General features: G+C 43.6%; 1 protein-coding gene across 1 annotated transcript; it reads left to right on the top strand.

Annotated features, from left to right (window-relative positions):
• The first annotated feature begins 523,662 nt into the window (after nucleotides 1-523,662).
• On the top strand, nucleotides 523,663-1,004,295 carry LOC124595787 (transcription factor collier). Its single transcript, XM_047134679.1, has 14 exons — nucleotides 523,663-523,709; nucleotides 524,271-524,424; nucleotides 537,250-537,313; nucleotides 561,019-561,074; nucleotides 628,529-628,602; nucleotides 631,510-631,578; nucleotides 886,404-886,485; nucleotides 916,415-916,532; nucleotides 959,150-959,304; nucleotides 965,667-965,793; nucleotides 972,563-972,651; nucleotides 976,707-976,899; nucleotides 989,488-989,790; nucleotides 1,004,192-1,004,295. Exons 1-14 carry the CDS (start codon nucleotides 523,663-523,665, stop codon nucleotides 1,004,293-1,004,295), a joined length of 1,635 nt encoding a protein of 544 aa, XP_046990635.1.
• Nucleotides 1,004,296-1,153,433: the final 149,138 nt, after the last annotated feature.

Genomic DNA, 1,153,433 nt, shown 5'->3' with positions numbered 1-1,153,433 from the left:
TATCTTTCTTCTTTATCAACCCCCCACACAAATATTTTCTCTTCTCGTCAAGTTACTTCCCACACTATAGGCTATTAGCAATTTAATTCTCACTTACCCCACCCCCTTTCCCCAATGTCCATACCATTTACTTTGTCTTATCTGCACCAACATATCTCCTGGCTCTCCATTTTCACAGATTCGACATGCACTTCCAAACAAAGTTTAACAGTATATTTTATACTAGCTCTGATCCACAGTTCGTAAAGATTGTTAAAAAGTCGTTTTATGTAACACCAATAATAGCTAATGAAAAAATATTTACTTCACAAGTTTTAATATATTTCATCATCATTAGCCAACATAAAAATTTTGTTACAGCTTAATTACTGTTGTGATGTCCATAATTAATATAAGTTTGATGCATAACGGCTTCTTATAATTTAATTTTAACTTTTATTATTAACGCCAGCGTAGTACTGATACCATGTCGACTTACGGCCGTCCTCTTTTCCTTGGGGTGCTTATACTTCTGTGTCAGATAACTGATCTTCCAATCGGCCCACCGAAACCTTGGCGCTTCGGGTACGAGTTGTCGGCTTAGGGAGATGCCACACAATAAAGTGGCCTGCACAAATCCCGTGTATAATTGTCATCTAATAATAGCAAACTAAATCTTGAATTAACTAAAATCTAAAGGCCCACTCAGGTTCGAAGGACGATAGCGCCTCTAGCTGTTATTGTCAAAAGTCATCAAAACCACCAAAAAACAGTCTTCCATGGGATAGACAGCTTGTCACTTTCATTAAAAGAAGCTGTCAGCCCCCGGTAGCTGAGTGGTCAGCGCGACAGACTGTCAGTCCTAAGGGCCCGGATTCAATTCCCGGCTGGGTCGGAGATTTTCTTCACTCAGGGACTGGATGTTGCGTTGTACTAATCATCATCATGCATCCCCATCGACACGCAAGTCGCCGAAGTGGCGTCAAATGGAAAGACTTGCACCCGGCGAACGGCCTAACCGACGGGAGGCCCTAGTCACACGACATTCGTTCATTCATTAAAAAAAGCTTCTCAGATTCCTAATAAAAATGTCCCAGTCCAATTCTGCGTGTCTAAACACGCCCCTAAATTCAAAATTCAGATCTTAGTCACATTTCTTTTAAATACACGTCACTGTATACTCTCTTATACAGCAGTGCACCGTTACTGTCCCCTAACTCGAATTGCTCATGTTACAATTATGTACATTAAACAGAAGAGCCAAATAAACCTACACCTGCGTGTAGGCCTCCAGCGAGCACGACGTGACGTGGACTCGACTAATGTCTGAAGTAGTGCGGGATGGAATTGACACCATAAATCCTGCAGGGCTGTCCATAAATCTGTAAGAGTACGAAGGGGTGGAGATCTCTTCTGAACAGCACGTTGCAAGACATCCCAGATATGCTCCATAATGTTCATGTTTGGTGAGTTTAGTGGCCAGTGGAAGTGTTTGAACTCAGGAGAGTATTCCTGGAGCCAGTCTGTAGCAATTCTGCACATGTAGGGTGTCGCATTGTCCTGCTGGAATTGCCCAAGTCCGTCGGAACGCACAATGGACATAAGGATGCAGGTGAAAAGACAAGATGCTTAGATACGTGTCACCTGCCAGAGTCATATCTAGACGTATCATGGGTACCATATCACTCCAACTGCACACGCCCCACAGCCTTACAGAGCCCCACCACCCCACCAGCTTGAATAGTCCCCTGTTGACATGTAGGGTCCATGGATTCATGAGGTTGTTTCCATACCAGTACACGTCCATCCCGTCGAAATAATTTGAAACGATATTCGGCCGATCAGGCAACATGTTTCCAGTCATCAACACTCCAATGTCGGTGTTGACGGACCCAGGCGATGCGAAAAGGTATGTGTCGTGCAGTCATGAAGCCCATATCGATGATGTTTCGTTGAATGATTGGCACACTGACACTTGCTGATGAACCAGCATTGAAATCTGCAGCAGTTTGCGGAAGGGTTGCGCTTCTTTCCCGTTGAACGCTTCTCTTCAATCGCCGTTGGTCCCGTTCTTGCAGGATCTTTTTCTGGCCGCAGCGATGTCGGAGATTTGATGTTTTACCGGATTTCTGATATTCACAGTACACTCATGAAATGGTCGTATTGGAAAAATCCCCACTTCATCGCTACCTCGGCGATGCTGCGTCCCGTCACTAAGGCACCTATTATAACACTACGTTCAAACTTTCTTAAATCTGGATAATCTGCCATGCAGCCGCAGTATGCGATCTAACAACTGCGCCAAACACGTGCTGAGTTACAAAGGCATTGCCGACGGCAGCGCCGTATTCTACCTGTTTACATATCTCTGTATTTGAACACGCATACCTATACCAGTTTCTTTGACACTTTAATGTAGAAATCTGTTCGAATTTGCCGCATATATCTCTACAAGACCAAATACAACAGAGGACTATTATTTAAAATACACTCCTGGAAATTGAAATAAGAACACCGTGAATTCATTGTCCCAGGAAGGGGAAACTTTATTGACACATTCCTGGGGTCAGATACATCACATGATCACACTGACAGAACCACAGGCACATAGACACAGGCAACAGAGCATGCACAATGTCGGCACTAGTACAGTGTATATCCACCTTTCGCAGCAATGCAGGCTGCTATTCTCCCATGGAGACGATCGTAGAGATGCTGGATGTAGTCCTGTGGAACGGCTTGCCATGCCATTTCCACCTGGCGCCTCAGTTGGACCAGCGTTCGTGCTGGACGTGCAGACCGCGTGAGACGACGCTTCATCCAGTCCCAAACATGCTCAATGGGGGACAGATCCGGAGATCTTGCTGGCCAGGGTAGTTGACTTTCACCTTCTAGAGCACTTTGGGTGGCACGGGATACATGCGGACGTGCATTGTCCTGTTGGAACAGCAAGTTCCCTTGCCGGTCTAGGAATGGTAGAACGATGGGTTCGATGACGGTTTGGATGTACCGTGCACTATTCAGTGTCCCCTCGACGATCACCAGTGGTGTACGGCCATTGTAGGAGATCGCTCCCCACACCATGATGCCGGGTGCTGGCCCTGTGTGCCTCGGTCGTATGAAGTCCTGATTGTGGCGCTCACCTGCACGGCGCCAAACACGCATACGACCATCATTGGCACCAAGGCAGAAGCGACTCTCATCGCTGAAGACGACACGTCTCCATTCGTCCCTCCATTCACGCCTGTCGCGACACCACTGGAGGCGGGCTGCACGATGTTGGGGCGTGAGCGGAAGACGGCCTAACGGTGTGCGGGACCGTAGCCCAGCTTAATGGAGACGGTTGCGAATGGTCCTCGCCGATACCCCAGGAGCAACAGTGTCCCTAATTTGCTGGGAAGTGGCGGTGCGGTCCCCTACGGCACTGCGTAGGATCCTACGGTCTTGGCGTGCATCCGTGCGTCGCTGCCGTCCGGTCCCAGGTCGACGGGCACGTGCACCTTCCGCCGACCACTGGCGACAACATCGATGTACTGTGGAGACCTCACGCCCCACGTGTTGAGCAATTCGGCGGTACGTCCACCCGGCCTCCCGCATGCCCACTATACGCCCTCGCTCAAAGTCCGTCAGCTGCACATACGGTTCACGTCCACGCTGTCGCGGCATGCTACCAGTGTTAAAGACTGCAATGGAGCTCCATACGCCACGGCAAACTGGCCGACACTGACGGCGGCGGTGCACAAATGCTGCGCAGCTAGCGCCATTCGACGGCCAACACCGCGGTTCCTGGTGTGTCCGCTGTGCCGTGCGTGTGATCATTGCTTGTACAGCCCTCTCGCAGTGTCCGGAGCAACTATGGTGGGTCTGACACACCGGTGTCAATGTGTTCTTTTTTCCATTTCCAGGAGTGTAATTTAAATAAACTCAAAATACGTCATGCCCTCTTTGGCGGCTGTCGGCTGTTGTTGGCCTGTTCCACTGGTTGGGATGCACACAACAGCGCCGAGTTATTTAAATCGCTCTTTCTGCATCAGTTTTTTGTTTCAGTTAGACACAGTAATTCCCCCCCTCCCCCCATTATGGACCGTGGTTGTCTTCTCAGCTCCCTCTACAGTAAACAACGTCGCCAGACAACTAGCTCAATGGATTGCCAAGTAAAGTAAATTAATACGATCACTACAAACGGGTCTCTACACAATGGAGTAACAATTTTTGGTTTTCTCGGTGATAATAAAAGAGACTGAAACTGTTAACATACAAGGGTTTCTTTATTAGCAGCTGTCACATACAAAGTACTTTACTTAGAAACATTAACAAATTTCTAATCCGAGGTCAGTAATTCCACTATAATACCTGTTCTCCTTATCACATGTAACCGTCCCTTCCTGGTCCTTAGAGCCGCCGTAGCTTCCCAAGGACTTCTCGTTTCACATTCTCTCCATTCCAATGCTCGAACTTCCTCTTCATGCACCGCCAAATATCTATGTCCTGCCACAAACCCTACTTTCCTGCAACTATCACATACTCCCGTTATTCTGATCACATGTATCTTACGCCATTATGTAAAGAACCAACTTTTCCGTCCTAGCTTATCATTACTTGCTTTTAACAGTGACTACTTATAAACATTATAAAAAAGTCTATATTTTTATTACCTTAATGGCAAAAGAAAAATAAGTCGTTGGCTAGAGTGAACGCTGCTTACTAACTGTCTGACCTTAACCTGAGTTGTCTTACATAGCAGACCTTTTTCTGCACAACTGTGGCATCAAACAGCGCTTTTCATGTACAAACTCCCCTCCCCTTCCCTCCTTGACCTGAGCATGTGACACGATGTCATGATTTCTGGAACAACCTTGGAGGTAAGAAAATGCTGACCCTGCTGTTAGCAAAATATGACACCACAGGTAAAGAAGTGCTTGACAGATAATACGTCAGTGCTTTTGGACAGAAGTGGCTCTATCCTACTACTATCTCTTTGTTTCTAGGTGCTCACAGCAATCTGTCTTCCTAAATTCTGTATTACGTCTCTCCCAGTGTAATCTGTCTGGATCACTTCGTCTGACTGAACATACTACTCTTCTGGAATTAAATCATTCCCATTCCATTTAATTTAATATCCTGAGATGAAGACGTATTACACAATATAGTCATAAGTATCTTCCTCTCTAGGAACTATATATAGCCATTCAATGGCACTAGAAGTGTCCATAAACTCCTATTCAATGAAATCATCCTTTCTTAATGCAATTAATAGGCATGTTCTTATAATAGCCTCACTTCGCATATTTCTTGCTTCTAAATCGAAATCAACAAAAAAGTTCCTTTACATATTTCATTCCTTTTTTCCGTATTCTTGTATTCTAATTGACAGGTGTTAACTTCTTGTATAAAGCCTAAGGGCTGCCTATCAACAAAATAATAATCTTTCTCTGTATATACAGATACTATTCTTTGCCTGTCGTTACTTTAGCAGGTAAAGACGACATTTTATGTAAATCGAAGTCATTTTTCTCAATTAATTGATAGCATAATACATCAGTGGTCATAAATACATCTAGATACGTTACTGTCAGTTGCATATACCCAAATTCTTCCATTAGAGGTATCGGAAAATTATATTTACTAAATGTAGTGCGGGAATGCCTTTCTGTGACTGAACTGTTGCACTTACTAGTTGTTCATATTCGATACTTAATTCGGTAAATTGTGCTTCTAACTGTAGCAGCTGTTCATTGGTCCTCGTGACAGCTGCAACTGTTTCAGTTTCGTAATTCCATTCTCAAGCAATTACTGATTTGTGACAAGCGAATCTGCCGTCAGATTCAAACCAGATCATGTGGCCCTGACTATAAACACTTGGTCTTTAGATAATATCAAAAGTTGCTCTGACCTAGATTCCATCATATCTATATGCGTCTTATAAATGAAGCATCTGCATCGTCCAAGGTTCCAAACGATATTTTACTAATTTCTCCAGCAGAATTAAAAATTTGTTTCCTGTCTTTCTCCACTCCCAGTTAAGTGCTGTATTACTGACACTGTTTCTTGTACTCACTCTACACTTAACGTGATCCCTTTAACCAACAAAACATTTGTTCTACTAATATTTAGATGCTCTTTCACGGCTGAACTGTCTTCTCTCGAACTCTCCTTGCCCCGTTAAATTTTTCATTGATTGTTCTAAGATTTACATGTGTTACCAACTCCCAGGTTCTGCTGGTAACCTCGTCTCCTCCTTGATGCTGGTTAAATACTCCTTGTGATATTGATCTCCACAATCTCCTCCACTGCTCTGTACATCGAAATTCCTAGACATACCACCCACAGGAGGTTACCAAGCGGTGTATCACCACTGGCCATAGAACCATGATGGGTTGGTGTTCTGTGAGCGAAATCCTTATCTGCTATCTGAGTGCTTTTATTTTGATAGTATGGCTTCAATCTGTTGGCGTATACCATTAACTCTTGCGTCCTATTTGACTTTATTACTTCATTTGGCAATGCTACCCTAACTACTTTATATAGTCCTCTCGATTAAGAGTGGAGCTTCTTTGATCTCCCCTGCTTTACTATCTCATCATGCACCAATACTTTGTCAAATGGCTCCAAGCACTATGGGGCTTCACATCTGAGTTCATCAGTCCCCTAGACTTAGAACTACTTAAACCTAACTAACCTAAGAACATCACATACATCCATGCCCGAGGCAGGATTCGAACCTGCGATCGTAGCAGCAGCGCGGTTCCGGACTGAAGCGCCTAGAGCCGCTCGACCACAGCGGCCGGCTAATATCTTGTCAGCTGCTTGGAACATTCTTATTTGCTCTGTTTCATTGTAATGTTCTTTGCTGGCTTCTTTCGTCCCGTTTTATCACTTGCCACACAATACACTTCCTGCATCCTAGTTTTCACGCACATATTGATCATAATATTGTAGCGTATTGTAGCTGTCTCGTTTTATAATACTCTTGACAGTTCAGCTGATTTTCCAAAGATGTATTCAAAGGGTGCACATCCAATGCTACTATATGCTGTGGTATTGAAAACAGAAGTACAGTAGGGAACCCATAAACCGGAATTCCTATGATCTTCATGCGTGAAATGTCTGAAATATTCCAGTAACATCCAATGAGGTCTTTCCCATGCACCATATCTGCGTTAAAAAGTGGTTGTCTCTGTTTTCTTTATCCTTAATAATTTACACACTCTCCTAAATAGTTAGAAAATTAGAGCCTTGATCTGTTGACATCACTGACTGAAAACCATAACTTAATGTAATTTCTTCTATAAATTTTTTCACCACTGTATCGGCATCTTGCCTTTCTAGCGGAATGGGTGCTGTAAACTTGCTCATAACTTTCTAAAATATCAGAATATATCTTTTTACCTTTGATGTTACATCCAGTAGACCTATTATGTCCATATTACATTTGTCAGAAACGGTTCTACGTATTCCTTGGAGACAACCCAATGGATTGTCATGTACATCTCTCTCATAACTTCTGCCTTTCTGCACATTACTAATTTCTTCCATGTCCTCATCCGGTTCCACCTGCACATCACTATTCTTATTTGCTTCTCCGCCTCCTTTCCTGTTGCCTATACTTTTTTTTGTCGCATTCCACTTAACCCATCTGGATTGGCATTTAATCTGCCTAGCTTATACACAAGCTCAAGAGAATATTCTTCGAGTTTCAGTCTCCATTTTAATACACGTGAGGATGGGTCTTTTATGCCGGCCAGTGTGGCCGAGCGGTTCTAGGAGCTTCAGTCTGGAACCGCGCGACCGCTACGGTCGCAGGTTCGAATCCTGCCTCAGGCATGGATGTGCGTGATGTCCTTAGGGTAGTTAGGTTTCAGTAGTTCTAAGTTCTAGGGGACTGATGACCTCAGATGTTAAGTCCCATAGTGCTCAAAGCCAATTTGATGGGTCTTTTATACTAAAAATCTAAGCTAGAGGCTTAAGATCTGGTATGATACGAGTTTTCTTCCTTAGACTTATGGTCTAAATAGCTCCATTGTCCAAACTAGTGGCAAACACTCCACCTCAGTTTCTGAGTAGTTTTCCTTTGTTTTATTTAGTGATGAAGTATACGCTGTTGGTAGGTCGCTTCCGTTCTTGCTTTGCGATAAAACTGCACCTACTGCTTCTACATGTCTGTCTGTAGTAACAAAAGAAGGCTTCTCGGAATCAGGGTATATATAATATGGGAAGACTGATTAATTTCCCCTTCACTCCTTCAGACATATTTTGCTGCTGCCTTCCTCAATCACATTTTTCGTCAACCTGTAGTAATTTATACAAGGGGGCTGCAATTTTACTCAAGTCTTCTGCAAATTTTCGATAGTATCCTATTAAACACAGGTATCCCTCTAAATCTTTACTGGTCAATGGCACTGGTAACTTCTGCATTTCCTCTACATTTCACTTATCAGGCTGCACCAGTATTTTATGTCTCAGATGTAAGACCCCCTTCAGCCAAAACGGAGACTTCCCTGGCTGGGAGTTCAGTCTGTGTACACTAAGCGTATCAAAAATATCTTTCAGCTTCTCATTATGCTCTCCGAAGGAAATCTCATCACAAATAATGTGATCTAAGTATATCGAACGCATTGTTCCATGCATCCCAGCTAATACGATATTCAACATCTGGAATGAATTCGGTTCTTTTTTTCACGTGCACAAAGGCATTCTCAAAGTGCCTACAGTAAATACAGCACACACTGTTAAATACCTAAGACTAATCAAGATGAATTAAGAGATGTAAGGTTTCTGAAACCTCTTGTGAAAGAATTCTGGTAGACACTACTGAAAGTGATGGGTCTAGGTATATTTGTAACCGTTCATGTTAGGCTACATAACTAATGTGCCATTATATTAGAACTAGCAGTGGGATTTATGTAAATGCTACATCTGCCAAAGAGCGGTATGTATACATGGAGCTAGAAGTAAATTATTTATTGGTAGATAGCTCTAAGAAGTTACACACAAAGTTATCAACTGAGCGATTAAAATATAAGGATATGAACAAAAGGAAGAAAATATGTAGAAATGCTTGTGTTAATTTCGATGTACGACCAAGAAGACTGTGATGTGAGGTTATAATAAAAAAAATTATGTACATAATAAATGCATTAAGAAAATGATTTTATTGGATATGGGTTTATGGATACACTTAAGTGCCAAAGAATGACTGTATGTAGTTCCTAGAGAGGAAGGTATGACTATATTATGTAATATGTATTCATTTCAGGATATTGTTTTAAATGGAACGGGAGTGCTTAAATTCCAGAAGAGATGTAAAGAATACGGATCTCGTATGCAAGAGGGCCTCAAAGAAAACTTTAAAAATTTAAATTTTTTTATTGAACAAAAGGTGAACACTAGTGTATTACCTTCCGACATATTGTTTCTGTCGTTCACCATTCTTCCTAATTCCTCCAGGATGGTGGAAGAGCACAGAATTGCTGAACATCTTCATCAGAACGAATTTTTTTCTTTCCATCGCATCTTTGAATGGTCCATACACTTGGTAATCGCTCTGTGCCAACACCTCTTGCTTCAAACTGCGTCAAAAATTCTTAACAGACGAACGTGTCGCTCGTTCAATTCTGGAGTGACTTGCTGTGGTGCCCATCTTGCAGACATTCTACGAAAACTAAGCACTTGATGCATAATATGTCCTGAGCCGTAACGAATGTTCGGATTTGCAGCAGTTTCATCCATGGTCACACGAAGATTTTCCTTCGCAATGGCTGCAACTGCTGCAGTAGGTGCTGCTGTAACAACGCAGTGTGCCTGACATGGGCGCTGAGCGTCTGTCACAGAAGTCACGTCATTTCCGAACTTTCTACAACTCTCACACGTTTGCTGCGCTGATAGACATGCACTATCATACTAGACCTTCATTCGCCGACTGATTTCAATGGGTTTCGTACTTTCACTGCTCAGAGAACGCTGTTCTTCCTTGGTGCATGTCGCAAGCGGCGCAGTCATTCTGAGCTGGTATTGTGGCCATGTTTCTCTAGCCTCTAGTATGCTGTCGCTTGTAGACCATTCTTTAGACCTTTGGTAACAGTACTGCCAACTTACAGAACAATGGCGTGAAATGTCGATTATTAATTACACTTTTAAGGTTTGCATTTGACTACTCCTTGTATATATTCAGTCGCACTAAGTGACACAGACAAATTAACCAGACAACTACTCTAGGAGAGACGTAATACCGAATTTATATTTCAACATAAATTGTCGTGAGGATCTGTAAACAGACTAATGCCTCAGAGAAACTATTACATTTGTCCTTGAAACATTCCATTTCAAATCTTGTAAGTGATTAGAAGCAACTGACAAGTCCATAGATAAGAGACAACTCAAAATCGAATAGAAACAAAGTGTCACACCTATGTCATTGACACATATGTTAGTACAAGTCTAACTATAACGGTTATTGTATTTTTGTGTTGTTACGAACTTAATTGTTGTACATTTATGTATAAGGAATTGTTCGATGAATATGGAAGAGGGAAGTGCTTTCATTCTACTAGTGTCAAGACAGCTGTGCAGCCTTTGCGTGTTGGCTGATGTAGCTGTAGCAGACTAGCCAAGAAGCACCGGCTAACATTGTTCCCTAGCAGATCACTCACGTCCGGATCTTCTGTCTCAGCCTTCGGACTTCGTTTCTTTCAATAGGTACTGATTTACAAGAGGCAGTAGGGGAGCTGCAGACAAAGAAAACCTGGTAATCTGGAGATAAATATATTACAAAATGAACACATAAATAAGAGATAGCCCTGCCACAAGTTTTCATAGATTATAACTCACAGAATGTGGCCGCTGGGGGAGCAGTAGACTTACTGTAGGACAAGTTCAAAGTACACAAGTTCACACAACTAAACAATCTTCATAATAAATACCAGTCCCCAGAGAGAGCGCAGAAATGACATAACGAGTATCACAGAACAGAAGAAACTAACAATGGGTCACGTTTACGATAACGGTAACAGGGTTAAGCTAAAACAGCTTACCACGCTAAATTTAGACCTGCAGCGCCGGTATGTTGCGGTGCAGACGTAGCGTTAGTACAGTCGCAACCACTACAGTAGAGATGTGCTCAGTAACCCTAAACATCACGATTGGTTCACGGATAACTAACGTAATGGGAAGCACTAGCCACTAAATGGGGGCAGCTGCGGCACACTGTAGCTCGCGATGTTGAGACCTCTAGAGACTGCAACGGAGTGGGCTGGAGAGCTGCTCCCCAGGTTATTCAGAGACGCGGTCGATTCACCGCGATACACGAAAAACTCCTTGTAGCCAACCTGAAAAGTAAGAGTGGTGGAACCGTTCCTGCTGTCCTGGCTGCCTGGAGTGTCCGAGTCCCGGCCCTCAAGTTGGCTGACCCCAACTGGTGCGAAATCCTAGAACGCGGGAGAGCAGTGTGTGCCTCCGCCACCGCGTGGCTTCAACGACGATTCGAAATAACGGAGAGAAAACCAAGCAACATTTCGCCATCATAGGTGTTTTCTATATTAACTAAATGCAGAATGATAAATTTGTCCTGCCCCTCCAACGATGGTCCTCTATGTAGACAATACCATGGATTTGGAAAAATTAATTTAGTAGCATCAGTTCAGTAATTAAGTTTGATGAATTGTTAATTAATTAATCGACTGGTTTGAGTTACGTATCAGTTTGTTCGGAATTTCATTTCGAGTTAGAATCTGTGATCAGAATGAAAAAATTAATTTTATTACTCTCTCTTCCTTTGTGGTGAGTAATGGTCTGAACAAATGCTGTGGCCTTTCCACATGCGTTCTGAGCTTGGCGGATTCACTGCGTTATAACTGTAGTCAATGCACCAAAGACAACTAGAGTGCCTCTGTGTGTAGAAGAGAGACAAGAGAAATTATGATACATGATAGACATTCAAGAGAAACAGCTGACAGAGAGGCCGTAAAAAAGACGCAATGTATAAAAGGCAACTGATTTCCTTCAGGATACTATAATCAAGGTATGCAAAATATTTATTGGGATACTCTTCCATTCATATTGATGGTAGGTAGCACTAAAAGCGGTCTTATCTTTGTCCGGGGGAGTCAATTAACATATGGTCTTGCTAACACCAGGATGGCAAAATATTTGGCATTCCTAAGTTATCCATTATTTCCGATATGTTCAATATTGGTAATGCTTCCCTTACTGAAATCCTGTTTGCTGTGGCAGGCTGTTGTAATCCCATATTGCATTTTCCCACAGAATCTACCATTTTTAGGAACTAATAATACTATTGTAGTCCACGGACTTCTACTCTCTACTACAATATTATTGGCCAGAACTTTTTCTATATGTTCCTGTACCTATATGTACCTTCTTCTGTAATTACAAGACCGTACATCTGTAGCCTTTCCCTTACATTCTCGAAGTATAGGGAGTGTATGCTTCACAGTTTCAGTATAAGACAATCTGTCACCCTTTACGTGGACTAATCACAACATGCACTGCACAATTTTTCTAATTCATGTTTTTCTGCTGCCATTAGCTGCCCTGTTTGGAAAGCTTCTCCGACCTGCATGATGATAATATTATATTCTAGTGCCTGTTCTGGTGTTTCCCGTACCTTTCTTACTGATACTTCGCTGCATAGTGCTTCAGTACTTAAACGTACCGAAGTTAAAGCACACTGTTCCTCGCTGGTGTTCAACACACCCTCTTCGTATTATTTGTGCCAGAGTATCTAGCATGTATATTCCCTTTAGTACTTCCTGTTTAGGTACAACAACTTCTTTTTTCCGAAATAATCTCTGGGTTCTTTATTGGAATTCTCATGACCTTTCTCCCTTGATCTAATTGTTCACTTTCGGCTGCGAAATCTACTTTACAATCTCTGCTTCATATAGGATAAGTCTTCACATCTGACAATTGATTCGGTTGTTTACTTTCACTGAAATTCTCTGTCATTTAAAGTACTTTGCCCCGGTTCATTACATTGTTTCTTCCCAATGTACTCATTTATCACACCCTTATATTCCAGATGGCCAGTTTACGCAACCAACTCTACAATAATCTTTCGTGGTTCTGTTTGTCCCTTCAGTATCTCACCTTCAGGCCCTGTCAACAACAGAGGATGCCACAAATTTTGTCAGAGAGTCAGTGACAGCTGTCTACCGTTTGAGGAAATCCCTTCCTAAGCTGTTACAAGGGCGTCTGTACTATTCCTAAAAGCATGAAATTCAGTATGTAACCCATTTCCTGCTATCCTTAAAGTGAGCCCTGGTGTCCCAAGCGTGCTCACTGTTCCATGTGTTGCCCTCTCAGTCTTCACACTGTTTGCCTCTTAATTAGTATTTATGTGGTCATCATAAGTTCTTCTTTAAAATTTAAGTAATCTATGCTCTTGTATCTATTAAGAAATTTATCTCTTTATCTAATTCCTTGTATCTGGCCCTTATCGCCTAATTTTCTGTCTGGCTGTTTATTACCATAACCTTGGGCCACTTGGGTGTGGTGATGCATGACTGCTGAATGTACCACCAGCTAAGTTTCATATTCCCTTCCCTGGAGGCTTCCGGAGCTTTTCCCTACACTTGTGCATTGTTTGTCCAGATTTATTAGCACGCGACATCTGAGAGTGTGAATGTCTATGCCTTATGTCCACATCTCTGACGTTTTTCACAAATTATTACAATGTTCATTATAACAAGAACTGCACGCAGACTTTTGCACAGTCAGCCACACACTTCTGGAGTATGGGTGGTACTGTGATGTGCCCATCAGAGGCAATAAGAAGGCCCCCAGTGGCCGTGCTGCCAATACAACAGTTGGTAGCATCACCAGAGCCTCACCTGAACGTGCACTACGTTCAAGCCACATGTTTTACAGCGGGTTACCCAACTAGACGAGTTTGGGAGGGATCATTTACTGGGGCTGAGGAAGGCTGAGTGATCCTACTGTCGTATTACGCGCCACACCGGTGATATGGACACAGACATTTGGCTGTTATTGGCAGCAATGAATACAGGGAGACATGCATTCGTGATGTGTAGGATCTCTGGACGTCAGACGGGCTCTACAAGGAGGAATAACTGACACATTGTCTACCATACGTGAACAGATTTGATGGCAATGATATGGGCCATTCAGCATGCTCTCCTGTATTCGATGCAGCGTCCTGTAAATGCTGTTACCATTGACACGCAGTTGCATGACGTAGGGCTCGCCGCACACCAAATGTTATGTTAACTTGTTATCCACATTCACAGAGCGTCACCTTGTGTCAACAACAACGAGCTCTGCCGACTGGCAGCATGTCATCTTTAGTGATGAGCCCCTCTGCTGCCTTGGAGGTGATGACCACCGATTCCATGTCTGGAGGCACAGTCAAGAGCACTATGGAGATTGGTCTGTGATCACCCATGGCTTGTCCCATCATCCTAATGCGATTATGTGGGAAACAATATTCTATGGTGCCCATTCACTATCAGTGACCCTAACTGGTTCTGTGACAGTCGTACAGTATGTGAAAGAGGCATTACAATACGTTGTTCTGCTGTTCACCCCACATCTATTCCACAGGACAACGCTTATTCTCATACTGCTGCCAACTCATGAGCATGCCTTGTGGTTGTGGGTGTTTTGTGTATTTAAACTGGAGATCTAGAAACGACGGAGAGGCTCCGTCCCAATATAGCCCACAGTGATTCACAATCCCACAACAGGCCACAGCAATCCACCTATCCCACCGTCACCCTACACCAAACCCAGGGTTATAGTGTGGTTCGGCCCCCAGTGGACACCCCCTCCCCCTCCCCCCCCCCCCCCCCAGGAACGTCTCATACCAGACAGGTAGAGTAATCATGGTGTACACGTACATGGAGACAGTGTTGGCACATGAATCGCCGACATAGTGTAACTGAGGGGGAATAAGGGGAACAGGAAGCATTCGCCAAGGCAGATGGAAAACCGCCTGAGAAACCATCCACAGGCTGGCCGGCACACCGGACCTCGACATAATACACCAGGCGGATTCGTGCTGGGGACCGGCACGCCTTCCGACTAGGGAAGCAGCGACTTAAGACCGCGTGGCTGGCCGGGTGGGCGTGGCTCTGGGTACTCTGCCATGGCCAACCACATGGCCTGATCTCTCCCCCTTCGAGAATGTATAGGATGCCATGGAAGGCGTCATCAGGACTTCACCTTCAACCACTGATATGTGGGACACTGCATGCTCAGGTGCAAACGGCACTGAATGGAGTATTAAAAACTTCATGTGACAGCTGTGCAGCACTACTCTGTGGCATCTGGATGCTGCTATTTACAGTCATGGGGGCCCATCATCACACTAACATGTACGTATTTTGAACACGTAGTGCAATTAATGCAAGTCCTTCAAAGTTGAAAGTATGATCATTTTTCATGTATGGCACCATATATGTGCGAGCTAAAAATGATCACAATGTGCCTTATCCTTCTGGGTACAGCTCTTTTCATGTGACCAGGGTATCTTGGTACACTTCACATCTGAATTTTATGACTTGTCACAATGGTAATAGAAATATTGAAATTACCCTTCTGCCCTGGTGGGCGTCTGCACCGTCTTATGTTGGCATTCTTCCGGAGCTTATCACATTATTTTGATACATGTTCCAATTTCTCAGAATTGTAATACTATGTATTCCACGTTTGTTTATTACTGCCGAGCCAGCTTGTTCCCTTAGGAACTTCATTTTTCTCTTTCATGGATACTGTAGTTAACTTAGACTAATGTTCTCGCCTCTACACGCACAGTCGTTCTGTATTTTAGTATTTGCCAGTCCCAGAATGAAGCTTAAAAGTTCTAGCGTGTAAACCAGTTGTATTGAACCTTTTAATTGCACTTCTTCGATCACCTCCTGATAGCAACCCTGTATGATTTTGACAGCTCATCTATTCCATTTCTCACATGTCTATTGACTAAACTGAATGTTGTCTGGCTTGAAACATCCACCATACTTAAAAATCAATTGTGTTGTTGTTGGAATAATATTCCTTTTATATACTCCAACATGTGGCGAACTGCTTGCATTACCTCTATCAACTTTTACAATCTGGTATAATAATTCTTTGTCCTCACTTTTAACTATCTCAAATATGGCATTCATGTTCTTAGTTAACTCCTGCAGTTCGCTTGCATTCCACTCAAATATATCGAAACTAACACTGGAAGATCCTTAATGTTTTGTCATGTTTTCTGGAGTAGGGAAATTCTGTCCCGAAATGTCATTCATGTTCTTAGTTAACTCCTGCTGTTCGCTTGCATTCCCCTCAAATATTTCGAAACTAACACTGGAAGATCCTTAATGTTTTGTCATGTCTTCTGGAGTAGGGAAATTCTGTCCCGGAACAGTAAACAATCAGGATACTCCTTTCAGTTACTTGATTAATATACACCTAACTTGAGTGAAGAAGCTAGCCTACGTGTGGGCAGTACAGTAATTGAAGATGACAGAACACCAAACACAGTACATTGAGTTCAAGACATTAACATTCCTTGCTTGGTTATAATATTACTTTGAATCATAAAACGATATTATGTACAATTTTTTTCTGAAAACACCATATTTAAAGACAACAGAATAGAAAATTATAATCCAGAGAAACCAAAGCTCCATCGTAGATATGTTATTAGTAAATTGAACCTCAGAGTGTATCCATCTCTATTCATACATCTTTCTCTGTCAGATTGTTACATGGGTAGCATTATGTAAGTTCCATGTACTCTCAATTACAAAGTAAATTAACAGTTAATTACTTAACTGTACTTAATAGCTTAATATCTGATGACATACCTTATTTAAAATATTTTCTGTCTTAAATGAAGTATTTATGTTTCCAGAGACCATTTTTTAAATGATTGGAGGCATATTGTTCATTGACCCTATGATACGATCTTTATTTGTGCTCTCACGTTATTCATTCTCTAAACAGAAAAAGAACCTATCTTTGTCATTACTGCAGTACAGCTATCTTAATTTCTATATTATTTCAGTGTAAGAATGTTATTAAACTTTAATGACATAGTCACTGAAAAAAGACCGCAGACAACCAAAACATATTGGCCTGAAATGTAAAAACTTTTTCCTTTCATCAATGGGAACCGTTAATGATATATCTTATTATTTTCAGATTACGACAGGGTGCTTACAAAAGGTGTTAATGCTGATTGTATAATACAATGAAAATCCCATCACTGTTGGAATGAGCCTTCTTGAAGAGGCAAAATATGCATGCGAAACTCTGAATAATAACCATTTCTTACTGTCGTTTACCCGGACGGCTGATCCATTGCAAAACGTACTCTATAAAGAGGGCACATTTCAACTGGAGACCGTATCTTAGGACCTTATTGTAAAATATCTATTGCATTTAATTGAAATTGTTCATTTCCTTGCATGTACATCAACTTACATCCAAGTGAAATCAGTCTGTGGGTTCAACCATAACAGTAAAAAGAGGACACAATAGCGCAAATCAATCAAGGAAAAGCGCCAAATACTGTTTTGAAATATTTATTTGAAAATCTTGCAGCTATAATGGACACAAATTTCAAACTGTTAGCAAAACATCTATCTTCTCAAGCTGAAACAAAGTTTAAGGAATGGGACATTCATACGAATGGACATAAAGATTAGCCACTCATATAAACAATAATCTTGTACGTATTTCCACTGAAATGTCTGGATGAAAAGAAGCTTATAAAAATAAACCGAAAGCAGCTATAATGGACACAAATTTCAAACTGTTAGCAAAACATCTATCTTCTCAAGCTGAAACAAAGTTTAAGGAATGGGACATTCATACGAATGGACATAAAGATTAGCCACTCATATAAACAATAATCTTGTACGTATTTCCACTGAAATATCTGGATGAAAAGAAGCTTATAAAAATAAACCGAAAGCCACTAAGCAATTATCATCTAACGTCCGTTCGCCTCGGACTGATCAGACTGAAACTAACAATGCTGTTAAACAATTAAACGAAAAGATAGCAGTCTCGCTATTGGCCAAGATAAAAAGTTACTGGCACGATTTAGTGCTCAGGAAATGAAAGTTTCTAACAGTTTTGTGAAGTGGAGTGATTGTGAAGATGTGTAGGTTAGTGAAAGATTAGGTACTGAACTAAACATCTCGGTAAAAATAGCTAGTGCACAAGTGATATCTGACTATCATACTGCAAGGGAGGAGTTTAATCATTACTTTAATGAAATAAAAGCAGTTTTAACCCAAGACTTATCTGAAAGGAAGCTTATGTTACCACAAAATAAAGGATCTACATTGAGGATTGTCAACAGTCAAATGTAGTGTACATAGAACACCTCTGTTTGCTAGGACATGTGGTATGTATATGGCCACAATCCAATATCACAGAGTGTATATACACAATACAGAAAAATTCAGTCCCTCTCCTGAGCAGTCAGCTTGCACTTTGTGAGCGGCACCTACGTTGTCTTGAGTATTAATGGGGTAAAACCTGCTAAAGTACAGACAGTTTCAAATTTACTCTCCCGGTAAGTAAACCACACATCCCGTCATATTTATTAAGATCTTTAAAGGCGTTTGGCCAAAAATCTGGAGCGATTATTAGAAAATGCACCACCAACTGCATTCAGCGCAAAGATGTCCTCAGGGTGAGGGGAACTGTGGAAAAATGTACTACTTCTGAACTATTTGAACACGCTTTCTTGGAAAAATATTGGTCACCTTGCTTCAAAGAACGATTCCAAAAGGAAGTTTTTGATCCTGAACAGTAGAATGGTAAGGAAGCTAGCTTGCCGAAGTATTTCAAACAACACATAAGCAAAAGGCGATATTGGGACACACCGATTTCACATCGTGCAGCCTGTGTATTCCAGTGGTCACACCAACAATCACAGCCAAAACAGTGATTTACGTGGCAATAGTGCAGAGGACGGACAACAAAATACATAGAATTCGCTACATGTCAGTTGGTGTGAAATAAATAATAATATTTTCACGCCCAAGTATAATATGAACCGTAATGGTTATCATCTAGATCAGTGGAAAAATGAGGTTGGAAATTAATGGCACCCAAATTTCGAGATTCAACCGCCAAATCTCTCAAATACAGACAATAGACAAACACTAGGCCATTAACCACCTCCGAATTGGTAACAACAACAAATGAATCATCCGGTGTGTATCGAAGTTGATGCAAGGAAGCCCCTCCATTACAAACTAATCATGATCTCATCGCGCTCTCCGATGCCATTCACGGGATGGAGTGGGAGCACTGACTCAAACGAAAGAATTCTCGTGTTACGTTACAATGATGGCATTGGCCTCTATTATGACTTAGAATTGTATAAAGAACGGGAGGAAGAAGTTGTTTAGGCAGCTGTTAATGCAATTGTAGGTGGAATTCCTGCTATTGTAGTAATCGACAGTGGTGCAATGGTTATTTAATAGTGAGTAGTTTTTGAAGAGGATAAATGGGACAACTAAAGTATGCACTCTGCCTGTACATAACTCACGCTATTGTTGCTAGGTATACAGACGCAGGCAGAGATTAGGTTAAATTTTGGAAGTGGAGCCATTATTACACGTTTCTTATTGTAAAAGGTTTCTCTGTGAACTGTAGTTTGAGGATCGATTTCTTGTGAGAGAGTAAGGCAAAATAGACCTACCTTGTGGAAAGTCTTATGTAGTAGTTCATGGGGAAAATATTGCTTTAGATTTATTGAAAAACTAAGGTTAACATGGCAGATTTTGCCAAGCCGTGAAAATCAAAGACAATAAAGAAAAAATTAAGGAAAAAAGATCTTAATGCTTTCGTTTTTGCTGATGACATCGCCGTTTGGAGAAAGACAGAAACAGAGGTTCAGAGGAGACTGCATTACTGGAATAAAAAATTTAAAGAATCCAAGTTCATGTCAGTAAGAGCAAGACAGTGGCAATGCAGATGAGTCAGACACCCACACCTTGTAAGATAGAATGTGTGGAAAGTCAGTTATCTGGGTAGTGTCATACGAAGTGGCAGAAGTGCGAAACTAGAAGTTTAAACAGAGTACAAGAAGGATCCAGTTTCTTCCACCAAGTACCAAAACCTAATCTGGGGCAACGAAGTCCCTCTAAGAGCTAAACACACCATGTATAAAACCTATTTCCTGCCAATCACGACGTATATTCTGGAGACCTGTGTCATAAAGAAGAGACAAGAGAGTCAAATGTGCAAGAAGGATCACTGCAGCATATCTAACTGTCGTCCTCTTTAACTCTGTGCATGTACGTGTTGAAGTACTTCAACAGACAAATGCGCTATAACGTGATAATACGTCCCGCAGAGACGCATATTTTGTGCTTGTAGTTAATGTTCATATAAAACTCATTGTTCCCAAGTGTAAGTAGCTTATGAATAGAGAGAGACAGCTAGACTTCTGAAATAATGCAATGAACCACCTTCTGAAAGCAGGCTTACCAAGTAAATGGCAGACAAAAGTTGCCAATACACATGGACTGCCACTACGTGTTTGTAAATAACTAATCATTGTAAAACCAGAGGTTGAAAATACCGATACAGTTGTAAGATTCTTTTATTTAGAATATGACCGGTTTCGGACTCTTATACGCCTATTTTCAGATGTTTTTAGCTCGTGCTGCGACCTCGAGCGCCCTGGTGGACTAGTACAGGACGTGGTGTATTACCATCGCAGCATTGCAATGTTACAACTGTGTTAATAAAAACTTTATTTGAGGGGCATCCTGGAATAATTTCTTATTATGTAGACCTGATACTGCCAACTTAATGTTTTATGTTCACTCTTGGCAGGCTGCCTAATAATTCCCTGAGAAACTCTGCAAATCCGACCATTGGCCAACCACCGGTTTCTGCACCAGTATTTGTGCTTATTCGCTGAGGGTCATGGGGTAGATGCCTGACATCCTCTCTCTTTGGACATACTTCAAACCTCACTGCACCGAATGCACACTTTCATGCCATTGATATTTTCTTTGTAGTCAAAAAATATAAATTAAATTATGATTACAATTTTGCAGTAGAAGAAAGACAATACTATATATCTTCTCAAATTCGTTTTTATTACTGAATATATATGTATAGCTTTAAAAGAAGAAGTGTAGACTACGACACAGTATATATGGTTCCCATTTATCTTGACCACCCTAAATAACTGTTTATCCAGATGCAAATTACAAAATAATTCAAGCAAATGTTCTCTAGCCGTCATGGGGACATCATTCAGCATGATTGCCTTCGTTGTAGCTTTGTTTTTTACAAAGATATGAACAGCGGTATGACTTTTTTAAATGGCACCCTGTATTTTTTATTCGGTAATTCATTTCCTCTCCTCAAGACCTATTCAAAAATGTATCACAGTGTACCATTCACTGAAACACAACGTCATTAATTACGTAACATAACACTGATGTTGACGCTCCCAGCGACTAGTGCATGTACTCGGGGTAATGGAACACATACACGTGCTGACGCTGACAGAGGACAAATGTAAACATAAGTAGAATGCACATTTGTCATTCCGTCAACCATCGTCACTTGAAGAGTTGTGTGAGTAGAATGTACACTAACGAAGAGAAGGTAGAAATGCTATTCGTCTACAGGGAATGTAAGTTAGCAGAACAGTAATTGCAATACTGTTTTCTTATGTACGGGTACACTTAGTACAGTTGTTTAGGCCTTTTAAATGCTGTTGTGTAAAGTAGGCATACAGTAAAGGCTGTTCTTCCTACAAACTGCATTGACATAACGTTTGTTTTATTGCTGTTGTTGTTGAAGGTAGGCGAAATGCTACGCAGACAGCGGAACTGTACAGAGAGCGATATCCTGACAATAACCCACTTTCCCGACGGATGTTTTCACGTCTTGTTGCGACGCTTTAGGAAACGGGAAGTTTCAACCCACGACAACGCAGTCGTCGTAGCACTCGCGCAGACGAAGGTGCCGAAGTTACTGTTCTCGCTTCCGTTTCTGTGAATCCGCATGTGAGCACACGACAGCTTGAACACGAGACTGCATTCCTAAAACCACTGTGCATCTTATTCATACACGTCACCGGTTCCATCCTTACCATATACACCTACATGCCGGCCGTAGTGGCCGTGCGGTTCTAGGCGCTACAGTCTGGAACCGAACGACCGCTACGGTCGCAGGTTCGAATCCTGCCTCGGGCATGGATGTGTGTGATGTCCTTAGGTTAGTTAGGTTTAATTAGTTCTAAGTTATAGGCGACTGATGACCTCAGAAGTTAAGTCGCATAGTGCTCAGAGCCATTTGAACCATTACACCTACATCAGCAATTGCGTGGGAATGATTTCCAGAATCGTGTACAGTACTGTCAGTGGGCACAGCAGCAAATGATCACCATCCCGAACTTCTCCTTCAATGTTCTGTTTACCGATGAATATTTCTTCTCAAACAAAGTACAGGTAAATACAAGGAACATGCATTACTGGTCCAGCGACAGCCCACGATGGCTTAGACAGGTGGAACATCAACGTCAAGGGAGAGTTAACGTCTGGTGTGGGATGCTTGGTACTGCCATTATTGGCTCTTATTTCATCAATGGTGGTCTAACCGGCACAGCGCATGCCAACTTCCTCAGACGAATTCTTCCTCCTCTTCTGAATGAAGTGCCGCTAAGAAACAGAATGCTTTAGTGGTATCAACACGATGGATGTCCAGCACATAATGCCTTGCATGCACGTCGTGTTCTGAATCGAAGGCATCCTGCCAGATGGGTTGGTCGAGGAAGAACAGTTACCTGGCCTGCTAGGTCTCCTGATTTAAATCCTCTGGACTTTTTTCTTTGGGGATACATTAAAGACTACAGAGGACACGCAGGAACGTATCGTGCTTGCTTTTAATTCTCTTCAGCGGGCAATACTGGAAGCTGTAAATAAATCTTTCATTCAACGAGTATCGGTGTATCGGTGTCCGGGGTCAGCACTTTGAGCACTTTTGAATGTTCTGCTCATGGGAAATGGCACAGGAGAATCAAAGTTGATTTTGTGTTATGTTTTTACTTAGTTTTCATTTGTTTACTGACGACTCCAGCAAGTGGACGAGTTTGTAATCCTGGGCTTAAAGTCAATGTTGTGTTATGTAATTAATAACGTTGTGTTTCAGTGAATGGTACATTGTAATACATTTTTGAATAGGTCTTTAGGAGAGGAAATGAATTACCGAATAAAAAATACAGGGTGCCATTTAAAAAAGTCATACCGCTGTTCATATCTTTGTAAGAAACAAAGCTACAACGAAGGCAATCATGCTGAATGATGTCCCCATGGCGGCTAGAGAACATTTGCTTGAAGTATGTTATAATTTGCATCTGGATAAACAGTTATTTAGGGTGGTCAAGATAAATGGGACTCCCTGTATGTGTTTTGTGTGTGTGTGTGTGTGTGTGTGTGTGTTTGTGTGTGTGTACTAATCATTAGGAGTGTATATGACAGCCATCAGTGGCGCGTAGTCTGTCACAAAATAAAATTTTGTCTCACACAAGTGTTTATGAAATTTAGTTACCCTGTAAATAATAACGAGTGCATCTTTCTCTGACTATAACTGCACCCACAAGGAAACTTCCCAGTGCGACATGTTAAACCTGTCCTGAAATATTTTATACACGAAGAAACCACCGAAAAAACACAGTTTCAGAATTTTAGCTGCTAAGTAAAATGATGAAATTTGTCAAATTCGTAGCTCGCCAAGCGGCTGGAGAAACGTACACCACTGCTAGCTGTAGGAGAGACCGTATGCACAGCCCGCATCTCGTGGTCGTGCGGTAGCGTTCTCGCTTCCCACGCCCGGGTTCCCGGGTTCGATTCCCGGCGGGGTAAGAGATTTTCTCTGCCTCGTGATGGCTGGGTGTTGTGTGCTGTCCTTAGGTTAGTTAGGTTTAAGTAGATCTAAGTTCTAGGGGACTTATGACCACAGCAGTTGAGTCCCATAGTGCTCAGAGCCATTTGAACCATTTTGAGCGTATGCACAACATGACAGGCGTATAGCCTTGTCTGACGGCACGTCGGTAAACAGATAACACGGCACAACACGATCGTAATTTGTAAAGCGAATTTCACTTTCCGTTGACAGTTTCTGTGAAAAAAACTGTTCACAGTTACAATTGGCTCGAATTTGCAACCCATTTAATATCCATAATAATTGGCAGTTGCTTTTCTGTATAGCTAAGTGTTAACAATGAAGATAAAACTACATTAATTTTCTGTGTGTTTCTTCGTATACGCCTTGCTAATAGCGTCTATCATTGTGCAGGATCCAGAGATTCACAGTAAATCTGAGTCCGATTATCATTTTCAATTGTGCAAAGATAAAACATAAAGGAAGTTATATGAAATCAAAATTACCTTCTTTTCCTGAAGACCTACATACCACTATCAAGCAAAACACTATGATCACTGCCCACCGCCGAGACTGGATGCCGCCTTGTGGCGCTGCGAGCACAAGATGGGTAGCAAAAGTATGTAAGCGGAGTAGACACAAGCAGGAGATCACCTTAGTAAAGATATGGGCTGGAAATGGAGAAATCTATTGAGGTAAATGAGTTTGACAAAGGGCAGATTATTATTAAGTAAAGCCTGTGAATGAGTATCTCGAAATCTCGAAAACGGCGAAAATAATCGAATGTTCGCGTGCTACTGTCGTGTGCATCTACAGAAAGAGGTAGAACGACAGTGAAACTACCACTAGGCGTTAAATGGTTGGACGTCCACGACTGTTTGCAGAACGTGTGGTTCGGAGAGTTGTATGCTCTGTAAAGTGGGATACATGGTGATCTGTGGCATCTTTGCCGAAAGAGCTCAATGTTGGTGCACGTACCAGTGTTTCGGAGCCCACTGTTTATCCTATATTGTTGAACATGGACCTCCGCAGCAGGTCACCCCAACGTGTTGACATGTTGATGTAACGACGTCGTCAATTACGATTGCAGTGTGCACGGGACCGTCGGGAATCGACCGTCGATCAGTGTAAACGCGTCGGTTCTTCAGTTTAATCACATTTTTGCTACACTGGGTCAGTGGTCGTCTCCACAAACGCCGTCATCGAGGTGAGCGGCGGCTCGAAATGCGCAGCGCACTATGGACGCCACGGACGAAACCTTTAAACAGAAAATCTTTATCACAACTGTTGTATATACAACTTATTCCATAATACGAACTCATTTCTCACAGCAGTATTACAAATACGTTTACTGCATTGGGCATTTTCTTCTTACATCAACAGATCTGCCCAGACCATTTTGACCGCTATAAATAAATTGAATTGCTTGAGCAACAACATGGAGGAAAAGGCTATGAATTACAGGAACCGAGTAGTCACGCACTAAAGCAGACTAAGTTCATAGCATAACTAAGTAGCAATAGTTGGCCGCACCGAAAGCTTATATTGCTTAAAGGAGTGCATGGCGTATCAGCATTGGCACAACATTACTCCGTTATCTGCCGAGAATTAAAACTGAGTATGCCAAGTTACTGCCAGTCTGCACTAATTAGGTTCGATGCGTGTAATTACAGCAAGCACGATACGGCGAGGGAACATTTACAGTTGCGAATCTTAAGAGACTAGGCCATGTGATTCAGCGGCCCAAGCTACACCACAAAGTCACATGAAAGAGTATCTTTGAGCCTACTACACTCGTAACCAGCGCACACAGTTCCAAGCAGTAAGCTCGATTCGAGAAAGTCATTCACAACCAGCATGTAATCCAACTCACCACTGCACGAACATTCGTTCCTCTTAGATTTGTCCGAAGCGCAGCAAGGCTCACCGTTTTCAGTCGCCGTAATTTGTCTCATCAGGCAGCGTACGCAGTGGTACCAATAGACACAGGGCCACCACTTCACAGTTCCACGGACCACCTCAGAGGAAGACAGCCGTCGCCAACCAAGGCAGCTGCAGCAGGCGGCTGAACACGGGTCGTTTTCCATGCCCCGCTGTGTGTTAATGGGTATAATGCAAATAGGAACAGTCCATACGAGTAGCAGCGCCCAAGTTTCGGAAGACCGGAGGAGTGCAGCAGACCGGACGATCCTCACTGGGAGAAGGCATCAGAACTGACAAGACAAGATCCGGAGATGACTGTGTAAAACTACGTCCTCCATAGCGATAGGTACAGTGTCATCTACACTCCTGGAAATGGAAAAAAGAACACATTGACACCGGGGTGTCAGACCCACCATACTTGCTCCGGACACTGCGAGAGGGCTGTACAAGCAGTGATCACACGCACGGCACAGCGGACACACCAGGAACCGCGGTGTTGGCCGTCGAATAGCGCTAGCTGCGCAGCATTTGTGCACCGCCGCCGTCAGTGTCAGCCAGTTTGCCGTGGCGTACGGAGCTCCATCGCAGTCTTTAACACTGGTAGCATGCCGCGACAGCGTGGACGTGAACCGTATGTGCAGTTGACGGACTTTGGGCGAGGGCGTATAGTGGGCATGCGGGAGGCCGGGTGGACGTACCGCCGAATTGCTCAACACGTGGGGCGTGAGGTCTCCACAGTACATCGATGTTGTCGCCAGTGGTCGGCGGAAGGTGCACGTGCCCGTCGACCTGGGACCGGACCGCAGCGACGCACGGATGCACGCCAAGACCGTAGGATCCTACGCAGTGCCGTAGGGGACCGCACCGCCACTTCCCAGCAAATTAGGGACACTGTTGCTCCTGGGGTATCGGCGAGGACCATTCGCAACCGTCTCCATGAAGCTGGGCTACGGTCCCGCACACCGTTAGGCCGTCTTCCGCTCACGCCCCAACATCGTGCAACCCGCCTCCAGTGGTGTCGCGACAGGCGTGAATGGAGGGACGAATGGAGACGTGTCGTCTTCAGCGATGAGAGTCGCTTTTGCCTTGGTGCCAATGATGGTCGTATGCGTGTTTGGCGCCGTGCAGGTGAGCGCCACAATCAGGACTTCATACGACCGAGGCACACAGGGCCAGCACCCGGCATCATGGTGTGGGGAGCGATCTCCTACACTGGCCGTACACCACTGGTGATCGTCGAGGGGACACTGAATAGTGCACGGTACATCCAAACCGTCATCGAACCCATCGTTCTACCATTCCTAGACCGGCAAGGGAACTTGCTGTTCCAACAGGACAATGCACGTCCGCATGTATCCCGTTCCACCCAACGTACTCTAGAAGGTGTAAGTCAACTACCCTGGCCAGCAAGATCTCCGGATCTGTCCCCCATTGAGCATGTTTGGGACTGGATGAAGCGTCGTCTCACGCGGTCTGCACGTCCAGCACGAACGCTGGTCCAACTGAGGCGCCAGGTGGAAATGGCATGGCAAGCCGTTCCACAGGACTACATCCAGCATCTCTACGATCGTCTCCATAGGAGAATAGCAGCGTGCATTGCTGCGAAAGGTGGATATGCACTGTATTAGTGCCGACAGTGTGCATGCTCTGTTGCCTGTGTCTATGAGCCTGTGGTTCTGTCAGTGTGATCATGTGATGTATCTGACCCCAGGAATGTGTCAATAAAGTTTCCCCTTCCTGGGACAATGAATTCACGGTGTTCTTATTTCAATTTCCAGGAGTGTATAATTCGCATAGAGGTTTCCAAGGCTGGCACCACCAACGGATTTATTAAGAGCGTTTGATGCCAGCCGCGGCTTCCAACCACGGCGGGGCTGGAGCCAACGCAACCCAGGAAGCTCCATGGAACCCTCGCCACTGACCGCTATATACGGACTCTCCGCACTTCCGCGGTGTGTTGCGGCAGTCTTTATTCAGCAGTGTGCCTACGACAGATCGTGTGTGCCGCAACGAACACAGTATAAGGACTTTTAATGCCTTGGACTCGAAGTACTGTATCTGGCGTTCCGTCATGATTCAATTGTTGTACCATCCACGTGCGGACTAGCTTCTTCAAGTCAAGTGTTTATTAATAAAGTATAAACCGCAAGTGTGTCACTATTGTCAGCCCAGTCAATGGAGGAAAATAAGAGGAAAAATGAATGCAGTCGCAAATTTTGTATATTAGTTGGGGGTAATGCCATGACAATACACTAAAATTCCCGACCGCGGCTTCTAGCGAAAATTAATGTCTTTGTTAAATAACGTGGACTAAGAACAGATGTCTGTACAGCAACTAGTTGCAGTAGAACCATATTAAGGGATAAACTGCGTTCTGGGGCAGTAATAGGATGTAAAGCCTGGGGCGGAGTTTCCAAGTGGCAGGGAGGGCAGGTCACCAGGTTGTGGTCATGCAATTCCCTGCTTCATAGGTTTGCAAACAGAAGTTCGAGTAGGTAATTCCTCGTTCTCTCTACCACGCTTCGTCACAAAAAACAACTGCAACGGCTGGAAGCGGTTTGGGGGAGAAGAAAGTTACTAGAGAATATAAAAAAAATATTAGGCAAATGAACTTTCTTACAATACGACACAGTAAGTGGTAAGAAATACAAATGCTGGACACCTAAATACTTTCAAATACAGGTCAATAGGGCAAATAATAAATACTTGAAATCAAGTATAGAGAAGAAAGCATTTTAGTGTACTCCGAACCCCGAATATCGACTTGAGTGACAATCCAGACTAACTTAAAAATGGTTCAAATGGCTCTGAGCACGATGGGACTTAACTTCTGAGGTCATCTGTCCCCTAGAACTTAGAACTACTTACACCTAACTAATCTAAGAACATCACACACAGCCATGCCCGAGGCAGGATTCGAACCTGGGACCGCAGCGGTCGCGTGGTTCCATACTGTAGCGCCTAGAGCCGCTCAGCCACCCCAGACTAACTTACTAACTTTCAAGTACACAAGTTAAAGATGCACCCAACATTTATGAACCATTTGAGCCAATGTTTAAAGCGATTACAGTTTTTCTAATTTGTGGTTTGACTAGAACTGTAAAGTACTACGCAGCCGAAATAACGTGCAAATCGAAACTAAAATGGAAAGCTTCCCACATAGCATAGTGTACATACAACCCACAGTTCCACAGACTAAACATTTGCATAATTTACGCTATAGTCAGTTAAAGTTATCACAACTAAATCCGAATACAAAATCATTACATCAATAGGCCCCAATCCAAATGTAACATTTTAGCGTTAAAATGCAATGTTGTGAAATCACAATAAACCCATGAGTAACAAAATTCGTAAAACACTGATAGCAGAATTAGAAGTGGTGAAGGCGAAACATGGCGTAAAATTTTAATAAAAGAATTACATGGTACTCTCCCACAAAAACTTCTAGTCAGTTAACAACAAAAGCTTTAAAGCTACTCTTTTAAAGTTGAGCAAGTTTATAATATTACATACGGAAATGCCCAAACGCTTACATCAAAAGCAACTGGGTAACTGACTGCGTAAGTATCAACTTAACAAAAATGGATAAAGCATAACAACCATTCGCCAAATTATAATAAGACATACAGTGTTTTACTCAGCTGGTGAGCTATATAAATCAATGAACAAATATGCCCAATGACGCAGTGGCTTCAGGACATCAAAACGGAGTAACTGACCACAGACATAATTATGATACTAAGTATGGTCTGCAACATAACAAACTTAATTAATATACTTGTCACTCACATAAACTTGCGTGTAACTGAGTTACAGTCTCGCCAGATCATAGCACAAATGTAAAATCAGTACAAGAAAGTTCACGCAAAAAAATCATAGCTTCACTCTATAATACTCAAATGCTAATCTCCTACTCATTAGGCAATATATTCTTCAGTATTTCGAAAATAAAATCAACCTTCCTCTGTATATTTCACTGCAAACAAAATTTTCAGTCATAACATAACGTCACTAAATTCCACTAACTTTCTGCGCTGTATCTTTGTAAATGCCAGACTACCTCAATAACTGTTCACTACTAACCTGCATTCTCTGTTACATCCAAACAGATAGACGAAATGTGTCGTCACTCACTTGTACTAGGATGATATAGTAAATTTTAATTACTGCAGTCCTGAAATTACCAAGCATGACTGTAAACGTAAATATAGTAATTACATTAAAAAACCTATGTTAAAAACCAATCTAGATTCACAAGCGAGAAAAATGCTGTGAAGTTACGCTAAAATTGTAACAGCTAACACCGATTGCTATGTTAACTAAAATATTGGCGGTACATCGTTGATCATAAGGATCAAAAATTCTAAACATTCTGGGCATGGTACTCAGTTTGAAAGACGGCAAACCTGAAAAAAAATCAAAAGGAAGAATTTCAAGCAATAAGAAATATCCATGCAAGCTCGACCAAAATTGTGTGTGTGTGTGTGTGTGTGTGTGTGTGTGTGTGTGTGTGGTGTGTCCCCTCCTTTCATTTCTTCAGTTACGACTGTAACCGTTTTTTCCCCTTTTTATGTTAATATTTTCAACTAGGTATTTAAAGTTGTCTTTCTTGATGTTGCCATGCTTTCTTTGTAAAATTCTTGTTGAGTTGCTTTCATTCGGTGTATTCTGTCTTTTCAAATGATATGTTTTGTAGACCTGCCTTTCTGCTTTTTTCCTTCAGAAGCTCTAGTCATTTCATTGTATTCACTAATGTTCCATCTGTCTTTAAGACAGCATATGCAAAGGGCAAACACTTTATTGCTTCTTTCGGTCTACATAACTTTAAGCAACTGTTGCTTGCTTTTCTATTTCTATGTTCTATTCTCTTATAACCTTTTCCAGCGCACAGTTGAATAATAGTGGTTGCAAACTATATCTTTGTCTGACTCCTGACGAAATTTAAAAGGGGCTATAAATCGTTTCAAGAAGTTTGATTTTCTCTTTTTATATTAAGAAGTACTTCTAGATATCAGTTTCTTTGAAAATGAGGGTAATCAACTGCATTATGTCTTATACTCATAGAAAACAAAAATGTATGTTTGTAACAAACTCATCAGGAGAAAACAGCAATAATGTAAATCACGGATAAACGATGATTTGATGCGTATGGTACTAACATGCTGAGTCAAAACTTCTCCAGGCTCATATTAGTAACAGCTTCCTGAACAGTATGATCGTCTGCTTATCTTTTGTTTTACGAGAGCATTCTGAAAAAAAGTACTTCTAATATTCAACTTAAACATCACAATGAAATGACCATCACTTTGACAGCTTAGAGGAAATTGTGCAGTGTAGAGAGACTGTGGAAGAGCAATGAACGGTAAGAGTGTCAGGAATGTGTTTGAAATTTTCATTGGAGTAACAAAAACAGGTTGGACATTCCGTTTGTGAAGAAAATATTAATGTCTGATCGCCATTACTTCGTCAATGAGCAGTCCTGCACCCGCAATTATATTATCACAGCGCCTTGAAAACTACTTTTTCCTCTGCCCGATCCTTATAATGCTCATGATAGTTCTCAACGGTGACATTAGCAGTAAACGTAACATAGGACGCATTTCAGCGACATTATAGGTCACCACATGTCACGGCTTTTGCCATTGTGGAACTCTTCTTGGTTCTGAAACTGTAGTTACGAAATTTTTTGCTGTTGTTCATGAACAACAGAAGACCATCTCTGTCTGAACCGAACAGATTCCGTTCTACCAGCGCATCTCCGTCACAGCTCGTCCAGTAAATTTTGTCTCGACATCTTTCAGCTAAGTCTGCTACTCCAATGAATTCCTCATACTCTCTTATCACCAATCTACTAATGTAACAGAGTGTTAACTTTTAGTTTCATTTGATTAATGTTGTCCAAAATTACTGTTTTTGTGGGTTGTGGCTAATTTTTCAGAACCAAATCTCTTTCATTGGTGGCTTAGGTAAAAATTATGGCATAACGTAATAACAAGAAAATGGTGGCATTGTTGATCGTGCAATACCTAGGACAGCTTTTATACCATCATTACAATGAACAATGCTCATCCTTATTTATAACAGATATATGTCGTCTACCGTACTATGATTATATCAAAACGCTGACTAGAAATGCACCCCTACATGAATAGAACATCTCTGTGACCAAACTAGAGCGATGTTAAGGGGACAAATTAGCATTACTGCACCACTAAGTTGATCGGGTTGATATCACAAACCCACAGGACCCAACAGCCCGCTGAAATAGGCGGAGACAGAAGAGATACATTTTACATCTTGAGGAAAGGTAATAAGGGTCATTAAACACAAGAAAAAATCTTTATAATTATTGTTATACAAAATACCACATTTATTACGGTAAACACATTTTACTCCACGCAGTTATAACAGAATTCAAGTGGCAGCCTTACAAAATGAGCAAATACTGTATTTGGTCACTACAGTCTGATTTCAGTACTGAATTTCTTAACTTGTATGCAGCAGGATAACAGCACCCTGGTTGATAAACTTTTCTTCACACAATATTTATGCACAGCAAAATTAACATATACACTATTAATAAAACAACATGTCATTATGATGAGCTACAAACAGCAATGAGCAATGCGTTATTCTGTATGGCCCTTAGATATATCTGCAAACAACAGTAAGCTGTAGTAATGGAACCAGAATAAAATATTTTATGAACATACAATATCTATTACTAGTCTCAGATACATAATGATCAAGATGCTAAATTGAAATTTGTTGTACTTCTTAATATGTTTAGCCAAACATTTAAAGCACCTGTTTTAAGAAAGTATCTGGAAACACTACTAAAAAGCAAGAACATTGAATAAACAAATAAGTACAATTAATACAAATTCTAGAACTCATGAAGACTAAATGTCAGTTATGCTTACAATTACAAAAATGTATAAAGAAAAAAATAAAAGTCTAAAATACATGTGTCACCACATAATTTATTAGTATTAATAAAAGGGTTATATAGGGAACACAGTCAGATAAAAGGTTATTCATCCAATATATAGAAGATTATTGCCTTTAAACTGAGTAACTATAGTGAGAATGATAATTTACTAGTCTTGATTTTAAGAATTCTAATTAAAATTTTCTTGAATGTAGTAGAGGAGCTGCAGTCAAATAATCCAGTTCAACCAACAAGTCATGTTTTTAATTTTCCAGAAACTAGAAATCAATTAGAAGTTAGCAAACGTCAAAAATACATTAGATGAACTTCAGCTGAAGAACCGAGACAGAAGCCAATAGGCAGTTTTTCAACAACTGGCCATGAAAGCCCTAACAATTTTCAATTAGAAGTTAGTCTAACTTCTGTTTGTAAAATTTACGTAAGCTTTAATGTTCTTTGCGGTATAGATGTACGATTGTGATACAGAATTCACAAGAACTGTGTAATTAATAACTAAATCAATTAGCAGTAGTGTCAATATCCGATTGTAATAATAAATGCGTAAATAATTGTTTTTCTGTTCTCTTACTAGTATCTGTTCTCGAATTTCAAGGTAGTATTGTATTTAAATCAAAAAAAATCATATTTACTACATAAAAATTTGATGAGCTTTCTTATTAATAGTACCATTCATTAATTTGATCACTGAATATTACAAATTTTAATCAGCATATGACGATTTTGTGTAAGTGATTTGTATGAGAGCATCAAAACGTTCTGTTACAAAGTTAAATTTCTGAAAAATTAATGGTATTTCAAACAACACACATTAATAACAATTATCATAAAAAAGGAAAAATATATGCTAAATAATTTGAATAATACAGGAGAGGAGAATATTTAAAGTTTATTATTTTGCGGCTGCAGGTGTGTAGCATTTGTAAAAATAATCAAAAGCAATATAAAATAATTTGTTTTTTGGCATACAATGAGCTCTTTCTGTCAGATAATATCGGAATTACCAGGGTCACCAGAGATTCTAAACTAAATGAATGTTTTATTCCATTTCGGAAGGAGAAACGCTTAATTACGAAGGTTTATGTTTTGGATTAGAAACTGTTGCAGCGTAAATTAAGAGATTCCATTCTTAAGCCACCCAGTAAAATTACCATTTGCTATCTTCTGGAACTGCACGCCTTACCAAAGACAAAACTGCACTTACTGAAGTGTGAGTAGCTACGAGATTAAGCAAGAGAGATAGAGCGACGCCTTCGCAGCGGCCTCCTCGCCAGTAGCTTGAAGCTGCGTCGAGTGGCGGTGCCAGCGAGCGTCCGGCAGCGCTAATCACTGCCGCCAAGTCGCGGCGAGGCGTCGGGGCAGTGCGGTGCGGCGCGGGGCGGTGGGCGCCGTGCTGAATTAGCCCTTTGTTATGTATACGCCATTAGGCGGTCCCGCGGTAATGGGCTCGCCGCCGCCATCTCGGGCTGGCCTCCGGCCTAATAATTATAATTAGCGGGGAGGATGGGGGCCGTCTTGACGCCCTCCGCCGCGACGCCTGCGCAGTGGACAGCGTCGCCACTCTGCGGGGATCGGCCAGCCCTCACATGCGTTCTCTCCACATACCGAAGCGTCACGGCACGGGTGCCTCCGAGTCTGCGTTTATTGCCCTCTTACAGTGACATCGAGTCTCGAGAAACTGGTTTCCAATGTCATAAAAATGAGTTTTAAATTTTCTGGACCCGCCTGCGACGCCGTGTTCGGTTATCCACACAACTTGAGTGGCGTTCAGTCCGGAAGTACCCCATTCGAATTACAAGGCAGAAACGGCAAGGGAGGAGTTAGGGTTGCCAGACGGTGTGGCAGTGTCCTGGCGGGGAGTTTCTTATAAAGGGCATTGAAGCTGGCAGGGTTGCCAGACAGTGTGGCAATGTCCTTGGCGAAACGTAAAATTCACGACGAAGTATGAAAGGTGCCTCTTCTTCTCCAAACTCAGATTTGATGGCAAATTCGGTGTTCTGAATGAAACCTGTCTCTGACTCTCAAGGTCAACAACCACAATCCAAAACTGAGCTTCTTTTCATTTGCCCTGAACAAGTGCCAACACAAAAATTTAGGTTGATGGTTCCAGTTCATTTGAATACTGGTTAAACAGATTTCCAAAACAATGCATCACATCTCAGATCGTTTAAAATGAATATAAACAATTTCGACTGCTAGAAGCCTTTATTTTTATGGTTACCGGTTTCGGTCAGTTACTGACCATCTTCAGATCTCATCCCATGGTGGTAGGTGGTGGCAGAGAACGGAGCGGGCGTTACGAGCTCAGCAAATGTCAACAGTCGACGTTCGTGGAGTTAGAAACTCCTGCTCCGTTCTCTGCCACCGCCTACCATCGTGGCATGAGGTCTGAAGATGGTCAGCAATTGACTGAAACCGGTAACAACAAAAATAAAGTTTTCTGGCACTCGAGGCTGTTTACGTTCATTTTAAAGTACAAAGAAAAACCGCTGTTCTCCACTAGAAATGTTCTCAAAAATTTCTCAGGTAGTTATACGATCGAAAGACTTAAATATTCTCGTACTGGACACACAAGACATATTAAAATTTTACTTATCGTTGTTCAGGTAAAATAAGGAAAAAAAAGAAACCTGAATAGGAAGCACGGTTGTCCAGTGAGGTATCAGAGTCGCAAGTTAAGAAATCACTGAATATTTATTTCTGAATTAAAAATATTCGGGGATATTAAATAAAACTCAATTTCTTTGACTGCTGGTGCTTAAGTTTTGAGATATGGTGCACCGTCTGTCGTAAGAACACAGTCCCCACACCTGGATCCAAATCTGCTAAGTAATTGGTAGAATTTAGTTGATGAACACACACACAATTCATACTAACCACCCATACAGCAAAAAGGATAAATTTTAGAAGACTGCTTCCATATTCTACGTTTAAGTACACCAGGTCAGATAGTAACTAGTTTTGACGGCCAACTTCTGACGAATTCGGTACTAATTTCATGATGATTACGTCGGATCTCAGCCTCATAACGTGTGTTATCTAGTAGAATACAAGTTACCGAACCCATGAAAATAAAATACGAAACGGGCGACAAATCAAATAAAATCTAGCACAAGCACACGAGACATTCGTACGTGATATAGAAAACTAACTGGGTTTATACATCACTTGGTGACTCCGCTCGCCACCGCCAAGTTGCAATTGAACAAATGATCACATTAAGGAAACTGAAAATTACAAAAATAACACCGTTCCCTAATTGAAATGATTTGAACAGCTTGATTACTGATACCTACATTGAAGAAGGACTATTAGAAACTCAGACAACACTTAGTGTTACACATTTCAATTTATGCTGCTAGAGATGGCAACTCAGACCACCATTACCCTCGGGTAACCCAGAGAAAAGTAAAGCTTACACGCTACCGTAGGCGGGATCCTCGTAGAAGGAGCAAACGTTTAGAGAGACTGCTGGATAAAGAGGACGCAGCATCTTATCTTGAATAGTGAATAGTCTACAGAAATACTAACTTCAGATGTGCATCAAGAATGGGTATTGGTACCTTTGCCGTTCATATTGAATATTATTGACCTGCGCCAACCTTGCAGTACGTTTTGACTAGTAGCCACTAACGTCTCTTTGACCTAACGTAGCTCTGTTTAAACTCTACACAAAGGATGGGTAAACTGCTCGTAATGTCTAAGGAAACCTTCTTGCAACCAAAGAACTCTGAAGTACCACACACAGACAACTCAGACACTCACTCTAGCAGACGAAAGTAGGAACAGGAAAGATGCGGCCTGGATAAACTATAAACAGACTACATCGACATATATAGAACATGAAACATAAACTACTAATTGAAAACTCAGTCTCTTATTGTTTAAATCCCGCTGAGGCTACTAAATCGCGCACTCTCCCATTCATCTAATTCTCCAGTTTTAAGCACAGACACACCGAACGTCGGAGGCGCGAAAAGATGTTTAAAATCAAAGTTTGATTTGCGAAATTAATGAAACGGCTCACATGGAGACGTTTCAAGCAAAATTACGACGTTTTGCTATCTCTTAGGTGATCACATTTCAACACGTGAAAATTTTTCATTTTATTGAAAATTTCGCAGCATCGTATCTTGAATAGTAAATAGTCTACAGAAATAGTAACTTTAGGTGAGCACCAAGAATGGGTACTGATTTTCCGTTCATATTGTATATTATTGACCTGGCAGACAGTATTAATAGTAATCTAAGACTTTTTTGCTGATGAAGACCTTACTTATAGTGAAGCAAAATCTGGAAGAATTTTCCCAAACATTCAGTCAGATCTTAACAACGTCCCAAACTTATGCAAAGATGGGCAGCTTTATTTAGGTGCGTGTGAATTCCTAAAGGACCAAACTGCTGAGGTCATCGGTCCCTAGTCTTACTCACTACCTAAAATAACGTATGCTAAGAACAAGACACACACCCATGCCCGAGGGAGAAATCGAACCTCCGCCCAGTCCGTGACGTGGCGCCTCAAACTGCGCAGCCACTCCGCGCGGCAGCTTTATTTAAATGTATGAATGTGTTAAAACGGCACACCTCACAATACGCAGAAAAGTAGCATCCTTTTACTACAATATCACTGAGAATTGGAATCAGTCAGTTCACACAAGTATCTGAGTGCAAAATTTGTGTGGCTATGAATTGAAATGATCACATAGGCTCATTCCAGGTAAAGCAAGTGATAGGCTTAGGTTTCTTTGAAGGATACTGGAAGTATTCAGTCACTCTACAAATATTTACTAACTACTTAGGCGTCCAATCTTAGAATATTTGTAAGGTGTGTGGGACCCGTACTAAATAAGTAAATTTTTGGAAATTTGTGGTAAGGTCTCAAGGGACCAAACTGCTGAGGTCATCGGTCCCGAAGTTTACGCACTACTTAATCTAACTTAAACTGATTTACGCTAAGGACAACACACACACCCATGCCCGAGGGAGGACTCGAACCTCCGACGGGGGGAGACGCGAACTGTGGCAAGGCGTCTAGACCACGCGGCTGCCCTTCGCGGCGAAATAGGTCTGTCAGTGGGTACTGAACGTGTACGTAGAACTCAACATGGATGGATGGATGGTCACAGTTTTTATTGGCTCTTAGGAGAGAGTCACGGAAATGCTGAAAGACCTGACTTGTCTTAACTTGAAAATATACGACAATTATTCCAAAAAACTTACATATAATGTGTCAAGAAGCAGTATTAAAAATAATCTGGGAATATACTCCAGCCCCCTACGTATCGCATCCGTGGTGTCAACGTAAACAAAATTAATCTAATTATAACACGCGCTCTCCATACGCGAATGGAACGACAGGTGTAATAGTAAGTACTCTTTTGCACGTTCTTCTCAGTGGTTTGCGGAGAACGTATGTAGACGTATGTAATGTAGATGAAACAACTGATAGTAGTCCGTCCGTTTGATGGCACCGTTGTTTCCAACAGACTCCAAGCTGCTGTTGAAGCGGGATAGTTAAAGCGTCAGCCCTTCGTTCTCTCTATCTTCTTTCGAATTTCGTAAACCTATCGTAATCGTAAATTTATCACAACCACTTGCGTGAAAGAATTAAGATTACGCAAAGTACGACATTTGTATAGTTTTGAGAACATAGTCGTTGATATGTTTGTAAAATTGATTTTTGTTTTCACTTACGACCACATTTGTGTTTACAGATATCAGTCGTCAGCTGTCCCAAACGGTCATCCTCAGATCAGTGTGCTTCACAGGAGGACCATTCGTTACAAGAATTACACTAAGCATGTAACATTCGCACTTCATATAGCGTAGGTGTCCTTGATATGTTCCTTAGTGCCAAGACATCGTAAAACATTCATGGACGTCATCTCAAGCGTTGTCCAGACATTGTGTGGAATGTCAATTTTTCCTGTGCGACGCAGTCGCTACAGAGTTGACAGGGAATAAATCATGTTGGCGACTGGAGATCAACTTCCTCTATAACTGCATTCGTTAAACTGTTTTTTCTGTCTTCCTTTTATAAGTCTCGCTAGTATCTTCTTGACCTGCACGAAATGAATATTGATTTGTACAACTAAACAATGGTCTCTCTCTATCTGATTCCCATCGGAAAAATCCTTATTCGTCTACTGAATTATATGTAAGCTCTCTTTTCGGCTGACACCTAAAGAGACTTGTCTCTGGACGGCAATGGAGATTAAGAGAGAGACATCAAACACAATTAAGTGGACACGAAAGTTTCTGTATAAAAAAGGTGTTTGATACCACCTCAGTAAACATAAGTACCTCTACTTCCTCCACAACGCCCTCTCCAGGTTTCTCGAAGAGAGACAACTATCACAGAAGGCTGTTACCGAAAGAATGCGCATTTCTATCACCTTTCCACGTGAAACATTCGTCACCTGATGCCAAAGAGCAATCCATTCATAGGATAAATTGTATCTCATCTTACTAACGACACATCTTTTAGACCCAAAATAAACTATGTGCGATTCCGGCATATATGAGAGATTATCGTATACGTAACTTTAGACAGTCCAGCTGTTTATGAGACGAATTCAGACGGTAACCTCTCCTTTCACATTTGAATTAATCAATAACACCTCAGATTCCTCTGTAACGTACTCTTATCTTTGAATCAAAACTCCCCAAACCATAACGCTTCCTTCGTAAGCTCTTCACTACATTTATTCTTTGTAGTTCACTTCGCAGTGCTCTACAAATACTTCATTTTTCCTGTTCGAAGCAGCTTCGAATCAATATTCAGTCCTTCAGTGAATCATCACTAAGGTTAACAAATGACTGTGTTTTGTCTCAGAAATAATGTTCTATTCTCTTGCTAGTTACATTTCTTCCCTAACAGCTCCGTTCTGCCTCGACTCAATATTTGAAATACTGGCATTCTAACATCCTTAAAAGTTTCATTGGTCACGGACAGTCTTATGACTATAACGCTGCTGCAAGATCATTTTGAGAGTACTATGACCTTCTCAATGACAGCTATATTCAGCTTAGCGAAATGCCCTCTCCACCATTGGCTGAAGACAAAGATGGAGCCCAGAAGGTGAGAGACGCAACCGGCGGGGCTCACAACTGCTGCGGCGGTCTCTGGCGCCACATCGTATACCACTCGTTCTTGAATTTAAAAACCTATCTGATCAGTAAATAGTAAGGAAATCACTTGGTCCAAAGCTGGGAAACGATGTCAATGGATAAGAATAGGACTGAAGTGTAAGTACATTTCAGTCGGCGATGACACACGGCGTTCTAGAACAGTGATTTGTGTGGTACTTTTAAACAGAGTTTTTGGGGTATCTTAGAGGAAGCCATATGCCAGATTAGAAGTGAGTTTCGGACCACTGCTTACAAACGACAATGTGAATTTTCTTGATGGTTATCTGCACTTAAGCTGTCTTAACGGGCAGAAGAGAACAAGGCAAAGTTCTATCCTATTCGTGAGGAATGAAGGTTTTTATTATTATTACTGGTTCATATTATTCAAATGGCTCTGAGCACTATGGGACTTAACATCGAAGGTCATCAGTCCTCTAGAACTTATAACTACTTAAACCTAACTAACCTAAGGACATCACACACATCCATGCCCGAAGAAGTATTCAAACCTGCGATCGTAGCAGCAGCGCGGTTACGGACCGAAGTGTCTAGAACCGCTCGGCCACCGCGCCCAGCTTATTATTATTACTTTTATAATTATTATTGTGTGTATTTCCATGGCTAGCCAATACTGTGTTATGCAGTAGTCCATTGGGAGTGAGCTTGCATCCTTTCATATCCAGAGGTCCTTCTTCTTCTTACGTAGGTCTTCTCAGGTCTCTTCACGCAAGACAACCATTCTCTCGTTGTTCGTTGTTCGTTTCGTCTTGTCCTATTGATCACTACTTTTCCCTACAGTATTGATTATTCTCTGAAAGATCTGAAAGAAATTTTAGCCACCCTTCTACCAAACACTCGTTTCAAGTGATCGTGAAAATTATGTTTTCGTTTGGTCGTTCTAGTTATTTCACTGTGCGCTATTACCAATACAAGTAAATCATATATATTAGTATAGCCATTAGCGTTTATCAGATACCTTTAATTATGGTTTTAAGCACTAATGAACTTTAGGAAGTGCCCATTGCAATTTTGAGGAGCGAGCTTAAAATGGTAATTGTCTGAAGACACTCGAATATGAGATTGATACAGGTAACAGCTAAATAAAGTGACTTACTATATACTGTGGTGACAAAAATCATGAGATACCTCCTAATATCGTGTCGAACATCTTTTTGCCCGACGAAGTGCAGCAGCTAGACGTTCGATGGACTCAACAAGTCGTTGGAAGTCCCCCGCAGAAGAAATGAGCCATTATGCCTCTATGGCCATCCGTGACTGCGAAAGTGTCGCCGATGCAGGATTTTGTGCATGAACTAACCTCTCGATTATGTCCCATAAATACTCGATCGGATTCATGTCGGGCGATCTGGATGGCCAAACCATTCGCTCGGAGAGCCCAGAATGTTGTTCAGACCAACTGCAAACAACTGTGGCCTGGTGACATGGCACATTGTCATCCATAAATATTCCGTCGTTGTTTGGGAACTAGGAGTCCTTGAGTGGTTCAAATGGTTCAAATGGCTCGGAGCACTATGGGAATTAACAGCTGTGGTCATCAGTCCCCTAGAACTTAGAACTTCTTAAACCCAACTTAGCTAACGGCATCACACACACATCCATGCCCGAGGCAGGATTCGCACCTGCGACCGTAGCAGACGCGCGGTTCCGCACTGAGCGCCTAGAACCGCTCGGTCACATCGGCCAGCTCCAAGAGTGGCAGCAGATGGTCTCCAAATAACCATTTCCAGCGACTGATAACCTCGACGTTTAGTCCTGTAACCCCCTCAATCAGTCAATCAATCAGTTACCTTTTCCATTCAGTGATTGGTTCGCTTCGACCAGCGGATCTAGTCCATTCCATGTAAACACAGCACAAACCATCTTGCACTGTGCCTTATTGATAACTTACGTCTATGTCTTCGTGAGGTCCGCGCCCCACTCGAACCCTACCATCAGCTTTTACCACAGAAATCGTGACTGATATGACCAGTTCACTGTTTTTCAGTCGTCTAGGGTCCAACCAAGATGGTCACGAGGCCAGGAGAGGCGCTGCAGGCGATATCGTGCTAGTAAAGGCACTCGACGGTCGTCAGCTTCCATAGCCCATTAACGCCAAATTTTGCCGTACTCTCCAAACGGATGTCTGTCGTAGGTTCCACATTGATTTCTGCGGTTATTTCACGCAATGTTACATGCCCTTTAGCACTGACAACTCTACACATATGCTGTTGCTCTCGGTCGTTAAGTGACAGACTGCAGTCACTGCAGTATTATGGTGACAGGTAATACCTGAAATTTTGTATTCTCGGCACTCTCCAAACGTTGTGGCTCGCGGAATATTGAATTCTCTAACGGTTTTCGAAACTGAATGTTCCATGCGTCTAGCTACAACTACCAGTCCGCGTTCAAAGTGCCGTCCTACGGCCTTACGTTTACATCTTACAACAAGCATTAACTACCTGACAATTGGTGATTCTTCTAACTTAATTTTATACGCTTCGTCCCAGCAGTGGCCACATTTTCTGCGCAGCAATTAGAACAAAAGAGGAAACCAGATAATCTGCAAGCGCACGCTGAAGCTACTGCAGCGGGAGGAGAGTCGCAGCCAATCGACACATGTCGAGGCCATTTTTCTGCTGGCCCGAAAATTCCCGCTCCGGCTAACCGGATGATAGATGCGCGCCAAGACGGCGTCCGGAGCGGCTGCGGCGCCGGCGCGGCGTCCCCGGAGGGCCACCAGGAGGCGGCGTCGCTGCTCAGCGGCACCTTCCACCGACCGACGCCGACGCCTTCTCAATCCATCAATTTGAGACCACCTCTCCCACTCAACTCTCGCAGAAAAATTTCCACCCGAAAAAACTTTTCTTTGTTCGACCTTCCGTCATCGATTACTCGGCTAATTGGAGTGAAATATCATGTATAAATTAGTGGCGCGCTCTCAAGCAGTCTTAAAATATGAGGCAGCGTAATTGGCCATACGTTTGGCGCAGTCCGCCGGCAGTGGGCAATGAGGAAGTTGTGGGTGTGCATGTAAGGGTGTGTGTGTGTGTGTGTGTGTGTGTGTGTGTGTGTGTGTGTGTGTGTGTTTTGAAATGGTGGCGACTCTTGCTATGACCAGTGGCCCACCCCAGCGGACTCATCGTCCGGCGAAACTTTTAATAAAGACAAATTAAGATGAATCGAGGAGACTGGTTTAAAAATATGGCCACCAGAGGAAGCGCGCTAAAACCGCCGCATTACCTCCTGGCCAGGGCGGCCACACCCCTTCCCCTCCGACTCAGGCTTTGCTACGCCGCTCAAAAAGCAGCTTTTCTTTTCTCCCCTTCGGTCACTTCAGGGCTTATATCGATGCACATCTGTGTGCTATTAGTTCTAAATAAAGTTAATCGAACGAATGTAGCATCATAATTTGAGGCCATCGATTTATTTAATCATCCTTTTTATTGTAAGCGTATATTTTCCGTGTTCATTAACCGTAATTGGTGTTCGCAGAATACAGAGCGTGTTACTTTTTCAGTTGTATGATCAAAACGAATTTGTTGTGGAGTACTAGTATGGAGTCCTGTTGTAGTTACTTAAGAAACATAATTTGTAAGCTACGGTGAGGCAAAAGGATAGATTCCTTATCGCGATTCTTGCAGCCGTGACCGTCTCTTACATCAGTGGTTGATGAACAAATTTATTAACTCATTTAAATGCATCATATTCCGAAATAGAATGAAGTACGAAAACAAAATCACACCAAATTGGGCACTGAGTTTGGCACCTGGCGCCACGTATACGAGAGCAATATTTTCAGTCCTTATGTGCCCACTGTGGTGGGGTTTGTTTTTGGGTTTCATTGTATGACCGATGATGGTGTATCGAAACGTGCCAATAAATTAATATGCAACCAAGGCATTCCACAGCTCACTGTGTGCTAATTTTTCGTGGTCACCTGCCTCACAGATGAAAGCATTTCTCTATCAAGTGAACACATTTGAAAATGTCCAGCTGTTGTCAGATCATACACTAATGGCCATTAAAATTGCTACACCAAGAAGAAATGCAGATGATAAACGGGTCTGTTATACTAGAACTGACATGTGATTACATTTTCACCCAGTCTGGGTGAATAGATCCTGAGAAATCAGTACTCAGAACAACCACCTCTGGCCGTAATAACGGCCCTCATACGCCTGGGCATTGACCAGACGTTTTCAATTGGTGAGAGATCTGGAAAATGTGCTGGCCAGAGCAGCAGTCGAACATTTCATATATCCAGAAAGTCCCGTACACGAGCTGCAACATGCGTTCGTGCATTATCCTGTTGAAATGTAGAGTTTCGCAGGGATCGAATGAAGGGTAGAGCCACGGGTCGTAACACATCTGAAATGTAACGTCCTCTGTTCAAAGTGCCGTCCAAGCGAACAACAGGTGACCGAGACGTGTAACCAATGGCACTCCATACCATCACGCCGAGTGATACGCCAGTATGGCGATAACGAGTACACGCTTCCAATGTATGTTCACCGTGATATCGCAAAACACGGATGCGACCATCATGATGCTGTAAACAGAACATGGATTCATCCGAAAAAATGATGTTTTGCCATTCGTGCACCGAGGTTCGTCGTTGAGTACACCATCGCAGGCGCTCCTGTCCGTGATGCAGCGTCAAGGGTAACAACAGCAATGGTCTCCGAGCTGGTAGTCCATGCTGCTGCAAACGTCGTCGAACTGTTCGTACAGATGGTTGTTGTCTTGCAAACGCCCCATCTGTTGACTCAGAGATCGAGACCTGGCTGCACGATCCGTTACAGCCATGCGGATAAGATGCCTGTCATCGCGACAGCTAGTGATACGAGGCCGTTGGGATCCAGCACGGCGCTCCGTATTATCCTTGTGGACCCACCGACTCCATATTCTGCTAACAGTCATTTGATCTCGACCAACGCGAGCAGCAATGTCGCGATACGATAAACCGCAATCGTGATAGGCTACAATCCGACTTTTATCAAAGTCGGAAACGTGATGACACGCATTTCTCCTCCTTACACGAGGCGTCACAACAACGTTTCACCAGGCAACGCCGGTCAACTGCTGTTTGCGTATGAGAAACCGGTGGGAAACTTTCCCCATGTCAGCACGTTGTAGGTGTCGCCACCGGCGCCAACCTTGTGTGAATGCTCTGAAAAGCTAACAATTTGCATATCACAGCATCGTCTTCCTGTCGGTTAAATTTCGCGTCTGTAGCACGTATCTTCGTGGTGTAGCAATTTTAATGGCCAGTAGTGTAGTAAATTTCACATTCCTCAAAGCATTCGGTTTCTTACTCCTTATATTCTTATACTCACAACTCGTTCAACGCCAGATTCGAAACAGCAGCTGCGCCGTACAAAACTACAGCCCGTTACCAAAATCTGTAACGGCAAAAATACCTGTGCAAACGGAACGAAACTTATAAATTCTCTAGCTTATATAACAATGCTGTTTCCGGAAGTTGTAGAAGGAAAATTGTGGAAGTGAAGCCCATTTTAATGGAAATTAAAATAATTACATCGCAACTGAAAGCTCAGTCCAACAATTTCTATCAAGATTTAACATTTGGAATTTGAGAAATTCTGAAACAGGAGAATTAGACAAAAATAAAAGCATTAAAGAAACGAGTTTAAAATAAGTAATAAGAAGAAATACGCCTAAAATACAGAATCGCGGAAGCTGCGATTTTTCTTATTACTCACAAAAAGTTTACGTTTCTTAAGTTTCTGTTCCTTATGCTTTATTAGAGACAAGAACATTTGCATGGTTTCTGTGTGGGGGTGCTGGGTACAGTGTGTACTAGCATCATTTCCCCCTTGTCTATTCTATACGCGAATAACAGACAGGACGCAGGATAGTAATTTTGCCACTAACGCCTAAAATTCTGTATTTTTAGCGTCGGAGTCACTAAGCGAGACGTACGTTCGAGGTAATCAGACGCCTCCCGACCCGTGCTGCAGCACCCAGAAATCCGCCTCTCTCGCTTTGGAATGCAGGTCCTCGGAATTTTTCGAATGCGACTCCCCGACTCCCCTCAATGCACAACGCCTTTCTTGCAGCATCCCTCAGTGGAACCCGCTGAGCATTTTTCTGAAGGATTTCGTGGCTCGTCTTTCTATCATTTCTGTGTATTTCCTTTAAACAGCTAAACGGTAAAGCCAGATCGATAAAAAGTACTCAATAATCATTCGATCGATGATGTTTTCATCGACCTAATAACGAGTGAGAGATACTCCCGTAGAATTCTGATAAAATTGCCAAGCATTTTCTAGAAAATGAAGAATTCAGCAAAGTTACATTCAGTAGGTTCAAATTTTTTACTGATACTTATTCGTTTTCGCACTGAATACTGCAAGTTTTACACTACAGAACATTACTAGCTGTCAGTTATTGGTGATCTGTCCAACAAATTGTGGTAGTTGTTCCACTGTAGGATGCTCCCAAAACCTCCAGAATTCAGTGATTGATTTCTGATCATACAGTCCAACCATATTTGCTCTTTCAGTCTATTTAAGTGCATTACATTTATTTAGAATGTGGATTTTCTACCAGTCTGTGCAATAAAGTTATCATCTGAAAATCGTTCTGTATTTCCCACCAATGACATTAATACAAGTATCTGTGAACTTTCAGGGACGTAGTCATATTAATTTTTTATTAATGACCTCATTTTATTTCTCATAGAATTAAAGTAACATGCGTATTTAGAGAATAGCAAAAGTGTAATGATGTGAGAAACACTCCTCTTATTAAAGGAATTTCAGTTTTTTCAGTCAAAAGACTTCTATTGACCAATCACATCACTTCTATTGGCGTGAAACAGGTAATTTTTAATATTAAGGTACAATCCCATTCATCACAATATAATCGCACACTGCCACTCAGATTGAGAAGAAAATCTGTTTACATATTTAGAACACATTTAAAAGACCTGGTAATTTTCAAATTACCTTATTTTCTATGTGTTTCTAGTGTTCCTGTAGCAACTTACTAGTAAATCGAGTTATTATATCGATAAAATTACCAACAATCTTTTTCTTCTTTACATATAATCTAATTTTCTTCTGTTTTATTCTACAGACAAACCTATCGACTTCTTTTCTACGAGTTTATTCACTGTTACACTAAGTACACGTGTATACTATCATAAAAAGACCATTCGATGTTTAACGTTGTTACCAAAAATCTCGAAAAGTTCTTGAACGATTTACTTCAAACTTTATACAATACGCTTAAAACCATTCAGACGGATAAAGGCCACATATTGTTTTAGACAACAATGTGCAGGTTTTCTGTTACAACAGATATCGCAAAAATTCCGTGCCGTGAAAATGTGTGATTACGTTAAACGTAAGAAAAATTGCCTTCTTCCATTTATACATTCTTTCACCTTATATATAAATCTAAAAAATATTGTACATACAACTATCTAATATTTTGCTTTCTTTCTTGTCGTCAGTTTTAACAGACAGCAGCAATATTGTATTTATGACTTACTGGATCACGATTAGAAACTATTAAGGATGTGAATCGCCCGAAACTTTGTTATCCTTCCCGTTTGCAAATCAGACTATGCGAAATACTGTCACTGGCGCTACTATCCTCACAAATCCAGCAATTGAGGTCTCTTATACTCCTTATTATCGATGATGGCAACCGATTTGCCCATTCATTTTCAGCGATTTCAGTTTCAGTGGCAATAATAACAAACAAGGCTCAGTATAAGAGTGAAGCGGGAAGATGGAGATACACACAGATGGAGGTTCAAGGAAAAGAAGGAAGAGGAGATGGACAGAGAGCAAGGTTCGATAGTAATAAACAAGGTATTTCTTTTGTAAAAGACAGAAATAAGGATATTGCGTGGTTTCTTACCGGGGCTTCTCCAAAGATCATGTAAGCCTTTCTTACTTGTACTGATTTTATTTTGCAATGGTTTCCTGCATAGGAATTAAGTCCTGTTTCAGGTAAACGTAACAAACAAATAGAATAAGAGATGTAAAAGTTGATTCCACATCGGGTTTAGTTCGTTGACTAATCTATGGATTAAACTCCTTGCCATCCAGTCAGTATACAAAATTCAAGAAATCGAGGTTTCCTTTAAATTCAAGTTAAATTGTAATAAATGATAGTAAAATGCAAGTTTATTATATTGCAGTTAATAGTTATCACTTTAAATAATGAACTTTCCCAGAATATTATGAAAGCAGTAGCAGGTAAGCACTAGCTAAATTGTACAGCTGAGAAAGGAACTTCCATTTTTCTTTTAAAGTAACGCGTTTTCTCATACTTGTGTGAGAAATTTATGTATAGTCTTTTAGGTTCAAAAGAATTCCCTGTAGATGAATATTTTACTTAAATTTATGTTTTAGTACCTGAAAATACCCATGATTTCATGAAATTTGACAATTTTGTATCTACTGTATACAAGGCTCAGTGTAAGAGTGAAGCGGGAAGATGGAGATACACACAGATGCCGGAAAAGCATTGTGAGCTGCATCATATTTCTCCAGCAGCACACGAACTGCGCCTGCACCATGCCAGATTCCACACACCCTCAGAACTGGCTTCCCCAAATACTCTGTTTCAAACATATCGCGCCGAAGTGGACCATAGACGTTATTGTACTTCCAAGGGCGCTAGATTTCTCATATGCAGCAGTCGCAATATTTCTCACAAATGCTATATCCTCTAAATTAACGTGTAAATTTATAAAACAAAAAGGGGTGAGGGGGAGATAAGAGAGCATCACAGAGGCAATAGTGAAGAAACTGGTAAGTTAGTATTAAAGTTGCATGGCTGGAAGTATCAATGATCTTGAAAAATGAAAGTTATTTTTATCGCAATTATCCGCTATAAGCCAGTGATGACAGGCCATGGCAACAGAATGTGGACGTGTATATACAGACGCGCACTAAAAGAAAGGTGAATATATAAGAAGAATAAATAAGCAGAATAAATATGGCAGAAATGTTACCCATACTAGAGTGTGGCTTCTACAACATTATTTGAAAAGTATACCAAGGATGGAACGCAGAAAATGAATGAATTTATCACCACATGATATGGTACAATTTTAATTTTAATTCAGCTGCTATGCCGTAAGTTAATTCATTGCGGAGAGTGTGAAATCACTTGAGCGACAACAAGGTCTGAATGAGAAATAGCTACAGACTGTGAGCACAAATTCACTACAGCGGTGATAACAGTTGTGTCATGACGAGCAAGAACATTTTTTCCCAAGCTCTGATGCTTCTTAAATTTCACAGCGTCATCTGAACACTAATCAACCACGGTTCACATTTAGGGCGATGCTCTCTCAGGCAAATGACGTAGTCTGTTTTAGAATCGTACATAGAAGAAGAGAATCAGATAGATCAAGCAGAGAGCAGATGATCTCTCGAAGTTACGTCAAAATGTCGTAACCAAATGTTTAGAAGATCACCTACGAATCAATGAGGTTGTGTGCCGCAGGACATGTTTCTTATTTTTTAATATTTTTGCTTGTTGTTGTTATTGCTGTGATTTTCAGTTAGTAGACTGGTTTGATGCAGCTTTCCTAACTACTCTATCCTGCGCGAGCATCTTCATCTCTGAATAACTACTGCAACCTACAACTTTCTGAATCTGCTTGGACTCCCTCTACGACGTTTAACCTCACACTTCCCTTCAGTACTAAACTGGTTTTCCCTTGATTTCTCAGAATGTGTCCTATCAATGGAGGTCTTCTTTTGATAAAGTAATGCCACAAATTTCTCGTATTCCCAATTCTGTTCAGTAGTTTCTCATTAGTTCCGTGATCAACCCATCTAATCTTCAGCATTCTTCTATTGCACATTTCTAAATATTCTGTTCTCTTTTCGTCCAAACTGTTTATCTTCCGTTATTCACTTCCATATATGGCTATACTACAAACAAATAGCTTCAGAAAGGACTTCTTAGCACTTAAATTTATATTCGATGTTAACAAATTTCTCGTTTTCAGAAATACTTTTCCTGCTATTGGCAGTCTACACTTTATATCCCCTACTTCAGACAACATTAGTTTTTTTGCTGCCCGAATAGTAAAACTCATCTACTGCCTCAAAGCTTTTATTTCTTCTCACTAGACTTTAATTCTACTCCCGATTTTTCTGTTGTTTCCTTCACTGCTTGTTGAATGCACAAGTTGAGTATCATCGGGTATAGGCTGCAATCCTGTCTCACTCCATTCTCAATTAATGCTTATCTTTTATGCACGTCGATTCCTATAACCGACGTCTGGTTTCTGTACAAGCTGTAAATAGCCTTTCGCTCCCTGTATTTTACCCCTGCGACCTTCAGAATCTCAAACATAGTATTCCAGTCAACATCGTCAAAAGCTTTCTCTAAGTCTATATATTATAAATGTAGGTTTCTCTTTCTTTAACGTATCATCTAAGGTAATTCATAGGGTCAGTATTGCCTAGCCTGTTCCTACATTTCTCCGGAATCCAAATTGACATTCACTGAGATCGGCTTCTACCGGTTTTTTCACTCTTCTGTAAAGAATTCGTGTCAGTATTTTGCAACCATGACTTATTAAGCTGAAAATTCGGTAATTTTCACACCTGTCAGCAACTGCTTTCTTTGTAATTGGAATTACTGACATTCTTCTTGAAGTCTGAAGGTAGTTCACTTGCCTCACACATCTTGCATACCAGATGGTAGGCTCTCCCGAGGCTACCAGTAGTTCTGATGGAATATTGTTTACTCACGGGGACTTGTCTCGACTTAGATCTTTCAAAGTGTTGTCAAATTCTGCTCGCAGTATCATATCTCCCATCTCATCTTCATCTACGTCCACTTCCCTTTCTATAATATTGCTTTCAAGTTCATCTCTCTTGTATAGACCGTCTATACACTGCTTTCACCTTTAAGCTTTCCCTGTTTGCTTAGAACTGGTTTACCGTCAGAACTCTTGATATTCATACAGCTGCTTCTCTGTTCCCCAAAGACCTCTTGCATTTTCCTGTAGGTGGTACCTAACTTTCCCCTAATGAAATATACTTCTAAATCCTTACATTTGTCTCCTAGCCTTTCTTTCTTGGAAATTTTGCGCTTCCTGCCAATCTCATTTTTTCTCTTCGTCCGCTTCATTTGCTGCATTTTTATATTTTCTACTATCATCAGTCAAATTCAATATCTCTTGTGTTATCCAGGGATTTCTACTAGGCCTTATTTTTTTACCTATTTGATCCCATGCGGCCTTCACTAGTTCATCCCTGAAAGCGACCCATTTCTCTCCTACTGTATTCATTTCCACTGTTCTAATCAACTATTGCCTAATACTCCCTCTGAAAATCTTAAAAACCTCTGGTTCTCTCAGATTATCCAGGTCCCATCTACTTAATTTCCTACATTTCTCCAATTTACTCAGGTTTAATCTACTGTTCATAACCAATAAATTGTGGCCAAAGTCCACATCTGCCACTGGAAATGTCTTACAATTTAAAATCTGGTTCCGAAATCTGTCTTACGATTATATAATCAATCTGAAGCCTCCCGCTGTCTCCAGGTCTCCTCCAGTATACAACCTTGTTTTATGATTCATAATCCAAGTTCTAACGATTATTAAATTACGCTCTGTGCAAAATTCTACTGGGCGGCTACCTCTTTCTTTCCTTTCCCCCAGTCAATATTCACCTATTGCTTTTCCTTCTCTTCCATTTCCTTCAGTCGAATTCCAGTCCCGCATCACAATTAAATTTTCGTCTCTTTTAAATACCTGAATAATTTCTTTTTATCTCGTCATAAATTTCTTCAGTCTCTTCATCATCTGTGGACTATGCCATATAAACTTTTACTTCTGTAGCATGGGTGGGCTTCTCGTATATCTTGGCTACGGTAAGGCGTTTACTATGCTGTTCGTTGTAACTTACTTGCATTCCTGTTTTGTTATTCATTATTAAACCCAATCCTGCGTTACCCCTATTTGACTTTGTATTTATAATCCTGTATTCACCTGACGAGAAGTCCTGTTCCTCCTGCCACCGAACTTGACTAATTCACACTATATCTAACTTCAACCTATCCATTTCCCTTACTGAATTTTGTACCCTATGTGCCCGATTAAAGGATCTAATTTTCCACGCTCCGATCCATATAATGCCAGTTGTATTTCTCCTGATGAGGAGGTCCTTCTGAGTATTCCCCGCCCGGAGATCCGAATTGTTGTGTCCCAGGTGAAAACTACCAAATGGAAAGTCGGAGTTAGTTACAACTTAGAAGATTTATTCTAAAAACAAGGTGGAACATAACTCAGGGTAGTCACTTGTGTCCAGGTCTAGAAACAAAGTTGATCACCCGTAAACACTATCACAGTAACAGTGTCGTGACTGAGAGGAGACCCGCTCCGTACTCCCCCGCCCCCACTTTGAGCGATTTGAAGTATGCAGCACAGCTGCTACTGGAACGTTGGCACATGGTGCTCGTGAAGGCGGTGGCCATGTCTTACGTGCGGCGACCGCGCTTTGTGAACGCACAGGACAACACCCATCCTCCCTGAATCTTCTCAGCACCGTGGAACAAGAGCGGAAGGAAGGAGTCGTACGAAAACGACGTTCAGGGTGCTGCCAGCAGGAACGACATCGGCGGCGGGACCCTCTGAAATATCCGTAGACGGCTGACACAGAATCCCGGCCGGGGACTGCGACTGGTCCACTGGAGGAGGCGGCGCCTAGAGTGCCGCTACCGGAACGAGCTCGTCGTCACTGCCGACTATGTCCGGGATGGAAGGCCGGACAGCCGGGACCGACTGCTGATGCGGGGGGATTGCTCTGCAACTCTGCGTGATTCGGACCGCGGTGAGTCTACGGGAAAAGAGCCGACAGCAGAATACTGACAGAAGCGGGGACGGAGCTGATTAACATGACGGCGGCAGTCACCATCGACTCCACGAACGAGGTACTGCGCACGGCCTCTCGCGCCATGCTGGACGACGACGTGGAGGGAACGGCAAAAACTGGAACCCCTTAGTCCTTAGTCCGTAACGCTGCGAACGGTGCCCTGACACACTGTGGGGAACGCGGCGACAGCAAAGGAAGTAGCGTGCGGACAGGCCGCCCATGGAGTAACTCTGCCCGGCTGCCCTGAGATTTTCCCGCGGCAGAAAGGGAACGGTAGGAGCCAAGGAAGGTGAGGAGTGCTTGCTCCCTGGACAGAAGTGAAGCTTGGTCTTTTGAGACTTAAACGTTACAACAAATCTTTCGGCCTCGTCGTTTTACTGTGGAGAGAAAGGAGCAGTCGTCGTAGGCGTAACCCCGTTGGCTTGACAAAACTGACGAAACTCGGCGGACGTGAACTGCGGGCCGTTGTCATTGACCAAAGTTTCGCGACGTCCTTCAATGGAAAAGACACTTTGTAGGGTCCGGATGCTGAGATCGTCGTTGGTGACATCGGAAGGACGAAGGGAAATCGACTGAAGGCGCCGGTGAGCAGAAGCCATCGGGTGTTTCAGAAGGGACCCAGGAAATCGACGTTTCTATGGCGCTGAAGGTTTCGGCCATCTGAAGAGTTGCTTCTTGGGCGCTGCCTGGTTTCAGCGATGTCGCGATCCACCCCGGTCCAAGAGCGATAATGACGAGGGAGTTGCTTAGTCTCACTACACCCCAATTTCCTTCATGACGCAACTGCAAAACTCTTCGGCGCAAAAATGATGACACGCGGCTGACCATTCTCCGTGTAAAGGAGAAGGACCCCCTGGCGACTTGACAAGAAGTGACGGATGCCGAAGAAGCGACGAACGCCGGCCTGACGAATCGAAGATCTCGAGGACGGCGCTCCATCCCGAACATTATGGAAGGTCACGACGAGGTCGTAATCCTTGGCTGACTCTTGAGCAATACGTCTAGCGTCCAGTGGAAATGCTTGATGGGCTGACCGTTTTGCATCTTCACCTTGGAAGCACGCGGCATCCGAGGAATCGAAGGCTGCATCCTGTCCTGCAGGAAGCCTGGAGAGGGTGTCCGAATGTGCGAGTTTCGTTGTAGCCCGAAACATACATAACGTCATACTGATAACTGGACAAAATGAGAGACCATCGTTGTAACTTTGCCATCCGATCAGGTACCCCTTTCGTTGCATTGAACAAGGATGTCAACGGCTTGTGGTCGGTGACTAAGCAGAAATTTCGACCGTATAGGTATCGATGGAATTTAGTCACCCCATATATGATCGCTAAGGCCTCTTTCTCTGTATGAGAATAGTTGTGTCGAGTAGGCATGAGGACCTTAGGCACGAAGCTATGGGGCGTTGTACGCCAGCAACTTGGTGAGATATGACATCAACTATGCCATAAGAACTTGCATCAGTTGCCAGAAAAAGCGGCTTGTCGGGATCATAATGCACAAGGCACCGATACGAGAGAAGAGCTCGTTTAAGTAGCTGAAACGCCTGGTCGAACTCTGTAGTGCATTGGAACGGTTTTCCTTTACTGAGAAGCCAGTGGAGCGGAGAGGCGATTTGGGCGGCGTTCGGGAGAAATTTAGTGTAATAAGACAGTTTGCCGAAAACTGCCTGGAGTTCACCGACATTCGTAGATGCAGAAAGACGCTGGATGGCCTCAAAATGACGACGACTGGGAAGGACATCCTGTCCATTTATTACATGTCCGAGGTACTTAACTTCAGTAGCAAAGAACACGTGTTTACTTCTGTTGCAACGCAAACCAGAGTCGGACAAGACCTGAAATAACAGTTCTAGGTTTGATAAATGTTCCTCAGGAGTTCTACCACATACAATGATGTCATCCAAATACTTTTCGGAGGATGGAACCTTTGCGACCAGCTGCCCGAGGAACTTTTGGAACAGAAACGTGGCGGAAGCCGACCTATACGGAAGGCATTGAAACTGAAAGAGTTCCACCTAGGTATTGATAACCATGAACTGTTTGGAAGCGTCATCCAGAGGCAGATGAAGGTATGCTTCGGTCAGATCAACTTTGCAAAAATACTTTCTTCCATTCAGGCGGTCCGTCAAATCTTCAGGTCGAGGGATTGGGAATGAATCAAGAACTGTCTGCGGATTAACCGTGGCCTTGAAGTCAGCACAAAGCCGTAACTTTCCAGTCTGTTATTACCACCATTGGTGATGCTCACTGAGGTGCTGAAATAGGCCGAATGACGTTAATGTCCTGTAGCCTACGCAAGTCAGCCGCAGTGGCATCTGAGCGCGTGCAGTACCGGGCAGGCTCTGTGAAACTTAGGATGCGCACCCTATTTAAGAGTGATATGGGCTTCGAACGCCTTAGCTTTACCGAGTCCCTCCTCAAAAATGTCAGGATAGTTGTATAAAGTTTTACAATTTGGTCCTGAAACTGTCGTGAGGGTACGTGAGAAGCTACTTGAAGCACATTGTCCACAAGAGAAAACCAAACAGTTAGAATGCGTCCATAACGAAAATGTTAAGTAAATCAAAAGATTCCAGCGCTAGAAAACAAATCATGTGTGTCTGACTTTTGTAGCGCGCGGACAAACTACAAATACCTAAAACCGTGATCGATGCACCATTGTATGCAGACAAAACTTTGGTACAGGAAGAAAACTGTGGGGAACCGAGGAGCTGACATGTATGCTGGTTCGACAAGGTGACAGTAACTCCAGTATCCAATTGTAATTGCACCGTTAGCCCTTCGTTGAACAAATCAATAAACAATTTGTTTCCAGTTTTACTGGACTGTAGAGAAACCAACGTCAGCTGTGATGGAACTTTGTTCCAAAAGTCACCGTGACGTACCCGTCGACGTTGTGTACCCGACTTGACGTGCAAAAGGTTGCTCTGTTGCTGTCCACACTCAGAGCTTACCGCATTAACTGCAAAATTGATGGCCAGATTTGAACCATTGCTAACTGACATTGACGCAAGTTAACTAACATTATCTTGAGAATCACCGTCAGAGTTCACACAACGATAACCAAGCGGGTTGGAGTCCAGAACCTGTCGCGTCACCTGTGGCCGAAGATATGAGTTCCGATACTACCCTCGGCATAACTGCTAACTGATGTGTGGCAGCTTGTGATACAACAGGTATACACTGGGCAACCGAATCCGACTGTGGAAGTTCCAGCTAAGTTACCCAGAACGCATAAACATAGTTAGGACTGAGAACCACTGAATTCACCTGAGCACAACTGGAAAAGACAATATCGATATCCATAGGGTGCTGCGTCCCATTAGGCTTACTGGATTGACAAACAACTGAAACATGACCCCGTTTTCCGCACGTAAAACATGTAGCGTTACGGAATCGACAGTCATTCCTTTTATGTCGGATGCCACAGTGCGTACAAGTTTTATTACTGTCAGTACGGGACTTAGAGGAGAGCCTAGACACAGTTTGAACTTGCTTACGCGAGGTGCGGCGCGCGAGAGTTCGCGACGTCGGCGCGAAATGTTTGCGGTACTGACACTTGTTTTGAGTGAGTTAGAACCGCACTTTGTAGTATCACGTGACACATGGAACACAAATTCTGATGAGATGTCCAGTTCCGCAAGGAAACTAACTTCATTGCTGAATCAGATTTTCGCTCTGCAGCGGAGTGTGCGCTTATATGAAACTTCCTGATAGATTAAAACTGTGTGCCTGACCAAGACTCGAACTCGGGACGTTTGCCTTTCGCGGGCAAGTGCTCTACCATCTGAGCTACCCAAGCACGACTCACGACCCGTCCTCGCAGCTTCAATTCTGCCAGTACTTCGTCTCCTACCTTCCAAACTTCACAGAAGCTCTTCTGCGAACCTAGCAGAACTAACACTCCTGGAAGAAAGGATATTGCGGAGACATGGCTTAGCCATAGCGTGGGGGATGTTTCCAGAATGAGATTTTCACTCTGCACCGGAGTGTGCGCTTTTAACTTCATTCCTGTCAGCGTTAAGCGCGTCCTAGAGCGAAGGATTATGATGTCCTAAGACAGCCTCACGTATTGTAGAGTCTGAGACGTTCTGCACTATCACGTCACGCAACATTTGATCACTGAAATTTTTACCGCAGTCGCAATTAAATTGACACTGTCGTAACAACCGTTTTAGTTCCGTGACCCACTGACGAGTCGACTGATGGGAACGCTTATGTAGACGAAAAAATCTGAACCATACAGCTGCTACAAAACTTGTTCAGAATAGTTGTCTAGCAATGAGAGGATACGGTCCAGCGACAACTGTGCAGGACGGTAGTCAATACTGAGCCGCAGGCAAAGATTATAGGTATAGGTGCCTACAAAGGATAAGAAAAAAAATTTCTGTATCTCTTGTGATGCACTATAATTGCTGAGACGTGCCTCCAGCTGGTGTTTATGTACGTCCCACTTCTCTTGCTGTGGGAATGGAGGTATGACGAACTGTGGTGCAGGCTGTGTTCGCTGTTGCTGCACCTGAGTGCTCAGAGCGACAGACTGTTTTAATGCCGCAGTCAACTCCTTGATTTTCTGAGCCTGCAAATCACAAACTTCAGCAACGTGAACGGCAGAAACAGGTTCTTGTTCTCCGAACATGTTAACAACTCTTACGCGATGACTGTCATTAAGTATACTAGCATGAAAACTAAGAAGAGGAGGACAAAATACACAAGCGACAACAGAGAACCACAAAATAGGAACGGGGTGCAGTACGCTGTACTAAAACCGGAATATCGAAATATCGCACAAGAAGAGGAAAAACAAGCACCAACTCAATTAATGGACAGGGAAACAGTAGCAGATCTTTGACATACGGAAAAAAAGATGAGTGACTAGAAGCCTGGGAAATTTGTTGTGTCCGAGGTACAAACTACCAAATTAAAAGTCGAAATTAATTACAATTCAAAAGGTTTATCCTGAAAACAAGGTAATCGCTCCTGTCCAGGCCCGTAGCCAAAGTTCATCTCCCATAATCGGTATCAGAGTAACAGCGTCGCGATTGAGAGGAGACCTGCTCCGTACTCCAGGAGGCCTAGCAGACGACTCCCACGTCACGACGACGCGACTTCATCCCATGGGGCGGCATCCTGATTGGGTCCGTCGACTCCAGCGGTATGATGATTTTGAAATTCCAGTTCGCCCTGCAACTCCCTGCTTCCGACAAGGAAAATTCAAAAGAAACGTCATCCGCTACGCCACAACGGGAACGAAAGTATGCGTTCAGTGATGGTGATACCAAACACTTCAGCTTTCTTCGCAACGGAGGAACCCACCATACGAGTACCAATAATTTGCCCACATTCGAATTCACTTAGCTCTGATATAATGCGATCACAGCTAGACAAAACACTACCGTAACAACGACTGACGCTTGCAACGTATTAAGGACATTGCGCAGGTGCCTTTCATGTCGAATAGGTCAGTGAAGCCTGTAGGCTCGGTTATCATATACATTTACGTTCAGGCATGCGTTTCTCGTCGTGTCTTTGTCCAACCACCGTAGTTTAACATGATACCTCTGAGCTCCATTAGAATGGAGTGCAATTGAAACTTCCTGGCAGATTAAAACGGTGTGCCGGACCGAGACTCGAACTCGGGACCTTTGCCTTTCGCGGGCAAGTGCTCTATCAACTGAGCTATCCAAGCACGACTCACGCCCTCTCCTCACAGCTTTAATTCCGCCAGTACCTCGTCTCAGTTGGTAGAGCACTTGCCCGCGAAAGGCAAAGGTCCCGAGTTCGACTCTCGGTCCGGCACACCGTTTTAATCTGCTAGGAAGTTTCATATCAGCGCACACTCCGCTGTAGAGTGAAAATTTCATTCTGGAGTGCAATTGCTTTTGCACGTCTACTCTGAGGATCAATCCCGCAGAACAGACAACAAAACACACCTCCGGAGAACGTTCCAATCGTACACCCACACTACACACACACACACACACACACACACACATACGCACACTTTCAGATTCATATCAGGACGCCGAGCTAGCCTCTCCATAGTCTCAGTCATTAGCTGTGTGAAGTGTTTGCCCACGGGGCAAGCAGTGTGAGGCTGACCATTTTCGTTTTACTGTTATGTAGTTATCATCTACTGCACAGGGAGATGTCGTGTGTGATCTTGACGAATATAGTCTCTATAGGACTGCTCAAGGCACTGTTGACTACTCATCCAGTTAACTTTATGCCTCCTCGCTCTCTCTCCTCTGGACGCATCCGTTTTCGTGGATGTTTCAGGTGACACAGGCCTTCAGTACAACGCTAGCTCTTAACTGTTGCTCGTTTGTAAGCTGAACCAGAACTTCGGTGATTAGAATGGTCTTTTATTCACCTACAGTCTTTTATAGATACAGTCTTGCCCCTGCAAACACAGTTCCCCGTGAGGAGCAGTCTCTAGCACACTAGTTGTTCGGCTCCTGTAAGGCGTATCACCTCCACGTAGTCTTCTGCTCACAGTGCTTAATGATGTCAGCCTTCTGACAGCTACAAGTATGAGTCGGAATCGAGACCTCATTTCTTTGGACGAATAACAGTAAATGTATGATTAGAATTTCATAGACACCCTTGGCTTGAACTTCCTAATGACAACCCTATGCCACACAGGTTTAGTACAGACCACAACTTATAGAAGAACAAGTGTCTGACCGACTGGTAACCTTTGTGTTTGATAGTACTCCAATGCACCAGTTTTTCGTGCGCTATTCTATTCAGGTTAGCTGTCCCACTTGCCTTCTCTCAGAGTGCTATCTTCTTGCTAAACAAGCAGTTGTCTGCTGTGAACAAATGACACCAATTAACTGCAACGCCACTGGAGTACATGTTGTAATTCTGTGGCGTATTAGTATTACAATAACATTTTCGACTTCACCATAAGACCGATTTAAGTTTTCGTTAGCCATTACAGTTTTCCAGATTTCCATAAAGCGTGAAAATCCGTTTAGTAAGTTTTCGGTTCATGAGACCTGGATTCGACTCTTGACGGCTTAGTTGCCGTTTTTTCTACCATTTACCTCTTTTCTTGTTTGTTTAGTCATGCAATGAGGGTGAAACCGTAAGTCTGAGTCTTTTCCCGCGACGTAGCACTCACACGTGGAGAGGCGTTGGCAATTTTGCAGATCAGTCCCATACTAAGAAAAAGTGTTCAATTGCGGAATAATCATGTTCCTAATCACGGATTAATATGGTATGCCTAGTTACGATTCCAGTCACCGTAATAGGCCTATTGCATAGTTAACCGACAAGTCGATAAACTTAGTCGATAAAATTACACTTTAGTAACACTTTTTCTCAGCCATCTGGGTCCACTAATGTGTTGCCTCAGGACCATCGAATGATGCGAGCACAGTTTTTATATTCTAGGTTAAATTAAGAAAGCCACAAGATGGCATAAACCAATAAGTTTCAGAACCGCTGCGTTCAAATTAGAGCTACAGACACTCCGTCACAGATGAGACACTTTTCAGGAGCGTTCGTTCTCCTGGCGCCAGTACGCTTTACCCTACCTTAGTGCCAGGAGCTCTTCCCGTCCCGCCTCACAAAAGCTGCAGCAGCAGTCTTCTCTGCCCCCTTCCCCCTTCCACCACGTAAAGTTAGCTGTAGCAATTGCATTCTCTCGGAGTCACTACTGTGCTGCCTCCGTGTCATAAACCATTGAGGGACCTGGGACCTGAGACGGTATCACGTCCTTGACCTTATGACAATAGTGTGGAAGTTGCTGCCACCTTTATTTGACATGAACTAGCTTCCATCGCCTTGGAACCAGGCGTATATAAATTCAGATGAGGAGCAGCTAACTCGCGTCACGGTATTATGCTCGTGCCTGCTTCTCCTGCCGTTATTACGGCAGAGCGCAGCTTGCAATGTGAGCTGCCTGTAGCACATATTCAGAAATGCTGATCCGCTGAGCACTGTAGGGCTGGCCTATCCTTTGTGTTCGGATCATGTACATCATATGAGCAAGTCTCTCTTTTTAGTTACTACTAACAGTTTATCTCCTATCACTGCATATAGTTCTCTGCGTATTGGACGATATGGTATGCTTTGGTTTATAGTGTTCCTTACCTTATTAAACCAACGGCTTTGCCGCAGTGGTTCCATTCAGATCGCCCGAAGTTAAGCACTGTCGGGGTTGGCCAGCATTTGTATGGATACCGTCCGGGTCTTCTGAGCGCTGTTGCCACATGGGGTACACTCAGGCGTTGTGAGGCCAATTGAAGAGCTACTTGATCGAGAAGTAGTGGTTCCTGTTGTGAAAACTGACAACGGCCTGGAGAGCACTGTGCCCCTCTGTATCAGCATTCAGTGACGCCATACAGTAACGCCTATCAGGTGAGGATGACACGGCGGTCGGTCGGTACCGTTGGGCCTTCCGAGGCCTGTTCGGACGGAGGAGGAGAGTTACGTAATTAACGTTTCCAACTGAAGAACTGCTACCCGACGAGCAATTCAGAATTACCGACTAATATCCTTCTGTAGTGTAACAGGGCTACCTGCCATTTAATCTGTTCTTGACGACCAGCATACAGTCATTCCTTGTCTGTTACTTGTTTGTACCTTTCTACGTCTTACAGTCTTGTAGGATTACGGAAATGTCCGATATCCCCACGGAGAGCGGACAGAAGATTTGCAGGTAGGAATTCTTTTACTAACTTGCTAAGAGGGAAATTTCGACAGTCATGGCAACTGATCCTTTCACTTAATTTTCATCTCTTCAATATATAAGCGCTAAAATAGTTCCTGAATTTTCCCAGCTCTACTTTTTCAGCACCACTGCGTAGCCTGCATAAAAAAGAAGGACTTCCATATGCTCCTTGTTTTTGAAAGAAAAGTGCTTCGGAAAATCTTCAGTCCAGTTCTGGATGCAGATACGGGGGAATGGAGGATCAGATACAACCAAGAGCTTGAGGAACTATACCAGCAGCCCAACATAGCAGGAACTGTCAAAGCCAAACGAAATGCAGTGGGCCGGCCATGTGGCCCGGATGGAGGATCACAGATGGCCTCGGATCTTCCTGGATTTCACACCTACAGGGAAGAGACCGCCAGGAAGACCCAAGAAGGGCTGGAGGGATGGACTCCATGAAGACTTAAACCAAGTGTCAACAGATGTGAACGGATGGCGGATAGCAGCAATGGACAGAATACAGTGGAGGAGGAAACTTGTAGATGCATGCGGTCCACTGGGCCTGATCACGTAGTAGTAGTAGTAGTAGTAGTAGTAGTAGTAATTGCGTAGCCTGCCATCACGTCATGCTACTAATAACGCACGACGAGAACTGTGGTAATCTGCATGGTGCCCGGCGTCCCTTCCGCCAGACTGGTCGCCTTGCCGAAGTGTGAAGGAGGCGGCCGCCAGGCGGAGGGCCCTCGAGCCGCCGTGTTTGGGGCGTCCAGCTGCGCCGCGGCGCTCACAATGGCGCCACTTAACGCTACACCACCACCGCCAGCGCCGCCACCGGCGCGCCTCCCTAATTAGAATGATAATGGCCAGCGGTAAAAAGCCGGCCGGCGTGATGGATCCGCGTGCGGCATATGGCAGCGGCACAGCACGCCTTCTGTCGCGCCGCCCCGCGACGTGGGCGGCGCCGCCCTCGCCGCTTTGTCCTGTGCCTGCGGCCGCGAGCAGGTGGGCGCCTCCTCCCACCGCTGCTGTAGTAGCTCTGAGCGGATCAGCCACCGCTGGACGAGTGGAGAGCAGCGCCGTGCGAAAAAGCGACGGGGCTGACTGCTTTCTGTGCGGTCCAGTGGGGTGCACGTGTCTTCTTCTGCACGAACTCCTCAGTCTACAGATTACAGCTGAAAGCTTAGGCTGATTTGCATTACAGAAAGGTCTCAACTCGATGGAAATGGTATCGCTCACAGTGACTTAACGTTGTCTCATAAAGGCTGAGACACTGGACTTATAACCGAGATCAACAGGCTGCAAATATGCTTCGAGACATTCAGGCTTTTAATTCGTACGTAGTTTCACTAAGTCAGTCCAGATTAATACCAGGGTGGCTTTCTAACAAAGGCCACAGTCGATTACTTGCCCACACCTTTGTCCAGTCTACGCTTGTATCCCGAATCTAATAATGTATATCTCGTCGAGACTTTCAAGCCCGAGCCCCCCCGCCCTTAATATCTAGACTATGTGTCTTCTAAGGCGAATCTTTTGCCCTGCAGCAGATTGTACAATGTTTCGTTTAAAGAAATATACTGCCGAGGAATTCATACGCTGAAGGTAAAACACTGAGTTAAAACTGCTTACCATAGAGCCAAGATTTTCCCCAGAAATGCTATTTTCTGCGAAGCTCAGCAGAGACTCAGATTCTTTGGGCGATGATAATATAAGTATTTCGGCATTATCAAATACGACTCTTCCTCGAAAAAAAAAATTCAATGTGAATCTACAGATTTCTTTCAAAAAACCCTTGCAAATATATTAAATCGAAACCATGCAACTAGACAGTCTACTACACAGAAAGGCACGCTAAGTGAAAGATATTCTGAGTAAAGTCGATAAATATGTGTAACTGTTATGTGGATATAATTTGAGGCGCCACAAGGAGTTTCGCTTACCACATAAACACTAAAATCGTCGTCATTGCCCCCATTACCGAAACTCTCAACTCCATCAACATCTGACGGCAGAGGGTCGTGCTCTGATGTGCAAAGTCCTCAACGGAAATATTTTTTTCCTTTTTCTAGAGTTTTCTAGCTAAGGCGAGCAAGCATGGTTATACCTCTTCAGCATACTTATACTATGTTAATCACTCCAAAACCCGTATGCTTCTTCCCTTCGTGTAATACTTTGTAATTTCCTGGTGGTTCCAGGAAAATGGTAGTACATAACAATCTGCACGAATTCCACTGAGTGCGTACACATTTCGGACAACGCTTCATTTCAAGAAGTGCAGCACTTCGTATTATCTCAGATCCCTAGTTTTTAAGATTTACTATTATTCTCTCTTGGAAAACGTAAGAAAAAGATATGTAAAAATTGCTTACATAACAGTGGACCTGGAGAACAGAAATCGTATTTGAATCACAAATCACTTGTTGGAAATTACTATGCACCATTTGATCAGAACATTATTCTAATGCCAAAACCGAAATAGTGATCGCCCTGACAGCAACATTTGAGATACATCAAGTGAACTTGGTACTGACGCTGTATGGTCTGCAAAATATAAAATTTTTACATTTTTACAATAAATTGATCTATTAAATGCAGTGTTGTAAAAGCCTTGTGACAAAATTTTAATGTGTGTTAACTTTACTCGCTAGGGCTTTGAGCATTGACTATATATGCACATAATAAAATTGTCAATAACTGATTATTTATTAAAAGTATATTTTCATTTAACCAATATCCAGATTCATACTGCCAGTTTTGCTTGTCTGTGAAGAACATAAAAAAGTGTCTATTTGAAATCTAACCTGCATGCAGAGCAGAAGAATATCCGAGAGGCTGAGAAAAACTATAAATATTTCATGGAATATAAACACCAGATGTTGGCTTCTTACGCTCTGTTTGTGTTGTTAACATTCTTATGGAAAGCTGCAGTAACCATCGGAAGTGAAGAGAATGAAATAACGCTTAACTGTTGAAATTATACATGATAAAGGGTGAGAATTATCTTTTGTACGACAATATATTTATTGTAAGGACATAACCTGTGATTATGAATTGTGTTACAATGCATAAGAAACATTCGGATGCTTTGAGCACCTGAAAACAACGTAGAATCATAACCGAATATATTATCAGTATTGTCTTCTCGCATTCAAATATGTGGATATAAACTTTTGTGAATGTTTATATCATTTTAGATGTTTATTTGCTTTGTAAGTGGCTTGTTGTGGGAAGCAGAAACAATTTTCAAATAATTAACTTGAGAAGGCGAATCACAAGTTCTTTTGTTTGACGAAGGAATGTTTCCGATGCACCAAAGTGAAGCGGTGGAAAATGCGATGTGTGTATGATCTGTCGAGATAGGAAAGCACGTTTTTATAAAATGAAGCGCATCGGACATTTGTCGTTAAGGCAGTTCAAGACACAAGAAGACAAGATTTTTTGACCAGTATTATCTGCTCTTAAATTATGTACAAGTGAAGTAACTGACTGTTATCAAAGGTGAAAGTTCACTACTACTCAATACATGCTTTAGACTTCAGTTTTTCTTTAACGAACGACGGTCTCATTAACATGATGACAGAACAACTCTGACTTTTTTATCTAGTTAATAAGAGATACATAAGCAATAAATATCAATGTCAAAAATCTATTTGGCAACACAGAAAAAGCAAGCTGTAACTTTCTAGCAGAAGAAATCGACCTCTGCTCTTTAGTTCAGGGGCATGAGCTGTCGCGTAGTGCTTTGATTACTGCTTCGTTTTCGGGATGTAGTTTTCAGCCCCTATTTCTTCCTCAAGAATAAGCCAGCGCAGATTATTGGGCTCTTGTGATAACTGTTCGTACATTGAGAGTATGTTTCTGATTTCTAGTCTAGTAAACAATTTCATTTTACAAAGACTATTGAAAGGATCATACACTAAATGAAGTGCTTGTTAATCTCGTTTAGTTTGAAATACTAAATCATGGTGACCTTTGAGTGCAAATATAATGAAAATCATCTGTTTATTCGGAATAATGTACTTCAGACACGTTTGTATACTGAACACATAAGCGATACACAATCTCTGGTTTCCAGAGGTTACATTTTTGAGAAAAGCGCGAGCAACAGTCGAATCGAGTCGCAGCCTTGCACAGTAGTAGTTGTAGAGTCGTGGAGAGAGGGTGGTTGGATCATAGCGGAATGAGCAGCTTGGGCACCTCAGTTGCCGCACAGATTTCTACTTGGGATGCTCCATGATGTGTAACCTGAGGATGTAGGATGATTTTCAAGATTACTGTATAAAGAGACAGCACTTCAGAAAATGATATAGTAGTTAGTTATCTGCAAGTGCAATTATCGCTGTGCGAAGATTTCGTTGTGTCGAATAATATCTACGTGTTGGTAATCAGAGAGAGAGCTGTCAGTTATGTGTTCAGCAATCTAATTAGCTCCCACCTTAGTTAAATAGTATTTCACTACGAATTCACGAAAACAAAGTCTTACAACAGAAATATTTTGTAAAAGCAGGCATAAGCATAACAAAGAGGGAGAGGATGCTCATTGTTCGTATTAGTTGGAGTTCACATTTGTGTCATTAAAAGAATTTCAAAGTACTTCCTTTTCTCATTTATAGATATTTCACAAAGCGTATACTCACTACTAAAAAAAAAACATGTTCGATCGAATTTGCGTTGTCATGTTTTGCTCTTTTGAGTGAACAATAATTAATGATGTGGTGAAGAATTTGCTAAAACATCAAATTAAAAGAAAAAAGGAATAAGAAGGCAAACTGTCGTGCGGTGATTTATTTCAAATCATCATTTGCAGTACAGTCAGAGCAGAGTCCAGCTGTCCGCTGCAAGGCAAGAATTTGTTGTAGGAGCTATATGAACATTCTTTTACGGAATATTACGGATAGTTTCAATTAGTAAAGCTTCGTGAGGCCGGCCGGTGTGGCCGAGCGGTTCTAGGCGCTTCAGTCTGGAACCGCGTGACCGCTACGGTCGCAGGTTCGAATCCATTTTTTGAAGCTTCATGATAATTCAACACATGCTGGACGTTTTCCTTTTTTTTTTTTTTTTTGGTAATAGGCCACATTACATCACGTGACAGTTAGTCATTTTGGGTATTCTTGTGAACAGTTGTTTTACGCAGTCTAATTTACAGACATTAATATTATTTCGAACTAATTAAAATCTCATTCCTAAAATGTAATTTGCACAAATAAGTTCATGTCCAAAAGCAGAGTAGCTACGTCGAGTTTAGAATTGCGTGTGTTATCAGAATTTAAAACTCAAGACAGTTTTTAGGTTCTTTGTGAGAAATTTAGTTACACACAGTTTCAGCATACAACTCGCACTGTTTAGGTAACTTTCAGTATTGCTACTTTTAACCTAGCCACATTCTTCAGGTACTACATACTGTAGGTGCTATTTATGCTCGATACTTGTACAGTAACTAGATAATGAAGTACTGTTGGTTTCATGCCGCTATTACTTGATGCACAACTGAAAAGTGGAAATGGAAAACGTTCTAAGTATTAAATCTAATATTTGTCAGGCGAATGAAAGAACAATGTCTGTTTGTACATAACTGAATTGAATTTTAAAACAGTGAGAAGGTTTTCTGACACCAGAGGATTCTGCTGCTCACCTCATCAATGTAAGAAATAATGAGACAAATGAGAAAATAAATAATTTATTAAGAACGTTCTAAGTGCTACACCAAGAAGTTCTAAGTCCCAAAAGGAATGTTTTTAAACTTTCTTCCTGCAAAGAAGAAAACAGCAACCAGTCACTGTTAAGAACGCTTTTTATTTACGCAAGCGGCCCAGTTACCGGTTTCGAATCGGGAAGTTCATTTTCAGACTGCTGTTTTGTCTATATTACATATGTTTTTGTTTACATTCGTTGTTGACTGTTTTCAATAACTAATTTAAACAACAAAAATGTAATATAAACTTTATTAGCTGTCTGAAGATAAAACTGTCGGTATGAAACTGGTAAAGGTACTATTTGTGTAAGTAAATATCATTACTAAGAGTGACTGGCTGCTGTTTCCTTCTTTACAATAATCGACTTGTATTTTTAACAGCCACAGTTCAAAAATTGTCAGTTTTAGTCAGAACAAGAGGATGAAAATTTTCATCCAACTGCCATTAATACTGAGACACTGCGGTTTATTTGTAATACTACAACTTTTTAATACTGCAGCTTTAGGTTTTCAACTAGCAGAACTGTATTTAACAAAAATCACTTCGCTTATCTTTTCAATTTTGTAACTCCAGAGGGAACCATAGCTTAGCACAAATACCATATTCCAACTGTTAACGCATGTCTGAAAGACTTTCACCATTGTTTGGCACCTAAATCTAATCTAGGGTCATGCGACAAAGTACTGAGAACGCAGTAGCACTGGAAACGCATTTTGTGGAAAAATGGCACTTAGATCGTTTCCCGGTTCCAGTCTGCATTTGTTTTCCTGTCCCGCGCTCCGTGAAATGCATGGCTCGCAAAAAAAAAAAAAGGAAAAAAAAGAAACTGTTGGTTTTGGTTATACGACAAATGGTTGTTGCCACACTGACATATTTCAGAAATGTCATAACTTCCTGAAACACCTTAACTTCATCGATTCTAATATAAAAGTCGAAATTTCAACGGTCAATAATATGTCTCGATTTTAGTAGATTTTCTTTGAATGATGTTGAGCAAAACGGCGTTGAACTAGAAATGTGGCCACATGGATTGTTCTTGACTGCTAGTTATCTAGGAGTTGTTCACATTCGTCGCTGTCAGCTGAGATTGAAAGTCAGCTACGCAGATACACTACAAGTACATAGTGATAACGATGGGATGATGATGCCGCTAGCTACTATGCATCACTGTAGTTGAGAAGAACTCGACTGAATGTGTATTCAGACTATTTAACTGTGAACATCACACGAAATATTAACTCGACCCACACTCAGTTAATAATAGCAAGACTTGCAATAAGTATGACTGAAACGAAACTGATGTCCGTAGGCTGAGTCGCTAGTCCCCATGTAGTATAGACCAGAGGTTCCCAAACTGGTGGGCGCGCCCCCCTGGGTGGGAAGGGGGGGGGGGCGTGATGATGTTCCAAGGGTGGCGCGGGTGGAGTTGGCGGTATAAACCTAATATTTCTTTTTAACATCGATATTTTAATAAAAATGAATGTGCAGGTATTAATGATAGATTATGGTGCTAAATGCAATCGTTTGGTGTCCCACTTCCCGCAACCCTATCTCAATAACCTATCCTAGAACATACAGCTTTTGAAGATCACGTTTAGAATGTCACACACAGAAACTCTCAATATTACGAAGGCGATATGCGTTATATATATAATGTAATATATAATATATATTTATTTAATATAATATTATATATATATAATGCTTGTTTTCTTTTTACTTCACCATGAGTGTCGTGAAAAAACGTAAATATAATGATGATTATATCAAATACGGTTTTGCTTCTATACAAAAAAATGGTGTTGACCAGCCACAATGTGTTATTTGCTATGAGGTACTGAGCAATGATTCCACGAGACCTTCTCGTCTGGAACGCCATTTGCGGGCAAAGTATGGTGCATTGAAAGAGAAGCCGAAGGAATTTTTTGCTCCAAAATGTGATCCTTCGGTCAGACATCAGAAAAGGTACTGGAAGCCTCGTATGAGTTATCGCTACTTATTTCAAGGACCAATAAAAGTCATATTATCGGAGAAACACTGGTCAAACCCTGTTTGTTGAAAGCTGCTGATATTGTTCTTGGGTCAGAAAGTAAACAAAAACTTTCACAAATACCGCTTTCTGACAATACTGTGAAACGTCAGATTGATGATATAGCCGATGACATACAAAATCAGTTAGTTACGGCCTTCAAACAATCGCAGTTTTTCGCAATACAGTTAGACGAGAATACCGACGTTGCGAATTGTTGCCATCTGCTAGCTTTCGTTCGCTATATAGAAAATGAAGCAATTAAAGAAGAGTTGCTGTTTTCTACACAGTTAAAGACAACTTCAAAAGCAATTCATATAATGGCAGCCGTCTCTGAATTCTTTTGTAAAAAGAGTTATCATGGCAGAAACTGATAGGCGTATGCACAGACGACGCACCATCAATGCCTGGATGTCGCTCAGGATTCGTGCAGATGGTCAGAGAAAAAAACCCTAGTGTTACTGCTATCCACTGTGTAATACACCGTCAAGCATTGGCAGCTAAGACATTTCCAAAGGAACTCAATGATGTCTTGAAATTGTGCATCAAAATCGTGAATCATATCAAAAAGAGTACGTTAAATTCCAGGTTATTTACGGCTCTTTGTGAAGACTTGGAAGCAGAGTATAAGACACTTTTATTTCATACACAAGTACGCGGGCTCTCAAAAGGAAATATGCTAGGAAGATTATTTGAACTTCGAGACGAAGTGATGCAGTTTTTGGAAAATAGCAAACAAACTGAATTGCATGTGGAATTTAGAAAGCCCGGTGTTCATGTTGCATTGGCTTATGTGTCAGATATTTTCGAATCTTTAAACACATTGAATCTGAAATTACAAGGTGGAAAGTCAAACATAATTTTTCATCAGGATGCCATCAAAGCGTTTACTGATAAGTTGCAACTATGGAAACGTAAAATTTTAGCCTGCAATTATTCCTGCTTTCCCAGATTGTTTGGAATCCTGGAAGAAGTCCGATTTCACAACGATTTTAAGGATACTGATACTAAGAGTAAAATATCGAACCATTTGCAGCATCTGATTGATGAATTCGAACGATACTTCCATAACAGTTGTGATGATAAAATTTATTATAGGTTACCGACGGATCCATTTCACGTTGACGTGGATGTGTTGCCAGACAGACTACAAGAGGAAGTCTTAGAAATTAAAAATGATTCTGCAGCGAAGTATGACTTTGAGAAGATGGTAAGCCTTTATTTTGGGTGAAATATCTCGCCGTGCATCCCAGCACAGCAGAACAAGCACTGAAACAGTATTTACCATTTTCAAGCACTTTTTTGTGCGAAAGAGCATTTTCAGCGGTAGTGGCGATAAAAAATAAGCTTAGAAGCAAACTCAGTATTGCCAATGATTTACGTTGCGCAGTTTCTACTATTCAGCCAAGAATTCAAAATCTTGTAAAAAATACGAAAGCTCATCCTTCACATTGATGTATTTATTTTTTTCTTGCCATATGTGTGTGGAAATAATATTTTTATAATAAAAGTGTCACATTATAAGAGAACTTGTTATTTTACTCCTCACTATCCTTACATGTAAGTAACACTGTAAAATTATAAAAAACTATTTCGAAGAAACAATATAAACTAAACATAATGAATCTGATTTAAATATAAATACTGCGTGTAATCCTTATGGATTCTGATGTTACGTGTGGTATGTTATTTCAACTAATAATAGTATTTCTTCTGGATGAAGACACAGCGAAAGTTTATCCTAGATATGGCAAGCGAAGAGTAGTCCTAAAATCGTATACTGGTGAAGAAATGGTGTGCAGTAAGGGAATGTAATCAAGGTAAGGAAGTTGTTTTATTCATATTTTTTAAAGTTCTGTGTAGTCTGCAAAATTATTTCGTAAAATTTATTTTTTTATTTTTTGTCTGGTTCTGAGAACTGGGCGTTTGTCGACGTTCGGTAACTGTCGTCGTTGACATAAATGCCAACCTATGCGCAATGACAATGGCGAGCGCTATAGGCGTACAATCAGTGATGTTCGTTAACACCGTGACTGAGTGACTATTTTTGATAATGAGTGAAAGTAATAAGCTACACTCAACTTAAAATAATGTCCCCCATCCACTAATGTGCAAAGATCGCAAATATTTTTCCTTGTTTACCAAGGACTTTCTTTCCTTTAGGAGTGGCTTATAATCGCTAGACTAGACTGATGACGTAATAACTGCGACTAGATACATTAACAGCCCACCATGTTACATGACGTCGCCATCACAAATTTTTTAATAGTTTCTTGATAATTAATAAAAATCTCTATTTTTTTAGGGGGGGGGGGCACGGAAGTTTTCTTTTCGGCAGAAGGGGGGAGTGACAAACAAAAGTTTGGGAACCTGTGGTATAGACAAACACCTCAAAATTTCTAAGTAGTGAGCGTTGATGCTCAGAATAAATGAGAGTTCAGCAAGTCAAAATAATTTTAAGTCCTACAGGGACTTACACACGAAGAGGATTTCAATTCTTGAACAGCAACAACAACCAATGAAATAATACAGTAGATGCAATCAATAAATCACTTAAGAAAACTAGCGAAATAATCAGAGTCCAAACTGCGGCTACCCTTCATGAATTCTACAAGTGTTCGAAGCACACACACGCCAGTCTTTAAGTCCTTACCGTAACTCTCAGCTGAAGTGCCACACAGAACGATACTGATCTGACGTCAACTAACAGGTTCGTCGTCAACTGATTCCCAAACTGGAATATTTCTAGCATTACTATTGTACATCTGGCTGGGAGCTGAGCCCTGTTAGGAGAAGCAGCTCCATTTCTCTTGAAGACAAAATTAAGAAAAGCAAATGTAATTAAATAACTGATGAAATGATATATCTATCGTTCCAGGTATGCTTTTATTATCTCGTATTCTCAAAGTCCATTTGACTAGTAAAAATCATCGATGAATCACACAGCTGACTGACGTACGAAAAGAAATAAAAATGAGTATTTCCAGAAAATATTTATGAACGCATTTACAGTGTTCACTTGGCTGGCAACGAGAACACGGTCCTTCGCACAGCAGGCCATGTGGAGTTAGTTAGTCTGTTATTTAGAGAAAGGATCTCCAGACGGTGGTAAGCGTACTACTGGCGGTCACGTACATATAAACAAAATACAAAATGATGTAAATAAAATTATTCTCTTGGGTTACTTTATCTTTAAAGTAAAATGATAGTGAGAAAAATGATTGATAAATATAATTTGTATATAATGTTAAAGAAAATAGATTAGCCGCAGAATATTTGTTTCGGATGGTATACAAGATAAAGAAAGGTCGGATTCTACCCGCCCCACCCATTCATTTGTCGTTCTTGCCTGGGTGGAATGATTCATCTTGTTTTGTAATTGGCAACGTTTTGATCGGGTCATTTATTCGAAAGTTTTCATGTCGCTTTGCAACTGCTGTTATCTTATGCAGTGTACCAGTATGTTGTGCTGCAGTAATCATTAAGCAGTTATTGTAGTTATTGATTTGTTGAGCGTTACGTTAAACAGTATCGTCATACAAAGAAAGCTTACGTGCGTACTACGAGTTGATTCTTGACTACTAAAATTGTGATGTGAAGTTTAACATGATTGTGTGATTTATACCTGATGACGTGTTAAGTTAACCATGAAGCGATTTTTAAGCCAGGAAGCTTCTTCTACTTCCAAGGATGCAGTTAATAAACCTAAACTAACACCTAACTGTAAGTATGATGAAAGCTAAGTACAGTTTGGCTGTAGAGTAAAGGCTGGCACAGGAACCTGTAATAATCGAATTCCCCAACGCGTTGTACACTTACAAACGCTTTCAAATCAAAGCCTGAAGCCTTCTTTATTAAAGGTCATCAAAGTTCTAAGTATTCTGAGTTAGTTGGTAAACCTATTGAAGTTTTACAAAGTAAATCTCCGTTTTTTTTAATAATAATCCAAATGCATTGCAATTTGTATCGATACTGATACTATCTTGATAAACGCATATTGGGTGCGGCTAGGGCCATGTTATGGGAAAAAGCGGCCAAAGTTACACAGAAAAGTTCTGCTATCCACAAATACAATGAAAAAGAGAAGACTTGTCTTCCAATAGTGAAGAAACGTTGTTAATACAGCGGCAAGAGTGCTTATTTCGCTTTTCAAGTAGACGAGAATACAGATGTCACAAATATGGCGCAGCTACCCGTTTTTGTGAAGATACAAAAGAAGAGTTTTTTTATTTTGCATATCACTTGATTCAAACGCAACACTGTGACAGCGAAGCTTTTTCAGCCTTTTTTGGCTGGCAATGTTTCACTGCCATAGTATAAATGACCGCAGATTGTGTAAAAGTGTGCGAAGTGATGTACCAACTGACCATCAAAATGGAAGCAGACAGATGGGCACTAACGGAAAAAAAGCCGCCCATGCTGTCGCAAGCCAGCATCTAGCATTATGCTAGAATTAGTGATGTAACTTCCAGAAAACAATCTGAAGATGAACCTGAAAAGGTTCGAAAACCGGTTCATGGAATAATAAATAATTATTCAAAAAAGTGACTGGTACCAGTTTTATGTATTTACATTCAATTAACAGTCACGGATTCAAAAATATCCGTAATAATGATGATGAAGTCCCATACTCCGTGGCAGAGCGTAGGGAAACTATGCGATATGCGTGAAGGATAAACTTAATCTGAAGCTGTTCATGTTGTTCTGACAGACGCTGCAAAGGTTATAAACTTCATAAAGGCAAGTACTCTAAACTCACGGGTATACACGGTGTTGTGTGAAGACATGGGAGGCAAAATTACAAGTTTGTTTCTTCGTATTCCAGTGAGATGACTCTCTCGCGGAAAGATCCTAAACCGAGTATTTGAGTTGTGGTTTGAGGTTTTCATTTTCCCCAGTGACACATGATTTAACCAGTGATTGTGCAACGGCCTTGGCGCAGTGGGTACGCCGGTTTCCGACAGATCACCGAAGTTAAGCGCTGTCGGGCGTGGCTGGCACTTGGATGGGTGACCATCCGGGCCGCCATGCGCTGTTGCCATTTTTCGGGGTGTATTCAGCCTCCTGCTGCCAACTGAGGAGCTACTCGACTGACTAGTGTAGCGGCTCCGGTCAAAGAAACAACCCGGAGGGCGGTGTGCTGACCACACGCCCCTCCTATCCGCATTCTCAGATGAGGATGACACAGCTGTTGGATGATCCCGATGGCCCAGTTGTCGCGTGATGAAGGAGTGCTTAATCAGTGATTATCACGATTTGCCCATTTAGCTGATACTTTTAACAGGCTTCACATTTTGATTATGGGACTAGAAAGACGCGGTACAACACATTTCTTAGCCGACGACGAACTATCGTCTTTTTAAAAAAAATGACTCTTTGTAGTTCAACTGAAGAACAATTTCCTTGCATTCCTTAGTCTTATATCAGTTTTGAAATATAATGAAATAGCTGTTTTGGAAGATTTAGGACGATACATTATTACAAAGGTTCTTCGAAAACGTTTTGAAAAGTATTTTCCAGGAAATTACGCAAAATTTGACTGGATAACAAACCCATTTTTTGAAAAAGTACAGCAATACGTAACCACGAAAGAAACTTTCATCGACGTGACAAACCACAGTTCAGTGGAACATGCTTTGAGAGAAAAAACTGTGCGTTGTTTTTGGATGAGAGCAGAAACAGAATATCCTTCTCTTTTCAAGCAGTCCGACTTTAAGTGACATTTGTTAGTAGTTCCATCTGTGGAAGGTGGGTTTTCTGAGTTCTTGTACGTTAAAAATAATTACAAAATGTTCAAATGTGTGTGAAATCTTATGGGACTTAACTGCTAAGGTCATCAGTCCCTAAGCTTACACACTACTTAACCTAAATTATCCTAAGGACAAACACACACACCCATGCCCAAGGGAGGACTCGAACCTCCGCCGGGACCAGCCGCACAGTCCATGATTGCAGCGCCCAAGACCGCTCCGCTAATCCCGAGCGGCAAAAAATAGTTACAGAAACAGACTTTATGCTGAAGAAGACAACTCGCAAGTTCAGCTCAATCGAGCCAAACTTTGAAGCTCTCATTAAAGATAAACAGAAACACCCTTCCAAATGAAAAAAGTAGATGTTCTTTCAACAGAATGTAAATTTGAAAACTGGCTAATTACTGCTTTTGAAGTATGATTTACCGTCAAAGTTTGATTTGATACTGATTTTTTTTTTTTTACTTCTTGGACGCTAATTTACTATACTACATGTTCAATTTATTACACTCTTGCATAGCTGCTTACATTATTTGTGATGTAAAAGTTTAATACATATTTCAAACGTCATTCCTCTCTTACTCATTGAATATTTGTATGATAATCGGTTTAATTTAATTTTACAATTTGCTGAAAATAAGCACCCCACATGTGAGCATGAACGAATCTGTAAAAAGTGCTTTCACGAAACCTTATTACTTGTGCGTCACATTTCCAGCATACATAGTAGTTGATCAGCACGTCGCAAAATTCGTATGTGTGTTGTCAGCACTGAGCAAGATGATGAAAATTACTCCCCCGCCCTCACTCGCCCCCCCCCCCCCACCCCCCCGGACCTTCTTCACCTCTGAGGCAGTCGTCCCTCAATCTTCAGTCTTCCCCCTCCCGTGCCGCCTCCCTCATACACCAGAAGGTTCGCTAGAAACTGAACAACCTAGAACGGTACACACAAATTTCTAAAAATATCAAGTGGTACGCAGTGCCAAAAAGTCAGGGATTCGCTGATTCAGTGTTGTTTGGTCTGCAGCTCTGGATGTAGAACGAGACTCGATTGGCAGAATCTGTCTCGGAGGCATGGGAATCCTGCAATGTGATGAATCTCTGGTGTGGATCAGACCCTCATACGTTGCAAGGCTAGCGTTAAGGTACTGTTTCGGAGACGTTGGAAACGACTGATGGGGGTGCTGGTACCGTTTTCCCCACGGCGTAAGTTTCAACAGTACAGAACACTTCTGGCCATTTGGCTAAGCCTCATATAACGACGATCCGGCTTTTGCGGGATTATTACTCATTAGTTTCTTGATACGTCCTAGACCCCCATTACAGTATCCGTTTCAGTGCGTCTAGCTTACATCTACATGCATAGAAAGATGGTCACTTTTGCACTGAGTAATTTGTTACGACACATGTTTTCCTGCACTAAATATCATGTTATTACTATGGAAACTACTTTCCCTCTCTGCTGGAGGAATGTGATTTTTGTACTTTAATAGAGTTTAAATTACGAGCAGTTCTAATTACACTCTGGGACAAAAAAAAAAAAAAAAATGACGCACCACGTGATTTACATGAATACATAAACAAGTGATGACACCTTCAGAATGATTGGACCAATTAATCAAGAGAAAGAGCTTCATGCACGGAACAAGTCATCAGCGCGCTGGTCCATCTCTGGTCCATATGCAAGCACTTATTCGCCTTAGCATTGTCTTGCAGAGTTCTTGGATGTCCTCCTCATGGATACTCTGTCCAATTGGGGCGTTAGAGCGACAAAATACCGATCTGGTTGGAGGCCTCTGACCATAATGCTTCAAACATTCTCAGATGGGGAGAGATCCGGCGATCTTGCTGATGAATTCAGTGCTCTGAGTGCCTCTCTGACCATCGCTCGGTCTTCATGATCTGTCGTCTCGCTATATCGACCCCCTTCTTGACACTTTGTTCGGACACGGTTCATGCTCTCCTCCCAACATCATCAAATAGCGACCTTTCTCCTATTTAAATGTCGAGCGATTCTGCGATTACTCCAACCATTTTCTTTATGCCCAAGTATACGTCCTCTCTCAAATGGTGACATGCGTATGTTGTTCACGTGCCTTTCTGTGAGGAATAGTTAGTGTCCAGCTGAGTACATGGAATGAAATTTGCAAAGATTTTACGCCCTGGTATCGACATGTTTTTTTGTTCTCATTTTTTTCTGTTATAGTATCTAAAAGATTAGTTAGTGCAAACTACTGATAAAACACGAAAATCACATAAAGTGGAAATAATGTTTATGTTGTGGGTACTAATATTTTGGCACACACTGTGTTTCTAAAATATATAAATTACTTGTCCGATTAATTGCACTGAGGTCAACTCATATTTTTCTTCGGGGAACTATGAAGTTACCGACGAAGTGAGAATTTTATCAGAAGCGTTTCGTCTAGTTCTTTAATTTGACCCACTGACGCCTTTGTAAATAACTTCCTTACTAAACTGTGAAATTCCTGATATTTGTCCATCACTTTTTTGTTTTAATTTCATCACTGTTACTCATGTAATTTAATTCACACAGATACAAACTGAGTATCAAACTGCCCAGTATTGCGATGTTTAAGAAGATGTAGCGTGATTTTCTAAATTCCTCGTGATTTCTGTGGTATGCGTAAGTAAGTTAACCAGAAAAAATATTAGTGGTTGTTCACTGGCAAGTCTCGAGTAATGAGGCACTCCAACGCCGACCTAATTATGGCAGCTACGTAGAGTGAACAAAAAACTAAATGATCGTATGGCATAATTCAGCGGGAGGCCCCACCCGAGGAAATTCGACCACCGGGTTGCAACTCTTCTTTCAGGTGACGCCACATTGGGCGACATGCGCGTCGGTGATGATGAAAGGATGATGAGGACAACACAGCCACCAGTCCACGACCGTAAGGAAATCTCCAACCCGGCTGGGAATCGAACCCGGGCCCGTTGCATTTTACCGCAAACACGTTACCATTTGTTTCTTATCTTATTTTGTTCGCTGTTGTTCGTAGTATCTGTTCGGGGCGGACGTCCCATGTCACCTGTTCAAGTTCATCGTTGAACATTTTACTCAGTTTTTTTTTCTTTTTACAGAGGGCAGTTAACTGTCTGATGGAACACGCTGAACTACCGTGCCGGCTATTACTCAGCTACGCAGGTGGACATTTACGTAAAGTGTATGTGTCAGTTGGTTGTATGGAATTAACACAGTAAAATGGTCGATGTGGAGAGATGACAGAATGGCAGAAAGTAGCTATCGTTTGTCTGAACGCGCCCATGAGCACATCGCGAAAGATTTGGTCCTATGCGAATTGCCCATCGTGACTGCAAGGAGTTGTTTACCACTTGCGACCATGTAACACGACGTGAGAACAGTCATACTGAAAAGATTGTGCTTGTCAGAGATCGGAGATGGCTGTCACACCTCTTTACTGACAATCGGTTTCGAACGCGACGGAAATTTCTGCTTTTTGTGAATGTGGATACATCTCAACCAGTGATGTCATGTGATGGGCGTTTGGAATAGGTACATCGCAAAAGGCCAGCGCTCGCTGTGAGACGTAAGACTGCTCACCTTCAAAGAGCCAGACAACATAGAAAATAGACAATAGCTGACTCGAGACGTGTGGGTGTCGTGGTTCGACCGACAAGTTGCAGTGTTTCCTCTCTTCCTTCTTGTGACCTGAAAATAATCGATGAGGGACGAAACCGGTAGATGTGCCGTGACTTCACCGGAAAAAGAAAATATTTTTTTCTCGATCACTACCTGGAACATATCCCGAAATTATATACACCGAGATCGATGCCGTGTAGCGAACTACAAGTTTATGGGCAGCAAAATCAAGAAGGCTTTCAAAAAAGGAAAGTAAGAAAGTATTGCAAAAAGGGAACGAAAGCCTCAATTTAAACCAGGTTTAGGACTGAGATTACTAATATCTCACCAACTGTCAAATATGGAGGAGATGTACATTTCACGAAACGACGACAAGAGGAGAGGCAATGAAATGTACGTCGCCAGTATGCGTCTAATACTTTTCCAGGAACAAATTAGAAATAGTTCAGACATCTCAATTGGTTCAAATGGCTCTGAGCACTACGGAACTTAACATCTCAGGTCAGCAGTCCCCTAGAACTTCGAAGTACTTAAACCTAAATAACCTAAGGACATCTCAGACATCCATGCCCGAGGCAGGATTCGAACCTGCGAGTGTAGCTGTCGCGCGGTTCCAAACTGAAGCGCCTAGAACCGCTCGACTACACCGGCCGGCGACATACCATTTCTGACGAAGGTTTCCGATAGGTTTCCGTAGGTAATACGGCGAATGCTGGAGCTGAAAATCTCCTTCCTAACTTTCAATTTGGAAACACGAATGCCTCATTCCTAACACGCTGGGATTTGGCTGAAAGCAACCAACAGACCATATTTCCTAATTGGATGGGAAGAGAATTATGGAAAAATAAAAGTCTGGATGCAACCAGGCAGAGTGCATACCTAAGGCCACTACTTGGACCGTCTGAAGAAGATAACTAGTCCACTTCTCGAAGCATTGTGTGCAGCTTTGAATCGGCTACTCGAATAAAAATATGGAAATATATTATCAACCACGCCGAGAAAATCACCGACAGTACAGCACAGACAGTGTTGAGAAAGTCATTTAAGCACTTGGAAAGTTTCAACAAATACACATGGCTTTCTCATGAAAGTGTGCCATTATTTCTTCTGATTCATTTAAATTGTCACCGTTACCACACACCTTAAACTGTCAAATTTTCAGTACAATATTACCAATTTCCTCGATATTTTTGTCCGTGTATACGGTTCTAGGAAATATCCACATCCATCAACTGAAGCGAACAATACACACGTTTTGTTCGCTATCCTTACTTGAATATCGAAAATGAAGCAGCATATTCAGTATCAGTCTTTACCTACTTTGGATGGTTTTCCATCGACGATAAACTGTTCATGTGAGCTGAATACCTTTGACATAATTCTATGAGTTTGTATAGACAAGACTATTCTGCAAATCAGTTATTCACTTGACCCGCGTACTAACGCAACTGTGCCACCGTATTTCACTGCTATCTTTGGCGTCTCTATGACGCAGAGGAACTTTTTACCTTTCCCTAGTGTTAGCGTACACACATCTACCCTCACGGACGGCAGCACAATAAAGGGGAGACAGAAGCAGCGACCTTGTCTAGATCTCATTAGCCGCTATTGTTGTCCGTGATGGATAGCAGTGACTCGCTTGGAGCAAGCGAGGAGCGTTTTAATCGCACAAAATCATTGATGGAATACATCGAAATTAGAGTGATTCTTTGATTAGCTAACATGATCTTTGTCACCTTCGAAACGCCAGAACACATCTACGACAGCTCAATCGAAAATATTCATCAAATACACATGGCGTTCTCATGAAAACGTGCCATTATTTCTTCTGACTCGCTCACGTTGTCATCCTTTTCACAGGCCTTGAACTGTTAATTTTCAGTGCCATATTACACATTTCCTCAGTACTTTTATCAGTATTTTCATTTTTTATATTGGTTAATAATATTTATTGTTTACCCATAACAATTGCAAGGAACTAAACACGAAGATGTGAGGTTAAATGGATTTTTTCGGCCTACTAATGTATGAATGACAGAATTTACACAGTAATACATGTTGAAACATCCAAAGTACTACTATTTTTTTCAGCAAATGCATCGAACCTAAGTACACTAAAATGAAGGAAGACTACGGGGAAACAGGAATATTTCATTAGTTATTTGGTTTCATGGTCCACGGATCATTTTGCACGATATCGCAATGATGTGGAACAAGTCATTTTTCATTCATATCGCAAATTAATTTGTAACCACCTCTTACATATTACAACTACTTGATACAGATTGTTAACGTACTTTAGGCTGAATATAATCATTCTACAAGTAGTTGGAAAGAAATCTTACAACAAGCATGACTCCCAATGATGCTTACTATCCAAGAATAGTTCTGTAACTTGCATAGCGAACTTAAGAATTATAGTGTACTGCTTTACTGTGTGTGTGTGTGTGAGAGAGAGAGAGAGTTGACTCCAGAGCATTAAACATTTCATTTTTTCTGCGTGAGAGGGCCAACGATTGCTAAATATGCAAACGCGCGAGCAACTGGTTCTGGCAGACTCACTGTGATACCTCGCTGACTCAACAGTTTCTGACGGCGCTCACAACAGTGTCTAATTTATAATATAATTGATTTACGACTTTTCAGAATCATTCCTTAATAAGATTCTGTTATGGTAATAAAGGGGCCATTGGAACCATATACAACACGGGGCGGTCGCGAACCCCAAACTCACACTCATTTCTTCAGTACACTACTGCCATGAAACGTTGCCATATAAGAAAGAGCAGCATGTTTGACAGCCGCAATCGTTCTCAAGACGTGATAACATTTCAATTGGAACTTATACAGAAGCACGGTTTTATTTCGCAACAAAACCTCAGACACATTTTATGCAAGACATATTTGGCACCTGTAAGCCACTGGAGGATGTACGACGTGATTTCTTCGAATACTAGTGAGCGAAGTTGCACAGTGGTTAAAAGTGTACACTTACGTTCAAGAAACGCATGATTGAACTCCTCATCCAGTCTTCCTAATTTGATTTGTTCGTTGTTTGCATAAAGCACCTGAAGTGAATACTAGGCTTGTGTCTTCTTGAGCCGCGTCTCGAATGACCTCGACCTCATTGTAACGTTCAGTCTAACCTCACTTCCTTTTCTATGCACATTAACATATATACTCTGAAATGTACTGGAGAGGGCATGGTTGAGGTCACTTTGTGCGCAAGGCTATCTTTTCATCCCGCTTCTGTTCCACTCACGAATGAAGAGCGGGAAACTGCTCTCTGCGCTCCTCCAGACGTGTCCTCATCTTTCTCGTAATTTCACGGTACGTTACCGAAATGTATGAGGCAGTCAGTAGAATAGCCTGCAACCGTTTCTAAGATCAGTTTTTACAAAATGCCGAGCAGTGTTCCATAAAAATTCAAAATATTTTCTCGAGAAATCACTGAGTATCTTGAAACTTCCTGGCAGATTAAAACTGTGTGCCCGACCGAGACTCGAACTCGGGACTTTTGCCTTTCGCGGGCAAGTGCTCTACCAACTTTTTTTTTTTTTTTTTTTTCGTATTTTATTATTTATGGGCACAAACGCATGTCTACTCTACTCAGGCTTACCTCCTTCGTCTGTTAAAAAATGATGCTTCGGCCGGGAATCGAACCCGGGCCGCCCGCGTGGCAGGCGAGCATTCTACCACTTTTTTTTTTTTTTTTTTGTTACGCTACCTTTTTTTTTTTTTTTTTTTTTTTTTTTTTTTTTTTTTTTTTTTTTTTTTTATCCAATGCCAGGCTTACCACCTTTGCTGACATACATGTTGTTGTACTATCGCATAAATAGTGTCTACAAAGTCCATCTGTTGACAAATAGTGGCTACTTAGAAAATTAATTAATTAATGAAATGAATAAAACTGAAAATTCCCAAATGAAAGACATGAAGACATTGCGGATAGTACAAATACAAAAGAAACATGCTCCTGTAGCAATGAAATGAAATTCGCGTCGGGGGCGACACCTGCTCACGACCCGACGTTCGATAGAGCAAGAGAGCCATCTATCGACTCGTTCTCCAGACGTTGGTGTAAGACTGGGTCGTCTTCTCGAAATGAACTAAGGGTCCGTAAGTGTGATCGATGTCTATCTCGGCTTCTTCGTCTATCTCATCTCTCACCCGTCACACCCCATCTGGCCGGCGGGTCGGTAAATGTAAGTCGCAAGTAATTAGCGAAGTCTTGTCTATATTTCTTATGCTGTTGCAGCTTCGTGTGTCCATCCAGGAGAAAATGCCAAAAATCAATTTTGTCCTTTTCCGATTCGTTATACACGTAGCCCACCACCATTCCCCGCACCCATGTCACTGCATTGGTTTTTTGGACCGGGAAATAATATTCTTGGGGGAAAAAAAGCGTGTCTGATGAAATTGTGTGAGGGGCGGAGCGTAACAGGAACGCCAATATCTGTTGTGCCAAATGCCACACTGGAGCCGTCCCACTACATGTTAAACGATGTTCATCAGTGTCCACTGTTGCGCAGCCTAAACATAGTGGAGTGTCTGCCAAATGAATCGCGTGCCGCCGTTGATTCGTTGCGAACTTCCTATTGATCACCACATACCATGTTGAGCGTACCGACGTTGGGAGGTAAACGTTCCGTATAACGCGCCATATCTGTCGCCAGTTCTTGTCTGGGTACTTCTTTTCCAGGGTATTCTTGGGGCACCGGCGCAGTAAGAGTTGGTATACGTCTCGCGTCGTCGGTAGTCGTGTTGTTGGGAAGAAATCTCTGACATAGCTAAGCTCCAAAAAAAAAGACTTGAAATGTGACAGCTTCGGTGAAATATGGCCCACATCGACTGGGGGCAGCATTGAAGTGGGCGCTAGTACGTCGGCCAACGCACCCGAGATATTGCGAAATTGACCGCGCCACTGTCGGAAAATCGTACTGACGAATAACGCCCGTGCCTTTTCATATACGTTCACTAGACCAAGTCCACCCTCTCCAGGTGGTAGCGTAAGCGTTGTGTATCGGATCTTAAACAGGTGTCCCACACTCACGTAGGTTCCGAAAGTTGCTTGTATCCGTGATGCCATTGTGCGCGTTAAAGGCAGGACATGCGCTACGTGAGTGAGTCTCGGTGCTAGGTATACGTTAACATAGGTCACCCTCTGAATCATATCCAACGCTCTTAATTTCTGTAACAGCACCATTGTCCGCATCAGCTTCAATATGCGTCGGTAGTTATCCGCTGCTGTCCGCTGCACATCCGTGTGGAACGTAATACCTAGGCATTTTATGGTCTTAACCAAGATGAGCGGGCCTTCCTCCCCCGGTTGTAATCCTCGACCGACATTCATGCAGTGTGTTTTTTGTAGATTAAGCACGCTTCCTGCCGCCATCCCATATCGCTGTATCCATGCCAACGCCGTACGTACTTCTTCGCCTGTCCGTGCCACCAGCATCATATCGTCAGCATAAGCGCGGCAATGAAAGGTCAGTTGTGGCAACGGCACTCCCTCCAACCGTCTTCGGAGACCATATAGACAGGGTTCCAAAGCCATTGCATACAAAAATATCGAAAGGGGGCAACCTTGACGAACTGACCTTGAAATAACGATGTAGTCAGTGCCCCGCCCATTCACCGAGACCTTGGATCGTACGCCGTGTAACAGTCGCATGATCACTAGGATGAAGGCCTGTGGGATTCCCAATCTGCCCATCACCGCATGCAAAAAGGTATGATCCACTCTGTCGAATGCATGATCGAAGTCAATAGCGACGAGTGCCCCACGCACTCGGCATGCCGCTGCTAACGCGATGATATCTCGGTAGTCACTGAGCGCCGTATGTACGTTGCTCTTACCGCCGAGGCAAGTTTGATCTATGAGGAGTCTATCAGAAAGTGAAGACCGCAGGCGAGCCCCAAGGATGCGCGCGAAAATCTTATAGTCGCAGTTCAAGAGAGTGAGTGGTCTATAATCTCCTGGATTTCTGCCACCGCGTGGTTTGGGTATTGGGATGATGATACCCTCCGTGAATTCGGCAGGTATCTCAGTCTGCGGTAACAGAAGTTCGTTGTACATCTGAATCCAGGTCCGTCCCATGAGGTATGCAAAGGCGCGGTAAAATTCAATTGGGAAGCCGTCCTGTCCTGGGGACTTGTTCGGAGCCCCCCTGGCAATTGCGTCTGTCAGCTCGTCCTCTGTTATCGTTGTGATGAAAGTCTCTGCATCCAGTGGTGGTCCTCTATCTGGCATTTCCGAGATGACATCATGTAGTGTCTCGTGGTTCACATGTACAGGTCCATATAACTGGCGGAAATAGTCGGTAAACACATGCGCAATATCACGCTGGTGCACAACTTGCTGGCCAGTTTCAGAGATTAGTTCCCTGATCAAAGTCCTGCGTCGTCGTTGGCGTTCACGTACCACGTGGTGCATGGAGGGGGTTTCGGCAGCAACTGTGTCCGCCAGTCTCGCCCGGACCATTATACCTTCCATTCTTAGTCTCGTCAGCTGTAATAACTTGGCTTTTATCCTGCGCATGGCCGTGTGCCTTTCCGGCGATGGTTGTTGGGTCATCAGCTCCCTCAGGGCTGTAAAATAAAAATCAGCCGTTGTGCGGTTCCACTGCGATTTGTCCTGCCCGTATCGTATCAACGTTCGCCGTAACGTTGGTTTTGCGCATTTAATCCACCACTGGAGAACCGAGGTGTATGCTCGTTGGCGGCGAACGCAGGTCTCCCAGGCCGCCTCTATCGACCGGTGACATTCAGTGTCACGTAAAAGTGCACAATTCATTTTCCAGTGACCTTTACTCCGCCATATCTTCTGACGCGTTAGTGAAATCGTACAGACGTACGCCATATGATCCGTAAAAGCCGCTGGCCAGATTTCGGCATCCAGTATCGTCGTCCGTAGAGCGCGTGTCACGTACACTCTATCAAGTCTACTCGCCGAGTGTCCAGTAACAAACGTATAACCCGGTCTGTCACCATGCTGCAGTTCCCAGGTATCCAGAAGCGCCATTTCGGTAATCAACGCACGCAGTTCCATGCATGGCACATAATGAGGTACTTGGTCCTTTTTGTCGACGACACAATTAAAGTCGCCGCCCACTATATAGTTATCAAAGCGTCCAGCGAACAACGGTGCTATCTCTTCGGTGTAAAATGTCGCCCTTTCTCTTCGTTTTGTGGAGCCAGATGGTGCGTATAAATTGATGAAACGAACGCCGTCGACAGTGATCGCTATGCCGCGTGCCGAAGGGAGAGACCTGACGTCCTCCACTCCTATTCCTTCCCTGGTGAGAATCGCCACACCGCATCCACTTTCATCGTGCACTGAATAATGTGCCTCGTAACCGTAGAACTCTGGCGGCGATGTGAAACGCACTTCTTGTAGGAGTACAATATCCACGTCCGCAGCGCGTAACATATCTTTCAGCATTTGAATTTTAAGCGGTGTCCGTATGCCATTAATGTTTATCGTGGCAATGCGGTACGCCTGGCTTGTGTTCATCAGTTGTAGGGCGGTGTCATTAAGCGTCCATCTGCACCCCCGGCGCTCCTCAACACACTAAGTTGGTCAACATTTCCCGACCCCTCCCGGCCTCTGGCCAGGGCTGTCCTCAATCGTCGCGTTTGTATTTTCATCCTGTTCCTGTTGGTCCATTTCTTGCGCCCAGTCCCCCAGCATATTTCCGGGACTGGTCGAAGGATGGAAGGTAACGTTGTCATCGCTCTGATGTTGGACAGTTGTCATCTCCACTTCCGCCTTCCGGTTACCAGAAGGAGAGTTCAAGTTATCGTCGCTTTGTAGTTCCTGCATCGTCATCTCGGTATCTGTTGAATCCACTGGTCTCAGGTCGATACTGTCGTTGTCGTCCACTGTCCCCTCGGGACTATGGCTATCGTCAGCAGAAGTCAGTCGACGCTTCTTTCTTCTCTTCGGCGAACGCTGTTTCCGTTGCCTTGCTTCCGCATCGGCTGTTGGGGTTGCGTATCCTCCGTCTTGGGCCTGGCCTATCACGCTCTCGGTGGAAGCACTGGCAGCCACCACGGATGAGCCTGGAGCGGCCGTCAGCTGCATCTCTTCTGTGGTGTCCTGTGTCTGCTGTGGTGGAACCGGTGGTCGGAGTTCCAGTCCGTTGGCGTCCATGTTCTCTATAGGGGGCAGCGGCTGGTGCCCATCGGTAGTCTCCCTCACGTCGCCTCTCAGGGCTTCCACAAAGGTCAACGGTAAGACAGTCGTCGGTTGTGGCGCCTGAACGTCATCCCGTGGAGTTTGCACTAAACGTCGCTGGAGGCATTCCGAGCGGACGTGACCTTCTTTCCCGCATCCCGAGCAAGTGCGAGGTTGCCCATCATAGATTATAATCGCTCGACAACCTCCTATGTACAAATAAGAGGGGACGTGCTTGCGCAGTTCTATCCGTATTTGTCTCACCCCATTTAAAACGGGGTACGTGGTAAAACTCGTCCATTTTTCGGCCACATGGGATAGAACTGTACCATATGGTCGAAAGGCGTCGGTAACAAGTTCAGACGGGACCTCAAACGGAAGTTCGAAGACTCGTATAGTGCGGATCCCCATTCCCGCGTGATCGACTGTAACCGCACCAACATTCCCGTCGGCATGACAGAAACGATACCCGTTCGGTGATCGTTGTAGAAGTCTTTCGCAAGCAGCCTCGTCAACAAGCTTGACATAGACGACGCTTGAAATGAGCGATAAATTGATTCCCACGATTTCCTGTGGATCGATTTTTACCTCTTCTCTGAAGAAACGTTCAATCTCGTGTGCCTTTGGTCGTGTATAGTCGTTCGCAAAACTGAACTTCAAAGTCGTTTTTCTGTACGAGTGTGCCATCTCGTTCTAAACTCACAACACCGCACACGCGAAGCTGCTCCGGCGTAAACAAACAGGCGCGCGCACCACAGCGCGGCCGGCAGGCAACACGGTCCGCACTGTGTCACTGCCGAAGGCAGACTGCCAACTGAGCTACCGAAGGACGACTCACGCTCGGTACTCACAGCTTTACTTCTGCCAGTACCTCGTCTCCTACCTTCTTTCCGAGACTCCCACTGATTGGGATCTTTGGTTAAAAATTTATTGGTACGCCTCTAAATTTATTCAATAACCACAGATTAATCTGATCTATGAAAATCAGCACATACGATGATCGCACAAGAGACTTTACATCGCTTTCCATACAGCTCAACCGCATTTTCCGAGAATTGTCCAGTAGGCTGACGACAACTCTCTTCCATTCCTACAACATGTTTTATATGTTCTTTACCCTTCGGAACGTGTGTGTTTGAATCCTGTATTATTGCAGAGATACTGGGCTCAATAGGTTCAAATATGGCTCTGAGCACTATGGGACTTAACTTCTGAGGTCATCAGTCCCCTAGAACTTAGAACTACTTAAACCTAACTAACCTAAGGACATTACACACATCCGTGCCCGAGGCAGGATTAGAACCTGCGACCGTAGCGTCGCGCGATTCCAGACTGTGGCGCCTAGAACTGGTCGGCCACTCAGACCGGCGTGCTCAATAGGTGTTAGGTTCTATTTCCTTCTGCTCCATTTTACTAGCATTATCCAGCGCTTACTCATTTTTGAAGCAAACTAAGTTAAGAAAACTTCAAGTTGATATTTTGTTTTAAGCTGTTCTCATATCCTGTACGGTCACTCAGTTAGCAATCTTCCCTGGTCATAAATGTGTAGTCAGTATGTAATATGAATGTGCAGCTGATTTCGTGTGATAGACCATTTATATACATTGAAAACGTGGTCGACCCTGTAATACTCCACGTCAGGTTCATTCAAGATAAGCCCAGGACTCTTATTTCTTACAGTAGAGTGTTTCACTGTTCCAGAATATTTTGGAAATTTAATCATCGAAATGTTTTTAATTCAATAAAAGACCTTATACTCTCCAATTTTTCAAACTAACATTTAATTCTCTATGCACCGAGCACCATTTGTCCACACTTGTCTGAAATGTTGTCTACAGAGTAGCTGGATCTCGTAATATCCGTGTACATAGAGTGGTTTCGTGTAGCTTGGGAATAATTTTCGTCTCGTGGACACTGAAAATGTCACACTAGCGCCACGATAATTAAGCCAACGACATAGAAACAGTTTTCCAGTGTTTAGATTTTACCAATTATTCACTATATATTTGAACCTCAAACCACACAAAAGATAATATTACCAGGCTCGATTTTTACAGACTCAGTATCAAATGGCCTGTCTACAAAGAAAGAATAAGCAGGATACTAAAATACTAGGAAATTAAATTATAAAATTAAACAAACTTCTGTATACAAGGTCGGCACCTGAATACGATGCGTAGTAACTTTTCGAAGTACAACTGAATAGGGTAGCAAAGGGGCATACAATGTAAACATATCTACGCTCTGATTGTTGGTAATAAAAACTACAGTTCACTGCATAATAGCATAACATATGAAAGTATCCTTATCTCTGTATGGACTGTTAGTATAAGTGTGCGTGTGCAGGAGCTATGATGTATCCTTTTTCACTTATCCTACATACTTACCACGTTTTAAGATGTAATTCGTGAAGTGAGTGTGTAAGTAGGCTGTTTAGGTTTTCTTATTGGTAACGCCACCTCTGTGTGAGAATCACTGGCTGTGCTGTGTGCAGTCTGTGGCTAGTTTCCATTGTTGTCTGCCATTGTAGTGTTGGGCAGCGGCAGCTGGATGTGAACAGCGCGTAGCGTTGCGCAGTTGGAGGTGAGCCGCCAGCAGTGGTGGATGTGGGGAGAGAGATGGCGGAGTTTTGTAATTTGTCATGAACTGCTATATATATATTATGACTATTAAGGTAAATACATTGTTTGTTCTCTATTAATATCTTTCATTTGCTAACTATCCCTATCAGTAGTTAGTGCCTTCTGTAGTTTGAATCTTTTATTTAGCTGGCAGTAGTGGCGCTCGCTGTATTGCAGTAGTTCGAGTAATGAAGATTTTTGTGAGGTAAGTGATTTGTGAAACGTATAGGTTAATGTTAGTCAGGGCCATTCTTTTGTAGGGATTGTTGAAAGTCAGATTGCGTTGCGCTAACAAAATATTGTGTGTCAGTTTAAGGACAGTCGTGTATAATTGTTCTAAGGGGACGTTTCAAGTGTTGTATTGTGTAACGAGTAGCAGGCACCAGCATTCACTTGCGATTATAATTTTCGTTTGATATATTTCGTGTTTTGAATAAACTATATAGAAAATAACTGTTAAGTTAATAATTAACTGTGATCCTGATGTTAATTAATACATTTCAACCCAACTTTATCGATTCGGCTTCTTCAAACCCATCCGTTTATCAACCAACTCAATAGCAACTATTTGAACATTAACATTTACCGAAAATGTAAGAATAAAAAAAGGTAGCGACTTTATACTATTACCTAGCAAACAGTGCGCTGTCGGTAGCTCACGCCATATCTCCTGGAACACGATCTTGGCGCGAAGGGGGCGTGGCATGTTCGCCGCGAGAGCCATTGAGGTCGTTATTTCGGGAGAAGCAGTCGGTGAAGCAGCACGAACAGAGCAAGTCTGCGGGGAAACGGGCCATCTGTTTTCTTCTGCTGCCTATGTGACTTCCAAGTCGCTCTGGCTAAGTACCTTCCGGACGATTCCCGGTCGGATTGGGGATTTTCTCTGCCCGAGGACTGGGTATTTGTGTTGTCCTCATCATCTTTCGTAGCAGTGGCTCGATTGGACTGTGTAAAATTTAGACACTGTAAAAATTGTTACCTTCTACGGGCGCCAATGACCGTGCAGTTGAGCGCCCCACAAACCCAACATCATTATTTCTTCCGGACACGAGGGACCTGCACCGGAAATGGGACTGGACACATTATTCCTTTGGCAGACAAGTTCTGGAGGCGAGCGATTGGTCGTCATCCACACATCTCCTGGCGGCTTCAATTTTTTTTCACCACTGGTCGTCACATAGCGGCTTTGTATCCTCGGTGAGCTGCTTTTATTTCGTTGGCCCGGTGCCGAGACCACGCGACATTCGTAAAAACTGATCGTGCACCCGATGTGAACGTGGTAATTGTGGCCGGTTCGCTTCCTGCGCATGTTTGTGCTCTGCTGCTTCTGCATCGGACTCGGTTCAGCCTCCTGTTGTTGTTGTTCCCTGCTACTGTGTCTGGCCAGGTGATTTGAGGTGCGCGTCGCTCGTATCAAAACATAATAGCTTCCATTTGGTAATTGTCATAGAGTTGCCATTTTATTGTACGCTTTATACGCTGTGCAGTAAATCGCCAAGTCTCTTTCTTTAGTTATTTCCAGACCGCTAACTTTGCGTCTTACCGGGGAAAATCTTATTGCATGTTTTTTGGAGGGCTATACTTCCAAGTCAGTCCTGTGTTTTACGTAGATAGGGTTCATCAGTCAATCATCCATGTCTTCTTTCCACCTATGTTTTATGTCCCACGTGATGGTTAAATATTTATCGCGTCTGCCTCGGGGTGTGACTTCAAACTGAATCTCTTTTAGCCGCTGAACATTTTTACTGTCAGGTGTTAGTGGGGATGGTGGCCTTAGCCTGTTATTTTATCATCTTTTGGCGATTTTTCACAACTGTTTTGTCTACACTACCAGGGTGAAATCTAATGACGTAAGTTGTTGCTCATTTCGTTTAAAAATTAATTCTCTGATCCTTAAGCTATAAATGTACGTTTTTGCCTTGGGGGCGTGTTCGCACTGGTTGCTTAGAAAAGGAGGAGTGTGGTGAGCTTCGTATAGGGCTTGCCCTAAGTAATTTCTACATTATTTGGGGAGCAAAATAACTGATGATGGTCGAAGTAGAGAGGATATAAAATGTAGACTGGCAATGGCAAGGAAAGCGTTTCTGAAGAAGAGAAATTTGTTAATATCGAGTATACCTTTAAGTGTCAGGAAGTCGTTTCTGAAAGTATTTGTATGGAGTGTAGCCATGTATGGAAGTGAAACATGAACGATAAATAGTTTGGACAAGAAGAGAATAGAAGCTTTCGAAATGTGGTGCTACAGAAGAATGCTGAAGATTAAATGGGTAGATCACATAACTAATGAGGAGGTAATGAATAGAATTGGGGAGAAGAGAAATTTGTGGTACAACTTGACTAGAAGATGGGATCGGTTGGTAGGGCATGTTCTGAGGCATCAAGGGATTACCAGTTTAGTATTGGTGGGCAGCGTGGAGGGTAAAAATCGAAGAGGGAGACCAAGAGATGTATACACTAAGCAGATTCAGAGGGATGTAGGTTTCAGTGGGTACTGGGAGATGAAGAAGCTTGCACAGGATAGAGTAGCATGGAGAGCTGCATCAAACCAGTCTCAGGACTGAAGACCACAACAACAACAACAACAACATCCATACTTCGCAAGCCACCTGATGGTGCGTGGCGGAGGGTACTTTGAGTACCTCTATCGGTTCTCCCTTCTATTCCAGTCTCGTATTGTTGGTGGAAAGAAAGATTGTCGGTATGCCTCTGTGTAGGCTCTAATCTCTCTGATTTTATCCTGATGGTCTCTTCGCGAGATATACGTAGGAGGCAGCAATATACTGCTTGACTCCTCGGTGAAAGTATGTTCTCGAAACTTCAACAAAAGCCCGTACCAAGCTATTGAGCGTCTCTATTGCAGAGTCTTCCACTGAAGTTTATCTATCATCTCCGTAACGCTTTCGCGATTACTAAATGATCCTATAACGAAGCGCGCTGCTCTCCGTTGGATCTTCTCTATCTCTTCTATCAACCCTATCTGGTACAGATCCCACACTGGTGAGCAGTATTCAAGCAGTGGGCAAACAAGTGTACTGTAACCTACTTCCTTTGTTTTCAGACTGCATTTCCTTAGGATTCTTCCAATGAATCTCAGTCTAGCATCCGGGTCCGTTCGTCTGGATCACATTGCCCGGAACATGGTGGTTTCATATCAAGCAGCTTTAATTGTTTTGGTTTTGTTTCAATGAACTCCTTTCTAGGTAAATCTGAATAGTTTGTTGTATTTCAGCCAAGCACATTCTAAAGATTTTCGTGGCTTGCCTGTTTTGAAGATCTTTTCTTAAAACCTTTGAAGAGATTGTTATGTATCTCTAATTGGTGAAACATTATCTTGCTTTTCTTACTGAAATTTGCTGTAAACATTTTAACAATAGAAACCAATGGCATATAAAATTTTTACATTTTTGGAAAGAGAATAACATTTGATGTAAATTGAAATATTCATCCTTCATAAATGACTTTTGGAGAGTTGAGGGAAAGTATTTGAAATAACACTATAACCTTTTGTTGTTTGATCTCACAGAAATATTTGATAGCATTGTTGATCGATTATCAGTAATTGTTCTTCAATTGATTTAAAGTTGTTTTTCCTGATGGCGTTAGTAAAAATCATGATACGTATGATGTTCAGTCCATATTTGGTCCAGTTCTTCAATTTCCACGCAGCCTTAAGCCAGTAGTGCGTACCAGCTAGTATATTGTAGCTTCTGTCGAAGTGGACACTCAGTGTTAGCAAGAATGAGCTTGCTCACATATTAGATAGACAAATTCCATTGTAGCTTGCGTTGGCACGTTATGGTATGGCAGTGAAAAGTGATCACGTAAGGTATCGCGGGACAAACCTTCGCGGGCATGTAAAGACGCATAGCGTGTGACAACGATACATCTCTGAAGTACTGGAGAGTACCCTGTTACTGTGTTCCCACCCTCCTTTTCGGACGTAAACACTACGGCACTACGACTGCGGTGAGGTTACCAGTTTGTTCATCAACTTACACATCGTCTGCGCCTCATTTGGCCTGTAAAGTTGTATTTCCATAAGTTACTATAACGCGTATTCGTGGTGTGTAGAAGTTAGTTTGACTTTTTAATCAAGTTCGCTAGTATTTCACCACTTTCACAAAGATATCCGATACTTTGTTCGAAAACTGTTTGTACACTTTGAGAACTGTTCTCATAAAGAGGGCGGTCTCAGTGGTTCGTACCTGGCCCATGCTTTCTTGTCAGCTGCTATTTACACCTGCCACTGTAACATATCATGTCTTGGCTTTACATGTGTGCTAGCCCTGTTCGTCATTGTAGTCAGCTCGGCCAGTTACTGGTGGTTGCAGCGCCTGACGGTTCGCGTATAGCACCGTCCGGGTTTGATCTTACCATCCAGCCAAGCGCACCAGTTCATTGACAGTGTTGAAAAGAAGAAAAATCGCTGAGAGAACAACAGACGTCCGACCTTGGAGTATTTTCATTATGTAATAGGTTTGAAAAAAATGTTTCGGAAGTACTAGTCCTACTAACTCAATGTTGCAGTCGCTGAAACGACCGGTGGATCAATTAGCTGGTTGCCAATAGAGAGCAGCCGATGGCGCATCTGTGAATCCCCGCCTATGCCGGTCGAAAATTTATGTCATAAGTTTATATACCGTACTTACAAAGTTCAGTTCAAACTTGCATACACAAAGTCAAGATTATTGTACCACATTAAGACTTGTGCATTACTGACTGTCACTGAACCTAATTCAACTTCACATAGATAGTAAATATGATACTCGATCAGCTGTAAATTTTGTTGCAGAATATGTGTAAATTTGTGACAGAATTGTGCGTTTTGACTTTTCGCTAGAACCATTGAAGTGTTCGCGCTGTTAGCTGTGAATGGCCGAATAAGGTTAGGTGGGGCCGATAGTTTGAATAGAGTGTGTGAAATATATAGGCAGAAACTGATTTGTTTCTTCCTTAGATTTCTTCAAATAGTCGTGTTAGTTAAGATTTCCTTTGGATTTGTTCTCATAAATCAGATTCTGATAATTATTTCAAAGCTCGATAGCTACTTAATGGTAACTAATTTTAGATGGACTACATTATTGCTCCTAATGAATATCACGTGGTCTCAGTGCTCTCATGTTGTAGTGGGCATTTGCTGACAGTAAACTGACGATTTAGTGACATGAAATAGTGCTTTCAGGCTATGAATGCTATCAGTAGCGTCAGAACTCAACCCAAATAACTGTTATCCTCAATGCTCAAAGACCTGGAGTGTTACCAGATGGTCATACAATTAAGCGTGGGGGATTATAAAAACCTTAATTTTATTTTATTTATTTATTTTTAGCTACTTTCTTCTAGTCTATTATGTACATAAAAGAACAGACCGAATGTTGCACATAATTGATATGAATGTAACACACAATGTTTTAACATAATTTCAAATGTGTTAATAACATCTTAGCAGTATGCTGTTTAACTGAGGAAAAACCAACATAGAATATCTTCGTAAAAAGAATAATAATAATAATAATAGTAATAATAATAACTAAAAAAGTTTACATACTACCATTTGGCCGTCTGGCGCACAGATACCTGCTCATCCGGAATCCACAAGCCACACGCTATTGGTCCATTACACTTTTCTGGACTGCTCTGCACTATTGTTCTTGGTATCAGAATCATTCGTCTGGATGGTTCGCTCCCGACGCACTGAGATGCAGCTCAGAATTCACAGGGGCAGCACTGCTGTGCCATCCAAGATGTGGAGGTTGGGAGACGACTGTCTGCGTCTCAGAAATTCTTCCTGATCCTCCCCGTAGTTCGTCTCCTCACTGCTTCCAAAAAGTTGTGGCAGGTGGCAGTTCTGCCGTGGCGCGTCTCGCTATCATGATGCCCGGCCTCTTCTTGATTGTCTCTTAGCTAAATAGGCTTGCAGTTCAAAGTATGATATTTTAGCTGTCAGCGTGTTCAGCTTATGCCACAGTTTCTCTTTCCTCATGATCTTATAGACGGTTGGAGTTCCAAATGCACTCCTGTCTTCATCTGTAGCATCTTGTCTAATGGCACATTCCTAGACGATGTGATCCTGGGTGTCGATTGCTCTACATTCACAAGTGTCTGCAGTGTGCTGTCGTATTTTTAGTAAGTAGCTAGGATATGAACCATGTCCCGACAGGTAGTGCATAGCTCCGTCTGTCGGAAGGGAGTATTTCATTCCTGTTCTTTCTTTTATGTTAGGAAGGAAATAGTAGGTACTCCTCCCCGTTTCTGTCGTGTCACAGATTTCTTGCCATTCTCTGTCAATGCAGCCCTTTATTTCCTTATTCGATACATCTCTTGTGCCCATAATCTCCCTTATCTTAGCACATTAGCGCTTGTTGAGCCATTATGTGCACCTCTCTTTCTTCCTGCTGGTCTACCAGTAGAGGTAGCAAGCCTAACATCACCAGCAGCAGGTGTTGTTCTATACACGCCTGTCACGCGCAGGACTTCACTTCTCTGTGCTCACCGTGGAGCCTGTCTTGTCCTTACCTTTCTGGCACTATGAGCCCAAATTTTTGACCCATAGCCCACAATAGTGACTAAGACAGCGTTGTGGTACGTCCGTATTGCACTTAGTGGCAGCTGCAAACTCCTTTGGTCAACTATTGCTATTTTATTTAGGATTTTAAGGCCTATCTGGCAGACGATTTCTGCAAGTGCATCAGAAATTTGCTTTTCGTCGATGTTATTTCCATGGTACCTACGCAGTCCTTTCCTTTTCATAGGTTGCTCATGAATTCTGATTGTGCGATTTCTCGTTATTGATAGTGTTCCTTTTGGTAACAAATAAACTGTTTTATGCTTTGCTATTGTAAGGTGGCTATAATTTCGCACCTTACAAGCACCCATCCACATACTTTGCCGCGATATACGAATACAATTAGGTATCATGTGATAGGTTGTACATCGTATATATGAATATATAAAGGAGACTGACTTTGTCACGTACACCTTGTTAATAATTGTTAACGCTTATTGCATGAAAGGTGACGGAGTGTCTTTTATCACACTAGTAGAGGTTGGAACGCCAGTGGGGGTGAAGCGGCAGGCAGAGGTCAAGCTCTGGGTGGAAGGCCCGCACAGATGTTGGCCCTGCTTAAACACAGGAAGTAGCTAGACGGACGTCGTGACACCTGAGCGATGGGGCACAATAGAGTCGGGACCGGCCAGTTTTGTAGCCGGACGGGAAGGATTCTACTTTGGAAACTACGAAAATCTTGGATGCAGTTGAGAGGAACGAGGAAGCGTTACCTTGAAAATCAAGCAGGCTGGGTTATTTCCGCGGATTTCTACTCAGTAGCGTACCATTGTACGAGTATAAGTTTTTCCGCGCTGGATGACAAAAGACTAAAATATGGTTGGTCGGCGTTCGGAAGAATCGGTAGAGAGGGACAATATTTCTTGGTTTCAGGAATATGATTCGTTTTCGGAATTACGTTGGTGGGGAGCTGAGCCTTGCTGGGAAGCCAGTGGTAGAGAGACGAGGTCTTCCGTTGTGAGCGCCCGTGTGTGACGGTCGCTCGATATCAGCCTTGTTGGTACAGACGGACTTGCTGTCTTTGCCCTGAGGAGAATTTATAGTTAGAACAGTAGGCACTGTACTGTTGCGACCCTATATGATTCTGGACTTCACCTCTGGGTCGGAAGTCGTCGTTGAGTACGCAGCATTCAGTAATTGAGAGCACTTCCTCTGCCTATACTTACGTTGAGACGTTATCTGAACTCCATCCTTGTGTCTCGGAGTTCGCATTTCTCGTCTGTGGAACACAGAGAGCGGGGAAGACAGTATTAGAGTATATTAGTCAGAGGACCGCCTTCTGCCGTCCTGGTGTTTGCTGTCTTTGCCCTGAGGAGAATTTATAGTTAGAACAGTAGGCACTGTACTGTTGCGACCCTATATGATTCTGGACTTCACCTCTGGGTCGGAAGTCTTCGTTGAGTACGCAGCATTCAGTAATTGAGAGCACTTCCTCTGCCTATACTTACGTTGAGACGTTATCTGAACTCCATCCTTGTGTCTCGGAGTTCGCATTTCTCGTCTGTGGAACACAGAGAGCGGGGAAGACAGTATTAGAGTATATTAGTCAGAGGACCGCCTTCTGCCGTCCTGGTGTTTGAAAGAGTTTATTTGTGGCTGCAGTTCTTCCATCGACGCAGACGTGTACGAGAACCAGCACGCCGATGCACCAGACGCAATACATACGGTGAGATCGCAAATTGCTTCGGCGTATTAGGGCTATAAAAGCTAAACAGTTGTGATCACGCTAGTTTATTTCCACCACCGTAGATCATCTTTGAAGGTAGTGTCTTCTAGTGTTTGGTACGTAGATTACGCCAGTTACTTCGCGTTATTGATATTTGATCGCGCGGACATAATAAGGGGCGGAATCGGGCAATTGATTAGTAATTTTACTTAGGAAATGTAAAATTTGTAATATAAAAGGTTTTTTTTTCATCTACAATAAATACGTAAGCAGGAACAACGTTTATCATTTAGTAGTATTGGTTGCCTTAATCATTCATTTATGTTTAGATTGTAATTTATAGAACTAAGAGATCCTAAGGTCTGCTTAAGGCGGTAGACAGACAGGGCCAAATCATCATTTTAGCATTCATTATTTTCCGTTGCGCACATTCATTTTTACACGCGCATGGAGTAGCATCTTGGACTATCATTAGTTTATTTTCCTACGCGCCAGGTACTTACTCTTTCAAGGGGTATCCCACTACTTTCGTCTAATTTAGCCTTTGTGCTGACAGATACTATTATAAACAGAGCATCTGCATAGGCGTTGTAGTCTCTAGTGTTTGCTATATTCTGAAACTGGTTCAGTAATGGCTCTGCGGCACATTCCAGAACTGTGGCCCACAAAGAGAGCTCCGGAGACACCCTTTTGTGATGTATGTCACAAATTCTAAGGACATTCCAATTAAACCCGCCTGTCTGTGCAATAATGTCGTAGACAACCTGGGCAGTCCATCTGTTTCAGCCTTTTCAACAGGGCAGGCCACCACTAATTAGCAAACGTCCCAGCTATCTCAATCATTATGCCCATAACACGCTTATCGTCTGAGGTGCTCACAATATTCATTACGTGATTTATCGTATCCTCGGTGGATTTCCCTTTCCTGAAACCGTAATGCAGGGAGCTCATGACTGCTACTTGTGGGTGACCCCTCAGGTGAGAGTAATAGCCATCCGCGAAGATAGTAAGAGCCCCTAGATAGGAGACCCGACACAAAGGGTAAGGGAATTTTTGTTCGTCATGAAGTTGATGGACTGGTCTTTCCATACTCTTCTTAAGTGGTTGGTAATCGGAGCCGACTAGCATTCAAACGCGAGTAAGTTTCCCGTGGCGTTTTCGATCACCTTTTTTGCAGGAAGCAGCAAGTTACAGATGCGCTATAAACGGGAGCAGGAAATGGGCAGTGAAAATGTCTGAGTTCTGCTTCTGATTCGGATTATCTGAAACAACCACGCGTTAAACAACTTCGTATAGCGTGTTGGGAGCTCTCTAAATGGGGGAGTCGGTCAAGAGACCTCCTGAGGTGTATAGAAGGTGTGTCTCCTCCGCGGCGAAGGTGGTGTTTGCGTCATGTATTTCAGAAGTCGGAAGAGGATGATCCTTTGTTATTAATCGAGTTATTTCTTGTAGTACGGAAAATTAAGATTCCGAAAGTACGTTACCGTGCTCGTGGATGGATTTCGAATTAAGCTTTCTGGTGTTCTGAGCAAATGTTGTAAGTGAGCGTGTACATGGTCGGTGGGCAGAGCCCTTCTTCCAGATCTCGGAGACGGTAGCTAGCCGGTAGTGGACGGGCTGGGCTTCGCGAGGCTTAGCAGAAGTCGATAAACTATATATCCGTACAAACTTGGCAGTGGTGTTCTTCTGTAACTCTTTCCATACTGAATTTGATTTGCATTGCTATTTTGTTGACGTGGTGATTATGGGTGGGACTGCTAGTAGTCAGTTGCAGGCAGTGTACTGAACTGTTATCGGTGAACATACTCCACTCCAGTGATCGCATCTCGCAGCTTTCCTGAAAGAATTAGAAAGCTATAAGGCTTTTGAATACTTATATTGGAGCAGTGAGAAGTTTATGTGTCGCGGGTGAGAACGACGCTGACGATCCTTGTTTGAACGAATTTTACATTTGCAGGAGTGCAGAGAACTAATCTGGGCGTGCCAGTATACGTTTCCAATCAAATACATGGAGCGGTACATTGTATAATCTGTCTGCGTGCCACACACAGCAAATGCTGCCTCGATTCCGTTTCTGTTAATGAAACTTTGCACGGAGCCACCGAAGCTCTGCACATTTGATGAAAAAGGAAGACTAGAGCTTAACGTCCCGTCGAAAACGATGTCATTAATGACGTAGCACAAATTCGGATTAGCGAAAGATGGCGAAGGAAACTGCCCGTACTGTTCGAAGAAATCGTCCCTGCGTTTGCCTTACGAGATTTAGGAACGTCACGAAAAACCCAAATCACGATTGCCGGACTGGGATTTGAACTGTCGGCCTCCAGAACGCAGGTACGGTAGATAAACTCCGTCTTGCTAGGTAGCAACGGAAGAACGGAACGTTCCACTATGAGGAAACGCTTGATTCAGCAGATCTGGGTTTGTTGTGATTCCTCACCATTGTGGGGAGCTGATATAGGGTGGCGTATTTTGCAGTTTTCAGCCCACCTCCCATTCCAAAACGCAATGGGGAAGATGGAAGAGATAGGTATTCAATTCAGTTATATCTCGTGGCGCTACTTTGCGGGTAGTGTCATTGATTGCACAGGGAATTATCCGAAGCGATCTTGAGTAGAACGACCACATAAAATAAACGGCAGGTAAAGCGAATATCAGACAGATTATCATAGGAAGAATATTGAGAAAATGTAACTCATTCACGAATGATGAGGTCCCATACTCCGAGGAGCGTAGGGGACAATGCGGGAGACCCGCACCGCCGTGCTAGGCAAAATCCTAGAGGAGGTGGTTTGCCATTGCCTTCCTCCGACCGTAATGGGAATGAATGATGATGATGAAGACGTCACAACAACACCCAGTCATCTCGAGGTAGGGAAAATCCCAGACCCGACCGGGAATCGAACCCGGGACACCGTGCGCTGGAAGCGGGAATGCTACCGCAAGACCACGAGCTGCGGACCTCATTCACGAAGGAAGTGGTTTAAAAAACACTGTTTCCACCGATTCTTGAGTATTGCTCGTCACTCGGGAAGCCTTACCAGGTAGAACTGACAGAAGAGATAGAGGAGATCCAAAGAAGAGCAGCGCTTTTCGTCACAGGGACGTTTAGTCGGAGCGAGAGCGTTCCACAAATGTTCAAGAAGCTCTAGTGGCAGACGCTGCAAAAGAGGCGTTGCGCATCACGAAGTGGCATACATTTGAAATTACGAGAGAGTGCGTTCCGTGATGAATCGGACAACATATTACTTCCTTCCACACCCGTCTCGCGAAATAATCACAACAAGGAAATTCGGGAAACTGTAGTTAATAGAGAGATTTATCGACAGTCATTCTCCCCTAGCGCTATTCACGAATGGAACAGGAAACAGAAGACCAGGTACAGGTGCCAGAAGTACCCTCCGCCATCCACCGCCATACCGAGAATCTTTGCAGACGTAGAAGTAAATGGTAAATGCATGTTGCTGTGTCGACGGCGCAGTCCTAGGACGAAACGCTCATAGGCTCCCTGGTATTTTGTTCACGAATGCGCAGCTTCCGCACGGGAGACGCGGAGCCGGCCGCCCCCCGCTGCGCGTCGCGTGCCCCCAGATTGCCTGGCACGCACGCACTCACGCACGCACGCACGCGCCGGCGCGGCGCTCCGACACGCAGGGCGCACGCGCAGCCCACTTACCGCGCCGGATGAAGATGCCTGCCACGATACCATTCATCAAGGATATACCATTACCAGCTCAAGGACCGCGCGCGTCACGATACTCCGCCATTAATGGGATTACGGCGAAATTAAGAATTTCCCTGTAATGGAATGAAAGAGTAAACTACACACGCAACTCTTTCGGCCGCGCGATACCATCCGAAGTGCGCGCACGAGAGGCTAAAATTCGCTAACAAGAACAGTGACACAAAAGTAATAAGAGTTGTGGAAGCGAGCCCTTTAGACGCAACGATTATCTCTCGTGTTTTTCCAATACTTCTCGTTCCTCTGATTCATGTCATCGATATAAATTCAATATTTAATTTAAAATACTCCTCTGAGAAAATCTTACATTACGTTGTTAGCTCTTTGGAGGAAATGTTCACAGCTTACCGCTGTTCTAATCAGTAAGCACACCAAAAAAATGGTTCAAATGGCTCTGAGCACTATGGGACTTAACTGCTGTGGTCATCAGTCCCCTAGAACTTAGAATTACTTAAACATAACTAACCTAAGGACATCACACACGCCCATGCCCGAGGCAGGATTCGAACCTGCGATCGTAGCGGTCGCGCGGTTCCAAACTGTAGCGCCTAGAACCACACGGCCACCCCGGCCGGCAGTAAGCATACCCTCAAATACGCTGTATCATACTGAAGATTTTTTTTCCTTAGTTTATTGTAGCTAACTGTGAAATGCTGAGACTGATCAAAATCAGAACGCCGAAATTGAATTTGTATACTTCCTTTTTTTACTCTAAATCCACTTTTAGTAACGTTATAATGAATCATAATGTGGATTTTTGCTATACGAGTGACAAAGACTGCATCAACCTCGCTTGTGCAGTTAGTCTAGTACTAGTGTTAAGTCCACCTACAAACGTAAAGTTACAAAGTCAGTGAAGGTTTTCCTGGGACCAACCGGCAGAAAAGAAGAAATGGCGTAAAAACATCTGTACAAAAACCTCTGTATTTCGAAAAAACACGAAGAGTCAAAGAGTGTCTGTACCGTCAACCGCTGCACAAAACACTGTTCGTGCAGTTCGTCATCACTGATACAGCCGCGTGGGGCAGCAGTGCAGTGTCAGGCGCCTTGCCACGGTTCGCGCGGCCCCCCCCCTGTCGGAGGTCCGAGTCCTCCCTCGGGCATGGTTGCGTGTGTTGTCCTTAGCGTAAGTTACTGTAAGTTAGATTAAGTAGTGTTTAGGCCTAGGGACTGACGATATCAGCAGTTGGTCTCATAGGAACTTACCACAAGAAGGAAGAAGGCACTTAATTTGCGATTATCGCGAAGTATCTGCTTCATTACCATCTTACTGGAGGACAACTCAAGAGGATTTTTTTTTCTTTTTTGGAGACGCTAAGTGTTTGGTTTGTGGTATTACAGTGAACAGCGTAAAATACTACACAGATCAAGTTACTATGTATGTAATATTTAGAGAAACTTGGCAGCCAAGAGACATCTTGTTTTCCCTTAGCAGCAGTTACTAGCAGTTAACTACTGTCATACAGCGGTTCCTTCTCCGTACACGGCCATTGTCGACCAAAATGGCTGTAGGTCTGAATATGATCACGTGACGATCGAAACCGACCGCCTTTGAATAAATATGCCTAGCGGTCTACGCTGTCATAATTACTTTAGTTGAATCTACTTATTTTAACATAACAAAAAGAAAATGAGCCTCCTTCCAGAATAGCAAGAACATTAGATACTGAGAGAGAGATTTTAGTTTCAATACACTCATGTTCAAAAACAACCGAACACCTTGAATGAATAGAAATGGGACGTTCATAGTCACAGGACATGTACATTAGTATGTCCTGCAGAAATGACTAACATTTGAACCACGTCATCCCGCGTGTCCAAGGTCAACGTCGATATCGCTGCGCGAACACGACCTAGGTAAAATGTGCCTGCAGCTCCCGTTGTCGCTATAAACCGAAGGTAATGGATCAGTGGGAGTTCAGCAGACGTACAGGATGTCTCGCAGGCGTAAGCGAGAACCGTACCGTCAGATCCGTGAGTTTGAAAGAGGGCGCATTATTGCTATGAGAGAATGTGATGCATCCATCTGGGAAACTGCTGCTCGAGTGGGACGAAATGTTTCGTCTGTGCGATTGGTGTGTGCCAAGTAGTTCACGGAAGGCCGTAGAACACGTCCAGACGCGTCAAGTCGCACCACCCAGACCATCCCCCGAGAAGATCGGCACCTCATCCGAATGACATTGCAGTACAGACCTGCGTCCCCCTCGGCACTGGTGCAGCGGTGGAACAGTGTAACACATCGTACACTATCAGGGGTGACAGTTCGTCACCGCCGCGCGGGATTAGCCGAGCGGTCTCAGACGCTGCAGTCATGGACTGTGCGGTTGGTCCTGGCGGAGATCCGAGTCCTCCCACGGGCATGGGTGTGTGTGTTTGACCTTAGGATAGTTTAGGTTAAGTAGTGTGTAAGCTTAGGGACTGATGACCTTAGCAGTTAAGTCCCATAAGATTAAAAAAAAAAAAAAGTCCGTCACCATTCATTACGGCTTGGGTTACGTGCGCATCGTCCACTTCACTGCCTACCTCTGACGAATGTGCAGAAACATGCTGGATGGCCGCGATGTGTGGAATGACGCCACTAGAGACAGGAATACCATCAGATAGTGTTAAAGGACGAATCCACGTTATGTTTGTTTGAAATTGATGGCCGTAATTTGGTTCACCGCAGGAGAGCGGTATCACAGTGACTGTAATCGCACAAAATATACAGCGCCAACTCAAAGCCTTATGGTTTAAGATGCTATTGGGTACAGCCACAAATCACAGCTGCTGCTAAGTGAATGACATCCTTCGACCTGTAGCCATAGCCACACCCAGACGCCATTTTTCAACAAGACAATGCACGACCGCATGACATTGCAGTACAGACCTGCGTCCTCCTCGGCACTGGTGCAGCGGTGGAACAGTGTAACACATCGTACACTATCAGGGGTGACGGTCCGTCACCGCCGCGCCGGATTAGCCGAGCGGTCTCAGGCGCTGCAGTCATGGACTGTGCGTTTGGTCCTGGATGTCAACCATTTGCCCTGGCCCGCGAGATCGCCAGGAGTATGGTGAAACGAGGGGTGCAGCGCTGTGACCCAATGCTAACCACCACAGATGAAACTTCCTGGCAGATATCAGCGCACACTCCGCTGCAGAGTGAAAATCTCATTCTGGCACCACAGATGAACTTTGCGATCAGGTGAGTGCAGCATGGATGGCTATACAACAGGACGGCATTCGCGCCTGATGCCATCACACGTGGTATAGGTTATCAAGGCCGATGGCGGACCCGGTGCCTCCTAGAGAACAGGACACATGCTGAAACGAAATGGTAATCAATTCTGCAGAACAAACTAATGTACATGTCCTGTGAATATGAACGTCCTACCTCTATTCGTACAAGGTGTTCTGTTTTCTTCTAAACATCAGTGTAATTAAAGTTAGAGCGGTGTTGCACAACTAGAAGATCTCGTTGTACTGTGGCAGATGCAGACGAAAGTTACAATAAAGGCACAAAGAGGGCCGACGTGGCCCGACTGAATGAGGTAATATAGGGCATATGCATGATTTTGAATAGATACGAATAAGAACCGAATAGCGGCCATTGTGGCCACGGCAGTCTAGAGCAGAGTACGGTATCTGTGACGCGGCTACCCCCCGGCTCTCGAGCCGCAGGGTTCATTACACCGGCGAGCAGCGAGCGGCGCCCCCCGTGCAGGGAGCGGGAGCAGGTTGGGCGCAGCATGTGGCCTTATCGTGGTGGGGCCGGAGACAGATCGAGTTGCCGGGTAACAGTTGTGCATTTTGCGCCGCCGGCCGCGCCGCCGAACCCGATAGCCGCGCCACGGCGAGCCCTCAATGAGCGCATCTGCTGCAGCATCCATCTGGCCTGTCAGCCGCCGCGCTGCCCAATAAGCCGTGAAGCCTCCGCTACCCGCTACCGGCTCCCGCTGCTTGCGGCTGCGACTGCGGCCAGCTACCTTACTGCTGGAGACGAAAACGCTGCCAGCCAATTAGTTCAGTGACACCAAATATGTGGACATTGAACTACAGTAACTAGAGCCAGAGAGTAGATTTTTCTAACAAGGAGAGGTCCCCAGCAGTGCGACAGACTTTTTGAAACTAACTGTACGATGATGTAGGTTAAGATCCCACGCATCAAACAATGCAGCCATTCACCCTGGTAGTCCCTCGTTTGCGAATAATTGACAAAAAAAAAAATTCGGAATTTTGAGTGACACTCAACAGCGTCAAAATGTGAAGTTATTAGTCGTGTTGCGTAGCATAATACAAATGATAACATCTTCGCACACTAAAGTGCGTCAGTTCATATCTCGTCAAGTGCAGTAACTTTGTTTTTTCTCAAGCCTTTATCGAAATGACGTTTGATTCTTATTTTTTCAATTAATTTGTTTAAAAGTAATTTCTTAATTTTGTCCTTTGTCACATAATTTTAATCATAATAATAACTTCTTCATTTGCTCTCACTTTTCTTTCTATCACTCTTTCTCCACTTGAAGTCTTTGTTCTGGTGTTTAAATTAATTTCATATATAATTTTCGATTTAATTTCTTTTGTTTTATCACCCAGTTTTTCGTCCACATTATTGCGTTCATTATATCTATTCCTCATTTTGCTTAAATTTCGTTTTACTTATAAACCCGTGTTTCATTTAAATTTTCATGCGTGTTATTTTGTCCATAGTGAAACAGGTGTTTAGATTATGTTTTAAGTGCTTGTATGACGATTAGTGTGCAAAAGAACTGCACTTTGGCAACAAAAATACATTTTTCAAAAAACAAAAAAAAATGGTTCAAATGGCTCTGAGCACTATGGGACTTAACTTCAGAGGTCATCAGTCCCCTTGAACTTAGAACTACTTAAACTTAACTAACCTAAGGACATCACACATATCCCAGCCCGAGGCAGGATTCGAACCTGCTACCGTAGCGGTCGAGCAGTTCCAGACTGTACCGCCTAGAACCTCTCGGCCACCCCGGCCGGCTACATTTTTCACACCATTGCACAAATATAAATAGATTATTTCGTATTTTGTTTTCAAACTAATAGATCGGAATTTTCAAATAACTAAATATTATACTAGATAAATTAGAAAAATAAAATTAAATTTTTATTCGCAAAAATTCCGATTGCGAAAAGAATTACATAGAGAAAAAATTAAACAAATGAAAAAGTTCATACGGTGATTAAACTGATGTTACAAAGGAATAGAAATAAAAAAATTACATTTAAACCAATTAACTGTATAAAAATAGTGATCAAAGTCATTTCAACAAAGATTTTAAAAGAAAGTTATGGTGCACATGATGTGATTCGAATCTACAACCTCCTGCATTTGAAGCTGTTATCCTATCCATTATACCACCTAGACTAAATAATGTAACTTTTTTAATGCTATTGAGTGTCACAGAAAATTCCGAATTTTTTTCTCGCAATTATTCGCAAACGATGGCCCACCGGATTGAGTGGCTGCAGTGTCTGACACCAGGGATCTTAATCTACATCACAGTGTGGATAGTTTTAAAAAAGTCTATTGTACCGCTGGAGATCTCTCCTTGTAAGTTTTTGAAAACAGCCGCAAGGCTCAATTTGTATTTCTTATTTACCGGTTTCTCTCTTCAGAAAAGCAAGATCATCATCGGGACATAAGCTGTAAAAGATAAAAGCTCGGATAATACGGAAAACTTACACTGACATTACTTAAAGTTAATGTCCTGTTTCCAGTATGGGGACTTCGCTTAAAGTGGGCTGACAGCTTTAAAGATTGCTTTTAAAATTGACTGACACCTCTGTAGATTAAACTGATTGTACTGTAGTGATTAGACTTACGTTTCAAGTACAATACTAAATCATGATTCTGACAGCACCAAAGATGAAATTGTCTGTACAAAAAGACTTGTAACGTTCTTGGTATCGTGCATCCAAAGATAAGTTAAAACTGCATCTCATATCTGCATATATCTGCTTATCTTTCAAAACATACGAGTACATCTGTAAAAATTAAAATATCTTTCAAAATTCGTTACAAAAAATACATATTTAAAAATGTCCTTACAAAAGTGCATTTAAAATTACCGTTTTTTAATAAATTTCAGTTAGGATCATGTGGCAGGTATTATACTTTAGTAGCCTATCTACAACACTTCATCAAATAACTGGAAGAACCAACGTAAATTAAATTCTATTTGTTCGTTTACGTAATTTTGCGTTTTTTTTTCTTTTCTATGAAAATTTCCAATTCTTCCAAAATATTTAACATAGGAACTTTAACTGCGGTATGGATAATGTTCATGCTACCTTGAATCTCATCTACCTGTATATTTAGTTGTTCATGAATGTTCACCCAATGCAATACCACCTGAGTCTAAATTTCAAAGTTCCTTATAACGTATTGTAAGTGCTCTTCCAGTTTGGCCAATGTACGTCCTCTGACAATTTTGGTAATTAGTTTTGTATATTCCTGAATTACTGTATTTGTCCTTATGTACATTCTCTTTATGTATTAGTGCGTGTCTAAGGGAGTACTAGTTCGAAACGCTACTTTAGCTTTCTGCCTTGGGGAAACATCTCATCTTCTGGGCTATTCATATTAACTTCATTATTAGCAAAATGGATCGTATTTTTAATGCTGAAAGTTTTGCCAAATTTGTATTATATACTTTTGAGTTTTTTATCCAGTATGTATTTAGTTCACTGTTGGAAGCATATTCATTGTTATTAATAACTCTAATAGACTTGCAAGTATCATATTTTGCAAGTATTACTGTGACTAAATCGTTTGGCTATCGTTGCCAAAAGTAACACTCTTCAAGTGTTAATTCACTACTAGGTTCCACAGTAACTGGGACAAAACCCCTCCTTGCGGTTACCCCTGGTAGCTGATTTTCTCATTCATCAATTTATCTTCTACCTTTCGTATAATCAGCACTATAAAAAAGCATATGGTGGTCTTAATGCCATGCTCTTCTGCAGCTCTAACCATGGAGTCGAAGATCGTGATGCTAAATTCCCCTCGATATCCATAAAGACGCAGAGAGCAATTTCGTGAATGTGTAGAGCTTTTTCCACTTTCCCAACGAGTTGGTGAAGTGCTTTTTAACAAAGGTACATAATCTGTATGCTTGTTGGTTTTCATTTAGAGGAACCTCTGTGTACCTCTATACCCTAACGTGCACGTTATTCACTTTCTCTAATGCCTTTAGGAGGAAGAAAGACAGACTGATCACACTCGTATCCTTAGCCTTGGCATGATCCATTCTTACTGGCTTTGAAATAGAAACAACTTTTGCTATACTTCAAGCATCAGGAATGACTCCTGCTGCTAGGCTAACTAGAGTTTGTATAATAGTAATCTAATTAACCCCGTCTGGGCCTTGCTGAAACGTTCTCACCACCCAATTAATTTTTTGAAATTAACACATTTTCTGGCATATTTGCAGTTCTACTTTTGGTTACCACTACCTCCCAGAGGCCGAATCCTGCTCTGTGTTATCCGCTAGAGTACACTGAGAGAAGTGACTCTTGAGAATCGCATCCAGCATCTCACGTGCTGTCCTGGAGTATCCACCATCATCCTTCCTTAGAGTATCTCCTGGGTTATTTTTTTTTTAATTAGTGGCGGAGGAAGCTAGGAACAAGCAGGAGATGATGTTTGAACCGTTTATGTGTGACTTTTCGTAGTTCAGTGGTCGGATTTCGGAATTTTTCTGAACGTCGATAGATAGTTACACTGTCCCAATCGTTGACTTTGCAGTAATGAGGAGTTTGACATTGTCTCGCATGTCAGTCTGATGTTAGCTACCCTTATTTGTACTAATTTAAAGATGTGCGACAATATGAGTAAATTTGCGAAACTATACGTCGCGTAATTTGTGCCGTGCGTGGATAATTACTAATACGTACATCAAACAAAGTTTTGCATCACCTAGGTTCCGGGAGTTCCGAAACCTGTACAGAAAATTGGAATAGAGATCAACATAAACATCATTTCTGCCCTTTTTTATTGCTCATAAAAACCACACATTGCATGTTGGACCACCTTACAGGGAGACTTTCAGAAGTGGTGGTCCAGATTTCTGTACACACCGGTACCTCCAATACCCAGTAGCACGGCCACTTGCATTGAATCATGTCCGTATTCGTAGTGGCAAACAGCCCACAAGTTAAACAAGGCCCTGTTGGTCGGGATTACCCCACTCCTTAACACGTCTTCCATAAACAGACCTTTTCAATCTATCCCAGGCATATTCGATAGGGTTCATGTCTGAAGAACATGCTGGCTACTCTAGTCGAGCGATATCGTTATCCTGAAGGAAGTCATTCACAAGATGTGCACGATGGGGGCGCGAATTGTCATCCATGAAGACGAATGCCTAGCCAATATACTGCCGATATGGTTGCACTATCGGTCGGACGATGGCATTCACTTATCTTACAGCCATTATCGCGACTTTCATGACCAGCAGCGACGTACGTCAGCCCCACATAATGCCACCCCAAAACAGCAGGGAACCTCCACCTTGCAGCGCTCGCTGGGCACTGTGTCTAAGGCGTTCAGCCTGACCGGGTTGTCTCCACACACGTCTCCGACGATTGTGTGCTTGAAGGCATATGCGACACTCATCGGTGAAGAGAACGTGATGCCAATCCTGAGCGGTCCATTCGGCGTGTTGTTGGGCCTATCTGTACCGCGCTGCATGGTGTCTTGGTTTCAAAGAGCCCTTCCTGGCACAATGTAACAATGCGCATGCGATCGAACCGCGGTATTGACCGTCTAGGCATAGTTGAACTACAGACAACACGAGCAGTGTACCTCCTTCTTGGTGGAATGACTGGAACTGATTGGCTGTCGAACCCTGTCCATCTAATAGGAGCTGCTCATGCATGGTTGTTTACATTTTTGGGCTGGTTTAGTGACATCTCTGAACAGTCAAAGGGACTGTGTCAGTGACACAATATCCACAGTCAATGTCTATCTTCAGGAGATCTGAGAACTGGGTTGATGCAAAACATTTTTGATGTGTGTAGTTCGTTGAGACTGACCGCGTACACAGCTGGGACTTCGGCTGACGTCACGGGTGATCTGAGATAACGAAAGGGAAAGGAACACTGCACTTGATATTAACATAGTTCCTTGAACGTATTTCTCTGTTGAAGCGTGACCACTGTGAGTCGCCAGAAGGCCGCGTAGGCAACGCAGCTGCCAGATGAGCAAAAAAGTGGAGGTAACTGATAGACAGCAGTGGATAATAGAAAATATGTTTTCTGAAGTGATATCCACATATATCGACTGTTTCGTGCGGCAGGATTCACACAACAGACGTGTCCCTCGACGTACTATTATATATCTATTTCATTCTGATTGGTGAACAGTGAGTTCCAGGAAACCACTTCGAAGCCTTTGTGGTGCTCTTCTGGGGATCTGCAGTAAGTAAGAAAATGATGAACAGGTGCGACTCATTCTGAGTGCGAGAGAAAGTTAGAGAACATACAGTATTTAAGCTTTTTGGCGCAACTACGCTTTCACTTTGCACCCACAGCGCGCTCCGGTCATTACCTGCAGACCCGTCTCTCAGCAGAGTCGTGAGCTTTGAAGGAGGCGGCGCCTGCCAGAGTCGGACACGTGTAGCGAGCGCAGCGGGGGCCGGCTGCAGCGCCGATAAATCAGACGGCGTGTGGTGTGACGTCACGGGCCGCCCTGCCCGGGCACTTGTTAGCCGCCACTCCATTATTCCGCGGACAATGCGGGAGGGCCGGCCCCGCGCCTCTGCCGCACTTATTTAAAGTAAATATTTTATGCCCGCTTCCTCTCCCTCTCCCTCTCACCAGCATCACAGCTGTTAGCCGATCTACGGTGCCAGCCACTTCATCCTGTTGCAAAAGCGCCTTCGTTCGTAGACCACCACTGGTCATTTTAGGATATTTTGCTATCTAAGCGTCAATGAACAATAACGGCAAGACAATACTGTCTTCCGTGTGCGGCATGCCTCTAGCTTCCGTCTCATGGACCGTGTCAAGATCTCTACTTACCATCAGCTTTATGTCTATGAAACGTACAGAATCTACCCACATGCTTCGGGTGCAGCACTTCTGGAAGAAAAAGTACATCGGAGATTTCGACTAAACCGCAGGACTATGACTGCGGTGACATGTTTTTACCCGTCAGCGGAGCATACAGCGTGATACGTATCAGTGATTCGTTGAATTTCTGTTTTCATACTGAGACTCAAAGCCGGACAGCTGCCTCTTGCTCCAAATGTTCAACGAAATGAGCTACCCACGCACGTATCACGACGCCTCAGATTGTCATCTCTCTCCTTTGTTAAATCACTTTTCCGAAGGATACTGCTCCGTAGCGTTGTTGGGAAACGTGTGTGTGTGTGTGTGTGTGTGTGTGTGTGTGTGTGAATTCGTAAGGTACCAAACAGCTGAGGTCATCGGTCCCTAGACTTACATACTACTTAAACTAACTTAAACTGACTTATGTCGAGAACAACACACACACCCATACCCGAGGGAGAACTCGAACCTCCAGCGGGAGCAGCAACTTGTGGGAGAATCCCTATGAATCAACCCAACTCCATAGTTGGTCCGAAAGACAAGGTCTGATGCGGAGTATAGAGGCGAATTCCCTCCGAAAGGCAGCGACCCCAGACCAGCATACAGTTATTATTTGCCATGAATGTACATTTTTATACTAATTATGCAGTAATAGGACACACTAACTCATAGGCATGTTATGTTCAATACTTGCATCCATCTGACAATAGATGTTATCTACTCATCCAACTTGTTTGTAGAAGACACGGCAATAAGAAAAGAACCTCCACACAAGTTTCTTATCCATCTATAATGCAATATCCACACCTAAATACTAAGAAAGTGAAATTCAAAAACTTTTCATTTTTTTTTTTTTTTTTAACTAGGGACCTCCGAACCCTTATGGTTGTATGCTTAAGTAACCACCTGAACTTTTCTGTGTCGGAATTACTCAGTCAAACTAAGTAACCCATCATATTATCTTCACATATACCATTATGTTGTGCAAAGAACGACATATACTGATTAATTTTTGTCGATACTGTCATTGTTAGAGAGGGAGCACCAGGAGGAGGGAAATTCGTCTAGGTTTTATTGAAGGCACAGAATAAGTCTGACCACACACAGAGCCACGCGAAGAAAAAAAATCTAAAACCGGATGGCCAGACAGAATTAGAGGTTTGCTCCTTCCTGTCTTTCACCGCATGCCTCGTTTGATTTACGTTTGAGACATGGAACGGATAGAAGGGTTTGTACAGTGAATTGGTAGAATATGCTAATGTGTCCCTCGTGGCTTATCAGCTACCTGAAAAAAATGCAGCATCCTCAAGGACTGTGTTCAGTGGCACCAGAGTATAATATGTGTACACGGTGGGGTCGTAGTGCTAGTAATTCTTCTGTGACGGTCATTGGCGATCAGATGGCGCTCAGGGGGCTTTTCTGTGAGCCCTCTGTTTTCACTCAGCAGTCAGTAACTGTCCTGAAATTACAGGTGAACAGTGTTTGCAACATTCATTCTACGGTACAATTATGCCCCGCCGACGAACGCCTACACTTGTGGAACAATTTTAGCCGTTCGATCGGGGTCGTATAGTGTGGCTGTTTAAAGCTGAGTGGACGCACCAAAAGATTTCTGCACGTATTATCGGTGATGTGTCTCTGCTTTCAAAAGTGGCCTACGGAACATTCTCAGACCCCTAAACCAGTTTCTGGACGTCCACATAGTGCAGGCGCACGTCAAGATTGACACATTGTGCAAGCAACGGTGACCGACCGAGGATAATCCAGGTAAGAAGACCGGGCATATGTAGCACCTGCTGTGACTCACGGACTATTGGGAACCGCCTTCCTGCAGCAGGACTAAGACAACGCGCGCCTCTGATCAGGCTACCACTGACATCACGAAACTGCCATGCATGGCCAGGTTCTGTCTGTTTGCTAGCGACGCACGTACAGGTGTACGGAGTAGACATGACGAGCAGCGTATTCCAGAGTACATTCGCCCATGACACACAGGTCCGAAACCCAGCTTCAAAATGGTTCAAATGGCTCTGAGCACTATGGGACTTAACATCTGAGGTCATTAGTCCCCTACAACTTAGAACTACTTAAACCTAACGAACCTAAGGACATCAACACATCCATGCCCGAGGCAAGATTCGAACCTGCGACCGTAGCAGTCGCGCGGTTCCGGACTAAACCCAGCTTCATGGTATGTGGAGGACTGTCGGTTACAACTCATAATTACATTTGACGTTCTTGCAAAGTAAAGTAACCAGTGCCCGCTACATTGAGAAGGATATAACCCCGTACTATTTTCGTTTTTTCGACAATGCACGTCCACATACGGTTGCTGCGACACAAGTGTTCTTCGTGGTGTACAATAACTACCCTGGCCAGCAAGATCACCAGATCTCTCGCCACGTGAACACGTATGGGTATCGTGAGGTGAGAAGTTATCCGTTCTACAAAAGTTGCGGCCGGCCGGAGTGACCGAGCGGTTCTAGGCGCTACAGTCTGGAACCGCGCGACCGCTACGGTCGCAGGTTCGAATCCTGCCTCGGGCATGGATGTGTGTGATATCCTCAGGTTAGTTAGGTTTAAGTAGTTCGAAGTTCTAGGGGACTGATGACCTCAGAAGTTAAGTCCCATAGTGCTCAGAGCCACTTGAACCATTTTTGAACCTACATAAGTTGCAAGATCCATCACCGAAATGCAGCGAAAGGTGCAAGATGTTTGGTACACTGCCGTTGGATGGTATTAACCTCTTTTATGATCATTTGCTTGAGAGAATACACGCCCTCATTGCCACCCTTTACTGTGACATGTGTGCCTCACTTGGTTTGAATTGGTTATCATATACTCCTAAAATGATGAACTACCTGTAACATCACTTGTCAATAAAATGACGTTGTCCTTGAGTGAGCATTTTTTTCGGTTAGTGCATTAGAGTACGGGTTGTGCTACAGAAATGAGAGATTTTCGGTATACGAATAGCTAGAGCTGTTGTCGTTATCGAAATGCAGACATTTTTACGAAAGGAGAGAGTACTTTATCTTTGCCGCGATTAATATTCTTCAGCCTGATTCTTACATATCACTGTTTACCATTGCCTACTCTTCCCTAAGATAATGTTCTAAATGTGGTGTCACCGCCAGACACCACACTTGCTAGGTGGTAGCTTAAATCGGCCGCGGTCCATTTAGTACATGTCGGACCCGCGTGTCGCCACTGTGTGATCGCAGACCTAGCGCCACCACAAGGCAGGTCTCGAGATACGATAGAGCACTCGCCCCAGTTGTACGGACGACATTGCTAGCGACCATACGGACGAAGCCTTCCTCTCATTTGCCGAGAGACAGTTAGAATAGCCTTCTGCTAAGTCCATGGCTACGACCTAGCAAGGCGCCAATTGTAACAGTGCATGTATCTTACGAGTCTCATTTGTATAGTCAAGAGAGATGTATCACAAGGAGTGAATAAAGTTAAGTATATTCCAGCTACGTACTTTTCGTGCTACCATTCAATAGTTATCCTGTTCCAGACTTCACGCCCGTCTGCGTTAGATAGCGTGCCTATCGGCCCCCTCAAAATAACACTGTGTCGGCACTTCTGTCGACACAACACTAAAAGTGCTGTAACAAGCTTCTTCTTTTCGCTACCAAAACATCATTCCTTCAAAAAGCCAACGTATCAGAATGATCACAATCTCAACGGATGGAATTAAAAATTAAATTACATTTGACGCGTAACCAGCGAGCCGTTACTGTGACGGATGAAACTGTCGACCTCAGAGAGATCATGCAGCTAGCGCTGGAACCGGCTAGCAGCCACTCTAACCGACGGCTATGTGCGGCATGCGCACCGAGCTGGGGGGACACTCGGGGGAGAGCGAACAAGAAAGCAGCACGGTAGGAAGCTGGGTCCTGGAATAGAATATCACGATGTACTTTTTTAAATTGCATTTGTGTTCAGTATAAGTTCATCTATTCTCTAGCTGCCATAGAACGACAGTTTCAGGCTTGTTCTGAGTACTGTTTAACGACACTAAGATGTTATTAATTGGATTCCATAAGTATTTTAGTGTAGTATTTAATCCGTTACTTATTTTATGGAAATTGTCCACGTACAGCTATTAACTGTAGTGTCTAGGCTGTAAAGTGCTGATGGCGCTGTATATTATTTCACTTTAAAATTCATCTTTTTTCATGTTGCTTTAAACAAGTATACTTCATGTCAGAATAACTGAACTTTAAAAATCCGTATACATCCTGACAAACATTGAGCATATGACGGGAAAGTATGTCACTGTGATTATGTATTGAATCAATCTTGCTGCGATGGCACATACCTCAAATATTGACTACGATTAATTGTATTATCACTTCGTGAACTTCATTTCCGTGGTTGATATCTTGGGCTATTTCAGAATTATAAAGATGCTCTTCCAGTCAGGAATAAAATTTTGAACTGATTTTGTTTATTTTAGTAAATAGTAATTTAATCATGACTGTGAGATAGTAACTGTACATGAATATCATGGGTATAAAACAGCCAACAGATTGCAACAAAATTTTAATTTTTTCAGGTTTCTACACAGACTACGGCTATTTTCATCAGAAAATCCACAATTAAATGTGGTAACTGACGAAGGAATTTAAGAGCGGTAATGCTCTCGTCACATAAAATACTTCATTAATAATAACGAGCGTATGGCATTGGTGGCCGGGAGACCCCTCGCGGGGCGGTTCGGCCGCCACTCCACAAGTACTTTAACGCCACTACGGCGACTTAATGAGGATGAAATACACACAACACCCAGTCATCTCGAGGCAGACAAAATCCCTAACCGCGCCGGGAATCGAACCTGGGACCCCGTGCGCGGGAAGCGAGAACGCTACCGCAAGACCACGAACCGCGGACAAACACATCATTAAGAAGGTGATATTAAAACCACATAAAATTAAAGCCGCTGAAACTGACGAAGTTGGTAACTTCCAGTAAAACTATAGCTGCATGGAATAGCACGGCACACGCGGCTAATGTCTGCGAGATACACACTGAAGAGCCATAGAAACTAGTACATCTGCCTAATATCATGTAAGGCTCCGCTAGCACGCAAAAGTGCCTCAGCACATTGTGGCGTGGACTCCACTAATGTCTGAAGTAGTGTTGGAGGGAACTGACACCGCGAATACTGCAGGACTGTCCATAAATCCCTAAGAGTACGAGGCCGTGCAGATCCCCTCTAATTAGCACGTTGCAAAGCATCCCAGATATTCTCAATAATGTTCATGTCTGGGGAGTTTGGTGACCAGCCGAAGAGCTTAAGAGGACTGTTCTTGGAGCCTGGACGTGTGGGGCGTAGCATTATCCTGCTGGCATTGTCTAAGTCCATCGGCATGCACAATGGACATGAATAGAAGCGAGTGATCAGACAGGGTGCTTACGTACGTGTCATCTGTCAGAGTCGTATCTAGACGTATCAGGTGTCCCAAATAACTCCAACTGCACACGCCCCACACCATTAGAGAGCCTCCAACGCCGCGTGGAGTGGCGTAGCCCCTCCCGCCGGAGGTTCGAGTCCTGCCTCGGGCTTGGTTGTGTGTGTTGTTCTTAGCATAAGTTAGTTTAAGCAGTGTGTAAATCTAGCGACCGATGACCTTAGCAGTTTGGTCCCTTAGGAATTCACACACACAGAGCATCCACCAGCTTGAACAGATCCCTGTCGACAAGCAAGGTCCATGGATTGATAAGGTTGTCTCCATACCCCTACACATCTGAAACGAGGCTCTTCCGACCAGCCAACAAGTTTCCAGTTACCAGCAGTCCAGTGTCGGTGTTGAATGGCCCAGGCGATGCGTAAAACTTTGTGTCGAGCCGTCATCAAGGGTACACGAATGAGCCTTCGGCTCCGAAAGGATATACCGATGATACTTCGTTGAATGGTTCGCATGCTGACACTAGCCCATCACTGAAATCTGCAACGATTTGAGGAAGGGCTGCACTTCTGTCACGTTGAAGGGTTCTCTTCAGCCGTCGTTGGTTCCGTTCTCGCAGGATGTTTTTCCGGCCGCAGCGATGTGGGATATTTGAGGTTTTATCGGATTCCTTATATTCACGGTATACTCGTGAAATGGTCATACGAGAGAAATTCCACTTCGTCGCTACCTCGGAGATGCTGTTCAAATGGCTCTGAGCACTATGGGACTTAACATCTGAGGCCATCACTTCCCTATAACTTAGAACTACTTAAACCTAACTAACCTAAGGACATCACACACATCCATGCCTGAGGCAGGATTCGAACCTGCGACCGTAGCGGTCGCGCAGTTCCAGACTGAAGCGCCTAGAACCGCTCGGCCACTGCGGCCGGCAGAGATGCTGTGTCCCTTCGCTCGTGCGCTGACTGTAACACCATGTTCAAACTCTCTTAAATCTTGATAACCTGCCATTGTAGCAGCAGTGTCTAACAACTGCGCCAGACACTTTCCTTATGTAGGCGTTGCCGACGGCAGCGCCGTATTACGCCTGTTTGCGTATCTCTGTATTTGAATACTCATGCCTGTACCAGTTTCTTTGGCGCTTCAGTGTAACAGTCATTGAAGGTGTCGTCAGACTCTGCCGTTAACGCCGCTGCACAGTTACGTCTCTCTCTCTTGTGGCGTTGTAATGGGAAAGTAGTGACAGCTTACTCCGATACACAACCTACCCTCCACAATACACCGATTGTGGCTTACGGAGTATAGATGTAGCTACTCTTTGGTGCTTGCTGGTTCCTTGCAGCGGCTCCTTCCAGCGATTCAGCAACAGCCCAGAAACAGTAATTCTGAATTGGCCGTAATTTTTTCTCATATTTTCACAAGTTGCAGCGTGGTCGCGCTTATGCACGCAATGATCCAGCAATCAGAGGGATTCCTTCCTTCTTTTCTTATCAGTGACCACTAAGTAATGTTCTTCCCACTCCGATAGCAGACTACGTAACTCGTAACTGTTTTTAGGTAAAAGGTCGATGTTAACAATCATCGTGTGGCTCATTCTTTCGTGCTTGTAGTCGACGCAATATTATAATCTCCCTCCTTTTTGTAGTCATGTCGTGTCATGGTACTTCTGTTGTGTCTGGGTGACGATGCCTACAATACTGACACTAATGCTATCTGAGCTGAAACCCTGTGACACAGGAACAAACATCAGTAGCCACCGAACATAGCAAGAGTGATGCTACGTCACAGTAACAGCTTCAGGGACGGTTCGTTATAACTGTCCATTTGAAACGTTACTTTCGTCCGTTTCTCGGAGCTTTCGTACGGCGCACCAAATCCCACCTGCTGCCGTCACCAGAAGCCACCCAGTCTTAGCAGTCTGTGACACGCAAGACAAATTACACGACTTATTGCTCCGCAGGCTTTATGGAAAACATTCGTTGGATTACTTTTCTGTACTGCCACCCTATCGAATCAGTGAGAGGAGTTCAAACTTATCGCTACTTCAGAGCAAATAATTAAAAATGCTGTGGCAAACTAATCTCTTTCAGAAAGACTCCGAGATCAGACCACAGGACTGTTACATGTAGACAGCTAACGGTTCTCACAGCATACAACTGGCTGCTAGTAACTTCCCGCGACAGTCTGCACAACAACAAAATAAGAATAAAGTTCAAAGTCAATAGAGGCAGAGTGACCCAAATCATCACTCTCAAATTTCCATGAAAACAAATATCATTTATTGCTCTCTATTAATCCTCGCCAAGTCGCCAAGTCCGTCTCGTTCCCTGAAAACCGCTGTCCAGCTATCTACTTGACTCCACAATCTAATTTGAGGACTGTGCCCACAGTGAGTCTGTACACTTGCAAAACACGAATATTCTCCTAGAAAACCAGAAGAGTTCAACTTGAAATCCACGTTCGCGCACGGGAACGCATTTTTGGAATCTCTCAATGTAAGAAATAATCTTCTGCCGGCCACTGAAATAAATTGCAAAAACACCGCGTCTGTCCCAGAGAGAACATGGCTTCAACATCCCACGAGAGCTGACGGCCTACTGTTCGACTTTGCGAGTTCCAAACCGCTCCACTACATTATTTAACATTTCTCATTTCCCAACCAGAATGAAGAGAGAATGTAGGCGTTTTCACCGACCATTTCCTGCTCCCGCTCGTGGCTTTTCTATAAGATGTTGCTTCCTGCGACGGTTGTTACAAGTTTCTCTGCGTTGGGTGTTGGCAAAACTGGCCACAGAGGGGAAATCGCTCGGCCCTGAGCCGGCTTCTTATGCCCAGACCACAACCCATTTTGGAGGATCAGTGGAAAACTGGCCCATCAACTCCAGGATGAAGGAAGTCTCCTTCCCCCAGGCACCGAACCTGTTAAACACAGTAAACGCAGAAAGAGCACTCACGTGCGCCTCAGAAATAATATTTATACGTTGATAAATACTTTAAAATTTCTGTCATGGAGAACATCAGTTCCCGTACTGTTCGCTCCAATCAACCAGTCACGAGCTCCATCGCCCCTGTCAGGTAGTAAAACGGCAAGGAGTCGCAGCTACATATAGAGATGTTTTGTTATCAGCTCTATAGCTTACATCTTTTCCTCAATTAACGCCACTGATAGGTACAGCAGATACGTTCAAGTGCTTTGCTCTATGGCACGTCCGCAGCTCGTGGTCGTGCGGTAGCGTTCTCGCTTCCCGCGCCCGGGTTCCCGGGTTCGATTACCGGCGGGGTCAGGGATTTTCTCTGCCTCGTGATGACTGGGTGTTGTGTGATGTCCTTAGGTTAGTTAGGTTTAAGTAGTTCTAAGTTCTAGGGGACTGATGACTTGCCCCCCTTCTAACAGCCGTGTACCGCAAGTCTCTAGAGGAACGGAGGGTTCCAAATGATTGGAAAAGAGCACAGATAGTCCCAGTCTTCAAGAAGGGTCGTCGAGCAGATGCGCAAAACTATAGACCTATATCTCTTACGTCGATCTCTTGTAGAATTTTAGAACATGTTTTTTGCTCGCGTATCATGCCATTTCTGGAAACCCAGAATCTACTATGTAGGAATCAACATGGATTCCGGAAACAGCGATCGTGTGAGACCCAACTCGCCTTATTTGTTCATGAGACCCAGAAAATATTAGATACAGGCTCCCAGGTAGATGCTATTTTTCTTGACTTCCGGAAGGCGTTCGATACAGTTCCGCACTGTCGCCTGATAAGCAAAGTAAGAGCCTACGGAATATCAGACCAGCTGTGTGGCTGGATTGAGGAGTTTTTGGCAAACAGAACACAGCATGTTGTTATCAATGGAGAGACGTCTACAGACGTTAAAGTAACCTCTGGCGTGCCACAGGGGAGTGTTATGGGACCATTGCTTTTCACAATATATATAAATGACTTAGTAGATAGTGTCGGAAGTTCCATGCGGCTTTTCGCGGATGATGCTGTAGTATACAGAGAAGTTGCTGCATTAGAAAATTGTAGCGAAATACAGGAAGATCTGCAGCGGATAGGCACTTGGTGCAGGGAGTGGCAACTGACCCTTAACATAGACAAATGTAATGTATTGCGAATACATAGAAAGAAGGATCCTTTATTGTATGATTATATGATAGCGGAACAAACACTGGTAGCAGTTACTCCAGTAAAATATCTGGGAGTATGCGTACGGAACGATTTGAAGTGGAATGATCATATAAAACTAATTGTTGGTAAGGCGGGTACCAGGTTGAGATTCATTGGGAGAGTGCTTAGAAAATGTAGTCCATCAACAAAGGAGGTGGCTTACAAAACACTCGTTCGACCTATACTTGAGTATTGCTCATCAGTGTGGGATCCGTACCAGGTCGGGTTGACGGAGGAGATAGAGAAGATCCAAAGAAGAGCGGCGCGTTTCGTCACTGGGTTATTTGGTAACCGTGATAGCGTTACGGAGATGTTTAATAAACTCAAGTGGCAGACTCTGCAAGAGAGGCGCTCTGCATCGCGGTGTAGCTTGCTCGCCAGGTTTCGAGAGGATGCGTTTCTGGATGAGGTATCGAATATATTGCTTCCCCCTACTTATACTTCCCGAGGAGATCACGAATGTAAAATTAGAGAGATTAGAGCGCGCACGGAGGCTTTCAGACAGTCGTTCTTCCCGCGAACCATACGCGACTGGAACAGGAAAGGGAGGTAATGACAGTGGCACGTAAGGTGCCCTCCGCCACACACCGTTGGGTGGCTTGCGGAGTATCAATGTAGATGTAGATGTAGACCATAGATGTTATGTCCCATAGTGCTCAGAGCCATTTGAACCATTTGAACCTCTATGGCACGGTCATCCACTAAGACGAATTTTGTTGATAAACAGAATCTCGCCGCACATGTCGATATACCACAACTAGACTTTTCACGAATCATAGCAGATTTTGCTTTTAATCGGCTAACTCGTTTGCCACAAGCTGTGTTAGAGCTTTTCACTATTGTACTACATGTGCTTTATTTGCCTGTCCCAGTACAATGCGTGAAATAAATTATTGCAGTGCAACAACAGGGATGACTATCCATTTCTTCCTCCGAGACCGCATTTACAGACGTACATTAATTGTTCGGGTGCGGGTTGCGCGGACTTCGTCAGGCGTTGTCTCCAGCCTGTACGACTCGGCACGAGTTAATGGTCCGGATCGTCAGCGGGTCAGCAGAACGAGTCAGTCACCGCAGCTGGATCTGCAGGCAGCCCCGCCATCTGCAGAGCCGTGGAACCCTTTGAGCGGGAGCGGCCCCCCTGGGGTGAGGGTGCAGGGACTGGCAGAGCGGGCTCTGAATTATCACCAATAGCACCCGCCGGCAGCGCACAATGCCGAGAATTGGATTCGGACCGCTGGAGCTCTTCACTCGTGTAGATCTTTCCACAATAAAGGCGGAGTCACAGAGCCTTAAATTCTCGGATAAACAAGCGGACGTGCGCGCTGACGTGTGTCTGCCGGGTAAATGGGAATTTAAGCCGCTGCGACAACAGTCATTACTCCGCGAGCTCACCCCATTTGCTGCGACGTTTGCTGTCCAGGAGGAAGCGCACGCTGCAGGTTCATCGCTTTTACTGTGAGGGTACAGCGTTCGCAAACCGACCAAGACACACTGTTTTCTGTTATAAGAACAGTTTTCGCGACCTTCCGTGTAGAACCACAGAGTCAGCTGGCTCTGAACTCCTCTCGATTACCAGGCACTCTCTTCCCTAGAGTTTATCCTAAAGTATGGAAGAACAGGGCTGTTGTTTTCGCAATTTGGTGAATTTATTTTGTTATTTAAATTTGTGACTGGATGCCCTTCTTGTCGTCAAATTCGTCACTTAGTCTAAGAGAGAACAGTATGTGCAAGCATTATTCTACGTGTTATTGACCTTTAACTGTTTATGTGTCGTACTTTCTAAGTAGCAGGTTGGGGACCAGTCTAGAATTTGCCTAAAGGAGCTTATAAGACCGTCTAAAAACGACTTTAAGGCCGCAGGTGTACCAGACTTGCGGTCGTTATTCCATCGAATAGATTCGATACGGGTACAATGACCAGCTCAAACAGACAACTTTCTTTCAGTGGTTTGATAAGAACTTTAATGTATTTATGAATGAAGTTGCGATGATGTAATAACTCCATTAATTTATCTTCCCCATAAGGCTACACTGTGAAAGTATCGCCTGATATCACCATTGTACAGTTAGTTCAAGAGCTACAGATTCCAGCGCTGTTTCCTCAAAGTACTCCACAGCTGATAATTCTGACAAGGGAACTTGCTCGAATCACTGGCGACAATTGCGTCTTAGCACTGACTACTCGGAATTATCGTCCCAAAATGAGAAAGGTGGGAAAAGTTTGAAATGGGGTCCACAGCTTGGAATTTCGGTCGCTCGGACGGAAATGCAATGGTAATAGAATCGGAGGCTTTCACTGTTTCAATTGTTAACCTCAGTATTGAATTTATGTTGCTGTTCGGCAGCGAGGAAGCCCAGCTGGACTTTTGGGACGCCAGAGACAGTTACTAGCATCTGGTGAAACGGGGCTTTGCACAGTCTACAGATTATAGCCTAGGGCAGCCTTACTATAATGCTTCTAATGGTAAATGGTTGAAGGCCACTACGCTGGCTTAAGCGCTAGTAACTTTCCGATAAAGTAAAGTCATATGGCACTGTTGGCTGGGAAAACCCCAAGGGCGGGTTCAGCCTCCTAATTAAAAAGGCTTTTCTTATCCTACGCACACAACGCAACCTTACCTTCGGGAAATGTGACAGCTGTCTGTATAAGCGTATCTGACTAGCAGGTGACCGTAATGGGTGTATGTACTTGTGTGGTGTCATAATTGTGGTCGCGCGGAGAGGCCGCGCAGTCTGAGGCGCCGTGTACCGGATTGGGTGGCCCCTCCCGCAGGAGGTTTGAGTCCTTCCTCGGTCTTAGATGTGTGTGTTGTTCTAAGCAAAAGGTAGTTTGAGTTAAATGGTTCAAATGGCTCTGAGCACTATGGAACTTAACAGCTGAAGTCGTCAGTCCGATAGAACTTAGAACCACTTAAACCTAACTAACCTAAGGACATCACACACATCCATGCCCGAGGCAGGATTCGAACCTGCGACCGTAGCGAGTTTAAGTTAGTTTAAGTAATGTGTAAGACTAAGGACCTCTGACCTCAGCAGTTTAGTCCCTTAGGAATTCACACACTCATAATTGTGTTGGATGATAATGAGAGAAGGAAGAGGGTAAAAACCACAGTCGGCCCATAGTCTGCTCTCTCGATTAGTACCAGAAGGGCCCCATTCCTCGGACGGATCACAATCAACAGTGTCACACACCCTCACTTCACGAGAAACTGCGAAGAGATTTGGAATTTAATCCAAGGCATTGGCACTAAGACTGATGACCAGAGAGTTTACGCCACCAACCCTCCTTCCCTTTGTCGTAAGGTAAAAGGAATGCAGCCAACAACATGTAGCGTAACCAGGCAATTACCCTTCCAAGTTCTGGCCCCGCCCGACGTTGCTCAACTTTGGTGATCTGACGAGAACGAGGCAAGGTCGTTGTCGCTTTCAGATAACGGCAAGTGTTTGTCCATTGACAGCTGGAAACAAACTTGCAAAATCTCCTGGCAGGAAGCAGCATTTTCAGGTGTACTTCTATTTATGCGAGGAAGGATTGGCCAAAGGGAATGCATGGATTCTACTCCTACGGTTGTTTGTCTGAAACAATTTCATGGGTGTACGAGACAAGTAGAGTGCCCCATGGTGCGGATGTGGTGTTTTAAAATGTTTTCGTTTCTGAAAATGGTAGTCAGAGATCAGCATAGCGTCGAAAATTTCCATCGCGCCAGGTACTTTAGTTAGAGCTTTTGAGAATTATTTTACTGTAGCCGAGCAGGGGACGGGCATTGGGCTGGATGTATGTGAAAAGCGATTACAACAGCCACCGACCTTAAGGCGATGGGAAGACAAACAGTTTCAGAAAGGGGCTGCATGACATGCAATAAACAACGATGTGACCGGAGCCAGAGATGCTCATGCACAGGACCTTATATGCCAATGGAAAGTGTACTGAGTAAGTTTCTGGCCTGCGTCATGCGTAAACATCTATGTGATGACCTGTGAGAGATACAAATAAGGGTCTGGCAGTACGGAAGTCGCCGGCCGGAGTGGCTGAGCGGTTCTAGGCGCTACAGTCTGGAACCGCGCGACCGCTACGGTCGCAGGTTGGAATCCTGCCTCGGGCATGGATGTGCATGATGTCCTCAGGTTAGTTAGGTTTAAGTAGTTCTACGTTCTAGGGGACTGATGGCCTCAGAAGTTAAGTCCCACAGTGCTCAGAGCCTTTTGAATCACTTAGTACGAAAGTCAGGCAGGGACAGAACAGTGTACAATCGACACCGCCTCTGCGTCGCTCGTTGCCAGGCGTCGGACTTTGGTCGATATGCTAGCCTCTTTGCCGCCATCGCGACGGAGATAGAGAAAGAGCAGTAGATGGCAATTGATGGGGAGTCGGGTTCAGTACCAATGCCAGAGGAACCTTCAATGTTCAGTAGTAAAGGGAGTTAGAATTAATACCGTGCTTTATTGAGGTATACTCACCAAATTCGGTATTCTGCACCATCTTTTTAGTTTGTTTCCCACAGCTGTTGGAGTCTGCAAACGGCGACGCCTACTTCCACTCATCGAAACGATCGACTGTGGTAAGCCCTCTGTGTTGTAGCAAAGTGTCCGTCTCACTCCGTCTCGGGAAACGACAACAGTTACTTTCCCAATACAGAAACTCTACAAGAATTCAAAAGTATGTTCCCAGACACGGTCACGAAATTCTGCTTAGTGACTTCGTTTTTTCTAGGCTAGTGTTGCAGTTTAGCGAACGTCCGCGTCTTGCATAGTAAGAAGCTTCATTTTAGGACTTGGAGCCAATAGTCCGCAGGAGGTGGCGTTTATGGAAAGTGACTCAATGCATCTTCTCTCTGCAGCGGACAGTGCACTGATTTCATATTTTCTGCCAGGTCAAGCCGTGGGCTCGCCCGGGACTTCTGACCCAAACTTACGACGCCTTTGCCCCAACCATTTACGATTTAATTACATTACAGCAATCCCATCATATAACTTCGAGACCGTACAAAGGCTCCTTCCATAGGGTGCCAGAAACCGCTACGACGTCCTCAAATCCTCCAGGACGACCCCGCTGCCGAACAGTAGTATAAGATAAAGAATCAAGTTCCTCGCCGATAAACTGAAAGCTTCCAAACCTGTCCCTATAGTATTACCGTCCAAGTGAGTCCAACTGTCGGCTGTGTAGCTCAATTCATACATTTCCTAACTTACTCTCTCTTGGACAAGAAATATACGTGGTCGGTATCAGATATAGTCTTCGCTGGCACTTCGTGGAAGATACCTCACCAGAACTAGCGGCTGTGTACTCCGGTACCTACCAACAGGAACTGTGACGTCTTTCGGCGTGCGCCTGCAGAGCAGAGCAGGTGATCTTCAGATGTCCCCCCTGGCGGCGAATATTCACGGGGGAGGTGCCGGCAGCCAATTAGCCTGCGCGGACGCCGGACAAACGCGATTACGGTCGCACCTTCCCCTCGGTCGTCGCTAATCGAAGGATAAATCACAGGAGCGCCCGCCTCTTGCCTTCTGAGGGCTTCCTCCGCTGCTGCTACTGCTGCCGCCGTCGGGGACGTCCGCAATTTGCACGACACAGTCGGACTTTAATCCTGTTCCCGCCGATACACGACTTTCCGCCGTCGTAAAACATACCACTCCAGGGTACTATAAAATTTAAATTTTAACAGCAGCCTGAGATGTGCCATAGTCTCGCTCTGTTAAGTAACTACGCCACGTTTTCAGAACTGCAGCCTACAGATGGGGAATATCCTTCGCTGCATGTCAAATAGGAAACCTCAAAAACATTAATAACCGTCTGGAAGTAGCTTTGTTAGAAAGCCTGCCATGTTCTATTAGTAAAAGAATCGTGCCGAATCATTAATGACAATGCTTTTTTGAATGAATGCTCTAAAAAGCATGTTTTTTTTTGTTCACATTTATTTTGAATCGGATTTGTGTCTTTTTCGAAAATTCGTATCCTCTGGAAAAATATTTAACGTAGCAAATACATTTTACGGTTTGTCCAAGTAAGGTGCTTCGCCAGTTGCCTGCAATTATTCTGTACTCTTTCTTTCTCTTTTTTTTTTTTTTTTTTTTTTTTTTTTTTTTTTTTTTTTTTTCCATAAGAAACGGGTTATCGAAAAGTTTAGCTCCATGCTCCATAAGTTGCGAGCTTAGTGTAACAGAGGTGCATACATGTTACATGCCACAGTTAAACTCAGGATAGTTAAATAACAGTATAATCAGCCATTTGCTGTTCACTGATTCCTGTGATTGTACATCGTAACTCATTCCTACTGTCCTATAGTTCTAAACGAGCATCTCTCTCTCTCTCTCTCTCTCTCTCTCTCTCTCTATCTCTCTCTTTGCCTCTGTCTGTCTGTCTGTCTCTCTCTCTCTCTCTCTCTCTGAGTGTGTCGCTCTGTCTGTCTGAGTGTGTGTGTGTGTGTGAGTGTGTGAGTGAGTGTGTGCGTGTGTATGTCTTTTCACGCGTCATTAATGGCACGTCACTCGCTCCTAACCCACGAAACTGAGAAAGTAATTTTAAAATAGCAATGAACAAGACTCGTATAGAAGAATAATCTTGTTATTTGAGACATTCCAGGCGTAAATGCTGCTTCCGAGGTTCTCGGATTTATTGCCGGAGCCAGTCGTCGAAGGACCACGATATTTAGGCAAATAACCGTTCCGTCGTCATCAGCCTGCCGGTCAAGATTTCAGGCTTCGCTGGCCCCGCACCGTGATGGATGACGGCGGGGAGAAGGGTTGGAGGGAAATTGCTGTGGTGATGGTGGGAATCTCAGTTGCTTTCGTCAGCCATCCCTATCGCATCTCGCTTCCGGATGTCGCGTTCTGCTTTGATGTATCTTAGTACTGGCTCCCACGCCTTGCTCAGTTGAAATCCCGTATCCGTTTCGTGAATCTTCGACAACTGGATCCGGCAGTACACCCGAGAACCTTGGAAACGAGAGTATTCTCGTTCTACATCTAATCCATCTAAGATATTGTAGTTGTACGACCAATATACTTCAAGACATATTTCACTAAATTGTTGGATGTGAGGTCCGCCAGTTATGCAAAACGCCGTTTTTCTCAGTACCCAAACATGTTTCGGCACCACTGTGCCATCATCAGGGGGTTTTCGTTTTTGTTTATTCTTTACATTTGGTGTGCATGAATTTTCTGGATCACTTGTGTGTTAATTACTACAGGTAGCTTGTCATGTTTTCGTGTAGCAAGTACTTCCATTCTCCGCATAATGCTGAGGTGTTTTGATGCACAGTAACTATATGACATATTTTTCACAAATAACGTAGTTTGAACAAACCACAATCACACTTTGTTCTGATGAAGTGAAAAATGTTTTACTACGGAGAAATTCTCCACCACGTGACCGACAAGAAAGAAACTATGGAATCTACCGATATGACGACAGATGATATGATCGTAACGACAGACCTGAATTGCATCAGAACTGGCGGGGGTCAAACGGAGCAGGGTCCTCTCGACAAGGTGAATTTCTAGAAGTTAGGTCTCCAAATCCCAATAACGACGCGCGCCAACAAAGACATAATAGGCAATGACTCATACCGCTGGCAGCCACAAAACGCACTTATGAAACTGACGACGCAGCTGCCGTAGCTAGTAATTACGTAAAAATGGAAGACATTAGGGATATCTTACTCCAGGAACACGACGTAAAACATAACAACATTGCATATCCTGTGATTCACATTACAGTAAATGACGTAAAATTTAAGCAGTACTTGACTCTGGCAGTCCCATTTCAGTGATTAGTGAAACAGCCTTTAGCAAATGCAACAAATCGAACGATGCCCCCACACTTCCGTTTCGTAAGATTAAATTACAAGGTACAATCTTTGGAAAAAGTGTAGATGTACGCCAACAAACCAACTTAGAATTCTTTTGTCAAAGCCACAGCTTCTCTATGAACTTTCTTATTGTTCCATTATTGTCGACGGAAATTATATTGGGAGTAGAATTTTTGAATGAATACAAAGCAATCTTAAACTTTCACGATGCTCAAATAAGTTTAGAGAAATAAGGTAAGTCAATAGCTTTGAAATTTGACGATTGGCTCTCAAACCATGACGAAGAAATTAATCGCCTTTACCTCCTGTTAGACAACAGTTCGGAATTTTCGACGGAACTTAACACTAACAATCACTCTGCAAGTACTGACAGGGATGATATCGCCGGCGCATTTGATACTAATGAGTTAATTCTGAATAAAATTCAAACAATTGAGGATTGTAATGACACTGATAGGCAAGACCTTTTTGAGATTTTACAAGCACATTCCACAGTTTTTACTCACAAAACAGGAACAATCAAGGAATTTCAATACCAATTTTGTTTTCGTGAGCATACTAAATTTTGTGTTAGACCATACGTAATTCCGGCGCATTATAGGGACCGTGTTAGAACAGAAATACAATCTATGCTTGACGAGGGCATTATTGAGCCTGCAGTAAGCTCATTCAACAATCCATTACATGTTGTTGAGATGAAAAATGGATCGATCAGGCTTGTCTTAGATTCGAGGCAAATCAATACTATTATCATTCCTGAAACAGACAGGCCGCAAACGTTGGAAGAACTTCTTCAAAATTTTAATGGTGTAAAAGTGTTGTCTTCTATTGATCTGAGATCCAGCTTTTATCAGATCGAACTTCATCCAGAATGTTGAAAATACACAGCTTTCCTTTGTTTCGGCGTTTGTTATCAGTTTCGGAAACTTCCTTTTGGTTTGAACATTTCTTCGGCAGCATTCATTCGCGGGCTAAATTTCATATTACCTCAGTTCTTAAAACGTCACATCACCTTATATGTGGACGATATTCTGATAGCAGAAGCCTCATGGGAACAACACAATCGCATCCTCAGCAGCGTGTTACATATTTTTGCAGAATCTGTAATTACAGTTAACTTGGAAAAGTCTGAATTTGGTAGGACAAAGGTGAAGTTTTTGGGACATATTACTTCTTCTGAAGGCATTCAGCCGGATCCTGAAAAGTTAGAAGCAATCAGAGGCATTCCAGTTCCATCCACTGAAACGCGTACGTTTCATATGTATTCATTACCAGCGAAGGCGAGGCATGACAGAATCTCTGACCAGAGAGTTATTTATCGTGGCTAGTCTGCGCTTGACCGCGCGAGACGACAGTGCTAGCGTGTGGCGAGTCGGCAGAGGGAGTAGACAGTTGGATAGTAGTAGTCAGTCGGCAGTAGTGTGTAGCGAGTCGGCATGCGTCCGCGGTGTGCTCTGCCCACGAGTCTGGTCAGGAATGTGGTGGACGATCTGTATATTATTGTAGAAGGTAATGAAGCAGCATTGCGCTCAGCTAATAACGTATGTTAATTGTAATTAATTTTTTTGTGGCGGCGTTCGTAGGGACAACAATTCGCTGTAGAAACGGCTTACGAAGTCACCGCCACACTTTTTAATAGCGGGCCGACCGGTCCGCTGGAACAGTGAACAGAAAGATGAAAACCCAAACACTCTGATTAAATAAAAGTCGGTACTTATCTTTATTAACGAAGATACAGAAACACAGTAGTGAACAGAAATCTGTCTAGTTCGAGTCGGAGCGGCTAGGTCAGCGTCGGCTGACGACAAACAACAACTCTGCTGCGATGAACACACAACTGACTAGCAAGTACACAATTCGGTGGCGAGTATACAACTGAGCGGCGAATACAGAACTGTCCTAGCGCTCGCGACTCCAGCGCTTAAGAACCCAGAAGCCAGCGGTGGCGCGCGCAGACTTGCGGCGATTTCCTGTCTCGCTGGCGCTGCTTATGCGGACGGCGTCCGGACTTTGATGCTGCCAACCTTTTGGCAGCGGGCTCGGATGGCATTACTGGCTAGGATATAACAAATTTGTTCAAAATGATGCCCCAATAATAACCTTTTATAAAGTAACTCATTTAAAGAAAAAGATTCATTTCAAGTTAAATAATATTCCCTATGCATTTCCTCCAAGAATCAAAATTAAATATGGGGCCAGCATTGCACGGAGCTGTGCCGAAAAATAAGAGCAGATATGGATACAGTTTTACTGAGGTAAGAATTTATCAGGTTTAATTATTTCATACGGCCGAAGTTCAGCGTTGCTGCCCTTATATGATTTATCAGGTTTAATTATTTGTGTTGAGATGTTACATTCAGTTCATGGTTCATTATTTAATTAACATTATTGTGGGTTTTATGAGCAATGTTCATTCGTTAATGTTTGTGGAGAGTTTACATTTGGGCCATTATTATTCTTTAATTTTGCAAGAAGGTTACGCTTGGCTCATTTTATTATTCAGTTAATATAAACTAACATTATTGCGGGGAGGTTACACCGCAAAAAAACAAGTTCGCAGTTTTCTAGGTCTCGTAAATTTTTACCGTCGTTTTCTGAATATGCAAATTCTTGTTACACCAAAACTTTGTTCTCTCACTGGAAAAAATACTATTTGGAACCGGGACGAACAAGCACAGTTGGAATTCAATTCTTTGAAAGAAGCGTTACTTAACGCGCCAATACTAGCTCATCCAGATCTGTCACAAGATTTCTGCCTTAGCACAGATTCTTCTACAGTCGGTCTTGGTGCCCATTTATTTCAAGAAGCCATAGAAAATGACACTACTGTTCAGAAAACCATTCCTTTTGCTAGCCGAGTGCTAACAAAATCTGAAAAAAATATTCCGTTACTGAATTAGAAGCTTTAGCTTTCGTTTGGGCATTTAACAAATTCCGTTTCTTTCTTTCTGGTAAGCACGTAAAAGTATACAGTGATCATCGTGCATTACAATTTCTTATGTCTTCAAAATTAAATCATGACAGGTTAAAACGTTGGGCATTGTTTCTGCAAGAATTCCACTTCACAATAGTCTACATTCCCGGCAAGAAGAACATTGTTGCGGACGCACGGTCACGCGCACCAGCTGGGCTTGAGAAAAGTAACACAGAAGGCAACCTCGAGAAAAATTTCAGTATTCTTTACATTCAGAAAGTCGCCTTTGAACACTTCATCACCACATCTTTAAAGGACATTGCTCATGAACAAGATAAAGATCCGATTTGGAAAGACATCAAAAGTAAATGGCATGAAAAGACACACACACAGATTCGGCATTATTATCTGGTTAGAAACAACATACTGTTCAAACGCTGCGCTGTTGATGACAAGCTATGGGTACTTTGCATTCCAGATGATTTTGTTTATAAGCTCATTTGGTACATTCATTTCAGCTACGCACATTTTGATCCACGAAGATGTTATCATATTCTTCGAACGACTTGTTATTTTAACAATATGGAAAAGAGAATTCGAAGAGTCTTGTCTATTTGTAAACTTTGTCAAAAGGCGAAACCATCTACTATCTCCCATCGTGCTCCGCTGTTTCCTATCATTCCTTGTAAATTAAAAGAATTTGCTGCTGTTGATCTCTTGGGACCGCTTGTCAGAATATCTGATGGATTTTCGTACGTTCTAGTCGCTGTTGAACTTACTTCAAAATTTGTTTCTTTCACACCGTTACGTAAAGCCACTGGACGGTCTGTATCCAACGCCTTTGTTAAAAAATTTTTACGTGGAGTTGGACACGTTAGTAAAGTCATTTCAGATAACAGACCGCAATTCAGATTTGCTGTTTGGTCACGCATGCTTCGGAATCATAAAATCAAACCTGTTTTTATGTCATTGTATTCACCACATTGTAACCCCTCCGAACGGATTATGAAAGAAATCAATAAGCTTTGCAGACTTTATTTTCACAGAAAGCATCAGCATTGGGACAGATATTTACACTTATTTCAAAACGTGCTGAATGAAATGCCTCATGACTCCACTGATTTACCACCTACTCTTGTACTGAAGAATGAAGAACCACCGAACAGAATCAGAGAGCTTGTACCTTTCCCGAATACATGTAAACTTCGACACAAAGACATAATTGATTTTGCTATTTTAAATATAAAATCTGCAATAGACAAAAGGAGAAAACTACACGGTAAAGCAAATGCAAAGAAATTATATATTGGTCAGAAAGTTGTCATTAAAGCTCATTCATTGTCACATAAGAAGAAACACTTGAGTCACAAATTCTTTCTAGTTTACAATGGACCTTACAGAATCCGACGTATACCACATGATAATTGCGTTGAAGTTGAAACTCTGCATATTAGGAAGAGTAAAGGTTTACACCACATTTCACATGTAAAACCGTTTATTGAAAGATAATCTACTTTTTAACTTTGTCATTGCCATATAACTTTTCACTTTACATTAATAGTATGCTTTGTCAGATTTAGAATCTGTTAATATGCAACAATGTTTGAAGTTACATATCCAGTCAAGAACCAAGAGAACTTATTTAAACAGAAATTACGAATGTGTTGTTATTGTGAACAGACGACACAGTGTTATTGTGTGTGTACATTCTTGCTTGTTAGTTGCACGATTACGTAACCACTATAAGGCTCACATACTCAGAACATTTACCAGTACTGCTAATGAGATTTTAATGCAACATTTTGGTTTACTTGAAAATACATTCTGGATTTAAAGTACTTTCTGTGAGATACCAGATTACACAGTGGTTAGTTTATGTGACAGCTACACGATTTTATCTCGACGCTACTAATGAGTGACAATTTACAATGTTGTTTTTGCGGTGTATCTGTTTTATATCTCCACAGGTTTTCTGAATTCTTCTGGAAAGTAAAACATGTTTAATAGTAACTTTTGTGGTATAGCTACAATGAGACAGCCTTTTTCGTAGCACAACAATACGTTAGATTATAGTACTTTCTTCATCACGGCAATAAGCATAATAACTACGATATCTATAGGCAAAGCATCTCACTTTTGTTTATGATCAGGTAAGTACATTGTCTACAGCAGAACTTTGCTTACAGGGGACGATAACTACGACACTTCAACAGAATTATCTTACAGCAAGACGCACATTTAGCGCTAAAGGACATGCATTTCAGTGATTAATTTTGTACTTAAAACATTTATTTTTAAAAATTTTTAAATTTCAAAGAAAATTTCCCGTGATACATTTCATTCCATTGCTGTCATCTGTAACACCTGAGGGTATAATTACATTAATCCTCAGGGGGGTACATGCCTACTTTGTGTACCATGTGTGTGGCAAGCACAAGGAGCCTTAGCTAATATGGTATTTGCTCATACAACTTTACACATCGGTACCATATTTCTCCAACACAGAATTACACAGCTACCTGATTATTTAACAGAGAAACAAACATTTTTTTACTACATCAGTGACACATGTTTACGCAATTGCACAGTTGGGTAACTTCACACTTACGAAATTGTATTTTGTCTGTACTTTGTGAACTGTTCATATTTTTTCGGACCCATTGTGATATTATGAGAGCTTTGAATGATATATTTGGTATGGGATCACGATTTTTAAAATACGTTTGAGGCAGATGACACTTTTGACATGAACAGAGAATTTGTTTTAGGTTTTGAAATTATTGGAAAAAGCTACAACGATTTTGAGAGTTGACTGACGTGTTGTGATGTTGTTATTACGATGACTATGTGTATTATGCTGTTGCGGCATGTTTATGATCAATAAGCTGATGCTATATGAGTTATTTGAGTATGCTACGTATCTGTTATGATGAAATATTGAAGAAGTGTCGACGAATAAGGTAAGGAATAATGAGTAGTGGTTAGGGACTCTGGTTTGTGCAAAAGGTTGTTGGAAACCAAGATTCGTACTTTAAGAGTTATGAAATGTATGTAAATGCGTGAATGTATTACAATGCCAATGGAAATTCTTTGGACTCTGTTATATCAATAGGATTTTGTTTCTACAGATTTGTAACGCAAATTCTTGACCTGAGAAATATTTTTATATGAGACTGTCACTGTAGCGGAAACTGCTGTCGTAAATATTTCCGTAAGAAAGTTAAGTGACCACCCGCATGTAATGCATCGTGGGCAGATGTGCGACGGTCGCCTGAAAAAAAGCCATTAGTGTGTGCCTTTCAGGGGCACAGGTAAAAAAAATTGGCCATTATCCTCGCTATTGACATTTCTTTGTAGAAAGCATCGCAAATACGACACGCTCAAACTTGAAAACGTATGATTATACTGTGGAGCTTTTAATTTATGATATTTACTAAAATGCCTAATGAAACGATGAGAAACATTTCATGGCTATTGTCTTACTAGTTGAGAGAAATGCCATATGGCTTGCTTTATGTATTTATTTACTCATTTTGTTTAATATCTAGTTTCTAGCTGCACTGCAGCATTGGTTAAAATAAAATTTAATAGATGTACTAATATAAATATTTTATGCCTACAGATCCAGTAAATAATTTTATGATCTATTCAAAAAAAAGAAAGAAGCATAAAAACATCATTTCCCTTTACAGGAATTGCATACGGAATTTTCTTTTCAACTACTTGGTAATTTTTTTGGTAGAATAACTTCTTGTGGTGCATCACTTTAATTACATAGACATCAAGATGTGAATATACATTTCCCTTGTCTGCATTGTTGTCTTTAGTGTAATATTTTTTCTGCTTGAGCTATGTCATGTTCGGATATAAGTTATTGCATTTGCTGCTGCTGTTTGCCAGGCATAGTGCTACTAAATTTAACTTTGTATTACTCTGTTAAGCCAGTTTTACTACTGATTTATTTTTCTTGTTGCTGCACATTGGCTCATATTAGTTGTAATGTTGCATTTCATCTGTTAATTTAGATTTACTGATGCTTGCTTTGCAATTTGAATTTTTTGTCATTGTTGTTTGTACTAATTGTTTTGTGCAGCTGCATTGCGTCGTCATTTAGTTTAGCATTTGAGGTCAGTAGATTTAAGTTAGCTTAAGATGGGGTACTATATAAGAGAACAAGTTGTGATGAATTGGAAGAAATGCATTGAGAAGCTATAAGAAAATGGTTTGGCCAAAAAAGTATTTTGAAAGAGGACATGAACCAAAAAAAGTAGGATTTACAGACAACAGGTTTAGGTAGGATTTTCTTGGAAATAAATGATGAGGTAAGATAATGGAAAATAAATAATGAGGTAAGGAATGTGTGAACATATAAATACGGAAAGCATGCTTGAATAGAATTTTTTTGGTGGAAACAAATGTTGAAATAAGAGGAAAGATATATGGAATGAAGTTTTGGGGTGGACTGCAGTACCAAATGTCACACTGAAAACAAACCCTGTCCTGTATTTTTGTGTTATTACACTATGTGAATTTGTGTTTTTCCTGTCTTAATGTGTTTAGCTAATAAGAGTTATGTTGTAGAATTTTTCTGATAATATGTTATTTTCTTTGTAAAGATGTTTAGACATTATTTATTCTGTTTTGTTTTAATGCTCATGTGTGAAGTTGATGTTTCAACAGTTATTCTGATATTTTATGTATGTACTTTTGTCATAATTCTTGTAACAATGATGTGCATGTTTATTTCTATTCTTTTGTAAAGCCTGTTTTACTACAAACGTTATCTGTACTATTATGTTCTTTAATGATGTATTTTGTACCTTTGTTATTGTATTCTTATGTTATAAAATTGTAATTGACACCAGTTCATCAAATTAAGTAACTTGTAAGTTACATTTCACTGCACACGTTTCTGTTGGTCATAGTATATGGACAATATGTGAGAAGTAGGGACTGTTAGTGTTTGCACGTGTGCTAATAATTCAGCAAGGGACTGGATAACAGCATTGCTGGTTCTAAGGACAATTCCAAAAAGTTTGTGATTGCACAAGTGGTGGTTATGGACTTGCTATATTGTCTGCAAGACTCTTCGATGGTGATTGTGCACCTGCACAGTCGCAGCAGATGGCTGCTGGCCATCTCTACAAGGACTACAGTGGGTCTGCACCTTTGCTGACTCACCAGTACCATTATTTCTACAAGGACTGCAGTGGTTCTGCACCTCTGGTGGCCCACCAATACCACAATCTCTACCAGGACTACAGTGGGTCTGCACCTCTGGTGGCCCACCATTACTGTAATCTCTACCAGGACTACAGTGGGTCTGTTCTGTGATGACCTGCCTACCAATACTCTTCAAAATTTCGACTGACTCTGCTGTGGGTTTGCTCTGTTGTGGACCAATACCTGTCTGCATGTCAAGAGTCAGCACTGTCTTTTCGTTGGAAGGACAACACTACTTCTTCAAGACTGCATGGAAATCCACTACTTCCGTGTGCATTTTCTTCTACTGCTCAGACTTTGAGAAAAACACTGCTATTTTACTGTGATGAACGATCAGGACTGTCTTTATGGACTGTGAGAAAATTTTAGCTTTTGACCAACATTGTACCAATAAGTGTGTGCATTTGATATCTTTGTTATTGTAATTACGAAAAATTTTATCAAATCATTATTGGCCAGTGTCCAAAAAAATTTGTAAAATTATTTGTGGGAAGCATGGGGGCTATGTAAGTAGCCTGTTTAGGTTTTCTTATTGGTAACGCCACGTAGCGCTCTGTATGAAAATCACTGGCTGTGCTGTGTGCAGTCTGTGGCTAGTTTGCATTGTTGTCTGCCATTGTAGTGTTGGGCAGCTGGATGTGAACAGCGCGTAGCGTTGCGCAGTTGGAGGTGAGCCGCCAGCAGCGGTGGGTGTGGGGAGAGAGATGGCGGAGTTTTGAAATTTGTGAGCCTGGATGTCATGAACTGCTATGTATATTATGAGTTTTCAACACTATTAAGGTAAATAAATTGTTTGTTCTCTATTAAAATCTTTCATTTGCTAACTATGCCTATCAGTAGTTAGTGCCTTCCTTAGTTTGAATCTTTTATTTATCTGGCAGTAGTGGCGCTCGCTGTATTGCAGTAGTTCGAGTAACGAAGATTTTTGTGAGGTAAGTGATTTGTGAAAGGTATAGGTTAATGTTAGTCAGGGCCATTCTTTTGTAGGGATTTTTGAAAGTCAGATTGCGTTGCGCTAAAAATACTGTGTGTCAGTTTAAACACAGTCATGTATAATTTTTCTAAGGGGACGTTTCAAAGTGTTATCGAGTAGTTACTTGAAAGCTGCAAGAACGTTCAATGTTCTTTCCACAAAATGCCTTAGAACATAGATTAAGAAAGGCTAGAACAAATCACCTAGTTCATAACTAAGTGTCAATTATAGAACGATTAGAACTATGCCCACTTGTGTTTTCAGAGTAACAAAAACGAGAGTTAGTCGATCATATACACTGAAAACCGAAGAAACCGGTACACCTGCCTAATATCGTGTAGGGCCCCCGCAGGCACGCAGAAGTGCCGCAACACGACGAGGCAGGGCCTCGACTAATGTCTGAAGTAGTACTGGATGGAAATGACATCATGAATCCTGCAGGGTTGTCCACAAATACGTAAGAATACGAGGGTATGGTGATCTCTCTTGAACAGCACGTTGCAAGACATCCCAGATATGCTCAGTAATGTTCCATGTCTGGGGAGTTTGGTGGCCAGTGTTTGGTGGCCAGTGGAAGTGTTTCAACACAGAAGAGTGTTCCTGGAGCCACTCTGTAGCAATTCTGGATGTGTGGGGTGTCACGTATTCCTGCTGGAATTGCCCAAGTCCATTGGAATGCGCAATGGAGTTTAATGGATGCAGGTGATCAGACAAGATGCTTACGTACGTATCTCCCGTCAGAGTCGTATCTAGACGTATAAGAGTCTCATATCACTCCAACTGCACACGCCCCACACCATTACAAAGCCTCCACTAGCTTGAACAGTCCCCTGCTGAATTGCAGGTTCCATGGATTCGTGAGGCTGGCTCCATACCCGCACACGTCCATCCGTTCGATACGATTTGAAACGAGACACGTCCGACCAGACAACATTTTTCAAGTCATCAACAGTCCAATGTCGTGTTGACGGACCCAGGGGAGGCATAAAGCTTTGTGTCGTGCAGTCATTAAGTGTACACGAGTAGGCCCTTGGCTCCGAAAGGCCATAGCGATGATGTTTCGTTGAATGGTTCTCACGCTGACACTTGTTGATGGCGCAGCACTGAAATCTGCAGCAATTTGCGGAAGGGCTGCACTTCTGTCACGCTGAACGATTCTCTTCAGTCGTCATTGGTCCCGTTCTTGCAGGATTTTTTTCCGGCCACACCGATGTTGAAGGTTTGATGTTTGACCGGGTTCCTTATATTCACGGTACACTCGAGACACGGTCGTACGGGAATATCCCCACTTCATCGCTACCTCGAAGTAGCTGTGTCCCATCGCTCGTACCCAGACACTAACACCACGTTAAAACTCACTTAAATCATGACAATTTACCATTGTAGCAGCAGTAACCGATCTAACAACTGCGCCAGACACTTTTCTTATATAGGTGTTGCCCACCACAGCGCCGTATTCTGACTATTTACATATATCTGTATTTGAATACACATGCCTATACGAGTTTCTTTGGCGCTTCAGTGTACATTACCACTTAATTAAACAGTTTATGGTGCTCTTCATTAGCAACAACCAGATTTAGGACATTTAGGAATGTTGGAGAAATAGAAAAAAGTACATCATCTTTAGCCTGTTGTTGTGAGGACCTTGTCATTTTCAGTATTGCTCTCCCTGATGCTGTGTCGCGATGGGGGGGGGGGGGGAGGAGGAGGAGGAGGTGGGGAATGGGGGGGGAGGAGGGGGTAGGAGACGATAGGGCCTTTGAACCCACTCACCCGCCATCTTCGTCTGCTTATGATACAAAACGAGACTTAAACCACACCTGTATTTCTACACAGATATTAACCGTCAATGAAAACATTCACGTATTTAGCATTGTATAATTTATGCTTACTGTTATGATAATAGTTTGCTTCAGTTACAAGTTATACAAACTGAAAGAAGATTCTTCCACTGCCAAAATTTTAAAGTCACTTTATAAATGTTGGATTCATAACTGCACATGATAAGCTATTCAGCAGAGAAACGGCATTTTTCAGCTGTGCATCAAGCATCCTAAAGGTGTGAGTATTTCTTAATTAAACATAAAAAGGAGTAGTATAAGATAGCACATTGATGTTAGAAGGTTTAGGAAAGTGGTGTGGAATTTGGTTGAAATTCACACCCAAATCCAACTTAATTTTACCATGTATGGTTTTATCAACTACAAATGCTGTAATGTGCTGCCTTATACCAATATCCTTTCTTGAACGTATTGTCTTTGTTTTATCAGCTAAAATTCAGTCTACAGTGTGACATCCTGGGAAATCTTTGTGCCTTCTGCATGCAATGTCGTGTTCCGAACACGCCTCATTAGGCAAGTTGATCCCCTTACTACTATGAACCAAAAGATTTTGAAGCTTTGTACCAGGTCCACAATAATTATCCCACAATGTGCAATTCCTCGGGATGTTTGTCGACAATACCACCACGTCCTATAATGTGTCTCCTATCACACATGTTATGCTACTATGCTGGTTGTGCTCTGTGCACCCCATTGTAGTTTATGCTTATCATTAGCGTCAATCCATTCTGTTTTGTGTTGCAAGAAAATCAAGACATTTAACTAATGCTCTATTCTCTAGACATCTTATGACACACTCGATGAGAAACACGTGTGGTTCTGAGCTCTTCTGCATTTCCCCTGCGTAAAAACATCCTGAAATTTCAGTGCCGCTGCTATCCATGAAGATTTAAGTTCTGGGATTTGTTCCCTGCGCTTTGGAATCTGTGAATATCTCACGCGACCAGCTTGGACGTATTACTTCTCAGATGCTGTCTTGCGTATTGAGATATGCACCGTATCACTCACATTACGTTTCTATTTACTTGGGTCCAATATTTTAATACAATAGAACACCGTATCCGTGACTCCATTATCATGAACATAGATTGTTTTCATTTTCGTTGTGTTGTGTTTGGTTCGATTATACTGTTCAGTTATTTCTGGGAGAATATCTCCATTTGTATGAGCTGCAAAGATTATAATGCATTTACATTTGACCTTTTATTGTTTTGTTCAGATGTTCCACGATACTCGTTTCAGGTTGGTGAATGTTGAGTAATGATATATTCCATAGCGCCGCTGCATCACGGTCCTGGAATACCTATTGTAAAACTCTCCACAGCGACACTTTTGAAGGTTGTCAGGGCATCTGTTTCTCCCTGCCTGCAACAAATGCTCACGACATTTCTCCCCATATTTTTTTAAACAGGTAACGCCCAGCTAAATCTGGAGTATGTATCAATAACCGTTAAAATATGTTTTTATCAATTATTCTCACATGAATATTTCCTCATATCTACAAGATCAGCCTGACATAAGTCATCGAAGCCTCTGATTATAATATTCCTACGAGGGTACGTTTTCTGTGCTGAAGTGAGCAGTTCTCAAACTCTCTCATTGGGTTATACCTCTCTCTCAAAGCTATGAAATTAATGAGACAACTTCATTCGAATGAGTGGTATTGCACACAGCAGCTGATGCAATGAGCAGTCGTAGTCAGTCTATTATCTCACTGGAGTCATCGTAGTATTAATACTGAGGGGCTAATAGCTGACCCTTTCATGGTGAATGTCAGTACCATCACCACGGTTTTACCGACCACCTGATAATAATGGTTTTATAATACCTCTGCCTATTTCGCACTGCACTGGTTTCCTACTTTCCTGTGTTCACCAGTCAATTGTATTATTTCACCATACATCTCCAGATCTTTGGGGGAAAGTTTTACTGTTTTTGAGAGTTCTAGGAAAATGAAATTCAGTAGACCTGGTGCTCTTTCAAATCCCCTATCCCCTATCTGTATATTTTTCCATTTAAACTTATAGACTGCCTGCCCAACATGTATGGTTTTTCACCACTGACACCTACCTTTTTGTCTATCCTAGAATTGCTGTGACCGTTGATGAAATTGCCAATAGCATCAGCACCATTGTGATGTAATTTTTTCTAGAGTTTATAGAGAGATTCAGTAACTGGTTTAAAGGTTTCAATCAGTGTCCGCTCTCGATCCAAATGTCCTAACCTCAGCAGCTGTAACTGCTCTTGAACAGCCTCCCATGCAGCGATAGCCTTATGCTTACTAGACATTTTGCTTTATACTAAGCGGGCTAATCACATGCTGTACTTTACATACATTTCACTCAACCTTCACAATTAAGTCCTGTACTTTCTTTTCTGTTCCATCTACCTTTACAATTAAGTCGTCTAGTTTCTTTCTCAGAATGATGCAGATGTACATCTCTAGTTCCTTAGTCCTAGAGTCTAATTCATTGATCAGTCTCAGAATGGTCTGGCCATGTCTCTAGCTCCTTAACTTTACATTCGAGAGACTGAAATTTTCCATCTATGTACGGATGCATTCTCTGTCTCTGCAGAATTATCCTTTCAGACTGAGTGCCTGACATACATGTGAACTTGTCCATGGTGGTATGTATACTGACACACTCATCACACACACACGAACTCCTGGAAGTTCTATCTATACCTACTGTCATTCAGTTTTCTTAATTTATCAATAACAAGAAACTGTTACTGTATGTGATTCCAGCAATCTGCGCACATCTGTACAAACTCACTGAAGTCAGTTCCTCCATGCTCCTGGTAAATGTGTTTTAGATTGAAACTGCCTCGTCTGAAAGCTATAATGAGACTTGTGTTAGCCCTCATAATCTGTTTAGGGATTCTGGAATATGTCTGGCTCAAATAAAATACCTAAATACCCATCTGACGACCAAAACAGAAACATCGTATAATTAGATGTTTGTTTTCCACAGCGACATGGTCAAATGTTTGGATTTACATTTTCTGCAGGGGGATTTGATTGCTTTGATTGAATGTAATGTATGTTACACTATCTACACCCTGCAGTATCTTTTGCAGCAGCTGCTACTTGGGTTTAAACAGCAGTTTTTAAAATACACATATATGCTCAAAGCAGACTCCATTCGGGTGTGTTAGTAGTGACTTGAGAATATTTGTCTTGCCACAGTCAGTTGTACCTGCAATTGGAGGGTCCTATGCCAGAGTGAACCAACTACAAATTTTGACATTTTAGGTTAGCTATTGATAATGGTGCAGAAAATTATAAATATTCATATGGCAAAAAGAACCAGGACTCTTGAGGGACACAGCGATTTTTTTATGTTGGCACTTCTGGAGTGTCTCACATCTACATTTATCTCTGGTGCCAGAGTGAACTAAATCCAGTTAGAAGATGGCAGACGAAGTTGCATACAGGAGTTCAGAAGAGTCAAATGACAGTAATGTTGACACTGAGTGTGGTTCCAGCGATGAATATGTGCCATCCTCACGTCAGTCAAGTAGTGTAGGTATGTTTTATACTTAAAACTGCATAAATTTGGCTAAGAATGGTGTACAACATTACTTCGTTGCATGAGATTATTGAAGGCTACTGTCATATGCAAAAGTGAACTAACTACATGATGATGTGCTGAGCTACCATCTAGGGAGTAAACTGGGAACTGCGTAGTGGAATACTCACAACTACCGATAGGGACATGTTCCTGATCGATTATTACAGTCGCTGAACATCGAGAATGCTGTCAGCGTTAGGAACGTAGTTGGTACACTTTGGCAAATGAAACATACGGAAACGCATCGTTTTGACAGCACATCTGTTGTCAACTTTTATTTAACTATTTTACTTGGTAAATTGTATTCGTAATAATGTAAGTGGAGAACATGTACGCCATAGTTTTACATTGAGAAACATTTTTATTTTTTGCAGACTCCAAAGAACCAATTAGAGTGAAGCGCAAGAAAAGCAACCCAGGTAACTGGAAAAAGAATGTTCGGAAGACTCGCAAAAACAGCGGAAACGCATTTACATCGTCAACGGGACAAACAGTAATGGGAAAAACGTTGAAGGACTACCGCTGTACATGTCGTCGCAAATGTTATGAAAAAGTCTCACTGCAGGATCGGCAGTTATTTTTTGATGTGTATTACAGTGATGGACGGTATGAAACACAAACAGCTTTGATTGGACGGTCTGTAAAGTCCTTCATTGTGAAGGACAGAAGATTAAATGCTGAAGATGCCCTAAGAACATTTACTCGACATTACTTTATTCCTACCACATCAGGTGATGTGAAGGTTTGCAAAAATATGTTCCTAAACACACTCTGTGTTAACAGTGCAAAGATTCACAGAGCTCTTCTGTAAGTGAAGTCTGGTCAACTACAAGACAGAAGAGGAAAACATGAACCGCATAATAAATTTCCTGAAGAAAGAATTCGTCGCATCAGAGATCATATTATTTCATTTCCATGCTGTAGGAGCCACTATTGTCGGAAGGATAGTCCCGATAGGAAGTATCTCTCCTGAAACCTCAATTTCAGCTTGATGAACAGGCTGTATAAAGAGCAACTGATAGCAGAAAATGCAGAGTCTGACATTGTGTCACAATCGTTGTATCAAAAAGTTTTCAAAACTAAGTTCAACCTCTGATTTAAATTGCCACACAAAGACACATGAAAGAAATGTGATATCTTTCAAATTAAAAACAACTCTCTAAATGCACTAGAGAACACTTCTGACAATGTGAAAGCTCTTTAAGATGTAAACATGGAAAGAGAGCTACATCATCGACAGGTTGACCTTGCAAGGGCAACACTACGAAAAGACAAAGAGAAAGCAACAAATGGTGAATGCACAGTCCTTGCGTTTGATCTGCAAAAGACAATTTCGCTCCCAAAAGTTACCACTGGTGTTGTGTATTACAAACGTCAACTTTCTTGCTTCAATGCGGGTATCCATGATATGGGTACATCCAAAGGAACTATGCACCTTTGGCATGAGGGAATAGCAGGTCGAGGACCAGATGAGATAGGACCGTGTCTTATGAAACACCTAAATACTAATCCTACGAAAGAAACTGTTGTGCTTTGGTCAGACTCATGTGGTGGCCAAAATAGAAATTTCAAACTGGTAACAATACTAATGCGTATCGTTCAAGATCCTGCTCAGCATGTGAAGGAAATCATTCAAAAATTTTTAATCCTAGGCCACAGTTATCTGCCCAATGACACTGATTTCATTCATATTGAGAACAAGATGAGACGCAACCAAAATATTTACCATGTACATGCAATCCAGAACATAATGAAAACATGCAGAGTCAAGAAACAAAAGTTCAGTGTGGTGGAAATGAAACGTGATGATTTCTTCAGCTCTGACAGCTTAACATCAGTTTTAAGAAACAGGAAAAAAGTTGATGGACTAACTGTAGCTTGGATGAAAATAAGATGCATCAGAGTAAGCAAAGAGAAGCCCAACGTAATGCAGTTCAAGTACACACACAATGATAATGTGGAGTACTATGAAGTTAGTTTCTCTAAACGAGCTAGAGGTCGGACACATAATCTTCACCACATAGCTCTGGATCTCAAGTATTCCAGAGGAAGACCACTTATGAGTGCAAAGAAGAAAGATCTTGAGTCAATGCTGTGCTTCATTCCCCCTATCTACCATGATTTTTACAAGAACTTGCGAAGTGCTGCAGAGATAGCTGGAAATTCCAGTGAAGATGGGTTATCAGAAGATGAATGAGATTCCCAAAAATTCTGTATAAAATGTACCAGACACAGTTTCCTTATAGTATATGACGTTTTCTGTTGAAGAATGAAACAAGACTGCTATAAACACAACATGTGTGACAAAACAAAAGTGCTTTAATAGTTACATCTGTGCTGAGACAATGTACTTATTCAAACTTTATTTCACTTCCTTATAATAACCACCATTTTTTCAGACCTCTAATAGGTGCATTTTGATTGAAAAGCCAATAAACAAGATTCAGTATATATTAGCAATCTGTTGAAGATCATTTACTGCCCTCAATATCTCATTTGATTTTTTTTCTGTAGTTGAACTTTAGAGCTGAATATCTTGAAACATGTAATTAGTAGTTAGTTCACTCTGGCACAGGACCCTCCAATTATCCTTCTTATACTATCACACAGGACCATCCCATTCCTCTTCTTCTTCTTCTTCTTCCAGTCTTCTTCCACGTCATCATAGGATTAGTTACTTACAACGAAGTCCTGATGTTTCACCCACCCTGCCATGACACTGACTACATTAGGTTTTGGTGTGCAATGGGCTTTCTTAGAAATATGAATGCCATAATAACATGTGCATCCATTATAGTGCAATCATATTAACAACTCAGCTACTGCAGCTAAGTTATATGAGAGGGTTGTGAAGTAAGATATAACACACAGAATTTGCGATGAGTGGTAGAATAAGACAAATTTGTCTCCTGCATTGTGAGATTCTCTCCTGACCAGTGCACTCGGGAATATGCAACTCCCAGGACATCTGGCCTGTGGTTGATGTGAAGAGGCGATCAGAAGATTTTTACAACTAATTACATGCAGTGAGTTACGTTAACATCGATATCTTGATGGTTTCCCTTGTATGATTGGAAAAAAGCTATCTATTTACATATACAATTACTTAATTTCATGTACTTTACAAAACCTGCATATTCCAAAACATCAGAAGATGATGAGCTTTTCTCACGAAACATAATAAACAGTCCTTTGCTATTTAATTGACACTAATTTGAATTTTGTGTCATGAGATCCTTACTCTCCAGCACAGAGTGTGTCTTTTCCTGCCAATTTCCAGGTGGGTAGAGGGGGACTGTGGGAGGGAGAGTGCAGGAGGTGAGGTAGGCTGGGGGATTTCCCAGGGGGTGGTGAAGTAATTATTTTATCTATTTAATTAATTAGTCGATTAATTTGATATGAAAATTGTGTTTGTGTTGGTGAGGAGAAGAATGGAGGGTTTGGGGATTTCACAGAGGGGCAGTGGAGGTGGATGGGGAGGGGCGGTGTGGGGGATTTCTCAGAAGGACAGACTAACCCCAGGGGTCATAAATCAAGCACAGAGGACCATAAATCAATTAAGTTTGCGCCCAAATGAATACAACCTGCATAAACAATTAGTCCCAGAACCCCCATTGCCCTACTACTTACACATTGTCATTTCATCATTTGCAGATTCGCAGATAGTGAATGGAGCTGTGGATGCTAGAGAATGGAGTGCCAAGTGGAGAAATCAGAACATTTCGGGCATATTCTTCTCTTTGAAATCAGTAGGAGGGTGCCAGTATCAAACACTGCCAGAAACATTTGTACCATGTATTGGGATAATGCCAGTGGGCAGAGCATGCAAAGAAAATGGTTTTCTCATTTTAAGGAGGATCGTTTTGACATTAGTGACCCTTCACATCCCAGAAAACCTTCATAGCTTGACACAATCATTTAAATGTATTAATCCACAATTATCCACATTAGTGTAATTGAGAACACGGAAACGTGATGAACTGTGATCATTCCACCATAGTCCATCATTTTCATGAAATGGGAAAGGTTGAAAAATTGGTTGTGTGAACACCACATGCTCTAAGTCAAAATCACAAAAGTCTGTGGGTGGCCATATGTGAATCTCTGTTTGCTCGTCATCAATTGGCAGCTGAACAACACCGAATGTTCCTGTCATGTATCATAATTGGTTATGAGAAATGATGTCTTAATGCTGATGCAAGGAAAGGAAAGAAATGGTTGAGTCCACACAAAGTAGCAGTTCACTGTACAAAGAACTGCATGCATCCACAAAAGATAGTGTTACGTGCCTGATGAGACATTGATGGTGTGATGCACTGCGGATTGCTTCCCCAAGGTGTAATCATCTCTGCTGTCATTTGTTGTCAACAACTGCAACGTCTTGCAGACGCAGTCGAAAAACAACGATCGGGAAGACTGCATGAAGTTATGCCACTCCACAATAACATCCGCCTGTATTGTACTAGACTGATAAATCGCTATATATGAGTTGGATTGAGAAGTCATTCCACACCCACCTTATTCACCTGATATTGCGCCCTAAGTTTTTCACCTTTTCCGCTGTCTGTCTGTTGTGTTATTAAGCTTATGGAAAAGCGCTTCGAACTTAAACATCAATGACGTAAATTGTGATAACAGTTTCGGAATTGTGAAATGTACTTCCATTTCTGAACCCTATTTCCTATAGCTCCTCCCATGACCAGGGGATCCTTACTAAAACAAGTATAATCAGGAATACAATCAGATAATATTTCAATGTGGTGGAGTTTCCAATGTGCATGGTGGCTAAATTATGAGTGCAGTTTTCAAAGCTGTTAAATGTAGTGACGAGTGAGGGGCACACACATGTTTTTATTTCAGAGCAAACCAGTTGCTAACCCAGATTAAATTCAATGATTATACTCTCTCAAAATATAATTCTGCAATTTTAACTTTCGATTATAATGTGTATTGACACTTTGACACTTTCAACACATGAGAGCACTTACGATAATTACAATGTGACTGCTGCTATTAACAAATAAGTTTCTAAAAGCAGGGCATGTAAGGTAATATTAAAGTTCAGGTCTTACCTAAAATAAAAAAAATAAAAATAAAAAAAAAACAGGAAACTGCATATTACTAATGTCATACGACAGTTCCGAAATGATGTTGCCGGCATGCGCAAGTGCACTGTTCTCACTCCTTAGATGTTCCTCCCCTATGTTTTCAGCTACGGGTGTTAATATACACATTAAAAAACGTTTTACATCATCTCAGTTCCGAGAGTTCCGGAACCCGTACAGAAAATTGGAATAGAGATCATTACAAACATCACTTCCGCCCTTTTTATTGCTCATGAAAACCACGCATTGCATTTTATACCCCACACAGCGAGTCCTTCAGAGCTGATGGTCCAGATTGCTGTACACACTGGTAACTCTAATACCAAATACCACGTCCCCTTGCGCTGATGCATGCCTATATTCAAAGCGGCATACTATCCACAAGTTCATCAAGGCACTCTTGGTCAAGATTGTCCCATTCTTCAAGGGCGATTCGGCGTAGATCCCTCAGAGTGATTGATGGGTAACGTCGTTGATAAACAGCCCCTTTCAGTCTACGCCAGGCATGTTCGATATGGTTCATGCCTGGAGAACATGCTGGCCATTCTAGCCGAGCGATGTCGTTATCTTGAAGGAAGTCATTCACAAGATGTGCCCGAATTGTCGTCCATGAAGACGAATGCCTCGCCAATATGCTGCCGATCAAGTTGGCACTATTGGTCGGAGGACGGCATTCACGTATCCTACAGCCGTTAAGGCGCCTTCCATGACCACCAGCGGCACCGTCGGCCCCACATAATGCCATCCCGAAATAGCAGGGAACTTCATCTTGCTGCATTCCATAGACAGTGTGTCTAAGGCGTTCAGCCTGACCAATTTGCCTCCTAACATGTCTCCGACGATTGTCCGGTTGAAGGAGTATGCGACACTCATCGGTGAAGAGAACGTGATGCCAATCCTGAGCGTTGCATTGGGCATGTTGTTGGGCCCATCTGTACCGCGCTGCATACTGTCGTGGTTGCAATCTCGCCATGGACGTCGGGAGGATGCTGCGCATCATGTAACCTATTGCGCACAGTTTGAGTCGTAACACGACGTCCGGTAGCTGCACGTAAAGCATTATTCAACATGGTGGCGTTGCTGTCAGGGTTCCTCCGAGCCATCTTGTTGACATCTTTGGGCGGGTTTAGGGACATCTCTGAACAATCAAAGGGACTGTGTCTGTGACACAATATCCACAGTCAACGTCTATCTTCAGAAGTTCTGGGCACTGGGATGACGCAAACCTTTTTTTTGATGTGTGTATTACAGATTCATAGAAATACCTGCCTTACAGTGTATCTAGGAATAGTGAGCATTGTTTAGGTGCTATTACATTAGCACATCATAACCAAAATTATGTTAGATGAAAAGCTATGCTTTACGTTATACAAAACATTAGCAAAAATTACTTTACATCTTGCATATAGTACTCATTGCTTCGAATTCCCTTTGCTACATCATGCATTGTTCTCCTAAAATGGCCATAAGAAAAATGGGTAATTCATGGTCACACCTGCTGCTTGACGTCGTAAGGCGCGAAGCGCTGTGGTTTGTCCGCTTGGCGGCTTCGTTGCGACATTTACACTGTAGCAGTGAATGGCGTCAGCCGTAGTATTCAGCACTACCGCGTCGTACCGTGTGTTCGCGTGTGTCTTCAGTCTCCTTGGAAAGGTGCACTGACTTGTGTTTTGTAGTGAGCATAATGTAGGAGAAAGCGCTAACGTGTAGTGCTTCACCGATCGGTTGGCGTAAAGGGCGACAAGACACTGAAAACCAAACTAAAATTGTCATTTCGAACCTACTGAAGCTTCTTTTACTGATCTGGCCAGCAGTAAATACGAATTCATAAACTAACAGCAAAATCTTGTGGTATTTTGGAATCGACTATATGCTGTATTAACAGTGCGGTAACATCAGCAAATCTCCAGATAAGGGCACATGTTTGTTTCTGCAAGAAAGGGTGTAACGGCTCCACGTGAGCCGCTACATGGCTTGATACAACAGTCATACAGTCAAAACACATCTGGGAGCCCTTCCGACACTCAGGGAAGATCAATATAGTATTTATTACCCGGAATTGTGTTATATTATCACTCTTAGTATAGTCTGAAAATGTGCATGTGGATCGTCTGCTGACGTATGCGTGGGCTCTGTGAATGTGGAGATGCAGTTTGGCCAACTACTGTATTAAGTAGAGTGTGACTGCACTGGACCGGAGAGACAAAGATTCCTCACGCATTAGCAGGTCCCGTTAGGTTGGCAAATAGCCGCTGTGCAGGCTCTCTGAGCCCTTCCGGCCACCACGTGTGGACCCCGGACGAGGGGATACGGTTGCGCATTCCCTGCTGAGACTCTGGTAAGTGCGGACGCTCTGCGTGATGGCTCCTACAGTCATCTTAGTTGGGAAAGATAGTTAGGTTGGATAAAATTGCTATTTTTTTTGTGTTACTAGTCATGGGCCAGCATCCCATATAATCGCACTACTAAGTAAAGTGAGTGATTAAGGAGTATTTTTCATGATTTTTAGGTAATAAATGTTGTTGCTGTTGTATGAAATTCTGAAGTTGGTTTCATCACAGCAGCGCCATATTTCCGTTACCATTACAATTAAGTTATTCGAACTTTCAGCTTAAAGTTAACCAGTAAGCAGAAACTTTGTGTAGTGATGTTTGCTCATGCAAACAGTCGTAGGCGTCTTTCTCAAAAGACACAGGTGTCATTTTCAAATTGAGGATGCTTGCCAAGGCTTTGCGGAAAGCAAGTATCATGAAAGAGACATAAACCTGAACGGAAATCAAAGGAATTCGACGAGTTCAACAAAAAGTTAATGCGCAGGACTGTACTTTTGTTATTAAGGCAGAGTAAAGTTTCCGACAGACAGAAAAACAGAGTGATCTCTGTGAAAAAAATTAATTATTCTGGTGCAGAGACCTCCATTCATCATCTCGCCATTTTTCGGTTCATAAAGTGTAATGATGGAGAAAAAAATTTAATGGAATTCAGAGACATTGCAGGTTACATCGGGCGTTTTGGGTGATCGAAGCAGTGACAGGTGACGTGTAACAGCTGCAAATAAAATGAAATTCGGTAGTTAGGGAATATTCACTGTCCAATTACGGCAAGCCGCCGGAACAAAAATCCTGCCTGTGGCACACAAGTACTTGCGGTTGCCGTGCAAGAACTCTCTCGTAAATAAATCTATGTTCATAGGTGACATGATACAGTGCAATGATGTCATAGATGTCAGGAAAATTTAATTTTTTAGTTTCTTTAACAACTTTCTCGCTGGAAGTTTCTACGAAGTCCAACAGAAAGCAAATGCCCTTAGGATTCTATCATCAGTGTGTAACATGCAGTGTCTTTTAGTTACATATTATTCATATGTACATTCGATTCTTAGCTATGGAATTCTTTTTTGGGGAACAAACGCACAAAATATGAACAGAATTGTAAACTCCAAAAAAGAGCCATAAATATAATAACCAAAAGTACTAGTCGAGCTCATTGTAAAGATCTGTTCAAAACACTGAGGATTTTAACTGCTCCATGTGATTACATTTACCAGTCAGTCGCACACATCAAAAATAACACTGGTAAGTACTGCACAAACAGCTCTGTCCATGAACATGCAACAAGAGATAGACTCAACTTACATTTACCAAGAAAAAATAAACATAAAACTCAAAACAGCATTTTCTACCAAGGAATAAAACTGTACAACAAATTACCAAAATAGATTAAAGAAATTGCAAAAATACACTTATTTAAAAAGGCAGCTAAAAAGTACCTGTTATGCAATACATTTTATACATTGAAGGATTACTTAGATAAAACGGAGTAGGTGTTTGATAAAAAAATGTTATACAAATAAAAAATAATAATAATGATTATAAAACATCCAACATTCCACATAACAACTTCACTTTATTTTTTTTACTTCTTTTTCCTTTCTAGAAATACTTACCCCAAGCTACTATAACACCTCAAATATCTAAAGCCCCTTATGACATCCCTTTGGTAGCAACAGATGTAAAAGAAATTAGTTGTTCTGACCTTGACGGGAGCTACTGGCAACAAAATATTAACACTATTGAAAGTTTGACTAACAGAAATTCTATGTAACTCACAACGTTTATTACAAGGAAAGAACTAAATGAAAGATTATCAGATGATACAAAGCATGAAACTCAAAATAAATAATTCAGAATATATGCCTTACGAAGATTAACACCCAGACAAGATAAAATGATCAGAGATAACATTTATCCACGAAGAGAGTTGTAGCCACATGGAACTGTAAGTTCGCTGCGACTACAATGTAAAACTTCAATGGAGATGTTAATTCGCTCTCTTGTAGACTTTGCGATAGCAGTAGGCCTATTGACCACTACTAGATTGTTTCAGACTGATCTGGAGTTTTAAAGCTTTTCCAGTGTCGTCTTGGCGTACTAGTGAGAATTCTGAACAAATGTAAGATAACAGTTACCATTTAAATGGTTCAAATGGCTCTGAGCACTATGGGACTTAACATCGAAGGTCATCAGTCCCCTAGAACTTAGAACTACTTAAACCTAACAAACCTAAGGACAGCACACAACACCCAGTCATCGCGATGCAGAGAAAATCTCTGACCCCGCCGGGAATCGAACCCGGGAACCCGGGCGTGGGAAGCGAGAACGCTACCGCACGACCACGAGCTGCGGACAGTTACCGTCTAGCCAGACGACGGAATAGTTATTATACGTGAAGGAAAAGTGAGTCGTGTGATACTTAATCAACTCTGGGATTTAATCGTCGTGATCTGTGATAGTCGCGAACACTGAAGTATACAGCAACATACCAACCGCTGGCATAAGCTCTACAAATAGCCTTGAGTAGGAAACATCTACACGCGATCCTGAAGAATTCACAGGTACGCCGTGTTGTTGGAAGCCGTAGTCAATGTCAGAATTGCTGATGCAAATAGCTTCAATTCCCTGAATGACAGATCGGTGCGCTTTCAAATGCAATGGTTAAACAATTCAGAAGTTCAATAAACTCAGATATAACGTTAATGCTTCGTGTCGGCTACATCATTTAATGGAACTTTACTGTATAACTGTGAAATAATTATTTCTTGACAGAACGCCGAAGTTAAAGGTGATTTAGTGACATTATTAACAGGGAACAGTAAGTTTACATCGAAATACGACGCCTTCTGTACGTTGCTTAGAGAATACTATATCTCTGGATTTACGACGTAGGAGTTGTTGAATTAGCACCGTAGCGACGCCTTAACGACGCTATAATACTTCACAAATCAACATCCTCGCAAGACTATAACGTGCCATCGGCTTGAATGGTGGAACTTATAATTCGAGGTATCATATTATCTACGTTTGAACATTCATTTGCAAACCAGGCATAAAGAACTACTGTTATCAAGTTTCGCATAGGCTTATAAGCCAGCCGCGAACACGCGAAGGATATTTGGTTTATTGTTTCAGATAAAGGGAGTTGTTGCGGTACCGAGTGGCGCAGTCGCTGTGTGTGGCAGTAAAGAAGAGAGACATCCTTCCAACACCATTGCTTCAATTATAACCGAGGGCCGCTTATGCTTTCCGGCGAGCTGCTCCATCGATAACTACAGCGTTTGTCGCGTCGTAGTACGTCGATCGCAACGCTATCACGGGCAACTGGGGTTCACGATTGCACCTCAGTATGTGCAATAGCAGCGCGTTTCGTTTATTTCTAGTGTCAGCTTCGCTTTGCAATTTCTCGGGATGTAATTGTCTTACTGTTATGCAACCAACGCCGATCCTTTTGTGATTTTTCACATTACTGATGATTAAGGAATAATAGGGGACATCCATTTTAGAAACATAAGTTTGTGTTGAAAATAATATTTTCTTACGTTTTAAAATGTTTCATAGTATGTACTTTCATGAGCCTCTGCCTTACATTCATACACACAGAAGTCGTTTTTCAATACCTATTGTTACACAGATATCTGCGCTGAAACGTTTAATCAGGACACTCTATGTATACATACTGTTGTTGTTGTGGACTTCAGAGACTCGTTTGATGCAGCTCTGCATGCTACCGTATCCTCTGATGGCTTCTTCATATCGAAGTAAGTACTGCAACCTACGTACGTCCTTCTGACTCTGCTGAGTGTATTTATCTCTTGCTCTCCCTCTATGATTTTTACTCTACACGCTGCCCTCCAAACTGGTGACCCATTGATGCCTCAGAACATGTCCTACCAACCGATCCCTTCTTCTAGTCAAGTTGTGTCACAAATTCCTCTTCTCTCCAATTCTATTCAGTACCTCCTCATTGGTTATATTATCTATACATCTAATCTTCAGTATTCTTCTGTAACACTACACTTCGAAAGCCTCTCTTCTCTTCTTGTCTAAAGTATTTATCGTCCATGTTTCACTTCCACACCCCATACAAATACTTTCAGAAAAAGCTTCCTGACACTTAAATCTATACTCGATGTTAACAAATTTCTCTTCTTCAGAAACACTTTCCTAGCCATGGCCAGTCTACAGTTTATATCCTCTATACTTGGACCATCATCAGTTATTTTGCTTCCCAAATAGACAAAGTCATCAAATACTTTAAGTGTTTCATTTCCTAATCTAATGCCCTCAGATCACCTGCTTTAATTCGACTACATTCGGTTATCCCAGTTTTGCTTTTGTTGATGTTCATATCCTCTTTTCAAGACACTGTCCATTCCGTTCAGCTGCTCTTCCAGTTCGTTTGCTGTGTCTGCCGGAACTACAATGTCATCGACAAACCACAAAGTTTTAATTTCTTCTCCATGAATTTTAATTCCTACTCCAAAGTTTTCTTTTGTTTCCATTACTGCTTGTCAATATACAGATTGAATAACATCGGGTATAGGCTACGACGCTGCCACACTCCCTTCCCAACCACTGCTTCCCGTTCATGCCCCTCGACTCTTGCCATTTGCCATCTGGTTTCTGTACAAATTGTAAATAGCCTCTCGTTCCCTGTATCTGATCATAGCCACCTCCAGAATTTGAAAGAGAATATTCCAGCCAACATTGTCAAAAGCTTTCTCTAAGTCTACAAATGTATACATACTAGTAAGACCATATGTATATTCCTCGATGTACCGCTATATGCCTTCCTGGTAACTGTTGCCTTTCCAGACGGTTTATTCAGATCACGGTCTCTTTCTGAGCTTTAGTCCCTTCTTATGTGACCAATATTACACAGAACAGCCGCAACAGAAAGGTCCGCAGTGCAACACGCCCGTGGCGTTTGAGCAGTGGCCGTCCGTCACGGGATGATCTTGGAGAGCGCACCGGCCCCCGGCCGCGGTCGCGGTGTGATTTATGGCTGCGGGACGCGCTATTTATTCACAGCGGTTACATAAAACGGCAGTCCTCGTCAGGCGTTTACGAGGGCGTTACGGCGCGTTAGGCGCGGACACGCCGCCAGGTGCGCGGCTCCGCCGTGTAAAACAAGCCGCGGCTCGCGGGCCCGTTTCAAAACCGTATTTACATAATCAAATCGAAATGCTGATTCCGGCGCCTACCCGCCTGGGGCTGCGCGCTGCTTTTAAATCATTGGCGAGGCGCGTGTTACTGTCGCCGCGGCGTGACGGCGGCGCAGCTCTAGGTTAGCGCGGCGCGCGGCGGGTGCATTGTCGGCCCGGTCGGGCTTGTTCGCCTCACGATGACAAAGGACCTCCTGGGAAGGGCAGAAGGGCACGGCACTGCAGCCGTGGTGGGGGCGAGCCGGGAGCGGGGGAGGCAATATTGAATGTTGTCCCGAGCGCCGCGCCACCGTCAACGTCATATCACGCGTCCCACCAGGACTCCGGCCTGACACCACTGTAATTTGACTTGTATTCCGCAATGCATTCAAATGTTTGCACAGCGGCGCTAAATTATTAGAATCCCCCCGTGGCAAATCATTATTATTGGCGGCGGATGTCAGGAGCTGACGGATCCGTGCCCGCACGCGCGTGTGCAGCTGTTTGCGGCAGAGGCGCTGCCGCCAGAGACAATATTTACTCTTTGACAGCTATGGATTGACCGCCGGCTATTGTTACACGCGTAACTCAGCGCGCAAATTATCGTGGCGCCGGTGGCGGGGCGGGTCGCTGCGGCCGTCCCCGTGTGATCTCCTCCTCAAGCAAATTGCCGCGCAGAGCAAATTATTGCACCTGTCATCGATCAATTACAGCGAGCCATTGCGGTCGCGCGGTCCGTCGCTCGCCTTCGGCTGGATGGGGCGAGAGGAGGGAAGGGGGGAGTGGGAGAGAGCGATGGCGAGGGAGGGGGGAGAGCCATCGGACGTGTGGCTCCGAGTGCCAAAAAGCCACCGTGCTGCTGCCGTCGGCCGGCGGATTAACGAAGGCGCGCGGATTTTGTTCGGCTACAGCTGGTCCGACAGGCGTGTCGGTGTCGGGTGACAAGTGCAGGTATCGGCCTATCGCACGATTCGCTGCCTCGCCAAAACTGCGGTACTGCCCGTCGATTTGAGAGCTGCTGAATGACACAGCGTATTAAAGTCGTTCACTGTCAGAGATCAGGCACGAAATTCACTCTTTCCCTTAAACTACACTCGAATAAATGGAAAGTGTTTCACCACGAACACCTTGACCGAACTCTATGAAGATGATACTCCATTAGGCCTATTTTCATACCTTTAGAATGTTGTTGTTGTGGTCTTCAGTCCAGAGACTTGTTTGATGAAGTTCTCCATGCTACTCTATCCTGTGCAAGCTTCTTCAACTCCCAGTACCTACTGCAGCCTACATCCTTCTGAATTTGCTTAGTGTATTCATCTGTTGGTCTCCCTCTACGATTTTTACCCACCACGCTGCCCTCCAATACTAAACTGGTGATCCCTTGATGTCCCAGAACATGTCCTACCAACCGATCCCTTCTTCTAGTCAAGTTGTGCCACAAGCTCCTCTTCTCCCCAATTCTATTCAATACCTCCTCATTAGTTATGTGATCTACCCATGTAATCTTCAGCATTCTTCTGTAGACCACATTTCGAAAGCTTTTATTCTCTTCTTGTCTAAACTATTTATCATCCACGTTTCACTTCCATACATGGCTACCTTTAGAGTATGATGATTATAATTTTATCATTTTCAGGCAATGATCGGTTATGTTGGACGGCCGGCCGGTGTGGCCGTGCGGTTACAGGCGCGTCAGTCTGGAACCGCGTGACCGCTATGGTCGCAGGTTCGAATCCTGCCTGGGGCATGGATGTGTGTGATGTCCTTAGGTTAGTTAGGTTTAAGTAGTTCTAAGTTCTAGGGGACTGATGACCACAGATGATAAGTCCCATAGTGCTCAGAGCCATTTGAACCATTTTTTTCAGTTGGACGAGAGGACTCAGTCCATTTCATGTATTCACAGCCCACACCGTTATGGAGCCAACACCGGCTTGCACAGTGTCTTGTTGACAACTAGGGACCACGGCTTCGTGGGGTCTGCGTCACACTCGAACCCTTCCATCAGCTTTTACCAACTAAAATCAGGAATCATTTGACCTGTCAACTGTTTTCCAGTTGTCTATGGTGCAACCGACATGGTAACGACGCCAGAAGGAGCTCTACAGGCGCTGTAGTGTTGTTAGCAATGGCACTCGCGTCGGTCGTCTGCTGCCGTAGCCCATTAACGCCACAGTTCGTTGCACTGCCCTAACGGTACTTTCGACGTACATCTCACGTTTGAACGTTGGACCTCCATTTCTTTTTTTTTTTTTTTTTTTTTTTTTTAAGTTGGCTATTGATTCTGCTGTTGCGTGCATACACAAACTCTGAGTCTGAGATATTATTATCGCGAGTGGTTGCGAGTGAACAGTTGTTGAGAGCAGTTGGATGCAGCCAGCGTGGAGAGAAAAGCCTTGTGTCAGGAGAGGTTGCAGCCTACCTTCACCGTGCTAGTGGTGCCAGAGCAGATGCTTGTATTAGTCGAGGCTTTCTGGTAATTTGCCTTTTTTGCTGTTCGTAGTTGTTGCTTGCATACGCACTGCAGGAATTTTGTCAGCTTTATGTTTGTATACATTTTAAGTAATATTCGTATTTTTGTTGTGACCACATACTTCATTAATGATTAAAAATATTGTGGAGTAATGAAAGTTTTTGATAATCGACCTGTCGAAGGAGAAGAAAGTTATGAGTAAATTTTGTCAGTGTTTGAATCGTCGGTTTTGAGAAGACAGTAAATTAATGGTTATTATTGGTTCCTTTCGTTTTTTACACCGGTTAAGGCCTGTTGACCAAACCCCCCCAAAAAAAAGGGCAATAGTTGCATGAGTAGTTGTTTGTGACCATGTACTGCACTCTGCGTATTTCTTTAGAATTATTTTAGCATGCTGCTGGATGCGGAATATTCAAGCAGTTGCAGCGACTAGAGAAGGCAAGTTGTCTGTTGCGTGTAGGAGCATTACAGCATTAATAGTTGATGTTAGAGAATATTTTAAAAATCGCAGTCAGATACAAGTGAATGGATTTTTCATGATTTATAGGATGAGTAATTAATTTCTGTTTTTTGTTCTCGATCAGAATATTAACATGTTCGATAGTAGGAAGTTCCTGAAAATGTTTGAATGCTGACGTGTCGGGATAAGTGTTTTTATAATACAAGTTGTACAGCTACATATCAGATTTTGTGATAACGATAACAAAGTTTCACTAAATAATCTAGCAATTCTTAGAGAAAAAATTTAGATATCGATAATATTGTCAGAGATAGAGCATTACATATTTCCGTACGTCTGTTGCCATAATAATAATTTTTTATAATAAAACTTTAATCAGGGTAATAACAATAATAACAGTTTTTATAATAAAACTTTCATCTGGCTACCTGTCTGTCAGGATCCTGTTACGCAGAAGGAGCCGGCCGGAGTGGCCGAGCGGTTCTAGGTACTACAGTCTGGAACCGAGCGACCACTACGGTTGCAGGTTCGAATCCTGCCTCGGGCATGGATGTGTGTGATGTCCTTAGGTTGGTTAGGTTTAAGTAGTTCTAAGTTCTAGGAGACTGATGACCTCAGCAGTTCAAAAAAAATGGCTCTGAGCACTATGGGACTTAACATCTGAGGTCATCAGTCCCCTAGAACTTAGAACTGCTTAAACCTAACTAACCTAAGGACATCACACACATCCATGCCCGAGGCAGGATTCGAACCTGCGACCGTAGCAGTCGCGCGGTTCCGGACTGAGGCGCCTAGAACCGCTCGGCCACCGTGGCCGGCGACCTCAGCAGTTAAGTCCCATAGTGCTCAGAGCCATTTTTGAACGCAGAACGATTTCGAACTTAGAGATGCTTCGTCTTGCTGCTGCATTTGCAAAATTTTATACAGTACTAGTTGGTCAGTAGTTGTTGCATAGTCTTTTTTTGCTTGCGCGCTGCTCAGCATTAGTTCAAAATTTTGACTTCAGCACTTACTGCGGTTCAGAATTTTTTAGTTTTTTTCGTAACAGTAAGGTTAACAGTTTTGGGTTAAGGTATTTGTTCTGCATTTTTATGTCATTTTCTGTATTGGAACAACGGTAACGAAAACTACAACACAGAAGTAGTTACAAATGAAGTTTCGGGAAATTTGAGACATAGTGTAGAAAATTCTTGTCAGGATGATGAAGTCAGGGAACTTTATAAAATTGCAGTGAATAATCAGAGTGTAGGCTATTATTTGCCAACCTTGCACGATGAACTAAAGGAAACTACATGCAATTTAGGATAGCAAAATACCGTCACACAACCCGATTTTGTAACGAAAGATTCAGGTATTGCTTCTACTTCTGCTGGGGAAAGTAATTTTGCCTTTCCCTCTTTCAGTAATAATGTTAGTCAATTAATACTAGCTCAACTCTGTGAGATTAAAAAATCCATTGACGGACTTCGTGGAAAGATCAAAGAAACTAGTAACAAACAGGAACAAAATTTCAAGCTATAGGAAGAGAATTTCATACTGTTTCGGGATGAGATAAAAGACAGTCTTAATCGTACATTCGAGGAAATTTCCGAACGGTTGAAAACTCAGATATGCGAGGATCTCAAGTCCGATATTAATAATCTTCAGTCTAGACTTGATCATGTACAGTATGTCACTATTGTTGAGTTGAAACCACAGACATCACAACAAGAATTGCAAACAGAGGAATTAGCAGGAAAGTTTGAGTCATTACAGTTTCAGACTAACACTTAAGTTTCAAAAACACAAAACCAGTTGATGACAGCTGCAAAACGAGTCGAAGAATTATCCGAGAGAGTGACACGTATCAACAACAGATTCAGGTAAAAGGTCAGACGACACTCAGTCGGTTCCGTTCGCTGATACCGAAGATACAGTCTCTGCCCTTCTTTAGAATGGCAGATGACAGCGAGGCGCCGGGGTGGAGACGAGTTTGTACCTCTGTAATTCGGACTAATTTTGCATGAGAACGAGACATGCACTCGACACCCTCCTTATCTACCAGGTAATTAATTATGCGCACAACGGTAACGGGAGAAAATGATGGTGGACCCTTTTAGCTGGTAAAATAAAGAGTGCACACTCACAATAATTTAATAAAAACTTTAATCTACTCAAAAAAGAGTACTTTATCATAATAAACAACAGGAAATGGGATTATGCCTATATCTACGAAATGATATGTGGATTAAATATTACGATGAGATTTATTATATGTCAGAACATTAATGCACATATTGTCGACACACACAGTAAGTTAAAGGATAGGGTATACTGAAATATTATGAGAATAAGCGTGGCTCAAGAACAAGGGGATCCTACTCTCTGTGATGCAATAGACTGACGATAGTGACTGGAGGTCCTAAAGAATCAAATATTAATCTCCAGACTATATAGCAGTATCGCAATTAGTAGTGAGAGCTCAAATAGGATCACATGGTGAAGCAAGCAAGGTGGAGTTGCAGCAAAGCGAACGCGCGTGCTGCTGTGGGATTCAGTATAAGATTGATAAGACCCTACAATGCCGGAGTCGCAAAATACTGTACCAATACTGGAATCTGCAGCACGTCGTCGGTAGGCAGCGTCCTGATGATGTAGGCGCCGACTTCTGCCGTGCAGCATCTCTGTATCAACCCCTGGCCTCGAAGGCTGCCCGAGAATTCCAAGTTCTTCCGAAAATGAGCGACCAAGTCGCAAGAAGCTCAGATCCCGAATCCCACTCTGTGATGCGATGCAATCAGTGAAGCCAGCATTGCTCAACTCCCTACTCTCCTCGAAAACTGCGAATCAGCATTCAGTTCTGATTCCAAAATTCCCCCACACAGTCTCAGAACATCATTCACGCCAATAACGATTGTTCCCTCCAATTTCGAGCAGGGCTTTATGACGTCAACTAGCCTCGGTTTAAGTTGACCAATCATGCCTCTGCTATTCAGCTGAGGGCACTGAACTTGCCGTTTGACCGGCTACGAAAACAACCTGCCTAGACCACCGACCATCCGGCGCCAGACAGTCACACCCAGCAGGGCACAGTCCACAAGTATTCTCAAAAATCAAGAGGACAATGCAGTAAGTTGGTGCCAGGAATCTTCGTCCCGGATGCGCCGAACGGCAAACACATAAACTGTGGCGACACTCATGTGTCTCACAGGCCGTTTTGCCCCGCATACAATAGGCCAATGTCGTCCGACGTCAGTCGTTCCGCCAGGCGCTTAAGCCTATTGTACGAACCCCACAGAATTCAGGGAAGTGCAGCCCCCAACCGGAAATGCAGTTAGCCGCGTCCTCCGATACTCGCCTCGCGCAGGCCACCCAGGGAACCAAAACAACATGTTTAGGAACCAAGTGAAAAGTATTGTTTGAGCTCTCAGTTCAAATACTCTCATTACAATAACCTTATTCAGTCTGTTACTACCGTGCAATGACATAGAACATTAATAAAATTGATGAAAATGAGAGAATACATGCAAAGGAGGGCATGGAACCTCTCAGACGATTGATCAGCAAAATAAACGTGACGTGAGAAAGATAAAGGAACACCTTGCAGTATCGAAGAAAAGTTCTGTAGCGATAACAATACCAGTAGGTTCAATCATTCTCATGTTGTAAATCTCAATGAAAGTACTAATTTAGGAAATGCTGATCATTTCTCGTGTGGTGATCAGAAAGGCTTTCAGAAATTACTGGATACATGTTACTTTACATATGGAAAAAGAGAATTCGTTCAGTCTTGGCAAAATACAAACTGCACCAAAAGGCAAAACCACCTACCGTTACCAATATTTCCGATCATTTGTTTTCGTAGCTGTTCAGCTCACCTCTAAATTTTTTTCATTCACACCTGTACGGAAAGCAACTGCAAAATCTGTTTCTATAGCATTCGTGAAGAATTTTCTGAAAAAAGTAGAGCATGTTGGTAAAGTAATTTCTGATAATGTCCCACAATTTCGTTCTAATACATGGCAAAATACTTTGAGACATAGAAAAATTACACCATTATTTATATCACGTTTTATTCCATTCAGTAACCCTTCTGAGCGCATTATGAAAGAATAAGGAAAATTTTGCAGACTGTATTGCCATCAGCCGGCCGGAGTGGCCGTGCGGTTCTGGGCGCTACAGTCTGGAGCCGAGCGACCGCTCCAGTCGCAGGTTCGAATCCTGCCTTGGGCATGGATGTGTGTGGTGTCCTTAGGTTAGTTAGGTTTAATTAGTTCTAAGTTCTAGGCGACTGATGACCTCAGAAGTTAAGTCGCGTAGTGCTCAGAGCCATTTGAACCATTTGTATTGCCATCGCCAATACAGAAAACGGGATTTACGCTTCTCGGATTTTCAAAATACCTTTAACGAACTACCAAATGATTCTACATCTTTGCCTCCAGTCCTTGCATTAAAGAATAAACCACCACCAGATGTTATAAAACAATTAACAGTTTTTCCAACACATCGAAGCTTAAGACACCGTGAAGTAATCAATTTAGCATTGGAAAACATCAAGGAAGCCACAGAGTAAAGGAAGAAGCTACAGAACGCACGAGTGAACACAAAGAACTTACAGGTAGGTCAGAAAGTGTTGCTTTAATCGCATCGGTTGTCACCTAAAGGAAAGTTTTTAAGTAGTAAATTTTTCTTGATGTTGTGGCGTCACAACTAGTGCGCGATCGCCCATTTGTCTATTAAAAGCTTTAGTTCAGAATGTATGTGGGGTGTGATGTAAGCTGGTAGAGTATTATACGGTCAGTAACGGACGAGTTGTGTCCTGCAGACTGACGTCACGACCATCTGTTGCAGCTGCGCATGTGAAAGCAGTGGAGTAGCGCTGGCAGGCCACTTACATTATACGAAACTAAAAATATTAATGACTAATAAAGGAATAACCTGAGGAACGTCATATTTGATGTACATCCTTCTGTTGTGAAAACAAACAATATGTCAAAGTATGAGATCAAAAATAGTTGTATTTTGGAAATTAGTAAAATTCCACAAAAAAAACGTAATTTTCCGACAGTCAAAAATTTAAATAAATACAGTGATGTAATAGTTCACCTTCAGTGACTATGTACGATGATCTGATAACACTTTCAGTTTTCATATATAAATTTGGAAAGTTTTTAGTTTCAGAAAACCTCTGTGACTTTTCTGTAATAATAATTTCAAGAATTCTAAGTCAATATGTGTATTGTGTGTTAGGGTGCGTGTGAATGAGAATGCGCACGTGAGAGTATGTGGGACGTTCGACATTATTAAAAATCATTCATGTAATTCTCTACAGGAACTGACAAGTGTTCCAACTCTGTAACGTGGGAACCAATCCACTAGTGGTTCCCCTACTAGTGAATGTTGGATGTCCAAGTATGTATGCTTATGTATAAGACAGCCAGAACATTCACGACTACATAATAAATTTCCAGATGTAGAGTAAAGCTTATAGTTCATTTTGTTTTGTTTATTTAATTAGAGAGTTTTGTGTTACTTAATTTGATGACGTCAATGAGCCTAGAGAAGTGGTTGGTGCCTTCTAGGTTTTGGCGCACGCTGCGCCCTAGAAGTGAGTTCTCATTGTTCGTAAGTGCTGACAGCCAATGAGAAGCGAGACGGTTGGCCGCCTAGTGAGGAGATATAGTTTTGAGTGTGGGAGAGTGAGAGTCAAGTCGCGAGCTAGCTTTGGAGGCGGTTATGCTGGATGTGACTTTTCGAATTATGTGTAAGATGAAGTCTTGGGATGACTTCCGCGTTAGCCTCGTGATGACTGGGTGTTGTGTGATGTCCTTAGGTTAGTTAGGTTTAAGTAGTTCTAAGTTCTAGGGGACTGATGACCATAGATGTTAAGTCCCATAGTGCTCAGAGCCATTTGAACTATTTGAACTTCCGCGTTATGGTCCAGTGTTAATGGTATCTGGTAGTGACCAGAAACTGTTTATGAAAACTTTAGAGTGCTGTGATAATTCGTTCCGACGAAAATCGCGAGTGAACTTTGAATTATATAGCGTGGCGGTACTGAGTATATTCTTACTGAGTATTTTATGGCGAGCATAAACTTTTGCTAAAGACAACCACTGAATATCGTGTGCAGAAGTAATTGGCCGATCATTGACTGTGTTACAAGTAATTGGTTCCGGAATTTGGGAAGGTAAAAGCTCTGGCTGTTTTAGGTATGGTGATAACCGTGAGCAGAAACTTTAGTAATTTTCGTAAATGTGGGCTGATGCTCTTGCTTAACGGCAATAAAGATCTATTGAAGGTTTAAATTTGAGCTTCATGTTTAAAGTACGAGTGACATCCCCTTTCCGAATCATTTCTTTAAAGTGCATAGACAATTTTCAGCAAATTTTACTTATAGCGGCCTCCGGCGTGTAGCTATGATGTTACAGTTTCCTCAACACTTCCTTTCTGTGATCTCGTAAGTAGCTGCAGTCAGGAGTTTACGTGCGTAGATCTACCGCTGTAAAGAGGTAGGTGAACAAAAATTATAAAAGAAATTGCATTGCAGCAGCAACGTATAATCTGTCGCAATTGGTGCATCGCACATACGCACGTAAAAAATCCGTCGCAATGTGTGAAGGTCCTTACAGCTCGCGCAGAATAGCACATCCAAATACTGTGGAACTTGAAGCCATACTCACACATAAATCACAAGGTCTTCATCAGGTATCAAACATCAAAGTATACAAAGAGTAATAATACACTAGGGGCTTTACTGTTCTCTGGTTAACATATGTAGTGGCGACCATAGGTGACCTACTGTTGCAGTGCATTTTCTTACTTTAGCTTTCAGCACTGTTTCATTCACTTCAACTAACTTATATCTCTGTTAATCTATCTTTTGTCAATCTACTTAATAGGAAGTTTAAATGAATACTGATTATTATAATAATTGTGTTGTTTAGAGAAAGAATAATCTGACAAGGTGAGAACACAGTGGAAGTAGACAATTTCTTTCTTTTTTTGCATTTATATTTGCACTATGTCAATATGGTATGGTGAGTCATCTGTGACCTATTTATATTCAGCTGGAATAATTCTGAGTTTACTGGTGAAGTAACTGATTGAAACGTAATAATGTTGTCTTATTTCATAAGTTTTGAACTTTTTATTTGAGATCTTACTGTAGTCAGAATAGATTTGGTTTTGAAGTTCTAAGATAATCATTGGTTTTTTTAGGAAGCTACTTTGCACATGTAATGAAGTTTCTTGTGACTTGTGGTAACTTGTGGATTTTTTGCTTTACCTTTACCGGACAGATTGCTGTATTATTTTTGAGGAAAGCGTATCAGATGACATTTTCTGTAGGTACTCTTTTGTGAAGCCGGTAATGAATTCTAGAGGTACAGATAAATGCTGATCTTATTTTGGAAACGAAATTGTGTATGAGTGGTTCTGAATTGAGAAAGGTATGTCTGATGGGCAACAGTTTAACTAGGAACATTTCTGACTGTTGCTTGTTCTGTTATTTAGGAAGAATCTTGATGAGTGATAATTTCGGAGTTGTTTGCATACACATGATGAACATAGGGAATACTGTGAGATACCGATATCGAATAAGAAGTGGAACTTTGTTTAAGGATTGCCATATGAAGGTATCATGTTTCTACGGTTTATTATGGTGCAACTATGGTATTTATAATGCATTTATCGCATTTTACATGAAGTGCTTTATGATTCATACCACATTACTGAAGGTTAATGAAATGTGTTTGTTCTGAGGGAGACGAACGAGGTATTATATATGACTGAATGAGGAAGTATTTTTTCCAGCTGTTTGTCTAACAAGACAATGTAAGGAATGTACACTTTTTAGAGGAAGCATCTCAAGCCTTTACCAGGTTCGTGGAGGTGCTGTTTGTGCACACTTTGTTCGAAGGCAGAGTCACAGTTATATTTTGAAGAGATATTTATTTTGTATTGAAAGGATTTCTGAGAGGACAGTACTATTGAAATTTTGTTGCTACTGACAAGGTGTATTATGACGTTTAAGGGCTATCAATTATGGAACGAAACGTATTACAGTTTGGGATACCAATCACAGGTGCTACATATACTGTAAACTCCAGAAAACACCAAACTTTGTTTACCTGTATCAAACACCAGGGTTTGCAAGACATATTTTCTCTTCACTTATGTGGATGTGAGAGTGCATATGTGGGTGCATCTGTCGAGTAATGAGCATAAGTGGTTTACTACAATTTTTTCTCTACTGCCGAATTACGTGATGCATGCAGGAAATAAATTTTCTACCTTTGCCAAGTTGTGAAATGAGAATGTCCCCATAAAAACCTTTGTTTCTCTACTTATTACTGTTCACACTTACTATATTTTTTGTATATAAAATGGTCATAACTGAATTTTTCTCTATTGCAGAAGTAATTAAAAAACACAGAACTGTATGCATTTGTATGAAATAAACATTTTCAGATCGGAGTGTAGCGTACGTAGCGAGCTAGTCACATTCTAACTATACCGGTGTTGCAGTGGTCTGTTACGAAGAACTAGACACTCCAGAAGTACACGGTCATGTTACCAACATTGATCCATGACATGTATGTAAATACATTATGAATTTTGTCAACTTTTTTCTTTTCAACTTGCAGTGTTTTTACCCCTCGATGCAAGTTGATCTGCTACATTTTTATTTATGTTGTAAAAAACTGCGTAAAATCATTTACTTCAATACTTTAGTGTTTTTCTATTTAAACAAGTTTGTTTCAGATTTCTCTTATAGAGATGAATGAAGATGTAGGTTCTGCTACAGTAATGATGCAGTGCCGATTCTAGCACATTAAACTAATGGTCGCAAGAAGATTTTATTTTTCTCTTGCCATTAAGCAATACTGAAGCTCATGACAAGTTATTTGCTTCATTTTGGGTTAATAAACTATTTCTCTCAGGTACTGCAGAACAGTTTGAGGATAAATCTTTTTTGTGTTGCATAAGATATGTCTTTTGAATGTTGTATCTAATGCTGTTGTGACTAACTACATATAGCCATAGAGTTCTGACTCCACACACAGACGAGTTGACATTTGACATCTGATGCTACTTGATATTTTCTATTATATGACGACCATCACGTAAACATTACTATGATTTTAAAAAAATTGAAATATTTCTGCCGTAATAATAAGGATTTACTTGTAATTATTGCTTCTCCATACTCAATGGTTAAATTTGTAAAACAAAGTTTATGAAAACTGAAATGACTATGTGGACTTGAGCTCAAATCCCTTATAATTATAGAAAGGTGGTGGTGGTGGTAGTGGTAAGTTCCTTTGAGACTAAACTGTTGAGGTCATCGGTTCCTAGGCTTATACACTACTTAATCTAACTTAAACTAACTTACGCTAAGGATAAGACACACACCCATGTCCCAGGGAGGACTCGAACCTCCGAAGGGGGTAGCGGCGCGAACTGTGGCAAGGTGTCCTTAGACCGCACGGCTACCCCGCGCGGCTTATAAGAAGGAATTGCGTGTATACTCATATATATTTTGTCTTAAATATCTTCCACAGGAATTAGATTACATGAACTTCATATTGTGGTTGTTTACCTGTATTCTTAGTGTGTACGTGCATGCATCTTCAAGCAATGCCCATTTTCTAGTAGCATGATAATCTGAATCATATGCATAGGTACACATCTATATTGGGATCTATCATTAATCGTAACGTCTTTAAATGTGTCACTATTACTGCCTTTGGATAAATCAGTATGTCATTCAATGACGTTATCTACCAAATATTTTGCATGCTCTGGATCAATGCACGTATTTCGTGGTGCATTTTATACTGTACGGTCGGAAAATGTGTTTGAGCAGAACAAGTTTGCCACCATGTGGTTGACGTGGACTTAATATTTAAACTGTACGTCAAGATACTTGATTATTTATTTTTTTCTCTTTGCGCTATTTGCAATTCCATGTAATATTTGTATCCATGTAACTGAAGGACATTTTTACACTCTTGGAGACCATAACTAACATTTTTTTGGCCTGTCAAATGAAGTACTATCAATGTAATGTGGAAATGAATGCTTACATGCACAAGACGATACTTGTATATTATATTCCTTGACAATATTGTAGAGTTATCAATTTACTATGATGTACATAACTTACGTAATCTTACACTCATATCAGTGTATTTTATCAATTTTGTAAGACATCTGGTGTTATTTTCCTCAGTTTTGTTATGCAGGAATTTTGTGATTGCTCCTTGTCAACTTGTTACGCAGGAATAACCCACAAAAAATTCTTAAAACTGATGGCCGGAGTTACGGAAGTTGGACATTAATTTTTTGTTTTGAAATTTGGCTACTTATTCTGCTGCTGCATGCATACCCAAATTCTGAGTCTGAGACATTATTATCGCGAGCTAACAGTTGTCGAGATTAGTTGGATGCAACCAGCGCGAAGAGAAGTCGTGCATCAGGAAAGGTTGCAGCCTGCCGTCACCGTGCTAATGGCGCTAGAGCAGATTTTTGTATTAATCGAGGATTTCTGGTAATTTGCCTTTTTGCTGCACGTAGTTGTTGCTTACAAACGCAGTGGAGAGCTTTTGTTAGTTTTCGTGTACCGGTATGCATACATTTTAAGTAATATTCATATCTTTGTTGTGACCAGTTATTGTTGTTATTAAAGACATTGCGGAGTAATTAAAGTTTTTGATAATCAAACTATCGAAGCAAAAGAAAGGTCTGAGCAAAATTTGTTAGTGTTTGAATCGTCAGTTTTCTGAAAACAGTAAATTAATAGTTATTATTGGTTCCTTTCGTTTTTTACACCACTTAAGGCTTGTTGACCAAACGTCTCCTGAACATTCAATTTCTATACAAAAAAGGGCTGTAGATGAATCAATAGTTGTTTGTGATCATGCACTACAGTCTGCGTGGATTCCAGTACTGCTTTAGAATTATTTTAGCATTTGCTGGATGCACAATATTCACGCAGTTGCAGCGGCAAGACGACGTAAGTTGTCTGTTGCGTGTAGGAGCATTACAGCATTAATATTTTAAAAAGCCCAGTCAGATACAAGAGTATGGATGTTTTATGATTCGTAGAAATAGTAATTAATTTCTGTTTTTTGTTCTCTGTCAAAATATTGACATGTCCGATTTTGGGAAGTTCCTAAAAATGTTTCAATGCTAACATGTCGGGATAAGTGTCTTCATAAGCATAGTTTTGCGGCTTCATATCAGATTTTGTGATAACGATAAGAAAGTTTCACTAAATAGTCAGAGATAGAGCTTTACACATTTCCGTACGTCTGTTGTCATATTAAGAACTTTCTTATAATAAAAATTTCATCAGGTTAATAATAATGAAAAATATTTGATAGTGAAACTTTTACATTGATTTCGAGGTTATTTCGTGCAGTTTTGCTTGCCTACTAGCACTCTTAGCTCTGCACAAACGCCGCTCCTGTCTCGCTAAGTGAAGGCCGTGGGCCACTGCGTGGTCCGTGGTTAGAGGTCATGCCTGAAATATGGTATTCTCGGCACACTCTTGACTCTTTCGATATCGGAATATTGAATTCCCCGACGATTTCCGAAATGGAATGTCTCATGTCTAGCTCCGATTACCATTCCTTGTTCAATGTGTATTAATCACCTCGAAAAGCTTTCAATACGAATCACCTGAGTACAAATGAGAGCTTCGCAAATGCACTGCCCTTTTATACCTTGTATAAACGATACTACCTCCATCCATATACATGGTGAATATGAATAAAACAGACAAACAACAGGGACGGATCCCTGTTTATAAATAATGAGAAAAGGTCCTATGAACATGTTTCCGGTAATGCGTCGTTGCCAAGGTAGATGGCGCTGACGAATGACAGCTCATTTTTCCATGTGCTGTGTGTTTCTTGTGTGTTGGAGGCTGTGTGATTGACGCAGCAGTCTGTAAGCAGCAGAAGAGTCCGGTTTTCATGTCGGGAACAAGCCGAGATGGTGTTTTGTACGGCCAAGTCGATGAAAACTGTCGAGAGGCTGCACAGCTGCACCAAAACATGTATCCTCACATCACATAACATTTCAAGCCCTTTTTGGGCGATTGTGTGAACATGGGCCCTTTCAGACAGACGAACTTGCGGGGAGGTGGTTGACTGTGCATGTAACAGATTTGGGGAACCGGGTCCTACGGGATATTGAGATGAACCCAAGCTCCAAATCTGGTGTAAGCAACTCCGCCACCTCCCGTTTGGTGTTCAAAAATGGCTCTGAGCACTATGGGACTTAACATCTGAGGTTATCAGTCCCCTAGAACTTAGAACTACTTAAACCTAACTAACCTAAGGACATCACACACATCCATGCCCGAGGCAGGATTCGAACCTGCGACCGTAGAGGTGGCGCAATTCCAGACTGAGGCGCCTAGAACCGCTCAGCCACACCGGCCGGCCCCGTTTGGTGTCTGTGAGGGTACTTGTTTGAGGAAAGCCATGGTGCCTCTCGAGCGTTTCATCTGCTCGGCGTTACACAGACAGCGTCTCGGCTTGTTGCTGTTAACAGTACGCTGCGTCAATCTTAGCCTGCAACACACAAGGAACATACGTCACATGGTCGGATGAACTGTCATTCGTCAGCGCCAACTACAGTGGCAACGATGCATTTCCATACATATGTTCATAGAATGTGTTTCGTCTATATCTAGTCAGGAATCCGCGCTACAGTTTGTTTTATTACTGTTCACCCTGTACATGCCAATCGCTATCCGATGACTTTTCTCACCTCAGTGTAGGTTGCTACAGGCGTTGGATCGGTAAACTGCCCGAGCCACCAGTCTATTTCAGATAATGGGAGACAATGTTATTGTCGATGGTTAATTTCCCTCTGATGTTTACGTAGTTTTTAATAAATTGGTGGGTAACGCTGTTAAAATGCATTGTACGAATACTAATGAAAAAGAGCTTGCCGCAATAATATTACGACGGAAGTCTATTTTAATTAAAAATAACGTTTCTACAACACAAACATACCTATATCAGTGTGACACAGTAAGATGTTACTCACTTTGGTCCTGGAAACGGTCTCTGTCTCCTGTGTCATACTGAAGTAGCATGGAAATGTGGCATTTCATAAATGAAATTTTATGTTCATAAAAGCCAGAAATTATGTCGCCAGAAGAGGAAAGATGCAACATCATTTGTGTAGTACCATAAGTTTTTCATCCTTACATTACGAGGCACTGGAAGTTTCTTATTCTTTCCTTCCTGATTTTAAATGTGACTGCTCGTAGCTCTATAACAGAAAGCTTATCAGTCTCACTATCCACTTGACAACGTCATAGATCCCGTTCTTCTCCTTCTCTCTTTGTTCTTGACCCATCTCTGAGACTCACTCCAAGCATTGCTCTCTCTATTGCTCTTTGACAGACCCAAAGTCGATTTGTGATGCTTACTGTAAGTGTCGTAGTTTAGAATCACATATTGTTACTGACAGGATGCATATGGCATAAAATTTCATTTTTAAAAGTGAAAAGATAGTAGATTTACGTGGAATGTAACCTAGTTTCCCAATGCCACCAGGTGAGGCCAATTAGCTGGGTGATCTCTGCTGTCTAGATATCTTTTCCCAGTTGGATTTTTTGTCGCAGATAAATGTATTCACTTAGTACTTCCGCAGCTGGTTTTCCTTGGAGACCGTAACAGTGACAGGGCTCATGATTTTGATCTTTTGGAAGTTGCGTTTGAGGCCTATAGCTTGGGAATCATCTCTGAGTTCTCATAGCGTGCCGGCCGCGGTGGTCTCGCGGTTCTAGGCGCTCAGTCCGGAACCACGCGCCTGCTACGGTCGCTGGTTCGAATCCTGCCTCGGGCATGGATGTGTGTGATGTCCTTAGGTTAGTTAGGTTTAAGTAGTTCTAAGTTCTAGGGGACTGATGACCACAGATGTTAAGTCCCATAGTGCTCAGAGCCATTTGAACCATTTTTTCTCATATCGTTGTTGGCAGGTTGTTTGCGTCACTGCTATAGAGAATGACGTCATCTGCAAAGCAAAGGTGGTTGAGGCGTTTACCATGTTGATACCTTTCTGTCCCCTCGGTAGCCACCTTCACACTTCCTCCAGAGCCAAAATGAATAACTTAGGTCAGATTGTTGTTTCCTTGCCTGACGTCTCTTCTCATCGGAAACTTTCCATTGATCCCGGCTTCCTGTATTTTCACGCGTAGAATGTGACTGTCGTAAATGTAGCGGATTATATTGGTACCTCTATAGTCAATGTGGGCTCTGTTCATCGTCCTCAGTACTGCCTGGTTTCGGTTGTATCAATCGCGTTATTTTACTGTATGAATGCCATGTGACGTGGAACGTTATACTTCGTACATTTCTCTGTCAGCGTGCGTACCGATTGGGTTTAGCCAACAGTACTGCCTCCCTTTCTGAATGCCACCTGTTCGACTGGCTGGTAAGAGTCAGGTTTCTGACTCATGCGGTTGCTAATGACTTCTGTTAACAGCTTGTAAAATATAGATGAAAGAGCAATAGCCCCATAATTCTCGATGATCGTGTTGTCACCTTTATTGGAGATGAGAAAGACTTCAGGAATTTTCCATGACTCTGGAATCTTCCCTTCGTTGAGACATTTATTTAACAGAATTAAGAGTGCTTCTTCAAGCGGTTTTGCTGTCTCATGATCTGATCTTCTCTGATTCCTCACAATTCTAAAGTTGTTTCAGAGCTATTTCCATTTTATTTTTAGTGATAAATCCCAGCTATCGGTCATGCAGACTTTGGCTTGACAGTAACTTACTGTTAAGATTCCGAAGAAAGTCCTCGACCCTTTTTATAATTTTGTCTCTTTACGTAACAACTTCTCCTCGGCTATCCCAAATCGTGTGAATGGTAAGCTTGTCTTTTGCTTGTCTTGTGGAACATAGGACTCTCATGTTCATATTGATTTTTATGGTCTCCTTTAACAGTCTTTTGTTTTTCATGAACTGGTATCTTCTGATCACCTTCTTTGCGTTTTTGTGAAGGTCTTGCATTTGGGTGCGTCACTGTCAGTGTTTTGCCTTTCTTCTATAACCTTTTCTGTTTCGGGGATAAATCTTGAATTTTTCTGTTTTTTGGGTACACTGACTTTCTTCACTGCCGTTCACATACTGCTGATACATTCTATGGAGAGAACATTCAGTTCAATTCATCTAAAAGTTTTCTGTTGGTGGAATTCAATTCTTTCTTTCAGTTCGTTTACTGTAGGTCAGATTTTGCTTTCCATTACACTTGCAACGAATATTCCAGTATTATTCGTTATGCGGGCTGTTCGGCTAGTTTTATCCTATTCGGTCGAATATAGAATATCTAGGTACTATTCGGCCGAATACCGAATACTTAATTAAGATCTTTTGTTGTTTGTAAAACGAAAATATTGATTTATTGTATAATAATGCATTTACTTGTAATCATTAAAGTAGTCGTAGCTACAGAATCAACTTCAGTATTAGAAAAATTATCAAAAACTAGGTATCAAGTAATATAAATTTTTGTACTCTGTGGGCACATTTTTTAAAATCATTAAATGTCTATGCATTTGAATTCTCGTTCTTAAATTTTAGAAATGGAAGATTATGGTGCAGAAAGATTAATTTTTCTGCAGTGTTAGGCAGTAGTTTCCTGATTTTATTCTCGTAGACATTCTCAGCTTCAGAGAAAAGACCTTCTGAATAACACTGCTTCCTGGCGCCGACAGTTTTTTGCTTGGCGCAATGTGTATGGATTGTCATGACGTGATGTGTTCTTAATGCTTAAGCAAAGGACTATTTCAGTTGCAACTGTATTTTTTTTCTGTCAGTGTCACGGTATGACCTGTGTTTTTTTCAGCAATCAGCTCTTCGAAGCAATCTATAAAAGATGAGTGAAGAGCCTGGCTTAGCCTCTACTCTTCGCTCCTCACTCTCTTGGTCCGAACAGAGAACGAATGAGCGCTATCGTCGCTGCTTGTTTCATCTCTAGGTTATCGGTCAAAATATATGGCCCTATTTTTACTCGTACCTGTGTCCTCAAATTTTTCTTGCAACCCTTGTTTTATGACAAGCTTCACCTGCTTTAATTTCGGTGTTAGGTGTGATGCGCTCGTTTTATCGCAATAACTCGTTAATGTTAGAACATACGGAATAATTTCATAAATGCAAGCGTATCTGGAACTTCTAGTTTTTGTTATTTCCTCCTCTGGTTGTACTAATTCCAACAGTTGCTCTGAAAGCTCCCATTGTGCTGCAGTCAGATTGGCAATATTACAGTCCACGAGATAGAGTGAAAAGGCCCGTCCTTCTTACATTAGCGTTGCAAGGATATAATAGATTGAAGCCCACCGCATACTGACAACTTGCACCAAAACATGCTGAGGGGGATCTAAATGTTTTTGGAAAAGATGCAGTTTTTCCTGTGCAGTACCTGAATGATTAAACTGTATTACGATCCTCCTATCTATTGCTGTCATTTGAGCTACATTTCACCGAGCCTTCAAATAATCGTTAACAGTTAATTGAAGAGTATGAATGAAACAATGCACTGAGGCCAACTCTGCATTACTAATAGCCTTTACTATGTTTCGTCCAATATCGAGAATAAAGATACGAGTTGCTGCCAGGTGGATGTCCCATAAAAACTTGTAGTTTATTGTTAACTAATCGCTATGTTCCCTGCTGTGTGTTGTCCCTCAAAGTGCTTGATGCTCAATGCCACATGTGTGGCATTGAATTAATTATCAAAAAAATGCACAGTCAAACTTACAAACTCTTTTAGTTATGCAACCACGTCCACAATGCCGTATGTCACAGAAATATAATCAGTCTCTGAAAGTAACATTTTAATTGCGTCAGTCGCCTTATGATATATTTCTGGAATTAATTTGTCGGAAAAGTAAGGGCGGGTTAGTATTTTATACCGTGGCAAAGCGCTTTAAACAGTCTTCTAAAACAAGCTTTTTCTACTACATTCATTGCCTCATTGTCAAGTTCTGTCATTTCGGCAAGTGAGAGGTGGTTTTTTTGGCCTTGGAATCATTAATATCTCAGAAATTGCGTATTTCAGCACATTCTTAAAGACTCAGTTACTTTTTTGGTATCGAAGGTTTACTTTCACCTGCATCTTGGCCCATAATTTCTTGCGTCTTAGGAAGCGTAGTCTGCATCTTACGATGTTCGTCGCTGTGTTTATTTTTCAAATGATGTACCATTCCCGAAATAGTCGCCTTCTTTCCAACGCCACCACGGGAAATTTTTATTCCGCACAACTTACACACAACACTTTTCGGATTATTTTCATCGTCGTCAATGTATGTCCATACAGGCAATTTTTTTTAGAAGCCGTAATCGATTTTTATTAGTTGGACCTTACATAATTTAACCTTTAAACAAATCAATACGTAGAGGGTACGATAAACTGCGAATACGTATTGACGATGAGTATCAAATTAAACTCGCCAACCAAACACGCAGTGCGGTAACAATTGAGGGACGGCGCAGTGTGTAAGTGATGTAAGTACATTCGAACAAACGAGCAAGAAACAAACACGTCGATAGAAGTTCTCGCGCCACGTCCCTACCGAATACTTTTGCCTAATATTGGGCTATTCGGCTAGAAAGCCAGCAGAATATTCCGTAATCGGCTTGTGGTCGAATATACTATTCGTTGCAAGTCTGCCTTCCATCAAACGTTGCCTCTCGAGTTGTATATGTATTATGGCTCTGAGCACTATGGGACTTAACATCTATGGTCATCAGTCCCCTAGAACCTAGAACTACTTAAACCTAACTAACCTAAGGACATCACACAACACCCAGTCATCACGAGGCAGAGAAAATCCCTGACCCCGCCGGGAATCTGTATATGTATTATGGATCCTGGCTGCAACTGGAGTATGTTCGCTATGTGTTGAAGCGATTAATGACTGACACATCTGAACACACTGGGTCATTCGACGTGAGGATGTTATCTATTTCATTCTGAACTGTGCCGTCAGGTCTCCTCCAAGTCTAATTGCTTTCGGACTTTTCCTGTAAATGTGTCCATAAATTACAGCTGTTCTTTCGAAAGAAAATTCATCATGATCTTTCTGGTTTCGTCATTAAAATTAAAAATTTCCAACAAGGGATGGTCTTCCGTGGACTTCACTCCTACCCTGGTATTAAAATCGCCAGGTATTAAGGAAAATGTGCTGGTTTCAGATCCTCATAGAACTGTTGCGTTGGGTTGGTACGCAAGTTCGCAGCGTTCTTCCATAAGTTAATAAACACAATAGACGTACGGAACAGAGGCTTTAGTCATCAATAATATTTTCACCTTCACTGTTAACAGCAGTCTGCCAAATCTGAGGTAACTTTTCAATTCTACAATTGTAAGGAATCATGTGGTGTTGTGGCGTCGAGCCTAGTTCGGAGCGCACTTTCATCCGGAAAGGAAGTTCTTGGAAAGTTGTTCGATAGAGAGCGGAGAAGGTGAATGGGGTGTGCGCGGAATGACTTCCCAACACAACTCCTGTATAGTGTGTTTTGTCTGTCCTGCATTGCGTCCGCAAGACGTCCCAGTTGTTGGCAATAAATTTCAGGAGTGATGGCTACACCTCGTGGATGCAGTTCGTAGTACACCTCAACGTCGCTGTTCCGCCAGATGCATAACACTGTCTTTTGTGGATGCGCGCATGTCTTTGTATGGGGAGTTGCTGCTTTATGTAGGTTGAACCAGTCCTTCCCTTTCCTGTCAAAGAAAAGACACCATTTCTCGCACCAGTAACGATACATGATAGGGACGGTCGGTATTGTTCACGAGCCAGTTGATAATGAGCAATCAGAGATGCACATATAGCCACCGCTAATTTACGTGATTTTGGCTTAGAGCATGCGGTACCCATGCAGCCGATTTCTGCATGAAAATGTCGCGCGACGGTGGAATGATCACAGTTCATCATATCTGCCAGTTATCGAGTACACTGACGTCGATCATTGTGGATTGTTGCATTTAAACTATCTTCATCATACCTCTAAGGTCTTCCTGTACACGGAGAGTCACCGATGTAAAAACGATACTCCTTAAGACGGAGAAAGCATTTTCTCGCCGTGCTCTCTCGAATGGCATTATCCCCTTACGTGGAGCAAATGTCTCTGGTTGTCACCCTTCTATCGAATCTGGACAGAAAAATATGTCGGATTTCTTGCCTTGGCAGTCCATTTCCTAGCATCCACAGTTCTATTCATTATCTCCAAGTGACAAAATGACAATATGTAAACTCAAATAACAACAGTGAACGACAACCTGAAATGACAATGGATGAATGAACCCACAGCAACAGGAATACCACCATGCAAAACACAAATACAACGAACTTACGCATCAACATAGCAGTAATCGAAGGCACGTTGACAGCTGTGGACTACGTGAACATTGTTAGGGACCACCTGTAACCTCCGATGGTTGCTGTCTTCCTCAACAGCTATGGGACCTTCCAGCAGGACAACTGTCGGTGCCACAAGGCCAGACTCGTGCTGCAATGGTTTGAAGAACTCTCGTTGATGTCTTGGCCATCAACTTCTGGTTATCTAAATCCGATGAAACCCAACTGGGACGCTATCAGACACCAGCTTCGCGCCTACAAACCAACCGCCCGTAAATTAACGGGATGTGTGTGATCTGTGTATAGGCATCTGGTGCAACAAACCTCATCTATGGGACGCAGCATCACTGCTGAACCGCGTTCCAGAACTGGACCAACACGCTTTTAAATAGGTGGTCGCAATGTTTATTTATGTTTACCAGTTATGTTGCTTTTACAGCACTACAAAAAGTTTGCCACAGGCGACAGCTCCTACCTGTTTTTCAAGATGTTAACAAACGAAAGAGAGTCACAATTATCGGTTTAATCATAAGTTTACGAAATGTGACTCAAGTAGTTAAACTGACGGAAAATCTATAATGACAAGTCATTCAAAGTAATTATCGCTCTCTCGCGCAAGCTCAGCATAGTATAGTAACATTTCACCCAGATACTCCAGTAGAGACGTTCTGTCTCAAGTTGCACCTTCTATAAAACTGCGTGTGTCACCAGCTCTTTGTCCCAGCATTTCTGCTTCCCTAAGTCTTTTATCTGAGAGGATAAGATAAACCACTACCCTTGGATCATAGATTTAGCTCAGACTTCTTTGACAAACATAAAACACAGAGTACATATGAAAATAGAAAAACTATTTACATGGAAAACTATCTTTTTGCTCGCGCATATCAAATATACATGCGACTTCTATTAAAACAGATACTAATACTAAGATATAACACAAAAATCTAATTACAAAGTATTGCTGAATGAGCCTCTACTTCACATTGCAGGAACCTTTCAATAACCTGTTAAATATAATAATAATTTTCTTATCAAGACACAAAGGAATTAAAGACATTAGTTACCTGAGGGCATTGATTGATATCAATGGGGCAAGTTTAAAATTTGTGCTAGACAGGGATTCGAACGCAGGTGTGCTGCTTACTAGGCAATTGTGCTGACCACTACGCCATCCGGACACGTTAGTCAGCATAACTGCACGGACTGCCCTAACAGACCTCGTCAGGCCCAAATGATCAACTAATACCCCACACTACTCATGTAGTGCCCATGCTCATTAGCCTCATTCCTCGCGGCATCTCGTCGATTCCTGAGTTCGAGTTTGGTGTGGATCTGCACTGAAGGGACAATTGACCGTCATCGCCTTAATTACGTATATGTGGTGTCTCTTCTTGAGGACGGGTCTTATAGAACGGACACCTTTTTGATCCTACAGCCACTGTGAATCAAGACACAAAGGAATTATAGACAGTAGGTGCCTGTGGGCGTTGATTTATTCATAGTGGCTGCAGGATCAAAAAGATGTCCGTTCTTTCGGACTTGTTCCTTATGTTAATGGCCGGTACATCGCTATAACATACATTACAGTGTAAATTATAGGTATGCACTTACCATATATTTCACTTAGGACTGCAACTGTGAACACGGGTGTGCAGACCATGGTTCGCGATCATTTAAATGCGAGGTAAGCTTCAGCTGTTCCCACCAATGATTAGGAATTTTTTCCTTTTTTCCTATAGTGGAGGGCCAGACCTTTCCCTTTCTGTCTTTCCTTACTCAGCTTCCTGTGGTTTGACTGCTCTAATTTGGACTCAAGAACAGTGTCCGACTTGGTAGCAGCGGGTACGTTCAGCCTGTGAATGGGCGTCTGCGTAGGTGGAATATTCTCGGTAGCCGGTCAGTGGGAACTGAAAACTATCCTATGGTAGACATAGCTTGTAGTTTCGTAGTACTTAGAGACTCTTAGTTTCCTTGCTACTTAGTTAGCTGAGAAATTTGGAAATTGATACATGTCACAATAAAAACGATTCTACTAAAATATTCTTTGGATGTCATCACCACCATGAATCCATCCTCGTACCCCCCCCCCCCCCCCCCGGCCCCCTCCCAACCGCTACTTTGGATGTGCGCCTGACTCCGCTCCTAGCCTTCCTCGCGGTTGCTCTGGTGACTGTCGACAACACGAACAAGACAGAAGGTCTCTTAAAAGTGAGTTATGGTTTGAATTTGAGTGAATTATTGCTCTCGAACTGTCCAAAGGATATCTACGTTGGGTGAAGCGCCCAACTTCAGTGGCTGAAGGTGTAAATTTGAAGACAGAACGAATAGCGGGACAATTTTCTGTAACAGTGAGATGCAATTGGGAGTCTACACTCTTATGATACGCCAAACCACTATGTGCTCTCTGTACGCCATCTGATCAAAAGTATCCACATACCTGTTCGTGAACTTTAATGTGAGATGCGTCTACCATTGGCTTTTATGGCGGCTTGACCTCTGCAGGGGATTCTTTCAAAGAGGTGTCTGAATGTTTGTGTGGGGATGACAGTCTATTGTTCTACCAGAGAAAGTAGTGATGTTGGACGCTGGGGTCTCAGAAAGGTCCACGTTTTAACTCATCCTAAAGCTGGTTCATGTCGGGACTCCGGGCAAGCCAGTCCATTTCAGGAATCCTATTGCCCACACATCATTGCCTCACGGATGCTGCTTTATGACAGCGTACATTGTCAATCTTATATAAACAGTTATCGTCTCCGAACTGTTTCTCTGCTGTATTCAGTACAAACGCTGAAAAATGTGTTCATATCCTTGGGCATTTAGCGTTTTCTTAAGTACAACAAGGGGACCACACCCTAACCACGGAAAACACCCCTATACCGTAACATCATCTTTCCGTATTTCACTGCTGGCACTGCACATGATGGCAGATAACGTTCTGCAAGCATTCACCAAACACCAACGCATACTCTCCGCCACGCACCGTGCGCTGACTTGCGGGTTATGTATGTAGATGTAGATTCCTTAGGTTTGCTACATGCTATAGCATGATTCATCATTACAACTCACTCGTTCCCAGTCATCCACTGTCCAGTGGCGTCATTTCTTTCACCACCTCAAGCGTTATTTAACTCTGACTACAAAATGTGTGGCTTATGATATGCTGCTCGACTATTATACTCCAATTTTTTAAAATTCTTACGCACACTCATTGTGCTAGCCGAACTGCTGGTAGCACTTCAGAACTCACGAGTGATTCCTTCCGCTGATTTCGTGCGGTTCTTTTCAAGCACACTCCGCAATGCCCGATTGTCCCCGTCCTTCAATATATGACATCTCCTGGTCTTGTTTTAGCTGCGGTTGTTGCTTCAGATTTCCACTTCACTATATCGTCACCAGCAGTCGGCTTAGACAGCTTTAGAAAGGTTGAAATTTCACGCACTTATTACTCAGATGACATCCAGTGACTAGTCCATGTTCGAAGTCACTGAACTCTCCTGACGGAGCCATTTTGTTGTTACTGCTTCTCTACAGACAGCACACTGCTCCCTGCCTCCGTCTGTGACATCCAGTGTTCAGTTCCACCGTAAACAAGAAAGTCCTAATACTTTTGATCAGATTCTGTCTACTTCGTTGCTGATCGACAGGACCATTTGTCAGTGGGAAAAACAATGGCCTAAGCTGAGAAACACAAATGCGCGGCCATTGTTTACCACTAAGGCGAAATGAATTGAGGTCTGCAAATAGGACACTGCGACACTGGGATTCCCTCTCCATCTAGATTATTCACCAGCGTGCGGTGCTCGTGGTATGTAGACATCCGTGTTCTGAATTTTAACAAAATACACATCATGTGATCCTAGGAGGGTAACAACCGGTTTACAAGTTGATTTGTTGGCTGTTTTTATAACAATGAGTCAAAAATGTTACGTTTTCTAAAATTTTTTAATGACTGACGGAACTTCTAAGTTGTTATGTGAAAGCAATATTGCTGGCTCATTCTTTTCTTTTTCCTGTATCGTCCAGTCAGCCACAGTACCTGTTAGAATATTATATCGAACTTTTTCTTTTTCAGTGGCATTTTAGCAATTCATTTTGTACATTGAATATAGAATGGCAGTTTTGAAAGGTTCCTTTCGTACGTACTTCGCAATTTCCGTGGTGTTGTGGGGATTCTAATACTTCTTGAGCCCAAAGCACAGAATTATTACTATTTCATACGTAAATATTTTTTCAGATCCTGGTGACAGTAAAGTCCTTCAATTTTAATAGATTTCGGAAAAGCCAAAAGATAACTACCTGGTTGTGGCACGTTGACTATTCTATAGGGTCTTATTTCTTTTGTGTAAAGCAGAAGATTTTGGATGAGATTTGAGTAATGCCGTTTCTCCCACTAAATATTTTTGTACATGACTTACATTTTGGCATTGTGTTCTTTCTCATCCTGGCATGGTCGGTGAGTGCAACGAGTCTGTTTCGTTCCTTTTCCTCCTTTAGGTAGGCATAAGAACGGATTCATGCAATCGTTGGTTTCCTTACGGTTATCAGTAGCTACAAAGGTGTATATGGTATCCTGTAAATCGGCAAGCTATTTACAATTTGTTCCAATGGATCAATAAAGTCAACCCAACCCGTGTATTTTGTACTGACTTGTGAAAATTGTTTTAAATCTGTTAAATTCTCAGAAAATGCTGTCCACGGCATTGCTTTGCGAATGGTTCCGGGATATGTGCCATGACTTGCCACCTCAACTCCACGACGACTGCTGGCCGGCTCGTCGATTTCGCTGCCCCTCGCAACACTAAACGAAATTATTAAATTTTCATGCCTTTCAGCCAGTCAGAAAGAGGAACAGAACGCAGAAATTTTAATTGGCCATTTATTGTTCCCATGTAGAGCGGTTCTGTAAGATGCTGCTTTCTGGAAGGACCTTTAGACCTTACTCTGCAGTGAGATCTGGGAATGGAAGATGTCCTGGACAAACTACTTGCCGTCGCGAATCCGCCTACTCGGCTCTGACCACCACCCATTTAAGAGGATTGGGGAATGACTAGCCTATCACCTTCAGGCTGAATAAATCCCCCTTCCTCGCCCTTGAATCCGGAAATCAGCTGAGATGACCACAAAAGCAAACAGGGCTAGCACGCATGGGCGGCCTGGAAACGATGTGTTTCGTTTTAAAGAGAATGTTTCGGCTCAGCCACACTTCAGTATTTTATCTTCAAGTCTGGTCACACTGAAACTGACGCATTTGGCAAAAGCAAGCTTTCGTCTGCAGCCGCACATAAGAAGAATCAGAATTCCTCGTTGAATAAAATCTAGAAATTTGTTCACAATTTAAAAGAAAATCACCTAATTTTCTCTTATTTACTTCCCTCGGCAGCCCTCTTCTTGGCGAGCAAACAGGGTGTTGGACTCTTCAGCATCCAAACGGTGACACGGGAGAACTGCCAATAAAAGTAAAGGAAGACAACTTAGGCCGTGCCCTACGTGAGCGACAGAAGCGAGCGACTTCTGGATACACGACACTCCAGCGACAAGCAGCAGCATCGGGCGACAATCTTTGGTGTCATGCGCGCCAGCGGCCATGTCGCGCTACAAGATGGCTGTGAGCCAACCAGCTGTTTCTATAAAACGGCGTCCTTAACCTGTAGAATACTGTAGCTGGAGAGTAAGGCTACATGCTGTGCATGAAATTTACAAAGGGAGGAATCTCCATGGAGAATTTCATAAGTATCGTCAACTAGAAGATCACCAGACAAATTTTTCGAATACACGTGAATGAGCAAAGGAGCATTCGACTACCTCATCAATAAATTTAAATGCGAAAGTTTTTTACGTGATCAAGAACTTTTAACAGCCAATAAATGCGCAGGAATGGCTATTACATGACTAACTAAGCTAAATACAAATATCAGTGAATAAAAGCTAGCAGTGGTGTAGGGGTAGCATATACGGTTCGTAATACTGTGTTTGGAGGAGGTCGTGGGTTTGTTCCTGTGTCGTTTTTATGTTTTTACTGACTCAGTTATGATTCTGGATGCTAAGTTCTATGTATACTGTTTACATTGCATCGCTAACAAGGGAACCTCCCCATCGCACCCTCCTCAGAGTTAGTTATAAGTGCCCGCATCTCGCGGTCGTGCGGTAGCGTTCTCGCTTCCCACGCCCGGGTTCCCGGGCTCGATTCCCGGCGGGGTCAGGGATTTTCTCTGCCTCGTGATGGCTGGGTGTTGTGTGCTGTCCTTAGGTTAGTTAGGTTTAAGTAGTTCTAAGTTCTATGGGACTGATGACCCTAGATGTTAAGTCCCATAGTGCTCAGAGCCATTTGAAAAATTTTTTTAGTTATAAGTTGGCACAGGGATAGGCCTTGAAAAATTTGCCATATTTCTTCCATTTTTGATTTTCAAGTTTTATTCAGAAAGCATGATCTTACTGACTTACCGTTTGCCTTCCTAAAGTACTTGATTCGAATGAAGCCTTTTTGACATTTAAATACGGCACCAATGTGCAAAATAGCTAGGTTTTGAACAGATGAAATTTTTGACACTTCATTTACAGTAGATATCCGTGAAATATTTCAATTTTTCCTCAACTTATTCATTAAGTTTCAGTTCATTACCCTGATTACTTTCCTGCAGTTAAATATTTTCATGCCAAACTAGACCTCATGCTGGTCACTTTGATACCCCGTTTACCTGTTTCTCTCCCTATGTTTGGCTATGAAAATTTGGACAAAACCTCATGGTGTAATTTACAGGGAGTCTTGTTTTCGCTCTGCTCACGCGTTTACAAAAACGTATCGAGTGTTACTCATATTACAAAATATTACTTTCCGCGTCCTGTCATTTCAAAAATTCATCGTTTCGATATCTTTAACCTTTTATGAGATACGCGAGCAACCCGTCCGCGGATATAACAACTAATATCTCAAGAATGAAAAGAGATATTATTCCGGTTTCAACTTTAAATACAATTTAGATATATTGGTTACATTTCATACGCAATAATGTATGTCCTTAAATGAACTACACGGAAAGTCTACACAATGTGATTTTACCTCTGCAAATTCTAAAAAATTTCGTGCAGCCATGTACTCAATTTCGTGCAGCACAGTAACTATGACGAATAACGAAAGTAAATTCTGACCTTTATGATTTAAGGATATATAGGTTGCGGAAGAACAAAATGTTTTCACCGAATAGTTTTCTTAAAATCGTATGTTAAGTAATTGATAGCTGCCACCGGGTCCACTCTACTGCTTTGCCAAGTAGACACGTGACTGTCGCTCTGCGTCGCGCGTTCTCCAGCGACAAGATTCAAACACATTTGAATTCAAACGTCGCCAGTTGCAGCGGGAGACAGGCAGCGACGCAGATGTCGCTCACGCAGGACACGGCCTTACTCTGCCTTTTCTTTTTCAAATTTAGCAGCTTTTATTACATATGTGTTCCGATTCTTGTGATTTATATCTGAAGATGACAGCTTGCACTTCCAAAAAGCTCGCTAGTTTCATTGGGATGAGATGTTAATATGACAGACATCACAATTGTAATTACGTCAAAATATTCACTTGAACTGTTCATAACCAAGATCTAGCTTTTATCCAGCTATGGACAGGATAACCGTAGAGTGAGTTGTGTGCATTATGTGCTTCTACGTCATTGCGCGAACGGATGTGAGCGAGAATGGGATAGAATGGGTGACTCTTCAGTTGGAGGTTTTACGTCACAGTGTACAGTTATAAAAATGTAAATACATTCGTCTCCAGATATTTTGGTAAGGGCATTACGGTCGTGGACACAAAGAACAGCACTACGACGAGGACAACAATCACCAACACCACCACTATCATCATCTTCGTCTCAGAACACCATCACGCGAGAAATCGTACAGTTGAAAAGTACGTCTTGTAGCTAAGTTTATTACGGATGGTCTTGTGAGGTCAGAGCACAATGAAAACCCTATTATCGCTATAGTTACACGACCAATCGAAGTGTGTCTCTTGTGATGAAGGGTGTTGTGCAAGGAAGGTACGCATCAGCTATTCGCTTACTCAGAACCAATTAAACATGATACACTTTTACCATCGATATTATCTTCCTCGGTGGAAGAAAATTTACTAATGAATAGGGAGAACTGTTCTTTGACCATTCAATACATCCTAAATGAAACCAAGAACAGTATCAGCAAATCTATTGTAGAACCTACCGACAGAATCCATCTCTGAGTTTCGCATTAGAGTCGTCTGACTTCACTGAAACGCCAGTCAGCCAGAAGACGTTCCACACCGTGTGTGCAGTAGGTGCATGCTCCACTCGACGCTGGAACGGCAGCTTGGGGTACTGCTGTCGTCCCGTATGGCCTGCCGTCGCAGCTGGTGTTTGCGGACGGGAGCGCATTTTTCTGCGGCCATGAAATGACAGTAAAATCAACAGCGGGCCGGCCGCCTCATAATTGCGTGTCAGCCTGGCACACACGGGGCGTTGACACTGCGCCCCGCTAGTCCCACCTCGCTCTGGAGAGTTCGAGTGGCGCTGGGGAGCGACTTGCGCAGGCCCACTGGACTGTGCAGGCCTGTGTTTGGCGGACGCCGGGTGCCGAGCGGGGATACCCCGGCCGCGGTAGGTCGTCTTTTCTGGTGGCGGTGCCGCGAACACATTGGAACCAGCGTTTGCAGACTGCGTCTACGTATTACGACCCAGCTACTGGCAGCAGGGTAACGGTATAACTGCCCAAAAATAGACTCAAACTTTCAGTGGACAGGCATCTATCACAACTGTGGAGGCTAACAGTATGTAAAAATTCCCAAATTTATGAACAGTTTATGTTAGTCATGGGTAGCATGCTAGCCGCATGCGGTTCCTGTCTCGCTACAGTGCAGCTCTTGTTGATTTCCAGCAAAAACCAGAAACATCACTTTGAAATTCACAGAAAGCAAACAGCCACAGATGTGTGGATCAACACTTCACCTTGCCATCCAAAACAACATAAGATGGCATTCTTCAGGTCCAAGCTTAATGGCCTGCATAAAATTCCACTGGAACCAGTTGAATAACATTAAGAAACCAACATCATCAAAGCAATAGCTCTAAACAATGGATATAACTATCACATGATTGATAAATTATCACAAAAAAAACAGCAAACAACAAAGCCCCACACCAGACATTTATGCAATCAACACGAAAGTCTGTAGAAAGCAGCAGAAAATATGTCTCACTTCCTTTTCTACGGAGCATATCCCATAAAATAAGTAATCTTTTCAAAAACACAAACATAAATATACGCTTCCACACAAACCATAAACTCCAGCAGCTAAACATTCATAACACAAAGAATAACAACCCCCCCCCCCCCCCCCCCCCACACAAAAGATCAGGTGTATATAAACTCAGATGCCAAAATTGCCCCTTCTTCTACGTTGGACAGATTGGGAGAAACGTTGAGATTCGATTTAAGGAACATATTGTTGCCATACGTTTCAACAATCGTTCAAAATCTGCATTCGCAATGTACACAACTCTCAGTAAACATGGAGTAAAAAACATTTAAGACCACATGCAAATATTGCATCTTGAAGAGATAGAAATATATACACATAAAAGCAAATCAGCACATTATATTCTCAATGAACTGACAGAGTAGCCAATGCAACCTTTCTACAAAATTTCACTCACCTATTAACCAGTTTAAAACATAAATAAACACTACTCCTTTTAACAACAGCATGCAATCAATAGTCCAAATAAACTATTACATCATAATATGGCTGCCCGCTTATTCATACATTACTGAAACTGTAAAATTGTTTTAAAATAAAAGTGGTAAGTCATACTTCATTAATATAATTACTACTGTCACATGATTCATGTATTTCGTGTATATGTTGTTGCCTGTTTATGGCATTGTATTTACACAATGGCATATAAGTAACATTCATACAACTAGCCACCACATTTTCCTAATTTATTTATAATTAATGCTCACTGAATATGATATGCTCACAATGTAACGCTTATTCTTTGTAATATACATACTTGTAATGCAATCGTGATTCTTTGAAAAAAAAACCACTTTATTGCAACTATCTTGATTCAAAATTTCAGTGCACCACATGAGGTTAATATAATTGTTACTGTCATATTATTCGTTTTATCTCACCTCTACGTTGCTCCTTCTATATAGCACAGTATTGACATAATACCATATAAGTAGCATTCACACAAGCTGGTTGCTACATCTGTCAACTTCATCTATAATATTATATGCTCATAATGTAAGGTTTATCTTTGTGTTTTAATTTTCATTATGTTACGTCTATTCTTTAAAAAACAGTCGTACTGTGAAATCAAAGCAATCTGTATATTGTAATGTCTCTGAGAGAGAACGTCTCTGACACTGTTGTATTTGTAAATCTGCAATCTTTGTGGTAACTTCACATGCCGGCCGCGGTGGTCTCGCGGTTCTAGGCGCGCAGTCCGGAACCGTGCGACTGCTACGGTCGCAGGTTCGAATCCTGCCTCGGGCATGGATGTGTTTGATGTCCTTAGGTTAGTTAGGTTTAAGTAGTTCTAAGTTCTAGGGGACTAATGACCACAGCAGTTGAGTCCCATAGTGCTCAGAGCCATTTTGCGCCCAACTTCACATGTGGCAAATACTTTTTTGTGTGTGTGTGTGTGTGTGTGTGTGTGTGTGTGTGTGTGTGTGTGTGTGGTGCTTTTCACAATATGGTGATGCACAAATTACGTAAGTGCTGGATATCTTTTGGAATATTTGGGAAATATGATCCTGCAACTTCGCAACAAAAACGAGCGGAATTTTCGATGTACGTACCATAACCACTTAACCACACATATTTATTTACTCCATATTTCTTCGGTTGGAGCTTAGTTACGTTCACATAGAGCGCTTCTAACACTGTTTTCTACCGTAGGGCACCAACACACCAAGAATATTTCGCCACAGTGGAAGAATAAAAATCGAAAACTGACGGTTATGTAAAGTGTATCTTGGAAATTATGTGAACAGCCGTCTGATGATCAACTTGCCAGTACGAAACAGGTTACGGCGCTATTTACTTAAATAAATAGCAGTATTAATAGTGGCTGGTTGCTGTATTCTTCTTTGTAAGAATCAGCCTACATTAATTGTACACAGCCACGGTCTCACTATGTCAGTTTTAGGCAAAATAGATTTACTTAATCATTTAAGACACTTTCCAGAAAACAGTCAAATACCCTTTTGCTCTCGATTGGTCTGAAGAACATTCTGGACAACTCGAGCATATGGTTCGGCCACCCAGATCCCCCGACATGAATCGCATCGAAAATCTATGGGACATAACTGAGAGGCCAGTTCGCACAAAAAATACTTCATAGGTAACACTTTCGCACTTTAGCAATTACGGACGGCTATAGAGGCAGCAGGCTCAACATCTCTGCAGGGGACTTCCAACGACATTTTGCCTCCATGCCGTTGCACTGTGCTGGGCAAAAGATGGTCCGACACGATATTAAGACGTACCCCATGACTTGTCACTTCAGTGTAAACCATGTCTAACTTCGGGCCATATTTGCGCCAGTTCTTTTGCTTTCCTTTGGTGCTTGCTACAGTTTTATACGTCATGAAGGGATTCGAAATTTATAAAGAAACTACATGTTCTGCAGACGTATCTGATGCCTGTAGATGAATATTGCGGAACGCACCCAATTACTCCAACAGTTTTGTGGTGCGACATTGGTAAAGACAGTTAATTTCTGCAGTACTGGCAGCTCTCGCTGCCTGTTCGTGAGGCGACGGCCGGAAAGCCGCAAGTGGCTCGGCTCGGTTGTGGCCGTCACTCCCTCCCTCGCACGCCATTGACAGCGGAGCGGCATTCTTCTCCAGCGGGCCGGCAGTGGCTGTGCAGATGTTAATAGCGATACAGCGGCAGCGGCGGAGGGCGGCGGCGAGGGGGGCCTTATCGCCAGTGCTTCATGTTTTATGGATTTGTTTTAATGGGAACCGGATTAACGTCGCGACGCCTGGCGGGGGCGCCGGCGCCGGTGCGGGGCTGCAGCTGGGGGCGGGGTCGGGCGCACTATTACCCGCAGCACCAGCCGGACGCACTTCAGGAGCTGTTTGCCTTCGCGAATTAAGCTGCCACAGCCAATCCACTTCTGTCGCTACGCCACTGGGGGATATACGCACTTGTGATGCAACCACTGTGAACCAATACGATATTTGCATTTGATGTTCCGTTGACAGAGGTCATTAGGACGAAGGTCGCTATCGGATTTTTTTCGGTGACTAAAAGTATAGCGTTAATTCACATTCCTGCCGCTTGCGTTGCCAGTGTTGTTTCGTCAGTGTAGTAGTAAACTGCTGGCCATTTAATTTGCTACACTAGCCAGGACAATGAATTCTGGAATTTTACTTATTTCGTGTATACAGTATAGCAGGCAGAACAGCTGAATAAATGTTTAGGTGATTTGAGGATATGATGGGCGATGTTCGCAGATCATCGACGCTCATTTTGATTCCATCATCGACGTCTAAGCGTCAATGGGTGATAAGAATCGAGACCACAAATTCAATGTTTTTAACATCGATCTTAAGTGATGAATATATAGAGTTGCATCGGAAGTAACATAAAACTAAATCTAATATCACATTTATCAATACATAACATTGCATATTCTACATCGTTTTTTTTTTACAGGTTGTAAAAATAACATGTATGAGAGGTGTTTTTCCTTCAATCTATTTCGTAGTTGACAGAGAGCATATCCTGCTTTTGAGAAGATTCTATCAGACGTTGTCGGTGTGGCTATACAACCCAAATATTCAAGTGTAGTTTTCTTTAGCTGTGAATAGGCAGGACAGATGATGTGATTTCATGCTTCTAGTACATCTTATTTAAGATCTAGAAGACGATATTCTAAATAAAAATTGAATTGAAGTAGCAGGTCCGTTTTTGTTTCAGTCTGCTAATTACTAATTTCTTATGCTATTTTATAACTTTCTCAAAACGAAATATGGCTTCTATGTTTTCAAATATTCTGACTGATAGCCATTTAAACAGCTGCAAGGAAATTCTTGATGGTTTTGACTGCCTTCGAACATGCTAATCCATCTTATTACTGTATGTTCTTGAGTCTAGGGACAACCGACGTTGGTATGTCTAATATGTTAATATGTCCCGTAGGCAGCAATAGGTTTTTCATTTCTGTTGTGATGTTACTTCTCGGACTCTCTCCAATAGTTGGCGTTGGTTGCATGCCAGATATTTTGATATTAAACGTCCTAATAAACTAGTCGGATTACTTTTCCCGCCTGCAATCTACTTAGCGGCGAAATTTTCACGAGTAGCCCCTTCTATAGGCCACTGGATCCCACAACCATCTGCCAGATCTACAATATCTACATATTTTAGCATCGATGGTTCACTAGCACAGCAATGAATGATATTATTAAACGCTGGACGCAGTTGAAAAAATCTTTCTGTCATGTGAAGCACTGATTTGCATCTAGTGCACACTGCTTGGATTAGTTTGAGATCTGATTCTTTTCTTAGCTCATCACTTGCTACTACATTCGTTTCAACCATATCACAGCTGTAATCAACTCAGGCATTTTGCCAGTCTTTTCAGTAGGATTTTTGATACCAAATTGATCCACTGAACAAAACAGGATTAAGACTTTTTCTTCCAAATGCTGTTTCTACTCCTTTAAACACTGTAATTATGTTGTTGCGAGATACGTCCAGAGAAGTATTCGTTTAAATGACGAAGAAAATGACAGGCCCATATTTCTTCCTTAATGCACGTTAAGATGTAGCAAAGACTTCAGCATCGATAATGAAAAATGTATGTTAAAACTCCCATCGATATTTCGGAAATATCGATGATCATCGCAAATCTATATTTGAAGGAACAAGGAGTGAGAAAGTTAATATGTAGAGCTACCGCCTCTGAGAGCAACACCTCTAGCCCGGATGGCCCGGTTGAGTTTGAGTGACAGACATGGGTACCTCATTCCAATCTGTTTCAACTGTGCCAGCAGCGGTGGCCGAGCGGTTCTAGGCGCTTCAGTCCGGAACAGCGCGGCTGCTACGGTCGCAGGTTCGAATTCTGCCTCGGGCATGGGTGTGTGTGATGTCCTTAGGTTAGTTAGGTTTAAGTAGTTCTAAGTTCTATGGGACTGATGACCTCAGATGTTAAGCCCCATAGTGCTCAGAGTCATTTTGTTTCAACTGTATCCCAGAATTCATTAATCGTTATGGCTAGAGAGTGATGGGGCATCTCTTTTTCTGTAACCCTTGATCACCTGTTTTCGGATAGTGAGAGGTATTAACAGTGTTCTGGACATGCCACCAGCCTGACACCCTTTCAATGTACACTCCTGGAAATTGAAATAAGAACACCGTGAATTCATTGTCCCAGGAAGGGGAAATTTTATTGACACATTCCTGGGGTCAGATACATCACATGATCACACTGACAGAACCACAGACACATAGACACAGGCAACAGAGCATGCACAATGTCGGCACTAGTACAGTGTATATCCACCTTTCGCAGCAATGCAGGCTGCTATTCTCCCATGGAGACGATCGTAGAGATGCTGGATGTAGTCCTGTGGAACGGCTTGCCATGCCATTTCCACCTGGCGCCTCAGTTGGACCAGCGTTCGTGCTGGACGTGCAGACCGCGTGAGACGACGCTTCATCCAGTTCCAAACATGCTCAATGGGGGACAGATCTGGAGATCTTGCTGGCCAGGGTAGTTGACTTACATCTTCTAGAGCACGTTGGGTGGCACGGGATACATGCGGACTTGCATTGTCCTGTTGGAACAGCAAGTTCCCTTGCCGGTCCAGGAATGGTAGAACGATGGGTCCGATGACGGTTTGGATGTACCGTGCACTATTCAGTGTCCCCTCGACGATCACCAGTGGTGTACGGCCAGTGTAGGAGATCACTCCCCACACCATGATGCCGGGTGTTGGCCCTGTGTGCCTCGGTCGTATGCAGTCCTGATTGTGGCGCTCACCTGCACGGCGCCAAACACGCATACGACCATCATTGGCACCAAGGCAGAAGCGACTCTCATCGCTGAAGACGACACGTCTCCATTCGTCCCTCCATTCACGCCTGTCGCGACACCACTGGAGGCGGGCTGCACGATGTTGGGGCGTGAGCGGAAGACGGCCTAACGGTGTGCGGGACCGTAGCCCAGCTTCATGGAGACGGTTGCGAATGGTCCTCGCCGATACCCCAGGAGCAACAGTGTCCCTAATTTGCTGGGAAGTGGCGGTGCGGTCCCCTACGGCACTGCGTAGGATCCTACGGTCTTGGCGTGCATCCGTGCGTCGCTGCGGTCCGGTCCCAGGTCGACGGGCACGTGCACCTTCCGCCGACCAGTGGCGACAACATCAATGTACTGTGGAGACCTCACGCCCCACGTGTTGAGCAATTCGGCGGTACGTCCACCCGACCTCCCGCATGCCCACTATACGCCCTCGCTCAAAGTCCGTCAACTGCACATACGGTTCACGTCCACGCTGTCGCGGCATGCTACCAGTGTTAAAGACTGCGATGGAGCTCCGTATGCCACGGCAAACTGGCTGACACTGACGGCGGCGGTGCACAAACGCTGCGCAGCTAGCGCCATTTGACGGCCAACACCGCGGTTCCTGGTGTGTCCGCTGTGCCGTGCGTGTGATCATTGCTTGTACAGCCCTCTCGCAGTGTCCGGAGCAAGTATGGTGGGTCTGACACACCGGTGTCAATGTGTTCTTTTTTCCATTTCCAGGAGTGTAGATAGATCAGCACGTTATGGGCAACTCGAGGTCTCCGTTTGTTTTGTTCAAAGATAACCTCACGAAGATCTGCAGGATGAGGCACAGCCCCTGGCCTTAAGACGCCACAATTGTAACTCCTACAGTTAAAATCGCCGGCTATGCTAACCGGAGGCGGTCATGTTGTGTATACAATGGCACCCCGTACTATTTAGCTACGTACTGGGTACGTACCGAGACTAACGACGAATGCAGACTGGCAACGTTACTTCACCTCGGAGTCTCTTGGGTTATCTTGTTCGAATATAACCTTACGGACTTCTCGAAGATGGGGCACTGCCACCGGCCCTAACACGTCAGAACTGTAACGCCTACTGTTCAGATCACTGACTATGCTAACCAGAGGGGGTCATGTTCTACATCCATCGGCACACCGTATACTCTACTTAGGTGCTGGGACCGTGTCCCGAGGAATGACAAACGCAACCTGACAACATTCTTTCCCCGTGGAGCCTCCACACACGGATACGTCCGTTGTCACGCTGTACGCAGAAACGGGAGTCATCTGAAATGACAGCTTGGGCCACGGGTGAGTCCACCATTGCAGCAGACCCGCATCCAAAAGCAAATACTAGGAAACGCTAAGTAATATCAGTGCCTAACTAGAAGTTATAAGAAAATGGTGAAGCTCTTGGAAGTAAATGTTGTTCAGAGTATGATCTGGTCGTGAAATACTGTCGCCACATGCAGAAAGATATCTGCTTGCCACTGTGTCTTCAAAAAGTTACGTTACACGTATCTGCAGTATACGAAACGGAAACTTGGACACGTCATTCATTCTTCTGAACCTCTACTTGCTAAGCGTCCTGTCGATTAATGACGTGGGTCGTCACAACTCGGCCTCAATACGCAATGAGTGCAAATACAATATCAACGATATCATAAAACAGCTTTGTGCTAATAGTCAAAAGAATGAGTCGACACTAAGCAGAGAAGACTGTTGAATTGACTAATGATAACTCATCCACTCCTACACCACTTTTGTGTGTGTGATTTTAAGTGTTTTTATTCAGATATGTTTATTTGGCATTATATTGTTTGGTATTACTTATTTTCAGTACTGGGTGACTTCCCCGCCCATTTCTATGCTGTCACGGATATCTAATCATATGATGTCTATTATTGAGCTTTGCCGCGCGGGGTAGCCACGCGGTCTTGGGCGCCTTGTCATGGTCCGTGCGGCTGCCCCCGTCGGAGGTTCGAGTAATCCCTCGGGCATGGGTGTGTGTGTTATCCTTAGCGTAAGTTAGTTTAAGTTAGATTACGTTGTGCGTAAGCTTAGGGACCGATGACCTCAGCAGTTTGGTCCCATAAGACCTTACCACAAATTTCCAATTTATTGAGCTTTTGTTCGAGTAAATAAAACTTAAGTTTGATTATTTCATCATCTTACTGACTGCTCATTGAAGTAGGACTGTTCAGAGGAATAAATAATAATTAGTATTTGTTCTGGTTATTTGAGCTAACCTTTTATAATTGATGTCTTGACCGAGCGAGGTGGTGCAGTGGTTTGCTCACTGGACTTTTATTCGCGAGGATGACGGTTCAAACCTGCGTCCGGCCATCCAGATTTAGGTTCTCTGTGATTTCCCTAAATCGTTCCAGAAAAATATCAAGTTAGTTCCTTTGAAAGGGCACGGCAGATTTCCTTCCCCATCATTGACACAATCCGAGCTTGTGCTCTGTCTCTAATAACCTCCATGTCGAGGGGGCGTTACTACCATTAACATGAGTAATGTAACAATCCTCTTACAAAATGTGTTCGCTCTTGTTAAAATGTTTCCCAACATCCATTCTGGTATTGCGTAGAGCTATTGCCGTTATGGAGCTATTGATTCCATGACGGGTATTGACTGTAAAGTGACACATCTTTGACTCTTAACACACGTTCTGCCTCCCATGTGATTGACATATATTGCGCCTGCTATAACCATTTTTTTACAATCAGTCAAAGCTAGTGTTCACTGGTGTTTCGTGAAATTAAACTGTTTATGTAACTTCAGAAGAAGACGGATAGCTCGAGCTGGTCGCGGAACAATATTATTACTTACAAAACCAGAGCAATGAGCAGAAAAATTCAAGCCTCGCAGCGTAGAAAAATGGAGGCACTGAATTTAGCCGTTAACACCATGTATTTAAAAGATACAAGAGCACTTGACCCAAATTTCTGAACAAAACTCCTCGGTAACAAGAGGGTTTGGACAATGGATCGTGAAGTCGAAGAACGTACCAAACACCCGCGCACAAACTTCGAAAGTTTGTCGGTAGAATTTTACGTATCCCGTATACCAATGTATAGGTAGATATTTTTCTGCAAATTTTGAGGAAGTTGACGGTAAGGATAGCGGTTAATTATAAGAATTAATTTCCGGTGACTTCAAAAGAGGTGGAGAGTACAAGATATTGAAGTAAACTTGCAAACTGTGCATCGGCCCAATTGTCAAGTAACCAGAGGGAAATTGCAGTTACTAACTTCACCGGAAGTGTTCTTTAACCAGAATTCGTCCACCTACTACCCTTATCTTAGACCATTTCGGCTGGTGGGGATGCGTCTCTAATGCACTTGATGTCGACGGAACTTTTTTTTTACAGTACTGTGGCACATAATGTCGAAGAATCACAGTCGACATCAAGAGACATTGGTGGGAGGGTTTCCACGAAGAACTAGAGATACATTAGCATTTAGGGAACTGTGACACCACAAAGCAAAATCAAAAGGCACGAAATATTAACCTTTTCACCAGGACACATATAAGCAGCTGCCTTTTATTGTGGGGAAGTGCCATATTATTTATCAAGTTTATTTGACCTGCAGAGTAGTTCAAAGTCTTGGCATAGTGTCATAACCGCCGCTTGAATCCTCTCTGCCAGCTTCCTTCGCCCCTTGTTCATGGCACACTGCTGCTGCTCGCTGAAGGACACTGGCTACCAAACATCCATTCACCTCCTAGCAGTCATTGTTCCGGTACTCACAGCCTGCTGTGCTGCGATGAAAGAAACAATTAGTGGTTGTTGCTGTTTCGATGATAGGGTCACGTGCCGCCATACTGTCACCATTGTAAGAGGAACAGCTTATCTTAGGATATTGTCAAAATCTGCAGATTATACTTGGTAAATACACGTAACATAAAGAACCGGGCCGGACATTTGAATTTGAAGACGGCCTGGGGTGTGGCACTCAATAAGATCTCGCAGTTCATCTCATCTCTCAGAGCTGGAATGTGGAGGTTCTGGTAAACAAACGAGCATCAAAGAGCCTAGCGGGCGCCGGGTGTCTAGAGTCCAGGCAGCCAGAACGGGTAGCAACAGAGCTCGCAGCACCCGGAGAAGACTTATGGGTCGGTTGTTAAAAGTCATTTAAACTGATTATGCTGTCAGACACGCTATCATATTTCTCTATCGTAGTTACCTGTTTCTAAATTTGTCTGCACTGCTTTCTGCAAATAACAGTTTCTCTGATAGGCGACAGAAGGCGTTATGTCTCTTAGGAGCAAAATAACCCTACTTTCAGCGAGGTCCGCCCCAGGTGCGGATCCAAGATGGCGGGGTCTCATGTGGGTCATAACCCCCCCCCCCCCCCAAGAACATTTCAGTAAAAACATTAACATTTTTACATGTATCAGTTTCCAAATTTGTCAGTTAACTCTCGGAGAGTAAACCAGCGGGTAATTGAGAGTCTCGATGTAAGCATTAATAAGGATTCTAGAAAACTTCAGACTACGTATAACAAAGCATAGTTTTTAGCTGCTAGACCTGTTGGATGACCTGTCGTCATGGCCGGCTGTGGAGAACTTTCCACCCAGGTGCAAGCATCCATTCACTGACTGACCATAATCGCTGCCAAGAACAAATGAGACTTGATGTTTTGAATCTACCGCTATAACCGACAAAACACAGCAAGTTGAGTAAGGCAAGGCCGAAAGGGAAAGACTCTTCAGCAAGGAAAAAAATAATAAAAACATTGATTTCACTGATTATAGCTGGAAACGGCTGAAGAAACAGTTTTACTCTCATTTACACGCTCGCATAGCCATAGTTTGCAACCGTGTGTTCACAATCGCTGTGCTAAGTGAAATATTGATAGTGGTGAGTGCACACTTCGATCTTACATTGTGTAAGTCATTATTCTTATACGTTATGATAAAGTTACGTAATGTAAGCAAGCTATAATTATTATGTTAAAATATGTTTGTTATTGTTATAATTAAATGCTAGGCAAGTGAGTAACGTTAAAATGGGGGATGATAGAAAATTACATTTGTGAGTGGCGATAGAGAAACACAAGTCATTCGCCCCCCTCCCCATCTGAAATCAGCCGTGGCGGGTGCCTGTTCCCCCTGCCAGGAGGCGAGTAACCGTGGCTGCTGTGCTGGGAACAGCAAGCACGGTGCAGGGAGCGGGCAATCACTCCTGATCCGGCGGCGGCGCCAATTATTTGCAAAGATATCGGCGGAGGCCGGCCGGTCGTTGGGAGACAAACAGCGGCGCAATCAGAGCGGATATGAGCCGGACTAATGGCTGAGTCAGGGCCGGTGTTGACACCTGCGGCAGGGCTGCTTAATCACTGGGTGCGGCCCGGCCGGGAAGCGGGGGGCCGGCCGCGGCACACAGGGGGCCAGCGGCTCCGGCTGCTCTGTGGACCCAGCGGAGGGCTTCCGTGTCAGCAGCGGCTGTCTGCGCTCGTCTCTGTTATGAGCCGTTGGAGGGAACGCGTCCCATCACTGCCACTTGCTCACTCTCCTCATCCAGTGATACCTTCATGTTTCTGATTTTTAGTACTTAGTTCATAGTGTGGGGAAAAACAAGTTAACGTTTGTAAAAACTGTTGTACACAGACAGATGAGTGATTTGCAAGTAGAAAGAAATATTGAGTTCATACATCTTCTTCATTGTAGGAACACAACCGTAAATACAGGGTGTAAATTATAATTTGACAAACCAGAATAAGTCGAAAAATAAGATTCACACGAAAAAAATGTGTAGAATCCGAAGTTGTTTATTTTCGAGGGGGACATCTGCTTGTGCTAAAATTAGCCCGCCTCCCCAGCTCCCTGGGGGTAGGGTGGTAGGCAACTTTAAAATTTCAAATGGGGACCCCCATTTTTTATTGCAGAATCAGATTCTACATGAAAAACTACGTAGATTTTCCCTTAAACATTTGTTTTGATTCTTGGTAGTTAGCGCTGTAATTTAAGAAAATTCAGGTTCTCATTTTTGCGTGGAAAATTAGGTTTGTGAGTTAGTTAGTTTCTTAGTCAACGAGTTCACTCGTTAGTAAGTAGGATGTTTGGTTAGTTATTTAGCTAGTCAGATGTTTTGTTTGATAATTAAAAGTTGTGTGGCCTCATGACCACGAAACAAACAAAACATCCGAATCTGTGGAAAAAATTAATATTTCGGTCAAAATTTGTAAAACTCTACCCTATGGGGTGAGAGGGAGAGTTTTAGTTTTAGCGAATCAAAATTTACGAACTAAATAAGTATTTTTTATTCATACGTAACCATTTTCCACGCAAAAATGAGAAGAAGGATTTTCTTTAATTACTGCGGCAGCTATCAATAATCAAAACAAATGTTTAAGACAAAATTTACTTAGTTTTTTTTATGTAGAATCTGATTCTGAGAAAAAAGGGGGGGCCCCATTTGAAATCTTAAAGTTACCTCCTACCCCACCCCAACTAATTTTAACACCAGCAGATGTCCACCTCGAAAATAATCAACTTTGGATTCTACACATTTTTTCGTGTGAGGCTTATTTTTCGAGTTATTCTCGTTTGTCAACTTAAAATTTACGCCCTGTATATTTAATGAATTGCCATCTTTCAACTTAGGCTATACTTACGTAAACGTTTTGTTCGTCAAACGATCAGTTTCGGCTTTCTAAGGCATTATCCTGTGTTTCACTAGAATAAGACATCATACGCATTAAAAAATTGAATAAGTGCGAGTAAGACTCACACACCGAGAGATCCGCACAAACTTAATTATCTATACAGACAGTTCATCCATCCTGGGAATCCAGAATGTCGACGATTTTTGCCCGTTATTGATATTGATACTGGTAATATATCAAAATATGTGACATAAGTGGCAGTATATTTTGATTGCATTGACGTAAAAGCTTAAACTTTTTACACTACCAAGGGGCCATTGACTTAAGCATGCGACCGTAATTTAAACTTGATACGCCTACCTGTTACTTAGAAAAGTGATACTTAACGCTCGGACAGACAGGCAGACGTTTGACAATAGAGTGATCCCATATGGGTTGCCTTTTTACCAACCGAGGTACGGAACCTTAGAAGCGAACAGAACCATACAATACGAGTACATTATGATTTTTAAATATACGTCGCTTTTTTCGAGCTTATAAATTTCACTGCAGATCAAAATGAATATAACCATTCAATGGGAATTCGCTGTCATATTTATACGTCTGTTGCATTTCTCGAGCTAAGCGTAGGATGACGACGTAAACAGGCGAAACTCGTTTGTTTGGCGAAGAAACAGTTAGCAGAAATACAGCATAAGTGGAAAAAATGCCGCATTCATTCGAACGTAGAGCCGTTTACCAGCAGCGAATGACTGTAAAGACACGGCGTATGCGCACGTCTAGCAGCCTTCTATTTCGTGACTGCAATCATCAGTGTTATGTTATGCACGGTCAGTGATGAGCCACCAAGCGAAGCGGAAAGGTAAAATGAAATGGCATTATGCCTCAACGAAGACAAATACTGCAGTATTAGCTAGCAGGTGAGGTGCAGCGGAACAGAATATCCGATCTCTGGAAAATAGTTGGCCCACAATAATTTTACGGAACGTGCTTATCCTGCTGCTACAACAGTGGTGCCTTTGTATAACCGATGGTACGACGAGTGTCGTACACAGTAGACTTATGTTTATTACGTCACACAGTTTACCACCTCTTACGCGAGGCCAGAATGACATTCAATGGGAGAATCCTCGGGAAATGTAGTCTGTCAACAAAGGAGGAAGCTTACAAAACCCTCCTTCGGCCAATAGGTCAATATTGCTTGTCAGTACGGGATCGGTACCAGAAAGGCTTGGTAGAGGAAACAGAGAAAATCCCATACCATAGAAGTTTTGCGCCCTAAAACCACAAACAAAAAAAAAAAAAAAAAATCCAAAGAACAGCAGCACGTTTAGTCACAGGTTCATTTACTAAGCAGGAAAGTGTCACACATATGACGAGGCAACATCAGTAGCAGACGCATGAAGAAAGGCATTCTGCGTCACGGGGTGGTTTACTGCTGAAGTTTCGAGAGCGTATACTACTAGAAGAGTCAACAAATGTCTTGCTTCCTCCTACGCATATATCGTGAAAAGACTATTAAGATAAAATTAGAGAAATTCCAACCCACACGGATGCTGAGCGACAATCGTTGTGCCCGCGGACTATTCGCGACTAGAACAGGAAAGGGAGAGGGGGGGAGGGGGGCAGAGACACACTGGCACACAAAGTACTTTCTGTCACACACCACATGGTGGCTTGCGAAGTATAGATGTAGTGTAGATCTAGAACAGCCATAACAGCTTCGTCGTTCCCCAGCCGCAGGAGAACTGTAAGAATTGTGGACCCGCTTGCGTCGCGAACTCGACACGGAATGCTGCGACCATTAGTACTGTTAAACATGCCTTTCGTTGGCCTACCGTTGCCACCTGCCGTGCTCGGAGATCAAGTGTAATGTTTTCGATGAGGTCCATCTTCAACATGATTATCAGTGCTAACCATACACTTTTAGCCACTACCTTGTGACCTCAAGAATCTGCATAGTTGAATGACGTAACGAATATATGCATAGTATGATGATTTCCGGCACCGGTGTATTGTACCCGCAATGTCGATCTTCGTTTTGATGGCAATCTGAATACCAACTGCAAGATCAGGGTACTTCTACGTATCCAGGCAACTTTACAACTTTACGCCAGGAGGACAATGGCTCTCCACCCGTGGTGAAGAATTTCCAAGACTTCTTCTAAGAACGATGGCTGTCACTACTTTCTGGTGCTTACATTTCTTTCTGGGAGGTCATTGGCCGACAATGTCTTCGTGAACAAACATTTCTACATCAAACACTGTTGAACCTTTGTGGACATTCATATGAAGCGTACGTCCACACCATCTTTGCTTCCATGCCATGAATTTTAGAAAATTGGTGGCATCACACTAATTTAGACAGCACTGAATTCTCAGGGTCAGTAATCTCTATTCCATAGTCATTGTCATCAATCTGTGGGGTAACGTTCGTATTAGTCACCTGCATATTCCTTGATGGTAATCATCACAAAATTTGACGTTCATCCTCACATTCTATATATTTAAAAGAACTTCTAAAACTGGAGTGCACCTCTGTAATCATATTGACCTTTTTGTACTGTCTCCCACTTAAATTTCATTGTGATGATCTCTCGATGCTCTCACAAACTCGGCATGGATCTTCCAATGGTTCCATGAAACTTCGCATTTCCTGATGACGGAAGTAGTAGCTTCTTATAAGTGGCTAATTATGTTCAGAGTTTTTCCGTTGAAGCGATGTCTGGCATATTCCCCTCATACAATAAAATTCGAAAACTAACTTCTTGGTCACGATTCGGTACGTGTGTCTTAACATAAACTACTGGTCATTAAAATTGCTACACCAAGAAGAAATACAGATGATAAACGGGTATTCATTGGACAAAGGTATTATACTAGAAGTGACATGTGATTACATTTTCACGGAATTTGGGTGCATAGATCCTGAGAAATCAGTACCCAGAACAACCACTCCTGGCGGGAAAAACGGCCTTGATACGCCTGGGCATTGAGTCAAACGGAGCTTGGATGGCGTGTACAGGTACAGCTGCCCATGCAGCTTCAACACTATACCACAATTCATCAAGAGCAGTGACTGGCGTATTGTGACGAGCCAGTTGCTCGGCCACCATTGACCAGACGTTTTCAATTGGTGACAGATCTGCAGAACGTGCTGGCCAGAACAGCAGTCAAACATTTTCTGTATCCAGAAAGGCCTGTACAGGACCTGCAGCATGCGGTTGTGCATTATCCTGCTGAAATGTAGGGTTTCGCAGGGATCGAATGTAGGGTAGAGCCACGGGTCGTAACACATATGAAATGTAACGTCCACTGTTCAAAGTGCCGTCAATGGGAACAAGAGCTGACCGAGATGTGTAACCAATGGCACCCCATACCATCACGCCCGGTAATACGCCAGTATGGCGATGACGAATACACACGCTTCCAATGTGCGTTCACCGCGATGTCACCAAACACGGATGCGACCATCATGATGCTGTAAACAGGACCTGGATTCATCCGAAAAATTGACGTTTTGCCATTCGTGCACCCAGGTTCGTCGTTGAGTACACCATCGCAGGCGCTCCTGTCTGCGATGCAGCGTCAAGGGTAACAGCAGTCATGATCTCCGAGCTGATAGTCCATGCTGCTGAAACGTCGTCGAACTGTTCGTGCAGATGGTTGTTGTCTTGCAAACGTCCCCATCTGGTGACTCAGGGATCGAGACGTGGCTGCACGATCCGTTACAGCCATGCGGATAAGATACCTGTCATCTCGACTGCTAGTGATACGAGGCCGTTGGGATCCAGCTCGGCGTTCCGTATTACCCTCCTGAACCCACCGATTCCATATTCTGCTAACAGTCATTGGATCTCGACCAACGCGAGCAGCAATGTCGCGATACGATAAACTGCAATCGAGATAGGCTACAATCCGACATTTATCAAAGTCGGAAACGTGATGGTACGAACCTCTCCTTACACGATGCATCACAGCAACGTTTCACCAGGCAACGCTGGTCAACTGCGGTTTGTGTATGAGAAATCGGTTGGAAACTTTCGTCATGTCAGCACGTTGTAGGTGTCGCCACCGGCTCCAACCTTGTGTGAATGCTCTGAAAAGCTAATCATTTGCATATCACAGTATCTTCTTCCTGTCGGTTAAATTTCGCGTCTGTAGCACGTCATCTTCGTGGTGCAGCAATTTTAATGGCCAGTATGTGACTTACTCAAAACTCTATGACGATTCACAACCTGTGTCAACAATTTCATATAATTATGTTTAGTTTGTGGCATTTACTTTAATAGTAATTATGTATCTACTTCTCTAGCAGATTTGGATTTCCTACAAGTCTCGCTAAAAATTGGTTCAAATGGCTCTGAGCACTATGGGACTTAACATCTTAGGTCATCAGTCCCCTAGAACTTAGAACTACTTAAACCTAACTAACCTAAGGACATCACACACATCCATGCCCGAGGCAGGATTCGAACCTGCTACCGTAGCAGTCCCGCGGTTCCGGACTGCAGCGCCTAGAACCGCACGGTCACCGCGGCCGGCCAAGTCTCGCTATTGTTCTGCATAGAACTGATGCAGAACGTAGCCGCTATGAAAATAGCACTGTGATTCCTCTAATTATGTACGTTGTATACATCACTTTTCTCTTGGCTAGGCCTTACATTTAGGATCGAATTCACCGTACAGAGCGGCTCCAAGAGAACAGACACAATGGTGTAAACACTGCACTAGCATTCGGAAACAGGTAGGATTCTCGTCTGACCATCGAGAATCTGGTTTGTCGTGGTTTCCCTAAATCTCTTACAGCAAAATCCTGAAAGGTTGATTCCCCAATTCGAGTTTCTGCTCCACTTCTAATGACCCCGTCGTCGACGGGACGTGAGGCCCTAATCTCCCTTCCCCTTCCCTGTTATCTTGCCTTTCCAAGCTGTACACTGGGCTCCACCAGTTAAGGATTTCTTGGGCCACAGACATATCTGATTAAATATTCTGTAACACACATGTTTATTTATGTAAGTAGAAGGGTAAAGTGGGCATGGCTCCAGTTTCCATTGTTGCCAAATATATTCAGGATGGCGGATCCAAGATGGCGACGTAGATGTGTGAACATTGAAGTGACATCTTGGTGGGAAGTTCAAATTTTGGAGTGAAAACAGGTCAGTTGGGCTACCTACACTAACCTAACCTCAACCACCTCCACTCCCCTCCCCTCCCCTCTCATCCCACTTCTGGAAATTGGTAGCAAAAGGACTCAGTCTGTGCTGGGCTGATGGTTAGGATGGACATAAGTCTTAATTCTGTATACATTGTTTACTTAAACAATATTAATTGTCATAGACAGTAGCTCCATCCAGTGTATTCACCTTGAGGTCCAGAGTCCAACTGACCTACTTAACAACACCACCACCAGAGAGTACTGCTGGCCTTCCATTCCCCCTGCCCTCCAATAATGTAATCCAAGACAGCGGATTGGAGAAAAATGGTTGGAACTTCGATCAGTCTGTGTTTACATGTTGGACTGGGAGGACAAATGTAATTGTTTACTGTGTTCAATAGATGAGATGCCTGTACTGGAGAAGGAGGAGTTTAACGGGTATATTATCTGTAATCATGCTGCTGAGGACTGTGTCAATAGCCAACTGCATGACGTTTGTAAAGTAATGATAATTGGTCAAGATGAATATGCTTCATCAAATAATGAAGGAGCAGCAGGATGGAGCTAAGTTAAACTTTGTGATTTGTGCTGATAAACGTATGTGCTTTAACTGTAGATCATTCGATAAAAGTCCAGTCAGCCTTCCAAAGTGCAAGAGGCAAGACGTTCACATATCTAGTGCATGCATCCATGCGTAAAATTGAGGAAATGCTGGTGATGAGCAGGGATGAATGTAATAAGTGTACTAAATGCAAGCACACAGCTGAGGACTGTATCCATAGCCTCCTACACAATGACTGGAAAGAAGACAACGGATGAGCACGTGGTGGATACTTTTCAACAAATAATGGCACTGTAGCGGGATAGTGTGAACATCCATTTCACTACTCACACAGACAGATGCTTGTGCTGGAACTGCCTACCTTTTATGAAATTGTCGAACACTCCACATCAAGTTCACCCTATTCCACAATGTACCATAGGTATTGACCTTGACATTTAGAGACCCACTGGCCTAGTTCACAACATTACTACCAGAGTGCACTGTCATCCCTCCCTCACTCCCCTCCCACGATGTGATCCAAGATGGTGGTCCAGACAAAAAGGGTGGGAACCAATAGAAGCCCTAAATCCGGCCACATGATAGGTTTCGGCAATGGGATGGCAGTATTTGGTAATGTTATCAGAGGAGATATAGGGCAGGCTCACCAGCTACACATCCTCATTATCACTCAGTCAGCCAGCAGCAGCAGCAGAATAAGAAGAAGAATCTTGAAGTGTCAGTAGCAGTCGAGATCCAGCATAGCCCTGCAGAACAGGAAGAAACAGAAAAGTAAATATCCCATATCACATCTTTGTCTGTAGTTATCATTATTATTATTATAATTATTATTATTACTGGTTGTTTTCATGCCATGGCCTATATGTAACACTTCCTCCTCATCTTTGTTCAGCAGTAGTCGTTGTTCAGTAGTAGCCTGCAGGGGCGAGTGCCATTATGTCAACCTCTGCTGCATGCGGACCTGCAGCAACCTCAGCCACCATTTCGTCAAGACCTGCACTGACCTCTGAACCTGTAGCAGCAACCGCCTCCAGCATGTCTGAACATGTAGCGACCATGTGGGATACTGTTGTGCACGTAGCCCACTTGCTGGAGCAGGACTAAAATTTGTAATTATCTGATGCACTCATCGATTTCTGCAATGAAGACACCTGATCTGTTCCTAATATTTCGAATGCTGGTGATGGTGCTAAACAACAGCAAGATGGAGGTCAGTACTGGTCACTAACATATGGCCCATTACATTGGAACATCCCTGTGATTGTGAAGGGACAGAGTGCAGATGCTGTGAATAGGAAGGTTCTACAAATAGCCCACTTGTTAGAGCAGGCTATGGAGCTGTTATTGTCTGTCTCACTCGTCGATTTGTGCAATGAGGACACGCAGTCTGCTCCCAAGACTTGAATGCTCCTGGTGGTCCCAAACAATGGCAATATGGAGGACAGTACTGGTCACCAACATACCACCCATCACACCATAATATCCTTATGCTAGTGCAGGCACAGAGCGCAGATGCTGTAGATAAGAAGGCATCAATTGCACCCATGATTTTCTGTTCTATACGCAATTTAACTCCTAGTGGAACGAAACGTGTAAATGTATGTATAGAAGCACATCATGACTGGGGCTTGCATGTGAGAATAGAAATTGATAATGTGTCACGTGTTAAAGTGCCTATTTCTGAATTCGACTGGGATGAAATATGTTGTGCAGAGCGCTACATCAATCAGCAGAAGACCACAAAGAATTATCCAACTTGTACTCCCCCTGGACATTCGCCTTGCTGGTGTGACACTATCTATTACAAAAGTGTGTGACTCTACACTTTGTGTGAAACTGGGAGGCAAGAGTGTTTATCTATGGCATGCCTCAGTTAAGAACTTATACGATTTGGATACGGCGCTACACCTTGCATTGGAGAGACTGATTCGTTGGTTGCCAATCATAGACTCCACATACAATGATGTTGTACACTTTTTATACATAGTGTACAAGTTGATGATTTTGAGCAGTACCTTTGTCTGCACATGAAGTACCTTCGTTTGTCCATGAATACAGAGACAAAAGAGAAACAGGTTAAATTTGCATGTCAAAAACCAGGCTATTGTGACATAGCAGCGGTTTGAAGGAGACACATGAGGAATTTATTGAATATCAAAAGCTCTATTTGAGAAATACGGTTCACATGCAAAGAAGAAGATAAAGAAAGAGTCTCGTGATTTTTCTGAAATACTGCATCCAATGTACGATATTTGAATAAATAATGTGCATATATAATCTCAAACTGTGTTTGCGTTTTATTTCATATCTCTATTGCTATAGTCCAAGTATTACAATTAATCTCATTGTTTCCAATGCTGCATCTATAGTCATGCAGCAGCAGACAATGCCTCAAACACTTCCTCACCACTCATTGTCAAAATGAATGATGAAGTTACTCTTCATGGGTAAATATTTATCTGAATTCTCTGTCTAGCCATATAGCTCAGTTGGTCAAGTGATGGAGCTATAGTGGCTACAAATACTACTACCATTCCTACAAGTGTATCTTTCTATATATGCCAACTACTTGACAGTACCTGACGTAGTCAGTATTAATGTGGAGTGGGTGAAACATACATGTCACAAGGACTTTGTTATTGGTGACTGGTCCTGAGAAGATGAAAAGAAGACCTGAAAAAGTAGAAGAATGGAATACTCCTTCCTGATAATGTACGGGCATTTGTTGTAGGTCGATACAGTTGTAACAAGTCTGCTGCCCTCATGACGCTGCTAACACACATAGATGGAGTCCAATTTGAACAGGTTTGTGTATTTGTATCTGCTATTACAGGAGATATTGTGCAGTGTAACAGGCATTACATAAACAAAATTCAGTGAAACCAGTGATGTCCCACCACCTGAATAAGTAAACGAAACACTATGTTCATATTTGATGATGTTGCTGTGGAAAACCAAGGCAGTCAAAAATATTCTGTTTCGGTCGTCATATGGGTTCTGATGTATTTTATCTAAGCCAAACATATTCCAGAATCCCAAAACATTTGTTTAGTGATAACGTAACTCTCAATACAGCCTTCAAACAAGACAGTCTGAATTTAAACCACATGCACATGTGGCAGCTGTCATGTCGTTCAACGATTTGGTAAAGATGTGTGCCGATTGCTGGAATCATTCACAGTAAGGGTTTCTCGTTACAAAACAAGGAAACTGAATGATGGTATGTACAGGCAAAACTTCCGAGAGTTTCTGTATATATAGCCCTGTAAGAGAGATGAATACATCAGTATATGCTGCACCATGGAGAAATTCGCCCGCATGTCTAGCTCTCAACTCGAGAGGATGGGTATACATGAACAGAACATTCGCTTGTTTACGGATGTGAATATTCAGGTTATCGTGCATAAAGTCTGAGGTATGTGCAGGGAGCTAGAGACGTATTACCAGACTCTTCTGAGTATGATCAACGCATTACACGAGTTAGTTTATGAAATAGCTAAGAAAGTACCCACTTAACTGAAAAGGTAGTGGATATCGAAGGAAAAATATATGTAGAGGCTCTTTTTGTTGAGAAAGGGGAGCAGGCACATAATAAGAGGAAGAAGATCGGAAGCCTCACGCTCCAGAGCCATCTGATTACACCGAGATGTCAACGAATCAGTAAGTGATTCAGGCCTGGAAATTCGTTCGAGAGAAATTACGGTTACCAAGTTTAGGGGCATATGGATCGACAGCAAACACTAAGAGAGATCTTTAAGCCGGCTACTGAAACTCTCAGGCAGCTCTCAGCAAAAACAAAACCACACGATAACGAGGGTGTTGACATTAACAAATGGCCAAATAGGTAGGTCATTTGGCGTCATCAGGGAAGACTGCACATGCTGAGTATGAAGCCTATAAATGTAACTGATGACACAGTACAGATTGATGATAGGCGGTTTGAGAGTACATCTGGCTTAATTAATCTTATTTTCCTAAGACCCACGAAAAAAACATAAATTATTAAGTTAATGATAGGGAAATGAACCGTGAAATACTGTATTTGACTGATGTACATAAGATCGCAAAAAGGGAGTGCAAAAATTGATGTAAAACCAATACTTGATGATGAAAACAACAACAATAGCAACAGCAGTGGCGGCGATGGTATGGACATTGACCACAAAGCACTAAGCAATCTAATCCCACACTATATGTATTATGACGACCCCAATGAGCTAACAGATCGACTACGTCTGCTCATGGCATCCACTGCTGCGGATAATACAGCTCATTCGAATGAGGCTGTTTCAATAATCTCTGAGCTTAGACAGAGAGCTCTCATCGAATAAGTATGGACACAGCAGTTCGAGAAATGCATTAACCAGCACGCAAAACATACGCTCAAAGCCATATTATGACTAAAAGTTTGGATGAGTTATGGCTGGCTGATCTTGTAGATGTGAGGGAATATACACATGAGAAAAAGTGGATTCAAATATATGTTAATGGTTATTGACACATACTCCAAATTTACCTGGGAATTACTTGTTAAAATGAAAACGGGGAGAAATGTTGCTGATGTGTTTGAGCGTTTGCTGCAGACAGGGACAAATCGATGCCCAGACAACCCCCAAACCGATTACAGTGGAGAGTTATGCAATAGGTATTTCAAGACCGTGGTGCAGCGGTATGGAATCCACCTGAAGGTGGGTATCGTGGAGCGACCGAAGGAAACTATAAAAGGTCACATGTGGATACATTTCAATCCTCACAGCTCATATAAATGGACAGATATCCTCTCAGAAATAATTGCACAGTATAATCGAACCAAACGTAGCACAATAAAAATGAGACCAATCTATGTTTGTGATAGTGGACTCATGGATGCGATGTAGTATCGCATTAAAATGTGGAATCCACGTAAACAGAAATGTTATGTAGGTGATTTGGTATGTACCTCAAAACACAAGACAGCATTTGAGAAATCATAGCTGAAAAACTGGACGACAGAGATATTTACAGTTCCAAAGGTGCAATGATGCAAGATGATGCAATGGTCCTGGCATGTGAGCGGGAGATAGAACTATGTGCGACTGTAAGGGGCGCCACACGGGAATAAAGGGCCGATTCATCAACCATGGTTCCCATTAATCCAGTTTGGTGGCAGATCCCCGCTCTTGCATGGAGGTTGGTAAAGCCGAGGCCACCATTTCGAGGAGGAACAGTTAGTTCTGCCTGAAGTATATGAGCTATTGGCACTGACATCAGTAAAATCTGTGCCAAATGGGGCAGACATGACGCCAGATGATTGTTAACAAAATCCACTCATTATGTCGTGTTTAATGCTTGCAAAAGGCTGCCACAAATATTCATATGGATCTCATGAAGGAGGCGTTTACAGTTAATCGAGACCATTCTCTGTATGTCATGCATGAAGATTATTGTCAAAGATTTGAAACTGTCCAGTAATGGCTATGGAGTCCCACTCTCTGCCGGAAGACCTCTACCTAGGATCATAGCACGAGAATTTGTTACCTTTGCAGAGCTACCCACAGCAGTCCCATATCAGCTGATCCAGTCCAAAGCCTGTCACCCGTTTCGCACTTCATCTTCCGGTTGAACCAAGAACACCAGGTCATCCACATGTGTATAACAGATGAAAGCATGCCCCCTCATTGTGATCTCAGTCGGCCATCTCCTCAAACCATATAACAGTGGTCCAGGGGTGATGGCATAAAGAAGCATCAACAGCAGACATCCCTTGTTGAATTACTGCATGATACTAACAGGGTCAGAGTAGTGGGACAAAGGTGGCGTCGACCAACGTTGCATTGTTGCTAATTTTATTCAAGATGGCGGATCCAAGATGGCAGCGATATATATGGCAACATCACAATAATGTCATGGTAGGAAGTTCAAATTTGGGCAGGAAAATAGGTCCAGTGTGCTACCTCCACTAACCTAATGCCCTCCCCTCGTCCCTACCCCCTCCTCTCCCCTCCCCCCTCCAAACTAAAATGGTGGGCAGTTCAAATTTTGGAGGGAAAAAGGCCACTTGGGCTACATCCACTAACCTAAGAACGTGGCAGCAAAATGTTGCCAGCAAAGTAAGTCGATTGGGCTACCTCCACTAACCTATGTCATCAGACAATCACCTCTTCCTTGGAATTGGCAGGAAAGGATTCACTCTAAACTGGGCTGCTGGATAGGATGGACATAAGTCTTTATTTTTCATGCAGTGTTTATTTAAACAATTTGGGTTGTCATAGGGAGTAGCTCCATCTACTGTGTTCACCATGAGGCCTGGAGTCCAACTGACCTAGTACACGGCACTGCCACCAGAGGGCAAAGGACTCAATCTGTGTCCAGCTGCTGGAGAGAAGGGAGTGTACTTTATTTATTTTCAGTGGTAAGTAGGAACAATTTATTTAGGGACAGATTTCATGTAGTTTATTTATTATGCTGATACAAAACATTCACCATGGCGTGCTTGGGTTAATGTTAATAGCCTACAGAACTGAAAACTACTTGTAAATTACCGAAATAAAGAAGTATTCTGATGGACAGATAAGAAAACAACTCGAAAATTCTCAAAATAATGCATGTATAATGCTCTCCAAATTGCTCACTACTTGTAAACTGACGAAATAATGCATTGCACAGCCTACAGAACTGCAAACTACTCATAAATTACCGAAATAATACAGTACACTGATGCACAGCCACGTTCACTAGCACTAAAATTGGCGAAATAATGCATGTCTTACGCTATTCAAACACGCTCACAATGCTTAAACAGTCGAAATAATGCAGTGCACAAACACTCATTGCATGAAACACTTTCACACTATTATTAACACAGTAGACCGTGTCGTATCAGTGAACTGCTCCTTACAGAGTTCAAGGTGAAATAATGACTGGATGCATTCTTCCTAGTGATTCTAATGGGACAGCCCGTCCCACGTGCGAAATGCCTTTCAAGGTGCACATGTTTACCTCAGGTCCAATGCCGAGTGAGATGTTTTCATAGTGGTTCACTCTCGCAGGTGCAGATAAAAGGTTGTCAGTGTTATCTGACATCACATATCTACGTAAATAAGAGCCAAGTCTCCGTCTCCAAAATCATAAAGTATCGCAGAAATTGTTAACTGCCACTTTTGTTGTTGTAGGAACTTAAGTGATGTCTCAGCTTGTATGCATGAAAATTTTTGTCCTAACAGGATCTGTTCACGAAAACAGCACTGAAAAACACTGAATGCATTCTTCCTGATGGTCCTAAAAAGGCACCCCATCCATCACATGTTACCCTTACTGGAAATTGTGACGTCATGCTTTCAAAAAAAGTCTCCGAAACGGTAAACGTTATCTCTGCTTTGTAGAGGCACCTATGTCCCAGTACAAAAAAAAAAAAGCCTTGTGAAAGAATTAAGTAATCTGATTGGCTCTTACTGAATTTACCCACTAAATTACTAATGCTGACAGTGTGGGAGCACTGTCCGCTTTTTTTAATCTGCAGATGAGATTTTCAGTGGCAAAACTATGTTGTACACATCGCCATATTGCACTGACAGTTAAAACTCCCAAAAATGGTCTACAGATCATGAAATACGGGTAGACACTTCCTTAGTTACACTGTTCTGCCTTGGACGGAAGCTTGAATATTCTGTGTGGATCCGATCTCCAACCTGACTATAGATGACCACATGTCGTCTCGATGTAGTAAACACACAATTCGTATCCTATACCATCCAAAATCATCACTTCTGCATCCTGCATATAGCTAGCGACCACCAGACACTCATACATATACCGCAAAGACAGACAGGATCAGCACATGGACTGTATAGAGTCCTCAAAGCACTAGATATTTCCCGTGAGGTCAGTACGTCATCCACCACAGCTCACGATCACAAGTCAATTCCCCCCCCCCCCCCCTCACACACACACACACACACACACACACACACACACACATTGGCCCGTCGTATGACCAAAGCAACCGCAGTGAACTGAAGTCACTCTCTGAACTGTTGTACAAAGGCTGTGGCACAAAGACATTGCTGTTTTTGGTCCAGACCTGCTTGCTTGCTTGCTTTCTACGCCCATCTCCAGACTCTGGGATTACAAGAATATATCTTTTTTCAAATGCTTTGCCGGAATATCATACCATTTTCGCGATACTTCGCGATGTAAAGCACAGAGCAGTATGCTACCGATCACTTGCAGAGTATCATTCCGAAGATACGGACTGGAAATTAATTTATAGAAACCCAAAACTTTAGCGAGCTGCAGCGTGCTGTAAACCACAGAGTATGTAGTAGCATATCACGTCTGCGAAGATCTTTACGTGGATACTCGAAGAAAATAGAGGAAACGTATATTTCCAGTCACGAATACCGATGTTGGTGATGTAACAGATTCCAAATCATCTTTATAATTTACAAAGTCAACTAAGGTGTTTCTCATGTCTAGAGAACCAGCGAACGTGTCTTCCACCTGTCTTTCACCTGCTGGATGTGCACACCTCAATCAATATTCTCTCAGCCAAATAATGGTGGGAAATGTGCAGAAGCAGCCAACTGGACAATTTACTTGGGAGGGAATAATTGTCCAGTGCAAACAAAAGTCCATATTAAATCTTCTCAAAATTCCTCTGAGAACACATGTGATCACGAAGGCTGTCCGACACATAGTGTGTATTAGTTCACTATTCAGCCGTCTACAGGGCGACACAATTAAGTCACCTACATTCCTGTACCCCAACTGGTCTCTCCATTCGGATAGCTCCTGCCGCTAGCTGGAGACGTGAATCATTCTCGCCACAGGCCACTGCCACCACGTACTCCTCGCACACCAGACAGAAGCGTCCTAGGAAACCGGATATATATATATATATATATATATATATATATATATATATATATACTCCTGGAAATTGAAATAAGAACACCGTGAATTCATTGTCCCAGGAAGGGGAAACTTTATTGACACATTCCTGGGGTCAGATACATCACATGATCACACTGACAGAACCACAGGCACATAGACACAGGCAACAGAGCATGCACAATGTCGGCACTAGTACAGTGTATATCCACCTTTCGCAGCAATGCAGGCTGCTATTCTCCCATGGAGACGATCGTAGAGATGCTGGATGTAGTCCTGTGGAACGGCTTGCCATGCCATTTCCACCTGGCGCCTCAGTTGGACCAGCGTTCGTGCTGGACGTGCAGACCGCGTGAGACGACGCTTCATCCAGTAACCAAACATGCTCAATGGGGGACAGATCCGGAGATCTTGCTGGCCAGGGTAGTTGACTTACACCTTCTAGAGCACGTTGGGTGGCACGGGATACATGTGGACGTGCATTGTCCTGTTGAAACAGCAAGTTCCCTTGCCGATCTAGGAATGGTAGAACGATGGGTTCGATGACGGTTTGGATGTACCGTGCACTATTCAGTGTCCCCTCGACGATCACCAGTGGTGTACGGCCAGTATAGGAGATCGCTCCCCACACCATGATGCCGGGTGTTGGCCCTGTGTGCCTTGGTCGTATGCAGTCCTGATTGTGGCGCTCACCTGCACGGCGCCAAACACGCATACGACCATCATTGGCACCAAGGCAGAAGCGACTCTCATCGCTGAAGACGACACGTCTCCATTCGTCCCTCCATTCACGCCTGTCGCGACACCACTGGAGGCGGGCTGCTCGATGTTGGGGCGTGAGCGGAAGACGGCCTAACGGTGTGCGGGACCGTAGCCCAGCTTCATGGAGACGGTTGCGGATGGTCCTCGCCGATACCCCAGGAGCAACAGTGTCCCTAATTTGCTGGGAAGTGGCGGTGCGGTCCCCTACGGCACTGCGTAGGATCCTACGGTCTTGGCGTGCATCCGTGCGTCGCTGCGGTCCGGTCCCAGGTCGACGGGCACGTGCACCTTCCGCCGACCACTGGCGACAACATCGATGTACTGTGGAGACCTCACGCCCCACGTGTTGAGCAATTCGGCGGTACGTCCACCCGGCCTCCCGCATGCCCACTATACGCCCTCGCTCAAAGTCCGTCAACTGCACATACGGTTCACGTCCACGCTGTCGCGGCGTGCTACCAGTGTTAAAGACTGCGATGGAGCTCCGTATGCCACGGCAAACTGGCTGACACTGACGGCGGCGGTGCACAAATGCTGCGCAGCTAGCGCCATTCGACGGCCAACACCGTGGTTCCTGGTGTGTCCGCTGTGCCGTGCGTGTGATCATTGCTTGTACAGCCCTCTCGCAGTGTCCGGAGCAAGTATGGTGGGTCTGACACACCGGTGTCAATGTGTTCTTTTTTCCATTTCCAGGAGTGTATATATATATATATATATATATATATATATATATATATATATATATATATATATATATCACTGTACTTACAATTAAATATTTCGATTGCGGTCTCAATTGGACGACATTCGACAACGAGCGAAGTATCGGAAATACCCCCAGCTGACAACTGTGGCTCTGGAAACAGAAATCTGTACTATTATTATTACTTGACATACCTTTTCAAGGAAAAAAAAAGAGCGAGATGGCGCAGTGGCTAGCACACTGGACTCCCATTCTGGAGGACAACGGTTCAATCCAACGTCCGTCCATCCTGATTTAGGTTTTCCGTGATTTCCCTAAATCACTCCAGGCAAATGCCAGGATGGTTCCTCTGGAAAGGGCATGGCCGACTTCCTTCCCTGTCCTTCCCTAATCCGATGAGACCGATGACTTCGCTGTCTGGTCTCCTTCCCCAAAAACAACGACAACAACAACAATAACAAGTAAAAAAAATCTTCCGTTCCCTTTGCTATCGCAGTATTCCACATAAAATCCGTACCTTCCATATCACTGGACATAATTATTTTCTTTGCTCATGTTAGAACGAACACACACACACACACACTTTTTATATCAATAACTGATTGCTGGCAATACGAAACAATACTGAGCGAAAATCAGCAATGGGTGGACATATCTCATAAGCTTCTCCTGCGAGTGGTACCACATTGTCTTAGAAAGAGAGGTGTATATGTCGTACAAGCCGCCACATGTTTGAAACACGACCACAACGACCATGTTACTGTCACAATCGGTCTTGGTTCTACTACCCACACAAGTATCATTATTAAAAGCTATAATGGCTTTTTAAGTCGAATTATCGCATTACCTCCGAATTAAGGTTTTTTTTTTTCAGACAGATACCACGACACTGAATATAGATGGTAATCGCCGGCGTGTATATTATCAGACCAACAGTGCGGTTACAAGTCGCCAACTGGTTTAAACTTATAATGAAATCACCAAATTTAGAGAGTGATTCGGCTAAATAACGCGGTATGAAGCCAGTATTTGTAACGCATTCTGTCTCGACCCCATGTCAGAGGTTTTGCGATATAATAACTAGGTTACAGACGATGGTTGATTGAGAGGGATAACAAACAGTAGATGGTGTGATGGCTGAAGCCATAAGAAATGTACACAGACTTTTCAGATCTCTAGTGCTACACTTTCTGGTAGAAATGCTGCTTGGTATCAAGCCTTTTCATTCAACCACATACCTGCTTTGGATGCTATGGAGAAGTATTTTAATGATTACAGCCTCTAGTGAATCATATTTCTGGTACTCTCATACATCGAAACAAGTTACCTTTTCGAAGCTATCTACGACAGTAAAATTTTAGGTAGTCTGTATTCATCTTGCAGCTCCCTTCAGACTCTGCGCTGCCAACTCTGCAGCTTTGCGCATGTCATCGTTCCAATTTAAGTTGGAACTCAGTAGAAGCCGGAGGAACCTATACTTACCACGTTCTGCAGTCCATGTAGAAACAGGCTAAGCTGAGTTAGTGTCACAGGACTGTGTTTTGCCAATTCGATGGAAATGGGATCTTGTCGTAGCTCCACCAACCGTGTACGATGTGTAAGGTCGGCGCCAATGAAGCCCACTCCAGCAACACAATGTAGTACAAAGACAGTGCGAACAGTTATGGTGGTCTCTCTTATCTCAAAAATTAGGAAGACTCAGCACCACACAGGTACTGCAGTCCGAAGCAGATCTGCAGCCCTCATGGTCCATACATGTCTATCACCCCAATATTCTATCGTCATTATTCTGTACCATCCGAGAGACAAAAATTACAACCTATAAAAGCTCGGCTAACTTCATCCGATAGATAACTCTTTAATATATTTACTGCATCTCACTCTCTCTTCCAATACATTGAGAAAAAAAAATACCACGTACATTCTGGCGTTGAGCACATGTGGCGATCGTATTGAATATACTGGTAATGATCCATTGGAGTAGGCTGCCAGTGATCGAAGTCACTTGCACAGACCAGTGTAAAGTACGAACGCCCCTACTGTAGGAGGAGGAGGATGACCGTATCCTACAGACTGTACTGTCTGTCGCAAGAGACGCTCCCTGTGTTGTTGTTTGAAAATGGTTCAAATGGGTCTGAGCACTATGGGACTCAACATCTGAGGTCATCAGTCCCCTAGAACTTAGAACTTCTTAAACCTAACTAACCTAAGGACATCACACACATCCATGCCCGAGGCAGGATTCGAACCTGCGACCGTACCGTAGCGGACTATCTAAAATTTTACTCTAGCAGATAAGTTCGAAAAAGGTGACTTGTTTCGATATGTGAGAGTGCCAGAAATGTGATTCACTAGTGGTTGTAGTCATTAAAAGACATCTCCATAGGATCGAATGAAGGTATGTGATTGAATGGAAAGACTTGGTTACCAATCGCAGACAGCATTTCTACCGGAAAGCGTAACACTAGAGATATGAAAAGTCTGTGTACATTTCTTATGACCTCAATCAGCACACCATATACTGTTTGTGATCCTTCTCAATCAACCATCGCCTGTAGCCCAGTGAATATATCACAGAACCTCTGACATGGCATCGAGACATAACGTATTACAAATACTGGAGAAATATCTGACAGAATTGCAAATATTGGCTTCGTACGACGTTCCTTAGCTGAAACACTTTCTAAATTTGGTAATTTTATTACCAGCTTAAATCCATCGCTGATTTGTAACCGCTCTGTTGGTCTGATATTACACACTTTGGCGATCACTGTCTATATTCAATGTCGCGGTATTTGCATGAAAAAACCACTTCACTCAGAGGTAATGCGATACCTCGATTTACAAAGAAAGTATAGCATTTAACATGGATTCTTATATGCACGGGTAGAACCAAGACCGTTTGTGACAGTAACATGGTTGTTGCACTCGTGCTTTTAACATCTGGCGGTTTGTAAGACGATTACGCCGCTCTTTGTAAGACACAGTGGTACCATTCGCAGGAGAAACTTATGAGACATGTCCAGCAAACGCACAGTATTGTTTCGTATCGCCAGTAGTCAGTTTTTGGCGAAGTACTATGCTTAGTAGTAGGGGATAGGTTCGCCTTGAGCATAAGGAATATACAAACATCAAAAAAAATTTTGCAGCACCTTGGTTCCGAGAATTCCAGAGCCTGTACAGAAAGTTGGAATAGATGTAAACAGAAACATTATTTCGGCCCTTTCTATTGCTCATGAAAACCACACATTGCATGTTGTACCATCATACAGCGAGGCCTTCAGAAGTGGTGGTCCAGATTGCTGTACACACGAGAACCTCTAATAGCCAGTAGCACGTCCTCTTGCACTGATTCATGCATGTATTCGTTGTGTCATACTATCTACGGGCTCATCAAAGCACTGTTGTTCCAGATTGTCCCACTCCTCAACGGCTATTCGGCGTAGATCCCTCAGAGTGGTTGGTGGGTCACGTCGTCCATAAACAGCCCTTTTCAACCTATCACAGGCATGTTCGATAGGTTTCATGTCTGGAAAACATGCTGGTCACTCTGGTCGAGCGATGTCATTATCCTGAAGGAAGTCATTCACAAGATGTGCACAATAATGGCGCGAATTATCGTCCACGAACACGAATGCCTCGCCAGTACGGTGCCAATATGGTTGCACTATCGGTCGGAGGAGGGCATTCACGTATCGTACAGCCGTTACGGCTTCTTCCATGACCACCAGCAGCGTACGTATAATGCCACCCCAAAACAGCAGTGAACATCCGCCTTGCTGCTCTCGCTGGAGAGTGTGTCTCAGGCGTTCAGCCTGACTGGGTTGCCTCCAAACACGTCTCCGATCATTCTCTGGTTGAAGGCATATGCGACACTCAGTGATGAAGAGGACGTGATACCAATCCTGAGCGGTCCATTCTGCATGTTGTTGGGCCCATCTGTACAGCGCTGTATGGTAATGTCGTTGCAAACATGGACCCCGCCATGGACATCGGTAGTGAAGTTGCACATCATGCAGACAGTTGCGCACAGTTTGAGTCGTAACACGGCGTCCTGTGGCTGCACGAAAAGCATTATTCAACATGGTGACGTTGCTGTCTAGGTTCCTCCAACCCATAATCCGTAGGTAGCGGCCTTGCAAGGCCTGAGCGAGGCATGTCATCGATAGTTCCTGTCTCTCTGTGTCTCCTCCATGTCCAAATAACATTGCTTTGGCAAACTGCGAGACACCTGGACACTTCCCTTACTGAGAGCCCTTCCTGGTACAAATAACAATGCGGACGCGATCGAACCGAGGTATTGACCGTCTAGCTATTGTTGAACTACAGACAACACGAGCCGTGTACCTCCTTCCTGGTGGCAAGACTGGAAGTGATCGGCTGTCGGATCCCCTCCGTCTAATAGGCACTGCTCATGCATGGTTGTTTACATCCTTGGGCGGGTTTAGTGACATCTCTGAACAGTCAAAGGGACTGTGTCTGTGATACAGTATCCACAGTCAATGTCTATCTTCAGGAGTTCTGGGAATAATATCGACGTGTAATTGTGCTGTACCATTATTCCCTCCCAAGTAAACTGAGTGGTTGACTGCTTCTGCGCATTTCACGCCATTATTTGGTTTAGAGAATAACGATTGTGGTATGTGCGTCTAGCAGGTGAAAGACAGGTGGAAGACACGTTTGCTGGTTCTCTAGACATGAGCAACAGCTTAGTTGATTTTGTAACTTACAAGGATGATTCTGAATCTGTTATATCACCGACACCGGTATTGGCGAGTGGAAATACCAGTTCCCTCTATTTTTTTCGAGTATTCACGTAAAGATCTTCGCAGACGAGATAAGTTTCTAGTTACTCAGTGGTTTACAGCATGCTGCACCTCGCTGAAGTTTCTGATTTCTAGAGAAATAATTTCCAGTCTATATCTTCGGAATTATACTGTGGAAGCAATCGGTAGCATACTGTTCTGTGCTTGATATCGAGAAGTATCGCGAGAATGGTATGATATTCTGGCAAAACATGTGAAAATACATACGTTCTTGTTCTTGTAATCCCAGAGTCTGGAGATGGGTGTAGAAAGCAAGCAAGCAAGCAGGTCTGGACCAGAAACAGTAACGCCTTTGTTCCAAGAGGTACCAATCCAGCCTTTGTACAACAGTTCGGAGAATGACTTCGGTTCACTGAGGTTGTTCTGGTCACGGAACGGGCCAGTGTGTGTGTGGGGTCAGATGATGTGTGACTGTCGGGTGTGGTGGATGATCTCCCAACCTCGTGGGAATTATCTAGAGCTACGAGGACTCTATACAGTCCATTTGCTTATCCTGTCTGTCTCCGATATATATGTAAGAGTGTCTGGTGGTCGCTAGCTGTATGCAGGATGCAGAAGTGAAGGTTTTGTATGGTGTAGGATCAGAATTTATGTTTACTACATCGAGGCGATATGTGGTCATATAGCCACGTTAGAGATCGGCTCCACGCAGAATATTGAAGCTTCCATCGTCAGTGACAGAACAGTGTAACTGAAGAAGTGCCTTCCCGAATTTCATGATCTGTAGATCATTTTTGCAAGGTTTAACTGTCTGCGCAATATGGCGATCTGTACAAAATAGTTTTGCCTTTGAAAGTCTCATCTGCAGATAAAAAAAAAAGCGGACAGTGCTCCCACACCGGTAGCATCTGTAATTTAGTAGGTAAATTCAGTAAGAGCCAATCAGAATGCTCCATTCATTCACAAGACATTTTTTGTACTGCGACATAGGAGTGTCTACAAAGCAGTAATAACATTTACCGTTTCAGAGACTTTTGTTGAAAGCATGATATCATGATTTCCAGGAAGAGTAACACGTGATGAATGGGGTGCCTCATTAAGACCATTAGGAGGTTCAAAAAATGGTTCAAATGGCTCTGAGCACTATGGGAATTAACATCTGAGTTCATCAGTCCCTAGCTAAGGACATCACACACATACCTACCCGAGGCAGGATTCGAACCTGCGACCGTAGCAGTCGCGCTGTTCCGGACTGAAGTGCCTAGAACCGCTCGGCCACCGCGGCCAGCGGACCATCAGGAGGAATGCATTCAGTGCTATTCAGTGCTATTTTCGTGTACAGTGAGCAGTTAGTGAGCGTGTGTGCAGAGCATTATAGATGCATTATTTTGGCAATTTACAATTTGTTTTCGTGTCTGTATTTCTGTGTATAGCATTTTTTCGGTAATTTACGAGTGGTTTGCAGGTCTGTAGGCTATTTACTGTGACCCCAAGCAGGCCAGGGCGAGTGTTTTGTATCAGCATAATAAATAAACTACGTGAAATCCGTCCCTAATAATCTGTTCCAATTTCCCATTGAAATTAAATAAAGTACACTCTCTACTCTCCAGCAGCTTGACACAAATTCAGTCCTTCTCCCAACATTTTCCCAAAACCGCCATGGGACGACCACGCCCTCTGTTTGTGGTACTATGAACTAAGTCAGTTGGACTCTGGACCACATGATGAATATAGTCAATGTAGCTACTCTCTATGGCAACTCAAATAAACACTGCATGCAAAGTAAAGTCTTATGTCCATCCTATTCAGCAGTTCAGCACAGAGTGAGTCCTTTTCCCGCCAATTTCAAGGATGTGGTGGTGGTCAGATGACTTAGATTAGTAGAGGTAGCCGAATTGACCTACTTTCCCCCCAAAATTTTCCCACTACTTTATTAACTTGGTGGAGGTAACCCAAGTGACCTTTTTCCTGCAATATTTGTACTTCCAGCCATTTTATTGGGTAGAGTGGAGGGTAGAGTAGGGGGTGGGTGGCAGGGAAGGGCGTTAGGTTTGTGGAGGTAGGCCAGTCGACCTATTTTCCCGCCAAATTTGGAACTTCCCCCATGTCGTCATTGCGACTTTGCCACATCTATAGTCGCCATGTTGGATCCGCCATCTTGAATAAATTTGGCAACAATGCAACTTGGGGCGACTTCGTTCTTGTCCCACTACTGGCCAACTGCAAGGCCATTGGGCAGCATCCATAATGTGGCACCTTATAGGCTTTTAATTGCAAATTTTGTAAATGTTCGTAAATGTGCAGTGGAAGGCCATCCATTGCAGTATTGTCTTGAAAAGTTCATGATTCACTCTCTCAAAGGCTTGGTTGAAGTCTGCCAAGGCACGGTGAATGCGGCAGGTCGATGCCAGGTTTATGACACTGCAATGATCATTGAGCTCCATCTGAATGTTATTGTTACCACCGAAGTGTGTTTGATCCATGGAGGACGTGCCGAAGGTGGGTAGCAAGAACCTGGGTAAAAGTCTCGAATTCACAGCTGAGCATGGTCAGTGGCTGATGATGGCCAACTCCCCGACACCCAGACAGCTATGTGGACCAGGATAAGCAGATCTTCTACGAATTCAAATGGAAGGAGAAGATCAGGGGCGATCAGTACTTGATACATCTCAGTCCAGTGTGAATCCATGGTGTCGAGGAATGCTCGATAAATCTCCATCGGAAAGCCGTCAGGGCACGAGCATTTGTTTGCCGAATACTTCTACGAATTCAAATGGAAGAGTAAAGTCAGGGTTGATCAGTACTTGATAAATCTCAGTTCAATGTGAATCCATGGTGTCGAGGAATGCTCGATAAATCTCCATCGGAAAGCCGTCAGGGCACGAGGATATGCCGCTCCGTTGTGAAGAGCATCAGCGAAGCAATGGGGTATAATCATTGCTGTAAGAATCTCCGCAGCTGCCCTGTCAAGGGTTCCCATCACCGAGTGGAGGGCACCATCCGCTGCTGTGGTGTCCTGGTCCTCTGCCACATAGAACTGTTTTCAGAGGTCCACAATGGCGCCTGCGATGTCGTTCAGAGACGTCAATTGGCGATCGTCTGGCATGTCGAGGGCGTGGAACAGGGTTCTCTGACACAGCTGCTTCTCTCAGATAATATGATGCATGGACTGTGGTTCTCCTTATGCCCGGTCTCGACATCTCACACATAGCATTGTTCCCTCAAAGTGGCGACATAATCGAAAATTATCTTCGCCCTAATCTGTTGAATTTCAACCTGCTGTTGACCTGCGGATCTTCTTTGTCAGTTTGCGGTGGGCATAAGCCATTCTCTCAAGAAAATAAAGCGCGGTAAAACGTCTGAAACATGTAAACAACACCGCGTGCGCACTGGACGGCGAGGAAGTAAACAAGACATCCTTGCCGCTACGGTGTCGAATGCAGACTGTGATTCGATCATGTAACCTCGCGGTTTCCGGACAAGCGCGTCGCCGCTAGACCACCTGACCCGACGTATGATAGAAATGGGACAAAATAAATTCTTACGGATTTCTATAAATAAATGGTTTAATTTTATCAAGTTAACTTAAGTACTCAGCAGAACTGGTCATTTGTCTTTTAACAAGTGCCTACTTGTATCGTATTCATACTCCCTGTTTTCAAAAGATCGCTCTTGCTCAAATTTAATGGAATAAATTCTATTTAAAACTAACGTTAACAGAATCGTTGTATAAATTATCTAATGTGGTCCGTATATGTACCAAATTTCGTAACTTTTGATCTAATCGCTGCTATTTTACGAAAAGAACGAGGATGCGCGAGACAACGTAGAAGAATTGATCCGCGCTCTCATCTGTTCCGATGATAATTTAAGGAGCATATGTGGATAAAAATCCTGTTTCCACATCCCAAAGTTTCTTTATTAATTAATGGTTTCGACTCATCGACGAGCCATCATCTAAAAAGTTGTTCAATGTGTGACAATCGGTAAACATCGTCGTATTCTTAGAGCGAAGTCGCCCTAAAACGAGAAATTGTAATTGGTAATGTAAACTGACGTATTTGATTAGTGATTAACGTTGTCAAGTGGCCGTGCGGTTAAAGGCGCTTCAGTCTGGAACCGCGTGACCGCTACGGTCGCAGGTTCGAATCGTGCCTCGGGCATGGATGTGTGTGCTGTCCTTAGGTTAGTTAGGTTTAAGTAGTTCTAAGTTCTAGGGGACTGATGACCACAGAAGTTAAGTTCCATAGTGCTCAGAGCCATTTGAACCATTTTTTGAACGTTATCAATTTACATACACAACGGCAATTTTTCGTTTTAGTGTGGCTTAGCTGTAACAATACGACGGTGTGTAATGACTGTCGCACACTGAACAACATTTTAGATCGATCTGGGATGGCTCGTTACCGAGGCGAGAACGATTACCAACAAAAAAATTCCAATCTTGCCGTTATTTTTATCTACACGTTTTAAATCAAAAGATCGCGTACCTCCTCATAATAATTTAAGGAGCAGTTGTCACTGAGGATCTACGACTTTCGTCTCTCAGTCCGGTTTGTGGAGTCGTACCGCATACAAATGTGACTGTGCTCTGCCCTGCGCACACAAAACACAGTTCGAACCAGCTACCAACGTACAAATATTTTGGCAGGTGCACTGAACTGCCTCGTACTGGTGCGCGATGTCTTTGCCTGCTTCTGCGTCGTCTCGGCACTGTTTAGACCACACAGTGTCGCCATGACACAATATTTCGTTTTCATGATCTCGAAGACACCTTACCTTATGCAAGTATTGTGAAGAGAAGTCACACGTTATCTGTAGGGCAGTATTGCTTTCAGATACTTCAAGATGAACTAGATACACTTACTGAAATTGTAGAAGGCAACGAAAGAGGTAACGCGAACACGTAACTGCAACGGCTTCCTGTTTGTTGTCCGGCAGCGTGCGGGGGCATCCAAACAGGGGTGTGCGGCCGGTGCTAATCGAATGGCGCCGTGTAACAGGAGGGGGGCGGACGAGGCGGTGTTAATTTGTTGCGGGCTCGTCTCGCCTCCCCTGGCAACATAAAACTGCCGGGATTGAGCAGCCAGCTCCGCCGCCTCGCACTCTGCGCAACGCAGCGACCGTCGTCTCACAAGTGCCAGCGCACACCCAGAGAAGCGCTGCGCGACCGGGAATGACCTGGCCGCTGCTGCTGCCTTAACGATGACGCACTTGTAACACCTGTTGTTGTTGTTGCTGTGGTCTTCTGTCTGAAGACTGGTCTGATACAGCCCTCTATGCCGCTCTACCCTGTGCTAGATTCTCTACCGCGTAACTACTGCAACCTACATCCTTTTCACCTTGATTACCGTAAATCAACAGTTGTTACCATCCATTACCAAATTCCGTGACGCTTGAGGCATATTCTTTGAACAGATCCCTTCTTTTAATCAAATTTCGATTCGGATGCTCCTCATCAGTTATTTGATAAACCTCTTGCCGTGCGGGTGAGCTTTTAAAATGCGGAGTAATCAGGAATGAGCAAAGGTACGAGGATCCAGAAGTATACTGTAAAGGCACATAATAAGTATTCACATGTTACCTGATATGTACAGGAAGGTTCAGCTGCCCTTAGCTAAAGGTTTTATGCAATCTACAATGTCTTCAAAAACCATACGCAAGATTTTCATGTTCTCTCACACGTTATGTGCAAACTATTATTCATACAGAGGAAATAAACAGGACCCTTTTGTAGGAAATTTAACGCAGGTAAATTTTCTTCCAGGATACGATTTAGCTGGAGGCGATGGTTTTCGAGATATTCAAGAAAAACGCATTTGACGGTCATGTTTGTATGTTTTTCTTGAATAATTCGAGAACTACAGCCTCTAGCAAAAATGTATCACAGTGAAAAATTTTGCTACATTAAATTTCCTACAAAAAGATCCTGTTCTTATTTTCTGTGGGACTAGTAGTTTGCGCATAGCGGCCAAGAGACTATAAAAGTATTGTGTATGGTATTTTAAGCCGTCGCGGGTTGCATAAAACCCATTGTGACAGCTGAATCACCCTGTGTGTTGTGGCGGTACTGGCTAATCGTGATAAACGACAGGACTGAAGGATTTCGTTTGGGTCATCAAAACAGCCATTAAACATCTATTTTCACCACAAGCAACGTTGAGAGGCACCCACATGCCTTGCTCATACTGTGGCATCAAGCAGTCAGGACTGCAAGATGAGTGGTCTGCCAAGCGAGTGGATTCATTCTTATTTATCGAGTAACATGAACTCTCGTACTCACAATTAAGTTACAAATCATCCTCCTGTATGAATAATACGCAACGGAAACGCACATCTGACTATCAGTGATTTACAGAACTCTGAATGTTCACTACGCACTGGCAATACCACATTTTCTTTTTGTCTTTTACGTAACGGCTTTTATCAACACTTGGCCACCGCACTGAATATGAATGGCGCACACATTACAAATTCGGGACATCATGACAACATACAATTCGAAGGAAAAGTCCACCAATCTTTTTCTTTTCACTATCTTATTTATTCCGATACATTCTACAACCTAAACACACAAATTCTATAACCTACAACAATAACACTTGAGAAATTCCGCCCAGTGGGCATGGCTTTACATTGGTGAATCTCTATATTATGCTCTCGTAATTATTTAACGCTACAGTGCACTTTCTGGATAGGACGGTGGATCTTTTATTATACCTCACACTTCGACTCTCACAATCATCATCACGAAACTTTCCTCCAGATCGAGCGGTACAGAAGGAACAAGCATAACCCACTAATCTTTTGAAACTACCTTGCTACTCTCCCATGCAAACCACACATACCCAAATTACATGACATACATCACACTACAACATGGAATACAATACACTAAATACTCACAACACTATCACTTTCAGCTTTCCCACTTCAATTAGTATTTATCCCAGTTTCACACGACACTGCCCACTTTGTAATTCTACTTTCCTACTATGAACTCTGGAGATATATGCACGTCTTTCTGTGCAATGCAAGCCCAGTGGCGTTGCTGGATAGACGGCCGACTCACCTTGCTTCTCTCTCAAAGTTTGAATCTAGCGTCACACGGAATCATATCACGCAAAGTAATATTAAGAACATATTCATCACACACGCGAGTCCTCAACTGATACCATGGACGAGTACTTCTCTTTATCCTTTGTCTCATACACAGATTGAGACTCACACAGTACTCACCATGTGGAAGTACTCGTCTCTAATTTCAAGTCCTGCACACGCCATTTCTTAAATATTTCAACTTATGGTACACACGCTATTTCTTAGATATTTCAACTTATTGTACACACGCTAGTAATTCAGCTTAACTTAAGCACACGGAAGTATTTCAACTTATTGCTACACGTGGTTTCATTGTGACCGTTGGTCACTTCTGAAGATTACTACGATCCCATTAATATTACCTGCCTGACATTTAATTCTCCCCACAAAAGTTTCTGAAATAGAGAAATTATTATTTCAAACTACTCTTAAATATTCCACATGCATACCATGTCTCCACTCTTTTGTCTTTACGGAGCACAACTAAAACAGGTCTTAACAGCACAAGTTCCAGCGGCAGAGTGCTGAAACATGGCCGTTCTTCAGGTAATCTCGCACCTCTGTCGAGGTGGGGGAAGACCATGCTACCATATTGGTCAGCCACATTTCAGGCGCTCAAAGCTCAGGTAAATTTCACCTCTTTGGTTCCACCAAAGGTGGCCAAAGGATCGTCTCAAAGATGATCATATATTCACATTCACTATCTGCGGTTAGCAGACGATCATACATTCATTCATTTCACCAAACTGGATGTAGGGATTTACTTTGTGGGAGTGCACATGTGATCAATTAAATAAATAAATTGTCATTCTTTCCCACACTGGTATCCGGCTTCGCTGTATTAATTGAAATTGAGTTATTTTACAAAAAAAATGTGTTGTTCTGACAAAAATAATGAAGTATGTTGTACCTATTTTCAATGTCGGGCGGTACTGTACCCTTTCAACGTAAGAGAAGATAACAATGAGTTTTCCGATACAGATCTCAAACGAGCAACCTAGCACGCCCCAACTTTTATAGATGACCGGTTCCCTGACCACAGATCCTCAACAAAAAACAAAACGATGCATATCTAGAAGAATTATAGTAACATATTTACAATCAGCTCTATAGGAGAGAATAGTTATATATACATATATATCCGCTACATCCTTTCTAGGTTTCTCATCATCAGTTGCCTCGCTATCCAAATAGCATAATGCATCTACCTTTTTTTGCGTTTCATTTCTTATTCTAATTCCATCATAGTCCCTTAAATGATTCTTATTCTTTTAAATTACAATGCACTTGTTTTACTTTTGATGGTGTTCACATTATGTCCTATTTTCATTACACTATCCGTTCCGTTCGAGTGATAACTGTGCAACACGATTTACATCGAGAATAGGCGCCACGCACCCCACAGCTCAAAGCATTCGGTGATGCCACCAGCAGTTCCAAAAAGCTAGTTGTTTCTTTAAGCGGAAATCCATAGATCGCCCTCTGCGCTCGTCAAGGCATAGAGCATATTCAGTGGTGGTTTGCACGTAGTTCACAAAAGTTTGCTCACGGTATCAGAGATGTTCGGTTGCTATAAATGTTCCATGGCGGTGGTAAACAACGGCTAGAGTTTGTGAGAGCATCCTGGAGATAGGCGTAAAAGATAACAATTTTCTTTCAGGTTTATTCAGTGATGAGGCTATCTTCCAACTAAAGACAAAAGTTAACAGCCGCGATGTAAGAATATGGGCAACACGCCAGCGACGTACCATAAGAACGTTATGTGATTTGTATTTATTCTTGAGGAAGGATTTATGGTTCGTTCTTTTTTGTGGGAGAGGTTGTTACAGGAATGACTACCTGGATACATTGAGGCTCTGGCTACTTCCACAACTCCAAGAACGTGCCAAAAATTTCATTTTTCAGTGTGAGAGCATTAGATAAACGTGAGCTGCCTCGACGATGGGTCAACTGTATGAGGTATACGGTATCTGACATTGTGCCATTGATGTTCACGGTCACCTTATTCCATGTTATGTGGTTTTTCTGTAGCTAAAAAATGGCTCTCTGCATTATGGGACTCAACTTCTGAGGTCATTAGTCCCCTAGAACTTAGAACTAGTTAAACCTAACTAACCCAAGGACATCACAAACATCCATGCCCGAGGCAGGATTCGAACCTGCGACCGTAGCGGTCTTGCGGTTCCAGACTGCAGCGCCTTTAACCGCACGGCCACTTCGGCCGGCTTTTCTGTAGCGTATAAGGACTCTGTCTATTGATGAACTGCGACGTCACAGTTTTATATTACGACACTTGGTTACACGGGTATATGTATGTCGAAATTTACGTTTATGCAGCATATTGCACGTAGATTACCCACTTGTATTTGGAGCTATTGCCCTGACAGTGACAGCAAATCTTCGGACTAGGCAGAACGGCGACGAAAACGAAAAGTGAGGCGTTGTTGGGTTCGACACTGAGACGTTAATGAAAGAACTGAGGCCCGGAGATCCATAAGAATTTCGGAACTTTGTTAGGATGGACATGGCCTGTTTCGAGAAGCTACTGTCTATGATAGAAGATGGAATCAGAAAGTGTGACGCAGTCATGATTGAGGCTATCTCACCTTCTAGAAGGTAAGAATTATAAGTTTATATGTTTTGCGATCATACCAGTCAAGATCACTGATAAAATACTGGTAAACGCCCTTCAATGTTGCTGGCTGGTTGTAACATTACGTTTCCTGGCGAATGGAGAATATTTTAAGAGTCTGGCTTTTAGCCGCAGAATACCAAAGCCCACCATTTCAAAAGTTGTTGTGGATGTATGCACTGCAATTTGCAGCACTTGAAAGGACGAATACTTAACGGTGTACTTGTGTTATTTTTCCAAGTTTTGAATATACTATATATAAGTGCTACTCAGAGTTTTTCACTCCTCGTCCATCGCACTGGGCGAAACTCCACGGACTTTGTCGCCAATCACTACCAGTTTCTCTTTTCTGGCGCGCTGAAATAAACAAGAAATGCAGTCAAAACAAACAGGAACTTTTGTAAGCCTAGGCGTTACGATACAAATCGAAAATCATTGCGTGGCGTTATATGCATATTTCTCATAGAAACGATTGCCGACGTATCGTATTATGATACAGCGAGTAACATGTACGCCTTTCCTCGCTGTATGCCTGAATTAAGTCGATTAACGACTCTTTGCTCCATTTCATTTCTAGGATACGAAATAATCAATAGAAATAATGCTTTCACAAACAGCTAGTATAAAAGAAAGTCTACTGGCAAAAAAAAGGTTTTTCTCTGCATTTATGAAAACCTACTTAATGAAAAAAACGTGGAAAATCCCCATCATGAAAATCTGAAATGAGCTACTAGCCACGGAGCAGTAAGCAAATAACAAGCAGGAAACACTGCGGTAGCCCCTTCTGCGCAGCCGCGCGGGATTAGCCGAGCGGTCTTAGGCGCTGCTGTCATGGACTGTGCGGCTGGTCCCGGCGGAGGTTCGAGTCCTCCCTCGGGCATGGGTGTGTGTGTTTGTCCTCAGGATAATTTAGGTTAAGTAGTGTGTAAGCTTAGGGACTGATGACCTTAGCAGATAAGTCCCATAAGATTTCACACAGATTTGAACATTTGAACCTTCTGCACATGCGCGAGTTATCGCTGACTAGTGCGCATACGCGGATTGACGGCAGTTTAGAACTGCTGTCTATCCTGGCGCGCGGATAATGTCTGCTAATTTTTGTAGTTTCACCCGTTCTAGCGCTATATGGCTGTCGTGCTAGATCAGTACCGTTCGCAACGGATCGTCGTTTAATACCCGCTTTACCGTGCTGTGCCGCCCGCTTTTACTTTGCCCAACTCCAGGTTGCCCTGCCATCGCACTGGTGCAGGCAAACTTTAAAAACATGGCTCTGTAACTGCAAGTTTCATGTATCAGCAATTAGCCTTAACGACTGGAGCACTTCTTCGTTACCTGTCGTTCGCCATAGTATTGACAATATTCGCTGAATAGTAAATTTTGACTAGGAGCGATGGGTATGCCTATGAACTCAGCGTTGTTGCACCTGACGATGTGGTTTAGGCCGCGAAACCGGTTGTGTTTCAATAAACAACAATTTTACTACTGTTAGAGGAATTCTTCCTAACACCATGCCTAATGGATACGTTCGTCGTAGGTTCCACATTGATTTCTGCAGTTATTTCCTGCAGTGTTGCTTGTCTGTCAGCACTCGCAAGTTTATGCAAAAGGCACTGTTCTCAGTCGTTAAGTGAAGGCCATCAGCCTTTGTTTGTGGTGAGAGGCAATTCCTCATATTTGGTATTCTCGGCACACTCTTGACATTGCGAATCTCGGAATATTGAATTCCCTACAGGGTTTCCGAAACAGAATATCCTATACGTCTAGCTCCAATTGCCACTCCACATGTAAATTGTATTAATTTCCGTCTTACGGCCATATTCAAGCCGGAAACCTTTTGACATGAATCACCTGAGTAGAAGTGACAATTCCGCTAATGCACTGTCTTTATATACCTTGTGTACACTATACTACCGCCACCTGTATATGCGCATATTGCTGTCCCATGACTTTTGTTACCTCAGTGTACAGTTAAACTTATGTGAGTCATCATTCGCTACGGCCGCAGGTTCGAATCCTGCCTCGGGCATGGATGTGTGTGATGTCCTTAGGTTAGTTAGGTTTAAGTAGTTCTAAGTTCTAGGGGACTGATGACCACTGCAGTTAAGTCCCATAGCGCTCAGTGCCATTTGAACCATTTGAGTCATCATTGTAATTCTAATTACTTGGCGGTGTGTAACTCTATAGCCGGCTTCTGTGGCCGAGCTGTTCTAGGCGCTTCATTCCGGAACCACGCTGTTGCTACGGTCGCTGGTTCGAATCCTGCCTCAAGCATGGATGTGTGTGATGTCCTTAGGTTAGTTAGGTTTAATTAGTTCTAAGTCTAGGGGACTGATGACCTCAGATGTTAAGTCCCATAGTGCTTAGGGCCATTTGAATTTTGTAACTCTATAGGACCGAGGCCACCTTTAATGTAATACATTAATGCGTGTACCTCGTTTCCTTAAGGTGTTAACATATATGGCTCAATGATGTTCATGGCATGCTAAATTTGTAATTTTGTGACGAAGCTTCTATGGCTAATAATGTGATGGTAGCATCAAAATACGCAGTGACGCGAATTGTGTAGTATACTGCGATTTGATAAATACTATCAATGGATCGCTGGTAAACCTTACTGTGACTATGCCACACCTCGTGACTCACGGATATAGTTAATGTCTTGTTTCCCAAGGGCTGCTTGTTGGGATTTTATTGACACTGAGTCAAAATCTCACTCCTAATTAAGAAATCCTGAAAATACTAAAACAGCGAATCATCCTCATAGTTCCATTCTGTAATTTCATCTAGACGTTTCCTTTGCTGATTATAATTCATTTTTCATCATGCGTTTGGTGATAACACCAGTCTGCATAACGCCAAATGATCGGTAGCAAATGTGTTTTCTTTTATAAGCATTTTGTGCTGATTTGAGTAATGTTCTTCGTTTTCTTCTGTCCGTACAGTTTTATCATATGGAATGAACTTCATTTCTTTATTATAAAAAAAAAACTGTTAAGAAATCTAGCTGGTATATGAAAACGCCCCACTTTTTATGTGAGTTCAATTACGAAACCACTTAAAAGCACTGGAATATAAATATTTGGTCTAATCAGAGACTTTTGTGCCTGAGACTAAAACCAAGTTGCATAAACCTTATGTGGACCATAGGAAATATTGCTTCCGCCACTGCACATCAAACTGGGGTTGATGAAATATATAGGAGCTCTTCCAAAATACTTTTGAAAATAACGTCTTAGAACTCGTAGCAGTAAACAGACTTGAACTTAGCGAATTAGTTACCACAGAGGAAGGTTACGGGCCGGCTGGTGTGGCCGAACGGTTCTAGGCGCTCCAGTCTGAAACCGCGCGACAGCTACGGTCGCAGGTTCGAATCCTGCCTCGGGCATGGATTTGTGTGATGTCCTTAGGTTAGTTAGGTTTAAGTCGTTCTAAGTTCTAGATTACTGATGACCGCACGAGTTAAGTCCCATAGTGCTTAGAGCCATTTGAACCATTTGAAGGTTACGGTGATCATAAGGCTGTTATGGTAACTATGGCTACACGTCTTACAAGGAATGTTAAGAAAGGTAGGAAAATATTTTTACGTAGGATATTGACAGGATATATATTGCAGAGTATCTGAATAGTCAACACCAAATAGTCAGCATCAAACATTCCGAGTTCAGGATGAAGACGTGGAGCACAAAGAAAGACCATCTGTCAAAACGCCCGAGCAGAGCCTTAAGGTATGGGAAAGATCTACCGTCGTTTAATGGCCGTGTTAGAAAATTGCTATGTAAACACAGAGAGCTTCATCACACATTAAAGAGAAGTCAACATATAGCTGACAAACAAAAGCTGAACAAAGCGGAAATGAGCGTTAGGAGAGCAATGAGAGCAACGTTCAATGACTTTGAGAGTAAAATTCTGTCAACCTATCTGAGTACAAACTCAAAGAGGATTTAGTCTACCGTAAATCAGTAAGCGGTTCGAAATTCATGGAGTGACCATACTGACACCGAAACGGAGGATAACGGAGAGAAGGCTGAAACACTGCATTCGGTCTTCCGAAATTGTTTCATGGTGAAAGATCGCAGCAGGCCCCCCACCCATCATCCCTCCCCCCTTTTCAGTCATCGTACGAACGTGGAAATGAGAGATATTGGGAGAATCGAGGGCGGAATAGAAAAGCAGTGGAATGGCAGCAGGACCAGGTGAGATACCCTGCAAGATTCTACAAAGATACACGAAAGAACTTGCTGCTTCTAGCAGCAGTTTATCGTATTTCGCTGGAGCAAAGGATACCAAGTGAATGGAAAAAGCGCAAAACGTTTCAGTTTTCAGGACGGGTCGTTGAAGAGAATCTGTTGTAAAATTATGAAAATTGTTTTATGCTCAAGAGCAACGACGTTTTTAGAGAACGAAAATGTCCTCTATAAAAGTTAACATGGATTCTGCAAACACAGATCTTGCTTAACACAGCTTGCTCAGTTCCTCCATGAAATTGGTAGCGCTATGGACAACGGCTCTGAGACTGAAAATGGCTCTGAGCACTATGGGACTCAACTGCTGAGGTCATTAGTCCCCTAGAACTTAGAACTAGTTAAACCTAACTAACCTAAGGACATCACAAACATCCATGCCCGAGGCAGGATTCGAACCTGCGCGCAGCGGTCTTGCGGTTCCAGACTGCAGCGCCTTTAACCGCACGGCCACTTCGGCCGGCTGAGACTGAAGGTAGGACTGATAGATGAGAGAGACAAGATCCAACGAAGAGAAGCATGTTTCGTCAAAAGATCGTTTAGTCCGCCCGAGAGGTTTACAGAAATCCTCAACAAACTCCAATGCCAGACACTACAAGAGGGAATAATGACTGGAAGACTGTCAACGAAGTGCTCAGATTAAAAAGCGTGTAATACGGGGATATAATCTTTCGTCCATACTGTTCAGTCCATACCTGGAAGAATGAATGATAAAAATAAAATAAAGATTCAGGAGTAGAATTAAAATTTAAGGTGAAAAGGTGTCAATGATACGATTTGCTGATGACATTGCTGTCCTCAGTCAATGTGAAGAACAATTAGATGATCTGCTGAATGGAATGAAGTCTAATGAGTACAGAATATGGACTGAAAGTACATCGAAGAACGACGAAATAAATGAGAAATAGCAATAATGAGAACAGCGAGAAACTGAGCATCAGGATTGATGGTGAGGAAGATGCTGCAGTTAAGGAATTCTACTACTTAGGCAGCAAAATAATTAATGGTGGACGGAGCAAGGAGGACATCTAAAGCAGTCTAGCACTGGCAAAAAAGACATTCCTGTGCAAAGTAAGTCTATTAGTATCAAACATAGGCCTTAATTTGAGGAAAAAAATTCTGGGAATGTACGTTTGGAGCACAGCACTGAACGGTAGTGAAACCTGTGGGAAAACCGGAACACAAGAGAAGCGAAGCGTTTGAGATGTGGTGCTATAGACGAATGTTGAAAATTAGGTGAACTGACACGGTAAGGAATGAGGAAGTTCTGCGCAGAATCTAAGAGGAAAGGAAAGGAATACGTGAAAGGACGAAGGGACGGGATCATCCGTTAAGACATCAGGGAATAATTTGCATTGTACTAGAGGGAGCTGTAGAGGGTAAGAACTCGGAAAAAAGTAACAACTGGTTTTCCCATTGCTGATATTGGCGTAAATACACAATGCTGTACAGTGAACGCTATAGTGCTGACACACGGAAATTTCATTCTCAGCCCAGCCTCTGCCCTTTGTTGTCAGCGAGACGCAGAGATTCCTTGGTTGGTTTCCCACAACCATCCGAAGGTTGCCGGGAAACTGGCATCCAGGAGACTAGGTCAGACAGGAAATCTTGACTGGTCGACCATCGTTTCGGGGGAGGGGGGGGGGGGGGGGGGGAGGGGTCACAATCAGTTACTGCCTCTGTTCACATCCCAATCTCCTGAATACAGCTTGCCATAATACCCACTTTCGTCATGTCACGTATATATTCGAATTAAATAAGAATAACAATAAAATAGTAAAAGAACCAGAGACTTACCAACAATTATTCTTCCCAAGTGTCCTTCGCAAGTGGAACGAGGAAGGGGGGAGATCAGTTAGTGGTACCAGAAGTACACTCCGCCATCAGTTGCGAAGTGTGATGTAGATGTAGATGGGCGCTGCTTTAAGTACCTTTCTATGACGTTGTCCTTCAGGAGACAACAGAAACTGAAAGCTAGAACTTTTTACCTTCGAATTCACAAACTGATGAAGCACCAGGAATACAATGAAAGCGAAAAAGATGCATGAATAGCCTCAAGTCTGTCAGTGTAAACTTTCTAGGGAATAAATATGATGAAAATAAAAAAAAAATAAAAAGTTATCGAAACCCTGTTAGAAATATCAAAAAGTTAGGTTCTGACATGAGTGTAAAAGTCCACCTGTACACTCACATATTAAGTGCTTTCTTCAAAATCTTGTCACTGCGTGAGAAAGCGAGGAGAACACTTCCACCAGAACTTTCAAATGGAGAAGTGTTAGCAGGGGACGTGGAAGAAAAGTCTGATGCGCAGGGGGACAGAAAATGTGTCGGTTCTGCGAAAAAAACTAAAAAGAGAAAGTTGAAAATTATACGTAATATAGAACTCACAAACGGTTTGTAATAATTTTAGTGTATATCTAAAACAGAAAATGTTAAGTATGTAACTATAGACACTGATGTAAGATTTATGTGAATAGTATTACTTCAAATACTTAAATATTTAAAATATAAGATGTTTTTTGTAGCCGGCCACCGTGGCACAGCGGTTCTAAGGGCCTCGGTCTTCAACCGCGCGACCGCTACGGTCGCAGGTTCGAATCCTGCATCGGGCATGGGTGTGTGTGATGTTCTTAGGTTAGTTAGGTTTAAGCAGTTCTAAGTTCTAGGGGACCGGTGACCTCAGATGTTAAGTCCCATAGTGCTCAGAGCCACTTGAACCATTTGCTATTTTGTAAAGAATTCGAAAGCTATAGAACAAAATGAAACTAATCTGCAGAAACAACATTACAAACAGGTCCTAAAACACCTGTTTTTGAGAAGCCACGTGTCAAAAATTTTAAAAATGCAGGCTTTCTTAAGTATCGTGAAAGGCTGGTGCGCTTTAGAGACAGGGCTCATAGCCCTGTATGTCTCGTCTTTTTCTGTTCCCTCGTTAAGTACAGTATTTGCTGGATTATCTCAGTGTTGAGAAACAACTATAAAACTACCGTGTTTTTCTCCTTCAATGAGGAAAACATTTTCACTTTTAAGATGACGTTTTTATTTAAAATTATTAATATTTTTATTTATGAGCTGTGGAACCTGTCTTGTGTACGTTTTGGAAAGCAGTGGTTGCATACATTATGATCAGTTTTGTTGAATCTAGATCTAGATGTACATCTACATTTATACTCCGCAAGCCACCCAACGGTGTGTGGAAGAGGGAACTTTAGGTGCCACTCTCATTACCTCCCTTTCCTGTTCCTGTCGCGTATGGTTCGCGGGACGAACGACTGCCGGAAAGCCTCCGTGCGCGCACGAATCTCTCTAATTTTATATTCGTGATCTCCTCGGGAGGTATAAGTAAGGGGAAGCAATATATTCGATACCTCATCCAGAAACACACCCTCTCGAAACCTGGACAGCAAGCTACAGCGCGATGCAGAGCGCCTCTTGCAAAGTCTGCCACTTGAGTTTGCTAAACATCTCCGTAACGGTATGACGCATACCAAACAACCCCGTGACGAAACGCGCCGCTCTTCTTTGGATCTTCTCTATCTCCTCATTGGAGGAGGAGGAGGATATTGGTGTTTAACGTCCCGTCGACAACGAGGTCATTAGAGACGGAGCGCAAGCTCGGGTGAGGGAAGGATGGGGAAGGAAATCGGCCGTGCCCTTTCAAAGGAACCATCCCGGCATTTGCCTGAAGCGATTTAGGGAAATCACGGAAAACCTAAATCAGGATGGCCGGAGACGGGATTGAACCGTCATCCTCCCGAATGCGAGTCCAGTGTGCTAACCACTGCGCCACCTCGCTCGGTCCCTCATTGGAGAAACATCGAAGTTTACATTGGAAGATCACAAAGTGTCACGAAACCAAACCGAACAACAAAAAACGATTAAGCAAAAGATGAAAGCCAAAATCCAGTAGCATAGCACGGATGAGCGGGGCGAAAGTATTCGTGGTATGACCGGGCGTCGCAACTCATCTCTTACCGTCACCTCACATCGGAACGTTCTCTCTGACAATCCCTGACTTTGATGTTCCATTGCACTGACAGTATGAATGCCGCCATTTACAATGTATGTTGGGGCAACCTGTGACTCTCTGACATCTGACATCGTAAGACCTTTGTAGATCTATTCGAATAACATATCGCAGGACGATTGTTTGAACAACATAAAGTGTATGCAGACTGAAATTTTTCACTCTGCAGCGGTATGTGCGCTGATATGAAACTTCCTGGCTCATTAAAACCGTCTGCCTGACCGAGACTCGAACTCGGGACCTTTGCCTTTCGCGGGCAAGTGCTCTATCATCTTTTTTTATTTTTTATTTTTTTTATTGAACAAACTGAGAGTACATATATATACACAAAGCAACAGTTCTTCAAGGTCCAGTTTAAACATATTCAAATGAATGCTAGTTAAACAAAATATTAGAAAAACATTAAATACAACAAAATATATCATATTCTGTCTTCTTGGATAAGGGTGTTGCATCATGTGACATGTAGGCATGGCACGCCCCAACATTGAGGGGAGTCAAGGAAGACGCTGCGGAGATAACCGGCAAAAGTTTGTCGGTAAGATGGTTTTCGGGTGAGGGTGCTATGCGCGGACACAACTTTATACCAGAAGTCAAGGACTGTATGTGGACCACTCTGAAAGAGGTATTCTAAAGCCTGTCCGTGAAATCAAATTAGGGTATGGTGCTTACCAAGAGGGTAGTGAAATGTCTGGTACAACAACAAGAAATCCGGGGTTACCGTCGTTGGCGGGGCACGGAGGTAAAAGCCCACGATTCGTTGGATGAGGAGCCATACGTTTCATTTCAGGGGGCACGTAAGACGGTGCTCGTCAGTGTCTTCGAGCTCACAGTCAGGGCACAGTGGGGAGGTGGCCAGTCCTATGCGATGAAGTCGACTATTAGTCGTGAATTTGCCAAAGACTAAAACATACCAGAGTGCAGACACAGACGACGGTAAAAAGGGTGCATGCACACACCCCCAAACCGTTCGCCAGTTAGTGTCAGGGTGCTGTAGCACCATGGGGTCGCAAGGGCTGGACAGCATAAACAAACGATAATAATCTTTTGTACGGGGAGGACGGGTGACTGGAAGATCGGCCCGAACGTAGCTGAGTTCTATGAAACAAATGGTTCAAATGGCTCTGAGCACTATGGGACTTAACATCTGAGGTCATCAGTCCCCTAGAAGTTACAACTAATTAAACAGAACTAACCTAAGGACATCACACACATCCATGCCCGAGGCAGGATTCGAACCTGTGACCGTAGCGGTCGCGCGGTTCCAGACTGAAGTGCCTAGAACCGCTCGGCCACTCCGGCCGGCTCTCTGAAACAATTGGCGGGGTGGTACAATAATGGAGAAATAGGTGCCACATGGATCGGTGGATCGAGAGAAGCTGGTCGGAGTATATCTAAGAGACTGCGTGTTAAGGACGGGACCGATCCCTGCCAGTGCCGCAACATAGTGTCGACAAAGAGTGCAGTAGATCGAGCCCGCACGTTGACGAGTCCGAGGCCACCTTTCTCAGGAGGCAGTGTTAGAGTGTTGTAGCGGACTTTGAAAAGTGTCCCTGCTGACACGAAATATCCAAAGGCTGATTGGATATTGTTGAATTACTGCATGATACTAACAGGGTCAGAGTAGTGTGACAAAGGTGGCGTCGACCAACGTTGCATTGTTGCTAATTTTATTCAAGATGGCGGATCCAAGATGGCAGCGATATATATGGCAACATCACAATAATGTCATGGTAGGAAGTTCAAATTTGGGCAGGAAAATAGGTCCAGTGTGCTACCTCCACTAACCTAATGCCCTCCCCTCGTCCCTACCCCCTCCTCTCCCCTCCCCCCTCCAAACTAAAATGGTGGGCAGTTCAAATTTTGGAGGGAAAAAGGCCACTTGGGCTACATCCACTAACCTAAGAACGTGGCAGCAAAATATTGCCAGCAAAGTAAGTCGATTGGGCTACCTCCACTAACTTATGTCATCAGACAATCACCTCTTCCTTGGAATTGGCAGGAAAGGATTCACTCTAAACTGGGCTGCTGGATAGGATAGACATAAGTCTTTATTTTGCATGCAGTGTTTATTTAAACAATTTGAGTTATCATAGGGAGTAGCTCCATCTACTGTGTTCACCATGAGGCCTGGAGTCCAACTGACCTAGTACACGGTACTGCCACCAGAGGGCAAAGGACTCAATCTGTGTCCAGCTGCTGGAGAGAAGGGAGTGTACTTTATTTATTTTCAGTGGTAAGTAGGAACAATTTATTTAGGGACAGATTTCATGTAGTTTATTTATTATGCTGATACAAAACATTCACCATGGCGTGCTTGGGTTAATGTTAATAGCCTACAGAACTGAAAACTACTCGTAAATTACCGAAATAAAGAAGTATTCTGATGGACAGATACGAAAACAACTTGAAAATTCTCAAAATAATGCATGTATAATGCTCTCCAAATTGCTCACTACTTGTAAACTGACGAAATAATGCATTGCACAGCCTACAGAACTGCAAACTACTCATAAATTACCGAAATAATACAGTACACTGATGCACAGCCACGTTCACTAGCACTAAAATTGGCGAAATAATGCATGTCTTACGCTATTCAAACACGCTCACAATGCTTAAACAGTCGAAATAATGCAGTGCACAAACACTCATTGCATGAAACACTTTCACACTATTATTAACACAGTAGACCGTGTCGTATCAGTGAACTGCTCCTTACAGAGTTCAAGGTGGAATAATGACTGGATGCATTCTTCCTAGTGATCCTAATGGGACAGCCCGTCCCACGTGCGAAATGCCTTTCAAGGTGCACATGTTTACCTCAGGTCCAACGCCGAGTGAGATGTTTTCATAGTGGTTCATTCTCGCAGGTGCAGATAAAAGGTTGTCAGTGTTATCTGACATCACATATCTACGTAAATAAGAGCCAAGTCTCCGTCTCCAAAATCATAAAGTATCGCAGAAATTGTTAACTGCCACTTTTGTTGTTGTAGGAACTTAAGTGATGTCTCAGCTTGTATGCATGAAAATTTTTGTCCTAACAGGATCTGTTCACGAAAACAGCACTGAAAAACACTGAATGCATTCTTCCTGATGGTCCTAAAAAGGCACCCCATCCATCACATGTTACCCTTCCTGGAAATTGTGACGTCATGCTTTCAAAAAAAGTCTCCGAAACGGTAAACGTTATCTCTGCTTTGTAGAGGCACCTATGTCCCAGTACAAAAAAAAAAAAAAAGCCTTGTGAAAGAATTAAGTAATCTGATTGGCTCTTACTGAATTTACCCACTAAATTACTAATGCTGACAGTGTGGGAGCACTGTCCGCTTTTTTTTATCTGCAGATGAGATTTTCAGTGGCAAAACTATGTTGTACACATCGCCATATTGCACTGACAGTTAAAACTCCCAAAAATGGTCTACAGATCATGAAATACGGGTAGACACTTCCTTAGTTACACTGTTCTGCCTTGGACGGAAGCTTGAATATTCTGTGTGGATCCGATCTCCAACCTGACTATAGATGACCACATGTCGTCTCGATGTAGTAAACACACAATTCGTATCCTATACCATCCAAAATCATCACTTCTGCATCCTGCATATAGCTAGCGACCACCAGACACTCATACATATACCGCAAAGACAGACAGGATCAGCACATGGACTGTATAGAGTCCTCAAAGCACTAGATATTTCTCGTGAGGTCAGTACGTCATCCACCACAGCTCACGGTCACAAGTCAATTTCCCCCCCCCCCCCCTCCCACACACACACACACACACACACACACACACACACACACACACACACACATTGGCCCGTCGTATGACCAAAGCAACCGCAGTGAACTGAAGTCACTCTCTGAACTGTTGTACAAAGGCTGTGGCACAAAGACATTGCTGTTTTTGGTCCAGACCTGCTTGCTTGCTTGCTTTCTACGCCCATCTCCAGACTCTGGGATTACAAGAATATATCTTTTTTCAAATGCTTTGCCGGAATACCATACCATTTTCGCGATACTTCGCGATGTAAAGCACAGAGCAGTATGCTACCGATCACTTGCAGAGTATCATTCCGAAGATACGGACTGGAAACTAATTTATGGAAACCCAAAACTTTAGCGAGCTGCAGCGTGCTGTAAACCACAGAGTATGTAGTAGCATATCACGTCTGCGAAGATCTTTGCGTGGATACTCGAAGAAAATAGAGGAAACGTATATTTCCAGTCACGAATACCGATGTTGGTGATGTAACAGATCCCAAATCATCTTTATAATTTACAAAGTCAACTAAGGTGTTTCTCATGTCTAGAGAACCAGCAAACGTGTCTTCCACCTGTCTTTCACCTGCTGGATGTGCACACCTCAATCAATATTCCCTCAGCCAAATAATGGTGGGAAATGTGCAGAAGCAGCCAACTGGACAATTTACTTGGGAGGGAATAATTGTCCAGTGCAAACAAAAGTCCATATTAAATCTTCTCAAAATTCCTCTGAGACACATGTGATCACGAAGGCTGTCCGACACATAGTGTGTATTAGTTCCCTATTCAGCCGTCTACAGGGCGACACAATTAAGTCACCTACATTCCTGTACCCCAACTGGTCTCTCCATTCGGATAGCTCCTGCCGCTAGGTGGAGACGTGAAACATTTTCGCCACAGGCCACTGCCACCACGTACTCCTCGCACACCAGACAGAAGCGTCCTAGGAAACCGGATATATATATATATATATCACTGTACTTACAATTAAATATTTCGATTGCGGTCTCAATTGGACGACATTCGACAACGAGCGAAGTATCGGAAATACCCCCAGCTGACAGCTGTGGCTCTGGAAACAGAAATCTGTACTATTCTTATTACTTGACATACCTCTTCAAGGAAAAAAAAAGAGCGAGGTGGCGCAGTGGTTAGCACACTGGACTCCCATTCTGGAGGACAACGGTTCAATCCCACGTCCGTCCATCCTGATTTAGGTTTTCCGTGATTTCCCTAAATCACTCCAGGCAAATGCCAGGATGGTTCCTTTGGAAAGGGCATGGCCGACTTCCTTCCCTGTCCTTCCCTAATCCGATGAGACCGATGACTTCGCTGTCTGGTCTCCTTCCCCAAAAACAACGACAACAACAACAATAACAAGTAAAAAAAATCTTCCATTCCCTTTGCTATCGCAGTATTCCACATAAAATCCGACCTTCCATATCACTGGACATAATTATTTTCTTTGCTCATGTTGGAACGGACACACACACACACACACACACACTTTTTATATCAATAACTGATTGCTGGCAATACGAAACAATACTGAGCGAAAATCAGCAATGGGTGGACATGTCTCATAAGCTTCTCCTGCGAGTGGTACCACATTGTCTTAGAAAGAGAGGTGTATATGTCGTACAAGCCGCCACATGTTTGAAACGCGACCACAACGACCATGTTACTGTCACAATCGGTCTTGGTTCTACTACCCACACAAGTATCATTATTAAAAGCTATAATGGCTTTTTAAGTCGAATTATCGCATTACCTCCGAATTAAGTTTTTTTTTTTTTTCAATCAGATACCACGACACTGAATATAGATGGTAATCGCCGGCGTGTATATTATCAGACCAACAGTGCGGTTACAAGTCGCCAACTGCTTTAAACTTATAATGAAATCACCAAATTTAGAGAGTGATTCGGCTAAATAACGCGGTATGAAGCCAGTATTTGTAACGCATTCTGTCTCGACCCCATGTCAGAGGTTTTACGATATAATAACTAGGTTATAGACGATGGTTGATTGAGAGGGATAACAAACAGTAGATGGTGTGATGGCTGAACCCATAAGAAATGTACACAGACTTTTCAGATCTCTAGTGCTACACTTTCTGGTAGAAATGCTGCTTGGTATCAAGCCTTTTCATTCAACCACATACCTGCTTTGGATGCTATGGAGAAGTATTTTAATGATTACAGCCTCTAGTGAATCATATTTCTGGTACGCTCATACATCGAAACAAGTTACCTTTTCGAAACTATCTACCACAGTAAAATTTTAGGTAGTCTGTATTCATCTTGCAGCTCCCTTCAGACTCTGCGCTGCCAACTCTGCAGCTTTGCGCATGTCATCGTTCCAATTTAAGTTGGAACTCAGTAGAAGTCGGAGGAACCTATACTTACCACGTTCTGCAGTCCATGTAGAAACAGGCTAAGCTGAGTTAGTGCCACAGGACTGTGTTTTGCCAATTCGATGGAAATGGGATCTTGTCGTAGCTCCACCAACCGTGTACGATGTGTAAGGTCGGCGCCAATGAAGCCCACTCCAGCAACACAATGTAGTACAAAGACAGTGCGAACAGTTATGGTGGTCTCTCTTATCTCAAAAATTAGGAAGACTCAGCACCATACAGGTACTGCAGTCCGAAGCAGATCTGCAGCCCTCATGGTCCATACATGTCTATCACCCCAATATTCTATCGTCATTATTCTGTACCATCCGAGAGACAAAAATTACAACCTATAAAAGCTCGGCTAACTTCATCCGATAGATAACTCTTTAATATTTTTACTGCATCTCACTCTCTCTTCCAATACATCGAGAAAAAAAAAATACCACGTACATTCTGGCGTTGAGCACATGTGGCGATCGTATTGAATATACTGGTAATGATCCATTGGAGTAGGCTGCCAGTGATCGAAGTCACTTGCACAGACCAGTGTAAAGTGCGAACGCCCCTACTGTAGGAGGAGGAGGATGACCGTATCCTACAGACTGTACTGTCTGTCGCAAGAGACGCTCCCTGTGTTGTTGTTTGAAAATGGTTCAAATGGGTCTGAGCACTATGGGACTCAACATCTGAGGTCATCAGTCCCCTAGAAGTTACAACTAATTAAACATAACTAACCTAAGGACATCACACACATCCATGCCCGAGGCAGGATTCGAACCTGTGACCGTAGCGGTCGCGCGGTTCCAGACTGAAGTGCCTAGAACCGCTCGGCCACTCCGGCCGGCTCTCTGAAACAATTGGCGGGGTGGTACAATAATGGAGAAATAGGTGCCACATGGATCGGTGGATCGAGAGAAGCTGGTCGGAGTATATCTAAGAGACTGCGTGTTAAGGACGGGACCGATCCCTGCCAGTGCCGCAACATAGTGTCGACAAAGAGTGCAGTAGATCGAGCCCGCACGTTGACGAGTCCGAGGCCACCTTTCTCAGGAGGCAGTGTTAGAGTGTTGTAGCGGACTTTGAAAAGTGTCCCTGCTGACACGAAATATCCAAAGGCTGATTGGATGCGGCGGTCAAGGAGTAACGGCATTGGGAGGATCTGGGCGACGTGTACCAGTTTAAGGGCGACATACATGTTGACATAGGACACACGTTGGAATTGGTTTAAGCTTCACTTCTGCTAGAGCTCGTAAATTCGATACCCAAGTAACGAAGGGTGGCACTGACTGGGAGTGGGGTCGGCGCCCAATGTACATTATAGTCGATTTATGGACATTAAGAAGGCTACCAGAAAGACGCCCATACTGGTGGATCCATTGGGTGGCGTCATTGAGTTCCGTGGAGGAGCAGGTGAGAAAGAGGAGGTCGTCCGCATAAACCTTGCAGTGAAAGATGTAGTCACGCACCATCCTCACAGCTTCACTTCTGCTAGTATCTCGTCTCCTACAAACTTTACAGAAGCTCTCCTGTGAACCTTGCAGAGCTAGCACTCCTGAAAGAAAGGATAAGCAATAAAGAAGATGAAATACTGGCAGAAGTGAAGCTGTGAGGATGGTGCGTCAGTCGTGCTTGGGTACCTCAGATGGTAGAGCACTTGCCCGCGAAAGGCAAAGGTCCCGAGTTCGAGTCTCGGTCAGGCACACAGTTTTAATCTGCCAGGAAGTTTCAACACAAAGTGTAGTCTTTCTTGCAATATTGGCAGTTTAGCTAGTAGGCTTGAAATTCCCCACGCAACGACGGGACGTACCATGTTGGAGCAATTAGTACGCAAATCGGTGTGAAACCAGTGGTGTGCAAGCCGCCCTTGAGAGTCGGTAGCAGCGACAGCGTCACGTGGTTAAGCAGTGGCGTGCCGGGGTGCCGAGGTCCCGCTGCGGGGGCGTGGCAGCTGTCAGCGGAGACGGGACCGTTAGCAGGCGGCAGCGACGGCTGACAAAGACTGCGGCTGGCGCGCACATTCCGGCCCAGCTTTGTCCCTCGCCGCGGGGGCCGGCTCGGTCTTCCGGCCGGTGGAAGACTGACTACTGGCTTCTGCCTTCTGCCGTCTGCCACCCGTTCGCAACACCGTCGCTGGCGTGCCTCGCATGCTCACAACAGGCTCCGCAGTACTTTCTTCTACAGCAGTCAGTCGGTAGATTTGTCACCGTTCTCCAACTCTCCGTACCCTCTGCTACTCGTTCTGTCTTAATGTAACTATTAATCTCACCGGGCAAAACTTTAGTTGTCACCTTAAAAGAAAACACTGGTGGCTGTAGAGCGCCGTAGACATCGTACGACTATCGCCAGGTGCTCACGTGACGCACCACCGTTGACAGAAGTAGTGGCGCAACGAATCAACGCAGACGCAACCGCCACTACTTTTTTGTTTTGCGGTTTTCTTAGGTATTGGAATATGCTGAATGTTAATAATATTTCTACATAAATTTTGTACAACTAATTATGAAATTTAGCCAGTGCTGTATTCCCAAATTGTATAATGTGTATAAATGTTGCCCTCAGATCACCGAACTTATTCACCTTCGGGCTTGTCTAACATTTAGATGGGCCACCGTCCGAGTCCGCCGAGCGTTGTTGGCAAGCGCTGTGCACTCATCCCTTGTGAGATCAGTTGAGGAGTTACTTGAGTCAGAAGTGGCGGCTCCAGCTAGCGGCCTGGGAGAGCGATGAGCTGCCCACGAGCCCTTTCATATCCGCATCCAGTGACGCCTATGGGGTGAGACGCCTGTTCGGACAGAGTTTAGTTTAGTTTAGTTTAGTATAAATGTTCATCTAGTAGAATGTGTCAGAGCATAGCATACCAACCACAAATTCAGTTAGGAAATTTTTCAACTTTATTCGTTGCTTCTTCTAACTTAAATTGTAGAAGGTTTCATTTAGGTTCACAAATGGCATAAACGCATTTCAGTTACCTCTCAAAGTTAAAATTGCTTCATTGGCACCCTCACAATTTTTGAACCCAAATTGATCTACTTTGAGACTCTCTCCAATTTATATTTCGAGCTGCTATTGCTCCCATTGTCTCCTATTTATGTTTCAGGCTTCCTATGATAATCCTAGGTAACAACGTGTCGCCGTAAGAAGCCACACTCATCGTCTGTTACTACTCACAGATTCTGGTGCGTTTCCGTTAGTGTGACGATAATGGTGAAGATTGATAAGCGAGAAGCTGTCAGTCTGCACCGCAGGTTGTCTAGACAATATCGTGTGTATAAACGGTTTACATCATCTTGATTGAAATATGTTTCAAATGGTTCTGAGCACTATGAGACTTAACATCTGAGGTCATCAGTCCCCTGGAACTTAGAACTACTTAAAGCTAACTATCCTAAGGACATCACACACATCCATGCCCCAGGCAGGATTCGAACCTGCGACGGTAGCTGTCGCGCGGTTCCGGACTGAAGCGCCTAGAACCGCTCGTCCACCGCGGCCGGCATCTGATTGAAATAAATACGACTCATAATGCAGTTATAATCCTGCGAAACGCAAGTGGAATGTTTGCAAAACGATTTAGAAAAGATATATATATGGTGCGAAAATTGGCAGTTGACTCTAAATAACGAGAAGTGTGAGATCATCCACATGGGTGCTAAAAGGAATCGTTAAACTTCGGTTACGCGATAAATCAGTCACACCTAAAGGCCGTAAATTCAACTAAACGCCTAGGAGCTACAATTATGAACAACTTAAGTTGGAAGGCTCAAAATGGCTTTGAGCACTATGGGACTCAACTGCTGAGGTCATTAGTCCCCTAGAACTTAGAACTAGTTAAACCTAACTAACCTAAGGACATCACAAACATCCATGCCCGAGGCAGGACTCGAACCTGCGACCGTAGCGGTCTTGCGGTTCCAGACTGCAGCGCCTTTAACCGCACGGCCACTTCGGCCGGCTAAATTGGAAGGAACACATAGAAAATATTGTGGGGAAGGCCAAACAAAGACTGCGATTTGTTGGTAGGACACTTAGAAAATGTAACAGATCTACTACGGAGACCACTTACACTGCGCTTATCCATCCACTTTTTAGAATACTGCTGCGAGGTGTGGGATGCTTACCAGACAGGATTCACGGAGTACATGGAAAAAGTTCAAAGAATGGCAGCACGTTTGGTATTATCGCGAAATATGGGAGAGAGTGTCACAGAAACGATACAGGATTTGGGCTGGACATCATTAAAAGAAATGCGTTTTTCGTTGCGGCGGTAGCTTTTCACGAAATTCCAATTACCGATTTCCTCCTCCGAATGCGAAAATACTTTGTTGACAACGATGTACATCGGGAGAAACGAACACCATGTTAAAATAAGGGAAATTAGAGCTCGTCCGGAAAGATATATGTGTTCGTTTCTTCCACGCGCTATAGGAGACTGGAATAATAGAGGAACGTGAAGATGGTTCTATGAACCTTCTGCCAGGCACCTAAATGTGATTTTCAGAGTACCCATGTAGACGTAGATGTAGATGTGGCAAAAGCGTCTGGCTGCTATTGTTTATGTGTTTCAATAGACATCCGTAACAGTCGCGATTATACCTGATTTAAAATATTAGAATCCCCGTTTTCTTCTGTTTTCTTCTCCTTCCGCAACACTTAACTCGTGCTTCCTATCTGCAGTAAATAGCTCCACACTTAAAAAAGAAAGAAGTGGCTGAGTATGTCTGGAATAGTTCACGAAAAAAAGTTAAGTAACAGTCGTATCAGTTCAACTATCACTATATTGCTCGGATGGACATAGTTGTGGGCAGCAGTAAGTGACACACCTATAACCCCTTACGCCCAGTATTAAAAATTTTTCAGTAGAAGCAAAAAATTGATTATCAGAAAGGCCAATAATTGAAAGTTGTTGAGAAAAATCTCACCTTTTCTACTACACAGTATATTATTCTAGACCCAAAAAGTTACACATACCTAGAATAGTAACCGAGATATTAAGATGTATAACTATTGGACATGAGGGATTTCTGCTCAAAAGAGTGGAGATGAGGGTTTCTACATGAAATGAATTGCATCAAATGGACCATTTGTGCGGTTTAGTAATACATCACTAACAAAATAGTCTACGATATGTGCTGAATTGTAAAACAGAAGCTTTGGGCAAAACGTCCTTCCCCTTGTAGTTTGTTGTATTTATGTTTTTCAGTCTCGCTACCTTTATAATATCAAATTAACGTTTGCTGCAAACGTCTTTCCTTCTCTTTCTTGGTGGTTCTAATCTCTCATATTACACGTGCTTTAACAGTGCAGACGCAATGGTTAAACAATGTAATAATGTAATGAAAACTGATTATACTATTGGTTGCACTAAAGTCATATAACGTTTATGTATATTATCGATTGTCACCTCTTTAATAGTCAAGTAGAACAACCTTAGCAAACAAAGTAAACTACCAAGGAAACCATCAAGAAATCAAAGATAATGATAGTCTCATTAAGTATAGAAACGCCTCATGTCACTGAACATAAGGAGTTTCTGAACAAAACAGTAAAGTTTACCATCTCATAATATGGAAACCATTAGGTGGATGTGAGGTATTTCTATCACAATCAAAGTCGCTACCTTCAAAGATAAATTATCCGCTATTATCTCATTTTACAAAAGATGTGGACACGTGGAGTTTCTGATTTTATCGTTTTAAATAAGACTCAGGCAAAAAGAATTTTTGGGCCATTTGTGTTGAACGATTCGACAGGATTTGGAATCGAGCTGCGCTGATGTTCATCTCACCTGCGGCAGGACCGTAGATAATACCGCGCTCTAGCCATTGCTCTCGATCTCAAGTGCTCGCTTAGAATCGAGTAGAAGCAGCTTTTCGTCGTTTTTACTTCGCCATCAGAGGCCAAAGAGATGCGAGCGAAACTTATCTATCATCAGGTCTTGTGCCAAAATCCCAGGTCAAAACCAAAACTTGTGCTGTCTCGTGCTTTGACATCGTTAGTCTCATACGTCCGTAACAAGGGGCTGATTCTGTTCGGAGAGCTGTTTGCAGCCACTTGAGAGGAGTAGGGCATTCGCCAGCCGGGGCTCTACCCTCTTCCTTTCTGTCTTAAGTACACCTTCGTCGAAGTGTGAAACGCAACACTGCTCTGCAACGCTCTCATCTCAGTTGTCGACACGGAATAGGTGAGTTAAAAGCAAAGCACTCACATTTCGCAATGGAGATAGCACATTGGATATCAATGAAAAGATTAAAACCACTTTCCATTTTAGGAGAGTGAATTCCTTTGGGACATTTCAGACAAGAATGCGGTAGGATAGTTCCGCATTTATTGAGGAAGGACGTAACTCCATAAGTGCGCATGATCCTTAGGCGATGCTTCAGGTTGTCCTTACACTCTACTGATCCTCTTACGAACATTTAGCAGTACCTAGTGCAAGAGACAATACGGGAGTTTGTACACTGTATTAAATAATGTTGGCCAGTGTCTGTAATGTTTCACATCTAAGCGGCTACACCCACCTTACTCTGTAGTAAATGTTGTCGGCCGGCGCCCGTGATGTCCAAGTACCTGATTTTCCCAAGACACACTCACCCATGTGCTCGTATTTTCTCGACCGTTTGGAAGCTACTTGACAGCTGATTAAGTACACACGTCATGAACACGTCCAGTGACGAGCACATCCCACTTTTTAACCGTATCTAATACCTTCAACAATTACACTTGCGCTTCCAGGATACCGGAGCATCGATAGAAGTTGCACGTAGCGGTATGACTACGCTTACACACTTCAGGCGACGGTCAGGATGATTTCCTAGACAACATTACGACTAGTGGTTTTGTGCCTTCGTTCTACAATATAAACAGTGCTGCTTTTAAAGTGACAAATGTTGGTGACAAGGCGTTAAACCCTTCCTCGTATCTTTATTTATCAGCATGTTAGTGTGTAGGAAGGTACTCTAAATTGAGAGGGGACTAAAATGGGACAATTTATTGTTATAGCAGCAATAATGGGCAAACGTTCTTACCATTTTCTGGTCTAGATGTTGTTAAGAGTACAAAGGATAAATTTTCGTTTCATGAAATTTCCCGTATGTGGCGGAACCGGTTTATAGTATTTCGTGACTTTAATTACTTATAAATGATATTTTAGGTAGATCAAAAAAATATAAAACCAGTTACCAATTGTCGTTTGTTCTCAAAACTGATTATCCCGGCTAATATTTGTCACTCTCCTAAAGAAATCTCCACTTGACGTTGTGTAGAAATGTTGTCTGTAAAGTCGTGTGAGTGGCACTAAATTGCATATCACTTATAAGATTTTACACAACTGTTACTTGAGATGGAGGCACTTTTCTATAGCAAAAGGAACATTTAGTCACAAAATACTACCCGCGCGCAACACTGACGTATGTCTCCTATTAAAATATTTCATGTAAATCGTCCGAAATAATTGGCTTCATATATCAGCAAATAAGAAATTGATATTACGTACCGTGCTGTGGGCACTATTTTTAAAGATTCAATCTGAGCTGAATTCTGTCTTTTAAAGTAGATTCGGGGCTACCGGTGCACATTTATTTCAATTCATTTATATATAACAACCTTTATTTTTGTTAAAATTCTCGATTCAAAACTGCCGCGGAGATATTTTTGCTGAGATAGCGGCAGACACAGTCAATTTGTCTATTGTTATTCTCGATTCCTTTTATAGTAAGTTAATATATTCAGATAAATGTCTTTAAGCCTTTTGTACTCTATTCTTTAGCATTTAAAATTATTCTCAATGAAAAACTTTTCATATTTTTTATACCAGCTACTAGTGAACTCCGCTGTTAAGTTACTAACGCTAATGGCTGCGCCCCTAATTCAGGAGCTGCAAATTAACACGTAAAAGCATTAATTAGATTGGATTACAACTGAAATAAATGCAAATCCACGTCTAGACAATAGCGACTCTAGTTTTCAAATAATAATTAACAATATAGTTACAGGTTTTCTCTTTACAGACCTCACACGTCTCATGTCCGAACAGTTCATCCGTTAGCACCGGAGGAACAACTGAACCACAATTATCACAGATAACAAAAAAATTATAATTGTCGTTGTCTATTAATGTAATTTTCTGATAATAGTTTTAAATCACACAGAAATTAAATTATTACAGAAATAATGAAATAATTATCGTCATTTCTACACGATACAGTCTTTTTTATACGCAGTATCGATAATATTTGTTGAAGTTTGTACACTTAGTTCATTTTAACATCTTGTGGCTAGAACATAGTGTCGTGGATATTACCCGTAATTGAACTGTGGCAACGGAAGGACACTTAAGACGTAAGCACGGGTTCTCCTGCCAGTTACATGCAGATGCAGGCCAACAACAACTTTGTACCTTCTTCTTTTACATAACTTTTGACCTTTGTGGTTTTATTAACATGCATTTAGGACACTTTTAAGGACTTAACTGTAGTCTTAGCAGTACCGTTTATGCTTGTTGACACTTTGGTTGTTTGTGACCTTGCCGCAGTGAATACACCGGTTCCCCTCAGATCACCGACGTTAAGCGCTGCCGGCCGTGGTCGGCACTTGGATGGGTGACCATCCAGGCCGCCATCCGCTGTTGCCATTTTTCGGGGTGCACTCAGCCTCGTGATGCCAATTGAGGAGCTACTCGACCGAATAGTTGCGGCTTCGGTCAAGAATACCATCATTACGACCGGGAGAGCGGTGTGCTGACCACACGCCCCTCCCATTGGCATCCTCCCCTGATGATGACACGGCGGTTGGATGGTCCCGATGGGCCACTTTTGGCCTGTAGACGTAGTGGAGTGGTTCTCTTTTTACTGATTTCAGGAAACAGTTTGTATAAATGTATCATTGAATATAACGAGCGTGCTTTACGATCTGATCCAACTTGTGTTTACTTTTCTAGCTTGGAATTTCTCACATAACTTATATCTGTAACTATCAACACCGGTACCCGTCCGATCACCGAAGTAAAGTGTTGTCGAGCTCGGCTAGCAGTTGAGTGGGTGGCCATTCGGTCTGCCGAGCGCTGTTGGCAAGCGGGATGCACTCAGCCCTTGTGAGACAAACTGAGGAGCTACTTGATTGAGAAGTAGCGGCTCCGGTCTCTAAAACTGACATTCGGCCGGAGAGCAGTCTGCCCACCACATGCCCCACCGTATACGCATCCAGTGGCGCCTGTGGGCCGAGGATGACACGACGGCTGTTCGGTAGCGTTGGTACTTCATGGCCTGTTCGAGGGGAGTTTATTTTCTTATAGTTGTAAGTCGCTCAGACCAGAGCGCCACCATGCTGATAAAACGTTCTATATTAATGCGCGGAGTTTGCACAGCATTCCTCATGGTAAGTTCCATATTGGTGAAATGACATATTAGTGCAATAATGACTGTACGGTGAGCCATGCCGGCTTTGCAGCTATCGATATTCCTTCAGAGAACTTTTCGGCGCTTGTGGGTCGGTCGCGAGTTGGCGCGGCGGTGAGCGGATCGACGGGCGAGCGCGAGTGAGTTTGTTGGGAGGTGGAGAGAGGACTGTGCGATTGCCCGAGGAGAGTGAAGAGCTGTTTTGAAAAGGCATTGTACAGGCGATAGTTGTAACGGCTGTGTCTTAAGATGGTATGCGCAGCCAAGCGGTTGGCGGCCGTTAAGCGATAACATTTTATTGGGCGATCGTACTGGCGACCTACTTCTCTGATGCTGTTGGACAATTATTTCGCCGACCTGATAGGGTGACATCACTCTGTTTATGTCTTTCACTGGCCATCCAAGCCGCGGGGCCTATTGTGCATAATGTTTTAAAATTGAGTGTTTAGTTTGTTCCAGACAATATTGTGCATCTTGGACTATATAATGAAGCAAAGTACGCTAACTCCGTGAGACACTCGTGCGGAGGTTTGGATGTCGGCATCCACCAAGGGCTCGATTATCGTAAGGATAAAATATCATTTGGTGGTCTTTTTATGGGCATCACGTGTGGAAGTGATCTCAATTACTTGCTTAAAATATCACAACCCTGAGTTCGTTTGATTGTTACTTGTAAGCTAAATTTAGCAGTCGCAATTTGTTTTAGCTCTTGGGATACTGTTGCTATGCCTTTTTTTAAAGTTGTTTTAAGTGACCGATTTTGGTTTTATTAACATAGCTCTGTTTGAGACATTTGGTTGTAGCGTGTTGTTGCTGCGGCAGCACACGCGATTTATTGGACTGTAATTGTTGACAATTTGTTCTACATCTGTACCTAGGTGGTGGGTCTGGGTTACAACTGCGGGTTCTCTCTTTCTCGAATCTGACGGAATTGAACGTTCCGTTAAGATCCAGGTGCACTCAGTGACAGCTCTTTGAGTTAAACGTTTGGGGAGAGGGGCACCCGTGAAGTGAAGTCGGACGCACCTACTGTACTTCGCTCCCTTTGTCGGGCCGATAAATCCCGCCCGAGCGGCACAACCAGGTGTGGCCCCCGTCGGCCGCCCCACAGGACGTTCATGTCCGCACCTGGCTGATGCCGTGAGCTGGTGCCTGATGTAGATTTTATTGCCTGCCTAGTTGGGAGTCCGTGTGTAACGTTACTGTTTGTTTTAAACGAATATATTTGGGCAAGGCTTTAAAACTGACTGTAAGCGAACTCACGATAGCCCTTTGGACGTGCAGTGTTTTCTATTTCCTGTAAAAAGGTATTATCTTTCTCATTTGAAAAGTTGTTATACATTCATTGGTAGCTAAAACCAACTGATAGGCTTCACGTATAAACGCTCTCTGACAAGGACTTTATTATTATAAATATTATTTCTTCACTATTTTGTTAATACAAAATATAGTTATTAAACAGTTCATGTGTAAAGTCTCCCTTCCTTTCTAAAACGAATATATTTGGGCAAGGTTTTAAAACTGTTTGTAAGTGAACTTACGGTAGCCGTTTAGGCGTTCAGTTTGTTCTGTTTCTTATGAAAAGGTATTATCTTTCCATTGTCCGCCCCCTATAGCTGAAAGAACAGCGTGACGGATTGTGAATCCTCGGGGCCCGGGTTCGATTCCCGGATGGGTCGGCGAATTTTCTTCGCCCAGGGACTGGGAGTTGTGCTGTCCTCATCATCTTCCTTTCATCCTCATCGACTGCAGGTCGCCGAAGTGGCGTCATATTGAAAGACCGACACACGGCAAACGGTCTGCCCGACGGGGGCCGCTAGCCATACGATAAAATAAATAAAATCTTTCCACTTGAAAAGGTGTTGTACTTTCTATGGTATTGAAAGCCAGCTGATGGGTTTCACGTAAAAATGTTCTCTCACTTGAAGTTTATGACAACTGTTATTTCTGTTGATTGCCAGCCGTTTTGGCCGAGCGGTTCTAGGCGCTTCAGTCCGGAACCGCGCTGCTGCTACGATGCATGTTCGAGTCCTGCCTCGGGCATGGATGTGTGTGATGTCCTTAGGTTAGTTAGGTTTAAGTAGCTGTACGTCAAGGGGACTGATGACCTCAGATGTTAAGTCCCATAGAGCTCAGAGCCATTTGAACCATTTGTTGATTGATTTCAATAAATATTGTGAACAATAAAAGGTGAATGCTCCCCTGCCCTAAGGTCTAGTCCTTCCACTTAGTCCTTCTGGCATTCTATGATACGCTGAGGTAATATCGGTTTCATACGATTTGTTGCGCATATTTTTATTCCATTTAATATGTTAACGCACTGACCTTTTATGAGTATTTCTTTTTCTGATGTCATTAGGCTTGGAGATGATGGCGAAGAACGGTTGAAAACCGTCACCTTACGTGAAGTGAACATCTAGAGCTTGGTATTATAGTAAAAAATTTCGTAACTTCTCATTGTTGATTTTTTAAGCTATTTTTTAACGTCTCACGAAGAACAGACGCTGTCGATACTGATGGGAATTTCCCTTGGGTTTCGACTGAACGGGAAAGCAATGCGTGGTTTTAACATAAGTGCCGGTGGACTGAACCGCGGCGCGTGCTTATTCTCTAGTTTTATTCCAGAGCCAGCCCCACGCTGTACGCAGCGGCCGCCCCTCTTCGGCGCTCCTTGCTGCCGGTCCCAAGACGGCCACCGGAGCCAAGTTGCAAAGCATTAGGCGGCGAGTCCGCGCCGCAAATGGAGACGCATTAGCGCGTAAATCCGCGAGAGATTCGGGTTAAACACGGAGCGCGATTTACGGTCTGCCAGAACTTAACGCCCGGATTAGTATATACTGTCGCGCTACGTGCCACGCCGGGCCGAGCAACTTTGCGGTTCGTGTGCCGGGCGCTTGTCGAGGGGGGGAGAGTACAGGCCGCGCCGCTCATTGCCGTGTTTTGCCGTTTGCTGCGATGCATCGTGATCAGCCGGCATTCCCAAGCTGAAGGTATCGCAGGGTTCGTCACGGTGACCAAGTTGTATTCACGTTGCACCAAATGCTTCTGTTGTCTCACTTTATCAAGTTACTTCTTCGATGTCGTACAAACTAAGAACTAACAGTGGTCGAAAATCGACATGGTGATTGTAAGATGCGGGTAACAGCAGGACAGTGGTGCAACGAAATGAGCTCTCATCAAACGTTCGTTGAGAGTTCGGACAAATTAAGTCGTATTGTAAGAGGTCCATGAATTTATTGGTAGCGCACTCGAGCAGATGTAACTTAGATGGAATGCTCACGCGCTGCCTGCTATATTTATGCTACAATAAAATCGCAGACCACAGAGCAGTGCAGTAGGAGTAGTAGTAGCTGGCAATCGGTCGGTTGGGCCGGTCGTGGAGAGCGATGTAGTATAAGGTAAAAGCAACCGCGCGCATACGTAATTTGTAACAAATGATTTTGTACTATTGTTATATCGAGTCTCAAATAAACGTTTTTAAAAATATTTTAGTAATAATCTTTCTTATAAGATAACTTTTGACAATCATTCATTTGAATTTAAAGATTTTACTAATTCTCCTATCGATGGTCATCCCTATTATCGTAAAGAAAAATCAGTTGTTTCTTTTTATACATAACAAATCTAGTGGCCAGCATTGCACTGGGCTGTGCCAGAAAAATTTCTTATAGGAGCAGATATATATGCGTTATCCGGCGACTTCATTGACGTAAGAATTTTCAATTTGTTCGGAATGATCTTTCAGGGCCATGACGCAGCACTGCTGACGTCCAAAATTTACCAGTTTAAACTCACAGACAGTTAATTATTGAAATGTTATATGTGAGCCACAATTTTATTGAGAGGTTAGTCAGATTTTTATTCCGAGGTTACGGAAGTAAACTGTTGGGTGGTTATAATATATTGTAACATATCATTTCTCTCCTCGTCTTTGGGCTTGTGCAGTTCGCAAACACTGTTAGAGGTATCAGGGGACGGATCGGGTTTTGTCCAGCCTGGAAGTGAGCGGTCGGTGCTCTACACTGGTGAGCAGAACTTTTGCATTATGCGTCACTGTCAAGTAACATAGCTCGATGAAACTGCAGCAGTATTGTACAGAACTTAATTGAAAGAAGTATGCAGTGGGACGAAGAGAAATGACACTTTCATTCAAAGAAAATTATTACACCGAAATCGCGATTTAAGACGCTCCCCTGGACCTGTCAATAGACGGGATGCGTTTCTTAACAGGATCCATTACCATCAAGGGCGACAGTGAATTCTGGGCAACGTGCTCCCATGTTGGCCACAAGGTCGGTAAGGAGTTCTTGTGGTAGGGTGTTCCCTACCTTCACCAGCGCGGGTGACAGCTATTGGATGGTGCTTGGTGCACGTGGACGTGCTGCAGTAAGTCTCATACAAGACGTGCTCGGTGGGGTTTAAGTCGGGGGGACGGGAAGGCCAACCCATTCGCCAAATATCCTCTCGTTCCAAGATTATGTTCAACAATGTTCTTGAGTGAATTGCGAGTTTCCATCTCTTAATATATGAGGATACGTAATGCGCCTCGGAACCTTGCAAACATGATCGTTTTGACGGGTCAGTTGTTATGGTGTGGGGAGGCATATGTACCACAAGCTTCAAACCTTTGAACACGGTATACTCAAAGGTCAACGTTACTGTGACACTGTACTCCTGCCACCTGTGCGTCTTTTCGGGCGTGCTTCCAGTCCTGATTTCATTTTTATGAATGATGATGCGTGACATCATCGATCTGTACACGTGGAGGAGCTTTTGAAATGGTAGGACATTCGGCGAATGGACTGGTCTGCCCACTCACCCTGCTCAAATCCCATCAAGCACTTGTCTGATGCGCTGGGGAGACATAATGCAGCAAGCGCACGCGCACCAACTATCATCCAACAGTTCTCAAGTGCGCTGATGAAAGAATGGAAAGCCCTACCACAAGAACGCCTTACCAACGGTGTGGCCAGCTTGGCGAGTCCGTTGCTGAGCATGCATTACTGTCGGTGAAGACTGCACACCCTATTAAGCACTATGTCCGACCTTTCATAATATCCAGGGGATCATCATAAATCACGCTAACTTCAGCGTAATTATAGACTTTAAATAATATTGTCATACCTGTCCGTCTTACTGCATACTTCTTTTAATGGCCTTCTATACCACATTCTCGTCCTATATTGCAACACTTCTTTCTACGTAAGGTCCAAATGTCATCGACCTATACTACAAGGGGCGTTCACTAGCCAGTGCAAAACTTTTTTTCTCGGCAGTTTTTGTTTAAACGATGTGGAATCTGTTGTGAGACATCGCGAAATATTCCACTTCAGCCCTTTTAGCCCCATGAAGTTCTGAAAGATGGCGGCGCTATACATAGTCTTCAAAATGGCGTCTATAACGCAATTGCGCTCCAAGCAGAGAACTGTCATCGAGCTCGTCTGGCGGAAAACCAGAGCATCGCAGATATTCGCGCGCGCTTCCAGAATGTTTACGGAGACATGGTAGTGAACAAAAGCACGGTGAGTCGTTGGCCGAGCCGACTGTCATCATCGCAACGAGGTCGCTCAAACCTGTCCGGTCTCCCGCCTGCGGCAGGCCGCACACCACTGTGACTCCTGTAATGTTGTAACGTGCGGACACTCTCACTGGAGGTGGTCGACACATCACAATCAGACACAGCGCTGCACAACCGTAAGTCTGTTTTGATACCACTGACATACTCGTCTACCGATTTGGGTACTCAGAGGTGTGTGCCCCCAGAGTTCTTCGCCGGCTAATAGAAGACCAGAAAGAGCAACGAAGGACCATCTGTGCGGAATTACTTGAGCGTTACGAGGCTGGAGGTGACAATTTTTTGTCGAACATCGTCACAGGCAGTGAAACGTGGGTTCATCACTTCGAACAGTAAAGGAAACGGCAGTCCACGGACTGGCACCGCAATATGTCTATTGCGAAGAAAAAGTTCAACGCCGCATCCACAGCCGGTAAAGTCATGGCGATGATCTTCTAGGATTCTGAAGGCGTTATTCTGAAAGCACTGATGTCCTCTCACATGGTTCAACGATCAGTTCTGAAGTGTATTGTGCTACCCTCAGAAAATTGTACGAATGACTTGTGTTCATCGCCACAAAATGCAAAGGAACTGCTCCTTCTCCAGGACAAGGCCTCACAGATATCTGCGCAGCTGAGAGGAGCTCACAGAACTTAACTGAACTGTTCTGCCTCATCCACCCTACAACCCTGCTCTCTACCTTCTGATTTCCATCTGTTTGGCCTAAATGAGAATGCACCCCGCAGCAAGCAGTATGTGGTTGCTGAGGAGTTTATTGATGCAGCAAGACATTGGCTCCGACGTCAGCCAGTAGAGTTGTGCCATGCGGGCATACAGACCCTCCAGCAAGGTGGCGTAAGACTTCGCATTCAACAGTGATTATGTTGAAAAATAGTTTTTTGTAGCCAAAAGAGCGGGGAATAATTTGATCTACTGGAAACCCGATGAAACTAACTTGCATCAGGAAAAAAAAAATGTGTTGCATTACTTAATGTACGCCCCTCATACTTAACAGTGTCGCGTCATGCGATACTTACTTAGTCATTAAGTTTTGCGCACCAGTGTCTATTACTAAGCGGCTAACCCTTCTAATAGTTACTGACTGTTTAACTAACAGGTTCTAGGAGCAACTAAAATTTAATTGTGCGAATTATTGATCCAATTTAAAATTTTAAAATGCTGTCACAATTGCGATTTCCAACAAACTTTACTCATCATTTCAAATCTATACGAAATATTTATTTTTCCTAAGCCCCCCACCCCCCATACACACACAAAACGATGAACGGAAGAAACTTTACCATTTGCTACATTTTCGCTGGTCATGCAGTAAAATTTCAGAATCGGGCATGATGTTTTAATTTACTGCTTCTTTACTCCGTGTTCCGGTCCATGCAAGTTTTCCATCCACGCAAGCCACTGAATGTGTGAATATCTTGAAATTTACATTAGTGCACGACTCATGTTTCAGGAGATATGACGTCATAAATATTGCGATGCGTGACAAAACTAGCTTTTACTTGAAAACGAATGCATATTTACTACACCCATCCAGCGTTTGATGATGTGAGGCTTAGCGACTTCCAACAAGCTATAATTTCAAACCTTTTGCAAGCTTGACGTCGCTTACATGCTTAAGGCATAACATTTTACACGTTAACGCATTTGTAAAGCAATCAGACGTTTGAAGATGGTTCAGACATGGCATTTCGGTTCTTTAAGGAATCGTTTCTAGCATTTGTAGACTTGGAGAAAGCTTTTGACAGTGTTGACTGGAATACTCTCTTTCATATTCTGAAGGTGGCAGAGGTAAAGTACAGGGAGCGAAAGGTTATTTACAATTTGTACAGAAACCAGGTGGCAGTTATAAGAGTCGAGGGACATGAAAGGGAAGCAGTGGTTGGGAAGGGAGTGAGACAGGGTTGTAGCCTCTCCCCGATGTTATTCAATCTCTATATTGAGCAAGCAGTGAAGGAAACAAAAGAAAAATTTGGAGTAGGTATTAAAATCCATGGAGGTTCGCCGATGACATTGTAATTCTGTCAGAGACAGCAAAGAACTTGGGAGAGCAGTTGAACGGAATGGACAGTGTCTTGAAGGGAGGATATAAGATGAACATCAACAAAAGCAAAACGAGGATAATGGAGTGTAGTCGAATTAAGTCGGGTTATGCTGAGAGAATTAGATTAGGAAATGAGACACTTAAAGTAGTAAAGGAGTTTTGCTATTTGGGGAGCAAAGTAACTGAAGATGGTCGAAGTAGAGAGGATATGAAATGTAGACTGGCAATGGAAAGGAAAGCGTTTCTGAAGAAGAGAAATTTGTTAACATCGAGTATAGATTTAAGTGTCAGGAAGTCGTTTAAGAAAGTATTTGTACGGAGTGTAGCCATGTATGGAAGTGAAACATGGACGATAAATAGTTTGGACAAGAAGAGAATAGAAGCTTTTGAAATGTGGTGCTACAGAAGAATGCTGAAGATTAGATGGGTAGATCACATAACGGATGAGGAAGTATTGAATAGGATTGGGGAGAAGAGGAGTTTGTGGCACAACTTGTCAAGAAGAAGGGATCGGTTGGGTGGACATGTTCTGAGGCATCAAGGGATCACCAATTTAGTATTGGAGGGCAGCGTGGAGGGTAAAAATCGTAGAGGGAGACCAAGAGATGAATACACTAAGCAGATTCAGAAGGATGTAGGCTGCAGTACGTGTTGGGAGATGAAGAAGCTTGCACAGGATAGAGTAGCATGGAGAGCTGCATCAAACCAGTCTCAGGACTGAAGACCACAACAACAAGGAATCGAGGCCGAGGGTTTACTGGTAATCCTCCTAAATGGGCTGTGGTCTGAATCTGTTAGCTTAAGGACTTGTGATTTCCCATAGTAGTAAGAGCTCTTGAGCAGCTTTTGCAAATAAATGTTGGGCACGAAGCAGCACTCTGAAGAAGAAACTTATTATCATGAGCAGGAAGCAGCCAAAGAAAATTACGGAGCTCAACTCCTGAGTTTGTTTGGCTGAAACAGGTCGGTGCTAAAACAATTTCGTCGAGTTGTTTAGGACCTCGCGAAATCAGTAGTTGGTTGCAGACTCTCATGGATGTAAAAGAAGACGTATTATTGACCTCTGGGGTGCAGGTGGTGTTTCGAAGTTGTTCTCTGAGGCCATAAATCCATGGTCCTTAATGATGAACCGAATAATTTTTCAAATAAAGAAAACCTGCAAGAATCCCCGGAATTCTGATTGAGAGGAGAGTGTGGACGTGCTCCTTAGGCAGTGGCCTTTTGTCAGATCGGGTGTCCAGTAGGTGGTATTCCAGGAGTAAAACGCACTTGGTGAGGTTTAACTTAAGTCAATCAAGAACATTATTTTACAAGTAAATTTGATGTTTTTGTGTTGGCCTTTCCCCCTATTGACTTTTAAGTGTTATCCTGTTTTGTGTTTCTTGCGATTGTGGGCAGAAATTGGATGGAGCTAGTCGGAGATGTGAGTGAACTGTTAGCCGTGTACATATTCCAGCAGAGAGGTCGTATTTGCAGACTTCCCCTAAAAGTAGTTAAATAGCGGCAAGACCGTAATTATTGACTTATTAAGTTCAACCCCGTCTCGCAGTTCAAAAATAGGCTCTTATATTGAAGCGGTGCACATTATTAATCCGAGTCTGCCACTAAACGCGTAAATCTGCGGTACAGCACGACACGGAATTTGTCTGGCGCGCCGCACACGACTATACGAGAAACGAGGAAATATGTGTTTCAATATTTCATTGATAAAAGGCCGTTCTGTGTGTATTCTGCATTTTTTTCAGATTAACTCCTCGTATTTCGGAGCGAAAGGTCCGTCTTCCATCTTTACGAGTTTTAATCTAGCCCTTTCGTCACGACGTACCAAAATTTTGCGATTATGCTTCCACGCATCAGTTTGTTATGATGATTTTTCTATAATCAAGATAAAACCATGTGGACTAATTTCACTACGGACTATTAGAGAAACAGATTTTTTCAGAGTTCTGATTCGACACCTTAGCTAGACAACATTTAAAAGTCTCTGCTGAAACTTCAGGAACTAAACTAAACGAAAAGTGAGCTTTCACTTCGAAATACACATACGTAAATAAAATCCGAAATATAGTTGACGCACTACATTTACGTAACTCCCACGTATCTGCGAGCCAGTTAAGCCATTATAGATTGGTTAAAAAATTAATCTTTGTAGTTTTTTATGTATACAAAACGACGAGGTTTACTAGAATTTGCATTCAGTAGTAAACGTAGTCTTCTAGCGACTATTGTTCCTGTGTAGAAGATCATTTATTTGCAGATTACCAGCTCTGTGGTCATTTCCCTGTTCGTCTCCAGCGTTACTAGAGGCTCAGTTACATGAGAGACAATGATAATTCGACAACAGCCACTTGCAGGAAGCACTGGCCTTAGGAGTGGGAGGGACTGGAGGTACAAGCGCGGACAGACGGCCCCCACGGCAGAGCGCGGCCGTGGTGCTATACACATGCAGAGGAGTGCTCGCGCGGTGAGAGGGAGGGGGTTGGGGCGCACGTGTCACGCAGCCTCCATCCTCCAGCCGCAGCTGGACCAGACCGCCTCCATGGCCTTTCATTGTCCACTTCCATGCAAGCAAGAAATTCTATAGTAAACGTTCGTCCTCCATGCAAGTCCGCGTGAAACAACTCCTGAGCATGGGCAATTTTGTATGGATAGCAAGGCATGATGTCTCGTAGAATTTCTTCCACCGTGCGACAGGCATGTCCAAAATTCGCGCAGTTCCCTGCGCACCGCATGTTTGCACACCACCGCTCGACCCCTCCTGTTATGCTGTGGATATATCTTCCACTGACGTCGGATCCATTTGTTTCCTCTCCCTGCCACATTGCACTTCAAAAGAACCTGTCTTTCGTATTTCGTAATCATTTTCTTCAGACGCTTGGCCGACGTCGGAACAACTCCTTCATTCATACCCTTGAGTGTCCGGAACTTCTGCGGAGCCGCTGGCGCACTGTCTCCGTTCTTGCAAAACAGCGTTGTCAGTGGCGCGCGATCCTACATTGACGAAGTCATCCGAGCGTCTCAGGCGCCAAGCTGAGGAACAGCCGTGTACCGCACATCTTTTACACTGCGTATTCTGCCACTTCCAGCGCCATCTAACAAAGAAATTTTCGTTGTTTTGTTTTTGTTTCCAGAATATGTCCCCCTTCTTCGACAAAAATCCGTTCAAATTTGACGGCATTCTGAGCAGCAATCCTCCTTTTTACAGCGTTTTTGACAATCTCACTGAAACTCGTATCAGCCCTAAGGAAATACCATGAATTTGATTCGAACCTTCGTCATTTTATGTGTCACACTTTCTGCAGTGCTGGAAATGTCATTACCTACCATTTGGAAGTTCTTAGTCCATCGAATTTCTCATTCATTGTTTTCTTGTTGTTGTTCCAGCCTTTCAAATTTGTGTGCCTTGGGGATCAGTCATAACGGGTGATCAAAAAGTCAGCATAAATTTGAAAACCGAATAAATCACGGAATAATGCAGATAGAGAGGTACAAATTGACACACATGCTTGGAATGACATGGGGTTTTATTAGAACCAAAAAAATACAAACGTTCAAAAAATGTCCAACAGATGGCGCTTCATCTGATCAGAATACCAATAATTAACATAACCATGGACCTTGCCGTTGGTGGGGAGGCTTGCGTGCCTCAACGATGCAGCTAGCCGTACCGTAGGTCCAACCACAACGGAGGGGAGGCCAGACAAAACGTGTGGTTCCTGAAGAAGGGCAGCAGCCTTTTCAGTAGTTGCAGGGGCAACAGTCTGGATGATTGACTGATCTGGCCTTGTAACACTAACCAAAACGGCCTTGCTGTGCTGGTACTGCGAACGGCTGAAAGCAAGGGGAAACTACGCCCATAATTTTTCCCGAGGGCATGCAGCTTTACTGTATGGTTAAATGATGATGGCGTCCTCTTGGGTAAAACATTCCGGAGGTAAAATAGTCCCCCATTCGGATCTCCGGGCGGGGACTACTCAAAAAGATGTCGTTATCAGGAGAAAGATAACTGGCGTTCTATGGATCGGAGCATGGAATGTCAGACCCCTTAATCGGGCAAGTAGGTTAGAAAATTTAAGAAGGGAAATGGATAGGTTTAAGTTAGATATAGTGGGAATCAGTGAAGTTCAGTGGCAGGAGGAACAAGAATTCTGCTCAGGTGACTACAGGGTTATAAACACAAAATAAAATAGGGGTAATGAAGGAGTAGGTTTAAAAATGAATAGGAAAATAGGAATGTGGGTAAGCTACTACAAACAGCATAGTGAACGCATTATTGTGGCCAAGATAGATACGAAGCCCACGCCTACTACAGTAGTACAAGTTTATATGCCAACTAGCTCAGCAGATAACGAAGAAATTGAAGAAATTTATGATGAAATAAAAGAAATTATTCAGACAGTGAAGGATGACGAAAATTTAATAGTCATGGGTGACTGGAATTCGTCAGTAGGAAAAGGGAGAGAAGGAAACGTAGTAAGTGAATATGGATTGGGGGTAAGAAACGAAAGAGGAAGCCGCCTGGTAGAATTTTGAACAGAGCACAACCTAATCATAACTAACACTTGGTTCAAGAATCATAAAAGAAGATTGTATACATGGAAGAAGCCTGGAGATACTGACAGGTTTCAGATAGATTATATAATGGTAAGACAGAGATTTATGAACCAGGTTTTAAATTGTAAGACATTTCCAGGGGCAGATGTGGACTCTGACCACAATCTATTGGTTATGAACTGTAGATTAAAACTGAAGAAACTGCAAAAAGGTGGGAATTTAAGGAGATGGGACCTGGATAAACTGACAAAACCAGAGGTTGTACTGAGTTTCAGGGAGAGCATAAGGGAACAATTGACAGGAATGGGGGAAAGAAATACAGTTGAAGAAGAATGGGTAGCTTTCAGGGATAAAGTGGTGAAGGCAGCAGAGGATCAAGTAGGTAAAAAGACGAGGACTAGTAGAAATCCTTGGGTAACAGAAGAAATATTGAATTTAATTGATGAAAGGAGAAAATATCAAAAATGCAGTAAATGAACCAGGCAAAAAGGAATACAAACGTCTCAAAAATGAGATCGACAGGATGTGCAAAATGGCTAAGCAGGGATGGCTAGAGGACAAATGTAAGGATGTAGAGCCTTATCTCACTAGGGGTAAGATAGATACTGCCTATAATAAAATTAAAGAGACCTTTGCAGAAAAGAGAACGACTTGTATGAATATCAAGAGCTCAGATGGAAACCCAGTTCTAAGCAAAGAAGGGAAAGCAGAAAGGTGGAAGGAGTATATAGAGGGTCAATACAAGGGCGATGTACTTGAGGAAATGGAAGAGGATGTAGATGAAGATGAAATGGGAGATATGATACTGCGTGAAGAGTTTGACAGAGCACTGAAAGACCTGAGTCGAAACAAAGCTCCAGGAGTAGACAACATTCCATTAGAACTACTGACAGCCTTGGGAGAGCCAGTCCTGACAAAACTCTACCATCTGGTGAGCAAGATGTGTGAGACAGGCGAAATACCATCAGACTTCAAGAAGAATATAATAATTACAATCCCAAAGAAAGCAGGTGTTGACAGATGTGAAAATCACTGAACTATCAGTTTAATAAGTCACGGCTGCAAACTACTAACGCGAATTCTTTACAGACGAATGGAAAAACTAGTAGAACCCGACCTTGGGGAAGATCAGTTTGGATTCCGTAGAAATATCGGAAAACGTGAGGCAATACTGACCCTACGACTTATCTTAGAAGCTAGATTAAGGAAAGGCAAACCTACATTCCTAGCATTTGTAGACTTAGAGAAAGCTTTTGATAATGTTAACTGGAATACTCTCTTTCAAATTCTGAAGGTGGCAGGGGTAAAATACAGGGAGTGAAAAAGCTATTTACAGTTTGTACACAAACCAGATGGCAGTTATAAGAGTCGAGGGACATGAAAGGGAAGCAGTGGTTGGGAAGGGAGTGAGACAGGGTTGTAGCCTCTCCCCGATGTTATTCAATCTCTATATTGAGCAAGCAGTGAAGGAAACAAAAGAAGAATTCGGAGTAGGTATATAAATCCATGGAGAAGAAATAAAAACTTTGAGATTCGCCGATGACATTGTAATTCTGTCAGAGACAGCAAAGGACTTGGAAGAGCAGTTGAACGGAATGGGTAGTGTCTTGAAAGGAGGGTATAAGATGAAAATCAACAAATGCAAAACGAGGATAATGGAATGTAGTCGAATTAAGTCAGGTGATTCTGAGGGAATTAGTTTAAGAAATGAGAGTAGTAAAGGAGTTTTGCTATTTGGGGAGCAAAGTCACTGATGATTGTTGAAGTAGAGAGGCAATGGCAATGGCAATGGCAAAGAAAGCGTTTCTGTAGAAGAGAAATTTGTTAACATCGAGTGTAGATGTAAGTGTCCGGAAGTCCTTTCTGAAAGTAATTGTATGGAGTGTAGCCACGTATGGAAGTGAAATATGGACGATAAATAGTTTGGACAAGAAGAGATTAGAAGCTTTCGAAATTTGGTGCTACAGAAGAACGCTGAAGATTAGATGGGTATATCACATAACGGATGAGGAAGTATTGAATAGGATTGGGGAGAAGAGAAGTTTGTGGCACAACTTGACTAGAAGAAGGGATCGGTTGGTAGGACATGTTCTGAGGCATCAAAGGATCACATGTTTAGTATTGGAAGGCAGCGTGGAGGGTACAAATCGTAGAGGGAGACCAAGAGATGAATACACTAAGCAGATTCAGAAGGATGTAGGTTGCAGTGGGTACTGGGAGATGAAGAAGCTTGCACAGGATAGAGTAGCATGGAGAGCTGCATCAAACCAGTCTCAGGACTGAAGACCACAACAACAACAACAACATAACAAAGTAAGGCAAAGGAAAGATGATGTTCTTTACAGGAAATGCTCAATATGTCCACCATCATTCCTCAACAGTAGGTGTAGTCGAGGAATAATGTTGTGAACAGCACTGTAAAGCATGTCCGGAGTTATGGTGAGGCATTGGTGTCGGATGTTGTCTTTCAGCATCCCTAGAGATGTCGGTCGATCATGATACACGTGCAACTTCAGGTAACCCCAAAGCCAATAATCGCACAGACTGAGGTTAATAAAAAGAAGATGAAAATGAAAATTATAGTATTATATCTAAGCTAAAAAGCGGATAACTGGTGATACATTTTATACTAATATTTAAACCACGCTTCTTCAAATTGATTGCCAGTAGCTAGCTGCAGAGTTTTATTTTTAACAAACATGCAGTCAGTTTACGAGGAAGAACTTCGGCGCTTCGAGTACTGGTAAATAAACCACTTTCTCATGATCAAAACAGTATTTAAAGCGGATGTGTGTTTAGCTGATCTACATTTTCAAAATTTGTCTTTCCTTATAGCCAGGTAAACTGAAAGACTTCAGATGAGTTGCGAAGTGACACTCTCATATACATTGTTTCATTTTATCGAAATTCATACCATGTTCCTACCGGTCGACGATCATCTGGTGCTGGTAATATGGGTAACTGCAAAGATCTAGCCGCTAACACTTGTCCAGATTTCCCTCGATCTTCGTTGTTGGTTGCACATCCTGTATTTGTTGTACTGTACGAATGTGACGGTCTTGGGATGAGGCCTCACGGAAGGAGGGGGCAGAAAGTTGCGCGTTCCTGTGCCCGAGCACATATTACAAGTAATCGATTTCGCTTCTCAATAAAACTTCTATATTTTATGCAGGATCCGAAACCATTTAGTACTTACAGCTTTACCTTACTTACTGTCCGCCCCTGGTTGCTGAGTGATCAGCGCGACGGAATGTCATACCTAACGGTCCGGGTTCGATTCCCGGCTGGATCTGAGATTTCCGCTGAGGGATTGGTTCGACTCGCAAGTCGTCGAAGTGGCTTAAACCCGAAAGACTTGCACCAGGGGAAGGGTCTACCCGACGGGAGGTCCTAGCCACACCACATTTTCATTTAACCTTACTTACAGAACGTCGCAGGAAAAATGTTTGACGTTAGCGGCTTGTAGAATCTTGTACGAAGATATACAGCTAGCAGCCCTTCTCAAGAAAACCATTCCACCGGTAATGGACATTATCAAGGCCAAAAAGAAGAAAAAAATTCTCGGAAAGAACATAAAATTTATGTGGATCAACGGATACACTAACTGTCAAAACGGTGGATATGGTCCCCAAGGATAGATGCCTACTTGTGCTAATCCGCTGTGTCGTTCCGAAGAGAATGGCGAGATCACCCACGGGATGTGACAACACTCCCCACATCATAAAGCTCCCTCCTCCTTCAGACGATTGTTGCAGGATATCTGCTTTCAGATGTTTCACGCCTTACATGGTAACAGGCATCTGTCCGATGGAGCATGAAACGTGATTCGTCTGAAAAGGGCAGTTGTCGCCACTCAGTGGACTTCAAGTTGCGATATTGGCCTGCAGATTCCAGGCCTCGTCGCTGATGAACAGCAGTCAGCGTGGGCTCATGAACCGGGCGCCTGCTGCCGAGGCCCACACGCGTTCGCTAAACGGTCGTTGAGGAGACACGGTTGGGAGCCCCTTGGTTCACGTGGCTGATCATTTGCTCAACAGCTGCACGTCTTTCCTTCCGCACACATCTCCACAGCCGTCGTTCATCGCTGTCAGCTATGGCCCGTGGTACACCTCAGTTGCCTCGGCGCCGTTTTGGATGACATCATTTTGCCCTGCACGCTATACTTTAATCACAGCGGCACGCGAACAGTTTACAAACTTAACCTTTTCCGAAATGCTTCCACCCTTGGTCCGAAAGCCAATGATCGTGCTCTTTTGGACGTCAGATAAATAATTCAGTTTCAGCATTACAACAGCGACTGCACTGTTTTCCGTGTCGCCCCCCCCCCCCTACCCCGCTCTCCTACGCCCCAACAGGTTTTGCCTAACTCCCACTACTAGTGCTGTCAGCTGCCATCTACTGCACATTGACGTCGACCATAGGCGGTGGTCACATTAATGTGATATGTAAATGTCGTGTGACTAGAGCCTCCCGTCGGGTAGACCGTTCGCCGAGTGTAAGTCTTTCGATTTGACGCCACGTCGGCGGCTTGCGCATCGATGGGGTTGAAAGGATGATGATTAGGGCAACACAACACCCAATCCCTGAGCGGAGAAAATCTCCGACCCAGCCGGGAATCGAACCCGGGCTCTTAAGATTGACAGTCTGTCGTGCTGACCACTCAGCTAGCGGGGGCGGACATTAATGTGATGGGACCGCGTGTAATGAAATAGTCGATGACTTAGCGAAGACCGCCGATCAAACCAGCACTTCTTAAGCGTCTTATTACCGCTATCAGACATCATCACTACAATATACATGAGAACAAGGAGCCAATAAGAAGACAAATACTAATTACCAGTACACAGTGAATACAAATAAAGCAAAACAGTCCATTTAACCCATAATTCCACACAGTTAAGGCAAGTAAAAAGTTTGCAACTTCCATAATGCATGGATAATTTCCCAGCCATCTTCATGAATACATGTTCGAGACACTCCTTGTTGAGAACTTAATGGAGTAACGGTTAAGTTATATCGATCACAGTTTTTTCGAATGTAAACTATATGCCTCAAGTGAACTGATTTCATTCAGTAGTTAATCAGATCTCATCAAACACTTTTTTCAAGAATTCCTCTCCTGCGCTAACCTTTACATATTGATTTACCTGTTCAGTATCCTCGTACATATTCTCTGTCTCTTCATCTTCTGCTTACGATGTTGGCATGTATACCTGTAGTATCAATGTCGTGTTGGCTTGCAGCCACATCTGACGAGAACAACCCTAAAACTGAACTGTTCACAATAGCTCACTCTCTGCCCTACATTCCTGTTCATAGTAAATCCCTTTCCCATTATAAATGGTTCAAATGGCTCTGAGCACTATGGGACTAACTGCTGAGGTCATTAGTCCCCTAGAACTTAGAACTAGTTAAACCTAACTAACCTAAGGACATCACAAACATCCATGCCCGAGGCAGGATTCGAACCTGCGGCCGTAGCGGTCTTGCGGTTCCAGTTTCCCATTATACTACTATTCCATTTTATGCTATTATCCTATATTCGTTTGATCAGAAATCCTTCTTTCCAGTCCACTTCACTGATCCCTGCTATATCTACACTGAGCCTTTGCATTTCCCTTTTCAGATTTTCTACCTTTCTTATAACGTCTGCCGGCCGCGTTGGCCGAGCGGTTCTAGCCGCTTCAGTCTGGAACCGCGCCACCGCTACGGTCGCAGGTTCGAATCCTGCCTCGGGCATGGATGTGTGTGATGTCCTTTGGTTAGTTAAGTTTAAGTAGTTCTAAGTTCTAGGGGACTGATGACCTCAGAAGTTAAGTCCCATAGTGCTCAGGGCCATTTGAACCACATTTAGATCGGCCAGCTCACCAGCGCTTGACGTTAACGCGCGAGGCGGACTCGATCTGGGAATGATTAGCTCCTTGAATCCCGAAAATGGCGCACCAGCGCTCTCGACTATCTGGGCGAGTAGTACAGCAGCTCGTCTCATCAAAATAAAATATTACTTTTAGAAATAATTACGAAATTTATATGTAAATGAGACCTTACCCTGTAAAATCCTAGAAAATTCCTAACGCATTGAGAGTTGGCTGTGTGTCCTTCGGACCAAAAGCCAATAACTACACAATAAAGTATGACTGGTGTAATAGCATTGTTGATAGGCATGGAGGAATGTACTCTGAGAGCGACACTGTCAGGTACTGCTCCCAGCTGCAGTACTGACGCCTTCCACTGCCAGTAGTGCCGAAGCGCAGGCTGCCTCGGTCGCCTGCGGCTGAAATCTGTTTGCAGGCAGGCGGGGTCGCATCGCATCGGCCGTGCCACCGTCGCCGCCGCCCGCCCTAACTGAAACAAACGCGTGCGGTCCCACGCATATTTATCGCGCTCCCACGCGGCCGCGCCTTCTTTCCTCGTAAGAGACCTGCAGACACATTACTTAAGCACGCCGGCGCGGTTTATTTTTATATCAAGTATTCATGAGAATCAAAGTTATGACTCCGTTACATTTCCACAGCTATCATTTGGTACAGCGCGGCACCACTAGCAGCATAGCCCATAACCTTTTATGCGACGCGCTGAATGAGGAGTTATATTGTTTACCTTATGAGGCTGAAGAAGCACGATCGTTATGGAGTTCCCGGGGGAGGCGGATGGCAAATCCCGGCCGCGGATCGGGATAAACGAGGAGTGACGCGCGCGATATTTCGCCATTAGCGCCACTCGATACCTCCCGGCCGCCCGCCGCGGAGCGCCACTCTCGCTGATAGATCTGCATAAAAGTAATCCCCCGCCATCTGTTCTACGCGGAGTCTTACCGCTGGAACCGCAGCCAGGTGAATAATCAGCCCTCGGAAAAGTACAGCTAGTACCACAGGGGCGACAAACCTGAAATATCCACGAAATCGTGATTCTCTTGTTCGCTAGAAGCGGAATGAGAAAAAGCAAGTCTGGCTCGCTGATTATCTATAGAACTCTCCAGTAGCGATTGAAAGCAGCTCGTAGAAAAACTATATCTAGTGCGAAAATCACAGTCTGTTTTCCTGCCCGTGGCGAATATTCTAAGTTTCTGAAGGCCCAGAAGAACGCTGGGAAACGTAGATTTAATAGAAAAGAGACGTTTTTCAAAATTCATTTATATATTACACCATTTAGGTGTTTCACTTTTATCGCGTTTTCATGTAAGGCTATATATCTTTAGATTTTGAGACAATCTTTAATATACTGTCGAAACAATTGTAAAAGTGATTACTTAAAATTTTTATTTAATCGGGGCGACGAAGATTTAAGTTACAAGAATGAGAACGGCAGTTCTGCTAGACTAGAAGTATGGTCACGGCAGTTCCGCTACGCCTCCGCTCAAGCCAAGGACTTCTATTTCCTTATTACCACTGTGCTTTACTAAGCATGTTCCTATTTACTGGAAGTGATATGGCTTTGTCTCCTCCGAGTTGTGGACTCACTCGCGTAACCAGTTATAGGGAGACTTTACGTTTAAAGCATGAATATGCCCACGGTACAACTTGGAAATTCTATATAAACAAAGAATTTTTATAACCATTTCCTACGTCGAGGGATGCCCATATTATAGTTTATTGGTGGGAGGGCTCTAAACTTGGAAGTATGGAATACTTCTAACATTTTGGAAGACGAATGGCGACTTTTAAGCAGCCGTAAAAAAGTTTCAGTTCCGATCCTCTCCTGTTAAAAACATGTGTAATACCAAGTTTTAAGTCATTTCCTTGAAAGAAAACCACGTCACTACACGATTTTTTTCTCCTTTCTCTGACAGAGAGAAGAGGCGGCGGCGGGGGCGGTTCCCCCTTGCCCCCTAGCAGGGGCGCCCTTGCTTATGTCTCCTGGCGAGCTAGTCTAGTGCTTTGTGCAAGGCATGATTTAAAGTACTCTCCTCTCTCTTTTGCACTTTCCGTACTTACGTGGAAGAGAAAGTATTCACTAAACTATCTCCAAAGACGCAACTGTCTTGCCTGGAGTGAACGTGTAACCAAATACCTCTAATAACATTCCTCACAATAGCTTATTTTATTTTCTGTATTTCACGGAACATAAATGCCGAACTCATTATTAGATTACGTTTCATTTATTCCATTCATTTTCATTTCAGTATTCTATACATTCTGATTTGCGAACATACCGGGCCACATTCGACATTACATCTACAATTTTATTCCATAAACCACCGTGATGTGCATAGCAGAGGGTACTTCACAGTGTACCAGTTACTAGAACTTCTCCCACCTCCATTACCGTATCGAGCGCGGGGAAAATTATTGTTTAAATGCGTCTGTGTGCGCTCTAATTAGTCAGATCTTTTCTTCGCAATCTTCACTGGATGAGGTTGTAGCATATTCATAGATTCTTCACTTAAAGCTGGTTATTGAAACTTTCTACGTAAGCTTTTACGTGACACTTTGCATCTAGAGGGGTTCGGCAAAATTGTGGAAACACCGCTAGAAATTCATGGTGGAACGTAAATGCAGATGCTGGAAAAGCATTCAGGTGGCATTTTTATATTTGACCACGAACGGCGCCAGTGCAGTGTACTCAGTACGTTGCAAATATCAGTCGTGGTCACAACAGTGTTATGTGTAGTACATAGTGCATTATGTCAGAGGTAAGTGAATTCGAATATAGGAAAATTATTTTTGATTGCATGGTGGTTGCTCCCGTAACCCAAGGGAGCATCGTATCGAATATTTATACCACATATAGGGAAACCGGAAAACATCATCGGCTGAGTAACAATGTGGATAACAGTATGCGTTGAGTGGTCCCGACAGACGGTCTCTGAAGAGTAATGTGACGCGAAATAGATTACCACAGCAGCAACGATCAGTGTAGAATGAGTGTCGAATTCGGGAACCCTTTCAGCACCAAAACAACACGAAGAGAGCTCCATAAATGGAAACTGCAGGGAGAGATGTAATTCAAAAAAATATTGTCACGTAGAAGAAGGTGTAATTAGATGAATGACGAACACTAACTTCACTTAACGAAGGTTTATTCAGCACTGGCACGTACAAGAGCGCGGAGCGAACTGCCACCGGCCAGAACACATGCAGTATATATACAGCTACAGAATATTCCAGTACAATGATTCTTGACATTTGTAGATACTTCATGGATCTACTCGATCCGACTACAGAAATTAAAATCGTACAGTCCATGTGAGTTCTGAACTCATGACCCTCCATAGAGTAGTTTAGTATCATAACCCCTACACCACGGCGCTACTCAGCTTCTTCTGTGACAATATTCCTTAGTTGTGCAAATGACTGTAACAGGAAAACGTTGTGCCGTACCCATAAAACCTGGACAGTGGAGCAAAGGAAAAAAATCATTTGGTCGGTTGAGTCTCTGTTCACAGTATTTCCAACATCTGGCAGAGTTTACGTCCCAGGAGTGAAATATGTCTGGAGTTCAGTCATGATACAGCAGCTATAGTGGTACTCCAAGGGCCCCCTAGTTAGTCTGCAAAATCGCTTTACTGTCGAAGGTTGCGTGACCATTTTCTCTGTTCACGTCCATTCCCTCGTTCAGCATTTGTCGCCAATGGTGGTGTCGTGTTCCGAGATGGAAGGGCCTCTGTTCAGCCAGCTCACTTCCTTCAGGATTGGTTTCTCAAGCACGAGGATGGATTCCAGCCTCTACCCTCACCATCAGTCACCAGACCTGAGTATTGTTAAGCCTTTGTGGTCTACTTTGGAGAGAAGTGTGCGTGATCGCCACCTACGTCCTTCATTGTAATCTGGACTTGTCACTATTTCCAGCAATAATGGTACAAGATTCCTTTGAAAACCACGCAGAACCTGTATTTATCCGTCCCATGACGACTGGAAGCTGTACTGAATGCCAAAACATATGGGCTATAAAGACCTGACATTGTCGGCTGGAGAGCATTCTATTAGTCCAACGCAAAAAAACCTTCTAATACTGTATGAAGTTTCTTATTGCCTTGATCGCGTCCATGTACACTAGATTACTAGCTTCGCCCAACTAAGCAGCCATTTCCAGAACCACAGAGTACAGTTTACGACACCGTGCTGCACTGTTTATCAAACGGCATGATTTCGTAAGCTGTACTCTGTGGATCTGGAGATGGCAGCTTAGTCCTGTCGAAACTCCTAATCTAGAGTACGTACACTCGATTTAGGCAATAAGAGACTTTACATCAGAAACTTTCTTTACATCAAACGTATGACTATTCTTGTGGCTTTTCTTGTGTACGTTCCGTATTCCATTTTAGTGTTATTTGGTATTATAGGTTCTACACAGTTAAGAAATTTTCTAGGATGGGTCGCGTGATTATTTTGTGAGCGATCTCCTTCGCAGACCGATCGCATTTTCCCAGCATCCGACCAGTGAATAGAAATATGCCACCTGCTTTACCTACATATTGGCTTGCGTAATCATTCCATTTTATTTCCACACAAATTTTTACACACAGGTATTTATATGAGCTGACCGATTAAAATAGCAACTCACTGATGCTGTAGTCCAGAGACTATGTTTTTTTTGTTTCGTGAAGTGGACATTTTACATTTAAAGCAATTTGCCAGTCTTTGAAGCAATTTTTTGATCTGATCAAGATCTAACACAGAATGTTTGTGCAGCTTTTATCAGACAGAGTTTCGTTATAGATAATTGCTTCCTCTACGATATGTGTGAGATTACTATTAATACGGTCTGCAAGGTCATTGATATACAACATGAACAGAAAGGGTCCCAACTTACTTCTCTGGGGCACACGTCAAGTTACTTCCACATTTGTCTATGATTCTCCATCCAGGCTGGCATGCTGCGTCCTCCTTATCTAGTAATCCCAATTCAATTACGATTTCGCTTGATACTCCATACGGTGATACTTTCTTTAGTAAGCCTAGATGTGGTATTGACTTAAAACCTTTTTGGTTGAAATTGAAATTTTCTATAAGCGTAATAGCTGTCATTAGTGTCTATAGTAAAGTCATCTCTGGACGCTGTACGTAAGTCCTTGAATAAAAGTTGAATTCTGATCATTCTGCTTTTTTTTTTTTTTTTTTTTTTTTTTTTTTTTTTTTTTTTTTTTTTTTTTTTTTTTTTGCGGCGAAAGAGACCATTGTGTACAGAACTGTAAAATATTTGATAAAGCTGATCATCGCAAGAACAAACTGAAAGCAATTAATCATTAATTTCCCAGCCTATATCACGACCCTAAGGTTCATTCCTGTCCCAAGAACGGAAAGGCATCATATACAAAATGAAAGAGAAGTAATCACGTATCCATATGCACGAAGACAAAAGATGAATCCAACTTGTACACCCAAAATTTATCCATTTCAGTCAGCAAAACATAACCAGCTCATAATCTTATTCAACTTAAAATCGGACGAATATTTGTTACACATCTAGCAAGACTGAGCAAGTTAGCAAGTCTCGTGTTACACGGCGGCAGACAAGAGGGCTTCACAGCAGCATCTCTGATAGATCTGCAACAAGAAACAACTGAAAGTAGGCAACTAAAACGCTGTCATCTTCTTCATATCCATCAGATTAGCTAAATTCACCATTAAGAGAATTTTTACTAATTTGAGGACATTCAGTACAGTATTCGAGAGTTGCCACTCTTTTCTACCTTATCCAGTTGTGCACAGACTGCTGCACTAAGGCAGTCAAGACAAATTCAGCTGGCCAATTCCATGGATAATTACAGCGAATTTCCCACATAGATCCACACATATTGTGATCATTATTGAAGAACCATGAAGGACTCCTCGCCCATACATCTCACCGAATCGCTGGTGTTGACTTGTTCTGCTCTAGGCTGGATATCGAGTGGAAACCGATTCGGCATAGCCGTGATAAAGGCAATGGAAAATCACATCCAGCAGGATGACAGTTCCCCTTCTGTGGATGACACTTTCAACGTTTCTGGGACCTGAAAGTCATCTGGATCACACCAAACAGAGATGATTGTGAACCAACAAAAATCACGTTGCAATACAGCCTCACTAACCTCCACAAGCTTTTCGGAAGATTGCACCTACCTGACTGACTTGATTCACTGCATTCAGAAGGTCGTGTGAAGAAAGCCGGTTTCGGCTTCGCAAAACCAACGTTTTTGGAATTCACGCTGGTTGGCATGGAAGAGATTATTTTGTCTGTGATACGTTTTTACGTTTGAAATCAGTATATGTTCTAAGATTCTACAACAGACTGATGTCAAGGATATTGGATGGTAGTTTCGTGAATCACTTCCACTAATCTTTTTGCAGACTGATGAAACCTGTGCATTTTTTCTCACGGACGAGCACAGGCTTTTGTTCGAGAGATGTACGGTACATTATGGACACAAGAAGGGATAAATAAGCGGCAAATCTTGAATAGTATCTGATAGTGATCCCATCCAGCCCTAGAGCTTTGTTTAGTTTTAGCGATTTCAGTGTTTCTCAGTGCCATTGACTCTATTTTTTTATCAGTTATCTTTTCAGTGGTGTAAGAACTAAATTGGGGCAACACTCATGGATTTCGATTATAAAAAAAACTTTTGAAAATGGCGTTCAGACTTCCAGCTTTTGCTTTGGTATTCTTTTTTCACCTCATGTGTCACCCATGAGTATGTGAACAACAACTCTGGTGCCATAAATAGCCTTTATATGGGGCCAGAATTTCTTTGCTTTCTGTAAGAGATCTTCCCGTAATATTCTATTATGGTAATTTTTGAAGACTTCACTATGTTAGCAGTTAAACACGTGTTTTTTCACATCTCTTTAACTTAAGCCCTATGCTTTCTTTAACACATATTATGCAGTAGTCTCTGTTGCTTTAGGAGTTTTTGTACACTATGGAGAGAACTAGGCACATGTCAGTCCAGCGCACGGTCAACTATTTTTCGAACTTGAGCCACAGTTATCTTGTAACTCCTGTCCAGAAGTAAATGTTTCAATCTCGTCGCTGACATATGATACTACTGCCTCTTTCCCCAGCAAGCTGAACGTTTGTGTGAGTTGCTCTCTGTCTTTTGCTAGTCATTGTCGCTGTAACTGTTTAATGGTCACTGATACCTGCCGCGCGGGATTAGCTGAGTGGTCTGAGGTGCTGCAGTCATGGACTGTGCGACTGGTCCCGGCGAAGGTTCGAGTCCTCCCTCGGGCATGGGTGTGTGTGTTTGTCCATAGGATAATTTAGGTTAAGTAGTGTGTAAGCTTAGGGACAGATGACATTAGCAGTTAAGTCCCATAAGATTTCACACACATTTGAACATTTTCACTGATACCACTGTCAACATGGATATCCTCAAAGAGACTCCGTGTATTTCCATTTGATCTGGTCTAGGTAGTTTTCGTAGAACGCTTTTAGTATTGTTCTACAGAATGTCTTGTAATGCTCACCACTTACAAAACTGTAATTTTCCGATTGACTGTTGTTGAATGATTAAAGCCTCCTTTGGTAATGACACTATGTTCGAGGAATGGGCATGTTAGTGCACAGAGGTTTTCCCAAAGGTTTCCGGTTACTCTGGGGTGAGTCTACTGTTCGACAGAAAGATCCAATCATTTGTCGATGCCCACACTTGATACTGAATCTTGTCCAAACAGTCTCACATGCAGGTCCAATTTCTGTCTCGGTAGATTTGAGTTTCTTGTCTACTGCATCAAATACACTACACACATTTTCCAATAAAAATGGTTCAAGTGGCTCTGAGCACTACGGGACTTAACATCTGAGGTCATCAGTCCCCTAGAACTTATAACTACTTAAACCTAACTAACCTAAGGACATCACACACATCCATGCCTGAGGCAGGATCCGAACCTGCGACCGTAGCAGTCGCGCGGTTCCGGACTGAACCGCCTAGAACCGCTCGGCCAACGCGGCCGGCCAATTTTCTTTAAAAAAGATGACTCTGAGCACTATGGGATCCAACTGCTGAGGTCATTAGTCCCCTAGAACTTAGAACTAGTTAAACCTAACTAACCTAAGGACATCACAAACATCCATGCCCGAGGCAGGATTCGAACCTGTGACCGTAGCGGTCTTGCGGTTCCAGACTGCAGCGCCTTTAACCGCACGGCCACTTCGGCCGGCCCAATTTTCTTTAGTCAGTCCATTCGGTACATACTCAAAATTGCCCAAGCGATCTCATTATTGTCAGTTTCCGCTCTTAGACAGCTGTCCCTACCTAGCATTATGGAAGCTCCGCTGCTCCTTAGCAGCGTTACATACTCCGGCAATTTGTTGCGGACACAGTTGATCGCTAGGAGTTTAATACCCTCGCCAGTTGGAGACATTTCTTTGGATCTTACACTGATACGACGTAGGTCTCCTACAAGTTATAGTTACCCGAACTGGATATTAATCAAGTAATGTAATGAAACCTTGTGCGCACACCACACGGAGTCAGATACTTGGTTAGCATCCGCTGATGTATAGCGAGCACCTGACCCGTTTAGGGGGACCTTACAATATTCGGCCTTATGGTGCAAGTTGCAGCCTAGTTTGCCACAGAACCTGCAAAATCTTTGGTTCAGGCCTTCGACTCAGCACAAGGAGGCCACGACCAGTTCAGATTGTGAGCTTGCGAGGTGCCGGGGCTAGCAGTGTATTTAATACTAAATTCTTCTAGAATCTACTATGTAAATGATGCTCTAAGCCCCCCCCCTATTCTAACTCCGACTTTTGCTGTTGCACAAGGATTAAAAAAAATACGCGAACTGACTCTAATCAACCCTGCCAGTGGAGTAGAATAGAGTTTGGCACCTGCAATAATTTAATTTGATAAATAAGGTAAATAAAGGAAGGTTTCATTAACGTAGTGAGAAATGATGGGTTGCTCTACCGATTAACAGAATGAAAGTTCTGTCCAAAATAACAATATGATTTATTAAGACTAAACACAAAATAATAAACAAAAACACATGAAACATTTATAATACATCAAATTGGCTCAAATTGGATACTCAAACAAACGCTGTGAAGGTGAAGTTGTCCCTAAACTAGATTGTGGAGTTTATGACGAAGTGGTATGTGGAGCCAATTCCTTGCCACTCAAATCTTAAGAGAGACACACAGCTAACCCAACATTAATTGCTGCTACTCAAGAGAGAACAAAATTAGAAAAAGATGAACAGGCGCGCTCTGCTGAGCTCTGATTATCACCTAGGAAAATCCCTATCTGCCGGTGCTGCAGACATACATTACCAAATTGTCTTCTTAACTGCCAGAACACGATCTGGCGTACCGGAGGCGATGGCTGGTTGCTTCGACGTCCTCGACCGAAAGGCGAGAGCCGACTACCTAGAGCACCCATACAGGCCAAACACACAACATTCCTGCTCCCACGACAGTGGCCGTGGTTAAACGTTCCAATCAGCAGCTCGAAAACCGGTGGAAAATTCCACTCCATTGCCGGAGCACTACCATTCCACCAATGGAGATTCTTGGCGCCAATTTCTGTGCTGATTTTGCTACGTCACGGAGCTATGCCCTGAGCAAGCCAATCACAGATACTATCTTGCAGAAAGCGCGGGAATTTTCCCGCCACAACTGCCTGGGTACAGAATTCATTCCCACGCTTCGCTGGTAGCCCGCCAGAAAGTGTTTTCGCTAAGATTCTGCGAAGTAACGGAACCTCTAGCCCAGCCGCTACTTCAGACCCCTCCGGGCGTGTCTTTTGACAATGTCGGCGTCTGCAAAGCATTCACTCGACTTCCTCACACCCGTCGGCTTTACCCTTTCCAGATCAGCGGAGCCCGCCTGTCACCGGACCACCCGGGTGATGAGAGATGCTGCGTGGGAAGTCCGCGTGTGAAGGAATAGCGACTTTTCACTGCATGCAATTAGAGAGGAAAATCGTAAGATAGAAATATGAGAGGGGGTTCATGCCACCTCTCAAGCTCCGTTGTATCTCCATGAGCAAGACTAGTGCTCTCTGCCAGCTGCAGGAGTGATAAATGTATGACCTCGAAGCTCAGACGATAGGCATCATTTGTCCAAAGTGCACCGCAGTATGTCGCTGGATGCTCCCTGTTCATTCAATGCCAGCTGGAATACACTAAAGAACATGTTGAATGAGCTCTCCAGGTATACATAATGATGGCGATCTTTCTTATTGCTTGCTGCCGTTTACCTAGAGGGTATCAATATTCTTCGTAAATTTGAACTTTGTTAATGGAACATACTCTCTTGCGCTTGCCTTCCCTTTACTCAGAACAGAGCTGGTTTCTCAACAGGTGAAATGAGTCTCATTGGCTCAGATTCAGCGCCAGTGGAAGACAACACCTCAATTAGGGAGATTAGGGAGATGGTTGTACATCTCGACAGCGATTACAAAATCGAGTCAAATTTAGAAAGAACGTGGCAGTGGGAGCCCACTTAGTCCGGCTGCTGTTAGTGTCCTACCAATGGTGTGGGATAACAGTGGTCGCAGGTAGTCCATTACTGGATCTCAGATGGCAACTGAAGATGTGTGCTTGGTATACAACGCGGCAGTGCTCCCTTGCGGTGGTCAGACACACTGACGAGTATGCTTCCCCCCCCCCCCCTCCCTCCCCTCCCCACGTTCCTATATACTACAACATCGAGCTACTGCTCCATCCGATTGACTCTGTTCTATCAGCCGGCTAAATGGAAAGCCACAATGAGGCGCCCTTAAAACTCAATCAGATGCTGATAACGTTGTCTCACGCGTATACGCAGCACATCCGGGTCTTTCCCGTGAACATTCAACATGTGACGCCTTTCACGCCTCTCGCACACACTAAACACATCACCAACACTATAGCAGTATGGTGTCCGTTATACATGTCACAGAGAATTGCAACTCTAATCGTTCACATTCCCGCCCATGGTGTGTACGTGTATGACCTTACATTGATATCCGACCATGTCTTCTGGGTGCTTCAACGTTTTGTCAGGCTTTGTATGTTATGCACAACACATACGCCTCTCGAAAATTCTCAAAAATGTATTTTTTATTCAAATTCTGAAATTCTGGGAGAACGACGTTTTTAAACGAGTATACTATTGGAAAAATTGTATAAAGCACAACGGTCACTCTATTTGATGCTCTAGAACGAAATACTGCTTTCTCGGCACTCAACATTCACAGATACACAATAAATTTGCAAGCATCTGGAACTTAGCTGGTTTCGTTACAACTTATACGCTATGTGTTGTATTTGATGTACACCGAAGAGCCAAAGAAATTGCCGAATATCGTGTAGGGCAAACATTAGCACGCAGAAGTGCCGCAGCACGACATGACATGGACTCGACTAATGTCTGAAGTAGTGCTGGAGGGAACTGACACCATGAATCCTGCAGGACAGTTCATAAATCCGTAAGGGTACGACGGGGTGAATATCTCTTCTGAACAGCACGTTTCAAGGCATCTCAAATGTTCTCAATAATAGTCATGTCTGGGAAGTTTGGTGGCCATCGAAAGTGTTTAAATTCAGAAGAGTGTTCCTGGAGTCACTCTACAGCAATTCTGAATGTGTGGGATGTCGCTGGAACATGAATGGACATGAATGGATGCAGGTGATCAGACAGGATGCTTACGTGTGTCACTTGTCAGAGTCGTATCTAGACGTATCACGGTTCCCATATCACTCCAACTGCACATACCCCACACCATTACGAAGCCTCCACGCAGGGTCCATGGATTCATGAGGTTGTCTCCATACCCGTACACGTCCATCCCCTCGATACAATTTGAAAGGAGACACGTCCTGCCAGGCAATATGTTTCCAGTCATCAACAGTCCAACGTCGGTGATGACGACCCCAGGCGAGGCGTAAAGCTTTATTGTGCAGTCATCAAGGATACACGGGTGGGCCTTCGGCTCCAAAAGCCCATATCGATGACGTTTCGTAGAATGATTCCTACGCTGACACTTGTTGATGGCCCAGCATTGAAATCTGCAGCAATTAGCGGAAGGGTTGCATTTTTGTCACGCTGAACGATTCTCTTCAGTAGTCGTTGGTCCAGGTCTTGCAGGATCTTTTTCTGGCCGCAAGGATGTCGGAGATTTGATGTTTTACCAGATTCCTGATGTTCACGGTACACTTGTGAAATGATCGTATGGGAAAATCCCCCATGCCGACCGCAGCGCCGTATTCTGCCTGTCTGCATATCTCTGGATGTGAATACGAATGCCTATATCAGTTTCTTTGGCGCTTCAGTGTATGTCTATTTCCATGTTTATCACCCTACAGCTTATAACACCGTTGTTTAGACTCCATGCCCGAGGAAAAATCATTCCGTCATGTCTCTCTTATCTTACATAAAAGCCATGGTTAGTTTTTCGAACCTTAAGGGTCCACCTTTTCTCCAGCTGCCAGTATCTGTGTCATGTGGAAGACTGTGCTTATGCTGTAGTGGGTTATTATCGGCAGGAAATGAAAAGAGGGTGTGTGCAACCAAGTGCCAGCACCTTATCCTGGAGAAAGTGTAATCCTCTCGTAAACGAATGAGTCTCCATCAACAGCGTCGCATGCACCAGGCCTGTTAGACACTACGAACGAGTTTTTTAATAAAATTATTAAGCAAAAACCATGAGTTATTGCATCTCCGACCTATGACGGACCAAAACGGTGATAGAAACAGCTTGTGTACATGTCACCATCTATAAAAACATGACTATTTTACAAAAAAAGAAAAAAAATTTAGGGTGAAAACGTAACTCCACCGATAAAATTTCTAGGATTATTAAGGCATATTTTCTGTGTGTTTTGTTATAAAAGACGTGCGGTATCTGGTGGCTTGTTACAGAGTAATAATGTAATTGTAATTTATTCGGTTTGTTACCCCAGTTATTTTCTTTTCTGTGAATAAGCTTTCACGGCATGTCAGGTACTACAATATTCAATCACCAAAACAGATGCAGAAGTGCTGTGATGTAATTGTCGTCGGTGCGGGAACAGATCAGTATGATGTCACTGTGATGCTCTTCTATTGCATTCAGTGAACCCATACATGAGGAGCATATCGGCCAAGTCTTCGTCACTGAATCTAGCCGTAATGCTGTGTATTATTTTTAACGTTCAGCTAACACTGCCGGAGAGACAAACCCGACAGAACCGAGCAGTACTTAACACAACCTTGAGAGAGGAAAGTAAAGTGGTCAACAGAAAGTATCGTGAGTGAATGTGCCAAGTTGGTTTCCAAAGAAGACACACATCGCGTACTGTCGATATCTGCATTGCTATGCAGATGTTTTCAGTGCAATACTGATGCAAAAACAAATAGTGAACAATGGAGTTAGACGAAATGCAGTTATTCTGTAACCACAAGAGACCACGAGTCTCAGGAAATATCGCTTAATATCGACCTAAGTTTTGTCGACGGAGTTTCAAACCGAAAACAGCTGAAAAATGGAGCGTGTTCAACTTTAGAGAGATGAAGAACAGTTAAGGGGGAGACTAACTGTTTGCAGTGGTGTGGGGAGCTGTCAGACGCGGTTGACAATACGGCCTGAGGTCCCCTGGGGGTGTGGCGCAGCCTCCAGAAGTCAAGGGGCGCAGCTGGACGCCGGCCGTAAACAACGCCGCCACGTGCTGCCTAACCACGACCAGCGCACACACATGTCACATGATATTCGGAACCAATGTTGGCACAGTTCTCAGATAGGCGCACGAGAACGGAAACGCCGTGGATTACTGTGATACACACTAATAACAAAAACGAGACGGCGGAAGGGATACTTGTATAAAACTGTCTTTGTGTTCAATCTGCGACATGTCTGAACTAGAACTCTAGCTTTCCAAGATCTTTTCTATCTTCCTCATCAGCAACTCACTGCCAGAACTCACGTAAGATCTTTACTCAGTAAGGTCTTGTTTTCTCTATGCATACACCTCTACATCTAAAATCTGTAATTCGAATTAAAGTGCATAGTAAAGGGTACATCCCATTGTACCACGCATTAAGGCTTCTTGCCGTTCCATTCACGTATGATTAGTAGCGTGACGACACCAGGGGTGAGATGATGATATGGTCTTCACTGCGAAAACTGGGTTGGTGCGGGTCTACACGATAGTCAGTCACAACGAGGTGGCAGAAGTCATGGGATACTACCTAATATCGTGTCGGACCGCCTTTTGCGCGGCGTAGTGCAGAATCTCGACGTAACATGGAATCCTAAGTCGCTGAAGTCCTCTGCAAAGATACTGAGCCGTGCTGCCTGTACAGCCGTCCAACATTCCAAAAGTGTTGCCAGTGCAGGATTTTGTAAACAAAATTTCTCGATTATCTCCCATGAATATTCAAAGGGATTCATGATGGGCGATCTGGGTGGCCATATCATCCACTCTAATTGTCTAGAACGTCCTGAGAATGTGCATTGTAATCCATAAAAACTCCATCGTTGTCTGGGAACATGAAGTCGATGAACGGCTACAAATGGTCTCTAAGCTGTTTTAAGGCAAAAGAAATTATTATAGAATAAGATATTTAATTATAACCAACTAAATATTTTGTATTATAATAATAATAGGGCATTATATATATATATATATATATATATATATATATATATATATATATGTTTAATAGATTACAACAGCATAATCATTCCCAGTCAATGATCGGTCCAGTTGGACCAAAGGACCCACCATGTTCCATGTAAACACAGCACATAGCATAATGGAACCACCACCAGCTTGCACAGCGTCTTGTTAACAACTTGGGTCAATGGCTCCGTGGGGTCTGAACCACATTCGAACCTCACCATCAGCTCTTACGTACTGAAATCGGGATCCATACGACCAGTCCATCGTTCTTGTTGGTTAATTGGTTGATTTGGAGAAGTTGACCAAACAGCGAGGTCATCGTTTCCATCGGATTAGAGAAGGATGGAGAAGGAAGTCAGCCGTGTCCTTTCATAGGAACTATTCCGGCATTTGCCTGAACCGATTTAGGGAAACCACGGAAAACCTAAATCAGGATGGCCGGGCGCGGGGTTGAACCTTCGTCCTCCCGAATGTGAGTCCAGTGTGCTAACCACTGCCCCACGCCACTCGGTGGCCACGGTTTTCCAGTCATCTATGATCCAACCGATATAGTCACCAGCACAGGAGAGAAGCGGCATGCGATGTCATGGTGTTAGCAAAGGCACTCGCATTGATCGTCTGCTGCTATAGCCCATTAACGACAAATTTCGCTCTACTGTCCAACGGATACGATCGTCATGCGTCCCACATTATTTTCTGCTGTTATTTCACACAGTGTTTGTTGCTTGTTTGTTAGCAGTGACAACTCTAAGCAAACATCCCTGCTCTCAGCGGTTAAGTTGCCTGTAGTGTGAGGTAATACCTGAAATTTGGTACTCTCGCACACTCTTGACACGTGGATCTCGAAATATTGAATTCCCTAACAATTTCCGAAATGGAATGTCCAATGCGTCTAGCTCGAACCACCATTCCGCATTCAAAGTGTGTTAATTCCCGTCGTGCGGCCACAATCACTCTGGAAATGTTTTCACACTTATCAGCTGAGTACAAGTGGCAGCTTCGCCAATGCACTGCCCTTTCATGCCTTGTGCATAAGATATACTACCACCATCTGTATGTATTCATATCGCTATCCCGTGACTTTTATCACTTCATTATAATGTCCAAGACTTTTCGTCTCTGCATAGCTATTGCTGTCTACATCCATTGTAAAAAATGTTCAAATGTGTGTGAAATCTTATGGGATTTAACTGCTAAGGTCATCAGTCCCTAACCTTACACACTATTTAACCTAAATTATCCTAAGGACAAACACACACACCGATGCCCGAGGGAGGACTCGAATCTCCGCCGGGCCCAGCCGCACAGTCCATGACTGCAGCGCCTAAGACCGCTCGGCTAATCCCGCGCGGCACATCCATTGTAACCTGCTTCCTTCAGACAAGCCTTTGCGTCTCTCTACAACGTTTACCTTCCATACTTCCCTTCCTTACCAAACTGGCGACGCGTCAGGACGTATCCTATCAACTGATCCCTTCTTTAGTCACGTTGTGCCATAAATCTATTTCCAGCCTGAAAGATTCACGACCTTCTCAGCTGTTATCTGCTCTATCCATTTAACCTTCAGCAGTTTTCACTAGCTTCACATTTCAAAAAGTTCTATTTTCATTTTGTCTTGAGCGGTTATCGCCCACGTTCCACTTCTGTATAAGACTACATTCTAGACAGATACATTCAGAGAAAATTTGCAAACTCAAATTTAGAATAGACATTAACATGTTTCTATTTTCTAGAAATGCTTTTCTTGGTATTGCCAATGAGCATTTTATATCTTCTCCACTTTGGCAAATCGTTCCTTATTTTGCTGCCGAAATAATAAAACTCATCTATTCATTTTATTATCTTATCTATTAATCTAATTCCTTCAGCAGCATCTGACTTAATTCGACGATATTCCATTACCTTTGTTTTACTGATTTTCATCTTATGAACTAGTTTTAAGAGGCTATCCATTCAGTTCAGTTGATTTTCCAAGTCTTTTTCCTCTGCTTTTGAATTGCATTAGCCTGCGGTTCTAGGCGCTACAGTTTGGAACCGCGCAACCGCTATGGTCGCAGGTTCGAGTCCTGCCACGGGCATGGACGTGTGTGATGTCCTTAGTTAGGTTTAAGTAGTTCTAAGTTCTAGGGGACTAATGACCTCAGAAGTTAAGTCCCATAGTGCTCAGAGCCATTTGAACCATTTTTTGAATTACGGTATCACAGGCAAACGTCAATTCCTGTTGACTGTCCCACAAATTTATTGCGTCTCCAAATTTTTCTTGTTTTCCTTCCCAGCTACCTCAGTGTACAGACTGAATGACATTGGGCTTAGATTACAAACGTAGATCACTTTCTTTTGAGCCTCTGCTTCCCGTTTATATCCTTTCGCTCATAACTGTAGTCTGCTTTCTGTTGAAGTTGTAACTGTCTTTCGCTCAAAGATTTCACTAGATATGGACTTGCTATGGTCGTAGGTTTGCTTTTTTCAACCTATATAGTAAGATTAGTTCCAGAGTTGCCTCAGTTCTTTCTCCAGAATTCAGACTGATCTTTCCCTTGACCAGCTTCTACCAGCACATATGCGCAAATGAGGAAAATAGGCACTGAAGAGAGTGCAGTCTTTTTATTCTGATACGCCACAATTACATGGCACAAGGTGACGGAAACATGCTACGCTACTTCCCTTGCAGTTCATTTAAACTTTTATTTTCATTTTTATCTTCTAATTTGATTCTTTGTGGATTTTCCATTTTAGGTGCCAGATCCAAAAATGCGTGATGATCATAGGCACTCTGCATTAAATTTATGTATTAAATTTAGTGTTGTCAGAAGAGATCGGTTGCGACCATACCAACACGCCAAACTAAAGACGCTGTTATAGCAACAGCAACGTCATATTTACACCCTAGAAAATTACAATGGCAACAGACGAGCAGGGTCACAAGTTAAACGTCTGCATATAATTAAATGTCATGGACACTTTTGTTCAAGAATAACTTTTTGCGGCGACAGTATGGTATTTGCTCACAATGAAAAGCATATAAACGAATGTCTAGCTGTTTGAATTCTGATAACTCATTTTTCCATGAACGCTCAATGTATATTCTCTTGGCAAAATATTCTGTCATTAACTCATGGTCGTTGGTTTAATTTGGAATTTTTAGGGTTCTGTGCCTTAGTCGATAAAACCGGAGCCCTTACAGCATCACTTTGTTGCCAGTCATTCCGTCCGACTATAAAGAACCCTTTTCCACAGTGACATCTATAGATGAACTATTCATATACATAATCAAGGTTGTACGGAATCCTGAGAGCGCGAGTCCTACACACACTTGTGGGTAGGACTTTAAATCTAATCTCCTTTAAGTCCTTATCTGTGCGAGGAAAACTGTGAAATGATGGTCTCGTTAGTAACTCTCTTGATTCTTCATAGCAGAAGTTTCTCCCTAAAATCATAATTATGAGTATTTCTTAACGAATATTCGTTGTCAGCACTTCGCTACAAAATCTAAAGATGCTTACTATGCTGTCGGCGAGAGTGACATAGATGGTAAGAGGGGGAGAGGGGATGCGACTAGTAATAAGGAAAGTGAAGTTCTTTCTTGCTCACAACTGTTTGGCCTAGCAAGGGTTTACTGGCTTCGACGCTTGCAAGTTATCATCAGAACCAATAGCTAGTTACGAAATTAACACGGGGAACATCCACGTAATGATGGGCGTTACATGATTGTTGGCATGTTACTGTCGTAACAAGATATTGGTTCTGTGTGCAGAAGTTTCCATAAACTTCAATATAGGAATCTATATCCATCGTGCACCCACGCACAAGCACACACACACACACACAAACACACACATAAGTTGGATGCAGTCGAAGAAGACGTGTAGAGGGAAGACAGTGGCCGATGGGTCATTAGAGTATCGCTTTAAGCGACCAGCGGCCGGCGGCCCCTTTTCGGGACGGCGTGTGGGCGGCGCGGCAGGCGCGCGCGGTGATGGATTGGCAAGTAGTCCGGGGACCGCGAAAACCTCAACACGGCCCGCCACTCCGATCGCGGCGCTGCTGTCAGGCCGGTCCCCGCTACAAAAGAGCGCCGCCAGGGGACGCCTTGGGCAACGCGCCGCCCTGCATACCGCTGCCGCTACGCCGCTCTCCTCGCCGGGTCACCCGCCCGGCCTCGCCTCACCTCGCAGCCTGCCCGCCTCGGCGTCGCTCACGACGGACGTCACAAGAGACGCCCTCCCTGCCTGTGGAATCTATATCCAAAACCCACCGACACTTCATGTTCCAACATTATAGGTGATTTGGGCGTATATAGGTTACGAAATTTGTTACACAGAACCGCCAACTCCGGCAACAACAACGTCTCTGACACAATTGGGCGCTGGGTCGAGTTGAGCTTAGGTCACAAATACGTCAGTCCATGCTGGTTCAACTCTGTTCCAATTCATCAATTGTAGTGGTTGGGTTCAAAATGGTTCAAATGGCTCTGAGCACTATGGGACTTAACATCTGTGGTCATCAGTCCCCTAGAACTTAGAACTACTTAAACCTAACTAACCTAAGGACGTCACACACATCCATGCCCGAGGCAGGATTCGAACCTGTGACCGTAGCGGTCGCGCGGTTCCAGACTGTAGCGCCTAGAACCGTTCAGCCACTCCGGCCGGCCTCTTTTGGGAAGATGACGTGGTGTTACTCCTTTGTCGCGCGTTGGATGCACCATTGGAAGCGTGATTCTCTCTCCGATCAAGTCTTGGGAAGCTAGAACAATGGTCATCGTTGCGACACTCCGTGGTGATCTAGATGTCATCGGACTGTCCATGTGGACACTTCTCTCACTGCGAACAAGACCATTTACTGACGAGAGGTACGTGACGGTGTTGTTCAATTCTGCACGGCCGAGTGGCTAGTATGTTTTTTCTCTCGGGTGCTAGTCGCGTGGAACCTCTGTGTACTGTATGAGGTTCAGTGTACTGACCAGAACCGGGGCATATTTACACGGATTTATTTTTGGAATTTTTAATTTTTTGGGCTAGTTTTATCGTGTTTAAATTGTTTAGCCTTACAAAATGGTTATTAAAGTATAATTTTGTATATATACCTCTAATTCAACATTAAATTTAAGAGTGGAAAATAGTTTTGTACAAGCTCAAGTCGAGTTCGGAAACGTGCTCTGGGTATGGAGCAGATTTACCCAACTTTGGGGGCAAGTTAACCCATACCGTAGAAGACAACGAGTAAACGAAGTACACTACTAAAATTTTCAGCATATGTTTACTGACAGTAAATAAAATGGCAGCCTTACTTACAGCATTTAACATGGTAAAGTACTACAAATTTAGTGACAGTCAACAAATTTCCTGGCGAACGTCCACCTCACAGCACAATATCGCCTATGTGCAAGCTTGAATATTAATTAAAGTTCTATTCATCATAACTGTCGCAATTTATGTGCACAACACATGTGCTTCCTGTGGTACAATTGTTGTGAGCCCACCTTTTACGTCTACGGCACTAGATCCATTCTTGATTTCTTTTTCATTGATTGTATAGTTTCACGCAGTTAATATAAGACAATTTTCATCGTCATCAGGCCGCTGTGTATTATATGAGAAAGTAAGAAGAACTGGATGGGACAATCGTTGAGATGGGAGTTCCTGTTAACAGGCGCTTTGGAAGAACTAGTTTGAGAGGAAGGAGAAGACACAAAATGACGGACGACAGGAAGGGAAGAGGAAGTTACGCGCGGACCCGAGGAGACAGGAGAGTGACGTGTGAGAACTTGGCTTTGGGCAGAACACTAATGATAACATTAGAAGTATGCCTATTCATATTTTTGCTTGTTCTAGCTGTTAGCCATTTCCGTCTTTTATCAGTCATCGCTCTCCTAGACTTCTTTCTGACTGGGATTCCTTAGCTTCAAACAGCTGTTTTAGCTATTTCTATCTTTTAGTCTCTTGTGCTTTCATTTATTTACGTTTAGTTAACAACTACTGTTGTCTCAAAGTTTCTTTCAAAGGGGTTTCAGTTAGGATGGCAATGCGAAATAGTACGTAAACGTGCCCCAAAAACTGCGTGACCGTGCCCCATAGCCATGTTTGGATTACTTTTGAAACTACATCAGTAACTTTCAGATTATACAATGTACCTTGTATAGAGAATAATATCCTACAAACGAACATACATTTGTCTATTCTCAATTTTCAAATGTAATGGATATGTTCCTTAGAAGCTTTGATATTTCAGTAACGAAATTTACTCGCCATGGCAAAAACACAAGAATATCCTTCGCGCTAAGACGTTCACTCAGTTGGTACTGCGAAGTTTGTGAAAGAGCTGTTAGTAGACGGTAGTATTAATGTTCCATTGTCGGTAGCGCTCTAACAATAATGATTATCGAGAAAAATGCTCTCCCTAAACGTGCCCTGTGCGTAAATGCGCACAGGTCTCCCCTACAGAATCTCGAAGGCAGTGCTGCTACCTACTTTGTGGGTTGTGCTAAAGTCTCATCATTTGCATTTTCAAGCAATTTGAGGTTTGTTGCATGTCGTCTTCACAGTGTTATAGTTTTGACGGCAGCGACTTCAAAGCTAAACCTATCTCCCAAACCGATTCTGGCGGCAGAGAGAGGAACTAATCGGGCGAGTTGAGGTGAATTATGTACTGCAGGAATAGGTACGGCGAGTTATGATCGGTTTCCTCGAGAGAAACCCAATATACCTCTATATAATTGTGTACAGCTATCAGCAGAAGTTATTAGTGGTAATTACGTTAAGGTAGCAACCCACACGCATACCTTATAAAGTCTTAAAAGGACATCACTTTCCGCTTTCCGCTGCAAAGCGACGTCTCTTAAGGAATTTAGAGAGGCTGCGGATGGATCTATATTACAAGAAGTTACACCAATTAAAGGCTGATATTGCAACTGGTGTGTAAATTACTTTGTGTAGTGACACACCTCCCTCGTCTTTGGCCAAAGAGAATGTGTCTAACAACGTGATGCGCATTAGCTTTACTTTTTTATATTTTTTTTCTTATCCAGTGGATTAGGAATCACTTGGCTCATAGTCTCTGCTACCAAACGCACCCTAAAATGTCGCGCCAAGAGAGAGATCAACGCAGTTAAATGAGACTAACAGATTTTAGTTCTGACTGACGTTGCGTATAGACATGCTTCATGTTTGATCAGTAATTAAATTACGAATACCATCTTTATCAAGACGAATTATGCGTGAGCATTTCATTGTGAAGATAACAATAAAATGGTGAGTGGAAAGTATTAATTCTGTTGTAGGCTATGCAATTTAAATCGACAGACATAAATCTTAACTGTGTTAGAGAAGCTGAAGAGATGTAATGAAAATTCCCAGGAAGGATAAAGAAGTTTCTATTTCAGTTGACGACAAGGCGGAATATTCTTGCGCCCCTTCCTCCATAAACGGTGGTAGCAGCTATTCTTTGTCAACAAATACCAGTTTCCCCTCTAATCAGCGGAATATGATAGTCGCATTACGTGATACACCTACGACCACCTTGGCAAAGTAGGGAATGTGGTAGAAATATCGAGAATATGTAATTTTTTCTCACATAACACTATTCCATGGTCGGTGACGTTTATTTATGTTAGTGTGGTGATATCAGACCTTGAAGAAATTGAAGGGTTCGGCAGAAGGAGGTGTTATTGTTCTGGTCTTCAGTCCGAAGACTCTCCGCGCAAGTCTATCCTGTGCAGGCTCTTCATCCCCGAGCAGCTTCTACAACCTACATCCATTTTAACCTGCTAATTGTATTCACGACATGATGCCTTCGCTGTGGTGTCGGGGAACTCAAGAACTCAGCTGGACAGATGGCGACTAGGGTCCTCTTTCGGGGATGCAGTGGTGGTGCAAGAACAGCAGACTAATCATAGCCCCACAGATAACCACATACATACCTCTTAAAAGTCACCTTTCACTACGGAGAAACCCTACAGTTGAATCAGAAAGCGTCTCTATCACCAGACAAACAGTAACAATATACGTTGGAGTCCAACTGGACGAAAAGCATGAATTTCACGCTACACATTCAGACAATCGCAAATAAAGAAAGCAACATTATTCTCAAAGCTGTCCGTGCCTCAACAGCAAATTACAAGCTGCCGCTGCACGCATTGAAAACCAGTCATGGTGATATTTTCACGTCCATCACAGGTTACACAGCAAGTGTTTAGGCGCACAGACTTCGGTGCGCGCAGCAGAGGCAAATACTTCGATTTGCGCAGGGACGTGTCCTCCTCAGACTCACCGGGGCACTGTGCCTACCGATGCTTTACTTAATAGGGTTCATAATAATCTATGTTTCTGGAAAGCCTGTGTCATTGTTTAAATCACTAAGCTTTACTGGTAGTCCTCCGAATTCGCCAAGTAGAATGTCGTGCAGCCTCCTACCGGTTAACTAAAGGGGAGTTGACTGAAGTGCAAGAAATGTTACACCGAAGGGTAACAAAGAAGGCCCAACTCGTGAAGTGGAGGATGAGTACATGACAGACCGATGGGGGAAATAATGAGACAGGTCGAAGGGCGTATCAAATATTCCCGTGAATTTGAGAACGCCTAGAGCTTGGCCACGTGAAAACCAGCGAGGGCACGGTACAGTACCTATCTGTACAGATATAACAGGAAAGACAATGAAACTTCCTGGCAGATTAAAACTGTGTAAAACCCTGTCTCCCTCCCTTCTTAACCATTGCTTCCCTTTCACGTCTCAGACCCTCACAAATGCCGTCTTGTTTCTATACATCTTGTAAGTAATCTTTCACTGCCCAAATACTAGCGCCGTTTACTTCAGCATTTCAATGAGTGTATTCCAGTCAAATTGTCATATTGTCAAAAGCATTCGCTAAATCTAAAAACACTACACACGTAGGTTTGCTTTTTCCATTCTTTATCCAGTCAGATCACCGAAGATAAGCGCTGTGTGTTGGCTAGCGCTTGGATGGGTGACTGTCCAGGTCTGCCGAGCACTGTCGGCAAGCGGGGTGCACTCAGCCCTTGTGAAGCCAATTGAGGAGCTTCAATACTTGACTGGGAAGCAGCAGTTCATTTCACGAAAACTGACAGTGGCCGGGAGAGGAATGTGCTGAGAGCATACTTCTTTATATCTGCACCCAGTGACGCCTATCAGCTGAGTATGACACGGCTGTTTGTCGGTACTGTTCGGCCTTCCGAGGCCAATTCCAACGGAGAGTATTTTGCAACCATGACTTACTGTCGGTACCTGGTTTCTTTGGAAATAGAATTATTACATTCTTCTTGAAGAATAGTTTTGTCATGGCTGACTCTCCCAAGGATACCGGTACTTATAAGGGAAAGACATCTGCTGCAGGGAATTTGTTTTGACTTAGGTCTCTCAGTGCTCTGTGAACTTCTCACAGGATCATATCGTATCTCCCATCTCTTCTTTATCTGCTTCCTTCTTTATTTTCCTTATTTAGGCCCTCTACGTAGTCTGTTCACCTATCAGTCTTCCCTTCTTTGTTTAGTACTTGTTTTCTGTCTGAGCGCTTGGTATTCATACAGCTCTTCAATTTTCCTGTAACCAGTACCTGCCTTTCAATGGCCTTCCGTTTGTCCTCTAGCTGCATCTACTTAGCCATTTTGCCTTTTCTCTCAATCTCATTCTTTAGATATCTTTATGCCCTTTTGCCTGCAGTATTTGCTGTATTTTTTATATTTTCTCCCTTCCACCTATTAAATTCAGTGGCCGAGCGGTTCTAGGCGCTACAGTCTGGAACCGTGCGACCGCTACGGTCGCAGGTTCGAATCCTGCCTCGGGCATGGGTGTGTGTGATGTCCTTGGGTTAATTAGGTTTAAGTAGTTCTAAGTTCTAGAGGGCTGATGACCTCAAAAGTAAAGTCCCATCGTGAACAGAGCCATTTCAACCATTTCTGATTAAATTCAATATCTCCTGTAATCCAAGGATTTCTACTAGGCTTGTCTTTTTACTTTTTTGATCCTCTGCTACCTTCACTATTTTAACTCTCAGAGCTACCCATCCGTCTTCTAGTGTATTCCCATCCCCAGTTTCAGTCAATCGTTGGCTAATACTCCCTCAGACTCTCAGCAAACTCGGGATCTTTCAACTTTGTTCCGTCTTGTTGCATTTATGTTATGATCTTTAAATTTGATCTAAAATGTAACGTTGAACAAAAAATATGATATTGTAGAGTGGCACTTTCATTCGGCTAATCAGAGTGACTAAATAATTTCTCATTGCATGTATTTTTGTGACCAGCGACCATAGTAGTGAGTAGTTTGTGGTGATCTGATTGAGTCCCAGTGCCCTGTGTTGAATCACAAGCCTCCCAGCAGTGTCTCAAAGAACGACGACGACATGTAACAGTGACCACATAGTCGCGAAACATTGCTACTTGCGTTTGTAAGAATTTATGAGTACTTTAATTTTTAGCGAAACCTTTTCAGATATGATTCGACGGTCACAAAATATAACGCAACCTCACTGAAAGAATTTTATGTATGTTATATGTGTACATTGGTATCCAACAGGCCTCATGTTCTTACTTCACGATGCTGTATTTTACAGCGACACTTTAGCATGAGATTCTTTGTGACAATGTATACAATCAAACATAAGTTTGCTTTCCCCTTCCTTTAAGCTGAAGCTCATCCAAGATTCTCCTTTCTCTTGAAGTCGTTTCGCCGTCTATTTTTTAATAAACCACATGCAATGAAAGTCGTTTTTGCGCCATGGTTTTTCGAAGCACAAAGCAAACATACTCTGCGTCCAGAAAATATAGCTCTGCAAAGCTGAGAATAATCTCTTTCGTTGATAAATATGCTGCAAGTGCGAGAGGGGCGTGATTCAGTAGATGCTTGAAGTTAGTCCATAGCTGTACAACTTACCTATCACAGACAGATTGTGCTGATCTGTGCCTGCTACCGTCGACTTGAGAGAATGTTGTGCTGACACTACTGACGATCCGTCATTGACTAAATTGTCTCGTGGAATATAAAAATCAAGTAACTTATTCTGTTTGTTGTGGATTTTAGACAACTGAAGTGAAATATTCCATACTGAAAGAGCAATCTATCTATTATGTTGTTGATTATTTTATATTTTTTTAATTTACGGTGTGTCTTTACGGAAGTAAGTGAGTTTGGAGCATGCAGTTGATTTTACACTCTATGGAGTGACTGACACCTCCGTTGCGCAGTGGTTAGCATACTGGACTTGCATTCGGGAGGACGACGGTTCAAACCCGCGACCGCCCATCCAGATTTAGGTTCGCCGTGATTTCACTAAATCACTTCAGGCAAATGCCGGGATGGTTCCATTGAAAGGGGACAGCCGATTTCTTTCCTCATCCTTGACACAATCCGAGCTTGTGCTTCGTCTCTAATGACCTCGACGTCGACGGGACGTTAAGCTCTATATTCCTCCCTTGTTTACTGACACCTCACTCTTTATTTGTACTAGTTGACAGAGAAATGGGAAAGAAAATATCAGACTCAGCACTTTGTGAACTCGCGGGAACGAGTGTTCTTAGCTGAAATATTACAGCTAAATATAACCTGCCAAATTCAGAGGCCGTTTCTCAGCAGGAATCTGAAGAAGTCTCACAGTGTCTTACAAATGTAAATTAAAGCAATCAATTACAACTTTTAATCCTCCATACATATTTTTATGCCGTGTGGATACCCCAATTTGTAACGATAGGTACAAACCAGGATAGGCAGGCAAGTTTTTGAAGTGACGTCCTCCCGTGTCTCACCATTGTGCCACCTTGCTAGATTGGACTGAACGTATATACTGCACACGAAAAGTGGACATCATGGACTTCGATGAACTGCCCACAATAGTAAGCGAAAGCAAGAATGGAAAATTAAATGGGTAAATAATTTGTAACGGGAGCTGACCTTGACTTCTATCAAGACGGAAAGATAATCTTAATAAAGCTCAGTCTTCAAATGGAATACAAGCTTTATTAAGGTTTATATCCAAATTTACTCCCCCCCCCCCTTTCCCATGAACCATGGACCTTGCCGTTGGTGGGGAGGCCCCACGATAGAGTGAGCCGTACCGTAGATGCAACCACAAGGAGATGTATCTGTTGAGAGGACAGGCGAACGTGTGCAGCAGTTTTTCAGTGTCGGAGGGGCAACAGTCTGGATGACTGACAGATCTGGCCTTGTATCATCAACCAAAATGGCCTTGCTGTGGTGGTACTGCGAACGTCTGAAAACAAGGGGAAATTACAGCCGGTATTTTTCTCGAGGGCATACAGCTCTGCTGTATGATTAAATGATGATAGCACCCTCCTGAGTAAAATATTCCGGAGGTAAAATAGTCCTCCATTCGGATCTCTGGGCGGGAACTACTCAGCAGGACGTCGTTATCAGCAGAAACAAACTGGCGTTCTACGGATCGGAGCCTGGAATGTCAGATTCCTTAATCGGGCGGGAAGGTTAGAAAATTTAAAAAGGTAAATGTGTAGGTTAAAGTTAGATATAGAAGGAATAAGTGAAGTTCGGTGGCAAGAGGAACAAGACTCCTGATCAGGTGAATACAGGATTGCAAATACAAAATCAAATAGGGGTAATGCAGCAGTAGGTTTAATAATGAGTAAAGAAATAGAAACGCAGATAAGCTACTATGAACAGCATACTGAACTCACTATTGTAGGCAATAATGACACGAAGCCCACACCCACCACAGAAGTACATGTCTCAACTCGCTCCACAAATGAGCAGATCGAGGAAATGTATGGTAAGATAAAAGTAATTATTCAGATAGTTCTAGGAGCTGAAAATTTAATTGTCACGGGGGGACTGCAGTTCAATAGTAGGAAAAGGAAGAGAGGGAAAAGTAGTTGGTGAATATGGACTGGGGAAAGCCGCATGGTAGAATTTTGTACAGAGCATAATTTAATCATAGCTAACTCTTGGTATAAGAATTATGAGAAAACGTTGTACATTTGGAAGAGACCTGGAGACACGAGAAGGTTCCAGATCGATTATATAATGTGTAAGGGGTTCACCACCCCGCTGGAGCAAATGTAATTTCGATGTATTGCTCACGCGCTCTCTGCGACAGAAGATATCTTTGCTGCAATAGATTCGCAGGTCAGAGCAGTCTCGGCAGCAGTTGCAGTCGCTCGCTGGTGCAGTGAATTTCATAGGCAGGTATTGCAAAGTAAATTTTATTATTTTTATTGGCATGCGCGTAGTTAAGTCATTTCTCTGAGATATTAATATGAATTTGTTTCAATCTTTTTGTGATTCGTCAGCACCACTTGACCCAGATTTGTAATATTCAATTTTTCATGTAATGGATAGCAGATCTTTATCAATAATGAAAAGATTTTCAGAATATAATTTTTACCAGTCACAAAAAAAGGAAGGAATAATTTTGCCTTAAGTCATTACCAGTCCCGATCCACTCATTTACTTAAATTTAAATATTTCAGAAATTTTCGCAGACCATAGTCATGTGTTCTTTAGTAATCAGACGACCAGCCGTGCAGTTCTGTCAATAAGCAAAGTCAGTTTTTCTAATAATTCAGATCTTAGAAAAATGTTGTCCAGTATTAGTAGATAGGCCAGCATTGCACTAAGCTGTGCCATTTACGAGCAGATATATAGACAGTGTTATTCGGTGACACCATCATGAGGTAAGAATTTTTCGGTTTATTCAGATTGATTTCACAGGGCCATGGCGTAGCGCTGCTTACGTCACAAAAATTTATCATTTTTCATGAGTTTATATATTAACAAAAAAATTGTCATTATTATTTTACACGGGAAGGTTACAAATGGCTAGACAGAAATTTGGGAACCAGATTTTAAATTGTAAGAGATTTCCAGGGGCAGATGTGGACTCATATTAAAACTGAAGAAACTGCAAAAAGGTGGGAATTTAAGGAGATGGGACCTGGACAAATTGAAATAATCGGAGTTTGTAGAAGGTTTCAGATGGAGCATTAGGGAACGATTGACAAGAAGAGGGGAAAGGAATACAGTAGAAGAAGAATGGGTAGTATTGAGAGATGATATAGTAAAGGCAGCAGAGGATCAAATAGGTAAAAAGACAAGGGCTGGTAGAAATCCTTGGTTAACACAAGAAATATCGAATGTAATCGATGAAAGGAGAAAATACAAAAATGCAATAAATGAAGCAGGCAAAAGAGAATACAAACATCTAAAAAATGAGATAGACAGGAAGCGCAAAATTGCTAAGCCAGAACGGCTAGAGGACAAATGTAAGGATGTAGAAGCATACATCACTAGGCTCTGACAGCATGTTGTTATAATAGCTACTTAAAATTAATAATAATATTTTTTATGAGGTCTTTTTCACGGAATAGTTACAATGTTCACTCAGCTGACACCCTCAATAAATGACTAGTTTAAGAGAACAAAGGAAAGTAAAAAATAAAATACCAGAGAGAACTCTGCAAGGACCTCGTAACTGACATGTCCGAAAGGACAGACACCATATTCATATAAGTATATGGAAGTTTCGGTCTGGCTGCCGTGCTCGGACAGCCAAGGCGACCGCTCGTTATAAGCGAGAAATCCGGGTTGTAGCCAAGCTGGCACAAATTTTCGTTGCCGTCATTCCACTATACAGCTGATGGTTGCCCATATTCACAACTGTGAATACATTTCACGATTCTCATTCGAGGTGATCGAAGGATCATAATGTAACACCTCGCTGCACAGCTGTGGATTACAAGGAGGTTACTGATGCAGGAAGACGATGGGTCTGACGACGGCCATTAGAGAGGTACCGTGCGGGCGTACAGTAGGGTGGCGTAAGGTCGTCGCATTGAACGGAAATCATGTTGAAAACTAGGGTTTTTTAGCCAAAAGAGCGTGTAATAACACGGTGTTTTGGAATCCTGAAGAAAAGCAGCCTGCTAACACGAAAAAATTTGGCGCATTAATTATTGAACATCTCTCGTACAATAGAAACGTAAGAAAAAATGAATAAATCATTGCCAAAAATTTCAGTATTTTTCCCTTCAGTTTTCTTCGGGTGAATTAATATTCACCTGAACAACAACAAGCATGGAACTTCGCGCACATTAATATGATGTTGACTGAAAGGGACGACGGATGCGATGGATTTTCTTCTGCGATCGAATCGCCGCGACTCACGAAAGCCGTAGGCAGTCCGGCAGGCAGTGAGGTGCGGCTTGGCTCGCGCGTGGCAGGTGGTGGGCGGGACGGACGTTCGTGCAGGAGAGGGCGGCGGGGGCGGAGATATGTTGCTCCGCGCGACGCCGCCGAGAAGGGACGGCCCTGGAATTAGTCTCCGCCGGTGGGGGCAGGCCTGAAAAAGCAGCCGCGCAAAAACTAAATTACCCCCGACTAAAACGAATTAGCAATCCTTGATAGGGGCCTCGCAAGCCCAACCGCGTGCATAAATCTAATACTTGCGAGAGAGCGCCGCCTCTGGCCGTCTCCCGTCTCCCCGACCCGTGGAGCCGCGCCGGCCGGCCCGCCTGCCTTCCCCATGTAAATTCGTTGCTCGTAATTGTAATTAGCCGGCCGTGCGACACACGGCGCGCTAAACGACTCCGCCCAATACCATCTTAACGCGGCGCCTTTGTTTCCAATACACACACACGCTCAAATTCAGACATCGTTTTCCTTCTACACCTATACCCACGTCTACATCCTTATTGCAAGCCACATTATGGTGTGTGACGGAGGGTACTTGGTGTACCGCTTACGCTTCCCCCCCTTTTTTCGTGTTCCAGATGCGAACGGTTGTAACGTATTACTATCTTTACGACGTTGCTCATCGAGCCATATACGTTATCTCGCATTTCTAGCTGCTTCTCTCACACAATTAATGACAAAAATTCAGAAATTCAGGGTCGCCACCAGCCCAAGCCCTTCCTAACCATTTAGAAAAAACGGAGCTGGAAAATTATTAGTTTAATTACTTTAATAATTTAATTACAAGTACGCAAATTTCTTTAAGCAGCCAGATAAATAGCACTCCATGTCGTGCTTGAAGCAACTTGATTAATTCAGGATTGGAAATCGGAGTAAGGGGGTAAGATCGACACCAAAGAATTTATCTTTCACGTAGATTATTTACTGTAACTAAATATTTGGTTGCACATCCTAACTACACATAACTGGTGCCTGACTCGAAATATTTAAGTAAGAATTACGTGAGATTGAAACAGAGCACAATTTAACTACAGCAAGAAGAAACACAGAAAACGGGGGTGGGAGACAATGATACTATCATCTCCTTCGCATTCATACCATAAAAATGTCTCAGTGGGATTCGCATTACGATTCTACGCATGCACTATTCTGCACAGAGGTTTACCCAATGCACGAGGTTGTGCGATAGTTATTCAACATACTAACTGCGTCTGCTGCTTGCAAACGGCCGAACTAGAGCACGTGGTGCATTCTGACTCAAGCTGTTGTGCTGCTTTGTAGAAAGCGCACAAAAGAACAGATATTCTTGCAGAAATTTTAGCTCATTAAACAAGCAAACTCTTGAAATAAAACCTATTGCGGTGCCGTGGTGGATCAGAAGGGTCAATGATTACCAAACGCGTGGCACAAAATCGACATACAAAGACAAAAGCAATTTCCATAAAATATAAGATTAAAAATCATTTAAAAAACTCACTTTACACGCTTCAGTTAAGCTGAAGTTCTTAAGTATTTCATCAGTTAAACATAACGACGTCTTAACTCAACCTGATTCCTATCACCTGAAACCCCCCCCCCCCCCCCCTTAAGAGCTAGGATCCGTACTCACCAAGCGTTCACCGAAGAGTGCCCCTTTCTCTTTCCAGATTACCTAGCTCCCTGTGCAGCGGAAGCTAGCACAGGGGAAGCCCTCCGTCACCAACCTCACACACAAAAACAGCCTTCGACACAGCCTTCGACTAAGATGGGTAAACCTCTCTGTTCAGGTATTGGAAACCTAAGTTGGTCATCCTGTGCTCTCCTTCGAACGAGAAGCAACGTCGTCTGCTCCCAGCAGACGATGACCAACTCAGCGTTTCCCACAAAACCGAAACCCCACATTAAAACGCACATACAATATTCAATAGGCCTTATTTGAGTGCTCACTCTTTCTGGAAAAGTTCATGAATTGTTCTAAAATCAGATAGTAAAGTGAATAAGTTGTAAAGAATTCGACAAGCGTCTTATGAAACGACTTCACAGAGACGTTTCACGGTGTGCGGGAACAACGATTGTTAACAAAACCGTCCTGTCAAGGGACGCGGAAACACCCGCGGACGAGGGACTGGTGACGTCACAGCGTGGAGTTCCACGTTCTACTACATTGCGAGCGTAAACTGAAGAATCTGGACTGGTAGATTTTTGCCTCGTGGAGAGGAATGTCGCCAATGAGATGCAATATCGGTTTTACGTTACAAACAGAACTTAGGGGAGCCACCACGGAGTTCAACTCCATGTTTGGTAGCTATTTTTATTGAAGGGTATTTAGTATGAATATAAGCTGCTTTTGAGCATCTCGCGGTGTTTTATTTACTACTTGTTATAATAAAATGAAAGGAAGCTACATATCAATAGTTAAAGGTTTCCCGTAGACCTGCTTAATACTTCAAGTGTTATAACTAATGCCCTACGAAAGTATACTGTTTAGGGCAAGGTGGTCGTCTGTCAGAAGCGCGTCATTTTGGTACAATTGTCGTCGTTAAATATCAAATAATGATATTTGCAGACACAGCATTTAAACCATGTATACCGGTTACGGACGCACGCATGCCGTTTCTAACTCGTAGTGAAGCTGTTGGCATTATAAGCAGGGAAGAGAAAGGCAGTAAGTTCGCGTCCAGTTTCCTCGAAATTTTCTTTTTTTTTCTTCACTTTGTTTTATGTAAGAGATTCTGGTTCAAATGGTTCAAACGGCTCTGAGCACTATGGGACTTAACAGCTATGGTCATCAATCCCCTAGAACTTAGAACTACTTAAAACTAACTAACCTAAGGACATCACACAACACCCAGTCATCACGAGGCAGAGAAAATCTCTGACCCCGCCGGGAATCGAACCCGGGAACCCGGGCGTGGGAAGCGAGAACGCTACCGCACGACCACGAGATGCGGACTAAGAGATTCTGGGTTTTTCTTACTACTTTAATAAAAGTATTGTCGGCAATAGTTGGTGTTATTTGCTATAAATACTATGTTTGCTGCAATTCTTGTTGCTGGAATGTTTACTCGATGGCCGGAAATTATCGTCACTGCTGGTCCATGTCTGAAAGTAAACACAAGTTACACACTGTAAGTTTTTGCTATCATGAAACTTTGTGAAATATATGTTCCTATCTAATGGGTTTCTGCCCGCAGCTCGTGGTCCCGCGGTAGCGTTCTCGCTTTCCAAGCATGGGGTCCCGGGTTCGATTTCCGGCGAGGGATTTTCACCTGTCTCGAGATGACTGGGTGTTGCTGTGTCGTCTTCATCACCATCATTCATCCCCATTACGGTCGGAGGAAGGCAATGGCAAACCACCTCCGCTAGGACCTTTCCTAGTACGGCGGTGCCGGTCTCCCGCATCGTCACTTACGCTCTGTCAAGGAGTATGGGACTTCATCATCATCATCATCATCATCATCATCATCATGGTTTCCTGGACCACCTCATGTCTGTATCTTGCCGGTAAATATATTTTTGAATGATGGTGAGCGGCTTCGAAAAAACTCACCCCTCCCATTCCAAGAAATAATGGAACGTTTCCCGATCTTGAAATCTGTGTGATCAAGTACGTGACTTCATTGTGACATTAGTCAGTATATCATTGAGACCATGAATATTATGCATGTGAAAAACTGATATTAGACACTATACTGGAGCTATGTTCAATTCAGCACCGAAAATAAGAGGGTGATTCATCTGAGTAAGCGAATAACTTCTAGCAGTAGGTATCTCAAATCACCGTACAACATTATGTAGTGTTTCCGTACCAGCAATTCCTTGTTCAAGATATTGACGAGTAAAAAATATCTTTTACGATTTTCTACGATCTACTTCGACAGACGAAAGCAGAGTTAACTCAGCTATTTCACGTGGGCCCATCGTGCGATTTACGCGCCAAATGCAGCTGGGAAGAGCCGCTAGAGAGAGCTGCCGTCGCAAATACGATGAGCAATACGTTCCGTGAGACGCAAGAGGTCGTTTCACAGCGTGCTGCAGCGACGATTCGCTGTGAGAAACGTGTCCCATGTGAGAACAGCTTAAGCCTCAGTGCGAGTTAGCATCTCTTTTATGTTACATCCGTCGTCTTTTAGCGAAATATCCGTAGGACGGTGCAGTTCATTGGTCGATTCTTCTAGGAACGTGCGCTCTCTCTGAATTTAATAGTAAACCGCATTATGATGCAGAGTGAGTGTCGCTAGCGTCTGCCATTGGAGTTGTGTGAGTTTCTCACTTAGTAAACGGACCTATGACGAAACACGCTGTCATTGTTTGGATCTCTTATATTTCATCTGCCAATATGGCAAAAGTCCCAGACGACCAACAGTATTCGAGCATTGATCGAACGAGTGCCTTGTAAGCTAGTTCCTTCGTAGGCTAATTACACTTTCTGACAGTAAAGCCCTCTGAAATCCGAGAGAAGTCACGGACGCGAACGCACCCGCCAGTGTGGGAGGAGGGGCGTGCCTGTTCGGCACGTGTTTGACACTGCGCAGACTTCAAGAGGTGGCAGACGACGTGTCTCTGCAGAGTGATTTTCCGGCAGGCATGCCTTTCAAAGTACCATGTCAGGAGGCGGCCACGTTCTTTAGGAAACAAGCGATCCATCTCTGCTGCGTGCCGAGTGAATGCGGCTGACCAAACGACGGTTTGAAACGCCAGTAATAAATAATAACAAGTACTTCATGCTCTACAGCCAGATAAGAGATATGCAAACACAAAACAATTGAGCCCATGCTGAACCTTGTTCCACAATTAGGTTAGTAGATGCAGTGTGATAAAAATGTTCCACTTGTCACGAACTTAGAAAAATTGTAACTTTTGTTGTATTACCTCCACAAAGCAAAGTGCGTGGTGTTTGGAAATTTGTCGTAAGGTCTTACAGGACCAAACTGCTGAGGTCATTGGTCCCTAAGCTTACACACTACTTAGTCTAACTTACACTAAGGACAAGACACACAGCCATGCCCGAACCGTGCGGACCATGACAAGGCGCCTGAGACCGCTCGGCTACCCCGCGCGGCGTATGGCATTTTTCGTATCCTCCAGTTTCTATGTTCTTCAGGAGCAGATGTTCAATCAGTCGACGGTCCTGAGTAAACCTGAGTGCTTGAAGATAATATTACCGACACTCAGGGAAAACCACGCAAAAACGGAATGTCAACTGAAATCCCCGTAATTTTCCGACTGTAATAGTCGTTAACAAGCCCCGGCTTGCCTCTCTGCAATCTGAATAGTCAGAAGAGTCGAAGGGAAACATCCGTAACTGACAGTAAACAAAAATTATCTTAAGTCAGTCATAATTTAACTGTAGCACAACAACATATATTCTTCAACTCAGTACATACATTGCGCCAATCGTATCCCTAGTTGCCATACAGTCACGTACATTATTCACAGGCACTATTAACCAAACCTGGCTCGACGCCGAATGCTTTACAGAACACAAACCGGACGTAATTTAATTGTTTCAATCTGCAGCCAGCCTCGGCGGGGAGCCTTTGACACCCGCCGCACTGTCACGCGGCCGTCGGCTTTCATGTGTCGGTGGCCAGTCGCCGGTTGCAAGACTGACAGCGGTGCCCACCTATACATATTATACTTTCTACAACATATTTTCCACACAACTAACGAGAAAATTTTCTCCGTTTCGGACCATGACTGCACCCTCTGCTGCCTCTTTACCGAACAACGAGCAGAACGGGTGTTGGCTCACGAAATAAATTATGATTATCGTAATAATTAGTCTCTTACAACAGGTGACTCAAAAAAAAGATATATAAGTACAGAATACTAACCTAATACAAAAACCGACAATTAATATTTTTTAGATGTTATTAGTGAAATTTTCTATATTTTGCCTTTAATTTTAGTAAAAATATCGTAAACTCAGATTACCAGTAAGAAACACTATGCAGCGTGACAAAGTAGTTCTTAAGACGAGTCGATGGAGGTATCAACACCTACGGCGTGCCTCAATCTGATTCGGGAAAACTTGTATGGAGCTGCACCAAGAAATCCGTTCGCAGTTGCGAGAGTTCAAAATAGCACCAAAACTACCACTCACTACCAGTAATAAGAGCTCTTCGGCGGGCCGTGAAGGCCCAAGGAATGTCTACCCACCGCCGTGTCATCTTCTGCCTTGCGACGTCATGGGGATGCGACGTGGAGGAGACGTGGTCAGCACACTGCTCTCCCTCCCGTTTTGCAGACTCCCCAGACCGTGGAGCTGCTACTGCTAGGTCAGGCAGCAGCTGCTCTTTTAGAATCACGAGGCTGAGTGCAGCCTGTACCAGTCCTCCACCAAGGGGAAATCCCTGGCAGTACCAGGAATCGAACCTGGGTCCTCCTCACGGCAGCCATCTACGCTGCCCACTTAGTGACGGAGGTGGACAAGCTCTCAGTAATGCCCACCACGTAAATGCTGGTGGTCTACCCTTCCATAGCACGTGAAAATGTAATAACGGTGCATTATTTTTAAGCAAGTTGTGATTGTGAGAAAGTTTATGGAGCGAAGAACAGTTTTAGAATTTTTAAGAGGGTGGGAGAAGTAATGTGCACGGAGAAGATGCGTCATCTGACATGTATAGCTCGTATATAAAATGAAATACTTACAAATGGTGACACAAATATTTCGATGGCTAGGAAAGCTGTATAGATGCCGGCATTATAGAGCGCTCAGGGGTCTCTTGTATCCACAGTTGTTTTTGGTAGCATAGTTCGCCAAGAGTCCCTCCCCCTCCTTCACGAATATCGCACAGGTTTTCCTTGTCACGGCTTGCCTTTCTCCCGCTGACCCACACCGCCACCCTTCAAACGATTCTGTATACTGTACCACAGATGGATCCATGTCAACTGGTGACCGTATCCAGACGTATGGTCAACACTGCAGACCAGCATACTATGAATCTCACAATACCAAACCAGCCCTTTTCTCAGAGGTGATAGTAAAACATTTTGTGATGGTCACTATGCAAGTGCAGGAGAGGATGGACTGCACATATTCTTACTCTCAGGACTCAGTCTTTTGCTACACACAGTCGCAGTGACCTTGCTCCTAGCCAGCGGCGCGGCGGTGTGTTATGAATAAGTGAGACGTATGCGAAGCAGAGCTGTGTAACTGCCACACAGTTGAACAGAGAAATTCTAGTGGGGTGTATAACGCATAAATATTCAAGCTATATTGAACAGAAAATTTACGACAGTCGCTGGAATCATTCGAAGTCGTAGGAACTTTTAAATAATTAAGTGAATTTTGTACTTAGATTATTTGATGTGAATCAGAAGTATAATAATATTCTATCACTGATTGATGGCCATCTAGACTACACGAGTGACTCGCAGCGTGTTGTTGTGTTTTAGGAATATAATAAACTCCATTAATTTAGAAAAAACTATTTAGTGCAGAAACTCTATCTTACTGAGATGCGTCGCTGCTCGGGGACATGTAATAAATTTGCTAATTTTCCCGTGGGTATAAAGTAAAAGCGAAGATATCCTCTGTGGACCACCTAGACAACTATAAACTTTAGATCCTAATTCAATGCAGTATTAAGCCCCACTTAGAGGAGGCAAAACCTCAGTAAATCAACTTGACATTTGCCTTACCTGTGATGAGTTTTATATGGTCATTCCATCTTAAATCGCACAGTACTCGTAATCCCAGATGTTTAGTGGCTGTGACTTTTCTAAGGTTAACAAAGCCCTGAAAAAATTAATTACTGTAAATGATAAACTCTTATTTAAAGGAAATGGATTTCCCGCACAGCTGACCAGTGCTTCATTATTGTTCACATTCACTAATGTTGAGTATACAGACTGAATGAACCGATAACGACTGTATAAATTCAACGGACTGATAATCAATATACAGAGGCAAAGGAGTGATATTGAATATACTCGTACGAACGCTACAGATTTATAATGAATGTATATCAAACTACAATGAATATTTAACTGCCACAGAAACAATTTATTGTTATTTAAAGAAAAATGCATGCACAAATTTTTCTGACTGCACAAGATTAACGTATTATCTGCGCTATTGTAAAGTATCTTATCACATTTTAAATATTCTCACAGTTCGTTGGAACCAGCGAAGAAATTTCCACCCACCTGTTACCTCGAGGTCAACGAAACATACCGGGACATAAAACAGAATGAAAGCCATGCGACACTGGACTCGCATTCGGGAGGACGACGGTTCAATCCCGCGTCCGGCCATCCTGATTTAGGTTTTCCGTGATTTCCCTAAATCGCTCCAGGCAAATGCCGGGATGGTTCCTTTCAAAGGGCACGGCCGACTTCCTTCCCCGTCCTTCCCTAATCCGATGAGACCGATGACCTCGCTGTCTGGTCTCCTTCCCCAAACCAACCAACCAAAGCCATGCTGTGCTACGCCTTGAAAGCAAAGTTCATGCAACTGGCTAACTGGATCCTGACAACTACGTTACTAAGGTCTTATATCATTTGATTTCAGAATTTCCTTACTAATTCTCTATTCTAATTCACCGGCTGAAATCAGGGTTAATTTCCAGAAAGACGGTCCGTTAAAAAAGAAAAAGAAGTCAAAGCTGCGGACACAGGCGGTATGTGATGAACAAGTTCGCAGTCATCTTCAGTACAGGTTAATAAAATTCGAGTGCACTATTTGAAAACAGCAAAATTTATATTCTGATTAGTTAAACTAAAGGCACACAGGTTCACCACGTCTCTAACACTGTTCGCCCCGGGGCAAGCATTCAGGAACAACTGAAATCTCTAATCAGAACTCAAGAAGTCTGTTTCCGCGTAGTTTGTACATTAAAAATAGAATTAACGATAGAAATTACACGATACATAATATGCAGGTAATACCATAGGGCTAACCTTCACATTCTACACAGTCTTGGCTCGAAGGCCTTCGTTTCGCACAGTTAAAACAAAGACACCGCGAAGCTGACTCAAATAACAAGTCCGACTCCATGTGAGAGAGCATTATTATTTCTGAAAGTGGATTCTGGTTTCATCAATCACCACCTAACAAGACAAAGGGCAATAGTACAAATGACCATTTGGCTGAGGGTCAGTCACGTGGATTATGAAGTAGCTTCGCTCAAGACATTTTAATTATCTCTTATCTGACTTAAATTTACACACTTGATTATAATAATTCATAAAGTATAACGGCGAAAGGGATACATAGTTAAACCTCACTTTCTGGTGCAAGTACCGCAATACACAGGTAACAAAGCAGCGGCGGCGAGGTGAAGCTCGGACAGTGTCTACAAACCAAGTGTGTCCACGACTTTCTCCACCAGCGGACCTTTGATCTTCTTTCCTGTCCTAAGTCCTTTTACTTGGCAACCTATGTCAGTGCCCGCCAGTTTGTACTCTGATCCTTAGTCATCTGTCTTACTGAACCACAACTAACGTGACATCTTTGATCAACACGAAAGCCAGAGTGTGCACGTGAAGTAAATGACTGTTGACGATTCATGAAAACCTGAAGGACTTACATGTGACTTCTATTAGAATAGATATGAGTACGAAAAATCACATAAAAATCTAATTATCCTTTGTTACTCACTCAGCCTTACGTGGCAGAGATATTTCACAGTGGCTGTTCGGCAATCGTGTAGCCATACAGTAACGGGTCTTTCCGACCATTTATGCGAAATACGTTATGTCAGTTGTTGTTGAGGGTCAGCTGGCAAACCCCTGCACCAAGCACTGATCCAACGCAGGTATTCTGCATTTCGCTACAGTTTTCTAGCGTTGCGACCTTTTTTTATATGCAACAGCGTCATTTGCGAATAGCCTTACATAGACTGTGGCATTCTATAATACTTCGGCGGAGAGCGCTCGGTGTCACTATTACATCTGAACATTTCTTTGAGATTGACCCGCTGTACTCTCTTTTTCAGCTGTGTCTGGGACGAAACTATGTGTCAGCCTTCAAGTCAGTCAACAATGTCATATTAGAGAACTCCTATTCCGATATTTAACTACAGCTTTACTTGCCGAATGGGAGTCTACGACAATTCGATAAAAAAATCACCAGTTTTAGACGGCAGTGGACGCCCTGGGGACTAGTGAACGCCATCACCTCCCAAAATACCAAAATTTTTGTTTATATGAAGAGTCTGACAGAGCCTACCGTCGACACCTGGATCGTCACTACGGGTGCAGTACTCTGCAAGGCAGATACGGAAAACTCATCTGTTATTTACGTCTTACTGCACGCAATGCGATTGCATCTAGTAATCATTTAGCCGCAAAACGGGGAATTTCTATAGCATTAAATTGAAAAAAAACTGTTAGTAGTGGATACATCTTACTTATTCTATTACTCAATAATTTGAAAAGAAACGAATAAAAAAATATTTTTGGGAGGTACAGTTTACAAAAAAATCAATAATGCGAAGGTCATGTGTGTGTGTGATATCTTATGGGACTTAACTGCTAAGGTTATCAGTCCCTAAGCTTACACACTACTTAACCGAAATTATTCTAAGGACAAACACTCACATCCATGCCCGATGGAGGGCTCGAACCTCCACCGGGACCAGCCGCACAGTCCATGACTGCAGCGCCTTAGAACGCGAAGATCATCTTTTGCTCTAGACACACGATATTTCGAGTACCGTGGGTAGGGGAAACCAATACCGGTCAAGCGTGTGCTATTCATACCAGCTTCTCAGGTTGGATTAACAGGAAAAATTGAGAGTATGCGAAGAAAGGTCATCTCATTGGCCCCCCCCTCCCCCCCCCCAAGTAATTCCACAGTTTACATTGCATTTCAGTAATACTCGCGTGTTGATCGAACCTACGGGTTACAGATCCAGCAGACCGTCTCTGAACTGCTCCAGTGTCTTCCTTTACTCTGACTTGGCGGGGATTCCAAACACTCGATCAGTATTCAAGGATGAATCGCTCAAGAATGAGTCGCTCAAGAAGGGGCCTCCGTTAGAAATGAGTTACACCTTCTTAGTGATGTGCGACGCGGGAGACAAATTACGCGAAGTATTGCTCCACAGATTTACTTGGAAATTTTTATTAGTAGATGCAGATTAAACCACTGAGCTGCTACACTCAGATCAATGTAAATAGGGATCAAATGGTTCAAATGGCTCTGAGCACTATGGGACTCAACTTCTGAGGTCATCAGTCCCCTGGAACTTAGAACTAATTAAACCTAACTAACCTAAGGACATCACACACATCCATGCGGAGGCAGGATTCGAACCTGCGACCGTAGCTGTCGCCCGGTTCCAGACTGTAGCTCCTAGAACCGCTCGGTCACCTCGGCCGGCTAAATAGGGATCGCCAGCTTCGTTTTAACCCATGAAGCAGTGTTAAAACTTGCTATTACCGTACTACTAATACAGGCGTTGCAGCAATCAAATCACTTTCAAAACACCCAGGGGCCCTACCACTAGACAGATAAACGTACACCTGTGTACACTTACTACATCGCCTGCAACTATTTGTTACCTAATTCCCGTTGATAATCTTCTCCACACACAAAGTGGACAGGATTTATTAGTTCAGTCGTACTTCAAGCAAGTTCGTCACCACCTCCAGCTCCACATGGGCGTGATCACTAAACCGCAGCACGTTGCACCTTGGACGAAACTGGGACGCACTGACAGAACACGGAGGACCACTCACTGCTGAGTTGATACACTCAACAATCTTGAAACATCACCACCTTCTCACAGGCCCTCGATTCCTTTACTACACGCATGAGGGCCGCTGATGGGTTAAGGAACAAATGCGAGGCCCCAGTTCAGCAGTATGCACAAATTTTTTAAACGTATTATACAATAAGTGAAGCTAACGTGTAATACAGTTTTGTTTCACTAAATGTACAAAGTTTTTTTTTTCTTTTCGGTTGACGTGATAAATATCAGTCAAGACACAAAAACTACTCATTACAATTGACGTTTATTGCTTAAATTCGCATAAAGAGGAACAACGACTGTTCGTACTCTTAAACTGTTAAATGGCGACAGGTATTTTGCGCCCGTTAACAACTAGAAAATTGTTAGCCCGCTGGGGTGCAGTACATGCCAATATCGTCAGATCGGCGGGGCGACTGCTGTCGACCCCTGGTCGTTCAGAAGCTATTTCTCGTACTCCTCTATGTACTGATGGCCAGTACAAGTTTTGCCGCCTCAGTTATCATCCATAGAGATAGGAAAAATATCGACAAAAGAAGGGGTGTACAACAGAGCACTAACACGCAGATAAACTACACATTCATCCACCAGTATATTTAACAGTTTATCATCCTGTTTAATCATAACAAGCATGGATGAATATTTCCACAAAAAACAGAGGAATATACCGGATTCGGCATCTCTAAATTTTTTGTCACAAGTCTGAAAAATACAGCCGGCCACTGTGACCGAGCGGTTCTGGGCAGGTTCGAATCCTGCCTCGGGCATGGATGCACGGATGTGTGTGATGTCCTTATGTTAGTTAGGTTTAAGTAGTTCTAAGTTATAGGGGACTGATGACCTCAGAAGTTGAGTCCCATATTGCTCAGAGCCATTTGAACCATTTGAGAAATTCAGGCGTTGATAAGAAATTTATCCTACACTCCAGCCTATAATATATTTTGCAGTCACTCCTCCATATATCCTTCATGAGACCAATGTTTAAAATTTTAAAGCAGTTTGATGAGCAAACCTCCATGCCAGCTGATATTAAGTGCGAGATGAAAGCAAGCTACCATTCTTTCTTAGACGAAGAGTGTATATAGATCGACGTTAATACACAGGTTGGCACATTTTTATAAAGAGAAGCGCTATGTCCAGGCTTGGGACAGAAATTTGTCTCGTTGACATAAATATACAGATGCCAAATAAAAGGTTACTATTATTGTTGCAGGAAAATCGTCTACACCGTTACTGTAACCATGAACGTTGCCACAGTGGAGACTCTTGAATACCTCAACGATTCAGACAGCAACCACATCACAGGCGTGTTTGTGGAGAGGACAAACTAACGTATGGTTCAAGAAGAGGGGCTGTAGTCTTTTTAGTAGTTACAGGGGCAACGGTCTGAATGATTGACTGACGAGGCATTGTACGAGGGTTGCCCAGAAAGTAATGCACCTCAATATTTTCTTCAACAATTCTTTATTGAACATAATGAGAATTATGCACACGAAAGAATGGTGTTTTATCTACAAACCCTATTTTTCCACGTGATCTCCATCCCGTTCTAGGGCCTTTCTGTAGTGCGAAGCAAGGGCGTGTGTGCCCTGTCGATACCAATCTTTGTCCTGGTGGTGGAACCAATGCTTCACTGTGTGATTCACCCCCTCATCGTCTCCAAAATGTCTTCCACGAATGGCGTCCTTTAATGGCCCAAAAAAGTGGAAGTCCGAGGGGATTAGGACAGGGCTGTAGGATGCATGTTCAAAATGGCTCTGAGCACTATGGGACACAACTGCTGAGGTCATTAGTCCCCTAGAACTTAGAACTAGTTAAACCTAACTAACGTAAGGACATCACAAACATCCATGCCCGAGGCAGGATTCGAACCTGCGACCGCAGCGGTCTTGCGGTTCCAGACTGCAGCTCCTTTAACCGCACGGCCACTTCGGCCGGCTAGGATGCATGTGTTCAGCAGTCCTCAGACTTATGTGGGGCCGAGCGTTATCGTGTCGCCTGGGTTGCTGCGGTGCCGAAGTCGCCGGAAACGCGTCTTGAGTTTTATTAATGTGTTGACATATGCTTTTGAATTAATTGTATCGCCTTTTGGCATCACATCAACGAGAGCCACACCTTTCAAAGTCCCAGAAAAAAGGTGATATGACATTACCGTCGGAAGCTGTTGCTTTGAATTTTTTCTTCTGTGGGTGGTGGGAAAGACCATCATACCACTGACTGTCGTTCTGTTTCGGGCCCAAAATGGTGAACCCAGGTTTCATCACCTGTCACAATCCGGAACAAGAAGGCCTCTCCCTCAGCTTCAAAACGTTACAACAGATCAAGACAAATGTTTTTTGTGTGCGATTTGTGATCCACTGTTAAATACCGCGGGACCCATCTTGCGCACACTTTTGAATATCCAAGAGTGCGGATAATTGCATGCTCACTTTCTTTGCTGACTGACAGATGCAACGCCAACTGCCGAGTAGTAATGCGTCTCTCCTCTCGAATGACATCATCAGCTCGCTGCAGTATATCAGGTGTGACAGCCATGTATGATCTTCCGACGTTGCGACGTGGAGCTCGGCCGAAGCGCCTTCTGATGACCTCACCCTCCGTGCCCAGCGACTATACTTCTGTCGACAGCAGATGCTCCATATACTTTGCACAAGCGTTGTGAATATTTCCCACGGTTTCTTTCTCTACAGTGAGATATTCAAAGACGCCACATTGCTCGTAACGTACATCACCCACGGACGCCATTTTGAAGCTGTCCTGAAGCTACGCTATATGTCGGAAGTGACGGAAACTTGGCGCGCTCACTCTTGAGACTTCGAATAAAATATACCTAACGTTTTGCTTTCGTAGCACTGTCTTCGGCTGAGAAAAAAAAATGCGGTGCATTACTTTCCGGGCAAATCTCGTACCACTAGCTATGCTGGTACTACCGTCGGCTGAAAGCAAGTGCAAAATACAGCCATTACATACCCCTAGGAAATTCAGCTCTACTGCATGGTTTAATAATGATGGTATCACCACACGCAAAGCATTCAGGAGGTAAGATAGTCTCCCATTCAAATCTCTGGGGGGTACTACTCAGGAGTACGTTCTTTTCGAGAAAAACAGATATGATGTTCAGCACACTGCTAAGTCAAAACTTAGATCTCTTAATTGGATAATGGAGAATTTAAAAAAAGGAATTAATAGGGTGAACCCAGATACTAGGATTGCTATGACAACTCTGTATCACAGTGAGTTCAGGCAGCCTCTGTTTGGCAGCACGGCTGTGTCCGCCTCAGTAGCTGCGAGGCCAGCCCGGACGGGTCGGAGATTTTTTTTGGGTGTTGTGTTGTCCTTATCATTTTTTGATCCCGCTGACACGCAATTCGCCTAAATGACGTCGCACACGACAGAAAGAGAGCACTGCCGTCGGTTAAAACTATATCAAGTTCAAGTGGCCTCCACTTCGCAGCGCTGCAGTTACCTACGGTGGAGGTAAATTACAAAATCCAAGATGACAATGAGCCACCTACACATTATCTATCACGTGACAAGCCGCGTTCTTCATGTTTATGATGTCACAATCCAATACAGCAGTAAGCCACCCCTCTCTTCTCCAATCTAAGTGCGGTATTTTGCTACGAAACAGCCAATCATATTGAGCCCAGTGCACTATTTTGTGGATGTTAAAATAAAACAGGTCAAGCAGTATGTAGCCACCACGGTTAAAGTTATAAAGTATTTACTTGTTAAAAAAATATGTACCCGTCAGTTGAAATGCTTAAAGGGCTACCATGTTTAATAAAAAATGTAAGCTTCACTTGAACTGCGTAACAATTTGTATAATGGGTGGACCTTGCAGTATTCCTACATATAAAATACGTCAGCATCACCACACACACACACACACACACACACACACACACACACACACACGCACACACACACACCGTGCTATCAACGTACAGGTGAATAGCCTAAGTTCGATAATTATTGTACCACAATTGGTGTAAGACAGTATGGAACCTTGAATTAAATGTTTTCCAATTTTCTACACACACACACACATCTGTCAATAATGAAAACTTTCAAATTAAGGCCCCAATTCTGTTTTCATGACTCAAAACTTACAAATTACCTGCAAAACAGACACCTGTCATTTCACGTTATCCCTAAACGTGGCAATGTAGTAAAACTAACCATAACATGCTTATAAGGGCGGAAGACACATGTTAGCTAAGATATTATGCTAAATGGACAAGCAGCCATCAAATAGGCAGCCTGAAGTATTGCAAACTACTGGAAGAACTTTATCAATTCCAGTTTTTAGGTCTACTCGTCGTATAAGGAACAGTGGACCCTCAAGTTAAATATGTCCACACCTAAATTGTTCTATGATACTTATCAACTGTTACAATGTTACCCCACATATAAAAAAAACGTAAAGGATGTAGGCAATTCAGTACAACCCTACATTAATAATGCTTCATAGCGTGAAATATGACTTGTTACAAGATTTTGAGTAATGTTTCACATCATCAAGCATCGTTTTAGAGGGGAAGAAGATAATGCATCATGTTCTATACTACTGTAGTCAAAGATATTGAGGGGTAATTACTGTTTTTATTACAAATGATCGACATCTACTTAAGGTTGTGTACAAAAACAACTTTCGAGAAAAACCGCAAATTTACTAATTGGAACTGCGGTGCCAAGGCTCTCTTAAAAATTAAATACCGCGTTTTCTATAATTAACTACTATATAACAGGAAAATCATTTCAAAACGCATGATGTAAAAACACAGAACATAGCTACAGACACATGAATTGACCAAACACTATTTTCCGAAGGAAGAACCTGTTCTGACGAGATTTTTATTATGATATAACACTTAAAGCGCATATTTTAATCACACACAAGGAGGGGTTCATAATACAAAATTTCTACATACTGCACAATATGACAAAAGACGGTGATGCACAAGACAGAGTTGAAACATGGCCAAGCATAATGGTGGAACAAGAAAACGATGTAAAGTCTATATCCTGAAAATATAGCCTTTGTCACCAAAACAAAATAATTTATCACAACAAATAACGATTTAAAGTACACATACACACACACACACACACACACACACACACACACACACACACACACACACACACACATACATACACAAACAGGTTGCTTATCACAATAGTCAAGTACAACTACAGCTACCTAATTGCAAATCAAAATTCAAATTTTGTAGAAAAATTAAAGAGCTGAATTTCTCAAAATATATAAGATTTCGAGCACAAAACATACGTGCCACTACTACCGTAATTTAATTGCTCTGCAAGATTTAAAAATTATTTGCACTTCTGATGAAACTTAAGTTTAAGTACCCTTTTTAATGGCCAAAGTTCGATTCTTCTACCACACTTTGCAACGCCAGTGGACTTCCTAATTAAATATTTCCTTATCTGGATTGTTCACATTTCTTATTAAGGTACACACACTGTGCTTATTGGCATAGTTTGAACTATCTACCATGTATTAATACTACCCAGTAATAAATCAAACTACGTAAAATTGGTTCTATAACATTACAAGTCACACCTGAGCGCTATTACTGCTCTAACTTACAGCTTAAAGAGCACTTACCAGCGTAAGCAATATTATTCTCACGCCTAATTTCGTCACGTGCTCTTGTTTCGTAAGTAAAGTTATAGTGGGACCTCCAGCGTGTGACCAGATGAGAAGAAACACCGATGCCAACCAAAAACGCGAAGAACTCTAAGTAATCACATATTTACGTAAAAAACAGGACGTGAACACTCTTTATCCTACTGAAGATGCCTTAAAGAAAAAGACGAAACGTGTCTAGGAGAAATAAAATACATTTCAGCAAGAAAAGGCGGTTTTTATTTACAAAAGAATTATTTCCTTCCTTGCTGCGGATGATGGCCTCGCAAACACACCTATTATTTAACTGGTCGTTTGCAATCCTATTGTTGCTGGAAGGGCAACAGCCATTGGATCATTTGAAAGAGAGTATCAAACTGAAATAGTTTACTTACGTAAGCGAGATACATGAAAAAAATAAACACAAATACAGTAAAAATAAGAACGGATCACAACTGGATTGGTTAAGTCCGAACGAAGACTTCACCAGGTTTACAGAGTTCAAAACGTTTGTTCACGGAACAATGCTGCCAAAGCATCGCTGTTAACGGCTGTGAAACATTGGTTACCAAAGCTGCTTGATAGCAGCCTAATGCACGCTGAATAGGCGCCAAGCTCATACTGCGAGACAGCGTATTTTCCAGCGTCGGAATTAATACGTTTCTTATCGCAGTAAAACGTCTTACACATGACTTCTCACAACAGTATTACCACACAAGTGCAGAGACCGAGTCGCGCTTGAAATTACTCTTAAATTACGTTCGAGCTGTAGCTGTTAATCCTCGGAAATGCTTACCTACTACATGCCTGAATTCAGGTAGATGCTAGACGCCTGCATGTGGTAAATTGAGTGCGGCAAAACCGTTTAACTGTCCGAAACTTGGATGAAGTGTAAGTCTTTTCAACTCACACTGGTAAGCCTGGGTGTCTCCAACTACTCGGGGCCGAGAGACAGACTAGTGATGGCGAGATGGTGTGGCGTGCTTGTCATTGTAACCCAAACTTGGCAAAAGTACTGTTTTCTTAATGGCATTTGGGCAGCACTCATAGAGACGACCTCAAACACTAAAAAACAACAACAATTATGTTACATCGATTTCACCTGAACTTAAGTAAACGATCTAAGTAAGTTAACATATTCAATACACTACGAAGCAAAAACAAAAAAAAACTCTCTTTCTATATTCTTATTTGACCCTGTATTATAAAATTGTGTAGGGACTTAAACAAGCGCTGTTATCGTTGTAAGATGTACAGGGGTGAGCGAGTGTGCCGGGGCTACCCCAGTTCACTACTACCCACTGCCACGTAATCATAACGCGCCTGTGCTTAACATACTAAGGACAGCAAATTAATCTAAAAGTGAATTTAAAAACTAAAATATCTTTTCCAAACTTCTTCAGACTACGCTTCAGGGTATCAATGTTAACATTGTAAGGTTTTAGAATCATCAAATGAGTATATCAGGAAAATTATACAATTTTAAGAAAAAATAAGAGGCGTCAAATAATAAAACTAAAAAGCTAAAAATAGTTCAGAATATGCAAGTTACAAGTCTATATTTGATCAGAACAATATTTTGGTCAAAATCGGCGTTTTTAGGAAAAATTGTTGGCGCTAAATATTATACTCAGTAAGATGAAAATTCGTTTGTAGCCTCAGTTTGATATAAAAACATATGTATGTAACACCAATGACTGCCTTTTTTAGTTTTCAAGTTATTTACTAAAAACTAAATTTGAAACGAAAACGTCCTTATTCATAATAGATTTGGTATTATTTGTATTTGTAATAGAAAGTTATAATTACAGCAGTCGATTACATTCATGCAATAATACAGATGTGGCGAGTTTCAAGACTGTATTGTAAATAACTACAGTTACATGGTATCTTAAAGAGGCAATTTAGAGTTTATGAGCTACTATCGGTTTCATTTTAAAAACTGTAGCCGGCAAAGTTTAACAGAGTTGAAATACTGTCGAGCTAAAACTTGTTCAGTAACTAAAGCTAACTTAACTCTACTTATATAAAAATTAGGAAAATTGTAATTTGTTGAACAACAGAGCTAATAATTAATAAGTGTCAGAGAAAGGGACCGCTTAGATGCAGCTACCTGTGCCTAGGGCAGCTGGTAGCAAATGTTCCATTTGGCGGTCCACTGCGCCCATATCTAAATGCGGTCACTGAGGCGGTGACTAGTGACACTTCGCATCCAGATATCAATCTGTCCGTATCAGTGAAACATGTGTGAGCGCTGTGCAAAAAAGTAGGGAGTGAATCCGCAAAGACTGTACACCGTCCTGGATCACTTAGATTTCATGGAAGTAGCTGCTCGTCTGTTGCCCGTAATGTTGACCAAACCGCGTGGCAAGTGGCGAGATTGTCTTCCACTTTTAAGGCGAGCAATTAACTTTTGGTGATTAGAAGTCAGGCAGGTAGACGATTTTAATTGGAACTTACCGTAGAGTTCACTTCTGAACCGTTAATAGTGCTGTTTCTAATATAAATGTTTCTTCTTCTTCTTCTTTCTCCGTTTGGGTAATCTAAGGACCACGCAACAATTTCAATGCTTCCTTATTTGTTGTTCTTTCTTTTTCCACCAGTATTCTTTCATCTTTTCACTATGTATCCTTTTGGTCTCCGCGGACCATTTTGACCCTGGCTTCTTCTCCTTCCTGCCTTGGAATTATTCGATTTTTAACACTATCCTCTAGAAAATCTCTCTTTCTCTTGCATCTTCATCACTTATGTTGTTTCTTTCCAAATTTTTCCTAACTTCTTTTATCTTCTTGTCCCAAAGATATTTGAAAATCTGTTTGGTTAACCTACTGCTGTTCATTCTGTATAAGTGTTCAAAAAATAGCAGTCACCTCTTTCGTAGTGTTTCATTTATGTTTTCTATGTTGCCATAAACTTCTTCATTGCATCTTAATTTCCATACCTCTGTATGTTTTGGTGGCCCAAGTATTTTGAATGCTTTTTCTTTCTAGGACTTCAAGTCTGTGTAATTTGTGGTTCAGTACTAAACATTCACTTGCATATAGACATTCTGGTTTTACTATTGTGTTGTAGTGCTGTATCTTCAAATTTTTAGGCAGACACCTTTTTCTGTAGACATTCCTAGTAATTCAATAAGCTCTCTCCATTTTATGTACTCTTTCTTCTACGGCAAATTTATCTAAGCCATTTTCTTGGATAATTTCTCCCAAATATTTAAATTTATTTACCCTCTTTATCAGGCCAATATCTGTTGCTAGGGATTCCGGAGCATTTTTTGTATTTGTCATAAATTTTGTTATTTCTACATATTTTCTTAAACCTGCTTTGTTGGCTATTTCTTCTAAGAGATTGATTTATATTCCAGCATTTTTTTGGTTTTCAGAAAGAATTACAAAGTCATCCGGAAATGATAACAGTGAATTTCAATACCTTTGTGTTTAGTTCTCAGTCTGATTGGTGATAGCTTCTGTTCTTTAATTTTTTGTTTCCATTCTCTTACTATTTTCTCTAGTACGCAATTAAAGAGGAGTGGAGACAGGCCATCACCTTGCCTTACACCAGTTTTTATGTGGAATGCCTTCGATATTTCGCTCCGAAACTTTACTTTGGATTTGGTGTCTATGAGCGTTTCACGATTAAGGTTTGCTAATTTAGATTTGATGCCAAATTCTCTGATCACTTTATCTATCCCTATCAATCGAGTCAAATGCCTTTTTAAAATCTATAAATGTTACAACTATACCTTTGTAATTTGTGTCTGTGACGAATTATGGACTTTAGGTTGAAAATCTGTTCTGAGCAGGATCTGCCCTTTCTAAATCCACTCTGATATTCTCCCAAATGGCTATCAAGTGTTGCTTCCACCTTGTTTACTAGCATTGTTGAAAATATTTTATAGCCCACTGGCTACAAAGATATACCTCCGTAGTTATTTTCATTTTGCTTGTCACCTTTCTTCTGTAAGGGATGAATGAGAGGCACTTTCCAGTCTTCTGGTATCTTTTCAAATTCCCATATTTCTTCAAACATGAGCTGAAGGTTAGTTACAATTTTTGGTTGAGACGATTTCATAAGTTCATCTGCAATTGAGTCTTCTCCACTGGCTTTGTTGTTTTTCAAGGTACTTATTGCTTTTTTTAAATTTCTTCAGCTGTAGGTGGTGGATCTGCTTCTGTATTTTCATGGAGATCTGGAAATTCTAGCTTACAGTTTAGTTCTTCACAGTTCAATAAATTTTCAAAATACTTTCTTAGTATTTCACAATTCTGGATGTTGCTTAGGCCTACTTTACCATTTTCATCTGTGAATAAAATACTTGGAGCTTGGTAGTCCTTTAGATGACTTATAAACATCTGATAGACATTTCGGGAGTTATTTTTTTACAAAGTTGTTTTGTGTTTCAAGAAGTTGTGATTTCTCAAAAGATCTTTTAGCACCCTTTATTATTCTTGCTGTTTTTTTCCTTTGCATTCTAAATTCATCAAGGTTTTCAGGATTCACAGAACATTTCCATTTCTTCCTCTGTTTTGTTACTTCTGTAACTGCTTCTTCACAGATTTCATTCCACCAGACTTTCTTCTTCATTTTGGTTGTTCCAAATACATTTTTCGCTTCCCTGTTGATTTCTTTCGATATTTCTTCCCATTTCCCTGATTCAGTTACTTTAATTTCTTCCTGAAAATTTTTTATTACCTCTTTGGTGTTGTTGAGCCTGTCTGCATTATATTTAATTAATTTCTGCTGTCTCTTTTGGTTTTTATTGGGGAGAAGTTTCAGTTTAACTTTAGTCAGGTAATGATCAGAATCAAATTCCCTGTTCCTTTCTACTTTTACATTCATGGTTTCTTTAAAATTGCATTTAGAAATACCCACGTGATCTAACTGGAACTCCCCTAGCATTGGATTCGGAGAGATCCATTGTTTTGTCTTTCTTGGTAATTTTTTGAAGAAGGTGGACAGTACTTTCAGCTGAAATGTTCTACAAAGACTGGTTAGTCTTGTGCCATTTTTGTTTGTTCGTTTATGGGCTGGATAATATCCTACTATTTTTCAAAACGATTTTTCCCTCCCTATTTGTGCATTAAAATCCCCCATTAGTATAACAACAATTGATTTTGGAATTCTTGATATTTCTTCTTCTAGAAGTTCCCAGAATGCATCTACTTTACTCGGATTTTTCTTATTGCCATCACTGATTGGAGCATGACAACAAAGGTATAACTGTGAGAAGAGATAGTCTTTCTGTACTGGATTTGATGTCTGTAATGTTATCTACTGGATTTTTATGGACATAGAAAGCGGTACCAAGTATTGGTATGCCTTTCATGATTTTTATTGCTGGTTTACCCTTAAAAATTGTATGGTTTTTGGTTTCTGTAACATTTTCATCCAAAAATCTTGTCTCTTTAATTGCTAAAATTTGTGTTAAATGCTTATCTAAGAGAATTTCAAGTTCTTTTTGTTTACCAATTTTTAGTAATGCGTTTACGTTCAAGGCGCCTGCAAAGAATTTCCTTTTGAACTTGAGTTTGGAAGGCTACCTAGGATGCTCCGACTCATCCTCAATGCAGATGCTGGGACTCCGCAGAACCCTAGGTCCCAATGCATTGCATAAAGCAACGGTGGATTCCTCTTTCGTGTTTCCACCTTGGGTAGTGCTTTCATCTAATGAACTTTCCATTCTGCAATTGAAATTGTACACTGTTCATGGTAGGAAATAAATTCCAAGGTAAGATCGGATTGTTAGTCTGAAATTTTTCATGGTTTTTTATCATTAGGTTCTTGCATTCTCTTTGCCGTTGGGAGTTAGGATTCCTTTTCCGCCTTTGAGACCGTTGACCGGACTTCACCTGTAACTCTAGGCGGGGGCCCTCACAGGGTGCTACCGTCCGGAGCCAGATGGACCCAGGTTTTTTTTACGAGGTGTTACTCCTCCCTCTCCTTCTTCCCCATCACTTGGGAGATGAGACCCCGGGCTTGAGACCGGCAGTGGCGGAGTTAAGAAATATAAATATTATTATTATTTTAGGAATATGATGATATTTTGTGCGTGTGAATTTTCACTGAATATATCAATCAGTTAAAACTCAAAACTTTTACTTATAGTCGTGCTAGGTAAACAGAAAGTAGGAATTTTTTTTCCGTGAGCACAAGTAGTAACGTGGATTTGCAGACAGGAAATTATAGTCAGTATGTTCTGCATCAGTTTCTAGCTGATCGTAAAAATAGTTTTCAGACTCCTGTAAGCGACGAAGGTTGGTGTAAAGCACGCACAGACAATTTAAGTGTCATTTCATGATGACGTAACAAAAAACACGGTCCATAGGATTATTTACCCGCCGCTCCACAGTGTCCTCAGCCGAAGATAAGACATTATGCTATTTCAACAAAGTTTCCATGGGACATTTTTATAGGCCTCGATACAGAAACCGAAGCAAAATTAAAAAAAAAAAAAATAATAAATAAGTTGATGTTGAAGAAATATATGTAACTGGTAAGACTGGAGGCAAAACCTAAGAGTGATGAGAGAACTTTATCGAAACTGTTCGAATGGGATATTCTCAAATTACATTTCAAGGTTCATTTATGTTATCAATATTTCCAGGGGATGCATTTGGAATTTTGTCGGTACACTGAGCTAAGGTGAGGCTTTTCTTGCACCTGCCTGCAGGCTGCAGCCAGTGGGAGTGACCGATCGATGTTGGCGGCGTAGATTCGAGAGGGCGAGTGTGGGCGCCGCTGAAGCCCCTTTGATTTAGCGACGTCTTCAGCGGAGACAATTACTCGAGGCTGGGCTGGGGGCGGATCCGGGGGCCGGAGCTACCGCCGGAGGCGCTCGTCGCTCGTTAATTGCCGCAGCCGTTCATTAGAGTAATGGCGGCGGGTCGCCGCCGAGGTTTGTCCACGGCCATCCACCTGCTGCCACCTGGGCCGGCCGCCCCTCTAAATTTCATCACCGCCCGTAACATCCGTCACCCCAGCAGGAAGACAGCAGCGGGTACCTAAGTAATTGTGCAGACAATGTAAGACAATAGCGGCAATAGTAGCCGTGAAGGTGGAAGAGAGAGGTAGTAAAATAATGTTCAGAAATCGTTTCTAGAATTTACTACGCATGTTTTATATTTCACTTGGGAGGGGAGTCTAACCGTTCTCACTTGGATGGAGTAGCCTTCATCACATACACAGTGCTACATGAAATGACAAAAAACTTCATTCGGCTGACCATATATCACTTTGAAAACAATGGAAAGCTGTTAAGATGTGTTTCGTGTTAAAAGAATGAGCTACTACCATGATCATTCAAGTAAAGCCGTAAACAATTAAGCAAAGCCCCATTACACTGAGATGACAAAATTCGTGGGATATCTCCTAATACCATGTCGATTCGACGTGACGTGGACTCAATAAGTCCAACAAGTTGTTGGAAGTTCCCTGCAGAAATGTTGAGCCATTCTGCCTCTGTAATCGTCCGCAACTGCTAAGTTTGTGCACGAACTGATCTCTCGATTATGTCCCATAAATGTTCCATGCGATTCATGTCAGATGATCCGGTGGCCAAATCGTTAGCTCGAAATGTTGAGAATGTCCTTCAAACCATTCGTGAACAATTGGGGGCCAGTGACATAGAGCATTGTCAGTCATAAAAATTCCATCGCCTTTAGGTGGTGGTGGTGGTATGTATAGGGCGCTCAGCACCGAGGTTATCAGCTTTCCATCGTTGTTTGACAACATGAAGTTCGTTAATTGCGGCAAATGGTCACTTGTCGGTTCAGTTACACCATGTGAACACACCCCACACTGTCACGGAGCCACCAACAGCTTGCACAGCGCCTTGTTGACAACATGGATCCATGGCTTTGGGGGTCTGCGCCACACTCGAACCCTGCCATCGGCTCTTACCAACTGAAATCCTAACTCACTTCACCAGGCTGCGATTTTCCAATCGTCTAGGACCCAACTGATGTGGTAATGAGCCCAGGAGAGGCGCTGTAGGCGATATCGCGCAACGCAAAGGCACTCGCGTTAGTGTTCTGTCACCGTAGCCCACTAATTCCAGATTCCGCCACATGGTCCTAACAGATACGTTAGTCGAACGGTCCACACTTTTATTTGCGGTTATTTCACGCAGAGTTGCTTGTTTGTTAGGACTGACAACTCAACGCAAACGCTGCTGCTCTCAGTTGTTAAGTGAAGGCCGTCGGCCATTGTGTTGTCCGTGGTGAAAGGTAAGCCTGCAGTGTGGTACACTCGGCACATTCTTCAGACTCTGAATCTCAGAATATTGAATTTCCTAACGATTTCCGAAATGGAATGTCCCATGCGTCCGAGTCCTACTACCATTCCGCATTCAAAGTATGTTGAATCACGTCGTGCTGCAATAATCCCGTCGAAAACCATTTCACATGAATCACCTCAGTACAAATGACAACTCCGCCAATTCGATGCCCTTTTATATCTTGTGTACTCGATGCTACCGCCATCTGTATTGTGCATATCGCTATCCCACAACTTTTGTCATCGAAGTGTATATACAATTTTAAACGCGATCTGACCACAGATGAATAGCGAAATAGTCACACAACACGCATATTCACTTAATGCTTGCGCAGTGCATCCAGATATCAAATACTCGTAGTAAGTAATCACTCATGAAGAACCTATCCAAAAGCTATCTAATGTTAATGCTTTCAGTTTATAACTAAAGCGACGAGACTTTCTGCTCCTATCGGTAATCACTTGAGAAGAATAATTAGTTGAGCGCCTCAAATCACTAATAAACGAACGTAATTTAAGACAGTCTCCACATATATACTTTTACTATTCGAACAGCATCTGAAGTAAGTGATCGTTAAACACGAAAATTAGTCTACTTTGCTTATTTTCATTCTCTTGTGACGTATGGTATTATTTTCTGGAGTAACTCTTCCCATTCTAAAAGGATATTTTTGGCTCTGCAACGAACAGTTCGGGAAATAAGTGGTGTAAGTTCGCGAACCTCTTGTCGACCTCCGTTCACTAGTCTGGCTATTTTGACATGGCCTCTCAAAAAAAAATGTTCAAATGTGTGTGAAATCTTATGGGACTTAACTGCTAAGGTCATCAGTCCCTAAGCTTGCACATTACTTAACCTAAATGATCCTAAGGACAAACACACACACCCATGCCCGAGGGAGGACTCGAACCTCCGCCGGGATCAGCCGCACAGTCCATCACCGCAGCGCTTCAGACCGCTCGGCTAATCCCGCGCCATGGCCTCTCAATATATATATATATATTATTTACTGTCATTTCTTATTAACAGTATCAGCTTATTCCCAAGAATAAGCAGCATTCCCTCAGTTAATTCTCGTCAGAAATCAAACTTGCATTTGGATAGGACTTCCTTAACTATTATGCAGAAAGGTGTGCAGTATACTGCTGCATCCATTTTCAATAAGCTACCACAAGAATTCAAAAATCTTAGCAGTAATCCACGCGCTTTCAAATCGAAACTGACGAGTTTCCTCATGGGTCACTCCTTCTATTCTGTCGAGGAGTTCCTTGAAAAATTAAGCTGATTCTTACGTTGTATTGTTGATTGCGTTTACTTAAACTTATGGCTTGATTTTTTGGGTTGACAAACATTTCATTTTTGTCTGTTATTACTTTTAGTTGTAATTTCATGTACTGACATTTTCCATGACCTTGGAGATTTTCTGCTCAATTTGGTCCTACGGAACTTGACGAGTAAATAAATAATAAATAATATTATTGAAAAATAGAGACTCCCTCACTAACACGTTTTCCTCAAAATATGTTACTATTACGCCGAAACACAATTCATGGTCTTGCAAAAATCATCATCATTCCAGAACAGGTGCGGTGGCCTACCTCCCTTCACCTGTAATGGGATTCATGCAAAGAACGGAGAATTTGTTATTAATGGGCTGCAATATTAGTGTACCACTGAATTATGTAATTGTTCGTACCAAGATTGTTCATTGATATGACGAAGTCTGGAGCAACAGAGTGGACATGATGCAGCTAAACAACATGGAACTGTTGTTGAGCGATAATGAAGAAATGACTTAGGTTGTGCGAAATAAATCATAGAAATATTACGAAACATTTTTGTTTGTCTCAAAACAGCGCAGACAAATCACACAGACCACATAGGTTCTCATTGTAGGTAATATGAAGTCAGATTCTCGAAAAAGGTAACGAAATTACGTGTCCTCAGAACACGAATCCCTGCAAAACAATAAAACATGCAAGACAGGATGATAAGTTTGTATCTACAACAGAACAGATAGAAAAGATCCTGTAATCAGCTCCCATTTCATAAAAAGTGAGCAATCTATGAATCTTCATGTCACCACACACAAGCACACCATCTCACATTATGCTGGGTGACCCAAAAGTCCGTTAACAGTTGAAAATGCACCAATTCACAGCATAATGCCAGTTGAGACGTAAAACTTGACACATACACCTGAAATGAAATAGGATGCTACTGAAATCAAAAGTGAGTGCAAAACCGACAAACAGATGGTTCTGAACAGGAAGACGTCAGTAACGCCGCATGGAAATCTCGTGTAAAATGAACTGTAGTGAGAGAGGGAGTCAGATGCGCCAGCAATCGTGGCATGCTGACTCTACCAGAATAATTATTGTTGGTGAAGCTTTACTATCAGACTGGAGCATACGCTACTGCACCTTTACTATCGTATCACCTTAAGAAGGCTATTCGAACAGACTAAGGTGTTAGATAATTGTCGCTATGAGTAAAATGATCACGGAGTTCGAAACCACGGGTTGTTTGGACGATCGGTCCCGTAATGCATGACCAGACACAAGTGCTACTGTTGGTCGGAATGTTCAGGAAGGAGTGGAGACTTGCCTGATTCGTCTCCGCATGGTGAAGTCAGCGCTCGTAAAGTCACACGTTGCACCATGTGTCACAAAATTGTCCCCCGACTACAGGTATTGTTGATGAATGACGGCCGAAGTTTTGGGCATTTCTCATGAAGAACATTGTCTTTGCTAAAATCAGTTATCATGCTAATTATTGCTTTTGTATCATACGAAGCGCCATTTGTTGGTAATTTTGTGCACTTTTTGTTTCGGTAAGGGCTCATGTCATTTCAAGCATGCTTGCCAATGTTTACCTCACTACCTTCATTATTCCTTGAAGTATTAAATTTTCAAATGTTAACGGATTTTTGTATCATCCTATAAATTGCTGCAAGTTCTGTAAACGGACTGATTTCAAAGTAACTATCTGATCATTCGGACCACACGGTTGAAATAACCGACACATTGCCTATTGTTCACAATGGCAAGTAATTGTAAAGATCACGATGAGATCAAAAGTATCCGGACACCTGACTGGAAATGACTTACAAGTTCGTGGCGCCCTCCATCGTTAATGCTGGAATTCAACATGGTGTTGGCCCACCCTCAGCCTCGATGACAGCTTCCACTCTCGCAGGCATACGTTCAATCAGGTGCTTGAAGCTTTCTTGGGGAACGGCAGCCCATTCTTCACTGAGTGCTGCACAGAGGAGAGGTATCGATGTCGGTCGGTGAGGCCAGGCACGAAGTTGGCGTTCCAAAAAGTCCCAAAGGTGTTCTACACGATTCAGGCCAGGCCAGGGATGTTATTTTCGTGTAACCACTCCGCCATAGGCCGTGCATTATGGACAGGTGCTTGAACGTGTTGAAAGATGCAATCGCCATCCCCGAATTGCTCTTCAAAGTGGGTCTCACCATGTCAGTTTTAGACAAAAAAGCATTAAGCAAGAAGGTGCTTAAAACATCAGTGTAGGCCTGTGCTGTGATAGTGCACGTAAAATAACAAGGGGTGAAAACCCCCTCCATGAAAGACAGGACCACACTATAACACCACTGCCTCCAACTTTTACTTTTGGCACTACACACGCTGGCAAATGACGTTCACCGGGCACTCGCTACACCCACATCCTGCCATCGGATCGCCATATTGTGTTTTCCCACTGTCGAATCGTCCAATGTTTACTCTACTTACACCTAGCGAAGCATCGTTTGGCATTTACCGGCCTGATGTGTGGCTTATGAGCAGCCGCTCGACCATGAAATCCAAGTTTTCTCACCTCTCTTCACGTTTCCACTTCACTATCATATCGGAAACAGTGGACCTAGGGATGTTGGGGAGTGTGGAAATCTCTCGTACAGACGTATGATACGAGTGACACACAATCACCTAATCACGTTCGAAGTCCGTGCGTTACGCCGAGCGCCCCATTCTGCTTTCTCACGATGTCTAATGACCACTGAGGTCGCTGATATGGAGTGCCTGGCAGTAGGTGGCAGTACAAAAATGGCTCAAATGGCTCTGAGCACTATGGGACTACACATATATGGTCATCAGTCCCCTACAACTTAGAACTACTTAAACCTAACTACATCACACAACATCCAGTCATCACGAGGCAGAGGCAGAGAAAATCCCTGACCCGGCCGGGAATCGAACCCGGGAACCCGGGCGCGGGAAGCGAGAACGCTACCGCATGACCACGAGCTGCGGACGTGGCAGTACAATGCACCTAATATGAGAAACGTATGTTTTGAGTGGTTTCCGGATACTTTCGAACACACTGTGTACATTGTCTAATAGCTCGACAGCGGCAAACGTTTCCCATTGGCTGACGGCTTTCACAGGCCACCAAAGATCAAACATGCGCCGTCGTAGATACAAAGAGATAGCTGAAAGAGCTTGGCTTTCATAAAGCAAAAACATTGTGGGAAAAAATGAAAATGCAACTGGACAAACGACTTTCAGTATTTATTTGGCAATCTACAAGGATAAATTCTGAGGAAAACTAAGGCTATAATCCAGTCCAAAAAATAGGCTTACTTTCTGGTCGAAATAAATATTACAGATTATGATTAAAGTAAATGGTGGTCTTCAAATGCGATACATTTCTGGGTACGTCATGATTAATTCCATACTTCGCACAAAAATGTCGAACGCTATTTCTGCACACACCGCTTGAATTTCGTCCCAAAGTGTGTCAAGGTTACGTGGTATATGACGGTACACTGCATCTTTACTGAGCCTTATATGAAGCAAATCGAGGTGCATCAGGTCGGGGGGGGGGGGGGGGGGGGGGCGTGAAACTCGGCCGGTCCGCCGCGTCGTGTCCGCTGGCCTGGTAGATTTTGATCCAAAAATGGCCGCACATTACTTGATAGTGCGGAGGGGCGCTGTCGGAGTGGCGATTTCTTATGGGTAACAAAACCAGTCATTAGTGTGTAGAATGATAGGGAAAACGGAACCATCAAGCACTGTTAGTTACTTTTCTCTGGTTTCAGAACCTTCAAAACGGAAGGGCCCAGTGAGTCGCCTAGGAGACAAACCACACGTTCAAACCAGGAAAATGCACAGTCTTTTCAGCACTAACGTGTGTAGTATCTTCTGTCCAGTACACACAATTATGCCTATTTGCAAATCCATCAAATTTAGATTTTGTTACATCTGACCAAACAATGATACCCATAAATTGGGGCTCAGATGTAACCATCAAAATCGTACTCAGCAATCTGGGACCTCGTCACTCAGCTGTTGCACCAGCCTTGGAATATACTCTTGACAGTCAAAGAACCGCAGGCAGAGTTAAAGTCCGGTACAGACCTGACGTGAATGAAATGCAACATCCCATAGTTTTCTGTTTATTTTCGGAACACGCAGACAAGGAAATATTACTTCATAAACTACAGGAAACTGATCTTGTCAGTATTTCAGATCTTTTCCAAGAAAGCACAAAATCTTTTCTGAAACAGAATATGCTGGTACTTTAATAACCGGTGTGAAACCAGAAAGTTGAATGCAACCATGCAAACTTGCATGCATTATATTGTGCAGGTGTCGGATGTCAGTTTGCGGAATGGAGGTCCATGTCTGTCGCACTCTGGTTAGTTACTACAGGGAGGGATGATACAGTTTGTGGATGACGCTGAAGTTGTCGACTTGTCGTCGGATATGTGACCGGCTGGAGACAGATCTGGTTATCGATCGCGCCAGCAGATATAGTATGAGGCGAGAGTGCCACAGGCCGAACATGATGGTCTTCCCTCTGGTTAGGGCCACTTGGCCATCGGGAGCCCGGTCTTCTTCGGCCGTACATTCTAATGACCACCGGTGCCAGCAGTCATGTACAGTGGCTGCGTTCCTGTCAAGTGTTTCTGCGATGTCGCAGAAGTAACATCCACCTCCTTTCTGCTCTATAACAAGACTTCGTTCAAACTCACTGAGGTGTTGATAATGGCGTCTTTGTCGTCTTAAAGACATTCTTGACTAACATCAACTCACAATGTCCAGGCTCAAAGGTAACTAACGCTCACGACCATTAAAGCGTATGTTTAACGCAAACCTGATTTGCATCCTCACAGTGGCGCTACTAGCGCCACTCTTATGCGAATGGCGCAAAACTTCAATAGACACCATCTTTCAGATGTAGAAATACACCTACCGACTTCCATTTTATGTTGCGCAACTCCTTAGTGATGCGATATTTTTCCGAAAGTGTATAATACGCCGGTATTATGTATAGATATACCGCTCGTTAACTGAATAATATAACTTTCTTAATTTGTCACTGTAACTCAATAAGCAACGTGCAGGCGTCATATCTAAAGCGTCCCACGTTCGAAATCCAATTGAATTTCTTTTTCTGTTTTCTACTTAAGAGACACATTCTTCTGGTTCAACAATTCGTTGTCTATGAAGCTTTCCATTGTACTTAGGAAACACATTTCGATTCAGTACAGCTAGTTCCTCACAGAAAATGTGACGATATTTTGGTTTAAATCACTGAGACTGTCAGTTCTCTGAAGTCTAAAACTGAAATTCAATACCTATGTTTGCCTCAATACGTTAAAATCATTCACAAAGTTTCGTTAATAATACTCGGTAAGAGTCTGACATTCTGTCGCAGCGAGTTAGGTATGCGACCGCACCTTTTGTTGTATAATAGCCAAGACAGTGCACTAGCAAGGTCAAATACTTGAGGCACATCGCTTTCAGTCGAAGCACATTATTTGTGTGCGGCGCGTTATCATCAACTGGCTATTCGTGACGCTGGCACTGCTCCTTCGGCGGCGTCGGAGGCCGGAGCACCTTATAGCGTTCCTGAGCGCAATGCCCGGCGGTAGGGAAAACGTTATCGAGGTACTGGAGAATCCACTAGGCCCGCTAGGCAACTGGACTTTCGCTTGTAATAAAACGTCTCCAGGATGAGGAAGTCGTCAACAAGTCACGGCAAAATCCTTTTCGGAACGAGATGCAGCTGAAGCATACTACTACGTTTCCGGGTTCATGGACACCGTTCGGCCCCGGCTTCGAGGGCCGGAGTACTCAGTAAACTCGCAGCCATGATGGAGAGGCTCCGTGATGATTAGCTCCACCGATTAGCGTTTGCCGAGGACATTGTTAATCGTGGCAGGCGGAACGTGCTATCTTCCAACGAATCGGAAGTATGCTCAGCGAATGATGGTCCAAAACCATGGTCCAGTGTCAGCCACTGACATTTTTTGCGCTGTCAAGCGAACACACGCAGCTGACCTTTGTTCAGAAAGCTTAGCACACTACTAGAACTTACGCCACTCTCAAGTGATCATTGTCGTGAAGATTTGTTTGCTGAACGTTGAAACAGTTCCAACCCCGCAACCTTCATCACTTGTAGCAACGCGACGTCGCCCTGATCGGTCATTATGCACATCACACACCGTTCCATGAACCTCGAATTTATCTCTTAGACGCGCAGTTGTTAATATTCGTTGTGTATCAGTCCCATACTCACTTCTCCACTGTCTCTGAACCGCAGAAAGATCCTCAAACTTACAAAACCACTTCACAATCATCACTGAATAACCTGCTTCTGCACGTGATAAGTGAAATGCTCGTCCGTCTTGTTGATGTTACTCTCCTGGAGCTGAGTTGCGAAGTTACATCGACTCTGCTGCCGCCTGTTAAGACAACACAAAATTTCTTTATTTTACAAATTGCTGGTGGTAGTATTAGCTGAGGCAGCCGAAGACAGTGGCCAGGCAGGAATAAGCAGAGTTATCTACAGTAGCTGCAGCACATGGAAACCTAGTCGTTTAATCAGGGCTTCTGCGCGTCGTGTCGTCGGCTTGGGCTCAGTTAGTACTAACAATCTCATTTCAAGTACATGGAACGGTGCTAGTTGTATTGTATGGAACTGGGGACTTACAAATGACGGAGAGGCTTCGTCCCCGCCGTAGCCCTCATTGGTTCACAACTACACAACAGGCTACAGCAGTCCACTCACCCCACAGCCGCCCCGCACCGAATCCAGGATTATTGTACGGTTCGGCCCCCAGTGGACGACGAGTATAACCCCAATGTTAGCGTGGTACAGTGTGGTGTACACGTACGTGGAGGTAGTGTCTACGCATCAATCGCCGACATAGTGTAACTACGGCGGAATAAGGGGAACCAGCCCGCATTCGCCGAGGCAGATGGAAAACCGCCTTAAAAACCATCCACAGACTGGCCGCCACACCGGAGCTCGATACTAATCCGCCGGGCGGATTCGTTCCGGGGACCAAGGCGCTCCTTCCCGCCCGGAAAGCAGTGCGTTAGACCGCGCCGTTAACCTGGCGGGCACGGTGCTAGTTAGTCACCGCCTCTGTGTAAGGACTTGGTCGTTTCGTGAGTACAGTTTCTATAGAACAAGCATATCAGGAGTTGATACTGTTTCCTGAATAAGGTCGGAAGCTTTAGCACTCACAGTGTTCGTAATTTCGGCACTTACTTGTAATAAGGATATTTTAACAGAGTAGTCAAGAGTCCCTCTCACTAACGCCAGCTATTTCTCTTCTTTCCGAACCTTGTCGCCCAATCCCAACCATGACTCACGTCTCGAACGCGACAGAAAAAGCTTAACTGGTGCCAGACGTTTGGGTTAAAAGAAGTGTTACTGAGTCAGATTTCTGCAGCAGCTGTGACAAATAGCAGGAAGTTGTGGCGACTCTCAATTTTCAGCCATGTGGAAATTCGCCCCGCGACAGCAGAGTCCGAAACGGAGTCCGAGCGGGGTGCAGAGCAACATATGACAAAGGCAGCACGACACAGAACAAGGTGGCAGAAAGGTACCTGACTGGCCCGTCCGTGAATCCCTCACTGAGGGTTCGGTATCGGTCGCCAGAGACGCCATCCGACGCGAACACTGGAAGGCGGGAGCCAGGCCGTGTCCTCATCTGCAAATCCAAGGTGAGGGTGTAGCCCCACTGAGCAGCAGGCATGAGGTCGACACAGCGCCGCCGTCTCCTCGGAGAGCACCGGAAGAAATCCGTATGGATTCAGACAAATTGTAACAATTGTAACTGTAAAACTGAAAGTGTTTGTTGTGAGTGTTTCAAAAATTTTAAATATCCACCCCCCCTAGCAAAGCAAGTTTATCGGAAACAGTAGAATAAGTGCTAAGGAAGCATTGTGTATTCTAGGGGAATCTCTTGTTGTTCTGCATTGCATTTCTTGTACTTCAACAGTCCACTGTTTCTCTTTTTTTTTCACAGTCCAGTACACCTTCTTCCTGTTTTTAAGTTTGACCTGTGTTCAGTTTGTGACGGGCTGCCCACTGTGCCATCTTACCACTAAATCTGAGGGAGGTGGGATGGGAAGTTTCCTTTCTGAGTACAAATGATAGATCTGCCAATGCACTGCCCATTTACACCTTGTGCACGCGATACTGCCGCCATCTGTATATGTGCATATCGCTAGCCCATGACTTTCGGCACTTCATTGTATATTGAACACGAAGAGCAAATTTTACAGCTGAATGTTACCAATTTGGGATTGATTACCTCTTTTTTGTTAATTTATTTTAGTTATTTTCCTGTGCGTTAGATGAAAATTACTAAAAATCTTCTGTATGCCGTGAATTATACTAGTACTTCTTTAAAAGTAGCAATAAGAAATCAAGTTATAACGTTTATCTTCCCTTGGTGTAACAGTTATGCCTCGATAATGCTGTACCGATTTAAATGTACAGGCTGAATGATACAACAAAATGTGTGATGCTGTTAGCGACATACACCCGCTGACTGTCCCCGAATTACGGTTCTGTACGTTAATTACAGCGGATGCACATTTCCAATGTTTTTGCTGTCATGGAAACGCGAGTGACTTTGTTTTGGGAGGGAGGGGAGGCGATATTTTGCGGTGCCGCCAGGCGCATCGGTCGCGCCGTATAATAACGGCATCAAAAGTCAACGAAGCGCGCCTAACGAGCAGAAGGATGCGATTTTGCGGCTGACCAGGCGCGCACATTGAAAGCCAATTATGAGGAGCGGCCGGCCGGCGGTGATCAAAGCCAGCGCCCGCCCACGCGCCTCTGTTTGTCATCGGCAGCGGCAGTGACGGCGGCGGTGGCGCAAAAATTGAAACGACCGCCAGCCACTGGCTGCGGCCTACGTGCCCGCTACGGAAAGATCCGCCGCCTCGCGCTCGCAGTCGGGCAGAATTGATTTCGCGGACACGTTCCGCCGAGGTATAACACTTGACCTGTTCACTACGGTTAGTCACATAGCTTGCACTTGGGTAAACTAAATATTTTTGTTTCTTCAGTTACGTGAAAGATATTGTGATAAATCAGAACTTGTCGTCAAAAGGAATGCTATAAACTACGAGGGTTGGAACTTAAATACTGCCAACTATTTATTCACAACCAACACAAAAGAGTTACATGTTTGCACCTGTTCCTGTCCTTCAAAGTAGTCACCAGAGTTGTCTAGAACACGTTGCCAGCGATGTGGAAGGCGTAGTATACCGTTAGCAGAGCCTGTTCTTTTGATGGTTTGAAGTTTACCCAAATGGGAGAGCATAAAACAAATCATTCCGAGGAGAAGTAATAAAAAAGGCTGTACTCTAAAATAAAATCATCCATGTGCAAGGATTGCAGAAAGCGCCTTTATTATCACAACTATTAAAATCAAATGTGTCTACAGTCACCTGTTTGGACGCAGGCATACTTAAAACATATTAATATAATGATAAAAGAAATTTTAAAAACTCAATCTGTAGTCACCTATTTGGATTCAGATAAGCTAAGAACACTTTAATACCATGATTAAATCAAATACGTCTGCAGTCACCTGTTTGGACGCAGACAACCTTGAAATATATATTAATATCATAACCAAATCAAAGACATCTATGATCACCTGTTTGGACGTAGACAGCTGATAAAAAGAAATATGCTGTCGTTGAATACCATTTGTAAGACTGATGTAACTATGCAAATGGCATTCCTGGGGGTTCTTATAGCATACCCTCCGGTAAAAAGAGGTATAAATCAGTCGTCGATACTCAGCAATGGAGAAGCGCTATCTGCGCTCTTAGAATCGCTATTATTATTATCTTTATCCCTTTGTACGAGAAGAATGAGCGTATTTTTTGTTTCATTATCTTATCGATTCTGATGTTGTAGCTGACGGACGCTAACTGTTCACGATCTGTAACTGAAACAATTATCTGTTGTAGTAACAGAATTTTGTTAAATATATGTGAAACTGATAATTGTAATGTGTGTTTTTGTCGGTAGTGAGTACCTATCCTGCATATTATTCAATACATAATAGTTAAATGTTGCCCTGGCCATTCTGTGTAGGCTCATTATTGTAGCGACGCCATTGATGACAAAAACTATAGATGTTCTTTTAACAGTCATTTAGTGCTAAAATTATTGAAAACAATAATCTCAGTAAACTGAAAATGGCATCTTGCAGTATTTTCCAATTCATACTAGACCAGATGTACAGTTTTTTTATTAATAATAATATCTATAAATGCTTACGCTGCCATTGCACATAGGCAGCTATCCTGGGAGCATCCAGCCTCACAGAAAAAAATAACTAAGCATTGTTTAAATGGATTATCGCGTAATATTAAAGAAAGATTTTTAATCCATCGTGAGTAAGACGGATGTCTTCACGTTGGGATATGTATATTTCTGACGATAGCGCCCTGAGAAAAACCAGCCGTGGCTTTTAACAAAAATAAAAGAGTACTTTCAAAAGCATTTCATACAACAGGAATAACGGCACAGTTATCGTTGTATGAAGCAGTATTCAATTTAATTAATTCAAAACAATTACGCGATAGTCTGATACCAAAGTAGTGGAAGAGGGGTGCCTTTGAGACAAAAAAGTGCTAAATTAATGTTAACTAACTCTATCACATTTCTGTCCCCCATCTTATTAATGAAGCTTGCTTCCTCGTAAAAAATATAGGCTCTTATAAATATCAGGCGCTTCGCTTCCTAAACAGATTCGTCGTAACACGCCGATGCTGCAAGATATTCTCATCATGCTCGGTTACTATCCGACTGCTAATGGCGTTGCTCCAAAACCACACCCAGTAATGCTGTGCTGCAGACTAGAACTTCAGACTTCCTCCAAAGTCTCCGAAGTCGAGAGTCTCCTTCAAATTCCAGAGCCAGAGAGTGGAATTCGAGTCTATGTCCGCAGTAAGAGAGAGTCTAGTGCAGGTTTCAAAATCAGAGTGCTTCCCGAATCAAAGTAGCGAATCATAGTCCCGAACCGGAGTGCTGTCAAACAGCTCTCTCTCTTTCCCTTTTCTCTCTTGTTTCGGGCGTTGCAAGTCCGTCCAACACCTCGAAAAATTTACAGTGATTTCCAGCCAATGTTGTAATTTTTCAGTTATTCCAAATCTCCCACCATAGGTTGAGATAAACAACAACTCCAATGAACTGGCCCGTTATCCCCCTTTATTAGAAATTGTGGCCTCAAACACTTATAACTACGAAAACGTTAAAACAAAAGTTAATGGACAATAACACTGTAATAACAAGAACAGAAAAGAGAAATGTAACAGTACTTATGGCCACAGAACAGTACATCACAAAAACCAAAGAATACATAAATGCCAACACCATACAAAAACGATTTCAGGCAAACCTGAAACGAACGCTGAAAAACATTGAACATGCACTCACAGATAAACAGAAATACAACATAACACAGAGAAACCCACAAGCACCAACACTCCGCACCCAACCAAAGGTACATAAAGATGGTACGCCAATGAGAGCCGTTATTAACTTCAGGAGAACCCCAATGTACAACATAACTAAACATCTCCAAAAGTTAATCACAAAACACTATAAAACGGAAAACATCAGTACAGTGACAAATGCAGGAAACCTAATAGAACATATCCAGAACATACAGTTACCACACACAGCACCACTGATTTCATTCGACATAGAAAACATTAATACCTCCATTCCTATCACTGAAACAATGGAAATAATAGAACTTAATCTCATATCCCACAGCAATCTCACTAAACAAGCGATCACGGAAACAACAAATTTGCTCAGATTGACAACCGAACAAAATTACTTCCAGTTCAAGAATGAATATTAGTGATAGACTGCCCACGGGATCCGCAATATCAGGAACATCAGCAAACATTTTTATCAGTCATCCAGAAATCCAGGTATTTGAAAAGACGACCACTAATGAAAGATTTAATATCATATATTGGTACAGATATGTAGATGACATTATTTGTCTTGTAAATGAAACACGTGAAAAAATATATGAACTGCATGCTGAAATCAACAAAACACATCAGAACATAAAATTCACACTTGAAAAAGGAAGAGAATATCAAATAAATTTTCTTCACATAACAATAATAAAAGAAAATGGCAAGCATACATTTCACGTCTTCATAAAGCCAATGCCCACAGACACAATAATACGTTCCACATCTAATCATTCTCACAACCAGAAGCTTGCTGCATTAAGACATATGTTATATATGTTATATATATTAAACAGGATCCCACTGAACAAGAGAAACTATGAAAAAGAAATGAGTACAATCATATAAATAGCTAGGAACAATGGGTATGACATATATGTAGTACACAGACTCAATTAAAAAATAAAAACACAAATACAAAACAAACACATTTCCAGAATACAAGATAACTAGCAAGCTGAAAACTCACAAACAGACTCAGCACGCATACACAATGACAACGTCACACAGAAAAGTAGCAGATGGTACAATATGACTTACACATAAATTAACACACAGAGTGCCAACATACTAAACAGGGCTTTTAAATAAAATATGAAACAGTGAAACCCCTTCAGTCAAACTCAAGCCAGCCAACAACCAAGAGGGATAAATTCCAGGGATCAGGAATATACAAACTTGAATGTCAAAGTTGTGATGCTATATGCATAGGCATGACATGCAAGACTTCTAAAACACAATACAAAGAACATATCAGGTGTTGGAATTATGAAAGGAACTATTCCACATTTGCAGAACACTTAAAGCACCATAACCACTATCCTTCAAGCATGGAACGAGATACGAAAATAATGAGAATAAATAACCATGACAAATACCTTATACAAATGCAAGAAAACTTCCACATCCAGAAAGCAATTGCTGAAAACAAACATGATAAATGAGCAAAAAACACATCAGTACAGACTTCCTATTACACTTAATAAAAGAAACGACAAGATAAAAATTATCCCTCTTGAACATGCAGCCACTATAAAACAAATACAAACCTTCCTCTCTCTCTCTGTCTATCTCTCTCTGTTTCTCTCTCTCTCTCTCTCTCTCTCTCTCTCTCTCTCTCTCCCACCTACTGGTCACCCACACACCTGCACACACACTCACACACATACACACACACACACACACACACACACACACACACATGCGTACACAACCTGATCACAGATATTTCAAAAAAAAAAAAATTACACTCGAAAGTTGGCAATAACGTTTGATCTTTGGCAATAACATCCTACAGTCGGCGTCACAAGCCAAAGTGTTTAGTTCCTAGTGCAGATAAGTGTGGAAAACAAAAACTCAAAAGGCAATTGTAAGAGGAAGAACACCGCCAAAAAAAGAGCTAAAACACAGAATGTGGAAAATCAATCACGGAACCGGTAAGCAGAATTTAAAATATTACTAAGCCATAGAAAAACCAAGCTCCTGAACTGTTTGTAACCTGTATGTACATAGTTCCAGAATGCAAACCAAATAGTAAAAATATGTACGTATTCCAGACCACTGAAAATACGAGGCGTGTTTTTTTGAGTAAGTACCGTTGTGAAATTAAAAAAGACGTGCTAAGATACCTCAATAATTTTATTTTTACGTGAAAGCCTGTACCTTAATACACGCACTGACGCCATTACAGTCTGATTCTTCCTTGTTTACGCTTTGTACTGAGTGTTAAAGATGCCTCCGATAATCGTGAGTCCCGCCGACTGTGAAGTACGAGCTGTTATAAGATTTCTTAGTCCTAAAGGCCTAAAAACGATCGATATTCATCGTGAGATCTGTGCAGTTTACGGAGAAAATATTATGAGTGATGGAATGGTAAGAAAGTGGGTGAGAGCATTTAAAGATGGCCGCACAATTGTTCATGATGAACAACGGAGTGGGCGTTCTTCGGTCGTTAATGAAAGTTTGGTGCAGGAAATGGACAATAAAGTGAGACAAAACAGACGCTTTACGATTTCCTCCTTGCGGGATGACTTTCCTAATGTTTCTGGTAGTGTTTTGTATGGCATTGTGACCGAGCACTTGAATTACCGAAAATTGTGCACACGTTGGGTACCGAAAATGTTGACGGATGTACACAAAACCAAACATTTGGACAGTGCATTGACTTTCCTTGAGCGGTACCACAACAACGGTGATGATTTCTTAAGCCAAATTGTTACGGGCGATGATACATGGGTGGAATACGTCACACCAGAATCAAAGCAACAGTCCATGGAAGTTGAGCAAGGGCATCGTTTTGCTGCAAGACAATGCCCATCCGCATGTGGCGAATCAGACCAAAGATCTCATCACATCTTTTCGATGGAAAACTCTAGATCATCCTCCGTACAGCCCCGATGTTGCGCCCAGTGACTACCATCTGTTCCTGCACTTGGAGGAACACTTCGGCGGTCAGCGTCTTCAAGATGATGACAAAGTCAAAACAGTGATGATGCAGTGGTTAACAAGTCAGGCAGAAGACTTCTATGAGGAGGCTACTCAAAAAGTGCCTCAATATTGACGGAAACTATGTAGAAAAGTAGATTAAGGTATAGGCTTTCATGTAAAAATAAAATTATTGAGATATCTTAGCATGTCTTTCTTTAATTTCAAAACGGTACTTCCTTAAAAAGAAACATGCCTCGTACCTTGCAGAGAATAAAGGCGAAAATTGTGTTTCATTCAGTTGCAGTCAGACTGTCCACAAGTAAAAATTAACAATATACCGTAACTCGTTATTCTTGAGTCACAAAATTTCCGTCAGTGTGTATTGCTTAGGGCACACAGCAGGCTTTTTTCCGACCGTTGGAAAGACAAACAAAAAAAGAACTCTGTTCGCTCTTTTCAGCCTGTCGGCCTCCTACCAAGTGATAAAATTTCAGGAGCAGTTTGGTGTATTTTTTATGGCGGCAGGGGCTTGTTTATCTGCTGAATGCTATCTTTTGACATAGCCCCAGCTGCCGCCTCTGGTTAATCCCTCATTCCAAAGAGAAAGCTTACAGTTCAACATTTCTCTAGAAGGCCAAATCAGTAAAACTACTCTGTCGAAACAGCAAGCCATCGCCTCGTTAATGCTTTTTTCCGACTCGCCGTATTGTCCACCGAGTCCCAGGGCCGCTCCCGGCGCCACTCGCAGTGGCGTCTCTCGGTCGCTACCGGGCCACGCAAACAATGAGGACGACTCGCTGCGTCTACCTGCCTCCAGGTCAACGTCCAGTTCTCAGAAACCCGACCCACTAAGCCCGCAAGGAGTCCACCTGCTTGCGACCAAGCCTGCGTGTTTCGCTTTCCAAGATCCCCAGCACCTCAGCTCGAAAGATAACCCAGAAAAATTATTAATACTCCTTACAATTAGTCACTTAAGACTCAGAAGAGAAAATTAAATGATGTTGCCTTTAAAATCACTGTTATTAATTTATTGTTTGCATCAAAATATGTTTATTCAGTTTGCATGACTTTAATAGCAGTTTAATCGAATTTGCATGTCAAAAACGAATGAAAATGGGAAGTCGAAATGGGTTGCCACCTTTCACATTGAGTGAGATAAAACTGGTTGTAAATAAAATATCTGCTGAAAATTTTTGACCAGCATCTGTTTCTGCTAGAATGTGCCAGAATTATGTTGTTTTGTGTTGCACTCAAACTGAAGGGCTGTTTCAATTCTGTTCGTTCTTAAAACCTGGTTTCTTTCTGTCCTCCATGTCTTAAAAAGCTGCTGCTCTGAACCTTGTGACGACAGGTATTTTAGTCTACTCATGACAGAAGCTCTCCTGCCCCCCCATCCCCTTTTTTCTGCTACTAGCCCAGCATATTTACCCTTTCCTTCGCAGTTGAGGTGAAGGCCATACCTAATACAATCCCATCTACTGACAGAAACAACAGGAACCACACCAGTATGTGACCCTGCACCCAATACAAGCACCCTTTGCAACTCCCAATTAGCTCTCCTGATAGAGGGGTTCGAATGAGATCGGTCATGGCGTCTCAAAAAAACAAACTCAGTACTTGTACGTCTCTGTGCTGATGCATTCTTTACCAGATCACGCCCTGTATTGTACCCATGATCTCTGCCAATACAGTTACCTAGCCCACCCACTATAGAGTGTCTTCCTTGACACATTTTCAGCAAAGTGATCCTAAGTCCTCTGTCATCTGTTCCAGACCAGGAGTAGTTTAAAAATACTGGTGATCTGGTTTTATGATCCTAGTTTATCCTGCAAAAGTTGGCGAACACCTCTAGCGTGAGGGCTACGTAACAGTAAAACTTTTTTTTTCTCCTTACAGACTTCCCTACGTTCTTATTTTTCAATTTACCGCTGAAATTCGTTACGCCCTCTCTGCACATACATCTGCCTGAGTGTCATCAGTTTCTAGTTGAACCAACATGTCAAACTTATTTTCACATTCACAGCTAAGTTGTCACATGAAGTTCTAAGCCTGCTTTTTCTTTGCCCGTTGACACTTCCCATTTCTCTTCACATTACTCTGTCCTTAACTTGCCCAGACCTTTCCTAGCCTTGGCTAATTCAGCCTGAAAGGTAGCAATTTTCGGCTCCTGTTCCACTATCTTTGTCTCCCTGCTACATATCCCACAAAAACACCAAGAGCCTCGTTTAGTTACCCAGTTTCCACGCCAATGTAGTCACACCAGTTGAAGAAACTACAAGACTCATCACACCCAAACTCCGGAACTAACAATTGTATGGCACGTCAGACACTTTTTACCCGTGGTAAAAATAATACTTTAGTAAGAATAAGTCAGTTAAAAGACCGGAAAATAAAAAAAAAACACATTTACAAATACTAGACCTAGACGCAACTGCGTGTAAACAAACCACTAGTGCAACATCTTAAAAATTTACAATACTTCCGGAAAACAGGAAGGGATATGCTGTGCTTAAATTGTTGGATAAAAAAAATTAAATAAGATTCTCGAAGCTTATTTGCAACAAAACGCAAACCAGAGTCATGTAATCCACCTTCGATCTCTTCGCGGTTTTTTGGAATAATTCGTGAACATAAGTGAAACCTTTATCAGTAAGCTCAAAGAAACACACTAATACCCGTGTTTACTGAGTAATCTGTACAAAATTATCTGTTATTCCAATCTAAATGATTTATCTTTACGAGCGCACAAATTCGCTCGTCTCGCCAGCCATGGGAATGCCAACGATTTAGTGAGCTAGCAGGCGTACTCTGTAACAGAGACTTCATATCACGTTATCCAGGAGCTATTTGGAGGTGGCTTTAGATAAAAGCGGCGTACTTGGTGAGGTTTAATTGAGCCAAGGTTCCATTGGTGTCTGTGGCAACTTGAAATGAGGTTTTCCTGTGCTTCTTTTCACTAATTGAATTCCACGGCATCTTTGTTTTGTTGTTGTTGAGATTGTCGGTGGGAGTTGCTAGGAGCCAAAGGGAGAAATGTACATTGGTGGTTTACATTTTCTAGTTCAGGGGTCAGATCTCGGAATCTTTTCCAAATTAATTAGACGGTACATACCACTTATTACCAGTGCTGAAGTAGTGACATTTTAAACCCTGTATCCCGGGTCAAAGCGAGTTGTTTTATTTAGCAACGTAGCAGTGCAGAGGATTAATGCAGATTCGCCAACAAACATTTCCAAGTAAAATGTGACTTTTCTTAATTTGTCATTACGCCTTCGGAATGTTTTTCATTAATTAGGGAAAGTTTCACAACTGGAATTTAAAATGCAGACACATTATATGAACTAATTGCACACGGAGTTCATCTGTATTTAGCTTACCGCCCAGTAAATGAGACGCACCTTTTCAGTAACATTCAATAGTTACAGCAGTTTCTAGAGTGTAGTTGCCCGAGCGTTGCTCATTGCCACAGGTAAACCAAAAGAGAAAAGGAATAAATTTAATTTCAGATTTTAAGGGACTTCACTTCCAAGGACCAGAAATCAGTTAAGGGTTTGTCAAATTTCATATCAGAGAAGTAAAGAACTATGAAAGAGAGTTGACTGGAAGGGAAATTAGGTAGATTCTGGTTTTCTTTGTTAGGCGCTTCAGTAGACTTTCTTGGAAATCACGCAGTCAGATTAACTTATGTTTCCATTCATAGTTACCAATAGACTCAACTTCTCAAATAGCGTTTCGGGCAATCCAAGCAAAGAAATTACCAAAGCAAAATCAATAAATAGCACTATCAGTAAAACCAATCATTCTTTTATAAGGAAAATATCACATTTCCTAATCTAAGTCCCTCAGGATCACCTGATTTATTATCTGACAACATCGCACAAACCTTTGTATGACCTTAGTTGTTGTTCATCTCATAACCTCTTTTCAACACACCATTTATCCATCCAATAGCTCCTCCAAGTCCTTTGCTCTCAGTGACCCAATCGAAGTGTCACCGCTAACCTCAGAGCTCTTAATCCTTCTTCCTGAACTTTAACTCTTCTTCCACATTTCACTCAACAACGCTGGAGATAGGGCTTAATCCTGTACAGGAACCATACATGTAAGGGAACCAATGGTTGAGAAGGCAGTGACACAGGCTTTAATCCTGTCTCATTCCATTCTCAACCACTGGTTTCCTTTCATGTCTGTTTCCTGTATAAGTTATAACTACACTACTGGCTAAAATTGCTACAAATATATTATACTAGAACTGACATGTGATTACATTTTCACGCAATTTGGGTGCATAGATCCTGAGAAATCAGTACCCAGAACAACCACCTCTGGCCGTAATAACGGCCTCGATACGCCTGGGCATTGAGTCAAACAGAGCTTCGATGGCGTATACAGGTACAGCTGTCCATGCAGCTTCAACACGATACCACAGTTCATCAAGAGTACTGACTGGCGTATTGCGACGAGCCAGTTGCCCGGCTACCATTGACCAGACGTTTTCAATTGATGAGAGATCTGGTGAATGTGCTGGCCAGGGCAGCAGTCGAACATTTTCTATATCCAGAAACGTCCGTACAGGACCTGCAACATGCGGTCGGGCATTATCCTGCTGAAATGTAGGGTTTCACAGGGATCGAATGAAGGGTAGAGCCACGGGTCGTAACACATCTGAAGTGTAACGTCCATTGTTCAAAGTGCCGTCAGTGGGAACAAGAGGTGACCGAGACGTGTAACCAATGGCACCCCATACCATCACGCCGGGTGATACGCCAGTATGGCGAAGACGAATATACGCTTCCAATGTGCGTTCACCGCGATGTCGCCAAACACGGATGCGACCATCATGATGCTGTGAACAGAACCTGGATTCATCCGAAAAAATGACGTTTTGACATTCCTGCACCCAGGATCGTCGTCGAGTACACCATCGAAGGCGCTGCTGTCTGTGATGCAACGTCAAAGGTAACCGCAGCCACGGTCTCCGAGCTGATAGTCCATGCTGCTGCAAACGTTGTCGATCTGTTCGTGCAGATGGTTGTTCTCTTGCAGACGTCCCATCTGTTGACTCAGGGATCGAGACGTGGCTGCACGATCCGTTACAGCCACGCGGATAAGATGCCTGTCATCTCGACTGCTAGTGATACGAGGCTGCTGGGATCCAGCACGGCGTTCCGTATTACCCCCCTGAACCCACCGATTTCATATTCTGCTAACAGTCATTGGATCTCGACCAACGAGAGCAGAAATGTCGCGATACGATAAACCGCAATCGCGATAGGCTACAATCCGACCTTTACCAAAGTCGGAAACGTGATGGTACGCATTTCTCCTCCTTACACGAGGCAGCACAACAACGTTTCACCAGGCAACGCCGGCCAACTGCTGTTTGTGTATGAGAAATCGGTTGGAAACTTTCCTCATGTGAACACGTTGTAGGTGTCGCCACCGGCGCCAACCTTGTGTGAAAGCTCTGAAAAGCTAATCATTTGCATATCACAGCATCTTCTTCCTGTCGGTTAAATTTCGCGTCTGTAGCACGTCATCTTCGTGGTGTAGCAATTTTAATGGCCAGTAGTGTAAAATACCTCACGTATCACTGGAAACCAAACCGATTTTCCGCTGAGTCGACTTCCACCAGTTTTTCCATTCTTCTACGAGTAAGTTAACGCAAGACGGCGCAGTAGCTGAGCAGTGCCAGCTTGTAAGCTGCGTGTACGGTTGACAGCGCACCGCCGGCACCTGGCGATAAGCTGTCCGTCCGGCGTGCAGGTGGAGGAGGCGGAGGGGCGGCGAGGCGAGGCTTTCCCCCGGGGCGGGCGATCGGAAGCGCCGCCTGGAGAGTTGCACAATGACCGCCGCAATTAGCCGCGCCATTAAGGGCCGGCCCCCGGAGGCTGGGCCGCGCTCTCCTCCCACCTGCCGCCGTCTCCGCGAATTTACCGGCGCCGCCCGCCGCACTCCCGAGAAGTAACCACCCCGCTATGTTCATTCTGAGAAGCGTATCTGTGCGTGGTAAACAACCAAGTCTGTATTCGGCAAGTCCACTTTTGGTAGAAATAATACTGATCCATTCATACGCTCATTTTTTTCTTGTTTTGAGTTACCAGTCTTCTGAGCGGAGTGATATGGCCCGCCGCCAGTTCCTCTCCTGTGCTGACCTCTTCCTCTCAGAGTAGCACTTGCAACCTACGTCCTCAATAGTTTTCTGAATGCATTCCAATCTCTTGTCTTGCGTTACAGTATTTACCCTCTATAGCTACCTCTTGTACCATGGAAGATATTCACTAGTGTCTTAACTGATGTCCTATCATCCTTCCCTCCTTCTTGTCATTCCTTTATTCGCCGATTATCCGGAGAACCTCCTCATTGCTCACTTTATCAGTCCACCTAATTTTCAACCTCTTTCTGTAACACCACATCTCAAATGCTGCTGTTCTCTTCTGTTCCGGTTTTCCCACCGTCTATGTCTCACTGCCATACGATGCTGTGATCCAAACGTATATTACTAGAAACTTCTTCTTCAAATTGAGACGAATGTTTGATCCTAGCAGACTTCTCCTGGCCCGGAAACCCCTTTTGCTAGTGCTTGTGTGTTTTTTTGCGTCCTCCTTGCTCCGTCCGACACGAATTATGTTGCTGCCTAGGTAGCAGAATTCCTTAACTGCATCTACTACGTGATCGTCAACTGTAATGTTAAATTCTCGGTGTTTCCATTTCTGCTAATTCTCATTACTTTCGTATTTATTCGATTTACTCTCAGTCAATATTCTGCGCTGTTCGTTTTGTACAAGAGGTCCTGTAATTCTTCTTCACTTTCACTGAGAACAGCCAAGTCATCAGCGAATCTTAGCATTGATAACGTTTCATCTTGAATTTTATTCCCAGTTTTGAACCTTTCCTTTATTTCCGTCACTGCTCCTTCGACATATAGATTGAACAGCAGAGCCAAAAGACTACATCCCTCTCTTACACCCTTTTAAATCTACATCTACATCCACACGATTACCGTGCAATTGACAATCAAGTCCCTTGATCTTCCACACTTATTATTACTTCTTCATTCTTGTAAATACTGCATATTACCCGTCTTTCTCTATGGCATACCCCTATTTTTCTCAGAATTTCAAACATCTTGCACCATTTAAAATTATCGAACGCGTTTCCTGGGTTGACAGATCCTATGAACATTCCTTGACTTTTCTTCAGCCTTGCTCCCATTATCAACGACAACATCAAAACTGCCTCTCTGATGCCTTTATCTTTCATAAAGCCAAACTCATCGTCATCAGACAGATCCTGATTTTGCCCCCATTCTTCAGTGTACTATCAGTAATTTGGTTGCATGAAGTTCTTAGCTGATTGTACGATGATTCTCGCTCTTGTCAGCTCCTGCAATGTTGGGAAATGTGTGAATGATGCGAAAGTCTGATGGTGTAATGACACTCACAGCACCGCGGTTCCGGACTGAAGCGCCTAGAACCACTCGGCTACAGAGGCCGGCAGTACATCCTCAGTAAAAAAGTAAACTTTTAATGTCCTTATTTATGCTGTTCCAATGCTCTGCATTTTTCATGTCACCCGCTATCTATGGCCCTTAAAAATTATATTGTTTCATAGAAGGAATCTGTAGTTGGTATAAAAACACAGTAGATAATGAAGTTTTGTATATTAGCCATATGGCAAAGTACTCTCCCTCTAATATGCAGTTATTTGCCAAAATCTCATTTCAGTATTGTAACGTTGTTGCTTTAATTTGCTATGAAAGCGGTGCTGATAGACAATAAAAGCGGGTTAAAAGCTGTGAGCTGTCTGGGGAAGTTAACCTTGCATTACTGCGCAACTGTTTCACCAGGTATCCAGTCTAGCTTACCAAATTCCCAACCAGACTAACATTACTTATAATCTTTTAATAGTCATACGACAACCGGTGATATATATATAAAAAAGAGAACTTAAATAAAAAGAAATAAATCAGTTTATATTTGGAAATTTATTTTAACATTGATCATTGAAATTTCAGCAAATTAAACTTGAGTCGTAACTAAGCTGGTGCCTTATTTAGGATTGTGAAAATGTGAGTTTGTAATCTTACGGAACACATCAAATATGGAGCCAAGATTGGCAGACTGCATACAACACTGCATTCATAAAATAACACACGAAGAACGTTGAAACATATGCAAGAGGAAATTAACCACAACCAACAGATTCAATTTTCATCCAAAGAAGTTACGTTCGTAGCGCAATCCTGTCCGTCATGTAATTACCACACACTGGTATACTAAATTCATACTAACTCTCTGTGAAATCTTCCCGAAAAGAATAGCTGAGGGCTACTTTGATGCTTACACCACATGCTCCCTGCCGCCGTTGGATAAGCAGCTGCAGCAGCAAGTCGTATACTCCTAGCTCACTCATTTGTTACATAGTTTAATTCTTAATTTCTTTGCGTGTTTTTGGTACTTGCATTGTGTAATTCATAAATTTCGGGCGTATTATAGTATTTGAGAGTTGTAGCATCGTGTTTTAGTACCTGAATAGTGTAATTTCGCTTAGTCTCCTTCCGCCGCCGAGCAGTGTCAGCAGTGCGCAAGTAGCAGCATTACTGCATTTACTAGGCAATCTTGTATTTTAATAACCGTTTAAATTTTGTCGATTTGTTTGCGCTCTCTGTAGATTAGTTCAGACGTTCTTAGCAAAACAGTTTTTAGCATGGATAGGGACTGCAACTGCTGTGTTCGGATGCAGGCTGAGTTGGCATCCCTTCGCTCCCAGCTTCAGGCAGTGTTGGCTTCGGTCACACAGCTTGAGGCTGTTGCCAATGGGCATCACTGTGGGGGTCGGGATGGGGGTTTGTCGGGGACGGCCAGCTCGTCCCACGCATCCCCTGATCGGACTACGACTGTGGTTGCCTGGGATACTGCCCGCATTGAGGCTGATCCCTCACCTGCGGTAGAGTGGGAGGTCGTTTCAAGGTGTGGCAGGGGGCGAAAGACATTCCGGAGGGCTGAACGGAAAGCCTCTCCAGTTTGTCTGACGAACCGGTTTCAGGCTCTGTCTCAGGCTGATACTGATCTTCGGCCTGACATGGCTGCTTGTCCTGTTCCAGAGGTTGCCCCTCAGTCTGCAAGATCCGGGCAGTCGCAGAGGGTGGGCTTACTGGTAGTTGGGAGCTCCAACGTCAGGCGCGTAATGGGGCCCCTTAGGGAAATGGCAGCAAGAGAGGGGAAGAAAACCAATGTGCACTCCGTGTGCATACCGGGGGGAGTCATTCCAGATGTGGAAAGGGTCCTTCCGGATGCCATGAAGGGTACAGGGTGCACCCATCTGCAGGTGGTCGCTCATGTCGGCACCAATGATGTGTGTCGCTATGGATCGGAGGAAATCCTCTCTGGCTTCCGGCGGATATCTGATTTGGTGAAGACTGCCAGTCTCGCTAGCGGGATGAAAGCAGAGCTCACCATCTGCAGCATCGTCGACAGGACTGACTGCGGACCTTTGGTACAGAGCCGAGTGGAGGGTCTGAATCAGAGGCTGAGACGGTTCTGCGACCGTGTGGGCTGCAGATTCCTCGACTTGCGCCATAGGGTGGTGGGATTTCGGGTTCCGCTGGATAGGTCAGGAGTCCACTACACGCAACAAGCGGCTACACGGGTAGCAGGGGTTGTGTGGCGTGGGCTGGGCGGTTTTTTAGGTTAGATGGCCTTGGGCAAGTACAGAAAGGGCAACAGCCTCAACGGGTGCGGGGCAAAGTCAGGACATGCGGGGACCAAGCAGCAATCGGTATTGTAATTGTCAACTGTCGAAGCTGCGTTGGTAAAGTACCGGAACTTCAAGCGCTGATAGAAAGCACCGAAGCTGAAATCGTTATAGGTACAGAAAGCTGGCTTAAGCCAGAGATAAATTCTGCCGAAATTTTTACAAAGGTACAGACGGTGTTTAGAAAGGATAGATTGCATGCAACCGGTGGTGGAGTGTTCATCGCTGTTAGTAGTAGTTTATCCTGTAGTGAAGTAGAAGTGGATAGTTCCTGTGAATTATTATGGGTGGAGGTTACACTAAACAACCGAACTAGGTTAATAATTGGCTCCTTTTACCGACCTCCCGACTCAGCAGCATTAGTGGCAGAACAACTGAGAGAAAATTTGGAATACATTTCACATAAATTTTCTCAGCATGTTATAGTCTTAGGTGGAGATTTCAATTTACCAGATATAGACTGGGACACTCAGATGTTTAGGACGGGTGGTAGGGACAGAGCATCGAGTGACATTATACTGAGTGCACTATCCGAAAATTACCTCGAGCAATTAAACAGAGAACCGACTCGTGGAGATAACATATTGGACCTACTGATAACAAACAGACCCGAACTTTTCGAATCTGTATGTACAGAACAGGGAATCAGTGATCATAAGGCCGTTGCAGCATCCCTGAATATGGAAGTTAATAGGAATATAAAAAAAGGGAGGAAGGTTTATCTGTTTAGCAAGAGTAATAGAAGGCAGATTTCAGACTACCTAACAGATCAAAACGAAAATTTCTGTTCCGACACTGACAATGTTGAGTGTTTATGGAAAAAGTTCAAGGCAATCGTAAAATGCGTTTTAGACAGGTACGTGCTGAGTAAAACTGTGAGGGACGGGAAAAACCCACCGTGGTACAACAACAAAGCTAGGAAACTACTGCGAAAGCAAAGAGAGCTCCACTCCAAGTTTAAACGCAGCCAAAACCTCTCAGACAAACAGAAGCTAAACGATGTCAAAGTTAGCGTAAGGAGGGCTATGCGTGAAGCGGTCATTGAATTCGAAAGTAAAATTCTATGTACCGACTTGACAGAAAATCCTAGGAAGTTCTGGTCTTACGTTAAATCAGTAAGTGGCTCGAAACAGCATATCCAGACACTACGGGATGATGATGGCATTGAAACAGAGGATGACACGCGTAAGGCTGAAATACTAAACACCTTTTTCCAAAGCTGTTTCACAGAGGAAGACCGCACTGCAGTTTCTTCTCTAAATCCTCGCACAAACGAAAAAATGGCTGACATCGAAATAAGTGTCCAAGGAATAGAAAAGGAACTGGAATCACTCAATAGAGGAAAGTCCACTGGACCTGACGGGATACCAATTCGATTCTACACAGAGTACGCGAAAGAACTTGCCCCCCTTCTAACAGCCGTGTACCGCAAGTCTCTAGAGGAACGGAGGGTTCCAAATGATTGGAAAAGAGCACAGATAGTCCCAGTCTTCAAGAAGGGTCGTCGAGCAGATGCGCAAAACTATAGACCTATATCTCTTACGTCGATCTCTTGTAGAATTTTAGAACATGTTTTTTGCTCGCGTATCATGTCATTTCTGGAAACCCAGAATCTACTATGTAGGAATCAACATGGATTCCGGAAACAGCGATCGTGTGAGACCCAACTCGCCTTATTTGTTCATGAGACCCAGAAAATATTAGATACAGGCTCCCAGGTAGATGCTATTTTTCTTGACTTCCGGAAGGCGTTCGATACAGTTCCGCACTGTCGCCTGATAAACAAAGTAAGAGCCTACGGAATATCAGACCAGCTGTGTGGCTGGATTGAAGAGTTTTTAGCAAACAGAACACAGCATGTTGTTATCAATGGAGAGACGTCTACAGACGTTAAAGTAACCTCTGGCGTGCCACAGGGGAGTGTTATGGGACCATTGCTTTTCACAATATATATAAATGACTTAGTAGATAGTGTCGGAAGTTCCATGCGGCTTTTCGCGGATGATGCTGTAGTATACAGAGAAGTTGCTGCATTAGAAAATTGTAGCGAAATACAGGAAGATCTGCAGCGGATAGGCACTTGGTGCAGGGAGTGGCAACTGACCCTTGACATAGACAAATGTAATGTATTGCGAATACATAGAAAGAAGGATCCTTTATTGTATGATTATATGATAGCGGAACAAACACTGGTAGCAGTTACTTCTGTAAAATATCTGGGAGTATGCGTACGGAACGATTTGAAGTGGAATGATCATATAAAAATAATTGTTGGTAAGGCGGGTACCAGGTTGAGATTCATTGGGAGAGTGCTTAGAAAATGTAGTCCATCAACAAAGGAGGTGGCTTACAAAACACTCGTTCGACCTATACTTGAGTATTGCTCATCAGTGTGGGATCCGTACCAGGTCGGGTTGACGGAGGAGATAGAGAAGATCCAAAGAAGAGCGGCGCGTTTCGTCACTGGGTTATTTGGTAACCGTGATAGCGTTACGGAGATGTTTAATAAACTCAAGTGGCAGACTCTGCAAGAGAGGCGCTCTGCATCGCGGTGTAGCTTGCTCGCCAGGTTTCGAGAGGGTGCGTTTCTGGATGAGGTATCGAATATATTGCTTCCCCCTACTTATACTTCCCGAGGAGATCACGAATGTAAAATTAGAGAGATTAGAGCGCGTACGGAGGCTTTCAGACAGTCGTTCTTCCCGCGAACCATACGCGACTGGAACAGGAAAGGGAGGTAATGACAGTGGCACGTAAAGTGCCCTCCGCCACACACCGTTGGGTGGCTTGCGGAGTATCAATGTAGATGTAGATGTAGATGCTTCACGTGGTCAACTTGGTTTACACAAAGAGTGTAACTCCACAATAATTTTGATAATTAAAATAAATTAGATCGAAAAGCAATTTACAAAAGAAAAACCTCGAACTGGTTACTATCGTCTTACTATTAACCTGATGGGTCAAACAATTGTATAAGCACGTGGTACTGGTCTCACAAAGTACACCCCACGTGGGTTGAACATAAAGAAAAGTTGCTATACTGAAAAATATTGTCAAGACGAGACGTTATAATCTCACGCACATTCGCATTTAAGATTGATGATCTTAGTTAGAGTTACTGATCAACACGTGGTTCCACTTTACTCATAAAGTAGTGACAAAGCAACTGCCGGAAGATATTCTGGACTGTGCGTTGCAATTTAAGATAACATTAGATATTTTAGAGCTAAACCTGAAATAAAGGTGATTAAATTTTCAGTTAGGCTGAACTTAAGAAATCCATTGTCCTACGGACTTAGCAGACACGCGCTTAGCCGGAGATCTTACCACTTCAGACGCTCGCCGCGGACAGACTGACCTGCGCTCCTACCGAGCGTGCTTCCCAAATACAAACGGAAGTGACCAGAGAGGCAGCTTCCTATACCAACATGACAAGGGACGGACAGGACCATACTAAGCATAGAAACCTCTCTGCTTTTAGAAAGCGTAGCTACCTGTTCCGACATTGGTCCTACTGTTCTCTAGCAGACAGGCTTGTCTGCTATCCTCAAGCATGCAACTAGAAATACATTTGCTCATTCATCCTCTCACACAGAAGGGAAGGGGGATGACAGTATCTTATCGTATACAGCATATAAAAGAAAGCGGATGTAGGTTCCATATGAGACTGTGAGACATGAATTACATATAAACTGTGTTTTAAAGTGTAGTAGTGTGACAGATCGTTCTTGTTTATGTGTAAAAGTAACACGTTTCACTGCTCAGTCTCCTCCCAGATAGTCAGAAGCACCATAGTAAATTTAGAAGAGGAATTTATGCCGTAAATGACAACGTATTTAAGAAATTAACATGAAAGGAATCCAACAGAGACCTTTCAGTATCTCAAAACATTTATGAAATATGACAAATGTTATAGATATTTCATTTTTGCTTTATCACTGATGCAGTCGATCGAAAATGAACGTACTGCATACACTATGTGATCAAAAGTATCCGGACACCTGGCTGAAAATGACTTACAAGTTCGTGGCGCCCTCCTTCAGTAATGCTGGAATTCATTATGGTGTTGGCCCACCTTAGCCTTGATGACAGCTTCCACTCTCGCAGACATAAGTTCAATCAGGTGCTGGAAGGTTTCTTGGGGAATGGCAGCCCTTTCTTCACGGAGTGCTGCACTGAGGAGAGGTATCGATGTCGGTCGGTGAGGCCTGACACGAAGTCGGAGTTCCAAAACATCCCAAAGGTGTTCTATAGGATTCAGGTCAACACTCTATGCAGGCCAGTCCATTACAGGGATGTTACTGTCGTGTAGCCAGTCCGCCAAAGGCCGTGCTTATGAACAGGTGCTCTATCGTGTTGAACGATGCAATCGCCATCCCCGAATTGCTCTTCAATAGCGAGAAGAAAGAAGGTGCTTAAAACATCAGTGGAGGGCTGTGCTGTGATAGTGCCTTGCAAAACAAGACGGGGTGCAAGCGCCCTCCATGAAAAACACGACCACATCATAACACCACCGCCTCCGATTTTTACTGTTGGCACTACACACGCTGGTAGATGACGTTCGCCGGAGATTCGTCATACCCACAGCCTGCCATCGGACCGCCACACTGTGTTCTGCGATTGGCCACTCCACACAATGTTTTTCCACTGTTCCATCGTCCAATGATTACGCTCCTTACACCAAGCGAGTCGTCGTTTGGCATTTACCGGCGTGATGTGTGGCTTATGAGCAGCCGCTAGACCATGAAATCCAAGTTTTCTCACCTCCCGCATAACTCTCATAGTATTTGCAGTGGATCCTGATGCAGTTTGGAATTTCTGTGTGATGGTCTGGATAGATGTCTGCCTACTACACATTACGACGCTCTCCAACTGTCGGCGGTCTCTGTCAGTCAACAGACGAGGTCGGCGTGTACGCTTTTCTGCTGTACGTGTCCCTTCACGTTTCCACTTCACTATCACATTGGAAACAGTGGAGCTAGGGAGTTGAGTAGTGTGGAAATCTCGCGTACAGACGTATGATACAAGTGACACCCAATCACCTGATCAAGTTCGAAGTCCGTGAGTTCTGCGGAGTGCCCCATTCTGCTCTCTCACGATGTCTAATGATGAAACGTCCCCTTAGAAAAATTATTGAATTTCTGTGCTGGCAAACCCCTTACGTTATTTGATTTTCAAACAGCTGAGCAGAACTGGACGTACCCAGACATTTCGCTCTTTACTTATTCTGATCAACACTAAACTGACACACAATATTTTTTATCGCAACGTAATCTGACTTTCAAAAATCCCTACAAAAGAATGGTCCCGACTAACAATAACCTATACCTTTCATGAATCACTTACCTCACAAAAATCTTCGTTACTCGAACTACTGCAATACAGCAAGCGCCACTACCGCCAGCTAAATAAAAGATTCTAACTGCTGAAGGGACTAATTATTGATAGTCATAGCTAGCAAATGAAAGATTTTGATAAAGAACAAACAATGTATTTACATTAATAGTGTTCAAAAGTCATTATATATATATATATATATATATATATATATATATATATATATATATATATATATATATATACACTCCTGGAAATTGAAATAAGAACACCGTGAATTCATTGTCCCAGGAAGGGGAAACTTTATTGACACATTCCTGGGGTCAGATACATCACATGATTACACTGACAGAACCACAGGCACATAGACACAGGCAACAGAGCATGCACAATGTCGGCACTAGTACAGTGTATATCCACCTATCGCAGCAATGCAGGCTGCTATTCTCCCATGGAGACGATCGTAGAGATGCTGGATGTAGTCCTGTGGAACGGCTTGCCATGCCATTTCCACCTGGCGCCTCAGTTGGACCAGCGTTCGTGCTGGACGTGCAGATCGCGTGAGACGACGCTTCATCCAGTCCCAAACATGCTCAATGGGGGACAGATCCGGAGATCTTGCTGGCCAGGGTAGTTGACTTACACCTTCTAGAGCACGTTGGGTGGCACGGGATACATGCGGACGTGCATTGTCCTGTTGGAACAGCAAGTTCCCTTGCCGGTCTAGGAATGGTAGAACGATGGGTTCGATGACGGTTTGGATGAACCGTGCACTATTCAGTGTCCCCTCGACGATCACCAGTGGTGTACGGCCAGTGTAGGAGATCGCTCCCCACACCATGATGCCGGGTGTTGGCCCTGTGTGCCTCGGTCGTATGCAGTCCTGATTGGGGCGCTCACCTGCACGGCGCCAAACACGCATACGACCATCATTGGCACCAAGGCAGAAGCGACTCTCATCGCTGAAGACGACACGTCTCCATTCGTCCCTCCATTCACGCCTGTCGCGACACCACTGGAGGCGGGCTGCACGATGTTGGGGCGTGAGCGGAAGACGGCCTAACGGTGTGCGGGACCGTAGCCTAGCTTCATGGAGACGGTTGCGAATGGTCCTCGCCGATACCCCAGGAGCAACAGTGTCCCTAATTTGCTGGGAAGTGGCGGTGCGGTCCCCTACGGCACTGCGTAGGATCCTACGGTCTTGGCGTGCATCCGTGCGTCGCTGCGGTCCAGTCCCAGGTCGACGGGCACGTGCACCTTCCGCCGACCACTGGCGACAACATCGATGTACTGTGGAGACCTCACGCCCCACGTGTTGAGCAATTCGGCGGTACGTCCACCCGGCCTCCCGCATGCCCACTATACGCCCTCGCTCAAAGTCCGTCAACTGCACATACGGTTCACGTCCACGCTGTAGCGGCATGCTACCAGTGTTAAAGACTGCGATGGAGCTCCGTATGCCACGGCAAACTGGCTGACACTGACGGCGGCGGCGCAAAAATGCTGCGCAGCTAGTGCCATTCGACGGCCAACACCGCGGTTCCTGGTGTGTCCGCTGTGCCGTGCGTGTGATCATTGCTTGTACAGCCCTCTCGCAGTGTCCGGAGCAAGTATGGTGGGTCTGACACACCGGTGTCAATGTGTTCTTTTTTCCATTTCCAGGAGTGTATATATACATATATATATATAATATCAGTTCATGACATCCACTCTTACAAATTTACTGTCTCTGATGGACACACGTCCACATCATCCGCTCTCAAAACTCCGCCATCTCTCTCCCCATATCCACCACTGCTGGCGGCTCACCTTTAACTGCGCAGCGCTACGCGCTGTTAACAGCCAACTGCCCAACACTACAATAGCAAATTCCAGCAATTCAAACCAGCCACAAACTGCACACAGGACAGTCAGTGATTTTCATATAGAGCGCTACGTGGCGCTACCAACATAAAAACCTAATCAGCCTACTTACATAGCCCCCATTCTCCCCACAAAAAATTTTACAAATTGTTTTGGGCAGTGGCCAATACAGATTTAAAAAAATTTTTCATAATTACAATAACAAAGAAATCAAATGCACACACTTATTGATACAATGTTGGTCAAAAGCTAAAATTTTCTGACAGTCCATAAAGACAGTCCTGATCATTCATCACAGTATTAATTACAATTTTATGCACAAAGTCTGAGCAGTAAAAGAAAATGCACACGGAAGTAGTGGATTTCCATGCCGTCTTGAAGAAGTAGTGTTGTCCTTCCAACAGAAAGATAATGCTGACTCTTGACATGCAGACGGCTAATGGTCCATAACAGAGCAAACCCTCAGCAGAGTCAGTCGAAGAATTGAAGAATATTGGTAGGTAGGTCATCACAGAGCAGGCCCACTGTAGTCCTGGTAGAGATTATGGTATTGGTGGATCATCAAAGGTGCAGACCCACTGCAGTCCTTGTACAGACGGCCAGCAGCCATCTGTTGCGACTGTGCAGGTGCACAATCACCATCGAAGAGTCTTGTACTTACAGGGTTTCTCTTTTGTGTTGCGTATTAATTTGAATTTCCTAATTTGTTCGTATTCTTCTGTGTCATTGAAGGCTACGGATCTTGTGTCATTCAGATCATCATCTACCTTCATAGATAAGTTAGTGAACTGATTCGAAAGTTCGGCTACTTTCTCCGATAGTGAACTGATTTCCTCAGTGTGTTTTTCTGAACCAAGTTTCAAAGTGTCCATCTGTGTTGAAATCGTATCTACTGTGTCCTTTAAGTTTTCCTGAGTTTTTGCAAGTTGCGTAACCGAATCAATAGATGCAATTGAGTCAATTTTACCTTGCAAGGTGTCGTGATTTTCATGAACAATAGTTTGCAGTTTTTTTATGACTGCTTCGTGATTCTGTAATGCATTTTCATGACGCGAAAAAATATCTTAAAAATGCTCACATATTTGTGTTTTTACGTCATTACAGACTTTTTGACATTTAGATTCAATTTTAAGTAACTGAGCAGTTAAACCTTCACGTGTTTGTTCAAGCGTGGTGTCTAACTCTTGAAGCTATGAAACGTCCCCTTAGAAAAATTATTGAATTTCTGTGCTGGTAAACCCCTTACGTTATTTGATTTTCAAACAGCTGAGCAGAACTGAACGTACTCAGACATTTCGCTCTTTACTTATTCTGATCAACACTAAACAGACACACAATATTTTTTAGCGCAACGCAATCTGACTTTCAAAAATCCCTACAAAAGAATGGCCCTGACTAACAATAACCTATACCTCTCATGAATCACTTACCTCACAAAAATCTTTGTTACTCGAACTACTGCAATACAGCAAGCGCCACGACTGCCAGCTAAATAAAAGGTTCTAACTATTGAAGGGACTAACTACTGATAGGCATAGTTAGCAAATGAAAGATTTTGATAAAGAACAAACAATGTATTTACCTTAATAGTGTTCAAAAGTCATAATATATATATCAGTTCATGACATCCAGTCTTACAAATTTACTGTCTCTGATGGACACACGTCCACATCATCCGCTCTCAAAACTCCGCCATCTCTCTCCCCATATCCACCACTGCTGGCGGCTCACCTTTAACTGCGCAACGCTACGCGCATTTCACATCCAACTGCCCAACACTACAATAGCGAATATTTTAACAATGTCAACTAGCCACAGACTGCACACTGCACAGTCAGTGATTTTCATATAGAGCGCTACGTGGCGTTACCAACATAAAAATCTAAACAGCCTACTTACAATGACTACTGAGGTCACTGATGAGGAGTAGGTGGCAGCAGAATGAACCTAATGTGAAAAACGAATATTTTGGGGGGTGTCCGGATACTTTTGATCACATAGTGCACAACCAATGTACTCTAGATTCGTGACAGATAAAGACCTCATTCAGGTCTTAAGAAAAATACAATATGTTAGCTACATTTCATTTGCAGCAACATACTATGTGATATGCACCAAACACAAAATCATACGATCCCTATTTTTCATTGCAAACTTTTTCGAATTTCGCACAGTGTTTTATTTAAATGAAAGTATCACAACAACTATGATCATTAACGAAATGATGCGCGCATCGTCATAAAGCTGACATATAAAGCTATTAAGCTATTAATAACGTAAAAATGAATTTTTTTTACCTAATAGTTTCTGTAAAATCGCTTGAGAAAGATTATAGGACATGCGCCTCCATTCTCTCATTGCATCGCAAACAATATTGGCCTCCCCTTCTGAACAAACGAATGAATGGGCCCAGTGCTGTGGACAGAGACTGGTCACTGCGCATCAGCCAACGCACCTTTCACAGACAGTACAGAGTTCTGCATCTGTGTGGCTCTTAACGCCTCTGTGGGCCCAGTGCTGTGGACAGAGACTGGTCACTGCGCATCAGCCATCGCACCTTTCACAGACAGTACAGAGTTCTGCATCTGTGTGGCTCTTAACGCCTCTGTGGGCCCAGTGCTGTGGACAGAGACTGGTCACTGCGCATCAGCCATCGCACCTTTCACAGACAGTACAGAGTTCTGCATCTGTGTGGCTCTTAACGCCTCTGTGGGCCCAGTGCTGTGGACAGAGACTGGTCACTGCGCATCAGCCATCGCACCTTTCACAGACAGTACAGAGTTCTGCATCTGTGTGGCTCTTAACGCCTCTGTGGGCCCAGTGCTGTGGACAGAGACTGGTCACTGCGCATCAGCCATCGAACCTTTCACAGACAGTACAGAGTTCTGCATCCGTGTGGCTCTTAACGCCTCTGTGGGCCCAGTGCTGTGGACAGAGACTGGTCACTGCGCATCAGCCATCGCACCTTTCACAGACAGTACAGAGTTCTGCATCTGTGTGGCTCTTAACGCCTCTGTGGGCCCAGTGCTGTGGACAGAGCATGGTCACTGCGCATCAGCCATCGCACCTTTCACAGACAGTACAGAGTTCTGCATCTGTGTGGCTCTTAACGCCTCTGTGGGCCCAGTGCTGTGGACAGAGACTGGTCACTGCGCATCAGCCATCGCACCTTTCACAGACAGTACAGAGTTCTGCATCTGTGTGGCTCTTAACGCCTCTGTGGGCCCAGTGCTGTGGACAGAGACTGGTCACTGCGCATCAGCCATCGCACCTTTCACAGACAGTACAGAGTTCTGCATCCGTGTGGCTCTTAACGCCTCTGTGGGCCCAGTGCTGTGGACAGAGACTGGTCACTGCGCATCAGCCATCGCACCTTTCACAGACAGTACAGAGTTCTGCATCTGTGTGGCTCTTAACGCCTCTGTGGGCCCAGTGCTGTGGACAGAGACTGGTCACTGCGCATCAGCCATCGAACCTTTCACAGACAGTACAGAGTTCTGCATCCGTGTGGCTCTTAACGCCTCTGTGGGCCCAGTGCTGTGGACAGAGACTGGTCACTGCGCATCAGCCATCGCACCTTTCACAGACAGTACAGAGTTCTGCATCTGTGTGGCTCTTAACGCCTCTGTGGGCCCAGTGCTGTGGACAGAGACTGGTCACTGCGCATCAGCCATCGAACCTTTCACAGACAGTACAGAGTTCTGCATCCGTGTGGCTCTTAACGCCTCTGTGGGCCCAGTGCTGTGGACAGAGACTGGTCACTGCGCATCAGCCATCGCACCTTTCACAGACAGTACAGAGTTCTGCATCTGTGTGGCTCTTAACGCCTCTGTGGGCCCAGTGCTGTGGACAGAGACTGGTCACTGCGCATCAGCCATCGAACCTTTCACAGACAGTACAGAGTTCTGCATCCGTGTGGCTCTTAACGCCTCTGTGGGCCCAGTGCTGTGGACAGAGACTGGTCACTGCGCATCAGCCATCGCACCTTTCACAGACAGTACAGAGTTCTGCATCTGTGTGGCTCTTAACGCCTCTGTGGGCCCAGTGCTGTGGACAGAGCATGGTCACTGCGCATCAGCCATCGCACCTTTCACAGACAGTACAGAGTTCTGCATCTGTGTGGCTCTTAACGCCTCTGTGGGCCCAGTGCTGTGGACAGAGACTGGTCACTGCGCATCAGCCATCGCACCTTTCACAGACAGTACAGAGTTCTGCATCTGTGTGGCTCTTAACGCCTCTGTGGGCCCAGTGCTGTGGACAGAGACTGGTCACTGCGCATCAGCCATCGCACCTTTCACAGACAGTACAGAGTTCTGCATCTGTGTGGCTCTTAACGCCTCTGTGGGCCCAGTGCTGTGGACAGAGACTGGTCACTGCGCATCAGCCATCGCACCTTTCACAGACAGTACAGAGTTCTGCATCCGTGTGGCTCTTAACGCCTCTGTGGGCCCAGTGCTGTGGACAGAGACTGGTCACTGCGCATCAGCCATCGCACCTTTCACAGACAGTACAGAGTTCTGCATCTGTGTGGCTCTTAACGCCTCTGTGGGCCCAGTGCTGTGGACAGAGACTGGTCACTGCGCATCAGCCATCGAACCTTTCACAGACAGTACAGAGTTCTGCATCCGTGTGGCTCTTAACGCCTCTGTGGGCCCAGTGCTGTGGACAGAGACTGGTCACTGCGCATCAGCCATCGCACCTTTCACAGACAGTACAGAGTTCTGCATCTGTGTGGCTCTTAACGCCTCTGTGGGCCCAGTGCTGTGGACAGAGCATGGTCACTGCGCATCAGCCATCGCACCTTTCACAGACAGTACAGAGTTCTGCATCTGTGTGGCTCTTAACGCCTCTGTGGGCCCAGTGCTGTGGACAGAGACTGGTCACTGCGCATCAGCCATCGCACCTTTCACAGACAGTACAGAGTTCTGCATCTGTGTGGCTCTTAACGCCTCTGTGGGCCCAGTGCTGTGGACAGAGACTGGTCACTGCGCATCAGCCATCGCACCTTTCACAGACAGTACAGAGTTCTGCATCCGTGTGGCTCTTAACGCCTCTGTGGGCCCAGTGCTGTGGACAGAGACTGGTCACTGCGCATCAGCCATCGCACCTTTCACAGACAGTACAGAGTTCTGCATCTGTGTGGCTCTTAACGCCTCTGTGGGCCCAGTGCTGTGGACAGAGCATGGTCACTGCGCATCAGCCATCGCACCTTTCACAGACAGTACAGAGTTCTGCATCTGTGTGGCTCTTAACGCCTCTGTGGGCCCAGTGCTGTGGACAGAGACTGGTCACTGCGCATCAGCCATCGCACCTTTCACAGACAGTACAGAGTTCTGCATCTGTGTGGCTCTTAACGCCTCTGTGGGCCCAGTGCTGTGGACAGAGACTGGTCACTGCGCATCAGCCATCGCACCTTTCACAGACAGTACAGAGTTCTGCATCTGTGTGGCTCTTAACGCCTCTGTGGGCCCAGTGCTGTGGACAGAGACTGGTCACTGCGCATCAGCCATCGAACCTTTCACAGACAGTACAGAGTTCTGCATCTGTGTGGCTCTTAACGCCTCTGTGGGCCCAGTGCTGTGGACAGAGACTGGTCACTGCGCATCAGCCATCGCACCTTTCACAGACAGTACAGAGTTCTGCATCTGTGTGGCTCTTAACGCCTCTGTGGGCCCAGTGCTGTGGACAGAGACTGGTCACTGCGCATCAGCCATCGCACCTTGCACAAACAGTACAGAGTTTTGCATCTATGTGGCTCTTAACGCCTCTGTGAGATCCTTGTATTCGACCAGCTGCTTATTGTAGGTTGTTCATAATTATGGCCCTTGGTTACAATGATGGCTGTGGGAAAGATGAATTGCTTAGTTCTATTCATCACTTTTATGTAAGCTCAAGTACGAGTGTGTGGCAAAACTAAGTACTTGTAAATGATAATGCCTTCGGATACAGCTGTCTCCCATTTATCACTTGATGGCCTACCAAGATTGCAGTATGTGAGGTACAACACTAGTGAAACCGCAAAGTATGTCGAGAGTTGAGGCCAAACTAGTGATAGGAAAAAGCCAGCTCTGAATTTTGGCTGCTTGGTGGGAATTAAGATGATCATATGCAGATAGAATGTTTCAGTAAGATAATGAAGAGGGTTATGTGCAACCAAGTCCAAGTGGAAAAAGTCTCTTAGGAAGCGTGTAAACGATCAGCATTGGGCAGTAGTGAACAGTCAGTGAGTAGTCAGTAGTAATGCAGTAAGCAAAGTATTAACACAGGTGCGAGAAACTTGGATGGCAGCAGCTACTCATGAATGGGCAGTACTTCATCCACTACTCTGGGCAACACAAAAACTGATGGATGAGTAGCAATTATACGAGTGTCTTATACATGTTTAATTGAATAGTCTTTTATTTATTTATTCACATGTCAAGTTCCGTAGGACCAAATTGAGGAGCAAATCTCCGAGGTCATGGATGGTGTCAGTACATGAAATTACAACATAAAAGTAATAACAGATAAAAATAAAATGTTTGAGAACCCGAAAAAGTCAGTCCATAAGTTTAGGTAAACGCAATCCACAATACAACAAGAATCAGCTTAATTTTTCAAGTAACTCCTCGACAGAATAGAAGGAGTGACCCATGAGGAAACTCTTCAGTTTCGATTTGAAAACGCGTAGATTACTGCTAAGATTTTTGAATTAGAGTGGTAGTTTATTGAGAATGGATGCAGCAGTATAGTGCACACCTTTCTGCACAAGAGGTAAGGAAGTCCAGTCCAAATGCAGGTTTGATTTCTGTCGGGTATTAATTGAGTGAAAGCTGCTTATTTTTCGCAATAAGCTAACATTGCCAACAAGAAATGATAATAAGGAATATATATATATTGAGAGGCCAATGTCAAAACACCCAGACTCGTGAACAGGGGTTGACAAAAGGTTCGCGAACTTACATCACTTATTGCCCGAACTGCTCGTTTCTGAGCCAAAGATATCCGTTTCGAATGGGCAGAGTTATCCCAAAACATAATACCATACGACATAAGCGGATGAAAATAAGTAAAGTAGACTAATTTTAGTGTTGAACGATCACTCACATCACATACCGTTCGAATAGTAAAAACGGCAGTATTAAGTCTTTGAACAAGATCCTGAACGTGGGCTTTCCTCGACAGTTTACTATCTATCGGAACACCTAGAAATTTGAACTGTTCAGTTTCACTAATCATATGCCCATTCTGTGAAATTAAAACGTCAGGGTTTGTTGAATTGTGTGTTAGAAACTGTAAAAACTGAGTCCTACCGTAATTTAGTGTTACTTTATTTTCTACAATCCATGAACTTAGGTCACGAACTGCAGTTCATTTGCATAAATAAGGAACAGCAGTGGCCCCAACACTGATCCCTGGGGCAACCCCCACTTGTCTGTACCCCACTCAGACCCCACATCACAGCCGTTATCAACATTGTGAATAATGACCTTTTGCTGTCTGTTGCTAAAGTAAGAGGTGAACCAATTGTGAGCTACTCCCCGTACTCCTTAATGGTCCAACTTCTAGAGCAATATTTTGTGATCAATAAAACCAAACGCTGATGCTGAGGGAATTAGATTAGGGAATGAGACACTTAAAGTAGTAAAGGAGTTTAGCTATTTGGGGAGCAAAATAACTGATGATGGTCGAAGTAGAGAGGATATAAAATGTAGACTGGCAATGGCAAGGAAAGCGTTTCTGAAGAAGAGAAATTTTTTGACATCTAGTATAGATTTAAGTGTCAGGAAGTATGGAGTGTAGCGATGTATGGAAGTGAAACATGGACGATAAATAGTTGGGACAAGAAGAGAATAGAAGCTTTCGAAATGTGGTGCTACAGAAGAATGCTGAAGATTGGTAGATCACATAACTAATGAGGAGGTATTGAATAGAATTTATGAGAAGAGAAATTTGTGGCACAACTTGAGTAGAAGAAGGGATCGGTTGGTAGGACATGTTCTGAGGCAACAAGGGATCACGAATTTAGTACTGGGTGGCGGAGTGGAGGGTAAAAATCGTATAGGGAGGCCAGGAGATGAATACACTATGCAGATTCAGAAGGATGTAGGCTGCAGTACGTACTTGGAGGTGAAGCAGCTTGCACAGGATAGAGTAGCATGGAGAGCTGCATCAAACCTCTCTCAGGACTGAAGACCACAACAACAACAACAATCAAACGCCTTAGTTTAATCAAAAAATATGTCTAGCGTTCCAAACCTTTCGTTTAACCCATCCAGTACCCTACAGGGAAAAGAGAATATAGCATTTTCAGTTGTTAAACGCCTTCTAAGGCCGAACTGTACATTTGATAATAAATCGTGTGATATAAAACGAGCAATTATGCTTATATACAAAGCCTTTTCAAAAACGTTAGCAAGCACTGATGGCATAGAAATAGGTCTAAAATTTTCTACGTTACCGCTTTCTCTCTTTTTATAAAGTGACTTTACAACTGAGTACTTTAATCGTTCAGGAAACTGACCATTCCTAAAGGAAAAATTACAAATATGGATAAACACAGGGCTAACAAGTGCAGCACAGTACTTTAATATTCTGCTAGGCACTCCATTACCACTATGAGTCTTCAGTGATTTAATTATTGACTCAATCTCGCAACTGTCTGTATCTCAGAAGAGTATTTCGGATACCAATCTCGGAAACGCATTTGCCAGGAAAGTTATATGATTTCCTGTAGAAACTAATTTTTTATTTAATTCACCAGCAATGCTCAGAAAGTGGTTGTTAAATACTGTACATATATCTGATTTATCAGTAACAGAAATATTTTTACTACGAACTGACTTTATATTGTCGACCTTGTGCTGCTGACCAGACACTTCCTTCACAATTGACCACATGGTTTTAATTTTATCCCGTGAATTAGCTATTCTACACGCATACCATATACTCTTTGCCTACCTAATAACTTTTTAAGGACCTCACAATATTGTTTGTAATGGGCTACTGTAGCTTGATTGTGACTAACATTTTAATAAAACTACCGCTTTGTTCCACATGATATCTTTATCCCATTAGTCAGTTACCCAGGCTGGCTATTATTGCTGGTATGTCTCAATTAGCAGTACAGAGGATTTCATTTACTAATAGGAACAAATAGCTGAATAATACTTGTTTCCTGTGAGCTAGGCCTTGGGACCATTGATGTTATAATTAGGCAAAATGGCCACTAAGTAAGTAATGAGGGCAAGTGTACAATTATTCAGTAAACGATAGAACAAGTTGAAACAATTGCTCATGAGCTATGCACTCCAGATTGTACGTCTTATATTGATTACAACTAAGAGCCAAGTGACCCTCGTCTCTCGGTAACGAGAAGCCCATGTATAGGAAGATGGAATCGAGGGGAAAGAAGTTTTAGCAGTCAAACGTTAGTACCAGGAGTATCTCATGCATGTTAGTGGGTCATAAACCCATATATAAAAGTGTGTAATGGTAAATAAACTTATTTAACGAGTTCATATCATCTTGCTACGTTGGCAGAACACCAACCCTGTCAAAGATTCTTCTCTGTTCCCCAGTAATAATCCCAAAACAACCAAGAGATTCTACTGTCTCTCGACTCCAGTTTAAAGGTTAGTTAAGAGAAAACCACAATGGACAATATTTTCATCAACGTCCTGGTTTCGTCACGTAGACCAAACCAGATATATATTGGTATCCTGGAAATATGTCAGGACGTGACACATGCACCTGTTACTGTTACTATTTTGATTAGTTCAGCTTTATTCAGAATGGTTCAAATGGCTCTGAGCACTGTGGGACTTAACTTCTGAGGTCATCTGTCCCCTACAACTTTTTTTCTAAATCTCTATTTCATAAACAATACTAATTATACAATGTTAACCCACGTCCTAAGATGATTGGTGGGTCATAAAATGATACATAGATTACATTAGAATGCAGCTTTTACAATTATGTTAGTGAGCTACAGTTTAACTACTACTATGTGTTAGTTTTAGTTTTCTACGACAATGGGCAATTTGACCGAACTACTTGTTACTTAACTAATCTACTATGACTATTTCCTGCAGCGTCACAGGTGTGCCAGTTGTGTATAAACCTACTTAGGATAGCCAGACTCAACGAGCTAAACCCGAGGAGAATGCCCCTGGCACTGGGATGGCCAAGGTAAGTAATCGCTGCAGTTTCCTAAATTAATGTCCTAATCTAAGTCCTACAAAACTAACTTAACCTACGTCGTATCCGGTGCTTGTCGTAATCGGTGGTGTTGACTCCATCCCCCCTAGTCCTGTACGTGGCAGATTCCATCTATGATGGAAGTCGACCAGCCCACGCACAGGCGGTATAGGAATGGGATCTGGTTGCAATCGGTTTGATCTACAAGTTGATACCTAATCTAGGTCCCTCAGGTACTCTGCTAACACTTTTCGTGATACCCTATCTGCCAATGCATTCAAAGTGTGAAAAGTGTCTTCTTGTCTGAGTAGTTGGTGTGTGTCGTTATTCGGAAGTTTGTCTCGGAGTGTTGTCGCGACATCATTGAAGAGAGGGCACTCGTAAACCACATGGTCGGGAGTACCCTCTGCCACGCCACAGTCACACGCGGGGGCTGCCCTCTTCCCAAACCGACATAAATATGTCGGATAGGGTCCATGGCCTGTGAGAAAGTGAATGAGTCCTCGTGTAGGTTCGAAGTATTTCATGGCCCCACGCTCTTTTAGATCTGGTAAAAACTGGAAGGTCCTTCTCCCAGTTTCTTCTTCCTCCCAAGCCCTCTGCCAAAGTTCCTCCCCTCTGTTTCTTATTTCCCTCTTATCCTCCATCCCCATACCCATGATCTCTATTATTTTCTCCATATTCCCCTTTTTGGCCCAGTACCACGCTGCTTGTTCTCGTATCTTGATGTCTAACGGGCAGAGCCCCATTATAACTAACAGAGGTCCCCCCGGAGATGTTCTGTAGGCCCCCACAGATCTCAGAATCATGCTTCTCTGGACCCTTCTCACTGTCATGGCGGGCACGACCCTCGTGAGCCTGTGCGCCCAGACTCCCGAGCCGTAAGCCACTACTGAAGTTAGAATGCTGTTGTGATAGAGTTTAATGAGATGAGGAGGGAGATGAAATCTTATATGTCCTATGGAGATGAGATTGTTTAGTAATTGGAGAGCTCTCTGGGTTACGGTGTCTATGTGTTTCCCGAAGTTCCATCTCACGTCAATTATGACTCCCAAATATCGTCTCTCCCGTTGCCGAAGAACTGATGAGCCATCGACTCTGACAGTAGGATTCCTGATTATCTGTCCTTTTAATAGCTGGTATGTAGATTTACTAGGAGATATTGTCATTTTGGTATTTTGGCACCATTGGTGCAGTTTCACTATGGCCCTTTCAATCATTGGTTCTATATCTTCTCGGCTGCGACCGCCGACCAACAGGAAGAGGTCATCCGCGTAGGCTATGACCTCTAGCACTTCTTCACTTTGCTGTAAGTTGTATAATAACGGTTTCATATGGATGTCCCAGAAAAGGGGTCCCAAAACGGAGTCTTGGGAACATCCTTTGGTGATTGCTTTCCCAACTCTACAGCAAGGGGATGATAGCCATACCTCCCGCTCCTACAATAGCTTCTCAGACACCCATATAGCGACCCTGGACACTCATTCTCCCGCAGACAGGAGAAGACCGAAGGCCACCACAGGTTGTCTAAGGTGCCACTGATATCCACCACGATGCCAACTACGTACTTATGCGGGGTTGAGCCACAGGCCTCAGCCGCCAGAACGATAGCATCAGATGCCGAACGCCCCGGCCTGAAGCCGAACTGCCTGCCGCTCATCCCGCACAGCACCCGGTGAGCTGTCAATCTGTCAGCCAGCAGTTTTTCTACTAGCTTCCCAAAGAGGTCCAATGGGCAAATCGGCCTGTATGATTTAACCTCGCCCTGGTCTTTTTCAGGACCTTTTTTGATTATCACCACGTTTGCAGCTTTCCACCTCTTAGGAAACTTCCTTTGTCTCAGGCATTCATTGAAGAGATGAGTTAGTGGCGTAATTAACTGGGGGGCCAGGAATTGCACCACCTCAGCCACAATGCCGTCTGGTCCCGCAGCTTTCCCTCTTTTTAAGGATCTTATATGTGCAGCCACCTCCTCTTCCGAAAAGGGGTAGACTGCCATATCGTTGTTTTATTCGTCTGAGTCCGTATTTCGCAGTTGCTGTTGTCCTTTAGTTTCTTCATCCGCACTGTCGTCAGGCAGCAGGGACCGGAGGAGAACCTCTGCAGTCTCCTGCCAAGACTCCGTCATCCTGTCCCCCTGCCTAACTGTCGATAACTCCATGGGAGAGCGGATTTTCTCTCTCACTAATTTATAGGGGAGACCCCATGGGTCCAAGGCTAGAACTTAGAACTACTTAAACCTAACTAATCTAAGGACATCACACACATCCATGCCCGAGGCAGAATTCGAACCTGCAACCGTAGCGATCGCGCGGTTCCAGACTGTAGCACCTAGAACCGCTCGGCCACGCCGGCCGGCCAGCTTTATTCATCACTTTTATCTCGTGGATTACAAGGAACTGTTTCATTATTATGCAGCAATTACTTTACTATTATTATTGTTATTAGTTCAGCGTTGTTCATCACTATAACGTCGAGTCGGTTATAACGGACTGATTTATTACTATGCAGTGGTTACTGTTATTATTATTATTATTATTATTAGAGGAAGGTGCCCCAAATTGGACTTCCCCCCTAAAGCGACCTGGCTCTGCGTTCTTCTCAACTCAGTCGGGATCAAGTTGTGACGTCTCTGCTCGATGGTGATGGTTGTCCCAGTCGAGAGGACGTGGAACGGCGTACGTCGATAACGATAACGCAAATCTGTAACTATTATAAAAACAAACTCGTGCCGTTTGGTTATTTTTCTGATATTATCTCTCGAAACTGATACCAGCGTCTCGATGGAGCAGCACGCCGGAGTGTGTGCGCCGTCCTTGCTTGTAATTAAAGCAATGGTGTTCGATGTCTAGCGATCTTCTCCACTTATAAATATAGCGACTGCACCACTTGATAACGCGATGACTCCATCGATCTGAAATGATAACCAAAAGTCCTTTGGGTGTTCGCGACAGACTTTTCAGTTTACGCAAACTTGCTGACTGTAGTTCTTATGCCCGATTTGAGAACGGGTATTCAAAGGTTGAAAATATAATGTCTTGAATCATCAATCCATCACCAAAGCCGATGTCACATCATGATTTTTGAGAGGATATTGAGCTGTTAATTATTATTCCGTCGTCAAGGCGTCGCTACGTCGCGTATTCAACAACTACACGACGTAATTCCAGAGATAACATACTCTTGAGCAATGTTCAGAATGCGTCGTATTTCGGTGTAAACGTATTACTGTTTGCAGTTAAATTGTCACTAAATCACTTTTCACTTTTATGTTGTCTAAAGAATCAGTTAATTCCACAAATATACTTTAAATATCCATTAAACGATGTATGCGACACGAAGAATTAAAGTTTATTGTTCTTCGTAATCATTTGTCCCTACAGTGAGCACACACACACACCGATTTTTCATTCAGGGAATTGCGTCCGTTAGCATCAGCAATTATGACTTTGACGATAGCTTCTGACAACACGGCACAATTGTAAGTTCTTCGTGATTCCGTTTATCTGTTGCCTACTCAAGTCTAATAACTGAGTTTATGTCGGCGGTCAGTCTCTTTCTGTGTCCTTTGATGTTCGTGACTATTATGTATCAAGAAGGCTAAGTCCAATCACAAATCAGCAATCATACGAGTTATTTTTCTGTCACATATGTCAACTACCCCTTTATCTGTCTAAACGGTAAAGATGATTTTACTTCAGTCCGACTTCTCGCTAATACTTCCCACCGTAAAACTTTTAAACTTCAGATCGGTTTTAAAACAATCATATAGCGCTTAACATGCGTACTACTGTTGCAAGAGTACAAGAGAGAAGTGAAGTTAACATCTCCATTGCCGAGCTACATTGTAGACACAGTGAATTTACAGCTCGATGCGGCTGCAGCTCTCTTCTAGGATAAATGTTATCTTTGGCCAATTTATGGTCTGGGCTTTAACCTTCGTAAATAATAATTTTGTGAATTCTTTTTTTAAAGTTTCTGTTTCGTATTGTAATATTCTTTCATTCAGTCCTTTCTTTATGATAAGAATTAGTATTTACATAACATTCTTGTTAATCAAACTGTCAAGAGAGTAAATTTTGTTGTCAGTAGCTGTCATCACTGTCAGGAAGACTGATTTTTCTATTTCTTTTTGCAACAAAAGGGTGTTCATTATGGGTTCTATAATTGGGGTATTACAAAGTGTAAATGGAAGTCCTAAAAGCTATTGTGATGAATATTCGTTATAACAGCTTTTAGTAGTTCCATCTTGCTGTTGTTTAAATTATTATTATTATTATTCCTCGTGTCCCACTACCTCATTCAAGTCGCATTTGTTTTTGTTTCTTTTCTTTTTTTTCGATTTAGCAGTCTAGCGTTGCGAAGTCGTACATAATCACGTTGCAACATACTTGCTGAAAGTGATTAAACAAACTTATTGTGCTTGTTTCCATAGAGGGAAGAAGTCATTGGATCTTCGTGCTGATTGTCGACATACATTACTGTGACTTGTTGGAAGTTTGGTCTTTGTGAAGGTTTCTGTGGAAGCGACGAGGAAGCAGCTCGAAGCAGACTATTGACCTCGTACATCTCATATGGTTTCTGGTCGCAGACGCATTTGAGTCTTCGCGGAAAGCCGCAATACCATAGATATCGAAACGAATGACGGTTTCATATTCACTGAAGGTCAAAAATAAGTATGAGTAAAGTTTCCTGCTTGTGTTGCTAATGACGATGAGTGAGCAGGGGAAGAAAAAATTATTGTGTCAACACATGGTCTACTTTTGTCTGGCAACACCAAGGGCGCCGCAGAGATCGGGATATCAATTTGAAGGACGTCTCGCCGTAAACGGTTAGATGCCATCACACCACGAGACGCTGTCATTCCGTGCAGCACACTGGCACGAGACATCACCAACTCTCTACCTTGTGTTGGCTACATAATGCCAATGAAAGTACGTTCCACTGCCAAATTCGAGCCGGCTACCCCCTAATTTAGAGCTCAATATTATCTGTTTACTGCTTCTCTCGCAACAGTTCCTTTAAGAACAGAGATTATTCTGCTTCTTTATTTATTTCCTTCTCGCCACTGTGTACAGTTTTATGTGTCCAGATCTATGTCTGCCCCTAAGAAGCTTCGCTTTTACTGCTTCTTTGTCTAGTTAATTTGTTTCTGGTTGTTTATAGAATAGAAATCCACTTGCCAGCAATTTATCAGTCCATGTGCCACTAAATAATTATGGAAACTTAAATGTGTAGTGGCCGAACCAGTCAGTCATGGGCTGTCACACCCACGTCCCACCCACGTCAACCAAACACATGGGAGCGTAAGACCAGCAACCATGGCACCCGCCTGGACAGCACGACACGGAAGCTTCATACGGAGAAGACATTTGCATTTCCCTCGCTCTATTTGCGAGAGGAACAGAAACGGAAATGGCTTGCTGTGATGTCTTACGAAGAATGCATGCTGATGCAGATGTAAATCCTAATCTACAGCCAAAGCTTCATACACATTTCGGAAGCAACCGTATGGTGCAGATCTTTAACATAACCCAGCGTTTCAGCAACCGTGAATTGTTCAGACAATAAGAAATGCAGCCATCAGTTGCAAGGTAAATTTTTTTTAGTTTACCTAAGTTTCTATGCAAATAATGGTATCTTCTTCTGAATTTCTTTTTGTCTGAACCGTATGGTGCTTGGCAGATGGGTAGCTTTCCTCCTTCTTTCTTCATCTGTCTTGCTTCTTCTCATGTCTCCTGTACTTAATATACTTCCATAATCTTGCCTCCTATTATTGGATAATTTTAAATACTTTATTTCGCAGTTTTTAGGTTTAGCAGGTTTTTCATCCGATTTCTACCACTACTCATCCATTTCGTATTCATCATATTTAATCTTAAACCAAATACTGCATGAAGTAATAGATCAATGACTTTTGACATTCCTTATGTGTCGTCCTCACTTTAGTCGGGACGTAAAATTTTTTCTCATTTAGCTTTTATTTATGTTCGCAAATTCACAACCATGATTTCATATCTCTTTAAATTTTCAATTAAACAGTTGATTAGTCGCAAGCAGCCTTATACTTTTTAACAAGTGACTCCCTGCAGTACAATGTAACAGACCAATACGAGATCTTGTGCTTTCTCTAATGTTAATGCTTGCACTGCACTGCAATTAGTAAGGCATTTTTCGCATCCTGCTAGTTAGGCATCCCTGTTGCTAAATAGCAATTGTATGACATGTTATTGCCTTGCACGTGATCCTTCGTTGTTTTCTTATATTAAATACCGACAATATGAATGATCGGATAAAAGTATAATATCCGAAAAACCCTTTCTGTACGAGATGAATTAGGACTCACGAAATTCAGCGGCTTTCGATATGATCTGCATTGGCTTCGGAAAATTTGTGGCAGCTAAAATTTTGGGTACGTGTGTCGTACAAAATTTAGGTTCTCCTGATCATTCCTTTCCAGTGTCACATTACTTATATACTAGGATATACTCTGACTGTAACGAGCAAGCACAAGCTGCCTTTAAGAATAATGGGACGCCCGCGTCATCCATAACTTTCTATCCGATAAGTAGCCAACACCACCTGTTCCCTTATCCGTTACGGGGACTGTCAACACGCATCGACACATGTCGGCAGCGGCAGAATTTTAACGCTCTCTTAAAGGCTGCGGTAGTCAGTTTCCCCTATCCATGCTTCAGTTTAAAGTGAATGTAACAGACGGCCTCTCTCTCTCTCTCTCTCTCTCTATCTATCTATCTATCTATCTATCTCTATCATCGTTGACATGGAATAAATAATGATATTACTCTTAAATTTTCCTAACGCCTCATCTGTTTACAGCCACTGCAATTGACAAACCAGATACTAGCTGCAATTTGTGAAACAGCAATTGTTATAATAAGAGAGCTCAGCAGCGTCAAAATTAATAGCATTTGAAGAATTCTTTGCATGGTCAGTTCGTTCAGAAAATGCTCAGTGCAAGCAATCGATTACACATCATTCAGGATGCGAGCTAATCATCATTGTAGTCCGACACTTTGTTTAGTTTCACTTTACGCATATGGTTAACTCCTGAGGTTTTGGATGTTACAGTGCGTGTTTTATTCATAGTAACTCCCTATTTGAAGCTACTACCCTCACAGATCCATCAGCCGGAAAGATATCTCTCGTACCGCATACGTCATTGATCCCGACAGATTTACCCTTTCAGTTTAAGCGAATCAAAGCTTCGTTTGCAAATGGCTCTGAGCACTATGGCACTTAACTTCTGAGGTCATCAGTCCCCTAGAACTTAGAACTACTTAAACCTAACTAACCTAAGGACGTCACACACATCCATGCCCGAGGAAGGATTCGAACGTGCGATCGTAGCGGACGCGCGGTTCCAGACTGTAGCGCCTAAAACCGCTCGGCCACTCCGGCCGACTTCGTTTGCAATAACGATAAACAAGGCTCAAGGTTAGACATTCAAATACGATGGAATTGATTTACAATCACAACATTTTTCGTATTCTCAGTTCGTCGTTGTTCTTTAACGAACCAGTAATTCAGAAAATGAGTTCATACTCTTACCCACAGCATCCAAAAACACGAAAAATCTTTAATATGTCGAAATTTCGTAACTGTATTGTATACAAAAAAAAAGAAAATCTTAAAAACACACAAAAGAAAACAGAGCAGTCTTCTTCACTCATGTTCTATTTGGTTTATTATAATTTAGAATTCAATACCTTAAAAGTAGGTAATGTCACAACGAGGAACCGAAATCTGTGTCCTGGGACAGTTCCCAGGAATACTCAGATTAAGACGGATATCCAATCTCCAAACATATTTGCCGATTGCAAAGCATTTCTGGGTTAGCTAGTATCACTCTAAGATAATATTGATAATATTTATGATTTTAGTTTGAGATGAAACATTAGGTGTTTCGACTATTCGCGGTTTCAGTCCACCTTTAAAAAATTCCCGAACTGATAAAAAACATTCAAAAGTACTTTTTTCTGAAAAATAATATCCCTCACCTTCTCGGATGAACAAAGACATACGCTGTAAGAAGAAGAAGAAGAAGAAAAATAAAGAAAAGAAAAGAAAGCACACCTCGAAGGAATTATGTTGTTGTTGTTGTGGTCTTCAGTCCTGAGACTGGTTTGATGCAGCTCTCCATGCTACTCTATCCTGTGCAAGCTACTTCATCTCCCAGTACCTACTGCAATCTACATCCTTCTGAATCTGCTTAGTGTATTCATCTCTTGGCCTCCCTCTACGATTTTTACCCTCCACGCTGCCCTCCAATACTAAATTGGTGATCCCTTGATGCCTCAGAACATGTCCTACCAACCGATCCCTTCTTCTAGTCAAGTTGTGCCACAAACTTCTCTTCTCCCCAATCCTGTTCAATACTTCCTCATTAGTTATGTGATCTACCCATCTAATCTTCAGCATTCTTCTGTAGCACCACATTTCGAATGCTTCTATTCTCTTCTTGTCCAAACTATTTATCGTCCATGTTTCACTTCCATACATGGCTTCACTCCATACAAATACTTTCAGAAATGATTTCCTGACACTTAAATCTATACTCGATGTTAACAAATTTCTCTTCTTCAGAAACACTTTCCTTGCCATTGCCAGCCTACATTTTATATCCTCTCTACTTCGACCATCATCAGTTATTTTGCTCCCCAAATAGCAAAACTCCTTTACTACTTTAAGTGTCTCATTTCCTAATCTAATTCCCTCAGCATCACCCGACTTAATTTGACTACATTCCATTATCCTCGTTTTGCTTTTGTTGTTCATCTTATATCCTCCTTTCAAGACACTGTCCATTCCATTCAACTGCTCTTCCAAGTCCTTTGCTGTCTCTGACAGAATTACAATGTCATCGGCAAACCTCAAAGTTTTTATTTCTTCTCCATGGATTTTAATACCTACTGTGAATTTCTCTTTTGTTTCCTTTAATGCTTGCTCAATATACAGATTGAATAACATCGGGGATAGGCTACAACCCTGTCTCACTCCCTTCCCAGCCACTGCTTCCCTTTCATGCCCCTCGACTCTTATAACTGCCATCTGGTTTCTGTATAAATTATAAAAAGCCTTTCGCTCCCTGTATTTTACCTTTGCCACCTTCAGAATTTGAAATGGAGTATTTCAGTCAACACTGTCAAAAGCTTTCTTTAAGTCTACAAATGCTAGAAATGTAGGTTTGCCTTTCCTTAATCTGTTTCCTAAGATAAGTCGTAGGGTCAGTATTGCCTCACGTGTTCCAACATTTCTACGGCATCTGATCTTCCCCGAGATCGGCTTCTACCAGTTTTTCCATTCCTCTATAAAGAATTCGTGTTAGTATTTTGCAGCCATGGCTTATTAAACTTATAATTCGGTAATTTTCACATCTGCCAACACCTGCTTTCTTTGCGATTGGAATTATTATATTCTTCTTGATTTCTGAGGGTATTTCACCTGACTCATACATCTTGCTCTCCAGATGGTACGGTTCTGACAGGGCTGGCTCTCCCAAGGCTATCAGTAGTTCTAATGGAATGTTGTCTACTCCCGGGGCCTTGTTTCGACTTAGGTCTTTCGGTGCTCTGTCGAACACTTTACGCAGTATCACATCTCCCATTTCATCTTCATCTACATCCTCTTCCATTTCCATAATATTGTCCTCAAGAACATTGCCCTTTTATAGACCCTCTATTTACTCCATCAGACCTTTCTGCTTTCCCTTCTTTGCTTAGAACTGGGTTTCCATCTGAGCTCTTGATATTCATGCAAGTGATTCTCTTTTCTCCAAAGCTCTCTTTAATATTCCTGTAGGCAGTATCTGTCTTATCCCCAGTGAGATAAGCCTCTACATCCTTACATTAGTCCTCCAGCCATCCCTGCTTAGCCATTTTGCACTTCCTGTCGATCCCATTTTTGAGACGTTTGTATTCCTTTTTGCCTGCTTCATTCACTGCATTTTTGTATTTTCTCCTTTCATCAATTAAATTCAATATTTCTTCTGTTACCCAAGGATTTCTATTAGCCATCGTCTTTTTACCTGCTTGATCATCTACTGCCTTCACTATTTCATCTCTCAAAGCTACCCACTCTTCTTCTTCTATATTTCTTTCCGCCATTCTTGTCAATCGTTCCCTAATGCTCTCCTTGAAACTCTCTACAACCTCTGGTTCTGTCAGTTTATTCAGGTCCTTAAGTTCCCACCTTTTTGCAGTTTCTTCAGTTTTAATCTACAGTTCATAACCAATAGATTGTGGTCAGAGTCCACATCCGCCCCTGGAAATGTCTTACAATGTAAAACCTGGTTCCTAAATCTCTGTCTTACCGATATATAATCTATCTGATACCTTCCAATATCACCAGGCTCCTTCCATGTATACAACCTTCTTTCATGATTCTTGAACCAAGTGTTAGCAATGATTAAGTTATGCTCTATGCAACATCCTACCAGGCGGCTTCCTCTTTCATTCCTTACCCCCATTCCATATTCAGCTACTACGTTTCTTTCTCTTCCTTTTCCTACTATCGAATTCCAGTTACCCATGACTATTAAATTTTTGTCTCCCTTCACTATCTGACTAATTTCTTCTATCTCATCACCATTTCATCAATCTCTTCGTCATCTGCGGAGCTAGTTGACATATAAACTTGTACTACTGTGGTAGGCGTGGGCTTCGATAGATATCTGGGCCACAGTAATGCGTTCATTATGTTGCTTGTAGTAGCTTACCCGCATTCCTATTTTTTTGTTCATTATTAAACCTACTCCTGCATTACCCCTATTTGATTTTGTATTTATCACCCTGTATTCACCTGACCAGAAGTCTTGTTCCACCTGCCACCGAACTTCAGTAATTTCGACTATATCTTACATTAACCTACCCATTTCCCTTTCAAATTTTCTAACCTACCTACCCGTTTAAAGGACATTCCACGCTCTGACCCGTAGAAAGCTGGTTTTCTTTCTCCTGATAACAACGTCCTCCTCAGTAGTCCCCGGCCAGAGATCAGAATGGGGGACTATTTTACCTCCGGAATATTTTACCCAAGAAGACGCCATCATCATCTAACCAGACAGTATAGCTGCATGCCCTCGGGAAAATTACGACTGTAGTTTCCCCTTACTTTCAGCCGTTCGCAGTAACAGCACAGCAAGGCCGTTTTAGTTAGTGTTACAAGGCGGATCAGTCAATCATCCAGACTGTTGCCCCTGCAACTACTGAAAAGGCTGCTGCCCCTCTTCAGGAACCACACATTTGTCTGGCCTCTCAACAGATACCCCTCCGTTGTGGTTGCACCTACGGTACGGCTATCTGTATCGCTGAGGCACGCAAGCCTCCCCACCACTCTGCCTCGTGATGGCTGGGTGTTGTGTGCTGTCCTTAGGTTAGTTAGGTTTAAGTAGTTGTAAGTTCTAGGGGACTTATGACCACAGCAGTTGAGTCCCATAGTGCTCAGAGCTATTTTGAACCTCCCCACCAACAGCAAGGTGCTTGGGTGGGGGGGGGGGGGTAATAAATGTTATAGATCTTAAAAAAGATAATGCAGGTGGTGAAGACATGAGAGCCTAAAACGGGCACAATTAAATTCCTAATTTGAAAGCATCTGAAAATTGGCGCAGAACCGCTAACACTCGGCGACATATGCTCCTCGTACTTCTGTATGGTGACGGGGAATGGCTACGTTGACTTGGGGATAGTATGGCGAGGGATTTAGTTCCACAGGTCGACTAAAGCAGTCTGTAATTGAGTGACGTGAACAGAACTGTTGTGATGGTTGACGTCTGTCAGTGTAGTAGTCGTCGAACACTCGTCTTCTTTTTCGATGTCTTAGCTTATAGACACGTATTCGGGGAGAATAGTTCAAAGTCCTCTTCAGCCATCCCGATTGGGTTTCCTTTGATATAGCTATGTCGGTTAAGATAAATGCTGGAACGATTTCTTTGAAAGAGCATTGCCTTCCTTAATCCGAGCTTGTGTTCTGTCACTATTGGGCCTCGTAGTCGACGAGACGCTAAACATTGACCTCTCTTCCACCCTTCCTATTTTCTCCAGAGTAGCGTGCAATGTGTCCAGGACGCGCACAGTGTCAACATACCGGCGCGTTATCCTCTGTCCTCCAAATGTCTGTTCTTCCGCTGGGTGTTAAACTTGGCGGAGGTGTTGGTTGTACCTGTGTTTCTCGGGTGCAGGATTGTCGTTTGATGGCTGCAGGATAAGTCCGAATTGACCGAGTTCATTCTTTCTGGCGCGATCGACTGGTGGCGGAGATTGATGCTAAAGGTCGGTCGGTACACATCTTCTTCAACACTCTTTTTTACCTACTGACGTATGGGGTGAGCAGTCGTGGCTGCTATCTGTCCGACAGTTCTTGCTGCCATAAAATGCCATTTCTCTTCTCTCTCTCTCTCTCTCTCTCTCTCTCTCTCCCTCCGTCTCTCATGCTGTCCCTCCCCCTCAAGCAGGGACCACATTTGGGAGTCGATCTTACCTCTTTTGTCACTGGCACCAATTGATGAATTCCTCGGTTGTTGTAACATCCTTTACCAGAATAGCTTGATTACAAGTCTTCTGCTACTTCTTTCGTCAAGTGTGATGAGCTTCGGTTGTAGTTGGATTCTCAATACAGCATAGTGCCCAAAACATTCTGTACGGAGAATGTGTCATTTTTCCCATGTCTATGGGCCCTGCTCTTCAATTGTTTCTTGCTGCTGACCGTCACCAAACGTTTTCTTCAATTCGGCCTGGAATTATCCCAGATACTGAACATCTCTTCGTTGTTCCCGAACCACTCCTGGACTCTGCCGTCCGAGTAAAACATATCAGTTCCTAAACACATCACGTCATCCCACCAGTTGTATTTGGCGACTCGATCGAATTCTTTCAGCCATTTCGTCCGGTCCTGACCAGCATCTCCGGAAGACATTGTCGTATACTTGATGTGCAGTTGACTTCCCAGCCACGGTAATGTGGATGTTTTGATGTACGCCCCATCTCCATCAAGCAATGTCACGTCCTAACCAGAATCAAGTAAAAATACTAAATTAGGGTCGTCAAAGAAATGCAACATTTAGCACTGAAAACACGTTTATTACAAACTCCAACGTACAGCCAGAAAAAAAACTGTCGTCTCCTGGTCAAAAAGTACTGATATTTGTACAAATTGCGATTAGTCCAGAATATACAAAAATTATAAACATATGATATTTCGAGAACCTTTTTGAAATTACAAACACTAAATAACAACCAGCTGTCGGGTTTGGAAAAGCGAAACGCAGTTTGGTATCCAGCACCACCAACGGCTAAGCCACACTGCATGCTGTACAGTTGCCTCCAGCATGGAGTATCTTTGATGGACACATTTTAAAGTACGTTTGATACAAAGTTTCTACATTGGAACAAAGTGTATTTTGTTTGAGATCTTTGGTAAATGTGTACCTTCTGAAATTGCGCGAGCTATAGATTACTACGAAACGGTACACATCATCAAATATAGGCTCCATCAGAAGGCACTTTGGCGCTTTTGGTCAATAGTGTCGCTACATTACCTGAACGGTAATGTTAACTGGCCACAATTTCATTGCGGGCGTAAATTATTGTCTATTCAGGACACGAAAAACTAGAAACGTTTGCAATGATACAAAATATAAATTGCGGTCTCCTCCACGAATTAAATTTCAGTCTGTCGATATCAACTCAGCCGTGGCTTAAATACACACGTGAATATGCGGTGGAAATGAGCAGTAGATCTCGCCGTACCGACCATCCACTAACCGCGACCAAACTTGCGGAAAGTCCGCGGTTTCACTGCTGGGGTGGGTGTTAACCACTGTATCGGAAAAGCTATGATCAGGTTCCTGTAAGGAAAAAAGATTAAAAAAAAAAGTTGGCAATCTCTGACTGCGTATCACAACGGCTGCATCGAGCAAAATTATATTCAATGTTTTTCTTTAACGGCCGGCCGAAGTGGCCGTGCGGTTAAAGGCGCTGCAGTCTGGAACCGCAAGACCGCTACGGTCGCAGGTTCGAATCCTGCCTCGGGCATGGATGTTTGTGATGTCCTTAGGTTAGTTAGGTTTGCCTAGTTCTAAGTTCTAGGGGACTAATGACCTCAGCAGTTGAGTCCCGTAGTGCTCAGAGCCATTTGAGCCATTTTCTTTAACGAAAACAACCATATGAATTAATTCTCTCCCGCATCTTTGTCGGCGAAATTCTTACAACGTTAGTCCGCCCCAGTAGCTAAATGGTCAGCGCGGTGGAATGCCACGCATGGGGGCACGGATTCGATTCCCGGCTGGGGTAGGAGATTTTCTCCCTTCAGGGACTGGGTGTTGTTCTGTTTTTATCATAATTTCATCCCCATTGTTGACGCGCAAGTCGCCCAATGTGGCGTCGCGCCCAATAAGACTTGCACTTGGCGGCCGAACTTCCCACCTGGGAACTAATGGCTCTGAGCACTATGGCACATAACATCTGAGGTCATCAGTCCCCTAGAACTTAGAACTACTTAAACCTAACTAACCTAAGGACATCACACACATCCATGCCCGAGGCAGGATTCGAAACTGCGACCGTAGCAGTCGCGCGGTTCCTGACTGAAGCGCCTAGAACCGCCTAGGAACTCTCGGCCACTGACGCCATACTATCATTTCTGCTTTCTAACAGCAGTTCACTGTAACTCGCAATTATTACACTTGTGATTAAGCAGTCTGATAGGAATGCCCAGGGCAAAAAACTTCATCCGAAGCGTACGTTATTCGTCTGCAGCGTTACACATATAGTACCTCATTTCTTGTTCTTTTGTCATTCTTCTTTTAAACTTAAGCTCATAGTTGTTTTCGTAATTAGATGATTTTGGAGATAGTCTTCTTGTAAAAATAAGAAAAACGAAAAAATTACCGAATAACACTAGAAAATCCAAACCTTGCCTTCAAGAAGATAAAACGAAGGCACACTTCTCAAGTAAATAAATAAAATACCTCCGTTTTCCCACAGCACGAGATGAATCTTTCTCAGAAGGCGAATCATTGAAATGCTGATGTTAAGTCCTTTTTAAGTCCTTTTCGTCTCATGTTGATCTGGAACGACTCGACGAATTGGGCACAGTGCACCCGATGCCAGCAATGTGGAAGGCGTAGTATACCGTTAGCAGAGCCTGTTCTGTTGATGGTGCGAATGGAGTGGTCTAATGTTATGGTGATTCTCGTATACGACTCTGATAGTGTTATCCTAACGCACTACATTCCTCCACGGCAGACCGTCAGTTCACAGTATTACTGTCCTTTTTTGGAGATCACCTGCGACCAGCTTTGCGAAAGAAGCGGCGACACTTTCTGCGCAACTCACCCATCATTTTGCATGACAATGCGCGGGCGCATACAGCGCAAGCTGAGGTTCGGTCGATGGGACTGGGAAGTACTATACCATCGACCATACTCCGCGGACTTAAGTCCTTGTGACTTTGATTTGATTCCGAAGATGAAGGAACCACTTCGTGGCATTCGCTTCAGAACTGTTCCAGAGATTCGACAGGCAGTAGACCGCTCCATTCGCGCCACCAACAGAACAGGCTCTGCTAATGGTATACTACGCCTCCCACATCGCTGGCAACGGGTTCTACACAACACTGGTGACTACGTTGAAGGACACTAACAGGTGCAAAGATGTAACTCTTTTGTATCGGTAGTGAATAAATCGTTGCCACTATTTAAGTTCCTACCTCGTAAATTCCAAATAAAGCTGTCTTACACAAAACAAATTTCGTTGCGTGGGTCCAGCATCGACTGGAAGCACATAGCTTGTACGTTTTAGTTCCATGAAGAGGCGTTTTGTAACGACGTTGTCATTGTTTTGTAAAATTTTGCAGGTTTATATCACGAATAAAAAAAATGGCTCTGAGCACTATGGGACTTAACTTCTGAGGTCATCAGTCCCCTAGAACTTAGAACTACTTAAACCTAACTAACCTAAGTACATCACACACACCCATGCCCGAGGCAGAGTTCGAACCAGCTACCGTACCGGTCGCGCGGTTCCAAACTGTAGCGCCTAGAACCGCTCGGCCACCCCGGCCGGTTCACGAATAAAACCGTCGTTTGTGCTGCCATATATTTAATGCCTAGCCGCCATTCGATTGTTTCTGTTGATATTATTTTAAAGTTGTTTTTAAAACAAACGAACCAACAAGCAATACTTTGAAGTTTATTCAAGCAATATTGGGGACACGTGGAACAGACAGGACGGAATTTTAAAGCTAGATTTAAAGAGCATAATAATAGAGAGAACGGCTCATCAGCTGCCGCAAAGCATCCTAAGAACTAGCAGCGTTCGTTGGGGGATATAGCGGATAGCGTGCGGGTGTTGCACGTTCAAAGAAAAGGGTGGTTGATATCGAATTGAGAGGAGGTAGCGATTTGTTGTGAGAGGGGTGCGATGGCGGAAGTGTCTAAAGGGCATTTCTGGGCACACTTTGGCGATGTTCTCCTTAAGAAGCAGCCACGAACGTATTTTTCCTAGTGACATAGGATTTATGTGAACTATTTCCGTACAGAGCGCAGTGTGTAGATTTTATGGCAGGCGGTAGTATCGTTGATGCTGAGCATTAGGCTTTAAGTAAATATCATCGTTGGTAGGTGGTGGCAACAGTTTCCAGTTTGCAACTCTACCTCGGGAACGGTGAACGCTGGCCGTTGTGGCCGAGCGGTTCTAGGCGCTTCAGTCGGGAACCGCGCTGCTGCTACGGTCGCAGGCTCGAATCTTGCTTCGGGCATGGATGTGTGGGATGTCCTTAGGTTAGTTAGGTTTAAGTAGTTCTAAGTCTAGGGGACTGATGACGTCAGATGTTAAGTCCCATTGTGCTTAGAGCCATTTTTCAACTGTGGATGCGTCGGCATGTGATGTTTTATGTTTCACGGTTTGACATGAGAATGCACGTGTGCAGCTTGTTTTTAAGTTGTGACGAGGCCTAATGGCACAAAAAGATTTTCGGGTAGGTTATAGCTCAGCACATCTGTAATCCCTATATGTCTGTCGGTATAAGGATTGTTTTATCTGGTTTCCTTGTTTTTAGCACGTGAAAATGGGATAACGTTGTCCCGAGCCCTGTTGTGGCAATAATCCTACGATTGACAACTGGGCTGAATGTCCTGAACGTCACTTTGAAGTTTGTTGTTTGTTATCACGGGGTGTGGCATGATCGCCGCCGAGTAGTTTATTTTGCTGAGGATGTATATATTTAAAAATGTTGACCTTTGGAATCTATATGATATCCTTTGAGTTTGTTCTTGAAGTATTTCCCGCAAAAATTTAATATTGTATGTCGAGTTGACGTGGCACATTTCTCGGGGATTAGCCGTGTTATTTAACTTCTGCTGTCTCCTACCCTCCGTTGTCGCGATCCAGTTTTGTTGGAAAGCTCCGTTCCATCAGCTGGGTTTTCTGATATTTTATTTTAACTGCTGTAGCTCCGAGGTATTTGTTAAATATCTTTCTGGATAACTGTATTTCACCTGCGTTGTTAAAGATGAAACTTGTAATTGTCCATGTACGCATGGCAGTCGATTTTGGTACCAAAAATCTGTAAATCCAGCAATCGTGTATGTAGCGCTGTATGTAGTGCCTCGACACTTGGGGCGCACAAGTCCGCTAATAACGGGCATTCTTGTCTTAGGTAGCGGTGTTTGAACGTTGATGATACGTTTGTTGAGGCGCCACGGCAGAGAGGAACTAGATCGTTTCCTCAAACATCTCAACAGGATCAATCTGAAGATTCAGCTTACCATGGAGGAAGAGGCAAGCGGAATATTAAATTTTCTTGATGAGCTAATTTTCAAGAAAGAAAATGGTATCTTCGGTCACACGGTTTACCAAAAACCCTGGCACACAGTCCGTTTCGTACACTGGGATTCGAACCACCACCCACAACAAAAGCGAGGATTCACAAAAACGTTGGAAGATAGAGCAAGGAAAGAAAATCTGTGAACCAGAGCTGCTTGACGCAGAATTAAAACATGTCCCAGTGCATTGCTCAAGAATGTTAATTCGGTCGCTGAGATAAAAAGAGGTTTAAGACCGCCACGTAGAAATCATAGCTATTGTCAAACGCCGTTGAAATTGAATGTTTTCTGCCTTTTATTAAGGACATTACTGACCGCAAAGGAATAGCCTTGAAAAAGTGGCACATAGCAGAAATCTACAAACACATCCGGAAATACATAATCACTTAAAATCGGCCAAGGCTGTTTGCCATCCGCTGGAAAAAACATGTGACGTCACGCCACTGCGCGGAAGCACGCGGAAGCGGAATATTGCTGCAGTCAGTAGCGAGCCAGGGTGTGAATCCGACATTCAAAGAAGCTACTATCCCACATGTAAATGTTCTCCGCAGATGGGGACGAAACATTGGGTTTTAAAGTGAAATCCATTTGACAACGGCATAATAGCGCGGAAGTTTTCATTAATTGTGATATTTCCGGGCGTGAGAGTTTACGTTTTGTGGTCTTAAAAAAAACTGACCATTTTAACGCCGTTTAAAGGATGAGATGATTGTGCGGCTGCTCAAAGCTGAAACTGATATAAAGTAAGTGCACTCCTTTAATGCTACAAGAATTCCAGAGTTGGTAAGGTCAGACGTACCTGGTGGGCATGGAAAGGGACCTTCTCGCCCGAACTATGATCAAAAACCTCTAGTTGAGCACAGTATTTCCAACGTTGGTAGTGGGCCCTGGTGCTGCGAGCGGAGGGAAAGTTGCGTTTTCCACATACATGTTATAATGAGTACAGTGACTGTAAAGCTAGTCTGTACTTTGAAATACTCGAAACGACGGAGAACGTTTTTTTTATTTTTACAGCGCTTTTCAGAATACCATGGAGCGCACCAAATTGTTAATACGTTCAGGTCTTCCATGCCAGTCAGCCTAACAAGCAGAATGCAGCCATTTTCATTCGTCACTCTCAAACACTCTTGTGGAAATTACTGCTACCTGCCATGACTCCTCGAAATTTAATTCCAGCTTAGAAGGTGACGGAAAAAACTGACATCGTGGGAAAGTGTCTCGCTCCTAAGATAGCCTACCGGCCCCCGAGCACAGCAGCCAGTGCGTACTCCGTGACTTTCCTACAACTCACCTTGTGCGGATTAGGGAAAAACCAACCCGTCTGCTCCAGGCTGGACAAAAACTGTTTCTGCCGGACACTAAGCGCCTGCATCCGTAAAAGGTAAGAGGATGCCCCCATGGTGTAGCAATATGTGGCGGCAGACTCTCAAGGAATAAAATTTCTGCTCCAAATAAAATCCTAGTTGAATAATTGTTCCTCCAAACACCAACCCAACAGCCTCGAGAATGGCGGCGCAAGCTGTCTTGCCATAGTTAGGTGTTTCTATGCCACAATGATTTTTCGTGGGTCTCAAAGATGCTAGTAATGGGAGCATTATGACACTGTTATTGGCAATCGTGGATGGGTCCTAAAGCACGGGAACAATGGGAAACATGACCGATACTTTATCCTAATGTATTCTGAACTTACAGCATATAATAACGATTTGCTTGAATCAATAATTTCTCGAAAATCTGACTGGTACTACACCAGAGAGCGTTCCAAAACTGTAGCATATAAGACGTAATAGCACTTTCCTTGAAACTGTTGTTTCTCTTGCTATAGTCAAAAATTTTTCCTCTACATAATTTGCTTCTTAGCGCCTCGTACTTTGTTTAACGGGAAATTAGTTCCTTTTCTTAAAATCTTCTGACAGTCATACTTTTCGATCTGAGATGAACATATGTATTATGTCTGAAAATGTGAGAGTTTACTACCGTTTACTTAGGTAGGAAATTAAGGAAACAGATATCACATGCAAGTTAGATCCGTATGTGCATCCCCTTACGAAATAACAGCGCACAAACAGGAAAATAATATCAGTTTGAAGAAAATGTTATAAGGTGTGCCCAAATAAAAAGGTGACAACAATTATATGTATAGATATTTTGATAATAATTTTACAATTAGAGTTAAGGTGGAACAGTAAAAATATACGTAACTGAAAATGATATTGACATACCGATCGCAGCGCGTAAGAAGGGAATAGATGGCTTTACTGTAGAAGAAACTTTTGCGTTGATGAAGGATCCACTTTTCCACAGTGCCCAGCAATTCCTTGTCATAGGTTAACCTCTGACCTCTCAGAGTTGTTTTAAAGAGTCGAAAATTTGCGAGTCCCAAGGCAAGATATCGGGGCTGTAAGGAGGGTATTTCAGGACCTCCCATCAACTTTTCTCTAAACGTTGACACCATCGAAATACTGTACCGCTCTTCGTACATACATTTCATCATGCAATAAATTTGTGAAGCATGCACTCCTTGTGCATAAAGAAATTGAATAACCATTCTTTCTGCTGTTCAGGAGGGTTCATCATGCAACGAACTGCGGAAAAAATGTTCCAGAATCGAGGAAATTGCTGTGAAGCCGTTAACTCTGCAAGCGCAATTGTTAGTGCCACAACACAATCTTTCGCTAAACACATTCACCCACTGGGACTGCATACAACTCCGCTACAGCGAAGGTCTACCTCTCAGCTGGACGTATCTTATACATCTTTCGCAATGTGTTTCAGTAGAAGTCAGAGTTTATATCTTCGTCTTGAGAATTATTTATTTGGGAGACAGAGGGCACCAAAGACTCCGTCCGTAGAACTTAAAAGGTCTAGAAATCTGGCAGAAAATCCGATTCTGATGATATCTAATGCACATCAGCGGCAGGACACGGTCATAATCTTCACTGTACAATAGCAATGGTAATGTTACCGATGACAGTGCCGCCGTAGCGGAGTCACCAAATACGGTTGTCCAAAGGAAACTGGAGTAATCCGCTGAATTACAGACCCATATTACTGTCGTCGATTTGCAGCAGAATTTTGGAACATATACTGTGCTCGAACATTATGAACTACCTAGAAGGAAACGATCTATTAACGCATAGTCAGCACAAATTCAGAAAATGTTGTCCTTCCGAAAAACAACGAGTTTTTTGTTCACGGGAAGTAATGAGCACTATCGAAAAGCGATCTAAATTGATTCCATATTTCTCAGTTTCCAGAAAGCTTTTGACACCATCGCTCACAAGTGGCTTTAATCACACTACGTTACTATGGAGAATCGTCTCGGTGGTGCTACTGAACCCATGATTTCCTGTCAGAGACTTCGCCTACGTACGGAGCAATCATAATAAATAGGAGAAATCAGAGGTCACATGGAAAGCTTTAAGAGTTCGTTTTTCCCATGCGCGTGCTGGTGGACGTTTTTGTTTTATTGTGTATTGCGTGTTGACACTCCAGGTAAGTGAATTAGGTTCAAAATGGTTCAAATGGCTCTGAGCACTATGGGACTCAACTGCTGAGGTCATTAGTCCCCTAGAACTTAGAACTAGTTAAACCTAACTAATCTAAGGACATCACAAATATCCATGCCCGAGGCAGGATTCGAACCTGCGACCGTAGCGGTCTTGCGGTTCCAGACTGTAGCGCCTTTAACCGCACGGCCACTTCGGCCGGCAAGTGAATTAGGTCCTGGTGGGCTTCGATTGCAATTAAATGAGACACGAATTATAGCTACTTTGATTTATCCCAATACAATCAGCCATTAAACAAATGGCAACCAGTGACAGCATTATTTCTCTTAATACAAAATAATAGATAAACAAATGTCAAATTGTGGTAATAGTAGTTTATTAAAAGTTTAGCGCATCTGGCATGAGGGTTCAGGAGGAATGATGCTAATAGTCCTGTAAGTAAATTAATTACAATCGTTAAGGGTCCAGTGATTGTCATAATGTTAAATGAAAACAGGTAGTGCTACAGACGGGAATAAGTCACACCTGCGGCCAGAATTGAAAGTAAATGTTTAGGGCGTTAGTACAAGTCTTTAGAGTGAAGCTTGAAGTAATTGTATTACTTTAAAATGATTTTAATGGCTCTACAGATCGTCTCACGGTAACGGCTCGATCCCACGGTAACACTGCAGGGGGTGGCTGAAGTGCCTGTAGAACCGACTACTGGAAGAACTAACGACGCTCGTCAGCAGCTCATTTGATGTTAGCCAGAAAATTTTTTAAATCTCCAATGCATCAGCTCGGGCCGCTCAGTGGCCAGCAGTGTCTCTCAGCATAGAAAACTGGCAGTAGAGGCTCCCAAGGATGCAGCTGAAGGTTGGAGATGATGCTTTAGTCTGATTTTCGATCGAGTGTTTAATAAAACGAAAACCTTGCATTGCCATGTGTTTCATCTCTCACTGAATTTTGATTGGCTTGCCTCTGGATCTTCTGAGCACAAACTGATCAGACTGCTCCTTACAAAACACTGGTCCCTTTCCTGTAGCTTGTTAACCAATCACTTGTGTCCTACCGTCCTCTACACAAAAAATTAAAAAATAAAAATAAAGTGCGGCAATCTCTGTCTCTTTCTTCGACCAGTGAGGTGCTGTGTGTCATCTCCAACTGGTGTCTCTTTCTGACTGACATTTTTTTTACTTGAGCCAGTGCTGGCCGCTTTTACATTGTATAAACATATTTTTCTTTGCACAGTCAAAGCATTCGTTGATATCTCATATTTTCATAGGCTCAGGACTGTGGTTCGCCTATCCATCTTCGAAATGCTAATCTCTGGCTTTCAGTGCTTACTGAGGAAATGGTCAGCTTTCTATATTTCGAGTACAATGGCTCCTTCTACTGAAACGGAAGATACTTCTCACTCCATTTCCAGGTCATAAACGGTTTTGCCAGGAGTTCTCTTGATGGGAGATACTATCTGTGTTTCTGTTCAAAGCCTGACGTCTTGCAGCTGTGCTCCAAGGCAACAGCTACTAGCCGGTGGGACATTGACCTCGACCCTACCCCAGTGGCCTTCCAAGAGCTGACACTGAGGGGCAGCTGACTTCACTGCCACTGGAGATTCATAGGCCTTTTCACAGTCCTGTTCCTTTCATCGTCTTCCCACATCTACAGGGCATGCAAATACTAATTAACGTCAAAATAACAGCAAAGCTGCAGTTACATACGCACAACGACTAGTACTGCAGCTTCCCTCTTCTTCAGTGTCCAATGAAACAGGACTCACTTTATGAATTTGGATACGTTACGAGAGTGTTTCTGGAAAAACAGTCCTGTAGCAAGTGTTGTAGTGGAAGAATAGTCTGGAGGTTGATCAACAGACTGCCAGGCACTTAACTGTGAATCTGACACTAGTCATGCAGATGTAGATGAACTAGAACCCTCTATTCCATTTTAAACAGTGCCTTTGCTGTTTTTTTCTTTTTCTTCTTGCGTTGTTCACCGTTTCAGAACAGTAATTTCAGTTCGGATAGTAGAAAATTATGAGTTAGTCTCCCTGGAAGGCACCTTAGTACACTATAAAACAAACAAAGGGCACACCGAGAGGGAATCATTTGAATGAAACGGAAATCGTTAAATGTTGTGTACATTTACAGACAAACAAATGATTACAATTTCAGAAAAATTGTGTGATTTATTCAAGAGAAAAAGCTTCACGAATTGAGTAAGTCAATAATGTGCTGGTCCACCTCCGGCACCTACGTTCAGCTTGGCATTGATTGATAGAATACTTGGATGTCTTCCTGGGGATATCGTGCCAAATTTTGTTGAGTTGGCGCCTTAGCTAGTTATAGGGTCCTAGCCATAACTCTGCAAACGCTCTCAGTAGATGAGAGACACGGTGGCCTCGCTATCCAAGGTAAGGTTTGGCAAGCACTAAGACTAAAGAAGAGAAGTTTGTCAACACGGTATATAGCTTTATGTGTCAGGAAGTCTTTTTCTGAAGGTATTTGGAGTGTAGCCATGTACATAAGTGAAACACGGACGATAAACAGTTTAGCCACAAAGACAATAGAAGCTTTTGAAATTTCGTGCTACAGAATAATGCAGACGATTATATGGGTAAGCCACGTAACTAATGATTAGGTGCTGAGTGGAATTAGGGAGAAAAGAAATTTGTGGCGCAACGTGATTAATTGAGGGTGTGTTGACAGGGAACATTCTGAGACATCAAGGGATCACCAACTTAGTACTGGAGGGAAGTGTGGGAGAAAAAATCGTAGCGGGAGACCAAGAGACGAATACAGCAAGAAGATTCATACGCATGTAGGTTGCATTTGTTATTCAGAGATGAAGAGGGATGCACAGGATAGAGTAATATGGAGAGTTGCATCAAATCAATTTCGGACTGAAGACTACAACAACACAGTGCGTAGCCCACTCTCTCAGATATATATATCGAAAGTTTCGAAGATAAATTTTATAGAATTTAATAGACATAACGCTGTAGGTGGAGAGGTCCGCAGTAATGCAATTTATGAGCGGCTCATCTAAATTGCGTCACTGGTATTATAAATGGTACCAATAAAGATTTTCCCAAGTACAGCAAAAAATTCGGAATTTATATATTACCAATATTTTTTCTAATTTTTAAGATGTTAACAAACAAATTTGAACTCTTAATATCATTATCTAAACATAAGCCTACTTTTGGACTTACAACGATCAGTTTCAGTATTATCTACTCATTCAGGTTTACAGCTATCACAACAAAACACTATCTTCCTCTCACTCACGCACGTCAGGTATGGAACGAAATATTTGAGGAACTTAGTCATTTCTTGCGGCAGGTTAACTTGGCAGATCTTGCAGAACTAACTTGAAGAGATATTGTAACGTTTGATTCTGCAATTTTAATTTTGTTTGGCCTACTTATGTTTTTGTCGGAGTCTTTGTCAAGGAGGACCCTCTCCTAAGAACAACCTGTAATCTCAGCTGAAGATGATGATGCTGTGCTTGTTTTTCTTTGCTACAGAGTTGGCGTTGGAGGGATAACTGAAACGTCCCCTTTGAACAATTATACATGACTGTGCTTAAACTGACACACAATATTTTTAGCGCAACGCAATCTGACTTTCAAAATTCCCTTGAAAAGAATGGCCCTGACTAAATTAACCTATACGTTTCACAAATCACTTACCTCAAAAAAATCTTCGTTACTCGAACTACTGCAATACAGCGAGCGCCACTACTGCCAGCTAAATAAAAGATTCAAACTTCTGAAGGCACTAACTACTGATAGGTATAGTTAGTAAATGAAAGATTTTGATAGAGGACAACAATGTATTTACCTCACTATTGTTCAAAAGTCATAATATATATATCAGTTCACGGCATCCAGTCTTACAAATTTCAAAACTCCGCCATTTCTCTCCCCATATCCACCACTGCTGGCGGCTCACCTCCAACTGCCATACACTAAAATGGCAGACAACAATGCAAACTAGCTACAGACTGCACACAGCACAGCCAGTGATTTGCATACAGAGCGCTACGTGGCGTTACCAATATAAAAACCTAAACAGCCTACTTACATAGCCCCCATGCTCCCCACAAAAAATTTTACAAATTGTTTTGGGCAGTGGCCAATACAGATTTGAAAAATTTTTTCATAATTACAATAACAAAGAAATCAAATGCACACACTTGTTGATACAATGTTGGTCAAAAGCTAAAATTTTCTCACAGTCCATAAAGACAGTCCTGATCATTCATCACAGTAAAATAGCAGTGTTTTTCTGAAAGTCTAAGCAGTAGAAGAAAATGCACACGGAAGTAGTGGATTTCCATGCAGTCTTGAAGAAGTAGCGTTGTCTTTCCAACGGAAACACAGTGCTAGCTCTCGACATGCAGACAAGTAATGGGTCACAACAGAGCAAACCCACAGCACAGTCATTCGAAGTTTTGAAGAATATTGGTAGGTAGGTCATCACAGAGTAGACCCACTATAGTCCTGGTAGAGATTGTGGTATTGGTGGGCCACCAGAGGTGCAGACCCACTGCAGTCCTTGTGGAAATAATGTTACTGGTGAGTCAGCAAAGTTGTAGACCCACTGTAGTCCTTGTAGAAATAATGGTATTGGTGGGTCATCAAACGTGCAGGCCCACTGTAGTCCTTGTAGAAATAATGGTACTGGTGGGCCATCAAACATGCAGACCCACTGTAGTCCTTGTAGAGACGGCCAGCAGCCATCTGTTGCAACTGTGCAGGTGCACAATCATCATCGAAGAATCTTGCGAAGAATATAGCAAGTCCACTCACAAAAAATTTGTTTGAAATGTCCTTAGAACCAGCAATGCTGTTATCCAGTCCCTTGCTGAAATATTAACACACGTGCAAATACTATCAGTCCCTACTTCTCACATATTGTCCATATACTATGACCAACAGAAACGTGTGCAGTGAAATGGAACTTACAAGTTTATAATTTGAGGAAATGGTGTCACTTACAAATTTATAACATAAGAATACAATGACAAAGGTGCAAAATACATCATTAAAGAACATAACAATACAGATAACATTTGTAGTACAAGCTTTACAAAAGAATCGAAATAACATATACATCAGTGTTACAGGAATTATGACATAAGTAAATATATAAAATAATGAGAATAGTTTTCGAAACATTATTTTCACACTTGAGCATTGAAACAGAACAGAATTAATAATGTATAAACGTCTTTACGAAGAAAATAACATGGTATTTGAGAAATTCTACAACATAAATCTTATTAGCTAAACACTCAAAGACAGGAAAAAGACAAATACACAAGGGTACATAAACGCATAGCGGAATAATACAAAAGGAAAGACAGGGTTTGTTTTCAGTGTGACATTTGGTACTGCAGTCCAACCCAAAACTTCATTCCATAGATCTTTCGTCTTATTTCTGCATTTGTTTCCAGCAAAAAAAATCCTATCCAAGCATGGTTTCTGTATTCTGTTCACATCCTCTTTCAAAAATACTTTTTGGCCAAACCATGTTCTCATAGCTTCTCAATGCATTTCTTCCAATTCATCACAACTCGTTCTCACATATAGCCCACCCCATCTTAAGCTAACTTAAATCTACTGAGCTCAGATTGTAAAGTAAGGGAGGAGGCAATGTAGCAGCACAAAACAATTAACATAAACAGCAATGACAAAAAAATGGAAATTGGCAAAGCAAGCTACAGTAAATCTAAATTACCAAGCAAATGCAACATTACAACTAATATGAGCCAATGTGCAGCAACAAGAAAAATAAATCAGTAGTAAAACTAGTTTAACAGAGTAATACAAAGTGAAATTTAGTAGCACTATGCCTGGCAAACAGCAGCAGCAAATGCAATAACTTATATCTAAACATGACAAAGCTCAAGCAGAAAAAATAATACACTAAACTGGCCATGTTTAATACCTATGTCACATCTTAATTCTAGAGTGATGAATCACAATTTATTCTACAAAAGAAATTATCAGGTACTTGAAAACAAAATTATGTATACAGTTACTCCTATTAATCCCTTCTTATTGTTCTTTCCTTTCCAAGTGCTCCTTTTTCGAAGAACGTGTTGACAGAAAGTTTTCACATTATCAAATGTATTTAATTTTATTTTTTAAAACCAATGCTGCAACACAGCTGGAAAACAGATATCAAATGAAATAAGCAACTATGTACAAAACATAAAAATATCATTCAATAGTCATGTGACATTTCATAAGTTAGTAGAAATTCTCTCAATTCTCGTGGAAAGACGCTTGTCATAATCAGGTGTACAGATGTAAGTATCTTTCCAAGTAATGAGCGTGTCGTATTTGCGATGCTTTCCACAAAGGAATGTCAATAGCGAGGATAATGGGCTCCTTTTTTTCTCCACCTGTGCCTCTGAAAGGCACACACTAATGGCTTTTTCTCCAGGCGACTGGCACACCTGAGCGCCACCTGTGTCACTTAGCTTCCTTACCGAAATATTTACGACAGCAGTTTGCGCTACAGTGACAGTCTCATATAAAAAAATAATTTCAGAGGTCGAGAATTTGCGTTACGAATGTGTAGAAACAAAATCCTATAAATATAACAGTGTCCAAAAACTTTTGGACGGCATTGTGATACATTACGCATATACACACATTTCATAACGATTCTTGGTTTCCAACATCCTTTTTCACAAGTCAGAGTCCCTAACCACTACTCATTATTCCTTACCTTATTATACATATACATATTCGTCGACACTTCTTCAATATTTCATCATAAGAAATACGTAGCATAATCAAATTCCTCATATACGGTATCATCATCTTATTGATCATAAACATACCTCAACAGCATAATACATATTGTCATCATAATAATATCATAGCACCTCAGCCAAATCTCAAAAACGTTGTAGCTTTCTGCAATAATTTCAAACCCTAAAAAATATTCTCTGCTCATTTCAATAGTGTCATCTACCTCAAACATACCTTAAAAATCATGATCTCACAGCAAATACATCATTCAAAGCTCTCATAGTACCACAATGGTTCTGAAAAAATATGAAGAGTTCACAAAGTACAAACAAAATACAATTTCGTGAGTGTGAAGTTATCCAACTGTGTAATTACGTAGACATCTGTCACTGACGTAGTAAAAAAAAAATGTTTCTCTCTCTGTTAAATGATCTGATAGCTGTGTAATTTATGTGTTAGAGAAATATGGTACCGATGTGTAAAGTTGTATAAGCAAATACCATATTAGTTAGGGCTCCTTGTGCTTGCCAGACACATGGTACACAAAGTAAGCGTGTACCCCCCTGAGGATTAATGTAATTATACCCTTAGGTGTTACAGATTACAGCAATGGAATGAAATGTATCACGGAAAACTTTCTTTGTAATTCAAAAATCTTTAAAAATAAATGTTTTAAGTACAAAATTAATCACTCAAATACATGTACTGTAGCGCTAAACTGTGCGTCTTGTTGTAAGATAATCTCTGTGGAAGAGTCGTAGTTATCGTCCTCTGTAAGCAAAGTTCTGCTGAAGTCAATGTACTTACCTCATCATAAACGAAAGTAAAATGCTTTGCGTATAGATATTGTAGTTATTACGTACCTTACTGTGATCAAGAAAGTACTATAATGTAACGTATTGTTGTGCCACGGAAAAGGCTGTCTCATTGCAGCTATACCACAAAAGTTACTACTAAAACATGTTTTACTTTCCAGAAGAATTCAGAAAAACTGTGCAGATATAAAACAGAAACACCGCAAAAGCAACATTGAAAATTGTCACTCATTAGTAGTGTCGTGATAAAATCGTGTAGCTGTCAGTTAAACTAACCACTGTGTCATCTGGTATCTCACAGAAAGTACTTTAAATCCGGAATGTATTTTCAAGTAAACCAAAATGTTGCATTAAAATCTCATTATCAGTACTGGTAAATGTTCTAAGTATGTGAGCCTTATAGTGGTTACGTAATCGTGCAACTAACAAGCAAGAATGTACGCACACAATAACACTGTGTCGTCTGTTCACAATAACAACACATTCGTAATTTCTGTTTAAATAAGTTCTCTTGGTTCTTGACTGGATATTTAACTTCAAACATTGTTGCATATTAACAGATTCTAAGTCTGACAAAGCATACTAGTAACGTAAATTGAAAAGTTATATGGCAAAGACAAAGTTAAAAAGTAGATTATCTTTCAATAAACGGTTTTACATGTGAAATGTGGTGTAAACCTTTACTCTTCCCAGTATGCAGAGTTTCAACTTCAACGCAATTATCATGTGGTATACGTCGGCTTCTGTAAGGTCCATTGTAAACTAGAAAGAATTTGTGACTCAAGTGTTTCTTCTTATGTGACAATGAATGAGCTTTAATGAGAACTTTCTGACCAATATATAATTTCTTTGCATTTGCTTTACCGTGTAGTTTTCTCCTTTTGTCTGCTGCAGATTTTATATTTAAAATATCAAAATCAATTATGTCTTTGTGTCAAAGTTTACGTGTATTCGGGAAAGGTACAAGCTCTCTGATTCTGTTCGGTGGTTCTTCATTCTTCAGTACAAGAGTAGGTGGTAAAGCTGTGGAGTCATGAGGCATTTCATTCAGCACGTTTTGAAATAAGTGTAAATATCTGTCCCAATGCTGATGCTTTCTGTGACAATAAAGTCTGCAAAGCTTATTGATTTCTTTCATAATCCGTTCGGAGGGGTTACAATGTGGTGAGTACGATGACATAAAAACAGGTTTGATTTTATGATTCCGAAGCATGCGTGACCAAACAGCAGATCTGAATTGCGGTCCGTTATCTAAAATGACTTTATTAACGTGTCCAACTTCACGTAAACAATTTTTAACAAAGGCGTTGGATACAGACCGTCCAGTGGCTTTACGTAACGGTGTGAAAGAAACAAATTTTGAAATAAGTTCAACAGCGACTGGAACGTACGAAAATCCATTAGATGTTCTGACAAGGGTCCCAAGAGATCAACAGCAGCAAATTCTTTTAATTTAGAAGGAATGATAGGAAACAGCAGAGCACGATGGGAGATAGTAGATGGTTTCGCCTTTTGACAAAGTTTACAAATAGACAAGACTCTTCGAATTCTCTTTTCCATATTGTTAAAATAACAAGTCGTTCGAAGAATATGATAACATTTTCGTGGGTCAAAATGTGCATAGCTGAAATGAATGTACCAAATGAGCTTATTAACAAAATCGTCAGGAATGCAAAGTACCCATAGCTTGTCATCAACAGTGCAGCGTTTGAACAGTATGTTGTTTCTAACCAGATAATAATGCCGAATCTGTGTGTGTGTCTTTTCATGCCATTTGCTTTTGATGTCTTTCCAAATCGGATCTTTATCTTGTTCATGAGCAATGTCCTTTAAAGATGTGGTGATGAAGTTTTCAAAGGCGACTTTCTGAATGTAAAGAATAGTGAAATTTTTTTCGAGGTTGCCTTCTGTGTTACTTTTCTCAAGCCCAGCCGGTGCGCGTGACAGTGCGTCCGCAACAATGTTCTACTTGCCGAGAATGTAGACTATTGTGAAGTGGAATTCTTGCAGAAACAATGCCCAACGTTTTAACCTGTCATGATTTAATTTTGAAGGCATAAGAAATTGTAATGCACGATGATCACTGTAGACTTTTACGTGCTTACCAGAAAGAAAGAAACGGAATTTGTTAAATGCCCAAACGATAGCTAAAGCTTCTAATTCAGTAACGGAATAATTTTTTTCAGATTTTGTTAGCACTCGGCTAGCAAAAGCAATGGTTTTCTGAACGGTAGTGTCGTTTTCTATGGCTTCTTGAAATAAATGGGCACCAAGACCAACTTTAGAAGAATACGTGCTAAGGCAAAAATCTTGTGACAGATCTGGATGAGCTAGTATTGGCGCGTTAAGTAGCGATTCTTTCAAAGAATTGAATTCCAACTGTGCTTGTTCGTCCCAGTTCCAAATAGTATTTTTTCCAGTGAGAGAACATAGTTTTGGTTTAACAAGAATTTGCATATTCAGAAAACGACGGTAAAAATTTACGAGACCTAGAAAACTGCGGACTTGTTTTTTTTGTGGATGGAACTGGAATGGCTCTGATTGCTTCTAACTTTTCAGGATCCGGCTGAATGCCTTCAGAAGAAATAATACGTCCCAAAAACCTCACCTTTGACCTACCGAATTCAGACTTTTCCAAGTTAACTGCAATTCCAGATTCTGCAAAAATACGTAACAAACTGTTGAGGATGCGATTATGTTGTTCCCATGAAGCTTCTGCTATTAGAATATCGTCCACATATAAGGTGATGTGACGTTTTAAGAACTCAGGTAATATGGAATTTAGCCCGCGAATGAACGCTGCCGAGGAAATGTTCAAACCAAAAGGAAGTTTCCGAAACTGATAACAAACGCCGAAACAAAGGAAAGCTGTGTATTTTCTACATTCTGGATGAAGTTCGATCTGATAAAAGCTGGATCTGAGATCAATGGAAGACAACACTTTTACACCAGTAAAATTTCGAAGAAGTTCTTCCAACGTTTGCGGCCTGTCTGTTTCGGGAATAATGATAGTATTGATTTGTCTCGAATCTAAGACAAGCCTGATCGATCCATTTTTCTTCTCAACAACATGTAATGGATTGTTGTATGAGCTTACTGCAGGCTCAATAATGCTCTCGTCAAGCATAGATTGTATTTCTGTTCTAACACAGCCCCTACAATGTGCTGGAATTACGTATGGTCTAACACAAAATTTAGTATGCTCACGAACACGAAATTGGTATTGAAATCCCTTGATTGTTCCTGTTTTGTGAGTAAAAACTGTGGAATGTGTTTGTAAAATCCCAAAAAGGTCCTGCCTATCACTGTCATTACAATTGTCAATTGTTTGAATTTTATTCTGAATTAACTCATTAGTTTCAAATATGTCGCCGATATCATCCCTGTCAGTACTTGCAGAGTGATTGTTAGTGTCTAGTTCCGTAGAAAATTCTGAACTGTTGTCTAACAGAAGGTAAAGCCGATTTATTTCCTCGTCATGGTTTGAGAGCCAATCTTCAAATTTCAAAGCTATTGACTCACCTACATTCTCTAAACTTATTTCAGCATCGTGAAAGTTGAAGATTGCTTTGTATTCATTCAAAAAGTCTACGCCCAGTATAATTTCCGTCGACAATAATGGAACAATAAGAAAGTTCATAGAGAAGCTGTGGCTTTGACAAAAGAATTCTAAGTTGGTTTGTTGGCGTACATCTACACTTTTTCCAAAGATTGCACCTTGTAATTTAATCTTACGTAACGGAAGTGTGGGGCAATCGTTCGATTTGTCGCATTTCCTAAAGGCTGTTTCACTAATTACTGAAATGGGACTTCCAGAGTCAAGTACTGCCGTAAATTTTACGTCATTTACTGTAATGTGAATCACAGGATATGCAATGTTGTTATGTTTTACGTCGTGTTCATGGAGTAAGATGTCCCTAAGGTCTTCTATTTTTACGTAATTACTAGCTACGGCAGCTGCGTCGTCAGTTTCATAAGTACGTTTTGTGGCTGCCAGCGGTATCGGTCATTGCCTATTGTGTCTTTGTTGGCGCGCGTCGTTATTGGGATTTGGAGACCTAACTTCTACAAATTCACCTTGTCGAGAAGGCTCTGCTCTGTTTGAATCCCACCAGTTCTGTTGCAATTCAGGCCTGTCGTTACGATCATTTCGTCTGTCGTCATGTCGGTAGATTCCATAGTTTCTTTCTTGTCGGTCACGTGATGGAGAATTTCTCCCTGAATCGTAACTACGGGCTGGACCATTGCATCTAAAGTTATTCTGTCTCCCTTGATAATAATTATTTTGGTTCTCATATTGTCTGTTTCTCTGATTGTCTTTGTGATAGTCATTACTGCGGAGAGGTGATCTTTCCCTGTAATTATTACTACTGTGCCAACGGTTGTCATACGGGTGGTGTCTGTTTTGGTCACGATTTACGTTGTAACAATAGCCTTGTCGTGTATTATTTCTGTCATCGCGGAATTGTGACAGATGTGACCTGTAATTGTTGTGCTCCTGTTTTCGCGTCCCGCGATTGTCAGTGTCAGTTTCCAGTTCTTGTAACAGTCCCTGAAAAGCTTCAATGTCGTCTTTGCAACGTCCTGCTAAAATAATATGTCGTAAATGTTCAGGCAATTTGATTAAGCAAATGCGGATGAGTTCTGAGGGGCTGTATGGGTTTGAAAGATACTGATTCTTATGCAACATGTCTTCAAAATATTTCACAAGACTGGAAAATTCAGATTGTTCGAAATGTTTCATCATTATGATGCTATGTTTTACTCGGTCTTGTGTAGCTTGAGACAGACCAATATGCTGAGAGGAAGGCATGATAAAATTCTCCTTCACGGTGGCAATCGTGAATGACCGATCGCATTCTTACAGCTGGTTCATTCTCTAAACAGCCACACATAAATTCTAATCTGTGCTCTAATGACCAGTTGGCAGGAAAACAATGAGAGAATTGATGAAGCCATGCTTGTGGATGAATGTCGTTGTCAGAATTCTTAAATGTTTTGAATTTACGTGTAGTAATGAACAGCTTAAAATCATCGTGTCGGCAAGTCGCACATCGCTCATTGTTACTTCGTTTCGGCGGTTCCATCTCAAAATCCAATGCGCCTTGCCAATTTCTTTCATAATTTCCGAAGTGCCCTGTGTTATTATTTTGTGTTTGTTCCGTATTTCTATGTCCCTCTTCCCGTACTGGAGCGCGAGTGTCCTCTGATATATGTAATTCTTGTATTACTAGTGCCAACTGATCTTGTACTTCCCGGATTCCTCTTTTGTACTGTGTATTGATTTGATTTTGATTTTGATTGAATTTTCTAATTTGTTCATACTCTTCAGTGTCCGTGAAGGCTACAGGTCTTGTGTCATTCAGATCATCATCTACCTTTGTAGATAAGTTAGTGAACTGATCTGAAAGTTCGGCTACTTTATCCGTTAGTGAAATTATTTCCTCTGTGTGTTTTTCTGAACCAAGTTTCAGAGTGTACATTTGTGTTGAAATCGTATCTACTGTGTCCTTTAAGTTTTCCTGAGTTTTTGCAAGTTGCGTATCCGAATCGGTAGATGCAGCTGAGTCAATTTTAGCTTGCAAGGTGTCGTGATTTTCATGAAGAATAGTTTGCAGTTCTTTTATGACTGCTTCGTGATTCTGTAATGCATTTTCATGACGCGAAAAAATAGATTGGAAATGCTCACAAATTTGTGTTTTTACGTCATTACAGACTTTTTGACATTTCGATTCAATGTTATGTAACTCAGTAGTTAAATCTTCACGTGTTTGTTCAAGCGTGGTGTCTAACTTCCGAAGATTTTGTTCCATTTGTTTCTGATTTTGTTCAAGCGTTGTGTCTAACTTTTGTAGCCTTTGTCCCATTTGTTGCATTAACTGTAATAACAGTGCACTGGTGTCTGAAACATGTTCCTCAGTGCTATTCGGCAGTGCATTTGAACCGGCAATATTCGCATTTTGAAAAGCAGAAAATGTGTCTTGATTTATTCGAGAAAACGGTGAGGACGCAAAACCTGAATCTACAGTATTTGCAATATTGTGTTCCGTCATTTCCGATTCGTGAGGCGAGCTGTTGCCGACCGATCGATCAATAATGCTTCCCTGTTCACTACCTGTTTCACTGCCTACACCATTATTTACAGCTCGCTCCATTTCCCTATGCACAATTACCAAATTACTACTTTGACCATTAGTTAATTCACTACTTGGCGGCGCTAACACACTGCTTTCGTCTTCACTGTCATTTCTCAGGTTACTTTGGAGCCTAGTATTACGTTTTTCACGCGCCATTATTGTCACAATATTTCATACGATAACACATAAAAATACAATTTGAAGAGCAAAACTAAGAGAACACATTAACATAGCACTGAAAATAATACCTAGTTAATTGCAAAGGCAGCTGCGAAATACTTAGTGCAAATTTACATGCATGCCACACCTTTTTTTAATGTACAACAATGAAAGACTGCAACTACAAAGGAGATTCTCTCTACAATTACGCGCTAGCAATAAACAAAATCTACACTAATTACACAAACTACAAGAAAAAATCAGAAGATTCCAGTGAGGTATCCTTGGCTAAGGGTCGACATATGAAACGTCCCCTTTGAACAATTATACATGACTGTGCTTAAACTGACACACAATATTTTTAGCGCAACGCAATCCGACTTTCAAAAATCCCTTCAAAAGAATGGCCCTGACTAAATTAACCCATACGTTTCACAAATCACTTACCTCACAAAAATCTTCGTTACTCGAACTACTGCAATACAGCGAGCGCCACTACTGCCAGCTAAATAAAAGATTCAAACTACTGAAGGCACTAACTACTGATAGGTATAGTTAGCAAATGAAAGATTTTGATAGAGGACAAACAATGTATTTACCTCAATAGTGTTCAAAAGTCATTATATATATATATATATATATATATATATATATATATATATATATATATATATATATATATATATACATATCAGTTCATGGCATCCAGTATTACAAATTTCAAAACTCCGCCATTTCTCTCCCCACATCCACCACTGCTGGAGGCTCACCTTCAACTGCCCAACACTACAATGGCAGACAACAATGCAAACTAGTCACAGACTGCACACAGCACAGCCAGTAATTTTCATACAGAGCGCTACGTGGCGTTACCAATATAAAAACCTAAACAGCCTACTTACATAACTTGTGAACCTACTGACACTCTCCTGCTGCAGGTCTGTTATGTGGAAGTTGAAGGATTGAGGAATGCGTATTTCTCCGTTAGTTTTTCGTGATTTTCCTTTTGGTTCTTGACTTGTGAGACCATCCCTTTTTCTTTCTCGCTTCTAGCTATTGATTCTGGACTGGATTTAATAGCAACGAAGTCCGAAAACGGAAAAAAAATGTGATTACAATGGCCGGATTCCAGCTTTGGAGAAGCCACTGTACAGTCACGGCCCTGCCATATGAGTCTTCCCACTTCTGAACAGTCCTTGTCTGACTAATACTTCTGTCATGGTTTGTGTGGAACTATTTGTCAGCTGCTTGGTTGTAATAAGCGGCCAGTGGCTTATAAATGCAACGTCTTATGGCTGTAGACAGTGATGGTGTGTGGAGGCAAGCAAAGCATGCTTACACCATTACTGCTAGTCAAAGTTAGAGCTTGTAGACTTTTTGTATGTGATCCATGTACGTCTAATATTAGTAATACCCTTCTGTTAGAATCAGATTTTACACTTTCAATGGAGTGGTCTACTCACGGAACGAACAATACACTAGTTACTCAACTCCAGCCAACTGTATGAAATCGCATATATGATGTCAGGTGGGGCTTCAGGTTTTAAATCAATAAAAGATCGTTTCCTATCGAATACTATCACTGTAGGCACGTACATTTCAGAATCACTGTAACAACAAACACATGTGCATAGCCTGAAAACCGTGTTTGACCAATAAACGAGAAACAGTTTGAAACAATTTACAATTTCATGGGAGCATCGTTACTGAAGCCAAAGGCTCTATGTATCGAAGTAGCTTCTGATTGACGCAGAAGAAATTCAGGATGCCGAGTTATGAGGCTGTAGTACCATTGTTTACTTCCCTTCAGATTCTTAAATGTGTGTGTAACCCTATTTGCTTTTGCCAAATCAAACGCTAGCCTTTACAAGTCTACTCGAGGACATCCAAACATGTGGGATTCAAATGTTAGAATGTCACCCACCAGTTATTCCCTATGCTGCAAAGGTAGGTCTGCACTAAATCCAAATTTCTTTAAGCCATAATGATTTCGCACTTTTATTTTCCAGTCTATACTTCAACATGAACCATGGACCTTGGCGTCGGTGGGGAGGCTTGCGTGCCTCAGCGATACAGATGGCCGTACCGTAGGTGCAACCACAACGGAGGGGTATCTGTTGAGCGGCCAGTCAAACATGTGGTTCCTGAAGAGGGGCAGCAGCCTTTTCAGTAGTTGCAGGGGCAACAGTATGGATGATTGACTGATCTGACCTTGTAACATTAACCAAAACGGCCTTGCTGTGCTGGTACTGCGAACGGCTGAAAGCAGGGGGAAACTACAGCCGTAATTTTTCCCGAGGACATGCAGCTTTACTGTATGATTAAATGATGATGGTGTCCTCTTGGGTAAAATATTCCGGAGGTAAAATAGTCCCCCATTCGGATCTCCGGGCGGGGACTACTCAAGGGGACGTCATTATCAGGAGAAAGAAAACTGGCGTTCTACGGATCGGAGCGTGGAATGTCAGATCCCTTAATCGGGCAGGTAGGTTAGAAAATTTAAAAAGGGAAATGGATAGGTTAAAGTTAGATATAGTGGGAATTAGTGAAGTTCGGTGGCAGGAGGAAGAAGACTTTTGGTCGGGTGATTACAGGGCTATAAATACAAAATCAAATAGGGGTAATGCAGGAGTAGGTTTAATAATGAATAAAAAAATAGGAGTGCGGGTTAGCTACTACAAACAGCATAGTGAACGCATTATTGTGGCAAAGATAGATACAAAGCCCATGCCTACTACAGTAGTACAAGTTTATATGCCAACTAGCTCTGCAGATGATGAAGAAATTGAAGAAATGTATGACGAGATAAAAGAAATTATTCATATAGTGAAGGGAGACGAAAATTTAATAGTCATGGGTGACTGGAATTCGTCAGTAGGAAAAGGGAGAGAAGGAAACATAGTAGGTGAATATGGATTGGGGGGAAGAAATGAAAGAGGAAGCCTCCTTGTAGAATTTTGTACAGAGCATAACTTAATCATAGCTAACACTTGGTTCAAGAATCATAAAATAAGGTTGTATACCTGGAAGAATTCTGGAGATACTAAAAGGTATCAGATACATTATATAATGGTAAGACAGAGATTTAGGAACCAGGTTTTACATTGTAAGACATTTCCAGGGGCAGATGTGGATTCTGACCTCAATCTATTGGTTATGAACTGCAGATTGAAACTGAAGAAACTCCAAAAAGGTGGGAATTTAAGGAGATGGGACCTGGATAAACTGAAAGAACCAGAGGTTGTAGAGAGTTTCAGGGAGAGCATAAGGGAACAATTGACAGGAATGGGGGAAAGAAATACAGTAGAAGAAGAATGGGTAGCTCTGAGGGATGAAGTAGTGAAGGCAGCAGACGATCAAGTAGGTAAAAAGACGAGGGCTAATAGAAATCCTTGGGTAACAGAAGAAATATTGAATTTAACTGATGAAAGGAAAATATATAAAAATGCAGTGAATGAAGCAGGCAAAAAGGAATACAAACGTCTCAAAAATGAGATCGACAGGAAGTGCAAAATGGCTAAGCAGGGATGGCTAGAGGACAAATGTATGGATATAGAGGCTTGTCTCACTAGGGGTAAGATAGATACCGCCTACAGGAAAATTAAAGAGACCTTTGGAGATAAGAGAACCACTTGTATGAATATCAAGAGCTCAGATGGCAATCCAGTTCTAAGCAAAGAAGGGAAGGCAGAAAGGTGGAAGGAGTATATAGAGGGTTTATACAAGGGCGATGTACTTGAGGACAATATTATGGAAATGGAAGAGGATGTAGACGAAGACGAAATGGGAGATAAGATACTGCGTGAAGAGTTTGACAGAGCACTGAAAGACCTGAGTCGAAACAAGGCCCCGGGAGTAGACAACATTCCGATGGAACTACTGACGGCCTTGGGAGAGCCAGTCCTGACAAAACTCTACCATCTGGTGAGCAAGATGTATGAGACAGGCGAAATACCCTCAGACTTCAAGAAGAATATAATAATTCCAATCCCAAAGAAAGCAGGTGTTGACAGATGTGAAAATTACCGAACTATCAGTTTAATAAGTCACAGCTGCAAAATACTAACGCGAATTCTTCACAGACGAATGGAAAAACTGGTAGAAGCGGACCTCGGGGAAGATCAGTTTGGATTCCGTAGAAATGTTGGAACACGTGAGGCAATACTAACCTTACGACTTATCTTAGATGAAAGATTAAGAAAAGGCAAACCTACGTTTCTAGCATTTGTAGACTTAGAGAAAGCTTTTGACAATGTTAACTGGAATACTCTCTTTCAAATTCTGAAGGTGGCAGGGGTAAAATACAGGGAGCGAAAGGCTATTTACAATTTGTACAGAAACCAGATGGCAGTTATAAGAGTCGAGGGACATGAAAGGGAAGCAGTGGTTGGGAAAGGAGTGAGACAGGGTTGTAGCCTCTCCCCGATGTTATTCAATCTGTATATTGAGAAGCAGTAAAGGAAACAAAAGAAAAATTCGGAGTAGGTATTAAAATTCATGGAGAAGAAGTAAAAACTTTGAGGTTTGCCGATGACATTGTAATTCTGTCAGAGACAGCAAAGGACGTGGAAGAGCAGTTGAACGGAATGGACAGTGTCTTGAAAGGAGGATATAAGATGAACATCAACAAAAGCAAAATGAGGATAATGGAATGTAGTCAAATTAAATCGGGTGATGCTGAGGTAATTAGATTAGGAAATGACACATTTGAAGTAGTAAAGGAGTTTTGCTATTTAGGGAGTAAAATAACTGATGATGGTCGAAGTAGAGAGGATATAAAATGTAGACTGGCAATGGCAAGGAAATCGTTTCTGAAGAAGAGAAATTTGTTAACATCGAGTATAGATTTAAGTGTCAGGAACTCGTTTCTGAAAGTATTTGTATGGAGTGTAGCCATGTGTGGAAGTGAAACATGAACTAATTTGGACAAGAAGAGAATAGAAGCTTTCGAAATGGGGTGCTACAGAAGAATGGTGAAGATAAGGTGGGTAGATCACGTAACTAATGAGGAGGTATTGAATAGGATTGGGGAGAAGAGAAATTTGTGGCACAACTTGACTAGAAGAAGGGGTCGGTTGGTAGGACATGTTTTGAGGCATCAAGGGATCACAAATTTAGCATTGGAGGGCAGCGTGGAGGGTAAAAATCGTAGAGGGCGACCAAGAAATGAATACACTAAGCAGATTCAGAAGGATGTAGACTGCAGTAGGTACTGGGAGATGAAGAAGATTGCACAGGATAGAGTAGCATGGAGAGCTGCATCAAACCAGTCTCAGGACTGAAGACCACAACAACAACAACAACAACTTCAAAATGGGTTTTGGAATGCCGTACATCTCGCACATTTCATTTAAGCTAGTATCGCTGTTTCTGAAAGCATCAATAGCCCTCTCCATCTCTTCTGGGTACTATAAACAATATTTCTTAGGTTTTATGATAAAAATTACAGTCTGATTATATTACTATGAATAATAACAGTAATAATATTTATAATAACTGATTCACTCTTACTAGGTCATTGTGGCTATATTAAGAAAAGTACTTTCTTTTCTCCTGCTGAAAAGAAGAAAAATGTCGTTGTCCACTCTTATTTTTGATTACATGACTGCCAGCAAACGTATCTTATGATTACGTGTTTCAATAGAATTATGTACAACATAAAGTGTAGTAATGTAATATTTGAAAATTGTAATCATGAATTTAACATAATCTGTTCCTTTCTGTGGTTGAATAAAATGAAATAATAAAATTTTCGAAATTCAGTCTTCGAAACATAGCTTGAAAATAGCACTCCTGCGTTTAATTTTTCACAACTGGGAGCGCATATAGCAACACAATTATTAGATCAAACCAACTGTTAAAACAAGTGTAGTGTCGTTATTTTAAGATGTACGGGTACAATATATAAGAAAAGTGGCGGCAGAGTTTATAAGACGACATCACACTCTGTAAACTTACTTTTCACTGCGCAAAGCTAGGATGTTTGTAAATGTTTCCACGCTGTATTATCATTGAATAAGTGTAGCTGGCTTTACATATGTGTGAGAGTACAAATGCTCTCATAATACAAAAGAAACTTTAACCGCTCCACGCCAGTATTCTCAGCGGTCTGTCGAAGTGGTCACGTACTACAGCTAGATACTACCTAATAAAAAGGCGACAACACGATGCTGATATTTTGCTAGATATGTCAGTGGTACAATTTAAAATGCCGTACAATTTGTAAGACTGCACCCTACACGTTAATATATAGATCAGCCTAAAATCTGATGGTAACATCGAAGGTAAGAGAGAAACAAATCAACCTTTACTACTATAAAGTGCTGGGTATTCATATATATGCATATCTTCACTATCATTGTAGAAATAAACAGTTCTTTCATACTCTGTCGATTATTTTGTTGAGTAGCTCAAAAGACCGCCACTGTTCCTTTTACTTTGAAAGTTAACACGTAATCTGTACGTAAATTCACGTGTACGATCTCTCGCCGTCCCTTCGCTACAATAAACAATCTACACGGTAAACGTGCCTACAGAATCCGCAGAATACTCATGCGCGTCACAACATTCACTGAAACCATAGCAGACCGGTGGTAACTCTAAGGCGTGTCACGTATCATTTCTTCTCTGGCCGAATGGACGATAGGTACGTTCCTTGTCTGTTGTATGGAAACGACTTTTTCCCATGTGGAAAACAATCTGCTGAACTATAATTGCCGAAAGAAGGACCATGACAGTTAAAGTGGACTGGGCACAGCTGCTTCGTTTAACACGTAACGTGATTTTGTTTATGTTCCTATACTTCACATACTTCTTATTGCACTTCATGTTGTGCAAGGGTTTTTCCAGTGAAGAATCAATTTGACTTTGATAACGAGTAAGTAATTGGAGATATATTAACATGGATTCCATCGTGTTGCTTGCATTTCTCCGTCCAACACTGGGACAAGTGTGCTGTCTTCGTTACGTACCGTATTTTTGGGGCGTGTCGGTCTTGGCATGAGTCATTTATGTTAGCGTAAATTCCAAGATATGGAGAGCTTTGGAATCGACACAAACAGATGGGAGGCACGGGCTAGCATGAGACCAGAGTGGCGTGATGATATATCATCTGGAATGTCGAAGCATGATGAAGGCTTGTTAGACGGATTAAAGCAGAAAAAGCTTCGTAATGCTACCACTGCTCCTGCCTCAGCAACCAGATACACTTGTGACAATGGCGGCAAGAGAGGCCGTGCTGCCATTGGCTTGACAAGTCATATGAAAAAATGCAACCCATAAACACACAGACACTGCAACAATCATCTACCAAGATGTCGTGGCATATATATATATATATATATATATATATATATAGATTCCAAGCAGCGGTTGGGGCAGCGGAAAGAGTACATAACTGTAATCGGAGAGTCTTGGGGTCGACTGGCTATGTGGTTTATTTACAAGGCAAATAAACCAAAATAACGCTCAATATATGTATTTATTAATATATTTATAAGACATGAACAGGAAAGACAAAGGAAAATTCTGGATTGTAAATAAATTACCAAGAAAGGATCGTACTTACAACATCCACGTGGACTTTGCAGATAATCACCCCAGAACGTCTAAGGCGTAACCTGTAAAATGATAAAAGTATCTAATTTTATACACAGAGTTCTCGTGTACGCCTTACAATCCCTTCCCGGAAATTTATTGTCAGTCGGCGATTTTCCTTTGCCTTTCTTTTTCATGCCTTTTATGAATATATTAATAAACACAATATACTGAGCATTACTTGTGTTTATTTGCAGTGTAAGTGATGTAAAAATTGAAAACTAAAATAAAGTTACTACGTAGGGAGCCGACCCTAATAGACCTTCGGATTACCGTCTGTACTCTTCTCGCTGCGACAACAAATGCCTGGAATCTACACTAACATAAATAGTTCATGCCACGATAGATCTGCGAAAAAAGTTTTTTTTTTTTTTTCAAAATTCTTGGCCGTCTAGAATTCCCATTTGTGTCACTATCATTTCTGGCCAAGGCCTAGATGCAACATAAATTTGAACGACGTCGGTGATGACTGGCAGACACAGTCGCTTGGCTTGTAATACGGAAGCACGTAGAAAATAAATCTATCAACATTCATATCGTTCCCTTACGCATAAATGTTCTGATCATCGGGATAGGAGCTGTCGAATAGTTTAAGGAACTTTTCAAAAATTTCACTTGCTGTTCGATATGGCCGATTCAAAACGTACCTTCGGTCCGGGCCTCGAAGCTTCCTTGGAGTCGAGCGATGTCGCATCAGCGGCCGCAGCCAGAATCCACGCTCTGTGGCGATGTGTGGCGCACGACACAAATTAAGCGACGTTCTAATATGTGGAGTTAATTGGAAGCGTTTACTGGCGGACCCGAGTTAATCCTCTGCTCTGCTACACACATTAAAATCTGTTTAAATAACTGTTGCCAGACACTCTTTCACCCGGATGACAGAGTCAAAGTTTCTCACTATACCAAAGTTAATAATTAAAAGGCCTGTAGCAGTCTAATCACTTGATTCCAAGGTCTGACCACTGGACTGGATACGTACCCCGCTGTCGGTTCGTCCACCACCTCTACTTGGCCTCTAGCAACTATCGCACACAGTCATAACAACAGCAAAACAGGAATATACACCGCCGGAAAAAAATTAGTACACCATTTTAGAGCTTTCCATTTCCCTCAAGATTTATTGTTGCAACAGTGCACACGGAGTACATGAAACGATTACATTTACAGATCAGCAGCACAAGCGGTTCTGTGGTAACAGGTAGCGACTATGCTGAAACACCCGTATTATTACGTGATGTAGGCCCGCGGACGGCAATGCAAGCACTGGCTCCAGCATCCAGTCGATTGCACAGATGGCGAATACTGTACTGAAATATGTTACGCCACGCCTGCTCGAACTGTTCACGTAGTTCTGTAAGAATTTTTGTCTGACGAGTCACACGAGTCAGTTCGCGTCCCATCACATCCCACATGCCCGCATCTCGTGGTCGTGCGGTAGCGTTCTCGCTTCCCACGCCCGGGTTCCCGAGTTCGATTCCCGGCGGGGTCAGGGATTTTCTCTGCCTCGTGATGACTGGGTGTTGTGTGCTGTCCTTAGGTCAGTTAGGTTTAAGTAGTTCTAAGTTCTAGGGGACTGATGACCATGGATGTTAAGTCCCATAGTGCTCAGAGCCATTTGAACCATTTTGAACATCCCACACGATCTCGATTGGAGACAAGTCCGGAAATCGATCGTGCTGGCTAGGGAAGTTACTTCACGTCTTGCATAACATGTTGAGTTTCACAGGCAGTGTGTGGACGAACATTATCCCGTTGGAACAATACATCACCTTCCTGTAGCAAGAACGGCAAAAGGACGGGTCTAGCAACAGACATCCTGCACGTACCGAGCGCTGGTTAGCGCCCCCTCCACAAACACCAAAGGTGAACGAGAGATGTAGCTTATCACACCCCGGACCATTAAGGCCTGGGGTGGGGCCAGTATATCTGCAACGAATGCACTCTACTAAACAGCGGTCACCAGGTCTACGTCGTACGCCCAAACAATCACTTGCGTACGGGCAAAATCTGCTTTTATCGCTGAAGACCACTGCACGTCATCTTCCAAGTGATACAGTAACGCCACCAGTCGAGTCGTGCACGTGGATGCTGTGGCTTGAGTGGAATTTGGGCTAGAGCCGTGTGTCCCCGTAGTCTCATTGCTAATAACCGGTTGGCAATAGTTCGTACTGACACGTCTGGGCTCACAAGCCCTCTTACATGTACTGTGACAACTGTACAATCTGCCACTCCTACCCTTACAATAAGACGATCTTGGCGGGCGTCGATGCTACGTGGACGTCCAGAATCTCATCTACAGGTGTGAGAATGTTCACGTGACCACTGATACCAATATTGTTGCACAACTGACGCAGCGCGTCCAACTTATGTGGCAGTTCTCCGATAAGACCACCAAGCCACTCGGAAGGCCACAATTTGACCCCTGACAAACTTGCTGAGTTGGCTGTAGGAAGCACGAGTGCGTCTCTGTGGCATGGTTGCCTGCATGCATCACGCCTTTTCACCACACTGAGCATTCTCTATTACAGGGTAGACACAGCTGGCGCTTTATCAGTACATCTACTACCCTCCAGGAATAATATGGCGTCATTGAATCAGAACCGACGTCGTCTTTCCAAGTGTACTATTTTTTTTTTTAATATTTCCCCGGCAGTGTAGTGCAAACTCAGTAGGGTAGGCGTTACACACGAACATCACTCTCAAATTTGCAAGGAAGCAAATGAGACGTATTTGCACAAATTAACCCTAGCCAAGGTCGTCAGTTTTATCCAAAACCACCTCCAACTAGCTAATGGCTCCACGCTCTCCTGTGAAGCCTCTTTGTACCGAAGAAGCACGCTATACGCTCAATAATCCACCACACTCACCGAGAAAAGCAGTAAAATGCCTAAGGTGAATTTCATAACGGCGCAAGGGAACTCACTTTCGAATGCTCTGTAGGCTTTTCTTGCCGGAAAGGTACCCTAGTTGGTCACGCAGGATCTTTAAAATACCACTCCGCGCCAGAGGGTCCATAACTTGCCGCCTTACCCCTACGAGATCTGCAGGTAGCTTCTCGAGTTCGCCAGCTCCACACCGCTCCACGAAATTATAAACTCGTTCGAGCAGGTACCAGAAAGCGCCAGACAACAGGTGTTAATGCGCCTGCACACCTATGATGACGTGAGAAGCCCGTGCTCCGTGTTTGCTCTTCTCATTCGCATTTCGTCACATTTTTTAATGCAATTGCGTGCGTGCTGGGGCATCAGGTGACCATGGAAAGCACAGTGGCATGTTGTTCAGAGGGGACACACGGAGTTACTGCACTTACGCCAATTGCTTTATCACAGATAAATAAACCAAAATAAGGAAGCAGTTCTTGGCTTAATACTGATTTCAAAACTAGACTTCATAGGCTCAAAACACCTTAATATTTTGCTGTTTAGTGAATGTAACATAGAGTTTTTTGTATTCATACTGTTGGATACTGTTATGCAGCATTACCAATCCATTTTCCAGCACTGCAAATATCTAGTAAGAAGGAATGTAAATTTCTTGGAAAAAAAAACAGTTGCTTGTACAGACCAGAACAAAGAACAGTATGTTATTTAATTACTATTTCAAACTGCATAAAAATTAACAAGGTTATCCGTGAACCTAAGAAACAGCACAACTGGTAATTTTATTCTACATTAGGAATAAATATAAAACCATATGGGGACTTGCAACGATAAAAGACAGTGTGCTGCCAGTTTATAATTTACCAAAAAATGGAATTCTGTAAATTTAAGACGTAAACAACACTAATTATGAAATAACGTCAAGCCTAGATGAGGTAACAGCCAAGTGTTGAAAAATGTCTTGTCATCGAAAAACATTGCGTTTCACCGAAGACAGACTTTAAAATCCTGGCGAAGCTGTCATCATATTTGAAAATAAAAATATTTCGTTCAATACTATTGACCAAACTTGCCTGCTTGGTCATCTGCAAGTGAACATTTGCGTATGTTCATACGTATATACCATTAAGAGATCTTACATTACGTCATAAAAGAAAGAACACATCAGAAAATATTCCAAGAGCATAGCAATTTCGTAAACTGTACTAAATGCATAATTCGGCTTAAATTCCACGTTTGTATGTCCAGATTCATACTGATCTACCTGGTATTAAGCTTTTCAGTGTGGTTTTCGGGATGTCAGTTTTCTTGGGGTACCACTACTGCATTATCTCATGTTTTGTTCTGTATTACGGAGTAATGCCAAACATGTCAGAAAATGAAAATCTACACTTGAAATTGTGCGAACAGTTGAAACTAGAGAATAGTGTGGAATGAAGCACTCTGTTTCAAATAAAGTGACTGCCTCTGAGGAAAAGATTAATAAAAGCCAAATTTCTTAGCAAACAGCAATAACTTCAGTGCAAGTCGATTAACGTTTGAATACTGACGAAAATAAAATAAAATAAAATCGGGAAACTGAAACTAGTAACATATTTTAGTCTTCCGTGATTATGTGAATGTATTTAATTCATTTGATAGCTCCCACCTAAAGAAAGTCGCTTTGTTTCCATCTGACGCGAGAGCTTTAAACGAAGAGAAAACGGCAAAATCACGAGACATAAACTCGGGTTACGTGGAGACTACCCCAACTACAGCTCAGATTGCTTTTCGCATGAGCGAATCTGGCAGAAAATTTTTTCACACTATGCCGCAAAAGTGCAAGGCGGACGATGGTGCATTTACTCGTCCATAGCTCTTTTGTTGAGATCAGTAACATGACACCAAATACAGCTAACCAGTGTGGGAGAATGGTGCAAGGAAGTAACTTGGCGGCGGCAAGCGGGAATAGCGGAAAGAAAATACCGCTGCTCGGAACAGATTGTTAACTGCAAACATTTGAAATCCACTGAAAAATATTATTTTAAAACGTTGCCTTACCACATTAACCAGTATCTATTACATATTCATTTATTCACGCAATAACTGTAGAATTTTACCACTACAGAGGAGACAATATCTAAATACTGCTGATAAAGAAATGAATTTTTAAGTACTGATTTCAAGCACCGGTCACGCGATGTATGTTCACGTCCATTAGAAACTATAAAATGTCATCATAATCATATCTAAAATATGTGCATCATACATTCTTACTGTTCTGTTGCGTCGTAAAAGTCAAAGACTTTCCTGTTTCATATTTAACGAACAAACTTTCCGTTTTTATTATTCAAGATGCTCTTACACAATAATTCCAGTGACGGCTACTAGCAACTAAAGTTAAATATAACCCACGATTAACACTATCCAGAAGTTAACACTGCTCAAAAATCAATGTATTTGATTTCGTAGAAGTGGGACGAAAGTGTTCACAGACTGAAGCTTTCAGCCTGCTGAGTTGCGTGTTTAAAAGTTGTCTGCGTGCAAACATCTGTGATCGTTTGGCGCTCCGGTGCACAGATCCAATGTATCGGCTTCAGCAATGTTGCCGCTTAAATACCGCATTCAATGTTGCCGCTTAAACACCGCATTCTAAGACCGCACAGGCGGTCACCCTAAAACCAATAACTCTTCGCTATCTCTCCATATTCGTCAATGTCCACCGTAAGACGTCAAACAAATTATTGGTGTTAACTATTGCGGACGCGTTCTAGACTATTACCATGAACCACCTACGCATTATGTACACTGAGAAAAGCCGTTTGATAGTGTGTAGGATTATTTTTTTTTCCAAATATTTACTGTTGCTTTTTGGGATTACCAGAACTTCACAACGCATACTAATGATGATATTAGGATATGTTTCGGATATTACGTAACAAAAAAACCTCAAGCGTGTCTCAGTTGTATGGCCGACCGTGGTGGCCGAGCGATTCTAGGCGCTTCAGTCCGGAACCGCGCGACCGCTACGGTCGCAGGTTCGAATCCTGCATCGGGCATGGATGTGTGACGTCCTTAGGTTAGTTAGGTGTAAGTAGTTCTACGTTCTAGGGGACTGATGACCTCAAATGTTAAGTCCCATAGTGCTCAGAGCCATTTGAACCATCAGTTATATGTTGTGAAGCAAATTGATAATCATAAGAAGTCTCTCACGGGAATTGACAGCGACGATCAAATGAAAGTGGTTCAGTTGAGTACACTTTGGTGAAAGTTTTGCTTCTAGCGCGAGGTCTCCGTAGCTGGAAGTCGTTTATCTTCATGAAAGGTAAGACACTCTCGTTGGAGTTTGAAGCTGTTGATACAAACGCATTCTTAATCTTTTCATGTTTCCAAACTGATATCACGCTTTTAAACAACTCCTCTTTCGCACTGATGTAGGGAGAATATTGAAATGTAAATGGTGTGGGATGCACTGAAAGGTACAATATTTATCTACGATAAAGCCCGTCTGAATATTTCGAAAATGATGCTGGACATGCTTTAGGGTTTACTTGGATAAAACTTCATCGATTGTTCTAAACTGATGGTAGTTTCCCATCTGACTGGCCAGCTCGAGAGGCCATTGAACATTGAGACAAGCCCTGTATGTAGTCCGTAGTACTAAAGTAAACCAGACAGTCGTGTTGTGATTCATGAAAACAGTAAAGGGGAAGACTCTAGCAGCCTAGATGATGACGAGGCGTTAATCGTAACTTCACCTGCTTTTGTTTCATAACAACCCAAGCACCTTCATCTCATTTTGCGAATTTAGACACATAACGTATGAATAATTCAAAAGACAAACTTCAGATAAAGGTTCACTAAAAGCATACAACTTCTAGAAACGAATGGTTTAGTCCTCCATCTCATACACGAAAGAATCCTTTAACTTTTTTCAGTAAGTAGTCTGACATGAAACATAGAAAAGAGCAACTTGGATTTACCTCAGCTTTGTTGTTTGTTTCACCACTGAGCTGAATGAAAGCTTTCCAGAACCTCTACTTTACTGGTTACAACGACTGAAAACGGGTTGTCCGAGTATTATCCCAGGAACTCATAGTCACCGACTGGTCTTATTGACATGCATTTGAATTCACGTAAATTCTTTAATGATTCCCTTCCATGTCTGCTTGTGTGGTCTACGTGGTCACCTGTCAGCGGTTTCAGATTTGAAGCGGTTATGACTATTGTAGGAGGTACTTCTCTTCGGACATACCACGAAGCGGTCTTGGCACCATGGGAGACATACCAAATCCTTGGTGGATAGTGTTGCTGGTACTGAAATTCCCATTGTCCAACAAAGCGCACCCATTTCCATGGCACGAAGATGGTTTTTCAGATGGAAATGGAAATGTCGTGTGGCTAGGGCCTCCCGTCGGGTAGACCGTTCGCCTGGTGCAGGTCTTTCGATTTGACGCCACTTCGGCGACCTGCGCGTCGATGGGAATGAAATGATGATGATGACAACACAACACCCAGTCCCTGAGCGGAGAAAATCTCCGACCCAGCCGGGAATCGAACCCGGGCCCTTAGGATTGACAGTCTGTCACGCTGACCACTCAGCTACCGGGGCGGACTGTTTTTCAGATACAACGGCTATTACGCATTAGTGCCATACAGAACGAACGACTGCCTGGAGAATCTCGGCAACCACGTACTTTGATATTTGTACATCGCACTGGGTCCCAGTGATCTTCCACCATCGCGCGAAGGGCGCCATGAGCGTAAATCTTACCTCGGGACTCGGACTGGCTGCAGTGGACATTGGATGTCTCTAATATTTGTGACTGAGGGGATCTACTTACCGGACGGCTGAAATGAACAAACGTGAGACACAAAAGAGAAATACAGCTCAATAAACATATTGCAGAAATTTCTAAATTCCTTCATAACTGTGAAGGAAGTAGTACACTCACTACAACTGAAGATAAAATCCTTTCAAAATCTGAATCAGAAATTAGCATGATACAGTAAATGATTAGAAAGTGTACACCAAAAGTACTCGTTCTGAACGTAGCAAACCGCTCTATGTGCGACTACATGACACAGACATCTCGAAATCACTTTTTGTGTCAGGAACCCGACTTTGGAACCATGTTCCTCAAAATATCAGTCTTCTTTCCATCTTCGGTGTCTCATGAAATTTTAACTGAGTATCGTCGTCAAATTGGTGAACAACGCTGCAAAAGATATTCTATGTAAAAAGTGATGAGAATACAGGATAAATATCATCTTTGACAGTGTAATGTTAACGTAAATTAAGATGTTGTAATTAAACAACAAAGTGAATAAACCAGAAATTAACTCTGTATGTGAATGCGTGAGTATAAAGATAACTGCAAGAGCGGAACATCATTATCAAATAATTATACTCAATAGAAGAGCAGATATATCTTTGATACTTTTCTGTTGAATTATTTGATAATGATGTTCTCTTTCACCTCATATTCACACACACCCTGCTTAAGTTTAACATTTTGAATGACATTACAATGCCAATGACAAAGAAGATATTTATTCTGTGTTTACATCCCTGCATGTGTAATATCTTTTGCAATGTTGTTCAACAGTTAGGTACCTTTTTGACGATGATAAAAGTTAATATTTGATTAGGACCTTGTAAATCGAAAACCGAGTAGCGAAATCAATTTTGTATAACCCTCACAATTTTGTGCCTTCCCTTTCATATAATATTAACCTTGGGCTCGAAAGCACTAAAGTAATTAATGTTACTGCCTCGCTTAAAGTCTGCTATTATTATTATTATTTACTACTAATTTTTGATGGTAATTATAACTTTCCTCTCAATGTAATATCTCAGTTGTCTGTAACTGAACCACAAACACGCACAAACCTTGAGTGTGGTATGTGCAGGTACTCTCCTGATGTAAAATACTGCCTGGTCATCCTTAATAAAGCAATAAATAAATTAAATAATATGGCATTGAGCATGTACTTGGGGTGTCTTTAGCATCGTTACAGCACTTGTGTTTAAATTCCGGTGGAGAAATTTTAGAAAACTCGAAATTTAGATTGAGTACGTTTGAAAAATTTGTGTGTCTGTCAGTGCCTCTCCATTTGTTTCTATTCGACAGTTCATATATAGACGCACATTATAAACTTGACTACGCGGATTATCGTTATTTACTAATTTCGAGGCAATGAGCGTGGACGATATGTGGGTCATAGAACGGGAGACGCAATGAAATAGTTTTCGTAGTAAATTATACGAGTGCCAAAGTGTTGTGTGATTGCGAAACTGGTCATCGTATGAAATTCGGCGAGAAGCAACTGTGCGACGCGGACAGGTGTAACGCGCAGCAGGAACGCACGCAGCCGTGCAGTGCGGGAGCGCGCGCCTCGGGGCGCCGAGTGGCGAAGCTGCGGCTGCTCCCCGCGTGGGGCGCGCGTTTGCCGCCAGAGCCCGCCAGCGGCAGCCGGCGGGGAGCAAGCAGATGCTAATGTATGGCAGCCCGGGGCGGGACCGGGCGCGGCCCCCATTGGCCGGCGCGTGGCAGGCGATTGGCGCGCGCGGCCGGCGGGGGCGTGTCGGTCCGCCCCGGGGAGCGGCCGGTGGGGGCGGGCCGCGGTGCGGGCGGGCGCGGAGCGGCGCGGCGCGGCGCCGGCTTGTTCCTCCGCGCGCGCGACGGCCGGCGGACGTGTGCGCGAGACCAGATCACGGTGGCAGCCAGCGTTAGCGTCGGCGTCACGACGGCGGCGTCTCCGTGGCCCGGGCTGGGGCTAGCCGCGCCCGCGCCCGTCGAGCTCGACCCCGTCTGGGGGCGCAAGCTGTACGGCCCGCCCGGCGCTGGCGCGGGAGGCGGCGTGGGCGGCCGCGGGCCGGCGGCGGGGCCGGGCCCGCCCGCGCCGGGGCTCGTCTTCGGGCTGCACCACCACCACCAGGACGTGGCCGCCGGCCTGCACCACCATCACCACCACCACCACCGCGGGCAGGCCACGCTCAAGGAGGAGCCGCTGCCCGCCGCGCGCTCCTGGGCGCTGCAGCCGCCCGTGGACCAGAGCAGGTATTTCGCAGCATCGCTCCGAGTATAAAGATTTCTCCTGCTCGTCTTCGTCGAAAATATGTTTACAAATCGTGAAAACGCCTATTTGTCTTAATACGACGTTGCTGAGACCTATTTGTGGAACAGGTGAGCCACTCGTTCGCAGTTCCACACACTTCTTTCTTTTCTGATTGCTTAGTTTTGAATGTCGTTAAAAGTGTCTTCAGTGTTGCGCATCTTCTAATGTGGACCTCTAACAACGGTGCTACTGCCTTGTTACCACCAATTGGTGATTGTTTTTGTTTGGTATACGGATGAAAATCGATGTACCGACTCCACTGACATGGGGAATGATAACGTTTGATGTTAACACGCTACACCTTTGTCGTCGATGTGTTACAAAAGAAACTAAATATCTCGTTATAAGGATTTTCTTCGTGCGAATTACAACGCGCGATGCTTATGTCATTCACTTTCTGGGTCTGTGTTGTTTCGGATCAATTATGCGAAAGAAGATGCTACTAGGAACTGTAGACGTAGCAAAGACAGCCACCCGTCTCCCAAAGGTTCCAGATACGTGTTATACTCATAATTGTTTTTAATAAAACGCCGTCTTCATTGTTAGGCATGCACTGTTTATGTTCCTGAGTGGACCGCCAATCCAGTAAGGTGCGTCTTCCATGCGTTATTTGCTTGGCGACGTAAGCAGAGGGATGATCGGCCGTCTGTTATCGTCGTTTCCGGCAGTGCGATCTCAGCCTGCGACCCGTCAGCGGAGGCGAGAGGTGGGCAGTCGACAGCTCGCACATTGTCGCTGCCGTAAATGAATGGGTTGGGGGGCAGGGTGGGGGAGACCGCGGTGCGGGGGCGTGCCAGGTGCGCACGTGGCCGCGCCGCGCCGGTAAACACGCGCACGTGCCGCCGCACGTGGCCGAGCCTACCTGCTCCCACTCCCTCGTGCCCACTTGTCTCTGCCTTACGATTCTCGCTGTACCTTCTGCTTTCCTAATCGACAGCAACTGACACTTAACTCATTTCCATTCCGTGTCAACGGTCATTGCCTCAGAGCTTCTCTTGTTATCCATATACATCACAACAGTTTGCACTTGCTACCATGTTCTCCGACGTCCACTTTACCTTAATTTACAACAATAATTACTGTATATCGGACTGTTGTCTGAATTCTAACACGCCATCTATTACCAAATGGAATTAGAGACGACGAATCCAATACCTTTGTCTGCAGAAACTTGACAAATCCGACTGCACTAACGCCTTTATTGTAAGATTTCACCTAGCCGTACATACACAGATACGCCAAAAACATCCACTAGTACGTCTATAAGTGTTCTGTGAAAACTCTTGTTTCGGCGCCTTTCAGCAGCCAATCCACGTATTACTCACCATCTTCAATAGTATAATTGGGCTTTGTTTTTTCATTCAAATCAGTTATGTCGCAAATATTAATCAATAATTACGTCGCTTATTATGTCACGTTAATACGATGTCTTTGCTAATACCTTGCACTGCAAATAAGTGCTTTGTGCACACATTGCAGACGTCCTCATGAAACAGGGCTACTGCTGTTGTAAGTGGAGTATTGTTGGGATGTTCTGTAAAATTTACAATGTTCTCCTCATAAAGCTACACAATTACGTCACTGTCCAAACAGTTTGTTCGCAAAGTAACATCTTGTCTATGGAATTATTGTCTGCAGTCGTTACAAAACGGGATTTTACCGCCTAATACACAAGTCGCTCAGACTCAATGAATAACAAAAGATTTTCCATTTAAAACATTTGACTCTATATCTAGAGTAATTTTGTACGTAACGTTTAGTGTTATTTCCTTTTATCGATTACAACTTCGCGTTTGACTAACATGACTAACAGCAGTACCGTGTTTTGAATCGGGACGGTAGCTTCTTATCGATGCTATGCAATGTTCTTGCATCACTGCTGGCTGGGAATCCTCCTCCAGTTGTCATTTCGGTGTTACTTTCGTTATCTCACTACGTGCTAACAGGTCACATGAGCCAACTGATAAACGCTTGATGTGGACCGTTCTATACTTCGCATTGCATTCCGGTCTTCAGTTACGCTCATCCACGCTGTTACTGCCTCTTTTCTGACGCTGCACATGCAGCTTGCATTGGACAGTCTTCCCAGTATTTTCCTGTCTCAGAAAAGTGCCAACAGCTGTGTCTGCTCATAACAGACGTGTTCCTTTGATAAGATTGTACATCGCAAGCTATTTTTCGAATTACTGTGCGTATTTATTTCGCATATTACTAGTATTTCTCACAGTCATTATCACTGATGTTAATTACAACTTTTTTCTCATACAAATCTCAAATAATTGCCTATAAAACGATGAATTTATTCACGACACTAATAGAGAGCAGATTGTTAGCTACCAAAAAGACAGTTGTTGTTGTTGTGATCTTCAGTCCAGAGACTAGTTTGATGCAGCTCTCCATGCTACTCTCTCCTGTGCAAGCTTCTTCATCTCACAGTACCTACTGCAACCTACATCCTTCTGAATCTGCTTAGTGGATTCATCTCTTGGTCTCCCTCTACGATTTTTGCCCTCCATGCTTCCCTCCAGTACTAAATTGGTGATCCCTTGATGCTTTAGAACGTGTCCTACCAACCGATCCCTTCTTCTGGTCAAGTTGTGTCACAAATTCATCTTCTCCCCAGTTCTATTCATTACCTCCTCATTAGTTACGTGATCTACCCATTTAATCTTCAGCATTCTTCTGTGACATCACATTTCGAAAGCTTCTATTCCCTTCTTGTCTAAACTGTTTATCGCCCAAGGTGCACTTCCAAACATGGCTACAGTCCACACAAGTACTTTCAGGAAAGACTTCCTGACACCTGAGTCTATACTCGTTGTTAACAAATTTCTCTTCTTCAGAAACGCTTTCATTTCCACAGCCAGTCTACATTTTATAATCTCTCGACTTCGACCATGATCAGTTATTTTGCTCCCAAAATAGCAAAACTCGTATACAATTGCCCCTAAAAAGATGAATGTATTGGCGACACTAATAGAGAGCAGACTGCTAGCTACCAAAAATGTGTGCGTAAATATTTAGATTTTGACGTGTTAGGATACCTCGAGCCTTCTTAACGGAACACGAGAGAAGTCGTAGTCACTGTTTACATTGTGGTTTTTCTTTCTGTTAAGAACTTCAAAGCCGTCAGCTTGTTTGGAGCAAGTTTTTGAGACGGCAACAATACTATTCTGATCTTCTGTTGCATAAAAAGTGGTCCAGCGACAGCTCCTCGCGTGTCCGGCATTTGGTGTGACGAAAATCTTCTGTGCATAGACTTTCTTCTCTGAACAGCAAGAAAACTGATAGTCAATAATTTTCCTTGTACTTCTGTTTGTTTTTGTTTTTGCTCGGAGCACTAAGGGACTTAACATCTGTGGTCATCAGTCCCCTAGAACCTAGAACTACTTAAACCTAACTAACCTAAGGACATCACACACATCCATGCCCGAGGCAGGATTCGAACCAGCGACCGTAGCGGTCACGCAGTTCCAGACTGAAGCGCCCAGAACCGCGCGGCCACACCGGCCGACCTGTACTTCTGTCTCAATAGTTCGTAGACAACCATCAGTACGGGTGTAATTTTAAGAATTGGCAACACACTGTTTTGAACTGAAAAGAGTAGCAGGGGTTGAAGTAAAACAGTTGGTAACATGTTACTGATAGGAGAAACATAGCGTGTTTTTAATGCGACCACGTAAAATGGCACGTTTGTTGTACATAGGCCTAGTTGACAAAAAAAACTGGCAAGTTGTTTTATATACTTTTGAGCTGGAATAAACCGTATTGTAGGAGTGTCTTACATTTTGTTACATGAGCCTACGTTTCAGTACATCATTTACGTGGCGCGACAGCCGTCAGAGAATACCAACGCATTAAGTGAAGCATCAAGAAACGCCTAATTGAGTTGTCTTGCGCTACGTGAAAAACATATGTGTTATATAGGTATACAGCCGAACGATACCCGTAAATCAAGCAGGTGATGTAGCAGTCTAAGTGGAATATGCTCGCTATCTGTAGCTTTTTTTAAAAAAAAAAAAAACAAAAAAAAACATAGTTGAGGTACGTTCCCTAATTCTTTGAGGTTGTGCAGAGCGTCAATACGCATACTGCAACGTTTTTTTCACGATCTTTTCTTTTATACTAACAATTCTCCTTATCTCAGGATTTACGTAGTTTGACGTTATTGTAATAAATTAACTGACAACTAGAATAAAACCAGAAACATATAAATAGTACATAACTGCTTTATAGTGCGATAGTGTATTAATATCGGTTATTATTCATTAAATAATATTCCGAATCTGATTGGGACAACGGGCAACATAGTATTCTCGGAGAATCTTTCTTCATACTGTTTTTCCTTTATAAATATAGAGATTGTTCTTGAAGAAATTCTAAAGTCACATCGAGTGAACGTAAAGTTTTTCCTGGGTAGGTCCCGGCGGAGGTTCTGGTCCTCCCTCGGGCATGGGTGTGTGTGTGTTTGTCCTTAGGATAATTTAGGTCAAGTAGTGTGTAAGCTTAGGGACTGATGACCTTAGCAGTTAAGTCCCATAAGAATTCACACACATTTGAATTTTTTTTTTCTCCTGGGTAGCACAAGATATAACAAGGTAGTTGATGGTGGCGCATCATTATGTTCTGCCATCATAGGCTATTTTTTCATGCCATTCTCTCTCTCTATGACTTGACGTTTCACTCATTCAAATAGTTGTGAAAGACAGTATAACTGTCCAATAGCCTGAAGGTATATTCCTTGATCAAAGAGTTCAGGACGGCAATGAGGGATGAGCTGGGCAATTTGCTAACTTCGCAGGCGAATGTGGTAAATGTGTAGCAAAAGAAGCAAACGGTCCCCTACAGCGCAACTGGCGCACCAGTCTCCTCGTCAGTGTGAAATCGCAGCTGGACAACAACAAAAAAGCGTTTAACGATAGTTTAATGAAGTAAACAGTAATTTAATGAAACCAGTGCCAACTACTCCGCCAGGGTACGGCGAATTGTCGACGTTCCGCACACCTAAAATTGCGGCTGAAAACCGCGGAGGGAACCCTGTGGAGGTGGTCGCGCGCCCCGGCCCGCGCCGGCGTGAGAAGTGCGGCCGTCTGTAAACAGGAAAGACAGGCGGCGGCGCTGTTTGAGCTGCGCCGTGTTTACTGTCCCGGTTGGCTGCACGGAAAGGAGCCGGCGTGTTTGATCTGCTGCATAATGCACGGCGCGCCCGGGACGACCAAATTACATGCACCTGCGCCCGCTGAAAACATAATTAATAATCCCTCAAGTGTGTCAAGTATGCTCCGTCAGATACCTGGCGGCCAACGACACAAATTAGTTTGCACTTAACAGAATTTGTGCGCTGCGGTCGCGGCCTGCTGTTCCCTATCCCGGCCTTCCCCTGGCACGATGCGTACGATGCTTGCACGACACTGGACTCCAGCATCAGCCTAATACACAGCCACTTACAGCGCTACAAACACCTTTCCGATGCTCCAGTCAATTCTTCCATTTATAAAGAGACGAGGTTATAACCTTTCTCTAATTATCCAAAAGAAGCGTCTGGACGAAGTACATACGTGGATAGGATTTTGACTTACAACTATAGCGTGTTATTTATGGAGCTGTACTTACTCTCAAATTCTGTAAAGTTCATCGCTCTGCTTTTACAGAAGGTAAGGTCGGGAATGTAGGTTTCCGGAACAGGCTTCTGAAAAGTCGTAGTACAAGTAATACTCAAAAATTTTGTCCATTGTAACGGCTTCCCGCTTTAGCCGAGTCCGCGTAAGGAATGTAAGTCGGCCTTCCTTTTGCACAAAAAGTTTTTTTTCTCTCTCTCTCTACGGAACACAATGGAAATTATTTCAAATCCAACACAGTTTTTTTAACTAGCGTCAAATTACAACCAAGCTTTCACTTTTTCCGTAACATTGGAGCGATACGTTTCGACATGTCACCAGCGACATTATCAGTTGTCTCTTTGTTGCGCCATTTCTCTTAAGGTTTGAAGAGCCAGACATTTTAGTCACTTTTATTTAAGCTACTAGATGTAGTCATCAACAGTCATCTTCAGGCTCTGTACCTTGAATGACAGGCGGCCGGTGTGGCCGTGCGGTTCTAGGCGCTACAGTCTGGAACCGCGCGACCGCTACGGTCGCAGGTTCGAATCCTGCCCCGGGCATGGATGTGTGTGATGTCCTTAGGTTAGTTAGGTTTAAATAGTTCTAAGTTCTAGGGGACTGATGACCACAGTAGTTAAGTCACATAGTGCTCAGAGCCTTGAACGACAAAACGCATCTACACTGCACATGTATGTCACAGGGGGCCAATATTTGTGCCCGGTTACCGTAGAAGACCTCACGAGTAATGTGTGCCCTTTACATGTTGTTACATGTGTGGAGAGCACACATTCCTTGTCAAGTCTTCTTTGGTAACGGGGCACAAATTTGGTTCCCTATCATATACATGTATCACTGGGTGCTTTTTTTGTCGTCCGTGCTACAGGGCCTGAAGATGACTCGATTGACGAGTCAAAATTTATTGCCAAATAGAAAGCTATACAAATAACGGCTGTTGAAATATTATTTTTACATTTCATCAACCACCTGCAGTCCCACACTCCATAATCGCAAGATGGTGTTACGTCTATTCTAGTCCTTTCGGCTGCACTGTGGCAGTATGTACCCCAGAGTATAGTTACCCTCATATTCAGTAAGTCACGCAGCCAGCTCAGTAAATAATGATGCAAGACTGTGAGGATACTGATGCACAGCCAAGGAAAAAGCGACCGAAACACGTAGCGGTAACCAAGTTAATCTAGTAAACGAAACAGCCTTGTATTGCAAGTAATCCTGTAGCAGTAATTTTCTCTCTGCTACAAGGAATGTCTATTTAATTTTATCGGCGGTTCCAAATAACAGAGAGTAACATTTATACATATTTATTTCTTTGTCAGTACATCAAGATGATCCGTCCTAAATAATAGAAAACAAAACAGGCATCTGAATATATGAGACTACTCTGTAATTTGCTACAATTATGCTGTTAGAGCATAACAAAAATGTTCAGATGTGTGTGAAATCTTATCGGACTTAACTGCTAAGGTCATCAGTTCCTAAGCTTACACACTACTTAACCTAGATTATCCTAAGGACAAACACACACACCCATGCCCGACGGAGGACTCGAACCTCCGCCGGGACCAGCCGCACAGTCCATGACTGCAGCGCCTAAGACCGCTCGGCTAATCCCGCGCGGCTCGAGCATAATATATTTTCGTATTACCTAAAGAGGTACATAATGCTTTCTTACTTTTTAATTCAAATTACACAAAATATACACTTAATTTTAAACCATTTTTTGTACTTCCTATTTCTAATACTAATATCAGCGTAGGCAGATACGTGTACTACGTAGATGCGTGTGCTCTGAGCGACAAACGTACGCCCAGAGCTACTACCGGACGTCCAGACAGTTGCCATTTCTTCGTTCGCCTCTCCCCCTTTCATTACTAAGAATAACAATAGTTCGTCTGGAATACGTAACAAGCCTCTACTCACTAGGAAAAATTGCAGAAGTGCATGGAAGAACAATTAGCATTTAGTCTTGGTAGCATTCCCAGCTATCTGGTTCACAAGATTTGAGAAGCAACATGATACGGTAGAATAAACTTGCGTAAAATAGGCATACAAGAAAGTCTGAAACCTTTCTCAGTGTTCTGCCCTAAAACTAAACCGTTGCATCAGCACATGTGTGTAACAAAGATAAATAATCTTGTTTTGAAGCCTAAAATTGTGGCGTAAGAAGAAAAGCCGCAAAGCATGGACTGGAGTGTTTTTGAGAGTTTCGAAATGTGTCTGGTTCCAGGCCGGAGCTGTCAGTGCCAGCACAGTAGATACATTCTGGATGAAGGACAACCTGCCATTTACGAGAGGTCGATAACGTAAAGAAAAGGTCATAGCTACTGAAGTAGGTGTTACTGGCAACTGATATCTAGACCTGAAATAAGCACCAAACGTAATAGCATGTCAACAGTTGAAGAAAAAGAACACAGGGACCATTGTGCGTCGAGGCGAGAGCGTGGCACAGTTTTTGCGTGGGTCAGCCTGCAAGTTGATCACTCCCGCGCCCATTATCAGGTGCTTAGTTCAGTCAACAGCAGTTATATACTGTAAAAGCAAGTATCTTTTTATTTCATTCGATATTCAGTTCTATATCATCTTTCTTAAACTGTGTGTCGAAAAGAAGAGTTGCTTACATAATGAATGTCTTGTTGTGATGTTCGCAGACGCAACACACGGTTGCTTCACTCTTCTTCGCCTCTTCAGATTTCCACACGACAACTTGCCAAATGGCAATAGCAAGACCTCCTTACTCCAGTGTTCCTAGAATTTCGCCTCGCCGTGGACCGGTTGGCTGAGGCTTAAAGCCCGTTTTGGGAAGGTAAATAACTGTAATAAAACGTTTTACTGTCTCACACGGCACATGACACTCTAACTACAGGTGCACCTTATATTACGATGGACATTGGGATTAATGGTTTTTGTGATCACAATGTAATTACCGTTTTCTTTTTACCTGTACGAAGAGCAAGTTGCAAATGACGGAGGAACACCCTCGAAATTTTCGGCTACTCGCTCTTCTTATCCGTCCATTACATATTTTGTGAAGCATTAGAAATATTTCGTACATTCAACATTGAGTCCCTCATAGCCAATCATGTGGCACAGAAGCAGGTAACTGTAGATGCGGAACTTAATCATCGCTGATGATTATCGTGAAATTTCAAATATCGTGCTAGTAATGGCAGCTGTAAAATGCAATAGAATGTAGCGTCATCTTCCATCAGTACAGATAGAAACGTATGGTTAATATCCAATTGTAGCAGTATTTTGCAAATGCAATAAATAAAACGTTTCGCACAATCGTCTTTTTAAGGAAACAAGTTGTAAGTGGGAATATTGTGATAAAAGGTCATAAAATAACTACTGAAAAGTACAATTCTTTGTTCTCTAACTGCGTCCGGCTACTGAGTGAGAATCATTGAACTTGGTTAATTGTAACTTGCTGTTAAATATGTCCTACCCAGAAGTGAGAAAACTTGGATTCGTTTCATTGTAATAGTTTTTTGCCTGGAATAGAAGAAGCAGAGGGAAGATATTTTGAACAATATGTAGACTAGTTAATGCTTTACATAAAAACATGAGCAAACAAACTACTTCAGAAGTATTTGATCAGTGATAGTTCCACCACGCCAATAAAAACTATATTGTGTAATAGACAGATATATACGCTGGATACGTAAGAATAGATGTCTCACTGTCAGTAAACAATAGTATCTTTAGCATAATAATAGAAATGAAATGAGAACAGATGAGTTATTGTCTAAAGACATATCGAAAAACTGTAAAAACGAAGGAAGAATAGAAACACAGCATAAAATACCGTGTGTCTGTCCAATGATACCGTGTAACGTTTTTTGCATCCGTATGGCATGTATGCCTTTGTTTACAATCACAGACCCAATGTGTAAACTCTTCATTGAACATGACTTTCGTAACATACAACTGCATAGGCCTAAATAAAAAATTCATTTGACTAGATAAATGTAACTGTTATTAAGATTAAGTGATAATTTTTAAAATAACTGAATTTTTCGTCGGTGATTGGTAGAACGTGATAATAACATTAAATAGGAAAACTTCGTAAATTTTCCTCAAAATCATAATTTTTGGTCACGTGTCGGCTTTCGACATCTCAGGCCATTTTCAGGTGTCAACCTGAAGACGCCCTGGAAAGCCAAAAGCCAGTTTGCGATCGATTAAGTAAAGAACTCTGTATAGTCTCAGCATCTTGAGCCCGTTTTGACGCATCACTAAAGATATAACAACTGCTGTTAAACTTTACAGGTACGCGTAGTGGTTTCAACAGTGTACCTTATCTAGCACTAGGACTATACAGTAGCAGTGCGTGGAAATGAGTATTCCACCTTTTTTGTAAGGGATCTCCTGTGTACGTGAGACAGTTTCTGAACGCTGTGTCTCAGAGCTCACAGTACCTCTCACTATAGTCAGCCGGTCGTGACGATGGTCGTCTAGACAACTCAGTTGTTTACTCGAAACCGATGCGGCAAGAATACCGAAAACTTTTCGAACAGAGGTACATCCTCGGTCTGACATGAACTCTGTAACTTTTACCCGCACAACGCCCGAACTCCGCAGCTTGCCCAAAACTGCCCTTGCTGCCAGGACATGAACTGCACAGCTAGTAGTAGATCATGATTATCTTTTGCTCGCTGCGTACAACATACCAGTAAGACATATACTACGAGTGTAGCACTGTTAGGTTAGAGTGTGTTATCGCACTTTCATTGCATTTTTTTAAATTTAAATTATCTTATATATTCTGACGAAAGGACCACCAAAAATTCTTTAACGAAAAAAGTATATAACAGGCAGTTCAATTGCAAGTAGTTATATTCGGAACATATTTTTAAGCAAACGGTAACACTGAAGCTATGTACAAAATACACGTCAATAAGTGCAATCTGCCTACTGCACTATTTTATTCTAGCTGGACTTCTTGTCAGTTTTTCGTGCGGAATCTGAGCTAAAGCTACTTATTCGAATGTTAGAACCTATTTTTACTCTTCTTAAATTCCTGGAATTGGGAAGAAAACAGAGACATCTTAAAACTTCCTGGGAGATTAAAACTGTGTGCCGGACCGAGACTCGAACTCGGGACCTTTGCCTTTCACGGGCAAGTGCTCTACCATCTGAGCTACCCGAGCACGATTCACGACCCGGCCTCACAGTTTCAATTCTGCCAGTACCTCCGTCTCCTACTTTCCAAACTTGGTAGAGCACTTGCCCGCGAAAGGCAAAAGTCCCGATTTCAAATCCCGGTCCGGCACACGGTTTTAATCTGCCAGGAAGTTTCATATCAGCGCACACTCAGCTGCATAGTGACAATCTCATTCTAGAGATATCTTAGATGGGAAAGGTAAGCTGTCGTTGAGTAGCCTTTACAGCCCCGTCTTTGTCGTGACGGCAGAGGAATCTCTGTTAGCTGTAGGTGGATAAAAGCTCAGCTGTGACAAGGGAAGCGCACACCTTTGTCCTCAGCATTCGCACGGTTGTTGTACATTCTATGATGCATCGAATGAGCTTCTCAAGCGGTTTCGGGAAATCTGCTAGGACCAAGGATTGAAAATCTGCACGTAATGCTTTCTAATCTCGTCATTGATCTATTTTTTTCTTATATTCTACCAAACGCTCGTGTGATGATTTTTCAGTCATCTTCGTGGTTTCAGTAACGGGTACCGAATCTTATTTAAAAACACAGTAAACGCATCTCTACTGTCAGGCTCAGATTAGGTTCAAAAATGGCTCTAAGCGCTGTGGGACAACACCCCCCCCCCCCCCCCCCCGCCCCCATGAGGTTATCAGTCCCCTAGATTTATAAATTACTTAAACCTAACTAACCTAAGGACATCACACACATCCATACCCGAGGCAGGATTCGAACCTGCGACTGTAGCAGCAGCGCGGTTCCCGACTGAAGCGCCTAGAACCGCTCAGTCACACCGGCCGGCCGCAGATTAGGATTTGGGAAATTAGTCACTCATCATCCTCCACAAACATAATTTCCTGTCAGCACGACATTTAACATGCCACATATTCCTACAAATTTATTAATAACGGGATTAAAATACAAAGTATGTTTTAATATAATCATAAAAATTAACATGAGTGGTTAGTACAGCGATTTTGCTTTTTTTGGGAAATCGTAACTCCGTGAACCCCTCCAACTTCGATCTGCGTCTGTTAGTAGTGTAGGATGGATGCCCTGAGTGGTAACTAACTACTCGATCACTCCTAGTGTTGAAATGAAGCGCTCTGTGATACTGCAGACAGGAGGAAGGCAGCCCCGGCCCATTCCACGAAAACGGGTCGCAACTGCTCCAAAAGCAGTACAAATACATTGACATTATTCGACACAGGTACAGCCTGGTACGACATCGCTTGGGTTATCACATCTGTGTAGACAGATGAATGTATTTTTTTTTCTGCCAAACGCGCGTATGATGATATTTCAGTCACCTTTGTGTTTCCGTTAACGACTCTTTTTTTTTTTTTCAAGTGCACATTAAACTTATCTTTGCCGTCAGGCGCCTCCAATTCATCACTAAGATTATCGTTATTATTATTGTTGCAGTGATACATATGTTTGGTGGACGGTTAGAATTCAATTGTTTGTTTTACGTGTCCAGGACAAGGGGAATTAATAACTTATACACAGAGACTAATTACATACAAAGCATCAATTACAGAGGTTATCTAACAAAGTAATAATGCTACAGCACAGGAGTTAATGTGTACAATAGAGATTTATACAATACAGTAAGGAAGATAAGAAAACAGACAGCAAGATTCTGTGGAGAGCCCAGACCTGACTGCTGTTTTGTTAGCTGCATCAACATGACTGGTAAGGCATGTGTCCGACAGGTTCCTGCAGAGTAACAGATGTTGTTGTTCCTGTAGGTCATCAGAGTGGCAAATTTCATAAATTTCATCATCACTGGTGGGGACCCATTTCCTGAGGTTGACTTTGCATGGTGACACCCCAGTTCTCCGACTGTTCAGTGCGTTCCATGTAACATAAGGCAGCTGTGATCCTGCAACTGGTTCCTCTATAAAGAATTTCGCCGAAGTCCAATTCGACGAGTCACTTGGGGGGGGGGGGGGGGGGGTGAAGGAATAGCTGCAGTTGTCTGTATGGAGCTCTTTCTTGAGCTGAATCTTGGTCGCTGAGGCTCATGTCAAAACAGGGAATGCATGGGATCGGTGTGTTGTTTCTTCTTCTGCACTTCTAAAGCTGCTTTCCTGAGAATACTTGGTATATCTATGCACAAAATATGGTACAGTATACTGACAGGAGTTGGTCGTAAGGTAACCGCTCACAATGTGTCCAGTCTCGTCCAAAGGTTTATCAACCTGTTTGACATGTAGAGAATTTTGCCAGGCTGGTGCAGAATATTCTGCTGCGGAGAAACAAAGTAATAGGGCTGGTGTTAGAAGCACTTTTGGCTGATCGCCTCGGCTGGTTCCTGTAATTTTGCGGATGATGTTGTTCTGTGCAGATATTTTGAGCTGCGTTTCTTCTCAGTGAGCTTTGAATGTAGGGGAACGGCCCGTTTTGACTCCAACATATTTGGGAGTGTGGCAGTTGAATTGTTCTTCTCTCCAAGTGCTGTTTGGTGTTTTATTAGCTTCCCTATTTCTTTGATGAAATGCGCAGACTTGTATCTTTCCAGGATTTGGCTTCAAATGGTTAACGTAACGGTACTTGGCCAGGTGTTCAAGATGTCTTGACAGATTTATCTCCATCTCAAACGTTTCATCTTGAACAGCACTCGCCGTATCCTATGCAAATGAAGCCCATTTTTCTGAACCCTCCATACGCATGTCTTGCTTTGTGTGACGACCAAGTATAGCGTATTTTGCTGCCAAAATTTGATGAGCTGCATTAGGCGATAACCCTTTGCGACTGAATACAGATTTTCGAGCCACCTTTTATAGCTGATGGTATCATAAGCTGCTGTGGTGTGAACGAACACCACACCATAACTTGACCTCCATCATACCTATCCACAGTGTACTGGACAAAATTATCTGTCCTCAGCAAGACCTTCGTGGGCAAAAGCTTGACTGCTCTTTTATGACGTTTTTAGTAACTTACTCTGATATTCGATTCACAGACAGACAGTCAGTCTTCCCAGTATTTTATACAAATGGCAGAGAAGTGAAACTGAAAGGAAGTTTTTTGGGTGTGCTGGCTCTTTCCGAAGATTCGAGTACAGTAAGAAGTAAGTATTCGGGCACCCTAGCAGGTTGCTTAGAAGCCGCTTATCGGCGGCTCTCGTGTCTGCTCAACAGGCTCGTAACACCCTGAACCCCGATTTATCGGAAAAGCTTGAAAAGCGTATCGTGCTAAAGCAGCAGTTCCTACTGCCGAGTACGAGTTTACAGTGGAGAGAAAGAAGAGCGTAGTGAGTGAAAAGTTGAGCTGCAGTCCCCTTGTGAGCCGTAGTTCTTTAGCTACAAGATTTTTCACGTGTTACAACTTTGTCCTCTTCAAAGTAAATCCCCCTCATTGTGTATGAGACGCTTCACAGTAAAATTCGTTTCAAAACTGTTGAACTTCGAGCAGAAACGACGTCGCGCAGACATCGATCAGGAATTGGTGAATGAAGTCGAGAATCGACAACGATTCAAAACTTCTAAGGGTGGTTATAACAGGCGACGAAACATGGGTATACGGGAATGACGCCGAAACTATGGCCCAATCGTCCGAACGGCAACTGCCTCAAGAGAGAGAGAGAGAGAAACAAGTTCTATCACTTGTGAAGGCTTTTGTCACTATTTTCTTCGGCTACAGTGGAGAGTGCATCATAAGTTCCTGCGTCATGGTCTTACGACCAGTAAGAAATACTTCCTGGGAGTTATGCACCGACTGCGTGGAGCAGTCCGAAGAAAACGACCAGAATTGTGGTAAAAGCACTCTTTGCAGTCGCATCACGATAATGCTCCCGCTCACCCCTCAATGCTTGTACCTAATTTTTTTGGCAAAAAGGCATCTCAGCCACTGAATTAGCAGGACATTGCCCCCTGAGAATTCTTCCTATTTCCGAGCCCGAAGAGAACCATGTAAGGACGTTTTTATCCCACCATTACTGTGATAGAAACAAAATTGCTGAAGGAGGTGAAAACCGTAACGAAGAGTGAATTCCAGAAGTGTTCAAGGTTGGAAAAAGTGCTGGTCGTCGTCTTCTCGACCCTCTGTGTAACGCTTTACTCGTAAACGCTTGTCTTACTTATAGAAGATTCGCCAAATGCGACAGCCAGTATTTCCATTCCGTTGCTGCACTTAATTCCATCTCTCGAGCTAAATTTATCGCAAATTCTTTGAACCATCTTTTTCGAAAAGTAAAAATTCGCCAAGCACTCGAAAAGAGGTATAACCTTTTCGACTCTCAACAAAATGTTCAAAACGGCTGAAAATTGAAACATACGAGCAAGGACAAGTGTACCAAATGGAAAATCGGATGCATAAAATCTCGCGAAATTAAAAAAAAATTCCATTACTTTTTGGCTGTAGCTCGTATTTTAACAATCCGCCGATTTGAGGCTTATGTAGGTTGTTCTTCTGTTTGAAAGTGTGAGTAAGAGTGAAAGTAAGTGTTGCAGGGTGACTTAGAATTACCTTTTGTATTTTAGCATTTGGTGCAATGTTTTCAAAAAATTTAACCATATTCGTTTCGAATTAGTTTCCCAAGGGCGCTGGTGTCGTCACTGTTGACCGGCCTGTTCATAACACCATCGCCACCGCCGCCTCAGCCGCCGTAGCGGAGAAATGACGCGGAGGATGGCTGCGGGCAGGCAGGCGGGCCCACCGCAGGCGCACCGGACTGCTGTGGTGAATTAGCTGCGCACCCGTCGCCGCCGCCGCCGCCGCCGCCGACCGCCCAGGGCGTTTTGTTAACAAGCCACGCGAGACGAGACGAGACGATGCGATGCGAGGCGAGGCACTGCGCCACGCACCACACGCACGCGCGCACGCACACGCACGCGCCAGCTGGCCGACCGCCCCTAATGAATTGCGTTAAGATGATGCCTCGCCGCCGCCGCACTGCTGCCAACCTAATTGCAGCTCTCAATCCATTACGGAAAATAATAAGCGGAGACAAATTATGTTGGAAAATGTTGTTAAACCGTTATGCGGGGCCCGCTGGTAATGCAATCACACGGGGCGCGCCTCCTTCCCCCGCCTAATATCTGACAAATTTGCCGGCGCGCGCATCGCTCAATCTCGCTGCGCGCTCCAAACTCGCCTCTGACGTATTGCGTGCAACGCGGCGGGCGCTTGCGTAGAGTTCGCGAGGTTCCACGGCGTGGCAAGCGGCCCACCAGCGCTGCTCCTTCTCTCACGCCTCATCGAATTTTACCCGTGGCGCGATTGCTTTTCCATTTGTTCTGACTAAAGTATGTCTGAGCTACGTTACAGAGGTACGAAGTTCACATACCGAGACTCGTTGTTATATGATTACAAAGATGCTCCGAAAAAGAACAATAAATAAACAAAAAAATGAAGATAATTCCATATTGCTATCATTGGGAACGCTGTCAGGTTTTTTCGGCGTTTGGCATTTTCCAATCAGCTGCGTATACAATATGTTATCGATTTTAAAATGATACAGTTACATCCTCGCGTATCCATTTCACTGTCAAATCGTGAAAATCATGTCTTAAGCTGATGTTACATAGCTTTGAATTCGATAAAATATTGTACATCTGAACAGCAGTAATATAAACAAGCTGATCGGAACCTGTCAAATATAAGTTATTAATAAATACGTCTGGAATCCTACGAATCCCGTTTGACTAAATGAATTAGACAAAAATGAAGACAATGTTTAGATCTCTCTGTCTGTTTCTCTCTCTATCTCTGCCTTTCATTCTCACTATTCGCGCTTTATTGCGACTCACTCGTCATTGGCATTCAAAAATTAGGTATTGACATTAACACATTTTAGCGACCAGAAGTCTTTCGTAACCCTAAATAATCACTCCAAAATGTGTACACTTTCTGCCAGTGGTGTTAAGGATGTCCCGTGCATTACAACTGCTCATACGTTGAGTTTTTGAGGCGGAGAAGGAAAAAGAGTACGGTATTTTCTAGATCGATATGAGAAACCTCTTAAAATTCTCACCTAGACTGGCCAGTGAATCCCACCACTTTCCATCATGCGTCACGCAATTACATTCCTATCTGGCATATCGTCATTATTTGCAACCGAACATCATTGAGCACGTCCTTATCACCACTTTTTGGTCAATAATAAGAAGAGCTCACTTAGTAAAACGTTTCTTTTTATTTTTGCGTTTTAGGCATGGCGCTACATCGGAATATCAGAGAAAAGAACTTAATACAACGTATCGTGTCAGTTGGTATCTATCGCAACATAGTTGCTTAAAAAGGCGTTGTTGAGCACCAATATTACGGTAGATACCACTTGATGCGATATGCTGTATTAAGTTTTTTCTCTAGTATTCGTACGATGAGCCATATCCGAAACGCGCAAGTAAAAAGGGTTTAAGAGCAAATAAGCTCTTGTTATTAGTGCTCGAAATTCAGTGATAAGGACATGCTGGATAAGGGCCGCAGACCTCCTGCGCGACTACATATGACAAGTTAAAAAACAGATGGAATCATTTTATTCATCTCTCCTCCAGTTCAAAGAGCGAACAGTACTGATCTCCCAAATCCTTGATGGCCTATCAGGAATATTATGCGAGGTACCAGCAGTGAAGTGACGAACAGAGCTGCATTTTCTAGAATTTGTAACAGTTCTGCCTTTATTAATTAGGTACAAAAATGACGGACGAATTACTGTCACAAATTGTGTAATTTTTTTCTGTGTTATTGATAGCTTTTTCAAAATGCCATTGAGAACGATGTTTTTTACCTAGTGGAGTAAATTCCTTATAAAAACTGGTTGCACAGTGTCCTTACGCTAGATGACACTCCTTTGCAAACGATGTCACGCAGCAGTTTACCCCAACGAATGTTCAGTTTTCTTGAAGAAGACCTCATCATTACACGAGAGACATAGTGAGAGTGTTAGTCACATATTACAGGCGAGCATCGCTGTCATGTACGAGGAAAGGGCATCGGATTATCTGTAGATTGCTTTTTTAACTCCCCTCTCGGATAAATACACACACACTCAAACGCACGCATTACGGACACACACACGCGCACACACACACACACACACACACACACACACACACACACACACACACACACACAAAGAGAGAGAGAGTGAACGAAAAACAATAATGCTGTAATTTTCAGACTGCTGTGCTGGTATGAAGAAAAGCGTGAGGAACATTTATGGAGTTGCGATTGTTACTAGAATCTACCATACGTTTCTGAGGTATTCACGTTTTCATAACATTACGCCTTGGTGTTGATCTGAGGTCATGTTTCGCCTCCTTATTTGTGTACTAGTTTAACATATCTCTGTGACTGTCACTAATTTCCCTTTCGGATACCTCCTTATTCACGTTCCACTTGCGTACAGCTACGATAAGCAAACATGTAGTTTCACAGTTTCAGAAACTTCTTCTTCACTTGCGTGACCAAGAAATTTCTACTGATAATTTCTTTCTGTTAAAACCTACGTCTTTGTGCATCTCGATGAATTTCGTGAGCCGGCCGTCGTGACCGAGCGGTTCTAGGCGCTTCAGTCTGGAACCGCGCTACCGCGACGGTAGTAGGTTCGAATCCTGGCTCGGGATTGGATGTGTGTGGTGTCCTTAGGTTAGTTAGGTTTAAGTTCCAGGGGACTGACGACCTCAGATGTTAAGTCCCATAGTGCTCAGAGCCATTTGAACCATTTGAATTTCGTGATAGGCTTCCCTCGAAGGAAATCGTTGAACAGTATGCCGCCCAAATTTGATTTTTGTGAACTTGTTATTTTCGTTTGTATTGGTCTTTATTGCTTTGATATTCATTTTTATCCTTAATCTACACTAAGTGCAGAAAAAGTAGCTCTCAAATCTCAAAGTTATTGTCCGCTTCCGTTGCAGCTACGAAATTTCGATTAGATTTTCATTGTCAAACTGCAGTCTATGTTTTCAAGTTGGTTGCGTGTGAACCTGTCCAAGTGCATAGTTTCGAGGTCTGGCCGCCTGCACAGAACATTCCAGACAGGTCAAACAAAGCCCGCATTCAAAAACTGACAGTGCCTGTTGACAGCACCAAATCTGACAAGTAAACCACAGCACCAGGTGAGATAACATCCCGACGTGTGTGGAAAGGAAAGCATGGAACACAGTCCCCTCATTTACACACTGGTATAGCCATAGCTCGCATACGATTGTTCACAATCGTAGTGCTAACGAAAATGCTGATAATTTTGAGTGCGCACTTCTATTTTGTATTGTGTATGACATTATCAAAGTTGTGAGAGTTTCTTGATATTGTAGTTCTTAAATTAATTGTGTTGCGCGTGTAACTTGCATATGCATGCATTTCAAAAGACTATAGTTTTGTGAAGTGTAGTTTCTTTGTCGTAATGCTGAAGCACTGCACTATTCAGACTGAGATTTTCACTGTGCAGCGGAGTGTGCGCTGATATGAAACTTCCTGACAGATTAAAACTGTGTGCGCGACCGATACTCGAACTCGGGACCTTTGCCTTTCGCGGGCAAGTGCTGTACTATCTGAGCTACCGAACCACGACTCACGCCCGGTCCTCACAGCTGTACTTCTGCCAGTATCTCGTCTCCTACCTTCCAAACTTTACAGAAGAGTGAAAATCTCATTCTGGAAACATCCCCCAGGCTGTGGCTAAGCCATGTCTCCGCAGAATCTTTTCTTTCAGGAGTGCTAGTTCTGCAGGTTCGCAGGAGAGCTTCTGTAAATTTTGGAAGGTAGGAGACGAGATACTGGCAGAAGTAAAGCTGTGAGGACCGGGCGTGAGTGGTGCTTCGGTAGCTCATATGGTAGAGCACTTGCTCGCGAAAGGCGAAGGTCCCGAGTTCGAGTCTCGGTCGGGCACACAGTTTTAATCTGCCAGGAAGTTTCACTGCACTATTCATTAAAGAAGTTGTTATGACATTAGAATATTTATATATTTTATGGTAATTAATCAACGTGTTATTATTGTAGTAAAGGATTTACACGTTTTATTGTTAATCTTAAAATGATACTCATCTGTGGCATGTTAAAAACGGGGGTGATGGAATGTTATATTTGGAAGGGTTTGGGGGGGGGGGGGGGAGGATGAGTGCGTGGTGGGAGATACAGACGATGATGAAGTGTGATCCCCGCCTTGCACCTTGTCGCAGTTTGTGCGTGGGCGTGTGTGTGCCGCTGCCTCTGTGCTGGCGTCGTTTTGCGGAGGTGCGGACAGTCGCTGGTCCGTGCAGTTAGGAGCGAGCGTGCAGCGGCTCGCGGCGGGCGTTTATCGAGCCGCTGCCGCCGCCGCTGCCGGCGGTGTCTGCCGCCTTGGCGCGCGTCCCCGGCTGCCGCCGCCGCTGCTGCAATGCAGTAAAACACGGCGCCCGCTGCCGCCCCCGCCGCGTCACACAATTAAGACGCCCGCTGCATCGCACACCGCCCGCTGCGCGGTCACCGGGCGCGCCGAAACCACGCGTCTCCACCAACAGAACAGCGACACCGCGCTGCAGCTGATTCTGAGCGAAACTTGACGCGAAAGTCGACGCCGTAGTTCATTCCCTGCAAGGGACTGAACTACGGTGTGCCTCGCAGCTTTCGAGCTGAAGTAGAGTGGCGTCGCTTGGTAAAATGACATGTAACAAGTCGAATCTGTAGGTCTTCAAGATTCTCCGGCGAGGCGTTGTTATCTTGGAAAATCGGGTTTCCTGACGGTAATCCGCGTAGTACTTGGACGATATTTCGATCGATTGCTGACAGAAAACCTGGTTTTCCAAGATCACAAATCGCGGTATACTGGAGAATGTAACACATCATGTGAGCGTAGGGTTAAGCGATCATTGTGAGCTGTAATAAAAGTCATACGCGCGATTCCCCGTGTATGTCAAATAGCTTTAGTGGCGCTGCCATAATCCTCGCACTATTGGTGATGTCCGTAACGCGAGACTAATTAGTCGACGTGCTGCTCCACAGACGTAATCGGAAACGTCTGTTGACGGACTCGGATTGAATCTCTACACCTCTTCACACATAAAATCAGGTTAAATAAGGGTTGTCAGCCTCGTTTTCACCGGCGAGACAGCGTTAAACTTCCGACCACTCCACAGTCAATAATTAAAAAATGTATAGCAACCTAACCGCTTTCATAAAATTTTCGGCCGCGGCGGGTAGGCGCACGGTCTAAGGCGCCTTGTCACGGTCCGTGCGGCTCCCCCCGTCGGAGGTTCCAGTGCTCGCTCGGGCATGGTTGTGTGTGTTGTCCATAGCATAAGTTAGATTAAGTAGTGTGTAGGCTTAGGGACAAAAAAGATTTCGAAATCCGACCAGAGTACCAGAATACGTTCTCCAGGTGACCCCTAGAAGCTTCCTCCGATAATCTAAAACAAATCAGGGATAGAGTCCGAAGTCAAAAGAGAATGACACAGAAACACCACATTCGAATTTTCACGGAAACAAATATAATTTATTGTGTTCACTGAAGACCTCCCGAAATGCGCCTCGTTCGTTGAACACCACCATCCAGCTAGCTATTTGGCTTGACAACTTAATCTGACCTCTCTACCTACTGAGCGTTACACACTCGATAAACGGCATTACTCACCCAGAAAACCGGTATGATTCGAGCGGAAGTCCAAGCCCGCATACGAAACGCAGTTTGGATATCTATCAATTTTCCGTACTGCAAGAAACAACTAGGTCGATCACGAAGGATGACCTTCTCTGGACGCTACGAAAACACCACCTGCTCCCGAAAGGGAACGCTCCACAAGGACCGTCCTCACACTTCGCGAGCTCCAAACCGCTCCATAAGACTGCTTAAAGTTTAAGCTTTGCAGCCAGTTTAGATCAGAAGCAGACTGCAGGCATTTGCTGGTCCGGCTCATTGCGCTTCTGTGAGGTGCTGCCTCCTGACGTGAGGCGGCGACGACAGCGAACTGTACTAGCAAGCTTGCCTGCCCTGCCTGTGATACACTACAGCTTGTTAATGATGATGATGCTTGGTTTGTGGGGCGCTCAACTGCGCGGTCATCAACGCCCGTACAAAGTCCCAATTTTTACACAGTACAATCTTGCCACTGTCACAAATGATGACGACGACGACGATGATGATGAAATGATGAGGACAACACAATCACCCAGTCTCTGGGCAGAGAAAATCCCCAACGCGGCCGGTAATCGAATCCGAGACCCCGTGATCCGGAGGCAGAAAGGCTAGCTACTAGAACACGAGCTACGGACTTACTACAGCTTGTTGACTTTCTTTCCCAGTTATTCGACCAGTAGTTGTTTTGTTTTTTGACATTTTTCTGTCACGAATAACTGTGATTACCGAAGATTAAAGCCATTTTCTTGGTATTACATGGGTATGGAAACTGCGAGCTGATTGTAAACGTACCCACAGTAAAGTTGCCTGGTTTTCTGCTTGCTACACGATCAGTTCTCTATAACATGGAGTCTAAAGGCCACGTTTTTTTTTTTTTTTTTATAGTTATTTCCTCGCTTTCAGCTACCAACACATTTAACGTTGCAACAACCATTCCTGACGCCTACCTGATTGGCAGGTGACAGGAATGTGCTACAAAGGTATTTGCCACCTAATGAACATCGTAATTAGAGTACGAAGATTTCTGTTTGCAGTATTTACAGAGAAAGGCAGTATATTTTTAACATTGCTCATACCATAGTGTTCTCAGACACCGGGATAAGTAGATGCAACATAGAAAACGACTTAGTCACTTTTGCATTCTCGTAATTTAATCACGCGGATAAAAACTATGTACGACAAAAAATTTATGTTCTGAGAGCGGATAAATACAACGCAATGACTGCCCCCTTGCTGTGTGTGACGTACAGGTCAGTGAGTAATGTACCGGTGACAGCCGCAAGCAGCGCCTCCCAATGCACATGTGGTGTCGACATGCTCCCGCTGCTTTTGGATCCCCGCATTCCCGACTGAAGCACGCTGCTCTCACCGATGATGCGGACAGGCAACCTCTTCAACAGCCGGCCGAAGTGGCCGACCGGTTCTAGGCGCTACAGTCTGGAACCGCGCGACCGCTACGGTCGCAGGTTCGAATCCTGCCTCGGGCATGGGTGTGTGTGATGTTCTTAGGTTAGTTCGGTTTAAGTAGTTCTAAGTTCTAGGGGACTGATGACCTCAGATGTTAAGTCCCATAGTGCTCAGAGCCATTTGAACCATTTGAACCTCTTCAACACCCCTCAGATTCCGCATGCTCACAAGCAGACGCTACAGCAGCAGTGAAGCGCCACTCTGCTGAAGGGTGTCGAGGAGGTGCCTGCCTATAGGCACCTAGGATTCAATCAAGAGTTGTCCTTGCACATGTACATTTTAAAGTCCTTAACAAAGATGTGTAGGTGCCACTGGTGGTTTTGTCGAACTGGGAGGTGTTAGAGGGACTCTTTACGACTTTTTTCACGCACATGTGAACGTCGAAGCCCCAGTGATCAGGCCACAGGAGGGCTAAAAAAGTACAAACACCCGTTTTTGCTTTCGATTACGTCGAATGGTTTTGAACGGGCCCTACTGGTTCAACACAGTACATCAGAACAAAACTGTGGTCACCGTGCTACACTGCAAAGGGGTGAGACGACGTTCAGGGGTGTTGCAGCACCGGGATCTTCTTAGTGACGAGTTTAATCGTCTGTAGGATATCAGAAAGTCGTTCTGTTGGGCACCGCAGTGCATTTTGTAGTTTCTGATCGCGCAATGTGTGTAAATGAACGTTCGAAGGGAAGGTGTGGTTTCATTGACGCCCTTTATGCCACCTCTAGTGTCCATTCTGAGAGGCGGTGTGTCTGAAAAATTTTCCTCTTCCACCCACAAGAAAACCGCATGATTTCAAAGCTTAGCGTCACGGTTCTGACTTCCATACAGGGGCACCAAGAGAAGTGGTGGCATGTGGGCGTAGGGGGCCGGTGATAGCCTTCCCATTGCGTGGCTTGTCCGCCGCAGTGCTGGGCAGAATTGTGGTAAAACGTGGTGTCATGTGGCATCATTTACCGACCTCACGGCTGACACGAACTTCTGAGCTCCGGTCTATTTCTCGCTTGTGCGGTCAACTCGCTGTTTGAAGCGTTGTCAAGGGGGACGTGCGGGGCGCCACGCTTTTGCGCCATTACAGAGAGGACAGTAGGCGCCTTTGAGCGAAATTTCAAACTTCCGCATAGCAGTGAGAGAAAATGATGGGGTTTCAAAACAGTTAGCCGGCCAGAGTGGCCGAGAAGTTCTAGGCGCTTCAGTCTGGAACCGCACGGCCGCTACAGTCCCAGGTTGGATGTGTGTGATGTCCTTAAGTTACTTAGGTTTAAGTAGTTCTAAGTTCTAGGGCACTGTTGACCTCAGATGTTAAGTCCCATAGTGCTCAGAGCCATATTGAACAAAACAGTTATCTTTGAAATCTTTTGTGCAGTGTACTCAGTGCTGTACAAATGCTCCTGAAACACTGAAATCGTGGGCTAGTAAATTTATACATGTATCGTGAAAAGTTATTAAAATCGTTACTGTAAAATACACATTTTAATGCTCGCATACAAAGGTAAAGCGTTAGAAATAGAGGCAGTCAGAAATTGTTGCTGTTGTAGTTAATGACTGAAATCAATTCATTATGCTTGTTATGCGATAGAAGCGATTTCTGTCATTATAAACTTGTTAGCCATGGGCATTCACTCTTTGTTTCCTCCGTATACTATTCTGGTATGCATTTTTCATTGTGGATATGTGTAATGTCCAGTGCCGAATAGTCAGTGAAACCTTTACCTTGACCGCCTTTCTGTTCCGGCATGTTTCTGTGTCTTCGACTACACACTGCGGTCCCCTGATCACAGTTGAGTGCGTGACAAGATCAGCAGCATTCAGCTAATTGCTATTTCCTACTGGCGCTCCCGAGAATTCTTTGGTTAATCCGGCTGTTATGCAGTAAGTGTCGACATTGATTAGGGTATATCTGTGCGGAGTTGTTATGCAGACTGCGATTCCTGCAATATATATGCAAATAATGTGCGATCAGAGAAAAATATGATTAGCGCAAGAAGTTAACAAATGGAAATCAGATTGATTAACGTGTTACTCGTGCCGTTAACGCAACTCGATGAAGATACCCTTCGTGTACCGTCGACACACCTTAGCGCACACGGCTAAACGGGGGCTTTTGTAGCGATTGCTGCCACATATCCTCATTGCCACTGCGTACGAACGGAACCTCAAAGTGAACACAGGGTGAATTACAAACACTGTCTGCGAGCGAGCATCGTTTGAAATCAATGAGGAAAGTTGAACATTTTTGCAGGAGAGGGGTTCGAAACTGTGTTTCCTGCTTACTAGGCAGGTGCTTTGATCACTGAGACGGCCGGCGTGGACGAGTGATTCAAGGCGCTACAGTCTGGAACCGCGCGACCGCTACGGTCGAAGGTTCGAAAGCTGCCTCGGGCATGGATGTGTGTGATGTCCTTAGGTTAATTAGGTTTAAGTAGTTCTAAGTTCCAGGGGACTGATGACCTCAGAAGTTAAGTCCCATAGTGCTCAGAGATATTTGCACCATTTTTTTTTCTGATCACAGAGTCAACCAGACTAACCTAACACGCCGTCGATCAGCCCCAACTTCTGAACTTTTTCACACACTGCTAGTGTAGTTCCCTTGCCCATTATCCTAACTACTCGTGGCATTTAGCCGATTCCTGTAAGAGTTCGAGCTAGCTTTGCATCTACACCGAAGAGATACAGGATACGAGACACTCAACTAGTGGTGAAACACTCGTGTAGTGGTGAAGTCACCACGTTGACATTCGGAGAGGAGTTGCAGTTGTAATCAGTCTATTCTAATTTAAATTTCTCGTAGTTTTCGCAGATCACTTGGATGAATGCTTTGAATAACTCAGGATCAATGTCCTTCCTTCTACATTTAAATTAGCGTTCCGTTTCTGAATAATTTATCTCGCTGACAACATACATTAAAGTCTGAAATTACTTCTTGAAAATGTTATTATCTACAAACAGCGTTACGGAGTAAGGACTTGTGCGGCATTTGGTGCTATGTGTCTTATCATTTCTTGTGCGAGATGATTAATTCGTGACCATTATAAAACGTGTGGCCTTATACTTTCGTGTCGAAATGGTTCAAATGGCTCTAACCACTATGAGACTTAACATCTCAGGTCATCAGTCCCCTAGAGTTAGAACTACTTAAACCTAACTAGCCTAAGGACATCAAACACATCCTTGCCCGAGGCAGGATTCGAACCTGCGACCGTGACAGCAGCGAGGTTCCGGACTGAAGTGCCTAGAACGATAAAGACTGAAATTACTTCTTGAAAATGTTATTATCGACACACAGCGTTACGGAGTAAGGACTTGTGCGGCATTGGGTGCTATGTGTCTTGTCATTTCTTGAGCGAGATGAAAAATTCGTGACCACTATAAAACGTGTGGGCTTAGACTTTAGTGTCGACGAGTGACTTGCGCCACAGAAGGCGCTAGACGCGCCAGCGTGTGCACCACCGCGACTGCAGCCGTATCGCCGATGGCACAGGTGGGGCCTGCAGCGGCTGACTCTACGCTGGCAGCGTCAGTCGGCGGCAATGGCCAGCGCGGCCAGATACGCACGGCTGCGTCGCACCGCGACGCGCCTGCGTGCGTGCTGCGTGCCGTGCGGCCCCCACGCGATGCGATCGCCGCCCTTGTTGTTGCCGTTGCCTAATATCCATAATGCGAATCCTATTCTCTCGCAGCTCATCCATCTTGCAGCGCCGCCGATTACCATCTTATCTGCGGCTGCGCGCTCCTCGATAGCAGTCCGGCCCATCACGACACGGCCGCCTCGTAAGCGGGTCGCGCGCTGTCGCCAGACGCAAACACCTCCGCCAGAGGTCGTGACCGCTGCCGGCTTTCTGCCGCGTTTTTAATTTCCGGCCGCGCTGCTCGGCCCTGCCGTGTTGTCACCGCCGCGCATTTCCGGCCACACTCGCCACGCCAAAATACTGCGATCTCGACCTCATCGTTAACGGCTTTCGTTAGTTGACAATATGAAACGCCTACCTTTCGCTTCCGTTACCATTGACAGAATTTACACGCCCCTTACCCTTTCTGCAAATGTTTCTTCTATTAATTGTCAAGTTCCTTCTAATGTTACGAAGATTACATTCCGTTCATACCACTCTATTTAATTTTGCTCACAGAAAATATTTACTTCACATAAATAATGTTATTATTACCCAACTATTAGAATAAGAATCGTTTGATATTTCGCTTAGCTCCTTAAGTTCTCACCAATTCTATTTAGCTACACATTCGACACGTTTACGCATCACGAGGCCTAATTCAACTGATCATTGATTTAGCAAATCACTGCTTCCACACTGTTCAGTATATCGTCAGCTTTACCGAAACCCTCCACCGGATTCTATTATGTTAAAACTTGTGATATAACTGGATAAGAGCATTGTGGCGGCCTCGCAGAGGGCAGTCACAGATTTTACTCACAAATGCGGTTGTAGGTGTAAATTTTAATTGTACAGAAACTATATGCGTTCACTAACTGTAGTTTAAAGTAGTAAGTAGAGTATACTGGATTTGAAAATCATTTATTGAACCCTGCTTGGAAGTGAAAGAGAGACATCGAAGAACCAAGAACCAGGAACCAACGCTTTGCTTGTGTGTTTAAACTGCCCTGCCCAGGTACAGAATGGCCAGCGTAAAATCCTCCTACGCAGCCTTCTGTATTTCTATGACCAGAACACGCCACGTTTCCTAAAGGAACAGACTTTCGAGAATTCAGTGTCTTCTTTATTATGATCAACAGATGTTGTTAGTTATCATGGAGGTCTTCATCGTAAAAACAATGTTGCTAGAAGAGCTTTCGGCTTCCAGTCTCTTAAGTGACCTTGGGTTTTAAGTGTTGCTTTACAGTATTCTGTTCGATTTTTGGCGAACAACTTTACACAATATCCAAGACATACAAATCGATTCAAACCACGCCGCAGCTGTATGTAGATTTGGTATGGCGTACCTTCGCATACAGATATGCTCAATAAGCACAAACACAATCTCTCTCTCTCTCTCGCTCTCTCTCTCTCTCTCTCTAACATTTATACCTGGTGAGTCACTCTGAAGTGTGAGTAAGGGAACTTCATACTGTACCATGTATTAGACATTTTCCCCATCCCATTCACGTATGGTACGTGGAGAGAACGCCTCTGTACCAACTGTTGTTTGCCTTATTTTACCTGAGCGATCTCTACGGAATGTATCTCCATACATATTCTGAAAATCAGTTTAACTGCCTACCAAAGGGTAATTCCCATTGTACCACTTATCGGGGCTTCTTCCCGTTCCACTCACTAATGGAGCGCGATAAGAATGACTGCTTACACGTTTCTGTGCGTGATGTAATTAGTCTATGCTTGTATTAGCTGTTAATATGGGAGTGATACGCAGGGGGTTGAAATACACTCCTAGATTCACCACTTAACTTAGATCCGGAAACTTTCCAGTTCTGCTTTTACGGGATAATTTGCTCCACCTTCAAGCGTTTGCAAGTTTACTTTTTTCACCATCTCCGTGACACTCTCCCATGAGTCAAATCATTCGTGCTGCCCCTTTTTGTATACGTATATAGCCCTGTTAGTACTATTTGTTGTAGGTCCCACACACTTGAGTAATATTCTACGATGGGTCGTACGATTGTTTTTTAACCGATTTCCTTCGTAGACTGACTACGTTAACCCAGTATTCTTCCAATGAACCGAAGTTTGCTGTCTAGTTCATATACGACTGAGCCCATGTGACCATTCCACTTCATATCCTTACGAGCTGTTACGCTTAGGTATTTCTATGTGGTGGCCGATTCGATTGTAGGTCTATACGCAGGGGCCCAATGAAAATTTCTAGTTTCTACCGTGAAAGATGGATTTTTTCTAAGCAGGCTGTCAACATGAGCGGCGTCATTCTTCTAGTGTCTTCCCGATAAGATTTTTCAACATTTATTTCTCTCTCTCTCTCTCTCTCTGTCTCTATCTATCTATCTCTCCGTCTGTGTGTGTGTGTGTGGGTGGGTGGGTGGGTGTGTGGGTGTGTGTGTGGGTGGGTGGGTGAGTGGGTGGGTGGGTGTGGGTGACCATTCGAACCACCTTCCAATGTAAACGCTCCACGACCTGATAGGTGTCCCCTAAATTTCAGCGATTTTCAAGTTGTAAGGGCCTTACATGTTATACACGTAATCTTGTTTGCTGAGAACTGCAGCTTCCCAATATGCTAACGATGAATCGTAACCTGCCATTCACGTTACCTACAACTGAACTAATCTGATCGTCCCACTACGTAATTCATACTGTCACTCCCAAATACTGAATGAAGTAGTGGCCCCAGCTGTAACACACTGCTCTAGAAGTCAACGTAGACCACGCTTGCAAATCTCTGCAATGTGCAAATTCACATTTCTCCACTTTAAGAGCAAGTTGCCAATCTTTGTATGAGACTGATATTTTACCAAGTTCTAAGTGGATATTTCTGAAAGTTTTACTAATTAGAAATTCGAGTACGATGACCAGGTTAAAACTCCCTCATTGATAAACTGGACAATCTGAGAAAACATATAGCTTACAGCCCCTGCTATGGCTAAGTGATTAATGTAGTACACGAACTGCAACGAGTGTATTACGCTCCGCTACAGTGCATCAGACAAAACTTCGGTATCCATACATGACTCTCCTTTCAGCGCAACGTGCTGCCCGCCAGGAAGTTTCCGACAGAATCGCAAACCTAGTAATGTGTTCGACAGGAACATAATTTCTTCCGAAGGTGTCGATGTGGTACTACGTCAAAAGCCTTGAGAGAGTCTAGAAACACCGAACCAACTTGATACCGTGTGTCCATAACGCTGAGGATACCATACGCGAAGATCATTAGCTGAGTTTCCTATGATCGATGTTTTCTTGGTCAATATTTATTTTCGTGGAGAACTATATTTTGTTCCAGATTCGTCGTATTGTTTGAATTTAAAATGTGTTCTAGAATGCTGATTAATATCTTTAACGTGCATAACGCTGTGATATGTGCGTGGTGGCACGGTTACTTCTGAAAGTGACGCCCGATGAGCCATCCATTGGCTTCGTTATATTCTACGAAGTGCTTAGTTACTGATAAGTATAAGCAGTTCACAAGTATACCATTTTCATAGAGACATCCACTTTTTTACCTCTCATAATACCTCGCAGACCGTTGAAATAAATACGAATAGTTTAAAGCTATTTCAGTAGCATACCTTGACTGTAGGAACAAAATATTGCCACAGACTTCTCACTTCTATGCCACCTGAGTTTTTTCATTGTTGCAATCCTGTTTAATGTCGTGCCCGATGCCCCATGTTCCTTGACCGACAGGACAAGCTTATATTTGCATTTCGTACTACATACATAGACGAATGTAGTTACGAAAAATGTAGGAAATCCGAGTAATCAGCTTCCGTTGTCAATGAATGTGATCGCTCTGACTGAGGCGGTCCTTGAATGTGAACACTCACAGGTAAATTTTGCCACGGGGGATTAGCCGAGCGGTCTGAGGCGATGCAGTCACGGACTGTGCGGCTGGTCCGGGCGGAGGTTCGAGTCCTCCCTCGGGCATGGGTGTGTGTGTTTCTCCTTAGGATAATTTCGGTTAAGTAGTGTGCAAGCTTAGGGACTGATGACCATAGCAGTTAAGTCCCATAAGATTTTTTTAAAAAAGGTAAATTTTGAATTTAACAAAATGCTGTCCTTAGGTTCGGCATTACTGTGTAACCACAAGACATTACCATTTTTCTGGTACTTCACAGTAGTGGTTCCAGCTAGTAGTGGTTGCAGACGATTATTTGCTGATTATTGATACAATCTTAAATGTTAGATATAGAAATCTGATATTGGTGTTCTGGAAAATCAATGCATACTTGTTGAATCCTTTAGCGGTATGAACCGTACAGGATGGCACTTCTGTCATTCTCGACCAACATCGGCTGGGATTTTGCATATGTGGTGAAATAATCTTCCCCTTTGCGGCGAGCACGACTCGAGAGCGCATTCGGCGTCCACAATAAAACACGTTACGGAGTAGGCAGCCATTGCTACGGACGTGTCGGGGAGAGCAGGGTAGGGGAGGGAGCGGGGGCCATGTTTAATTAACAGACGCAACGATTGTTTGATGGAGCTGCCGGCGCCGCTTAAGACCGCGCCTCGCCGCTGGATATCCTTTTAATTACCTGCTCTGTCAATAGCCGGCTCGGCGCGCTCTGCACCTTTGACAGTTTTTGCCGGTTTTATATTATACTTGCAAACAACTACATTTATTTGGTTACACGTTTCAGGCCTAGTATTAAATTGCCTTGTGCAGACTTTTTGTTTACTCAAGAATGAGAGACGGATTATTTCTTCATAAGCGTTCCGCCGAACTTTGCGTTTCGCCTCACACATCTATTTGCTTTCCTTCACGTCTGATGTAAACGGTTTTTGATGAGAAAAAGAGTTATCTTTTACGAAGAAATTTTTCGTCCTGTTCACAGAACGAGTTCAGAAACCAATACTGACCGTCCATTCGGCTGGGAAATGTGTGTGTGCGTGCGTGTGTGTGTGTGTGTGTGTGTGTGTGTGTGTGGGCCCAGTTGCTGGTACGCTCCTGTCCGTGGGTGTCTCGTCGAGCGTAGGCGGTAGCCTTTGTACTCATATGCAAACGATCGGACGCCATCCTCATACTACGCACTGAAGATTAGCAGGAAAAGTACTGGAGCCCTTATTCGCGAATGGCGAACTGGTTTTTTCTGCTACAGAATAATACCACCCGCGTTTGTCTGTCCTAAAAATTCGTGGAGGACGAATACATCAATAAGCTCAAATGAGAATGTGCTAGGTCGTAAGAAACCCAGACCCTGAACAACAGAGGAGTAACATGTCAGGAAACTGTGCATACCAGAAATAAATTGACATGAGAGACAGACAGGTCGCGAGGAAAGCATTATACACTACACTAAGGGATGAAATACGTGCACAGGGAAGAGAAATACACATAGGAACAATGACAAGATGGGAAACATTTTAAAGAGCAAAGAACACAGCGTAAAATTGTATGAGAGCAAGGTAAGAGACACACCGGCACGTTCGGGTGCATGCCCAAGGTTGTATAGCAGGGATAAAGACATAAAAATAACTTCGCTGATCTTCAGGAGATACAGACTTATGAAGCGTAACGAGCTGTGGGTATCTTCAGACCAATCTACACAGAAGAACAGTAGTCTATCTGGATTAGTGGCACTATAAATTATGAGGTATGCCTGGACAATCTGAAGAGAAGTAAAGACTCGCGACGATATGGGAGAGAGTGATTGAGGGCTATGATCATGTAATCTCACGTAGGGGAGGAAACCCAGATGTTGAATGAGTTTGAAGGGCGAGCTCTTAAACATCATTGGTAGACCGGAGCGGTAGAGAGCTAGATCTCCGAGCCGGTACTCTACAGAGCTCTAACCCATCTCCTTAAGTTACATGAGAAAGATCCCTCTCTAATCAGATGATTGTTTTGCTTCTCTAATACTCCCGTAGTTATTAACGAAGTGCCGTTGCTGTAGGTCTTCGTCCGACAGGCCTCGAAAGGCCCAACGGTACCGACCGACCGCCGTGTCATCCATAGACCATAGGCAACAGTGGATGCGGATATGCAGGGGCATGTAGTCAGCGCGCCACTCTCCCTCTGTTATCAATTTTCGTGACCGGGGCAGCTACTTCTCACTCAAGTAGCTCCTCAGTTGGCCTCACAAGGGCCGAGTACACCTCGCTTGCCGAAACGCTCGGCAGACCTCAACGGTCACCCATCCAAGTATTAATGAAGCTCGTCAGCGCTTAATTTCAATTATCTGAACCCGTGTTACCGTTGCGCCAAGGCTGTTGGCGCCCTTGCTGTGAAGCCGAAATATATCATTTGTTTGCTGAATCCTAACTTTCTTAGCTTTGAATATAAAAGTCGTCCACTGTTCATAAAATGTTGAAAATGTCTAAATATTGATAACTGGTGCTTCGGTGGGATGAACTTTTGCCATATAACATGGACTTTTTCGTAGCTGCAAACTTCCTACTAAACAAAACAGTGCCTCTCACTCTCAAACTTCCATTGAATGCCAAGCCATCTGAAATTACATAATCTTCAATTGAATTTGGCGTTATGTTCTGTCACAAAGAAACCGCGCAACGGAAATTTAATCGTTGGACTTCAGACTGACCAATTAGGCAATAAACTTACCTAAATACTTCCTAGTACCTTTTTATTACAGGGTAAATGAGGCTGACGACTGCGGGAGGTGGGATGGCGTGTTGACGAGCACACTGGGGAAAGGTTTAACGAACTTGTTGATTCCAAATTAAAATTTGTTTGCAGAGTAGTGTACTCCTCAACTTCAGAAAACATTTAGCACATATAACATCACTGAAGTATGATTCAGTAAGAGGATACTGTTTGTCATTATATTAATTGTCATTATTCAGCAAGGATTAGTTTGACTGAGGAACACAACGTGGACCCTCGGGTGCTCACAGACAAAGATTCAAACATTCACAGAATAACCGAGGGCAAAATTCACCATTTTCTAGTAAAGATTGAGTTGCCAAAAGCGGCTTGTGACTCGCATAGTAAAGAAGCTCGGCACTTAATCAGTCTCACGATGCATGAGAACAATTGTGACCACATAAAGAACAAACTCAGGGGCAGCGAGGTTACCACGCCGAAGAACCTGCCTCGCCTCCGCGCACAGAGACAGAAAAATGTTCGTGGTGGCAAACTGACCAAACGACAAGACAGATTTTTCAGTGGTTTCAGGTGTCTCATTCAGTGGGAAAGTAGAAGAAACAGCACCCGTTTCTTTTCCTCAAAATTTTTCTTCGCTTCAACGTTTAAAACTTGAACAAGAGCTTGCCTTGCGCGTGGGTCTGAGGGAACCAGTCGCAAGGCCCTGCGTTAAGGGAGCCCGGGCAGATAAAACCCGGTCAGTCCGGTGCCCAACCCAGCATCGAAACATTAAACTCAATGGCCATTCGTAAGCTCTCTGTAAGTAGTCGGGGGTGGAGGATGCTTCCAGTGTTAATTACATACATAAAAATGGGCCTCTACATTTGACATAATTAAATCGTTGTGCACCAAAACAATGGCCAAGGTATTCATTTTCTACGAAATTAAATAATAATCATAATTAACTCAGTTTATTGCATTAAAATGCATGATAAATGGTCTGAGAAATGTTGAAAAAATGATTCAAATGGCTCTGAGCACTATGGGACTCAACATCTGAGGTCATCAGTCCCCTAGAACTTAGAACTAATTAAACCTAACTAACCTAAGGACATCACAAACCCATGCCCGAGGCAGGATTCGAATCTGCGACCGTAGCGGTCGCGCGATTCCAAACTAAAGCACGTAGAACCATTCGGCCACAACGGCCGGCGAAAAATGTCGACAAGGGTAAGCAAATTCCTTGGAAGGTCTGCATAAGGGCTCTGGAATGTGATTCAGTGAACACGAATCTGGATAAGCAAATACATTCGAATACGTCGTACCACTATTGCCGTCGGGTTAGCGTCTAAAGACAGCAAGCGCTAAGAAAGGGTATGTGTTTTCATCTACGGCCAGAAATGAAAGCATATTGAATCTTAAACTGCAAATAGTTCTTCAGGATAAAGCCTGAAATTACTGAATCTCAGTAAAAATAACTCGACTTTTCCTACAGTTCGTCTCGCTGTTGCGGCTTGATCTCACTCTATTATTCAGCAGGTGGAGACTGAAGTAGCTGCAGAACTGGTCATTGATTTCGTACAAACAACTTGCATCCCCGTCTAAGTTTAGGTCAGCCGTAAAATGCCTGAGACATCTGCTCATGAAGCCTGTTCGAAGAGACGCCTGCCTGGGGAGTCGCTCGTCCGAAGAGACCGTCCCGTGATGTCTACTGGCTGCAGCGTAATTTTGTACCATCTCCTTCCTACAAGGAAGACTCGGGTCTCTGCGTTTTTCTTGTGTCACGTAACTTCGATCGAACGATAAACATTTTGAGTGCTGACCAGTGAAAAGCTGTCTTGAAAGACGCTGGCCTACTTCCTTTACTCTCATTTCATGCGGTTAACCAGTAACAAGCTTTGTAACACTATGCGGTGAAAAACTGTGTCCTACCCTCTTTCTTTCTATGCCTACGGCCAATAAGAATGGAACTCTGTAAACACAGCTGTGTCTTTCTCTATCACTTGTAAATCATTTGTGCTATCCAGTCGTCGCAGTTTTGACATTGCAGTGGCTGAGCTCGATCGCATTCTCCCACTATCTTCAAAGACATCCCAAACTTCGCTGCACCTCATTCCACTCTCAGATGTTAGCTTTACCGGTCTGTCTATTGCCACAAAACCTCACTTCCTACCATTTCGTCCACAGGGGCGCTCTTCCAGCATAATGCCAAAAACAGCAAGCATCCTCCGGTCCACATAAAGATAGTTAAAAAGAGACTCTGTTGTCGCGGTATAACTTTGAGGTTCCATCTATACTGTGGCCTTCGCATCCAGCACCCAGGGCGGCTCCTCAAAGCACAGCGTCTGACCACCCGGGAGAGACCCTCACCAGTGAGCTTGCGGGCTTTCTGCATACTCGGCCGGGGGCTGTTTCCCTCGTTGTCTTTTATGACCTACAACGTCCGTTTACTTGCAGCTAAGGACACCTTGAAATCATGACAACATGATCTGTGTTAGTTAAGTTCTGGCAATCGCTGGTACTGATATATATTTCATGTATCGGTATGATTAATTATTTCGATCTGATTTGTCTCTTTAGTTCTGGTTTCCATCAGTTAGGGGACAGTTTGGGAAAAACGTTGGCTTAACATCAGCTGCAAAGCTGAACCAAGAAAGTACACCTGAATTTATCAATGTGCTTGTTTTTGCAATTACACCCACATTCATACAAACTAGCAGTCATCCGTGTTCAGGAAACGTGGTTTAAAGTACAAAAAAAAATGGTTCAAATGGCTCTGAGCACTATGGGACTTAACATCTGTGGTCATCAGTCCCCTAGAACTACTTAAACCTAACTAACCTAAGGACATCACACACAGCCATGCCCGAGGCAGGATTCGAACCTGCGACTGTATCTGTCACGCGGTTCCAGACTGAAGCGCCTAGAACCGCACGGCCACACGGCCGGCCTTTAATATACACTGTGGGTTGAGTATCATATTGAAACTGAAAATAAAAAAAACAGTCATTTTGGTTCCCAGCGCGATGTTCCCCCCTGAAAAGATAAAAATACAAGAAAATAGATGCTATTCAGAACTTAATTAACTAAAAAATCACATGAAAGGCAGAGCGACTGCCCGTCCGTCAAATATTAAACGCTACGCGTACGGTCTGTCTACAGCCACTCATGAAGAAACATATACTGCCACCTTAATAATCGGAATTATGACATAATCTCACATCCACATGACAGGCATTGGACTCGTTAATAAGTTTCTTGTTGTCAACCTTTTTGTTTTCGTGACGATTGTGCGCGGGGCAAAACAGTTGCTAGGCTCTCGTATCGCCACCTCGACTCATTTGCACCTTGTGTGATGTTTCGCTGCTTGTATGTTTTTATGGAGACGCTTCCTACAACAGACTGCGGAATGTGTAACGCAGCACAAGGATATTATAAATGACTGAAACGATTTCACAGATTTTCTGTATCTTTATTGTTTGACATATTATCACAAAGCTTTGTACAAGTATACAGAAACTAAAAAGCTTTCTTTTTTTACACAGATTACAAGTGCTACATATGTGCCCCACTACTGATTTTGCAGATATCAAGTCGATAATGAAGTTCTTCCCACACTCGGTGCAGCATTTCCCAATAATCTGTTCAAAAGAGCTGTTGATGCAAACTCGCAGTTATGATACGTTTGCTGACGAAGAAAGTGTAAACACCAAATCTTGCAGATAACCCTCACAGAAAAAAATCACTCGCGTTAGATCGAGAGAATATGGTGGCCAGAGCATGAACTGCTGATCATCAACCCCACTACGACAGATCCAACGGTTTCTCAATTTCTTGTTTAAAAATTCACGAACATTATGATGGATATGGGGTTGAGCACCATCCTGTTAAGTCCACACTGTCAGTCTCTAGTTGTGACGTGAGCCAGTTTTCCAGGATGTCCAGATACACGTGTCCTGTAACTGTCTTCTCGGCGAATAAAAAGGCACTGTAAACTTAAAAACCTGAGACTGCACAGAGCACATTAACCGTATATGAGTCTCGAATGTGGTGCACGACAGCGTGGAGTTTGTCTGCTCCAAATTCGCACACTGTGCCATTCATCACTGAAGATGAGTTCTCACAAAGCCCATCCTCTTCCATAAGCTGTTGCAACTGTGCCAAAAATTCAAAGCGTCTGACTTTCTCATCGCGAGTCGGGGCTTGTGGCAATTGCAGGGGGTAAGGCTTCAGCTTCAGTCGTTTCCTTAAGATCTTTCAAACTGTCGGTTGTAGTATGCTCAGCTCTCTGCCTGTTCCGTTCGTCGACTTCTGTGGGCTACGTGGGAAATCTCCCGCACGCGGTCAACAGTTTCTTCACTCACTGCAGGCCGACCCGTTGATTTCCCCTTGCAGAGACAGCCTGAAGCTTTACACCGCGCATGACATTGCTGAACGGAGTTGACAGCTGGTTGGTCTCTGTTGAACGCGTTCTGAAGTGTCGTTGGACTGTTACGGCAGACAGATGTAAATGCATTTTAAGCATTCCATACGTTTCCTCGGCACCTGTCACCATCTTGCCTAACTGCTCACTCCTGCGCTCTTGTGGCAGAAATCTGAAGTGCGTCTGCAATGATTGTTTTTCTGTATGAGTGTTGAGTTTTGTGATAATATGTCAATGTAGCTACAGTCAATTTATGAAATCGTTTCAATCATTTATAGTAACCTTGTATTTGTAGTAGAGTTGCCGTTACGGTCGTGTGCAAAAACTGATTTGCAATTAGACAAGTAATGGATGCGTGAGTAAGTCTGCATTGTATCTATTTTTGTTTCTGTTGCGGTGGTTACTGAATGAACTGCCTAGCTCCATTCAGTCCAGCCTTGTCAGTCTCCAACCGTCAAGTTGTAATGGGGTACCCTGCGGTGGGTACGCTAAGATGATATATAAAACGACGCTACATGTGGCAAGAAGCACCAGTGAGCCATGGTGGTGGGCGGGAACCGATCCTCCAGGTTGTGAAAGAAGACTGTTGAAGAGTACTTGTGCAAATGAAGCCTTACTGTTGATACATCTCAGTCCAGCAGCTTGAACAACCTGTTACTACGATCACTGTGTGGCGTCGTTTTTGTAGTCTAAACATTCTCGTAGGCATGGTGCTATTCGTGCTAATAACGCATTTATAAAACTCAGATAGCCCCAGTACTGTGAAAAATTGTCCAACTATGTCTGAGAAGGAGATTGCTGGGCCAGATTCCTTAACCAGGACAGGTCTGTGTAAGACGGACGCCCACGGTAGATTACGTATCGGACTGCCAACTTCGTGTAGTTAAACCTGGAAGCGACCTGCGATACCGTGGGCCGGAGCTTCATGGTATTCGGTCGGCTCTGTTGTTACTATGAAAGGAAAATTTGCCGTCAACGAACTTGTAGACAATGTAGGATACACGGTGTGGCTTAAAAAGACGGAATCTTCCAGGATATAAATACCTCTAATTTATACCACTGTGGTGTGCAGACGTGGCTTGTTACATACATCCACTCTGAACTGAATAATCACCTGGCTTTCGTTTTGCCATAAAGACAGAATTACATCCTGAGTGACAATTCAGTGGTTATGTATCATTCTGTCAAAGGCTCCCTGGTATATATAATCCGGCTAGTGCCTTTATCTTCAAGTCATTCTCGTTTGTAGCATCGTAACAGCTACAGTCATATGCAAAAGCAGCTAGAGCATCACAGAATCCCCTTACAAAATTGCAGCTCAGTCTCTTGGCAACAGGGATAAGTGCATGAATAATGTTGTGAACTCTCTACGGTCGGTACAGGCTTTCTCAGCCAAATGGATGTAATACTCTGAACAGTTGTCCAAGATGTCACTGGGCTGTGAAGATGCGAGGACCAAGCAACTTACCAGAAACGCTCTTTAACAGCGCGAGCACACCTTACATAAGACTAGATGTGATGATAAAAAACCTTAGCCAAAACCTACCTTTTGTGTGGATATTGCAGTCTGCCCACACAATGTTCAGATGTGTGTGCTGTAATTGATAGTCGTTCTGACTGCTGTCACAGCCGAACCCAAACAATCAAATGAGTTTTAAATGTAAGATTAATTGTTATTGAAGGATCAGCCGTATTGCTTTAAAATCGTTTATGCCATCCGCACTGATTGTATCGTCGAATTCGACGAAAAGCAATTAAGCAGCAGCTCGTCACAAAGAAATTACGATAGCGTGCTAACGGGTAGTCCCCTTTTACTGAACCCACTGATGGTTATAGCACTGCGTTGCGCTGTTTTCATCTGGAGCGATTTTTCACAAGCAGATCTGCTTTCGTACATTCCATTTTACAGCGTATATTCTTCTGGAAAGGACTTACTAACTGCATTCTGCTGTGCCTAATTGACATGTACATGAGAGTGTAATGTGAGTGGATCAGACGGCAAATCAGAGACAGGGAACGCAATGCGCTGAATACGGACGGATGTAGAGCAGTCTTAGTTTTGAGGTAGGAGCTCTTTGCCACCTGTCATCGTGCTGCTTTATGCTCATTAACGAGCTGGTCTCGGGAGTAGCACCTCCCATGTGTAAATGACCGCCTTGTTAATATACTGTGACGAATCTTTTATAATGAAACTGGAGGAATGATGATGCATGCTGCATCCGTTATAGGTACAAGTACATGCCAATAATAACGGAAAAAAACAAAATCTAACAGAACATAAATTACAAGTCTTTCATTTGCGATCGAAATGAGTAAGATCACAACTCAGACATCTGATGAGTGTAAAATCACTCGTTTCAACTGTCAATTCCTAAGGGACCAAACTGAATTCATCGGTCCCTAGACTTACACACAACTTAAACTAACTTATGCTAAGAACAACACACAAACCCATGCCCGAGGGAGGACTCGAACCTCCGCCGGGAGTGGCCGCGCAGTTTGTGACAGGACGCCTCAAACCGCGCGGCCAAAATCACTCGTTTACTCGGGTTTAAAATTACGTGTTGGTTTATAATAACACCACCATTGTATAAACACAAGTAAAAACATTTTGCAGTATGGTAGCACATTTCACATACTTTTAGTTTTTTTTCTTCTAATGTACATTGCGACGATGCTCTTCTGTTCCCTTTCAGTCATGCGTCGAACTCTGGGAGCAGAGCCCACTTCCATTTAATGATTTTGACGTCCCCCTCGTTGCCAAGACACCTCTGTTTCAAAGACTTTCTCGCGTCTTGGAATAATGTAACGTCACGTGCATCTCAGTATAGACTAGGCAAAAGATGTTATGCCAATATGCAAAAGAATAGATGCAAGCTTAGCTCTCGTGTTGTAACAGCCATGCCCCTGCTCTTTAGCTTGGACGAGGCTTTCCGAGAACTTGGAAACCACCGATTTGGTTCTGCTTTCTGTGTTCCCGGGACAAAAACTTTATGAGTCTACTCTCACCGAATAGCTAAGGGGTTATTATCTGCTTACGAAGGAAAATTGTTTTCGATGATTAGTTCAAAATTGTTTCTTGGTGTGAACAGATCTATTCTTAGCTTACTGAGGTACATCATAAAAAAAACCTAAGTTGAAAACATCTGCGCTAATGTAGGAAGTCGAGAACATTCATCTACTTCTCCATTTGGCTGTAAGTTATTGGCCTATCCGTGAAAGCAGCAACCAAGTGACGCAGCCATGCTGGTTTAGATTATTATGAGGTAATTTCTCACTAACTTTGGAGCAGCTTCAGGGCGAGGGTTCTGTGTCGCCTCACGGAGTGGCTGTGCGGTTTGAAGCGCCATATCACGGACTGCGCGGCCCCTCCCGCCGGAGGTTCGAGTCCTCACTCGGGAATGGGTGTGTGTGTGTGTGTTGTTCTTAGCATTAGTTAGTTTAAGTAGTGTGTAAGTCTAGGGACCGATGACCTCAGCAGTTTGGTCCCTTAGGAATTCACACACATTTAAACATTTTGGTCCTGTCTTGAAGTCTCTACACTAACCACCATTATGAAACTAGCGAAAGTCACTCTATTGAACTCTACTCTGAAAACAGGCGTTTCTCAGTTTCGCTGCTTATTTACCCAGGTAGTGCCTCAAGTGGTCTCACGAGTATGAGTGAACCGCGTTTTAGATCTTCCATTCCATAAAAAAAGACAAAATCGTAAATGATTGTAGTTCTGCTCCTCAGTATGACAGCAAGACTGAGCCTCAGACGGCGGAACCGTTCAATCAAAGTCCATAATACTCCATCTTCGCTGTCTCCCCATTCGCTAGTAACTTCCGTTTGAGCACTGAAACATATAAACTGAAGGTAGAGCTATAGCTTAAAACTTCATGGGATTCCAATTCTGGGTAAGCGAAATTCTCCCCACCAAATTCAGACTCGACTAAATTGAGAATGATATCTCTCCCAACATTCTGAGCACACTGTCGACATTACATCGCAGATCTTTCCTCATATGCGTGACGTGTTTTCCTGACTACTCTCCTCCATAATGAACGAACTGACACAGTGGCGGAATAACTCAATTCACTTTCGAGACTACCATTCAAAACTCCTTGTAGCTGACATGATTTAGATTTTATGTGCGTTTGTGACTTTACCTGTGTCTGAGAGAAAACAGCACTCGCAACTTTTTAAATAAATGGTTTTGATATCATTTGGATCAGGTTACATTAGATTAGATCAGAGGATAGCCTCCCGTCGACAACGAGGTCGCTGGAGATGGTGCACAAGCTCGGTTAGGAAAAAATGGGGAGAGAATTGAGCCGCGCTCATTCTCTGGGTGGAGTGATTTAGTGAAATGACGGAAAACCAAAAACTAGATGGCCAGACGGGGATTTGGACGGCCCTCCCCCCGAATGCGAATCCAGAGTCCAGTAGCAACACTTCCGTCGAATAGCTCCAGTTAATAAAATATGTAGGTAGCATAAATGTAACTGAAATTATCAGTCTCTTACACAGACCGGATTAATTTTCACTAATACGTTTGTTTACTAACGCAAGGTTAAACTGTCTATAACATGACGACATACGACTGATCTGGATATCAAGAATTCGGCACACAAGTTAAATTTCCTTGAAAGTTGAAATAAATTCGGGATATCAATCGAGCGTGGTATTCTATATTACAGCTCAGATTTAAAGTATTTCTAAGTAATTCACAGACTATAAGAAGTCAATCCCGCAGTCGTGGCAAAGACCAGATACCCACTCTCTTTCTTACAGTGAGACAGCTGGGTCGCTCTATCATCAAATATCTCTTACAACCGCTTACGACCTACCACACACTAGTCTGATTCCTAGTCAAATGGTCGCCGCTAACGATAACTCGTGACGAGCCGTCGTATGTCGTCATACTGAAGTCCGTTGTTTTCCCAGTACAACATACAAGGTATCTTTCTGGGTACTGTTCTTATCTTAATTTTAATTGCACTAGTAGACGCGCAACTGTCGATTCAATTGACAGAACATTTACCGTGAATTTGGTAAGACACACGTGTGGACTTTTCCAAGGCTAAAAGTTATACTTGGTCCCTACGCTGCTCTATGCGATTACTGTCGCATATTCGAAGCAATTCTGTGCCAGCTTTCACATGGAGTAATTTTTTTCGCAGGTTCTTTTTAGTTCAGTAATTTCCGGGCACGTTAACGAACAATTTTGGTCAATCTACTTATACTTAAAGCAAGCTGTCCTTTTATTTTATTCCCTTAGAATTAATTGTTGGTTAAAGCCTGCAGATGTAGACACAACTGGTTCGTTTATAAAATACATTTCCTGCTGCTACTCACAATCGTGACTACCTGCAGAAAAAAGTTATTTTACAAACGATCCAAAGTTGTATGTTCTACAGATTCATAATTTTGTATTAAGCCTAATAATACTGTTTCCTATTCAAGCGGATTTTAATTACTCAGTTAGTGAGCGGAACACGTTTTCGGCTCTGGCTCGCTTTTCAAGACCGCTCTCTTGCTGTCTGATGGCAGTTTCCTTGTAGTAATAGCATAAGCCGTCTAGAAATCATACTGTTTTTAATTATCGTAATTAGACCACACCTTCTGACGCCATACTTACGAGACTGTGGCACCCTCAAGGTAGTGACTGCCTTTCTCTGGTCTTTAAAATGAACTACTCGCTCCTCTGCATTTCTGTTCGTTCAGGTTGTTCCACTATGGTAACAGCGAAAACATTCACGAGTACTGCAGTTCTTCCCACCTTCCGGGCCCTCCGTCAGACGGCTGGCCAAGGGGCAACGGTCGCCTGGGAAATCCACTCGCAGTAAGCGTTCCGAATACCTGCTAAGCTGTGACTTCCGGCTTACTTCCCGTGTGCTCCTTCTTAGCAACGAGTTGCGACCCTGCAAACACGTCATCTGCCTGTGCGCTGACATCTCACCGTCCCGCGCGTGCTCTATGGGTTCCAGCTCGCTCTGCTGTCCATTGTCACGCGTGCGCCAGCACGCCCAAATACTTTCCACAGGCCATGTAAATAATGTCAGTGGAATGCCAAGCCAGTTTCTTCAAGAGGACCACAACTCACTCCTCTGTCGTCCCCCAACTTAGCTAGTGCTCCGTTTCTAAAGACAATAACGTCGTCGACGCATTGGTCGAAACTTCTTCGCTTTCTTTTACTTATCCTTTGGTACACTTTGAAACTTCCCCCTTGAATGAAAAGAATGACTATGGTGATAAAACTTCTACTTTACTTCATTTTCAAACTCCAGAGTGAAACTGAACCTAATGAGACTCTTTTCTCTTTACTTATTCTGATCATTTCTAAACTGACACACAATATTTTAGCGCAACGCAATCTAACTTCCAATAATCCCTACAAAAGAATAGCCGTGACTAACAATAACCTATACCCTTCAGGAATCACTTACCTCACAAAAATCTTCATTACTCGAACTACTGCAATACAGCGAGCGCCAATACTGCAAGCTAAATAAAAGAGTCTAACTACTGAAGGCACTAACTACTGATAAGCATATAGTTAGCAAATAAAAGATTTTGGTAGAGAAAAAAACAATGTATTTACCTTAATAGTGTTCAAAAGTCGTAAGTTCTTGACATACAGTTTAACAAATTTCCTTTTTCTGACGGACACACGTCCAAATCGTACGCTCATATTAACATCTCAGAACTCTAGCATCTCTCTCCCCACATCCACCACTGCTGGCGGCTCACCTCCAACTACCCAACTCTACGAGCTGTTCGCATCCAACTGCCCAACACTACACTAGCGAATAACTTCCAATAACGAGTCCACCAATCCACAGACTGCACACAGCACAGTGAGCTATTTTAATACAGAGCGCTACTCCGCGTTACCAACATAAAAAGCTAAACAGCCTACTTACAACTTCTGTTCTCAGATGCATCGTAATTTTCGTACTAACACATCCACTATTTGGAAGTCAGCTTGAGAACTGTCTGAGCACGTGTTACATTCTTTCCTGTTTTTCTCTACATTCTCCAGCACAATAACGTTTCCAAACGGCCAAACTTACCGTACAGTGCTTCTCATATAAATTTACTTTTTCTGTTAACTCCTTAAACTGCTGATTAGGCCTACAGTATATAATCGTTTTGGATACCGCCTCATATAGCTCTCGAGCTCCTCAGCCATCTGAAAGATTACAGTAGGTTGATTCCTAATTCATGTCAGTGATTACTACTACATTCCATCTTTCACACTGTATCTGCGCGATAGAATCCCTCGCGTCTTCCACTCCCAATGACATTAAGAGCCAGTTCTCGCCCTCGCACACATAGTCATACAGTTGCTCTGTTTACCCCGTTTTTTTGTTCTCATTTCCCTAGGCCGGCCACTGTGGCCGAGCGGTTCTGGGCACTTCAGTCCGGGACCGCGCTTCTGCTACGGTCGCAGCTTCGAATCCTGCCTCGGGCATGGATGTGTGTGATGTCCTTAGGTTACTTAGGTTTAAGTAGTTCTAAGTCTAGGGGACTGATGACCTCAGATGTTAAGTCCCATAGTGCTTAGAGCCATTTGAACCAATCGTTTCACTAATAAACGGATTTGCTCTTACGTGTTACTTCATCTTCGTTCACTGCCGTTTCCATTTCTGTTCCTCTATTTTTTCTGATTCAATGTGCTTTTCGCTGTTGAATTCGGCTGTTTCTCCTTCTAAGTATCCCTTACCATTACTTTCTATAGAAAGTTTCTACATCACTGTATTTTACTTATTCTCTGATAAAGTTTGAATATTTCTTTCGTTATATAAGGGACGATCAAAAGGTTTCCGTTTGAGAGAGTTGCTACAGCGTATCTGCAACCCAGCGCACCCGACATGTATGCAGGGTGTTGATGTGGCCTTCGAGCGGTAAACGTTTCGTCAGCTCTTATACAGGATGATTAGTAACAGTCTGAATGAAAAGCTTTTAAGAGTGTAGGACGGTAGGTTGTGGTGAGAAATAATCGTCAAGGGGAAAAATAAAAAAAAAACACGCGATGCGTTAAGCCGTTTTCGAGTTAAATAGCATTGAAGTTACCCAATCAGGTAGCTGCGATTGCAGATTCAAGCAGCCTACTGGGTATAATTAGAGTCCGTTGTTCTCAAAACGTAGATGATTGGGTAAGAGACTGATCAGCCTGTCCAATTTTTATATCGCTCTCTTGTTCGATCTTACGAAACCAAACGAAGTACATGTTTGACGACGCCATCTCTGGTAGGGCGCTTGAATTTGCATGCGCAACGGCCTTATTTGCTTTTTATAATGCTAATTTTAATGCTAATTAATTCGGAAACGGCGCAACGTATCGAATTCTTTCTTAACAATTATTTCTCAGCACAACCTACCCTGCAACGTTCTTACAAGCTTTTCAGATTGTTTCTAGCTACCCTATATACGTAGCGGTTATACGATTTTCTCAGTTTTTCAGTTCTCTGGCAGTTTTTATCGTTTCTTATTCGTTTAATTTTGCTGCTAACGCAAACAGATTACGTTTTAGTTAGTGAATCATTATTATACTGCAACACACAAGAACTACTCGTATGGCGAATCTTAAAATTTCAATCAATTTCATCTGCACAATATTTCCCATTTATGTGACAGCTTCGCGTTTCTTGTTAATGCTTCTTTCTTACATTTCAAAAGTTTGTTATCTATGTCAGTATCTACACTTGGGCACGTTCCAATGTCCAAAAACTATGTATCAATATCTTTAAAAAAAAAAAAAGAAAAAAAAAGCTGAGAACACTGTAGTTCCCCGAGAGTGCTACCTGTCAAGTATTCGGATATAAGAAATCTCGAAGTAAATCTGAAAAGATGAAATGATATGGTGTCCATCGGTTGATAATAAACATAAAATGCATGATGTCCCATGTAGATATGACAACTTCACGCAAGCTGCAGTTCTCTCTGTGTCTTCAACATTCGTTAGAATTTGCTATATGCGAAATAAATATATGTAAATATGAGATGTTCTTGTCCCAATAGTAATTTCCACAAGGACTGTTAACGATAGGTGGCTGAAGCGATCAGCTGCCTTTCTGTCTTATCATTTTTTGTTGCTGTGGGTGATCTGCATACCAGCCGACAGTTTCACCACTCCCATATTGCTTTTTCTTGTAGATGTCTCCGTTCGTACCTACATCTATGTTCATAGTAGTCGGTACCTGGTTGATGGAAGGTACCGAGGAAGCTTAGAGCTTAACGCATCGTTGATATCTAAATTATTAGTGGCAGCCCAGTAGTGGAGCTAAGCTAGGTGTGAAAAGGAACCGGACATAGCCGTTTCGAGGTAACCACCCAATCATTTACCTCACCTGAAGAACAGAAACCGCGCTTAACCTGAAGCAGGATTGTCAGAGAGGGATTTCAGGATCCGCGTATGACGATACGGACCTCATTACGACTCATGTTGATTAACGGTGTGCATTGCCTAGAATTTTATTTTGTGAGTCCCCGGTGTACTGAAATTCTTTCTCATCTCTGCATACACTTAGAATTCAGTTTGTGCTTTAAATCAGCGCTACTGCAAAGTACACTCTCAAAAATGGCTCTGAGCACTATGGGACTTAACATCTGAGGTCATCAGTCCCCTAGAACTTAGAACTACTTAAACCTAACTATCATAAGGACATCACACACATCCATGGCTGAGTCAGGATTTGAACCTGCGACCGTTGCAGCAGCGCGGTGCCGGAGTGAAGCGCCTAGAACCGCTCGGCCACAGAGCCCGGCAAGGTACACTCTACGATAGAAGTTAAGCGTCGTTACAACTTTAGCCCCTGATAATACTGTAGCGAAACATCGACGATCGAAAAAAAGAGGCTGGTGCATAGCGGAAGAAGTCTAAAATCCGAAGGATGGTAGTTGAGCTCTAGTCACTTCCAGAATGTTCTGTCACTTTTTCGCTTCCCTCACCTCTGGTAATTATTAATGTGATGAAATGAAATTGCTTCGTGATCCTTCTGTACCTGGCCGCTCCGTTCAGAGTCATGCAACCTTCAATAGGTCCATGCCTAGTAAAGCTACATCTACATGTACAAGTACGTCGACACTCTGAAAATCACACATCTGGCAGAGGGTTCATCGAACGAGCTTCACAATAATCCTCTATTATTCAAATCTCGAACAGCGTTAGGAGAAAACAAATACTTACATCTTTCCGTGCGAGCTCCGATTTTCCTTACTTTAGTATGATGATCGTGTGTCCCTATGTAGCTCGGCATCAAAAAAATATTTTCACATTTGGAGGCGAAAGTTGGTGATTGAAGTTTTGACAATATTCCACTGCAATGTATAACGCCTTTGTTTTAGCTATGTCGACCCCAAATCCTATACCATGTCAATGACACTCTGTTCCTCATTTCTCTATAGTACAAAACGTGCTGCTCTTCTTTGAACTTTCTCTATGTACTCTGCTGATACTATCTGGTAATGATCCCACACCGCGCAGCAGTAATCCAAAAGACAGCGGACAAGTATAGTGTAGGCAGTCTCTTTAGCAGATCAGTAGCACTTTCTAAGTGTTCTACCAATAAAACTCAGTCTTTAGTTCGTCTTCCCCACATTTCTTGTGTGTGCTTTCCAATTTGAATTGTTCGTAATTGTAATTCCTAAGTATTTGGTTGAATTTCCGACCTTTAGATTTGACCATCCCTTTTGGTACTCATGTGATTGACCTCATATTTTTCATTATTTATGGTCAATTACCAATTTTTGCACCACACAGAAATATTTTATAAATCGTTTTGAAATTTGTTTTGATCTTCTGATGACTTTACTAGACGATAAACGACAGCATCATTTCCAGCAACCTAAGACGGCTTCTCAGGTTGTCTCCTAAATCTGCGCTGAAATGTTCAAACCAACATCCTGCTTGAGAATAGCTTTAGTGCACTTGGGGGTCGGATGTTTGCTTTACTCACAGCTTGGAGATGCAGTTTTAATTTCATACAGTGCGACATGGGAAATGCTTAGTGTACAAGATAGAAAAATTGGAGCAGAATACAGATCGAAAATGAAAGGAAGGCGACTCTCGACGTAGGCAGGCTCTAGTGTCCAGCAGGCGCGCATTTGCAGCCTGGTGAAGAAGTGGTGCGGGCCGCGGCGCATCTCTAAGTGGCTAACCCGGTTATCAGCCAAGTGCACCGCTAATGCGATTGAGCTCACCGCGCTGTGGAAAATATGATTCTATTTGTGCGCCTGGCCGCCAGTTTTTCCCTCCGACGGGCGCGAGCGGCTGCGGCGTAGCGCCAATCTAATTAGCGGCCAAGTCTCTCTATTGATTCTCAAAACAAAAAATAAAAAAATGATGGTGAAGTCTGTCGCTAAGACCGGCGCTCTCGCAGCACGATGTAAATCTGTTCGCTGTCGCTGCTGTTCTAGCTTCTGACCACTGTATTTCTTAACATTATAATTCCAAATGCTCTTGTGTGTGGACGATAAACATGCGATAACCGCAGCGAATTTCTGTAATAACACACACACACACATTAAGAAGGATTCCATACAAACAAGACAAGCAAATTTCAATTCCTGGTAAGGGAATCCGTTAGTTTAAACGCAAAGAATTTTTGTTTTCTGTAGGCAATGTAAGAACAAGGCAAACAGCTCTCGACTGTGGAAACTGAGCCGACAGAACGTTCTTTTCAGATGTACACGCCCGTAAATGTTGGGATGTGCCGTTACCGCACCTTTTACATACTACGCTGCATAACTATAATTTTTTTCAGCTACTCGTTTCTCGTAACCTGCTTGCCTCAGGAAGTCGTCTAAATCCTGGGGAGCCTTATCACATAGCAGACTTTCGCGTTCTCAGTTGGTACGAAGCTTGTATTACGGGCGAAGTATGTGTCTTTTGGTTCTTCAGTTTACTTACGGAATCGGGCTCCTACTGTAAAAAATTGGGATCCAGATCTTGTCTCTGGTGATTACTTTGCCCTACAGGTGCACTAATACTGCAAATAGCTTCGAAATAAAGCACTTGACGTCTGCTGGGCCGACACTGAAGTCCTACTATTAAAAGAAATCAGAGTATAGCATTTGTTACTGAATCTGATGCTAAAGAACCTTAGGTTAATGAAGCAGTTGCAAACAAGTGGTGGGCTCTGGTTTACAATACAGGTCACTAGCTAAGCCCTCAACAGATTCTGCGAAGTTTTAAGGACTGAGACACACTGTGGTCCTCTACCCCTCGGAAAAAGGAATCTATTGCGATAAATAATGAATGTAATTGTATTTATTGTCTCGTCAAAGCAAATTAGGAGTCCTACATTAACTGCGTGAGCTGCTTAGGGGGCGGGGTGGGGGGAGGCAGGGGGTCGACCCGAATCTCACCCGGTCTCACGTGGGGGAAACACCATGTAATTTTTTTCTGCAAGAAACAGTGTAAAATTGAGAGAAAACTGGGTTAAAGTGAATAAACATGTTTCTCCACTAAAATATGGCTAAATTCTACACAATAGTATTTATCGTGGTTATGCGAACGCCACAAAGTAATACAGTAGCCCCTCGGCCAGCCAAACGAGCGACTGGACGAACGTTGCGGTGGCAGCGACGTGTTGTATTTACTTTGCAAAAACAGACATAATGTCTTATGGGACAACCGCAATCAGTGATTTTATAATGTTACTTAATATCCGTCTTGATTGCAAATTTTTTTTTATTACTCATATGACCGGTTTCGGTTCATTCAGAACCATCTTCAGATCTGATATTTAAGTTACAGGAGTAACCCGTCCAATTCAGCAACTTTCACATGCTACGTCACATCGATCGATGTGACGTAGCATGTGAAAGTTGCTGAATTGGACGGGTTACTCCTGTAACTTAAATATCAGATCTGAAGATGGTTCTGAATGTTGTATTTACTACAAAAGAGGTGCTGTAGTATATGCGGTGTCCACTCTTCATCCATCACAAGCGCTCTACAACACCGGCGTGCGGTCCACAAAGTGCCACCCTCACGGATTGTTATACGTCGAGCTTCTGCGTGCGACAACGATTTAGAGTGGTTAAATCAGACAGATTTGGAGGGTGCAGATGATTTTACCGAAAATCACATGGACAAGTTGGTTCCAGTAGTCACTGTTTCGACCATACATGAGACCCGTGGAGTGAATTAGAGTTTTAGTAGTCCCTTTTACTGAAGTATTTTGTAGTTCAATTTTCTCACTCTGATGCTAGACTACGTTCTGTCTTAAATACTAGTCTTGAATACAACTAATTAAGCAATACGTAGTAATTTTATGTCAACCATTCAAGCCCTACGTAGTCAGTTGCAGGGTTTTCGTACTTTGGTTTCATAACACTGTAAAAACAAAGCTGCATATCCAACGCAAAATACATTTCTGGCAAATGTACATAAATAAAATTCGCAATAAACATAAATGTTTATTTTCGTTTCTTTGAGATCGTTTCGTAGTGGAATAACAAATAACTTTCCACAAAAGTGGAATCTGCCATTCAGGTTCATTTACACATAGCCTAGGATTATTTCTGAATTGAGCGGCACGAACAGCACAAACGTATACGACGTTCTTGAAGACACTATATAACAACACGCACGAAATTGCCATTCGTCAGAAGTGGTAGGCTACAAATATTTCAGCTCTGCTCAACTTCTTTCTCTTGTTACGTACTGACTGCGTGATGTGAAAAGTATATTAAAACTGTACAGCCAAACAATGGGTATATGATGATGATGTTTGGTTTGTGGGGCGCTCAACTGCGCGATTATCAGCGCCCCTAGAAATCAGCCCAATCTCGCCACTTTCAGGAATGATGATGAAATGATGAGAACAATACAAACGCCCAGTCATCTCGAGGCAGATGAAAATCCCTGACGCCGCTGGGAATCGAACCCGGGACCCCGAGTGCAGGAAGCGAAAACGCCACCGCAAGACCACGATCTACGGACACAGCGGGTAAAGCATCGGGCTACGTAGATCCCATCAACATGAATAACATTCAGTACACTGTACCAACAATCTCAATAATAAACTATCACTGCATTGCCCATTGCTATAAACGTTTCTACCAGTTAAATGAAACCCAGCAAATTAGAAAGAAAGTTGGTACTTTGAAAAACGTTGCCGTCACCTGATTTACATGTCACAGCTACAGCTTACTTACATAAGTAAGCAACAGTTCAGCATTTTTTTCCCGTCGCTCAGTGATATGCAAGGATAGTCTGCAGTGTGCTGTATATTTTACTATAAGGTACGTTAACGGTTTATACGAGGGCTGTTCGGAAAGTGAAGTCCGATCGGTCGCGACATGAAAACCACTATGAAAATCAAAACGGCTTTATTTGCAAAAGTTACCTACAATTTCCAGCTACTTCTCTACATAGTCGCCGCTCCGACTTAGACATTTGTCGTAGTGTAGTTCGAATACCATCGTCGCCGGCCGGAGTGGCCGTGTGATTCTAGGCACTGTAGTCTGGAACCGCGAGACCGTTACGGTCGCAGGTTCGTATCCTGCCTCGGGCATGGATGTGTGTGATGTCATTAGGTTAGTTAGGTCTAACTAGTTCTAAGTTCTAGGGGAGTAATGACCTCAGAAGTTGAGTCCCATAGTGCTCAGAGCCAATACCCTCGTCACAGGAGGCAGCCGCCTGTGCTTTCCGCAGATTCTCTACCCTGGTCTACAGTTCTTTCTCTGCGTCACAATGTTCTCATCATTGCCATCGGTTCATGTAAGCCTAGATGAAACTCAAGGGGAGCCAATTACAGGCTGTATTGTGGGCGATCAAACACTTCCCATAGAAAACGCTGCAGGAGAATCTTCATTGCCCTTGCAGACAGCGGCCGAGAATTGTCACAGGAAAGAAACGCATGGCATTTACGTTATGTGGGCTGCATGACATCAGACCAAGTGTCTCAACCAAGCCCACATACTTTGCGGGAGACACAATGTATCTAGGCATCTTTGCGTTCTCTCTGTACGCTCAGAAATGAAAGGAGCGATTGTGCCGCGATCGACGGGCGTACTAGAAACACTGCCCAAACACATCTGTGCAAGGCTTCATCGGATTTTGTCTGTGGTTTCCATTTCGCGACCTTAATTTCCGAATAGCCCTCGTGTGCTTTGCTGCCGTAATACGAACAATGAGAGCACAGTAAAGGTCTTCTTGCTTTCGTGTCCTACATTGAAAAATGGTTATGTTCGAAGCTTTGTCTTTCTAAATGCGACTGCACGAGTTTCCAAAAAAAAGTGATGTTAGTAATGAAACCTACGATAAATGTATCGTGCTGAATCTATTCGCTCCGTGCCGAGTACGGTTTCGTAAGCAACACACTAATGAGTAGTGTACTAGCCGGGGCTTCGGCCTCGTACTGCTAGTTGATATCTGTCTGCTCCATTGTTATGTCCGCTCCACGCAAGCATCGAGATATGTCCACAAACAGGACGATCCATCTCAGTCGACGAAATATTAAACTGACCCGCACTTCTGTCTTGCCGCAGGCAAGTACTGGGTAATAAGGTCAGGACTGTCAACTCGAGAAGCATCTCACAGAACGGGTTTTCCCGAGCAGGGTTTAGGGGCCAACGTTGGCGAGGCTGGCGTCTTTCTGTGCTTAGCGAGTGGCGCAACGTCAGCTGGATATTCCGGCCGGCCGGCTACACGTGTTTACGGCGGGGCCACGCGGCTTGCCTGCTACCTGTTGCGGTCGTAAAGCGCCGGCGCCGGCTGCCAGTTGCAGACCTGCGACAGACCTGCGCTCGTTCTTCTGCTACGGCCGCGCTCGCCGTCGCCTCCGACTCTACAGTGACCGCAGCTGCAGTTTCTGCCACCTAAGTCCAAGCCAAATACACACACCCAATTTACGGCGAACTGCGGACTCCGAGCACACGTTTATCGCATTCATAGTAATATAGCGCAGTTGCTCAAGTTCTTCTCCTGTTATATGGATGTACACAAGACATTTCCTCGATAAGGCTCTGAGCACTATGGGACTTAACTGCTGTGGTCATCGCCGGCAGCGGTGGTCTCGCGGTTCTAGGCGCGCACTCCGGAACCGTGTGACTGCTACGGTCGCAGGTTCGAATCCTGCCTCGGACATGGATGTGTGTGATGTCCTTAGGTTAGTTAGGTTTAAGTAGTTCTAAGTTCTAGGGGACTGATGACCACAGCAGTTGAGTCCCATAGTGCTCAGAGCCATTTGCTGTGGTCATCAGTCCCCTAGAACTTAGAACTACTTAAACCTAACTAACCTAAGGGCATCACACACATCCATGCCCGAGGCAGGATTCGAACCTGCGACCGTAGCGGTCACGCGGCTCCGGACTGTAGCGCCTAGAACCGCACGGCCACTCCGGCCGGCCCTCGATAGGGAAAAAAACGTATATCTCCTTAGTGAACATTTTGTTCACTGGAAAAAACTTGAGGACTGTGCTTTTCGAAATGTACAAGGTTCCAAAGTAACAGGAATTTTTGTGTTTCTTAAAGTATCTTTATTTGTTCATCATCAGCATCAACTTTGTTCCTTCAAAGCAATCCCCCTCAGACATAATACACTTCTGTAACTTTCCTTCCAATCTTGGAAGCACTTCTGGAACTTACTTATCGTTATGGTGTTTAGCTCATGCAACGATTCTGTTTTCACATCCTCGATGGTCGCAAAACGACGTGCTTTCACGGTTCTCTTCAGCCTCGGGAATAGAAAGAAGACGCATTGCGTCTTGTCTGGCGAATACGGTGGCTGAGGCAACAAAACGGTTTTGTTTTCTTCCAAAAAAATCACGAACCAACTTTGAGTTGTGAGCGGAAGCGTTATCATAATTAAATTTCCACGAGTGCTTTTGCCACAATTCTGGTCGGTTTCTTCGGACTGCTTCACGTAGACGGCGCATAACTTCCGGAGAGTATTCCTTACTGGCCGTAAGACCGTGAGACAGAAACTCACGATCACTATCCCATTATAATCGAAGAAAATATTGATAACAACCTTCACAACTGATGGAACTTGTCGTTTTGTTCCCTTCTCTCTCTCTATCTCTCTCTCGCCAGAGCCGCGCGGGATGGCCGCGCGGTCTCAGGCGCCTTGTCACAGTCCGTGCGGCTCCTCCCGTCGGAGGTTGGAGTCCTACCTCGGGCATGGGTGTGTGTGTTGTCCTTAGCGTAAGTTAGTTTAAGCAAGATTAAGTAGTGTGTAGGCTTAGGGACCAATGACATCTGCAGTTCGATCCCATAAGACCTTACCATAAATTTTTTTCTCTCACCAGGCAGTTTCCGTTGGGACGATTGGGCCTTGGTTTCGACATCATACCCGTATATCCATGTTTCGTCACCGTCCTTTGAAGTTCTGGATCGTTGTCGACTTCATTCAGAAATTACTGAGCGATGTTTGCGTGACGTCTTTCTCGGTCGAAATTCAACAGTTTTGGAACAAACTATGCTGCTACAGGTTTCATGCCCAAAACATCCGAAAAAAATGCTTGGCATGGGTCAGAGGATATGCCGACATCATCAGCAACCTCTCTGATGGTGATTCGGTAATTTTCCAGGGCCTTTTTCTTTACTTATTCCACATTGTCGTCAGTAATTAATGTGCTAGGGAGTCCAGGGCGGTAGTCATCTGCAACTTCTTTTAGACCCTCTTTGAAACGGTTATACCACTCATAAACTCTTGTCTGACTCATAGTAAATTCGCCAAATGCCACAATCAACATTTCGAGTGAGGTGTAGCACATAATTCCATTTTCAAGCAAAATTTAATGTAAATTCTTTGCTGAAACTTTTTCGTAAGTAAAAATTCGCCGAGTGCTCCAAAACACGTATCATCTTTTCGACAGTCAACAATAAACTCAATATTCAAAATAGCTGAACATGCAAATATACATCAGGAACATGTGTACCAAAAAGATAAAAAATTATAAATCGGATGTAAAAAGTCCGCAAAAATAAAAAACTCACGTTACTTTTTGAGCACACTTCGTACGTTACACCTTTTGAGGTGACCTGGTTGTACAGCTTAACACACAGCGCCCTAGGTTGCTACACAGAGAGGTGAGCCAGTCTTGGATGTAATCTGCATGGCGGACTAACGACTGTTGCTCCAGCACACTGGCCAGCCTGAATGCTTGTTTGGCGGTTTCTCTCGCTCGCTTAGGCCAAAGCCGGGCCGACCCCTACTCTCTGCCTCAGATAATTCGATACGCAAACAATTAAAACAATAAAACACACAGTACGATTGACATACGGATCTCCCACGAGGTATCCCTCTGCTAGGCTGACGGTTATAGCGACTGGAAGGCATTCGGCCACGAAGTTAAGACAAAGTAAATGCGCTCTATCACAAATCAGCGACGCGCGCACGGTTGGATTTACGCCAGGAAGGACAGAGACGTTCACGCTGAGAGAAACGTTCGCTCTCGCTCTAACAACCCTAGCACCAAACCATGAAGTCCAAAACACTCGTCCTCCGTAACTTGGTCGGCACTAACGTTTCATTAAGCACTATGTGGTATCGAAAAGAAAAGTTTTAGAAAAGCACCCAAAATTTTGAGTATTTTCTGTATCGTAATGTGGCTTTTCTACGTTTCGTTTGCCATGCAGCATGAGCTAAATGTAAGAAGAACACGGTAACGCAGAGCAGATTCCGTACCATTAGCAGATGATCAAGTATTAATTTTGGAGCCGGCGCGGTTCTAGGCGCTTCAGTCTGGAACCGCGCGACCGCTACGGTCGCAGGTTCGAATCCTGCCTCGGGCATGGATGTGTGTGATGTCCTTAGGTTAGTTAAGTTTATAATATTACTTGAAAATACAGCTCTTCGGTTGCACAGGTAAAAAATGTATTAACATTAATATTGCGAAAATACTTCGGCTCTTACATCCCGTCTCTTCTCGAATACTTGGCTAGCAGTTTTGGTGGCATCATTGTTACGTGGAAGAAAATGCGGAGCGGTAATACGGTTGGAGGAGTGTACCGTCTTATTTATTGCTGTCATTGTGTTTTGTAACTTTTCTGATGTAACAACATAAGTGCTGTTCTTTCGAATCATTTAACTTGTGAATGTCACACCGTTATTGACCCCTTGATGCTTAGCGTCGTATTGTTGCGATCGTCTGTCTCTACTGAAGAGAAAACCAATACATTTATTTCTTTTAAAAGTTAAAATGTTATATAATTTGCCACCTATCGCGAAATAATGTCACTGTGTCGCTAAGAGTTCACTGCTGTCTATTACGGGCGTGTAATTAAAAAAACTCTCAAAAAACAGTATATATTCATAGTAATGGAGACAGTCTTACGTGCACCCGATGCATGTAGGCTCACGTCGAAGGAAGATTGGCGCTTAACGTCCCAAGATCGTTAGAGACGGAGCGCAAGCGCAGATTGTCGAAGGATGGGAAAGCAAATCGTTCAGATATTTATGTTTATGGAAACCACACAAAACCTAAATATTTATCGCCGGACGCGGAATTGCATCCTGATCTTCCTGAATGCGAGTCCAGTGTTTTAAACACTGCACCACCTCACTCTGTCCTCTGACGTTAAATTCTAATCGTCTTTCCTTCCTTTACTTTTACTATCATTATTACTTTGACGTGATCCTCTCACTTGTAGTTAGAAGTTTTCGGGTGAAGACAAGGAAACACTTCCGGCCGCTCTGTGACTCTCGCTACCTCTTATATGGCTCAAATGGCTCTGAGCACTATGGGACTCAACTGCTGTGGTCATAAGTCCCCTAGAACTTAGAACTACTTAAACCTAACTAACCTAAGGACAGCACACAACACCCAGCCATCACGAGGCAGAGAAAATCCCTGACCCCGCCGGGAATCGAACCCGGGAACCCGGGCGTGGGAAGCGAGAACGCTACCGCACGACCACGAGATGCGGGCGCTACCTCTTATATATTGGGTTTCTGTATTATTTTTATTATTGTTATTTTGACTAACGTTGAATGTTTTTAGCGTTTTAAAACGTGTTTATTAAGCTACGTAGCGGATATTTTCAGAGTCATGCAGGTTTTTCTAATCTTATTTTTCCGTTACTGTCCAAGAGAAAGTTCCATATTAACTGACATAATTTCCTAAGGTGGTGAATTGGCAGTACTTTTAGAAAAAGTTATTTCGTTACTGCAGCTAAGCTTAAGCTGAAACTGGCCTCCCAACATTTTGTGAGGGTGAACTTGACACAATTTTCAATATGCGCCAACGAAACTCCTCCCGTCATCATGGTTTTCCCAAGTCACTAGAGGCAGGTACTGGCACAGTTCTTTCGGGCAGACCCACGACGATTTCCTTCCCCTCCCTGTTCAACTGAGTTTGTTCCGACACTAATGTCCTCTCCTCCTGCCTTCTTGGAGGTTACTTGGAGCGGATGGGCATTGTCCAAAGGTTTCCCCTGTTACCGTTCCGGTCTGGTTTCCGGCTTCTGCGAGTGCCTTCAGCAGTATACTCCGTGAAGGGGAAATCCAAACTCTGCTTGTGCTGAGACACCGTTTCCAGTTGGGGTTTCTGTTGAGCTACTCAATCCGCATCGTTTCACAAAAAAAAATTGCAATACAGAAAGAAGACGTTAATGTTTTACTATTTTATTCCCGCGTTGTTACTTTTATTACCATAGTGGTAGACATGATTTGAAGCGCCACTTCAAATTAATGCTATGCTTGTCTCAAGTTACACAAGAAAACATGTGTAGTCTCTTTTGAAATTGGAGGTGGATCCTCGACTATATCACTTTTTTGTGTAATTGTCTTAAACAACTGTTGGCTAGTAGAAGAATGCGATAAACACATTTTCCTCAGGTCAGGCTAAAGCGTTAATTGTGAGGGCTGGCGGTCGTCACAGAGGAAACACTCTGGCATCCCCTTAACTCTCAGTCTGCAGTCACAGAAAAACCTAAATATAGTCTCGATTTATAACTTCAGGGTTGGAGAGGAGCACAGTCATTCTTCAAGCATATTTGCAACATTAGCGAGCAGTGATTGGAAACAAACTCCTCTCAGTAACTTCTTTCAGTACAGACACAGGATTCAACAGTTTATTTTCATATGTAGACTTATGCATACAGCAAAGCTTGACAAAATTATTTCTAGACTTCCCTTAAAATTTAGGGACTTTGTTTCGCGTTGAGATAACTTTAAACCAGTTGCATTTAGAGATCTTAGCTATCTATCACTGCACTATTTTTTATTCACTTCTGCATTTAAACTTCTCGTCTAGAAACAGAAAGGGGCCGTGCTACGTACTAAACTGTTCTACATGATTACTACAGTGCTGTGTACTTTACTACTTTTTACTCAAATATTTTCATAAAATTAGCGAACATAACCACAGCATCCCATCCTTTAGCGTAGTAGGATACAATCTAGTTTCCTGCAGCGGGTTTTTTTAGAATTAGAACCTCCTCCCGTCATCATGGTTTTCCCAAGTCACTAGAGGCGGGTACTGGCACAGTTCTTTCGGGCAGACCCACGACGATTTCCTTCCCCTTCCTGTTCAACTGAGTTTGTTCCGACACTAGTGTCCTCTCCTCCTGCCTTCTTGGAGGTTACTTGGAGCGGATGGGAATTGTCCAAAGGTTTCCCCTGTTACCGTTCCGGTCTGGTTTACATTTTTTGTTTACATACTCTTTGCCACATGAGAAAAACGTCAAACGTCGACAAACAAAGAACGAATCTCTGAATGTATAGTTGATGACCTAAGTATGCCTTTCCTCAGAAAATACCTTAAGCAGCAGTGTAAGGATCAACATGTTTCCTTCCTCCTATAATTGGAACAAAAAAAATGGTTCAAATGGCTCTGAGCACTATGCGACTAAACTTCTGAGGTCATCAGTCGCCTAGAACTCAGAACTAACCTAACCTAATAAACCTAAGGACATCACACACATCCATACCCGAGGCAGGATTCGAACCTGCGATCGCAGCGGTCGCTCGGCTCCAGACTGTAGCGCCTAGAACCGCACGGCCACTACGGCCGGCAATTGGAACAAATTTATTTCTGAGATCGTGCACTCAATGGAAGTCAGAGAGGTCTCTCATTTTCTCCTTCTACACATGGTATAATGAACTCATGAATATTTACTTCACTACAGTAACAAATCACGGTTTCAACGCACGAGCGAACAATGTAATGAATTCACAACGATATTGTGTTGTCGAAAATATGCGACTACGATTTCGATGAGTCATTGTACGAGTGATTTTATTCAATACTACGCACCGTGCCAAAGCAGGTCCTTAGGCAGTGTTGCCTTCACAACGTCCTACAGCAGGTAATTTACCATTGCCTCCCTACGACCGGTGACTGAAGCGTCAACTGTATCAAGCCGGTGGTTCAAATGGCTCTGAGCACGATGGGACTCAACTGCTGAGGTCATTAGTCCCCTAGAACTTAGAACTAGTTAAACCTAACTAACCTAAGGACATCACACACATCCTTGCCCGAGGCAGGATTCGAACCTGCGACCGTAGCGCTCTTGCGGTTCCAGACTGCAGCATCAAGCCGGTGCTCGTGCTGTGCTGTGATACTTTATGTTTTTGTTTAAGACACGAATGAAAGGGAGGACGAGACTGCATGTCGGTATCGACATGTCTGAGGGGCGTTCAGTAAGTAATGTCACACATTTTTTTTCTGAGAGCAGATTGGTTTTATTCAGCATTATGCGCAGACTTGTGAGAAGCCTGGCGCTGTCATCGGAAAGAAGATGGTTTGCATTTTTAAGGCGACGAACACGCCGAAGTAGTCATAACTGTGTGCGATCGGGCAGCACGCAGGAGATGGGACAGGTTTGCGCGATCTTGCCACGATGGTGACATAACGCCTTGCCCAACGACTCAACACGCTTTCATGCGAGGTCGCCGTACAGATTCTGCAAGCGCCTATGGGTATCTGATATGCTCTGGTTTCCCGCCAAGAGGAATTCAATGACCGCTCTCTGCCTAGAACGCACCTCCGTTACCCCAGTTCTAGACGCCATTTTGATGGCGCGCGGGGTAGCCGAGCGGTCTGGGCCCCTTGTCACGGTCCGCCCGGCTGCCCCCGACGGAGGTTCGAGTCCTCCCTCGGGAATGGGTTTGTGTGTTATCCTTAGCGTAAGTTAGTTTAAGTTAGATTAAGTAGTGTGTAAGCTTAGGGTTGACCTCAGCACTTTGGTCCCATAAGACCTTACCAAAAATTTAAAAATAAAATTGTCATTTTGATGGATATGTATAGCACTGCCACCTATCGGAACTTAGTGACACTATAAGGTCTGAAGAGGGAATATTCCACGATGACCCACAACAGATTCCAAATTTTTTCAACCTGAACTGGCCGAGAAACAAATGTGCTATCTTACATATTGAACTCCCCTTGTAGCTTATTGCAACAGCTTACACAGGAGCGCAGAGTTTCACATGTTCTCGCGCGTTTAGCCTTTGAGTATCAACAATGACATTTAACCTTGCTCCTTGACACACTGCGCAACGCTTTAAGATGTAACCCGGTCACCTGTTCGGCAGCACATTCTAGTGATCACAACTGTACACCAGAACCGCACTCTCCGCTCCACCTCATCTACCTTCTTCAGTGCTTTTCTGTGTCAAATATTGGGGACGAAAATGTGACCTGCCGCCAGGACTCGAAATGGCTCCCTCTGTTCGAGCGACTGCACACTAACATGCGTTAGCAGCTTCGGACGCAATTCTTATTTTTGCCAAACGAAGGTATAAGACATTCGTCAAAAAGCAAATGAGACAAAGTCAACAAATTTTTGTGCTTACCAGTTATGTTCATACAGTGGACGACCTCTTCAAAATGCGACCAATCTGGATCCACGCGTGTCTGAATTCAGTTCTTGCACAACTCATAACATTTTTTAATGTTGTTTCCCGTCAAACTGTGCAGGGGTTCCGCCATTTTTTGCCACTCGGTGGATCAGTAGGATACATATGTAGTAAACAACTCGTCCAGAAGCCCTGACTTCGAAGATGTTTGGTGAAATAGGAGGGGCCTTCAATAAGTAATGCAATATATTTTTTCATACGCGTATTTCGGTTGAAAAAATGTGGAATTGTTGTGAGACATCGTGTAATATTCCCACTTCATCCTGTATAGTTTCATGAAGCTATGATAGGTGGCGGCGCTTACGATGCCTCCAAAATGGCGTCTACAACGAAGGTGCGTTCCAAGCAGAGAGCTGTCATTGAGTTCCTTTTGCCGGAAGACCAGACCATCGCAGATATTCATAGGTGCTTACGAATGTCTACTTAGACATTACAGTGAACAAGAGCACGTGGAGTAGTTGGGCAAGGCGTGTGTCAGCATCACAAGAATGTTGCACAAACCTGTCCGATCTCCCGGGTGCCGGCTGGTCGCACACAGCTGTGACTCCTGCAGTGTTGGAACGTGCGGACACTCTTAGTCAAGGTGATCGAAGACCTCGTTGCTCAACTCGACATCTCTGTAGGTAGTGCTGACACATTCGTCTACCAATTCGAGTACTCAGAGGCGTGCACCTGCTGGATTCCTCGCCTTCCGACTTCTGTCTGCTTCGCTCAATGAAGGATGCACTCGGCGGGGAGCAGTACGTAGATGATGGGGAGGTTATTGACGCAGCAAGACGTTGGCTCCAATGCAGACGAGTAGAGTGGTCTCACGCGGGCATACAGACCCTTCCAGTAACGTGGCGAAAGGCCGTCGCACTGAGCGGAGATTATGTTGACAAATGCGGATTTGTAACAAAGAGAGTGAGGAGTAATATGTTTTATCGAAATCCTGACTAAACTCAATCTGCTTTCTGAAAAAAAGTGCCGCATTACTTACTGAACGCCCCTCGTGAGTCATAGCGTAAAGCAAAGTTCAAGGTCAAAAACAGTAGGCCATCAATACACCAGAAACAAATAAAGTCATAATAACATCAGAATTCGCGATCTGTTCTTGTCGGACCTCGAAAATATCTTCATCAGACACTAGTTCATGAAGTTTTTTTTATGATACATGTATTCGTTTATTTTATTTCAGATACTTAATACGTGCTCGATTCGCGAGGTGTTGAACAGTTTGGCCACCACGGATTGGTGAAACAATGAGGATACGGAGCTGATCACAGTAGCCTTCCGGCTGCTCGTATCTTTCAGAATATTGCATTAGTTATGGAAACTGAGCGTTTCGACTGGCTGTCACGCAGGCGGAGAGAACGACGCTCCTGTCACGCAAAACGACGCTAATTTTCATAAAAGATCAGAAAAGTAGGTAACGACCAGAGCGGAGGACTGTAATGCTTATTTAATCAGCGTGCGGCGCGAACGGCGGCCGGCTCGCGTGACGCCGTGGCATGCTGGCTGCACACCAATTGCAGCAGCTCCGGCTCCGGCACGGCTGTTCGACGGCGCCCGCAGTGCAATTAAGAAATGAAAAAGCGGCCGGGCGCGCCTTGCGCCCGCTGGTGTTGTTGACACTGCTGCAGCCCCACATTTTACGGCAGCTGACCTCTGCCGCTCTGGCAGCGTAATGATGACAAGTCAACGTCACTTTAACAGGTATGCTTCTCATACCATCTGATGAACTCTGCCGTAAAATGTTAATTATAGCGTTTTAATATTGGAAACAAAACTCAGGAACGGGGTCTGATTTTCTAGATCACATTAAGATGTAAAAGGGAGCCAGTAGTTGAGAAGGGAGTGAGACAAGGTTGTATCCTAACTGCAGTATCATCCAGTCTGTATGCCGAGCAAGCTGTGTAGAAACCAAGAAGAAATTTGGACATGGAATTAATGTTCAGGCATCACAAATAAAAAGGCACACATTTTCCAGTCAGACTGTAATTCATTCAGAGCCGGCAAAGGACTTGGAAGAGTAGTATCTTGCAAACAGATTACAAGACGATGAAATTAATAAAGTACAACAAGGGTAATAGGATGTAGTCGAATTAAATCAGGTGTACATAATGAAAGCGCTGACGACCAATGATGCTTTCAGTGTAGATGCATACGAAACTTGAACTCTTCCGCGAATCGGCGAGATGTCGCGAGAATGAAGCGACTCAAGGTAGTCCGTACGGTTGTGGTGACCACTGTGTCCGGATGGCGTAGTGGTCAGTGCGTTTACCTAGTTAGCAGGAGACGCAGGTTCGAATCCCAGTCCGGCACAAATTTTCAACTTTCCCCATTGCCAGGTAGTGGCTTTAATTTCTTTGTGTCTTAGATTAGGTGATGCAGAGGGCATTAGAGACAAAAACGAGACAGTAAAAGTGATGGACAACTTTTGCTATTTGAGCAGCAATATAATGTATGACCGAAGCATAGAAGATATAAACTGCAGACTGGAAAAGAGGATTTGTTAACATCTAATGTCGATTTAAGTGTTTGAAAGCCTTTTTTAAAGGAATAGGTCTGGAGTGTAGCCTTGTGTGGAAGTAAAACGTGGACGGTAAGCAGTTCAGATAACAAAAAAAAGCTTTTAAAATGTGATGCTACAGAGGAATTCTGGATAGTAAGTGGATAATCGGAGAACTGACGAGGAGACACTGAACTGTATAGGGGACGAAAGAAATTTATGGTACAACTTGACAGAAAGAAGGAATCGCTTTGGACTCATCCTTAGGAATAAAGGAATGGTTCAAAATGGTTCAAATGGCTCTGAGCACTATGGGACTTAACATCTCTGGTCATCAGTCCCCTAGAACTACTTAAACCTAACTAACCTAAGGACATCACACACATCCATGCCCGATGCAGGATTCGAACCTGCGACCGTAGCGGTCACGCGGTTCCAGACTGAAGCGCCTAGAACCGCACGGCCACACCGACCGGCTAAAGGAATGGTCGATTTCATAATGGAATGAAGTGTGAACGGCAAATATTGTTGCGAGAGAGCATGTCTGGACTGTGGCAAGCAGATTACACTGGGTGCAGGGTGCAGTAGTTTTGCTGACGTGAAGTGGCTTGCACAGGATAGCCTGGTATCGGAAGACGTATCAGACCAGTCTTCGGACTGAAGATCTCAGCAATAACAACATTAAATTGTAATTGCATGCTCGTAGGTACAAGAGCCGAGGGCCGTAAAACTGAAGCACCGGTTGAGAAGGGAGTGAGACAGGTTTGTTACTTATCTTCGATGTTATTCAATCTCTACATTGAGCAAGCAGTAAGGGAAACCAGTGAAAAATTTGGAGTAGGAATTAATGCTCAGAGAAAAGAAATGAAGACTTTGAGGTTCGCCAATGACATCGCAATTCTGCCAGAGACGGGAAAGGACTCTGAAGAGCACTTTGAACGGAAAGGAGAGACTTGAAAGGAGGGCGTAAGATTAACATTAACGCAAGCAAAACAATAACAGTGGAGTGTAGTCGAATTAAATCAGTTGATGCTGAGGGAATTAGATAAGGAAACGAGACACTTCAAACCGTAGATGAGTTTAGCTATTTGAGCAGCAAATTAACTGATAGTCGCTGAAGGATATAAAATGTAGCCTTGCAATGTCAAGAACATCGTTCCTGAAGAACAGAAATTTGTTAACACAGAATACAGATTTAACTGTTAGGAATCGTTTCTGTAAGTATTTGTCTGAAGTGTAGCCATTTACGGAAGTGAAACATGGATGATAAACAGTTTATATAAGAAGAGAATAGAAGCCTCTTAAATGTGGTGTTACAGAAGAATTCTGAAGATTAGGTGGGCAGACCGCATAACTAATGACGAGGTAGTGAACGGAATTGGGAGACAAGAAATTAGTTCAAAAATGTTCAAATGTGTGTGAAATCTTACGGGACTTAACTGCTAAACTCATCAGTCCCTAAGTTTACACACAACTTCACCTAAATTATTTTAAGGACAAACACACACACCCATGCCCGAGGGAGGACTCGAACCTCCGCCGGGACCAGTCGCACAGTCCATGACTGCAGCGCCTGAGACCGCTCGGCTAATCCCGCGCGGCAAAGAAATTAGTGGCGTAACTGCACCCAAAAAAGGAATCGGTTGGTAGGGCACATTCTAGGACATCATAGGATCACCAATTTAGTATTGGAGGGAAGTGTGGGCTGTAAAAATCGTAGAGCGAGACCAAGAGATGAGTACGGTAAGCAGATTCAGAAAGATGTAGGTTGCAGTAGCTATTCGGGGACGAAGAGGCTCGCAAAAGATAGAGTAGCATGGAGAGTTGCTTGCACCAGTCTTCGGACTGAAGATCATAAATAACAATTATTTCAGCCTTTGAGTGAAAATGTGCACGATAGTTACATGTGACAATCACCAAGTGACTAGTTTGTTGCATATTGAGGTAAATTGAGGGCGTTTTGCGCCGCCTCATTCTGATGATTACATGGCACCACTATTTCAAATAATTATGATTGTCATTTAAAGATAAGAGAAGTATGCACAAGCCACGGAGAGCATTGAAAAGCTGACGAAAAAGATATCCATGTCTGACAGAAAATGCTGATAAACATTGTATACGCATATTCGTTTGCCATAAAAATGGTAGTCAATTGCTGATACTTCTATTCAACAACTCCTCTACGCCATGCATTTTCGAAACACTTTTAAACAAGAGGCAATCAGAAATCAAATTTATTTTTCCTGGCAATGTCTGCGTCCGAACGGAATCATTTAATTATTTGTCTCTGGCACCAGATATTATTGTTGATTTAATAAACGCCTTTGGAGAGCCGAACAATTTGCGGGTATAATTTTTTGACAAAACGAAGAAATCGCTCGGGGACCTGTCGCGGGCGAACAACGGCGAAAGCCGGCGGGCGCGGGACGTGTCGCGGCCGGCTTCATTTTTTGTGTAAATACAAGGCATAGCGCTGCGGTAAAAATAAATGATACCGCTCATAAAATATGCACAGCCGCAGAGGACAAAAGTGGACTGCAATATTGGCGGCATACGCCTGAAATCCCGAGCGGCCGGGCGGGCCGAGCGAAATAAAAAAAACAAAAAAGGCCAGAAAAACGTGCATTTGATTCAAGGGCCGGACCTCGCAATTAAACATTTGTTGCTAATTAAAAAGCTCGCCGATTGCCCGCGGCGGGAAAGGCCAACGAGGCGAGCAGAGGAGGCCAATTGCCGACGGCGGTCCCGATGGCAAGTGTGTGTACGTGGCGCCGCCTCCCCAGTTGCTGGAGTCCAGGGCAGGGCGGGAGCGCGTCGCGGCAGCCAACTACGAGATCACCGCCGCCGAGGCTGCACTTCATTATTTTCTTCTTCTCTCTCCCGGTCGTTCTGATATTATGCAACGTGTTTCCCGTCAATGAATGACTTGAGTCGAATTCTTTTCCTGTTATCGCTAAGAAAATCACCTCTTCGAGTACATTTGCTCCAGAATATTATATCTGAGAAAGAATACTGTAACTTCAAAGGCATACTCTACTATATGTCAAAAGATGGGTCCTTGAAGAAGTGCAGGGAGTGCTCTGAGCCGGCCGGAGTGGCCGAGCGGTTCTAGGCGCTACAGTCTGGAACCGCGCGACCGCTACGGTCGCATGTTCGAATCCTGCCTCAGGCATGGGTGTGTGTGATGTCCTTAGGTTAGTTAGGTTTAAGTAGTTCTAAGTTCTAGGGGACTGATGACCTCAGAAGTTACGTCCCGTAGTGCCCAGAGCCATTTGAACCATTTTTTGAATGCTCTTCCAAATGCTGCCACTGGGGTATGGAAAGACACTTCAGCTCGTTAGTTTCTACGTCAAGAGAGCTGACACTAATAATATATTATTCTTCAAACTAACCCACTGAACTGTATCGGTAGCTAACGAAAAGTAAATAAAAAGAAGAACCAGTGACCAAAAGTTTCATTTATTTACTTCGAATAGGATTTTTTCTTCTCTTAATACATTAAAACTTTTTCCGTTGACTTTTACTTGTTTTCGCTCAGTCATCAGCAGTCTTCTCCACGTTTACGTTTCCACCGCCTCTAAAGTGTTATTACAGTTCGTGTAACATGTACAGTCTATTCGGTTTAAGCTGTTCGTCACATCTGATGTTACTATAAATTAAAAAATACTTAAGTTAGCAAATATGTGGGGAGGCAGGGCATGTGGTCTGAAGGGACTAAATTGGCCTTTGTCTGCCGAAAACGCCTTGAATTTCTTAAGCTCTGCATAACCTTTTACAAAGCAGTGACACAAATAATTTGGTTCTGATAACGTCTTCAACAAGGCCTCTCTTTCCACTTTGAGCTTAAGGGCCCTTCAACTGCAAAGTCAGCGGTGACGGAGCAGGGAAGCAATCAGAGTGCCGTCGTGCACAGATTTCTTGCGTAACGACTAATTTAAGCGATCGGGAAACTCGATGAGATAGTTTTACAGTTTACAGGACGGAATGACAGCGAACAAGCAAATCGCTAGGGCGGTAACTGAGCAGCGTTTGAAAACTTAAAGAGTTTTCCTGAGATTATTTTTTTCTTTTATTCTAAAAATGGGCGTATCACTTTGGCCAGTTGTCATCCACGTTCTCCGTAGCGATACCTCCTCAGCCTTTTTAGAGGTAATGCTAGCAGGAGAACCGTAATGAAAGACGAGTGTCAGTGGAACACTAGAAGATGAAAGGAGAGAACCACATTACTGCATCATCGATTGCAATAAAAAAAATGAGAACGCCTATGTAGACACGCATAATGTCACGGCGTCTTTTTCTTTCTTTCTTTTGTTTTTTTGTCTCTCGGTGTCTGGTACATCGCCTCGCAACAACACGCCAACAGCGATGGATTCGACGGGTCGATTGTTATCAACGGATGAAATCACCGGGCGTTAGTGAAGAATCCATATTTTGTCAAGACGCGAAGAACGCTGATTTCGAGAATGGAGACGCGCCGTGTCCTGCCCAGAGCTGTAGGTGATTATTACCCAGAATAACGCAGCCAGACCGAGCGTCGTACAGGGTGACTCCATTTACATGCTATACATCTTCTGAATTATGGTAGACCAGGGAACAATGGCGGACGATATAATGGTATTTATCTATTTATTTATACATCAAGTTCCGTAGGACCAAATTGAGGAGCAAACCTCCAAGGTCATGGAACGTGTCAGTACATGAAATTACAACATAAAAGTAATAATAGATAAAAATAAATGTTTATGAACCCGAAAAAAGTCATTCCATAAGTTTAAGTAAACGCAATCAACAATACAACAAGAATCAGCTTAATTTTTCAAGGAACTCCTCGACAGAATAGAAGGAGCGACCCATGAGGAAATTCTTCAGTTTCGATTTGAAAGCGCGTGGATTACTGCCAATATTTTTGAATTCGAGTGGTAGCTTATTGAAAATGGATGCAGCAGTATACTGCACACCTTTCTGCACAAGAGTTAAGGAAGTCCGATCCAAACGCATTTTTGATTTCAGCCGAGTATTAACCGAATGAAAGCTGCCTTTTCTTGGGAATAAGCTATTACTATTTACAAGAAATGACAGTAAGGAATATATATATTGACAGGCCAATGTCAAAACACCCAGACTCGTGAACAGGGGTCGACAAGAGGTTCGCGAACTTGCACCACTTATTGCCAGAATCGCACGTTTCTGAGCTATATACCTTTAGAATGGGAAGTTACCCCAAAATATAATACCATACGACATAAGCGAATGAAAGTAAGCAAATTAGACTAATTTTCGCGTCGAACGACCACTCACTTCAGATTCTTATAAAATGATAGACGGTCCTTAAATTACAAAATTCAAAGCCAAAATTATAAAACAATTTATATGAGTATAGTAGCGTATTCGTAAAATTAGCTTTTTAGCTGGCGGCAATTTTATGACTGAACAGCTTCCTTTATTAATAAGGATCAACGTAACTCAGAGTACACTGACGCGCATTACTACAAGAAAAACTGATTTTCAGTCATCCCGTACGATAGGACAGGCGTTCTTCAGGAGAAAGCCATTACCAGCACCAAATTCACTGCTCGCTTTCAGCTTACAGACTATACGCAGATCCAGATAGCATCCACACATCTAACTGAAGGCTTAAATCGTGTAAATACACAGTTTCAATGCGTTTTAGGTGGTTTATTGGTTTTCACAGATGAAGGTGATTGTTCATTTGAGACCCAAATAGTTGGTATAGCAGCAGTAGACAGGCTATAAGAAAACACGATACCATCAACACAAACTGCTATGCTCGCAACAAACGGCATACACGACTCCTTACGCTGCCCCTTCTCCCACCACCAAGTTTGTACACATCGGCATGTTAACTACATAATGAGATACGCGGTCACGAAAATAAAATTACTAAATGAAGGACGAACTACTGGTCATAGCAAAAGCGACGACGAACTTCTTTTCGATGTGGTCGTCATTCAAAATGTAACGTAGTTTTTGTTGGTGTATGAAAGAAACGGCCGAGGCCCCATTAATGACTCCATCCCTGGACTCACGTGCAGTGATTTTCTAGATCAGTGAGGACGTAAACCAGTGTAGCCGGCTGAAGGTGGGATGGCCAACACCCGCCAACACTCGTGGACCCACTTGTTCACTGTGCCACCGAGCTCAGTTGAATAAGATTATTAAATTTTTTGTATATTCATCTGCACGATGCAACCTCATTTGATTATCTATCCTCTTCACTCCCTAGATAAAAAACATTCGCAGGAAATTTGAAAAAGCTATAGATCCCAATGCACACAGAAAATAGGATTCTAAATGCTAACATTCGTTTCTGTTGATGCTCTAACGCAACTTCATAAATGCATGAAAATGATATTAATACAATAATTTCTGGAAAGTAGTAATTTGCTACTGCCAGTGAATAAATCTACGGTCAAGTTTTACGATAAGCATCAAAACAATTATGTTTCAAAATACGTAAATAATTCCATATCGGAAGCACAAGTCTCTTATCTTGGAATTGCAGCTAGGTTTCGGGAATTTTGAGGCATTCCTCGCCTCGAGAAATTTTGATAGATGGCCAACATTTTAAAACCTAACTTCTCAAGTTTGTTGCACTACAGCCCTTCTTGGATTTTTACTCACATGGACATTTACATCTTCATTATCGGTGAAACTCACTATACAAGGATGTCTACTTGTCCTAGCTACTGGCACGACGTCTTAACGTTCTTATTGTTTAACACTCAGTTTCATCAAGCTCAGTTGGACAATCTTCAGTCAAAAACGAGAATTCGTCATCTTCCCAATCAGATAACTCCTCACTCCTGTCATTAAAAAGAGATTCTAATTGTTCATCAGTTGATATTTCAAGCATTGTTATTGTGTACAGAAACAAGTTATTTGAATATCCCATTTTAGAAGTCCAAGTTGAAATTAAGAAATGTGTATTACGATCAGAGGTCCACGTACGAGGACCTTCAGGAAATGGTTTACTTCATAGTGACGAACAAAATTTGTACAAATCAAAAAATCATACTAAGCATCTATAATAGTTAGTGAACTTTAAGAAAGAAACGTCCGAAGCTCGTGGTCTTGCGGTAGCGTTCTCGCTTCCCGCGCATGGGGTCTCGGGTTCGATTCCCGGCGGGGTCATGGAATTTTCCTGCCTCGAGATGACTGGGTGTTGTTGTGTCGTCTTCATCATGATCACTCATCCCCATTACGGTCGGAGGAAGGCAAAGGCATACCACCTCCACTAGGACCTTGCCTAGTACAGCGGTGAGGGTCTCCCGCATCGTCCCCTAAGCTCCTCGGATTATGGGACCTCATCATCATCAAGAAAGAAATATAAATACTCTGTCTAATGTTTATTTACATTCCTTTTCGATTCGTAGGAGTTACCATTTTTTGTGTACGACCAGCTCTAAACCAACACAAGAATCGTAATTTTCAAGGCCCTGGGCCTTGTTTTTAAAGCTAAGAAGCGGAAAAATGCACCTTTTTACGGAGTAGAAAAATAAAGAACGAAGGTCGACATGTGTGGACAGAAGAAACGATGAGGATATACTGCACCCAGAGAGATGCCGTTATCGAAAGAAAGCGCTTGCTGACACTCAGCTTCTTTCCGATGTCAACTGTCGGATGTCTGGACTACGGCAAGAGACAGCTCTCTGAGAGACATCGGCGAATGCTGGCTGCGACCGCCTCGGTGGCGCGCAGACCGACTTCGGCCGCCTGCACGCAGCTGGGCAGCCGCCGGACCTATCGCACGGGTGCACACAGCGCTCTCCTTGTGGAGCACACACTTGCCGCCGCCGATAGCGCCGCCGCACAATTACACCGTCCGTCTCCGGGAGGGCAAAAACTGGCGACAGGAGCGCACAGCGGCGCACTTGTGCTCTGCTCCCGACCTTCACTCACACCGGCAACGTGGGGGAGTCGTGCGGCCTATTACACACGTGAACATTTAATGTTCCGAGGTGGTCGTCTTTCATGTCTCCAACTGTTTACCGAACCAGTTCACCCAATGAACGAACCATTGGACTCGTATTCAAGAAGAGGCAGAGAGAAATCATCGTGGGACCATCCAGGTTTATGTTTACCGTCCTTTGTTGTAAGTAAATATCGGGCTGACACCTTCAGTGAGGCCACGAATTCTTCATTCACTTGAGCTTGTCTAATCTGTTCGACTGCTGTGTCTGTAATAACCTTGCTGTCGATCTGACATTGCAGTATCTACTTTTCTTTTTCTTCATGTGTTTTTCAACTGTGATCTCTAGAGGTTTCATGAACTTCTTGCCTAAAATCCATATCGTTTTATGGCGTCTCACAATGCTATATCTGACTTCCAAAAACCACGCGCAAGAATTTCATATTCTCTCTCCCGCTACGTGAAAACTATTAGTCAAAAAATGGCCCTTTTTGTAGAAAATTTAACATAGTTACATTTTCTATTGAAATATGTTTTCGCCGGAGGCCATTGTTTTGGAGTTGCTGGAGAAAAACGTACAAAAGTCACCCTGAAACGCACCTCCACCTCCCCACGCTCATCCCTCACCAGTCAGGATACCTAGTATTTTGTTCGTAGCATTCCCTCCTACCACTCTACAAAAATTTACAACTACACGAACTATTCCCGATATTCGACCTCTGTTGGTCAGTACTGATTGGGCTAATACGCCACCAGCATATTGGGCTATTTCGTTAACATTATTAATTTAAACGTGCCCTTGACGGTAATGATAGAAAAATGACTTTTGCATACGTTACACTAAAGTCAATTACGTTGATAATTGTATCCAAACTTGACCCTTATAGGAAAAATAGTTTCGTAGCCAAAAGTTCGACAAATGCTACGAAGTAATTGTTTATTTTATGCTATTAAAATTCACAAAATTGTAGGGTAAAACTTCTACAAATCGTACGTGCTCGACTACGCTGGTGACGTGGGAAATAATTCGTACAGTCGGAAATGGTTGTACATCGTTAGGAAGGAGTGCCATGAACAACATACTAGCTCGGTGATGGCTGGGTGTGAAAGTGTGGCGCGTTTGAAGGACACTTTTTTACATTTCCTTTAATAACTCTAAAACCGTGGCCGCCATCGAAAACATATCCCAGTACAAAATTTAACTACATTAAAGATCCTGTTCATTTTTTTCTGAAGGGCTAATTGCTTCCGCTTAGCAAGCGAGATAATATAAAAATCTCGCATGTGGTTTTTGACGGCCGGATATAACATTGCGGGTCGCACACAGATCATTAGAGGCAGCTGAATCTTCCTGTATAGCTACATGACATGTGATCATTCTCTTTGTGGCTGCTTTTCAGCTATTGTTCGTGCTTATACATGAAAGTTTCATATTTAAGAGTGAATGTTGCTCTCTCTACCTACACTTTTCTTATAAGTTTCTATCTAACATTTAGCGCCATTATTCAGAAACTTTCTTCGTATTTCTTGTCTCACGTTGATATGTTGCTTCAACATCTTTACAAAAGAAATCGAGCGAGGTGGCGTAGTGTTTAGCACACTAGACTTGAATGTCGGAGAACGGCGGTTCAAATTTGCGTCTGACCATCCAGATTTAAGTTCTCCGTAATTTCTCTGAATCTCTGTAGGCAAATACCACAGTGATTCCTTTGAAAAAGCGGAGCGGATTTCCTCCCCCATCCTTAAAACGGTCAGAACCTGTGCTCCGTCTCTAATGACCTTTATGTCAACGGACCGTTAAACCATAATCATCCTACTCTCCATTTTACTACAAAAGAATCAGCGGTGCTCTTGATATTAAGGACCCATTTCCGATATTGAACTGCGTCTTATGGTGCATTGTTACTTCTGTATATGACAAATTGATTTGTTCTTGACGAATACGAGCTGTGCTGAATTACACACTGAGGTGACAAAAGTCGTGGGATACCTCCTTTTTCCCGGCGTAGTGGAGAAACTGGACGTGGAATGAACTCAACAAGCTTGCCGGTACAGGATATAGTGCACGATCTGATATCTCGACTATGTTCTACAAATGATCGATATAATTCACGTCGAGCGATCTGGATGGCCAAATCATTCGCTGGAATTGTCCAGAATGTTCTTCAATCCAATCACGAACAGTTGGGACACGATGACGTGACATTGTTGTTTGGGAACATGAAGTCCATGACTGGCGGCAAATAGTGTCCAAGTAGCCGAACATAAACGTATCCAGTCAATTATCTGTTCAGTTGGAGCAGAGGACCCAGTCCACTCGATGCCAACACAACCCACACCATTATGGAGCCACCACCAGCTTGCACAGTGGCTTGTTGACAACTTGGGTCCATGGCTTCGTAGGCTCTGTGCTACAGTCAAACACTACCATCTGCTCTTATCAGCTGAAGTCTGCTATCATCTTACCAGGTCACGGTTTCCTAGTCGTCTACGGTCCAACCGATATGAAGACTAGCCCGGAAGAGGCGCTGCAGGCGATGTTGTGTTGTTAGCAAAGGCGATCGCGTTGGTGGTCTGTTTCCACAGCCTAGTAACGCCAGATTTCGCAGCACGTTCGTCGTACGTCCCACATTGATTTGTGCTGTTGTTTCGCCCAGTGTTGCTTGTCTGTTAGCACTGACAACTCTACGCAAATCCCTCTGCCCTCGGTCGTTGCCTGTATTGAGAGATAATGCTTGAAATTTGGTACTATCGGCACACTCTTGAAATTTGCTACTCTCGGCACACCCTTGACACTGTGTCTCTCAGAATACTGAATTCCCTAACGATTTCCGAAACGGAATGTCCCATGCGTCTAATTCCAAGTCCCATTCCGCGTTCAAAGTCTGATAGTTCCCATCGTGCGGCCACAATCACGTTGGAAAAGTTTTCACGTGAATCATCTGAGTACAAATGACAGCTCCGCGAATTCACTGCCCTTTTATATCTTGTGTACGCGATACTTCCGCCATCTGCATATGTACATGTCGCTGTCCGGTGACTTTTGTTATTTCGGTGTATTTGTCTTTACGGTTGTAAATTAATTTTGGACATTAGCTGTGTTAAAGTATTTTTCAAACATTTCTTCATCAACTGTTGCTAAAGAGACTTCTGTTTGACTTAACAAGTCATCAAAGTCTGTGTTAATGCTTAGTTACAATACTGATTGTGATGCTCTAGTAATTATCTTAGTTTTCGCTTGCTTGGTACTCGTGTGACAATAACTTCTTAAAATCCTGGGTACTTCGTCTCAGAAAGGCCTCCAATGAATGAGATCCCCATTAATTCTGAAATGCGGAAGAACTTGTAGCTTCTCAGTCGCATCACACGAATTTAATTTGAGACTTGACTGAAGTGTGAGTAGCTTCATTGTACCACATCGAGCTAAAAGTGTACAATTTCAGATGATTTCCGTATGAACATGTGAATGACTCCGTACGTCAGAGTCCTGCATATCACATTGCTATGATGTAAGGGGCGATAAAAAGTTTTCATTCAAAGATCGTACGGTCCAGAAGTGATAGGCCGATCAGGCAAAACCGGGGTGAGCACTGATGCAATCATCCGACCGACGCTCCACGTAGAAGAAACGCGTTTGGTAAAGCACCGTGTCGTGCGGCACGAGGAAGTTCGTAACTGCCTGCTGCCTCTCCTCGTCCGATTGGAACCGCAGACTCTTCAAGGGTTTATTAACGAACTGTAGGCGTGATAATCGCTTGGGGAGAGAATAGGACTGTTGGGAGGGTGCTCGAGTGTTTCCGTGATGGCTGATGCTGGTCCCCCACATCAACCGGCGTCTTGTGTCGAAGAGCCAAAGCACCGAACTTGCCGCACCGTTTCACACTGTCGTTTTTCGACAGACTTGCTGTCACAAAATTGTTGGGGCTTCCGTGGCCACTTGTTGAGAAACTGCCTATTTGCTTCTGTCTCGGGTTCTTCGGCCGACGTTCGTCTGATGATTTTACTGACGTTCCGCCAGCACGAGTGGCTGGCACTGCCAAAGATTTAACCTCCATTGCCGGTGGTGAACTGGAGCCGAGCTCGCGGCCGCAGGCTACATGCACCTGGCGCGCCAACGTCCGGAGGCTTCTCCGACGTCATTTCCTGTGCGGTTCTCCTCTTGCTGTCTGCGACGGTCGTTCGCTGCAGTACGGGAAGCCAGGATACGTTCACCTTAACGCTTTCTTCATTCTTGTTGAAGCTATTCCCTTGTTTGTGTATTTCTACAGCTTCTCTGAACAAGCGGGTGTGATAGTGCTTCTCTACAGCCAGAACTTCCGTGTCGGTGAATTTTATTACACGGTCGGTCTCACTCAGCGCGTGCTCTGCCACGGCCGAGCTATACTCCACAAGCCACTTTATGGTGTACTCTGTGTACCACTGTCATTTATGACCTTTCTTGTCCCATTCACGAATGGTGAGCTGGAATAGCGATTCTTTGTGGTCCACCTTATGAGCTCGAATCTCTCTAATTTTACCTTTATGGTCTTACCTCGAGATATACGTCGGAGGAAGCGATATATTGGTCGACTCTTCTAGAATTGTTCAGTGTCGACAATTATCGCGCCTATTCCTTAGCAATACTGAAACGCATCGTGTGTGGCTGGCTTCCGTAGAGAGTGCTTAGCTGCGGTTGTCCGGTGGAGCTGCCACATGCGGTGCGGTGCGCTCAGCAGGTGGCCCTGACTTCTGGCTGGGGACAGCCGCGGAATTCCGACGCTACTCGGCCGTCAGCCCCGCAGGCAGGAACAAAGGCTTACTCATGTTCAACAGGTTTTTACGTTGTATGTCCAGCCGATACGATGCGCTCACTCTGAACTAAAGTATCAGTGAAGAGAAGCTACCTTACATCACTTACTGGACAATACTTTTGCGGCAAAGAAGTTAACAGATTGGTTATTAGGCCAGCCGGGGTGGCCGAGCGGTTCTAGGCGCTACGGTCTGGAACCGCGCGACGGCTACTGTCGCAGGTTCAAATCCTGCCTCGGGCATGGATGTGTGTGATGTCCTTAGGTTAGTTTGTCTGTTACCGAAGACCGAAAATTGCAAAGTGGCATTCCCTGATAGCTGCTCACGCGGACTGAGCAGTTACTACCTGCTAAACACCTGAACCCCCCAACTTGCACAAAACTGTTGCTACCGGCATTACCCGAGCCCGGCAACTAGTAGCAGGCCTCTCATTTTCAATACCTGCAAAGCGTCAATAACACATTTTTAGGAGTGTGGCGATGTCAAGCTAAAGACCACTGTTGTCTTTTTTTTACAGGATTTTAAAATAAGGTAAATTAATGTCTTGAGCACTCTAGGCGACAGAATGACGGGAATGTGTTTAAAGAAACTAAAGTATGTAGTGACGAGCTTCAATTGCAGTTAATTTTTTAGAAGATAATAGTAAGCTAGTGATAACACTCAAGTTTTTCCCGAAATATAAGTGTAATTAGTTCATTTGTCATTGCAATTTTTTGTCAGTTTTTGGAATCGAGCTAGAGTTATCACAGTGCAGCCAGATATAAGTGTAACCTTGTTGCAATGATGACAGGCGCCTCTCCAAACGACTCAGCGTGCCTTTTCTCACTGTTAGGTCTCCGTAGACATTCTTCAAGCGCCTGTGAATATCCGCGATGCTCTGGTTTTCCACAAAAAGAAACTGAGTGACAGCACTCTGTTTGGAACGTATCAGCCGCCGTTCTAAAGTCTACGTGTAGCGCCACCACATCTGAACTACACGAGACTATAGGAGACGAAGCGGGAACATCCCAAGATGTCCTATAAAAATTCGGCATCTTTTTAACCGAAAATGTGTTGCATTACTTATTTAACACCCTTCGTACGTAGACTGCTTTAAAACTCCGTAACTATTTTGATTTTTGTTCCTATTCTATCATAATTTAATCTCTAATGTTCTGATTTGATAGAAGACAATCATACAATATATTTCGTACGCTGCAAACGCATATAGCGAAAAATAACTTCCCGCCGGGCGTCTGCCTTTGTAATCATGTCGGCCCGTGTAGTGTACCTCGCCCGTCCCGTCTGACACTAACAACATTAATTCTCGTAATAGTGATAATAATCTTGGTTGGCGGACTTCGTAAATGAAATGGAGGTTCTAACTCGTCTCGTGAAAAACTGTCGTGTAACTGAATTTAGTTACTGAATTAACCGACCAGATAAGAATGCGATGCTAAACAGACTATAAATGTAATTGCAAACAGAACTGAAGGTTCATTAATTAATTTTGCAATTATTTAACTGAGGCATTTTAGTGAATGCCGTAAATCAGATGAGGTGTTCACGTCTTAATTATAGTTCGAGGTTAAATTCTTAACGCTCAAAGAGAACAGGTACATAAGATAACACTTTTTATTGTACTGTGAACTACATTGTACCTGAACAAACCGAATAATCATCAGGCGTTAGTAATGTGAGAGACAGATAACGAACGAATGTGAGTCTGAGTGAGAGAGAGGTGCTCGTAGAGCCATATTACGATTTTTTTTAACAAAACGCAATGAATCAACAAGTGGATGCCATACGCAGCACGGAATCCCTACATGGATAAATGATATAGCTTCTTTGGATGGGAGGCGCTCGGTACAAAGCTCTCGTTGGTGCGCCAAATGCGCAATCGTACGTATTTTAAATACATTTCAAAAAATACAGTTACGTGATGTACTACACCCCGATTTAAAATGGACGCCGCGGAGGGTCAGGTTTAGCAGTCTTGTGCGACAGCGTCTCCCTGTCTGTAGAACGGGAGTGGGCTTCGTCTGCTCGCTCTTCAGTTTGCCGGCAGACTTACATTTTAGTTTTGTAATGAAAACGGTACCGCATCACCACCATTCCTACAGAGCTCAGCCGGTATAGGAAGCTCCATATTTAATTGCATAACGTCGGGATGTTTAGTTGCAAAATTTCGGGAGTCTAAAACATTTTGTAAAGTAGCAAAGATGTTGCGATTATGCGGAAAGATTCGGAAACGCATCTCAGGACACGTCACAGATTTTCTCTTCTTAAGCAGCCTTAACAGTGAAACACACTCATTCGAGTAAAGACGGTACTGAGTAAAGATGGTGATTCCTTATAATTTTTTCGTTCGAGCCTGTTACTTTTGCAGGTACAAAATAAAACTGCGTGCGCCGACCGACACGGATATAAAATTACAACACTAGACTCGAATTCGGAAGGAACGAATCCCGAAATTTAAATCACGTAAGAAGAATTCCAAAATTTGTCTGGAATAAATCTAAAACCGATCTGAATGTATTCTAGCTACACTAGTGAATTACTCACCATGATACATTAGAGGATTATTCTTCATGTCTTCGAAGTTTGATGCATTGCCGTAACAAAAAGGCTTTGCCAAAAGAACGTGAACAATGTAGAGAGTTTCACGTAATTTTACAAGGTTTTTTTATATAAAGTAAATTTTTTTGTCACCAGTAATGATTTTCTTTTTATTCATCTTTTGAAAGACGCGTTTCCAGAAATGATCCCTATTTACAGGCGCGTTTTTGATTAATGTCATTAATCCGTGATGATTTCGATGTGTGATATGCTGCATTGTCCAGTTGTCTTTAGATTTCCTTATAGTCCACTTATACAGAAACGCACTCGCATTGAACATCAATACACAATTTTCTTTGCACACAACACGTTGACAACAGCAAACGTTTTTGTACTGAGTCACTTCCTTGCGTAGACGTGTACTGTACCGTGCTATCAAATTGGAAATTTTCTTTACATTTCTTGCCGAAGCCGCAATAAGTAGTGTAAAAGAATCACAGTCCCCTTCTGGCTGTAAAACTTTATTGCAACAGATTTCTAAAATATCATTTTCATGCAAATTCTCTGTAATGCTTTAATGACGCTTTGCGTTCACGTGCGGATGTACGATGTCTGAAATACGTATGAAATGGCGGTACACGGTGCGTTTACTTATTATAGTGGGCTCGCTTGAAAACTGTGTCAAGGTCCCGCCAGACTGGGCGCATGGACCCCCCACCCCCAACCCGGCGTGACTCGCCCGGCGGCTTATGGAAGTGGCTATACGTGCGAGCTATAGTGCAGCACACTCAGTCGAAACCGCCCGATGCCGCACTGCAATAAAGATTTTACCGGCAGAGGCGGGCAGTGACTCCCTTCCAAAAACGGGACAGGAGTCATCCAGAACAGGAGTTAGCTGCAGACGACACGGAGGTGCTCGCTACCTGCTGTTTCCTTTGTCGTGAGAAACACCGTAGCCCAGGTCGCCGCGCGACGTGTGCGGTCCGGCACCGACAGCCAGAGCCGACAAAACGACCGCCCCGGAACAGCCGCCCAGCTGTCACCACGCACAAACACACTCGGGTGCTGAACCTGCGGCGGCCCTTTCAGCTCTTTTAAGGGCCCCACACACCAGCGACGCATCGCAGCGATCTGTCGCATGCGACATCACCTGCAATCGGTCGCGCGACTCGACACACGAGCAATTTGCCAAGCATTGTCAATTAGTATTACGAACGCTGTTGCGTCGAAGAGCTCTGCTACGGAAAATGAACTGCTCTTTAGCAACAGTGGTGTCCCCTCCTACCTCCACGAAAACTCGCAAAAAAATAAATTTATAATAAACGAGAATTATTATTTATTAAACTTGTTTTGAAACGCTTTTATTGCGGATTGTAGGTTACGTTACAGAATATACTACATTTTTCACTTACGCCAAGTGGGTTGCTTACATCTATCCAGTGTGTCAATACAATTCGTTTATCATATGTGTATTAGTCCCCTATTACTGTTTCATTCATTAGTCATATGTTTAACTTCAAGTATTTACACAATTTGTTTGCACTCTCGATATTTCTATAGAGATGTTGTCAATAGCCCCACTACTGATTGCCATAAGTCTGTTATAAATTGTACGACGGAGAGTTAAATTATGTGAAATAACGGGCTACTTGAGTACAGATGTGTAATAGATCCCCCCTCAACATTTGAACTAAAATGTCCCCTTCACAAAATAGTACGTATGTTATTCTGTTTAGATCTTGTTGTTGTTGTGAGCTTCAGTCCAAAGCCTGGTTTGATGTAACTCTAAATTCTACTCTATCCTGTGCAAGGGTCTTCGTCTCCGAACAACAATGCAACCTACATCCGTGTAGAGTGCCACTGAAATGATACAGGATTTTGGGTGGACGTCATTAAAACAAAGGCGTTTATCGTTGCGTCGGAATCTTCTCACTAAATTGCAACCACCAACTTTCTGCTCCGAATGCGAAAATATTTTGTTGACACAGACCCACACAGGGAGAAACGATCACCATGATTGAATCAGGGAAATCAGAGCTCTTACGGAAAAATATAGGTGAAGGTGGTTCGATGAACACTCTGCCAGGCACTTAAATATGATTTGCAGAGTATCCATAAAGATGTAGAAGTAGATCCTCTTGAATATGCTTACTGTATTCCTCTCTTGGGCACCTTCTACGATTTTTTACTCCCACCGTCTCACACTTCCCTTCAGTACTAAATCGAAGATCTCTTGAGGTCTCAGAACGTGTCCTACCAACTGATCCCTTCTTTTGTTTAAATCGGGCCACAAATTTCTTCACTCCGCTCCCCCCCCCCCCCCCCCCCCCCCCCCCAGTTCTATTCACTATCTCGTCATTAGTTGCGCGAGCTACCAGTCTAATCTTCAACATTCTTATGTAACACCACATTTCAGAAGCTTCTATTCCCCTCTTGTGTAAACTATTTATCGTCCCTGTTTCACTTTCGTACATGGATACAGTCTACCTTCAGAGAGAACTTCCTAACACTTAACTCTGCATTCAATGTTAACAAATTTGTCTTCTTCAGAAAGCTTTTTTGTCATTGCCGATCAACATTTTATAGCCTCTCTACTTCGGCCATCATACACGTAACTATTTTATAAATTATTCGAAATCATCTGATGGAGTCCACTGAATTGCGACTACAGCTGTTAACTTCCCATCAATTCTCCTTGTATAGCACATGCTTCAAAATGCTAATCATTGCAAATTGGTAGCGTATATTTCGTATTAGTTCTTAAAATACTGTAAATGGAAATTCCGCTCTCCACTTCACTTCTCATAGTAGCTGGTGGTCCCTGAATAACTATGAATTCAAAGGTACAGTTCTTACACGACGTGGGAAAAGCGAAACGAAAGAAAATTGGACGATCACGCTTAATAACTGCAGAAACGGGTCGCCTCAAATTGCTGCTAATCAGCCAGGAAGCCATGTTGTATGCAGGAACACATTCGATCCATCAAACTGCCTGGGACCTCCAGGTGACCGACGACGAGAGACCAAACGCTGCGATTTGCTCACATACAGCTCTACGAAGCAATCGGTAGCCCATGCGACGGATTGCTGCGATCCGTCGTTCGTGTGTTGGGCCTTTGCTTCAGTTCCACCCACAGGAGAATGTCTATGGCGCTGTGCTGTATGTCATTTCACAATTCATCTCTGTCAGCACCGTGCCCATTATACATTGATACACATTTCGGTACGAAAGAAATCGTATCTCTTTATTCATTTGTAGTTTCTGGAAGCATCTCAGATCGTCGAAAATTCGAAACAATGCCAAGATGATAGTAAAAGTTATCGTTTTAGATTATTTTGGTTTCAAATTTACAAGCTTCGGGTTTAAAGCCTCAAACTTGTAAAGAAAAAATACTTGAATAAACAACATCGGGGGTTCTGAGGATTGCTCTGCAGCAGACATGAGAAAACTGCCTGCTTCGACTTATTAACTAAGGCCTAAGAAGACACGTAACTTGCGAATGTCATCATGAAGCAGAAGCATACATTCTTCGCAATAGATTACACAGATGAAATGAAAGAGTATTTCTGAGCAGCCTGAAAGGATGTTCATGTGCTATGTTTTTTTTTAGTTATAGAGCAGAGGCGAAATACGCATGTGCATATTCTGGTGGACAGTTTTTCTAAACAACGTACTTTTCGAAACAACGAGGGGTAGTCAATAAGTTGTAATTGATTTTCTGTTTTGTTGCCGGTAGATATTTGCACCTTTGATACACACTGAAATCGCCGAGTCAAACTACCGTAGTCCATCGCTAGAAGAGCTTAAACAGAATGGTGTAGACTATTTACACTTCATAAATGGACTGATAAGTTTTATTTTGGCTCTCCTAACGGCATTCTACGACAGTGGGTTTCGGGATTTAAATTTACACCAAGACTGGAAGTACGTGTATGTAGCAAAACAAAAAATTAAGTCAATTTATTTTATTTGAGAGGTAATTAAAACTTGATGACTAACACTCGTAATGTACGGTATACACCTCGATTGGTTCCTTCGTTGAAACTCGCTTATTGCTTGTGGCTGGCCTGTGTTTGGTTCACTTACTATACGTAGGTGGCAGATATTTTGATCGACCAATTAAAAAACCGGCACCTAGGCTTACCGGGTGCAAGTTATCGGCCTAGTGGAATGCCAGATAATAATCCTAATAACTGCCGCCTAATAACAGTAAATTAAGCCCAAATAATTAAAAATCTGAGTATATACTCAGGGTCGAAAGACGATAGCGCTTATATCCATTACTACCAAAAGCCATTCAAACCACCGAATAACCGTCTTCCACAGAAGAAACAGCTGTCAACTTCCTATTAAAAATATCCGAGACCAGTTATGGAATGAGACAAGTAGGAACTCGTTCCATTAATTCATCCAAACACTTCTTGGAATTCAAAATACGAATTACAGTCAGAATTGTATTAAGTACACATCACTATATTTTCTCGTATTCGTACAGCACTTTGCCGTTGCTATTCCTTAACTTCAATTGACCCACAGGTTACACTTATGTCCATCAGAAATCTGTTGGGGGTTGTCGAGTGCGTCTTTACTGGACTAACTAGAGCAGAAAACAGTTTTATTTTACAGTAGCCCGCATCTCGTGGTCGTGCGGTAGCGTTCTCACTTCCCACGCCCGGGTCCCCGGGTTCAATTCCCGGCGGGGTCAGGGATTTTCTCTGCCTCGTGATGGCTGGGTGTTGTGTGATGTCCTTAGATTAGTTCGGTTTAAGTAGTTCTAAGTTCTAGGGGACTGATGACCTAAGATGTTAAGTCCCATAGTGCTCAGAGCCATTTGAACCATTTTTTTACAGTATTTTAAATAAACTCAATATGCTGCCGTCTAGGTCATGTTGTCTTTGACGGCTACCTCAGTCTCGTCGTGCCATCGGCTGTCCGCTATTGGTGGCCTCAGCTTCCGGTCGGGGTGCATGCAGCGGCGCCGAGTTATTGACGTCCCTCTTTTTGTGACATTTTTTTACTAGGATTAGACATAGAAATTCCCCACATTATGGACCGTCTTTTTCTTCTCAGCCTCATGTACATTAAACATGCTCAGACAGCTAGGCCGATGGATTAGCTAGTAAATAAATACGGTCACTTTAAGCGGGCAGTTTTCCTTTACTATTGAGGATAAACTGCTATTTTATGATTAGTCTGTAACTGCGTCTTTCGCAAGGGATAGCACCCGGTCTGACTGTCTTAAAACCTTTTCTTTCATTGCACACGCTTCTATGTGGAGACCTACTTTTTCTCTGAAGATCTTCACTGGCGATAAAGCGACATATAGCCGGCCGGAGTGGCCGTGCGGTTACAGGCGCTACAGTCTGGAACCGAGCGACCGCTACGGTCGCAGTTTCGAATCCTGCCTCGGGCATGGATGTGTGTGATGTCCTTAGGTTGGTTAGGTTTAATTAGTTCTAAGTTCTAGGCGACTGATGACCTCAGAAGTTAAGTCGCATAGTGCTCAGAGCCAAAGCGACACATAAACGAGGATAAGATGAAGCCTCAAGAGTGATACCAAATAGTTTAGCATTCCTGTCGGCACCAGATAACACGTTGTGCATCTCACGCTGTACTATAGTTTTCCTTATCATTCGAGATGCCGCGTGGGGTAGCCGCGCGGTCTCGGGCGCCTTGTCGCAGTTCGCGCGCCTCCCCCCTCCCCCCTAGTGGGAGGCTCGAGTGCTCCCTCGGGCATGGGTGTGTGTGTGTTGTCCGTAGCGTAAGTCAGTTTAAATTAGATTACGTAGTGTGTAAGCCTAGGGACCGATGACCTCAGCAGTTTGGTCCCATAGGAAATTACCACAAATTTCCAAAATTTCATTCGTGATATTTCTCTCTGACGTTGAATAACAAAAGAAAAAAGGACGTCTGGTGATTTAATCTTTCTGCTTAACTTCCGGTCCTCTCTTCCACTTTCAAAATTCAACAATGTTCGACATTTATTACAAGGAATGGCCCTATTTCTTCACACAAAAGAGTACCGGTGGCTGGTTTCTTCGCTTCGTAATTCGTTATGACCTGTGTAGGCACCAATCGACTTAAGAGATAAGAGATCAGTGAGAACTGATTCCTAGCACAAAATAAAATGCAATTGCTTATTATTATCTAGGCTTCCGATATGGCAGACGACAGCTACAGTATACTGTTGTGATAAGGGCCGACGTAATGCTGCATCAACCGTTTATGGGTTCCTGCTCCAGTTACGACTCATTAGCTTAGGGATCATTACCAGTTTCCGAAGAAATAAGCAATGAATACGCATGGTACGTTTCACCATAGTTCGGATTCGGTGATGAAATTTAGGGCCTCTTAACACCGATGTGTAATATCAATAGGAAGGAATCATGTCTACTAAATAGTGCGTAAGTTTCTATCTTCTGCTGATGACAATTTACTTTGATTTCTTCGTAGCTATCCGAAGGCTGCAATTCTGATAGGATTTTATAGAACCTGAGAAAATGTATATTTAAAGAAGTAACAGTCATCTGCTCTGTGTGTGTGGCATTCTCGTCACCCAGTCTTACCCATACAGGGTGTGCAAGAACGCAGGACAGTGATAGGGACGAGGTATTGGTGCATGCACACGTATATCAGCAGCTGCTCTTAGTAGACCCTGCAACAGCCCGAACGTCTGGTCCGTAAATTTGTTTGGCGCATGTCAAAGTAATACTGGAGTTAATCTAAACTGCGGCTAAATTGGAAAGAGCGGCTCGGGTATCTGATTAATTTGACGGCTGGCCCGAGTGCGGGCTTGTCGTAGGCCGCAGATGGCGGGCGCGCCGCGCTTTTTGCCCGCGTGCTATCGCCGTGATGCGGCCGCGACTGGCGCCAGCCGCGTGCGCCGCTGGCCACTGGCGTAATGAGGCGCCCGCGCGCAACTGGCGCCACTGCCAACCTCAAGTCTCTCCGCTGTCGGCTACGATTCAACATCGCATCAACGTGGGGCTGATACGTGGATTCACTGTCGCAAAGCACTAACGTCATTCCACCTAAGATCTTGATGAGGAAGGAAGGCAGAAACTAGACGTTCTAAACAATAATGGTCATTAGTGACGGAGCAGCACTTCAGTTGGAGAAGAATGGCGACTGGAAAAGGCGTGGCTGTTAACAACCATTCCAGCATTCGCCAGAAGTGGTGACAAAAGTCATGAGATAACTCTTAATACTCTCCTTTTGCACGGCGTAGTGCAACAACTCAACGTGCCATGGACTCAACAAGCAGTTGGAAGTCTCTGCAGAAGTAATGAGCCACGCTGCTTCTATAGCCCTCCATATTTCCGAAAGTGTTGCCGGTGCAGGATAATGTGCGCGAACTGGCCTCTCACCTATGTCCTATAAATGTTCGATGGGATTCATGTCGAGTGATCTGGGTGGCCAAATCATTCGCTGGAACTGTCCAGAATGTTCTTCAAACAGTTGTGGCTCAGTGACATGACATCAGTGTTTGGGAAAATGCAGTCCATGAATGGCTGCAAATGGTCTCCAGGTAGCCGAACGTAACCATTTACAATGATCGGTTCAGTTGGACCGTACGACCCAGTCCATTCCATGCAAACAAAGCCCACACCATTATGAAACCACCATCAGCTTGCACAGTGTCTTGTTGACAACTAGACTTCGTGGCGTCTGCGCCACACTCGAACTTACCATCAGCACGTACCAATTGAAATCGGGACTCAAATAACCAGGCCACGGTTTTCCAGTCGTCTAGGGTCCAACCGACTTCGTCACGAGGCCAGGACAGGCTTTCCAGGCGATGTCGTGCTGTTAGCTAAGGCACTCGCGTGCTGTCAAAGCCCACTAATGGCAAATTTCACCGCACTGTCGCCGCGCGGTATGAGGCGTCTTGTCACGGTCCGCGCGGCTCCTCCCGTCGGAGGTTCGAGTCGTCCCTGCATGGGTGTATGTGTTGTCCATAGCGTAAGTTAGCTTAAGTTAGATTAAGTAGTGTGTAAGCTTAGGGACCGATGACCTAAGCAGTTTGGTCTCATAACATCTTACCACAAATTTACAATTTTTACTTCACCGCACTGCGCACTGTCCTAAAGGATAGGTTCATCGTACGTCCCACATTGATTTCTGCGATTATTTCGCGCAGTGATGCTGGTCCGTTAGCTCTGGCAACTCTACGCAAACGCCTCCGCTCTCGGTAGTTAAGTGGAGGCCGTCGGCTACTGCGTTGTCCGTGGTGAGAGCTAAGTATTACAGTAGTTGTATTACATGTTTCTTACCTTATAAATAAATAAAAAACTTTTTTATTTTAAATTCAGTGCAATAGTATTTGTAAAATGACTCTTAGTGTTCATTAAAAAATGACGATCATTCCACTTGGGACCTGTGGAATGGTACATTAGCTTATTTGTTTTAGTTGTAAATATTTGTCATGTATTGTTGTTTTTCTGACATGTTCCACATCCTGGAGGACCTCCTCACTACGGATCAATTGGAATGAAAGTAAATCTAATCTAATCTAATCTAATGCCTGAAATTTGGTATTCTCGGCACACACTTGCTACTGTCGATTTCGTAATATTGAATTCCCTAACGATTTGTAGAATGGACTGTCCCATTCGTCCACCTCCGACTACCATTCCGCGTTCAGTGTCTGGTAATTTCCACCGTACGGGGCCGGCCGCTGGTGGCCGAGCGGTTCTAGGCGCTTCAGTCTGGAAACGCGCGACCGCTACGGTCGCAGGTTCGAATCCTGCCTCGGGCATGGATGTGTATAATGTCCTTAGGTTAGTTAGGTTTAAGTAGTTCTAAGTTCTAGGGGAATGATGACCACAGATGTTAAGTCCCATATTGCTCAGAGCCAGTTGAACCACCGAACGGGCATAGCCACGCCGTAAACCTTTCCAGACGAATCATCTGAGTGCAAATGACAGCTCCGCCAATGCACTGCCCTTTTATACCCCGTGTATGCGATAGTACTGTCGTCTGTATGCGTACATATCACTGTACTATGACTTCCGTTACCTCAGTGTAATTTAGGGAAACCCCGTAGAAAAACAGGATGGACGGCGAAGATTTGAACGCCACTCATCCATAACGTGAGTTCAGTATCTTAACAGTTCACTATTTCACTGGACCGCTTTATTCTGAACGGATTACATAGACAGTTCTACTAGAGACAATTGTGTAAACTAACTTTCGACCTTTCTTGTTAATACTATCACTCTTCAATTAAAGCTATGTCGCTACCGTCCGTTTTCACAGTCGGCTACTTAATGAAAAAGATCTTTCATGAAGCGCCTTTCTACAGTTGAGTTTATTTGCTAAGACTTACCAACAGTATTAGCTGCTTACTCATTCTCGTGTACAATAAAAAGTAAAAAAATAAATTGAACGACGTTTAACGTCTCATAACGTTCAACGATGATCATTGCTGTGGCCCTTCTTCTGACTTTCTTGTCGTACCGAGCGCTAAGTGTGTCATCCGGAGCTCCAGGAATGAAATCTCTCTCTCTCTCTCTCTCTCTCTCACACACACACACACACACACAGACAAACACACACACATATATATATAATATATATCCGCTAGGATAGCCGAGAGCGCTAACGCGCTGCTTCCTGGACTCGGGTAGGCGCGGCGGCCCGGATCGAATCCGCCCTGCGGGTTAACGACGACGGCCGGTGTGCCGGCCAGCCTGGATGTGGGTTTTAGGCGGGTTTCCACATCCTAATGGGTGAATACCGGGCTGGTCCCCACGTCCAGCCTCAGTTACACGACTAGCAGACATTTGAAACACACTCACGTCTCCTTTCTTTTATGACCATAATTAGATATTTTTGGATTACTTTTCGAGGCAAAATACAGATTCGTAATCTGTGTCTCAAATGCTAGAACATTTTACCACTAGGAACTGAATTTCAGGTACGTGGTTGTGGAATGGAATGATCACGTCAGGTCGGTAGTAGGGAAGGCGAACACTCGATTTCGTTTCATTGGCAGAATTTTCGGCAAGTGTAGGAGGCGTATAGGCCGGCCGAAGTGGCCGTGCGGTTAAAGGCGCTGCAGTCTGGAACCGCAAGACCGCTACGGTCGCAGGTTCGAATCCTGCCTCGGGCATGGATGTTTGTGATTTCCTTAGGTTAGTTAGGTTTAACTAGTTCTAAGTTCTAGGGGACTAATGACCTCAGCAGTTGAGTCCCATAGTGCTCAGAGCCATTTGAACCATTTTGAGGCGTATAGAACGCTACTGTGACCCATTCTTGAGTACTGTTAGAGTTTTTGGGAACCCCACCCGGTCGGGTTACAGGAAGGTATCGAAGCAATCCATGTGCGTGGTGCTAGGTTCGGTCAGGAAGCTAGTATTACGGAGATGCTCCGAGAATTCAAATGGGAATCCCTGGAGAGAAGAAGACGCTCGTTTCGCAGGGCACTATTCCGAAATGTAGAGAACCAGCATTTGAGGCCGACTGCAAAACCATTCTTGTACCGCCAGCATACATTACGCGTAAAGATGCGAGAAATTAGGGCTCGTACCGAGGCTTTTAGACAGTTTATATCTCTCGTTCTATTTGCGAATTGAACAGGAAAGGAAATGACTAGTAGCGCCACAAGGAACCCTCCGCCATGCACTGCACGGTGGATTACGGGATATATATGTAGACGTAGATGTAGGAGGAACGAAATTTATCATAATCGAACTTCCCTCTCATGATCTTCACCCTACTGTTAGACTCGACTTCCGCCTTATACTGCGTTAGACATTCCACTCGCGTCTGTTCTTCTACGTTTACATTTAGTGCCTCAGCTCTTCTTGTAAGCTCCAATGAGATAGGAAATATGTTGTCGAGCTCCTGTTGCGTAATGAACAGGCGCACTTAGCAGCTACCAGAGATTCAGTGCTTGCTTGGAAGGAAGGCGCGGGCAGCAAGTACATAAACTTGGTCGCCTGCCCTGCGTCGCTGTTTTTGCACCAGCAGGAGGCACGAGCGGTCAACCGAGGCTAGAGCGAGGCACAGCCGTACAGCCTGCGTGGTGGCGACTGGCGGCCCCCACAAGAGGTCAGGGGGCGGGCGAGCAGGCTCACTACTGTCAGCCACATACTTCGATAATATTTTGACGGGATAATAACAAGTGCTGACCGAGTGCGTAAGAAACCCGAGGGACAAAAAGGTGGGCGTTAGTATACGTAGTCTGCCTCTGTCAATTCTTATCCTAGACGGGAGCAACAGTAAAAACACTTTGAGACGATGTTTGGTTTGTAGGGCGCTCAACTGCGCGGTCATCAGTCCCAATTTTTTTCGCAGTCCAATCTAGCCACTGTCACGAATGATGATGAAATGATGAGGACAGCACGAACACCCAGTCCGCGGGCACAGAAAATCCCCTCCCCGGCCGGGAATCGAACCCTGTGATCCAGAGGCATCAACGATAGCTACTACACCATGAGCTGCGGACAGTGAAAACACTTTCCCTCCTGTGCTTCTAATTACCCTCACTGAACACAAACGCTAATTTTCAATTGACGTTGTAGTTTTCTCGAGTCCGAAGGCTGGTTTGATGCAGATTTCTACGATATTCTATGTAAATGTCAACAAATTAAAAAAAATCCTTAAAATTTTAATTAGATGATACATGCGTTCGAATTCTCCTTCATTGGCGTCAGTGAATATGCCGTTGAACATGGCACTTACCATATCGAAAATAGTTTTCTCATAGATTTTAACAAATAGGAGACCGAAAAATTTGTGATGTAGGTAACATTCTTAATTTCACACGGGTGGATGTATTAAGCAGTAATTATTTCTTAACCGAAGATTTTTTTCCCTTTTAGCTACATTTGAATATTCCTGAAATGTATAATTCAGTGGTGTAGCATTTGTTAATCCTTGGAATGTACGTTGCATAAATATTAACTCAATGTGATGACTTCAAGTTACCTCACATGCAGAATAGCATTCTGCTTTCATCGATTTGCTGGCAACAGGCGTATCGCAATAGGTCGTGGGCTGTCACTATATAAATTGCTGTCCGCTATATTTGGTAACGTAACTTGTTTTGATCGTGAGATTAGACTAGAAGTTCCGAAATATCAGAGTCTTGTAAATCGCCTGGCATATTTTACTAACGACTAATTGGTCAAGTCCCCTATCGTATTACTCACATTCAGGTCTGCGAACTAACCTTCAAAAATTTCGAAGACCCTGGAATCGTCTCATAAGGACGCTGATGCTAATGTCCTCAGCAAAAACAAATTTATCACAATTCAGTTACGCGCTCTTTACTACTGTTGAAGGATCTGATGTCTTAGCAGACTGAAACACACTTTCAAAGGAATCCATGCACAGTATAAAAGTGTGTGTGTGTGTGTGTGTGTGTGTGTGTGTGTGTGTGTGTGTGTGTGTGTGTGTGTGCGCGCCACATTTCCTAAACCACTGAACCGATTTCAACCAAACTTAGTACACATATACCTTGCTCTCAGACAACAGTCGATTTAAGGGAAAAACCACCTTCCTCATAACTCAGGAAACATTGCGATGTGTGAAAACCTACCGCGTCATGCGTATTTATTTCTCTGCCACTAACTGTATTTCCAATAAATTTCGTAGGCAGTGTCCATGTATGCCGCTAAATGCATCTAAAAAACTGTATCATTTTATGACACATAGATCAAGAGATACGATATCATAAACACTGAGGTACGTGAAAAATGCCGCATTATGCATGAAGTTTTAAAACGTTTATTCTTTACTACTAAGGCACTCTTACATCCGAGTCAACTTAAGGAAATCCCTGACACCTAGCAGTGCTTTTGGGAGCTCTCTACTGCGAAGCGCAAACGGCTGTAAGCGGAAACCTTAGCCGTCAAAAGATATATAAAGAGGAGTTCCCATGGACACTTATAGAAAATCGTGTTGGAGATACTCGAAGCAGCTACGCCCAGCGTACAGATACTGTCCAGGATAGTGTTTTCAATTTGGATACTGTACTTGCACATTTGCACATTATGCATATTTCTTTGTACTACTGCCGGCCGCTGTGGCCGAGCGGTTCTAGGCGCTTCAGTCTGGAACCGCGCGACTGCTACGGTCCCAGGTTCGAATCCTGCCTCGGGCATGGATGTGTGTGATCCTTAGGTTAATTAGGTGTAAGCAATTCTAAGTTTTAGGGGACTGATGACCTCAGGTGTTAAGGCACATAACGCTCAGAGCCATTTAAACCATTTTTTCTTTGTACTACTGCTTCATAATTTAAAAGGTGCTTTTACAAATATATAGGAAATGGAATTTTTTCTATACCACACTACAAACACACTTCAGTTTTCCGTTTCTAACAAAAAACTGGAAAAACGTATACACGAACAATGCCGGATTTGTCAGATAGTCAAATTATATAACCGAATTACTCAGACAGCGTAAAGTTTTGTAACTTGACGATACTGCTGCGTCATCAGGAACTCATTGCGGCTACTAATGGAACGTAGTCTTTTCCGCAGGTGCGTGTCGGTACATGTCTGCCTTGACTCTTCGGTAGAATGGCTCAGTCAACAATACATTTTTTCGGAAGGATGAAGCGGTCCTGTTATGGTTTCTAGATTGTCTCGTCAAACAGTGCTTTAATGGGTCATATTAACCAAGGGCCACAGATGCTTTACTTGTTTGTTAATCCGTCTCTGCTGCACGACACTTATTCCTCTGTCTCCTGCAGCAATATCTCGAAGACCGCTACGGTCGCAGGTTCGAATCCTGCCTCGGGCATGGATGTGTGTGTTGTCCTTAGGTTAGTTAGGTTTAAGTAGTTCTAAGTTCAAGGGGACTTATGACCTCAGCAGTTGAGTCCCATAGTGCTCAGAGCCATTTGAACCATTTGAACCGAACTTCAGTCTCTGACGCTAGAATTTCCGCTATAGCACGGCGAGTGGAGTACACTAATGCCTGGAAGAAATTACGGTCTTAATATCCTTCCTTGATTAAAATAGCCATAGTAAGAGTTTCATTCGGAATTTTACACAGAAATGGTCAGTTTTCTTGTAAACACATTCAGTCATCTTTTGCCATTTAACTCTTTCTTTCCACACACGCATTTCTGAAATTCGTTAGCATTGCATATATGCTCTTGTTAGTCTGTTATTTGAAATGTCATTCTATATATTTTGATAAACATTTCTGTTCAATTAGTATAATTTAGGATCGTCACAATAATTACTCCCTACATTTGCTTTTTCTTCGTTTAAAGATGATAAATTTTCTTGTGAACATTTTACATTTACTTACAACTCGCACAAGACAATTCACACTGAGAGCAACGTTTACTCACTGACCTTAAAGGCTGCCAACGAAATCAGTGCGAACAAAGGAACTATGCTTTTTTTACTGCAGTACTGACGACTCACGTTTGGAACTGGGGACATTATTTAAATTTTACGGAATAAGTATAAGAAACTCCACAACAAATAGGAAAAAAATACATTTCACCCAAATAGGGTCACGTTCCAAACCACGGACGAGAAAATGTGTAACTGAGCATGCTAGCAAATGATTCTGAATATCATTGCAGACGACGGAAAGCTCGTCAAAAGGTGGGTCACTGTTTGCTCTAGTGAAAGCGTGTTATTTCCGGATTTAAGCTGATTTACTGGACCCATCTGAAGATTAGAGCTGAAAACACGCGGGGCTCCAGAAAGGTCTGCTGTGGGTTGGCTGTTCGTCAATGCTCTGCTAGGCCCGTGCTCGACACTGCACGCCTCACAAGAGCTCCCTTGGGCATTTTTCAGGCTATTTCGGAAAGGCAGCAGTCTTTGTCTCCAGCCTGTGTCGGGAAAACTAACAGAAACAAAAACTCTCTACTTGGCGTGGATATGTCAGTAGGCGTAGGTTTATTCACAGCCGTTGCTGGTGTAGACACACAATCTGTCACGACCGAGAGAAGCGGCGCAGCGGTTAACGCAGGGGGAGTACCGATATTCAAATTCCCGTCCTGCCATCTGGATTTAGTTTAATTATGGTTACCTTGACTCATTTAACGAGTATACCAACACGATTCTTTTGAAAAGGACACGGCCGATTTCCCTTTCACTCTCTCCCAGCCCAGCGCGTGCTACGGCCTGTCGCGACATCGTCATCGAAGGAACGTTGAAGCCCGACCATCTTTCCATTTCCTGATTTTGTCGCCTGGTGGTAGATCAGTTAGACTCAGTGTCTATTTAACGTTCATTGTTACCTGCAATTCTGTACAAGAAAGAAAACGTTAGTCATAGAAATTACGCACAGAAACAGCCAAATTTTAATATCACTTGACTTTAACAAAGCCACGGAACCAAAAGGTATTTACTAACATTTTAGACAAGGACACAGACTGATACGTTGTTTGTTGGATAAGTAGTAAATCAAAGAGACAGTTACCTACACAGAACTATGTTGATAATAAACATCTTACGTTAATGCTATTCTGATTTATTAAATGAGTGCGTGGTGTCTATTCCTTCGAGAAAAAAAATGGTTCAAATGGCTCTGAGCACTATGGGACTTAACATCTGAGGTCATCAGTCCCCTAGAACATAGAAGTACTTAAATCTAACTAACCTAAGGACATCACACACATCCATGCACGAGGCAGGATTCGAACCTGCGACCCTAGCGGTCGCACGGTTCCAGACCGAAGCGCCTAGAATCGCTTGGCCACACCAGCCGGCCTTTCGAAAAAACAGACACCACGCATTCATGTAATTTGAATGGCCTAGCCTGGAAAGGGATCCATCTTCTTCAGTGCGGATCCACAAATATGTCCGACCTCCTGTGGGAATCTCAGAGAGCGAATATAGACGACGTGGACAGGGACACTTGATAGGTTGCGCTCGATGGGAATGTGGACCAGCCGTGAGGCATGCAGAGATAGTCCATGCGGTTGCGGTGTGACAGCAGGAGCACTCTCCTCGTTTTCCCAGGCATCCTGACTGCAAAACTGAACGTCAGTCTAGGGATTCGACCTGTTATGCTGCCATTCATGAACAGCATTCCACGGGGTATCGACATGTTGCCTTGACCTGCTAGATCACCAAATCTGTCTCCAATCGAGCACGTATGGGACATAATCGAACAGCTCGAGTTTAATCTGTAAACAACATTAACCGTCCTTGTACTGACACACCGAGAGCAACAGACATGGAACTCCATCCCGCAAACTGACATCCGGCACCTGTACAACACAATGCACGCGCGTTTGATCGGCTGCGTTCAAAACTCTGGCTGTTACGCCGGCTATTAATGTACCAGCATTACACCTCTTCAATGACTTATCTCGTACTTAGATTAGTCTGTGATCTTCCAGTGTTAATCACTATAATATGTCACCTAGGCAAAGGCTATTACAGAAATTTAATTACTCTACGTCAGTTATTTCTTGGTACCGAGATTTTTCCCCATCAGTGTAATTCGTGCAGGATATCAGTATTTTTCTGATGGTTGCTATCAGTGCTAGAGTTTATTATCATGGAATAATTTTTTGTTGCTAATGGAATGAAACGCGTTGGTAAAATGAAGTTACTAAAATCAGGCTTTTATATAGAACACATTATACCTATCGCCGATATTTCTACGAATGTCGTTAAGAGATCTGAGTGTGTGTGTGTGTGTGTGTGTGTGTGTGTGTGTGTGTGTGTGTGTGTGTGTCTAGTGATCGGTGTGAACAGGACTGTAAGGATTTGCTTATTAGTAGAGAAGTAATTTTTTAGATGGTCAGCAGATATCTGTGTTAGAAAAACTACATGTATCATTGAAGCGAAGGGTGACACTTTCAGGATAGATTCTACGTAAATACCATTTTTATAGCTTGTGTGAGCAAATGACTTAGCTCGCATTCAACGACTCTTGGGATGAGAGATGAGCATCATCACACGAACTGGACAGCTAAATAAAGTCCTGAATTGCATCGTTCCTCCTTTAACGCGTCAAAAGAAAAGAGAGAATGTTTTGAATGGCCAGCTGGCACGGGACGGGACGCCTGCGAACACGCGCCGTGCAATGGCATGCGCTACCCCCTCCTCCCCCCCCCCCCCCCCCCCACCCCCCCGGTGTCGGCCTTGGACCGTCCTAGCGGTCGCCTGTCAGGGAGGGCACGCCCCGCCACACAAAAGCTTGACATGCGCTGCTGACCACAAGGAACCCCGTTTCTGCATCTGTAAAAGCGACCGTCCCGACCCTAACGGTTCTTGCCTCACGGAACGCAATTCTTCTGTGCCATAGCACTCTCAATGTTGTAGTCTTATTCCACAGACACGAAATGCAGTGGCTGATCTCCAAAGCAAGGTAGGCATGTGTATGTAGATTCACTTATGTGTAGCCCTTTTTTCATACTTAGTAGAAACATTGTCTTCAATATATATATCAGGTTTTCTCCCAGGAGCTGCCCTCGTTTCTGTTTTACTATTCTCGTGGCATCTAATCTGATTTTGGGGACACACAAGAAAAGACGGCACAGCTGCATATGCTTTATGTGATTTGTAAATTAGGCCACTTCAGGTGTCTCCTACGTACGGCCTATGCCAGTAATTTAGTAACAGAAAAAATAAACCCTTCCTTTACCTGAAAATCTAGCTTTTAAAGGGTACACTTGTGGGGCGGCGAGTAAGTTACTTCACTGGTTTTCAAAGTTTTGATGCTGTCTTTAATCACGTGAGTCTGGCAACTAATTTGGTGGTCAGCCAGAAAGCGAAGGGAAACATACTGACCTTAGTTTCCAGTCTGCACGGCCACATTTCGGTCCAGCCCACTAAAAGAAAAGAGTCTATTCCCCATTTCTTTGCGGGGTCAGGACTATGACTTTAGTAGAAGTTTAAAGTTCCTATCAAGATTTAATTTAATTAAAGTTTCTCACAAACAACACCTAAAATTGCGTTATGTTCAGTTGAAAACAAGTCTCTCTAATCTAACAGCACCTTTAGCAGTTCAGAGGCGACCTCTACGGTAACTTCCTACCAGATTGTTTTTCGCCCTGACTAACATCACTCAATTGAAAGTTCGCAATAAATGTTCAAAAATTAATGCTCGCCATAAAAGTGGAAATAAATTCACCACTTGCCACGCGGAATTGAATTTCACACGGACGGCACACTAACAGTTATTTCACCGAGTTCTAAATAATCCAGGACGGTGTACAGTCCTCGCGAGTTCACTATCCGTTTTCACTGCCAAATACGCGCTTGTCACAGTTCGGCTCTGACGTCATCCGAGGCAGAGCGCGACCAGACGTTTAACTGGCGTGGACCTCACAGTGCCTGACAGCGAAGTGAACCTTTCTACTGCTTCAGGTTTATAAGGTGCCGGTGCGGACTGCCAAGAAAACATCTGTTGTCTCTGTCTATTTGCATACGGCGGCAGTCTACAAACAACCGTTATCTCTGGCACATAATCTTTAATAATATAGTTACCAATTACGTCAGAAACTTCTTAATTTTTGCTGGTATGCAGATAAGCAGTTTGAAAGCACGTAGAAAGTTTCAGTTCTCTAGAATGAAAACTTTGCTTAATAGAATTTATTTAGTGGAACTAACGGTAGATTGTTACCTCTGAACCATACCTTTGCTAAGACTTGTATCAGTTGCTATTTGTGTTACAAGTCTTAAACTTGGTGTAGCTCTATTATTTGATATATTTGATCATCTGGTTTAACCAAAATCCTCTATCATTAAAATTTCAAGTATTTAATCTACAACACTTAGGTACATCTTAGTTACAAAATTAGTTTTTATTTAATTACCCAAAAACTGTAAGAGGTAGATTAACGTGGACTCTCTGTTATTATTTTTGGGGTGTACTGAAGCATAAAACAAATTTTCAAGTTTATAAGTCCATTATTTAGCGCCTCTGATTTTTCCGTAAAACGTGGATTCTGGCGTTAATTTTTGTTTTATGGTTTTGGAAACCAGCATCACTTATTTATAACTTCTAACTGCACCTCCTGACCCAATTTTTGCATCCTAGCGTCATTATTTAGCGCCTCTGATTTTTCTCTTAAAACGGCATTTTTCCGTAAACTATTAAGTTTAGAACAGCAAGACTTGGTATTTGGAACATTATTACACTAAACTACAATTTAACAAAGTTTTAAACATAAATTTTGATTTTTAATTTCATACTGCATTATGGTGCAATACATGTGTGCTACATGCAGACGCGTTTAGGTGACGTGGCGCTACTAGCAGTGAACTGGGCTAAGTTCCGGCGCACTCGCTCGCCTCTGTATCTCACACATGATGCAGCGCTTGGGTTGCTTCACACTGTATCGGCATTTTTAGGTTTTCTCATTGAAGTATAGACCGATGGACGTCCGAAAAATGTAGGTAACGACAGCGCTTAGCATACAACAGATACAAGTAGAAAAAATAATTTGATTAAAACAGAGCCATTTGAACCATTTTGATTAAAACAAAAACAACCGTTTGCTGATAGACCCGGACAAGCACATAAGAGAGAAATAGTGCTCGGCTGAAACGCCAAACATTTTAGCTAGAAACACAATTATACGACCTTATCACATTTAGTCTGAGACTATTCTATTATTTTTGTGGTGTTAACTAAAGCGAAACATCCAAATACGGGGTAGTCAGCAAGGAAACTTTACTTAATAACCTTCGTGCGGGACTGTTAAACTCAAGAGGTCCCTAAGCGTTACACACTGGACTCGTATTAGGAAGAACAGAGTTCAGTTCTCGGCCACCCATCTTGATTTTATATCGTTCCCATAAATCACTAGTGGCAAACACCGAGATGGTTCTTTGAAGAAGGCGGCCAATAACTTAACTATTGAGCTTTCTGACACTTTAAAAAGTCACATGCCAACTCTCGGTTTGTTATTTGTGAACGTTAGAAATACTAAAGGTCATATTTTATTACAAAATAATAGCGTATTTAGATGACCCCAATATGCTAAAGAAGCGGCGCTCTTGACATATTTACGTAAGAAGATGCTAAAACGCGTATTATCATTCTGCAGAGGAATCATCAATATTGTTGACCTCTCATCGTCGATCGTTACCTTCAGACGCATATAGCCAAACCATTCCCGTTCTTTCCACTCGTTACGCACGCTGCATACAGCTCTTTACGTCTTCCTTCCTTCCTTGTCTTACTTCGATCACTGTTTTAATGTGGTATTAGGTCATGATAAAGCATTCAGTACTCTAAATTACTTTCCTGAAACGTTCTCTTAATAATGAATAAAAAGAAATTTTCGTAACTTTTTAGTTATGTCGATTAGTACGTTGCGCAGCGTATTTTGTTCATTCGCTACGATCGATGGAGACATTTAGCTAGTGTGTTCTGTATAGTTGTTTGGAATTGTCTTATGTTCCAACAGTGGCTGCCCTTGAAGTATTTGTTTTTCTGCTGATATCTTCACCAGCTATTTCTTCTTGTCAAACGGCTGTCGCATACTGACGTTTTAGACAACTGAGAAGCTTTTTCCCTACCCTAGAACAGATACGTTTGTAGTGTTGTATTCTTGTCGATATGCTGACATCTCGTGTACTGAATGCTCCATTAGACGAAGAATGGAATATACTCTAGAATTCAACAGCATCAGCTTGATGGTCGAGTCTCAAGTAAACTACATGAACATTTCGGAAATATGACATACGAAGAGAGATTAAGTCAAGTTTAAGAAATTAAACCTATGTATGCTGCCTTCTACTTGGAACTAATTGTTAGATCCCGCAACAGGAAAACCAGTGTAGCATAAATATGTTGACTGAGCCTAACATTTTCCCTTTTTTAATTCAATTTTTGAAACCTTAATAAAACTGAACCGCTACGAAACATTGAAGCAGAGTTCACGAACCGGATTGGAACCATTTTTCTCTTATATCTCTTCTTAATGAATCTACGAGAAATGCCCTTCAGTGCTGCGTTGTTAATAACTAAAAGCTGAGAGGAATGTGGGCAAACCAGCGCCACCACTCAGCTGAAACACGCAGGAAGGGCACCAGTTGTTGACGTGTTGTGCTTTTTTTCGGCACTCCGTTAGGTACTTCGGAAAGATTCCATATTTAATGAAGACGAAAAGAAGAGATTTCTTTATCATCTCCTGTTTATCATGTTCATTATCAGTCAAAAGTAGATTGTGAAAGTCTTTCCAGCAGTGTTATCTCCCGAGAGTACACCTTGATCTCTCGACGGATTTGCTTGTGTGGACGTTTCGGTATCTAGCTTTAAAACGTCTTGGAGTACAATCCTCTGTATATCTACGTATACTTTTACATGACAATGTATCGATTCTCTCTTCTTTCTATACATCCAGTGACGTTCGCTTAGTTTTCGTGAGGTGTCAGAATTTCTATTTCACAAATGGCATTTGAAAAGCTTTTTCTGCATTTCTGTGGATATTTGCAGTATTAGTTTATGGCAGGACGTTCTCTTCTTGCTTATGGCCATGAACGCAAGCTGCAGTACGCAAGAATATGTTGCTATAGGTCTCCATCGTTTGCTTTTATCTTCTTCAGTTCGATGTCTAATTCTGTGCAGCGCTTCTTTACGGTACCGTCATGTGAAAGAGATTTTTTTTTTTTATGTTTCCACCTCATTTACGCACACCAGCTTTTGTAACCGAATAGGTATTAACAACTCTACGCATGCTGATACTAATATGTACGATCGTGTACAATGATAAAGTCATTTAAATTCGTGTTTCATCTATATAGCAGGTCGCCACCACACTGTTTCGACAGCGTGTGAGCACGTGATGGGCTTAATTAATTTTTTATGGAACACTCATTTGTTTGTTTACCGTATGGGACGTGTAGTAATTTGTTATTACCTGATATTACCGGTGCTACATACTGTCAATAATCCATAATACCATCTCTGATGCGTAACAGCCCCGCTTGCCGCGTCTTTAGGAGCGACAGCGCAGCAGACTTGTTTTACTCGCTAGCGCTTTGTTTCTGAAATTCGTGCCCAGTTGCAGCGAGGCGAGTACTGAGGTCTCGGTGTGGCATTGTGTGTTGCAGTGTGGGCATCGGCCGCGCGCACTTCGAGAAGCAGCCGCCCAGCAACCTGCGCAAGTCCAACTTCTTCCACTTCGTGATCGCGCTGTACGATCGCGCGGGCCAGCCCGTCGAGATCGAGCGCACCGCCTTCATCGGGTTCATCGAGAAGGACCAGGTGAGACATCCAGGCGCCGTCTCTTTGTATTTGTTTGGTGCTTAGGGTCGCAGCCTTTCTGTTTCGCATGTTGGTACTCCGGTTGCCTTGGATCATTTATCGATTGTCACTTTTTATTTGTAGTTCATTGCTGTTATTTGAGTTTTCATATTCTCATTTTGTCATTTGGAGATACAGAGCGGAGCTGTGGATGCTAGAAAATGAAGTGTCAAGTGGAGAAATCGGAGCATGTCCTCTGTTTGAGTTCAGCAAAGGGGTGACAGCAGCAGAGGCAGACAGAAACAGTTGCGCCGTGTATGGGGATAATTCCACTGGACGCAGGACGGCAAGAGAATGGTTTAAGGAGGATCATTTTGACATTAGTGACTCTCCGCGTTCAGGGGCCTTAATCCACAACGATTAACATCAGTGTACTCGATAACTGGCAAATGAGATGAACTGTGATCATTCCACCATCGTACGACATTTGCATGCATTGGGAAAGGTTCAAAAATGGGGTGTAGCGATACGGTACGCTCTAACCCAAAATCACAAAAATCTGCGGGTGGTCATATGTGCATACTGCTGACACGTCATCAGTTCGCTCCTGAACAATACCGACCATTCCTATCCTGTATCTTTACTGTTGTCGAGAAATGGTGTCTTTAAGCTAACATAAGGAAAAGAAAGGAATGATTGAGCCCAAACAAAGCAGTTCACCTTAGAAACACCTGCGCGCTTCCACAAAAGATAATGTTATGTATGTGGTGGAATAGCGTTGGTGTGGTGTACAAATGGGACTTCTTGCAGACGCAAACCAAGAACAACGACCAGGAAGCCTGAGTGAAATGATGCTAATCTACAATAGAGACTGACAAAAATACCTACACAGGAGTTGCATTGGCAAGTCATTCCGCACTCACCTTGCTCACCTTATCTTGCACCCTTGGATTTTCTGCTCTCTATCGAATAACCCTGAAGGAACTTCGTTTCCGAATGAAAATGTGCTCCGAACATGATTTGACGAGTTCTTCGCCTCCAAACCACGTGATTTCTATAGTCGTGGGATCGAAAGTTACCAAAGCATCGGCAAACTGTCATAAATATTGATAACTTAAGTCTCCGTTATGTATATCTGTTGTGTTTACCAAGCTTACGGAAATGGAAATGAGCGTTTGGCGCCTTGGTGCAAGTCTTACTACATTCGACGCCACATTGGGCGACCTGCGTGCCGGATGAAGACAACACAACACCTAGTCCCTGAGCGGAGAAAATCCCCGGCCCAGCCGGGAATCGAACCTGGACCCCGTAGGCGGCAGTCCGTCAAGCTGACCATTTAGCTATCGGGGTGGACCAAACTTACGGAAAAACGCTACGAATTTAAGGACCAAGCCAATAATAAATGTCCTTCTGGGTGAAATCTGACGCTCTGAGCACATTTTTACATGTAGCAAGCAACTCCACGAAACTGTTTTAACATCTGACCCTGTCAGTAAATCAGCATCTAGAGTAGAATGCTGCTATTGCATGGCTCGATTCCTGCTCCAGCTAATAGAATTCATTTGAAAAGTGCAGCTTCCCATCAGATCTGTTCAAAGTTTATTCCGACAGCTCCGGGAGAATATTTGTCATCGTGGGAAAATCACTCTCCTTTAAGCTAGCATTGTGTACTGGGTATCGTACCGGGGACCTAGAAACGACGGAGAGGCTTCGTCCTGCTGTAGCCCTCAGTGGTTCACAACCCCACAACAGGCTGCAGCAGTCCACCCACCCACCCCACCGCCGCCCCACACCGAACCTAGGATTATTGTGCAGTGTGGCCCCCAGTGGACACCCCCCCGGGAAAGTCTCATACCAGACGAGTGTACCCCAGATGTTTGCGTGGTAGAGTAATTATGGTGTACGCGTACGTGGAGACAGTGTTTGCGCAGCAATCCCCGACATAGTGTAACTAAGGCGGAATAAGGGGAACCAGCCCGCATTCGCCAAAGCAGATGGAAAACCGCCTAAAAACCATCCACAGGTTGGCCGGCACACCGGACCTCGACACTAATTCATCGGGCGCATTTGTGCTGGAGACCGGCACGCCTTCCCGCTCGGGAAGTAACTCATTAGACCCCGTGGATAGCTGGGCGGGCTTTAAGCTAGCATAGTAGTCCTGCACCACTGCCCACTTGGATAGATTACGTGAAATCCGACCCACCATCTTCAAGTTGGACAAAATCCTTTCCACAAGATGCCAGAAAGCGGTGCCTGTCGTTCACAGTAGGGAAGTACAAGATGCGCCACAGCTCTGGCAAGAAATGAAGTTACAAGAAGCAGTACACATATACGGATGGGGCAGGATTCAAATATGCGTATGGCAATCTATATTTGGCTTTCCCATGGTTTGCCAAATAGCGTAAGGTGGAAACTGGAAATGCCGCTGCCGTTTTCCTCTCCCGAACTTGTACAATTCGAGCTGGGCTTCGTCTCTTTCTTGAAACTCTGTGCCGCTACCGACCTATAGGACAGCAACCTACCGGTTCGCCACTGTCTCCTCCTCGGGCCGGAGGCGTCAGTAGACTATAGTTATGAGAAGATGTGTTGTCAGCAAATCAGACACAAGTTCGTTAATCTCGACTTCTCAACAGTGACGTCTCACGTTTCTGTTCAGCTGTCGTCATGAGTCTGAGTTGTCCGCCGTTCAGTATTCACTCCACAGGAAATTCTTCAGTGATAAGTGTCACTGATTTTGGTAATTTTCCACGTGAGCGAGACGAAATCTGAGCTGTTAGATACGAAAAGGATCAATACTGAGGTCACATAAAATATTTTATCGTAAACACAAAAGGAAGTCATGAAACATTTAACACTAATGAAAACAGCTGGAAAAAACAAGAGAAATTAGTATCTATTCTGGTTCTATGCTTTTAATTATTATCCAGTCCGGCTCTATGACTTTAATTTACGTGTAATGGTAACAACAAGTGGTTAAAACAATACCACAGTGTTGGAAATTAACGACAAATTACAAAGTCATGTAGAGCGTCTGAAGAACCGGAACAAAAACTCCAGTGAATTCAAGAAAGCTAGAGTCATCTATAGTTCATGATATGGCCTCAGCGTGACACCCTGAAGCTGTAGACTGCGACTGCGACGTTGCGCGGAAGAGAACTTACGAGGGGCGTTCGATAACCAGTTGATTAGATTTTTTGCTCATTTAGAGACCTGTTGCCTTACATTTTATAACAGGTCATTCATTTTACAGCTTTTCATGTAGATTACAAAAGAGATTCCCTATTACACACAGCAATTATTGTTTTCAGCAGTTACAATGGAAATAATAATAAATTAAAAATACATTAGAATTGAAAGGAAAGAACCACAAAAAAAATTCACATTTTAAGAAGATATGATTATAGTAGAAAAATCTGAATTTGTTGTGGGACATGGTAGAATATTCCCGCTTCAGCCCCTATAGTTTTATGAAGTTCCGATGGGTGGAGGGGCGCTATACGTACCCTTCAAAATGGCGTCTGCAGCGGAGGTGTGTTCGAAGCAGAGAGCTCTCACTGAGTTTCTTGTGGCGGAAAACCAGAGCATCGCAGATATTCATAGGCGCTCGCAGAATGTCTACGGATACCTGGCAGTGAACAAAATCACGATGAGCCGTTGGACAATGCGTCTGTCATCACGACAAGGTTTCACAAACCTGTCCGATCTCCCGCACGCCGGCCGGCGGCTCACAGCTGTGGCTCCTGCAGTGTTGGAACGTACGGACACTCTCATCCGAGGTGATCGACGGATCACAATCAAACCCCTCGCTGCTCAACTGTACGTCTGTGTTGGTAATACAGCCTTGATACTGTTGATTATGAGGGCTGGCAGCTGCGCAGGGTCGACCGGGCGTCCTAGCCGTGCGCATCTTTTTCATCACTACTGAAAGGTAGTACCCCCACCTCACATTACTCACGTCTCCTGTGTGGTCTCCACACACCTATAGAAGGTGGTGATGAATTGCAATTGACACAATTTGTCTTGAAGTGTGGAATTCAACGACTTATCTCTGCTTTACGCTATTCGACGTCAGTCGCTATTGTGAAATTCTCCCATCGTGCTAGTGTCTGTTGCAGAACACCGAAACCAACAAGATATTAGCGAGAAGATTAAAAAATTAGACTATAGCAACATAATCCAGCTCGGATACTCAAAAGTCACAACAAAAGAGAAAGCATATGTTTCGGAATGACCCTTGTACAAGACGAGCGATTCTTGTGTACCATTTCACTGTACGTATTGACATAGCAACTCATTTACAGTGTCTGTTCGTGTTCACAAGCGATGTGAACGAATCATACGTTTTTATCTGATTATGGAGGTAACTATTGCGTTGAGTCGTTGCCATGAGATCAGGATCAGTAATGACAGAAACAAAGATGCCAGCGTTGGGTTACGCTTTCCACAACAGCACACGTCTCCTTGGCGACGCCGATAGCGGAGCCGGTACGCAGATTACTGCGGCGGCGCTGTATGCAAATATTTTCGCACGAGCAGCCGGGTCAGGGCGGGGCGTGTAATTGTGTTGGTGGCGGCGCGCAAGATTAGGCCGCGAGTCGAGCAGCGCATTTATCATCCGGCAGGCCTGGCCCCCACCCACCCCTGCGAGCAGTCGATAGCTCGGCGTTCACCGGCACCCGGCAATCTCTCGCCCCTTGCCGCCTGCAAACCCGTGAGAGATTTCACTGTTCTCCCGCTAGAGCCTACGTTTCTTCAGCGTCCAACTACTAGGAAGTGCGTGCCTAACATTTCACATTCGATAAAGTCACCACAACCGAAGAAAGCTTCAAGTATCACTACAGTACAGTACTGTGTTTGGTCGTCTGTGTGTCACATTACTGCTCCTCTATTCATCAATAATCAGTAAGTTAAATCAAATTAAGCAGCAGTACACACATCAGCATACTTTTAGCATCATCCCTTTACTTTTAAATTATTGGTACAGAAAAAATACCTCTGTTGCATGCGTATGCAGACCAAAAGAAAAAACGAAATACCACTAAGAAATTATCGGAATGGGCCGAAAATCGATAGATGCTACGTGCATGTACAGACAAACAAATGACTACAATTTCAGAAAAATTGGATGATTTATTCAAGAGAGAAGGCTTCACAAGTTGAGGAAGTCGATAATGCGTTGGTCCACCTCTGGCACTTATGCAGGCAGTTATTCGGATTCGCACTGACAGAGTTGTTGGATGACCTCCTGAGGGATATGGTGCCAAATTATGTCCAGTTGGGGCAATAGATCGTCAAAGTCACCAGCTGATCGGAGGGCCTTGCTCATAATGATCCAATCCATCTGAAATCGAGAGAGGTCCAGAGACCTTGCTGACCAAGATAGGGTTTGACAAGCCAGAAGACAAGCTGTAGAAACTATCGCTGTGTCCATGCGGACATTATTTTGCTGAAATGTAAGTCCCGGATGGCCTGCTGTGAAGGGCGACAAAACGGAGCGTAGAATATCGTCGACGTAACGCTCTGCTGTAAGGGTGCCATGAATGACAACCAAGAGGGTTTTGCTACGAAAAGAAATGGCTCCCAAACCATCAGTCCTGGATGTCGGGCCATATGGCGGACGATCGTCAGGTTGGTATCCCAATCTCGCTCCGCAGTGTAGCCGTGCGGTATGAGGCGTCTTGTCACGGTTCGCATGGCTACCACGCCCCCCCTCCCCCCCCCCCCCCCCCCCCGTCAGAGGTTCAAGTCCTCCCTCGGGCTGGGGCATGGGTGTGTGTTGTCCATTGATCTTTATATTACAATTGCCATTGCCTACTTTGGCCCATATAAACAGGTACTCATCTCCATTCAATTTTTTCTTCCTTCTCGTTGTTAAAACAAATGGCATACTTGGAACCAGTGTTCCATATGGTTGTTTAGCCAAGAGGCCTGTAGTCTCTGCTATACTCCATGTCTTCCAAGCCAAGATATTTGCATCAGGGAAGGCTTCAAGGCCACCATAATCTGCTTGATTTCCCCATACAACAGCAAGTGTCAGCCACGTGCTACCTCCAATCACAGCCTGAACATCACAAGTGAAGTTCAGATGGAGTCCACGAAAAACATTTGGGCCTCCAATCAATTGCTGTTTATTGAACTGTCCAGCCAAGTCAATATCAATGGCCTTGAAACTGCGATAGACAGGTACGCAGTTCAATAAAGCAGTGTGTAAGCTTAGAGACCGATGACCTCAGCAGTTTGATCCCATATCATCTTATCGCAGATTTCCAAATTTCTGGGTGATCTCTAGGCATGTCTTCGCTGGTAACGGAGGCTCAGTTCGAAGCGGGGCTCATCACTGAAGGCAATTCTACTCCAGTCAATGAGATTCCAGGCAGCAGATGTATGTGGAGACGTCCCGGACAGCGGTAGGATATTAACCTGACTGTCGTTCGCCATACAGCCCGACAACTAGGAATAAGATCTGGAAGACCATTTCTTCTCGTAGCAGTGCCCCTGTGGTTGTCCCAGTGGCAGTCTTACAGCACAGCTGTACATCGACAACGTTCTACACAACGGTTTGTTGCCTTTCGTGGTAAGCCATCCTGGGCTCACCTTTCAGCAAGATAATGTCCGCCCACACAGGGCGGCAGTTCCTACTGCTTGTGATCGTGCTTGTGAAACGTTGGTTAGCAACGTCGCCGGATCTCTCCTGAAATGAGAACGTTCGGAGCGTTATTGGCAGGGCCGTCCAATCAGCTCGGGATAGTGACGATATAATCGCTTCAAGTGGACAGAATTTGGCACGACACCCCTTAGGAGGACATCCAGCAACTCTTGTCAATCAATGACAAGCCGAATAATTGCTTACATAAGGCCCAGAGGGAACCAAACCGTCATTGTGTTGCTCAATTTGTAAAGCTCCTTCTCTTGAATCAATTATCAAATTTTTCAGAAACAATAATAATTTGTTTTTCCCTGCATATACATCACATCTACAGATTATCGTCCCATGCGGATAATTCCTTCGTGTTGCGTCGCTTTTTTTTCTCTTCCTAGAGTGTATATTCACTTGCAATGTGTCCAGACCAAAAGAATTCTATAGTAAGAAAATCGTCTGTTTGCCTTAGTCCTTACTTTTCCCTCAACAGTACTTAGCAACGTTAATACGCGGTGCAATGTCCTTTTGCTCTGATACAGGCCTGAATCCATCGTGGCGTATCATCGGTGAGATCATGAAGCCAGCAATGGTCCAAATTGTTCCACACTTCAATGGCGATTCTGTGTAAGGCGCGCAGAGTACGTGGTCGTTTTTGACGTCCGAAAAATTTTGGTGTTACGGTCCCACTGTTCGTTGCAGAGTCTCGTTCCTCTACCGTAGAGCAGTGCGATTATCCTCAACAACCACGACAGGTGTACGGTCACCCCATATAACGCCGTCCCAGGAATCCGTATCAGTGACCTTATGCGGATATCGTCCATAAGCAACACCCGACACCAGTCCAGGGACGTTCTTTCTGCATGACTTCTTTCCCATCTGTAACAGATGTTATGGTGTACGACATGGTGCTCGCCGTGGTCATTGGGGGCGGAGATTCGCATCGTGAAGTCGCCTCCTAGCGGTTTGAGGCGATACGTGTCGTGCTTAGCCTCTTTGGATGCCGTACTCAGTTCTCTAGCAGTTTGTTTGACGCAGAGTCTAAGATATGGATTACCCTATAGACCTGTTGAATGTGGGCGGCCCGAGCAGAGTAAGTCCTTTACACTACAAGTCAAACTGGAACCGATCCCGCGTCCACACCGCTTGACTTTGACTCCGGCGCACACGTCAAGCAACTTGCGCGATTAACATACCTTCCGAGAGTAATGTGACTATGCGAACCACATCACCTCTTGCGATTTTCCTCCGTGGCATGATGGATGTTCACTCTGTTGTTGAACAGACGTCTCTCAAGCGTCCCTACTGGTGCTTTAGTTTCAACTGTAACGCTGCAGCCCATTCGAGAGAGGTGTTCTAGCGCTCATACTACCTGTGTGTGACGTCAGGGATGATCTTCCTATGAATAAAGGAACAGTCACAATGGCAACACACCTGTACGATGTACCGGGGTGATAAAAACTTTCGACGATGTATGCATTATCAAAAGCTGTTTATAAGTTAAATACGTTTTGAAATTGAGGTTACTGGAAACTAACACAAATTCCCATTTTCAGGAAAAGTGAAACTGTGAAGACATTAAGGAAACTCAGTTAATTTGCAAATATTCCATGTTGCGTTGTAAAAAGCTTTCTTCTGGTTCTAGGTACAGGATGGTGCACGACCGATGAACTGTGGTTTCACCATCCACACGTTTCATAATTAGTTTTAAAAATATATAGCACTTTTCTTGCTATAAAATACTATAACTGAAGAATCTCATATGGAATTGAAACATGGACGATAAATAGTTTGGACAAGAAGAGAATAGGAGCTTTTGAAATGTGGTGCTACAGAAGAATTCTGAAGATTAGATGGGTAGATCACATAACTAATGAGGAGGTATTGAATAGGATAGGGGAGAAGTTTGTGGCACAACTTGACTATAAGAAGGGATCGGTTGGTAGTACATGTTCTGAGGTATCAAGGGATCACCAATTTAGTATTGGAGGGCAGCGTGGAGGGTAAAAATCGTAGAGGGAGACCAAGAACTGAATACACTAAGCAGATTCAGAAGGATGTAGGTTGCCGTAGGTACTGGGAGATGAAGAAACTTGCACGGGATAGAGTAGCATGGAGAGCTGCATCAAACCAGTCTCAGGACTGAAGACCACGACGACAACAGCACTTTTCTTGCTATAAAATACTATAACTGAAGAATCTCATATATAGGTATATTATAAAAGCGAAAGATTGTGTGTACGACTCTTGAATACCGATAATCATCCAGTATTTGAGGATTCTCGCCGAGAGCCTCCACAAATGAAGGAAGGAAAGAAATTTAACAGTTGCTACATTTTCGCTGTTCATGCAGTAAAACTGTTACATGAAATGGTTCAAATGGCTCTGAGCACTATGGGACTTAACAGCTGAGGTCATCAGTCCCCTAGAACTTAGAACTACTTAAACCTAACTAACCTAAGGACATCACACACATCCATGCCCGAGGCAGGATTCGAACCTGCGACCGTATCGGTCGCGCGTGTTACATGAAGAATGACGTTTTAATTTATTACTTCTTCCCTAATAATTGTATCACGAGACACATATTGCAGATAGTATTTAGATGTATCGTTAAATTAGCAACAAAATTATGTCATTGTACGAGACATAGCCCAGGAGACATGACATCATAAACACCGAGTTGTGTGAAAAACTACTGCATCAGGTATTATGTTTAAATTCATTACTTCTTTGCTATTAAGAATATTAGTATCAAATTTCGCATACAGGATCCACATATGCTGCTGATTATATCCACAAAAAGGTATCGTTGTACGACGCAGAGTTCAGGAGATACGTCGTCATAAATATTGAGCTGCGAGAAAACGGAATAGCATGGCGAAATTCGCCAGAGATACAGGTAAAATATGTGAAAAAATACATGTGAAATATATTTGACATGTCCGTGCACGGGCGAAGCCACGGATAAAAACGATTACACTAAACCTCTGGAACGATTTCAAGCTAATTTGGTACATAAATGCACGTATCAAAAAAGGTTTTGCGTCACCTCGGACCCGAGAGTTCCGGAACCTGTACAGAAAGCTAGAATAGAGATCAACATAAACATCATTTCCACCCTTTTTATTGCTCATGAAAACCACATATTGCTTGTTGTACTACCATACAGCGAGACCTTCAGAGGTGGTGGTCCAAATTGATGTACACACCGGTACCTCTAATACGTGGTAGCACGTCCTCTTGCATTGATGCATGCCTGTATTCGTCGTGGCATACTATACACAAGTTCATCAAGACACTGTTGGTCCAGATTGCCCCACTCCTCAACTGCGATTCGGCGTAGAACCCTTAGAGTGGTTGGTGGGTCACGTCGTCCATAAACAGCCCTTTTCAATCTATCTGAGGCATGTTTGATAGGGTTCATGTCTAGAGAACATGCTGGCCACTCTAGTCGAGTGATGTCGTTATCCTGAAGGAAGTCATTCATAAGATGTGCACGATGGGGGCGCGAATTGTCGTCCATGAAGACGAATGCCTCGCCAATATGCTCACGAAATGGTTGCACTATCGGTCGAAGGATGGATTCACGTATTGTACAGCCGTTACGGCGCCTTTCATGACCACCAGCGGCGTACTTCGGCCCCACATAATGCCACCCCCAAAACAGCAGTGAATCTCCAACTTGCTGCACTCACTGGACAGTGTGTCTAAGGCGTCCAGCCTGACTGGGTTGCCTCAAAACACGTCTCCAACAATTGTCTGGTTAAAGGCATGTGAGATGCTCAACGGTGAAGCGAACGTCATGCCAATCCTGTACGGTTCATTCGGCATGTTGTTGGGCGTATCTGTATCGCGCTGCAAGGTGTCGTGGTTGCAAACATGGACCTCGCCATCGACGTCGGGCGTGTAGTTTTGCGTCATGCAGCCTTCTGCGCACAATTTGAGTCGTAACACAAAGTCTTGTGGCTGCACGAAAAGCATTATTCAACATGATGGCGTTGCTGTCAGGGTTCCTCCGAGCCATAATCGGTAGGCAGCGGTCATCCACTGCAGTAGTAGCCCTTGGGTGGCCTGAACGAGGTACGTCATCAACAGTTCCTGTCTCTCTGTATCTATTCCATGTCCGGACAACATCGCTTTAGCTCCCTCTGAGAGGCCCGGACACTTCCCTTGTTGACAGTCTTACCTGGCACAAAGTAACAATGCGGACGCGGTCGAACCGCGGTATTGACCGTCTAGGCATGGTTGAACTACAGACAACACGAGCCGTGTACCTCCTTCGTGGTGGAATGACTGTAACTGATCGGCTGTAGGACCCCCTCTGTCTAATAGGTGCTGCTCATGCATGGTTGTTTACATGTTTTGGCGGGTTTTGTGGCATCTTTGAAAAGTCATAGGGACTGTGTCTGTGATACAATAAGCGCAGTCAACATCTATCTTCAGGATTTCTGGGAATCGGGGTGATGAAAAACTTTTTATGATGTATGTACATTACCATGGGTTAAGAACCGCCAGCCTTGCACTGGGGTAATAACGTGGAAAGAGAGAGAAGGGGAGACGAGGAGATGGACAGACAGTGAAAGAGCAGGAGGAGATGGACACAGTTAGAGGGGTAGGAGGAGATAAACAAGAGAGGGGGGAGGAAGAGTCGGATAGAGAGAGGGTGAGAGGACGAAATGGTCAGAAAAAAGGAAGAGGAAGAGATGAGCAGAGAGAGGAGGGAGGAGGAGGTGAACCGCGAGAGAAGGAGAGGGGTATGGACGGGACAGGGCAGAGTTAGGAAGAGAGGGGGGGGGAAGGAGGAGTTAGACAGGGAGAGGGGGAATGAGGGAAGGGACAGAGAGAGGGGGAGGGGGGAAATGGACAGGAAGAGGGCTAAGGAGGAGATGGACTAATAGAAGATTGAAATAAATACATACCGAAGCACTTAAAAAACAAAAAAACTGTTTAATCGCAGGTAACACCGTATGGTGCAGTTAGTTAACAATACATTCAAAACAGCTTTAATACTCTATATTATTCGACACTTTCATGTTCAGAACTCGAAATATTTACAAAATATGCGCAAAACATTACCTCATGTCATAGCAACAACGAAAACTGTGGAAAATTGTGGCAACTACTTAGTGAGCATTCTTTCATGTGACTCTAAATTCAAATACTAGACAGAAGTATCGATGAAAAAAACCTCACGTGTTCCTAGTTACGCTATGCTCTAGGTACAATAGTCTCCACCACTACAAGAAGAGAAGAGCTTTCGGGTTACTGTCCTACTACTTGTCTGTTTTTGATTGAAGATGAAAAGGTTCAGTTTCGTACATCATGCAATAAATATTTCACACTTGTGCTAATAATTGTGTCACGCAATAACCGACTGTTAAACTACATTCCCCGAGATTTGCAGCTCCCATTTGCGTACATAGTGATGCAGGTGAGTCCTGTTTGGAGCACTGATGGGAATTAAAGTCGAAACGTTCACATAAAAGCTTTGAAAGATATCATATTGTGTGCGGCAGAAGATGCTTGGTGTACCAGAACAATTTCCTCTCTTCGTGTTCCATTCGCGGATGACGCGCAGAGAAACTGATTTTCAACCATCTTCTGTGTACGGCCGAAATTCTGTTTTACTCTCGTGGTTACTATTCGAAATGCAGATTGGGGAACGTAACCCGCTTCTCAACTCAGAGTGGAACATAGGCTCTTATTCTTGAGAAACATTGAAATCAATCTTGTGCAGGGCTCCGCACTGGAGTTGGTTCAGCCTTTGTGTGGAGCTCTCACACTGACTAAACTAAATTTTGATGATTTGCATAGTTCTGTTTTGAGTCTTCTTTATCTGTTCCGATTGCTCAAAAGCCTAAGAGTGATAGGCTAACTGACTGAAAGAGGGTTATGTACGTGAGCTATGTACGGTTGCCATGTTCTAGCCTGATTCCGCAGAATGGGAATCTTGGATTTGGCTGGGAGCGTAGTGAGAGGCTTAGAATGAGATCAGAGTTGTAGTTTGCTTCACAACCATCAAATCTGTTTCCTGGTTGACGCACCGAACGGAGAGTTATGTACATTTAATCGATCTCTCACTTACACTTGATTGTTCAAATTCTCGTTCTCAGTTCATACGTGAAACGACTCTTTTCTTTTACTGAAATCGTATTTTCATTTCCCAATTTGTCGACACTAACATTCTCATTGTGGCATTGTTTCAGGAGACGGAAGGCCAGAAGACAAACAACGGTATCCAGTACAGGCTGCAGCTGCTCTACGCCAATGGTAAGTTAGCGCTACTGCCTGCATAAAACTCCTGGCATCAGATCTGCTACCGCATACACTAACAAGCTGATAACAGGGTTAACACACAACATCGTTTTCACAATGTGTAGGATAATGAGTGGCCACTTTGTAGAAAAAATTATTTTATTCTGCTGATTTAGGTTAGATATAACGGGATAGTCGATCTACATTCATGCGTCTTCCACTTATGATCTAACGCTAGTTCTGCTGTAATTTACAAAGCGAAATAAACCTTTAATGAACTACAGAGGAGGCATACGTGCATGGTTAGGTATAAAATGGATATTAAATCATAATTACTTCAGTGAAGTTATCAGACTGTTCTGGAATTTCAGAAATATAATTACTTATGAAGCCACGCTACCAATAAGCTATTTAAGAAATTTGAATAGAAGCTATTCACAGATTTGGAAAAGGCGACGTGAAAGGAATTATACAACGGAAAGAAATGTGTTATGCTTTGTCACTAGCCTTTTAGACCTTTTAATGTTGCAGCTGAACTTGAACGAAAAGTAAAGGATTCGGGGCAAAATGTAGCACACTTCGAGATAATTTCTTTCAGTACAAAATATTTGTCACATTTACATAATGGATGGTGGAAACGCTACTGCATGTAGTAATAACGATAAATAAAATAGCCTCAGACTGCAATTATGGTGCAACAAATTTTATTGCATGATCGACCACTGTAGTATCGCTTCCATGGCGTTGGACGTAGGATGTAAGCTACCGGTATTCCGTTTGACAGCCAGTGCGGCCTGGGAAATTAACACATAACCGTCTATTAGATGTTTACAAAGCTGCATCCGAGGATGAGGCATGAAGTCACGAAATCGATCATGCAATGTAATTTGTAACACCTTAGCTGCAGCCGAAGGCTATCTAATTTATTGTTTTATCTGTCATATTATTTTTCTTACCGTTACTTTTCTCGGTCAGTGTTTGTTGTTTACTATATGAAAAGACATTTTCAAGCATCATCGGAACTGCCTTTTAGGATCGTTTATCGAGTCGTATCTTAGTTGTTGGCAGTTTTTCCGTTACATATTGCGTATCTTTTATTTTTATTTTTGCATCACCGAATACCTGCTCCGATGGTTGGTACTGCTGGCCCTTGACGCAGGGGTACTAGATACGATTTCTGGCAACGAAGTTCATCGCTGTGGGAGATTCTGAAATTAGAATTCACTACACCAAATAAGAAGTTACGTAATAATAACGACGCTGACATGCTGTCTACCTAAAGGGCCTAAAATAGAGCAGCTTGCGGTAGTTGGTAGTCAAATGACTTTCATTTATTTCACGTTTTGCTGTCTTTGAGGCTAATTAAACACAAAGTAGCCTAATATCTGTAAGATGAAGTAAAATTTAACCCAGAAAGTAATCAAAGGCAGATCATAAATTGCTCCTCATCACGTCTAGTTCCCTTGCAGGGGAAACACTATACCAGTGACGAATCTTTCTCCTACCACCAGAATTCTTCGTTTACAGTGGAAAAAAACCTAATGTTTTGGCAACGCTCATAACGTAAAAGTTCTTAGAATTTGAAGTCTTGACAATTCTGTAGTGAACAGCAAGGACATTGTGACCAAAGGATTAGCATTGTACAGCTTAAGCCGTCCTCAAACGGGACGATTTTCTCGCCTTGACGCAAGCCAGACGTGGTTTGCATCGTACTCGGTGCACGCTTAGAAACAAGCTGGTGCATCTCAGGGAGCATGCTACTCGTCGTAATTCGCGATCGCAGCACTCTCCAGCGGCAGTTATCGTGTCTACCTGGCTCACAAACCACACAGTCTGTTTACGATAGCTCTATTAAACCACACATTTTTTTTTCCTTTGTTCGTTTCCTAGAGATATTGGTGTCTTTGTGATGTGCACAGATAAAAAATTCAATATCCTGAAACGAAAGGAAAGCTTTTGAAACTTCCCTTAGAATAATCCTCAGCATAACATGAAAATTATTTCATCCTTCTCACTTTTCAGTAAAACTGTAAGATCATTCTCACTGGATCACTGCTTCAGTTCAGCAGTAGAATTTTTAAAACATTTGACATACAAACGTTTAAACAAGGAGGTGCAAAACATCCCGCTGCAAGGGTTGCAGCCTCTCTTGTAGATAAAGCTAAAGAAAATATTTGCTTACTCGTTCTACTGGGACATTTTCTATACTTTATGCGTGTGTGTGTTTTTACAAAATCAAAACTCACTCACTTATTCCTGAGAGAGAGACTGCTTTTATACCTACACTTGTTAAGGCGAAGGCAAAGGCGAAGGCAAATGCTAAGGATGTAATGGTATTGGGTATACACCCTAATGTCCTGCTCTTCCTCTCTCTGCCTATTCCCCCCCCCCCCCCCCACCGCACTCTTCTTCTCCTCCCTCTCTTTATCCATCTCCTCCTCTTCTCGCTCGCTCTATCATCTCCTCCCCTCTCTCTCTGTAAATTTCCTCTTCCCCCTCTCTCTATCTCCTACTCACCTCTCGGTCTTTCTGTCTCCTTCCCCTTCCCTACGACCATATCCTCCCCCCCCCCACCTTCTTTCCATCTCCTCTTTATCGCTCTCTCTGACCTCGAGACTTCTTTATTGTTATAGATTGAGAAGTGAAGTCGCTTAAAATGATCGTGCAATTCGGGGTCATTGGTATACGGGGAACGAGAGGCGTCTCCTGCTGCTGGATGTGTGAGAAAAATAGCTGCAATGACAGTATTTCGCATAGTTTTCATCTGCTAACGGGCAGGATTACAAACTTGCGCACGATTCAAGTTCCATAGTAGTATTGCAATCATAAGCCGATAAGCCATAAATATCACCTTCCCATTTACGGTTGAACCGAGTGCGAGGAAGATAACAATAAGGAGAAGATTGTGAACTACGGTACAAACAATTCGTCTAATGGCGTAATACCTTGCTATCGTAATTAATACTGACTGGAGAAAGAAAACGATACTGGACATTTCACAGCACAGTATAGTACAGCATTTTCTTTCTCGCAGTTCGGTTTAACACAATACCTGTAATTTTACGTTCAAAAAATGTGAATGTCGTTAAGCCGGCCAAGAACTATTTGTGGTTATGATAGCAACTTTAAATAATGGTTTGTGGTTATGAATTAGTATAGACAACGTCGAATGTCTAGGTATATACGCGTTTTGAACTGATAAGAAAGTATAGTATGTTTTAGAAGTGTGAAAGTGAATTATAAAAAGTACTCAACTATAGCAGAATTCCTTGAGACATTGTAATGTTACGTATCTTACCATTACACTATGGTTTACATAACTGATTTGTGACCTGTCTTACGTCTAAAGATCACCTCAACGGTTTAATTGGCGTTAATAAATCATACCAAAAGTGGGCTGTTTTTAAAAAGTCTTCATACAGAGGCAACCAAATCCGGAAATACTTTAACCACCAAGTTGACGTTTTTCTTCATTGTATTGCAGCAAATTGCACCAAGACCGACACGTTTTCAAGAGATGCTTCATGTGCTGGTGCTTTGAAACAGCCTGTGTTCATAGCACGTGAATTTTAATATAAAATCAACCAAATACGAGTTTGAACTAAAATCATCGATATTTAGTCTGGTGTCTAGCAAGTTCTGCTTCTGACACAGAAAGCGATTTTTCATCGAATTGGCCACGTAAGCAAAAATCTGACTTGTCTTATTCACCCTTTCAGGCTACGCACTGCTATGGAACGTGAAATTCCACGTTGTGACGCCGTAAAACTCGACCAACTCCTCATTCACGAACGCTTTCTCGTCCCGTGTAAGGACGGCCTTAGAGGTTACACAGAGTGTCCGTGGTTTTCACGTACCTCTGCAGGTATGTTTATGTCTATGTATATTTAAAACACTGTGTAAAGAAGTTAAAATAACTTGAAAAGATATGGTAGGTCATATGAAGTTAAAAACGCTTAGCCTCTCGCAGATTAATCATTTGTGTGGTCGCTTTCTGATATCGCACGCAAATGCTTTCAAACCTTTGGCTCGTCAGCAAAAGCTTCGTCGAAATTGTCTCTCTGCACGAGATCACTATCTTAGACGCTGAACAAGATTAGTCCACTGATCACAGGGAGATGACTTAATTACTAAAAAGCTATCCCCACACCAAGGGTTTAGACCGTTTTGTCATGTCTAGAAAAAACTGTCAGAAAGCCAGTGAGTCGATGCAAACGATGTGTATTCACCTGTTGTTCTTGACGTAGAGAACAGGAGGATCACAGCTTACCTTGCCAACGAACAACGCATGAAGCTAAGAACGCTTTCTTTGAGAAATAGTTGTTGGATGTCCTCCTCAGCGATATCGTGCCAAATTTTGTTCAACTGGCGCATTTGATCGTCAGAATCCCGAGCTGGCTGGAGTCACCTACCCACATTGTTCCAAACCCATCTGAAATGGGGAGAGCTCTGGCGACCTTGCTGGCCAAGATAGGGTTTGGCAACCACTGACACAAGCAGTAGAAACTTTCAACTTCTGCGGGAGGGCATTATGTCACTGAAATGTAAACCCGGCGTGGCTTGCGTCATGGCAAGCTATGCTGGGCTTACATTTCAGCAATAAAATTTCCGCCGCACATGGCGAGAGTTTCTACTTCTCGTCTCCCCACTAGTCAAACCCTACCTTAGCCAGCAAGGTCGCCGGATCTCTCCCCAGTTGAGAAGGTTTGCATAATTATTGGCAGGGCCCTCCAATCATCTCCGGATTTTGACGATCTAACGCGCCAGTTGAACAAAATTTGGCAGGATATCCCGCAAGAGGATATCCAACAATTTCGTCAGCCAATATTAAGGCGAATAACTGCTTACATGAGGGCCAGAGTTGAGCCAATAGTTTATTCAGTTGCTCAGTTTGTGAATATTTCTCTTGAATAAATCATCCCTTTTTTTCTGAAATTGCAGTATCTTTTTGTCTACCGATTTCCGTCCCATTCCGATAATTCCTTCGTGGTGTAATATTTTTCTTTGTCTTAGAGCGTAGTTTTAAATCCAAGTACAGCAGTGCCAAGAAATAATCAATCGAATAACCATTCAATGAAGTGAGCAGATATTCCTTGTCGGGAATAAAAGTGCAAGGTAATACAGAGTTCTTTTTCTGTCTTGACTGCGAAGTATTTTACTATTTTAGATACTTTATGCAGGATGGTCAAACATTAAAAATTGGTGCTCCACTGTTTCCAGCTCGTGACACTGCAGTTCACATTAACGGGCTATTAGTAGGTTAGCACTCTCTTTATATCTAACGACGGCGCGTAGTGCCTACAGACCTTTCATATCTTAATAAAAATACTTTGCACTCTAGACAGATTTTTTATGTATATTACTAATAGTATTGGAATCGCTACATCCAAATGCCGATGTCACCATTTCAAGTGTAAAGGTCTGTATACGAGACACCTCTTAGGTGACTTAGATGACTTAGATGACTTAGGAGAGCTGTTGGTTGGGATCAATAAGTTACTCAGCAAAGACGTTATGGAATGTAGTCGAGCAGAGGATAGTGACTTATCAGCAAAGTTGTGGCAGTCAAGACAGAAAAATTCGACTATCCAGGAAATACATACTGAAGACGAGTGAAGCAATGCAGATATCAGAAATAAACTGGGCTAAGCTAAGTACGTCTTCTTCTGTAAAAGTGTTTTCTTATTATCAGTACTGGGGGTGGCTAAAAAACATGTTTCCCAAACGGGACCAATGGTGCAATGCAGCGCATGGAAGGGAAACATGGACTTTCTTAAAATCAACGATGATTAAACAGAACGATTTCAAAGGGATTGCTTTGGAAGTACATTTAAAAACGAAATAGTCGTATTAATTAGGAACTGAAGACGAATCAACGAATTAAAAGAGTAGGTGTCTATGGAGAAACCTTAGGAAAAGCACGGACACATCGGGCATGCATTTCTTCTGGTAATAGTTCGCTTGGCACTGGGAGATACAGTAGAGCTGAGTAGTTATAGTACTAGGAAAATATGGAGAGCAGATTATCGAGGGTATTGGGTACCATAGAGATCCAGAAAGAAGATTAACACAGCGAGATTAGCAATGGCATCGCACGAATCGAAAGGTGTCTGCATAATTGATAAATTCTCGCTTTCCCGGCAGAAAGAGTTAGCGTTGTCAGAGAGTCGTCCTTGGTTGTTCTCGGTTGACGAGCAATGAAGGATAGTTCCTTGAGAGTGGCAGCCATTCGTGCTAGCGACACGTCAGACTATCAATAAAAGTGCCATCGGCCAAATAACACACCATAGCGACTATGATTAAGTGGACCGGAAGTCTCAATGATTACGTAATTTTCGAAGGGTTTACAATATTTTCTATCACATTTGTATGTGATCATTAGTACCCTCTTAGTTGTAAACTGTGGATGACGTATACGTGAATACCTGATACGTAGTGCAGTAACCTGTTGTTAGGGAAAGTATGGAATAGTAGTTAGTTACCTTCCACGCCTCGGCAGTGCAGACTCGGACACGCAGCTGTAGTTTATTGTCGATACTGAAGGTCCCCGTGGCGTCCAGCCCAGTGGCGGCCACTCCAGAGGCGGTCTCTGCGGACGGCGAGGAGCGGAGTGCCGCAGACCGCGGAGATTGCCCGCCAAGGCAAACTGTCTTCAGCCGGTGCCAAACTTGGTCTCCCCCGCCCCTCCCCCGCCGCCCCCTGGCGATAATCACGCAACCCGCTCCACGGCCGCAGGCCGCTGCGGTCGCTCCCTCCGCTGCCTCTTGCTGTGCTGTGCTGTGCTCTCCACTGGCCATACCCCTCCCCTGCTCCACCACAGTCGCCTGCCGGCCCGGCATACTGCATCTGCGTAATAAGCTACATAAAAACACTTACACAATATTTGTGGCGGGTTCCTCGTGCTAATGCAAGGGAAAAAGTGTTATGTAAACGTATATGTGGAATTACATTTAGTTATTTGCGACTGTACCGTGACGTGTCATCCGTCGTTCACACCTGTCGAATTGTTTACACTGTCATCAACTCATCCCAGCTCTTCAAAATGTCATATCATCGAGTGACAGTGAGTCTTCGTATGAAGGACGTCCGACGCAGAGACAAAATTTTTAAGAGTTCCCAGACATAAAAATCCATATTGTTAAAGCCAGTAGTGCGTGGAGACCAAGGAACTGATTATTCACCTGTCATGGTAGACATCGACTTTTGCGTGAGACAACGTTACAAAAACGTGCTGGATCTCCATCACGCCCGGTACATAGATTCGTCTCCATACCACCAGCAGGGCCTGTAGAAGATCTACAAAGCTTCATGGGCAGAATGAGTTTCAATGGCATCTTCGTGTATAAACTGTCTTCAAATTTCATCTGTACTAATAGTAAGACTGTAAAACTGTCGTAACTGTCCGTTTGTCTGTTTGATCACACTAAACTCCAAAACTGCTAAACGAATTTTCATGGGGTTTTCTACAGATAACTTGACCATAGCTTGGAGCACATGTAGGCTTTATTTTATCAAAATAGATTCAGCAATTTAAGGTTTTATCTAAAATTGCCTGCTCACCTTGGTAATTCGAATGTTTACTTCGGTGCTGCGATCATCATGTCGTAGCACACCAAAGAACAAATAAATGGCGCTGTTATTTTAACTCGGTGACATATGTATTTTCGGAAGTGACATAATTAATCACTACAAATTTATCCCTACGAATACGAACTAACATTGAATTTATTTAGCTAGAACATGCGGATTTACAGATTTCATTTACACTTTAAAAATTTAGTGACATTGCTTAGCTTCTATAGAGAGTTTTTATTTAGAGCCTATTCGTTGCTAGTAAAAACCAATTTATTAAGTTTACTTTGTGATTTTGATGCCTACTCATTACATTTTCATGTTATTTCGTTTACCAATAAAAATGCCTAGAAAGCAGTAGAGTCTATCTGCATACACAACGGCTAAAAGTCTGAGGACTATGGCGATCTTAAGAACCCAATGATGATCTGAGGTGAGACTTGCTGCAGCTATAGAACATCAGGCCTTAACTCACTCTTTGGAAACTCATTCTGAAAGCGAGATATGACATAAGTCTACTCGAGGGCGTCATGCGTTACCTCGCACCTCAGAACCCTTCACTCACAGTGAAAACCACAGAACTTCTCAGCGTGTTTGCACAGCTACTTCGCGGCCTCTCCCGTGTTACTGAAGCAAACAAGCTCTCCGTTCAGCCCCAATCATACTGCCTCAAATGTTGTATACAAAAGAGCCATGTGAGTCAAAAACATACACTCCTGGAAATGGAAAAAAGAACACATTGACACCGGTGTGTCAGACCCACCATACTTGCTCCGGACACTGCGAGAGGGCTGTACAAGCAATGATCACACGCACGGCACAGCGGACACACCAGGAACCGCGGTGTTGGCCGTCGAATGGCGCTAGCTGCGCAGCATTTGTGCACCGCCGCCGTCAGTGTCAGCCAGTTTGCCGTGGCATACGGAGCTCCATCGCAGTCTTTAACACTGGTAGCATGCCGCGACAGCGTGGACGTGAACCGTATGTGCAGTTGACGGACTTTGAGCGAGGGCGTATAGTGGGCATGCGGGAGGCCGGGTGGACGTACCCCCGAATTGCTCAACACGTGGGGCGTGAGGTCTCCACAGTACATCGATGTTGTCGCCAGTGGTCGGCGGAAGGTGCACGTGCCCTTCGACCTGGGACCGGACCGCAGCGACGCACGGATGCACGCCAAGACCGTAGGATCCTACGCAGTGCCATAGGGGACCGCACCGCCACTTCCCAGCAAATTAGGGACACTGTTGCTCCTGGGGTATCGGCGAGGACCATTCGCAACCGTCTCCATGAAGCTGAGCTACGGCCCCGCACACCGTTAGGCCGTCTTCCGCTCACGCCCCAACATCGTGCAGCCCGCCTCCAGTGGTGTCGCGACAGGCGTGAATGGAGGGACGAATGGAGACGTGTCGTCTTCAGCGATGAGAGTCGCTTCTGCCTTGGTGCCAATGATGGTCGTATGCGTGTTTGGCGCCGTGCAGGTGAGCGCCACAATCAGGACTGCTTACCACCGAGGCACACAGGGCCAACACCCGGCATCATGGTGTGGGGAGCGATCTCCTACACTGGCCGTACACCACTGGTGATCGTCGAGGGGACACTGAATAGTGCACGGTACATCCAAACCGTCATCGAACCCATCGTTCTACCATTCCTAGACCGGCAAGGGAACTTGCTGTTCCAACAGGACAATGCACGTCCGCATGTGTCCCGTGCCACCCAACGTGCTCTAGAAGGTGTAAGTCAACTACCCTGGCCAGCAAGATCTCCGGATCTGTCCCCCATTGAGCATGTTTGGGACTGGATGAAGCGTCGTCTCACGCGGTCTGCACGTCCAGCACGAACGCTGGTCCAACTGAGACGCCAGGTGGAAATGGCATGGCAAGCCGTTCCACAGGACTACATCCAGCATCTCTACGATCGTCTCCATGGGAGAATAGCAGCCTGCATTGCTGCGAAAGGTGGATATACACTGTACTAGTGCCGACATTGTGCGTGCTCTGTTGCCTGTGTCTATGTGCCTGTGGTTCTGTCAGTGTGATCATGTGATGTATCTGACCCCAGGAATGTGTCAATAAAGTTTCCCTTTCCTGGGACAATGAATTCACGGTGTTCTTATTTCAATTTCCAGGAGTGTATTTCATGCATACGAAGTCTTGGACACAGCTGTCAACAAATACTCAGGCTAGTCGTACAAACTTTTTGGTACATCCTTTGTGGTTCATTTCAGCTGATACTTTCGTTTTATTCATGAAAAGAATAATGCCAGCAACTGTCAAATCAAGTTCTTTTTCGCTTTGCTGTAATAGCCTTCAGATTTGCACATACCTTGATATTTATTCTACCAGCGAAACACGTGGATGGAGAAATGGCGAAAAATGCTGGTAATAAACAAATTTATTGTGCGTAAACTTACAATTTAGCGATAAAATGACTTCAGCGGAATCCTCTCATAAGATTCCGCAACGCTTATGTTTATGTTGTAACAGTATGTCTGAGCTGATTTAGCGTAAAGCTTATCTTCAGAAGACGGCATAAAGTCCATGTTATGTTTACATATTATATTGTCTTCTAGATTTCTCCTTCACTGCGAAAAAAGTAGGAACAGGTGTTAATGAACATCGAAGTGACAAAATGCTTAGTTATAAAGGAAAAATTATTTCGCTTTTATCACTAAATTCGCCAGATAGTGCGAAAGACATGTTAAATACCTCTCACAGAAAAAACTATATACTCACGATGTTTCTAGAAGGTTTTGTTCAACGATTACGTTAAAACTTATACTGGTCAAGATGGTGAAGGATGCTTATAATTTCATTTTGAAGAAGAGACGTTATTCCTCAACTTGTTCTAAACACGGAACGCCGTACCTGGAGCACATTTTTACCCTAGCTGTATTTCTTTTGGGTCGAAGTGCGCTGCAGTCTGGACATTAGAATTCAAGAAAATGTCATAGGTTTGTTTGTAGGTGGAGTGCAGGCCGCGATCAACATTTGTGACGACTGGCTGCCGCCCTAGTGTCGGACCCGGGTTTGGCGCTTGCCTCCGCCCGCTGCCGCGAGCCTCGCTCTGCCTGCCGCAGAGATCGGTAGTTCAGCCCGCCATTAGTTCCCCTCTACACCTGTCCACTTGCGTTTGAGGCTTCGGGGAATCGTCGACAGTAGCTTTATTCTAGATGGGCTCCATTCCCAACGACGGGAACGTTGATAAAACGTTCAACCATAGTCTTCCTTCCTCTCCCATGTTTGCTACACGGTCAGCATCTGTGAAGCGTCTCTGTAGAATCTGGAAGGCATGAAGAAGAGAGAGAAGTTCATGCCCTGAGGAGTGATCAGATGGGACAACTGGTAGATCACTGGCCTCTAAAAAAGCAAGGCTCTTAGTTTGAGTTTCGGGGTTGCGCACTATTTCGAGCATCGCGAATATTTGTAAGGAAATAATTAATGCGACTTTTTTCCTACTATGGTCTACACCACAGGAGATATTTTGGAAGGAGGGAAGATTAGAATCAAATGTATCGTTGATGTCAAGTGATTAGAGTTGGCCGGCCGGAGTGGCCGTGCGATTCTAGGCGCTACAGTTTGGAGCCGAGCGACCGCTACGGTCGCAGGTTCGAATCCTGCCTCAGGCATGGATGTGTGTGATGTTCTTAGGTTAGTTAGGTTTAATTAGTTCTAGGTTCTAGGCGACTGTTGACCTCAGAAGTTAAGTCGCACAGTGCTCAGAGCCATTTGAACCATTTGATTAGAGTTGGAGCAGTACACAGTTCAGGGGAGATTTTGCAAGAAATTCTGTAAGAAACTATATGGGTAATGCTTCTCTCTTCTAATTCAAGTACAGTGTCCATGGTATTAACAATTTCGCCATGTCGTTCTGTAATATCATCAGAAACAATCAGTTAGCTCAGCCTAGCAAGAAGGAAACAGCTACATTCTGTTTGAGGGCTCCTTGCTATCATTCTACTGACACGTTTTAGGAAACTATTGAAAAATTTAAATCACTACGGCGCGGCATTGTTTATGTCTAAAACTAAGCTGTATACTATACTTACTGTTCAGCGCGCTTTTTAGTAACCTGTTTGTGGTGGCTTTTCCGACCTATATTGCTGCTGCTTTATTTCTGTTAATGGTAATTACCGTCATGTGAACAGAGCAGTCCTTAAAGGGAATTGATAGTTGAAGACAGAAGCTAATCGCGTTGAAATTCGTTTGGACTGACTCCGAAAGTAGCTTATATACAAGTCCAATACTTCAGCAGTATGTTATCTGCATCGTATTAACATTTTTGGAACTTCATTAGAAAATGTAGTTTTGAGTAACTTTGGAAAGAAGGAAACTGAACTGAGTAATTGGAGTTTTGAGATAAATTAAATCGAAAAAAAGGGTTGCAAATGGAACTATTTTAGCATATCCTAATAATTTTGCAACGAAACTTTTATTACTCGACCGAGCAGTACATTTGTTGTCATCACGTTTCCGCCGTGCCTGAAACACAGACGATAAGGAACCTCTCTCTCTCTCTCTCTCTCTCTCTCTCTCTCTCTCTCTCTCTCTCTCTCTCTCTGCCTGTCTCTTTCTCTAGCAGGTACCACAGCAATGAGTTTATTAAACGACGTTGTCATTTTCCACTTTTTCTGTATCTGTTTTATTTGTTCACAACTAGTTTCAGCCTTCTATGCCTTTCTGAAGTGATTTTCTAGTTCTGCAACAGAAAACTGACCAAGAGAAAACACAAATTTTAAAAAGCTGACGTTTCAGTGTGTAAGGCATAGTTTTCCATTGCACAGTCACAAAGTCAGTTGAGAGTGGGCTAGAAGGTTGAAATTAGCTGTGAACTAATAAAATTAATGCAGCAAAAGCGTAAAAGGACACCGTCTTTTGATAACGAAGCTGCTTTACCACGAAGCCTATAAGAGCGAGGAGGCAGATAAGTTATGTGTTAGGTGGCCAGTAATATTGGCAGAGGCGCTAAATCCTCGCAGCCGGGTCCGGACTAAGTGGCAGCGAGGTGGTGGAGGCGGCGGCTGGGTGTGTAGTGCGGGTAGCCGGTCGCCAGGCGCAGGACGTCGCCTAAAGCCACTTTGCTTTGTGCCGCCGCGCTGTTATCCAATAAGGTATAACGTGCTGGGAATTTAGTGAAACCCTCGGCCTAATGCCGGGCCAGGCGCAGGCACCGGCGCAGGATTAACACGAGGGCTTTAATTAGCAAGGTGTGGCTTAGGGCATTCCCTCCGGCAGCAGCGGCGCGCGGCCACCGGATGGCCAGCACTGGCCGGCCTTAGCGCTATTGAATAAGTAGCGCCGCCTCCTTGCTCTGCTGCTGCTGCTCACGCCGCCAGATTTGCGCGCCGAATAGATCTCACTTAATGCCCAATTAAACTTGCAGGTGGTGCCCACTACAGGCCGGCTTCGGCGGACACTGCCAAGTTTTAATTTCGTTGTATCTGGCCATTCCCCTGCCTCATATTGGCTGGAAGGTGGTCTGTTAGACAAACTAGTGTAATTCATTTGAACTTAACTGCAATGGACAAGTCCTTTTCAAAGTATACTGGGTTTCGTATTAATTACGCGAACTAACTCGTTTTCGCACCTGACATGCTCAATGTTGTGTAATACCAAAATCACTTAAATTATGAATGATCTCACTGGTGTCATACTACGAGTTCAAGGTCACATGGTTCGAACGTCCGCCAATTGCATGAGTTAAGGGGCAACTTCTGACAAGCGTTGTGCCAGAGTAAAACGCCATTGTGAGCAGATGTTCTGTTTCTCCTCGCAGGTAGTGAGCGGGGTAGCACAGTGATTTGCCCACTGGACTCTCTTTCGGGAGGGCGACGGTTCAAAACCGCGTCCGGCCATCCTGATTTAGGTTTTCCGTGATTTCCCTAACGCGCTTAAGGCAAATGCCGAGATGGTTCCTTCGAAAGGGCACAGCCATTTTCCTTCTCCACCCGTGCCTAATACGAGCCTATACTGCGTCTTAATGACCTCTTTGTCGACAGCACATAAACCACTTATCTCCTCCTCCTCCTCCTCCTCCTTCTTCTAGGTTGAGGGATGAGTTGGCTCTCAGTTCTGAGGAAGGCAGAGGCACGACAATTGGAACAGTAGTTCCAACCTGGTGGTAAAGTGGCATCTCCTGAATGTTGAAAACGGAACAGATTCCTTTATGGTTCAGTACTGATTTTAAATTATTTTAAAATACAACCTGCTATTATCATAATTTTGTTAGACTTCAATACACATTACATCATCACCGACCTTTAGGTACTGATTGCACCCTCTACACTTTTACAAGGACTGCATCCTTTAGCAACAAGTATCCATGGTGCTCCGGAAAGCTTACTGATGTCATTGTCATCTCCTAACCTTCCACTGCGACATTTTCTAATGCTTTTGAATCTAGCAGGGAAGTTTCATTGTCCACATATCATTCATTCGACTGGTTGTATGTCTAATCCACCCCCATTCCTTCTCGTTTCAGTCATAATTGCATCTACCACGATTGTTTATTCTCCTGTCTCTACTGTTCATTACAGATCAGCATAGCTCCATTTATCGTTGAACTACCGTCAGTTTTCGAATGGCTTTCCATTTAAACTCAATGCATGAGTGTTGTAAGTCAAAATTGGTAACACACATCGATTGTATTTCAGTTTCAGACACGCTGGAAGACCCCCTCTGAAAACTATTTACTTTCCAACAATCACTCCAAACCAATTTTACTATTCCTATCAATTCTCTTGCGGGGCCAGTCGTTGTAACCATCACTTCTCATCATCACTACATTCCATTATACACTATTTTCCTGTCTCAATGCAAGACTTTTGGGTATACTACCGCGTCACTTCTACCGTACCTTATCAGACGGCGCTGCAGTACACCAAGTAGGGTTGTAATGAGAGTGACACTAGCCTCATATACGTATGTATTAAGCCAGTTTTCTGTCTTGGAAAATCAATAAGTAAATGCCGGGGTTCTAGGACAGCTTTTAGTTGAACGAAGGGTTACAATCAGAAATAAAAATTCGAGTCAAAGTACAATTTCTTGGATTCCACGAAGGCAATACATTGGAAATAGATTTTGACGAAATAAAAAACGTTTCAACAAAACGGTCTCCAAAGTTTACAATAGTCAGTGTAGTTTCTCGACTGTGGCTGCAAGGTAAACTAAAACGATGAAGCGTGTAAACTTGGAGCATAGCATACTTCAATGGCCGACACTAAACTGAATATAAAGAAGATATTTAGAAATAAGCTGTACAAGCGTCTCATACAGTCAGTTATTTCTTTGTTCAACTCATTACCTTAACATTCCTACACCGTTCACAGTCCAAAAATACCATTTTTAATGAAGAACTGCATTATTTGTAATTATTCACAATTATCTTTAAAATGGTAACTATGAAAAATCTCACGTTATATTCATGCTGTATGATGCTCGAGGAAGTGTAAATGGGGCACCTGCTGTACTTTATATATTTTTGGATTCAGGGAATACTCTGAAGCAGTCTGGAATGTATATGGCAACTAGATATTTATGAATGAGGTGATCCACCAACCACTCTGAGGGATCTACGCCGAATCGCCGTTGAGGAGTGGGACAATCTGGACCAACAGTGCCTTGATGAACTTGTGGATAGTATGCCACAATGAATACAGGCATGCAGCAAGAGGACGTGCTACTAGGTATCCGAGGTACCGGTGTGTACAGCAGTCTGGACCACCATCTCTGAAGGTCTCGCTATATGGTGGTACAATATGCAATGAGTGGTCTTCATGAGCAATAAAAAGGGTGGAAATGACGTTTATGTTGATCTCTACTCCAATTTTCTGCACAGGTTCCGGAACTCTCGAAACCGAGGTGACGCAAAACTTTTTTTGACGTGTTCACTTTATTTCAAAATTAGTTTCGACAGTAACTAGGTGTCATCCGCAGATTGTCAGATATCCTAGAAATGTAATTACACATCAGTCTAGTCGACATACTGAGAACATGCTGCAATCACAATAATACAGCTCCACGCTGGTTTGCCAGATGTAAAAAAAATTTAAAAAAGAAAAAGAACCTTGCTAAATAAACTTTCCACAGCACATATAAGGCTTACAGGGGTGAGTTTCCTTGAGTTGTCGTCGTCGTATCATCTTTACTGATGTACCTGTTTTTCAACTTATACTCCTTATACATGCTACTGGTATTTTATTTAGCAAGGTTTTTTATATTTGACAATCCAGTGTGGAGCTATGTTATTATAATTTTAGCATGTTCTCAGATGTCGACTAGACTCATGTGTAATCATATTTCTGGGAAATCTGAGAATCGGGGGATGACAGCTACTGTCGAAACATCAAGCAATCTTGACTTCCGATATTATAAATTGCAACACATCTAAAACTACGGACGTGTTGTATACGTTGTTTTTAAATTCTGAAGTCTCTGAGACGATGAGGGTGTCGCAACCAGTTACAGGCAAAAATGATTTTGGCAGCTTCTTCCTGGTATGCATAAAAGTTTTGGAATACAACTTAAATAAGGTTTTTTGTTAGGGTATTGGCTGATACATGATCTCGTTCGAAGGTAACTGGCTCGTGAAGTTTGTGAAGCACAGGATCAGAAGGAAAGGTCTATTTTGACATGCGACCCAGTGCTCTTTTAAAACATGCACGAACAGGATCTTTAGTGGCCAGCGCCGACTCCGCTGACTTGTTCCTTCGGGCTGTTCACGGATGCGTTACGAAGAGAGGGCAGCTGCGAGCAAGCAGAGCGCGACAGCAGGCCGTGGCCGGCACGGCTGCCGTGTCCGCCGGGGCCACATCGGCAGCGCCAGCGCCACGGGCACGCCAGATTAAACGGCCGTGCGAGGACGCGCGCGCCGCCGCGGCCGCGAATACTCCTGGGAAGGCCGCGGACGGCTCATCTCAGAGTTTAAACAAAAGAACGCCGGCTCCGGAGATGATTAGAAGAGCGCCGGTGGCGGCGGAAGGGCGGACGCGGCGCGGGGATGATCCGCGTTTGCACAAGTCCCGCCCCCGCCGGCGCCGCCACCGCAGCCGCCCCCGCGTCGCGACGCCGCAGTCTGGGACGCTAATTCCCGCTCCTGGCGGGACGGCGCGCCGCCAGTCTTGTGCGGCCACATGCATAATACAGCGTCGCGTATAATTCCCGCTTCCTTCCGTCGCGGCACTACTCCATAAAAATAACCCGGCCTGCATCATCTGTCCGCAAGAATTGGGCCGCACTCTCTCTATCTCTCTCTCCCTCTCCCTCTCCCTCCCTCCTAATTTATAAATTATTTGCCGCGCGCACATACTTATCATTTGTCACAGGACGCGAAAGAAAACGCGTTATTCTTGACAATAAAGCCCATTGTAGTCGGACGTCTCTGTCGCTGGAAATAACGCACCTCTCGTGAAATATAAAACAGCCCGGCAAGTTTTTCCCTCTTTTGCCAGCAAACGGATCTTTTGTTTTGCTTCGAATTTCGTGTTGGGCTGGAATACATTAAATTACTTGGCGATGCATTAGGTAAATAGTCGCATTTAGCGAGAGGGGCTGCGCTGTGCCATCCGTGTTGTACAATAGAGCTGTCCGGCGGACAGGAAGGCGTGTCTTTTCCGCTTCCAGGAAGACAAATGACGTGCTCGTATGGCAGCGCCGTGTGTTAAGGAAAACGACAGTTGTCAAACTAAGTGGCACGTACACGTTACGCGACTCAGCCAAAACCATAATACAACACAGAATCAAACTCGAAAACTTTGCTTCGCTATACCTTCGTAGCAGTGTACTTGAGGAAATAGTCAATTACAGCTACTTGTTCCTATTTTATACACAGTAGACCCGTGTACTTCATCTAATTAGTAACAAGAGCCATAAATACTACTAAATTAAAAAAAAAAAGAATGATGCTCATTTGCACCGAAATGTCAGTAAAAAAGAATAATACTACTCCTATGTGAATGCCACTTGAATACCGCACTTAGTGACTTCACTACAAATATTCTTTCGGTCAATCTTTCCGCTAATTAAAAGCAGTGGAACAAGAAAGTGGCAGACAGTCACGTGTAAAATGGTTCAAATGGCTCTGCGCACTATGGGACTTAACATCTATGGTCATCAGTCCCCTAGAACTTAGAACTACTTAAACCTAACTAACCTAAGGACATCACACAACACCCAGCCATCACGAGGCAGAGAAAATCCCTGACCCCGCCGGGGATCGAACCCGGGATCTCGGGCGCGGGAAGCGAGAACGCTACCGCACGACCACGAGCTGCGGGCTAGTCACGTGTAGACATGGAAACAGAGGAAAGGGACACAAATATAACATATAATTGAGTGTTCCGTTACTTTATGTCAGTGCCAGTACGAACTTCGACGTGATTTATGTTTGTAACTTAGTAATTCAGATGTACGGTATTTTATTTGAGCTCATAAAGTAAGTATTTATTACTCTACTCATAAAGTATCCCTCATTTGTTACTAACAGAGACGATTAGTTCTCATGAGCCAAAACTAACCTAAAAAGAACTGAAATACCATCGTAGTGCCTGCCACTATCATTCTCTAATGCCGTTACACATTTACAGAAAATTTAAATGTGTAAATTTGTATGAGGACCTATAGTCGGAAACCACATCTAAATTCTTCATTAATAAAAATACGCACCAAAAAGGGAGAACAAGCTGTCCGATACTGCTAATATTGTCTTTCTTGACTTTTTACGTCCCTTGTAACTTCTGGATTTTCAAATTAAGGTTCTAATTTATTTCGAACTTAACCGCGCTAGTACCAGTACTTGTCTATGAAGCTGCATTTCTAAATTCTGTCGCCTTTGCTGCTGTTGTATAATAACATATTATTTCTCAGCAGGTATTGTAACGTTAGTTTTGTGTTAATTGCCGTTTTCTGTAGTTTTACTGGAGACCAAGTGCTCTGTTACATTAAGTAACTAGCTTCACTCTATCAGACTGTTCAGTATAAGCAAATTATGCACAATAATGTTAACGGAAACTTATTTCCACCTCCTCTTATTTGAAACAAAATGTGACCACGAATCTCGTGACACGAATCTGACGTACTTTGAACAAACTTATGCCCAACGAAGAAAGTGCTCTCGTCACCAGGTGGCAGGCGTAAGAGATGCTCAAGATGCTGATGACAGATTTACACTCCTCTAGTTAAATTGTAAAAGGAATTACAACTACTTAACGTTACTCGGTTTTACGCGACTACTGAACAGAGATGAAACAGGTGAACCAATTAATTTTGCAATTTATAAGCAGTTTCTACGTCTATTTAATTATAGGGTACACGAATGCTGTTATTAAGAGGAAAAAAATTTACAATTCAGATGCTATGCAAATTTTTCGTTCTTGAAGCTCGGCCAGTTTCCCAAGAAGGTCGGAAGCGGCGAATTTTAAGTGGCGACGTCGGCGGCCAGCGCCGACGCCCACTGGCACGCCACCTGCTGCTCCACTGCAGCCAGCAGAGTTCTTTTGTCTTAACTGGCCCGTCGCACTCCAGTAGAGTTTAAGATGCAAGGCGGAAGGGATGCGAGAGAACCTCATCTACTAATTATGCGTGTACACGAGCTCTTCCCGTTCATCTGTCTCATCCTGGTGTATTTCAGAGATGGTAACGTGCGAAATAAAGAACTGACCTTTCACAGGCTATGCCCGACTGGACATATTCACCTGGCATGAAGCCGAGAGATTTTCTGTAAAAAAAAAAAAAAAAAAGAAAAAAAAAAGAGAGAGAGAGAGAGAGAGAATAGCTTGGCTTGTTTAACGAACAGAAAAGGTGTCAACTATTTTGACAAGCAGTAGTGATGTACCACCGTCTATCTAAGATGTTTCTCCTTTGCTTTATTTCTTTGTTCAAAGGAGAGCGCGAAGTTAGTGATTATTAGCACGTCTCTCCAAAGCTTTGGTGCTACAGTATATGCATCTTTGTGTAAAACGAAAGAAGAATAAATGTTAATTTTTTTAACCACTTAAGTTAGTTAATGGCCAGGAGATATTAACTGTATGTTTCTCGTGCGCTGCTGTTTATTCAGTACATCCGGTCCCCCCGCAGACGTTCGCCTTTATTTCTTTGACGACGTCTTTTCGATGAAATGTTTTTGCTTGTTTCTTGAAAATGTGGACTGCTCTTTCATTCCATCAGTAAGTGGATCGCACTTCTGTACGTCTATATAACCGATCTCCAGATTACATCTGTTTCTGCTTCGCTAAACCATCTTTCCTTATTTTTCTTATCCAAGTAGTAAATAAACAAAAGATTTATTTCTTTTTTTGCGAGTGTTAATGAAATGCAGCTCCCCTAACGAGTATCATGTCAGATTGTCCTAGATGGACTGTGCTGTGCTGGTGTTTGCATTCACTGTTGTCTATCCAGTTACGCATGAATTGGGATTTCCTTGTGTGCTTCATTGTTCCCTATTGCACGCCCAGTTTACTTTTTTTTCTAACATAGGTTATTTTATGAACGTCATTATTTTTGTGGCCGTAAAAGTTTGGACCTGGATGAAGTCGTCTGGTTTTGCCATAGAGCATATATATATTTATGGAGTGATCGTAGACTACCGCTCATGTTCTCAACATGAAACCGGGCTAGTCACGAGATTTTCGGAAGACGTCGCCTATATGTATTTTGGGGTAATACCAAAACTTGAATGTTTCACATGTTCACCTTGCTTTATATGCGTTTGAGCACTAGTAACTGCTATGGTGCAGCATTTTTGTTGCTATGGATATAAAGAGAAGTATGTGAAAGAGGGACCACAACGTTTCATAGGTATGTACAACAAATGTGTAATTGTAACTGTTATATTATATGAGGCACTTTACATGTTCGAAAAACATCAAAATATGGTATTATAAAGTCGTGTACTGTAGAGTTAATTTCTGTGACTTTTAACCATGTGCTTGATAAATTTGCAAGTATGTTTGAGTGAACTGCCAGTCATCATATAGATGTTCGTGCTATGTTCATATGCAAATGAAATTTATATGTGCCGGTCTGAATAATTTCTTGTAATTTACGCAGGTTCTCAAACCACTGCGTGTATCTAAGTATTTCTGCATGAGACAAGTTCCTACATTATGTGACTTCTGTATTCTAATTTCCCGAAAGATTAACAAAGCCGGCCTGTGTAGCTGAGCGGTTCTAGGCGCTACAGTCTGGAACCGCGTGACCGCTACGGTCGCAGGTTCGAATCCTGCCTCGGGCATGGATGTGTGTGATGTCCTTAGGTTAGTTAGGTTTAAGTAGTTCTAAGTTCTAGGGGACTGATGACCTCAGCTGTTAAGTCCCATAGTGCTCAGAGCCATTTGAACCATTTGATTAATAAAGAGTCAAAAATTGAAAATAATAAGAGAAAAATTGGTAGTGTGATTAGCATATTTACTGTAGCAATTTCATAGTTCCAAATGCATTGTTTTTCTTTTTTATTGTGGCATTTTGGAGCACTGTACGGTCTCATTGCAACGTAATTCGTTGAAGCAGATTCGACAATAAGAATAAGTGAACAGAAAACTAAGAAAAATATTGTTGGATGTCACATCTTCCAGTACCCGAGAAAAACGTAAATAAAGTGGAATCTGAGCTATGACACTCTGGCAAAAAAGCAAAGTATTTTTGCTGTTAGCATCTGTAAACTAAATTCAGTTCCAGGTACGCTATCAAATTGATAAGACGTCTATGAGACACGTATACAACGTTTCGCGGTACTTCTGAAGGTGATCCATTTGTACCACCGAAGTGATAACACTCAAAATACGCTAAGCGCTATACGAGCTAAAATGCGCCGTCCAAAAATCACGTGACTTGAACTGAAGGAGATGTTTTGGACAGAATTCTCGTTCTGTGCATCCGAATGCTCACTCCATTGACATTTGTACTCTATGGGTTTCGCACTCCGCAAACTCTACTCAATCTCCACTATGGGATTAAGCCATAAATGTGTGCGTAGCTTTCGGCGCTGCACCCCGCAGCAGGCGCCTCAGCCCACACGCACGCTCCCTGGGCACGCGCCACGAGGCGGCGGCGGCGCAAATACCGTCTTGCTTGGCCGGCGCCGATGCCAGAGGCGGCGGGGAGCGCATTGTGACGTCAAATGTCACAGCCGCCGCCCCTCACGGATTAAAACAAGTTCGTTCTGGGGAGCCGCCGGGCCCCGGGATTTCGCTGTCGCCCGTCCTCCTCCAAACCACACACTGACTGCTGGCATAATGCGGTGTCTGTTCGGGATAACCACTTACACGGCGAGACGCGCTGTACCGCAGTAGCCACTCGGCTCTAGCTGTTGACTACTGATAGTGACCCAACAAGTGCTGGTCAGCGAGATTCTTTTGCGCTCAGATCTATTCTTGCACCCAAAATCCGAAAAATACGTGATCTACGTCAAGAATATCGACTGTTCTAGGCCAAAGGAAAATGTCTGTTTTTATACTTAGTTATAACCAAAATTCTAAGAAAATTACACAGAGAAAAATAACATGACAGTATTTTTTTTTTAATCAAAACACGCCCGTACCTTTTTAGAGACGATTTACTAAAGAATACGAAAGGAAAGATAATCGGCCAACTGCGTAGGATGATTATTTCCAAAGAATAGACAACAATAGGGTTGCTGGTATGCGTAGGTCTTGCTGAATATGATTTACGTCCTCGAAACAGACTGGAATGAGAGGCTGCTTACAAAGAACGAAGAGGCAGTACCGCTTATTATGTCCTCGGAGATCATCGGTCACAAGCTTTTATTCTGACAATGATAAAAAAAATGAAACAAATATTAATTTGCTGTCCTTACAACGGGAAAGCCGAGACGCTTGACGTGTACTCGTTTTTACACAGTTGCATCTTTGAGCTTAAAAAGGGGAAATCATTACTCACTCTTAATGACTCTCCTGGTTTTCCTATGACTGCAGTAGTCTGCAAGCAAAATGTGTATGTACACCTCATTACAAGAAAGTGAATTTGTATATTTGAACAAGGAGTCACCATAGACGGTGAGACTACCATGACAATTTTTTTGAAGTTAAATAGCGGTAATAGTTTCGTTCAAGGCTGACCTACAAACACAGAATTACTAAAATTAACTATCTAACGTAACGTAATAACTGCTATTTGATGCAAATATTAATTTATACAGGTTTAAGTTAGAAACACCATTAGTCTCAAAATAAATATTGTGGGAATATCTGTAACGGATATAGGAGCGATGTGCATATTGCATCAGCTTAAAAAAATGTCGTGCGATACAAATTGTAATGATCCTGGAAATATAGACTCGAAAGACACGCAGTATAAATTGCAGTGGTCCATACTGCCTTACGTCCGACGTTGAAATCTTCCCACAAAAGAACTGGGAGTGGGTGCTCACATAAGGGACGTTAAAAAAGTGTCCCTCCGAATGCGTGCCGTCGAGAACCGGTGTGCCAATCAGGCAAAATCGCCGCGAGCACTGAGGCAATCGTCCCATCGACGTACCGGCTTGGGGGTACCCGTTTCTTAGAACATCGTGTCCTGCTGCGAGAAGAATTTGGTAACTGCCTGCTGCACATCCGCCGTCCGACAGGAATCGTCGGTCTTTTTTAAGGGACCGATGGCGTGATAATTGCATGGGAAGAGGTCAGGATTACAGGGCGGGAGTTCGAATGTCTCCCACTTCAGAGGGCATAACTCCAAGGCCGACTGGCATCTTGTGTCGAATCGCGACCAGCACAGAACATGGTACACCATTCCACAACGGTTGTTTTCGACATACATGTTGCCCATACACATCCTTCGTGCTTCGATGGATGTCTATCTGTGTTTGAAGAAAAGAATAACAGCACGTTGGTCCTGTATGGGTGCATTTCGTAATAACTTCGCGATACTTCGCTTTTCTACATTTACCGCACGCACGTCGGATAGACACGGGTGCCATACCAATCCCTTGCCTGCACGTCGGTACTTATATACCCGCCCCACGTTGCATGTACACTGCAGCAACGCCCTCAAAGAGAAACATTTTTATCACCCTAGATACTTACAGGAAGTTATGGGAAACGTAGGGCGATGATGCGGAAAGAACGAGCCCTGAAGCTTTTTTATTGATGACGTGTGAAGCGGCGACCCGACTGTGACAGCTTTGCTTGTGTGTTGCAGGCGTGCGGCAGGAGCAGGACATCTACGTGCGGCTCATCGACTCCGTAACCAAACAGGTAGGTCGCTGCTCGCTGCTAACGACAACCTATCTCTGCTTGCCGAGGTTCAGCACACAACCCTTCCTCTTCCAGCATCTCTGTAAGCGCAACGTACAAGTGTACGGCATGTTTCAAAAAGATGTACCCGATTCCTAGACTCTATATCTCCCACATACATGAAGATAGAAATGTCGAGTGAATTTTAACTTAGGCATCGAAACCAAAAGTTTATCTAGGCGCCAGTTGCAAAGTGTCGGTTCATTTGGTCGCCTTTGGGAGTCACCCTGACGCAGCTAGCTCTTTCGCTCGTTCATTACCCAATGAGCGCCGAGTTGAGAAGGCGACATTACAGCAACAAAAGGCGTTTTGAAGTGCGATTTTCGTTGAGAGTTTGAGGGATCGGCCGTAAGGTTTGTTTGGGTCCTGTGCTGTGTCATTGGCCTCCAATGCAGCCTGATCTCACGGTACGTGACTTTATACTGAGACCTTGCAAAAGTCTTCATGTGTGCGCCTCCCCTTCATGCGCCTCTGGTTGAACTGCAACGCCGTATAACAACAGCGCTGCAGTCAATTCAGTAACTCCAGACATGCTCCCTGAATTATGGCACCAGTTTGACTTTCGTTTGAATGTTTGCTGTGTGTCCGTTCGAGGTCACATTAAACATTTGTGAAACGTAAATGAAAACTTTGATCTAAACACAATTGTACAGTGTACCCCTAGGATGCATGTGCATGCACATAAAAAGATATACCTTTGAAAAATCGGACGATTATTTTGAATAAGTAAAAATCTACCCCAATTTTCTGTCTTCATTAATTTAGAAGGATGAATTTTTTTGAAACATTTTATTTATTTTGAGAGTGAGATATTTTCACATTTTCCGTATCTTTTGACTGTAATCGTGAGGGCGATACAGATGTGATCCGTGAAATGTAATACGGTATACATATGTGTGACATGCGCTGTTGCCTGGAGGTTCCATCTCCCACTTCTTCCAAAACACTTCCATGGAGTTCATGCATGTTTGCTAATGCCACCCATTAGGTCATCTTGTCATTTCGTATCCAGAAAGTTTCTCCTTTTTCGATCTTTCGACTGGTTTGATGCCTTCCTGCACTTGTCCTGTGGCGATCTCTTGGTCTTTAAAATCATATTACACAACTATGTCCACAGACGCAGTCGTCCTTGCCGCCTGCTATTTGCCCTCTCCGTTACCTGCTTCCACATTAACTTCGTTAATCAAAGGTGCCCACCAGCTTACCTCTTCTTCTCGAAACAGTATTCAGTAGACTTGTTTCCTATATTATGTTTTCTAATATTCCTGCGTCTAATAGTATACTTGCCCATTTAGATTTTAAATCCTTGAGAAACACTACATCTGAAATCCTTCTAGATTTCTTTTTCCTTTTTTAAAAAAATGATTATCGGCTTTTAAACCCAATGTCTGCGGACCTCATTTTTAATTACCTTAAGAAAGAATTCACCAGTGGAAACAGCAGTTTTCTTTTTCATAAAATCTCTCACGGTACGTAAATTCTTCATTTAAGAGACACATCGTGCACAATTGAAAAAAAAAACAACTGAGAAGTGCGTCCTTATTGTTATCACTAACCAATAAACACTGGGGCCAAATAACTTTTCTTTGTCTTTACATTTACTGTTCGTCAGGCAAATGAGAACATCAAGCTTTAAAGGCCAAATGATGTCATCTACAAACAACAATATCCAGTCCGATATAACGAGCCAAACGGGTCTCCATATTTTTTTCGTTAAAATGGTTGGAAGCATACAGTGTGCACTACAGAAACGTTTTCGTGACCTGATGTCAGATTCAATCGAAGAATGTCTCGTTTTCGTCACGGAAGTGGCTAAAGAGATAAGAACTGAAGGGGCCGGTTACAGTGCCAGCACTTAAAGTATTCGACAAGGCTTCGGAAGAAACGGATCTCAAGTCGCCGACCAGCCTACTAGATTGAAGTTATCTGTAGCTTCTTTTAACTCAGCAAGGAATTCTCTGAAATGGTTATTTTAGAACACCACAGTCGATTTCCTGCCCGATTCTTGTTCAAACGAGCTAGTGCTCTGTCTCTAATGACGCCATTGTCAGCTAGGCTTTAAACCCTTATCTTTCTTCCTGGCGCCGATTCGCATGGTACAAAGTTTTCTGCGGACCAGGGTCCGGCCAGTGAGGTGAAAACAGATGGAAGCTTACAGTTGATCATCAATCGATTACAAGTCGCAGTATAGCATCTCATAGGCTAAGAGCACGAGTGTCGTCGCAGTTACTTTTGATACGAACATACTCTATTCTGGCATCAAGTTAGAGTTAGTTTCAGTTTCCATTTAAACAACAACAAAAAGATACAGAGAATAACACCTCCTCAGTACTAGAAATATCTAACCCGTATATTGATTGCAACAAAATGAGAGCTGTCAACACCACCAGATTTCCCGCAACATCGACATCACCCAAACGCCCAAAGACTTTCCATTACTTGTTTCCAGACAGCACACAAATATCCGGTTCAAACAGCGAACTTCTCGCTAATGTTATTTATAGTGAGAACATAGACTTCGATTATTCTTCCCCTGGATTAAGCTATTATGATTTCCTAAGCCGGCCGTTGTGACCAAGCGGATCTAGGCGCTTCTGTCCGGAACCGCGCTGCTGCTACGGTCGCAGATTCGAATCCTGCCTCGGGCATGGATGTGTGTGATGTCCTTAGGTTAGTTAGGTTTAAGTAGTTATAAATCTAGGGGACTGATAACCTCAGATGTTAAGTCCCATAGTACTCAGAGCCATTTGAACCATTTTTTGATTTCCTCAGTCCATATGTACTCTTCAGAACAATATGTTGTTTCCTAACACTCCTTCCCTTTCGTTGCAACCTTGTTCAGAACAATACAAATACAACAGCTCACTGCAGGAGTATTCCGTTGTCATTAACATTACACAACTACAAACGCAACACACCAAACACAGAACTGAGACACGTACGGCTGCTCTTGCCCAGAAATGTTTTGGCGTGATAACAGTGAAGTGTGAGGACTCCTTACTGTCAGCAAAATTGTTCATTCGATCAGGGGCGCTCCCTTCATTGTTAATGTTATCACGTTGCTTTCCTGTTTGTAATAAAGACTAATTTCTTCTGTTCTTTTTCATTCTTCTTCTGGTTTTTCGTCATTTTCTGATATTGATTCACTTTTCATAATAAGCTTCGTATCATAATGTTGACAATCATTTCTGCGGATACATGTTTCTCTTGAAACGACAGTTAGTTCGAGATGTATAGGCGCAAGGGAAAAGGAACTCTCTCTCTCTGTGTGTGTGTGTGTGTGTGTGTGTGTGTGTGTGTGTGTGTGTGTGGTTTTGGGTGTGTGTGTGTGAGACCTCAACGTATACATTTCTCTTTTTTTTCAATTAATAAATGGAAACCGTTCCAGTAAATATGAGTAAAGATAACTGCAGTGTTGTATTGAGTCAGTTTATTGATTGGAGGTCGTCGGACTCAGTTTTTCAGTAAAGTTAGGAGGTGGTGTTTACTGATAGTTCAAAACTGCTTGCCGTAGAAGGACACAAATCCGACCTTTCCGTGTTCAGTATTGCAGTATTGTTAAAAACTGAGTCGCCGGGGCAAACCACATCAGTTGTCTCACAGCCCCAGTCTCCGAACAGGTCAGTTCCGAGGTTCAGTGGCCAGCGCGCTCGTCTCAATTCTCGCTGACCGTTTCGGGTTTTTTGTGGTGGAAAAGTCTGAAACGGAGTGCACTCATCCTCTTGAGGACAAAGGAGAAGCTACTTGATGAAGTAATCGGCAGAACTGACTCGCAATCTGCCGAAGCGGAATCGTACAGAAATGACTGCACTAGGCTTTATTTTGTCTGTCAATACACCTGTCTCACTTTCCAGCCTGGGCTCTTGGGAATAATTATTATAGAATTATGAATGACAGAGGTTTCAACTGTTCATTTTGCCTGAAGTTTCTGTCTCGAATTTCGGCGTGAGGTGGCCAGTCTGACGATATTACAAAATAACAGAGTAATAGTATATTCGTTATCAATCAAAATAATATGAGCCAATTAGCCGTTCAGGGTACGTATATCACTGTGTTTGTTTGACTTTTGTAGTAAACAGATCTGTGTGAGAATCTCCGCGACTTTAATTTTTTACATGCCCTCTTGCGAGTTCTGCGTAGCACTATGACGGGCGTTGCGCGAGGTCACGCCCAGGACGCGAGAGCTCGCTGTTCACTAATGTAGGCCGTCTCACGGTCGGTGGTAACCGCAAACGTCGCACGACTCGTTTGCCAAACAGCGGCTCTCGGGCACGCTCTCATTCTAGGCAATGTGCGCGATGAATCATTTGGCAGCAGATACGTCCGCGGGTTGAAAATTTTATAAAATTTCAGTTGGCGGCATATCGCGGTCGGAAACATTACAACTAAGGCAAAAATTCAACGGGCCGTGCGCTACAGCAGCCTCTTGCTGCGGTCGATAATTAATAATTTGTGAGGTGTGAAAACGCGGCGCTATATTTAACCGTGGCCACACAGGATGTTATATTTACAGCGATCTGCTGCGAAAGGTGGCAGAGCGCTCACCGTGAGAGAATCAAACGCGGAGCCAATGAATACTTGAGCAGCGGACGCGCCGGGCGCCCTGCCCTGCACCCCCTCCCCCCCCCCCCTGCACCACCCCGCCTCCATCGTCCTCACCCACCCTCCTTCTCCTACGCAACCCGTCCTCCACCCGTTTTTCGGCGTTTTAATGATTGAGCCAGCGGTACGTCTTGATGGGCTGCTCCAGTGTTGGTGCCGCGACGAATCCACGCCATGCAGCGTCTCCGTCTGAGGGCGGCTGGCCGACCTAGTCACTGTCCGACATAGGAAATTTCCACTCACATAGAAGAGCAGTATTTTATCTTAGGAGAGAACATATTGTGACAGGTACTCGATCGTTGTTGATAACAGACGTCTGCAGTGTCTCATTTTTTTGATCAAATGTTTGAGCGGAACGAAAACAAGACTCCCTAGGAATTACACAATGGATTTTTGTACTAATTTTAATAGCCAAATGAAGAGTAAAAAATGGACAGATGGGTTATCAAACTGACCAGCATGAGGTCTAGTTCTGCTAATGAAGATTTAATTATATGAAAGTAATCAGGATACTTAAGAAAAACTTCATTAGATATTTGAGGAAAATTTGAAATATTTTCCGAAAGTTGCTTTCTCTTTATTTCTGTACTCTTAATAATAATAGAATATTTTCAATAAGGCAGTAATAGCTATAGTCCAATAAAGCTGATTTTACATAAAATCGTATTCACGAATATTCCATTCAAGGAGTAGAGTAACCAAACCCAAAGTGAAAGACTTGTTTGAACTGCATGACTGAAATTTATATCAAACGGGGAACTACTCTTTTTTTGTCCAGCTGAGAAAACGTAAAGGCAATAATGTAAAAGAACGCGTTTATAAATACACTGTAGGAAGCTACTAATCGCCTTGCGGTTCAGTCTTCCGATCCTAAAGTCCATCAAAAAGATGTAGCCTAATTTCTTTCATGACCTAAGACTGTCTATGTGTAATTTAAGGTATAATACGAAAAAGTTGTAGCAACTGCACCTCGATACATTACCAGTTAATATATTTCCGCGTTAAACTGACCACAAGATACGCGATATTTCACCAACATTAAATAACATGCGACTTTGGGATTGAAAAGAAAAATAAACGTCGTATCAGAATATCCTGAAATTCTAGGCGATATCAGTTTTACGAAATTTTTTCGTGGCTTTCCAGGACTTTAACGGAACTTTTTATTGGAATAGTTTGGGTATATGACATTTGTCATAAGTGGCTTTTGAAAAGAGGTAAATTCACCACTTGTTGCTAAGTGCAATGTCGGCATTCGTACCATCTCACAGTTGTCTGATAATGTCATATAACTGGACTTTCTTTTGAAAGGTTCGTTACGGAAGCTTTAGAAACAACTTCGATTGAAATTGTTCTTAGTAAAGAAGCAGACGAAACGTGCACCGATATTAATCTCGCATTCAGTCATAAGTATTCTGATGTTTTAAGAAACAGTCAGCTTAGTGACTGTCATTCAACACTTTGATTTATTTCCTCTTTAGATGATACGCACTGAATGCAGTTAGAGATATGAAAACTCATAAAACCTTGATCACACTCTTGGCATGCGTGTAAAAATTACTCATTTGTTACTCTTTAGTGTAGTGGTCTTGGGACTACCTTCTTAAGGCCCGTCTTCCTTACCTTGCCTACAACCCCTGAGAATTCGTTACCGCCTACGGGAGTGCCTAGAACTCTTTGTCATCCGCAAACAAGCTGCTGTTGCAAAGGAAACTCATCGTATCGATTTATCTCTGGCACAGAAGCCGGTTGATAGTGTGTCCGCAGCAGTTTTCAGATTAATGTCTCCCTAAAATTTATCTGTGAAGAAAATCTGGTTTCTTAAAACGGAGGTATTTCGCTCTGTTTGCAGATACGTTTCATTTCGAAGTCAGCACAGATCTACACGGAAAAAAAAATGGAAATTTCTGGTAAGGACTATGGGACCGAACTCCAGAGGTCATCGGTCACTATCTAAATGGAAATGTTTTCCCTTCTACGCCAGTACTGATACATTCATTTGCGTAGTGTGCATTTTGTGTCTTAAATGCAATTGCGTTAACGTATATGACTGTGGAGGATATATGTAAAATAGAATTTTGTAGACCTATTATTATTATTTGTGTCAAAGAGATAAGAAAGAGATGGTAGTGATGCAAGGAGGAAGTATGTTACGGAGCGCGACATGGTCATGTGTTTTCCGGCGTGTGATTTTCGAAGATGTGTACACCACGCAACTTATTCGTCGAAGACTGGAAATGTTGGGCTTGGTCGTAAAAGTAGAGGTACATCAAATGTCAACCTCGCCAGACAAGGAATGTTACGTGCTAATAAATACGAACAAGGTCTTAAGTGATGAGAAAGACCCGCCGTGTTTAATAGGCTTGTTAGGAAACGGCTCCGAAACGAAGAAAACTTACGCCAGATTCAAGAGCAGTCAAAACCTAACTGACAAACAAACGCTGAAAGAAGCGAAAATGAGCGTAAGGAGGGCAACGAAAGAAGAGTTCATTGAATTTGATTATAAAATTTTGTCAGTCGATCTGAGTGAAAACCCTAAGAGGTTTTGGTCATATGTAAAATCAGTAAGCGGTTCGGAATCATCTGTTCATTCACTCAGAGACCATAGTGGAATAGAAAAGTAACTACAGTCGCTTTTAGTGGAAAGACGCCAGGGCCAGATTATTTAAGCGCCTCTCTCTTTATAAGAACCTGGTGAATCATCACTTTTGCGTAAATGGCGGGGACGTTATTTGAACTGTCAGACAGGATGAGGTTGTGTCGTTAAAGAGCCCTAAATTAGGAACAAATAGCCAAATGTAGAATTAGGTAGAATGTACCAAAGTGTGCAGTTTGGTTTTAAGTTGTGAAAATTCAGACTAGTTCTGTGAAAGACTGTATAAATAACATTCAGACAACGCCCACATGGCTTAAACTAAAACTGTAAGTAGCAGAACTGAACTTGCATTAATGCTGAGCACAAAATGAATTAGACATAACCAGCACATATAATATTTGTAAATTACCAACAGGGCTCAAACCAAATAAATAGGAACTAGGCAATCCACTCCGAATAACTGTGGCGAGAACAATTTTAGCAAAGTAAATTAGTCAAGGTGGAACCGGTAAATTGTTTAAATGAAATCAGGTTTAAACTCAAACCTAAAACAATATAACACACACAGTTTAAAGAACCCTGTGGCAGAGTAGATAGCTCTGAATAACTTTCTATACAGTCTACACTCTAAGAAGCTCTCCAAATAAGTTCAACAAGCGCTGATCATTATGACACACTAATCGCACATTGCCCATGAACTCTGCAGACATAAATAGCAGACAAAGATCCAAGGGCGTCTTCCACCAAATCCAAACGACATGCTTCTCGGGCATGTAAGTCGGTAGAGTAAAGAATCACACATTCGCTAATAGTCTTATACAATTTAGGCAAATACTCGTAGCATTCACGTGTCACATGAGTGACAGCTCGTTTCCTTGGATGGCCATCCTGCAGTTCCCGGTTGTAAACGATGGAGAGCGCGCGTGCCCCCCGGAGGGACGCGGCTGCTTAGCTGCAAACTGACTGTAGTTCATATCGAAGCACCGCACGGGTCAGTTAGAGAAACGAAAACGAAAAAACCGAATTTAAAGAACTGGAGGATCATTTTCCCTTCCGAAATTCTGTTGACACGAGTAACAAAAAGAAGAAAATGTAATCTGTGTCAGTTCCGTTAAGAACCAAGTTGTGTGTCAGATTTATATTATCCAAATTGACCAACACTCTCCCGCAACCCGGATTAACATCCCGCAACTGCAAAACTGTCATTAAAGTAAAATTTGTGCTATGTGAGTACCCTTTGCACTCTGCGTGTCTTTCAGTTAACACCTTAAAGACGCAAAACTGCGCAATTTTTAGGGTGAGCTTTCTCTCTACTTATAGCCAACAAGCGTTGTGTTTCACCAACAGTTATTGAATGAATACTATAATCAAGACAGAATAGAATGAAACAGAGAAAAGAAGACATGAAACATCTTGGACTTTGCTGCGCAACAAGCACCGTGTGAAAGTGATGCTAGGAGTCGCTACGAGAGACGCCAGAGGTGAGCCGCCTCTCTCTCTCCCCCCCCCCCCCCCCCCCCCCTCCGGTAAGCGGCGCGTGGTTGCAGCGTTCCCTAGCAAATTAGATTCGCAGCTTTAAACGCGTTAAGCCGCGAGGCTGCAACCCGCGCCGCGGCTGGCGAAAATTCGGCACCACCCCACGTGTTTTCCCGGAATCAAGCGTGTGGACCGTTTCCGACTCACAGGCTTCCTCGTGCTAGGAAAAAAAGGTTCTGGGATAGTACAATAAGGGTCTGCGAATGTAACTGAGCACTTGAGACTGTTTGTTGATATGAAATTGAGATTTTACTTCGCAGCTGGATGTGCTTAATCGTACTCACTGATCCTAAAAAGACCGTACGTCTCTCAAACATGTGCAACAAAATAAAGGTTGTTTCAAAAAGATTCATGCGATTTTGCGAGACTATATCTTCCACATGAATGAAGCTAGAAACTTGGGATACATTTTACGTTACAGTACAGATCTGAAAGTTTAGCTCGGCAGCAGTTGTAAATTTCCGGTAGAAGTCTTCTTGGTGCAACTCACTTGTTCACTGAAATCACCTAGCCATTTATGTTGCTGATTTGGTTTTTCCCACAATTGCGAAAACGTACTGAAAATTTCATTTTCCAACAAGCCGAAGCGTCATCGCACTGGTACACGCTTGTATGAGCGTTTCTTAAAAGCAAGCTGCCTACACGGCGGACTGGCGCACTGACTTCACTCTGTGCCGTCGGCCTCCAAGGACGCTTCATCTCATGGTATGCGACGTTTTTATATAGGGTTTTGTGAAAGATTCCATTTGAGTGTCTCCAGCAACTTCATGTCGACTGCGACGGTGGATAGCACCAGCAGTGGCAGACACGCTCTCGAAAGTGTGGGACGGCCTTGGCTATCGTGTTTCTGATGCCTGAGGGAGATACAGTTTTATGAAATTAGATGAGTCTGTTTGAAACAACCTGTATTATGAATTCTGTTTCTTACTCATGAACTCTAGCAAACTACAGTAACTGGTAACAGGTACGTACACAACAGTTAGTCGACCAAACAGGCTTTACTGCAGTTTTCAGAATGTGTTTCAGCAGCGCTGGTATAGCTACAACATAGGGCTACAGTCTCCACAATGGTAGACACAGCAGCTGCTACACTGATGCCGTGTTAGTATGGTCTTTTGTTGACTTCTTCGAATGAAAGAAGTAATGGTTGGTTAAGAGTATGGATTTGTATTTGCATCACCGGGACTCCTATCTCCATGTGATCTCTTGAATAAAGATTTTCTGAGCCTACTTTAAAACACGTAAGATCAACGATTGGATTTTTTTTTTACCAGAGCACAGCAAACTCATTACTGCTTCCTTTTCTATTCGTACTAGAGTGCCATATGTACCTTATTCGCTTCATCTTTCTATATTCTACCGGTAGTAGCAAAATATATCTTACGTTTAGCCGATAACGACCATAAAGATGGGTCTATATGGATTATACGAGGGCTATTTCATTTTTTTTTCCGAGATGGCATCGGTCGTGGCATTGAAACCGCAGTGGAAACTTGATGAAGCTTTGCCAGATACGTTGCACAGTGTCTCTGTATCTCCGTCAATCCCATCACGTCGCACTTCCCAGTTCTGAGCTCACAGTGAGCGCTTGAAGGTGCCTAGAACTATAGTCTCCCACCAAGTGTGAAGTGCGTAGCGTACTGTTATTCGATTTCTTCGTGTTGAGGGGCTCAGTTTAATTTCATGCAGCTCGCATAGTATATCTGCCAAGCGCGACAGCGAAGGGCGGCAATGGCGCAGGAATTTTGAAGCAGGACGTGCGGACGTTCAGAATTCAGGTGGCCAGGGAAGAATGCGTGTGTCAACTTACGATCTTGTTCAGCGAGTGGATCACGCGATTCGAGAAAATCGTCTACTAAGGGCAGTTCAGAACAACCGAAGAGGAGTATTTAGTCATGCTCCAGGCTGACTTTAGTTACTTTAGTCAGTCTTGTTATTTCTCCATAACAATACTCTGTTCCACATTGCAGCTGCAACAAAGACGCTCCTGCAGCGTTTTGGGCGTGAGGTATTTGATCAGTCGCCACCCAGGCCGAACTTGGTTACCTCTGACTTTCGTATCTTTGCTCACGTGAACCTCTGACTATGAGATCAACATTTTGGCACAGACAATAAGCTGCAGACCAGCGCAGAGGATTGGCGAAAACCGCAGGTGGTTACTCTCTATGGCGAGAGTATTTGAAAGTTGGTATCATGCTACGAAAATGTCTACGTCGGAGCGCCGTCTATGTAGGGGAGTGATTGGAATGTTTAGGTAAATGCTGCAAATAAAACATTTATGATTTTCACTGTTATTTCCATTTCGCGACCGGCTAGACCTTGGGAAAAAGTAACGCTCTTATTAATAATGATACCATACGGAAAAAAAAGTTTCCTTCACTCGTTCTCCTACATAGGAGTTGTGCTCCAAGCTATTGTCTCTCGAGAGATACCTTTCTCCCCAAAATAGACTATTACTGGAAAGCCTTGCTTCATTTCGATAGCGCCAATGTCTAATTCTCTGCAACACTATTATCGATGTGCATTAAAAACAGACGTTGTAGGTTATAGCACCGAACAAGAACGCAAAGCTAGACGGTTTTTGTTGGCATGTGTATAACGCATCAGTGGCCTGCTTCTGAGAGCCATGTAAAGTGGTCCTTTTTCGATATGTGATCCTTATGTGTTATCAAGGTCCATTACCGAAGAATGTTAAGTCTTTTATCCTCCTTTTGGATGCAGATTTCAGGCAAGCACTTCTTCAATTGAGTGAGCTTACATAGAATCCAGCTCCATTGTGCCAGCCAAAACACTCGTGAGAAATTTACCATATACAACACGAAGTACGAGGGAGGATATATGGAATATAGGGACAGAGAATTTTACACAATTTTCCCAACTCGTAGGTTGACGTCCCGCAAGCGTTAATTGTAGGAGGAAGCAGTTGCGCTACTAATGACCTTACAAGCCAAAAAGAGTTTACTCGTTTATGAAGACTTTACAAACGATAACGAACCCCCTGTGGTCTCGGAGTAATAATAAAGTATTGTGAAGCAGGAGTTCAATATTAACAGACGCTCTCTAGAGAACGGTGTTATCCTACCGGTACGAGACAAGTGCAAAAGAAGATGGGGGTAAGACAGCCTAATACAGTAACACAGTCCAATACAGCAAAACAAGTTGTCGTTAAGTAGCAGATCCTAGTACGAGTAGGATGCCAATCGCGTAGAAAGAAGGCCCAGGTAAGGTATAAGCGTTCAGTTTTTGAGGACGTCTGCAAGCACTTGCACAAGTTCTCCACAGGGAGACACATGGCTGAGTACTCTTGACATCCGTGTGTCTGCTGAGTCCCTGTGTCATAGACAACAAAGAGCTTACCATAAGATCAACCCAGATTGCAGAAGGCAAGTAACTTGTAACGTAAATAATCAGGTCGGCTACTGGAGTGAAACCTTTGTACTCTCTGCGAAGTATCATAACAGTTGAATATCAATGGGAAAAAGAGTGCGGCGGTTCGGGACTATAAACCGGAGAGCTTCCGCTCGCGCCCGGGGCGTTTACGATTACACTGCCGCAGTACACACATGAGTTTTCACCATAACTCAAACTGCCAGTTGGTTTCTGTTCGGCCTCAGACAAAGTGACGACCCCAATATATTGATCTGCGGCTTATCTCTCAAAATGGATCAAATGGCTCTAAGCACTATGAGACTCAACTGCTGAGGTCATTAGTCCCCTAGAACTTAGAACTAGTTAAACCTAACTAACCTAAGGACATCACAAACATCCATGCCCGAGGCAGGAATCGAACTTGCGACCGTAGCGGTCGCTCGGTTCCAGACTGAAGCGCCTAGAACCGCTCGGCCACATCGGCTGGCGCCTACCACTCGTCTACCAACAATCTACCGTGATCGATACTAGAACAGATAGATGTAAATTTGTCGTCTTTAATGAACAATCAGTGTTCTTATGTCATGCGTGCGGTAAACAAGTACAGCGGAACCGACTTTCACACAAAGAAATGTTTTGCTTAAGAAGAACTGAAATAGCGTTTTGCCCGCTCTCTTACACGTTTCACTTAAAAGCGGAAGCTTAAAATAAACGTTCTATGAGCCGGCCGAAGTGGCGTTTCTAGGCGCTACAGTCTGGAACCGCGCGACCGCTACGGTCGCAGGTTCGAATCCTGCCTCGGGCATGGATGTGTGTGATGTCCTTAGGTTAGTTAGGTTTAAGTAGTTCTAAGTTCTAGGGGACTGATGACCTCAGATGTTAAGTCCCATAGTGCTCAGAGCCATTTTTTGAAACGTTCTATGGTTTAAATGTTCCGGTTGTGACAGCAACCAGTAACTTTTTGGTAACTCCGTTATCCCAACAAATTGCTTTCCACCGCGAAGCTCATCTTAGTTGAAGTTAACTGTGATAATTTAATGTTAGGTTTTATCATGACGCTTATCGATACCGACTGAAACAACAAGTTTACTGTTCCAGTCACTATTTATTTTATTACCACTACGTGTGCAAAAAGGTGGGAATTTAAGGAGATGGGACCTGGATAAACTGACTAAAGCAGAGGTTGTAGAGAGTTTCAGGGAGAGCACAAGGGAACAATTGACAGGAATGGGGGAAAGAAATACAGTAGAAGAAGAATGGGTAGCTCTGAGGGATGAAGTAGTGAAGGCAGTAGACGATCAAGTAGGTAAAAAGATGAGGGCTAGTAGAAATCCTTGGGTAACAGAAGAAATATTGAATTTAATTGATGAAAGGAGAAAATATAAAAATGCAGTAAATGGAGCAGGCAAAAAGGAATACAAACGTCTCAGAAATGAGATCGACAGGAAGTGCAAAACTGCTAAGCAGGGATGGCTGGAGGACAAATGTAAGGATGTAGAGGCTTATCTCACTAGGGGTAAGATAGATACTGCCTACAGGAAAATTAAAGAGACCTTTGTAGAAAAGAGAGCCACTTGTATGAATATCAAAAGCTCAGATGGAAACCCAGTTCTAAGCAAAGAGGGGAAAGCAGAACGGTGGAAGGAGTATATAGAGGGTCTATACAAGGGCGATGTACTTGAGGACAATATTATGGAAATGGAAGAGGATGTAGATGAAGATGAAATGGGAGGTAAGATACTGCGTGAAGAGTTTGACAGAGCACTGAGAGACCTAAGTCGAAACAAGGCCCCGAGAGTAGACAACATTCCATTACAACTACTGACGGCCTTGGGAGAGCCAGTCATGACAAAACTCTACCATGTGGTGAACAAGATGTATGAGATAGGCGAAATACCCTCAGACTTCAAGAAGAATATAATAATTCCAATCCCAAAGAAAGCAGGTGCTGACAGATGTGAAAATTACCGAACAATCAGTTTAATAAGTTACAGATGCAAAATACTAACGCGAATTCTTTACAGACGAATGGAAAAACTGGTAGAAGCCGACCTCGGGGAAGATCAGTTTGGATTCTGTAGAAATGTTGGCACACGTGAGGCAATGCTGACCTTACGCCTTATCTTAGAAGAAAGATTAAGGAAAGGCAAACCTATGTTTCTAGCATTTGTGGACTTAGAGAAAGCTTTTGACAATGTTGACTGGAATACTCTCTTTCAAATTCTAAAGGTGGCAGGGGTAAAATACAAGGAGCGAAAGGCTATTTACAATTTTTACGGAAACCAGATGGCAGATATAAGAGGATTGTAGCCTCTCCCCGATGCTAATCAATCTGTATATTGAGCAAGCAATAAAGTAAACGAAAGGAAAATTTGGAGTAGGTATTAAAATCCATGGAGAAGAAAAAAAACTTTGAGGTTCGCCGATGACATTGTAATTCTGTCAGACAGCAAAGGACTTGGAAGAGCAGTTGAACGGAATGGACAGTGTCTTGAAAGGAGGATATAAGATGAACATCAACAAAAACAAAACGAGGATAATGGAATGTAGTCGAATTAAATCGGGTGATGCTGGGGGAATTAGATTAGGAAATGAGACACTTAAAGTAGTAAATGAGTTTTGCTATTTGGGGAGCAAAATAACTGATGATGGTCGAAATAGAGAGGAATGGCAAGGAAAGCGTTTCTGAAGAAGAGGAATTTGTTAACATCGAGTATAGATTTAAGTGTCAGGAAGTCGTTTCAGAAAGTATTTGTTTGGAGTGTAGCCATGTATGGAAGTGAAACATGGACGATAAATAGTTTGGACAAGAAGAGAATAGAAGCTTTCGAAATGTGGTGCTACAGAAGAATGCTGAAGATTAGATGGGTAGATCACGTAACTGATGAGGAGGTATTGAATAGAATAGGGGAGGAGTTTGTGGCACAACTTGACAAGAAGAAGGGACCGGTTGGTAGGACATGTTCTGAGGCATCAAGGGATCACAAATTTAGCATTGGAGGGCAGCGTGGAGGGTAAAAATCGTAGAGGGAGACCAAGAGATGAATACACTAAGCAGATTCAGAAGGATGTAGCTTGCAGTAAGTACTGGGAGATGAAGAAGCTTGCACAGGATAGAGTAGCATGGAGAGCTGCATCAAACCAGTCTCTGGACTGAAGACCACAACAACAACAACGTGTTTCAGAGGTTTAAACCTCGAGAATGAGATGGATTTATCTCAGTTAATATGAAATGTATGTATTGTGTTTCAGACTTTTGGGTAAGCTGCTGAAATGTCTCCACTGAACGCAGATTCCTTGACACTACAAAAAAAGAAGCGTCTGATCGTTGGCGACAGTGCTACATGTTACTTTAGGGTCGTTAACACAACACATTAATGTCGTATTAGTCCACATAAAACCAAATGATAGTGGAAATTTAAGCTTATGAAACGCGCAGTGGAAATAAAATACGTTATGACCGAACAAGAAACTTGTTATTGAAATCGATTTCAGTTGGTTACCTGAACTATCTGTTACCTTTACGTTCTTAAACGAACTAGCCACTGAAGGTACATTTCACATCCGAAACCGGATTGAGGGAATATAGTCGTCTTCAACTGACTGTTACATTTACTGCATCATATGATCCATGGGCAGTGGCTGAGTTTTGCCCGCCCACTACGGATACAATAACTAAAACGTACGTTACCTATCGAGAAGATACCGAAAATAGCAAACTAGATAAATAAAAGAGACGCGCCTAATAAATATAAATTTTCAGACAACAGGGGTTGTCATTCATATTTTCTGGTTTTTGAAACTGCTGTATTTCGTCCAATTAGTTTTACAGCAGCAGGCCTGTCGAGGCAATGGCAGACAACGGACAAATACATAGATTGCTTCGTTATGGAGCACTTGTTACGTCTGCAGCGCCGTGCTGTCAACATCGCTGCAAAGTGGTGTCACGCACCCTGTTACTCAGCGACCCACATCAAATTATTTCTGCACTCGCGTTTTCAGTTACGACTGCTAAAACGTCCAATGTTTATCCGCTTCGCATGCGGCAGTCGTATCGATCGGAGCGTTCAGTAGCTGTGCGACGATTTCATTGATGAGAAAGAAACCTCGGCGTCGTCATTAAGCTGCTCGCAGACATTAACGAACTAGAGATCCGTTTTCGATATTAACAGACGTTCAAGCAAACCGTATTCATTTGTAAGGAAGACGTCAAAGGTCACTGTTTTCTTTTTTGCATTATATAACTTCATGGTACATTCTTTACAACACAGTCTCACTCGAAATATACAGTGGTAACAACTACACTGAAAACATTACCTGATTTTCAAATTATCGACAGCGCCTTGCGACTAGAAAGCTTCAAGTCTCTGTTAAGTCTATCTTTATAGAGATGGTTGCGGGACTTCGGCTGTTCATTATATAATGTCGAATCAGAACACCTTCGGCCGCTTAAATTTCCAGTTATTATTCTATTTGAGCACCAGTTTCAGCGCTACATTACGCAGCCTGCCGGCACCTTAACCGACGTGAAGGAAGACTCCCACCTCCGATCCAGTCAAAATAGGGGCCAGCATTCAGCGACTGGTATCTGTGGATGGTTTCTTAATGCAACGATCCCTTCGATCATCACTTGCCGACAAGTGCGGCTTTGAAAATGGGTGCTCAAGTAAAATAATAACTGGGAATTTAATTGGCTGAAGGTGTTCTGATTCGACATTTTGTTTAGAAAGCTCCAAGGCTTTTCCCCTTTGTTGTTTTTAAAGGTTTTCGTTATTAGCGACATCTCAGTCCTGCAAACGCTCGTGACGTACACCGGGTAACCTTTCCTCCTTGTAGCACCGCTGCTCCTCGATTACGACTCAAGCATGCTTCATTCGAATAAAAAGCATGATTTCTGGTCGTTGTGTTTTCTCTTAACAGTGTCTGAGTGACACGCTTGTAGTAACAGCAAACGAGCATATCTGCAAGGCTGTAGTAAAGGCTTCAGCTACATTGTCACCACTGACACATTACAATAGAGACGTTTACAAAATCGCGTTTCGTTATTGGTTGAGGTAGGCCCACGAAGCTGCCGCGCTCAGCTTACCGCAGCTGTCAAGTATCAACTTACGCCGACTCGACTATAGTGCTTAGAAGATACTAATACGCCTCTCTCTTACTCCCTGTTAATGGGTATCTCTTTCGTGTGATTGTTTATGAAATAGATAGGTAATTTTTTATTTTTATTAATTTATTTATTTGGCACATAACTGTCCAAAATTCGCGCTGGTATAAGCAGTTATTCTTTATATTTTAAGTTTAAAAGACTGTCGGCTAGCAATCTACCATGTCGTTAACACTTGATCAGCGACTGCGGAAATTTCAATCAATCGTTTCCTCAAGCGACAACTTTTGCGAGGTCATAATTGCTTCACATGCGTCGTATTGCAGCTGTTATGCCCGGATAGTCTGACAGTACAAAATGCTCGGCTCTTCTCGCGAAGAGTGTGGTCACCATATGCTGAAGAGCACTTATACACGGAATTCAGTAGCTCGAGATCGAGTTCCGCCCTCGCACAAAATTTCAACTCCTCATGAATGTACAGTCCAGTGACTGATCGGCGAAAGACTTTTATGTTCTCAACTTCTGTATGTCGTCTACAAAGGTGTCAACCCCATTTCATTTGGGCGTTCGTAGTCTGAAAATTCGTTCTTAATAGTTTTGCAGTCATTATGTCAGTGTGTGTCTGATAAGAAAAACGCAGAAGTGTTTCAGATTACCGTATCAGTCAAATCAGTCAAACATAGTTCAGTTTCTGTCCAGGATAAGTTCACCGTTACTCTCATTTGTGGGCAGTTATAACCCGTATTTTTATCTTTAACTACACTCGTTAAGATTTTCTTCCATGTGTAGTTTTGAAGTTTGTAGTGGTAAAGGAGAATTCTGGGTAGCTGCTTCATTTTGGAACTAAATAGAGACAAAAGTTTTTCGATAGATTCAGACTTGAAAGAGAATTTCGTGTCTTCGCTAGAAAGGAAGGACGTAGGTTAGGATTCGTGGTGTTGCTCCCGTGATCTACCGCTAGCGTCCTCCTCTGGAGTGTGCGCAGTAAATCTGACAGACGGCGTGGCAGCGCCCCCACGGTCCATTTGTTCGTTCCCCGTTGCCTAGCAACGCGCTGTTCCCGCCTCTCGCCGCCTAACGACGTTCCCACCTTGATTCATTACAACCTGTGGAACAATGCCTTCTGCACACTCCCTCTATCCTGCCAACTTCGCACGCCGTTGCCCAGAGATGGCCTGCGGAAGTACCATCTTCTTCCTGGTGTCCTCGTCTCTCAGCGCTCCCTATCTGTTCCTGTAACGTACGGGGGACTGCTTCCACTTGCACATTCGTACATTTTGCTTCAGTGAGTGGTAGAATCTACGGCAAAAGAAGCATTAATTTTTGAAGTGGTCCGGAAATGGATTTGAGCTAAGAGATCTACTTCGAAAAGTTTCCAAATGGGTTATGGCTTTATAAAAACAGATAGTTTGTACCGACGATATCGTGAGCTTCTATAGAAAGTTCAAAATTGTTATGGATATTGCACAGGAACTACATACAAATCTGACACTCAAGTAAGAATTTAGTGTCATACACAGTGAGATGACAAAAGTTTTTTGATAGCGATACACACATATAGATATGCATTGGCTGAGCTGACATTTGGAATTAGGCGATTCATGTGAAAAGGTTTCCGACGTGATTATGGTCGACCTATGGAAATTAACATACTCTCAACGCAGAATGGTACTTGGAGCTAGACGTATGGAAAATTCCATTTCGGAAATCGTTAGGGAACTCAGTACACCGCGATCCACAGTGTCGAGAGTGTACCGAGAATACCAAATTTCAGGCATTACTTCTCACCAGAGACAACGTAGTGGTCGACGGCCTTCACTTAACGACTGAGAGCAGCGGCGTTTGCGTAGAGTTGCCAGACTAACAGACAAGCAGCATTGCGTGAAATAATCGCAGAAATCAGTGTGGGACGTACGACTAACATATCTGTTAGGCCAGTGCGGCGAAATTTGTTGTCAATGAGCTGTGGCAGCAGAAGGCCCACGCGGGTGCCTTTGCTAACAACACGACATCGCCTGCAGCGTCTCTGCTGTGCTCATGATCACTCCAGTTGGACAGTAAACGACAGGGAAATCGTGACCTTGTCGCATGAGTCCGGATTGCAGTCGGTAAAAGTTCTGTGCAAGCTGGTGGTGGCTCCATGATACTGTGGACTGTGTTTACATGGTGCGGACTGGGTCCTGGTCATGTTCGGCTACTTGAGACCATTTTTAGCCGTTCATGGGCTTTGCGATTGGTTTTGAGAACCGAGATCGTCTGACATGAATCCCATCGAACATTTATGGGACATAATCGATAGATCAGCTCGTGTACAAAATCCTGCACCGTCAACACTTCCACAATTATGGACGGCTATAGAGGGAGTATGGCTCAATATTTCTGTAGGGGACTTCCTACGACTTGTGGAGTCCACCCCACGTACAGTTGCTGCACTACGCGGGAAAAAAGAGGCCCGACACGATAGTAGGATATATCCCATGACTTTTCTCACCGCAGTAAATGAATAAGGATGAAAAGAGGCAAAAAATTATTGGGCCCAATATTATAAAGCCATTGTAAATATGACGGCCAGAGGCCAAGAAAAACTATATATAGCAGCCTTTAAATATGGCTGAAATTTTTAAATGGCGCAGATCCTCTTTTTGAAGTGTTCTTCTAAGATATGATGTCACAGGGAGTAATATTTCAACATACAATAAAATGAACCTGATATCTGCCTGAAAACATGTTTCCATAGAGGGAATACCTGAAGAGGCTCTTGAATTGAATCTCGTCGGCCCTCTGAAATAGTGTGAAAATATGAACGAAGACTTAGCAGTAACTACAGAATTAAAAGTACAGAACCTAATGTATAAAATTTTATAAAAAAAGTAAATAAATAAGTAAATGATACCAAACGTCGAGGGACCGAGAGCGGAGTTAGGACACGGGACACGCTTTCAGAAGGAAGGCTTTCGTTCCCCCTCTTGTTATACAGATTTACGTCCTACTTGGTTTCCCTAAATTATTTCAGTCCCTTTTGAAACATGCACGACCAGTTTCCTTCTTCATCTTTCCCTGATCTGAGCCGGCCGCGGTGGTCTAGCGGTTCTAGGCGCTCAGTCAGGAATCGCGCGACTGCTACGGTCGCAGGTTCGAATCCTGCCTCGGGCATTGATGTGTGTGATGTCCTTAGGTTAGTTAGGTTTAAGTAGTTCTAAGTTCAAGGGGACTGATGACCACAGATGTTAAGTCCCATAGTGCTCAGAGCCATTTGAACCATTTTTTTCCCTGATCTGAAATTCTGCTCCGTAATGATTTGGCAGTCGTTTGAACAGTACTCTCTACAGTATATTGATCATCCAGTTACGAGGAAAGTGCTTGTCCGTTCATTAAGTTTCAGACTGGTAACGCCTATACAAGACCTTCGCATGAAGGTGTAAAACGTTCCGTGATTGGGTGCTTGCTAGCTAAAGAAGAAGAATGCTTTTATCATTCTGTTTGCAACTGCATGCTATGGGTGATTTAACTGTCGGTGAAATTTCTCATTCTATAGCTTCTCATTTTCATCAAGTGTACTTTTTACTTGTGAAAGTCTCATGTCTCCCCACTCGTTGAATTTTGTAACTGTCTCATTCTGTTGTAATGTTGTTGCTGATATAGAATCTTAAGGTTTTGGAGTCCATATTATGGTCACTTTGGTACGTTTCATTTTTGCAAGTGATACATAATATAAGGTAAGTCCATTTGGGCGACTTCCGTACGCGCCTCAGCCTGGAACCGCGCTACTGCTACGGTCGCAAATTCGAATCCTCCCTCGGGCATGGGTGTGTGTGATGTCCTTAGGTTACTTAGGTTTAAGTAGTTCTAAGTCTAGGGGACTGATGACCTCAGAAGTTAAGTCCCATAGTGCTCAGAGCCATTTTTGACTTCCGTACCTACTGTTGAAACTACGCGGTATTAGATGAGACGTAGCTGTCGTTTGAATGAACTAGTGCAACTGCGTGCTGGTGAGACGACTTTTTAATATATTCGATTATAAATGCGGAAATTACGCGTGTAACAACTGCTGAACTTCCTTATACGACTTTTAACTGATCACACTGATTTTCTCGTTTTATAGAACTTCTTGTGCTCTCTGCTATGGGGTCCTCTGTGTAATATCCAGCCTAGGCTCCGGAGAAGTGAACAGTGAAACATAACAGAAGCTACTTTTAAATTAGTAATAGCCTTATTTCTGTCACAGTAGTACTGTTTGGTTTGCAAGTTGTAGTTAGTGTAATTCGAAGCTTTAACTTGAGCGTGGCTCAGTAAAAGCACGTATCGTCTTTCTGTGTGTACTTCTACAACCGACTAACGTGCAGTTGAGGACAGGTACCACAAAAAGCACAATGACAAGATATATAATACTATAATTAATGTCCTACAGAACCTGACATTCGAAACAATTAGATCCGAATAAAAGTACCCATTGATGACGGTAGAAATTTGACAGAACTTATTTGAGCAATAAAAAGAATAGTTGTTTACGTGATGGGCCGAACTGAATTGCCACAGTTTGTCTTCAACTGTGACGACAGGTACTGCGGATTAAGTAACGAAACAGAAAGTGCGTGAGATGTGCTGTTCACAAGTGGCTACATTATACCACTCTTGTGAATGTGTACATCAGTACGCCTTGTGCCGTTGACTATCTTATCTTAGATCGTAGGCTCTGAAACCTTAACTTATCAGTTCGGAAGCAAAAGTGATACTTTGTGGTAGGTGGCAGGAGTGTCGATGCTCGCAGCCTCTCCGGTAATGAGAAGTGACGCGGTTCTTCAGAACATTTCCTGGCCAGGCTCCCACCTTGGATTTCCTGCCACCCACGCCACAAAAAAGTAGAAAGATCGGCACTCCCAATCAGCCTGGTGGGCGGCAGGTGACGGAATAATGAAACGATTTCCGCCGCCGCCGCCGCCGCCGCCGCCGACGCCGCCTAATTGAGTGGCCGGCTGTCAGCAGGGCGAGGTCAGCCGCGGCGTCGCTAGGCGCCAGCGCCCGCCCGTCAGCCGCGGTGTACCCAGAGGTCTCCACAGCTGGCGCGGCCGCCACTCGTGCAGCCTTTTGTCGAGGCAAATTCTAATGGCCAGTCATTTGAAAAAGAGACAGGTGGAGAGAAGTTAGTAAACTGTTCATTATTTCAACAGTAATCGCTACACGCTACAACTGTTAACACATTTATCGCACTGCGAGACGAGACGGTAAATGCTTTCACGGAAAAATGTTTGCGGTCGCCTGTCGTACTATGATTGCACCCAGCCCCGGCCACGTGTTGCCAAGGCAGCTTCGAGTACGCTACAGAAGTTTCACTGAGAACCCCTTACACATCCTCTATACAAGCCCGATCTCTCCCCGTACGATTTTCATATCTTTGGATAGTGAAGAAAACTTTCGTGGCTGTCGATTTGATTAGAACGAAAAGATGGGCGCCAGGGCACAGTCATGGTTCCGTGTGCAGCAGCAAACATTTTCCATGGAGGCATTGAGCGGCTTGCCTCAGAGTGGGTTAAATGTATTAACAGTTATGACAATTACTTTTATAATAATGAACAGGTTACTTTTTTTCATCTCTCTCGTTTTTATTTCATTTGCCTTTATGTATGGCGTACCAAAATTGTCCGGTTATTCAGAGATCTCTGTTACAGAGAAGAGACGAGTTTAATAAAGAGAATCAGATCCCATTAACATGTTATTCCATACTTCTAACATTGTGGACATAACAAAACTATGGGAAATATTGAAGGTAAGATATACAACACTATTTCGTTCAAGTATGGGAGAACTTACACCGGGGATACAGAGACAACGTGCGATTTTATTAGCACTAATAGTATGAAGCTTTAATGCGAGTTTACTACGACATGCCCTCTTTCTAATTTACATCTTGGCAACTCCATTACAGAATAGAAAATCCAGCTCAGATTTATAAATATTAAAACGGAAATTTTTGTGAACAGTTTATTTTCACTCCTATGTGTAGAGGTGTTTCATCACCACCACCTATCATTTGAGATCCCTTCTACGTAAAGACGACATCTAGACCTGTTCATGCCTTGCCGATGTCAGCTGCCTGCAGCCATACGGCTCCAGCATGTTTTCTGATTTCATATATCCACTTACCTGCCATCAGGTGCCGACTAGGTGTTTTCTTACGACTGGGAATACATTCCGTTCGCTGGCTATATGTTCCGCCCTGTTATATTCCGTTACGTTCATAATTACGTCCATCTTTCTAGTCTGTTATTTTGTTCATTTCTTTGATTCCCTGCCGATGCTAGAAATTCCTAACAATGTCTATGATTAAGTTGTCTCATCAAATCCGGAAGTAATTTTGTAGCAATGCCTTAACTATTTGCACATGACTGTTCGCAGGTATCTGTTTTTGAAGTTATGCCCTTCACAGGATCGTCGCCAATAAGTGGTAAGCTAACTTTCGGGACCGAAACCATTGGAAACGTTAACTGGTTCAATCGTCTGGGCTGCGGATATCGTACATCAGAGAAACTTCAAACATGTTTATAGAACCATCAGAAGAGGCTTGCTCAAAAGTAAATTTTTTTATATTTTGCTCTGTTCCTTAGCTGTTTCTGCCTTCTTAGAGATGTGGTCAATCTATGCGACTGAAATCATTTAGTTGTATAGACGTACCACATCTCCAGGTACTGGACAAAAGTGTTTGCAGATACGCGATAATGAAATTTCACTAAATCGTGGCTGCAGCGAACTGCGTACATCGCGATGAGTGGTGAGTATGAAAAGAGTGGAACAAAACCAGAATCCAGGGTGCCACTAGTGCAGCTTCCTGCAGGTGCCGCTTCTGTTCAGTCTCGCGGTGGAGACCGTTGGGTCAAACATGGACCAGCCACTACCACAGACATTTCTCTGCATTGATGGTGGTGTCTAGTCAACAAAGAGGATGACCGATCTCCGACTCAAAGGTAAATCATGAAACGACAGGCTACTGCAATACGGTCTGCCCACAATCAGAAATGTTATACAATTTACTGATGAGATTCATGCAACCTGCTTTATGTGACGAACAGTTAGCGTCACCTGCGACCGTCGGTTAAAACATCATCTCCAGAGGAAAGATTACGGCACCTAATATTGGTGTATTGAGAAAAAAGCAGAGCGTCGACTATGCACAATGAAAACAGCTTTGCCGGCCGAAGTGGCCGAGCGGTTAAAGGCGCTACAGTCTGGAACCGCACGACCGCTACGGTCGCAGGTTCGAATCCTGCCTCGGGCATGGATGTGTGTGATGTCCTTAGGTTAGTTAGGTTTAAGTAGTTCTAAGTTCTAGGGGACTTATGACCACAGCAGTTGAGTCCCATAGTGCTCAGAGCCATTTGAACCATTTTTTTTGAAAACAGCTTTGGTGGCTTATTGTTGGCACTATACTGAAGCATATTAGAAATGATGACAGTTATTTGGAAACGTACTATGTGCGAAATGTGCTGTTGTGGGAAAGAAAGAAAGTCAACATTCGAAGTCGATAGGAACACTCTCGGATGTTGACCAAAACACGCTGTAAAACTGTTCGCCGACACGGCACAATTCCACACGGAACAGAGAAAACGGATTCACAAAGTGGACTCACCGACATGATGGGACAAACACTGCACAAAAGAAGACGACTTGAAGGCGCCATAGTGGGAATGAGACACGTGAAGTTACGGCAGCAATTTTACATCTGGAGGGCAAAAGGAAAGACGATGTAACACTGAGGCACATGGTGGACCAGCGAACAGTGCCACGTCACAGTCGGTCTGGGATACTTCACAGACAAACGGGGTAGGGAGTAATTTAGGCAAAGCTGATACTGTGATTTGGTTACTAAATGACAGCAGTACATTAATAATTATTCTTTTATTCTTCTTTGCAAGAATGATCCAATAACATTGTTCTGAGTGCCTATATATCTCTTATTAATCGATGTACTACCCCCAAAACTAATCACATAGCTTTATTAATTAACTCATTTATACAATATTATCCCGTTCCTTACTCATGAGAGCAGGGCAGGCTGTTCTATAGCTTTGTTATTGCCAGTCGAATATTTTATATGTGAGTACTTCGCGAAAAAATTAAGATCATCTAACAGTATGCTCATCTAGCACCCAAGTGAAAAACAAATATTGAAAACCCGAACAGAGGGTGATTCCCCACCGATGCTGTCTCTATTGTTTGATCGAAGGAGTAGAAGAAATGTTCATTTCGCCACACACGTTTACTTAGAAAATAATATCGTGAAACCACACGCCCTGTTGTAATATCTACAACTACAGAAAAACGTGGCAACAATGACTACATAATCAGTACAGAAGGTACAGAATACTCAATTGGCGAATGAGGAGTTTTTGTGGCTTCTTAGTGCCCTCGTACAAGTACTCCCAGTCAGTGAATCTAAAAAATGGTTCAAATGGCTCTGAGCACTATGGGACTCAACATCTTAGGTCATAAGTCCCCTAGAACTTAGAACTACTTAAACCTAACTAACCTAAGGACATCACACACACCCATGCCCGAGGCAGGATTCGAACCTGCGACCGTAGCAGTCCCGCGGTTCCGGACTGCAGCGCCAGAACCGCTAGACCACCGCGGCCGGCCAGGAATCTACACTGATACAAGTGACCTATGTACTGACATGAGCTAGGAACACGCTTCACAAACGTAGCTAGGAATTTTAAACAGAGCCCAACAGAGCTCAATTTTAAATCCGAAATCAAGTGATTAAAAAAGCAGCTTCCAGACGCTAACCACTACACCGAAAATAACAACTTGTAATGTCGAGCATAAAGGTGAAACGTTGCAATACAGGGCTCTCGACAGTGTGATGCTGAATTCTTTTCCCATTGCTATGTTCTTTTTTTTTTTTTTTTTTTTTTTTTTTTTTTTTTTTTTTTTTTCCTCACTCATATATTCTCAACTTCAGATCGTGAAACTATCTGAAACTGGACAGACGAATGGGAAACATACATTGACGTACAGGAAAAGGTTCAGATTTCTCGATTCCCTCCTTCCAATTTCTTTGGTTGAAGTCCAAGTTATATCTTAGTTGCAACAAAATCCCCTCGCAGGCAGTGTAAAATGTCAGCGTGGTGTACTGGCCTAAATGCTTGGAGCTGGAGTTGCCAGCGCATCCGTGGTGGTACGATCTAAGCACATCGATCCGGCTGCGGTGACTCTTCTTCCGGTCGTCACGATACGGCCACAATCAGATACAGCCCTAATTACTGCCCGTTGCTCTTAAATCATTAAAACAGTATCCAGAGATAAGGCGGCGTGCGTCATCTGTGTCTAATTTCTTTGTCCGAATAATTAATAATTCTTTGTGGCTCATTCGGAGATAACCGTGCGCTCCTCGCACTGCGAGTTAATCGGAATGGTCCGTGCCAAAGGGTGGTCGCCGTCACTATGCTAATGCCGCCAGGGGTGCCAACCTACGGCCGCACGCACGCGCCGTCTTACCTAATCCATTCATTAGCTGATTGCCGGCGTCCCGCGCACGCTACCCCTAGCCAAACGAAACTCGTTGATTTGTTTGCGTCGGTTCAAATGGGAGTTTCTGCACCGTACATCAGGCTCTTTTGGAGAAAGGGGAGACATGCTAGGTTTCTGAGCTACATTTTTCAATCATTTCCGTTGGCTTAACTTAAGGCCTCTGCTAACTGAAAATGCCTCTCTCAACTGCAAGGTGCTGCGGAATACTTCCGCTTTAAATTAAAAGTCGAAAATCACATGTGATCATAGATTATTTCGTGGCTAATCACTCTTAGTGTTAGTAACAAGCCTTTTTTTATTTTGTTCCTCTCGCTGCTTGTGAAACGCCATGGAACACAGTTATAGTATGGCAATACAATCTCCATCTAAGCTCTGCCAATACTAACATTAGTTTTTGAAAGAGTATTAAGTAATTGTATGACTTATTCCTTGCAGTAGTAAATTCATTGTAAGCGGTCCTTTTCAGTTTATGTTTACACTTCTTATAATTATACACCATTGCGATTCTTTTGTCTTTTCATAGGACTGAGATGTCAAATGAGATCCGCCTCTATCGGTAGTTTTCGTCCGCCCCTATCTGCGATCTCTCTTTACTCCTGAATGGAAGTACTGTATCGTGGTCGTCCTGATGCTACAATTTTTTTATCTTATTTCAGCAGTACGTTTTGCTGTTAGTTTCACTTTTTAAGCTCTTTGATAGGAAGCACGAATCAACTGAAATTCGCGCACTTGTATCGTGTCGATTGGTTACCTTGTGACATCGACAGCGCGTAAAACTTTCACTCACTTTTAAGTGATCCTATAGTGGAAAGATATTAAGACTCGAGAGAGGATTACGACAGAGATAGTACACACGGAAATTATTCTGTCAGCGAAAATTAGTCCAGGCAAAAATGTCAAGCGTTTACTGCTGACACGCAGTTGCTTTTTCGTCAATAAGACCGTTGAGAATCTATTGACACTTTCTAATAACTAAATTTAATATTTTTGGCCTTACATCATCGGCATAGAGTTGAAATCGTTACGATTGTGCTGTAGGGAGGAAGATTTGCCTCGTAAAGGATTAAGAAAAGATCGTTTGCAGATTGAAAACGCAGCGTTACATTATTCGTTCATCAGAGCAGTATTACTGTAAATGTTCCAGAGGTACGCCGTCTGTGGTCTGCAGGCTGCTGCAGATTTGTCGAATGACTCGAGAGTAGATTCCATCTCAGAATTGTTAAAAAAACATTTTTGGGTCTTTAATGGCCGTTTCATAAATAGGCCATAAATTTCTGTTGACCTGGTAACAGAGACGAGTCAGAGGGTGCCAAACCTAGCATACAGGTAGGAGATTCCAATGATTAGTGCTCAAACCCTTCTGATTTCCTATCGACTAACACTGCTCTGATGAACGATACGATTTTCATTTGCACTCCAGCTGTGTTGCACGTGTGTCAATTTCTACTTAATGAAGCAGGCACAACACTTTGAGACGATTACAGGGAAAGACAGGCAGCACTCCACACACCCATACAGCATATCCAATACGGATGTGCGAATAAACACACACAGCGCCCAAAAATGGGAATAAACTGTCGACACGCACTCTGGTATGCATACAAAATTTTAAGCTGTGCGACAACCCTATTGATTAAAGCTCGGTTTTCGCGTAATTTCATTGTGTAAATGGTCCAGATGCTAATGCTGGAACAACGCGCTTCCACTGTGGCTTTGCCTGCTTTTTCGTTTCGTCTTGATGCCTTGGACTCACTGCTCACTCACGGTAACTAATCGGTGCGCAGTACCCGTACAACCGTTCTTAAAACGGTTCAAACGTTACTGAAATATCCCTTTTGGTATTTGCCGTGGTTAGCACCAAATAAATGATGCATACGCCTTGCATAAACCTTTCTCAAGGTTAATTTTCAATTTAAAATGCGCCGCAATCTTGCCTTAAAGCTTGCCTACAGTGTCGTTTCGAACACCCTAAATTGTCAATCCTCCTATACAGTACTACGCAGTTTTTAGATGTTTCCTAGTGTTATTACAGTTTTGGGACTTCCGTCATGTTTCCACCTTGATGATACACACTACTCCGTCCGAATTTAGTCACCATTAATTAATTCCTGAAAAAAAAAAACAATTTGTTCTTGATGGACTTAAACCAATCTCAAATGAATTTTGTTAGCGAATGTTTCATCTAAAATAATGAAATTTTATGTAGGAGTAGTATTTAATTTATCAGTTTAACCAATACATAAAACAGGTCTGCTTAAAAAATACGTAGTTCTGCAGATCATTTGACAGTTGGCTCACATTACTGTGCAGCATGTATCGATCCGTAAAAAAACAATTCTGTGATGAAAACGCCTTTTCTGTACCGGTTTGAGAAATTTTCTCTGCGTCCCAGTATTACCAAAAAATAAACGTAAGAGATAGCAGCAAAATGGAATGAAATTGATAACTTTGTTGTATTTCGTCGTGACTGACCTGAAATGGCACATTACTTCAGACTTTTGTTGAAAACTGCTCATACGACAGTACTAGCCTTTCGAATAGGCCTTTCTACACCCTGGTTCATTCTGGATTAACTTTCTAATTACTCAGTTGCTTACAGAGCATTGATCTGTTACGTATCTTCCTTAATTCATTTCTTATTACACTACAAGATAAGAAAAGGAAGGCTCACAAAGAAGGAATTATCCGAATGGGACGGAAATCGGTAGATGTGATGTACAAGTACAGACAAACAAATGATTGGAATTTCAGTAAAATTGGATGACTTATTCAAGAGAAAGAGTTTCGCAAATTGAGCAAGTCAATATCGCGTTGCGCCTTCTCTGTACCTTATGCACGCAGTTATTCGGCTTAGCATTGATTGATCAATCCTGAGCTGATTAGAGGGCTCCACCCTTAATAGTGCAGTTGTTCTCAGTCGATGAGAGATCCGGGACATTTCTGGCCAAGGTAGGATTTGGCAAGCACGAACACGAGCAGTAGAAATTCTTGCCGTGTACGGGAGTGCTTTATCTACCAGAAAGGTAAGCCCGGGATGGCTTGCCACGAAGGGCAGCAAAACAGGGTGCAGAATATCGTCCACGTACCGCTATGCTGTAAGGATGGCGCAGATGATAACCAAGGGCGCTATGGAAAGGGATGGCATCCAAGACCACCACTCCTGGTTGTCGGGCTGTATAGCGTTCTACAATCAGGTTGGTATCCCACCGCTGTCTTCAGACACGTATTCGGCCTGGAGTCTCACTGACTCGAGCAGAACAGTCTTCAGTGATGAGTCCGGCTTCGAACTGAGGCTCGATGACCATCGACATAATGACCAGTTCGACATAATTTGGCACAGTATCCCTCAGTAGAACATTCGACAACTGCATCAGTCAGTGCCAAGCCGAATAACTGCTTGCATAAGAGCCAGAGGTGGACCACCACTTTATTCACTTGCTCATTTTATGAACCTCTTTCTCTTGAGCAAATCGTGCAATTTTTCTAAAATTTTAATCATTTGTTTGTAGAAGTACGACACATCTACCGATTGCTACACGATTCGGATAATTCCTTAGTGTAACTTTTATATTTTACGTAAATTGACTCCCTGAGCGAGAGAATTCACATATTGTTCGTAGTACACACAGATTAATCTACATTACGATGTTCTTGGTCTTGCAATGCACTCTTCTAGCAAATGCAATGTATTTCATTGACTATCTGATTTAGTTGAATAGTGTCATAGGTTTGCTGTACAGTAATAAATTTTAGCGCCCAGAGGGATTAAAATTCGGAGAAAAGAAATAAAAACTTTGAGATTTCCTGAAGACATTGTGATTCAGTCAGAGACGGAAAAGGACGTGGCAGATCAGTTGAACGAAATGAACAGTGTGTAACGGGACACGCTCCTCTAGCATTACTTTTCCTCAACAGTAGTTGTTGATTCCAGTACTATTTTTCAAATTTTGGACAGGACAATGTTACCTCAGCTGCTTTTCTGAAAACTTTCATATAATTTTATAAAATTTAAGAAAAGGAATTACTTTATTGTGGATGTTAACATCGATAAATTCTAGTTCTGAATGTACAGTAACAATTATTGTTTTTGAAACATTTGGCACACTTAAAATTTCCATTATTAATTACACAATCTAGTACTGTTTACTATGTTTATTTCTCGATTCATTTATGAAACAACAACCGAAACTAATAGAAATCCATTTGTCAAGAAAAATTGTAATCCTTTTGGAATATTGTTATTCCCGCTGAGTGAGACAGTAGTAAGCATGCCTCTGATGTGATCGGACGTATTTTTGTATTTTATGCGAGCAATGTAATTTCGGCTTTGTTAACGTGAAAAATCAAAAGACTCTGTGATATACTAAAATATGACAAAATATATTAAATAACAACAAAAATTCTGTAACAAGAATCTTCACATTTATTTAGATCAATTCAACCATGAAGACCTAAAATGTGAGTATTTTCCTTCAAGAATCAGACCCCTAGAAAGAAGAACTGGAGCCAATTCTACGTGAAAAGATAACTAAACTAGAAAGTTTATTGTAATCTTCGCTCCTCTCAAATCTTCATAAAAGACTAATATGGACAACAGCGGCAAGCAGGAAGGAGAGGGTAGATTACAAGTGTCTTCAAAAGAGATTATAAGAGAATGTTAACCAAGGAAAGACAACGGTATTGGAGTATAACCGAGTTAAGTGAGACGGTGCTAAAGGAATCAGAGTACGGAGTGAGACACTAAAAGTAGTAGATTAGTTTTGTTATTCGGGCAAAACAAATAAATGACTATGGTCGAAGTACAGAGGATGTTGAATACAGAATGGCGATAACAAGAAAAGCGTTACTAAATAAGAGAAATTTTCCGACATCAAAAATAAGTTAGAAAACCTTTTCTGGAAGTATTTTTCTGAAGTGTATCCTTGTACAGAAGTTAAACGTGACGACGGGGATTTCAGTGAAGAAGGGAAGAGAATGTGGTGTTAAGAAGAATGCTGAAGATCACATGCGTAGCTGGGATATATAATAAAGAGGTACTGAGTAGAACTGAAGTGAAAACAAATTTATGGCACATCTGGACTAAAAGAAGGGGTCGATTGACAGTATACATCCTGAAGCATCTAAAAATAGTGAGGTTGGTAAAGGAGGGAAGTGTGTTTGAAAACTGTAGGAGGAGACCAAGGATTTACTGCAGTATGAAGGTCCTAATAGATGTTAGTTGCAGTAGTTACGCCTGGGTGAGCACCATTTGGCGCTGGGCGTGCGTGCTGGGCACAGCGAGCGCCGGCCGCTGGCACACTTTGTGGCTGACGGGCGCCGCGATCCCAGGTGCACGAGGAGGAGGCGTGGGCGGAGCGGCGCCAGGGCGGGGGCGGAGGCGGAGGCGGAGCGGGCCAAAGTGCGGCCGCGGAGCCCAATTAACACGAGTTATTACGGCGCCACGCCGCGGTGCCTGATTTAAGGCCGGATTACCACGAAGCGGGCCCACCGGAAAGAGCGAACCGACCGGCAAAAAGGCCCGTGATGGGTGGCTGCTGCCCCTGTCATCCAGGCCGTCACCACTCCTTTTCTCACAAAAATACGTGGCTTTGTATGGGTCAGCTACTGAAACTAAAACTAATTATCTGACACATTTCGACCTCTGACAAATTTTCTTAAAATATCTGCACACATATTACGAGAATGATAACCCTTCAGACTATCATGCATACGTATCACACACCATACTAAGAAAATACAGAGAACGCGTATAATACGATACAGAGATAGATAGCTCTCTCTCTCTCTCTCTCTCTCTCTCTCTCTCTCTCTCTCTCTCTCTCCTGTAGCAGATAAAGAGTCTCATATTCTCTGATTGTGGTTCTTGATGGACTCGCACAGACTGACCTAAATATTCGGCAGTACATAGTAGGACGAGCAGAGACTAGCCTAACATTTGTAGCCAGGAAACCACACTCCAAACGCAACTGTCACAGCCGCTAAGCCAAAGATGATTTTCGAAAACTGAATTAAACTCCTCAAAAACTGTACTATATGAACCTTATTTTGATATTTTCTGTCCTGATCGCAGAATGTTATTTCCTCGGTTAATTGCAGGCTAGAATGTATCTACTTGTTTGCACTTTGTCATTCGTAAATAATATCTTTAGTGGGGTGCTTTTAACGGGGCCTTTCTTAAGCCGTAACGAAATTATCATGCTTACGTTGTTTATGGCTTGTCGCTGACAACATTTCTCTGTGCGTAAAACCAAACCGCGGTTGGCCTCTTTAAGAACTGTATGAGACGGCAGTGACACCTATTAAGAGAGGGTATCTGCTCACTTCACTCAGGGATCCCTCCATTTTATAGGTAGATTTTTTTCGGGAATTCAAAAAATGCCCAGGAATTAAGAACAGATTCATCGTTTCAGCATTTGAGCTCAGTTGCCACGAATGCGAACCAGGAAGCAATTGACGTGGGTATCGAAGACCGTGTATCTGATCAGGCATAAGATTTCACTACTCCAACTAACCCCACAGATCACTAGAAACAAGTCATATTCCAGCATTTCGGTTCCTTGGTGTAGCATTAATCCAGTTAGTGCACAAATCAGTACAGTACCAGCTCTCCCTTAGCTTTGACAAATAAGTCATTTATGCACCACATTGCAAAAACTGCTTAGGAGTAGCTAGGCGGTCTTCATTCCCTATACTCTGTTTCTTTTACCTGTATAACTAATGATTATGATTACGATTGTTATTATTATTATTATTATTATTACCATTGTTATTACTACTACTATTACTACTACCATTGTTACCACCTCAGAAGCCAGAGTCTGTAAAGCATCCTATGCGGTGGCTGTGAATCTTTGTGGTGGAAGGAATGTTCACCACTTGTATGGGGCCGGCTAGGGACGAGAGGTGGTGACTAGACCCTGCGTCTGTGTCCTAGATGAAGATCTGAATTTCTGTGCAGTGGCTCCTCCTGGAGTAAGGGAATGGTGCCCTGTTGGTGGTGATAGTCATCTGTCCGTCAGATGGAAACACTAATTGTAAGCTCGGTGGCCCCATTGTTCGACTGGCACCGGGTTTCACCGTCCCTTCTCCCATCATCACACAGCACAAACATGACACCACTTCACACATACATACATTCACTACAGTCACCTACACTCGATAAAAACACTCGAAGACACAACTCCAATACACCACGAGGAAATGGGCCACTGAGCGGGGAGGGAGAAGACCCTTTCTGATTAGGCAGCTGAACCTAGATCTTGGGGTTTCCCTAGTCAACAGTGACATAAGCTTTTCGTTTTGGATTGTCGTTAGTCCTTCAACTGACATGGTACCGCCTTAGATCTCTTCATTTAAACAGTGAGATCACATTCAAGAGAAGTGAAATTCAGAACCCTGTCCCGCCATCCAGATTAACGTTTTGTGCAATTTTCATAAATCACTTTAGACGATTATAGTTAAGATTACTTTAAACTGAGTAAGGCCAATATACTTCAATAGCCGAGAATTCGCGCCAACTCTAGCGACCTACGTGCACTTTAAATGGTACCGCTCTTTTCTTTTTGATTCCATTTGATTCATCTCTGTGCACTTACTACGCTCAATTTTTTCTATAACTTGCTTTCATATTTTTAGTTATCGACCCTCCTTACGATTTAAACCCTGTCCCACCTACCCTCCTCCCTCCCTCTGCTACTTATTCCAAAGATAGGATAATTTAGCCCATCGTTCATCTTTTGTAAGAGGTTTTCCATAGAGTCCTCTACTGGGCTAGTCTTTCTAGCAAATTACTTCCTGCTTTATCTAACAGAAAATAGCCTCTCGGGTGGTTATTAACGTGCAGCTACTCACAGAAGTCCAGTGTGGGATGCAATTATCGTATGGCATCGAAATTTGGAATATATTCAAATGTTTTAATGCAGAACCGATTTACGCCGGAAAAAATTAGTTCCAGTTTTGGCCGTCAGGCGCAAATCTGGCGCTGAATCCCAGAAAAACGTATAGAAATGTTTCCATATGTTACTGTTTAGGAACAGGATGTGGACAGAAAATGTCATCAAGTGGGAAATGCATAATATTGATTTTATTATTAAGCGCCGCTTACTCGGTTCGTTCAGTATGAGCACGGGAGACATCGACAAGATGCTGTACAGCGCCAGATTTGCACTTTGTGGCTAAACCGGAATTAAATTTGTTTTCCACCGTAAAACGGTTCCGCATTAAAGCATTTGAATATCTGCCTAGTTTCGCTGTCATACGATAATTACAGCCATGCTTATTCGCTAGATTCTGTCAGAATAACTACTGCATCTGCGAACCCAAACATTGGTGTTTCTTTAGCTTGCACTTTTGTTCCTGGTGTCACCCGTTTTCATTCCCTTCATTTCTCCTGCTATGTACAAATAAAACAACACTGGCTGTAAACTGTAGCGTAACCTTGCACCCTTCAAAACATGAACATGTTTACCTAATTCACATGAATTTGCTCGATGACTTCCTTCTCGACTAACAAGGGCATGGTCCAATCCGACATGTCGAAACCTACCCCGAAATTTTTCACACAGGACGAATACATCGAAAGAAATGCACAGTCAAAATTTTAGCTTCTAAGGCGGACGTCAAGTTTTTTTAAGTTGAGGCTACTCATTTTTGCCGCACGAAGAACCACTTATAACGGCGATTTATACAGTCCTTCCCGCCTAGAGTGCGATCGGCGAATGAGCAGAAGCACCCATGACATGAGCACGTAGCGCGAAGCCCAAAGTGCACACAGGCGAATTTTAAGCAATTAATCCGTTCTAAACATGTCTCAAATTATTAATTTTTTGAATAACTATCATTTCACATCTAAGGTTAAACTGTTGCAGACATATTTGTTACATATATGACTAAAAGAAGAAAGAAAACCAAGCCACTTTTTCATATTACCATACAGACGACTTCCACCAGTCGCGACTTTAATTTGTTGACGTTAAGTGTTTTACAACAATTCCTATTGCGCAGTTCTTATGATACTTTTTTTGTAATGTATATTACTAACAGTGAAACAGTTCCTTGTTAATTCCCTGTAATCGCCACAAAAATGCAAAGTGTCTGTTGGGTGACGCATACAAACATTTTCCTTACACTAGGAACACCTGATAAAAGAATAATTAATGCATTCAAGCACTTCACAATAATTACTACATTTATTTATACAGAACAGGAACGGAGTAAGGAATGTTCCTGGCCGATCTTCTGCATATTGTACTGAATACCAAGTATACTTGATCAAATTCGTAAAATATGGTTATGCAAATTGTTAGTGCTGAGATGGCTGCCGTTTAACAGTACTATTCCTCTGACAAACTTGAAATGACAAAGAGCTATCGGAAATTACGTTCTCTAACAACTTTTTGAAAAATGCTTTGCAGTGTTGAAAATTTTTTTTATCGAGAGGCCTACTCACACTTTTGTCCCTGGATAAAATCCGAATTATATTCCCTCGACCTCCTAAAGACAGAGATGTAGTTATGTCCGGACCAAAAGCCCAACGAAAGCAATGGATTATTTTGTGCAGATGGTAAGAAGACATTTTGGAACTAATATTGAAAATTATTCCCTCCCATTTTTTCCAGATTTAGGTACATAGATTATGAGGTTTTTGCAAGTAAACAGTCGTTTTTTTTTATTTTTGTCTTCATTTATCTTGAAGTTCCTGTAGACAGACACAAAGCTGCGGAAACAGTAATCCACTGATACTTGCAACAGGAGTTGTTGTAGACGAATCTGTCGTAGCTTTCATCGACTGTACAAGCGAGTGTGTCTCTTTTCGCTCGAAATAATAAAGTTGCGGTTTGCACGCAGTTCTTGCACGAAACCTTACTGACTGGCTTTATACACACCTTTTAGGAGGAAACAAGAAGCTTCGTTCCCTACTGAGAAAATACTTGATGTCGGTGCGAAATACATTGTACGTGTACATATATATTAATGACATCTACTCTACACGTTTACTTCAGGTAAACTTTTAAATTTTGGGATTTCCTTTCCGAATAATTTCCTAAATCTGTTTAACCAGCTCGAAGAAGCCAGGAAATCAGCAACGTTTATATCACTTGTAATTCAGAGGGCCCAGTCTCCTAGATCTCCCCCGGTAACAGTCCACTGACTCTCACGAGCAGCTCTACATCTTTCGAATAGTTTTTCTTTCACACTTTTGAGAGTTTTATTTTGCCGTATGTTTTGTACTTCGTGTACATGTTTCTCCCATTTATACAATTCATGCCCATATTTTACGAAACAAAAATGGCTTTTCACGTTGCTTAAGTTTAAGCGTTTTCTCTCCCTTCGTTTAACCAAATGTTTTCTCTGGACTTTAATTAGCGCAACAATCGTCGCTCAAACTGCAACTCATGGAACCTCCCGAGTTATTTCCTGTTTACTCCAATACTCGTATTTCCACAATTTCTAGTGAAATGTCGATATCATTTGAACATATCTCCAAGAAACTGACTAATAAACAACACCTATGTAAGTATTCGGGAGAAGGAGGTAATTTCGTTTGGACATGACTTCCTTCTGTTTCATTGTTGTAAGGCTGTAAAAATTTATTGGAATCCACATTGGTGTGAAACTGGGACTGCACGGAGACTGACGCTACTGGCAACCTCCTCTAATTATTACGGACGTTAAATGATGTGCAGATTGTAGGGAACAGTAACGGTGGACAATTAGTCAGAGAAATTATCAACAGAAGCTGAAATTTGCTTTACAAATTACGATCGCGTAGTGCCGTGTTATCTGTTTACCGATGTGCGTCAAAGATATGCCTGCGTCGTTACTACAGCTACGGCAGGATATACATTTCTCCAGTCGCCTGGCAATCTACGAGTTTGGCAATTGTCAACATTTAAAAAAAAATACTTTCATTGTGTCGTAGCAGCTAAAGTTCTGACATTGTGTTTCTTTGAGTGTATTCTAGCCGCACAAAAAATTTCAGGCCAGGTTTCGACATGTTGGACCGGACCGTTCCCTATTGAGAAAATACTTGATGTCGGTGCGAAATACATTGTACGTGTACATATATACTCATCAGTTCACTGTATGCATGTATCAGAGAGTCTTTTTTTACCAATGTCAGTGTCCGTATGTCCTACTACATGACTGCTCACGTTTGTCTGTACGTCTTATTCTAAGCATCTATTTAAGAGAGGAATGGTATTGGCAGTGGAATCACTACACAGTCAAAGTCTCATCTTGGTTCCCTAATTTTAACTTACATTTTGTCGTAAGAATAACGTCAGATTTCTTTCGACTATATTCATTTAATGTTTATGAGCTTATCTGATATAGTTTCGTATGAAATACAAAGAAATGCTAAGGTCTTAACAGTTCATCTCTGAATCTTCGACCTCTTCCGGCAAGACAAAGTCGTATGGGGTGCTGCACGTACAGCTATCTCGCAAACAGTTTATTTGTGCCATCACGTTCAGAATGTTTTTACTTCCAGTGTAGTATAATTTCATCAGCGTAGATTTTTGCTACTGTGATACGCCCTGTATATCGAGGTTATCCGTTGCCATGGTCATGAAGCATCTCGGTGTTACTTTAGCTGCAGTCGCACTATGGCACACCGTATTCGTCAACTTTTCTTCATTTAATGTCTTTTATTGCATATTTAGAGATCCATAGCCTATTACTTTAAGAACAGGCCGTACATTGTACAATTTCCCATGTCATAACATAAATTGTCCCTTAACAAAGCAAATACACTACTGGCCATTAAAATTGCTACCCCACGAAGATGACGTGCTACAGACGCGATATTTAACCGACAGGAAGAAGATGCTGTGATATGCAAATGATTAGCTTTTCAGAGCATTCACACAAGGTTGGCGCCGGTAGCGACACCTACAACGTGCTGACATGAGGAAAGTTTCCAACCGATTTCTCATACACAAACAGCAGTTGACCGGCGTTGCCTGGTTGTTGTGATGCCTCGTGTAAGGAGGAGAAATGCGTACCATCACGTTTCCGACTTTGATAAAAGTCGGATTGTAGCATATCGCGATTGCGGTTTATCGTATCAGGACATTGCTGCTCGCGTTGGTCGAGATCCAATGACTGTAAGCAGAATATGGAATCGGTAGGTTCAGGGGGGTAATAAGGAACGCCGTGCTGGATCCCCGTGTATTCGTCATCGCCAAACTGCCGTATCACCCGGCGTGATGGTATGGGGTGCCACGTCTCGATCACCTCTTGTTCGCATTGACGGCACTTTGAACAGTGGACGTTACATTGCAGATGTGTTACGACCCCTGGCTGTACCCTTCATTTTCTCTGCCTCGTGATGACTGGGTGTTGTGTGCTGTCCTTAGGTTAGTTAGGTTTAAGCAGTTCTGAGTTCTAGGGGACTGATGACCACAGATGTTAAGTCCCATAGTGCTCAGAGCCATTTTTTGTACCCTTCATTCGATCCCTGCGAAACCCTACATTTCAGCAGGATAATGCACGACCGCATGTTGCAGGTCCTGTACGGGCCTTTCTGGATACAGAAAATGTTCGACTGCTGCCCATTCTCCAGATCTCTCACCAATTGTAAACGTCTGGTCAATGGTGGACGAGCAACTGGCTCGTCACAATACGCCAGTCACTATTCTTGATGAATGGTGGTATCGTGTTGAAGCTGCATGGGCAGCTGTACCTGTACACGGCATCCGAGTCCTGTTTCACTCAATGCCCAGGCGTATCAAGGCCGTTATTACGGCCAGAGGTGGTTGTTATGGGTACTGATTTCTCAGGATCTATGCACCCAAACTGCGTGAAAATGTAATCACATGTCAGTTCTAGTATAATATATTTGTCCAATGAATACCCGTTTATCATCTGCATTTCTTCTTTGTGTAGCCAAGTGCGAACAGGACTCGCACACTGAAGAGTCTGTACAAAGTTAAATATATATATATATAGTTCATCCATCCTGGGACTCGGGAGTCTCAACGATTTTTGCTCTTATCGATATTGGTCCCAGAAACTCCAAGACCACAGAGTGTATGTAATCCTCTACTGCAGTTTCTCAGACTAGCGTGGATACAAAAAGAAGCGAGTAAGGGACTTCAGTTTATATATGCAGACGGAGAAAATTTAATAAAAAAATTTTTTGTTTGTTTACTAAAACATGACAACCATTTACATTTTATGTTCACCTATTATGCTCTCGATGGATGACGAATGCAATGTATGTTCAAACGGAAAAAGATATTTTCATGTGGTACAATTACAATTTACCAAACTTCAGATTTTTTTTCCTTTACTTGTACTCATGTCCATTATAATTATCCGGGCTGTTATGCCGTGGTCGGTTGATGAATTCTATGTCAATTCCCAACGTTTCGTCTCCGACTGCGGGAGACATCTTCAAGGGGGTCCGTAGCTCGATGGAAGGTCCAACACACCCACTGGCTCGCTACTGACTTGTACTGTCAAATCTTACGATTCTTGGTCAACGAGAAGTGTCCTATAGATTCTAATTAGCGGGTTTCGAATATCGTAATTCGTGACATAAATGGCCGTATCTTTTGATTGCATTGACTTCAAGCCTATAGTTTTTACGCCTCAGAGAGGCCACAGGCCTTAACATGTGACATAAATTTGTACTTGATACGTCTATTCGTTCCTGAAAAAGTAAAAAAAAAGGTTTCATGAAGTCGGACGTACAGGCAGACGCACGAGCAGCAAAGCGATTCTATAAGGGTTCCTTTTCTGTAGACTGAGGCACGGAACCCTAAAAATTAAAAAAATTAATACGACTTACAAAAGAAAATTAAATTAACTAACGGAGATGGAAGATGTTTTATAGGAATGTTATTAATTTGTTGAAAGTAAAGAAAGTTTAAAGATGAAACGAAAGGTTACAGATGAGTTGTAGATTCCCGTCACCAAAAGGTCCAGAGGGTGGTAAGGGGTAGGGATACCTCGAAAAGACATCGAGCCGTGCTCCCACCGCTGATTCTTGTTATCGATAAGCTACGTGCCTACTTCTGCTAAATAGGTTTAACGTGACTCTAGATACAGTACCCTGTCGCAGCTTATTTACTAGATGATTCGGTCAAGGACGTTGTTATCATCGTCCGTACTGTTGCGTCCGTATTGTTGCTTTAGTCAGTTTCGCCATGTTCCTCTGAGGTGCGCCACATGCTGAGTCATAGGCCATACGTCAGGTCTATGTAGCAGTTCTCTTACGTACTGCCTGTACAGAGCCTTTGAGATCAAGTGTGTCGTAGTACCGAAGTGTTTCCATGCTATTTCGTCTTTAATCGCGTTGCACAAGTCACCGCACGTGTGCCCCAGTCGCCTGGCCCGTGTGAGAAGTGCGCAGTGGACAGGAGGAAGACGTCGGGGAGCAGCGAGGCTGGCAGTCGCCGGCTGTCGCACTCGCCGCTGCTGCGGCCGCATGTGTCCGGCACGTGATTTACGGTAACGGTAATGGCCGCCCGCCTTACATGATCACCGCCGGCGTCGGCCGTCCATCACGGCGTCTTCCCCCTGGCGGGCCCGACCCACCTCCCCCCGCCACCAACCGCGCCAAATTTCTGCTCGTTTCTAGACACTGCTTCTTTCTGGCTCTTACACAGTGCTTCTTCTCACAAGTTCGTAGCAAACGTCAGCAAACTGCACAGAGCCACCACTAGCCCGAGAAAAAATAATGGAATATACGCTACTAGCCATTAAAACTGCAACACCACGAACGATAGCAAATAACGAAATTGTTACTTATTGAACTGTAGTCTCTTAGCGGAATACAACTGATTTGAGGGTACACTGAGTGAAACTCAGCACACACACAGTTGCCAATAACACCACCGGGCGTGGAGTCGCTCTGAGCTTGGGTGAGATATGCGACTTCAGCCATATGCTGAAACTGTGCTCCATACGTCGGGCAGCGTACGATCAGAAAAGTAGTGTCACCAGAAAAGTCACTGGACCCATCCCTTACCTCGACTGTGAAACAGCTGCATTCGGCATCTGCCTAGTCTTGTCACCAGAAAAGTCACTGGACCCATCCCTTACCTCGACTGTGAAACAGCTGCATTCGGCATCTGCCTAGTCTTGACCATTGTTAAAGTACTCTGCTAGGTGATCCGGTTCACTCCGTTCTTCATAACGATACACTGAACTCGCATCCGAGAGGACGGCGGTTCAAACCCACATCCGGCCGTCCTTGATTTCCCTAAATTGCTTCAGGTAACCGCCGGGATGGTTCCTGTGAAAGGTCATGGCCGACTTCTTTCCCCATCCTTCCCTAATCCGATGGAACCGATGACCTCGCTGTCTGGTCTCCTCCCCCAAGCAACCCAACCCAATCCCAACAGCAGCTAAGGTGTTTCTTTACATTTACGGTAGCTTAAAGGTCGTATTAGAGCGGATAAGTGCTTATCTTTCTCCAATTTGAGGACAGGTTCCCGTAAAAAGTTTTAGAGTTGCTTAGGATTCAACTTGGAATGCGAACCACAGTTCAACTTGAATTTGTCACATACACCGTCACTGCCACAGGTGCAAGTCACGTTAAATGCCAGAGAAAGTCCTAGACCTATCTGAATCTACAAACTAAATCCTCCCCCGAATCAACCAACCGCCCATCTCAATAATGCGAAATATCGTTGTCATGTCGTATAACAGTTAAACGGAAAAAGTTATAATTTTAAACGACCTAGACCTGTTGGTAATTCTACCGGTTTCGAGCATCTCGCTATCTTTCTTATTGTTATTAAATTATTTACAACAGCCTACGTGTCAACGCTCTCGATGTGACGCAGCAGTAAGAAATGGTTCAAATGGCTCTGAGCACTATGCGACTTAACGTCTGAGGTCATCAGTCGCCTAGAACTCAGAACTAATTAAACCTAACTAACCTAAGGACATCACACACATCCATGCCCGAGGCAGGATTCGAACCTGCGACCGTAGCGGTCGCTCGGCTCCAGACTGTAGCGCCTAGAACCACACGGCCCCTCCGGCCGGCCAATAGTAAGAACTTCGCCAAGTGGGCTGTTGGAAGTAATTGTATGACACCTGAAGATGATCGAAAGAACGGACGCAGTGTCAAGTAAAGTCCTTCAATGGTTTTGAAATGTCACTTCTTTTTGTTAAATGTGTTATTACATGAACAATATCTTGCAAAGCGAGTCCTTAAGCTCCTGTCGAATGTGCCAAACTTTTTCACCTTCACTATTCAGAATTACTTTCGAGCAGTGGTCGTCAAACTTTTTGTTGCTGAAGAGCCAATACTGATATTGCTGGGCGACACCTTGGGCCCCATATGTACCGACGTCATTACTATCCCACGCCCGGGTTACCGGGTTCGATTCCCGGCGGGGTCAGGGATTTTCTCTGCCTCGTGATGACTGGGTGTTGTGTGATGTCCTTAGGTTATTTAGGTTTAAGTAGTTCTAAGTTCTAGGGGATTGATGACCATAGATGTTAAGTCCCATAGTGCTCAGAGCCATTTGAACCTCATTACTAACCGATAACCTACGTAAATATATGCTATGAGCTCCCAATGTACTAGCTGCAGTAAAGGCGCGATAAGTTGGCCAGATACCAGTTGTTAAAAATCTGCACCCCTCAGAGTGCTTATTGTCGACATTCCCTATTTCATATTGCTATCACCCTAGAAACCCCAAACTTGTGGCGCTATAATTGCCTGACGAACTGTTGTTGTCTTTCCTGTGTGAGCGGATTATTGAACTATATGAAATAATATAGGCATAAGTTCTGAACGGTTTGCGCTAGGACGTTCAAACTGCACCGTTGGCTGCTGGGGAATTAGTATGCGCATGCATGGATTGGTTTAGCGACGAAGCCCACTTTCATTTGGATGGGTTCGTCAACATGCAAAATTGACGCATTTGGGAGACTCAGAATCCGCATTTTCAAATCGATAAGTCTCTTTACGCTCAACGATTGACTTTGTGGTGTGCAATATCAAAAAAAAAAAAAAAATGGCTCTGAGCACTATGGGACTTAACATCTATGGTCAACAGTCCCCTAGAACTTAGAACTACTTAAACCTAACACAACACCCTGCCATCACGAGGCAGAGAAAATCCCCGACCCCGCCGGGAATCGAACCCGGGAACCCGGGCGTGGGAAGCGAGAACGCTACCGCACGATCACGAGCTGCGGGCTGTGCAATATCCAGTCACGCAATAATCGGTGCGATATTCCTTGATGGCACGGTGACTACTGAACGGTACGTGAAGGTTTTGGAAGATAATTTCATCCCCATTATCCAAAGTGACCTTGATTTCGACAAGATGTGGTTCATGCAAGACGGAGCTCGACCCCATCGAAGCAGGAGAGTGGTTGATGTCCTGGAGGAACTCTTTGGGGACCGCATCCTGGCTCTGGGGTACACAGAGGCCAGGGGCTTCGGTCTCGACTGGCAGCCATATTCTCTGGATCTGAACACATGCGACTCCTTTTTGTGGTTATGTTAAAGACAAGGTATACAGAAATAAACCCAAAAACATTGCTGAGATGAAAACAGCCATTCAGGAGGTCATCGACAGCATCGTTATTCCGACACTTCAGCGGGTCATGCAGAACTTCGTTATTCGTCTGCACCACATCATCGCCAATGATGACAGGCATATCGAACATGTCATGACTTAAATCCGAATATCTGTAGCGACGTTTACATGTTGAATAAAGTTTGTGCACGCCTTAGTCTCTGGAAAGAACCATCAGCCTCATGTTGGGGCGAGTGTGATGACGTGGAGAGAGGAGGGACGACGAGGAAATAACAGACAGCGAGGGGAAAGGAAGACACAGGCACAAATAGGAGGAAATGGACAAAGATTGGGGAGGGGGTAAGGGAGAGAGAGAGGGTAGAGGAAATGGACAGAGGGGAGGAGGATATTGACAGAGAGAAGGGAGATGAGGAGAGGGACACAGAAAGGAAAGGGAGGAGATGAACGAAGAGAGGAGGAGATGGACAAAGAGAGGGAGGAGGAGGTTCACAAGCAGAGAGAGAGAGAGAGAAGAGACGGGAAGAAATGGAATTAGATGGCGGAGGAGGAGTGGGACAGTGGGAGTATACGCAGATGTACAGGCGAGGAGGAGCAGATTGACAGAGAGAGAGGAGAGAAGGCGATGGACAGAGAGAGGTGGTGCTGAAGGTGAACAGAGAGAAGGGGAGAAAGAGAGGGAAGGACGAGATGGACAAATAAAAGATTGGAATAAATACATACCTGGGTGATGCCAGGTACTCAGCTAGTATTTATAAAATACGGCTTACAATCACGGGACACACGACCACTTTACTCGGGCTGCAGTTCGACGACCACTGATTTACATTATGCGCGACCCCCAGCTACCAATTGAGAATGTGTTTAAGGTATCTGTTAAACTGTGGTCCTCAACCAGCGCCTTAATTATTCCTCTAGTTACCTTGATCATTGCAAAGCACTGGCGGTGAGCAATGGAAAACCAGAAAAGCTACACTGGCTTTTTGCACGTACGAACGGGTCGCATTAAGTCAGAAAAACGCGAGGGGCTGCATTGCCATTAGATTGGCACTCTAATTCTAGAAATATGTGCCGGCGCTGGTCTCCCGCCACCAGCGGTACCGTAACGACGGAAACCCCAGGTGGTGTGTATAATGGACGAAGGGCGCAGGGACGCGGCCGACTATTGCTTCCGTCCGATCGGCTGTCGATGTCGGCTCACCCGAGCCGCATCCGGCGGCGGGCCGGCCGCTTCCGGCAGTCATTAGCGCCGCCACCAGCGCCGCCCCCGCAGTCTCTGTATTCTGCAAAAGCCTGTCTGTACGAGCCTGCTGATGGACTCAAAGTCTGGCTGCCAGCGTAATCGAGTCCACCAGTATGACAGAAAGTCCACGGTGACGTGTGTGTCGAGACGAATGGGGGCAGATGTACAACCAAAAGTGTAAGGTTTGCCTCAGTTTAAGTTCTGAGTCAGGAAAGCACCAACGTTTAACGACACAACAATACAGTTTGTGCAGAACGATAAACGAGCAATAAGTAGGTAGTAAGTAAAAGTAGAGGTACCCTCAAGCCAAAGATTGGTTTGAACACCGCCCTGCTCTACTTAGCGTGGTCCTATGCAAGCCATCTTCTCATCTCTGAAATTTTAACGCTGCCAGCTGTAGCAGAGTTTAAAGTTTAATGTAGACTCCATACCACACGAGAGCTTGGCGTCTTCACATCAAAAAATCATTGTCAGCTGTGAAAGAAGTGAAAGATTACAGAAAAAAGATCCTCGAAGTTTCTGTGTCAAGTCTGGCACTTGATTAAGATTGCACAAAGATGGCCTTCAAGTGAAACCAGTGGCTCTCACCTTCTGTGACCAGAAACGTCAACGTTTCAGGAGCACAACCTCTAAAGAGCCGTTTAACAAACTGGACGAGATAGGGACTGAAACTGAGATTAGCAAATCAAAATCAGAAATACTGAACTCCATTTTGAAATGATTCTTTGCAAATGAAAATCCGGGGGTATTCACCCAGCTTAATTTTCGTACCACTGCAAAGATGAGTTACATACGTAGAATTAACGTCAATGGTGTAGAGAAACAGCTGAAATCGCTAAAATTGATTAAAGCCCTAGAGCCCGAAGGATTTCTGTACCGAAATTGCGGTTGGTTAGCCCCTCTTGTAACCATAATCTACAGTAAATCCCTCGAACAAAATCGTGCCTAACACAGATCACACTCGACTACAAGAAGTGCAGCAGAAGTGATCCACAAACCTACCGTCCAGTACCCTTAAGATCCATTTGTTGTAGAACCTTAGACCATATTCCTACCTGAAACATAATGAAGTATCTCGGACAGAATGACCTCGTCCATACCAACCGGCACGGATTCCGAAAACATATGTCATGTGGAACCCAACTTGGGCTTTTCTCACATGCATCTGACACGATCGTATGCCGTATCACGTGAAATTTGTGACTGTACTGAGGATTTCTTGGTAGGAGGACGCAGCGTGTTATCTTGGAGACAGAGTTATCGATAGACCTAGAAGAAACTTTGAGTTTGCCCCAGGAACGTGTGTTAGGAACCTTTATGTTTGTGTTACATATAACTGACCTTGCAGACAATATAAAAAGAAACTTACGACATTTTTCGGATGATGCAGATATCCATAATAAAGTACTGTCTGAAAAATTGCTGTCATTGTTTGGTAAGATTTCAAAGTGGTGCAAAGATGAGGACTTGCTTTCACTGTTCAGAAACGTAAAATTGTGCATCTCACAAAAGGAAAGAACACAGTACCCTTAGACGGTAATATCAATGAGTCACAACTGTAATCAGTCAACTCAAGAAGACACCTCAGTGTAGGGATATCAGATCGAACGATCACAAAGTCTCAGTCGTGGGCAAAGCAAGCGATACACTCGGGCTCGTCAGTAGAAAACTAGAGAACCCCAAACAGTGCACAGACGAGATTGCTTACAAATCATTCGTGCAGTCCCTTCTAGAATATCGCTGAACTGTGTGGGAGCCGACTGATAACTAGAAAGGCAGCACCAATTGTCACAGGATATTTGACCTGTTTCACAGAGATGATGAAGAAGTTGTACTTGCAGAAACCTGTGCCTATTTAAGAACTTCCAAGAAAAAGCTTTAAGTGCTGAATCAGGGAACACTCTTCGTACCCATCCAGAGAGATCGCGAGAACAATATTAGAATAATTACAACGAGAACAGGGGTATTTAAAAAGTCTTGCCGCGTTCCATACGTGAATGGAATGGGAAGCAGACCTAACAACTGGTACAATGGGAAGCCATACATTTCACACCGGTTTGCAGAAAATGGATGTAGAAACGTGGAAGTAAGGGTCAGTACACTTCGCCAACTTAAAAGGCCGAAATAAAAACTCTGTGGGTGAGTTGAAACAAGACAAAAATATTTTCGTTTTTTGTAGTCGTTGGAGACCTAATTCACCGTCTTCATAACCTGTTACGACTGCTTTATTACCAGCATATTGAATGTCAAATCATTCTGGATACTGAATGCCAATTATAATAATATACCTAAGACTTTCCCATATCCCAAAGATCAGGTACCACGAAAGAAATATAAGACTTATTAGCAATACGTATTTTCACTTTTCCCATATGTCAACTCCATTTCATACCGCCTAAGTTTCATTTCTTTCGCACACGTGGTACATCATAGTCTGTGAAAACTACACCATTCTCACTTAATTTCAAGTACTTCGGAAATTCAGCGTGTTTGTAAAACTAAGGAAATTGCGCAAGCCACGAAGCAAAACCATTTTGTTTCTTTTGTCAGATAGTAAATATCTTATGAATAAGATAATATTTGCTAATTTTTTAATGAAACTTCCACGATTCTTCCTATTAACGTACTTTTCCCATGTTGAAAAACCCAAAATGATATTTTTGTATCTTTCAATCTACATGGTAGTAATTTGATTGATTTCAAAAGCGGAGTTCGTAATAGCACAGCTATCCAAAGTCGCTCGACCTCGAGGTAACTAGTTCGACTCGTGGTATAGGAAGACGTTATCATCTCTGATACGTGCCCGGAGAAAGAAGCTATCATAATGCTCATCTACAGACACTGCCCTAAGGAAAGAAGACGCACACTAGCGCAATAACTTCGTATGTTCCAAGAACGTCCATGGGAACGTATTATAGACTGTGGAATCGGATTCTGAGAAGGCCTAAGAAATATCAATAAAATCTCATTTTGATCCGAATTAGAAAAACCGTTTTCCGTCCCTACTTCCTAACTGCCGCTAAAAAATTAAGTTTTCATGCTTGGATATCACGGTGATACTTCTACGATCATCAATGCAAAAACAGCATATGTTGTTTTTTGATAAGTGATCAAAATAAAGTAGCATTGCAGCCTACCACAATACGACGGTACCGCAACATCGTGGAGAAAAAAGCTGTTTAATGCAAAGGAACCTCTATAGCCAGCTTAGAGGAACTGTCTGTGCTGCCGGCCTGCAGCTAACTATCGAGCAACCCTAGCTAAGAAGAGTAAAAAAATTTAATTTATATTTTATAGGCTGTTATCAGTATTTACTATGCCAATCCAATTCCCATGGGAGCAGTGCCACGGGGGATTATCGCGGGCGGGGGTGGGGTGATGTTATCCCACTTCCTCAGAGATCGCAATCGTGGGATTTGAGATTTGCGCCGAGGAAGATGCTAGATTATGTCCGACAGAGTGTGTAGGGGTAAATCCCATGGGAATAGTGTCGGGGGCGGAAAAGTAGTCGCCCGGGGGCCGGGGTCCTTTCAAGTTGCGGTCCTCCGGGGAGCGCTAGGGCCGGATAAGGTCAGCTGATAGCCGGCGGCTCCCTGCGGGCGGCCCGCTCCGGCCCAGAGGAACGCCGCCGCCACCACCTTCTTCTGCGGCCCCCGGGGGCGGGTCCGCCCCCATCTGCATCTCCCGTCGCCGCCTCCGCTGCCACTGCCTCCGACTAATCGTCTCGTTGGACATACGAGCAGACTGTAGTCGTTGCTGCCTGCCAAGTTGCCGGTTCAGCAGGTCTTGTGAAGTACGGTCCACTACACTCGCCATCGTCTGCATCTGTCGGCATGGGCGAGTTCTTGTAGGACATAGCCTCGTGTGATTAGTACGTCAGCTGTAGGAGCGCACATCGTGTTCGTCAGATTTCCTGACTGTTAGATCTGGTCCCAGTGTGCAGAGCGTACTGCAATTTGCCCTCGCGAACACTAACATTTGAATGCATAGTCGACATACGGACAATGTAATACTTTCAGCTGAAGGTTCCATATGATGATGGCACAGCTCACTTTGACTCAGTGCCTTTGACGATATCTGGGATGCGAAGTACCTCAATCTACACAGTTACGCACTTGCGAAAAGACATTGCCCCGGACTCGTGTCATATTATTTTCCTCGGATTATAGTGGCCATAGTAAGTTAGTAGTCTTAACAGTACATGGCCCCATGTTTCCACCAACCGCTAACACCGCCATTAGCATCATTAGTCGAACACTTGGGAAAAGAACAGTTCTGAAATGATCATCGCTTTCTCAGTACACGATTTACACTCGAAACGTTGAATATTGCTAGCTGTCTTTTAAATACGTTTCCTTAAGTTTTATTCTAGAAACTCAAAATACCCTATTCGCAATGAAAAGAATAACTACCTTGCAACTCAGTGAATATTCTTTAGCATTCCGAGAAAGTGCGGAGCATGATAGCAAGCATTCCGACGAAAATTCTTTTTGCAAGAAGAATGACTGTGAAATTGAAAAGGTAATACTGCACCTTAACGAGCACACTCTTTCTAGATCACTATAATGTCTCAATCCTGGGAGGGTTCAAATGGCTCTGAGCACTATGGGACTTAACTTCTGAGGTCATCAGTGCCCTAGAACTTAGAACTACTTAAACCTAACTAACCTAAGGACATCACACACATCCATGCCCGAGGCAGGATTCGAACCTGCGACCGTAACGGTGGTGCGGTTCCAGACTGTAGCGCCTAGAACCGCTCGGCCACCCCGGCCGGCCCCGATTGGGATAGCAGTAAGATGGCACTCAAACAGTAACTCTAAATATTTGCCGAAATCGATATACACCAAATAATCGCGACACAGCATCGGTGCCTTCAATTCTCAGGGTTCTTACAGTTAGAGACGTAATGATGGAAATCAGTTACAACAATCAGGGAGTTATGAATATCACATGTATTTACAGATCGTTAATTGTGCTAGATTACTTATCAATTTATGGAACAGCTTTCAGTTTCAGATATGCTGACGAGTATTTTGGACAACATTTTGTCCTTTTCTTAATTTCATTTGTATTTTGTGAAGAAGCCTCGTTTATTACTGCAGTACCCTAGAGAAAGAACTGGCTTGAACTAGTGTTAGCACTCCTTAAGCATATGCATTTAACCACCATCAGAAAAAGAGAACGCACTGAAATATTACATTAATGATATACTAGAACTGCTGAAAAACCTTTTTAACGAAAAAATGTCTGCAGACGTCTAGAAGATTTTAACAGAGACCTAGGGACTCTGTCCATTATTAATCTGAGCGTGTATTTGCGCTCTTGAACACACGCTGAAGATCAGTGATATACCTGATGTTTGTGGTAAAGTGTATTTAACTGTACGAGTTATGGTGCTAACGCTTCCGACATTGTTCGGAGTACCGAGGTGCGGACTGAACTGTGGCCACCGGTTCCCAGCGGCAGCATTCCGTTCCGTATTCCGTGGCCCCCTACGGCCCCTAGCCAGTTGCCTCGCGACACGTGATTCAGCGGCGCCACCGCGGCTGACTTGGCAGGCACGGTGTGCACAATGGGCTGGCTTTGCGCTACATGGGGGACGCTGTATTACATATTCAATTAAACAAGAATCTATCAGCTGGTCTGGCTAAGGCATCTTAATCCCGGGCAGGCGAACTGCGCGGCAGGGCGGGGGCGGCGAGCGGCCGGGATGAAGAGCCACAAAATGCGGGGATCACCTCGGCTCCCCGTCCGTAATTACGGCCAGCGGGGCGCCGCCTCGCATCCTGCCGGCACCCTGCGACCTGTCACCTGCAGCTGCGTCCCGCCTCTCGAAAAACAGAAGTCTAACAGGTGCCAGGTGTTGTCATACAATCGGAGGGAGGTGGTCTGGCGGCAGGTCCTACAATTCCTCCCAACCATAGCACCCCAGCCCTCGCCACTTTAATGATCAATTTTGGAAAATACTTAGTTTTAAGTGAATCAGTAATTAACAAAAGAAGTGAGTTTCATTTTATCCTTTGAGATGACATTTTGGTATTGACAATGCTTATGCACGGCTATTGGGCCGCGCGGAGTGGCCACACGGATAGAGGTGACACGTCACTGCCCTGCCCCTCCCGCCGAAGGTTCAAATCCTCTCTCGTGTGTGTGTGTGTGTGTGTTGTCCTTAGCGTAAGTTAGTTTAAAGTAGTGTGTAAGTCTATGGACCGATGACCTCAGCAGTCAAATCCTCTCTCGTGTGTGTGTGTGTGTGTGTGTGTGTGTGTGTGTGTTGTCCTTAGCGTAAGTTAGTTTAAAGTAGTGTGTAAGTCTATGGACCGATGACCTCAGCAGTTTGGTCCCTTAGGAATGTACACTCATTTGAACATTTTTTTTGGAAATTGTTTCATTGGTCCCTGAACATTTTTTTTAATGCTGCTATTGTAAACATCCGGGTAGATTCTCTGTAGAAGAGTCTCTCTCCATCGTTTGATGGACTGTTGTAGTCTCAGAAAGTGTGCTGTCCAACACAGGGTTATTGATAAGTACCTCCGAGGTTTCAGAAGATGACTGCATCAACACTATAAGACATACAGAATATAGACACGTATCAGTGAACAACTATCTCTCCAAGCACTTAACTCGCAATACAGATGGTCAATACGGACACCGCTCGTAACACGGCCAACGTCAGTACGTGGCCGGCCTGAGTGGCCAAGCTGTCCTAGCCGCTACAGTCTGCAACCGCGCGACCGCTACGGTCACAGGTTCGAATCCTGCTTCGGGAATGGATGTGTGTGATGTCCTTAGGTTAGTTAGGTTTAAGTAGCTCTACGTCTAGGGGACTGATGACCTCAGATGTTAAGTCCCATAGTGCTCAGAGCCATTTGAACAATTTGGTCAGTACGTGCATCCAATTTGTTGAAGATGGTTGGTTCAAATGGCTCTGAGCACTATGGGACTCAACTGCTGAGGTCATTAGTCCCCTAGAACTTAGAACTAGTTAAACCTAACTAACCTAAGGACATCACAAACATCCATGCCCGAGGCAGGATTCGAACCTGCGACCGTAGCGGTCTTGCGGTTCCAGACTGCAGCGCCTTTAACCGCACGGCCACTTCGGCCGGCTTGTTGAAGATGATGACACGAATTACCCAGGATGGTGCGTAAGTATCTCAGGTCGGAAATCAGTTCATTCAGTTGCCTATCTGCAGGCTCGAACTCATTCAGTGCGAGAATACAGAGTGGATGATTTGTGTACGTGTTCTGACACGCTTGCCCCCACTCTGCAACTACGACACAGCGCTTATTCTGAATATAAATATTGATACATTCCCTGTTCTTCGATTTACGTCGTTTTTCTGTGTGCCTTCTAGTTGTCATGCAGCTGTCTTTTGCAGTTTTCATGCGTCTGTCTTTTCAGATTCTGGTGACAAACCTGTATATTGCTATGCAAATGCATCGAAACTGTACGTAACTACTGTTGGCCCATTATTAATTTCATCAACGTTTGCTGCATTGTGTCTGTCTCATACAATTGCTATAAACATTCGGTAACGTTTACCATTAGAGAGTAATTCAATTTACATGGACAAGACAGTTGAAACTGACTCGATGTGGCTACTTCGGATACCACAGACAACCATATTACACAACAGATAGATATACATAACAAGTTTTCCAGAAAGAACACTGTAAAACTAACGGATGAACTGTCGTAAAAGATAAAAATAATTTCGGTAACAGGAAACTGACTAAGCTTTTTACTTGCTGCAGTGGAATAGCACAGAAAATCGATAACACTGGTACGAAGTACACACTGCCAAAAACTGTACAGAGGCTTCCTGAATGTATACGTATATGGCGAAGCTGAGAGTAAAATTAATACTCTAATAGAGTATCATTGGAGGTAGCAATCGATGCCAGCCGATTCCAGTGTGACACCTGGTATTTGCTGTTTCCCCGAAATCCCGTGCGACTAGTATAAGTTAGTCACCACTAACTAATTATAGTGTCTATTTTGTGTATGAAACAAGAGGTCGCCACGCAAATCAACTGATAACCTCCACTCTACTTCTGCAAGCGAGATAAACGTGGCATAGTACGACTACTGTACTATGCCTTAATTGTTATTCGACACCTAACGACGCATCTCAGATGTAAAGAAAACAATCTGGAAATTAAGATCCTGTATCTCAGCATCAACACCGTTGATAGATAGCAGAAGTAGGTCTGCCCTCCCTTTCCCTCACCACACGCAAAAACATCGCACGCCCACTATAAACGTAAGTGGCTTTCGTGAGAAAAGCTTTAACGGATTTACCGTTATCTAGGATGGCTCCTGTACTGAACGGCCGGCGCGCTACGACAGGAAGTTGATCGAAAATATGACAATTACATAAAATTCGCATTATCATCGTGTCGCCAGCAACGTGAGCACATCAATAGAGTTACAAATATTAAAATTTATTACATTCACATTACTAACAGCTTTAAATAAACATTGTCGTAGCATTGCAAACCTGAGCACGTCTAATACGCTGCTGGTTTTAACACATGACTCATAGAAATTCCGTTCACAAAAATTGAAACGTTCCCTTAGAAAAATTATAAATGACTGTGCTTAAACTGACACACAATATTTTTTAGCGCAACGCAATCTGACTTTCAATAATCCCCACAAAAGAATGGCCCTGACTAACATAAAACTATACCTTTCACAAATACTTACCTCACAAAAATCTTCGTTACTCGAACTACTGCAATACAGCGAGCGCCACTACTGCCAGCTAAATAAAAGATTCAAACTACTGAAGGCACTAACTACTGATAGGCACAGTTAGCAAATTGAAGATTTTGATAGAGAACAAGCAATGTATTTACCTTAATACTGTTCAAAAGTCATACTATACATATATATATATATATATATATATATATATATATATATATATATACAGGGTGAGTCACCTAACATCGATTCTACAGACCGAACGTGAGGAGAAGGGCTAGTGTAATTGATTAATACAAACCATAAAAAAATGCACGGAAGTATGTTTTTTAATACAAACCTACGTTTTTTTAAAATGGAACCCCGTTAGTTTTGTTAGCACATCTCAACATATAAACAAATACGTAATCAGTGCCGTTTGTTGCATTGTAAAATGTTAATTACATCCGGAGATATTGTAACCTAAAGTTGGCGCTTGAGTACCACTCCTCCGCTGTTCGATCGTGTGTATCGGAGAGCACCGAATTACGTAGAGATCCAAAGGGAACGGTGATGGACCTTAGGTACAGAAGGGACTGGAACAGCACATTACGTCCACATGCTAACACCTTTTTATTGGTCTTTTTCACTGACGCACATGTACATTACCATGAGGGGTGAGGTACACGTACACACGTGGTTTCCGTTTTCAATTACGGAGTGGAATAGAGTGTGTCCCGACATGTCAGACCAATAGATGTTCAATGTGGTGGCCATCATTTGCTGCACACAATTGCGATCTCTGGCGTAATGAATGTCGTACACGCCGCAGTACATCTGGTGCAATGTCTCCGCAGGCTGCCACAATACGTTGTTTCATATCCTCTGGGGTTGTAGGCACATCACGGTACACATTCTCCTTTAACGTACCCCACAGAAAGAAGTCCAGATGTGTAAGATCAGGAGAACGGGCTGGCCAATTTTTGCGTCATCCACGTCCTATGAAACGCCCGTCGAACATCCTGTCAAGGGTCAGCCTAGTGTTAATTGCGGAACGTGCAGGCGCACCAGCATGCTGATACCACATACGTCGACGCATTTCCAGTGGGACATTTTCGAGCAACGTTGGCAGATCATTCTGTAGAAACGCGATGTATGTTGCAACTGTTTGGGCCGCTGCAATGAAGTGAGGATCAATGAGATGGTCGCCAATGATTCCGCACCATACATTTACAGTCCACGGTCGCTGTCGCTCTACCTGTCTGAGCCAGCGAGGATTGTCCACGGACCAGTAATGCATGTTCCGTAGATTCACTGCCCCGTGGTTTGTGAAACCCGCTTCATCGGTAAACAGGTAGAACTGCAACGCATTCTCTGTTAATGCCCATTGACAGAATTGCACTCGATGAATAAAGTCGTCACCATGTAATTGCTGATGTAGCGACACATGAAACGGGTGAAAGCGGTGACGATGCAGTATGCACATGACACTAATTTGACTCAGTCCACCGGCTCTCGTAATGTCCCGTGTACTCATGTGTGGGTTCATGGCAACAGCAGCTAACACACTAACTGCACCCGCTTCTCCTGTGACGGGCCTGTTACGGACCCGTTTGCGTGCTACGACCATACCTGTTGCATACAGTGGGCGGTAGATGTTTTGCAATGTGCTGCACGTTGGATGCTCTCTGTCCGGGTACCGTTCTGCATACACCCTGCAGGCTTCAGCTGCATTTCGTCGACACTCGCCATAGATGAGTATCATCTCCGCCTTTTCAGAGTTCGAATACACCGTGGTCACAGTTCCTACAACACTACACTATCACATACGTCTGGTAACACGGAGTACTACAGTTGGTCTGCGTGCGGAGACGAATGCAGAATAACAATAGCAGCAAGCGCTACATGCGGACACTGCGACAGCTAGACCAAACCACAACAGTGTACTACAGCCACACTCGTAAACACGGTCGTCATCGTAAACATGTCCCTGCAGATACTGCTCGCCGACCGTGCCCCGTGTTTGTTAACAACACGCAACTGAACGTCGGAGGTTTTAAGCGTCAACTTTAGGTTACAATATCTCCGGATGTAATTAACATTTTACTATGCAACAAACGGCACTGATTACGTATTTGTTTATATGTTCAGATGTGCTTACAAAACTAACGTGGTTCCATTTAAAAAAACGTAGGTTTGTGTTAAAAAACATACTTCCGTGCATTTTTGTATGGTTTGTATTAAACAATTACACTAGCCCCTCTCCTCACGTTCGGTCTGTGGAATCGGTTCGTTAGTATTTGATGTGGTTTACGAAATATCCAGTATTACAAATTTACTCTTTCTGATGGACACATGTCCAGATCGTACGCTCTCAGAATTCCGCCATCCCTCTCCCCACATCCACCACTGCTGGCGGCTCACCTCCAACTGCGCAACGCTACGCGCTGTTAACAGCCAACTGCCCAACACTACAATGTCGAATATTCCAACAACAATGCCAACCAGCCACAGACTGCACACAGCACAGCCAGTGATTTTCATACAGAGCTCTACGTGGCGTTACCAATATAAAACCTAAACAGCCTACTTACAAAATCTTACAGTTTTCGCAGGCACATAAACGTTTCGTACTTTTAACGGGTAGAAACGAGATACAACGTCGCTACCAACTACCAAGATGTGTTTCTTCAGTCCACCAAGTCTACAAGAGACGTCAAAACCACCACGTGTCCGCTAGAAGCGAACTTTACTATCTCTCGCTGAGAAGCACCAGCAAATCACAGAGTAGTAATTTCCCCACTCTGTCTAACCTTGTTATTACATTTTAGCATTTTCTACACACATCAAAAAAAGTTTTGCATCACCCCGGTTCCCAGAACTCCTGAAGATGGATGTTGACTGTGAATATTGTATCACAAACACATTCCCTTTGACTGTCCAGAGATGTCACTAAACCCACTCAAAGATGTAAACAACCATGCATGAGCAGCGCCCATTAGACGGAGTTGCCCGACATCCGATCAGTTCCAGTCATTCCACCAGGGAGAAGGTACACGGCTCGTGTTGTCTGTAACTCAACCATGTCTAGACGGTCAACACCGCGGGTCGACGGCGTCCGCAGTTACTTTGTGCCAGGAAGGGCTCTCAACAAGGGAAGTGTCCAGACGTCCCGATGTTGTTCGGACATGGAGGAGATGCAGAGAGACAGCAACTATCAGTGACATGCCTCGCTCAGGACGCTCAAGGGCAACTACTGCAGTTGATGAGCGCTACCTACGGATTATGGCTGGGAGGAACCCTGACAGCAACGCAACCATGTTGAATAATGATTTTCGTGCAGCCACAGGACGTCGTGTTACGACTCAAACTGTGCGCAATAGACTGCGTGATGCGCAACTTTACTCCCGACGTCCATGGCGAGGCCAATCGTCGCAACCACGACACCATGCAGCGCACTACAGATGGGCACAACAACATGCCGAATGGACCGCTCAGGATTGCCATCACGTTCTCTTCATCGATGAGTGACGCATTTGCCTCCAACCAGACAATGGTCGGAGACGTGTTTGGAGGCAACCAGGTCAGTCTGGCAGCCGTACACACACTGTCCAGTAATTGCAGCAAGATGGAGATTCTCTGATATTTTGGGGTGTCATTATGTGGGTACGCCGCTGGTGGTCATGGAAGGCGCCGTAACGGCTGTACGATACGTGAATGCCATCCTCTCACCGATAACGCAACCATATCGGCAGCATATTGGCGAGGCAATCATCTTCATGGACCACAGTTCGTGCCCCCATCGTGCACATCTTACGAATGACTTCCTTCAGGATAACGACATCGCTCGACTAGAGTGGCCAGCATGTTCTCCAGAGATGAACCCTATCGAACATGCCTCAGATAGATTGAAAAGGGCTGTTTATGAACGACGTGACCCACTAACCACTCTGAGGGATCTACACCGAATCGCCGTTGAGGCGTGGGACAGTCTGGACCAACAGTGCCTTGATGAACTTGTGGCTAGCATACCACGACGAACACAGGCACGTATCAATGCAAGAGGACGTGCTACTGGGTATTAGAGGTACCGGTGTGTACAGCAATCTGGGCCACCACCTGTGAAGATCTCACTCTATGGTGGTACAACATGCAATGTGTGGTTTTCATGAGCAATTAGGAGGGTGGAAATGATGTTTATGTTCATCTTTATTTCAATTTTCTTATCAGGTTCCGGCACTCTCGGAATCGAAGTGATGCAAACCTTTTTTTCATGTGTGTAGCATTAAATTCTACTTTCTTCTCTCAGTCAGGCTTCTATCAATTTTTAAGGTACTATTTCTGTCATGTAAATTATAAACATTAGTTTTAGTTATTAATGTGTTTAATTGTCTCTGATCTGTGGTTTGTTGAAACAATATTAGGCGCGCAGCATTTTCTAGTCACCCCCCCCCCCCCCCCTTGGAGCACCGTTAGATGCCCACCTTACCAATGTTCCGGCCTTCTGGGTGGTTATTTCTGAGAAGCTGTAGTGTCTTTGATCGACGAGTGACACAGCTAGCGCATGCAGAAACGCAAAGTATAGAGTCCTACGTTTGATATCAGCGAATCCGTCTTTAAGCACGTTTCCGGCATTAGAACAGCGCCTCGAACAGTCGTGAACAATGCAGAGATTGAAAACACCACTACAGTGTGATCTGTACTCTCCATCGCGGCCCTCAGAGTCGCGGCACAAAGATAGCACACCTGGTGATGGGAGTGCAATAGCTTGGAAACGGTCGTGATCCAAGCATTAAAAAACACAAAACTTTGAAACTGAAGCGGTATTTTCAATCTCTACTATAAAGCTGAACTGCGGATGTTCCTCCGACAGCATTGTTTGCGGTCTGAGGAATGTGCCTGGTGAGGTAAGTTCGCCGCGACCCGGCGGCAGGTGGTGTGGTGGATAGGGGGCGCACTTGCAGGCGTGCAGCGCCGGCCTGACCCCATCCCCTGCCCCTGCCCCTACTGGGCCGGGCCGGGCTGAGCCTTAGTCCCGTAAGCCGGCTCTGCGGCCGTAGTTACAGCGCAATCCGCCGGCATCTGAGCCTGTCCTGCCCCAATCACTCGCTAACTGGCCCGCGCCTATACGCCCCCTTCTTCGCCGCCAGCTGCGCCACGCCTGCCGCCTGCTGCCTTCCGAGCTTCCACCACGCGTTGTTTCCACAGTCAGGTCTGTGGGCTTCCCAGGATTTGTGAGAACAGCAATATTATGCGCTCCGAGAGCAGCTACAATCCATCATAAATACACCTTTACTACTCAACAGGAGCTTGACACGCCAACTTGTCTGCTTATCAAAAAAAAATAAAGCAATTAAAATCTGTAATCAGTCACAGATATTTTTATAAAGGGGCACCTCCAGTAATGAAAAACAATGCATGCTGCTATAACACCACAATAACATCACGACGATGGAAGTCAAGCGAGAGGTTATAAACAGTATGTAGACTAAAAGTACTTGAATATGTCGGATGAAACCTCGAAACATGACGTATGATACTTGGTTCAAATGGTTCTACCACTACGGGACTTAACATCTGAGGTGCGTGTGTGAAATCTTATGAGACTTAACTGCTAAGGTCATCAGTCCCTAAGCTCACACACTACTTAACCTAAATTATCCTAAGGACAAACACACACACACACACCCATGCCCGAGGGAGGACTCGAACCTCCGCCGGGAGCAGCCGCACAGTAGATGACTGCAGCTCCTGAGACCGCTCGGCTAATCCCGCGCGGCCTCCTTAGTTCCTCATAGAATACGCACTCATTCAAAAATAATCCGTCCATACAATATGGACGTAGGCTGGGTTGACCTTTGCTGCCAATCAAGAGTAGTACCTCATCTGCTGGCACCGGATTTCGCCTTCCCCCTTTCTTTGAGTCAAATGGTTCAAATGGCTCTGACCACTACGGGACTCAACAGCTGAGGTCATCAATCCCATAGAACTTAGAGCTACTTAAACCTAACTAACCTAAGGACATCACACACTTCCATTCCCGAGGCAGGACTCGAACCTGCGACCGCAGTGGTCGCACGGTTCCAGACTGAAACGCCTAGAACCGCTCGGCCATAGCGCCGGCTCCTTTGAGTCATACTGATCCACAACGACATAAAAACAACGTAACGCGCAAGATCTCATCATTCTCATGCACACCGTGCATATACCACGTATTGGTAAACGGAACAATACAGTAGCAAACCAACTCCTCTAAGACCTGGAACAAAATATTCCCTCGTTGTTCCCAGTGCTCGGTGGATGAACCTGGGATTGACTTTAGGAGCAGGCAGATCTAAGGCAGTATTTGTCTTTAAGTGTAGATGCACGATTAAGCGGTAGCCAGAGCCGATTTCTATGTCGGAACAATACAAGCGTTTACTTACGTAAATAAACACAGCGCTGACTGTATTAACGTAGTTCAAATGGGAGACAAAATATCTTATAATTGTTAGTGACGTAGACGCACATTATCTCATATGGCGGCTATCCGTACGATTTCAAGGGCAAATTTTTTCTTTGGCTTACTTCCGTCACACCTTTCTTTACTATTTTTATCCTCTTTAATCATTATTTATTTATTTTTCCAAAACTTTGTATTTTATTTCATAACCTGTATTTATATTAACAAAGAATAAAAACAATTGTAATTTGTTAACGCATCGTCATAATAGAAATTTTATTAGTAGAATTACATTAGTAATAATACTGCCCACAAACTGTTACATAGATAGTGGGCTAATTGTAGTAAATAAATAAATAAAAAAATATGTTGTAAATGAGGCAACTAAATATGTAATTTTTGTTTCTTTATTTTTCTTCATATTACCGGAAATGGAAGTCAGCACTTTTGGTGACCAGGCTTGACGCTGGATTTTTAGCACTTGTAGTCGTATTTTGAGACCTTAAAGACACCCTACTGAAACATTTTCATTTGTTTCGCCGTCTGCAACGTGGTATTTGATATCTGCATAAGACAGGTAGATAAGAAAGATGACATCAGATGAATTGAATACCCGTGACAACAAACAAGAAAAAGGAAATATCAGCCTAGATCTCAGGCTTTAACGGAAATCTTTTATTGCGTGTAGCCACAATTTTTTCTTTATCAGGTTCTCGTATACGATGAGGAAGTCACGAATAAAGGAAAGTCGGCCGAAGTGGCCGTGCGGTTAAAGGCGCTGCAGTCTGGAACCGCAAGACCGCTACGGTCGCAGGTTCGAATCCTGCCTCGGGCATGGATGTTTGTGATGTCCTTAGGTTAGTTAGGTTTAACTAGTTCTAAGTTCTAAGTTATAGGGGACTAATGACCTCAGCAGTTGAGTCCCATAGTGCTCAGAGCCATTTGAACCAATAAAGGAAAACTAAACGCAAACGTTTATCCCGTTCAGATTAAGACTCTAAGTAGGATTACTGTAGAGTGACAAAAAAACCACGAAGGTCGTTTTTGGCGGCACGTGGTCGTGACTGAGGTGGCGCCGCCGCCGACCGCCAGCTGCCTGGGAGTCATCACCACGTGACGCTGTGACCGAGACACGCCTCTGCTGTGACTAAGCGGCCACTCGCCTTGGCCACACTCCTCAGCTCAGCCGATAACTTCTTATACACTGCACGTGACAAGATACAAGCCCCACTGACCTGCAGCCATTCCGCGGCCATTTGCTCGTTAATGACCTGATCACTGGCATATACGTCATGCTTTGGCTCTAGTTCATGTCAGTGTGTTGATGGCTGTCTTAAAACTGCGAGTTGTCACTTTCTCAGTCACGTTTCTCATTTTATTTATTACTTCCGGCAATGTACATTTTGATAACAGAAATGCTAAAACACTTTGGCTTCTGTAACTGACTACGTAATCAATGGAAAATTTAACGTTCGCTGTAGCTGAGTTTAACTTTCATTTTTCGCCCTCGAGCGGAATTTATGTTGGATATAATTGCCGGATTTGCTACCTACAGTGCTATTCAGACTTTGAGGAACCAATTCTGGCATATTTATCAGGTCTGAGGACGATGGTTCGTCACAGAAGCCAGTAATGGTACTTAACAGATATAGTGGTCAAGGCGAAAAAGTAAGAAGTTTTTGTTTCTTGAGTTGTACTAGCTGGGTACTAAGCCAAATCGACTGTAAACGGGCAGCCTTATGCGCACTAAGGCTTCCTGTAGAACAAACAATCCGATAGAAGTAGGTGGCCGTGCGGTTCTAGGCGCTTCAGTCTGGTTCGAATCCTGCCTCGGGCATGGATGTATGTGCTGTTCTTAGGTTAGTTAGGTTTAATTAGTTCTAAGTTCTAGGCGACTGATGACCTCAGAAGTTAAGTAGCATAGTGCTCAGAGCCATTTGATAGAAGTAGAAGAGGTGATAGTGTTCCTGAATCAATCAGTTGTTTTACTAAATGCTTAATTGCTACATCAACATTTCTTGAAAGTTTGAAAATGTGCTGTGCTTGAGCCTTTCATTCAAAAAACAATAATTCCAGGCAATTTTCGGAAATTTTCGAATATTGGCACGAGTCATATCAGATAACTGTACACAGGTGCTATCGAGTGTAATTGACACTAATATACGTAGTCTTCATTCAAAAATTTTTGCAGTTCTTTGTGAATATTTTGGTAGATAAATGAAAGGGGTATTAAACATCTAGCGAAACGCTTGCCGCATTGCGCACGACTGCCTTAGCGATGTGCAGCTAAGGAGGCGGCCGCGTGATGCATTGTGCACAGAGAGGGCAGGAGATACTGTGCGGCGTCAGCGGTATGCTCTGTGCTCCTGTCCCACACGCGACGCCCCAGCCGTTGCGTGTCGTGGTAACTGGGAATGCCAGGGTAGTCACACACCAGGCCACTGTTTCTGCTTCCCATTCTCCATAAAAATATTTATATGGTTGGAAAACTCTCACTGTCGTCTCTTAACGCAATAAGTGATATTTTTACTTTACACAACCCATGAAGAATTCTGCAGTGGGTAATTACTTTCACCGTACGCAATGCAACATGAAAGTGAACTCTGAATGTTGTACACCCCGAAGCGCACGCTACAGACGATAACAGTGGAATGCCGTTATTGGTTGGCGGATCATGTGCTTTACTGCTCCTTGCGTGTACCCTAATACAGGTACCGAACTAGTACTTTGATATCGTGGACGTTTTAAGAGTATAACGGATGATTAAGCTACTTACAGCACACTGTCATTTTGTAGTCGACATTTTATCTCAGTGTATGAAAGAACTACTTAAACCTAACTAACCTAGGTACATCACACACATCCATGCCCGCGACAGGATTCGAACCTGCGACCGTAGCGGTCGCGCGGGGTCCAGACTGAAGCGCTTAGAACCGCTCGGCCACTGCGGCCGGCGGAAAGCAGATCGCAGGGAGGTATTCATCGTGAGGATGTTAAGAAAATGTGATTCATCCGCGAAAGGAGAGGCTTGCAAAAATATTCTTCGTCCGATCTTTGAATATTGTTCATGAATCTGGGACCATCTTGTTGGACTAATATAAAAGGTACAGATCCAAAGTCAACAAACTCCAGTGGCAGACGCTACGGGAAAAATACATAAGACGTATTTGCATTTGCGAATATGGACAACCATCAGCTCTATAACGAAATGACGACTATGCAAATTTGTGTCGAACCGGGAGTCGAACTCGCAATTCCCGCTTATAGTGAGCGGTCGCCTTACACAGGCTGCCGGATTACCCTCCACGGCCAGACTCAAGCTTCCATATGTCGTCAACCAAGCGTCTACAACTTGCGCTCGTACATCCGTTATGTATACTCCCGTACAGGATAGATGTTTAATTGGAAATTGCTTGCCCGGTGCCGGCGAATAAATACGACATCGTGCAATACCGTATACTACAAAACAAACGTCGTGCATCACGGAGAAGTTTACTGTTGTAATTCCGAGATCATGAGTACCAAGATTAGTCGGCAGCGTGTTACTCCCTCCCACAAACGTCTCGCGCAGTGACCACGGTCGTGAGATCTAAGAAATTAGAGCTCACACGCGGGTTTATCGTCACGCGTTGATCTCACGTACAACTCGTGAATATAACAGTGAAAACGGGATGGGGTGTGGGCAGTACAGGTAACGGAAGTACCATCTGTCAGACATCGTAAGGTGACTTGCGGACTATGGATGTAGGTGTAGAGCGATGATTTAAGGAGTGAGAGCCTGGCCGCAGGGAGATGCAGAGGAGGATCGCGCTGTTGCAGTGAGAGTCGGCTTATGCAGAGCTTTGCCTCCTTCCCCGTGGCGCGCGTGCCGCGGCTCCGCTAGCCGCCCCTCCCCCCCCCCCCCCCTCACCCCCACCCCGGCCAAATTGAATCTTTGTGCGCGCGCGGCCGGGTCGCGTGCCGGCAAGCGCGCCCGCCCAAATGTAATCTCGAGCTCATCACTAAACGGACCGGGCGGCGGCGCTTTAAATCCGCTGATTTGTTTAACTTTCGCAGGCGCGCCTTTGTGCGCAGATCGGATGTTGAGCGACATCCGGCCGGCCGGCAGATTATCCCGTGACAAATGTGCGACCGGCCGCGCGCCGCCCGGCAACAAGCGGCCGGCAACGGCGGCAGGGCAGGCGCCGCCGGTATCCGGTTACACGGCGCCGCCGCGGCTGCCGCCCTCCTCTATGGCGACGCTGCAGCTGCCACCGATAGAGGTGGCTCTGTGTAGGCACACTGCGCTCCCGTACTGCGTCCGCAGCCGTAGTCTGCAAGCCAACTTACAGAGTGTAATGGAGAAACTACTGCTACTGCTGTCACATCTCTCGAAGCTCTTCCGTTAGCAAACGCTGCCATGCAAAAATGCCCGTCAGCCGGTAAGAATCTGTATCAAGTCTAATTTGTTTGATTTTCTCGTTGTGGCCATGTATGCGAGGAAGTAAAACGTTGAACTCCGTAACGCTTTTAATACCGCTGCCCACCACACGAAAACAACATAAAAACTCTTGATCGTTGTGTAATAGTGGCGGTATCTTAAAATTTCTCGTAGCATGGGCAGAACCTGCAAATGCTCTTAAATACGGAAGAAAGGTTTTGTTTAACGTCCCGTCGACATCGGGGTCAGTAGAGACGGACCACAAGCACGGATTGTGTCAAAAATGGGGAAGGAAAGCGGCAGTGCCATTTCTAAGGAACCATCCCGACATTCACCTGCAGTGATTTACGGAAATCATGGGAAACCTGAATCTGGATGGCCGCACGTGTGTTTGAACGGTCGTCCTCCCGAATGCGAGTCCAGTGTGCTAACCACTGCACAACCTCGCTCAGTCTCTTAAATACGTGTAATAAATTAATCAAAACTCGATTAATCAAAGAGCCAATTCACTTATGTTTTTTTATTATTCATAGTACTGAAATGGCGCGTTTCTACACTGCCCGCGCCCCAACAGTAACACAGCTACAGAACAAGCGCGTTGTTTCTTGCTTAATTTATTAAGACAGGAAATATTTTTGAGCGCTACCGTGATAAGCTACACAGATAAACCGCAATAGAGCTAGCTACTCGATCGAAGCGGCAAAAAACGTTGAAAGGCTTCACTAACACTTTCGTCCGAACCCAATGGTGATGATGGACACTTTCTAGCGGTTACTAAACGAACTCGTGACGAAACTTGGCTGTGTCTTCTGTACGTCTTCTCTTAATCCAACACGCTAAGGGTCCGAGAATGATGAGCGATACTCGAGAATAGATTGAAAGACTGTTTCTTAAGAGCTTCTTTCATTTATGAGTTGCAGTTCGATGAAACTTTCCCAATGAATCTCAGCGTGGCAATTATCTTTACGTTGTCATCCCACTTTAGATCTCTGTGAGCGGTTACTCCCAGACATATTTTAAGGTTGTTTCTGTTTCCAGTGATTTCTTGATTAGTTCATCTTCCATGACCGTGATCTGTGACAACTTACTCAGATCATTTCTCACTTGTGAACTTACGGGACGGACATAGAGACTAAACAAATCAATATGAAAGTTGAAAGCAGAACATTGCATGCTGTATCCTTTCACAACAACAGCTGATGGTTACATTGGAGCCGGCTGGTGTTGCCGAGCGGTTCCAGGCGCTTCCGTCTGGAACCGCGCGACCGCTACGGTCGCAGGTTCAAATCCTGCCTCGGGCATGGATGTGTGTGATGTCCTTAGATTAGTTAGGTTTAAGTAGCTCTAAGTTCTAGGGGACTGATGACCTCAGATGTTAAGTCCCATAGTGCTCAGAGCCATTTGAACCATTTGGTTAATTTGCACAGTATCCGGAAATCCGCTTATGAATTCACCGTGTCCGGAAAAATTTTCTGTTTAGAAGAACTCCTCTTTTCTTTAAGAAAAGAGAGAGAGGGAGAGACGAAGATAAAGAGAGAGAGAGAGAGAGAGAGAGAGAGAGAGAGGAGAACCTGTGAGGTGGCACACGGAAGACTGAAATCACCCTCTTTTTCTGACACTGTGACATATCAAGTCTTCTTTCCTAAGACCGATTTTATTATCAAAGGCGTGAAAAGTAGACAACTTATCGACTTACACAAAACTGGATCATGTTTTTGTATATATAGATAACACGGCTTTCAAGAAGGTATGACTTTCAACAAAATAAACCCTGACCCCAAGCAGATTCTCGATCGAGTTCTATCCTTTCCTAAGTGATTCTCTTTCGAGATCTAGCGTAAAGTTACGGACCAATAGTGGCGTGTGATTATACAAAGTTAAAATGTCAACATTGATCTTCTCTTACTCACTGGATTTCTTATAACGTCTTGCAAATCAACGAAATATCAGTTTCCATCAAATAACCTGACAGTGAATTTTCGATTGAAAGGACGGGATATATTACCGGCTATAGCATGTTTCCCTGGCTCAAAAATCGGTGCGATTCAGATGAAAAATGCTAGAAGATACACTTAAAACAAATCCGTTGTTTGTCACAGAGATGCTTACATATTCATATTCACTCTTGCATCTGTAAGTATTTTTGCTCGCTCGATTGCCTGTTGTGTGTGTGTGTGTGTGTGTGTGTGTGTGTGTGTGTGTGTGTGTGTTTGTTTCAGAGAGAGAGAGAGAGAGAGAGAGAGAGAGAGAGAGAGAGAGAGATTTGTATTGCACGCAGTCCCAAATCATTTGTCACTGCAACGTGTCAGTTTCGTCCAGATCACTCTTCTGATGAACACACCATATTGATAGCAATGTATTTTTGTGTTCCAGGCCATTATGTACGAGGGACAGGACAAGAACCCCGAGATGTGCCGGGTGCTGCTTACGCACGAAGTCATGTGCAGGTTGGTATGATTGCTCTGTGCCCTATCTCTACCACAAATACTTCGTTCTTAATATAATAAGTTAACTCTATTCATAGTATCTGCGAACAACTCAAATAAATGCGGAATCAGAAATGCAAACTGCCTTAACAGAATCGTTGTACTGAAGAGATGATATTGCTGTAAGGCGTTGGTTGCAGCCCAAAAAAAAGAAACATAGAACCTCTTCAAACCTTAAGTTAACTACCAAGAGAATAAACTATAGTTGTAGCACGGCATCTGACGTGACAAAGAGATAAGCCGCAGTAGCGTTCGAAATCAGTTTGCAAAATGTTGTTCTTATTGTTGCAGTCTTCAGTCCAAGGACTGGTTTAAAGAGTATTTGCACTCTAGTCTATCCTGCGCAAGCATCTTCACCTCCGATTAACGAATGGGGCCCGCATCCATTTGATGGTGCTTACTGTATTCATATCTTGGTCTCCTTCCACAATTTTTACCGCCCGCTCTTTCCTGCAGTACCAAATTGACAATTTCTTGATGCTTCAGAAAGTGTCCTACCAATCGATCCCATCTTTTCGTCAATTTGCGTCATAAATTTCATTTCTCCCCAAGTCGATTCAGTACTTCCTTATTAGATCTAACGATCTATTCTTCGGCATTCTTCAGTAGCACCACATTTCAAAAGTTTCTATTCTCTTCTTGTCTGAACTGCTTGTCGTCCACCTCCCTATGCGGCTACACTCTAGGCAAATACCTTCACGAAAGACTTCCTAACACTCAAATTTATGTCGATGCTAACAAATTCCTCTTTTTCAGATGGGCTTTCCTTGTTATAGCCAGTCTACATTTTATATCCTCTCTACTTCTGTCATCATCAGTTACTTTGCTGCCTAAATAGCTGACCTCATCTAGTGCCTCGTTTCCAAAACTAATTCCCTCATCATTGTGTGACATAATTCGATTACATTCCGTTACCCTTGTTTCACTTTAGTTGATACTCCTCTTATAACCTCTTTTCAAGACATTGTTGATTCCGCTCAACTGTTCTTCCAAGTCCTTCGCTGTCTCTGACAGAATTACAGTGTCGCCTACTAACTTCAGATTATTTATTTCTTCTCCCTTAGCTTAAGTTCCTTCCCAGAATTTTTCTTTGGTTTGCTTTACTGCTTGCTCAATATACGATATGAATGACATCGGGGATTTACCACAACCATGCCTCACTCTCTTCTCAACAAATGCTTCCTTTCATGTTCTTCGACTCCTATAATTGTAGTCTGAAGCATACCCAAAAGAAATTCATGTCTGACGCGGTAAATCTTACTCAGGTTCTGTACTCAAAACACGAAAATTATGAAAAAAAGAACAAATATATAAGTCCAGCCTGAAGTGTGCTATGGCAAAATCTAATACAAATCACACAAATGGAAGGAAATTGTAGGGGCACTGTCACATTTCCGGACACGGAAGGCTTAACGAGGAGAGTGTACGTGGCGAAATAACTCAATTCCCTTAGCATACGGCTACGAGTCTTACGTCAGATGCCGAAACGAGATAATTGCGTAAAAGACTTGCTTTCTGCCCCTCTTTCACCTTTATTTTCTCTCTCTCTCTCTCTTTCTCTCTCTCTCTCTCTCTCTCTCTCTCTCTCTCTCTCTCTCTCCTCCCTCCCTCCCACCCTCCCTCTCTCCCTCTCTCTCTTTGTACCCACACCTCTTTCTCTCTCTGCGCTACTCCGGATTTCAATATCTCTTGATTGCATTTCAAAGTCACCTCTTGAAAGCATCGTTATGAATTTGCATTCAATTAAAGTGGGATGTATGCACGTACAGCCCGAGTTTTCGGTTCAATTTGACTAGAAGTGCACCCTGAAACTCTTAAATTTCTCAATTCAGGCTAGCGAGTAATCCATTCGCAGCTTTTGTGCCACTATTGTCGTCAGTTTCTATTATATGAGCTATTTCCCAGAATTTTTTTTTCATGTCAATGCTTTCCTGAAAACACATTAGTTTTTCCCATTCCCAAGAGAACTGAATGACTTCATTTCTTTGATAAATTTCGTCCTACTATCTTACGCACAGTAGACTTTGGTGCTAATGACCTTAAATTCTTAATAGTATACTATCCATTATCGTAATGAGTGGTTAAAATGGATCTCCATGTTTTCGTCTCTAAGAATGACTCAGCAGTACCAGAACTGATGTGCAGAAATACTAAAAGAAGATCGTTATGTACGTACTGCGTAACTTACAGCTCATAATGCGTCGTAAGCAATTCGTATCACGCGTAACATCATAACGTCATTGTTCATATTTAACACGCAATTGTAAATTAAAAGCAAAAGTACGTTACAAATAAAAAATTAATATAATTACTTTATGAGATTTTATGTATATGCAAAGTGGAAGAAAGTACCTCTGGTATTTTCGTACAATAAGATATACTGCGGACTGCTGGAGAATTAGAACTTCATTCTGTCTACGCAGAACACGTAGCTTCTCGACAACAGAGTTTTCCTAATGCTTATTCGTCCATCCACAAACAAATAAGCTCGAGTAATTCGTTGTGAGCATAAATTAAACTTACTTTATACTTAGTATCTGAGACGTGATTAGTACTCAGCCAATCGCTATGTATCACAAAATTTGGGCTCACTATTTGCTTAGAAGCAGTGATAACAGAAGAGTAAATGCTCTTCTTATTGTTTCCAAACGCATTTCTTCTAATCTTTCAACTCCAAACGCACGTACTACCCGTAACGACCTGCACTTATGTTATGTTACTGAAGCTGTGTCTTAGTTACGATTGGTCTGAAAATTCGTCTAGACAGACAAATGCATGCAGTAGCTTGTTTCTGTTCCGTTACAGATAAAGTGTGAGTTGCATGACGTACGTGGCGGCACTGTAATCGCTGCTGTTGGACTGTTTCAGCCGGTGCTGCGATAAGAAGAGCTGCGGCAACCGCAACGAAACGCCCTCTGACCCCGTCATCATCGACAGGTAGGACCGTTGCAGATTACCATAGCGACTGCTTCAAAGTAGTATTTTGTTGCTCAGTGTCTGGAACCTTAAAATAAAAAAAAAAAACACTAGACTAATTCCTACAGTACTGTACTCAAATTTGTCCACAATGAAGCAGGTTTAGCCATTTATATATGCATTTGTATAACTTCCACAGATGCGTTCTTGCTGATTTCGCTTTTGATTTGAACAGGAAACAATGCGCTCTATCGATAATGCTTCGGAATACTTGTATGACATATTCGTTGATATGTCTATAGATACAGATCAACATTAACATTCCCCATTGGTAATAAAGTATCTGTGGTGTATATTCTTAGATCATCGTCCAGGGAACATGAGAGAAATAACTTACTCAGTCTCGAATGTAAATCGATTGTTCATAGAAAGAAACGCATTGACTGTTCGAAAAAATACAGTCTTAGATTTAACACTAAAAAAATTTTCGAGAAACAATCCAACATAAAGGGTTTGTGAAAGAAGAAGAAAAGTGCATTTTCTTGTATTTGAAAGTCGTATTTCAAAAAATTTAATGCACTCGTTTACACACAGCATAAAACTCATTAAACCTAAAATTGTAACAGAATAATTCTAACAATCCAAAACTAAATAACATACGCCCTTGTATTGGATCGTGACAATTTAAAACGATGATATTCTCTTCAAGGATTATCCTGAAGAAAAAATGCATTGCCCCAATTTTAGGCGTAAACTACTTCTTGATTTGCACAAGTAATTTCTTTTGTAAAATAATTCCCAGCAAACGATTTTTGTGCAACGATTTCTGATGTACAATAAAAACCGAAATTTAGATACTGTGGTTGGGCTACTGTAACTGTATCAAGCAGGAAGTAGTTTAATAGTTTACCGTTTGAAGCATTAGATTTTAATTTTTATGACCTGTAAGGGACCCATTAGTAGGCTTAAACAACGACCTGCGCAGGCACACGTGCGGAAGGTTGCCACCAACACGAGCCAAATCGTTGATTTCCGTTGCACTCACCACGCACACAGGCAGAAGAATATTATTGAGTCAGATTGCGGCCGAAACAGTCCAATCTCACTTAAATGAAGAGCCCTTAGGAGTCATGTCAATCAGTCAAGGTCGTTCATACCAGAACCAAACGGTTCATCTAAACGGACAAAGCGCGTCGATTGAAGGTAAGTCAGTCTGTACATTAGTTGCTCTACCTATTGTGTATCTACAGCGTTTTCTTTCCGTAAGTTTCACTGTGATATGCGTTACTTGTTGTATATTGACACTACCGGAAAGGTATTTCTTGTTAATGCTGAATATTATTCGACGCTGTTGCATGATTTTAATGAACCACAAGGAAAGAAATCTGAAAGGTGTCACCACCGTCTTTGGAGTGCACAGGCCGGCCGTTGTGGCCGAGTGGTTCTAGGCGCTTCAGTCTCGAACCGTGCTGCTGCTACGGTCGCAGGTTCGAATCCTGCCTCAGGTATGGATGTGTGTGATGTCTTTAGGTTAGTTAGGTTTAAGTAGTTCTAGGTCTAGGGGACTGATGACCTCAGAAGTTAAGTCCCATAGTGTTCAGAGCCATTTGAACCATTTTTTGGAGTGCACAATTCTGATAACGAATGAGTCTTGTTATACGTAGGGCACTAATTACTCAATACTTGAACAGACAGTTCTCAGTTTTTTATTTCGTTTTCATATATTTAATTTAAAGAATAAAAGTTTAACGGATGTTTAATATATTAAATTTGGAATATATTCAGTTTGGTCTAATTTTGCAAAGATGAGAACCTTTGTCCTCCTCTCACTGTTTATAACTCAAGAATTCAGGAGGACGACGGTTCAAAGCCGCGTCCGGCCATCCATGTTTAGATTTTCCGTGATTTCCCTAAATCGCTTCACTCGAATGCCGGGATGACTCCTTTGAAATGGCACGGCCGGTTTCCTTCACCATCCTTGACATAATCCGAGCTTGTGTTCATTCTCTAATGACATCGATGTCGACGAGATTAAAACCCGGTCTTCCTTCCCTCTAATTCAAGAAACGTTTTAGTTTGTTTCCGCAAGCACAACACGATTTCCCTCGCTACGACCGCCAGCACCGAATGCATCCCAGTAGCGCGGGAGCAGCGTGGAAATAGAGGTGTTAGCGTGCCTCAGTGCTGTGTTATAGCGAGGATAAGTGAGGGTGCGCCGCCTAAGTAAACAAGGCACAGTCGCGGGGCGAGCCCGCGCCGCGTCTATTTCTGAAGAAGGGCAGGGAGGGGGCGCTCCTCGGGAATAAGTGAGGGGAGACAAAATGGCGTCCCTGGGGAGGCGCGGGCGCCCGCGACACCTCACGGTTCCCTCACTGCTGCTTCCGGCGCGGGACACCTCACTGCTTTGTCCGCTTCCTCACAGTTCAGAATATGCAGGCCATCTAATCACTGCGCGTAGCTCCCCACTCGTGATGCCTCGCTGCACGACGGATCTCATTCTGCCTCCCCACGGTCTTTTGTCACTAACTCTGCTCGTGATGATGGAAAAATAAGACTTTTACTTTTACATGCTCATGACGTATACGAATTTTCAGTAGGCTGTCAATCGAACGAGTATGTGTTACATCAGAGGATTGTTAAACTCTGGAGCCGGGCGACCGCTACGGTCGCAGGTACGAATCCTGCCTCGGGCATGGATGTGTGTGATGTCTTTAGGTTAGTTAGGTTTAATTAGTTCTAAGTTCTAGGCGACTGATGACCTCAGAAGTTAAGTCGCATAGTGCTCAGACCCATTTGAACCATTTGATTCTTAAACGGAAATAAAATTGCGAGACTAAAGATGAGCACTTGGGTAACACGTGCGAAGACCATTTTTATTCAACGACGGGCGGGTAACAGATCAAAGATTAGCAGGCGTGTTATGTAGCGCATTAAGTTTATGGAAACAGTAATAATACATAAATTACCATTTCATATGCCGTGCGGGAAGGAGCGCCTGGTCGCCGGCACGAATCCACCCGGCGGACGTGTCGAGGTCCGGTGAGCTGGCCAGTCTGTGGATGGTTTTTGGGCAGTTTTCCATCTGCCTCGGCGAATGCGGGCTGGTTCCCCTTATTCCGCCTAAACTACACAATGTCGGCGATTGCTGCGCAAACAAGTTCTCCACATACGCGTACCCCACCACTACTCTACCACGCAAACATAGGGGTTACACTCGTCTGGTGTGAGACGTTCCCTGGGGGGGTCCACCGGGAGCCGAACCGCACGATAACCCTGGGTTCGGTGTGGGGCGGCGGAGGGGTGAAGTCGACTGCGGTAGTCGTTTTCGGGTTGTGGACCACTGCAGCTGCGGCGGGGACGGAGCCTCTCCGTCGTTTCTAGGTGCCCGGTTAACATAACATAACCATTTCATATGCTGCCTTTATTTCTACAGCATTAAAATTTCACCGGTTAAAGTATTGATCATCTCACTTGTTTCAGTTAACGACGTCTATTTAGAGGTGGACCGGTCGAATGGGCTGGTCCGTGCGATCGTCAAGCCAAGCCTGTTAACTGGCGTATGGAAGTTATGACACGTCCGTTTCTACCGTCCAAGATGACCCCGTTTTACTTGCAGATCCACGGACCACTCGCGTAGTGCCTACCTGTCTACGCATTGTCTGATCGAAAGTGCCCAGCCATCTATTACTGGATATTAATGTGGTGTGTTGCCACCTCCCGCTTTTATGACAGCTTGAACTGCGCTGGGGACGTTTTCAATGAAGAGACTACATGTCTGTGGAGAAATGAGGCCCTAAACCAGAGAAGGTAAGGATGTTGGGCTTTGGGGCCTGTAGCTACGTCGATGTTCTAGCTCAGCTCATCCCTGACGTGTTACATTGGGCTCAGGTCGGGACTGGCAGTTAGGTCTGTTTCAAAAAAATGGTTCAAATGGCTCTGAGCACTATGGGACTCAACATCTGAGGTCATCAGTCCCCTAGAACTTAGAACTACTTAAACCTAACTAACCTAAGGACATCACACACATCCATGCCCGAGGCAGGATTCGAACCTGCGACCGTAGCAGTCGCGCGGTTCCGGACTGAGCGCCTTAACCGCGTAGGTCTGTTTCAGGCATTTTCTTGTCAACAAAGTATTACCTGACATTGTTGCTGTATGACAGGGTGCATTGTTATCTTGGTACAAACAAATCATTGTCTCCGTATTGTTCCTCTATAATACGCCGTTCACAGTAGTGTAAAATTTGTTCACATCATTGGGCATTTAGTGTTTTCTTAAGCTCAATGAGGGGACTACACCCAAAATACGAAAACCACCCCCATACCGTAACACTACACATGGTGGCACGTAACGTTCTTCTGGCATTCGCCAAACCCAAACTCAACCATCGTGCTGCCACATGGTACAGTGTTACTCAGCACTGCAAACCACACGTCGCCAGTCACCCACTGCCCAGTGGGGTCCGTCTTTACAGCGTCTCAAGCGTCGCTTAGCACAGACTACAGAAGTGTGTGGCTTATGGGGACCTGCTTGACCATCGCCCCCCCCCCCCCCCCCCCTTCTTTTTAACTCCCTACGCACCGTCACTGAGCTAGCTTGACTGCTGGCAGCACTGTGGAACCCACGAATGATTCCTTCCGCGTATCTCATGCGTCTTTTCACAACCGCTCTCCGCAACGCTCCACGGTCCGTATTCGTCAGTACATGAGGCGTGTCTGGTGTTGGTTTAGCTAAGGTTCTTCCTTCACATTTCCGCCTCACAGTCACATCACCAACAGTCGAGTTGGGCAGCTTTAGAGGGATTGGAATGTCCCTGATGGATTTGCTACTCAGGTGACATCCAGTTACTAGTCCACATTCAACATCACTGAGCACTTCTCATGAATCCATTCCGCTATTAGTGCTTCTCTAGTGACAACACAATACTCCGCTACTTTTATGCTGACGGGCCCGTTATCGTCATATTTAGTAGTATGTGGATACGAGCCCACATCCTGTAATACGACGACTGGTAAGACCAGACATATGTGATTTTGACGATGATATGTCATTTATGCATGTCGGACGTTTTATGACATTTCAATTTGCTATTGAGAATAGTTATAAGGCCGAAATTAATTGTGTACTACGTAAATGAATAGTAATTTACAAGCGAGTACGGAAGATTCATAAGAAAACAAAAGAGACTCATCTTTGATGCTGACGTAACAAAAGCGACCACTCGTGAAAGGCGAGACTCAGTACAGAAATAAAACACGAGGGGCGCTGCTGTAGACTCACTTGATGCGACTAGTCGATCGAGGCAACGTAGCCGCTAGTTTAAAAGCGGCTCTGAGACAATCTTCATGACGGCCACACTAAGTGTGCGTGGAATATGGAGATGTGCGAGTTCGCTACGAGAGGGAAAGAAAGGGCGTGGTAGCGTCCACGGCGTAGGCTTGATCAGAGCGAGAGTCAGTTTACACGAGGGCGGCAAGCTGGGCCGGCTTGTTGGAAGCTTTTACAGGGTCGGCGAGATCGCGGGGAATTCCCGCAGCGGCAGAGCCAGAGGCAGCGGCAGGATGTTTTCCGGAAGAGGACGGCCCGACACGGGAAACGCATTACGCGGCCCGCCGAGGCAGCAGCCGCTCGCCAATTTGTCGTTGCGTCAGCGGGTAGCCGCCCCGTGCTCTCACACGTGTTGATGCTTTCGCTCTGATGCGCGCAAAAAAAATTAAGCAAAGTGCTAGGCACCTAGCACTAGCACCACCGCCAACTGCTGGCAAATTTGGCGTAAACATGCACAGCTTGTTCTAACTGTCATGTTAGTTACCAGAATAGAGAGGTGAAGAGAAAAATATTTAAATATAGTTAGTGAACGACAATAAATTCTAAAAGTGAGAACTTGTAAGAAGTCTAGATAAACTGCTGTCAGAAAGTTGATGTATATTAAATCAAAAAGGTAGTCTCCTGTTATACACTGACGGAAAAAGATCCCACTAGCAAGAAGGAGTTGGGCGAGATAAACAAAAGTTGGTAGGCTGTTTCTGCATCTGAAAATAGACGACACTATGACGATGCAAATCATCTTTGCTTTAAATTTACGCTGTAACCGTCCTGAGCGTTAGTTACTGTTGAGAATGGACGTAGTGCGTCTATGTTACTCAATAATAACGGAATGATCACTAGCTCACTGAGTCTGAACGAGGTCGTGTACTAAAGGCTACAGGAAGGTGGATGTTCCTTCCGCGATATTGCGGAAAGACTTGGCAGGTATCTAGCTATTGTACATGATTGCTGGCAGACGTGGTCATGGAAAGCTGCGGTCAGAAGCCTGAGCTCCTGGCAGCTATTTGGCACTACCGAGAGGGAAGGCGTCGTGTTCGGTGTATGGCTGTGGGGCATCATACTGCGTCTGCAGCAACAATTCGAGCAGCAGTTTGCACCACAGTAATGCAACGGACTGTCGGAAATTGGTTACTTCAAAGACGCCTTGAAAAGTGCATTCAACTGACTCCAAACCACCTCCTTTTACGAATTCAGAGGTGTCAAGTGAGAGCTCATTGGAGGGCAAAGAGATGGTCTGTTGTGTTTTGTGACAAAAGCCGCTTCTGCCTCGGTATCAGTGATGACCGCGTGTTGGTTAGGAGGCCAGGTCACCGCCTACAACCAGCCTGTCTGCAGCCTAGACATACTGGACCTACACCTTGCGTGATCATCCCACGCAGCCTGACTGCGATTTCGTACGTCAGTCTAGCACTTCGACCTGCTGGTCGTCTATTGGCTCTGAGCACTATGGGACTTAACAGCTGAGGTCATCAGTCCCCTAGAACTTAGAACTACTTAAACCTAACTAACCTAAGGACAGCACACACATCCATGGCCGAGGCAGGATTCGAACCTGCGACCGTAGCAGTCGCGCGGTTCCGGACTGAGCGCCGAGAACCGCTAGACCACCGCAGCCGGCGGTCGTCTGTTCATGAACAGCACTGCAGGGAGTATTTTCCAACAGAACAGCGCTCGTCCACATATCACTGCTGTAACCCAACATGCTCTACACAGTGTCGACATGTTGCCTTGGCCTGCTCGATCACCAGATCTGTCTCAAATCCAGCACGTACGGGACATCATCGAACGGCACCTCCAGCGTCATCCACAATCAGCATTAACCGTCCCTGTACCAACCGACCAAGTGCAACAGGCATCCCACCAACTGATATCAGGCACCTCTAAGAGATAATACATGCACATTTACGTGCTTGCATTCCACATTCTGGCGACTACACCGCTTATTAATGTACCAGCATCTGACATTTGCAATGGCATTTTTCACTCTCACTTTAACCTACGGTTTTGCAACGTTAATCACTTATATATGTGACCTACGTAAATGTATTCCCGAAATTTCATTACTCTACATTATTTTTTTCTTGGTTTTGGGATTTCTTTCCCTTCAGTCTAAAAGGATAGCTAAGATAAAAACAAATTGCACTAATCACCTCCAATATTACCTTGAGTCACAGAACCACATTAAGTGTTACGAGTTCTACGGATTCTACCTCACCATTTCTTTGCAATCCTCTGTAATCCTACGCTCCACATTCATACATTATATGTCAGTTCAGGTTCTTTATACTTCTGTCTGACACATATTCGTTAATACGAAAGTCACATTTCTTGCATTCAGACGTATGAACCCGTTATCCGACGCCAATCTCTCTCTCTCTCTCTCTCTCTCTCTCTCTCTCACTGATAAACTGATGAACAATCAGCTACTTTAATATGTGCTGGGGAGCTACCGTTACTGTAAACATACAGAACATACTCCACGAGATTCGAGAGTCTACAATTAGTAAGTACCGTGTGTTTGATACCACTACCATTCTGGCATATGGGCCGAAAATTCTGCGGTCTTCTCTTTTGATGTCATTTCGGATTTGAAAAGCTTTTTCTACACAGAGTTACACTGCTAATTCAGAATGAGTTTTCCGAACTGTACAATGAACTGATATTATACGAAGCTGTCATACAGTCTCCACAAAGTACATCGACTCTTTGCTACTACTACTCTTTTTTTTTATTTATTTATTTTACACTTTCGTGCTAATATTGGACGGAAAACTTATCTTTCAACACGTATACTGGAAAACCAATCTTCCTGCTCAAGGTTTTTTGTCGTTTCCCTTAGTTGTTTCGGACGAATGTTGCGATACTTACTCGACTGATTCCTGGCTGAATCCTTCGTAAATCCTTTTTCGAGTCGACATAGTGTTTCGCTTCTAATGATGTGCAATTGGATGTAGAAATGATATTATGTAACACATGAACCAGCTGTAGAGTTCGTGTCATTTCTACAGTTTATAAAATCTGTGGAAAACAATCAATAGACACTATTTTGGAGGCTGAGGTGGTACAGTATTTGAACTGCAGTCACCACTGTGAGAACAGACGATTCAAGGACTGGTGTCTCACCTCCTTCCGCCTCACGCCGGCTCTCGCCGACCAGTGGTGACCTTGAGGTTCTTGCTATCGCCGTGAACTGTACAGTGTCATCTAGCTGTAAGTGCCGAATCACGAGGAACGAACAAGTCTCTTCTCAAACCTGTGTCCTGTCTCTCCATCCGTAGAGACATGCTGGTGGCAACTGTCAAGAAATTTTAATTTCAGTAAAGTGCCGGCGATACACACGTTCTGTGTAAATTAGCGATAACACACTCACTTGAAAACAAGGCAGGATCAGATTAAGCATCGTCTGCCTAGGAAACGGAAGGGAATTGATTCGTGTGGTGTAAAGTAGTTCTGTAGATTTTCCTCAAGAGCTAACAGAAACATTAAGAAAGAGAAAGAGACTCTAGCCCCCCCGCCCCTTAACCAAACCACAATACTGGATACGAAAATAGACCCTTCGTAGATATGTTTTTTGGGCGTCAAAATTGATAATAAAAGTGACTGGCAGGGAACGAAATGACGTTCCAAGATCACTTTCGAGTGACTAAAACTACTTTTTTCCATTATACGCAAGACATATGTTTGTGCGAGATCTGCAGCTCGCATTAAGTAACAAGCAACGTGCCAACTGAAAAGAGTCTTACAGCCACTGCAATACGCTTGCTGCATTTTTAAAAGCTCAACTTTTAAGTTTTTATGTGGAATGCTGTTTGCACTATCCTGAAGGTATATCTGGAAGTATAGATTTTCTTTCATCAGTACTGGTTAGAGATCGCAGATGTTGCAGATACAATTAATTACCCTTCTGCTCAGTTTTGTATCCAAACTTTCTACCGTTTGGTGTGTTATGTGGCTATTTATACCCAAACTGTCACGCAACCCATCTTACAATGTGGTATGCAAATCTTTATAGCCAGTATAGAACATACCTTAACGCCGCATGATAACTGCAGACAGTATTCACTACCGTCAATGACTGCACTGCTAATTACTTCTTCTTATCCTTTCGTTTCATTACCGTGAGGGCTTTCTGTTACTTTCTGCACGTTATTTACTTCATTGTCCGATGCTACCGATACTTCCAAATTATTCTCACGACCTTCTCTAGCTTCAGTACGCTATAAACTGTCTTGTTCAACTTCCATCCGTGCGGTTTAAGGTGCCTCGCCACGGTTCTCGCGGCTCCCCCCGTTGTTTCTAAAGAGGCCCGCACAGAACCAGTATTTATTGACAACGCCCGCATCTCGTGGTCGTGCGGTAGCGTTCTCGCTTCCCACGCCCGGGTTCCCGGGTTCGATTACCGGCGGGGTCAGGGATTTTCTCTGCCTCGTGATGGCTGGGTGTTGTGTGCTGTCCTTAGGTTAGTTAGGTTTAAGTAGTTCTAAGTTCTAGGGGACTTATGACCACAGCAGTTGAGTCCCATAGTGCTCAGAGCCATTTGAACCATTTATTGACAACACTAGGTTCGTCCAACCTTCAATGTATTGAAACGACCTTCGAAATACTAATAGTAGTCTTAGAATTGTCAGTTGGCAAGGCAATTTCAGAAGGTTAAGAAGTCGAACAACGAAAAGACAGCGACTAGTTCATAAACAACAGGAAACAACGAAACAGAGGAAATGACTCTGGGGATGACTGATAAAAGGAGCGAGTTTCATGTTAATTTACTCTCTAAAATCGTACCCATGGAGACGAAAGACCGACAGGCAGGTCTTTTGAATTCTTGAAGATTAGTATGGTAACAGATCCAAAAGTTGCAGGATTGTTATTAAAACCCGAGCAGTTAATACGGATGTCTGTCCTGCAATGGTGTACTCAGTAATTAACGCAAAATATTCTTTACATTTTATGATAAACTGGTGAGGATGACTTGTATTTCGTGCTCTTGTTGCTAGTCATTGCATCTATTCATGTACTCTTGAAATACAATTTGTTTTCTGCATTGTTGTGTAATTCAACAAACTACTAAACCTAATACGTTTTCAAATTAATAAAGAAAGCCGTGCCATAATGAAGCCTCGATTGACCACCCTAAGTAACAAAAACAACGACTACCTCTGTATACATTGGGGAAATGGCTCCGAGCACTGTGGGACTTAGCATCTGAGGTCATCAGTCCCCTAGAACTTATAACTACTTAAACCTAACTAACGTAAGGACATCACACACATCCATGCCCGAGGCAGGATTCGAACCTGCGACCGTAGCGGTCGCGCGGTTCCAGACTGAAGCGCCTAGAACCGCACGGCCACACCGGCCGGCTACCTCTGTATAGTCATAATAAAAATGTTTTGTGTTAAAATACTTATCGAGAAATTGAGTATGAGGAATGCTATGCACATAGATTCAGTGAAAACGTAACAGGGCACACTAACGCCATGTGGCTGAACCATACAGCTCTGTTGACGTTTGAGTGACGAATATTGTGAAACCTTCAATTCCCAACCTCACACGCTGAGTCGTATTGACAATAGTGAGAGTGTTATTGGGACCATCAAAGCTGCTCGTCAAAATTTCTCGCCGATATGCACGTGTGAGGAGGCCTTAAAAGTTATTTAGCTAACAAGTGGGGCTGTGGGGCTTCGTATACGAGTTTTCGTCGCCTGTGCAAACGCGACTTTGTAAGTAGGCTGTTTAGGTTTTTATATTGGTAACGCCACGTAGCGCTCTGTATGAAAATCACTGGCTGTGCTGTGTGCAGTCTGTGGCTGGTTGGCATTGTTGTAATATTCGCTATTGTAGTGTTGGGCAGTTGGATGTGAACAGAGCGTAGCGTTGCGCAGTTGGAGGTGAGCCGCCAGCAGTGGTGAATGTAGTGAGAGAGATGGCAGAGTTAAATACATTGTTTGTTCTCTATCTAAATCTTTCATTTGCTAACTATGGCTATCTGTTGTTAGAATCTTCTATTTAGGTGGCAGTATTGGCGCTCGCTGTATTGCAGTAGTTCGAGCAACGAAGATTTTTGTGAGGTAAGTGATTCATGAAAGGTATAGGTTATTGTTAGTCAGGGCCATTCTTTTGTAGGGATTATTGAAAGTCAGATTGCGTTGCGCTAAAAAAATTGTGTGTCAGTTTAGTGTTGATCAGAATAAGTAAAGAGAGGAATGTCAGTACGTTCAGTTCTGCTCAGCTGTTTGAAAATCAAATAACGTAGAGGTTTATCAGCATAGTAATTCATAATTTTTCTAAGGGGACGTTTCAACTTACTTGCTGAAAACAGGCAGTAGGTGTTGTGGGGGCGGCGCGGTGTTGTCGCAGTGGAGCGCCTCGGCGACGCCGACTTGCCGCGGCCGACAATGGGGCGGCTGCGGCTCGGCGGGGCGCCGTAAACAGAGAGCCCCCTTTCGCGGCTTATTAGCCGGATGCGTGTTTCCGCGCCAGCGCGTCACAGGCGCCTGTCAATCGCTTTGTGGTCCGCCGGGCCCCACAAATTAACCGCGCGCCTTCCTAACTAGCCCGATCGGCCGCCGCGGCTATTCTCCGCGCGACCGCCTGCCGACTGCCGCCTCTGAAACAATGGCCCCCGCTCCCTGTCACCGCGGCGTCCCTTCAATGGCGGCAAAAAAGCCGAGTTACAGAAGGCCGCTATTGAGAGCGGCGGCAGGGTGCGACGTATATCCCAAAATTAAAACGGATCTTATCGACCATCTTCTAGATTAACTGCGTTTTCAATGTTTCATCTACAGGCTCATACAGCCACATTTACGCTGTTGTGCAACGGAATCAAGTAGACTGTTTCAATGGTGAAGATAGAGGGAGAGGGACGAGATAGAGAGAGAAAGAGAGAGCTACCGTTAGATTAATGCAACTGGTGCGTGTGGCACGTGTCTGCGGCGTCATCAGGCCTCGTGCTGGTTGAGAGAGACCGTCGCGCCCAAGTCAACACACACACACACACACACACACACACACACACACGGCCTTGGGTGCTTCGTGAGCGTGACACTACGTCTATAAAGTTACCCATTCTCCAATATAACGTAGCGGTTGGTGTATTTTATCTATATATAATAAATGGGAAGGGGGGGTTGGGTTGTTTGGGGAAGGAGACCAGACAGCGAGGTCATCGGTCTCATCGGATTAGGGAAGGACGGCGAAGGAAGTCGGCCGTGCCATTTCAAATGAACCATCCCGGCATTTGCCTGGAGTGATTTAGGGAAATCACGGAAAACCTAAATCAGGATGGCCGGACGCGGGATTGAACCGTCGTCCTCCCGAATGCGAGTCCAGCGTCTAACCACTACGCCACCTCGCTCGGTATATAATAAATGGTAACATTCGACCAATCTGATCATATTTAAGACAAATCAACCATCCTTTTCGAGACAGAATGCTCTGATAATCAGTTTCTCAGTATTCAACAGGAAAATTCTCATAGCCTTCACGGATTGCGGGAGCGTAAGGCCATTGTGAAAGCAGCCTGCAATTCTCATCACAAAATTCAGGGACCACTTTGGCAATTATTGATACAGAACAGATTAATATTTCTAGCATTCGTCTGTAGACATCGAGAGATAAAAAGAAAGGGAGGAAGTGGATGTTTAATGTCTCTCTATCATTGACAAAACCATTTCTATCGTTATTATGTTTCTGCCCGTTGTTAAGTACCGTAGTTATCATTACTCATTTCTGAAGTGATTGTGATTCCCAGCAGTCGAACGTTCCAATACTTTTCACTGTAGGCTATACAGGGATAAGTCTGGACATGTATGCACCTTTAGCATTTAGCATATGCGTGACAACAGTGATCATCTACTTCCTTTAAAATTTTATAGGACATAGCAATTCATCTTCCTCTAGCGCTTTCGTGGGCCTCATGATCTGCAGATGGAAATTATCTGTGTCTTCACTTCGTGGATTACGTCGTAAGCCTGCTCCAAATTGTTAACGGTTTGCCAATCTTTTATAGGTCTCAATAAATCTCTTTTATCTGGCACTGTATGAGCTTTCCTGATTAGAGAAAGCAAGTGTTGTCTATCCTCGTTATAGTTCAAATGACTTTGAGCACTATGGGACTTAACATCTGAGGTCATCAGTCCACTAGCGCGGTTCCGGACTGAAGCGCCTGGAACCGCTCGGTCACAACGGCCGGCTATCCTCCTTATGTCCTCATACCATGTGTTGTGGTATTTACTTATGCTATATCATATTTGGCTGTACTTGCAGCTCCTTTGATACTGTTACGTTGACGGTAACAGTAACTGCGCCGGCCGCGGTGGTCTAGCGGTTCAGGCGCTCAGTCCGGAACCGCGCGACTGCTACGGTCGCAGGTTCGAATCCTGCCTCGGGCATGGATGTGTGTGATGTCCTTAGGTTAGTTAGGTTTACGTAGTTCTAAGTTCTAGGGAACTGATGACCACAGATATTAAGTCCCATAGTGCTCAGAGCCATTTTTTGCTCAGTAACTGCAAACAAATATTAGGTCGACTACGGACTGAGACATTTTTAATGGTGTTCACGTCGTTTATCACCAGAAGCGCTTCTCACCTGGTCAGTTGTTAGAGATTCTTTTATATGTTATTTCACGTCTTCTTAAACCCCAACCTTATACTATAGTTATCTGTGCTTTGGTATAAATTGTGAGTGATTAAGTCTCTCTGACTGATAGACACAGTTTACTGAATTAGTGAAGAGTGATCGTGTGGAAAACTTGTTTCATTTACGTTTTTATTTGGCGTAGTTCGAGCTCGCCACTAATGACCCAATGAAATTTTACGCGAGTTTCACAGAAAGATTTCAATCGTTCCATGCCTGCTGGAAGTGATTAACACTCAAAATTTCATGGAATATCTTGCGACTGCCGTTTGTCTGAAAGGGACTAGTGTGTACCAAAGTCAATGACTAACTTGCTATTTGAATACACCAGACAAGGAGGTAACACGTTAATACCGTCTAATAACGCTCCCAGCTTTGATAATGGCCACATTCGGCGAGGAAGAGTCTGCAAGTTTCCTGAGGTCATATTCAGTTGAAACCACTCACTGGTAATTAGACCCCGTAGAGCTACAAATTGCGGGGGTGTTACTTGGTGTGCTGCAGTCATAGACATTTTAGATGGAGCTGAGATTGGGTAATTTAGTGGACCGATCGGCGTGCTGTAGGGTGCTCGAGTTTTCGTCAAGTCCGGTATGTATGGCTGAAGCCCTGTGAACACAACCTTCGAAGGCGGGAGTGTCCAGAGCATACTCACCATGAAGAAGTAGAACAGAGCAACATTTTGTCTCCGAGAACGCTGAAATAAACTTTTTGGGTGACGTTCGCAGTAACGTGAATGATTGGGTGCAAGTCACGGTGCGGAAAATACCACCAGAATATCACAGTAGCGCCTCTGGTCTGAAGTACACCCTCCACACACTGCGCGTTGACCGCTTCATTGGGCCATAGGTGCATTCGGGGGCTTGCGTCACTTGAAAAGACGAAACTTATCGGACTAAACAACACGGCTGCAGTCACTTGTTGCCCAGATTCTATATTTTTTGGCCCACTGAAGACGTCACACTTTATATGCAGCTCTGAGCAATGGTCTTTTCCGAAGTAATTGACTTCAAACTGAGATGGACGTGCGTTCACTGATAGCATCAGCTGCTGTTGGGTTTGAAACCAACTGTCAACGACAAATCGTGACAATTGGCCGCAGTCCTTGTCGGTTAGGATCTTTTAACGGCCACTGTTCTTATGGTATTAACTGTGTACGAGTGCTATAGGATTCTATTGATCTGATGGAATTACGTTTTCAAATGGTTCAAATGGCTCCCAGAGCACTACGGCACTCAACATCTGAGGTCATAATTCCCCTAGAACTTAGAACTACTTAAACCTAAGTAACCTAAGGACAACACAAACATCCATGCCCGAGGCAGGATTTGAACCTGCGACCGTAGCGGTCGCGCTGTCCCAGACTGAAGAGCCTAGAACCGCTCGGCCACACCGAATTACATTTTTCTGGAGACATTTGAGTCTCAACTTTATCTTCGGTAAAGATACAAGCTGATGGTCTCCTGCTTAGTAGGCAGACGTCCTAACCACTGTACCACCGTGGCACTGTGGCTAACACAATTGCACGAACTATTCGAGTCCACTGCCCTCCCTAACACAAACTTCATTTAACATCTTTAGCCCATTTTGTTTTCCAGAAAACTGTAATTCCATCAGATCAATAGACCATCTACGCCTGATGTACATGCAGGATTTCTCCATTACATACAAACCTGGCCTGTTATTCCAGTATCGGAGAACCTCGGGAATGCTGACGATTGAAAAAGAGGCGTGAACTGAAATTTTCGTTAGAGAGGGAATTGTACTAGTGTCACGTGCAGCTGTCTTACCCACAATGTGGATCAGTGGTCAGCACATGTCCGTAGTAAGCAGTACATCTGGGTTCAAGTCCCGGTCTTTGCACAAATTTTAATTCTTTACTTCACCTTGTGTCCTTATCGCTGTAACATTCCTTATAGACATGTTGGAGAGTCCACGTCGATGCTAACAGAGCTAGCAACTGTCACGGATGCGTGTGAACACTACAGCCCCTGTCTGCATTCTGCCAAATCCTCACGTCGACCCATTTTACTGCGCTACTGCCACAAAACCGCCTGGCACATACGCACTACTCCAGTTCCACCACTTCCGTCGGCGGTCCAGGGTCATACGGCTTCCTGATGTCAGTTCGATGCCAGTAACCCAGTAAGACAGTAACATTTTGTCCGGCGAGTTGACATATGATACCTGTCGTAAATGCAAGTTTCGCCTGAGAACCTCACCTGGGAGATGCGACCACTTGCCGGTGCTCAGAAAGCTCCGCCCCTCCTTCGCAGGGAGCGCGGTGCGTGCGGCGGCTGCCGTGTCGCGGGGACATACATTAGGGCGGCAGCCGGAGCTGCTGGTCGCCCCAATTGAAATGCTAAATGACGGCCTCCGCCATTAGGCCGATGAGCGCAGAGCACGACACAGCTGCCTGCAGCTTTTCGAAATTCGCCTCCACCTTGTCAGCTTCAGGTATTACCACTATTTACATTGCTCAGAGAAGTGGTCGGGGGATGGGGCCATCTGCTTAGTTGACTGAAGATGGGAGGAATTCTGTGCCACCGTAGAGAAGTATTTCGTACCAGTATGTGGAAAAATCACAACTGATACTGTGGTTCGATGCCCATCATTATTCGAAGTCTGAGACAGAAATACAAGATTGTGAGTCGCCTTGACGCAAAACACTTTTGTTATTTATTTATTTATTCCCAAACTTATTTCAGCGACAAATATCGCCATCATCAGTGGAGGTTTTATTCTAAAACAAGCAAAAATAGCATACTTATAAAACATTATTACACGTGTATCTTTTGGTTCTAAATATTGTTTTCTGTGAATAATTTCACAATACCTCATTTACAATACGTCACAGCATAGTTTTTCAATTGTTGCCGCTGTTTCCGGCATACTTTCTACGTTTTCTTGTTGCCGTTTTTCTCGGCATACATGTCATCTGCCCCTGCTTGAATGGCTGTTATTACACAAATACAAAAACGTGAACTTACGTATGTTAGCGTTATACAATCTTGATTGCGGTAGTGTTGTGAACACAGTTTTGGTGTGTACTAGGTTGTTACCTAGTTTGTCATGTACTCACGTTCATTGGACGGCTTGAAGCTACTTTTAGACACAAAAAAAACTTCCGTGCCTGGTTCGTAATCGACAACATTGCACCATCCCACTGTTCGCGGGTGATTTTCATAACCTTCTCGCAATATGCGATACATTTCTCGCGATCATTCCTGGAGTATTACTGAAATACGTGGGATCCATAACAAGTAGGACTTTATGGGGATACCAAACGCGTACAAACAAGAGTAGCATGGACTGTGACAGTTGGACCCGTGGTGGAGGGCACAGAGGTGCTGAAAAACTCTACTAGTAGACGTTTGAAGGTAGTAGGCAGCTACCGAACGTAAGTCTGCTTCCAAGCTCCAAGAACCAGCTTTAACTGAGGGTGTAAATGTGCAGTACATCTCTCTACATATCGCTGGCGTAGGGACCGTGCACACAAGGTTAGACTAATTACAGCGCGAATTGCGGTGTTTAAGCAATTATTTTTCCACAGGCAACGAAAACTTTCACTTTCATATCCCCACCACCTCACCTGCTACCAAGCTGGCCTTTAACGGACCGTCACACGTTCAATAATATTGTTAAACGGCCAGTAGATTGACCGTCTGAGCGTGCGTGTTAACGTGTTGCCAATACTAAAAATACTTACGAACTATATTGATGGCCCTAAGGATATTATCATTACTGTCAATACCAACTGAAGTCTGAGACTTAGAACTGAATACTTGATTTCACCATTCAGATGATAAAGCGACATGAATCAGCCGCATGGCGTTAGTGTGCACTATTTATGCCCTCCGTGTGTCTTGTTGCATATCATTCCCCAAATTCAGTTTTTCGAGTAGTATTTTAATACAAAAAATATTTGATAGGCACTTGAAGAAGCCCTAATAAGAGGTACTATTGGACATCCGCTCCCCCACACACTTTACAGTGACGTATAGTATGGAGATGTGAATGTCGTCCAAGTGGCGTGGTAGAAACGATGCTCCCCAACTTCTTGCAGTCTTCGATTAGGGAGAATACCTAATGTTCTTATGAACAGCAGAATTCGAATAGAAATGGTCCGAGCCAACGTCCATGGTCTCATCTGAGTTACTTCATGGGCGCAGCAACGGTATTTCCCTTATGTCATACGTAAGAATAAAGAGACCAGGTACCTATTGTGCAATGTTTATGTAATGCTGCTACAGCTGACCACTTCTTTGGTAGGCCGTGGGATGATGTCAGCTAAACGCTTGTGACCGACTACAACTGAAGTATGTCGGAGACTGAAATGTAGACCATGCTTCATCAGCCTAGTTAGTGAACCACAACTAACTTAATAACAACTGCAAATTTCCGCCGTCTGGCAGGTCGGATGGTTGGAGAAACCGAAAATATGAAATGGACATAGACGTTAAAACGGTTTTTCTGTCCGTCCTCGGAGCTACCGTGATGTGGTGACCAGGATCTCCGCACTGTTAGCGATATGTGCGAGAGAGACAAATTAAGCGACATGTTGCTCCGCAGGTTCACTCCGAAACGTGTATTGACGGAACCGAATTAATCTCCTGTTCTACTACACCGTGTAGAGGTCGGGTGAGCCGGCCAGTCTGTGGATGGTTTTTAGGCGGTTATCCATCTGCTTCGGCGAATGCGAGCTGGTTCTCCTTATTCCGCCTCAGCTACACTATGTCGTACGCGTACACCACCATTATTCTACCATGCAAACATAGGGGTTACACTCGTCTGGTGTGAGACGTTACCTGTGGGGGGGGGGGGGGGGGGAGACCGAACCGCACAATAACCCTGAAAGAGTGGTTCGGTGTGGGGCGGCGGAGGGGTGAAGCGGACTGCGGTAGTCGTCGTGGGGTTGTGGCCCACTGCGGCTGCAGCGGGGACGGAGCCTCTCCGTCGTTTCTAGGGCCCCGGTTAACATACAGTATTACTACACCATGAAATTATAAGTGGCGCCAGCCTCACTTTGACTCGCAAGACAGGTTTAAACCTCTCGATACTCGAAAGTCAGTATTTAGCCCTGTAGCTATGCAACTACTTTCAGAAATATTGCAGCATCGTACCACTGGACTGGAAAACAAACAGTGCTAACAGCTCACGCACCGCCTCTAGCTGGCTACTAGAAACTTCCGCCATAATCCCTTCAACAATGGAACAGGGGTACAGTAAAAATCCAGAGGGACACTTGCAAAATATCGTGACACATAAATTTCCATGGAAAAAAGTATACTTTTTGGCTGCAGTTAAACCTCGGCAACACCATAATCTGATATAAGGATTGTGCCTACTTACCTACTTAGCACGTGCACACATTCTAAACTGCAAAAGATGTCAGAAAAACCGGAACAGGACTAAACAAAATACCAGACCAGCGGATTGGAGTGCAGTCCCAATTCTTGTACACTTTCCGTGTGCCTCGACCAACTTTTTGATGACAAATGATCACTAACTCCCAACTTCAGAAAGTTAAACACTGCGCCCCAGGAGATGAAAGACATCTCCCCCACAACGCCCGAAGACCGTCGGCCTACTCCTCGATTTAGTCAGCTCCTCCGCCTCGGTAAATGGGCAGTCAGCGCAGTGAACTGCTAACCAATATGTCAACCGCTATTTCGTCCAACGGGATTGCATTCCCGATCGGGTTGGAGATTTTCTGCACTCTGAGTCTGGCTGTAGGGTTATTCAAATGGCTCTGAGCACTATGGGACTTAACATCGGAGGTTATCAGTCCCCTAACTTAGAACTACCTAACTGACCTAAGGACATCAAACACATTCATGCCCGAGGTAGGATTCGAACCTGCCAAGCCGGCCGTGGTGGTCGAGCGGTTCTAGGCGCTACAGTCTGGAACATCGCGACCGCTACGATCGCAGGTTCGAATCCTGCCTCGGGCATGGATGTGTGTGATGTTCTTAGGTTAGTTAGGTTTAAGTAGTTCTAAGTTCTAGTGGACTGATGACCTTAGAAGTTAAGTCCCATAGTGCTGAGAGCCATTTGAACCATTTTTGAACCTGCGACCGTAGCAGCAACGTGGTTCTGGACTGAAGCGCCTAGAACCACTCAGCCACAACGGCCGGCGCTGTTAGGTTGTCCTTAGGTTCGTATCGTCATAATTGACATTACGTTATTGAGACGGCTGTACAGGCGCGCCCCGAAATCCAATAAATGAAAAAAAAAATTCATGAACTCCAAACTTCTCCATGAAATTATTTAAAGTTTACCTCCTTTCAATCCTCAGGAATAGAAATTAGACACTTCAGTTAGTCATTTCTTGCTCATAGTAATCGCAGTATTCTGGAAAGAGCTGAATATTGTAACGAATTTCAAAAGTTTCTTTCGAATGCTGGAAAACACCTACCACGCTGTAAAAGTCACAAGCCGATACGCCTTGATTACATCCCAGTTAGGATTATGGGAAAACCGGCCCACTCCGAATAATGAACAGGACGAGCACTGAGGCATGACCAGGAAATGATATTTTGGAAGGTGTTCCGGAACAGCGCAACTGATATAATGCTGCCTTAGGAAGGCTCTTCGGGATAAATGTTTACTCACAAAGATACATTCGAGCACAGAAGCCGCCACTGAGAGGAAATTTGTCCCTAAGAGCTGCGGCCCACTGCTGTGGCGGTCAAAGGCGCGACACTTTGGTTGCCGCGCTGACAGCAAAGCGCGGCGCCGCGGCCCGGCGTGTCCGCAGCCGCCGCTCCTCGCGCCGCGGGCCGCGGGGGTGGGGGGACGGGAGGCCAAGACGCGCCCTAATGCAAACCAATTAACATGCATAATTAAGCGATGCGTGGCGGGGGCGGGGGGCGGGTGGGGGAGGGGCTGAGCGCCGCCGCCGCCGCTGCGTGAGTCATGGCCACCTGGGACCTCGGCGGCGCCGGCCCCTCCGTGACGCAACGGGGATGCTGCGCTGCGGTCGCAAGCCGCTCTCTGTTTAGTTCGCAAAGTTGGCGCGCTCGTACGACAGCGGGTGACTGCCTTTCTTACTTTGTGCCTGACAACATGTCCACCGCTATTTCGTCCGACATTTTTCCATGGACAAAGGGCATCCGCAACTGTCGGTACTAGTTATATTGAGTGACAGTCCTAAAACTTTTTACAAGGCCGGTATCAGCCTATAGACCATTCTCAAGTGTTCACAATAGAACCCCATTTGCCCTTCCGCCAGTTCGAGCGCTGCAACTAACAGAAGAGATCCTACTGTTCGCTTGTGAACTCCTTACTACTTGAATCGTACATTTCTTACTTATCACGATGCCATTAGAATGGACTGACAAATAACTCTATTATCTAGTAACAGAATCTATTCTCCATCCTTCCAGAACGATATGATAAAATGAGTAAGACAATAGGTTAGGGATGAAATTTTGTTTGAAAAATGCTGCACAAATATTCAATCATATTTTAATAAAATTTCAAAGAGATGCAAAGACAGGTAACTTGCCTTAAACTTAAAATTCTGCACTTGACAAATCTTAGAAATGTAGTGTCCTATATCTGCAGCACGAAGGAGTTACAATTTGAAAAAGACAACCGAAATAAGTAGCTTCGTGTTAAAATACGTGAGGATATAAAATGGAATGATTGCATAGCCTCAGTCGTAGGTTAAATACGTGGAAAACTTCGGTTAATTTCTAATTTAATGGGAAAAGGCAGTAATTCTACAGAGGAGATTGTTTACAAAACTCTCGCTCGACTCGTCCTAGATAATTAATAAAATATTTAGGACCCGTACCAAAAAGGGCTAACAAGGGAGAATGCAGATACACAAAGAACGGCAGCACGAATCGCCACAGGTTTGTCTGACTCAGGGAGAGCGCGACAAACATTATGAAAAACTGACTTGGTTGACGCTTGAAGATAATCAACTTTCCCAGAAAGACAACTTAAAAATTAAGAGTGAGCAGTGTACAAATGCTGCTGCCTCCTCGTATCGCCACCGCAGGGACGAGGACTAACTACAGCGCGCACAGAGGCATTTTAGTAGCCATTCTTCCCGCGAATGGAGCAGAAACAAGCCCTAATATATGGGAAGTAACCTCTGTCATCCACTTTACAGTGTTCTTCAGAATATACACTAACTGACCGAAAGCTCCTGGACACCTATTAGTGGACGCTAGTATGGGATGTGTCTACCCTTCCTCTTGACTATGGCTGGTGTTGTGTCAAATGCTTCAAATGGCTCTGAAAACTACGGGACTTAACATCTGGGGTCATCAGTCCCCTAGACTTAGAACTTCTCAAACCTTACACACATCCATGCCCGAGGCAGGATTCGAACCTGAAACCGTAGCAGCACCGCGGTGTTGTGTCGGGGAAACTTTCAGTGAGATGTCTCGATGTCTGCGGAGGAATGGCAGTTCACTGTTGCTTAAGAGCCGAAACCAGAGAAAGTAATGATGCTAGATGCTGGGTTCTTCAGAGAAGCCGACTTTATAACTCATCCCAAAAGCGTTCCACTGGATCCATGTCAGGACTCTGTGCAGGTCAGTCCATTTCAGACATGTTATCGTCCACAAATCGTTATCTCACAGATGTTGCTATGACAGCTGGGTCTGTCATGCTGCCACAGGCATTGTCTACGAAATGTTCCTCTACTGCACACAATACACGGTAGTGTAAAATGTGTTCATATCCTGCCGCATTTAGAATTTTCTTAAGCAGACCACACTCTAAAGACGAAAAACACCCCAATAGCGAAATCTACATTCTCAGTGCCTCGCTGTTGGCACTACACGTGATGGAAGGTAACTTCTCTTGGCATTCGCTGAACCTAAGCCTGTCCATCGCATGTCGAAGGATATCGAGTGCATCACCACTCCAAACCACTCATTTCCAGTCGTTCACTGTCCGTTGGCGTCGCTCTTCATACCAGCTCAAGCGTCGCTTGGCACGAATCACAGGAATATAAGAAGCTTCTCGACCATTGTATCCCATTATTATTAACTCCCTGCGCACAGTCAGTGTGCTAGGTGGGCTGCTGATAACACTTCCGCTATTCCATGCTATTTTGTACAACCACCCTGCACAATGCTAGGCGGTCCCTGTCCGTCGTTTCATGAGGTGTGCCTGGTGTAGGTTTATTTGTGATTGTTCTTTCGTGTTTCCACTTCACAGCCACATATCCAACAATCGACTTGGGCAGATTTTGAAGGGTTGAAATGTCCTGATGGATTTGTTTCTCAGGTGATGTCCAGCGAGCAGTCCACGTCCGATGTTCCGCAGCTCTCCTGATCGACCCATCCAGCTGTCACTGATTCTCTGCCGACAACACTCTACTCCCAGCCTGCTTTTATACTGGCGAATTCACCTCTCGTAACATCTATTGGCCATTCCCACATCATATGGGTTTGTCCGAATACTTTTGATCAGACAGTGTGAATCTAAATGTTGATCTATTTCGAAAGAGCGCTAATTAAATAGTTGTTTGGCACTCAGACGTAACTCTTCAGTGATACTTCCAAAAATGTTTCGCGCTATGGTCGCAATCGTTCCTTCCACTAGACTGCTGCAACTTTGTTCCTCTTCCTCATCTAACTGAGGAAGCGCTCCGCAACTAAAGACATAAGTGTTAACTTAATATTGAATACTAACCTTGTTTCTGCCTTCCGAGTCGTTTTCTTTATTAGAGTGGGGTTTCAGTCAGAAATTATTTAGTCAACAATGCTTCAAACCGTCTTGATTCATTTGACTATTAGGCAAGCTGAAAACAGTTCATTACGGAGATGTTCTGGCCGTGTTTCATACATTTACAGATGCCCAATGAGGCTAGGGATTTCTTTTGTCAGCACATTACATTGACGAGATCGCTATCCCAACAGCCGTGTTTAAGTGCTGAAGAATGGAACCGTCAATACAGTTGGGCGCCCTGAAAAATTTCCTCCAACTGCTTCGTCCATTGACAATCACCGAAGCAGCCTGTTATTCTCTTAGTAGTTCGCAAGGCGTAGGGCTAGTAAATGCCGAAACACAGCGTTCAAATTTCTGAATAGAAGTTCTTTTTCTTTTCCTTAAAATAACTGCTCTAACATCGGCAGAGATGCAACAATTAGTCGACTGCTCTAAAACTGTATGTTATCGGTTTTTTCGTCCCATCAATGCGGGAAAAACGAAAGTACTCGCACAACCTACGCCAGGATTAACTCTCCCTGAGTTCAAAATCTCTATCCTATACACAGCACAGGAGCAGTTTCAGCATTTTTCGTACCTTGGAAACATCATGTCTAAACAATGTACTTGCGAACGAGATGTTTATAAATGAACTGGGGCTGCCTACGCAGCATTTGGACGGTTAATATACAGAGTCTTCCTGAATAAAAACCCAAAGCTGCACACCAAACACATGGCGGACAGAGCTGTTGTCATCTCTAGGCTCCTGTATAGCTTTGGAACTTAAACACTCTATCAAGAAATCAAGAACTTGAGCGCTTCCACAGACACGCACACACACACACAAACACATAAAAAAGAAAGAAAATCAGATACATCTTGAACACTAAGGAGGAGGACCAGGTGACTGCATTGCGGTTCTCGAGAAAACGCATCCAAACAGCTTTGAGGCAACCATCATCGGTCATCAGCTGATATGGATTCATCGCATGAGTGATACAAGGCTTCTCCGCCACATCCTTTGTAGTGAATTCCGCTCTGGCAGTAGACCTCGTGGGGCCCCTCTCAAGCGCTTGAAGGACCAGTTAAAACAAATGACGGGCATAAACATAGAAATACGGGGAGAATTTCTTGTGGGCCGCTTACAGTGCAGGGGTACTACATTCATCGCAATCAACTTGTTTAAAGGAGAACGCCGCAGACACGTAGAGCCAAGCGACTAGCAAGGAAGTCCCGTCAGTTACAATCCCGCCATCCTCTAAACCGTTCAGTGCGATTTATGTGAACGCATGTTTTATGCCAGGACTGGTCTGCTTAGCCACCAGAAACACATCCGTAAGTTGAGTTGAAATGCTCATTATATGTAGCTCCGAAGCTGTGCGTACTCGGAATCGAGTTGCAGCTAACGACGACTTAATGAGAGTAGCTACTGTCACGAAGTAAGACACGGGACGGGTCAAAGAGTTTCGAGCTAGACGTGGAGACGGCTGTGTACTCTTCGCCTGCTGACAGACAGCGTGAGGTGGAGGGGGGGATTAACGGATACGCGAGGGTCCGGCAGCCGCCAGACAAGGCGGAAGCGACGGCGGCGCGGGCCGTAATCTGCTCGCAGCAAATCTGACGGAAGTATAAGCCTAATATCTTACTTAAGGATTGGCAAGTAATTACCGGCCCCCTCCTGTAATAAAGGCTGACGCATCTGCCCCGCTGATCTTCATCCGACCGCTGTTGGCTTTGTAGTCAAAACATTGCGGGGGAGTTTTGCGTGGCCGGCCACAAGAAACAGCTGGCACCGAAACGGGTGTGGAATGGGGGGCTCTCTGTCACAAGGCGAGATGACTGCTAACATCATTGAGCTTGCTTCTCACTTACGTGAGGTCAACAGTTAGACAAAAAATAAAACAACAAAAGCAGTGACTCCGTGCTACAACTGTCGGATTGAACACATAAAAATGGCAAAGGCTGTGGCTATCTTTTGAACTGTGATATCTCTTTCGATCAAAGACACGTTTCATTGTGTATCAAATAAGTTTACAAGATTGTGGAACAGTTAAAAACATTTAAATCTACAATACGGTCAAGCTCCAATGAACATTCTGACCTATAATTCTTTAGATTACTGCCGCACAATACAGTATCCAAAATAAAACTTTTCCCCCAAAGTATCCATTTTTGTGAAACTTAGATTCAAGTGATCTTTTCCTTACTTCAAGCAAATACCTAAAACAAGGAAGTTGTGAAACAAAAAATGGTTCAAATGGCTCTGAGCACTATGCGACTCAACTTCTGAGGTCATCAGTCCCCTAGAACTTGGAACTACTTAAACCTAACTAACCTAAGGACATCACACACATCCATGCCCGAGGCAGGATTCGAACCTGCGACGTAACGGTCGCGCGGTTCCAGACTGAGGCGCCTAGAACCGCTGGCACACTCCGGCCGGCAGTTGTGAAACAGAATCAGTATTTTCAGTGCATTATGGGCAAACAAAATGTAAAACGTTAAGTGAATTATCTGTACAAGCACTAGGAGTTATTTCATTAACAGTTATAAACATGAACCCTCGTTTCTTTTGACCGAACAAAATAGTGCAGTGGTTAGCACACTGTACTCGCATTTGGGACAACGACGGTTCAAACCCGCGTCTGGCCGTCCTGATTTAGGTTTTCCATGATTTCTCTAAATCGCTTAAAGCAAATATGTTTGTTATGACTTCATTACGTTGTCATTAGCAGATCAAGATAGAAACATTGTTACCTTTATATAGTTATTGTGATATATTGTTTGTACGTTATTACGAAACTGACACATTTCATGACCACAAGATCATAAGCCAGAGATTAAACTGTATGTGTAATATACAAAGAAAAGAATCTGAAATTCTCTTGCCAACTATTCTTTTCTTCGTTGACTTTCTAGGTTTTTACATGAAGTCTGTTTCAAGCACAGATGAAATTTCTGTTTGTATAGGACGCAGTTTAGCCGCTTAGTTTGTTCGTATATCAAAGAAGTCGAATGATTATGCACTAATGTAAAATGTAACTCGAAATCGTTTAAAAAGATGATATAAGAACTCTGAATCTAAAAATGATTCACTGACAGTGTATAGTAAAGGTAACGGTTCAGACCTTCGTGCTTTATACGGAACAGGAACACCACACTAGACATCGATATGTTGACCACAATAAATTGTATTTGGCGTCGTGAAGGAGTATTGTGCTACTGGGTTAGTAAACGTTGTGGACATAACGAAACTGCGTTTCAGCGAGGTCGTGTCATAGACCTGAGCGAGACGGTGGAAAGCGCTTTCGAGGAGCTGCCCAACACCTTTCATTTGAGATACCAGACAGGCATCGCTAGTGATACCAAGGGTGGTTGTCGTGCTCGGTGATCTTAGTGACAACATCATAACAGCACACGCATTTACGCTTGGACTGCCTTTCATGAATGTAAGCAACCCATTGGTTCAAAAAAATGGTTCAAATGGCTCTGAGCACTATGGGACTTAACATCTGAGATCATCAGTCCCCTAGAACTTAGAACTACTTAAACCCAACTAACCTAAGGACATCACACACATCCATGCCCGAGGCAGGATTCGAACCTGCGACGCAACGGTCGCGCGGTTCCAGACTGAAGCGCCTAGAACCGCTCGCCCACTCCGGCCGGCAACCCATTGGTCTTCAAGCGGCGACCACAGCACATATCAGGAGCAGGGCTGCTCTTAGAAAGTCAGGATAGACTGTCCAACTGGGCTACTGGCAAAGTTGCCGTTGTCTAGGTCTCCCCTTACAACTCATTCATGTGCAATCTGCCTCCGACTATGCAGCGAAAGTCGCATCTAGAGTTGTGGATTACACAAAGTTGTACTTAGGACGAGAGATGATTCAGTTTTGCCATCGGTGAGAGTCACGTGCGAGTGTGGACCTAGAGCACGGCAACTACAGGAATGAATCGCACAACGACGTACAGGAACAGCATCTGATGTAGAGAGCTATAGCCGACATGGACCCTACATTCCCATTTGAAGAAGTTTTGTGTGGAATGCTGCAGCATTTCTGTCTCGTGACATTGACTCATTTGGTTACATCGCTGTCCTTCACGCCGCCATGTACCACAGCAGCTAAAACTGCGGTTTTAGTGGGCACGGGTGGGGAACGGAGTGGGTGCGGTGAAGAAGGGAAGACGAGGTCTTGACGAGCGGCACCCGCGTGGCGAATGAGTGACGGCTGAGCGCGGGAGGAGGGGGCAGGCTGATGAGCGCTGATTAATTAACCGGCGGGTCGGCGGCTCCGGCAAAACTCAATCACCGTGATTCAATTTCTGGCGGCCGCAAGAGGAGAGGAAGAGGCCCGCCACCGCCCTCTCTGAGCCGGCGACGGCGCCTGCGCCTTCCCTAGCAGGCGCCGTCTCTTCCTGGATTTTGTAGCGGCTAAGTGGTGTCGCCATTCGCAGTGCGCTAAGGACCAGGAGCGGAGCGGTCCTGTAGGACCAGCTGCGAAAGTGTGAATGTCAAAACGTAACAACAGGTACATTCCGGAGGAGCCAGTTTCAAATCTGGAGATGAATAGTCTATTTAAGATTCTCATTTGATTCACGAAGACACTGTGTTAATTGATGGCACTAGTGTCAACAAGAAGTCGAAAGAAAAAATAAGGTATGTATAGCCTAGTCGAAAACATCGTATACTGTTTTGAGTAACATAATTCCATTATGGAAATCACAACGTGAAACATTCTGTTCCCTTGCACGATTCTGTGCCTGTAAAATGGTACAGTAACTATATAACAACGAAAAATCAGGAAGCCAAATTAGTATTGGGCGTCCCGTCAAACGGCATTGTCATTAAAGATGGAGAACAAGTTCGGGTTTTGGAGAACGCGGAAGAATGGAGAAGAAAATGTAGATCTCTTCCTGAATGGAACCATTGGGGCACTTGCTTTAATAGATTTACGAGAAACCACAGAAAATCTTAACATGAATGATAGGTTGAGCAATTGAACTCTGATACTCGCAAGGGCGGATTCAATGTCTTAACCTCTGAGCCAACTGCTTCGACAGAACAATATAGTTATTTTAATGTGGGCCGTGTTTCTTAAGAAATTAAAATAAATTTTTTTTTACCTAACACCTTCCTCTGCTTCTCCACTCTCCCCAAAGACATACAAGCGGCACATACATGTCGAATTCATTCACATAAATCCGCTAATGACAGAGATTTATACCAGTGAAACGCGTAGCGCAAATAAAATAAATTGTGAATGGAACACTAAACCTGTTGTTTGACTCGATATCAACAACAGTCACGGTGAATGTTAACTTAAAATGTTCGCGTTAAAAAATAAAAAAAATATATATTAAAATATGAGGATAGTAATGTATCTAACTGGCTAGTACTTAAAGTTTATTTTATAGCTTTCAGTCTAGAGACGTAAATACTTCTTGTTTATACAGTGCTTCATATAACTAATTTTGGTAAGTGTAAAGACATTTTGATGGAAAAGCAGTTGGTGTAAATGAAAAGAAATGTCACGGAAATAGTTACAAGTATAGTGAACGAATTACAAACTGGGAGAAGTATGACCGGGTGTGGCGAATAAGATTGGTAAAGTCTAAAAGAAAGACACCGGGGAGATGTAGTAAGACAAATACATCAAGAACAAAAAGACACTGACGGAAAGAAATCTTAACACAAAAGAAGTAGAGTAATGAAATTCGTAGCATACATTTATCTAGGTAACATATTTAAGTGATTAACATTGCAAAATCACAGGTTAATGTAAACGCGAGATAAGCCATTGAAAATTTGAATTGTTGGTACGTTAATAACTGGTGAAACCGCCAGAATATTGAATGCAAGCATGCAAACGAGCGTGTATTGTGTTGCACAGATGCCGAATGTCACTCTGTGGGATGGAGTCGCATGCCTGTTGTACTTGGTCGGCCAATACACACACAGATATTGTTGTTTGTGGATGAAGTTGAAGTTATCATCCGATGGTGTCCCATATGTGCTCGATCGGAGACAGATCTGGCGATCGACCAGGCCGAGGCAACGTGTCGATACACTGTAGAGCATGTTGGATTACAACAGCGGTATGCGGACGAGCGCTATCCTACTGGAAAACGCCCTCTAGAACGCTGTTCATGAGTGGCAGCACATGAGGTCGAATCACTAGACTCACGTACAGTTTTGCAGGCAGGGGCGCGTGATAACCATTAGAGTGCTCATGCTGTGATGCGAAATAGCACGCCAGACCGTAACTCCAGGTGTAGATCGAGTGTGTCTTACGCGCTGATAACTTGGTTGCAGGCCTTCAACTGGCGTCCTTGTAGCCAGTACACGGCACATCACTGCCACCGAAGCAGAACCAGATTTCTTCAGAAAACACAACTGACCTCGATCCTGCCCTCCAATGAGCTCTCACTTGACACGGCTGAAGTCGCAAATGGCGATGGTTTGGGGTCAGTGCAGTGCAGGTTACAGGGCGTCTGGTCGGAGCAGTCCTTAAACTAATCGATATGTAACAGTTCGTTGTGTCACTGTAGTGCCAATTGCTGCTCAAATTGCTGCTGCCGATGCAGTATGTTGCGCCAGAACTATACGCCGAACACGGTGGTCTTCCCTCTCGGTAATGCCATGTGGCCGTCCGGAGCCCAGTCTTCTCTTTCCACAGTACAGCCGAGCGGGATTAGCTGATCGGTCTTAGGCGTTGCAGTCATGGACTGTGCGGCTGGTCCCGGCGGAAGTTCGAGTCCTCCCTCGGGCGTGGTTGTGTGTATTTGTCCTTAGGATAGTTTAGGTTAAGTAGTGTGTTAGCTTAGGGACTGATGACCTTAGCAGTTAAGTCCCATAAGATTTCCCACACTTTTTTTTTCCACCGTACATTCTCTTGACTATTGCTGCAGCAATCATGCACATTGAGTACATTCCTGCCAAGTCCTTCTGGAATATCACAGAAGGAACATCCGGCTTCTGGTAGCCCTATTACTCGTTCAAACTCAGTGAGGCGCTGATAATGGTGCTTTTGTTGCCTTAAAGGCATTCTTGCTAACATAAACTCACCACGTCCAGTCTCATGACCTTTACAGTGTGTATTTAAAGCAAAACTGATTTGCATCCTCACATTGACGCTACTAGCGCCACTCTTATGCGGCTGGCTCGAAATATGGATAGACGTAATATGGATAGACGTCATCTTTCAGATGTAGGAACACGCCTACCAACTTTCGTTTATGCCACACAACTCGTTCTTGGTGCCGCGATTTTTTTCCGTAAGTGTAAAACAGAATAAAATGGTTCAAATGGCTCTGAGCACTATGGGACTCAACTGCCGTGGTCATTAGTCCCCTAGAACTTAGGACTAGTTAAACCTAACTAACCTAAGGACATCACAAACATCCATGCCCGAGGCAGGATTCGAACCTGCGACCGTAGCGGTCTTGCGGTTCCAGACTGCAGCGCCTTTAACCGCATGGCCACTTCGGCCGGCTAAAACAGAATAGTGCAGCGCGAACTACTAAGTGCATTTCTAAATTGTGCAACAAAAGCATGTGGATGGAGAAAATCATTCCTTCGCATATTTAGCAGGCGCAAAAGAGTCGTATACAGAGACTGCTGGAGCGTCCACTGCGCCGGTGTTTCAGTGGTGACGTCCGCGCCGTGTAAACCGGGAGCGGCGAATGCGTGACGGGCGGGTTGCGGCTCCGGCCGGCGCTGCTGCGACATCCATTGGGCCGGCGCTGGCGACGCCAATCAATGCGCGCATTAGCGGCGCTTCTTGTCACTCATCAGGCGTCATTGTCGCCGCGCCGACCGCCATTTGCCTGCCATTCACCGCGACTGCAGCCGTATTACGGCTGTGCCTAACGAGCGGGGACCGCGAGTCAAATGTCAGCTTCCGCTCCTCACAATTTCGTCGCACTCTGATATCGGCGCGGCAAATATTTATAACAGCCGCCTTCAGTGACTCAAGGACAACGTGAGTTTGAAAAATGATGTAAGCGGTGATTCAGAAAGACCCACGGTAATCGAATTTTCCTGAATGCGATGTGATTGTCACAAATGTTTCGCCTTTGACGACACACAAAGATTAAACACATTATTATTGTTTGAAATCATATTCCAGACGCTCTCCGTTCCATAGGAGCTCCGTTAGGAGCTTCATTTCTTCAAAATCGGATCACGGAAAAAAATCTTAATCAAAAGTTTTAAGTCTGCTTAGCTTACGAGACCGATACGGGAAGAGCCATAGATTAATTTCTCAGAATCTTCGCTTGGTCTCTGGGTCTCTGCTTATCTGTAGATACTCGACCATTTCCAGGAAAATGACGGTCAAAGTTTTCTATGATCTTTATGTAGTTTCAGCAAGTAAACGGTTTAATCTAAGCGATGACACAGTGGCTAGAGTCACGGATTTACACTTCTGCGCTCCTTGTTCGAAATCCGATTGTTATTTTTATTTATCTATCCACGTCCGTAGAATATTACTATACAAATGTTATCCAATGTTGAATGAAATGAAGTTGTCCTCATTCGTCCACTAACTGTATGTATGGTGAATTAATTTATAAATCAATAAGTGGATGAGAAAATTATTTAAAATTATTTCGGTGAAACTCCTTTAGTCCATCTTGATTCATAATCAATTGCAAGCTTTCGGTAAACTGATCCATTATGCGTAGTTTGCCGCGAAATTATTGCCAAAGTGTGAAATCTTCAGTAGTGTTAACGACGTCTCTCTCCCGAGTGAGATACATACGAAGGAATGTCGGGCAAAGCTGCCTTCGCCGACGCTCGTAGTATTCGGAATATCTATGTTTCGAATGTTTCTATGATCGGTATCATCCAATGGATTCACCAAATCCTCGTAAAGAATAAACGTAAGTATAAAATATAAGAATTAGCATAAGAATTGATATAAGGATGAAATATAAGTATACGAGATTTAAAAACCTGAAAACCCTGAAAATACCAGATGCACATATTTCATATAATAAATGTATGACACTTGTTGTGCAACCCAATTGTAATTTTACAATTAATATAAAGACTTTGTATCCCCTAACTTGATAAGAAACACTCATGTAATAACCTTCTACGGACAAAGGTACATAAATGAAAAAGTAAATAACTAAAATAAAATAAAATCAATAATCGAGTATCGAACACGGGGCGCAAAAGTAAGAGGCCCTGTGCTTCCATTTCGCGTTCATTATCGCGATCTAAAAGGCATCTAAATTACGTCAAAAACTTAGAACGCCGTTTCCTCAGAAACGGTCGGGAATTTACGGATGAAGCAAGACATGTAATCACTTATTTTGACTCTTTTTTTTCACTGAGCAACGTTTATGGCTGTTAATTTCGTAGCACACAGTACACCAAACGACCAATAGATGGCGCCAATGGTTTTCTTTTTTTTTTTTCTACGTCAGTGACACACTTATTTTAGAAGTTTGTAAATAAGTGTCAGAATTAACAGCGGCATTCATGTCTTTACGAACAGAAACTACCATCGAATTTACTTGCTAGGATATACGGATTTGGTGATTTCGCTTTGTGTATTCAAACTCAACGGCATCGCGTTGCTTCTTTCACTAGGTTTTATTTATACTCCACTTCTTGGCTAGGCAAAAGTTCTCATCCTCCATTGGCTCCTTTCCCCCCTCCCCCCTTCTATTTTTCCTCACCTTCCCCCCTTTTTTATTTGACCACCATCTGTCCAGTTTCCCCCCACCTGCTCTCGGCTGGGCTATGTCATATTTTAGTGCAGTGTTCCAGTGACTGTTCAGTGCTGTTTCGTCTTTTCCCGTGTTGCGAACAGAAACCATGCTGTCGCTGGGTGTGAGTTGTACGTCTTTTGCGAACAGAAACCAGACTCTCGCCGTGTTTTTAATTGTCTGTCTATTATTTTACCTGCCTGCTTCATACCTATTTTATTAACATCATCACCCCTTTGTTCTATGTTTTAAGTTCCACGATATTTCGCCATGTTACCCTTTGTCTCCGATTTTGTCGCCTGTTTTTTTATTATCTACCATCTTCTCCTTTTTTAAAACAAAGTCTGTAGGCTGAAGAGCGGCATACTAAGCTGCTGCCAGCCCGCCCCCTTCGGGGGGAATCGAAATTCAATAAAGAAAAAAAGAAAAAAGAAAAACTAGGAACAACGAATTTAGTGATTTTATTTTGTGATTTTGACGCCTTGTTATTACATTTCGTTCCCGAATAAAAATTCGTAGGAAACGGACGAGTCTTTCTAAATGCACTAGAACAGCTAGAAGACTGAGGCATATGCACTTCTAACAATAGAACGAAGATCGTGAGGCGAAACTTGCAGCAGTTCGAGAACATCAGGTTCTAACTCGCTGTTTGGAAACTCCTCCCGAATGCGAGGCAATATGTAAAGCAGATGGAGGGAGTCGTGCATTTTCTCGCTGTTCACTACATATTTTGAAAAAGTCATCGAGCTATAGATATTTGGTGCTACCTGAGCGAAGCCGGGTCGAGTTGCTAGCAAAAAATAAAATTGAGAAAAAACTCATTCCTTCGCCGCCATTGATAGTTGAAGAACTTGTTTCGATGGGTCGAATCGTTTTGTGTAATGTTACTGATGTAAATTATGCGTTTTATAAGTCATAGCGAATATTCGGGACTGTGAAGCAAAATACAGCGTTTCTTCGCTGTCGAGTAAGTGCGTTTTCCAGCTAACTGGCTTCTGGTCAGCGGAAAGTCCCGAAATCTCCCTCGGGTAAAGCACGAATCTACAATACGGGCAGAGTGGCGTCCGTATTTGTTTCCAGTTGCAATGAAAGCCGCAACACGCGGAGCGACACGAGTCCTACCGAGAACGCAGGAATTGCTGTCCCTGCGGACTGCCGGCTGTCCGTCGGCACGTCAGCGACACGCGCTCCTCGTTACGACTGCGCAAGGTGTCTGCAGCGCGCCCGACATCGCTCCGATACAGAATTACCTGCGGCAGCGGAAGCCGAGCGGCGCGAATGCATTTTTGGACGGCGTGCGGCCGCAACGTCGGGTGGCGCGGCTGCGCGAGGCGAGCTAGCCGCCGCCCGCTACACGCTACGCTCGGCACACTACACGCTGCACGCGCGAATCGCTGTCACGGCCCGCGAGTCGCAAATAAGCCGACCGCAGCGGCGCGCGCCGGCGACAGGTGTAGCCGTGACGGGCGCGCCGGAGTGACGGCGGCCGCGCTGCGCTGCGAAAGAGTGGCCCGCCATCAAAGATGCAGGCGGCGCGCAAGGACCCGCGATGCACAATGGATGCGGCCGCCGGCGGCCGCGCGCCCGACACGCCCGAAACAACTGTCCGCCGCCGCACGTTAATAATGGCGGCGCGACCCTGTCGCATTTATAAGACACGCCGCTAGTAAACGGCCATGCATTAAACACCGCCGGCGCATTAGCCTTGCCCTGAAAAATTCACGCTCGCCTCGTTCGATCAATTCCCAAACTAGTGTCCCATATTTTTAATTATTCACCGGAATGCTTTACTCCATTAGTGTGTAGGCTTCGAGTGACACGCTCTCGCGTTTTCTGTTTTTGTTTAAATCGCTAAGTAGCGGCGGGTGCTTCGGCAGGTGCAGTAGACAGGGATTTACACTTCATCTGCGCCAATAAAATACGGCTTCGTTAATAAAAAGCGAAACTGCTGCGTTAGTCGTCGAACGCCCGAAAGCCAGGCCGTAGGCGTGCTCATAAGCACTGCATGATACACTGCCTACACAGAAGCCAAGACGGGAAGCTGCTTTCAACATTCATGCCATATCTAATAGAGCAGATTCTTCGTGTGGCACGTAACGCTGTCTCTCACAAAGTTATGCCGTACATCGTACAGGAATTATTACTCAGTATATACAGGGGTGAATATTAATAAAATCGACAAACTGTAGGGACGGACTGGCTGACTGGAAATGGAGGAATAAAGATCCTATGAACAAGTATCCGGAAATGGACAGTGTGCGTGCAACGACAACAAATCGTCCCGGAACACAATACGGAGCTGCATCGCAACAGATGTTCAAAGTGGCCTCCGTAGGATTGCAGATGATAGCGGTAGTAGCCGTTGTCATGCAGGAAACACATAATCGCACTTTGGCTTACACCATGCTGCCGGGCCACTTGCCTCCATCTTGTACGAGGGTTCGTCTCAATATCCTGTAGAACTTGGTCCTCCAAATCTGGCGTAAGCACCGTCCGCCGCTTCCCTCCACGTTCGTCTGACTGAAAGGACCATGATCCCACAAACGTCCAAAAAGGGCTTGAAATGTGTGATGTGGCCGGCCGGAGTGGCCGAGCGGTTCTAGGCGCTACAGTCTGGAGCCGCGCGACCGCTACGAAAATGGCTCTGAGCACTATGGGATTTAACTGCTGAGGTCATTAGTCCCCTAGCACTTAGAACTACTTAAACCTAACTAACCTAAGGACATCACACACATCCATGCCCGAGGCAGGATTCGAACCTGCGACCGTAGTGGTCGCGCGGTTCCAGGCTGAAGCGCCTAGAACCGCTCGGCCACTCCGGCCGGCCGACCGCTACGGTCGCAGGTTCGAATCCTGCCTCGCGCATGGATGAGTGTGATGTCCTTAGGTTAGTTAGTTTTAAGTAGTTCTAAGTTCTAGAGGACTGATGACCTCCCCAGTTAAGTCCCACAGTGCTCAGAGCCATTTGAACCATTTTGTGTGATGTGGTTGGTGTTTTTGAGGGTACTTGTTTTCGTATAGCCATGCTGCCTCTGCACCGTTTCCATCTGCTTGGCCGCACACAGACACCATCTCGGCTTGTACCCCACATGAATACCCAAACATTCCATTGATTACAGTCCGCCGCGTCAGTCACACAGTCTACAACACGCAAGGAACACACAGCACGTGCTTAGATGAACTTTCATTCGTTAAGAACCATTTACTATGGCAACAATGACGCATTTCCCGACACATGTTCATAGGACCTTTTTTCCTCCATTTCCAGTCCCTGCAGTTTTTTCGGATTTATTAGTGTTCACCCTGTATTTTCTATCTTCCATAAGTATTTTAAAACAAAGAACTATTTTAGTCATTATCAGGACTTATTGCTGTTTATATTATTATTATTACTTTGTCATATAGCATAGCATAACGTACGCTATGAATTTACAGGTCAATGTCTAAATTCTGACAACCAGACTGCAACTCCCCGCGGCACTTTTAAGATTTCTTTCAAAAGCATGGAGTTGGTCAGTTCTCCACAATGTGTCTTATTGCCTGCGCCTCCGCGACACGGTCACACATAGCACTTTCATAATATCACCGCTTCTTCATGATCGAACTACATCTCTGTTGCCCCAATCAGATATGGTTGAGTTTCGACCATTCGCAACGGGGGCGATCATACCCATCAACTTGCGTCGTTGCAGTTTGAATTATTTGCGCGTTCTGGGGTGGATGTTTATTCCAGCAGTCTTGTCAGTCTCGGTGACACTGAAAACGTCTATGACCTGATGAAACATAGGTGATCTTCAGATCGATCCTAATCGGCTAGAGCGACTTTAACATAAAACTGTTTGATTCTGGGAAGCATTTCTTATGCTACGCTACACGCTACACGTTTCCTTACGAGCAATCCTTAGCTCGTGAGTGGGCAGGATGAGCGGTAAGCGCTATTGCTGCAAATCGTGGTTTTGGGAGTGAGAGAGAAGTGACTGATTTGGACTGGCCTGTCGGATGCTTTGCATCCATCGACTGTTACGAGTTTTTAGGCTCGCAGTAGGTCAGGCCAACGTGTCGTTGGCCTGAGGTGGATTGAATGGCCCAGTGGAATGAGCCTATTCTGAGATCGTTCCGTCTCTTGATAGAAATTTCGCGCCGATTGACGAAAACCGTCTCTGAGAAGAGGAATTCTAGTCTGTTCGTGTAACTGGGCGGTCGGGTAACGTCATGCCAGTCAAAGGGCGAGTCGAAGTGCTCGGTTCTGCACCCTCTGGAGCTCAGCAACGTGTGTGTCGGCAGCATTCCCCCACACCACGGCAGCATACTCCAGCAGCGGACGAATCAGTGCTAGGTGCATGGTGATGCCATGGCGAGGGGGAAGCTTCGACGTCGGGTTGAGCAGAGGGTACAGGACTCGAAGACGCCCTGCAGTTCTACCCTTTACCTCCTGAATGTGGGGATGCCACGTTTGGTCGAGGGACCCCGAGGTATTTAGCGGTTCTCCTCCAAGGGACGAGGCCTCACGCGATCGTGTCCGGCTCTAAATCTAGTGGTAGCAGTCTTTTCGTGAAGATTACCCGCCATTTCGTGGACCACGTCCCTAATGCTCCGCACCCTAATTGGAGATGACGTCGCATTTCGAACACGTTGATGCTCCGAATGAGTAGCGCAGTGTCGTCGGCATAAAGCGTCAACGACACTCGCGCCACCCGTGGAGCATCTGCGGTGTAAAGGGAGTACAGCAGAGGTCCTATTACGGACCCCTGTGGCACCCCGGCCTGAATCGGTAGTTGCGTCGACAATCCGTCGTCCAGGCGCATGTGGAAAGTTCGGTTTTCCAGATAGGACTTAGGTAGCACCCCGGGTGACGTCGGGACCCCGTGCATAAAAAGTTTATACACGAGGCCGTCATGCAACACAGAGTCAAATGCCCCAGAAACGTCCAGGAACACCGCCCCAAGATATTCCCGGGTCTCCAGGGCTCGCATGGCCTCCTCCACAAGTCGCATGAGTTGATGCACTGTAGAGTGACCCTTGCGAAAGCTGAACTCCTCATCAGAAAGCAGACGTTCGGCTTCCAGGTACCTGAGTAGTCGTTTGGCGTATAAACGCTGAAATACTTTCGAGAGCGACGGCAGAAGACTAACAGGGCGGTAGTTTGCCTCCAGACTAGGGTCCTTGTTTGCCTGGGGGATTGTTACCACTTCCGCTTGTTTCCACACGGAAAGGCATATCCCCGTGCGCAGAATTTCGTTAAAAATCTCAGTCAAGGCCGGTAAGGCCCCTGCCGGCAGTTCACGCAAGAGGATACCGATATCACCGTCGTCCCCTCCCGCCTTTTTCGGGCCGAGCGACCGCAACCGCAAGGCCACTTCTTCCACCGAAATCGGTTCGATGTCGCCTCCATCTTCCCTGGCAGCCAGGAAGTTGGGTAGTTGGGCTTCGACTAGGCTAACGTGGTCCTCGTGCACAACGTCTTCGATAGGAGTAAAAGACGCTGCAAGGTGGTCTGCCAGCACATTGCCTTTTCATCAGGGCGGCTAACGACGTCTCGTCCTACCTGACTAGGCGGAACGCTGCGCCGACGTCTCAGGAATGATTTGGCAACACGCCATGCGTTACCATCCGTAGGATCCACTGTTGCCACCAGATCTGTCCATTCCCTGTTTCGGTGGGCCTCAATCGCGGCCTTGATCTCGCGCCTTGATCTCGCGTGGCTGACGCGTGAGTTGCCACTCACGGAAGGGTCTCCGACGACGCAAGCGCCTCCGGACGGCGATCTGCCACAGCCTTCGCTGCAATACGGTCCGTACTCTCCGACATCTCGATCCGCACTGCGCGCGTGCGACGTGCGTGCGTGCGTGAAGCGGTTCTTATGAGACTCTGTCTCCTTAAGAAGTGCAGTTTCGTAGCTTTTCTTCTGAGACCCGAAGGAACGATGCTGGATAGCAGAGGCAAACCACTGAGCAGAGATAGGTATAGCGGATTCGGTAACTGTCACCATGCCCTCATTCGGATGTACAGCTGGCGTAGTTGTATCTTGTCTGATTTCTCATGCAGGGGCACAGTGTTCAGAAGCTGACTACACAAGTGAAACCGAAGCATTTCGTAGCGTAACTACCTTTGCTCCCCGTCTATTGCCAGCTATTCTGTGGACTAGAGTCACCTTTGAATATCAGCAGTTCACATTTAAACACACATCAAACTGGTCAGTTGTAAATTGACCTGTCGTGTACATCATGCTTTAGTAAATCATCAAACTCGTTGTGAAAGTTTGCGTACCTCAATTAGTTACGTGTTAAGTATCAAAACAAATCGCCTTTTGTTTGTAAAATCGTGATGGTTTTTGGTTAAGAGAAACTAGGATATAAGCTAGATGCTGATATTTCCCTGCTTGCTTAGCTTTCGTACCAGTTTCATACTATTTAGGTGATGAACACTGACAGCCTTTTTGTGTGCAGGCTTACGGTCTTTGATCTCAAGAGACTCACAATAGTCCATTTGGTGTTATGTTTGCCAGCTGATAAGTATCTCACCAGTTTTACACTTGGCACGCAGAGAAATTCTTAATAATGTAATAGTACGACTAGTTCTCAGCACACTGCATCGGATTTCCAACTGGAAAGGTGTTTCAAAAGGAGGAACACAGCTTTGGATTTAACGATCCGTCGCAGATGAAGTCTTTAGAGAACGAAGTCATTAGAGATGAAGCACAATCTCGAACAGAGCAAGGATGGGGAAGGAACGCAGCTGTGTCCTTTTTAAATGAACGACCCTTGCATTTGCTGTAAGCCATTTAGGGAAACCACGAGAGGCCTATATTTGGATGGCTGGACGGGTTTTTCAACCTCAGTCCTCCCGAATGAGAGTTTGAAGTCTTACCGCAGCGTTATCTACCTCGCTAGACGTGTAATAAACTGTGACTCAGTAGGTGCTGGTTTTTCATTTTGTATGCTGAAGGATGAGGTATGGTTTCAGTCAAGTCCCTCTCAATCCGGGTAGTATTTGGAAGTAGCAGTAGTAGTAGCAGCTTTATTCATCCGTACATCTCTTTCTACAAGGATATGCCAAAGTATTTACAAGTTTAGACCAATTTTAAATAAGCTAATTCGTATACACATACATTTACAGACTTCTAGTTAGAGGCAATCATTAGATTTACTATACAATATTTTTTTACAAATAACATATTAAATAATGTAACGCCACACTGTTCACTCATATCTCACTATTAGTCACTGCACACACTATATACACACACACACACACACACACACACACACACACACACACACGCAGAACAAAATACTTATTTTGGCGCAATATCAGTTACGATAGATAATGACGGATTGAGTGTCATGGTTAACATGCACCTCCTGACAAATAATAACTGTATGCCGTAGCGAGTCTCGAACCTGGAACGTCTCATGAACAATGCTCTTACTCACTGAGCTATGCAGGCACAACTCAGAACCCGTCCCTGCAGTTTTTCCAAGCTTTACGGAATCCCACCTGCAGACTTTGCCGGACTAGCACTGCAAGGGGAAGGATATCCCGGAGAAATGCACCACTGTTACGTACTCTACGATTTCACTTACTCCGAAAACATTGCTGTGATGATTAGGTATCTTGCCGCTTGCTGATATTATTCTGCAACTTTGGTACAGTATCCTGCTCTTGCTACCTAATTTCTGAAGTGGAGCCGTGGTCACCATAACCTCTGACAAAACTGGCTTTGTTAATAGCTCGCTACCTCGACATTGCGGAAACGCAAGGCAAGAGGATGAGGTGCAGACGGTCGCAGGCGAGCCGCCGCGGCCTGCGCGCCTCGGCAGGCAGGCGGCATGTGGGCCCGTAATGGATGCAGCAGCGGCTGATCGCAGACTTAGGCGCCGGTAATGGATCCGGAGAGAGCGCCAATTCGATTCCGGCGGGAGCTGGGCCGCCGTAATAGACAGACGCGCGCCGGCGGCCCCAGACCCGCTCCCTGCTGCGCTCCACCCCGAATAATTCCGTCACTTTTCCCCGGCGTGACTCGCCGTGACAGTCGCGCCAGCCCGGCTTCATCTTCTTCACAATGGCGCAGCCGCCTCAGCAAGGGGCGCCTTCAGCATGCCGATCACACACGTAACCTTATATTCTGTCTAAGAATACAATATCCCCTTCGCGAAAGAGGAACTCACATATTTACTATCTGCGCATCTGCTACGACACGCCTTGCCAACAGTATGAGGCCGGCCTAGCCTAGGCGAGAAGCTTCGTAAGAACACCTAAGCAGTGGTTCCACTGACGTCTAACTACTCCACATCAACAACTATACCCCTCAAGCTCCCATTGCTCTTTTTTACTCTTCCCTAAGCCACTGAATGGCCGCTTATGACCGCAGCAGTTTTGCGCCCTAAAACAACAACTATATATATATATATATATATATATATATATATATATATATATATCCAGCAAGCCAGCCAACGGTGTGTGGCGGAGGGCACTTTGTGTATCAGTGTCACTCTTTTCGATTTTTAGTCGCATATGGTTCGCGGGAAGAACGGTTGTTGGTTGCCCTTCGTATGGGCTCAGATCTCTTTAATTTTATCTTGGTAGTCTTTTCGCGAGATACGAGTAGGAGTGAGCATTATACTTATTGACTCTTCTAGGAACGTAAGCTTTTGGAACCTTAACATTAGACTCTGTCTAAATGAACCTGTAACGAAACGTGCTGTCCTTCTTTGGATCTTCTCTGTTTTCTCTTTCAGTCCTGTCTGGTACGGATCCCAAACTGACGAGCATTGTTCAAGTATTGGTTGAACGAGTGTTTTGTAAGCTACTTTTTCTGAGGATTCTTCCAATGAATATCACTCTGACGTCTGCCTTACTCGCGACTGATTTTATGTGGCCGTTCCTGTTCGATACTTCCAGATATTTTACGGAAGTAACTCAAAAAATGGTTCAAATGGCTCTGAGCACTATGGGACTTAACTTCTGAGGTCATCAGTCTCCTAGAACTTAGAACTACTTAAACCTAACTAACCTAAGGACATCACACACATCCATGTCGGAGGCAGGATTCGAACCTGCGACCGTAGCAGCAGCGCGGTTCCGTGTTGAAGCGCCTAGAACTGCTCGGCCACAGCGGCCGGCACGGAAGGAACTGCTTCCAGAGATTGTTCTGCAATTTTGTAACCTTACAATAATATTCACGCGTTCGCATTAGTTTGCATCTTCATCAGAACTGCAGCGTTGTGTCAGTGAGTGTATCTTCTGTCTTTGTCGCACCGTACACTCTCCGTCCGTCGTGTACCCCGGTAACTGGCAACGCTGGGAGAAGCTTCACGTTGGCCACTGTTTCTGTTTCTTACTCTCCTTAGTAATTTTTGAGAACATTTCGTGAAGAACAGCTGTTTCTCTTAGTATTTTAAGATGAATATAAACAGTCTTGACAGCAAGAAAGCTTTCTTCTTTTTGGTTACTGGTTTCGGTCAGTTACTGACCATCTTCAGGCCTCATACCATGTTGGTAGGCGGTGGAGGTCAATGGAGCAAGCGTTATTAACTCCAACAACGTCAACTGCTTAGTAGCAACCACAAAAATAAAGATTTCTTGCGGTCTAGACTGTTTATGTTCATTTTAAAATCTCTCTAGCAACATCTGTATGCCCTGAGAACTATAGCTGTCGTCTGTAAAAGTAATACTTATCGTATTTGCTTTATGCCAACCAAAATTAATACTACAGTGGCTAAGTACTTTCACGGCAGCTAAACTAACATTAAAATCAATGCTGGGCGTTCTACGCATATACCGAAGTGTACACTGTAGTCAGATGTGGCAGAATGATACTGTTAGAGGAAACATCCTCTGGTGCACTCCCCCTTACTCAAACGCACCACTGCACGAATCTCCAACTTAAGTGCACAGCAAAATTTTCAAAGCGGATTCGGCTGCTGTTCGTTAGGGTCTACGTCATTCCGGAACAACACAGTAGTAACCAATGAGGAGACGGTATTTTCTCCGACTCTACATCGAATATTAAAAAAAGTCTTCTGTAATGAAAGCCATTACTTTCGTTCACACCCTCTTCCTCGTGGCTTTGTCAGTATGTTCTGTCGTCATCGTACTGTCTTGAACTGCTCCGTCTGACAAAGACTTTTCCATCTTATAGATACAGTGAACAGCCCGTTCGAAAAAGTGTGAGATATTTAATGGGAATGTTAATTTTCATTTGTTGAATAGGGATCGCTCGAAATGACAGGTGACTTGATTCAGGACAGTGACAATAACAGCAATTGGTTAAAGGTAAGGGCTTTAAACGATTATTTTGCATAAATTTATTTCTTAATTATTTATCTAAAAGGAAACTATGTTTAATGATAATTCTGAGGCTTTTAAACCTCTCACGCCCATAAAAGATATGATTGGATGTCACCATATTGACGTGTACGTAAGAAGGAAGCTGTGGGGAGATGCACGAAAGGCAGTGTACCACGTGACGCTCCAACCAATAGCATCGTTCTGCCGCGTCCGAACATAGCGCGCGACTGCAGCGTTTAGCGTTCATTTTCGTGTCAGTTTAGGTACAATGTACGCGGTTGCAGTAGGCAGTGTTTTCAATGGGCGGTGTAAAGGAAACGGGACAAATATTAATTTAAGAAGCACAGCGTTACTCTAAAATAGAACTGTTCTTAGGGAGAGTCAGAAGCAAAAACAGTGGCCTGATGTGTCACTTACCCCAGCGCTGCCAGTTATCAGGGTACGCGACAGTAGGGGCGTGTGGCCTGCGACGGACACACAGGGCACACTGGTGACGCCTCAAAGCATTTGCATTCCGCACCCGTCTCTGAGCAGAACGCGTCACGTACCACGCATCTAACTTGCACACCACTATAATACACTACGTGATGCGCGCCGCTCTTGACAGGCCTAAGAATCATATGACTAAATTCACGGATTTAGCATAGCAACTTACCTGCACAGCTTCGTGTGTGGTTCAGTGTCCAACACGTCTGAACTCAGTTAAATGATAGTCTTATTTATTCCAGTAATACTATGATGTTAACGAGATTGACGTGTGAAGTTATATCTTTACTAAATAAATAATTCTGCACTCAAGTTGCTAACAAGACCACATTTGAGCATCTAACAGAGGAGAGCAACACACGCACTACATGTAACTATCTTTTGATCTCCAAATGAATCCAAAGTGAAAGATCATTGAGGACTTTGTCTCCTCACGTTCTGTTTCTTTCCGCTGATGGATATTGTCGGAATCATACGGAGTTCTGACAGATCGTATAGTTTTATGCATTGCTGAATGAGAGGGATTAACGGTACATTGTCTATCTTAGGCTTCAAACTAACCGTATCGTTTTCGTGCAACGTGAACTCAGTGGGGGGGGGGGGGGGGGGGGGGGGGCTGGCGCATACACGACCGCACGGAGCAGATGGCGCTTTGCCAAGTGGAGCAATACGTGCGCCCGGTCGGCGTCGGCGCCTTCGTTTCCTCGCGGCGGGGAATGACGGAGTAAGGTGGCAGACATAACTCGGGCTATTGAGCGGAGGGCACCGTGGGGAGCTGTACGCCCGATGATGAAAAGGAGAGCGCGCCGTAACGCGACGTAACGTAACCTGACGTTACGCTGCCAGATAGCGACGGCAGAGCCGGCCGCCGTACACGCGCAGGCGCATGCGCCGCGTCCTTCTCCGGCAGACACCGACCGCCGTGCCGAGCGTCTGGGCGCCACGATCACGTGCTCCTCTTCCTGCTCAACTGATGCTTCTATGCACTGGGACAGACTTGACTTTATGCTTCCGCATTGTCTTCGCGTGCCCTCCTAAAAATGCCTCAGAGATCTGGGCCACTATGTACTAAGGTGCGAGTAAGACGTTCTTCGGTTCGTATCTCCACGCAGTTGTTTCGGTTTCATACATAGTAAGAACGCAAGAGTAGAAGCGAAAAAAGTTTGGTCGTTGGTAAAATTTCCTAGACACAAGATTACCTGTAAATGTACTCCTAATACACAACTTATATGTAGAATATAGCGCATCTGGCAGTAGATAGCTCTTATTTTTAAGCTCCATTATGAGTAAGTTTGAGGAGAAAGTATATCACAAGACCGTTCGAGAGTGTGTTGCCAACAAACTACATATATCCCTCGTAGTAGTCATCGAACTCCCGACCAGATGAAACCATCTTAAATCTTCATTCGACGCAGTCTACTAACTCTATATTCCGACAACTTACAGTTACAATCGGAATTTATTACTCGTTGACTATATAGCAGACAAGAGACTAGCAAGCGACTTAATGTTATACTGACATCCAATTCCTATTACGATATTCGCCTAATTAAACAAAAAGAACTGTCACAAAAAGATATATGTTGACTTTATTGCTATACATTATGTTCGCCTCGCTGATATTCCTTGGGGCCGTGCACGGCTCAGCAGTCTCTTCGTTGCACTTGCGATGACGTCAGGCACAGCTCAACTGTTCTCGTTGCCGCAGAAACCCGTCAGGAATACCTCAGGAACATAAGTAAAACAGCCACGACAAGACGCTCTCCGTAGTAAACCTTCGTACACAATCAGGGTAATGGTAGCTCTCGAATGACGTCTATACTCCGCTTAACCAAGACGCACACTATGTACGCTTGCTCGTTTATATATGAATCTAATACGGGATTTTCCTGTTAATCAGATGGTTTCCTTTCCTGAAATTCTTACCAATAAAGTAGCGCCAAATCTGGTGCTCTCGCCGCAGTTCAAGATATGTAGCAAAGCCGTGACTTGCATCTACGTCGTACTTTATGTACTTCAGTACACGCACAGTACTCCACCGTGAGGAAGGCGAACCCTAAGGGGAATATTAAATGTGACTGATCACATTCCCTCACACTGCCTGCCATTGGATGTATTGAAATATCCGTTTATATTCTTTTATTATTACGCACTTTCGTGTGGGTAGCCCTTTTCCAGTAATCAAAATGAATGCGCTTGGTTTACATTTCAACAATTCATTAAATACAGAATGGAATGTGTCTTGAACAGCAGTTATGCAGACCACCAGTTAGGCATGTAACAACAAACTGCGAGGTAAAAAGGTAAAGTCTGTTGCGCATGCTCGCGACCGGCTATGCCATGGCCTTGAGTGCATCCTTTCTTGGCCGCGGTGCCAGGAGGGGGAGGGTGGAGGGCCCATCCCACTGACCACCTTTCACTCCCGGGGAAAATTCGCGGTACTCATTTGATAGCTGGATGAATTGAACTAGGACCATCCTGGAGGTAGTGGAACGAGGAAAAGTCCGCATTCCTGTCTGGGATTGAAGCTGGAACCTTCAGGGTCTAGTGCTCCACCCGGTATACCACCAGGGCTACATACTGCGAAATAAATACGGGGTGTTCAAAAAGTCTCTCCGCAGTGCCGTATGATTGTTAGCCGCTCGTGCCGTATGCCGCAGTGAATGTACCAAAATGAAACTCAGTGAAATGTAAGTTTTTAATATACTGAATATTCATTTTTACTTACAAATTTTCACATTAATTGTTGAAAGTGCCCACCTGTTGTTGAATACACAATTCAATTCGTCTAATCATGTTTCCAAACACAAGCTGTAACATTTCTTCTGTAACAGAAGCAGTGAAAGTGGATATTGCAGTTTTAAATTCATCGATGGATTTTGGACGGTTTTTATAGACAGTTGATTTCGCTGCATCCCAGGAGAAAAAAATCAGGTGGTTGGTGTTAGGTCAGACGATCGTGGAGGCCGAAGTCCCTGTGAAATTATGCGATCACCAAAAACATCAGCAAGCAGTGACATTGAAACGCGAGCTGTATGCGCTGTTGCACCATCTTGTTGAAAATAACCGTTCAGTATTTCCCTTAACACAAATTCTCCTACGAATCGGTACAGAATATCACTGCAGTATCGTGGTGCGTTTATTATTTCGTTGAAAAATATAGGACCCACAATCCGACGTCTAGAAATTGCAATCCAAACTCCTATTTTCACAGAATGAAGTGGCTCCTCACGAATACACAATGGATTTGCAGTTCTCCACATACGAGAATCTTGCGAGTTCATGTGCCCGGATAAATGAAACCACACCTCATACGTGAGAAACGTTTCATTAAGAATATCCCTTCCATTCTGTTGTACGAAATTTTTGAACCGTTGACAATAATGCAGTCTCCTGCCATGATCAGTATTTTCAATTCTTGCACGACTGTCACTTGGTATTGGAAATATTCTAAATTTGTTCGTTACAGCTGTGTGAGCCGTTCCGACACTAACATCGATTTCCTGGGCGAGTTTTCTTACTGACTTGTTCGGACTCATGGACATTTTATCGGAAATATCGAGTAGTTTATCCTCAGACAAAACCCTAGGACGACCACTTCTCGGTGCATCTGTCATTGAACCCGCACTTCGAAATTTGTTAATCAAATCTCGCACAGTATCACGATGTGGGAGTGTTTTCTCCGAGGAAACTGAATTAAATGTTTGACGAACTGAAACTGTGTATTTACCGCCAGCTTTTAACACTTGTTCGACTAAAAACACATGTTCTTCAATGGTTTGCATTTTAATATTGACAAAAACGAAACACAGGGACAAAGGAACAAAACTTAAACGTTCACGTCAACACGTAACATCACACACCAACGATACTACTGACGCTGGCTGAGATAAACGAAACAGTGTAATGTTGGGAGAGTCCACTTGATAGGAAGTAACCCAGGCAGGCGAATAATCATACAGCACAATCCAGTGGCAGCCAGTGTGGCAGAATGTTATCAGTCACACAATTTGTGACTGCTGTGGATCATCTTGCAGCTGAAACATTGACGACATCTGCTTACATGATTCCTTAAAAAGTAGCAAAATGCTGAAGAAAATTTGGCAGCTATTAGCGGTGGGTACTACGTTCAACGAAGTATGGGAGTTGCAGGTTTAACTTCGTTTGGATGAAGTATAGCCAGCATCTGTCGAGGTGCCGGCGCTAGAAAGTGTTCCCGACGTAGCCGCCCGCTGTCAGAACTGGGCTGCTATCTACGGCGCCGCTGTTTGCCTGGCTGTGTCAACTCGATGCGGCATTACGCGCGACAGTGTGTTTAATAATGTAGCGGTTACCGAATGCGCTGAAGGCGCACGCGCGGCGCGTGTGTGAGTAATTAGGCGGCGCAGTATTTACCCGCGCCAGCTGCAGACTCCCACCCAGACACCTGCCTGGCACTCGCCTCTCGAATCGTACCGAGACGCCCCTATGCGTGTTGCCACAAGGACATAATTATCCTTCTGAGGAGCCTTCCCATTATATACGTCTCTATATATAGCTCTGCTGCTACACAGTTCTGATGAAACTGGGACATTTAAGGTACGCAGATGTAAATGGAAAGTGGTGCATCAATAAGCACTAGTCATTTATCAGACAAGGTGGACGTATTAAGTCACATAACAGGTGATAAATGGTTAAACGTTCATTCTGTTAGGAACTGATGTCCATCATCAACGTCTGTATGAGGTGTGATCCCCCACGGGCTTACCCTTTAACTCATTGTGGCGTGGAAGCAAACAACTTCCAAATGTCGTCGATAGGAATTACATGCCACGTCTGAAACACTAACAGTGTCATATCACGAAGACTGTAAACCAGAGATTGTAGTGACACTACGCTTCTTGTCAAGGGCATTCCAGAGATACTGCATGGATGACAAATCAGAACACCAAACAGGCCAGACGAGGATTCATATATTCCGCAAGATATCTGCGGAGTGAACTGCACTATATGAGTTCTTGCATTATCTTGCTAGAATATGTCATTTAGTACCCTGGTCATGTAGGGTATGACATCAGGGTTTACCATTCTTGTTATATTCTTGACACCATTGAGACTCCCTTCAACGATTACCAGACAAGCCCTGTTGTCATATCCAGTAGTTCCCCATTGTTCTTAAGATACCAATCAAGGCTAGCCTACGAACCTCTTTGGCTGCGTGGCATTAGGGTTCCGCACTTTCACAATATCTTTGCAGCGAAAGCGTTCTTGTGTTGATTGCCTGGACAGGAATGTCAAATGCGAATACAAATAAACGAAGCATTCTTACAGAATCTCTACTATGCGGCAGTCAGGAAAGTCTGCGATCATACGTAATCAGGAGACAAAACATGTCATAGCAAGCGCTTGAGGAAAGTAATCGCTTTTGCCTAACTACCCAAAATAAGCCTCACATATGAAAACAGTGATCAGTTAAAAAAAAACATTTTAAAGAAGTACACATTACGAAAAAAACACTATTACACATACAAATACACACATATGTGTACGTACACAGAGTTTTACGTGGAGCGCCTTAGGGTCTCCATTATCGTTGGTAGTATTATTTATCATTCAGAGACTCAACTGATGGCGTTAGTCTCTAAAATAATTGTACGTCTCGATATTGAGCTTTAAAGAAATGACTCATTTTCCGTAGCAAGTATATAGGGTGCTCCGTAATTCTCGTTACAAACTTCTAGGACGAGTAGAGGGGAATGAGTACATAATATTTTGAATAGGAACCCATGTCCGGAAAGGTACCGTTTCCGTACTACAGTGTTACAGCCGTCTGAAAACATATTTGTTAGATGATGGCGGTAAATTCCTATGGGACGAAACTGCTCAGTTCATCGTCCCTAGGCTTACACACTACTCAGTCGAACTTAAACTAACTTACGCTAAGGACAACACACACACTCACAGACACACACACAGACACACACATGCCTGATGGAGGACTCGGACCTTCCGACGGGGATAGCCGCGCGAACCGTGACAAGGCGCCCTAGATCGCACTGATACCCCGCGCGACCATGTTTGTTAGATAGCTATTCAACGGGGTAGTCATGGTGGGGGGTTCAGGATGGCTACGTCAGGTTCGTATGAAGTCTGGTTCCACTCTCATTCATGTGTCTGTGAATGTTAGAGCAACATAGCTGAATACACCAACATGGTCCTTCCTAGCGGCGAAGCTCATGGTAATGGAATAGCTGCTCGCAGCCTTTGTGAAGATCGTTCTCCACAACGTCCGACTCCATCGGGTATCCTTTTCGAAACAGTTACGCAACGACTTCGAGAAACGGTACCTTCACTGTCAGTAGGCGTGGCTGTAGTGCTCCAAGGAGATGCCACATACCGAACTGGAAGAGGCTGTTCTGCATCCTGCTGAAGAGAATCCTTCAACGAGCACACGAGCAATTTCTTTGGCTATTAATGCGTGGAACTGTAAAATAAGTGATGTAATCGGTCGCGCCTGATGAATTACTTGTAAAAGGAGTCACGTTACCAACACGTTTTCAAGTGGTTGTAGCACGGAAACGGTACGCTTCTGTACATGGGTTCCAATTCAAAATATTATCAACTCACTTCCCTCTACAAAGCCTAGAAGTTTGCAACGGGAATTTACGAACAACCAGTATCCTTCATATTATATATTTAGTTGCTGCAGTAGTTCGAAATCTGCCCTGTTCAAAAACATACTTAACTCGAATGTTTCTGTCGACGTTTGTGAACTTATTTTTTATAAAACCACATATAATTCATTTGGTAGGTACGTCAGGTGAATATTTGACACCAACCTAAACCTCGTCGCTACGAGTTTGGCGTTTTGTCCGAAAAAGATCGAAAGCGGAAGTCGTCAACGTGTTCCACTTCATCTAACTTTGCTTAAAACGACAAGACGGAAAAAAAGTGAACAGAACATCAATTAATCAATGGCTTAGGCACATAACTCGCATTTGAGGATAGCGGGATTCAGTCCTCTTCTGACCATACAGGTTTAGATCTTCCGTGTGATCTTTCGATTTCTTGAGGCGATGTGCGAATGTTTCCTTAAACAAAATCGAAATTGATTTCCATTCTCATCGGATCCAACGAGAGTTTGTGTCCCGCCCGTAAGAACCTCATATTCCACAACAACTTAACCCCTAATATTTTTATGTCGAGAAACTGTTAGGCGAGACGAGTTGGACAAGAGGTTGAGCGTCGACGTTAGGGGCTGTTCGGTGCCGCAGTCTTGGGCTGGAGGCGCGCGGAACGGCGGCCGCGGATGGCGTGATAAACGGGGCCGGGGAAAGCCGCGGCAAAGTGATTGCCGAGGAGGAGCGCGGAATGAAGATGAAGCGGCCCGCGGTAAATAGCGCCTGATCCGGCCGGCCGCTGGTATTAGCGGCGAGATAAGGCGCCCCTCCCCCCACTCCACACCCCCTCTATTGTTTGCTCGCGCGCCCGCAGTGTGCTCGCGGAAAACAATCGCCGAGGTTTAAAGGCATTCTCGACATATCAGGCCAAACACCAAAATTTACTAGTACTATCAGTTAGTAATAGGCTGACGAAGGCATCTATAGACGAGAATAGAACCAATGGAACACCATAAAGTATGTTAAAAAAGAACAAAAGAACGTGAGACACCTAGCTTCAAAGTTGTTACTATCAAGGAAGGCAAAACACGATGAAGTTCGTTTCGTCACGGTAGCCATCTAGATGACGAACGTATATTTGTACTGTCATTATGGCACAGACTGTAACAAAAGGTCCAGTCTCGTGGAGAAGGTCCTTTCCAGAATTTCATTTTGCTTCATTTTGTGTGTGTGAGTTCCTAAGGGACCAAAGTGCAGAGGTCATCGGTCCCTAGACTTACACACTACTTAAACTAACTTATGCTAGGAAAAACACACACACCCGTGCCAGAGGGAGGACTCGACTTCCGGCGGGAGGGACCGCGCAATCTGTGACATGGCGCCGCAAACCGCGTGGCCACTCCGCACGGCTGCTTTATTCTGTTTTGCTTGAATTTGTGCAATCAGAGAACGTCAGCAGAGTTAAAGACGTTGGAAATGGCTTCTAACAAATATTAGAACCATAAAAATTTGACAACGTGAAAGACAACTCGACATAATCTAGTACCGCCTTTCAATTTTTTTTTTTCTTTGGGGTACACCAACGTACGTTCCAAACTTCTACGACAACCATACACGTGATTTTTTCCTCCTAGACGCAAAAAAATCTCATAAAGTACATACAATACACTGTGATTACAAGACGTTAAAAATCTCGTGACACACATAACACGTATTCGTGACACAGAACGTCTCGTGGCGTGGTGGTTGAGAAACGTGATCTAGTCCGGTTGAAAATTTAGCACAAATTTTAATTCTCTTGCGCCATGCGAGATGTAGGCTGCTATGATATGTGACAAGTCACATATGCACGAGAAACCGTGATTCGAACCCGTATCCGTTTCTTTCACGCGCAGTATGCGTTCCACACAGTCCTACTCAAAGCTTCAAACTGACAGTGGGTGGTGCCTCTATAGAGCGACAGGTAGTTCACTGCCCTTGAAAGGTACTTAGTCTCAGTCATTTAATTGTTCTTATTGTTATACGTCAAACCTTTCAAGCTGTTTCAGAATATGATTAATAAGAGCGACGTGGGTTCAACTACAAACCCCCATTTACGTGCCCATGTACTTGAAGATATACCTACGCCAATCTATAGTTCCGCATTAACACTTTTTATAAAGTGTTCATTAGATTTCTTAGAAACTTGAGACAATTTCAAGTGTTACGTCGGCGTAGAGAGTTGGTTTCTTTGTCTCGATAAGACATTGCCTTTGGCTTAATGTACACTCCTGAAAGATCTTTCTACAAGTAACTTGTTGTAGCGGTCACTAGCTCGAGGAATGATTTCAATACCACTCTGCTTTTACAAGGCAAGGTCCTACTGGAATAATTATATTCATGATCTGCATTGTGCTGCCATAACACTTAATACGTTAAGACGTATGTGAAACATCGCCTCCGCTGCTTTTAGGAAATGCGTTGATTCCAACTAGTTGTTACATTCTCTGAATATCGCCAAGTAACGGCTGTCTAGAACATGGTGGAGTGCTTTGATAAACATGAAAAAAAACTTCAGTAGCATATGATATTATGCCAAGTGTCACGACTTAATAGAATTACTAACAAGTGCCGGCCGGGGTGGCCGAGCGGTTCTAGGCACTACAGCCGGGATCCAGCGACCGCTACGGTCGCAGGTTCGAATCCTGCCTTGGGCATGGATGTGTGTGATGTCCTTAGGTTAGTTAGGCTTAAGTAGTTCTAAGTTCTAGGGGACTGATGACCTCAGAAGTTAAGTCCCACAGTGCTCAGAGCCATTTGAACTTTCTGTGGTTCCGTTCCCGTCTTTCATTATAAAGTAAGTCGTGTGTCTTTTAACACGGTTAGTTGCATTTACTTTAACGGTTGAGAGTGGTATCTTGTCTGGATTTTGGAAAGCTGCTGGCTTCACAGCGTTTAGGGACGTGCTATTCATGCAGGCAATTTTCTGCCTGGCGCAGAGCCATATTTCGTCCACGCCTTTCCAAACACATGTGCTCTTTAGTGTCTGTTCAGCTACATATGAATGACATGGTTGAATCGTCTAAATGTATGTAGTGAAGTTTTGAGTTGGTAGCTGTTTTACTGTAAACCGCAAAATACCAGGGAGGTATCACTTTAGATGCCAAGCCACCGTTGTTATTGTTTTTTCAGACTGACGGCCAATCAAAATTTGGGTATTTATGTTCGATTATGTTACTGTCCTTGCCTAAAACCATAATTCTGTTGCCGGAAATCGAATCTGGGCTTTCAGCTTGAGAGCCGGGTATCCTATCCTCTAGACTACACTGGAGGCTGCGGCGGGGCGTCGTTTTCCTTCGTGCGAAACCACAGTAATGGCCAATCAGCGCAAGGGCGATGAACGAGGCGCAGTTTGAAGGAACGGTGTGGAATTCGAAAAACGGCAACTGGCCGAGAAAGTAGCGTCAGGCTGCTGTAAAACCGCCGCAGCGGTCGGTCCGTATTATGATCAATTCATTCATGGAATACGTTTGTGTCTCTGGCGAAACACTTGTGCTGGGAAGGAGGTTAGGGCAGCCCGGAACGGAGACGACTCAGGTTGGAGGTGGGTGGGACGCGTGGCGAGGTGTGCCGGCGGTGCGCGGCGCGGCGCGTGAGTAATCGCGTGCGGACGGCGCGGTAATTGGCCGGCGGTGGCGACAGCGTGACAAACATGGCTCCGGGCGACGCCGCGCCGCGCCGCGCCGCGCCGCACCCGCCGCTCATGCGCAGACGTGACGTGTGCTGCGAGACGCGCGCCGCGGACCGCGTCTCCCTCGGCGGGCCACTCCCGCCTCAGTCACGTGTGGCTCCAGTCTCCGTCACTGCGGTCCTTCTCTAATCACACCCTCATCATCCACAAGCCACTGTCGATGCCCGGTTCATAATGGTTCAAATGGCTCTGAGCACTATGGGACTTAACTTCTGTGGTCATCAGTCCCCTAGAACTTAGAACTACTTAAACCTAACTAACCTAACGACATCACACACATACATGCCCGAGACAGGATTCGAACCTGTGACCGTAGCTGTCACGCGGTTCCAGACTGAAGCTCCTAGAACCGCTCGGCCACTGTGGCCGGCAAACTAGAACATCTGGTATGGATTGCAGCCCTCACATTTTAAGTTGACTTGACTGCACACTGCTCATAGTGAGACTCTGCAAGGTGAGAAAAAGCTTTTTTCTGGTCTGTCGGGGATGCATTTAAAAAGAAAATCGGGTTACAGAAGGAAAACATTCTGAAAAACACAGTGTAGCTTCCTAAGCTCAAGGGTGTTAAGGAGAATGTGACGTTTGAAAAATTCGTTGTGGCCTTGACAGAATTACGTGGATAGTGTCCTAAATGCTTTGAGGACACTGCCAATTACTCTTACGTCTGTTTTCAAGCTGTTTCCCCGTTTGCCGTTTCAGCTGAAAGCGTCCCAGTTGAAGTACAGATGAAACTTTTTGATCTGCAAGGTAATTCTCGTCTTAAAGATAAATCACTGTGAGGCTCAGGTAGAGTTTTCACGTCTCCATAACGAGGTATCTACCAAAAGAGCTACAATATTTCAAGGAGAAGGAGAAGATTATTGTTTAACGTCCTGTCGACTATGAGGTCATTAGTGGTGGAGCACAAGCTCGGGTTAGGGAAGGATGGAGAAGGAAAGCGGGTCGTCCCCTGAGGAAGGAACCAACCCAGTATTTGCCTCAAACGATTTACGGAAATACGGGAAAACCTAAATGACGATGGCCGGGCGCGGATTTTCTCTATTTCTACCTACATGTGTGTGTGTGAATGACTTTTTTTCGATTATGAAACTACAAAAAATCACGATTTCTTAGCAACTTGAGTGGGAAAAACTATGAAACTGTCTGCGTCTGTCCAAATGGCAACATTTTGTACCCGATAAAAATCATATTGTGTTTTCAATGCATAAAATTAATTAAATAATACTGAAAATTTGTTTTGTTTTTGATCTATATGAAATATAATGCGAAATGTAAAATATAAAACCTAGTCGTGTGTTGGGACTGCACTGTCATTTAAATGCGGCGCGTTTGCAGTTTCCCCCTCTTCCCCCTCCTCGCTCTCAGATACTGTGGTCTGGCGGTGGGGGAAATGCGCCAGCCAGGCTTAGTGCTATGGCATTCGTTCCACAGTCCAACAGGCTCCACCTGTTATGACTGGGGGAGCATTTTCAGATGACTTCCGACCACACTGTGGAAATGAGATAGAATCCTTTCTGCATAAGCGAATCCGAGTTCTTCTAACCCTGGTTCACACTGTACTGTTTCTCTGTTATATAATTAGAAAGAAATATCAGTTAAGTATGAGATCGCAGGATAAGGCGGTTTTAGGTATCGTCGATTTCTGTGAACTGCCTATGAAGACGTGCCAGATGGTGTGTAATCCCGGATGTTCTGCCGAACACAGGGTATACTTGGGAAGCACTTAAGAATAATGCACTCAGACATGACAATAGTATGAAAGGATTAAAAGTGCAAATTCAGCTGAACCGGGATTCTTACTTAAATTCCTCGTTTGCACGGCAATTTCCGTACCATGTGTAAACATGACTGAAATTAGAACATAACAGCCTGGCTTTAGGTAATGGAAGAAGTAAGAGGAAGTGTTTGTGTGTGTGTGTGTGTGTGTGTGTGTGTGTGTGTGTGTGTGTGTATGACTTCCTAAGGGACAAAAACTGCTGTCATCGGTTTGTAGACTTATGCACTACTTAAACTAACTTATGCTAAGAACAGCAGACACACCCATGCCCAAGGGAGGACTCGAACCTCCGGCGGGAGGCGCCACGCAATCCGTGACATGGCCCCTCAAACAACGCGGCCACTCGGGGCGGGGGAATTTATGGGGTTTGGCAATGCCATCCCTGCGTAGCTCATACTGTTGATGACTGTCCACGACGGGTAGTGGTCTTCTATCCGTACTCCTGTTTGACTAACAGTCACGATTCACTTCGGTACACATCCTTCTACAGTGGAAATACTTCATTCCTTTTAGACTACTTTTATCGTAAAAGAATCACTATATATAGTACTTTTCGTAGGTGCACTGACAGGGCACAAATATTCTGTAGGACATCGGCTTCGGTAAGAAGAAGATATGTTCCCCACTCAGTTAATACGTCTTCTGGTTGAATACATGTTTCATTACGAATAAGTGAAAATAAAAGTACCTCAAGCTACCAGGAAAAAACTCTAATTCTATTTTGGAGGCTATTGCTCAGTTCGCACAACAACTTCGATCAAGTAATCTACCGAAAGACAGACTTTCCTCGCGTAATGTATTTGAGGTATTGAATGTCTGTCGCTGTTTCGCAAACTCTGTGGGATTTTCTTGTGAAGAGACACTCCCTAATGACTGCCAGTCGCTAGTTGGCACTGTCTAGTGAAAAAACAAAAGCTGGTTCCTAATGAAATCACTAGGATTTCAAGAATTTTGCCAAAACATCATCGATCTAGGAAATACCATTAATTTCCACTTCGTTTAAAAGCTGCCGACCAGCTGTATAGTCGGCAGACGTAATGAGAACAAAAGTTTAACAACTACTGAGAGTACTTAGCATTTAGATCTTATTATTTCAGTTTACATTCTTGGACTTGAACATAATCAGTGTAACTAAAATTGGCAGTGTTAGGTAGCTTCCCTTTTTGTGTGCAAAATGTGATTACGTTCAATAGGAATAGGTTGCTTATAGACCACATTTAGATCCTACAAGTACGAAATGCTGAATATCTAGGTAGCAGAATATGTGTGCAATATCTTCATGGTAACGACTGTCATCCGTTGGAGAATAATTAGTGCGACACAGGCACATTCTGCATTCTGGAAGTTATTTACTGTCGTGTCGTACAGAGCCAACTCGTGGGCAGAGAAAATAAATAAAAAGGTCGAAAACAGTACTATTACGAATATTTGTTCGATTAGAAATTAAAACGAATCAGACTGAACAAAATGAGACGTAAAAATTGATGGGCACACACAGAGAAAGTAAATCGAATATGGAATTCTCGAGTACAATCACCGCGGACAACGACCGCGCGCCTGAATGAGCGGGGCACAGTGCGACGTGCCGGCCATATTCGATATTGGATTGATTGGAGGCGGAGTGTAATTGGGGCCTGGCGGCCAGGCCAGAACAAACAGTGTAAAATGTTAAGGCCGGCGGGCAGCGGGCGGCGCGCAACGCTCTCTATGCGGCCTGGCGGGCGCGTCACGGTGCTGCCTGCCGCAAGGAGCTTCACTCGTCACCCAGTGCTAAATGCGGCAGTTTCAGTATAGGTGTCCGCCCTATTAGCTGAGCGATCAGTGCGTCTGACTGCTGTGCAGTGCGCTCGGGTTCGATTCCCAGCCGAGTCGGAGACTTTTCTCCGCTCGAGGACTGGGTCTTGCGTTTTTCATCATCGGCACGCAAGTCGTCCACTGTGGCGTCAACTGAAAAGACTTACAACTCAGCGGCCGAACTTCCCCACGTGGGGACTCCCGGCCATCAATGACATAGATCGTTTCACGTAGAAGACGTATTCTCAACTGACAGATTTTTTAATTTCCAGTGTTACATATGGCGTTTCTCAAGCTAAGCCCTCACGTCGCCATTGTGCGAAGTGACACAATGCTTAAGATACTGGACTTGTGTGCGGGAAGACCAAGGTCATGCACGAGAACGTGATTTTCTAGAATCGCGTCAGGAGTTGAGTTAGTTCCCCATCTGTAATATTTACTGCGTTACGGAACGTAAATTGTAATCTTACTTCCTTTCTCACTTCAGCAAGTTATTAAACTATATGTATTGTGTGTCACTGTCAGTATTCTTGAGCGAACAGGTTTTTGTCAATAGCAAGTCTGAAGACGACCCGTGCTTGGCACTGAAACGCGTTGTTCACATGCTCCAGCAATGAGTAAAGGTAACTGTTATGCTTGCAGGAAAAGAATTAGAAAATCTAGTTGACACACTGCACTACGATCGCTAAGCATCGTTGCTGTGTTTTTTCCCGCACTTTTTCAGATTCCTACGTTGTACCGTTTACGTGCTATTGGTTAGTGTTTTGTCTTCATATTCTTGACGTACTGGAGCAAGTTCTTTTGCCAGTTACTTTAACGCTTATTCAGTTTATGGGACGGTATTTTATTCGTATTTGACAGAATACACATTCGGAAGAACAGAAGTTAAAGACGATCTCTAAAAATAGTAAACTGCTATTCTCTCGGTAAACACGAAGAAAAAATGTAAAAAATAGAATATTTCAGTATGCTACGAAAGCTTGGGAAGTTAGACAGGTTTTATGTTTTGATATGCAAGATGAATTGCGGAGATACTGAGACATCTGTTTGCTCTCATTCTGCAGGCTAGCTTGGACTCGGGCGAAATTTAATTCGTGTCCGCGAACAGAATAGCCTCACTCTTAACGATTTGCGTCGCGCGACTAAATAATGGACTTACAAGTCCGTAAACGTATTCAGAAACATTAGTTTTGTGCACTGTCACACTTATAAAAGTCCATCTAAATAAGAATCGCCAGCCTGGTTTTGATCCTCGAGACAGGGTTAAAATTTCCGATACTCATATACCTCTAATAAATACACTGCACCGGTCTAACAACGTTCAGAAATATTCCGAGACCCGACCACTGACATCAATATCTACACCACCAACTGTTTATACACCACCTTCAGCTGGACGATGGCAACTTTCATCGGTAGTCTCCTCTATACAAAAAACCGATACAGATCAAAATCAAAACGAAAAAAATGGGTCACAAGAAAACACTACGCTTCCATTTCCAACGGAAACAAATGCAATTCATTCGCCTAAACTAGGCTTTGCAAGTCAGATTCATTGACGAAATACCACCGTCGAATCAGCTATTTGGTTCCACTACACAATTTTCCGTCACTTCCTCAGTAAGCACGCGTAGGCTCACTAAACAGCAACTCTTGGCGAGAAAATCGCAATATTAAGCAGAGTTCCATACTCGCTGCTCGAAAAGTGACTGCCAGACTCTTTCAAGGCTTATCGTACTGACAGAAATACTTCACTCATCACCTAGGACCACTCACACTCCGCTTGATGTAGCTAATTCTGTTAAACATCACCTTACACCCTGCTACTTGCCTCCGACAGTCGCGAAGGTTTTCGGCCCACTCCTTTGATTTTGCGAGCTCCATAACCCTCCACCTTATTATGTCAACATTCACGCCTGAATCACTCTGCGGAGTACACTATAGGTTCTGCACTGTCCATTTCCTGCTCTCGCTAATAGCGTTTTTCTGAGGTCATACCGAGCGAGGTGGCGCAGTAGTTAGCACACTGGACTCGCATTCGGGAGGACGACGGTTCAACCCCGCGTCCGGCCATCCAGATTTAGGTTTTCCGTGATTTCCCTAAATCGCTCCAGGCAAATGCCGGGATGGTTCCTTTGAAAGGGCACGGCCGACTACCTTCCCCGTCCTTCCCTAATTCGATGAGACCGATGACCTCGCTTGTGGTCTCTTCCCCCAAACAACCCAACCCAACCCAACCCTCTGAGGTCATCAGTCCCCTAGAACTTAGAAATACTTAAACCTAACTAACCTAAGGAGATCACACATATCGATGGCCGAGGCAGGATTCGAACCTGCGACCGTAGCGGTCGCGCGGTTCCAGACTGTAGTGCCTAGAACCGCTCGGCCACCCCGGCCGGCAAACCTAACCAACCTAAGGACATCACATACATCCATGTCCGAGGCAGGAGTCGAACCTGCGACCGTAGCAGCAACGCGGTTCCGGACTGAAATGCCTAGAACCGCTCGGCCACAGTGGCCGGCAGCGACTCAGTGCTAAGCGAGTTTAAACCTATCGCGTAGACGGCAACCTCCATCTCTCGAGAGCTGCTTGGCGAAGCTCTCAGACAAGAAAAACTGCATCCGCATTAACGGGAGGTGGGTCCCGGATTTGCGCCGTATTTCACAGTTTGTACACTACCACATGTTAGGAATATATTTTGCCGTACTAGTGTGCACAATAAATAAAAGTACCTACGAAACTGCGTGTTTTGAGCCGTAATATGTAGCCGTGGCTTGTTTCTGATCGAATAAATAGCCCGTTTTACCACCTAAACGAACAGCGCGAGTAGCTAACTTATTTCGAAAGTTGTAGACTTCAACGATGTTACGCAGCAAATAACGCATAAACCTTCATAGACATATTGTATGGAATTAACAAACGAAAATAAATAACTTTCATTGAAGTGACTCGATCTTATGTCAACATAAAACTGTGAACGTAAGTCCAGTCCGCTACCCGTTGTACCACATTCGCACTGCAACAAACTGCTCTGTGAACGCGTATTGGCATTGTCGGGACAGGTGAGACTACTGTCACGTTGGATACTTACTTTGAGTGAGAGTATCAGCGTTGTGTCAGGACAAAAAGTAGTTAAGAAAGCTGCCAGAAGTGGACTCAGGACAAAGTTGTGCATTTAATTAATTTGTACGAATAAATGCCAGCATTATGGAATTTACAGTAATTGGACTACAGGGACTAAGAAGAAAAGTATGTTGGCTGAAATGTCTACAGTTTTTAACACCTTTACAGAAGAAATTTACCAGCATATCCACGACTGAAGAAATCAGGCAAATTAATTTCATAACACAGATTAGCTAACAAAGAGAGACAGGTGAAGTAATGTCTGAAAGTAATCGTTTTGGAATTCGGAAAACTGCCATTTAACTTCAAGCAATACAGCTGTTCCTATAATTTAATATGATGTGGTATCTATTGATTATGTTATTACATCGGGTGGTGAAGAACGAAGTTTTAGTAATTCACGAGTGATTTCTTATGTCAACACAAGTAAAAACGTTCAAATAAATGTACTGTACGTCCCAAAATGCTTCATTTATCAAATAGCTGCCCTGTTTTACTTTTGAACGTCTATGGGTATCGAAATGGAATTGATATAACATTATTCCGTCGTAATTGTCACTTTACCAGATATTAAAGAGAATAAACGCAGCTAATTCTAGATATATTAGTGCCACACTAATGTACTTACGCGTAATAGTATCTATATTGGTTATTTTGGGTCCAATTATAAAGACTATTTCCTCCACCTCCATCGCTGCCGTTCTCGTAAAATGTCGCTATTGATGCGGATTTTCCATCACAACCTCTCCAATGATATTCTTGCGTGCCCAAAAACATCCTTCCGCCCGACCGGATACGGACGTTTCTTATTTTTTCCTGCCAGTAAAAGTATTAAAATTGCAACTACAGCCGGACGCTCTTCCATCGCAACCTCTTCCTTGACGTACAGAACTATGACAGGAAGATCTCGCGGAGAGTGATCTCTCAGTTCACCACACAGATACTCTCACCCTGGTGTGTGTAAAACTTCCGACATCAGCTCTCTCAAGACTCTCAGACACTTACAGAAATTACTTGCAAGGACCTGTCAGACAGTAACTATTAGCGGAAATTTGCCGCTAATGTGAGCACTTCTGGGAATACTATCTTGGAGTAAAAGACCGTACGAGAGGAAAAATGTCTCACGTGTGTCCCAGGTATTACGGCAATTTACGAGTGTGTCTCGGTGTCACAAAATGTGTTTCCTAAGAGCACAGAGTCAGGAAATAGTCCGCCAGCCAGTTGATGAGTAAGCAGCGGCGGAAGACGTGCGGTCTGCTGCTGCGCTGATAATCGATGGTAACGCGGCGGCGCTGATTGGATTGCGCGTCGCGGTGCGTCGCGGCGCGCGGCGTGTCGCGTTACGCGGGGGCCTCCCTCAGCGCTCCCACGCTGCCCCCAGCTGCCACCGCCGCCGCCGCCGCCGCCGCCGCCGCCGCCCCCGCCGGCTCTCAGTCCAGCCGCCCTGTCTGCCACGCTCTCACCCTAGGAGCATAGTCCTAGCCCGCTCTTATATGTTATACACAACCTCCGAAATTAATCGGTGGAGTTTTGTTTCACGTACACATTCGAAATACCTTTTCCATTAGAATGACATGCATCTTACGAACATTGTGTGTTCCATATGCTGACCCTCGGGTATAGACCAAATTTAGTTTTAAAGAATGCTTTACGGAATAGAAAGGATACGATTTTTAGAATCCGTGGTTGCAGCTTAGGCATTACCAGTCCTTGTCCGAGCGTCTCCAGTCCTCTTTGTCAGCATATGTCAGGTAAGGGCGGAGCGTGGCGAGCGCTCGGCTCTTGAACTTGCCGTACTGGTTCCGGAGTTCTGACGGGGGGGGGGGGGGGGGGGTGAAATACAATGACCGTTCCTCGACCGTTTCACTGGGCACAGACTTCATTGGGTGCAATTTAAAGGATACCACATGCCACGTCCACTAAAAAAAAAAAAAGAAAAAAAAACCACACTGGAATTGGGATAAGCTGCTAGAAGCATGCGAAAAGACGCGTTATACGGTTTCTGTGTTACAAAAAACGACTTAATCAACACGCCTTTACTTCACTGTTGCTTCATGACGCCCAGATTTCTCCCTCGGTAACGAGAACCAACAGTCTGGGACCGGGACATAACCGAATGCGCTCGGACACAAACCTACTCATAGTAAATTATAATCCTCTAAGCATACACACACACACACACACACACACACACACACACACACACACACACACACACACACAGAGAGAGAGAGAGGGAGAGAGAGAGAGCGCGCGCGCGCGCAAGGAGTAAGAAAGCTATACACAGGGAGAAAGGAGGTTTTATCAGTTTGCTTATTGTTGATTAGGAAATGTTTAAAATTCAGTTCCCTTTGTTCGAGCATATGTAAATAATATAAACAAAGGGGTCGTTAATTTTTTCGCAAAACGTAATATCTAATACGTTTGGGTATTTTGTTCTGTACAGGAAAGATCGCAGCTAATAACTTCCTTATTGTGGTTATCCATTTGTTTCCAAGTAAACTGTCGTATTTAGTCCACGACGAACAGAAAACTTACTTCGTGTATGCAGAAAGACACTCCCGCGAGAGACTACACGCACTCATCACTGCTCCTAGTGCAATCGATCGTGGTCTGAGGATGAAAACAGTCAGGCATCAGCAGCAGCTGCTCGAACATGTGAATTCTGACCCGAGATATCGAGATGTAATCTCCAATTGTACCATATTTTTAATTTTTCTGGCATTTAACTTGAGCTACATGTTTGTCAATATCTTGTGTCCGTAAATTGTAATAAGTGGCATCGTTGCCTACAGAAAACCGTCTCCCCCTTTGCCACTCACCTCCCTCTAGCAGTGCGTGGGAGAGCTGCTCAAGAACTATAAATAACAGAAAACATATAATGACTGGATCACTTTGAGTTTAAATAAACCTTTGGTTATATGGCTCCTTTGTACAGGTCTACTTAGTACGCAAACAAATGAATTTCAAAAGCATGTTTATCCGAGACCTTACTCTACAAAATGTAGATTTTTCAGTAAGTAAGGCAAAGTAGGCCTACTCATTCAAAAATAAAAATTGAGCATGCAATATTATTTTCTATGTTAACGGATTATATGTCAGATGCACAGATGCCATTCGCCAAACGTGTAACGCTTCAACGTGAGCATAATGCGCACTGTAGAGACTGTTGAATCAAAACAATTTTTAGTTCAGTCCTACGTTAACGCTGTGTTTTTAATCGAATGCACGTGAGACTTTGACAACCAATGAGTCAGCTCCATTATCCTGGGAACTAGTAGATTGTGAAAGCAAGAACGGAAATTTTGGAAGTATCAAATTCGAGTTACACCGCTAACCAGTCATCTTCTATCGGAATCCCACAATTTCAGATAACTTCCGTTTGTGATTGTGCATCTGCCAAGAGAGTATTTTGCTGATTCTGATGACCTTGTACAAACTCTGGTCGAAAAATGAATGTTCGATAAACGAGAATATTGCTGTGAGTTCTTCTGTGATTCGCTAAGCATGGATCCCATTAAGGTTCTTTGTATTAACGTTCTTCCATGCAGTGATTTACGTTGGAATGACATTTTTCACGCCGAAGCCTTCAGAAATGGCTCTGAGCACTATGGGACTAAACATCTGATGTCGTCAGTCGCCTATAGAACTCCTTAAACCTAAGTAACCTAAGGACAGCACACACATCCATGCCCGAGGCAGGATTCGAACCTGCCACCGTAGCAGCAGCGCGGTTCCCGACTGAAGCGCCTAGAACCGCTCGGCCACAGCGGCCAGCTGCCGAAGTCTTACCTGTGTGATAATCAACATACTTTACATTACGAAAAGATTGTTCAGAGGTCGAAGCTACGTTAATTTCCATAAAAAAATCACGAACGAAAGGAGCGATCGGATTCAGATGTCCATAGACTCGTATCTAATCAAAAACGCTATTCACATTAAATAAATGAATTTAAATACGTGTCATATAACGCTTTCTCTCTATCAGTCGGCGAATTGGATCTGCTTGTGTGACAGTACTCTCCATAGTGACGCGGTTAGCCTTTACTTCCCAGGAACTTACAAGGGTTGTTGAGTGTGGGTCTGTTTCTTCGTGTTTTTGTCGTGACCTGTTCTCAAACTGTGGTGCTGCAAGTGCTTCAAAAACTTAAGTCTGTTAGCTTCAGCCGGCCGGGGTGGCCGAGCGCTTCTAGGCGCTACAGTTTGGAACCGCGCGACCGCTGCGGTCGCAGGTTCGAATTCTGCCTCGGGCATGGATGTGTGCGATGTGCTTAGGTTAGTGAGGTTTAAGTAGTTCTAAGTTCTAGGGGACTGATGACGTCAGAAGTTAAGTCCCATAGTGCTCAGAGCCATTTGAACCATTTTTTTCGGCTGGTCCCGGCAGAGGTTCGAGTCCTCCCTCGGGCATGGATGTGTGTGTTTGTCATTAGGATAATTTAGGTTAAGTAAAAAAAAAAATGGCTCTGAGCACTGTGGGACTTAACTTCTGAGGTCATCAGTCCCCTAGAACTCAGAACTACTTAAACCTAACTTATCTAAGGACATCACACACACCCATGCCCGAGGCAGGATTCGAACCTTGCGACCGTAGCGGTCGCGCGGTTCCAGACTGTAACGCCTAGAACCGCTCGGCCACCCGGGCCGGATAGGTTAAGTAGTGAGTAAGCTTAGGGACTGATGACCGTAGCAGTTAAGTCCCATGCGATTACACATTGGAACATTTCTGAACCATTTTTTTGTTAGCTTCAAAAGACCTCGTATAAAGCTTCTCTAGATTGTAAAAGCTGAGCTACGTACCTGGAATCGAACCTATTCCCTTCATGCCGCAGTTTTTTTTTTTCAGTAATTACTGCACAGCACGAACAAAGCAGTGCCATTCTGATGACTTACGCGAATTTTCACAGTACTGCTGAGTGATATGGGTAGACTATTTCGACTCAAAATCTTAAACATGGCATCTTCTGAAGAAGATATTTTTAGAAAGCTTTCGACACCTAGGTCACGGGCTAATAAACCTTTATTTTGCAAATGGTTGGCTGATTTTTTCCATCTCCTCAATTTCGATTCGAGTAATGTGGGTAGACTATTTCGATTCACTACATATGGTCCAGGGAGCGACGGGCGTTGTGACTGGCGGCAACTGAGACGTGGACGGGGGCGCGGCGCGGTATAAAGTGTCGCACTTGGCCAGAGGAGGGTGCTCGGCGCGTGCGCTCGCGCGCTGAACAAATTTGCTCTCATCGGAGCGAGGAGAGCGGCGACGCTCCCGCGAGGGGGCGCCGTCTTCCATCTGTTAGCTGGAGAGTACTTCACCGTGATTAGATTGATTGGAACAGCAGTTTCATTGATGCTGATGACTTCACTCCGGGAGGCGCGCGGGGAGCCTAAGTTGATTATTTTTGCCGGCCGGCCGGCGGCAGGTGGCGGCTTGGCGCGGCGCGGCACGCGAGGCCGGGACGCAGTGGCAGCGGAGGAGCGGCGGCAAGTGTCGCGTGCGCCGGCGTCGTCAGCAGCTATCGCCGGCCATCACTCGCCGCCACTTAGCTGCGTCTCCGCCGCGGCCGCCACTCTAGAAATTAAAAAAACAGCCGGGGATGACCGCGCCGCTCCCGCACGCAAATGAGCTTACCCTAAACTCAAAATAAACTTCCTGCTGTCGCATACTAACAAAGAAATATGGGAACAGCGTCTAGCCTGGATGAAAACCCATTCTCGGAATTGGTTACCATTAAAGCAGATCTAATACTAATATTGTATCGTATTACACATCCACTTACTCCAGTTCGCAGGACGCAGCATAGTGTCGCTCCAAATTTTTCTACACTGTGGTGTACATGTAGAACACGAGATTACCGTGTCTCTGTGCAAATCATATAAGGCTCATGGACAAACTGAAAGGCATAAAGCACAACTGACATACGAGATAATATGTATGTACCAGGGATGTTCAATAAGTAATGCAACACATTCTTTTGTCGGTCAACTTAGGCTGAAAGAATGCGGAGTTTTGTTGTGTGGTATCGTGGAATATTCCCGCTTCAGCTCATATTATTTCATGAAGTTCCATTAAGTAACGGTACATATCGTGCATTCGAAATGGCGTTTGTAATGGAGGTGCGTTCCAAGGAGAAAACCAGACCATCACAGATATTCATAGGTGCTCGCAGAATATCTACGGAGACATGGAAGTGAACAAAAGCAAGGTGAGTCGTTGGGCGAGACATCTGTCGTCATCGAAACAAGTTCGCGCAAACCTGTCCTCTCCCGTGTGCCGACTGGCAGCACAGAGCTCTGAGTCCTGCGATGTTGGAACGTGCGGATACTCTCAGTCGAGGTGGTCGACAAACCACAGTCAGATGCTTGTTGCACAACTGGCTTCACACAAGTCTGCGAACCCGAGAGGAGTTCACTAAACTTCGTGGAATTGTTCTTCAACATTCATCCTACATCCCGGCTCTCGCACTTTCCGTCTTCCACCTGTTTGACCGATGAAGGATGCATTTTGTGGAGAGCAGTACGAAGATTACGGGAGATTATTGAGCAGCAAGACGCTGGCTCCAGCGTCCACCATTAGAGTGGTACCATGTGGGCATACATGCCTTGCCATTAAGGTAGCGTAAGGTCGTCGCATTGAACGGAGATTATTTTTAAAAGCAGGGTTTTGTAGCCAAACTAGCGGGGAATATGGTCTATTGGAATCCTGAATAAAACCAACCTGCTTTCAGAAAAACAATGTGCTGCATTACGTATTGAACGCTCCTCGCATTTTACCATCGTCGGAGTATACGCTGTATTGATTACATGTGAAAAGTTAACACTGTGAATACAGTCGGTCCAATAATTTCCGTGGACAATACATTACTGCCGGACGCGGTCGCCGAGCGGTTCTAGGCGCTTCAGTCCGGAAACGCGCGACTGCTACGCTCGCAGGTTCGAATCCTGCCTCCGGCATGGATGTGTGTGATGTCCTAAGGTTAGTTAGGTTTAAGTAGTTTTAAGTTCTATGGGACTGATGACCTCAGATATTAAGTCCCATAGTGCTCAGAGCCATTTGAACCAATACATTACTCCTTCAACACTGACAATTAGTACAGTGCATACCAACCCCAAATATAAAATAAGAATCCAGTCTCAGTCGCGGTTCTGATTCAGTGGTTAAGTCAGACTCGGTTGTATCCACTCCCTTAGAGGTATTCATCCCATAACTTCGTGTAAAAGTACTGACAGATATTGAAAACAGGGGAGAGGACACGCTGAATCCTTGAGTGAGCTAGTGAAACGTCCTCAGTTGTCTCACTTGGCAAAGGAACTGTCCTAGAAGGTACTCAAAGTTCGAGTAGCGACCGGTATACAATATTGTTCTGTATGAATCTTATGATAAACATAGATCTGACCACAGACAAGTCATTTAGGTGAATCGTAGCGATATGTCAGGTTTACTCCAGTATCTGTGAGGTGACATTCACGTAAAGAGAAAAGTAAAATACACTCCGAGAATGGTCAAAAAGCCTTTCCAAAGAAACGTAACATTTTAGGTAAACGTTACAGGTCCCTCATCTAATGATCACTATAGCAGTCAGTATACAGACAAATGCAAGACAGTGGACACCACAACGAGAATCCTCATCCAGTTGCTCTTGAGTACCCTCTATTCATTTGCGATCCATGCGATCCCTAGCAAAACACAAGAAAAAGCTAGAAACAATTAAAACATCAGTTAAGAGATTCGTGCTCGGTTAGTGTAATAAATACGATAGCAGCCTGAAAGCGTTCCATGAAACTGTACACGGGAAACAGATTCTAAAACGATGCTGCGGCATCAGCCCATGTCTCCCAGATCCACCATAAGGACAAGGGAGACTCGAGCGCGTGTGGAGAAAACCAGTCATTTTGCACTATTAAGTGAACGGCTGCTTTAGCACGTCAAAGACATTCTACAGGAAACGGGGGGATGAAGGATGTTGTAGCCTGGAGAAGAATGAGTTGGTGCAGTGTTGCCTTGGAGCATAACTATCGTAAGACGGACACATTTTCGTAGCTTAGATGAGTTGCAAACTAGTTTGCTGTCTCTCATTATACCGGATAGTGAAACAAGTCTTATATATTGACACTCAGTACAGTGAATTACTACATGATTCAATTCATAAGAAGAAAAATATTTATTCTACTAAATATAACTTATTTTCAACAGTGTCTGAAGAAACGGACGTTAGTGACGATCTTGCATCAGTACTAAACTTTTGAAATTTGTTTGCAATTGCGGAATCTTTCTGAGTTGAGCTGCACTGGGTATGAAGATATTAGCTACTGGTGACACATGAAAGTTTGTGCCGGCCGGGGCACGAAGCAGGATTTCCCGATTTGTTGTGAGCGGTCGAGGCGGTCCGGCACAAATTTTCATGTGTCGCCAGTATGTAATATCATCACACCTAATGTAGCTCGTGTCAGGAAGATCCCGCAACTGCGAATAAAATCAGTTTAAATATAATGTACTCGCTTAACAGCATACGAGGGTCCTGGAACTGCCTTCGTTACTTACTACTGCCAAACCGTGCAGCGCAAGTAAAAGTCTCTCGTACAGTTTCCCAGTCGTTAGATGAGATATGTACAAATATGCGAAGCTGACAAAATCGGGAAATTAGTTTCTTATATCAGAGGTATTGATAACTATGTGTGTATCAAGATACCGTTACGGCAGAGATGTTTCATTTACATGAGAGTGACTACGGACTGCCGGCCGCGGTGGTCTTGCGGTTCTAGGCGCTCAGTCCGGAACCGCGCGACCGCTACGGTCGCAGGTTCGAATCCTGCCGTGGGCATGGATGTGTGTGATGTCCTTAGGTTAGTTAGGTTTAAGTAGTTCTAAGTTCTAGGGGACTGATGACCACAGATGTTAAGTCCCATAGTGCTCAGAGCCATTTGAACCATTTTTTTGACTACGGACTGTTACGGCCACTATGAATGGCTCAAAATGGTTCAAATGGTTCTGAGCACTATGGGACTTAACTTCTGAGGTCATCAGTCCCCTAGAACTTAGAACTACTTAAACCTAACTAACCTAAGCACATCACTCACATCCATGCCCGAGGCGGGATTCGAACCTGCGACCGTAGCGGTCGCGCAGTTCCAGACTGTAGCGCCTAGAAGAATCCAGCCACTCCGGCCGGCCACTATGAGTGGAACTTCATTCGAAACCATCTCTACCTATCACTATCAACACCACATTAACTGCTACAGTAAAAGAAAGAAGGTGCAGTACTACGAGTAGCTTCGAGTGAACAATCAGTCAGAGCTCTAACTTGTAATTTATAGGAATATCGGTTACCGACGATTGTACACTGTCAGAGGGGCAAGTAAACCACTTAGCTACGCTATAATTGCAAAGCAGCGTTGCTGTACAGCTGTGTATCCGTTCTACATTTACTGGAGTTTAGGGAAGCACTTTTGGAGTGGCCACCTTTGTACAGCGCGCTGTGGAGGTGTCGGCAGGGCGGTGATAAATAGAGCGCCGGCGGTGGGCCTGGTGATTGGTGCGTAGCCGCAGCTTCCCGCGCTACGGCTCGGCACGCACAAAGCGCGCACCAAGCCGGGCGGGGGAGATTATCGAGCGCTACTGCCGCCCTAGCCCTCCAAATGTATATATATCTCCCCCAGCATCTGATCTCATAAATAATGTATATTTTGCTTGTTATGGCCGGCTGTAGGGGAGTAGGTTGGCGGCGCGGCATCGGCGCTCGCGTCAGATAAGGTCTGCGGACGCGCCGCTCTCTAGCGCCTAGCGCGCTTTAATAGCGCCCGCCGGTTAGATCTGCAGATTAGCAGCTTTGCACTATTCGCCCGACTGACGAAGAAGCACTGTGTCTAGAGGGCACTTACAAGCCGTCCAAAGACCCTTACGCCACTTTAAATTACTAAATTTTGTTGCCGGGCGAGTTAAACATCATCGACTTCCGTCGGTGCGTCAAGGGTCTTTCGAGAGCCACGAAATTACATGAAACGAGATGAGCGGCAGTAATAATATGTGCACTCAAAAGCTGTTATTAGAGAATTTTACTTGATACCATATAACCATCTTGGTGCCGGATTGCAGCACGTGAACAACATTGCTTGTCTTTTCACGGAATGTTTCCTCCCTCCGGAAATCTTGTCCAGCGCCGTGAAATGGCGCTATCGGTGAATTTCAGCTACAAGAATACCTTACCTTTCGGTTAGTCTCTATTCTGCCAGCATTTGGCATTGTGTAGTATCATCCAAATGTCTTCGCTTTGCCATCCAAATTTCTGATGGCTCTAAAATTGTATACCTAAAGGGAGGAACGGAAACTCCACAATTCAAAAATGGTCTAGGAAGGGTCCATTAATCTCTATACCCGAATTCCACAACTTGTCGTTCAGGCAGAGTGTTGGGTACATATATTTGGGCAAATGAGACCTCTGCTCTTTGAACAAAGACGAATTAGTGCAGAGTTTACATTCTCATTTTAACTCTTCGTTTGAATTTGCATACTCTAACACCTACATTTCTACGAGTGACTTAACCAAAATAAAAAGGGCTCTTATAGTCAATTCAATCATGTCAGCTCTGGTTCCGACCAAAGAAAACCATATCTTGATAAGTATTTAGCCGGCCGGAGTGGCCGAGCGGTTAAAGGCGCTACAGTCTGGAACCGCACGACCACTACGGTCGCAGGTTCGAATCCTGCCTCGGGCATGGATGTGTGTGATGTCCTTAGGTTAGTTAGGTTTAAGTAGTTCTGAGTTCTAGGGGACTTATGACCACAGCAGTTGAGTCCCATAGTGCTCAGAGCCATTTGAACCATTTTTTGATAAGTATTTATTCGGAACACATTGTGCAATTTTGGCTTAAAGATTTCCGTCAGCACGCTCTCAGAGCCATTGAACCAGTCTCTTTTATCTTGCGTTCTTTTACAGGTTTGCTAAGGTATTTCGTAGCGGCGCGCTAATATGTCACGTGAGTCCGTATTTTCCCTCCATAGGGTGAGCCGTAGTGTTGAAATGAAGCAATATTTTTTATTTATTTTTAATTTTTATTTGGTTTTTACTTATTTTATATCTTGAAAACCTTTTAACTTGTCGACACGATTACAGCCTATAGTAGTTACATTAGATGCAGAGCATACTGCAGATATCGGAAAAGGTATATGGGAATTAAAGTACGGCTTTCAGTGTAGTCGACAAGAAGTGGTAATGCAACTGCTTAACGTGTTGCGAATTCGTAATGACAATGAAGTTCTCGGTTAAAATAAAAGTGGACCATTGTGTGTGCATACCTTCCTAATCCGGTTAGAAAGGTAATATGCATTAGCATAAAGTTGGGTGGCCCGAGAAGTGTTTATTCAGATAATGAGAATCGTTTTTGTTCTTCGTGGTATCCGGCACCTTTTCTTTGTGAAGGGCTAAATTTATAGCAGTCTATCGTTTAAGTACAAAAATGTATTTGAAATTGCGAAAATGATTAGACTCCAGCTGTACAGTGTATTGGTGACAATACATGCATGCATGTCCAGCTGCGCAATGTGTTGGTGACACTACATGCATGCATGTCTGAAGGACGTTGCATTGTGGATTGTAAAAAAACAGGACACTGCAATATGGTATCGTGTGAGTGATACTGAAGATTGTATGCGGAACCTAGTTTCACGTGTGCGATGTAGAGTGAAATTCGGCGCCGGACCTTAAATTTACCTAACCTAATCGCACGTAGAGCACATTGCTTAACGTACCTTCCAGATGGCTCACCATCAACAGCATCACATGCTCCCACTCCGTGAAGATAATTTTGATATTTGGTACAGGAATTTGGCATCCCTTCTGATCGCCTTTGTGCCGTTAGCGACTTCATCTATGAAGCCATATGGGGAGCTCAGAAGTATAAAACAAAAGCTTGGTTACTATCTACGGGATAAGGAAGATAATTCAGAAAACAAGTGGTGATACCAATAATAAAATTCTAAGGTAGAAGTGCCTTACAGTATAAATAAAGAGTCAAAAAAATGGCTCTGAGCACTATGGGACTCAACATCTTAGGTCATAAGTCCCCTAGAACTTAGAACGACTTAAACCTAACTAACCTAAGGACATCACACACACCCATGCCCGAGGCAGGATTCGAACCTGCGACCGTAGCAGTCCCGCGGTTCCGGACTGCAGCGCCAGAACCGCTAGACCACCGCGGCCGGCAAATAAAGAGTCACTGAGGTTCAAAAATAACCAGTGTATTATCTACCACCAATAAAGTCTGGACATTGAATGTCGACATTCTACTATATGATGCCCAAATACCCTACCACTGATTCTACGCAGAGTACGACCAAATTATTAGTGGAATCACGTCCTATCCGTAGCTCCTGTCACACCTTATTTTGCAGGGATAACGCCGGCCGGAGTGGCCGAGCGGTTCTCGGCGCTTCAGTCTGTAACCGCCTGACCGCTCCGGTCGCAGGTTCGAATCCTGCCTCGGGCTTGGATGTGTGTGATGTCTTTAGGTTCGTTAAGTTTAAGTAGTTCTAAGTTCTACGGGACTGATGACCTCAGACGTTAAGTCCCAAAGTGCTCAGAGCCATTTGAACCATTTTTTTCTTTTTTTTTTTGCAGGGGTAACTTTGTTTAAAACAAGAAAGAGAACGATTTAAAAAGCTCACCTTATTCGCGGATGTGGTGAAGGATGAGGCTTCTTCTAGTTAAATAATAGTTCAAAATAAATGCCATAATCTTTTACACCTGATGTATCTGATCGGACCCGTCAGATAGGTGTCCCGGTAGTCCATAAGTAGCTCTTCAAGGCGTTCGATATGTGGCACGTACAGTTCTCGCTTGGCCCGAGCTGCCGAGCCTCCTCGCTGGTTAGTTATTTCTGTCTCTTTGGGAGAGCTTGTCTTGAAATCTCTTCAGCGACTCTGATGGTTGTCGTGGCTACCCGTACTCCTCCATATCAGCCGAAAACCACTCACAAACGACTCTATGTACTTTTAAACTCTTTGAAGCTCTGTGGAGTATGTGGCAGAGGGTGCTTTGTATTGTTCTATTTATTAAGGTTTCTTACCTTTCCATTTACTGACGGGCTGCCATTCTCCTCGCTTTGGGTATCCATTTCTGGAAAACTAAAACCATTGTGCACGCACAAAATGAAAGACGCTGGATTAAGATCACACAATATTCCCGTTAAGAGCGCAAAACACGAGCATTTTCGTTGTCAAGCTACCGTGTTCGTGAACGTGCCCTGTGTGCGGCGGCACGGACAGGGAACGGCAAACTCCTTGCGGAGACCGAAGCTGATTGACAGCAACTGCGGCAGCGGCCGGAGTAGCCAGACGTGTCAGCACCGGTCGCGATGACAGTAGCCTGCTATATTGAATGTATGGCGGCAATTCACGTCAGCATTAGCTCATGCAATTTGGCGGGACACGGCCGAGCTGGGGCACGGCCGGCGGGGCGCGATTATGGCTGCCCGGCTACTCACATATAACCATTACGGCATCCTATCTGTCGGCCCGTCAGTCACGCATCCCTGCCCGAGTCGCGCTAATTAATGCCGCGCCAGATGGACGCCGGGCCGCCTGCGCCAAGGAAAAACGCCGGCGCGGCCGCACGGCCGTCGCGCCGCCACCTCAGCCGCGGCACGCGGCAATAAACACCGCGACAGTGCAGCGCCGGCCAGTTTGGCTTCTCTCTGTAAAGAAAGCACCGTTCTCTGGCGAGGCCTGGAAACTGTTGGCGAAATGTACACATGTACCACGGCTCCGCCACTAAGACCAAAACTCACCACAGCGTAATCCTTCTGCTTGCAGTTTCATCTTAAAACGCTGATATAATTTCCGCATCTCTCCAACTTTCTCGAGCATCTTCACACACGTTTCGTTTCGTGCAACGTCCGATCCCACTTTCAGAAACTCAGTGTCCCTTTAGACCCAAGACATAAAACTTAGATTAAGGCGTCAAAGAATCGTCAGTTTGGTAACGCAAGGAAGTATGGGGATACAAAGCATACATGGCAACCAAAGGTTACACTGAAGTGACGAAAGACATGGGATACCGCGTAATGTCAGTCGGACCTCCGTTTGCCCGGTGTTAGTGCAGCAAGTCGACATGGCATGGCGTCAACAAGTCTTTTAAGTCTCCTACAGAAATACTGAGAATGCTGGCCCTATAGCCTTCCATAACTGTGAAAGTATTGCTCAAAAAATGGCTCTAGGCACTATGAGACTTAACATCTGAGGTAATCAGTTTCCCAGACATAGAACTACTTAAACCTAACTAACCTAAGGACATCACACACATCCATGCCCGAGGCAGGATTCGAACCTGCGACCGTAGCAGCAGCGCGGTTCCGGACTGAAATGCCAGAACCGATCGGTTACAGCGGCCAGCAAAAGTATTGCCTGTGCAGGATTTAGTTCACGAACTGACCCCTCGATTACACCGCATAAATGTTCGACGTTAAGTCCCATAGTGCTCAGAGCTATTTGAACCATTTTGTTCGATGGGATTCATTAGGGCGATCTGGGTTGGCCAGATCATTCGCTCAAATTGTCCAGAATGTTCTTCAAACCAATCACGAAAAATAGTGCCCCGGTGACATATTGCATTGTCATGCATAGTAATTCCGTCGTTGTTTGGCAACATGAAGTCCATGAATGGTCTCCAAGCAGCCGAACATAATCATTTCTAGTCAAAGATCGGCTCAGTTGGACCAGAGGACCCAGTCCATTCCATATAAACGCGGCCCACACCATTATGGAGCCACCAACAGCTTGCACGGTTACTTGTTGACAACTAGGGTCCATGACCCCGTGGGGTCTGTGCCACAGTCGAACCGTACCATCTGCTCGTACCAGCTGAAATCCGGATTCATCTAACCAGGCCACGGTTTTCCAGTTGTCTAGGGCCAAACCGAAGTGGTAACGAGCCCAGTACAGGAGCTGCAGGCGATGTTGTGCTGTTAGCAAAGGCACTCGCGTCGGTCCTTTGGCGCCAAAGCCGATCAACGCCAAATTTCGAAGCACTCTCCTACCAGATATGTTCTTCCTACATCCCACATTGATTTCGGCTTTTATTTCACGCAGTGTTGCTTGTTTGTTAGCACTGACAACTCTACGCAAACGCCGCTGCTCTCGGTCGCTAAGTCACTGCAATGTCCATGGTGAGAGGTAATGCCTGAAATGTGGTGTTCTCGGCACACTCCTGGCACTATGGATCTCGGAATATTGATTTCCATTTCCGAAATGGTACGTCTCATGCATCTAGCTCCGGTTACCATTCGGCGTTCAAAGACTGTTAATACCCGTCGTTCGGCTATCATCACTTGAGTACAGATGACAGCTCCGTCAATGCTTTTGTACCTTGTGCACGTGATACCAACGCCATTAGTGTATGAGCATATCGTTGTCTCACGACTTTTGTCACCTCAGAGTATTACAGCAAGCAGGTTAAAGTGCATGTAAGTCACAGTGGTTATGCAGAGGCCGAGAGACTTCCACAAGATAGATTAACGTGTAGTGCTGCATCAGTCTTCAGACTGAAGACCACAACAAACAACTCCTTAACCATCTTTTGTAAACTTTCTTCCTTTTGTTTTTCCTCTCTTGCCGTTTCTTCAAACCTTTATATATCTGTTACACAACACACGAACTACAGTCCACTAGATACTCTCCATCACTCAATTTACTGCCACTTACTCCAGATTTTCATACTATTATCTTTGCGTCGCTTTCGCAATCATAAGCGTCTGCATATACGATTTCCACCATAAAAGAGAAGAATGGAATTCATATTTTCAAGAACATCAGTTGTTCATTTTTTTCTATATATTAAAACTCGAATAACGGTTCAGCTCAGTTCCATCAATAACCGTTAACCAGTTATCCAGTTACCATCCCGTGTCTTTGGGAACGACGTGAACAATAAGTTCAGTTGATGTCTTGTTTGACTGCTGTAGTCTGTCTACACGGCCACTCAAACAGTTATTTTCCGGTCTAAAGCTGATAATAACTCGTACTAGGCTGGTCCCGGCGGAGGTTCGAGTCCTCCCTCGGGCATGTGTGTGTGTGTTTGTCCTTAGGATAATTTAGGTTAAGTAGTGTGCAAGCTTAGGGACTGATGACCTTAACAGTTAAGTCCCATAAGATTTCACACACATTTGTACAGTTTTGAACTCGTATTAATTAGAAACAAAGATCAAAGTAAGCTTTGGCAAGAGAGTGCTTTCTCTAAGAAGCTAAATTAGGGTTAATATAGAAACTGATGTGAAACACATTGCACTCACTATGACAAATGACGGAAAAGTTGAAGCTGGGAATTCCAGCGAGCTATAAAGGATAGTTGTTTGAGTGTGCTCTATACCCCGTGGTAAACAAAAGAGAAAGGACGACAGCCATCGGATAATCGATGTAAGAAATTAGCATTTTCGATAAGACTTTCATCACGATTTATTTGGATGGACATTCTGCTCAAAACACTCTTGGTACAGTACACCACTTATAGTTACTATAGTTATTTCATTTTCTTATTGATTTTGATGTGCTTCTCTTTGTGGAGAACGTAATCGTTAGCTGTTGAAAGGAAAAACTCTTGACTGATTCCTAAGTCTATTGCGCTTATTGACAGAACTATGTAACTCCATTACTTTCCTTTGTAACTCTCGCGCGGAGTGGCCGTGCGGTTTGAGGCGCCATGTCGCGGACTGCGCGGCCCCTCCCGCCGGAGGTTCGAGTTCTTCCTCGGGCATGGATGTGTGTGTTGTTCTTAGCATAAGTTAGTTTAAGTTAGCTTAAAGTGCATGGGGGCTTAATTATATATAATGCAAATATTTTTTAAATTTTTAGTAGCTGTATGTCCGATTACGAAGTCTCGTAAACGGTTGGCCCTGACTAGTATTTGTACGCAATCTGACTGCATAGAACAACAACAAAGAATGAAACGAAATTTCCGTTAACACAATTAATTAATTAAGTCCCCAGCAGCTATAAAACCAACGCAACAACAAAGCACAAGTGTAACTGTTCTGTGTGTGGAAGTGTGATTCAACGTACACATCTGGCACGGTTCTTCTTCAATAAGACAAGAAATTTTAAATATCATTTATACTGAAGTAATTAAAAAAATACTATAATTGCGTAAGGAAACCAGAATTACACTCTAATACAAGAACACGAGCCAGATGCTTTGTTGACTGAACCTGTAATGACGCATTATTTAAGACACTGAAATAATGAAAAAACAGGGAATATTTTACCTTCATATATATTGACGAAAAGCACTCTGATCATTACAATATCTCCATTCGAAACATCTGCTGTCTAGCCCATCAAACAACTGCATAAAACATGGAACAAGCACTCTCCAATACGACTTCTCGACAAGAACTTTTCACTACGACGTCTCAGCAAGCACCCACTACTACGAGTTCTCGACAAGCACTGCCAGTGGAGGCGGCGGAATAATACTCTTTGGCGCAATCTCTGGCGCTGTGGCTCAGTGTAACCACCTTTCATATGCCCCTCCTCCACGGGCCAGAATTTGATGGTATTTTTGCCAGCATTGGTGGTGAAAATACCACCAAATTCGTCCACAAAAATACAAACAAAAATAAAAGATAATATTAATACGTAAATATCACATAATTAGATAAAATTTTGGCTTTGCACTGACCTTTCAATAATCTAATATATGAAATACAGTAAGCCATACAACTTCTTTCATACATGTGACTTTACATAATAGTTCACACAATACACAAAAAAATCAGTTTATACAAATGTTCACATAAAATGCTTTCAATGATTAGTTCCATCAGTGGCACCCAGCAATGTTGAACAGGTGCAGACACCAACAAGTGACATTATTTCAGTAGAAGCAGTTCCATCTGTGGCACCCGGCAATGTTGAACAGGTGCAGACACCAACAAGTGACATCATTTCAATAGAAGCAGTTCCATCAGTTGCACCCAGCAATGTTGAACAGGTGCAGACACCAACAAGTGACCTTATCTCAGTAAAAGCAGTCCATCAGTGGCACCCAGCATTGTTGAACTGGTGCAGACACCAACAAGTGACATTATCTCAGTAGAAGCAGTCCATCAGTGGCACCCAGCAATGTTGAACAGGTGCAAACAGCAACAAGTGATATTATTTCAGTAGAATCAGTTCCATCAGTCGCACCCAGTAATGTTGAGCAGGTGCAGACAGCAACAAGTGACAACATTTCAGTAGAAGCAGTTCCATCTGTGGCACCCAGCAATGTTGAACAGTTGCAGGCACCAACAAGTGACATTATTTCAATAGATGCAGTCCATCAGTGGCACCCAGTAATGTTGAACAAGTACAGACACCAACAGGTGACATCTTTTCAGTAGAAGCAGTCCATCAGTGGCACCCAGCATTGTTGAACAGGTGCAGACACCAACAAGTGACATCATTTCAGTAGAAGCAGTTCCATTAGTGGCACCCAGCAATGTTGAGCAGGTGCAGACAGCAGTCCATAATATTCACTATCACTAATCACACTGTTCATCAGAGTTTATAAGCAGAAATTAAACATGTCCTAGTGGCACCAATCATGTAGAAAAAGTGCAAGTAACAGTCCATAATATTCACTATTCTAATCACACAGTTCATCAGCAGAAATTAATCATTTCTAAGTGCCACCCATTATGTTGAAAAAATGCAGGTAACAGTCCATAATATTCACTATCACTAATCAGACAGTTCAGGCATGAACAATAGTTTGAATGCACGCACAATTGCTTTTACAAAATTATTCTCAATGCTCTCACACTAAACATACAAATTATAACAAACACACAAATCATATCAGATAAGTGTTATATTAACTATTACAAATACACAAATGTCAGTAAACCTATAATATTTATGGGTGTCAGTGCAAGCCACAACAAACGAGTAAAATAATATTTAGGAGGTAAGTCGGTACCACTTTTCTGGGATTAGGAAGGGAAAACACACAAAACACACTCACTCATCTTTCATCCACATTAAGTACTACTGTGTAATTAAATAGTGTTAACTGTGTAAATGCAATTCTGTCAAAATTTGATGTTCATCATGTGTATCAAGTAGTAGTGGCATAGTGTATAACAGTCAATAATAGTTAGTCAACGTCATAGTCATCATGTCAAGACCAATGTTTGCCAAGCCAAATCAAAATGTACGGTTGCCGAACAACTGTCAGTGTGCCAAGATATGCAATTACTTCATCTCTCAAAAAAAAAATATGTACTGCTTATTGATTTAACAAAGTGTGTGTAGACAATCTTCCTTCCACTTTAGTGTTCTAGTCTGCTATCTTCATCCTCCTTGTTCCATAAAACCAACAAAAAAAATATACTCCTCACTTACTTTACCTCTTATTCACCAAAACTCCAATAATCATCAGCATCACATAATCTCAATACTTCAATAATACCTGTTACGTCGATACATATAAATCTTATCATCAATATCATTTACCTTACCTCTTGTCCACCAAAACTCCAATAATCATCAACTTCACATAATCTCAATACCTCAATAATACCTCTTCAATACGTCGATACATATAAACCTTATTACCAATATCATTTCACTTCCATAACAACTCTTTCCTCTAGTCAGTCTCCTCGAACAAGTACAGATAAAATCCTAGTGGAAACTTCAATTCATCATCCCATACAATCCGTAGATACAATGTCCACACACAACCTCTGTGTAATCCATCTGACCCATATCTTCTACTCATTATGAATCATAAAATACATTTTGGTTACCTTGTCCATCATTAAATGAAAGAAATGCATACATGACCTCTAACAGACTTTAGTTCGAATAACTCTCAGTAATTAAGTACGATTATGGAGTGTGAATGATCATAATATTTCACAGTGTGTACACCACTTCAAGAATCATGGCAGAAGCAAACATGTGTAGTATTTTTTGTGTCAAGTGTCACTTGCTATTTCAATTGCTCACGAAGAATGCAGTGTAATAACTGTCAATGGTCTAACCCTAGTGTTGGTATGTCATGTCGTTAGCTTCCTTCCTATTAGCATAAATTTATACAGCTTCCATAAAACCTCAGCTCATGTGACTTCTATGAAGTTTCTTGTACTAATGTCGTTCGTCGAATTATAGCAGTTCATTTTCTTATCTTAAAAATATAAGGCACTGAGCGTAAGCAAAACATGCAATAGCGAGTAAATATACCAGTGGAGAACAGAATGTCAACAAGTGGATGCAGCACAATTCTTACAACGAGGCTCTGCCAAGCGAATAATCTATAATTAATACCATAGTGTGACCTAAACTCTACGTTTGTACACAGTAAATCAGCATTTCTATACACCAAATTAAAGAGTAGTTATGACAACAAACAGAAATGTATAAATATGCAATCCATACGCACAGCAGCAAACATATATCTTACATAATAAACAGGTCATTAGCATCATATCAGCATAAGCAAATAAATATTCATATGTAATCTTGATAAGTAAACATGAAGGCGCAAGCAGATAAATCACAAAGTATAACTTACATACATAACCATATCAGCACAATTAATCAGGTGACAATTATAATTTAAATAAATAAGCACAGCAGGCACATAATAAAAAAAATATGACGTCAGTGAAAAAGCATAGCAGCCAAGCGAAGCATAATATACATAAGTAACAACCCTGTTCATTAATCAATCATTGTCAAAATCAGTTAATGTACGCAAGCACGTCGCTTCACAAGTAAATTCATAAAACATTAAATTAGCACAAAGTATGAGTCACGTAATCGCGAGCAGCAAATTACGTCTAAAGTACGTACCTAAGTGGAAATATGTTACCTGAAAAATAAACTCAATTAATCGTTACCTTTTTAGTTTATTAGTTTCTTCTTGGAAATTACATTCTTCCTGAAATTTTCTCGATAGCAAGTCCTCTTAACGTCGGAGACACACAGAATTTACCTGAAGTTCTTAAATATTTTATACAACCGTATCCTGAAAAATACTGAACGTTAATAACATAATTCATCAAGTCACTATAGCTTATACTGGATTTATTCGGAGAATTTAGACTGTGTATTTGTTTACGGCTGTCAGTGCATTCGCACTGAGCGCTCGATCAGCTGTAGGCGCGTGACGTAGGAAGTAATTGTTTGCGGTCAACGACTGCCTTGTGCGGCGCGCAGACTTGACTGTTGCTTTGAGTACGTGCCGCCGCCAAAACACAGCGCGGTATCCTTGTATTCTCTGCATGTTTACATGTAGCTGTTAGTTTCTCAAAAGTATGTCATTCCACAAAAATTTTAACGTTAGATATATGATGTATTCCCTTAGAGCGTCGAGATTTAAGAGTTTCTACTTCGACAGTGTTCTCATGAATAATTTTGCGAACTCTATATGGACCGTTATAAAGCAGAAAAAATTTGCGACACAAGCCCTTTCCTTTGTGAGACAAACGATGAGATTTAATTAATACCTTTTGACCAACTGACAAGATTTTTAAACGACCAGGACGCTTAGCTGATTTCTCTCTTCTAGCAGCCGCAGATGCAATATTTTGCAGAGCCAGGTTCACAACTTCAGAATGCCGCAGTTTCCGTGTAGGCGGAAAAGGAACAATTTCAGAAATGCTATTTGTCGGTGCTTTGTTTTTTAATATCAGTATATGCGGTAAAGAAGTTGAGTCATTAGGAAGTTCATTCAGAATGTTTTGAAAAATATGAAGATACTGATCCCAAGTTCTGTGATTCTGATGACAATAAAGACGACACAATTTATTGATTTCCTTCATCCATCTCTCTGAAGCGTTAGATTGAGGGTGAAAAAGTGAAATGAAGATTGGTTTAATCTTACGACGCCGTAGAGTACGAAGCCAAATTTTAGAGCGAAACTGTGATCCATTATCTGATATAACCTTATCAACATGACCCACTTCTTTAAGAAAATGTTTGATGAAAGCATTAGATACTGAAGGAGCTGTTGCTTTGCGTAAAGGTGTAAAACACATATATTTTGATGTCAATTCCACTGCTACAAAAATGTACGCAAAACCATTAGTAGAACAAACCACTGGACCGAACAAATCGACTGCAGCCATGTCCTTTAATTTCGCTGGAATGATAGGAAACAATGGTGCTCTGTGAGAAATAGTTGGCGGCTTAGCCTTTTGACATAATTTGCATTTGGCCAGAACAGATCGAATACGTTTTTCCATATTACTGAAGTAGCAATTTTCTCGTAATTTATGAAAGCATTTTCTGGGACCAAAGTGTGCATAACTGAAATGTATATACCAAATCAGCTTATTAACCCACTCATCAGGAATACAAACTAACCAAACAGAGTTGTCGACCGATTTTCGTTTAAAAGAACTTTCCAGATAGATCGCAAAAACGAGGTGTGGCCAAATCGTACAATCTAACAAAGCGTCTAAGAAAATTACAGACACCAAGGAAACTACGAACATCACGTTTTGTGGTAGGAACAGCATAGTTACGAATAGCGTCTAATTTCTCTGGATCAGGAAGAATACCTTCTGTAGAAATAATGTGACCGAGAAATTTCACCTGAGAACGATCAAATTCAGATTTTTCCATGTTCGTTGTAATGCCAACTCTTGCAAAAATACGTAATAATGAATCCAAAATTTTGTTGTGCTCACTCCAAGAACGCTTAGCAATAAGAATATCGTCAACATATGAAGTAATATTGTCACGAAGATAAACAGGTTAAATTTCATTTAAACTACGAATGAATGCTGCAGAAGATATAGTAAGTCCAAACGGTAATTTCCGAAATCACTTTTAGGTAAAATAGTCATATCCGGTAATTGTTTACTTACTCTCTAGATAGATTGATAGTCGAAGAGTTGTTTTGACAGATGCAAAGAATAGTAAAAAAGTAGGCAGCGGTGCAGAAAACGAAAAGGGAAATTCACCACTACAGCTCGGGGCCCTATGGAAGCTACGGCACATATTCACTTAGTGTAGTGAATCCCCTGAGGACATTAATAGCCGTACATAATTTCCAGTTTGTGACTTAATCGCCAATTTGGTGGAAGTGCGTACGTAAATTGATCTAACCATGAACATGGATGTATGTCATTCTTAGAATTGCGAAAGATCTTAAATTTCCGAACAGTTAAAAAGTGTTTATAGTCAAAGTTTTCTCCTCGTGGCGACAAAGACCTACCGCGACTGTTCCAGTCCGAATGTCGATTATTGTCAAGTTCGCGCGCCTGGCGCTCTCTTGTTGCATCCCGTAAATGAAATAAATTATTTTCTTCAAAGCCCTCTGCTATCTGTGATTGTAAATTTCTTCTGCTGTCATTTCCTACGATTTCGCCTTCAATTTGTTTGACTTGCTTTCGTAATACCTCAACTTCCCTTTTAACGCGTTCATTAAATTTTCCCTGATTTTCAACATGTTTCTTTATGTTCTGGTACTCTTCGGTTTCTGCAAATGGCAATGGTGCTGTATCATCTGAATCTCTGTCCCCATTTAAGCTAAGACTTGTCAATTTATCTGAAATCTCCTCAACTCTTTCCGATAAGTCACCTAATTGTTCTTTCTGTTTATTTACGTCTTCCGTAAGTGTCGCGACTCGGGTTTCAGTATTGACACATTTGGTAGTTAACTGTTCATATTGTTGTGTTAGGTTATTTATTCTGTCAATTGGTACGGATTCTTCGATTCTTTCAAATATTTCTTCCTTATCGTGTGCACGTTGTAAATTTAACTCTGAAAATTTCTGTACTATCACGCGATCTCTTTCCTCCTGTTCTCTATCGTGTTCCTTTTGTCTGATTTCTATTGAAATTAATCTATTATTGTGAGCATTCAAAATCGGTTGTACTTCTTCTCTAATTTCTTTCTTTAATTCATCTTTTATGTTTTTGAAACATGTCCCTTTTCGTGACTCTAACCGTGTTTCCATTGATTCCATCTCTGTTTTAATTTCATATCGTAGCTGTGATCCCACTATTTTTAATTCAGATCCCAACGGTGATCCCAGTGAGTGTAACTGTGTTTCCATTGTTCCTACCTCAGTTCTAATTGTTCCTATTTGTGTTTTTAATTCAGATCTAAACTGTGTTTCCATTCGTGCTCCCAAATTTAATATAGCACCCATCAACTGCTCCATATTAGCCGGTTCGAAATTCTTTTCGCCCCTAACATTTCCCGCAAAACTAACTTCCTTCTGAATAGCCATAAAGCTATCTGTGTTCGATACTATTTCAGAATCTTCTATCGTTAATCTCGTATTCTGTGAATTTTCTGATTGAGAAAAATTTTGAAATGGTTCCGGACTATTTTCCCGACTTATTAAATTGTTTTCCACTTCATTATTCATCATACTGTTCTCCTGTGTTGGCGAATTCGCCATGTCAACAATTTCGTCATTCTGACTATCCATCATTTTTGCCTTTTTCATCGATCGCGTAATCATTTACAAAACATACAAAATTCGTCACTATATGAAAATGACACACAATGACTCTTTATCTCCAACAATACCATTCACACGAAATGTTTCCCTCAAACACGATTAACGAACAATTGAAATAATTGCACTAAATTGTCAAACGCTTATACAAGACAACAAAATTAAATTCTGAAATACCATTAGAAGAATGACAATTACCAAATCTACACATGCAAAATAGACTACAATTACTAAACTACAAATTACTACAACAATACTACTGTCTACTACTTTTACAATCAGAAGAATTCCAAGGGACGATCCTGGCAGGGTCGCCACGTTCATGGGGGCTTAATTATATATAATGCAAATATTTTTTAAATTTTTAGTAGCTGTATGTCCGATTACGAAGTCTCGTAAACGGTTGGCCCTGACTAGTATTTGTAAGCAATCTGACTGCATAGAACAACAACAAAGAATGAAACGAAATTTCCGTTAACACAATTAATTAATTAAGTCCCCAGCAGCTATAAAACCAACGCAACAACAAAGCACAAGTGTAACTGTTCTGTGTGTGGAAGTGTGATTCAACGTACACATCTGGCACGGTTCTTCTTCAATAAGACAAGAAATTTTAAATATCATTTATACTGAAGTAATTAAAAAAATACTATAATTGCGTAAGGAAACCAGAATTACACTCTAATACAAGAACACGAGCCAGATGCTTTGTTGACTGAACCTGTAATGACGCATTATTTAAGACACTGAAATAATGAAAAAACAGGGAATATTTTACCTTCATATATATTGACGAAAAGCACTCTGATCATTACAATATCTCCATTCGAAACATCTGCTGTCTAGCCCATCAAACAACTGCATAAAACATGGAACAAGCACTCTCCAATACGACTTCTCGACAAGAACTTTTCACTACGACATCTCAGCAAGCACTCACTACTACGAGTTCTCGACAAGCACTGCCAGTGGAGGCGGCGGAATAATACTCTTTGGCGCAATCTCTGGCGCTGTGGCTCAGTGTAGCCACCTTTCAAAAGTAATGTGTAAGAGTAGGGACCGATGATCTCAGCAGTTTGGTCCCTTAGGAATTCACACACATACACCTTTATAACTAGTTTCTTCTGGCGTATTAGTCAGCAGCTTGACAACATTAATCACTTTCATACGTTGCAATACTACATTCGTAAGTTACTTGCTTGTTATCCGTTTCAGTCTAATTATTAAATTGATTTGTTAGGAATATATTTCAACGAAACATGGATATTACCACGACTTCTGATGAATTGTATAGAATTTATTCCATGTGTTATTATTATTATTATTATTATTATTATTATTATTGCCATCGTTATTATTGATAAAAGTGGTTTCCCTCGCTATTGTCGTATTCTCAACAGCAGGGATGGGACTTCGGTGGTGAGTCTGGAAATTGAAAGCGAACTTGAAAGTCTTACAACCAATATCTTTATCAATTGTACCGATAAAAAAGCTTACGATGGAAAATAATATAACTTTAGAGAAAGATGCGTGTGTTATTGCACAATAATCACAACTAACTTTAGGGGCTACGCGTTGCATGAGTACTTCCCATTCTGTATCAGAACGGCAGAAGCAAAACCTTATAAGCTCTGTGTGACTGGTTTTCACGGACAATATAAGAAATCGCCTCGAGAGAGACTAAACAGCAAATCATCGATGCATTTGAGCCGATTTATTAATCATAGTTTTGTAATGTAATCACCGATCGATTTCCTAGAAGGTTCAACGTAGTAGTCCGAAGGCTCTGTACACTTGTATTAAAGTACTGCAGACGGTCGCATCAAATGAAATGAAGCAACGTATACGGTAGTGCGAGTCGGCGCCGCAGCCCCGGACAGGCTGCCCGCGCCTTATGACCTCCTTTCCGCCCCCTCTCCCCCCCACCCCTGTCTTTTCCCTTTCCTTTCTTTTCTTCTCGCTCCTGCCTGGCGCCGCCCTCGAGCCTGGTTATTAATTCAGCCCATGCTAATTAGGCTCTAAACGAGGACACGAGCACCTGTTATTCAGCTTTGTTTTAATTCCCAGGACAAAGTTGGCAAACTGGCGTCGAGCTTTCTCTTTCTCCTTTTGTGTTTGCGCCAGGATTTCTTGGATCGCCAAATTAGAGACGAGCGCCAGCCCTCGTCACCAGATTCCTCCTTGCCACAGTTGCACTTCCGAATGCCACGTTTCTCAGAGGAAACTGAGCATAGAATTTATCTGACTTTTACGAATTAGAGCACCGAAGACCTGTTGCAAAGCTCCGTTCGTCTAAGACACAGGCTCTGATTTTCGGAGTTTCACAGTCTTCGGAGAAATCAGGCTCAGACTTTCACGGACTTCAGAGAAATCAGGCGTTAGTGATTGTCTCGATGATGAATGTTGTTTACAGGCAGATTTTTGCCTGAAAAATACCAGTTGTGGTAAACATTCAGAGGCGGCAGAGCAGAAGACACGTCCTTGAATTCCAGGAGCTTAAGAAACCATAATCGTCTTTCACGAATACCAGCCGTTGTCACAAGGCTACATCTTGTCAAAGTTGCAAGGGAGAAACGTGTGAGCTCTGCATGTGTCGTGGAAAATCGTAGATGTGTGCGTCTCACAGCTCCTAGAAGAGAAAATTACGAGATAGGAATAACAGATGCTGTCTCTACTTCGAATATTTGTCATCCTGTATGAAGTTATCGTATATATTGAGATACGTATGACTAAAGATGTGACCGTTTATCCGCAAACCGAAGCAAACATATAGGCTAGAATCGTAACTAACGTGGAATTATCTCAACTACAACAACATTTTCTGTCACTGGAACCAACGGGCTGAACTTCCTCTAGTAATTACCTAGCTGGACAAAACGCTTGTACAAAGATCACTCACACTATAACACACACACACACACACACACACACACACACACACACACACACACGTGTGTGTGTGTGTGTGTGTGTGTGTGTGTGTGTGTGTGTGTGTGTGTGTGCTCAACCGGACAATTTTTCGTAGGAAACGTGGGGTCGGAGAAGCCAGCATAAAGAGATAATAGGAATAAAAGCATATTATTGTGTCCTTTTTTATTTACATTAGTTACAGTTAACAACAAATACCCTCACTGATACAATTAAAGTACCATTTGTGGTGTATATTACAAAATGTGCTGAAACTGTTGGCCGTAATCCTCAATGTAAATATAACATCGGCGAGCAGGATTCTGGCGCACCATGACAAATATCCCTGGTGTGTTTCGAATCACTCCATAGGCAGCTACAATTCTGGCAACTAATTCCATCTCCACATCCACTGCGGTCTCATATAAAAGTGACTTTAGATATCCCCATAGGAAATAATGAAGGTTCAAATGGTTCAAATGGCTGTGAGCTCTATGAGACTTAACATCTGAGGTTATCAGTCCCCCTAGAACTTAGAACTACTAAACCTAACTAACCTAAGATCATCACACACATCCATTCCCAATGCAGGATTCGAACCTGCGACCGTAGCAGTCGCGCGGCTCCGGACTGAAGCGCTTAGAACTGCTCGGTCACAGCGGCCGGCTAAGTAATAAAAGGGATTCAGGTCAGTGACGTCGCAAGCCATGGAATAGAACCTCCCTTTCGAATCCAGCGACCAGGAAATATACTATGAGATGATTGCGGGCATCCCCAATGAAGGGAGGCGGTGCATCGTCGTGTTGTGTCCACATCCTCTCACGAAGAAGCTAAGGGCAGGTTCTCCAAGAACTCAGGTAGAACTCTTTGCACGAACGTCAAGTACAGGTGGCCATTCAGAAGGCCTACTGCATCATGACTTCCTACTTATCAGGCTCGTCCTCCTCGTTTCCTCGCGGGAAATAAAAAATGTACATGTAAATAAACAACTCAGTACGTGTCAACTTGCACGCATTTTAGTTGTAGATAAGGCGGAAAACAGTAATGCTAGGCAAAGCGGTAAACAAGTTTACTTCCATATCTCTCAATCTGGCTTCTCCGGCCCCAGATTCCCTACCTCACATTGTTCAGTGGAGCATTCTCTATGTCCTGTTAAATTTTTGCACGCTCTTATGGAAACACCCAACCGTCCTTCCGACGCACCATGTTGAAGATACGCGTTTCTTGAAACATCGTGCGTTGCTGCGTGAAGTAGTCCGTGACTGACACTGCACATCCTTAACCGACAGTAATCATCGACCCTTTTTTAAGGGACCGAAGGCATAATAATCGCATGGAGAGATATCAGGGCTTTAGGGCGGGTGCTCGAGTGTATCCCACATGACTTGGCGTAGCTTCTGCCTTGTAAGCCCCGTTCTGTTACGCTTCATAGCAACTCTTCCTGAGCTTACATTTCAGCAAGTGTTTCCAACTCTTGTTGCGCATACGTCGAAAGCAACAGCTCTTACTATCGTACTCGAAGTTGAGTAATAAGACAAGTTCCATACTGACGTCTCATTTTCCAATTACTCGCTTTGTTTACTCTGTGGCCCCTCCAGTTCTTTGCGTCACGTAGTTGACTAGATACTGCATTGTCCACGTTTCACGTACACTACCGGTCAAAAGTTTTCAGTCACTCATTACAACTATGTATTTGTGGCTAAAACAGGGATTTCGTTTAGAATATTCTAGCGTATGATGATGAAACAAGTATAAACATGTAAAGACTAAGCCCCTCTGTTATGTATTTGACTGGTTGTTCGCACAGACTGGCGCTGAGGGGTATCCACAACACCGTCGACGTGCTTTTACCGAAGACGGTTCGTTTGGAATAGGCCTCAGACTTACAGCTATCTGTGTAGCAGTCAGTTCGCTTTAGTTTAAAATACACTGTATGCATCTAGCAGTGTGTTGTATACCTGATCATGTTAGTACCATATTACCTGCTAATGGAGCGCAAGCAGGAGACTGGAATTGAACAACGTGCTTTAACTGTACCTCTGCATCAGGAATGCTGTTTCAGTAGGATAGTAGCAACAAAAGTTGGGGTAGCCTAATCTACAATGGTGTATACATTGCAGCGGTTCAAGCAAATTGGTGTTAGTGTTTCGCAACCTGGAAAACTCCGAGTAACGTCGCACATGGAAGATCAGTTCATAGATGTCAGAGGAATCTTTCTGCACCTAAAATTCGCGTGGAAGTTAATAGTATACGAATCTGTCTCAACAGTACAGCGCCGTCTTCTATTACACAAACAAAATAAGATGAAAATATTGCAGTGGGTACAGTAACATAAGATCTGCAGAGTGCAGCAATGGTTCAAGGCATTGTTCACGAAAGAATCTAAATTTGAAGTTTTGGAAGCAATCGTCGAATGTTTGTTCGTCGACGTCGTGGAGAATGTATGAAGAGTCAATGTGTGGAAGGTCAGTCATGGTGTGGCGATGTTTAGTGGATGATAAAGTCGGTGATCTGGTGAGAACTGATGAAACATTAAAGAAGCAAGGATATTACAGGATACTGATCAACAATGCAGTTCCATCTGGAAAGAGTCTTATTGATCGGGTGTTCGTTCTGCAGCAGAAAAATGATCCCAGGCATGCTTCCAACTTGTGCAGTGGGTATGTCAAAAGAAAAGAGAAATCTGGGGAACTGAAGAATATGATTTGGCCAAGTCAATCACCTCACTTAAATCCCTTGGGATCAACTTATCAGGTGGCCAAAAGACTGACGTCATCTAACGTTGAACGTCTATGGAAAAGCTTACAGGCATGTTAGACTTCAATATCTGTAAAAAAATAATAAAAAAAGGCCAAACAATCTTATTTCTAGAGTACAGTATATGCATCTGTTCTGGGGGCAAAGGGTGGCTACTTTGAAAAGACTAAAGTATAAACCATATTGTATAGTGCTTAGTGATGAGAGAGAAAATATTTATTTTGTTGATTGTTTAGACTGTTCGATGTGTTTGTACTTCGAAATAAAATGCATAGTTTTTAACATAGGTGATCGAAAACTTTTGACCGGGAGTGTACATACATTATAATAGTAAGCAACTGAAGACTTGGCATAGTAGATCTCTTTTTGTTGATAAAATGACTCATCTTTACCACTACTCTCTCTTTTTGTATGCAGCCTTCTCCCCAGTCTCTGCGACTAGTTAATGGTAGCTCAGCACTGGTATAGTAACTTCGTTATCAAGTGTTTTTTATTTCCTCCGCACTGACACCTAACATCGGAGAAAACTGTTGCAGCGAAAGAACATAATTTGTTGGCATTTGTTGACCGTATATATTGCGTAAAGTGGCGAAATAGAGGTCGCAGGCAAAAAGAGTCATAGGTGGAACTGTTTATTTTTAGCTATTAACGTGACATTAACTTAAATGCGTCACGTTTTCCAGCTTCCATCGTTTTCTAATAATAAAAGGAGAAAGGCGTTCAATATATCAAGAAAATACGAATTGAGTAGACTTGACAATTGTAGTCTGACAGTGTGAGAATTTCCTGAAGACATAATGACCTCTTCAGGAAATCTTCACCTCGTTGGAGTCTGCGTGCGTTAAGTTAACGGCACTTGCTGAGATAATAATGTTTTTGTAACAGGTGATGGTGGAGGGGAGCTGCACTCATTAAAGTTGGAGACACGGAAGCTGCAAGTTATGGCGGCAGAGGGCCCATAAAAAGGAGGCGCGGGGAGAGACGGGGGGAGGGAGAGTCCACCGGAGTTTCCATGGCAACCAAGACTGAGCAAAGTGCAGTTCCACACACGAGCCGCGCAAGCCACTCGATATTCACGTCATCTCGCGCCGCCTGCCTGCGTTTCAAGGGGAGGGCTCCTTACGAGTATCTCGATGCGCCCTTGAGTGCGTCTTCCAAAAACAACCGCCTGCTCGATCTTGGCCAACTATACTGGCAACGTTATTTCACGCTTTTACTGTATGGATGAGAGAACAACCGTGAGCAGCGCTTTTTGAAGACCTACTCGCTAGCCTTTGCAACTAGTTGCAGTCCGTTTTGTAGCCGGGAAACAAAACAAAACTCTGTCGATACTTTTTCTACATAACGGAAAAGGTTTAGATCGTTGATGTTACACAGTAATCTTCTTTAAGAGACTATGAATGGGCAACGATCTGCTCCTAATCTGAACAGAAAACAGCCATTAATTATAACAGTCACTAGCTATTGCTCCGGTATTAAGTTGTAGATCTTTATTGCCACGCCGGCCGGTGTGGCCGAGTGGTTCTAGGCGCTACAGTCTGGAACCGGGCGGCTGCTACGGTCACAGGTTCGAATCCTGCCTCGGGCATGGGTATGTGTGATGTCCTCAGGTTAGTTAGGTTTAAGTAGTTCTGAGTTCTAGGGGAATGATGAGCACAGATGTTAAGTCCCATAGCCCTCAGAGCCATTTGAACCATTTTTTATTGCCTCCTGTAAAGTGAGCGTCGCGAGACGAAGCTTGTCAGTTGAAATGAATGAACAATGAAACAAACTGTTTCGTCAATGTAAGAAGATGTATTTTAACATTATACGGGTAGCAAAGGACTTCATACTTGTCCCATACGCTGAGCTGTACAAGAGGGGAAGCAAACAGCTTTTGATTAAAGTAGATAATTCATGTTATATATAATGCGCTAACGTCGAATGAATACCACTTCCGGAAAGTTGGGGTCATCATATAGACAGTGATCACTATTGGTAGGGAGAGATGAAAGACGTAAGACCGAATGCGATTAACTCTGTCGGCATTAACCTGACAATTTTTTTGGTAAGGAAATTCAAATTTTCACAGTACCGTAAAACTGGTCAACTTTGAGACCCTCTTAGCACTTCTTGTATCATAAAAAACATAAGATGGACTTGTAGCTCAGCTGAAGGGGAATTAGAGGTAAATAGACAGTGGTCTTCTACAAAGAACGGTCGCCGCTTTCGCCTAATCTGATTTTGGGCAAATGACAGATTAACTTAAATCTGGAGATCTCACTTCAACGAATCCGATGTGTAAACGATAGCACCACCTATTTTATGCTTTCATTGGATGTAAATCGTCAGTGACATTCTCATGGACAGGACGTCAAACCCTAATTTTGTTTCCTTTCTTCATTTTGTACGTGGAACCTGTGTAAGAAATCACGATTTTTAAGGTTACACTTAGTCCAGAAACATTGTTTCCACAGAAAACGGAGGCTCTAGTTCAATATTTACAATGAAAATTAAAGCTTGTGAAAAGGGTAACCTCGGTTTGAGACATTTGTTGGAACAGGCAATATAATACCAATCTCGTGGAAGAAGCGCATAGAAGTTGTGATGAATCAGAGTAGTCCGATTTCAGTACTGCTTCTATAGTGGTACGTACACTATGTGATCAAAAGTATCCGGACACCTGCTGAAGATGACTTACAAGTTCGTGGCGCCCTCCATCGGTAATGCTGGAATTCAATATGGTGTTGGCCCACTCTTAGCCTTGATGACGGTTTCCACTCTCGCAGGCATACCTTCAATCAAATGCTGGAATGTTTCTTGGGGAATGGCAGCCCATTCTTCACAGAGTGCTGCACTGGGAGAGGTATGATGCTCGGCGAGGCCTGACACGAAATAGGCGTACCAAAACATCCCAAAGGTATTCTATAGGATTCAGGTCAGGACTCTATGCAGGCCAGTCCATTACAGGGACACTATTGTCGTGTAACGACTCAGCCACAGGCCGTGCATTGTGAACAGGTGCTCTATCTTGTTGAAAGATGCAATCGCCATCCCCGAATTGCTCCTCAACAGTGGGTAGCAAGAAGATGCTTAAAACATCAATGTAGGCTGTAATAGTGCAGTGGCAGAGCGGTTCCAGGCGCTACAGTCTGGAACCGCGCGACCGCTACGGTCGCAGGTTCGAATCCTGCCTCGGGCATGGGTATGCGTGATGTCCTTAGGTTAGTTAGGTTTAAGTAGTTCTAAGTTCTAGGAGACTGATGACCTCAAAAGTTAAGTCCTATAGTGCTCAGAGCCATTTGAACCATTTTTGTACTAGTGCAACGCAAAACAACAATGGGTGCAAGACCCCTCCATGAAAGACACGACCAAACCACATCACCGCCTCCGAATTTTACTGATGGCACTACAAACGCTGGCAGATGACGTTCACCGGGCATTCGCCATACCCAAACCCTGTCATCGGAGCGCCACATTGTGTACCGTGATTCGTCACTCCACACAACGTTTTTTCACTGTTCAGTCGTCCAATGTTTAAGCTCTTTACCCCAAGCGAGGCGTCGTTTGGCATTTACCGGCGAGATGTGTGGTTTATGAGCAGCCGCTCGACCATGAAATCCATGTTTTCTCTCCGCCTAAGTCATGGTACTTGCAGTGGATCCTGATGCAGTTTGGAATTCCTGTGTGATGATCTGGAGAGATGTCTGCCTATTATACACTCCTGGAAATTGAAATAAGAACACCGTGAATTCATTGTCCCAGGAAGGGGAAACTTTATTGACACATCCCTGGGGTCAGATACATCACATGATCACACTGACAGAACCACAGGCACATAGACACAGGCAACAGAGCATGCACAATGTCGGCACTAGTACAGTGTATATCCACCTTTCGCAGCAATGCAGGCTGCTATTCTCCCATGGAGACGATCGTTGAGATGCTGGATGTAGTCCTGTGGAACGGCTTGCCATGCCATTTCCACCTGGCGCCTCAGTTGGACCAGCGTTCGCGCTGGACGTGCAGACCGCGTGAGACGACGCTTCATCCAGTCCCAAACATGCTCAATGGGGGACAGATCCGGAGATCTTGCTGGCCAGGGTAGTTGACTTACACCTTCTAGGGCACGTTGGGTGGCACGGGATACATGCGGACGTGCATTGTCCTGTTGGAACAGCAAGTTCCCTTGCCGGTCTAGGAATGGTAGAACGATGGGTTCGATGACGGTTTGGATGTACCGTGCACTATTCAGTGTCCCCTCGACTATCACCAGTGGTGTACGGCCAGTGTAGGAGATCGCTCCCCACACCATGATGCCGGGTGTTGGCCCTGTGTGCCTCGGTCGTATGCAGTCCTGATTGTGGCGCTCACCTGCACGGCGCCAAACATGCATACGACCATCATTGGCACCAAGGCAGAAGCGACTCTCATCGCTGAAGACGACACGTCTCCATTCGTCCCTCCATTCACGCCTGTCGCGACACCACTGGAGGCTGGCTGCACGATGTTGGGGCGTGAGCGGAAGACGGCCTAACGGTGTGCGGGACCGTAGCCCAGCTTCATGGAGACGGTTGCGAATGGTCCTCGCCGATACCCCAGGAGCAACAGTGTCCCTAATTTGCTGGGAAGTGGCGGTGCGGTCCCCTACGGCACTGCGTAGGATCCTACGGTCTTGGCGTACATCCGTGCGTCGCTGCGGTCCGGTCCCAGGTCGACGGGCACGTGCACCTTCCGTCGACCACTGGCGACAACATCGATGTACTGTGGAGACCTCACGCCCCACGTGTTGAGCAATTCGGCGGTACGTCCACCCGGCCTCCCGCATGCCCACTATACGCCCTCGCTCAAAGTCCGTCAACTGCACATACGGTTCACGTCCACGCTGTCGCGGCATGCTACCAGTGTTAAAGACTGCGATGGAGCTCCGTATGCCACGGCAAACTGGCTGACACTGACGGCGGCGGTGCACAAATGCTGCGCAGCTACCGCCATTCGACGGCCAACACCGCGGTTCCTGGTGTGTCCGCTGTGCCGTGCGTGTGATCATTGCTTGTACAGCCCTCTCGCAGTGTCCGGAGCAAGTATGGTGGGTCTGACACACCGGTGTCAATGTGTTCTTTTTTCCATTTCCAGGAGTGTACATTACGACTCTTTTAAACTGTCGGCGGTCTCTGTCAGTCAACGGACGAGGTCGGCCTGTACGCTTTAGTGCTGTGCGTTTCTCTTCAAGTTTCCACTTCACTATCACATCGGAAACAGTGGACCTAGGGATGTTTAGGAGTGTGGAAATCTCGGGTACAGACGTACGACACAAGTGACACCCGATCACCTGACCACGTTCGAAGTCCGTAAGTTCCGCGGAACGCCCCACTCTGTTCTCTCACGATGTCTTATGACTACTGAGGTCGCTGATATGGAGTACTTGTTAGTAGGTGCCAGCATAATGCACCTAATACGATAAACATATGTTTTTGGGGGTGTCCGGATACTTTTGATCATTTACGCGGCTTGCGGGGTGACATGCGTTGGCAAGGTGCAGTGTACTACATCATTCTCCAGCCAATACTGTCATTCTGTCGCGCCTATCTATCATTCCAACATAGACGTTTCCACATGTACATGGTAATCAGTACATTCTCGACACTGCAACTGGGTCCCTTTTCTGCATTGCCGTTCTGAGACACTCTTTAATCTTCTTTGTCAGTTTATAAACAGTCTTTACGCCGCATTTGCGCAATATACGAGCAATTCTGTCCGCCACTCTGCGAGTGTATGGCAGAAAGGGCATACCCTACATTTCTTTTTCCGATGTGTCACTGCGCCGAGCGTTTCATTCTTTGACACTTCTTATGTAACTGTTGGAATACTCAGTGCTTCTCAGAACGCTTTCCAGGTGTTGCGTCTCGCGTATAAGGTGCTGTGGCTCACATATTCGTCTTGCTAATCATACCACTTCTCTGGCTCGGGTGGTGATTTGACAGTTTGTGCATGTATCGGTCCATGTACGTCGGTTTTCGATACACGCTGAGTCCTAGATCTTCACCATCCCCCGTGATCATCACATCTAGAAAGGGTAGCTATTGGTCCTTTTCTACCTCCGTGGTAAAGAACTGGTGGAATACTTGGTGTCTCTACTGCAGCAGCCACGCGGGGTAGTCGCGCGGTCTAAGGCGCTTTGCGACGATTCGCCCCTGTCGAAGGTTCGAGTTCTCCCTCGGATATGGGTGTGTGTGTTTGTCCTTAGGATAATTTAGGTTAAGTAGTGTGTCAGCTTAGGGACTGATGACCTTAGCAATTAAGTCCCATAAGACTTTACACACATTTGAACATTTTGAACACGTAGGAAAGACTGACATATGCGTAAAGGATTCAGGATATTTCATTGAGAAATGAAGAAATTAAAACTTGAATAAAATAACATCCTGGTCTGCTCTGATTTGTTTCTTAGTTTATGAAAGTCCGCTCAGCGACTCTCTGGAGCACGGCGGCTCCATTTTCCCGCAAGACATCACAAAGCTCTTTCAAGCACGTCTTACCAAACCGGTTCTAGGCGCTATAGTCTGGAGCCGAGCGACCGCTCCGGTCGCAGGTTCGAATCCTGCCTCGGGCATGGATGTGTGTGATGTCCTTAGGTTAGTTAGGTTAAATTAGTTCTAAGTTCTAGGCGACTGATGACCTCAGAAGTTAAGTCGTATAGTGCTCAGAGCCATTCTTTTTGAACGTCTTACCAAGAGCTATTTAATGTGGAATGGCAACTTCTAAGGACAGCTGGAAAGCTTCGCCATGGGTAGCTCACTTAGTCCAGTGACGGCTAACTTCTTCATGGAACATTTAGAAGCACAGGCGCTGGACTTTGCACCTTGTAAAGCTAGGGTGTGGTGCAAAGACATCGACGATACCTTCGTCACGTGGAGGTATGGTGAGGAACATCTCAGTAACTTCCAAAGAGACATGAACAGTCTCCATGCCACGACAAAATTTTCCGTCTCTCTTAGCTCAGATACTGTCTGGTTACAGAAGTTTGTACAGCTAGTCTTCGCTCTTCGCGTTGTGATAGTTCGCCTGCTAGGATGTAGTGGGACGCGAGACAGGCGCCGTGCTGTGCCGAGGCACAGGCAGAGGCGGTCCGCGACAGCTCGGCCGCTCGGCCGGCGGCGGCTGCCTCGGCGGGGAGCGCCGTGCGCTGCGCTGCGGTGCGGTCCGTAGGCGGCGGCGACCGCCTTCCGCCGCCTCACGGGTAATCGGCTAAATTGGACAAGGGCGGGCGGGATTGTGAATTAATGAGACGGGCGGCGGCGGGAGTCCGGCGACGGACGGACGCGCCGCGACGCGCGCCGATGATAAATGATTCCAGCCGGGCTGGCCAGGGCCGGTATTAGCCGGCCGCCCGTCCCCAGGGGCCGCGCCGGCTCCTGCGCCCTGCCAAACTCCGCCGCATACCTAATGTGGACCGTGTCCGACAGCGGGCACTCACTTCTTTCCATACTGCGCCCTCCTCCGATTTCATTTCCGACTTCCCCCTATGTACTAATTTCTTTAGCAAAAGTTAGGTGCACCAGTCCTCACCTCAGATTTTGAATTTGGGCACCGTATTGCTTTATGACCCAGAAATTTTAGTAAGTGAATTAAAGCCTCGTATAAGAAATGACAAAATTGGGTAGCCGATTACATTATAATTCTGTTAGATGCGAGAAAAAATTTCGAAGATCAGTTTGAAAAGAAATAACAAGGTGAATATCAACAAATGTAAAACAAGGGCAATGTAATCCAGTCGCATTAGATCAGGCAATTGTGAAGGAATTAGGTTAGAAAATATGAGTCTAAAAGCATTGGATTAACGTTATTATTTCGGCAGCAAGCTAAGTGATGTTGGGAAAAGTAGAGAGAATATAAAGTGCAGACAAAGGAAAGCGTTTCTGGAAGACAGAAATTTGTTAGAATCGAATATAAATGCAAGTGTAACAAAATCTTTTCTGAATGCCTGTAGAGTAGTACTCTACAAAAGTGAAATGTCAGAACACCAAGGATTCACTTTAGAAGCAGGTTCATATGGATCTACGTCGCAGTAGTTATGGAGAGATGAAAAGGTTTGTGCGGGATAAACCAGAGTGGAGAGGTCCATCAAATCAGTCTTGGAACTGAATACCACCACGACAACAGTGTATTATTCGGTGTAATCCTGTTATAGATAGTGTGCCTCGACTTCACCTGATCCAGGAATAGCTCTCTCTTCCAAACGTAAGCGTCTCCGGTCATCCTGATTTAGGTTTTCCCTGATTTCCCTAATTCGTTTCAGGTAAATGCCGGGATGGTTCCTTTGAAAGGGCACGGCTGTTTTCCTTCCCCATCCTTCCCTAACCCGAGCTTGTGCTCCGTCTCTAATGACCTCGTTGTCGACGGGACGTTAAACAGTAATCTCCTCCTCATCCTCCAAGCGTAAGGGTCCTACAGTTAAAAATGGTCTGACGTCTCGTTTTCACCTATAATTTAGGCATAGCTTTTCCACTATGGAAATCATGTTAAAAGCCAAAAAAGGCTACGATTCCTCTCGCATCTAGCTCATTATCTTCGGATTTATGCCGACAGTTGGGAAATGTTCGTGTCACTCCTGCTTTTTCATTTCTAGTCATAAGAGTATTTAATATACTGCATTCTACAACGTGACTGGGAAGAATGTAATTTAAAAAAATACGTTTTCAGAGCTCGTATTATTCTTGAATACCTACTGTTATTGTTTCCAGTCCTTTCGTCAAGACTGTACAAGTATGAAGTCTGTGTAGGCGCACTGCTCAAATTTAACTTTCCAGAATATGTGACGAGGTTGGTTCGTTGGTGGGAGGGGACCAAACAACGAGGTCATCGGTCCCATCGAGTCCCCTTTCAACGGAACCATCCCGCAATTGCCTGAAACGATTTAGGGAAATCACAGAAAACCTAAATTAGCATGGTCGGGCCCGGGTTTGAACCGTCGTCCTATCGAATGCGACTCCAGTGTGCTAACCACTGCGCCACCTCGCTAGGTATGTGACAAGGTAGTTGGTGCTGTTTGCAATTACGCCCTTCCCAGTAGATCGCTATTCTACTGTTTTATTGTGCCATTGTACATAATGAATATGTCACCCTATAAGGACACACACACCTTATAACTATTGTCTCACAACTGTACTGAAAGTTTACCACTATTGCCGTTAATGTAATAGGATGAGGGAAACATTACTCGTCGAACTTTTACATCCATATTAAACTCCAAACTGTAGTTTACTAAGCAAATACTCACAATTTCTGCAGATAACATACTTCGGGTGTGTCTAAAACGTCTTTCATCTAGTAGGAAACAGAGCGATGCCGTTAGTGTTAAATGAGTAATAATCGTTTAACACGCAATTTCACGTAGCAGATTTGATGCGTCTGGTTTAAGCTCGTGTTTTGCTGTCCATTCACCACAGTACGTAACGCTGCCTCTTTGATTGCAAACCGAGGAAGCTCTCATGCTAGGTATAGAAACGGAGTGAGTACCTGTATAATGTACGCGTTGCATACTTCACAGATCAAGTCGCCACTGTTACATCAGGGCCTCCATCGTTGCCGCTGTAGTTCCGGAAATAATAACGAGTCTGAGAACTGTATCGCTGCGGTCGTTCATACTCGTCGACTCGGTTCTCTCTTACTGAAGCGTGCAAGAGTGTAAGACTATTCGTGACTTAGTGTTAGTACGTGATCTTGCTGCTGCAGAGTAGCACTGACAAAGCGAAATAAGCGATTGTCGTGATCAGATGGCCTTTAACGCAGCTGTGTGAATGCGGAAAATTAATTGATGTAAAGTGAACAGTTGCAGATGTGCTCCATTACAGGAGGAGTGATATCTGGAATAAGCTTCAAGATACAGTTCACGCTTCAGACGAAAAAGCGCGCTATTTCTGTATTCATTTGGTCATGGCAGCTTGGGTTTCTGAGCTAACAGCGAGTTGTGTAGCTTATCATTAATTTCTGTAATTTATTTTTAGCAGTTAATCCCATTTAGAGACTGCACCTCGTCCTCTCGTCACGTTTTCTGGTATTGTCGGTACAAATTCGGTAACGCCTCGAAAGTGACAACGTAGTTGCTAGACAGTCTTTAAGTAGATATTAAATATTAAAATAAATTTACAGCAGATTTCTAAAAAGTATTATATATATAAATGTATGCATAAACAGAACAATATTCATTGCTAACCGATCAGTCGTTAAACTGGTATATAACTTGCACCTGTCTTTCAGGCAGGTCAGACGTTCTGTGACATTTCAGCTTGCACTTGAGAATGTATATGAAGCGGAAATCATGACTGTGTGAAATAAATGAATAGTAATTTACAATTTCACGACGGAAATTTTTTTCGAAACAATTGCGTATTTAGCGGGAATGGCATTGCGCCGGTAGTTATACTTGCGAACTAGTGTATGCGCTCTCGTTTCTGAGCGAGTCGAGTCCACTTGTACGCAACAGATTGAGGTGACGAATGGGCTGCGCTGGAGACACACGAGTCGGGTCTGTGGGCACGAGGAGACGGCGAGTTCGGAGATGACGTCACAGGACTCGCTGGCGAGTTTAAAGGGAACATACGGAGCTCATTTCTGATCTCTAATAAGAGTTACTAGCCGACGTTATACGATCTTCACAAGTAGAACGACATCTTTTCTATACCTAATGACGTCGTATCTTTTTCTACATGTTTCCAACAACATAGGCAGCTTAGTAACCTGGATAGTTGGGCGTGTGATATCGACAGGGACTCGATTTGAAGATACAGACCATCTCAACGTTTCGAACACTCACCTGTGAGATTTATGGTCTCTTCTGAACGAAATGATTGATAACAATTTTTCTCTTACCTCAGAGAGTCCTCCGTGCGCTACCGTATACCATTTCTAACGTTTGAAGTGTCTTCTATATTGACAATGTCACATCTGAACTTCGGTGTAGGCTGCGATAGGCATTCGATCAAAAACTATTATATTTTCGTAGACTATTCTGCTAGCTCACTTTCGACAATTTCATACCCTTGCCTGACACTGAAAATTCACTGACGACGAACGACGTTTTGCCGATATCGAATTGTCTGTCATTGAAGCACAGTAATGAGTATATCAACACCCGTCAGCCTACGAGAGTAGTCTACAATCGTTAGTGAAAAAAAAATGGTTCAAATGGTCCTAAGCACTATGGGACTTAACATCTGAGGTCATCAGCCCCTAGAACTTAGACCTACTTAAACCTAACTAACCTAAGGACATCACACACATCCATGCACGAGGCAGGATTCGAACCTGCGACCGTAGCGGTCGCGCGGTTCCAGACTGAAGCGCCTAGAACTGCTCGGCCACAGCGGCCGGCAATCGTTAGTGAAGTGATGTCGTAACGTATATGGTTTTGAAGACGTTACAACTCATTTTTAGTGCTCGTTTCAGCGCAAGCGAGCTGCTTCAATCTATTTGTTCTGTCTAAGAAGTCTGCAGTTGCTTTCCAGCTTTGAAGGACAATGTCTTCAACTCCGTAATAGAAATTTTTGCTATACAGCACGTTGGCCATTAGAGCGATGTGCTGTACGTTGGATTGCCCTGACGTTGTTATCTTTTTAATTTGCAGCTGGTTAGTTTACACAACCTCTACTTTCAAGGTGACACTCGGCGCGTATCACAACGAAAGGCGTTATGCAGGGAGTAGGGAAGATAAAAGTCGATTGGCGGAACGTGCTGTGTGATGGGGGCGAGCTGACGAGTCGGTTTGTCGGCATTTAGCGCGACGCCGCCTCGCCGCCGCATTAAAGTTGCAGCGCGCCGCCATTACTGCCTCTGCCTACCTGCCCCCCACCTGGCCGGTGGCTCGCCCGCCCTTTATTGGGAAGCCGGCCTTCGATTGCCGCCTTACGCCTGCGGTGGGCGGCCGCTGCCACGAAGGCTAGCGGGCGTCTCCTCCCAGGTTGTCGGCCTCGCTGCGCGCCACCTGCATCGCCCTCCCATCGGCGCTCTTCAGGCCTCCGTGGGGAACACAGGGGCTCTGTCCAGGTGCACTTCATTAACCCACAACCGCCGACAATTCATCGTATCCACAAACACGTGAATAAGCACTGGAACGATTCTATCCATCGTAAATTCCTGTGGAACCATGCCATCTTTCTGTTTACGTGTCATTACACTATTCCATTTCCACGGTTTTATTTCCATTATACATTATTAAGGTGAGTATTAGCGTTCCTTGTTTTTCTGGTTCTTGATGGCAATAAGGAAGAGTTTTTTAGTCAGATCTCGCATAGTACGGGCTCAGAATAGGATGAGAAAGGAGCCGGCCGCGATGTGCTAAAGTGATCATTCAAGCGCTAGCCTATAGTGACACCGGTAGCTATGGACACTAAGCATATATTGTTGGACGAGTTGGAAACTTGTTTGTCTGTAATTTGTGGAAATCCACTCTTTTCACCAAAGCGACATTTCGTTTGACGCAAGTTTCTTGAAACAAAGAAACTTTGAAGAGGTGCAGAACTCCAAAATTTGTTATGGATAGATACATGCACAGATTTATATACTCATCTGCTGCCCAATACTAAATTCTATAATTTATGACATTCCTGGTCACAACCTACTTTAAGTTTATTTGGGATTTTGTTTGTGGGCTAGAACCTGAGCCATGCCGCGCAGAGAACCCCTCTAGGATAGGCCATTGGTCATCTAAGATCTGAGAGATTCGTGGCCGAGGAACCAGGTTGGATAATGGTGTAGTAATTTAACTCAAATAATGGGTGGTAATAAATACAAAAGAGGAAAAAGACAGTAAACTGCAAGGTACAAGGTAAAAGCCCAACTTAAGAAAGTTTCTGCGTGATTATATGGAAAAGCACGGTAAAATTAGAAAAATGCGAGCAGAAACTATCTTACCTATAGCCCAGAACTGAAGGTGAAGTCGAGCAGGCGCTTGGAGTGAAGTTACAATCGATAAAGCGACTGGAACAGGGTGATCAGAATTGGAACGTGTAAGTAAAATCGCTAACAAGTTGGGTTATGGTCACAGCTCCAACCTGTCAGTCTGGAGGTACAGAATCGTGCGTTCCACCATGTGGTCCTCCACGACAGTAGTTAGGCAGGTACTATTAAAAAAAAAAGTACCGTTCCAATAGGCCTTCAAGGCACAACGGTACCGACCGGCCGCCGTGTCATCCTCAGCACTTATGCGTCACTGTATGCGGATACGGAGGGGCATGTGGTCTGCAAACCGCTCTGCCGGTCATTGTCAGTTTCTGTGACTGGTGTCGCTACTTCTCAGTCAAGTAGCTCCTCAATCGGCTTCACAGTGGCTGAGTGCACGCCACTTGCCAACAGCACTCGGCAGACGCGGACAGTGACCCATCCAAGCGCTAACCAAGCCCGACTGCGTTTAACTTCGTGATCTGATGGAAACCGGTGTTACCACTGCGACAAGGTCGTTGACAGATACCTACTAAGGCGGCATAAATTAAGCCTTCAGGTACGTGTAGTTGTCTTCCTTAATCTTATGGGGACTTTTGCACAGAGGGAGTTTTGCAACTACATAAATTGGCCCTAAATCTCCAGCAATGAACTACATAGCACATTCAATAATCCATAGCAATAAGTGGCATAAATCAAAAACGAACGTATCTTCGCTGTAAGCAGTTTACCCAATTGACAGGTGAGAAAAATTTAACTCGATTTTTATTTCTGGTCTTTTGCTTAGAGAGAATACTGTCCACAGTCACAGCGATATACTGTTGACAACTAGAGTCGAAAGAACACAAAATAACTCTATGAAAAAGAGAGAAACAGAAGAAGGTAGAATAGGTAGTCGCCGAAGGAACAAAGCTCGACTTTAGTGTCCTGCCGACCTTGTGATCATTAAATACTGAAACTAGTTGAGGAGGGCCACAGGAGTCATCGTTGCCGTTCTGAACAAACGGTGCTCACAACCGCCTTAAGTCATTCGAGGAAGCCACGGAAGAACTAAATTATTGTGCTAGAATGTATTTTTCGCTCTGCAGCGGAGCGTGCGCAGACATGAAACATTGCTTTGAAGGGTAGGAGATGAGGTATTGCCGAAACCAAAGACAGGTCGAGACTGATATCGGCGTACCTCAGTGGATGGAGTACTTTCCCGCAAAATGCAAAGGTGCCGGTTCCAGTCCTGGTCCGGCATGGAGTTTTAATCTGCCAGGAAGTTTTAAAGCATTGTGGTTGGACTGAGATTTTATCCTCTGTACCTCCCCTCGCTCGGTGTGGCAGGAGGAGCACCACAGTGGGGTATGGGTCTTTTTGTAAACCTAATGGATTCCCGACTTTGGCTGGCAGAATAGCTCATCAATCACCCATGTAACATGTATGCATTTTCCGTAATTCCACCCAATGGCGGGTGGTGAAATGGTGGTTGTAAAACAAAATTATAATGGTAGTCTGTTACTACAGGACGAAGAATATCATAAATGTTTTATTTTATTTTATTTTAGCGATCTGCTCACCTAGTGAATGAAGTGAAACACAAAGACACACGTACGAGCTCTAAATTTTCGCAATTTTTTATGATATAGACCTGACTTCTGTGGTATTGGTAAATGCCGCCGCAATAAAGATGAGAATTGCGTTCGATTTATACTCCAGTTCTCACAGATAGTGTTAGGAAGTAACGAGTCACCAACTACCAATATTCGAGACAGTGTGGCTGTCAGTTTCTGATTATTTTCGAAGAGATCACTAATCTTACATATTTGTGTACTATCGTCACTTTCGGGTGTAGACCGTTACGTCTGATAGGTACGATGCGAGGCGATCGTTTCATTATTTGCGTTATGCTGTTACCCGTGACAAGGGACGGATGTGCCAAGTAGAGAAGTTGCATGATGAAGAGCAGGTCGGTTGTTCTTGCATCAGTCTCCGTTTCGTAAGGTGCTGGGGGCCGGGGGAGGGCGGAGAGGCCGTGATTGCTGGGACAATCCCGTCATTTCCCTGGGGACACGCGGCTGCCTGGGGTGGAAGCCGACGGGGAAGACTGCCGCGCGCCCGCTCTCCAACATCTGTTGCAGCGGGCTCGGCCCGTTCGCGGCGCTAATGCAGCCTCAGGCGCACATGTGCGCTCGTGCCACCGGGCAAGCGCCGAACTGCTGCCACTGGGAAACATTCGCGGCTGCAGTGCTTACGATACTGACGGGGCAAGCGTGTACTCAATGTGCAATCGAATTTGCTCATCTTTCGCTCTAGAGTCGTAAATGTTTAGGCGTAACAAATGCCGCTTTAGTATGAAGTTCGCCGCGCGGGATTAGCCGAGCGGTCTTAGGCGCCGCAGTCATGGACTGCGCGGCTGGTCCCGGCGGAGGTTCGAGTCCTCCCTCGGGCATGGGTGTGTGTGTGTTTGTCCTTAAGATAATTTAGGTTAAGTAGTGTATAAGCTTAGGGACTGATGACCTTAGCAGTTAAGTCCCATAAGATTTCACACACATTTGTACATTTAGTATGAAGTTCTTTCCAAGTGTTTTGAAGAAATCGGGATAGGAAGTTGAATACTACACGTGAGTTAAGACTTCCTCACACGGGACGTGTATCTCATCAAGAAGGGAGCGCCAGACGAGGTGTCCGTGGATTCCGTATTTCTGGATTTCCGGAAGGCTTTTGACACTGTACCATACAGCGGCTTGTAGTGAAATTGCGTGCGTATGCCATATCGTCTCAGGTATGAGAGTGGATTTGTGACTTCCTATCAGAGGTGTCACAGTTCGTAGTAATTGACGGAAAATCATCTAGTAAAACAGAAGTGGTTTTTGGCGTTCACCAAGGTAGTGTTATAGGCCCTTTGCTGTTCCTTATCTACAAGGTGGCCCACGAAATGTGTCACCAATTGTTTCTTTCACAATTTACGACACACATTAGATATCCCGCTAGGATCTCTACAGCAGTACCAGCAGAGCTTGGAAAAACAAATGAGTTACGAAATGACGTGTAATTCACGATACTGCTGCTTGGAGACTAGTAAGCAGCAATGGCTAACAATGGAAGACTGACGACACAGCAACGATCGTCAATTGTGTTACTTTTTCATGAAACGAAAAGCCTTGTTGTGACTCAGAGGCGTTTTCGACAACAGTTTAACACACGATGGGTCTCTTGCAAGAAGACCATCCACAGGTTGTACGATAAATTTGTACAGGAGGGAACAGTATCGGAAGCGAAGCGACCTCGGCCTAATCGTGTTTGTTCGCCGGAGAATATTGAAGCGGTACGAGTTTGCTGTACAGAGAAGTCCCAGGAGATCGTGTAGAAAGGCAGCAGTGCAACTGGGAATATCCAGACGCTCCGTTCAACGCATTTCTAAAAGTGACCTCCATATGACCCATACAAGATGACCTGTGCACAGAAGCTCACTGAAGAACGCAAGCAGCAGAGATTACTGTTTGCTCAGTGGGCGGGGGATAGGGAAGAAACTCTCAACAACGTTTGGGTTTCAGACGAGGCGCAAATTTCATTTAGACGGTGTGGTTAACAAATAAAATGTACGCTTTTGAGCCACTGAAAACCCACAAGTGCTTCAAGAACGACAACATTATGCTCCGAGGATTACAGCGTGGGCAGTAATTTCCAGTCACGGACTTATTGGACCCATTCTCTTTGAAGAAACTGTGAACAGCGAGCGTTATTTGAGCACGCTTCGCAATAGCTCATTCCACAGCTTCTTGCTACTGCCTTGCCCTTAAAAACGCAGTGGTTCATGCAAGATGGAGCAAGACCACACACTGCAAACACTGTTGGAGTTTTTACACGAGCATTTCGACATGCGGATCATGGCCCCCAAATTGGCCCCTCAATAGTCCAGACCTCAATCCATGTGACTTTTTTCTTTGAGGGTACCTAAAGGAAAAAATTTTCCCGAAACGTCCGCGTGGTTTAATGGAGCTCAGAAGACTTATTCTTCAAGCTTGCAGTGAAATTACGGAAGACATGTGCCGTAGGGTAATCACTAACTTCAGTGTTCGTTTGAAGGAAGTTAGGAAACGAAATTGTGGCCATATTGAGCACGTGCTGAGTTAGAACAAATCTCTATGGACGGCTCTTCATTGTAGTATATGATTCAGATTGTATTGACAATAAAGTTTATATTCAAAAACAAAATGGTAACACATTTCGTACGCCACACTGTATATAAACGACAGTCTGAGCAGCCGTCTTAGGTAGTTTGCAGATGACGCTGTCGTTTATGGATTAATAAAATTAATTAATCAGAAGATCAAAACAAATTGCTAAACGATTTATAAAACATATATGAATGGTGCCAAAATTGGCAGTTGACCCCAAATAACGAAAAGTGTGAGGCCATCCACATGAGTGCGAAAAGGAATTCGTTAAACTTCGGTTACACGATAAATAAGTCAGATCTAAAGGCCGTAAATTCAACTAAATACCTAGGAATTAAAATCACGATCACCTTCAATTGGAAGGAACACACAGAAAATATTGTGGGGAAGTCTAACCAAAGACTGCGTTTTATCGGCAGGACACTTAGAAAACGTAACAGACCTACTAAGGAGACTGCGTGCACTACGCTCCTCCGTCCTCTTTTAGAATACTGCTGCGTGGTGTGGGATCCTTACCAGGTAGGACTGACGGAGTACATCGAAAAAGTTCAAAGAAGAGCACCACGTTTTGTATTATCGCGAAATATGGGAGAGAGTCTCACTGAAATGATTCAGGATTTGGGCTGAACATCGTTAAAAGAAAGGCGTTTCTCGTTAGGATGGAATGTTCTCACGAAATTCCAACCACCAACTTTCTCCTCCGAATGCGAAAATATTTTGTTGACACCGACCTACATAAGGAAAAACGATCACAACGATAAAATAAGGGAAGTCAGAGCTCGTACGGAAAGATGTAGGTGTTCGTTCTTTCCGCGCGCTATACGAGATTGGAGTAATAGAAAATTGTGAAGGTGGTTCGATGAACCCTCTGCCACGCACTTATATGTGATTTGCAGAGTATCCATGTAGATGTAGATGTAGATGTAAATGTTGCACGCTCTGAAACGACCTGCTATATCTCACGGGCATAACGTTATCCTCGTCGTGATTTGCGACCGCAGCGCTCTCTAGCGGCAGTTGGTGGCTGCATATGGCGCGCGGATCACACAGTTTCTTTACGAAATTGAACGCGAGTGAAATAGCTAGGTTAACTCTCTTAGTTATCGTCGAAGCGGGATCGAGCAAATCGCAAAGAAGCTTCTGGACTCGACGATGGCTTCGGAAGTGATTTTCTGGTACATGAACTCTACAAAATATTGTACAGACATCTGGTTGGTTGGTTGGTTCATAGAGTGATCTGAGATATATGCTAGCAGAACTTATTCGTTCGAAACTTCAGAAAAAAATTTAAACGTCAGTTTCACAGGTACTTTTATTTCACTTTGCTGGGTTCAACAAATTAGACATCTTCAGAAGCTTCTAGAATCAGGGATGATATAAACCATTAGACTTTGCCCATGCATATTGTAAAGTACAAGAAGTATATTACAGAATCTTACTTAGTACTGGTTTAGCAGACGCCAGTATGTTCTTCACAGAAGTATAATTATACGAAAAACAAAAAACCGTACATACTGTAAGTGATTATTATAAACACAGATTGACAGGTTGATAATTTGCAGTAAATGAACCACATCTACGAACACGTCAAACTGTTGTGCTAGCAGCAAAGAATGTATATAAAAGCACATGGAAAATATAAGTAACGCATATAAGGAAGGTATATATAATACATTCGAAAACACGACACGTAGTTCTAATATCTAAGAGGAATGAGCTAATTTTCACATTTTATAACAGATGCTACACACTCAAAGTAGTGTCTATTTTTCAGTGCAAGATCATCATTCAACAAATCTTTTAAATTTAGGTAGGAATGTTTACATATTCGAATTCTTCTAAAAGGTTTATTTGGTAGCGTTTGCCAGTTGTATGCAAAATCTCCAATTTACGCAAGGATGCAGCAGGAAGAGAGTATTTTCCAATTTTGAGACGTTCTGCAAAAGTTACGTTATATGAATTGTTACCGTCTTTGTTGGGCAAGTGCTCGCCAAAGCGGATCTTACATTCCCTCCTTGTCTGCCTTCATCCATCCATGCTTAACATGGATATTTGGCATATAACTGACAACAGCTAAGAAATGAAACTTTTGGAAGCATCTGAGGTATAAAAACGTTCGTTGGATCGTCAAAATCCTGAGATGATAGGAGCGTCCTGGTCCTATTGTTCCAAAAGTTCTCAGTTGGAGAGAGATTGGGGACAGATCCTGCGACCTTGCTGGCCAAAGTACTGTTTGGCGCCCGCCGGAGTGGCCGAGCGATTCTAGGCGCTGCAGTCTTGGAACCGCGCGACAGCTACGATCGCAGGTTCGAGTCCTGCCTCGGGCATGGATGTGTGTGATGTCCTTAGGTTTAACTAGTTCTACGTTCTAGGGGACTGATGACCTCAGAAGTTAAGTCCCATAGTGCTCAGAGCCATTTGAACCATTTGAACTGTTTGGCAAGCACAAGGACAAACAGTATAAACTCAAGCCTGCGCGGGACGGGCAGTAACTTGCTGAAACGTAAGAGGATGGCTCGCCATAAAGCCTAACAGAACGGTGCGTACAATGTCGTCGACGTACTGCTGTGCCGTAAATGTGGCACTGTTGACAACCAAAGTGGTCCTGCTATGAAATGAAACAGTAGCCCAGACCGTCAGCCCCGGTTGTCGGCCTGTATGGTGGGCAACAGTCATGTTGGTATCCCACGCTATCCGGGGCGTCTCCAGACACATCTCCGTTAGTCATCAGAACTCAGTTTGAAGCGGGACTCATCCCTGAAGACAATTCTACTGCAGACCATGAAATTCCAGGCCGAAGACGTGTCTGGAGACGCTCCAGACAGCGGTGTGATATAAAACCTGTCTGTCGCCCACCGTAGTGTGTAGACACGTATGTGTATTCTCGTATACAGTAAGGTATACACTGCAGATCAACGAAGTGACCATGGGCAGCAATTTTGACTTCATGACAGCGAGCTTTGGGTAAGTCATGTTGCCGGCGTCTGTGGCGGTCTGCGGGCAGACGAGGTGGCGGCACGGCCTCAAGGGGCGGCCACAACACAATCCTCATTAGCGTCGCGGCGCCAGGCGTCTGACCACTGCCGGGACGGCGCCGGCGCCGGCGCTGGCGTTGGCGCAGCCTGCCTCTCACGGGAGGAATGGATGGTCAGCTGACAGCCAAGGATTACTGCAGCCACGAATGCGAACTCAGGACACACAAGTTAGCACTAAATAAGTGTAAGATCAGTTCAGTACCCAGGAAGAGTGTTGGGGTTGGGGCGAGGTGGGAGGAGGCAGATGTAGGGAATCCTGCGTTGCCAACCTACATTCTCCCGACTTGCTACGAAGCGGGAACTGTATATTCGTGCCGTTCGATGGCTGCAAGTGTAACGTTGTTATGCATTAAACGAAGAGGTAGGGTGAAAACCAGTGCCACCACATAGGTTCTCCTCTCGAATAGCTCCGGGGTCTAAGCTTAACGTTCCCATCCGACGGACGCATTACCATCACGTGGCACATGCTCTCACTCTCTGAGGCACTTTCGACAGGACATTGGCGCATTCCGATTATCTCGTTGCCGACCAAAAACTAGCTATGAATATTTGGATTCGAATCTGCTACCTCCGACTCGGGCGCCACTGCACAGGCGTGTGTTAACGACCTCACCTACGGAGGCGGGTGTGACGAATACTCCACCGGGCGGAGTGGCCGAGCGGTTCTAGGCGCTACAGTCTGGAACCGCGTGACCGCCACGGTCGCAGGTTCGAATCCTGCCTCGGGCATGGATGTGTGTGGTGTCCTTAGGTTAGTTAGGTTTAATTAGTTCTAAGTTCTAGGCGACTGATGAGCTCAGGAGTTAAGTCGCATAGTGCTCAGAGCCATCTAAGTTCTAGGAGACTGATGTCCCATAGTGCACAGAGCCATTTGAACCATCTGTGACGAATACTACAAAGTTAAACTGTTACACCTAACCACCGCCAACCTACTTCAGTTGTTAATGTGGCATCGTTCGCTCCAGACAGTGCCCTATAATCATGGTGGGCGAAACAAATCTCAGATTTCCAAATTCATGCGTATGGTGGTATAAGGACAGGCAGAGAAGTGCAGCATCTGACAGAGAGATTGTGCGTCATTATGCTGCGCTAAATCCCAAATCTATCTGCTGAGACTCTCGGTGTGACGAGACCTCTTGATCGGACAGGGACGTTAGCCTCTCAGCCTGCTCGGTGCTGTACAGAATGCTGAATCAGTATTATACCCGCTCCCATCTCTCTCATTGCTGTCAACCACCTAAACACTGCACTGATATCTGAACGCATTTATCACAGTGATCTAGTCTACATAATTAAACATATGACACAACACAGAAGTGTACAAAGAAAGAAAAATTCCAATGAAACACTTGACAGACAATGATCCCCTCAAATAAGGCCATACAACTTTATTTCTATTTGTTTGTTACTTCTTCCTCGGCCGAATAGCTCTCCCACATACAAGTAACGATACAGTGTCGTACATACAATATATATGCTTCAAACGGAAACCTTATTACCGTGCATAACTGAGGAGTGTATTTCAATTTGTTCAGCAGCGTTCTGTGGTCCCCTACCTACACTTCCTTATCCGTTCTCCGTTTTCTTCTTGCGCTCTTCAACCACCCTTCAATTTGTAGTTTGGTCAATATGGAATGATTTCTCCATGAACAGCTACTTCATCCAACTCTAAGAATTTCTATTAGTTATTTTTTTAATTTTTCATCGTTAATGCGAAGTTAAATTTTTTCATTCTATTCCAAAACGTATTCCTGTTTCTATCTACTCTACAAACAGGTGATTCAAAAGGTTGTGCACAACTTGAGGGAGCTGACAGAGGTATCGAAAAACGACTACTTTAGAATAGAAACTTACGGTCTTAGAAGTAATTCTGAGCCATTAAAAGTTTTGTAATCAGGAACAATAACGAAATAAATGCTTTAAGTTCGACAAAGATGTTGATGTATTGTTTAGTTAACAGCGTTTGACATTACAGAAAGTGTTTAAAACTGCGACCACCAAGTTCAATACAGCCATAAGATCTAAGTAGAAAATACTGGCGCACAGTAACAAGTACATCAGACATTACATGAAACCTGTAGATGCTGCAAGTATCCTGACGAGATATGTTTCTTCTTCCGAAACTGATATCACTTACACGAGGCTTTGGATATAAGCCCCCCAAAAATGGTCTAATCAGGAAAGCGAGGTGCTCATGAAGTTGTATCTCCCCATCTGACATGATGCCTGGGATGTGCGGCATTGAGTAGATCGCAATATTCCATAGAAAAGTGTGTAGATGCTCCGTCTAGTTCTATCCACACCTAATGACGCGAGTGCTACATCCCCTAACAGATCCCAAAGAACTTGTTCGATCTAGACTTTGTATCTCACTCCACCGAAACACTGGTGGCGGGCTCTAAGATCCGATCGCGCGATCGCCATTAGTACCGACTCGTACATTGACTGTAAACTGTTGTTGGCGTTTGTATTCGAATGGGACGCGAAAATTGGGCCACACCTACATATTATTCTTACGACAATTAAAGGACCCCTCTCTGGTGAACTATGCCTTGTCTGTGAACAACACGTTTCTTAGAAAAACAAATTCAATCTGACAACTCTGAACAATCCACTTAGAAATCGAAGCCAGTGATGGAAATCATCTACACCCAAAATGATAGGGGTGCAACTAGTTTTTGTACAAGACACGCCGCGCACTACTGTCAGACTTATCCGTGGTATGAGCAATTTCATGCTTGCTTGCTGATGGCTGTTCTTCCACATGTGCTAGTACCTCCACTTCCATAATGACTGTTCGGATATTCCGTGGGCGACCCGCATAATGCACAGGACGTAAGGCACCTGTCTCCCCGTGTGTGCTGCAAACTATCTGAAACATTCGAGGCTGTGGTTGACGTCTGCTTGCCTAATGGACGCTGTACAGGTATTAAGCTTCGTGTGCATTGTCAGAGGCTCTGCCATACATGAAATACACGTCTAGCAGTTCTGCAAATGTGTACTGTGTTATAGAAAAGTACTCCACGTATCACAAACACTGCAGTTTCCTTCTGCAATGCCGCAGTGAAAACTACCTATGCAAACAACACACTTATCGCAGGGCGTACGAGTGAAACGTGGATGTACGTTGAGACCAACAGATACACAAGGCCATAACGGCACGACATCAAACGGAACGCCTTGCGTGACAAGAAGCCGTACGTACGGCGCGTGGGTAGCGGTGCCACTATTTTTACTGTTGTATTAAAGTGTCGGCATTTTACATTTTTTTGATATAGCTCATTTTGACATGAATGCTTTGCAGGTCTTTCGTTGTCTGGTTGCTGATAGAGTCCCAGCGGTTCAGTAAATTCTCGAAGGTATTTGAAGCCGCTCACTTGGGAAACTGAAGAATTATTTAACTTTTAACTGCGTTGTTTACACAATGAAATATTTCTGGCGTCCCATTTCAGGCAGTAAGTTAGTTGCCAGTACCGCAGATCGCTTGCGCGTCACCCGACCCGCAGGTTTTTCCGCAGCCGAGTCTGCAGGTACGGCGGTGGCGGCCCGCTCTGGCAGACATAAACCAGTCGTCTTCGCACTTAGGCGGTCATCCCGGCGCACGCATGTTCCCACGGCAGCGGCGGAGGAAGTCGTTAGTCTCCGCTAACAACAACACAGCCGCCAGCTACCCTCACTCCGCCACCTGCGAACCGCACTCTGCGGAAATCGCTCGTCTTCTGCCTCGTGTTTCATCCCTTGACAGTCTGCCAGTCACCTTGGATGGGGACAGCACTTCTCACATAGTTTACAGACGTGCGGAAACTACGTGGCTATAGTTCGAACACAGATAATGCCCTGGGTGTGTATAAAGGTGAATGGTATGGATGTCGTTAGTCGAAATGGCTGCTGTACGCTACACAACTGCACGGTGCATCCCGTATCGAAGCTGCTATGTACTCATTTTCAATGACAGTGGAGTGCTCCTTCAGTTAATAGACTGTACACTCAGTGGTAACAATCTGCCGCGGATCCAGGGATCTGTTCTGGGTGGGAGAGGCTGTGTGTGGATGACGGGCAATTCACACTTTGTTGCTGTCTGCCTCCCTCCACCCACCTCCACCCAGATCTAACTTCAAAGAACTTCACCATTTGAATCCATTCGTCCAAAAATTTGTGAAGTACATGTGTCGTACTACTGATTCAAGAACTAAACAGTTACAAAAACTCTCACAATTTTGACTATCTCCAAGTTTACACAGTACAACATCAAAGACGATGAACACAGGCTTCCCGAATATAACCACGTGGGCATGTTAAACGAGGGGAATGCTGTTTCTTATATACCTTTCCGCCGAATCCTCGGAAGTCGGTCTTTCTGTAGGATTTTTCGTAGTGGGACGGCAGTCTTCCTCGGTCTGTTTAGCTTCCTGTGGGCTACCCGTGCCACCTGTGGACTTCGAAACTGTGTCGACTGTTGTTGACAGCAGGTGCGGTCAGCGTGGGAACGGACATCTTTATCTGGCTGGAATGTTCCTCGCAGGCGAAGAGGACGCAAGAGCATCCACGTAGGCAAGAAACTGAAAAGTAGCTTCTAATTTTCCAGAATTCCTTGCCGTTTTCGTGAGTCTTGGTTCTTATGGTAGCTTATTCTCCGAAAGTTAACTGAGAAATTTGGAAATTTATTTATGTAAAAATATAAAAGCTTTTGCTAAAATGTTTTTTGATGGGGGTCACGACCGCTACTCCGTTGAATCCGCACCTGGGGAGAATACACCATATAGCTTTAAAGTCCATCAGCCCTTGTTCACACACACCGCAGAAAAGGAAGGAAGGTAGAGGTTTGTCTTCCCAACGACGACGATGCCATAGACACATAGCACAATCATAAGTGGACAATGATGGAAAAGGAAGCGTCCTTGCCAATTTCAGAGGAACGATCCCGGCTTTAGTGATGAAGAGAAATTACAGGAAACGCAAAAATTGTTGTCTGAATGGGCATTTCAAACTCGTATCTCCCGAAGTCATATCCAGTACGCAATCCATTGCAATAGCCCATTCGAGAAAATATTTCTTGGAGGCAGGATTGCGTCTCTTGGAAATCCTTACAGCATTTAGTAAGTTATATATTTAGTTTTACGTAAGCTTTATAGCCAAACGTGCGTTCTTTAAATTGTTTGTAAAAGCGCTTGATCATCACCTGCTTACTCGATGATTTTATTTAATGAAATAAAATACAACTGTCTTCGATAATAAATAATTTTAACATCAGCTATGTTTTTATTGCATGCATCCTCACCTTCGGGTGCACACTGCATATTGTAGCCTGAGTTGTGATGTGAGAGACAGTATGTTCACTGTAGAATGTAACGCTGACAACTACTTGCGTCTCGCGCTGGTTCACATGCTCACATCATCAGTCATGTAAACACATACGTGTCCTAATGCATATGCTGGAGCAAGCACAGAAACCTTGTCGTGGACACTTTTATACATTGCAGATGAAGTGCAAACTGCAAGGAATGCGCCGAAGTTTTGACGCTTAACGTACCCCTACATCCCCTGAAATTCACAGGCAAGCCTGCAGTCCGACATTCCAGCATTTTTTAATCGGTGTAATGTATCCCTTACCCACATCAAAGTGAATTACAAAAATAAGTTACGTGGAAGCGGGAATGAGTTTTTCCGCAAAATTCTGCCACCACAGTTGGCGCCAGAGATAAAACAGCCTTTATGTACTTACTTCCCACTCTGTTGGTAGCCTCTTACCCTTTTATCAGCAGAAAATATCATCTTCCGCTGTCGGGCAGAAGCCGGCGTAAATTATTCAGGCAAGTACCCATGACTGCCGGCCGAAGTGGCCGAGCGGTTCTAGGCGCTGCGGTCTGGAACCGCGCGACCGCTACGGTCGCAGGTTCGAATCCTGCCTCGGACATGGATGTGTGTGATATCCTTATCTTAGTTAGGTTTAAGTAGTTCTAAGTTCTAGGGGACTGATGACCTCAGAAGTTAAGTTCCATAGTGCTCGGGGCCATTTGAACCATTTTTGTACCCATGACTGACCATTATCATATAATGCCATCTGCAAGACAGGAATCAGAACAGCACTGAGGATTATAGAAATAAATGGCTCGGCGTGTTACACGCTCTCCGTACCACGAAAAGGTTGGAGAATGATGAACATCCAACAAAGCTGCAACACTAGGCCCCTTGCTATTAATTCGTTGGAAAGAAACTTGTTAATATTGTAAATAAGTTCAGAAGAAAATTAAAGGAGTTTACAACTTCTGGCAAGCGCACACATATTCTCCTTTCGTGTCTACAGTGTAACTGAGCGAAATGTTTCCTTTATAGCTTTGCCTGCTGACGTAGAGCCTTAAAGTCAGAGAACCTGTTTTTCTCGTACGGCTTGTACGTGACTGTCTCCCTTTACTCAAGTTCTTCGCCTGAACAAAGGGAGCAAGAGCTACTATCTGCTACAAGTGAAGTTGCCGAGCATATTATTAGAATCAGTGGTCGTATATTTTTGCACAGCCTCTAATCTACGAAATTATAAGAACTGATCTACAACCAATCAACTAGTATATTTTAGTTTAAAACAAACGAATTTTCGTTTGGTCGCCTGTTATTCGTAAATGTTGCACCTCAGACCTCTGTAGGCTTAATGCACTTCTTTACAGTGTAATTCTCAGACAAAACAAGTACGTGTGTTATTGCAGTGAACGTTCATATGATAGACGCCATTTAACACATCTCATCCGAAGTATGGACGGTAGCTCTATCTGATAGCGTTCGCTCATATATTTGCGCTAAATTGCCTAAAAGAGTTTTTTTGGTTAACCAATGCGTTTCATACCTTTGCCTGTTGTCGCGAAAATGAGACGATAAAACCGTAAATATTTTTCAAAAGGTCATTATTAGAGCGGTCATCAGTGTCGGATGTGGGTAATAACCGATGCAAACGCACGACCCGCGCTAATTAATGTATTATCGTTGTAACTTTATAGCTTCATTTGCCATTTTTACGCTAACATTATTAGTCTATTAATGCTCTGTAATTATTCCCGTTATTATTGCCGGCCAATCGAATAATATTCTCAAACACAAGCTTTCCATTATACAGATATCAACTCCCAACACAACACGCAGTTCCGGACTTCGCCGGGTAATTTATTTATTTATGATGGTGAGTTCGTGTTCTGTGATATTTACAATTCAAAATACGCTATTACGAGTAGAGAGCGTCTGCGCATATTTCGATGGCTCATTGTAATTCAATCATCCGGCGATCCGAATAAACGCGTGAAGCACTTTCCATCGTGCATGCTGACCGCATGGCAACATGAGTAACAACGTACGTGCCACGTCTGCGCATTTTCGAACCGAATCACAATAACACCAACGACTTTCTGCCAATATTCTTCTTATTTTTCTTGGGGTTTCTGGTATTTGGCAGTGTTACTATGCATCTAATTCTTTCTTAATTTTCATAATATAGAAAAGATTACAGGAACTTTGGAAATATAAAATATTTTCTAACATGGTAAAGAATTCAGACGTTTCTTGTTTTCATTTACACGACATTCAGTTCTGTCGATGTTATTTACAGGATCATCGAGATTTCCAGACTGAGACTGTCATTCTGTGGCAGAGATATTTCTTCGTTGTTGCTAATATCGGGCGAGTGTAAAGAACTTGTATTTGAAATTTTCAGTAAGAAATTGTCTAAGATATCTTCAGAAGAGTACTGGTGAAACGTAATCGTTAATGTTCTACCTTTGAATTAGGAGACAATGAAACACACGGGATAATAAAGTGCGAATGTAGGTGCTTCATTGGCAACTCTCGGCTGTTCTAATTGTTGCTACGTAAGGGATAGCCACCTCTTTGCTTCTTTTCTTTGTCTGATTGGCGAAGGTGAGACTGATCTCCGTCTTCAGGTAGTCTTCTGTTCTATTTAAAACTCATGCCCTTCGTAGCATGTCTTTAGATATTTTTCTGGTTTATAGTATGAAACAAATCTCTCTTCACGAGCACTCTCTATTTCGTCTTCTAAAATGCAATGCAACCACCACACTTATCTCAACATGTATTACATCCAACCGTATTACCTTCTTGTAACAGGATTCTCTGTCTTCTACAATTATTCTTACGAGACTTATTGATGTATTTATAAAACGGCAACAACGGCAGGGGACGTGGCTGGACACCGTGGTCCCGGTTTAGCGGTTAAAGATACCGCCACTAAGTTTTCTATACTTGCAATGTTTAGCCACATATGTGATGACTATCAGCTAAATGAAGAAAATACGCTTACTTTGTGCTTTCAAAAAGATGATTCTGACTTTTAGACAACTATTCATCTGCAAAAATCAATATATGGTGTCAGAGCATCAATATATCATTCATGTTTGCCATTATTTTTCAGGCATTATTATTTTTTCGTGCTTCGAAACAGAAATTATAAGATGTGGACGTGTCAATATTCAATAACAGGAGGCACATGAATAACAAGGACACGTCGTTAGTACCAAACTATACATTTCTTGAATGAGATTTTCACTCTGCAGCGGAATGTGCGCTGATATGAAACTTACTGGCAGATTAAAACAGTGTGCCGAACCAAGACTCGAATTCGGGACCTTTGCCCTTCGCGGGCAAGTGCTCTACCATCTGAGCTACCCAAGCACGACTCACTCCCTGTCCTCACAGCTTTACTTCTGCCAGTACCTCGTTTCCTACCTTCCAAACTTAACAGAAGCTCTCCTGCTGCCCCTCTTCAAGAACCACACGTATGTCTGTCCTCTCAACAGATACTCCTCCGTTGTGGTTGCACCTACGGTACGGCTACCTGTATCACCGAGGCACGCAAGCCTCCCCACCAACGGCAAGGTCCATGTTTCACGGGAGGTGGGGGGGAGGGAGTTAGGGGAGGCATCTTGAGACAGCTATTTTAGGTGGGAACCTGGCTCACGAATAAAGCGACAGTCGTAAGCGATTGGATGATATTCGTTATTGTAGACCAGATTTCTTTTGCTTTACAAGGATTCACAGAAGTGTTAAACATTTTTGTTTGGTGGGAGATTTGGAATGGGTCATACACAGCGTCTTAAGGGCAGCTAAGGATATTGTTAATATTTTCAGATCTTTTTCCTCATTTTGATATTTTAATCACGCTTTATCATATATGTGACAGAAAATTCCATCCTTTGCAACTGAATCTTATGTTCGTATATATGAAACATATTACGCCTTTTCATGCTGGGCATGATTAGTCGGCTATAATAAAAATAAAATAATTTAATTACACATACTTTGATAGGAGATTTTTAGTGATTTTTGACAGCTCATTTAAATTGTGAATAATCAGGTGATTTAAATAAGTTACCAAGAACCATTAAATATTTCATACAAAAATGTGTGGTTAAATAATTCTGTTTATATTATAGATCACTGATGACTTTCACTGGTTACCCGTCAGATCCGGAAGTTAAGAGTTGTCGGACTTAGCTAATTCGTGGATGGGTTGGAAAGCGAGGTGCACTCAGCCTTTGTGAGGCCAGTTGAGAAGCTATTTGACTGAGAAATAGCGGCTCCGGTCACGAAGACTGACAGTGGCTGGCAGAGCGGAGTAGTAACCACATGCCCCTCCACATCCACATCCAGTGATGCCTATCGGCTGAGGATGACACGCCAGGCGGTCGGTACCGTTGGGTCTTCCGAGTCCTGTTTATATGATAAATCTCACGTCTCTCTCACAGTGGTCTTCAGATCCTCTGGAGCCATTGGAGGAATTAGTTCCAATGAACTATCTCGTCGCGAAGTTTGCTGTTATTGATAGCTATTGTAATCAGTAAAAATCGCGTTGCTACATTTACAGTTATTTGAAGTGAAATATGCTATGATCAGATGCTGACAGGTAATGGTATAAAAATTGGTGTCATCGTCTAACTTTCAACGAGTATCTTTTACCTTCGCAGGGCCATTTTCGGACCAATGAGGTTTATATTCTTCTCAGGTTCCCTGATGGCACTTTTTTATTTTTCTAAATAACTATAGGCGAATATGAGAACTACCTTGTCAGTAAGTCACGTCTCTCCCATCATTTCTCAACTTTACTAGCCCGCAGTTCCTCATGACCTCGACCAGTTTTAAATTTCATCTTTCTTTACCACTAATCCATCAATTTTAAGAGTACACTACGCCTCTTTTGTCGCAGCTTAGGCGTCGTTCGTTTCTCTGCTAATCTCAAGCGTACCGTAATTGTAACGATGTTAGCTACTTATTGGTGTAGAGTGAGATTCCGGACTAGAGACACCGGCAGCTGGGCCAGTCCCCGCGCGGCCAGAGGAAGAAGGCGCCGTCAGAGCGCGCAGCCGGCCGCTAGCTGCCGGCTGCCGGCATCGCGCGCGTCCCGGCACGCTCACCAGCGCGCAGTTAATTGTTGTTGTGAAGCGCCGTGTTGCGGTAGCCATATGTCACCCCACGCGCCGGCCGCGCGCCTCTGGCCATCGATTCCCCATTATCACCCCGGGGTCACCACACTAGCCAGCGGTCCGCTCCGGTACAGTCGCTGCCCCTGCGAGGCGTCCCTACCGGCACCGGCCGTGCTCACACACTGCGGACACGCTTCGTTCAAACGTAAAAGACGACTCAGTCTTCCTTTTGAATCGTCTCGTCAGTGTGCCAGAAACTGCACGGTCGTATAGGTCGTGTACTAGGGGCGTGCAGAAACTAATGCAACCCTTTTCTGAAAACACGTTGCTTTACTTACGATTCCAACACACCATATTATTCCCCACTATCTTTTCTGAAAAATCTTTCTTTTCAACATAATCTCCGTTCAGCGCGAAGACCTTACGCCACCTTACTGGGAGGGCCTATATGCCCCAGTGACACCACTGTATTACTCGTCATCGGAATCAACGTCTTGCAGCATCAATAACCACCCCACCGTCCACGTACCGCTTCCCGCGAAGTGCATCCTTCATTGGGTCAAATAGTAGAAAGTCGGAAGGCGAGGAGCCCAGACTTTTCCGTTCCCAACTGGTGAACAAGTGTATCAGGACTACCAACAAAGAAGTCCAGTTGAGGAGCGACGTGTTTGATTGTGATCCATCGATTACCTCGAATAACAGTGCCTGAACGTCCACATTGCAGGAGTCACAGCTGTATACGACAGGCCGATGTGCGTGAGATCGGGCAGCTTTGCGCGACCTTGTTCCGATAATGACTGACGCCTCGTCCAACTACTAGCCACGCTTTTCTTCGTTGCCACGTCTTCGTAGACGTTCTGCAAGCGTCAATGAATATCTCTGATGCTCTGGCTTTCCGCCAAAGAGTGAAACGTAACTGCAATATAGACACAATTTTAAAGACTACGATAGCGCCGCCACCTATCGGAACTTCGTGAAACTACAGGGGCTGAAGCGAAAGAGAACGCCCTTGTACGTGTAATTCCTGTAATTTCCAGATATTTATTTCCTAAACACGCTCTTCATAGCATATTTTTTGCAGTCCATTCTCGTTCCACAGCTGAATTCATGAGTTCTGGCTGGCAATTATTTTTTGAGTCTGTCTTCTCTTACTTTCGTCATTTCGCAACTGGTAATAGCCCGATAAAGACTAGTGTCATAGCTGTTGTGTCGACCTCGTCATATGTGTAAGCTTTTGTTAATAAAGACACCTGCAGCAGTGTTTAGCGTCGATGCTTCTACATATCGAGATTCCGGGTTCAAGTCCCGGTGAGGGCGGAGATTTTATTCGCTCAGGGATTGAGTGTTGGTGCAGTCATAATCGTTTCATCTCATCTTCATCGGTGGGCAAGACTGTGAAGTCTCGTCAAATAGAAAGATTTGCCGCAGCCCGTCGAATAACCACAGCTGGGGTCTGACGCTCATTAATGCCACAGTATCATTTCATTAGTAACGATTTGTAGTTGGAACTTTCGTTATTTGCATCAGATGTGCAACACAGCAATAATAAGCGTCTGCTTCTTCATATAAGCTGGATTTATTTTTGTCGTCAGTGCTGATGTCAAGTCTGTGTGAGATTTCAGTCTTGTAGTTTCGTCACTACAGTGGACACGTACGAAGGTCATATTTAAAACCCATACCCGTAGTCGAATCGGGACTCGAACCACGGACATACGCTTTACGAGGCAGCAAAAACACTATCTCGACCCGCGGAGGGCTTGAATGCCCAGATAGCTCCACAGATTGCCGGATGAACTTACGAAAGCTGTTCTGCGTGTCGTCAGAGAGAGGCAGCAGCAGGAGCACCAGCAGGTGCAGCTGGGCCGAGGTTCGGTGACGGCCCCAGCGCCAGGTCGCGATGTTTTGGCGCTCTCGCGCGCTGGCCCGGCCTCGGCCAAGAATTACAATATTAATGGCGGCCATTAGGTGGGCATTGTCTCGCGGGACGCGCATCTGCGCCGCGGAGACAACGGCCGCTCCAAGCCCACTCCCCTCAGCCAGCCACCTAAAGCTCTACTCCCGCCACGGAAACACATCCGTGCAGCGTAGTATCCTGCACTTTGACATAATGATGAGAGAAGCGTACAGTTCTATATCAGAGCGCTATCGCGCCATGCGCAGCTGCTCAGCTACTGTGCTCTTGCGTTGCCTACTTTCGTCGGTTGTTATAAATCTCTCTCGAGCTGTGTCGCACACCGTCATAAGTGACTTTCGTAGTGTTCGTTCTTCTTTTTAAAATGAATGTAACTGTATGTACTAAATACTCTTTGCGGGATACACACAACTGTAGCTAAAATTTTTCAGGATGGATAACTGTTTGCGTAGTGACGATGTCTTACTCGATCAAACAGGAACAAGTGACTCTTCGCCAGTAGAATTATCCATTTGCCTTAATCCGTGTGAGGGACCGGACATCTTAAGAAGTGTCACAAAATCTTGTTTTTTGGTATGAGGTGCACCTCAAGACAACCTAATTCGATAATTAATATGCGTACTTCAACTTCTTCCATCGTTGGATCAATAAATTTCTCATCAGTAAGTTCATCTCAGCCGGCGATACTCAAGTGTAACGCCATACATCACTGCATATTAACATATTAACGACAAAAAAATGGTTCAAATGGCTCTGAGCGCCATGGGACTTAACTTCTGAGGTCATCAGTCCCCTAGAACTTAGACCTACTTAAACATAACTAACCTAAGGACATCTCACACATCCATGCCCGGAGGCAGGAGTCGAACCTGCGACCGTAGCGGTCACGCGGTTCCAGACTGTAGCGCCTAGAACCGCTCGGCCACTCCGGCCGGCTATTAACGACAGAGGGGGGCGGGGGGGGGGGGAGGGGTGCTACATGATCCCGCTACTAGCATTTATTGCAGGAACCTCTTTTTCCATTGCTTATTTGACTGTGGTCTTCAGGCACCTTTTGTAAAGTAGTGAAGTACACGTAATAACATTCACAAACTTTGTCTACAAAGTTCTGCATGAAGATGTATGTTGAGGATATAGCGGTAAATATAAAATTTAATATTAATTTATCCATGATAAATGTGGCCGAGTTTCTTGACTGTGGATTAAATTGTTTAAAAAAGACGCCAGTTGTGCACTTTTTACATAGCATTATGTTTTCCAAGACTTGTTTCGGGCTGTAACCCACCTTCTTTTAGCGTAACACATTTGTATCGATGATTATATTGGCGTAAGGCATTTGTATTGATCACGATGTAAAGGTCCCAAAGAAACAGAAATTTATCCGGTATAAAATTCGATTAAACATAAGTAACACCATTGCTTTGGGGAACCCATAACTTGCATAAAAATGTTGTGGAAATGTTCGTTTATACCGGTGGCTGTACATACACGTATAACGCAGCAGTACCATCGCGCGTTCAGCCACTGCATTTGTGGCCAGAGGAACGCATAGTCCAGTGCACACGCAGAGAACATTTAAAAATGTTGGTAACTGAATACGGAGGGTGCATTTTGTAATACCGGATGATGTCATTCTAGTCCATTAATATTTACGAACAATATGAACAGAAATAAACAATTTTTTTTCGTTTTGTTATTCAATTAGAAAAAAAGTTTGTGTGGCTTGTAACCGATGTCTGTGTATATGCCCATTCACCATGGAGAACGCAGAAAAGAAATGTAGTCAGTGGTTAAAATTCTATGTTTAAAATATTTCATAGGGAATGTCGAAGACTGATGAAGTTTCTGCTAGTGGCTCGACAACAACGTGAACTGCTCTGAATCGCTTCTTTTTTCATGTGCAAGTTATTGCCACCTAATCGCTAGGTTCATTAGATGCCAGATGTTAACAGTGCAGTTGCATTTACACAATATACCGTATGGCGACAGATCGAAAGAGCAGAAAATGGAAATATGACGTCATAGTAATACTTCAGTAAGTAAATTAAAATGAGTTCATCAACCACGCTGGCTCATGAAATATACTGTAGATCATCACAAATGGAAAAGCAAGAGCTTAAAATAACAGCCTTCGTGCCCCTGTATGTCACTGCCTCGTTTCCGAGCAGTGGAAAGATGCGCCTCAAAAACAAGGAGCTGATGTTGCGTCATAACACGCGGTCGGCAATAACCACAGTTGAAATACACTAAACCCTCCACTGTATTTAGCATGTGTAGTGAGAAACAGGTTTTCATGTGATAAGTTTCTATGTACGGTGCATGTGGCCTGCTGTGAGTTTTACGTTAATCAGGAAAATTGCGTTCTGTTCTTGCCACACATTTCAGTCAGAGAAGAGGGTATGGAATCTCTGTTATGTGACATCGCTTTATTTCGATAATCTGTCAATGATGAGAATTCTGTGTTGTTCGGGTGGTTCATCGTATCTGTATAAACAGATAAACACACTTCAGCACAACCAGCCTTCGATGCATCACTTTATTAACAACATTTCACCAGCATTCTAAATTGTGTTTGAAAATCATTGCTTCGTAGTTATGAGTATGGGAGGACGTTAGGTGTTACGCTCTCGAAGTTTTCGGGTAATATTTATGAAACGGTCAACGGCTTCCATCACACATTAATCAACGTTTCTCTCGCACAAACACGTGACAAATCGCGAAGTTCGCCCTCTCTCTCTCTCTCTCTCTCTCTCTTTCTTTCTTTCTCTCTCTTTCTCTCCCTCCCTCCGTCTCCTTCCCCCTCTCCTCTTTCCTCCCTCCCCCTCCTCCTCTCCCCCCTCCTTTCTCTCTCTCTCTCTCTCTCTCTCTCTCTCTCTCTCTCTCTCTCTCTTCTCTCTTTCCCTCTCTCTTCTATTATTCGAAGTGTTTAGATGATCAGGTTGCAGTATCAGTCGGAAGAAAGTTTGTGAGCGACCTCTTTCAGGAATAAGTTACGCTTTTCCTAGTGCTCTTCCAGTCAGTTCCACTCTCGTAGCTGTTTCCTTGAATTTGACTTACATATTCTTACCACTTTAAATGCTCCACATGGTTGACTTTATTCGACTGTTCCGAATAATAGATAATGCGAGGGTTGGAACTTAAATAGTGGCAACTTTTTATTCACAACCGATACAAAAGAATTATATGTTTGCACCTCTTACTGTCCTTCAAAGTAGTTACCAGCGTTGTGTAGAACCCGTTGCCAGCGATGTGGAAGGCGTAGTATACAGTTAGCAGAGTCTGTTCTGTTGATGGTGCGAATGCGGCAGTCTACTGCCTGTCGAATCTCTGGAACAGTTATGAAGCGAATGTTCAAGAAATGTTCAAATGTGTGTGAAACCTTATGGAACTTAACTGATAACGTCATCAGTCCCTAAGCTTACACAATACTTAACATAAATTATACTAAGGACAAACACAGCCACCCATGCCCAAGGGAGGACTCGAACCTCCGCCGGGACCAGCCGCACAGTCACAAGGACTCAAGTCCGGGGAGTATGGTTGATGGTACAGCACTTTCCAGTCCCATCGACCGGACAGAGCAGCCACAGCTTGCGTTGTATGCGCCCGCGCATTGTCGTGCAAAATGATGGGTGGGTTGCGCAGAAAGTGTCGCCGCTTCTGTCGCAAAGCAGGTCGCAGGTGATGTTCCAAAAACGAACAGTAATACGACTGAAGTCGCTTCAGAACTGTTCCAGAGATTCGACAGGCAGTAGACCTCTCCATTCGCACCATCAACAAAATAAGCTCTGCTAGCGGTATACTACGCCTTCCACATCGCTGGCAACGGGTTGTGCACAACGCTGGAGACTACTTTGAAGGACAGTAACAGGTGCAAACGTGTAACTCTTTTGTCTCGGTTGTGAATAAATAGTTGCCACTATTTAAGTTCTAACCCTCGTTGTTCCAACCTTCCAGTACACAATTACATCATCAGAGAACTACTGGCGCTCGCTGTAAGGACGTTTACGTATACAGTGAGCAGTCACATTTTCTAATTCTCCTGATACTTTTTCCACTTTTGAGGCAACGACAGTTTGCCCGTCCCGTACTACATGAGGACCTTTACCTCGCAAGCAGGTGTTTTGCTTACTAGACGGCAGAGCAGAAGTCGGGGCCCACTACCCACCGCGTTCGGCGCGCCCCGGTGACGGCCGCCTACTGAAGGCGGGCAGGCAGCGGCGCGGAGTCAGGTGGCGGCGCTGCCTAATTGCCGTCCGGAGCCGCCTCGGCCGGCCTCCGGCTTGTTAGCGGCGCGAGCAGCCTCGCAGCCGGCCGCTATTAAGGCTAATCTGCTCCGCCATTCGTTACGCAGATACAAGTCCGCCAGGCCCCGCCCTATCTGCGCGTGGCGGCCCCTCGCCCGCTGACCAAGACTCCCGCGTCCCTAGGCCGGCTGCTGCCGCCGGCAGCGTCGACCGTCGACCGCTCCTCCGATACTCCGCAAGCGCGGTCGAAACTGAGGTGCCATCCCTGGGGCCAGAAATTCCCACCATTATGTTACGAACCGTATTTACTGCGAGCACCTGCTAGTGCGCAGTCTACCTGTCGAACATCTTTATCTACATACACGAGGTGTTTAAAGGGGAATTTGTGTGGGCTACAACTGACCACCTCCCAACCATCTACATCTACATTTCTACATCTGCATTTATACTCCACAAGCCACCCAACGGTGTGTGGCGGAGGGCACTTTACGTGCCACTGTGATTACCTCTGTTTCCTGTTGCAGTCGCGTATGATTCGCGGGAAGAACGACTGCCGGAAAGCCTCTCTCTAATTTTACATTCGTGATCTCCTCGGGAGGTATAAGTAGGGGGAAGCAATATATTCGATACCTCATCCAGAAACGCACCCTCTCGAAACCTGGACAGCAAGCTACACCGCGATACAGAGCGCCTCTCTTGCAGAGTCTGCCACCTGAGTTTGCTAAACATCTCCGTAACGCTATCACGCTCACCAAATAACCCTGTGACGAAACGCGCCGCTCTTCTTTGGATCTTCTCTATGTCCTCTGTAAACTCGACCTGGTACGGATCCCACACTGATGAGCAATATTTGTTGATGGACTACAGTTTCTAAGGAGTCTCCCAATGAATCTCAACCTGGCACCCGCCTTACCAACAATTAATTTTATTTGATCATTCCACTTCAAACCGTTCCGTACGCTTATTCCCAGATATTTTACAGATGTAACTGTTACCAGTGTTTGTTCCGCTATCATATAATCATACAATAAAGGATCCTTCTTTCTATGTATTCGCTACACATTACATTTGTCTATGTTAAGGGTCAGTTGCCACTCCCTGCACCAAGTGCCTATCAGCTGCAGATGTTTCTGCGTGGGCGGGGTCAACTTTCTCTTTTCAAATGGCAAAGCCCGTCCCCTCCTTTTTGTTGAGTATTCGGAATCCAAGCCAAAAAAATGAGTACAGTTTACTCAAACCATTGTTTGCCATTTCTGGTAGAACGGAATGTAATGGACAGTATCAAGTGTGTCTGATTTTGGGGTTAAGAACCGACGCATTTGATTTTAAGTTTCATTTACGATGTAAATGTAAGCTTTTGTATTCCGACTCTTGATATTTATGTTCGAAATTTAGTTGAGTGAAACACATTTGATGGTACAATACAGTCCACTCCTGGTAGCTGAGTGGATTGCCGGCACTATAGCTCAGCGTGTTCCGTCAGAGGGCTAGCTGCCCTGCGTAACAAAAAAAAACTGAGTAAATGGATCAACGAAGAACCTCAATGGGTGTCATCGGAAGTCCGCCTCGAACAAATTCAGCGAACAATATAGAACAAAATGAGATAAATGTGGCGTCGAATGTAATAAGACCTACACCAAGGCGGCCGGAGCTGCCCCGCAAGAGTCCTCCCGGCCAATGACGCAAAAAAAAAAAAAAAAAAAAAAAAACTGGTTCGATTCCTGGCTGGGTGGAGATTTTCTCCACTCACGGGCTGGGTGTTGTGTTGTCCTAATCATCATTTCATCTCCATCGACGCGCAAGTTGCCGAAGTGGCGTCCAATCGAAAGACTTGCACCCAGCGTACGGTCTACCCGACTGGAGGCCCTAGTCGCACGAAATTTTATTGTTTATCGTACAGTGCAAATAATATGGCCAGACACATTCCCGGCAAATAGGCTACTTGTAGGTAATGTAATTTTCTGTTCCACGCTAGGTTTATTGTGGTGAATTGCCAAACCATCGGAATCCTTAATTTAAATTTTGGCTACATCGAAATGCAAACCACAGTTATTGCAGTAAGGTAAAATGTCCAAGAAGTGATAGTGATAGGCGCGCCTGCCATTTATACCGAAACGAAACACTCCAGTGGTGAGACACAAGGGGACTACCCGAAATTAAGCACACAGTGGTGAGTGGCAAGGGGACTCACCGAAATCAAACATCTTGACGGGGACAGAAATTGTTACACCCACGTCGCTATTCCTGGATCACGTTAAACGTAGTTTATAACCAGACACTGAAACGATAAATCATACTGTACTGTACAATCAAATATGCAAAACTAAAGTCAATTTAGAACATAAATATCAACCGTTAGAACACAAATGTTTAAATTTAATCGTAAATACAAGTAAAATATATAATGAAATGCGACTGTTCTTAACTGCAAAAACAAGCATGCTTGATATTTTCCAATTACAGCACCATGTAGTAGGAATGGAAAACAATGGTTTTAGTAAACATTACGTATGTTTTTGGCGTAGAATCGGAATATGCAATGATAATAGGGAGTTCCCTTTTGAAAATACAAAGTTAACTCTGGCCACGGTGGAGTGGTGGTTAGGTGGTGTCCAGTTGTAGCACAGACGCATGTTCCCTTCACTAATACTAATTTCCCACATAGAACATTTTTTTTGTGCCATGCGTCGTTTTCGGGGTACAGTAGGGCCCCAGTAATTCCAGATAATTGGGTTTGAGGCTAGCTCGAATTACAAAATACTCGGATAATACGTAAATATCACTAAATCGACGGGCAAATCGTGAATAAATGTTTAATGAGCATAATAATCATTAAAAAATAAAAATCCATGTAGTAAATACCTGTGTTATATGCATATTTATGGGCACACGTTTCCAAGTTGCAGATATATAGGTTACATTTTAAAGACGCCACTGGAACTGAATGAGCATCTCGCACTTACTAAATGAACTCGTGACGAAACGCACTACTCGTCGTTGGATGTCCTCTATGTCCACTGTCGAGCGTACCAGCCATAGGCCACATAATCGGGAGAAATACTTGAGTATGGGTCGAATGAGTGTTTTCTGAGTTACCTCTTACGCATGTTGACTGCACTTCCTAAGGACTCTTCCTAAAAATCTGATCTAGCATCTACCTCTGCTACTATTACTGCTGTCGGCCGGGCTGGCCGAGCGGTTCTAGGCGCTTCAGTCTGGAACCGCTCGACCGCTACGGTCGCAGGTTCGAATCCTGCCTCGGGCATGGATGTGTGTGATGTCTTTAGGTTTAAGTAGTTCTAAGTTCTAGGGGACTGATGACCTCAGATGTTAAGTCCCATTGTGCTCAGAGCCATTAAAGCCACTATTACTGCTGAGTCCCTCCGTAGGCATGCTCCCACGCATTTAGTCTAATTGTTATGACCGTTTCCTGTGATCGTTCTGCAGTCACATAGCCAAAAAATAGCAGGTCTTCCACTTATTTATGAGCAGTACGTTAGACTATTCTATTTAGAGTCTCAACTGCCAATCGCTGCATCAACTCTCGTTCTTCTGCAGCTTTTAATGCATTACGTCCAGAGGTACTGCCATCTCAACAAACATAACATGACACTATTATTTCCGTAAGCTCTGTTTACGAATCATAAAGAAATGTCTACCGACTTTAGAAATAAAGAACGATGTTACAGAAGGAGTGCAATTTGCCAGTTGGTCGAGTACATACATTTTAAGGAAATTTAAGGCGACAAATAGCTTTATTTTTAATACTAGAGAGAAAAAACTCTAGAATTAAATGCTCCATTATTCAGATTCGGACGCCTTCTCCGGCACAACGATTGTCTCTCGGGACAACTCGTATTTCTTCCCTATCGAACTTTTGGATATTACAGTGTCAGAACAAACACTCTTCGTGCGATCGCTGGTGGAAGTACCCAAACTGGTCACTAGAATTGTAATGAGGGAAATGCTTTCGTGGTGTTTTTCCACTCGCAGATGTGGATGTCCGGAAACATCGAATAATGCTGCTTGGATTGATGAGCTGCGATACCTGACCGTACCTGTTTTGGATGATTCAACAGTATACATTTCAGGGCTGAGGTAATTTTCATGTAGCAGATATTGGTGCAAGATGAAGTCGAACGCATATCCCAATTAGTACCGTTCCTCACAGTTGAAACACCCTAAAAGAAAATTTCAGGAGTTGGATTAAATTCACGGCGAAAGAGTATTGATAATATGATTAGTGCCGGCCGCGGTGGTCTCGCGGTTCTAGGCGCGCAGTCCGGAACCGTGCGACTGCTACGGTCGCAAGTTCGAATCCTGCCTCGGGCATGGATGTGTGTGATGTCCTTAGGTTAGTTAGGTTTAAGTAGTTCTAAGTTGTAGGGGACTGATAACCACAGCAGTTAAGTCCCATAGTACTCAGAGCCATTTGAACCATTTTTGAATAAGATTAGTTGCCTGTAAATGTGACAGTGTGCAAAAGATTTACAGGCAGAACTCTGTTTCAGCGGTCAGCAAAGCTAGTAGATGGGTTATGGGTTCCATTTCACATTGACGCCCAGCAAGACAATGCGCAAGTTCTCTTAAATTGGGCCGTAATTGTTCGGCAAGAATTCCAAGCACGGCTAAGTCACTTGACTTCACGGTTTTGGTAGAGGGTGCCGTACACGCATTGCTCGAGCCTCCGACCAATCTCGTGACATGTGTGCGTCTCATGTACGACCACGAATCGCCGTAGATGGTTAATCTGTTACCGTATTGTACCAAGTCCATAGCGACCACTGCGCGTCTGTAATTCAGTTCCTCGACGATGTGTAGTTTAAAGACAGGCGCGTTGTCCTAACGCTGATGTCACTTCATTATACACTGAGATGAAAATAATCGTGTGATACGTCCTAATATCGTGTCGGACCTCCTTTTGCCCGCCGTAGTGCAGCAGCTCGGCGTGGCATGGACTCAACAAGTCGTTGGAAGTCAGCTGCAGAAATATTGAGCCACGCTACCTCTATAGCCGTCCGTAACAGCAAAATTATTGCCGGCGAAGGATTTAGTGTACGAACCGACCTCTCGATTATGTCCTATAAATGTTCGATAGTATTCAAGTCGGGTGATCTGGGTGACCAAATCATTAGCTCGAATGGTCCAGAATGTTCTTCAAACCAACCGTGAACAATTGTGGCCCGAAGACATGGCGTACTGTCATCCATAAATATTCCACCATTGTTTGGGAATAGATAGCCGAACATGACCATCTGCAGTCAATGATCCCGTTCGATCGGACCGGAGAACGCAGTCCATTCCATGTAAACAAAGCCCACATACAGCATTATGGAGCCACCAGCAGTTTGCACAGTGCCTTATTGGCAACCTGGATTCATCCCCTACCAGCCGAACTCGGTATTCATCTGAGCAGGCCCCGGTTTTCCAGAAGTCTAAGATCCAACCAATATTGTCACGTGCCCAGGACAGGTGCTGCAGGCAATGTCGTGCTGTTAGGCACTCTCGTCGGTCGTCTGCTGCCATGGCGCACTAACACTAAATTTCACCACACTTTACCAAAGGCTATGTTCGTCGTATATTCCATATTGATTTCTGTGGTTATTTCATGCAGTGTTGCTTATCTGCTAGCACTGGCTACTATACGCAAAAGCCACTACTCTTGGTCGTTAAGTGAAGGCCGTCGGCCACTGCGTTGTCCGTGGTGAGAAATAATGCCTAAAATCTGGTATCTTGGCACACTCTTGATTGTGAATCTCGCAATATTGAATTCCCTGACAATTTCGGAAATGGTATGTAACACTCGTCAAGCTCCAACTACCATTTCGAGTTAAAAGTCTATTAATTTCCGTCGTATGGCTGCAATGATGACGGAAACGTCTTCACAGGAATCCCATGACTACAAATGACAGCTCGGGTAATGCACTGTCCTTTTACACCTTGCGGAAGCGATGCAACCGCCATATGTATAAAAAAAATGGTTCAAATGGCTCTGAGCACTATGGGACTTAACTGCTGAGGTCATTAGTCCCCTAGAACTTAGAACTAGTTAAACCTAACTAACCTAAGGACATCACAAACATCCATGCCCGAGGCAGGATTCGAACCTGCGACCGTAGCGGTCTCGCGGTTCCAGACTGCAGCGCCTTTAACCGCACGGCCACTTCGGCCGGCGCCATATGTATATGTGCTTATCGCCATATCCTGACTTCTATCGCCTAGATTTAAGGCTTCAGCAGTGCCTTGGATGGTAATAGAGTTCCTTCAATTGGAAGTACTAAAATAGCGGAAAAGTCAGAGCCATGCTACAGTGGAACTGAAGTGCGGAGGGAAGGGTTATACCATTTGAATGTCACAAGAGTCCTCGGTTTTTGCAGCCCACTCCCACAAAGGAAATACACGTCGTCGTGTGGAGGAACTGAAGGAACCTCGCCCACAGTTCTTCGCAGCCTTCCGGACGGAGCTGTCAGCGCGTCGGGGACGGGATCGCGCTTTATTGCACAGTAGGGTTGATGGGGCGGGGGCGGAGGGGGCGGCTGCGGCTGTGGCTGTCGTCGCCGTAATTTGAGGACGGCGGCTGTTAATTGGCACGCGGCGCCCCGCCTGCCGCCTGCCTCCTTCCGGGCCGGCGGTGTCTGTCGGCCGGCGCCGTCTGGCTGCTCCGTCTCCGCTGCGGGACACTCCGCGCGCCGCCTCCTCCGCCCCCACACCGGGAGGTCGCAGTACTGTCGTGTTGCCGTCTCTGTTGACGCTTCTTCTCTCAGTCGCTGCGTCGATTGCCATGCGAGACTAACGAGGCTATCATCAAACATTGTTCTACATCTACATTTATACTCCGCAAGCCACCCAACGGTGTGTGGCGGAGGGCACTTTACGTGCCACTGCCATTACCTCCCTTTCCTGTTCCAGTCGCGTATGGTTCGCGGGAAGAACGACTGCCGGAAAGCCTCCGTGCGCGCTCGACTCTCTCTAATTTTACATTCGTGATCTCCTCGGGAGGTATAAGTAGGGGGAAGCAATATATTCGATACCTCATCCAGAAACGCACCTTCTCGAAACCTGGACAGCAAGCCACACCGCGATGCAGAGCGCCTCTCTTGCAGAGTCTGCCCCTTGAGTTTGCTTAACATCTCCGTAACGCTATCGCGCTTACCAAATAACCCTGTGACGAAACGCGCCGTTCTTCTTTGGATCTTCTCTATATCCTCTGTCAACCCGACCTGGTACGGATCCCACACTGATGAGCAATACTCAAGTACAGGTCGAACGAGTGTTTTGTAAGCCTCCTCCTTTGTTGATGGACTACATTTTCTAAGGACTCTCCCAATGAATGTCAACCTGGCACCCGCCTTACCAACAATTAATTTTATATCGTCATTCCACTTCAAATCGTTCCGTACGCATACTCCCAGATATTTTACAGAAGTAACTGTTACCAGTGTTTGTTCCGCTATCATATAATCATACAATAAAGGATCCTTCTTTCTATGTATTCGCTACACATTACATTTGTCTATGTTAAGGGTCAGTTGCCACTCCCTGCACCAAGTGCCTATCCGCTGCAGATCTTCCTGCATTTCGCTGCAATTTTCTAATGCTGTAACTTCTCTGTATGCTACAGCATCATCCGCGAAAAGTCGCATGGAAGTTCCGACACAATCTACTAGGTCATTTATATATATTGTGAACAGCAATGGTCCCATAACACTCCCCTGCGGCACGCCAGAGGCTACTTTAACGTCTGTAGACGTTTCTACAAAGGTAAAGACTTACGATATTTTATTCTGTTGATCGCAGCGGAAAAAGATTCAGAAGTGCGATTAAAATTCAGGATGAAACAATATGAACAATAAAATTCACTGATGACGTTGCTGTAAGGAGAACACGGGTTCAGAGTAATCCAAAGAGAGATGAAAATATTGTGAAGTAGCACAACTGAGATTACCGACAAATCTACGAACCAAACTGGGGCCGCATCTCTCAACCTTTTCTTCCGTCAGGGCACACCGAAATACGGTCCTGACGTTCGTGACACCCTGCGTGTCAATGTTTTCTAGAAGCAAAAAAGAAAACAAGTAAAGTACATACTATATTTTTTTATTATAGAACGACTATGAGACACAAATTTAAAACATATTACGTAAGACACATAAATAAGAACAGTTTTTTATGTTCTAGATATTTTATTTGTGGAATATTTGAAAGCATCAAAAATCTAGCGACACACCTGACGTATTCGCGACACACCAACGTCTAGCGACACGGCGGTTGAGAAGAGCTGGACTGGGAAATGGACTTCTGCTGACTACGAAGCAAAGTAACGTATGATCGACGAATCAAGGTGTACGTAACAAGCCGACTAGCACAGGCAAAGGCGTCACTCCTTGTCAAAAGAATTCAACTTGTATCAGATACAGGTCTTAATTTGTCTAAGAAATTTCTGAGAATTTGTGTGTGGAGCGCAGCAATCTGAGAAAGCGAATCAAGGACTGAGGGAAACGAGAGGAGAAGAGAGTCGAAACGTTTGAAATGTGACACTGCAAAAGGACGGTGAAAAATAAAAGTGAGTCATAAGAAGTCAGGAGGTTCTCCGTACAGTTTGTGAGGAATGGAATCTGAAGAAATCACAAACTATAAGCAGGGAGAATATGATTGGTCTCCAAATAGGAGATGCATGGCTCTTCGCTTTGTTTGCTACCATCCTGATATTATCGTGTAACATCGTTCTCTGTAACTCTGAATAATTTTTGGTATAGTGAACCACCTTTTACTCAAAATGTGTTCAAATGCTTCATTGCAATACCAGTTCACATATTTGTGTTAATACTCGTCGTGCTGCTAGTTCCATTCTTCAGCTTTTTATGGGAGAGACACGTTTCGACGTAGCACCAATCCGCCACTGGCGTGACGTTTTTATTGTTTCTTAGTTTCTTTTTTCTCTTACAGTAAAATCTGAGCATGCAGTCATTCGAAGAAGTCTGATAATTTTAACTTGTTGCACAGAAAAAAGTTGTTATCAGATCGTGATATGCGAATTGCATTTTCAGAAATTCGATCAGTCCCTATCTTTAGTTGTGTTGCTCCCAACACCAATTTCGGACACTTACAACGTACATTACTTCACTGCTTCGGTACTTATTTAGCGAGCGGAAGTGGAACCTAACATACACTGTTAACCTCTTTAGTCTAATTTAATCTGCTCACTGCTACCCTATGCCAACAACGTGGCAGATGTGAATGAAGGCCTTTCTTAGATAAGATGGACAATAAGTGAAGCTGGGCCTACTTCTTTTTGCGACTCGGTATGCTTGGCAGAATTGTAGATGTGGGGTTAGGGTGCTACGTAAAATCACTAAGGTGGTCTAAGACTTCTGTCCAGTCATTCGTCGACCATTCTGGTGTGGCAGTAGCCGACAGCAAATGGGAAGGTGAAGCTTCAAATTTCACGTTTAAAAAATCATTCACGCAGAAGGACTAAATGAGTCGCCAAGTCTGGATGGTATCCCAATTCGAGTTTACCAAAAGCATTCTTGGGCTTTGGCCCCTTACTTACAATGCATTTGCCCATCATAAAGTCCAAAGCGATTAGAAATAAGCACAGGTGGCTCCTGTATATAAAAAAGGTAAAATAACGGACCCTTGTAATTATATACCAATATTCTTAACAATGGTTTGCTGCAGAATACTTCACCATATTTTAAATTCAAATGTAATAAATTTCCTTTCAGCGGAAGAGCTTCTGTCCACAAATCAGCTCGAATTTACAAAGCAGATTGCTGTTTTCTCAAGCTGCACTCTGCGAACCGTGTATGAAGAGCAACAGATAGATTCCATACTACTAGATTTCCACAATGCGTTTGACAGAGGGCCCACTGCAAACTGTTAACGAAAAATGCTGAATATGTTCCCAGATATGAAGACTTCTTATGTAATAGATCCTACTACGCTGTCCTGGACGGCGAATGTTCCTCTGGGACAAGGGTATCGTCTGAAGTGCCCCAAGGAAGTGTGATAGGACTGCTTTTGATTTCTACACCCATAAATGATCTCATGGCTAAGCTGCGCAGCAGTTCGCGACTGTCTGCTGATGACGCTGCAGCGTAGGTGAAAGTGTCGTCGCTGTACAGGGTACAGGATGACTTAGAATGTCTGCTTAGACTAACGAATGGCAGTTTACTCTAAATGCAGAAAAATATAAGCTAATGTAAATGAGTAGGAGAAAGAATCCTGTTATTTTCGAGCATAGTATTAGTATCGTGATACTTGACACAGTCACGCCGATTAAATATCTTGGCGCCGCGCGGGACTAGCCGAGCGGTCTAGGGCGCTACAGTCATGGACTGTGCGGCTGATCCCGGCGGAGGTTCGAGTCCTCCCTCGGGCATCGATGTGTGTGTTTGTCCTTAGGATGATTTAGGTTAAGTAGTGTGTAAGCTTAAGGACTGATAACCTTAGCAGTTAAGTCCCATAAGATTTCACACAATTTTGAATATCTTGGCGTAATGTTTCGAAGCGATATAAGTCGGAACGAGCGCGCAGAGCCGGTTGTAGGGAAGACGAATGGTCGATTCTAGGAAAGTGGAGCTCATCTGTAAAGGAGGTCGCGTATAGGATACTAGTGCAACCCTTTCTTGGTATGCTTCTGTGTTTGGTATCCTCGTCAGGTCGGATTAAAGGAAGGCGTGGAAGGAATTCAAGGGCGTGTTGTTAGATCTGTTACCGGCAGGTTAATTCGGCACGCGAGTACTACGGAGTGGTTTAGTGAACACAAATGGGAGTCCTTAGACGGAAGACGATTTTCTTTTCACCAAGCACTGTTGAAAAATTTAGAGAACCGGAATTTGCGGCAGACTGAAGAACGATTATTCTGCTGCAAACATACATTTTGCGTAAGGAACGTGAAGACAAGATAAAGAGAAATTAGTCTTCCATACGACAGTCGTTTTTGCCAGGAAGAAGTAAAAAGGGAGTGGATAGTAGTGGTACAAGGTACCCTCCGCTTTGCAGCGTATGCTGGCTTGCGGAGTATGTACGCGGATGTAAAAGTAGATGTAGCAGAGTGCAGGGAGCAGGTGGCTGTGAAGTGGCGCGGGTCATCTCGGAGGACTAGAGCGGACTGCGGCCGCGGAGGAGCTCGCCGGCCGACTTAATTTGCTGCAAGGCAAGGAGTCGGCGGTCGGCGGTCGGCGGGTAATTGCGGTGTCAGGCGGAGGCCGACGGCCGGAACGGAAGGCCCGGCGAGGCGAAGCAGAGGGCTGGCAGCGGGCGGAGGGCCGGGCACGCCCAAGGCGACGACAGACACGTGGCCGCGGGGCGCTCCCCGCCCCGCGCGTGCGCCGGGGGCCACTCGTCACCCTGACGTCTCATTTCTTTGTCACCGCCTCGTACGCCCTCCAGGCTCCAGTTCACAGTACAACAATTAGCAACCCGAGATAGCTGTTGTTTGCGAAGGCGGGCCTCCCTGCCACTGGACGAGGAGTCATTGCACCTCGGTACACGACCGTAAGGACATTATGGCCATCTGACAGTCGTGAGCGGATTAAGTAAGTCTGTTCGCAGTGCTTCCAGAAACGAGCACGTAAGGTACCTCAATTTGCAAGTCAGACATCCCTTAGAGGCGCACTACACCCTCATTGTGGAGAACAAAAAAAAAAAAAAAAAAAAAAAAAAAAAAAATTGGTTCAAATGGCTCTGAGCACTATACGACTTAACTTCTGAGGTCATCAGTCGCCTAGAACTTAGAACTAATTAAACCTAACTAACCTAAGGACCTCACACACATCCATGCCCGAGGCAGGATTCGAACCTGCGGCCGTAGCGGTCGCTCGGTTCCAGACTGTAGCGCCTAGAACTGCACGACCACTCCGGCCGGCTGTGGAGAACAGCCAGTTGTGATTAACTTTCCACGGTCTGCATAAATCCAAGTGAATGCTGTCACGGTACGACCGGGATGACGTGTCCAGTATTCTTCCCTGCGCTAAAGTTCCGTCTCTAATACTGTGGACGTTAACAGAATGTAAAAAACCTTAACATCCCCTCCTTCTGCAGTTACGTAGGCATAGAAGCTCGCCGGTGACTCTCTTAAGAGTCTTAAGGGAATATTTTGGTTTCCCTGAAGCTACTGCCATGAACGTTAGCTGGCATGATCAACAACGGTTGTATGACGCTGTTTGCTTGACTCGCAGTACAGAAATGCTGCTACACAGTGCTCGGCATGATCAGCTGATTTAGAAGTGGAGAGCAATACCTTAGTGGCCGTATTCTCCACTCTGCGAGATACAGGTGGCATAATTCTGCTGGTGCCACTGTTATCCTTTCGGTACAGGGCTCTGAGATTAGCATATTAACGTTTACGGTAAACTAACACTGGGTTTCGGACTCGAATCCGGATCTTTAGCTTTCTCAGGCAGTCCGTTACCAACTGTGCTACGTGAGCACGCTTCATGGAATGGCTGAAGGTTTCTAACTGCCGTAAGTTCCTCTCCATACGAACCAATGTCCGCAAAAGGTCCCCGATATGGAACTGATGTAGCGCCTCGGAGAAAAAGGTTCAAATGGTTCAAATGGCTCTGAGCACTATGGGACTCAACTGCTGAGGTCATCAGTCCCCTAGAACTTAGAACTACGTAAACCTAACTAACCTAAGGACATCACAAACATCCATGCCCGAGGCAGGATTCAAACCTGCGACCGTAGCGGTCTTGCGGTTCCAGACTGCAGCGCCTTTAACCGCACGGCGGAGAAAAAGGATATAGTGGAGAATTCGACTTATTTTATCACGGACGGACAACAATCGACACACGTAGTAGTAACTTCATACGTGCTCTAGGGAACTGTGTTGTGACTTTCGCTGTTATGTTATATATCAATGACCTGACAAACAGTATTAATAGTAAACTCAGATTTTTTGCAGCTGATGCGGTTATCTGTAATGAAATCCTGTATAAGAAAAGCTGCGCAGGTATTCAATCACATCTTGAAAAGATTTCATAGTGGCACAAAGATTAGTAACGTGCTGTAAATGTACAAAAGCGTTAAATAGAGCCCTTGAGAAAATACAAAAGCTTATTCCCCTATGCTTTCTACATCAGTGTTGCAAATTGGAATCTGTCATCTCGTACAAGTACCTGGGTGTAATCGTTTGTGGAAGTATAAAATGGAATGATTACATAGACTCAGTCGTAGGTAAAGAAAATGGCTGACCGGTTCACTGGTTGGATACTGAAAAAAGGCAGTGGTCTACAAAGGGGACAGCTTAAAAAACCCTCTTACAGTCCATCTTAGAATACTGCGAAAGTGTTTGGATCCGCTTCACACAGGACTACAAGGAGAGACTGAACGCATGCACGATAGAGCAGCATGAATGGTCACAGGTTTGTTTGACGTGTCAAACGACATAGAGAGATGCAGGAAAACGTGAACAGGTAGATGCTTGGAGATACTGCAGAGGTACACGTGAGGTGTTTGGACTAGAGGTATGTGAAGTAATTAAAGACTCCAGGACCATCCATTGTATATCTTGAGTCCTAGGAACATTTTAGGCCTTTACTTTCTTATGCTACACACGTACCCCTTCTTGGGAATTTGCAGATAGGTGAAGAAAAATTAATATAAATTCATACGTTTTTGCATTTTTGTTATATGCTTGCATCAAAATGTGAGTAGTATCAGAATGTTAGGGTATGCGGAAACGCTCCACAGAGGTAACTAAAGTTAATGACACTGAGGCTACATTTCAAAGACATTAATTCACTGGCAATTCGCTCATTTGGTTCGGCCAAGTCAGTGATCTTCAAAAAGTTACACGGCTCTATCAAACCTGTAATTCTCATTTAAATTACTTTGTTTCAAATAACAGTTTTTTCCGAAGTTCTTTTCATTACAACACTGGTGAGCCGCAAAATTGTGGCCCGCTGCTTCATAGCGTATTACTCCACCTTCGGAGCGGAGAATAACAGCGATTCTACGTGGCACGGATTAGACAAGTCCTCAATACGTTTCTGGAGCCCGCGTGGTCTGAGGCGTCTTTTCACGGTCCGCGCGGCTCCCCCCCGTCGGAGGTTCGAGTCCTTCCTCGGGCGTGTGTGTGTGTCGTCCTTAGCGTAAGATAGTTTAAGTTAGATTAAATAGTGTGTAAGCTTAGGGACAGGTGACAGCAGTTGGATCCCATAAGACTTACCACAAATTTCCAGTTTGTTTCTGGAGCTGCCAGTTGACACCAGACGTCACCGCGCGGGTCATGCAACCAGCGCAAGTTACTGGCCGGTGGTTTCTGGACGCGTGTAGTGTCCCAGGCGTGCTGTATGGGTTTCATGTCAGGCGAATTTGGTGGCCAAGACATCAACGTTAGTTTACTATCATGCTCCTGAAAAGAGTGTAGCACGATTCTGATCTTGTGACTCCGACAGTTATCCTATTGAAAGATGCCACGTTGTCGGTAGAAGTATTTAATTACTAAATACTTTTAAGAAAAGTACCTATGCTTAAACGTCCGTGTTGTTCTATCTAAACGTGTTAAACAATATGTATAAAAATCACCGCCTGTAACGGACGTAAATTTTGTCGGAAATCTTGGCTGTTGTATTTATTTTCAGTTGTAACAAGAGATCACAAAACAAAGGAACGCTAAATACTTGAATGTTTATCATGTCTTCGCTTAGGTAATCAAATACAATATGCATTACAGATAAAAATTCGTTTCTACCTAAATAAATTTCAATTCGCCTAAACTTACCTTTGTCGGAACCAGCTGTAAGTGCTTATGTTCGCCGACACAATGAGTTAAGAAAGCTTAATTGTAAAGTTGGTACACGTCACAGGCTTAGGTTTTCACAAGTCAAAGTAACGTATAAACTGTAAATTTAATGTGGGTGAGTCGAGTACCTCAATTTCATTTGAACTGTTCCACCTGAGACGTATGTATACACAGTAACAATTAGCAGTTAACATATTCCCTAACACAACTGTATGACTACTCCGTCAGTACGCTTGCTTTCGACGTCTTCCCGAAATGTAACTCAGTACAATATAGCACCACATAATGGTCGATAAACTATGCAGAAGACGTTACTTGCCCAGTGATTTCCAAAAACGTATCTCAAAAGTGAGATGCGTAATGATCGATGATAGTGTTACAGTTAATAGTAGAAAAGAAACTTTGCTTCGTGTAACAACCCAGTTTTATTTGGTTTACAGTTGGCTAAAGCACTACCATTCATAATGACAGATTCCCTTCCAATGATTTCGGCAATATTCCCTGTTCAACACTCGCTGCCTCAGGATGGACCAGAACATCACTGGATTTCCAACTCACTTGCTTTTTTCTAGATTTATATCACGTGTCGGACGTGCTCAGTGTGTTCAACATTAATTTTGTAGTCATATAATATACAAGTTCTTCCCCTTTGTTGTGGACATTATTTTATATTTATTTTTATTTGGAGAGAGCTGTCATACCCTAAGCCAACTTTTTTCTGAAATGTCTCGCGATCGCCCAACGATGACACTTTCTTACATACGATAACATCGTGATTCCTGCTACTGTCTGATAAATCGTTTATGTAAACACATAAAAAAAGGTTTGCATCACCCTTTTATTACGAAATTAATGACACAGAAGACAAAAAGTGGCTCTGAGGCTTGCGTATGTAACACATTTGCGACGTGTCAAGGTCACCAATTAAAACAAAACAAAAAATTATAAAATTGTGACGAAACATCGTCTGTTTCCCATGGGGAGCATTATACAGACTTCCGAGCAACGAAAATTCGTGGTGGATCGTCTTCTTGATCGATTTAGACTTGAATCTGTTGTGGCATACCATCGATGAGATCAGGAAGTACAAATTGTCTCACTCTTCAGTGGCCAATGGCGATTCTACATAAGCCAAGCAGAGTACGTGCTCGTTGTCGACGTCCAAAAGCAACTCGTTTTCAATCGATCCCGCACATGTGCGATTGGGTTTATGTCCAGGGAATAGACAGGCGTTGCCGTTCCGGTCATCCTAGCATGCTGAAGGAGCGTGTTCACGAGAGTAGCACGATGAGCATGCGAGCTATAATCCATTAATAGGAAATTCTCACCAAAATATTGGCGATGAAGTCTGAGTATTGGCTGCATAATCTCGTCCCTGTACCGCAGAGCAGTGGGATTGCGCTCAACAACGATGAACCCAATGTAATGCCACCTCAGAAGGTGATTCTACCACCACCTTGTTGCACGAGTATGACACCGTGTTTGAGGCGTTCGACTTACCCGGTTGCCTTCAGACACATGATCTGCTTTAATTAGGGTATAAACAGTTGCGAGTTTCTCCGGAAACGACACCCAACGCTAATCCAGAGGCGCCCATTCTGCATGATTTCTTATCCGTCTGTCGATGCTGTAGTGGTGTGCGACGTGGTGTTGGACATGGTCGTCGGGAATGAATATTGGCATCATCGAATCATCTCCTAACATTGCAAAAACAGACATAATGTCTTATGGAATAACAGCAATCAGTGATTTTATAATGTTACTTAAAATCCGTCTTGATTTCAAATTTTTTTTTTTATTCATATGACCGGTTTCGGTTCATTCAGAACCATCTTCAGATCTGATATTTCAGTTACAGGAGTAACCCGACAAAATCCAGCAACTTTCACATGCTACGTCACATCAACGTAGCATGTGAAAGTTTCTGGAATTGGACGGGTTACTCCTGTAGCTGAAATATCAGATCTGAAGATGGTTCTGAATGAACCGAAACCGGTCATATGAATAAAAAAAAATTGCAATCAAGACGGATTTTAAGTAACATCTCCTAACAGTTAGATGCGGTACATGACGCCCTGTAATCTCCTCGAGCACCGAATCCAGTTCTGGAGCACTCAGCCCACAGTTCCTGTGACTCAGAAGTCGTAGATATCGATCGTCCTACGCAGCTGTCGGACGTGGACGGTGTAAGTCCTCAACATTACGTCTCAGACTGGAATCGACTCCATGTCCTCACCACGGCACTTTGTCTCCTGTGCACACGCCGAGCAACTTCCCTGGTTCGCAAGTCTTCTGCGCGTGACGTGATGGTGCGGACCCGATCATTGGTCGCGACTGTCCTTTGTGGCATGAAGGATGTTTACTGTTTTACGGACGGCCCTTCGCTGTGGTTTACTGTCAACTACCTGAAGGTGTATGTTCACAAACAACATCAGGGGTGACCTGGTCAGTATAGTAGCAGTCACAATAGCCACATACATACACGACGAATCGTAGTAATGCAAAACTTCTGTTTCTGTGTGTATGTTGGAAGCATTAGCGATTCTCGATTCTATTACGATTCCTTCCTACGTTTCTTTCGTCGCAGTCAAGTACTACGCTCTGGCTTCTAGTCTACTGTTTCTTGAGCCGGGATTTCTACGCACGATAAATTACCCCCTTTTTTTAAGCATTTGGTTGACCGACGATTGATGATGGACGCTTCTTAAAAGAAAAAAAGGGACTCAAATACCAGCAACCGGAAGCCGCACGGCCTGTGTAATGGTATTACGGCCGCACGGCAGCAGCACTGAGGTGGTTGGCCAGAGCGGCGCACATGCGCGTCGGCGCCGTGGGGTGCGAAGCGCGCGCCGCGCCGCGCGGGATGGGGTGCTTCCCGATCCATCTTTGACGACGACTCGCATCAGTCGTTCCTCACCCCACCGACAGCCCACTTCTTCCCGCGAATGAACTCGTACGTCGCTACTTCCTCCGAGCGGCAAAAGGTGGCGTCGCTGCAAATGAAACAAAAAAACCGGAGGAAGGAGCGAGCGGAGAAACGGGCCGATGCGCAGCGCGAAGAGGCGAAAAAGAGCGCGGCCGGCGGCGGGAAGCGGGAGGGAACGGAGGAGGAGAGCGCGCCAGGGGCTGCGGGGGCGAAATAGATTGCCTCGGATAAGCAAGTTGTCAGACGGAGCGCGTTCATCCCTGAAAACGTATGTTGGTGAAGTGGAGAGGAAGCGCAGCGCAGCGCCGGCTAATTGACGCCGGAATAAACTGTGCGGCTGGCGTGTCCGCGTCTCGGCGCGGCATTTTGTTTTTACAGCACCGCCGGGCAGTAGCGTCACGCGTGCGCAGATCGCTACCGGGTACAGAGCCCACTGTGCGCTGACGGTCGTATATTAGGACACGCGGACAGCCGGAACGGGCAATGTTCGTCCGGCAACAGACGAAGCAACGCCGTCATATCGCAACAGCTATATTTCAGTCCCGTGTTAGATGCTCGAGCAGCGTCCGGGATAGAGTTAACGTACGAACGCGAGTCAAATGAATTTCTTTTATAAGCGGCCTGCAAATACTGATTTACGTTAAATGGAGCTCGACAGTCGTATCATGCCTGTTAAGCAAACGCGATAACCAAGCTGTTATTTTCGTGCAGCTGCCTCGTTTAATTCTATCCTTCCTTATAGCGCCTGGTAAATGAACCGAACGCTGACTATGATAGATTTCTGCTGCGGTTCCCCGTGAGTCATTCAGTGGCATGACTGTGCCCTGGATAGCCATACTGAACGTTTCCCGGTTTAAGATTGATGCCAGACATTTAGAAACCGGAGAAATGAAGAACGTCTAAATTCCAGACTCGTAGCCTGGGATCAACTTGATAATTACTGCGGGAAGGAAGCCAATATAATCTGTTTAAGCACCATCTTCGTTTTCGACTGAATTCGTGATATACAGGGTGTATACAAAGTCCGGGAACACTTTGAATTGCACAAGAACTAAACATTGTAACAGGTGTCATACATATTGCATTTTGAAGAGAAACTCAAAAAGTGCTTTTTTTATCTTTACAAACATTCGATATGCACCACGCACCCATTTCTTTGAACTCCTTATGACTGTCTCTCGTACGCGCTCCACATTCACTTCACTCACAGTGGGACGTCCGCTTCTCTTTGCCGGCCACAAGCAACCCGTCGTAACGAATTTGTTGTGCCAGTGGCAAATGGCCGTCCTTGTTGGTGGATTCTTCCCGTACTGGTTCTAAACATCCGTTGAACAGCTGTAGCACACTTGTTTTTGTCGAACTCCAACACACAGAAAGCTCGCTCTTTACCTGAACTCGCCGTGTATGCGACTAGCGCTAACTATCGGCAGATTAACAAACTACGGTCTGGTGGTATACATGAAAAAAAAAGTAGTAGTTTCAGGGCTTCTCTTCAAAATGACGTACGTATGATATCTGTACAATGTTTGGTTTTTGTGCAATAAGTAATTGAAAGTTTTCCGAGACATGTACACCCTGTATTTGACGTTAGGCCATAAAAACTGAACATAGAACAGCTTTCAACTAGGAAAATGCTGCCTAGTTATTCTTGTTTGTATTCTGGTACTCATTCCGCCCTGTAGCCGAGATCCCTCACTAACGTTTGAATTCGAGGCGAATGGTGCTGACGAATTAAATGCTCAACCTTTCAATGCAACACGTAAGTGATGGCAGTTTGACAGCTTATAGTTTTGTCTTCTGCATCATTGTTCTGCATTAAACTCCAAATATATCCATCGCCTTCTCTAAATAGGTCCGAGAGAAAATCTTGCTGGCGGTCCCTCCGTAAAACGTAGACACGGTGTCCAGTGGCTCCACTGGTTCCCTTCCAAGAGAGCCAATCATTACACGACTTTCGCTCCTTCTACTTAGATCTTCGCGCTTAATAATAAAAACAGGACAGCACTTTTCACAAGGAACTATTATAGTCCTTCAGTGTACGCTTTTAGATATCTGGCGCATTACTGTCTTCTTATACAGAATAGAGCTGTTTCCTTCATATAAAACATGGTCATTGTCCTGATCGGAAAGGAAGGCCAGAAAAAGTGCACTCTCATACTCGACAACAAGCAATAAGCGAAGTTTGTGAGTCTGACATGACGTCCTATACGAAAGATGGCTACCGTTAAAAAACAAGTCATGGCAGACGTGTGTTTCAGGGTGGCTGTTACGAGTGCGTGTATATGCATTGTCGGGTAGCAAAATAACAACGCAAGACAGGGAAAAGATCATTTGTAGTACAGATACTTCTCTCAAATAACATCAACAGTGAAATCATCACCCCCAGTGAGGAGTGGGGTACGGGTAGGATGGGGCCGGAAGAGAGGAAAGGGGGGGGGGGCGTAAGGCAATCAGCCTAGCTTCGCGTTAGTAAGGTCTTTGTACTTATTATGCCGTTTTAATGAATCATGTAGTTCTGGTTCTTATATGTATAGTCTATCCCCACCAGAAAATCTAAAATATTTTAAAGTAAAGAAAAAGGAAACGACTCAGCTCACATCCACTCTGACTGTGTTACTGCTTGGACGCTGAGCTGAGCAAAATTAGAGTTCCTGATTGGCTTGTAAGATATATTTCTCCGCTTATAGACAGCATTTCAAACGAACAGTGACTGCACACTTGTTGCATAACGCGATGGCCTATTTGTTTCTTAATCCTTGCCGGCCGGTGTGGCCGAGCGGTTCAAGGCACTTCAGTCTGGAACCGCGCGACCGCTACGGTCGCGGGTACGAATCCTGCCTCGGGCATGGTTGTGTGTGATGTCGTTAGGTTAGTTAGGTTTAAGTAGTTCTAAGTTCTAGGGGACTGATGACCTCAGATGTTAAGTCCCATAGTGCTCAGAGCCATTTGAACCATTTTTTTTTTCTTCATCCTTCACAACTGAGTTAGTACCCTGTGTCTCATTTAACTGTTGCCAGTGGGGCGCTAAATGTTGAAAGGAGTGAGCTTTGATTTTTTGTGGCAACTAGATCGTTGAAAATGGACACAACCTTAGTTTAAGATGACTGTATCACTATGCCATTCACAGGAAATCATTTAATGAATCCGATGAACTGGCACTCCGTGCTTTCCTAGAACGATTGTACCACACTCGGTGTTAACCATCGGCCAATAATGACTATTGCACGACATCTCTCTGTGAAATCACACGCATAGATATATTTGCAGGTGTCTTCATTGATCTCAGTTAATTATAAGCTGCGAACTGTTGTATGAAAATAGAAAACGCAGTTTCAGACACGTTTGTTTCTAGATAATACCCACGTACTTTGGATGATTTGATGATCTGCTGTACTAATGATTAGTAGTCTAATACTGTGATAGATATTTTATTACTAATGTCAGAAAAGGGGATCCATAACGAAAAGTCAGCTATTGCGACGATGTTCCACGTTTTTCGACGTGCAAAATCACTTACGTAAATACGGTGATATTTTTCTACTATTTAGCGAAGTATGCGCTGCAGTGAAAATTCATTGCTGTTAAAATTGTGTGCAAAGTCGTGTTTCTAACCTGTAACTTCAACTTGGAGTCTCGCCTTTTGCAGGCAGTGTGCTATCTAAATGGAGACAAGTGTCCAATTCAAACTTTACGTCGGTCTATAAGGCGTGCACGGATAGCATAACTAGTAACGCTCTGCCTGCGAAAGGTAAGGATCTCGGCTTGAGTTTCATTCCAGCTCAATTTAAAAATCTACTTGAGTTTCACCAAACACAATTGTGTAGCACATGTTGCGTGACAACTGAAAGGCTGGAAATAAACTCGCTGAATGTCGCTACAGTTGCATGAGAATCTAGTTTCCGAAGATCAGATGAGTCGTTATTTATTGTTTCAGTTTCTGTGATTCAACTTTCAAGCTTGGTTCCCGATCTACCTCTGCTCCCGTTCATTAAGTTCGGAGAATGTGGTTTGTGAAAGCAAAGGCAGCAAATAATTCAAGAGTTTCTTTTCCTACCAGACTGAATCTACACTTATCATAAGGGATATGAGGCGACGAAACAATTGGATTCCCTTAATAATCTGCAGTGGCTTGTTATCGAAATAAAGTATCTCGGTTTATTGCCAAAGATCGAATAATGCGACTGTTGCTGATGGTGTAGCAGTGAGTGGTGAAAATCCTAGCATACCTGAGGAGAGTCAATTAGGGCCCTGACGGTCGAAGGAGGAAAGACACTGTTCTAGGACGGTAAACTAGGAAACGAAACTAGGGCTTAAATTACCGTTGTTGACGATGTCATTTGACTTGGAGGACAAAGTCACCTAGGAAAAGGTGGGGAAAAATTTGGACTGTGTTCTATTCAAAGGACTCGTCTCGGTCATTACAGTAAACGATTTAGAAAAATTATGCGTTATTTACAATATATTGCACTTGTTTGAACACTCTAAACAGAAACGAAGAAGTTTACTTCCCAACATTAGCTTATTTGCAAAAAATGAAATGTAATACAAGACAATGATAACAACTGAATTAAAAGACGAAATTGTTGAAAATCTATGTGTTTTAAGGGAAATAGGTGTGCTTTTAATAGTATAATTCAGTTTGGGCCACACTTTATTTTATTTACAGTGTTAATTGGTTTTCGCTTTACGACAAGACCATTTCTACTAGAGGATGATAAAAATAAACGTATTTCATAATTTGTGAAACATGAAGGTGAACCTATTACAAACAACCGAAAATATTTCTATTTTTGTTCTTGTTGCCTTCTTGTTGATATGATAGTGGATGTCAACCCGAAACTGATTATCTACTCAAAAAACTTACATGTGACCAAGACTGCGGATACGTATCAACGTCTCTGGTCGCCTCGAAATGCGAAAGCGATCGCATTTCAAGTTCGTCTTTCACTCGCAAGGCTGAGTAAGCGGTAAAGCCGGACCGAGGCCGCGTTATGTTCTATCGTAACAAACAGAAATGTAGCTTCTTGCAGGGTAGCTCCAAATATGAAGGGGAAAGAGAGCTCCACTGTTAGGCCCATGCTGTTGACGAGATAGGACCCCGTGAATGTTCTCGAAATTTACCCAGACGCACGATCTGGCAATGAGAGACTGTTCGCCATTCCTTCCTCCTCCACTACTGGCAAAATCCCGACAGAGAAAACTACTTTCACGAGCCGAACTCAAATCAGCTATCTGCGAATCGAATGGCCTCCTGTACAGTAGCGTAAACAATATCGGTCAGTGAGGCGGATTGTTGTTCCGCTCAAATAATTTTCGTTGCAGCCGAAAGTACGTAACAGGTACAGAGCAGTACTTATTCCGGATGAGGCGCGAGGGCGTGCAGCGCTAGATGCCGGCGGGCGGGAGGCACCGAGATGAAGGCGAGGCGTGTGTGCGCCGCAGCGCGGCACTCGGCGTAATGAGGGCGCGCCGCGCGCCGCCCTGGCTAAACATGTGCGCACGCAGATTGTATTTGTGAAGCGGCCTGAGTGACGTGCGGCGCTCTGCAAACACGGCCGCGTCCGCAACCTGTTGCCAATCAGCGAGCGCCGCCGCCGCCGCCACGGACAACTTTATCCGGCGCGGCGCGACCTGGCCACGGCAAACACCGCGGCCGCATCTGCAGCTGCAGGTGTACACGCTTTGTGCAGCTGCGCTGCGCTCCAGCTCCCCACACTCACACCCGCCGCTGAGCGCCGGACCGAGGCCGCGTTATGTTCTATCGTAACAAATAGAAATGTGGCTTCTTGCAGGGTAGCTCCAAATATGAAGGGGAAAGAGAGCTCCACTGTTAGGCCCATCGACTAGATGCGACTGATACCAGATTAATTTGGTTCTTAAGACGTCACTTGACGTTAAACAGTAAGTAGAGGACTACGCGGTCAAGACTGCCATTAATGTAGTTTTTCGAGTCCGAAATCAGTACCCAAGTAGCTCGAAAGTTGTCCTCATATTCTTGAGTAGACAAAAAATAGCTCTGAGCACTATGGGACTTAACATCTGAGGTCATCAGTCCCCTAGAACTCAGTACTACTTAAACCTAACTAACTTAAGGACAACACACTCATCCATGCCCCAGGCAGGATTCGAACCTGCGACCGTAATGGTCACGCGGTTCCAGACTGAAGCGCCTAGAACGACACGGCCACACCGGCCGGCCTTGAGTAGACACCGGTCAAGTCCTTAACAGTATCAGGAGACAGAATCCAGTCTATCGTGTAGAATCATTCCCGCTGTGAAACAATCTCAGTGGACCGCTCAGCTACCAAGGTGGATTCATTTTGACAGGAAAATGACTATTTGCTCGTCGGTCGAACTTTCTTGTGTGACAAAATACCGTCAGATTTCAATCGATAATAACTACGAGACTAATAATACGTAAACAGTTTTTGAACTCACAACTAACAGATCAAATCTGTACGTGTTTGTGCCGGCCGGGGTGGTCGAGCGGCTCTAGGCGCTAAAGTCTAGAACCGTGCAACCGCTACGGTCGCAGGTTCGAATCCTGCCTCGGGCATGGATGTGTGTGAAGTCCTTAGGTTAGTTAGGTTTACGTAGTTCTAAGTTCTACGGGACTGATGACCTCAGAACTTAAGTCCCACGGCGCTCAGAGCCATTTCAACCATTTTTTTTCTTTTTATACGTGTTTGTCACGTACTGTTTGTTTCGCCTGTGACGTTACTGTACCACTGTACGCTCATGCTTCTTTTGTTACGAATTAGTGCAAAACTATTAGTGCAGCGTGGAAATGCGGTTGGCTAGGACATTGATTCTGGTGTACTGTCAAGACCTTGAGAAGCATCTCTAGGACCCAAAGTGCAACAATCAAAATATTCGCGAGAAAATAAGTGAAAATTGGTACTAAACTGAAAATTACACAGTAACTAAAGATGTCGTCTCATAAGATCGAAATGGTAGAAAACACAAGCCAGGGAAAAGCGCGAGTCGAAAGAAACCCAAAATGCCTAAAAAACCTAGTGCCGAGCGAATGTGAGAGATACTGCGGCGTCGAAAAGCAGTTGAAGAAACGGCGCAAAGCGATTACGCCCTTCGGGTGTACAGCGACCAGCGCCAGACCGAACGGTTCATGAGCAGGCGTCGTCGGAAGGCAACAAAAAAATAGTGATAATATAGACGTAGATGGCAACGTGACAGCGCTACAGAAGGACGTTTCGCGACCGTCAAACATCGTCGTGCTGTCAACCGACGCTGACAATCCGGGCTTTAATGGGCGTACATCGACGAAGGGTGCTACGGTAGCCTGTGACGCTATTGAGTAACCCACCAGAGACCCACAGATGGATAATCGTTGGAGAGCGGTGCGTAGTCGTTTCGTCAAGTCCTTCAGCGCAAACGAGTTCAGCTTTGAGTGCGCAATGGCTTTGGTTTCAGTGCTATTTGAAGAACGCTAGAGATCACACTACACTGGCAGACGCATTCCCCTGTGAAACAATCTCAGAATTCGTAAAATATGGCACTTGTACTAACGAGCGGTTTCTCGTGCTAAATAGAGCGAGTAGTTTCTTGTACCTACCGAGGACAATAATACAGGTTAATATGAAACCCTCTGTGACAATTCAGTCACCCGTTGTTGTGTGCGATGTTTGATTACTTTTCCGCTTCTTCCTTGGCTAGTTTTGAAGAGAGTACATGGCTTGCCAACTCAGGAAGAAGGCTTCACATTTTCTTGTTAGAAACGACCGGACCCAGGGGTTCGTTCCATGGTTTGGCTTGATTGCTGAAGGCCAGTCACAGTGTCTTTAGGGAAGGGACATGATTCTCAAGGCACTATATTTTGCCGAAGTCGGGTGCAATAAGCCCCTGTTCCGCGTTTTGTCGGCAAATGCCAGTGGTTTTCTGCTTTGGAGATCTAAGAATGGGTCCCCGCAGCTCCGCTCGACCATCGCGAGAAAATTTGTTGCCGTACTCTTTATATCTTGCTATTCAGTCAAATAAGTCCTGGTCGCCAACCTGCTCCAGCGCAGAGATATCAACCAAGGAGTGGAACGTGAGCAGCCGATACCAACCTCTTGCGTGTTACGAAGCGTTCTATAAGCCAAGAATGGTCAATTGCTTCAGGGTTCCCTGTGTTCACGCAAATGTAGCGAAATTCTCACTGCTCGCTTTGGAAATGGCTAGGAGTCCTCCCTCCATTTACAGTTTTTCAGAAAGCAGGAGTTGGGTTTCAAAAAGCGCAGTTAGAGGCACTTGTGACGCCGTCTGGAACACTGCTGGTCCTGAGGTCCGCGGCGGCAGCCGTTTTGTCGTCATATTGGCCGACCTTGTCCCGTGCTAACCGGCGCTCGCTGAGTTCGGAGAGTTTTTTCGCGAAAGAGTAGTCCACCTTTGGAAGAGCTCAACAATTTGTCAGATTTTACCATGAAACTTGCGTTGCCTGATTAGTTGTATTTTTGTACGAGTTTTGTACTCGTTAGCCGTGCGGTCTAGGACGCCATGTCACGGACTGTGCGGCCCCTCCCGCCGGAGGTTCGAGTCCTCCCTCGGGCATGGGTGTGTGTGTTGTTCTTAGTATAAGTTAGATTAAGTAGTGTGTAAGTCTAGGGACCGATGACCTCAGCAGTTTGGTCCCTTAGGGAGTCACACACATTTTTTGTACTCGTTAACTTTCAGTTACGAGCTGCACATATTGGGAAAAGTTGCTGTGATTTCCTCAGCAGTCTTCCGAGTAATTTGGTACCTCCACATAGTATTAGGGAGATTTCGTAATTTCTAGACAACTTTACGCTCCGATATTGTATGTGTTTCTGTACTCATTTATATGTGAGCAAATTCTTTGTCAATTAGCGTGATTTGTGTTCACTCATTTGAGTGAATAAATATCTGTTGTATTCTGGTGCGATATGAATTTCAGAACCTATAGTTCTCCTATAACTTTTCTTGGTTGTGTGACCCTCTAAACACGTAACCAATCTTCTACATTTCTAATTTGTTTATCTCATTGTAACGGTGTTCCTTTGCAATACAGTGATCAAATCTTCTGACAGTTCATTTTAGACGCAGATATTGTGATCATTTGTTTAACTGATGGATAACGAGCTTTACACTCGGTCGTCTAGCATCCTACAGATGCAAGTGAAGTTCGGATAGCTGCCACTTTGCACAGGAAAGAAAAAGAAAAGGTTACTTTTCAACTTGTTTTTCATTGCATTCCAAATATTTTCATGAAAAATCTGTGGCGTGGTCCCGAACAGTGCACACAGAATTTTATTCGGAGTCATTTTTCAGAAATCTCCATGCGTTGGCACACTTTTACGCTTTGAATCTTGCATCTGCGTTAAGAGCAACTTAAAGTGACCCAGGTTCATAATTGAAAGCGATAGCTATTTCTTCCTAAGATTCGTGGTAAATATGTTTTGCCTTATGAATGACCTCGAAGTTTCTAAGCAGTATCTTCTTAGGTCATCCATTCTTCTTAGTCATTTTGACGTATAATATAAAACTACTCTAATTCTACATCCTGTACATCGCACATTGACCATAAGAACAAGATAAGATAAATTATGGCGTGCATGAAGTCGTGCAAAAGGACAGTTTGTAACTTATCCATTGTTCACCAATCGACATAAAATTTACTACCACAGAAGCAAAGTTCTGAGTCAAAGAGTTGGAGCTATTTTAAAGAATATAAAAACGCTATAGTTACTGTGTTAGTGAAATTCACTGAGGGCTTCTGAGAAAAAAGGGCCGCGTCGCTGACCGAAAAGTAATTGCAGACATAGTAACAAGTCATTGGAATCAAATTGAGGGTAAGTATAGTTATCAGAGAAGCCGTTAATTGACTTATTATTTTACATACCGAACCGCACAGACTATTCAGCGAACTTTTGATCCCATACAAAACCAGTCAATGGGTGCAGATAATTAATCCACAAACTAGCACAAAAGAGGAAACGCATATAACTAAAATTTTGAATTTTATATTTAAAAACAGTGTCACAGACAATGATTTTATCATAGTCTCTTCTTTGATCGTAGCATGGCCGCAAAAATCGTCAGTTACGGGGGTAGATAATTACTGAGACGAAAATCTGTCTCTCCATAATGGCAGGGCCACTCACTGGACCATAATGATACACTTACTAAGTGTGATTGCGCTTATCCAGTGTTTAACAATGTAGTTATGTCGACAACTTCCTTGTGGAGAGACAGAGAGAGAGAGAGAGAGAGAGAGAGAGAGAGAGAGAGAGAGCGCTCATTAGCTTGTCCTCTACGAAGATGCCTCCTGCGAATCAAAACTGGCATCGATCACGCATCGATCAGGGACTGTGTGAAGGGAGAAAAGTTCGTATCAGCATCCACACAAATGTTTTCAATCGTTACTCTTGACGTAGTACATAAATGACCTGCGTCTCTTGGAATCCGTTCACAGATGACGCTGTTATAAAAGGGATGGTAGACAGTTGCGAAACGCAACAGGCTCGCAGAATACCAGAAAGTAATAAAAGGGGAAAAAATTAAAAAATTGTTCCCGGAGGTTCGCAAAAGAACACAGTCCTCCATATCTGGTGCAGTGCTGTACTTATCCTCCTTCACAAGGAAGGACATGATAAAGTCACAGACCTTTCGGCATCCAATACATCATGTACAAAATGGTTCAAATGGCTCTGATCACTATGGGACTTAAGATCTGAGGTCATCAGTCCCCTAGACTTAGAACGACTTAAACCTAACTAACCTAAGGACATCACACACATCCATGCCCGAGGCAGGATTCGAACCTGCAACCGCAGCAGTCGCGCGGTTCTGGACTGAAACGCCTAGAACCGCTTGGCCACAGCAGTCGGTCACATAATGTACGAGATAGTCACTAAAATTACTTCCAACTGCATAGAAAATTTTACTGAGGCACAGGAACATGTTTTAGAAATAGATACAACACGGCGGACCGTTCCAAAGTCGTGAGCGAAGTTACAGAACAGTGAACATGAGTTACCGATTTATCTGTCGTTAACAGATTTTGAGAAAGTTTTTGAGTAGGTTTCAACTAAATCTCTAGCAACAGCGTTTGAGAAACAGGGGATTGGTTACACGGTTGATTCGGGGGGAGTGGACCAAATAGCGAGGTCATCGATCCCATCGAATTCGGGAAGGATGGGAATGGAAGTCGGCCGTGCCCTTTTCAAGGAAACCATCCCGGAATTTGCCTGAAGCGATTTAGGGAAATCACGGAAAACCTAAATCAGAATGGCCGAGTGCGAGTCTCAATCGTTGTCGTCGCGGATGTGAGTCCAGTGTGCTAACCTATGCACCACCTCTCTCGGTAACAGGGGATTGATTCAACACATGTTAGTATACCGCACAACAAATACGTCATTGTTACAGCTATCATTAGATCTCACGAAAATTCAAAACTGACGAGTAATCAGTCGAGGAGATTCCATGTAACCAACACTGTTATCAGCCGGTTTAGAAGAAGATTTTAGTTCATTACTGGGACGTATGTGAACCGCATTCATTTGCTGATGACATTGAACAGTTTGCCTGAACAACGACTGCGTGAACTGCATAGTACTAGTATGGAAGTGGTCTCGTAAATCAGATACAATAAGACCAAATATTTGCAACCAACACGTCAAAAAGAAAATAGTGCATATTAACTATTAGATCATAGAACCAGTTGATGAGATTTGATATTTACTGCAGTTCGAGACTCAAATGGTTCAAATGGCTCTGAGCACTACAGGACTTAACTTCTGAGGTCATCAGTCCCCCAGAACTTAGAACTACTTAAACCTAACTAACCTAAGGACATCACACACATCCATGCCCAAGGTAGGATTCGAACCTGCGACCATAGCGGTCGCGTGGTTCCAGACTGTAGCGCCTAGAACCGCTCGGCCAGTTCGAGACTGATTGGATTGACAGATAAAGAAATAAACAGTAGAGTAAAATTAAAACTGGAGTGATAGGGTTCTTACAAACTAATTTTCCGAAGTGTTAACGTGAAACCATTAGAAAACTAAGAGTTGCTCACCAAATTATTGAGGAATGCAATTTGGGAATTACTGGGGGAAACAGGAAACTTTACAAGTGGATCAGCGAACACAACAGACGAAACTATGACCGTTATGAAAACGAAATGGAGATGGCTGGAACATGTTCCAAAGAAATGGTTCGTAAAAGTATGAGCTTTGCTGGATTCCCGAATTCAAGAAGTCTGTGGGACAAGGAAGTAATAGAAAGTAGATAGATGAAGCAGCAAAACATGCAGGAGGAAGTAGCTAGAGACCATAATACATCGGAAAGTCTAGAGAAGGCCTTTATCGAACAGTGCGTGTGAATGACTGGTGAGGGTGGGGATATGTAATATATAATACGCTACATCAGGTCGAGAGGTCCATTACAGTCTGCTTCGTGTCTGATGTCATTAGAGTCAGTCGTAAGAATCAAATGTTTAGGCGAAGTCCGCAGTGACAAGTCGGACGACAAAAAAATCAGACAGTTGAAAACTATGATTTATGGGAGGCATATACAGCTTATTTTAAATTTCTCACTCCAGTCCTTACTAATATTGTAGCTTTGTCGGTACTCAGGAGGTAATAAAAAAATTGATGCGTCATTCCATTGTTTAGTGAGAGAGGTACTGTCATTTACGTCAGTAGCAGGAAACTGCATTGTGCTTTGCGGAAAAAGAAATGTTGTTGCAGTTTAAGACACCACCTTCCAAAAGGCCGTACTGCGCAATGACCAAAATAAAAACTAGAGAAGTTGAGGATCGCAGAGTAGAAACATATATCATTCTCTATCAGTATCCATTGTCAACACAACACAGTGATGCCATGACAGCTATTGTCCAGTGGTGCATACTCTGTCGTTATTTTGCCTGGTTGCAATAAGAGTTTGGTATACCCACAAGTAGTGGTTGTATGATGCAAGGTCCAACGGAATTTCTTCCGTTCTCTGTTACCTGTTTATTATCCACGTAGTACATCGGCCCCTGATCTGCAGAAGATTTATTATGCATTCCCCTCTCTTCTACTCTCTTCCAACGTGCTTTATTCTTTACACATAGTATTAATAATTAATATTAGCAGAATGGTACATGAATGTTCCTGTGGAGTTATTTTCTTATCGAAATGACACTGCCTGGCAAGAAAAATTAAACAATCAGAAGGGGAGGAGAAAACGAAATGAAACTTCTCGGACTGAGAGGGTGTGTAATGGCGTTTCAGTGATTACAGAACAGAATAAAATTTACAAACTGCTTGCCAGCGCGAGCCCACGTCTCAGTATGACGTAGGGTTGGCCACAGCTGTTGTAACTGGTCTTGGTATTCTGGATACTGGCAGTGGGTCTGAGATGATGTCCATTCGTGTTCTGTCGCGGACAAATCATGGAAATTTGCTGGCTTGCTGGCCACGGGACTACCTTAACATCGCGCAGACAGTTCGCAGACACACGCACCGTGTATGGACGAGCATTGTTCTGTTAAAATATAACACCACGACGTTGTAGCATTAGAGGTAGCACGTGATGACGCAGGATGCGTTCTGCAGTCAGAATTCCCTCAGTCACTACCAGCCCTAGCCTGACGTCATACCCAATGCCTCCCCACACCATGACGCCAGAGTTACACCACTGCACCTCTTCAGATCACTGGAAGAATGGAACCTCTAAGCATGTTGCCGCCATACGCACCGACGCTGGCTACCCGAGATTCACCTCTGAACACATTGCACTGCCGTTCGTCAACAGTCCATGCTTCCTTCTCACGGCAGTACTCCAAACTCAGCCGCTTATGCTACACTGTTAACGGAGCTTCTGCCTGGGATAGTAATTCCCTGGTTCGATTGCTGCTAGTCTCCGGCCAGTGGTGTGCGACGACACAGAATATTGTACGGAGTCCATCGCTAGTTTTCGGATGGCAGGCACAGCTGTGAAGGGGACACGACGTGGTTGGGAAACAAAACGGCAATCCCGTCTTGTGGGCCCGCCGGTGTGGCCGAGTGGTTCTAGGCGCTTCAGTCTAGAACCGCGCGACCGCTACGGTCGCAGGCTCGAATCCTGCCTCGGGCATGGATGTGTGTGATGTCCTTAGGTTGGTTAGGTTTAAGTTGTTCTGAGTTCTAGGGGACTGATGACCTCAGATGTTGTCCCATAGTGCTCAGAGCCATTTGAACCATTTTTTTAACCGTCCTGTGGTTGCCAGATGTGGTCAGCAAGAACCTTGACAACGATTGTGGAACCCCCATGTTCCCGAGTAGTCCAACATCCAGCACTTTCACGTCAGAATACCCCACAAAACTGGATGTTGCACGATTCGATTAACCAGCCAAATCGTAACCCCCAATCAGACTCCTGTCAGGTGCTGATAATGGTCACACGAGTATGCATCATCTCCGTATCCATCACAGCGACCACAGAACGACTAACGCTGTTCACGCCCCTTGTATAGCCTACATCAAGGCTGCACTAACCACGAACAACACTGACGGGCCATTGTAGCAGTACAACCTGTCTTATCACTTACATACCCGCCGATGATGGGTACGTGTACAAATTTACGTTGACGTCTGACCATGTCTTCTGGGTGGTTCAGTTGAATTTGAATTTGTGGTAATGTCTTATGGGACCAAACTGTTGAAGTCATCGGTCCCTAAGCCTACACACTACTTAATCTAACTTGAACTAACTTACGATGTGGACAACACACACACCCATTCCCGAGGGAGGACTCGAACCTCCGATGGGTGGAGCCGCACGGACCGTGACAAGGCGCCTCGGATGTCGTGGCTACCCAGCGCGGCTGGGTGGTCCACTTTTCTCATCAAGCAGCGTATGAAATTTCCGAAATACTTCTTTTCTTACGCACCGTTCTCCCATTGTTCGAAATTATTACGAGTGCCATACCAACCAAATACATTGAAAGGCAATTAGCACCAGTAACATCGTTAAATAATTTCCTTCATTTTCTTTAGTACTAAATGCAGTTAGTACAGACCATTTTAAGCTTACATTAAATGCTGGACAGGTGCGTTCACTTTGCACTTATCTGTCTCACTGCACCACGAAGACTTGACCACAGTAACTGGGTGATTCAGCTGCTCTTCCCATGGGTTTCACGCAACGCACGACAGCTTCAAAACCCATGCGCGTGATTTTCCTATTATCTCACTCGCTAACAGCAAGCTAAAAGTACTAAAGATGAACAGGACCTGTTTATAGGCAATTTAATGTAGTTCACTATTATACTGGAATATGTTCTCGCTGGGTTTCAAACTATTCAAGAAAAACTTGTTTGGAGGTCATTTTCGTACGTTTTTCTCGAATAATTCGAAAACTACGGACTCTAGCGGAAACGAACCCCACGACAAAATCTAATTACATTAAATATCCTACAAAAAGGTCCTGTTCATTTTCTCTGTAGGGTTGCTTGCGCGTAGCGAGCGAAAGAACACGAAAACCTTGCGTGTGATATTTAAAGACGTTGCGGGCTGCAAAAAACCCATTGGTAGGGGCAGGCTAAATTGCTCTGTATATAGCAATGATATGTCTTTAATATGCTAGTACTTCATTTACAGGGAAAAACAGAATTTTCTTCACCATTTCAAGCTTAATATATGATGCAAGCTCTTTCTGTGTTTATTCCAGTTCACGCCAGAACTTAAAAAGAAAGGGAAGTTGTTGGAGACGAAACATTCGGCCAGATCGAAGACAGCAAGAAACGAGTCACCTGCGTATTTAAATGGTGTAGAGAAACGTACGGTTAATACAAATATGAGATTAGACAGCCACTCCTCCAGAACACGAGTTCATACTTAACTACTGCACCACTTCACCCGGTTTCTACGATATCCTCAAATGCGGCATGTTACTTTTAGTTTTAAAACTGTGATTTCCCGCTTTGTTCATAAATTCATTTTGGAAACTCGTCGTGGTCAGTACACTCTGGTTAACAACATGCGAACCGCCCGACTGCTACGGTCGCAGGTTCGAATCCTGCCTCGGGCATGGATGTGTGTGATGTCCTTAGGTTAGTTAGGTTTAAGTAGTTCTGAGTTCTAGGGGACTGATGACCACAGAAGTTAAGTCCCATGGTGCTCAGAGCCATTTTAACAACATGCTTCCCCGCCTGTGGTACTCGTCCGTCGACCCATAGGAGCGGCACTGCCGTGTGTAGGGAAGGTGGCGACTACTCGCTGCGCTAGAAACCGGTCACTTGGGCAGTGACCGGGCGGCGTGCCTGTGGCGAGGCGTTTAGGCGCTAGGTTTGTAAGAGTCGCCGGCCTTTGTTTTGCGCGGGGCGTGGTGGGAAGGGCGGGGGCGGGCGCGGGTGCGGGGGCGGGTATCGTCTGCAGGGCGGCGGCGGCGGCGGCGGCCGTGTGGCTGCTGGCGCTGGTGCTCCCCCGGGAGCCGCGTATTGACTCTCCAGTCCCAGGAGTTGGCCGGCCGGCCGTCAATACCGCGGGGACCGCCACAGTCGCCCGGCCGCCCCCGCCACCGCCCCCGCCTCCGCCGCCTCAAACCGACGCCTCGCGCCTCTTCCACACTCCCGCCTCCGTCTCCAACTATCTGCGCCGCCGTTTTCTTGCTACTAAACTGCTTCAGCCGCTTTTAGTGTCACTTTCGGCAGTGGCAAGGTGAACCACACGCTCTGCGATGTCTAAGATTTCGTTCCACCTATAAAATTTGATACCACTGGTATTTCTGCTGCTCACTTCATACACCATTTTGAGAAGGAAGCGAAGGCCTGGCGTGAACTTATACATCCTGGTATACTTATGATATTTCTTGCTTAGTTTCTTCCTTTCTTCCTTAAATTCAGTCTATTTATAAACTCAACTTAGAAATGGAAGTTAAGCTCTAATTTTCCTGCCTTCCTTTCTCCTAGCTCACGACTCTTCTTAAGTTAAGCATTCATGCATCTTTGAATTTCTTGTGCACTGGTGCGCGAAACTTAAGGACGAAATGAGCTTTCGCATGAAGTGTCACAGCCAAGTGTTCCCATTTCTCGCCATATGAGGGTAAGTAAAGCACCTAGGAACACTGTCGAACACGATCGTTTTGGTGATCAGATGTTATGGAGTGGGGAAGTTTAATGTGATTAAGCGTACTGACCCTCATATCTTTGAACGCGGTGCATTCAGCGGTCAACGTTGTTGTGACAGTGCATTCCCTCGCCATGTGCGTCTTTTCAGGGGTGCATTCGGCCACGACTTCCTTTTTGTGGCTGACAGTGCAGGGCCGCATCGAACTGCGCAGGTGGCGGAGATCTCATAACGAGAGAATGTTCGGCGAATGGGCTGACCTTCCCGTTCCCCCGACTTAAATCCTATCAAGCACGGGTAGAAAGCGTTGGGGAGAAGTACGTCCACATGCACAAAGGACCGTCCAGCAGTCTGCAGTAGTAAACCGCGCTGATGGAACCACAACACTCCCTTACCAACCTCGGCCAGCACGCGAGAACGTTGCAGAGCACGCATTTTCGTCGGTGGTGACCATAACCTTATTAAGAACCCTGTCCTGCCTTATATAATGTCTAGGGGACCATCGAAAATTGCGGGGACTTCAGTGTAATTATTGTCTGCGAATAAAAGTATCATTTCTGTCCAACCATATGCGTACTTCTTTCAGTTACATTCAGTACTATAGAGTAGCATTTCGTTCTGTGTATGGCGCAGTTTTCATCGAGCTATGTTTAGTTCGCAGTGACACGTGATGCAAAAGTTGTTTTCGTCATTAAGTTTTGCACACCAGAGTGTTTCTATGGCCAGATACTTCTCTTGACGCCATATTTACCTTATCCTTAAGTGGGGCTAGATAATGTCTTGTGGTCCTCGTTTCCACAATTCTTGTGATTTTTGTTCTTATTTATAGGTACTGTCTGTCTGAAGAGAATTGAAAAAACAGACATTTATCTTGAGTTCCATATCACAAATCACATCCTGCAATGTCGGTGTACATCAAAAATGGTTCAAATGGCTCTGAGCACTATGGGACTCAACAGCTGAGGTCATCAGTCCCCTATAACTTAGAACTACTTAAACCTAACTAACCTAAGGATACCACACACATCCATGCCCGAGGCAGGATTCGAACCTGCCACCGTAGTGGTCGCGCGGTTCCAGACTGAAGCGCCTAGAACCGCTCGGCCTCTCCGACCGGCGGTGTACATCAAGGATGGGCCTTTATGCGTCTTGAGAATCGTGCTGAAAGCAAGAGGTAAGTACAATGAGACTGTTTTGCATAAACAGTTTTGGAGAAATTTAGTGGCGTGATACTGGCATACATGAAGCAATCAAAAATATACAGTAGCACGAGTCTCCTGCTTATGAGTATCATCCGAGTATTATTCTGAATTCCTAGATCCAGTTACTTATATCAAGCAGCAGTTACAAGGAAAGGGCCAAATTTCACACCAACATTAAAGTGGTGTTGTCTTCTCTAATTGCTAAGCCCGGGAAGAGTTGTTTTCACACATCATGCTCAAACGACTGACGCTTTTCGTGAGACTTACTTTGAAATAACAACAGTCAGGAAAGGTTGCGTTTACCGTAGTGAACTAGTTCGAGGAACGTCGTCGTCCCCCCCCCCCCCCCCCCTTTAACTCAGATCTGGGAGAGTCTAGGACGTTTTCTCGTTGTTGTTAATGTGCTAGTGGCATGCGGAAATTTCTTAGGATGATTATCGGTTTTCTTCTTTGATCCAGTAAAGCCTTTGCTTAGAGCGAAGCGATTCAGTCCTTTAGCACAGAGTAAAGAAAGGGTCAGTTTAGTCAGAAGGAATAACTTCATGCATCTTGGACCAAAACCGGATAAAAAGCAAAAAAACTACACAATTGTGATTCTTCACCTGGCATGATTAATGTATCACAAATGTAGTAGGTTCGTCATATGATGTTCCACACTTTTACTTCTCAAGTCTGTAAATTAGTTTCTGCAAGTACTTTCTGCAAATATGGTCCACCTGTATACACACAAACACGTCAGTTCACTATACGCCCACGCATATACATGGAAACATCTTTCAGCCATAACTTCACAACTTATTTGCTACGTAATTCACTGTCAACCTGAAAACAATAGGAGTTCAAATGGCTCTGACACTATGGGACTCAACTGCTGAGGTCATTAGTCCCCCTAGAACTTAGAACTAGTTAAACCTAACTAACCTAAGGACATCACAAACATCCATGCCCGAGGCAGGATTCGAACCTGCGACCGTAGCGGTCTTGCGGTTCCAGACTGCAGCGCCTTTAACCGCACGGCCACTTCGGCCGGCAAAACAATAGGAGTACGGAACTTGTTGAGACAGCTTGACAATACTTGCAGCGAACCTACTCCGCTTTGCATTACCTTCAGTGGTAAAGGTTGTTAAAGAATGTGCGTATGCCGCAGTGGTATTGACGGTAGTACCTATCGTCCTGTGTAGAGATGGAGGAGAACGTATGTCGTTTTTTCGTCTTCTAATTCTATGTACATAACCTAAAGGAACTGAAACGAAGGCATTTCATTGAATGGAGGCTAAAGAGAGATGATTCCATACTATTTCTGGACAAGTGGTCGTTATTTCTCTCTACTGCTACCCACTCTCCGCTTCTCTCGCTCTCTCTCTCTCTCTCTCTCTCTCTCTCTCTCTCTCTCTCTCTCTCTCTCTCTCTCTCTCACTCACTCTCCCTCTCTCCCTCCCTCCCACCCTCCCTCCCTCCCTCCCTTTCTCTCCTTCTCTCTCTCTCTCTCTTTTCCTTCTCTCTTTTCCTTACCACTATATTTTGTTGTTGTAATGATTCACTTCTTAGTAATCGGGTCCCTCTCGCTTTACTTTTTCTACTAACTGCAATTACATTTATGGTGCAACAGCTAATCGTTACAGCTGTATACACAGTACTCTTACGCGTTAGATACTCTCAAAACAATACTTGTTTGCAAGTCGTCAACTCACTCTCTGGTTCCCTTTTTTTAAACATGTATCTAAGTGACGATCTCGGTAATCACAATAAACTGCTCAACGTGAACGAAAATCCTCCAGCATCTGAAACTGTTCTACCACTACACGGCCTCACGAGAAAATATGAAGCACCCAGAAGACGTGGTCGGAAGTCATACAAAAGGCGGGTACGTAAGTAATACAGGTTGCAACTCTCTGTGAGAGGCATAATGGCCATCAAAGTGCGTTAGTGTTTAGCACTATTTCCAGGCCTGGATGCGTACACCAGGTGCGGTAACAGCGTCAGATATCGAGTGACCGCAGCGGAGGACACGGAGATGCCGCGTACCCTTGTGAGACAGCGTTACCAGCACCTAACAGAGATTGAAAGGGGTATCCCTGAGGGTCTCCTTTTGCCGTCTGGTCGAATAACATGATATCGAGATTTATGGGGCAATCAGATGTGGCAGAGGCCTGATGTTGAATTTCGTGGGAACCGAGAACGGGCATTCTCGTCGTCAGGATTCTAGTCGAACGTGTCAAACAGCCGCAATGGAGGATGCCATACTGTGGACCAGACACACTGTAATCCCTGCACATCTGCACCTTCCAGCCGACAACAAGCAATCGAATCTGTGCAGCAATCTGTGACGTCTTGCAACATTAGACGGAATCTAAGAGCGCCTGGACTAAGGTATTACTGTCATTAACACTACAACACAAACGGCTGCGTTTGGGCACGGTGCCGTGAATGGGAAGCACGGACTGCTAATGAATGGCGTCGCATTGTGTTCAGCGGATAATCGTGGTTCCTCACTATCCCAGACGACCACTACCGGCGACATGAGGAGAGGTCTCTTTCTTGCAATGTTTTGAACGCTCACATTGGCGTCATTGGTGAGGGGATATCGAGTGTGGCTTTACATCACTGCTGATAGTGATTGTGGGAACTCTGAGGGCGCAACGAAATGTCACGGATATTCTGCGTCCTCATGTGTTACATCTTATGCGACAATGTCGTGGTGCCATTTTTCAACAGGATAATGCTCGTTCACACTATCACGTGCTGCCTGATCTGCATGATGTTGAGGTAGTCACGTGGCCAGCAAAATCCCCAAAGCTGTCCGTGACAGAACATGCGTGGGACCAGCTCGGACGTCAGGTCCTTCTCACTGCCAGTTCATGAGATATCGAGTGCCGACCTGCTTCCTCAGCAGAAGATACAACAGTTTTATGACACCCGTCCCAGTCGAATCAGTGCGTATACGTAGGCTACAAGTGCAACGTCGTACTGGTAAGTGGCCTCATTGTTCCAAGTTCTTTGTAAATTTGTCTCGATATTGCAATCACTGAAATAACGTACCCTCCCATCCGTTTTGGGTGCTTCTCTCTTTTGGCAGTATCTTTTGTTTCCCTTGTTTGCTTTGTTATATTTCCTAATCGCTCTCTTTACGCTGCTAATGTGTATCTCTATCTCTCTTTGGATCTTACATAACGGAGTATTTCTTCAGCGGATGTCACATTTGTCAATTCACCTGCGAGAAAATTTGAAATGCAATAGCAGTGAAAAGTGTATTTTGATTGATTGGCGTGTTATTCATCAGTGACTACATGTTGATTGTCTTGCTCGGCCTGTCGTGACCGTATCGACCAAGAACCAGAACATATCCGAACTATAGCACGTCCGGCAGCAATCTATGTTCTGTGAGAACTAGTTGCAGAGTATTTGTTTTGCACTCTCTCTGGCCTAACACAACAACGTAAATGTGGTGGATAGCAGAAGGGTGTCCTACAGACACTGAAACTTCCTCCGTTATTAGGACAAACGCAATGACCATTCCAACTGGTAAACTATTGTACGAAAATGTTTCTAAGGGGTATCGTGAAACTGCATATTTGAGCTTCTCCTCCTACACCAACAACACCCAGTTCTAATATTCTTGCAAATTAATCCAAAAAACGATTTTTCAAGAAATTGTGCTGTATCACAAAGCTGATAATATCTTTCTGTAACTGATAATTCGCAGTTTGAGGCTGTAACCTAGATAGCTTGCACAACTGATCACGGTAGCGGTAGTGTAGCGCGAAATCAGCCTGAACTGTAGTTGTGCAAGGAAGTTTTACTGTCGCTATTTGACAGGAAAAGAGACGGGACAGGAGGTGACAGCGTATTCCCCGATTACGTAAAACGGAAAACCCAGCACAGTGTGGCTATGTCACTCTGGATGAGGATCAGCCGCCCAATGTGGCCGAGCGGTTCTAGGCGCATCAGTCCGGCACCGCGCTGCTGCTATGGTCCCAGGTTTGAATCCTGCCTCGGGCATGGATATGTGTGTGATGGCCTTAGGTTAGTTAGGTTTAAGTAGTTCTAAGTTCTCAGTGACTGATGACCTCAGAAGTTAAAGTCCCATAGTGCTCAGAACTATTTGAATCAAAGGTTCTAGGAAGATAACGGGAAACTATCTCCACTATGGCCTTGCTCAGGAAACAACATGGAATTCTCGCATTTCCTAGACGCTCATAGACTAGTATGAGACTGACTTGCACAGATATCCTCCCGACAGGTATTCAGGAACAAATGTGCTCTTAGGATCCAAGCAGTTTACTGCTCGTGACATTCTTCACGTTGAATGTGCTGTCGACGTTGGAGTAGAAGATCCTCGTCATAATGCGTACCCCTGTCAACTCGGCAATGAGTTCGTAACCTCGCAGGAAATACAGTTGTTGGTGCGGAGACGAGCGTAGCCGGTGCTGCCTGTGCGTCCGTCAGTGGGCGGGCGAGTGGCAGCGCCGGGGCGCGAAGCGGGGGCAGCAGTGCGCGCGTGTTGCAGACGCGGCTCCTCAGCTCGTTAGGCGCGGCCTGAGCAAACATTGAGCAGGAGGCGAGAGGCGGCAGCGGGGGCGGGCGCGGGCGCGGGGGCGGCAGGCGGCGCAAGTCGGCCGAGAGCGCGGCTGCATATTTAATGCGGCTCGCAATTGCGCGACGCCGCCGCCGGCTTCTTCTTTACCGGCCGCGCCGACCGGCGCCTAATTGCCGCAGGCGTCCACGCCGCCTCCACGCCCGTACTCGCACACCTGCCAGCCTGGGCGCGCCACAGAACCCGTCACCTCTGTAGCAAAATCTCACTGTCCTCGATGCGGCGCCGTTACGTGGGCAGTCCCCAGGGGGTTCTGCATCTTACAGCGTGCTTCTCGAAGTTGTTTCCTTTGAGGGATACACACTTGGTCCAGCTGTCCTCCAGCTTCTTAATCTCATCGGAAAAATGGATTCTATTAAACTCTGCAAAATACTTCCTCATTTGATGAAAGTTTCTTCCCAGCAAGCCAAAGTTTCTAGTTAAGGAACAGCAATAAGTCACCTGAGGCTAAGTATGGGGAAAAGGATGGACGAGGAACCAAATCAATGCTTAATTCATGCACCCTTGGTTATTGTTATCACTGATGTGCCTGATGACGCATTTTCCTGGTGAAAGTGCACTTTTTGTGTGCAAACCTTCCGTTTTTTTCAGCCAACGCAAGTTTCATACGGTCCAGAAACAAAACATAATAGGATGCAGTTATGGTTCTGCAGTTTTCCAAGTTTTCTATGAGGATCGTCACTTGGGAATCCCAAAAACAGCGGCTATCACCTTACCAGCTGATAAAGTGGTCTTCGCCTTCTTCGCAACGAATGAAAGAAGTGTGGCATGTAGCGGAACACGTAACGTAGTTTCTTAAGGTTTTTGTACCTCCTTTCAAAAACTCTGTACTTATTTCACATTTCTTCCAGTTTGTATATTGTCCCGCATGAAAAATTTCCAGTGTCACAAAAAGAGATTAGTGGGGAAACTGAGTCGTTTCCAGCTCACATGAGAAACTGCGACAGGAATGCTAAACAGTGACAACATGTGTGGATACGGAAGCCAGGCGGAAAGATTCGTCGTAATCAATTAATAAACGATGGTTGCTCCAGCGTAGCTAAATAAGCAGATTCTTAGTACGTATCCATTCGATATATTTGAAGAGACGGTACGCTCGTTAACGTCTCGTACATTAATAAATTTACTCACGTAACAGACTTTTCATATTTCTGACTGCAGTAGTTTCAAGCTTTCCTTTGTAACTCGATTTATACTAAGTACATGATATGATCGTGACAAACTGACCCAGAGAACCACAAAAAATGCATCTTATTTACCAATTTTCGTAAGTAAACGAAAAGTTTTGTAGATGTTGTTTTGCACACATTGCTACTTAAGAGAGGCATATGCAGATAAGATCTTATCGCCAGACACACTTATGTCCTTCGTCGGACCTCATACACTCTGCGACGGTGGTGCAGTAATGAGCCGGCAACTGGTGGCCGAGCGGTTCTAGGCGCTTCAGTCTGGAACCACGCGACCGCTACGGTCGCAGGTTCGAATCCTGCCTCGGGCATGGATGTGTGTGATGTTCAAATGGGTCAAATGGCTCTGAGCACTACGGTACTTAACATCTGAGGTCATCAGTCCCCTAGAGCTTAGAACTACTTAAACCTAACTAACCTAAGGACATCACACACATCCATGCCCGAGGCAGGATTCGAACCTGCGACCGTAGCGGTCGCGCGGTTCCAGACTGAAGCGCCTAGAACCGCTCAGCCACGTGTGTGATGTCCTTAGGTTAGTTCGGTTTAAGTAGTTCTAAGTTCTAGGGGACTGATGACCTCAGATGTTAAGTCCCATAGTGCTCAGAGCCATTTGAACCATTTTTGCAGTAATTAGTTTTTGGATAACCATGGGTTGTTGATAGTGGTTTGTTTCCGCTGAAGGCAAAGAGACATTACGACCGGCCTCAGCGTACTACTTTACGGTTGTTCTTTCTTTATTTAAATTGAATATTATTTTCCTTATTAAATTTGATTTTGATTACTTTTCTTCCTTTTTTTGTTTTTTCTGTTTGTGAAGGGCTTGCCTGTACCGGTTTTCACAGTCCCACACTTTTTATTTTGCTACTCGTCAACAACCCAATTCTAAATGGACAGCTCAAATACACACATAGAACATACGGAAGACGGAAAAAGGCAGTATGAAAGTACAGCAACAAGTGTGTTGTCTCAGGCACCAACAAGATTTTCGGAAGCTTCCAGTACTTGTTTCCCCCTGAACCATCAAACAGTGTGTGACCAACTGCAACAAACTTCACCCACAGAAAGAGCAGTGTTTTATTTCTCCGGAGTGGAGCTGTATGGACCAGGTTTCTCCTTCTATGTTTTCAGACTTTCCAAACGACGTCGTTGATAAATTCAAACGTTTTACTCCAGATAAATTTCCTTTAGTGACCCCCGTTGCCTTTCTCGGTGCCTGCATATGTGGATATAATTTTTGGATACGTCATAGTAAATATACGTATTTTGCAATAAATTTCTTGTAAATACTTCAACAGGAGTAAGACGTTTTGTAAATAATACTCCAGTTCGCCGCGTAAGGACCGTTTACTCTGACATTTGCTATTTCTATGTCATACTATTTAAAATTTATTTCTGTCAACTATGGCAGTCAGCGTTTCCGTGAGAGTTCTACTAGTTACCTAGTAGCAGCCTCGAGGAACTCTTGTGAGGCAGCTATTCGCAAAGAAATATTTCTGGGCTAATGATAATCAGTAGTGTGTCGAATTCGGTATCGATACTACTAAAACGCTATCCCACAACCCGGTACCAATTGCAGCTCAGAGGAGGAAAAAATCCCTTTTTAAAATAAAAAAGTTGTCACTTTTGAGAAACCCTGTAATTCTTTCAAATTGCGAAGTATAAGTTTGAAATTTGGCTCAAAGGTGCCTACAACCTTTCTCTGTAATGGAGCAAAAGCATGTTGCCTTTGAACGTCACCCTCGGGCTCGGCGGCGCTTCAAACAGCAAAGTGTCGAACATGCGAAAAAAAGTTCACAGCTCAGTTCATATGAGCTGTAGGATGGGTTAATGATGTCACATTGGCAGACTTCTCCAAAATTCTGCCCAACAACGCCCTGGATGTATTTCATGACTGGGAGGTTATTACAGCTCCTCTTATCCACATTTCACCATTCCTTTTACCTCCTCTACTATGGAGATCAAAACCGTGACACCCACAGTCGGGATCACGCGATTTTCTTATGGTTGGCCGGGGAAAGAGTTTAAGATACGCCGCCTCTCAGAATCGACACGAACAGTCTTCAGGAAGTGGCATAAAGGGCGTCAAGGAAACCACCTCTCCCCTTGGGGTGTTGATTTCCACACATCGGAAACGACGACTTGCTGTGCAGTGAGAAACAGTACAACATTTTTGACAACTTTCGTCACTGCTGATACCCACTGAACGATTCACCCCTACTCTAAGGACATCGTGAGCTGAAACCACATTGAACGTGATCTGACCACTTTGGTGTGTAGAGGACCGCAATTTTTTGCTCTGGTATACAGGGTGGAACCACTAGAAACCATTCAAAAGCTTTCGATGACATCTGACGTGATCCGAAGAATGAAAGGATGTTTATGCTTTTACCAAAAAAATGGGTCTGAGCACTATGGGACTTAACTTCTGAGGTCATTAGTCCCCTAGACTTAGAACTACTTAAACCTAACTAACCTAAAGATATCACACACATCCATGCCCGAGGCAGGATTCGAACCTGCGACCGTAGCGGTCGCGCGGTTCCAGACTGTAGCGCCCAGAACCGCTCGGCCACTCCGGCCGGCTTATGCTTATACAGTTCTGCTTTGCTCCATCCTGTGGCGTGATTACAGATGGATGTAACACTGACATGTAAGTGAGTAAAAAGGTATAGGGTCCCTCTACGACCCTCAGTTCGGCAACACCCTCGATGCTAGCCACACCTCTTACGGCGTGCAAATACAATGATTTTATTCATCCAGTACTTGAGAAAGGGACCACTTAGCGACTTCCGACAGAGTTTAGACATAATTTAAAACCTTTACAAAACTTTTTATCGCTGATACCACCCCCACAGAATTATGAAAGCAAAAAGTTTTCTCGCTTACTACATTTTCGGTGTTCATACAGTCAAACTTCAGCAAAGAATATTACGTTTTAATTTGTTACTTCTTTACTACTACTTCTATTCGCAACACAGTCAGCAGACAGTATCCATACATACCACTGAAAGCACCTATAACATTATATCATTGAACGACACATGCTTCAGGAGATATGACATCATAACTTTTTATGTGTGTGAAAAATTAGGTTTTCCTTAGAACAGCACGCAGTAAAACTTCAACATCAGGCATGTCGTTTCAAAATACTACCTCTTTTTTACAAAGTCTATCACAACACAATTCGCGTGCAGTGTCTACATATATCACTGAATGTACCTGCAAAATTATATCACTGTACGCCCCATAGTGCCGGAGATTTGACGTCATAAGCATTGAGATGCGTGAAAAATTAGGTACTGTTTAAAATGGAGTGCAACTTACCCTGTTTTTAAAACATTAATACAGTTGTAAATCAATCAGATGTTTGAAGCTGTGTTATACACGGGATATAGATTCCTTAAGGAATCAGGGGTTTACTGGTAACCAATAAAAAAGTAAGTGAGCATTGACTGAAATATAATCTGCATTTATACTTCGCTAGCCACGTTGCGGTATATGGCGGAGCGTACTTTGTGTATCGCTCTCACTTCCCTCCTCTCCTGTTCCAGTCGCGAATAGTTCGCGGGATGAGCGATTGCTGGCAAGCCTTCGTGTAGGCTCGAATCTTCCTGAATTTATCTTCAGCGTCTTTCTGCGAGATAAACGTAGGAGGAATTAACATATTTGTTGATTCTTATACGAACGTAAGCTCTTGAAACTTTAACAATACACCACACCGCGATATGTAACAGTTCACTTGCTGCCACTGTCACTGGAGGTGGTTGGTCATCTCTGTGATGCCTTCGCGCTTACTACATGAAACTGTAACAAAACGCGCTGCTCTTCTTTGGATCTTCTCTGTTTTCTCTATCAGTCCTATCTTATACGGATCCCACACTGACGAGCAGTATTCAGGTATTGATCGAACGAGTCGTTTGTAAGCTACACTGCCGTCTGTGAAAAATGCAACTCCGAGAAGGCATTACCCGAATAGCGCCACACTTGGTGGAAGTGGCGACGAGTGTGCAAGCAATACGTGATACGTGTTGCAGTGAGATGGGATACACGTAGCCCGAGCAGAGCCCTTCTCGTGTCGGTCCAACAGGGTCGGTGTTGCGCCTAGTGTAGTCGGTGTAGAGCTGTCACACAAGGTGGAAACAATACAGACTGACGCTCTCAACCAAAAGCAGCAAATCTAATCAAATTACATTATTTATATTTGTAATTTTATTTATATTTTATGTTGAATCTGGCTTTCTGCCGATGGCTGGCAAGCGATAGTAGGTGAAAAGATACCAAGCATTTGAAAAAATTTCTCCACAACATCCTTTCTTCCAGGATTACTAGTTTCCCAATGTAGTAGGAGAACTGCGAAGTATGGAAAGTAAGAGAGAGTTACAGCAGAACAATAGTAGCAAAATGATGTCGGAAGATGAAGGGGATGCGTCGTAAGTGACATCTGCATAGTTCAGTGGGTAGAGGATTTGAGCGCGATAGGTACAGGCTCAGGGTTCGAGTTCTGGTCCGGTTAATCTGTCACGAAGTTTCGCATCAATACATAATCCGCTAATCCGCTGCAGACTCAACATTCAGTCCTGAATTTAGAATGTCAATGTGAAAAGTATCAGGGGGACCCCTGGGTGGACAGTTAATTGCGCTTTCTGTAATTCGTGGTGGATCGCTGGATGATGAACGAATTAATGAAATAAAATTCGTAAACCTAAATGTTACAATTATTCATAAGTTCAAACCTACGTCATCAAATTCATTTTACAACAGGCATTGATTTGACATGGAGTATTAGGGAGAAGAATACTACTAACACTTTCTGCAAACGTGACGTCATTTTGACGTGAAGCCCAATATCGACGACCGCATGACTGGCTACCGACTTTGTGACAAAGAAGAATAAATGTTATTGCTGCTCGATTCACTCGCAGCAATTTAAGCTGTCCTCTCGAGTTCCTGCCTAACCGCACACTATGAAATCGCTAAATATTTCGTTATAAAATCAGACGTAAATAACAGAGAATATTGCAGGGCCGGCCGGAGTGGCCGAGCGGTTCTAGGCGCTACAGTCTGGAACCGCGCGACCGCTATGGTCGAGGTTCGAATCCTGCCTCGGGCATGGATGTGCGTGATGTCCTTAGGTTAGTTAGGTTTAAGTAGTTCTAAGTTCTAGGGGACTGGTGACCTCAGATGTTAAGTCCCATAGTGCTCAGAGCCATTTTTTTTTTTTTTTAATATTGCAGAACATACTTGTATTATATTCATGAAAAGAAAATTACTTGTGATGGAATGCGAACCCACGACTCCATAAATAACGATGTTATCCATTACACTAACACTTATTCGTGAAATGTTTGTATCCTGTCGTGTTTATCATAATCTCTCTTGAAGGCTTATGTCGTTGAGCTTTTATTAATTGACATTTAATGATAATGGTAAAGTGCTTGTGATAAATATTCAGTGCTCTGTTAGCTTGAAAGGGCATATTGAAAATTATAAAACAAGCGTCTTTCGTGGTTAATTTGTTAATTATTGACAATAACAACCCAGTCCTGAGAGGACACGCTTATATGAAGTTGTTAACCGTCGATAAATCATTATATTACATTTTATTACAGCAATAATTACAATAAATCATTCCTAGAACGATTTGTTTTTGTATGTGCGCGGATGAAGTCTTGTGAGGGGGCCATAATGAACGATAACAAAAGTAGATAGCCGATCATGCGGTCGTCGATATTGCGTGTGGCGTCAAAATGACACTACGTTTGTGGGAAGTGTTGTGAAGTGAGTGTTACCCTATTACTACGCACCACAAGGAGCATCGTAACCTCACCTGAGGTACGTTCTGTGTTACGGGCGAGTCCAGAGTCGCGGGAGCCTATAGAAGCAGCGGGTGCGCCGAGTGCGGCCAGTTGATCTGCCGGAGTGTCGGGAATGGCAATGGCGGCAACCTCAGCTGCGTGGCGCGGCGCGGAGCGGCGCGGAGAGGAGGACATGTTTATGCCGGCGAGGCGGGACGCAGTCTCCTCCTCCCCGCTTTCTTTATCTCCTCCCTTTTGTCACGGCGCGTCGAGCGGTGGACGTGGTTGTCATGACGACCGCCAAATAAAGGCGCTTGCAAATATGGCGGTGTGTTGCTCGTGGGGGAGGCGAGACGGCGAGAGGGAGAGGGCCGCAGCCGCTGCAGTGCGGGGGAGGCCAAGACGCCAGCCGGGCACGCGGAGGGCGGCCGGCAGTAGCAGCCACCTGAGCGCCGCTGCCGGGGGTGGAGCTGGGCGTCTGCCGCGCGGACGGTCCACACACACTTCAGCCTCACCTGGGCGGCCTCACGTTTGCGTTTACGATCTCTCCTTACCATTTTACGCACCTCCTGTCAACATATCCGCGTCATTCGATGAATGCCTTAAATCGTCCTGACGGAGAAAACGTCAGCTTGAAAATTTTCGTACCGAAGTAGACTATTAAGCAGCTGGAACAGTGCTCCAGTCACTGTGAATATTGTAGAATCTTGCAGACCGAAATCACCATCTTTTTTCACTCACGATGTTGGAAGAAATACCAGTATCGATCGACACGACGTTAGAAAGGTTATTCTATTTGCGTGTGTAGCAAAGAGCAAATAGTTTCCAGTATGTCCCTGATTCTCACGCTTGCGACATGAGACACATGACGGATTCAGAGCCGGCCGCTGTGGTCGAACGGTTCTACGCACTTCAGTCCGGAACCGCGCTGCTGCTACGGTCGCAGGTTCGAATCCTGCCTCGGGCATGTATGTGTGTGATGTCCTTAGGTTAGTTAGGTTTAAGTAGTTCTAAGTCTAGGGGACTGATGACCTCAGATGTTGAGTCCCATAGTGCTTAGAGTCATTTGGACGGATTCAGAAGGCTGTTGCACAGTCCATCCCTAATACCATTTGGCTAAGCTGACCTAACAGGTTTTGACGAGAACCATGTTGCCACTCTACCAGCGCTTTTATTCACATGCTCCCAGAATTTTTCTGTTAAATTTCCTTTAAGACCCTGCCGGCCGGTGTGGCCGAGCGGTTCTAGGCGCTTCAGTCTGGAACCGCGCGACCGCTACGGTCGCAAGTTCGAATCCTGCCTCGAGCATTGATGTGTGTGATGTCCTTAGGTTAGTTAGGTTTAAGTAGTTCTTAATTCTAGGGGACTTATGACCTCAGCTGCTAAGTCCCATAGTGCTCAGAACCATTCGAACCTCTACGATCCTCTCAGTGTACCTCTAAAAAATGGGTCAAATGGCTCTAAGCACTATGGGACTTAACTTCTAAGGTCAACAGTCCCATAGACTTAGAACTACTTAAACCTAACTAACCTAAAGACATCACATATATCTATGCCCGAGGCAGGATTCGAACCTGCGACCGTAGCAGCAGCACGGTTCCGGATTGAAGCGCCTAGACCTGCTCGGCCACAGTGGCCGGCAGTGTGCCTCTCATTTCTTTGGACAACAGTGGGCCGCTCAATTCTTTCAACGTCTACAGTCAGAGCGACTTGATTAACGGCCCCAAGGACTCAGCATTAGTCTAGCATAGGTTGTACTAAAGTCGTGCCTTCAGCTTCCGTAAGAGATTCTTCATACTTCCTCATGATAATTTCGGTACGTCTTCCATTCTCTTTCCCTATCACAGTTTTCAAAGATTCGATTTATTTTATACCTCTTACGGTATAAAATTCGCTTTTAAAAGCGATTAATTTGTTTTCTACGTGTCATAAGAGGATCATGTGCGTCTACCATGTGTAAACAAATAATTTTATTTATCACTACTTTCTTCCCCAATATTTCACCCACGTATGAAAACAGAGGTCAGTCGAAAATATGGAAGGACCGCGAGAATTGTATACATAAAAACAAATACAAACGCTGTCCGAACCTGCGAGTTGTGCCGTTGTGTTTGATCACAACGGCACCCGTGGAATGTCGTCAACACGCTGCAAATGGTAGTCGTGGTCAGAACAATATTCTGTATAGCTGTGAGTGCATTATGTCGGAGATAAGTGAATTCGGACGTTGGCAAATTGTTGCAACTCGTATGATGGGTGCTTCTGTACCCAAGATAGGCGGCGTTTTCGGTGTTTCAAGAGGCAACGTATCGAAGGTTTATACCGCACACGGGGAAATCGGAAGGTCATTATCCACTATGTCACAACACAGACAAAGAGTTCTGAGTGGTCGTGCCGGACGGTCATTGAAGAGGAGTGTGATGAAAAATAAGATGACGACAGATACAAAAGTCTCAGCAGACCTGAATGTCTCACTCGTGAACCCTGTCAGCACCAAAACAATACGGGCCGAACTCCACAAGCTGGAAATCACAGAGTGAACTGGAATTTTAAAACCACATATGAGTAATGCTAATGCTCTTGACAGGAAACCGTACTGGAGAAGCAATAAAATCTGGCCTATTCAACAACGGAAAAAACTCATGCAGTAGGATGGGTCTTGTTTCACTCTGTTTCCAACTTCTGGTCGAGTTTCCGAACCAAGAGTAAGATATGATGGGGTTCAGTCATGATCCAGGTATCTGTATCCTGGTATTCCATAGGCACCACGAGTATTCTGCAAGACACATTACAGTCAAAGGTTATGTGACCATTTTAGCTGGCCAGTTCCCTCCCATGGTACAGTATTTGTTCCTCAGTGGTGATGCTGTGTTCCTAGGTGACATGGCCCGCTACTCGCACAGCTCGCATCGTTCAGGGCTGGTTCTGTGAGCATTAGGATGAATTGTTGCTTCTCCCCTAGCCACCAGTCTCCAGATCCCACTATTACTGAACCTTTGTGATCGACTTGGGACAGAAGAGTGCTTGATCGCTGTTCACCTTCATCATTGGTACCTGAACTTGCCATTTTTTGCAGAAATAATGGGATAATATTGCCTTTTAGACCATACAGGAACTGTATTTACCCATTAAGAGAGGACTGAAAGCTGTTTTGAATGCCACCGCTTTCCCGATACCGTATCTGGCATTGTGTTATTGTGTTTCCTAGGTTTCCCTATTTTGCCCACCCCTGTTTGCCGCATATACACTCCTGGAAATGGAAAAAAGAACACATTGACACCGGTGTGTCAGACCCACCATACTTGCTCCGGACACTGCGAGAGGGCTGTACAAGCAATGATCACACGCACGGCACAGCGGACACACCAGGAACCGCGGTGTTGGCCGTCGAATGGCGCTAGCTGCGCAGCATTTGTGCACCGCCGTCGTCAGTGTCAGCCAGTTTGCCGTGGCATACGGAGCTCCATCGCAGTCTTTAACACTGGTAGCATGCCGCGACAGCGTGTACGTGAACCGTATGTGCAGTTGACGGACTTTGAGCGAGGGCGTATAGTGGGCATGCGGGAGGCCGGGTGGACGTACCGCCGAATTGCTCAACACGTGGGGCGTGAGGTCTCCACAGTACATCGATGTTGTCGCCAGTGGTCGGCGGAAGGTGCACGTGCCCGTCGACCTGGGACCGGACCGCAGCGACGCACGGATGCACGCCAAGACCGTAGGATCCTACGCAGTGCCGTAGGGGACCGCACCGCCACTTCCCAGCAAATTAGGGACACTGTCGCTCCTGGGGTATCGGCGAGGACCATTCGCAACCGTCTCCATGAAGCTGGGCTACGGTCCCGCACACCGTTAGGCCGTCTTCCGCTCACGCCCCAACATCGTGCAGCCCGCCTCCAGTGGTGTCGCGACAGGCGTGAATGGAGGGACGAATGGAGACGTGTCGTCTTCAGCGATGAGAGTCGCTTCTGCCTTGGTGCCAATGATGGTCGTATGCGTGTTTGGCGCCGTGCAGGTGAGCCCCACAATCAGGACTGCATACGACCGAGGCACACAGGGCCAACACCCGGCATCATGGTGTGGGGAGCGATCTCCTACACTGGCCGTACACCACTGGTGATCGTCGAGGGGACACTGAATAGTGCACGGTACATCCAAACCGTCATCGAACCCATCGTTCTACCATTCCTAGACCGGCAAGGGAACTTGCTGTTCCAACAGGACAATGCACGTCCGCATGTATCCCGTGCCACCCAACGTGCTCTAGAAGGTGTAAGTCAACTAACCTGGCCAGCAAGATCTCCGGATCTGTCCCCCATTGAGCATGTTTGGGACTGGATGAAGCGTCGTCTCACGCGGTCTGCACGTCCAGCACGAACGCTGGTCCAACTGAGGCGCCAGGTGGAAATGGCATGGCAAGCCGTTCCACAGGACTACATCCAGCATCTCTACGATCGTCTCCATGGGAGAATAGCAGCCTGCATTGCTGCGAAAGGTGGATATACACTGTACTAGTGCCGACATTGTGCATGCTCTGTTGCCTGTGTCTATGTGCCTGTGGTTCTGTCAGTGTGATCATGTGATGCATCTGACCCCAGGAATGTGTCAATAAAGTTTCCCCTTCCTGGGACAATGAATTCACGGTGTTCTTATTTCAATTTCCAGGAGTGTATTTCACATGCATATATATGTCACATACATTAACATCTTTCATATTTGTACACAGTTTTCATCTCTGCCTGTAGTGATTTGGCTTTGAAATCTCATCTCAGTCTCCAGACATATTGACAACAGCAGCTGACTGTTCTTCTCAGAAAAGGTACTGTTGCTAGTAATTGTCCGATTCCCCGCCGTTTTAGCCGTTTGACACCATACGATTCCTTGCAGAACGTTAAATATATATGTGGTATGACCTGTGGCGCCGAAACACGCTGACAAAATTATTGACTCTCTGCGGCACTAATTCTCGAGATTGAACAACACAAATGAGATTGCGCTCCATACCTTTAAAGTATTCCAAGTCATCTAAGTATGGGAAAGAGATACCAACACGTCGACTTCGAAAAATGTTTTATTCTACCCCTTCTCATACCCACCCCTTTCCCTAGTGGTAGTAGAGGTGTCTTACTTGCACAGTATTTCTCTACAAATAATGAGTAACACATTTTTGGTTGAAATCGCTCCAGTAGAGTTATGTTTTTATGTCACCCTTTTCCTCCCAAAACATACCTATTGTCACCAACAAGCGTAGCCGCTCTGAAAACTAATATGGGTCATTAACGAATATTTTTACGTGTCGCGACTTCTTACCATCACTGCTGAACTAGAGGTGGTAGAGGTATATTTTGCCCACAATGTATTCTTACAGATAAGGAATCGTATATACACAAAATTTCGTTTACATCGCTCCATAAATCCTCGACTTACGCTTGTGTGTCATTCCTTTTTGTCCCCACCCAAACGGGGAAATGTTTGTATTAACTCACAAACCTTCACGAGCGCGCACACGACGACTCACCAAAGATTCATAGTAATCAGATAAATGGTATAGGAATGCATAGACGACGAACGAACAAATATTCATCTCTGTTATATTATTTATCAAATCACCCACAGTTTCTTCATGTTGAGTATTATTTTTCTTTTAGGCAGGAACGGTATTATATTAACAGCAGGCTAACTGATACGGTCGGCCAACATACCACAAATTAAAGAAAAAAATACCCGAAGATGACACTCTCGGCTAATAAAACAGTATTTGCTGTGGCACGTATTCTACTGATCTGGCCCAAAATTAAAAAAAAAATAAATCTAGTAGCCTCCAACCTGAGACACATTTGCAGAGTTGGGATACGTGATAGAGGCCCGGTATTGGACTACACGGTACCATGAGGACAGGCATACTCTCCGTCAACGTTCCGAACGACCACGTCTGACCACAACAAGAGAGGATCGCCGTACTGTGCATCAAGTACATCGGAACCCCTTCTGCTCTGCGCCTGCCGTCCAAGAACAAACAATGGTACCGTGACGGGAGAGGCGGGGGGGGGGGGGGGAGGACTGCCGATGAAAGGCATCACATCTTGTTCAGCGACGAATCACGGTTCTACGTTACCCCGGATAACCAACGTCGACGAGAGAGGCGGCGACTTGAGGAGAGATCCCATTCTTCCAACGTTTTGGAGAAGCACATTACTATCACTCCTGATGTCATGATTTGGAGAGACATCGCATGTGACTTCAGGTCAGGGCTGATAGTGACTGAGGGAATACTGACGGCACAACGGTACATAACGAACATCCTGCGCCGTCGTGCGTTGCCTTCAATGCGACAGTGTTGTGGCATTTTTCAACAGGACAATCAGTCTCTGACAGAACATATTAGGGACCAGCAACGACCTTAACTCTGTGTCACTGGAAGTATCCAAGATATCAAGACAGTTACAACTGTTGTGGGCCAGATTACCTCAAGAGAGGATACAACGCCTTTATGAGAGCTTTTCCAACTGAATCAGTGCACGCAAGCAGGCAGGGGGGAAGGGGGGGAGGTTACAACGCCGTACTGATAAGTTGGCTCATGCTGCCAACTTCTTTGACTCGATTTTGTAATTATTGCAGTAACACCACATATTCTTTCAACCCATAAAGTTTCATTTCATCTCCTCCTTCCTTTTCGTGTGCTCCATTTTGAGTCAGGGATCGTAACTGCTACGATGCAGCCTGTTACTGAACACGATTTTTGTTGTTGTCCTTGTTACTGTCGTCAGTCATTCCACAGAGGTGCATTGCATTTTCTAGCTGACTGTACGATGACCGCGAAAATCCGATAACGTTATTGGCTATAATGATATTGCTCTACATAACGTGAAGAGCTTTGTCCTCTCGTTATTTACGACAGTCTTCTGCAGTTCCCGTGACTGAATGGAGAAGTAAGTGACGGTGTTACGTAACTGTTCGTGACGGCGCGCAGTTAAAGCACCCCTTACGTAACAGCATTACCGGCCTCGACGTATTAGTGCAGAGTGCATGACTTGACAGTATTAGATTGTTTCAGTGTACTAAGAGTTGCACTCAAGGTTGATTTCTCCCGTCAGCTAAAGAGCATATCCTACCTTGACAGCCCCTGTTCCTCCTAACGTCACTTTGTCGATCCATTGCGGCCACGAGAAATAACGTCACTTTGTTCGTTAACATCGTTTCACTGCATTTTTACTGAAGAGCAACACACATGGTGCTTTCTATGCCATCATCAGAAAACCGTGCTAGGCCATAAAAAAGACCCTCGCAGGAGCTAAGCAACTTTTACCGACTTTTAAAGCTCTCGTCATTCTACATCGCGTATTTTAGTTAACTGTTTAAGCACTGTAGCACTCAGTTAGCGTAGATAATTGTGGAGCGTTTTTGGCTCGTGTACAAGATTAAGTGGTTTAATGTCGTCCCTCCGGGGTTCAGAATAGCTTCTGTTTAATGCGATTGTCTCTTTTTATACGAAATAGCTCTTTAAACAATGTAATTCAGTGTTCATAAGATTGTGATAAGTAATTTTCCGCTCGGCGTGGCGGCTGCATTGTGAACAGAGGTGATAGCGCGCAGACTCACCCCTCGACGCAACCCCCAGCACACGACGCGCGGGGGTTGGCGGGGCGGGTACAGTCCGCTTTAAATTCGCTGCACCTGTTTACACAAACAGGCTGCACGTTCACACCTGAATCCACCGCTAAGGTGCTACGCTCACAATGCTTACGGCTAAAAGTGTTATTGACTGATTTCCTATTAACTTTGAGAGGAAATGCATCAGCTTACAGATACAGCATGCACCTTTGGAATAATGATCAAAAAGTGACGAAATAACATCAGTTAATGAAAAAAAGTCTACAAATACTGACTTATAGAAAAGCTGGACAGGTATGGAAGGAACACGAACACCATTCCACGTATTATTCTAACTACCTGGCAGTCTGTAGGAACAAAGGGATGACGTCAAACTTTTTACTTGTAGCCGAAAGCAAATGTAGTTTCTCCCTAGGTATAGACAGGAGTAGTATTTACAAAAGCAGTTAAGATGAAAAGAAGAGGAAAATAGGAAGATACTTCTAATTTTCCCCAGTTAAGTGTTATTGTCGTATGACGCCGAGAAGTGAGATGGAATGTAATGTGAGTGAATTCCTTAGGGACCAAACTGCTGAGGTCATCTGTCCCTAGACTTACACACTACTTACATTAACTTATACTAAGAACAACACACACATCCATGCCCGAGGGAGGACTCGAACCTCCGACGGGAGGGGCCGCGCAATCCGTGACATGGGGCCTCAAACCCCACGGCTACTCCGCGCGGCGAGAAATGTGATTCTATGCTGCGGCATACTTTATTTATTTCATGTTGACTTTATTCTCTTTAAAGCTTTCCATTCTCATCAACGAACTCTATACTTCTGCGTCCCTTCTTCTGTTTACAGGTGTCCTAACCCTTAAAACTACACTGATTCTAACGGATCACTGGAGTTAGTTTTAATACTGCTTCCGGCTTGTTTACTTCCCACGATCAAAACATGGCTTCCTCGAGCAAACTCGTATCCTGTTTGAGATTTTACTATAGGATTCGCTTGTAACGCTTGTACCAAATTAAACAGGATTCTAAGTGAAAATTACGTAAACTCAAGTACGAGTAAGTTCATTGGGTGACGAACAAATTGTTTAAAGATACCTTTAAAAATTAAGCGTGCATCTATCCGAAGTCTGATTTTGAATAATGCAAAGCTTAAGTAACCATGATGGTGCAGAGGAAAATTTTCCTCGTCATACTACATACAACGGAGTGATGCACCGATACAGCTAAGACATATACAGTTCCACGTGGTATATGAAACGCGCAGCAACTTGACATTTTTTGCGAACACAAAACAGTTCCAGACAAATAACTTCAGAAAACTGTTTGACCTGTTGGTGGTCGAAAAACTAACGTCTACATTTCTAGTGTGACTTTTAGTCTTTTGAATCTTAACGTACTATTTCACTGGGACATGTATTTTTCTGTCAGATGCAGCTATTGTTCTTAATAGTTCGTTGTTCGCTCGACTTACTTTATTTTTGTTACTCCAGCAGTAGCTGCCGTTCCTCACTTTAGCGATTTATGAGAACTAACTTCCGCCTCTCCTTAACCGTGCAATGGAAGGTTATGATATCGGGAAAACTGGAAGTTGTCTACAAGCACTTCCATACTCCGCATGTCACCTTGCAATGTGAGGCGAAGTTTACTTCTGGATTTGCCATCTCTTTCACCCTTCTCTGTTTCGTTTGCGAATGGCACATGGGAAGAATTGCTGCCGGCGAAGTTGAGAATAAACTGTAATTTCTCTGGTCTTAACGTCATGATCATTTCGCAAGACGTGTGAGGGAGCAAGTAAAATGTTGCCCGACTTTTCGTGAAAGGTACCTTCTCGGAGTTTAAACAGTAAATGCACTACACCTCTCTTTTAGTGTCTGCCGCTGAATTTCGTTAAGTATCTCTGTAACACTTTCACGTTTACTAAATGGCGTCGTGATTAAATGTGGAGCTTTACGTCGGATCTTCTTAATCACTACCATTGATCCCCCCCCCCCCCCCCCAGAAAGATGACAATTTCCCAAGAATCAGTCGACAAAGTGTTTGGAAAACCACTACACCCGTGGATGAATTACATTTCCTTAAGATGCTTCTAATGAATCTCACCCTGATATCTTTTGCCCCCCACGATTAGTGTCGGCACTGCTCTTTAGATCTTGTCGCTACGGTCGGTTACTCCTAGGCATCTTATGGCCGTTGCTGTTTCCAGTCGTTAATCACCAATAGCTTAATCGAACAGTGACGAGCCGAGTCACTTGTCATATTCATAAGCAATAGGTTACATTTGTTTACATTAAGGATCAACTGAGCGAGTCCTTGCACCAATTATCGATCGTCCGCTGGTCTTACTGTATTTGGTTACAGTCTTCTGGTGTTGCAACTTCCCTATGGACAACAAAGTCTGCTAACATTATCATGGAGCTTCCGATGATACCAACTAGATGATTCATATGCAAACCGCAACGGTCCTGTAATACTCTATTGGGGTTCTCCCGAACTTACCTTTATATCCACCGATTTCGTAACTTTAGGAACAACGTGTTCAGTTGAATCTGCTGGAAGGTCTTCAACCCAGTCACAAATCTTGTCCGATACTCGGAAAGCTTCTATTTCGGTCACTCAACAACTTTGTAGAATGTCTTCCGAAATCGAGAAACACGCGGTCAACCTTGGCGCCTTTGTGTACGGCAATCGGCATCTCATGGACGAACAGAGTAGACTGACTTTCGCAAGATCTTTGTTTGCAGAATCAGTGTTTATTTTGATTGACAAGATTTTCGTTCTCTAAAATTGAGTGTAAAACATTTTATGCATTTTATGTACTTCTTCAACAAAATGGCGCCAACGACATAGGCGTATGATTATGTTCATAGGTCCTACGATCCATATCGGAAACGGAAATGTAATCGCTTGGTACCCTTTATTGCTCCAACGACCAATGATAAACTGCTCCTAGGAGAGGAGCAAATCCTTTCGCGTAATCCCTGTAGAATCCTACAGATGCCTCATCCGTTGCTGATGTCTTTCCACTAGTTCCTTATAAGGATCTGACGGGTCGTTCAGTACCGATTTGCCTCAGTGTCCTCCTCCACCAGTGACGTCGTTAGGATGCGTTATGGAGAGGCGTGGGGTCAACACACAGTGCCTCCGTCCGTTTTGAGCCTCTGAAACGTTAGAACCACTACTTTTCACTCAAGTATCTCCTCAGATACCATCACGAGGATGAGCGCACCCTTTTCCAGTCATCCCACAAAGGAAAATTCTCCGGTAATATCAGGAAATAAACCCTGTCCCCCACAAAACACACGCTGATCACTTGCCCACAGAGGCAGTCACATCTTTTCACTCTTGAGTGATTCTAGTGAAATTTCTATTCTGCGATCAGTTATCATAATACCTGCCATTGAGCGAAGGACATGTATATAATGTGTAATCAACATGATTGAACAAATATGTTACAATACAGGGAAATGTCTGATAATATCTGTAGACTGTTCAACAGTTTTCTGACGTCGTCTGTGTGTTAGCATGAGTATTGTAACTTGTAATAATAGGAAGACAAATTTGGTCACAGTTAGCGGATTCTCTGTATTCGGCAGTGTCTGCATAGTTTGACGCAGATGCCCTTCAGATGTGCCTGTATGTCTGAAGCAACAAACACTGCTGAAGATTTACAGCTACACTACTGGGCATTAAAATTGCTACACCGAGAAGAAATGCAGATGATAAACGCGTTTTCATTCGACAAATGTATTATACTAGAACTGACACGTGGTTACATTTTCACGCAATTTGGGTGCATAGATCCTGAGAAATCAGTATCCAGAACGACCGCCTCTGGCCCTAATAACAGCCGCCATACGCCTGGGTATTGAGTCAAACAGAGCTTGGATGGCGTGTACAGGTACAGCTGCCCATGCAGCTTCAACACGGTACCACAGTTCATCAAGAGTAGTGATTGGCATATTATGACGAGCCAGTTGCGCGGCCACCATTGACCAGACGTTTTCAATTGGTGAGAGATCTGGAGAATGTGCTGGCCAGGGCAGCAGTCGAACATTTTCTGTATCCAGAAAGGCCCGTACAGGACCTGCAACATGCGGTCGTGCATTATCCTCCTGAAATGTAGGGTTTCGCAGGGATCGAATGAAGGGTAGAGCCACGGGTCGTAACACATCTGAAATGTAACATCCACTGTTCAAAGTGCCGTCAATGTGAACAAGACGTGACCGAGACGTGTAACCAATGACACCCCATACCATCTCGCCGGGTGATACGTGCTGACATGAGGAAAGTTTCCAACCGATTTCTCATACACAAACGGCAGTGGCGATAACGAATACACGCTTCCAATGTGCGTTCACCGCGATGTCGCCAAACATGGATGCGACCATCATTATGCTGTAAACACAATCTGGATTCATTCGAAAAAATGACGTTTTGCCATTCGTGCACCCAGGTCCGTCGTTGAGTACACCATCGCAGGCGTTCCTGTCTGTGATGCAGCGTCAAGGGTAACCGCAGCCATGGCCTCCGAGCTGATAGTCCATGCTGCTGCAAACGTCGTCGAACTGTTCGTGCAGAAGGTTGTCGTCTTGTAAACGTCCCCATCTGTTGACTCAGGGATCGAGACGTGGCTGCACGATCCATTACAGCTATGCGGATAAGATGCCTGTCATCTCGACTGCTAGTGATACGAGGCCGTTGGGATCCAGCACGGCGTTCCGTATTACCCTCCTGAACCCACCGAATCCATAGTCTGCTAACAGTCATTGGACCTCGACCAACGCGAGCAGCAATCTCGCGATACGATATACCGCAATCGCGATAGACTACAATCAGACCTTTATCAAAATCGGAAACGTGATGGTACGCATTTCTCCTTCTTATACGAGGCATCAGAACAACGTTTCACCAGGCAACGCTGGTCAACGGCTGTTTGTGTATGAGAAATCGGTTGGAAACTTTCCTCAAGTCAGCACGTTGTAGGCGTCGCCAGCGGCGCCAGCCTTGTGTGAATGCTCTGAAAAGCTAATCGTTTGCATATCACAGTATCTTCTTCCTGTCGGTTACATTTCGCGTCTGTAGCACGTCATCGTCGTGGTGTAGCAATTTTGATGGCCAGTAGTGTATATTAAATTAAGAAAATTCTGAATACAAATCATCAGAAAACAAAATTCGGTACATCTTTTCTGCTGTTGACAGAATACCCATTCCAACGCCAGAGGTTTTATAACCTTGACGTTATGAAATTGCTCTGACAGACTGGAGAGCAGCATATAGTGTGAGTACAGTAACAGACAAAGCGGCTCGCGCTGCCGAATTGCCCCTGCCGCAGCCGCTGGTTGCTCGCACGGCTGGGAAGTTGTGCGGGCCGGCGTGGCGCGAGCACGCAGGCGCCGCGGCCAACCGCGCTCCGTAATTGAAACAGCGCAGCGGCGGCAAGGTCGCGAGCGGTACTCCTGTAATCCGGTTAAGGCGTGAGGTGCCGCTCACCCGGCCGACTTTTAAACGAAACAAATAGCGCAAGTTGTAGCGCGGGCGCGGCAGGGGGGCGAGCATAAATCTGCCGCACGGCGCCTGCCGCTGCCACTGCTGCGGGACGTTAGCGGGCCGGCGTGTGCCGACAGCGAGGGGTAGTGGACAGACAGGCGAGCGCTTCTGTGAGGACTCACCAGCCTTCCGAACACTCCGAATTCCAAGATTATGTTGAGCGCTGACAATATCTGTAGCTACCACCCGTTGCGCTCGGGCGAATGTTAGTAGGGCTAGAAGGCACTGTACGGAGAATTTGTGTCAAAAGTATACAAAATGTGTTTGTTTATCATAGTTTTCAGTTCTACGGATGTTACTTATACAGCCCGAAGATACGCTTCTATACAATGAGATTCATCGGATGAATCCTCAGGAACTGCTGTCCACTCACGAACATGGTAACTTACAAAATCGTCATTCGATCGCCATCTGGACGTTGCTCATCAGTCTGGCACGTTTATCAGATAGGATTGATACAGAAAAGATAAACGATCCAAAGAAGAGTAGCGTGTGTAATCAACAGTTTCTTTTACTAAGCGAGGAACGACATGAAGATTTTCATTAAACTTTAATCACAGAGGCTACAAGAAAATCGTTGTGCGTCACGGATTCATTTACTCTGGAAATTCTGAGAGCGTACTTTCGTAGAAGAGTCAACCACTGTATTGCTTCCTCCTGCAAATATTTCACAAAGGTAAAACTAGAAGCATTCGAGCTCATATAGAAGCTCAGCAGTGACCATTCTTCCCGTGCACCACTCGCGACTGGGACAGGAGAGGGTTAACTAACAGTGGTGCTCGATGTAACCACCGACGCACGCCGTAATGTGGCTTACAGAGTGTAGATTTACATGTGAGAAAAGAGACCAACGCCTAAAATACACAGGTAGTCACGCTTTATAGAAATCTGACAGTTTCACACCTTGAGCAGCGTGTTCACGTTTTTACTAAAAGTGTCCAATTAGAAAGTAGTAACAATGACGGAAAAATCTATTTCAAACGAAATTTCTTTTTTAGCGAACTATTTCTAATTCTGATTCTGTGATCAGATCAAAAATTTATCTCGGGGAAAATTGCGTCAGATATTCTTCTGAGTATTAATTTAAATCATGGATGAAAAACGTGTTCGACTTTAGACAAACCCGCAACTGTATAACGAACGAAGAAGGGTTACATTTTAATGACAACGGCAGTAAGAATGAAGTGTTACCCCGTTTAGAGAAGACTCTGGTACATGTATTTTTTAAGCAACTATCCTATTCAACTGAAATTATTTAAGGAAGCCCTCGGAAAGTTGAATCAGGATGGTAGGGAATGGACCATAGTACGAGCCCTACATCTTAATTCTATCGTATCCTGTGCTGTTTAGAACACTGTATGCTAATAACTGGCTTCAAAGAGACCTATCTCTGTAACACGATAGATGTACTCACTGATTTTCTCATTATAAGCTGCCACATACTCAATAACTTGAGCACTATGCGTTTTATGACAGCCTGATCGTTCTAGGATTTTAGAGAGAGACTGTAAGCAGCCAAGTATCTCTCGGAAAGATTCTGTTTTATTCCCAGCACCTCTTGGAGGTGCCGTGTCCATCTTCAGATAACAATATGATGTTTATTACGTAGTCGATGTTTTTAACGACGTGTCTCCTGTTAATGTGTTTGTGAAATATAAATGACACTAACGCCGCAATTTATTAAATATAAACGAGATAAAAAAGTATCAGTCATGTTTGTTTGGTATTTCTGTGATGATATTACAAGACAAAAGCGCAGTTACTGCAGACACATTTTCCTCTTTAATCGTTGTACGTGTTCCCGCTCCATAAATACTGCTGCAATATCTGCGTTGTACTCTCTTTGTGGCTGTAATTTTCTGCGGCCGGTCATTTCACCAAGTAACATAGTTTGTTTGTATGAGCCTACAAAACAAAATACAGAGAGGCCGCAGTACATTGATAGAAGACTGCTTGTAGAATCGTTTGCGTGAGCAGTTATATAGCTACAAAATCGTATCATTAAGCGAACATAAATTGCACTTTAAAATACGTCTATTTATGGTACGATTAGTGGTTCAAATGGTTCAAATGGCTCTCAGCACTATGGGACTTAACTTCTGAGGTCATCAGACACCTAGAACTTAAGAACTACTTAAACCTAACTAACCTACGGACATCACACACATCCATGCCCGAGGCAGGGGTCGAACCTGCGACCGTAGCGGTCGCGCGGTTCCAGATTGTAGCGCCTAGAACCGCTCGGTCACTTCGGCCGGCGGAACGATTATTCGAACAAAGTACTTCCGTTCCTTGAATCACATCCTGTCGTAACTGAAAAAGCCTTCGCATCTTCTCCCTTCAGTGAAAAGAAAAATATTTTATGTTGAGGAAGCCAATTGCTGTGACTTGATGTTCTCCACTACCCTACATTAACAGTGAATTTGTGTGATAACGTGATTTGTTAAATTTCCTGTCACCTATTGTACCGTTACTTGTAATGTTCTCTAAATAGTTCGCAATTCCATTCCGGTGACACGAAAGACAGTTTCTAGCCCACGAAGTAGGTACACCCTTAGGCACAACTAGTTGTTTTCTGACACAGAATTTACCGTCGTAGAAAATAAGTAATGCGCATAATTTCTACTATGAAACCCAGGGCAGAGAACTTGTCAGCTGCAGAACAAATCTGGATTTTCCTCCACCAATTTTTAAGTATTTTTTTCCTTCCTTAATAATGACTTTCATTGCGGGTGAGTAACATTGTTTCTAGTTGAAGTTTACAGTCGGATATTGAAATTCAACGTCTACTTCCGTTACATATACATTTTTGGTGCAGTTGTAAGGCGATTATCTCTAAGGGACGATTAATGTAACATTCGCTAGCTCCCCATTTTTTCCTTTGCCTTGTTTCTGCTTTTTAGTGCTACAAATTTTATAGCCACTCACGATATCTGGAGCCCATATTACTTTACATCTATTGACGGTGCAGCGTGACTGATGTAGAGTACACCTCCTCCTGTGGCTAATGTACATGTTATTCGGTGAGTATCGTGTTCCAGGTGATCGTGGTTTATAATTCTGAAGTCTTATTGCGTAACCCACGACTGCAACTTCAGAACGTATATATTTCCGACTGTTGATACATTCAAAATCGTTACAGTGAACAGTTAAGGTGTTAGGCACTCTACCGGTTGGTGCTCCGTCCCAATGTTTATAGTGCTGTAGCAAACGAAAGATGAAAAAAGGCGAACAAGCAGTTTCTTGAAGAAAGTGTACAACAATGGACTCCAAAAGATCTCTTTCAGTAATGACGGTCAAAATCAGCAAGTTTATCTTCGAGGCGAGCCGGGGGTGAAATTCACGAACTCGCAGACGTAGCGGGAGCCTTGGCGGTGCGACTGGAAGGAGCTGACCAAGATGTAGCGGCGGTCAGGGCAGTCGATAGCCGCGCGCCAAGGCGTCGCGGCGGTGGCGTCGGCGTCGCCGGGCGGCGCTCTGGCAACGCCGCGGGAGCCGGCCGGGGCATGCGCAGACGTCTCCCTCGCTCCTCGCTGCGAATCTCTTCCCCTCGCCGTCGCGAGATCCTAACTACGGCTGCCTCGGTTACTAAATAAGGTTTATTCAAATTTTCGTTTGGCGCGTGATGCGAGAAAGTCCCAGGACGCAGCCAATTGCTGAGGAGCTGACGACGAAACTTGGCGGTCTTGTTACAATTTAACCCAGCCGCCATCCCCCGCCCCCCCCCCCGCCCCCACCTTACCCCAGCGCGCCGTGCTGTGCCGTCGCTTGTCGCGCGATGCTGTCTTGCGAGTAACTTTGTTAGACTCCGGGGCTCCCCTACCACCTCGGCACGCCAAGTTTAACCCAAGTTATACTTACTTTAACGGCATCAAGCTCGTTCGCAGCTAAATTTATAAGCAATTCATAATCAGAAAAGTGTGGAGATGAAATTGAGTGAAAGTTCCTTAACAAGATATTTGAGAGGGAATAAGAGGATTTCTTCATCGCTTTATTCCGCACACAAGCGTCAACTCGTGAAATATAAATTGCGTGTTAAATTGGGTTTGTGTTCTAAGCGAGTCAGGGTGCCGTAATCTGGCAAATGCGACCTACTTACCTTCGCTTCGCTTGTCTTCACCTTGCGGATATCAAACGGCAAACGCGTTCCGCCTGTGGGAATCTACATTGTCCTCCGGTCTCGCAGAAGAGCAAAAGCCAGAGTTAATGTCATTATGAAGTGCGTCAAAATAAGTACAGAGAAATTAGTTTAGATAAGTCATCGAAATCATATTGCAATAGCAAGCATAAAATAAATGTTTATCACCCCCGATATCGCTACACGTTTGTGAACCATCCGCTCAGTGTTCCTGCAGTAGAATTGCAACGCTGATTATAACGTTTAAAATAATTAGTGAATAGGAGAAGATACCACACAAAGGCTGCTATCAGTGTACAACGTAGAAACTTGACGAGCAAATATCGTAACACACATTTTCAACTTTGATTGTAGGCGTGAAAATCAAAAGTGTAGCTAGGGAGCGAGTCATTTTCATTGCTGGTTTTTATTCAGGTCAAACGCCTCATTGATGCGGTTTCCTAAAATTCTCGGTTTATCTTGGCACTGGAAAGACAGAACCTCATCTGTCATGGTTTCACGTTTCAGATACCATAGGACTGTCCCACGATGTTGGATTCGTTTTTAAATGATGTCACATCTTTGAAGATGATCAGGGCAAGATAGTCCACAAATACCTGCAGCCATAGACTAAGTAATCTTCTGCTAATACCAGGACTAAAGTGATTACGAAACGCAGCTAACCTGTGCGTAACTTTCACACAATATAGGGCCTGACAATATAATCATGACATGTATGCGCACTCTTCCTCGAATATGAAATGTACTATGTATATGAGGACATGATGTGTCTCCAACTCGTAGTATGACCCTGTTGTGTAGGAAGACTGGACGGAAAAGACACTGTTGAAACGCACAGCAGAAGTAGCTATTTTTTTATTCCCGGGTGAATCGTCACACTCATTTAATCCCCGAAATTATTTTTTGTTTTTAGAAAACGTGAAAGCATAAACAAAATTACATATGTACCCGTAGTATAGCTTACCGATCTCGGGCAATGCCGGTAGAAATGAGCGTTAGCCAATTGCATTCTTGGGTGTTCTTGACAGTTTTTTTCTGACTTACGTGTCACTGAACGTTTGCTTATTTCTATGGGCTAAAAACCTCGTTTCTGCAAATCATGTGCAATGGACGATATGTTGCAACTATACAAAATGCTCAAATCTCTCGCCCAGTGCCCTCGCATTTCTACATTGCTACTATGACTGATAACTAGTGATTTGAACCTACCGATACCAGATATCGGTTTTGACGTGTTGCGTAGTGATTTTATGGCGTGTGAAGTCATTCACGCTCAAACAGAAAAATGAAAACGTTCACTTGGACGTTGTGTTGGCCTTGGACGTAGGTTGGCCCGTAGCGTAGCCCGAGGTTTAGGTTAAATTTTAGTTAACGTTGTAATGTGACATTTCGACTGTGAGCTTGAGAAGCCTATGAATGTGAATGAGAAATGTTTAGTTTGGATGATATAGTGATGTTTAGCGTAGGGATGTACCTTAGGTTGGAATGTGACAGTTTGGTTGACTATTGGCGAAGCCAACGGATGTGCTGTCTTCAGAATATTATAACTCTTGTTATGGCGCTTGTTTCACTCACATAGGATTTCGATTTTAGTCTTCTATTTTGATAGTGTCATGAATTAATGCACATATTTGCTAGGAACACGGTGCAGTTGGGACAGTGTCAGACACAACCACTAGTAAGCTGGAGATGGCTCTACTGCGCTGGTGCCACAGTTTCCCCAGACTAGCAGTTTGCGACGTCGCTACACTCCCGCCATGCTACTGCGGCACTACACTGTCTGCCGGATAACAAATATTGAATTCAGGTTTTCTGATTGAGACCTTTTTCGCATATTACCACCAAAGCGTCTGTGCGCTTCATAGCACGCGTCCATGTTGCAATTCAAGGATGAAACAATGGTTTCGACAGTTTATGTACGTTCGTAACAAAGACAGCATAGTGGCTTTGTCAGATTTACTCTTCTCTGTGTAGTTGAGCTATGGTGCAATTTCTCTGCCGATGCTTGTGCAGGACCACTGGGACCCAAAAGACACTTCTGTCTAACGACTAGAACGGACGCAATTAGAAGGGCAAGCAAGGTGCTTTGTAAAAAATGAGTGCCTCGGTCCACCAAAGAGAAAGCGCCTCGTGCTGGCTGAAAAGCGCATCTGATGTAATCCACGAGAAGACAAATTCGGGCGCGGCGTTTTTATCTGCGCCGTGGCGCGACTTCTTTGGGGGCGGGTGGGCGGCATATCGGCCGCGTCAGAACATTCTCTCCGGCCGGCTCGGCGGAGCGGAGGATTCTTTTTTGCGCGACCTCAGAAATAAAGAGAGCGACCGCGTAATCGGCCCACTGGGAGCCGGGGGCTGAGGCGGTGGCGGCGGCGGGGGTGGGGGCGGGGGCGGTGGTCCGCCTCCTTGCGCCGAACTTGTGGCCAGCGCTGAGCGCCGCCGGTGAACGCCTCGGCCGCTCCTTCTGCTCACATGCTGGCTCTGCGTTCGCATTTCTTCCCCTACGCACCTCGATGTTGTTCCTGTTGCCAAGGCGATACCACTTTTTTATTACGTTGCAAAAACGTTGGTCCCAGAATGAAAAACAGAAGTGTACACTTTTCTCAGGAGTAGTGTAATAACATAGAATATAGGTAGCCGGCGAACAAAGAATTACTTGGTCTCTGTGAAGGTGGGCCTAGACATCAAAGGATAATATTTTCTAATTCCCTTTGCTACTTTTAGTGTCTAATATTGTAATGTAATTGCGTCAGTACCATCTGAATTAAGTAGTACATTCCAATACCCTGGATTTACTTGACTGATACTCATATTACAACCTTTTTTGGGGAGATTATTCATTCCGTTCAACTGGTCTTCCAAGTCTTTTGCTTTCTTCCTCCAGAACTTCCGTTTCGTTCCCAAATTTGTCCTCGTTTTCCTTCGGCTCTTGGTCGACGTACAGGTTAAATAATATCGTGGATACAGTACAACACAGCCCATCTCCCTTCTCAACTATTACATCTACATCTACATACATATTCCGCAATCCACCATACTTTGCGTCGCGGAGGGTACCTCGTACCACAACTAGCATCTTCTCTCCCTGTTCCACTCCCAAACAGAACGAATGAAAAATGACTGCCTATATGCCTCTGTACGAGCCCTAACCCCTCTTATCTTATCTTTGTGGTCTTTCCGCGAAATATAAGTTGGCGGCAGTGAAATTGTACTGCAGTCAGCCTCATACGCTGGTTCTCTAAATTTCCTCAGTAGCGATTCACGAAAAGAACGCCTCCTTTCCTCCACAGACTCCCACCAGAGTTGCTGAAGCATTTCCGTAACACTCGCGTGATGATCAAACCTACCAGTAACAAATCTAGCAGCCCGCTCTGAATTGCTTCTATGTCCTCCCTCAATCCGACCTGATAGGGATCCAAAACGCTCGAGCAGTACTCAAGAATAGGTCGTATTAGTGTTTCATAAGCGGTCTCCTTTACAGATGAACCACATCTTCCCAAAATTCTACCAATGAACCGAAGACGACTATCCGCCTTCCGCACAACTGTCATTATATGCTTGTCCCACTTCATATCGCTTTGCAGTGTTACGCCCAAATATTTAATCGACGTGTCTGTGTCAAGGCCTACACTACTAATGGAGTATATCAACACTACGGGATTCTTTTTCCTATTCATCTGCATTAATTTACATTTATCTATATTTAGAGTTAGCTGCCATTCTTTACACCAATCACAAATCCTGTCCAAGTCATTTTGTATCCTCCTACAGTCACTCAACGACACCTTCCCGTACACCACAGCATCATCAGCAAACAGCCGCACATTTCTATCCACCCTATCCAAAAGATCATTTATCTAGATAGAAAACAACAGCGGACCTACCGCACTTCCCTGGGGCACTCTAGATGATACCCTCACCTCCGATGAACACTCACCATCGAGGACAACGTTCTGGGTTCTATTACTTAAGAAGTCTTCGAGCCACTCACATATTTGGGAACCAATCCCATATGCTCGTACCTTAGTTAGGAGTCTGCAGTGGGGCACCGAGTCAAACGCTTTCCGGAAGTCAAGGAATATGGCATCCGTCTGATACCCTTCATCGATGGTTCGCAAGATATCATGTGAAAAAAGGGCGAGTTGCTTTTCGCAGGAGCGGTGCTTTCTAAAGCCGTGCTGATGCATGGACAGCAACTTCTTTGTCTCAAGGAAATTCATTATATTCGAACTGAGAATATGTACGAGATTCCTGCAACAAACCGATGTTAAGGACATTGGTCTGTAATTTTGAGGATCCGTCCTTCTACCCTTCTTATATACAGGCGTCACCTGCGCTTCTTTCCAGTCGCTCGGGACTTTGTTGGGCAAGAGATTCGCGATAAATGCAAGCTAAGTAAGGAGCCAGTGCAGAAGAGTATTCTCTGTAAAACCGGATTGGAATGCCACGTGCTTTGACGCTTATAACTGCAATATGTCTCCTTCACAAGTTGTAGATAACGTTTCTATGCGTGTCTTTTGTCTCTACTAACATTAGAATTTGAAAGAGCGTAGTCCTTTCGACATTGTCAAACGCTTACTCTAAATCTAAGATAAGTGGTAGGTTGAGTATTTGTGCGGAACAGCCGCAGACCGTACTTCTGGGATGAGAGGAATGCAGCGCAGGGTGCGGAGTGAGAAGCGCGTCGCCCAGGGTGGGTGACTCTCTAGAGGGTGAGGAGAGGAGAGGAGACGGGGCCGCGATACGGCGCTGGCCGACCCGGGGCGCGGCCGGCGACTGCCGCGGAGGCGGCCCGCGGGCCCAGCCGAGGCAGAAGCGCCGCTTTTTGCCGACTTATCAGCAGCGGCCGTATCGCCTGGGGACGCGGCTAGGCGCCGGCTGCTATCAGCGCGCAGCGCGGCGCGGCGTCGGCCGCCGGCTGCTATCTCCGCGGCTGCTGCGGCGGCAGCGGCCCGCAAGAACACTCGCCACATCTGTCGGACACGCGGCGTGGCTGCTGCGTCCGGTGGGCGCGATAGCCGCCACGAGCGCCCCGCTCACACCGGCGCTCTCTACTCTAGGCCGTCCTAGACGTTCCAGCTACGCCCACGGGCACGAATAAACTCTCGTATCCGTTGTCGCAAACAGCCTCTGAATGATATCTTAAAGAACTTGGTGACATGCCTGAATCATGTGCTGTCCCTGTCACTTCGTGGAGATTGCTGGCTGGACAATCGTATGAAAGTATACCACTTCCCATCGCATCCCAGACGTGCTCTGCGGGTGACAGGTCAGAGGGCTGTACAGGCGTTTATGCTGTGCACAGCAGGTGTCTTATACTCTTGCAATATGTCGTTTAGTACACTTCACGAAAGATATGAATACGAGGTTTGATGTTCTCGCCACATACTGGTGAGCATTCAGCCCCTCTGTCGTGTCAGTCCTGTTGCCATACCCAATAGCTGCCCAGGAGTTGGAAAAGTACGAGGTGCGACAATAAAGTAATGAGACTGATGTGAAAATAATGTTGCTTACAGTTTTAGTCAAGTTTAGTGTTGTCTCCTTCAAATTAGTTCCCCTCTGATTGTACACACTTTTTCCAGCACTTCTGCCATTGATGCAACATTTCTGGAACTCATCTTCTGTAATATCCTCCAAGACCCTCGTCACAGCTTTTTGAACATCTTGTGTTGATTGAAAATGGTGTCCCTTGACCGCCATTTTGACTCTTGGAAATAGAAAAAGTCGCATGGAGCGATATCTGGTGAATTAGGTGGCTGTGGTATTACTGAAATTTGTTTTGAGGTTAAAAATTGCTGTACTGACAGAGCACTATGGGATGGTCCATTATCTGGTACAGAATCCAATTATCAGCAATTTTGGTACGGACACGAAGAACTCTTTTACGAAGTCTTCCTAAAATTTCTTTGTAGTAATATTGGTTAACTGTTTGTCCAGGAGGCACCCACTCGTTATGAACAATTCCCTTGGAATCAAAGAAACGTACAAGCATGCATTTCACTTTTGACTTTGACGTGCGAGCTTTTTCTGGTCAGCGTGATCCCTTTGAGCACCATTGCGAACTTTGGCGTTTTGTCTCTGAATCGTACTGAAAAAACCAACTTTCACCACCAGTGATAACACGGCTCAGCAATTCTGGATTGATTTCGGTTTGCTCTAACACATCGGCTGCCACATTTTTCCGTATTTCTCGCTGTTGTGATGCAAAATTTTTGGGGACCATTTTTGCACAAATCTTTATCATACCGAGATCTTCAGTTATTATTAGACGAACCGTTTCTCGATTGATGTTCAGTTCTTCTGCAATCATTTTCGTGGATAATCTTCGATAAGATCGTACGACTTCATGCACCCTGGCCAAGTTGACATACTTCCGTGAGGTTGATGGTTGCCCTCTGTGGTCTTCATCTTCAACATTCGTTCTGCCTTTACTAAACATTTTATGCCAACGAAAAGTTTGACCTCTTGACATAACCTCCTCTCCAAAAGCCTACTGAATATTACCATAAGTTGTCGTCACGTTTTCACCCAGTTTAACGCAAAAAGAAATGGCATACCGTTGCACAATATTATGCAGTTTCATTTTCGTGACGAGAGACACAAACATGTGGTAACTTATTACAGCACTACTCACGACTGAGCAGTTGCATCGATGTGCTGCTTGGACTAGAAGCAGCTTATAGACCAAGATCAAAGATATTGTGCCTACCCAAAGGCAGGGTTGCCACACCTTGCAAAGAAAATCAGTCTCATTACTTTATTGTCGCACCTCGTCTGTGTCTCGAGAATTTGCTGCTTCCTGTGACTTTCCACCAGGTCGACTACAGACCTTTGGCCATTGTTATGACCGCCATACACAAAACTGACACTCATCGTTGAACACTCGGGCTTTACACTGTGCAGGTGTCTGTTGTCTATGGTACGGTACCAACCGTAACAGACAGGTGACAACTCGTGATCTGAACCCAAATGCTAGTAATCTGTTCCTGACGGTCCACTTTTACAGTTTGCTGTGACCTGTACCCGGATTTCAGTTGTTGTCATCAGTGTGTTCGTCAGAGCCAGTCGACCAGTCCTACACTCTTCTGATCCCTAAAGTTTTCTCGGCATCTTTGATGAATAGTGCGCTTCCGGACGTTCACCGTTCTCGCATGTGAACGTCCCTTCGGCATGCTGTGTTTGTGTTGCGATCTGCACCTGAGAAGTTCCAGTAACATTAAATATAGCCAATAGCCGTCATTCTTCATCTGTAGTAATGATTCTTTTCTGAACTCGAAATACTTAAAATTTTAATCAGTGGATCCGACAAGCATTGAAATACTGAAATATTAGTTTCGTGTGTTTGGCCAAGGTATTTATGCTCTAACGCATAACATCTCCATCAGCATACTATGAGCGCACTATCCAAAGAAGCTGACTGCCTTCTTGGAAAAAGCAAAACGTGTTCCCAAACACTGTACGGGAAGGCGCGCATTGAGACGCATTCGGACGGCGAGTAGCGGACTGCTCATTGTGTGGGGGTTGTAGCGGTGGCAGATGGCGGGTGCCCGCCGGATTGCCCGCGGCTTGGCCGCTGCCGCCGCCCTAATCTCGTTGGCTAATTCCAGCAGGCAGGGGTCTTTCATGTGCGCCGGCCACACGGCGTGTCTGCAAATATTAACTCGCCAGACATGGAGCCGTCGCCCCGAGGCCGCCCTCCTTGCGCTCCCCCGCCGCTGACCTCCTCCCCTTGCCGCCGTGGCTTTAATTGCCAAATAAAACCGAGTTACATGTGGTGTGTCTGGGCGCCAGCTGCGAACCAGCTGTGTCGCTGACGCAGCCCGCCGCTCCTCACCTGCGAGCCACAGCCGGTGTCGAGCGCAGGACAACTCAATCAGTGCCACTTAACCACAACCACCGAGGATCGTACGCCGGACGAAAGAGTGGGAGATGCGGGGCACCGTGATGGCGAGCAACTGAACGCAGAAACAGAATCAACGCGTTATTCGCAGTACCTGCCTATTGTTAGATTCAAGTAAGTCCATACTGTAAGCCGTTGTTAAAATGCAATACACCAAGAAGCAGACAATTACTGCTAATGTTACTTGTATCAAAACTGAGGAAGAACAATGATTTAAGCTCATTTTCGGGTTAAGGTGAACAACGTGACTCGGAGACACCGAAAACAGACGAAAGTGTGGGGAATAAGATGGAAGGAAGACAAATAAGGAAAACAAATACGAAACATAGCTAAAATATACAAAAAGAAGACGCTCTTAGTATGGACCCTATTGTCTAACTCAGCTCCCTATACAACTGTTACTTTACATGTGGAACCACTACCTTTTGTGATATTCGTATAACGTGGTTTGAGGTTCAACAATTGCAGAAGTGAGTCATTTCCTTATTAGGAAATGAGGTTGTGTTGCACGTCTCTACTGTGGAGTGATCGTCATCAACAACTTTCCGCGTCATTAAATGGGCTGCCTTGTCCTAAATGACACGTAAAATCTGCTGCATTACACTGAGGTGACGAAAGTCGCGGGATTCCTCCTAATATCGTGTGGAACCCCCTTTTCCTGCGCGTAGTGCAGCAACTCGACAAGGCACGGACTCCACAAGTCGTTGGTGGAAGTCCCGTGTAGGAATATTGAGCCATGCTGCTTCCGTAGGCACCCATAATTGCCCATATGTTGTAGGTGCAGGATTCTGTGCATGTCCCATAAATGTTCGATGCGTGGCCAAATAAATCGCTTAAATTGCCCAGAGTGTTCATCAAACCAGTCGCGAACAGTTATGGCCTGGTGACATGTCGCATTGCCATCCATAAAAATTTTATCGTTGTGTGGGAACATGAAATCCATGAATGGCTGCAAATTGTCTTCGGGTACGTGAACATAACCCTTTCCAGTCAATGATCGGTCCAGTTGGACCGGAGGATCCAGTACATTCCATGTAAACACAGCCCATGCCATTGTGGAGCCACCAGCAGCTTGCACAGTACGTTGTTGACAGATTGGATCCACGGCATCGTTGGTCTGCGCCACCCTACAACCCTCCCATCGTCTCTCACCAACAGAAATCGGGACTCGTCTTCCCAGGCCACGGTTTTCCAGTTGTCTAGGATCCAACCCATATGATCATGAGCCCAGCAGAGACACTGCAGACAGTACTGTGCTGTCAGCAAAGGCACTTGTGTGGGTCTTCTGCTGCCACAGACCATTAACGTCAAATATCGCCGCACTGCTCTAATGGCTACATTCGTCGTACGTCCAACATTGGTTTTTGCGGTTATTTCACACAGTTTTGCTTGTCCGTTAGTTGTACAACCCTACACGGATGCCGCTGCTCTCGGTCGTTAAGTGAAGGCCGTCGGCCACTCCATTGTCCGTGGTGAGGTAATGCCTGAAATGTGATATTCTTGGCACACTTTTGATACTGCGTATCTTGGAATACTGAATTCCCTAAGGATTTCGTTACGCGGCCGCTACTATCACAGCTGACGCTCTTCTCCGCGGCCGCCTGCGCCACCAGCTCTGTTTGTCGTCGCGGAATTCTAAGCGAAGCCCAGATTGTTAACTTATTGTGATAGGCCATTCAAAAACTGAGAGTCATTTAGCGTTTCAAGGAGAGACGAATGTTGGAATCAGAACTACCAGCGGAACAATGCTCCTATCCGAGTAAAAAAAAAATGCTAATATGTTTTGTTCATTTAAAAGATTCCGACTCAGAAGTGGAGTACCAGCTGCCTCATTCTACTTTCCTCATCACCCTTAAAAACTTTCCCAAAAATTTTACATGCAAAAAAAATTTTGTACGTGCTTCAGTATTGCAGCACGGAGTTCCCAGATGATAAATGGAGACACTTTACGCCATATATCTCTGTGCTACGTCACTTTATAAACTACGTTTTCGCCCCACACCGGATTCTACGAGTATTTTTACGTGAGTAAATAGGGTTACTTTGAACTTCTGTATATCGGAAACGAATAAACAAATGAAGAAAATTTTCAGAGTTTTCCGATATCGGTATCTTAGGAATACATCGTAAAAATTACAGCCATTTGCTGTGCATAGCCGTTTCGGAATCCGCGGCTAGGTTTTGGTGCCCAAAAAACAAGTTTTTGTGGTGTTTCTCGATGACGGATAAAGGTGTTTGAAAACTGGCTTATGGCTCTTCTATATATTTGCCTAAAGATTATACCGTTTAAATTAACCAGTTTACTGCGGTTACTTATTATTTAGATATCGCCTGATGCCGGAATTTACAAGTAGAAATAGGGTAACTTTGAACCTCTGTATGTTGGAAACGGATAAAGATATCAAGAAAATTTTCAAGGTGCCGTCATCTTAAAAATATATTGTAAAAATTTAAGCCATCTGCTGCTCATAGACTTCTTGGAATCCCCGGATGGGGTTTGGTCTGCAGGTGACGGCGAAAATATAATAAAAAAACATTTTTGTCATGAACTAATAGTGCCTCCGCTAATCCCATCAACCCGAATGTAGATCACATCAAATGCAAAAAGAACCAATCGATTTGCTCCATTTTCCTAAGCAGGAGGAAGTGTGTAATGTTCATCTTTTGACCCCGTACTGTAGGGTAGTGACACTAAGACGATCCTTCAGTTGGATATACAAATGGTCCCTAGCTGAAGGGCTATCCAAAACACTTCGTGCTATCTTTTTATTGCCAATAGAAACTGAGGTACAAGTACCGGAAAATCCCGTTTTTATGCTCGGTGTTTTGGAATATATTAGCTACGCATGCTGTCGCATGCTAACCAGTAACTCTTACTACGAATGAAGAATATTGACAAGTGGCAGCGCTATTGCCAATTTTCAACTGCAAAGCGCAAAAGCCTGCTGCCAGGTCCACGTCGTCTATAGAAATGAGGCGACACCCGAATCCCGTCATTGTTGCAAACAATGTGACTTAGGAATACGTATTTTCTATGTTTTGAACTGTATCATTAAAAACTAATTACTGAAATATGTACCTTTTACTTCCTTGTAAAGTGGTGTTCGTTTCAGTAAACGAATAAGCAAGTTAAGCAGCCATGAAGTTGCAGGCACGGGCCGGGGCTAGTAAAGCCGAAGTTTTTTTTTTTTTTTTTTTTTTTTTTTTTTTTTTTTTTAAAAAAAAAATCTTTATTTCATCAATATTATGTTACAATGTAACCTACTACCTAATTAAATTAGTAGGTCCTAAGTTATTACTAATTAACTAATTTGTATCTGCAGCTACTTAATATATATTAACACTACAGGTTTTTCTTCCTACATTCCATCACCACTATGGGGGTTAATCTATCATACTTTATGTTAGTTGTTGTTGTTATGACTACACTACCTGCAGCGTTACATGCGTGCCAGAATAGATACAAACCTACTTGTTTGGCCATTCCCACTGAGCTAATCCCAGTGGGAGTGCCCCTGGCACTGGGCGGGCCATTGATACTTTCGCTGCAGTTCTATACTATTTTGAATATCCTAGATTGATCTTATAACTAATCTTATATCTAGTGTCATAGTCGGTGCGTGTCAAGTCCGTGGTGATGTACTACCCCCCAGCCGAAGTTTGTCTCGGCGCCATCTACCATAGTCACAACGCTGCTTTAAGCGCAATGGATACAGTTTGATCTTCCTCGGAACCTGAACTCATTCGCGACCTATAGTTTACAACTCAAGATCATTTCATGCCTCACTTTCTACACTACTGCATTTTGAAAGAGCTCAGATTTTAGATCATTACCCTGTCTTAAGAAAATTTTAAAGTATAAAATAGTGGATTATTTTGTCTGTGTGTATTCAAATGAGTGGTGAGTATAGCACGTTAGTCATAAATAAGTGCACTATTGATCAAGCTTGTTTTCTAAGTAGCAGCATGAGTTTGTATGTGTGCTGCACTAAACCTGGACTTTTCTTTTGATCCGCTTATAATGCACAACAAACTATAATTTGTTTCGTTAAGTTCTTTGTTGTTCTTTCCTATCAGACTACACGCAGAGAAATACAAATGTACCAGAGTCCATCCTCTCTTTCTTCATCTTTCTTTCTTTTTGTGAAGTAAGAAACTGCTGTATTGGTATTGACAGTAGTCGCGACAAAGTTTTCTGAGATCAGACCATGAGTAATGGCGCTGTCCTGTGTGTTATGAAAGCATTTCATCATACTTCTCCCGGCGTGTATACACAGCGGCTTTCCCTACTTCGCTTCACTCTGGACTTGTAATGATTTTGTACAATATGGCGTCGACAGTGAAAAGATACTTTTATGTTGTAACTATCTTACAGCCGTTGTTTTTATATGAATAGTGAATGAAGCTTCCTCAGTGATGGGATATAAAACTACTCATACTTTTTAATACTCCTAAGTTGAAATATAGCACGAATTCCTGTGTTTCCGTGGTTTCATTTAATCGAGAAAAGTCATATTTCTAGATTATGTACATTTTATACAAATATGGAGTGAGGTGATGACGGGGTAGCGTAAAATTCTGATACTCGAGCACTTACGCAAAAATCGTCAGCACTAGCTTGTTCTGATGTGTGTAGATACAAACATAGCTGTATTTGTTAACAAATTGTATCGACCATAACGGAACATAGACACTTAGCAACTTCAGATGGCATTTCGGCAGGACTGACGTGTAACTAGTACAATGGCGACGTTAAAATGCCAGTATTCAGCTAACTACATTATCTAATCAAAAGTATCCAGACATCTTTCCTTAATTCGGGATTTAGCATTAGACGTCACGACAACGGGACCCGCCAGTATACACTACTGGCCATTAAAATTACTACACCAAGAAGGAATGCAGATGATAAACGGGTATTCATTCGACAAATATATTATACTAGAATTGACATGTGATTACATTTTCATGCAATTTGGGTGCATGGATCCTGAGAAATCAGTACCCAGAACAACTACCTCTCCCCGTAATAACGGCCTTGATACGCCTGGGCACTGAGTCAAACAGAGCTTGGACGGCGTGTACAGGTACCGTACAGCTGCCCATGCAGCTTCAACACGGTACCACAGTTCATCAAGAGTAGTGATTGGCATATTGTGACGAGCCAGTTGCTCGGCCACCATTGACCAGACGTTTTCAATTGGTGAGAGAACTGGAGAATATGCTAGCCAGGGCAGCAGTCAAACATTTTCTGTATCCAGAAAGGCCCGTACAGGACCTGCAACATGCGGTCGTGCATTATCCTGCTGAAATGTAGGGTTTCGCAGGGATCGAATGAAGGGTAGAGCCACGGGTCGTAACACATCTGAAATGTAACGTCAACTGTTCAAAGTGCCGTCAATGCGAACAAGAGGTGACCGAGACATGTAACCAATGGCACCCCATACCATCACGCCGGGTGATACGCCAGTATGGCGATGACGAATACACGCTTCCAATGTGCGTTCACCGTGATGTCGCCAAACAAGGATGCGACCATCATGATGCTGTAAACAAAACATGGATTCATCCGAAAAAATTACGTTTTGCCATTCGTGCACCCAGGTTCGTCGTTGAGTACGCCATCGCAGGCTCTCCTGTCTGTGATGCAGCGTCAAGGGTAACCGCATCCACGGTCTCCGAGATGATAGTCCATGCTCCTGCAAACGTCGTCGATCTGTTCGTGCAGATGGTTGTTCTCTTGCAGACGTCCCATCTGTTGACTCAGGGATCGAGACGTGGCTGCACGATCCGTTACAGCCATGCGGATAAGATGCCTGTCATCTCGACTGCTAGTGATACGAGGCCGCTGGGATCCAGCACGGCGTTCCGTATTCCCCTCCTGAACCCACCGATTCCATATTCTGCTAACAATCATTGGATCTCGACCAACGCGAGCGGCAATGTCGCGATAAGATAAACCGCAATAGCGATAGGCTACAAACCGACCTTTATCAAAGCCGGAAGCGTGATGGTACGCATTTCTCCTCCTTACACGAGGCATCACAACAACGTTTCACGAGGAAATGCCGGTCAACTGCTGTTTGAGATTGAGAAATCGGTTGGAAACTTTCCTCATGTCAGCAAGTTGTAGGTGTCGCTACCGGCGCCAGCCTTGTGTGAATGCTCTGGAAAGTTAATCATTTGCAAATCACAGCATCTTCTTCCTGTCGGTTAAATTTAGCATCTGTAGCACTTCATCTTCGTGGTGTAGCAATTTTAATGGCCAGTAGTGTAAAATCGGGCACAGACTTCTGTGTTGTCAGTAGAGAAGCAGCAGCAGCACACTGCGCCCTTCAAGAGAGCTCAGTGACTCGCGAGCTTGGTCCGCTGGACTGCTCATTGGATGTAACTGGAGTAACGAAACCATCAGGACCATTTCAATCCCCTAAAGCCGCCCGACTGTTGGTGATGAGATCGTGGAGTGGAAACGTGAAGGGACGGGCAGAGCTAAACCAGAACCTCGCAGATCTCGTGTGCCGACGGAAAGGCACCGTCCAGCATTGCGGAGGATGGTTTTAAAAAATCACATTAAATCAGTAGAAGGAATCACTCGTCACTTCCAGTGCGCTTCCAGCACACATTTCTGTAGTCAGTGCCAAGCAGCGGTGGAAACAGCGACGCCGCAGGACACTGAATGACTGGGAACGAGTGATGTGGAGAGATGAATCACGTTTTATCCCTTGACAGTCCGTTGGAGAATTTGGGTTTGGCGAATGTCTGGAGAGCGTTAGTGTCATCATGTGGCTATTTTCTCGATTAGGGTTTGGTCCCCATATTGCGCTTAAGAAAAAGCTAAAGGCGGGAGGGTATGAACACATGCTTAGCATTGTGTACTGCGTACAGTTTAGAAACGATTCGAAGACAGTGTCGTATCAACAAGACAGCATGCATCTTCGAGGCAAAGGTTTGTGGACTATAACACTGAGCAAGCAGTGAAGGAAACAAAAGAAAAATTCGGAGTGGGTATTAAAATCCATGGAGAAGAAATAAAAACTTTGAGGTTCGCCGATGACTTCGTAATTCTGTCAGAGACAGCAAAGGACTTGGAAGAGCAGTTGAACGGAATGGATAGTGTCTTGAAAGGAGGATATAAGATGAACATCAACAAAAGCAAAACGAGGATAATGGAATGTAGTCGAATTAAGTCGAGTGATGCTGAGGGAATTAGATTTGGAAATGAGACACTTAAAGTAGTAAAGGAGTTTTGTTATTTGGGGAGCAAAATAACTGATGATGGTCGAAGTAGAGAGGATATAAAATGTAGACTGGTAATGGCAAGGAAAGCGTTTCTGAAGAAGAGAAATTTGTTAACATCGAGTATGGATTTAAGTGTCAGGAAGTCATTTCTGAAAGTATTTGTATGGAGTGTAGCCATGTATGGAAGTGAAACATGGACGATAAATAGTTTGGACAAGAAGAGAATAGAAGCTTTCGAAATGTGGTGCTACAGAAGAATGCTGAAAATTAGATGGGTAGATCACATAACTAATGACTAAGTATTGAATAGGATTGGGGAGAAAAGAAGTTTGTGGCACAACTTGAACAGAAGAAGGGATCGGTTGGTAGGACATGTTCTGAGGCATTAAGGGATCACCAATTTAGTATTGGAGGGCAGCGTGGAAGGTAGAAATCGTAGAGGGAGACCAAGAGATAACTACACTAAGAAGATTCAGAAGGATGTAGGTTGCAGTAGGTACTGGGAGATGAAGAAGTTTACACAGGATAGAGTAGCATGAAGAGCTGCATCAAATCAGTCTCAGGACTGAAGGCCACAACAACAACAACAACATTCCTGGAATGGAGTGGACCGCCCAGAGACCATACCTGAACTCATTGGAACACCTTTCGGGTGAGAACGTCGACATCGTTCCAAACCTCTTTATCCAACATAGTACGTTTTCTGGTTTCGACTCTTGAGGAGGAATGAGCTACCATCCCTCCTCAGACATTCAGACACCTCGTTCAAAGCGTCGTCAGCAGAGTTGAAGTCGTCACAAAGGCGAATGGTGGATACTTCCCGTACTGAGGCCCCCCAACAGTTGTCCCGATACTTCTGATCAGATAGTGTATATTGCATGTAACCGTGTTACACTGATTTATATAAGTTTAGTTCCGTTGATTCTTACTTTTTACTCGTTTTTTGTATGATTCAATCTGATGACATAAGGAAATTATACTGAAATAAACTGCGGATGCGTAATATCTGTTCATGAGCTCTGAATCCTACAGTCTTCATGTTTAAATGTATCTTGATCCGTCTTCTGCGAATGAAGCGATGTTTTCCTGAGCATGCCAATAATGTTCTCTGTTTTACATTCACCATGGCGGGGAATCCTGGTTGAGTACGTAGCTCCCTTCATCGTGATGTCACTGTACACTTTCGTTGCAGTAATGTTTGTGAGAAGATGACTAAATTAAAGGAAACACCCATAACAGCTTGTTTTTTTATTGTAAATTATTATTGTTCTCCTTGCATCTTGGCACCAGTACAAACTAGTACCGACTGGACAACCTTGATGAGTCATGTGAAACACTTGTTTCATTATTTTGCTTGTACTACTCACATCTTTCTTGTATCCTCGACATCCGTCCCAAATGTTTATTTTATAGTTCTTCGTATGCATTCCCACGACACCCACATCCAAATCTGTCCTCTCACTGCTACTGTCCAACTCACACAGGGGTTGGCAGCAACAAAACGTGCGCGTTTCATGTGAGCATCATAGGAGAGTAATATACTTCTGGGCAGTTCCTTTTCTTTACGTACTTCTATAATCGAACAGCTACATCAGAGGGGCACTGAGTTCAGGGACAAACAAATATTTATTTACATATGAAGAATTTTAATTATCTGTGCATTAATAAAAATATAAGGTAACGTCTGAGGCGTCCGAGGATACGGTCACTTAACAATAAGCATCAGCGTAGCATGACTCTTGCGCTACCATCAAGAAGTTAAGCTCCCTCGCATGAAGGAAGCTAGGGTCTACCGTCAATGAAAACTGCTATGCATGTGACCTAAATGAACTTTATGTTACAATTTTGATATGTGAAAATATACAAAGCATTAGGATAACAGAAGGGTGATTGTAAGAATTTATTATCAAGTCCCCAAGTATTGCAGTTCAAATGGTTCAAATGGCTCTGAGCACTATGAGACAACTTCTGAGGTCATTAGTCGCCTAGAACTTAGAACTAATTAAACCTAACTAACCTAAGGACATCACACACATCCATGCTCGAGGCAGGAGTCGAACCTGCGACCTTAGCGGTCGCTCGACTCCAGACTGTAGCGCCTAGAACCGCACGGCCATTCCGGCCGGAAGTATTGCAGTCAAAGCTGCTACAGGTCGTACCGTGAAAGCAAAGAGGGTCTGGATACATTGATGGGTATTATACCACCATTTGGCCTGTGTGCTGGACAACATAGCACCATCAGTAGTTACCGGAGGATCGTGCTCAACAATTTGCCGAGCAGCTGGACATAAAACATGTTCAATGGACGGCATGGCAGGCAAACGTGATACAAGGAAGTATAGTGGTTCCAAGCGTTCTTAGAAGAGGACATGCATATTCCTCGCCACACTGAGTCGGGCTTCGTACTACAATATGTCACGTGGAATTGCCTGAAGGAAGCCGTTACCGCAGGCTCTAAAGTGGGTGCTCTTGTGACTGCGTTTATTCACTATGCCGCCAAATAACAGAGAGTAGCATCTAACACTTATGCGGCTACCGTACAGAAAAGGTAGAAGCGAGATTCGTGACATTCAAGCGCCCAATGGAGTGTCATGTGTTTGCGGTTTCCCGATAGTGGAAGCCAACGTAAAGGTAGTGGAGACATTGGTCTATTCCTTTGCCAGCAACGTCTAACTGCCGACGCATTCTGACTAAAGCCCATTGCAGTGTTCTATCGTCAACCCATAATGTGGATCAAGCTGAAAGGTCCGTTATGGTAGTATACGCAAAACAGCGGTCATTTCCCAATACGTTCACATTTCGTCGTCAAGTACCCGTTCACGGCTCATCACTGGGCACGAAACTCCTCCACACACTGGTTCCACACAAAGAGATTGTCGTGGGCGAAAGTCTTGTAAACGTCGGAATGCCACGGCACGACTAAGCTATCCCCCAGACATCATTCATGTTACATACATATTTTCATCTTTGAGAAATACCAGCATTTGTTGACACGTTTGTGATAACTTTTTACTGACAAGTTTGGCAAAACACAGGCCTGGCCTTTCTTGTCATAAAGGAGACAGCTCCGTCAGGTAAAGGGGCTGCGCGTACGTCACGTCTGTGAAATATCAGTCGCTTATTGTTGGTACACCGTTCTATCCTCAGAGATTGGGCCAACTCGGACAGTTCATTTGGGTAGCGCAATTTTCCCAATCTTTACTGTACGTGATTCTTCAGCGGCATTATGCGCAATTCGAAACATGCCCAATTGATTCGTAGACGGAACTAATTATACGAGTTCTACCGACGAATATGAAAACACAAGAGATGGAGGGAGAGTCATCATTCAGATCTAAACTCCTCCAGCACGTGATGTCACCCTCAGCTGAGCTTGTGGAGCGATTGCTCGTAGAGATGTCCGAGGCCCCGTAGTTCAGTGTTGTGCAGTGTAGACCGCCTCCTGAGACGGACCGCCCCTCTCGTCGTCGCCAGATGGCGGCGTGTTCCGCAGTCCACGGGGCGGCGGTAATCCTGTTAAGTATGTCCCAATTATTGGCGCTCCCTCGGCCTCTTAGCCCTTGCATTGTCTGCCAATTACACACGCGGTGGCCGCTAAAAGCCACACACTCGACGACTCTGCCGTGACCGCCTACTCCTAATCGAATAAGGCGAGACCACCTCGGGACGCCGCGGGCAAATATTACTCGCAAACACCGCAGTCCGTCCGTCGTCCGCCCTGGGGTCCTACGGTCTGGAGAGAACGCTGCACTGTGACCGAGAGCTGCCTCTGCGTCATCGTGTGTTCAGAACCAGTAAGTAATAGACGGTATGGCGCGGTGGATCAGTGGGAGCGACCAATACTGGATACCTTCCGTAAGAGGCATCGTATCGAAGCTATATATCGCATGCAGGGAAAGCGGAATAACGTCTTCCTCTAAGTCACAACGCGGATGAAACTGTGAGTTGTGAGGAACAAAAAGAAGACGATACCTAATAAAGACACTGCAGAACCGAATGTTGCACCTGCGAAACCTGTCAGCATCATTACAACACGAACAGAGCTCCATAAACAGGGAATTGCGGGGCGAGTGATGCAAAAGCCCGTAAAAGGAAAACGTGGTGCCGAAGCCAAAAAACATGGACTGTGGAGCAATTATAGGCAGTCATTTCGTCTTGTTTCACACTGTTTCCAACTGGCCGGGACAACGCCGTCACAAGCGTACGATGCCGACTGCTTGCGGGAATTCGGTGATGATCTGGATGTCTGGTATTCCATTGGCACCATGGTTACTCTGCAAGGTCGTGTTACTACCAAGAAGTGGTGCTGCGTTTCAAAACCCAGGACTGGTTTTGTGAGCACGAGGATGAATCGTCACATCTCCTCTAGCTACCACACTCACCAAATCTCAATGTGTTTACTCTTTTTGATCTACTTTGGGAAGAAGGATGCGAGATCGCTATCCACCTCCACCATAGTTACCTGAACTTGCCCTATTTTGCAAGAACAATGATATAAAATTCCTTTGAAAACCATACAGACCCATATATACCTATTCCGAGGTGACTCGAAGCTGCTTTGTTTTACAACTGTTTGGCTACACTGTGTTAGACTGGTAATGTGTTGTGTTTTGGCTGTTTATCCTCCCTCTCTGACATGAGGTGGCATCCTTGTCCTCTTCGCTTTGTCTGTAACGAGAAATACAAGGTGTGGAACTGGACCCATAAGATGTAAAGCCCTATACCATGTTTAGCTGGGAGATCCAGAAGGGCAGGTTCAGTCGCCAAATTGGGAAGTATTTTCCTCCTCCGTGCACACTGGCAGCTTTCCTTCACGAAGAGTGAGACTTGAGCGTTTAAGTGTATATGGTAAGTGTAGATGACTGTAATGACTGTGTGTATAGTGCGGTGCCATATTTGTGTTGGATGACAACTCCGTTCGAATACTCCTTGAAATATCCACTGGATCCAACCGACCGGTCGATAGGCGCCAACGGACCTGGATGTAGACGAGCATGTGGTCAGCAAACGGCTCCTTCGTTGGCTGTCAGGTTTTGTGACTATTTCTCAGTCAAGTAGATCCTTAATCGGCCTTGCAAGGGCTGAATACTCCACTCTTCCCAACAGCCCTCGGCAGACCTGAATGGTCAGTGTTAGCCAAGCCCGACTGCGCTTAATTTCGGTGATCTTAGGAGAACCGAAGTTACGACTGCGGCAAGACCGTTGGCGTGTTGGATGATAATGAGAGAAAAAAGGAGGATGACATACGATGCCGGCATGAAGCATAGTACTATTGAATAGCACAAAGGGAGCCCCCGAGCTTACCCTCCGTATCCGGCGGACGGAACACCATCAACGGTGTCGCAAGTCCTCACTTCATGTGTGGAGAGGTTCGGGATTTAATTCAGGACATTGCAGCAAAGAGTCGTGCTTTGATAGCTAGGACAGTGCCAAATAAGTGTTCTAATGTTACATTATTTCCACATTATAATCTACACGTAACTACCAAATATAATGCCTAAACGTGTAAGAGTGGACATTTTATGTATTAAACATCGACTACCAATGGACAAGCAGAGACAGAGGACTACAGGCACTACCTACATAATCTGCGCTGGAAGCTGCAAACCCAGTTTGTTGATAAACATAAGAAAACGTTCCGAAACGATTTGATTGATTTGATTAATAGTCTGAAATAATACGAGAAGGAAATATTCTCAGTGAAGCTGAAAATAACAAAAATTTCGTGTGGCTCAATGGACTGGTGCAAGTCTTCCAACTGCCACCACTTCAGTGACTGGTGTGTGTCTAACCTGACCCATTTACACGACAAAGGCAAGGAGATTTCCAACTTAACGTGGAATTCGAATCACATGCCGTTTATGGAGAGTATTAATGGCAGTGAGAGGTGAAATCTGGGCAGCCTTAAAAAATGTTTGATCTGACCGAGATTTAGTCCCACAACCTCACGGTTTGCAGGCACGCAAGTTACTGATATATTACTTTTCTTTCTTTCTACTCTGCTCAATAGAAATATCCTATAACACGCCAAACAATGAGTGTTAGTGTATTGTGAGTTGTAGGTGAGTCGCGAACTTGCGCCTTTTGTGTTTAAATTAATCTTCAGACTGATGGCACCTTTTCTTCATTGTGCAATATACGACAACTGCTGCGATCTTTCAGTTGTCTGGTTCATGTATGTACTCCTCAGTCTCCTCATTACTGTCACTGACGAATGTCGTGATTGCCGGCCGAAGTGGCCGTGCGGTTAAAGGCGCTGCAGTCTAGAACCGCAAGACCGCTACGGTCGCAGGTTCGAATCCTGCCTCGGGCATGGATGTTTGTGATGTCCTTCGGTTAGTTAGGTTTAACTAGTTCTAAGTTCTAGGGGACTAATGACCTCAGCAGTTGAGTCCCATAGTGCTCAGAGCCATTTGAACCATTTGAATGTCGTGATTAGCGTCTGATAAACGTTGAAAAAAATAAATTTGCCTCAATAAATAGTTCTACATGAACTTCAGCAGATACCTAATGACCAAATTTTAAATTTATAAAAGAGTAACTCCTTCAGTTCATACCTGGTTCCAATTCCACACCAGCTGTAGTGCTCCGAAGTGGTCAGTTTGCTCTTTTAGGGGAAGGGGCTGACTAATGTTACGTCCGGTGAGCTTAATATCTCTTTGGAACTCGCGACGCCGCAGTTCTCCTTATCCAGCAACATCCCGGTCGCTGGTAGTGCTCTCTCAAATGCTTCAACTACACCCATTGTATCATTTCCTCCGAAGAGGATACACAGCGAGCATCTAATGCTGTGCTGCGTGGCTAAGTACGATACCTGCCTAACTCAGTCAAGCGCGGCTAGGCGCATACGAGATGTTGGTGAGCTGGGAGAGCCCCCTGGAGCGCGCGTGTTAATCAGCCGAGGAAAGGTTGGCAGGGAGAGAGGCGGCCGTCCGGCGGAGGCTGCGGAGGAGCCACTCAGAAGGCGCCGCGCTTGGTTACCCGCCGTCTCGAGGCGCCGCCCCCGCCACTTTGCGCGCCCGTCTGCTCTTAATTTGCGTAAAGCGTGTCCAGCGCGCTGCCCTAAGGCCGCATTATCCCCGTGGGTGCACGTCTTCAGCATTTATCTGGCGACACTATCGTGGACACGCTCGTAAGTTCCCAGTGACGCGATGAAAAATCACTTGCTATGCACTAGTGTCCTGAGTCTGGATCGCTGGAGACCTTTTCACAAGATGCCTTGGCGCATGTGTGCTGCACAGTGCGGAGGATGCCTTTGTGATTCCTTTAGGTGTACAATATTTAGCAACATTCTCTTTACCGAGTGTTGGGCGTGGTTGTCTAGCTGTAAAGCGCGTGCCGGCCGGGGTGGCCGAGCGGTTCTAGGCGCTACAGTCTGGAACCGCGCGACCGCTACAGTCGCAGGTTGGAATCCTGCCTCGGGCATGGGTGTGTGTGATGTCCTTAGGTTAGTTAGGTTTAAGTAGTTCTAAGTTCTAGCGGACTGATGACCTCAGAAGTTAAGTCCCATAGTGCTCAGAGCCATTTGAACCATTTTTTTGTAAAGCGCGTGCCTGTAAACCGAAAAGGCGCGTGATCGAATCCTGGTGAGATTATGGAAATTTTAAGTCTGTCCTTAATCTTTCATCTTAGAACTACATGATCTGTGCAACGTGTTTCTCAGTGGATGCCTCACATGTGCTGTTTCTCGATCAGTATTATACTATTCTTGAGCCATCGATCTTAGAACACTTTTAACACTGACATCTTGGGTTGTCGGGTGTTCTGCCGGATATCAGCGTCGTACTTGGCAATGCTCCAGAAGATCGCAGGGAGCGGGCGCGGACCGCAGAGGGAGCGCCTGGGGAAGGGGGAAGGCCACAGGCATAAATACTGGACCAGGTTCACTCGAGGAGTAGTCTCAGGTCGCACCTGATGAAGGTAACGAGCTACGTTACCGAAATATCGTGCAAGTACGACGCTGATATCCGGCAGAACACCCGACAACCCAAGATGTCATTAGATCGCCGGGAAAGCCTGAAGAATACTTTTAACACTAACTGGGACCGGTTAACAGTCTTTTTCTCGATTTCTTCGATGTCGTCGGTACACCTGCTTCACACTTTCTGCTTCACGATTTCTCGAAAATACGCAACTTTTTCCTATCTTAAACAGCTACTACTTCGTTATTAATGGTTTTATACGAGGTACGTCATTTCATGGAAAACGAATATGGTTTTGCCACCTACATAAAAAAATACATGCTACCACTCTCCGCTGGCAGTTATTCGTAGCAGGTGAGGTACGCAGCGGTAGAGACGCTGCTCTCATATTTGCAACGGTGTTCGAACCTGACTTCTAGCCGTGGTGATGTAATTTTTCGGGTCACGTAATCCGCATTAGGATTCCCTCTGTCCAGTGCCTTAAAACGAATTAAATAATACTGGATCACTTTCGCTTCAAAATATTGTGCAAACGTATTGCCTAAATTCGTGTATAAATCTGCATAGTATTAAAGACTCTTTTCTTTTTCTATGCAGCTCTGACAAAGTCGAATTGTCGTTGATGTTGCTAGATAGCTTTCTTTCACGTGACGAATGTTAAAGAAGTTTCTTTCGTTTATTTTACAAATCATAATATTTTCTATACTTTTGAAGCTAATTACGTCCAAAGAAAAACGGTCTTTCACCAATGTACTTTTGCCCAGAAAGCGATTCTGATAGCTATAGCTCAGAAAATTGATATTTGGTTTCTCGATCACAAATAAAAAAAAAACGTGTTTCAGCGGTTGTGAAAATGAAATCTCTAGGAGGGTGCAAGAGGGTGTCAAAGTTTCTTTGAGAAAAAAATTCGTTATTAAAGACCTACTGAACCTAAAGCCAAATCTATGAAAACTGTTATTTGACTCCAAAGTTAGAAATAAAAAAATAGGTGTTTCAGTGTTTTTGTAATTTCAACTTCTAAAGGAGTGAAATAAATGCTGTCCTAATGAAATAATTCCATTAAAACTTCCGCTCCCTTTTACACCCCCTTAGAGTTTGAATTTTGATAAACTTTGAAACACGTATTTCTTTATTCCTAAATGCAAAGCTGAAAACACTTGGATTTTTATAGAACTTTTCATTCCCTGTTCCACCCCCTTAGGGGCTGAACTTCCAAAAATATTGAACCGCGTATTTTCGTCGGTTGGTTGGTTGGTTTGTACATTAAAGGGACTAAACTTCTAGATTATCTGTCCCTTCGTGCATTCGTAATTCTAACCGAAATGCCAAATACAAATTTCCACAGATTTAGTTTTAAAAACACTTTCATAACAAAAGATTTTTATAATACTTGTCATCCGTTATTGAACCGCCTTAGTGGCCTAATTTCCAAAAAACGATGGAGCATGCATTTTTTTTTTAAATTTGTAACCGAAAAGCCAAATACTGCTTCTCATAATTCTAGCTTCAAAACTGCCTTAGTAGTAACATATTTTCAATACGCCTTTCATCCCCTATTTCACTGCTTAGGGGTTGAATTTCCAAAAATGCCGAAAGACATACTTTTTTATTTCTGACCAAGAAACCAAATAACTGTTTTCATAGTTCTAGCTTAGAAATTGCCTTAATAGCGTCATATTTTCGCAAAGCCTTTCATCTCCTATTCCACGCCCTTACGGATGGAGTATCGGCGCCTACAGTATAAGATCAAGTTCCTCTGCATATTTCAAGTTCCTCCCCTTAGTGGTTTGGGCTGGGCGATGAGGTCAGTGAGTCGGGACATTGCCTTTTATATATACGGGTAATGGTGTCATGATACTTGTGTTAATCCGGGGGAGAAACTGTCACAAAAAAGCAAAAGTTAACTACGTCATAAGGAATTTGACTCTACGCGCTCCAGTGTAACTAAGTGAAAGAAACTAAATGGTAAGCGGTATGAGATAGTAGACGCATAACGTAGGCTGCTTAAAGGCGTGGGTTAATGACAACCCGCAGAGGCCGGGATTAGGACGGTCTGCAGTGAGGCTACAGCGACCACTTAGCGGCTGCCCTCGCCTCCCAAAACTGCCGCCGGTGGACTGAGATTTTAAATTCATGCGCGGTACTTAAAGAGCGCCGGGGTGCCGGCGGCGGCAGTGGCGGCGGCTCGGGGCGCCGGATTCCGGCGGCGGCCGTGCCGGCCTAGATGAAAGGCGGCCAGTCCTCAGCTGGCCTCTCGCAGCCGCCCCCGCCGCCCTCGCCTCCGCCCCCGCCGCCTCCGAGGCGTCTTCGGCCTGAGGCGCTCGCTCCTCCTTATGGTCCGTAATGGAAGCTCCATCAATTATGGACGTCCCGTGATATGGCTGTTATTAATTGATGGCAAGGAGCGGCGGCGACGGCGGGAGCGGAGGAAAGCCGCCGTGCATAATGCATGTCCACCACAAGACACGGCGCCCGGCGCGGATAATCAGTCTCCGCGGGCGGCGGATGCGACGCTGGGCCTCGCCACACGACGCCACGGCGCCGGCGCTGTCAGCACGCTGTCGCCGCCCCCGGCGCGCACCGCGGCCGCCCCCGCACTCCGCTGCCTGTCCCCGGCTGCCGGCTGCCGGCTGCGGAGAAATGTGTCACCCGAGTGGAGGCGGCACTGCCAGGTGTCAGTTGGAGAACGCTCAGTCCATTTCTTGACGAAACTATTTATTAACAACGGTGCAGTGTGAGAAAACAAACAGTTTGACACAAAACACTAAGAGGCATAAAAAACATAATCAAGTTCGACAACGTAATAAAATTAGAACCATTTCAACACAGTTGTCTGCCTCGATGGGAATTCGTTCTCATGTTCTACTATATGCAATTCGGAAGTTGTCGTAGTAGCAACTCTGAAGTGGGTATTTTGTTTAATAATGAAAAAAAAAGAGTTTTAGACACACTAAGCACCCTGCATGAAGCGTACGGAAGACGGTACAAAATTTTAGATATCACTGCTCTGCTCTGCCGTGGAACGTGCCCTCAGAAGTGATCCAAAATCCGTACATAGCTAGATGTGCCGTAGTGATGTGAAGACACTGGAAAGGGTTACTGCCTTCCTACATTATGATCATACTTGAATCGCATTCTGGAGAAAGGAAGTTCAAATCTCAATCCAGCCAAGCTGTAGTGTCTCCGAACCACTGTCGGCAAACACCACGGTAGTTCTGAAACAGAGCGTCTCCCTCCCTCATCCAGTCCGATTTAACGCTTCGTCACTATCGACCTTGGTTCCGACGAGACGTCAGATTATAATTTCCTTTTTTTCGTATTACGACTGATGAAAAAATATTTTCGGGTATTTTGTTGTTGTTGTGGTCTTCAGTCCTGAGACTGGTTTGATGCAGCTCTCCATGCTAATCTATCCTGTGCAAGCTCCATCATCTCCCAGTACCTACTGCAACCTACATCCTTATGAATCTGCTTAGTGTATTCATCTCTTGGTCTCCCTCTACGATTTTTACCTTCCACGCTCCCCTCCAATGCTAAATTTGTGATCCCTTGATGCCTCAGGACATGTCCTACCAACCGTTCCCTTCTTCTAGTCAAGTTGTGCCACAAACTTCTCTTCTCCCCAATCCAATTCAATACCTCCTCATTAGTTACGTGATGTACCCACCTAATCTTCAACATCCTTCTGTAGCACCACATTTCGAAAGCTTCTATTCTCTTCTTGTCCAAACTATTTATTGTCCATGTTTCACTTCCAAACATGGCTACACTCCATACAAATACTTTCAGAAACAACTTCCTGACACTTAAATCTATACTCGATGCTAACAAATTTCTCTTCTTCAGAAACGCTTTCCTTGCCATTGCCAGTCTACATTTTATATCCTCTCTACTTCGACCATCATCAGTTATTTTGCTCCCCAAATAGCAAAACTCCTTTACTACTTTAAGTGTCTCATTTCCTAATCTAATTCCCTCAGCATCACCCGACTTAATTCGACTACATTTCATTATCCTCGTTTTGCTTTTGTTGATGTTCATCTTATACCCTCCTTTCAAGACACTATCCATTCCGTTCAACTGCTCTTCCAAGTCCTTTGCTGTCTCTGACAGAATTACAATGTCATCGGCGAACCTCAAAGTTTTTATTTCTTCTCCCTGGATTTTAATACCTACTCCAAATTTTTCTTTTGTTTCCTTTACTGCTTGCTCAATATACAGATTGAATAACATCAGGGAGAGGCTACAACCCTGTCTCATTCCCTTCCCAACCACTGCTTCCTTTTCATGCCCCTCGACTCTTATAACTGCCATCTGGTTTCTGTACAAATTATAAATAGCCTTTCGCTCCCTGTATTTTACCCTTGGCACCTTTAGAATTTGAAAGAGAGTATTCCAGTCAACATTGTCAAAAGCTTTCTCTAAGTCTGCAGATGCTAGAAACGTAGGTATGCCTTTACTTAATCTTTTTTCTAAGATAAGTCGTAAGGTCAGTGTTGCCTCACGTGTTCCTTTTTCCTGCTTCATTTACTGCATTTTTATATTTTCTCCTTTCATCAATTAAATTCAATATTTCTTCTGTTACCCAAGGATTTCTACTAGCCCTCGTCTTTTTACCTACTTGATCCTCTGCTGCCTTCACTACTTCATCCCTGAGAGCTACCCACTCTTCTTCTACTGCATTTCTTTCCCTCATTCCTGTCAGTTGTTCCCTTATGCTGTCCCTGAAACTCCGTACAACCTCTGGTTTAGTCAGTTTATCCAGGTCCCACCTCCTTAAATTCCCACCTCTTTGCAATATCTTCAGTTTTAATCTACAGTTCAAAACCAATAGATTGTGGTCAGAGTCCACATCTGCCCCTGGAAATGTCCAACAATTTAAAACCTGGTTCCTAAATCTCTGTCTTACCATTATATAATCTATCTTTTAGTATCTCCAGGATTCTTCCATGTATACAACCTTCTTTTATGATTCTTGAACCAAGTGTCAGCTATGATTAAGTTATGCTCTGTGCAAAATTCTAACAGACGGCTTCCTCTTTCATTTCTTAGCCCCAATCCATATTCACCTACTATGTTTCTTTCTCTCCGTTTTCCTACTGTCGAATTCCAGTCACCCATGACTATTAAATTTTCGTCTCCCTTCACTACCTGAATAATTTCTTTTGTCTCATCATACATTTCTTCAATTTCTTCGTCATCTGCAGAGCTAGTTGGCATATAAACTTGTACTACTGTAGTAGGCATGGGCTTCGTGTCTATCTTGGCCACTATAATACGTTCACTATGCTGTTTGTAGTAGCTTACCCGCACTCCTATTTTTTTATTCATTATTAAACCTACTCCTGCATTACCCTTATTTGATTTTGTATTTATAACCCTGTATTCACCTGACCAGAAGTCTTGTTCCTCCTGCCATCGAACTTCACTAATTCCCACTATATCTAACTTTAACCTATCCATTTCCCTTTTTAAATTTTCTAACCTACCTTCCCGATTAAGGGATCTGACATTCCACGCTCCGATCCGTAGAATGCCAGTTTTCTTTCTCCTGATAACGACGTCCTCTTGAGTAGTCCCCGCCCGGAGATCCGAATGGGGGACTATTTTACCTCCGGAATATTTTACCCAAGAGGACGCCATCATTATTTAACCATACAGTAAAGCTGCATGACCTCTGAAAAAATTACGGCTGTAGTTTCCCCTTGCTTTCAGCGTTCGCAGTACCACAACAGCAAGGCCGTTTTGGTTAGTGTTACAAGGCCAGATCAGTCAATCATCCAGACTGTTGCCCCTGCAACTACTGAAAAGGCTGCTGCCCCTCTTCAGAAACCACACGTTTGTCTGGCCTCTCAACAGATACCCCTCCGTTGTGGTTGCACCTACGGTACGGCTATCTGTATCGTTGAGGCACGCAAGCCTCCCCACCAACGGCGAGGTCCATGGTTCATGGGGGGAGGTTTTCGGGTATATGGATTGATATAATATGGCATTTTCTCATACGCATGGCGACGTAAATATCAATGCTAATTTACTTCAAGGAGCATACACGAGTAAACACGGTATTTTTTGCGTTGAGAAACATCGATAACTCATCACTGTTTCAAGTAGAATTAATCTCATTCGCGTATACTGCCTACAGTGCAGATATCCAAAAATGAGCACTATTTCATCAACTTCCCAGGTAGATACGCAAAAGCCATCCGCATTACGAACAAATAATGAAAATTACGTTACGTCACGGTGGAATGAGAAATCAGATACATATTATCGGCGACGATTTCTGTGTAATCAATACATCGTAATTTACAGCACAAACATGTCTTTGTTTACTCACCTTTTTTACATTTTTTCCTATTCATTCTCAAAAAGGTGCTGCCAATTCTAAGCCTGTTTGCTGCTTATGGAAACTTAATGTCTTAATGTTGTTGAGAATAGTCTGTACTTTTGCCACACGTGGTTTGAACTTGGTTTACGGTACCACACTACTTCTGTTGTTACAATACAGGGTGTAACAGAAAAGTATGTGCATACTTTCAGGAAACATTCCTAACAAGTAGAGGAATAAAATACGTTATATGGATATGGGTCCGGAAGTGCTTTGTTTCCATGTTAGAGCTCAGTTTCTACTTCTCCTCATAATCACGTTAGTCATGGGAAACACACAGAAAAAGAACGTGCTAACATTACAGAAGCGTTTGGTCAGAATGTACAGTAAGTTGTAATAGTGTTTGTTGTTCTAGCTCGACGAAGTTAATGTTGACATGTGACTCCTTTCATTGCTTGTGTTGGCGTACGATTAACTTCACGGCTCGACTAGCGTCGAGCAAGTACCATTAAGTATTTAGTGTTCAGCTTGGGCTGTGCAAGCACGTAGCGTTAACTATTTAGTGTTGGGTTGGGTTGTTTGGAGGAAAAGACCAAACAGCGAGGTCATCGGTCCCATCGGATTAGGGAAGGACGGGGAAGGAAGTCGGCTGTGCCCTTTCAAAGGAACCATCCCGGCATTTGCCTGGAGCGATTTACGGAAATTACGGAAAACCTAAATCAGGATGGCCGGACGCGGAATTGAACCGTCGTCCTCCCGAATGCGAGTCCAGTGTGCTAACCACTGCGCCACCTCGCTCGTTCAACTATTTAGTGTTGATCACGGACTTGGTTTCCGGTACAGAGCAATGGAACACGTATACTGAAATGCAGAGTTGGCACAGCCCATTTTCTGTACGGATTAGCAGGTGGTAATGACCGTGGAGCTCGATGTTTGTATCAGGAGAGATTTTCAGGGCAACTGTGCCCCGACCGGGGGATATTTGTGAAAACTGATCGACGTCTTAGAGAGCATGGGACTTTTATTCTATACTGGGGACAGGGATGCCTAAAAGGACGAAGAAACCTCAACTAGAGGGGGAACTTCTACGAGCAGCTGACGACAACCCTAGAGTCTGAGTAAGGCAATTAAAACAACTGATGTTGGCCACATGACTGTCTGGAAAGTGCTGCATGAGAACGTGTTGTATCAATAGTATGTACAACGTGTGTATGCACTGTGGGCAGTAATTCTCAAGGGATACATCAGCTCATCACTGATTCAATGCGATGGCGGGTTGATGCATGTATCTTTGCTAACAGAGGACATTTTGAACAATTCAATTACGAAATTGTTTCATACTGTGCTGATATGTTCTTTTCCTTTGTGTTTTTCACGATAGATGTGTTGAAGAGTTGTATAAACTGAGTTTTAGCATTCAAATAAAGCGTTTCCTATACGCCTCAGGAATGATTCTTGAACGTTTGGCCATATTTTTTGTTAAACACCTATATAGTCGTAGCTACTTGTGTCTCAGTCGCAAAAACAGAATGCTTCACATCAACTCTGCGTAACAATACTTGTTTCTGTAAATGCTGGCCGTATTTTGTGGTTCTGTAAAAGAAGCAGCGTGTTATCAGTATTATAAGTAACTGTACCTTCTACTTGACGATCGAATTTCAAGATTTCCCTTGATTTTTAAGATTGTTTGCGAAGTTATTAACCACTTCAATGTAAAATATCTACGAGTTCAGAAGAGCGCTTTCTGTAACAGATGTTTATTCTTTTCTGTAATCTAAACTCATTCGATAAAAAAAATCTATTCTACAGACTCGTTGCACATTTTTAAATACACTCCTGGAAATTGAAATAAGAACACCGTGAATTCATTGTCCCAGGAAGGGGAAACTTTATTGACACATTCCTGGGGTCAGATACATCACATGATCACACTGACAGAATCACAGGCACATAGACACAGGCAACAGAGCATGCACAATGTCGGCACTAGTACAGTGTATATCCACCTTTCGCAGCAATGCAGGCTGCTGTTCTCCCATGGAGACGATCGTAGAGATGCTGGATGTAGTCCTGTGGAACGGCTTGCCATGCCATTTCCACCTGGCGCCTCAGTTGGACCAGCGTTCGTGCTGGACGTGCAGACCGCGTGAGACGACGCTTCATCCAGTCCCAAACATGCTCAATGGGGGACAGATCCGGAGATCTTGCTGGCCAGGGTAGTTGACTTACACCTTCTAGAGCACGTTGGGTGGCACGGGATACATGCGGACGTGCATTGTCCTGTTGGAACAGCAAGTTCCCTTGCCGGCCTAGGAATGGTAGAACGATGGGTTCGATGACGGTTTGGATGTACCGTGCACTATTCAGTGTCCCCTCGACGATCACCAGTGGTGTACGGCCAGTGTAGGAGATCGCTCCCCACACCATGATGCCGGGTGTTGGCCCTGTGTGCCTCGGTCGTATGCAGTCCTGATTGTGGCGCTCACCTGCACGGCGCCAAACACGCATACCACCATCATTGGCACCAAGGCAAAAGCGACTCTCATCGCTGAAGACGACACGTCTCCATTCGTCCCTCCATTCACGCCTGTCGCGACACCACTGGAGGCGGGCTGCACGATGTTGGGGCGTGAGCGGAAGACGGCCTAACGGTGTGCGGGACCGTAGCCTAGCTTCATGGAGACGGTTGCGAATGGTCCTCGCCGATACCCCAGGAGCAACAGTGTCCCTAATTTGCTGGGAAGTGGCGGTGCGGTCCCCTACGGCATGCGTAGGATCCTACGGTCTTGGCGCGCATCTGTGCGTCGCTGCGGTCCGGTCCCAGGTCGACGGGCACGTGCACCTTCGGCCGACCACTGGCGACAACATCGATGTACTGTGGAGACCTCACGCCCCACGTGTTGAGCAATTCGGCGGTACGTCCACCCGGCCTCCCGCATGCCCACTATACGCCCTCGCTCAAAGTCCGTCAACTGCACATACGGTTCACGTCCACGCTGTCGCGGCATGCTACCAGTGTTAAAGACTGCGATGGAGCTCCATATGCCACGGCAAACTGGCTGACACTGACGGCGGCGGTGCACAAATGCTGCGCAGCTAGCGCCATTCGACGGCCAACACCGCGGTTCCTGGTGTGTCCGCTGTGCCGTGCGTGTGATCATTGCTTGTACAGCCCTCTCGCAGTGTCCGGAGCAAGTATGGTGGGTCTGACACACCGGTGTCAATGTGTTCTTTTTTCCATTTCCAGGAGTGTACATACCATGTTCCGATCTCTTTGGGTCATCTTCAGATCCAGAACAAAGTGTAATTAAATGTTTAGCCTCTATTATTTTAGAATAAGTAGAAAAAGTTTGTACATAAATGTAGAAATTACCTATCTAGTGGCGTCAGCATCCCATCGTGTCTGGGTCAGAACCTCGTATCAGAGTACTCTGTTTTGCAACTGCGGTCAGTGTTTTAAACTCGCATCGGGTGAAGGTAGGAGAGAGGGGAGGGGGAAAGGGAAGGAGTGTGAGTAGGAGAGGGGAAAGGATACAGGGAGAGGGAGTGGTAGGGATGTCATGGTTTCACAAGAGAGAGTCTTACGCTAAAGTTGTAAGAAAAATAATTGCGCAAAAAATTTTAAATCAAAAGCGTAGAACAATGGGTGTGTAAACTGTAAAAGACATAAAATTACAAAATAAAGCGAGAGGAATTGAGAGGAGAAATAAAAAGCAAGGGGAGGAGGGGGATGTGGCAGTGATGTCATGAACTTAATACGAGAGGATCTTTATCTCTGCCTCGAGATGACTGGGTGTTGTGTGTCTTTCATCATCATTTCATCCTCATTCTCTCGCAAGTCGCCGTCGTGGCGTTAAAGATCTTGTGGAGCGGCGGCCGAACCGCCCCGCGAGGGGTCTCCCGGCCACCAATGCCATACGCTCATTTTGTCACTAAAATTGTAAAAAAAAAAAAATGCAGAACACTTTTCGTTAAAATATTGCACATGTAGGTCAATGAGTACTGAAAACTGTAAAAAGTGGAAATAAGGTAACTAAAGATGAATTAGTGCCTTAAAATATGAAAAGTGTGAAACATTGAAAGTATAAAACCATAAGGCTCTTATCATATTATTTTAAAAGGTAAAATCCTATAAAAATGCTCGATAAAAATTAAAAGTATAGAACAATGGATGCACAAACAGTAAAATTATACTCGTGAATTATGTACCGTAACTAAAACTGAATTATGCGTCGTTAAATATTAAAAATGTAAAACCTTTCAAATGTAGTATGATGAAAAGTATAGTCCAGTAAATTATAAAAGTGGAACTAAGTGCAGCAACTTAATTTACAGAGAACAGGATGCGACCGCTACGGTTAATTCCATGTGCTTCTGCTTGGTGGCGTTGTACGACTTGCAGTTTTATATCGTGTACCCTAAAGCCAGACTGCACCCCATCCTACTGCAAGGATGCCGTGCGCTGCGTCGTGGTTGATAGCTGGAAGAGGCCTTCAAAATTTCTAAACAGTGGACTGTTAATAAAATCATTCTGCTGATTTAATGCACTACCGGGCTCTTAAAAACAGTGTGTCAAAGTCTCAGTTTCTTCCAACATTGTCAGGAGGTGCCCCTTAGGTTCATTGTGTAGCACTTCCAAAAGCGTGTCAGTTGTTCCAACAGCGTGCTTCGATGGCAGATCTTCTTTTATGAAAATCTCTGCGATTCATAACTGCATCCGCGAATATGGTACACAATAGTAAATTAGTTTTTTTCGTTTTCCTCTACTAATGCGATTGCAGCACTTTGGCACGTGCTTTTCCTGAGAGCATAGGAAAGTTGTTACCAAAGCCCACACCTAATTGATCGTAATGAGAAATTTACATTGCCTGCTGTAAGTGGGCTGTTTAGGTTTTTATGTTGGTAACACCACGTTGCGCTCCGTATGAAAATCACTGTGCTGTGTGCAGTCTGTGGCTGGTTGATATTGTTGGAATATTCGCTTTGTAGTGTTGGGCAGTTGGATGTGAACAGCGCGTAGCGTTGGGCAGTTGGAGGTGAGCCACCAGCAGTGGTGGATGACGGGGGGGAGATGGCAGAGTTTTGAGAGCGGCCGATCTGGACGTGTGTCCATCAGAAAAAGGAAATTTGTAAGACTGGATGTCATGAAGTGATACATATTATGACTTTTGAACAGTATTGAGATAAATACATTGTTTGTTCTCTATCCATATCTTTCATTTGCTAACTACGCCTATCAGTAGTTAGTGCCTTCAGTAGTTAGAATCTTTCATTTAGCTGGCAGTATTGGCGCTCGCTGTATTGCAGTAGTTCGAGTAACGAAGATTTTTGTGAGGTAAGTGATTCATGAAAGGTATAGGTTATTGTTAGTCAGGGCCATTGTTTTGTAGCGATTATTGAAAGTCAGATTGCGTTGCGCTAAAAAAAATATTGTGTGTCAGTTTAGTGATGATCAGAATAAGTAAAGAGAGAAATGTCTGAGTACGTTCAGTTTTGCTCAGCTGTTTGAAAATCAAATAACGTGAGAGGTTTATCAGCACAGTCATTTATAAATTTTTCTAAGGGGACGTTTCACTGCTAGTATACATTCATGTAAGTAGAATGTCTCCTGTGTGATCAAGGACAAACAGTTTCCTGACTAATGATAAACACAAAATGGAGACATACGTTTTAACGCGTCTAGTCTTGAGAGCGGTCCGCGAAGACGGACACCAGCGTGGGCACACTTGCATCTCTCGCAAATAACTTAAAACGGCTATATAACTGGAGAGAAGGCTTGAAAAGCCAGTGAGTTTCTTCCTCTCTTCTTGCTGTGTCGTGTGTAATTCATGATGCAGATACAAGAAAAAATTGCATATAAACTTCCGTTGCGCAGTTGAAACGTGCAAGCTACAAAAAGTATTACGAAGGGCATTCAATAAGTAATGCAACAATATTTTTTACTGAGAGCAAGTTGGTTTTATTCAGGACTACAGTACATCACATTACTCCCCATTCGTTTGGATACAAAACGCATTTCTCAACATAATCTTCGTTCAATCTGACGGCCTTATGTCACCTTACTGGGAGGGCCTGTATGCTTGCATGGTAGCACTCGATTGGTTGGCGCCGGAGCCAACGTGTAGCTGCAGCAATAACCTCACCATCTTCCACCTACTGCTTCCCGCGGCGTGCCAAACAGACGGAAGTCGAAGGGTGGATGAGGACGAACAGGCCAAGTTCTGTGATCTCCCCTCGGGTGAACATACTTGTTCAAATGGTTCAAATGGCTCTGAGCACTATGGGACTCAACTGCTGTGGTCATCAGTCCCCTAGAACTTAGAACTACTTAAACCTAACTAACCTAAGGACAGCACACACATCCATGCCCGAGGCAGGATTCGAACCTGCGACCGCAGCAGTCGCACGGTTCCGGACTGCACGCCTAGAACCGCGAGACCACCGCGGCCGGCTGCGCATACTCGTGTGAGGCCAATTGTGCAGCAAGTCTTTTATTGTGGTCCGTCGATCACCTCGAATGAGAGCGTCTGCACGTCGCACGTTTCGACATTACAGGAGTCACAGCTGTGCGCTGTCGGCCGGCGCGTGGGAGATCAGAGAGGTTTTCACGATCTTGTTTCGATAACAATCGACTCACCGTGCTTTGGTTCACTGCCAGATCTCTGTAGGCATTCCGCAAGCGCCTATGAATATCTGTAATGATCTGTGTTTCTGCCGAAAGAAGCTCAATGACACCTCAGCTCTCTGCTGGAACGCATCTCCGTTACATATGTCATTTTGAAAGCTACATACATCGCCACCATCTGTCGGAACTTCGTAGTGGCTGAAGCGGGAATATCCAACGATGTCCCCACAACGAACTCTGCGTTTTTTCAACCGAAATTGTCCGAGAAATAAGTGTTGCATTACTCATTGATCGCCTCTCGCAGTCGAAACACTAAGAGGAAATGTTATTTTTTTCGTTGGACAGCAAACACGAGTGAAGGTGATAACAATGTGCTGAGTATTTGCCAGTATCCTTTGTCGTTAAAGTGGACATAATTCCCTATCATGAATTTCTGTTGATCATTGAAGTGTGTTGTATTTCATTTGCGATAATAAGAAATACGAAACTAGGGCAAAAATAGAATTTATAAGAAATTTCAATGAAATATATATGTACTGTGGTGCAACAGCCTTATCACAGCGCAGATATATTTAACGCAAGTGGAGCGCAGATGATCCAGTTGAAGAGCGCAACCCGCAGGTCTTGCGGTGGAGGCAGCGACGGGCGTCGTCTGCGCGAGGCGCCCCCGCCGCCGCCGGCCGAAGACAAACGACGCCGATAGCGATCGAAGCGTCGCGGCGCCTCCCTTCCGTCCAATTAACTCCGGCTCCTCGCCATCCGATACGGATGTTAAGTTAATTCCGCAGCCTATTACACGGCCGATCCCTGCCCCTCGCCGGCGCGGCGCGGCCAGCGCTGACTTGCCCGCTTCCGCAGCCCGTGGCCGGTGGCTCGCGCCGCCGCTGCTGCTGCTGCCGTTGGCGCCTCCGCGATGCTGCAGCACTCGCCAGGCACGCTTGCTTATGAGCTCACTGTCAGGGGGAATAACTCGAGTATCAGGAGCCGACTGCCCATTTCTGCACTCTTGTGTAGCTCACTTTGCCTGGTTTCCGTGTCCACAATTGCCTTTCGCTGAATCTTTCGAAGAGGTGGGTTTAAATTTTCTCTCTTCTTGAGACTAGTAGAAAAAATTCTCTATCTTACAATTTGAGGAACTCGTAATGCAATTATGTCTTCGAATCGTAATGAAGATTGGTTAGATTTAAGTCCCTGTCAGTGAAATCCAGTTTCATGTATTATTCCTTTTTCTGTGACATAGTCAAATGCCAGATAGACTACTTCGTTCACGTCGCTGTATTCTCTCTTTTCCATTTACGTTGTTGTCAAGAAGCGTTCCACATCTGTTACCATTGCCGTCATTGATGCATCACATTACATTAAAAATAAAATTGTAGAATTTCTTGTAACTTAAGAAACTCAAATACTTCCATTTGTCTCAGCGTGCAATGAACAAATGAAATCTCTCTTTCCTCTCCGCTTTCCTGTATTGAACATCATAGACAGCACGCATCTATTATGAAAATTTAATAATTATGTTTACTCCATTTCTAGCAACAACCTACGGAATACTGTGATAAGAACTTATGGAAGCCAAATTCAATCTAAAATAATTTTCATTCGTAAAATAAAGTCTGTGGTGTTAATGGTTGGCAAAGGATCAGGGCTACTGCCAAGTAGCGTAATTGGAAAGGCGGGTGTTCCTTCGCAGACAGTGATCCCTCTCTTCGCCACAAGTAAGTGTTGTGGCTTACATCTACATATTCCGCAAGACACCATGCAGTGCGTGGTGGAGGGTACATCGTGCTACTGCCAGTTACTCGTTTACTGTCCCACTTGCAAACAGAGTGAGGGGAAACGGCTGCCCATATGCTGCCATATGAGACCTGAATTCTCTCATCGTGTCTTCAGGTCCTTACACAAGACGTACGTTGGTGCAGTAGGATCGTTCTTCGGTTTGTCGCAAGTCTGGTTCTCTAAATGTTACTCGAAAATAACGTGTTCTTACTCCAGATGTTCCCACTGGAGTTCACGAAGCATTTCCGTAATACTTGCGTGTTTATCGAATCTATCGGTAACAATTCTAGCAGCGCGCTTCTGAATTGTTTCAATGTCCTACTTTAATCTGACCAAAGCAGTCTCCAAAACATTCGACCAGTACTCAAGAACCGGTCACGTAAGTGTTCTGTATGTGGCCTGTCTGCTTCATAGACGAGCTGCACTTTTCCAGAATTCTCCCAATAAAACGACGCCGATCATTCCCCTAAACCTAGCACTGACCTCATGCTCGTTCCATTTCACGTCGCTCTGCAACGTTACGCCGGTGTTTGGGATCACCGCCAGGTCCGGTCTAAGGAAGACATCGAAGCAATTTAGGGGCGGGCTGCTAGGTTTTTACCGGTAGATTCGATAAACAAGTGAGTATCACCAAGATGTTTCAGGAACGGAAATGATAATCTCTGGAGGGAAAGCGACGTTCTCTTCGAGAAACATTGCTGAGAAAATTAGAACTGACCTTTGCAGCTGACTGGAGAATGATTCCACTACCCCCGACGTACTTCTCACATAAGGATCACAAAGATAACATAAGAGAAACTAGGGCTAGTACGAGGCATACAAACAGTCGTTTTTCTCTCCCTCAATTTGGGAGTGGAACAGGAAAGGAAATGACTAATAGTGGCACAAGGTACCATCTGCTACGTACCAGATGATGGGTCGGGGAGTATGTATGTAGATGTAGATATTTAACCGACGTGATTGCGTTAATCAGCCGACCATTAATACTGAATTCGAACATTATAGTAGAGCTTTTTCTACGTACCAGGAGTAATTTACATTTTTTTGTATTTACAGCAAGCAGCAATTCATCGCATCAAATAGAAATGGAGCCTAGTTCTCCCAATGCTCCCATACTCACTTAAAGATGACACTGCCCCTTGTACGACAGCGGCATCAGCAAACAGTCGCAGACTGCTGCTCACCCTATCCTGCAGATCGTTTATGTATACAGAGAACAAGAGCGCTGTTATCACGTTTCCCTCGGGCATTCCTGACGATACCCTCATCCTGGATGAACACACGCCGTCCAGAAGAATGAAGGAATTAAGACTAGACTTTAAAGCCCCATCGACAACGCCGTTAATTAAGATATCTTCGTGTGTCTCACATATCTGAAAATGTATTCCGTACGCTCGGACGTTTGTTAATACTCTGCTGTGTACCGAGCGTAGCTGCTTAATACAGCCGCCTGTAGTGATTGCACACAGCGCTCTATTTTGCGTCGTTGACAACACTGCGAGATATTAAATGATGTTGGGGCATAGAACCTGCTTTCGTCGAGTAGCACCGTGAAGACTAGCAAGCTCTGCTCCAGCTGATAATGCTCAGTAGCGTGACAAACCCACACTACACGAGACGCAGCGCAGAGACTGGCCAGTGTCGCACCACCTGGTGAGTTTCAGCTGTCCACTCACATCTCTCCTCCCACTAAAGGCAAAATTACGAAGACGAAAAATTTTTCCGCCACCGATATTTGCAGCTACTAAGATCGTTACCTGGAAGTTCGTTTACCTTAGCGATTCATTCACTGTTCTGCAATTGATATCAGTCTCTCCGCTACCATTCGGGAGGACGACGGTTCAATCCCGCGTCCGGCCATCCTGATTTAGGTTTTCCGTGATTTCCCTACACCGCTCCAGGCAAATGCCGGGATGGTTCCTTTGAAAGGGCACGGCTGACTTCCTTCCCCGTCCTTCCCTAATGCGATGAGACCGATGACCTCGTTGTGTGGTCTCCTCCCCCAAAACATCCCAACCCAACTCTCTCCGCTACCAAGGGTAGTGCACCGCCATTGTACAACCTACAGAAAATGACTATCACACTACCCAAAATCAATGTGTTCTGCTCAATGTCGACTCAGCGCAAAGGCTTACTACAAAATTCAAAATTATTCTAAAGTCATTCCCTTCCGCAGATATTTCGGACGCGTATCTTGTTCTTTGGTTATTATAATTTATAGCAAAAATGTCCTCTGCTGCACAGGTATAGTGCCACGAGAACTATGGGCCATCTGTTATCGGCAAACATCCATCCAATTATAATTCTTTAACTAGGTAATATAATTAAAAATTCTGTTTGTGTTGAAGGGTTGGCAAGGTGTTGAACCAGACAACTCTTCGCAGTGTGCTCGAAGACGCCGCGAAAATACAGTGTTTGAGTGACGAAATGTCGGCAGTTCATTTCAGTGGGAAGCGACTCGCGACCAGAGTGCTTCACTAGCCTGTTTAGTGTGTCGGCTCGTGCTTCTCCCAACCCCCGACCACGTATGTCATTAGCGAGATATAAACAAACAATACACGAGTGAAGAGGGTGAGACGGCAGATTCTTGGGAGGTAGCGGCGGCGCTAGCGGAGCGTGTAATGAATGTTAAACACACGCCCGTCCGAGCCGATATAAGACTGGGTCCAGCGCTGCGAGTGCAAATACTGCAACCCCCTTGCTCGTTGCTGGCGGATAATCTGCCCTCAAAGAAAGGAGATCGGCCGCAGGTCGGCGGGGACAGTCCTAATATTTGGCCAAGCCTCCTCGAGTGTATTACGGAGGATTGTCATCCGCATACATATGCAAGTGTCTGCCGGCGCAGCAGCACGGGAGGGCCCTTCAGAGATCTCCGCGGCCGGTGTGTACACGCGGGCGGGCACGCGCTTTCCGAGTCTGGCGTGTGCGCGCACGCTCACGTGGCCACCGACAAAGGCGGCCGATCCGCCGCAGTCTTGCTGCGGACGCGCTCCTTGCAGCGCTCCCACCCACGCCCGCTCTCCTGCGTCAGTGTTCGCAGTCTGTTTACCTAACAAAAGTCGCCCCGCTGTAGACACAACTTCAGCCTGCCGTGCGTAATGGAGACAATTATCTGCCGGAGACATTCCTGAGCCATGTGGCGCAGCCACGCACACACACACACACACACACACGCGCGCACGCACGTCTCACGGAGAGAGAGAAATGGATGGGCGCGGTACAGGCAGGTGGCACAGCCGAGCTTTGTTTAACCAAACGCCTTTGTTCGCACTGTTCTTGTCCTTGGAGACAAATGTGCGCAAGCGGTGAGTCGCTGGCGAACCCATTGTTCAGGATGAGCTGTAGTTATTAGCCCGCCGTGTCGTGATATTGTCCGCTCGACGAAATATGAGACTAATTAAGCCCGGAGATGTGAGCTTATGCACGAACGAACAAGCTCGCTCCTCGCATCAGGAAATATCGTTATCAACGAGGTTTGCGAGGCGGAGAAAGCGGCGCCACGTTCTGCAAATTACCCTCTGCAAATAATTCCAAAACCATCAATCAGAAGAAAGAAAGAAGAACTTTTGAGACATTTAATAATATTCTAGAATATTTCTCACGTATAATGAAGTACTTTTCTCAGTTTTACTTACTTCTAAAGGAGAATAATAATCACAGCTAGTTTGGTGAACAAATGCCACTGTTGACATTACCTTGCGTATACCATTCTTCTGAGGTGCGCTACATAATCAAGCCACTCACATCCATCGTTTTCCTTTTTATTTAATTTGACTTTTTGCACCGTGCCATTTAGTAATTATTTAAAAAATAAAATTCTATTACTCTTTTGAAAATGTAGACGGGGATGCATTCTTTCAAGTTCTGATGTCAGATATAAAATACAGGGAAGTAAAGAAAAGGAGAAATAGCGATTGTAGTTGATCGGTCTTATTATTTCGTGTGTACATTGAGCAAGCGGTACAGTAAACTAAGAAAAAATTTACAAATTAACTTAAATTGCAGGAGGAGAAATGAAACTTTAATGTTTACGAATGAGTTGGCAAAGCATTTGGGAAATCATTTCATCGGAATGGATACTGTCTTGAAACGAGATTAGAAATTTGAAGATCAGCAAATTTAGAACAAGGGTAATGATGGCAGGAATAAAGAAGTTATGAAATACAGAGGGAATAGCAAGAAAGCATTTTGTGTAAGAGAGAAACATTAATGGTGTGGTTTCGAATGTTAAGCCGAGCTGTTGATTCCATTTCTCTGCACGATACTTTTTTTTGTTCTCGTTCCACTCCAAACAGAGAGTACGCATAATAACAAAGTTCGCAATATCTAAAGAAGGCGATTGACTGGTACGTCGAAATATCGTGCAGAAAAATGCAGTTAAAAACTTGTTGAACAACCGAAAGCATGCCGTGAGAACGTACAACAATACACTGAGGATTACAGATTTACCTGTTAAGAAGTATTTCCTGAAAGGAATTTATCTGGAGTGTACCTTTGTACATAGATAAAATGGGGACGATGCGCAGTACAGAAAATAAAAGAACAGATGTTTCTGAGATGCGGCGCTACAGAAGACTGCTGAAAATATGGTGTTTAGTTTCTGTAACCAATGAAGAGTTACTGAATCACATATAGGACTAAGTGAAGGGATACATCCCTCGTCGTCAAGAAATAGGTCAAGGAGTTCGGTGCCGCGCAGGATTAGCCGAGTGGTCTTAGGCGCTGCAGTCATGGACTATGCGGCTGATCCCGACGGAGGTTCGAGTTCTCCCTCGGGCATGATTGTGTGTGTTTGTCCTTAAGACAATTTAGGTTAAGTAGTGTGTAAGCTTAGGGACTGATGACTCAGCATTTAAGTCCCATAAGATTGCACCCATATTTGAACATTTTTGAAGCAGTTTGGTAATGGAGAGGAGTGTGGCAGGTAAATGATGTAGAGGGAGACCAAGACCTGACTACAGAGAACAGGTCCAAGGGAATGCAGGTTGCAGTAATCATGCTGGCGTAAGGTAGCGTAGTGCAAGCTGCATACAATAAATAGTAGTGTTGTGCCCCTTATGAAGTGCGAAACACGCTGCTGAATGTTTCGGTAAGGACAGGAGTGCACAACTCGGTGGGTGTGGTTGGTGTGAATCACGAGCGCCGACACGCCTCACCGCTGAGTCAGGCGGGCCATTAGACGCGGCGCCGTTTATTTAATCCCGAACGAAATTTAGCCGGAGTCAATGCGACGGGTAATAGTTTTTCTTTCGGCACGGCCCGAGCCGCGCGCCCCAAGCGCAGCGGAGGGTCAAAGTGTAAATAATGGATCTCTTTCTGCGCCATTGTCAAGGTGGGAATTGGATTTGCCGGGAGCTGGCTGGCGCCGGGAGAGACAGCGCGCCGGGCGCCTGCTGTGCCACAGCGCCCGGAGCCGCCGCCTCGCAGCCTGCCCCGCCTCGCAGCTCGTTCCGATTCCGATTTTAATAGCGTGCCACACTAGCGCCTCGTGAATACGGCAGCCAGCCAGCCAGATAGGATAGGATAGGGCGCAGCGCCCAGATTGCCGCGACGCCTTATCTGCTGGCAGTGCGCACCGCCGCCGCCGCTGCCGCCGCCTTGCCTTAACGTGGTCCCAGGCCTTCTGCCGGCGAAGAACAAGGTGACTCTTTGAGATACGGGCCATTACCGCGCCGCGTACTGTTTACTGCGCCCGGAATAGCGGGAAGAGCGCTCCGTGTCGCCCCTACATACTCACTGACACCAGCACCTCGGAAAATAGCTAACTCCCATGTTAAGGAATACTAAATGTTCTGTAACTCTTTTACAAGGGTATTGTTAAAGGTAACTGAAGGTACTCAGTTCGTCAATTCAGCGAACATTTCCAAAACAAAAATAAGGCTTCATTTTCCATTAGAACGGCAGATATCAGCATTCTCATATTCTAAATCGCTTAAGTAACGCAACTATACATATTTCTGGTTAACAATATTCTCTAATTCGAGAGTTCGCCTCTGTTGCTGGGCGGCAAATCCGTCGGCACGCGGGACGAGTTGGCTAACGTTGACGTGACAGTCTACGAGTTTTGTGACGTCACCGCCTGTTATCGCAGTTTGATGAGCCATTTCGTCACGTGAAACACAAAATAAATTCTGCAATGTTTCGGAGACGTGGCGAGGAAGGTCGAGGCCTGCAGGAAGCTAGGCGCCGAACTGCATTATCGTGTTCAGTAGAAGCCAATATTCAGTGCTTTTTATGTTATACCTTATGCTGTTTCTGAGTACGAGCACATTCAGTGTCTCGAGAACGAATCGTTATTGATACGTTTCTCGTAAATAAACATCGGGAGACGTCATATTGATTGTAGAATTTTCGTATTTAGTTATCATCGCATTGTAACTCGCGTTTTATGAGAATAAGCCGTTTCAAGGCAACGGCAAGTTGAGGATCCACCTGCCGTTCTTGTTAATATTTGTTATAATTAGCTGTAAATTAATATTATTTCGGCGATTAAAGCTTTTAAATGACCGTAATATTAAATACAAAGATGCTGCCCATGAAGCTGCAGCCTAGCGTGGAAGAGTAGGGCCACCACGACACAGAACAGAGATTAGGTCGGTGTAAGGTTTGAATCCTGCTTTATCTGCATTTTTTTTACCTTCGCGTTTTCTAAAAGGTAGCTGAACTCCCCTACGAAATTAATAGGAATAATTTCCGTAAATTCTCCTTCAGCAGTGATTTGGTTCGATTTGGTGAAGTTTTAGAAGCTAATGTCCTTACTGACTGGACATATATCTTTCCTTTTTGTCTTACTATTGTTCACGGATACTGAAGCTATTATTTACGCATACCAAAGACAGAACAACACGAGTAGCGTATGGACAAGGAAGAAAATGTGCATCTTAATACCTAGAGATAATATAGAAATTTCGTGAACAAACTGCACCGTTTGCCAGCTCAATAGAGCCGACAACTCGCGCTAGAGAGCGCTGAGAGTGCAAAATCATGGTAACGAGACAGTCCCATTTGCAGTGGGCGCTGTATCTCGTGACGTTGGATACCCCGCCTGCGTGCACGCCAACGTTAGCTGCCTCGTCCCGCGCGCTGACGCCTTTAGAACGTGTGACTACCGTGTGGAAGAAACGAGTCCAGTTGTGGGGTACCATCAGAACTTTTTCTTTAGTGGAAGGACTGGAGCGAATTGCACTAAACCTCATGAAGCCACTTGAGAATCTATTTAAACGACAAGTAGCGGCTCCGAGGTCTGCAAAGCTTATAGTGGCTAGGAGAACGGAATACCGCTCACAAGCCCCTCCACACCGCGTCTAAACCACAAAAGAGTGTAGAGTATGACACAGAGGCTGGTCGGCATCATGTGGATCACTGAGTCTGATTCCAGAGTTACTTTCAGCATTCCACCAACTAGAGATATTACCGCTATTATTGACCCTGGACTTGGTACAATTACCCTATATCTCTGTACGAAGTAAAACAGATTTATTACGCAGCTACCAAATATGTTTACCTTGCATACAGTTTTCATAGAATTACATACTTATTTTCAATGCAAACAATGTATTTTGGATTCTGCAAGTAGTGTATAAATGCCGTTTTTATCGCTTTATTTCGAGGGATATGGCGCAGTGGTCAATGGTCTGTTTTAGCATTCTGATGGAGCACGGTTCAGATCCCAGTCAGGAAATTGGAAATTTGTGGTAAGTTCTATGGGACCAAACTGCTGAGGTCATCGTTCCCTAGGCCTATACACTACTTAATCTAACGTAACCTAACTTCCGCTAAAGACAACACACATCCAAGCCCGAGGGAGGACTCGAACCTCCGACGGGGGCAGCGGCGCGAACTGTGGCAAGGCGCTTCTGACCGTACGGCTACCCCGCGCGGCTCCCAGTCAGGTTGTTCAGATTTAGGTTTACCCGAGGTTTCCCTAAGTTGACTAAAGCGATTGGTCAGACGGTTCCCTTGATAAAGATACTAATGACTTCCCTTCTCACGCATGTATTACTCGAAGTTTTACTCCGTCTCTAACGCCCTCGTCATGAGTAAGTGGTTAAACCCTATCTCCCTTCCTTCTCGCCTGCCTGACTTTTCTCTCTTCACATAAATACATATCTCAGTTTTTGTCTGTAAAAAAGAGACATGTACGCTTTTGCTGTTGTATAACTTAAGGTGAAGTAGGTAGTAAGTCATTTTTAAACGTCTTTCACTCTTTGCAAATACTTACAATCGTCATTCAAGTAATTTATCGCTATTTTATGTGAATTTGTTTCCTTTAAGGTGCTCTCGATGATTTAATCATTTCAATGATATCGTGACATTCAAGCCACATCCGTTTCGCAGTATCGGAAAAAATTTCGTTAATTATACCGCGTTGATCTCTAAAATTTTCCCGCCAGTTGTCTGCGTTCGGTTTGGCGGACAAACGAGAAACGCTCGGTTTGTCACAAACCCGGAAACAACTTTCAGAACTGGAATGAAACCTGCCACTGCGCCCTGTCTCTCTCTCCCTTTTATTTTTTTATTTTTGCCGCCTCTGTTTTATTTCGGCGAGTCTGCACCGCCAGTTCGCTGCAGAAGAGAAACATAAAAAGCATAACACGACAATCACTTTCGGCGGGCGGATGACATGCCCCGTGTTTATACAAGACACAAACTGGCGAAACTGGCGCCGGACCGCGACAATGCTTCTGTTTACAGAGCCCGGCGGGGACCGCGCTGGCGGCGGCGGCGGCGGCGGCAGCCGACTGGCCAAATCGCGGAGTTTCATTTGGACACGGGAATGTTCGCTACACGCGCCGGGGAGCAGCGCCGGCGCGCTTTTTGTGGCCAGACAATCAGGAGTTAACAGAAACACTCGCCGCGCCGCGCCGCGCCGCCCGGCCGCTACACGCGGGCCGTACACAATTCGTGTGTTCTGATTTAATTGCATGTGACACAAAACATGCCCACATATAGACACATATACAGTCACGTGTGGCGCGCTATGAAAAATTCAGGCGTCCGCAACGAAAAACAAAAAATAGGCACGAAAAAAGGGGGAAGGGGCAGACGAGCAACAAAAAATACTTCCTAAAACCGACGTTTTCTGCTTCCCTGTTAATTGGAGCACGGCTTTAAAAAAACATGTCCGTAAAAAATATGAGTGGGCCTCGTGAAATAATTATTAGGGGCGGAGAGGGGGAGGGGGTGGTCAGCCGGTCAGATGTTGTCATTACACCGAGGACGGAGGCGCCGGCGCCGCGGCCGGCCGCCCCCCGGGGCCCGCGACACGCCGCGTTTAATTGATTCGTCGTAGCGCGTCGACCGCGATACACCTCCCTGCCTCGTCGCAGAACACGCGGCCAAGATGCGAGTCGCTCCCGCTGCGGCGACCGTTCGGCTGCTCCGCCGATGGGTGTTCCGGAGGACTGGTCAAGCGAGAGCCAACCGTGACTGGTTAGCTCCGTCGGTGGAGAAATCATCGGCGTCTTTTTTTCTCCCTAAGCTGCATATAGGAGTGGTAGTCGGTATAAAGGAAGGGTTCCTGCGAAATGTCTGAAGCGTACATGAATGGAATTTATTATGAAGGTATAGTATGCGTATATAAAACATAAACAATTATGACGGAATTACATATTGTAGTTTCTTTCACAACACAAGGAACAAAATAAGGCGTTTGCATACCCTGGGTGGAGATTGGTGTAAAGGCACTCATTGTCCTGTTGTGTTAGTGCAGTGTTAGCATTTCGCCCAACCTCCGCTCTTCCTAATTACCTCAGACATTCTCTTCGCCATTTATTTTGTTAGGGTGCGCCGTTCTTGCAGTGAAATTGTCTCCCACTCTTCTCGTATCGCTCTTTTCATCTGACGTACGGGCTGAAATTACCTTCCATTGCGCTAAACACGCCTTCCAAGCAGTCGCCAAAGGTTTTCCACGGCATTCAAATCCAGGCCAGGGCAAGACATCGGTATCTTTATCTTCAAATAATTTCCTTGTTGTAGCAGAAACATGCAGAGGTGCATTATCTTGTGGGAACATTAGATTTCCCTCCCTAGGTCCTCGTACATTCTAATCCATTTTGTCTCTACCATCTCAGTACACATAATAGAGTTAATTCTAGCGTTTACCCAAACTGTGCTTGATTTACCTTTACTGCAAAAAGCTGCCCAAATCATAACACTTCCGCCAACAAAATTCCGGCTCATTCTCATCTGGTACTCTGTTCTCAGATCATGCCAGTCACAATGAAATCCATCCGTATCATCTAAACTAAACTTATTATCATCACTGAAGATCACTTCATCCCACTCTCGAGTCCGAATTCTAATCTGTCCTGTTTATGTTTGGGTGTTAGAGCACGTTTCATCAGTCGTTTCTTGAATGCAAGACGTTTGCATTTGACAAAATTTGTCGTACACGTCTGACAGATAACGGTAACGTTAATTCAGCAAAAAGCTGAGGAAAATAACGATTTGTGGCCCTTGCTTTATGCAGAAGTAACCGTTTCGACGCCTCAGGTAATTTTGTAAGTTGTCCCTATTTTCCGGTCTGTCCATGTCTTGCTGCAAATGTAGCGAAATTCTAAATCACTGTACTTGAACGGTTCAACTTCTTCAAGATTTGACCATTAGAGAGTACTATTTCCTTCTACGCACCGATTTTTGCTTTTTCATCACATAATAAGTGTTTTCCGCGTAACGCTGTCACGATCATGGTTTATGTGCACAATATGCATTGTCACTAATAGTGTGTGTTTCCTATGTGCAGGAAAGGCATGTATACACACACTAACAGCCCACAGAGCAGACTGCCTTCATGCCGATTTCCATTCTCTACCGACTGAATCGTTGACTTCTTCTTATATATTGTACTAATGGCATCAAATGTGATAACATTTGACTGCATTTGTCAGTATACTGGATCTCATACTATTTCATATACACGGTGCACAACTGCTCCAACCGACACTGTCAATTTTCCTACAAATGTCCATGTCTATATATACTGATTTCCACTACAGTAGATGTCGGACGTACTGATCTTGTTTATGTTCATTCGAAATGTGGTCTTTTGTCATCGATAAATCACTATTAATTTCATTCTCCGTTTCTCCACATAAGCTCGTAAGATGGTCTGCTACCTACGCTTGCGTGCTAAAGGCAATGGGCGATTTAAGCGATTTCACTACGCGACGCAATTACGTCGGAAAGGGTAACCGACTGTTAATCGTCTTCTGGATAGGTATGTACCTAGTAAGCGGATTAACGACGGGAAAGACCCACTGTGGTTCAACAACGAAATTCGAAAAACGCCGAGGAACCGAAGGCTCTGTCGCACTCTCTGTTCAAAAGAGAACGCACAAATGAAAACAGGAAAAGGTTAGTAGATGAAATATATTCGCAGCTACAAATATGGACAACCGTCAGGTGCATAATCGAATGACGACAGTGAAAATTTGTGCCGAACCGCACTCGAACTCGCGAGAGTTCTGCCTACCGTTAGGCTATCCGAGCGCGCTCCACCGTTAGACTCAAACTTCCATACATCGTTAACCATTTGTCTACACGCTACACTCGAACATCCTTTATGTATATTCCCGTACAGGTGAGACATTTTGTTAACTCACAGACGCTTGGCTGGTGTTGGAGAATAGCCGGCCGGAGTGGCCGTGCGGTTAAAGGCGCTGCAGTCTGGAACCGCAAGACCGCTACGGTCGCAGGTTCGAATCCTGCCTCGGGCATGGATGTTTGTGATGTCCTTAGGTTAGTTAGGTTTAACTAGTTCTAAGTTCTAGGGGACTAATGACCGCAGCAGTTGAGTCCTATAGTGCTCAGAGCCATTTTTTTTTGTTGGAGAATAAATACGATAATGGAGTGCCTGTGTTGTTCAGAATTACGAAGCAATGCATGCATGTCCGAAGCAACATTGCATCGTAATTCTGAACAATGCTGGTACTGCAATCTCATAAAGGTTAGAAGACATTTGTGCGTCTGTGGAAAGATATATGCGTGAACCATACAACTACACCCGTCATACCGTAGCAAAAGATGTGGCCAAGAAACCGAGATAATTCTGGTCCTGTGTAAAATCGCTTAGCGGGCTAACTCGTTGACTACTCTGGTGTGGCAGTAGAAGATAACAAAACGATATCCGAAGTTATAAATTTCGCGTTTAAGGAACGTTCGTGCAGAAGAATGGCACAAACGTACCGTCCTTTGACCGTCGCACACCGTTCCGTATGTACGACATACAAATAAGCGTCCCTGACCTAGAGAAACAGTTGCAAGAGTTGAAAACAAATAAGTCGCCAAGTCTGCATGGAACCCCAGTTCGGTTTTACGTAGGCCTTTTACTTGGCTTACATTTATCGCGAGTCTCTCGCTTAGCAAAAAGTCTCTCGCGACTGAAAAAAAGCACATATGACTCCTGTGTATAAGAAGCGGAAAAGAACGGATCCCCAAAACTACAGACCAATATCCTTAACACTGGTTTGCTGGAGGTTTCTTGAACAATTCTCAGTCCGAATATTTTCTAGAGACCGAAAAGCTTATGCCCACAAATCAGCACGGTTTCAGAAAACTTCGGCAGTGCGAAACTCGGCTTGCCGTTTGCTCGCATGATATACTGCGAATTATGGACGAAGGGCAACAGGCAGGTTCCATACCTCTAGATCCCCGAAAAGCATTTGACACGGTGCCCCACTACACACTTCTAACGAAAGCACGATCGTATGGTGTAGATTCCCAGATACGTGAGTGGCTCGAAGACTTCTTAGGTAATAAAATCCAGTATGTTGTCCTTGACGGCGAATGTTCATCAGAGACAGGAAAGTGTGGTAGGACTACTACTATTTTCTGTATACGAGTACATAAATGATCTGGCGGACAATGTGGACCGCAATCTGGGGTTATTTGCTGCTGATGCTGGTGTCGATGACGAGAGACTGGAGGAGGAGGATACAAGATGACTTAGATAAAATTTCTAGTTGGGTGGGATGAATGGCAGCTAGCTGTTAATGTAGAAAAATATAATTTAATGAAGATGAGTAGCAAAAACAAACCCATAATGTTCTGGTACAGCAGTAGTAGTGTTCAGCTTGATAGAGTCAAGTCGTTTAAATATCTGGGCGTAATGCTGCAAAGTGATACGAAATGGAACGAGCATGTGACGACTGCGGTAGGGAAGGCGAATGGTCGATTTTGATTTATTGGGAGAATTCTAGGAAAGTGTTGTTCATCTTTAAAGGAGACCGTACGTAGGACGCTAGGGCTAACTATTGAGTACTGCTCTAGTGTTTGCGATTCGCACCAGCTCGGATTAAAGGAATGTTCTGAAGAAATTCAGAGGCGAGCTACTAGATTTGTTACCGGTAAGTTCGAACAACATGCAAGTATTTCAGAGATGATTCGAGAACTGAAACTGCAACCTCAATAGGGAAGGCGACTGTAAACTGACTGGAGAATGATTCAACTGTAGGCAACATACATTTCGCGTAAAGACCACAAAGATGATATTAGAAATTACGACTCTTACGGAAGCAAATAGACAGTCGTTTCTTCCTCTCTGTGATTACGAGTGGAACAGGATGGTAAATGACTAGCAGTGGTACAGGGTAACCTCCTCCAAGCACCGTACGGTGGCTTGCGGAGTGTATGTGTATGTAGATGTAGAATATGTTATCGACGAACCTGGAAAACCTTCCACACACTTAAACTTGGAAAATTGTTCGATAAGATTTGACAGGATCACACTGATCAGTAAAGCAAGGTAATTTAGCCGCACCTCCTCCACCATAAAATAGAGAAGAAGTTATGATGCACTGGAGCGTGTATAATTTATCGTGAACATCCTCCACCCCTCCTCTCGTCTACTTCCTTGTAATTTTCTGAGAATCATTGATATGAAAGTCTTTGGATACAGTAGAAAAATCCGGATCTAAAAAGTCATGTAAAAAGTTATTTTTCATGGAACCACATGGATTGTTTACAATTTGGTAAACCTCACCAAGTCAGTACAACTAAACAACGATTTCACTGTCAAAATGCGATATCCGCACCACAGCACAACTGCGTCTACAGGAAACCCGGAACATGGACTCTCTTCTAACAATGTACCCCAGTCGTTGCACAATGGTCTTAGCGTTAAAAGACATGCGTAACTTACTTTTGAAGTCCCCTTGTAGGTTTAGGCTTGAGCGCCTCTGTTAGCCTCTTCAGTTGACGAACTAATATGCGAAAGATGCATGTGCTTATACTGAGATATAGAAGTTAGTTTGAGTTACAATTTAGTTACCTAGTATTTTGCTACATCAATTTTTATTTCTATTGAACAGTACACCAACTATGACCTACTAACCGATCAGGATACTGTTCGTGTGATCCGTGACTGAGAAGTACCGTAAAACAATTTAGTTACCCATACGTAAGTCGTATAACTACCACAGGCTACGTTAGACTATCATACGTATGCGTAGATGCGGTAGTTTTCCTGGCAGCTTTGGTCAGCTAAGATCGTAGCCGCGTTACCTGTATGTTAGATGTGTTGCGTACCCATCGGGCGTCGCCCATTTCGATCGCTTTGTTTGTGTATGAGATCAGTCAGTGTCTTACTATATTCTCCTAGAAATTGGAGGTGGTAAACTGTCGATAAGTTGAGTGATGCCGCGTAGCTTTGGAACATTTTTGTTGTACATAGTTATCGTCCTGTCGCTTACTTATAAATAAACATTGTTTATAAAGCACTCAATCTTCAGGGTACGAGTGGTCTACCGGAACGATCCGACCGCCGTGTCATCCTCGGTGGAGAATGCGGATAGGAGGGGCGTGGAATCAGCACACCGCTCTCCCGGTCGTAAGACGGTATTCTTGACCGAAGCCGCTACTATTCGTTCGAGTAGCTCCTCAATTGGCATCACGAGGCTGAGTGCACCCCGAAAAATGGCAACAGCGCATGTTTATAGCAGAACTGAAATTGTCAGAGTTTAATTGAGGTTTTATTTGTAAACAGAGATTTATCATATAGCGCTAGAAAACGCAAATACCCCAAAAAAAAGTACAATTAAAAACTGACAACAAAAGAAAAGTCAAACATCGCTTCAATACTTCGTAGAGCTCATATAAAGCATGTTTCCGCTATTCATAAACAGCTTATCACTAATAACAGGAAACTGTTGCCTTTCATCATTATGAAGAACCTTTTATTGAGTACAGAATAACATTAGTTCTATAGTTTGCTTTTTGTTTGCGCACGTAAACTCTTCTTGCATCAAAGTAATAGCTTTCGCTACGTAAAAGCGTAAGAGTTACGTGATCAACCAGTTTTTATCACTTGTAAAATCCATCTTGTATTTTGTAAGGATATGAAGTACACAATGGACTAATGGTGAACAATGTGCGGTTCTAATAACGTGCAAAACAAAAAATAAAGAGAGAATTCGCCAGCTCCCAGTTTCTCTCTCACACTTTCATTTATTTGTTTCCCTGCCAATGGTACCAATAATACCGTAATTCTACCATTTACTACGTCTTATAGTGTACCAAAACTACCGAACCGTAGCTTTTGTAGAGAGCAACTCTACCCACAGGCAGTTCGGCCAGTCTGTGTTGTGCAGCTGGACTACACTGGTACACCAGAATATAATACAAGTACACAGTTAGAGTAAAAGTTGGATGAGAATAACCGTACCGTTGTTAGCTGGTACTGACGTGGTTACTTGTATCGCAAGAGAGGGTGAGTACAGAGCGATCAGCGGTGGTGTTTGATGTGGGCAGACGCGGCGCCCCGTCGGTACGCACTTTGCGGCCAAGTTTGCGCCGCGACGCCCCCTGGCCCCCCGGCCGAGGCGGCGGTAATTGGCTCCGGCCGGCGACTAGATTGGCGCGCGGCCGGCCGTGTCGGTCGCCCTTAGCGCCGGTGTCCGCCTCGCCTGCTGATCAGCGCCGCCGCTCCGCGCGCCACGCGCCGTCTTCCGCCATCCGGAAGAGTGTCGCTTCACGTGTCGGGCATGCAGAGTCCTCTACTGCAGGGGCGACTTGCCGTTCTACCAGGGCCACCAGGGCCAAGCTAAGCAATGGGGAAAGACAACGAGCAGCTTAAGCTTCACCCCTCCCGCCCTCCCCGTGAACCGTAGATCTTGCTGTCGGTTGGCAGGCTCGCATGTCTCAGCGATACAGATAGCCGTACCGTAGGTGCAACCGCAACGGAGATGCCAGACAGACGTGTGGTTTCTGAAGAGGGGCAGCAGCCTTTTCAGTAGTTTCAGGCACAACTGCCTGGATTATTGACTGATACGGCCTTATAACATTAACCGAAAAGGCTTTGCTGTGCTGGTACTGCGAACCGTTGAATGCAAGGGGAAACTACTGTACAGCCATAATTTTTCCCGGGGTCATGCAGCCCTTCTGTACGGTTAAATGATGATGGCGTCCTCATATGTGAAATATTCCGGAGGGAAAGTAGTCCCCCACTTGAATCTCCGGGTGGACACTACTCAGAAGGATGTCAAATGGTTCAAATGGCTCTGAGCACTATGGGACTCAACTGCTGAGGTTATTAGTCCCCTAGAACTTAGAACTAGTTAAACCTAACTAACCTAAGGACATCACAAACATCCATGCCCGAGGCAGGATTCGAACCTGCGACCGTAGCGGTCTTGCGGTTCCAGACTGCAGCGCCTTTAACCGCACGGCCACTTCGGCCGGCCAGAAGGATGTCGTCTTCGGGAGAAACAAAGTGACATTCTCCGGATCGTAGCGTGGAATGTTAGGTCTCTTAAGCAGGCAAGTAGGTTAGAAAAGTTAAAAAGTGAAATGGATAGGTTGAAGTTAGATATAGTGGGAATTACTGAAGTTTGGTGGCAGGCGGAACAGGATTTCTGGTCAGGTGAATACACAGTTATAAATACGAAGTCAGATAGGGGTAATCCAGGAGTGGGTTTAGTAATGAATAAGAAAATAGGAATTTGGGTAGGCTACTTTGAACAGCATAGCGAACGCACTATCGTAAACAAGATAGACTAGCTCTGTAGATGATGAAGAGATTGAAGAAATGTATGATCAGATAAAATAAAGTACACTCCTGGAAATTGAAATAAGAACACCGTGAATTCATTGTCCCAGGAAGGGGAAACTTTATTGACACATTCCTGGGGTCAGATACATCACATGATCACACTGACAGAACCACAGGCACATAGACACAGGCAACAGAGCATGCACAATGTCGGCACTAGTACAGTGTATATCCACCTTTCGCAGCAATGCAGGCTGCTATTCTCCCATGGAGACGATCGTAGAGATGCTGGATGTAGTCCTGTGGAACGGCTTGCCATGCCATTTCCACCTGGCGCCTCAGTTGGACCAGCGTTCGTGCTGGACGTGCAGACCGCGTGAGACGACGCTTCATCCAGTCCCAAACGTGCTCAATGGGGGACAGATCCGGAGATCTTGCTGGCCAGGGTAGTTGACTTACACCTTCTAGAGCACGTTGGGTGGCACGGGATACATGCGGACGTGCATTGTCCTGTTGGAACAGCAAGTTCCCTTGTCGGTCTATGAATGGTAGAACGATGGGTTCGATGACGGTTTGGATGTACCGTGCACTATTCAGTGTCCCCTCGACGATCACCAGTGGTGTACGGCCAGTGTAGGGGATCGCTCCCCACACCATGATGCCGGGTGTTGGCCCTGTGTGCCTCGGTCGTATGCAGTCCTGATTGTGGCGCTCACCTGCACGGCGCCAAACACGCATACGACCATCATTGGCACCAAGGCAGAAGCGACTCTCATCGCTGAAGACGACACGTCTCCATTCGTCCCTCCATTCACGCCTGTCGCGACACCACTGGAGGCGGGCTGCACGATGTTGGGGCGTGAGCGGAAGACGGCCTAACGGTGTGCGGGACCGTAGCCCAGCTTCATGGAGACGGTTGCGAATGGTCGTCGCCGATACCCCAGGAGCAACAGTGTCCCTAATTTGCTGGGAAGTGGCGGTGCGGTCCCCTACGGCACTGCGTAGGATCCTACGGTCTTGGCGTGCATCCGTGCGTCGCTGCGGTCCGGTCCCAGGTCGACGGACACGTGCACCTTCCGCCGACCACTGGCGACAACATCGATTTACTGTGGAGACCTCACATCCCCCGTGTTGAGCAATTCGGCGGTACGTCCACCCGGCCTCCCGCATGCCCACTATACGCCCTCGCTCAAAGTCCGTCAACTGCACATACGGTTCACGTCCACGCTGTCGCGGCATGCTACCAGTGTTAAAGACTGCGATGGAGCTCCGTATGCCACGGCAAACTGGCTGACACTGACGGCGGCGGTGCACAAATGCTGCGCAGCTAGCGCCATTCGACGGCCAACACCGCGGTTCCTGGTGTGTCCGCTGTGCCGTGCGTGTGATCATTGCTTGTACAGCCCTCTCGCAGTGTCCGGAGCAAGTATGGTGGGTCTGACACACCGGTGTCAATTTGTTCTTTTTTCCATTTCCGGGAGTGTATTCAGATAGTTAAAGGAGACGAAAATTTAATGGTGATGAGGAACTAGAATTCGATGGTAGGAAAAGGAAGGGAAGGAAAAGTAGTAGGTGATGTGGACTGGGCCAAGGGATGATTTAATCATTTGTAACACTTGGTGTAAGGGTCACAGAAGAAGGTTGTGCACGTAGAAGACGTCTGGAGACACAGGAAGGTTTCAGCCTGATTATATAATTGTTAGACAGAGATGTAGGAACCAGATTTTAAATTGTATGAGGTATCCAGTGGAAAATGTGGATTCTGACCACGATTTATTGGTTGTGAACTGTAGATTAAAACTGAAGAAGTTGGAAGAAAGGTAGGAAATTAAGGACATGAGTCCTGGATAAAATGAAAGAATGAGCGGCTGTAGAGAGTTTCAGAGGGAGCATTAGGCAACGGTAGACGAGAACGGGGGAAAGGAATACAGTAGAGAACGAATGAGTAGTTTTAAGAGATGAAATACTGAAGGCATCAGAGGACCAAATAGGTAAAAAGAGAAGGCTTATTAGAAATCTCTGCATAACACAAGAGATATTGAATTTAATTGATAAAAGGAAAGCTCTGAAAATGCAGCAAATAGAGCAGTCGAAAGGAAACACAAACGTTTAAAAAATGAGGCGGAATGGCTAGAGGACAGATGTAAGGACTTAGAAGCTTGTTTCACTAGGGGAAAGATAAATGCCGCCAAAAAGAAAACTAAAGAGACCTTTGGGGAAAAGAGAAGCAGCTGTATGAATATCAAGAGCTCAGATGGTAAACCAGTCCTAAGCAAAGAAGAAAAAGTCGAAAAGTGGAAGGAGTATATAGAGGATCTCTACAAGGGATATTAACGTGAAAGCAATATTATGGAAAGGGAAGTGGTGTAGATGGATCTCTACAAGTGAGATTAACTTGAAAGCAATATTATAGAAAGGGAAGTGGTGTAGATGAAGGTGAAATGGGAGATTATGATACTGCGAGAAGAATTTGACAAAGCTCTGAAAGATCTAAGTCGACACAAGGCCACTGGAGTAGACGTTATTTCGTCAGAACTACTACAGCCTTGGGAGAGCCAGCTATGACAAAACTATTCCACCCGGTATGGAAGATCTGTGAGATAGGTGAAATACCCTCAGACTTCAAGAAGAATGTAGTAATTTCAATTCCAAAGAAGCAGTTGCTGACAGGTGTGAAAATTACCGAACTACCAGTTTAATGAGTAATGGTTGCAAAATACTAACACGAATTCTTTACGGAACAACGGGAAAACTGGTAGAAGCCAACCTCAGGGAATATCAGTTTGGATACCGGAGAAATGTAGGAACACGCGAGGCAATACTGACCCTTAGAAAGCATTCGACAATGTTGACTGGAATACTCTCTTTGAAATTCTGAAGGTTGCAGGAGTAAAAGACTGGGAGCGAAAGGCTATTTATAGCTTGAAAAGAAAGTGAGACAGGCTTGTAGTCTATCCCCGATGTTATTCAGTATGCACACTGAATAAGCAGTAAAGGAAACCAAAGAAACATTGGGAATAGGAACTAAAGTTCAGGCAGGAGAAATAAAACTTTGAGGTTTGCAGATGATACTCTAATTCTGTCAGAGACTGCAAAGGACTTGAAACAGTAGTTGAACAGAATGGAAAGTATCTTGAAAGAAGGATATACGATGAACATCAGCAAAAGCAAAACAAGGATAATGGAATGTAATGGAATTAAATCAGGTGATTCTAAGGGAATTGGATTCGGAAACGAGACACCTAAAGTAGTAGATGAGTTTTGCTATTTGGGCAGTAAAATAATGGCAAGAAATGTATTTTTGAAGAAGAAATTTAAGTGTCAGTCTTACCACGTATGGAAGTGAAACATGGACAGTAAACAGTTTAGATAAAAAAAAAGAATAGAAGCTTTCGAAATGTGGTGCTAGAGAAGAATGCTGAAGATTAGATGGGTAGATCACGTAACTGTACAATTGTGGAGGACAGTAATTTGTGGCACAGCTTCACCAAAAGAAGGTATCGGTTGATAGGAAGCATTCTGAGACATCAAGGGGTCAGCAGTTTAGTACTGGAAGGAAGTGTGTCGGGTAAAAATCGTAGGGAGGTCAAGAGATGAACACATTAAGCAGGTTCAAGAAGATGTAGGTTGCAATAGTTATTTGGAGATGAAGAGGCTCGCACGGGATAGAATAGCATGGATAGCTGCATCAAACCAATCTTCGGACTGAAGATCACATTAACAACAACAACAACAACAACAACAATCTCCACGAACAATAATAACTTAGAGCCTTACCCAGACAGTATAGATCAGACTCTGGCTTTTAGCTGCACCAGCAGAAACTCACCACAAACGTCTTCTTAGGGTCAGAGGATAAAGCCCTACAACTCACAGTCAGCCGGAGAAATACTTCTCTTGGGAGACCAAGAAGAAAGATGGGCGGAGGCTTAGCGTTCAACGTCGACAGCGATTGAAACATCAGACATCAGGTCGGGAGAAGGACAGAGAAGGAAATCGGCCGTGTCCTTATCAAAGGAACGATCACGGCATTTGCCTTGAGCAACGGTAATTTCAACCTTCGCCCTTCTGAATGCTAGATCCGCGTGTTAACCCCTGTGCTACCTCATTCGGTCCAGAAGAAAGACTGCGCTCATCCGTCCTAAGGCCCATTAACGATGTGAACGTAATGGAAAATCAAAAAGATCGTCAGTCGTCAGTATTTTCATTGGTTTTAGCTGTCCTCTACCTCTTCTTGTGTTCATCTAGTCATCTCTGTACATCCACAATCGGAATATAACGCCCAATAACTTTTTTTCACTGATATTGCAGGTAGGATGTTGAAATTTCAGGACGATATAGTTTGAAGTTTGCTCTACAGAGGTATTTTGTTTACATGTGCAGTTCAAGTGAGAGAAGTCTCAACTACAAAATAAGCATTGCGCCCATGTTACTGTCGTCAGCTTGTAAGAGCAGCGATGTGTAGTACGATATTTGTGGCCAAAGGAGATAAACCGAACGAAAGTCACAGGGACATGTGTGGCGTGTATAGGGACGACTGTATGGACTGTAGCAATGTCTCCAGGTGGCGTGCGTTCCTTCAAGAGGGCAGTGTGAACCGTAGTGATTCGCCACGCTCCGGGTGGCCGGTAACAGCTGCAAACCCACAGAATATCGGAAACACTGAGGTAGCAATTTTGAACGACCGGCGTGTAAACTTGCGATCTTCATAGAAGCAGTTCAACATTTCCTATGGTGCGGTGTACGATACTGTTCACGACGAGTTCAAATTTCATAAAGTCAATGCTCGATGGGTACCTAAGAACCTGACAGAGAACCACGTGGGCCTGCGATTGATTACAGGCTTGGATCACTTACCACATCACGTCGCAGAAGGGAATGAGTTCCTGAATGGAATCGTCACTGGTGTGGCGTACCACTACACGCTCCAAAACCAAGCTGGCCTCTATAGAGTGGAAATATGCTGTTTCCTCAGTACGAAAAAAATTGAGAGTGACCGGTCTGCTAAGAAAGTGCCCTTCGTGTCAAACGCCAGAACATTAATGCTGACGGTGTCAAACTTCTTCATGGCAATGCTCCTGTTCCTGAGAAAGTCGCCAAATTTGGATGGGAGGGGCTCCATCATCCAGTCCGGACCTTGCACCGTCGCACCTTCATCTGTTTTGCCCCAGGAAGAAATTTCTGCTCTGCGAACGCTTTGCGACAGATGCGGAAGTGAAATCAGCGATACGGCGATGGCTATACTCCAACCAAAGAGACTCCTACGAACAGGGCATATTGAAACTGGTGCCACGCTGGAAGAAATGTGTTGAGAACGTTGGTGACTTTGTAGAAATTTCAGTGAAAATATAAGTTCATTTGTGCTTATTTTTGTTTTGTTACCTGATAAACATTTTGCTAATAAAATTATTGTGCGTTACTTTCGGAGGCTCCTTTGTATTGTAATCTTTGGGTGACCCTACAATGTTTGTTTCCTACTCCGCCTCCCAGCGCAGGTTAACTACTTGTGAGTGCATTAGTGCATGTCTGACTACTCAGTCCCTCCCTGTAATAACCACTTTCCATAAATTTCCACTGTTATTTTTTGTAATACCTCTCCACTTAGTAATTTGTCTCAACATTAAATTTTAACAGAATTTTGTAGCACCACACCGAACATCCTTTCACTTTCTTCTCCAGTTTTCCCGTTTCGCTTCGAAACTCCGCTGTGCCCCAGGGGTACATTTCTCGGAAATTATTCCTCTTTCATTGAAGGAAACTGTCTTTACTGCTATCAACCTCTGAATGATATTTTATTTGTAATCGCTACCATGTGTAATCTTGTTTCGTAGATGGAAGAAATCTTTCATTTTTTTGACCACTTTTCCGGAGTTTTGTGCTAACGAGCTGCAGAGTTTTTACCTTCGGTTTGTTAATCCATATTATGTTGTGACAGGCTGCGCCAATCATACAACAGTCTCTCCATATCATTTTTACCTTCAGCCAGAAGAGCTGTGTTTCTGTAAAGCATGCCATTGGTGCGTCTTCCTCTTGCATTATTAATCACGTTATTAACTTTGCTTGCACGTTTTAGTTATTATATAAAGATATAAGTCGACAACATACTAAATTCAGTGGCACAGGCAGTGCTAGTGTGTCTTCTGGGGAAAGCAAAGAAAAGTCAAACGACACCTAACTTCAAAAGTGAAGGCAGCACCCGTACGTTTTCTAGACACATCAACGAACTCGTAAATGACATGCATTATGTAAGAGATAGGTAACATTAATTCTTCAGATACAATGGGCTGACGAGAATAGCGGTCGCTGACAACAAATGCAAGCAAAAATTGACGACGATAATGATTCGAAAATAATTCTGCAGAAAGGCTCTTTCTGCTTCAGCCACTCTACAATGATTCTCCTGGTTACAGGAAACTTAACGAAGCAAATTCTAGTGTCACCGATCTGACAATTTTTCTGGCACAGGAGTGGGTAATGCTGCAAAACCTGTAAGACTTAGAGAAATTCCGTCCGTAAATTTTGACTAGCAGCGGATATGCGTCTGAGGACAGCGTTGCCAACAGACCATCATGCCATTTAAAAAAAAGACGACGAGAACCATTACAAACTACTTCGGTATGATGGTTTATGACAACATGGCTGTTATCGGGCACCGTCATGGGAAAATGAGTTACACGTATAGCTGGGAATGTTTGTCCCCGACGGCATTACAATTCGTAACTGAAAAACTGAATATATTTAATGAAAGATTCTTGTAAATTCATTTGTCATTTTACGTTGGCAAGAATCTGAAATGCTGATTTTGTTGCTTGGGTATGAGATATAAAATTTTAAAAAAAAGAAATGATTACTGTGTGCCGTAATTGTAATGCTGATTATTCTGTCAACCAGCTGTTTATACTGCGACCGCTTACATTTTTGAAATATATGAAGTTTCGCGTAACGCGGATGTAGATGTAAACAAGCTTTCTCTTTTTAACTTTAGTGCAAGTTCCCATGTTCTTAGGTTATACTTCCGTACGCCATAACATGCCTAGAACGTTCCTATAAAACTCTATAACGTTACGAACAAGTAAGTCTACACACTGACTACATGATGCATCCTGGAAGTAAGAGTACTCTAATTTACTTGAAAAAAAGAAAAAAAAATGTTATGCCAGTGCTACGCAACGAATAAGACGTCCGTAGCCTGTAGCAACTGCGCTGAAACTATTTGTATTTTAGCAGTAAGAACAACTGAATGACAGCCTGTTACCGTACATCTGTGTTACAGGTATTAATTTTAGTTTTTCATGTTTCAGGTTCTTCCTGAAGTTTTTCCTCAAGTGCAATCAGAACTGCCTGAAGAACGCCGGGAATCCACGGGATATGCGGAGGTTCCAGGTAAGCGCCACACCTTTTGCTCCTATAAAGAGTTGGTTTAGGAACTACACTATAGAACTAAGAAATAAAAATCTGTTTCATTTTTCTCCACAGAAATGAGGTACCGAATGTATTCAGCGTTACAACTATTGCCGCCTTACATGCAGATAAAATCAGTGATTAAGTATACGGTACTAGCATCAGACGTATGTTTGTGTGACTGACAGATGAGGATTATAAAGATAAACAGCTGGCCAGTTGCCTCTTTAATTCTGTTTTTCGCAGACCAGTACTGGCTGTCAATCGACTTAAAAGGAATACAGCACAATACCTGAAGACTGCTAGAAAATCGTTTTACTCAGACGACCCTTCGGATGTTTACTAGGAAAACAAACTTTCCTTATCATTTGTACTGAGGCTTAAGCATTACATAGTTGTACGTCAAAAACTGGTGAATAACGACAAAATGCAAGGTTACAAGTAACCTTAGTCATTAATGGTATCTGTGTGAAGAAACGACACATCATATTTCTTTCTGTTGTGCTGTATACCATCCTTGTAGTTCAATAAATGTAAAGCTTATGACCAACACCATATGGGAATAACAGCCACCGGCTCTTGATGAAAAATGAGCTTTTGTGATACTGAAGCAGCAAATATACATTTGTAATGAGATATGAAAGTCTCATTAGCAGCAATTTTAATACATGCAATAATAGCCGTATGCCTCCAGTAAAGTGTTTCAGCACTGAGCCTAGTAGTGATATGCTGGACGCTGCGCGAGACGCGGAGAAATGAATTCGACTTTTGGTACTCCCTGTACGCCGTGGAACCTGCAGGGGTTGGATAAGACAAAATGAACGTTCATAAAGTATGATGTTCCTCCACCTTTGCCAACTATAGAAGGCAAGTTACTCCTAACGCTCAATGGGATATTCTACGATTTATGGCATTTATAGTTATAAAATATATTTTTTGTGAAAGCCAAGCTCAAGATCTTTATTCCACGTATTAGCATCTACAGAGTCGTGCTGTCATCTTCAGATTGGCATTACACTTTGCGTACGTGTCCACATACGTGCATCGTCGACATTTTGAAACAAAGTGGTTTTTAATGTATATACACTTTTTTCTCAAAAAGTCGACGACGAAATGCCAATCTGAAGATGACAGCACAATTCTGTCGAAACTAAGTAATTGGAATAAAGGTCTCAAAATCAAGCGATCTTGGCTTTCACAATAAATATATGTATAAACAGAGATCTCCCCAACAAGGCATGTATAAGTTATATTGTTATAAAATATTTTTACTACACCCATTACTGGGTTCGAGTACATTCGCATCCTCTTCTTCATCAAGTAAGTCCTGCAGATCTGCAGCACTACGAAAGAAATTTGCTTTCATACGCTAGAAATAATACCTGAGCGATTAACTGGATATGATCGTGTTCCTTCTTCCCCATTTTCTACTTTCCTTTCCTTTGCATTGGATGATGGTATAGATTGCGTTTTTCCCTGTGTCCTCATCATAGAAGCCCGTTCTTCTGTAGGTAACACTTGTGAAAACATGTCTGCCAGAATAGTCAGATCACGAGTTTCCTTGGTCAGTGGCCAAGTGTTGTGTTCGTTGCATCTTTATGGCTTAGCATTCGTCCAATTTACTCGATATTTATACCGGACAGCTCTATCGAGCAGTACACAAAACTCTGCATTTACTTTAGTAGTAGTAGTAGTAGTAGTTGTTGTTGTTGTATGTTGCTGCGGTGGACTGACGGGTAGAGCATTGCACTCCAGCGCTGAAGGTCCCTGGTTCAGTCCGGATAGTGGCGGGACCTTTCCCTCGCTCCAGTTCCTCCACGACGGCCCCAGGACTACTCAACCTGCAATCTGCTATGAGATGTATGGTTATCTTCCCCATGGGTAAAAAGCGAATGAGACGAAGGGCTCGCCACCCTCCCCCAGCTAGTGCCACTGCAAAGAAATGCTGAGCTCTACCTGCAGTCTGGCGAACAGCTTGGCCAGAGGCCTGCGCTACATACTTTGCCTTTACTTTACATTTTGGCAGTAGTAGTAGTAGTAGTAGTAGCGGCAGCAGCAGCAGTAGTCTCCTTATTACAAGTAAAAATCCTCTTTAATGCCCGTATCACCCCGTCGTTAAGTTACTTTCTTAGGGTATCACGTTTAGACGAGAAAGTTTCTCCTTGAACTATGTATGCTTTAATAGCATTAGACACAATTGCCATAAATCCTTCTAATGGATTTATTACTGTTGTCACGGGTGGGCAAACTAAACATGTACCCGTCATTTTCCCTCGTTGCGTTTGTAAGGACCAAAGTGACACTAAATTATCACAATGATTACAGATTGGTGCCCCTGAACGTGTCCTGTGATCATAGATACTCGGAGAAGCAAATGAGGAGATCAACCCATTGTAGGTGAATCAGTCTGGAATTGAGTCTTTTGCACCAAGGAGTTCAAGTCATTTTGTCGCGCCCCTGTTCACCATAGTTGTGAATGATCGACTTTATGTCGACAGTGGGATGTTCAGAATATAGTAGTGAAAGTTATGCAATACATAGACTGAAATGTCGAAAGTCATGAGATACCTCCTGATATCGTGCCGAACCTCCAATTGAGCGGCGTAGCGCAGCAACTCGACATGGCATACACTCAACAAGTCGTTGGAAGTTCCCTGCCGAAATATTGAATCATGCTGGCTCTATAGCCGTCCATAACTCCAAAAAAGTTGCCGGTGCAGGATTTCGTGCACGAAACACTCGACGGGATTGTTATCGGGCGGTCTGGGTGACCCAACTACACGCTGGAAATGTCCAAAACGTTCTTCAAACCAATGGCCCCGTGACATAGCGCACTGTCATTGATAAAAAATCCATCGTTGTTTGGGTACATGACCTCCATGAATGGCTGCAAACGAAGTAGCCGAACATCCAGAAGACATTGCCCATTGCAAGTAAACACAGTCCACACCATTATGGAACCACCACCATCTTGCACACTGCCTTGTTGACAACTTGGGTCCGTGGCATCATGGGTCTTTTTTTTTTTTTTTTGGTCATCAGTCTACTGACTGGTTTGATGCGGCCCGCCACGAATTCCTTTCCTGTGCTAACCTCTTCATCCCAGAGTAACACTTGCAACCTACGTCCTCAATTATTTGCTTGACATATTCCAATCTCTGTCTTCCTCTACAGTTTTTGCCCTCTACAGCCCCCTCTAGAACCATGGAAGTCATTCCCTCATGTCTTAGCAGATGTCCTATCATCCTGCCCCTTCTCCTTATCAGTGTTTTCCACATATTCCATTCCTCTCCGATTCTGCATAGAACCTCCTCATTCCTTACCTTATCAGTCCACCTAATTTTCAACATTCGTCTATAGCACCACATCTCAAATGCTTCGATTCTCTTCTGTTCCGGTTTTCCCACAGTCCATGTTTCACTACCATACAATGCTGTACTCCAGACGTACATCCTCAGAAATTTCTTCCTCAAATTAAGGCCGGTATTTGATATTAGTAGACTTCTCTTGGCCAGAAATACCTTTTTTGCCATAGCGAGTCTGCTTTTGATGTCCTCCTTGCTCCGTCCGTCATTGGTTATTTTACTGCCTAGGTAGCAGAATTCCTTAACTTCATTGACTTCGTGACCATCAATCCTGATGTTAAGTTTCTCGCTGTTCTCATTTCTACTACTTCTCATTACCTTCGTCTTCCTCCGATTTACTCTCAAACCATACTGTGTACTCATTAGACTGTTCATTCCGTTCAGCAGATCATTTAATTCTTCTTCACTTTCACTCAGGATAGCAATGTCATCAGCGAATCGTATCATTGATATCCTTTCACCTTGTATTTTAATTCCACTCCTGAACCTTTCTTTTATTTCCATCATTGCTTCCTCGATGTACACATTGAAGAGTAGGGACGAAAGGCTACAGCCTTGTCTTACACCCTTCTTAATACGAGCACTTCGTTCTTGATCGTCCACTCTTATTATTCCCTCTTGGTTGTTGTACATATTGTATATGACCCGTCTCTCCCTATAGCTTACCCCTACTTTTTTCAGAATCTCGAACAGCTTGCACCATTTTATATTGTCGAACGCTTTTTCCAGGTCGACAAATCCTATGAAAGTGTCTTGATTTTTCTTTAGCCTTGCTTCCATTATTAGCCGTAACGTCAGAATTGCCTCTCTCGTCCCTTTACTTTTCGTAAAGCCAAACTGATCGTCACCTAGCGCATTCTCAATTTTCTTTTCCATTCTTCTGTATATTATTCTTGTAAGGAGCTTCGATGCATGAGCTGTTAAGCTGATTGTGCGATAATTCTCGCACTTGTCAGCTCTTGCCGTCTTCGGAATTGTGTGGATGATGCTTTTCCGAAAGTCAGATGGTATGTCGCCAGACTCATATATTCTACACACCAACGTGAACAGTCGTTTTGTTGCCACTTACTACCCCCAGTGATTTTAGAAATTCTGATGGAATGTTATCTATTCCTTCTGCCTTATTTGACCGTAAGTCCTCCAAAGCTCTTTTAAATTCCGATTCTAATACTGGATCCCCTATCTCTTCTAAATCGACTCCTGTTTCTTCTTCTATCACATCAGACAAATCTTCACCCTCATAGAGGCTTTCAATGTATTCTTTCCACCTATCTGCTCTCTCCTCTGCATTTAACAGTGGAATTCCCGTTGCACTCTTAATGTTACCACCGTTGCTTTTAATGTCACCAAAGGTTGTTTTGACTTTCCTGTATGCTGAGTCTGTCCTTCCGACAATCATATCTTTTTCGATGTCTTCACATTTTTCCTGCAGCCATTTCGTCTTAGCTTCCCTGCACTTCCTATTTATTTCATTCCTCAGCGACTTGTATTTCTGTATTCCTAATTTTCCCGGAATGTGTTTGTACTTCCTCCTTTCATCAATCAACTGAAGTATTTCTTCTGTTACCCATGGTTTCTTCGCAGCTACCTTCTGTGTACCTATGTTTTCATTCCCAACTTCTGTGATGGCCCTTTTTAGAGATGTCCATTCCTCTTTAACTGTACTGCCTACTGCGCTATTCCTTATTGCTGTATCTATAGCGTTAGAGAACTTGAAACGTATCTCGTCATTCCTTAGTACTTCCGTATCCCACTTCTTTGCGTATTGATTCTTCCTGACTAATGTCTTGAACTTCAGCCTACTCTTCATCACTACTATATTGTGATCTGAGTCTATATCTGCTCCTGGGTACGCCTTACAGTCCAGTATCTGATTTCGGAATCTCTGTCTGACCATGATGTAATCTAATTGAAATCTTCCCGTATCTCCAGGCCTTTTCCAAGTATACCTCCTCCTCTTGTGATTCTTGAACAGTGTATTCGCTATTACTAGCTGAAACTTGTTACAGAACTCAATTAGTCTTTCTCCTCTTTCATTCCTTGTCCCAAGGCCATATTCTCCTGTAACCTTTTCTTCTACTCCTTTCCCTACAACTGTATTCCAGTCGCCCATGACTATCAGATTTTCATCCCCCTTTACATACTGCATTACCCTTTCAATATCCTCATACACTTTCTCTGTCTGTTCATCTTCAGCTTGCGACGTCGGCATGTATACTTGAACTATCGTTGTCGGTATTGGTCTGCTGTCGATTCTGATTAGAACAACCCGGTCACTGAACTGTTCACAGTAACACACCCTCTGCCCTATCTTCCTATTCATAACGAATCCTACACCTGTTATACCAGTTTCTGCTGCTGTTGATATTACCCGATACTCATCTGACCAGAAATCCTTGTCTTCCTTCTACTTCACTTCACTGACCCCTACTATATCTAGATTGAGCCTTTGCATTTCCCTTTTCAGATTTTCTAGTTTCCCTACCACGTTCAAGCTTCTGACATTCCACGCTCCGACTCGCAGAACGTTATCCTTTCGTTGATTATTCAATCTTTTTCTCATGGTTACCTCCCCCTGGGCAGTCCCCTCCCGGAGATCCAAATGGGGGACTATTCCGGAATCTTTTGCCAATGGAGAGATCATCATGACACTTCTTCAATTACAGGCCACATGTCCTGTGGATACACGTTACGTGTCTTTAATGCAGTGGTTTCCATTGCCTTCTGCATCCTCATGTCGTTGATCATTGCTGATTCTTCCGCCTTTAGGGGCAATTTCCCACCCCTAGGACAAGAGAATGCCCTGAACCTCTATCCGCTCCTCCGCCCTCTTTGACAAGGCCGTTGGCAGAATGAGGCTGACTTTTTATGCCGGAAGTCTTCGGCCGCCAATGCTGATTATTTATCAAAATTTAGGCAGCGGCGGGGATCGAACCCGGGACCGAAGACGTTTTGATTATGAATCAAAGGCGCCACATTCAAACCTTACCATAGCCTCTTACGAAGCCGGCCGCGGTGGCCGAGCCGTTCTAGGCGCTTCAGTCCGGAACCGCGCGACTGCTACGGTCGCAGGTTGGAATCCTGCCTCGGGCATGGATGTGTGTGATGTCCTTAGGTTAGTTAGGTTTAAGTAGTTCTAAGTTCTAGGGGACTGATGACCTCAGATGTTAAGTCCCATAGTGCTCAGACCCATTTAAACCTCTTACGAACTGAAATCGGGCCTCATTTGACGAGGCCAGGTTTTCAAGTCGTCTAGGGTCCAATAGATACGATCACGATCCCAGGAGAGGCGCTGCAGGCGGTGTGGTGCTGCTAGCAAAGGCACTCCTGTCAGTCGTCTTCTGCCATAGCCCATTAACGCCACATTCGGCCGCCCTGCCCAAACGGATAAGCTCGTCATACGCGCCCGGTTTATTTCTGCGGTTATTTCACGGGAGTGTTGCCTGTCTGTCGGCACTGACAATCTCTACAGAACGCCGCTGCTCTCGATCCTTAAGTGAAGGCCGCCGGCTACTGCGTCACCCCGATGAGAGGTAATGCCTGAAATTTGGCAGTCTTGGCACAGTCTTGACACTGTGGATTTCGGAATTTTGAATCTAGTGATTTCCATGCGTCTAGCTCCAACTTTCATCCAGCGTTCAAAGTCTCTTAATTTCCATCGAGCGGCCATATATCGGAAAACTTTTCACACGAATCGCCTGAGTACAAATGACTGCTCCGCCACTGCACTACACTTTATACCTCGTGCAAGCGATACTGCCGCTATCTGTGTATGTGCATATCGGTGTCCCATAACTTTTGTCATCTCAGTGTATGCAGACGGTTGGAGTGGGTCGAGCAGCCGCCCGTAAAGCCGCCGTGGCTGCGGGGCGGCACCTCCTCCACGGTGCTGCGGGCCCGGCTAGGAGCGCGCCGCTCGTTACGGGCGCGGCGGCTAATCGAGTTGCCGCGTGACACGTGATCCGAGATCTCCCCCGCAGCTCTCAATAAAGAAGCCTCGCAGAGCGCCGGTGTTGATGAACCCCTGGAGACGGCGGCGAAGGCGGGGCGCTCGCCGCTGCCTGCGCCGTTATGTTAACGAGGGCGCCGCCTGATAGCGGTATCGGCGTCGTATAAACAAAACCCTCCGCGATAAGGCCGGCCCGGGCCGCCGCGTCTCGCTTCCTTCAAACTGCGCCCGCCGCCCGCAACTTCCTTTCTCCTCGCCTCGCCTTTTTTTCTCTTTTTTTGCCAGCCTCCTCAAAATGAGGTGGGGAGATAGCGAACTACCGGGGTGGCGGCGGAAGGCGATGGCTGCTTCTGCAGCAGCGAGTGGAAGAAGAGGAAGTGGAGTTAAGAAAAAGGGGGAAGAAATTAAGAGCAGTTCCGTAAAAATAAATTGTCTCCCGGCTGCGGAGCATGTTGCTTTAATAGCGTCTCAGGGGCGCTGCAATTAGCCGGCCTGTGAAATTAGTCGCCGCCGCCGCCGCCGCCGCCGCCTCCTCGGCCGACCCACCCGCCGACTGGCTGCTACTGTCTGCCGCCGCCGCTTCTGATTAAAATCGGCGACCGGCTCGCACGCGCCGTACTTCCGCTCCACTATGCTCCGTGACATTCATTCCCACCACACCTCATCTCCGTGCGAACTGTTAAAGAAATTGTGAACGCTGTTAGCAAAGAGAGTATCACTTTCCATTACTATACGCGAGGAATTTAATTCGACGCTTTGTAACCGGCGTTTCTCTGTCAGAAACGCTGTCGTTCTCATTTTCACTTTCTTAGTTTTTGCATGAAAACTTACGTTCGTTCGTTGAATTTTCTAGTGTGACAAAATATCATCAGATTTAAATCGCTAATAACTAAGAGATTAAAACGTGTAAACAATGGTTCAGGCAACAACTGACAGATACCTGTTTATCGCACAGTATTTGGTTTGTCTATGAAGGCATCGTACCAGTGCAGAAATGGTTCAAATGCCTCTAACCACTATGGGACTTAACATCTGAGGTCATCAGTCCCCTAGACTTAGAACTACTTAAACCTAACTAGCCTAAGCGCTCCACACCCATCCATGCCCGAGGCAGGATTCCAACCTTGACCGTAGCAGCAGAAAGGTTCCGGACTCAAGCGCCTAGAACCGCTCGGTCACAATGGCTGGCCCTGTGCAGAAGCATGCGCGAGATTGTTACGAATTAGCTTTGTGTAAAGCTATAAACTGGTGTAGCGTGGAAACGCGTTTGATAGGTCGTATCACGGTGAAGAGGTTGCGGAGAAACACTAAGACAATAATAATCATCGCTGGAATGTAGATGAAATTCTATATTAAATTGAAAATTACAAACTAATGAAAGACGTCGTCCGATATGACTCGTAAATACGCTCAGAATTATAGAAAACGCAAGTGAGAAGAGAGCTCGCGTCGAAACGAATACAAAAAGCCTAATAAGTCCATCCCGAGTGAATGCGAGAGATACAGCAGTGTCGAAAAGGACACGAGAAAACCACGCAAAGGGATTACGGTGTCGGCCCATTAGGCATGCAGCGGACAGCGACAGTCAAAACTTCTGTGTGATCATTGTATTAAGAGATTGATAAATTATATAATATGAAACACTTCCTTTGTTATTATTCCGACGTTTTTACGACATATCTGCGAAGAGGACCCGATCTGTGTACACATAAATTTTCTTTCTATTCCGTTCTTCTCTTTAAAATCCACTGTCTCTAACTATAGCGGATGGATTGGGGTTATACCGGCCGCAAGAGAAAATCATTTCAGTCGAATCCTCGAATGGTACATGGAACATGATCCAAGTTTTTTCCATCCCTAAAAACCTAGGGCATTTCATTGATCTACTTGTCACTCAGAGGCTAAAGTGCAAACTTTCTTCCATCGTCCGATTGGTAAAATTGAAAACTGAAAGTTAACATCGGTTGGCCTCCAGTTGCAGCACCGGTTGATTTAACAGCACTATATTTAGCCAGCTTGACGGTCTATGTGTTGAATACATTATAGGAACATTTAATGCTCCGAAGATAATCATTATACAGCCGAATCCAACAAAAGTGGGGGAATGTTTGTTAATTATGTTGGCAAATGCATATATTTGAAAATTAAATTTGATGAAAATTATTTTAGAGTAGCAAATACTCTTCAATCGAATATCACAATCACTCTTCCAGTCACACATTGCTTCCCCGGCAGGCCTCGTACTGCACACTCCAGACAATGTGCAGGGAGTTAACGAATTGGTAACTGCTGACAGACGCATCACAGTCAACAATTTGTCACGCTACGCTGGGATAGGGGAAGGAAGTGTTTGCAGAATACTGAAAGTATTGGCGTTAAAAAAGGTTTGTGCCAGTTGGTTTCCCAGGATGTTAGACAGTGGCTAACAAAGAAACAAGAAAAACGTTATGCAGCGAACTTTGGGAACAGTACGAGAATGGTGGAGATGAATTGTGATAGGTGATGAAACATGGCTACATCATTTTTCACCAGAGACGAAGAGGCATTCAATGACGTGGCATTATGCAAATTCACCCAAGGAAAATAAGTTCAAAACCACACCTTCTGCTGGAAAAGTTATGGCTACGGTGTTTTTCGATTCCGAAGGGCTTTTGCTTGTGGACATCATGCCAAGTGGAACCACCATAAATTCTTATGCGTATGTGACGACACTGAAGAAATTTCAAGCTCGACTGAGTCGTGTTCGACCAAATCGGCAAAAGCAGGATGTTTTGCTGTTGCACGACAATGCACGGCCACATGTCAGTCAAAAAACCATGGGAGCGATCACGAAACTCGGATGGACAACACTGAAACACCCGCCTTACAGTCCTGACCTAGCTCCATGTGACTATCATCTCTTTGGGAAACCGAAAGACTCTCTTCGTGAAACAAGGTTTGAAGATGATGACTCCCTTGTGCACGCTGCCAAACAGTGGCTCCAACAGGTTGGTCCAGAATTTTACCGTGCGGGTATATAGGCGCTGGTTCCAAGATGGCGTAAGGCAGTTGAGGGGGATGGAAATTATGTGGAGAAATGAAAATATTGATTCTAAAGGATGTATCTACACACTGTAAAACAGTCAAACATGTAGAATAGAAGATTGATTTGAAAAAAAATAGTGTGCATTTCTTTTGGAGTGACCCACGTATTTCGCATATTTATGTAAAGGAGGCTTCATCCAGGTTGTAGCGGCATCATTATAACGTCTTGTAATGTAATGCTTTAGGTTCAGTTTGTAACTTTATCGTTATTTGTTCCAGTATTATTTACGCATTCACAATTTTTCTATTGATTTCTTCTTAGTATGGTAGCTTTGGTGTTTTATATTCCACCATGAGCATGAGATGTGGACGACAACAGTAAAAAAACGGAACGGAAAGACGTATTTTTTTGGGTCAGTTTTGTGTGGAACTAGTTCTTATGTGAGGCGCAGACAGCCGTATCGGTTTCATCAGCCAGTGGTGATGGGGTACGGGGAGACGGCGGCCAAGGTGTGGTCGAGCGGGCGCCGGGGGAGGTTGTGACATACGCGGCGGTCTCTTTTTTCAGTTAACAAGCGGCCATCAGTCAGACGTCAGGCGAGGAGCGCCGCGGCCGTAAGCAGCCGGCTGACCTTGGGAGCGGCCGCGGCCAGATGGATGGCGTCATTAGCGGCCGCCCTTCGGCCGGACATTTGCAAATTGACGAGCTCTTCCGCCCGCGCAGTAAGCATTTTTTAAAAATTAAAATTGACACCGCTACGGGAGCCGTGAAAGATCGTCCGGTCGGGGGCAGCGGTGACGGTGCCGGGGATTCGTGTTGCCTCGGAACTCGGCTTTCAGCGTGACTTCACTCCCCCCCCCCCCCCCTCTCCCACCCTCCCCTCACCGACCAAGCCCTGTCGACATACGGATAGGCTCCGGCACCACACCTAGGTGACATAATGTTCTGATCCGTCGTTCCTTACGATCTCTTAAGCAGTGACCAGGAACGAATGATAGCGTTATCTTCGCTTAACCCAATGTTTCTTTGATTTGATAAATAATTCAGCTGGTGACCATTGGCGTCTTACAAAACTCTTTTATTTATGCTGGTGATCGCCAGCACTTATAGGTGTTCAGTCACTTCAATTATTGTCTCGGATTTTTCATTACAAATATTTTTGTACATTGTTCGGCGGTAATTCATTGTGGCCTACGTGCCAAGTACGACAGTCGCCTCAGCAGAAATTCTATATTTTCTGGAACAGTCGGCGTGTAAAGAAGGAATTGTGTGTTGACAATTGGTTACCACCGACGAGCGTCGGCAACTACGAACTCCGTCTGTCACCTCCTGCAGCCTGGCAGAACTTGTTTCCTTCCATATTCCTTTGCCGGAAATGACAAATTACATTTATAACGTGATAGTTTCTCAGTCGCTCTATGACCGGCAGGCTGCTTTGCAACTGAATCTGGGCGCACCCAATTGCACACCTCATAATTAATAAATTTTCTTTTTGATACTTGGATAACTAAATCTTATGATTTAACACTTCTAAAAATATACCTTGACCGCACTCACATCTGAGCGCAAATACTCCTAAAAATGTAAGTGTACTCAGATTTTTACGTCTTAGTTATTATGGTACATGCATTACAAATATAATAATTTTTGTTGTAAGGAATATAAGACGTACACTAAAGATTCACAAGGAAAAGAACATCTGAATCGCAGAACGCTGTGACGAAACTATCAATATTCATTGCCAAAGTTCAAACGGAATATCATCTGAGTTACGATGCTGACTGAAAAATGCAACCAAAAGCCTCAACCACAAATTTAAATGCTTCAAGAAGCTGTGCTGAAATAACGTAGTATAGATCTTGGAAAATCACTGTTCCACTTCATCTCATTCCCCAGTACACGCAGGCATTAGTGGATACATTATGAAATCTGAGTCACTTCATAGCAGCCACATCAAGACAACAAGAGGTAAGTTTGTGTGAGCTGAGAATAATATTTCACTCAACCGCTGACCGGCTGGTGCGAGGCACTGGGTCACAAGTCGAGATGATATCTCCACTGGATACCGCTATGACGCCTCGGGTCGGAAGCACTGCACCATCTTTACTACAGGCCCAACCTATCAACCTATTACTCATGACTTAACGTCTGTCACTTCGCACCGCAGAGTACCTAGACAGTCCACGAAAATCCTCCTGCTCATTTCCGTTCTTAAGAGTTCATTTTCTATTTCTCCAAGCTGATGGCACTTCTTCAGTAACACACATCTTTTTCATTATAACAATACCATAGGTAATGCTGTGCGTGCCGGCCGCGGTGGCCGAGCGGTTCTAGGCGCTACAGTCTGGAACCGCGCGACCGCTACGGTCACAGGTTCGAATCCTGCCTCGGGCATGGATGTGTGTGATGTCCATAGGTTAGTTAGGTTTAAGTAGTTCTAAGTTCTAGGGAACTGATGACCTCAGAAGTTAAGTCCCATAGTGCTCAAAGCCAATGCTGTGCGTCATATACTTTTAAAATATGTTGCTATATTTCGATTTTATTTTTTGAGCTTTAACCTGCTAAGCCCATAGGAAATGCATCGTAACCCTCGCATCTATAGAATGTCTTCCTTCGTCGTATTGTTGAAAAATATAGTTTGCTTTAATTAATTTCTTCACCTTGATTCCTTGGATTTCAATACTTCGCTTTCCTTCATGATTATGAATTCAGATACTCTTTTCTCCAGAGTGGTTTCAAATTCCATATCCAACATTAAAAACGGCTGTTTTCATGCGAAAGTTGTTTTTCCGGAAGTCTGCTTAGCATGTTTTGCATGTACTTCTGTGTAGTGCAACTTATCATGCCGAAGGACAAAGACTTCCCCTACATTTTTTTGACTATACAAGTGTAAACAGTGAATGTTTTCAGCGTCACACAGTGGTGAGTGGGAAGTCGAGATGAACAACTGCGGTCTGTCAAGCCGGAAAACAGCATGAAATTGACCTGTAAGAGCCACCTAAACTATTCCAACACTGTATTCGCGCCGCGAGAGGTTGTCAGTATCTTCTCCCTCTCTGATGCCACAGACTTGGTTAGCTGTTTCCTTAACATTATTAATTTAAAGTTTCGCATGAGAGTAATAAAAGGGAAGAAGGCTTTTGTAAACAGTATGCAAAAACTAATTACGTTTACCATTAGATAGAAACATGACGCTAACAAGCACAGTAGCTTCGCAGTGAAAATGTCACATAAACATTGAATTTAATTACTTTTATGCTGTCAGAATTATCAATACTTTGAAGTAAAATTTACACAGACAATACTTTCATATTTTTTAAGTGTAATGGACGATTTTAGCCAAAAGTTCGCGCGCGCACACGTTCTGTAGCTTAGGTGGGTTTTCTAAGTCGATTTGAGGCTTCTTCCCGACTTAATAGCCCACAAGTGTCCTATATCAATCTGTTCGTCTTGACGTCACCTACACCACTGTCATACATTGTAAACAATAATCGTTTACATTTTATATGTGTAAATATAAAGGGTGTCTCTCCTATGAGTCGTCACCCGCATTTTCTCTGGTGTTTCGGCAGATAATACAATTTTGTTTTTGCAACGTTAAATTGAATCGAGCCAAAGAAATGCTGCTCATCACATCTTTCATACCACCAACAGCGTCGATTCGTTTCGTATTACAAACAAAACGAATTTTAAAGTGGGATTTTACGTACCCATTCGACAGAGCGGTCCAAAATTAGTCTAGTGTGTCATTCATTTTACCGATATGTATTACCAGGAACTGTAAAACACGAGCAATAACGAGTACTCCAGCAGCCACAGCACCGCCCTGGCCCCTCGACTACTGCCGCCATGCAGCTCGGTCGCTGCTGGAGTACTCGTTATTGCTCGTGATTTACAGTTCCTGATAATACATATCGGTAAAATGAATGACACACTAGACTAGTCTGGGAGCGCTCTAGCGAATGGGCATGTAGAATTCCGATTCAAAAATCATTTTGTTTGTAATGTGTAACAAACCTACGCTTTTCGTAGACGTTGGACGTCTCTTGAAAAGCATGATGAGCAGAATGTGTTTGGGCTGACACAAGCCACACGTTGCTAAAACGAAATTGCAAATATCTGCCAAAACACCAAAGAAAATGCGCCCGACGACCCTTATGAGAGACACCGTGTGTAGACAGGTAGGTTGAATACATCTGGCCCGGCTACTGGTTGCCGGAAACAGTCAAAACCAGGCTGTCAGAATACGACCACATTTTTTTTTGTTTTTTCTTCAGAACGAGTTTCGAGTCATTACAGAAATGTCAGAAGTGAGCATCATTCAACCAGCGTATCGACAGTAGATTGCAGATTACAGGAATCCATTGACAAGGCGAACAGAAAAGTTTGCTTCACTTATTTTGGCAGTGAATTGTCTGGTTGCTAGGAACGACGAACAGCTTACCAGAGCGACGCTGTTGCATGTGTAGACTGGAACACTGAACTGCCCGGCCCCAGCGGCGGCAGCGCGCTTCCGCCACGCGCTCGACTGTGCCACGCAGTAGCGTCCGCCGCCGCCGCCGCCGCTGCTCGGGTAAAAACGCGCGGCCAGATGAGATGATCGGCGCTAGGCGGCGCGTAGATTTATGACAGCGCCAAGACAGCGGCCGCCTGATTGATGGTGGTTTTTGGGCGCGCTAATTACGCCGGCCACTGTGCGGGCACGGCCGCGCTGACTGATGAACCGCTGCCCGCTTCCTGTGGCGGCCAACTGCCGCTGCCGCTCAAGCTGCTGACAGGTCTGCGGATTCCCAACCACTGCATCCGCTCTTCTTCCCGTCACTCCAAGTGTTCTTTTCAGATGGTAGTAAATGCAAGTAAGGGGTACAGATATTCGACGCTGTCACTGAAGTCGTAAGCAGCAGCAGTCCGCCATCCAGCAAGCTCATTGTAGCGCACCATCCCTACGCGTTGTTAACATGGCAGGCTTATTCTACCAATCCTGCAGACATTACTTCACCATCCTCTGAACGGTCATACCCACAAAATTATGCACCCCCCCCCCCTCCCACCTTCCTCTAGATTTCTGTCACACGCTCCTGTCAACACACAAAGAAGACTGACAGTTTCGATAGTTGCTACTTTTTTTTCAACTATCAATTAACCATCTTCTCCAACCAACCAAATATACACTACTGGCCATTAAAATTGCTACACCAAGAAGATGACGTCTGTAGACGCGAAATTTAACCGACAGGAAGAAAATGCTGTGATATGCAAATGATTAGCTCTTCAGAGCGTTCATACAAGGTTGGCGCCGGTGGCGACACCTGCAACGTGCTGACATGAGGAAAGTTTCCAACCGATTTCTCATACACAACAGCAGTTGACCGGCTTTGCCTGGTGAAACGTTGTTGTGACGCCTCGTGTAAGGAGGAGAAATGCCTACCATCACGTTTCCCACTTTGATAAATGTCGGATTGTAGCCTATCGCGATTACGGTTTATCGTATCGCGACACTGCTGCTCTCGTTGGTCGAGATCCAATGACTGTTAGCAGAATATGGGATCGGTGGGTTCAGGAGGGTAATACGGAACGCCGTGCTGGATCCAACGGCCTCGTATCACTAGCAGTCGAGATGACAGGCATTATTTCCGCATGGCTGTAGCGGATCGTGCAGCCACGTCTCGATCCCGGAGTCAGCAGATGGGGACATTTACAAGACAACAACCATCTGCACGAACAATTCGACGACGTATGCAGCAGCAGTGGACTATCAGCTAGTAGACCATGGCTGCGGTTACCCTTGACGCTGCATGACAGACAGGAGCGCCTGCGATGGTGTACTCAACGACGAACCTGGGCGCACGAATGGCAAAACGTCATTTTTTCGGATGAATCCAGGTTCTGTTTACAGCATCATGATGGTCGCATACATGTTTGGCGACATCGCGGTGAACGCACATTGGAAGCGTGTATTCGTCATCGCCACTCTGGCGTTTCACCCGGCGTGATGGTATGGGGTGCCATTGGTTACACGTCTCGGTCACCTCTTGTTCGCATTGACGGCACTTTGGATGTTACATTTCAGATGTGTTATGACCCGTGGCTCTACCCTTTATTCGATCCCTGCGAAGCCCTACATTTCAGCAGGATAATGCACGAGCGCATGTTGCATGTCCTGTACGGGCCTTTCTAGATACAGAAAATGTTCGACTGCTGCCCTGGCCAGCACATTCTCCAGATCTCTCACCAATTGAAAACGTCTGGTCAATGGTGGCCGAGCAACTGGCTCGTCACAATATGCCAATCACTACTCTTGATGAACTGTGGTATCGTGTTGAAGCTGCATGGGCAGCTATACCTGTGCACCCCATCCAAGCTCTGTTTGACTCAATGGCCAGGCGTATCAAGGCCGTTATTACGGCCAGAGGTGGTTATTCTGGGTACTGATTTCTCAGGATCTATGCACCCATATTGCGTGAAAATGTAATCAGATGTCAGTTCTAGTATGATATATTTGTCCAATGAATACCTGTTTATCATCTGCATTTCTTCTTGGTGTAGCTAATTTAATGACCAGTAGTGTAGTTTCACACATTACCTCCACGTGTTAAATTAGAATACGCAAGCCTGCCTTCTAACCATCTGAGTAAAACATTGCAAATTCTGTTGTTTTACAAGAACAAATTTCAGATTAATTTGCGTCTGGTACGAAGATTATCACCCTTCCCAAATATTAAAATTTCCCCTGAATCACAGGCATATGGTTCTCCTTGCCGCCTGCCACCTTTCCCATACTACACTCTTCTCGTAAAATGTCCGCTTCCTGGAATATCTATGTTAACCGCTCATCTCCTTAAATGCCAATATCACACATTGCTTACAGCTACATGATTACTTTCTAATTTGGTAGCTGGTCCATAAAAGCACTTTCAGACCTTCTGTCTGCCGTTCCACTCTCGAACAGCACGTCGGAGAAATGAACACCTGAATCTTTCCGTACACGTTTTATTTTATTACGATGGTTGTTTGACACTCCACTGAGGTGACAAAAGCCATGAGATAGCGATATGCACATATACAGATGGCGGTAGTATCGCGCACACAAGGTATAAAAGCGCAGTATATTGCCAGAGCTGTCATTTGTACTCAGGTGGTTTATCTGAGAAGGTTTCCGACGTGATTATGGGCGCACGACGGGGATCACCAGACTTTGAACGCGGAATTGCAATTTGAGCTAGATGCATGGGGCATTCCATTTCGGAAATCGTTAGGGAACTATTCCCAGATCATCAGTTCTAATGGTTCAAATGGCTCTGAGCACTATGGAACTTAACATCTGTGGTCATCAGTCCCCTAGAACTTAGAACTACATAAACCTAACTAACCTAAGGACATCACACACATCCATGCCCGAGGCAGGATTCGAACCTGCCACCGTAGCAGTCGCGCGGTTCCGGACTGCGCGCCTAGAACCGCTAGACCACTGCGGCCGGCAGATCATCAGTGTCGAGAGTGTACCGAGAATACCAATGTTCGGCTATTAGGCTATCTCTCACCACGGACAACGCTGAGGTCGACGGCCTTCACTTAACGACCGAGAGCAGCTGCGTTCGCGTATAGTTGTCATTGCTAAAAATCAAGCAACAGCGCGTGAAATAACTGTAGAAATGTGGGACGTACGACGAATGTATCCGTTAGGACAGTGCGGCGAATTCTGGAGATCTGGCGTTAAAGGGCCATGGTAGCAGACGACCGATGCCAGTGCCTGCAGCGCCTCTCCTAGGCTCGTGACCAGATATTGGACCCTAGACGATTGGAAAACCGCGGTCTAGTCCAACGAGTCCCGACTTCAGTTGGTAATATCTAATAGTACGATTCGAGTATGGCGCAGGCCCCACGAAGTCGTCGACCCAGGTTGTCAACAAAGCACTGTGCAAGCTGGTGATGGTTCTGTAATGGTGTGGGCTGTGTTTACATGGAATGGACTGGATGCTCTGGTCCAACCTGAAAATGGTAGCGTTCGGCTGCATATTCCTAAACAACGATGGAATTCTTATGGATAATAATGTACCATGTCACTGGGCCACAGTTGATCGCGATTGGTTTGAAGAATATTATGGACATTTCGGACGAATGGTTTGGTCACCCAAATCGCCCGACTAGGATTAGCAGATACTGAATAGGGAATTAACAGATTTTCAATGCGGAATGGAAGTTCGTGCTATACGTATGGAATGTTCCATTTCAGAAATCGTTAGGGAATTCATTACTCCGCGATCCACAGTGTCTAGTGAGTGCCGAGAATACCAAATTTCGGAGACATCGCAGTGGCCGAAGACCTTCACTTAACGACTGAGAGCAGCGGCGTTTGTGTAGAATTGTCAGTGCTAACAGAAAAACAACAATTCCTAAAAAAAATCGCAGCAATCGATGTAGGATAGTGCGGCGAAATTTGGAGTCGATATGCTATGGCAGCTGACGCGATTGCGTTTGGTAACAGCTTGACATTGCCTGCAGCGTCTTTTTTTGGGATTGTGACCATATTGTTGGACTCTAGACAGATGGAAAGCCGTAACCTGATCAGGGGAGGCCTGATTTCACTTGGTAAGAGCTGATGGCAGGGTCCGAGTGTGGCGCAGACCCCATGAAGCCACAGACGTAAGTTGTCAACAAGGCACTATACAAGCTGTCGGTGGCTCCGTAGTGGACTGGGCTGTGTTTGCATGGAATGCGCTGTGTCCTCTTGTCCAACTGAACAGGCCATTGACTGGAAACAGTTACGTTCGGCTACCTGGAGGCTGTCTGCAGCCATTTGAGATGGAATTTTTATGAGTGCAATGCGTCATGTCACGGGACCATAATTGTTGGTGATTGGTTTGAAGAACATTCTGGACAATGGTTTGCTATCCATATCGCTCGACATGAGTTCCCTCGAACATTTATCGGACATAATCGAGAGGCCTCTTCATGCACAAAATCCTACATCGGCAACACTTTCGCAGTTATGGACAGCTATAGAGGCAGCATGGCTCATTATTCCTGCAGGGGCCGTCCACGTCGGGTTGCTGCATTATGTCGGCCAAAAGGAGGTCATGACTTTCGTCACCTTATTGTAGTTATGTGAGGTCAAGAAAATATTTGCTCATTCGGAGGAGAGAGTTGGTGATTGAAACTACATGAAAACATCCAGTCGTGATGGAAAATGCCTTTTCCTGTCGATTGCCACCCTGTCACCTTTTTAAATAAGCTACTCTGCCACTGTTCTACATTTCAAACGTGTCCATGCTTATTGTTTTCTCTCATCTCATGCATCCTTTGCTCATCTCAAACACCGAGCGAGTTGTCGCAGCGTTAAGGCACTGAACTCTGCACTAGGGAGGATGGAGATACAAATCCCTGGTACGACCATACGACTTCTCTGGCACCAGACTGGAATCATCTGCACCGGGCGTCGTCTCTATATTTCCTCTCTGAATAACATCATCAATTATCTAACTTAGCATTTCCGGTCAAGAACCAAATTCCAGACCAAAATTTCCATAAAAGGGAAGCTGTCAGACGTCCTTAAGTAGCCATCATCCTAAAAGTGACGAGCTGCGCTTGTATCTGAATGTAGAATACGAGAGTGGTACCTGAGTATGTGGGCGCTGTTTGCCATTGTACCATCTCGTTCAGCTTTACTATTTTCTCAGATCATTCATCAACACCTAGTTACGCTCTTACATACATCAATTTGCTTTGCATATGGGTTCATTCAAATTTTGGAGTGACAGAATGACTTTTTGGCTGTTTGATCCCTCACTCTCAATACCCACCACTTCAAGATGAAAGCCGGCCGGGGTGGCCGAGCGGTTCTAGGCGCTACAGTCTGTAACCGGGCGACCGCTACGTTCGCAAGTTCGAATCCTGCCTCGGGCATGGATGTGTGTGATGTCCTTAGGTTAGTTAGGTTTAAGTAGTTCTAAGTTCCAGAGGACTGATGACCTTAGAAGTTAAGTCCCATAGTGCTCAGAGCCATTTGAACCATTTTTTTCAAGATGAATGTCTGTAATCGAATAACACAAAATTCAAGCCTAAGCGGTGTTACCTCGTCATTCAGATATCTATTTATATTTCTGCAGAAACACTGTAATGTGTTTAGGGGTACAACATTATCTTCACATTACAACACATTCCACAGACGAAGATCTGAGGAGACGACTGAGTTAACTTCTCAGGAGTGTTTGATACACGTCAGCACGGAATTATGGTTTGACTTTTCCACTCTCCCTTTAAATAGGGGCGACCAATGACTAGCACAACTTCAATTAGACACACATAGTTAAGAGGATTCAATGAAAGTTTTGAAAATTAGACGATTCTATATAAACCATGTCCCCAAATCATTATTGTCTCTTCCTCTTTCAATAATATCTCTGTGGAGACAGTCCAACACGATTAATGAGAAGCTGCAATGATCTGATTGCATTAAAAACATTACAGTTTTACTCTGTTCTCTTCAACTACGCCAGAATGAGACAGCTGGACGACGAATAATGCATCAAAAATCATGTAGTAAAAAAAGTTTCTGACAAATTAATACTTTGCCCCGAGCAGCTTTCGAGTATATGAATCCTTGTATTTCACCGACCTTGTGATTCCCATGGAGTTCCCCGAAAATTTGTGTTGGTTCGACTCACAGTTTCAACTGTTTCAACTTTCATTACCTCTCTATTTCTCGCCCAGAGTCCATGGAGGACCTCATACTGGCTATTCCGAACTAACAACACTAGAACAGATGGGAAGATCGACGGAACAACTAAGTTTTCGGTTTAGGGGGAGAGACATTCGTGTTGCGAGAAACAGGAAGTTTTAGCAGTGTTACTCCTTCCCTTTCACGCAAAATGTCACATGCTTGGAGTGAAATTCGTGATTATCAGGTAACGTCATAACAAAAAACTTAGCGGTAGTTGTATTAATGGCCTTCACCTTCAGTTTCATGACTCAGTACATTATACAGTATTTACAGAGTTTTCGATGCCAGGAGTTCTGCTGGCGATTATTATGCAGTGTTATATTTTTTGGTAGCCCTGTGCTTGCATACCAGGCGTGCTAAGAAATTATGGGGAATTTTGTAATTTCGCTGTTATATTGGTCCAGTTCGCGCCATTTTTCATTGTTGTGTTGGTAAAAATGTCTGAAAGGTATCTGTACACTGATAGCAATATTGGATATTTAGTTTGTCGTCAGTTGTCAAGAATTTTACATATATTTGCTTACAAGTGGCGATTATTGATTTGTTTTTAAAGTGGATCAGAGAATGTGATTAAATTTTGCTATAAAAATAGAATAAAATGCAACAAAGTTTTAAAAAATGTTGAATATTGCTTTTGGTGTGACTGCAATGAGTAAAAAAAGGGCTTAGTGGTAGAAACATTTCCAAGTTGGCCGCGAAGAAGATGAAGATTATGGGCTCACGCCATGTAATCTGTAGGGAAGTTCAGGGCATGAAACGTGTGACGGAAAAATTTAGACAAATGTGTTGAATTTCGAACAAAAACAGCGGCGAATGGAAGTTGCTAAATGACATGAACGTGTCATAAAAGGTGACAATGCATGAGTGTACGGGTATGATGTCGAAACTATGGTTCTATTGTCCCATTGGAGGCATTCTGGATCGCCAAGACAGAGAAAAGCTCGGCAAGTGCGATCGAATGTGATGATCCTGCTTGTTGTTTTCTTTTATTTCAATGGCGTCATGCATCATTAGTTATTGTCAGACGATCAGTAAGGAGTACTTCCTACAAGTTCAACGCCGTTTGCGCTAAGCAATCCGGAAATACGCGTGGATTTGTGGCGAGACAAATCATGGTTTCTGCACTACGATACTGCACCTGCTCATACTTCATTGCTCGTTCGTGAGTCTTTTTTTTGTTTTTGTTTTTTGCGAAGCACAACACTGTAATGGCAGCTCAGCCTTCGTATTCGGCAGAGATGGCCCTGTGTGACTTTTTTCTATTTCCAAAAATAAGGAGAACCTTAAAGGGTCGTCGTTTTGCACGCTTACATGAGATTAAAAGCGCGTCACTGAAAGAGCTAAGTGCCATCCCAAAGATCGAGTTCCAGAAGTGTTTCAGGGACTGGAGGAAGCTCTGGCGTAAGTGTATAATATCTAATGCGAAGTGCTTTGAAGGAGAAATCATTAATGTCGACGAATAAATAAAATTATTCACAAAAAACGAAAATTTCCGAAAATTTATGAACACACCTCATATGTACGCTGAAGCGCTGAAGTTAACTTATTTCAAGCTTAGCGCCACTTTTTGTAGATCGTACTGCTGTTCATTTTTAACATCGAGACGCACACTCTTTGGTCTGTATTTTTACTACGCTTTGCCGCAAGAGTTTGTAACTCTGCCTCCGACGTCTGCTTTTACTGTGTTGTTCAGCTTCTTTCTTTCCCGTTCTGCTTCTCTCCTTTCGTCTTCATTATTTTCCTAACTTCTGCGTGGTGATTAGTGTATCTCTGGAGCCATTCTGTGAACAATGATGATCGGCTCTTTTTTGTTCAAACAAAGTACATTTTTTGTTTCTACAAAATGGACAGCGCTCTGGATAAAGCGAAGTATGGAGTGACACATATATACGGGGCTCTCTGCCGACCTCTTATTACGACGTACGTCGTTATTCAGCAGCACAGAAGGCACGTTTCTGTGCCTATGGGTGGAGGTAATGTAGGGGATGCTAAGATGGCGAACAGTATATTCAACGAAAGCATGTTCAGGACTGAGTATGAAATGCTTAGGAATAGAGTTGTAAGATTACCGTAGGTTACCATAGTTTATCATAATGAAGGGTAGGCTATGGTAGTTCTCCAAGTAGCTTTGGTCAGTTACGTACGCCCATAACCTGTACGTTAGGTGTGTTGCATACCTCTCGGGCGTTACCTCATAACGATCGCTTTCTTTACATATGCGATCATTGTTAAATAGCTTACCCTAAAAGCTGGAACCGACAGACCGTCTGGAAGTGAGTGAGGATATATGATGTGCCGCGTAACCTACGAAAGATTTTTGTTCTACATAGTTATCCTCCTGTCTGTTACTTAAATGTAAACAGTATTTAAAAAATGCAGAAACCAATGTAAATTTATCATATCGTGCTAGAAAATGCGATTTCCTCACCAAAAATATAAATAAAGAAACTGCAAAACAAAATCATCAAACACCAATACTTCGTCCAACTTACATGAAACAAGTTTACGTTATTCATAAACAACATTTGCATTTATCAGCGGGCCGAGGTGGCCGAGCGGTTCTAGGCGCTACAGTCCGGAACCGCGCGACCGCTACGGTCACAGGTTCGAATCCTGCCTCGGGCATGGATGTGTGTGATGTTCTTAGGTTAGTTAGGTTTAACTAGTTCTAAGTTCTAGGTGACTGATGACCTCAGCTGTTAAGTCCCATAGTGCTCAGAGCCATTTGAACCATTTTTTGCATTTATCAATAACAACAGGAAACGCTTGCCTTTGATCGCGATGAAGAGCGTTTTACTGCAGGGATGGATTCCTGACTGGAAATGGATGAAAAAAAGGTCCTATGAACACGTGTCTGGAAATGGATGGTGTACGTGCAACAACGAAAAATTGTCCCGGAACAGCGTAGAGAGCAACGTCACAGCAGATGTTCAAAGTGACCTCCAGGGGATCGCAATGTACGGGTTCACACGTCGAATCGTAGATCGCCGCACTCTTTCGCACTTTCCGGCCTCTCTCGGAATAGCGTCACAGGCTCCGTGTTCACGCTGATGAAGGGCCTGCGCGTCAGGAACTGGTTCAGCACACACACTGCCACGGGGTTTGGGTCCGGTGATCCAGCAGGCCGTGCTACAGGCCTCCGCGTCCCATCCAACGTCCGGAGAAGATGTTGTTGAGGTGTGGGCGAAGTGTAACGCAGAAGTGAGCTGGTTCTCCGTCATGCAGAAACCACATAAGCTATCGTGCGGCCAAAGGCACATTCTCAAGCAGCCCAGGCAGAGTACTCCTCAGGAAGTTCAGGTACGTTCCTCCGTCTAGGCGTTGTGGAATAATAACTTGTCCAAGTACATGGTCGTCAAGAATCACACTGACGCTCAACCGATACTGATGAGTACCCTCAACCATTCCCCGAGAGTTGTCTGTAGCTCACAGATGACGATTATGCAGACTGATAATGCCAGTTTTGGTCAAGGTTGCTTCGTCGGTAAAGAGGACTGATGACAGAAATGCCATAATTGTGATAATCTGGTGCAGAAACTATCTACCAAATCCTTCCCGTAGAGGGAAATCCGCTCCTGATAATCCTTGCTCTCGTTGCATGTGATAGTGATAGTAGCGGTTGTCAAACAGGATGCACATAATCGTACTTTGGCTTACTCCATGTTGGGTGAAGCTTGTACTAGTGTTCGTCGCAGCATTCTATAGAACCCAGTCCTCCATATCCGGTGTATGCGCAGTCCGCCGCCTCCCTGCAAGCTCGTCTATCTGAAAGGACCCATGATCAGACGCCCAAAAACGGCTTGAAATGTCGTGTGATGTGGTTGGCGTCTGTGAGGATAGATGGTTTTTTTTAAAGCCGTGCTGCCTCTAGACCGTTTCCATGTGCTTAGCCGTACACAAACACAGCCCGGTCCCCAAATGAATACCGCACCATTCTGCTGCTCGTCAATCACACAGCCTGCACCACAGAAGGAACACATGTCACGTGGTCAGCGCTTTCTATCGCGTCAACGAAGCACTTCCGGACACATGTTCATAGGACCTCCCCCCCCCCCCCCCCCCCCCCCTCCATTTCCAGTCAGAAATCCGTCCCTGCAGTTTGTCCGGTTTCGTTAATGATCACTCTGTACATATATTTTTTATGTTTGTGCTTATAAACTGTACTTACATCAAAAATACTTGCTTTGATTACATAAAAGCACAGGATTTACTTGTAAAATGTAATTTATGTTCTGCAAGGATCTAAAGACGAAAAGCGCTAACAATAAACGATGTGCGGTTCTAATTATGTGGAAAAAAAAAGAAATCGTCGGCTTCCAGTCTTTCTTACACATGCATTTATGTCTCTTTTCCTACCAGTACTATCGGTAATCGGACCTTTTACTACGCCATGTATGTAGTGTACCCAAATTATGGAACAGTAATTTTGGCAGAGCGCAACTCTAGTTAGGAACATTTCAAAACTCAACTGCTGAAAAAGAAAGGTCGTTGTTGTCAGTAAAATTGTTGACGAAGACCTTTCTTCTATAGCTGAAACCTGTATCAAGCAAGTCAGCGTAACATCTTTAGTGTCCTTTGAAACGTGAAAGAGGGTGGAGGAAGTGGAGTCGCTACCGGCGTGGCAGTTAGGCGGTGGCGGCAGCCGCGGCACATCTCGTGAAGGCGGCGCCCGCCCCCGCCGCCCCCGCCAGCGCCCCCGCCCCCGCCACTTCCTCTTTAAAGGTAGGCCGGCGACTCGGCCGGCAGTGCAGGCGGACTCTCCAGCTGTGTCACAACACCAGCCGCGCCTCCGCTCGCCGCCTATTGCAAGCACCACTACTACTCCCTAGAATGTTCCACACTCATAGCTGACGGCTGCGTCAAGCCACCTTTTTGTAATTCCATCTTGTGTCATGAAATTGGACTGTAGCTGATCGAAGACTAGAAGAAAATAGATACCAAAGCAGTAATTTTATTTAATAGTTTTCTTTAGCTACCAGTTTCGGTGCCTCATTGGCACCATCTTCAGCCCTCTATACACGAAACTAGGTAAGTTATCTAGTCGTTTTTGTGATTGTACCAACCATTATATCCAACTGGTTTCCGTAGATTTCTAAAGCATCTTGGTATTCACACATCTAACGAAAACCATTTGGTTATGGTGGTCCCTATAGTAACACAAACGGGTACCTGACTTACCTAATTTTGCGTATAGGGGCCTGAAGATGGTGCCAATGAGGCACCGAAACTGGTAGCTAAATAAAATGATCAAATAAAATTAAGGCTTTTGGTATCCATTTTCTTCAAGTTTGGTTTGTTTTGACCATCTAAAACATGAGGAACAAAGAGAGCTTTCACTATCTACAGAGTGATCTATTAAAACTGAACAACAAACGGCCCGTGTAGGAAAATTCTACTTTATGAAGAAATAAAATGGCTCTGAGCACTATGGGACTTAACTTCTGAGGTCATCAGTCCCCTAGAACTTAGAACTACTTAAACCTAACTAACCTAAGGACATCACACACATCCATGCCCGAGGCAGGATTCGAACCTGCGACCGTAGCGGTCGCGCGGTCCAGACTGTAGCGCCTAGAACCGCTCGGCTACCTCGGCCGGCTATGGAGAAATAAGAAAATCTATAATTCTCACATAAAATTCTCTTAATGAAACATTTGTGCTTGAAGTCACAGCATATAAGTTGTCAAGAAACATATTCAATGGGCACACGATATAAACGGCCCATTCTTGATGGCACTGGAATGCTGAAGTGACGCCACACAGCGTTTTAGAATTTCTGCTCTCGGATTATGCAAAGCATATCTTTTCGTGATGCACTACGCCCCAGGTGTCCCCGTTGATTTTTTGAAGCGCTTTGTGAAGTTGTCGCGCTGATTGAACAAGCTCGTGATAAATCACGGAGTTTATTTCTTTTAATCTTCTGCCTGTCATCGAATAATGCTTGAGGTCCAGGACTGACGAGCAGTACTCAGTAATCGGACGAGGAATGGGACCGTAAGCCACCTCTCTCGTATATTGTCTTCACTTATTCGTAGTTCTGCCAATATATCTGCCGTCTTCATTTCCCGCAACCATATTTATGTGGTCATTCTATCTTAAACGCTCTGGATATATAACGAGGGTAGTGACTGATTGGCGATTGTATACCTAGAAAATACGTGCAATGTCGTCGATTTCTCGTTTGTAATCAGTCGAAAGTAGTCGAGTACCTGTTACAAAAACAAACAAATGTCACATTAAAAATGCGAAGTTACTGTGGAATAATTTCCATCTTCTGTGCGAGAACGCAGACGGCAACTTCTAGCGTCAGCAGATTTGTCACTACAGATCTCAGCTGTAGTGGTACTTTCTTTCCGGAGCGATAAGTGGGAGCGACTGCGCGGTAGTCCCGGAACGGCGGCAGGGAGTCTGGGGGCAAGCGGCCGGCGAGGTGTCGCAGTTAGAGGCAGTGGCAGGGCAGGGGCAGCTAATGAGCGGGGCGACATGTTTGCGGCAGCGCCAGTAAGTAAGTACAAACGCGGCCGGGCGGCGGTCTAATGGCGGGCGCCGGGGAGGCAATCCTCGGGCGCATCATCGACTAGGCCGTTGTCTGTTCCCATGGGAACGGCTCGGCGGGGGAGGGTCGGCTCGGCTGCGGGGGCGGCGGCTGCGGGGGCGGCGGGGGCGGGAGGTTAGGAGAGGGAGCCAGTCCCAGGGGGCGCCGCGGCGCCGCGTCCCCGGGGAGGAGCAGGAGGGGCGGCCGCCGCAAAATGGCGGCCGGACACTTGGCGACGCGACGCCGCACGATTGTCTCCGCAGTCGTCATGGCAACCGCAGCTCGCGAGCTCGGGATTTGCATCGCCGCACGCTACAGTTACTGCTCATTTGCAGCGCTCCTGTGGCTGTGGGATGGTACTACCTCTACTGCAGGCTGAGACACGTCTTAAAGATTTGTAGGGGGTGTTAAGTATATGGCTGGAAACACTTGCAGGCAACACGAGCACGAAGATGTGAAACAGTCCTTACGAGACTAAACTGATATTATGAATGCAAATGATCAATATCTATAGTCCGACATTGAGGTCATTAACAGGTGATTAAAAATGGTTCAAATGGCTCTGAGCGCTATGCGACTTAACGTCTGAGGTCATCAGTCCCCTAGAACTTAGATCTACTTAAACCTAACTAACCTAAGGACATCACACACATCCATATCCGAGGCAGGATTCGAACCTGCAACCGTAGCGGTCGCGCGGTTCCAGACTGTAGCGCCTAGAACCGCACGGCCACTCCGGCCGGCCCAACAGGTGATTAGTGGGCACATCTGTCTCACGTATGTACTGATAGAAACCTCGGGACCTAAATTAGCACGCAGACTTCATTTTATTCGAGAAATGAAGGAACTTTTTTTTTGCAACAGTTCACAAAGAATGAGGATTTCTGCGAAGCTGTGATAATTCTAAACAATAAAGAATGTATCTACTATCTAAACACGACTGTTATTTTAGTGTTCTAAGCGAAGATTTGTGAAAGGAGAGCTCAGTTCATATTATTGTTAGTCACGTTGCACGAATTAGTGCTCATCACTCCAGAATAGAATTGACTCTTTACAACTGCCAAAAGTCTTTAAAAGAAACCTTTCTCACTTCCCCTCGTTACGAGTGTCTTCAAATGGTTCAAATGGCTCTGAGCACTATGGGACTTAACTACTGAGGTCATCAGTTCCCTAGAACTTAGAACTACTTAAACCTAACTAACCTAAGGACATCACACACATCCATGCCCGAGGCAGGATTCGAACCTGCGACCGTAGCGGTCGCGCGGTTCCAGACTGTAGCCCCTAGAACCGACGAGTGTCTTCAGTGCGTAATAAAATTCAGAGTAACCAGAGAGGGTTAAACCAGCTATAACAAGATTGGCAGTAGCAGTGTCATAGAAGGCTCGCTAGACTCTTATATAATCTGGATCCAAATTCCTGGGTGGTCTAGACAGACCTCTTTACACGCATTGTGGCATTTTGCAAGGGTGGTCATTTTGTACAAATATTTGTCATGCTGTAAAGATTTATGCAACGTTTTGCGTGTCTCTTAGAACCCATCCGCATTTAAAGTACAGCACCGGGCATTTTTAAGTACAGTGTATCACTTCTATTATATTAAGCTGTTTGTCTCACACGATGTTTAAAGACAGTATAAGATCTAATGTCATAAACAGAAACAATTTGGTTAGTAGTGTGATATGTTTGGACAAAGTTCATCAGCTTGGGGCCGGCCGGGGTGACATAGCAGTTCTAGGCGCTACTGTCTGGAACCGCGCGACCGCTAGGATCGCAGGTTCGAATCCTGCCTCGTGCATGGATGTGTTTGATGTCCTTAGGTTAGTTAGGTTTAAGTAGCTCTACGTTCTAGGGGACTGATGACCTCAGAAATTAAGTCCCATAGTGCTCAGGTCCATTTGAACCATCAGCTTGAACCCGTAAATATCATAGTAAAGTCTTCACATTCTGAGGCTGAGCTGATTGATATCGTAGTCCTAAGGCCTCAGAGATGTTGTTACAACAGTAATGAATGTAAAAAAAGAGCTGTCGTTTCTTTATCACCACGATCGTTAAAAGCGCGCGATTAATTCCGCCGTATGAATACAAGAAAAAGGAATAACGAGAAGTGAAAGTTATTTGACAATTTCTTTTGCAGTGTTTCAGTTCATTAAAATATTTCAGGGCGTACTGCTGCAGTGAGCAGGAGTACCTTTTTGGTCAGAAATTAACGCTACCTCGATCCACGACTGCAGCGTTATTGTTTAGTTTGAGTGTAAGAGTTTATCCTGTGGGGTCGGCAGCTGGCGCGCAGTGACAGCGGGTGGTGGTGTTGCAGGTGGTGATCTCGACGCAGGTGGGCGTGGACGGCCCGCTGCTCGCCATCTCGGACAACATGTTCGTGCACAACAACTCCAAGCACGGCCGGCGCGCCAAGCGGCTCGACCCCGCCGAAGGTAGGCAGCCGGCGACGCGCGCGCAGCGGCCAGCGCGGGCACGCGCCTGGCTCCAAACTAGGGATGGCGGCTATCGCTTTCGCGTACGTCGGTATTTTTCAACGCCGGTTTAACCCGAGCATTAAAACCGCTGAAAATAACCTGTTTCTGAAATTACCGATTTTACCGATTTTCGGTTTTTATTCTTGTATTTCCCGTGATAAACGTAGAAATCGAACAAAGATTGAAGAAAATTCACTCGCAGAGCTTCGAGATTTATAGAATCAAAATATTAAACAGACAAATAAAAGAAAACTTAGTCAGTCCACCGTTCGCTGCTCTTCTCGATGAGTGATATGTCTTTGAATACTACACAATCACCAGTTAATGACTCTAATTTTTTGAAACTCTGCTCAAAAATCATTGTGCAATCGAGGATCATATCACTATCTGGCCATTACGAATAGTCAGTGCTAAAGGGTGAAAACTGATGTTGGAGAACACTGTTTTTCGTGTTAACGTGTCTGTTTTTAAGAGCTACAAGCAAACATAGGCATATTATGCAGACACAAGCAGAACATCCGCTACTTTCTATTTTGATTGTATACTATGAATAAATTGTTAAGTTTTAAGGTTCCTCCTAGTATGTTATTTCAAGTTTGTGGTGGCTCCTCCCATTCTTAATCTTTTAAAGCAAGTCGATCAATGTACTTCAATGATAGGGCACTTCAGTAAAATACTTCCAGATTAAGCATGGTTCCGTTGTATAATACAATTAACGTCCGACGACAACAGCGAGAAATTACCATATAGACCAGATAGGGCAAGTCTCGCGCACTGCATGCACATACGTACCAGCCAATAGGCCACGCCTCAAGGTAACGAGTCAATTTTGTCTGAGCAATGCTGTACCAAGTGTCTGTTCCTCCTTTCTTTCGACATTGTTATTACAACAGCACTGACGGCTTTTCCTTTTTTCTACAATAGTGCAATGTTTCAAAGCAATGGAAATTTGACGCATAAAAATTACTCGTTTTTTAAAAATCATTTATTGAAAAACCAAATATTTTAGCACTGTTGCTATGGTTAGCCGATATTTCGTTTCTTTATTTGGTTGTTAGTAAAAAACAAAAAACACCCGCTATAGCCGAGACAAACGAATACTGAAAAATACCGGCTATTGAGTAATAAAATATCAGTATCGAATTTCAGCAGTCGGTTGTTTTCCACCCCTACTCCATCCTGGATATACTAGTTAACACAGAGAGAAATCAGGAGAAAAACATTTCAGAATTTCAACTGTGGGAGACAAACTCTAAGGACAGAGAACTGCAACATGATGGTGAAATACAATACATCATTGAGGGAGCTGAAACAATGCACAATTGAAAAAGAATTAATCCTTCCCAAGAGATATCACACTAATACTGTGTAACACCGCCTCTAGCGTTAATGATGGACTCTGTCAGGAGAGGTAAAGTGTGCAGACGTTTCTTCAGGTATGCCACATCCAGATAAAGCCACCTATTGATGATTGCATCCTATAGAGCTATGAAACTGTGAAGATTTTGATTCATATGTTTCACCTACTCTTCCAGATAGTTCCAGAACCATTCTGTGGGATGAAGAATAGTGATTTAGAAAGACAGTCCTCTTGTAACAGAACGCCCGCGTGTTCGATGAACAGACAGGAAAGTGCGAATCCGTGTCAACACTGCTGTCGTAATTTTGGCGGAGGGACTGTCCCCAGCGGGCTCATCACGGAGATGCAAAAGAAAGAGAACTACTTCATCACCGTGTATGCTGAAATAAACATCGTGGTTCATGTTCACGTTAAGCTGAATGAGTGGGTCTAAGTCATGGTACGAATCACACACCAGTTGACCTCCGTTCTAACGCTCAACCGCCACACAACGCGAATTAATCACTCCATTGGGTCGTCGGTCCGCTCGACGTCTCGCATCATAAGAAAAGACGTAAAATCTTAACTCGTCGGACCACATTACACAACTGCAGCCAGCTACTGTTCAGTTTCCGGGTCGCTCAGCCCGTTGAAAATGTGGGGCTTTATACGCAATGAGCTCTTGTGAAGAGTCCGATTAAAGATGACCATTGCTTCAAGACGACGCAGGTTACTGCGCTGATTCCAAACAATCATCTAGTACACACACACCATTTCATCGTCCTGACTTATCTTAGTGATGGAGGGTCACGTGACCGCCTGCTACCACTTCCGTACCATCTTCAGAGCTCCAAAGCGACTAGAGTAGTCTTTCAAGATGCTGGCCAGTACTTCGCCAGGTGAATTTATGTACCCTTGTCACACAGACATCCTGAAGCAGCAAATAGTTTTTGCTAGCGCAGAGAACACACATACTATCGACAACCGTAGTATTAGACATGCAAAGGTTATAGCAGTGAAGTTACCATCTGTTTAAACTTGTGTTCAACAACTTCTTTCTGCACTTGTTGCTCAAGTTTACGCTTATAACTAAGATTGCTCTATTCCTTTGCAAGTAAGTATGCAAAAACATTTTATTCTTTATTTATACAGAAAATACGACTTGAAAGATCCAAAATAAATTAACTCCAAAAATAATTGGCAATCGTCCAAAGAAAAGACTATAGTTTCTCCTTTCCCTCTCAAAGCAATATAGTATTTCCAATAGTTTATGCTATTTCATGTCCTAAAATGTTTCTAACTCAGAATGAGAAAACCGCAAAAAACACAGACTTTCTAATTTCTCAGACGGTGTTTCGCTGTTTGAAAACACAATAATTAATATTTAAAGAGGAGAGTATTTGGATAACGGAAAAATTAAGTTATTCAAACACTGGAAAGTCTTTTCATGATATGAATCAGGCTAGTGTGATGCGTGCAAAGGATCAAAGAAGTCTTCTGCAAAAAAAATTGTTATTGCTTGTGATCTCTCAGGTTTTTTCGGCGTGATCAACTGACTGTGTGATTTCGGATTTTCTGCTGTTATTTCTTCCATTTTATGCACTAAATTTGGACGACAGAACCAACCTGCTTCTTCAGGTACTGCTACTTTTGCTGCTATGTGCACTCGGCATGCAATACTGTTAAGAGTCCAGACAACGAGTACAAATAACACTACAACTCCCAGCCCTGACAAAGACGGATGTGTCGCTTATCGACATGTAGTGCGTGAAATCGAAACAATGACTCGGCAGAACATTCGGAAGGACACCATTAATCGTTAATGGCTTGATTATACGTATAAATGTCAATTCCGCATGATAGCTCCGTGTCGTGGCTGTAGAGGGCCAACTGGGCCGACCGACCGCCGTTTCATCCTCTGTCAATGGCGTCACTAAACGCGGTATGGCGGGACATACGGTCAGCACACAGCTCTGCAGGTTGTTGGCAGGTTTCTTCTCCTTAGAACCGCTAGTAATCGGCCGGATAGCTCCTCGTTGGCCTCACGAGACTGTGTGGACCCTATACCAGTCCTCCCACCCAGGAAAAATAACCACTGGCAGTACCGCGAATCTTACTCGCGTCCTCAAAAAATTGGCTCTGAGCACTACGGGACTTAACATCTGTAGTCATCAGTCGCCTAGAACTTAGAACTACTTAAACCTAACCAAACTAAGGACATCACACACATCCATGCCCGGGGCAGGATTCGAACCTGCGACCGTAGCGGTCACGCGGTTCCAGACTGAAGCGCCTAGAACCGCACGGCCACCCACGTCCTCCACATGGCAGTTAGCCACCACGCTGACCAATCATCCAGGATGATAGTTCACGCAAAAACGATACACTATGTTGGAAACAATGTTCTTACTACGGGTCATAGCAACGAGCAACACACTGTAGTCGTCAGAACGATGTTTGCTTAACTACGCGCTACCGCAGCCTTTGAGACGGCAGTAAGGTAGAAGTGTGTGAGGTTGTGAGAGAGTCATTGAACCATGAGACAGTCATTACTGGGCAAATTCTGTTTCATTCATAATGCACAACGAATAAATACTTTTCTTTTAAGGTATTTAAATTCATTAAAATGAATCTCTTTTTGAAACTCATCTACTGCATCTTGTGGTTTCATTTGCTGTTTTGAGAGTACACTTCAGTGTTCAAATGCCTCCGCTTCATACAGCAGCTGTATCTTTATCAGTTTCGTGGCTTTTTACCATCTGCCCAACCCTGCCTCCTTCAGACCTGAACGTTCGTCCACCACGTTTCATTAAGCGTCGTGAAAAATTTTAACCTATGGTTATGCTGAAATGTTTTTATTATAAGCAATAACACCTGACTAATGCCATAGTGTACAACTTGTTGTGAAACAGAACACACTGACGGGCTATTTGACAAATTTTCTGTCTACAAGGACATTAAGACTTCGTCGTTACGTCTCAAACCATTATTATTAGTTCTTAAGGACAAAGTTTACTTCTTAACTTTACGCAGACAACATCGCGTTATCTGTAAATTTCCGGCGATGCACGACGAATTTTTTGTTCATATTTAAATCATCTTCGACAGAAAGGCGAATTACGAAAATGTTTGTCGATTAAATCGACCACGATCTAGTCGAAAAAATAGCCAGGGATTTTGAATGATTCACGGAAACCAGAGAGGATGTAACAAGCGTAATCGATAAAAGTCTTGAGGCCAGCTTATTTTGAACAAAAAAATATTTTGTTCATCCTTGATGTCAGTTTGTCCGTTGGGAATAGGGTTTGCAGCTTTGCCGTGAGTAGAACTGATTTCTTTTTAGAGGTAAATAAGAGTAGTGGTTTTTAATTAATAATGCTTGAAAAGAACAGGTGACATATTCCTACCGAAATATGGTACCTATAATCAATAATACTGCAGATATTATCAACCAGTCGGAGTATCACATATTGCTGTAATGTATAAAAAAAGGTGGTGGACAGGACTTATTAACACACAACATCTGAATATTTTTTTCTTTTTTAAATAAACAAATAAAAAACTGAAGAAAAGAAATGTTTCAAATGTAACTATATGTACAAAGTAATCTGCGATGTTAAAGTAAAATGACTCTTTCCACATCACTACTATCTATCGTGCAGCATGATCAATGGAACATGAAGCTATTACCTAACTATTCGTCAACGATAGAAAAGCAAACAATAACGGTCATTTGGTTTTCTTCTCTCCCTTTAATGCGACAAAACCGATAGTGATACAACACAGAAAGCGATATCCTCCATCCTAAAGTCTATTACTTGCCGCGGAATGCGGTATGAGCCAATGTTTGGCCAGTGCAGCGGATAGCAGGGCCTCGTTATTGGTGGGATGCACGCGGACGGAGAACGCTCGACGGCTGATGGTCTGCGGTGTTTTTAAATTATTGAGACCTCACATTACGTGGTGCCGTGTTCGGTAACACACGTGTGGGGTGATACGCATCGAGAGCGAAACGCGCGATGAGCGAACAAATTACGGAATGTTTGCCGTGGGCTGAGCGACAGGAAGGTACCGGTGTCGCGATACATATCGCGGGGCGGCATTAACGGATTGCGCCCGCCGGCAGATAGCATCGCGGCCGGCGCTTCTAAACGACAAATAATGACGGCGGCGCCGCAGTGACAGGCGGCGCGTATTGACACGGCCGCAATTAAAGTCGAGTTAGCGGCGCCGCGAGCGCGCGATCAGGCGAGTGGGCGCGGGCAATGGGCCAGAGGCCGCGCCGGCTGGCTGGCTGGCGCGTCGTTGAGTGGCGAGGTTCCGAGGCGTAACACCTGTCACTGCGGGCTACCTTTCCTCCCTAATTCCGTAAAGGCAGTGTAAGATAATAGCCTGCATTTAACAACCCTCTCGTATAATAATAGAAAGTGTTACGTGCAGTGTAGAACGATAAACAAAGTTCTGGCAGCTATGATTAGCTTACAAGTGAATGAAACCAACGAAAAACAATATTTCGCAAATCCATTATCGCAAAAAGAGCCAGTCATATGAAACATTCAAAATTCGATATATCTCATGCAGTGTTACTGCGGCTCCCCACGTCGGAGGTTCGAGTCCTCCCTCGGGCATGGGTGTGTGTGTTGTCCATACCATAAATAGTGTGTAGGCCTAGGGTCCGATGACCTAAGTAGTTTGGTCCCATAAGAGTTTACGACAAATTTCAGTTTCATGCAGTATTAAACACTATTGACAATCATATAAACAACTTCAGTGTGTGAGAGAAAGTAGTTTATCGCGGCCACATCCTTTCTCGATTTTTATGAGATGTCAGATTTGTTTGTAAACACAAGCTTTCTCTGACTGCGTCTGTAGTCGTCATAACGAGTTAACTATTGTCCAAATATCGTATGATACTGTTCTTTGGTATATAATTGGCTCAATTATATCATGGAGGCAAAAGGAAATCACGGAATTTTCATCTGCTATCAGAGATTATACCGAGGCCTGTGATGGAGCAATATTACTTGAATGGTGTACAGCTCAATTGAAGACTGTTCGGTTGTGTAAGAAAAAAATGATTCAAATGGCTCTGAGCACTATGGGACTTAACATCGGAGGTCATCAGTCCCGTAGAACTTAGAACTACTTAAACCTAACTAACCTAAGGACATCACACACATCTATGCCCGAGGCAGGAGTCGAACCTGCGACCGTAGCGGTCGCGCGGTTCCAGACTGAAGCGCCTAGAACCGCTCGACCACTCCGGCTGGCTTGTGTAAGACTTTGTACACATTAGTGAAGGGAGTTGGGCTAAAGAGTAGTGCGGCAATTGCCGTCGTAGGAAAGCTGGACAGGAGCTGAAACTATTAGCAAACAAGTTAACACATTAAACAGAAGATTTACTTAACTTGTGTTTCTCCAAGCGCACAAAGACTCATTACAAATGATGCAGCAAGAAACAGAGTCCAGCTGATACGATAGCAATAGGGATACGGCTCTCTGAACCAAAGCACAAACGATGGTGACGGAGCCGCGACTACGCTGCATTTGCATAGCCTCACATAGCGAAGAAGCTCCAAGAACGGCTGTGCGGCTGCCGCTGGGCATCGTACATCAGCCCGCCGCGCTGGTCTAGCGGTTCTAGGCGCTCAGTCCGGAAAGGCGCGACTGCTACGGTCGCAGGTTCGAATCCTGCCTCGGGCATGGATGTGTGTGCTGTCCTTAGGTTAGTTAGGTTTAAGTAGTTCTAAGTTATAGGGGACTGATGACCACAGATGTTAAGTCCCATAGTGCTCAGAGCCATTTGAACCATCGTAAATCACGGTGGCGGAGTGCGCTCTTGGTACTGAGTCGCTGAGACGAGGCCGGCGGCCGTGCCCCATTGGATCCGCCGGATCCTGTACCACAGCTTGTAATTGTGTTGCCAACTTTGACATTCTGGGGTGGTACTGATAAGTGATACCACAGTTTCACCTGAAGGTATCTGCAAGGTGACCTGATGGAATATGGTGTGTGGTGGTAGACGGTGACTGGCTCCACTCCCGAAACATCATAGAGTATTTCATGCGACACGAAAATTTCAACACAAAATTCAATTTTGTTAGTGCTGCATGTTTTGACTGCAACATGTTCCTGTTTTGCGAACGGAAATCTTATTCGTTGCATCTATCCGTTTTGATTTTGTCACCAAAGCCATTGATGTCAGGATGCGCAACAGCAACTGTCACAGGAACAGCGGATACACCCTAAGTACAGCATGGAAACGGACGCTCGATGTTGAAACGTTACAGAGAAATAAACTGAGTTATGACATCAACATTGCTACTAACTTTCATCAAAAACTTCGACATAACCTCTGGTGGCATGTAGAAGCTTAGTGGCTTTGCGATGTCTCCATGACGAAATCGGGGCGTTTCATGGGGTAGTACCACACGGCCTGTTGGTATCACAGTTAACGCATGACAATGATGATGGAGGAAGCCACTGAAAGCTCGAATTCACAAACAAATCTGACGTGCCAAGAAAACCGGGAAATTTTTTCATGTGGTAGTGATCATCGTATCCAATCATTTGCAGTTATTCTACTGTCTGTACAGAGAGGACGACATCACACAGTACTGAATGTTGCTCTCGCGAACCCTGTTAGCACCGAAACAACACGAAGGGAGCTCCATAAGCTAGGCACTGCAGGACAGGCCGGAATTCCAAAACCACTCATCAGTTATGAAATCCGGCAATAGGAAAACGTGGTGCCGAAGCCACAAAACCGGGGCTGTGGAGTGATGGAAGGAAGTCCTTTGGTCAAATGAGTCTTGTTTCACACTATTTAAACTTCTGTCCGAGATTTGGAGCCAAGAGTGAAATAAGGTGGAGGTTCGATGACAACTTGGGCAGCCATATCTTGATATTCCACGAGCCCCTTGGACACTTTTGAAGGTCGCATTACCGTCATGGAATTTATGTCCATTTTGGTTCATGAAGTCCTTCTCATGTTTCTTCTGCAGACGTAATGCTGTGTTTTAAGACTGCAGGGTCCATGTTCACTCATTTCGCATTGTCCAGGACTGGTTTTGTAACAAGGGCGTGAATTCTCGCATCTCTCCTGGCCACCACAGTCACCAGATCTCGCCGTTATTGAGCCTTTGGGGTCTACTTTGGAGAGAAGTGCGTGTGATCGCTATCTACCTGCATCATCGGTACCTGAACTTGCGAGTATTTTTCAGGAATAATGTTATAAGATTCCCTTGAAAGCCATACAGGACTTGCATTTATCCTTTCCGAGACGAGTGAAAGCTGTTTTGAATGCCTATGGTTTTCTGCACTGTATTAAGTATGGTAGCGTGTTGCGTGTTTGATGTTCCCGTGTTTTTGTCCACTTCCTGTATAACTCAACATTTCTGCGAAACCTTTTGGAACATCGTTGCTGTTGCCTATTCGCCATCATAAGCAACGGCTTACACGGTGCAGGTGACTCATAAAAATATACTGCAGAATTGGTCCACTAAATGACTGTCCAAAAACTTAAAACTATACAAATTGGTGGGGTTTTTGTGAATGACAGCAAAGGCAGTCGTGTGTAACCATATGTCTATAGTTGGGTCACTCAAGTGATTTTTGTCTGAGTGACTATACTTGAATACTCGTGTCGCACGAGGAGCTGTATTACTATTTTTGGCCGGAATATTCCCGCCATGGAGGGGCGTGTTGAAACACGCGCGAGCAGTGGCCAGGCCGGCGTTAAGCGGAACCGGCCGCCTCCACCACCGCCACCACCACCCCCGCGCGCCCCTCATTGGTATGCGGCGTTCCGTTCCGGCCGGTGCGCGCCAACCTAAAGATTACCGGCAGCGGGGGCGGCGGCGACGGTGGCGGCGGCGGCGTTGCGCGACCGGACGGGGGAAACATCTCGTTTGTATGCGGGCCCCGGCCCAATCCAAAACTTTGTGAAATTGCCTCCCGATTCAGTTCACTGGAGGAAGGAAACACCGTCTCAATCTGTCTCGCGCCTTCTTTGTCTTCCGCCCGCTTCTCTGTCCATCTCCTTCGCTCCCGGCGCCCGGCGCGCTGGCCTTCTCTCTCGGCCCTCCACATGCCACCTCTGCCCGCCTCTACACCTTCTCTCTCGCATTTCCTTCTCCGTTCCTCGCCACACTCTCATCGGCCTTTCTTTCTCCCTTTCTGGTCACGCCATTTTTCAGCCTCTTTGGCCCTGCGATAGAGTTTCAAGCCCTTTCTTAGTGGGTCGTGAGTGGAGAGGAGTTACGCGAGCGACCGTGCAGTCAGAGGTTGGCGAGAGCAACCATCTGTAACACATGTCATTAATGCGTCACAGAATGTTTACCAACCACGATTTGCTCTTCTGGCTGCAATATGTTCAGCGCTTTGTCATAAGTCCCGTCAGCCACTTTTACACTTCGAACGTTTCAAAGAGTTACTGCTGTATTGTCGTTTTAGAAACAATGAGGTGAAACTTACTTTTCCGATTTTCCGTACTTCGGTCTGTTGGCAGCCTTGACTCAGGACACCTTCTGCTGCTGCAGAAATGAATTTTAAATTCCTTGCAATGAAAATGAAGCAGAAAGGATACGTCGTAACGCAAACAAGAAAAGAAAGGTCTAAATTCCGTCTAACTTCAACGGAAGGGAATTCTGCGTAATTGGAACGTTGGAAAAACCGTGAGGCCGTTCATGGTCAATGTAGTTGTCTATAGTGAGGATGCTACCCTAAAAGACGCGGAATGCGAGAAGACCTGCATAGGATCGTCGGCTGATGCATTACATGGTAGCTGTCAGGCACTCTCAAAAACAAATCTCGACTTTCATACGCTGCTTTCAGGTGAGCAACGTTGTCTTACTCGATGAAAAGATATTCTCGTGAATCGCTGACCATTTCCATCAACTGAGGCTTTAACACAAGCCCTTCTTTGCAACACGGAGAGATACGTAACAGGCAATAACAATACGATGTTCATGCGTACGCTGTGGCCTTTACACGGCAAATCGACACAAAGTAAGTTACGCAGCATTGTTTTTGTTCAACGATGGTATCCTATGACAAACAGTACTGCAATTACTTCTGACCACAGATTCGAACTTCCAATAAAATCTCGAGTAAATTGATACAAACACAGACCGATCGGTTAATTAATTAACAAGTCGTAAATCTTAATTATCAATTAATTCTACTAAACTAACTTTCCCTCGTCCGCAGACACTAACAGGTATTGTCTAGATAGAGGATCATTGGTTGAAGGGTGATGAATAATTTTGGCATTCCCTGTTTATTTCAAAAAGGAAACGCTAAAGATAGCGAAATATAGCTTAGTTTCTTGGTCGTTATGTCGAATCGTCGCTGATCCACGCGGTGGCGGATACAAAGTCTGTCGCGTTATGGAAATCCGCGCCAGTAGAGGCCACCGAACTTGAAGGCAAGAGCTCGGCCACTCCAGTCGGCCAGAACAGCAGGAATGATTACATCTCCAGCTACCATTAGGTTGGCTCAAGGACCTTATCGTACATCGCGAAAGTGTACTGTAGTTCGTCGATTGTGTCTTTAAGTAGTCCGGAGAGCAGCTCTCTAGCTATTCCGTTGCAGTTACTAAGCATGTCGATATCGCGAGGTTCATAGTGCAGCAGTTACAGTCATTTTGTGTCAAGTGTTGTCTTCCATTACCTCGGGAGCAGCCTTGTGTTTACCAACTGCGAGTTTCTCCTCATGTTTAGAATTAAGAAGCACACTGGTTGCTTCTGTGCTCCCGTTACGTTTGCACCACGAGATGCGCGCGCTGCAAATAGACATGTAGCGTGGTAAGCTCTATTGTCCAAACCCTGCTTTTGTAACCTCATTTTTGACCCACAGCTAGCTTCTTTCTTATAGTGATTCATATTAATTCATTTTACACTCTCCCTAGAGACTGGTCCTTACGCTGAAAACACTATTGTTCTTGTGAACTCATGTTCTTTTGACTTTTCCTACCGCAAGTGTGTTGCTCTTCTAGCGGCTGCTTTATTGTGGGTGACACGTTAGGAATCTTGTGAGCCGGCCGCGGTGGCCGTGCGGTTCTAGGGGCTGCAGTCCGGAGCCGCGAACTGCTACGGTCGCAGGTTCGAATCCTGCCTCGGGCATGGATGTGTGTGATGTCCTTAGGTTATTTAGGTTTAAGTAGTTCTAAGTTCCAGGGGACTGATGACCTCAGATGTTAAGTCCCATAGTGCTGAGAGCCATTTGAACCATTTGAATCTTGTGACAGGGCTACCTCTCATTTACGTGTCCATTCCTGAACAGATTCATTGCCTCACGAAAATGACTTTCATTAATGGGTAGTTCCATGCTGCCCCTTTAATCAATTCCTTACTAGGAGCCGCAACACCTACTGTAAGAAACGAAGTCCGACGCCTGGGACAGAAGACCAGCAAGTGAGTCATTTGTTAGAGGACAATGTAGTAGATACAACTCCAAATACCAGTTCTTGCATCTTTCGACAATTGTACTAATTCAGACTCTTAAGAGTAGAGTTGACAGACACAAGCCATAGCTGCAGCTATACACCCAACCAATGCACGCTACAGTACGTCCACAGCGCAGTTATGACCATTGACACTTGTGCAGCGTAACAAGTCACAGTTCAAAATCTTTCCATGCCAGTACGTTAACCTTGAATAATCGAAGATGAACAGAAAGTCAGTCAGCTCTTAGCCAGACAGTGGCCTTGATTTCGCTGACGAAACGGGAACTCCGCGCCCACGGTGGAAGGGGGAAGAGGAGAAGCTAGTGGCCGCCCCGAATCGATCAGTGATGCGTCGCCGGGCTCCGTCACGGCAGCGAGACAAGGAAATCCGCTCTCTTGCACTTTTCTTCCTCCGCCTACTCCTCCTCCTCTGCACCTTCGCTTCTCTCGTGCCTCGCAGAGTGCGATTCGAACCTTTTAATTACATTGAAATCTTGTCTTGTATGAGGCCTATTAATTTTTGGAGCGTGTAATTACGTAATAAAATAGTGGTTGCAAGGGGTGCGCGGGCGCAGGGGCGAGCGCGGCCCTTCCTATCGCTGGTGCTCATTACCCTAATGGCTGGCACAGGGTGCTCCGCAAGCTCCCGTCTTAGATTTCAGCTCTGTCGATCGATGAGGCCGCGCTCTCCGCAAAACCCGAGATCCACATCGAGCCGTACAAGCCGCTCTCAAAACTCTTCTCTGGGAAGACGTCGAATTCTCCTTATAACAACGACAGATTTCACGTTTCTTCTACTCTAGTTGCCTACTTAATTACGTCCTACGCTATGTATCACGTTATTTGCAACGACTGAAAGAACAAGCTTTCTTCCCCTCTGATTTTTTCTTCCAGCCTACCTCGTACAATCTGGAAGGTCGTTTTCTGCTACAACAGACAATCTTTATTTTATAGGCAAATGTCTTTTGGCCAGTTTGATGCCACCCTGCACTCATCGCTACTGTCTGTAAATGCCTCCGTCTTTGCTTCTTTGTCCATTTTCTTGCGTCGACTTAATTTTCGTTGTTATTTCGTAGTACTGTTTTTAAGATAACTTCGAATTCACGGTTTTTCTAGCTTTTTTCCATCATTCACGAACATACAATAGTGTAGTCCAGGCGTGGAAATTCAGAAACTTCTGTCATAATTGTTTGAGACTGATTTCTTTTGTCAGTCAGTTACTGATAAATTATTTATTAGGAATTATTATTTATTAACTGTGTAGTGCATAGAACAGGTTTGCATCGCGCCACGGGTAGTGTAATGTGGAAATCAAAACAAAGACGGCGATTTATTGGCAGAACACTTAGAAATTGTAACAGATGTATTAAAGAGACTGCTTGTACTACGCATATCCGCCCTCTTCTGCAGTACTGATGTGTGGTGTGGGATCCGCATAAAATAGGATTGACGTAGGACATCGAAAAAGGTCAAAGAGGGGCAGCTCGTTTTGTACTGTCATGAAATAAGGGAGAGTGTGGCACGGATGTGATACACGAATTGGGATGGTACTCATTAAACAAAGGCTTTTTTTTCACTGCGGCAGTACCATCCCATGAAATTTCAATTGCCGACTTTCTCTTCAGAATGTGAAAATATTTTGTTGACACCCACTTACATAGGGGGAAGTGATCATAACAAAAATAGGAGAAATCAGAGCTCGTACGAAAAGATTTAAGCGTTCGTTTTTCGCGCGCGCTATTCCAGTGTGGTACGGTGGAGAATTAGCTTGAAGGTGGATACTAAGCACATGATTGTGAACTGCAAAGTAATCGTGCAGATGCATCTTTATTGCTTCTTCCAATTCTAAAAGTCCAACTTGCTTCTCAGTTATCTGTCCTGAAATTAAACTGACCTAAGTAAAGTATTTTTTTCCGTTTTTCTGTTTATCAGATTCACCCTAGGCTACAAGTGTAATGTGTCAGTCTGGTGGCCCTATAATTCTGCCTTCCTCAGGAATGTAATGAGTACTTGTTCGAAAGCGTTAATGTAGCCAAGACCTCTTCTAATCACCATATCAAACAATCTTCAAGTTTCTATGCCTTCCATTAGTGGCCATGCAATTAGCTGAATGTCTGTCTATGACTCTGTCAACTTCAGATCACATTCCGTAACCACCTACTTCTGCCACATGATTTTCCTCCTCTTACTCCATCACGCTGAGAAATAGTTCTTCTCCATGAAAATTGCTTTCGATTTACTCACGTAAGTTATGTGATCTTTAATTGTATCTGTACTTCACATCTTAATAATTTTCACTTTAACTTCTCCAAGATTACGTATAACCATCTTGGGAGCTTGGACAAGTTCTCCACTAACTATTCCGATTTTTAATATCTTCAAAATTCTTGGTAATTCTGTACTCCTGTAGATTTCTTTTACGTACAACCTGTAACGGCAATAACCTTTAACACCATTTACGTGTTTGCATTTTTTTCTTTCATCGATGAGCCAATTATTGTCGGTTTTTTCTTCCGAGCTGTCGCGTTCTCGTGTTGGCATTCCCGTTCTAGCTGTTTTTGCACTGCACTCTTTATTTCTTCTTCTTCAGTGATCACTGTCGCAGGAGTTTTTCAAATTTTCGTATAATTTCTTCTAGGCTTGCGGGCTAGCATTTAGCTTTCGCTTTCTTTCTCTTTGCTTTGAATTTAATTTTATTTAGTGAAATTATTTACTGCTGATGTGAATCTATTTTCAGATTATTGTCTGCTGTGTTTTTGAGTATTTACTTCCAAATCATGATTATTATATGTGATATCTTACCTGTACCTCAGCCGTTCCTAAAACTATCTTCTACTCCCTGCTTTTCGAAGTCGGAGTTTGCAAAACATAGTTTAGAACTCTTAAAGCTTTTCTCATTCCTCATTTCTTCCCTCTAATCTTCTTCTTTCCCGTCCTTTTTAGCGATTATGACTCTTAAAGTACCTGATCAGGAATGGAAACATTATTGTCGTCAGTGTTGGAACTCTAAGATTACTAGTCAAAAGCACTACTCTCAAGGTACTGTAACAGGGTTTTACTGCAGGGTAGGAGTGGGCGAGACTGATGATGGAGTGGGCGAAAAAGGCAGCCAATCAGTTGATACAACACTTTATTGATGAACACGAACAGACATGGTCCAGCACATCTGGAACGGATAAACTGTGGGTGACGGGAGGTGATCCTCGGACCCCAGCATAGTGGTAAGGGCGTGCCGACGCAGGCGTTTCCCGTGGACGGAAGCGACGGTCCGGCTGCCACAGCATGCTGGCGGATGCCGGCTGACGGCTGAATGGTGGCGGTGCGCCAGTGAGGCGACGTCCCTGTGCCCGGGTTGGGCACTCAGACAGCGGTCATTGGTTCGCGGCTCGGCGGAGGCAGTGCCGTAGATGCTTTGACGGCCCACATAGGCAATGCGTCATCGGACTGCCCAGCTGTGACGACTTGCTGACAGGACTCCTGCTGGTTTAAATACTATTTCCACGTGCTAACAGTCGCGGAAGGCTGGAAACGTAAGGAGCGGGGTCGATGGCGTAATGGGTAGGTCGGTCGCCCACACGACGGGAATCCGCGTGACTCTCTCACGTGGAAACGCCGGTTGCGGGAGCCGTGTCTGCTGATTTTGCTCAGCTGGCAGGAATTGTCCGGTAAAGGCAGCCTGGTTTCGGTTGCCAGGCTGCGGTCCCGGATATCGGTGTTCTACTCCTTATGACGTAATTGCGATATCTCATTTCAGTTTTTGAACAATTTTTGTGACCTTTCTCCAGTAATGTCACTCAAGAATTACGAGTAAATGCGCTCGTCATGCTTCCTTAAATACTGTTTTCAGTGTACGAAGCATCTTTCTTCATTCGAACATTTGCTCCTTCTACATGAGACAGAGAGGACCTCTTTTCAGCATCTTGAAATCAGAGAAGATATGAGAATACGGCGAAGTTTCTTTCGCATTCCATCAGCCGAAGTGTACAGAGCGTTCGGCAATTCCCGTATTGTGCTTCTGCACAGCTATCGAGCCGTTACAAACTTCTAGGACTTGTAGAGGAGAGTGAGTACATAACATTTTCAATAGGAATCCATGTCCGGAAACGTACCGTTTCTGTTCTACGGCGGTTTCGATTCGGTGGTTTAACTCATCCACTTATGCTTGAGGAAGTGAATTAGCTTCTGGTAAACCTTGCGGGATGTAAGGTCGTGGTCCATGAAACTCTTCAGCTCCTAACGTTTCGTCCAGTGCTTCGCTGGACATCTTCAGAGGGGTGTTTCTCCTCCGGTGAGTCTTGCCGACTGACGGGTCGGACGTCTGAGAGCGACTTATGTATCGTAGAAAGTGGGCGTGACCAGAGTTACACGTGATATGCAGAGATAACCTTTGTCGGAGATAAAACTTAACTATCGATCGTAATCTTGTCACGGATAAAACTGTCTAGCAATTCTGTAGTGCTACTGTCCAAATATCACTAAGTTTCATGGTCTCTTCTTTTCGATTAAAATTATCCCTATGTTTATATATTTATATAATATATATATTTATATAATATATATATTTATATAATATATATATATTTATATAATATATAAACATAGGGATAATTTTAATCGAAAAGAAGAGACCATGAAACTTAGTGATATTTGGACAGTAGCACTACAGAATTGCTAGACAGTTTTATCCGTGACAAGATTACGATCGATAGTTAAGTTTTATCTCCGACAAAGGTTATCTCTGCATATCACGTGTAACTCTGGTCACGCCCACTTTCTACGATACATAAGTCGCTCTCAGACGTCCGACCCGTCAGTGGGCAAGACTCACCGGAGGAGAAACACCCCTCTGAAGATGTCCAGCGAAGCACTGGACGAAACGTTAGGAGCTGAAGAGTTTCATGGACCACGACCTTACATCCCGCAAGGTTTACCAGAAGATATGTCATCCGGTCGTAAAAGCCTTCATACTATGAAGTGAATTAGGCTTGACACAGCACAATAATTAGGTAACAGTTCGAAAGCAAACGTAACGAAACGTCCATTTATTACTTAAGCACACTCGTTCGAATTAACTCTTAAACTTAACACAAAAAAGAACCCAGCGTACTGTACGTACAGAACAGTACTGATGCATTACAACAGCGGTCGATGTGGCGACCAAGAACGTTGTCACAGACACTGTACTTTCGAAGCATTTTCTGGTACACTCTCTCCATTCCGACTGGTATCTCTTCCGTTTCTAGTCCAACGACCAGAACTCGTGCCAGCAGTTCTTCCTGTGTCTCTACAGGACTCTAGTAAATTAAACCTAGCATAAACCCCACAGTAAGTAGTACATACAGGTGACCGACTGACGTACTACACGTCTTCCTATCTACCCAATTGCGTACCAGGACAAACAGATCTCCGTTTCCAGCGTAGGCTACCATTCAAAATATTATATACTCACTTCCCTCTATAAATCCTAGAAATTTGTAGTGGGAATTTCCGAACACTCTGTAGAGGCAATTATTGAGCCTAACTAATGACGCGCATACATGGTGCAACATTCAAACACTTCTCCATTATCGCTAAAATTGATGCCGAGCACATTTTCCTTCAGTACAGCTTCAAATGTTCCTCATAAATAGGAATTCGTTGTTACATCTCTTGTCATTCGTTTTGTGTAGTGATCGGTGGTGTCATTGTTTTGCTTCGCCCTCTGGTGCTGAGAAGCACGGATGAAGAACCAGCTGTCGTGTATTAAATAATCAGGTGAGATATTAAAAAATTTTAAAGCACTAACTGATGCTAACACACTAGCGAAAGGTGCCTCGTAGGCAGTGATGATTACGTGTGACGTATTTGTGATTCCGTAGAATAGCCACATAGAAAGCAAGCAAAAAAATGGTTCAAGCGGCTCTAAGCACTATGGCACTTAACACCTGAGGTCATCAGTCCCCTAGAACTTAGAACTACGTAAACCTAACTAAGCTAAGGACATCACACACTTCCATGCCCGACGCAGGATTCGAACCTGCGACCGTAGCAGCAGCGCGGTTCTAGACTGAAGCGCCCAGGAAGCAAGCAACAACGGACACATAGGTATTGCGAGCATGCAATGGAAGCATGCGGCGAAGGGACTTCAACACGCATTTCGTCTGTCGGCAGAAACCTACTATAGGCCGACAGAGACTTCAACATCGCATAGCTTTCTGCCGTGTTACGACTGTCTCTTTCGCTAGCCTTAATTGCTACAGGCTCAGAAATAAAACGCTACATGGGTGCTGTGACCGGTAAGGCTGTGCCGTTCCTAGGCCGAAGTACGTTACGTAACACGTCTTCGATGAGTCTCAGGAATGAGTCACAGGGTATGCCCCCTCCCCCCCCCCCCCCTACTCTGACAACGCCCAATTGCCGTATGTATAACACGGCGGGTAAGTCAAAAACTGAAGGAAAATATAAGAAATGGGAGTTTTTTCCTACTCCTGTGATGTCTCTGTAGAAGTAGGGCTGTTGTGATAGGTATAAATTGGTAGGATTTCAAAAATACAAGATGGCACAGCCCGTAACGGCATAATCCAAGATGATGGACCTGGGATACTGATGCAACCTTACTATGACATCTAAATGCAAGATAGTTGACCTGGAATACTGGAACCGGCTCTATGGCGTCAGAATCCAAGACAACGATGCGAGAAGACTGACCCGGAATACTGGCGCAATTCTAAGGCGTCACAATCCAAGATGCTAGGACAAAGAAAAGTAACTTGCCTGCTGGAAAGCCGCCAGTCATTTTCGTATTTATAGTAGTCAGATAATTTGTTGTAAGTGTGGAATTCCATACTGTCTGCCCCAATTAAGCAGTTTCCCTCTGACATTGTTATATAAGTGACGGTGCTACAGCTAGAGCCCAATGTGATCTAAGTTAAAATTGCATCGGAAATTGGGAATGTAAGCATCACACATTTATTTTAACACATACTGAAAAATGGTGGATCATTCAAATGACCTAAAACCAACACAAACGTTTCGCTGGAAGAATTTTAAAGTTGGGGGGAGGGGATTCACGCTCGTCCTATGGGCATTTCTGTTTTCTTTCAGCTAGAAAAAATACCTGTGCCGACCCATTGCGCTTTTAGAGCCATTGTTTATATCCGAATGCCACTAGCTGGAGTCAAGTAACGGTCTAAGTTAGGAGCGGAATCAACCCATTTGTAGCAGGCAAAACATTTGCAGCGCCAGATTGCATAATTAAGTCGCACATTCACTTTCGAGATGCCGCTTTTCTCGCACGAGTGGCACCATGCTCGTACCACAAAAAAAGTCAAAGTAGCATTAACATCCATACTCTTTTATCGGCAGCTGTGCTGCGTGACATACGAATCGGGTGCGCAGTAATGATGCGCCTTTATTAATCCAGTATGCGTGAAGCCAATACACGGCATTTCTTGCGCGTCGGCGGCGCCGCAAAAACGCCGGCGCCAGCCGCAGCCGCGAGGCCTGGCCTGCCTGGTCCGTTCTGCAGTCAGTCGCATTCCGGCGCGCCGCGGCGCGCGCTTATTGGCTGTCGGCGATGACGCAAGACGGCCGTAAATCAGAGCGGCGAGTGGCGGCGGCACATAAATCAGCGGCCGGCCGGCCCATTCATTGCGTGGCTAACGAGCGACCCAGCACGCAGCGCGCAGCACGCGCCTCGCTGCCATTCACGCCGCCCAGCCTCTCTTGTGACGCCGGCAGGGCGCGCTACGGGCACGTCCCCAGAGTCTCAGAAGAGCTCTCCTCACTGCATCGCACTTCACGTATTGCCGGAACCAAAGAAAAGCCTCACCAACAGACGGGAAAGCCAGTTACGGGAGCACCATCCTACGGACTGTGCAGTAGCATAACACGATTTCGAGTTGAAATATCTACTCAATATTTTGACACGGACCTGATTGTTTTAGTCAGCCGGCCGGAGTGACCGAGCGGTTCTAGGCACTACAGACTGGAACGGAGTGACCGCTACGGTCACATGTTCGAATCCTGCTTCGGGCATGGATGTGTGTGACGTCCTTAGGGTAGTTAGGTTTAATTAGTTCTAAGTTCTAGGGGACCGATGACCTCAGAAGTTAAGTCCCATAGTGCTCAGAGCCATTTGAACCATTTTGAACCAAACGGACATTCTCAGAAATTTATTCCCCAAAGTACGCTCTATGCTCGATACTAGTAGACTTCCCTTGGCCAGGAATGCCCTTTTTTCCAGTGCTATTGTCCTTTTTATGCCCTCCTTGCTTCGTCCGACTGAGGTTATTTTGCTGCCTGTGTAGCAGCATTCAGTAAATTCATCTGCTTCGTGATTACCAATCCTGATGTTAAGTTTACCGCTGTTTTCAGTTCTGCTACTTCTCATTACTTTCACCTTTCTTGGATTTACTCTCAATCCATATTATGTACTCATTAGACTGATCATATCATTCTCATTTCTGCTACGAAAATAAATGGCACCCTAGGCCATCCTGGTTACTGGACCGTATGGCGCGCGATATTCAGTTTGTATCCCACTGATGTTCGGGGCGTCCCCAGACGCGCCTTTCACCTGGAATCTCATTGACTGGAGTATAATTGTCTTCAGTGACGAGTCCCGCTTCGAACTGAGCCCCGATGACAAGTGATGAATTGTTTGGAGACGCCTCGGATAGCGGTGGGATACTAACCTGAATGTCTCTCCTTTGATTGTCATCAGCGTCACCTTTACGGCACAGCGAAACGTCGACGTTATTCTGCACCTCGTTTTGTTGCACTTCATGGCAAGAGATCTTGGGCTCACATTTCAGCAACATAATGCCCTCCTGCGCACGGCGAGAGCTTCTGCTGCTTGTCTTCGCACTTTCCAAACTCTACCTTGGGCAGCTACGTCACCAGATCTCCCCAGTTGAGAGCATTTGGAGCATTGTGGACAGGACTCTCCAGCCAACTCCGGATTTTGGTGATCTAGCGGGCCAATTGAACAGAGTTTGGCACGATTTCCGTAAGCTGGACATCCAACAACTCTAGTAATCAAAGCCGAGTCGAATAACTGCTTCCGTAAGGGCCAGAAATGGAGCAACTTCCCTAGTTTGTGAAGCTCTTTCGCATGGATAAATGGTTCAAATTTTCTCAAACTGCAAGCATTTGTTTAGCTGTACATGTACATCACAGTTACCTATTTCCGTCCCATTCGGATAATTCCTTTACAGTGTGTCTTCGTTTTTATTAGAGTGTACTATTGGAGGAACGAAACTGTCACATCATGTGGGCATCTATCAGTACATCTTCTAGCTTCTACACAGCGAAAAGTTCACAAATCACGTATGTCTTTCTTCTTATCTATTCATCACACACTGTGTTGATTGTATAATTTTTCCACTGTATCAGGTTTTTAAACATTCTCATCATCTGGCAGGTACTACTGCATCTTTTGTTTCTTATCTGTTCCCAGGAACTTCTACTGAAGTGCCTATTACTCCGTATCCTCAATATACGGCACTGTTATCTAGTGGTGTCTCTATGTCTCTCAGTACTGCTCCCTCAGTTAGCTTGTTCATTCCTGGTAACTGCTTCAGAAACATGTTCCTTTAAAGCCCCTGAATTACTTAGCCGTCTGGACTGGCTTGTCACGCCTGCAACATTCCCACTCTTGCCAAAAATGAATTACACCTGGACACTCCACCATATCAGAGGACTGTGTCGTTTTGCTTAAGCGTCGTGCTACTTTACTGTGGCACAGGGATTTCAGCGTGTGGCAGGCCTCCGGCACGTACAAACAAACATATAATTATTAAATAACTTAATTTTTGCAAGGCGATAATTAAAACTGTATGATTGCCCATGTTATACTTCTTTAGTAAAGCGCGAATGGAAAAAATTATGTTTTTTGCAATAGCTTGACAGGCCCGTAACTTGCTATCGGTATAAATTTCGTGTCGTTCAGAGAAGAACATTGTATTCAAGTATACAGGGAGAAGAACCAGCCAGGCCCATTGCTTGATGGTCCGAAGTCGTTTTTGGGCGGCGACGGGATCATGTCTCTGCTCGGTCATCCAGATCAAGTTTTCCATGGTTTCCCTAAATCTATTAAGACGAATGCCGAAACGGTACTTTTCTAAATAATCCGGCCAATTTCCACCCTTGTTTGGCCCTAGCTTGACATACGGGTACATCTAATCACATTTAAGTGCTTGGCAGATGGTTCATCGAACCACCTTCACAATTCTCTAGTATTCCAATCTCGTATAGCGCGCGGAAAAAACGAACACCTATATATTTCCGTGCGAGCTCCGATTTCCCTTATTTTATTATGATAATCGTTTCTTTCCATGTAGGTCGCCGTCGGCAAAATATTTTCGCATTGGGATTAAAAAGTTGGTGTTCGAAATTTTGTCATAAGATTCTGCCGCAACTAAAAACGCCTTTGTTTTAATGATGTCCACCTCAAATTCTGTATCATTTCAGTTTCACTCTCTCCCTTATTTTGCGATAATACAAAACGCGCTGCCCTTCTTTGAACTTCCTCTGGGCCACGCGGGATTAGCCGAGCGGCCTCGGGCGCTGCAGTCATGGACTGTGCGGCTGATCCCGGCGGAGGTTCGAGTCCTCCCTCGGGCATGGGTGTGTGTGTTTGTCCTTAGGATAATTTAGGTTAAGTAGTGTGTAAGCTTGGGGACTGATGACCTTAGCAGTTAAGTCCCATGAGATTTCACACACATTTGAACATTTTTGAACTTCCTCTGGTAAGGGTCCCACTCCGCTCAGCAGTATTCTAAAAGAGGACGGACAAGTTTAGAGTAGGCAGTCTCTTTAGTAGAAACGTTACATTTTCTAAGTGTCTTGTCAATAAAATGCAGTCTTTAATTAGCCTTCTCCACAACATTTTCTATGTGTTCCTTCAAATTGAAGTTGTGCGTAATTGTAATTCCTAGGTATTTAGTTGAATTTATCGGCCTTTAGATTTGACAAATTTATCGTGTAACCGAAGTTTAACGGATTCCTTTTAGGACTCAGGTGGATGTCATACTTTTCGTTATTTATGGTCAATTTAGATACGTCATCCCATGCTGCTTCAAGTCTATTACCAGAGTTCGTCAACCATAGTGGCTACTCGAAGATAGGGCACGGCCATCGACCGTAGCACGTTATGAAGTTACGAATGTAGCATCCGTGGCCGCTATGCAAACCAGAGCCAGAGGTTTGGAGGACGGGTCGTGAGTCGTGCTTGGATAGCTTTGATGGTAGAGGACTTGCCGCGAAAGGCAAAGGTTAATTCCGAGTTCGAGTCTCGGTCCAGCACACAGTTAAAAAAAAAAAAAAAAAAAAAGGTTCAAATGGCTCTAAGCACTATGGGACTTAACATCTGAGGTCATCAGTCCCCTGGACTTTGAACTACTTAAACCTAACCAGCATAAGGACATCACACACATCCATGCCCGAGGCAGGATTCGAACCTGCGACCGTAGCAGCAGCTCGGTTCCGGACTGAAGCGCCTAGAACCGCTCGGCACAGTTTTAATCTGCCAGGAAGTTTCATATCAGCGCAAATTTCCCTGCAGAGTGAAAATCTCATTCTGTGGTCATATTGTTCCAGATGGCAACCCCTACCATGTCACCAGGTGCTAGGGCCATACGACGTTGACGAATACTGTCTGCCAGTCTACTTTCTCCTCAGAGTCTTCACACATGGGTACGTCAATCGTACAGCTATACGCAGAAACGTGACCGAAGTGGTGACACTCCTGTGCTGGGCGCACCACAGTCGCCATACCTGTATTTGTTTCGTGTTAAGGGTGGCAGCAACAACAGGCACCTGTGGTGTTCCTTACGTCGTCGTACTGACCTTGCAGATACGTGTCTCCTTATAAATAATCCCATTTCCTTATTCAGAATACACCGTTGTATAATCCCGCGCCGGCCGGTGTGGCCGAGCGGTTCTAGGCGCTACAGTCTGGAACGGCGCGGGCGCTACGGTCGCAGGTTCGAATCCTGCCTCGGGCATGGATGTGTGTGATGTCCTTAGGTTAGTTAGGTTTAATTAGTTCTAAGTTCTAGGCGACTGATGACCTCAGAAGTTAAGTCGCATAGTGCTCAGAGCCATTTGAACCATTATAATCCCGCACTGCCAAGGGAACAATATGCCCAACCTTCGGGTGCTAGTCGCGGAAGTTAGCTCATTACACGTAAGGTGTTGAGTATTGCTTTCCTGAACCCATCGATTCCGTACTCGCAAGAGAGTCGTGGGCTCCCGGTTAACGCGAGCAACGATGTCCTACAACAAAAATCCACAGTCTCAATAGACCAAGAATTTGCTTCTGTCGAATTCCGATACGATCTTGTGATCGTTTCTCTTTCTAACACCATATTCTCACAAGCAAACAACTTTCAAAGGCGATTTCTGAACGAGAAACCGGCAGCCTAAACTTTCCTTATATACAGAACATAGACGACGTTACTCCTACTTAGTGTGTATGATTGCACTGAAATGCCAATCATTTTCACATTCAAGCTGTGCTGGGGGAATGAGCAACATCGACATCACTTCAGCTGATGCCTCAAGTCTTAGCATGAACGTCAGTTGCACAATCGCACGACGTGCCGTAACCAGTGATCACATCATCGCAGGTGTACAACAGAATGCAACGAACCACGCCACATTCGAGCGACTCGCTCTCAGTAAAGCTCATTGATATAAATCAAGGCCCCACATAAAGCGGAAACTAAACTTAGACATTACTGGCAGCGTTGACTACAGGGCACATAAACTAACAGACATACATTAGACAGCACAACATATTGCTATACCACGTGCAACAGACAGACGTAGCACTATAGCAAAGTGGTGCACTGACCTAACTAGACTAAGATAGTACACAAGACGGAAAAGAAGATTTTACCAAAGGGAAATCAGAGCCAGAGACAGACAAACCAGATTGCAGAACTACTGAGAAGCAAAAGATCTCTTCAAGAATAAACGAAATTTGCGGTAAGGTACTATGGGACCAAACTGCTGAAGTCATCGGTCCCTAGGCTTACACACTACTTAATCTAACTTAAGATAACTTACGCTGACAACACATACACACCCATGCCCGAGGGAGGACTCGAACCTCCGACGGGAGGAGCTGCGCGAACCGTGACAAGGCACCGTCTATTCAAGAACGAACTACAGGAGACAAGAAGAAAGCACAGGTAACAACCTGGGGTCAACCACATAAAATAATGGCTAAAAAGATAAAGTCTCCCTTTGTTCTGGCCACATTAAGAGATGACGATAGTAACATAACCCAAGGGTGGAAAAACACGTCGCAATTTCTGCTGAATATTCGTAAACTACTCCCGGAAGATGATCCCACGAAGAACACAATACCATAACAAAGGCCGAATGCGTAAATGAAAGAGTTACATATCCATTTGCGCAGGATGACGTCTGAAGGAAAAGAAAGCTCCCCACTCAGACAATATTCACTTAGACACACTCACAGCACCATTAATAACACCTTACTTGGCAGGCCTATTAAATGACGCCCTGTGGCCGGGTAGAGTACCTGAACCATGGAAAACAGCCAATTTTGTCACCATAAAAAAACTCAGAACCTAAGTCTTACAGACCTACGTGCCTCATAAACTCCGAAACTCCTGTATAGCCGCCTGTAGAAACACAGAGAACTGTACGGCCTTAGCCACCACCAGTGTGGGTTCAGAGTAGGTAAATCGAAAAATGATCCGATAAATACTGTCTTTCATATCATCGGGCACACTCAATTTAAGTTTGCTGTCACTATCTTAATCGAAATTGCAGGCTCCTTCAACAATTTTTTGTGGCCTGCATTGTTTGCGCGAATCCATGACCTTCAGATACTTGCAGTCCTTTACAATAATTTCCTCGATTATTGAACAAAAAGAATCGCAGAGTGGCAAGCAGGGAACCGGAAAGTACTCAAAAAGACTACAAAAGGATGCCACCAAAGCTAGGTTTGCGAACCTATAATTAGGGACATCGCATTCGCCCCCTCATCAGTCTCATAGATGGGCACTCACGCACTGACGGGGTGAAACACGCCAATGATCTGTTAGTACTGGTTTTAGCAGACAACTGGTCGCCACTAGAGAGCAAAGCCAGTGGTATCCCAGCACTATACGGTACTGGTGCAACACAAATAAACTAACAGTCGCACCCCCAAGGCAGCTTACATATACTAAAAGGCATATTGCAGCGACACCCATCGATTAAAATACACAGCATAAACATTGGAAGAGAAACTTCCAGACGAAACGTGGTAGTACACATTGACGAAAAAAATAGTTGCACCCAAACCATTTGCACAACTACCACTAAAGCAGGGGAAATACTCTGCAAACTTGCACTCATAAACACTCTAAGTACAGACTACCAATCACACACCTCAGAGCATACCACTACATTCGCTATGAATCGGTGGTGAGATTCACAGCTACTGTGTGGGCACCTACGTTTCTCCAGGGACCAAAGGACCGCACTGAAGCTTGGACAAACGGTGCACTTTTGAGGCTGTCAAGACACTCCGTACTATCGCAACAGAGGCGCTGAGTATGATGTCGGGAGTCTTCCAGATCGACACAACGCTTAGATATCGGACCGCAGGCCGCTAGCTTAAGAGGGGAAGGCATGACAACATCAGTGGGATAACAGAGGCAGACGTCCAACACAAACGTCAACTAAACACGTGACGCCTGGGTGTCTGGCAGTGGGAGTGAGACCGAAATGATAAAAGCCGTCGAGTATAAACTTTCTTCCCGAACATCAGGAAACGGTTAAGGATGAATCGTGCCAATCCCAATCATTTCCTGACTGATCATGGCCCATATCCAGTGCATTTACAGCGTGTCTCACTTTCTGCGGACGACAACTGCTAATGCGGTGATCATGGATACCCTGAGCACATTGTGCTGTACTGTGAGCGGTACTCACACATACGCAGAAAAATGACAGGAACCACAACAGAAATATTACAAAACACACTCATCGATTCACAGCAATAAAGACAACTGAATGAACTAACTGACCACATCTCGAAGACGGAACACACAATGTATAAACAAACGAGACCTTACAGGCATCGTAGCTGATGTCAGAGAGACGACTGTGTTGATTCAGATGAGGACTCCAGTCCAACAGACTCCTCCATCACCGACTCAGAGTAAATAACACACGAAGGACATGTAGACAGCCGAGTACAGGAACATTGTTCAGAAATGTTCAAATGTGTGTGAAATCTTATGGGACTTAACTGCTAAGGTCATCAGTCCCTAAGCTTACACACTACTTAACGTAAATTATCCTAAGGACAAACACACACACCCATGTCCAAGGGAGGACTCGAACCTCTGCCGGGACCAGCCGACAGGAACATTAAACATAGATCAAACCAAGAGCCATATGTTATATAATCTTGGCCGGTTATTGTAACAGGCGCCACTTTACATCAATTACTGTAAGAAATAGATTCTTAAAACATGTCGAAAGTTGGAATAAGACTACACACAGCGCACACAAGACACATCAATATTAAACATTTATCACGTAGTACACAAACACCATGTAGAACCTAGAATTAAATAGCTATCATATCAACATACCTTAGTAAGTAACCTTGAAAGGCACTGCACAGGGATGCCGGGATCGAGGTCACACTTTACTCCATCACTAGGCAATGCTACTCAGTCTATCCTATTTTCATTTATCGCTCTCCTTAAAACAATTTCTTTTCTTTTCTAATTTCCTGTTTGCAGTCTGATTGCTAACAGCTAAATGAGATGAATGGAGCAATATGACCCACACTAAATCTATTAGATGGCGGGCCCTAGTAGTCCAAATGCAACATGAAAAATAAATCCAAGCGTGTAGTACGCTTTATGCCATTCTGACGTTTGCTGCATGCTGTTTTCACGGTGTCGTTGTTTTAAGGGCCAAATGCGTACTTGCTTCGATGAAATCGTAGGAACTAGTATTCCCCTGAAAACCAGTCGGCGACGGGAAACTGTCAAAAGGAACAGTGCCTCCGTTGATCCCCTACATAATGTGATCTATAACGCAGCTTGCGACTGTAGTTTTAGGTGATCACCAGGGAGCGCACAGCGGCGACAGCTTGCGGTGACAGTTGTCAGGTGAGAGACGAGTGTTTACGCCGGCTGCCGCGGTGCCAGCGCTACTGAGAGGGTGGAGGGGGGGGGGGGGCTGCTGTAATTGCGCCCCTCTGCCCTCCTCTCAGGATGATTTTCTGCTCGGCAGCTCGGAGCCCTCAGCCGTGCAGCAGTTTAATTTCAAGACGCCGTCGACAAAACTGATTAACTTCTGCAGCCTCCACAGCCGCTGGCACCGCCGTTTCCGCCGCCTTCTGATTGGCGCAGCAAAAAACTCGCGTCGCTGTTTGCCGGCGCCGGAGGCGGGCCGCCCCGCCGGGCTGTAACAGTTTTACGTATTTAAATTAGCGCCGGTAAGCCGGCAGATCAAGGCGAGCTGTTGGCTGCACGCGCCGCAGCCGCCCCTGCAGCCGTGCCCGACCGGAGCGCTAGGCGACGCCGGGAAACGAATTCTGGAGAACTGCCATTGTTTACGTACAGTCCGGCGGAAAGAAAGACAGCTCAAAATTGGAATGTTTGGATAGTACAGTGCAAAGAACCGGCCGTAGCCTTGACGAAGCAAGTATACTGGCATTTTCCTCAAGACATCTACATCTGCATGACTGCTCTGCAGTTCACACTTCAGTGCTTCGCAGAGGTATTATCGAACCGCTTCCATACAATTTCTCTACCGTCCCGCGCTCGGGCAGCGCGTGAGAAAAACGACAACTAAAACATTTCCGTGCGAGCTCTGATTTCTCTTGTTTTATTACGGTGATAATTTTTCCCTATGTAGGTAGGCGCCAATAAAATATTTTCACAATCTGGGGAGAATCAACAACATGGGAATTGTGAGTCCGCCTTGATGCAAACAAATTTTTATTTGTTTATTTTTTTTATTCCCAAAACTAATTTCAGCTACAAATGTCGTCATCATCAGTTGGTTCTTTAAATCTAAAACTTGCAGAAATAGCACAGTTATATAAACACTGTAACACTTTATTACATTTTTACTGTTTGGTTTTTGAATATAGTTTTCTGTGGATACTTTCATACTACCTTATTTATTGTACGTTATAGCATGTTTTTAAGAATTGTTGTCGCTGTCTGCGGCAAATTTTCTGTGGTTCTCCTCTTGCCGTTTTTCTCGGCATACATCTTGAAAAAATGCGGAATTTGTTACTGGATAACGTTGAATGTTGCCGCTTCAACCGCTATAGTTTCATGAAATTCCGATAGGCGGAGCGGCAAAGCCCTCGAAATGGCACCTGTAGCAGATGTGCGTTCCAAACAGAGAACTGTGACTGAGTGACAGAGACAGAGTGAATCGTTGCGCGGGGCGTCTGTCATTATAGTTACCAGGTCGCGCAAACCTGTCCGATCTCCCACGCGCTAGCTGGCTGCACATAGCTGTGAAACCTGCAGTGTAGGAATGTGCGTACACTCTCATTCGAAGTGATCGAAGGATCGCAATCAAAGACATCGCTGCTCATTTGGACGGCGGTTCTAGGCGCTCAGTCTGGAACCGCGCGACTGCTACGGTCGCAGGTTCGAATCCTGCCTCGGGCATGGATGTATGTGATGTCCATAGGTTAGTTAGGTTTAACTAGTTCTAAGTTCTAAGTTCTAGGGGACTAATGACCTCAGAAGTTGAGTCCCATAGTGCTCAGAGCCATTTGAACCATTTTTTTTCATTTGGACGTCTCTATTGGTAGTGCTGACACACTCGTCACTGCTTGGGATACTCAAATGTGTGTGCCAGCTCGGTTCCTCAGCGCCTAACAGAATAAATTAAAGACAAACAAAGGACAATCTGTGCGGAATTGCTTGCGCGTTACGTGGCTGATCGGGACAGTTTTTTTTTTTTTTTTTTTTTTTTTTTTTTAAATGGTTCAAATGGCTCTGAGCACTATGGGACTTAACTTCTAAGGTCATCAGTCCCCTAGAACTTAGAACTACTCAAACCTAACTAACCTAAGGACATCACACACATCCATGCCCGAGGCAGGATTCGAACCTGCGACCGTAGCGGCCGCGCGGTTCCAGACTGTAGCGCCTTTAACCGCTTGGCCACCACGGCCGGCATGATCGGGACAATTTTTTGTCGAACATCGTTACAAATGATGAAACTTGGGTTCATCATTTCGAACCGGGAACAAAAGAGCAATCCATGGAGTGGTGCCACACTACCTCTCCTCGGAAAAAAAATTCAAAGGGTCTTCTGGGACTCTGAATGGGTTACTATGTTTTATATCGCCCCTAAATGTGCAACGATAAACCCTGAAGTGCATTATGTTACCATCAGGAAGTTGAAGAAACGACTTCAGCGTGTTTGACGCCACAAAAATGCAAACAAACTCCTTCTTCTCCTTGATTAAGCAAGGCCTTACACAAGTCTGCTCACAAACCTTGTTCTTCTTCATCCACCTTACAGCACGGATCTCGCATCTTCCGACTTCCACCTGTTTGGCCCACGTGATGCGCTACGTGGATGATGGGGAGGTTATTGATGCAGCTCGATGTTGGCGCCAATGGTACCGTGCAGGCATACGGCCCTCGCCGTAAGGTGGCGTAAGGTAGTCGTTTTGAACGGCGATTGTGTTGAAAAATAGGATTTTGCAGCCAAACAAGTGGGAAATACTATAGTTTATTGGAATCCTGACTAAAACCAACCTGCTTTCAGAAAAACAAGTGTTGCATTACTTATTGAACGCCCCTCGTACAAAGCGGGCTGCCCTTCTTTGGACTTTTTCGATGGCTTCCTTCAGTCCTAACGGATGCGAATCCCTCACTGCGCAGCAATGTTCCAGAAGAAGACGGACAAGTATAGTATTTGCAGTCTCATTAGTAGACGTGTTTCATTTTCAAAGCGTCCCGCCAATAAAACGTAGTCTTTTATTCGCCGTCCTCACAACATTACGTATGCGATAGTTCCAATTTAAGTTGTTCGTAATTGTAATCCATAGCCTTTAGATTTGTGTGATTCACCGTGTAACCGAAATTTAACGGAGTCCTTTTAGTTCTCATGTGGATGACCCCACACATTTATGTATTTTGAGTCAGTTGCTACTTTAAGCACGTTAAGATATTTCAGTAAAGCGTAAACATAGAGGGGCGTGTTTCATATCGTTCTGGTCGGACCGCCTTTTGATCGATGGGTTGCCGACTCCCGCTGTCAGAGTCCTTGTCTTAAGTTAACGAGTGCAGTGTCGAATTGAATAGTCCTGGAAGCACTTTTCGATTATGTAATATCAAACTTTGTTTGGTCAAATGTTAACCTCTTTTATAATTCGAGTGGACCTTTCATCCATTCCGATTCATCATAGAAATCTCCGAGTAGGATAAGAGAACATCAAGCAAGGTTTTCTAGTCGTACGAAGTGCTCAGCCAAACTGAAAAAAAGGACTTACCGGGTAGATTACAACAACAGATTTTAACATACAGTTGTTAAAATTCGTATAGCAGCTTGTAATTGCTGTTCCACATTTCCCCGATAGTCACTAACATGAGATACTGAGTAAATAAAGATAATTTTCTGCCATCCGTTGGGTTGAGTTTTCTGTTGCAGTTCCCGAGCTTGGACTACTGTTTCTGTTTAGGAACCTATTACAGAAAACTGTAGATATGTCTGATTGGTGCCTGGCTATCAGAAATACCACGTCAAGATTTCGCAACTGTGTGCACCTCCCTCGACGTGTCACGATGTGTAATTTTTTCTTCCACTGGGTCTGAATATTATTTATCAGGCTTTGTTTGAGTATTTAGAAATTGCTGTCAAATACAGGAAGATAACCTACAACTTTCTTTTAAGGGCGTTTTTAACCATACCATTTGGTCAGAAAACTTTTGATTCTGTCAGTACCCTCAAGCACGTCTTTGAGGGTTCTTTCACAACATAAACAATACTGTACCTTAGGATTGTGAGGTGTATAGCTCTGAAACCTACTCCCAGATGTAACTGTAGACTTTTCAACAAAAGAGTTTAATTGTGTAGTACCTATTCTAGCAACTATTTCGGTTCGGTAATGCTCAAACCTATTTTGTCAACTTAACGCTGCACATATGTGCAACCAAAAGCTCAACATACACGTAATAAATTACGCCGAGTTCTTCTGAATTCTCGTTTTAAGACACTGGGGATAAGAAACATCATGTCCGGAATCGCCATTTTCGTGCACTAGGAATAAACATCTTGCAATATGTCTGAAATAGTGGTTATAATTTACTTTGTCTGATAATGATTACATTTGTTCAAATGGTTCAAATGGCTCTGAGCACTATGGGACTCAACTGCTGAGGTCATTAGTCCCCTAGAACTTAGAACTAGTTAAACCTAACTAACCTAAGGACACCACTAACATCCATGCCCGAGGCAGGATTCGAACCTGCGACCGTAGCGATCTTGCGGTTACAGACTGCAGCGCCTTTAACCGCACGGCCACTTCGGCCGGCGATTACATTTGTAACCAGCTTCTAATATACCTGCAGTGCCGAATGCTTAGCGACAAACGACACGCAGATCGTCTTGTGGCACATCGGGCACATAGTGTGTTGTGGTCCGCCGTTGGTCCTCAACGAATCACTGCATCAGCGGTTAGCATTGATCATGTTACCACACACTCAGCAAGCAATAAAAGAAACTGAGGAGAATTTTTTTAAGGGCGATTATACTTCATCGTGAAGAAATAAAGACTTTAAGGTTTGCCGGCCGAAGTGGCCGTGCGGTTAAAGGCGCTCCAGTCTGGAACCGCAAGACCGCTACGGTAGCAGGTTCGAATCCTGCCTCGGGCATGGATGTTTGTGATGTCCTTAGGTTAGTTAGGTTTAACTAGTTCTAAGTTCTAGGGGACTAATAACCTCAGCAGTTGAGCCCCATAGTGCTCAGAGCCATTTGAACCATTTGAACTTTAAGGTTTGCCAGCGGCTTTTGAATTCTGTGACAGGAAAGAACTTGTAAATCAGCTGATGTTGTTGTATTCAGTCCGAAGACTGGTTTGATCAATCTCTCCATGTTACTCTATCCTGTGCAAGCCTATTCATCTCGTAATAACTACTGCAACTTACGTCCTTCAGCCGGCAGCGGTGACTGAGCGGTTCTAGGCGCTTCAGTCCGGAACCGCGCGACTGCTGTGGTCGCAGGTTCGAATCCTGCCTCGGGCATGGATGAGTGTGATTTCCTTAGGTTAGTTAGGTTTAAGTAGTTCTAAGTTCTTGGGGACTGATGACCTCAGCAGTTGAGTCCCATGGTGTTCAGAGGCATTTGAACCATTTACGTCCTTGAGAATCTGCTTACTGTATTCATCTCTTGGTTTCCCTCTACGATTTTAACGCGTCATTCTTTCTTCCAGTACTGAGTTGGTGATCATTTCAAAATACTATATTCTTTGCTTGCCTAACTATTTAGCGTCCATATTTCACTTCCATTGATGGCTACACTCCAGCAAATAACCATCACAAAAGACTTCTAACACTTAAATCTATATGAGAGTTAACAAATTTCTCTTCTTCAGAAATGCTTTCCTTGCCATTGACAGTCCAGACGATAATGAATAGAAACACGAAAATGATAAAAATATCTGAGCTGTAGTGTCACAGAAGAATGCTGACAGTTGGATGGGCAAACTGAGTAACTAATGAAGAGGTTTTTTATGATGCATAAATCTGCTCCAGATGTCTTGACAAATCGTCTATTCGGATAAAATCGTACAAACGACCCGGTTTTCAAGACGTAAATCTCATTTATAGGGGCTACAAAAAAATAAAAAAAGGAAAACCTAATGAAGGTTCTTCACAAAATTAATTAACGTTAACAGGCCTCATGTAAATGTGAATATCAGAGTATATCTTGAGGCATGCCTCACCCGCGCAGGGTCTCACATGCTTCTTGATAAATTTGCTTTTTTTTTGTTTTTTTAGCACCTGAGATTGGGATTTACATCCTGTAATCCTGGTCATATGTACAAGTTCATCCGAATAAAGAATTTGTGAAGTAAAATTGGAGCGGATTTATTAACGATGAAAAATTTTAGCAACAGCTGAGGATCTCCCGGAAAGAGTATATTGTGCTAATGAAGTGATGGTGAATGGAGATACTGAGGAAAGAGTTTTGTGACACAAGTTGATTAAAGAAGTGATTGGTTGATAGGAAACACGCTGAGGTATCAAGAAATTGTTAATTTAGTAATGGAGAGTGGGAGGTAGAGAGAGAGAGAGAGAGAGAGAGAGAGAGAGAGAGAGCTAGACTTGAATGCAGTAACAGGTTCAAATGGATGTAAGGTGCGTAGGTCTGTGGATATGAAAAAAGCCTCGTACAGGGCAGACTAGCGTGGAGAGTTGCATCAAATCAGAGGCTGACGACCAGACGTCAGCGGAGAGGCTTGTTTACAGTCTGGTGCGGTGCAGCCGTAGACTGAACTGCGTGCGCCGGCCCCGCGGCTGCCTGCGGGAGGTGGCGAGTCGTGATGAGCGGCAGGCCGGCCACGCGGCGAAGTCGTCGCGCGGATTGCATACGTCGACGCTGCGGGCGCAGACACTTCCTTTTTCCGCGCTGGCTCCGCGGCGAGACAAGGGAGGCCGGCAGCGCCACAGCGGTGCGGGACGTCTGAAAGGACCTCATTACTTTTGCCGCTCGTAAAGTCCTTTCATCCGGGGCGGCGGTGGGCGACGGCGGGCGGTGGGCGGCGCCAATCCCTCGGCGCCTCCTTCCCGGCCGGGACATTCTTATCGATCGGCGCGGTGTCCTTCCCCGGCGCCCGGCTGCTGGCGCCCTTACTGATTTCTCTCGGCCGCCGCGTGTTTCTTTCTGTTAGCCGATGGATTTGGGTGGCCATAGAGTGACGTGCGTCCCGCCGCACTACCGCCCCCATCCAATCTCATCCGCCGCCCCCGGACGCCTCCCTCCAGCAGCGGCCACTCATCGGCGCCGGAGTCCGCCGCCGCCGCATGCGTACTGGGAGACGTCAACAGCACGCGGAGGCCCCACGTCTGCTGCTTGCCATCACTATGGCGTCCGTGAACTGCTCTGTACACATTCTGTATCAACCTGCCGCTGCAATTCTCCCCTGTATTTCAACCTTCGTACCCTCCTTGACAACTAACAATACCGAGACACACAACAACGGTTCAGCAAACAAACAGTTCCACCAAAATTGCTCTTTGACTGAAGGAATAACTCTATGTTGCTTCCTGTAAGACGCTGGCACTACGTTATGTTCTTGACTGAAATATACTTTTGTTGTATTTTATACACAGAAAGAAAAAATCGCAACGCTAAAAAATAACTAACGTAAAGTAATGAAATTTTGGGAATACATTTGTCTGGGTGACATATTTAAATGCATAACATTCCAAAGGTCACTAGGTAATGTAAGTGCGAGAGAAGCCATTGCAAATGTGGAATGCTGGTGGTTAACAACCCGTGTAACCGCCAGAATTTTGAATTAAAGCATGCAAATGTGTATGCCTTGTGTTATACAGGTGCCAGATGTTAGATTGCGGGATGGATTCCAAGCCTGTTGCACACAGGAACGGATAATGCTGTTTGTGGATGACGCTGGATTTGTCAACCCATGATGTCCCGTATCTGTTCGATTGCAGACATGTGATCGAGCAGGCCAAGGCAACATGACGACGCTCTGTACAGCATATTGGGTTACAACAGCGGTATCTGGGCGAGCGTTATACTGTTGGAAAACATTCCCTAGGGTGCTTTTCACGAATGGCAGCACAACAGGTCGAATCACCAAGCTGACGTACAAATTTGCAGTCAGCGTGTTTGGGATAACCACAAGGGTGCACTTGCTGTCATACGAAATCGCACCCCACACCATAACTCCAGGTATAGGTCCAGTGTGTCTAGCATGTAGACAGGTTGGTTGCAGGCCCTCGGCTGGCCTCCTTCAGACCAACGCACGGGCATCACAGGCACCGAGGCAGAACCAGTTTTCATCGGAAACAACAACAGACCTTCACCCTGCACTCCAATGTCCCGCCTGACACCACAGAACTATGGTGGTGGTTTCGGGTCGGTGGAATCCACGTTAGAGAGCGTCTGCTCGGAGCTGTCCTTGAAGTAACCGATTTGTAACAGTTGTGTCACTGTGATTCCAACTGCAACTAAAATTGCTGTGGCAGACGCGCCAGAACCCTACGCCGAACACGATTGTTCCCCCTCTCGGTAATACCACCGACCGTTCGGAGTCCAGTCTCCTTGCGATAGTACATTTTCGTGACCATCACCGCCAGCAATCATGTACAGTGGCTACAATCCTGCCAAGTCTTTCTAGAATACCTAGGAAAGAATAATTAGCTTTCCGTAGCTCTATTTCACGAATGAGTGAGTTGTTAATAGTGGCGACTTTGACGTCTTAAAGGAATTGCTGACTGACACCAGCTCACAACGTCCAACCTCAACGCTCACGACCGTTACAGCGTGTATTTAAAACAAACTCGATTTACATCCTCATAGCGGCGCTACTAGCTCCGCTTATGGTGCGAATCATCATCTTTAGGATTTTGAAACATGCCTACCAGTGTCCGTTTATGTCGCACAGCTCCTTCCTGGTATTGCGATTTTTTCCCGTTAGTTAGGACATCCAATATTTACCACAAAAGACGTTTCTTCGACTGACAGTAAGTATTTTTTTAACGCCCGGTTTACAGACTGAAACGTATTGCCCAAAAATTTGTTTCCTAGGCTTAAATTTCCAAGGAAGATTGGGTTACAGCGACAATATAGACGTTAGTTGCTTTTTATCTGGTCGCAGAATAAGAATGTAAAATAATACACTGGTGTCGAATGTCCTGCAGGAAAACTAGCATATCTCAAGGAAATGCCCAACGGAAATTGTACTTTGTTACGCTCTGGGTCTTTCCTATACACACGTAGCCCATACTCTGAAAAACTGCCGCTGGTAAAGTAGCAGAATCATGCCTCGAAAGTGACCGAAATTGTGTATCAGGATTCTGAGATCGTGCTTACGAATAATACCCTCTAATTTAAAAGAAACATATACAAATTAGTATGGCACTGCGATACTGCAAAATAAGGAGTGAAGTTGGAGCGTAGTCTCACATTCAAAAATCATTGCCAAGAAACAAAGCAAAAATTATCCGCCCGGAACAACATCATACGTAAACTTACTGCCACCACCTACGTCGCACAGCCAAACGTCTTCCGTACATATGCCTTGCAATTAGGCTTTTGTACAACGGAATATGCAGCACCAGTGTGCCGAAATTCCACAAACAGTGCATACAGCGTTGAATGAAACTGGATGCATTGTGACAGGCTGCCTATAACCATCTCCTGGCACAAAAATTTATCAAATTATAAGTACAGCACCATCTGACACCCGCAGAAATGGAGAAAAAGGAGCAGGAAATCGATCACAGACACGCCCTGTTCGAACATGAACCACAAAAACCTACGTTAAGGTCAAGAAGGAGCTTCAATCGCACAACGTCAGCAATTTCATCAGCAGCTGGAACTCGACGGACAGAGCTGTGGCAAAATTCATAAAGAGAGTGGGTTGAGGAGAACGTCAAAGAGGAACCTGCCACGGGATTTCATCTGGCGTGCGTGACATGGAAAGCACTAAACCGAGTCAGGACATGAGTGCACGATGCTAAACCTCAGGAAGTGCAGATTCATGAGTGAAGACGAGTTCAGTGAGTGTTGTGACCTGGAGGATCCACAACATCTCCTGGTCTGCAGAAACCTATCCGATCCTTCAACAGCATAGGACCTAAACACAGCAAGTGATACGGCCACCAAGACAGCAGGTCTGGAGCTTACTGCCCATCTAATAGAAAATCAGTAGTGTCTTGCAGAATTAGTTATTAATTTGTTTTACTCTTTTGTATTTTTATTTATTGTACTTTGTTTTTATTATTTTGTGTTACCTAAGTCGTGGACACGTAAAATAAATAAGTAAATCAGTAATAATCAGTGCATTAAAATGGCTACATTAATAAGTAAAAGTAAAATAAATCTTATTCCGCTGTAAGAGTGCCTCACGCATCATAGAAACTCGTTACTTTTTCCTCCTATCGGTAAACAGTGATTGATGTTCTCATTAGAAACAATAATGCAGAAATTATGTGCTAGCGGAATATTAAATTTCAAAGGCGTTCCAAGATGTGTGTAATACAGATAGAGTAAAGAGAGAGAACACAAACGTATAGAGACAATTTATTGACGCGGTTTAATGGAAATTAAATTTATGCAACGCGTGTCGGTGAAACATTCAGTTTTAATAAAATCTCTGCCTACCATAATTAGCTTTGTTCATTTAATGTCTTGATTTGCCGTCGTTTTTGCGTCGTAACCTGTAGGTAGGGCCCTACCTTAGTTAGTAAGGTTGTCTCACCCCATACACGTCAGCGACATTAGTACAACTGCACGTTGGTCGTCCAGCGTACTACTCCCTGACGCTCTTCACGAATCTTGTGCCTCTTCTTCATTTATTTCACAATTGGCTCTGCCACACAAAGACCTTGTTACGTCGTAAATGACTGTGTTGCCTAACATACAAGTCAGTTTGAAATTTGGTAGATTTCTATAACCTCTGTATGGCTCGACGATATACAGTAATTTTTTCCGCCATTTGGTTTCTACAGACAAGAGAACATATTATAAATTCATCACCAATTTCAGATCAGTGAACTTCGTTGCAGGCTTTATTACTTCCGATCGACCAATTGTTATAAAGTCTGTTCCTCTCGGGCGGTTCCTAGTTAAAACAACTAATGTTACTTGCAAGGTTTTTGTGTTTCCATTTACACTGCACAGGCTTTTAAGCATAACCTAAACCCGTTTCCTCAAGTTAGGTACACTCACTGAAAACAATGGCTGGGGAAAACATGACAACCGACACAGTACTGAGTAAGTTGTTACGCTGTCAGTGCTGCAAAAGCTAACATAAACTAAACAGAGGCGCTGCAGTTACTTCGTTTCATGTAACAGAAATTTGTAAGTTTGAAAACAGGAAAGCGTTTAATGGTACGAAAGTAACAGGACGCGTCCAGTATACGCATGTTACGAGCTAGGCATCATTTACAGAATTAATTGCGATGGGAACATTAAAATCGGTATGATGTCGTTTGTGGTTGCTATGCTTCTTAATGTTGTTTATTTATATCCGGAAGCAATATATAAACGGATCACATAAATATTTGTACATGGCCGAGATCAACCTTATAAAACTACTATCTTCATATCAATGTACGACACTGGGGTGTTTGTACCGTTATGAACCGTGCATTATCACCAACTAAGTTAGTGTCAACCCATAGTCAACAATTAGACGAGGACCTCATTACCTCACATTGATCTGAAAATGATCTTTTAATAGGGTTAAAACCGGTCATATGCGAATACACACTGATGGGCTAAAATATTATGACTTCTGCCCACCAGCAGATTCTGTGTCGCCTCAGGCGTTGCGTACACGTAGTCCGTTAAGGTAAGTATATAAAGAGAGCAGAGACGAATAGGAAACCATTCTAGCGACAGTACGGGCCAGAAATGGGGATGTCCACTGACATAAGCGACTGGAACAAAGAGCGGAGTATGTACTGGCGCCTCGAAACGAGCATCTCGGAAGCGACGAAGTTGGTCGGCTGTTCTCGTGCTACTCTCGTTTGCATCTATGTGAAGTTGTTGAAGGACAGTGATACCACGAGTAGGCGACAAGGTGCTGGACGTCCATGCATCATGACACAATGTGGAGGTCTCAGACTTATGCGCTCTGCAGAGCAGATTAGTTGACGATCTGTGACAGATCTCACGGCAGAGTACAATGCCATTCGACTAATATTCGTAGACGCAAATGTCTTCTCTCTCGTACAGCACAATCAACTAATTGCCGTCCAATTCTAAACCGTACAACTGCCTTAAGGAAAGCGCAGTGTAGTGATAATAAGTTTGTACCTGCCAGTACTGAAAATGAAATGGCTGCTGGCTTGAAACGCAAGTGCCGACGACCTGCAGACTAGGCCGACAATGCTTCCTGCGCGCCGGAAACGCTAGGGGAGCGGCCGTTGTGGGGGCGAGGAGGGGTGGGCGAGCCGTTGCTATGGAGACGACGCCGCCGGCCATAGCTGGCGGCCGATGGATTATGGCTTCCGAAAATAACTGCCAGCCATAGTTAGGGAACCAGTACGCATCCTACGGAACGAAGTTACCGACGTTAGATTACCGAGAAGAGCGGATCCGAATGTTCTGTTTAAAAGGAAAGCCATCTCGGGATCTCGAAATTACGGTTCTCATTCTTTTATTTGTAGAAATTACTCGTTCTACAACTATCATCATCCATAATAAGAGGTTCCCCTAGCAAACGTGCTTCAGAATTCCTTCGACACTATTAGCAGATGATTTTTTTTTTTTTTAATTTACCATAACAGGTCATTACTACACATATTGATTATAATGACCATTTAGCAGTACACAAACAATACATAAAAAGCAGAAAATAGATTATACTAGTTAATGTCTTATGTAGAGACAAAATTTAGGAACAATTACTTGAAAAACACTATAATGAAGAGGCTGACTAAAGACAGGTGGCAGCTTCCCTGACTGGATGTTTTTAATCATGAATTCGAGGTTTACATCAGCGGTATAACACAGGAACGACGAATTTGAAATCTAGTTTCATTCTTTCACTTAATAAGCAAATAAATTCAAGAGATAAGTGACTTTCCGCATTTTTTCCTTTTGTCAAGTTTTTAGCTATAACGTTGATTTTCCACTGTACTTTTACAATTCCACGTTAGCAGGCAGCCTCCCTGGTCACATACCTTGGCTACAACGTAATTATGTTAATTAATTCAAACCTTATTGGTCAAATCTTTGAGCAGCGAGAAAATACGTCTATTTAGAAATTGCACAACTGATTTTTGTCCCAATTTTCATAGCCAGACGAAGAGTGGGAAATGAACAAATCAGGTATCAAACTGACCAGATTTAATTACTTGAAAGTAAACAGATTTGTTAGTGATCTGAGGGAAAATTGTTGTCCAAAGTTTTGTAGCCCAGCAGAAAGGGGAAACAGAGAAACGGTGTTTCAAATTGGCCACCATGAGGTCAAGCTTGGTAATATCGTGGCAATGAAGGAATACTTAACTAGCGACTTGAGTGTAAATTGAAGTATGCCACGAACAGATGCTGCTAACTATGTAAATGAAGTGTCAAAAACCTCACCTCTTCAAGGCCTAGCTATTTTGCGTATAAAAAGTTAGATTGGTGTAGAAATTGTGAAATTATTTTTTTCATGTTGAAAAAGTAAAATAAATATCATGTTACAGCATAGTTTTAATCGTCTCTGGTTTCTACTGATCTGTATACTCTTAATAATAATGGAATGTCGATCGATATTTAAATATATTAGAGTCATTCTTTCTGAGCTAAGTTTGTAAATTTAAAAAAATGAAAAAATCGTTTAAATGTTTTGTGAAAAATTTCGCCTAATAGGAAGAAATAAAATACACAAAAAAATATTTTACGCCCCTCATTTGCTGTTACATGATTTAGAGCATCATTCCAAGACACGTCAAATATTTCTGTAATCTCTTTTATTTATTACTTTTAGAGAAATCATTTCACAGAACATTTTAGCGTTATATGAATTATTCCCCGAGCGCGTCATGATAATTTCGTTTCTATTTCCAGTTTTGCATACCAGTTTGTAAAACCCTTCTATAATCGGGAAGTTAAACAATCCATACCTGAAAAATAATGCAAAAAAATTTGAATCTAATGTATAAATGTGCTCTATATGCTTTATACAGATAGGGAAATACATGTTGTTGGTGGTGAGAGTCCGTGAGCTCATCTGACTATAGCGGTTATCAGTCAACGTCCACACAAAGTTTGTGTATTGACTATAATCGTTTCGACTATTTAGTTATTTTCAGTAGCCCATTATGCTTCTTGGCCGATGGTTGCGTCAGAACGTAGAAGGAGTGAGCATCCTGTGCATCTCCTCAGTGATGCTACTAGATAGAGCTGTCTACGTTTACAACTACTACTGACACAAGACAGTTTCTAGCAGTGTTTACCTGAATATAAGTTTCTTTCCTTTCTTTTTTTTCTTTTTTAGATACAGTGCTCGCTCTTAGTCAAGAAAATGCAAAGTGTCTATCTCATCATTTGCACTCGTGAAACATGACAACACACGGATTTCTACTTCAGTTAGCGAGTTAACTTTTAGCGTCGATACTGAAGCATAAGACAATTTTCTTTGGCACTTATTGTGATGTTTTACGGTCTTCTGTCTGCCTTGTTTACGATAATCAATTCCCTGTATAACTCATTCAGTGTTACCATTTAAATGTGTTTCCATTTACAATTAAGTAAATTGCTTCCATAAGGTGTTACTTTCCGTTTGTGAACAACTGAACCGCAAAGTCTAAAAAGAGTTGCTTTTATTTACTGCTAATATGAAAATGTGTTTGTTCTGTCATACGGGTCGCATGCTGCCTAAGATCACTTTTGGACTGCCTTCACTGAATACAGATTCTAAGTTCGTGATAGTTAATCGAGAGGAGCGTTAAACTCACCGACGCCAGATTCTCTCGTGGCAACAGCTTCTTGAGGTGTGTCCAGGGCTCTCGGCAGCCGGTGTCCCGTACCAGGCGCGGCGCCTTATCCTTATCCTGTGACGGCCGTCTCTCACTGTGGTACACCCCTGTCTCATAGGCTTGTACCCTCCCCTTCCCGTAGCCACCCCCTGCATCAAGGCCATCAGTCCGAGCGAAGGCTGGACGTCCGGGGGCTCCACCGTCATAATCATCGGCGACAACTTCTTCGACGGTCTGCAGGTCGTCTTCGGGACCATGCTCGTATGGAGCGAGGTAAGTGGAGTCTAATGCTTACTGCTAAGTACGGTGTATAGGTGTAATGTTAGTAGCGAAAAAACAAGTGTATTTCTTTCTATGAGACACAATAGTGACCATGTCTAGGGGTCTGCGCGAATGCCGAATGCACCCGCAAAAGTAAATATATTACAGTTCAAAGGATCCTGTTGATATTATAATATGGTTTTCATTTACTAATATCAGTTGCTATCGATGTATAGGACTGCATGAAGCGACACCACGCGGCGGTTGCAGGATAGCTGAAAACTTGCAGTCTGCATCTATTGGATTTTTTTTTTTTTTTGCTGAAATCTTATTCTTCACGGATTCTGCAAAGCATGGTCGCTGACTGCGATGCACATGTTCTGAACTCTCAACACTTTGTTGTAGTCGAGTCAGCTGCTGAAGACTGCATGGGAATTAAAATTATAGGAACTGCGTCAACAATTTTTTGTATATGTGAACCATGGTGGCTATAAGCAAGTAGGAGCAACTAAATGTAAATTGACATTTTGGCATAAATTTTGTTAGTTTCTTATGACAGGGAAAAAAGCAATTACGTAATGTAAAAATTAGGTACTAGGCTTCTTGGCATAAAGAATGCCTTAAACACAGCAAACGATCATAGTGTTGCATGTCTCTCTTAGATGTAGAAATAAAATTTATGCAAACAACTTACGCGAATGCAGACGGGTGACGTCGTCAACAATCGCCAGTATTTCGACAGGCCACCACAAAATTTCAGCTAGCAAACGCTGTGCAAGGGAATTTAAAACGTCGGTTTGCAGAGCAATTCCGGAAAGATCACACACACACACACACACACACACACACACACACACATCAAAAAATGTTTTACATCACCCCGGTTCCCAGAACTCCTGAAGATGGACGTTGACTGTGGATATTGTATCACAGACACAGTCCCTTTGACTGTTCAGAGATGTGACTAACCCCCCCCCCCCCCCCCAAAGATGTAAACAACTATGCATGAGCAGCGCCTATTAGACGGAGGGGGTCCGACAGCCGATCAGTTCCAGTCATTCCACCAGGAAGGAAGTACACGGCTCGTCTGTAGTTCAACCATGCATAGATGGTCAATACCGCGGTTCGATCGCGTCCATATTGTTACTTTGTGCCAGGAAGGGCTCTCAACAAGGGAAGTGTCCAGGCGTCTCGGAGTGAACCAAAGCGATGTTGTTCGGACATGGGGAAGGTACAGAGAGACAGGAACTGTCGGTTACATGCCTCACTCAGGCCGCCCAAGGGCTACTACTGTAGTGGATGACCGCTACTTACGGATTATAGCTCGGAGGAACCCTGACGGCAACGCCACCATGTTGAATAATGCTTTTCGTGGAGCAACACGACGTCATGCTACGACTCAAATTGTGCGCAATAGGCTGCATGATGAGCAACTTCACTCCTGACGTCCATGACGAGGTCCATCTTTGCAGCCACGATACCTTGCAGCGCGGTACAGATGGGCCCAACAACATGCCGAATAAACCACTGTTCACCGTTGAGTGTCGCACATGCCTTCAATCAGAACTCGTCGGAGACGTGTTTGAAGGCAATCTGGTCTGGCTGACGCCTTAGACACACTGTCCAGCGAGTGCAGCAAGGTGGAGGTTGCCTGCTGTTTTGGGGTGGCATTACGTGGGGCTGACGTACGCCGCTGATGGTCATGGAAGGCGCCGTAACGGCTGTACGATACGTGAATGTCATCCTCCGGCCAATAGTGCAACCATATCGGCAGCATACTGGCGAGGCATTCGTCTTCATGGACGACAATTCGCGTCCCCATCATGCACATCTTGTGAATGACTTCCTTCAGGATAACGACATCGCTCGACTAGATTGGCCAACATGTTCTCCTGACATGAACCCTGTCGAACATGTCTGGGATAGGTTGAAAAGGGCTGTTTATGGACGACGTGATCTGTGCCGAATCGCCGCTGAGGAGTGAGACAATCTGGACCAACAGTGCCTTGATGAACTTGTGGATAGTATGCCACGACAAATACAGGCATGCATCAATGCCAGAGGACGTGCTACTGGGTGTTAGAGGTAGCGGCGTGTAGAGCAGTCTGGACCACCACCTCTCAAGGTCTCGCTGTATGGTGGTACAACATGCAATTTGTGGTTTTCATGAGCAATAAAAAGGGAGTAAATGATGTTTATGTTGATCTCTATTCCAATTTTCTGTATAGGTTCCGGAACTCTCGGAACCGAGGTGATGCAAAACTTTTTTGTGTGTGTACGTACATACATACATACATACTTTGACGAGGGAGAAAGCAGGATTCCACAATAAATACGGTAGACACCCGCTTTGTGCAAAACAATATCATCCTTAAAGGAACCTAAAAGGACCATAATCTTAGACGGAGGTCAGGAATCACATTTCACGTTATATTTCCGCAAGATACGACCAATCTTGCCTGTGTAAGGCATCACTCACCCGGTGCACGATTGGTCGACAGCACAACACGCGCCTTTTCTGTGTTCCACTATATCCATACTGACCAACGGTGACCTCAAGATGGGTTAACTCAGGTGACAAAATGGCAAACTCTCAGCTTTTGAAATGACAAGGGCCCTGTGAGCCAAGGTACGAAGTCCCCCTTCACGTTGTGCCGAATGGTGACAACTATCAGCCTGTAGATACAAGTCAGTGTGAATAGCCTTCCTACAAAAACAACACGTCAAAAAGCACTATCAACGTTACTCCTAACCCATACATCGAGGAAGGCGAGGCAGCTATTGTCTTCCACCTCCACCGTGAAACAAATATTCGGGTGGATTGAATCCAGGTGTTCTAAAAAGTGATTCAGATGCACACTGCCAAGAAGCCAAGCAACATGTCCGAAAGAACCGACACAACCCATATACCATAAATGTAAGCCAGACGGCGTTACGATATTTCATTGCGGATGCCCGACAGAATCCGAACCCTTTCGGGAATACAGTTAAGGCTGCGAGCAAATGGATCAACGGATAGGGAGCGCTACTCTGTAGCGTGCGGAACGTAGAGATTTGGATCGCACACAGGGCGTGCTCGGATGGCCGAGGCTGTAAAAGCGACCGCTTGGTTCACATGGCTCTAAACGCTGTGGGACTTAACATCTGAGGTCACCAGTCCCCTAGACTTAGAACTACTTAAACCTAACTAACCTAAGGACATCACACACATCCATGCCCGAGGCAGGATTCGAACCTGCGACCGTAGCAGCAGCGCGGTTCCGGACTGAAGCGCCTAAACCGCTCGGCCACAGCGGCCGGCCGCGACCGCTTGCATAAAGCGGGAAATCCAGGTTCGCCCACCGATGCGGCACAAATTTTGATCTGTCGCGGTTGGGTTCGCTCAGTGCCCCACTGCAGCTAAAAGTCGGAGATCTCGTTCGTCATCATGAAAAGTATCGTCTAAATATCTGGAAAAAAAAAAAAGAACCAGACGGATTACATAGCTGCCGACTCCAAGGCATGTTTCTCGAAGTCTTCCATAAACGAATTTGCAGTAACAGGTGACAACGAAATTCCCATCACAGCTCCGTCTGTCCACCCATAGAGCTGGTTATTAAATAAAAAGTAATTGGAAGTCAAGATATGTCGAATTAAGATTTTTTTTAAAATTCAATACCAAACCTAACCTTAGTTAACAGCAAACGAATCACTCAGAGAAACACGAGTGAAGGGAGTGACCACAACAAAACTTACCAGAACATCAGAGTCATTCAAAGGCATTCCCTGTAATCGACGTAACAAATCCGCAGAGTTCGTAGTGTGATACTCATACCGACCAACTAGTGATGCCAACAATGTAGCAAGATGTTTTTCTACACGATATGTGGGAGCAACAATGTTACTATTGGACGAAGAGTAACCCCTTCTTTGTGCATATTCGGATGCCGATAGGGGGGAGCAGCACACTAAGGATTAAGACTCTTGATGGGCTCCTGCGACAAGGAGCTTTTCTTCGGGAGGCTATTTCTCTTCTTTAAAACTTTTTGTGGGGCCAGCACCGAGCCTGCGATATGCTGAATCAGATAAGAAACACTGCATGTTTTTAATGTAAAACAGCTTGTCATAACAAGCTTTGCATTGCCCATGTCCGCGGATAAAATAACAATAACCAGATCAACTCTACCGTAAGTGAAGGTAAAGCAGCGTCCCAGCTGTCGTTATATTACTCCTGGGTATACTCGAAAAATTCATAAAATCAACTACTGACAAATGCTTTGGCGTTTTGCAAAATTTAAGAATTTCCCTAGTACAGATAAAGCTGTCTAGTGGAAACCTATCTCCATGAGATTCATCACAGAACGTCGAGACATAGAATTAGTCTCGCAGCCGCGGAAACGTCCAACCTTCGCCAAATGCCGGGCAGTCAGACCACGACCAAGAAGTACCGTTCAGCCAATCCCAAGAAACAGGCCAACGTTTTTGAAGAAATTATTAAATGATGTCGAAATAATATTCCTTGAAAACAATTCGACGAGTTTAGTGGATCCTTTCACGAACAAGAGCTATGCCAGTGCGTTGCTTTTTCCCTTGTACAGCGTTCACTTGCTGCAGTTTTGCCTTGAAAATGACAGGATGGTCAGCTGTCGAAAAATTGGCGGTTGTCGATGACGTCACCCGGCCCCATTTCCGTAAGTTATTTGAACATTGTATATGCCGGGAGAAACTCAGGTCTCACAAAATGTGTGCAATTTGATACCCAGACACATCCAGCTGTTAATTTACAGTAAAATTTCAAAGCCAGGTGTAATTACTTCAGCTGATTTAATCCAGCAGGGCTCTGAGGTTGTTGAAGACGCTAACGAAATTTGAATACCGCTGTATGCGACCAAAGCTTTAGAGATACAGATCGGGTACTTGTGGATGCATATATTCCATCTGCGCTTTTTTGCCTTCTTTTTCTTGTGCCTTTGTCCCTCGTTGGCGCTGGGTAGAACGGATTTGGCATGATTAGTTTATAGGGTGACCAACCCGTTACCCCCGGGACGGAATATGTCCATCTCAACTGCCTGCGTGCAGTGCCATTCACGTAAAAGTGAGGTAAAGTTTTCTAAATGTTAGCGAATCGTGGAACTGTTCTGGGGCTTTGGCAGCAGCCCTGCATTCGACTATTGGAACGCGGGAAACCACCTGAAAACCAAATCCAAGCTGGTCGGCGCACCGACCCTGGTCGTTAATCCGCTGGCGGAAATGGCGCTTTAACACTCAGAACTATCCAGGCGGGTGGATGCAGATATCACATACACGTGCAGGCCTCTATTCATAGCCGAAACGTCCACATAGTTACCCTTCCTGCGTGCGTAATACTGGACCGCATTTAACGCTGAAAAGTTTAAAAATGTGTTTGGTAGTGTTTATTACACTATAGCGCAGGTTTCTCGGCATTCAGTGACATTTTGCAATGCACACAGGAATTTCAAGCGGTCCTTTATCTGCTATGCGCTACCACCGTAGAAGTCCACACTGCGTTTCAAAGTTTCCTTTTATGGGAGAGATTACTGAACTAGTTGGAAACTGAGGCCAGTGCGTTGTTTTATCCCTTGCACAGCATTTACTTGATGCAGTCTTGCCCTGAAAATGAAAATCTCTTTAAACGTGTCTTTCAGATCAAGCAATCTACCAATGAGTAATCGTTCGCTCCCTTCCTTTTGTCAGTCATTGTGGTGTAAATGTTTAACTTTTTCACTATTTTTATTAACATTTAAAAGTATGGGACTATGGTTTTTGGATACGGAACAGCAGGTCCCTAAGAGATAAAATCAGATATCTCATTTTTGTAGATCTGACAAAAAAGAAGTGCGGATTAATAATGCATTGAATATGAGGATTTTTCTGCTGTTGCCGCAGTCATTTGAATTGCGTGCTACCCTGAGTTTCCTCCGTTGAGAGTGACATAAACATCACGTATCTCTTGTCCCCGCCGCGCCAGTTCCCTTGGAGAGTATTGTAAATCTCCAGGAGGCACATTATTCAAACGACCGGAACAACGAAAATTCCGCACTTTCTATCTTTTTTTCCACGTATTTTCTTGTCAGATCTGCGAAAGAAGCTATATCACTATATTGTGTCCCATACAGATCTCCTAATCATTCGCATGATTTTTTCCGTAGCTCAAGCAGATAGGCTTATTGGAACCAAACAAACTTTATCTGACATAGTTTCATTTTACATTAAAAGTATCGTAGTTCTTGCAGAGCTCAGAGTAAACGCTGTGAAAAGTTATGTGTTATAATAAATCCTTGAATTTAGCCAGTCTTTAGATGTGACTTTTATTGAAGCGTCCAGGAAAATGCGGAGACAGACGATGTGGAGCTCTGTGGGTTTCCGTGTTGCAGCTGATAACGTCGCACGCGATCCGCGTGCAGACGCCCCCGCGACACATACCGGGCGTCGTCGAGGTGACGCTGTCCTACAAGTCCAAGCAGTTCTGCAAGGGCGCGCCGGGACGCTTCGTCTACGTCTGTAAGTACCGCAGCCAGGTCGCGAAAAACTAGTTGCTTCTGTTTCTTGGTTTATTGGCATATGGATGAAGGTGATAAGCCTCGTTAGTGCTGTTCTGAACGAATACATATCGCATTTGAAAATAATGATGGGCACTCTAGATTATTCGCAGGTGTTGGTCGAGAAACAGTTAGTGCTGAGTCCCAGGACAATCAGACGGAGTATAATTGCTCAGATATGTATGTGACCGCCACTCATTCTCACGATACTCATCAATGTGTTGACAAAAAATCGTGAAAATTGATGAGAAGATCCCCAACAGTTCGAGACTTGAATGACATAAAAAGTACGTTTTAGCTGAGCGAATTAGCTGCGCTAATAGCTGTAGCCACTATCATCATTCATTCAACGAACTAGGTTTTCGAATAAATAGAAACTATTATTTTGTAACTCCTGAAAAAATACCAGTTACTAGCAACCCAGAAAATTTAGTGAAATCGGATCGAATTCCCTACTACGCCATACGCACTAGTCAGTTGGCGACGGTAGATTTCGCGTGAATGACATCCTCCAAAAGAATCTGTATGTTAACATACATTAGGCGTAAAGCGCCCCGCATATCGCCCAGATACTATCTGTACCGATGATGTTAGCTCAGCGTATTCTACCGGCTTCTGGGTCATTTGTGAGTTCGGATATTCTTTCCACCGGATCGGAGAGTTCTTGGCCTTGTCCATAATTAAGACAGGACGATCGCTCTATTTGTAAGCACGTTAGTCAAATTATGACAACGCCGTCCTTACGTGAGGCTGGCCTCCCTCACGCCGCCTGTGACGATACAAAACGTTCCCCCGTCACTCTCCCACATCTATGCCTTTAACATATAGACCTCAATTACGTCCGACTCGCACTACCGGCGATACGACTGGCGACAGCACGGGTGGTGTATCGAGTCATGCAGCGTGGATGACCAAACAACGTCGTGGAACGTCTGTTGGAAGTGTGACGGACTATTCACCATGTTACGCCGGATGCCGCCGTCAAAGCGATATCATTTACTACGGTTAACGGCCAGCAGGTGAACATACCGAGGCTACACGCGATCCATGTGGCGAATCCACCACTGTGCACGGGCTGCGAAGTCCGAGACAACGATGAACGTCGTCTTAGCGGCGGCGCATCAGCGGCATTGCTGCACTTGGTGAAGCAAATGTTGGCATACTCTTTCCGTGTGGCACCAAATCATGTTGAGCCTAAGATACCGGGTGAGACATTTTACCCGTGAAGGAAAACAAGTGCTGAGACGTGGCTTCGCGGCTGTTTCCAGACGGCCCTAAGGACTTGTGGAACTACTTGCAGGGCGACATTGCGAGATACAAACTGTAGATAATTTTTCTCCAACTATTTATGGAGTGCGCTTATTGACCCACCTCGCAGATGGATCATCATCGGCAGGAGAAGCTAGAATTAAAATACTATGACAGAACAATACACGGATGAATTTGGTATATAACTTAGTCTGTACGAGAAGTCATACCTGGATAATTAAGCTGTGGGAGAGTTTCCTCATGACCCTTCTCACTGTGCTGCGGTATGTGCCTCCGTTTTATTTTTCTTCTTTACTGAGGAAGGACCCTTGGCTGTTTTGTTTCTAATCCAGCGTACAATGCAACACCGGTTACCAGTGGTATGGATTCCATCATTCGATTTTATTTCATGGCTTCCTTACATCCACACTCACACACACACACACACGTCACGCTCTTTTTTTTCTTTGCTTCCATTACAGTTATATACACACATCAAAACAAGTTTTGCATCACCTCGGTTCCGAGAGTTCCGGAACCTGTACTGAAAATTGGAATAGAGATGAACATACACATAATTTCAGACCTTTCTGTTGCTCATGAAAACCACACATTGCATGTTGCACCATCATACAGCGAGAACATATGAGGTGGTGTTCCAGATTGCTGCACACACCAGTACCTCTAATACCCAGTAGCGCGTCCTCTTGCATTGATGCATGCCTGTTTTCGTCGTGGCATACTATCCACAAGTTCATCAAGGCACTGTTGGTCCAGATTGTCCCTCTCCTCAACGGCGATTCGGCATAGATCCCTTAGAGTGGATGGTGTGTCACGTCTATAAACAGCTCTTTTCAATCCATCCCAGGCATGCTCGATAGCCGGCCGGTGTGGCCGTGCGGTTCTAGGCGCTGCAGTGCGGAACCGCGGGACTGCTAGCTACTGTCGCAGGTTCGAATCCTGCCTCGGGCATGGATGCGTGTGATGTCCTTAGGTTAGTTAGGTTTAAGTAGTTCTAAGTTCTAGGGGACTGATGACCTAAGATGTTAAGTCCCATAGTGCTCAGAGCCATTTGAACCATTTGAACCATGTTCGATAGGGATCATGTCTGGAGAACATGCTGGCCACTCTAGTCGAGAGATGTCGTTATCCTGAAGGAAGTCATTCACACGATGTGAAAGATGGAAGTGCGAATTGCCATCCATGAAGACTAATGTCTCGCCGATATGGTTGCACTATCGGTTGGAGGATGGCATTCACGTATCGTACAGCCGTTACGGTGCCTTCCATGACCACCAGCAGCATACGTCGGCCCACATAATGCCACCTCAAAACAGCAGGGAACCTCCACCTTGCTGCACTCGCTGGACAGTGTGTCTAAGGCGTTCAGCCTGACCGGGTTGCCTCCAGACATGTCTCCGACTATTGTCTGGTTGAAAGCATATGCGACACTCATCGGTGAAGAGAACGTGATGCCTATCCTGAGCAGTCCGTTCGGCATGATGTTGGGCCCATCTGTAGTGCGCTGCATGGTGTCGTGGTTGCAAAGATGGACCTCGCCATGGACGTCGGAAGTGAAGTTGCGCATCATACAGCCTATTGCGCACAGTTTGAGTCGTAACACGACGTCCTGTGGCTGCACGAAAAGCATTATTCAACATGGTGGCGTTGATGTCAGGGTTTATCCACGCCATAATCCATAGGTAGCGGTCATCCACTGCAATAGTAGCCGTTGGGCGGCCAGAGCGAGGCACGTCATCGACAGTTCCTGTCTCTCTGTATCTCCTCCATGTCCGGACAACATCGATTTGGTTCACTCCGAGACGCTTGGACACTTCTCTCGTTGTGAGTCCTTCCTGGCACAAAGTTACAATGCGGACGCGATCGAACCGCGTTATTGATCGTCTAGGCATGGTTGAACTACAGACAACACGAGCCGTGTACCTCCTTCCTGGTGGAATGACAGGAATTGATCGGCTGTCGGACGCCCTTCGTCTAATAGGCGTTGCTCATTAATGATTGTTTACATCTTTGGGCGGGTTTAGAGACATTTATGAACAGTCAAAGAGATTGTGTCTCTGATACACTATCCACAGTCAAGATCAATCTTCAGGAGTTCTGGGAATCAGGGTGATGCAAAACTTTTTTTGATGTGTATATTATGTTCTATCAGTCCCCTCCGTACACTTAGCCCCCCACTCAATCTGATGCAACAAATAAACTACTCGGTTTCATTCTATTCTGATACAAAAAAGACGAAATTCCAAAAGAAACATCATATTTTTAATTTGACGCAGAAGAGATAATTTTTATTTTATGTTTGGAAAATGAAGTAAAATAGTGATTAAGGGCGACCACTCGTGATAAGGAGGAAATCCGAATCGAGTCTTTCCGTGCATGCTGCTACGAGAATCATAGGATTAAGTATACAGAAATTTAATGTTGTTCGATGTGGCACGCTATTGTCGTCTGACAAAGAGTAGTCATACCTATTCACATCATTGTGACCACCTTCAAAGATGTGAAAATATTGTGAACTGCAAAGAAACATCAAACAGAAACCTTTAATTTAAGAGCTTTGTCACAATACCAATCACACAATTGTCACAACTGTCCAACTCGGACTGGTCGTCAGTGGGAAAGCAAATATCCTACATCAGGGCTTCCCAACCTTTTCAGCTGGCGGACCCCTTCTTCAGTCGAAAATCCATGGCGGACCCCTAGTCAGTCAAGAGCACAGTAACTAAAATTTCAGAGCGAAACCCATGGGAACTGAAAGGTTCTTAATGCAGGTGCCATATTCCCAATGACCCCCCCCCCCCCCCCCCGCCGAAGTATCAATAGTTTAGAAGTAATAAACTGGTCAAAAATCGACTTATGAAACAGTTAGTGCACTGACAATGCAAGTTTAACATTTAATGATGCCTGGGGCCGCATACGTGCCCGCGAACGCTGTGATTGGTCGACAAAGCTCGCTCCGCGCATCTGTAAAAGGTTTCAGCGCATCTAGTGCCCTGAGCCAGCGCACAAACGACCGCCGTATTGTTACGAAACAGTCGATCAGAGAAGCCGCATTCTCCGGCACTAAACTGTGTACACGTTCTCACTTAGGAACCGCAAAGGCTGCTTGGGGATACGACCTGACGTAAAAGTACACATGTTTTTCACACGAAAAAAACAATAGTGATGAATTTGATTTTCACATTTTTATTCAATAATTTTACTCATTATTTTACACGATTTGGTGAAAGGTGGCCGCGGACCCCCTAGAAAGAGCCGGCGGACCCCCAAGGGGTCCGCGGACCACAGGTTGGTAAGTCCTGTCCTACATGAGTAAACGAGGAAGAAGATATGGACCAGTGTGTCATTCTTGTTTCCTTTCGTCAGATGCAGCCTGTGAGGTCTCAGACCTTAGAAGAGATAGACTTACACTCTTCTGGAAAGCAAACTGTCGAATTTCTGAAGGAAAAAAGCTAAAAATATTTTGCCTCTGCAGATATTTAGATTGTGCAGCTGTCACGTGAGGAGTAAGTTGTATTCCAGCGAACATAGAAAGATATGAAATAAACACTTCCTTTAGTAACGTAAGATAGTTTGATGTGAGATATGCTTTCAGGTACAGGGAATAAAGTGATGAGTACAAAAGCAAAGAAGGCACTGAGACATATCCTCACTGCAAGTGTTCATATAAAGATGACCAATAATAATGAGACGCCCAGGAAGTGGAAGCGAAAATACGTACTTAACATTATTGATTTCCTACTCTCCCCCGATGGGCTCCTTCCCTCTTGGTCTGGCGTTCCTCCCACCACACCTTCTAGATTCACACATAAGGTCATACTGTCTGATATGTTGTATTAGCTGTGTGATTTCTGCCTTGTGATTGACAGTTGAAGCAGGAAGCTTCCTATTTGCAAATCGTCAAATTTCATGGTCTGAGTGCCGGTTTTTTATTTTCACCATGTGAAGCCTGAAAATTTTTCCAGAACTCGTAAGTAAAAAAATGAAATTTTCCTATCGTAGTACTGGAAGGTATCCCCGAGCGTACAAACCAAATCAAAGCAGCAAGACATGGACACCTCGTGGCAACGCGAGGTACGAGCAACAGAATAATGCTCCACTCCGACAGTTGCTGCCACCTGTTGGCGCAGAGCGCAACTAACCGCGGCTTCTGCGTTTACTCAGCAAATACTGTCCGCGTTTGCCTTCAAAATGGATTCAATAAAACAACTTTGTATGTCATGTAAACAGGATTTCCTTTGTCCCTCAGGCTAACGTTCGCCACGAGTATTAGTCTGCACTTAATTACGACCTAGTGGTCTGCAATGAAAATTACAATCTGTTAAACTACCGGTAAAGCAATCTGGCTGCGTTGTTAGCAAGTAACTAGGTAAATCTGCTGATTTCGCATATAATTAAGCGGCACCAATGAGGTGTAATGTGCGATACTGTCTGCTACAAATGATGTCTAACAGCAATAATGGGACAACGAAATAATTTGTCTGTAAGCCTTTCGAGGCAGACGCCTTGGATTTAGCTGCGTGTAGTTCATTTTAGCACGCTATTTTGACGTATTTACATGCAGCAAGAAAGCTTAGTTCTATATCGAATCCCAGAGCCCCCTTCACACTATCTGAGTCTTCGTTAACTACAGATGTAGCATAGAACTAAAGCACTTTTTCTTCACTCACTCTTACCATCTCTGTGAAAATAAGAAACAACAAACAGCTAATACATGGTAAAGTAGCAAGCACCCTGTGCTGTATACACCAAGATGCATTACTAACAGGCAACAACTGCTACATAACTAATAGTCCAAATTACAGTGAACCAATATTCATCGAACATTCAGATGTTTTTTCTAGAGAAGTGTTTATACGTCGTTGTTACGTAAAGGCATCCTGAAAACTAGAAACTGTATTAAATATTTCGCGTCCCAGTAAGGTATGCACGTATGGCGTTCTTTGGCAAAGGGAAACATTTTCATGTAAATCTTTGTCAAGATTTACTTAACTAAAGCTCGTTCTTCAGTGAGTAGCTACAGAGGTACAACGAGCGGCCAACGATATCCACTACACATTATTGCGTGAATGGAAACTGCCTGACGAAGAAGTGTAATTCTGAACCTGGAACGATATTTTTAGTACAAATCAAATACTACATTTATTTAATGGCTGACTCCTGCGTTGTTTTATTTTATTTATTTTATAAAAATTTTGTTTTGAAACTTAGAAACGTTGTTGATCCTTTTCACAGACTCTTTTTATGTAAATCTCCATTCTCTGTAAACTTCAGCCGAAAAGTGTGTAGAGAGTCTTCTTCAACTAAAAATTTATTCCTGTAACGTCCCGGAATAAACCAAGAAGTAACTCTCACGTCTCGTACGCTTTTCTGTGGCGCGACAGCAAAAAGTTTGTGTTACATGTTTACGTAAGTTTCGAGAGTATGCGTAAGGTATTGACATGTGATGTTTACTGTTGCAGCGCTAAACGAGCCAACCATCGACTATGGCTTCCAACGCCTTCAGAAACTCATCCCCAGGCACCCAGGAGACCCGGAGAAGCTGCCAAAGGTTCGTCCATATAGTTCCTGTTTTGCACCGACAGTAGACGCAGAAATGTGAATTGAGAAACGATATGCTTCGATCCACATCTCTGGCTTTTTGTAGCTGCAGCTGAGTATTGTAGGCACCTACGCATCGTTCCATTATGTTGGAACCCCCTCTTTTGTTTTAAGTCAAACTGCTAGAAGCTATGCCAACGGCCTTGCTGCAGTGGTAACACCAGTCCCCGTCGTATCACCGAAGTTAAGTGATATCGGGCTTGGATAGCACTTGGCTGCATAACAGTTCGGATCCGTCGATAGTTATTGGCAAGAGGGGTGCACTCAGCCCTTCTGAGGGCAATTGAGGAGCTACTCGATTGAGAAGCAACAGCTACAACCACCAAAGCTGACAACATGCCCCTCCAAATCCGCATCCAGCGACGCATATCGGCTGAGGGTGACGCGGCAGTCGGTCGGTACGTTGACCTTCCGAGGTCTGTTCGAGCAGAGTTTAGTTTTATTGGAAGCTGTGTTCCTCTCAGACGTTTACAGACGCCCCCTGTAGCTAAAGCTGTCCCACCTGTACGATCGTTATCATCTATTAGCAATTATTACGCCCGAATTAAGGCTGCTTGTTTCAATCTAAGAGTATACGGTACTCGTTTCTATAAACGAGTATACTTAATGGACCATTTGGATATTGTATTTTGGTTCGTATTTTTCAGCTTCTCATTGGAATACTGAACAGTTGCAGAAGAATATTCTCAGGATTTGATACCAAGAGTCACATTCCACCAATACAGATCCCTCCTACGTGTTCATACCACGACTTCAACAACCGTGGCACAAATGAGAAAAGCGCCGGCAGAAGAGCTTAATTAAAAATCAAACCCCCAACCGAAGACGCGCTGACGCGTGTGTATTTTGCGGCGTCACTCTTGCTGGGCTACTGCTGTAATTGCGGCTAGCTACCCGAGCAGGTGGTAGCGCTACTCATTGGGAGACCACCTTTTGTGCGCATGCGTGATTTACTCGTCACATTTCAGCGGCGGCAGGGGCTTTTGTGTCCGTCCTCCGAAATACGATGTCAGCGTTGCGATAACAATTATCTGTCCCGCTTATCGACATCGTTTAAAGTGGCTTCTGTAATCGATTGCACGGTGGGCAGTTTGTTTGGTTATGTTTAGTGGGATCATCAATATAAACAGCCGTGCCTGATAAGGAGGGCGCTACGTCAGCGTCGTCGATGGCTGGATTTTCGACGCTGCCAGCGTGCGCTACTGAGCGTCATATATTCAATACCGTGAAAACGAACCATAACACGGAGATGCATTGCTTTTTTTTTTTCTTTTTACAAGGGTCTTCTTTTGATACGGCACGAGCGTAGGAGAGCCGCTGCGGACGAAGTCGAGCTGTTAGCAAAGGCATTCGCATCGGTCGTCTGCTGCCATATCCCATTAATGCCAGGTCGCCAGATTTCGCCTCACTGTCGTAATGGATACTTTCGTCGTATGTCCACATTAATTTCTGCTGTTATTTCGCGCAGTGTTGCTTGTCTAGCACTGACGACTGTAAACAAACGCTGCAGCTCTCGATCGTTAAGTGAAGGCCGTCGGCCACTGCCTTGTCCGCGGTGAGAGGTAATGCCTTAAATTTGATATTCTCGGTACACTCTCGAGACTGTGGATCTCGACTTCCGAAATGGAATTTCCCATGCTTCTAGCTCAATTTTTATTTTTCGACACAATCACTAATGAAAGCTGTGCTTTCTCTTCTGGGTCTGTGGCGCTGGATGACGATTGTGACGATGAGGATCATGACCACACATAGTCTGTTGCAAAAATCTCTGTAAATGATTTGCTATACAGTCACCAGGTATATAGACAGGAGACTGAGCTGGAGGCCTTTCTCTAAGGCACGTGTAGTAAACTGAATAGCTCATCAGTATGAATCCCATACCTGCCAGACACGGTTTCCCTAAACTCCACAAAGATAGCATCCCAGTCCGTCGTGTGCTGTCTTTATTCTCATCTCCACGTTACAGATTAGCCAGAGAGTTAAATGACCTGATCAAGATCAAAACCAAGCTTAATCCTATTCATTATATTTTTAATTTATTTGGCTTGGTAAACAAGTTAAAAGACATTCAAATCCCTTGTAGTATCAGACTTGTTTCTTTTGAAGTCAACAGCTTATTCACTAATACACCTGTTCAGGAGTGCGTAAACATTCTCACACACTTACCAGATAAATCAGGAATTTACCGAGTTGTCACAGATTGCATAAGGTTAGCTACACAGACTTGTCTGACATAAAATTATTTCCATTTCAATGGCAGGATATCCAAACAGCTGGATGGTCTATCTGTTAATCCACTCTCAGTCCACTTCTTGCTGAAATCTTCGTGGAAAATTTTGAAAAAAAGTTTTTGGCAAATAATTCGCTCTTCCAAGATTGGATACTGCTTTAGGTGTGTTGATGATGTGCTTATGGACAAGTACTACCAGAAAACTTCAAAAATTCCTCGAGCAGTTACATTCTAAACATAACAGCATAAAATTCACGATGGAGTTTGGGGGCAACTGCATAAATTATACAGACCTAACCACAGACATCAGCGATTATATTCATCCTTTCAAGATTTGTATGAAGCCTACCACCACACATATTGTACCGCCTGGCAATTCTCGACACTCAGTGACCTGTAAACATGCTGCCTTTCATTCAGTGACATATCACCTAATATCCATCCCCATGAGTGAAGACAACTTTCTAATGAAATTAAATGGAATGAAACAAGTACCATCAAACGATGGCCACCCTCCTACGTTGGTGGCCGCCATTATGCAGGAAAAGCAGAAACAACAGGTGTGATCTCTTCTTTACCCTGCTCTGGACTCACCACCTCAAGAACGCAATAAATGTTGCACAGTTCCATATTTAGGAAAAATGTCACTGGATGTAGCTAGAAAACTTCAATCCGGAAACTTAAATACATCATTTTATATGCACAACACTGTTGGACACCTTTTGCCCAATGATGAAGACAACACTTGAGCTAGAAAAAAAGAGGGATATATATATATATATATATATATATATATATATATATAATTACTTGTAATTGTGGCACATTCTGTATAGGCCAGTCTGGAAGGGCAATATGCACCCACGTGAAAGAGAAGTTGAAAACAGAGAAGGAGACTCTGCCTTTGCAGACCACCTGGTACAAGGCGCAGCGTGAAATATTACATCACATACATAAAGGAAGGAGAATGAACTTTATTGAAATAATGGAAATTAATAAACATACACCCATCTGCCCAACCTAGCTACTGAGTAACCAGCCACATTTCCCTCACTCGCCACTTCTAACTGCAGATACTACTACTCATAATCCCATCAAGATCATGCTGTAAATTACCCCTCTTAGTCACATGTCCCATTTTTCCTTTATTTCAGTTACTACAATTCTTTTGTTGTGTTAAAAAAATTACTTTTGTAATCCTAGCTCTTCACTTACCTGCTTTATCTCACTAATACACTGTATCTGTTAGTAATTTACGACCTATTAAAGACAAGTTTATTTTGTTCAGTCACACCCCTGGAACATGTCACCAAAGTTTAGGGTTAAATTTATTTTCTACTATGAACAGTTGTTGTAATTTGTATATAGTTGATTGTTTAATGTGTTACATATCTTATTTAATTAACTTTGCATGCATTTATACTGAAATAAAAATATTTCTAAATCTATGGTTAACATTTTCATATCTTGAAATGGGGAAACTGTGTAGATGTGCTAGTTTAAAATCTTTTATGCAACAAAATTCACCCTATATTTATCTTTGTACCAGATGATGGCATAACAGCCGAAAAGCAGTGTCGTGTCTGTTTTCAATCATAATGAATATCTGTAGTTATGATGAAGTTGATTACATCGCATCACCACTACTGTACTTCGTGTAAGATTCACATGTAGTCAGAGACGCTGCGCGCTTTGACTTGTAGTGCCTCCTGCACACTGGGCACTCAGTTCGCGGAGTGGAGAGAGGATGGTGAGGGTGTGCGGTGTGCCCGCAGGAGATAATCCTGAAGCGCGCGGCCGACCTGGCGGAGGCGCTGTACAGCATGCCGCGCAACAACCAGCTGGGGCTGTCTGCGCCGCGGTCGCCGCCCGCCGCCGCCAACGGCATGCCCTCCGGCTTCAACACCTACACCGGCCAGCTCGCCGTCAGCGTCCAGGACGCGCCCTCCGCCGCCCAGTGGACGGAAGGTGCGTACGCACGTACGTTCACCTCACCACACTACATACTTCTCATAGCTGTTGCTAACATTAAGGAATTGTACTGGCATGTCCTACAAACAAATATCAACACACAGACAGACGTGTTCACCTGGAGGAAATAGGGTCGAGTGAGGTAGCGCGGCGGTAAGGGACTGGACCCGCAGTAGCAACGACGCCCTTTCAAATCTCCAGCCATCCAGATTTAGGATTCCTTAAGCAGTTTAAGGCGAAAACCTTCTTCTGAAAAATGCACAATTTCCTTCGCCAGACACTGCCCTTTCTTCTAATGATATCGCCATTAATGAGATATTGAACCTTATTCTTCCTTCCCTCTGGGGCAAATAAATTCAAATAACTGTTGGTCTAATCTGATGCACCTAAAAATGCATCAGGAGGACGCAATGTGACTACGTAAACTTCTCCTATGTATTAACAGATAATATTCTAGGCGGGTCTGAAGTCTGATAGTACAGTCGCTTTGCACGATATTTCAGTGATCCGTCAATGGTTCAAATGGCTCCGAGCACTATGGGACTTATCATCTGTGGTCATCAGTCCCCCAGAACTTAGAACTACTTAAACCTAACTAACCTAAGGACATCACACACATTCATGCCCGAGGCAGGATTCGAACCTGCGACCATAGCGGTCACGCGGTTCCAGACTGAAGCGCCTAGGACCGCACGGCCACATCGGCCGGCGTCCGTCAATTGCTGAGGGAGTCTGGTGTTCCGAAAACCTTAGCCATCGAGGGAAAACGTAGTTATACTGCCCAGACAATTCGTACCATTGATGACAAATGCGCTGAATGCTATCGTCATACGGGATTGCTGCATCCTGAGAAATCTGTGACGGTGAAGCACTGTCTAACCGAGGCACACGGAATGATTTATAACAAGAGCGCCCCTGCGAAAAATCTGTAAAAATGAACCAAAGAAAGTGAAATAATAATCATGAATTTATGATACATCCTTTTATATAAATTTCCATATGTCCAGAAATGTATTTTGCCTCGGAAATGTTTGCCACGGCTTGTGCGAGGGGTAGAGATAAGGGAATGTCTGTAGAGCCGCGTAACGCATAACTTTAACTTGACGAACATTTTCAGTTACAGTATGCACGTTAGGCCGTAGTAGCAATTGATAAATTGCAATTCAAGGTGACAATGACAAATATTTTTGTCCTTTCGGAAAGTATATTCGTTTTGAAAAGTCAACTTGTAGGACAGCCAACGAGTAATGGACTAGTGTAGCGGTCGCACTTACTATCTATATATGACAATGCTGTATGCAAATCATCCAGTTAATGAGTACTTTGGAACGAAATTCTCGTGCCCAGATAAATTGTCTGTTTCCCGATTACTCCGATCACATGTGAGAGTCTCATAGAAAGTGGAGGACCACCATCGCTGTGGACGTCTATTGCAACCCGTGCGGTCACGGAACGTCCTCTTGTTACTCAAGTAAGGTACTATCTAAGGAAACAACAAGTGCGTATTTCCTACCATCCGCTCATCCGTACCACGGCCTAGAAACCTTTAATCTGTGACACCTTACTTCAGACTGCTAGAATAACGAGCTTGTAAATTTATTTCCACTGCACCTTGTGGGCTATCCCATGACGGCGGTGTTTATGACGCGTTATTGATTTCATTTCGTATAAATATAAATGAGCGTGTGGCAGCGTTGGCCGGGAGGCCCCCTGCGGGGAAGTTCGGCCGCCAAGTGCAAGTCTTATTTCAGCCGTCGCCACATTGGGCGACTTGCGCGCCGGTAATGAGGATGAAATGATGGTAAGGACAACCCAGCACCCAGTCCCCAAGTCGATAAAATCTCCAACCCGGCCGGGAATCGAACCCGGGCCCGCCTGCAAGAGAGGCGAGCACGTTACCACCGAGCTGAGCAGGCGCATTCATTACATATAATACGGCTTCATCATCATATACTAATATTGGCCTCGTATTACGATTGGTATTTAACAAGTGGCAAAATTCAAGGCGTGCAGCATTGACTCCAGAGTAAAGATGTAGCATACGCGGCGCAGTAGGTGAAGTGGATTCAGGTTTTTTGTGGGAGTTAAAAGTCGCCACATGTTAATTGAATGCCTATATCTAACGATGTAACAATGTTCTGCTGTTCCTAGGCGTTTGTTAAATCCTCACCCACATGGAAATGCAACTGGATAGTGCGTCGATATTATACAGATAAGCAGATCTATTAATAGTGCCGACGACATTCTTCAACAATGTGAAAAGCACTGACATTGCAAAAGGCGTAATCATATTCCATATCTACAAATTTATCATTAGCGACAACGTGTGACATTTTTAACCAGTTACTTGATGTCTAATTCTGACGCAGTCGCAATCTTTAGCACTCATACAGTCGCAGCTAAGCACATTCACCTGCCAGAAAAGGTTTTCTGGTCGACTCCAGTGGCCTTGTTTCGACTTAGATCTTTCAGTGCTCTGTCAAATTTTTCTCGCAATCTCATAACTGCCATCTCATCTTCATCTGTGTCCTCTTCCCTTTCTATAATATTGCCTTCAAATTCATTTCCTCTGAGCGCCCTTCTATATACTCCTTCTGTTTTCGCACGTTGCCTTCTTTGCTTAGTACTGGCTCGCCATCTGAGCTCTTCACATTCGTACAGCTATTTCCCTTTTCTCCAAAGGCCTCTTTAATTTCCCTATAGACGGTATCTATCTTTCCCCTAGTGATATATGCTTGTATTGCCTTGCGTTTGTTCTCTCGCCATTTCTGCTTACCCATTTTTCACTTTCTGTCAATCTCGTTTTTATTTACCACATTATTATATTTTCTTCTTTCATATTTTAAGTTCAATATCTCCTATGATATCCAAAGATTTCTACTAGTCATTGTCTTTTTTACATGTTTGGTCCGTTGCTGGCTTCGATACTTTATCTCTTAAATCCGTTCCTATTCTATTGTATTCCTTTCCCCTGTTTCAGTAAATCATTGCCTAATGCTTCCTCTGGAACTCTCAACAGCTTCCGGTCCTTTTAACTAACCCAGGCCTCATCTCCCTAATTTTCTACCTCTTTGCAATATCTTCAGGTTTAATTAAGGTCAGAGTTCACATCTGTTCCTGAAAAAATCTTACAGTTTGAAATCTGTTTCCAAAATCTCTGTCTTACAGTTATATAATCAGCGTGAAACCTTCCGGTGTCTCCAGGTCTCTTGCAACCTTTTTCATGATTCTTAAACGATGATTAAATTCTCGTATACGCTGCAAAATTCTACTCTGTGCAAAATTCTAGCAGACGGCATCCTCTTTCATTCCTTTTCCTCAGTCTATATCATACTACTATCTTTCCTTCTCTTGCTTTTCCTACTACCGATTTTCAGTCCCACATCACAATTAAATTTACGTTTCCTTTAACTATCTGAATAATTTCTTTTATCTTATCAGACATTCTTTCAGTCTCTTCATCTGAGGAACTAGGTGGCATATAGACTTATACTACTATGGTGGGCGTTGCTTTCGTGTCTATCGTGGCTGCTATAATGGTTCACTATGCTGTTCATAGCAGCTTACCCGAATTCGTAATCGTATTTTCTTTTCCGACATTAGACCTACTTCTGCGTTACACCTACTTCATTATGTAGTTGTAACCCTGCAGTACCCGTGGTCTAGGGGTAGCGCCTTTGATTCATAATCAAAACGTCTTCGGTCCCGGGTTCGATCCCCGCCACTGTCTTAATTTTGATAAATAATCAGCATTGGCGGCCGAAGACTTCCGGCATAAGAGGTCAGCCTCATTCTGCCAACGGCCTTGTCAAAGAGGGCGGAGGAGCGGATAGAGGTTCAGGGCACTCTCTTGTCCTAGGGGTGGGAAATTGCCCCTAAAGGCGGAAGAATCAGCAATGATCAACGACATGAGGATGCAGAAGGCAATGGAAACCACTGCACTAAAGACACGTAACGTGTATCCACAGGACATGTGGCCTGTAATTGAAGAAGTGTCATGATGATCTCTCCATTGGCAAAAGATTCCGGAATAATCCCCCATTCGGATCTTCGAGAGGGGACTGCCAAGGAGGAGGTTACCATGAGAAAAAGATTGAATAATCAACGAAAGGATAACGTTCTACGAGTCGGGGCGTGGAGTGTCAGAAGCTTGAACGTGGTAGGGAAACTAGAAAATCTGAAAAGGGAAATCCAAAGGCTCAATCTAGATATAGTAGGGGTCAGTGAAGTGAAGTGGAAGGAAGACAAGGATTTCTGGTCAGGTGAGTGTCGGGTAATATCAACAGCAGCAGAAAATGGTATAACAGGTGTAGGATTCGTTATGAATAGGAAGATAGGGCAGAGGGTGTGTTACTGTGAACAGTTCAGTGACCGGGTTGTTCTAATCAGAATCGACAGCAGACCAACACCGACAACGATAGTTCAGGTATACATGCCGACAACGCAAGTTGAAGATGAACAGATAGAGAAAGTGTATGAGGATATTGAAAGGGTAATACAGTATGTCATGGGCGACTGGAATGCAGTTGTAAGGGAAGGCACAAATGGTGCAAATAACTCTGAGCACTATGCAACTTAACTTCTGAGGTCATCAGTCGCCTAGAACTTAAAACTAATTAAACCTAATTAACCTAAGGACATCACACACATCCATGCCCGAGGCAGGATTCGAACCTGCGACCGTAGCGGTCGCTCGGCTCCAGACTGTAGCGCCTGGAACCGCACGGCCACTCCGGCCGGCGCATAGGGGAAGGAGTAGAAGAAAAGGTTACAGGAGAATATGGGCTTGGGACAAGGAATGAAAGAGGAGAAAGACTAATTGAGTTCTGTAACGAGTTTCAACTAGTAATAGCGAATACCCTGTTCAAGAATCACAAGAGGAGGAGGTATACTTGGAAAAGGCCGGGAGATACGAGAAGATTTCAGTTACATCATGGTCAGACAGAGATTCCTAAATCAGATACTGGATTGTAAGGCGTACCCAGCAGCAGATATAGACTCAGATCACAATATAGTAGTGTGTGTGTGTGTGTGTGTGTGTGTGTGTGTGTGTGTGTGTGAAATCTTAAGGGACTTAACTGCTAAGGTCATCAGTCCCTAAGCTTACACACTACTTAACCTAAATTATCCTAAGGACAAACACGTACACCCATGCCCGAGGGAGGACTCGAACCTCCGCCGGGACCAGCCGCACAGTCCATGACGGCAGCGCCTTAAACCGCTCGGCTAATCCCGCCCGGCAATATAGTAGTGATGAAGAGTAGGCTGAAGTTCAAGACATTAGGCAGGAAGAATCTATACGCAAAGAAGTGGGATACGGAAGTACTAAGGAATGACAAAATACGTTTGAAGTTCTCTAACGCTGTAGATACAGCAATAAGGAAATGGCTCTGAGCACTATGGGACTTAACATCTGTGGTCATCAGTCCCCTAGAACTTAGAACTACTTAAACCTAACTAACCTAAGGACATCACACACATCCATGCCCGAGGCAGGATTCGAACCTGCGACCGTAGCAGTCGCGCGGTTCCGGACTGAGCGCCTCAACCGCTAGACCACCGCGGCCGGCAGCAATAAGGAATAGCGCAGTAGGCAGTACAGTTGAAGAGGAATGGACAGCTCTAAAAAGGGCCATCACAGAAGTTGGGAAGGTAAACATAGGTACAAAGAAGGTAGCTGCGAAGAAACCATGGGTAACAGAAGAATTACTTCAGTTGATTGATGAAAGGAGGAAGTACAAACATGTTCCGGGAAAATCAGGAATACAGAAATACAAGTCGCTGAGGAATGAAATAAATAGGAAGTGCAGGGAAGCTAAGACGAAATGGCTGCAGGAAAAATGTGAAGACATCGAAAAAGATATGATTGTCGGAAGGACAGACTCAGCATACAGGAAAGTCAAAACAACCTTTGGTGACATTAAAAGCAACGGTGGTAACATTAAGAGTGCAACGGGAATTCCACTGTTAAATGCAGAGGAGAGAGCAGATAGGTGGAAAGAATACATTGAAAGCCTCTATGAGGGTGAAGATTTGTCTGATGTGATAGAAGAAGAAACAGCAGTCGATTTAGAAGAGATAGGGGATCCAGTATTAGAATCGGAATTTAAAAGAGCTTTGGAGGACTTACGGTCAAATAAGGCAGAAGGAATAGATAACATTCCATCAGAATTTCTAAAATCACTGGGGGTAGTAAGTGGCAACAAAACGACTATTCACATTGGTGTGTAGAATATATGAGTCTGGCGACATACCATCTGACTTTCGGAAAAGCATCATCCACACAATTCCGAAGACGGCAAGAGCTGACAAGTGCGAGAATTATCGCACAATCAGCCTAACAGCTCATGCATCGAAGCTGCTTACAAGAATAATATACAGAAGAATGGAAAAGAAAATTGAGAATGCGCTAGGTGACGATCAGTTTGGCTTTAGGAAAAGTAATGGGACGAGAGAGGCAATTGTGACGTTACGGCTAATAATGGAAGCAAGGCTAAAGAAAAATCAAGACACTTTCATAGGATTTGTCGACCTGGAAAAAGCGTTCGACAATATAAAATGGTGCAAGCTGTTCGAGATTCTGAAAAAAGTAGGGGTAAGCTATAGGGAGAGACGGGTCATATACAATATGTACAACAACCAAGAGGGAATAATAAGAGTGGACGATCAAGAACGAAGTGCTCGTATTAAGAAGGGTGTAAGACAAGGCTGTAGCCTTTCGTCCCTACTCTTCAATCTGTACATCGAGGAAGCAATGATGGAAATAAAAGAAAGGTTCAGGAGTGGAATTAAAATATAGGGTGAAAGGATATCAATGATACGATTCGCTGATGACATTGCTATCCTGAGTGAAAGTGAAGGAGAATTAAATGATCTGCTGAACGGAATGAACGGTCTAATGAGTACACAGTATGGTTTGAGAGTAAATCGGAGAAAGACGAAGGTAATGAGAAGTAGTAGAACTGAGAACAGCGAGAGACTTAACATCAGGATTGATGGTCACGAAGTCAATGAAGTTAAGGAATTCTGCTACCTAGGCAGTAAAATAACCAATGACGGACGGAGCAAGGAGGACATCAAAAGCAGACTCGCTATGGCAAAAAAGGCATTTCTGGCCAAGAGAAGTCTACTAATATCAAATACCGGCATTAATTTGAGGAAGAAATTTCTGAGGATGTACGTCTGGAGTACAGCATTGTATGGTAGTGAAACATGGACTGTGGGAAAACCGGAACAGAAGAGAATCGAAGCATTTGAGATGTGGTGCTACAGACGAATGTTGAAAATTAGGTGGACTGATAAGGTAAGGAATGAGGAGGTTCTACGCAGAATCGGAGAGGAAAGGAATATGTGGAAAACACTGATAAGGAGAAGGGACAGGGTGATAGGACATCTGCTAAGACATGAGGGAATGACTTCCATGGTACTAGAGGGAGCTGTAGAGGGCAAAAACTGTAGAGGAAGACAGAGATTGGAATACGTCAAGCAAATAATTGAGGACGTAGGTTGCAAGTGCTAGCACAGGAAAGGAATTCGTGGCGGGCCGCATCAAACCAGTCAGTAGACTGATAAAAAAAAAAACCTGCACTCACCAGACCAGAAATCCTGTTAACCCTGCCACTAATTTCCACTATGCATTTTCCGTTTTAAATTTTCTAATCTACCTGCTCGATTTAACGTCCTAACATTCCATGCTCTGACCCATGCCAGTTTCTGTTCCTAATGATGCCAGTCTCCTGTGCAGTCCCAACTCGGAGGCTCAGAAAGAAAACTATTTTACTTCCAGAATACGCTTTAAGACAAAACAGTCGACGCACCACGAAGGAATTATCCGAATAGCACGAAAATCGGTAGATATGATTTATAAGCGCAGCCGTTCAAATGACTGCAATTTCAGAACAAACGGGATGATTTATTCAAGAGAAAGAGCTTCAGAAACTGAGCAAGTCAATAACGCGTTGGTCCTGCTGAGGGCCATCGTGCAGATTCTGTCCCATTGGCGCGTTAGATCGTCAAAATCCCGAGCTGGTTGGATGCCCTGCCCATGATGCTCCAAACGTTACCAGCTGGGGAGAGATCCGGCAACCTTGCTCTCCAAGATTGGGTATGGAAAGCAAGAAAACAAGAAGCACAATCTCTCGCCATGTGCAGCCAGGCATTGTCTTGCTGAAATGTAGGCGCAGGGTGGCTTGCTTGCCACGAAGGGCAACAAAACGGGACGTAGGATATCGTCGACGTAATGCTGTGCTGCAAGGGTGCCACGGACGACAACTAAAGGGTCCTGTTATGAAAAGAAGCGGCACCCCAGACTGTAACTCCTGGTTTTCTGCCCGTATGAAGGGCGAGAGTTAGTTTGGTATCGCACTGCTCTCCGCGGAGTCTCCAGACACGTCACCGCTAGTCCTCAGGGTGTGGTTCCAATTTTGGCCACCAGGTGCAAATCTGGCACTGTGAATGCAAGAAAGAAGCATAGAAATGTTTCCATGTGTAATGGATTAGGAACGGGACGTGGGCAGAAATGATCAAAGTGAGAAAGGTTTAATATCAATATTATTACTATCCGCCGCTTTCAAAATTTGTTCAATATGAGCTCTGGAGATGTCGACGAGATGCTGCATAGTGCACATTTTCACCTGTTGGCCAAAACTGTAAGGTTTTTCCAGCGTAAATCTGTTCCGCATTAATACATTAGCATACGTACCAATTTTCGCTGCCGTACGATAATTACAGCCCACACTGGACATCAGTGAGTAACTTCACTTTAATTAGAACCACCTGGTATATTATGAATATTAATAGTCCTACGACACTCACTTAGGGCAGGTCCGAAATTTGTTCTGGATTTGGAGACTTCTCTCCTGTGAGTCTAACACTGGTCGATGTGATGTTTCATACTCACATGTCATTTCTCCATTAAGTTGTTGAACCACTTTCGTTCCACTTGTGAAAAAGGTAGTTCTTCGGTGTTTAGTGTTCTGAACATTCGCTGCACTTGTGCTCTTCTCTCAGTTTATCACTTCACATACTGCACTCTGTCCTACGCTGATGCTACTTTTCTCTAGTTTTAAAACACATATAAAGGCAGTTTCAGCAAGACATTTTTCTCTGTGACTTAAGTAGGTATAAAACCTTCTTTCAAGATTCTTAAACCAAGTCTTAGCAATGATTAAATTATGCTCTGTGCAAAATTCTATCAGGCAGCTTCCTCTTTCATTCCTTACCCGATATCCTCATAGTTTTTTGCCTTCTCCTCCTTTTCCTATTACCGAATTCTTGTGGCCATCTCAGTTAAATTTTCGTCTCCCTTTGCTAACTGAAAGAAGGTAAGAAGCCTTACTCTTTCTGTGGAGTAAAGAGTTTATTTAGTTAACTTACAGAGAGTTACAACAAAGAATTATATTTTTTCAATAGAACATTTCTTTTCTATGACGTAGCTAATGTTTTTAAATTAACTGTGTAGAAATCAGTTTAAATCAAATTTCTGTTGATTTCAGTTAAGTAGCTAAGAAACGTTCGAAGTTGTAGGGGTGGATACAGCACGCTGTACGCCATGCGCTGTCTGAAGCCATTTTCGGTTAGGAGATGGAATGTGTGCTTACATTGCCGTATACAAGGCAGAGGGGACAGCACAGACAAGTGAGCTTCGGTCGGCCACGAATAATGGCGTGGAATTAAAATGGTATACGCATCCAACGATTACGATGACTTGTTGCTCACTCTCGATGAATCCGACTAGGTGCGAATGAAGCAACCGTGGCTCATTTCCGAGTCGAACAACTCCACCAGCCATTACGTTCTTACGTGTTGAACAATGACTTTGAGAAATAAGTAGTTTGAGAAGGCGCGGCGGTAACGGACGAAGAGCAGCAAGAAGTGAGTGCATATAAGTGTTTGTTTGAGCTGCAGTACAGCACGATCCGCAAGTCAGTTTACGAGAAGTTGCTGCAGCCACCAATATGAGCTTTACACCTGTGTGGCGAACAGCATACAGCCATGTTTCTCACGTACCTCCTAACACTGCATGGGGATGATTTCCATTGGAAAGATACTTTCTGCGAATGGGCTGTGGGTAATTTCACTCTGGACGCCTAACAAAGTGTTACGTTCTCTTATGAATCCACATTTACAAATTACGTTGCAGTGAACCATCATAATATGCATTACTGGGCCACAGAAAATCCTAGGTCTGAAGCATGAAAGGAGGTGATCTATTAATATGCGGCGTGGAGTCCTTGGAGCTGAAATCATCGATCCACACAACTCCAAACGTAATGGGACAAGTGAGGTATATCGAGTATTTAGCGTCGACAATTTATGTGCCGTATACTGGTGCAGCACGATGGTCAACCAGCCAGTTATGCGCCTGAAGTTGTACAAGAACTGAATAATAGATTTCCTAGAACATGGTTAGGACGCCATGGTCGCCAGAAGTTACACGCACGGTCGCCAGATCGAACATCAGCAGATTTCTTTTTGTGGGCATATTTATGGAATCATGCATCTTCCTCTACAGTTATAGCTTCCATCCCTAAAACTTAAAACATTTTTATCTCAATAACTGAAACAATAAAAACTTGATTAAACTGACTTATACTGTTCTACTTCAAAAATTATAACTCTTTACTGTAATTCTCTAGAAAATCAATAAACCGAATGGTGTCCATAAATTAACTTTAATACATTTAAAACTACACTAGATGTAATAAATGGTTTTGAACATGTGAAAAGATGTTTTGTTTCTTCATTCATACATATTAACGTGTGCACACTTAGTGGCGCAGATAACGTCTAGTAGGAATTCCGTTCCTCTTGACGTATGATTCAACAACTCCACGGTGGCATTTTCAAATGCATGGTGAATGCGTGTCTTGAAGTCCTATAGGCCTCTAACCACGGTTCGGTACACCATATCCTTTACAAAACATCTTAGGAGGAAGCCTAGTTCAAATGGCTCTGAGCACTATGGGACTTAACATCTATGGTCATCAGTCCCCTTGAACATAGAACTACTTAAACCTAACTAACCTAAGGACATCACACACATCCATGCCCGAGGCAGGATTCGAACCTGCGACCGTAGCAGTCGCGCGGCTCCTGACTGAGCGCCTAGAACCGCTAGACCACCGCGGCCGGCAGGAAGCCTAGTGATGTGACGGCAGGGTATCGTGTCTGCCATCGAACTGGACCATCTCGTCAAATCAGCTTATCCGGGAACTTTTCATCCAGAAATTGATGGACATTTAGGGACCAGTGGGATAGTTCCCCATTGTGCTGGAATATGACAACGGGGTGCAAGTGTCCCAATTGCGGCTCAGCAAACTCTTGTAATATGTCATGATAAACAACACCGTTGACGGCAGAATCGATGAAATAGAATCGACCAATGACCCAACTGTGCTTCAGTCCACACCAAACATCGACCCTTGGTCCTTCTCTCTCCATTTCAGGTATAACATGTTGATGCTGTGGATCCCATATTCGAACGTGTTATCTGAGTCTACCACAGTGGCATGCTTCAATAAAATTTTCTCGGTTGAGATGGAGCACTAAAGCAGTCACTTATTTCAACTCCGAAAGCCACCGAAAGCTCAAGTGTTTTATCCCATGTACGAACGTTACTACCATTCAGTTTGCTGGATACGTGAAACCGGAGAAACAAACATTTTCCAAAACTTCATTGTTTGCCTAGCATATCCACACTGCAAACTGTTTGCGCTGAAGTTTGTCTGTAGGCTTTAAAGACTGAAGCAACAGCACCTCGTAAGGATGTAGCTGTAAAGTCTTATCCAAGACATTGTGCACCGTTGCTCCTCTCTTTTCCAGCTCTCTGGCCGCCGTATGCAGAGATTTTATCGGACTCCTGCCAACGTTGGTGTCCTAAAACAGATGGGCACTCCCCCCCCCCCCCCCCCCCCTTCTTGGTGAACACTACCTGTTTCCGTAAATTATGTATGCCAAGCCTGAATAGTTGTTCGAGACGGTGGTTGCCTTCCATTGCCGTGTTCGCAAGTTTCGTTGCACTTGGGTAACGGACGTCGTGTGTATTAACCAGGCCACACGCAGAGCTTTCACCTTTGACGTTTACATTATTCAGGTTTTCAGGTTCAGTTGTGCGTCAGAATTGCTTCACCTGGAAGGTAAAAATTTTGAGTTATCTAATTACATGTTGAAAACCATTTGTTAATATCTAGTACAGTTCTAAAGTTATTAAAACCTTAAATTATAAAGATAATTTATGGATATCCTGTAGGTTCATGACTCTACAGAAAGATTAACGTTTCTTATGTTTATCTATTCAAATCAATATTCCTTTTACTTATTATTTTGAAATTTACAGGGGAAAACAACACCCTGTATATCTAGTGCATATGTACGCTACAGTTCATTCATATCATTGTCATGTGAAACAGTATTGTGCCTACTGGGGCGACATCTACGGTCCTGTCATATGATCAAATAATCGTTGGAGAGTTTGTGTGGCAATGTCGGACGGCCTTGCATTTAATTTGGGAGGGTGTGCAGCTCGGTGGCTTTTTCGCTGAGGTAAGACGACGTCTCTGTTTACCGGTAGGGTTTCTCTTGTAGAGGAGTACGGCCGCGCGCAGAGCAGCAGCGTGTCGCCCCGGGGAGGCGGCTACGGCTCCAGCGCCTCCACGCCGCACTCCTCCAACGGCGGGGGCGGCGGAGGCGGCGGCGGAGGCGGCTCGTACGGAAACTCGTCCGGGGGCGGCGCGGGGGCGGCGGGCAGCGCGGGCGGCGCGGGCAGTGGGGCGGCCGGAGGCGGCGCGGCCGCCATCAACGGCGCCGCCTACGCCGCCTCCGCAGGCGGAGCCGCCCTCTCGTCCATGGGATCGCCCTCATCCGCCAGCCTCTTCAACTCCTCGCCCAGTGAGTAGCCAACCGCCCCCCACCCCTCCGCCACTCACTTCCTGAAACAACGAAATGACTTAAGCTAACATCTTAACTTTGGTTAAATTACGACAGTAATAAGTTTCAGACCCTCCATTTCGCGTAGTTTATCACTCCTATGTGAACTCCTGCTTCATCCAGTAAGATCCCACCTTAATCGATGCTCTGTAATGTTTCGATAGGTAACTATTACTCAGTAGGCCTCTTACGTATTACTAGGCTGCGGCATTACTCGTATTTCTCTTGCTTCTGATATCGAGGAGAGGCAAAAGGCCGCGCGGTTGACTTATTTTCGCGGATTACTTTCGTGCATCTACATCATGTGACGTGTACAGTAACTTTACAATCAGTGCTTCTCAAGTTTTCTTCTTCCGTAGCCGCTAAAAAGAGCGAAATTTTACGTTCAAAAATCACAGTAACACGTAAAACGTTAAAATTTTCGACAAGAGAAACACAGTGTGACGTGATATAGTAGTTATGACAGTGAAATCGCATAAGATAGGTGCAGTGTTCGGGTCCCCGTTTGCCCTCGAGATTTAGGATTTCTTTGTCTCTCTAGAGAGCACAGTCTTAAAATTCGAGAGGTACCTTTGGGAAAGCCACTGCTAGTTTCTTGGCCTTTCCTGGCCCAGTACGTGTTTGTGCCCTTACTCTTAAAACCTCACATCAACAGCACATAAACACCAGTCTCTTTTCGTCCTTTCTCAATCCAAATGAAACTGCTTCTTGAATGTACCTCGAAAAATTTCATACTTTAGTTTCATTTTAAGGACAGTCTTCCGGCTTTGAAATTCGTGTAGAATCTTAATCTTGCACCTGCATCGTTGATAGAGAAGTTTTTAGCACATTCCATGTCTTTCATCTGAGATAAATTCGACTCAAGGGTGCTGGTAACGTATAGGCCTTTATAATGACACCACACACTTTGCAACTATTCCGTGATACCATGCGAGGCTGTAACTTACGTCGCGGCTCAACAGAGGAAATTCAGTGGACAACGATCCTGTATAATCTGACAGAGCACACTCAACTGAAATGTTTAGTCAATAACGTCACTTTGTGCAAAGACGCACTCACTGGAAACTGTATTGAAATTGTTATAATGACTTCCTGGTAGTGGTATACGTCGCGTTTAAAATCTTCGTGTCATTGTGATGCCCGAGTACTTATTCCGTGGTGCAGCAACATGACATGAAATATTCTCCGTACAGAAACCATCACGTGAAAAAAATAGAAAATTGTACGGAAAATATATTAGTACTGCTAGCGTCACAGGAGTTGTGTGACAATGACTTAGGATCAAATTTCTGCAGGGGAGTATGTTTGATTGGTACGTACTGTGTCGTGTGTATATAAAATTTGACAACAAGAGTGCGTCGAACTGACAGCGGTTGGAGCCTAGTTTTCAAGACAGCGCGTCACATTATTCCTCGTGTAGAGAACTGAAACATCAATGTGTGGCGAATAACCGGCGAATATACAGTAATTAATTTATGCCCCGGTTATTGGCCACACATCGTGTTCCCAATTCGATACATGAGCACTAATGTGATGCTCTGTCTTGAAAACTAGGCTCTAACCGCTGTCAGTTGGACGCATTCCTGTTGTGAAATGTTATGTACATACGTCACAAAACCTACCAAGCAAACATCCATACCTTCAGCAATTTGATGATAGGTCACTGCCACAGAACCCCTGTGGAGATAGCAAGTACTAATTATAGATGAAGTTTACCCCCTTCCTATGAATTGTAAATACAGCTTAACCCCTTCCTGTGAATCAGTCTTACATTCCTACTTTATGCAGCCTAAATGGTTTCTTGCAGTTTCGCAGCACCTACTGTGCTTCGGACCTTTTACGTGGGTTGTGACCTCATAGGGGAGACTTGCTACTGGACCCTGACTCACGTATTACATACGTTACAGCTGGCACACTACTGGCGCCAGTTGTTATTAGTAGGCAGCCTTGTAAGCGTCAGGATGGTCCAATGGTCATTGACACTTTAAAATGTCAGGAGGACGAGTCAAGATCAGGAGAAGGGCGTTGGGTACGAAGCACCAGTTCCCCCACACCTATGTAATCAGAAATGGAGCAATATAAACATCATACTTGATTTAGCAATAACTCGTGCAGTAGTGACTGGTGGCGTTTCGATGATGTGCGCTGACGCCGTGCAACAGAGCCTTTGTCAGTATAAGACAAGGCGGTGTGTTGGCCTACGCGGCCTTGCGAGCACGTCGCTACTTCAGGCGTTCCGCCTATGGCAAAGTGAGGAAGCGCCGGAAGGGGAGCCTCCAGCAACAGGTCAGCTTCGGGATGGACGCAGGTGTGGGCTGCGAACCCAGGAACCTTCGGAGGTGTCCACGAGTCGGTTGTGACCCCAGTCGGATGGCACTCGTTCAGGTATCAGCAGCCTCAGGCCTAGGAGCCGCTGATGGACCGACAGATGGCAGAGGTGGCAACAATTTGTAGACGAGGCTTGGTGACGCACATCGGGCCGACATGTAGCGCGAAGTAGTTCACAGTGTTGGCAGCAGACCACAACAGATACTGCTAGGCTGGAGCAGCTAGTATTTACATTCGCTCACCTCGGCTTTACGATCACAAAGCGCCACTTTTGGGCAAGTAGATAGCCCGAGACAGCACAGTGTGAGGTACCCCCGCGCACGTCTGCACAAGGTTATACTCCTGTTAAAACTGCTTTGTGATTGACAGAGTGAAGTAGTGCGGGGCGGTGTTGCCGGCGTGCAGCCAGCCAAGCTTCAGAAGGCGCTGCACGTACTTACAAAACAGATAACGCAGCAAATTCCAGAAAGAATTTTGATTAGGTGGCGTCTTGCCCCTGCCATTCATCTTGCTGAAACATCAGTCACAAAACAATTTAAATCGGAGTATAGTGTCTTGTATTGTGCCATTTCAGCATTATTACGGCTCTCACAGCGGAATTTCCCAGGCAGCAGGCTGCTGTTGTTGCGGTGTAAAATAAAGCTAATAAGAAACAGATCTGGAAAACCCAGAAATACGAGTATTATACTTCAATCTGGCCAAAAAGCTCTCTTGAGTGAAGTGCACTTGTTAAGGCACTAAAAGTGTGGTCTGCGAGGTCAAATCAGCATCACGGGGATAATGTTTCCTTCAGGATGATGCAGCTCTGTGGAGATCGGTGTTTTATGCCTTGTCGACATGTTGTGGCGAAAATGAATTGAATTAAGGAATCAGTTGCAGCGTTTCTGAGTGATTGACGAAATTATACCGATGACCTCCTCACTCAAAAAGTTAGGATGAATGGGATAATTGTTTGAAGCTAAGAGAGAAAGAATGAGGTACCACTACGTCATAACACTGTGAGGATTGGGGCCGAAGCGTCAATAGCCTTGCTTCTCGACCTGAAGCTGAAGAATTTTTGTGGCGTCATGAGAGTATGTGTTTTAGTGAGTAGCCCAAATTCGTGTTTCAGTGATGATAACCGTTCCCCTCTCTCATGCATTCTTTTCTAAAGGAGTTCGTACGAAAAAGATTCAGTCCAAATGAGCGTGGAATTGAAAAACAGCCGAAGAGACCCAGAAGAGGAATTGCCATTTGATTTGATCCACCGCCCGCCAGATTCTACATCGAATGAACGGAAGAACTAGCTCTTTTCTAGCAACGGCCTACCGTGCGTATCTCCAGCAAAAGAGCTTTCCACGTAACTGGTAGAAGACATAGGCCCTTCCAGTCGTTAAGGACAGTCGTACGACAATGACATCAATCTGTAGTAGGATTACGAAACATATTTGTGCTCGAATTTCGGGCTACTCCACTATATGAATCAATGTCGTTCCCGTAAGAACTAATTCAACCGAGCGTGTGAAACTGGGATTGATCTACTTGTCTACTAGATCTATAAGGTTATAGGTTGCAGAGGACAAGGCAGTCTTTCATTTCCTGAAAGCCTTCCATTTAGCCTCGCAACATCGTCTTAAAAGACTGACTATTGGTCTTCAACATAAAGAAATATAAGGTAATCGACGTAAATAGTTGAAATCAGCCGACGTCGTTCATATGACTATCATGATCAGAGACCAGACACTCGAAACAGTAGCAAACGTAAAGTGTCTGGCAGCTTTTCTACAGAAGAATTTAAAATGAAATGATCGTAGGAATCTCCCTGTATGGAAAGCATACAAAAGAACACAGAATGAAATCTAACAAAAGAATTCCAAAGAGGAATAATTCATCCACGAATAAAGAGTTCTACAAACAAATACAAATCGTTCGAGTACTTTTTGCGCATTGTAATTCGGAATGAGAGTCTTACCAAGCTAGATTAACAGAAGAGAAGAATTACTATTCACGTATGTTTTCAATCAACATGTGAACGTCACATAAATATTAACCCAGTGCCTCTGAGAGCCACAAAAAAAAAAAAAAAAAAAAAAAAACCAGAGGATCTCTGTGATCCTTACTCTAAATTACTATAAATACATTAGACTACTAGAAAATGTTACTTAGTCTTATATCTAGCGGAATTCGCACGAGAGTAAAATATTATACAGCGCGAATTACCTAAAACCTGCATCGTAAAGATTGCGGAAATGGAGAGTGCTATTCATGTGCGGTTTTCACATAACTGATTAGTAGTAAGGGTCTCGTATCGTTAGCCAATTAACAGACTGTAATAACACTTAGAAAGTGAATTTTTTGTGCAAACTTACCCTTTTTAAAATGGAACAGTGCCTAATGACATTAACAAATTAAAAGTAGGTTAAATTAAAATGTCAGTGGTGTTCGTTGCAGGATACTAGAACGAGTCGTTTACGTTATATCGTATTTACAAAGCTCCCACACCAACACACTAAAGAATAGCACAAGAGCATACACTAGCTATGTGGATTACGTACGGAAACGAGACAGTTGACTAGCACAGGTTGTGTTCAAAATTACAATCGGCAGCCGCAATACACGCTTCCTGTCTAGAATGGAACGACTGCTGCACGCGTGCTAACATTTCAGCCGAGATGTCCGAGCTGGCTGCAGTAATACTTGTTGCATATCACAGGATGTAGTTGGTATATCCCAGTGGACGGCGTCTGTCAACTTTCCCCACAGAAGAAAGTCTTCAGGCGTCAGATCCGTGGAACAAGGTACGGGTCCTTTGCGTCCAATCCAATTATTTGGGTGAAGACTGTAGTACTCCGTGCACTATGGGCGGACTGCCAACATGTTGATACCACAGGTTCCTTCCACTCAGCAGAGAAACATCTTATAGCATCCGTGGCAGAGGCTCTGTTAGGAGGCTGCGGTACTTCTGCCCATTTAGTGTTTTTGTCTATGAAAAACGGGCCTATGAGCTGATGCCACAAGACACGTTTACACTCCATGGACGCTAACGCTCCACTTGACGAAACCAGCGGGGACTGTCAGCAGAACAATAGCGCACGTTCCGGCGGTTTACCTGGCCATGATTGGTAAATGTGGCTTTGTCACTAAGCAAGAGTATTCAGTCTTAATTACCATGTACAGAAGTTAACACGATTCTCGTAATTGTTTCCATGCAGCTCTTGATGGAGAGCGATGTGATAGGGATGGAACTTACGTCGACGGAGAATGCACAGGACACTTACCTGACTCATGCCACTTCCTCGTGCGATTACTCGGGGGCTAGCGTTCGGATCAACTGCGACAGCAGCAAGAACATTAATTTCCCGCTCTTCTATCGTCAGCTTTTTCCTTCTGTTACGTTGTCTAGGTCCACACAACCACTGGTAACTGGTTAAAGAGGTTGATACATAACTGCCGAGGTGGTTGACGTCTGTTAAGATGCCTTGCCGCATACACCGTACAAGAACGAACTTCATTCTTCCTGCACTCCCCATGCGCCATGAGCATGTCATCTTTTTCTGCGTTCATAAATACCATCGTCTGCTCATGACCTACTGCTTGGACTGTCACACAATAACTGATTAGCACGTCCCAATGCACTCAAGGAACACCTTAGCACATTGTAAGCTAACATAACAGCATCGTTCCCAAAAACTACGCTGGTTGAATGGCACAAACAGTGTGTGTGGAAACTTCTCAAAATACGATATCTCATAACGACTCACACTAGAACCCTGCGACAAACACCACTGACATTCTAATTTACCCTACTTTTGTTTGTTAGTGTAAAAAGGAACTGTTCCAATTAAAATGTATATATTTGTATAAAACATACGCTTTCTAAGTATTATTACAATCTGTTGATTGGATAATGATACGAGCCCCCGAATATCAATGCATTTTGTGAAAAATGCACTTAACTAGGATTTCCGCAATAACTGCGATGCTAGTTCTAGGTGATTCTACCTATATTCGAGGAGCGTTCAATAAGTAATGCAACAAATTTTTTTTTCGACCGATTTCGCTTGAAAAAATACGTGATCGTAGAGTATTTTCGCTTCAGCGGCTAGAGTTTCATGAATTTCTAATAGGTACCGCCACTATAGGTAGCCTTCAAAATTGCGTCTGTAGCGGACGTGCGTTCAGGGCAGAGAGCCGTCATTGAGTTTGTTTTCACGAAAAATCAGACCATCGCAGATATTCATAGCCTCTAACAGAATGTCTACGGAGACCTGGCAGTGAACAAAAGCACGTTGAGTCGTTGGGCGAAGCGTCTGTTATCATCGCAAACTTGTCCGATCTCAGGCGTCCGGCTGGCCGCACGCAGCTGTGCAATGTTGGAACACGAGGGCACTCTCATTCGAGGTGACTGAAGGGTCACAAACAAGCGCATTGCTACTCAGCTGGATGGCTCTGCTGGTAGTGCTGTCGCACTCGTTCACCAGTTGCAATTACAAACTCTGAGTACATTGTGCCACCGTCAGGAAACTGAAGAAACGACTTCATCATTTTCGTCGTCACAAAAATGCAAGCGAACTACTACCTCTCCATGGCAAAGCAAGGACTCGCAAAAGTCTGCTCACAAAACTTCAATGGACTGTTCTTTCTCATCCACCCTACAGCCCGGATCACGCACCTTTCGACCTTCATCTGTTTGGCACAATGAAGAATGTACTCCGCAGGAAGCAGTACATGGACACACAGTAACATATCTTTGTCTGTGACGTGGATGAAGGGTAGGTTATTGATGAAGCAAGACTTTGGCTCTGACGTCGACCAGTAAAGTGGTACCGTGTGAACATACACACCCTCCCAGTAAGGTAGGGTAAGGCCGTCTCATTGAACGGAGATTATTTTGAAAAATGGGGTTTTGTGGTCGTAAGAGTAGGGAGTAATAGTATGTATTGGAATCCAGAATAAAACCAACCTGCTTTCATAAAAACATGTGTTGCATTACTTATTGAACGTCCCTCCTAAATCTGGATTCACACAGGTGGGTGCTGATAATCCCTCTATCCGTGTACAACCCGTGAATGGAGCTGCAAGGGGGAAAAATGATTCTGGTACACATTGCGCGAGCACTCTCCTGCTTACACGCTAATTTGACTTGCGGAAGACAGGTCTAGACGTACACCACTTTTTTCCGTTAACTCTATCACGCATGCATGTGAATTTTCTTTTAAATTAGCTATTTGTAAGTTTTATTTTGGTCTGTATTTCAGAGTTTTGCTAATGTCAGTGATACACAGTGATATAATGATAAGCGTTGTAGTTTGTATTGTAGAGCGAGTGGTCGATGTGTGTGGGTGGCGTGTCGTGAGCGTGCACCTTGGCTGTTCTAGTCTTGCCCGCGCCGGCGCCCGCCGGCTGTCAGTATGAGCAGAAAAGCGCGTTCGCGCCGGTCGTGCGCCCCAGTCCCAGCCCCACCCCCACCTGGCCGCCCCCGCACCTCGCCGTCCAGTGCTAGCCCCGCCGCGAGCCGCTCGCGGTGAGTACCCTGCCTGTCGGCCTGACTGACTGCTATGCGCACGCTACCGCTTCTCCTCTGTCCCTCTCACCTCTCCCGTAGCAGCTACAAGCTTCTCACATCCAGTCGCACGGGATGCTCAGAAACAGTTAAAAAATGCCTGTAAGGCTGTTGCAGGGTAGGTTCTCCTGAGAAATAATTGTTTAAGAAAAAATTTCGATACGTTTCCGAGTTAATAAGCACTGAAGTTAGCCAGTCAGGCTGTTGCAGGCGTCAGTTCAAGTGTCCCACCGGAGACGGTGTCGCCAAACGTGTTCTTCAGACTCATTAAGCTATGTACATGCTAAGGTCTTGTAATAGCCACGTACATTTACAAGCCTGTTGAGTCTACATGACTCACTTCATACGCACTGACGATAGTTATACTGTATCTTAAATCTAGAGCTTCAGTAACGGATTGGATCACGGCTGTTTGCTGACTTCCTTCTTGTTTGAGTTACATCACGGTCGCTGTGTACAGCGGTTGCAGTGGAATGCAACCTGATGAATATCACGTCCGCTGCTCCTTAATACCTTCGTCTTTGTTCGGCTTACTCTTAATCCGCATTCTGTGCTCCTTGCACTGTTCGTTCCTTTCAGCAGGACCTGTAACTCTTTCTCTCTTTCACAGAGGGTAGCAATGTCAACAGCGAAGCTTACCATTGATATCCTTTAACACGAATTTGAGCTCACCTTTGACTGTTCCTTCATTCCTGCTTCGATATACACGCCGAACAGCAGAGCAGGAAGGCTGAGTTCCCTCCTCAGCTTAAGCCCTCTTATATCAGAGCACTTCTTTCTTGGTCTGCCATTCTTGTACATCTCGTATGTTACCCATCTTCCCCTACGGTGTATACTTATTTTTCTGAGTATTTCAAACATTTTACACCACATTACATTCACACGAATGCGTGGTATGTGTTCTTTCGTACATGTCAGCTGCATGGGGACTTTAAGAACAATCAGTGGCGACGAATTAAAATGTGTGATTCGGCTCGATGGGCAATTAACCCACAACCTTCAGTGCGGATGCACAAGTATTTTTGAGCTCGTGCGGGAATCTCAGATTAGCGAGCATGGAGGACATGATAGGCGGCGCTAGATGAAAACTTGGGTCGCCTGGGAGGCGTGCTGAGATAGTCTGCGCAAGTGTGATAATCCCTGTGCCTGGATGGCGCAGTGCTTCATACAGCTGCCAAGTAAGCACGAGATTCCAGGTTCATCGCCGCTGATTCCACACGAAGTCCTGATGCTGCTGACGTCAGTTGGTCCTTCCCTTCCCTTCCTTTCCCTTTCCTTTCCTTTCCTTTCCTTTCCTTTCCTTTCCTTTCTCCCCCTCCACCTTCAGATTACATAACGACGTTACGTTGCTGGATGACGTCTATGTTTCAGTAAATTATATGAAACTGCTAGATTTTTTTTAGACTCTTGTCTTTCTGTATGATGCTTTTACCTTTCTTAAAGTCAAATTGTTACCATTTACTGTGTTCAAGAAGTTTGGGACGATTCGATATTAAAAGTCTAAACGAAAATCTTCCATTTCGAGCGTCAGTAAGCCACTGAACGTTATTTTTTATGTTGTCGTTTAACATGAATTCCACATCTGGTTTCTTAAAGTGAATTATCACAATTCTCACAGGTTTTCGGATTTGAGATAAATTGTCGAATGGCTGGTGAGTTTCGTGTCAGACGTAAGAGAATGTGCAATATCCAATAGAACAATCATTTCAGTTTATCTCTTGTACATAGTCACTGTAGTCTTTGGCTACGTCGTATTATTGGTGAAACAAATATCATACAATTAGAAAGCAAACTGCAACTAAACTAAATATGTTGACATTTAATTTCGGAAACGTGTGTAGTTTAAGTTTGTTATCGTCATGTCATAGTTTAGTTACATCACTTTACTTTCCGATAATTAAACTGAAACAGGATGTGTCGTTACTGAACTGATCAGTAAAGGTCATTTCTTACAGAGTCACAAAGATGTGATAAACCACAAGTGGGAACCTCCTAAAAGCGTGGGCACAATTTGTAACAACGCTGGGATTTCGTAGCGGCTCTTTTCCCTATATCGATTACCTTCTCGTATTGCCCCTAAGATATTAAACTGAAGCAAAAACTTCGTAATAAATCAAAGCATAAAAAATGGTTAATTTGAGAAAATATACATTCTTTCGCATTCAGATTTATGGTGTAATTATTAAGTAATTAATTTGTAAAAAGTACTTTTTAATAAATGACGGCAGAATTGCGTTCTAATCCTGAACGTACTCATTACATTATGTTTTAAAGAGTTTTGTTGCCACTATTATTACTAATCGTTTAAACGAGCCGTTTTCACTGTTATTTATGAAATATCGACAGAAATATCACTAACCAGTACTGTTCAGTATTTGTAGTCACAATCGATGCACTTGCAACTGTTCACACGTATATCCTGTTGGTCGCAACACATGATCGACTTGTTCATAAAATAACTAATCACTTGACACTCATGTTTTGAATTTCATACACTGAGATTCGAAGTACTTTATATTTCACACTAGTAACTTATAGTAAATTACAAGAGTATTTTGCGCTAACAACGTAGAAAAAGCATACTTTCCCCTCCCGTATCATCACTCGCTAATACGAGCAATTCTGGCGGATGACTTTAATTTAAGAATAAAAACTGAAAATTTTCTTCTCGTGTTTAACTATTTCTACAGTGATAGACGCCATGAACTTACTATTTCGTACCCGTACAATTTCTGACACAATCCAGTATTAAGATCTCGCTAAAATTAAATGCTTTTGTAGAGGGAAATTTCTGTTTGAAACAAATTAAAAATTTTATTGGTCAGTAATTTACTTATCCGGGCACAATAATTGCAATTGAAGAAAACGTAGCTTAAAAACGGCCATGCCTGATTATCAGGACTCGAACCCGGTTTTCCTGATTTTCGCTAGCACCCGCCTTACCGTTAGACTATCCATGCACGCCTGTCGACAAGTCGCACTTTCTCGATGTCACTTCAAATTTCCACTTATATCCAGCGGTTTCCTCATAGAGAAAAATGTCAATCCAGGTCCGAGACTTTGCTCTGTACAAATTTTCAGTAGGTACTTCAGAACAATATCAATGCAGCTATTGCAGTAAGCAGATCTTTTCACGTAAATCTTTGATTACAATAATGAATTAAGGATGGATCTGTCTTTTTGCAAGTACATGAATTATTGTTCTGCTTTCACACCCAAACATGTTTTACCACAGTTATGGTATCTTGAGTGGGTTTCTTTCTTTTCTTTTCCTGAAATACATACACACAGATTACGTTTAGCTTAGATTTTGTTAATATTTAAATTATACACGCACATTATATTTTATGTTACATTGTGTGTGTCCTGTGGCTGCCAACCGAAATCAGCCGCAGGTCTAAATTAGTACAGCATATCATCTGTGAGCACGAGAGGTATTAGAAAATCGTCTACATTGCATTTTTGTTTATAATCCAAACTTTGAAATGAATGTTCAGCTAAAACAAGTGGCATACGTGCGTTTTTGGCCATACTGTTGTAGTATTTGGCTATTCCTGAAATACGCCAAGTTTATTTTTATGTGCCAAACGTGTTTTTGTGTAGTTGAGTTGAATAATGGACATCGGTTAAAGTTTTGTGATGCTTAGGCACGGCGAACTGTTTCGTGTAGCTTATTATTCAGATAACACGAAACTTTTACTGATGTAGACTCGTCCAGCTCAACTACACAAAAGCACGTTTGTTGCACAAAAATACACTTGGCACAGCTCAGGACTAGCGAAATACTACAATAGTGCGTCCTGAAACAGGCGCATACCACGAGTTTTAGCTGAACATACATTTCAAACATTGGATTATAAACGAAAATTCAATATAGACGGTTTTCTCACATCTCTCATGTTCACAGATAACATGGTGTACTGTTTAATCCTGTGGCTAATTTCGGTTGGCATCAACATACACACAATCTAAAATAAAAGTAAAGTGCATTTATAGTTTAAATAACAACATAATCTGGTGTATCAATATCGTAAGCTAAACATAAGCTTTACATATGTATTTCAGGAAAATAATAGAAAAAACACACAGCAGACGCCACAACTGTGGTGCAAAACTTTTGGATGTTAAAACAAAACAAAAAAAATTGTGTACTTGTAAAAAGGCGGATACATCCTTAATTCATTATTATTTTTCTGCAAGCATGGAAACTCAAAACTCCAGTATGATAGTCTCTGATACATGTTAAATATATATACAACAAAAAATAAATTTGGAAACATCGTATTTGTATGGGTTAAAAATACTCACGTTACATTTTTATGATCTCACATATTAACTGATTTTTCTGTTGACGAAGCAGGGTACAATAAGCAGCAAACAACTCCACTTCCACATCATGACCATGGGTTTCAGATGGTTATATTACATTTCAGTCCAATTTTAGCATGCATGTTGGCGGGCGAACACTGCATCAGTACTATACAGTATGCCATTTCTGTGTTGCCGAATGTTTGAGAGAAAATCGATAACTGTTATCCTGCAATATTTGCATTTTTGTTGCCGCTGATGGGCTGCAACGTTTCGAGTGCCCGCCTGGGTTGACGACTGCATTTTTGCGAACAGTACTCCAATGACTGACCTCGTCGTCTTCGCGAGACACCTTGGACGGTCATCCAAATGTATGCTTGCTGCCTGGACTGTATTCTCGTTGAAATCCAGGCAACGACTATGCGCTTAAGAAAACCGTTCACAGCTTTTCACGAAGGCGATTGCGTCAGTCGTAATCAGTGCGCAAAAATACAATTGTCAATACGAAATGCCACTGCCCAGTTGTTAGCTATGTAAACTTTTTATGTAACTTTTCTACGTGTAAAATACTGATTATTCCTTTTTTTAACCTTCTACTCGTGTAACGTGTGCTTTAGATATCGTATTCAGCTTCTGAGCAAAACTGACCGTTGGTTGGCGCATCTGAATAGGGTCGTGAAACAAAACTAAAATGTTAATGAAATGCTGAGTTTGAAATAATGAATATTATTCTAATTAAATGCCAAAAGAAGCTAGTCATGTCCTCATGGAAAACTATCTGACACTAGATTCTGATGATGATGGAGAGGGTTGTATGGGCGCACGACGGTAAGGTCTTTAGCGCTCTCGATTCTGAAGTACATTATGAAAGTTACGTAACACGAAGTGCAATATCTGACTTTAAAGATCCACACGAAATAATGTACTGCTCAGCACGGAAGAAAAGAACTATTGAATATTAATTTCACAGTTCCCTGCAAATTAATCTGCATACTTGGTAGAATACATGAAAATTCTGAAGACGTACTGCTTGCCCACAAGAATACAAAATGAGATCACAGTTGAAAGAAAAGTCTCTTGCTCGGCACGCTGTTTTGTGTCTGGTGTAGGTGTACCGATGTTCTCGAAAGCAAACTGAAATCAGAAAAATGATCTATTCTAAATTTTTCTTAGCTTGTCAGAAATAGTCTGTTGCTACGTGTGGCGTAATGTGCAATGCACACACGATAAAATATTTTACACTTTACTAAGAATGATAGAGGAGAGCTATACTTTAAAGAAAAGCGTTCTTGAAAAATCAATCTCTTGTTACTGACAATAAAAGACTGTACAACATAAGAGGACTAACAATTACGAAATTCTCTTATAACAAAAATTACAGACACTTCACCTAATTGCCAGCCGATGTGGCCGAGCGGTTCTAGGCGCTTCAGTCCGGAACCGCGCGACCACTGCGGTCGCAGGTTCGAATCCTGCCTCGGGCATGCATGTGTGTGATGTCCTTAGGTTAGTTAGGTTTAAGTAGTTATAAGTTCTAGGGGACTGGTGACCTCATGTTAAGTTTCATAGTGCTCAGAGCCATTTGAACAATTTTTTTCACCTAATTGCGTAATTTGTGGCATAATGAAAACAAGGAGATCAAATTAACCCAGATTATGAATCTCATTAATTATGTAAGGGATAAAGATTTCCCTCAATTGATAGTTCTGACAGACAAAAATTTCATTGTTGCACCTGCTTGGGTTATCTTTAAATATTCCTTCAAAAATCTTCTTCGTCAATACAACCAATGAGATAGATTTATAAACAAGTGTTAATCTCTATAATAAAGTAGTCCAGAGAATTTCACCCAGATGCACAAATATCACAACTCCAGTTCTGAAACTCAACTGTTCGCTATTATGCCTCTAATAAGAGTTTCCCAGCGCTGCAAAACTGACGCGACCAAGAGCACCACAGATTACAGTAAACACTGTCAAGGGTCTTCTTATCCACTACTCGTGCAGCGCGCTCATGAGTCTTCGTCCTGGTAGAATAAAAGTGAATTATTTACAGTGGCATAAAACATATGAAAACCTTACAGCTCTACCGGCAATTTTGCCCTGTCGGTATGCTTCACGAAACGATTTAGGTTGTAGACTGGATGTGGGAGTGACGGGAGCGTTGCGTGCCCTTTTGTTGCAGGAGTGGGAGGCCTGGCATCTCCGTTCGCCACGATGAACCCGTTCGGGCTGTCCACGTGCAACTCGCAGTCGTACAGCCCGCTGCTCAGCTCGACGGGCAAGTAGCACCCGCACCAGCACGCCGACCACTACGAGGGAGCCGCGGCCGCCTTCTAGCGGCTGCGCACAGTGCCCCGAGGGATACACCCGGGAGTGTGCCCGTGACTGCGCGCGTGTGCCCGTGTCCGCCGTCTCTCGTGTTCGAGTGCGACTCTGTCAAAGCCACGAACGACTCTTCAGCAACGAACGTACTTCATTGTTCCAAGCCATATAGACCTTTTTTATTTGTTCTGACCAAAGGAGTTCTAGTTCATAGAAACATTGACTGTTAATAAAAAAAATGTGATACGTTATTTTACGGAAAAAATCATGAAAATATGCATATCCTATTTCCAGTGATTGTAGTTCGCGGTAAATTCACGAGATCAGTTGGGTAAGAAGAGAGTAGAGAGTATTTTTCAACTGTTTTTTCTGCACAACATTTGACGCGTTCGGAGAGATCTTACCAAAATTCCTGTACTGTTGTATTTCAGTGACCAACGAGAATCTGTTGATTGAAGTAGGAATGAAGATAGAAACTTTACTTCAAATTTCCTGTTGAACGAAAGACTTGTTTTGATAGTGTCTACAGAAAATGATCAAAATTGTATATTTTATGTATATTTCGGTTTTTCGGCAAGGCCTATGCTAACACATAAAATAAATACATATCGCTTCCTGCTGGGAATATTACATTGTTGATATATTCAAAGGGACAAGAGAAAATATTAAGCTCGAGAAATCTAAAGTACCAGATATATGACCTTCCTCACATAATCTTACTAGTTTTGTACAATTTGTGAATATTTCAATTCTTGTATGAAGGTTAAGAAAGATATGTATACAATTTAGTGACGGGCATATCCTTTTGCCAGTGCACTTAATTAGCTGAGTGTGCCGCTCTCAGTAATACTTCTTGTACATAGTATAAGTATAGATTGTAAGTAATGAAGGAACCTACAGTGACCATACGTGTCTTTTTCGGGTAAAAAATAAAAACAGTTTCAAACGCAGTTCTTCCACTTCGGGAAAACTGCAAGCTACAAACATGTATACGATCTCATTCTTTGTAATATAAACTTTTACAGCATTCTGAAACATCAGTAAAAAAGTAGTACGTTTATAAATTTTAATCAGTGCAAAAAATCTTTCGGATGAATCACTTCAAACTGTTTACCAGTGAACAAGAAACCAATGATTTTGTATACAACCGTTACTGAATGCCACTCCTTGGCAGTCAAGTGAGTGCATTATTTTATCTGATGCTGTAAATGTCTGTCTTAAGTACCACTAATATGATTCGTTTGTTTATGTGGCCTGTTCAGTAGGAAACATTCCGTGGAGGAATCCTTGAGTTAAAATCGTCTTCAAAATACTGTTTTAAAGCTGTTACCGGTTCATGTTCTATAATCAACAGAAGTTTAGAACAGAAATATGAAACGGCACTAAGATATAGACAGGTCAACAGTAATTTTAGTTTCTGTCTGTAATTGCTGCTACAGATCTTAGGTCTGTGTTCAATACCAAATAAGCGTAGCTGTCTTAATTTTATTGGCGTATTAAAAGATGGATTTAATTCAGTGTCGGAAGCAACTTAAGAAGAGTGGCAGAGCCTTCTCGTCATTTGAAATATGTCTGCTATCTGTATTCACCACCGAATCAGGATTTTTCTGTCATTTGTTATATTAATGTACAAAAGGTTTGCCTTCTTTAATTTCCTCCGCACCTACTATACCTCAAACAGAGCGTCAAAATGTCGACAGATGTGTGACAGCAACTTTGTTTCAATCACTGTACAATCTTAACTGTCTGTTGAACTAATTATTTATGTGTTCCTTTGTGATCCTCTAAAATATATTTCTGAATTTTATTAAAATATCGGTGTACATTATCAGAAAAGCTTTTTCTTTCAGTCCCTTCAACGAAACACATGTTTTATGCAATGGACGGAAACATTTTACAACTATTGCAAAACTTTTGCAGATCACACAACACCACACTGAAAGGAACATATCTTGATAAATAAACTAGGAAACTGGAAAAAAGCATTGAGTTGATAGAATCAGACTTAATTCTCGTATTTAAGCACCCTTCCATTGATATTACTATCGTGGAGGACGTACAAGATTTTAAAATGAAAATGGAATCATTATTCAGTATTGGTAGTACCGACATTCAACAGATGAACATGTGAATCAGGTAATTTAACGTTAGCTAGCTGTTTACAGATAATACTTTCATTTAAGCAACATGCACATTAAATTATAGGAAACAGCAGCGCGTTTTATCACAGGAAGTAGATAGTAATTTGAACGAGCTGCAGTTGAGGTTATACCTCTTTACCTATATATTCAAAAATTTCTGCCAACAAGTTTACTGCAGAGGCTTTGGTATTCACTTCTTACATTGCTACTACGAATAACTGATAGAAATTCTGCACACTATATCAATACGACTTCTGCAATCTCTTTTTCAGCAATTAAATGTTATTTTATGGATGGCAAAGATAATTTAAAATATCATGTTTACAAAATAATCATTGCAGCATCAGATTCGCCTAAAACTCGTAGGCAAAATTTTATATATATATATATATATAAGGATATCCAGAACGGCGGCGAGCAGAGGCCTCAAAATACGCTGATAAGAGTTTCGAGCTCTGAAACGTCTAAACGTGTAGTGAATCAGACATTTTACTAAATTTTCCTATAATTCTGTAAAAGGTTATTTAAAGCCCAACCAAGAATTACAAAACAGAACTGACGATGATTTCCAAAGCGCAGATGTGTGATATTCAGAAGCACTCACCCACGAATTTACGAGTAATACAGAGGACAGTTTTTAAATCTCTTTTATCCATTAGTTATGCATGTACTCTTAAAAACTTCAACATCGTTCAGACAGTGAAATTATAAATGGAAGAAATATCTCTTAACATTTAGGTCAGAATCGGTAGTGTTCACATTTTAAATTTAAAAACTTATATTAACTGACCTGGTGTCATAGAACTACACTGCGTGCACTTTCCACAGTAACTACATAATGTGACATTCATTCAGCAGAATACTTCTGATGGACGGGAGGTATGCAAAGTGTACAGTACCAAGCCCAGCCACTGCTACGTATATGTGACAGGTTCATTAGTAGGTACGCAGTCAGTTGTGAACACAGTCCATTATGGTGATGGAAATCAAAAGTATACACTCAGATCATTCTTGTCCAATAGTTGCACTGAAGGACTTCCCATTTTACTTGTAAAAACCAGAGTCACTAGTCGAAAGAAATGGGCTATGTTCACACGTCCCACACAGCCAGTAAAACTGTTTTGAACCATTTGTTCGTAAATCACCATACAACAGAATATCAAGTCCCTGCCAATTACAAACCTGCTCTTCAGTTGCTGTAATGTTTCCCAATGTTACGAGGTTGTTGTCAAACGCGTCTGCCTGATCAGTGACCTTGTCCGTATTCATTAATTGGTTAATAGGGTTCATTGGTCACTGTCAGATTATGTTTGCAGATCAACCATTTTGGACAATCATCGATGATTTTTTAGTGACTTTGTGTTATCCCACAAGCTACTAGAACTCTATAGCAATCAAAAAACTACCAAAATTTTTGCAGTTGCAGAGGCAGTCGAGATGTCCTGCCTAAAACCAAACTCGTATCCGCGAGAAGTGGGAGTCTAGCCCCCCACCCAGCCATACAGATTTAGGTTTTGCTTGGTTTCCAAAAATCATTTAAGGCCAGTACCGGCTTGGTTCCTTTCGAAAGGAAATGTCTGCTTCCTTCCCCCTCATTATCCTTTCCGATCTTGTGCTCCGTTACTAATCATCTTGTCACTGACGGAACAGAAAATCTCAAACCTTATTTCTTCGCCCAAATTCCAGCTGACGCGGGCTGAGGTCACTGAGCCCCATGTTTATCAGAAGACGGTCGCTGTAGAGGTTCTCCTGAATCTTGCCTACATTCCAGTCATTGTGACTGATCGTACCGCAAGATACTTACAAGAGTGCCACTTTGGACGGGAACTATATAGAAAGAAAATTCGCGCAAGTGATGGGACGACGTACAAAGAGTAAAGTGCCTAGTATAAGTAAATTGATAATAGTATAGAAAGTGCAGTGTGTTAATATCATCGGCAAAGGGTAGGTAGAGTTGGGTAATTGGTCAAACTTCAGAAACTGTATGATGCTCATGTTCACCATTTTCAGAACGAAAACTTTGTCACTCTTTTCACAATTGGGTCTTATATCAGATTTATTTACAGTTACGAATACTCGTTTGTTGTTCTAGCTACTGCTGACTGCTACACTACCTGTCCCTAACTTCAGCTACAACTTGGTGCTTAAGTCAGGTTTGTTTACAGTTGCTGTCCTAGGTATTACTAGCTACTAAATCGTCTAAAAACTTCCATGTCATTACAAATTAAGGCGCATATATATTCTTCTCGTGTTCGTGAAGTCGTTTGTTAGAAAGGGCGTAATGGAACTTCTAGGGCGCCTGAATGCGAAAAAAGTGCACTTTACACTTGTCGTCATATTTCACACTTTTTTTAATTGCCTACAGAACATGTGCTGTATAATAGTGAGTGTCGCCCATTGAGAGACATCAGTGTTTCAATTTCCGAAGTGTGTCGTTGTTTCCACCAGAAATTTTCACTCTGCAGAGGAGTACGCATTGATCTGAATCTCCCTGGTAGATTAAAACTGTGTGCCGAATGAGAACTCGAACCGGGGACATTTCTCTTTGATTTCAAATTGGCGCAAACTCAACTGCAGAGAGAAAATTCATCCTAGAAATAATACTATAGGTTGTGAATAAGCCGTGCCCATGCCATTACGGAGCCACCACCAGCTTGCACAGTCCCTTGTTGACGACTTGGGTCCATCGGTTCGTGGTGTCTGCGCCACACTCGAACACTGCCATCAGCTCTTGCCAACGGAACTCGGGACTCATCTTTTCAGGCCACAATTTTCTGGTCATCTAGGATCCAACAGATGTAGTCACGAGCCCGGGAGAGGCGCTGGAGGCGATATCGTGCTGTGAGCAAAGGCACTCGCGTCGGTCGTATGCTGCCATGGCCCATACACACCAAATTTCGACGCACTGTCTTGACGGATATTCGTCGTAAATACAACACCGATTTCTATGGTTATTTCACGTGGTGTTGCTTGTCTGTTATCACTGAAAACTCTATGCAAACGCCACTGTTCTCGGTCGTTAAGTGAAGGCTCTAAATGGCTCTGAGCACTATGGGACTTAACGTCTGAGGTCATCAGTCCCCTAGAACTTAGAACTACTTAAACCTAACTAACCTAAGGACACAACACACATCCATGCCCGAGGCTGAAGCGCCTAGAACCGGTCGGCCACTCCGGCCGGCGATAAGTGAAGGTGGTCGTCCACTGTGTTGTGCGAAGTGGGAGGTAACGCTTGAAACATGGTATTCTCGGCACACTCTTGACACTGTGGATTTTGGAATACTCAGTCCCCTAACGATTTCCGAAATGGAATGCCTCATGCGTCTAGCTCCAACTACCATTCAAAGTCTGTTAATTCCCGTCGTTTGGCCATAATCACGTCCGAAACCTTTTAACATAAATCTCCGGAGTACAAATGACGATTTTGCCCATGCACTGCCCTCTTATATCTCTGTACGTGATACTAACTCCATCTCTGTATGTACATACCGCTATCCTATGACCATTGTCATCTCAGTGTTTATCTGACGTATGCCGGTATATGGATGCACAACGTAATAGCTTACAGCTTCCCTTTTGAGACAGCCAATGAGGCTATAAAACAGGTGGTTGTACCCTTCGAAACTTGTTGCAAATACAAGTCAACCATCCGATATTTTAATGTATTTAATTGTGGGGGAGTTGTGCGAATAGATTTGGAGGAACACTTTTCCCCTTCCTTAAACTTAAATGGTTCCAAGGATCTCATTATATTCGAGGGTCAATCCTACATGTGTGTGGCATGGTGTGGTTTAGCCCACCTACTGGTACGTGGCTAGTGCCCAGCTACCATGCGGCCAGTCAGGCGCTCAGCTCTTGCAAGGAATTTCGGAAACAAATTTCGCAGACAGACTCCTCCTACACAACCCTTTCATTTAGGCCTCTCCCCCCCCCCCCTCTTTAGCATTGGTGGAGGTTGACTACGCTCCCGCAACATCAGGACACGAATCCATCGTCAAAACAACCGCTGACCCAGCCTTCTGCTGCCACTACAGTTAGTTCGCCCTTCACTACCTCGACAGCCATCGCCACTTCTCCTGCAGATCCAAGACCTAGCAGGTGAAGAGAGATATCCAAAATGTATATTCCTCCGAAACATCGTTCTCTTTTGAACTTAAACTTTCGTCAAAATCAGGTGGCCTCACAAACGCGATCCTCTACATCGATGCTGGTTAGGAGGAAGTTTCGGGTCACCGCACACTCCAGTGTAAAGTGAAAATTCTTTCTTGAATCAGGTCGACCAATCCTATGTATCTGTCTTTATTTTTCTTATGTCTTGCTTTCATTATCAATCGTAACGTCAGAGGAGCATCGCTGGTGCCTTTATCTTTCTGAAGACCGAAATGATTATAATGCAGTATATCCCGTTTTCTTCTCTATTCTTCTGTATATTATTCTTGTTAGCATCCCTGAGACGTTAAGCTGATGGTGCGATAGTTCTCGTTCTTATTTGCCATTGTTTTCTAAGGGATTGCGTAGATGATATTTCCCCCGAAAATTTGACGATATGTATCCAGACTCACAGATTCTACACGCCAATTTGAATAGTCGCCTGGTTACCATTCTCCCAATGACTTCAGATATTCCAAGGGAATGTTCTGTCTTCCTTTCACATTATCTGATTGTGGGTTTTCCAAAGCTCTGTTGTACTCTGATAAATACTGGATCTCCAATGCTTTTCAAATCGACTTTCATTCCTTCCTCAATCACGTCATCAGACGTGTTCTCACCTGGTAGATGAGTTTACTGTACCCTTTCCACCTACCCGCTCTCTTCTTTGCGCTTAACTGTGGAGTTCCCATTGCGCTCTAAATGTTGTCGTCTCCTACTTAAGATAGAGGGAAGAAGGGTTTTTTGGATAAGTCTGCAGTTTCCGAGCGGATAGGGCCAAATGCAAAGAGACGAACTTCCAGTGATGATTGCTCGGACCAGCACCAAACACTGTCACAGCGTACTTATGAGGGGCCCTGATTTTGGGACTCGAAGGGTACTTGCAGCCGGAAACTCAAGGAACTCAGTGGTCTGAATAACACTATTTACCTGCATTCGTTTATCACTCTGAAGGCCAGTTCTAAAGAGAGCAAAGGCTGCAACTGGTTGCACAACAGAAGTCAGTAGTTGAGTCCGTAGCATAAGAACTGACAGAAGTAGCAATCACTAGCAAAACTATAATGTACGAATTTTGAAAGCAACACTGCAAGTGAGGAAAAAAACAGGCTTGTCAGAGCTACCCGGTGGCTGGAGACGAGTGACACGCGGTTGGCGTCGCAACAGCCTAATTGAGAACTCCCCTGAATGCGAAACATATGGGTTTTTAAAGGATTCTAGCGGCACGTTATTTGTCCCTACCTATAGTGGTCCCGCCAGTCCACAGGCACTTTGCAGGATTCGGCCAGTCTAACGTCGGGCTCTGCGATTCCCCAATGCCTCGGTCGACCACATTCAGGTCCTTTTCCGGTTCCTACTGCATAGGTTGGAATGTTTCGGGCATCTATATTAACAAGGTTTGGTAGCAACAGCACTCATCTTAAAGCTACACGTCACTACCCAGCCTATTATAGCCAAGAACAACAGTGTTTTATGTCACTTGGCCCCGCGTTGTGCTAAGTCCGCGCTGTTTCTGCAGTTTTAACCATTTCCCATCTCACTCTAACCTGTGGAAACTCACTGAAATTGCAGATCTCAGGAACAAGTATGAAGCTCGCTGCCTATGCTAAGAGGTGTCTGTTTGTGGCCATCTTGTATTGTGCCGCCTTACAAAGGCGTCTAGACGGTAGACTGAGTTACATCTTTGAAGTGAAACATAAACTCTGGGAAAGCTGCTCAGAGCGTCTGCGATTCACAGGGAATTTCCATTATTGTTTACCCCTCATAACTAAACTCTAACACATTTGTCGGCTCTCTATTGTCTCTTCAGAATGTCAATTGAGAATCTGGCTTCTGTTACGGTTAAAACATCTTAGTTCTAAAAATGACGTTATATATATTCTTGATCAATCACTTTGATTCTATTTACATCTTGCACTCTGTAAAGATCATTTTCCCTCCACTTTTGCATACACATTTAAACATGAATATAAATCGTTATTTCATTTTTCACAGCGTATACATATTCATAAAAACAGCAGTATAAATCATTCGTTAAACAGTTTTGTTTTCCACATTGTCAGTTCATTTTTTCTTTACATTATATGTGCATAAATACCTCATAACAGAAAATCGCAAGTCATGATCACAATAATAATTCTGAAAGAGAACACATATCCCTAAAAGATCATTGTGTAAATTTTCCCCATGTGATTCACAATACTAATTTCTTGCGTACTAAGGTAGTTTTGCAGTGTCTTGTATTATCTTTGACATCTGTATGGAGCTGGCATAGGTAACGAGGTTGTTTCCTGGCTGGCTCTGAGCACTATGGGACTCGACTGCTGAGGTCATTAGTCCCCTAGAACTTAGAACTAGTTAAACCTAACTAACCTAAGGACATCACAAACATCCATGCCCGAGGCAGGATTCGAACCTGCAACCGTAGCGGTCTTGCGGTTCCAGACTGCAGCGCCTTTAACCGCACGGCCACTTCGGCCGGCAGGGTTGTTTCATCATTGCGTACAAACGAAATGAGCTTTCATCACAATCTTCACTATTTCCGCTGCTTATAGAAAGATACTTAAAACAATCTTTAAAATATTTGCAGTATCTGCACAACTAAAAATGAACATAACAGTAAATATTACTACTCCTAGGTAAGACCAGAACGAATAATGATACCAAGGCATTTCTGAAAAACTATGCTGCTCTTGAAAAGCTATTTCCTCCTCTGTTTTTTATATTTTATGACTTGCTACTTTATGGTCGCCTGAATTTTGTATTATTTGTTCCAACGGCATGTGTAACTTTAACTAAGAGCTTTTCCTCTTTTCCCTGTTTATTATACAGCAATCAGTTTCCATGTTTAAACCTGGCACTATGTACTGGTCACATTGATTCTTATTTTTTTTTTTTTTTTTTTTTTTACTATATGAACACCTGCTTCATGTCCTTGGCATTTGCCATAAAATGTTATTTTCCTTGTACGTTTGACCAGTACATCTGTTGGCTTGCAGTCGTTACACAAAATTGTCAAGCCTTCCTCTTTCGGAGCAACAAATAACCATTGGTCCAGATACTGTCATTTAGTTTCACAAACTTCTAAATACAACCCTTGGTAATTTCCATTACTGGTCGCAATATCATAGCTTCACACGTTTCATGAGCATACACGGACATTAAAACAAACTTTGCTTACAAATTTTCAGATGCAATCAATCTCTTTACATAGTTGTTTGTTATTCAGTTTTCACAGTGTCGCCTGGATTCATCAGTTGACAAAACTTTCTCCTGTTGTGTGTACATGAATAAACTGTCACCTCCATCAGCTCTGGAAGGTAAGGGTATTATCCTGTACAAATTAAACAGTTCATTTTCCACTGGTGGTACATTCAGTACATGACTGACATAAAGGCATAAACATCAGTTATGTGTAATAACTGGTATCCGCTCTGATCTATGAGAGCAATTGAAAACTTCTTGTCTTTGACATCAACTGAAATTAAATGCAAGTATTTAACTATTTGCACTAGATTAACTATGTAAGATTCCAGTATTAGTTTCTGTGCATTTAGTATGATAGAAATTAACATCTTATATTCTCTTTCAAACTCAATGTATATCGAGACCAGTAACTGTGCAATACCAGTAATGCTGACAGATGAGTGTTTTATCTTCTGATAAGTACTGTTAACACTCTCATTCATGTAACTATGAAGCTTTTCAATGTTTTCAATAATCATTTTCTCGTTACGTGCAAGATACTATATGATTGAAACTCATCAAACTTACCTTAACTACTGTTACTTGCTCCTTGGTCAACATAAGCAATTACCTCTGTTCATTTTCGGTTAAATTTACCTTTGATTTGAAATATGAGGCATTCTGTTCATCTAATGCCTCAAACAATAACATACCAATTTCACCCACACTTAAAGACACCTCATTTCCTATTATTCCCATGTCTGAACTGTCCAATTAGGCCTTGCAAATTCCTCATCTTTTTCCCATACCATTCTAAGGCTCTCTTTACAGCTGCACATTTTTGCTCACATATTCCAGAGCTTGTTAATTTCTGTTTGCAGTATCCTACATATAAATTTACCAGTCTTTCTGTCTCATCAGTTTCTTCCTGAAATTCTTCCAGATTAATGTATCTGACAATTTTTCGCGTCACAATGTAGACTTATACCTTGCCAACACTGTCATAATATAAGCCTGGTGATGAAGGGAATTTCTACATGATAAAATCTTTATACTGTCCAAGGGTGTACACTACTGCAATACAGCTCACCAGCTGCAGCATTCCCACCGGATTCCTCACCTGAAATTCAAGAAACCTATTTGTGTGCGCAAAAAATTGTTTCTCTTTAAAGAAATGACCACATTTAGGACTCTCGTCTTTACTACAGGCGGGGTAACCGCGTGGTCTAGGCCCCTTGCCACGGCTCGCGCGGTTCTCCCCGTCGGAGGTTCGAGTCCTCTCACGGGCATCGATGTGTGTGTTGTCCTCAGCGTAAGTTACTTTAAGTTAGATTAAGTAGTGTGTAAGACTAGGGACCGACGGCCTCAGCGGTTTGGTCCCGTAGGAACTTAACAAAAATTTCCAAATTTCGTTACTACAGTGTATGGGACTATGCCACTGCGTATCCAGCTTACGGCTCCTGCCCTTTCTAACGCTTTCTTCTTACAATAGAACTTAACCATTCATTTTAAACTATGTTGGATTTTGGTCTCTATCAAAGTATTCTTTGTTCTTTTCCTTACACTGTTTATTATAATCCCTGGCACACTGGTGCATCTGTTTCATTTTCTCCTTTAATTCAAGTATATAACCATCATTTTATAAGCAACACCTGTGGGATCTCTTTGCAATATACCCTGTATGTTACATGCTCATGTGGTGTATAGATTGTGGCGCTATGGGGCGGATATTGTACACAAATATCGCGAACTGAAGCCACTCGTCCCAATTTGATTGAATTTTATTGAAATAGTGTCCCAGGAATTCCGTTATAGTTCGGTTTGACTGGAGATGGTAACAGGAGGTCTGTACCTTACCAGTCCTTAACGCTCTGCACACTTTCTTTGGTGTGTAGCTCAAAAAAATGCTAAAGCTGTCACTGAATATTAGTGAGGGTATCCCAAATATAAGAATTATTGTTACTGCGTCCTGCTCTTCTGTCAGTTCTGCTACAAGGAACTTACTAGAGTCTCCTGAAATGTTAGTAAGTATTTATTATTTCTATCTGTTACCATCAAGGGACCGTCAATATCAATATCACACCTATCAAATACTCCTGGTGTTACAGCCAATGGCATTTTTATCTTTTTACATCCAACCCATGTTCTGATATATTCGTCAATATCCTACTTCATATCGAACCTTTCAGTATTTCCTAATTCGATCGTATGTTCTCACGATCCCTTGATGACCTCCTGCGAGTATATCATGGACTTCCCAAAAAATTTTCGCTGTTTCTTCAGCTGATATCTCATGCTGCTCGGCTGCCTTTCCTTACTCTCATTTGCCCCAGTTTCGGCATCAACTGACTGTACTTACCTTATCCTCGACGATTCATCAGCTACCAAGCTATTCTTGCCCTTTTCGTAGGCAATTTAGTAATCATACTTCTCTAATTTCAAACTAACTTCATTGAACGTGTGAACAGTTAGCTAATGTTTCCAGTCCACTGCTGTGTTTTTGATCTGTACAAATAGTAAACTAACGACCAAGCACATATGGCCTGAAATGTTTGCCCACCGGGAAGTGTATGCAACTGAAAGGTCTTTACCAAATGTCTCATGGTTAGCGTCAGTCACAATTATAAATTTCTTAGATAAATCTGTTTACTGTAATATAGGAGAAAGTACTTGGAACACATTCTCTTGAGTGTGTCTCCATTCATGCTTAACACCTTTGTTCAACAATTCGGTAGTTGTTTTGCCACTTTAATAAAGTCACTAAAAAGTGCATGGAGTATTCGATTAAACACGCAAAACTTTTTTTGTTTTTGTTGTATTGGGCTGTATATATTCCGCCACTGCTTTTAACTTGTTTGCGTCTGGCTTTAATCCATCTACAATTAAGGCAAGTGACCTCTTTCCTTAAAAGTTCACCTGCAACTTCAAATAGTGTTGCCTTAGCTTCTCAAAAGCCCCACCCAACTGGGCATTATGTTCTTCCAGAGGCGTACCGAGAACTACTCATCGACTAAATAAATAAACATTTTTTCCACCCTGTAAACCCATTAGAACTAACTTCATCAATTTTTGGTATGTGACAAGTGCAGAAAAGAGTCCCACTGGCATTCTTTTATACATATAACGGGTGCAAGGTTTACTAAAAGCTGTAAGTTCTCGGTCCTTTTCGTCTAATAACACCTGATCGTATCCCTCAGAGTTCAATAATATTTTGGCAATCCATCCAAAAATTCAAAGAAATGTGGGTTCAAAAGGCTCTGAGCACTATGGGACTTAACATCTATGGTCATCAGTCCCCTAGAACTTAGGACTACTTAAACCTAACTAACCTAAGGCCATCACACAAGACCCAGTCATCACGAGGCAGGGAAAATCCCTGACCCCGCCGGGAATCGAACCCGGGAACCCGGACGTGGGAAGCGAGAACGCTACCGCACGACCACGAGCTGCGGACAGAAATGTGGGAGTGGGAAGACTCTTTGACAGCAATGTCATTTAGTTTCCTTTAATCAGCTACCCTTCTCCATTTCTTTTTATCAAACGCATCTATCTTTTGTTAATCGCGATTAACGGAAAATTCTCAGTGGTGATTTATCTCTTGTTGTAACGCTTCTTTCAGCGCTTTTGGTATTCTGTAAGGACATGGACAAATTATCGTCCCTCTCCTTCGATAGTCAAAATTGTATTTGCTTATGCCAACTTATCTTCTGGCAGAACACACCTCTGTTATCGACTGATTTTCTGTGGCATTTAAATGATCTAAGAGTTGGTTCTCTTTTAATAAACTGATTCCTGGTTTTTTTTCCCCACTCGAAACCTTCACGACGTTAAGCACAGCTTGCTTCAAACTTGTGCTAAATTGCAGAACTTCTTCCACCTTAACGCGAGGAATCTCAATAGAAACCACCTCCTCTCATTATTTAACGTGCGAATCAAACATGAGCTTTTTCGTATTGTCACCAGCACCTCTCTTAGGTACACGCCTCTTCTTTCTCAACAGTGTCTTTTCCTAGGCTAGTGTCTGCAACCTTTATGCTCAAAATCCTCTCCTCATGGCGCCATAATTTTATTTTAATCACCTGACCTATCTTAGGTTCTGAAGCGTACGTTTCATGCCGATGGAACGTCTGCCTGCCTGCAACTTGTTTACTTCTGCATATCTTTGGGGTACTTTTGTTTTCTAGCTTCTCCGAGCAGCTCAGAGATCTGTGAATTCTACTCCATTCGCATTTTGCATATTCAAAATCTGTTTGTGGTTTTCTAAGCCCCAGGCCCTGCGTATCTGCGTCTTGCACTTCTATCTCCCTACACAGTTTTAATGGGCCTAACCACAATCCACAGGATTCCTTTGGTGTAATCAATATCTACACCATGCAAAGTAGTTTCTTAGTAGTTAAATGGGCACAGCGAATGTCCAATACCCCGCCCACCAGATGATTCTTAATTCTCGATATATTCCAAGATATAAAATTGCCATCCCATTCGTAATACCTTTATCTTAAACTTTCTTCAAATCTACACCCGAACTCATTTCACAGATACTTCATAATGATCAAGCTGTGCTCCACGATCTAACGGAATTTCTGTAGTCTGTGGGGAATTCAATTCTACAAACTCAGTTTTGTCGCCACAGTGGACTTTAAATACCTTTTCCAATTCAGAACAAGGTGACTGCAATCTTATGGTTTCTTGTCGTCTCCCTGCTTCTTATTTTTCACAGTACACTCTCTAGTCGTGTGCTCTGGCCGATGACACGCGAAACACAACTGCTTTCGCTGACTTACGAGGACCTCTATGACACAATAAATTGAACTTTCGCATCTGACCAGCTTTGGAGCCTCTGAATCTCGAAACACTTGAGCCAATTCTACATCACGAATTATTTTCTAAAGACGACAGTCTGTCTTTATATGCCCTGATTTGCCACATGTTTTACACTTAACATTACTTCTGCAATGCTTAGATGTGTACCCTACGCGACCGCATGAGAAAACACTCAGTGGTACGCTTCCCCATTTTGCCCTGATAACTTTTATCACGAAATACTTTTTCTTTGGTAAACGTAACTGCCGAATCTTCCGTCAAAGCTACCTCAACAGCCTCAGTTAGGATGACGTTGCTCCTTGTAAACACAATTGTCTCTTTGTGCTCATCATCTTTCCCTGAATGAGTATTGCTCTACTAAATTTTCCTACCAATGACAAAGATCTACGTCTGTATCTACATCAATATCTACATGATTACTCTGCAATTCAGAACCAAGTGCCTGGAAGAGGGTTCATCGAATCACCTTCAAGCTACATCTCAACCGTTTCACTCTCGAACAACGCGTGGGATGACAAACACTTAAATCTTTAAGTGCGTGCTCTAATTCTCTTGTTTTATTATAATTGTCATTTCTCCCTATGTACATCAGCCCCAACCAAATATTTTCACATTCTGGTAAGAAAGCTGGTGATTGAAATTTCTTGAGAAGGCACTGTCGCAGTGAAAAACACCTTTGTCTTAATGATTGCCGCACAAATTCGTGTCTCATATCCGTGGTACTGTCTTCCATATTTCGCGATTGTACAAAATGAGCTGCCCTTCTTTGAATTTTCGATGTCCTCCGTCAGTTCTACCTGAAGCGGATCCCACACCGCGCGCTGGCATTGCGTCATCAACAGTCGCATAAAGTTGACGTTGCAGTGAATGTATTTTAGTGGCCTACTAAGCAGTCAATTCTCTCTTTGATTGCCTGCTAGAAAACATTTTACAGATGTAGAAATCTAAAGAGAGCTTACATGAGTAATTTTCTAACAAAATGTTTCTTACTTCTTCCCATGTGGATCGTATTCACACACAAGCAGTTTACTTCATGCAGGAACTTGAATATAAAATTTCAGAAAATTTAATAATATTGGATGGTCTACTTCATGCACTAGTGGAAGAGCTACACATATCTGTGGTACTATATAAAGACAAGTCGTTGTTTAATATTGTTACCAAGAATCTCGAAAAGTACTAAACTTCAGATTTTTACACGACACTCTATTAAAGATCTGGACATACGTAGGCTATATATTTTATAATATTTATTATATAACTAGTATTATGTCGTTTATAAACGGGAAACGTTTTCGCCAAAATCTCAAAAAGATTCTTGATGAACGTTCTGACAGACGTTGGCTATATATTTCTTTAATAACTGTGACATATAACTATATATGTAAAATGTAAAGGGGAAACATTGTTACTAAAAATTTCATGAATTTCGTGACCTATTTACTTCAAGTTTTTACATAATACTCTGATAGACATTCGGACCAACAAAGGCTATATATTTTAATGTGTGTAACACATATTTATAAAGACTTAATATACAAATAGGAGACGTTCTTAGCAAAAATCACAAAATGTTCTTCACCGCTTTACTTCAAATACACTTTTTTAACGGCAGCGTACAGGTTTTCTGTTAAATGCTCTGCTGTGCCACGAACACGTGCGTTTTCGATTTCTTTCTCTTAATCAGTTTCAACTACGATAGGTGGACATGTAAACTATTAGACAAATATTGTTTCTGCCTTGTATATTCGTTCCCGTTATATAAATTTTCAAACAAAAATTGTATACACAATAGTGTGATGTGTTGTTTTCTTCCCTGCTGTCTAATTTACAGAAAACAGCGAAGTTGTATTTATGGCTTATTGGCTTATGATTAGAATATTAATCTGAATTGTCCGAAACTTTGTAATCCTATCATTTCACAGATTAAAACTATTGCAGAATATTGTCATTGAAGATGCTATATTCACAGATCCAGAAGCTAGTGAGGTATCTCTCATACTCCGTGTAGCCCCTGCCGATTCACCCATTCATTTTAAGCGGCTTCAATCATCAATCAAGATTTCATTTGCAATATCAATAAACAAGTCTCAAGGCCAGAGAGAGTGGGAAGAGGACAAAGAGGAGGTGAGGAGGTGGTGATGCACAGAGATGGGGTGGGATGACGAGGAGAAGCAGACGGACAAAGAGAGGAGGGAGCAAGAGACAGGCAGAGGGAAGGAGTGAGGGAGGAGGGGGGGCGGAGGGAAGGAGTTGAGATGTATATCTAATTCCCACATATATTTAGAAATTGCAAAGCATTTTCGGGTTCGCTAGTTATTTATAAATTCATACACTGCCGATTTCGTACCATCAAGAACCCCGGGAATGAATTTAAGGGCATCACTAATGCAAGCGCTAGATGCTGCTGCTCCACTATCGGCAACTGCGTTATTAGGTGACGCCTGACTTACTTTGGGTATTGACGAGCTGTTAAGAGACGAGTCGAGACCGCGCCACCTCTGAAAGCGCTGCGCCCTCTGAGCTGAGCAGGGCATGACGTGACGGCGCGACGCCCTCCGTGTCGCGTTGCTTCAGCCGTATTGTACTGAGCCGTTGCCCGCTGTTCGCTGCCCACCTGGCCGCTGCTGAAACCCCAAGCCCTGCTGCTGGTCGTCGCTCCTGGCAGTTCAGTTGGGACCGTTCCCAATTGTTGTCGCTGGCCCGCGCCCGCAGTGTCAGGTAGTCACGAATATAGGCTACCCTGACTGCATCTTCCCTTGTAGGGCGTCGATCTCCGGAACTCTGCGTCTTTCTTCTGCTCTTCTCGCTTCGTCTGTTTGCACTGGAGGGCAAGTGCTGTTTCTCATAAGAGTGTCAAAGCCGTCAGTCCAGTCATGGCGCCGGACGGAGTATGGACGAAGTAACTATCTCAAAATCATTAGATAACCCCGCTCCTGGCAGCAGAAATTGTTTGTACTATCCTAACAAAGGATAGAAGGAGGAAGGGGTTTATGGGTCAGCCTGGAATTTCCGATCGGTTAGGAGCAAATGCAGAAAGACGAACTTCCAGTTATGGCAGGTTGATTGCTTGCAACAGCGCCAAACACTGTCACAGGGCGCCTACGAGAGGCGCTGATTTGCTCCTCGGCAGATACTCGCAGCACCCATCTCAACGAGCTCAGGGATCTGAATAACACTGCATTGAGACTAACTATTACACTGAAGGCTAATTCTAAGCATTAGAAAAGCAAAACATGCAACTGATTGCACAACAGAAGTCACTGTCTGACACCGTGGGGTGAGAGCTAACAGAAGCAGCCATCACTAGTAGTATTGTTAAGTACGAACTTTGAGAGCAACACTGTCAGTGAGAAAAACAGGCTTGTTGGAGCTTACCCGAGGCTGGTGATGAACAACAAGGAGCTGGTGTCCCGACGACCTGACTGAGAACTCCTCTGAATGCGAAACACATGGTTCTTTAATTGATTGTGGCAGCAGCTATTTCTCCCTGACTATACTAGGCCCGCCAATCGACCGGCATTTTACAGGTATCGGACAGTCTAACGTTGGGCTCTGCACCTCTACGATGCCTCTGGCTCACCACGTTCACCGGCTGAGGTTCGAGTCCTCACTCGGGCATGGGTGTGTGCGTGTGTTTGTCCTTAGGATAATTTAGGTTAAGTAGTGTGTAAGCTTAGGGACTGATGACCTTAGCCGTTAAGTCCTATAAGATTTCACAAACATTTTTTCACCATGTTCAGGTTCCTTAAATCCTCCTACTCTAAAGGTAGGCGTGTATCTGGCATCTCCTCGCCCCTTTGCCTGTCAATCTCCTCTCTCTGTATCCATCTCCCGTTTCCTTGTCCACCTGCTGAGCTGAGTGGTAACGTGTTTGCCTACAATGCAGCGGTCCCGGGTTCGATTCATGGCCGGGTTAGAGATTTTCTCCCCTCGTGAACTGGGTGCTTTGTTTTCCTCATCATAATTCATCATCACCGACAAGCAAGTCGTCCAGTGTGGTGTCGCCTGAAATAAAACTTGCAACCTGGCTGCCGAACTTCTCCGGATGGGGCCTCCCGGCGATCAGTGCCGCACTATCATTTCATTTCATTTCCCCTCTCCTTCGCCCTGTCTATTTATTCGTCTCCTTCTTCTCCCTTCCAGTCCACAGGTCCGTCCACCTCCCCCCCCCCCTCCCCCCCGTTACCTATGTCCTCCTCCCTACCAAGCGAGTTTGTACAGTGGTTGGCACACGAGACTCGGAATCGGGAGGATGGCGGTTCAAATTCCCGTCCGGCCATCCAGATGTAGGTTTCCGGGTGATTTCCATAAATCAGTTCAGAGAAATGCCAGGATTGTACCATTGAAAAGTGCACGGCCCATTTTCTTCCCCATTCTCTCGTAAATGGAGCTTGTGTTCCGTTTCTAATGACGGTGCTGTCGACGGGACGTTAAACTCTTATCTTCTCCCATTCCTTCCTTCATCTCCCACTTCCCCTCTCCGCCCGTCCATATCCTTCTCCTTCCTTCTCTGTCCGTCACCACGTTATCAGTATCACGTTGGTGGTTGTTACCCTCTAGCGTTAAGAGGTTTTTGCTTTTCGTATTTAACCAAATATAACATTGATGATGATAATTTATGGCAATGTTTGCCGACAAGATAAAGAATGCAACCTTTTAACACTAGATTGCGTACTCACGGCAGTTCTCCTTGGCCGTTTTTTATTTTTTTTTTTTTTTCTTCTTCTTTCGTTTCACCCTCTTTGGGGTACGCTGGATCAATCATTTCTTTGTGCGTTGTTCTTTTCTTAGGGCCCAGTACTTCTTCATTCTTTCTGATCTTCTTCTCCTCTCTTCTTCCGAAATGAAGGATTTGGACTTTTGTGTGGATTTGTCTTGGAACCTTATGTTTTCATCTTTAGTAATTAATTTAGCAGTTCGATCAATAAGTGAATTTTCTGAAATATTTAATTCCACTAGGTCTTTCTCAGTTTCTTTAAACCAGTTGGGCTTCGTTTTTCGGTTACGGAAGAAGTCAAAGATTTGTTTAGTTAATCTGTTGGAATTCATTCTGAGAAGATGACCATAAAAATTTATTCTCCTTTTTCGCATAGAATCTGAAAGTTTTTCAATTTTCTTGTAGAGAGTTTCATTTTTAATGTATATAATCTTATTGTCTTGAAATTTTGGCCCAATGATTTTTCTTAAAATTTTTCTTTCCTTTATCTCAAGTTTCTCCATTTGGCCTTTGAAATTCATGTTAAGTGTTTCTGCTGCATACAGTGCTTCTGGCTTAATCACTGTCTTGTAATGTGTAATTTTGGACCCCCATGAAAGGGATTTTTTGTTGTATGTATTTTTTGTTAGTTGGAAGGCCAATTCAAGTTTATTTTTTCTGGATTCCATTGCTTTGCTTTCCCCAGCATTCCAAGTAATCCATTCTCCGAGATATTTGAATTCTTTTACTATTTCAATCTTCTGTTCTTGAACTTTGAGGTATTTACATGAGTGCTTGATGTTTGTCAATATCTTAGTTTTTTCAGAGGAGATGTGAAGACCAATTTTAGCTGCTTGTTTCTTTAGTTCAAGGATTTGCTCCCGTGCTTCTTCCATTGTTTCAGCAAACAGGGCCATATCATCTGCAAAAGCAATGCAATTTACTTTAAGGTTCTTCTTTTTGCAACCCAGTCTTATACCACTCTTAATATTTGTGTTCCATTCTCTGACTACTTTCTCAAGAGCACAATTGAACAGCAACGGTGAGAGCCCATCGCCCTGTCGCACTCCCGTTTTTATTTCAAAGGGTTCCGATAGTTCGCCCATAAATTTAACTTTCGAAAATGTATTCGTAAGGGTCGCTTTTATAATATTAGTTGTTTTCTTATCCAAACCCATTTCTTCCAGGACTGATAACAGAGATTCTCTATCAATCGAGTCATATGCTTTTTTGAAATCAATGAAGGAGATTACGTATGTCTTTGCCCTTGATTTTTGGTAAGCCATGATGTTTTTGAGGTTCAGTATTTGTTCCGAACATGATCTACCCTTTCTAAAACCTCCCTGGTATTCCCCGATTTGCGGATCCAATTGCGGCTCTGCCCTGTTCAAAAGGACTTTAGAAAGAATTTTGTACGTTATATCCAGCAGTGATATTCCTCTGTAATTGTTGGGGTCTGTCTTCAAACCTTTCTTATGGATAGGGTGGATGAGAGCTGTTCTCCATTCTGCGGGGATCTCTTCTTCTTTCCAGATTTGATCGAAAACACATTTTAGGGATGTAACTGCATTTTTGTCAGCCTTTTTCCATAGTTCGGCCACTATTTGATTTTCTCCGGACGCCTTGTTGTTTTTAAGTTCTGAGATGACCTTCTGTAGTTCTTCAGTCGTCGGTGGTTCTGAATCCGGCTTCTCACGGTTGTTTGGAATGGATTCAAATTTTTCAAGGATGGGTTCACAATTCAAGAGTTTCTCAAAGTAGCCTGCTAGTATTTTGCAGTTTTCAGTGATGTTGTGAGCGATGGTCCCATTTACATCTCGAAATTGGAGGGTGGGTGCTTTGTATCTTGATAACCTTTGTTTGAAAGTTCTGTAAAAGCTCCTTGTGTTGTTTTTAGCAAATTCTTCATCAATTTGGAGGAGAGTTTTGTTTTCATGTGTCTTCTTAATCCTTTTTATATTTTTATCTACCAGTTTTCTAACTGTAATGAAATTCAGTCTACTTTCTTCTGTTTTCTGTGATTGCCAATTTTGCCATGCCTGTTTTCTCGTTTCAATGAGGGCATCACATTCCAGCGACCACCAGGCATGTTTTTTACTTTTTTTGTTAGGTGCTATCCGTTCAGCTGTAGTAATGAGATTTTCCTTGATATCCCCCCAGCTTTGTGTCTGAATGGTTTCTGTTGCTTTTGTAAATTCATCTGATTTTAATATCTTTTCTGTGCTATACTTCCGTCCCTTAATTTGTTTCATGCTGCGTTTCCTGTTTGGGATGACTTTGAACTTAATTTTAGAAAGGTAATGGTCTGAATCCAAGTTTGCACCCCTGAGTACCCTAACGTTCATGATTTCTTTGCTAGAAATCTTCTTAATTGCGACATGATCAAGTTGAAATTCCCCAAGGCTAGGATTTGGGGATACCCATGTTTTTTGTCTTCGTGGTAGTTTTTTGAAAGCTGTGGATTTAAGAATTAAATTGTGTGCTTGGCAAAGTTCTATTAGTCTCACACCATTTCTGTTTGTTCTCTTGTGTGCAGGATAGTTTCCAACTATTTTCTTATATCTTTTTTCTTTACCAATCTGTGCATTAAAATCTCCAAGAAGAATGATGATGTTTTTATCTGGAATTTTCTGAATAGTGTCATCTAGATGATTCCAAAAGGCCTCCACTTTTTCTTTGTTTTTCCTGTTATCCTCGTTTATAGGGGCATGTGCATTGATAATTGTGTAGATTTTGTTTGTGCTTGTGAATGTAAGACTTGAGATTCTTTCTGATTGGGAATCAAAGCCAACTATTGAGTTCAAGATTTGTTTGTTGATTATAAAGGCTGTACCAAGATGTGGTACATTTTTCATTACTCTCGGTCCCACTTTCCCTTTGTATATCCTAAAACCTTCGGAATCGAAGGTATCTGTATCCATGTATCGTGTCTCTTGAATGGCTGTTATGAGTATGTTGTGGTTCTTTAGCGTATCTGTTAGATGTTTTAGTTTTCCGGTTTTCAACAATGAGTTTGCATTGAAAGTTGCTAGGTACGTTGATCGCCTATATTGAAATTTGGATGAGATTCCAAGACACTCCGACTTGTCTTTGTGCAATGTTGCAGACTCCCCAGAATCCGAATGTCTGCTGACGTACTGGCGTACGGTGGATCGTCCACCTGGGGTAAAATAGTTTACATCACACACTTCCATGATTGATGAAAGTTATTTTGGGTGTGGCCCAAAGGCCACAAAACGTACAACCAAGATTGTGAGTCCTGGACGTAGTTCTTCCGCTCTCTCCGCCGTTGGGAATCTGAACTTCCTCTTCCGCCTTTGAGACCGTTGACCAGGTTTCACCTAGTAACCCTAGGCAGGGGCCCTTACAGGGTGCTACCATCCGGAGCCAGATGGACCCATTTTTTTTTTAACGAGGTGTTACTCCTCCCCCTCCTCCTTCCTCATCACTTGCGAAATGAGGCCCCGGACTTGGACCGGCAGTGGTGGAGTTATTTTTTTTTTATTATTATTATTATTTTTTTTTTTTGGTACGACTTGGAAAGAGAGAAAAATTAATGAATGATCGACGATGCGTCGGTTCTCGATTGTGTTCAGGAGATGTACAGATTGATTGCGTGAAAATAGTTTTTCAAATGACCTCTTAACCCGGATTGCTTTCACGCAATCAGACTCTTCAATGAAATTACCTAAGGGACCTATTTGAATAATAAAAAAAATTGGAAATAAATGCACAACAGTGGAATGTTGTAAAAAAAGTTGTCAGATCGGAAATTGAACACATTAATGGTCTCCCAAATACAATCGAGACACCGCGATAAAGAGCGAACCTGTAACAAAGTTCATTTAAACATAAACATTATTTGTGATTAATTTAAAGAAAAGAATAAGCATAGATTTTCTGTACAGTGAAGCATCAATATATTCTCAAAGAACAAAGGCGTTAAACTACAAACATTAACAAATTTACAATGAATACAAAACTTACATTTTTATGTTTTTCTCATACATGGAGCAGTCCAACAATCGCTGCTTTTGTATGTGTGATATTTTGTAAAAATTAAATGTCCTGGCGTGCGCGTAAGTATTTTTTATCGTCACAAGGTTTACAAAAGCGTTTTGTTTCTTGATGATAACGTGGTTTTTCACACTAAATGAAATATAACTTGTAGCGGTGCTACACAACACGTCTTAACAAGTCGGCGACCAAACATCAAAGGTAATGAAGTACATGTTAACATATCGGCGACCAGAAGTACAACTAACTATAAAGACTCTAGAATTTTCCTAACAAATGATAAATTGTTCTTTCTTCTGTTTCGCAGCTTCTTGCTATCAAGCGCTGCGGCAATGATTTTAAATATCTGCGCCCAGCGACTCATAGTGTTTAAAAGTACCTTTTAAACGCTGGCCGCGCGTCTTGGTATAGGCGCACGTTATAAACAGATTTCGTTTCTTTACTCTCGCGTTGTCATGCTTAGTATCATTACAAACTACAGCTCGAAGGCTGTTCTTTTCTCATATGCAGAATGTCTGAAACCCAATAATATCACATCGCTTCCCGCGTGAGGAGCGATGACACCGTCAGGATCATCGAGACTCACGCGTAGTCATGATATTATTGCTTTCGTGAAACAAGTTCGTATTACTTGCAAAAATTGTTTACAATAGATTTTACACACTACATCAGGCAAAGTGGTTAACATACAGAGCATCAGGTAAGTATATTCGTACGACTGAAATTGATAGTAATTTGTTCATAGGGTAACTACATGACAATTGAACTGTGCTCTTTCTAATGTATTGGACAAGGATAACAAATGTTCATTTCTCGGTAAAAGATAATGAAATTAAAATAAAGATACACATACGTAGATACATTATACATGGCATAATAAACATTAAAAAATAACAAACAAATAAATTATTTGGCTTCGCAGGAAGTCTGGGTGCTGTGTGCACTCGTGGAAAAAAAATATGTTACAAAAAATTGACATTCTTGTTTTACAATGACATATTACAGGAATATTTTTGTCGTGGTTTCGTCGAAGATTTCTTGCATTAAATACGCAGCACTTTACTTATTTGTTGCTTTCATGACCTGCAAAAAAAAAATGTTTCACTGAACTTGGGTAGGTATGAGTTGCACTGGGAGTGGTAGAACTTCGGGTATAAATGATAGCACTGCACTTGAGTGGGTAAATTGATTACACTTTCACAGTGGAGGAAATGTAGGGCATCACTTTCACTGTGGAAGTTGGAGTAGTTGTCGGGGTGTGATGTTGCGTTGGAAATTAGAATGTGCTTACTTACTAATAACTTAGTCTAAAAGAAAATTGGATTAGGTAAGGATAACAATTGTTTATGTTCATAAGGTCTCATTCTCTTAGGAATGCTTAGTTCTCATATTTATCTATTTTTCTGGTTTTATTTGGTTCGACACGTTTTCGTCATTACTCGGCCTGGTCAGTAAACTCGGTAGCAATTGTCAAATTTGAGCTTAAGATTGTTCCGATTAGTGTCTTTATAATTTCACAAGGTACATGAGTGCTTAATTCATTGCTTTATTATATTTTATTTTGAATGCATTTCAAACACGTTTGGCATCCGCGCTCGTTGTGCAAAGAAAAATTGATTGTTGAGCGCTCAGCGTACACAGTGTTACGTCCGTTGGTAACAATCACGTGATAATAACTTGACAATTCCACAACGCTAGCAGCAGTATTCTGCGAGAAGCAGAGCGTTTGGTGTCTACTGGCCGTGGTGCGAGTTTTTACACAGTTTTTCATCGACTCTGGATTACGGAAGCAGCCAGATACGGCGACTCCCGCAGCTGTTTCGAAGAATGTGTCCGTGGAAAGGCGTACAGTACCGTTTGTGGTAAGTACAACACTTATTCACTTTCACTCTTCGGCTTTCTACATCGTGGTTTCGTGGTACAAGTACTTATAACATTACTTCACACGCGATATTTCACACGTGTCCTTGGAGTTATCACCTTTTCAGTTCACACGTTATTATTAATTCGTGTTCACATTTATTTAGTCGTCATGTTAAGGTTCACACGCACCACTTTTATACGTGTCCATTAATTACTTGTCTATAGTCGGTTCACACGCAGCAGCATATACGTGTCCATTTATTACTGACTGCATTATTACTACAAAGTACAGTTAACATTTAGTATCTATATCATGTCTAAAAATTATTCACAAAGAAATATTTAGTCTCTGTGACTACAAGGCCTGACGAAAAGCGTGTCTCTTGTTCGTAGTTTGTGCTTCCTAGGCACTTTAGGTTTACACTTTGTTCGAAATCTTGTAATTCTTTTCTTTTTAGAATAGTTGCTCCTTTCTCAAGTTCAGCTCTTTTATTTTCTCTCTATAACGTTTGAAGACATAGTCAACGTGGCTTCGTTTACGTGATGAACAGTTCGTGTTCAAACTACCATTAGGGAAATTAGGAAGCTTGGTGTTCCCTGCCGTGCAATTGCACATAACAAATCTTAACTGAACTCGCAATTTGCGGAGAATAAGCATAGCCCGTCGACAACCAATGTGTCACGACTATCCATTCGTATAGCCTGTATGTATCAATCATGCAACCAGCCCGTAAAATTCGCTTCTCTACTGGATAAGGTAGGATGGTAAGGATACTGGTTAGAGGAAAACACAAAAGACTTTTATGGAGTGAAGAGATTTGAAGATACAGTGTTAATGACGTATGATATGATGAGCTTAACATAAATTATTATCACCTTAGTTTTTCATGACACGTAGTATAATTAAATCGATACAGTAGTTTCCTTGTCGTCTGATCCAGCTCTCTAAACAATTTTCTATGCATATCTAAAATTACTTAAACCATGCATTAGCAGTGAACTGTGTCTGTTAACTATCTTCTGTTCCATGTATCGTAAAATTGGTTTCCTAAAAAAAAAAAAAAAAATCGTCGTATCTCGAGGACCCGAAATAGATATTTCTAGTACTAAATTAGTTTATTTATAAATGATCCTTGTAGGTATTTCAGCTGCACTGTGCCGTAAAATTGTTATGACCGTATACGGTTTTCTCCGTATTATAATAAAATAATTGAGTTGCGCACTTCTTTCCTGCTACCTGGATCGTTATTGACTTCTTTGATTCTTATATGCTAAGCTGCTGCTTTTTGCCTGCTGCGTTTCATAGGTGGTCTCATAAAATTTGTTGTCAGACGCTCCTTATGCATAACATAACATTTACGTCATTCGAGTGAGCGACCTTAATCAATTTTTTTTAACCTACGAGCAATCATTCTGGTCTGAATGATCATTTTAATTTATTTCATTCAAGGGGAGAGAGCTTTGCTATACTTAAAACTAGTGATAGCAGGTGGCACTTGGCACGTCCCTACTATAATATTTGTCAGCTCTTTCGGCTGTGGCCGTTCATGGCTCAATTAACTTAAAACTAACTTACATCTAAGGCAAATCTTGCTCTCCTACAATAAATGTGTTTTACTTAAGGTGCTCATATAAATTACTTATCTTGCTGTGGCAGGTCAACAGGGTGTTAGTCCTGTGCATTACTCTTACATACGTTGGTACTTCACACATAGTATGACAACTTCTAGTGTGTGTATATTTTATTTTAGCAGCTTAACTTAACAGATATTTTCAATGGTTGACTCTGTATTTCTTCAAGTCTGCGTGATGAAACAATCCTTTTATTTGTCCAGATACAGGGTCAGCTAATAGATAGCAACCAATGTGCGGCTTTCTTAAGATAATATATGGTCCTTCATACAAGTACTGCCACTTGCGATTCTTATGATGAATCAAAGATGGTTTGAAGTGGGTCTTTAATAGCACTCGTTCATTTACACGATACGATAAGACTTTGCTAATGTGTTTGTCATGCGCCTTTTTTCTAAGGTTGGCATGAGTGGTTAAAGATATGAGAGCTTGTCTTCACTTGTCGTCTTTTGTCTAATAGCTCGTCCTGTAAGTCTCTGTCGTCTTCGTGTCTAATTACGTTGATATGTCTTTTAATGAAGTTGCCCCTCACTGGTTCCGCAGCTTCCCCGTGGAGGCCTAAAGAAGCTGCTAATGGTTTTCCGACTGGGGTGGAGCTGAAATGTCAGTTATTTTTACTTGACTAGTATGTTGCGACCTACCAGGTCGAAAATTTGCGTTCGTATCCCATACGACTTGTGCATCTCTTGATTGCGTGTTATTTGACATCGCGTTTGGTGCTTGGTTCGCCTGTGTGTAGAAAATGGTCGGATTTCCTTGGCTATTATGACCGGCGGTGTCAGGAAAAGCATGCGACGAATTGTCCTGACTATTGTTCCTGAACTGTTGGTTGGGTTGGTGAGAAAATGTCGCATTTTTCGGCTGTGAAAAATTCAATTGGTGAGAGGGAGTGAAGTGACTCGGCTGACTGTACTGTTGTGGTCCGTTATAATTGTTCCATTTCTTTCCCTTGTGACGATTTCCATTATTCGTCTTGTTGTTCTGATACTGGTAAATACCGTTGTGATTTATCGGTGAATTACCGTATTGTTGCTGTGTGTTTTGATAAATCGGATTGTATCTATTCTGGTGTGGATATTTGTTATATTGTTTTCCATTACGGCGGTTGAAACTGTTATGATTGCCGTAAGGCTGAGCGTTTGGTTGTCCCGTGTTATGTTGGTACGACATTCCATTGACGGAATTTGTTATGTGCTGCTGCGGAGCGGGCGGTCCATTATTATAATTATTCCGCGCGCTGGCACGCACATCCTCATAGATCATATCCAAATTGTCAAGAACAGAAAGAAAGGCTTCTAGGTCTTCTTCACTCTCATTAACTAGTTTTTCTCTTATTGACACATGAAGTTTTGACTTTAAGATCATGATTACATCTTTGGTTGAAATGGGCGTGTCCCAATACTGAATTTTATGTAGATATTTTTCAAAATAACGTCTCAAACCTCCTCCTTTGGTGTTGAAAGGTTCGGCGTTGTAAACCTCCCTTCGGAGTCTTTGTTGTATACCTGAACTCCAGAATTTATTCAAAAAATGCTTTTCAAAATCTGCATAGGTGTGACATTTGTCTATTACTTCTGTACCCCAAATTGATCCTTCACCGTGTACATAGCCTAAGATGAACTGTATCCGCTGCCTGTCGTTCCATGATTCTGGAAAAGCGCCTGTGAATGATTTTAGAAATACCATTGGATGTATATTTCGTTTTTCAGGTATAAAAGGCTGAAAAACTCTGTGTTTTAGCACACTCTCGTCTCGCATTAGTTCAACGAGTGTTAGTTGATCGGCATGACTACGTGACGTGGAAGTTTCGTCACGCGTGTTATTTACTGTTGGTGAGAATTGTACCTGACACTCTGGATATTGACGATTATCGTGTTCTGGCGGTATCGAATACTCACTTTGATTGTCACCTTGCAATTCCGTAACTTGTCGTTTCAGTGGATCTATATCATTGCTTAGCTGACGTTTCCATTCTGGAAGATCGTGGCTCGTCTGATTTCACCTAATTCACTGGTTAAAGTGTCACCAGAAGTACCGGGAGCGGTTAAGATTTCTGCTGTAGCAGATTTAACCGTACCCTTTAGTTCAGCGTGTACCTTGCTGACAATGTACTGTTCTTTGGATTGCATCCACTCTTCAAATTCCCTATTAAGTGTATTGCTTATACCGGTGTTGACATCTGCGATCTTTTTGCCAATATTGACATCGGATATTTGCTGAGCAAGGTCTTCGACTCGCTGGCCAACGTGGTTGACACTTTCTGTCAATTGGCTTACTCTCTTTGAAACATCACTGTAATGTTTCAAAGAGTCACTCGCAGTTGATTTACACACATCTATTTGGGCCTGCATATCTATGAACTTGCTACCAATATTGGTCTCGGCGGATTCCACCATCGAAAGAACACTATCAATTTTTGCGTGTACGCTTGCGTTTAGCTCGCTTGCGTAAGCAGTGGTAATGGCTTTAATTTTTTCCTCCATGGTGTCATTCGAATTTTTGATTTGTGCTTGGATGTCCTCTATCCTTGATTCTAAACTGTTGAACCTGCTGTCACTTTGATTTGCTAACTGACTGATTTGCGTTCCAAGATTGTCACTTTGGTTTGTAAGCTGTACCATGTTTGCTTCAAAACTGGTTTTTATATCAGCAAACAATTTTAGTATATCTGACAGCGAGCATTCACGTGACTGCGACGCGGTCTGTGGCGCCGACAGCTCACGTGTCGCTTCGTCGTCTGTTGTTCCCTCACTACGAGATTCAGGTTTGTTTACACCCGCGCGCGGTCTAAGTTGCCTTGGTTGCTCATCAGCCATCGTAAGTTTAAAGTAGTTACACTGCACGAGCTAGAAAAGATATTTTTTTTTTTTAAATTATGATTTTCACTTGTTAGGTGCGCCAAGGATTTCGCGTCCTGATTTCACAGATATTGCTTGCGCGTTATAAACAATTGAAACTCTGACACACGAAAATGCCAATATGGCAACGGGAGTGATAAAATAAATGAAAAACACTTATAGAGCACTGAAACTGGCGCAGATAGCGGCCATTGTGATTTACTAAAATGCACAACAATGGAAATTCTTGCTAACTATTTCCAACTATTGTAAGCGAAATGATGAGATAGAGGCAAAAGGAAACAGAAATTTGGAAATTAAAATGCTTGAGGAAAAGGAAAAAAGCGTAGAGAGTGAATGTCACGAGCCGACTCAATGCTTGGTACGCAAAGCTTCAAACGTAATGAAAAATCGTACTCACATTAGTTGTCTTGCGCGCTGCTATTTATTGCTGTTGTGGATTCTTACCACGATTTTCTGCGTATGCGTCCTTTTTTTTTTTGAATCACTGGTTTTGGCTTCCAATTTTCTCCAGATGTTAGCATGAAAATAAAAAGAACAAATTAGTTTTTTAGTTAAGTCCCTGTTCGGGCGCCACATCTAGCGTTAAAAGGTTTTTGCTTTTCGTATTTAACCAAATATAACATTGATGATGATAATTTATGGCAATGTTTGCCGACAAGATAAAGAATGCAACCTTTTAACACTAGATTGCGTACTCACGGCAGTTCTCCTTGGCCGTTTTTTATTTTTTTTTTATTATTATTATTATTTTTTTTTTTTTTTTTTTTTGGTACGACTTGGAAAGAGAGAAAAATTAATGAATGATCGACGATGCGTCGGTTCTCGATTGTGTTCAGGAGATGTACAGATTGATTGCGTGAAAATAGTTTTTCAAATGATCTCTTAACCCGGATTGCTTTCACGCAATCAGACTCTTCAATGAAATTACCTAAGGGACCTATTTGAATAATAAAAAAAATTGGAAATAAATGCACAACAGTGGAATGTTGTAAAAAAAGTTGTCAGATCGGAAATTGAACACATTAATGGTTTCCCAAATACAATCGAGACACCGCGATAAAGAGCGAACCTGTAACAAAGTTCATTTAAACATAAACATTATTTGTGATTAATTTAAAGAAAAGAATAAGCATAGATTTTCTGTACAGTGAAGCATCAATATATTCTCAAAGAACAAAGGCGTTAAACTACAAACATTAACAAATTTACAATGAATACAAAACTTACATTTTTATGTTTTTCTCATACATGGAGCAGTCCAACAATCGCTGCTTTTGTATGTGTGATATTTTGTAAAAATTAAATGTCCTGGCGTGCGCGTAAGTATTTTTTATCGTCACAAGGTTTACAAAAGCGTTTTGTTTCTTGATGATAACGTGGTTTTTCACACTAAATGAAATATAACTTGTAGCGGTGCTACACAACACGTCTTAACAAGTCGGCGACCAAACATCAAAGGTAATGAAGTACATGTTAACATATCGGCGACCAGAAGTACAACTAACTATAAAGACTCTAGAATTTTCCTAACAAATGATAAATTGTTCTTTCTTCTGTTTCGCAGCTTCTTGCTATCAAGCGCTGCGGCAATGATTTTAAATATCTGCGCCCAGCGACTCTCAGTGTTTAAAAGTACCTTTTAAACGCTGGCCGCGCGTCTTGGTATAGGCGCACGTTATAAACAGATTTCGTTTCTTTACTCTCGCGTTGTCATGCTTAGTATCATTACAAACTACAGCTCGAAGGCTGTCCTTTTCTCATATGCAAAATGTCTGAAATCCAATAATATCACAACCCCCACAGTATTTCTTTCCGTACAGTATGTAATATATGTACCATGATTGGTTGAAATCGATCCAGAGGTTTAGGATTATCTTTTTACCTTCGACTTCGTCCGCATTTGCACATGTCACGTATATTTAATATATTTCGTATATATTTGTACAAATATTTCACGTGCATTTGTAGTGAATTTCGCGCTACAGGTTCGTTTGCATGCGGCTCAATATTTATGACGTCATATCTCCTGAACAACCTGTCGTATAGTGACTTAAATTTACAAAAACATTCAGATGCATATATGAATCCTGGTTAGGAAATGTGTAGCGCGTAAAGTTAGTAGTAAATAAGTAATAATTAAAACGTCATGCATTTGGAATTTTTTGCGTGAATATAGAAATTGTAGTAAATGATGAACCATTTTCCTTACATCATCTTGTAGAGTATGTCAACGGGAAAAAGTTTCGTGAAGGTTTGTTGCAAGATTTTTTGTAAGTCACTAAGTGCTCTCATTCTCAAATACTGGATGAATATAGTCTACCTATTTGTCTTCGTGAGCTACGCTTCTTTTACCCCCGTCCACATCCCTTTGAGAGGTAGATGGTTATCCCCACAGTGCTTCTTTACAGACAGTAATTGTTATGTTTACCAATTTTTACTGAACTCGATCCAGTGGATCCAGTGTCAAGGAGGAGGTGTGGCTCGTACATACATTTTTATGATTTGTATGGATATGGATTGTGATCTGAGTCCATAACTCTCCTGGGTACACCTTACAGTCCAATATCTGATTTCGGAATCTCTGTCCGACCATTATGTAATCTAGCTAGAATCTTCCCGTATCTATATGCCTTATCCAAGTACACTTCCCCGTCTTGTGATTTTTGGATAATATATTCGCTATTACTAGCTGAAATTTACTTATCCAACTACCAATTTGATATTCTCCCATTCCTCTTGTTTATGTTTCTTCTGCTTCTACCGCGTTCCAATCCCCGCTATTATTAAGTTATCATTTCCTTTTACGTACTGAATTACTCGTTAATATCCTGATATATTTTCTCTATCTCTTCATATTCTGCGTATGACGTCGGCATGTACACCCGTCGGAATTGGTTTGCTGTCGATTTTGATGAGAACAATTTTCACTGAACTGTTGCAGTAACTTACCCTCTGCCCTACTTTCCTAATCATAGCGAATACTAATTCTGTTATACTATTATCTTCTGTTGTTAATATTCGTCTGACGTGAAGTCCTTATCTTCTATTTCACTTCACTGATACCCACTATATCTGAGCATTTGCATGTTCCTTTTCAGATTTTCAACCATCTCTATCTCGTTCGAATTTCTGACTTCCACGCTCCGTCTCCTGATGCGTTATCCATTCATTGGTTATTCCCAATGGTTACCTCTGCCTTGGCAGTCTCTTCCCGGAGATCCAAATGGGGGACTAATCCGGAATCTTTTGCCAATGGAGAGATCATCGCGTCGCTTTATCCTGATTATTCCGCCTTTCTAGGGCAGTTTCCCACCTCAGTGACTAGAGGTTGCCCTAATATTCTGTCCGCAACGCCGAACCCTTTGACAAGGTGTTGGCAGAACGATCGTAACTCATTATACCAAGAATATTCGGCTGCAATTTCGGATGATTTTTATTCAAAATTTAAGCAATGACTGCGTTTGAACCTGAGATCTAAGACGTTTTGACCACTAGTTAATGACAGGATTACTGGTTCACGTGTATAGTACGCCAAACTTCCACCGATTTAAAAATTCGTGCCCGGGACCATGTAGACAATATGTATACCTCCTCATCCATTCACCACATCATCCAAGAGGCGAATTAAGCCCTCTCTCACTTAATCATCACTGTTATTGTTGCTGTTGTAGTTGCTGTTGTGGTCTTCAAGTCCGAGGACTGGTTTGATGCGGCTCTCAGCGCTGCTCTGTCTTACCCAAGCCTCCGCATCTCCGAATAACCACTGCAACCTATGTCGATTAGAACCTGCTTACTATATTCGTCTCTTGGACTTCAACTCTCGCATCCCAAACTTATCAGAAATAGTAAAATGATGATTCTTTGATGTCTCAGAACGTGTCCTACGAACTGATTCCTTCTTTTAGTCAAGTTATTCCACAAATGTATTTTTTCCCCAATTCCGTTCAGTACTTCCTTATTAGTTACGCCATCTACCCGTCTAAACGTCAACATTCTTCTGTAACATCACATTTAAAAAGTTTCAGTTCTCTTCTTGTCTGAACCGCCAGTCTACATTTTATATCCTCTCTACTTTGGGTATAATCAATTATTTTATTGTTCAAATTTCTGAAGTCTTCTGTTACTTTCAGTGTCTCATTCTGTAATCTCATTCCCTAAGCATCACCTGATTTAGTTCAACAACATTCCATTCCCCTTGATTTGATATTGTTGATGTCTAACTAATATCCCCCTTTCAGGACTCTGTCCATTCCGTTCAAATGCTCTTCCAAACCCTTTGCTGTCTCTGACAGAATTACTATGCTATCGGAACACACCAAAATTTTTATTTGTTTTCCATCCTTCCTTCTTCAAATTTTTCTTTCGTTTCCTTTCCCACTTGTTAAATGCACGGATTAGGTAACATCAGGGATAAACTAAAACAATTTCCCACGTCCCTTCTCAAGTGCTGCTTTCCTTTCGTGCCCCTCATCTCGTGTGTAACTGCCATATCGTTTGTGTACAACCTGTATATAATCTTTCGCTCCCTGTGCTTCATCCCTGTTCCCTTCAGAATTGCAAACAATGTATTCCCGTCGACATTCACAAAAGCTTCCCCTGAGTCTACAAATATTTTAAACGTAAGTACCTTGTTTTTTTAAACCTTTATTGTAAAATAAGTCGTAGTTTCAGTATTGTCTGGCAAGTTGCTACATTTCTCCGGAACCCAAACGGAACTTTCCCGAGATCGTCTTTCACCGGGTGTTACATTCTTCTGTAAAAAAATTATATTAGTATTTTGCAACCGTGACTCATTAAACTGTTCGTTCAATAATATTAATTCTTGTCAGCATTTTTCTTTGGAACTGTAGATATTATATTCTTGGAAGGAGAGACAGCATTGGCCGTATTTTTTTGTTTTATTAACCGCAAAATCGATTTTCGGTCACTTAGTGACCATCTTCAGTGCTGTAATATACAATTTAAATTGGTAGGCACTGGTGTCAACAAGTGTCACAGTTTATGTGATCGCTCTAAGCTTGTTGACGCCATTGCCTACCAATTTAAATTGTATATTACAGCACTGAAGATGGTCACTAAGTGACCGAAAATCGATTTTGCGGTTAATAAAACAAAAAAATACGACCAATGCTGTCTCTCCTTCCAAGTATACCCATTATCTGGTCGTGGCGCACAGGACACTCCATGGAGTCGCCAATCAATATTATATTCTTCTTGGAGTCTGAGAATATTTTCTCTTTCTCATATTTCCCTTTCAATAATCTTGCCTAAAGTTGATTTCCTTTCTATAGTCCCTCTACATACACCTTCGTCCTTCCAGATTTTCCTTCTTTGCTTACTACTGGTTTTTCATCTGAGCTCTTGATATTCACACAGCTGATTCTCCTTTCTCCAGATGCTTCTATAATTATCTATAGGAGGTATCTATTTTAACCTATTTGTACATACATCTAAAGACATGCTTTTATCCTCTAGCCATTCCTGCTTAGGCATTATGCTCTCTCCGTCAGTCTCAATTTTTAGGCGTCTGCATTCGCTTTCAACTGCTTATGTGCTGCATTTTTATATTTTCCCGTTTCATCTATTAAATTCAGTATCTCTTGTGATATCAAAGGATTTATATTAGGCTTTGTCGTTTAACCTATTTGACACCCTGTTGCCTTTACTATTTCGTCTCTCATTGTTACGCATTCGCCTGTTGTATTCCTTTCTCATGTCTCAGTTAATCGTAGCTTAATGCTAGCATTGAAACTCTCACCAAGGCCTGGTTCTTTCAGCTTCCAGGCCCCATCTCCTTAATTTTCTATCATTTTGCAGTTCCTTCGTTTTAATCTGCAGTTAATAACCAACAAATTATGGTCAGAGTCCACATCTGTCCCAGGAAAATGTCTTACAGTTTAAAATTTGCTTCCTATGTATTTGTGTCAGCACTAAACAACCAGTACATTCATATACCTTCCACATATCTAACCTTCTTTCGTGATTCTTAAATCAAGTGTTAATGGTGAGGAAGTTATGTTCTGTACAAGATTCTACCAATTGCCTTCCTCTTTCATTCCTTTCCCGCAGTCCATATTCTCTTACTATTTGTCCTCTTTCTTTTCCTACTATCGAACTGCAGTCCCCCATCACAATTAAATTTATCTCACCCTTAACTAATATTTTCTTTTATGTCATCATACAATCTATGAATCCCTTCACCATCTGCGGAGGTAGCTGGCATATAAATTTGTATTGCTGAGCACTACATCATTTTCTATTCCAAACATATCACAGACGTCACACACATCGAGCCATGGCTATGAGCATCTCATCAGTCTCAAAGAGCACCTACGAACAAACTAGAACTCTAACCGCCAAAGTTCATAACAGAGGAACTGCACTCAACTTTAAATCCGGCACCAAGCCCTAATTCTGTGGGCGCGGACTGCCTACCAGTAGAGTTTTATGGGTGTTACTGACATCTCTTCATGACGTATTTAGAGAGATGAATAAAAAAATGCTACTAGGTGAGCCCATACTAAAGGATTTTGCTCAGGCGATCACAGCAGTCATTCCCAAAACGACGAAAGACGCGACCGTAAAAGCGGTGCGGCTGATTACTTTAAACTCTGACTTCAAATCGCTGACGCTTTTTTCAATAATCGAAACTTCTTTTATCGCGTGCCCTGGGACTGTACCAATACAGCACCATTGACGGCAGATCAATGATGAACATTCCAGGCAACTATAGAGCCATCATATATATGACCTGACATGCGAACATATCAACCGCCATCGCATTTTTACTTAGAAAGAGCGCATTGCCGAGTAACTTATGGTTACTATTGCACACAATGTCTGCTCTCGGTTTTCACTCAACGTTTACTGACCTCATCATCGCCTCATCAAATCTTCGAGATTAAAAATAAATTAAAAGCTCGCGAACCCAGTAGCTTTTCAAAGAGGACTTCGAGATGTGCCCTTTATCCGTACGTTGTTCACGCTCGCTATGCAACCCCTGCTATACATCTCCACCATACACTACCGGTAGCGAATCTATAAGGAACGATCAAAAACTTCCCGTTCGAAGGACACACTAACCCTTGGGTACTTCTCGGCGCCTATATATCAGCATCTGAGTTGCATATATGCTGCAGCTATGCCCTGAAACGGAAACTTTCTGATCGCCCTTATATATGGGGTGAAAACAGTCCGAGCGTACGCGGAGGATGTCACCCTGCCGCTACACGGTGACAGTTACCCTCAGGAGGGGACCATGGCACTTCAGTGAAAGAGGAGTGAAAGTAAGAGAACACGTGTCTTGGCTCATCAGTAGATCCTCGACCGTTTCTGAGAAAACGACTGTCAAAGTTTTCGGTGTAATGTAGACGTCTTTTAGCGCATAGCAATTGGCCGCATAGTGGCTGACTTCGCAGTGCCTACGAAACCTGATCCTTGTTTTCACTTATTTTATTTTATTCAGTTATGTAACGATGTCCGTAGAAGGTTACAGCGCGAATGTATCTTAACAAGTTATGACATACAAGAGCGTTATATTAATTGCGAAATTACAGCTGGATTTCACAATAAGTTTATTTACATTTATTATAAAGGGTGATTTTTTCCAAAAAATGTTCAAATGTGTGTGAAATCTTCCGGGACTTAACTGCTAAGGTCATCAGTCCCTAAGCTTACACATTACTTAACCTAAATTACCCTAAGGACAAACACACACACCCATGCCCGAGGAATCTAACCTCCGCCGGGACCAGCCGCACGATTTTTTCGACCGTGTAAAAACTCTAGGAGTTGATTGATGAGTGGGTAGGGAACAGAAAAGGCTTAATGAACTTATGTCCAGAAACGCATGGTTTCCATGCTGGAGACCATTTATTCAGTCATACATTGTTACAGAGACTGCACTCTAATATGCGCCGTACCTTGCAGTGACAGTTGCAGAATGTGTTGAAAACGGTTTCCATGTGCCTCAGCGCATGCGTGTACGCGTCGACGCATGTACTGTCTCCCACGTACGCATCGACCAGGCTGCACCCGAAGAGTGTCAAAGGCAGCATGAATGCGCCGTTCCAGTGTCTCCAGATCTGGAATTGGCTCTGCATAGACGATATTTCTAAGATGGCCCCATAACCAGTTGAGACCCAGTAAACGAGCAGGCCATGCAACGGGACCACCTCATCCGATCCATCGTCCAGGGTAGACACGACTGAGATGCGTCCGGACGCTAAAGGCAAAGTGGGCTGGAGCACCGTCATTTCGTAACCACTTAACGCTTCGAATCATCAATGGCACTTCTACAAGCAGAGGAGGCAAAGTAAACCGCAAGAAACGCCGATAGTTCCGGCCTGTTAGGCGACGTGGAAGGAAGACTGGTCCCAAAATACGGTCGCCAATTATCCCGGCCCACGCATTCCGACTGCACCGATGCTGATGATTCGCTGTCACCATACCATGGGGGTTCTGCATACTATCCCAAAATACCACTCCGCATAAAGATGGGCTCATATGTGAATAGGATGGATGACACAATTCCGGAATCGTGGTTTCCTGGTGAAGAAAGCAGTGAAAAAACTGCTCGCGATGTGGAAACTCTGTCGCTGATAAGCCCTGCACACGCTGTAAGTGATAAGGGTAGTAACAATTGGCATGGAGAATGTTCCACACGGTCATCTGCTTTACCCCGTACTCGTAGGGCAGTTGTTTGGTACTGACACGGCGGTCGCCTTCCACATTTTCCTCCAAGTCTGGTGTCCGAACATTTCAGGTACGTGCTTCATCATTTCCTGCTTTCTGAAACGACCCTGTCTCAGACAAACGACGAAACAATGTTGTAAACACTGAATTCTGTTGTTGTTATCGGCGAGGTTAGGTCTCCTGATACAACCTTGCTGCCGCCGTCTGTAAATATCATGTCGGTAAACTCTCGATTCGAATACGGAACCATTTAGTATAACGATGTATCACATCCACTACAAGGTGTCAGCAAAAGAAGTGAATCGGACACATAACCAAGTATTATGGGAGGAGAGGGCATGATGTATGGCTGCATGGTACACCGCGTATTACACCACAGTCTCTCTTGCATATACGAGTATGTGTGGTAACTGTCTCCTGTCAGGCAGTGTTGTGTCGCATGCGCTGTGTGCGTGTGTTTACAAACAACCACATTATCTGTGATTATTTCCAGCATTGTCCATTGGATCACTGATATTGTCGCACCTGCTCTGCAGGTCAGCCACAATCAAATCACTCAAGTGGCATGATCAGAGATCTGTAATCACCCTTGAGTATTACTGTAAGGAACCTAGATGTGGCGCTACGGTCGCAGGTTCGAATCCTGCCTCGGGCATGGATGTGTGTGATGTTCTTAGGTTAGTTAGGTTTAAGTAGTTCTAAGCTCTACGGGACTGATGACCTCAGCAGTTAAGTCCCATAGTGTTCAGAGCCATTTGAACCTAGATGTGGTTGTACACATGAAATTTAGTGATCCATATGTAAAGCTACATTTATATACTGAAGAGCCAAAGAAACTGGTACACCTGCCTAATGCCGTGTAAGACCCATACGAGCACGCAGAAGTGCCACAAAACTACGTGTCATGGACTCGACTAACGTCTGCAGTTGTGCTGGAGGGAACTGGCAGCATGAATCCTGCAGGGCTGTACATAAATCCGTACGAGTACGAGGGGGTGGACATCTCTACTGAACAGCACGATGCAAAGCAACCCGGGTACCCTCAATAATGTTCATGTTTGGTGAGTTTGGTGGCCAACGGAAGTGTTTAAACTCAGAAAAGTGTGGACGTGTGGGGTGTCGCATTGTGCTGCTGGAATTGCCCTAGTCCGTCGGAATGCACAAAGAACATAAATGGATGCAAGTGATCACACAGGACGCCTACGTACGTGTCACCTGTCAGAGTCGCATGTAAATGTATCAGAGCCCCATATCACTCCAACTGCACACGCCATATGCCATTACAGAGCCTGCACCAGCTTGAATAGTCCCCTGCTGACGTACGGGGTCAATGGATTCATGAGGTTGTCTCCATACCCGTACATGTCCAGCCGCACGAAACAATTTGAAACGAAACTCGTCCGGCAAGGCAACATGTTTCCAGTCATCAACAGTCCAATGTCGGCCGGCCGCGGTGGTGTAGCGGTTCTAGGCGCTCAGTCCGGAACCGTGCGACTGCTACGGTCGCAGGTTCGAATCCTGCCTCGGGCATGGATGTGAGTGATGTCCTTAGGCTAGTTAGGTTTAAGTAGTTCTAAGTACTAGGGGACTGATGACCACAGATGTTAAGTCCGATAGTGCTCAGAGCCATTTTTTGAGTCCAATATCGGTTCAAATGGCTCTGAGCACTATGGGACTCAACTGCTGTGGTCATCAGTCCCCTAGAACTTAGAACTACTTAAACCTAACTAACCTAAGGACATCACTCACATCCATGCCCGAGGCAGGATTCGAACCTGCGACCGTAGCAGTCGCACGGTTCCGGACTGCGCGCCTAGAACCGCGAGACCACCGCGGCCGGCACAATATCGGTGTTGACGGGTCCAGGCGAAGGCGTGAAGTCATCAAGGGTACACGAGGGGGCCTTCGGTTCCAAAAGTCCATATCGATGATATTTCGTTGAATGGTTGGCACACTGACACTTGTTGATGGCCCAGCATTTAAATTTGCAGTAATTGGCGGGAGGGTCGCATTTCTGTTACGTTGAACAATTCTCTTCAGTCGTCGTTGGTGCCGTTCTTGTAGGATCTTTCTCTGGCCGCAGTGATGTCGAAGATTTGATGTTTTACCGGATTCCTGATATTCACGGTACACTCCTGAAAAGGTCGTACGGGAAATCCCCACTTCATCGCTACCTCGGAGATGCCGTGTCCCATCGCTCGTGCGCCGACTATAACCCTACGTTCATATTCACTTAAATCTTGATAACCTGCCAGCCGGCCGCGGTGGTCTCGCGGTTCTAGGCGCGCAGTCCGGAACCGTGTGACTGCTACGGTCACAGGTTCGAATCCTGCCTCGGGCATGGATGTGTGTGATGTCCTTAGGTTAGTTAGGTTTAAGTAGTTCTAAGTTCTAAGTTCTAGGGGACTGATGACCACAGCTGTTAAGTCCCATAGTGCTCAGAGCCATTTGAATCATTTTTTGATAACCTGCCATTGTGTCAGCAGTAACTGAGCCAACAACTGCACCAGACAGTTTCTGTCTTATGTAGGCTAACGCCTACGCAGTGCCGTATTCTGCCTGTTTACATATCTCTGTATTTGAATATGCATGTCTATGCCAGAGTCTTTAGCGCTTCAGTCTAGTAGCTTGACAGGTATATTGCATTCTTGCGATTCATACATTAAAGCCCCAGATAGATTTGGAACGTTTTTGACATTCGTAATTTCATACAGGAACAATTAATTGACTGCATAGTATATATGGCCAGTGCCTTTGCTACAAAGTGTGTGCTGTGTGAGGTTCTGAGTCACAATTCTATATACTACACTATGTCACGTTTAAAACGTAAGTTACAAGAACAGAAGTAAAGCATTCCTACATTCTTGTTTAAAGGACATTGCCACCGGTTCCTCTGCAGAGAAAGAGATTGATAACGACTTAATTTAAACAAAAAGATCTTTGTATGTAGTTTCCATACAACATACAGCGATTCAGTTGCAATTCATAGCAGGTGCAATATTCTGCTAAACAGCCCCAAGGTGTTCGTACCAATATTTTATTACCACCACAGTAGCTCATTACAGTTGAAACCTGGTTTTGCAGGACAGAGCGGATCAGGTTGTGGAAACGGGCCAATAACAGTTACTGTTAGTTACACTAGAACACAGAACTTTATCCTCGAAAACACAATGCACAGTTTTCTCTTTAAAACAACAAGGATCAATTCACGGCTGAGGGCCCAAGTAACTTCCCAATAATAAGGTTTAAATAATTCCTTTTAAAACACAAGTAAAATATAAATATCTTTTCGGCAAAAGGCCCAAATAATATTTCAGACCAGCAAAGGAAATTCTTAAAAGGCAATAATTTACAAATTTCGGCTAAAGGCCATATTAAGGAAAATTTAAATTAATTCCTCTGTTGAAAGCCCAATAATATTTCAACATAATAAAAGGGAACCTTTAAAGACAAACATTTACACAATACAACAGAAAACCATTTTAAGAAAACCTGAAATATCTTGACGGCTGAAGGGCCAAACAATTATTTAAAGTAATAAAAGACAAACCTTAAGATAAACATTACACAATACGGCTGAAGACCATTTTAAGATTTCAAGATAATTAAAGGAAAACCTTACAGGCACAAATTTACACATTACGGGCTGAAAGGCACAGATTTTAAAATAAATGCGACTGAAGGCATAAAAACAGAGAAAACATGAATTTTGAATAAAACACGGCTGAAGGCCAAAGGCTCGGCTGAAGGCCATATACCGAACACAGAACAAACAAAATTAATACACGGCTGAAGGCCTGGCACAGTACTTGCGGCCGGCCGCGGTGGTTCTAGGCGCTCAGTCAGGAACCGCGCTACTGCTACGGTCGCAGGTTCGAATCCTGCCTCGGGCATGGTTGTGTGTGATGTCCTTAGGTTAGTTAGGTTTAAGTAGTTCTAAGTTCTAGGGGACTGATGACCACAGATGTTAAGTCCCATAGCGCTCAGAGCCATTTGAACCATTCTGAGTACTTGCGACAAAAGAAACACACAACAGCAGAACAGTGATGCTCAGACGTGTTCCAAGGGTCGGCCTGGGGAGGAAACTCTAACAACAGATTAGGTGAGACAGGCAGACAAACGTAACACTAAATAATCGGGGGCAGCACGACGTACGGGCGGCTGAAGAACCAACCAACAACCTAATCAGTTCCCCTCTGTCGTAACCGACCGACGTCCTTCTCCAGTACGCAGACAGCATTCATCTGCTCAATGAAAATCACAGAAGCTACACACAGTTTCACGTAAACACTTGCACTAAGAACTCCGACAATCCTAAAACCAATCACCATGGAACAACAAGGAGAAATCACAAGCGGTCGTCGACCAAATACACGTCGTCCGATGAGACAACCGTCCGAACGACCAACCGAGGTCGTCCTCACTCAGGTTATGTGTGTCGGCAACGGTCAGGCGAGTCATGACTGTCCGGATCTCACTGCAACTCCATCCCGACTCCCTTGATGTCCGTTCGGAACTCAGAGACACGACAACCCGCAGACACAGGGTCGGACCCAACCATGCAGAGGGAACACTTGTCCATTGGCCACCTGACATCTCTGCACAAGGAAGGAACCGACCCACGTCCGGCAAGATGACCAACCGACGAAGCCCAGAAACGGCCAAAAGACCAAATACACATCGCCCGATGAGACGACCAATCAAACGACTAACCAGCGGTAGTTCCCGCTCCAATCTCTTTCCATCGGACAGTTCATGTGTAAGGCCAGCGGTCGGCAAGTACTGGTTGTCTGCGCCTCTCTGGCGTTCCGTCCCCGACCGAACTCCAGACACACGACGACCCGGAAATACTAGCAGTTGCTCCAGAGATGGCACGACAGTGCACTTATCGATAAGCGCTGCTGCTGCCACTCACGGGCAAAGCAAATCAGCAACTTAGTGACGCCAAAAAAATTGAATAAGAAAGAGGCGACAGAACCATAAAAACAAGATGATCAATAGACGGTATGACCGCAAGCACCGCGCGGCTCAACCGTTTTTTCTGTAGCTTAGCAATGTATAGATTTACAAATAATATCTTAATACCATGTTCTTTATTCAGAAAGGCATTTATCAGAGATTTTAATAACATCGATAGCTTGGCTACCTAAATGAAAATAATGTTTTGCAATTTGTGCACAATATCCAGTCCTCCACATTTATATACAATGTATCTATCCTCTTTATGTATATCCAAATATGAGTGGTTTATCAAGAGTTTTTTCTTGCACCCTTTAATTTAATAAATGTACAAGAAACCATTATTTTCTGCAAATACACCAATGTGTGGAAAATTTCAATTGCTTTTTACACTAAATGCTTGTATCCTGCAATCCCCAATCGTATTTCTGTATAAGGTGTTTCAAACAATTTGCAATTCTTTCATTCACACTCGTGATTGACTGTGGTAATACAATTTTCTTTACCCACGGCACTTCATAACACTGATAAGCCGGCTCCTTGATCGCTAATAGTTTTTGTATTTGTGTTATCTATTTCTATCTTGAATAATTAAAACTATAGCAGAGAGAACACACATATTTTTGGGTGCATGTCGGCAACTCTTTTTGCTATGTACTTGCGTATAGAACCAGGGTTCCCACCACTTAAGCAAACAGCAGACTGTTTGCCAGTTTACATCGCAATATAAGAATATTGCCGGGGACTTACTGCAAATATTGGTTAGTAGTATGAAAAATATATAGCACCACCATGGAGATAAATGAAAACACCCGCGCTCACGTTCAAGCCGAGAGGCAGAAAACAAAATTTAGAGCTCCTGCCCCCACACACAAAGGCTCTACTTCCTACTACCTTCATGTAATGCAATTTGCCAATACGACACTTTTAAATCAGTTATAGTGAGGCTTTTAACATCGTGAAATCTCAGTAACTGTTGTCAGGGCATGTCCTGACAGCAACAATATTTTTGTTTATACTTCGGGCGTCCAGTACAAGGCTGATGCTACCGTCGGGCTTAATGATAGCTAAAATAGGGCTACAATATGGGGAATAGGAGGGATGTATGATCTTGCAATTTATCATCCTTTCATTTTCCTTCCTCACAGCTTCTCTTTTTACCAAAGGAACTGGATATGAAGAAAGTAGAATGTCTCGTGGGGTAAACGTTCACTTTATACTCGTAAACCGTTATTACACCGGGACACCTTCTAAATACTTGCGTATACCGAAGTATTACTTCTTGTAACTCCTACTTCCGATCATCTGACGAACAAGCAGATTCACTTACGTTGGTTCAGACAGTCTCCATGTTCATGTCTTCTTCAGACAGCTACTTAACACTTTGTGTATCAAGAAACAGTACGTTTGGATATGACAATTGAGGAGCGCCGGAACAAAAACCGATAAATCCGCATTTTCTGTTAATACAGAAAGTAACAAATAGTGATCTCTAAATGACTCCATAAGCTGTAACAAGAAGAAGCACACCATAAAACACTTGCGTTGTGGTGAAAATTATTTTGTGGCAGCATATATTACTCCCGTATTTCCCCCCTTCAGCACAAACACGCGAATAGAGCAAAAGTGGATATATAGGGTTTTGTTCCGGCGCTCCTCAATTGTACCCTGATATCAATACTCGCATTGAGTATATTTTCAGTTGTGTTCATTTTAATTAAATTTACTGATAACCGCTGTTCGTTGATCGTAAGAAACATTTTCCGTTCCCTACGTCAGTCCGTAATTTGTATTGTCTAAAGGTATCCGTTCCAATAACACAGTTTACTGTAAGTCTTTCCACTACCAGAGAAATACACTTAAGAGAAAAACTGCTGATGGTAATGGGTACTAATGCCTGAAGTTTAACTCCTTGCTCTCGCAGCGGTCAGAATACGACAATTCTGCACCGGAAAAGTTGGTATATAACGTTATCTTTGCAGCTCGTTAAACAGACCTTGTGATATTTGTCCATGCACCCGTCTCAAGTAACACAGGTACATCTGGATCACATATCCGGTCATTAATTGGAGCTTGAACCGACCCCTCGTTATCCTTGTCTAGACCCGTGGTCTAGGGGTAGCATCTTTGATTCATAATCAAAACGTCTTCAGTCCCGGGTTCGATCCCCGCCACTGCCTAAATCTTGATAAATAATCAGCATTGGCGGCCGAAGACTTCCGGCATAAGAAGTCAGCCCCATTCTGCCAACGGCCTTGTCAAAGAGGGCGGAGGAGCGGATAGAGGTTCAGGGCACTCTCTTGTCCTAGGGGTGGGAAATTGCCCCTAAAGGCGGAAGAATCAGCAATGATCAACGACATGAGGATGCAGAAGGCAATGAAAACCACTGCATTAAAGACACGTAACGTGTATCCACAGGACATGTGGCCTGTAATTGAAGAAGTGTCATGATGATCTCTCCATTGGCAAAAGATTCCAGAATAGTCCCCCATTCGGATCTCCGGGAGGGGACTGCCAAGGAGGAGGTTACCATGAGAAAAAGATTGAATAATCAACGAAAGGAAAACGTTCAACGAGTCGGGGCGTGGAATGTCAGAAGCTTGAACGTGGTAGGGAAACTAGAAAATCTGAAAAGCGAAATGCAAAGGCTCAATCTAGATATAGTAGGGGTCAGTGAAGGGAAGTGGAAGGAAGACAAGGATTTGTGGTCAGATGAGTATCGGGTAATATCAACAGCAGCAGAAAATGGTATAACAGGTGTAGGATTCGTTATGAATAGGAAGGTAGGGCAGAGGGTGTGTTACTGTGAACAGTTCAGTGACCGGGTTGTTCTAATCGGAATCGACAGCAGACCAACACCGACAACGATAGTTCAGGTACACATGCCGACGTCGCAAGCTGAAGATGAACAGATAGAGAAAGTGTATGAGGATATTGAAAGGGTAATGCAATATGTAAAGAGGGACGAAAATCTAATAGTCATGGGCGACTGGAATGCAGTTGTAGGGGAAGGAGTAGAAGAATAGGTTACAGGAGAATATGGGCTTGGGACAAGGAATGAAAGAGGAGAATGACTAATTGAGTTCTGTAACAAGTTTCAGCTAGTAATAGCGAATACCCTGTTCAAGAATCACAAGAGGAGGAGGTTTACTAGGAAAAGGCCGGGAGATACGGGAAGATTTCAATTAGATTACATCATTGTCAGACAGAGATTCCAAAATCAGATACTGGATTGTAAGGCGTACCCAGGAGCAGATATAGACTCAGATCACAATATAGTAGTGATGAAGAGTAGGCTGAAGTTCAAGACATTAGTCAGGAAGAATCAATACGCAAAGAAGTGGGATACGGAAGTACTAAGGAATGACGAGATACGTTTGAAGTTCTCTAACGCTATAGATACAGCAATAAGGAATAGCGCAATAGGCAGTACAGTTGAAGAGGAATGGACATCTCTAAAAAGGGCCATCACAGAAGTTGGGAAGGAAAACATAGGTACAAAGAAGGTAGCTGCGAAGAAACCATGGGTAACAGAAGAAATACTTCAGTTGATTGATGAAAGGAGGAAGTACAAACACATTCCGGGAAAATTAGGAATACAGAAATACAAGTCGCTGAGGAATGAAATAAATAGGAAGTGCAGGAAAGCTAAGACGAAATGGCTGCAGGAAAAATGTGAAGACATCGAAAAAGACATGATTGTCGGAAGGACAGACTCAGCATACAGGAAAGTCAAAACAACCTTTGGTGACATTAAAAGCAACGGTGGTAACATTAAGAGTGCAACGGGAATTCCATTGTTAACTGCAGAGGAGAGAGCAGATAGGTGGAAAGAATACATTGAAAGCCTCTATGAGGGTGAAGATTTGTCTGATGTGGTAGAAGAAGAAATAGGAGTCGATTTAGAAGAGATAGGGGATCCAGTATTAGAATCGGAATGTAAAAGAGCTTTGGAGGACTTGCGGTCAAATAAGGCAGAAGGGATAGATGACATTCCATCAGAATTTCTAAAATCATTGGGGGAAGTGGCAACAAAACGACTATTCACGTTGGTGTGTACAATATATGAGTCTGGCGATACACCATCTGACTTTCGGAAAAGCATCATCCACACACTTCCGAAGACGGCAAGAGCTGACAAGTGCGAGAATTATCGCACAATCAGCTTAACAGCTCATGCATCGAAGCTGCTTACAAGAATAATATACAGAAGAATGGTAAAGAAAATTGAGAATGCGCTAGGTGACGATCAGTTTGGCTTTAGGAAAAGTAAAGGGACGAGAGAGGCAATTCTGACATTACGGCTAATAATGGAAGCAAGGCTAAAGAAAAATCAAGAAACTTTCATAGGATTTGTCGACCTGGAAAAAGCGTTCGGCAATATAAAATGGTGCAAGCTGTTCGAGATTCTGAAAAAAGTAGGGGTAAGCTATGGGGAGAGACGGGTCAAATACAATATGTACAACAACCAAGAGGGAATAATAAGAGTGGACGATCAAGAACGAAGTGCTCGTATTAAGAAGGGTGTAAGACAAGGCTGTAGCCTTTCGCCCCTACTTTTCAATCTGTACATCGAGGAAGCAATGACGGAAATAAAAGAAAGGTTCAGGAGTGGAATTAAAATAAAAGGTGAAAGGATATCAATGATACGATTCGCTGATGACATTGCTATCCTGATTGAAAGTGAAGAAGAATTAAATGATCTGCTGAACGGAATGAACAGTCTAATGAGTACACAGTATGGTTTGAGAGTAAATCGGAGAAAGACGAAGGTAATGAGAAGTAGTAGAAATGAGAACAGCGAGAAACTTAACATCAGGATTGATGGTCACGAAGTCAATGAAGTTAAGGAATTCTGCTACCTAGGCAGTAAAATAACCAATGACGGACGGAGCAAGGAGGACATCAAAAGCAGACTCGCTATGGAAAAAAAGGCATTTCTGACCAAGAGAAGTCTACTAATATCAAATACCGGCCTTAATTTGAGGAAGAAATTTCTGAGGATGTACGTCTGGAGTACAGCATTGTATGGTAGTGAAACATGGACTGTGAGAAAACCGGAACAGAAGAGAATCGAAGCATTTGAGATGTGGTGCTATAGACGAATATTGAAAATTAGGTGGACTGATAAGGTAAGGAATGAGGAGGTTCTACGCAGAATCGGAGAGGAAAGGAATATGTAGAAAACACTGATAAGGAGAAGGGACAGGATGATAGGACATCTGCTAAGACATGAGGGAATGACTTCCATGGTAGAAGAGGGAGCTGTAGAGGGCAAAAACTGTAGAGGAAGACAGAGATTGGAATACGTCAAGCAAATAATTGAGGGCGTAGGTTGCAAGTGCTACTCTGAGATGAAGAGGTTAGCACAGGAAAGGAATTCGTGGCGGGCCGCATCAAACCAGTCAGTAGACTGATGACTAAAAAAAAAAAAACGTTGTTTACATCTTCCTGACACAGTTCTTTCACATCTACCTCTTGGTCATATCTGAGAAAGTAATTTGGAATAAATTGCACGCTCCCGCCCCTTTTATTGGTCTAAAAATGGGGGCTTATTGCCATCTTTTCGAGTTTTCCTGATTGGTTGGTCGGAAGGGGGGGGGGGGGGCGGGAGGTTAGCCTCTTCATTGTGAGTGATTTGTGATTTCAGCTACCTGCACGTTAGGGGTTTGACCTCGCCAGTTCGTGTCCTGTATTGCTCTGGAATTAAATCTTCCTTGACCTAGGCCCCCACTGGATATATAGTAGCTGTTACGTTGATTGTAACAGCCGGGTGGGGGACTGCCAGATGGTCTATTTGTGATCGGTTCCTACCAATTACTGTATTGTTTATTTTAAGGGAAGGGGTGCATTGTGCACTTGTTGGCCACAGCTCGTCTCTTCAGTATATGCCAGTCTATTATAATTCTGTTTGTGCCTTCCTTTGAAACCTCGTTTGTCCTTTTGGTTCCCCCCGTTGCCATAACTCTTTCTTGTATTATAGTTGTTGCATGGGGCATACGGGTGCCAACAGTGTTGGTTATTGCCACTGTTGCCATTCCACTGTTGACTATTTGGCGGAGGCGCAATTGAGTATTAATTTTCTGTCGTTGCGACTGCCCCTCTTCATATATTAAGTCCGTCGAGTCGAGTACGAATGAGAAGCGCTCTATATCATTTCCAGGTGTAGTGATCAGCTTTTCCCTGATATGGACGGGCAGACGACTTTTCAGAATTTTCGGTACGTGGGACCATCGCAACCTCCCGAGGGGAGACCGCATCTATAAATACCCCGCTCTCCGCGAATCTCGACACTTCGCCAGAAGATGGGTAGCATGACACTTCCCGAAACGTCGCGATATATCAACGCTACCACCTGGCTGGATACCCGAAAAACCTACATCTGAGTGAGCCGTTGCCTGCTGGAGAGAATATACAACATTTTGTTTGTCCTACCTGTTTTTAGTTTACACATACGATTAAATTTGGTTTTAAAATGTATGGCTTATCGTCCAGGAATGTTAAATTAAGTTGCATTTGTGAAATTTTTTCTGATAGATGTGTTTGAACAATATGCTGTTCAAACTATCACTCTGTGCTTATTGTATCGTTTGTACAATAGGGTGCATCGTCATGCTCAAACAAGAAATCATCGTCTCCGAGCAGTTTGTCTTCTGTACGCAGTACACAACGTAATAAAATGTGTTCATATCCTCCAGCATTTAGCGTTTTCTTAACGGCAATGAGGGGTCGATACCCTAACCACGGAAAACACCCACCACTGTAACACCACCTCCTCTGTACTTCACTGTTAGCACAAGTCACGATGATTGGCAACGTTCTCCAGACATTCGCCAAACCAACAGGAGATATCGTGATTCTTCACTCCAAATCACTGATTTCCAGTAATCCACTGTCCAGCGGTTCCTCTCTCTACACCAGCTTAAGCATCGCTTGACACTGATTACACAAGTGTGTCGCTTTTGAGATGCTGCTCGACCATCACACATCACCTCATTCTTGTTGATTCCCTACGCACAGTCATTGTGCCGGTAGCGTTTCGGAACTCTCGAGTCATTCCTCCCGCAGTTTTCATTAATTTTTCACAACCGACGTCCACAGCGCTCGATGGTCCTCACGGACATGAAATCTGCATGGGTTCAGCTTAGCCTTGGTTGCTCGCCGGCCGAAGTGGCCGTGCGGTTAAAGGCGCTGCAGTCTGGAACCGCAAGACCGCTACGGTCGCAGGTTCGAATCCTGCCTCGGGCATGGATGTTTGTGATGTCCTTAGATTAGTTAGGTTTAACTAGTTCTCAGTTCTAGGGGACTGATGACCTCAGCAGTTGAGTCCCATAGTGCTCAGAGCCATTTGAACCTTGGTTGCTCCTTCGCGTTCCGACTTCAGAGTCACAGTCAACTTGGGCAGATTTAGTAGAGTTGAAAGGTCCCTGATGTTACTTGAGTAACATCCCGCATCTCCTTCCTTCCCCCAACAACTAGCCCACATTCTAAATCACTGAGTTCTCCTGAATAACGCCGTCTGCCGTTGTAGTTTCTATACAGACTACGCAATCTTCCCTGCCTCTCGAGACATGTGGTGGTAAATTACGCGTTGCATAGGTGTGTCCGAATATTTGTGATCAGATTCTTTACCTGGATGGCCCGGCGAATACTTTAAACCGGCTGCTCCCGAATGAGACTAGTGCAGTGGTCGTCAAATTTTTCTGCTCAAGAGTCAATACCGACATTCTAGGCCGGCACCTTGGGTCGCATATGTGCCAATCTCGTTATTAATTGGTAACCTACATAAATTAGTATCTTATGAGTCCACGACAGACTAGCTACTGGAACGGCACGATAAAATTGGTCGCCAGAACATTAGTACTGGACGTTAAAAGTTGGAATGCTTTGCGTGGACTGTTCTCTGTTTAATATTGCTGCCGTCCTCAGCGATCGCAGCTTTATGACACTGACGAAGTGTTGTTGCGCTGTCTGTGTGAGCGGACAATTAATTGATTAATAACAGTAACTGTACAACATATAAAAGCCTTACGCGATATTAGACACAATGGCAAAGTTTTACTAAATGTTTTGAGTGTCTTTTCGTCTACTCTTTACATTATATTACAACAGCCTTCAATTAATTTCATATTCCTTGCCACAAACATGAACAGTACTTGATGATCGTATCTATAAGACGCATTCGCAAATCAATGTTAATTCCATGTCAAAATTTATATCATAACAGTTGCTCGGTCCAATCGCGCACAAACATGAGTTGTCAGTACTGGAAGAGAAACAAGAAAACACTTCCTCTCTCACACCCTCTAACCCAGCAGGAGTTGTGCTACTTACCCCTCTGACCTGAAGTAGCCCGGCAGTTTTAATCAGTTGAATGCCGAATAACCCGACGACAGTTAAAATTAAGCACTCCTTGAAATGCCCGCCCGGTTGGCCATGCGGTCTAACGCACGGCTATCCGGGCGGGAAGGAGCGCCGGTTCCCGGCACGAATCGGCCTGGCGGCTTTGTGTCGAGGTCCGATGTGCCGGGCAGTCTGTGGATGGTTTTTAGGCGGTTTTCCATCTGCCTTGGCAAATGCGGGCTGGTTCCCCTTATTCCGCTTCAGCTACACTGTGTCGGCGATTGCTGCGCAAACAAGTTCTCCACGTACGCGTACACCATCATTACTCCACCACGCAAACATAGGGGTTACAGTTGTCTGGTGTGAGACGTTCACTGGGGGGTCCACTGGGGGCCGAACCGCACAATAACCCCGGGTTCGGTGCGGGGCGGCGGAGGGGTGAAGTGGACTGCTGTAGTCGTCGTGGTGTTGTGGACCACTGCGGCTGCGGCGGGGACGGAGCCTCTCCGTCGTTTCTAGGTCCCTGGTTAACATAACATAACATAACACAACTCCTTGAAATATCACTGTGTTTGTAAGCATTTTTGTTTGTTACTGAACAGGAAAGCTGCACTCTTGCAAAGTTCTTAACCCCATTGGAAATCTGTGGTAAGGCCTTATGGGACCAAACTGTTGAGGTAATCTGTCTCTAAGCTTACACACTACTTACTCTAACTTAAACTGACTTACGATAAGGACGACACACACACACACACACACACACACACACACACACACACACACACACACACACATATGCCCGAGGGAGGACTTGAACCTCCTAAGGCCTCGTTATTGGATTCGGCTGTTAGTTGCTATTTGCATATTATTAAAAAATACAGCCAAGAATAGCGAACCGCACGAATACTTGATTCAGACGCATGCACCCACGGGCCATAGTTTGACGACCATTGCTGTAGAATAGCGCCGATGAAGGGGCCCCTGGTGACAGTAGGGCTACTACTGCTGGACATAGCTGTAATAAAAAGTGGGTCAAGAAGCATTAATGTAGCAAGGTAAAGGCACAAGAGCCACATCGAGGAAGGAAATAAAGGTATGTATTGATAGATAATGGCAGGAAATCTGATACAGGTCAGAAAGGGAAGAAGAACTAGACCGTTCTTTCTTAACATAAAAGAAAGATCAAGAATATCATACTTACTTACGACCGGAAACTTACGAACTCCAGGATGAATTTTCAGTCAGCAGCAAAGTGAGCGATGATTTCAAACTTGGGACTCAAAACCTGGATCTTTGACTTTCGTGGGCAATTGTTGTACCCAGTGAATCGTCCAAGCACGACTCGCGACTCGTGCTCATGGCTGCATTTCCGCCAGTACGCCGTCTCCTACCTTCCAAACTTCACAGTCCTTCTGAATACATTGATGAACTAACTTCCCGCATATTGCGGACATGTGGCTTAGTCACAGCTCGGGGGATTGTTTTCTGGATAAATTTTCCCTCTGGAGTGGTGTGTTTCCCGATTGTAAACTTGCTGGTAGACTAAGTGCCCTGGAAACAACACCCCAGACTGACTTAACCCTATCTCCAAAATATTCTCCCTTTCTGGAGAGCTAGTACCGCAAGGTATGCACGAGAGTTTCTGTGCAGTCTGTTAGGCAGGAGATGAGGCATTAGCGGAAGTAAAGCTATGATGACAGGTCGTGAGTCGTGCTTGGAAAACAATCGACAGAGTAGCTGCCAGCGAAAGGGAAAACTACAGGGTTCGAATCACGGTCCGACAACAGTTTTAATTAGCCAGGAAGTTTCGAGCTATCGCGACTTGATTCATTCACAGATACTTACTGCAAATGCGTTAACGCGCCGCAGACACTTGTGGATGTGGAGCAAACGGCACGCCGAATCACATCGTCTGTGAGTATGCCATAAGAAAACATGTTTCAGACCAGCACAGAAAGATCTTTGGTAATTCACTAGTCTGTAAAGGAGTGAGGATTTGTGGGAGAAGCCGAAAATGCTGAAATCCAAAATATCTGCTTGAGAACTACAAGCCTAGATGGCCTAGAGACAACCAAGCAAAGGCCATACAACATGATAAAGAAATCCCCCACGGCAAGACATCCATTTACAACCACCTTCCGGAAGCATTAGAGAGATAAGGATTTCCTGAGACCCTGACAGTCATTTCCCAAACTCAGCACCTTGGGTGGCACAGAAGCACAGCCCCTGTGAATTCTGAGTTTAGGCTCAGTGCAGCAGGAGCTGTCTGTCCAGACAAGTGAGGAGGTCTAGTTTCGTTTTGATAACAAGTACAGAAGTGTAGGGAGAGGTAGGCTAGCGAGGGAAGTGTTGTATACCACAGTTTAGTCTAGATATACAAATTACAAATTTGTTGTGCAACAATATGGCATGATACAACATACCAGTACAAAATTCCTTCTGGCCTCCAAATGAATATCTGCGCACCAGATTATCAAGCGGTAAAATGTATTAGTAGTAGGGCAACCTGCGTACCACCCCACTCTCCATTGTTGACAAATTTATTCAAGATGGCGGCGACGACGTCACCCAAGATGGCGGCATGTAGACTTGGCAACAGTACATGACGTCACCCAAGATGCCGGCTTTTGGCAGGAAATAGGCCAATGGGGCTACGTCCACTAGCCTAACCCCCAGAAAAAATGGCGGGTATTCTGAATTTTGGCAGGAAAATAGACCAATTGGGCTGCATCCACTAACCTAACTCACAGAAGAAATTGGCGCCAAATTCAAATTCCAATAAAATAATGCATGCAAAACTGTACTTGTCTTTGTTAATATACATTATTATTGATTAACATTGATTATCATTTATTATTATTTATTATCATTCATTATTACTTATTATTATTATTATTTTATTATTATTGGCCTACCTCCAGTAGAAAATTCGCGCCAAATTCAAATTCCAGCACGATAATGGGTACAAAACCATACTTCTCTTTATTATTATTATTCATTATCATTCATCATTTATTATTATTTATTATTGGCCTACTTCCACTAGAAAATTGCGCCAAATTCAAATTTCAAGACAATTTCATATACATATGCAAAGGTGTTCAACTACCTACTTTCAAATACTTCTAGAGGACCAACCGCAACCTCTTCCAAGGAACCCTCACCGAGTTTGAATTCTGTCAGTAAGGAAACGTCACTTGCGCTTTCGCTACCAACCTAAGAAAATTGCGCATAAAGAAAGGGCACTTGTACTAACCTCATCCAACCGACCACCACTTTCTCCTAGGATCAGGCGCCAAGTGTGAAATCTGTCAGTAAGCAAAGCTCACTTGCGTCCTCGCTATCAACGTAAGAAAATTGCTTAAAACGAAGCATACCACCCCCAACAATTCCTAGGGGGCAGCTGGTAAAAGGACTCAGCCCGCACTAGGCTCATGGAAGGAGGAAGGAGTGAACCTCATTTATTTAGGGGCAGTTTATTTAGGAATGGAGTATATGTACCACAGAATACACTCTCTGACATGCCCCACACCATACAGACCTGCTAACCACTCCCACATAACTCATTAATGTGGCTCTAGACACACGCTTGCTAATTGTAAACAGTTACACATAATGCATAGCATAGCCTACAGACATGCGAACCGCTCGTAAATAATGCAAAACATTTACGTCCAAATACCCAAACAACTCCTAATTTTCGCAAATAATTTAAGTGCAGACATGCAAACTGCTCCTAAAAAATACAGGCCAATGATGTGTAGACATACTAAGTACTCGTACACTATTGAAATAGCGCATATGAAGGTCTACCGACCCGACCCCGAAATAATGCAATAAATGCACGCAAGCACAGTACAATGAGTACACATGAGGCAGCAATAAGTGGCGTATACCTCAGATGTCACCGAGCGAGGTGGCGCAGTGGTTAGCACACTGGACTCGCATTCGGGAGGACGACGGTTCAATCCCGTCTCCGGCCATCCTGATTTAGGTTTTCCGTGATTTCCCTAAATCGTTTCAGGCAAATGCCGGGATGGTTCCTTTGAAGGGGCACGGCCGATTTCCTTCCCAATCCTTCCCTAACCCGAGCTTGCGCTCCGTCTCTAATGACCTCGTTGTCGACGGGACGTTAAACACTAACCACCACCACCACCTCAGATGTCGAAACGCGCGCACCCCCTGCTCGGCTTCCGCAAACATGAAGTGGTGGCACCTCCCTCATATGTAACACCTGTGAAATTCCTATCCAAATATGTGCTTACCTACACACACATGCTGATATAATAGGGCGAAAGTGCAACCCTGAGCTTCAGCCGAACTCAGGCCAAGGCCTTCCTCTAACTGCGGTCCGGCAAAGACGCTTCAGAATTCCTTTCCACAATAGCAGAACCTCCTTTCCCGCCTTAGCGATTCTAAAGGACCGTAAGTGACGATTGACTGATGCTTCACTGCATGCGCCGCAACCCCCGCGAAGTGAGGCAGCCACAGCTTGCACCCACCAGCCGCCGCCACTGAACACCGCTGGAAGTTGCATTCCAAGCAGTGCTCACACCAGTCTCATATTCGAGGCATCTCCAGGTGCTGCTTGTCTCTGCTGTTTGAACGCAAGGCGTGTTGACGCACACCCACACACCGACACACACACACACACACACACACACACACACACGGTCATCCTCTCTACTCATCCCATAACATAAGCAATAGTAACTTTACAATCCAATATATCCATTTATTATTATTTATTGTAATTTATTGTTTATTATTATTTATATCATGTGTGTGTTCGCCACGAGGTCCGGGGTCCAACTGGGTTAGTACACATCGGCACCAGCAGAGGGCCTCAACCAAGATGTCCGATTTTGGTAGGGAGTTTGAATTTTGGTGGAATATCATACAGAACGATAGGTTATGTCGCGGTGAGATGGATGGATCTGACATAAAATCGAAATAAATGCGAAAACCGAGTAGCGCATACGTATAAACTAACCTAATATACATCGAAATGCGGTGAAAATGAGGACATACTTGCTTATCTTCTGGTTCACAGGGAGCAATTTGTACATGTAGTCAAGTATACGGCAACGAGAGGAATGAAGGAAAACGATGACATCAAAGCGAGCAGAATCAGGAAGGTAGTCAATTTTTTCTCGTTGAGTTCATGTTATAGTGTATATCTACTGAGGTAGCAGTGATACACGCGAGTTGAATATTGTATCTGATGCTTTTCAGGAGGACAGAGAATCATTCACATCTAAACTTACATCTGTGTTAAAGGATAACAGAGAGTGTACAGAACGATCGATTGAGATAGAGCTGTAACCAGGTACGATTTAAACATTGACTCATTTATTCTAGAGGAGGTCAAATTTTTTTCCAGTGTTCTATCTGGATGCTTTAGTCACGTCATATAGCCTGCGTTCTAGTCATACGCAGCTACAATACTTTACACATGATAGATTGGATGATTTACGTAAAAATGTGTCGAACTACGTTGCGCATAAATATCACTCCGTTCTTGTTCTTCTTAACTGTATGCTATTAAATTAAGGCACTTTGAGATATGGTGTACTAAGCTCCAAGACTTGGTTACATCTCGAGAAATGTGGTGCACTTGGAGGGGTTAGGACTAGGAAAGCTCTGTTCAGTCAAGAGAGCTGAAGTGTAGCTACATTCATCTGCTCGGTTGAGGATTAATTGGGTAGCGATGTTGCGGGGTAGGCTGATCAATGCCGAGGTGAGGATGGTCTTTTAACGTAAGAGGGCGGTATTGCTCTGTGACCGCCATACACAGAGAGATTGATCGAGTACTATGCGATGTCTTAGAAATATGTATATCATTGTCTGGTATACTTTGATCGTTTTTATGTGTTCAAGAATTAAATGTGAATGGACATACTGAGCAGTCATCTATCAATGCTCCTAATGATACTTGCAAAGTAGAGGAGGTATGGTTTAGCTATGATACTGAAATTAGGAAAACATGCTGTCACATAATTGGCCAGTGTTAGACTTACTGTAAAATTTTTCTCGATATCAGCTGTAATGGATAATATTACAGTAGATCGGTGGTGTCTTATCCAGCCCATCCATGCATTGGGTACCACATAATGATTGAGAGACAATGCTTGTTTCAGTTGGGGAAGAAATTTTGGTTGATGCACTGCAACTTCTGGGGTTGCTAGCACCGAAAACGGTGATCCCGTACTTGTGTGCAAAATGAACAATCACTAGAAATGGAACTCAGAGTTATCAACTATTGGGTCATTGCCACATATGAGTTTAAATGTAGAGGCCGTCAATCACTTTTGGGGGATAGTTTGGAAAGTTGCCACAACGCCACCAGACTCTTCTAGTTTTTTTGTGTTGTGGTTGTCTTTTATTTAAAATCATTCAATGTTATCGTATCGACTGTAAGAATATGATTTACAAGGTTCAAGGTATAGTTTCCTGTGAGAGACCATGCATGAGTCCATGTTAATGTCTGTGCAGGGCAGTTAGTCAGAGGTTTGTGTGTGTGAAATATTATGGGACTTAACTGCCAATGTCATCAGTCCCTAAGCTTACACACTATGTAACCTAAATTATCCTAGGGACAAACACACACACACACACCCATGCCCGAGGGAGGACTCGAACCTCCACCGGGACCAGCCGCACAGTGTCACAGGTCTATGGCGCGCTAAAAAAATGTAAATGCCGTGTGTAGTCCGTTAGCCTGGTGCAAGTCTTTCGATTTGACGACAATTGGGCGACTTGCGCGTCGATGGGAATGAAATGATGATGAAGAACACACAACACCCAGTCATCACGAGACACAGAAAACCCCTGACCCTCCGGGAATCGAACCCGGGACCCCGTGCGCGGGAAGCGAGAACGCTACCGCAAGACCACGAGCTGCGGACTACAGCATGCTAAAGTACTAGGACTGTGCTTAGTATCGATGAGTACCAGGTGAATTTTATATTATAATATTAAAAATATTTTTTGGTCTTCTAATACGCGAATCTGGAGATGTCTGTAGAAAAGGGAGCACGCTCTGATCAAACAGACTGACGCGTTTCTGCCAATGGGAAAAGGCTCTCGAATTAGCTGAACTGTTCTGAGACCGACTTGGGTCGACTGAGGGTGCTCTGATGTGAAATGGAGATTCTGTACCGTATAGGAAAATGAATTGTATCTTTATTACAAGGACAAGGTGCGCGTCGGAATATTGTTAAAAAAAATGGCTCTGAGCACTATGGGACTTAACATCTATGGTCATCAGTCCCCTAGAACTTAGAACTACTTAAACCTAACTAACCTAAGGACATCACACAACACCCAGCCATCACGAGGCAGAGAAAATCCCTGATCCCGCCGGGAATCGAACCCGGGAACCCGGGCGTGTGAGGAATATTGTTATCATTGTGTTTAAGTATATACAGGGTGTTACAAAAACGTGCGGCCAAACTTTCAGGAAACATTCCTCACACACAAATAAAGAAAAGATGTTATGTGGGCATGTGTCCGGAAACGCTTAATATCCATGTTAGAGCTCATTTTAGTTTCGTCAGTATGTACTGTACTTCCTCGATTCACCGCCAGTTGGCCCAGTTGGAGGAAGGTAATGTTGACTTTGGTGCCTGTGTTGACATGCGACTTATTGCTCTACAGTACTAGTAGCATCAAGCACATCAGTACGTAGCGTCAACAGGTTAGTGTTCATCACGAACATGGTTTTCCAGTCAGTGCAATTTTTACAAACGCGGAGTTGGCAGATGCCCATTTGATGTATGGATTAGCACGGGGCAATAGCCGTGGCGCGGTACGTTTGTATCGAGACAAATTTCCAGAACGAAGGTGACCCGACAGGAAGACGTTCGAAGCAATTGGTCGGCGTCTTAGGGAGCACGGAACATTCCAGCCTATGACTCGCGACTGGGGAAGACCTAGAACGCGAGGACACTTGCAATGGACGAGGCAATTCTTCGTGCAAGTTGACGATAACCCTAATGTCAGCGTCAGAGAAGTTGCTGCTGTACAAGGTAACGTTGACCACGTCACTGTATGGAGAGTGCTGTGGGAGAACCTGTTGTTTCCGTACCGTGTACAGCGTGTGCAGGCACTATCAGCAGCTGATTGGCCTCCACGGGTACACTTCTGCGAATGGTTCATCCAACAATGTGTCAATCCTCATTTCAGTGCAAATGTTCTCTTTACGGATGAGGCTTCATTCCAACGTGATCAAATTGTAAATTTTCACAACAACATGTGTGGGCTGACGAGAATCCGCACGCAATTGTGCAATCACGTCATCAACACAGATTTTCTGCGAACGTTTGGGTAGACATTGTTGGTGATGTCTTGATTGGGCCCCATGTTCTTCCACCTACGCTCAATGGAGCACGTTATCATGATTTCATACGGGATACTCTACCTGTGCTGCTAGAACATGTGCCTTTACAAGTACGACACAACATGTGGTTCATGCACGATGGAGCTCGTGCTCATTTCAGTCGAAGTGTTCGTACACTTCTCAACAACAGATTCGGTGACGAATGGATAGGTAGAGGCGGGCCAATTCCATGGCCTCCACGCTCTACTGACCTCAACCCTCTTGACTTTCATTTATGGGGGCATTTGAAAGCTCTTGTCTACGCAACCCTGGTACCAAATGTAGAGACTCTTCGTGCTCGTGTTGTGGATGGCTGTGATACAATACGTCATTCTCCAGGGCTGCATCAGCACATCAGGGATTCCATGCGACGGAGGGTGGATGCATGTATCCTCGCTAACGGAGGACACTTTGAACATTTCCTGTAACAAAGTGTTTGAAGTCACGCTGGTACGTTCTGTTGCTGTGTGTTTCCATTCCATGATTAACGTGATTTGAAGAGACGTAATAAAATGAGCTCTAACGTGGAAAATAAGCGTTTCCGGACACATGTCCACATAACATATTTTCTTTCATTGTGTGTGAGGAATGTTTTCTGAAAGTTTGGCCGTACCTTTTTGTAACACCCTGTGATATTAAATGCCCTATCCTCAGTGAGAGGGGTGTGTATGTCGGTAAAAGTATTTGCTTATATGACTACATGCATGCGTAATTTAGTACATTTAATTGTTCACCAAATATGACTATCTGTGGAAAAAGGAATTATAATGTTTTATTGAGCTGGGTTGTATGTGGGGGCGTAAATTCTTGTACAAAATTATTATAAGGGGGTGGGTGGCATATAAGTAGAACATGTTCTGTGAAAGGGTGTGTTGAAGGAATGAGCAAGTGGATGACACGACTCATCTACGACTGTATCATTAGGACTTGTAAATAAATGTCGGATAACCAAAATTGAGGTCTTTTTTTCTTTTTAATCATACGTATGACTTCTGCTTGGAATTATGTTTGTCTATTTGTTCTAAATGCTTACTGATCTATGCTTAGAAATGGAGAATGCTTTTTTATTATTAAGTGAGTTTTGGCAGGAGTGAATAGGCGCTTATATATGTGCGAGTGTTTAAGATTTATGAGTGGAAATTGTCAGCGCAGCGTGTATGACGTCAGGTTTTCTGGCTGGAGGAGAGACACTGTTTACATGTCGAGTTGGAGATGCAGGGGGGATAGAGATCTGCGATATTCAGGAATCCATTTGTGCAGTGTATATCGTTAGACAATAGCTGGAGACCAGGTATAGAGAGAGCCCACTTCGGCATGCTGGTCCTGGGGCTGAGTGGAAGGCTGTTTAGATGGACAGATATGTGGCTTTGACATGCCGCCGTCGGCGCTCGCATTTCCGGCGAATGGTCAAGACAAGGTCCTGTTGCAGTAACTAGAGGTCGTTCTGTTTCTAGACAGGCTGCAGTAGGTAATGGGTATGTCTTTCTCTGACTTAAATTGCAGATATCAGATGCGCATAGATCTGGAAATGGGATCAGCTGAACGATGTGTAGGGTGTGACTAAAGCCAAGTTGGAATTTTACTGTAGCATGCAGGTTCGGGAAAGGTGACACGTTTCGCACTGGTTGCAGCCATCTTGAATAATGGTAATTGCGTAATCAACTTACGTGATGACAGATCGCTCTGATGGTTGTGATAGGAGCTAAACACAGTTGAACTTGGAGCCATTTTTGTTAGGTAGACGAATTGTATGATATTCCACCAAAATTCAAACTCCCTACCAAAATCGGACATCTTGGATGAGGCCCTCTGCTGGTGGCGATGTGTACTAACCCAGTTGGACTCCGGACCTCGTGGCGAACACACACACATGATATAAATAATAATAAACAATAAATTACAATAAATAATAATAAATGATCATAAATGATAATAAATAATAGTAAATAACTGGAGCAACTGTCCGAATGCAGATACCTGTAGGAGTGTATCGATCTGTAAGAATTAACTTATGTCCTCTAGACGACCGAGTAGCGAAGTAATAGTATGTGTTGGGTGGCTTTGGTGATCAAGTGAGAATTTGAGATGATGATTGATATGAGTTGGAGTGTTATTCAATGGGATGTAGAGTGTTCGGTTGACTACTTCTGCACATTTGCTTCCTTTATTTAGTTGAGTGACGATCGATTGTGGTGTGTCGGATACACACTTGTCTGTTCTCTAGGCCTGGGAGAGACGTTAATTGACATGTAAATTGTAGCCGAGATCTCGAATAAGTTAAATGACTGAGACCGGTAAGAGTGGAAATGTCATTTTGGGTATGTTTGCTTTTAGTGGTTTACAGCATGCTGCACATAGATAAAGTTTGGCTTTTGTAGACAATTAATTTGAAGTCTATATCTTGGGAATTATGATGAACTAGTGATCGGTAGGGTGTAGCATAGTGCATGATTTTGAGAAGTACAGCGAAAATGGTGTAATATTATCGAGAAAGTACATGTGTTCTTGCAGTCTATAAGTCTGAGGATGTTTGTAGAAAAGCAAACAGACAAGGAAAGAGAGACAGTAAGGCGTTTGTGCTGAGGGGGAACGATACCGAATTTGTAAAAAGAGTTCTGAGGGTGACTTAGGTCTGCTGATGTAATAGGGAAGATTAGCTCTGAGTGTCGGGTCTGTAGAGAGAAAGAGAGGTTGACGGTGCTTTCCTAGGATTGGAGAGCATTGCGGTATATAGACGGTGTAGGAATAGGATATTTTTTTTCGCATGCTGTAGAAATATACTGGATAAGTGCAATGTTTTGTGTCAAATGTGTATATACTGTGTTGCAAAGTTAATGTGGTTTACGTTGTGTAGTGTTTGTATATATTGCATTGTAAAGTTAATATTGTTTATGTTATGTGACAGGTGTCAAGAGGGTGTATTTCCGATGCTTAGGTCATTGTCAAACGCCAATCAATTGAGACTGTGATCGTAACATTTAACTGTAAGTATAATGACATCAACGACTTCGGTATTCGAGAGTGCGAATATCATTTTTTTGATCTGTTTGTTTTACAGGATGCCGTACTTCGAAAAATTTTGGTGTGTTCTTGTAGTATATGAGTCTGGAGATGTTTGTAGAAAAAAAGAGAGCAGGCAAGGAAGAAGAGACAGTAACACATTTGTGTTGAGGGGAAGCGATCGCCGAATTTGTGGAACAGTTCTGAGAGGGGACTTCCGTCCGTTGATGTGTAAGGGCTGATTACCGCTGAGTGTCGCGTGTATAGAAAGAAAGAGCAGGTTCACAGCGCTTCCTTAGGGAGGGAGAGAATTGGGGCATGTAGTCGGTTTTGTCAAAGTTACTGTGGCTTACATTGTGTAGGCTTTGTATATATTGGATTGTAAAGTTACTATTGCTTATGTTATGGGATGAGTAGAGAGGATGACTGTGTGTGTGTGTGTGTGTGTGTGTGTGTGTGTGTGTGTGTTTGTGTGTCAACATGCCATGCATTCAACAGCAGAGACGAGCAGCACCGGGAGATGCCTCAAATGTGAGACTGGTGTGAGCGCTGCTTGGAATACAACTTCCAGCGGTGTGTGGTGGCGGCGGCTGGCAGGTGCGAGCTATGGCTGCCTTACTTCGCGGGGTTTGTGGCGCATGCGGTGAAGCGTCAGTCAATCATCACTTATGGTCCGTTAGAATCGCTAAGGGTGCAAAGCAGTATCTGCTATTGTGGAATGGAATTCTGAAGCATCTTCGCCGGACCGCAGTTAGAGTGAGGAAGGCCTTGGCCTGTGTTCGGCTGAAGCTCGGGGTTGTACTCCCGCCCTATCACATCAACACGTGTGTGTAGGTAAGCACATATTTGGATAGGAATTTCACAGGTGTTACGTATGTGGGAGGTGCCACCACTTCATGTTTCCTGAAGCCGAGCAGATATACGTTACTTTGTAGATGTAGTGTTGGGGATGGTATCACTCGTTTTAAGCAGTTTTCTTAGGTTGGTAGCAAAGACGCAAGTGAGCTTTGTTTACTGGGAGATTTCACACTTGGCGCCTGATCCTAGGAGAAAGTGGTGGTCGGTTGGATGAGGTTAGTACAAGTGCCCTTTCTTTATGCGCAATTTTCTTAGGTTGGTAGCGAAAGCGCAAGTGACGTTTCTTTACTGACAGAATTCAAACTCGATGAGGGTTCCTTGGAAGAGGTTGCGGTTGGTCCTCTAGAAGTATTTGAAAGTAGGTAGTGGAACACCTTTGCATATGTATATGAAATTGTAAATTGAATTATTTAGTAAGATTAAAATTAAAGTAGAATTAAGTACTTAGGTAATTGATAGGTTAGATGGTCGATGTGGGTTTCAGCATATTTACAGAAGACTATGTCCGTCGTGTGTATGGAGGGGGCGATTGAGGGTGTGTGCCTTAAGCGGTCGGATGTCCGTTGGGCGTGTTTGTGACGCCGATAATCAGGGGCTTGCGCGGGCCACCTCAAGTCACCGCCGTAGTCAACAGCCCGCGCGCTGGCCGGCGGGGCCATGGGGTGTCGACGATTTGAACTAGTTCAGTTGGAGTGCGGACGTCGTGGCGACTGCATTGGGCATTATTGCGATCTCGAAGATGTGTACTGATTGTGCCGGAGAGCAAGTGATGACCGTACTGCTTGAAATAAAGACTTCAGTCCCTTTCCCCCTGCAAAATCAAAGAACGTGACTTAGGTTAATATAAGTGCACTTTATTATTTGACGTGATTTTGGTAGGTTACCAGTGAAAAAAGATAAGTGACAGCGAAAGTTCGTATGTGTGATCGATTATGGTGTTGCGATTTGAACTTGTGATAGATTTTTGTTATGGATGTAACCCAATGGCTTTGTGGCCGAGAAAATAGGACATCTTGAATAAATAATAATAATAATGATAATAAATAATAAAAAATAGAAGTACAGTTTTCAGGACATTATTGTGTTTGAATTTGAATTTGGCGCAATTTTCTAGTGGAGGTAGGCCTATAATAATAATAAATAATAATAAATGATGAATGATAATGAATATTAATAATAAAGAGAAGTATGGTTTTGCATCCATTATCGTGCTGGAATTTGAATTTGGCGCGAATTTTCTAGTGGAGGTAGGCCAATAATAATAAAATAATAATAACAAATAATAATAAATGATAATAAATAATAATAAATGACAATAAATAATAATAAATAATAATGAATGTTAATAAATGACAATCAATAATAATGACTAATAATAAAGACAAGTACAGTTTTGCATGCATTATCTTGTTGGAATTTGAATTTGGCGCCAATTTCTTCTGGAGGGTTAGGTTAGGGGACGTAGCCCAATTGGTCTATTTTCCCGCCAAAATTCAAAATTCCCGCCATTTTTTCTGGGGGTTAGGTTAGTGGATGTAGCCCAGTTGGCCTATTTTCCCACCGAAAGCTGCCATCTTGGATGATGTCTTGTGCTGTTGCCAAGTCTACATGCTGTCAACTTGGATGACGTCATCGCCGCCATATTGAATAAATTTGACAACAATGGAGAGTGGGGAGGTATGCAGGTTGCCCTACTACTTGTATTTTTAAAATTATTTGTATTATTTTTAAAGTAGATGTTTTGTCAGACGTTTCCCCTTAAACACTATAATGATTGGCTGTACTGTACATTTGAAATTATGTTAAAATACTAGTGTTACATACATTCAAATGTGAGACATTTGGCCTGTTCCTGTATCTAGATGGCAAACTAAAGGGAAATAAAAAATAAATAAAACAAAACTTATTGCCTTGTGCTGACGTTTAGGTGCGACGGTGAGATCGAAGATGCCCTTCTTGGTGCCGTCCATTACGGCGCGGACGTGGCTGGTGAACTCCGCTGCCATGTGGCCGTAACAGCGGAGGTGTTCTTCAGACTGCTGACGCGTTTTGCTCCTGTATTTGAATAAAGTAGTAAAATTTGTAAAAAGTCAACTTGTCAGTTTAACCTTTTCCTTATATAGCAACGGAGCAACGGTCATTGTTGATGGTGGCACGCATTCTTCCTACTGCATCTCATACGCATCTTAAAAGAACGCAGTGCTTTCGCAACAAAATTGGCGCCTAAGGTTTTTGCCATTTACCAGTCGTAGTAATTATAGCACCACCATCACTTCTGTGGAGCCAGTATCTGACAGAAGCGAGAGTAGTAGATTCACAGTTCGGAGACAGTAGCCAGATCAAATGTAACTTGCACTGTTAAATGATGTGCAAATAATCTCAGGGACGCTCTTTGCTTATAGCAGAATGAAACCAGTGGTGAGTGCAAACTACATTCGGCACATTGCGTCTCCTTGCCATCATCTGCAGAGCTCGTGGTTTCTGCTATTTTTTTTCTTCAAAAAATAGTTCAGAAATCATAATTCATGTACATCTTAATAACTACGATGAAAGCTGTTAGTTTTTAATGATAACGAGAATATAACCCGTTTTTAATAAATTCAATTATAAATCAAATATATATCTACTACAGAGACATTTACACAAAATACGTGTTCTCACTTCGATGGAGACAAGAGAAGTGGGAGAAATTCAGTTTGCTGAGAGGAGCCTCGTCCTTTCTTTTTTTTTTTTTTTTTTTTTTTTTTTTTTTTTTTTTTTTTTTTAACATATGAAAATACATTTGGTCCGATTAGGCCACTTGGAAATAATCGATACAAAAAAAGAGATGACATGTTTCAAGTAATACTACAGTGCGACCTGCCGGCAGAAGCAGAAGCAGATGCTGCGCATGTGTCACACGACACGTGTGATATGCGCTGCGCTGTGCTGCCTGTCCATCTCATTGCGAGGAAACACGTGCGGAGCAGGCCGGCTGCAAATAGCAAATAGCGGATGTCTGCCTCGGTGTGTGTGGTACATCACCAAAAACAGGGGAGTGAGTTGGAACCCTTGCTATTCATGTTGCGTGTTACTGACCTGGCAGGCAATAGTAGCAGTCCTCAGATCTTGGTCAGATACAATGGTTGGACAAAAATATGGAAACACTGCGAGATATGCATGTTTGAACGTAAATGCAGATGCTTGGGAAGCCTGCAGCTTGCCCTGCACGAACGGCATCTGTGCAGTGACCTCAACACTTCGCAAGCGTCGGTCGTGGACAGAACAGGACTCAGTGTATTTGTGAGTGCTTTAGGTGGGAGCTAAGTGAATTCTTCAGTGGACAAATTCCTGGCACTCGCGTTGTGGGTGCTTCTGTAACCAAAATTGTCGAAATCTTTCGCGTTTCAAGAGGCACGGTATCGAATAATTATACTGCATACATGGAAAACGCAAAAATCATCATCCCCTAAGCACAATGTGAACAAAAGTGTGTGCTGAGTGATCGTGACAGGAGGTCATTGAAAAGGACTGAAGAAAACTAAGAGGCCAATAGTCGCAATAAGTACTGCAGAACTGAAAGTCGCACATTCGAACCCTGTCTGCACCAAAACAATGCGAAGGGCGATCCAGAAGCAGGGAATCGCAATGTGAGCTGGAATTCCAAAACCACACATCAGTGATGCAAATTCACGTAACGGGAAAACATGCTCGTAACAGAAAAACGTGGTGCTGAAGCAATAAAATCTGCGCATTGGAAGGAAGCCATTTGGTCAGATGAGTCTTGTTTTTACACTATTTACAAGTTCTGGAAGTCTCTACGTGCCAATAGTGAAACATGGCGGGGGTTTTGGCAAGGACTTAGGCAGATATATCGCAGTATTCAATGGGCCCCATTGTTACTATGTAAGGTCCCACTACTACTAAGTATTATGTGACCTTTTCGGCTAATTAGATCCATTCCATGATGCAGTTTTTGTTCCCTAATTGTGATGTGTTCCGAGACGAGAAGGTCCTTGTTCACGCAGGACGCATCGTCCAAGACTAGTTTCATGAACACGAGGATAAATTGTCGAATGTCCCCTGGCCACTACATTCACAAAATCTCAATACTATTCAGCTACTGTAGTCTGCTTTGAAGAGACGAGTGCATGACACCTATCCACCTCTCCACCATCGTTAACTGAACTTTCCATATTTTGCAGGAAGAATGATACCAGATTCCCTTGGAAAACCTGTATTAATCCATTCTGACATGAGAAGCTATTTTCAATGCTAACTGTTTTCTTGCGTCGTATTAGGCGAAGTAATGTGTTGTGTTTATTTTCCAGATTTTTGTCCACCGTATGTACATTACTACAAACATGGAAGTGTGTCGGGACTTATTGTTCATGTTGTAATCGTGGATTCACTTTGCAGGCAACATTTAGAGTCCTCAGATCTTTCACAGATAATGTAGTTATCTATAATGAAGAATTTGTTGAAAAAAGTTTCTCAGATATTCAGTCAGATCTTGGTAAAATTTCAAAATGATGCAAAGAGTGACGACTTGCTCTATATGTTCAGAAATGTAACATTATGTGCATAGCAAATCGAAAATATGTAGTCTCCTTCGATGCCAGCATCAAAGATTGCCAACAAGGATCAGTCACCTCTTGCACATACCTGGACGTGACGATTTGTAAGGGTATGAAACAGAATAATCACTTACGGTCATCTGTAGGTAAAGCAGGTGGCAGACTTAAGTTCATTCGTAGAATACTAGGTAAACGCAGTAACCCTACAAAGCAGATTTCTGAGAAAACACTCGTGGAACCCATCCTAGCCGGCCGGGGTGGCCGAGCGGTTTTAGGCGCTACAGTTTGGAACCGCCTGACCGCTACGGTCGCAAGTTCGAATCATGCCTCGGGCATGGATGTGTGTGATATCCTTAGGTTAGTTAGGTTTAAGTAGTTCTAAGTTCTAGGGGACTGATGACCTCAGCAGTTAAGTCCCATAGTGCTCAGAGCCATTTGAACCATTTTGAACCCATCCTAGAGAATTGCTTTAGTGTGTTGAGTCCGTACCATATAGGACCAACAGGAGATACTGAACATATAGAAAGACGACTAGCACAAATGGTCACAGCTTTGTTTGACCCGTAAGAGAATGTCACGGAGGTGCTGAAGAACTACAGTTGACAGACGCTCGAAGTTAGATGTAAACTATTCCAGGAAAATGTACTTATAAAGTTTTAAGAAGAAAGTGTTTCGCCTCTAGCACCGCTCTCAACTTGGCACTACAAGCGGCGGCTTTGTTCGCTTGGACCTTAAACCGGCCCCGGCTGCTAACCGCGGCGCGTCAATCTCGCAGGGATCGCAAAGACAATGCTGGACTAATTGCAGCGCCCACAGAGACTTTTAAACAGTTCAGTTATATTTCCGCCGTCCCATACACGAACGGAACGAGAAGCAGCCTTGATAAGTGTCCCTATGCCATATATTTCACTGTGGTCGGTAGAGGGTCGATATACAGGGTGTTACAAAAAGGTGCGGCCAAACTTTGAGGAAACATTCCTCACACACAAAGAAAGAAAATATGTTATGTGGACATGTGTCCGGAAACGCATACTTTCCATGTTAGAGCTCATTTTATACTTCTCTTCAAATCACATTAATCATGGAATGGAAACACACAGCAACACAACGTACCGGCGTGACTTCAAACACTTTGTTACAGGAAATGTTCAAAATGTCCTCCGTTAGCGAGGATACATGCATCCACCCTTCGTCGCATGGAATCCCTGATGCGCTGATGCAGCCCTAGAGAATGGCGTATTGTATCACAGCCGTCCACAATACTAGCACGAAGAGTCTCTACATTTGGTACCGGGGTTGCGTAGACAAGAGCTTTCAAATGCCCCCATAAATGAAAGTCAAGAGGGTTGAGGTCAGGAGAGGGTGGAGGCCATGGAGTTGGTCCGCCTCTTCCAATCCATCGGTCACCGAATTTGTTGTGGAGAAGCGTACGAACACTTCGACTGAAATGTGCAGGAGCTCCATCGTGCACGAACCACATGTTGTGTTGTACTTGTAAAGGCACATGTTCTAGCAGCACAGGTTGAGTATCCCGTATGAATCATGATAACGTGCTCCATTGAGCGTAGGTGGACGAAACTAAAATGACCTCTAACATGGAAATTAGGCGTTTCCGGACACATGTCCACATAACATCTTTTCTTTATTTGTGTGTGAGGAAAGTTTCCTGAAAGTTTGACAGTACCTTTTTGTAACACCCTGTAGATCTACAGATAGGTATAGAAACAATAGTCATGTCATCAAAGGACATAACGAAAGTGACTTATTACAGATGTGCCTTTTCACAACAGAAGAAGCAGAAATATTTAAAGAAAATTTCATGATGATAAATAAGACAGAAATACTGTATAGATAAACTACAGAGGTACAAGAACAAATATAAAATTGAACATAAGACTAGAATTACGTGGCTGCAGCACTGAACAAACATCTGACACAGATTAATTAAGAACATGGCTAGGCCATCATTTAACACGTGATAAATACTGTTATGTCTTAAGAATGGTAATGGATTACTATACTACTGAAGCGGTACTACATGCTCATTACGCAAATATGCCTAGTCTCTTACGAAATGGCATGTTGTTCTGGAGAAATACAAGCTTAGTAGAACTCGGCAACGAGTAATAAGGGTACTGAAAAGTATGAACAATAGCGAACCACATGGGTAGATTTTTAAATAACACAAAATTGACTCTTCCAAGATTAAAAAGCGAAGTTGCAATCATGAGACGAAAAGCAGGAATACATTTCGTACTGTTGTATACCATCTCACTAAAAGTGTCTGGATGCCCCCAGTGTAATGAGGAATAGTCCACCATATCTCACGAGGGGCAGACTCGCTAGTATAAAATGAGGTGAGGAGTATTGTGTTGTCAGCAGGGAAGCAGAAACAGCAGAATGGGTCGGTCAGGAGAGCTCGGTTCATTCGAACGTGGGCTAATCATTGGACGTCACCCGTGTAAAGTGTCCATCATGGATATTTCTGCCCTTCCAAATCCGACCAGTTCGATTTTTGGTGATGTGACTGAAGTGGAAGCGCGAAGAAGCAACCACAGCTAAACCGAGGCCAGACAGACCTCATATACTGACAAGCAGGTACCGTCGACCTCTGGGGAGGGAGACTGAAACAAAATCTCATGAAAATCAGTGGCAAGAATCACTTGTGAGTCCCAAAGTGCTACCAGCAGCTCACTTAGCACGATTACTGTGCGTAGGGAGTGAAAAAGAGTGGGGTACAGTGATCGAGCGACTCCCCATAAGCCACATGTCTCTAGTCAGTGCCAAGTGGTGCTTGAAGTTGTGTAAAGACCGACGTCGCTGGACAGTAGATGACTGGAAACGAGTGTTGTGGAGTGAGAACACGCTACACGCTATGGCAAGCCGATGGTAAGTTTTGGGTTTGTAGGATGCCAGGAGAACGTTACCTGCCATCATGTGAGTGTGTAAGGGATCCGTGATCCCACGAACATAGATATTAGTATCCGACACCCAGGTCGATAGCACACAGGAGTCAACTGTCGAGCGCTGCAACAGGCAGTGAGACTAGTGTCGAGTGAGCAGTGGTACTGGAGAGACGGGCAAGAATGGTGGTCGAGTGAGTAGTAAACGGCAAATTCACCGGAGTATGACAAATGAGCGTGTCCCCCTGATCGTCGTGGGGTTGACCCTCACCAAAACCGATTCGCGAGTGATATGAAACAGAAAGCGACAAGTGCCGAATTACGTGTTTCGCGTCAAGCGCTCCGGCCAGCAACAATCATGGATTGCAGTGAGGATTGTTGTGCATGTTAACCATCATCATTGCGTGTGAGGAAGTATTTAAAATCAGCAACCAATAAAAGATATAACCGTAATTAAACGTGTAAGGCGAAGGTAGCAACTGCCTCAGAATTCGTGTGTTAGTGGAAATACATATCAGTTTGTACATCGCAACCTTTATGGTCTTTAATAATAGACAAACTTTCAATCTTTAACTATTCCGTCTCAGAAGAGCCGCACTCGGTTGAAATACCCCCGAAACCACAGCAGAAAAACCGATAGCCTTTCATCCATTAAGCACACGGTCATATATAATCATAAGAATTAACTGTTTGGCGGCTTCGGTAAATCACGCAAAAGCCAATGAAGGACCATAACGGGGGTGTTTCAAGTGCCAATAGTGAAGTGCAGAAGAGGGGCTGTTACGGCATGTCGGTGTTCGCGGTGAGGGTGTGACCCTTTATTCGGCTTAAGAAAAGGCTGAACGCTGAAGATTGTGAACACATTTCACAGACCTGAGTACTGTGTACAATACAGGAACTGTTCGGAGGCGATAGATTCGGCATGACTTCGCTCCAGACCCCAAGGTCGAACATCATACCATCTCTGGTTTCGAACTTTTAGTAATCATGGGCTTCCATTCCTCCACTAACATTAAGACACCTAACTGAAAGTTTCCCAGTAGAATTCAAGCCATCATAATGACGAAGGGTGAACACATCCCGTACTGAAGTCCACTAATACGTGTCCGGATACTTCTAATCAGATAATGTACATACCAAAGTCATATCAGAGAATTATGCCATAAAGTAACATTCTGTCCATTCTCTGCTGAAATGAAGAAAAAAACGTTAGGGCCTTCTAAGAAAGAGTTCAAATTGATCATAACATCTACCAGTTGTTTCCATAGCGTCAAGAAGCATATAAAATAATTCACACTGACAAAATTTATTATGTGAAAAGCATAAGAAACACTTATTCTTGAACAAAGCCGTTTATATAAAGAATATTTCAACTGCTTCTGTGTTTTCATTGTTTCGGTGCAGTCACGTATACAGCAAACAGTCATCTAAGCTGCTAAATACACTGTGCAACTGAAAGAACCGCTTTTGGTAAACCCCTTAGTAGTCTCCCATTATGACATAATTTTTGAAATTTGGCTCAAAGGTGCTCACAGCCTTCCTCTGTGATGGCGTCAAAGCCTGCCGCCATGCGAGGTCACCCACGGACACTGCAATCTTCAGACAACAAGGTGTCGACACATGGGAAAGACAGGTCAGAGCTTAGATGATCATGTATCGTGTGAGGTGGGTTAGTCATGTGACATTGCCCCCAGATTTCACTAAAGTTCTTCGCAGTGTTTCCGTAGACCCATCACACGATGAGGAAGTCGCCACAGCCCCTCTTACACCTCTTACGCCTTTCTTTTGACGCATCGGCGATGGAAGCCAGAGTTTGGTAACAGTTCATTGACAATTTTCAAAATATATCTATACAGCCTGCAGTTTCCTAGGTCTACTTGGGAGGCTTTTTTCCGTAAAGGCCCATTTTCAAGAAATATGGGTGGGTGCCAAAGAATTACCAACCTGGGTTATCTTGGTGATGCTTTGCCATTGCTTTCACGCTTTTATTAATGTCACACCACTTCGTGCTCATGCAATAGCACAGCTTGAAAAAGAAGGATGAAAAAGCATAATCACCGCTTGCTGCCTCGGGTCACTTTCAAATTTCGTCGAATAATTCTGAAAGGATCCCAGTAGCTCCAACATGTACACAGGAGCAAACATTGCGGTAGCGCTGCGCTCCAAAGGAGTACGATCACGTTCAGTGGGGATGAGCCCCAAAATTTCATTAGAGGGGGATTGAAACATCCTGTGGTGTCAGCAGCGTCAAAGTTGTCAAGAATGTTGTCCTGTTGGAGCATCCCACCTAGAATGGTCGTTTCCGCCCATCAAATGTGCTTTTATCAACGGCCCAAGGAAACGGGTGTGAGCCGTGCGTGGCTCGTGTTACCGCCATCATGTATTGTACAACACGTTTTTAACGTACTTCCATCTCACTACGTTAATTTAAATTACTGCTGTCACTGAGTTGCTGCTTTGCGTGACCGTGAGCGGCGTTAACTGCGAGTATCGATATATCGCCTCTCGTGGTATCTTTGCTCGACTGCTATTACTTCCCGCTCGTGGTCTGTTGTATGAGAGTTGGTCGCAGTTCGGACTGGCAGTTTGTCAGGAGTTCGGATCGCAAGTTCGCGTTGGTAGTTCGGGTTGCGACTTCGGGTCTGTCAGTCAGTTGGAACGCGTCTGAAGCGCAGTCCGGACTTGCAGTCGGGGAGTTGCAATGCGGCACTAGTGCAGTTGGGTTGGAGAAGCATTGACGCCTGCGTCGACATGCTCGCAGGACCATTGCTGCCACGCATCACTTGAGCCGGTCCACGGCCTTGGTGGATCGTCGGTCGGTCGTCCTACCGGGCGCCGCGTTTTGGCTCGCCGATAGTTCATTAGTTGGTTGTGTGTGTGTGTGTGTGTGTGTGTGTGTGTGTGTGTGTGTGTGTGTGTGTATCGACTCCCGTTTTGTCTTCTTGTGTGCTTAGTTAATGTTTGGTATCGTTTAGGTCTTCGTGCAAGTGTTTGCCAGCTTGTGTGTGTAGTTGGTGTTAGTTCCACTGACGACTATTTTAGACGTTGTCGGCATTTTGAGGGCAGTGCTCCGTCTCATCGCGCGACGTGTAACTGGTTCTCTCAGCGCTTCTGGCCCCCTTCAGTTACCATCTTGTGGAACTTGGATCGGTCTTTTCCTGGTGCAAGGATGTCGTTTAGCCATTGGGCGTGTTCCCTCTGCATGGTTGGGTCCGAGCCAGTATTTCCGCCGCCGTGTGTTTGGAAATGAGTGGGAGACGCATCAGCAGCGCGGTCGCGACGGAGCAGCAGTCGCGACGGACCAGCAGGTAGTCGGTCGGTTGCTGCGGACCGGGGAATATATCTCCGCGCGGTGCAGTCGCTGGGGCCGCTGTCGGTCCCTGCGCAGTGTCGGAGCGTGTGTGGAGCTGTCTGATCGCTACGAGGTTCGTGGTTCACCGACGTCAGAATTGAGTAGTGGTTTCAAATATCCAAGCCACGTCCATTCGTGTTTGAGTTCTCATGTACCGGGTGGTGGCAGCAAGTCGCTGTGTCGGTCGGTCCGTGGCTGTCCCGCGGTTGGGTTCTGACGGATGAAGTGTAGTTGGGCTCACCGCCTGTCTCACCTAAGTGAACGAGGGCACACCGACCTCCCTGGAGGCCTTCTGAGTGCCACCGGTGTCCAATTATCTGTTGTCAGCTATTTTAAATTTGAGGCTTATGATTATTGTTGTTTCTTAAAATTTTGCAAAATTATTTTTTAAATTTATCTTTCAAGCTGAAACACTGTGGCCTTCTGCCTTTAAAGGTCTATTGTAATATATTCTGAAGTTTCGCAATTTAATTGTGGCCCTCAGTTATTTGTGTTGCACCTTGTATATGTTGCCTTTTGGCTTTTAAATTATTTTATTGCTATCTTAATTGAATTTTTTATTTTTTAAAGATTTCTTGTCGGCCTTCTGCCTTTAAAGGTCTTTGGTAATATATTCTAAAATTTTGGAAATTAATTGTGGCCCTCAGCCATTTGTATTGCACTTTGCGTATGTGTTTTTTTAATTATTTTATTGCTATCTTAATTGGACTTTTATCTTGTTAAGATTTCTTGTTGGAGGCCTTCAGCCGGTTGGGGTGGTCGAGCGGTTCTAGGCGCTACAGTCTGGAACCGCGCGAACGCTACGGTCGCAGGTTCGAATCGTGCCTCAGGCATGGATGTGTGTGATGTCCTTAGGTTAGTTACGTTTAAGTAGTTCTAAGTTCTAGGGGACAGATGACTTTAGAAGTTAAGTCCCATAGTGCTCAGAGCCATTTGAAGGCTTTCAACCGTGATAGAGTTGCTAAATTACAATAAATGACAATTAGAAGCAGAAACTGACATCAACCTTTGGCCCCTTTTCCACAATCTTATCACCTGTTCTGCCCAGCGGGTTTAGCGGGTAACTCAGGGTGGTTTCATCGATGTCCTTTCTGCCACCTCCTGACGCCCTTTCATGTTGCTTCTGAGCGGCTGGATGTCGTAAGCCTTATCTTCGGCCACCCATAAGAAAGCCATCTGATTTAAACGCTGGGTGTCTCTGTTCTGGCCTCCATCGCAGAGGCGTCTAATGAAGGGGGTGAAATGTTGGTAAGAGGGGGTGTGACGACCTTTGCATCGTGAAACTCGTCCACGGTGGCCTTGGGCAGAGTTGTGTTGAAGTTTGGTGCCAATGTGACGTATTAACCAACTTTAAGAGCCACGCTAACTTCTGAGCTCTGGTCTCGACATCTTGCTGTTTGCAGCGTCGTCAAGCCCTAGAGTGGCGTTGCAGGGCGCCACGCTTTTGCACCACTACAGAGGGAGGTTGCAGACATGTGAGGCATATTTTGAACTTATACGTCACAATGGAACTGAGCCACGATGTTTCGTAAAAATGGTTCTTTTACTGTGTTGTGCAGTGTAGATTACACCAGACTGCATCTTGAAATTTTTTTACGAAGGATTGTTCTACAATTATACAGATTCTGAAAATTACTTTCATTTTGTTCTACCATGTCAGGATTTTTTTTCTCGAAATAAGACTCTTACGAGATTTAATTAATCGAAACACAAATGCAGAAATAAAATTTCAGTCTATGTGATATAAAACTACTGCCCTTCGTGGTTCATTGTAATGCTCCTGTGATATAGAAATTAATAATGCTACTAGTGCTTTTAAAGGTTCTTCTAGAAATCGCTATTTCAAATTGGGGTTCCGAACAGAAGTTTTCATCGTTCTTCACTTCGTATCATAATGCTGCAACCTGCTAAGCGACTAAAGAACAATCAATATACAAAGGGGAAAAAGAGAGAGGAAGGGAGAGGAGGGGGTCCGGGAGGTTGGAGGGAGGGTGGCAGAAAGTATGGGCCTCTCTGCGATATTCGTCGCTCAACTGATCTGAAAGGAAAGAACATAAGCCCCTGTTTCTTAGGCAGCTCACCCACCTGTGTAGTTAACAGGTTTGCGTGATGCCGGGGGAGAGTTTACAGTAACTATCTGATTTAAATGGTGGTAGATGGTGAACTGAAAATGATGTGTTCGGTGTTCTCCTCCGCACCAGTCACACAGGTGTGTTTCAATCCATTTTAGACGATAATGGTGGTGCATGAATCTTCAGTGATTAAAGCGGGAACAATAAAACTAACGAGAAATTTTCTGTGACGCACCCCAAGCGTGTCCCATTGCTGTGCAGGGATGTTCTGCACCATAACCGCATAATCTCTTCTGCTAAGTTGGTACAAAAGTTGTGACTCGTTATTCCATGGGTCTGATTTACCGTCATACTTCTTTAAGAAGGTATATTTACGGAACATGGTCATGTGTTTTTGTCCCATGGTGAATCGTCCTTATAGCGAGAACGTAAACCTTTTCATTTCCTCCGATATAACTTATTGTGGCAGTGTAATTCTGCAGCCCGTTCTACAGCTAGTGTCACTGACTGCACGTTTCTGTGTGAGCAGCAATGCTGGCCGTAAGTAAATCAGTGAGTTCCAGTAGAATGAGATTTTCAGTCTGCAGCGGAGTGTGCGCTGGTATGAAACTTCCTGGCGGATGAAAACTGTGTGCCGGACCAAGACTCGAACTCGAGACCTTTGCCTGTCGCGGGCAAGTGCTCTACCATCTGGGCTACCAAAGAACGACTCATGACCCGTGCTCACAGACGAGGTACTGGCAGAACTGAAGCTGTGACAACGGCTCGTAAGTCGTGCTTGGGTAGCTCAGTGGTAGAGCACTTGACCGCGAAAGGCAAAGGTCTCGAGTTCGAGTCTCGGTCCGGCAAACAGTTTTAATGTGCCAGAAAGTTTCAGTGAGTTCCACTTTATTCAGAAAAAAAACCTTCCTTAATTTCCCACTACGGTGTGTCGTTTCGTCTTCTCATGTGCTGTCAACGCCATCTCAGTTAAGTGACCCGCAGGTATAGACGCTGCACACCTGTTCCCATCCTCAAGAAAGGTTCAGCAGTTCAATCACTGACGCTTCTTTCTAGGCAATGCACACTTTTGAGCAACATGAAGCTTTGTATACTCTTAAGGGGAACATTCAGGGCAGGACGTTAATTTTTGACACGTGGCGTCATCTACGTTCTTCAGATATTGATAGTTTAGAGTGCTTCTCCGCTTTCACCAAGTGTCTTTCAGTCTTATAATGTAAGACGTAAGACACCTTGGTGTTTGTAAAAATTTTCGTCACCACCTCCACAGCTTTTGTGCTTCCAGCGACTCTTTCTTACCGGCGTCGTGGTCGTCGTCGGTCGTCGTACACAAATAAAAGCAAAGCTCTGAAACATAACGAACGTGCATGAACAAGAGTTTACCAGTATGTGCTCATACAAAATGGCATACGTTATTATAGTTCGCAGAGAGCATCGACCGTGCCACCTCCTCAGATTTTGGGTTTCCAGAGACTTTTTCAAGGGGGTTCGTTGTCGGCGTCGCAGTCAAGTAAATCCACGGCTCTGAAAGAAGAAAAGAATATGAGCAAAAGTTTACTGCGAGTCCTGGGAGCTCGTACGTGCTCAGACACCACAGCATACCTTTGCATAATTCGCAAACAGCACCGACGCCGCCATCGCCTGAGCTGTTGCGCTTTCAGCGACTTGTACAAGGCGTCCGCGTCGTCAAATACGTCCGCTTTTGCAGTATGCTACCTACTCGCAGCAACCTGTCTCTGAAACTGTGCCTAAACTCCGCAGCGTCTTTCTTTATATAGAAGCATAACAGTGTTTAACGTGGTTTCCGTGGAAATGTGATCTCAAGTCATTTCTTACCCGTACTATTGAGAGGGGTGGAACAGCTCTTACGCCAACGTAGTGGTATTCAGATGATACTAGGTTCAGCTCTCCGGATAGCCGTCTGTATGTTCTTGTTTCGTGGTTTCCGTACATAGTTTAACACAATCGAAGAACCTCAACCCTTTTCTGGCTTAGCTTTCGCCTCTTGTGACTTTGTTGGCAAAGATACATTAAATTCAAAACTTGGGATCTCAATTTTGATCATATTTAAGAAGCTAGACTTCAGAGAATGTAGTCGTCACTCTGCCAACAGCCTTGTCAAACAGGGCTGAGGAGGTGAAATAATTTCAGAGAACCCTCTTCCTCTTCGGGTAGGAAACTAGCTCTACAAGAAAGAATAATTAGCAGTAATCAACGATACGAAAACGGAGAAGGCAATGCGGACTATGGCATTATAAAAGCAAAATTTGCTTCTACAAAAAGTGCCCTATTATAGGTGGCGGGGCACATAAAACCAGCCAGAAAACTGATAACCCCGCCTTTAAACATGGTAATTTGCGTCATGTAAGTAGCAAGGAACGTATGAGGTTGCTTAAAGAAGATCTCTGGCTCGATCTCAATTGTTACAAAATAATTAACGCAGGTTGCAAGACAACTGCGGTGTTACGTGGCGTCCCTGCGGTACTCATATCTACAGATTACTTAAACAGAATTGACGCTGCAGCCTTTCGCCATACCAATGTCCTATCGGACGATGCAGCTACAGACTTCGCTTTATGACGATGTCAGTTCCTGCGTTTGTCACTTTGAGGGATAAAGATGAAGGAAGAAGGAAGTGATGTATTGTTTCCATGATACTTTTAATAAGAAGCTATACGAATTACACTGCATGCCAAAAAAAATTGAAACATCTGGAAGAGATTACCGGATATCAATGTAAATTCATATGTCTGCATACCTTCTGTGGGTATTCTCTGCGACAGCTAGAACAGGCACCAGAGAGCAATAACAGTGTTCTTGTTCCTGGTAGGGTAAACAAGTGTCGCCCGGAGTGGCCGAGCGGTTCTAGGCGCTTCAGTCTGGAACCGCGCGACCGCCACGGTCTCAGGTTCGAATCCTGCCTTGAGTATGGATGTGTGTGATTTCTTAGGTCAGTTAGGTTTAAGTAGTTCTAAGTTCTAGGGGACTGATGACCTCAGATGTTAAGTCTCATAGTGCTCAGAGCCATTTGAATTTGGTATACAAGTGATGTAAACAGCGTCATTAGTTGTGGGATTACTATGAAAGACACGGAGATGCAGTGTACTCGTGTGAAACAGTCTTATCAGCAAGAGTTTGAAAGGGGCCTCATTGTGGATCTCCATTTGACTGGCTGGTCAAATTGCTTAACACCTTCATTATCTTGATTTATGGAGCACAATTAATTCATCCATACGAAAGTGGAATATATATATATAAAATGTACTTGGTACACATATCCCTTTCCGTTAGCAATCCTTTTCGGCGGTAAGTAACAACTACAGTTCATGAGAGATGACGTCAAACATACACAACGTGACAATGATACGCGTGAAGAACTGGTGCATTACGTATGACGTCTAAATTTATTGCTCCTGTCCTACTAATTCTACTCGCAAAGTATTTTGCACACAGTACCCACACTTACCGCTAAATGCACCTACAAAATTATATCGTGGAACCACACATATTTCAGAAGATATGACGCCATAAATAATGAAATGCGTCATAGACTGCCACATTGTGCATGCCGTTTAAATTTATTGCTTCTTTGCTATTAACTCTATTCGGAACACATCTTTCAGATAGTATCCATACATGCCGCTATATGTGTCAACACAAATACATCATTTTGCAACACACAGTTCAAGAGACATGACGTGATAAACACTAATATATATGTGAAGAAAATGTCACATCATGCTTGAAGTTTTAATGCATTTATTCTTTACTACTAAGACACTCCTATAGTCGAGTAATGTTAAGGCAGCACTTTTGACAACGTTCAACTCTGAAAGTCAAATGATTGTAAGAGAAAACAATAGCTGTCCGTAGAGCTACGAAGAGATGATGCCAGAGAGATGTTTAAAAAATCACGTTGTAGACACACGAAGCAGCTGTAGTTCTACATTTGTACATAATGAAAATTTCTTCGCGCGACTGCTTCATAATTTAAAAGGTGATTTCACGAGTATATAGAAATCAAATTTTTTCCACATTACACAATAAACACTGTTGTTTTTAGATTTCTGTTTCTATTAGAAAACTGGATAAATGAATACCCGTGCAACACCTGGGTTTATCAGATAGTAGACGGATAACAGTATCTAATATTTTTCAGTGCCTTATGGAATATGAGAAACGATCGCAGATGTTTAGTAAATGTTTTGAATGTCATTATTCTTCTACGTATTGCTTTTTATTATAGAAACCTTAACTAATTTCATAATGCTTGCTACAAATATGAGTCGCATTCTAAGATGATCGTCTGTATAATGCGTATTCACGAATCTATATTGCTTCCATGTCAAAATTTACATCATAGCACCTGATAGCTAAATTCGCGCACGTCCAAGAGTTGTCAAAACTGGAAGAGAAACAACAAAACATTCCCTCTCTGACACCCTCTGACCACTCAGGAGCTGCGCTAATTACGGCTTTAGCGCGAGATGAGCAGCCAGCTAAGCACACCTTGAAATATTACCTTCTCTGTACATATTTTTGTTTGTTACTGTGTATGAAGACTACACCCTTAAGCAAATCTAGACGTTTTTGGATTCGACTGTTAGTTCCTAGATGCATATTATTATAAAATACAGCTGAGAACCGCGGGCTACACGACTGCTTGGTTAGGGCCGCGGGCTGCAGTTTGAGGACCAATGCTCCTCGTTTTTAAGCCACTGCGCCACTTCTTAAGGTAATACAGTAACATGTAAATGGCAGGATTAGCATCTGTAGAGACGATTATTTCATTTCGTTAGACAAACGTCCATATTGTTCCTTATACACTCGTCTGTATCAAGAACTACTTAACTGGTCACGAAAATTTTTTTCGTGAAGATAATAAGCAGGAAGCATTTACACACAACCCAAATGTTTCAGTGGCAGACACTGCCTCTTTAATACTGAAACGCATTCTTTCTAAAAAATTGGCCATTGCCTGTAGCATCCGCGCTCTGAAGGTTCCGTACGAGCTTAGTAATGTATGTAGACAGTTCATCCAACCCGTGTATCGGCACTGATACTGGCAGGACTTCGGTTCTGGGAATCATACGATTATCGAGAATATTTTAAGTCTTAAGTCAGACAACAAATGACAAAAAAAATATTTTTTCGTGTGATGTAATTACAAATTAATAATTTCAGATCCTTTTCTCTTATTGTTAAACCTATCTTCTTGCCAAATTTCGTGATTCTACGCCAACGGGAAGTGTCCTACAGATTTTCATGAGTGAGTTCGCGAGTGTCAAAAATACGTGACGTAAAGTGACGTGCCTTTGGTTGCGTTCACTTAGAAGGTTAACATTTTTTTATACCGCCAAAGGACCATAGACCTTACTAAGTGACAAATTTCAACTTCATACCACTATCCGTTTCTGAGAGAAAGAGTTTTTAGCAGTCGGATAGGCAGGCATGCAGGCAGACAGAGGACTAGAAAGGTCCTGAATAGGGTACATATTTAATTCTTTTATACGGCAAATACACTCCTGGAAATTGAAATAAGAACACCGTGAATTCATTGTCCCAAGAAAGGGAAACTTTATTGACACATTCCTGGGGTCAGATACATCACATGATCACACTGACAGAACCACAGGCACATAGACACAGGCAACAGAGCATGCACAATGTCGGCACTAGTACAGTGTATATCCACCTTTCGCAGCAATGCAGGCTGCTATTCTCCCATGGAGACGATCGTAGAGATGCTGGATGTAGTCCTGTGGAACGGCTTGCCATGCCATTTCCACCTGGCGCCTCAGTTGGACCAGCGTTCGTGCTGGACGTGCAGACCGCGTGAGACGACGCTTCATCCAGTCCCAAACATGCTCAATGGGGGACAGATCCGGAGATCTTGCTGGCCAGGGTAGTTGACTTACACCTTCTAGAGCACGTTCGGTGGCACGGGATACATGCGGACGTGCATTGTCCTGTTGGAACAGCAAGTTCCCTTGCCGGTCTAGGAATGGTAGAACGATGGGTTCGATGACGGTTTGGATGTACCGTGCACTATTCAGAGTCCCCTCGAAGATCACCAGTGGTGTACGGCCAGTGTAGGAGATCGCTCCCCACACCATGATGCCGGGTGTTGGCCCTGTGTGCCTCGGTCGTATGCAGTCCTGATTGTGGCGCTCACCTGCACGGCGCCAAACACGCATACGACCATCATTGGCACCAAGGCAGAAGCGACTCTCATCGCTGAAGACGACACGTCTCCATTCGTCCCTCCATTCACGCCTGTCGCGACACCGCTGGAGGCGGGCTGCACGATGTTGGGGCGTGAGCGGAAGACGGCCTAACGGTGTGCGGGACCGTAGCCCAGCTTCATGGAGACGGTTGCGAATGGTCCTCGCCGATACCCCAGGAGCAACAGTGTCCCTAATTTGCTGGGAAGTGGCGGTGCGGTCCCCTACGGCACTGCGTAGGATCCTACGGTCTTGGCGTGCATCCGTGCGTCGCTGCGGTCCGGTCCCAGGTCGACGGGCACGTGCACCTTCCGCCGACCACTGACGACAACATCGATGTACTGTGGAGACCTCACGCCCCACGTGTTGAGCAATTCGGCGGTACGTCCACCCGGCCTCCCGCATGCCCACTATACGCCCTCGCTCAAAGTCCGTCAACTGCACATACGGTTCAAGTCCACGCTGTCGCGGCATGCTACCAGTGTTAAAGACTGCGATGGAGCTCCGTATGCCACGGCAAACTGGCTGACACTGATTGCGGCGGTGCACAAATGCTGCGCAGCTAGCGCCATTCGACGGCCAGCACCGCGGTTCCTGGTGCGTCCGCTGTGCCGTGCGTGTGATCATTGCTTGTACAGCCCTCTCGCAGTGTCCGGAGCAAGTATGGTGGGTCTGACACACCGGTCTCAATGTGTTCTTTTTTCCATTTCCAGGAGTGTATGTGGATGTAGTCACGATTCCTTTATTACTACTAGGAATGCAAGGGGATCTCACCACAATCTGTTAATTTTGTCACAGATATCACATTACCAACTTAAGTTTCGAGAGTGTGGCTTTTTTCTTCTTCGCATCATTAAGCAGAGTTCCTTTCCTGTACAGCATTTAGCAGAGTTAGAGAAATGGAGGTGACAGCAGCCCGCTCTATCGCTGAATGACAGGACCGATGAGTATCCTGTGAGACGTCACTGAAAGCGCGCGACAAAACAGCGACCGACGGCTGTCCGGTATGAAGCGGCAGCGGGGCGTGGACGGCGCCTTTTGTGGCGCGCGCTACCTAACTGTCAGCAGGACAGGGGCGACGAGCCGAGAGGGTTCAGTCAATTGAACCGCGTAATGGGCGCGATAAGTTTGTATTGTAGCGCTGCCCCTCGCGCCGGCCACCAGATGCTCTGCGGCCGCGTGACGTCACCGGCGGCATATGGCCGCGCCGCGCCGACAGATCGCAATCTGTGACGTGCGCGCACGCGCCTCGCGTCATTTCGCGCTATGCGCTTTTGGCAGCGTTCATCAGCCGCGAAAAACGAGCACACTCTCGGCTCGGTTCTTCCCACGTTAGGACTAAGAGGGAGAGAGCATCTCCATTTTATTGGGACTACAGGGTTCACCGCCATTTGGATGCAGTCTCGCCGGCCGTAGTGGCCGTGCGGTTCTAGGCGCTACAGTCTGGATCCGAGCGATCGCTACGGTCGCAGGTTCGAATCCTGCCTCGGGCATGGATGTGTGTGATGTCCTTAGGTTAGTTAGGTTTAATTAGTTCTAAGTTCTAGGCGACTGATGACCTCAGAAGTTAAGTCGCATAGTGCTCAGAGCCATTTGAACCATTTGATGCAGTCTCATTTGTGGTATTCCGAACGCTGCCGCAATGATCCAAGTAATGGCGTAATTATCCGTAATGAGTTAAAATTGAACAATATAAAATTTATATTAGTTGCACGCGGCGAAGGTTTCACGATACGATTCCATTAAGCAGGTACGAATTCTCGTCTACCGCCGCTGTACTCCAGTTCATATAATGAAACATAAGAAAAGCTCTTGAAATTTTAAAGTTCCCTTTTACAGACACGGATAAAATAGCAATTACATTTCGCAACGGACCCATCCGTCGAAATAGGAACTGCTCTAAGGGAAAAATACCGTCAATTTTTAAAATATTGCGACGTGTCCCATTGAGCAAGCAGTGAAGGAAACCGAAGAAAATTTGGAGTAGGAATTAAAGTTCACGGAGAAGAAATAAAAAGTTCAATGTTTGCCGATGACATTGTAATTCTGTCAGAGACAGTAAAGGACTTGGAAAAGCAGTTTAACGGATTGGACAGTGTCTTCAAAGGAGGATATAAAATGAACATTAACAAAAGCAAATCAAGGGTAATGGAATGTAGTCTAATAAAAATAGATGATACTGAGGGAATTAGTTTAGGAAATGAGACACATTAGCAGATAAATGTTGCTATTTGGGCAGCAAAATAACTTGTGTTGGCCGAAGTAGAGATGACGTAGACTGGCAATGGCAAGAAAAACGTTTCTGAAGAAGAGAAATGTGTTAACATCGAATATAAATTTAAGTGTTCACTCACTCACTCACTGGTCATCACTGGTCATACCGGACTCGAGAGTCCATTACCGCAGCAACGTATTTTCGCCATCTGTTCCTGTCTTGGGCTATTTCCTTCCATTCACCTTCAATACCTAGGCTCCTCAAATCAGCCTTCACATTGTCCTCCCATCTACGCCTCGGTCTCCCCACAGGACGTTTTCCCTCTAAGTGTCCTACCAGTACTCTGCGCGCTGCCCTACCCTCATCCATTCGAGCTACGTGACCCGCCCATCGCAGCCCATGTGATTTAATAATACTGATTATGTCAGGGCTAGAATAGAGTTCGTGAACCTCTTCGTTATGCAGTTTTCGTCACTCTCCGCTAATGTCATCCCTTTTTGCTCCGAAAATTTTCCTCAAAATTTTGTTTTCAAATACTCGAAACGGCTTTTCATTTTGCACAGTGAGAGACCACGTCTCACACCCATACAGCATAACTGGTAGAATAATAGTGTTGTATATTCTAATCTATAAATTCCTAGAGATTATCCGCGATGAAAGTAATCTATTCAGTGAGAAGTAGCACGCATTTCCCGCCGTAATCTCTTCTTCAGTTCAGATTCAATCTCATTTCTCGAAGTGATGTCCACGCCTAGATACTTAAATGTGTTCACTTTTTCAAACTGCATGTCTCCAACTCTTAACATTTCCTGATCTACTGCTGTTGGCATTCTAGTAGTAACCAGGTATTTAGTTTTGTCTTCACTTATCCTTAGACCTACATCTTCACTAGCCTTGATTAACGCATTTGCTGTTACAGATTCTTTCCTATCGCTAATGATGTTTAGATCACCTGCATACCCTAATATCTTAATATTTCCATTTAACTCCACACCATCTGAATTATCTGCTGCCATTCGTACACTATATTCTAGGACTAAATTAAAAAGTAGCGGAGACAGGGCATCTCCCTGCTTAAGTAGCCCCATACTTAGCAAGCATATACAACCGCTCGCTTGACGAAAGATTCTTACCAAAATAATGGAAAGTTGCACAGGACACATCATCACTAACGTCGATTTACAGTAGGATATATACTGTGTTCGAAAATTAATAATTACCTGGAAGGCAAAAGTTTATTGACACACAACGGATTCTGAAAGTATCGTTCTTGTGAAACACTAGTAACTCTTTATTCGCACGGAGTGTTTAAAGGCACATCTGCGGGACGAGCGTAATTTACATGCGAAATATTTGGTGCGTAATAAATAATGTATTAATCAAAAATTAAGTACTATGAACGGGTGTATCGACTGTAGGGTACAACCGCAGAAACAAATGTAGAATTATGTCCCTATATTATTTTTGTGAAGGGGACGGCGGCACTTTTTTGTTTTAGAAGCGAGCCAAGACGGACCATGTTCTGCGATTACGGCAGATTCATAGGGCACACCGCCATTATAATTTATATTCTGTAGAGGTGCAACTTATACTAGGCGCATTCGCATATTGTTGCATGCAGCAACTGATTCAATGTAAGTCTCATTGAAAATTTATTGCTTGTGTGTGATAATTTAGTGATATTACTTAATATTTTTTTCGTATTACAAGTCATCCTTAGCTACATTGCGTCTTGAAAAGGCGAAAGGTTCCGTGTTTATTAAATGCACATAAATAGTCCAGTGCGAACCATTTGTTCGATGAGTAAATATTTTCCAAGTCCGGTAAAAGAAATGTTCATAAAAAGTCATATCCACGGTCGAGTAAAAGAATCAGAATGGGACCTTACACAGAAAGCTATTGTCAAGCGCGCCTAACAGAAGTAATCTATTTACAAACATTATTTAAGGAAAATTTGAAATTTGTGGTAAGGATTATGGGGCCAAACAGCTGAGGTCGTCGGTCCCTACGCTTGTGCACTACTTAACCTAATTTACACTAACTTACGCTAAGGACAGCACACACACCTATGCCCGAGGGAGGACTCGAACCTCCGACGGGGGGAGCCGCGCGAACCGTGCAAGACGCCGAGACCGCACGGCTACCCCGCGCGGCATTATTTAAGAAATTACTGAAGCATTTTAATAAGATGGATCACTCCCTAGCATTTATGCATGCAGGATCACATCAGAATAATAAAAGAAAATTTAGAAGTGCTATCGCAAGATGATATCGAACTGATACCATATTTCTAGGTTTCCAGAAGGTCTTTGACGCCGTTTCTAATCAAATTCCGTATCTAAAGAGTATAATTTCAGTTGTGCTACTGGGTCCGATATTTCCTTTAAGAAAGATCATAGTAAGTAGTTACCGACAGAAGTGATATCCAGCGTTCCCCAAGGGAGTGTTACTGGCCATCTACATCTGAAAAGCCTGTTACACCTATTTTCGACCTTTTTGTGTCTGAATCGATATTTCTGTGTCAATTTGTAGTACTGCTTATGTAGAACGTTGTATCTGCCACGGATATTCTTTGACTTTGTATACATGTTTCAGCTATGGGAAATTTTTGAACGATGTTGTTTAACTTATGCTTATGAATTTAAATAAGTACTGAAGTCATTGTTATATAATGTATTGTAAATGACTTGGTCCATCGTTAAGGAACGTAATGTTGAATGTAAAAGATGTGGGGAAGCCCTGCAGCTACGGAAGTAGCCTGGCGGAGTGGAAAAGGTGTGGTTGGCGCGCAAGTGGTAACTCGTCCTTTGTGACGGGTGAGTCTGGGCTGAGCGGAACTGTGGTTAACTCCTCGCTAGCAGTAACCGATCATTGTGGCTCATATTCCTGGAGTTTTGAGGCCACAAGTGCTTAAGGGCCTCGGATGCCGCATTTGGTGATACCATGATCATGGCATGGTTTCTGCCCGTATAAATATACTCCGACGCCAAGAAGGTATGTAACAGGGCGAGGCCAACAGTACTGCTATGACTGCATCGCCGCCAGGTTAATAGCCACTGCAAATCACTCACCAGCACCACCAGCCTTCCAATAAATTGTTATATTTGGCACTCTGTAAATGGACCAAGTATTTGTGAAATTTGGTTAATACACTCCTGGAAATGGAAAAAAGAACACATTGACACTGGTGTGTCAGACCCACCATACTTGCTCCGGACACTGCGAGAGGGCTGTACAAGCAATGATCACACGCACGGCACAGCGGACACACCAGGAACCGCGGTGTTGGCCGTCGAATGGCGCTAGCTGCGCAGCATTTGTGCACCGCCGCCGTCAGTGTCAGCCAGTTTTCCGTGGCATACGGAGCTCCATCGCAGTCTTTAACACTGGTAGCATGCCGCGACAGCGTGGACGTGAACCGTATGTGCAGTTGACGGACTTTGAGCGAGGGCGTATAGTGGGCATGCGGGAGGCCGGGTGGACGTACCGCTGAATTGCTCAACACGTGGGGCGTGAGGTCTCCACAGTACATCGATGTTGTCGCCAGTGGTCGGCGGAAGGTGCACGTGCCCGTCGACCTGGGACCGGACCGCAGCGACGCACGGATGCACGCCAAGACCGTAGGATCCTACGCAGTGCCGTAGGGGACCGCACCGCCACTTCCCAGCAAATTAGGTACACTGTTGCTCCTGGGGTATCGGCGAGGACCATTCGCAACCGTCTCCATGAAGCTGGGCTACGGTCCCGCACACCGTTAGGCCGTCTTCCGCTCACGCCCCAACATCGTGCAGCTCGCCTCCAGTGGTGTCGCGATAGGCGTGAATGGAGGGACGAATGGAGACGTGTCGTCTTCAGCGATGAGAGTCGCTTCTGCCTTGGTGCCAATGATGGTCGTATGCGTGTTTGGCGCCGTGCAGGTGAGCGCCACAATCAGGACTGCATACGACCGAGGCACACAGGGCCAACACCCGGCATCATGGTGTGGGGAGCGATCTCCTACACTGGCCGTACACCACTGGTGATCGTCGAGGGGACACTGAATAGTGCACGGTACATCCAAACCGTCATCGAACCCATCGTTCTACCATTCCTAGACCGGCAAGGGAACTTGCTGTTCCAACAGGACAATGCACGTCCGCATGTATCGCGTGCCACCCAACGTGCTCTAGAAGGTGTAAGTCAACTACCCTAGCCAGCAAGATCTCCGGATCTGTCCCCCATTGAGCATGTTTGGGACTGGATGAAGCGTCGTCTCATGCGGTCTGCACGTCCAGCACGAACGCTGGTCCAACTGAGGCGCCAGGTGGAAATGGCATGGTAAGCCGTTCCACAGGACTACATCCAGCATCTCTACGATCGTCTCCATGGGAGAATAGCAGCCTGCATTGCTGCGAAAGGTGGATATACACTGTACTAGTGCCGACATTGTGCATGCTCTGTTGCCTGTGTCTATGTGCCTGTGGTTCTGTCAGTGAGATCATGTGATGTATGTGAGCCCAGGAATGTGTCAATAAAGTTTCCCCTTCCTGGGACAATGAATTCACGGTGTTCTTATTTCAATTTCCAGGAGTGTATTACAATATTAATAGTGGTGTTGCTGAAAACTCTTATCCCAAATCACAAACGTGGACAGGGATCCTATCCTAGTGAATTTAATTCCCAGTGTCCTAATTTATTATTAGAAAGTGGTTGGACTTTAATTTAATGTTGTGTTGTCATTTGGACAGCCAATTATATTTTTGAGTAGGTCAAAAGATAGCTTATCAATACACATTTGTTACTTAAAGAATTATAGTTTGTTGTACTTAATAATTAATGATAAGAATACTTACCATTTCTCTTACATACTAGTGTAGTTTTGTTAATGAGCATGGTTCTTCGGACCATGAAAGTTTACGGGTCCTCATGTACTAGGCTAGCTAGTTCATGAAGCAATGCACAGGTTCCTTCAGAGCCTGTGTAGTTAGATTTGCATTCTGCTTAGTTGCTTCAAACCGAGTTTAAGAAAGAACTATTTACTGTGTTATCTATTCTAATGCAAGTTGGTTAATGCACAGGCATAGATACTCTACACTAAGCAATGAAGTTTTAGATTGGTGATCATTAGCAGACCTCCTGATTTAAATCCAGCTTTTACCTGTTTAGTATTGCCACTAGTTTCAAGTGTACCGGTAATTGGTTTTATAAACTGTTACACCTAGTTCATTTAAGGTACGCGCTGTTGAGAGGCATATGTTACTGTTTACTATCTCATTTGCCACTTTTTTGTTAGTAACACATTTATCTGCAAGGTTAGGTTAGTGTGTTTTAGTAGGAACATATGTAATGGAAGAGTTCAGTGTGTGTGTGCGTGTGTGTCAAGGAAGGTTAGGTTAGCCTTAGCACTGCCTTATGCTTTGGCATTTTGCTTGACACAAGAATGCCTAATTAGGCAGGTGACCGGTTTTAATATGTAATGTTGCAACTTGTTTTTGTGCTGGGAGAAAGTCTATTCCTGACCCACTGTATACTGTTGCTTAAACTTTGCTGGAGTGTTTCGGAAGCGAATCCCAGTATCATTGTTCTGTTTCCATTAGATTATCTCACGATCACATTTCAAAAATTTCTCGCGGAGGTATAATGTTTAAGGTGGTCGGTGGAAACGTCAAAAGCCATCTTATATTGTTTGCAGATGATGCTGTCATTTACCGTCTAGTAAAGTCATCAGAAAATCAAAGCCAATTGCAAAATAACTTTGAAACGATAACTGAATTTTGCAAAAAGTGGCAATTGTCTCTTTATAAGGAAAAGCGTGAGATCATCCACATGAGTACAAAAAGGAATCCGTTAAATTTGGATTACACGATAAATCACACAAATTTAACCGCTGTCAATTCGACTAAGTATCAGAGAATTACAGTTACGAGCAACTTCAGTTAGAAGATCACATAGTTAAAGTTGTGGGAAAGGTAAACCAAAGATTTTATTTTATAGGCAGAACACTTAGAAGATGCAACACGTCTACTAAAGAGACTGCCTACATCACTCTTGTTCGTCCTTTGCTGAGAGTGCTGCTGTGCTGCTTAGGTTTCTCAACAGGCAGGGTCGACAGAGAACATCGAAACTGTTCAAAGAGCAGCAGCCCATTCGTTATAGCGAAATAGGGAACTGGGTTTTACGGATATAATAACCGACTTGGGATGGCAATTATTAAAACAAAGGCGTTTTCTATTGCGGCGAGATCTTTTCACGAAATTCCAATCACCAACTTTCTCCTCTGTATGTGAAAGCATTTGATTGTCACTAAAGTACATATGTTGTTGTGGTCTTCAGTCCTGAGACTGGTTTGATGCAGCTCTCCATGCTACTCTATCCTGTGCAAGCTTCTTCATCTCCCAGTACCTACTGCAACCTACATCCTTCTGAATCTGCTTAGTGTATTCATCTCTTGGTCTCCCTCTACGATTTTTACCCTCCATGCTGCCCTCCAATGCTAAATTTGTGATCCCTTGATGCCTCAAAACATGTCCTACCAACCGATCCCTTCTTCTAGTCAAGTTGTGCCACAAACTTCTCTTCTCCCCAATCCTATTCAATACCTCCTCATTAGTTACGTGATCTACCCACCTTATCTTCAGCATTCTTCTGTAGCACCACATTTCGAAAGCTTCTATTCTCTTCTTGTCCAAACTAGTTATCGTCCATGTTTCACTTCCATACATGGCTACACTCCATACAAATACTTTCAGAAACGACTTCCTGACACTTAAATCTATACTCGATGTTAACAAATTTCTCTTCTTCAGAAACAATTTCCTTGCCATTGCCTCTCTACTTCGACCATCAGTTATTTTGCTCCCTAAATAGCAAAACTCCTTTACTACTTTAAGTGTCTCATTTCCTAATCTAGTTGTCTCAGCATCACCCGATTTAATTTGACTACATTCCATTATCCTCGTTTTGCTTTTGTTGACGTTCATCTTATATCCTCCTTTCAAGACACTGTCCATTCCGTTCAACTGCTCTTCCAAGTCCTTCCTCTGACAAAATTACAATGTCATCGGCGAACCTCAAAGTTTTTACTTCTTCTCCATGAATTTTAATACCTACTCCGAATTTTTCTTTTGTTTCCTTTACTGCTTGCTCAATATACAGATTGAATAACATCGGGGAGAGGCTACAACCCTGTCTCACTCCTTTCCCAACCACTGCTTCCCTTTCATGCCCCTCGACTCTTATAACTGCCATCTGGTTTCTGTACAAATTGTAAATAGCCTTTCGCTCCCTGTATATTATACCTGCCACCTTCAGAATTTGAAAGAGAGTATTCCAGTTAACATTGTCAAATGCTTTCTCTAAGTCTACAAATGCTAGAAACGTAGCATAGTCTTAGGAGGAGATTTCAATTTACCAGATATAGACTGGGACACTCAGATGTTTAGGACGGGTGGTAGGGACAGAGCATCGAGTGACATTATACTGAGTGCACTATCCGAAAATTACCTCGAGCAATTAAACAGAGAACCGACTCGTGGAGATAACATCTTGGACCTACTGATAACAAACAGACCCGAACTTTTCGACTCTGTATATACAGAACAGGGAATCAGTGATCATAAGGCCGTTGCAGCATCCCTGAATATGGAAGTTAATAGGAATATAAAAAAAGGGAGGAAGAGAATGAGATTTTTACTCTGCAGCGGAGTGTGCGCTGATATGAAACTTCCTGGCAGATTAAAACTGTGTGCCCGACCGAGACTCGAACTCGGGACCTTTGCCTTTCGCGGGCAAGTGCTCTACCAACTGAGCTACCGAAACACGACTCACGCCCGGTACTCACAGCTTTACTTCTGCCAGTACCTCGTCTCCTACCTTCCAAACTTTACAGAAGCTCAGTTGGTAGAGCACTTGCCCGCGAAAGGCAAAGGTCCCGAGTTCGAGTCTCGGTCGGGCACACAGTTTTAATCTGCCAGGAAGTCTCAAAGGGAGGAAGGTTTATCTGTTTAGCAAGAGTAATAGAAGGCAGATTTCAGACTACCTAACAGATCAAAACGAAAATTTCTGTTCCGACACTGACAATGTTGAGTGTTTATCGAAAAAGTTCAAGGCAATCGTAAAATGCGTTTTAGACAGGTACGTGCCGAGTAAAACTGTGAGGGACGGGAAAAACCCACCGTGGTACAACAACAAAGTTAAGAAACTACTGCGAAAGCAAAGAGAGCTCCACTCCAAGTTTAAACGCAGCCAAAACCTCTCAGACAAACAGAAGCTAAACGATGTCAAAGTTAGCGTAAGGAGGGCTATGCGTGAAGCGTTCATTGAATTCGAAAGTAAAATTCTATGTACCGACTTGACAGAAAATCCTAGGAAGTTCTGGTCTTACGTTAAATCAGTAAGTGGCTCGAAACAGCATATCCAGACACTACGGGATGATGATGGCATTGAAACAGAGGATGACACGCGTAAAGCTGAAATACTAAACACCTTTTTCCTAGCTGTTTCACAGAGGAAGACCGCACTGCAGTTCCTTCTCTAAATCCTCGCACAAACGAAAAAATGGCTGACATCGAAATAAGTGTCCAAGGAATAGAAAAGCAACTGGAATCACTCAATAGAGGAAAGTCCACTGGACCTGACGGGATACCAGTTCGATTCTACACAGAGTACGCGAAAGAACTTGCCCCCCTTCTAACAGCCGTGTACCGCAAGTCTCTTAGAGGAACGGAGGGTTCCAAATGATTGGAAAAGAGCACAGATAGTCCCAGTCTTCAAGAAGGGTCGTCGAGCAGATGCGCAAAACTATAGACCTATATCTCTGACGTCGATCTCTTGTAGAATTTTAGAACATGTTTTTTGCTCGCGTATCATGTCATTTCTGGAAACCCAGAATCTACTATGTAGGAATCAACATGGATTCCGGAAACAGCGATCGTGTGAGACCCAACTCGCTTTATTTGTTCATGAGACCCAGAAAATATTAGATACAGGCTCCCAGGTAGATGCTATTTTTCATGACTTCCGGAAGGCGTTCGATACAGTTCCGCACTGTCGGCTGATAAACAAAGTAAGAGCCTACGGAATATCAGACCAGCTGTGTGGCTGGATTGAAGAGTTTTTAGCAAACAGAACACAGCATGTTGTTATCAATGGAGAGACGTCTACAGACGTTAAAGTAACCTCTGGCGTGCCACAGGGGAGTGTTATGGGACCATTGCTTTTCACAATATATATAAATGACCTAGTAGATAGTGTCGGAAGTTCCATGCGGCTTTTCGCGGATGATGCTGTAGTACACAGAGAAGTTGCAGCATTAGAAAATTGTAGCGAAATGCAGGAAGATCTGCAGCGGATAGGCACTTGGTGCAGGGAGTGGCAACTGACCCTTAACATAGACAAATGTAATGTATTGCGAATACATAGAAAGGAGGATCCTTTATTGTATGATTATATGATAGCGGAACAAACACTGGTAGCAGTTACTTCTGTAAAATATCAGGGAGTATGCGTGCGGAACGATTTGAAGTGGAATGATCATATAAAATTAATTGTTGGTAAGGCGGGTACCAGGTTGAGATTCATTGGGAGAGTGCTTAGAAAATGTAGTCCATCAACAAAGGAGGTGGCTTACAAAACACTCGTTCGACCTATACTTGAGTATTGCTCATCAGTGTGGGATCCGTACCAGATCGGTCTGACGGAGGAGATAGAAAAGATCCAAAGAAGAGCGGCGCGTTTCGTCACAGGGTTATTTGGTAACCGTGATAGCGTTACGGAGATGTTTAATAAACTCAAGTGGCAGACTCTGCAAGAGAGGCGCTCTGCATCGCGGTGTAGCTTGCTCGCCAGGTTTCGAGAGGGTACGTTTCTGGATGAGGTATCGAATATATTGCTTCCCCCTACTTATACCTCCCTAGGAGATCACGAATGTAAAATTAGAGGGATTAGAGCGCGCACGGAGGCTTTCAGACAGTCGTTCTTCCCGCGAACCATACGCGACTGGAACAGGAAAGGGAGGTAATGACAGTGGCACGTAAAGTGCCCTCCTCCACACACCGTTGGGTGGCTTGCGGAGTATCAATGTAGATGTAGATGTAGATGTAGGTTTGCCTTTTCTTAATCTTTCTTCTAAGATAAGTCGTAAGGTTAGTATTGCCTCACGTGTTCCAACATTTCTACGGAATCCAAACTGATCTTCCCCGAGGTCCGCTTCTACCAGTTTTTCCATTCGTCTGTAAAGAATTCGCGTTAGTATTTTGCAGCTGTGACTTATTAAACTGATAGTTCGGTAATTTTCACATCTGTCAACACCTGCTTTCTTTGGGATTGGAATTATTATATACTTCTTGAAGTCTGAGGTTATTTCGCCTGTCTCATACATCTTGCTCACCAGATGGTAGAGTTTTGTCATGACTGGCTCTCCCAAGGCCATCAGTAGTTCTAATGGAATGTTGTCTACTCCCGGGGCCTTGTTTCGACTCAGGTCTTTCAGTGCTCTGTCAAACTCTTTACGCAGTATCTTATCTCCCATTTCGTCTTCATCTACATCCTCTTCCATTTCCATATTATTGTCCTCAAGTACATCGCCATTGTATAAACCCTCTATATACTCCTTCCACCTTTCTGCCTTCCCTTCTTTGCTTAGAACTGGGTTGCCATCTGAGCTCTTGATAGTCATACGAGTGGTTCTCTTCTCTCCAAAGGTCTCTTTAATTTTCCTGTAGGCAGTATCTATCTTACCCCTAGTGAGACAAGCCTCTACATCCTTACATTTGTCCTCTAGCCATCCCTGCTTAGCCATTTTGCACTTCCTGTCGATCTCATTTTTGAGACGTTTGTATTCCTTTTTGCCTGCTTCATTTACTGCATTTTTATATTTTCTCCTTTCATCAATTAAATTCAATATTACTTCTCTTACCCAAGGATTTCTATTAGCCCTCGCCTTTTTACCTACTTGATCGTCTGCTGCCTTCACTACTTCATCTCTCAGAGCTACCCATTCTTCTTCTACTGTATTTCTTTCCCCCATTCCTGTCAATTGTTCCCTTATGCTCTCCCTAAAACTCTCTACAACCTCTGGTTCTTTCAGTTTATCCACTTTTTTGCAGTTTCTTGATTTTCAATCTGCAGTTCATAATCAATAGATTGTGGTCAGAATCCACATCTGCCCCTGGAAATGTCTTACAATTTAAAACCTGGTTCCTAAATCTCTGTCTTACCATTATATAATTTATCTGATACCTTTTAGTATCTCCAGGATTCTTCCAGGTGTACAACCTTCTTTTATGATTCTTGAACCAAGTGTTAGCTATGATTAAGTTATGCTCTGTGCAAAATTCTACAAGGCGGCTTCCTCTTTCATTTTTTTCCCCCAATCCATATTCTCCTACTATGTTTCCTTCTCTCCCTTTTCCTACTGACGAATTCCAGTCACCCATGACTATTAAATTTTCGTCTCCCTTCACTACCTGAATGATTTCTTTTATCTCGTCATACATTTCATCTATTTCTTCATCATCTTCAGAGCTAGTTGGCATATAAACTTGTACTGCTGTAGTAGGCATGGGCTTTGTGTCTATCTTGGCCACAATAATGCGTTCACTATGCTGTTTGTAGTAGCTAACCCGCACTCCTATTTTTTTATTCATTATTAAACCTACTCCTGCATTACCCCTATTTGATTTTGTATTTATAATCCTGTACTCACCTGACCAAAAGTCTTGTTCCTCCTGCCACCGAACTTCACTAATTCCCACTATATCTAATTTTAACCTATCCATTTCCCTTTTTAAATTTTCTAACCTACCTGCCCGATTAAGGGATCTGACATTCCACGCTCCGATCCGTAGAACGCCAGTTTTCTTTCTCCTGATAACGACGTCCTCTTGAGTAGTCCCCGCCCGGAGATCCGAATGGGGGACTATTTTACCTCCGGAATATTTTACCCAAGAGGACGCCATCATCATTTAACCATACAGTAAAGCTGCATGTCCTCGGGAAAAATTACGGCTATAGTTTCCCCTTGCTTTCAGCCGTTCGCAGTACCAGCACAGCAAGGCCGTTTGGGTTAATGTTACAAGGCCAGATCAGTCAATCAACAAGACTGTTGCCCCTGCAACTACTGAAAAGGCTGCTGCCCCTCTTCAGGAACCACATGTTTGTCTGGCCTCTCAACAGATACCCCTCCGTTGTGGTTGCACCTACGGTACGGCCATCTGTATCGCTGAGGCACGCAAGCCTCCCCACCAACGGCGAGGTCCATGGTTCATGGGGGGTGGGGGGTAAAGTACATAGGGACGTCAAAATAAAATAAGAGAAATCAGCTCAGAAATATTTAAGAGTTCATTTTTCCCATGCGCCGTCAGAGGATGGAACGTTAGAGAAATAGTCCGAAGGTGGCTCGAAGAACCCTCCACCAGGCACTTAAGTGTGCATCGCAGGGTAGTTGCCTATACAGTGTTGGATGCCTATACAATTTAATTTACACACTTCAAAAAACGTTTTGCATCACCTCGGTTCCGAGAGTTCCGGAACCTGTACAGAAAATTGAAATAGAGATCAACATAAACATCATTTCCGCTCTTATTATTGCTCATCAAAACCACACATTGCAAGTTGTACGACCATACAGCGAGACCTTCAGAGGTGGTGGTCCAGATTGATGTACCTATGAAACCGAGTAGCACGTCCTCTTGCGTTGATGCATGCCTGTATTCGTCGTGATATACTATCCTCAACTTCATCAATGCAATTTTAGTCCAGATTGTCCCACTCCTCAACGGTGATTCAGCATAGATCCCTCAGAATGGTTGGTGAGTCAGCGGGTTCCCGGGTTCGATTCCCGGCGGGGTCAGGGATTTTCTTTGCCTCGTGATGACTGGGTGTTGTGTGATGTCCTTAGGGTAGTTAGGTGTAAGTAGTTCTAAGTTCTAGGGGACTGATGACCATAGCTGTTAAGTCACATAGTGCTCAGAGCCAACCATTTGATGAGTCAGGTCGTCCATAAACAGGCCTTTTCAATCTATCCCAGGCATCTTCGATAGGGTTCATGTCTGGAGAATATGCTGGCCACTCTAATCGAGCGATATCGTTATCCTGGAGGAAGTCATTCACAAGATGTGCACGATGTAGGCGTGAATTGTCGTCCATGAAGAGGAATGCTTCGCCAATATGCTTCAGACATGGTTGCGCTAGCGGTAGGAGGATGGCATTCACGTATCGTACAGCCGTTACGGTGCCTTCCATGACCGCCAGCAGCGTGCGTCGGCCCCACATAATGCCACCCCAAAACAGAAGGAAACCCCCAACTCGCTGCACTCGCTGGACAGTGTGTCTAAGGCGTTCAGCCTGACTGGGTTGCCTCCAAACACGTCTCCGACGATGATGATGTTTGGTTTGTGGGACGCTCAACTGCGCGGACATCAGCACCCTACGAAATCCCAATTTTTTCACAGTCCAATTTTCTTCATAGTCCAATCAAACTACCGTCACGAATGATGAGGGTGATGATGAAATGACGAGGAAAACATAAACACACAGTCCCCAGGCAGAAAAAAATCCCCAACCCGGCAGGTAATCGAACCTGGGACCCCATGATCCAGAGATAGCAAAGCTAGCCACTAGACCACGAGCTGCAGACGCGTTTCCAACGATTGTCTGATTGAAGGCATATGCGACACTCATCGGTGAAGTGAACGTGATACCAATCCTGAACAGTTCATTCGTCATGTTGTTGGGTCCATCTGTACCGCGCTGCATGGTATCGTGATTGCAAAATGTGTTCAAATGTGTGTGAAATCTTATGGGACTTAACTGCTAAGGTCATCAGTCCTTAATCTTACACACTACTTAACCTAAATCATCCATGGACAAACACACACACGCCCAAGGGACGACTCGAACCTCCGCCGGGACCACCCGCAAAAGTCCATGACTGCAGCGCCTAAGACCGCTCGGCTAATCCCGCGCGGCTCGTGATTGCAAAGATGGACCTCGCCATAGATGTCTGGAGTGAAGTTGAGCATCATGCAGCCTATTGTGCGCCGTTTGAGTCATAACACGACGTCCTGTGTCTGTGCGAAACGCATTATCCACCATGGTGGCGTTGTTGTCAGGGTTCCTCCGACCCATAATCCGTAGGTAGCGGTCATCCACTGCAGTAGTAGCCCTTGGGCGGCCTCAGCGAGGCATGTCATGACAGTTCCTGTCTCTCTGCATCTCCTCCATGTGCGAACAGCCGCGCGGAATTAGCTGAGCGGTCTTAGGCGCTGCAGTCATGGACTGTGCGGCTGGTCCCGGCGGAGGTTCGAGTCCTCCCTCGGGCATGGGTGTGTGCGTTTGTACTTAGGATAATTTAGGTTAAGTAGTGTGTAAGGGACTGATGACCTTAGCAGTTAACTCCCATAGCATTTCATACACATTTGAACATTTTTGAACACATGTCCGAACAACATCGCTTTGGTTCACTCCGAGACACCTGGACACTTCCCTTGTTGAGAGCCCTTCCTGGCACAAAGTATCAATGCGGACGCGATTGAACCGCAGTATTGATCGTCTAGGCATGGTTGAACTATAGACAACACGAGCCGTGTACCTCCTTCCTGGTGGAATGACTGGAACTGGTCGGCTGTCGGACCCCCTCCGCCTAATAGGCGCTTCTCATGCATGGTTGTTTACATCTTTGTGAGGGTTTAGTGACATCTATGAACAGTCAAAGGGACTGTCTGTGATACAATATCCACAGTCAATGTCTACCTTCAGGAGTTCTGGGAACCGGAGTGATGCAAAATTTTTTTTGATGTGTGTATTACAATAAATGACATTTCAAATAAGCAAGTTTTAACTTCAAAGTACATGAAGAAAATTTTTGTCCTGGACAAGGACCTAGAACTTCTATCCAGAACTCATTATTCTATTAGCTGACTACGAAAAAACTTAAATATGGTTTCATTTACAAATAAAGTGTGCACACGTTTAAACTTGACAGGACGGGGCATAAAGCTGAGTGTTGGGTGAGGATTCGAGCCAGCATCAAATCGATTGCAAATTAAGCACAGGTAAATCTTATATATCGAAATTCTTCGACAGTAAAGAGATGACAAACTGAAAAGACGAGATGAAAAAGTTTTGCATTACTGGAATTCGAACCAGGCATCTATCGCCGTTGATTCCTAGCCGTGAACAGACGTTTAACATAAGTTTATTTCACCAGTAGTAGAGGTGTCAGTATATCCGCACTGGAAACAAGATGGTATGTTCTGTGCTAACTGGTTGTCGAACCCCAAATATCATCGTTGGAAAGTTCTTTCTTACTGGAGGCGAAATCCGTACTAATCTCAATTATTGACTACACATGGAGAGACACTAAAATCCTAATTTTTTCACCTGTACACCTGTTACAGCTTGAAATGACATGATGAAAATTTCTATGCCGTATCAGGATCCTTACACAGATATTCATAAATTTGGCAATTTGTTGTAAGTTCCTACGGGACCAAACTGCTCAGGTCATCGGTCCCTAGGCTTACACACTACGTAATCTAACGTAAACTAACATACGCTAAGGACAAGACGCACACCCATGCCCGAGAGGAAGGACTCGACTGGAACCGACGAGGGGGAGGGGGGGGGGGGAGCTGCGCAAACCGTGACAAGGCGCCTTAAACCGAACGGCTACTCCGCGCGGCCAGAGATTCGTATTCGTCTTGGTATCCTGGGGAAACAATGAAACGATGTCTTTACAGTACCGAAGGGGTTAAAACCGGCGAGAGGGGAGATCAGAGTTAAAACACCACAAGAAATGGTTTTCCTGTGTCCTTACATGAGAGCTTGTTTGTTAATAAAATAAAATTTCTGGTGCAAAAAAGCTTGCTGGTGACAGAGTTTCTACTTGCCGCAATTTATGCCTCTGCCATTGCTCAAGTTAAGCATATCTTCCTCTAGTCGGTAGCGAAAGAACATAATCTTTAACGTGGATTTGGAACTACAGTGCGACCCTAAATTGTGCAGTTGGTGTTCACAGAGTTGAAGAGGGTATTTTTATATCTGTTGAAAATGGTCGCCTGGCGTGTGAATCGAAGCCATACCTTAAACTGTAGCGAAGAATTTGGTTCAAATGGCTCTGAGCAGTATGGGACTTAACATCTGAGGTCATCAGTCCCCTAGAACTTAGAACTACTTAAACCTAACTAACCTAAGGACATCACACATATCCATGCCCGAGGCAGGATTCGAACCTGCGGCCGTAACGGTCACGCGGTTCCGGACTGTAGCGCCTAGAACTGCTCGGCCACCCTGGCCGGCCCAGCTATTTCCTGTATCAATGGCTATCGCAATACCAAGTATTTTTACGTAAATAATGTGAGTCGCTGGCACATATTTTCTTTCTTTCTCGCCCTCAGCTTTAGTTGTCTCTTCGTTTTACAGAAAACGTTTGACGCGCGCTCCACTTTTAGGGTATCATCATACTTCTTTTTCCCAGTAAGCGACTGTCCTCGCTCGTCCTAATTTAATTCACCGTCAATGCTGTATGAAAAAATTCGCTCCTCGTCACACGATATGATGTATTCAATACGATCGTAATCATACGTAGAGTGAAATGTCTGTGTTAAGCAGTACTGAGTCAGGCTCTCAGAATCATGAACGACGACGTGCCGACATTTTTTTTTTTTTACACGTAATTGTTCGTAAGGAAAGCCTCTTTTCTAGCTAGACTTCCGAGTCAGAAACTTTGTTCTACTTTAGAAATCACAGTTCCATTTTGTTATAAGGCATTGACGTCATGTCGCAAATAGATGAAGGTGAACTGCAAGATGCGAAAATGCGATAAGAATGTGAAAGAGCAGCGAAAACGTAAGTCGAAACAAGGCACCCACAATAGACTCCATTCGTTCAGAATTAGTAACATGCTTGCGACAACCGACCATGACAAATATGATCCATGTGATATTCGGGATATTTGATGATGTGAGATCCGACTGAGCGCGTCGATGCTTTCTTGATCTCGGTACGTAGGTAAACGATTAAATGAAGTAAGGGACCTCCAATTCTCTCTTTGAATTAAAACTTAGTATTTCCACTTTGAATAATACTCTAATTGTTACCATACAATATTACCATTGACTGCACCACATTTTCACAGTGTTCAACACTTTGTTGGAAATAAAACTTTTTTGACAATTTTTTATTCCGAAGCCACGACTATCTTGTACCTTCGGTATCCTATCAAAGATTGTTTATTATCTCAACATTTCTAAAGCACTCCCGTAGCATTCGTCTCTCTTACGTTCATCGCTTTCTATGTGCGAGGCTGATCTGTTCTGTTGTGGCGATACCTTGGAATTTCCTCTAGCAGTTCAGATTCCCTGCAACGCGCGTTATGCATTGCACCACATTGTTTCACGTAATTTGCCGACGATTGCTATTTATTATCAAGCAGTTCTATACAGCTGGGTCAAGTTCATTGTGAATATAAGTATTCATTTACTTATAGTCTACTAAAGCTTTAATGATTTGTCAAATAAAATGTGAGGTAGCATCTAAGGTTTCTGAAGACATAGTCGCCTCACAATATCATCATTTCTTCGCATCTGTAATGGATTATTTGCAACACAATTCCTAAGATAAAATACTCGTATGTAGCAAAATAGTGATTGAAGACCACATATAATTCTTATGGCCTTTTTTTTTTTTTTTACAATGAAAACTTTCTTCTTAAGCTTAATTTCTTAAGAATACAATTCAAAAAGACATATTAAATAGAAATAAACAATAGTGTCTTATAGATTTTTTCACACCTAGATTTACAAGGACAGGTAATTCAAAAATGGTTGAACTGCAATATTTAATAAACTCTGAAGTATAGCTTCAAATTTAAATTTTCAATAAAAACCACCATCCTGACATTTTCGAAGATTCTGCCTTATTACTCTCAGTTACGTTTTTAATTTATCATTACTAGAATTCGTTTTGAGGTGTGGAACTAAAAATTCCCTTGTTAAAGTAAATATCTTAATATTAATTAATCATAAAATTGAAGCGATCTAGTCTCAGTACCTTTCATGTAATTGTTATCTGGAATAGGATTCACATTCAGTTAGTCAAGGGGATTACTCACCTTCTCTTTATGTAAATCATAGCTAGCAGGAGGGCTGTGTAGAGAAACATTTATTGATTTTATTTTTCTGTGCTGCACATCAGCAATTTGTGTTATCCTCTCCCCATAATCTCCCCCCCCCCCCCCCCCCCCCCCCAATGGATAAGCTCCATAATCTATCGATGAACGAGTAATTGGATGTGCAAGTGTAACTGGAAAAACAAGGTAGTCTTGTCTCATTCGTTCTTGTAGATGCTGGATGACTTTCCTCTGAATCTTGTTTTCAAACATGAAATGTAGCCTGAGTTGGCATGAACACTGTGCCTCCCACTCTTTTCAGACGTATGGCATGCGATTGGTTCAAATGGTTCAAATGGCTCTGAGCACTACGGGACTCAACTGCTGAGGTCATTAGTCCCCTAGAACTTAGAACTAGTTAAACCTAACTAACCTAAGGACATCACAAACATCCATGCCCGAGGCAGGATTCGAACCTGCGACCGTAGCCGTGTTGGGGTTCCAGACTGCAGCGCCTTGATTTTGAGTGCTTTCTCAGTTCAAACTACTTCTGGTAAAATTTAGTGGTAACAAGCCAACGATATTTATGGCGATTTGCTGTTTCCCACACGATTGAGTAAGAGGCTGGCGTCTCCTGAGCGTTTTGCGCATAGGTCGGATAGCGCGCACACTAACCAAGATGTGCTGGTCACACGATGGCTAACAATTTTTTCTAAAAGGATGGAAGGGAACAAGAAATTTGAAAGTGATCCCATCGATCAGATCCTGATCCTAGCGATTAACCAGGGCGTTAGTAGCTGAGTACAATGAATTATCTCGACCGATATTCAAATTCGCGTCTCCCTATTTTCACCAATTTTTTTACGCTTTTGTCAGACGGAACACCCATGATTGTACCATTCCATTGGTTTCTAAGTAATTTCTTGATCACTATCAACATTTTCAAGCTGATGGAAACGTTGGTGTTTGGAACCTGTCAGAATTATCGGAATTTTATCCAACGTGGTGAACTTAGCTTCTGACTCCTTTGATCCCCCTGTAATGATGCTTCTTCTTGTTGCACAAATCCTGTGTACCTTCCTCCTGTAGCTTCTAAGTAGTTAGTGTAAATGCTTGGATGTTATGAGTGTTAGAGCTTATTACATTCCAAAGTACATCCACGAATTGTCTCCTCTGTTTAAAGACTCCTTGCTGACGATGATATTTGTTGTAAAAACCACCCAGTCTCAGGAATCGTACTAAAAATTTGTTCTGTTTTTGGTACACGATGAATCAATCAACAAAGGAGAGATTATGAGATAATAAATGTTTATTTCATGGAACATAATTCGATTTTCCTCTCCCACCATGCACAGTGCGCCATCTTCCTACATCCCCTGTGATATCACTGGCAATAGCACTCTCTCCTTGAGAAATATTATGGCAGTTTGATATAATCCATTTCCTAGATCGTTATGTTGATATCGTGATATAGATTTTCTCTGTACATTTCTAGATTTTAAGCGGGAATATTCTGTTGTCAATTTCACATGACATTTCACTCAGTGGAATCAGGATATAACGAGGTTTCTCTTGCTCTAACAGCTCGAAAAAGAAAAAAAAAGTTACCTTACAGATGTAATGCTATTCTGACTTGTGTAGTGATCAGCAGCAGTGGACCATGCATTGCATTGCTGCATTGTCTGGTGAACGACAACAATTTTATTTCGGTACGAATTTCAGAGGATAACATTTTGTGTAACGTGGGGATATCACCTGTTGACTATATAGCTATAACTGTTTATTCCTGGTTAGTCAATTATTTAGGAATCTTAACTGAGTTGCCTTCTTTGATTTTTTTATTCTGATTTGTGTAAGTGCACATATTTGCAAACTAAAAGTTTAGGCATCGCTATCCATGTATGAGGGGAAAGCATGGAACATGTAAGGTGTCAGACAAATAACACACCTTGCATTGGATTCCTGAAACAATTCCTGTTAAATTGATATGTCACGCGATATAGTTACGTGAAAATGTACGAATTTTATTGATAGGCAAATCGACTAAACAAGCCGACGTTTTGAGAATATAAACCACAAATACTCACACTAGTAATTTACGCAAGCAATTTTCCAGACCCGAGCTGTGAGACACACGCCTGAGGAAAGAAGAATTTTACGACGGCAACTCCCGCTCCATGTTCGGCCGAAACCTTCACAATGGGACGTCTAGAGGACACAATGCAACGCCGCAGCCACTGCGCAGGCCGCCAGCAAGAGCCACCCTTGTTCCTGCTTTTAATTACGACCCTTCGGAAAGCCTTTCTGCAGGAACATAACTGGAGATGGCAGATAGGGGTCTGGAAAAAAAACACTCAAGACATTGGTGACTCACTGTAGCCACTTAGTGTTAAAACCCACGTGGAAAAAAAAGCTATTTGTCTCAGCATTACGTAGCAGAAGTTAAACTCTGCCCTACGAAAGAAACAACGACTTTGATAGGCTCCAGAAGCACTAGTGGGTGGAGTTATAACAAGTAGGAAGGGTCTATTTGACCATAAAGCAAAAGCGTGGCCACCAGCTTTGATGCAGGCAAAATGCAGACAGAAAAATTCCCTCTTCTCTTGCAGCAAATCGTCAAGTGTCTGAGCAAGGCGGTTCGCGCCACGCTGAGACGATTGCAAGAGTAATTATGTGAACACCTGTTCACAGGCTCGTCTTAACTCTGAAGGAGTTAAACTGCAAAGTATCCTAGAGCGACGAGCACTGACAGTTGCCGCTTGTGACGATTTGAGAGCAACGGCATACGTGCTATCCCAGCCAAATAGGGTGTACCATGCCTTTAGCTTAGCTAGGGAACAACTAGGAGTCTCAGCTTCACTGAAGGTGTAGGAAAAGGATCAGACTTTTGTTTAACAGGTGAGAGAGATTTAGAATAGATTCTCAGGTACACAGCTCACGCCGACAGCAGCCACTGCTGCCGCCGACAAAAGGTGAACACTCGTACTCTTACTACGCCAGCAAGTGATATTCAATTGTCACTCAGAACTGCGGTCGTCTCCGTCTCTCCTGTTTTTCGTACATTCAACCATGTCCTGTAGTTAAACATATTCACGACTGTCGAGCTTAATTTAAGCAGAAACGCGAGGTATCCAATTTAACGAAAAGAACTGATCAGCCACTGTTTTAATTGTGCAATTATATTTGCAGTGATATTTACGTATCCTATACAGGCGCCATTCATTTTTGTGTATTTTCATTGTGCATTTTAGCTTAATTGATATCTCTGGTCCCAATTGTATTTAATTAGTTTGTATTTTATCAAACCCCAGACGCGATCATCAACCATCGCACTATTTAAGAAGCTTAGAATAGTTAAGAATTTCGCTACACAGTTGTGAACACCCTATATCAATATTACCATTCTGTATATAGTATAATTGTGATTGCTATGTCTTGAAGTCATACTTAGAGTAAAAATAAACCGTAATAACGAAAAGCTAAGATTTTCATTTTTGCTAACATATAGTTACGCATGAACACGTACACTAATTTCTGTTAGTGATATATTTCCTTTACAGGGAATATAGTGGAACCGACGTTGAGATCATTGTCTGATTACTTCACTGTCGGTACTACTGCGCTCTTCTGAACTCTGCATGGTGAGCTGGTGTCTTCCTACCTTGCAGGCAATAGATTCAACACAAATTCCTAAAACACTCACTGAGTGCCCTTGCGCAACGATGGTAGGAAGATAGATGAGAACCAGTCTCACACATATTAAAAACGAAACACCAGTGAGGATGAGAAAGAGGGATTTTATCCGAACCAAACAGATTTGTCAAACGGTGCAATGTTGGTCAGAGGCCCTGTGACACATGTTTTAGACATCAGCCTTCCTTTTAGCCCATGGACACGCATCCCTTCACGAGGCAGTAAATCAGCAGACGAGAGAGGCACCTGTAGCTGAGACAGAGCAGGTACGTGGCGATGAATGTGATCCTGCGCCCTCAGCGATTATGCAGAGTGAAGTCACACCTGCCACCCCTGCATATGGTCTCATCACTTTTCAGAACATAACTCTACAACATTTTTAGATTCAGAATGCGGAATTTGTCTAGCAAAACGCAGGCATGAATAATGTGAGGAGGAAGACAAAAGCCGGACTATCAAAAGAGGGAGAAGAATAGGTGCATAGAGAGGCATTATAGAAATACAAAACGTAAACAAGAAGGATAGATTACGGACAGCAAAAGCGCTGTGAAGGAATTCGAAGAGAGCTGATTTCCAGTCTGACTTAGACATGGTGAACCATGCCACATAGGCGCTAATAAAACGATTTCAGAGGTGAAAGAGCTTTAGTCCAAAGTGGCAGAGAACATTGAAAACTGGATGATAGTATTGTGGGGGGGGGGGGGGGGGGGGGAAACTCGCATTGCAAAGCAATGCTGTACCCGTTGATCATACACAGGTGTGAGAACCAACTGTGAGGTTAACAAGGAACAGGTGGAAATGCTACACAATAGTTTCTAACATACTATGCAGCATGATGCGGCATTAAAATTTCGATGCGGGAAACAGGAAAACTTTGTCACATTAGACAAACTTACTACCATGGTTGAGTAGTTTTCGCTCCACAGCAAAGAGGGCTCTGATCATACATAACCTGTTGCAATAGGCAACAGTGCGGAAGTTCAGTCTTTATTACAGTTCAAACTGTATTATGTCAAAATAAATAAATGGAACACGGAATAGTTGTCTGAGCTTCAGTAGCTCTTGAACCATGATAAAATTTTGTCCAGCACTGGCATGAATGACGCGACTGGCACTGGAAACACCCATATGCACACTGAATCAGAGGAACTGTAGAAATTGGAGGAAAGATAGTGTCGAATCCACGAACCCATGAAACACCTCTGCAAACTAAACTGAATGAAACAGAAATGTTGACTGATTTTGATGAGAACGAGACAAGACGACACTTTGTCTCACTTGACAAGTACATACTTTTCCTTGTACTAATGAGTGATGAACATCCATGTATGTGGATTGATCAATTTGATGGAGCAGTGCCCATGCCATGGACCCCAATATTAAGGACGAGTTTTGTCTGCAGACACTTGAGGGGAAAAGCAAAATTAAGGGCGTGCTAGTTAATGTATGACAGTAAGATGTATCATGGTTTCAGACACGTGATTCTAACTGAGTTCTGGTCGAGGGGAACCCAATCATAAGACAAAACTGCATACTTTGATGATGGAAACTTATAGTGATTTGCATTAGAGCGTTCCAATTGATTCTTCAAAGAAAATATAAAACGAAAGCAATACCTTGATGCGCTGTATGTTACGGCAGAGTTGGTAAGCATGTGCCTAATCAAGCTGCCACACCGATTACAGCAAAAGGGAGTCACAGCTGGGAGGAACATGAATGACATAAGAGCCGTTCACTGTCTCTTACAATGGTTAGGCTATGATCGAAATTGCAAGGTACGTGCAATGATGCAGTGAACAAGAAACAATCCCCATTTAAGCCACCAATCAGGGAAATGGAGAGGGCGCCAATCCCTTTATCAAGTGCATCAAAACAATTATAGGTGGATCCGCAGTCATAGGAGGATATCCTCGTCGCAAAGAAAATGTTACAGTGGTTGAAATGACTTTCATCGAGATGATAGAATTCAGATCTGTGAGGTGCCACTAGAACTCATACAGATGTGGACAGCGGATCTGCAGAATAATGGCCAAAGTGCAGATGAAACAGGTAACTATAGGAATTGAATAGACATGTGTACCTTGTAATGGAATAAAAAGGTGTCCATATTGTTACACACAATCTTTGAAGAGACAAAAGATATGCTGTTAGGTGAATAGGAAGGAGAAGTTTTGGGTTATCCAGTATTTAAGACAATGGTTAATGATGAGGAGGTTTATTGTATCCTCACGCCAAAATCCAGGTGTTGGTAATGAAAAGTAGCATTTGCCAGTCAAACCCAATGTGAGCAAATTTCATAATCTTTCTGATTCTTACCATTCACACAATAATAGAGATGAACACACATAGGATGGTCATAAATTCTGATGAAAAGTATGTCATAGCAAATTTTGATGGTGGGGCAATCAAGTCAGTTTTCGATGAGGTAACAATTTTTTAATATATATAGAAGACTATTTCAGATCCATAGGATCCTTAAACCAATGTGGCTGAAGTAGAGACACTTCACACGAAAAGATCTCACGGTGTACATCATGTGTCTGATATTAAGAAATGTTGACTGTAAGGCAGATGTGCAAAAATCCGGAACATAAATTTATGAGGTAGCTACAGCACTAAAGCCATTAGTTGAGCTGTCCATCGTTCACATATTGAGTAGTTGGTAAGTTTATTTTTGTCCCTGAAAATAATTGAATATTTGATTGTCTTTACATCTGAAATGCATTGTGGATTGGAGGATGTTTCTCTGCGTTGTTTTAATTCTTCTAAAACAGATTAATTGAGATGTGAAGAGGCAGTTTCCAAGAAATCACGAGAATATGGATTATGAGTGTGAAGAAATATTTTTGTGTCAGTTGCAAAGGACGCAATGTGCTATTTTTGAGGAGCAGAGGTAACTGCCTATCAATAGATTCAGAGGTGAGTGCCTGCTAGAGTGGAGAAGCGGAGGTAAATGCCTGTCAGAGTAGACATAAATTGTAGGACCGAAACAGTTTGAAGACTTGCGATCAACAATCATGGTTCTTTCAGGGACAAATAAAGTGATCATGGGTGAAGGATATCATACAAATATTCCCCCACTGCGGCATATGGCGATGATTGATTCGTAATAATCAAGGAAGTGGATAATTAGTGGACATGAACCTGTTCAGATTACGTATACAGAAAGAGGATAAAGGGTAACAAGAATGAAATAGGGTATGTATGTCTGGAAGAAAAGAACGTAAATTGTAGTTTCTTTCCTTTTTGCTGAATTCAGTTGTCTAGTTTATTGCATTTACCTGTTTATGGTTGATTATGAGTCATTTATCTCCTTGGTTAGATCAATTACTTGTTAATTGTACACCCAGTTGAAAAAAGAGATATAACAACTGGCCACAATCAAGTAGTGTTTTATACATCTGGTAGTAAAGTCTATTCCCGTGGCTGTTTTTGTGAATTACGAAGACCATCTGTTACTGTGTTGGCGAAGGTAGTATCTAACGAAATGGTAGATTGCTTCTGTAGCTGTTTCTTTTTTGTTGTATTTAGTAGAATGTTTCATGCGAATAGTGTTGTGGTGATGGCCCTGTGAATACAGATGACCTTTCCCCATGCTAAATGGTGTCTGACCAACACGAAAATCCAAATCAACACGAAAATCCAAATGTTTCATTTATTTTTTTGCTTACTTTCAGTGATGGCTAATGTTACTGAAACATTTGTCAGAGTAATAATTATAATAGCAAAATTTGGGTGTGCCTATGGTATATGTAATATCATCAGAAAAGAATGAGGATACTTACAATTGATGTAAGTTGATGTAACTGAGTGTCACTTGGACGATTTGTTATTAATTATTCGATTTGTATATAGACTAAGGCATCTGTTTTGTGTTAAGAGGCTTTCGTGACGTATTGGGGATACAGCACCATAGACAATAGAAAGCACCAGTCCCTTCGTGGACAGTGAGTGAGACTTCCGTCAGGGTCCTTTAGTGTCTGCAACTGAGACAAAGCTATACACACAGCCCATGATCATACCAGGGAGGCTTAGTGGATTCCTCCACTACACACACTCGCTCTCTCTTGGCTCCAACCAGGAGAAAAGGGTGGGGTATGGGACTACCTGTTGTCAGCTGCACCCCCCAACCACTGCAGGTGATATCCCAGGAGAGACCGCCAGCACTGTGTCACCCATCACTGAAGCACACTTCACAATGAGTGAACTACCACACAAACCTACTCATGACTCCATGCTCTGTATGGTCGCTCCTGGCCACCATTATTGCCTGCATTCACTGTCAAGCTTTCAATGGAAACAGCATCTGAAGAGTTGCTTGACTAAAGCCTGTTGTGATGGTGTACTATCCAAAAGGTCCATTTGTAGATTCTAAGCGAATTCCACGCTAAATAAACAGACATACTTTGACTTTATGTGGTACGCATCTGCATGCATTTTATGATGTGATCCTTAATGAGTGTCCTCAAGTACACTAACTGTTTGCTGCGCATCAGTTACAGAGGTAGGAACCTCTAAGAGGACCAAAAGGGTGTTTCTCATACCGTTATGTAACGAACAAGTGAGAACTAGTGGCTATCAAGAGTAAGTGGTAACTCAGCAAATCATCAACTGTGAAATATGAGAATCATGAACACTATGGTCTAGTGAGTGGAAGAAAAGTGGAACCTGTAAGAGGACTAGTTATAGGATAATTAATTAATGCTTCGATACCACTAAGAGTTTAGCAAAAAATGGTTCAAATGGCTCTGAGCACTACGGGACTTAACTTCTAAGGTCATCAGTCCCCTAGAACTTAGAACTACTTAAACCCAACTAACCTAAGGACATCACACACATCCAAGCCCGAGGCAGGACTTGAACCTGCGACCGTAGGGGTCGCGCGGTTTCAGAATGTAGCGCCCAGAGCGGCTCGGCCACACCGGCCGGCAAGAGTTTAGCAGATTATTACCCAATCCACAACAGGTAATGGACAAAAGTTAGAAAGTATGATTCTCAGTTTCTATAAGCAAATTAAACTATATGGTTGACTTACATACCGAATCAGCAACATTATTTCAGATCATTTGACTGTAATTAAAAGAAAGTTATAATTAGTCAGAAAACCTAATGTGAATAAACAAACTGTAGTAAATTTCAGCAAAACTTATAATTTCAGTCTTGTGTTTGCATTATTACATTCCTATAGATTTGGAATTTCAACTTACATAAAAATAAACTTACAGAACATTTATCAGTTATCTGATGTATTGAACGTGACTTGTGTACCTTATATATCATGTTAATGACGAAAACCAAATTATATCAGTTGTAATTAACCTTTTCAATAACGGTTCTCAAACATTTTGATGTAATCACTGTTCACTGAAGAAGTTCTGACTGCGGCCTGCAATGCAGCCCATCGCTGATAGCTGACTCCACACGAATCGAGCCCGCGTTTGGTAAAGTATTTGGCAGCCGCGTGACGTAGGGACTCAGTTAATTTGACACCACGAGTACCAAGCATGCCCTCACAGCGCCCACACCAGATGTAATGTGGAATTTTATAGTGCAGTCCTGTTACTCGGTCACTGTACCACAGGTTAGTAAAACTGTTACGATAGTCAGTCCACTCACAGTTGAGGAAAGGGAGCTACGAACATTTGATAGGTGTCCGCTTCAACTTTCCCAACTAATTACTCATCGAAACTTGTTGTACTTGCTATTACTGGATTAGTTATGCACTATCATAATACTGAAGAGTGGATTCATTTGCGCCTTAAATCAATAAATCTTATTGTGATACTAAATATCACTATCATTTCAGTAATTTAAAGAACCACATTAGGATATTCTGTACTTAACCACATTTTTGGGTGATATTATACAATATACTGTTAATTACTTAAAGGGGGTCAACTCATGAACTGTCGCTAAAGACAGGGCTAAATAGATTCTTATGCATTCCGCAATCCTTGCCGGTGATAGGGAGAGTAACAGTTCCTGGGGGTGATGTGTATCGTCACAACGCTGAGATACACGTTTTATTAAATCAGAGGACAAGTTTCTTCAAGCCACTTGGCAACCTTTCACGCTCAGTAACAGGTAAGGTAGGTGATGGACTGCCGTTCATTCTCAGAATACAGGAAAATGCAGTCAGTCTAGGAAGGAAACTACTTAAAAATCTCTTCCAAATTCCATCTTAGAATTTTAATCAAGGGAGGGCGGGGGGTGGCTCAAACGAAATAGGACTAAGAGGCGATATTGAACGTACAAAAAGAAGGTATACGAATGGTCACTGATTTGTCTGACTCACTGGAGAGTGTGACAAAAATACAGTAAAACGTGGAGTAGCACACACTTCAAGATAGATACGTACTATACAGCGAAAGCCACCTTACAAACATTCAGGAACCAGTATTGAGAGAATAATATAGCGCAATTGTTCCTAACAATGAGGGAATTACTCCCTGGGTCGTAAAATGAAATTTTATGAGGGGTAAAAACAAAATATTTCGATTATCTTTCAGTCACGAATCTAAATTATTTTAAAGGATTATTACTATTATCTTTCACTGTTCATAAGACTGTAACACTGATTACATAAGTTACCAATAATTGTATTTTTTTTCTTCTACTAGCTGTAATGCGTGACTCAATGTGGTGGGGTTACAACTTGTAAGGAATATATGAACGATATCCTTCTCACGTATTCCACACAACACAAACGTACTTGCTACTTTGCACGATGCAGCTATGGCCACAAAACTGAGCATGTACGTTACCTGCATTTAAATATCTCATGAAACCACTTCTTTGAGCTGTAGATAGTTCCCACAATGTACAGAAACCTGCTGCATTGTTCACGTCGTACCAGATAAACTACGCAGTTATCTATACAATGGGTACCAAACTATCGTAAGGTCTATACTGTATTATTATTATTATTTCCTTCACTTTCTCAGACGTTAAGTCCGGTTAAAAATGGAGTGACGCGGACCTTGATCAAGCGTCACTTCCTTTTAACTGTACGGTATGTATTATATTGCATTTAGGAACTTTCGGGTAATTGAACATGTATCAATAATTACGGATTTCTGTAGTTGTATATATATGTTTGGATGTAGCTGTATTGCATTGATGTACTGGTGGATATTGTGTGGTATGACTCCTGTAGTTGATAGTATAATTGGTATGATGTCAACTTTATCCTGATGCCACATGTCTTTGACTTCCTCAGCCAGTTGGATGTATTTTTCAATTTTTTCTCCTGTTTTCTTTTGTATATTTGTTGTATTGGGTATGGATATTTCGATTAGTTTTGTTAATTTCTTCTTTTTATTGGTGAGTATGATGTCAGGTTTGTTATGTGGCGTTGTTTTATCTGTTATAATGGTTCTGTTCCAGTATAATTTGTATTCATCATTCTCCAGTATATTTTGTGGTGTATACTTGTATGTAGGAACGTGTTGTTTTAAAAGTTTATGTTGTAAGGCAAGCTGTTGATGTATTATTTTTGTGACATTGTCATGTCTTCTGGGGCATTCTGTATTTGCTAGTATTGTACATCCGCTTGTGATGTGATCTACTGTTTCTATTTGTTGTTTACAAAGTCTGCATTTATCCGTTGTGGTATTGGGATCTTTAATAATATGCTTGCTGTAATACCTGGTGTTTATTGTTTGATCCTGTATTGCAATCATGAATCCTTCTGTCTCACTGTATATATTGCCTTTTCTTAGCCATGTGTTGGATGCGTCTTGATCGATGTGTGGCTGTGTTAGATGATACGGGTGCTTGCCATGAAGTGTTTTCTTTTTCCAATTTACTTTCTTCGTATCTGTTGATGTTATGTGATCTAAAGGGTTGTAGAAGTGGTTATGAAATTGTAGTGGTGTAGCCGATGTATTTATATGAGTGATTGCCTTGTGTATTTTGCTAGTTTCTGCTCGTTCTAGAAAGAATTTTCTTAAATTACCTACATGTCCATAATGTAGGTTTTTTATGTCGATAAATCCCCTTCCTCCTTCCTTTCTGCTTAATGTGAATCTTTCTGTTGCTGAATGTATGTGATGTATTCTATATTTGAGGCATTGTGATCGTGTAAGTGTATTGAGTGCTTCTAAGTCTGTGTTACTCCATTTCACTACTCCAAATGAGTAGGTCAATATTGGTATGGCATAAGTACTTATAGCTTTTGTCTTGTTTCTTGCTGTCAATTCTGTTTTCAGTATTTTTGTTAGTCTTTGTCTATATTTTTCTTTTAGTTCTTCTTTAATATTTGTATTATCTATTCCTATTTTCTGTCTGTATCCTAGATATTTATAGGCATCTGTTTTTTCCATCGCTTCTATGGAGTCACTGTGGTTATTCAATATGTAATCTTCTTGTTTAGTGTGTTTTCCCTTGACTATGCTATTTTTCTTACATTTGTCTGTTCCAAAAGCCATATTTATATCATTGCTGAATACTTCTGTTATCTTTAGTAATTGGTTGAGTTGTTGATTGGCTGCTGCCAGTAGTTTTAGATCATCCATGTATAGCAAATGTGTGATTTTGTGTGGGTATGTTCCAGTAATATTATATCCATAATTTGTATTATTTAGCATGTTGGATAGTGGGTTCAGAGCAAGACAGAACGAGAAAGGACTTAATGAGTTTCCTTGGTATATTCCACGCTTAATCTGTATTGGCTGTGCTGTGATGTTATCTGAATTTGTTTGGATATTTAGTGTGGTTTTCCAGTTTTTCATTACTATGTTTAGAAACTGTATCAATTTAGGATCTACTTTGTATATTTCCAATATCTGTAGTAACCATGAGTGGGGTACAATATCAAAGGCTTTTTGGTAATCAATGTATGCGTAGTGTAGCGACCTTTGTTTAGTTTTAGCTTGATATGTCACCTCTGTATCTATTATCAGTTGCTCTTTACATCCTCGTGCTCCTTTGCAGCAGCCTTTTTGTTCTTCATTTATAATTTTGTTCTGTGTTGTATGTGTCATTAATTTCTGTGTGATGATTGAAGTTAATATTTTGTAGATTGTTGGTAGGCATGTTATGGGGCGATATTTAGCTGGGTTTGCTGTGTCTGATTGATCTTTAGGTTTCAGATAGGTTATTCCATGTGCAAGTGTATCAGGGAATGTGTATGGGTCTGCAATGTAACTGTTAAATAATTTAGTTAGATGTGAATGTGTTGAGGTGAACTTCTTTAGCCAGAAATTTGCTATTTTATCATTTCCAGGGGCTTTCCAATTGTGTGTAGAATTAATTGCTCGGGTGACTTCATGTTGCAAAATTATCACTTCAGGCATTTGTGGTATCATCTTGTATGTGTCTGTTTCTGCTTGTATCCACCGTGCATGCCTGTTATGTGTACCGGGTTTGACCATATGTTGCTCCAGAAGTGTTCCATGTCTGTTATGTTTGGTGGATTGTCTATTTTAATGTGTGTGTTATCTATTGTTTGGTAAAATCTCTTTTGGTTTGTGTTGAATGTTTGGTTTTGTTTCCTTCTATTTTCACTTTTTTTGTATATTCTAAGTCGTTTTTATTATTATTATTATTATTATTGGCAATGATCAGATACAAAGCACTGGCAGCCTGATGTCTTCCAATCTCTGTCAGTCAGTTCAGAAATAAGGAGTGGCATACTACGCATGCGTAAGAGAAGAGATCCAGTACTGCAAAACCACACCACTGATGATAAATTTCCGGAAACACCATCTACGCCAAAATATGCAAGAGTAACCAACCAGAACGACCTTAAGTGGAATGCCCACAGAAAACAAAGATTAGGAAGAGCAGATGCTAGACTGAGAGTCACAGAAAAAATCTTAAGGAGATGTAACTCATCCATGGGATAAATGTCTTCCCAAAGACTTGTACGGCCAATTCCTGAGTACTGCTCATCACTCTGTACCCTTGCAGGGTAGGACTAATAGAAGAGAGAGAGAAGCTCCAAGGGAGAGCAGTGCGTTTCGTCACAGGGCCGCTTAGTCGGCACAAGAGCATTACAGAGATGCTCAACAAACTCCAGTGGTAGATGGTACAAGAGAGGCGTGGTGTACTATTGAAATTTCGAGGGAAGAGCCGGACAACGCATTAATTCCTCTCACATCAGTGTCGCGAAATAACAGTACTGCTCATCACTCTGTACCCTTGCAGGGTAGGACTAATAGAAGAGAGAGAGAAGCTCCAAGGGAGAGCAGTGCGTTTCGTCACAGGGCCGCTTAGTCGGCACAAGAGCATTACAGAGATGCTCAACAAACTCCAGTGGTAGATGGTACAAGAGAGGCGTGGTGTACTATTGAAATTTCGAGGGAAGAGCCGGACAACGCATTAATTCCTCTCACATCAGTGTCGCGAAATAACCACAACGAGAAAATTCGGTAAGTTAGATCTGATACACAGGTTTACCGACAAGCATTGTTCCCACTCGCTAGTGGCGAATAGAAGAGGGAAGGGAGGATCAGATAGTGGTACCAGAAGTATCCTCAACTACACATCTTTAGGTAAATGTAAATGTCGTGTGACTAGTGCCTCCCGTCAGGTAGACCGTTCGCCGGGTGCAAGTCTTTCGATTTGACGCCACTTCGGCGACTTGCGCGTCGATGGGGATGAAATAATGACGATTAGGATAACACAACACCCAGTCCCTGAGCGGAGAAAATCTCCGACCCAGCCGGGAATCGAATCCGGGCCCTTACAATTGACATTCTGTCACGCTGACTACTCAGCTACCATGGGTGGACGCATCGTTAGGTGACTTGCGGAGTGTTGATGTAAACTCTCATGTAGACGTAGATGTAATCAAGTGATGTACAAACAATAAGTGTAATGCATACATTTTAACACGGTTGCTTTGAAATGGATGTGCGGGATATGGGTGAAGCAAATGTCTCTATGGAGAGGAGTGGTTCAGGGGAAGAACATATTGTAACAAGTGTCTGCCCTCAATGTAAATAGGTAGATTTCTTTTCTGAGAAAGAGTTGTTGGTAGCAATCGAGATGCGCTGGGAATTGCCTCATCATTCTACAGTGTGAGCAGCAACAGACTGAAAAGCGTGTGAGAGTGTTGCAGGGGACGTTGCGCTGAGAAACAATAGTTAAGAAAAAAAATTCTATATGATGCACCATTTCCGAGTTATTTAACGTACGTTAGCCGATCAGGTCGTCATGCGAAAACTCAAGCACTTGCATGCTCTAAAATATGGTAACGCACAGACATCTGTGGGTCCATGGGTTACCACTTGCTGAAATTCTATTTACAAGTTAAAATGCGCCTTTTTCGGAAGTGATAACATTAAGGTATGTGAGAAAAAGCTACGAAGTGGTCGTTTGGCGACCCGGCCTCTGGAAGGCTGCTTGAATTTGCACACGTGTCTACTACCTGACTGGCTACGTTTAGTGCTAAATAACTCGGATAAGCAGTACTGACTGTCTCATTGACCCATTACCTGTACAAAAGCTAAATAATCAGTCATCTACTGTCATTTTAAAAATAAAAGTATTTGAAGAAATTTCTTTTTCACTCTAACGTTTAATAAGGCGCTACTATTGATGAGGGATACGGGAGATGGGTTGGTACCAGTCAATATCTGATTACACTTAGGGGCATTGCTCTCGGAATGGTTGGGAAACACTGCTCTAGGAATATTTTCATGTTCATAGGTACCGCTCCCACAGGAACCCAGAAAACAAGATTAGACTAGTAACTGTGTGTACAGAGTTATTTAAGTAGCGACTCTTTCCTTATTCCAAAGACTGGAATCACAAGAAACGCTAACGTGGGATACCATGATAAGTTACTACAGCCATGCACGTCTCAGAGGTTTGCAGAGGGTGTACAGAGTGAAGAGGAAATGCTACACTTTGCGGTCGGCCATCGATTCCTTATCTCATTTCAAAACAGACACATACATGTAGTTTAATTGGTCCCACTGTCATATGACAGGCTATTGTCATGCAAGGAAATGAGATCGTGCTCGAACGACGAGGACTAGGAAACGGACGTCTAAAAAAAAAGGTAACTGACGAGGATGAGAACTGTAGCACCGTCGTGCACGGGAGTCTGATGTCCCAACTGCCTACTCAGTGAGGTACGATGGGCGGTGCAGTAGTGCGGGATGACACACATTCCTCTCTGTACGTTCCGATGCACTGCATGATGTGACAGCGTTGCCAGATCCTCATTCCCATACAAGTGTTTTCAAAATGCACCCTATCTGATTTTGCTCGATAGATTTTTCTCTTTAATCTGCATGAAGAATCGCATGCCGACCTCCAAGTGCGACATTTTTTCTTCGCCATGTAGATGTAAGGACAAGATAAAACTGCAATGAATCCAACGCATCGTTCAGTGTTTACTAAGCGTGGCCTCTATTGGGGGATTTACGTTGTTACTTTCTTCTAACGTTTCGCCCAGTTCAGCCAACCAGTTTTAGCAGTTCGTACAGTTTAAAGCAGACTAAGTGACGTTTTGAGCACCTAACAGGAAATAATAGCAGACAGCGTGTGAATGTCTTATCGGTTGGGAGTTTTCTTTGTCGGTAATTTTGCGGTGCGCTCGGTGTTCAGTTTAGTTTATTTTCTTACGGCGAGAGAGGAGTGCGCCAGTGCTGCCACTGGCGGCAGGGCACGAGCTGCTGCTGCAGAGTGTGGGTAAGTGCGTACCAGCCAGCCAGCCAGCGCGCCCGCCCGCTATCTGCGGCGGCCACGCGGCCGCGCCACGCCCACGTCCTGTTGCTCTGTTGCTGTGCCCCCCCCGCCCCGCTGTCTTCTCATTCATGCGGACCCCTCTCTGCAGCGGGGGAAGTGCAGGTCTTAATGGAGCGCACCCCCTGTTACCGCCGGATTAGCCGGATTATCTCCAATACGGCGGAAACTTAACTGCCAGTAGATGGCTGATGCGCCGCGACAAGAAGGCCACGCGCGCGCCCTCGTAAAGAAGCTGCTCCGTGCTCTGCGGCCAGGGGACCGACCGACCGGCTGACAACGGCCCACGTCTGAAGAGTCGGCCGTGGCTCTCTCGTGGGAAACACACAGCTGCTCGGCTCTGGTTTCGATTCAGTACAACGCCGAGCTTGCACGAGAGGGATGCTACGGTATGTTACTGCATGGAAAGTATAACACAATGTAGCACGACTGAAACCGGAAATCGCGTTCCAGACGTGTATTTTTCGAACTGTATTTCCTTTCCCTCGCATTAAACGCATTGTGTCGTTCGATTCAGAGAATATACCAGTATTTCACATAAAACAGAGGAAACATTTTTGGCGGGAAGAAACAAAGAGTTAGTTCAAATCATGTTTTCAAGAGAGCTTATCAATATTTCGAACGAACTTGAGTATATCGATTTCAATCATTTCAATAGATGTGTTGTCATCTTCTAGAGCGACACGGCCCTTCGCTAATACTTGGGACGCTTTGTCTTTTGCACCGATTAGATAACTCGAGCTATAGTCGCACATGTCAGTCACGTAGGATGGCCAGATTTCCAAAATCAAAATATGGGACCCAAAGTAAAAGTTGAAATGAATGCACATTTTGTGGACACTTTTGTTAATACTATATTTGTATAACAGATTGGCATTAAACTACTTGGTTTATGCCACAACTGTGTACATCATCGTACCATTTTCATAAAATTTGCGCTAAAGAAATTATCAAAATACCTTGCATTATTAATCGAGTAAGCCGGCCGAAGTGGCCGTGCGGTTAAAGGCGCTGCAGTCTGGAACCGCGAGACCGCTACGGTCGCAGGTTCGAATCCTGCCTCGGGCATGGATGTTTGTGATGTCCTTAGGTTAGTTAGGTTTAACTAGTTCTAAGTTCTAGGGGACTAATGACCTCAGCAGTTGAGTCCCATAGAGCTCAGAGCCATTTGAACCATAATCGAGTAAACATTTTATTGAATTATTGTTATCATACGCAAACACAGTACCCCACTTTAATACGACGCATATAACTAGGGTAGAAAATTGTTATTATTATTTACAGAGGTCATTTATCTGTCAATCTCAATTGTCCTGGAAGTTTAGTCTTGGGTAGCTTCTCAAAAATCCTTTTTATTATAATATGCAGAAAAATGTATCTCATTCAGGAGTTTGATATTTCCAAATGGAATTTTATAAAAATCAACACACGAAGTATTCTGAAAATGAATCTTAGTTACAACTATTTTTTTAACAGTTGCTCAATGAACTCCTCCTTTTCATCAGATAGCAAATCATTTGTGTTCGAGAGCACTCTTTCTGAAGTAGCCTTAGTGCAAGGTAGAGTTAGCACAAACGCAGTAATGAGCTGCACTTTTTTGCATTAAGTGTCTTGAGATTTAAGGAAACTGACGTGATGAACCAGGTTCTCTTTGGTTCAAAAAAATAGTGATTTTTTTATTTTATTTTCTGGGTATGAACACATTTACTCTTTATTTGCTTATGCTACGTGTTACTCAGAATATGCCATTTCAAAATATACGGGACTATAAATGTACAGTGCGTATTTTGTAGGGGCAACGGGATCATGTAGTTCTAAGATGAAAGATTAAGGGCAGACTTAAAATTTCCATAATCTGACCAGGATTCGATCACGCGCCTTTTCGGTTTACAGGCACGCGCTTTACAAAAAAATGGTTCAAATGGCTCTGAGCACTATGGGACTTAACTTCCGAGGTCATCAGTCCCCTAGAACTTAGAACTACTTAAACCTTACTAACCTAAGGACATCACACACACCCATGCCCGAGGCAGGATTCGAACCTGCGATCGTAGCGGTCGCGCGGTTCCAAACTGCAGCGCCTAGAACCGCTCGGCCACTTCGGCGGCGCTAAATAAGGGACGACCCGTAAAATACTGGACGTCTCGTCACCCTACAGTCACACCTGTATCAAAAAGGCTGTAAAAGAGGAACAGGACATCCTTAGATCGTGTACAAGTCATTATGTTTTCAGAAGTAGATCATAGCAGCAACATATTTCCGTTGATACTACTTGTACGGATAACGTCTGAACCTGAATTTTAATTACGAAATTAGTGTGCACGACAACTGTTCGTTTAGCGAAACTCACAGAGTGTAACTACGACACGTTCTTTTTTTTATTGTGTAAGTCTCCCGTCTTTGTGTTCTCGCACTATGTGGCTGTTCTAGACAATACGACCAGTTTTGTCCACTTAATAGTAGGGATTTTAGCATAATTTCGTTACATCGCTTCATCAGTAACATCTGTAGACAGTGCCTAGTTAAAGACTTTGAAACATTGCGAGCAATTACGAAATTACCATAAACCAATACATGCGTCTTTGTAAACGAACGTATGCTGCAGCTGAATCAAGTAGTATTATAGAGCAAGCGTCATAAGAGCATTGCTGCAGTAGTTGAAAACGTTTCAGTGTCCGCCGACAGGTAACTATTTTTCGAGACGGTGATCGATAATCAGGTTAGCACATGATAACGCTCTGCAGTGCTGTTGTTGCTTTCTAGGAATTTGTCAAACAATGATCTGGTTCATTCGATACACTCTCACGACGCAATCGTTTTGCACACTTACTTCTCTGGACATATTGAAGCGGAGCTCGCTACAGTAGTTGAAACCCGTAGCAACGCTATAGAACTGTCTCTTATTTTTCCTCGAGTTCACACTCCCCAATAATTCTATTTTATATTTCGTCTGTACAATAGCGTCCAACTCGTCTACGACCAACAGAGTTCTCATTCTGCAAACTTCGTCAGTTCCTCATTTCATGAGGTGTCACAATTTCATCATTCCACGTTGAGGTTTGAACTCGATTTACTTATTTACTATTGTCCTGATAACAACCTCTAGCACAATCACAGCTCGAAGCTCTGAATGTTGTTTTAAGTTACAACGCTAGCCGTTAAAAGTCTATCGGCAGGAAATATAGTAGATAATGAGATCAGATTTATTGTCTGTATATAGAAGTAAGAATATTTGGTTAAATTTATAGCTATGTGACTGGTGGTAAACTGGGTGTGAAATTTAGTATATGCAGCATGGATAGTGAGCCGTGTAGCAGCTCGCATTGGTGCCGTTGGTAGGCTGGTATCGTGTAATAGGGACAGTGGCGTCTCGTTTTCTTCTTGTGTTTACTGGCGCCACTACGTTTGCTAGTATTGTCTATCCGCGAGTGGCAGCAGCAGCGGTTATCGATATCTAGAACCGTGGTACTATCTTTGGAGGGATGTCAAGTGTTTTCCGGGTAAGAGTGTGTCGGGGAGTTCGGTTGGGACGGAGCAGCGGAGAGGTCCGGCAGCGCCAGCATATGCCAGGACCGCTGGTGGCATGCAGGCACTGCCGCATCGAGGCGCTGTAGTTGCGAGGGCCACAACCTCGTTGTCCACCGGACCAGGACGTTTGAGTTGAGTGAACATTAACCTATTTTGAGATCACTCCTTTCCTTCGCGCGTTGCTGTTCGCAGGGTCGCTGACACGAAGACCAATGAGTGGAGTGTTTGGAGTTGGCGAAATTATTTAGCCGTCCTCCACCTTTTGTTATTAATCATTGAATTCCTTGTGTTTATTGATGAAGTTCAACCAGCGATATTTTTCTGCCTAGTGGCCGCTAACGCCCCAGTTACCTGCCCTGGAGGTTAGCGTATTTTAGCGGCAGTGTACCTTTCCTCGCCTTTCCGCTGCTGTCCGGTAAGACGTGTAGTTCGACAGCTTCCTTTATTGTGGTTCGTATATTTGTTTCTTTTGGAGTACTTTGTTCGTAGTGGGTCCTTCTGCTTCTGGATGTTCTAAACACCGGATTCACAAAACGCAGTGCTGTCCGCCGGTTCCGCTTTGCCTAGGTTATTCCAACGTTATGTTGGTTATCAGACGTTAGGTAGATGTTGCAAGAGTTTTGGCCAGCGTTTAAACTGTCACCAGTGGGGCCTTCAGCCGACAAACAATTTGAATTTCTTGTCAATAAGGCCTTTAGCCGTGAATTCAATTTATCTTAAGAATTTTTAATTACATATTGTCTTAACAATCAAATTTGATAATTGTTCGCCGGCCGGAGTGGCCGTGCGCTTCTAGGCGCTGCAGGTTCGAATCCTGCCTCGGGCATCGATGTGTGTGATGTCCTTAGGTTAGTTAGGTTTAATTAGTTCTAAGTTCTAGGCGACTGATGACCTCAGAAGTTAAGCCGCATAGTGCTCAGAGCCATTTTTTGATAATTATTCCTTATTGTCAAACTTATATGCAACTGGTTTCAAATAAAGTGTAAGTGATTTTTTAAAAAAACTGAGCAACCAACGGTAGCTGAGTAAGGTCGTATCCACACCGAATTCTGCCTTTCCCTAAGTACTACGTCCCATGTTTCAGATAGCTATACCACAGGACTACATTCGCGCCTTAAACGTGTCGATGCCACCATGCATGGACCAAGTTATCAGGGCCCGCGGCAGACGCTGTGCCTACTAGGCAACAGGAGGCATGCTGAAACGACGTGACGGAAATTCTAATCATTACTGCAGAACATACTAATGTACATGCCCTGTGGATACGAATGTCTTATCTCTAGATATTCAAGGTGTTCCGGTTTGTTCCTTTTTTTTTAACATGAGTATATTAACCCCAGCGGACACACCATGGGCCTCTGACGCCCAGATGCTCACTCAGACCTGTCTAATCCTGCTCCAACACAGCTGGAGGGGGTGTGACTCTCATGTAAGCCTTCTCTAGTTAGTTGTCCCGTCCCTGAGCTAGTGTACAGTGCACAACACCTCCGTCCCTGTCGGCCCGTTCAGGTAAACAACTAGACCTCCGAGACCTCTGGTGTGGCTTACATGTAAATTGTCCCCAGGCCTGGGAGGCCTATGGTGTGGTTGAACGTATGTCAGCATCTAGGTCCCAGAAGCCTTGGTGTGGTTGTCAGTAGTCCGTATTTTATCTTACAGTATCCCTCTTTTGACTTGTTTTTTAACCCGTCGTCTGTAATAATACTCGTATTCTTTCAATAGATAGAATCTTTAGTTTTTCCATTTTATTGGTTGATTAAGTTTACTGTCTTCTAATGCAAGTGTTCCTACTATTGCCAAAATGGATTCTAAGGGGGAAAAGCGATTCTACACTGATGACGAAATGTTAGCAGAATTGACAAAACCTTTGTCAGAGGATGACTGTGGCTCTGAAGCTGAATCACTACTGGGGGACGGGGATTGTGATACTGAAGCAGAAGAACGTTCCAATTCGGAATCAGAACACTCTTCAGATTACGATCCTGAATTCATCTCTTCAGATGATGAAGAAGCAGTTGGAGAGACTATGCGACGACATGTCGTACCAGAAACTTCCAAAAAGGACACTTCATCGTCTTCAGAGCCTTTACAATCACGTAGAAAGAGGAAGACAGAATGTAACCTTCAGGTAAAGGGTAAACAACGTGTAGCAGATGAAGTTGAGAGGATGGTAGTGGAAGAGGCCACTGAGAGCTTGGAAATTTACATTGGCGGATCAGAGGTTAAAGGGAAGAATGGCCTCATGGTTTGGAAAACCAGACCCATGATAACCAACGCGACGAAGACACTAAAAAAATATAGTACATTTCAGAGTTAAGACCCTTGACCCCGCTGCTGATGCTAAGACGCCTGTTGAATGCTTTAGAGCATTTCTCACAGTCCCTAATGCATCTTGTAGTGAAGTACACTAATGAAAAAATGTACAAGATGAAAAGCATTTTTCAGCAAAGAAGATTTGCAAGCCTCCCTTCAAACCAGCTGCTGTAGAAGCGCTGGAAGCTTTTATTGGTCTTCTTGTTTTGTCTGGAGCCACGAAAAACAGTCATGCCCCCACCAAACGTCTGTATGACCGCACAATAACTAGAGATAGAGTCCAAGCTACAATGTCTCGCAACCGCTTAGCAACTTACAATTGGACGATTCCCAGACGCTAGAAGAAAGACGAAAGATATACAAATTCACGTTAGTCTCTGAAATTTGGAATACTCTAATTGAAAAAATGTAAGACCAATTGCCAACCAAGTTCGTATCTTACTATAGATGAACAGTTACTGGATTTTAGGGGTAAGCGACCATTCAAAATGTACATACATAGCAAGCCCAATAAATACGGGATTAAGACCATAATGCTTTGCGATCAAGCAACTCGATATCTAATAAATGCTACTGCATACTTGGGTAAGGGTTCAACACCATCCGGTGTTCCTGCTGCTGTTTATTTTACCAAACTACTTACCAAACTAGCCGGCCGGAGTGGCCGAGCGGTTCTAGGCGCTACAGTCTGGAACCGTGCGACCGCCACGGTCGCAGGTTCGAATCCTGCCTCGGTCATGGATGAGAGAGATGTCCTTAGGTTTAAGTAGTTCTAAGTTCTAGGGGACTGATGACCTCGGAAGTTACTACTTACCAAACTAGCCGGCCGGAGTGGCCGAGCGGTTCTAGGCGCTACAGTCTGGAACCGTGCGACCGCCACGGTCGCAGGTTCGAATCCTGCCTCGGTCATGGATGAGAGAGATGTCCTTAGGTTTAAGTAGTTCTAAGTTCTAGGGGACTGATGACCTCGGAAGTTAAGTCCCATTTGAACCATTTTTTTACCAAACCAGTTTACGGTACTAGTCGTAATTTCACCGGGGATAACTAGTTTACTGGTATTCCTCTTGCCACTGATTTGCAGAAAACCCACCAACTGACATATATCGGGACCAAAAAGAAAAATGGACGAGAACCCCCCCCCCCCCCCCCCCTGAATTCATCGATACGAAGTACATGGCACGCAAAGTTGGAACGTCGCTTTTCATATTCCGAGAACATGTGACAGCTGTTTCCTGTAAAACCAAGAAAAAACTGGTTACTGTCATCTCAAGCATGCATGGAGATGCTGTACATCCCGACTCAAAATAACCCTACATGATTCTCAACTACAACGAAACCAAAGTGGGAGTCGACGCGTTTGATCAAATGTGTCAGTACTACAGCATTGGCCAAAAACACGTCGATGGAATTTATGCGTTTTTTACAACATGATAAACATTGCTTGCATAAGTGCCTGTACTGTGTACCTCCATAATTTTTACAGAAACCAAGGGGAAGGGATAAACTACGATCAAACAAAGCAATTGTCGCGATTTGATTTTATGTTGGCGCTTTCTGAACAGCTTACAGCACCTTGGATGAAGGCTAGGCTTGACACACCAATTCCCCACGACCTATCGGACAGTATTTATAGATGCCTGAACATGACTCCACTTGCAAAGGCAGCTCGCGAAGAAATTGAGCTACCAGCTATTCCCAAAAGAACTTATTGTAAATTTTGTGACTACAAAAAACAAAGGAAAGCATAAATGCAGTGTGATTTATGTAAGTTGCCAGTGTGTGGTGAGCAAACAAAAAAATTTGTCCAAATTGTACCGGTAAAAAATGGGAAACCTCCCATGAATTTTGTGATACGGGTTTTAGTGCTTAGAAACATTATTAATTGTACGTGATTTTTTAATATGATTGATTTTTTAGTTGTATCAGGTTTAGACTACTATTGTTTAGTTTTTGGGAGTTTGGCTGTTTTTTGTTTTGTTGTTTTTTGAGGAAATATATATTTGTTTTATGTTATTCAAGGTTATTTAATGCATTGTACCCTAACCCCTAACATGAAATTGAAACTATTAGTGTTTTTCATTATTATAAATCGTGAGGCCTCTGAGCCTATGGTGTGGTCCAGACGTAGGAACCTGGTGGTGTGGTCAGCAGCGTTAAAGGCAGAGCAGTCAAGGCTGCTACAAACGCCTGTGGCTACGGCGAAATACCAAAAACTGTAGCTATAGCTCCGACGTGAGAAAATACTTAGATATTAAACCAAGGGTGGCCAAGAATGTGGCTCACGAGCTGTGCCCTGGCACGAGTGCCATTGTGCTAAGCCTGGCTGGCACATTTTCCACACTGCCACGCTGTCTGTGTTTGAGGAGGGGCAAGAGGTGGAAATTGCACACGCGCCGTAGTTAAATAGCAACTCAAGAGCACTGCATATAACTTGGTTTTATATTTTACATTGCTCAAAAACATAGGTATACAACAAAACAAATTTTCATTATTATTTAATTATTTTTCGGTCCGCTGAAGACATAATGTAGTTTGTATCGGGTACAAACTTTCCGTATACAGACAGATGCAGGCAGTTTCACAGATTTAACTCACATTATCACATAATCGTAACTTATTTAGTTCATAATCGACAAAAGCTCTTTCACAATGCTGATCGAAATGTTGTAGCACTTTTGCAACTTCATTATGGAGATGTGAAAACTCTGCCTGAGGAAAGCAATGTAAACGTCCTGGACAGTTTTAACATTAAAGAGATTTATGTTTAAAATGGGGATCGCATTGGATTGGATTGTTTGGGGGAAGAGACCAAACAGCGAGGTTATCGGTCTCATCGGATTAGGGAAGGACGGGAAAGGAAGTCGGCCGTGCCCTTTCAAAGGAACCATCCAGGCATTTGCCTGGAGCGATTTAGGGAAATCACGGAAAACCTAAATCAGAATGGCCGGACGCGGGATTGAACCGACGATCGCATTGGAGATCAATCAGTTGCATAGGAGAGCTTTCAACTGAATCCGTAAATGCTCTCGAAAACAGATGTAAGAATGGCAGTGTCTTCAAAACGTTTAGAAAACTATCCTCCTTTAATGGCCACAATGAATTCTTCAAAGGTCACGTTTTCCTTAACACCAGTGAGCTTAGGGAGCTGGACTGTGTTTGTCAGAATGCGTCCGTTCTGCAAAGCTATTTTCTTTTTAAATGCATATTCATCAAATCAGAAACACATTTTTTTCTCACCCTGCAAAACGTACTGCCAAGTCTACATAAAATGCGAGATGTGTAATCCATTTTGGATGTTAGGATTTTCGTTCTTGCACTCCTTTTTTCCTTCATAGATTCAAAAATAGCGAGTTTTAATTCGAAAATTCGTTCCAGGTGTGCCCCTTGACTTATCCAACGTACTTTTAAGTAATATTTGAAGTAGCCCGCCCGGTTAGCCGAGCGATCTAACGCACGTCTTTCCGGAGCGGAAAGGAGCGCCTGGTCCCCGGCACGAATCCGCCCTGCGGACTTGTGTCGAGGTCCGGTGAGCCGGCCAGTCTGTGGATGGTTTTCAGGCGGTTTTCCATCTGCCTCGGCGAATGCGGCTGGTTCTCCTTATTCCGCCTCAGCTACACTATGACGGCGATTGCTGCGCAAACAAGTTCTCCACGTACGCGTATACCGCCATTACTCTACCACGCAAACATAGGGGTTACACTCGTCTGGTGTGAGATGTTCCCTGGGCGAGGGGGAGGGGGGGGGGGGGACCCACCGGGGTCCGAACCGCGCAATGCCCCTGAATGAGTGGTTCGGTATGGGACGGCGGAGGGGTGAAGTGGACTGCGGTAGTCGTCGTGGGGTTGTGGACCACTGCGACTGCGGCGGGGACGTAGCCTCTCCGTCGTTTCTAGACCCTCGGTTAACATGAAACATACAATACATTAATTATCCATACTCTTTGTTCAGTTGCATCGAAATCTGTTGCAACCGACAGTGGAATAACGTGTGTAGCTTAAGAAATTTTGTATTCGTATCACTAATTTCTCCACGTGCTCCATGCCTGCAAACTTAGCATGAAGTGCTTCTTGGTATACAGAACAATGAATTCCATACGTCGATCATTGCAACTTTTTATTCTTTCATTGTCAATTAAATCTTTAAATCCTTTCTACACGGTGCTCAATGTCGTTTCATAGCAAATTTGCTGTACCAGCCGCTTATGCAGCTGCATAATATGTATTGAGAATTCTCATCCGTCTCTTCTGTCATTTGCATACCAGCCGCTTATGCAGCTGGATAATATGTATTGAGAATTCTCATCCATCTCTTCTCTCATTCACAAATCAGCCAAATAATGATTAATTTAAATTTAACATCTGAAAATACACCGTCCAATAATTGTGATAACAACGCCGCACACATGTTACTATCCAAAGGGAGCCCGATTAAACTCAAATAAATTCCAGTCAGTGATAAAAATTGTGAATGGTTTCGAGACCTCCTCCAGAGGTCTCTGGTTATACACCTGATTAATATCTAGGGTAGTAAATACAGTGCCTCATGGAATGACCCAAAACACTGGAAGTGGCACTGATCTTAATCTTTTTTTAACTCACCGTAGTCAACTACCATTGCCCTTTGGCACCAAAAACATGGGCGCCGCATGGGAAGATTTAGACGGACGGATAACCCCTTGTTGAAGCATTTCCTCATTTCACTTCTCAATATTTTCGCTGTAGGTGGGGAGGGCCTGTACAGAGGCTTCTTAATTGCTACACCATCCACTAACTCAGTTCCATACGCCACCAATTGGGTAGCTCCGAATTTTTTTGATCAGAACACCCGGAAATTCAGGACAAAGATCTGGCACCCTACTTCTGACAAAACTGTGCAAGTGGGCCAACTGCTCACCTTCTATACCTAATGCTTCTTCACTGTCTACTTTCCCATGGGGTCCCGCCTATCCACAACCATCAAACTAACTTACCCACGTTTACAAAATGTAATCACAGCCTGAGGCTTAAACCTAAAGTAAAAGATCTTCCCGAAACAATCCAGAATCAAACAACCTTGGGAATAAAATCCCCACCCAGAATACATGACGCAACTAAATTCTTTAGCACCACCATCCTAATCTTCCATATAAAATTCTTCACCGTTACCTTAACTAACAAAACTTCCTTTTAGCGTTAGAGTAGATGTATCTGCCGTCATATACTGTCCCTTTTCCTCCACCAGCCTACCCCAATTATAGAATGTCTGGTTCTTCACAAATCAATCATAATTATTAGCAGAAGTAGTGCTACCTAAATCTAGCAACGCACCCATCGGTTTGCCATTCAAAAATGGTTCAGATGGCTCTAATCAGTATGGGACTTAACATCTAAGGTCATCAGTCCCCTAGACTTAGAACTACTTAAACCTAACTAACCTAAGGATAGCACACACATCCATGACCGAGGCAGGATTCGAACCTGCGACCGTATCAGCAGTGCGGTTCCTGACTGAAGCGCCTGGAACCGCTCGGCCACAGCGGCCGGCACCATTCAGTGCCACCCAAACAAAAGGCGAATTCCTAGCGGAACCATGTTCAATGGAGCCGATTAGTTTGTCCTGTCCCTGGTGCAGTAATTGTCATAACCCGGATTTCTATTTTACTTCAGAACATTCCCTCTTAAGGTGACCTACCTTGCTACAATTCCAACATCTCACATTTACCCGTCCCTTATCTGTCTGGTCACATTTCCCAGTCCTTCCCGACCGTGACTTTCCCAAAAACCACTTCACTTCCTTGTGCTTACCTTTGCCGATTTCATGTCTCATAACCCAATTCCCCCTACGGTAAGCAAGACCCTCCTTTTATTGGAACTGTGTCTTATTAATTCCTCCAAATGTGTGAATCTTTTAGGTGCCTGGTACAGTACAGCTCTTTGCCTACTCTCTTGATTCAAACTATCCAACAGAAAGTTCACTACGTGCTCTTAAGTATAATCAAAACCTAGCACTAATACACTCGTTTTGACTCTTGACTACATAATCATCAAAGTTTCCCTGAGACCTTCTCCCTCTCATAGTGACCATGAATTTCTTCACATAACGCTCGAGCTGAAATGAGCCTAAGTATTCGACTTCTAAATAATTCCCAAGTGTCCTGCAGTTTAATGGCCTGCCACATTTCCTAGCGGAACTTATTCTTTACCATCACCTCATCAGCTTCAATGCATCCAAGTAGTCAAGTTCATAGCACGCGCTCTGTGTTTATGTTCCAACATAATATACAAAAATTCAGTAACTTGATCCACGTCTGACTAGGCGGTAACCAGTCGTGTCCTGAGTAATATCAATCAAATCTACCAATGCATCACAAACAGCAGCTGCCGCCAAGCTTACCTCATTAGGATCAGTAATTTTATGTGTTACTGGCATGTGACTGTGCTGACGCACTCGGTCCGTCAATTCTTGTATCGTATCCGTGGTTGCTAATCGACGTAGTAAGTCACACAACCTCGAGACGCGTCAGGCAAGCCGCATCCTTTACAACGCTAGACAATTTTAAAAACGTAAATCGAGTTAGAAATCTCAGTAAAACATATTAACACCACCATCCAAGCACAATAAGTCGAGCCTGCTCTGCTACCAATGCTGGAACTTTGGAAAAAATCGAGCGATTGGTTGAACTTGGGTGCCAGTTTAAGCATAACATATTTATTGTAAACAGATAAATGTAAAATTTTCGAATATAACCAATAAAAGAAATACTGATATACCTATTCCAGAATCATAACTGGATGTGAACTCTGAATTTATAGTCAACGTTCCTAGTTTGAAAGCCGTAAGAGATGACCGTTACAATTCTCTATGATCACATACGTGTTATGGCGTCACATCTTCTAAGCAAATTTCTACAGCTGATAGATTTACATGAGCACGCAGTGTCCTGGATAATTACAAGTCACATTCATTAAAACTCTATATATTCAAGGACACAACTCACAATCACACTCTACTCGTTTCTCCACATGAACACATACATTTCAAATGCAAATAATCCCGCAAATGAAGCAAAATATTTTTCTAATCCACAGTTGAGGTTTACTTTAGCACAATCCCATAAATTTACTTTCAGACATAGAATTCAGAAAACAATAGACAACTCAGCAATCAATTAATGCAACTAGATCTTACCTAAGAGTCAAGTTTGTAAGAACTCATTATTTTTAACTCTTAAAGGTGGTCGACGTCCGTATTTACAACACCGTTAAAATGGAAAACAACTTTAGCAGGGCAGAAATTCGAGAAGGACTAGATGAAGTTTATGAAGACAGTACCTTCAATAATTGTCTTCTCGAATTTCGTCGCTGATATACTGGTCTGTTTAACTAAATGTTACCACATCACCATACATAGGTTGCAACATGGATTGACCTTTTGATACATTTCCAAACCACAGTAAAATTCGTGAGCAGAAACAGATTAAACTTCAGCACATTATGTAGAGCCTAGTGCATTGGTTTTACTGGATTCGACACTTGCAACACGTTAAAACACAGTCTTCACAAAAGTTTCTACTTCACGCTTATTCTGCAATCTGTAATATAGTATTACTACAGAGCACCACCGGAGTACAGCCACTTCCACAGTATATCAACAAGATAATCTTCCTCCAGGAAACTGCTGATATCGTGGCCGCCTTAGCATACAACAAGCGAGCCAGGGTTCCAAAGCATCGAGCGCGAATCACACGCTGACGTCATAGCCACATGTCCGCCGACTACGGTCGGTAACTGTCACTCCACTTCCTGCTTCGCGCTCGCTAGATAACCACCTCGCTCACCAGCGATGTACCACGCCTCGCAGAAGGAAGTAGTGCCAACCTCAACTAGCGTGTCAATCATGGCACAAGACTGATGGGAAACTGTGGGTACCATCATCCAGCAGGCTTCCTTGTGGACTAAACAGTGGGTCCAGGCAGCAGACTATTATCCGTCTTCATCAGGGCGCGCAGCCACTGCTGACGGCCTTCTGTTCCTGAGTGCAGACTTCATGCGGCCGGCTGTTCTCTTGTCAGTTGGCCACATCGTGACTTCGCACGATTTGGCGCACGTCGTGCAAAACTGGTGATGCCTATCCTGCACGTAGTAGACGGTACAATCAACCATGCCCTGGTAACCCGGTTCCGGAGCTGCTAGCAGCCGTGGCCAGAACGAGTTGCGTCGCTCGGCGCTGACTCTACAGCTGTAACGAAACGAGACTGCATGCCGAGAGCTCGTATCGGCGCTTTCCTGGCGTAGTGCACGCCACAGGCGGCCTGAGGATCGAGACAGCTGCGTATCTCTGACAGTGAGTAATAAATGTTGACCTTCTTAATGATGTCTCATTGACTCCTTCGGATATCTGTCAGGCCATCTTACACTGAGTCATTGCTCATCCTTGCCCTGGGCTGATGAACCAGGTAGATGTTGACTTCGACGACCTCGCGTCACCACCCAACATAGCGTCTCACGCCGCGAGCGCTATATTTTCAAATCCTTGTGACTGAAGATTGTATCAGTATTTTTAAATGTCTGGCTTATCACTTCACCAGTTTGCAAAATGTCCTACTCAAATGCTCTTTTTCCTTCTGCTGAGCATTTTTCCCCTTGTCTTTTAGAACGAAGCCCTATGCCTGGTAGTACGTGAAGATTCGACTGTCAGTAGCAGTTTGTTTTATGTTTCCATATTGCAATTGACGAGTAGAAATGAAGCTGTAGCAGGGAAGCGGCTCCCCGCTTGTATTCAACACTGCCCAATCCTGGCGGCCATTGACCACCGCCACTCTCAGTCAAACCAAAAATTCACGTTCACAGAGGAGCCGTTTTACTCAACCATCCCTCGATTCGACTTAATCGACTTAGACAACCAGCGGAATACCTTAGTCTGGATAATCAGAATGTGCTTTGAACACTACTACTCCTCTTAAACGTGAGTTCAGTGCCTTGAACACTGGACCACGTCTCGGCAAAAGAATCAACGCGGAGAATGAGTGGAAATGATATAATCAATTGTAAACCAACGTTATTACTGTACAAGATTTCACATTACGATGAAATTGGTATTAGCAGACAGAAACATTCAAAAGGGTCTTGTGAGCTCGTTACAAACGTGTAATTCGTACACCACGTCTCACACTGCCCACACTATGCCCATAGTGAAACATATCAAATCCTTCACGGTGTGCCTCGCTCAAACAGTAAAATACCTGCCTAGATGCGTGTTTGAAGAACAGCTATGAACTAATGTTGTTGCCAACTGTGGTGAAATGGTTCAAATGGCTCTGAGCACTATGGGACTTAGCGTCCCTAGAACTTAGAATTACTTAAACCTAAGGACATCACACACATCCATGCCCGAGGCAGGATTCGAACCTGCGACCATAGCAGTCGCGCGGATCCGGACTGAAGCGGCTAGAACCGCTCGGCCACTAACTGTGGTGAAACACGTTGTCCTTTATGAAACTACATAACAAAAAGCCACAAGGGTTGACAATTCTCTCGCGAATGTGGTGTGATCAACGTAACATTTCCTTAGGTGCATTTGGTACCTCGTGATAACCGATCAATGAGATGGTCCTCAAAGGCCGACCAGAGTGGCCAAGCGGTTCTAGGCGCTTCAGTCTGCAACCGCGCGACCGCTACGGTCGCAGGTTCGAATCCTGCCTCGGGCATGGATGTGTGTGATGTCCTTAGGTTAGTTAGGTTGAAGTAGTTCTAAGTTCTAGGGGACTGATAACCTCCGCTGTTAAGTCCCATAGTGCTCAGAGCCAATTTGATGGTCCTCAAAACTGTGCTGGCAATGTGGAGAGTCGTTGTTGTGTTGAAGTACAAAGTCGACACTCACTTTTTCCGCCCATTATTTTTGCGGATTGTCAAGGTAGTTTGCCCTTTTCAAAATATTTTCACTGAAGAGAAAGCGCCCATAAAACATTTTGTGGGAAAGCGTGGCAAGAAAATTCGATTATCGTGAACTGCTTTATTATTATGCGACCAAGTGTGCTTCCTGATCCGTTCTGTGCAAACTTCTTTAATCCTCTTCTACCATCACCAGTCTATTTGTAATATTTTGTCCTACAAGCACACGAATAATTAAATTTCCGAGAAGTGGAACATAACTTTGATTCACGTTATAATTCGATTTGTCATTCTTGTTGATAATACTAATCAGTTTACTGTAATGGTTTCCTATGGAACCCAGCGATGAACACAAATGTGTTTTAATACTATTGTGATGGGCTTTAGCTGAAGGTGCCTAAGTTACACCGATATCGCAGCTGAACATTGATAACATCTTGCTAGAAGAAGATTAAGGGTGCAATATTTGTAAGACAATCATAGAGAGAGAGAGAGAGAGAGAGAGAGAGGCGTTCCGTAGCCTTGCTATACGTACGAGGGTTGTCCGGAAAGTAAGTTCCGATCTGTCGCAAAACGGACACCACAGTGAAAACTCGATGAAGCTTTGCACAGATGTGTTGGGTAGTGTCTCTAGTATGACAGTCGATCGCGCCAAGACCCTCTTTTCAGCTGTGAGTGCACTGTGAGCGAGTAAAGGTGCCTAGAACAACGATGTCTTCCGCCAAGTATGAGGGCCCACTGAGAGGCTTCGCCTTAATGAATGCAGCCCACCTAACACAACTGCCTCGCACTTCCTTCTACATGGAAACTCTCAGCCGCACTCTGCAAGGGCTCCTGCAGCTTTTTCGATGGAATGTGTTCGATCACCCACAACACAGCACTAATTGGCTCTTCCTGAGTATCATCTCTGTCCACATGAAACGCTGGATACAAAGACAACACTTGGACGCAGGCTACGCGCTATCGACCAGCGTATAGAACTCTCAGAAAGCACAGGCGACTGTCTTCTATGACGATGGTGCTGGAAATTTAGTATAACGCTCCGACAAATGTCTAAGTAGGAGCGACGACTATGTAGAGAAGTATCTGGAAAGTGTAGTTAACTCTTGCAAATAAAATGTTTCTGATTTTCACTGTAATTTCCATTTAGCGATCGACTGGAACTTACTTTCTGGACAACCCTCGTATTATGAAAAGAACAAGGGGAGTGCTGGTAGTGAGCACGTGCAGATAGCGAGCGGGGCTGCACGTGGCCAGCGCCGCGCAAGGAGAGACTGGGCTGGAAGGTGGGGGCGCGTGCGCAAGCGCAGGAGACAAAGCTGTGGCTTCCGGCTCGCGCACAAACCCGGCTTATGTTATTATCGGGCGGCGCCTAAAGCGCATCAAGTCATCCTCGGGCTGCTCGTCCCTGCGTAGAATTAGAAAGAATAACAAAACGGGCCGCGGGGCGCGTAATAAGTTTGGCTGCAGGGGCCGAGCTGTGGCGCTGCGATAACGTGGCTGACGGCCGGCGGCGCTGCCGCTGTGGTAAGGAACGCTACGCTACCGCCACTCGCTGCCACTGGGCCGCATCTCGTTATGAGAAATGTCGGTACGTCACGGCCAAGGCAGAGTGCCGAAGTCATCAAGGCAGGTCTTCCACGAAAGCACAAATTTCTCTTTCCAAATCTTCTTATATTTCAATATATGCTACTCGAGTCTGCCGCTGGATCACATTGTGTAAATCGCACAATATTTATTCATGGCGACTGCTATATACGAGGTCTGTTCAAAGAATTCGAGAATTTTGTCCAAAAAATTTTTCTACGCTCATCTTTTACTTATTGTGCATGGTCTCCTCCAAAATACTCTCATACACAATTGATACACCGCTCCCAACGCCATTTCCACTTCCGGAAACAGTCTTGGTACGCCTTTTGCTGGATCGAGCGAAGCGGCGTCTGAAAATTTTCTTTTATCTCGTTTATCGTTGCAAATGTTCGTCCTTTCGACGGGGTTTTCAACTCTGGAAATAAAAAAAGTCCACAGGGGTCAGGTCTGGAGAGTACGAAGGATGAGACAGCATTTTTTTTTTTTTTTTCTACAGTGACGCACAATCAGGGATGAATTTTCGGGTGCGTTATTGTGATGCAAGAGCCACGAATTTTCTCGCCACATTTCAGGCCGTTTCCTTCTCACATATTCTCGCAGGCATCGCAACACGTCCCGATAGTACCATCGATTAACAGTTTGTCCCTGTGGCACGAATTCATGATGAACTGATCCTCAGAGTCAAAGAAAACTATCAGCATGGCTTTGTTATTTGACCTGACCTGACGAGCATTTTTTGGTCTTGGATAACCTTTCCCGAACCGTTGTGAAGACTGAACCTTGTTCTCAGCATCATAACACTAGACCCACGTCTCATCTCCGGCTATGATTATCTTAAGGAACATCTCGTTCTCATTTGCGCAATCCAAAAGCTCTTCACACATTGCGAGACGAAGGTCTTTCTGGTCTTGACGCATGAGCCGTGGGACGAACTTGGCGGCAACACGAAGCATTCCAAGATGCTGTGTCAGGATATCATGAAATGACCCAACTGAAATGTTACTTTCTTCTGCAATTTATCGCATAGTCAGTCTTCGATTAACACGCACAATTTCGTTGACATTCCTGAGATGAGCGTCGTCGGTAGACGTCGAAGGACGGCATCTTTAACTTCCGACCAGCCATTTCTAAACCGTGTGAACCATTCGTAACATCGAGTACAAGTTCAGCACTCATCACTGTAGGCTTCCTGTATCATTTTAAGTGTCTCTGTGAAGAATTTCTTGGGTTTCACAAAAAATTTAATGCAGATACGTTGCTGCTCTAATTCTGCCATCTCGAAGTTCGCAGTATCTATGGCACAACGTTCTACTCGATACAACACTGAACAATAACTAACAGACATACAATAAGGGAACTTCTGGCAGCTACACTTTAAACACAGGCGTGTGCAGGAATGCCAACCGCATTTCGCTCCAATACACCATTGGCGCGAATATACCAATGTTCTATAATTTTTTGAACAGACGTATCAGCACTTGGTGGTTGTTGCTCACCGTTGCCAAGCTGCTACTTGCTAGAAGTAACCAGCAGACACTGCCTGATGTCGATCAGTTGCCTCGAAAAAACATCGTGGAATTTACACGTCATCCAACGACAGACCCAAGAGTAATATACCAAACACATCCGCTGGGAAAGCTTGAGTCAGTTTTGCTCCTTACGTCATGTACTGTACAAAATGGCATTTTTTTCTGTGCCTGGACTTTCCATCTATTGACAGTATTTTCTACGGTAATACGTCCCAACGAAGAAGGTACACCCAACAGCAGGCATTGAACAGATCTAAGGGCGTCTTTTTCGGATCCAAAGAAAATTTAGGAGCCGTGTAAATCAACCACCTACTCCCCAGGGAATTTTCACAAGAATATGCTAAAAAGTTCCATTACTACAAAAAAATCATAGAATGTTAGTTTCAAAAAATATTCACCCGACTAACCAGACAGCTGTAAACGACAGAGCATGGCTGACCAATCCCAAGATAGAGAAAGGTGTTTTGATTTATCGTGGCTTTTCCTGTCTGGTTTGAGAATACCAGAGAACGGACAAATAATAATAAGTAATGATAATAGTATGTGATCAGAGTATGTTAATACAAACTTAGAGCGTTTTACGATGGCTTTTTGGGTAAGGTCCGTTCATTGTAAGTTTGACCGTGAGTGATTTTTCTGAAATATTTCTTTTTCGGCCTTCGTAAATTGATTAATTACAATGTTTTGGTTCGTGCTGAACCATTTGTAACACGGAATCTTTAGCCTTACCAAGACGCCGTTTAATTGGAACAATAGCTTGCAACAAGATTCAATAATGTCACTGTACTCACAAAACATTATACTAAATTAAATTCCACGGACACTTCCATGAATTCTTTTGCTGTGTGCAACTGTGAGTACGCCTAGTGAGATTGCGTCTCAATAAAATAGAATAATGGCGGTGTGCCAAATACTTATCTGCAGCAATGGCATATGCTTCCGATGTGGACAGCTTCAATAACAAAGAAGGTGCCGTCTTCTCGGCAAGACAACTGAATTGCGTAATTATCCTAATGTTTCAGTGGTTGCACGCCACAATGCAATACATCCACGCCCATCCTCCAAATGTGCCTTTAAAGTGTCTACCGAACACAGCCGAAGACGGATGGACCCCACTTAAATGTGACTGATCGGACGTTGTCGGTCCAAGAGAGGGGACTGTTGCTGCTAGGCTATGGTGTGTTTCATATCCACAACCTACTGTGGATGCTTTTGAATGAGAATATGCCACCTTGGGATATGCAAGGCAAGAGTTATGGCTACCACGCAGCGCAAACAAGTCTTTTGCCGAAAGTTGCAGAGGTCGTGAGTATGATATGTAAGTGAATACGCTAATCGTAAATCAGTCAAAAAATACATCGTCGTGTGAGGATACATACTGAATATTTGACTATTTTCAACAAAACGTAACATAAAATGAACTGTATGACATAAAACATGGCCACCACAGAGACTATACACAGTGGCCGCTGTTCTACTCGCTTTGACAACCACAAAATTATTAATTTCTGTTGCGTGAGCTTTCCCGCAAAATATCTTCGATACAACGAGTGAACACTGTGCAGTAACAACATTGGTGCGACCATTGCTCATGCAGAATACGACCCAAGGAATATTGAAGTATGTAACCTAATATCACGGTTGAAATGTATCTGAAATAAAAATAAGTTGATGGATAAGTTCGCACACCTACATCTAAAACTAATCTACATAACTACCCTACAGTTTACATTTAACTGCCTGACAGAGGGCTCTTTGAACCACCTTCAAACTATTTCCCAACCCATCCACTCTTTAACAGCACGTGGGCAAAATGAACACTTAAATCTTTTAAAAATTGACCATATTTTCCATCAGTGCTTAGCAGAACATGATAATATTAAAAAGAAAAACACTTCCTAATGTTCTGCAAAATTATGTTTATTTCGTTACAAACCAGGACTGAGAAGCCGAAAGCCGATTCGTGACCAAATATACACAATTTTGCAGAACATTACTTAAATGTTTCTGTACTAATTCTGATTTCTCTTATTTATTACGATGATAATTTCTCCCTATGGAGGCTGGTGACAATAAAATATTTTCGCATTCTGAGGACGTTTTTCTTTGACGTGATGAAGTACGGGTTACTCTGAGTACATTTAGCAACTATCATTTCTTCATTGAAGTTCTGCTGTACCTCGTGGTGCAGTATTAAAGCGCATACCTGGAAACCGAGAGGCCGTCTGCTTGAAACCGGTCGGACCAGTCTACCTTTAATCTACCCTTCACCTCTCAGCGATGTGAAGAGTCGGCAAGAAGCGCACGTGGTTCGAAATCCATGTTGACCTGTAAGACTCTTTTCCCTGGCTGGATAACTCGGGTGGGTCAGCGACGTGCAACACGCAGACATGGCATTCATTTGAGAGACTTCCACCCGGTCATTGAGTCACACGATATTTAAATTTATCTGACATTTCATTATTATTCTTGTGATTACGTACAGAATTTTGCGTATTTGGAAGTTACGATTGTTGTGTGAAAATAATTTCCTTGCCGGATGAAAATAAATTGATAGTCTCGTGAGGGAAGAGGTCTGCTAACAACTTTTATGTGTCCTCCACAGGCGATTTTGTAAACTGACAGATCACATCCAAACTGACCAGTTTCATAAAAACTGATTCTGATTTGTTTAACTATGTCCACAAACATTCAAGAGGTTTTAATGTGACATTCACCACTACTAAAATTAGCTTACATAACTTGGTTACATATTTCGATAGCCTCCGGGTTGGAGAATCTAGCGCATTAATGATAGGTTGCAAAGGAACGTCCTCTTTGTGGATTTTAGGCAAACCATAAAGCCTTAGCGGCCTTGGGAAATTGCTTCCGCACATTCTTTATCACATTGGCTAGTAAGGTAGAATTCTTTAGTAGTTTCGCTATTTTTCTGTGAAATGATGAAGTAGAGTGTCTGTTCATAGTTTTGAACGTACTTTTTTCCAAAAGTAACGACACTTTATCCCAGCACGTTATGGGTATAAGTGAGACTGGCTTAAGCCCACTCTGCGGTAACCCGAATTATATCATCATCTCTCTGGAAAGCGTGGGTCCTTCTCTTTCTGCTCTACTAATGCTTGACATAAGAGGAATGGCTGTTACTAACACGTATCTTGTAGCGAACCGTACGTCATCGGAGATTTACCATGAGACATGCCATACCGCCTGTTTAAATCCATTGACGATATCCACAATAGGCAGTGCTGTAACGCCGAAACTGCAGGATGCATGGCACCTGCTACCTATATATAACTTTCTTCTGAATTGTATGTAAATATTTGTAATTCAAATGCTTTCTTTTAATAAGTAAGGACATTGCTTCACTGTATGTGTACATTTAGGTAGAAGTCTGTTGACGTTTCATTGTATTTATCTGTGTTTTACTATATAAGCTCTGGGAAAAAGCCAAATCGACTAGCAACGATAATAGCAGTGCTTGTGCGTTGTAAAATCTTTGGGTAGGGAGTTGTTGCGCAGAGCGTGCGGAGAGAGGGGAGACGGGTTCCAGCGCTTGTAGTGTACGTTAAGTGTAGTGTTAACGCTCTCGCAGTAGAGTGTACCATTTTCGGCGGCATCATGTACGCGAGCCGGCCAGATGCCTTGGGCAGGAGTAAGGACAGTGGACGGGCGGAAGAGGGTGTATTAACTACGATTGCCTGTTCCTATAATTAGCCGTGGCTCCACAATATGCTACCGTCTTCAACAAAAGCAGCAGTTCCAGCAACACAGTTTCGTCGTCGGCTCCGAGTTTCGTCGTCTGCACAGCACTAAAGTAAGATTGTTCATTGGTAGAAAGTATTAACGGCTAACCCAGCAGCACAACTGATTGTGATTTGATTGATAAGATTTATTTAAATAATAATCAGTTAAACTCAGGGTGATTGTGTCCTCATTGCCCCCAGACATTGTTACCAAGAAGGATCCTTGTTCCTTTTTTTCCTAATATGCTAACTGAGTGTCATAAGAAACAAATTGAATAGTTACAGCCAGTTTATTAATGAATAATTTCTCTTTTAAGAATTTTAGCCTCAGTCTACTTTCAATTAACTGTTGTACAACAGAGGCTTCAGGATATGACTAAAGTAAAGCAATTTCATTTTTCAAGTTTGAGGATCAATCACTGGAAAAAAATACAAATCTAAAGAAATGCGCAAATCAAGAGTGTGGAAGTTTTATTTATTTTACATATAGTTTGGAGCACATGGCTGTTTGGTTTGGTACGTATTCTAGTGTTTAATTCTGTTCAAGTCAGTAAAAAAGGCTCAGTTGTTCAGACAATAATATGAAATCCAATTTGCAAAATAAGTAACGGCAAAGTAAAAAGTGCTTGCTTTTTTCTAAATTTCTTTGATAACGTTATGCTGAGGTCACTGAAAGTCATTGTTCACGTAACGAAGTTCAGCACTAACATACAGTTTAACTGCATATTTTCAAATCATTACTCGATTACCTTTTTCAAAATTTAATGCCAAACATAACGTAAGAGTGACTGCTCACTTTTCTTTATCATTACATACTCACTTAAAATTAGTGTAAAAAAAAGTGGCAACCCTTAGATGCCACGTCAGTTTTTAATAATTCATGTTTTTCTTTCCCATCATCTTGTACAGGATTTTGGATGTAAATTGCCTAGTGGGCTGGCGACCGTTAGTTACTTCCTTTTCGTTCATTAGTGTAACTTTTGGATTCTTGATCAGTGGTACGCCTTTCTGTCCAGTGTTGTTCGTGAGCGAATGCACAAAATAACTTTCATTTTCCAAATTGTAGCCCTATTCGATTTAAATTACTTTAATTTTTAGTAGACTTTTCATCAGAAGGATCGGTTGTACACTTTCCTCCTACTTATCGGTATCACTTCTTCGGGTAAGATAGCCTTATATAATTAGAAAGAACCCATTAGGCATACACGCGATCCACGGTCATATTTTATATCGCCAGCAGGATAGGCCGATTAGTAAGAGGGAGGTTACAGTGCGTGGAGCATGGGAACAAAGTTAAAACCTCTGTTCAGCGCAGAGATAGTTCCTTCATCAAGTTTATTGACTGATAAATTGATGAGCGTATATGCCATCTCGCTATATAACTTGTTCCTGAGCAAGGTGCGCAAATTTAGTTGTATGTTCGCCGTAATTTTACTGAGGTAAACTCTTTGACAGACTGCTGTTGTCACATAAATCAAAAAAAAAAAAAAAAAAAAAGAAAGGCTCTGAGCACTATGGGAGTTTACTTCTGAGGTCATCAGTCCCCTAGAACTTAGAACTACGTAAACCTAACTAACCTAAGGACATCACACACATCCATGCCCGAGGCAGGATTCGAACCTGCAAACCGTAGCGGTCGCGCGGTTCCAGACTGTAGCGCCTAGAACCGCTTGACGTAAATCCATCCTCAGTCGAAAGATGAGAGTGTACTGTACATAGAAAAGTGGAAATTGTAAGCAATTCGCATTATGTTTGCCGAATCCTTTCTTTAACAGTTGCAATGCAAGCCTCCCGCAATAATATGTTTACTCCAGCTGATCGTAAATTATGTTTGACCACAGCAAAAGGGAATCACTCTAGTATCTCCACAACTCTGCAAAATTGCCAATTTGCTCCGTATTGTGACTGTTTCATGCATTGGTCCTCTAAATGACGTACCCTGCGTGCTGTGTCCTCCCCGTAGAGGAAAATAATATGACAACATAGTTCTTCGCGTCGATATTCCTGAATAAATGGCTCGCGAAGTTCTTGTCGAGACAGAAATCTAGTCGTGTTAAGGTTTAGATCACTTCTTCGATCGTCAGGAGATTTCAGTAAGCCTTAGATTATTTCCTTAGTTGACCGAACTGTATCATGGAGCTATCACCAAGTTACGAATCTTTCATATGCCCCGGGACATTATGTCAAGGTCTAAACTGATGAACATAGGTAGCGATGTTAATTTCGTTAGATGGTGGTTGTGTCAGTTGTTTTTTCTGTTGCCTTAGAGCAAGCATCAGGCGCCCGTTTCCGTCCACCACTAAGGGTGTGGCCACTGTCCCGGTTAATGTTATTGTTGCATATTCTTTGATGACAGAATCCCAGTAGCCAGATGCATGGAACAATATTTCCGTTCCGTCAAACGTAATCGTATGTTTCTTCATGAGGCAGAATTGTGGAAATCGTGATATTTAATGTGACGTCAGTCCTCTGAGCGGTGCCTTGAAATCTTTCGCATTTTATAAATATCGGGAACAGTGGTACCAAGGGTGACTCTTACTGGGCATAGCACTTCTGTGGTCAAATGTTAATTACAATTTGCTGGAATTAATATGATTTTATGGAAGAATAGCCTAGCAATTATTACAGAAAAAATATTGCATACAAATTAGTTGTCAATGCCCGCAGCTTACAAAACTGCTGTCTCTTTCTTTTTACAGCACTCTTCGACTTGGAATGGATTGATGTGACCACTGAAGCCCATCAAAGAGCTCATTTCGGCAAAAATACGGCGAAACAAACAACTAAATTTGAGCGTTTTGCAGGATAAGTACGAATGTCAGCTTGCGATATAACGCACACGCACATCAACTTGTCAAACAAGAATCTTGACGAAAGAACCACCTCTGCACTGAACAGATGTTTTAGCTTCGTTCCTGCACTACGCACATACCTACTGTGGACACTGTCAGTGGAGTTCATCAATCTATCACCGATGAGGTAACGTTCGCTGCAAGTCACATCTTAGTAACAGCCGACCTTGCTTAGTCAAATATTATGAAAGCAGAAAGGGAACGATTCCCCACTTTTCACAGAGAGACGATCTAACTGTGCTTCCTGCTGGTAAGGGAAATCCCATAGTCGTCCTTAATGGCCCAGCGTTTCATGATAAAATGTATTTTTGGAAGACAGAACATACAAAGCTATTAAACACGATCCTACTTTATTACTTCACAGAAAAACAGAGAAACCACTGAAGAATGTAGGCCCACAGAAAATGTAATAAAGAATCTGTGAACGCGGTCTCCTAGGGACCTAGGCCATCAAGGCTTTATGGTTTGCCTAAAATCCAGAAAGAAGGTCTTCCGTTCTGACCTATCGTTAGCGCCATAGATTCTCAAATCTACAGGCTATCGAAATATCTAACCAAGCTATCCGTCCAAATGTTGGGCGCAGTGAACATCGTATCAAAACTCTCCAGTGTTCATGGATTTAATAGTAAACAGGTCAAAATGGGTCCCGAAGAAATTATGGTCAGTTTGGATATGGTTTCTTTGTTCACAATATTCACTTGGTACGAACATTCAAGTTATTAGCAAACCACTTCCCTCCGGGGACTATAAGACTGTTTCGATTACATACTTGTCGTATAGTCGTAAACTTTATTAAAGAACTGACGGAACAGTCATGGCTTCTGCAATTTCTCCAGCAGTGACTAATTTCTTTATGGAGCATTTCGGGTAACACTACTTCAACTTTTCTTCATCATCTTGCTTTTTTCTTTATGTCGACGACACTTTTATGTTCTGGCCACATGGAATTGAAACTCTTTACCTGTTCATTGCTTAATTTCAATAGAACCGGTGGTTATCTGTTTCTCTCTTATGCATGTCAGGACTGCCACGAAAGTATGGAAATCTGACACTAACAGTAGATGCGTAAAGAAACCACTTTAGTAAATTACTCAATACTACAAATTAATCAGTCAAATCGGGAACTAATATAATACTAAAAAATTATGTTTGCAGAAGTATAAAAATAGTAGAATTAACCACTATGCTGTGTTACAATTTTGTAAGTTTTTCACCTTCAGATCTAGGGGGTGCTGAATCAAGGTTTGGAGAAGTCTTACGATGAAGTGTTCTTGAGATTTCCTTATCAATTTTCGACCTGGTTGTTTGTAGCTCTGTAAGTGAACAGATAGAAAGCTGGTGAAATGTAGGCCCACTATTCCTCCAGTGAGATTGGAACCAACAGCTAACACAGCATTTGTTTCTTCATGCACTCAAGCAACCACTGAGATAGCATGCCACTACTGCAGTCATTGATCTCTCATTGCCGTAGTGATGGCCATGACATTTAATGTAAAAGATAATATTAGATGCAGCTTCATCATGGAACAATGTTTCTAAACTCAAAAACATAAATTTCCTAGCCTGAAGTCACGTCTTAAGATAGACTCGTTCAGAAGGTTCAATCGAGTTACCAAAAAAATTCAAGTGAGTTTAGCAGGAAAATTCTGCGCCGCTCCAGGAAGAGAGCTGTCGATCACAGAGTTGCTAAACATATTCTGTGATGAAACGCCTCAATTACACGAGGGGCAGAAAGAATACAGTTCCACATTCGATCCGTTTCTTGAGCATTTGAGGATCACAGCTTGCACTTCAGAGATATGAGACGGACAGCCACTGAATTGACTGACCGTTTATTTACCAAAACAATATGCCAATGAGTACTACGCCTAGTTTTGTAAAAGGCTTAGGAGCTAAAACGCAGTTACTAATGCAACCTGAAAACCACAAATCAATAGCAAAGAGAACTATTTGGAAGATTTACCTGTTCAATAGTTGTCATAATTATTTTGGTTCCCTTGTCTTGAGCATACTGCAAAACTGAAAAGCTTATTCACCAGTGGCGATTTGCTTTTCTTCGTAGAATCACCAGTGCTTGTACAGTAAACATTATGAGTAGACAACTCTTTATATCCTTTCAATTTTTATAGAGTAAAACACTTTTTCTGAAGAATTCTTTCATTCGCAAAACAGTGGAACAAAACTAAAAAGACATCACCACAGCACTGACAGGAAAATACAAATATCCATAGAGAAATTTCATAAGCTACTAACAATAAACTTTCAAATCAAGGAAGTCAGCCGCGCAAGGAAAATATTCTCAGTGACTAGAAAACATAAATAAATATTCTAAAGGTTAATTTCTCGTCCATGCACCCATTTTCATTTGTCATTGGCTGTTTTCTTCAGTTCCATTTGATTATCACATCCTACACTATCCTATCCCAAAAAAACTGGGCACAAAAAGTCGTGAAGAATATGTGTGCATTGCAAGTTTGAGTCCATAAAAGAAGAAGCAGTTGCCATCAAAATATTTACAAAGGCAGACAATGTGCTGATAGTATAGACGTCTAGAATACATCTTTAAGCAAACCTGCCATTCAGTATGATGCCTACTTGTTTGCAGTCATCGCTAGATGATCCCTAGAAAGTCTGAACAACTGGGGCTGTATTTCCACTTGGTATAATGGACAGCAGCTGTCTATAATTGTGGATAATTGAAAGGTAAGGTCCATAACAAATAGGGAGACCACTACCGGACGCGGGTGTCTCACGCGTTGCTAATTATTGACAGTGTGGACTGATAGTATCAAATATTAAGATTTGTAGTGACTGTTTGGAGCACAGTTAAAATATTACCCAATAATAAGAAGCGATATGAAACTCAATGAACACTGAACGTCGATAGTAGGGAAACGATTGCAAGACTTTGACTTATTAGAAAGCTCCTGAAAAAATTCAGTGCATCTGTGAAGGACCAGTTCTAGGATACTGTTCCAGCGTAAATTCTTACAAAGCCGGCATGACAGCAACATCGAACCAGGTGAGAGCCGCGTTGCAAGGATCTTAACATCTTGTTATAGTCCATACTAAAGTGTAACTGAAGTACCAAAGATTGAAAATACCGCTTCAGTTGTAAAGTTCTTTTATTTTCACACGACCGGTTTCGGGCTCTTATAAGCCCATCTTCAGGTGTTGTACTGGAAATAACAAGAGACGGGAGATAATTTTCACACGCAGCGACACACACAAAAAACAAAAAGTTTTAAAAAACGTTTCAAAACCGCCGGTCGGGCTGGGTGTTGCGAAACCTATGTCAATGCGAAAATGACACCAGACAGTACTACGGACGACTTCCTGGGTAGGGGAATTAACATACAATACCAGGACACTTGAACTTGGTGCTGTAGCCTCCGAGCGCCGCGGTGGACGTGTACGAGGTGCGGTGTGCAACCTATGAGTGCAGAACAGGGAGTAGCGGATGCGAACGAAAAAGAAAACTGGTAAACCAGAGTGGCAAAAGTGGTGCAATCTGTTGACGGAAAGAAGAGTGCAGGGCCACTAGCCCGGCCGTTCACAATTTGAATTAGTTGTTTACATTTAAAATGAAGAAAAAAACATTACATAAAAAATACATGAAATAAGGTAAAAGTACATTATTCGGGGTAAAGGAGCCTATTGAACAGGTCAGTACAGAGCTGTGGCAAAACTGAGTGGAAGCTGCGGTATAAAATTATTATATAAACCGTAAAGCGCAATGATACTTTCCTTTTACATGAGTGGCAAACAAGTCTTTAATTTAGTGGGGATATATAAGTGGAAACGTGGAACAACGCGCTACAGTCGTCAGTTAAAAGAACATACTCAGGTGCCACTCCTATTTACAAGCTCTAGTTACTGATCAACAGCGAAAGTAGCGAAATCTTACAGTCTATACTTTTCAGAAAGTAATATGCCAATTAATAGCTAGCAGCAATAGCACCAAAAGGATAAATTAAAAGTGGAGTCAGTTTAAAACCTGCTAACCAACAGCCGACAATCAATTGAGGCTTACATGAGATAAGACTTGAGACGCATTTTACACCATGAAATACCGATAAATTTTTAATTAGTGAGGGCACAGATAATGCCGCACTTTCAGTGTGTCCTCATATGTAGAAATGGATAACTGGAATAACTAAATGGCTCTTTTTGAGATCGTTCGTACCAAGAAGGGATCGACAGCGGAAGACCACTTTCACCACATGACTGCTGCAAAACTCTGTGAGCTTGCATGGCAAATTTTCACGTAGGTAAA

The sequence above is a fragment of the Schistocerca americana genome, chromosome 1, assembly GCF_021461395.2.
Source record: "Schistocerca americana isolate TAMUIC-IGC-003095 chromosome 1, iqSchAmer2.1, whole genome shotgun sequence".
NCBI classification, from domain to species: domain Eukaryota; kingdom Metazoa; phylum Arthropoda; class Insecta; order Orthoptera; family Acrididae; genus Schistocerca; species Schistocerca americana.
The sequence above is the reverse complement of the archived record's forward strand: the minus strand, read 5'-3'. Positions and strand labels throughout refer to the sequence as shown.

What these genes read in the sequence shown, in the direction of transcription:
- LOC124595787 (XM_047134679.1), top strand. Translation starts at nt 523,663, where the DNA reads ATGGCAGGACGTTCTCTTCTTGCTTATGGCCATGAACGCAAGCTGCA. An exon ending in GGTTCATCGAGAAGGACCAG is followed by an intron (nt 524,425 to 537,249) that starts GTGAGACATCCA and finishes GCATTGTTTCAG; the next exon opens with GAGACGGAAGGCCAGAAGAC. An exon ending in GCAGCTGCTCTACGCCAATG is followed by an intron (nt 537,314 to 561,018) that starts GTAAGTTAGCGC and finishes TGTGTGTTGCAG; the next exon opens with GCGTGCGGCAGGAGCAGGAC.